Consider the following 1072779-nt stretch of genomic DNA (forward strand, 5'->3'; position numbering starts at 1 on the left):
CTTTCTGAAGGTGATAGAGACATAAATGATACAGTCCCTAGATCTGACAATAACAATGCATTTTAAACTGTGTCAGGGATCTGAGCCCAGAGGAACCCTGTCTGCTTCCAAGTGGGCACCTTGGAGAGTTTGACATTTGGCCCAAAATTGTTGCCGTTGTTCAAAAGAACAGTTTTCAAACTTCTTCTTTCGCAAAATTGTTCTTCCAACCTAGATGTCCATCAACAGATGAATGGATAAAGAAGAAGTGGCATATATATATATATATATATATACAGACACACATATATACACTATATATATGGGTATATACATACACACACAAAGTATATTGTGTGTATACACACACACACACAATGGAATACTATGCAGCCATCAAAAGAAATGAAATCTTGCCATTTGTGATGATGTGGATGGAACTAGAGGGTATTATGCTTAGTGAAATAAGTCAGTCAGAGAAAGACATTATCATATGACCTTCCTGATATGAGGAAATTCAGATGCAACATGGGGGGCTTGGGGTAGGAAAAGAAAAAAATGAAACAAGATGGGATCAGGAGGGAGACAAACCATAAGAGACTCTTAATCTCACAAAACAAACTGAGGGTTGCCCCCGGGGGGAAGGGGGATAGGGAGAGGGTGGTGGGGTTATGGACACTGAGGAAGGTATGTGTTATGGTGAGTGCTGTGAAGTGCGTAAACCTGGGGATTCACAGACCTGTACCCCTGGGGATAATAATACATTATATGTTAATAAAAAAATAAAAAACTTTAGAAAATTGTTCTTCCAGTCCTTTTTGAAGATCTTCCACAGGGCAGATATTTATTTTGGAGGTCGAATTAGATGTCTAGAATTAGCCATAAATTTTGGGCGCCCGGGTTGGCTGAAGATGGGAACACATAAGCCGTGTCGTGTCGTGTCATTTTGGTCTGTGTTGGTATACCCAGCCTCAGAGAAAGGTGCCTTTTATAATTGTAAGTTGCCTCTACTGGGGAATAATACAACAGCTGGCTCGCTTCCTCTCCTCTTCAGAATTCCATCTTGTGTGGTCTGCTGACCTGTTTCTACGGAGTTAGTAAACAATTGCTTTTCATGTTACTTTTTTTATGATTAGAAGATTCTAATCTACACACACACACACACACACACACACACACACACCTCTGTCTTATTCATGGACGTCTGCTCTTCATGCTCAGGATGGCAGCCCTGCTATTTACTAGCTATGAACCTTTGGGTTAGTGACTGAGCCTCAGTTTACTTAACTTTAAAATGTACGCTGTTATCGAGGGCCTACATGTCTCAAAGAATGTTTGGAAGAGTGTGCGGTAAAGTGAATGTGAAGGCACTGTGGTCCACTGTGTACGTGCAGAGCCTGTAAGGCCACATGACAATGTAGATGAGATCCCTATACTGGTATCGCTTTCTGACCTTGGTAAGATCCCATGTTTATCTTTAAAATCATTCCCTGAAATCACCTGCCAGGTAAAGACAACGCTAACATCCTGATGAAACCCAAATATTACATCCGGTACTTAATTAAGCAACAGGATATTTCTGGAGAACAGCACAAGACCCAGAAGCCTGAGCTCATACTTTCCATATCCTATTGTTCTTTTACCCTTCTAAATGCCACAATGCAATTTGTAGATGAAAAAAATTCTTCAAAGCCCATTAAAAAAAAAAAAAGCCAATGGTTTCTACATTTTTCCACCTTTGAAAGGACCAAAGTCTTATTTGAATACAGACCATGTTTGTATTCAAATGTTGCCTCTTCCCCTCCACCGCCTTTGGTGAGAGAGAGAGAGAGAGAACAAGGGCAGAGGGAGAGAGAATCCCAAGTAGGCTCCACCTAGGGCAAAATTGACATGGGGCTTGAGCTCACGACCCTGAAATCATGACTGAGCTGAAATCAAGAGTTGGATGCTTAACCAACTGAGCCCCCCAGATACTCCTCAAATGTTGCCTCTTTATTAATAGGAATGAGGTGTGTCTGCATTTATCAAAGGCCAGCCCCATTCCTGGGCTTAAGGTCCTACACCATCTAACATTCTTCTGGTCTTCCTTTAGCAACCATCATCAGTTTCTCCCTCTCTACAGTATCTTATCTGACAGCAAATCAACTTACTATTTCATCTACAGCTTAAAAAATTTCTCTGTTCATCCACATCTCCTTCCAACCACCTCATTTCTTTACTCCTCATTTACTGCAAAACTTACTGAAAGAGGGGTGCCTTGGTGGCTCAGTTAAGGGTCTGCCTTTGGCTCAGGTCATGATCCCAGGGTCCTGGGATCCAGCCCCACACAAGGCTCCCTGCTGAGCAGGGAGTCTGTTTCTCCCTCTGCCTCTGCTCCCCCTGCTCGTGCGTGTCCGCTTCTCTCTCTCTCTCTCAAATGAATAAATAAAAAATAAATAAATAAAACTTTCTGGAAAGATTGTCTGCAGTCACCAAACCTACTTTCATACCTGTCTCTCTACATCTGCACTTAGGCTTGGCTAATCATATCATCACTGTGTTGCCAAACAGTCTCTTCTCTTTTTAATTCTACTTTTTCTCTATTAGTCTTTCTAAACAGTTACCTTCCCCTCTTTTTTTATTTCCTGTGGGTTTTTTTGTTTTGTTTTGTTTTTGATTCTATGATACTGTATTTTCCTGGTTTTTTCCTACCTCATTGGCTATTCCTTTTCTAACTCCTTTGCTGCTTTTTCCTCCTACACTTATATATTAGAGTGTTCCAGATTGTGACCAGGGCCTTCAGTTTTCTAATTACATGACTAGACATTGTAGTTTTTGTTTTTGTTTTTAAGATTTTATTTATTTATTTGACAGAGATCACAAGTAGGCAGAGAGGCAGGCAGAGAGAGAGAGAGAGAGAGAGAGAGAGGAAAAGAAGCAGGCTCCCCGCTGAGCAGACACCCTGATGTGGGTCTTGATCCCAGGACCCCGGGATCATGACCCGAGCCAAAGGCAGAGTCTTTAACCCACTGAGCCACCCAGGCGCCCCGATAATGTAGTTTTTAAACTCCTCTCCCTCAACACAGTTTTTTTCCTCGTTTTCAATGTTTTTATTGCAGTAATATACATATAACGGAATGTGATATTTAACCATTTTTAGGTGTAAAATTCAGGGAAATTAATTACATTCACAACGTCTGTGACCATCATTACTATTTCCAAAATTTTTAAAATTTTAATTCCAGTGTGATTAACATATAGTGTTTTATTAGTTTCAGGTGTACAAGGTAGTGATTCAGCAATTCTAAACATTTCTAAACATTACCCTTAATCCCCATCATGGAGTTTACCCATCCCCCCACCTACCTACCTCCCAGAGCTTTTTTTTTTTTTTTTGTAACTTGAATTGTGAAAGCAAAAACTGTAACTATAAGGTCCCTCTAAGAGATTGGGAAACTCTAGTTTTCGTTTTACTATGTTGTGCTCCACCTTTTCCATCTTTACAAAATCGAGAAAACACTTTGTTTGCAGAGTACTTTGAGGTCAGGAATGAAGGATCTGCTAAATCTATGGCGTTACAAGTACAATGTGTTTAAAGTGGCCTAAGCTGTTTGCACAGGACAATAACGTTCTAATCCATATAAGGTGCTTTGTAAGTAGGCCTGTCTCATCCTTAATCCACTCCTTATGCCTAGGTAGTGAAGCATAGAGGGTTTTCGGTACCTACAATTACTGACTGATAAGGTACACTGACTACCAAAAGACCGATTAGGCACAGGCAGTTTGAAGAAAGCACGTCCACCCTGTGATCCATCACGTGACACAGGGAGGGCTGGGTTGGGCGGGGCATATGCTGAGATCATACAACTTAGTGTAGAGTCTGGTCTGAACTTGCCTAAATTGCCCATAAGACCAAGCCACCAAATAAGCTAGGTTCACAATTTGCACTGAGTGTTAGGCATTACGGAAGCTCCCAGACACTCCAGCCAGAAATTTGTCTTTTCAGGTGTTCATTACACACCTACTAAGTTAATTTTTCTCAGTCTTACAACCCTCAAAGAACTGCCCCAAATATTTTATGTCCAAGGCCTCTGTCTGGTGTTTAGCATCCATCTGGTATGTTCTATCTATTTAAAACACAAAGCACCACTGATCCTGTCCTGGATCAAGCTGGAAGAACTCTATTACTTAGGGTCTGTCTGGTGATTGACTTGGGGTATTGGCCAGCGACTCCATAGTGACAGTCCCACTGGATGCATCTGGAACACAGACAATACAATGAGATAAACTCAGTTCTGCATGTCCAACAGGTTACTGGGCCTTCTACCTGCATGTATGTGCTACCATCGTCCTTTATAAATTCCAAACCAGTCAATATTATCTATGAGATGCAAGGAACCTTCAAATGTAACTAGTAGTTATTATCTCCTTGCAAAGAAATCTATCAGGAACAATAGGAGATTATTTGCCGGTTATCTTGACCATTTTGTTTGTGTTTTACTTTTTTAAAAATAATTTGTTACAATCCAGTCAGCATAAGGTCTGTATAGACCACTGGTTACTTTTTGTTGTTGTTGGCTTTTAAAGAAATATTTTAAGGTATTAGTTAAAAACTTTACGTGGTAATCATCAAGTATGGCCATCCAATATTTGTTAGTTTATTGTTATATATTTCATAGAATGTACTCAAAATTTAATGTGAAGACTTTGTAAAGGTAGGATTAAATTTTCTCATGTCTTGGCCTCTGAAGAAAGAGTGAGTGAATTATGGGCTGTCATATTTTATTGCAGATAGGAATTTATAAGACCTTATAAGTTGTTTCACTGATTTGGTATCTTGAATAACTCAACATCTCCAATTCTGAAGTTTGAGTTTTCTCCACATTCTCCAACTCTGAAGTGTTTGCTTGTCAAGTTGAGTATGTAAATAAGATTGTAGACCAATGATTATTGTTAATTAAACTGTGGTCTTTTACTGATTTCCCATGAGACTGGGAGTGCCACTTCTTGGGAGGTGAACGATGTTTAGTCTGAGTTACTCTTTGCCTTGTGTGTTTGAATGAAATGCGGTGTAACGTGATTCAGACTTTATATGCATGTGTGGTAAGGAAGGACGTTAGTTTAATTTAATACTCACACACATAATAGGAATACTATTAAAGATTTTTGATGCTACAAAAACTTTTCAGGTGTGGTCACTTAAGATGTTCAGGTTCTCCAGTTGGGGACGTGGGGGTATTCTTGGTGAGAGTATGAGGAACAGACATAGGTATGTATGTGTGTATGTGTATATGTATGCATATTTATTTATTGTTTATTTTTATTATTTTAAGACTCCTTACAGCAAAGTTTTTATAATAGTAAAACTGGATTTGAACAGTTTTGTGGCCTTCTTCTAAACCTCCTGGATTCTGGCATTCACATAGGAGGGATTTTTTTCACCTACCAAAACTTCCTATCCTAGTTCTTGGGGCATCTCATCCTTATAAGGTAAGTGTACTATTATGTTTAGGAGTGTAAATGCATAGTGGGATTGGGTGCATTAGTATTCCACTTCCCCATTAGGGGGCTCCTTTCTGTCCTGCCAAACTTCTTGGGTATACGCATGCACACCAATGCTTTTCCACGGTTATTGGGAGCTTCCCTAGAAAGGAAGCTAATCTGGGCAGGGTCATTTGCTCCATATTTCCTATTTCTCATTCCCAGAAAATGTCTGTTTTATGTCTCATATCTTACCATTAGCTAAATTCGTAATTACATCCAAAGAGATGTTAGGAAGTTCTAGGCTATGATGCTTCTCCTCCTCCTGATAGTGTATATTTTAACAAGGACCTTGTAGAGACAGTGGCAGGAGGTTGATGTGACAGGATAGACTGGTGAAGAGATCTTTTGATCTCTTCCAGCTCTCACAGCACACCATGTGGAAATGGGACACCGCAGGTTAGACGTCAGCCTGGGAAAAGTCACAGTTTTGTCCTCAATGGGTGCCATTAAGAACAGAAAGTACTTACAGAGGGCAGAGGTGAGTTCCAGGTGGGATATACACTTCCTTCTAGATCCTGGTAATTGTTTTTAACCAAGGCTAATTGGACTGGAATTGACACTGCATTCAGAATGGAAGACAGAATAACAGTAAGAGGATGAAATTCGGCAAGAATTTAGGGGGATTGATGAGGAGATGGTCATTGTTAGGGATTTAAACAGTGCAAGTTGCTGTGAGAGCAGAATGTCCCTTGTTCTCAAATTTGTGTTTTTTTATTCTGCTCACAACTTCTTTCTTGTGCTTCATTATATCTTAGCCTTAGTTCATATACACAATCAAAGAAATGTTTAAGTGTTACCTACCAGTGGGCTGCATCCTGGTAAAGCACATTTTGATAAGGAGTTTCTGTAGGCAGTTGCCTTCACTGCGATATTTTTTATACTTTATACCATGAGGGTAAAGTTTTCATGAACCTAGAAGGTTGGTAAAAGATCTATTTGAGGTCAGAGCCTTATGCTACCCTCATATCACACTGTGTCGGAATGGGGCAGGTGAGTTTGGTAGTGGGGCTGGGCAAATACAACGTCCCGAGTGAGTACCATTTTCAGCACACAGTACTTCACAGAGGCACGGATGCGGCAGCTACAATTCTTACAGGTGGTGCTAACGTACAAGGAGTACCAGGCTAGGGCTGCCATTGTACTCATAGTGCTAATCAGTGACTCTGGCAGATGATCAGCAAGAACTTGGAGTCCAATGGGTAGTGACCATTGGTGGTTATCTGCGCAGCACAAGTCATGAGGAGAGGACTCAGTGGAGGGAATATCTTGAGTTTAGGTCAAGCTGGACAATCATGGGAGGGCCATGACATGCCTTGCTCTTCACAACCTGTGATGGGGTGGGGACATTAGCAAGTCTCTTGTCAATCCACTTCTATGGCGGAGTCACAACACACCTATGAGAGTCACAACACACCTATGGGAATGGCCAGGGCATGGTTCCTGGTGCACAGTTACAGTGATAATGATCAGCTGGCTGATTATGGAACTAAACTCTGAGAAGCCAATATACATGCCAAAACAACAACAACAACAACCAACTACCCATCAACTTAATAGACAGTGCAATATGCTACTTTTATGGACTAGACTCCTCACCATAGGGAGGTGGTGGTGGTGAAGCACTTATCCTTCGGTAAGCAAATAAATGGAACCGTCCAGATCACTCTGATTAGCAAAGTTTCCCTTTTATGTCTATAATGTGGAATGGTATTGTTATAGTAAGCTATTACAGAGTTCCCTTGCAAGCTTATTTTTGTCTCCAGTATTATTACAATTTCAATTTACGGTACATTAGCATAAATTATTATATTATAAAAGAGAGACATACTGTTTAGCTATTGTCCTACACTTAATTATCCTTTAATTAGGCTGGAAACCACCATACTATTATTAGTACAATTAAAAAAACATTAAATGAATGTTTTAGATTATCAGCATTAAAATATACAAGATATTTGGGATGGGGTTTTCATATTATCTCTTGGTTTGAAGTGTATTATAGGGCGTGCCTAAGATTGTGTGGAAGAATATCAGAAGTAGTTCATGTTTGTATTTCCTGAGTTCTCCCATTCTCTGTAATGGTGTTTTCCCCCTCCACAGAACGTGCTATCTGAAGGGCAGTTGTACAGATGGTGGCAAAAGCCTGTGGCAGTCGTTAGATTTGATTTATGTATCTAAAATAAAAGGAAAGGATAAAAGAAAAACGTGAAGCTATTAATACCATCAGAAGAATTATACCCTTAGGTTAAGGAAATTTTAAATAAACACAAATGTTTAATAAGATGGAATGCGGGCATAGAATGTGGTACTTGTAAGCCAATGAGCACTCACTATATAAAGTTTATGACGATAGAAAAAAGTGAAGATGGCATCACTTCCATTTGGAACTTTCCATGCTGAACTTGAAAGGACCTCCCAAACTTTCTAGGTTTTGGGGGAAGGGGGATTAAAACTTGATACTGTTCTATCCAATATTTTTTAAATTGCATTATGACTGTTGTGACTTACATCACCTAAGAAAAATTATTGTATTTGAAAGTAGTTTTAATCCTCTATAATTTTTTTTTTCAAAAGTCTTCAAGAGCATATACTTTTCTGTAAATTGACAAGGGGGAATATATGGAATAACTAAGGGACTTACACTCTATTTTTACCCACTTAAGGTAATGGGAAGATGTAAACTACCCTGTTTTTTTCCTAATCCATTTGAAAAATATCTGATAATAAACATATTTCTGGTGACTGATGTGTAAATTCTAAATCTGTTACAAAAAACAGATTGATGTTATCTAGAAATGTTAAAAATATCCATATTACTATGACCCACAAGAAATTGCACTTCAAGATGTGTATAACCTACAGCATTTTTTCTCAAACTTCAGGGTACATCCAGATCACCTGGGGATCTTGTTAAAATTAAAATTCTAGGGACACGTCAGTGGCTCAGTCGGGTAAGCCTCAGCCTTCGGCTCAGGTCATGATCCAGGGTCCTGAAACTAATCCTGCATTGGGCTCCTTTCTCAGTGGGGAGCTGCTTCTCCCTCTCCCTCTGCCTGCTGCTCTCCCTGCTTGTGCTCTCTCTCTCTCTGACAAGTAAATAAATAAAATCTTTAAAAATACATACATACATAAAATTCTAATTCAATAGATTTGTGGTGGGGTCTGAAATTCTGTGTTTCTAGGTGTAGAATTCTATCTCCTTGGTGACACCTTTGATGCTGGTCCATGGACCAACTTTGAGTAGCAAGAGCCAGAGCAGTGGTTCTCAAAGTGTATTTCCCAGACTAGTGGCCTGGCATCACCTCAGGAATTAGAAATGTAAATGCTTGGGCCCCACCACAGGCCTAACTGAATCAGAAACTCTGAGGTCCAGAGATTTGTATTTTAAAAAATCCTCCCTGTGATACTGATATGTGTTTAGGTATATTAGGGAACACATAGAAGAATGCTGATAACAGCACTGCTTTTAAAAGCTCAAACCAGAAAAAAAAAAACATCTATCAGAAATTGATTAAATAATTTATGATATTGTTATATAATGGAATACTATGCAGCAATGAAAAGAAACAAATTCCAGTTATCTATGATATGAATGAATATTTGTCAACAAATTGAGCATAAGAAGCAAAGCATGAAAGAATATACATGTATTATTCCACCTATGTAAAGTTCAAAAGCAGTTACCATAATTTTAGGAATGCTTATATCAGGGTAAAGTTATAAAGAAAGTGAGAAAGGGGTCACCTTGAAAGTCAGGAAAATATTACCTCTAGTTAAAGTGAGGGGGTTGTTTTGTCATGATGGGTGGACCTCTGGGGGTCCTACAGAGCTGGCCATATAGTATGTTTTGACCTCATGGTGATTATATTAGTAGTTGTATGAATTCTTGTTTTGTAATTATTAATTCACATAATTTATGTTATATGCCCTTCTAAAATTTGCATAAAATATAAGAAAATAATAAAGCATATTTCTATCCAGATGTATTTTACAATGATGATTTTCATTGTGAATGACTGAGGAAGTACTCTGATGAGAATTACTCTGTTGTCCACAAAAAGTTATTTTTATAGCAAATAGAAATTCAGTCTCATGTCTCAGGGCATAACATAGAAAAGATATATTTATGGATTGAACAAACTTACCTGTAACATTTTACTATAGAATACATACTGTTTGGTAGCAATTGATTATAATATTAGAGGTAGTTTTGTTTCTTTATATGCTTCTATCCTTGGTTAAAAAAAATTTTGAGTAGGGGCACAATTTACTTGTTAAGGTTGGTATAGAATCTTTGCCTAACTGTTTCTTTTCTGTGTGAGAACTGTGTCCTTCCCATGTGGTTCAGGTGAGACTACCATTCCCTGTGCCATCCTACCCTTACAAAGGTGGTCATGTGATCTATACCTGCCCAATCATGGTGCCTTGTTTTTCTGTCCACAGTGATGAATCTCTAGGCAGGTCTCATCTTTCTATTAACTGTGTTACATGGGGAAGTCGAGTTTTTTCTGTGTGTCAGGGTTAATGATTTTAAGGACCACGGAAGACTGAAACCCTGATGGGCATTTTCCTTCCACTTGGAAAGAAGAGACTTGAAAATGCAGTGCACAACAAAGAAACTGAGTTGAATGCTGTTAGAAATAGAAGGGCAAATTTTTTTTTTTTGAGTATGTGGATCAAGCCATACTTCAATCCTGTTAAGTATCTATTTACTATAAGTAAATTATCCTCGCCTTGTATTTTGTTGCTTGAACTACTTTGAGTTTAGTTCCTAGTACTTACAATGGAGAGAGTCCTGCTTAATTTATAAACACAGTTTAAAATATTTCCAGGATTCACAGCTGAAAATTGCAACATTTCTTTTTTTTTAAATTAAATTAAATTTATTTATTTTCAGCATAACAGTATTCATTATTTTTTCACCACATCCGGTGCTCCATGCAATCTGAAAATTGCAACATTTCTTTGGGTGCTTTGGCCTTTTGGTCCACTTTTTTGAATAACAGAGTTAACTCACAATTACCTGGGCTAATGTAGGTCCTAAAATATGAGGTGGTTGCTTCCTGGGTGACTGACCACAAAGCTTGGTTATGGCTGTTGGGTCCCCGGAATTGCTTTCTCTGCACTAATACCAAATTGGAGAGAGATTAAAGCAAAAAGGTCTGCCCTAGCCCAAAATGAGGGGACGTCTTCAGAAGGTTTCCTTTGCTCTCACTCCATAAACTTGGACGATGTTCACTAGTCAGTCTCATCAACTGAAAGGCTGATCCATGGCACAGGAAATGAACACACCGAGTCCAGATGTGCAACCTCACAGCACTCGTGTCTCCATGGCCACAAGTGTGTTGTGAGGAAAGCTTCACCCAGAAGGACTGTAAAGAAGTGACTGCATGTTTAATCACCTGGAGAACTTCATGAAATATAAACACTTGGGTCTCACCTGAGAGAGAGATTGATTTCCTGGTCTAGGGTATGACCATGGCATCAGGATTTCAGCCCTCCCCCCACCAAGTGATTCTGCTGTACGAAGTTGAGAAATGCTACCATGACAAGACCGTGGAGCATGCGCAGCTTGATGTGTGGCGAAGTCTTGGTCTCAGGTCATCCACTGTGAAGGATTTGGACTAGTTAGTGTCAATGGGGAGACTGGGAGAAGCAGAGAGCCCTATCTTTTGGAAGATTTGGGGGTTCTTCTCAGATGGCCCACACCACAGTGGCCTTGGGTGACTTGGGGTGCCTCACCTTGATATTCAATCCTTACAAGGTCCCCAGGGTGTGTTTCTCAGCTAATCACAGGGAATCATGCCTGGGCCTACTCTCATTTACAGCTTGCTGCTGTAATCACTCCCCACAGATTTCAAACGCCTTCCCTCAGAGCTCCTTATTCCTTCCTGCTCGTTAGGAAAACAACAGCAAAAAGCAGAAACCAGAGAAAGCTACATGGGAGGTTCTTAGCCAAAGATTCAGAGAGCCTCATGGGCAGATGTGATCGATTTAGGAGAAGCTTATCTGTAGAGACTTTTTAAAAAATATTGTCTTCCCATTCCTCCGTATCCAGTATCTATCTATTGCTTCAGACTCAGGTAATTTCCATAGGTAATTCTGATAAGGCATACCTGGTAGAACATTCCACTGATCACATGGTGCCTGGATGGATGTCAAGAGTTTCATGGACCCTGCAAATGGAAAGGAACCCTTAAAGCTTGTGACTTTAGTTTGTGTATAGAATTAAAGCATTTAAAAATTAGATTATCAAATGGGCCTATAGCCTTTCTTATATTTAAGAATCCTTTCAATACACTAATAATATAAATCTTGTGAAAAGATTATTTTTTTTTACTTTTCTCATAGAGAAGGTGATACAGTTCTAGCCCTTATTAACAAGACTTTCTAGGTAGATGAAGCTTGAAATTTACTTTTAAAAATTTTGCCTCAGGGCGCCTGGGTGGCTCAGTGGGTTAAGCCACTGCCTTCGGCTCAGGTCATGATCTCAGGGTCCTGGGATCGAGTCCCGCATGGGGCTCTCTGCTCAGCAGGGAGCCTGCTTCCCTCTCTCTCTCTCTGCCTGCCTCTCCATCTATTTGTGATTTCTCTCTGTCAAATAAATAAATAAAATCTTTAAAAATTTTGCTTCAGCTTAATAATTAGACATTAATCAATACCAGTCATTTGTCACACATTCCTCTATAGGTCTGAGAGGACACGGCTGTCTTGGTCTTTAGGAACTTTCAGTACTATAGGTTTACTTCAGTTTAGCCATAATTCCCTCAATGTTTTATTAGAACTGAATTTTGAATTTTTTTACATTAAAAAATGTACTTGTAAAACAATTTTCTACTTCCTCTATTCCCATTCCCTAGAGATGGGCACTATGAATAGTGTTGTACTATCAGACAAGTATGAATACATACTAACTAGTGCACGTGTGTGTGAGCAAGTGTGTGTGGCGTGACTGTGTAACCTTTAACTCATGCAACTATGTAATTCCACTTGCTTTTCTCACTTAGCAGTAGATCTTGGATATTTTTCCAGGGTGCAAAACTGCTTTTGAAGGAGTATACGGAGTTATTTTCTGAAAGCATCAGGTTCTCTTATAAGGAGCATCCTTTCTGTCAAATGGAAATGGAAATAGAATCTTTGAATGTCAAAGTCAACCGTTTTCATCAAAGCAGCTTCTCTTCACCTGCACACACTCCGCTCTCTGTGGCCCCTCACCCTCTTTCACTCACCTGGGTGAGGACAGAGCCCTGCTCCTGCTCACCCTGGAGTCACATGTTCTGAAATGTGAAAGGATGTGAAAGTCACATCCTTTCAGAACCCATTCGAAGACTCTGAGGAGATTCATGCATAAGTTTGCTTCTTTGAATACAGATTTCATTCAGAACCCATTCTGTCAAGCGAGCTCACACTGCATGTTTCCCATTGTGAGCAAAGAAAAATAGATTTAGCGCTAAAATATACCATCTGTGTCAATAGGTGCTGGCGTAGATTTAAATCTGAGCACATTTGTTGGCTTTCATCCCAAGGCATCAAGCTCTGTAGTCATCGTTTCCTGTAGCCCTCAAAAAGAAGGATCTTCCTAGGGTCACCCAATCCCTTCTTAGAAGTCAGGTCAAAACATTTGCCGAGAAAGACCTCTCTTGGGTAGAAGCTACCAGAACTTTCTGGCTGAGCTTGTTCCTTGAGGCTTTTTCACCAGAAACAGCCCTGGGTGAAAGGCCTTTGAGAAAAACAGTTAAAAGTGGACTCTTTTTATCTTCCACTCCGCAAATCCTCTCTCGGTTGCCTCATGCTTTACATTATGCCTTGTTGCAACACAAACATTGAAGATTAGTTTTGTACCTCCTTTCCGCCCCCACATTGAAGAGGTTCTTCCTACTTGGAGCCAGGATACCAAGAATGTGGAAAAGCCAGTGAAGTTTTAATTGGATTAAACTCTGTGTGTCCTTCTACCCCCAACCTCCTCACTGGTAACTTTCTTGACAGCTTAACTAACAAGAGAATACGCAACAAAGAGATGTAGCCGTCAGCTGGGCCCCTTGCCTTCCCTGGGGGGAAGACACCTGGGCCTGCTGGGAGTCGCAACACAAGAACAGGTAACTGACAGCAGCCCCTGTTCTGATACTGTCACCAGCTCCCAGGCTTTGTGCATTTCTGAGATGAAATTCAAACCTGAAATTTTAGCTGCTCGGAGTGATTGGATTCAGCCAGGCCCCTTCTGAACTTGTGGCGGAAGTGCCAGAGGGGGGAGCCAAGCCACTTCCCTGGTCTTTAATTCCCTCAGCCAAGAAAAATCAAAATCTGTCCACTTGGCACGTTTGCGAGGGAAAAGGGGCAATACAGATTTTCCTTAATAAAATAATGCCGGCTATTAACGAGCAGTCTTGCTGATGTCCCTTGACGCCCTTCTCCCACAGGGCTGGCAGGCAAGAGGCCAGGGTGTGGGGACGTGCACTTGGAGACATTAGTCACACCACCTTAGGTACGGTAGCAAAATAATATTTGATAAATGAAAATAAATCCAGGCAGATACAATTTCCAAATAGTTTTTAGAAGTACCTGTCACTTCCAGACTCTCTTCTTAAGCGTAACCCTTGGTGAGCGAATCCATTTTACCGCTTCTTCCAGGCAGAAAATTTCAGCGTGCCCTAAAAGTATTCAGTGTTTCCAGAGGACAGTGACAGTCACATTTTCATGAGTCTTGGGGACTCTCTGAGAAGGTCTTACCTGAAACTTGGAGTAGGGGGGTGGTGGGGAGCCTGTGCTCCCATTTCAGAAGTCCTGGGAAGAATCAGATGGCAGCCCCCACCAAGGTATTGCCCCCCACTATATATCTAATATCTTTCACAAGAAGATATGCCATTATTAAAGTAAAAAGGTGAATGCCCTTGAGAGGGGTAGATGGACTTCAGAATCCCCACTAAGGTGTAAAGGGCTTCTAATTGATCCCACCCTAAGAGCAGGTTTTGCCACTGGAGAAGATAAAGGGGTGAGGCATAAAAGGAAGGGGTGAGCTGGGGATCCAAAGATAAACGTTGGATCTTAACTGGGTTTTTCACATATGTGCAATAGTCCTGACAATTTGGGGAATACTGGACCCAGAGTTCTAGTGACGAATAGAGGAGGAGGCAGAAAACAAAGATATTAAAATAAATTTAAAATGACCTCAGAGGGTCTAATTTGACATAGTTAGGGACAGCATAATCTTTTGACTTTTCTATGTTATAGGCTCACTGTACCCAGTAATTCTGAGACCAATTATTGCATATGTTCTGGAAAACCTGATTGCATTAATGTCAGAAGTGGCAGAGTGGAAAGGGGCCAGGATCCCTGGGTTCCAAGTTTAGTCTCATAATTATGAGAATTTTGATTCAACAGTTAAAATAGGGAAAGTGCCTGCTACGTTGTGGACACCAAATTATAAACTTCCAAATATTCATTCTGTCAAAGTCCATGTGGGAAGGTGCATGTCATGCAGTAAACAGCAATCAGTAACCAATTTTATCAGGGACTAACCCTGAATTATTTGATTATGTCTAAACACACTGCATTCTGGTAGGAACTGGGTGTGAGAGTATAGGGCTCGTCACTATCCCTTATTTTCACATTGGTCTTTAAGTGTAGGAATTTGGTCTTAAGATCACCTTCAACGACAAGACACAGTATGAGAAGCAGTGATGGATGAAGAAGCATTCCGCTCCACTGAGGCAGCTGGTGACATGGTTCATCCTGACACAGGCTATGGGCAGGAACAACTGGTCACCCTTGTGCTATTAAAAAACTGCCCCAACTCTCAGCTGCTGGGCTGGCCTACTGCCATCTTAAGAAAACAAGCTCAGACAGCTCTGCTTTGGACTGCCCGAAGAGCTTTGTGTCACACACACACACACACATACACACACATACAGACACTGTCCAACCAGGAAAAAAACAAACAAACAAACAAAATGAAAACAATCTTCAGCCCTTGAAGAACAAACCTGAAACAAGATCTGTTTTCACGACGGTTCTCAAGTCTAGAAAGCCAGACCTTAGTAGAAGGCAAGGAAAGGGTAGCTCATTGTTACCTCACACTGTGAACTTCTAAAAAATTAACCGAGATGCCAGGAGTCTGATCGATAATAGTTAAAGAAAGGAAAAAAATACTTAGAATTATTTACCCAAGTCCGTGAACTCACAGCAGGCCCATGGACTGAGACTTCCAAAGGGTTAAGAACCCTGGATTAGAGAACAGTACACTTAGGTTTATAAATAAGGATGGTTATCTTTTTTATCTTCATGTTGCACAAGAAAGTTCCAGAGGGCCCATATAATAACTCAGTATCTTGGCAAGAGAGACACTGAATCTCACTTTCTTGAGAGCCAACAGGAAGTAAGGGAGTAGGAGGTGCCCCAGGTCCTGGATCTCTGACCATGGCTGCAGAGTGTGACTTGCTTTGCTTGGGTTAACGACTGTCAGAGCTGTCTGTCCTAGATTCGGGGCAAATCATCCAAGAGTGGCCATAAGTTTAACCTGAATGTGATCGGGATTCTCAGAATCTCTCCCTCTTCCATCAGACCCACCCCCCCACCCCGCCCACACTGCCACCTTGTACTTGCAGAGGAAGCCACTGGTTTAAAGTTTTCTTTTCAGTTCATGTCTGAACTTGAGACACTTTTTGTATGCCCCTCTCCGTTGGTCCCCAAGAAGCTGGAGTAACTCTGTGAATGGCTCGTCATAACCCACTCCCATCCTGGAGACCCACCAGGAGCAAGTGAGAAAGGACATACTTTATGCAAAGTGGCTTATGCTGGAGACAGCATGGAAAGCCTTCCTTCATATTCAGATCTCTCATTAGCAGAGGTTACGTTGATCGTGCCAAGACTCTGCAAAACACTCTACAGATATTTTCCATTTTATCCCTATAACACCACTGTAAGATTGGTATAATTATCAGTTTGCAGACAAGTGAATTAGGGCTCAGAGAAGTTAACTTGAAATGCATGCCACAGTGTGTATAACTTCAGAGTTCAGGCTCTTAAGTACTATTCTGTGATAATAACTTATTTCTATTAGATTGTAAAGTATCCTACAGTTTTGCTTATCTGGTTTATTTTGAACCAAAGTACAACTGTTTGGTTTGAAAGTATCTTCCCTGAACACAGGCTGCCTGCATGTTCCCTTGATTGAAGAAATCAATCCTCTGCACCTCTCCATTGTGAGTTACGAGTATAGGTACCCAAAGGTAGGAAACATCAGTGAGCAAAGTAGGCTGGATGGTACTGGGAAATGCTGGCACAGATGCTCTTTGTATCAGCTGGGATCATATTTAACAGACAACAGAATAGCTGAGTCTGCAACCTATGTAAGCAAGGCCTTGTATTTTCATGCTTAACAAAATGTAGGGAGGTAACCCATGGTAGGTATAATAGCTCAGATTTGCCATCAGAGGCAAGCCTCCTTCTGTCTTCCTGTTTCACCATCCTCAGCCTCTGGTTTCTGTCCTCATGTTCATAAAATGACGGTTGTACCTCCAGCCATTGTTTTCAGTCTAAGAAGGAAGGGCAAAGTGCAAATAGAGCATAGAGAGCACGCAAGACAGTTCTGTCCCTAGACCCACTTACATGGCAACTCCTGGCCTAGGAAAACTAGGGAGGTGAATAATGGTGTGAGCACATCACTATTCCAAACAAAGCTGATTCTCTGTCAGTGAGGAAGAAGGAGAGTAGACCTACTGGATAGACAATGATGGGAGCAGCAGCATTTCACAAAGGGGAACAGCCTCAAGGCTTCCGTTTGCCATAGATGCAAGTCAGTGTCACATGAGGTCCATCACTTCACACTACATACCCTAGAGGAAAGCCTAGCTGGGATCTGAATACTTTATGGCCCCAGGTTTCTGTTTATGCTGTGCCAGATAGAAGGAAATCGCTCAAGAAACTTGGCTCAGTGTGATACAACTGTGAAAGCAAGGGCTTGAGTTTAGAAGACCCAAGTTTAAGTCCCTCACCTGCAATGTGCCTAGATGACCACAGGCAAGTTATTAACCTCAAGTTATTTATGTTAAAGTCTGTCTAAGACATGGGCTGCTGTGAGGTTTAAATGGTATGATGCATGTGGTTACTATTGTTTTCCATTGATCGGCACTCTTTGGTTACTTAATTTGTTTTGTTATGAAAGTCATTTCATTTTGACACACTTAACATTTAAGTCTTTCCTGGCCACAAAGCATTGTTCTATGCACTGATGCTGTTGGGAGAGGAATCTGTGGACTTGTAGTGAGCGTCCTTGGAGAGCTTGCAGCTCCCAGTGCTAACCTTCCCTTCAGATATGCCCAGCCCCATCTTCTCCTTGGAATAATTATTCTTTGGAACTCAGCTCAGAAGCATCTACTTCTGGGGCTTCCCCAAGTCCTCTGTGGTCCTTCCACTCCACTGGCTTCCATGACATTGCACCTTCCTGATTCTTTGCTAATTATTTTTCCTTCTTACTTTTGTTTTCCCTTTCGTCTCTTTCATGGGCTCTTTTTTTTTCCCCCCACTAGTGCCAGGAATATTGAGATTCCCAGATTTGGGCTAGGTCTCTGGCTTAATCAATCTACTTCATGGATTATTTTCAACCATATGTGTCATTTTCTCCATTTCAGTGTGCTCACTAATCTGTATGTGGGGTTTAAACTGTCTCACACTTCAGACCATACACCCTATGGCTTCCTGGACATGTCTCCAGCAGGTGTTCTAAACCACTGCAAATTTAAAATATTCAAAACAGAGCTCTTCCTCATCATGTGGACTCTGTCCTCCCTCTATATTCTCTATTTCAGGTAGCCCCACAGTTTACCCAGCCATCTAAGCTAGCAAACTCCTGAGTCACCTTGTCCCTTTCTATCTTCTCTCCTACCTGCAATCACTTACAAAGTCTCTTCGGAGCTCTAGTTTTTTCTTATTTTTTTTTTTTTTCTCTCTCTCTCTCTCTTCTTCACCATAATCACCTCTATTGGTTTGAAAACTCTGACTCCCTTCTGTCTAGAATGCCTTACCAGCTTCCTACTTCACTCCCACTGGTGTTCGACTGACCACAGTTTCAGGAGGAAGAGTAAATAACGAAATGAAATTGATCAATTCACTTAAAAGCGTTTGACAGCCTCTTGTGGTGTCCACTACTCACCATGTCCACTACTCGCTGTCCACTGCAGAAACTTTAAACTCAGGGCATCCATGACTTGTGTGGGGATTCATCTAATGTGGGACCTCTCTCTCTGTGGCTTATGTGCAGGCATATATCATAGGTCCAATGTCCCACAGCCTCACAACATCTCCCTTCCTTGGTCTAGGGCTCAGTCTACCAGGCCACACTCAATATTCCATATGTATTTTTGTCAGATGGTTTAGATTGATTATTTTCATCCAACAGTCAAAATAGTCAGTAGCTAACACTTAAATGATTTCACTGAAGTCAAAGTTTGTGAAGACTGGGTCTTTCTGTCACTCATATTCTGTAAACCCTGAGTAACATTCCAATGTCCAGCCAGGCAAGGACATGACAATTAGGAGCTTGATCAGAATTCCTGAGCCTCCGTCAAGATTTTTTTTTCTCCCACTGATGTAGGAGAACCCATTCATATGGAAGCACCTGAACAGTTAAAATTAGTCACTCTTCAAGATTGTGCGTAGGAAAACTAGGCCTTTTGATGTTAACCTTGCTGAAAGGCACAGATTCCCTAACTACAAGTATGGTGACATCACCCCTTTGTGTTTGTGTAAATGGGCCAGATTAAGAAGATTAAGAAGGGAGTTGGTCAGAGGTAAAAATGATTGAATGGCGGTGGAGAGGAGGTAGCAAATCCCTCCCATTCTCCGAAAACCACCATCACTCATGTCTGTACATGCACTGAGGGCAGAAAAGAAGGTAGATTTCTGAATCATCACCTCTGCTCTCGGATCTGAGTTCAGTTTTTAGCTCTGACTCCAGCAAACTGAGGACAAGACTCGTGACCACATGGGGGTCTTGTTTACTTTTCAAAGAGGAAGGAGAACCTTAAGGCCCTTCTCATAAGCTTAATGATTAAGGCATGATGTATTAATTCATCCTCCCGTGACAGGACTGACATGCTAATGGATAGTTCTAGCTTTTTTTTTTTTTAATTTTAATAAAGATTGTATTTGTTTATTTGTCAGAGAGAGAGAGGGTGTGAAAACACAAGGAGGGTGAACTGCAGAGGCAGAGGGAGAAGCAGACGCCCTGCTAAGCAAGGAGCCTGAAACGGGGTTCCATTCGAGGACCCTGTGATCATGGCCCAAGTGGAAGTCAGATGCTTAACCAACTGAGCCACCCAGGTATCCCAGATAGTTCTAGCTTTCATTTCAGGTTTTTCGATACCTAGGGCAAAAGGATATGCATTCCATAGAGTCTATAAGAATGTCAGCTTTAAATATGATGTTTTCTAACGTTTAAAAAGTTATCAGAATTTATGGATGTCCCTTTCCTCAATAGAAGTGTTCCTGTCCAGTTCTCGGTTCATTACTAAAGCCAGTATGAGCTATCAAAAACTCTATCCATTGGGGCACCTGGGTGGCTCAGTGGGTTAAGCCTCTGCCTTCAGCTCAGGTCATGATCTCAGGGTCCTGGGATCGAGAACCACATCAGGCTCTTTGCTCAGCAAGGAGCCTGCTTCTCCCTCTCTCTCTGTCTGCCTCTCTGCCTACTTGTGATCTCTGTCTGTCAAATAAATAAAATCTTTAAAAAAAAAAATCTATCCTTAGCATTCTCTGATTTGAAACCTGTCAGTATTTATAGGATGAGTTCCAAACCTGATGTATGAAATCCCTTACCCTCTGGACTCTGAGTATATCTTTCTACACTTACTTCTCCCTCATACCCAATTTTTTGTCTATACCACATACAAACTATCTACACACGCACATGCAAAGGCACATACACACACAGGCATGTGTACATGGGCACACACCTTACCCAAGGAAACACACTGTGTGTGCACACATATCCAGAAGGACCTATATACACACATAGGTAAACATAGAAGACACACGTGGGCACACATATAAGACACACAGATACATATAAAAGCCCATGCACACAAGCATGTACACAGGCACATATACAAGGGTGTGTATATACACACGCACATGGACATACCAGAAATGCACACAAGCACACAGAAGGATACATGTGTACACACAAATACATACACATGGGCAAGTATTCATACACAGGTGTACATACAAGAACACCCGTGGGTCACATAGAAGTATGCACACGTGGACATGTACACACACACACACACACACACACACACACCAAGTTGGGTGGACATCCAAAGACACACCCCTGACACTCCATCTCATGCGAATCAATTCCAGCAAGGTGGCATAGGCTTTCATTTGGTTCATGAATGAATCAGGCTTCTTTTTGTTCCCAAAAGCACATTAACGTTACCCTCATTTTAGCTGATTCCTAAAACAACTGGCTCTTTGTCTCAGCAACCACATATAAATCCTCTAAACAGACATTTGTCAAGAAGCACTGTTTAAACTCCCCACTATTCAGAAAAGGTCTTAATGGATGATTATCTCTAACCTTATGTAGCCTATATGTTCTTCTGGATTGGGGATGTCCAAAAGAAATACAAGAGCCACAGGTGTGAGGCACACATGTAATTTAAACGTTCCTAGTAGCTGTGTTAAAAAATAAAAACTTAAAAAGAGCAAGTAAAATAAATTTGGTAATGTATTTTATTTCATCTATCATAAAATATTATTGCAACATGTAATAATTATAAAACTATTAGTGAGAATTTTACCTTATTTTTTGTGTGTATGCTGGTCCTTGAAAATTAGTGTGTCTTTTACACTTAGCAATTTGGACTAACTGCATTTCATGTATCACAGTTGCATGGGGCTAGTGACTACCATATTTTACACTGCAGCAGAGACTTTGCAGAATCCTCTCTGGATCCCATCAGACCAGTAGGAAGCCAGGCGTTGAAGGCTAGGAAGCTTTGAGACAAATGTGCGGCCGTTTCTAGAACATCTTTGTGTGGAACTTTAAGGCATGCCTTACGTAAACCTAATACCAGCATTGACCTTGTTTCCTCTCTGCTTAATTTTTAAAAGTTGTTTTTCATGTATTGTGCTCTGCTGTATTAAATACATTTTTATAAACCATTTTAAGTCCTTTTTTGCTCGTTGTTGTTCTTCTCATGAGACAAGTTGAAAAGAATGGAAGAAGAAGGAGAGACTCATGTCCTTCCATACTGCAGTGATTCTCCACATTTGTCTGTGTGGAAGGCCGTTCCTGGACCTTCTCTTCTCTCCCCCAGGGCAGGAGCTCCTCTCTTTATGGCCTCAGGGGCTAGCTCTTCAGTCCATTCTTCAATAATGCTATGTATGTTCCCCTAACTATCACTATGCGAGGCAAAAAAATCAAGCTATGAAAGCCATACGACATACAGGCACTGTGGGATTAGGGACAGGACATGAACTTGAAGTTCATGAAACTTGAACTTGAAGTGACGCATCCATACAAAAACAAACAAAAAAGAGACTGAATGAAAACAGCAGAGCAGTTCTATAGTTATAAAATGGTTAAGAGATACATAAACACTGCAGTAAATATGGCACTTGACCTTGAATGAGACTCAAAGTTTGTTGGTGGAAATGGGGGTCAGAAGGGCTCAGTTTGGGACGCTGGTGTGGCTTAGTCAGTTAAGAGTCCGGCTTTTAGTTTTGGGTCATGTCTTCATCTCATGGGTCATGGGACTGAGCCCTGTGTCAGGCTCTGTGTTCGGCAGGGTGGGGTTCTGCTTGGATAGTCCCTCCTTGGGCCCCTCCCTCACTCACTCTCTCTCTCTCTCAAATAAATAAATATTTTTAAAAAAAAGAAAGAAAGAAAGAAAGGAAAAAGGAAAAAAAAAGGAAGGTCCAGCTTGTAAATTGGTGAGAGGAAGGGAACTGAAAGCTGAAGGATCATCGTAATACCAGAGATGGTATGTGGGGCCCGGGACCCACTCAGTGAGCTGCGGGGAAGGATGTGTAGGTGTGTGTGATTGTGCACGCACGTTATGTTTTGGATATTCCTACACGGCTCAGTTCATCTGGGTGCCGTTTTCTCCATTCGCCTATGTTTCCTGCAGGTGAAGTGCATATAATCAGATGCAAAATTCACATGATGCTCAAATCATTCCCAAATATAACAAACGTTAGAATAAATTTGTGTTTTTGAAAATAAGCATTATAGCATAACTGCCTGTGGTTATTTCTATTATCACCACATTTGCATCTGTTTATTTTGGGTTGCTTTCACATGGGTCCTCTGCTCTCTGGTCTGTCTGTAAACTAAATTGGAGTAAGATACCTCTCATCTGTGTATCATCTGTCCCTTCAGAGCCCAGTACCTGACACACAGAGGTACGTACTCATGGTATTATTCAGAATGTGTTTATCTAAGGTATAGTGGGCAGCCTTGTATCAACTTTTGAATCCCTCAAGGGCAAAGACCACACCTTACATACATCTTCAAACCACCTTTCTGTTTGAAACTTAGTAAGTTCAGAATGGAGTGGAGGATAGAAGCACGTGCAGTGGGTACACTCTGGTGCCTGGACCCACTCCTCCACCACCCTCTGCCATGCCCTTATCTCTGGGAGACTTAGCCTGTCCTAAGAAAATGTCAATGGTTTAGTCAATGGGTTCAGTGTCTTTATAGAGCAGACTAATGGGAGCCAAAGCAGCCTAAGGAAACAATAGTCAGCGTTGTTTTTCCAAGTCCTTCTCTGTTCCCTCCCCCAGCGTGGAAACTCTTCCAAGTTGCTTTCCAGATTAGGACCAAGCCCTCACTGGCCCCGTGGAAATGCTTTTGCGCATGATCGTGGTAATAAAACCAGTGAAAACAGAATTCTTTTCCCATTGGCTAGGCCAGGATTATTCCTCACCCTGGGTAAATGGGCAAGTGGAAGTTTGAACAGAACAACTAGAACATCGGGTCACTGAACCACCCTGGAAACATCCAGTGGAGTCGGAGGTCCTTTCTACACATATAAATTGTATAGACAAAGCAGTAAGAGATGAAAGAAGCAGCTTAATACAGAAAAGTCACTTTATTTTGTTTGCATAATACCAAAGTGTGTCTCACTTTTTAATTTATGGTTGTGGAGTCTTCCAAAAGAATCTGAATATCATCCATGTGTGTCATTGCCCCCTACTGGATAAATTGGGCAACGTTGTTTCATTTGCGTCCATATATTATAGAAATGTTTCAAATAATAGCTCAGACTTGCCTAGCATTTGGTCTTTTTATTTTTTAATATGTGTTCACCTGTAGCATTTTAACTTATTCTGATAATAATGCTTTGAAATAACTGAACTGTTTTTATTCCCATTTTACAGATGAAAAAAACTGAGGCCAAGAGTTAATTTACTCATTCAACATAGATACTTTCAAGAAGCTATATGCAAAGAACTATGCTAGGCAATTTACAAAGATGGATAAGATAGGATCTTTGCTCTGGGAGCTTATGCTGTATTATAGACAAAATATATATATACACATAACTATAACGAAAATGAAAATTGTGATATATGAATAAGTGAAAATAGGATTTACTGATTGCCCACTCTATGCCAGGTGTTCATATATATGTTATCTTAATTTTTCTTCGTAATCAGTATATATTATGTGCCCTGTTGTGCCAATGACAAAATTTAGGTTGAGGGCTTCTTTGCCAGATGCTTACAGCAAAGAAAACCACAGGAAATGGGGAGAAAGAATTTACAACTGTTGCAATCTGAACAAGTCTTTGTGAATGTGGTGGTGTTTGATGGAGGGCTTGAAAGATGGGTAGAAGCAGGCAGATGTTTCGGGGAAGCTCTACTCACATTGTGAGCCAAGTGTGGGCTTATTTGGGGGTGACAAGTCCTGCAGAGAAAGAGAGGGAGAGAGAGAGAGAGAGAGATTAGGCTGCCAGAAAGGAGCTATTCCTGGTACAGAATGTATATCCAAAGGATGGCTGCCAGGAGTGAGCGTTATAGGCACGGCAGCTCTGTGTCTGGTCCACTGGGTGGTGAGGACAGGACCTGGGAGTGAGGATCCTGGCGCTGGCCCCGTGCTGGCAGGAGGTGGCCATGCCTGCCTGCGTGGGCGGGCGGTGAGGTTGCAGGTCGTGGGGCCCGGCCTCTGGTGCTTATGGATGTGGTCACCGGTCATTGGGAGGCTGGTGTGGGAAGCTTGAGCAGGCTATGACAGGGTGTGCTCCTGGGAGTCAGTAAGGAGTGTCACCTGACAAGAGAAAATCAAAAAATCATTCACTTTCATGTTACAAGTTTCAGAACTGTGGCACCTTCTCTTTCCTTCAGCAACCCCGAGCAACCTAAAAGAGCAGCACGTAAAAAAGAAACAAACAAACAAACAAACAAAAAACCCAACCAACTGAAGAAACTGTAGCAAATTAAACAGGGCTCTCTTTGTCCTTTGAACGTGATGACAAGCCTCATTTAGTAGAGGACGTGGGTGATTTTTGCCTAGTGTTTTCCTTTTACGCCCAACAATTTCTCAAGCAAGCCCTCCAGAGTAAACCCTAACCATCTTCCCCGTATTCTGTTCCTGGTGGCTTACCAGAGAGTCTCAGGAACAGAATAGATGACACGGACCACAGAGGGTTCTCAGTGCCTACCGGGCCACGGCCCTCCTGCCAGAGGACTGAAGGGGTCTGGGTGCGGGAAAAGGAACACAAAGAACGGAAAAGCTAAGCCAGGGTACAGGAATGGGTCTGATCCTTTGACAAAGGAAGTACTAAGTTAGGATTTTTTTTTTCCTCTGAAACTCTTCTGTTATGACTCCTTCATGTCACTGAGAAAGGCAGCAAGAAAGACAGGAGGGAGGGAAGAAGGATATAGGGGAGAGAGACCTAGAGACAGATAAGTAGGTGGGGTAGGTAGATAACAGATATACCTACACAGACAGACGGAGACAGAGATGAGAGAGACAGATGTATAGACTAAAAGGAACCTTGAATAATCATGACACTACTACAACTTTTTCTAAAGAAAGGGCAGCACGTATTGTCTCAGTTTGACCCTGAAATAATGCACTGGACCAAGACAGTATGTTCAGTTCTTTATTTCATGCATAATTTTAAAAATAAGATTTTATTTATTTATTTAGAGAGAGAGAGAGAGAGCATGATTGGGGGGTGGGGGTCAGAGGGAGAAGCAGACTCCCGACTGAGCAAGGAGCCCGATGCGAGACTCAGTCCGGGGTTCATGACCTGAGCTACACGCAGACGCTTAACCGACTGAACCACCCAGGCAACCCTATTCCATGCATACTTACTGGAAGCCTGCTGTACCTCTCTCTTTATTTATTTGTTTATCCAGAAGCTCTTGTGTGCCGACCAGGTGTCCTAACTGTGTTGGAATTGGGGGATATAAAGGCAAATAAGCAAGATCTTTCCCCTTAACTAGCCCAGAGCCTCTGCCTCACTGGGGCCGCAGGTCCAACATGTTGAGGTGTTTGACAAATGTTGGATTGGGCTGTTGCCTGGTGTTGCCTCCTCTCCAGGAGGGCTGGCACCTGGGATTACCAGTTCTGCCACTTCACTGGCATTACCAAGACAACACACAACCACAAGTCAGATGATACTATGTGACTCTTTGTCCTTGTTAGGATCTATCCAGAGCTTCGAGTTTGGGAGAGGGAAACATGCTACTGGCATAAAAGATGTTATGGCAGGAAAGTCCAGGTTCTTGTCTCTCTGGGAGAGCAATAAATTTTCTCACCTGCAGCTCGCCACCGTCATTCCTATCACTGCTCTGTCTTTACTATTAGCCAGACCCGCACAGTGACTGTCTCTCGTGTGACATCCGTCTCTTCTCCGTTGCTGATAGAGGTCCAAGCTTCCTCTCTCTGTCCTGCCTGATACATGTTTTGGGAGAAGTGAACATGGAGCTAACTGGGGACATTGAGGCAGGAGGCCACACAGCCTTACATCATCAGGAAAGGCAAACTGAGTGGAGGGGTCTGTGTTTTTCCTTTAAAGTAGAAAAATAAATGCCTTTGGAGAAATAGTCCTTTCCTGTTGGTGCACGTACTTCACCAACACTTTGGTCTTGTTTTCATTGAAGCGGCTTTCATTCTTCACCTCATGTAAGATGTCTAAAGAGGATTAGGTTCCAGGGAGGTCACAAAATGGGGTCTTTTCCCATGGCTTGAGCAATTTGCTTAGAAAATGTGGAGGGAGGGGAGTTGGAAAAGAGTATAGAGCTAAAGCCGGGGAGATGCTATAAGCTAAAAAAATGGCAAAAAGCTTCCAGAATTTTGTTTGTCCTTTAAAAAATCTGCTGAAAGTTGGTAGCATTTTTTTGTATCCCCAAACTCTGTGCACAGACCGAGATCAAATTGTCTGTTCAATGAGTACTTCCCAGACATTAGGTTTCAAGCACTGTGTAACAGAAAAATTCCAAACAGTATACTAGGAACTGACACAGAGCCCCAATTTTGAGTTTTCTTTTCTAGAACAAAAAGAATTTGGAAAGTCATAATGCTGCCATCCACTGGCACTATCGTTTTCCAAATGGATGTTTAATAGCAGAAAAAGAAGAAAGGAGACAACTTCATATATAAACATGGTCCCTTCAGCTTAATTCATATCTAGTTATGAAAAGCTCCCAAGATTGTCTTTGTGTTTTTCATTTTGTCCAGGAGCCAGGGATGGGCATCACAGACCAGCTGTGGGCCAGCCTGTGGCCACCCCTGGCCTGAATTACAAGTCCAGTGGGTCTCCTTAGATAGAATCCTGATCTAGCAGCAGGGGAAACGTATCAGGTTCCTCATTTGCAAAATGGAGGTGCTGCTTTTGCCTTGGGAACTATTATGATTGTTCCATCAGTTGTGGGCTACAGTGCTGAACAGAAGGCTTTGTCTCGGGCCCCAAACGAGATTATTTCCCTAATCTTCTTCCCCTTCTTTACAACATGACCTGAACCTTACTCCTTTTATCTCCTGAGACAGCTGGCGGAGGGCCCTGAATTTAGGAGGTACTCAATAAAGGTTTGCTGAATTGAATTTGTATGATATGACTCATAACATAGCATTCATTACAAGTCACCTTATTTAGTAATTGCTCCTTGTCCTGCCTCTTCCAAATTCTGTGCACCTTTTTTGGATTAGGAGTAGTACTGTCCATTTTTCTACTATTCCTCTCTTCCCACAGTGCCCAGGACAACACAAGTTACATGCTAAAGGCTCTGTAAATACTTGGTAGCCCATCACTGATGAAAGCAGACAGCCTACCTCCTTCTCTGGCTGCACTGAAAATCTCTAAGTAGTGTGTGTGTATGTGTATGAATGTGTGTGTGTATGTGTGTGTGTGCATGCACACACGTGCATGTTCCCATTCTCATGGGCCTTTTATTTCTAGAAATCTCAGACCACCTTGGAACTCCAGCGATAATTCTGAGTTTACAGACATTCAGCAAGGATGATCAGATTGCACTTTTGGAAAAATCTATTTCAAGCGTGATAGCTTATGTGCCAAGGGCAAGGGTTCTTTCTTTTGCTACTAATAACTCAACAGGGACAGCAGGCAGTAGCCCTGCTTACAGGTTCTTCATTCTTCACAGGTGGAGCAGAATTACCCTGGATAGGCAACTACATTTTACTTACTTAGTGGTGATCTGATTACCTTGATCTTAAGCATTTTAACTTTGTGCTATCCTTGCCCACAGAGAGTTGGGCAAAATGAGAAGGGCCTGTGGAAATACACATCTAATTTCATATTGCAGTTGTGTTGGTAATTGCAACTTAACCAGCTTTCCTGCTAGTTCTGGAGGGAAGTGAAATTACATGCGATAATAAGATTTTTGGAGAAATGGATATGATACATAACACAAGAGCCTTTCTTGATGAAATAGCTAATACTAAGTACATATATGGAAGTCTAATAAATAAGGGTTTTATTAAGGATAATTTGTTCAGTAGTCAATAACAAAGTAACTAGGAAGGACCATCCAGGGAAAATGTGCTATGTCTCTACTTCTTTCTGAATTAAAATGGTGTCTTTCCCTTTAGTGTATCTTTGGGGGAAGGGTTCATAGAGACTGTGATGGGAGGGAGAAAGAAAACTTAATATACTTCTGTAGACCTTTAGGACTGACAGTCTTCATAGCAACCTGTACCAAATCAAGTCAATACTAGGAAATGCTTAGGGAACGATCCCATGATATTGGTAAACTGAACTTGGTATTAAGATCAGCATGTTCTTTTTTAATCATCTCGGATACCTCAGTTTGATCAAAAAGTTTTGGACAAACAAGTTCAGTGATTTATAGCACGGGTGTTGAATCATATGAGGCCCACTGCATTTTTGAAAGTGTCTTCTGTGGTCCACCGGAAAAGCAACCACATTTTCCATCTTCCAGTTTATGGTTCTGTACTATTTACAAAGTGTAAGTTATGTCCTCAGTACATCTTGATTTACTGTTACTAATCTCAAAGGCTTAGCCTTAGTGCCCAATTCTCATTCAACATAAAAGGGGATCAAAATACAAGTAAAAAAGTAAAGCGTGTGTGTGTGTGTGTCTATGTGCAGATGGAAGCAGCCAATGAAATCTGACTAATTCCAATTAACCCCTCATTCAGCTCTCAGTCTTGGGACTAAAGCACCTTTCAGGAGGAGAGGACAGTTTTCCCTCATGCAAAAATGATGGATGTGCCCTGAACCAGTTTAATTTGCTATTAACAATTTGTTATGCAGCTCTCATCTTTGAATTTATCTAAGCCCTTCCTGCTCCTATTTTTACTTTCAGCTCATATAAATAATTGGCATAATAAATTCCACATGTTATTTCATTTGCAGTTAAGAACTTCCTCTCAAACTTCAAGAATGTTCCTCTAAATTCACTCTCATGGGATGGAGGGGAAGATACCTCTAATCATTATCCCATCTTGATTTCCATCACTTTCAAATTGTAGCTTTATACTCTTCAAAGCCAGCTCGGCGTTGAAAACAACAATAACAACAATACTTCACAGGGACTTTGCCTTAAAAGATAGCATTATCTAAATGCTCAACTCAGCCGTTACTGACGGTGTTGATACTGGCGGCTAGGCAAGGAGATGCAAAGTAGAATAAAATGTAGCTCCTGTCTTCCGGGAGCTCTCATTTGAGCCGGAGAGACCAGACTATAAACTGGTGAGTATAATGCAAACATGATTGAGTTATGTAAAATGTTATGGATGGTAACACAGTTGGGGGAGAAATTGATCCTGAGAGACAGGCGTCCGTGAAACCTGCCCCATAGAACAGACACTTGCATTTTAAAGGGAGAGGAAGCCTTGTCTAAAAAGTAACAGGTAAAAAGCAATAAATACAGGGATTAAGAACACGGAGTTTGCAGTCAAAGAGAGCTGGATTTGACTCATTTTTTTCCCGTTGCTTCATAGATGTGTGACCTTGGGCAAATTGCTTTACCTTTTAAAAACCAGGTTTCCTGTGAAATAAAATGAAGCTAATGTAGCCGCACTCCCCCTTGGAGCGTTACCATGAGGGTCCCCTGCTAGATTGCGTGTCCAGCCCTTGGCACAGTGCCTGGTACACTGGGAGCATTTGTGTGGTGACTGCCGTGCTTCTGATCATCCTAACAGAGATCTGGGTTTGGGCTTCATCCTGTCTTCAGAGAAGCATCCAGGTGTCCTTTCCCCTTTGAGGATCCAAAGAAAGCCTGTCTAGAGTCTTGGCTTTGTGAAAGGTGCTTGGCGGCAGGGTGAAGGAGCCGGGGTAAAGAAAACACTAGAAGGCTGCCACAGAGTGTGGTGCTTGAAGTGTAGGTTATGGACCTCATATCTATGAATCGCTTGTTCAGATGCAGACTCATGGAGAAACCCCTTGCTCCTACTAACTGGGGATAAGTCTCAGCATCTCTATTTTATAGGCTTTCTAGGGGGTTGTGAATATACACTAGCATATGGAAATCCCTTCCTCTGCTGATTCAGCACCAGTCTGCTGAAGGTTCTGCCCTCCAGGTTTCCTCAAGAGCTCTGGCATTCCTTTCCCCCCAGCTCCTCAGCATAACTTCCTGCCCGCTCCATTTCGAACTGCGGACAGTCTCCCTGGAGTACTCCCCCCTCCCACTAATTTGATGATTTAATTATGTAATTTTTAATATACATTAAAATAAGTGCATATTAAAGTAAAACCATGAGGAGCACCTCTAAAGTAATTACTACTATTCTTTTTTAGTTTAAAATTTTTTTTTTTTATTTCTTTTCAGCGTAACAGTATTCATTGTTCCCTGGAGTACTTTACTACCCTCCGCGACAGGTCAGTCTGAGGGAGATTTCGAATATGTACACAGTACATAGTCTGCTTTGTTTCACACGTGTACGCATCCAGCTCAGCCCCTGTCTACTTCTCATTTCCCGGTTCCTCCTTTTATCTCCCCCCACCCCATAGTCTTAACTGAAAAAGTGCAGGAAGTCATGGATATGGACATGGAAAAGCTGGCTAGATGCTGACTATCCTAGCCTTCCACTTGACCCTTTCTATATTAGGGACTGATTATTGGCCAGATATTTGAAGATTTACATCCAATCCATTTGTATTGGATTTGGCTTGATGGATGCTGACTGAGAGGTATTAATATTTCTGAGGGAATGAAATAAAAATGTGTAAAATAAATAGGCACAGGTACAAAATCCAAGACATCAACTTTGAAGGCCTTGGGAGGGGAAACCAAGAGGTGTAGTAAAAGAGATTTGAATCAGAATCAAGAGACTAGAGTGCAAGTGTGGCTTCTCCTCTAATTAGCTGGGAATGGATTGAATTCATTCTGCGTTTCAGGGCATCAGAGTGTCATGTTTGTACGTCAGGAGTTGGACCAGACAGTGTTTAAGATTCTTTCCAGCTTTATCATTCTTTGTTTCTACAAGTTTATAATTCCTCCTTAAAACATTCTGGGATTTGAATGTCATGGTATTTTGGTTGAGGGACACATTCTTAGTATGCATCCTCAAATTGCTATCTATGATTTTATAGGTAGCATAATAATAAATAATAATATATGTTTTGCATCATATTTATATATCACTATATAGCTTTTTACATTTTTACATACACTGTATCATGATCAAAACAACTCTCTGAGACGTATTTTGCAGAAATTATTGTCTATTTTTCAAATGAGGACATGGAAGCTAAGAAAGTTAGATGATTCATCCCAAGCCACATTGTTAATAATACATGACAGAGATGGAACTTAATTCAGTACTTTTCCCCATAATCCACAAGCGGCTCAGATTTAAATAGAGAAAATAACTTTTCTGTGGGCATTAAGTAAGCTTAATAACTGTGAAACCAAAACTTCACCCCAAGCAGCACCTCAATGAACCATAGGACCTAATGATGTTAAACAGTAACTGTGACAATCCATGGCTCTCAGGAAGATAAACATATCTCTTTGGGCCACTGGTTTGTGAGATGAAAATGAAAAGATCTGCTATTTGTATATAACTTTAGAGTTTTCATAAGACCAATGTTTTACTATAGAAATATTTTTTTGAAGACAGATTAAATTATAAAAGATGTGAAACTGAAGGCAGGTCAGATAGATGCCATCAGATAAAGAGCAACAGAATCAGATCAGATCCAGCTTTTCTAAGTCCTAGACCCTAGTTCCAACTCCGCCAGATAGCTCCCTGTCTGAGCTGCTGTCCTGGTTTGCCTGAGCCTAACCGAGTTCCTAGGATATGAAACTTTCAACATTATAACTGTAAAATTTGCAGGCAAACTGGGATAAATTGATCCCTTTACCACCATGTTGCTCAAGTTCTGTTGCCCATGTTGCCACAATTCTGATTTTGTCACCAGGCAATCAATGGTTAAGTCAACAGGTCTCTGGGATCACTAAGTGACCCATCTTGTTATCAAGATGAAACGGGAATAATAATGATAATTGTGTAACCAAGATCTTGATTATGATACTAATCAAAACATTTGCCATAACAATGTCAATTATCATTAAATAGCATTTCCTTACTTACAGTATGGGAACCAAGCCAACAATATAATAAACCACCCACGATGGAGTGCAGGGATCTTGCCTTTGTTCTAGAAAAGGACCACATAAAATAAACTCTGTAGAATTATTTATAAACTGATGCGATAATTTGTTGTTGTTTTTTTTTTTTCGTTGTTGTTGTTAGGTCCTATAAGTGCACTTTTGTTAATCCCAAAACAGGAAAGTGTCTTTCACCAGAACAGTAATTGATTATAAAATACAACATTTAAAGAAATGGTACTCTCTTCAGTCATAAATAGAAAACAACCACGTAGCATTCTTATTTCTGTTACTTCTCTCATGGTGTTCTATGTAGTTACCAACTGCTTTAGAACTACCATCAGGCTGTGGTTGTATTTTTGTTGTAGTCTGATTCTGATATCACTGGTGAATTCATTCCAGTACTGAGCTCTTTTTACTCCTGTCAACTTAGATTACATCAAATTAGTTCTCATTTCAACATTGACCAAGATTTTGTTTGACAGCAAAAATGACCTCTGGTTTCCTCCCAAGGACATCTTATCTATAGCGTGAATCATAAACTCTGAGAGGATGACTGAAACATGGATGTGTTTCTATTCAAAGTGAGTCAGGGTACAAAAGGGAAAGGGTTTAAAATCACGGTGTGGGACATCCACGTTAGACAAAAGGAAGGGCTGCCTGGTTTAATATTTGGGGAACCCTGGGACTTACTCCTGCAAGTCAAGGAGTCCCTGTAAGTGGAAACTTTGAAGGAAATGTATAACTAGGTTGATTTCAAAACAGTTCTGACCCAGGTTATAATGAATGATAAAGTTTGGTGGGAAGGTGAACAGTGAAGTAGGGATAAGATGCTTTATGAGAAGAGGAGGGCATGTCCTCCCTTGTAAGGAAGGGTTATGATGCCATGAATCCATTTCTGTTGTGAATCTAGACTCTTAAAGCTGGAAGGCATCTCTAATACAGCTTCTTTCAGTCAGGCGGCTGAATTTGTTAGCTTTTGTATCTTTTATAGGAGATAATTTTCCTTCTGGTTCTTTAAGACAATATAACATGTAAGTGAAAAGAGTGATGGATATTAATAAGCTGAATGACTTTCTTTTACAGCTGAGGAGGCTTACTTAGGCTCAGAAACGTCAAGGGATTTGCCCAAAGCAACACAACTGGGAATTTGCCGGGTATCGTAGAATATAGGCTTCTTGCCTCCTCTTTCCATGCTTATTCACTGCTCCTTTCGTCCAGCTCATCTGCTACATTTAAGAGGTATTTTCCTCTCACTGTGTGGTAGTCTAAGCTTCTACAAGTACTCTGGCAGGTTGGTGAACTAAAAAGAAGCTAAGTCATCTGTCCCAACACGTTTCCTGTTCTAGGTTGGAGTCCCGAGCAATGCTCAACCCAATGGTTCTGTCTCTCTATTCTGTCAGATCCTTGATGCCACTGCCAATGTTCACGTCATTTCATTTGCTGTCAGAGTGAGGGGACCACTTTGTACTTCAAGGCCATTTATTCAGGAAATAAAATGTGTGCCCTAAAATAAGGCTATGAAGCATATTGTGTAAACAGATATAAAGTGTGGCCATAACATAATAAAATTGACTTCTAAAGAGATACAACAGAAGGTAAAGGTTTAAAGAAACGTTATTCTATGTATCTATTCTAATGAGGTTTGACACATTTCTGGAGCTCCACTCTAGAGGAGGTCCTCAGTTTCAGTTTTTTTAAGGCACCTGGGACTGTCAGTTTGAGAAATATAGTCACATGTAAATTTTAGCAAAGAAAATTGTTATCCACAAGGATCATCCATCTTTTTGCAAATTTTTTTCTGCCTTGTCATCTCTATCCTGTCACAAGATGTGACCAATGTATTTTTATCTAATTCAATCAAATCGAATGTTACAGACTGAGAGCTGACTCTAGACCACTCCTCAGAGAGGGTACATTTGAAGGTATTGAAAGGCAGGTACCAGGTTCTGGAAACATTTGCAGAGAGGAAGGGCAAATGTATCTGAAATAAGAGGGACATATTATTGGAATGCGTGTGTCAACTTCAGAATGATGATTTTGGAAGGTAGTATTTTGTGATGCGAAGGTTCTGGTGTATTTGTTGAAACCTCAAACTGTAGTGTCTGCATGAGATCATTTACCAATCATTTGTATAAAAATATGATGGTTTTGGTATCAGAGTTAGAAACATGTTACCAAGCTCAATGGAATAATTCTAGCAGTGACTACTAATTAAAGATTTTGTGAGCTTCTCTTGTTTTCAATTCTTTAAAAACTTGATGAAAACTGGAGTTTGATCCAAGACTAGTTGGTCTATGTACACTTTGAGATGGAATTAAATTTGATCATTGTGTCTGGGTTCAGATATTCTTAATATCTGAATATAGATAGATATATTTGATTAAATAAACTCAGACAAATGAACTATTTCTTAATTAATACTTTATTTGCTAGACAGAAATCATCCACCTCTAGAGTTGAATCACCACACTTTTCTAAAGGGTGTGTGTAAGTGCTTGGGGAAGATGAATTTTTTCTGGGCAGGGCTGTCCCATGCATTGCACGATGTGTGGCAGGTCTGGCTACAAACTAAAAACCAGAGGCACTCAGGCAAATGTATATAAAATAGAAATGCTTCACACATTTCCAAATGCTCCTTGGGGGTAGGAAAGGAGGTGTTGCCTGTGGTTGGAAACTTCGGATCAGATAAAAATAATATAAGTCGTGATAAAAAGAAAGTAGAGCTTATTAGTTGTGTGGCCCAGAGCAAATTACTTATCCCTGGGCCTCAGTTTCTTCGTTTGTGTAATGAAAGTTATAATAAGGAACCTCGTAAGATTATCGTTAATGTGATTATAATTAATGAATGTAATAATGCATACGAAGTTCCTAGTGAATCACCTCATGAATGGTAGGAAACAGTCTGTAATTAGCTTCTATTCATTCTTTCTCTACTTAATATAAAATTTTCCTTTCATCAGAAGGGCTGGACTTGATTTCTGGACAACCAAGACTATTGTGATGGAGATGTCTGGCCATGAAACAAACAAAAAAAAAGGACCTCAGAAAATCTGTGTGGGGATGTAAATATTCCAGAAATGGAATATAATATGTAGTGCAGAGTTGAGGATCTCACTTGCTTCCAACTTACGGGCATAGTTCACTCACCTGAACATTTAATTTTCTCTTCAGTAATCAATTTGTCACATTGTCCAGCAAATCCGTTTCCTATGAATGAGTTTTATCTGTTGCCGACCAGCCTGTGACTAGCAGGAACCTCTAAGGAGTAGAGGTGACTCTCAGATTTTCTCATTTCAGACAATGGATAGGTTACCAATCATTTTCCTGAAAAGTTGGCTTCTGGAGAACCAGAAAGCATTTTCTCTAAGTCTCCCCTATGTTGGTTACTTTGAAGCGTTATATATCCTGATTCTCTTCAACTCTCCATGTGTTTCTAAAGTACAGTATCATATACTGGACATCCTGGAAATATTTTTTTTCAATGTCATTTAGTTTGTTGTAACTTTTTAACCTGAAAGAAAGCTTGTCCCAGAGACTCCAAAGTGTTTATAATTCCAGTGCCCCAATTCTTTACTTCTCTTGAAATGCAAGTCCATAAAAAAGTTGAAATGGAATTTTACACCACACCCAGCTTTCAGTGTCTCCCTCCTTGGAAATGGGCAGCCTCCCAGAAAAGAGAGTGTTCAGTACAAGACCCATTGTTCCCAAGATTAAGTAAAACTTACCTGAAAACCCACTAGTGCTAATCCAGGGCCAGAGAGACTGAGACTGAGTAGCATGGACAGTCTAATGACATAGATTAAGAGTAATAATAACAATGGCTGCAACAGTAATGTTTATTGATTCAAATGTTCTAGGTAGTGTTTGAGAACATTAAAAGTATTAACTAATTTAACTCTCATAATAATTCTATGAAAAGTCACTATTATTGTCTCTTTTTTACAGAGGAGAAATTTGAGGCTTAGAAGAGTATCATGTCAGACAACCAGTGAATGGTGGAGCCGGTGTTAGAATCCAGGCTACCAGGCTCAAAACTGTAGCTCAGCGAAGGGCATGCTTCGCTGTCTGGAAGACTAGAGGAAAAGACTTCACAGAACAGCTGTCTTTGGAGCCATGTGTCGAAAGATGAGTCGGTATTCTCCAGGCAGGTAAGGCAGGGAATGGTTTGCTAGGCAGAGAGAATAAAATCTGAATGGGCTTAAAAGCTTTTAACACTAAGTATGCTATGGCATAGTCAAAATGTATAATTTTAGAAGTTGAATATAGAGACAAATTTAATAGCATGAGTGAAGTTTAAGGAAACCAATAAGGGGTGGGCCAAGCTATTAATATCAGGATATTATTCCCACCCCAAGGCCTACAAGAAGCAAAGGAGTGAGGTGAGGGCATGACGATCCAGGGCCATATAGAGTAACCACAAGGAAATAGGATTAGGACAGGAGTCTTTGGTAGAGGGATGTAGCCAGCCTACAGCAACTTAGCATAAATGGAGCAGGGGATGCAGTCCCAGATTCATGCTCTTCTCACCGTCTCAGCTTGAACTTCTGCTGCACTTTGGCTGAAACCAGCTAAAAAGCCCTAGGGCAAATGAATTCATGGATGCTGTCCAGAATGGTCAGCCTCCCCGGGTACAGAGAAGGCCGGGAATATTGGGCAGTAGGTCCAGAGGGGCAAATGGACAATCTCCAGAACACAGAACCAATACATTATGAAAGAGTTTTGGCATACTTCTGAATGGTTTTGAACAAACTTAACTTTTGAGTCATTTCCAAAGATCAAGTATGCTGACAGTAGGATACCTATCTCTTTCCCTAGAGAAAGAAGATCATAAAGCCATGGTTATATTTGATGGGGATCTTTTCCCAGATGTTTCTGAAACCTGACCCCACACGAATACAGTAGTAACTTAATACCAGTTTGCATTGAGCAGGCTCAGAAGTCACTTTTTTCAATTGCTCCTAACTTAATTAATATTTTCATAATTAGCCAGGAGACTTCCTGAGTGAGGATGAGGTACTTGGATACTTTCAGCTATTAGTGAATTATCTGGGCACAAAAACAACCCTATATTTCTTTCAGGCATAAAAATAAAATAAGTTACTTTCATCTGCTTCTAATTCAAAAGTAGACAGAGTGAATTTGATTCAACATTACAAAAAAAAATCACCTTTTGGCTGAGATCATGCATGGAAAAATTCAACCCCAAAGGACAGAATTTTGGAACATAATACTCAAGCAAGAAAGTGAGTTGGGTAAAAAGGAAGGAAGAATATTCTAGTTGAAATCTGTGGATAAGATGAGCTTACCTGTTAATGTTCACTTTTGCAAATAATCTAAGAGAAGGATTATAGTGCCTACCACCAAGGAAGACAGAATACCCACTCCTGTGGAGAAACTGAGCAGCGTCAGGATAATTGAACTGTTTAGCAATAATTATTAACATTTGTATTTATCCAGACACTGTAATAAGTATACCTATTTAATCCTTTCTCTATAAAGTAACTTTTGTTATTAGGTTCATTTTACATATAAATAAACTAAAAGTTTTAGAGGCTAGATGATCTTTTCAAGGTTCTGTATCCAATCAGTGACTTGGTTGAGGCATGGAGTGGGGTCTTCTTGATTCTATAGGCCAGCATAGTTGTGTTTTAAAAAAAGAGTAAATGTCAAGATAACGCTGCAATAGGCATACTAGTTTCCAATGATTCAAATTAATTGATTAGAATATCTGGTAAACTTGAAAAAGAGCTGATGACCTATGACTCTGTGGGTGTATGTACAGGGTCTTTCTTCACTTTATTTGTGAATTCCTTAAGTTTCCTGAATAGAGTTCAGACCACTCTAAACCTTTAGAGCTGTTAAGATACCAAAGCTAGGCCAAAGCAAGAATATTCTTCTATAAAGGATATATGAGCAGCCATGATTAGTCCAAGGCTGACCTTGGCCTCCTTTGTGTTTCGGAGAAAGGTGCCTCAGGAACTTTGTGCAGTAGGATCTGTGTTTGTCCTGTGGGCTAACAGCATCATAGGTTGGTATTATTCCCTGGGATGCCTATTCTTAAAAAAAATGGTGCTCTATCAATTGATACAGGTAAAAACGTATATATATTCAGTAGCTTTGGAATCAATCGACACAGGTAAAATATGTGTTAAGTCTATTAGATTTTCTAACTAGCCCATCTCTTAAGATTTGTGTATTTACATTTATTGATGTTTCTACAACTAGGAATTTCATGTATTGGCTCTTCTGGGATCGGGTACATAAGTCAGGCATGTAAAAACCCCTCAACGAGTTACTCACTTCCATGAGATAAATGTTTCCACGCTCGCGCCAAACATATTTTTATAACGATTGGCCTCAATTAGCTTCCCATTTAATTTCTATCTTTGTATATTTAAAAATACTTATTAACACAGAAAGGATTTCCGTGCCAATAAAGTGATACGTGAGTCTCTCCCCTTCCCCCCTTCTGCTCTGGGATCTGTATGACTGCTCTTGGTAATGGATGCAGAGGTAAGGCTGCAGTCTGTGAAGTGGGATTGTGGTACATAATTATTTAGCACACTCATATTAAGAGGGTCTGGAGAGACACATGGACAACCTGTCAGAGATCTAACCTCACCAGGAAATGCTGGCAGAGAAGGAGGGAGCATCCTATTCCCAACAGGTCATATTCCTGGAACCTTCCTAGGTACATACATTGAGGCAAAGCCCCCTCTCCCTGTCTAGGGAGGGTGAGGCAGTGTAGGGTGCAAGGGAATCCTTTGGCCCTGACCTTGGGTCTACTGGGCTGCCTTGCTATGTTGTCTATTGTATTACGTGAAAATCTACCTTTGGGAATTTGAAAAGCAGAGGCATTATCTCCAGATGAACCCTCACTGGAAAGCACACAGTGTTACCTGGGAAAGAAAGATGGATCCATGGTCTGTCAGCAAATATGAGGTGCTTTTTTTCAGTTTCATGCACAGTGCCTCAGGTCTAGGAGCTTGGGAGTAGGGCAGAGTCCTTGCCTGGGGGGCTTGGGGCTGCCTTGATGGAGACAAGTGGAAACTGTGGAGGGAGCTGAGGCTGGCATAGGACAAAGCCTTCAGACAAAGAAACAAACGTAGTGCTTGTGGGCATGGAGCCTTTCCACCATAGTTTAGAAAATAGAAAAGGAATGAATTAAGGGAAGATCTGGGGGATGTGACCAGACCTGGGAAGATCCCCAAAGAATAACTAAAGCATTGCCAGTTTACCTCTTGGTCAGCCCTGACTGTAAGGGCAATGTGGCCTGTAGTAATTTATGACTATGTGTTTCTTTATTTAATATTATATATTTATGCAAGGAGGTTGACATAAAGAGACAGGAACTCAAGCGCTATTTTATTTCTGTCAGTAACTTTAGGACTTTGAGTTTGATCACTGTCTCTACCTACACCTTTTTAAACTAAGTTTAATATCTGCCCTACCTCACTTTTGCAATGGTTAAAATCTTAAGTGACTGAGAAATATGAAATGTTAGATCAGTGTAGTAATAGGTATGATAAAATATTATTCTTCAAAATCTTTTATGATTTATTTAGGACTATATGATCACCATACATAGATTTCTAATTCTATATATATGTGCATGTTATCTGCATATATATATATGCATATATATATATCTGTATGAATAGAGATATACATAAGCATTTAGCTTCCTCTTTCTCCTCATTTTATAAATCATTGTTACCAACTTATAGAAAAACACCAAAAAAACATTTTGTAAGATGTCAAGTAACAAGATGTAGAAAGGTAAAAAGATAATGTATGAAAATAAAATAAACCATGAAAGAATTTTTTTGTAAATAAGAAACTAATTAGCAGAGCAAATATTGTTAACATGTCTTTTCTACCCAAAGCAATCTATAGATTCAATGCAATCCCTACCAAAATACCAACAATATCTTTCACAGATCTAGAACAAACAATTCTAAAATTTGTATGGATCCACAAAAGACAACAAATAGCCAAAACAATCTTGAAAAAGAAGAACAAAACTGGAGGTATCACAATCCCAGTTTTCAAGATATACTACAAAGCTGTAGTCATCAGAACATTATGGTCCTGGAACAAAAATAGACACATTGTTCAGTAAAATGGAATAGAGATCTTAGAAGTAAATCCACAATTACATGGTCAGTTAATCTTTGATGAAAGAGGCACCGATATACAAAGGGAAAAAGACAGTCTCTTCAACAATGGATGCTGGGAAAACTGAAAAGCAACATGCAAAGGAATGAACCTGGACCACTGTCTTACATCCTACACAAACATAAGCTCAAAACAGGTTGAAGACCTAAGCGTGAGACCTGAAACCCATGTCCTAGAACAGAACACAGGTGGTAATTTCTCTGATGTTGGCCATAGCAACATTTTCGTAGATTTGTCTCCTGTGGCAAAGGAAACAAAATCAGAAATAAACTGTTGGGCTTACATCAAAATAAAATCTTATGCACAACAATAGAAACAATCAATAAAACAAGACCACCTACTTAATGGGAGAAGATATTTGTAAGTCACATATCTGATGAAGGGTTAATATCCAAAATCTATAAAGAACTTATTCATAGCATGGAGGACAAGGGGCATTAGAGAGGAGTAGGGAATTTGGGTAAATTGGAAGGGGAGGTGAACCATGAGAGACTATGGACTCTGAAAAACAGTCTGAGGGGTTTGAAGTGGCGGGGGGGGTGGGAGGTTGGGGTACCAGGTGGTGGGTATTATAGAGGGCACGGCTTGCATGGAGCAGTGGGTGTGGTGAAAAAATAATGAGTACTGTTTTTTTTGAAAATAAATAAATTGGGAAAAAAAAAGAACTTATTCAAACTCAACACCTAAAAAACAAATGGGCAGAAGACATGAACACACATTCCTCTAAAGAAGACTAATGGTTAAACAGACACATGAAGATGTTCAACATCCCTCATCATCGAGGACATGCAAATCAAAGCCACAATAAGATATCACTTTATGCCAGTTAGAATGACTAAAATCAAAAACACAAGAAAGAACAAGTGTTGGCAAGGATGTGGAGAAAAAGAAACCCTTGTACACTGTTGGTCGGAATGTAAACTGGTGCAACCAGTGTGGAAGACAGTATGGATATTCCTCACAATATTCAAAATAGAATTACTATATGATCTAATAACCCCACTACTGGGCATTCACTCAAAGAATACAAAACACTGATATGAAAATATATGTGCACCCTTGTGTTTATTGTAGCTAAGGTATGGAAGTAATCCAAGTGTCCATCAATAGATGAATGGGTAAAAAAGATGTGAGTGTATATATAATGAAATATTACTCGACCAAAAAAAAGAATGAAACCCTGTGATTCACAACAACAGAATGGATCTAGAAGGTTCAATGCTAAGTGAACTAAGTCAAGCAGAGAAAGACAAATACATTATTTCATTCATATGAGGAATTTAAGAAACCGAACAAATGATGATAGGGAAAAATATAGGCAAGACAAGAAACATACTTTTTTTTTTCATTAACATATAACGTATTATTTGCCCCAGGGTTGCTGGTCTGTGAATCATCAGGCTTATACATTTCACAGCACTCACCATAGCACATACCCTCCCCAATGTCCATAATTCGACCACCCTTTCCATACCTCCCTCCCCCGGCCCACCCTCTGTTTTGTGAGATTAAGAGTCTCTTATGGAAGAAACAGACTCTTAACTATAGAGAACAAACTGATGGTTAGCAGAGGGGAGATGGGGGGGATGGGTGAAATAGGGGATGGGGCTGAAGCAGTGTACTTGCTATTCGGGTGTTGTATGGAAGTGTGGAATCATGATATTGTACACCTGATGCTAACATAACACTGTTAGTTAAAACAGAATTAAAATGAAAAAATTGACTTTTTTAATTAAAAAAGACAAAGATTTGCAGAAATTACATTATGTTTATACTTAAAAAACAAAATAAAGAACTGAAACCTAAGGCACTTATAAGGTATTTACTTTGATGTTTTAGAGTGGACAACTTAGGAAAGTTTCTTTTTTCACTTAATTTCTCATAGCATCTCTATATAGGAAATAATTTGGTCAGCCTAGAGATTATCTTTTCTGTAGATTCAAGACTCTTCTGTTAAGTCTGTAGGAAAACTGTCTCACCAGCAAATTGAGTAACCACTTGGATTTTCCTCAGTATGATCTGTTCCTTACCACAAGCTCACGTAGTATCACATGTGGAAGCAAGGGTTGGCTTAGATAAAATTGGAGAGGCAGGGAGCTAACCCACCTCACCCAGTCTCAACCTGCTGGCTCTCAGTGGTCCTGTACCCATGTATGGTGTTTTAGAGAAGCACCCTCAGAAATGTTGTAAAATTATTTGAGTAAAATAGGGTGTGTACAAGGAGTTTTTCTTTTGAAAAAAGTAAAGCAATTAATAGCACGGGCATGAATTTTTTAAAAGACTTAATTGAAGTTAGAATTAGAAATAATCTATTATAAATTTGGTATCTGGAGTTGGGAAAATAATAATATGCTTCTAGAGATGAAGCGTTCCAATAAGAAAGCAAGTGCCTAGGGAATGATGAAGCTGAGAGAGTAAGGAAGGTAGGCGTTCAAGAAAAGGAGCAACTATACAGTAGCTGGGAGACCCCTGCAGGTGCAGAACCTAAGGCTGGGTGTGTATTTATGTATACTCCATACATAAATTAGCTCTCCAAAACAGAAGTCTTTGGGGGACCAGGGCTCTCAATTAAATAACACTATGACCTGGCTAATGGGACTGTCTTTTAATTGGGTAAGCTTATTGGACTTCAATATAATAGGCTTATGACACCCTCTTCAAGTTGAATCGGCTATGCATACTGTTAGGTTAGCTCTACATACGTGGTTAGCTGTGCATACTTAAAGGTTGGGAGAATTACTCATGTCTTGGCAGCTGCACTGTTGAATGCCAGGCAACCCTTGATAGGTTTCAACACTCTAGCCAACTGGCCCTATACCTAGAGAGACTCCAATGTCAATGGGACCCTTCACCAGTCCATGTGCTAATAGTATGTGGCTGACCCCTGTTGATGACAGCATTGTTCCTCTCCTGCTGGGAGAGAAAAAAATACATATAATCTGTTAGGACGCATAAGATTCCAGATAAATGCTACATCCTTTTCTACCATATTAAGTATACTTTCCTGCAGAAAGACAAGTGACGGTAATTCCTTATTTCCTTTTATGGTAGTGATCCTTCCCCATTTTTCCCTACTAGATCTTAGGAACCTGAAGGTGACATTAAAACTTGTGGTTTTCTGCCTTACATTGTCTAACTTTGTGTACAGTCACAGTTATTCAAAGGAAAAGAATCTGCTTGTAAATCTGTCTCTGGATTAGAAAGTTAATGCATGCCCTGCTAAAGTATATTTATCAATTGGTTACACTGTAGAAACTGAACCATTGCTTTAGGAGATTAAAACTAGCATTTTGCTACGCCATCACTATTCAGTGTTATTGGGGATCCTGTGGTAGGAATTTTCATGCTATATTGGAGTTGGCTTTTGGCAGATTTAGGTTCCACTATTTATTTTTTCTTTGGCAAGTCATTTAACCTAAGCTGGACTGTGGACTCATCAGAGTTACGGGAATGATAGTAATAGGTATTATATCAGGAGTTCTCTTGGGAATCTGTGTGGTGCTAGTGAATTTGTTTTGTTATCTCTGAAGGCATCTTAAGCAGAAAAGTCATTCTAAAATGACCTCAGTGATTTTGTTCCCCTTAAATGCATAATATCAATCAAGGTTTGCACAGTTTATATGTCATAAAACAAAAACGTTTGTAGCTCTGCTCCTCCTGTGTCATTTATCTTCACAGATTGTCTAGAACCATTCAGTTCTTTTAACTGTAGTTTTAACAACCTTTTTAAACACACATTAGATATTGTGTCCCAGATAAAGCTATGAATGCCTCTGATGGTTCCATTTTGACATGTCCCACTGGCAGCACATAATGAATGCTCAGTGAGTATGTTCTGAGGAAATTCTGGGAACACAGCAACTAGAACATATTGTCCTGGCTCTCATTCCCTGCTATTTTAGTCTGTAGCATGGGGCATCAATGAGGGGGAGCTGGTAGACCTGGAGGGATCTTAGATTTTAGATTTCATTTATAGGGAAAGAGCAGGTCCAGGATTAGTTCTATCTAGGAAAGAGTCAGGGTACCATTGTAGAGGAAATCTTCTTTGTCCCTGAGGACTGAAGCAAAGTCTACAATTTTGTACCTGCCAGACTGGTCAGCTGACATTTCTTCAACATTTTCTTTAGCATTTTCTTCAGCAAATGTTGCACCATCCAATTTTCTGTCGTCTTGGAAAGACTTGCCTCATCCAGCTGGCCCTGGAGGAAGGGGTAGGGGCAGTTACACGGGTGCATGGAGTTGCTCCCAGTTCCTGAGTTTCAGAAAGAGCTGTTAAATGTTGCTAGGTGGTCCAGGAGCAGAAATCCTTGGCAAAGGGTGAACTAGTTGCCATTTTCTGACTTTCTATTGTTCAAAAGAACTTACAGCTTAATTGGACTTCTCAGAACATACTGAGACAAAGAGAGGTTACAACTCAAAGACATTAGCAATCTGAGAGGAGAAAACCAATCTGATTGTCTGGAACAAGCAGCCCTCATTGAGGTAGGGATAATAAAAAATGTCAATTAAGATCTTTCATAAAAAGCACTAGGCTCTCAAGTGAGTAAAGTTGGAACACAAGAAAGGACTTCTGTTTTGAATTTAGGAAACGTGGTCCATGACTTAAAAAGTCCAATAAAGGATTTTAAAAAGAAGATAGACCCTGTTGAAGGCACCTGGGTGGCTAAATTGGTTAAAGCGTCCGACTCTTGGTTTTGGTTCAGGTCATGATCTTAGGGTCATGGTCTCAGAGTCATGAGATCGATTCCTTGTATGGGGCTCTGTGCTCAGTGGAAGTCTGCTTGACACTCTCTCTTGGATCCCCCCCGCAAATAAATAAATAGGTCTAAAGAAGAAGAAGAGGAGAAAGAAGAGGATGAGGAAGATAATAGACCCTGTTGGAAACAGAAGTGTGGGGGTGGAAGATCAGCCAAAGAAACAGCTCATCCCACAAATAGGCAAAGATACAGAAGCCAGAAGGGGAAAGCAGGAGGTAAAGAGGGCAGTTTCAGGACCAACGTGCAATCAGCGGGAGTTCCAGAGACAGGAAAAGGGTTACTTACCTAGACCACAGAAGAAAATATCTCTGAGTTCAGCAGAATTTGAAAGAGGAGATGAAGTGAGCTGGCGTAGTCTCAAGCAGAATTAAATAAAAGACACACCTCTAAAGGATAAAGCGAATGTACATAAGTTTCTACCCAAAAAGAACAATTCACTTACATAGAGGAAGGGATTCTAGTAGTATAAGAGTTCTTATTTATAGTTCTGGAAGCCCGAAGATCATGAAATAACAGTGAACAAAAAGAGAAGCACAAAAAGAGAAAAATTAAATGAAGATTTCATTTACCTAGGGAAAAATACACAAAAATATTTTAAGTAATCAATGACTAATTTGTGATGACAAAGCAAAAATGGAGAAAAGTGAAAATTTTGTTAACCAGCAAATCATACAATATGTAAGTTAATATAAATGGCTGAGAAGTGTCTCAGAAAAAAATATATTTGTTAAAGATTTTTTTTTTAAACAGAAGAGGCATTCTGTTGTGGAAGAAAACAAAGCCAATAGCCTAGAACTAAGGTTTATCTCAACAAAATCTAAGAGTTGGGAGTAAGGATGGGTCATAGGAAAATGACTCTGGAGGGAATATTTGATCTTGTTGAGCTGCAGCACAATAGGAAGAATTGGAAGATTACTTCTAAAACTCAAATATAATAATAGAAGAATAAAAGTTTGCTATTGTAGGAATGAGAAAATAATAACTATTCACATTAAAAAGCAATTTCCAAATTATTAACAGAGAGGAAGGAAATGAATGGAGACTTAAGCCAAAAAAATATTAGGAACGGGAAAAGAGGAAATGATCACAAACCACAACACACATTAAACATAACACGGAGGGAGTAAAATCACTCATTTAGTTATTCCATTAAATGTGAATGGGATGAAATCCTCTTTCCCGGTATAGGTTGCAGGAAGAGTGGTCAAGGAATATTGATCTCCTACAATGAAGATAACAACACAAATATTTTATCAAATGAATATGTTTATATGTGCAATTTTCTAGATTTATTGCCTCAGTTTAATGAATATATTCGCTCTGTGATACAACTCCTTTTGTGAGTGTAGCTAAATATTTCTGTTGTGTGTCATCTCAATAGCAGGGGTCAGCCCTTTGTGGTGGACCTTATTCTCTGGGTCAGCCCTTTGTGGTGGACCTTGTTCTCCCTGCACCAGTCCACAAGTGGGCCTAGGAGCCATTGGGCACAGGAATCACACATGAATTATGGGGTCAGGCCTCAGTTCCAATTCTGTCTGTGCCCTCCTCCTGTTGTGTAGTTCTAGGAGAGTGACTTCACCTTGGTGAGGTTTGGTTTCCTTACCCAGTGATGCAAACATTGATCTTGAACAGTCATCATGAGGCTTACATTTGTTGGTATATGTAGAATTCTTTGGGAATCTCTGGCAGCACATAGCAGGTGCTCAGTGAATATCAGCTATTTTATTTTTCTTTTTTTCTATCCTCTAGACTCAATGTGATACATCTTCCCAAACAAAATTCACAGAGTGGGGTGAGCCATGTCATTCAGGCTTGGCATAGTCAGGAAAAGTAAGGAAAGACAGAGGATCATAGAGATTCCAGAAATCTTCCCACACCATAGGTTGTTGTGGCTCTGGTAATGCAAGGGATAGCAGAAAGTGCACCTGTTAAAACAATGAAAGCCATGCCAAATCAAATGTATCCAAAGACAAAATATCCAATTCAGTAGTATCTGTTTAGACTACCTTTAACGTTCACCGGAATATTCTGTTTGGTAGCCACCTGACCTCCATTTTTAAGTATAGCTTTGACAATAATTTATAGCTTGTAGTTTTATTTCCTATATGCCATTACTTAAGATCAGTGAATAATTCAAGTTCATCCATCTCTCTCTCCTTTGCTGTGTCTTTCAAAATTGTCATTTTGAATAAATCCTTAAAAAGCCTGTTTTAGAATTTCAATTTAGAGTATTTCCACAAATATTTACAAGATGTTTATTTGGCATTGGACCCTACACAGAGCAGGCTTTCTTTTTCCTTTTTTTTTTTTTTTAATTTATTTGACAAACAAAGATCGCAAGCAGGCAGAGAGGCAGGCAGAGAAAGAGGAAGGAAAGCAGGCTCCCTGCTGAGCAGAGAGCCCGATGCAGGGCTCGATCCCAGGACCCTGGGATCATGACCTGAGCCAAAAGCAGAGGCTTTAACCCACTGAGCCACCCAGGCGCCCCCAGAGGAGGCTTTCAAAGGCAAATGAAGCTTGCTCCCTGACCTCACAAAACTCAGCATATAATGAGAACATAAGCAAGTAAATAAACAAATCAGGTATAGGAGGTACTAACATGCATAGACAGGAACCTGCCATTCCAGGAGAACAGGAAGGAGAAGGCTTTCCCTCAGACATGAAGAGTTAGGGAGAGTGATCTGTGAGCCTCGTCTTAAAAGAGGGTTAGACTCAGGACAGTAGATTAAGCGCAGTACAAGGGAGACATCAGAGGAGTGACAAGGAGAGCAAAGGCAAGGTAGGCATTGGCAGCAATGAAATCGTGGAACCAAAAGGCCAGGGGTCATAGAGAGCTCTGTCAAATGAGTGCCTGTGAACATTGACTAAAGAAATAATACTAACAACCTTTACTAGAAATTCATGGCAATGCTTATCACAAAGACATGGGCTCTGTGATCCCTTGACTCCTTCTTAACCAGATTGTGTGATTCTGATTCCACCTGACAAAGTTCCTGAGGATTTTGTTGTTCAGACATATGTTCTCCTGAATAGAGACTATTAGAATCTCTGGAATGGGTAGAAGCACATGAAGTTTTACAAGCATGATGTTGTTATTCTCTCCATTGAGAATCACTGCAGTAAACGGAGGTGTCAGGGTTTATCCCCCTCTGCCTTCAAAACCAATTACTGAATCGATCCAAATCCTCCAGGCGTCCAGAGGTTGTCTCTTTGCAGGAGTCAAAAGACAACCCCCTTCTAATTTCCTGGATCCACTCTCTCGGCCACCTTCCAGTTCCGAAAATCTCCACTCTGTGAGCACCATGGAAAAACTCTTGTTTTTATTTGTCACATAGTTTCTAGCCCAAATCCCTAGACTCCTGCAAAAACTCATTCATGGACATAAGAGACTTTTTTAGGCTTTTAGACCACCTGTCAGGATCAGAAGGAACAAGATAGTTATGCAATCAAAACACTCATGGTTTGTCTTTATTTTGAGGTGTCAATACCAGTTTATTTAAGGATGACGTTTTAAAAGTGGCAGGGAAGGGAGAACATAAAAGTGAATTTCAAAAAAATTTTTTTTTAGTAAGGGGATTTCATTAAGCTGGTAATTTTGCTAAAACTATATGTGCTTTTATGCAAAGACAATGTAATTTTTGTACACAGAAAGTATCCATTAAAGTGTGTACGTGTGTGTGTAACGTGTGCTCACACACACACACATATGCACATGCACACATGCCCCAGAGTGAAAAAATGAGCAAACTCTTCTAATATAAGACAACATTCAAAGTACAGAAGTATTGTGTGGGTTTTACAAATCATCCATAGATTACTTTTAAAAAGAAAAAACTTTGCTCTTTTTAAAGTTAATATTTAGGATCTTAATATGTATCTAAATTTAATTATGTAGCTCTTACAGTAGTATTCTCTTTGTGGGAGGAACCCACAATTTATCCCTTTGTCTTGGGTATTTTAGCAATTGTTCACATGCCCTGAAGCATCAGAACTCTTATCAAATACATTTTTGCATAAGACCAGAGTCAATTTCATCATAGTTGGGGAAAAGAATTTTGTTGTTGTTTTGGTAGAGTCTGTCCCCGTGTTATTTCTTTCATCTCTTTAATCTGATTCTAGTGAAGTCTGTAAGGCCAATCCATTAGCGTTCTCTCCTACAAAGTCCTGGGAGCAGGGCTGGTAAATTCTTTTATTTTCCATTGAGTTGTGTTGTGATTTGATAAAATGGGAGATTTGTTTCTTTACTCATCCTGGCTACAGGAAAGAAAAGGCAGGAGCACTGAAATTCCAATTCCAAAGGCCTATTTTTTTTTCCTTTTTATGCCTCCATTTCTCCTGGCTTTTAATCTTCCAGCATTCATCTCCCCCCTCCCTCTGAAAACCCCGTGTTTACTTTTGAACAATGATCAGCCAGTAAAACCTTAAACTTGGCAGCAGATCAAGCTGTCCCTACATGAGCAGGGCAGCTCTCCACAACCCAAAGAGGGGCAGGTGGCTCTTACAGGGACACTTCTCATAGGCTTTACTGGAGATTATAACTTTATAGATTGGCATTAGGCCTGTAAAGCAATGATGATTCCCAGAAGTTGGAAAAAAAGAATGGGGAAGTATGTTGAATAAGCCTGGATTGTTGCCACTTTGAATGAAGCCTTCTTAAATTCAGAGCTCAGCAGCTCTCTTGTCATTTTGAGATTCCTATCAGTGAAGATGATGCTGACTGTGGTTATACTGATCAATGATAAAACAAGATTTCAGGGTAGAAATGGTTCTAATTGAAAGAAGGGGTGTTTTGGGAATTGAACTTTTCAAAGCCCTCCTACCTTGTCAAATAAATAAACAAATAAATAAATGAATGAATAAGAAAACATTCTGGTTGAAGGGCAATTCAGTCAAGTTACCCTAACATAGCCTGTATTTTTGTCTATTCAAATGTGTTTGCCCTGGAGCCAAACAGCCAGCTGTGTTCTGTTGGGTGATGTATGAAGCAGAAAGAACACTGTCTAATTTTTATATCCAGTTGAGCCTGAAGTACCTTGAGATGGGGAGGGAAGTAGCACATCTCACTCCCACTCAGGAATTATTATTCATGCAAGAATCACTCATCAGCTATCCTGGTAGCCCTCCTAATTCCATTAACCCCTCAACCACTGGGAGGTAAGCAGGAGGGGCTTGTGGTCTAATTAAAATTAATTGGTTGCATGTCGATTAAGGAGGAGCTTTCTGAGTTTTGTTTTTTTGGAGGGGCTGGCTGTGTTTTGTTTATTTAACATGTCCTTTTTAGACGGTGGTGGTAAATACCCTCTAGCTCTCTTTCCATATATTTCTTTCACTTTTAATTTCTTTGGGAAGAGTCACCAACTTCACTGGGGTGAAGTGTTTATGCAAATAAAGGAATGTCACAGACTACTTATTCAGTGATCTCCTCTGGTAGAAATTCTCATTGGAAGGTCTCTGAACCTGGGCAGTTTAGCTCAGTTAATTTCTCTTGGTTTTTATGTGATTCTGAGATGTTATTGTTTAGATGTTTACTTTCCCAATGACTCCACAAAATACCTATCTAGAACCATCTAGAAATGATTTCAGAAATGAAACCAAGTGCACAAGGAAATGAACAGAGGACTTCTTGCTTTTGACAAAGACCTAACAGAGAATTGGATACTGAATTATCTGGCTAAACTCTAGATAATTATTATTTTAATAGTACCTTTACTTGTGCAGTTCACTGAAATTAGATCTATAAGTTGTCTGTGTAGCATTTGTAGAGTTAAAAGGAAGACTGAGGATATCTAACTTGTGAAATAAATTAAAATTCCAGCCCAGTTGTTACAGTGTACTTAGGCTGCTAACCCAATAAATAGGATTGCAGTATGCTTGCTCTGGTTGTGATGCAAGGTATTAAAGATTGCATAAAATACTTAATAGGTACTAAAAAAGTCTGTAAATTTCATAGCCATCTGTAGATAAGAACTTGTGGAAACTCAGATGTTAAAAGAAAAAGTGACATATGGGTTTCAAAACCACACTGCTGCTTTCCAGCTCATCAGCCACCAGGATCACAGCGTGTCTGAGCCACGCCTCCCACCATATCAGGAGGTGATGGTGAGAAGGAAGAGTGTGCCACATTCCAGCTTTTTTGGGGATGCCACACACCACTTGTAGAAATGACAAGTTCTTCACGTGCAGTTGTAGTTCCAAATAGACTTTGTTTGCTGCATTAGGAAACTCTATCAGCTAAGGGCATGGATTTCGGAGCCAGACTGATTGTGTGTGTTCATCCCTGTGTGACCTTCGGCCAATAGCTTAACCTCTCTGTGCCCCACTATCACCACCAGTAAAATCATGACAGCAAAGGCACCTATCTCATACAGTTACCCTGTGGCTTCAGCGAGTTAATATTTGTAAGGAAACTTATACACCGTAATACTATTTTTTACACTTTTTATTTTGGAAGTAGTAATGCCCTTTTAAGGACTGGGTATATATTGTTTTGTTGTTATTGCTGTTGCTGATTTTAAGTCAATGTTTTATACTCAGTGAAATGCCTCTAGTTCAAGACACATCTCTTTTGTAAAGAAGTACCCGGTCAATCTATACCCCATTGATCTCCGATGTGTCTGACCTGGAAAGGGAATGAACATTTGCTGAGTACTCACATCATGCTTACATTATATGTATATTACTTCTGTCCCTTTCACAATAAACCTACAAGGTATATATGATTAGTTCCGTTTGGTAGATGAGCAAACTGAGGAAAACCTAATGTTACCTCTTCTCTTAGTCTTAGTTTGAGCATATATAAAATGAGGAGATTGATCATTCCGTCTCAGAAAATCCAACTAAAGTGACCCATAAGCCATAAAATCCTATGACTTTGTAGTTCTGAGAAGGAAATATCACTGTTTTATGTGAAAAAGTTAGTCTAAGAAAAAAGAAAAGTCTAGCCTTGTGGAGGGTCTCTGATTCAAATAAGCTACAACAGTTCCTACATGTAGAAGATATATATAATACATGGCATATGCCCTTTGCGGCCCCCAGTTGGTCAGAGCAGGTCGAAGCATAATTAGTTGCCAAGGGCTGCCATGGTGCTCTTCTCGGCAGCAACCTCTCCACAGAGTTAGCGCTGCCTCATGGCTTCTCTGCAGTGATCACAAGAGTAGCCCCCAAAGGATCTCTGTCCTTAGGCAAAGAAAGTTGTTAGAGGATAGAGTGGTGTGATAATTGTAGTTCTGTTTCCCAAATATTTCCAGTCCTCCTCTCTAGCATGTGGTAGGATTAGTACCTGCACTCTTGAGGTGAGGCGTGGCCACGGGACCCTCTTTGGACCATGGAAATTGATACATGTCACCACGATGACAGTCATGTGGACGAGAAGGAAGAAATCTGGTTGTTTTAGGCCACTTACTTTTGGGTTTCTATCAGGACAGTTTAACCCAACCTATTCTGACTGACACAAATGAGAAACGAGGTCTTCAATTAGGTGTACTTGGAAGTTTTTGTAATATGAGAGTAGTTACTTTTGAGATCTGCCAGTCTGGACTGTAGCAGTGGTTGGAGACAGGAAAATAGGAAGGAGGGACAAGAGGAAACAAAATGTTCCATGGCACCCTGCCAGGTCTGTAGTGGCCACTCTGGCTTGAAATGAGGTGCTGTTTCTTTGACAAGCATTTGCCTTTGATACATAGCTGGGAGCTTGCCCTGGAAGCCACCTACTCTCTTGAGTCCCCCTTTTTTATTACTAGCACAGCATTTGGAAGAATGAATGCAGGGCATGTGGTGGGCAGTGAGGACACGATGAAACACAAGGCATCATTTCAGTCTGGTCACAGTGAAAGAGAGACCTAGGATAGGATTGCTTCAAATCACTATTGCCAAAAGATTGATCTCAGGGAGTAGCAGAGCACTTCAGAGTGTCAAAGGAGCCAATGTTATTTAAGAGAGATTGTTGAATGTCCCTTACCTTTCATTTTCCCCATTGTGTCAGAGTTAGCTAAAACTTTAAATATATAATGGAGCTGTAAAGAAAAGAAAAGAGGAAAGAAAGGAATGGAAAAAGAAAGCGAGGGACGCCTGGGTGGCTCAGTTGGTTAAGCAGCTGCCTTCGGCTCAGGTCATGATCCCAGCATCCTGGGATCGAGTCCCACATCGGGCTCCTTGCTCGGCAGGGAGCCTGCTTCTCCCTCTGCCTCTGCCTGCCATTCTGTCTCCCTGTGCTCGCTCTCTCCCCGTCTTTCTCTCTGATAAATAAATAAAATAAAATAAAAATTAAAAAAAAAAAAAAGAAAGAAAGCGAGCAAGAGAATGAAAGAAAGAAATGCCCTTTGTGTCACAAATGGAAAGGGAAATTAAAGCCAGAACACAAATCTTATGAACTGATGTCATCAGTGTTAAGAGGGATATCAGATTGGAGGGGGCTTTAAGGCTGAAGGAACTGGGTTTGAACACCCAAATAAGGCCAAGAGATGTGGCCTTAGGCCTGTGTGAGGTAGAGAAGTTGAACTTACATAAAGTCAGAGCCCTTAAGTAATAGCACTAGAAGGATTCTTCCCACCAGCACCGGGGAGTGACCTGAATGTATTTTTCTGCCTTGGGCTATGGGTGGATAAAAAGTCTTCTATGAGAAATTTAAAAACTAGGCTTGTCTGCACAAGCTGTGGGTGTGGGCTATAATTTTCACTACATGCATTTTCACTACAGGACTTTTCTCTGGGGTATAAATTAATGTAAAATGGATCCTGGACCAGAGAAATTCCTAGAGCGCCAGCAAGAAACAAATGCAAAGCTCTCCATGGCAAGACTACCACATCCACCTTCCCAGGAGGGAATAAAACCTGGTAAGGTAAGCTCACAATAAAAATTATAAATCACATGAGGAAATGATGGATCCTAAAATATCGAGATAGTGGGATAATCCAAAGAGACTTTAAATAAGGATGTTTTAAATAATTAAAATAGCATGGAAGCCATAGGGAAAAGAACCCATTATGAACTAGAAGAGGGATATTTGAAAAAGATCCAAATAGAATTTCTAAAAACAAAAAGTACAGTCTTTGAAATCATATAAAACCTAATTTGATGTGTTAAATATATGGATTAAACTTAGATAAAGCATTAATGAACAGAAAGACATAGTTTGGTAATTATTCAAAATGCAGCATGGAGGGGCACCTATGTCGTTCAGTTGGTTGAGCTTCCAACTCTTGATATTTGGCTCAGGTCATGATCCCAGGGTCATGAGATGAGCCCTGCATTGGACTCTGTGCTCGGGGGGAGCACAGAGTGCTTGAGATTCCCTCTCCCTCTGCCCACTTCCCTCCAGGTCATGCTCTCTCTCCCAAATAAATAAATCTTAAAAACAAAACAACAAACAAAAACCCCAAATGCAGCAGAGAGAGAGAGAAAAACAGAATGATATAGAAGCTGAGGCATAAAATGAGAAGAATCAGAAACAGAAAATAAAGGTAGTGGTGATCAGACCACATTTAATTGAGTCAATAATGAGTGAAAATTTACCAAAGCAGATGACAAAATGAACCTTAAGTACCACAATGAGAAAAAAAAAAAAAAAAAAAAAAAAAAAGAACCACAATGAGTACCAAGCAGGATAAATAAAAATACATCCATACAAAGACTTACCTTGGGAAAATTGCAAAACACCAAATATGAAGTAAAGAAGGATCTAGGAAGGAGCATTTATATGTAGAAAGGATTTCTCATCAATAAAATGAAGGCAAGAGGATAATAAGAGGAATAGATTCATAGAATTGGGTGGGGGAAAAAAGGGCATCTTTAGAAATCCATTTAGACAAAGACTGGGTGGTGCCCATTCATAGAATGTTGCTGAATGAGATATTCTAAAGTAGGTCAGTAGGAAATTAAACCCAGAAGGAAACAGATCAGGATGCAGTGGTGAACCAGGAACTGGTAAGCAGTGAGCCAGATGACTATCTTGCCTGAGATGTGAGGCTGGCGGACAAAAAGGGCTCTGGGCGTAGGGGGAACCTCAGGTCAGTCTCCATCTCTCAGAGGAGAAGGTCTGAACATGTAGGGCACAGGGAGCTCAGTTATTCTGCAAGGGATATCCTCTTCAATTTTCAAGAGGATTTTAAATTTAATTTTGAAAGGTCAACTTTTAAGCCTTGATGTGCAATAAACACTAATTTGCTGGAGGTCTCAATGCTCAGCCTTCTGATCTCTTTACTTTCCTTTGAGTTGTGTCTGTATGAGGAAGAGACCCCATGTCACATTCTTTTTTCTGGGTCCTGGATCAATAAGACCTTGGACAACAAACCAGTCCTTACAATATTGTGCATCCTGTCTTGGCTCTTTACCATGCCCTGCCTGTCTTAGTTGCCAGTAATCTCTAGACCTTGGGTTCTTGATATTTCATCTGTTTGGTTTGGGCCATGCATTTGCCCATACGCAGCTCCTGACCTTGACTCACTCTCACGTGGATTCGCTTTCTTCATGCTTAACACCCCACCCCCACTTTCTCCAGCCCTCTTCCCCTCAAATCCACAATTTGATCCTGGCCTTTCCATTTGTTACCTGTTATTCCAGAGTGGGCACTGGCATCCCAAATGACCCAACTACAACACTTCACACTCTCTGCTTATCCACCTCCCTGCCATAAGTTCTCTCTTCATTCTCATTGGTTTAGGGCAATCATAATCATATTTAGGGCACACCAGAGTCCCGTGGAAGAATAGTTAAAACAGATTGGTAGGCCATATCCTAGAGTCCCAGATTCAGTAAATCTGAAATGGGGCCAAAGAATTTGCATTTTAACAAGTGCCCGGTTAATGCTGATGCTGCTGGTCCAAGAGCCACTGGGAGTCCCTACTCTGCTGTATTCCCAGTTTGCCCTTTTTTTATGTTTCCTCAATATTTTGTTTATACTGTTATTGTGGTGTTATATTATATACTTAAAACATAACTTGTGGGAGATATTTGCCAATACTTTCTCCCAGAGAATAGTCCTTTATCTAGGTATATCCAGGTATTTTACAAGGATGAATCATGTCCTTTAATTTTTATTCAAATAATTTGCAACCTAGTGTCTAGCTGCTGGGGCTATAGGCCTGAGGTAGAGATTTTGTCAAGGAAGCTACCTAAAGGTCTCACAGATGATAAGTCATGTAATCACAACTGAAAGCCTGGTAGGAATAAACTCAGTGTCCATGGTCTTGGCCATCATGCTATCTTGTCTCCACCTCCTTGTTATTTCATAAAACTCCATTGGGAAGGGTCACCATGTGACTAGTCATTGGCCACACATACTGGCCACTCCTGGAAAGATGAGGTTCTATCAGGTATAGGGGTCAAAGTAAGGCATCAAGATGATGATTGGAATACTACCCTCTACTTTACTCAGAAGAGTGCGCAGCTAGTGACCTTCAAGGATAGGATGTGACCAGTCACACCCATTATCCATTAAACTCTCAGTGAGGAAGAATGTTTGGGCTTCTCAGAAGATGATGTCTTTCTAGAAGACTGCATAATTTTTGTAGCTAGTATATACCAGGACGCAAGTGGTTTCTGCAATTGGTAATGAAGAAATGTTAATGCACTTTAATCACCCCGAGTTATTGTCTTTGGTGAAAACATCCCCCTTGGTATCAGTTCCAAAGGAATCTACTACTGTATCTTCTTGGCCTGGTTTATATTAAGGCACTGTGAGGTCCAGCTCTGTCCACCAATGTGCATAACTGCTAAGTAATTTTTTTTTTAAGATTTTATTTATTTATTTGACAGAGATCACAAGTCGGCAGAGAGGCAGAGAGAGAGAGGGGAAAGCAGGCTCCCTGCCAAGCAGAGAGCCTGATGCGGGGCTCGATCCCAGGACCCTGAGATCATGACCTGAGCATGACCTGAGCCGAAGGCAGAGGCTTAACCCACTGAGCCATCCAGGTGCCCCTGTTAAGTGATTTCTTTTTTTTTCTTTTTTTTTTTTTAAAGATTTTATTTATTTATTTGAGAGAGAGAGACAGTGAGAGAGAGCATGAGCGAGGAGAAGGTCAGAGAGCGAAGCAGACTCCCCATGGAGCTGGGAGCCTGATGTGGGATTCGATCCCGGGACTCCAGGACCACGCCCTGAGCCGGAGGCAGTCGTCCAACCAACTGAGCCACCCAGGCGTCCCTGTTAAGTGATTTCTGACAGAATCGAGAAATAATTCTTGACTTGAAACAAAGGAATTTCCATTTCCCCAGGAAAATTGCTGCATGCATCATTCTCTGTATTTCTCTTCTCTTCCTTTCTCTTCATTTCTCTCTGTGTCTCCAACCAACCAACCAACCATTCCTTCCTTTCTGCCTTCCTTCCCTCCTTTTCTCCTTCCTTCCTTCCTCTCCTGTTATTATTAGTTTTCACCTGCATTTTTTTTTTTTAAATTAGAGAACCTCCCGTGAGTTTCTTTTACATTAATTCAGCCTCACTTAACCTCTTGTCAAAGGCAGGGGGAGAGTTATCTAATCAAATAGTGTTGATACAAACCATATGTTGAAGAAGTTGAGCTCTCACCCACTAGTTAGAGAGAGAATTAGATAAGGCTGGTCTTCATATCAATAGTTAACAGCTTAAGGAATAGCAAGAGTCCGGTCTCTCAGATTGCTAACACTTGACATTTCTTTAAGGCAATGGTTGTAAACCCTGCTTGTTCATAGAATCACATGAGCTGCTTAAAAAACAAACAAACAAAAACAACTAATGCCCAGTACTTGCCCTCCTCTCCAAATTCCAATTAAGTTAGTCTGGACTGGGACGTGGAAATCAGTATTTAAAAAAAAAAAATTAAAACAAACAAATAATAGAAAAAGTACTCTAGATGATTACAACTATCTTTTTCTTATCCAAAACACTTGTGATAAATGAGACACTGACCTGAGGGCTCATGAGTTTCACAGAAGTCAGGATAGGGTGTGGACCAGAATAGCTTAGCCCAATGGTTCTCAACGTGGTCCCTGGACCAACAGCATCAGCATTGTCTGAAAACTTGTTGGAAATACAAATTCTTGGGCCTGACCCTACAACTCTGGGAAAGGACCAGCAATCTGTATCTTAACAAGCCCTTTAGGGCATTCTGATACTCAGTGAAGTTTGAGAACCATTGTGTTGGGGACTTATGACTCCTAGTGTGCTCCAATCTGGGCATCATGTCAGAGCCTGTTCAGAAATGCAGCAAGTCAGACCCTCCTCTAGACTTACCAAATGAGAACCAACATTTTAACAGGACCCCTGATCAATTTTATATATTAAAGTTTGAGAAGCACTGTATTAGAGAAAGTATATGTATTTTTAAAATTTCCACTGATCCCTTTTCAAGATGGATTTATAAAGACAACCCTAGCCGTTAGGATGGATAAATACAGAACTCTGTGGCTAAACATAACACAAACTTATTTCTTGTCCAGCTTAAAGTCTGGTCAGTGATGGAGGGGAGCTATGTTCACGCAGTCAGGGGGAGGCTATGACAGAGACTATTCTTTTCAAACTGGGCTCCCAAAGTTACTCTGAGTGTATCAGCATCCAGTGGAAAAGTGGGAGGAAAGAGTGGAGGAGGGTCTGCGGGAGGTTTTCTGGGTCCTGACTTGGAAGTGCCATGCATCATATCCCTCCACATTCCACTGGTCAGTCCCCAGCCATAGTGTTTTGCCCAGATAAAAGACTGGGCTGAAAAATATAATCCCAGGCCCAGGCTGCTATCCAACCACACCTCCACCCCACGCAAGGGAAGTCTGGGTCTGTAGCAATGAGTTACCAACCTTTGCCACATGATGGGTCCCAAAACTGACCACCTAGGAAGAGAAATGGGGGGCTGATCCCACTTACCCAGAATCACTCTGGAGGGGAAAACTCCGTCCTTTTGAATTACTTATACATACTTTTGGTATGGATTATAGACAACTTCCACTGGTTTTTAAGTTTAAGTCTCCTTAGATATTGGATTCAGAAAGTAGTTATCATAGAGATTTAGGTCTAATGAAAATATGGGTAGAAGAATATGTAGGATAGAAAGAAAAGGGGAGAATGGATTGACCAATTCATGTTCACTGAGATTAGTGTTTACAAAGCACGTTCATGTTTATTATCTTTTAGAGGCAACAACCTTATTAACTCAGTGTTATTGTCTATAATTTTCATGAGTCCTAGAGAGGTTAAGAAACTTTTCTGGGGTTATAAAACCAATAGATCTGAGGCTTTCATGTTCAAAGTGTATTTCTATAGTGAAATATGACAGAGTCATGACAGACCTGAAGGTGCCCTCCATCATCCCTGACTCTTGGTGTTCGAGAGCTTGCATAAATCACTCTCCTTGAGTGTGGGCAGTACTTGCAATTTACATACAAGTAACAGAAAATAGCAAAGGTGATGGGATTATGCTATGTTATAGAGACTGTCTTGCTGGCAGACTTGCTGAAGAGTGTCTCTCTCTCCATTGCTGGCTCTGAAGAATCAAGCTGTCTCGCACATCACAGACACAGGGAAATGGAATCTGCCAATGAACATGGGGAGCACAGAGGGGGCCTTCTCCAGTTGAGTCTCTGGTGAGATCCCACACCTGGCTGCCTTTTGCACCTCTGCAGAGGACATAGCTTTGCTGTGCCAGGACTCCTGAATCACAAAAACTGTGAGGGAATAAAAGTGTGGTTTTTTAAAGCCACTACATTTGGAATGCTCAGCTTTCAACTGCTTTTGTATTTTTAGGTACTTTAGGTGCACGTGGCTTTTGTATGGCCCAGTGAACTAACCTGACAGTTACTTCCCCACTCACACTATATATATGCAGTAACTTCTTCTGCGTCCAGTTATTTGGAAAGCATGCAAAATGACAGCTCAAGAGTGGGTAACTCAATGGGTTTTTTCCAGTTGCTATATCTCTAATAACCCAGGTATCTGGCATTCCTTCAACAGGGGAAAAGGATGCCTCGATATCCTTTATTACAGTTTCTTGGCTCAAATTTTCAACAAACCCATAGAAATTAGTGAAATTATCTTCTGGGAATAGATTCTGACTCTTGGATGCTGTTGTCCAGTTCATTTTGACCTCGTCAATCAGAAACATTCTCTCATTTGTAGCAGCAGCATCTTTGTATGCATAAAATTTCATGGAACGTTATGGGTCATTCCCTGTGTGCGCTGTTATTATTGTAGAGCCTTGATAGGATCCTTTTGACTGAATAATTGACGTATAAGGGCTTTGCTCCCATCATCAGAGACTTGCCCTACATAAAGAGTTCATCACTTCTCCGTCTTGGAGACTGTGAAGAAACCACGAGGAAGGGCAGGACCATGCAGGACACGGGGAGGGAAAAGAAGGATGAAGAGTTCAGAGCTCCAGCTGGAATCAGAGAAAAAGGGGCGTAACCCTCTTTAGACTCCTTTCCTCCAGCCTACTCCGGATATTTTGCTGTACCTAGAAGGAAGACCCTGAGAAGGATGGATGAAATTAATCATGCTCTTTTAAGATAGAAGGCAAAGTCTTCTATTTTCTGCCGTCAATCACCTCTAAGCTGAAGATAATACTGAGGCAGTACATATTTGTTTAAGTGTCTATAAAAATTTACTTATTTTTAATAGTCTATTTCCTTTGTTGAAAGTTTCCATTTTAGGATTCCCTTAAAGAGTATCTACCTCAGCTTAAAGGTAATTTTTTTTTTGCATATAAAAATCAAAAAGTAAATTTCATTTTTTTAAGTTACTATAAGTTTAATTAATGGGGTGCTATCTGAGCCAAGTATGGCACTAAGATTAAGACCTGGGGTCTTGTTCCAGATTGTTCATTCATGCATTATTTCATTCATCCTGCTGCCATTTGTGGAGTGCTTCCTATCTGCTACCTGCTACCAACATGCCTTAGAACGGGGACTCAAAAACTATAGTCCACAGGCCAAATCCAGTCTGCTACCTTGCTTCTGTGTATCAAGTTTTATTGGATCACAGTCACACCAATTAGTCTACATATTATTTGTGGCTGTCTCTTTCACTAGAGACAGCATGGACCACAAGGCCAAAAACATTCACTAACTGACGTTCAGAAAATGTCTGTGACCTCTGGCTTAGAGAATCAAGGATATTTTCCTGGGCTTATTTTCCTGATCTGAATAATAAGGCCATAAATGTCTACCTTGTCTGACTTAACGATGTTCTTGTGTGTGTAGAAAAGTGGTCTTTAAACTATGAAGTAACCATAGCTATTGTTTATGGCAATTCATCGTGAGTCAGGTGTTTAGCTCCATCTCCCTGAATCCTCAGAATGTCGTCCCTCTCATTTCCACAAATGAGGAAAGCAGGACCTCAAGACCTTGGTTAACAAGGCTTGAGTGACAAGGCCAGCAAGTGCTAAGCCTGGCTTCCAGCTCTGGAAGATCTGTTCTCAGATCCCTTGTCTGTCTGGTGAGGATCAAGCTCCTCTCTCAGCAGGGCTGGAGTTCAGACCGGATGCCATGCGGAAGCCCGTGTGAAAAGCTGGCACAGTGACGCGATCATACTAGATGGTTTTAGAAAAATCATCATTAAGGCTTATTTCACTAGAGCTCCCCAACAAATGCACTTAAATGTATTTAAACACTTACTCACTTTGAGCCTATTGATTGTTCTGAGCATTTAGTTCCGGTGATATAAAGAGCCTTAGAAAGTATATGTAAATGATGTTAATTCATATACTGTTGGCTGTAGCATTTGGAGGTCACAAACGCTGCATGCGTCTAACCAAGTATTGAAGGCTATGCACTTTCTGAAGAATGCTCAATGTTAAATGCTCTGCTTTACATGTTCTGTACATCTTAAAATGCCATTTTCCCTCTGTGGAGAAGGGAGCAGGTAGGTAAGTAACCACCCTAAACGATGAATCACTCTGTGTTTCAGTGCTGTTCTGTTAATTTAAGTGACATTTTGACAATAGCATGCTGTCAGTCCAATGGTTTGACCTATACAACAACCTCTAATTATTACTAATTAAATAATTAATTATTCATAGAAGCGCATCCCATTAGCATAGTAGAGATGTGTTGGAATATGAGTTATATGTGGTTTATGAATCTTCAGAAAATAGATTCTTTAATAAATTAATAAAGGGGCTCTGGGGTTTCATTAAAAGGTGGCTGGAGGGTGTGCTTGCCTGTTTCCAAGGAGACCACAGGTGGTTCGTTGCTTTTTTTTTTTTAAGTTAAACTTGTTTGGGCTAGATGATTTTTTTTCACCCTTTTCTCACTGCTCTGTCCTCAGGCAGAGTACGGAACATTTTAATGAAACCCCTGTTGTCTTCATATCACTTTGATCCCCCTGTGTTCTCTCCAGTCTACACATTGGCCAGTCGGATGAAGGGTTTCAGATTTTCCCCCTAGTATTAAAAACTGTGGCATGCCCTCCATGAATAAACAACATTTCGGTGGAGACCCAGTGAAGAGAAAGGCAGAGCAAACAAAGGGATGAAGGAAAATGCATAAATTCAAATGACACGGGCCTCATTTACCCACTTAATTACCCTGACTCCTGACTCTGTTAGCCACTGCGATTATTTTTCCAGTTAAGCCTGATTTAAAGAACTTAGAGAAAAACAGGCTCATCCATTTTCTTCCTCCTCGACAATCTCTTTGCCACATGGAGTTCCACATCTTCGTTATCTCACTGTAATAATGATCATGGTAATATTAATATCTTCCAGCACTGCTCACTAAATAGCGATAAAAATAGTAATATTAATGTTTTCTAACATCCATTTTTGATGCTCTGAGGCGCATTATAAATTCTGTCTTTGTTTAAGCAGTGGGGAATCCACAAAATATCATTACAGTTATCATTAGAACTCAAGGGCACTCTCTGAATCTGAAACCTAAGTGGGGCGATGTCAGCAAGCATTCCAGGACTATGGATGGAACAAAAAAATGAATAAAATAGAATTTTTTATACCGTCTCAACATTTGACCTCTTTTGGAAGAGATTACTTTTTTTTTTTTTTTTTTTTTTTTAAATATCTGCTGATTATTCTCACAAAAGATAGAGGAACTTGTTTTTCTGAAACTAGCCACACTCAGCCCTTCAAAATCACCAAGGCTCAACGCCCCCGGGTTTGATTTTTCTTCTACTCCCTTGTCCCATCTTCTACAAACAGGAGGAGAAATGGGTTCCTCCACCCCACCCGCAGCAGCACCGGTGACCTGCTCTGTAGGAACCACACCACTCTTTCCCCGGGTGGTGGAAAGGCAGTTCAGGTGAGGAAAGGCAGAGAGAAAAGGAAACCTCACAGGACTGAACCATGAAGGCCAAAGGGGAAATGCAGAATACGTTTTCATTACTAATGGGGCCTGCTAAATGGGAAAAAAAGATTTCCCTGGAAACCTATAAACGAAAACACCCTTCAGTAGCGGGATTAATTTTCTGACATTTCCTTTTACCTTCATCTCCCTGATATGAAGAACCAGCTTTGAGCTTTAGCCTGACTCAACCACTCTGCTGATGGCCATTAGTTACCAGGAGACCAGAGAGCCCCTTCTGCACATCTGGGGCCTGATGTTAGCCAACCCTGACCTCTGTCCAACACTGTGTGGCTTTCTTCTCCTTTCCCAGCTCCCTGGCTTTGATGGGATTTTATTTGACTTGCATGCCTGCCTACCTGCCTACCTGCCATCCTTCCTGCCTCCCTCCCTTCCTTCCTTCCCTTCTTTCTCTCTCTCTCTCTCATTTTAAATTCTCTTCCTTTTCTTCTCAGCTCAAAGGTGTCTGCTAAACAAGCAACTATATTTGGCTTTTTTTTTTCTTTAAACTCAGTAAAATGTATAGATGGCTCCATTTATAAGTATCTGGACTGGAGCATACAATCAAGAAAGGTAAAATAATATCAAGCCATTAAAGTTATTTTTCTATAATTACTAACACAAACGGATGTTTACTGATACTTATGTGAATACGAACAATTTTAGGAAAATATTATCAAGCCCATAGGCATCCAAGAGCTCCACCCCTCTTTCTAAAAAAATGGACTCAGGGATGATTAAAGCCTTAATTAAACACATACTTTATTTCTGTAGTGAATTTTCATGAACGACATCTTTTTAATATGAAACTGACATTCTGGCTCACTCACATGCCCAGGAAAGTCAGATAATCAACAACAGTTTATAATAACATTGCACCAGAGTAATTAATAACGTCTGAAGTATAATGAAAAGAAATGCATGTTCCCCAATAACACAATGAGGAGACATTTGTTTTCATGTGTGATATTTAAAAGTTTTGAAGCTCAGGAAATTAGAGGAAGAAATTAAGTATTTGAGGGCTTGCCCTAACTTTGCCCACTCTATCCATTTTCATTTCTTATCTTTTTTTAATATAGATATATATTTTTTATTTTATTTTTGCTTAATTTTCAAGTAATCTCTACACCCAACACAGGGCCCAAACTCGCGACTCGGAGGTCAAGAGTTGCATGCTGCACTGATCGAGCCCGTCAGGTGTCCCAGTTTCCTGTCTTTCTTAACTCTTGTTCTACTTTCTCCCCCTCCTCCCCCCATTTCACTAGATGAGATTTGGCCCTTACATGTGCCGGTTTTTAAAAGTACACAGATCCTGTAGCAAATCTGAACCATGTTAACATCAAGAGAAAAATGCTGGTTTTCTATGTTATAGTCTAATGCTTATTTACATTCTTAAATATAGATAATTGTCTATTAGATCCAGCTTCATGAAAAGAATGGACTAGGTGATCTATTGAATTCTTCGCAGGCTTCTGCATCCATGACGAACTTACCGGCCCCATGGTAATGTCTGTGCAAGCCCACTGAATTATTATTTTTCTATAAAAATCAAAGCAAGAGATTAGTACCCCCAAGTCCAAGTGTCAAAAACACTAAGTGAGCTTTTAGAGTCACTGTCCTTTTTTATCTAAGGCGGTTACTAATATTTTTTTTTTTTAAGATTTTTTATTTATTTATTTGTGAGAGAGAGCATGAGCGAGGAGAAGGTCAGAGAGCGAAGCAGACTCCCCATGGAGCTGGGAGCCCGATGTGGGACTCAATCCCGGGACTCCAGGATCACGCCCTGAGCCGAAGGCAGTCGTCCAACCAACTGCGCCACCCAGGCGTCCCTAAGGCGGTTACTAATATTAATTAGAAATCCTGATTATAGCTTTTTTATCCATTGATCCATCCATTAAAACTTTACAAAGTGTTGCAAGAAAGTCAACATTCTGAATCCTATTTGTGGACCTAGAAAATGGTAGTGGAACTTAGAGATGAGAGCATTGTATGGCTTAGAATGCTTTGCTCAGTGGCAACTTTGAAGGATCTTAACCTTGGCCTTGAAACGTTGTCACCAACCTGTTCTTTAAAGCAGAGTCCCCTGGCTCTTCTCAAGGCTAGATATTCTGTGTGTTGTCTTCTTGCCCCCATGTTGCCGCAAGCAGAGGACTGATGGGAAGTAGAGTTCCACGGTTCAGATTTTCTCTTTGGCATGAGTATGAATCTTTCAGCTACCTCAACTCCTGCCCCTTTCCCCTCCCCATTTTCGTTTTCTGTCTCCTTACCACAAACACACATGCTCTCTGCTGTGCTAGAGCAATTCTGGAGACTAGGGACTGTGTTGCATTTTATTTCTAAAATGTCCACATTTAACGTTGATGAACACATAACAGTAAACTTTTGTTGTTGAATAAATGGGTCAAATCAAGATGAATATACAACACAGAACAGGAACATGTGGGTGGAACAGAGGGGGTTTTATGGGCTGTTAAGAAGATATTACCCTTGCCTAGGACAGACCCAGATAAAATATTAGATGCATTTATTTCTGACCCCAATATCCTTATTTTTGTGTTCTTTTCTTTAAATTACTCCTTCACATCCCCCCCCCCCAGCTTCTAGGTTTTCTGTTTTCATAACTTGGGAATCTCTTCTGTTCTCATTCCTCACCTTCCCCAGCCATGACCGTGTTCCACTTTCCTCAAGGTGATCTGATCATGGTGATCCATACCATCATGTATGTTCCAGATCACATTCCTCTAGGAGCCTACTCCAAGGCATTTACCTCTCTGAAAAAGATGTTTACTACTCTTGTAGTGAATCTTATTAAATAACAGTGATGGTTTACAGTTATACATTCATCAGCCTCTCTCTATGGTGCTAATAACTGGTAGGTATTAATGCACTTACTTTCTCAGAGGCATTTGCCTTTTAATAGAGTATTACCTTTATGAAAATGAACTGTGTAATAGTGCTGTTTCACACATAGCAGGGGAGATATTTTTTGACAGAGAAGTTTCCACTGTCCCTCAAATTTTGCACATACTGGTTTTTTCTTGGCCCTGTCAGGTACTGTGTGATTGATCACTATATCCCAAATGAGGGAGAAGATCCTTGGACTGGATCCCAAAGAAGATTTGTATTGTGTTATTAGTTTCCTGTTGCTGCCATGAAAATTTTCACAAACTTAGTAGCTTAAAACAACACAACTTGCTTCTCTTACAGTTCTGTAGGTCAGAGGTTCAACAGAGTTGTCACAAGGCTGAAATCAAAGTGTCTCTGAAGACTCTAGGGAGGGACACAGTCCCTTACATTTTCCAGCATCTAGGGGCCACCCAGAGTCTCAAAGCCTCCTTCCTCAATTTTCAAAGCCAGCAATGTTGCATATCTGTGGCCTCTCTTCCATAGTTACATGTCCCTCTGAACACAGCCCAGAAAGGTTCTCTGCTCTTTAACGACCCATGTGGTTATATTGGGCTGATCCAAATAATGAGATGTCCTCATCTCAGTGTCTGTATCCTTAATCGAATCTGCAAAGCCCCTCTGCCATGTCAGGCAACATGTTCAGAGATTCTGTGGATTAGGGCTAGACATGTTTGGAGGTCATTGCTCTGCCTACCATAATCATTATACTGATGAAATATTTCACAAAGACAATATTGTTTAAAAAAAAAGAGAAGATCAGAAGCATGGATACTATATCATTGGGGTTGAAACAGGAGGAGACGGCACACACAAGCTACAATGGAGGTTAATTTAATACAGACTCTTTGAAGAGATGAGAGGAGGAATAGAAATACCACAGCCCTTCATGGCCAAGTAAGAGCAGGGGGCCATTACCAACCTTCAGCTGAATGGGCGAGAGAAGCGATCAGTTACCAGAACCTACAGAGAAGACAGCATGACAGACACTGTAGCTTTTGGTATATGCAGGAAGTCAACCTGACGTGATTTAGCAGAAGAGAATTTGGGGAACAAACACCGAAACACCACTCTCCTCCCATTCTCCCATCCACCTTCAGTCCCCTGCCAGAACGACTCCAATCCACACCCGTGCCTCCTCCTATGTTACCTGAATTCAACCAGCAGAAGCCAGAAAGTAAGCCCACTGATGTAGTCATTGGGCAGTGAAGAATGGATAGGAGTGAAAACTGGACTTGGAATGGCCAACAGAAAACAAGACATCATGTTGAATGATCTAGGCACAACTGGAGAAGATGAGGATATTCAGAGGCAAAAACAAAGATTCAGCTACAAATGATAAAAATGAATGTTTACAGGCACTTATTCTAACATCAGTGACCACACTCACTTAAATCACATATGTCCCTGGTTCCAAGGGGAAAACAGGTCCTTAGTAACCTAAAGTCCTACCAGACCATAGTCATGCTTGATGAATATTGCACTGAAATCTGCATATTTCTTTGGCCAGGTGTGGCAATTTCCCTAGATTCCATCAGGTCCTAAGTTGATGAGGCACTGATTGCGCATTAATATTTATTGAGCACCTTCTATGAGTTTGGCATTTTGTGTATTTTATAATACAAAATGCTCATATAAAGCCGAGGGTGGTGTTATTGTCCCCATTTTACTGATGAAGAAATGGAGGCTTAGTGACATTCAGTCATCTACTCACATGTTCATTCAGACTAGGACTGTTTATTGAGTGAGTGCCTATGGATAGATAGGTACTCCATGGGAGTTTTTGCATACAAAATTAAGGCACAGTCTCTGTTTCTGTTCTGTCTTAAGCAGAAAGAAACACTTTGACAGACAATTTCTACAAAACACAGAACACAAGAAGAAAACGTACGTGAAACCCACCTGGATCCTTCCTTTCCCTAGGGTTCATGCTCTCACCATGTGGAGTATCAGCCCCAAGCCCCTGCCTGTGGTTCTCCCGGCCATGTCCACCTCTGGCAGCAGGAGTGTCTTCCACAGGCACACATTGCCATGTTAACCAGGAGACCTCTAGGTAACAGAATTAGAATCCAGTCAGACAATAACATATGATATGTGTTTCAATTTTATTTATTTATATCCTCTCTCTGAGTAAAGAAAAATGAAAAGGTGCTATCCTTATATATTATATATAAGGTTATATGATATTAGTTTCAGAATATTATGTCAACACACACACACACCTCTACACAGCTTGAGTCTAGGTTCAGGCTTCTAATCCTTCTCAGCTGAGTTACAGGCAGCCATTTCCAGTAGGTCAAAGTAGTCTGTGAAAAGCATTTAGACTAATGCAGAGTCATGGAACAGTTGGGACTACACAGGTCAATGCTAGGACTTTAATATGGTCATGATGTGCTCATAAGGGTAGGATCTCTGGCTTTCAGTAAAGTATCAAAGAACTTGTTGATACCTTTTGCTGTATCCCTTCTCTTTGGACCCCTCATTCCCAATTTGACTGCCTGGAAGGCCAAATGTGGGTGATCGAAGGATTTGACATCCTCTAAAGGTTTGATCATTTCAGGTTAATGATTAATCATCCAGCTTCAGCAGTTCTTAATAATGTTTTCCTCACTTTGCCTGGGTCACTCGGTTGGTTAAGCATCTGACTCTTGATCTCAGCTCAAGTGTTGATCTCAGGTTTATGATGAGTTCAAGCCCCATGTTGGGCTCTACACTGGATGTACAGCTGACATAAAAATGGTAATAATGTCTTTCTCCTCACGCTCCTTGCTATGGTCACCTCTAAGCAAGGATATCTTTGAACACCAGGACAATAGGAGGGTAGAATACAACCTAGAAGCCCTCCCTAAGCCTTTGGGATGCAAAATCTCTACTTAGTTAAGGCTAAAAGTCAAGGCAAAAGAATAGGTCTAGGCCTGAATGTATCTTATAGCTTTGACTCGGCTGCGACTTGACTCAGTCAAAGACTTACTCAGCCTTAGCGATCTGCCTAGAAATCCTATTTTCTAACTCTTACCAGGTGAAGCCTGAGAGGACTATTTATAGCCAACCTCGGGGCTAACTTATGGAGGAGAATTATTGGTCCACTGGATGGTCTAATATCTGAGTCACACTTAGCATCAAGCCTCATGAACAGGAATTAGTTTCTTGTATATGATAATGCAGTGACTTATATGCCAAGATAAGGAGGTGGGAGATCCACATGGTGTCTGTCAACTGGCAGAATTTCTGAGGAGATTGGGAGCCAGACTCTGAATAAGCTTGCACTCCCATGAGGGCTTCTGGGCCTGTTCCACCTCTAGTATATTTCAATGAATTTATATCTCTAATTTCTCTAACTCTTGCTCTTTCACTGTGTCTTTGGGCACTTCTAATGCTAGCCTTAGCTGGATATAAGAAATTGAATTATGTGCAAATATGAAAATGCAAATGAGAGTCATGGATATTTCTGGGCCTTTTGCCTCTGGCTCATACCTACAAATGGGAAAGGATGGGATGTAAGCAAACCGGCTAGAATGTTCTAGTTTCCAACGCGGCTTTGGTCATGTTAATGCTGATGAATCAGTAAGTACTGTATTACCTCATTCATATAATTGCTGTTTTTTTCTTCTCAAATATTTCTAGGCTTGTTGAATCTCATTTGAAGTATACTCTGAAAATACAATGGGTTTGCTAAAAGTTGCAAACCTATCACTGCCCATTTGAGGGAGTGATTAGGTTAAATAAACATCACAGCAATGCTTCTCCAGATATTTATCTTCATGGGGTATCTCCTTATCACAAAAAAAATATTCTAAATATTCTTCCCTTTATGTTATATAGTATGTGAAAGATGAATATAATATAGGAAAGATATGTAACATGAAGGTAGAAAGCACTTATACGCATAAACGTGCACATGTATGAGGCATACAACATGTGTGTATTTAAATAATTGGTCACAGACCTGTATGGCACATGTGTGCATGCTAACTTACACACACATGTAAAATGCATGCAACAGGCATGACATGCATATGATATATATACTTGTGCATTATAAGATGTGTACATGGTGCACAAATATATACATATATATAACATGTTTATGTGAGTAGTTAAGCATATAACATGTAACAAATGACTTGCCATGTGCATATAATATGTGTGATTATGTGGATTATTTACCTGTAACATGTAACATATGGACCTAACACTATATGATTTATATATAAGGCATATAAATATATAATATATGAAATATAAGACATTTCAGAACCCACATATATAACACATATGACAATTTTATAAAATGTTTTTATAATATGTGTATAATATGTTTTAGAACACTACATCAAAAACTAATGATATACTGTATGATGACTAACATAACATTAAAAAATGTTATCAGTATGCTCTTCTTTTAATTCTAAATTAAAATTCATAAATATAAAACGTGATTTTTCATATAATTTAAATATTTAATAAAATGTCCTTTCTGAAGGAGAAATAGAAAGAAAGCAATTGATAATAAAATAATGGGTATTTCAGTTTGAAAAATCTTGGACATGACTATACTAGAAGTTGTGATGATGAATTAGGTTTTTTTTTCCCCCACTTAAAATGACTAGCTCTGGATTAAGAGCTGTAAAAAGATCAGAAGCCATTCCAGTTAAGCTACACAGGAAAATGAAAGAACAGAGGTATAAGCAAAGACTAAACTAAAAACTAGCATTAGGCAACATAATAACAGACTAGATTTATTAGCATATTATAGCAGGAAGAAGGAAATAATTCTAGCTCATGTAGGAATAACATGCCAATCACATTACCAGATCTTTGTATATATGGATGTCCAGTGGGATACAAAAAAATATCATGAGGGATGTAGGACAAATTTTCATTGTGTCAGATTGTCCACCCAATGCAGGGTGTTAACAATCTTGGATCTCATCCACTAAATTCCAGTAGCACACTCAATCACTGGGCAACCAAAATTACCCCTGCAAACTTCCAAAGCACATTCAGGGGTTGGACCTTTCTCATTGACAGCCACTACCATGGAATTGGACTAAATATTGTTCTTATTCATGTCTTCGCACTCCAATTAATGGATTTGAATGAGCAGTATTGTGCTATTTAAAACTTGTTGCTCTGAGATTCCTCTTTTTTTTTTTTTTCTATCCACATTTAAAACAACTTTACAGGTTCCCATATATTGATACTTTTTTAGCTTTCATTTCAAATATGTAATAATTTAGGTGGTTTTAACACATTTGGTACATTTGGTCTTCTCAAGGCAATCTAAAAACATGTGAGCAGTACAAGGGGTTAGCCCTTCCATCCATGAGATAACTTGAGCTCTAAGGACATGACCACAGTAGTATATATAGATCTTTTTGCACAGAAAGCAGCCTCAATAAGTAACATCCTTGTAGTATTCAATCTCGTGACTGATGAGCTTCACCATGGCATGATAAACATTTGTACTTATGGAAAGTACATAAAAAATAAAAGAAAGGATGACTTTCAAAAGGAAAAACTCACTAAAGCTTAATTCATAATCTCAGGGATGTCAGCAAAGAATAGTCTTTCATCTTTGCTTGGTGATTTTGGGGTGAAATTCAGAGAACGATGATGTATGATTCACAGACTTTTTATTAAGACTCATTTGCTTTCCCTCAAGGTCATTGACCAGATGTTACCAAAATTCCAAAAAATGGGTACTGGAGTGACCATCCTGATTCACTGTCTCCTTACCATAACTTTGATTCAACAGCAGAAAGAGTGAATAAAGATTTCATGACTGGTACCTTTGTCTCCAGCCTTGGTGACAAGTTACATTCAAATGCTTCAAGGTCATAGAATAGACTGTTTGATTTGCATTTTGTTCTGAACAAAATTTTAGGCATTTATGTAAAGGGAGAAACTCATGTTCAGAACCACTGCATGTCTTATCTGCTTGTGGAATATCTTAGGTGACAATGTATGGGGAGATGCTAGCCCTCCAGTTGACAGTGATTCTTTGATAAGAACACCAAGCATTTATTGGGCACTAATGAGGTGCCAGCCACTCTTCACCTTTAATCTTCCCAACATTTAAAACATTTAATCTTCCCAACATTATCCCATGGTACTTTGCAATATTATTTCCAAGTTATATATGAGACACAGAGGCACAGAGAGGTCAAATAACTTCCTCAAGTTTACACATTAGTGAATGATAGAGCTAATCTAAATCTATGAGGTCTGTTTCCCGGGTCTTCTGTTTTAACCAACATGCTCTCCTGACTCCTTAACTTATTTTTTCCTCTCCTTGAAATGTATCGGCTGCGTTTTAAGAATTAAACAGAAAAATTTGGTGATTGGCCAATCTGGTGTTGATGCCTGATTGTAGAAAGATAACTGTAAGAATTGTCCAGAATCTTCCCCTAAAAGAATTTCAAACTATCTCATTAGCTTTTAAAAAACATTTGTTTAAGATCAGCCGATTTCCCATCTTTTGAAATGTCTACCTTGTGTAATGGCAGAGAAGTTCATTCTACTGCTGCCCAGGAAAACTAAAGCTAATTGGCATAATATCTTTGTGCTAAAGATTATAGAAAAATGTGTTCTTTTGGTCACCCAATCTGGTGTTGTTTGCATCGCTCATCACCCTGCCTATTTGTTTGACTCCCAAAGATATTAGAAAGTAGAAGCCTTGCACACTAAATCTATCTTCTCTTTTATATCCCCCACCTTTCCCCTGTAGATAACATTAACTATGGGGAGATTTCATTAGAGATTTTCCAAGTGGCTGGGCAGGTTGATACACTGGGCCTTTCCTTAGTCAACCCAGCTCCTCCCTCCTTCTCCTCCTCCTGCCTCCCTCATGATGGAACACACCACACCCCTCATCTTTTTGATTGTGTGTACTTTTCCTTTTCATTGCTGCTAAAGGCTCTGAATGGGCCTCTTGTGTGGAAGGAGAGACAATGGTCCTCATTTAGTGAGATTATTTACAATCACAAAAATAGCTTTAAAAAGAGAATGCAGGAGAGACAGTTCCAGCGAGAGGCCTGTCTGTGAAGCCACTCCTTTATGAGAAGTCTGGCACCCTCTGCACCTTTTCCAGGCCATCTGCCGAGCTCTCCTCCACAAGAGAGTGGCCCTTGCATTTTGGTATGATTTCTGTATGATGTCGCAGCAGCAGCCAGGATCTGTGGAGTGACTCATTTCCGCAACGGGAGGGCTCCGGTACATTAACAGCTCTGTCTTCTTTGATCAAGTGACATCAGGGCATCCGTTCCCGTGGCCAGCGTTTTCAGATGATTAGTCTTTTCCTGGGCATTCCGCCTGGAGACCAGAGCTCTGGCTGTAGATGAGAGGGCTTAGCCTGACTCTGTAGGCTGAATGTGTGCTGGACACGTGAAGAAGCAGAAGCTTAGGCCCAGGGAGGGCTCTTAGGAGAATTGGAGAATCCTGGCCTCTGCAGGCCATTAGATTAGAAAAAGTTGCCTTCTCCCAATGGACATAGCCCTCCTTCCCCATGCTGGGGTTCACATAGCACAAATCCAGAGCCTTGTGGGACAGCTTGAACAAGCTGTGATACCTCTATCAGACGTTTGAAAGCTGACGTGAGTGGAATGGGGTATAATTACAGGGGGCATGACTACACAGCCACACTGCATTGGGAATTTGAGTCTTGGGTTTATCGTTCATGAACTGTGCAGTTCTGTTACCCTGGACAAGATATTTAAATGTCTTGGTTTCTTCATCTGTGAAGTGGCTATGCAGTAATGGCATCTATCAGAAGTCATTTGGAGGATTAAGTGAGAAAATTCATAGCATGTGAAACAGTATCCAGCACAAATGAAGCTTTCACGAAATGTTGCCTGATACTATTTATTTATAGCAGTGTGCTAAGGTCACCTCAGCAAACACAGAAAATCACTAGTGTGGCCTCTAAGATTTCTAGCCTCCTCCTCCTGCACATTTTCTCTTAGTCTTGAGAATTCTCCCCACTGTTGAGTAAAAACCTATAATGTTAATAATGACTGACTTTTATTGTGCACTTATCATATTTCAGGCCTTGTGTTTAGTACTTTGCAAATATGATATTGTTTAATCATCCCAACATCTTTCTAAAATAGATTCCTCCTTTAACCCCACTTTTTAGATGAAGAACCTGGTGCTGACAGATGCTAAGCAACTTGTCCGAAGTTTAAAAGCCAGCAAGTAATTCTGGGGACATTTGGGAAAACCTCTTATCCCAGGACCCTAACTACTCTCCTCGCTACTGAGATCTGCTTTGATCTGCATAAATTCATTGCCCCAGTCTGTCTTTCCTTTCCCCTTTTCATGTCCTTAAAATGTATATATATTTTCATGTCCCTGCTGACTTCATTCTGGAAGCAGAGATCATGATATTATGGGCACTTGAGAGGTCATACAAACAGATTGGTACAACTGCCTTATTTATAAGCAAAATGGAAGTGATGAACTTACACATAAAAAAACATCCTGTCCATCCTATCTAATTTAAAAATAAAGCACAATGCATTGTCCCTCCCAAGGGGTAACTTAGCAGAGGATAGAGGAATCAATCATGTCCTCTCAAATGCCAGTGAGGCTGTTGAAGATGGGGTGGGCTCTGGGGGACATCCCAGTGTCCCAAGTGCCCTTGAAATCACAACATCATCAGCTGCAACTAATTTTATCTATTTTTTTAAGTCTGGTTCTGTCCTGTGTACTGGCTAGCTTCTCAAATGATTCACTATTATTATTATTATTATTATTGTTACTATTATTATGTTTAATGTCGATGGCTTTGCTAATAGACCAATTTTTTTCCTCATTCCTTTCTTGAACTATTGTTTCATTTGTCTCCTCTTTATTTTATTTATTCAATTTTCTTCAAATTGCACCGTTTGTTACTTGGCCTCAGGGAACCCTGGCTATTAAAACTACACTAATAATTTTAATTGACTTAAAATGATGTAAGAATAGCATGGCTGCCAAGGAATACAGGGCCTCCAAGTAGGTGCTCCAGCGGGAAGGAGACATTAAATAAAGCAAGGTGCTTGCTTCATCTCTGAACCCAAAATTCAGCAGGATGTTACCAAAGAAGTGATGTTCTCATCAGGAAGCCCATGTGGGTCCCATTACAATGCAGCTCTGCTCCTACTTCGGTACACATTATACTAGAAAATGTGAGTTTCCAGAACAAATCATTGGGGGTTGGAGGTGCCATGAGGTATAATTATTCACTGTACAGAAGTCTTCTCTATTGAATAGGCCTTTATCATATTTAAAATGGAGTTAAAAGGACTCTTCATATACAAGCATTCAAATGCCTATCTTTGTCAGAGCATGAGATGAGTCTATACTTATCTTACCCCCAACCAGTCCTTTTCCAGCATCAGAGCCGACAAAGAGATTTAAAAAAGAAAAGCAAAAGAAAGCAGAAGTGGTTGGCCGGCATCTATTTCGGAAAAGTAGATTCTACCTGGGCCCTTGAGAAGCAGTGGAAAAGAGAGTTGCCTTTTAAGGGGTATTGGGTGACAGTCATGGCCTCTTGTTTTCTCTTCTAAAAACATGAGAACATGACTAGGCGCTCCCGCTGGCTGTACAAATGGAAAGAGATGAGCGTGAGAGAGAATTCTGACAGTCACGACACACGCACGATGCAGTTATGAGTAATTACATGGCCACGCTTTGGGGGAAGTGTGTTAGGGTCAGCTCCCAGGAAGTGGAGTCCAGCAGGATAACCTCAGCCCACAGGAGGTAATCCTAGCCATGCGGTGGTGGCGGCCCTTTGTGCTGCCTTAAAATTAGTCCAGAGAGAAGTAGTCATACAGCCTACTAGAAATCTTAGAGATTATCAAATTCAACTCTTTGTTTTACACTAGCAAAAAGCCAGAGATTCCGAGAAAAGTAGTTATCCACTGAAGATCACCACCTAATTCTAGGCAGAGGGAGTACTAGAGTTCCTGTCTCTCAGTGACTCCTCGTGTGGATTTCCCTGCACTTATCACCCTCACCACTTACAAGTTGTGTGAAGATCCCACTCCCTCACATTGCCTCCTCCCTCCACCACCCAACCCAGTTCTATTGTCTTTGAGACTTATTTGCTGCTTTCCTTTAGAGGACGCAGTTCATTCGTGTGCTGTGTCCATCAACGGGGTAGTCATTTCATTCAGAATACGGGCTCGGGGCGCCTGGGTGGCTCAGTGGGTTAAGCCGCTGCCTTCGGCTCAGGTCATGATCTCAGGGTCCTGGGATTGAGTCCCGTATCGGGCTTTCTGCTCAGCAGGGAGCCTGCTGCCCTCTCTCTCTCTCTGCCTGCCTCTCCATCTACTTGTGATTTCTCTCTGTCAAATAAATATATAAAATCTTAAAAAAAAAAAAAAAAAAAAGAATACGGGCTCAATTGCATTGTAGCCTAGTAGAGAACGGGTACCTATGGGCTTCTCAGAGATAAATGACATCACAGAAGTGCAATACTTTTGGATTTAGGTTTCAGTCCTGACTCTGTTACTACTTTCCAGTCTCAGTCCTCGCGGAAAAGTCCCACATTCTCCTTCCTAATGTCATTCAGCAGCCAGGTAGAGCTCTCCTGCTTCACTCAGTATCTCCATCAGGTCTGCAGCCAAGATTTATTATTGTGTCTCTGATCACCAGCACAGTGTCTGAGATCTAATAGGTGCTGAACAGGGAAAGAACTAATGAAATGAATGGACTGACTCGGGAGCTCTGGCCTCTTGGTCTGGGATTGAGGTGGGATATAAGTCTTGGAAGGTCATGGTGAATCACAGAGGTCTGGATCAGTCCAAATTACTGGCTGAGGCTGGGGTATTGATCACAAACGGCAACACGGTAAGATGGACTGGGGAGTCACAATCAGGCATGACCAAGTCTGGTGGTTGGGGATAAGAGATTTCCTCAACTCCTCTCCTGACTTTTAATTTGTAGGAAATTTTCCATAGTAAAACATTTTCAAACAAGGTTTGGTTTGGTTTTGTATTTGAGAAACTAGGTTTATAGAGAGAGATTAGAGCCAGATAGCAAACCATGCTAAATTTGGGGGTTAACTCCATGCTATGGCAGTGCCAGGAAGAGGTCCCTGTCACGGCTGGTGCTTCTCTAGGAGTTGGCCATGGAGACATGCTGGTATTTGGAGGACCCTTGAGGGTTCCCCTATTGACTCTTGGGCCTGTGAACATAGTCTTCTTCTTATTAGGAGGCTCAGGCTTGTTAGGATGAGTCCTGCTCCTCTACTCCAGTGCTTTCGTCTCACCTCCATCCCCTATAGTTTTGTATCCATTGGGTCCAAGAGTCATAGATGCTCTAGGCGGGCTGGGGGCTTAAAGTTAGAAGATTGGGTTTCTCTTGAGTTGGATAAGGAATTTTGCTTCTTTCTGCGGAACCTTCTTTATTCAACTGTTTCTTCCAAGGGCCCTTCCTAGGGTGTTGAGAACTGAACTCTTGGTTAGAACCTTGGTAACAACTGGCTGCTGATACATGACTTTAGGAAGATGACCCTGCCTCTGTGGTCCCCAACTCATTGTCTTAAAAATAAATTATCTGAATCGGATTTGAAGTTTCAGAGACATGTCTCTACTCCTCCCTGTGCCGGTGCAGACTGAGCTAATTAATCTTGCTATTTTTTTGTTGCTTAGTGCAGATTTTATTTGAAGATTCTTCTCAAGAGCAGTGTGACAATCAGTAACAGTTGGCCCTCCATCACATAATTTTGAATTTCTCTTAAATGAGTATGGTAAAAACCAAGTGTATAAATTCTTACTTCTTATGTCTTACAGATTTGCCTTTGGTCACAAAATCAAGTGACTGAAATTAGACTATTTTTCAATATAACTTCAGGCTTGAACTGATTATATCTGGTTTTCTACATTCAAAATTGAAAGCATGCCATACAGTCTGTCAAAGTTATCTATTCATTCAGACATTTGTTTAATGAATATTTAACTGTATTGCCTCCTCCCATTTGCTAGGTATATAAAAAACTGAATTAGTCAAACACCTTGCCCTTTTGGAGCTTTCAGTCTGGTAGGGGATATAAGGGATGTTATGTGAGGCAGGATGTGATAAATGAAACAGCTGAGGCACAGATTAAATGTAAGTTTAGGAAAAAAGAAAAAAAATTCCTGGGTGTCAAGTATGAAAAAGAAAAGTAGACATCAAGAAATCTATCAGAAGCTCTTCTTTCCCTGGATGACCTAAGAACTGGCTTTCACAAATGACAACAAGAGTCTACCATTAGTCAAGGAGAGTGATTTGATGGTCTACACCAAGCCTGGAAATGTACTACTGACTTTCCTCCTGTTTCCCATAAACTCAGAGGGACAAAGCTATGTGAATGACCTGTGGTGCAAGGTTACTTGCTACAGCTTGAATTTTATGGGAGTTGGCATTAGAATACAGAGTAAGCCATATAGCTGAGAAGCAGTGAAATGTGGTACATTTGTCTCGGCCTCTAATAGGCATGCAGCAATGGAAGTAGTGGGCATTTCAAGGCGGGGGACTGGGTGTTTGTGTTCTTTCTGCCACTGAAAGGATTAATGCCAGATTCAGTCTGACACTTCTGTAGTACTTCTATCATTAAAACATTAAAACTTCGGGACGCCTGGGTGGCTCAGTTAGTTAAGCAGCTACCTTCGGCTCGGGTCATGATCCCAGCGTCCTGGGATCGAGTCCCACATCAGGCTCCTTGCTCGGCGGGGAGCCTGCTTCTCCCTCTGCCTCTGCCTGCCTCTCTGTCTGCCTGGGCTCGCTCTCCCTCTCTCTCTGACAAATAAATAAATAAAATCTTTATAAAAAAAAATTAAAACTGCTATTACTGTGCCATTTGAGAAACTTGGCACAAGCTTTATCCTTTCAATGAATACACATACAGAGAAATCTGATGTATTTTCTTAATCAGACGCTTACATTTCATAGGACATCTTGGACCAGAAAACATAATCCTCAATCTTCCAAACTACCACAGTCATAATTTCTACTATTAATCAGTTTTGTCTTTTCATTAGCTTAATTCATCCACCGTCCTCCACCATCACCTGACCCAAATCCTTCGTACTCTGTGGAAAACCTTGTTCAACAATTACTGATCAAGCCACATTGTAAAACGACATAATACTCACAAGCATTAGAAGAATTGTGCCAGAGCCAAATCTGTTATTTTGACTTGTGCTATCTTTCCCCACCTAGAAAGTGTCAATTACCAGGTGTTTCAAAGGGAGCCCGATAATAGTACTATTAACAGGTTGATGATTGGCTGTGCTAAAATGAAGGGTACTTAGGGACTTTTTTTTTTTTTTAACTTAAGGACTATTTGAAATTGCTTTCTGTATGCAGTGAACAGGGTAAGACCTAACTAGATTGCTAGAAGACTGCTTCTGTTTTCATTTTCTTTAAAAAGGGAGGAAAGCACCGTGTTAGCGATGTTCTTGAAGAGATATAATTTCTTGAAAAGTAGTATCTATCTCTTCCCTTTAAAGCAAAAACTTTTCTTGCCAGTAACATCTCTACGTGTTGGAGATGGATATCACATCCAATTTCTCTTTGCCTATGAAAGACACCTCCAAAAACACACACACAAAAGAGATACAATTTCACAAATGTAGATCAATCTACATAGATATGAAAGGGAGAGAATTTACAATTATAAAAATACATGGATAGATTACCTCTTTTGTTAGGGATAGCATAGAATTCTATAGATTGCACCTGGTGCCTTTTTTCTGCACCTGCAACCCACAGACTGAGCAAGAAAAAATGCAAATGAACAAGAGGAGGAGGAGAGGGTGTGGCAGAAAAAGAAGTGTAAAAATGCCTGATTTCATGCCTGTGCTCTAAATAACTCCAGTTTCAGTCTTTTCTTAACATATTAGACAATGGTGACATTTCTAGAAAAGCACATATGTTTGGGCCTGAACTAATAAAATTACTGTGTGTAAAAGGAAGAGGCCAGTGTATTCTTAGCCCCTTGACATTTTCTCCCAATGTCCTAATTCCCTACTGTACTGTTCTCTTTTTACTTTGTGGCCGTTTAAATTGATCCAATTCAGTAAGTATTTACTGAGTGTGTGTGTGTGTGTGTGTGTGTGGTGGTGGACTTGGTAATAATAATCTAGAAATTAACAAGATGACATCCATGCTTCCAAGAAGCTCAGTTGTATGAAGAGACAAGGCTTACCTCACTGTAGTGCAGTTAAAAATGGAAACCTAATCCAGGGGCGCCTAGGTGGCTCGGTGTGTTAAGCCTCTGCCTTCGGCTCAGGTCATGATCTCCTGGGATCAAGTCCAACATCAGGCTCTCTGCTCAGCGGGGAACCTGCTTTCCCCTCCCTCTCTGCCTACTTGTAGTCTCTCTCTCTGTGTCAAATAAGTAAATAAAATCTTCAAAAAAAAGAAAAAAGTAAAAGAAACCTAATCCAGAAGGGGTTAGGAAATAGGAAGTGGAAACAGTTGTTAGTGTCAATGTTTCCAGACAGGCCAGATATATGAAATAGGTGTTCAGGGATGACAGGTACTTAACTGGAGGAACAGGGAGCCAAGTGTATTCCAGAAAGGTAGAAAGTAGGGAGAGAATCTAATTTTCAAAAGGATATATAAGTAATTCAGTGAAGCCATAATGTAGATTTTAAGGCCACAGATGCCAAATGATGAGCAGAGAGAGGAATAGGGGATCAAGAAAAATGAATAGAACAATACTTTTGAAAGGTAGTGAGACTCTACCTTTCCTATCTTCTCTCTTTAAGCCCTCTGTCCTTAGTTTCTTAAAGACCATATTGGATTAGAGAAAGAGAAGGGCAGAAAAATATTTTGTTTTATTTTGGGTACATAACAGAAAGAAAGCCACAGGCTATTAGAGATGACTCTGGAATAGATGAGAGGTAAAAGAGTAAGTTAGTGAATATGACTCTCTTCCTTCTAGATTATATGTCATGTGAATGGTCACAGGTCCAATTGAAGGTTGAATGAATTATACATATGACTCATATAACTTTTAAGGATATTTAGGTTATTTATAATTACAATCAATTAAAAAGAAAAATTGAGCATGGCCTACACCTTTATTCATACATTCATACATGTGGTATTGGATATCACCATGTGTCAGACCCTCTTTTGGGGATATGGAAGTGGGTAAGATTGATAAGGCCACTGCTCTAATGGGAATCATAGTCTGGTGCTGGCACCCCAAACTAAACAGACCAATGGACAAGATAGTTTCAGATAGTGATGACGTGGTGATCAGTGAGTAGATCATAGCGTGTGATCAATTAAAGGGGGGTGGTTAGAGAATGTCCTCTCTGCAGAGACATTTTCAGAGAATCTTGAATGAAGTGAAGGAATATGAGATGTGTAAAGATAAGGGTGGGCAGGTATAGGCAGTAGAAATTGACAAGGCTATAAGACGGGCATGAGCCTGGATTGTTGGAAGAAAAACAGAACAGTCAACATGGTTATAGCAAAGCGAGAAAGGAAAAGAGTGTAAGGAAAGGAGGTCAGAGAAGCTGGAATAGAGCAAACCATAGAGGGCTTTGCAGACTGTGAGAAGTGTGAATTTTTTTCTCAGTGTAATGGAAGCTTTGGTTACTTTTAAATGGTTAGGTGACATGATCTCATTTTTCTATTCCCTTTGAGATCATAATTTGTGGCCACATCAATGTGCATGGAATCTGCACCCGTTATGAAGGATCTACAGACTGTATTGAGCACACTCAAGACCGAAACAGTGCCTTTGTGGGAGTCGCAAAGATGACTAGCATCAGTTCCTTTTTTCTTCACGTGTACTTGCTGCTTCATGTCCAGAGAGAGTCCTCTTTTCCCTCGGCTCGAATTGAGGCTGGACTTAGTAACTTGCTTGAGCAATACAGTGTGGCAGAGGTGATGATTTGGTACTTCAGGTGCTAGGTCATTAGATTTCTTAGTCTTCCCCTGAAACTCTGGAAATGTTGCTTCTTGGAATGTTCCCTCTAAAATCCCAGCCACCACACAACGTGAAGCCAAAGCTACGGAGACAAGTCGTGTGGAGCTACCAACTAGGAGCGAGCCACCCTAGACAGCCGATCTAGTCAAGACGAGGTAACTGTAGTCCCAGCCAACATCCAATTGGAATTTCATGGAAATCCCTAAATAAGTGTCTTGATGAGTACTGTCAGTTTATGGAAGTGTGGTATAGAACAAATTCTTGTAAGCCTCAAAGTTTGGGGAGGCTCACAATGCAGAGTAATGAACCACAACAGTCTCTTTTGGCAAAATGTCTACTGTCTCTTACAACCATTTTCCTGGTGCCAAACTGGGTATATTAGGAATCACTGATCACTCACTTATTGTTGTTTTTTCTCTTTGCATTTTCCTAAATTTCAGGTTTTTTCCTCCCTTCCTTCCTTCATTCCCTCCTTTCTTCCTCTTTTTCTTTTCTTTCTTTTGTTTTCTTTCATTTGTTGTTGTTTTTGCAGAATAGAAGCAGGCACAGTTCCCTCACATACACTTGGCTCAAGTTCAAGAATAAGTCACCTCATACAGTTCTGAATGTTCCTGGGCTGAGCTCAGTGATCTCTCCTAAGAGCTATGAAGGATGCCTGATGAAGCATTATCTTCTACACCTCTCTCTGTCAATGCTTCCCCTCCTTTTTGCAGTTTCTAGGCATTTTCATATTAGTATTGAGATGCCTAAATTATAACCATAACCGCTATTTCTGCTTCTGTACCTTCACTTTCTAACCCATGAGGAGATGGAAAAATACCAGCAGACTTTCTATAGGCACTCTGTAACCACTCATCCCCCGCCCAGAATGGAACCTGACAGAACGGCTGCTTCCGGACCCCAACCCGGCTCTGGGCCGAGAGATAACAACCATCTGGCGCCAGAGAAACCCCCATCCAGAATTGGACATGACAAAGTGACTGCTCCCAGATCCCCCACCCAGCTTTTGGTACGGGAGATAATAATCATCTGGCACCCTGCGGCTTGACAGGGAGACCCCGGCCAATCCTGAGGGGGCACACACCCTAGCAGCGCCAACTAAGCAGTTTGAAGAATGACAGCCCTTTGACCTAACCAATAATCTATTCCCAGCCTTTTCCCACTCTGTAGCACGCCAGTCATATTATAGAGTTGCTGTTTGATTTTCCCGTGGTATGTAGTGATTTGTTACGAGATACTATGATGTGTGCTAAGTCCCGCCTCCCCAAATAGTGTATAAAAAGTGCTGTGATCCTGAGCTCAGGACCTCTTAGCGTCACCAGCAACGAGTGCGCAGAGGTCCGGGTTCGAACTCATAATAAACGACCCTTGCTGTTTGGCTTTGACTCTGGACTCTGGTGGTCGTCATTTTTCGGAATCTGGGCACAACAATATTTTCTTGTTGCTGTTAATCAAGAAAATGAGTTTCATCTTATTAGCAGACAGTTGGTGACTGCTTTCTTAGGTCACCATAATTCTGTAGACATGTATGTTACATCTAGGTTAGTTAGCTATTCATGACTGTAAGACATGTGATAGTTTATTGGTTAATTGATCATGGCAGAGTGAGGGCCCTTCTTCTTAAAAGGCCAGAATGACCTTAGTTTCATTATCTCATTCATTACATACACATTAATTTTGGCAATAGTGCATATTCAATATTAGGTCATTGCTTACTGCTTAAGTATCTGGTAGCAAAAACTGTGGCTCTTTAATCTTGTTCTGAATGAGCAAGACAATAAGTTTATAGATAAGCATGGCTATGAATCTAGCTCTTTTCACATGAATAAACATGAATAAAGAAAGGATTATGTTGAACAGAACAAAAATAAAATAATACCCCTGACTTCACCTAACATTAAAATCTTTTTAGAGTAAGGGAAGAAATATAGAATGGATGTCCTGTGGAACCTTCATGCCCATCAATTCAAGGAAATAAAAGGCTGAAACTATGGAAAACATTTTGACTTGGAATTGCAGTGACTTAGTTTAAGTAAACAATTAGCGCCAGTAGTCTCTTGGCTCAACCACCAATGTGGAAGTCAGTCCTTAGACATTATTTTCCATGATCTTTTTAACTTACACAAAGTAACTCTTCATTATCTAACTAGGTTTGTTTTTTTTTTTAAGGCTCTAAATAGCTATCAATTAACTTTCTATTTCCTGTTATAAAACGTGAACATTACAAAACTTTTGAGTCACCCGTAGACTCAGGGAAAAATCACTTCAGTCATACGACCTCCTTTCCATGGGGCATAAATGTAGTCTTTATATGTTATTAATCATAAACACAATGGAACTAATAGTATTCTGATACCAAGTTTAAATTGAGAAACTGGAAGAGTGCTTTTTATTTTCAGTCTTCGGAAATCTTGCACAATCAAGAAATTACTAAGAGAAAGTCTTCTTTCAGGGGACTAGTTCTGGCAGGAATGAGTCTGTGGAAGGGGCCTTCTGTGCTTGATAATGCTCTTGTGTTGTTTCACATGTTGCTTTTGGAAAATATTGAAGTTTTTTTTTTTTTTGAATTATTTTTCCTAATGATGAAAAACAGCTGAAATTCATGAATGTTGTAAATTTAAATAGCATCACACCATTAGTCATAAATATCTCAATTATAAAGAAGCATACTACCATTAACATTTAAAATGATCAACAAACTGCTCAGGCTACATTTGTTTCACTGGACAAATTTATCATTGTGAGGTTGGCTCCTGTCATTGTGCCTTGTCAATCCATTTCATTTGGCTGCAAGATACATGGACATATTTTGTTTTGAATAACTGCTGCTTTTTATGCAGTGATCTATTTGGGAAGGAGGTGGCCAGAGGGAGGTATGAGGAAATCAAGTTAACCTAATTACAATATAATGTTGTTGTTGTTTTTTTCTTTTTAGTAATTTATGCAGGATGTCTTGAGATGTCTCTTTTTGTAAATGTAATGTCATAAATGTAAAGAAAATGTAGGTTTTTCTTTATCAGGACAAAGTAAATGAAGATGTTGATTGATTTGAAACAAAATTATTTGGGTTCATTTTCCTTTTTGATGTTTGAAGGAATAGTGTTCTTATTCACACACAAATGGCACAAATCGTTAAGACTATTTTGGTTAAGCCATCTAAGTTTTACAAAGAAGGCTGGGTCCTAGGAGGCCTTGCAGAAAACGCAGGGACTAGTGTTTCCCTGAGACTGTGACCACTGTGAGTTTCTCTGCCTGCATTTCCCTTCCCCCACTTGACCCCTTGGGCAAGAACATCCCTCCCTTCCGTCAGCATATGCTCAGAAGCAAATGCCTGTGTGAAACCTTCCCTGATATGTTAAGGTTTTCAGCTCCCAAAGTCCCTGTAGCATATCTCTAATACTCTGCTCCTCTCATAGTGTTTACATATCTTTATCAAATGCCATCTCCTTTTCTGACCAAAAAAAGAAGAAAAGGAAGAAGAAAAGACTGCAGCTTTCCTCATGTAGAGGTTATATCCTATTCCTCATGGTAATCCATGGGTTTGGGACCAAGTATCTCATGGGCATAGACAATAGTACTGGCTGGTGCCAAGCCAAAGGGCTGTCCCTAAGTCAATGCCATTATAGAAGCAGGGTTCTCGTTCAAACGTTACAGTAATGCCACAAAAATCCTGAAGTGTCTTATCTTTTAAACCAATAATTGATTTGGTTCTCTTGTCTGTAGTGGTTAACGTTGGTCCGTGAGATTAAAAGGTTTTAGTGCCCATGAGATGCATGAGTTTCCTAAAATAACGAGTCTCTCCTCCCTCAGGTTGAGGGAACAAAATAGTTCCAAACAGGTAAATACTAGTTCTACTTCTTTGGTTACAGGTGCAGGAAAGCACTCATAGTTATTTAAAATAAAGAATGGTGTAGGTAAGGTGTTCTTTTGTGTATGGCAAGGTGGCTGAAAACTTATTAAAAGCACAAATTCTGATTTATCAGATCTTGGGTGGAGCTCTGGCATCAACAAGTATTTTTTTGTTTTTTTTTTTTTTGTTTGTTTGTTTGTTTGTTTTTGTTTGTTTAATTGAAGTCTAGTTGGCAATGTTCCATCAGTTTCAGGTATATAGCACGGTGACCGATAACTCCATGCATTATTTTGTGTTCACCACTCTTGTCACCGCATGATGCTGTTTCAGTACCATTGACTGTATTCCCTATGCTGTGCCTTTCTTCCTTGTGACTTACTCATTCCAGAATACAAGATGAGGTTCCAACAAGTTTGAAGAGGCACTGCTGTAGATGTAGAGATCACTTTCCTAAGAACCAGATTTCACTGGGGTATCTGGAAGGCTCAGTCAGTAGAGCCTGTGGATCTCAAGATTGTGAGTTCAAGCCCTGTGTTGGGTGTAGAGATTACCTAAAAGTAAAAAATCTTAAAAAAAAAAAAAAAAAAAAAAAAGAACCAGTTTTCACATATCTTTCCATGTATGTCTACATGATTTTTTTTTTTTTCCTCCATCACTTAGAATATAGCATCAAATGCCTGGCCTTTGGCTTTTTTTTACTCCATTGCACTGAATCTAGTGTCCTGCCCTCATGGTGCTATCAGAGCAGGCTAGACAGACTCTCATTCCCGTTTTCAGTTCATAAGAGGCTAGGAGAAAGGGCGGAATCTGGGGTGGCTAACAAGGCACAGAGAGCTTCACTTTTATCAGTTGTTGTGTGGCTATTTCTGATTTTTAATATCTGTGCATACCAACAGGGCAAAGAACAGCAAGTCTTTGGGAGTCAACACACATTAGTGCCCATCATCATCAAATGCTCCCACCTCAGTCAACTGCTACATTTCTTGATCCAACATCAACCCACTGATGTTCATCACTGTCCTGATTAAAGGCTGGCATGGGCTCAACCTACCTCTAGGAATGAGTTTAACCCTGAACCTGACTTTTAGAGTCCTCATGAGCTGGCTCCTATCTTCCTTTCCAGAGTCCTCCATATCATCTATCTCAGATACATGGCACTCCAGCTGATGGGGTTACTTAGAGTTTCCCTAAGGTTGTAATAGGCTGTTACACAATTTCCACATACATGTCACCTCCTGTCTAGAACACCTTTGTACCTTTGACTTTCTGGTTAATGCCCGCTCAGTCTTTAATATCCAGCTCAGCTATCATCTCTGATGGGAAATCTAGAGTGACAAAGCCAGCTAGTCTAATGTATTTAATTTCTCTGTTTTCATAGGCTCATCAGACCTTCATTTAAAAAAAGGCTAACACGAGCTACCTCAAGTATATTGAGGTTAATGAACATACATACTCATTTAATCTTTTTAACATTTAATCACTTGACAAACCTATGAGGCATTTTCTCATTTTATTTTATTTTTTACTTATTTTTAAAAAGATTTTCTTTATTTTTTTGACAGAGAGAGCACACAAGCAGGAGGAGCAACAGACAGAGGAAAAGGGAGAAGCAGGCTCCCCACTGAGCTGGGAGCCCAATGCAACTGGATCCCGGGACCCTGGTGACCTGAGCTAAAGGCAGACACTTTACTGATGGAGTGACCCAAGCACCCTGCATTTTCCCATTTTATATTTCAGAGAACCAAGGACCTGAGAGGGGAAGTACCCTGTCCAAATTCACTCCATTAGTAACTGGAAGCATTATCCTCTCTCTCATTGCATGCTTTGAGCCTTTACACCAAAACCAAGCAGCCTTTTTCTCATAGATTAGGAATTCCTTGAACACAGGAGCCATGTTCCCTGGATTCTACTTTGCTAGCAAACTGCCCAGTCCACAGTAGATATTCAATTAACATATAACTGGGTAATTTCTTTCCTGGGATGACAGGTCTTTGCCTTGACAAGGGATTCAGGAATAGTGGAAGCCAGAGAAAAGACCCACCTAATTGAACCATCCAACTAGAGCCCATTAAAACCTCCCAGTTATAGCTGTAGGGACTACATAAGGATTTTTGCTTTCTACATCAAGCTAGAAATTAGTTAAATGCAATAAAATGCAGCGATGATTTATTTGCAGTTAACTTCTGGAGACAGAGATGTGAGTTAAGGATGACTTGTTCTTTCGGTCTCCCGTAGCTATTTCGGGATTTCTTTGTGGCAAGGGACATTAGTTTCACCTCATGTGGTGTGGGGCAGTGATGGGCCCAGTGATCAAAGTGCCCATGGTGCTTCGTGCTCAGGGGCCTCTGACTATCTCTCCTTCCTGTCTGTGTTCCCAGATAGCACAGACCAACTGAACTGTGGAACAGTTTTGAGCACGTGCCTAATCTTGAAGGTGTTTTATTAGTTGTCCCATGACCTGACCAATGTCAACCTTAGCCAAGCACATTCTCTATACTTTGGCTTCAGACAGACATGCGTTCAAGTCACATCTTTACTTTTTTATTTTTTTTAATCATAAATGATTTCAGACAATGTGTTTGACTCTCTAAGCTATAGTTTCTTCCTCTCTAAAATGGGATGAATAAGAGTACCCACCGAATAGGGTCATGATGAGGATTCAGTGGCAAAATGAGTATCAAGCATTACCATCATTTGTCTCCTGAAGCTGGGTCCAGGAAACGGGTTCTGGTCTTCTGATTCCAGAGCCTGAACTCCCAGCCATTGGCTTCTCAAAGACATGCTCCATTTGCTCAGATATTCCCTTTCTTTACTCATCTGCCCTTTCACTACTGCTAGCCTATGGGAAAGAGTACCGGAGGAGTGCCAGGGAAGCATTCTGCCTACCAGGCCCCAAAGTGACACACGTCACCTCCAGACCCCATTCTGTAGTTAGATAGACTAATGGTGGTCAGATAAAGAATAGAGGAGAATGTGGACTTTTCTTAGCTAGCACCAACTTTCTGTCACATCTAGGGAAGAAAGTCAAAACTGCTGTTAACTTAAAAATTTCTCTAGTACAAGGGCAGTGTTCCTTTCCAGCCCTTTCTTGAACCATTGCTGCAATTTCCCACCACACTGCCTTTGCCTTACCAGACTGTCCATTCTGCCTAAAGGCTCAAAATCGCTCCCTTTCACATCAAAAACCCTTTCAAGCAAGGCACAATGTAACCTCTTTCCCTAGATTTCTCCCACCCTTCCTCTCAGAAGACAGGACAAAGGTGACAGCAAACTCTTGTGACTTTAGATCACCTGAGATCAAAACACAGAAGGTTGATGCAGGAAGAGGCCCCAAGAATTCTTAGTCCAAAGTTTTCTTTGTATGGAAGCAGAAGGTAAGAAGATCTAGGGAAAGGAAGGGATTGATCAGAGCTGAAACCTAGTCCATCAGATTCCACTCCTTTCTCTATCAGTACCTCAGGGTACCTCTTCTATGGTAAAGAACCGGCCTCATGGGACAGTTTAATTCTTCATTATTTTTGAAAATTTCTCCAATGAACCCAATGTGCATATTAAAAGAAATATAGTTTTAGGACTTATAAAATTAATGCTAGGAAATCTTTCTTGTATGGACTAACAGATTAAAAATATCTTTCCTAATCCTGCTTCAGAATCCTGTAAGGTTTGAAAATCGCTTAGTTTTTTCCTAGTGATTGCTCAAATTTGAGCAAGAAGCAATATATATATATATATATATATATATATATATATCTCTTAACTCTTGGCAGTTAAGTCTAGTGATAATTGTTTTTGTGCATTAGTCATAATCACTTTTTAAGCAGCAAAGCCTATTACTGTTCCAGAGTGAGTTTCAGATGCCCTGCAGATTTGAGTAATTTTGGGTAATGCAGCTGTGTGTGGTAAAAAGATTTTACAACGCCTATAAAATGTTGCCTCATGACATGTTCAGCAGTGAATCTGTGGCACCATATAGCAATTTCAGTGCTTTTCATTAAATACCAGAGACCATTTACATGGTACAGTTTTTAAACAAGAGCCATCCTCCGAGATCAGAAGGGTCTGCAGATTGCAAGGCATGTGGGAGTCCTGGTCCAGGTGGGAGGGTCTTAGACAGTCTTCTGGAGACAAATACAAAACAACAAGGAAACAAGCAAAAGATGTTGCACAAGCAGGATTTGCATCTGATCTACATTGGTCTTTGCTGCATTTAGGAGTGTTTGTACCTCTCCCTGCTCCTCTCATCTTCCCACCAAAAAATGAGGAGATCTGACTTGCAGCAACCAGTTTGCCTGAAAATGCAGTTTCCCATGAAAACAGAAGAAAATAAGGAAACCACAGTGAGTTGTGTTACAGTTCTTGTTACTTGGAATCACCGCTCTTCAAAAGAGAGATAGGAGGGCTTCAAAAGCCTTTTCTTGTTGTTATTATTGTGATTGCAGCTAAGAGAACAGATATAATTATTAAGCGCAGGCATTTATTCATTCAAACAACTTACACTTACTTTGCCCTGATATATGCCAGGAAAATGAAGAGGGGTCCAGCATAAAAGATGGCTACGAGAAAACAGGATGAATTTTTAAAAATAGCTTTTTTTCTCTAAGAGGTCACAGTGCTATAGCTTGAAGCTCTGGTTTCTTACCTAAATAGGGGACCCAACTGATCGTTTGCACTTGGATATTCTAGTATCTCCTAAATGCAACCAGTACGAATCGAAATTCATCATTTTTGTCTAAACCAGCTTTTATCTTTGACTAAAGGAAATTCCTGTGTTCTGTAGCAGCAAAGCACCATGCAAAGTGTTTTCTTTGTGTTAGAATTACTGTCTGCATTGGTAATTATCTCAGAAACACACAAAAATAAGGTTTTGGGTGCATCCTCCTTCTGGTTTCCAAGTTCTGTCAAATAGCCCAGCCTAAGATCATCCTTTCTGGAAGGTTAGGCTCATCTCTCAGTGTCTGCTGCCTTCATTAGTCTGCCTTCCCTTCTAATCTGGTCATTATTCTTTCCTGTGTTGTCCAGTTTCTCAGGCGCTGTGGTGTCATTACAACTAGGTCATAGACTCTGGGAATTCAGACCCTGTATCTTAAGCCTCTCTTCTCAGATGTGATAATGACTGAGCCCAAGTTTGGATCCTAATCATGAGTTCAAACCCAGGTCCTGACATTTAACCAGCTGTTGCAACCCAGTGAAGTGTAAACGACTTTCAAACCTCAATTTTCTCCTTTGTAACACCAATAGACAAATAAGGCCCAACTCACAGAGTTGTACTGAAAATTAAAGAGAAAGTAAACGAATACTCGAGTCATTGTAAGTATAAACCCAATGTAAATCATTATTATTATTCCCCACAGTCCCTGGCTCAGCACAATAAATATGAGTAGATTAATTTATTTGTTGATACTAAGTGAGTTTCCTGAATGTACTAAGACCCTAGAACATTTAATACCAAATATTTGCTTTTATAATTTGAGGATAAACCTTTGCAGCCAGTCCTTTTGCTTTCTGAACAGTGTGTTCCCTGGAGAGAAACACAAGATTCACAGCACGCGTAAGCCTGATGAGGCTTTCTCCATGTGTTTCCTTGAGTTTTGCATTGGATCCCATACTCAAAATACTGAGAGTTCTTTTTAGAGCTCAGTTAGGTTGCAGGACATATGAGAAGGAGCATTGGGCTTCATTCCTTTTTACATCCACTTGGCTAGAATTTGCTGAAGGTATATGTAGGTGTATGCAGTGTAATGATAGACCTTGGGGATGCACAGGTAACTTGGATCCATGATCGGTGTCCTCGGGAGCATCCAGTCTGGTGGAAGGCAGGCAGGCAGGCAGGAAAATTAAAGTTGCAGCCTTCCTGGCCTCCATAGGCCTTCTTTCCATTACATGCCATGTGTGATATGCATGTCGCTTTAATGCTCTGAACCAAAAATTGCTTTAATTGTTAAATGTGGTCTCTTCGTAGAGCTAGCCCTGTGTCTGATTCTTTTTCTTTTTCTTCCTACCTAATTCCATGTTAGTTAGACCCAAACTACACACTACTACTACTCCCAAACTAGTAGGCCCAAGCCACTCCCAGTTTGGAGGAAGAACATGGACAAGAATTCAGGCACCATTCTAACAAAGGGCACAGTTTTATCCTCGGTTCATGGGGTCCGCAGTGAGATCATGTCTACCATTCATTGACTAAATAGTGTGTTAGGGGTTTTACACAGGATCTTTTATTTGTGTGATAAGCCCAACATGTAGAGATTATCTACATTTTCGCAGGTGACAAAAGGGACTCGGAGAGCTTATGCACAGGTAGGGGAGGGAGTGGGCTATAGAGGCAGAGCTGCTCAGGTAGAAAGCCCTGTAGTGCCCTTGCTTGCTATGGGACTGACCTTGGGTGAGGTTTTTTTGTTTGTTTGTTTGTTTGTTCTTCCCTTAGTCTTAATTTGTTCACCTGTAAAATGGGAATAATAATAGGTCCTTCTTCCGGACAAGAATAGTCTTCCATTTATTTATTGAATTGTTGTTTAACGGTGACACTTCTAAAAGCTACCAGCTAGACAAGACTTCTGTTCTTCTGAGTTTTTACTTGTGAAAAATGTAGGTGATACATACATAAGCATGCATACATACATAAGAATTTTAGAGAGGGAAAAGTGATATGAAGAAGGAAAAAAATGTTGAGCACTTCTCATGATTGGAGAGTTCCTCAAGCCTCATCTAACTGATTGACATTAAAACCTAAGCTGATACACCATCTCGCCCCCACTGAGGTTCTAAAGATTTGTTGAATAATTTCCCAAAGAGTTTACAATTATTCAAAGTAAATTTTATTTAATCTTTTAAAAAAGTAGGCCAGTCCTATAATATAATGATTTTGTTTTACAGATAATTAAAAGGGAAAAGCCTCCTTCTGCCCAGATGATCTATGTAAACCAATAAAAGTCACTTTGGGGCCTAGATAATTATCTGGATAATTATCTCAACCCTTTTAACTCTGCTGTTCTGAGATCATAACAGACATTCGATGGAAACTTGTTGATTGATTTGCGTTTGACTATGAAGACTTGGCCCAATCATTCTTTTCTTTCCCCCATATTTAAATGAGTCTTTCTTTTAATTTAAGGATATTGTACAATTAAAAATTTTATATATTTATGGTGTACAGTTGGATGATTTGATGTATATGTACTTTGCAAAATGATCACCAAAGGGAAGCTAATTCTCATCCCTGTTCCCGTAAATGATAGTTGCTATGTGTGTGTTAAGAACACTTATGATTTATCCTCTTAGCATATTTCAAGTATACAAGAAACTATTGTTAACTATAGTTACATTGTCATACATTAGGTCATCGACTGAATCATTTTACAAAACTGAAATGTTGTACCCTTTGACCAGCATCTCACATGTCTCATTTCTTCCCCCCCACCGCCGGCTCCTGGTAACCAACATTCTGCACTCTGTTTTATGAGTTCAACTATTTTAAATTAAACGTATAAGTGAGACCATGCAGTATTTGTATTTTTGTGTTTATTTAACTTAGCATAACACCCCTGAGGTTCATCTATGTTGTTGTAAAATGGCAGGATTTGTTTCTTTTTAAGGCCATTTTATAAATATATCTTTGTAATAATTTACACATATATGTGTAATTTGTATATAAATTAACAATTTATGTTACACACACACACACATAAACTCCGACCTAATGATTCTGAAGGTCACATGCCTTGAGTATTAAAGAAAAATGTATTTATTTGTCATTATTTATGTTAGAATCACAAAACTCTATAGAGATTAAAAATTGCTCTAATCACTTCTTTTTAAAATGAAATAAGGTATCATTTACCCAGTTCAGAGTGATGTGGAAAGACACCCTACTTGCTATGGTAATAATTTCTGTTGTCTTATATGCCAGTGGATCAAAAGTTCTCTTTTATGCATATCCCCAGACAACACTTAATATGATTACTATTCTCTGGTTGGTACATTTAAATTTTGACATTCTCCTTACCCCCCATTGACAAATATAAAGAGAAATGAGTTTTTAATCTTCTGCTGATATGTTTAGAAGTTCACAATGGTTCATAATACTTTGGATTTTAAGGATGTAAAGAAGAGGTGATATCTATTTTGAATTAAATTAGAGATGTAAGGATGTGTGCTCTCTTTGAAATTTCTAATGGTGCATGAGGCAAACTCTTTGGTAGGTCCATTTTGGACATTAGACTTCACTTGGTGGTGGCAATTGATGAGAAAAGTTAGCATTTCATTTCAAAAAAAAAAAAACCTTAGTAGAAATAATCATACCTTATTTTTCAGTGTAATTTTGAGGCATCATTTACATACTATAAACAGATTTTAAGTGCTTACCTAGATGTTGATATATACTTTCTTTAATGAAAAAGTTCCCTGTGCCTTTTTCCAGCCAATTCTTAACTCTTCAGGGCTAACCATATTTTAGTTTTGACTTCCACAAGCCATTTCGCCTGTTCCTGGACATCATATGAATCGAATCTTACAGTATCAAAGCCCTCCTTCTGCACCTAAAATTTACAAAGCGCTTGTACCTTCATTATTCCTTGCAGCCACAGATTGAAGGTCCCAAGACATAAATTTTTACAGATGGAAACACCAAAGCTCGGAAACTTTTTATGACTTGCTTAAAGTCATGCAGAAGAAGGTTCCAGAGGCAGAGTTCTGTGTTCTGATTCTGGGTCCAGGATTCCTTGCGTTGAATTCTAGTGGATCCTGGAAAAATACCTGGCCTCATCATCATCATAACAACGGTGATTAGTTGACTACAGAGTTGAGGGTCCATGACTGGGCTCTCTGTTCTGTTCCATTGATTGATGTGTCTGTTTTTGTCCCAGTGTTATCCTGTCTTGATGACCACAGCTTTGTAACAGAGCTTGAAGTCGGAATTGTGATGCCACCAGCTTTGGTTTTCTTTTTCAACACTCCTTTGGCTATTTGGGGCCTTTTCTGGTTCCATACAAATTTCAGGATTATTTGTTCCATTTCTTTTTAAGAAGTTGATGGTATTTTGATGGAGATTGCTTTAAGTGTGTAGATTGCTCTAAGTAGCATTGACATTTTAACAATATTTGTTCTTCCAATCCATGAGCATGGAACGTTTTTCCATTTCTTTGTGTCTTCCTCAATTTCTTTCATGACTGTTCTATAATTTTCTGAGTACAGGTTCTTTGCCTCTTTGGTTAGATTTATTCCTAGGTTTCTCATGGTTTGGGGTGCAATTGTAAGTGGGATTGACTCCAAATTGCCATTCCTTCTGTGCATAATTTTCAGTATGTTCTATGATTCATTTCAGGCTCAGTTACATCATCTGTAACTTAAAGATATTAATATCCTCATACCTGGACCTGAAACTCTTTTTTATACTCCAAGACTAAGTATTTCTTCACTCTCTCTGTTGGAGGCCCAGTGTTGAGGTGTAAAGTGCAAAATGGTGAGCTCCTTGGAAATAGCGGCCAGTTCTTGTACACTGCTACTTCTCAAGTGTTAGTACACTATCCATCCCAGGAGTGATGTGTGCTGTAAATTCACTGAACCTGTTACAAGCAATGAGAAAGAAGGACAGGCCAAAATCTTTTAGAGAAAGGGCTGGCTTCTGCCTTTTTTGTCATCACTCAGACTTGCCAGAGTGGGTCTCCCCAGATGGAAACCGTGTATCTGTGACTTATGTAAATAGCACTGCATCTTTCAGGGGAAAATTCTTGGGCTCAATATTTAATAAAAGGATATGAAAAATACAATGAGTTTATTTGTATGACCATGTTAAAAATATTAAAGCACTGCGTAAATCTCCAAGTCACTGAATTCTAAAGTAAATCAACTTAGGAGGACAGGGTCCATTACCTTTTGGAGTGCAATCCCTTTAAGGGCTGGGGAAGGACCACTCTGCCTAGTGCATACTTCCTCAGCTCACCACCTACTAATTCCCTAGTGCTGCCTTTTGCCAGCTACCTATTGTTAACTGCAGTGCTGTGGTGGCATTAAGGGAAACAATAATGTCTGCTAATGCTGTCAACACCTTGGCAATATCTGCCTTTCTTCAATTACTTTTGTTTACAAATTACTCCTAATTTTGTTCTTAAAAGCTAGTTAAGAACAAATGCTGCTAGGATTGATGGGAAGCTAACTGCATGATTAAGTAATTACGTTTTTAAAGCTTGCCTTACACTAGGACTAATGATATGTCACCCAGTAGCAGAAACCCCAGATAATGAATGAGAAATGTTTATATGTACTTAGTTGCTTTTAAATCTCCCTTCACGCTAGAGCTGGTGCTATGCATGGGGTACAGGAATGAAGAAAGGGAGTGACAGCTCAGCCTCTGAAGCTTTTGTGCAGAACCAAAAACTCCCACCAAGGGCTCTTTTCTATCCTCGTTGATGCTTTATTTTTTGCCGGGCTGATTGTTCAATTGGTTCACTGATGAAAATGGCTACATCGTTTCATTGAATAAAGAGCTGAATGAATTTAACTAGTAGGTGGTTGTCCTTTCACTGCAGGGATCAGATTTAGAGCTGATCTTTTGAGTATGTAGAATAGAATTAGCGTCAGGCTGTAGGGTCTCTCTCATCCCTCCTCTAACTGGGGACTTACACCAAGAGAGTATTGGAGAGGTGGGTGTTGGTTGAGCAGGGACAAGGGATGGGAGAAAGGAGTTTTCTTTATACCTGGGGGTTCTCAGGGCATTCTTAGGGATGCATAGCTTCTAGACTATAGATGACCACTCTACTTTAGGACTACAATCTTGGAGGTGGAGTCAGAACTCATTTTGCAGTGAGGGGGTAATGTTTCCTCAGCTATAACATAGGTTCTCCAACTGCCCAGCAGTTTCTTTTCTAGGTAAGGACCATGGGAAAATAATTTTGTACCTGCATGCATGTATAATATAATTATCTTAATCTATTTCATATGTAATTTTATGGGTAGATGATATATGTGAATGCATTTATATATAATTTATATTTATATATTATTTAATAATGTTTATATATACTTATGTGTAATACTTGCATACAAAAAGCATAGCACAAGGATTAAATATGGTGCTATAATTTTATGTATACATTTGTTGCTACAATGCATGTATATATCTCATGCATAAGCATAGAGGTATATAATAGCTATATTTGCCTATGATACCCACAATAGGGATATGGACATATTGCATATCTATATGCAATATACACATATTCTCAGAAATATACAATTCAGCAATAATGTCAGAAAATGCATGAGTTAATGGAACTTCTCTAGTGTGATAAGTTATCATCCATTGGCTTACACTGAATGGTGAGAGATCAGTTCTGAGTACAGATCTAGGCTCACGCTGGCCAGTTACTTTGCTTTCTTAATATCTTTCTCAGTATCCTGTACTGTAATGTGTGCATTTTGAATACCAACCTTACAGGTCACTGTGAAGAGTAAATGAGACCATAAAGAGGATTCATCCAACTGTCTTGCACATAGTAGGTACTCAAGAAAAATTAATTTCATTTAATAAGAGCTGCAATTTCTTTTATTCAAACATTGACTAATAGTGACCCCTGAGAGAAGCAACAGACTATGCAATTTTCTCTACTTGTGAAATTCAAACTAGTTATCTCTTACTGCCAAGTAATAATGACTGTAATAAACTGAGGAGATTTCCGTTTAAATAAGTGGATGATTTTAGCTGACTCTGGAAATGTAAATGGACCCTAATTAACGAATGCCTTAATCGTTCTTCCTGTTTCTTCTTTATAGACACATTATTTCCTGCCCAGGGGTGAATATATTCAGTGTACATACGTTCAGATATGAATACACATATGCTTATACATTTTCAAGGTACCAGCTTTAATGGAGAAGAACAAAGGCTATCCATTAATTAGGGCTACAGAAATTTCTTCAAGCACTTCTATTTGCATCAGAATAAAGTCTATCTTCCTTAGTCTAGCATTCAAGGTCTTCTGAATCTGACTTCAACTATCTTTCATGAGATGCTCCATTTTCCCCAAGAAACTAGCTCTCTCTCTTCTGAATTTCCAGAGGACACATACCCAATTCTAATCACTTGCCATTTTATCATTTTATGGCTCTATTTAAAAAGTTTTTGGTATCTCACTTCTCAGAGCAAGGAAACTATTGAATTTAGCTGGTGAAGAATTTTCCTATTACTTAGATATACATATAATTATTTTTTTCACTATAAAATGCTACCAGCTTGTGATAGAAAATTAAAAGAAGTCGCATGGTAGAAAAAAAAAATGACCTAGGATTCCATGACAGACATATTGCTTGACAACACCACACGGGATACTGGTTAAGTTCCATTCAGGATTTTCCCCCACTTGAAGAATAAAATAGATCAGGCTCAGATTATTTATATACATATTTCATGTAGTTTTTTACAATTTAGGATTGTTTTATGTATATATATATATTTTTATTTTGCATTATCATTAATATGGATGCTTTTATAATTTTATAAAATATTACCTAGAAATATTTTTTAAAGATTTTATTTATTTATTTGACAGACACAGATCACAAGTAGGCAGAGAGGCAGGCAGAGAGAGAGGAGGAAGCAGGTCCCCTGCTGAGCAGAGAGCCCAAGGAAGGCCTCAATCCTAGGACCTCGAGATCATGACCTGAGCCAAAGGCAGAGGCTTTAACCTACTGAGCCACCCAGGTGTCCCTACCTAGAAATATTTTTAATAACTCTATGCAAACCTTATAGGAAAAAGTAGAATAGTTTATTTATCCCATCCATTAATTTTTGGTTATTTTCAGTTATCACACTTTTTTTTTCTTTAACCAACCATGATGAGCTCCCTCTCTTTATACCCAAATCTGTTCTTAAACTCTGATTCCACACTCATGGTAGATTTTTTTCTAAGTTTAATGTAAAGTTTTAAAAGTCTTGACATATAAACGAAATTGTTTTCCAAAATAGTTTACACCACCTCCAACAATATTGAGTACCTCTCTCGTTGCCACTGTAAACTTTGGGAAGCCTTGTTTTTAAAATATTTTTTGGCAACATATTTCATTATAAACTTCATCTCTCTGTTTACTAGTAACACAGAATATTTTTTAATAGGGAACTTTTCTAGTCAGGGAGAGAAATCTGAGATTAACCTAAAGTCATTTATTTCTTTTTTTCTTTGGCACTGAGGAAAAGTCAGTTTTCCTTAGATATATCTCTTTTTTCAGTGATTTTACTCTGCAGATTCTCACTCAGGGGAGGTGATTATTAGTCAAGGATATTTAAGAAGTAGTCTGTGGTCTCCTTTTGTTAGATATCTCATTAGAGCTCTCCCGTTGTCTTTCCTGCCTCTGTCCCATCTCATCTGGATGCACATTTCAGGAGGCTGGATAGGAGTATTCATGACATTTCACTCCTGATCAGCACAGGTTACATGTCAGAGTCTCTCAAAGAGGAACCACAACAGAGGTCCTGATGGCACTGAAAACAGAGGACTCAAGAAGGAAGTCGACATTTCTGAGTCACCTGAGTCAGTGTATCAGTCCCAAGCTAATTTGTTGATGGTAGAGCCCGGTTCTCTGACATTAAGTAAATTTGGGCGGTGTGGGCAAGTATGAAGGACAGGCATTGTAGGCTTGTTTAATCTTTTACCATCTCTTACCTGTTTAGCTGAATTACTTTGCTTTATAGGTTTTGACATGAGCTGGTAACCAAGATTTCCCAATTCATCCTTCCCATGCAGTAGTTGAGTAGAATTCTTCCACAAAATTGGTATGATGAAAAATTTGTGATATTACTTATTGTTCTGTTTTCATGGGTAGATGAAAATGAATAAGGTACATATTTCTAATCATGACCTAGGTATATCTTAAGCAAATAACTTTTATATTTGGAAAAAACTTTTATATTTGGAGAGTATCTCAGTGGCAATTATGTTTCTCAACCTAACTTGTCGGTCCCCATAAGTAAGAAGTAAGATGGCCATTCTACCTAGAATAAATAACCTATTTCATTATTCACCTTTTAAAATTATTATTATTGAAAAATACAAAGCAGAAATTATGGTTTGTTGATGTTTAACTCTTGAGTTATAATTTTGCTTTCAATTCCTAACACATTAACACATGGTTTCACTTGTATGTCCCTGTAGCCATTACTATTGGGCAGGTTCCTTAAGGTGGAGAGTTACTTAAGGAATCAGTTATAGTGAAATGATTTGAAGTCCCTTAACCCACCTCGACCTTGTGCGCATATCTTTTCTCTCCTGGCCTGTAAAGCCACACAGAAGGAAGATGTAAGTTTTAGTTTTCATTATTATTCCACTGTGTTCAGAGCTACTGAAAGATAGCTACCTGCATTGTGGAACCCCATGGGGTACCCCAAACAATGAAAAGTCCATCTATCTATCTTTACCAGTTTATTAATTTAGCTATCACCTGTCATATCCATCTAATCTACAGTAAATGTCATTACTGTATTTGTAACCTCATTTCCCATGTCTGCATTATTTTCAGTCTACATTAGAGATAATGTTTGAAATGTAAATAACCCTAGGAAAAGTTAAGGTTAATAAAGTTTTGCTAAGGGAACGACATCTCTTGGATCCTTCTAGGAGACAGGTATTGAGGTGTGGACTCAATCCTACATGAGAGATGGAGGCCATGGGAGTGGAAAGAATGAACTCACTTTGGTCTCTGTCATAATCTTGATCCATCGCACCCGCACCCTTCTGTACTCCTGAGTTAGAATATGTAAATGCAAAAAAGAAAAAAGTGGGAACTCCTGCCTCCGTTAAAATGGAAATTAGAAATTAGAAGGTACCTGCCATTTTTAACATCTGTGGGTCTGGATCACCTCCACATGAAAAGGGCAGCATGTTGGTATTATTGATTAAACAGCTCTAGGGCACCTTTCCTCTCAGATGCCCCAAGTTCAAATTGGGCTAGGGTCAAAGTAACCCTTGTTTGGCATTAATATTAACCTCCAGCTCAAGGTTAAGGGCATTAGAGAGGAAGGGGGTGAAATGTGTGTCAGAACCAAGTGACTTCTTGGATGAAACAAGATAATTCTTTCTTTTTTTTTTTTTTTTTTGTTAAGACTTTATTTATTTATTTATTTGTCAGAGAGAGAGAGAGAGAGAGCACAAGCAGGCAAAGTGGCAGGCAGAGGCAGAGAGAGAAGCAGACTCCCCACCAAGCAAGGAGCCTGATGCGGAGCTCAATCCCAGGACCCTGGGATCATGACCTGAGCCGAAGGCAGTGACCTAATCAACTGAGCCACCCAGGCATCCCCAAGATAATTCTTTTAACCTTGCTTACCTATAATAAAATAAGGTTTGAGCTCCTTGGCCAATATAGATTTATAGTGTTATTATGGTGAAAATTATACCCATTTTCCAGGGCCTTCATTTTCAATCATCTCCTGCAGGGGTTCTCGATAACTGCTGTATATCCGAATCCCCTGCAAAGACTTTAGGCCTTGTTGATGCCCCTATGACCACCACCCCGCCCCCTCGTACCCATTCCTCCCAGGGTGCCAGGCCATATATGCTCAGGTGATTCTACTGTGAAGTCAGGGTCAAGGATCCCTGTTCCAGTGGCACACAATGCCAGTGATTTTTGTAGCTTCTATTAAATTGGGGTGGGCATGCTTGGGGAGCGGGTAGTTTTCCCAATCCATGACTCCCAGCTAGCTCTGTCTCTTCGCACAAAGGACATCTTTAAACAGAAATCAAGTAAAGTCAGCATGAGTCCCCTGTCATTTCTCTGGCCATTATAAGTGACATATCTGTGCCTGGTGTTTCAATCCCACACATGTCCCTGTTTTCATGTCATGACTCTATTCCATGTTGCAGGGATCACTCCTGTCAGCTTCCATTCATCTGGAAGGGTTAGGCCCACACATAGAACCGGAGGGCCCGAGACTGCTTCCGACAAGCTCTGTCACAAAGCGGCTGTCACCAGGCCTAGCACACATGGGCTTCAGTCTCCTGCCACTTCAGACCATGGTCAGTTGGTTGTTAGGATTTCACCTTATCAGCCACCTCATCTGACACTAGACTAAAAATAAATGGCAAAGTAAATCACTTGGGGGAATTGAGAGACTATTGGACTTTTGGCCAAGTCACCCAGAGGTGATTTATAAGCTTATCTTGGCTCTCCCAGATCATCTCCAAGGGATAAAGCATAGACAGAAGGGCTGATAGAGAATCTTTAAGGTAGCCTTGCAGAAATGTTCAGAAAAATCACTTGGCTGTTTATTTTCCCAGGTAGGTAGTAAAAGTGGAACTTGGGAAAGGATCCCGGGGTTGGAGCAGAAGCCATGCCTAGAGGTGTGTACACTGGCATCCTCTTCTCCGTCTTGTTTCCCTCCAGTGGGGATGGGAGAAGTGGAAGGTATTTAAGAAGGTAAACAATGACTGTGCATTGTTTTCTATTTAATCATCTTGTTTTCCCAATGCCCATAGGAGGTGATTACAAGTAGAAAGTAGGGAAATAGTATGGATACTTACAGATCATCAGGGTACTGTTTAATGTTCTGTTTGGAAATGATCTCATTGTACATGAAATTACATGGGGAAAGTTGGGACTCACTTTGAGAACGATGCCAAGTTCTGTCTCCCACAGCATGCCAGTCCAAATCACACATCCCAACAGCTTAGAGAAGGGTAACAGTGGAAGAGTCACCCAAGATTGCCCTCTACTGAATTCTCAAAGATAAGATTATCCTCTACACTGAATTCCAGTTTAAGGATACTTGTTGTCAGTGAAGCAGGTGTTGATACCTCCCAAGGTTTATAGAAAGTAGAGAACCACGATGGGAGGAACAGTAACACTTTGTAATATCTGAGACATTAGAGAATAAAAATTTTCCATTGACTTTTTCAGTCTAATGTTGTCAGAACTGCAGACTTGATAGGCAAATCCCATGAAGTCCAATGGATCTCCAGGGACATAGTAATACATGTATACTGCTGAGGGAATATCTTGAGTTCATGTGAGTTATCCATTTGTCTGCCTACTACCTGGCATATTTATTAGGAAGATAAAATCCGCAAAGGCAATATACTAATAAAGCAGAATGCATTTGGAGTGGAAAGTCAGAAATTTTATTGTGTTTTTCCTTACTAATTTCCACATAGGAAAGTTTCTCTAAAATCACCATGAAAGTCAATGGCAATATGTGATCCTGTATACAACCTTATCTTTACTCATTCATTTTTTTCAGGAAAAATAGACCTTGAATGTCATGATCTATATAAGGATATACTCACCATCTCAAAGAAATTAACTCACTAAAAAGCCTGGATTCAAAGTGTAGATGTATAAAAAATACTTCTTAGCTTCTGAGTAAGTAGTTAGATTTTCAGAGAACAGATCAACATCTTGTTACTTGACTTAATGATCATATACAGTAAAATTCCCATTCTTCTAATGATTGCTCCTTTCTCAACTAGGCAACTACTTGGGATCGCATCATATAATCTACATGTTCCAATACACTGTGCACAACAAATTCACTTGAATGGCTACTCATTGCGACACCTACACAATTTCCATTACCTTCTTTTGGGGGATATATTAAAGGGAAATTTAAACTATCCATAATAATAGAAACTGGAAATTGAGAAGTTGAGTATTCAAACCTTGTGAACACCAAAGACCAAACACACTTAGAATGCATGTACCTGGCATACCAGGGTTTCTCACTGGGGAGAGAGCTGACCCCTCCTCACAGTCCCTCATGTTCTCTGGGCAGACCCAGATTTCTCACTTGTCACAGAGTGTTCAGAGACACTTAAACAAGTGTCTTTCTAAGAGCCATGGAGCTCCAAGAGTAAATACTTGAGTCTTGACCACCACTGAAGTTTAAATGTACACACATGTCAGCCCATCTCAGCAGGAGGTGGGGGGATTGATTCAATCCAGAGTGCAGTGGGATAATAGAGGAATCAAGAGGAAAAAAATATTCACTCCTTGGCAGTGTGTATCTGCAAAGTGCTTTAGACTCAGTAGCAGAGTCAGAGGGTGGGGACAGACAAATGATTCAGGATGTACGTGGTAAGGGAAGACTTCTGACCCTTCCTCATCCAGCCCCTTCCCTAATAAATATGTACTGTGCTAAGACTATGTGCTGGAACATACTGAAAGATCTGATGACTAGGGACCCTAGAACTTCTGCTGTGAGCATCCCTTCTGAAGGGGCTGAGTACTAGAAGAGGGTGTGTTTGCCAAGGAAAAGGGGAGCATTGAAGATCCGGAGACACCCAAGAGGTGGCAAGGAGTTCTGTAGAGTGTCAGCAGAGAAATGAAGAGACTAGAACGATGCTGGCCAGCAGATTATGAAGCATCGGAGTCCTAGCTGGGGCCGATCGCACTGGGTGAGCAGAAAAAGTGGGCAGTTAAGCCTCAAAAATCTATAGCAAGAGGGCTTCCTCGAAGGCATACAACAGAACCGCTGTGGCCGAGGCTGAGCGCGGAGACTGTCTGTGGCCTCTCTCCTCTCCCATGCCCTTCCCCTTTAAGGGCCTGGAGACTGAGGACAGCTGGTGTTGGGGAAAGCTGCTGAGATTCTGTCACATGGTCGATGGAAATGTTGATCAGCACACCTGGAGACAAACCGTGAAAGTGACCTTGCGTTGGAATGTAGGGAGTGGGGCCTAGAAAACATTTGGCTTATCTTGCTGGCATGGGGAACTTCTACAGGCCTAACACAAACACCTGCCGTGTTTAATTAGCAGCTTATTTTCCAGTGTCTCCAAAATCCACGTAAAAATTCCTCATGTAAATAATATGCAAGCGTTCTGTCACCAGGTTAGAGACGCCCTAGACTGTCAAGTGCAGGTACCATGTCTTCGGAGTCACTGTGTCCTCAGTCACCTGCATGCACACGAGAGTGCTCAAGAAATATGTTGAAAGAATGAATAAATGAATAGACTCAATGAATGACGAAGTAACCCATCAGTTTCTGCGTGGAATGAAGATCCACAGAGCTACACATGGAAATAGGCAATATTTGGCACACAGCTTGTGCAGCATAGATCAAGGAGTACATTTGATTAATTTCAAAATTATGCATGTATTTATGGATGGGTTTCTCAGTAGTCAAAAGCATTTGCCTTGTCATTTGTCCCTTATTATTAGGGAGCTGTTCCTTTTCACTAGCCAGTGCTAATGCATGGAAATAGATGGAGGCTGCATGAGTTACCTGCAATTGTCAGTGGCCCATTAGGAGTGTGCAAGTGATGTGAAACCAGAAATCCTTCAACCGTCTTCCTCAAGATTCCAAAACAAGTACAAGATTTTTTTTTTTTAACTATTTCTACCCTTCTACCCTTGGTATAGAAATAAAAGCCCTTATTTTTTATTTTCTCTAGTGTTTTACATTCTCAATAATGAGAGTTGCTCCCCTTATGGGATCTTTGCTGAGAGGAACTTGTGCGCCAGCATACATCAGTGGGGAGAAAGATGACTTTGTTGTAAGAGGTGAAGGCTGAGGGATGTTGTGGGTTTGTAGTTGTGGGCTACACTCTTTTCTAGATGTTCGTCTCACCAATATGCCAGGCTGTATACTCACTTGAGCTATGTACAGGGAGGCCAAATGGTTTAAAGCTGTCCTGTCCAATATGGTAGCCAGTAACCATATTCTATCTGCTGAGCCCTGGAAATGTGGTTAATCTGAACTGGATTTTGAGACTTAATATGAAAAGAGGGAAGAATGCAAAATATTGATCATATGTTAAAATGTAATTTGGGGGTTAAGCAAAATATTGAATTAACTTTGTTTCCTTCTACATTTTTTTAACACAATTTCAAGAAAATTTAAAATTACGTAGCTCACGCTGTATCTACACTATGCTGTTTTAGAGGGGTGATTAGATCAGAAGATATGCATTGTCATTTTTTATGGGTATTTATATTCAGAGAGTTATATTCAGAGTTTATTGAGTTTCTATTACATGCCAGGCACCGGACAAGATGTGGTTTTAATGGTAAGCAAAACACACCAGTATATACATGGCTACACTTGGCTTCTGGTGCCCCAGTCTGCTTGCTCCCTCTTTCTCTCTCTCTCCTTCTCAGTTGCTACTGCAGAAAATTCTACTCCTTGCCAACTTTGACCCACACCCAGTTGCCCAGTGGTCCTCATCTGCCACTCTAGCCATGGAGTTGGGGAGGGAGAGAGAGTAGGAAGTGTTATTTTCTAATATCCAGCTCTGTCTTGAAGGATCAGCAGAGGGACCCATAAAGGTACTTGGACCCCTAATAACACAGTTCTTGGTTTTTACTTCTAAATTCAATCTTTATGGCGTTTGGAGTCTGATAGGGAAGCATGGACATTAATCAAATAATCACACAACTTAATGTGAAGAAAGGGCATCTGGGTGGTACAATTGGTTAAGTGTCTGACTCTTGATTTTGGCTGAGGTTATGATCTCAGGTCATGAGATTGAACCCACCATGGGCTTCATGTTGGACATGGTGCCTGCATAGGATTTTCTCCTTTTTCCCTCTGGCCCTTCCCCACATGGGCATGTGCTCACTTGCTTGTGCGCTCTCTCTCTCTCTCTCTCTCTCTCTCTAAAAAAGAGAGAAAAAAAAAAAGAGAAAAATACATGAATACAAATTGTGTTAAGTACTGTGAAAAAAAAGTACAGGCAGCAGAGTGGGTAAGGAGGTAAATTCTAACGTATGAATAAGGCACCAGGGACCTGGGAATTGGGGGTGGGGAGAAAAAGGAAGAGAGAAGAAAACTCTGGGTAGAGGAAAGAACACATTCAAGGCTTGAGCTGAGAGGGGACATGCTGACTTCAAAGAACAGAAAGGCGTCCACTGTGGATAGAATACAGAGTGATAGTGGAGGGACTCCTGAGGTTGTGGTCATCTTAGGCCCTTGCTACTTAAAGTGTCATCTGCACACCACCATCATGGCCTTGCTGGAGCCCAGCCTGACCCACTGAATCAGAATCAGCATTTTTAAAAGATCTCCAGGTGGTGTCAAGAGACACTGACCTAAAATTAATTAAAGATTTGTACTCAGTACTTAGAGCAATGGAAAGTTATTGCATGATATTTGCAGGTTGGTGAAATGATCACATTTATTTATTTTTGAATGATTGCCCTGGCTGTCATGGGGAGGAAAAGACAGGAGTGGGTAGGCAGAGTAGAATGACCAAAGACCAAGACCAAGATATTGGTGCAATAAGGCAAGAGCAAACAGTAGTGTGGGCCAGAACGAACACACGGCCTACATCTAGAGAGTGAGTGCAGTGGCAACACTTTTCAATGGCAAAATCACCAGGCCTTGTTGGTGGGGAATTGATACAATGGGCAAGAGATGCCCAGGATGAGTGCCAGACTTTCAGCGTCATGAATAGGGACATTCTTCACCAAGAGAGGAAATATTGGAGTAAGATCAGATGTGGGGCTGTTTGGTAAACATAGTGAGTTTGGCTGTAGCTATATTGAGTTTGGAATGTTTTTGAGACATCCAAATGGAAATGTGAAGAAGAGCATCGCCCTCTTCTACACATGCACAGACACACAACACCTACCTCCCCGCCTCCACTATTCTCCTGCAACACTGAAAACTTCATTCCCTTCTTTAGAGTCCATCTGCTTCCTCTCAACTCAAGTGTTTGAACATGTTCTTCCTTCTTCCTGGAAATATTTCTCTCTTTCTCTCTCTCTCTCTCTTTCTCTGTTTTTTGTTTGTTTGTTTGTTTAATCTCTTCTGCTCCCCATTCCCACAACTTTTGTTCACCTGGATTACTTATGTGTGTCTCTACATGTAGGACAAGTTCTGAATTGGCAACATATATTTGACTTTGGGGGAATGGAAGAAATCACCCAGGTAGAGATGGCCAAGGATGCAAGTCTTGGTCCAACCTCTGCTGTGGATTGAGTACATGAATTTCTAAAAGTCTGTAATCTGAAAAAAAAAAAGAAGAAGGAAAAGGAGAAAGGGGGAGAGAGACGAGGAGGAAGAAGAAGGAGGAGAAGGGTAATAACAAATGTCTTACAATGCTATGATGGGAGCAAAAATAGATGTGTATAAAAATACTTTGAAAATATGAAGTATATTAAATTGTACTAATATTATGGGACATTTTGTCCAGGTACCATAAAAAGATATAAAATCAAGTGGTTTTCTCATTTACTGAAAGGAGTTGGAGGAAATTAGCTCTAAGCTACCTTCCAGCTCCATCTAGGTCTAAGTATGAACTATTTTCTCAATTGTGCAAAAGTAAATTTTTTTCAGTATTTGGTTCTGTAGTATAGAGATTAGGTTCCTGATCCTTTTGTAGAGATGTTCAAAATCTACACTTTTCCTTTCTTTAGTTAAAGTGGATTCAGGAAATAGAATGACAATATCCATATGTGTTTAAAAGGAAATTATCAAACATTTATTGAAGGCTGTGTGCACCATGAAAGGCAAAGGGGAGGCATGCTTATTATGTAACTAGGAAAATAAAGCATTAATGTATAAAATGATGCTACCAGAATAAAATAACAATAAATAAAAAGTACAGAAGTGTTTTGGGGCAAAACATGACTTACTCTCCTGGTACTGGGTGGAGAGTTTTTTGAAATGTTACATATGCTAAGGGCACTGAGGTCAGAAAAAGCAGACACTGTGGTCGACTGGAAAAGTCTGGTTGAGAAAGGTAAGATATTCAGATGATAAGAAGAGGTGGGGAGCGTGTCTTCGGTGAAGGGAATTGTGTGTACAAGCCCAGAAACGGGAATGTGTATGCATGTCTGCAGGGTGTGAGAACAGAAGTCTAATTACAGAGGAAAATCCATGTAAGGAAACAAGGAGGAATCAGGCTGAAAATAAATATCGCATATAAAATAAGAGGAGGACATTAATAATAGGCTAAGCAGTTTGAACTAAGAGATATAAGGTGATTTCTTGTATTTGGGGAAAAAATATCGCCCAAACTGCAAGGTCTAAACTATAAAACCCGAACAAAAAGGTAGCTTAAAAAAAATGACCCAAGCTGTTCTTTGAATTACAGTTTTTACTTCTCCTTTTTCAAATGAACAGAGCAGGTAATATTCTTCATACTGTTCAGTTAGGAACAATTAGTATATTGTATATGCAGAAATTAGTATAGTCAGAATACAGAGAACTATTTAAATGGGAGGACAAGATATTGTTGGCTCTAGATGCCTTTCATCTAGTTGTTTGGATGAACTAATTTCCACAAATCATCAGCTGTTAGGAGATAGGGACCAGGTGAAATGAGAGGCATGTTTATTTCACCTCTCCTGTGGGTCTGTAAGCTTGCTCATGTGGAGGGGAAGCGCTAGAGAACAAGGTGTGGGTTTTCTTTTAATGCCAAAATCTCTTGATGTGAAAGAACATCCTGACCTCTGACATAGATCTCATATTTCTACAGTGTGATGTGCCATCGTCCTTCTGTGGTATTAAGGGGGGGAAACTATTTCTGTATAAACAAATGTAAGCTGGCAGATATCATGGTAGAGTCAGTGTTCCCTTTCTCCAACCTACCCTACAACCAGACCCCATAATTGCAGAAGCCTGTGACTAGCAGAAATCCACACCAAAGTTTTTCTGGGTTCACCTTCCCCAAAGCAAACTCCACTTGAGAAAGTAACTGACTGTTTTTAACAAACAAACACCATCTCAAGAAGTGTATGTGATAATTCATTTCCAGTATATCAAAATACTTGCAGCCTGGGAGATTTTGTCAGACAAAACTCCTAAGGTATTTTTCTTTTTGTTTTCCTGCTACAGTTAGATGTCACTGTCCTTCTTCCGGCATGAGGAGTAAGGCCACTGTTTCAGTCTAGTTTGCACTGGGAATCAGAAGACCATTTCATTTTGAGATATATCAATTTTATGTATTAAACATATATGTGTAAACATGTTATATAAATATAAACATATTTGTATAAACTACACGGTATGGTTCTGGGATCAAGAGGAAACCCCAAAAGGCCTGCTCAGCCTCCAGGGATTTAGAGCCTCCTCGGAGAGGGGCAAGCCATTGAGGCTGTCACTGATATTTGGAAATCCGGGCTGTTCACCTCTCAGGCCAGAAAAAGAGCCTTAAGCCACGGGGTCTGCAGAGATGAATGACAGGCTGGAATCCTGGAGGGCGCCTTCCTGGAAGTGCCTTCAAGTATAAAGAGTAGACTCTGAGTAGGCCCAGAAGAGCAAAGAAAGTAATAAAGGCGAGTGGCCCAGGCTGGCGTTGTAGTGACGCTGGGGGATGGAGTCCTGAAATCAAGTTCCCTTTATCACAGCATTTTCATCCAACTGCAAGCGAAGGTCCTCTCCCCGCAGTTTGCTAAAATTAGCCAGACTGCCTGCTTATGCTAAACTCCTCTCCCAGTTACAGCAGGTTTCCCCCTACGATGAAAAGGAGAATGCCTGTGCCTCCCCGTGCCTCCCCCGTGCCGAGTGAGACCAGAGAGCCAAGTGGGAATCAAGTCCAAGCGAAGGTTTTCACTTGACCTTCCTTCATCTACCTCCTTCATCTGCGCACACCGTAAGCCACGACCCCTCCAGGGAACACAAATGAGTCCTCAGGGTCCCTGGATCTCACAGTCTTTGCAGCTTCTCCAAGCGTTTGATCTCTAACCTGTATGCGGCTCTATCAATTTGAAAAAAGCAAAACCAGAAATCAAAATGGCAACAAAGTTTCTTGCATGGTCCCATTGTTCAGCCCGATGCAAAAGTTAGTTTCTTTTCCTGCTGTGCTGTTTTCCCTTCCTTTTCTCTCTTGTACAGTAAGTGCCCATTGTAAACTAGAAAGCACTGGCAAGCCCGTGCACGTGTCGGTGCACGAACGCGAGCACCCGCATGCACGCCGCCGCGCACCCCAAAATTTGGATTCTGCCCTTTCTAATTACAAATCACCACCTGTGGTAAAATTATTGAAAAACAGATGAGCTTTTCATTCCAGCAATAGCCTTAAAACAAGCAGCAGTTCCAACTGCCAGTGTGATGTATAGACACGACGGAGGGCAGATGAGGGATTAATTAGGTCTGTCCTCGCACATTGCCAGGGGAGCACTTCTGTAGAGGTGATTGAGAACTAGAAAGAGTGGCATTAGTCTTCATTGTTGGTTAAAGGCAACAAAAATAAAGATGCAATTGAGTTGACAAAGCTTCAAGGTATGTGGCTGAGTCATTTGGAGGTGTCAAAATGATCAAACCATAATTAATTAACTAAAGTGCTATATTTAATCCCTCAACTTTAATGAAGAATTCTGAATCCAGGAACTAATAGCGAAGGAGGTACCGCTGGTTTCTGATATTGCTTAGGTTGGGGGAGAGCAGTCGTTGAGGGAGAATTAAAATTTTTCTCCGGCTGTAATGATCAACACCCCCTGCTTTTTAATCTTATTGTCATTTCCCTTTCTCTCATAGAACAGTGGTGGTGTTCTCTGCATTTCTATGAGGGGGAACGATTACAGGCATACAACATTCCCTGCAGTTTGTGAAGTCTTTTTAAGGAGGCCTGGAACTTGGACTGGGGTGGAGGGGGTCTTGGCTTTTGACCACTTGTAGATGGTTTATATAATGTTCTACCAAATCGTGGGTCTAATTTAGAGCTTTAGGAATGTAGCTCTGGGCCACAAAATCATAAATAATTCTTAATTATAATCGGGGAACATTAACTGAACGTCTACTCTGTAGAGTACTGCTTCCTTACCTCTAAAAATATTTACATATGGGACAAGCACATGATGCAAAATATTGTCTATAACGATGATGATTTCATTTTTTTTCCTGTTGTCTGTAAACTTTTTGCCTACATTATTATTTTATAAATTGGTTTCTGAGCCCAAGGGAGCAGAAAACAGGTCTGTGTTGTTCTCTTTGTATGGGACCTAACTTGAGCCCCTAATGGTTCCTTGATGAGGCTCATGATTCAACCAGCTCTAAGTGAAGGCACAACAGAAATGTATTAATATTTAGCATTATAATGAATTGCCTATAAATTAGCAGACTTCCTCCCTACTATTATGTAGACCTCGTGTTTACTAGCTGTAATTTAGTACTGGCTACCTTTTACTTTCTTTAATAAAGTGCTTTCTTTTCTTTATTAGAAATTACTACTCAAAAAACTTAGGAAAAACACAAACCTTTGATAAAATAAAAGAAACACAATCAAGGACAAGATAATCAGTATTTGAAAAAGCCATTCTTTTTAGCCTTTGAGCCTTCTAAATTATTAAAATATGCAGAAACCTCTTAGACTGAGAATGGTGTCATCTACTACAGATTTCATACAAAAATAGTGTCCTCTCTCTTTTTAAGGATCTATATTAAAAATCACTGTTTTAGTAACTTCAAATATAAGTCACTGTTGAAAAGGAAGGAATTGTATCATGTTGGTAATTGTGCCTGGGACAAGTATTAACTCAAATATATTAATTAGTTAATTAAGTAGTTTAGGTATTTATTCTCTATAAATATTCTCTTGCCTAGAGTAATAACATAAAACAGTATAATCAGAAAGGAGTCCCTTCTTTTCTTCCTCTCTCAACAAGTAAAATGTAGAAATTATGCATTTAGTATCTGAAAAGTGGAGATTTTCTCTGGGAGAAGAGATATTTATTGCCAGAGAAATGTAGAGATTCTGTCCTTACCGTCAAAGAAATAAATGTTTCTAATTAAGAATGTTCCCAAGGAGAAATCACTGGGACGTTAAATAAAGAGCAGTCTTCCCCTTTCTTTACTCTGCTTCCGGATCCTACACATTAGCCTTGCTCCAGTCCCCAAGATTCGAGTTATCTATTTTCTTGTTTCTTTAATATTTGCACTTGAACTGCTCATATCCGTGTCATAATTATCTGTCTTCAATATTAAGTCCCTTAAGGACTGGTTTGGGGCTCCTAAAAATTATCAACTGGAAAATGTCACAATAGTAAGCAAAAGTTTTAACTAAGAGGGAAATGCGTGGCAGTGTTCTGTGACCTTCTTCCCTCTTCAGCAGTTTCCTTGGCTCACGTGATGAAAACAAGCCCAGGGCTACAAATAACCTGGGGCGCTTCATGTGATCTAGGTGGTGAAGGCTCCTTAAGAACCGAATGCAATTAAAGAATCACCACATACTTGAACAACGTTGACAGGTAACATCGGAGGCAATGTGCTTCAGAACATCACCTGACTTACTTACATTCCACATCTCTGATCTGATGAAATAATGCACTAGACACTGAGCTGCTATTTAAACCAATAATCATTGTTGTTAATAGCATGTTACGTTTAAATGTCATTTTTATATTTTCGGAATGCTTTCACAGACCATCACATTTGATCCTCAAAGCAACTCTGTAAGATAATTGATATTACTCTGTTTTACAGATCACTCAGAAATAACCCACGCAATTTCTTTAGCTTTTGTATTAACCAAGGGCAGTCGCTTGTCTTCTTTCCATCGCTGTTGAAAGCAAGTTTGGGAGTAAACATCTTGCCTTGTTTAAATCCCAAGCGCCACTTCCCTTTATAGTTGTTGTCAAAATTACTGATAGAGTGAAAAGTATTTTGTGAAATCTTGAGGTGTTTACAATGCATGTGTTGCTGCTCTTTCATTTGGAAGCAGAGGAGTTGGGCTATGACTTTAGTTTGTAAGTGTCTGCAAATCCAAAGTGTGTCTTCTCTTCTCTGCCCCGGGAGAGCTCCAGCCACCCTTTGGGGACTCTTTCGTGGCCTCAATATGGATGTCTTTGATTCAGAAAAGGACCTTGTACCACTAATTATTAGTGAACAGCAAAATGCACTGGTAGCGTTTGGAATTAGGGGGGGTGGGGTTGGGAAGTGCTTATTTCTAGATTCCTCATGCACAGCAAGGAAAAGACATTGGCGAGGAATGGCTGATCAGTTCATTCCAAGTCCCAGGAAAGCTCCCACAGAAGGCAAGCCTGGTTGTGGAACTAGCGGGGTGCCCTTGGTTGATGCTGAAGCGATAAACACACCGCATTCTCTTGCAAGGAGTAAGTGACTGGCAAATGACAGGGAGAATGGGAATCTTTCAGGGATCTTTCAACACATGGGTGGAAAATATTTTAATCTAGCTATCTTTCTTGTCTCCATCCTCTCTTCCCACCATCCTATTTCTGCTTTCCTTTCCCCAGACTATGAGCACAGGCAACGTGGGGAAGTCTAAAGGCATGAATTCCCAAATATGTTATTCCCCAGACTCATCTAAGTCTGGTTCTTAAGTAAAGGGTGAGACGGTAAGGACAAATGTGAGGATACTATTTCAGTGCCTAGTGCAAAAGCAGGGGGGAAACAGTAACATATTTCTGTAGCTGACATGTAACAACACACCCCTGAAGAGGTCTGGGCAAACTACCGAAGTATTGAACAAAGTTACCGGTTAATGGAGGGTATGCATGGCATACATTTACCTCCCTATGTATGGCTCAGAACAGTGCCTGCACTGGGGAGGTGCAGAGTGCGGGCAGAAATCCAGTCCAGTTTAACCAGTTTCATATTCTTGCTCAGATGGTGTGGCTGGGTCATTTAGCTCTTTCTTCCCCCTGAGTTATGGAAGCTGTTGTGCAATAATTTTCTTTGCATATTTGCAGCCCTTTTCTGTTATTATCTTGACATAGTCACTCATAATAAAGTTTAAGTGCCAGTCAATCATAAGAGAACACTGTATCTATTTATTGTCCTAGAGTTCTGAAAGTACACAGCTTTGTTTGTGAGGCAGACATCCTTTCTGTCTCTGATTTCCTCCTTTCCCGCTCCAGCTGTTAAACTATGGCTCTGAGTTACTACTTCCTGCTGCAGGGGTGTTCCTTTGTGGCCAGATTTCTGCTATATCCACTTTTTTTTCTGGATTTTTTTCTTGAAAAAAAGAAATATATATATATATACATATATATTTAATTAACCACTGGATGCATGTTATCGTGTGGTCCATCTCAAAGACATCACAGATCAATAGACTTAGAACCTCAAAAACTCAAATAAAAATAAATGCTAGCACCCCAGTTTCTGTTTCTCAATCCCAGGGTACCACTAAAACCCAACATATCTATCCATAGCTCCACACAGGGGTTGGAGACCAGAAAGACCAACACTCATTACAGATAACTTGCAAGTTAAGTAAACACAGCACAAAGTGCCACTCTCTTGCTCTCTGGGAAAGGGCCAACTAACACATCTTCCACTGAGGTTCTTTTCCCAAATGGCTTAAAAAGGGCAGTGGGGCTCTCAGTTGGGCTGATGGCACCACCCTGGGCTACATTTCACAATGTCTGGAGACATTTTCTTGTGGCAAGTGAGACTGTGCTCTTTGTACGTGGTGGAGACTGTGCTCTTTGTACAAGGATTCTGGTGAACAACCTAAGAAGCACAGAACAGCCCTTAAATGAAGCATCATCCTTCTGAAAGTGTCCAAAGTACTGAAGTTGAGAAACCTTGCTCTGGATCTAGTGTATGAAAATAAGAATTTAACTGATCAAGGGAGACCACATTTATCTTCCGTAGGATTTTTTTTTTTTTTTTAATCCATGTAGTGTTGATTGATGAGTCACTGCAGTTACTAACGGGTGTATATGTTTGGGAGAAATATGAGAAGATGAGCTAGAGGTAGACAAACAAACCGAGTCCAGAAAGACACCGGACATGAATTGTCAACTCATCTCCAATCATCCTCTCAAAGCTGATTTTTCCCTCAGTAGGCTCTTTAAAAAAAAAAAAGTCAGCCTTGAAAATACCTTCAGTTTTTTGATCCTCCTAACTAAAGGCTTTCTTAGGCATGTTCAAAGCGCGTTGTTTTGCCCTGTCTTAGAAGTCCATCCACGTAAGGAGCGTAGGCATCTATACTTTATCCAGAAGTGGGGTTGTGGGGATAAATGGCTGGCCCCTCATAGTTCGTTTTTACTGATGATATAGGTCTGATCAATAAAAAATAAGTTCACATTTCAGAACTGCTGGAGTGAGTGAATAAGCAACACCAGCCTTATAATGCTTCTGTGGATGATGGAAGGTAACGACTAATAAAGGATCTACCATTTATTGCATATGTGCTCTGTACCAGGCACAGTTTCAGGTTCTTTTATTTCCTTCAGTTCCCTCTGTGCTTTGAGGTAGTCTCTCTCTCCGTTGTGGGCAAGGGGACTGGGGCTCAGGAAGGGGAATCCCCCTGCAGAAGGACACACAGCCGGAGGAGCAGAGACACATTTCAGATCTTGTCGTGGTGTCTCCCAAACCTGTATGGGTCCTATGTTGGAGGTTTCAGATGTGCCTTTGCTGGAGCACGGAGAGGTGGGGTGACACTAGCCAGATCAGAGAGTAAAAAGCTGTTTGCTCAGATCTCCTGGTCAAAGAATTACAGACTCCCCCAGCCAATAGGTGCTTCAGAGCCCCCCTCCCTCCGCCCCCAACCAACACACACACCTTTAAGCTACAGGGAAGGAAATCAGGTCCAAGGAGGAAACCCTGCTGAGCATCTGGCCCTGCCCCCAAATCCTGTGTCTTCCTATTTGTGTCACCAGATTAGCCCCCGGGGGTGGGGTAAAGAAGTCGTGGGGAGACAGCCTCTCTCCCTATTCCTGCTGGAGCAGGAAAACTCTGCCTGCTCTGTTGGCCAATGTTCCTGCTTTGCATTTCAGGGAACTGGAGCCTTTTCTCTGGAATTCCCTTGCTCTCCATTTAGACAAAGCTCCAGTTTATTTACCTTTAGGACACAATACAAAGCAGTCCGTTTTGTAGGAGAAACACACACTTCATGGACTTGCCTTTCCTCCTTCTCAACTTTGCTGGTTAAAACTCACTCTGTGCTAAATCATAATACCAAGAGGTTAGGATTAATTGTGATGTTTATTTTGGTACATTTGCCTGAGGAGCTGATGTGTGTTTTCACAAGTCTAACAAATACTTTTACCTAGAATACCAGACACTGTTCAGCAACCCACCCACCCCCACCCCCGCCCCTGTGCCCCCGCCCTTTAGCCATGGTTGGATTTGAACCAGTGACCTAGAGGTGAGAGGCCGCTCATCACATTACCGCTGCCCCAGGCCATGGAGTTCACTTGCTGGCTATTTCTTTAATGTAATTGCCAACAGCAAGATCAGCAGTGGGAATTCTCCCCAGTACGTAGATCCTAAGGTCTCAGAAATTCAGCATTTGCAAGCTCCTCTTTTTGCTTTGGAGTTTGAACCTATTAACGAGCAACATTGCTCGAGAAACTGCAGAGGGATAAAGGATGGTATATGTTCAGCACTGTTCTCCTAGAGAAGGAGTAGGCTATCAGGTTATAACCATCTGATTTCCTGTCAGGCTGGTTGATGGCTCAAGTCACCAATGCCCATGTTAAAGGAAATATTCGAGAGCATTAATGATTTGCCGGTACCAAGAGATGCGATGAACAGTTTAAAAATACTGCCCCTCGATGGGAGAAAATGTATTTCTATTAAGGGACCAGAATTGTGCTACGCTTGTTGGAATTTTTGCTTGTGCACAGGAATTTAGCTCGAGGTCTATGTCTGTCACTAAAATTGACAACTGCCCGTGGCTCTGCACAATTGAAACGTAGATCTTAAATTTCACATCATTATCCAAATAAAATATATCTGCCAAGGGGGACTGGTATTACACAGTTAGAGAACTGTGATACCAGTTGTCTGATTAACATATTGAGAGGAATATAAGAATTTCTCACCTATTTTCCGGAGGGAGGCTGGCTGGGAGCTCCTGTTAAATGGACTAATTGATCAGGCTCCCCGTGCTATGTACAGAGATGCCCAACACTGTGTCTGACTGGTCGAGGCAGGGTTTTCCTGTGATGTGTAATATATGTAACGTGTGAAAAAAGGGACAGAGCACAAACCAGATGATCCCAAATCCTAGCTCCTAAAAGGGAAAGATGGGAAACCATTAGCCCCCGATGACCTGGTTCCTTGCTCTGGGGCCTCAGATTTACTCAGCATTGCTCAGAAGGAGGACACTCGCCTGAACTTTCTCTTCTCAAAGCTTCTTTTCATGAGGTCCAGCATCCTCCTAATTCTGACTTCGGAGTAGTCATGAAAAATGCCCACGTCATGGAATACATTTTTTTAAAAAAAAGCATCTCTAATTCAATAATTTAGAAAAAGGAGGAGGGGAGTTGTCTACTCTAAAGACATATGGTGGCCCTCGTTAGCATGGGTTTGTCTCCACTTGCTCTGCGTGAGGTCACATGTTTTGTGGCTTAGCACCCCAAAAGGCTCTGATGCGCTGGTTAATCTCCAATGTATGTAACTCATGGGATCAGATCACAGCACGTAAGAGAATCTCAGTTGAACTTGGCTTTTCAAACTGGGAGTAACCTTAGTGATCAGGGTTGGCGCAGTTTTTCATTGTTGCAGATAAGAAAACTGGGGTCCAGAGTTGAAATGACTGATCTCCTAATGAGCTAATGACATTTATAATGAGCTTGAAAATCTAAAGACTGGCAGATACCGGCTATAATTATCCCCAGGGCATCTGAGTTCCGTTCTGCGGTCGTTCAGCCTTGCAGAGGGTTTGCAGAAGGACCATCCCCCAGTAATTCAACAGCTCACAGTCCCTTCTTATACTTACTGGTGTATTTATGGCATTTCATTCAAAATAATCCAAATACCTATCTTACAACAGTGGTTAAACTCATGTCCCACTCATCAGTTTTTTTGTAACGAAGTTACTGTGGTTTAGACCTTGGTCTTCGACGTGGTAGTGAGTGCAGTTGGGGTTTCAAAACGTAAGGGTGTGAATTCCAATCCGGCTTTTTTGTAAAGTTACTGTGCAACTAGAGACAAGTCATGTCATCTCTCTCTGCTTTGGCTTCTTGACAGGAGGTACAATTTCTCATGTATTTCTCGGAACTGTACTGAGCAAAGATGAGCAAACACTCTTACGTGAGTTACCAAGACTTCAAGGAGGAAGGCAAACAATGAATAAAGAATACTTTGGATTGGGGGCGCCTGGGTGGCTCAGTGGGTTAAAGCCTCTGCCTTCGGCTCAGGTCATGATCTTAGGGTCCTGGGATCGAGCCCCCCATCAGGCTCTCTGCTCAGCAGGGAGCCTGCTTCCCTTTTTCTCTCTCTGCCTGCCTCTCTGCCTACTTGTGATCTCTGTCTGTCAAATAAATAAATAAAAATCTAAAAAAAAAAAAAAAAAACCACAAAACAATACTTTGGATTGGATTGGTCTATCCCTCCCGAGTCTCAGTTTCCTACCTGAAACAAGTGAAGAAAACAATCCCATTGCCTCAGGTTCATGTCCAGGATTAGATGAAGCTCTTGGCACACTGACCAACACCTGGGGATACTCTCCTATCCTTTCTACTTTACCAACCACTCCTACTCTTCCTGGATTTCAATACAATGCATTACCAATACCCTTACCTAAGACATGTTTTTTTAGCATTTCTTGTATTGCAGTTAGGGGTTAGTTAATTCCTTAAAATCCTAACCAGATTGTAGATTCTGGGGGAATCTAGAATTTGATCTCATATACATTTGTTTCTTTACAGAATCAGGCCTGATGCCTTACTCATATACATGTCCTCTGCAGTCTTTTCTTGATTTGCCAGTGAATAGAAAGATAGATGTGGGTTTATGGGATAGTAGTCTTCTAGGTAGTAACATTACAGATGAAAGATTAATTGAAGAGTTCTACTTTGGATTATATTAACTAGACAACACTGTGTGGATTTTATGTTTGTATCAAAACCAAGGAGGCATTTTTCTCCACACCTAACCTAATAGTCCATGAGGTAGAAAGGGGTTGGCAAATTATGGTCTGTGCACAGACTACCATTTGTTTTTTTGTTTTTTTTTTTTTTTTTTTTTGTATTTCTTTTTTTTTTTTTTTTCCCAATTTATTTATTTTCAGAAAAACAGTATTCATTATTTTTTCACCACACCCAGTGCTCCATGCAAGCTGTGCCCTCTATAATACCCACCACCTGGTACCCCAACCTCCCACCCCCCCGCCACTTCAAACCCCTCAGACTGTTTTTCAGAGTCCATAGTCTCTCATGGTTCACCTCCCCTTCCAATTTACCCAAATTCCCTACTACTCTCTAACGCCCCTTGTCCTCCATGCTATTGGTTATGCTCCACAAATGAGTGAAACCATATGATAATTGACTCTCTCTGCTTGACTGATTTCACTCAGCATAATCTCTTCCAGTCCCGTCCATGTTGCTACAAAAGTTGGATATTCGTCCTTTCTGATGGAGGCATAATACTCCATAGTGTATATGGACCACATCTTCCTTATCCATTCATCCGTTGAAGGGCATCTTGGTTCTTTCCATAGTTTGGCGACTGTGGCCATTGCTGCTATAAACATTGGGGTACAGATGGCCCTTCTTTTCACGACATCTGTATCTTTGGGGTAAATACCCAGGAGTGCAATTGCAGGGTCGTAGGGAAGCTCTATTTTTAATTTCTTGAGGAATCTCCACACTGTTCTCCAAAGAGGCTGCACCAACTTTCATTCCCACCAACAGTGTAAGAGGGTTCCCCTTTCTCCACATCCTCTCCAACACATGTTGTTTCCTGTTTTGTTAATTTTGGCCATTCTAACTGGTGTAAGGTGATATCTCAATGTGGTTTTAATTTGAATCTCCCTGAGGGCTAATGATGATGAGCATTTTTTCATGTGTCTGATAGCCATTTGTATTTCTTGATTGGAGAAGTGTCTGTTCATATCTTCTGCCCATTTTTTGATGTGTTTGTCTGTTTCGTGTGGGTTGAGTTTGAGGAGTTCATTATAGATCCTGGATATCAACCTTTTGTCTGTACTGTCATTTGCAAATATCTTCTCCCATTCCGTGGGTTGCCTCTTTGTTTTTTTGATTGTTTCCTTTGCTGTGCAGAAGCTTTTGATTTTGATGAAGTCCCAGAAGTCTATTTTCGCTTTTGTTTCCTTTGCCTTTGGAGACGTATCTTGAAAGAAGTTGCTGTGGCTGATATCGAAGAGATTACTGCCTATGTTCTCCTCTAAGATTCTGATAGATTCCTGTCTCACGTTGAGGTCTTTTATCCATTTTGAGTTGATCTTTGTGTACGGTGTAAGAGAATGGTCGAGTTTCATTCTTCTACATATAGCTGTCCAGTTTTCCCAGCACCATTTATTGAAGAGACTGTCTTTTTTCCACTGTATATTTTTTCCTGTTTTGTCGAAGATTAATTGACCATAGAGTACCATTTGTTTTTATAAATAAGGTTTTATTGTAACACAAAAACATCCATTTGTTTACATATTGTCTCTGGCTTCTTTTGCACTACAAAGGCAAGGTTGAGTAGTTTAGGCAGATCACACAAGGCCTACAAAGACTGAAATAGTCTCTGGACCTTTTCTGAAACTTTGCTGACCCTGATAGGCCATGGTAGACTAGATTGGATAAACCGGACTGTGCTGTACTGGAATTTCTTGCTGCCATTGAGGAAAAGAACATAAAACAAGTGAAGAAGTCATACTTGTAGCTTTTTATTTTCTTGTGGTTGATTCAAATGAGTTAAGATTGGTGTTTATCAAGGGGTGCCTGGCTGGCTCAGTTACAGCATGTGACTCGATCTTGGGGTTGTGAGTTCAAGTCCCATGTTGTATGTAGCGATTACTTAAAAATAAAATTAAAGAAAGATTAATGTTTATCAATTTGTCCTTTAAAGGTGACTATAAAATGAAATCTGTATATGGTCAAGCACATACTGAAATTTATTGTTAGATATTCCAGTTTTCTTTATATGCAGACAAGCCATAAGGTAAAAGGGACAAGCATATCATGATTTCGTGGGATTCACAAATCATCTGAGATATGAGTTTATATCCATGTCCCTTCTTGCTACCTATTCCACAACCACGTTACACCACCGTATCTATATACAGGGGTGAAATCAGATAGAATGAAACATTTGAATTGCTTTCTCTTGCCAGGAATCCCTAGGACAGTCTTGGATTCCAGGAGCCATGTCCCAATTTCCACTATTCATAGGACTAGATGGAAGGAGTTTGTTAAATTGGGCCAATAAAACAGATTCTGTACACAAGTACAGCCTTTGTTTACTCTGCAAGCTCACTGATTGCCATTTTTGTTGTTGCTACAACCTTGGGAATTGTATTCCTCCCTGGAGAAATGTTGGAAGGGCGGGGGCTTCCAAAGTTAAGAAAAAAAAAAAAAAAAAAACAGAGAAAGTGAGAAATGAGAGAGAACTCCACTCCCCTGGGCATTCTATTTACTTTGCCTTAAAAAAAAAAAAAATTACACTGGTCTTTACTGAAATTCATCAGCACTTTTTCAAATCATAAAGTGTGTTACCGTGTTAGGGACCCAAAGCATTTTATAGTACACACATCTTCCCTGTGGGTCTTAAATTTAGTCTCATCAGTATTCATCATTCCTCTGAAGAACAAACAAAAACACAGTCCCTCTGGGAAGACAGAAAATCTCAAGCGTTGAATTGGACTTCTTTTGTTCTTTTACTCTTTCCTTCCCTTGAATTCATACCCCAGCTCTGTCAAAGTAAAACAACTAGCAAGTGACATGAAACAAAGCATCAGCCTTTCAAAACTTCCCTAGGAAAAGGAAAGTAGTGGGATTGGGAACAATTTTGAACTCTTTTCCAGAAAGCCTTAAAAATATTTTTTAAAGACACACCAAGATGGATGAGAAAGAAAGAAGGGGCAAAAATGAACATGAGAAACAAGCAACAAATTAAGGATTTGAAATAGTTATAGATTGACCTATTGGAAATTAATTTTGGCAACACAGTCTATCAAGTACCTTTCTTCTGAGGGTTATGAAAAGACAGAGAGAGGAAAAGAGGAAGATACCTGACTGACCATGTATAAAAGGTAAACAGTTTGGCAACATGCTATTTTGCCCTGCCAATAAATTAATTGAAAAATGGAAGGAAGAGGAGTCCAGAACAACTAATTTCCTTTCCCTGATTGAGTCTGAACAGGAGTCACTTCCCCAGATCATTCACCTGCAGTTGAAGACCCTAAGAGAGCTTGTTTCATCCTCTGGGCCTCCCTCATCCCTTACACCCACCACCAGCTGGGTGGGGAATTGAGTTGGATAGACCTGGAATAATTCAAAAATTCATTTTAGCCCATCTTGCCTTCAGAATTCTTAGGTTACTATTTGATTTTCAAAGGTATCTTGGGGGAAATCACCTTCCTTGATTGACTAATTTATACTTTTAATGAGCTGGATTTGCTCAAAGATTTATTTTTAATTTTTATGGTCTTTCACTGCAGATGTTATGTCTCCTTCTCTTATCTGATGTGGAACCAGAAACCCTGTGAGGACTATCTCTAGCACTTGCAAGAGGAGAGAAAGATGGTTCTAGTCGGGGTCCTCATGTTCATCACAGAATAAATTAAATATTTTAGCATGGTCCAGAAATATCATTAGAATGCTAGGGATGCAAGGAAATTGATTCATATAATTCAACATACCAACCAATTTCTATCATAACTTTTTGTTCACACATTATAGAAAGCCAGGTTCACTCCTGTCAACTGTACGTACCATGAGTATTGCTAGGTGTGATGGAAAGCATGTATGGGGGATTCAGGTGATCGGGAATCAAATTCTAACTCGGACATTTAAAGTTAAAGGATGGTAAACTTATCTTGAATTTTCTGAGCCTGAATTTCCTAATCTATAAAGTGGTGATAACAATCTCTTTTCTATCTACTACTTATGGTTACCACATGGATAGTATGAAGAAATGAATGATGTAAAGCCAGTTTGTAAACTTTAGGTGGGCTGCCATATAAAAATAAGGGCTTATTCCATTCCATTTCATAGAGCGGCACGGCATAGGGAACAAGGAATTGGGGAAAGTGAGTCACGACTTTTATGTAGGTAATAGCACAGATTGCTTTCTCCTTCAGACAGAAACTAAGTATGTTGTGCTCTTTACTAGGGAAAGGTTGGGGAGGAAAAGAGGGTCAGAAGCATTATAAAATTAAGTTCCTTAAGGCCTCATCTGATAATTCCAACCTTGATGTACCAAAAAATTCTGTGTTTTATTTTATACCCCTCGGGAAAACAATTAGATCCTTCTCAATCTTATCTCAGAAATATTTATCTTATCTTGTACCTGACTTATTTTAAATCTGTTTAAGTGTAGGATTTATATTCTGCAACAGCTTCCACAGTATACAAAGCTACAGTATCTCACACTGGAGAAAAACTATGAATAGAGTTGATGGCACAGTCAGTAAAACTAAGCTGAACTCAGAGATTATGCTACTCTTTTCACAAAATTTTTCCTTTGAAAAATGTCATAGAAATTGTACTTTAATTTCCACATAACCAATAAAAATATAAAAATTATGAAAACTGTAGATAAAAGTGGATTAAGAAATTGAAGAGCTGGCCTGAAGAGAGACATAAAATATATATTGACTGAGACATATTGCCTAATTAACTAAACCCTGTTTTGTTGTTGTTGTTGTTGTTCTTAGTATCAGAAAACCTGGCCTCTGAGTCCTGTATTTATTCCAAAATGAATGTTGCATAAGAGAACAACTTTCTATCTTGTTCACAGCTCTGATCTGTGCTACATGCATCTAAATGAACTAGGAACCTTCTAGGACCCTGACTGGTCTGGCTTGATAATGAAGCTAACATCAAATATCAGGCTTTGAGTCAACTTTCAAGTTGTCCCCATCACAGCTACAGGAAGCTCAGCTTCCCAGGAAAAAGTCTGAAGAAAAAGTGGGAAGAGTTTGGCTATGTGATAAAACCATCAGAAGACTTGAAATCAGCTAAGTAAACTTATGGTTTTACTTGTCCTGAAAAATTTTGAAGTTTTTAGTTACTACAGAACACCAAACATAGAAAACCCCCAACACTTCGGGACGACTAAACCAACCATTACGCTCTAACTGCTTTATCTTCAGAGAGAGGCACCATGGCTGTACCCACATAACCTGGGCTTTCCGAACATCTTGAGCCCGTCACCAATAATCAATCTTCACTCTACTGCTTGTATTATGACACAATTTACAAACCCATTGATCTGGTGGAAAGAATGCCCAGTTCAGAAACCTGAGTACAGAGTATTCCTTTAGCAAGTTTCAGGTCGAGCGCTCGTAAAATCAAGCCACACAGTCTTTTCCTCATCTCCACTCAGGTAGCAGAGCAACAGTAAACTAAGTGGAATGGTTTGTCTCATCTGAGTTGGATTTTGAGTTTGAAACCTGAGAAGCCATCCGTAACATTAAGCCTTTGTATTAAAAAATGATCCCGCATATTTTAAAGCATGTAGAATTTCACAGAGGAACTAGGAAGGCTCTAAGTCATGTTAAGCTGAGAATTCTGTTTGCCTTTGCATCTGTTAATGGTGTGAAGCTGGCTTCAAGATCTATAAGCTGCTATAGTCAAAGAGCAGCCTATGAGGTCTTATCTCCAGATACATCAAGCCAGCAAGCCCATGCAGTAAAGCATAGGAGTCATATCAAGAAATGGGCATAGTTATTTTCCTGGAAAAGCCATTTTCAAAAAAAAACCCCAAAAAACAACAACAACAAAAGGAATGCCATGTGATACATGCGATATGGTTTTAATTGATGCTGTATCAGGAGGCAACAATTGTAATGATAAGCTTACTACCATATACTGAGCTTCTACTCATTGTCTTTTATGGGGATTTTGCATTCCTTACCCTGAGAAATAGAGTCTTTTACTCCCATTTTAAAGATGAATAAACAGTAGGCTAGAGAGGTTAAATAACATCTTCAAGTGTTTCCAGCTTGTGGATGACTAAGTTAGGGGTCAAAGAAAGAATAAGAGGATTATGTGTTCAGGGACAGTTTACCAGGAACCAAATTCCCTGAACACAAAATTTTAATTCCCTCTCATCTTATTTTATATTCATCTCATTTCAGCATTTCCACTTTACTCTCTCATTCACTCACTGAGCTAGACTGAAAACATTGAAAAGAGGAAGAAAAAATCTGTTTCCCCAAAATTGAGTTTGGTGGGAAGTCAAACGTAGGAGCTATTGGTAATACATAGGACAACTCCACTTAGCCTTTGAGATTATAATCCTAATTTTCCCATATACCAAGAAAATAAGGTAAATTGAGTAACTGTCTGGGGCGTATGAAGAACATTTCTGCTTACTCTGACTAGAGGTCAGGGTATGGCTGGACCATCGAGTGCCTGGAGCTTAGAAGAGCATGGACTTAGGCCAGAAAGTGATGAACTAGAGAGGGAATTTCTTCATATTTCTTGACAGACAATGTAACGACAGATCCTTGAGCCCAGTAGCTCCCGGTGGTGGTGAGTTAATGCCCCATACAACTCTTCCGCATGATAACTTCATCAGATATCTTCAGAGAGGATTGTCATAGGTGAATCAAGCTACGTGCTCTTAGCTTCATCAGAAAGTGTTCTGCTCGTCAAAGGTAGAAGTAATGGAGGGAACAAGTTATTTTCTATGTCCTTGATATTGGACCTCTCCAGTATTCTTTAGGAACATTTTGGTGGTGGCATGCATACTATCAAACCCTAAATTAATTTTCCTTTCCTATCTGGCAGATATCTCTGGCAGAGATAGGGGAGAAAACGTTTTGGGGAGCTGGGACCTGGGTTCACTTTAAAACCTGGAATGGTAGAACTATGCTGTTCTTGTTCATCATTCCATTCACAAGGATCACAATACCAGACCCACACAAGCCATATAATACGCACCAGTTACACGATGAAGCTGTTCAATCTAATGTTACGATACTTTTCTAATTTGTCCTCCTCAAAACAACCCATTAATACACTGTTCTATTTTTAATTTCAGGAATCCTTTTAGGCAGATGAGAAACTGATAACGTTTATAGTTGAGAAAGTAAGTCAAGTGTCAGTAATAAGTCAGTTGTTTCTGAAAGGAATTGCTCATGAAACTCCTCCATTTCCACCCACGATGTAAATGTTTATTTCACAACCTGATGAGGAAGAAACCCCTAAAAATTGTTTCATGTCTTTAAAGAATTAAACTCGGACTTATTTGGGGGTATTTATCAAGAGTGAAGTTTCGCCTGGGTTCACATCAAAATCATGGCACCAGAAGACAGCTGTTATGTTGCCCTTCATAGACTAATGCTGTGGAGTTATTGTTTATTTTGATTGGAATGGACTTGTTATTAGAAACAATATTTTCTCTCATACCAATTACATGCAACCACTTCCTTTTGAGAGACAAAATAAGGTGCTTCAGGAAGACCCACGAGCTCCTCTTTTCCTGCCTTTTTGTCTCAGGATCCTGATAAAAATCTCATCTGGTCGTTAGTGTTCACATTTCCGCTCTCCCGTTTGGGCTTGCTGTAGCCCCCTGAAACCTTTTCCCCACAACTTCAGATTAAGCTGAGTTCCTCCTTTCAAACGGAGCCCCCACGTCCACCGGAACAATCAGCAAAAGACGCCCCAGAGCGTGCTGTTCCTCCCTGAAACCTGAGAGTTTGCCTGTGCTACCTGCCAACATTCCTAAAAACACACACCACGCCCAGCACCAAGAAACCCACAGCGGCCTTCTCACTAATGGGTGAAATCCTGGAACATCGAATTATCTTGAAAGCGAATGGTAATTAAACACTCTTCCTAACCCTGGGAAGCTGGGGCGGGGAAGGAGAGAAAGCTAGGGATTGGAATCCATTATGTGGCCGAAGCTTCTGTCTGGTCGATTTAAGCAGATTGAAGCCCAGGCAGTGGCACATGATCGCCTCAGGTGAGGGAGCCCAGTGTTCCTGTGGGGTTATCAACCCGGCCAGGCCTTGAAGGCAGAGCAAAGCCCTTCCACTGGGAAGTTCTTCCTAAGTGCTTGCGTGGCATCTACAGGATTATCCCACCCCACTCACACATCATCTGGCTTTAAACTTCAGGCCCTCTGGCAAAGAAGAAATGAAACGTTCTATTTGAGCCCTCCTCCCTCTTATCCCATGGTCCTGCCTTTCCCCGTCCTGTCTCCTAGCAGCCGCTGGCTGAGTCCTGCCCTTCTCTGCCAAGCACCAGGCTGGATTAGCTGCGAGCCAATAGCTGGGGGTCAGGATTAAGAGGCCAGTGTGCACTTTAATACAAGCTGCCTATAATTAATGGCATTATTAATAGCTTGACTGAAAAATTCATTAAAAAATCCATTAAAAATAAATACCCTTTTACAAAAGGCATTGCCTTGGGTAAGAAAAACAGAAAAAAAGATAAAGGAAAATTGATTGGTGGCTTTCAGTTCACAGAAAGACAGACCATAGTTCAAACTGATTAAAATTGAACATTTTAGATTAAGTACCCTTGCCAAAATATTCTCTGTAGTTACCCAATATGAAAATATTACGATGGGTCACATATTTATTTATTTATTTTTTTAAATGTATCAAGAGTTGGGATATAAGACATACAGGTAGCTGCTTGAAATAACTTTCTTCAGATTGAACATTCTTGACCTTCAGGAATCACAGAACGTTCCCTGAAATGCCGGTTAACCGTATCCGATTAACTCAGACACAATGGATGTGTTGAGAGGTGGATTTTTCCCCCACAAACTCAGGACATGTTTCGTGACCGGACGATCATCTGTGAGAGCACAGGTTCTTTTTCTTTTCCTTTCTTCTCTCTCTCTCTCTCTTTTTCTTTTGCATTCATACCACAGCTCTCCTCCTCCGTATATCTGGCTCTGCAACTTGGAATCGATCTTATTGAGTTTTGCCCCAGCCCAAGTAAGCAGCGTGGATGGTGATTGGAATGTCTGTGGTTCAGATGTCTGCTTCGAGAAAAGTGGAGACGGGAAGGCCAAGTGCTGGTGGGTGTGCAGCCTCCCCCTGCTTTCTCCTCTGTAAAGATTTGTTTGTGTTGATACTAAATCTGATCTTTTGGGTCAACTTTGCTCTGGGTCTAATCTGCTCATTGGTGTGAGATGATCATTGTCTTCCAGAGGTACAGGCGACCATGCCCTCTCAGAAAAAGACCCCATTCATGAGCGTATTTGCTTGAAGAGAGCTTTTATTCACTTCACCTGTTATGTTGTGCTTATAGAGCACAAAGCCAAGTAGAGATTAGGCAATTATCTGGTTAATAGGATCAACATAGACAAGAAGTTCATTCAATAGGCATTTCTGACTGCACACCACGCACAGCTCAGCAGCCTTCGATGCGAAAAGAGGCACAGGGTGAGGAGGAAACACGCGGCTGCTTAGTTCGTAACATGATAAAGGAAATGAGACATAAACACAGCCAAAAACTGACGCGCAGTTTACAAGCAGCGGCAGAATTATGTGGGACCCTGTGTGTTAAAGTTGAGAATATAACAAGTTAAAAATTAGAGGAAGTAGGTAAGCCCAGGTAAATTTCTTGGAAAAGGCAAATCAAGGTCTCTGTATATTCAGAGATCTCCAGCTCACCACTTTTAAACCAAATAATTTCAGACACTGTATTTTTTTTTTCACCTTTTAAAATGCGTTAAATCCCCTTTGTTGCTCCTCCAGTAAGTTCCCACATTTTTTACTGAAGATTATATTGAATTCCTGGAAATGCTGAGAACGTTGTTTTTATCCGGGATTCACGAAGTTACCCGCAGATGTTGTGTTAAGATTCTGGCATTGTTCAAGCTCTCACTCTTCCCTTCTTAATCGCTGCATGGCACTTGCAAAGGTCTTCGAAGTTACGAGTGCCCCATAATGGACCTTTGTGGAGAGGTGGGCTTCCCAGGACAGAGATACTAATGAGAACTATCCTTGCTCTACTGCTTGTCACTTTTTGTTGTTGTTGTTGTTGTTAATAAAATACAGCCCTAATTAGGACTGTGCTGACCAATTTCCCTAATGGGAGGTGTTGGGCTACCGGAATACCCAGCTTTCACATTCTCTTCCGTCTTTTTCTAAAACTTTCATTCATGGTGAATCGTCCCCAACGTACAGCATTTGCACTTTTGTGAGGTTCTGAGACTTAACAATAGATTCTTTGGACTGAGGCTCTGTAGCCTACCACTTCTGGACATATAGTCCCCAGTGGGTACCTTTTTACCACTAAGTTAATAGGCAAATGTGCACCACTGGTTGAAATTTTAAAAATTATGTTGCCTGGCTCTTTTGTTCACGTCTACCAAACACATCTCACTAACACTTTAACAAGAGTCTGATGGACTCAAACAGATGTGTTAATGTGCATTGAAGAAAGGCTGCATCTGGGTGATCTAAACAGAGGAATAAGGAAGGAAGTGAGGGTCCCAAATGAGAGAGGTCCTGCAGGAATCTAGCAAGATGGACAGTGAAAGGCCCTTGGGGAGATTATATCACTGCCCTAATGCTTCCCCTAACACCTGGCAAGTCCTTCCTGGGGTAGATTTGGAGTGACAGGAGACATTGGTTTAAAAACAAAAATTTTTTTGAGGATTTTATTTATTTGTCAGAGAGAGAGAGAGAGAACACAAGCACAAGCAGGGGGAACAGCAGGTAGAGAGGAGACTTCCTGCTAATCAAGGAAACTGATGCTGGACTTGATCTCTAGTGGGATCATGACCTGAACCAAAGACAGATGCTTAAATGACTGAGCCACCCCGGCATCCTGAGTCTTTGGTTTTAGAAAGAAAGGTCTTGGCAGTTAGGAAAACAAGGTCTAGCAAAGGCTGACGTAGTTACTAATCCCGCCCCTCCCCCCCGCTCTCTCTCTCTTTTTTTTTTTACCAAGCTGTAACTCTGATGTCGGGATTTGCTAGGAAAGTTGCAAATTGCAAGTGTCTGAGGACCAAAGAGGAATCAGATAAGTACAGAGTAGGATAGAAAGAATGTACCTGAGATACAGAGAGAAATTGGCAAGGCTTCGGAAACGAAAAAAGTTTCAGTAACACCATCATTAACCCTTTCCATCTCCACCAAGCTCAAGCAAAACCTGGCATGGAGGATTTAGACAGATGTCAGTTCAGATTCTAGATAATTCCCTCATTCAGCATTCACAGCAGTGTATAGCTCTTAAGGCTGGAGCTCTTAAGTATTGATGGTAATACTTTTCCCGAAGTTATACACACCTCAGGTCATTGCATGGTAGCAAATCCACACAGAACTTGAATCTGTTCCTAATAACCAAATGGAACCCAATGATCAAGGTATGCTATAAATCCAACCAAGTACTGAGAATCTTTGTTTTGGGTCTTGTGTTGGTGGAGGCCGCCATCATTCAATGGACAGTTTTCTGAATTTAGTGCAATAAATTGAATGGATTTGGGGGTTGTTCATTGTAAAACCTACTCGGTTTCATTAAAAAGTAACTGCCAAAAATGTTTCATGCACAAAATGCTAATTTTAATACTCTCCTGTGTGACATACATATGGAAGAACATAGGGAAATCACTCAAATCTGTCCTCGGAAAGGTGTGTTGGAGTGTGAATCAGTGAGGGTGCAATCTTGTGGGGGATTTTTTGGAAATTCCTTGTGAAAAAGTTTTTGAAATTCTTTGTTTAAAAAAAAATAAAGCCCTGCTCTATGCAAAGAAGGTCTTTGCCATGACAACTACTGTGTTCACAGTAGTAAGAAAAGGATCTGGCATCAAGTGCCTACTCAAAAGTTATTTCCCGAATATGTGGTAAACAGTGCCATGCAGGGAGGCACCCTGGTTGATAAACAGTGTTCTGTGAGCCATCTGAGTTCCTGGCCAGTAAAAAGCATTCAATTTGTGGATAAAATGGACGAATGATCACTCGTTACAGGCAAGATGTATGTGGTATGTATGAATCACCTCATCTGCACCATGTATTAAAACAAGAGGCTTTGGAGGATGACATCAGCAGTCTGACCTGGAAGGTGGAGCTATCGGAATATAAGAATATAATATGGCTCTTGGATTGCACTGTCCTATTAGAATGCCTTTGATTCTCAGACGAGTTAATCATATATTTATTCCTATCTGTTATCTCCTTCAAGGTTAGAGCTGGTGTATGGCAGGGGGCAGGGCATCTTCATGGGGAAAATACCGTAAAGTTACCATTTTCTCAAGCAGAGACTGAATGGATGGGGAAGAGTAACTGTCTGCCTCGCACGATGTTCTAGGTCTTGATTAAGCTTCTCTCCCCCTGACCCTGTTCCCCTGTGTTAATTCCTAAAATTCACAGTAAGAGTTCCAGTCTTTTCTCATATTCTTAAATACGGTGTCTGCAATGTGCTTTCTTTTTTTTTTTAATTTTTAAAAAAAATTTATTTGACAGACAGAGATCACAGGTAGGCAGAGAGGCAGGCAGAGAGAGGAAGGGAAGCAGAGAGCCCGATGTGGGCTGAGCAGAGAGCCCGATGTGGGGCTCGATCCCAGGACCTGGGATCATGATCTGAGTGAAAGGCAGAGGCTTTAACCCACTGAGCCACCCAGGTGCCCCTGCAATGTGCTTTCTTTATACACAGATGTCATCCGTCATTTATTCTTTAGTGTGAACTAAAATCTAATATTTAAATGAATATTTCTGTAATGAAGAGACAAATAGAAAGATGAGGGGGAGAGAGAAAGCATACGGACACAGGGAACCTGAGGGGGCATCATTGAAAGGAGGAGAAGTACATGATGGAGAGGTGAAAAGACAAAATTCTGAAACCAGCCCTTTCCCCCCAGGTGGGAAAGTGAAAGATACTTTGATATACTGAAGAAACTAAATTAACTAAATTAACTCTTCAAAATCTAGGTACCCTTCAGCCTATGACTTTGGCTTTCTTTTTTGGTAGGACTCCAAAGAAGTCCAAGCAAATTTCCTCACCACTTCTTTGGTTGCTCGTGCTGAAAATTTCAGAGCACCCTTCCAGACCCTTCCTGGGGCCTGTGTTTCTCAGCTCAAGGAGACTGGGCTAGGGAAAAGCAGGGGAAGGGTCTACCTGAAGCTAGACATACTTTTCACTACCAGATGGTTCCCCTCCAGCATAGAATTCCCAAGGGACTGTTTACAATACATCAGTGAGCAGTTCCTTTTCTCATTGATTTCATCATCTTAAGCTCTGACTTAATGCCAGACCTGTGTATCAGCAAGACAATCACATACACATGGACAATATCTAGTGCCAAGGAGGCTTGGAATGATCAAACCAGTCCTGGGAATCCAAAAAGCTAGTATCAAAGAGGTAACTCTTGGCACCCTCATAGGTCTTGGATTTAACAGGGAATGTCATCCAAAAGAGAGAAAAAGAACACCACCACAATGATAGTGAATTGCAACTGCCAAAGGAACAGAGCAAACGCTGAATAGTGCCATGAGGCGACAGGGGGTTAGGCATTGCTGGTGTGGGTTCCGGAACTGTTTTCCTCAGAGATGCATTTATGTGGATGCAACCAAAAATACCTTTCTGAGCACTGGGGAAAGATGGCATATTCCACGGGAAAACATGTTTTTGTTCCATCCAGATCAAAATGTATTTCTACTGACTCTCAAGAAGCCATCTATATGCCTTTATAAGTCCAGAATTTGACTGTAGAGAATTTTGCTTAGAGTCAGTGAGCAAAACCTAGGAGTAGGGTATGGAAATCTCCGTCCACAGAAGTCTGTTGCATCAGGATGTGACAGGTGACCATGCAGAGGTGGGACAACTTGACCTGTGGCCTTGACAGTTAGTCAGCCATCTCTTCATGTGGAGCTGGGGGTGAAGAAGGATGGGGGACATTTTTAGGAGTTTATAAAGCCTGATTTTTCTGGGCATTGGGAAGGCACCAATGTAAGATACCTCCATGAATGGAGATCATTCTGTTCACATGTAAAGAAAGTGAGATTTAATTTTTGACTGAATGGAAAAATCAGGACACGTATTTATTGGGGACTCCCAGAAGATGAACAGAAGACAATGCCCAGGGCGCTGGCAAGAACTTTTAAGGAAACAAGAAAGAGCACCACCTCGACTTCAACGTGCTGAGACAAGAGGAGGAGGCCAAGAATGTTGACTTTCAAGTGAAACCAAGCCAGAAATCTTCAGAAATATGAATTAAATAAACACTGGAAGGAAGAGAGCAAACTTTTTCTAATCATTTCAAAACTAGTTATGAAGTTGCTTTTGGGGAACATAGAGGACCACTTTTTCTCAAAGTGAACTTTCCAGCGAATGGTCCTGAGCAGGCAGTACTAAGGCCCAGGATGTCCAGAATGGCTCACAGAGGGAAGGATTTTGCTGCATTTTGTTTAGGCAGTGAGTCCTTCAGCTGTCCACTTTCCTCTCTATAATCGACTCTGCTCCGCTCTGCACTTGCCAGACAGACACATCAGTTCTGATGGCATGAGCCCTGCTCTGTATGCAAAAGATATCCATGAGTATTAACTAAGTTTGCAAGAGGAATTAAGATCCATAATAAATGCTTTAGCAAAGAGGCTTTGGGGAATAAAAATGTGTCTTCAGGCAAAATTCTCATAAACCAGACATCATCTTTGATTTACAGTTTATAGTATTTTCCTCACTGTATCCGATATCCCCAGCTTGAGGGTTCTTGCTCCATGGGGCATGATTGACTGCCCAAGGTGGGAAGGTAGTTCTGGGCACTGAAGTTAAGTCAATGGAATTAGAAATGGGAAAAAACACAAAAGAAGCAGAATTTCAGGTTTTTGTTTGTTTGGGTTTGGGGTTTGTTTTGTTTTGTTTTGCATTTTTAGTAGTTAGAATAAAAGTCTTGGTCTACGAAGCATGAAAATATTTTAAAAACTTGGCTGCTGTTTTAGAAAAGGTGATTTCCTGCTTTCTCTGTGATACGAGACACAAGATGGTGACCATAATTGGGGAAGTGTGCTATCATATTTTGTACCGTGTACATCAGAGGTTCGTTTACCTAGAATCAAACACGGAAAAGAGACTCCTTGAGTCCAGATGGAGGGTGGATTTTTCATTTCCCTCAACTCTCTATCAGATTTTAAGAATAAACAAAAAAGAAGAGGAAATGACATATGGTAAACAAATTGAATTTACCATCATTTCTGTACAAGGCACTGTACTGGGCACATTGGCAGGTTGTGCGAACCTAGTAATTTAATGACATAGATTGAAAATCAGACCAATATCTTATAAATGTACAAAGGGAGATAATAATCATTAACTAATAAGACATGGGGATGACATAAAAGAATCATAAATATTTGAAAGAAAATTTTAGCTTTTTTGAGCCACATATATATTCAGCATATAAAACCATCAGAAAAATGAACTTAAAAACACAAGAACATTCTTCTACAGAACCACACCCATAAAATGGATAGGAAAATAGTTGGTATACATACTTAGGGCTATCACTTTGGCAAATGAGTGCATGAGTACTCGTGATTTATGAGCTCCTTAGCATTTTTTTACTTGGAGAGATGGTCAAAAGCATCTCTAAACATATTTCACACTAATCATTTTAATGTTATTGTTATTAAGCAATTTATAAGCTAATATATAGTTTGAGAATAGGTCTGAAAATAATGATCTTGTCTCTCTTTTCCACACCTCAAACGTTATTTATAATTGGCAAAGGCCATGGGAAAACACGTGATTATTTCCAACAAGATGTTCTTGTGTCTGTAGGATATAAGCAGTATGTGAAAAAAAAAAAAAAGGAAAGATAGAGAATGTGCTGAAATAGTAGTATTCTGTGAAATCAAAGGTTATTTCAAGAAAACAATAAATGGTTGGTGGAGCTATCAGGCTGTAGTTCTTGGGAATTTTGAGACGTATACTCCAATAGCATGAGTTATTGCAGATGGGCAGAACAAAATAGTTCCATAAGGGAATTGCATAAGCTCCCCAACCTGCCCTCCTGCCCCCTCCCACCGAAGGCTGAAAAATTTTTATGGTAGCTTTGCACCATGTTTTGAAAGGACTTATGTGACTATAGTATGTCTATTGGTTCCAGATTATCAGCTCCATTTCTGGATTTGAGTTTTGTCATCTCTAAAAAATGTTCATGAATTCCTGGGGGAAATCCCTGCTCTCATGAAATCTGGGTTTTCCATAAAATGGATACATCAATACCCTGACCAAAACTTCATATCCATTTCTTCAGAGGCTGCTTCCTCAGGAGACACTATTTTTAACTTCCTTCGTCCAACTACACTTGAAAGGACTGCAAACGAGACCCTGTGCGTATTCACGTTCAGCATTTACTCTTTTCACCACTTCGTATGTTTTTACATCTCCCAGCAGCATTATGTCTTTTGTCTCCACCACTGAGTCACAAGTATTCTCTATTTTAATGAAAATCTTGTTAATTCCAAGAAAAAAACCAACACATTCTGTGGGAAACCTGAGTGAGTTAAATGTCACTCAACAGAAAATTGAATACCCTGATTTCAAAAAAATGTATAGAGATAAAAGTAATTGAAGTAAATATTAAAAGCTGGTGGGGCGGTGGAAGAAAACAAAATTCTTTTTTTTTTTTTTTTAAAGATTTTATTTATTTATTTGACAGAGAGAAAGATCACAAGCAGGCGGAGAGTCAGGCAGAGAGAGAGAGAGAGAGAAGCAGGCTCCCGCCAAGCAAAGAGCCCAATGCGGGGCTCGATCCCAGGACACTGAGATCATGACCTGAGCCGAAGGCAGCGGCTTAATCCACTGATCCACCCAGGCGCCCCGAAAACAAAATTCTTACTTCTCATTTTCCTATGGTAATGTCCAAATGGATGCTATTAAGATTTTGCCCACTGGGACGCCTGGGTGGCTCAGCCAGTCAAAGGTCTGCCTTTGGCTCAGGTCATGATCCCAGGGTCCTGGGATCGAGTCCCACATCAGGTTCCTTGCTCAGTGAGGAGCCTGCTTCTGCCTCCACCACTCACCCTGCTCTCTCTCTCTCTAACAAATAAATAAAACCTTAAAAAAAAAAGAAAAGATTTTGCCCACTGATTCATTTTGGTGGTGGGCGTTATGCAAGAAATAGGAGATGTCAGGTAAAGAAGATAAAGCCTAGTGAGATGGGAACATTTCTGAGTGGGCAAGTGGGCTTTAGTGTGTGCTCGGACTTAAGATACATGAAACCTTTGGAAACAAACATACATAGTCAACTGTTAGCCTAAGAGGAAACTGGCCTCTAAGCAACTCATTTTCAAATCATTTTTAACCCCATTGTTTCTGTGAAGAACGAGACAGCCTTATTAGAACATAGGGATGTGCCAAACTCCTCTACTTTTACACATGTGGTCTCCTTTTCAGCAGAAACTATGGGGAATCTTCCCTCCTCGCTGCATGGAGACAGGGCTACATGAACAGACGCTGAAGCCGGTGACTATGTGTGCCTGTGGGGATAGGTTCCCTCCATTTCCTCCCGTAAGCATTATGACTTAACCAGCAGAGAAAAGGTACAAGAAGGATGAAGGTTCTAAATAATAGAAGACGATATGAAGAAATTAGAAAAATGTGCAAGATTTCTGCTTTTATATCTGGATATGGGTGAATCCTGGTCTCTCTGACTCCTTCAGCTGTCCCCCACCAATGGCCCCTGAATACCACCACGACCTAGCCAAAAAACAAAAACAGAAAACAAAAACAAAAAGACATACTCCGAAGAATTTTTTTCCCCTTCCTAAAATTAGTCCATCTCAGGACTTTTCAAGAATCCATAGAACTTTCTTCTCCATCTCCCAGTTGAGCCCTCCAAATGAAGACAGACAGAGTTAAGGCTACGATTCTGCTCTTTCTGAGCTGGCTTTTGGCCTACGTGCAGCAGCTGATGTTGCGAAGTTGGCGTCAATAAAGGAGGTGCCCTCCCTGTTTGTATTGTGTGGGTGTGCTAATCTACCACCCATGTCAAATTGCCTCAGCACTAAGTGTGTTTGAAAGGTTCAGCTTGTGAGGTGGCTGAGGATTTGGGGGAAGGGTAGAAAAAGCTTGGCTTTTCTTATCTCATTCAAATTGGTTTGTCCCTCTCTGCTACCATGTGTCTCACAAACATCAAGATGGGTGATCTCCTGGGGGACTTTCAGTACATTCCCCTCTGTCAGTTGAGGATTATATCCTACAATCTGTCCCCTAGCGCTTTTATACACACCCATTTAAAATAACTCCAGTAACAGGATCTTTAATTGACTCAGGGGATGGTGGGGGGGCTTCCCAGTATGATTGTCGTTTTGGTTCAAAGGAGAAGAATGAAGTTGATTCTGTGCCTTGTGTCCGAGTAACAATATGTGAAAAGATTCATTTAGTCCTTAATCCTTACAGAGGATCTGAAAGGAGCTGATCGTTTAACAGGCACACAGTGTTCTGCTTTCGAGCTGTTTCTCTTATTTATGTCTTGGTTGTTAAGGCTCGAACCATTCCCTTTATTGTCCAGTAAAGAAAACAGAAAAAAAGAAAGACAAATTGGTATTAGCAATTCATAAAGCAATGACTCCACACTTAGAAATGAAATCTACTAAAGTCTTGCAGGAAAAAAAAAGTTTGGTTTGGAATATTTCATGAGTCATTAGAGAGCAGAGCCCTCCTGCATGACACCTGGTTCTTCTGGAGAAATACGGGATGATGAAACTGGGTGGAAGAAAACAAAAAGTGATGCATGAAGTGAGCATCGATCTTTACCCCACCTGGGTCTGGTCCAGCCATATTACCTTACGTGGACACAAACGAGTTTTGAAATGGGTGTGGCATTGCATCGGTCTAAGAATTTATAGCAAAAATATTGGACAGCCTGAAATTTCCATAATTCAGCTTCTGGGGGCAGGATAGGTAAAAGTTACCCTTTCAATTGCCCATTTTTTCCAACCCACCCCTAGTAGTAAATCAGGCTAAGAACACCTCATTACAAAACGGGGGAAGTGGGAGGTAAGGGATTACGCAGGCTAGCTGCTATAAGCAAAAGGAATAGGGTTGCTTTTTATTCGTAACAAACACTGCTTGTGTGTCCCCATCTGTTCTTGCCAGGTTGTACTGCTGTTTATGTCACCTAGCAAGCTAGCAGGAAACAAGCTAAACAGAAGATCCCCAAATTTCCTAGAATGGAGAACTGTGGGGGCTAAAGGAAAGTATGCTACTAAATACTATATTTTCTAATTGTTTTCTGGAGTATGAGAGGCCCACCCACTCATATCATTGTGACTCCAGAGTTTAGTGTATGTGGAACATGGATTGAGAAACCTAGTTTGGCTGGGATCTGAATATTTCTTGCTATATTGATCATGATTCTGGGTATCTGCATAAAGATACATCCTGATACAGAGCAGCCCAGGAAGATAAATACATAAATCAAAGCAAGGCAAACAGAAGTGATATATTTAATTAAAGTAGCACAAAGTGCATTGAGACAAGGAAGGTGCCTTGGCCACGGCACACACGAACAACATCTGAATTAATAAAAGAAACATAGGCAGCATCTAATACCTACTAATTTTTTTAAATCAAATTTCCTTTTTTTTTTTTTTAATGAGAGAGCACACATGAGTGGGAAGGGGCGGCGGGGGTGGAGGAGAGAGAGAGAATCTTAAGGAGGCTCCATGGCCAGCACAGAGTCTGACACAAGTCTTGGTCTTACCACCCTGGGATCATGACCTGAGCTGAAACCAAGAGTCAGACATGTAACCAACTGAGCCATCCAGGTGCCCTTCACCTTTCCTTTTTTAAAAATATTTTTTGAGAGAATCAAAAAATTTGGAATTCAGTGTAGTGAGATAAAATTTCAAAGAAAATGGGACATCTAAGAAGAAAATATTTACAAATGAATGTAGCCCTAAAACCAAACGAAATGACCTAAAAGTAATTTCTCAGTTGAAGAACTTCCAAGTTATTATTGAAGTAAATTCTGGAAAGACAGTTTTGAAAGGCAATGTCAAGCTATAACTCACCACTGAGATGTAAAACTTGGCTGCATTAGTAAACATCTAGCGAAGACAACAGAGGACCAGAGGCTCCTCATTATCTCTAGTGAACAAACTAAATGACCACTCGGTTCTTTCCCACAGGAAGATTGTATTATTTGATTAATATTATAAGAGCGACAAATCCATTTTTCACTAGTGGTAGGTGCTATTATCACAGAATATAATATGGAGGGAAAATAATTCAAGTGTGGAATCTTGCCTGACTTACCTCACGACTGTCCTACATTGATATTCCAGAGTCCATAACTAGACACAAGATTGTGCATAGTAAGTGCATTGCCTTTAGTATGGGGTGTCAAAAGGAGATTCTTGGCACTGAAATATCTTCTTGAAGAGTGTTGGACACCCCCATGCTCAGAGCCTCTCTGTGACATAATTCTTTAAAATAAGATAGAAGTATTCCTGAAAATCGTTGCTCTCCTTTTCCTAGTGCCATGTGAAGGAGTTGTTCTCATGTTGTTGTTGTTGTTGCTGTTTTTCCCCTTCCAAGTTAGACAATAACGGGAAGAATTCAGTTTTTGTAGGAATTGACTCTAAAATTGGTAGAGTCAACAGAGGAAGGAGAGGAGTGGGACGAACACATCTCATAATTAGAACGCAGTTGTTAACAAGGATTAGGCTGAGTGTCCTCAAAGGACTGTTCTGATATTTGATTTACCTAAGTATTTTCGTATGTGTTGTAATCCATTTTTGTTGAGCAATGAATTGAAGATTTTCTATGTGGCAACTCCCCAATCTTACAGATCACTTTGACAAACAGACCAAAGCTGCCCTTACATTTTCTTTAAAAGATTCCATAAACAAATCCTTAAACATAAATCCAAATGAGTTCTTTAAAGCAGTATCATTCTCTGTCTAGGCATGGTGACAGTTCTGTCTAAAGAGGCTTTGGACACATTAAGTATGTGACACAGTTTCTAGCAATTTGAAGCATCATAGACATTTAGAATAAACATTCTAAAAATGAGATATTTCTTTTTCTTCAAACTGGAGTAACAGAGACTGTAGATCGGCTTGATCTTCCTCTCAAATCTGTAGTTCCTAATTGTGTATGTCTCCAAAGTCATCCATCCTCAGTTCCTAACAAATGTTTTCCATACTTACACAGTGGTACAAAAGTTGTGTAATCTCCCTAAAGGTACAGCTCTGTCTTAGCTTTCGTTATGATCTTATACGGTCCCTTTTACCATACTTGTATGTAGTAGGCTTGTAATATATTTGCTGATTTTAGGTTTTAACACCCCTAGGTAGCATAATAAAAATAATAATAATAATAGTAAAAAATACAAAATTGAGGTAGAAAAGCTTATTTGTGGTTTTGAGTAAAGCCATCACCAGTAAAACAGATGAAGGGAGCTAGGTCGAGTATTAGCAGGAAAATGAATGATTAGTGTTTATACCCTTTGAACATGCAAAAAGATGTGTTGGCATAATGCTGTAATTAACATACAGCAACTTGCCAGCAAGGCAGCTTCAACATAGCCAAAGGAGTGAAGACTAGAGGATTCAACCCAGGCAGCCACAGCCAAAATGGCCTCCACAGAACAGGCTACTCAGCTCACATTTTCACTCACCATGCAATGTGCTCTAGACCTTGACCCAATGCTGCTCTCTTTTGATTTGGTGTCTGTGAACTGGCAGTCACCACAGACATTGTACCATTGCCAACCTAAGGTATCTTGTAGTAGACAATGGAACAATAACGAGTGTGGTCTCTGAAATGAAAGCATGAGGAAAATTGTCTACATTTTGCATTTTTTTTTTAAGACACAAAGACAAAACTGATTGACTGACTGACCAAACAAAACTAGTTCATGTTTCAGTAATGTCAAGAACGCTCAGAATGAGAGCTGGAAAAATTCTTGGTGTTTGATCATTGTGTTTGATTCTGTACACGATGCGTCTCTTCATCACAAGATAGTTGAGCAATATCACAGAAGTCCTTGGATCTCCTGGATAGGAATGCTGAATAGTTGAAAGCCACTGAGAAGTTCGTTATCACTGTTCCAGACTTAGTGCCAGTCATAGAAATCAGCTCTGATCTCCAGCTGAAATGTTTATTTTTAGTATAATACAACTGCCTCTTGCCAAGAGTCTGATTTATTTTAGTCTTCATCAGGCTTCATATATAAATGTTTAGGGCTTGCTTGAACTAATAAACCTTTATATTCTTTGAAAAACTGTGATGGATTAAATGTCTGGAGAGTGTATTCTTCCTCAGAAGGATAATTAAAAGCTTATTCTTTTCCTCTGTGCATCGAAAACCAGAACTAGATGTGCTTTCTAACAATCAAGAAATGAATTACCAAGACTTGTACCATACTTTACAAGTGTTAGTCTTGAGGAATAAAGACAAGTTAATAAAACAAATAAAAACAAAACACAATCATTTATATATACCATAATTGTTATAGATAGAAACATATAAGGAAACTAGATTCAGTTTATCAAATACTTTAATCCCCAAAACAACCCTGTCTGGGACTGTTATGTCCCTTTACAGATATAAAATATTAAATAATTTGTCCAAGGGTTCAAACTAATTCTTTTGAGTTTCCAAGTCTAGTTTTTTATTGTTGTTGTTTGTTTGTTTAATAATACACATTTTAGTAGAGATTGTCCATAGCCCTGGAGCATACCAAGCAGGGATGTGGCAATCGGATATTTGTGTTCCCCTAGATTCAAGTTGAACGGTATGATGGGAAAGATATGGCCCCCCAGAGATGCCGATGTCCTAACCCCCTGAAAGTGGGACTGTTGGATTACATGGCTATGGTCAGTTAAGATTGCAGATGGAATTAATGTTGCCAATCAGCTCACCTTAAAATAAAGTTTTCTAAATTATCTGATTGAGCTCAATGATATCACAAAGGCTCTTAAAAGTAGAAGAGGAAGGTGTGACTACAGAATAAGGGTCAGAGAGTGCAATATGGTTGGCCATGAAGACAGAACAGGGGGTCGATGGGTCAAGGAATGTGGGCAGACTTTAGAAACTGGAAAGGCAAGGATATGGATTCTTTCCTAGAGCCTTCAGAAAATGAACATGCCCGGCCAACATCTTGATTTTAGCCCAGTGAGACCCATTCTGGACTTTGGACTTCCAGAACTATAAGATAATAAACTTGTTTTGTTGAATCCACTAGATTTGTGGTTAATTTGTTACAGCAGTAATAGAAAATTAATACAGCTGGTATAGACAACACTGGCTTTACCTCTGTTGGCTTTGTACCCAATTCATAATTTCATCTGCCAATATGACCTCCTACTAGCTTCTGCCACTGGACGTTGAAGCTGGTAGAACATTGAAGACCATCTCTCTTGAATTCCGCCAATGGGCAACACTGAGAAACCCTATCCTGGAAATCTAGGACCCTAGGACCCGCTTTTCTTTCAGATTCCAATTCCGGGGGTCTGAATGCTAATGATGTAATGCGAGATCATTCCAAAGGTTGTATTGTGAGTCAAGGTAAAATAGAAATTAAATTATGTGCTTTGAAAAAGTCATACCTTATATAAGGATGGAAACAGTTTATTAAATTCTCTGGTCTAATAACTTATTTCAAATCCTCATTTTTCAAATGAGGGGAGAGACTCAGAAAGGGTAAGTGATTTGGCAAAGATCTTGCATCTTATTTGTGACAAAGCTTGATCTCGAACAAATTCTCCTGATTCTGAGTACAAAGCACTTTCCTGGCCTTCACTCAACCTGAGTTTTATCAACCTGGTGAAATAAATTGCTTCTTTCCCCTAGGACTCTGAGGATGGCCTGATTTCCTTAATCCTAAAATTCCATCCAAGTTCTTCTCCTAACCTACCACCATTAACTTCATTTTCCTTCTACCTCCTCCCTCAGTCCCCATCATATGTAAACCCTGATTTACATCTGAACAGGAAACACACTCAAGATATATTCCTCAAGTGTTTACCCAACAGTGCTCCAGGCAATACCAGTTATGAAGAACTAAACGATCATATATTATTTTTTTTTTATTGATCGTGAATATTTACTTTATGACAGAATCCTAATCTACTCTCAAAGGTTAGTAAATTCACTGGAACTCTTTACTGGAAAGAGTTTCAGTTTTCAAAAATAATTCACCTTTATTTCAGTCCCACAAAATTAAGTCTTCTCTTGGCCTTTAACTGTGACCTCTCATTGAAACTGGAGTGGTCTGTAATTAAATAATGAAAGAAAAAGTTTGTTTTGAAGTGATCATTATCTACCAAGTTGGCACTTCAACTGCTATCTTCAAATGATCAAGCACATTAAAAATTCCTTCCTCCAGTGATGTACATATTTGAATTAAGCCCATAATTCTAAGCACCAGATTGGCTCCTGTCTTGTTTTATTTTATGTCCCAGATTCCCCACATCGACCTCACTTGGGAATTTCTACTAGTTCCTTGACTCCACTAATTTGTGTCTCAATGCCTTTGCCTTTACTGATCACCTTCCCCAGAACTATACCCATCTACCTCTCCATTTACGGCAAAGTGCACTTTCTGAACATCCGTATGTGAGAAATGAGGTGAGGGGCTGGCGTGGTTATGGGCATAGCACAAAATCCATGAATTAATAGAATGTAGGAAATAGTCAAATAAAACAGCAGTTACAAAAGCACATGACAGAGCACCTGGGCGGCTCAGTGAGTTAGGCGTCTGCCTTTGGCTCAGGTTGTGATCCCAGGGTCCTGGGATCCCGCCCTAGTCAGATTCCCTGGTCAGCGGGGAGTCTGCCTCTCCCTCTCCCACTTCCCCTGCATGTGCTCTCTCTCCCTCTCTCTCTGTCAAATAAATAAATTAAATCTTTGGGTGTGGGGGGAAGCACATAACCTAGGTATTATAGTAGAATGACTCTGGATCCACGCCTGGGAAAAGCACCTAAGCCTGCATTTGTAGATAGGGCCTTTCAAGGGAGAAACGGTGGTTTTTATCATCACTGCAAGCTTGGAAGTGACTAGCATACAATTCACCCTCCGTATATGTTGATAGAATTAATGAGTGCAATCTGCGGTGGGCTGCCTCCTGAGACAGAGTTACTGTGATTCCTCTGCTTGCAGATGACTTTGCATCATAAACATTTATTGTCTGACTGGCTAGAGTTCATCGGAGAGTGGCAGACATTACTTGGGTATTTCAGGTTTGTAAATTGAAACCTTTTTTGTTATTTCCCCCATTGAATTTCTCTGAATTTGCCTGTTCAGACTGACTGAGCAAATTCAGTCATTCCCAGGGCGAATAAAAATTTGGAGATTAGATAGATCACGTTTTAAATCCCAGCTTTGCCACTTCCATGTATGTGACCTTTGGCACATCACTTATGCTCTAGCCTATCATAAGCCCTGTCTATTAAATGGGTCTAATGACGACACCTTATAAGAATAAAAATCAGTCACATCAAAGGACCTGGAAGAGTGACTGCTACCTGGTGAATACTCAGTAAATGTTGTTAGTCTCCTTTGCATCTGCCCCCTAGCTTTGTTGATATAGTTTTGGCATAAATTTTTAGAACAGCTGAAGTAGGTGGAATTAGGCACAAACAACTGAATTTCTATCCCATATTTGGCACAGTAGTCCGTATCCAGTAGTAGGATAAAGAATCAAGAATTGGAGCTATGTTAAGTAAATGTCCTGTCTTTCCTGTCCCTTATAGACTACCAACTCTCTACTGAACAACAGGAAAAGTATTGTAGGATTACAGGATAGATCTTAGTCGATCTCCATAATGCTCTTGGATTTTTAAAATTACAGAGTCTCAAACAGCACAGTGGTATCATTTGGAAATTCAATTACACTGGAAATTTGATGGTGTGGGGATATGTCATGTAGAACTCTAGGGGACCATCAAACCTATCTTCCCTTCTTTTGGGGCCCCCCATGAGCCTGTATTTTCCCATCTCCGTAGCATCTAGATTTGGCTATGTAATTGACTTCTACTCAGTGCAATTTGAGTGTCTGTGAGGTATGCTACTTCCTGACCTGTCCCATAAAATTCTCCCAGGCATGATTCTCCATATCTTCACATCTTCTAGATGATAGGAAAGGATAAGCCCCTGAGATGAGCTTGGAGAGATGGCTGAAGCACAGGATGGAAAAAGTCCTAGTCTGTGAATCACCCTCTTGGAGAGTTGCCCAAATAGGAACATCCTTTTTGATTACTAAGTGAGAAATAATTTACGTTACACTAAGCTGTTGAGATTCAACAGTGCCTCTTTTGTGGTTTTTAGCATTATTCCTTTCTAAAATATGACCTAAAAGATAATGCCCAAAGACTTTAGTTCCTGTCCTCTCTTTATTAGCAATTAGCTTCATTTTAAATAATGGTTTCCCTTCCCTAGGTTTTAGATCGACTGTTTAAGGTGACAAAACACTTCTTTGCTCTTTTCTTGCTCTCAGCTCATAACCTAGTGCCTAGAAGAGAGTAGTTGCTCAATAAAAACTTGATAAATAAAAAATTCAGTAAGCAATTTGTTTTGTATGGAGAGACATCTGTCTGATACAGTGTTTATATGCATAAACTCTCCAGTCAGCCTGCCCTAGTTCAAAACCTGGCTCAAACAATTACTGACTTTGGTAAAATTTCTGACACTCTGTGTCTCAGTGTTCTCATTTGTAAGTGAAGGTAAAAAGATAAAACTTCCTTGAAATCAACCCCCTCCATTATGGGAGTTAAAGAGTCAATAGATGTCAAGCTTTTATTCATAATTTAATTTTTTTTTAATATACAATGTTACCCTGGTTTCAGATGTCAGGCTTTGAAAACAGAGCCTGGCCATATTGAGACGTCAGGAAGATGATCCTGTTCGGGATATTTCCGTGTGCCAGACAATGTTCTAGCATCATTACTTCACTAAAGACTAGAGCGTGTGCTTCCTAGAGTCCACGCCTGGGTTTCGTGGTGATGGACTAGAATCCCACCTGAGTGTATGTTTTATGCAGCACAATTCAGGCTGGGTGCCTGAAACCAAGGATTTGTTGCAGGAATATTGTTTGGAAGAATTGGGAAGACAATGAAACTTCAGTCTTCTGAAAAGGAGTTTTGTAATGCCAAAAGCTACCAAGAAGCTGCCTTAACACCTTTGCCTGAAATGATTGCCCCGGCCTGGCTGGAGGTTCGAATCTTCTCAGCGTTTCACGGCTCTGCTCAAATACTACCTTTTCCTCAAAGCCTTAGCTAAGGGCTCCATGAGGATGATGGGATCCTCCGTGCCTTTCATATTTTTTATATTCCTCTACCTTGACCTGCACTTACGATTGTGCTTTCGCTCTCTCCCATACTAAAATAGAAACTTCTTGAAGCATGGGAGTCCATGTCTTACTGATTTTGGCATCCCCCAAATCCCCTCCTGACAGCAACCTCCAGTTGAAAGCACGGAGCACAAAGGCAAACAGAACAAACAGGACATTTATCCCGCCCTTGAATTTTGAGGCTTTCCTGAAGAAACATCAGAGACTAGCCCACAGTATTCGGTCCAAGATGCAACTCTGTGAGAAAAATTGCTGTCCTTACTTTAAAAAAAAAATATATATATATATATATATATTTAGAGTGATTTTTAAGTAGAATACGGGACTATTTTCACAATCACCTCTAGGAGATTTTTTTTAAAGTAAGACAAAAGGAAGAGCTGAAGAACCCCTGCTGTGGGGATTCCCAGAGCAGCACTGGCTGCCTCACAGCCCTGGGAAGAAATTTAAAATCATCCAGTTCTACCTCTGTAGCAAACCTCCTCGGTGGCTGGGGCATTGCAGTCCTGTACCCATGGGCCACCTTGCAACTTCCAGACCAATGACAGGGATCAATGATTCATATAAATGCCGCCAGCAGATAACTGGCCCTTTGGGTTCAAAGCACCAGCCTTGTTGCTGAAGTAGAGACACCTGCCCGTGAAGGAAGAGACTCTTTTTGGCAGATTCTCAACGGTGGAGCTCTGACGGGTTAGGTCAGCATTGACAGTGGAACAAAGTGGTAGTCTGGAGGCCAGGAGATTTGAGCTCTGTCCTTGACCTAGCAGAGGGTTTGGCACAGATGGAAGGGACGAACGCCATTGAATGGCTCTGGACAAGGCAATGAACTCATCTGGGCCTGGGTTATTTCTTACCGAGAAATGAGGAGGGTGGACCACATTCTGTTTCGTGAGATGACTTTTCACAGTGCCAGAGCGAAAGCTTAGGTCCCTTCCATATCATTGTGAAAGACAAGAGATAAGGTGTTTTAAGTCCCTCTCTCTTCCATCAAGGACAGGTACAGGTGTGTGCAGGTGCACAACCCCTCCTTCCCCCGGACATCATTTGTACAAGGAATCTAAAAGACAAAAAACAAAACAAAACAAAACAAAACAAAACAAAAACAACAGAACGAAACTAAAAAACAAGAAAAGCAGCAGTTTACAGAATCTTCGTGTAGGAATCGACTGTGGACAGCATCTCCCCAGGTGGGGTGCTGACTATACTGGATCCTTCCCACCCCTGGGTGGGTGGGGGCTGCTAATGCTGCTGGCAGTGACCAGCTGACTTTGAGAAAATGGCCCCTAACAGTTGCTATTACTGATCAGATCATCAGGGCTGGCTGCAAATATCACTTCAGTAAAAATCGTCATATAACCCAGAGATTTCTAAGCCTTACGAATGCCTTCTTAATGCCAGGTATCCGTTCAATTAGAATATTCAGCTGTGCCTTGAACAGCCTGGACACTCTTAATTACTTCTGATGAACCCTTCTTCCCTTGGGTTGAAATAAATATCTGATGGTGCTCTTACCAATCTCGAGATTTTAAACCCCAGGGTTGTATTTCGTCTTTGTTTTTATTTTTTCCCCTAGAGCACTTATGTTTTTACCAGCTAGAAAAACTGGTGAGATCATAGGCTATTCTTATTGGCCATTTATTGAGTAGAGAAAACCGAATAAAAGGCAAAGAAGGAAGCTTCATCCTCACACACATGCACACAGAAAGGCAACTGCCTCCTTGTCCCACTTCGCAGCCCCTACGGTGCGGACCCCTGCCCGCATTTGCATTGAACAGGACAAATGGCCTGTTTTCTATCAGCTGGAGTCAGCTGCCTCCCACGTGCCACTGCCTCCCTGACTCTTCATTGTTCCTCGGGGTCTGCAGCAGCAGGAGGGAGGGGACATGTGGAGCCGCTCTCACCCTCTGGTCTCTCTCGTCACACCACAGACGGAACCTTTCCAAGAACTTGAATGGGCATCCACAACCCCCCGTCCGATTATTAATCTGCCCCTTCACACATTCCTCTGCCTTTTGGCTGGCCTGGGCCATGCCCCAGGAGGCTAATATTCGGAGTGGAACCCCTTCTTTTGAGCAGTACGTCTAATTCAGGAAGGCAGGGCCGTCTAATAGTATCTGAGTGTTAGGTCTCTCTGAGCTCCCTGAGCTTAAGCGTCTCTCGGGCCTGGGTTAGGTGCCGCCGGGAACCGGGGAACCGTGGGAGGAGCCGACGTGTGTGCCTTGGGAGACGGCTGTGGGCGGAGCTCAGGGGGCCTCTGGTGGGGATTGAAGGGGGCGTTTCCAAGATTGTCCTGGCCTTGAAGAAGCTGCCCTTCTAGTTGGGAAGATAAAACATGACCCCATGAAGAGGAAGTGAGCGAACTGCAACATAATGTAACAGTGTGGGAGGAGGGAAGGTGAGTGGCCAAGCCGGAAAGCTCCTGAAAATCTTGAATGAGGAAGTGGGATTTGATCTGAGCCTGAAAGGATTGGCAAACTTTATGCAAATAGAGTGGAGAGAAGGCCAGTGGTTGGAGGAACAGGGCAGGGGGGAGGAGACCCTTGCCCTGGCACTAGGCGCTGGAGCAGCCAGGCAGAGGGTGAGCCCAGGGGGTGGAGAGGGCCGGCAATCTGTGGACTGGAGCCGGGGTGGGTGGAAGAGACCTTCATTCTCTCCTGCGGCTGCTGTCGGACATTCGCCAGCTATCTGCTATTTCCCAGATGAGACAGGAACCCTTAAAAAAAAAAAAAAAAAAAAAAAAAGAACCCTTCCCGGTATTCCCTCACGGTGATGTTTGTGTGGGTAACAGAGACATTGTAAAAACAGTTAGAAATAAGCAGCCTGTTTAAAATAAGAAAGATATTGCCTTATTATTTCAAACCGAGTTTTCTCTGTTCAATGAAGCAGCTTCTCACCTAAGCTGCTCCCTGGGTGTTCACCAGGCAGTTTAGGAAGCAGCGTGAAGTCTTTGCCAGGCCCTAGGCTACCATTTAGCACACTGAAGCAGGAACTTCTGGAATGGTCCTGCAGTGGCATGACAGGGTCCTACTCTCCACGAGGTGTCTGTCCATCTGACTCCCAGGGAAAGGGCTGCATCGACAGTTATAATCAAGCACGCAGGACATGTGAGCTGCTGGGCAGAGCACAATGCCTAACACAACCCTGTTACATCTCGTGGAGTAGAGAGGAAGCCTGCACATAGGGGCGGGTTGCTGGGGATCCAGACATCTCGGGGCTGGGGTCCTTCTGGCACCAGGAAACATCACCAGGTGGAGGCAGCAGGCCATACACTTACATGATTAGGGCCACAAAATGAGGATCTCCATTTTGACCCCTCCTGGCACCCCACGGCCCGCGTGACAACTCATACTTCCAGAATCGCAGGTGCGCCGGTTCTTCTGGAGGGGATGCATATGCAGACACTGTCTGCCTTGCTCTGTGCTGAGTGTGAGGCTATTGGCTCACCTGAGCACTGCAACCGAAGCACAGCCATCATATTCATTTGCCCTTATTTTCAAAACAAAAAAACAAAATACCCACACACATCTTAAAATGGGTTTTATGAGGTCATTTCCTCCACACTGCCATCCCATCTTATTCCAAGAACCATCATAATGGTAATGGTTTTAGTGAGAATAAAGCTCAGTTTTGAGTACAACTGAGCAACACTTTTCACTCTCACTCCACGGACATGTGTGTACGGCGTGCACACAAGTAACGATATCTCCTTTTCACCTCCGGGTCTGAGAAATGTGAGTTTACAGTGGGAGTTCTCCAGGGAAACAATGGTAAGAACAAATGAAGATTCTGTAGAGAGCTGCGGAGAACAGTTCCGATAAAGGCATTAGACAAGTGTAGGGGGTCGCCCCCCATTTTCTCCTACCAGTGGTTCAGGAAGGGCAGGCACTGAGCCCTCTGATCTCATGGCGGAAGGACCCTTCCTTCTCTCCTGCTTCTGGGAGGCAGCGGGTCTCCTTCCCACGATGCCCCAGGAGAACTGGTAGGTTGACAAAAAGAACCCAACACACATGGATCTTAGAATGTGTAAATCTTAGTTAATGTTATTGTGAAGAAGATGAGGGGTGGAGGGTGGAAAGAATTCTACTATCTGAGCTTCAAAATGATGAGACTCCCTGAATGGCCTCCCTTCTGAAGTCGGGGCTAAGAAGAACAACTAACTACGGAATGCCAGGATGGAACCATTCTTTGGATTTTTTTTTTTTTTTTTTTTTTTAATGTAAGCTCCACACCCAGCATGAAACCCATTGTGGGGCTCGAACTCATGACCCTGAGACTGGGACCTGAGCCCAGACCAAGAGTCACACCTTTAACCCACTGAGCCACTGGGGTGCTCTTAGAGATCTTCACTGGCCTTCTTTCCTCTCTCATCCCTTTTCCCCACCTACTGACAACATAGAGAAATATTGGACTAATGAGCTCTTTGTTTATTTTTTCAGGCAGAGAGAAGGCTCCCTGTTGACACCACCAGTACTTTCAAAGGTGAGGACTAGCACAGATGCCAAACAAATTGAGAGGTCGGGTTGCATTTATCAAAAGTTTCAGCTGCCGCTGTCTTATCCCTGTGCTTTCTCTGAACAATGTTTTTTTTGTTTTGTTTTATTTTCAGTGTTCCAGAATTCATTGTTTATGCACCACACCCAGTGCTCCATGCAATACGTGCCCTCCTTGATACCCACCACCTAATAAGGAGACTCTGTTAAAAAGCCACAGTCCCACCTGGCTTGATGTCTGAGCTTATAAAATTGAGCTGGGGTCAGAGGGAAGGGCTCCCTCGTCTGTGGATTCCTTACCTGGCTTCCTAACGGAAAACTTTTGGAGGTCGCTCTTCATTTCCCAGAATTCCCAAATGGGCTTAACCAAACTCTTCTTGGGCTGTACTTTCAAAACAGGGAGCAGCCCATCGATGGAACTGATAAGCAGCAGTGAAAAGTCACAGAGACAGAGAGAGAGAAAAACAAGAAGTGGGGGGAGTATATAAAAATTATGTTACATGTAAAAAGGGCGGATGTTGTTTAATGAAACATGTTTTTGTTCTACAGACACGCAAACACACGTGTGAAGATGCACGTGTGTGGGGCGTGTCCTGGGTTATTCTTTAAAATCTGTTTATTACTGAAAGTCTCACATAAAAAGGTTTGAAAGACACAGCTCTGAGGTGAATAAAATGTCCCAGGGAATCAAGGCCTAAAAACAGGCCTCTAACTCAGTGACACACTCCTACTGGGCCTCAGGGTGCCATTTTGTACTCTCTTTGAGTTTCTTCTACAAATGGCACCCCAGTGCCCCTAATCTTAATGACTGAACTATTTAATCACATGTTCTTTATCCACATTGACTGATGCCAAAATGAAGTATTTTTCCTTTTACGTTGGTTCCATAAAAAGGAACAAGACCAGTCCACATTTGATAATGCTGCTCTTTGAAGAGCTCAGTAGTCCTTGTGATTAAAGTATTTGCAGGAGGTCAGAGGACCGCCTAAGCACACGCTCTGGGCTCAGCATTTTCTTGTGTGCCAAGTCCCTTTGGTTCCCATCAGTCCCCGCAGGGGCGCCAGTGTTAGCTGAACCGGGGAGTCCTGACATGCCCAGGTAGGCTTGCTGAAATGGCGGGGCCAAACTGGCAGATGTTTATTGGTGTAAAGGGCTGAGAAAACATCAGGGGAAAGAACCACCCCGTAAAAATGGGGTTTGTCAAGATGAACTCAACCAAGAAACAAAGCTTGGGTCATCTGAATGAGACATGGTTGTCCTTCAGCCTTGCCTTTGGGACAGAATCCTATGAAGCCAGAGTGGTCTAGGGGGAAGCAGGAGAAGTGACAGCAACTGAGAAGAGCGGGTTGAACTAAAGTTCTGTGCAAAGCAGCTGTGCCCTGGCAGCCTTCTAGCAGAGCATGCCATCGATGGGGTATGAGAACCTTCCCCACACTTCCCCTCCGGTGCTTGTACAGCCTGTATACCATTAGACCTCCTGTGCCTTGGTAGCATTACCCAGGAGGAATCTGTGGTGTCTAGAGGAAGATGGCAGTGGGCCAGGGACAAGCAGGTGCCTAGACGAGGTGGCACCTGGACAGGGTGGCAGTGGGACCTGTGCAGAGCAGCGGGTGACATCTCCTTGAAGGCACAGGTGAGACACCCCCAGAAAACTCCCCAGTTTACTTGAAAACTGGGACTTTGGAATGGGTGGTGTTCTGCGTAGAACAGGGAAAGAAATAGCCAGAGAAATACTGGCTACTCGTATTTGATATGTAAGTATTAAATGGCAAAAAAAAAAAAAAAAAAAAAAATCCTGAATCACATGTTTCCTTCAAGTGTCCTTTAGAGAATACAACCTATCATATTTTAGCTACTTGTTTTTCTAAGTTACTAATAAGGACTACACAGCATGTACAAGGAGATGCTCTACATAATTGGAAGCTAGATATAGACACACAGATCAGAGAATCTGGGTCACAAAGGAGAAAATGCTTCAGACTTCCTGGGCATGCACTAAGGAAGATACATTGCTTCGGGCAAGCTCTGATAAGAAGTTACTAAGGAAAGAAATATGAATTGATCATTTCTAGATTCATAAGTTTACAGCTGACTCCAAAGGTGCAGAGAGGTGTCAGAGCATTTGAAAATTAAAATGATCAAATATTAGTTTTTTAAGCTCTGGCTGGAAGGAATTTCAACAATGTAAGATATCAAAATGAGATATCTAGTTTGCTTGCTGGAGTGTTCTCCGTTTATCTACAAACAAGGTAATATCTTGATATTAGATAATGGAATATTTTTAGTCACTTTCCTAGTTTTACTTTCATGTCATTTCCCAATTTTAAATGAGAACTACTTTAATCTTATGGTGGGGAGGGGAAAAATGCCGTGATTATTATTACTTTTTTTTTCACACCTTCTTCTGTTTTAGGATCTTGTGATCTGAGGCTATCAGTGTGGCAGTTGGAACAATTCGTACCTGGAGAGTAAGCTCATTTCCTGATGTTTACGTCTGGTTTTTGATACATTCTTCACAAGTAGAGCAATGGTTACCAAATAGGGGTGAACGTCACAATAAACCTGGTCCTCAGAATTTTCAGCCCGGAGAATGGCATTGGGTAAAGTGGATAAGAGAATTGTTCTTCTGTTTTACAGACACAATGAACATCAAAATTTTAAAAGCATGCAGGCGAGCCTCTTAAATTTTAAATCCATCTCTGCTCAAAACCATTTATTAAGCACTAACCTACGCAAGGTGCCATGCCAAATGTACTACTACCGAAAAAGTGGGTCAATATCGTTGTGCTTTGGGGAGGTTATTTGTGATCAGTAGAGATCAGGTAAAGCATACCAACTGTGATTATAATTTGTATAAGACAAATTATAGAGCACCTGGCTGGCTCAGTGGGTTAAGCCTCTGCCTTCAGCTCAGGTCATGATCCCAGAGTCCTGGGATCGAGTCCCGCATTGGGCTCTCCACTCGGCAGGGAGCCTGCTTCCTTCTCTCTCTCTGCCTGCCTCACTGCCTACTTGTGATCTCTTTGTAACTAAATTAATAAAACCTTTAAAAAAAAGACAAATTATAAAAAGTTGTGCAAAAATTTTACAAGGGCTTGGTATATAAGTAAAAGAACCAGGATAGCACCGAATGACAAAAAGTAAAAGAGATGTCAGTAAAGGAGCCAGTAACCGAAATAATGAAATGCTTCAGAGAATTTAAAGTAGAAAAAAGCAAAGAAAGGTTTTTTGTTTTGTTTTGTTTTCTAGTTGTATTCCATTACCCTTTTACAAATGAGGAAACTGAGATGTAGAGTTAAAATAACCTGTTTAGGCTCATATTGCCAAAAATGGGATACCCAGAATTTAAACACGTTTATTTGACAATAAAGTATGGATTTTTATGTAATATTGAGAATCATGCTGAAGTTAATCAGAAAAAACTGCAGAGGACCAAATCAACATTTTAAAAAAAGATTTAGTTATTTGAGAGAGAGAGAGAGAAGGGGAGAGAGAGGCAGAGGGAGAGAGAGAAACTTGAGCAAACTCTGTACCGAGCCCAGAGCCCTACATGGGGCTTGATCTCAGGACCCTAAGATCATGACCTGAGATGAAATCAAGAGTCACATGCTTAACTGGCTGTGCCACCCAGGCACCCCAACTTTTTTTTTTTGGACTTCCATCAATAATTCTTAGTATCCTGGAAGCTAGAGCAGAGGAAGTAATTAGGGGATTAACCCAGGATTAGGAAAATGGCATAAGTTCAGAAACTGAGAAATCCAGTGGAGGCTTTAAATGATTAAAATCTAATGATTTAAATGGCTATTCCCGGGTTGTAAAATGGAAGAACAAGCAAGAAAAAGTAAGATGACAAAATTGAGTGAGTATGTGCTATGGTTGGGGCTTTCTGTAAGGATAAGGACAGAGTTGAACAGGAGTGAGAGAATGCAAAAGGCATACTCAGGGAGGGCTATTTCAGAGTTTACGATCATATAGATGGAAGTGCAGAGTGATGAAGTCTGACACGTAGACATTCAGGCATCTGTGGAAATAGAGTAGGGAGGTCACTGAGTTGGAGGAAGTGAAGTCAGGGCACTAGGAGTGATGTAATGAAAATCTAAAATCTACATGAGCCATTCAGAGATGTAGGTTAGACATTACTCTTACACTGAACATGCCAAGAAGCTTCCTGTTTTCCCTGCATCAGGCAATAGGATAAGTTTAGGAAGCAAACTGGACACATGGAACTCTCCTTTTTCAGCCCATGTATCTTATGGCTGGATTGGGAGGATTAGGAAGAAGAAGAGCACCCATATTTTTGTTGTCCTTCATCGGTTAATTCTGAGTGATTCATTTCACTCATTTTAGCTCACATAATCATTTTACGCTTTCCATGAATGTATGGGACAAACTGAAGCACAAATCCAGAAATTCAGTCACAGAGAAACTGTGTCCCTTTACAAGAACCTTAAGCCCGGTTTTAAAGTGGACCTCTTACCTCTTTGTTTCCAGACTTGTCATTAGAGCAAAATTCTTAGAAATATAGACTAAGAGAAAAAGATGTTGAGCACTTCCTCTGCACTAACAACTTTATGTGATATGACAGGTTCTAAAATAGTTTCCAAAGATCTCCACTCCATGGTATTAATGCCAATGTTTAAATCCTTCCCACTTGAAAATGAGCAGGATCTGGTGATCTACTTCTAATGAATATACTATGGCAAAATTGATGGGAAAGCGTTTTTGAGATTAGGTTACAGAAGGTTATGATTTCTCTTCTGCTTGCTCTCTTGCCTCTCACTTGGTCACTCTGATAAAGGGAGCTGCCATCTTGTGAGCAGTCCTACGAAGAGACCCACAGAGCAAGCAACTGGAGGTGGCTTCTGACCAGCACCCGGGGAATAACTGAGGTGGTCATCAGTCTAACAGTCTGCCAATAGCCACGTGGGTGAGTTTAGAAGTAAGTCCTTTTCTATTTGAGCATTGAGATGATCCCTGCACCAGTCAACACCTCGTTTGCAGCCTTGTCAGAGATTCTGAGTAAAGGAACACAGATCGGCCTTGGCTGGGTTCCTGACCCACAGACACTGATAGAACACATGTTGTTTTGAAGCCACTAAGTTTTGGAGGAAGGGGTAGAAATAGATAAATAATACCTGTGGAGTATTTTGGTTAGTCTTCATAATAATACTATGAGAGATAGTATTATATATAAATAAATAAATATATATATATAATATTATATATAATATTATGTTTTTAAAAAAAATTTTTTTAGAGTTTATTTATTTATTTGACAGATAGAGATCACAAGTAGGCAGAGAGTGAGAGGGAAGTAGGCTTCCCGCTGAACAGAGAGCCTGCGGGCCTCAATCCCAGGACCCAGCGATCATGGCCTGAGCTGAAGGCAGAGGCTTTAACCCACTGAGCTGCCCAGGTGCCCCTATATTATGTTTATAGGTAAAGAAATCGAGGTGCACAAGTATTAAGTGATTGCTCAAGATTACATGGTAAGTGGTCAAGCTGAGATATCAATTTAAAAATGTTACTTTGCTAACACAGTGCCTGCAACATAACTAGGAGTGGGTGGCATGGTTATAAAAAACACATTTGTAGCAAATTATTTTCCTGATTTTATGTCATTTTGTGGTCAGTCTTGACTCCAATACCCCAACAGGATTGAAATAGTTCATCTTGAGACAAACTATCATAGTGCAAATTTTATGGTTTCCAAAAGTCTTCAGCTTCTTGAAGCTTTTTTTTTTTTTTTTTTTTTTTTTTTTTAATGGCAAGGAGGACTAAATTGCAATTTCTTTAAAAAGCCCAAAGGTTGTGGTAACTTTTCATTTCAAGCTGTGGTGGGAAAGATGTCACCCAATCCCCAGTGACCTCTGGGAGATGAATCTAATCGATGAGAAATGCAGCTCACTGCAAAATGTTTTCAAGAGTTTGGTCTTTTGTTGAATCTTTTGATGTCAAAAACTCAACCCAAAATCTTGACTGTTTTCCTCACAACACTTTTATTTTTTAAGATTTATTTATTTATTTTAGAGAGAGAGCTGGGGATGAGGGAAGCAGAAGGAGAGGGCGACAGAGTCTTAAGCAGACTCCACACTGAGCACAGAGTCCGACATGGGGCTCAATCTCACGATCCTGAGATCAGGACCCAAGCCAAAACCAAGAGTTGGGTGCCTAACCAACTGCACCAGCCAGGTGCCCCTGTTTTTCTAGTAACTCTTAAGATAATTCTGTGTGGTCTAATTTTATATTTATCTGGGAAAAGAGATTTGAATACTCTGTATGTTCAGACAAGATTAGATATATTGGAATCCATGTCTCCCTTCTAACCTCTGACTTGAAGTATTTTGCTAAAAGCTACCATTTCCTAAAAGCTCACTGGCATGGAAGATTGTGGTTATTATTTTTTTCAGAAAAGATTTTGTTTTGCCTTGTTTTTTAACAAGTGTGAGAAAATAAAGCTAAACCTCAATTTACTGTGAGAAACAACTCCTTGGAGCTGGTGTCTAATGACTGTAACATTAAAGTTTCTTCAATACAATAAATATTGATGCCAAACATGGGGTGTAGGGTGAGTGTGTGTGTGTGTGTGTGTCTGTGTATGTGGTGTAGGCATGTGAGTGTTTGTGTCCATATGTGTGTGTTAACACTCAGGTGCTTCTGCAGACCTTTGGCTCTACTTACTGCCTTTACAATCTCTACTTTGGACTGCCCCAATTTCCCTATCACCCGTTATTCTTCAGACATCTTCCCCTATCGTCCATGAAATATGTAAGAAAAAATTAAAGTTGGAAAGTAGATAAACTTTCTTCCATAAACTCCATTTTAGAAAAAATAAATGAGGTTCAGAGAGGACAGGCTGGCACTGAATTGGGGACCAGAAATGGCAATTGTCATTTGTTGAGCCAAGCACTGTTCTGAGAGCTTCCCTGTGTCAACTCATGTGCTTGCTAAGACAGTACTACCCGGAGGAACTAGTAGTATCCCCATTTTGTAGATGAAGAAACTGAGGAACAGAATAGTTAAGTAATCTGCAAAAAGTCACATAGTCTAAGGGAGAGAGCCAGGACTGAAGGTCAGGGTCTGAATGTATGAATACTAATCCTGTGGACATAACCTCTCCATTCAGAAAGTACGCTAAAACATTTTCTTTTTCACTGCATCAACTCCTTTCATGTAAATCTAGACAAGATCTCTATCCTTTAGCGCCACATATTGACTGTGTATTTAATCTTGAGGAGGATTCAGAAATACTGGCACCTGTTTCTTTTCTAATCCAATAACTATATTGTATGGGTTCACAACAGCATATTATAGACATAAGAGCTTTTCTATAATACTAGCTAAAATGTTGATCTTAATACTTAACCCTAATCCACATAGTATAAACATAACTCGTGTGTCTCTCTGAAAGATATACACATGCTTTACCTGTGATATATAAACCACAACCTACACAGTCCAAAATGACACCCTAAATGCCTTTGTAGAGTAATAAATACAATCATATTTGATGTTACTCTCCATTCTGAAATCCCCGTATATCACTTTTCAAAGTCTGAGAACATAAACATTATTTGGAGAAAAAAGATGATTTCAGTGTGATGAAAAGTAACTTCATTTTCTTAACATATATATATGCACATATTATTAAATCCTTTATTTGTGTTCCCCAAACTCATCTTTCTTCACATCTCTGGGAGTCATCCGTGTCTAGGTTATGCAGCCTAAGAAATATTTGCTATCTGATCTTACAAGAGTTAATACAGTGCCTGAAACTTGCTATGTCACATTACATGTGAGACCAGAAGGTGTTTCTTGAGAACTATTTGATGAGCATGGAAAAAGAGAGCCTCTATTCCTTGAGAGGCCAGAGGAACATATGATAACTCTAGCTCACTTTTAGTTCTTGCTTACTGTGCAGGCACACGGTGAGTATTTCCTGTTAATCACATTACTATTAGTATAATTGATCCTAATTCTCTGATCAGAGATGAAAGGCTAGAATTCACAGTCTTGGTGAATTAATATGAGTGGAGAAAGCAGATAATCCTCTAAGTCAAGAGTTAGCAAATGTTTTCTCGAATGGGCCAGTTAGCAAATATTTCAGTGTTTACAGGCCATATGGTCTCTGTCGCAACAACTCAACTCCAGCACTGCAGCACAAAAACAGCCATGAACAAACATCAGTGAGGGTGGCTGTGCTCCAACAAAGCTTTTTTTTTTTTTTAAATAGGCACTAAGTCTTCTTGTCCTGCTTTGCCAATCTTGCCTTAAGTTATAGGTTTACTACTCATTTCAACATGTATTTAATAAGTTCCTAAATTGTGGAAGGCATTATGTGGAATATAACAAAAAATGTCTGACAAGTTCACCGCATCCAATAATTCAGTCATTTGGGGGGATGGGGTGCCTTGGGGGAATTCAGCAAGAAGCAATTGTAAGATCATATGCAAAACAAAAGGGCTTATCTGACTTCGGCTTTCTTGAATGGACTGTCATAAGGTCACAGACCTAAAATGGATGGGGATCTCAAGAGAGTTAACCCCACCATCATTCAGCCATTTGTCAAATACTGTGGAATGCTTCTGCACCAGACGCTCTGGAAGAGTCAGGGAGACACGATGAAAACCTCCCAGGGTAGCAGGATAGAGACCTGCCAACAATCAAAGCACGACATGACAAATACTAAAGGCAGTCTGCGGTCCCATCCTTGCCTTCCTATAGACTCGTTATTTTTATTGCTATTCCCATTTTGTAGTTGAGAGAAGTGGGGTGCAGAGACTTTGCCAAGTCCCTATTTAAGGAAGTTACTCTAGATTCTCTAAGAGTAAGACAAATGTCTTTCCCCCATATTGCCTCTCTTGAGCATTATCTTCCGAGCCACCTCCGACCTGCTCTGTGCTATTATTGTTCAGACCTGCAAAATGGGAGGAATGACACAGTCTTGTCTTACTTGCATTTTGAAGTTGAACCTGATTTGTCCTGGAAATGCTGACTCCTTGACTATTCAGGATTTGTTGTGTCGGTTGGGTTTTTTTTTTTTAATTATTATTATTATTTTAAATGAAATTATTTACTAATCAAGGAGGATTAGGATCCCCAAATTTTGTCCCCATGATCAAGCCCACAGACCTGATCCCTCACTTCTGACTCTGCATAATGAGATGAATATTGAATCACCAGTATCCATAATGTTCCCAGGACTGGCTGCAGGGTGTGACCTGAGCTCTCTGATACATTTGATGTTTGAATTTCCTAGCAGATAAAGAAATAAGTTGAAGATGCACCCTAGGTAACAGTTCACTTCCTGGGTTCTAAGACTAAAGTCCTCTCCCCTCCTCTTCTTTCTCCTGGAGTCTGAGAAGCGAGCAGCCAGTTTATAAGCCACTAGGCGGCCCTTCATAGCCACAACACAAATCAAAAGACAATCTAGCGAATTTTACCTACCCACTGAAGGAGATGTGTTTATTTTCTAATTGGAAAGGTAGGAAAAGATAGGAAGTTCTGAAAGTGCTCGTTCAGCCTCTGATCTACAATCTCCTGTCAGGCAATAGTGTAGGGAGACTGGATTGCCACCAGCCTTTTTTCTGCCAGGAGCAGGCAGAAAACCCTGAAGCTATGGTTTCCAGCTGTGAATCTCTCACACCCACAACCTTACCTTTGCCTGAGGTCCCAACCCCATTTCAATCACAACCTGGAAGAAATACGAAAAGATGAGGGTGTAACAGAGTTCATTTGTGCACTATTATACTCTCCTGCCATATCCTCTTTGGGAAGTTCTATGTCATCTTTCTGGGGCCAAGGAAACCAGGTGTTTCTTGGGTCCTTGGTCTCCTTCTGAGTGCCTGAGGGTTAATGCATATCAAGAAGCACTTCAAAGTGTGGATTGGGGAAAACAGCAAGGTAATTAAAAAGGCAGCCCCCACTATTCCGAATCCTTAAACTGACCACATTCTCTTGCAGTGTGGCACACAACACGTAAAAACGAAGCAATTTGTAAAAACCTGTCCTCATGTTTGTATAATCAAAATGCTAAATTAGTATGGAATGACTAAAAAACAGAAGCATTTAGGGTAGTTTTCACTTTGGGCTGTTCTCAGCATACACCATTTGTTGTAATAAAGGGCAGACAAAGTTGAATAGAATCAGATGGTGATTTAATTCCAGTCTTGAAGAAGAAAGAAGGTTTGGAGTGAGGAGGGATTTTTTTTTTTCTTGTTTCAGTTTCTGAAACTCCTGTAATTATGCGCAATTACCTATTATGTCGGAAATTGGTTCTCAAAGATGTAGAACCTACTTTGTGTTCTTAAAAAAAAATTGTAAAAAATATGCAGTTTAAGAAGGGAACAGTTTGAGTGTGGAGAAAAATGAGGCTACAGCTGTAGGATTTTGTTATGCTTTTAGTACCAAATCACAAAACCCATTAAATTATTTATCCTACAGGCAGGCGTTGTGCTGCAAACGTTGAATACAATTGCAGATTCCAGGAAAAGAAATGCGTGCATTTTAATTGCGTCTGATTTAAACAACCTCTAATTTCATTAGCCTTAATTTTTTTTTTCCCTAAGAAATAATAGAGTTCATTTTTGGTACTAGGACACAAATGACACTAATATTTTTTTTTTCTTTCCTTAAAGAAGCAGTCTATTGAGGATCAAGCCATATGAGAACACATGTCCATACACACACACAAGGAAGCTGCATACACATGCCTGACACGTTCTCCTATATATACGCTCTGCGATATACCCCAAAGAATTCGTGGGTGTACCTATCATGTTCTGTGCTCCCCACGCATGCATATAGACTGGCTTCCTATGTTTCACTTCCATTGTTTCTCCTGCTGCGATGTTACAAACGAAGCTGTCCTCCAGAAGTCCTGCTTAAACAGCAGATTTTTGTTCCCAGATGCAGAACACAGAAATTTATCAAAGGTTGTGTAATATGGGGGGAGGCCCTCTCAAGTCATATTTTGGGTGCATTTGAAAAATCTTGGCTTTACCATCCTCTGTAATTAAAACTCTTCTGTCTTAAGATTTATTGGTGCAGTAGTGAGTGCATTTTCAAAATGTTTCTTTACAGCAGCTATTGGAAATCTCTAACTCTGCCTCAGGCAGGATGCCGCGGCTGCTGTACTTTTTGGGGTCTATTCTCCCCATGATAAATGAGCTTAACTTCAAAGATAAGTTACAATAATTCTCGGAGGGGAAACCCTTATTACTGTTAATATACGTTACTCTCTATCATTGCATTTCAAATACGGTTGCATGGAAAAGAAACCATACAAGACTGCTCACATCTTGCGTTGTCAATAGAGTCAGGGTATGCATATGTAAGAATTTAATTGGAAAATTGGATAATTATCCCCTCACCCAAGTTATGGTATTTTTCTTTGTGTGTTGGAAAATGGGTATATTGAATAAAATAGTCTAGTGATACCACTCATACATATATGTGAGCAAATCCCAAAGTCATGATGGTAACAGTATTATTTATTATCTGATTCAATTGCTATCATGCCAACTTGACCCACCTGAGATTCCTTAAAACGAGATTTTTTAAAAAATTTCAGTCAAATGCTACATGATCTCTAAAAGGATGTGTGATTTTAATGTGATTTTGATCATTTCAAATTTAAGAGTGCATTTCTGCCTTTCGGAGCCCTTAAATCCAGACTTCTAATACTCTAGCCCTTTTTCTTTAAAGTATGCTTCCTGAAGTTGTTTACAGATGAGAATCAGGAGTAAAAGTGAAACTTGAAGGTGTTTTGCAGTTTGGTTTTACTGAGTTAGTAATACCCTCAGACCCCACCCCCCATCATTTCACTGTGCTCCTCAGCTGAGAGTGGATTTTGTCTCCGGGCTAATGAATTTTGGCTCTTCTTCCTGGGTTGTTCTCAAAGCAACACATAGATGGATGGGTGTGGGCAGATTGGAGCCTGGTCCTTTCTCCTTTGAAAGGGTTAAGTGGAAAGGGGGCCTGTTGAAAGTAGGGAGTCAGGAGGGTGGGGGCATGAGGGAAAAGGGAAAAGGAAAAAGAAAAGGTTAGTGTTTTCTGTCCATTAAAGAGAGTATTCTGTTCTGAAACCAAATTGGTCATGCATTCCAGAAGCGTTTCCTGGTAGAGTGGGGTCTGACCGGAGCACCTGCCTCACTATTGTGCTGGTCTGCGCTGCTCTCCTCTGGCCCTTTCCTTTAGGGAAGGCAGAATCTGTCACTTATTATAGACAGATTGCTCGTGGGCGCAGAACGGCTGTGTGCCACCGTGGGGATGGGGAAACACTGTGACGGCCTGTATCTCCACCCAAGCCAGCGGGTGCACAGATCTTTGTTTTTCCTCTTAGAGCCCTTAAAGAGCAACAATGTGAATTCCTAATGACATCATGTTGAAGTTCACCAAACAAATGACACCATCTGAACCCAAGACACAGATGGGGTAGTATCCCAAACTAAAGAGTAAGAAATACAAAAAAAGGGTGAGACCTAGGGGTTCGACATTTCAGGACCCTGGAGGAAAAGGGGTGTCATGGCCAGCGTGCGGCAGGTGGAATACATTAGCTCCGTTAACACTGTAGGTAAATGATCGGACTTGCTTTGTGGATCCTGGGGGGAATTCCCCAGGGTCCCAGCTGTGTTTTTCCTGTTCCACACAGACTACCTCTGTGGATTTATGCCCTGGACAACCTCAGCATGGAGGAAGAACACCTTATCCAGAAATGATGTCATAGCCTTACCCCCTCGTGTTTCAACTCGTTATTTTCTTTAGGCGTGTTGCTTAAGAGGTAAACACACTGCAAACATTTTTTTAACGCATACTGGAAGGGATAAGTTGGTTCCTCTTTCATCTAATCATTTTATTTTTCTCTTCATTCAGGAACTGCATAATGAACAGAAGAGGGGAAAAAAAAAGAAGGTTATTATTATTACTATTATTGCATTCTTTTTAATGTGCGCACATCCAAAGGAACTTGGTGTGATAAAATCCAGTCATGGAGGATTCACATTGCCCTGTGGCTATCTGTTTGGATTAATGAAAGGTGGCCTTTGTAACCAGATCTCCTAACCCTATGGTCACCATCTCTGTCCTCTCTACAACTGTCCTGCTGAACAGTAGACAGAAAGACAGACCCTAAGTATGTTGGACACTGACGTCTTTGCTGATGTCTCTGGACCTATGTTAATTATAAGAAAAAAAAAATGTGAGTAGAAGTGTGTATGGTATAGAAAAAACCTACTAAAATTCAATTTTTATAAATCATAGTTTGAGTCAAAAGTTTTGGTTAGGGAGAATGCCTGGCGAAGCTTTACACAGAGCACCCCTACCCCCTTGTGGCACAGTGGCGCTTGCAAAATGGAAATTTCATCCCTTTGTAGAAGTGTTGAGACTTTTGAACTCAGAAGCACCTGAACGGGGCCTTGAAGCACTGCCAGTTCTGTTGAAGATCAGAACACTGGAAAAAAGGGTGACTGTTGAACTCTCGGGGAGAGGGGAAAGGGTCTGAGGGATTGTGCTTTTAGATTATTTTGATTTTTATTTTGGTTCCAGGTTATAACGCATTAAAATCTGTGTGGCCCATGGAATCATCACCATTCTGGCTTAAGCTACGTCATTTATTTATATACATCATCATTTATTTAGTTAAATACTTAATTGTCCTCATCAAAATAAAGAAGACTTCATAGTTTATAAAAAGCTCTGACAACCTTTCACTAATTTGTTGCCTCCAGTCGCTTCAGGAAACATGGCTGTTCTCCTTTTGCAAATGAGGAAACTAGAACTCAGAAAATTAAGTGCCTAGCCCGAGTTCACATCATGCTGAACAGAAGTATCATAGGGTAACATTCCTGGTCAAAGAGGAAGCCAGGACTTACGTCCAGGTTTTCAAATACTAAAGCTAGGAGTCTGTGGCATACCACCCTATATCTCATAATTTTAGAAATTTCCCAATGCATTTAGCTCAAAGAGCTCTCCTAGATGGTCTTCCGCCCCTCCTCAACTTCAAGATCTTCATCTACTTCTCTGTCCAAACTTCTGCTCCTCCTTGAAAACTCGGTTGAAATGTTACCTCCTCCGTGAAGCCTTTTCTGGTTCCCATAAGGAGTCATTCATTTTCTCTTCGGTTCTCTCTACATTCCACTCTTTCCTCCATTTTAGCAGTTATGTGTTGTATTGGCATTATCATTTTACTCATCTGTATCTCCCCCTTAGAATGTTAATTCCCTTCTGGAGAGGTCTTGACTCATTCATGCTTGTGTTTCAACATTTATGGTGGAACCTGGCACATACTATCTATCAGGAGACGTGTGAGACTCCATATGACAGGTTGAATCCCCCTTACTTGTCCCTTGTCAATAATGTTGGTGTCCAGGAACTCTAAAACGGCCTTCCTGTGAATAAGTTCCAGGACTCTTTCTCAGTCCCCACCTGGCTTTCCCTTGTTTATCTGTCCTTAGTAGCAGACACCAGAATGGCTCTGGTTTCAATTCATTTGTTTATGTATTTAACATTTACATATTAATGCAACAAATATTGAGTACTTGCTCCAGGGTAGGTGCTTTTCTGGGTGCTGGGAGGACAGAGCTTAAAAAGATAAAGGAAAGAAATAGCTTCTGACCCCAAAGAAACCCAAAACATAAAGGGAAAGACAACAAGCAAACATCATAATGGAAGTAAGTCGGGCACAGATTGCCGTGAAGCCAATTCTAAGGGACAGAAGATAAGTAGGAAGACAAATCTATAAAGTTTCCCGGGAGAGGTCATGTCTAAGTAGTGTTTTGATGCATGAGTACATATTAACTGGACAGAGAGTAAGAGCAGAGTAGGAAGATTTGGGCACAGTGCCATAATCAGAATGATTAGAGCAGGATAATCGCAGAGATTCTGAGAAAATACAGCACATTCAAGATACTACAAGATGTTCAGTATGGCAGTTCTGGCGTTAAGGGAGACAGCAAATGATGAAGCTGGTGAAGACAGCAAGAAACCCACCGTGCAATACTGAAAACTTGAGCCATACAAAAATTATTATTCTGGAAATATGAAAGCAACGAGGAGCCATTGATGGACATTAAGGAGGTGAGTATTGTGATCACGTTTCCTTTTTTTAGAAAATTCACTTCAGTAGAAATGCGGAGCACACCAGAAGGGGTAAAACTTAGAGGAAGATTATCTTGCAGGAAAAGATGAGATTGAAGGCAAGGAAACAATTGGGAAGTTACACCAACTTGGGTAACAATTCAGAAAATAAATTGATGAGGGAAAGAACCAAGAGCATAGGAGTTCCAAAATGGATTTAAAAGATCTCATTTTATAATAGGGGATAAAGAGGGGACTTCTGGGGGAGAAAACTAGCAGAAGAAAGTAGTTTAGAGGGAGAAGAGTGGGAATGAGAAGACATGCCACTCAAAATAAGCCTGCAAACTAAAGTTCCCAAACTTGGAAAATCAAGTACAAATAAACAGAAAAGTTAAATCCAGATAAATTCATGTTTGGAATTTTCAAAGACATAAATGAAAGTATAAGTTCCATTAAAAAAGAAAGGAACAAGGGACTTCTGGCTGGCTCAGTTTATAGAACATGCAGCTCTTGATCTCAGAATTAATGAGTTCAAGCCCCACATTGGCTGTAGAGCTTATTTAAAAATAAATAAATAAATAAATAAATAAGCAAGAAATGAACTGGAAATAGGTAGAAATTAAATAAAATCAGTTATGAAAAGGGAACAATTGAAATCTTACAAATGAAAAATGTAAGTAGTAAAATAGAAAATAAAATTTAATAAATAAAATGAAATCTGGGTTGGAATAAAGAAAAGGTAACTATACCAAAGTTAACACAGAACTAACGCAGAACTAACACAGAAACTGACACCAAGAGATCAGAAGATAAAAATATGAATGTCAGTTACTGTTTACTGAGTAAAGATTGAATGGCTCCAACAATTGCTTAAGACCTCCCATAGGAGAAATGCCAAGAGTGACTGAGAAGTGATAAATACGATGGAATATTCCAAAATAAAAAAAATATACATCAAAATCAAAAGTGCATTGCAGTCATTGAATAGGATAAATAAAAATAAAACTACATCTAGACATATTGCAGTGGAAGTGTAGTCTATCAAAGACAAAGAAAACTCCTCAGAAGCTACCAGAAAACGTATATTGCTTAAAAATGAATAAAGATTAGGGTAACTGAAGACATCCTATAAGCGACAATAAATGTTAAAGCCACCGGAATAATGTCTCCAAGCCACTGAGGGAAAGCATTCTATATTCAAATATATCATCATTTAAGTTTGAGGACAGAAAAAAAAAATCTTAAAACAGAAAAACTGGGAAAGTTTTACCACAAACTCACTCAAACCACCCTTAAATGATATTCTTAAGCAGGAAAAAAAGAGGTCAGGTAGAAGGCAAAGTTTATAATAACACCTAAAAGTTACTACCTATTTATTCTCTGTCAAGCACAGTTCTGAGTGATTGATTACATTATCAATTGTTTAAAAATATTTATTTATTTATTCATTTATTTATTTATTTATCTGAGAGAGAGTACGAGTGGGAGAAGGGCAGATGGGGAGGGAGAGGCAGAGGGAAAAAATATCAAACAGACTCCTGAATGCAGAGCCCCACATGGGGTTTGATTTCAGGACCCTGAGACCATGACCTGACACAAAACCAAGAGTCAGACGCTTCACTAACTGACCCTAACCAGGCGACCCTAGTTTAATACATTTTAATAAAAATCGAAGTTAGGTACTATTATTACCCTCTATTTTATGGTTGAGAAAACTGATTCACAAGAAAGATACATTAACTTTCCCAGCGCTAGAAACCTGGAGACCTGGGGTTTGAACCCCAGCAGACTGGCTCTAGGAGGCTCACACTCAACTACTACACTCAGTGCCCCAACAGAAGACAAAGATGAGCAAGACATCCATGCGGCGTATTGCTAAGTGTAATTGTTAGACGTGAAAGTAGCCATTTTTATGTGTGTAAAAATACCTGGAAGTGGCAAAGAAATGGCAACTGAAGATGGCTCTTGCTGTATAGAGAACGGTGAAGGGGAGATACAGAACAGAAGCCTCGACTTCGGTATTCGTGTGTGGAGTGGTTCTTAATAGGGGAGCAGGCTGAGGTGGAGAAAAGAATGTAGATGGAGCAAGGCATCAGAGGCAGCAGGAGGAAGGGAGACCACCGCATAGGAAATTTTCCTTGATTATTCCTCCACTTTGATCTTTCCTCTTTGGATTTCTAGAACCTTTAGGGCCTTAATCGCTCACACTGGCAGGTCATTATAGACTGAACATTCTATCCTCTTCTTCTTCTTCTTTTTAAAAAAAATCTTTTTATTTATTTATTTCTCTCTCTCTCTCTCTCTCTCTCACACACACACACACACACACACACACATCACAAGGCTCCCCACGGAGCAGAGAGCCCGATGCGGGGCTTGATCCCAGGACCCTGAGATCATGACCTGAACCAAAGGCAGAGGCTTAACCCACTGAGCCACCTAGGTGCCCCCTATCCTCTTCTTATTCCCAAGTAAACACTAAGCTTCTTGAGGTGAGGAATTATGTTTTATAGTTCCTTTAGCCCTTCAATCATCTAGAACAATTCAGTGAGCGGAAAAAGAAATCATTACAACTGAATGATTCATTGATCAATTATAAAGTTATAGTCCATAGATGGGAATTGCATATTTATCTGCTTATTAAATACAGCAAGTAAGGAAAGCAATATTTTCCAAATTACTTATGTTTTTATAAACACTATGTATATTTCAAGAAACTTAACAGTGGAAGCCTTGGAAATACTTATATTGAGTCTCTAAGACCAACAGTTCTTAATTCTTTGGGGTTAAAGAATTTATTTCCTCTGATAAATGTCTCCACAAGCTATAAAATATGCAGTAGAGCTTGCTTAAGACATAACACCGTTTCATTCGTGGACATTCTTCCACTCCTGAGTAGCTTCCATTGACTATAATAAACCTAAACTTTGAGATCCCAGAAATGAGCCTGTTGGTGGGGGGGATTCCATTTTTAAGAAGAAGGTGGGTACTTCTTTCAGTTGAATCACTTAAAGAATCATCTGAGAATTGTTCTGAGCTAATAGTCTCTTATTCACTCTGCATTCCCCGGCTCAGGCAGCACTCCCTTACTCTCTAACATATAGTCCTAAAATATTACTGTTGAGTTTGAGGTCAAGAGAATCTGCTCTGGAGGCTTCAATCAAACCTCTTGGTCTCTTTCCCTTTTTACTAACTTTGGCAAGATTACCTCTAGAGGGGATCTACTTCAGTCTCTAAGGTCTCTTTTGAGGCTCCGAACAAGATCCCAAATGGTTGATGTGTTCCTTTCCTTTTCCCTTTTCTCTGAAGTTTTAGCTTGTGCTCCTATCCCACAGTTGTTTATTGGTGCCTTGGACCTGCTTGGAGTTACTCAGTTCACAGGAGCCCCACTGACCATCTCCGTCCCACTATCAGAGAGCCCTACACAATGGCAAGGAAAGAAACGATTTCCTTCACTTTCTCCAAACTCCGTTGGATCTCTCATCTGACCTACCAAATGCGTTCAGGTGGGGAGTTGGGGCCAAAAGGGAGGACCAGTGATATGTCTCAGAACTAAAAAGCTTGTTTCTACAACCCACTAGCACACATGAATAATGCCCCAAAGTTTCTTTCTGAGATCCAAAGACATGGTGGCAAAGTGTCTCTCAGGATCCACTGGCACTTCCCAAGACCCACTGGTGAGTACCCCACAGGACTTCAGACTCTTGGATACGATATGCCACAGCCCTCTAGATGTCCCGTGGACTCTACTAGCATTTCCCAAAGGTGCCTGTGGGATTCTCAGGCTTTTTGTTTTTTCCAGAATGGCACTGTGCCTAACCAACTATTCTGATCATTGTGCCAATTTGTCAGGAGCTCAGCTGAGCTGGAGAGAGCTGAACTACCAGGTGTCAGAGTAGCTGATTACTACAAAAAGCCAGAATGAAAGTAATAATGAAGACTTTAATCACTCACTACAATAGCATAAACAAGAGGTTAAACCAGACAAAGTACCGACTCATCCATATTTCATCACTCCCCCAACTCCACCTCCCGCCATTGAATGTCATCTCTAAAATATCAGGTGTATTAGTACAGACATGGAGATAGTCTGGCAGCCAAAAGATCCTCAAACTAAAGGCTTCTGTGGACCTGGAACAGAATTAAGAACTCTACATAGGCCTAAGACTATGGCTAGCCAGAGGAAGGAGTCCTTGACTGTAACTCCCTTCAGACTGCCATCCATTGGCTGTGCACCAACTCTGGTGCAGAATGACAGCATTCTCCATGAGGTCTGCTAGGTAGAGCCTTTGTCATTGTCTTTGATAGAGCCTGAAAAATCATACATAGGCTTTAGTCAGGATCTGGACTCCTCACCTAGCACACTGTCCTTTGGAGAAGGACATCTCCTCTCCATGGGGCCCTGGGGAATTTGTCAGTCACCATCATCATCTCCTTTCTCTGTCCTCTACTCCTGCAAGTGGCCAATTCTGGATCAGTTATGGTATTTCACTTCCCAGAGTATAGTGACTGGTCCGAGGTTGGAAATGGAGTCCCAGCTCAGCACACGGGAGTCCTTATCCAGACTTTTCAAAAGTTTGTATGGGAGAGAAGGTATGGGAGAGAGTAATTAACTCTTCTTCTCAGGTCGTGAGTTCCTAGGGTTGCCAGAGCCAAGCAATCCTGCCAGTGTAGAGATCTTGCCTGGGAATAAAGTCAACATACAGTGAGAAGACAAGCCAAGTGATGGAAAGAGAGATAAAGTTCTAGTTTGAATGGCCCTTGAACTTTCCAGTCATAGGAAACCATAAATCCCTTTTGTTTTTTGTTTAAAGTGTGGGGGGGGAGGTGGTTTTTCTGTCACTTAAAACTAAGCAGCCCTCACCACTGCTTTACATTTTGGTGGTCCCTTTAACCATCAGTGCCTGCTCCTGCTTGCACTCCCAAGCTCTCCTCCAACACCATTCCACACGCCATCCTCTCGTTCATCCCAGGCACAGACTTGTGTCCATATACCTAAGACCCACTTTAAATCTGTTGTCAACCAGTGCAGGGCAAGGCATCTGTTCATGTGAAGTATCAGCTTCGAAACCCAAAGGAATATAGGCTCAATCCCGCTCTTGGACTGGAAGGATTATTTTGAGGACAAGAGAAGTAGATTGACTTTGTAGATGAAAAAAAAACCTGTCATTTTGAGGGGAGGGAGTAAATGTCTTCCTATCAATTTTTTCATTTGATTCTTAAAGTAGCGCTATACGATGGGTTTTGAAAGGTGATCCACAATGCAATTATCACATAGAATTAGGCATTCCATGAAAGTAAGTGTATAGACACCCAACAAAGTAGTGACAGGTTTGACTTGCATTAAGTTCCAGGACTATTACATATTAGCATACACTAAACCATGAAGATGTGAGGATTATATGGATATTATGATCTACATTATGAATCGCTAGAGTCCCTGTGAGTGGAAAGTTACTCTCAGATTTAAATTTTCCACCTACTGGGCTTGCTTTGGCAGCCCATATACCAAGTTTTCCACCTACTGAGTTTTGCTGGATTATTTAAGTATAATAACGTTCAAAGTTAATCTAGTATTTCTTGTGTCATTTTTGAGCAAATCTTTAACTGGCTTTTATACCTCTCTAGGAATAACCTTTCAAATGAATACCATTATTAAACTTATACTATGTGGTAAACTATGCAGAAAATGAAAAACATCACATGCGCTGTTGCTAATCCGTCACCCGTGAGATAATGGGCTGTATACTTTTCTGACTTAAGTAACGAAATGCCATTTATTGACAAGGGATATCACAGGGGCATTCCTAGGAACCCCGGTAGGTTAGGACAGTGACTTGAGCTGAAGGGTCTGCCTCCCCCAGGGACAGTTGAGGACACCTGAATTTTGATAGGCTCATCTCTTTCTCCTGCTTTCCAACCCAGCCATTCACCAAAAGCAATTTCTGTCTGCTAGAAGGTAATTTGGGGGTCCCTGAGAATGATACCATGCCCTAAAGCCACTTCCCTCAAGTCCAGGATAGGGGTACCTCCTTAGAAAGTTCTGGGGCTACTACATCAGGGTCTGGGCTCTGCACTCGGTGGGGGAGTCTGCTTCTCTCTCTCTCTCTCTCTCCTCCTATCCCCCCCATACTCTCTCCCAGGTTCTCTCTCTCTCAAATAAATAAGTAAGTCTTAAAATGGTATTTTTTAGAAAAGCTCAGTGGCTCTAAGTATGGTAACTGTATTGTTGAACACCTACTTGGGAATCTGTTCTGATATGTGTACTTATCACGTATCAATTTAGCAATTTACAAACTGCCCCTGAAATTCGTGATCATAGGCTTCCTAACATTCATTTTATCTGTGGTCGATAAAACATTTATTTTATCAGTGGTCGATTTAATGCACTGCTCATCCAATTTATTCAAGTCCTGAACTGTTTTCCCATCACACAGGTGACTATTTAATAAACTGATGGGCAGTGGAGAACACACTTTGGTTTATGTGGTGCTAGATGATCTCTACAAGACACCCACCCCTGTTTAGTTGAGAGGGCAATCATATGAGGTTAGTACTTTCATTACACGGCTTTTAGAACTGAAACTGAAGCATCAGGAGTGTTAGCGCAGGGCAAGGTCATGCGGCTAGAGCAGGGCATGTTTGGCTGTAGACCTAGGAAGTCTGACTCCACAGATCACATTCTCAATTACTACACTGTGTGCCCTCTACTATTTCCTGACTGCTGCTTATGCATTGAACACTCACCATGATGACCCACATAGAAATGCTTGAACGTAAATAACCATACCGTTTTGGATATTTTTACAGAGCCGATATCCTGCTGCAGAGCTCATTGGTCAGGCCACCACTAACATAACACCATTAGGTGTGACTCCCGAGATCATCAGGTCAGTATCCTGCTCTGTAAACTGGCTATCGAGAGAAGCAGTCCCTTGCAGAGGATAATGGCAGAGTGAATCAGGTTTACCGGCCTCATAAGCTCTTCTCTGGCAGTAATCCAAGTGCTTTGAGGAAGCTGAATGGTCCCTTTAGTCGATGAGGACAATCTGGGGTGTTATCACTCCTCTGTCCTCAACGTTGGCCTAGCAGACGCAAAGCCTGACACCCGCCCCTTCCAGGTAACACTCCAAGCCTCTGCCCTCCTCACCTCTGTGATAACAATGATAACTGTGATAACGGTTTCCACACGGGAGCTCACGCCTAATAAAAACCCCCTAATCAGGGGGGGTTTTGTTTTGTTTTGTATTGCTGTTAACTTCTTAAACATTAAAAACAGTCTAAGAGTAAAGCAAGTCTGTGTTAGGATCTGCCGGTTTTGTTCTAAATCTGACTTGCATTTTTGAATACTGCAACACATTTTGTACTTGGTTCATCCACTCATTCACGAAATATACACCGAGAGTGCACCGTGTGCGTGAATCTGACAGCTACCTTGAGACACGGGGACCTCTGACTTGGAATTTTTAGGGAGGAAAAACCTAAACCCGTTCATTTTGCAGGAGTTACGAAACACCCAGTGTGTGTGTGGTTTTTAAGATTTATTTATTTATTTTAGAGAGACAGAAAGTGCTCAAGAGCGGGAGCAGGGGAGGGTTGGAGGAAGAGAATCCCCAGCAGACCCCTACGGAGCATGGAGCCCAACACGGGGCTCCATCTCAGGACCCTGAGATCACCACCTGAGCCAAAATCAAGAGTCCTACACTTAACCGACTGAGCCAACCAGGTGCTCCAACACTCAGCATATATTTTATTTGAATTTTGTTTTATTTTTTTTTATTTGAGTATAGCTGATAGTCCGTGCTACATTAGTTTCGGAGGTACAACACAGTCATCCAGTAACTTTGTACCTTATGCGACAATGACCACAAGTGTACCTTCCGTCTGTCACCATACAAAGTTATCATAATACCATTGACTTTAGTCCTTATGCTCTACCTTTCTTCCCCATGACTTATTCATTCCATAACTGGAAGCCTGTTCTACCCTTTACCTATATTGCCCATTCCCCACCCTGTCCCTCCAGTATATCTCCCCCCCCCAGTATATCTTTTAACTTATTTTTAATAGTATAGAAAAGAACTTACAGTCAAAGAGAAATGACTGGGTTAGGCTAGTAAATCCTTTACGTATAGCAAACCCATAAACAAGGAAATGAAAGCTCAGAAATTAAGAAGGTAAACACAAAGTCACATGGGTAAGAAAGGATGAGCAATCTGTCTCCAGAAGCTCATGTTCCTGTCTATAACTCCTCTTCATTCCAGTAATTCTGAGGACAGGTTGTTCGTAATAATTGTCAAAAAGAGCCACTGAGGAAGTGGTAATCTGGAACCCTAATACAAAAAACCAGGGGATCACCATTCAGAGAACAGGCTGTGGAGCTGTTATGTTTTAACTTCGTCCTTGGAGAATACATTTATCATGACTTAGCCTTGCCCAACACTGAATTCGTTTCCCAGCCAGAATTCACAAGATGAGGTTGCCCGAAAGAGAGAGAGAATGGTGTCAGAGAGCTGTGGGAAGCCATGGGAGGAGAAAGACATGATTAAATTCGGGAAAATAATTGGATGTTTAGACCTAGACATGATTTGGAAGGTTCACGCACTGAACCTCCCTGAATAGCCCACATTCTCCAGGACGCGCCGGCCCAGGGAGAGGACAGAGCAGTAGTCATCTGCTCTCTTAGCACCTGCGTTTGTTATGGGGAAAACACCCGTTCCGCTGTTTCTGGAAGGCTCATACATATCTCACCCTTATTACCAGAAGTCTCCTTCAGAAACTGTCAGCCTCCATGGATTCCAAGGGGTCCACCCTCCATGAAGCCCCATGACGTCCCACCCCCCAAACACGGCTACCCTTGCCAACCCCAAACTCAGGCTGCCTCTTGAGACCCCATCCCAGGCAGAGGAGCAAGAATAGCTCGTTGCCCAGGGAGAGCAAGAATAGCTCGTTGCCCTCGAGAGAGGGCACTCGATTTCTGAAGCCACAGTCCCCAGGAGTCGAGAGACTTCTAAGAAACGTGTCCGGCCATTCCCAAGATCGCACAACGAGCTTCTTTACTTGTCTTTGACAAACAACTGTGTGTGTTTAGGGAGAAGCTAAGGGTCACAGAGAATACCAATATTAGAGCAGACATCAGAACACTGAAAGTCAATGTTTACCAGGCATGGGATGTTTAGTCTCTACGACACACACATTAACTCCTGCGGGACAGGGCCTGTGTCCTGTGCTGGTATTTGCATACCCAGGGCCTAGTACCTGTTCACGCGTGCTATGTGTCCAGCAGAGTCTGGCGTTCCTCAAGACACTTTTCTCTATAGCCCGCCTTGCTTGTCAGTCATCAACATCCTATGCCTTATTTCCAATAATTTTCTTCTTGTTGACTTTCAGAGTGACAACCGTGTCTCCTTTTTATCATTTGGCCAAGAAATTTGTAAAGCCTCATGCGAGTGTTTTCTGCCGCTTCTGGAACTCGGAGGATCCTCTTGGAACGTTTCACTCATGGCGCCGTGAGAAGCTGATGGCACCTAGGAGGCAGGAAAAGGAGGAGAAGCTGCAGGTACAAGGATCAGTCCATGAGCCCCCAAATCCTTCAGGCCAAGGCATACCAAGTCAGGTGAGGATAAACATGGGGAGGAGACAGGACAGTCCATGTGCTGATTTTGTCAAAGCTCTAAGGGAGAAAGGTCCTCTAGGCAAGAAACCACAAGTCAGCAAATCTGGAGAAAGACTTGGAATTATCAGGCTCATGGACACCACACCTTCTATAGGATGTCATTTCATCTGTTTTTTTAATAGCCAATAACTACTTGTAAGTTAAGTGGGAAAATACAAGCTTTGACATCTGAACACAAGTGTTTGACTCCCCCGTCTTTTCCACTGCATCTATAAAAGCAGACTCCCTGGGGGGGCAGATCAGTTACAATGGGATCTACAGTATAACAATTTGTGTAACAGATTGTATATATATTGGGAAGTGGTACCCTGGACAACCATGGGTGGCAACATTTCATTCCAATGTGTGGTATCGTCCTCCCTGGCTTCTAGGTTCTTTCCATAGCACCGGGCAGCTTGGGAAGCCCCAATATTACATTAGTTAAAATTGTAACTGGGATCCCTGTTTTTAAACTAGCCTGGTTAATACTTGACAGGTGGCAGTGTTTGAAGGCTGCCTTCTGAGAGTGGGTTTACAAGAGCACCCCAGGCACCCTCTGCAGAAGTATTTGTGCTAAATTCACAATCACTTTATTATTTTTTTTTTCCTTTGGAGTCGGCTGTAGTTTACATCTGTTTGCCCCATGAGTCCACTCGTAAAACAAGAGTAGAATTAACAGTTTGTAAGGATTCTTAGGGACTTTATATGTTTGTGAAAATGAAACTAATTCAGCCTAACTCCAACATAACTGCCGCTACACGCCGCGCACAGTGCCCTGCATCCCAGTGGATTCTGCTAATGGTTGTTGACTGACTGATAAACAAGTTCCAGGGTTCTAATTGGCCATGGCCTCCCTGGCTGCTCGGATGATACATGGCTTTGGGTGGAAGATCCAGCCTATATCACTCAGAAACGAGCAAAACAAAACTAAACAAAAAAGATGGGATTGCATGGGTGAAACTTACCAGATGTTGTAGCCTACGCCAGCTCCTGACTCCCTCTCCTTCCTTAGGCAGCCCCGGGCTGGAGGCTGTGGGCACTGGACGATGCCCTCAGACCCAGTGAGGATGAGTTAGTAATGCAAGCCCAGCCAGAGGAGCGGGAGCCACTGGGGGAGTCCCCAGAGGGCAGAGTTAGTTCCTACAAAGGAGAGTGTGCAAACTCACCAAACTCATCAAGTAACTTCGGGCCAAGTCAGACACTGGAAATAGGGCTTTAAAAAGCACATTCAAAAAAAATTTTTTTTTTCAGTAGGGTAGTAAACAAATATATAATTATGAGACCGTGTGCTAAGTGCTATTTGAGAATTACATATAGGAAAATGCCTTGGAGGGTCACCGAGTACACTGGGTGGTAGGGGTAGGGAGGGGAATTCAGGAAAGCTTTCCTGAGCTGAGATTTATGTGTAAAATAGAAAGGATCCTGGCAAAGGGTGCCTGGGTGGCTGAGGCATTAAACTTCTGGCTTTAGTTCAGGTCATGATCCCAGAGTTCTGGGATTGAATCCCATGTCAAGCTCCCTGCTCAGCGGAGAGCCTGCTTCTCCCTCTCCCAATCCACCTGCTTATGCTCCCTCTTTTGCTATGTCCTTCCCTGTCAAATGAATTTTAAAAATCTTGAAAATATAAAAAAAATCTAAAAAAGGAAGGATGGATGGATCCTGGTAAAGATGCCAGGAGAGCCCAAGCAGGAGGGCAAGAGGACAGGTATAGGAGAAAGCCAGGATAGCGTGACTGGCCGCGTAAAAACTAACTCACATGTGTGCTTGTTGTGTGGTTTGTGAAGGGCCTATAGAAACTGCACAACCTCTGCAGTATCTGGAGTAGACTGTCACATTCACCTTGAGACTCTCTCTTCTCTGGGTCTGTGCACCACCTGCTCTTTCCAGGTCTACCCCCTCTGTGAGATTTGCCACAGTAACTCTTCTGTGGGCTGGTTCCTCATTCCCTATACCTCTGTCAGGCTTGGGGTACCCCCACATATCCTCCTAGCCCTCTTCTCCATTTATGCCTTTTCCTCTGTGGTCTCATTCAGAGCCCTATCTTATAATTTTATTTTACTTAATTTATTTGAGAGAGAGAGCACAAACAATGGGGAGGGACAGAGGGAGAAGCAGACTCCCTGCCGAGCAGAGAGCCCAATGTGGGACTCCATCCCAGGACCCTGGGATCAAGACCCGAGTGGAAGGCAGACACTTAACCGACTGAGTCACCCAGGCACCACCAGGGCCCTATCTTTTAAAGCTATGTTTAGGTAGATGAATTCTCAGTCCTTCCAGCCTGACTTCTCCTCTGAATTCCACATGTTGGAAGGTGGAGGAGAGACAGTAAAGTATCCCCCAAATTGATATGGCTCTTCGAGACCAGAAAACAAAACAGGCTATCCCACTGAGTTTACACAGAGTTTTACTCAGGGTAACTTACTGACCAGGGGATTGGATCGGGCAGAGGACAGTCCATAGCTATGCTCTGTAAAATCCAGACCTTATCCCCAGATTTTAAAGAGCAAGGGTCACGGAGAAGGACACTGTAGTGAAATCAAAGGGCTTGCATATTACCTCAGTAACAGCTAATCTTCAGTTAGATCTTGTGGTACCACCTTGTACATCGGGAAGGGGAAAGACCATGCTATCTCTAACATTCAAGGGAAGCCAACACAACCCTCTCCCCATCCCAGCCCTGGCAGGCATATCTAAGGTATGTATGTTCATCTCCAAGGTGCCTGGAACATGTAGCCCAGGAGAGGTCACTGAGCAAACGTGAACAAGATGAAGGGCCAAAGACGGAGTCGCTATTGGACTGACTGTGTTCGCATGTCCTGCTGCAGAATTCACATCTCTACTCAGACCGCAAGCTTAGTGTGGTGAATACAGAATTCTTACTGCCCTTGAGTCTCCCAGCCGTGCTTCTCCAAGTCTTCCCATTTCAATAAACAGCACCACTAACCACTCAGCGGCTTAAATAAAAAACCTGTTTCTCCCTTACCCTCGCATTCCTCATCTGAACCAGAAACAGTTGTCTCGACTCAGCTCCAAAATACATCGTTATTTATTTATTTATTTTTAAATAGTTTATTTATTTACTTATTTGTGAGAGAGAAAGAGAGAGAACAAGAGAGTGTGAGTGAAGGGGGTAAGTAGGGAAAGGGAGAAGCAAGCTCCCCACTGAGCTGGGAGCTTGATCCCAGGACCTGGGGATCATGACCTGAGCTGAAGGGAGATGCTTAACCGACTGAGCCACCCAGGCACCCCTAAATCATCATCTTAAATGCTTCTTAGTGTCTCAACTTCTAAAACGCTGGTTGGAGAACTATCATTTCTTGTTTGATCCACTGCAATAGCTTACTTTGGTAGTTATTCCTAATCTTTGGAAATCTTTTTTCATATTTTGCTCATCTTTTCAAAGCGAAATCAAATGAAAATCTTTCCTCCTTAAATGACTCAATGACTTCCCATTGCAATGAGCCTAAAATCCAAACTTCTTGTCACAGCCTGCAAGCCCCTTGTCACTTCTCTGCCTTGTCTGCCCCCTTCACTCTCTCCTCAATTTCTAATGTTGCAGACCCCTCGATCTTCCTTCTGTCCTCAGTCACACCAACCCTTTCCGGTCTCAGAGCCTCTGCACTCACTGTTGTCTTGGCTTAAAGTGCCCTTCCTCATTACCCTGGGATGGTACCTCCCCTCCTTTGGGGTTCAGTTCAAATGCACCCCTAAGAAAGTTTTTTTCTGATCTGAGAATCAGCAGTCACCTCCAACCCCCTCTCCTCTCTATCCCCCCCATTTTTTTAAAAGAATTTATTTATTTATTTGACAGATGGAGATCACAAGTAGACATAGAGACAGGCAGAGGGGGGGTGGGGGGGGAGCAGGCTCCTTGCTGATCAGAGAGCCCAATGCAGGACTCAATCCCAGAACCCTGAGATCATAACCTGAGCTGAAGGCAGAGGTTTAACCAGGCACCCCTCGATCCCTTTTTTAAATTCCTCACAAATTGTGTTGCTGTCTAAAACTGTCTTACTGGTTTGTCTACTCACTTATTGTCTCTCTTCCTGTTGAGAGAACAGGGACTTCGATTTGCTCACCTCTGAATCCCTAGTGCCTAAAATGGAGTGTGACATGTAGCATGGACCCACTAAATACTTGCCAGTGACCTCGTGAATATCTGAACCAAGGGTGATGGGGTGTGAGCAGCCCCCAGCGAGAGCTCACCTGGTCCAGGACTGTCATCACTGTATTGTGATGGGCTGGACCCACCAATCGACCAATCAGATTGTTTCATTGTGGATTGGAGACACCAGGAGTAAGGCTGTCAGTTAGCACCAGGGGCAGTGGAAGCACAGATAGAAGTGATATTGCTCTACTGGCGGCCCATCAGAGTGGTGGGAAGTGGAAATGAACTGCTGGGAAGACAGCAAAATTATCAGAATGCCAAAATGCTGCAGGGTCTGGAACTTCCCATGATTTCCTGGGAGGCCTCACCTGGCAGCTTGCAAGGTGGTTGCCTGCTCTTCCATATGTCATCATTAACTATGTTGGCCTGAATGTGTCTCTGTTCCTTACACCTTGCAAGTGACTGACTAATGGATGTTCCTTATTGTATCTTCACTTCAGCTGAAAGCATGCTGGGATATAGAGGGAGGGACGGAGGAAGAGACTTGCCCAAGATTGCAGGGCTGAATCGGGGCTTGAACTTTTCCACAGTATCAGCTGCATCCAGCTGTCCTAGGAGATAGGAAGGAAATAAACTACCCCGAGAAAGAATCTCTTATCTCTTGGAAGCTGGATGACCACCTATATGGAATGCCTTAGGGAGGTCCACGCTTTGGATTCACAGGAACTAGACTCCATTGGCTCCTGAGAAAAATTCAAATCCTGGGACGCCTCCATGGCTCCGTCGGTTAAGCGTTTGCCTTTGGCTCAGGTCATGATCCTGGAATTGAGCCCCGCGCTGGGCTCCCTGCCCCACAAATAAATAAATAAAATCTTAAAAAAAAAAAAAAAGGAAAATTCAAATCCGGAGAATCCCCAATTGCCATATTAGAGGATAGGGAAAACATGGGTATGACTCGAGGGGTCTCACCCACACTGGGTTTTCCTTTCCACAGTCCTGTGGAAGGTTTGTTCATTTGAAGATCTTGGTAGGGTAATTCCTCTTCAGGAGTTTCAGGCACCAAAACATTCCCCTAGTTAAATTTCCATTCAGGTCTAAACTCTCCAGATTTCTTTATCATCTGGATTTTCTGCTGTGACCCTCCTGGTCAATGAAGCTTTGAGCTTCTGATCCATTATACCCTTAGTGACAAGAAGCAGCTACAATTCCTGGGACTTACCTTCCCCATTAACAAGGCAACAGTCCTTTGAAAAGGATGCAGCCACTACAGCACCAGTAGGGTCCCTCCTTGTGAGGGAATTCTGTGTTTTTAGAAGGGCAGTGACCCAACACCACGAGAAAGGCCACTCTCAGCCTAGAGTTCAACCTAAATCTTAAAGTGCTGTGAGTTCAGCTTTCCTCAGAAAGGGTAATCATGTCTGACCTGATCTAACCCTACCATTGTCCAAAGATCTCCATCGTGACACACAGTATCCCTTTCCTCATAGTAAGCTATAAAATCTGGAGTGCAAGAAGTCAGAAAGATTTGTTCCTAGATTTATTTGTTTTTTGTTTTTTGTTTTTTTGTCCCCCCCCCCCATTGAGTCATTGAGAATCATAGACAAAAGATTTGGAACTCACTATGATGTATTTCCAAGTATCCGCTGCTGGCTGGGAAGGACTGTATCCTAGATATACCTCTGCTGTTTGGAGGATTAGTGGTGCCCAGAGGTTGGCATCCCACCAAACGCAACAAAGCATCTGGAGGGTTCTTATTTGCAAGGCTTTGAACATGTAGACACATATTCCTGGGAAATTTCCACAAGCAAACCATCACACACCAACCTGTGGAAAGCCCGAGTGGGGTCTACTGACCATTAGTCGGTCTAGTCAATTTCTCAGATAGGAGAAATTAGAGCCATGGACCTGGATATTCTCTATTTCTCTGACACCTACACAAGAAGAAATGGGCAAACCAGGTCATAGCAAAAATGCAGGCTTTCAGACCAGCTTTCTTATGGAGGTGTTACACCTTACAGGGTTATATAAGAACACTGAATAAATCACATCATCCATGAAATTGTTAAAAAAAAAAACAAAAAACTGGATCTTAAAGAAACCAAGTACAACAATGTAATATTAATTAAAAAATGCGAAGATAGAACATGGGCCTTACTGCACTGGAAATGTACTTCAAATTAATGGTACTACTACATGAATCAAATTCTTTTGATGGCAAACATATTTACTGCCTTGAAGACTTTTTGAACTAGTTTATACACCTAATAGGTGCTGGTCTACCCGGAAATTTGGGGGTCTGTTTTGCCCAAAGGGACAGAATGAGGGACTTAGAATATCGGTCTCCCTGGGGTTCTTTCTAGACATACATGAAGCCACTAAATTCAAAACGAAAGCAAGAGACAAATACCAATTGTGTACATTCCATTAATCTGTACTGATCGAGGACCTCCAAGACATTAGCCAAAAAGGAAGCCAAATATGCCATGCCCGCCCAATATTCCTGCCCCACCCCCACAGTGCGTTAGGAAAAAAAAAAAAAAAGTCCCCCAAATAAGCAAAGGGTAGAGACCATGAATGCTGTGCAGTAGTCATTCAGTGAAAAACCAAATTAACACTAATTATATTCTGGCTTGCTGTGGTGCAGCCAGTGTGACTTCACAAGGGAAAATGGCATCCAGGGCACTAGGTGGCATCATTCTGACACATTTACAGACCATTAGCCAGAGCTAATATCATTTCAAAGGGCTGGCGTCAGAGTGGGGAGGGCACCCGAGGAGTGCCATTCAGTCCTGTGTGATCTGTGAGTGAAAACTGGGGGCACCCAGTAGAGAGGAAGGGCTTACACTAAGGGCTGGGGATCCCTGCCTAGCTCACCTGGCTCCCTTAATGTAGGTCACTCAGGGCAGGTTGTGTCCTCAGGCATATAAAGAGCTTCTAGAAACTTCTCCACTTTGGGAGGGGGGGCGGGATGAGGGTCTTGACAGTAAACACTCTTGCCTCATTAACTCATAGAAAGATGGAAGTGTTTCCTCGGTGCCTGAGACAAATGGCCACATGATTCAGATGCTTCCTGGGCGAAAGTGGTAGTTTGTTCCTGTAACTGGAGTTTCAGAAGTAGGTCCCCTTTCGCCTAGCAGGCTTCTACCAGGGGGAGGTGGGCGGGTTGACTGTGACCTAAAGGCTAGTGGGGAATTCAGAAAACATGCATGGGTTTCAGAGAACTAGGGCAGGAGAACCTGCCACTCACAGCATGGTCCATGACCAGTAAGCAGGGCATCCCTGGGGACCTGTTAGAAGTGCAGAGTGTCAAGCCATGGCTCTTCTAAGTCAGAATCTACATTTCAATAAGATCCCAGGGTGAGTCTCCTGTGCATATTAGCATTTAAAAAGCACTGGTCTGGTCTATACCCGTGCCCCCAAGGATGCTTTTTAAGAGAAGGGGATTTTTTTTTTTTATGAATTTCTGCACTCAAAGCTCTTGGACTTTCTTAGACCCAAACAGACCTCTACCAAATCTCTTCTATCTGCCTTATGTCCTCTTTTAAATCAATCCCTCTACCTCCCTCTACACTCTCAGCTCATACGCGCTGCCTTCATGGCCATCTGAATCTTGCCAGCAGCAGACCCATTTTGTAGTGAAAGTGGTTGAAAAGTAGAAAAAGCGCCCCATGTAGATCACAAAAACTGAATCCAGACCTTAGTTCTGCAGAATCCTGAAAACTGAGTCTTTCCACTCCTCTAATAACACCCTGGATGTTTTCCTGGATGCAGAGATGAAATCGTGTATGCAAAAGAAATTTATGAGCTGTAAAGCATTAAAGATAAACCTAAGGTCATGTTCCCCAAGGGGCTATTTTTGCACATACGCTATTATAAAGGGGGCAATATTGTATAAAGGTTAAGGGCGTGGGCTCAGAGCAGATAGCTGGGGCTCTAATCCTAGAGTCACCACTTCCTGGTTTGAACACATTTGACTCTGTTTCCTTATTTGTCATGGTACCTACTTATTACCATGATAGGGCCCTTGTGGTGAGTGAAAGAATTAATGTCCATGACATACCTAACATGACTTATAAATGTCAGCTATGATTACTATTTGTCCCTAAATGCCCATAATATTTGTAAATATCAGCAATGATTACTGCTGAGTGCGAGTAACTTTATGTCTAGAAACTTTATATATGTATCATCTGTAAGGGAAACAGGGAGACATGGAATAAATAAACAGAAAACAAAAACTCACAGGCATCTGGGAGTGGTGTTTAGAGAAGGACAGAGGCAGACAAACAGAAATCCAGAACTATGAGAGTGTTCAGGAATACATTGACTAAGCAAGAAGCAGTCCTAGGTAGGTAAAAGGGTAGACTTTATATTAGTCCAGAAAAATAAGCATGGGGGGGTGGATATCACTGCAAACAATCGTTTGTCATAGTCCAGAGCCAACAGAGACTAGAGTCCTGTTGGGTGCTTGACTACCTGCAGGGCCAGAACTGACACGACTGTGCATGGAGACTAATTCTGCATATTGCACGAATACATCATCATACCAGGCCCTCACTTAAATAAGCCCAAGTTAAGGAGAGCATGGTTTTACTCAACGCAATAAGATTATGGAAATGCGTTGAAATGCACTTCCTGTAGATCTCCAGAAAAAGCTTTACATGCCTTAGATCTCCAGAAAGAGTTTCACTTTTGGTCACTAAACCAGAGCCCTGCCCTTAACAGTTCCCTCCCTGGCACATAAAAGACCCCAGGATTCTGTTATATCCTTCCATGGCCCTTTTCCTATGGCCCTGGGAGCTCCTATTCCAGCTACTGCTCACATCTGCTCTTTCCTGGGAAATTTTTCTGTCTAGTCTCCTTGGAGGGAGAGTTCATGGGTCCCTGGATCGCTGTTTTCTAGGCAGCTCGCTCTCCCTCTGCTTCCTCATGCTCTTTAGGCTCGTTGCCACCTGTGCTGGTATCCTGACCTGGTCCAGATATGGGGCTTCCCCTCTGGGGCTTGGGACAGCCTCCCTCCAGTTCCTTGTGCAATTGCCCTGGGCTCATGGGCATCACGTTAAAGACTGTGCTCTTGAATGATCCTTCTTGAGCACAGAGCTCTTCACTTTCAGGTTCTCTTCCCTTCTGCCAATGTCCTCGTGGTGTCCTCTGTTGAGCCCAACGCCCCACCGTGGTATTCGTCGGACTTGCTGTCTGAAATCCTGCCATCGGATAGTCTCAATGTAAATGCCTCTCAGCGGAGTACCCCTAATTAAGCCTTAATGAACATGTAGGGGATGTTTGTGAATGGGGATCCAACACCTTAAAGTGTTTAAAATTTGACCAGATGGAACAAAATGGTACAGTGTGAGGAAGTTCTTCTTGGAACAAATGTCACTTCGACATGAGAGAAGGTAAGGGGGCTCTCGCGTCAGGGCGTAATTCTTGGGAGGGGGCTTTTTGCATTAAATGAGATATAATAAGACGGTGTTCTGAGAAACATCACTCTGTCTCTGTTATTCTCAGATGTTAATTATACCAGCAAGATCATTTCCAGAGTTCTTTAAAAATAATTATACATATGAAATTCCATGAATTTGTGTTCGAAGTATTCAGATCTTCCTGGAGTCCAGAAGACTTCACAGCTCCATTGAAAATTCAGTTATCATCCTTGCCCACTGACAACAGAGTGCTGGATCGAGTGGTATTAAAACATGTGCTTTGGGGCACCTGGGTGGTTCAGTCCCTTAAGCATCTGACTTCAGCTCAGGTCCTGATCTGAGGGTCCCCCAAACTGAGTCCCCTGTCCTTGAGTTCCCAGCTCAGTGGGGAGTCAGCTTGTCTCTCTCCCTTTGCCCCTCCCCCTGCTTGTGTGCTCTCACTCTCAAATAAATAAATAAAATCTTCAAATAAACAAAAACATGTGCTTTGGCAAGGAGTAATTTAGTTACTTCTGCCTACATTTTCCTACAAAAGTTCTGGGAGACAGTTTCAGATCTGCTGGTCCAAGATGTGCAGTATTGTGCCCAGAGGGAACTTAAAATAATCAGCTAATAAAAATGATTGGGATAAATGATTCTTTTTCTTCCTCCCATTCATGAAAATCCTTTCTCTGAGTGGACTCAGTGTATGTAGAGTACAGACTCACGAATGAGAAGAAAGGAACAGAGGATGAAACTGTTGAGAAGCTTGTCCTTTGATTCTTAAACAATCTCCAATATCCATTGATTACAAGCAATTTCACACGTACATGTCAAGGTATCAGTGTGGTTTTTTATTTCGTTCACATGCGTGCCCTCCCTGTCTCTCTGCTACTCCCCATCTCTGACTCTCTTGAATTATTTAATGTTTTTCCCCAGTTAATCTAAATTAGAGGGTTTTTTAAAGTGGGGGGATGGGAAGACACTAAAAATAGTCACTGAAGCCAGGATATATTACAGCAACTGCTTTTGCCTCTGGTGGTTACTGGAGTTTCCTTTGTTGTCTTGTTTGATTGTTTCATTTATATGGTAGGTTAGACAGCAACAGACTTCTGTTATTGCCTTTTCTCAGTGGTGGATTTTTTAGGCTCAGATCCCCCTGAGGCAGCCACTCCCCATCCACAGCTGGTGACAAGAGGTGCTGTTGCTCTCGGTACTTACACCTACTGAAGAAAGATCAACAGAGATGCTATTAAGTGGCATAGAGTGTCTCCATTTTTAACTGCTTAGGCTTTTGTTGAGAGACACATGCGTGCACACACACACATACACACATACACAGAAATTGGCAAAAAAAGCTAAGAGAGAGAGATCACTGGACCAGTTGCACCTTCTGGATTCTTTCTGTCCTGCTTCTGCAGCTGTTCGATTGCATTTTTCTTTGTTCTTGTCTTCCCATCCCCAACCTCCATTCTCTCCTTTAAGGACATCCCAATGTCTGCTGCCATTTTTCAATAAACAAATAATTTTCTAAGCTAATTGGGACAGAAATACATTAAAGTGAAGAAGACATTTGTAGGGCCAGGGCTTCAAAACACAGTGAGAGCACCAGGATCAGAAATTCAGACCTTGGGGCTATCTTTTAAAGTTCTCCCAGGAAACTTGGAGTTGTTAGTTCCTCTCTAACTTTCCATTACTCTTTTAGTTAATGCAGTCACAGAGTCATCCTTGGCCTAAAACTGGGAAGGAGGAAATTTATGGAGAAAAAGGAAGTGAAAGTTTATGAAATTAAACAGATTAGATGGTTCTGGTAATACTTCGGGCAATAAACTAGCACTACAAATTGCCAAGAGACCCAAAGGAATCTTCACAGTTAGGAGAGGGTTCCTGCCCCCCAGTCTTCAGGCATGTTGGCTGCCTTCTTATTCCCACTGAAGTCCATCCAGCAGGGAGCCAGGGTGCAGAGTCTCCAAGTACCTACTGTTGTTTTGGTGGTAGTTTTTATTTTCTGTTACAGGCACTATAAGCAAGGTGAGGTAAGGAAACATAGGATTAGTCTAGTCTAGTCTTCAGCGGATGGCTGAAACCACCTTGATCACCTATACTATGTACATAGCACTGATACATGACCATTCTCCAAAGGAAACATTCAAAAACTGTTGAAAAGGAGGGAGACCCCAGAGCAGGCACCTAAATTTAAAACCATAATAAAAAGGATGGGAAATGTCTTTTTTTTCTTTTTTTTAAGAGAGAGAGTACTGATGTGAGTGGGTGCCTACACGGGGGTGGGGGAGATGCAGAGGGAGAGGGAGAGAGTCTTAAGCAGATTGAGCGGACCCCTGCGTGGGGCTGGATCTCACGAACCTGAGATCATGACCTGAAGCAAAATCCAGAGTTGGATACTTAAGCAACTGATGTGCCCCCAGGATGGCAAACGTCTTGAAGGAGAGATAGACAGTAGTCTCTGCTTTAACAACAATGCAAGTCACCAGGTGACTAAGAGGCCAGGTTAAGAAGATCAAGGAGGCTAGAGTAATCAGAAATAGCCGGGCCGTGGTGAAATTGTCATTGGGATTTGAAAAAATGAGTAGTATTTGGACAAGAAGAATGAGTAGGATTTGGACAAGAAGAAGCTATTTTAAAATGTCTCCCTTCTTCCAGAACCACAAACTTGGGAGCTAACTTGGCTGTCTTTTAGAAAATGCCCAGAGTCCTACCTATTTTCCCATTGGAATAAACATGATAGGCTCCTATAGATATCATGAACCCACCCCCTGAGCAAACCGAGTGAAAATTTGGTGATGTCATGTCATAGGAGAGCAGCATGAGGAAGACCTTCAACATTCTGTGACTTCAATCTCTTTTCTATTCTTCATTAGTCTAGAAAGGGATTTCATTTAAAAACTGGGAATCCTTTTCACAAAAACATAATCCTGAGAACACCCTGAGTAGTTTATAAACCATTTCATAAATGTTGCGTGGCACAGGAGAAGGAAATTTTAAAATTAAGATATATTTTATTTAAGGACAGTCTATAATTCAAAATTGTCTGAAACATTCCAATATACTATTTAATAATATTTATGACATATAAGAGTTAATTTTTACTTTCCCCATTGAACACATTTGCACTATTTAACTTACTATTTAATTATGTAAGAAAGAGCATTTTTTGTGTATAAATTAATTTTTAAAAAATGTGTTGAATTTGGTTTGGGGGCATCTGTATTAAAATATGCATTAAAAATTAACTATTTTACAAGATTAAAATCTGTAACAAATGCTATTATAACTTCTTGTTTGGAATTTGTGCACTTTGTTCTAAAGTAATTGCTATTTTTAAGATTTTTTTTCTTGTGTTTCTGAAGGAAATGATAATGGAGAAGGATTTGGGCTACTATTTGCACTGTGTCTTTGTAAATTATACATCTTAGATATGGATGCTTTTATTTCCAAAGAATGAACAGCCAAATTGATCATAAGTGCTATGTTTTCAATATGTGTTTTGCAGAGCTGGAGACAAGGTAATAGAGGAACTCTGATCAGATAAATGTACACTGTAGGTTCTGAGGAGCCTTTTCAGGGAGAGCTAGCACAATGTGATATTGGGAAGAGGACCCTGGAGTCAGGCACCTGAGTTTAAATCCATCTTTCCCATGTTCTAGCTGTGTGACCTTGAGCAAGTGACTTAACCTTTCTGTGCATCAGTTTCCTCATCTGTAAAATTGGGATAATAATAGTGTCCACCCACCCTATGAGATTATTAAGAAAACTAAATTAATTAGTATTTTTTTTACTATTTTAAAAAATATTTATTTATTTATTTTAGAGAGAGGAGGGGGGGGGGAAGGGAAGAGGGAGAGGGAGAGAATTCCAAGCAGACTTCCCACTGAGCATGGAGGCTGCTGATAGAGAGCTGGATTTCATGACCATGAGATCATGACCCAAGCCCAAATCAAGAGTCAGTTGCTCAACCGAGCCACCCAGGTGCCCCTAATTAGTATCTTTAAAGAAATTAGAACAGTGTCCAGTATATGGTGCACACTATTCAGATATTAAATAATTTATATTCTCCTCACTAAGCTGTATTACAATTAAAGTGCCAGTGTTTTCTTTATGTTTATTACTTGTATAAATTATATCCCAATGTCTAAGAGTAAAAATGATTTTAAAGTGTGTAACGGTTCACATATAAAATGTGGCTGGATCACATACAGACTCATAGAATCAATCAGTCAGCTTGAAAATTATGTCCTTTTTTGCATATGTTCAAGATCCTCCTTCTTTAAGGGAAAACATTTGGATAATTATTTTTTAATTGAAATTGAAACTGACATCATTACCACCTTTTAAAACAGAAATTTCCCAGAACATCTTTACAAACCCCATGATTTGGAAAACCAAGCCAACAGTATATCTCTAGATCTGAAGGCAGCTCATAGTATCTTTGTAAAGCTTGCTTTGATTTTTGGCTCAATATAGGAAGAAGTTTTAAGCTTATACACTCTTAGGGTTGCTTGTACAGATGTGCAGGCTGTAGACTGCACATCTTCAGGGCTCCTGAGCCATTTCCGTGTGAGCTGCCTTGGGCGCCCTACTCCCTGTGTGATCTGTTGTGCCATTTAGGACCTATGTTGTCCCTCTGTCACATGGCAACCTCCCTTCAAATACTTGGAGATAGTGATCATATTATTCCAAGTCTTTTCTTTTCCAAGTTAAATACAGTAACTTTCATCAGCCCTGCTTCACATGGCACGTTTTCAAATTCTAAATGTGTTCATTCAACATTGACTGGGTCTTGACTCTGTCAGATGGTATGTTAGGCTGCAGTGATATCACTCTGAATAAGGTAGAGCCTCTCCCCTCAAAGACCACATATTCCGTGCTTTATTCTTGTCCATGCTGAATTTCATACTCTGAGACTTAGTCCATTAAGCCCCAGTTATCAACATGTAAAAAATATTTGATATGTTCATTATCATTCTAAGTAAAATGACATTTAAAAATGTTAGACAAGGCAGAGATCCTGATGGAGCCCTGTCGCCCAGTTCCATTCCTACCTGATAATCAGCTCCCCATGGCATCTGCTGTTTGCATGCTGATGGTTTATGCTGCGGGTCCTCAAACTTGTCCACAAAGCTCTCATGCGAGGCTTTTTCAACTTTTTCCCCTGAAATCTTGCTTTTATGTCGATTACATTTCCCTCATTCTTGGTCTCAGGATCCTATCAAAGGAAGCACTAGAGACTATAGAAACTGCTTGTTTTGGGTGACCCCGTGTTGGTTCTTCATGATGACTACTACATTCCCCAGGATGCTTAAGCCAGCCCTTTAGCAAGAAGTCCTGATGCTTCTGGAAGGAGTAATTCTAGAATTAAGAGCCTCAGCAGGTTGTTTGCCAAATTTTCCTTTATTCCTCTCAAAAATTACCCTGGCAACTCCTGGTCATCCATTCTGGCATCCCTCTTGTTCTCTAAGATTCTTCTAAGATCAAGGATTACAAATTCAGCCATCTGAATTGCAAATCCTCTCTGCAGAGCTAAAGGCCATGGTAGAACTCTCCGAAGCTGGCAGGAAACATCCCTTGCCTCAGACAGGATCATCCTAATTAATAATAATCACAATAATATTGTGCTTTGCATTTTATCCAGGGACACCTGAACAGCCGAATGCTTTATGAACACTATTTAATTAAGCCTTATGACAATCCCGTGAGGGGAACCTGGAAACTGAAAGATTGGTTTAATCTCTGCATAGGTAAGGAGACCCGTCAGGAGGAGCAGGGCACTAGTGCAGGAGGAGACAGGCTGGGAGGTTAAATAGAGAGGGGGATTGATGGCAGATGTGCCCTGAAACCTTCCTAACCAGCCACCAGCCACACACCTGGAGGAAATTCACACCACCGTGTCTTTCGGAAATGCTCTGGTGGAGTTTTACGTTTGTCCCTCCAAAATAATAACAATGCTCTATGTGATTCACTCTTTTGATGCGAGTTTAAATTTATGGGAGAAAATGCTAATTAAACAATGTTTGTATTTCCTCTCACTCTCTTGCTATACTTCCCCTCTTTCTCTCCTTGGTCACCTCTCGGGGGCTCAGATTTGCCAGCCGCAAGACTAAGGCCGCATTAAGGAAAGCAGATGACCACATTAACTGTCAATACCCAGCCCAGACCCTGTTCCAGCCTATCGCAGTGGGCGGAGTCTCAAGGTCTAGCTGGTGAAAGCTATCCCAGATTCGTCAAGGGCAATTCCACTCTTGCCCAAGAGGTGCGGATGAGTGCACAGGTGCACAGCCCCGGGCATGGGTCGGTGTCTGCTCTGCCCTGGGAAGCCAGACTCTTTAAAAAACTTTCCTAGTCACCTCAAACAAAACCAGAATAAACAGTTCAACCTCTTCTTTGTGAAGCTTCCCTGAGAAGTAAAGTCTGTGTGATATTGAGTAATGGAAAAAAAAATAATAACTTGAGACTTCCTATCTTGACTTAAACATAACACGCAGGGACTATTTTTTTTTTTTTTTTAAATACTGGGCAAATTTTAAATAAAACTTTTACCTCTCTAAGAAGTACTTGCTAAGTTAAATTGTCTAAACTTTGCACCCAACCACAAAACCAAGATGTGCTGAGTTGAATTAAAATACATTTAACTGAATGCTCTTTTCCATCTGAGTTTATTGTTTTCCTTCACACCGTGTCACCCCTCAGTACTCACATTGCTGAGAAGTCTCTCCGTAGGCTCCCCTGGCTACGGTTTCCTCCCCGGAGTCACAGCTCACAGTACCCCGCCCCCCCCGCCCCGCCCCGGATGGACAAAATGATGGCAAGAAGAAAGCAGAGTCATAAATAACTGGTTGCTGAGATAAGCATCAACCACTGATCATTTAGGTTACTCTGCTTCTCTGTTGAAAATCAGTCTGGGCTGCCATTGCCTGCACTCTGTGGAAAGTTGCCCTAATTTTCATGTCACTTTTCTGTTAGGGAATGAAGCCAGTACAGCAGCCATCACTGGATTCGGCACAGTTAGAATCGCTCACACCTATTACTGTTATTTACTCTGTGTGTCTGTGTGTTTGTGTGTGTCTGCTTCTCTGTCTCTGTCTCTCTCTCAATATCTATAAATGTATATACACATACACAGACATGGACAGAGAAAATATGCACCCGCTCAAATACGCACGAATAGGAGACAGAGATATTTATTTATGTATCTATACATCTATATATTCTTTTCCTGTCCATTCACTGCCGACACCAATTGCTTCAGAGATGAGGAAATGAAATGCTATTTTTAGAGAAAAGACTGATCTTTCATGGGGATTGTCCAGAAAATGACGCAGCCTGCCACCCATTCAGACCTCAAGGCATTCAAGTGCTGCTTTGTTCCAATGCTCACTTCTATTCAAAGTTCATAGTCTAAGATTAAATGAGCCTCCCTCAGCCAAAAGAAAAGGCCCCACCAGCATGGCTACTGATGCCCTTCTTTCTGTGTCTGCCCTACACGGGAGAAAGAATGAACTCAGGCTTTTCAAAACTAGCTGCCCAATTATATTTTTTAAAAAGATGTTTTGCTGACATCTAGAGGCATTGGGTAATAACACTTATTAATAATGATTCTTTCCACTTCTAGGGTGTCTCGCGTCGTGCAAGCCCCCAGCTCTTTACACACATTAATTAATTACGCATCACAGCACCCCTGTGAGGTAGAGTAGGTAAGCATTATTATGTGCAAAGGATTTATTGATTTTTCAAAGCAATATATAGCTGAGGCACAGAGGGGAAAACCATAGGAGCATGAATTAAGGAAGGAGAAAAGAGAGATACAATGAATGCAAAAGAAAACAAATAAAACGAAGAATTACCCCCACTGTGCTCCTTGGAAAGGAATGATTACTTCACAAGTTGCCAGGGCCTGAGCGTTAACTAATTTGGTTTGTTAGCAACTTATGCAAAAGGCAATAGAAAAGTGGAGGGAGGGAATCGTCAATAAAATGTCCAAGTCTTCTTTTCCAACCCCATTCTCAGTGCTCCCTGCTATGGGTGCTCCTCGCCTGGGTGCTTCCACTAGTTTGTAGAGGGCTATGGTAGTGGGACAGCCCTCTGACTTCCGATGGAGGCATTTTGCTTGTGGCGGTGGAAGGTGGGGTGCAGGATGGGGTGCATGGAGGAGGAGGGAAGAGAAAGTACAACCAAGTTTCTATGCAAAAATATGCTTGGAGGCTCTGGAATTTAAACTATGCCATGGAGCCCAGCTACAAATTGACAACTTTTTGGAATTCTTCTAGTCTTGTTTTATGGTAGTGGCTCAGCTGCTCTTTTTTAAAAGTGATAACGATTTTAGGTTCTTATTTTAGGCATGATTCTTATTTATTTCCATGGAGCAAAAACTTCTGGGGCTTCCTATTCATTTCCAAGCTGAAAGGTAATATTCTACTTAAAAAGAAAAGTGTCATAAAATCACTAGCTTGCAGACACCGAGACATGATAGAAGACGCAAGAGAGGTTTATATTCTTCATATAAGTTATTGTAATGCTTTGTTTTTATGAGGATAACAATAAGTTGCCTTTAAAAGAGCTTATTTCGTTCAAAACTCATACTCATCAGGCTTGAAAAAAACACAACAACAAAGTAAAGTGAACGAAAGTGAGCATAAATGGCTCTCAGGGACTTGGGGGTGCTTAGCCTTGAAGTTGACACTGAAATTAAAAATTTCCACCTTTCCATCCACCTCTCAACCTCTCGTGCTCTTTCCCCATATTCCCAGGCACTTGGAACCCACATCTATCGCCATAAATACTGCCTCCTCTGTTGCATCTTTGTGGAAAACTGAACCCTAGAGCGAGGCTCAAAATTAGAGAGCGAAGATATTCTGGGGAAAGCGAGGCCCATCAGGAAAACATCACTTCCGGGCACAACTTTCCGGTGGACTTCCTTCTTCCTTTCTTTACAAATGTGAGATTGTTTTTTTCCCTTCATGTGGCCATACTGACAGAAATTCTACCAACCCTAAATTTAGTAACATAAATTCTTTTCTTTTCTTTAGACTTCATACATGACTGCTTTATCAATCATTCGTTCATTGGAATGAAGTCGTTTGATCACCGTGCCTCCCAATGTGTTATTTCCACCAGCTATCTTGAAAAAGGTGGAGTTTTGTTTGAGGGGGAGGTGAGATGAGTCATTTGACATTGGGGCTCACATCCAGGAGAGGCAGGTGAGAGAGGGTGACATGATATTAGACAGGGGGGAGGGCTGCTGGGTAAGAGAAAGAGGTGTCTATCAAAAGACAGGGAGGTACCTGACAGATCAATCTCTAAAAGTTGCCTGGGTTTCTCTCAGTGACTGAAAGGGGGAAGAAACCCTTCTTCTTCGTCTTCTTTCTCCTCCCTCCTGCCCTTTGCCTGACTTAGGATTCCCAGACCTCACATCTTTGCTATAATCTAACCACCTTCTGGGCCAAGAAGGCTTGGAGCTCATCTGGGAATTCAAACACCATCAATAATCTTGTTTTTCAGGGAAAAGGTCTTTAAAGTTCCAAATTATGGGATGAAAAGACACTTTGGGAAACCATCCCCTTCAAAAATCAGAGCGTGCTTTCCTGTCATCACACAAATAGTGGTAAGAGAGTGGAGGAGTCCCCATAGTCACCTCTATGACAACATGTTTCTTTTAGTTTCAGGACCTGGTTGAGTTCATACGTTCCATGCTTTACTATCAACCTTTCTGTGCACACTCTTGTCCTACAAGGAGATATGCAGCCACTTGCCCAAGAGAGCAACAATTTATACCAAGTGAATATTAGCCAATAGTCACTTCTTTCTTATGGTTAGATGCCTCCTGGGTGATCAGCAAGCTGGGTTGTGAAAACATTGCCATGCACTAGTAACATATGCCCATTTGTGAAGCAGCTAGTGACACGAAAGAGAACATGCTTGGGTTCTAAAAATCAAGGGGTCTGTGAAGAAAGAGTTTTATTTTTAGGAACTGGGGCTTCTTGGAGGGTCATTTTCAGGCCTGTATTCTTTTAAGCAAAGTGTTATTTCAATAAAACATTTGCAGTTCGCAGAATCAGTGAATGGAGGTTGATAAGGATTTTTTGCTGTCTGGGTTCATCTTAAATTCTGGATGATTTAGGGAGGGAGTTAAGAGATAAGGAGGAGAGATGTGTTATTGGTTATACTGGATCATCGGTATTAATTGCAGGGAGCAGGAAGGTCTCTGCCTTATTATCACTGCCTCTCACCACTCTCAAGACCTTCATTTTCTTTTTATGATCACAGTAGCAGCTGCTTGGTTCATTCTTCTGACTGTATGTACTGATCTCTGGTTCAAATGATTAAAATACACTCAGAAGCATCTCTCCTTTGTCTGAAACCCCCTATCTCCTATATAGCAAAAGCCAAAATCCTGACCACAGCTGACATGTTCCTAACTAGTCTGTTTACCCTTACCCCTCTGATCTCATCTCCTAGTTACTTATGCCACTCAGGCATCTTTGCTGTTTCTTAAGCACTTCAGAAACTCTCCTGCCCCTGGGCCTTTGCACTTGACATTTTTTTCTATCTTCTGTTTCCCTGGATATTTACATGGCTCCCTTTTTCATTTCCTTTAGGTCTTGGTTTCAGTTTCATCTCAGGGAGGTCTTCCTTGGCCTTTATCAACCTTTTCAAATCTCTTTTCCCTTCTCAGACTATGTATTATCTCCATCCTTTACCTCTGCCCTATTCTTCTTATAGACATTTTGATAAGCACAAAATTATTTGTAATTTCCTTCTTTATCATTGGTATCCTCAAGCAGAACAAAAGCACATAAGGTCACATATTGTAGCCTTAGTACTGAGAATCATACCCACCACTTAGTAGGTGCTTAATACACATGTGTTTAAATGAATCTAGGGGGAGAGTCCTAGGGATCAAAGGCAGAACTTGTCCATAGAAATCTGATGTGTAAATGTGGGAGCACCAGGCAGTAAATGTAAACATGCAGAGAAATTAACTTTCTTTAAAGTGGCCAGTTGAACAAATTGAAATCACAGACCAAATGATGCCAGCAAGCCTCTAATGAAACTGCCACAAGTTCATTCAGGGCCGCTGAGATGATTTCAAAAGCAACGTGGCAGAGTGTGCCTATTTCAGAGTGATAAACGCACGTTCCACTGCTAATGTTTCTTTCAGAAATCTTGTGTAGCTTCAGTGAAGCTAATTTATAAACCTTAACTACTGTAGCTAATTTAACTCGCTAATTTTAGACATTGTATTGAATTAAAATCTGCATTTTATTGTGTATCATTCTGTCTACTGCTAACATTAATATGCATTTTGTAATGTGGAACTACAAATGTCTTAAATACATATTTATGCGTTAAGAAGCACTTGTGTTAACTAGATTTTTTTTCTTTTGTGTATTTTAAAGGCTGTCCTATCAGATCATACATCCTCCAGACAAGGCCTCACATGCTTAGGCCCAGATGGAACGAGTCAGGAGGGGATCCCAGACTGGAAGGCCTAATAGGAATTCGGTAAATTCTTCCTTTTGTTTCTCTTTCCCTATTGGAATAGCAAGAAAATGCGGTCTGGGGAAAGATGCCGAAAATATTGCAATTGATATCCACATGTAACCACTCAGATGGGGCAGCTGTATTGCCAAAAAACAAAACAAAACAGAAAAGGATGTTATTGGCAAATAGACTCAAGGCGATCCAATGTAACTCAGAGGGTCTATACACATTTTGAAGAGTGAATATGCATTGTAATCCCTTTCTTTACTCTTTACTGTCCTGTAACCTAAGTTGATAAAATGTTAAAAAAATGTTATAAATAAAATGTTAAAATGTTATAAATAAAATGTTAAAAAAAAATTTCCACCTGTATTCAGTGCATGCTCATTCTTTCTCCCTTGCGAGCTTGTCAAATTCAGATCAGAACTTTATTTATGATTCTTGCCTCCTCCCACTATCCCCAAGACACATCATCCCTTCCCACACTGACACCTTCTGGTACATAAAGCAGTTCTATGTATGTAGAAATAATCTGAACAAATCACTGTTTATAGAAACAAAATAAATCTTAGCTCTATGCCTATGTGTGTGTGTGCACACCCATTCATTCTGGCCTCTGTAGAGAGACATAAGCACACTCTTATCTCTACAAGATTACCATATCCCCGGAGTGGAGACGGACCATTCTTTCTCAGGCAGCTTTAGAACTATTAAGTTACACACGTTTTCAGGGAAAGGCCGTACGTTTTTACAACTTATCCTGCTTGTGAGATTGCAAGTATGCATTTACACTACTAGTAATATGGGCTTGTGCTATGCCATGCATGATCACAGAAGATTTAGAATAAATGTTGGGAAAGAATGGTTCTGTTCTTTGCAGGGAAGTGTGCTTCCCCATTTTGAAAACAAGAAGGATGAGGAGTAACATTCCTTTTCCCTCTTAAGCGTAATTGGCATTTCCTTTGAGTTAATATTTATAAAGTACCTTTAAGGGATTGGTCCAAGTTTTAGTAAAAGTAATGAATACATGAAAGAAAAAAACTTGCATGTAAGATGTGACTCACAGCAGATCTTGCTGGAAGACAGCAAGAGATAGTAGAAAGAGTGTGGACGTTGGTAAATCGTGGGTTCCCCACTTACAAACTGTGTGCCAACTTTAGGATAGTAGCACTGACTTTTATTATTATTATTTTTAAAGATTTTATTTATTTATTTGACAGACAGAGATCACAAGTAGACAGAGAGGCAAGCAGAAAGAAAGGGAGGAAGCAGGCTCCCTGCTGAGCAGAGAGCCCGATGGTGTGGGGCTCGATCCCAGGACCATGAGATCATGACCTGAGCCAAAGGCAGAGGCTTTAACCCACTGAGCCACCCAGGAGCCCCAGACTCTTATTATTTTTTAAGATTTTATTTATTTGAGAGAGAGAGATTGAGAGAAAGAAAACATGAATTGCGGGGAGGAAGGAGCAGAGGGAAAAGAAGAAGCAGAAGTCCTGCTCAGCAGGGAGCTTAACACGGGGGCTTGATCCCAGGGTTCTGGGATGATGAGCTGAGCAGAAAGCAGATGCTTAACTGCTTAACCACTTAACCGACTGAGCCAGCCAGGTGCTCCAGCATTTACTAATGTTTAAGTAAGTACTACCATCCTTATTTTATAGATGAGGAAACAAAGGCTCAGAGGGTTTGCAAAAGAAAAGTATCTAAGTAAAGTGCTTAATATGCAGGAGAAACATGATGCATATTAACTCACTAACAGTAACAATAAAAACATTACCTGCATTTATGAAGCCTTATGATGTCCGGGATCACTTTGTATCATTTCATTTAATTGTCACAACATCTTCTGACCCTTTTTGTAAGTGGAGAAACTGAGGCACAGGAGGTATACACACACGTGAGCACTATGGCTTTCCCTGGGGAAAGACCATAGCCACCAAGCATTTGCCAAGACCCTTTTGCAGCACAAATGGTGAGACTTAGCTTTCCCAACTTGTTTTTTTTTTTTTTTTTTTTTTTTTTTTAATCACAGTACAAATGCAACCCTTAAATTCTCTTTGTACTACAAAGGGTAATTACACACTGTGTCATCTTTTCAGATATTTCAAAATAAATCACACGTTTTCCTGAGCTAAAATGCACCACTTTTAGTTTTGAAGAGTCTAATCTTAGGTAGTTGCCTACATTGGCAAGTTCATTTTCTGCAGCTGTGGACATTTTCCCTAAGTTCTGTCTTTTCTGAAGTAGTAAAGGAGTAAGATACTTGGCCTTATAGAAGGGTGTGTTTAGCTCGTGTTAAGCTAAGACTACTCGAGAGAGAGCACTAATGGTAATTATGAGTTTCATAGTAGCTAACAGTTGGTTAGCACTTTGTAGTTGACATAGGATTGTCCCAACTATCACTTTCGAGCCTCAGCAAAACCCAACGAGATATCAGGGATCCTTGCTCTACTTCACCGATGTGGAGGCTGAAAGCTCCAAGTTGAGAGAATCCAAGAGGGGTTTGGAGCTTCAGGCAGGCCAACTGCAGATACCACCTCCAACCATCAGGACAACCCTGCACGGTCCAATATCGCATCCCCACTGCTGTACTGATACGGAGAAAGAAGTCAAGCAAGTTGGCTGAAACTCGAGCTGACCAGTGGCAGAAAGGGAATTTGAGCTCAGACTCTTGGTCTGGCTTCCAGGCCGTTGCAGCAAGTCATACTGACTTCCCCAGGCCTTACCTTCCGCTCTTTACTTAGCTTCTAGTTATGTCTTTTTGGTTTCTGCACACTGTAAGCCAATCCCAGCAGAGCTTTGCTAAGGATCACACGTGGGAACCGTCATTTAAGGTCCTTAGATAGGTATCATCTTGGGTTCCTAGAAGGGCTGAAAATGTGTGGAGACAAAACATCAGTGGTCGCTGTTGGTAAGGAATTTCTCACAGACAACAGTAAAGTGGAATCTGGCTAAAATACCTGATGAAAGTCCATAAAATTCAAGGCAGGAGCAAGAAGATTAGCACACTTTATAAAACACGTCAGCAAGACCAAAAAGCACATATGTCAGAAGAGCTTCTGGACTCGCTGCCTCAGATGACCATTGCATTATTCTGTGTTTTGTGTGTTCCTCTTCCCCACGTGTGACATATAGGCCTTTTGTCATATCTGAACAACAGATGTTTATTGAGAACCTACTATACAAAGCATAAGGAAATTGAGGTATGATACAAAAAATTGTGTTTCCAGTTCCCCTTGAACCTCAACAGTGATCTCAAATCGCTTACAAATCATATTTTGTTCCATTTTCTTAAGCTTCCTAATTTAATGAAATTTAATGAAAATCAGCTCAAGATTATTAAGACCCTTAGCCCATGAACTGGAGTGGAGTGTGGCTGTGTATCTACTTGTGTGTCTCTCCACATTTCTATGCATCTGTCTGTATGTCCTATGTACCTATCTGTGTATCTATCTATACTCACCCATACACACATATATATGTATGCATGATTAAGACTTCCTAAAAATGATAATGGCCTTGTTTTGCAGAGAGCTAGGGAAACATCCTTACAAGCCAAAAGCCTTAATTTCATTGTATCAGACAGAAGGATAGACTGTGAATACACAAACAAGTCTGCCCTTCCCTCTCATCCCACTGTGTGCTCTGCCTCACACAACTTTCCCTTTCCTTCCTCCTGTTCTTCCTGTCTCTTGTCTCTCCCTCTTTTTGCCTTTAATAGGGAGTCTTTGTGCTTTAGCCAGAAGCAAGCCTCCAGGCGATACCCCATGTTCTAATAAAGCAGCCCTTTTGTCAATGGCGGTAATGATGACCTCTTTTGCAGCTGTCCCCGGGGTTGCATTTTGTAACACAATTTGGCCTCTTTGGGCTCTGGTTCGTCCTATTTAACGTACTGCAGGGGTTCCCTGTTTGATCTCTAATTGATATAATTGACTGGGAATAATCGGGAAGGCTTTATAGATGTTTATTGATAGCTAATTTTCCTTCATCCATTGTTTAATTCGATAAGAGCATAACCTAATTTATTGTCACTCCAATAGGGATCCATTACCCCTTTGATAAATGCTTCTGGGGCCAACTTGTCAGTAACTGATTTCAAAGAGCTGTTTAGCCCACAGAGTCCATCATTAGTTAATGGCAGTTTAGAAAGCTAATGATGTTATAAATTACAATCAATAAGAACATGGAAATTACAGTTGTTGGGCAAGATAACACTCTATTATTAAACCAACACCAAACCACACCTTTGCCTACTCTATGTGTGGAGAGTTTGCGCAGCCATTTACTAATCTTCATGATTAACCCAGAAAGCCATGGATCAGGAGGGAAATTGTGGGAGTAGTGGGACTCGCTCTTACTGAACATTGCAGAAGGAGAAAGGAATGACACTGTTCCTCTATCATGGAGATGCTCCAAGGGTCAAGACAAACACACACGTGTCCTCAGCTCCCCATCTTCTCAAGTCTTTAGTATGAACCTATCGCCCTTCCTCGCAAATCATGACTTAGCAAAAGTAACACTTTGAATTTATCATCGCAGGTGCTTAATTGACTAATCCTTGGAGTTTCCAGATAATATCATCTGTTTTATTCAGTGTCTTGCTGGCAAGCAGCAGTTTTCCCCTTTTGAGAAAACTTCACTGTAGTCTTTTATCAGCTGTGTCCAGATACTTTCCTATAAATATACATGGGAAGAGGCACGCAGGCTACGCAAACATCTAGACCCGCATTTAACTTCTTCCATTAATAGCACCATCCAGGGGCGCCTGGGTGGCTCAGTGGGTTAAGCCGCTGCCTTCGGCTCAGGTCATGATCCCGGGGTCCTGGGATCGAGTCCCACATGGGGCTCTCTTCTCAGCGGGGGCCCTGCTTCCCTCTCTCTCTCTGCCTGCCTTTCTGTCTACTTGTGATCTCTGTCTGTCAAATAAACAAAATCTTTAAAAAAAAAAAAATAGCACCATCCATCAGTCTTCTAGAACTTTTGGTTCTCGAAGTTGCAAACTAGCATGAACAGCCAGAGTTGATTCAGGACACGGTGCTCTATCTCCACACTTCCCAGTGTGATGGCCGTCTTCCTTGCTGACTTCTTAATGGTCAACTTTTTTAGCAATACAGATCACTGGTGGAATTTTTTGTTTTATTCTCTGGGTCTCTTTTGTTCCTGGCAGTCACTTATCTCCCTCCACAGGTCATCTGAGTAATAGGGGAATAAGTGTTGGTTCTTCCAATTATGTGTTTCACTTTCCCTGTCTTTATTCATGGATAGCCCATCAATTCTCTGAGTGTGTGTGTGGGGGAATTGTTTCCTACTAATATAGCAGTGGGCAGAGTGAGGTCAAGACAGAGACTAAATTACCAGCAGAATCTTTTTTTTTCTTTTTTAGTAGGTTTTATTTATTTATTCATGAGAGACAGAGAGAGAGAAACAGAGAGAAGAGAGACAGAGGCAGAGGGAGAAGCAGTCTCCCCACTGAGCAGGGAGCCTGATGCAGGACTCGAACCCAGGACCCCAGAATCATGACCAGAGCCGAAGGCAGATGCTTAACTGACTGAGCCACCCAGGCACCCCAGAATCTCTTTCTATATACTAATGCTTTACTTTTCTAATTTTTTTTTTAAAGTCTTAGTTGCGTAACATAAAGTTAGAAAAACTAATGCACTATAGGTAGATAAGTCTCAGTTGAAAATGGAATTGTCAGATGGTAGAAAATAAGACTGTAATTCTGAGATATTATTCTCAATAATCAGATAAGATAAAGGATGAAAACTCCTCTCAGAATTAGGAACTTGTTACCTGAAGAATGAAAGCAGTATAAAATACCACTACTTGGGGATATGTCGTACTTTGTAAGTCTTTATTTCTTAAGAATCTATAAAACCTGAGGCTGCTAAGTTTTGCCCTTTGAATCCTTCCTAGAACTCCTTGAAGTAAATGGGGGAAATTATGTGTTAAATATAGGAAAGAGCTTCTTCTTTTACGTGAGTTATTTTTGTCTCTATATGGTCATTCTTATTCTTAAAACATTCCTAAATGTCTTCTTGTGGAAATAGCCAACTTTCAACTAAATCAATATTCTCTGTTGATATGCTATTTAGATCTCAGTAAAGCACAAACATTCATCATAAAGTTTACAAATATTTCAATGATTAAAAGTAATATTCTCCAGAGGGAAGAGGAGATGGGGAGTTACTGTTTAATAGGTACAAACTTCCAGGATAGGATGCTGGGAAAGTTTTGTAGACCATGGTGATGATTGCACACCAATATGAATGTGCCTAATGCCACAGGACCGTATACTTAAACATTGTTAAAATGTTAAATTTTCCAAAGAGGCTGCTATGGAGTATTATGCCTCCATCAGAAAGGATGAATACCCAACTTTTGTAGCAACATGGACGGGACTGGAAGAGATTATGCTGAGTGAAATAAGTCAAGCAGAGAGAGTCAATTATCATATGGTTTCACTTATTTGTGGAGCATAACAAATAGCATGGAGGACAAGGGGCGTTAGAGAGGAGTAGGGAATTTGGGTAAATTGGAAGGGGAGGTGAACCATGAGAGACTATGGACTCTGAAAAACAGTCTGAGGGGTTTGAAGTGGCGGGGGGGGTGGGAGGTTGGGGTACCAGGTGGTGGGTATTATAGAGGGCACGGCTTGCATGGAGCACTGGGTGTGGTGAAAAAATAATGAATACTGTTTTTCTGAAAATAAATAAATTGGAAAAAAAATGTTAAATTTTACCATACATCCATTTTACCACAATATAAAAGTAATACTCCCTAAAGCAAAGCTTACCTTTTACATTGCTATGATAGTTGGGATATATTAACACTCAATAATCAGAAATTTAATGCAGACAGGAAACAAGAAAAAAAAAGTCCTGTCATTTGGAGAAGGCTTAAAATGCAGGTGATTCAATCTGTGTTCAATCATCTGCCCCATTCCTATGGGGTACCTCAGAGAATTTAACAAACCACATGATTCTTCCTTCGGTTTTTGGTTCTACAGCAGAAAAGAGAAGGGCCAGCAGGACTAAGCGATTCTTGGTATACATGGAATGATAGCAGTTTAATCAATAGTTCTCATGGAAATTTTCAGAAGGCGGACCCAAACTTCAGGACTTCATTTCTTTGTCTGTTTGTGCATTTAACAAGAATGTATTGAGTGATTATCATGGGCCTAGTATGGGAGCAGGTATGAAAATATTTTTCCTGAGCCAATCTAATTCTGATTGCAGAGTGAAAACACAAAGTGCAAGTAAAGGGTAAAAACAAAATTGAACTAATGATACGAATGCCAGCGTGAGATTATCCTAAGCAGACTCAGACTATTTGCCACATGAGCTATAAACTTAGGGCCATGAAAGGTCATCTGATGCTTGGATCAGAGACAGCTTTTAAAAGAAGGCAGTGCACCAAGGGAGCGTGGATGCGTGAGCCCATTCAAAGAGAAGGAGTACAGGGAGGGGAGGGTGGGAGCATGAGCAAAGCTAAGGAGGCAGCAAGGGATACGGTACATCTAGCAGGCGGTGGGAGAGCTCCTTCAGCCAGGATGGACCTTAGGGAGATGCACAGTCACACCACAGTAAGTGTCTGCTTCTCAGACGACAAATCCATGAAAGTAAATGGGGTGAGCTAGGATAGAAAGGAGGGACTCTCAACACCATTTAGAGTGGAAGAATTGAGATTAGGTAGATTACAGGATGGGGTTAAGCAAGGAAGAACTCAATGCTATAGTGACAGTTGAGGATCTTTGTTAACTATGAGAACATACACGTGTACGTACATGTACACATATATGCACATATATAATATTGTATTCTCATATATATTCATGTATAAGCATATATTCCATATAAGTATACAAGCTTTCTTATATCTAGTACTGCTTTAAGAAAGTTGAAATGGCAAAAATGATTGGCTCCAAAAGATAACATCAATATCTAAGAGAGGGGTTTATGTAAATATGTAACAAAATACCACTTGCGATTTGAACATCTTCCTTATTTTATTCACTCCATAAAAATGCAAGGGTGAGTCTGTGTCTGTCTTATTCACTACTGTATCCTCAGCACTTGGAGCTGAGCACCTAACACATAATAGATGCTCAGGAAATAAGTTATGGACATGTTTGTTAAAGGACGTCTTGCAAAAATACAGATTTAAAGCAACCTTCTACACTATCCCTGTCTCAACAAGGTGGAATAGTTTTTTTTTTTCATTCATTTATTCAACATCTATTTAACACTTAGTATGTGCTCAATGAGGGTACAATGATGAAAAACCCTAAAATAGTCTCTGCTCCCTGAACAATATATTCTAATTGGGAAGACAGATATTAAGGAAATAAACAAACAAACAAAATAAAATGTCAAACTGTGTAGTAAGAACTATGAAGGAAAAGTTTAAGGTTCTTTGAGTGTACGATGAGATGTGGGTCCTTATGGTGACCTCAGGAACTTAAAGAATCATAATTATCTTAGATTTTTTTCCTTAAGATTTTTTTAAAAAGATTTTATTTATTTATTTGACAGAAGAGATCACAAGTAGGTAGAGAGACAGGCAGAGAGAGGGGGAAACAAGCTTCTTGCCAAACAGAGAGCCGGATGCGGGGCTCCATCCCAGGACCATGGAGTCATGACCTGAACTGAAGGCAGAGGCTTTGACCTACTGAGCCACCCATGCGCCCCTGAATCTTAATTTTCTTAAATCCCAAAAAGCAGGACTTGCTTATTTTTGTTTTTGTTTTTGGCATAGCATTTAGGTTAAGTTTCTGTACATAGTAATCAATAGATATGTGATCAATAGATCTATTGATCAACAATAGATCTGTAGATCTATTGTAGATCTGTCAATAGAGCAATAGATCTATAGATATATATTGAACTGAGTTATTTTCAAATGGGTGGTCCAACTATTTCACTCATTAATGAAAAGAGTCAATTAGCCAATTACCTAATCTTTCTAGATAAACAGATAACTTATTTAGTTTTCCCTGAAAAAAAAAAAAGGAAGAAAAAATTACATGCACAATTCCCCTCATTATATAATTTACATGGTATAAAGTTAAATGCAGATCAAAAGGTATGGAAGTTAGTTATTTCCTGTTCATATTGGTTTCTTCCTCATTATGCCAATTTTAGTAATTGGAAGGATGAGGGAACTCTATTCAGAACTTGTGGAGGGGACGAGGGAACTCTACTCAGTGATCATGTGTGAGGTGTGTGTAACGTGTGATGTCTACCATTTCTAAGCTTTGGATTTTCACTGAACCATCGCATCAAAGAAACTCTTTTTAACACATTTTTACTGTACAAAGCATGAATATACTATTGTGCATATTTTATGTTTCCCTAAGGCTTCACATTCAGCCATATCATACAGAATCTCCATTTGGGGGCAGAAGGAGAATGGGGAGGAGGAGGGGGTTCCCACCAAAGCCTCTTCTCTCCCTCCCTCTCCACTCCTTCCTTGGTAGCATCAAAATCATTTTCAAAGAAGCCATTCGTAATCTTGCAAAAATGAATTGTGATATTGGGGATGGGGATACACAGCAGAGCAGATGAAATCTTAAAAAATAAATGAAATATTCTACATCCAGACATGGGCCATTAACAATAAGCAAGGGAAGCACCGTGCCAGTCCCAGAGAGGGAGGAGATCCGGGGCCGACTCCGCATCTGTCTTCTGTGAGCCATTGGCTGCCCCTGCACTGTGCTCCCTTTGCTACTCCGAAGACCCCGCAGAGGGGGAGCGAGGCGAGGGAGCTGCTTGCAGATTGATTTCCTTGCTTCAATAGCTACTTGACATGGCAAAGTTTGGCTCCATTCTGTTTTCAAATTGAAAATTTATACAGAAATGAGAAAAACCACCACACCCAACAATGAATTAATAAGAGCTGCCAACTAGCTGCAAGGCCCATTATATTCATGATGCTTCCCGATGCCGTTCTCATTGCCTGCGAAAGAGAATTTGTCCTTAAGCTGCTTATTTCCAAACTACATGTGAAGACAACAAATTGTATGGCATGTTTATCCAATAAGGCATAGCGAGGAAACGAAAGAATCAGATGGGAGGGAGTGAAAAGAAATAGAAATTGAGCAGCTAGCCAGCCTGAAATAAAGCAGGCAAGATTACAAGACACATGTACATTCTCCACGGTCCCTAAAGTCTCTAGCGGAAAGGTAGAAATGAACTAATTTATTAGTAAAATCACATCAGGGGCAGTAATTTCATGTTAGTGAATTTACATGTAATAACATTAGGCTCCCCACCTCCATTTCACCAGTGTGGCCCTATCCGATGATGAATGAGGTGCCTAAAGAAAGATGATAGTTTGATTGTTTTCACAGCAAACAGATCAGCATTTTAATTTCTTGCCTCTGTGTTTATTGCTTATTTGGCCCCTTGCTCGGCTTGTAAAAACTTGGCTAAATGGAAATGAATAAATGTAATTACTGCGGGTGACAGTGGTAATCTGTGTGGGTTTTTCATATTGGCTTTGCCAGCGTTAATCTAATCACCGGAGAATATGTGTCACCGCACAAATGCACTGACAGAAAGCAGAGCTCTCAGTCAGTGCCGAGTACACACACAGGCTGGGAAGCACAGATGCAGAGGGCTGCTTCTGTCCCCACCGCCTGTTTCCCCTCTGCTGAAAGGGCAGAGGCTTCCCAAGTACCCTGCAAGGTGGATGTGTGTATGTATGTATATAAACGCCCCGTACCTCATAGTTGGGGGGGAACCCCAAAGGAGGCTGCCACCGTGATCTTGAAGCCAAAACAAATGGCGACCCATGTTTCAGTGTCCTGGGGCACGGGGCTAAAGGAAGACTGAAATTTTCCATTTCTCCCCAGCACTAAATGGCTGGGAGGGCTGGTTAATAAGTGGCTTCACCTTTCAGGGTTTTGTTCTCCATCCAGAAGAGGGACATGGGGCAAGTCAGATTGTTTGATGTTTGCATCACGGGAGAAACAGCAGGGGGTGAACCAGGCAATCAGTGTGGGGTAGGAAGGATGAAATGAGATAATGTATGTTCAAGTGTCTTGAGAACTACAAAGCAAAGCTAAATGGAGCAGAAGAGAGTCCTTCAAAACAGACTTTATTTTATATACAAGATTTATTTTATCAAAGCAGCAGGGAAGCGAGGGATTATTCAGTAAATGGTAGTTGAATGGCTGCTTAGCATTTCAGGAAAAAAATAAAAAAAAGTCAAGACTTGAAACTCTGCATACTGGTCAAAAGTAATTCCAAGTTGGATAAAATAATTAAATATGAAAATAAAATGTTAGAGAAACCAGATGAGGAATTTAATATGCCCTGGGTTTGGGAGATTTGAGAGAGGACTGAAAAATAGTAAAAGAAATCATGAAGGAAGAATAAACAAGTTTGATGCCATGAAAGCTACAAACTTCTGCAGTTGAAATAAGGTATCCCAATTGAGAAAGTACACAATATTTTCAGCAAATAAGGCAAGTGCCAATAATTATGTTATATGAAAAGCTCCCGCATATTTATTGAGAAAAAGAAGACCCTATAGATAGCTATCAGAAAGGAAATAGATGGGAATTGTCCAAAGAGAAATACAACTAACAGATGTGAGAGGGAAAATGTTCCAACTTGCCAAGAAAAGCACATTCAAGCAAATTAGTAAAAAGGGATAATGCCTGGTTCTTTCCAAGGTGTGGACAGACTGAAAATTTCTAGACTACCAATAGAATGTGAAGGAAGTGTAAACTTTTTGGAAACTAAGAAACATAAAAACTGTCTTGTTTTGACCTAGTAGTTCCACTTCTGGGAATATAATTTAAATACTACTTTAAAGATCAACAAGACCGTAAACAACAAGTGTTGGAGAGGATGTGGAGAAAGGGGAACCCTCTTAGACTGTTGGTGGGAATGCAAGTTGGTTGCATTTTCAGCCACTTTGGAAAACAGTGTGGCGATTCCTTAAGAAATTAAATGTAGAACTACCTATGACCCTGCAATTGCAGTACTTGGTATTTACCTCAAAGATACAGATGTAGTGAAAAGAAGGGCCATCTGTACCCCAATGTTCATAGCAGCAATCGCCACGGTCGCCAAACTGTGGAAAGAGCCAAGACGCCCTTCAACAGACGAATGGATAAATAAGATATGGCCCATATATATACAATGGAATATTATGCCTCTATCAGAAAGGATGAATACCCAACTTTTGTATCAACATGGACAGGACTGGAGGAGATTTAGCTGAGTGAAATAAGTCAAGCAGAGAGAGTCAATTATCAAAGGATTTCACTTACTTGTGGAGCATAAGGAATAACACAAAGGACATTGGGAGATGGAGAGAAGTGAGTTGGGGGAAATCGGAGGGGAAGATGAACCATGAGAGACTGTGGACTCTGAGAAACAAACTGAGGGTTTTGGAGAAAAGGGGGGTGGGATTTGGGTGAGCTTGGTGATGGATATTAAGGAGGGCACGTATTGCATGGAGCACTGGGTGTGGTGCATAAACAGCGAATCTTGGAACACTGAAAAAAAAATTACAAAAAATTTTTAAAAAACAATAAAAGCCTATCCTTTAAAAATATGTATAGTCTCGAAAAATTAGAAGTAATTAAATGGTGCAGTTTATTGCTCAACATTCAAGTAATTAAGCAAATTAGCTACTCTTCCTATACAAATATCTTTTTTCTTTCTTTCTTTCTTTTTTTTTTTTTTGTAAATAAAAATGATGAAGTCTTTTCCAAAGTATTATTTGGTAGACAGTTAAGTGAAAAAGAAATTCTGCAAAATTGTGCTTCCCAGAAGCCCCTATTGGACTTCTCGAATTTCATAGGCCAGTACAAGGTCACATGCCCATTTCTAAACCAATCATTAGCAAACAACAACAATAACAACAAAAACCTGGAATAACCATGACTGACTTAGAATAATCACTTTGGAGAATGGATATTGGGCAATACTATAGAAAGGAAAGGAATAAAGACTACCAAATTATATTCTCCAGGCAAAATAGACACTAGACATGTGGGGGTAGAGGAAGAAAGACATGGTATATAAGTAGATATTACTTGTATGTGAAAAATTGAAAGGTTAGGGGAATAACTGTGGTTTCTTCCTTTTTTTTTTTTTTTTCCCAAGCATTGTATTTACTTATTTGACAGAGAGAGAGTGCCCATGCACAAGTAGACAGGGCGGTAAGCAGAGGGAGAGGGGGACTCAGCAAGAAGTCTGATGTGGGGTTAGATCCCAGGACCCTGGGATCATGACCTGAGCTGAAGGCAGAGGCTTAACTAACTGACTGAGCCACCCATGTGTCCCATAACTGTGATTTCTTAAGTGAGATATCAAAAATAATCTTGTTCCAAATTTTAGAAAGAAGGAATAAAGGAAGGAAGGAAGGAAGGGGAGAGAGAGAAAGAAAGAAAAAGAAAAAAAAGGCAAACAGACAAAGAGGAGAGAGATGGGTGGGGGGAGTAGAGAGAGAGAATGGGAGGAAGGGAGAGAGAAAGGAAAAAAAGAAGAAAATAAGATAAAGAAAGGAAGGAAGGAGTAAGAATAGAGAAAGAGAGAAAATCCCTTCTATAGAACATCAGTCTTGGGAAAAGAAACCCAGTTACCTAACCCTTCTATGTAAAACAAAGACTTTTATCATCCTGCTTTAAACCTGCAGTTGGTATCAGGGATGTAAGGCCTCAGGCAATCTGCTAGGGAGGTGGCTGAAAGGCTTAGAACTTTTTTATGAAGCCTAAGAAGTGTGATGAAACCAAAGCAAGGCCCTCTCTGAGGAAGGCAATACAAGGTTGAATCTGACCCAAAGTAGAGCAGGTTGACCCTTCACTCTTTTACAACACAGTGTGTGAACCAAGTCATGATAACAGACAGCAAACCGGGAAGTGTAGCAGTCAGTCAGACCTCTCAACAAACAGCATCTTCACTCAAGAGAGTTAAAGTTAAAAACAACAACAACAACAACAACAACAACAACAACAACAAAAAACCCTCAAGGAATCTCAGGTCACAACTGCTACCCCGCAGAGACAGAACATCAGAGACCCGGACAGACATGTTTGCAAAGTGCCTCTTGTTGGCAGTCTATTCACAGATGATAATTCATGTTAAGGTCCTTCCACTAGCCCACATCTCTAGGCTGCACTGAAATGAGTTTAAATAGGAGAGCACTACAGGTGAGGTGATCAGTAGGAGAAAGAGTCTAGATCCGGGAGTCCTTCTCCCCTGGCTTCAGGGAGGCTGTGGAGCCATCTTTCCCAGAAGAGAGTTTATAGCTATTTTTTATAGAGAATCTACATAATTCTTTCCAGATCAGGGAAAAACAGGCATTGAACCTTTCAGAAACTGGATTTTCTGGTTCTGTAAGTCAGTGATTTGGATTCTCATTTTGTCTGGCAATCAGAGATGGTTTTCCTCCATTGACACCCAGGAAGCTGGAACCAGTGATCCCAGGGGCGAGATTTCAGAGCTCTGGCTTTATACCTTCAGTGTCTCAACTTCACTACAAGGGAAAGGAAATCAAGTGGCCCCACTGCCCTGAGTTGGGGAAGCGAGAACTAAAGTACAAACGCAGTACTCTCACTTGACAAAAAATAAAGATGGGGAAAAGTTTCTTTTATGTTTCAGGAAATTATTACATTTTGGTGAAGTGCTTAGAGGTATAATATGAGCTGGATAATTTTCACAGCATTTGATGTAGCGAATGTTGTGGGGCTTTTCTATGACACATAATCAGTATTAAGCCAACATTTATAAAATAAAAAATGAAACCAAGTTTCTCACCAGGAAAATTGGTTTCCCTTCAACAAGATGTCCTACGGCAGCCTTATAATTTTTAGGTTTCGGTTTTCAGTACTTACTTTTACCACAAGGGATGACAGTTAGAAAATAAAGAATCCTAGGTGTCCCCTAAAAGGAAGTGTACCAAAATATTAGGAGAGTATCTGACCCCAAGTAAATCAATATTTAATTATATCCATTAGTTTGAAACTTCTTCCTGCCCTCTCGCTATCATAAAAACCACCAATATTGCTGCTTTCTTTATGTTTCTCTTTTGAATAACTTTACAGATCAACCCTCTTCCTAATATTGCGCTTAGCATAAAAAATTATTTTGACATGTCTAAGGGGAACTACATAAACAAATTAGTTCTATTATCTTTTTTTTTTCTTTTTTTAAATTTAGGCTCAATGCCTAGCATGGAGTCTAGTGTAGGGCTTTAACGCATGACCCTGAGATCGAGACCTGGGCTGAGATCAAGAGTGAGTGCTTAATTGACTGAGCCACCCAGGTGCCCCTAAATTAGTGCTATTAATATTGATTAATATTGTTTAAATTTAAGACATTCTATAACCTAAATAGCAGTATAAGATACAATCCCTGCCCTTTAATAGCATATCATTGAACAGGGAAATAAAACATACACACTTATAAAACTAACAAATACATAAAACGTCACATTGAAACTTCTCAACACACAATCTATATCAGACACATTTAGTATGCTTGTTAAAATGCACATGCCAGAGGCCCATCCCAGATTTACTGAGTCAGAAATTCATGGGAATAAGGCCTTGGGAGCTGAATTGTACAGCACTCCAAAGTTTGAGACTATTTGCATTATATGAAACTCCCAGAAAAGACTAAGTTATCTAAGCAAGCAGCAGAAAGGGGAGATTATATCTAGTTGAAGTGGTCAGGAAAGGTAACTGAGAATGCAAGATTTAGACTTGGCGTTGAACAATGAGATGTATTTTTCAGTGGTGGGAAGACAATATGAAAGATAAGGAGGTAACATTTGAAAAATGCTGAAGGAGAAAGAAAGCCAACTGGTTTAGGTAACATTGAAAAGTATTTGGAGAGAAGCTAGAAAGATAATTTAAGAGTTCTTGAATGTCTAGCCAAGATCTCTGGACTTTCCCAATTTTTTTTTAAATAGTAAGGTAAATATTTAGTTACAAATTATGCAATTACACTAATAAAATGCTGTCTACTTTTAAAAGTACACACATTTCTGAGTTGTTGAGATAAAGATGACCTCAACAGAACATCCACTATCTTAAAAACAAAATAACAAATGTGAAAAATCCATTAGTCATATATATATATATATATATATATATATATATATATATGGCAGTGGGGTTTAACTTACAACGTTGAGAATATTTCTGTGCAGTGCTTTCTTCCTATTAAGGTGAAGCATGAGAACAGAGAAGCACTCAAAGTGACTTGGTACCTGATACAAAATTAGAGGCTCAAAATTAAAGTCAAAGAGGCAAATGAGGTAAAGAATAGGAATGGGCAGGAACTTAAGATACTAAGGGAGAGGGACTTAGTAAAAACTGAGGGTGGGTGGGAAGGACAGTGGGGAATCAGGAGATTTCCTAGTAACAGGTTGAAGCATACTGAGGGAAATACAGAAAATGCTGATGAAGAAAACAGCCAAGAAAAGAAAGAAAGAAAGAAAAAAAGAAAGAAAGAAAGAGAGAGAGAGAGAGAATGACAGAAAGAAAGAAAGAAAGAAAGAAAGAAAGAAAGAAAAGAAAAGAAAAGAAAAGAAAAGAAAAGAAAAGAAAAGAAAAAAAGAAAAGAAAAGAAAGAAAGAATTTTCCTTGTGCTGGAACACATGGGCATCCGGCTGGCAGTGTCTTCTCCTTCCGCAGCCCCCACTGTGAATCCAGCCCCATCTTCTGCTGCCTTGTCTTTCCTCACATCCTCTGAGATCTATTTGCAGACCTTCTGACCGTCATTCTCACCTGCAGAGCCAGGGATGGTGGGAGCAAGGGCTCCTAGCAGACCTTCTGTGCGTTGTTTTTCAGACCTACATGTTCTGCAGAATCGTCTTCACACTTAACATTTCTTGATTGATATGTATTTCAGATACTACATCGTGTAGATTTAATGTGTACAGGTTAATTTGATACCTTTAAATAGTAAAATTATGAACGCCTACAGCAACAATTAGCACCTTTACCACCGTACATAATTGTCATTTCTTTCTAGTGGTTGGACATCATTATACTTTTTATTGGAGCATGTTACTCACAAATAAGGGGCAGGTTGAGAATGACAATTCTTTGTCCTGGACTTCTGTGTGCTGTTTTGTTCCTCTGCATATTTAAACTTGAGTCTTTTCTTCCACAAAAGAAATAAGCAAACAAAATGCTCTTGAATTTGCTCTCATTTTCTCTGTGGGACACAATGTAGATGAGACTTTTAGTAATAGTGAGTCATTATATCCTGAATCTTCAAATACTAGAATCATTATTATATTATGTTTATATTATGCAAGTCAAGTAAAATGATTACAAAAACAATAGGTAATCATTTTTAGATCTCACTATGAGCCAGGCACTGCTGAAGGTACTTTTCATGTATTAGCACTTTAAATCATCAAAATAAAAGTAGGAGGTAGATGCGACCATTATCCTCATTTTATAGATGTGAAGACTGGATCATAAAGAAGTTAAGTGGTTTGCTCAAGATGACACAAGTAGGAAGAGGTGAAGCAATAATTCTAACGCCTGAGTTCACCAACCTTAACTCATAATAACTTCAAATGACTTCTTAACTTTTAAAAAATAGTAAGTGGGATATATTGCCTAAACATCCCACATTCACAGGCAACAAACACATAGAAGGGTGATTTATGCAAAATGAGCATTCTGTGTGTATCCAAGTGAAAGGGTTATAGAACACAAGCCCAACATACATAATCATAAGGGACTTAATAATAGAGTCTGGAAAAGCCAAGTGCTGAAGATATGGCAATAGCAACAAAAGAATCAACAAAAAGTGTCAAGGACCGTGTTTTCTTGTGGGGTGTGTGTGTATGTGTGTGTGTGTGTGTGTGTGTGTGTGTTTAGCTGTGGCCTGGATGGAAGCTGTAGGTGTTCCTGTAGGCAAACATTAGAATGAAGGATACACTGTACAAATTCTCCAAATTGGAACATTGGAAGGGAATCCACTTGATAAAGGAGAAGCAAGTTGGTGGGGGTTCTCCTGCCTGAAATGCCTCCGAAAGGTCTTTGAAAAGAACCTTTGAGGAGGGTTCACAGAACTGGGGCTGGAGTATCACTGCAAGCCTTTTGTTCACCTGGACCCACCATTTCCTGCCCACTCCGCTGCCCCGCTGTCGGTTTCTGTGCTTTCACGTGTGAGTGGGTACAAGAGATGACCCTGGGAATAAACTCTTGCACTGATTTTCTATGTCCATTGGCAGTTGTCTCAAGCCTTCCTCCCTAAGGTTTCAATTACAGAAGATAGTGTTAACTTTTCACTGGCTTCAATTTAACATCTGCTCCTGCCAGGTTTATTTCATCTGGCCTGGGAGAAACAACGGAGGGAACACTTCCCTTCTCTCCTGCTCTGCCTGATGAAATGGGACATAAAACATGTTCCTCTACCTTTGTCAGATTAAGTCTTCAGAAATTTAGGAGAGTATTAAAAAAGACTTAGGTGGTAGAGGAAAGGATATCAGATGGTTAAAGAATATGGGTTCCATGTCACTATGTAACCATCATTAGCTCCCTAGTGGATAACTGTACTAAAGAGGCTACATTAAGAGGGCTTGACACAAGAAATAAAAATAGTAACTAGAAATAATTCTAACAGATGCAAAACTTTAGTATCAAAAGACAGAAACTCTATACTATTTCTTTAATCCTTATTTCTATTTCCGGTAAACATGATAGGAAGTTTTATTATGCATCCTTTAGAGATACATGGTAGCACCCCATGGATGTCAGACAGAGGCGCATAGAAGGGACTCTTGCTGATTTTACTGTCTAGACTAGGGCTTACATTGATTAGTTTATATAAAAATAATGAAAGAACTGGCCAATAAAAACAGAATTAGCTAAAGAAAGGCTTCTGGACCCAAGTGTAAGTCAAATGCCTGCAGCTCTAGGAAGAGAATGGGTTATTGGTTATTTGATTTTTTTGTTGTTGCCTGCCCATAAGTAAAAGAAGTTAGTTTGGGTACATCCTTTGACTTTAAGCCACCAAGGTTTCCCCCAAATATTATCTCTCAAATTGTATTTGTTGAGACAACACAAAGGCTTTCTATTTTTCTTTGTTGGTATATGGCTGCAAGGACAGGAAGTAAAAGCAGAGGTGGTAAACGAAGAATGGACATCTGACATTTTCTAGAAAACATACTAATTGGACTTTTTTTTAAAGTCCTTTAACAAATGCAAAGAAGAATAAAGTTTTAGATCAGAAAAGAGTTTAGCATTTTAAAGAACCTTTTCCCTTGGTTCTGGAGTCATTCCCTACAATAAAAATGTCAAGCCAGAAAAATCACACTGTCTTGTGAAATTCAAGTACACTTGCTCTGAAGGAGAGGCTATGTAATTATGTGAGACACTGACTTAAATTGTTATGCAAGTTACCATAAAAAACATAACCCCAATGAATTAATTCACTGTATTTGTTAAAATATATCAGTAATAGCTCCCATATGTCACTACATGTAAGACATTCATATAAGAATTTGGTTCTAAGCTGGGATGCAAAATAAAAAGAGAATAGTTTGTAAAAGGGTTGCACTAGTGAGAGGCACTCTGGATAAAAACAAAATTTTGATACCTATAGTACAGGTGAACAGCCTGGTGAATATCACCCAAAGATGAGAGAGAATCTTATAATGTCAACATTATTTTTAAGGTAGATAATAAATACATAAAATTACCACAAGGTGAAAACTGATTACCTGCTGTATAATCAAGAGATTATAAGCTGTACATTGTTTTTTCCCATATACTTAGGTAATTCCCATATAATCAGAAAATGTTACATGGTAATTATATTACTAATTATGTAGTAATTATATTTACTTACTCATTTTGAGAAAGAGAGAGTAAGAGGAGTGGCAGAAGGAAAGAATCTTATCCCCATTGAGCGAGGAGCCTGATGTGGGGCTTGATTCCACAACCCTAAGATCATTACCAGAGCATAAACTTAGTCAGACACTTAACCAGCTGAGCCACCCAGGTGTCCCATAGTAATTACATTTCTTTAGATCAGTAACAATTGGAAAAATTTATTATAATTTGTATCATATGTAATGGTATTCCAAGAATAACATACCTAAAAATCTTAAAAATCTATAAAAATATATGTAAAACTTTTTTAATGTGAAATCTTATATACTTTATTGAAAAGCATTTTTAAACATCTAAATAAATGGAGACACACACTATGTCCATGAATACAAAAGCTCAATATCATAAAGTCAAGTTTTCTCAAACTGATGCACAATTTTAGTGACATTGCAGTGAAAATGCTAGAGTTTCTTTAAAATAATAATTGACTAGATGCTTCCTTATAAAATTTAAATGGAAGAGAAAAGCATTAAAAAAAAAAAAAAGCCAAACCCTCCTAAAGAAGAAAAAGAACTAATGTATGGCATGAGAGGAATAAGATACACACTAACAATGAGAAACTACTTTTTCTAAGAATATTTTAATATTGGCTTAGGAATATATAATTAAAAGGGACCAAGGAAATAGAAGTTAAGCCACAAAACAGATCCGTGCATATTTGGAATCTTGATTTATGACAAAGTTCACATTGCATATATCATTGAGCAAAAGATGGGCTACTTAAAACAAGGTGTGGAAGAAAAATCCAAATATTGGGGGGGAAAATTAAATTAAACTCCTAGCTTATACATCACAAAAACCAATTCCAAATAGATTAAAGACAGTTTCACTCAATTTGAGACTATTTAACAAAAGATACCATTGGGACGCCTGGGTGGCTCAGTTGGTTAAGCAGCTGCCTTCGGTTCAGGTCATGATCCCAGGGTCCTGGGATCGAGTCCCACATCGGGCTCCTTGCTCGGCAGGGAGCCTGCTTCTCCCTCTGACTCTGCCTGCCTCTCTGTCTGCCTGTGCTCACTCGGTCTCTCCCTCTGTCTCTGACAAATAAATAAATAAAATCTTTAAAAAAAAAAAAAGATAGCATTAAGGCAAACAAAATACTTGGAATATGTGTAACAAAAGGATTAGTATATAGAACATAGAAAGAACTCCTATAAATCAGTAAGAAAAAAAATGTATAATAGCCAGGAGCAGGCATTTGACTTATAAGGACACACAATTGAACAATAAACATAAATAGAGATCAATCTCATTAATTATAAATGAAGAACAAATTAAAGCCCAAGTGCACTAGCATTTCATGTCTTTTAAATTAGAACACAAATAGAAAAGCATAGAAATGCCTTAGCAAGGATTAATGCAATAAACATTCTCATCTTTTGCTAGTGTCATTAAGGAGCCAAGTTGAATAAATAAATACACTCTCCAACACTCATTAACTCTACTCCTAGGTATACACTTGGAAAAGTACGGAATGAATGTTCATGGTGATATTATCTGTGTAGCAAAACCTGTAAACTATCTAAGTGATGGTCGGTGTAAAATGAGTAAATTGTGGTTTATTTATTCCAAAATGCAATATCAATAACAATGAATGCTTATTGATAAAATGAAATATTAATGAAATGAATAAATGAATAGAGTCAACTACAAGTTTCAATATGGAAAAATCACAAAAATATGTGAGAAAATAATTTGTTTATACAAAATCAGAGAAGACAGAACCAAATAATATATTATCAAAGGATAAATATAAAAATTAAAATAAAAAATGTCTAAATGATTAACACCAATTCAGGATTGTCATTACCCAGGGATTAAGGGGGTGCAAAGGTTCATGAGTGGTTAGGAAGGGTGATGGGGAGGACACATAGCTGGCTGGCAATTTTGTATTTCTTAAGCCAAAAGGTAGATATATAGTGTTTATATTAACCTTAAAATAAATGAAAAGGTAATAATTTATATATATTTTAATTTTAAAAATTGTTCACACATAGTAGAGTTTCAAAATGAGTCTAAAATACATTCATCGCTGGGATTAAGGTAAGTTTAGAAATTTCTGGTAAACTTATTTATAGGGAGTGCAGAGGTCTTTGGGAGATAATGCAACCTTAAAGGAGCTAGCTGTGTTATCTCAATACTAGGAAATATTAGAAAATATAAAGGATGGATCCTTAACAGAAGCTGGAGCTCCTATTACAGTTGAGAGTTAACAGAAAATTTTAGGATATCCACATGTATCTTACCTAATCCTGTAAGAACTCTTTAAGGTAGGTATAATTTTCTCCATGTTGGGAAATTGGTCTTCTGATGCAATCCACAGAGAAATGGATACAATGGTGTAATTTGTCCTACGGTCACATCTGAGTCAAGAGATCTGAATTCTAATCCAGGAGTCCAGTATCTTTTTTCCTTAAGCCTAGTATTTCTCAACTTTTACACTATCAACATTTTGCAATAGATACTTCCTTACCATGGGGCCTGTCCTGTATCCTATGGGATGTTCAGTTACCTCTCTGGTCTCAGCCCTCTAGATATTAGTAGTACTCTGTTCCCCCACCTCTCCTCAGACTTGTTATAACCAAAAATGTCTCCAGATATTGCCAAATGTCCCTTGGGTGGCAAAACCTTCTTGACCTCATCTTCTGATTGGGAATAGTTCAAATGAGACCATGATTTTAAATTTGTATGCTTCTATCTCTATACATTCTTATAATAGTGATTTACTTTTTCTTTGTTTTTTTTTTTTTAAAACTTATTTATGTATTTGAGAGAGAAAGAGAGAAAGAGAGAGCACAGTCAGGAGCAGCATAGGGAAAAGGAGAGGGAATCTTAAGTAGCCTGAGCCTGAGTGTGGACCCTGACTAGGGGCTAGATATCATGACCCTGAGATCACCGCCAAGTGTAGGTTGCTTAACCACCTGTGCCACCCAGGTGCCCCAGTAGTGTGTTTCTGAAAGCAATTTGTCTTATTAAACCTGTGTCTCTAGAGTTCACAAAAAATACTTGTAGATAGTATTTATTAATTTTGAAAATCTAAGTAAATGTGCAGAGAAATACATCTGTATAGATAATCATAAATATAGGAAAAATACCAGATCATGTCATTTTTAAATGCTGAGATAGGGAGTCCTTTTTAAAAAAAAGATTTTATTTATTTATCTGACAGAGAGAGAGAGAGAGAGGCAGAAAGAGTAGCAAGCTCCCCACTGAGCAAAAATGTGATGTGGGACTTGATCCCAGGACTGTAGGATCATGAACTGAGCTGAAGGCAGATGCTTAACCAACTGAGCCACCCAGGTGCCCTGAGAGTCCCATTTTTTTTTTTTTATTTCTGTCTCAAAAATTTTAGATCAATTAAATTCAAATCACTTGAAAGAACTCCTGACAATATGAAGGCAAAACTAAGGAAATAAAAGTGATGGCTGATGCATACATTTACTATGTCAATAAATTGGTCATTTATTGATTGTTTGATTTATTATGACAGTAATTATTTACATACCAATCTGGAGATGTTCTGTTATCTGTATCTATGGTAACATCATTAACAGATTCAAGGTGTCTTGTAATTTGTTAAATTGCAAATTAGAAAATTCATCTCCCTAAAATTCCATGGAAGGAGGTAATCAGAAAAATTATCTGAAAATTGAGAATATAGTCTTTTCAATTGTTAAAAAATATTAACACCTATTTAATACTAGGAACTATACTAGATATAAGTAGATGTGTGATGAAGATATTTTAAGATTAATTCAACGATGCTTATGAAACTGTTCAATCCATGGGTAGGAAAAATAGCAGAGAAATTTGGTTAGTTTTGTTATGGAGTAAAAGACTGGCTTCTTGGGAAATTACAATAGCATACATGTGTTTTGAAGCCTAGAGGAAAAGAGACTTTGAAATCTGTTAATGATCTCTTTATACACTGTGCTTAATTAAGACTTCAGTATTGTCATTAAAAACAGAGGAAATATTACTCTTTCATCTAGTCTCTACAGAAGAACAATTTTTATCCCACTGAAAGGAGAAGACTGAGAAAGACATCAAGTGTACTGACAATACTTTCATGCAGTGATTTCTCTTCATCTGACATATCTTCAATATGACTTACCTATATTTTTATTTTATTAGTGTATACACATGACAGAATTTTCTGAAGGAGTCAGAAAGATAAGAAAAGCCTCTTATCTGGGGTTTATTATATCTTTTATTTTAAATTCCTTTTTAAGTAAATCATTTTTCATTGAGATAAAATGGACATATAACATTATATTAGTTTCAGGTAATAATTTGATTTTTGTATGTACTACAAAGTGGTCACCACAATAAGTCTAGTTACCATCTCTCTTCATATAATTAATCATCTTCAGCTGTTTCAACCACCACTAACCCCTTTCCCCTCTGAAAACCACTAATCTGTTCCTGTATCTATGAATTTTATTTTGTTTACTCATTTGTTTTGTTTTTGGATTCCACATGTAAATGAAATCATATGATATCTTTCTTTGAGTTATTTCACTTAGCAGAATGGCAAGATTTTTTTCTTTCCATCCAAAAAATGGCAAGATTTTTTCTTTTTTATGTATGGGTAGTATTCCAGTGAGTGTGTGTGTGTGTGTAACATCTTCTTTACCTATTAATCTATCAAGGAACACTTCTGTTGCTTCCATATATTGGTTATCGTAAATAATGCTGTAGTGAACTTAGGGATGTATGTATCTTTTCAAATGAATGTTTTCACTTTCTTAGGATAAATACCCAGGAGTGGAATAGCTGGATCATATGGTAGTTCTATTTTTATTTTTTTTAAGGAGTCTTCATACTATTTTCCATAGTGGTTGAACGAGTTTACATTCCTATCAACAATGTACAAGAGTTTCCTTTTCTCTACATCCTCTCCAACACTTGTTTCTTGTCTTCTGATAATAGCCATTCTGACAGATGTGAGGTGATATCACATTGTGGTTGGGTTTGCTTTTCCCTGATGATTAGCAGTGTTGGACACCTTTTCATGTGCCTATCAGCCATCTGTATGCTTCTTTGGGAAAATGTCTATTTAGATTTTTTGCCCTTTTTTTAATTGAACTTTTTGTTTGCTTTGTTTTCATTTTGTGATTGAGTTGTTTGAGTTCTTTATATATTGTGGTTGTTAATCCCTGGTTACATAAAAGGTGTACAAATATTTTCTTCCATTCTGTAGGTTGCCTTTTCATTTAAAGAACAATTTTTTTTTTAATTTTTTTTTGAGAGAGAGAGTATGAGTGTTGGAACAGGGGCAGAGGGAGAGGGAGAGAGAGAATCTTAAGTAGGCTTCATGCTCAGCACAGAGGCTGATGCAGGGCTTGATCTTACCAACATGAGATCACAATCTGAGCTGCAATCGAGAGTTGGACCCTGGGACACCTGGGTGGCTCAGTCAGTTAAGCCACTGCCTTTGGCTCAGGTCATGATCCCAGGGTCCTGGGATCGAGTCCTGGCTCCTTGCTCAGTTGGAAGCCTGCTTCTCTCTCTGCTACTGCCTGACACTCTACCTGCATTTGCCTGCTTACTCTCTCTCTCTGACAAATAGACAAATAAAATCTTAAAAAAAAAAAAAAAGAGTTGAACCCTTAACTCACTGAGCCAACCAGGCACCCCTTGTTACCTTTCACTTTGTTAATGATGTCCTTTCTATGAAAATGGTTTTCAGTTGATGTATTTTCATTTGTCTATTTTTGCCATTGCTTTTGAAGTCTCATCCAAAAGTTTGACACCAAGATGTATATCAATAAGATTATTGCTTCTATTTTCTTCTGGGAGTTTTATGACCTTAGATCTCACAATCAAACTTTAATCCATTTTGAGTTAGTTATATGGTGTTAGATAGTGTTTTAGTTTCTTTCTTTCTTTCTTTCTTTTTTTTTTTTTTTGCATGTGGCTATCCAGCTTTCCCAACAATTTTTATTGAAGAGACTGCCCTTTACTGCCTCTTGACTCCTATGTCACAAATTTATTTACCTTCTGTGTGTGGATTTATTTCTGTGTTCTCACAATTCTGTTCCACTGATCTATGTGTCTATATCATACCATACCATTTTGATTACTATAGCTTTGTGGTGTAGTTTGAAATCAATGGGTTTGATACTTCCAACTTTGATCCTCTTTCTCAAGATTGCTTTGACTATTCAGGGTCTTTTGCGGTTCCAAACAAATTTTAGAATTATTTGTTCTAGTCCTGTGAAAAAATGCCATTGGGATTTTGGTAGGGATTGCATTAAATCTATAGATTGTTTGGGTAGTATGGACATTTTGATAATATTGATTCTTCCAAACCATGAGCATGAGTATCTTTCTTTTTCTTTCTTTTCAATTTCTTTCATCAATGTCTTATATTTTTCAATATGCAGATCTTTTGACCCCTTGGTCAAATTTATTTGTAGATATTTTAGTCTTTTTGATGAATTATAAATGGAATTGTTTCTTAATTTCTCTCTTTGATAGTTCATTATTAGTGTGTAGAAATGCCATAGATTTATGCATATTGGTTTTGTTTCCTGCTACTTTACGGAGTTCATTTATTAATTCAAACAGTTTTCTGGTGGAATCGCTAGGATTTTCTATATATAGAATCATGTCATCTGCAAATAGTGATAGTTTTACTTCTTCCTTTCTGATTTGAATGACTTTATTTCTTTTTCTTGTTTGATTTCTTTGTCTAGGACTTCCAATTCTATGTTGAGTAAAAGTGGTGAGAGTGGGCATCTTTGTACTGTTCTGGTGTTGAGTATGATTTCATCTATGGGTTTGTCACATATGGCCTTCATTATGTTGAGGTACTTTCGCTCTATACTCACTTTGTTAAGAGTTTTTATTATAAGCGGGCACTGAATTTTGTCAAATGCTTTTCCTGCATCCATTGCAATGATCCTTGCATCACTGGGATAAATCCCACTTCATCATGCTGTATGATCCTTTCACTGCATTGTTGAATTTGGTTTTCTAATATTTTGTTGAAAATTATTGCACCTATATTTAACAGGGATAAACCTCTATGTTTGTTTTTGCTTTTTCTTTTTCTTTTTTTTCTTTCTTTCTTTTTTTTTTTTTTTTTTTTTTGGTGGTGTCCTTGTCTGGTTTTTGTATAAGGGTAATGCTGGCTTTGTCAAATGAGTTTAAAAGTATTCCTTTCTCTTCAATTTTTTGGAAGAGTTTGAGAAAGATAGGCATTACTTTAAATGTTTGATTGAATTCACCAGTAAAGCCATCTGATCCTAGGCTTTTGTTTGGTGGGAATTTTTTGATTACTGATTCAATCCTCTTACAAGTAATCAGTGCATTCAAATTTTTATTTTTATTTGGTCTTGGAAAATTGTATGTTTCTAGGAATGTATCCATTTCTTCTAGGTGTCCAATATGTTAACATATCATTGTTCATGGTGGCATCTTATGATACCTTGTATTTCTGTAAATTCTATTTTTGTAAATTCTCATTTATTTATTCTATTTGAGCCCTCTTTTTTTTTAGTGAGTGTGGCTACAGGTTTGTCAATTTTATCTTTTCAAAGAAACAACTCTGGTTTCATTGGTCTTTTCTATTGTGTTTTAGTCTCTATTTCATTGATTTTTTCTCTAATCTTTATTATTTCCCCCCTTTTTCTAACTTTTACTTTGTTCTTCTTCTCCTAGTTTTTTTTTTAAGGTGTAAAGTTAAATTGTTTATTTGATATTTTTCTTATTTCTCAAGGCAGTGCTCTATCATTATGAATTGCCTTATTGGAACAGTTTTTGTTGCATATCATAGATCTTGAAAAGTTCTATTTCAATTTTTATTTTTCTCAAAATATTTTTTATTTCCCCTTCTATTTCTTTGTTGACCTATTGGTTGTTTAGTAGGATGTTGTTTAATCTACAAATATTTGTTACTTTTTTCCAGTTTTCTTCTTGTAATTTATTTTTAGTTTTTTTATTATTGTAGTTGGAAAAGATGTTTGGTATGATTTCAGTATTCTCAAGTTTATTGAAACTTATTCTGTGGCCTACCATAATCTGTCTTTTAAAATATCCCATGTGCTCTTGAAAAGATTGTGTATTGTGCTGACTTTCCATGGGATGTTCTGTACATATCTATTAAGTTATCTGGTACAATGTGTCATTTAAGACCAGTGTTTCCTTATTGATTTTCTGTCTAGATGATCTATTATTGTGTTGATATCAATTTCTCCCTTATGTTTATTAACTATTTGCTTTATATACCTAGCTGCTCCTATGTTGGGTTCACAAATATTTACAAAATGTTATATGCTCTTATTGGATTTGCCACCTATCATTATATAATACATTTTAGTGATGATGAACTCGTTTAGCTTTTGCTTACCTGGAAAACTACCTTTCCTTCAATTCTGAATGATAGCATTAGCAGGTAGAGTATTCTTGGTTGGAAGGTTTTTGTTTTGTTTTTCTTTTAGCACTTTAAATATATCATGCTACTCTTTTGGCCTAAAAATTTTCTTAAAAATCTGCTGATAGCCTTATGGGGGTTCCCTTGTATGTAGCAAATTGTTTTTCTCTCACTGCTTTTAAGGATCTGCATGAAAGCCTTTTAAGAGTAGACTTCCTATTCCCTACAGCCTTTTGAGTCTTCTGGATGTAAGCTCTGTTGCTTTTCACAGGGTGATATTTTGGGGACCTCGTTCTCTAGTGTAGGTCTCAAGTACTAGGGGCCTCATATGGAGTATGAATCTCTCACTCCTCAGGGAAAACTTTGTTTGATCCCTCCAGATTATGGGTCACTGCATGGAGACTGGGGTTTTTGATGAGACGGCATTACTGCCTCTCCTACCAGTCTTTTTTTTTTTTTTTTTTAAGATTTTATTTATTTATTTACTTGACAGAGACCCCAGGTAGGCAGAGAGGCAGGCAGAGAGAGAGAGGGGGAAGTAGGCTCCCCCCTGAGCAGAGAGCCCGATGTGGGGCTCGATCCCAGGACCCTGGGATCATGACCTGAGCTGAAGGCAGAGGCTTTAACCCACTGAGCCACCCAGATGCCCCTCCTACCAGTCTTAATGTGCCCCTTTTATCCTTTGTTATGGAAAAGCTCTCCAACTAGTTTTCAGGTCTTTTTAAGAGGGAATTGACCCATATGTAGCCATAGATTTGGTAGATCTGAGGTGAGTTCAGGATCTTCCTGTGTCACTGTCTTGAACCACCCTCCTCTTTTATTTTTTTTTTTTTCTTAAAGATTGTATTTATTTATTTGGTAGAGAGAGAGAGAGAGAGCAAGAGAGTGCACAAGCACAGGGAGCAGCAGGCAGAAGGAGAGGGAGAAGCAGGCCCCCCATCAAGCAGGGATCCTGACATGGGAGTCAATTCCAGGACCCCAGGATCATGACCTCAGCTGATGGCAGAGACTCAACTAACTGAGCCACCTAGGCATCCCAAACCACTCTCCTTTTATCCAGGTTGTAAAAATAATAATTACCTTTATTTCCTGCCTAAACTTGATTAATGTATTCATTTGATTCATAAATGTGTGACTGTGTGAATCAATACTGTGAAGAGAGATGGATTATCTGGTTGACAAATTCGTTTGTTACACAATCTTATAATTACTAACATGAATACAATTCCCCCCTTTCAAAAATCTCAACACTCAGAAAGTGAGGGAGATTCCTCATTTTTCCAATCTTCTAAAGATTAAAGACCTAGATTTAATTTCAAAAATTATTCTGGATCCTTAATTGACAGTAAGTATTTTAAATGTATCTATTAACTGGGAAAACATACTTTAAAAACTATAGTTCTATGAAGTAATGATTTAAATAAATTTACATTTTATTTATTCTAACATCTTGAAAACAGTAACTATATGTGACACAAAGTGTTAAGTTTATAGAAAATGTCTGGCATGCAAAAGGAGTTCCTACTTTGCAGTTGTTCAGATATCAACAAATATAAGATGGAAAATACTGGAAGAGATAAAGGACGTGCAATGAATTATTCTCCTGGATCTTGGGAAAGACAAAGCCAATCAGACACAGAACCAACAGAGTCCTTAGAGACTTTCAAGGTGTGAGTTTCCTTATCTGTAGACTGGGGACAATATTTGTCTTCATTCATTTCAAGAAAAGTTTGGCAAGTTGATATTGAATAATTATAGACTAAGAAATCATTGCATGATAAAGGAAATCTTATTCTTTTAAATTATTTTAGCCTAATTTAATTTAGGCTAAATTAAACTAAATTAGCCTAAATTTAGATGCTTTTATAGAAATCCATGTAAAGTACTATTTTCCAGCAGTCTGTGACTTACCACCTCCAATTAGATTAAAAATTTCTTTGTTTCTGTTTTAATATAAAATCCACACTGAATGTGAATCCCAACAAGGGGCTTGAATTCATGACCCCAAGATTGAGACCTGAGCTGAGATCAAGAGCCAGATGCCTAACCAAATAAGCCACTCATGCACTCCTAGACTAACAATTTCTAAAAGAATTTTCAGTATCTCTACATAGCCCTTTTGTTCATAATCCTCCAAGTACATACTATTTGTAAACTAGATGTCAAGCAGAGTCTTCTTGCCCCGTGAGATCTTGGTTCAGACTTTATCTGTCTTGTGAAAGTTCAAAAACCTCGGAAAGGGTCCTGTAAGTTCTTAGGGAATTTAATGATATTTCTCTCCATTTTAGCGTGGGTATGTGTGTGTGTGTGCACGTGTGTGCATACATGCATGCTTATTGTTCTGTACTACAGCCACTTCTCTAGTTTTTATAGAATAATTCATTCATACAACACATTCATGCATAAAAAAGGCTTTTGCAAGAGGTACTGGTGTGGAGAGGGAATAGCGTTGGGCTTATAGCTCAACCATAAATAACTATAAATGGAATATTAGGCTTTGTTGTTTGTGTAATATCCATTGGCTACCCTGTTATTGGGGAACTGTCACTGGTCTGACACTGTCACTTTCCCAGCTTTTTTTAATTGGTGAATTTCTCTTTTCTTCCTCTTATCTATGGTTTGGAGATGGCCCTATTTGTTGCCAACACAACATTCACTTCCCTGTTTTTCCTACAAAAAGAACCTTATTTTGATTAAGTATCCATACCTCTCTTAACAAGCATGTTTCAAGAAAGAAAGACCACATCTAGCACAGACATTCCCCTACAGCACACTGTGGTCCATTGTAAGTCATTTAAGTGGAAAGGAAGGATGCTTGAAGGGAAGATGCTCTTTCCCCTGTTAGTCAGAAACAAGTTCTGAGGATGCCAGCTGCCATCAAAAAGAAACTGTGAGTGGCAGAGCAAAGAGACAGAAAACACCTGGTTTAATCTCTAGCACCTGTACCATGCTCTGTGTTTCTTGGGGTACAAGATACTGCTATTTACATTTACTTGAATCAGATTCTTGTTACTAAGAGGAAGAGATATCCTAACTGATTACAATCCTCTTTTTGATTGCCCTTCTTCTTGGGAATAAAACAACCTACTTTTTCTTCCTTTTTAAAAATTCATATAAAACACTTTAGTGACCGTTTCTTGTTTAGATCTGTGTGAATTTTCATAAGCATGGAGCCTCACACTGTTCCAAGTGGATTATCAAGATATTTTTCCAAAGACAGTTTCTATTCCAAGAATATGACAATATTTGTTAAGAACATTACCATTTCCTTATTATACATCCATCAACTACTGTTTCTTCTCAGGTCTGCCACAGACATCAAGGGTCTTTCTACTCCCAGTGAAAATACCACTATGCACCCTCCCTGAGGACTACTTCATGATCTTGCTATCAGAGAGCCTAGGAGAGGGCGTCTATTTACTCCTAGCTTCTAAGAAAGAAATCTCCTGAAAATACTTCACTCTCTTCTTGACTGCCTTACCACCTGCAGCTTCAGAGAGAGTAGATAACCAGTCACCCCATTTAATTCAGCCAGAGGGGGTTACCCACTGTAATGCATGCTGCATCCTGTTACCCAGATATCCCTCTGGATTGAAGGACCTGCAGAAGTACAAGTTCACCATTCAGCCCTCTGCTTTCTGCTCTTTCCAGGAATTGCCCTCCACTGAAGAAAGCTGCTTGACCCAAAGTTTTACCTTTTCTAGGGCGTATCCTAGATCCGATGATGGACAACAAGGGACTAGTCAAACCTGGTCAAACCTGAAGGACCATTTTGGCTACAGAGCTCCCCAGGAATTGCCTGAGACCACTGTCATCACTGTGTCTGCACTATAGCTCAACTTCTCACCCACTTGTACTGCTTTTCTTTCTCCCACAGGTGTGCAATCCAAGAGCACTCTCTAAGAAACCTTCTGTAGACAAATCACCCCCAAGGGGTCTGTTTTTACTTCCTGGGGAATCTGACGGTTAACAGTTGGTACCAGGAATCAGAAAACCCAGATTCTGACATGAGATTCTGGAGCTGGCTCACCTGCCTGCCAGTGGGCATGAGTTCCCTATCACTGGTGGAAGGTGGAGCATGCATAACTTGGCACAAGGCAGCGGTGAAGTTAAAACTTCCATCTGAGGTGAATTGCAATGGTACACTGGTGGAAGGAAACATGCTAGTGGTTGTAGTGTATTAAGTGTTTGAGAAATACAGAGATAATAATAACTACAGGAACAATGAAACAGAGTAGGTTTGCTAAGGATATTTGACGCTTTGGAAAACAAATCATGGAAAGCTTGGAGTGATTAATCAGAAATTAAAGGCTAGTGATGAAAGCCAGAAGATCCCCTTGGCAGCATATAAAGTTAGATCTACCTTGCACAGTGAAAAGCAGCACAACCTAAAGACCAGCCCTATTTAATCATAAAAATGGCAGAATTCCAGAGAACCTGAGCTGGTCTTCTATGCCAAGATCAGGGAGCTGGTTAGGAAGAATGAGACCCTGAGATAAGTGATGAGCTATCAAGCATTATGTGTTGAAAACCACAAAACTCCAAGTTCCCTTAAATTGGGATTTCTCAACCTCTGCTTCCCCCTGCCCCCCACCCAACCTCTGCTTTAATGGCATATCTGACCAAATAGTTTTTTGTTGTTGGGAGGGGTCAGAGAGGTTGTCCTGTGCATCATAGGGTATCTAGCAGTAACCCTGGTCTCCAACCACCAGAAGACAGCAGCCAGTAGCTTTCCCCTTGCATTTGTGACAATCATTGCCAAATGTCTCCTGGTGGTGGGGGGCAAATCCCCACGTTGGTAACTGGTGCTGTAAATTCTCAGTGCTAGCAGGAGTGACCTAATCCTCCCTATTAGAGACTAGGGCATATCTTTGCTTAGAGAGAGTGCAGAGACTTTGACTTCTCAAATCAAATAGTGCCCCACTCAGGGCATACTCTCACCTTTCCTCATAGCCCTTAAGCCAATGGTTAGGTTTAAGTCACATACTAACCCATTTGGGTTATGGCAATGTTGTGCCGCCAAGAGGGAGTGGGTAGAGGACTATACCATAAAGAAGCTCTAGGACCTAGCCATCAGACTCCAACAGGACCCTGGAGAGCTCACGTAGAACTGGATCCTGAAAATGTTGTATTAAAGCTGACAGGATATGATGATGGATAAGGAAGAGCAATCTCCCACAACACAGGATTTAATATCCTGGCAAAGACCCCAGGAAATAGTGCCAACGTGCTGCTAGAATGGCTTACAGAAGCTTTGTACAAGGTCAAGTGTAAAATCCATAATTTCCGTGTCTGATGGTGGAAGAAGGAATCAAAAAGCTCCGAGAAAGGGCCACCTGGGTGGCTCAGTTGTTAAGCATTTGCCTTTGGCTCAGGTCATGATCCCAGGGTCCTGGGAGGGAGCCCAACTTTGGGCTCCCTGCTCAGTGAGAAGCCTGCTTCTCCCTCTCCCACACCTCCTGCTTGTGTTTCCTCTCTTGCTGTCTTTCTCTCTGTCAAATAAATAAGTAAATACATAAAATATTCATTTAAAAAAATAAGCTCAGAGAAGTAAGTATACCTGTGTGGATGTACTGTGTAAGGCTTCAAAATGTACTAGAAGATTATAATCCTATAGGGGGGTCTGGCAGATGCTTCATTTGGTAAAATAATGGAAAACATGCTGATGAGTTGGGCACCAGAATCACTGAGGGCCTTACAGTAGGAGATGGGGGATATTCCTCTAGAACTGGGCTCATAGGTAATGGTGGGGATGACTGGGTCCAGCATTAACAGAGGCCTGATCACAATGAGAATTGGATGGCTTGGATATCCCATAGAACATCACACTGGTCTACTTCATTGATGGCATCCTGCTTATTGGACCATAGGAGCAGGAGGTAGTGTATGCAGTAGTACACATATACTCCAAAGGGTGAGACATAAAGTCTGGGTACTCAGGGGTCCCCTGCATCACTGAAATATTCACGGAGGTGGTGGTTCAGAACATGCAGGAACAGCTCATCTAAAGTGAAGCACAGGTATTACATTCACAATGCCCACCTTGAAAAATAAAGCAGAATGCTTGGTAGGCCTCATCAGGTTTTGGAGGCAGCATATTCTATACCTGGGAATACTTCTGAGATGATACACTGATGACACGGTTTGAGGTGAACACTGAACAGGAATGGCTCTGCATGTGCCCATGCTCCTTGGGCCACATGATCCAGTAGGTCCTATGAGCTTGGAAATGTATATCGTGGGAAGGATATCATGTTGTGTTTGCTAGAATCCTTAATGGAATCACAATATAGACCCCTAGGTTTCTGAACAAGGCAATGCATCGTGCATTGGAAAATTATGCACCTTTTAAAAATCAGCTTCTAGTGTGCTACTGGAGCCTGGTTGAGATGAGCCCACAAGCCACAGACTACCCAGTGACCATGCAGGTAGCATCGCCCATCATGAGTTGGGGCCTTTCAGGACCACTAAGTCATATGGTTGTCCAGGCTCAGCAGCAATCCCAGATAATGAGAGTGGCTTATCTAGGATAACACGTAAGCAGGACCAGAGGGTCCAAGTGAGCTGTACAAGTAGGCAGCCCAGACTCTCCTATTATCTGTCACTGTTGCATCACACAACATGGTTCATACCTGTGGCCACATGGGGGCATACTCCCTCATAACCAGCTGTCAGAAAAGAGAAACAACAAGCTTGGTTCATGAATGATTTGGCTTAGTATTAGGATATAAACTGAAAGTGGACTGCCCTATACTACAGCTTAGGTAAGTCCTCATATTGAAGGGTCCACTTGGCCATCTACTTCTTGTGGACTCCAATGGGAACAAGAACTTTGTCTGTCTCCTTCAACTCTGTCTTTTGAGTACCTAAAAGTTTGCTCAGAGAGAAAGAGGTATTCAGTATATTTTTGTTGAGTCAACTCAATATTCATTGAGCATAGACTTGGACCCAGGAACATAATAATGGTTGGGGGCTTATGAATTAAGACCCTTGTTGATGTTGTGCCTGGCACAGCAGATCACCTACATGGAAACTAGGATTTGTGCAGAACCAATTTTTAAAGAACAAGGGTTAGCTGTTGAGTCTTTACTGAAGAGAGATTTCATGCCTGAATAGCCAAGACCGGGGAGAAAACACAAGTAGAGACAGAAACATGGGGCAAGGGGCAGGTATTATCTAATACTATTTTCCACTCACATCTCCCTCATTCTGAAAGTTAAAAAGTGTCTCACTTATTTTAAGCTAGATGCACATAGTGTTCTTGCACTTTTTTGGAAGGAAGATTACCATTCCCAGTCATTATTCCATGTTCTATGATAACCCTAGCGTTTATAGATTCCTGCTGAAATGGGTTGAATTTAGTTTGACAAATATGCAGAAAAGACAATGAAACAAGGAATAGTTTGAAGAGTGGTAAAATGTAATCGATTAGATTGATTAACATGTGGCAAATGTGTGCAATGGTTGACACCCTGCCCATGGTCTGTAATATGAATAATGTGCACACATATGGGTACTGTCCAGGCTCTTCCAAAACTTCTGTTCAAAATTCTATATGTAGAAATAACACTATGATCCAGCAAGCATGCTGCTTGGAATTTCCCCAAATGAGCCCATGAACAAAGAAGAGAGCCCAATGATGTGAGCTGTTATTAATTTATTTAGGCATGGTGAATTTAACCACAGCATCTGACTCTCCTAATCACATCTAATACACATGCACGAACATAACTATGCCCGGTGACTTATGTTCTCCTGAGCAGGGAACTATTCTGGGTGAAAATAACTTTTTTGGAAATTGAGTTGAAATTAAATATGCATATAGCAGGGTCCTTGATTTAGCATCAGTTTTTCAGAGTTTTGGAGTACATGTATATGTGTTTTAATTTATACCTAAGTGGGAGCTGAATTAAGTCAGGGTACTGTCTATACTATCTACCCTTCAGATATGTACCACTGATATGCAAAGATTTGAAGATACTAGCCACATGGGACATGGTATCTGTACTTTGGTACTTTTCATTTACCCAGGCAGGCAGACTGAAGACATGAAAGCAATTAATAAGGCAAATTTCCAGTTCTTCCTCCCCAAATATGTGATTTAGATCATGGTAATTATAAGATGTCAGAGAAAGAAGAGAAAATGGCCTCTTACCATTAAAATTTGTTTGAAAATGGTGCCTGGGTGGCTCAGCTGGTTGAGTGACTGCCTTCAGCTTAGGTCATAATCCTGGAGTCCCAGGATCAAGTTTTGCATCGGGCTCCCAACTCCATGGGGAGTCTGCTTCTCCCTCTGATCTTCTTCCTTCTCATGCTCTCTTCATTTTCTCTCTCTATTTTAAATTTTAAATAAATTTAAAAATAAATTTTTAAAAATCTTTTAAAAAATAAAATAAAATTTGTTTGAAAAATGGTGAAGTTCTATCTCAAGTTTAAGCATATAGTATCATTAGACAAAAATGAAATGTGAACTTTCTCCATTCAACTACACAATAAGTGCTTGACAGGACACATTAAATTACCTGCAAACATAAAAAGGAGTAACTTGCTAAAATCTTCTTTTTTAAAAAATTATTTATTCACTTGACAGAGAGAGAGCCACAGAGAGAGAGGGAGCAGCAAACCCTTGCTGAACAAGAAGCCCTTGTGGGACTCGATCCCAGGGTTCTGCAATCACGACCTGATCCAAAAGCAGATGCTTAACCCGCAGAGTCACCCAGACGCCCTCATCAAAATCTTCTGCAGCACAGAGTGAAATGGCACCTGGTAATCTGCAACTCTTTGATACCTCTATACATAAGTATAGACTTGACAACATAAACTTGTTGACTGTTTATGAATCTGTTGAACAAAACAAATCCCATGTCAGATGTACTTCCTAATATCTGGCTCTCTTGGAATTATTGTGATGTCTATTTTTTATCTTTGGTGTTAAATGTTACAATGGTAGCTACTTGACACCTCATTTTAATATATTTTTAAAGATACATCGTCTTTCTTTAGTCAAAATTTTGACTGATATTATGGAAGAATCACTGTCTAAAATTTGTAATATTCTTCACTATTAAAACCCTGGTCACTCAGTCATATTTTGTTCTTATAATCAGTAAATATTTACTGAGTCCTTAATAAATAGTAGATATAATACTCATCCCTCCAAATCTGGTAGGGAATAAGACAAATACAAATTAATGAGAAAGACTGGCATTAACTAAATCATTCCAAATGTGAACAATGTTATGAAAGAAAACCTGTATAGACTTTGTGAGAGCGACCTAAAGCTAGTTTGGTGGGAAGGCATGTGCTAAAGGTTTCTGTCCTTTCTCCATAATTCAAATGTGAAGTGTTAGATTATCAACCTTTGAAACTCTCTTTAGTCAGGATAAGATCAGAAAACACTAAGTTCCAAAAGCATTCCATTCTGGGGGCTGGTAGTTTGCGCCTTTGCCAACCTCACACCAAAAAGAAATGAGCAACGAGACCCATCTATATGCAGCTGTATTGAAAATTGTATTCCATATGTGACAACATATTATTAAAACAGCAAAATCATAGCTTCCATCTGCCTGTTGAGATGCACGGCGTCACTCCTTACCCTGTAATGTTACACTTTATTGCATTTGTCAGCAGCATATTCCATTTTAATATTTGATAAATAGATACAGAAGGGATTGTTTCAAGCCACGATCCTGTATGGCTTCAGCTGTTCACCTCCTTTTGGAAGCAAACTCTCTATCCCCAAACTAATATTCCCCCAAAAGAAAAATCAATTTAAAATGACTGTGAAAATGTGTTTATTTTTCTACCCTCAGGATTAAAAAGCTGAGAAATGATTAATAATAATTTGCTAGAAAGATAATGCAGGCCTTTTAAGGGGGGTAGTGATTTTGCATCTTTAATTTTCATCAGTTCTCACATTTTATCATTAAAACTGCATGAATATATAGAGAGTGAGATAAAAGCAAACGAGAGAGGTAGTAATACTTTATATCTCTTAGGCGGTGTTTCCTACGTTTCAGATTTCTACGTTGTCTGACCCCATTTCAGTCAATTTTCCATAGCCTGCCTGTCTCATATCCGCTGAGGGAACACACTAGTGCTGTGTTTATGCTAATTTTATGCTCTCTGAGTTGTGTCTGTTATTCAAAGCAGTTGAAGCAGTTATTGCCAGTAATCTTATTTCTGTGGGAGCCCCAGGGCAGACGAGGCCTCAAAATCAGGCGTGCAGACCGAGGCAAAGCCATCACAGCCTGCTGGTAAATGGCAGTTCTTTCCCTCCGAATCTGATATCAGTTACTTCGCAAACACAGTAATAAAATGAAACAAATCAGATTTTCAAGTAAATAAACCAGACTTCAGTGAGAAGCAACAATGGTCAGGGCAACAGGAGTTTAATAAGTGATACATAGGGGGAAATACAAAAGCACTGTGGCCTGTTCCTCTACTCTCTTTATTTTAAAGCAACCTCCCCACCCTCCTTGACACTGAAAAAAAGGAGGTCGTTTAAACCCAAAAGCAAGAAAAGGGAAGGAGAGTCAAGTAAAACAAGCAGTAAAATTGATATGGCCTTCCTCTTATCTAAAATCAAGCAAAAATACTGAAAATTGTATTATTTACTACTGAAGAGTTGTTAGGGATGTATCCACAAAAGACTCTCAAAGACAAATGGATTTGTCTGTTCTTCTCACCCACAACCACTAACAGCCTTTTAGAAATCTCAACAAAATGGAGACAAAGTTAATCATTACAGTCTCCTGATGAAGGAACATTTGTCCTCCAGGAACACAAAGCAATGTGGGAACTATGACGTAGCAAGAACAGTCACCGAGGTGTCTTTGCTAGATCAAATAATCATGAACTCTGGGAATCATTTATTTTTGGCAACTTCTTGTTTTCCAATATGTTCTTAATTCTATTCATTCTAAGCTACTTCCCTGCTCAAGCCCCATCTATCTTTATCACTTGTTTATTGTAAATAATTCAAGTGTTTCCCCAATAATAAAGAATAAAATGAGGAGTGTCTAAATCGAAGTTAGTAGAGTGATAGAATTTTCCAGAAACCAGCAGTGAATATCTTTGATGAATTTAGATTGTGTTGTGTTAATAAACTTTATTTCCATATTTTTTCTTTAGTCTCTAATAATGTTTGCCAATCCTGCCCAATAGCCATCTCATTCATTAGTTCATTCATTCCGCAAACATTTATCTTCCTATTTTATGCCAGGAACTGTAATTGGAACATGGAATATAGACTCAGATTCCAGTGAAGAAGGAATTATAAAGTATTGTAACTCTTCTCATTCACCTAACTGCTGTGAGTGAGCCATGTAAAAGACACTGGTTGGAGATGGGCTTCTTGAGAAGGTGACTTCTGAGTTGAATTTTGTTAGAAGACTAGACATTTACAAGTCAGGGAGAAAGAATACAGTACATTCTAAGTGGAGAACTGAGTAAATTCACTTGGAGAGTATCAAGGAGATCAATACAAATGGGGCAATTTCAAGGAAATGATCCAGAAAAAGTCTAGGAAACTAGATTCATGAGACACTTACTATATCAATTATAAATTTCCTACTGCTAATGAACTTAAGAGTTTTAAACAAGGAAGTTACATTTTCAGAATTTGTTTTTGTAATGATCACTTTTCTAAGCAGTGTGGAAGATAGAAATTACTTTAGCTGGAAATAAAAAAGGTGGCAAACAAAAAAGGAAAGATAAAACATAATGGAATTAGAGGACAGAAGTAAAGGAAGGGATGGATTGATGAGTTATTTGTGTTGAAGATGTTTTGTTTAATATAGCATATCAAGCACATGATTTTATCTCTGCATCTCCCAGAAAGAATACTAAAATGACAATAGAAGAAGAAAATACTTAAGCATCCACATAAACAAAGATAACAGCAAATAACAAAGTTGATAAGAGAGGAGAAATGTCAAGAAAAGTTTGAAATGGAAAGTGGATTATGTGTGTAACTGAATTAGCAGAGCAAAGACGCTGAAACTAAACTCTGTGGGGATGCCAGCTGATTTAACACTTGCTTCAGAAACCCCAAAAGGTCTAGGAGTTGGAGGAGCCAGTATATCTGAAAGATGAACAATGGTATGTGGTTAGAAATGAGGAGGATTTGTTGATGGTGTGTACAGGAATAATTGAGCCCTTAGAATCTTTTCCCAACTGCAACAAAATACAGGGGGTTCACTTTCCAGAGAGACTGAGTTAGAGAAAGTTTGAATTCAGGCATGCAAGTGGATAGAGTGTAGAGCTGCATCCTAGATGCTGAGAATTTCTTAGCATTCTTTCTCTAGTCAGTTCTTAGAACAATAGCATCTCTGCTCATAAATCTCAGGTAAAGGCCAGTAGAATTTCTTTTAGAGGAACTGACCACATTCAAAATGGAAAAAAAAAAGCTACAGATGTTAATAAAATAGGAATCCAATGCAATAGTCAAATCACAGATTGATCGACCTGTAGTAAGCCTTATGAGCTCACTTGTGCATAGAGAACTTCTACAGTCACCTTTTAGTGTCTCATCTTAAATATAAATGTACAGCCAAAGATAACCAGAATTTTAAGATATCAAAATAAAAATAAAATAAAAATTAGAAATTAAAGGATAGAGAACTTTCAAAGAAAAGTGTGTGTGTGGGTGGGTGTGCGTGTGCCCATGCACCCATGTGCACATGCACGAGAGAGAGAGGAAGAGAGAGACAGAGAGAGAGAGAGTGTGTATGTGTGTAGGGGTGTGTGTCTCCTATCTTAGGAGAATGAAGAAAAGAAGGTATTATTTTTAGGCCTTCATAAAACAAGAACAGGATACTCTAAGTCAGGAATATTCTAAGAATAAGAAAGAGATCTTAGAAATGAAAAATATGAGAGGAGAATTTATTTAAAAAATAGAAGAATTGAATGGTATAATAGAGGAATGTTCTCAGAAACTAGAAAAAATACAAAAAGATGAATTTTTAAAAAGGCAATAAAATTACAGGAATGTGTGGCTCAGTAGGTTAAGCAGCTGCCTTTGGCTCAGGTCATGATCTCCAAGATCAAGCTCCATATCTGGCTCCCTGCTCAGTGGGGAATCTGCTTCTCCCTGTCCCTCTCCCTGCCTTTCTCTCTCTCTCTCTTTCAAATAAATAACTGAATAAATAAACAAACAAATAAATAAATAATTTCTTTAAAAAAAAGACAATAAAAATACAGAGTTTATATTGAACATTCAATATCTAACAAAAGGAAGTACCAAAAGGAGAGAACAGAAAAAATAGAAAAATCATTAAAGACGTAATTCAAGAAAATTCATCAGACCTGAAATTCATTAACTTCCAGACTGAAAAGGTCTACTGACTGTTGAACATAGTAAATAGGAAAAGAAGTTACACACTAACAAATTTCAAGGTAACATTGATAAAGAAATTAATTTTAAAAACCTCTGAAAAGAAAAAAAATGAGAATCAATAGCATCAACTTATGCTAACAATAAGAAATAGAAGACAATAAATATTAAAAATCCTAGGGCAAAGTGATTTCCAATCTAAAATTCTACACCCACTAAAATTATATATTAAGCATGAGTGTAGAATAAACATATTTTCAGATATATGAGATCTCAAAAAAACTGATCTCTTCATATACCCTCAGAAAGTGACTAGAGAATGTGTTATACCAAAACAAAGGATTAAACCAAGAACATGGAAGAGGCAAGGTCCAGGAAACTAGAGGTTAAACACAAGAGAAGAAATATGTATCACCACTCTGGGATAATAGTGTATATATGTCTCAAGTACTGTACCTGTGCAGGCCTATAGAATAATTAATCTTAATTGGAGAAAGAGCTTCACAAAGTATGGTTTCAAAATAATGTGGAAATAAAAGATATCTAATTGTTTGACCAGAGTGAAAGTACTTTACAATTTTACTGGAAAGTTTAGAGCTGGGTTAGTGAGAAGAGTATAAAAACTAAGCTAATAAAAAGGACAATTATTAACTTTTAGGTAAGAAATAATAGTAGAACATATATTTACTACAAATTAGAATAATAATAATTATGGCAGAGCATTAGTTTGAAGACAAGAAGTAATATAACAATGCTAATAATTAAGTTCCATTCAAGTGTCTACTATGTGCCAAATACTCTACTGAATGCTTAATTTGGATTAGTTCACATTTAATCCCTAAAGTAATTCTAAATGACTTCCATTACTGGTCTCATTCTACAGATAAGACAACTAAGGTAAAATGCCTTATCCAGATGCTATTAGAAATGAGGGTTTGGCAGAAAATGGACCAGATAAAGCAAGAGAAAATGACTTTTAGCAAAAATTACCTTCTTTGTCAACATGCCACAAAATTCCAATGTAGAGGATGGTAAATCATACCACTAAATAATTTCATTAGAAAAATTATACCAATAAGGAACACTTTGCTAACTCAGTCAGTAGAGCATACAACTCTTAATCTTGGGGTTGAGTTCAAGCCCTATGTTGGGAATAAAGATTACTTATAAATAAATAAATAAATAAATAAATAAATAAATAAATAAAATGAACAAACAAACTTCTCCTTTTCCTGCTCCTCCTACTACAAAAACTCTCCCCTCACAAAAGGATTTCCCAAATTATACATACCTATTGTGTCTATGAATATAAAATATATCTCTGAAGAATTATAATAAAAATTCCAGTTTCATGTTCATTGATTCAGAAAAATTACACCAAAATATAATCCATTCATTTACTATTCTAAGAATTAGTGTACTATTGCAATTATACTATAATTCATTATTTATAAGATAAACATATTTTCATAAAATAATAACTCAATTGTTAACCTAGTCTTAAATCAATTTTACCTCTCTACTCAGGATTATTATGCCAAATAGGATAGATTCCATAATATGTAAAATATATGTACATGTCAGAGTCTTGGCGATATTCTTTCAAATGAACAGGGCCTTAGAAGCATATATGGGCTAGGCTTGAAGACATACTGCACTAAAGACTCAACTCTGGCTTCCATACCCAAGCAAAGTGAAATTAAAAATATAGTTAATATTTACTGAGTGTTCAAGAACACTCAGTGCTGTAACAAGTATGTTACATTTATTACCTTTGTAAATGGTGGGGTTGAAAGTAGTAGAAAAGCTTCTGAAATTATGAGTTATTTATTTGGAGGCCAGTACTATTGAAGTCTTATAAAAGATGTTATGTAAATGGTAAACTTTTACCAGAAGTTGTTAACCATCCTAAATCTTCCATTTTGAAGCAGACGTGCTATTGTTCATGTGCTAATAGTCCAAAAATCTAAAAATAGATATTTTTTTGAAAATTATTTTTCTTTCTTAAGTTGGCTCCACACCGGGAAGAGAGCAAACAACATGGGGCCTGAACTCACTATCCTGAGATCAAGTCTGTGAGATTAAGATACTGCGATCAAGACCCAAGCTGAGATCCAGAGTTGGATTCTTAACTGACTGAGCCACCCAGGACCCCCAATTTAATACTGTTTTTATTATTATTTTATTATTATTACTATTTTTAATAATAAATAACAATATTATTTAATATAATCATTAATGCCGTACATATAAATATATCATGCAATATCAATAAAATATCAACAAAATAAAAATATATTTAATATTAATATTTAATCTATTGTAGTATAATATATTGTTGCTTAATAATTTGTTATATTAATCATAACAGTGATAATTAACATATAATGAATTATTTGCTTCAGGGGTACAGGTCTGTGAATCAGTCGTTTTACACAATTCACAGCACTCACCATAGCACATATCCTCCCTGATGTCCATAACCCAGTCACCCTATCCCTCTCCCACCACCCCCCAGCAACCCTCAGTTTGTTTCCTGAGATTAAGAATCCCTGGAAACATGGTTTGTGTCTCTCCCCAGAAAAAATGGTTTGTGTCCCCCTCCGGTCCCATCCTGTTTCATTTTTTCCCTTCCTTCCCCTATGATCTTCTGTCTTGTTTCTCAAATTCCTCATATCAGAGAGATCATATGATAATTGTCTTTGTCTGATTTACCCATAATACCCTCTAATTCCATCCATGTCATTGCGAATGGCAAGATTTTGTGGTTTTTTCTGATGGCTGCATAGTATTTCTATATAATATATATTATACGTTATATATAGAATCCAATATTCTATATTATATAGATTGTATATATAATATATTCTATATTATATAGATTGTATATATAATATATTCTATATTATATAGATTGTATATATAATATATTCTATATTATATAGATTATATGTACATATATCATATATATATGAAATCTCACATCTTCTTTGTCCATTCATCTTTTGATGGACATCTACATTCTTTCCATAGTTTGGCTATTGTGGACATTGCTACTATAAACATGTGGGTGCATGTGCCCCTTCGGATCAATACATTTGTATCTTTAGGGTAAATACCCAGTAGTGTGATTGCTGGGTTGTAGGGTAGTTCTATCTTCAGCTTTTTGAGGAATCTCATGCTATTTTCCAGAGTGACTGCACCAGCTTGCATTCCCCCCAACAGTGTAGGAGGGTTCCCCTTTCTCTCATCCTCACCAACACTTGTCGTTTCCTGACTGGTTGATTTTAGCCATTCTGACTGGTGTGAGGTGGGATCTCACTGTGGTTTTGATTTGTATTTCTCTGATGCCGAGTGATATGGAAAGATGCTTCTCCATCCCTTCACTTTCAGTCTGCGTGTATCTTTAGGTTCAAAATGGGTCTCTTGTAGACAACATATGGATGGGTCCTGTCGTTTTATCCAATCTGCAATAAAAATGTATCTATCAATAATCACTCTCAATGTGAATGGCCTAAATGCACCCATAAAACGGCACAGGGTTGCAGATTGGATAAAACGGCAGAGTGATATGGAGCACTTTTTCATGTGTGTTGGACATTTGGATGCCTTCTTTCCAGAAATATCTGTTCATGTCTCCTGCCCATTTCTTGATTGGATTATATGTTCTTTGGGTGTTGAGTTTGATAAGTTCTTTATAGATTTTGGGTACTAGCCCTTTATATGATATGTCATTTGCATATATCTTCTCTCATTCTGTTGGCTGTCTTTTGGTTTTGTTGACCATTTCCTTTGCTGTGCAAAAGCTTTTTATCTTGATGAAGTCCCAATAGTTCATTTTTTCCCTTGCTTCCCTTGCCTTTGGTGATGTTTCTAGGGAGAAATTGCTGCAGCTGAGGTCGAAGAGGTTGCTGCCTGTGTTCTCCTCAAGGATTTTGATGGATTCCTGTGTCACATGGAGGTCTTTCATCCATCTTTAGTCTAATTTTATGTGTGGTGTAAGGAAATGGTCCACTATCTTTCCTGGTTTTTTGAAGATCAGTTGACCACAGAGTTCAGGGTCCATTTCTGGGCTCTCTATTCTTTTCCATTGATCTATGTGTCTGTTTTTGTGGCAGTGCCATACTGTCTTAATGATTACAGCTTTGTAATAGAGCTTGAAGTCTGGAATTGTGATGTCACTAACTCTGGTTTTCTTTTTCAACATTCCTCTGGTTATTTGGGGTCTTTTCTGGTTCCATATAAATTCTAGGATTACTTGTTCCATTTCTTTGAAAAAATTGATTGGATTTTGATAGGGATTGCATTAAATATGTAGATTGCTTTGGGTATCATAGACATTTTCACAATATTTGCTCTTCCAATCCATGAGCATGGAATGCTTTTCCATTTCTTTGTGTCTTCCTCAATTTCTTTCATGAGTACTTTATAGTTTTCTGAGAACAGATACTTCACCTCTTTGGTTAGTTTATTCCTAGGTATCTTATGGTTTTGGATGCAATTATAAATGTGATGGACTCCTTAATTTCTCTTTCTTCTGTCTTATTGTTGGTAAATAGAAATGCAGCAGATTTCTGTGCATTGATTTTATATCTTGACACTTTACTGAATCCCTGCTTGAGCTCTAGCAGTTTTGGAGTGGAGTCTTTTGGGTTTACCACATAAGGTATCATATCACCTACAAAGAATGAAAGTTTGACTTCTTTGCTGTTTCAGATGCCTTTTATTTCTTCTTGTTTGATTGCTGAGACTAGGACTTCTAGTAATATGTTGAATAGAAGTGGTGATAATGGACAACCTTGCTGTGTTTCTGACCTTAGTTCTCAGTTTTTCCCCACTGAGAATGATATTCATGGTAGGGTTTTCATAGATGGCTTTGATGATATTGAGGTATGTACCCTTAATCCCTACACTTTGAAGATTTTTGATCAAGAAAAGATGCTATACTTTGTCATATGCTTTCTCAGCATCTATTGAGAGTATCATATGGTTCTTGTTCTTTCCTTTCTTTATGTATTGTATCACACTGATTGATTTACAGATGTTGAACCAACATTGCAGCCCAGGAATAAAACCCACTTGGTCATGGTGAATAATCCTTTTAATATACTGTTTGATCCTGTTGGCTAGTATTTCGGAGAGAATTTTTTGCATCCATGTTCATCAAGGATATTGGTCTGTAATTCTCCTTTTTAAAAAAGGAGAATTTATTTATTTATTTGACAGAGAGAGAGAGAGACCATGAGAGAGGGAACAGAAGCAAAGGGAGTGGGAGAAGGAGAAGGAGGCTTTTTGCCAAGTAGGGAGCCTGATGAGGGGCTTGATCCTGGACTCCAGGATCATGACCTGAGCTGAAGGCAGACACCCAATGACTAAGCCACCCATGTTCCTGTAATTCTCCTTTATGATAGGGTCTTTGTCTAGATTTGGGATCAAGGTAATGCTGGCCTGATAAAATGAGTTTGGAAGTTTTTCTTCCATTTCTATTTTTTAGAACAGTTTCAGGAGAATAGGTATTAATTCTTTAAATGTTTGGTAGAATTCACCTGGGAAACCATCTGGTCCTGGGCTCTTGTTTGTTGGGAGATTTTTTGATGACTGCTTCAACCTCCCTACTGGCTATGGGTCTGTTCAGGTTTTCTATTTCTTCCTGGTTCCGTTTTGGTAGTTTATATGTCTCTAGGAATGCATTCATTTCTTCCAGATTATCAAATTTCCTGGTGTATAGTTGCTCATAATATGTTCTTATAATTGTTTGTATTTCTTTGATGTTGGTTGTGATCTCCTCTTTCATTCATGATTTTGTTAATTTGGGTCCTTTCTCTTTTCTTTTTGATAAGTCTGGCCAGGGGTTTATCAGTCTTATTAGTTCTTTTGAAGAATAAGCTCCTAATTTCATTGATTTATTCTACTGTTCTTTGGTTTCTATTTCATTGATTACTGCTCTGATCTTTATGATTTCTCTTCTCCTGCTGCATTTAGGATTTCTTTGCTGTTCTTTCTCTAGCTCCTTTAGGTGTAGGGCTAGCTTGTGTATGTGAGACCTTTCTTGTTTCTTGAGAAAGTCTTATAAAGCTATACACTTTCCTCTCAGAACCACCTTTGCTGTGTCCCAAAGATTTTGAATAGTTGTGCTTTCACTTTCATTTGTTTCCATGAATTTTTTCAATTCTTATTTAATTTCCTGGTTGACCCATTTATTCTTTAGTAGGATTCTCTTTAGACTCCATGTATTTGAGTTCTTTCCAACTTTCCTTATGTAGTGGAGTTCTAGTTTCAAAGCATTGTGGTCTAAAAATATGCAGGGAATGATCTCAATCTTTTGGTACAGGTTGAGACCTGATCTGTGACCCCAGATGTGATCTACTCTGGAGAATGTTCCATGTGCATTAGAGAGAAGATTGTGTATTCTGTTGCTTTGGGATGGAATGTTATGAAAATATCTGTGATGTCCTTCTGGTCCAGTGTATCATTCAAAGCCTTTATTTCCTTGTTGATCTTTTGCTTAGATGATCTGTCCATTTCAGTGAAGGGGTGTTAATGTCCTGTACTATTATTGTATTATTATTGGTGTGTTTCTTTGATTTTGTTACTAACTGACTTATATAATTGACTGCTCCCATGTTAGAAGCATAGATATTTAAGATTGTTAGATTTTTTTGTTGGACAGACCCTTTAAGTATGATATAGTATTCTTCCTCATCTCTTATTATAGTCTTTGGTTTAAAATTTAATTTATCTGATATAAAGGTTGCCACCCCAGCTTTCTTTTGATGTCCATTAGCATGGTAAATTGTCTTCCACACCCTCACTTTAAATCTGGTGGTGTCTTTGGTTCTAAGATGAGTTTCTTGCAGACAGCATATTGATGGGTCTTAGTTTTTATCCATTCTGATGCCCCTTTTGATTGGGGCCATTTACATTCAAAGTAACTTGAAATTAGTGCCATTATATTGCCTCTAAGGTGACTTACTATATATTGTCTCTGATCCTTTCTGGTCTGTTACTTTCAGGCTCTCTCTTTGCTTAGAGACAGCCTATAGGGCTGGTTTGGTATTCTCAAATTCTTTTAGTTTTTTTTTTTTTTTTTTTGTCCTGGAAGCTTTTTATCTCTCCTTCTGTTTTCAATGATAGCCTAGCTGGATATAGTATTCTTGGCTGTATATTTTTCTCATTTAGTGCTCTGAATGTATCATGGCAGTCCTTTCTGGCCTGCCAGGTCTCTATGGATAGGTCTGCTGCCAATCTAATATTTCTACCATTGTATATTACAGACCTATTGTCCCAAGTTGGTTTCAGGAATTTCTTTTTCTTTTTTTGGTTACTGAGACTTGTAAGTTTTACTATTAGATGACAGGGTTTTGACCTATTTTTATTAATTTTGAGGGTTGTTCTCTGTGCCTCCTGGATCTTGATGCTTATTCCCTTCACCAAATTAGGGAAATTCTCTGCTATAATTTGCTGCAATATACCTTCTGCTCCTCTCTCTCTCTTTCTTTGTCTTCTTCCAGGATCCCATCCCAAATATTCTAATAGTGTTTCAAATTATGTCTCACTTATCTCTCAAATTCTCCCCTTGTGGTCCAGTAGTTGTTTATCTCTCTTTTTCTTAGCTTCTTTATTATCCATCATTTGGCCTTCTATATCACTAATTCTCTCTTCTGCCTCATTTATCCTAGCAGTAAGAGCATCCATTTTTTTATTGTACTTCATTAATAGCTCTTTTATTTCAACTTGATTATATTTTAGCTCTTTTATTTCTCCAGAAATGGATTTTATTTCTCCAGAAAGGGATTCTCTGTATCATCCATGCTTTTTTTGAGCCCAACTAGCACCTTGATAATTATAATCTTGAACTCTAGCTCTTACATCTTACTAATGTCCTTATTGATTAGGTCCCTAGCCATCAGTACTGCCTCTTGTTCTTTTTTCTGAGGTGAGTTTTTCTGCCTGGTCATTTTATCCAGATACAAATAGATGGATGAAAGAACATAATACTAAAAGGGTAAAAATGACCCCAGAAAAATATACACTAACTAAATTGGAAGAGACCCAAAACCTGGGGGAGAAAGGAGAGAGGGGAAAAAAAAAATATATATATATACATATGTATTAGTGAATAGAACTAATATATATACATATATATATATATGTATATGTATTGGTGAATAGAAGAGAGCTACACATTTGATTTTGAGTGTATTTTGGTCTGTTAGAAGAAACTGCTTCCCAAAATTTAAAGAAAGAAAAAAAATATATATATATATGTGTGTGTGTGTGTGTATATAAATATATATACACAAAAATAAAAAGACATATATAGAAACATATATATAACATACAAAAATTATATATAATATACATATACAAAAAATATATACAACATACAAAAATTATACACACACACACACACACACAAAATACAAAAATAATATACAAAAAGAAAAAGAGGAAATAATGTGATCAGGCAGGAGACTAGAACAAAGCCATGCACTAGATTTAGGGTATATTTTGAACTGTTAGAAGAAACTGAATCCTAAAATTTTAAAGAAAGAAAAACCTATATGTATACAAAAAATAAGGATAAATGCAATGAAGGGAAAGAATATGACTCTAACAATGAAAATTTTTAAAAAGATTTTTAAAAAGGTATTGATAAGACAAAATAGTTTAAAAAGATTAAAATAGGAAAGAAGAAAGTTAAAAAAAAAGAATAAAAAAATTTTAAAAAATTTAACTTTGAAAGACTGAAGAATCAGGGGAAAAAGCCATGAATTCTACGTGTTGCCTTCCCCTAGCTCTGGAGTTCTGCAGTTCTCATCAATCAGTGAACTTGGTCTTGGCTGGATGTTCTTGCTCAGTTCTTTTGAGGGAGAGGCCCATTGCAGTGATTCTCAAATGTCCTTGCCTGAGGCAGAATTGCACGGCCCTTGCCACGGACCAGACTAAGTAATCTGCTCAGTTTTGTTCTTGGTAGCTTTTGTTCCCTGATTATTTTCCGTAGAGCTTTGGAGGATTGGAATGAAGATGGCAGGCTCCCAATCTCTGGCCTGGAGGAGCTGAGAGCTCAGGTCCCCACTCCTCAATGTGCCCTCGGAGAAAAGCAGTGAATCCCTTCTGTTTCCCTGGTCTCCAGCTACACTCCATGCTCACCTGGCCTGTGGCTGAGCATTTCTATCTCTGGCAGTTGGCGCTGTTTGGAGTCTCCAAACCCAGTGGATTCCTGGAGTGTGCTCCTGTGCTGCTTCTCCTGGAGGAGGACAGAGGGGGTCTCCACTTGTGGGGTCCCAGCTCAAAGAACAGTGGTCCTATTGTGCCTCGGATCATGGTTTAAGGTAACCTGGAGCTGAGGGCCCCTTCCCTAGCTCCACCTCTGCAGTTAGCTTCCCCACTTGGATACCTGGGAGCTCTGCCATACTCAGACACCCCTGGTCTTTCTGTGACCCCCGCAGTCCTAAGACCACACTATCTCTGCGAGGCCTCCACCCCTCTGCTTAGCCTCTGGAGTGACATCCTTCAGTGGAGCTGACTTCTAAAAGTTCTGATTTTGTGCTCTGCTGCACTACCGCTTGCCAGGAGATGGCCCTTCCCCTGAGGTCAATCTTCCCATATGTTGCCTTGGATTAACTCTCCATACGTCCTACCTTCCAGAAAGAGGTAGCTCTCTTGTTCCTAGAATTGCTGCTCTTCTCTTTGATCTCCTGTTGAGTTTGTAGGTGTTCAGAATGGTTTTTAACTATCTAACTGAACTCCTGGGACCTGATGATATTTAGGTCTCTTATTCCTCTGCCATCTTGCTCCTCCCTGTTTAATACTGTTTTTAAATGAAATCCACTCTGTGTGTGGTGACTAACATAAAAAAATAAATCCAGTCTATTGCCTTTTAAATTTTATTTTTAAAATGATCATATCATAAAAATCAACCTTTTGTACAGTTCTTATAGAGTTCTATAAATTTTATCATGTGTATGTATTCATATAACCATCACCACACTCAGGATGAGTTCCATCACTCCACAACTTCCTCTTGTTCCATCTTTACAGTCGCATCCTCTCCCACCCCAGTCTCTGACAACTACTGATCTGTTCTCCATCACTGTTTTTCTGTCTTTTTAAGAATGTCATGTAATTGGAATCATACAGCATGTGACATTTTGAGACTGGCTTCTTTCATTCAGTGCAATGGTCTTGAAATCCTTCCATATTGCATGCATTAGTAGTTAGTTCTTTTTTATTCCTGAGCACTATTCTGTCATATGGATGTACCATAGTTTGTTTATGCATTCATTGAAGGATATTTAGAGTTCCCCCCTTCCCCAATTTGGGGCAATTATGAACAGAGTTGCTATAAACATTCATGTATAGATTTTTGTGTGAACTTAAGTTTCATTCTTTAGGGTAAATACCCAGGAGGGGAATTTTTGGATTGCATGCAAATATGTGTTTATTTTTATAGGAAACTGCCAAACCAGCTCTACAATGGCTGAGTGATATTTTTATTCCCTCCAGTAATGTATGAGATTTTCATTTCCTCCATCTTACCAGCACTTGGTATTGTGTTAGCATTTTTTTATTTTAGCTACCTGAATGGATATAGTGGTTTTAATTAGCATTTTACTAATGACTTACAATGTTGAACATGTTTGAATGTGTTTATTTATCATCTTTGGTACTTTTCTGAAGTGTCTAATCAAGCCATATGTCCATTTTTTAAATTAGGTTGTTTGTTTTACTGTTGTGAAGAGCTCTCTATTGTATTATTAATACAAGTCCTTTGTTGGGTATATAACTTGTAAATTTTTTTTGTCAATCTGTAGCTTGTATTTTAATTATGTTAGCAGGGTCTTTCACAGAAGAATTTTAAAAATTTTTTATGAAATCCAATTTATCAACCCTTTTTAATGAATTATGCCCTCAATGTCTTTTCTAAGAAATTTTCACCTAATATAGGTCATGAAGATTTTCTCTCAGTTTTTCTTTAAAAATATTGTTCTTTTACATTTCATTTTTAAGTCTGTGATCCATTTTGAGTTACATTTTATATAAGGTATGAGTTTTAGGTCAAAGTTTACTCTTTTTTAACCTATAGATGCCTAGTGATGTCAACATAATTTGTTGAAAACTCTGTTATTTCTTGATTGTCTTGTCTGAACAGAGTTCATGTTTTCACAAAAACAAATGGCTCTATTTTTATGAATCTATTTCTGTATTCTCTAAATTTTGCCATTGATTTATGTATCTATGCTTTTGATATTACCACACTGCTTTGATTTGTAATTTGTCTTGAGCTTTGTAATATAGTAGTGTAGTTTAACTTTATTCTTCTTTTTTAAAACTGTTTTATTCTATATTTTTTACTCTTCCATGTATATTTTAGAATCATCTTGTCTATATCTATACAAAGTCCTTCTGAAAATTTTTACTGATATTGTGATATATCTATAAGTTAATTTGAGGAGAGTTGATACTTTATTATGATGACTCTTCCAAACCAAGTATATCTGATGGTCTTCCATTTAATTAGGGCTTTTAAATATTACTTTCATCAACATTTTACAATTTTTGGCATACAGCCTTTGTACATGCTATGTTAGACTGATACCTAAATATTTAATTTTCTGGACATTTTTGTAAATGTTTGTTGGAGAAGGTCATTGAGAGGATGTGAGTGCTAGTTGACTTGAGAGCTGGACCCAGGCAGTTGGACCCCTCCACATCCTTGGAATAGATGTTCCTCCCTAAATAGCTGGAGCTGTTTCAAAGATGTAGCTTTGAGAGAGTAAAATGTTGTTGAGACCACCTCTATGGTGGAAATGACTAAGTCCAGTTAATACCTCTGTATAAACTTTAAAATTCTTGAGACTGGGTGTGAGGATCTACTCATCTTGCAGCTGCTCAAGACAAGCTTTGTATTTAAATTCCCTTGCTTATTAAAACTGCCTCTCACCAATCTGGAACGGTCTGCTGCTTTCTTCAGCCTCTCCTTGCCCTTGTTCACAGGGACCAGTATCAGATTTCACCTGGGAAACTCACAAGACTTCAAAGTAATAATGTTTTTGTTCTGTTAAATTTTGTTTTCAAACTGTATGTTACTAGTATGTAGAAATAATGATAGATTTTTGTGTATTGATCTTTTATCTTATGACTTTGTTAAACAGTGTTTGAAACTACCTTGAGTTTTACAACATCAGAAATCATATTTGTGTGTATAAAAACAGTTATATTTCTTCCTTTCCACTCTGTATGCCTTTTAATTCTTTTGCTTGCCTCATTTCACTGGCTAAGAGTAGTGTAGAAGCTTTAAGGGTGAAGATTCGTGCCTAGTTCTTGATATTAGGGGATAAATCACTCAGTATTTCCCCAAAAAGTGCAATGTTTCCTGCAGGTTTTTTGTAGACACCTTTATCAGGTTGAGAAAATGCCTTCTATTCCTAGTTTGAAATAAGCTTTCATCATGAATAGATATTGTATTTTATCAAATGTTTTTTTCTGCATCAAAGGATAAAGTCACATGGTTTTTCTTACTTTTATCATTGATACAGTGAAATATATTAATGTGTTTTTGAATATTCAACCAGTCTGTATTTCCAGAATAAACCCAGCTTGGTCATGGTGTATTATTTTCCTTATATATTACTTGCTGGCTTTGATTTGCTAATACCAAGGATTTCCACATTTGTATGGATGAAGGGTATTGGTCTGTATTTATCTTTTCTGGTAAAGGCCCTTATCTGGTTTTGGTATCAGATTAATGCAAGTCTTATAAAATGAATTGGAATGTGTTTTCTCTTCTTTTATTTTCTGTAAGGTATTCTCCAGTATTGCCATTATTTCTTATTTAAAGATTTGGTAGAAATATCAGTGAAACCATTTGAGCATGAAAGATTCTTATTCAGAGATTTTTAAACAAGAAATTCAAGGTTACTAATTATTTTGGATATCTAGTTGGATATTTAGGTTATCTACTTCATTTGGAGTAAGTTTTCATAGTCTGTAGATTTGGAAGAATTCATTCACTAGTCTGTGTTTTTGGAGGAACTGGTCCAATTTGCATTGAGTTATCTGTAGTTTTCTCTTACTATGCTTTATAATATAATTTGATTAATAAATACAGTACAATACAATGGAGTCTAAAGCTACATTCTGTCTTTCACTCATGATGATGCTATTTTACATTTTTCTTTTTTCTGTGTCACTCTTGTTAGAGATTTATCAATTTTACTGACCTTTCAATGAGCCAATTTTTGCTTTCATTGATTTTTCTCTATTGGTTTTTAATTATATTGTCTTCTGCTATCTTTATTGTTTCTTTCTTTCTATTTGGCTTGGCTTTATTCCTTTTGTCTTTTTCTAATTTCTTAGGATGAAAGTTTAGATTGCTGATTTGAAACATTTTCCAATTCTTTTTTAAAATTGAAGTATAATTAATATACAGTGTTATATTCATTTCAAATGTACAATATAATGATTCAACAATCCTATACATTACTAAAGTTCATCATGATAAGTGTATTCTCAATTTACTTTGTCTATTTCACCCATTACTCCACCCAACTCCCCTCTGGGAACCACCAGTATTTCTCTGTATTTAAGAGTCTGGTTTTTGCTTTTTTGTTTGTTTGTTTGTTTGTTTTCTTTCTTAAATTCCACATATGAGTGAAATCATATGGTAGTTGTCTTTCCCTGACTTATTTCACTTAGCCTTATGCCCTCTAGGTCCATCCATATTGCTGCAAATAACAAAATATTATTCTTTTTATGGCTGAATAGTATTCCTTAATAGGGATATACCACATCTTTATCCCACTTATCTATTGATGAACACTTGGGTTTTTTTTCTGTATCTTAGCTATTATAAATAATGCTATAATAAACATAGGAGTGCATATATATTTTCAAATTTTTGTTTTCATTTTCTTTAGGTAAATACCCAAAGCTATCTACAGATATAATGCAATTTCTACCAAAATACGAACACCATTTTTCACAAAACAAGAACAAATAAACCTAAAATTTGTAGGGAACACAAAAGACCCTGAATAGCCAAAGCCATCTTGAAAAAGAATAACAAAACTAGAAGTGTCACAGTCCCATATTTCAAGATATAATATAACACAGTATGGTACTGGCACAAAAATACTCACATAGATCAACAGAATGGAATAGAAAACACAGAAATAAACCCATACTTACATGGTCAATTCATCTACAACAAAGGATGCAAGAATATTCAATTGGGAAAAGGCAAGTCTCTTCAGTAAATGGTGCTGGGAAGGCTGGAGAGCTACATACAAAATGAAACTGATCACTTTCTTATAGCATACACATAAAAAATTCTCAAAATGGGTTAACAACCTAAATGTAAGACTTGAAACCATAAAACTAGAAGGGAAATTTTTTTTATTCTAATGTAAGCATCTAACTCTATAAATTTCCCCGTAAGCATTGCCTTAGCTGTATATCAGAAATTTCAGTACATTTTATATTCAATTTCAGTAAGTTCAAAATATTTCATAGTTTTCTTTGAAACTTCCTTCTTTGGCCTCTGGATTATTTAGAAGTATGTTGTTTAATGTCCAAGTGTTTGGAGATTTTCCTGTTATTTTTATATTATTTATTTCTAAGTTAATTCTATTGTGATCAGAGATCACGCTTTGACTTCAGTTTGCTCAGATATATTTTATGGATATGAATATGAATTTAAATACAAATATGAAGATGTATACTTGGAAAAGTACTGCTGCTGCTGTTGTATTTGATTTTCTATGAATGTCAGTTAGTTGATGGCATTATTCAGTTCTAGATTCTGTCTAATTTTGAAGGTCTGTTGTTAGATACATACACAGCATTAGCATTAATATTAGTATTGTTATATCTTCTTGATGAATTAACCCTTTATCAATAAATAATGTCTCTTTTCTCCCCGTGTAATTTTCTTTGCTTTGAAAACCAGTTTGTCAGAAGTTAAGACAGCAATTTCAGCTTTCTTTTGATTAGTGTTTGCACTATATATCTTTTCACATCCTTCTTTGCTGTGAGCATATCATTATATTTAAATAAATTTGCTCTAGACAGCATATAGTTTTGTCAGTCTTTGTTCACTTTTTTCCAATATCTATCTGTCTGTTGAGATTAGTTCATTTTTATTGATCTGTCTTCAATTTCACTAACTCTTCTGCTCTCTATTCTGTTGTAGAGCCTTTTGAGTGTGTTTTGCTCTAGTTACTGCATTTTTCAGTTCTAAATTTTAATTTGTTTTTTATCTCTATTTTTTGTTGACATTTATAATTATAATATTTAATTCATGTGTTTCCACTTGCTCATTTGTATATTTTACGAGTTGTTTTAAAGTCTCTGTCAGCTAATGCCAACATTTGTATCATCTCTTTGTTGGTGCCTATTGATTATGTTTTCCCATGGTTGGTTCTGGTTGGTTCTTTGTAGGCTGAGTGATTTTTTTTATTGTAGCTTGGACATTTTGAATATTATGTGATGAGACTCTGAGTATTGTATTAACCTAATGGAGAATGTTGATTTAATTTTAACAGCAGCTGACCTGGTTAGCTTTAGACTACAGGTTCCAATCTGAGTGCAGGGGCTATGGTTCTAAGGTCAGTTACGTTATCAAAGCTTTTGAAGTACTGTTCAGAGTAGTCCCATATATATGATAGTCTTGGACCTGAGCCAAGTTCTGTTCATTAATACAATTATCAGAGTCTTTGTTATGTTAATTAGTATCAGATCCATCATGCACAGTTGGGAGAGAGCCCTTGAGTTCACAAGGAACTTTATGGGATTACTTTTCTAACTCTTCCCCATTTCCCATATCCCAATACTTTCCATTTCCTGGGGTCTCCCTTTTATTTTTGGTCCTCTGGCCAGAAACTGCCCACTTCCATGATTGTGCTATGTCTGGTGCCAGTCTTCAGGAGGACACACAGAGAAAAACCTCACAAGGTGACTATCATTTGTTGAATGATTTAATAATTATACCAAGAAGGATCATGTTACAGGACTTATTAAATGTAACACTCATTCCTCCATTCCTCATAAGGCATTAATAGACTAGACTTAAGATCCTAAATTGACGTGAGACATCTACCCACATGCAGAATTTATAAATGAAATGTATCATAAAAAGTTTCATGACTGTGGGGCTCCTCTACTAGAAACCCCTTGCTCACAAGAAAATGAAAGGATAAGGATAGATGTGTGAGTACTTTTCTTCAGAGAAAGCTATTGCCATTTCATGAGGCCGAATTTAGGAAGTGATGGGACTGTAGACTATGAAAAGGACTTTTGTCAAACCACTTGGAGAACTTGAGATACCCTGCCCTTCAGTGTAACATGAAGGATTGATGCCTGACTCGTGCCTAGGAGAGCTAACATGGCATATGTCAACACTAGAATTGGCTTGCATTTGCAAAGTTTGAGCATGTATGCCTTAGTAATTCCTATGTACCAGAAGTTGGCCACATGGGAGAAAGAGCCAGCTTGGAGATTTTTAGTTCTATTCTTCTAAGAGTGAATACATTTTAATAAGCAGAGTCTGCATAGTGTGAATTTATGGAAAATCAGGTATTGAAAAGGGAGTAGGGAGTCACAGGGAATGTATTGCCTATGGGATTGGAAATGTAGTATAGAGGTTTTCCAAAACAGAGAATGCTGAGGATCCAAAGAATATTTCCTGGACATAATTTTAAAAAAATTAATTAAATTAAAAACAACAACAAAATGAATATCTTCTTGTTAAGAATTGTGAAAGACTTGAGATTTTACCCTTTTATAAGCTAGTTTCATGAAGAATGGTAGAACAAGACTACTAGGTCAGAAACCAGTGACTTTATTACTCACATCATTAGCAATACTCAGAGTATCAGAATTTTCTTGTGCTAGTTTCCCAAGCCCCAGTTTCTACAGGGGTTTGCAAACAGGGTCAGATGAAAATCCATGAGCAGTAGGTTGCATTACAGCAGAGGAATGCCTGAGCTAAGGAAATCTAAATCTTTTATATCAGAAAGCAAACATACCCTTCAGTTTCTTTGGAGGGAAACACTGCTCCTGTTTTTGTTTTTGGTGTTTTTTTTTTTAAGCATGTCAATAATGTAAGCACTTTTGAAAAGATAGTCTGGAACAAAGTCAGTCAATTCCTCTGCTCATGAGAAGCTCAGAAACAGAAGAGACCCACCAAGGTTTACCTTCCAATACCACAAAATCATTTTTAAAAATCTCCCCAATGAGAGTGGCCCTGGAAGAGTAAAAGTCAACTTCCAGTTTGTTTTCTTGAGGGGAGGTGGGTGGGTGGGGGGATAAAATAGATAAAGGGGATTAGAAGATTATCTTAATGAGCATTGAGAACTATATAGAATTGTTGGATCATTATATCCTACATCTGAAACTAATATAACACTGTATGTTAATTATACTTCAATTTTAAAAAAGGCAAAATCCTGGGGCACCTGGGTGGCTCAGTGGGTTAGGCCTCTGCCTTCAGCTCCGGTCATGGTCCCAGGGTCCTGGGATCAAGTCCTGCATTGGGCTCTGTGTTCGATGGGGAGCCTGCTTCCCCCCGCCACCTCTGTTTGTCTCTCTGCCTACTTGTGCTTTCTCTCTCTGTCAGATAAAGAAATAAAATCTTAAAAAAAAATAAAGGCAAAATTTTTAAACAGGGAAGAAAAAAGTAAACTTCCAGTGGTATCTCTTGCCTGGCCAACAGGTACTTTCTTGTCCTTACTTATCACTATGGCCTCAGCAGCTCTTAAGAGAAGGAAGGGGAATGAGCAGAGTAAGAAAGCAGAAGCCATCCATAGCGATTTTCTCCAAGGCAAACTGTCCATCAGTGCAAACTGGTTGGAGGTGGGAAAGAGTTACTTTTCAATGAAGTTGAAATGTTGATTGGTAGCTTGAATGGGATGCTTTCTTTTTCAGAATAAAAGCTGTGTTTCTATATCAACAAATGAACACAGAACTATGTAATACTTGTGGAAGAACGGAAAAATCATGGGGTCTGCTGATTTTTCATCCAGTGGCAGGGGAAAGGTATTCTTCACCCAGAACATTTAAAAGGATGATAAAAGATAAACATGAGTTGCTCTTTGGTTGTTATATATTCCAAGCTATTCCATTTATTGATTACAATAATAGTAATGGTTACCATATTTTGAATGCTATCAACCTTAAGCCACGTTCTTATTCTTTTTACGTAGATTAACTGATTTCAACTTATAACAATGCAAATGGTAGTTGTTACAATTACTCCCATTTAACAGAAGAGAACAGTAAGGCATAGAGAAGTTAAGCAACTTACCCAAGGTTGCAGAGCTGGTAAGTGATGAAGATTCAAACCACAACAGTTGATTCCAGAACCTCCCTTTCTAATCACTAAGCTGATTTATAGCACCTGCCTGTGTTAAGGTAAGAACAAGTGTAAAGGACCAATTGAAGAAGATATGGAGGGAGAGAAGTTGCTTTAAGGTTGAAATCTTTATAAAATTTCAAGAGCAGCCTAATGGTTTTTGAAAGCCACCACTAAAACTGTGTGAGTGGGTAAGTAGAAGGCTTACTAATCAGGAACTTTTAAATTGTTTTTGTTTCTTGGAAGAATTTAATGATTTAATCTATTAAATCTTATTTCTTATCTTCAATACAAGTGTATTATATGGGAAGAATTCTTAAGTTCCTTACAATTCTTTAAGTCCATTATCTTGTGACTTTATCATGGCAAATCAAGATGCCTACAAATTCAAACTTAGTAGACAAAAGGAGAGAAATGTACTTAGAATTATTTACAGTAGAAACAAATACAGAAATCTAGAAATAGAGAAAGTATACAACCACATAAATAGATGGTATATATGTTTCATGTTGTGGAACAAGGAAGTTGGCATAGTTTCAAGAAAGTGTAAAACATACTTTAGTTGAGATCTGATCTTGTCCCAAATGGGTATCATCTTGTAAAAATATTTGGATAATACAGTTTTCTTCCTGGAGTAAATTTTGGATCATGTCATGTAAAAGTGTGCCCCACAGACCAAAAGGATGACTCAGGGTTCTGCACCTTGAAGAAGCCACACCTGTGGTCTGACTTTCTGGGTGGGATAGCACGGTTCATCTTCATGCCACCACTTAGAAGAGCTAGCCTTGAGAATGACTTGACTTCCCTTTAGCCAAAGCACTGGTATCTTGGGAGTTTCCTAGTTTTAAAGTCAGAAGACCAAAATGTATTCAAAATTCGGCTAGTTCTAATATGTCTTATGTTAGAGAAATCATTTCACATTTCTAAGCTTCAGTATTCTCAAGAGAAAACAATAATTAGAGCAATACAATCCTCACATTGTATAACTTAGGATTGATAACAGTCTATTTATTGAATGGGTTTGTGTTCAGAGTGGATCAGTTTAATAAAAGTCATTATTAGAATTATTTCTCTTTATGGACTATAAAGTGGTAATGTACACTTTAAGAATATACTTTTTAAAGGCTGTTTATGTGACACATTATATTTAATCAACATGCTTGTATTCAGAAGAAAATATAAGCTATCTGGTGTCCTGGAAAGGCAGCAAAGCAAATCTCAAGTGACATAATTTTGTTCTAAGATGTATACTACCTTTACTTAAATCTACTACTTTGCTCATCTGAAAAGTAGGAATCAAACTACCTTATTAATATATTTTCCTCATTGGAAAATGTTTGTATCACTACAAGCTCTAATTATTATTTCTATTATTATTAATACAAAAGGTTTTTTTTTCCAAGAGAACTATATACTTGTCAATTCTCTTTTACCTTGCATATTCTGTTTCAAGAAATGTAATAAGTTTACTGTATTCATATAAACATTTAGAAAGAGTAACAAGAAAAAAAATTCACAGAGGCAATCTAATTATCACCAGCAGCTGTAACCTGTTGCATTCAATGCTGGAACTACGAGATAGCTGCTTTAACCAAATGTTCAAGCATTTAAAAGGCTTCTTTTATCTTTTCTTGGGATTCAAAAGCAAATTACAGAGGAAAAGCCCTATGTATGATACAAATGTGTTCTCTACCAACAGAAAAAGTCTTAACCTATCTCTAATTAGCTTTGACATTTTTGAATTATGAGTCCCCTCACCTCTCAAAAAATTAATTTCATCTCTGAGAGATAGAGAAGTCAAGTATTTCACACCACAGACTTTCCTTTTCTTTATTATATATCCTTTTAAAGAAGATATCATTGCAGGTTGTCTTAGTGTACAATGATTGGAATAAATTGGCATGGTGTTTCATAAGAGAATGATCTCATTTTAAATCGATGTGATCAGATGCTTGGATGGCTCAGTTGGTTAGGTAACTGCCTTTGGCTCTGGTTGTGATCCTGAAGTCCTTGGATCCAGTCTGGCATTGGGTTCCCTCCTCACCAGGGAGTGTGCTTCTCCTTTTGACCCTCCCTGTCTCATGCTCTCTCTCTTTCTCTCTCTCTCTCTCAAATAAATAAATAAATAAAATCTTAAACAACAACAACAACATGATCAATAAAAAAAATTCAGCTTTGGGCTGATTATATGTTTTGTTTGAAAACCATAATTTATTTGAAAATCCTTATTTAAAATAACAAGTTACCACAATTCATTTAGATGGTTTGATCGATACACACGTACACAATTCACGTTGTCCTTCTTAACAGCTATTATTCTGTGAAGGGAAGGATTCATCTGATGAATGGGAAATTAAGTTCTCTTTCATTTCTTGACTTGCAATATGTTGTGTCTATTCCCTTAAGTATATCCTTACTTATGGCATATGAGTGATAAACTAGTAAAACTTCTTACCAAAGATTCTTCTTAGTATGAATGATGCTCTACTTCCTTTAATATGAGAATTTTCCTCATTCACATGATGGGAAAAGAGTAAAAGCCAAAAGAAGCTTGAAAATGAAGTGTAAGAAGAGAAAAGTATGAGAGATAAAAATAATTAAGGCTTCTACAGACCGTTCTTTTACAGATTCTGCAAACAACATGCAGAAAATGGTAAGAAATCTTGTCTTCCTCTGTTTTCATTGAAGCAAATTGTGATTTCTTTTTCTGGCAGTCATTGGCTTCGGAAACCTTAATGATTTGTTCTACAGATTTTGAAAATTGATAATTTTCCTTTTTAGTTCCCTGTAATTTTTGCTGAGGGTGTGGTAATGGAAGTATTTTGTCTGGTGACCTGCCCCCCCCCCGCCCCCGCTTCTTTAAAAATAAAGTTTATTGCCTTTTCTATCCCTAGCAAAGGAGAAAAACATATATTATTGAATTTATTTTTTAAAAAAGAAACCTCAAATGTTGTGTGTTCAAACGTTTCTCCCCTCACATAGAGGCTTGGGAAGAATTTAGTGCTAAATAAATGCAGCCTCAAACCAGGCAAGATAAAACATAAATCATTGCATTAAAACCTCTAACAAGTCTATCTGCTTTTTGAAATGACTGGAAGATGAAAGCGAGGAGTCTCATTTAAGAAGGCCCAGCGGATCAGTTCTGCATTTATATAGCTGTTATCAAAAGCAATTCATTTGGAGATCAAATAGACTGACAGATAGGACAAGCAGGGGATCACCACTGCCTTCAGGCAGCCCAAAGCCAGGACGGCTCCCCAGCACCATCACTAATATTGAGTCTAGTCAATGCTCCTGTTTATTACCCTTCCGTCCTTTGCCGGCTGCTTAGTACTGCACACTTCTTCCGTTCCTTCCTAGTCAGGCAGCTGTAGGGAGCAGAGTGGCAAGCATGATGTTTCCCTACTGGGTCTGGTGGAAACACCTCTGCGATGAGCAGACTGAGGTCACCCTAATTTTGGAAAAGGGTGAGGACGGTTAAGAGGAATAATAACAAAAAATAAGAAGGGCCCTTGGGTGCCATGACCCCTTCCCAGCTGCAGATTATGCTCTGTCCTCTCCAGCCGATTGTGGGGCAAGAGGGAAGCATGTCAGTAGAAAGCGACTTTGCGCAGGAAGGCATTTTCAAGGATAGCATGGGAGCGACTATTTATCACCTAGGAAGTTGGGGTCTCTAGTCTTCTTGTAAAGAAAACTTACTGGTTTTTTCTTTTTTAAACCTCATTTGAATAAGGCAACATATTAATTGTTGAAAGTCTGGATAAAACAGGAGAAAAGAAAAAGGAAAGAAAAAAAAATTCAGTGATAACACCTATAAACACATACATGCACATATATGGGGCATAAATGTACATGCACAAATTTATGTGAGATTATACTCTGTTTGCATGCTGTATATTTGACTTTAATATTAAAATAAAGATTTTTTGCAATTATTTGGGGACATGGTTTCTATGATTCAAAATCTTTAATTAGGTGGATATATGAATCTTGATTTAATTACATCTCTTTTGTAAATAGTTTAGGGAATTTATTGTTGTTTGGGCATTTGAGTATAGTATACATTTTGTCTATTTTTCAATAGACTATTTAGTTAAATTTTTATTTTTTAATTGCTCATACAAAATACATGTACATTTTAAAGTCTTTTGATAATGATCAAATCGCCCTCTATGAAGTTTCCACCAACTGATAGCCATACCAAGAATACATGAGTATGGCCATCGGACTGTATTTTTGCAAACATTAAAGAGTGCTCCCATATACTGAGTTTTATCATTTCTTTAAATGTTTGCCAAATGGATGGGTGAAATGTGGCATCACTTTGTTGTAATTTGCATTATTATTGAAATGAACGTTTTCACAGGATTACTTGCTTGTATTATTTTCTATTGGAAGTAGTATGTTTGCCAGTTTTGAGGAGAGTTAGCCCTGGTTATTTTGTCCTAAGGAATTTTAAAAGCCTTTTAATTATTACAATTCGTTTTACGTGTTACATATTATTTTATCCGGTGACCAGAGCTTTGAGGTAGCATTAAATTAAAAATCTAAGAAGGAGGTAATAATGAAAAAGATACATTATTGACTTTCAGCCAGTGTATCTCTACCAATGGTTTCTAAAGCATCATGTGATTATATAAAACATAGGCTTTTTTTTTTTTTTAAAGATTTATTTATTGGCTTTAGAGAGAGAGAGTGCCCTTGGGGATGGTGTAGGTAGGGAGATGGGCAAAGGGAGAGGGAGAGAGAATCTTAAGCAGATTCCATGCAGAGCACAGAACCCTCTGCTGGCTTGATCTCAATGGCCCTGAAATCACGACCTGAGATCATGACCTGAGCTGAAGGCAGAGGCTTAACCCACTGAGCCACCCAGGTGCCCTGATTACATTTTGATTATAGCCCAGCAAATCAGATACCAGACTTCTGACTTTTACAACTTTACTAGAATGAATGTGGGTTGTATTAAAGCCCAAGTTTGTGGTAATAGCAGCAATAGGACACAAGTACATTACTTAAGGTAATTTTCCTAAAATAGCCTTCTCCAGTAATTAGAATTCCAACTTAGAAATATTCTTTTAGGCCATGCTTGAGAAATCAGTAAAAATAAAAATACTCCTAGCAGATATGATATATTTAAACATCACAGCATTTTTGGGAAATACAGTGTCAATTATTCTGTGAAACTATCTAGAAATTCTGGAAGAAACAGGTCACTGAGTAGACTAAGTTTGATGGGAAGGATGTAGAAAGGTAAGCCTAGAGCTTGAAACACACCTGGGATGAGCTTTTCTCAGCACTGAAGATTTGGAGACTGAAAATGGAAGTAAAATAGGACAAATGTCAAGGCACACCCAGAACACACATGTTAATAACTCCACAGTTTTGCCTCAACTTAGTACTGTTTTCATGCTCTTTACACATATAATTTATACCCATTTCTAAAATAAAATACTGTTTTCAATAATTAGCGTACAAAAATACTAAAAAGGAAGAACAGTTAAAAATTAAATGTGTTTAATTAAGTATCCAAGGACTGTGGATTCTAAATGCAATAATTCAAGTTGAAATTTCTACATTACCATATAAACTTTCTTCTTGTGCACAAGGGAGCATGGCATTATTATTACTTTTTAAAATACGAATGTAGCACCTACTATATCAGGGGCCAGACCTCTGCTAGGTGAGAAATGTTATAGCCTCTTTGGGAAGTGAATGCATTGTTCAGCCCAACACTTGATTCACATTTTTGGATCTTGAATACATTAATGCATCTAAACTGTGTTCTATATTATAAGCAGAGACATTTTTTTAATGCAATATTGGTTGTTCTAGCAATCCTAAGTATCTAAAAAGCAGACTCAAACTCTGTATGTGGACCACAGCTGTATCAGGAGGCATGTTTTTTAAGCTTAACCACAAGTCGGGGAAAGTAGAGACTAGGAATGCCGTTTTTCAGATACCCACAGTAATGCTTGAGCTGCAACCCTACATATTTTGGAGGTCTGAACACTTATCTACCAAGTTTGAGAACATCAAGTTCATTTCCGGACACAGCTACAAGTTTATTTAGCTCAAGACCATTTTACAAAAATATAGTTGATGATACTAATAACTTATTACAGTAGAAGAAATTAATGCTTTTCATCAATTATGATGGTAATATATTAGGATGACCAATTCGTCCTACTTTTCCTGGGACTTTCTGGGGTGTCCTGGTCTCAGAACTGACAATCTCATATCCTGGATAACCCCCTCAGACTTTGGCAAATCAGGACAAGAGTTTATACAGGGGTAAATACCTGACAAAATGTCATTTCAACAACGGTTTACTCACTTAAAATAATCCAATTAAAAAGAAAGTACACTAAATAATCTTCTTTTCTTTTGACACAGAGCAGTAATTATAATTTTTATTTAAATTTTTTTCAGTGGAATATGCAGACATAGAATGTGTTTCAAGTAGCGGCAGTGTTTTCAATGTTCATTATTGGCTCAAATTTTACTTGGTCTTATTTTTACTTCAGTGAGCAATCAAGGAGCAATCAAAATGTGCTTTTTTCGTTTTAAAGTTAATCACACTTTTCAGGTTCCAAATCAAGGTTTTTCTCTGTACACAGTCAGATGCCACCTGTCAAAACCTCAGACAAGCTGGTAATTGTCCACATATTCACACCCAGAATGAAACATCTATATTTCTAATACTATTTCAAGGCAGTGTGTCCGATTTAAGATCTTTATTATCTCTGAGACAGGACAGCATGTAGATAAATGCACTGATAGTCCAAGCTTTCCAAGAATGTCTCCATTTATTCTGTGGCTATGCGTCCTTGCACAGGCACCAGACATGACACAGCTAAATGCAATTCCATCTTCCCAAATCTCTTCTCCTTCCCATTTGCTCCCCAATTTTCTCTTTTCTCTTCTCTGTTCCCTCTTTCAAATGTTCATTTGAAGACATACTTTTTCCTGGGATTAAAATAGGGTTTGCATTTAAAATTTTCATTCACCAAACAGAAAAATATTTTACTAGAAGGGAATGGTATTAAGGAGAAATGATTTTCCGTGTGCCCCGAGGCATGGCATAGACAGGATTTGATTTGCTATGTTCAGCTGGAATCTGGATTGATACGCAGAGATGAGAGGGGGTGTTTAATAAAATTTACATTTCATTTTCTCACTTGACACCGGTCTCCTGTCACTCAGGGAACTGACGGGAGTGCCGCAAATAAACTTCGTGAGAATCTAGTTGGGGAAACAGACTGGGAAATGAGAAGACAGAGGGAGAGAGAGGAAAGAACAATCTGGATTGTTTTTGCCTTGTGCTTCCAGTGATGGGAGCAAATCCACCGTGGCTTGAGGACCTGAGAGCTGGCGGCTTTTACACAGAGGGAGTGCGTGTGCCAGCGGTCGACCTTGGAAAGCCACTTGGGGACCGATGGGATGCAGCTGCCCACAGCAGGCCGCCATGATGTTGGACAGGAGTTTCTGGACTGAAGGAGGAGTTTAAGTTCTGGAAAACTGAAAGTGATTGATGTCAACTAATAAAGAGATCAGGAGATACCCGAGCAAAGACAAGAGAGGAGGACTAAACTCCCCTTTTATTCCATGAAACCCTGGTGTCTTTATCAGTTTTCTATTGCCGTGTGACAAATTACCACACATGTAGTCACTTAAAACAATAACCACAATAAATATTATTCAGTCTTAGAAAAGAGGCAAATCCTGCCATCTGTGACAATGTGGATGGACCTGAGGAATATTATCCCAGTGAAAATAAGCCAGACCTGGAAAGATGACAAATGTATGGTCTCACTTACATGTGGAATCTAAAATAGTCATCCTCGCAGAAGCAAAGCAGAGCGTTGTGATGGCCAGAAGCTGGGGGAAAGGGAAATAGGGAGGTGATGATCGAAGTGTACAAAGTTTCAGTTCTGGAAAATAAGTTCTGAAGATCTATTTATTCAGCATAGTGCCTATAGCTAAAAGTACGTACGGTATTGTATACTTAAACTTTTCTAAGAGATGAGGTCTTACATTACATCTTCTTACCAAAAATAATAAAATAATAATAAGGTGGGAAGAAATCTTGGGAGATGATGGATATTTCTCTGGCCTCTATAGTGGTGATAGTTTTACAGGTGAATACTTATTCCCAGACTCATGGAGTTGTATACGTGAAATGTGCATACAGCCTTTTAAATGTCAATTGCATATCAATAAAACAGTTGCGAATAAAATACAGTACCTATTTATAAGCTCTCGGCTCTGTAGGTCAAAAGACGGACACTCAACTGTATTTTCTTCTTAAGGTCTCACAAGGCCAAAACCAAGATGTTAGCAAGGCCGAACTTTTATCTAGAGGCTTTGGGAAAGAATCAGCTTTCAAGCTCATTCAGGCTATCAGCGGAATTCATTTCCTGGTGGTCATAGGACTTGGTCTCTATTTCTATACCAGCTTATCTGTGGGCCACACTGGTAGCTCTCAGAGGCTACTTGGATACTTTGCCAGGTGTTCTGCTCCATTTTCTCTTTTTTTTTTTTTTTAAACATTTTTATTTATTTATTTGACAGATCACAAGTGGGCAGAGAGGCAGGCAGAGAGAGAGGAGGAAGCAGGCTCCCCTATGAGCAGAGAGCCCGATGCGGGACTCGATCCCAGGACTCTGAGATCATGACCCGAGGTGAAGGCAGAGGCTTTAACCCACTGAGCCACCCAGGTGCCCCTCTGCTCCATTTTCAAAGCAGCAATGACACAGACTCCTTCTCGTGTTTGAAATACCTCTGACTTCCTCTTCTACCACCAGCCAGAGAAAACTGTCTTTTTTAAAAGGGTGCATATATTTCCCTATTTTATTATTTTTTATTTTTTATTATTTTTAAAAGATTTTATTTCTTTATCTGAGAGAGCATGAAAGTGATCACAGAGGGAGAGGGATCACAGAGGGAGAGGGAGATACAGACTCACCGCTGAGCAGAGAGGCGGATGCGGGCTTGATCCCAGGACTCTGCGATCATGACCTGTGCTGAAGGCAGACGCTTAACTGACTGAGCCACTTAGGCACCCCTATGTTTTAAGATTTTAATTATGTATTTGTCAGAGAAAGAGAGAGAGAGAGAGCGCAAGCAGGGAGAGAGGCAGGCAGAGGGAGGAGCAGTGTCCTTGATGAACAAGGAGCCCAATGCAGAACTCGATCCCAGGATCCTGGCATCATCACCTGAGCCAAAGGCAGAAGCTTAACAAACTGAGCCACCTGGGTGTCCAAATTTCCCTATTTTAAGGCCAAGTGATTAGTAAGCCCTATCAAAACTGCAGTATCACTTTTGCCACTTACTTTAATCATGGGTGTGATACCAGATGACTGAGATAATGGAGGCCATTTTAAACTCTGCCTACAATATTGTCATATGTGTGATCCATGGTGCAAGCCCAGGGTAGACAGAATGGTTGCTGAGGCGAGCTGGTGGTTTCTGAGAAGTCTGGAGATCCAGAAGGGTAGCAAGCAAGGCATCAAGCCAAAAGATATTTATAAATGTCTTAATCTGTGTCCTTCTTAAGAAAAAAAAAAAAAAAAACACTGAAGTTACAATTACTTGGTACCGATCTGAAAGATAATATCAATGCTAGTTTGGAACATTTCTCAGCATTAAGTGCTAGTGGTTATTCTTCCACTAGATTTGACAAGCAAAGGAGGATTCTGAACAGCCTTTGGAAATGCTGGCAGAGGGCTCAGGGCTGTTTGGACAGAAAGTTCAGTCTTGAGCACTCAATGAATGGTCTAGCAAAGGTGGGCGTGGTGTTGGTAGTCACAACATCTTGGACTCATGGACTCTCTAACTATGGAGGAAGGCATCTGGGGATGAGGGGAGGTCAAAATGGAGCTCTCTAGAGCCTAGAGCCTGGGGAAACTCTTCTTTACTGAGTCTAAAGGCAGTTTTGGCGGGGTGCCATATTTCTTTGATCCAAACTTTATTTGATAGGTGAGGAAATAAGAATATCTAAAGGTCATTTACTCCATGATATCCTATTATATTTATTTAATTAGACTAGTAAAGTGGCATTTAAACATGCCTCAAAAATCTCAACAGAGTAGGATGCTGAAATAATTGTAATATTTACTGATTTTTTTTTCTAGGCAATATTTTTTCCCCTAATGCCTCATCTCTTCATATATGGTGGGTATCCTTCCATCTAGCCCAATCTAAGTTGAAATCACTTCTACCATCTTTTTAATATAATTTCACATGTTTAAAATGGTTATTAATTATTCATTCAGGCTTTTGTTTCCTGTGTTCAACAGCATTAATTCATTCTTTGAACAATCCATGATCTGGAGATAAGTAACTCTTCCAGTCCAATTTATATATTTCCCCTTACCTGGAATGTCATCTTTTTAAAAAAAATATTTAAATCCTATTTATTTTCTGAAGTCTCACTTAGATTTTCCTTCCCTTTAAAGCTTTTCTTCCCTTATTTCAAAAATCATTATCCTCTCTTTTCAGTGATTATTCCCAGTATACAAAAAGACTTATATATGGAGAGAATTTTCAAAGTGTTTAAAATAATTGTAGAAAAAAGATCTTACAGTTTTCCAATCATTCCTAAATAGGAACAAAACTCAGACTGGTTTCTGACATTGCTTCTAAAACACTAAAGTCAGAAAACATTGGAATGATGTTTTCCCAGTTTTGTAAAGTTTGTGGTTCAAATACTTTATACACAGCCAAGTTGTCTTATGTGTCTGCACATCATTTTATTTCTTTTTTAAAAAAAATATTTTATTTATTTATTTGACAGAGAAATATCACAAGTAGGCAGAGAGGCAGGCAGAGAGAGAGAAGGCGGGGAGGCAGGCTCCCTGCCGAGCAGAGAGCCCAATGCGGGACTCGATCCCAGGACCCTGGGATCATGACCTGAGCCGAAGGCAGAGACTTAACCCACTGAGCCATCCGGGCACCCCTGAAAACCATTTTCTAAGACAAATGGGCTTGGAAAGTTACATCCCACTTATCCATGTATCAGTTCTCAGTCCTATAATTCAAAAGACTGGGAAGACTCAACTGGATTTTCTTCTTAGGGAAATCACAAGATTTGGAATCAGAAACCCACCTTTGAGCCTTCATTGTGCTGCTTACTGAAAAGGTGTCCTCAGTGATGTAAGAGGGAATCAAGGAGAGGAACTATTACAAAAGCCAAGAGAGAAAAGTGATTAAGAAAGAGGAAAAGAAAGGTTGGGTTAAATGTTCCTGATATGTCACAAAAGATGTGAATTGTTCTTTAGAACTGGCAATATGAAGGTCACTGGGTTTGCCCCAGGAGCAGTCCCTGTTCTATAGATGGGTCAGAAAGCATCCTGGAATGCCTGGTAGAATGAATGAAAACTAAGAAAGTAATGGAATGTGTGAACAAAACTCTTTTAAACAATGTTGCTGGAATAGGAGGAAAAAAAGTGAGAAAGAGAACTGAAGGGGCCTATAGAATCAAAGAATGTTTTTTCTTTTCCTTTCCTCCCCACCCTGCTTTTTTTTTTTTTAAACTGGAAGCTACTTAACCATGTTGAATAGCCATGGGAACAATCCAGTAGAAGGGGAGAGATGGATGTTGTTGAAAGAGAGCTGATAATGGAGGCAGTGACATCCTTAGGAACAGAATGATGACATGTGGAAAAGAATTCTAAAAAGAAAACTTGGTATTACTTGACTTGTAGTCCAAGTTTAAAGCATCTCTAGTTGTATAAAGTATAGAAAAACATACAAGACTTTTTATTCATTCCCAAATTTAAGAAAATTTTGGAGCATCTTATTTCTCAGGCCACATCTATAATTTACAAATTAAAGCCCACAGTCTTTTTACTTAAGATTCTATCACAAAACACTGAGTCTCTGGAATCTGCCTAATAAGGGCGCTGTGATAGCTGCTACCAAGAGTCACCTCTTTGTGTTCAGGTCTTAATACCACGCGGTATGGATTTACAATAAATGCTATGGAGCTGGGCTGGAAGAAGTGCACAGTATGGCACTGATCTGAGAGGGAGAGAGGCATACTACCCAACGGGCATTGTGTTGGGTCTACTCATGACTTAGGGTGAGCATCTGTTTCCACAATGTTTCCTCCATAAAAGTGATGGAAAGGTTGCTCTTTTATATTTGAATATTACTGAGAAATGCTGAGTCCATAGTCATCTTCAGGTCTTCCTTCTAGGCCACTTATACAGATGGGACCTTAGGTAGCATGCCCTGTATGACATTCCAGGGATACGTGGTAAAAATGCAGGTTTTTGAGCACCCTAATCTTTGTCCACCAAGGAACATTTCTTTCTTCAGTTGGAGACTTTCCTGTCTTTCCCTTTCATTCTTCTTTGGCCCCTCTTTCTGACCCAATCATCATTTCCACCATCTTTTCCTCCTCCTGTATATATAAGTCTTCCATAAGAGCTAAATGCATTTTCCATAAGTGAGTCCTACTCTTGGAAGAGAAATAAAGAGATTGCTAACCTCCAGTCAACCATAAGTTGCAGAAAATGTTCTTTAAATTTTATATTAATAGTAAAATGTCTTATAAAAACACTGAAATACAAAAAAGATGCAAAATCTGAAGTGCAAACCTGCTTCATTCCCTAAAGATAACTATTATTTTCAAAAATTATACACCATCTTAAATATAGAAAAATAAGAATTTTTCTATATTTAAGTAAACTAGAGGTAAAAGCATAATATACACATTGCTTTGCAATTTTCTTTTTTTTTTTAGCCTAATAGTATATCTTGTATAATTCTCTACATCAGTCATTCTACTGGATGGATGCACTGTTACATGAGGACATTTTAGAAAGAATCAGATATAGTCCAGACAAATTTCTAATTTTGCCTTGGACTACTGCAAGAGTTTGACAATTGAAGGCAATTTCTTCATCTATAAAGTGTATAGAAGTGGTCATTTCTCATATTTTTCAAAAGGAAATTGACTCTCTTTCCCCTTGTTAAAGCTACTAACTTTGAAATAAAATCGGTAGTGATAATAATAAATGAATCATTATTTTGAGACTGAAATAAGAAAAGAGCCTGCTTCCCTTCCCCTCTCTCTGCCTGCCTCTCTGCCTGCTGTGATCTCTCTCTGTCAAATAAATAAAATCTCTAAAAAAAACCCAAAACAAACAAACAAAAAAACCAATTCTAGCATGACCTCCAAATGCATTAAGTGAATCTTCTGTCTCAAAAGATACCAGATTGATGGGCAGAAAATACTCTCTTCTTGAGTTGTTCCAAGCACAAAGAATGCTGGTCTTTTTTCAAGTATAAAAATAACAAATGTTAGAAGAATATTTGTAAACATACAAACCTCCATATTCTACCACTGAAGTGTCATTTAACTTTGTAAAAATGATTTGTCCCTTTTAAAAGATTACTTTCAGGAAATGTGATCTGTTTCTCAAATATATCTGCAATTAGTCACAGTGCTATCATGTAGGTTGAAATCAACTGTCTGCACTCAGTAGTAGAGTAATTCCTTCTGTTTATAGCTCTTTCAAAATTGACACTGAATATATTATAAATTCTGGAAACAAAATATCGAATAAATGCATGAATTTTAAATGACAGAATTAATTAAAATCCTTTACTGTTATTGACATGTACAATTTTATAGAGGCTTGGTTGAATAATATTTGCATGTGATTTACATTCAATTTTCCCCATACTCATCTTTGCATAGAGTTTGCATACATTTCGAAGTATAGTAATTTCCTACATTTGGATTTTAGACTGCTGGACGGAAGAGAGCTCTTCACTAAGTAATCCTGGAAAGGTTTGAGCCTCTTGGTTCTCAGTAGCCTCGAAGGGAAAACAATATGGGCAAATCTGCTGTGGGACACAACCCTGGTCAGATTGGATCATCCATCACTCTGACTGAGGGAGACTCAAAGTTCTGTCAAAGTCTGGTACCTTCTCTGAACAGACTCCCTCAAACTTGAGAGACAGTGGGAACTACCCTAGTTCTCTGCACCCTTACTTCTTGATTTTAACATCCAGAAATATTTACAAATATTTTTGAATTCTTAAGAATTTTAGTTTGTTTAGTATCTTGAGGGAAATGAATCTACCATGTATAGAAAATCAGAAATGAGAAGAAGAGTTTCTTTGAAATAACAGAAGAACATGACACTTTTTAATTATTTATTTAATAAAGAGTAAGCTCTGTCACTGCTGGGAAATATCTTCTGGGCCACCTGTGTTAATGGTCTGAATAAGTTTAAGGGTGGCTTGATAGTGGTGCTTTATCTACCAGCTCATCTCCAGACATAAATGAACTAAGAGCTACTGTCTTGCCTTATAGTATTTACCCAGTTCTCCCATTTTCTGAGGAGAAAAAGAGGACTGTCTTAATTATGGATTAGAGGATTCTGACTAGACTCTGAAATTCTATACCACATATTAGAGCCCTGCAAGTTATTCTGGCTATTTCTGGCTGCTCTTAACGTCCAAAGAGTCCATTTTGGCCTCCAGGATCCCAAGCATTGTGAAGGGAGCATTAATTGATTAATTATGGGTCAAACTTGCCTTCCAGAAAGATCTGTCTTGTGGCACATGGAAAATTTGTAAGAAGCTAGTAAAGGTTAAAGGAGTAGGAATAGCAGCTGATAAATGGTTGGGTGGAGTAAGATGGAACATGAAGTCTGGGTTGACCTCTTGATGTCCAATCAGAGTGCAGTGATGTCATGTGTTATGATAGGGCAAGCATGAGGAGAAGTCGGTTTTATGGCTATGTTAGCTTCTCAGTGACCATAGGATAACCTAGTGGCATAACCCACTGGGAAAACCTAGTGTGATAACTTCAGTAGGCAGCTAATTCTATGATGTAGAGCTCAGGAAAGAAATCTGGGCTGGAATTTGTGGTGGTAAAAGAAGTCACCAGAGTGAGAGGGAGAATGTATAGACAAATCCACAGCAGTAGTGCTAAGACTGCCATCACTTCATAATTCTTGAAAGCCTTAACTTCTGAAATGCTGTTGTACAAATACATTACAGATCTCTGATGACTCAATGTATATAATAAGGATTGTAAATAAAATAATTTCATAAACCAGGAAACTACAAAAAAAGAGATAAAGGACAGGTTATAGTGGGGACTAATTAAACTAGAAAAGGCATAATCTGCCCAAACCAATTTATTTTTTTTCTTTGTTATATTTTTAAATACCGTTAGTGCCCAAATAGAACACACACACACTCACACAAAAGGATTCAGGGAGCAAGTTTGACCTCCAGAGTAAATTTCTATAGGCCCGATTGCCCATCAATGCCCCCCCCTTTTTAAAAAGATTTTATTTATTTACTTGACAGAGAGAGAGACCACAAGTAGGCAGAAAGGCAGGCAGAGAGAGGAAGAGAAGCATGCTCCCTGCTGAGCAGAGAGCCCGATGCAGGGCTCAATCCCAGGACCCTGGGATCATGACCTGAGCCAAAGGCAGAGGCCTTAACCCACTGAGCCACCCAGGCGCCCTGCCATCAATGCCCTTCTTGAGAGCTTGTTTGGAGGTTCTAGCAGGGGAGCGCAGCTACTCGTATACCCTTGACGGAAGAATGGTCCTCTCCTCTATCCGGGAAGGTCGTCCTCTTCGACCGAGCGCGCAGCTTTGGGAGGGACGCACATGGAGCAGTGAGGGAGGAAGGGGACACCCGCCTAGCCAGCCAGATAAGCCGAATCAACTCTGGCGATCAATGGGGTGACAGATGTCGCAGCCAGATCGCCCTCACATCCATCATCAATGCCCTTCTTAAACACAGATAGCCTGGACTGAAATTTCTTGGAGAACATTAATTTTGATACTTAATCATTATCTTCCTCAGAATCCAATACTGTGTCACAGAGAAAGTTGCCTCCCTCCTTTCAAGGCGGCTTTAAGGTTTGAGATGTCCATAATACATCTAAAGAGTGGACAAAAGACTGAGAATGTTCCCAAAAACTCTTGGTAGAGCAAGACATACTTTCCCATTGATGCCTTGAGCCATGATGACTTCCTGCCTGAACCTAATATGGGACTAGTTCCAGAGCATCATTATTTAAAATTCTGCAAAGGAAGCATTTGTTTCTTTTCTCTGTTCTAATTCAAAATAGGACAGCCTCTGAATCTCTCAGAGATTGGAAAGTCCTAATTTATATTTAGGGAAAACTGAGAACAAGTTGTTTCTGGAGATTCTCCTCGCCTCTGCCATCTTTGTTTTACTCCCTTGGAGTGTAAGTCCTTTTGGACTCAGAGCCAAGGACACAATCAGGCTGCTTTAAGTGTCCAGTTTGAACACTGATGAGCACTCTTCAGATGTTTGAATTAAGTGAAACTGCCTTTAGCATCCTTACCCAACTCGATACCAGTTGACCCTTTACTCTGGTCTTCATTAGAACCCCTCACACACAGACTGGAGGGGCTACATTCAATATAATCTCTTCCCTCCTTCACTAGGCAGGCATACACATTATCTTCTCCAAAAATCAGTGCTCTGAAAAATGAGTTCACTAATAATCTGCTTCGGCCCTTGGTTATCTCTAGTTTCCCCAAATAGTTGTCTTCTAGTCTTAAATTCAACCCAGCTACTAACAGGAAGAACTGTTTAAAAAAAAAAATGTAACTTTGGTCCATGGACAATTGCTTTCTCCAAACTTAACTGTTTTTATATCTTTGTCCTTAATGCACGTCTCAGCAAAGCCCATGAGCACATCAATTTTCATGTGTCCATCACAGCTGTTTCTGAATAGTTTCCAGGTGTACAGAATGAGGACAGAATGCCTGGGTAGCACCACAAAAGGCTTTCTTCTCTTGAGAAAGCCCCAAGTGGCCTCTTTCCTGGCTCAGTGGGGTCTGCCCCTGCATCTGCTCCCTTTCTTGTCTGAGGTCTGGGCAGAGCAGCAATCTCTGATCTTGACCTGCCATTTGGTATCTGACCAATTGCTCTTGGGCCTCCTTCCAGGTCCCAGTCTCTTGAAGGTACACCTGCTGAGCAGGAGCACCTGGAGCACAGGTGTGACCCTGGGATGTGACGCCAGTAATACTGGGAGCAGGTGCAACCACCTCTTCTCGGTGCCCACCCTCCTCTTGGGCAGCTCGACGGCCCACCTTCCTTCGAGACACTCCATTCAGGGACTGGTGGGGGAGCTGGTTCAGCCTGTCCACAATGACCTTCATCTTTATATCTGTGGGAGAAAAGAAGTTAGGGAATAAATGGATTTAGTTCTCAAATCAGTTAAGGTTAAGAACCCTCACTTGACATACTTCGCATTCCAGAAACAATACTGTCAATTAAAGATTGAGTTGTATCAGTTTATTGATTTACAAATGCTTTTAGAAATATATTTTTAACTTAAAAAGCCACTGTATCCCATGCCCAATGTATAATTAATATTAATTATCTAATAAAGATTTGATAGGGGCACCTGAGTGGCTCAGTCAGTTGAGCATCCAACTCTTGACCTCAGCTCAGGCCTTGATTTTAGGGTTTTGAGTTCAAGCCCTGCATTAGGCTTCATTAATAAACAAAGAAAAAAACAAATAAATACAAAAACTTGATAATATAACTTCCCCCAAAGAACACTTTTTATGATATGGATAAGTCAACAAGAATTTCTCCTTGTAAGCACAATGGCTTAAATACAAAAACCACACTACAGTCAGATCTTACCAAGCAGGCCAACTCACATTTGTATTGAGAAATTTGAGCTCTAGTGGTGCCTGGGTGGCTCAGTTGGTTAAGGGTCTGCCTTTAGCTCCGGTTATGATCTCAGGGTCCTGGGGTTGATCCCCACATTGGGAATCCCTGCTCAGTGGCGTCTACTTCCCCTCCCCCTACTCTCTCTCTCTCTCTCTCAAATAAATAAATTAATAAAATCTTAAAAAAAAAAAAAGAAATTTGAGCTCTAAAAGCCAGTCTTAACACTATGGTTTTTATGACAAACTCACAATTTGATTATCTTTGATTTTATGACATGAATTTAAACATATGTAGAGATAACATAAACATATATCCATATGAGTGTGTACATATCGGGTTGTGTAATAGTGGAAGGAGAGAAGGAGCACTAGACTGGAGTCAAAAAATGTCCCCCTTCCTTGCTAGCTGGCTCTGTGACTTTCATCCTGTCTCTTAGCCTCTCTGGACTTCAGTTGTATAATTTCATATTACTCTCAGGTACTACTTTGCAATTTACTCAAATGTATTTCACTTTAGCAGTCTTATTTTAATTACAGTTTTCTTCCCTTGACATTTCATTTGTATTTTATTTTCCTACTCAACAGAATAAATATTGAACTCAGAAGAGTGCAACATTGGTACTGCCACAGTAAACAGATGATCTGGGCACTTTTGCCCTAATCTGTCCCAATTCTTTGCAGGATGTATTATATAAGCCATAACACTTCCAGCCTTTAAAGTGTGATCATGCCATATGTGAATGAGCTAACTAACCTATCATATCATTGGGTAATACATAAAGATGAACTAGAGCTATATAGAGTTCTACTGATGCAGTCAAGTAAAACCTACTAAAACAGATGTTTATGGTATTAAATATATAAGAGATGGTCCCTAGAAGCAACAGAGCAAAAAAGCTAAGAGTACGGGCTGGGAATCAAACAAATGTAGTCAGATTTCCTGTTTGGTGTGGATTGTACTTATTTTCCATGTGCTTCAGTTTCCTCATCTGTAAAACAGTTATATTGATGGTACCCACCTCATAGGATTGTTTGAAGGTTAAATGAGATGATTTATGCTAAGAACCACCCAGAATCTACGATGTGGTAGACTGGATAAAAAATAATCACCATAGGGGCACCTGGGTGGCTCAGTGGATTAAAGCCTCTGTCTTTGGCTCAGGTCATGATCCCAGGGTCCTGAGATCGAGCCCCACATCGGGCTTCCTGCTCAGCAGGGAGCCTGCTTCCTCCTCTCTCTCTGCCTGCCTCTCCACCTACTTGTGATCTCTCTCTTTCTCTGTCAAATAAATAAATAAAATCTTTTCAAAAAATAATCACCATAATTCAAATTGCTAATGCTTGGAGAGTTCTCATCCCTGCCAGGCACTGTTCCTAATGCTTTACATTCATTCACTCACTTAATCTTCATAGCCATCCCAGAAGGCTAGTCCCATTATTGTCCTCATTTTACAGATGGAGAAACAAAGGTACAGAGTGTGGAGTTACTTGCCCTAAGTTACAAAGCCTCCAAATAAAGATATGAGATTTTAACTTAGCTAGCCTGGTCTTTACCATCTAACATAATAACTTAATAGGATTCCATATACATCTTTCTTTTTTTTACTCTGTCTACAGTTTATCTTAATAAAAAATGTACCCTAAATTAATATCCCTGTAGATATATTTATCTTACACAGATAGAAACATTATAGAAATTCACATCAAAATGAACAAGCAAGCACCACCAACAAGAGAGACCCCAGATGTCTAACTTGGGATTATCTTTTTCCCCAAGTTTGCTTATATTTTTCCATTCTCATCAATTTTTAAAATATCACCTCTTAGATTTGCATTTATTTGCCAAATATCTTGGTTGCTGAAGGTTTGAGACATTTTTCATTCTGAAGTTTCAAAAGTGCCTCAGATTTAATATCTCTGAAGAATGAAGTTGTCAAGTCCTTCTCACATTCTACCTTTTATTTACCCTCTTTCATTCATGCAATCCCTTTTCAGGTGCTCAGACTAGGTTGTAGGAGGACTCATTTGGAGCCTGTAGAGATTCTTCATTGGAGATCTTATCTATTTTCTCACTGGCTTATTAGTTTCTTTCTTTCTCTCTCCCTTTCTCCCGCCCTCCCTCCCTTTCTTCCCTCCCCTTTCTTTCTTTCTTTTTTTCTTTCCTTTCATTCACTCATTCATTCATTCATTCATTCATTTTCTGAGCACCTACTATGTGGTAGGCCTAGAAATACAGCAATGAACAAGAAGCAGTCCTAATATCATGCATTTATGCTCTAGTAGTGGAGACAGACATAAATCAGAAAATGCACAGAGCTTGTATTAGGTCCTACGATAACAAACGTCCTGGGAACATGTCCCCTGCTCTCCAGGGGCTCTGGGAAACAGACCTCTAAGCTGATGAAGTTGAAAGCCTTATAGTGAGTGTGTATAGTGAATATGTAAGTAAAATACTAGAGAAGACAAAAGAGGAATTGCTTAACCCTGCCTGAAAGGTTAGAAAGACTTCACAAAGGATATGACTCAAGTTTTGAGGCATAATATGGTAGAAAGACATTCTAATATACAGGATGGCACACCAAAACCAAGTCAGTAAAAACAAACAAGATGTGCTGAGGACTCTGAAAATAGCTCCAGACACAGAGAACTGAAGTTGTATATATAGATGTGGATATAGGGGGAGAGTGGTAAAAGAAAAAAGTTATCATACTTGATAGAGGTCATAAATAAATAAGGGGTCTTGAAAACTCAACTAAGGAATCTGGAATTTAAATCACAGAAGATGAGGTGGTGGTTTTAGAGTAGAGCAGTGACATATTATTTTCATCTTGGGATGAAGAGCCTTTCTATAATGAAGACAGTGAACTGTGGGGGAGTGAAGGAGGTCAGTTGAAAGACTACTACAATAGTTTGAGCAAAACATAACAAAGAAGAGTAGGCCAGAGTCAAAAATATTGGACAGCCAAGCAGACAGATTCTGAGTGCAAGATATAACAGTGGTGGGGAAGAGAAGAAGGCTAACATTTATTGAATATCTAGATATGGGTCAGGGACTTAAGAACTATCCCCACTTATAGTTGGGAGATTAGAAAACAGAAGAGATCTTGTAATCTAGAGAAAGCAAAACAGAATATATTTCTATTGCATCAGAAAAAACTACAAAACATTTTTTGGTGCACATGAAAATAAACCAATTGAAAATAAAAATATCCCACTCAGACTGTATTACTGGTGACTGTCCAACTTCCTGGTGGCTGTAGGTGCTAATGAGTTTTTCTTGAATGAATACTATAAAATAAGGGCATGAATGTATTTTACATTTCCCCCCAAGAAATTATAGCCTCCTTGAAAACATGGGCTTGCTCTTACTCTGCTTTTATGTTATACAGAAATTATCTCACTGTTAACTGAACACTGATACTAGTTTCCTTCTCTGTTAAGAAGAATGTTCAAGAAAGTGGGAAGTTTTTTCAGATGACACATATGGAAAAGCATTTCACAGTAACAAAGTCCCTAATTTCACATTCTGGCTAGTGCTCACTGTGTGTGTGTGTATGTGTGTGTGTGTGAACAAGTGTATGTGTGCATGTGTATATGTATGTGTGCATATGGGTGCATATGCATGTGTGTACTCATACATGACCTCAGGGCAGGTGGTAAGAATACAAGGACTACTGAACCTATTGAACTTGTGTCTGGGTTTACTAGGAAAACTAATTGACCCTTTGAAGTACAGTTTTCTTTTAATGATATGGGAAAATTTGGTCTGCTATCTTCTAAAATGTCATGAAAGCAGATGAGTTACAACATGGTTTGGCACCTTGTAAACTATGAAGGACCCTATAAAGCTCAGCTGTTATGTTGCGGTTGGATTATTACTGTGATGATGATAACTTCAGGAAGAAAAAAAAAGAACCATTCATCTGAGTATTTCATGGAAATTTAATGTACATACTGGCTTACAAATTACAAGCATTATTTTCAGAAAGTATACTCTTTTCTAACTTTGGTAACTTCAAGTCTCTATGGCCAGCTGTTCAAGTACTATAAAGTACTTGATAGACACATAGTGCTCAGTCTGGCTGCACCTTCCTCTGAGCCCAAAAGTCTGAGCTCTTCCCCGAATCACCTCATCTCCCACCTGTAGGAATTATCTTAAAATATCCTAGCCCTGAAATCTTTTTTCATCCTATCTTCCAACACTTTCTGTCTTTATTCATCTCCCCCAATGCCTTACTTCCTTCAGGAAGTACTTCCTAACTCATGAGTTTCTTATTGTCACAACATATTATGTATTGAGGGATGTATCATTCTATTTCTTATAAACATCAAAGTATCTTGATTTGATTAAAAAACATTTTATTAAATTATAGGGTTTTTTACCAATTAAAAGAAACAAGATTGTTCAGTTAGTAATGCCCTTATTCATTTGGATTCTAGGACTTGTCTTTTGAAGAGGAACAGGCTAATTATTGAAAATAACACTTAAATAGCAATTATAGAGATTATCACATGTTGGACACTAAATACACATATATGTAATTTAATACTTAAAACAACCCCTGAAGTAAGTGCTATTCTCCCTTTTAGAAGGGAGGCCACTGATGTACAAAGAGGTTAAGTAACTTCCCAAGACCACATACAAAATAGTGACAGATCTTACTTACTTGACAGAATTCAAGAATCTTGGCTCCAGAGTCTGTACTCTAAGCACTACATAATACTGTGTAGAGTTGAGGATAGAAGTGGGGAGTTAAGAAGAATGTTGGCTTGGATACATGCACGGAAATATGGCATGCATGCAAACGTCTTCTTTTGTGGGCCTTACAGTGAAAACAAAGGTTGAGAACTATCTTAAATTCCTGGGACGGGGTGGAGGGGGGTGGAAGTTTGGTGGGTAAGCGGAGGAAGGGTATGTGGCAACATTGTCATCAACATTTCCCATGCCTGCTTTTCTTATATCTCACTTCCAAATTCCTTAACCACTCTTTGATATGTAATATAAATGCTAATTTATTAACCTGTATATTATCTCCTCTCTCAGTTTCCCAAGAGTTGTTTTGATGTGCATTAGCAGACAATGATCATGTCTGTATCACACTCTAACAGACAGTATTGAGGAAAAGGGTACCAATTTTCCACATCATTTTAATCTAATAACGAAGGGGAAGTGAGGTGAGGAAAGGGAGAGTAATGACATAATATAAGTGTATGTGATATAATTTTGATTTGGAGCAGGCAAGTGAGATAAAGAAATCATGTTGTTTACATTGTTTCTGTGATACGTCAATTAATGTTCTGCTAAACTTATGCTATTCCTGTCTTCTCTCTCCTTTCCCACAGTCCTTTTCCCTGGCATATATCTGCTATGGGATATGACCTAACTATGGGATAATTCTCTTGCTTAAAGCTATGAGAACTTTCAGGTATCCTTGTTTCTGTATGGGATCTTCAGATGCTTCCAGAACCATTCCTGGACAGCTTAAACTACATTGATTTATGCCTCAATAGTTGTTGACTAAAGTTTCTCATTTGACTTGGACAGCTGCTTCTATCATTAGTTACCTTTCCTTGTATGACAGTCTCATCTTCCTCTTGAGAGGTTGAGTTTCTTCCAGGAAGGAACTTTTTGTGCCATCAACCTCGTCTTCCTATTATGCCAAGTCCTATGCCAACTACTGAGTTTGGTGTCATTTCCATAATTACTGCTCCCACCAGGAGAAAAAGACATAGTTTACTGAGATCAGCAAATATCCAAAGAACAAGAATAATACATTGTTAGATAGAAGCAAACTTTAAAAAGAAGGAAAATGGCTTTGAATTTTTATCCCTTGGTAAAGCCAACACCACTTCATAGAAGAGGAATCAAACATGACAAGTCACCTATTTTCAACCCGTTGAAGATATTGTTATCTTGTTTTTGAGAGACCATCATTGGAGATCTGTTCCATCTTGTTCTTCAAGTCTGCATCTATTCATAAAAGACTAACACAAGCATATCTTTCCTTTGCAGGCCCCAAAACATTTAAAAATCTCCCATGAATTATTTACATGGAAGCTCCAATCAGCAACATACCTGACAGACTCCATAGTTGAAATGAAAGTGCACTGTGTAAAGGTGCCCAGGGAGCCTGGCCGCTTCCCACTGTGAGGTTATAGACAGAACTAAGTCAGTACACATTATATGTCAGCACTGACATCAGAAGGAATCAGATCCTTTGATCTTGGACCTCCACAGGAAGCTTAGATCTCAGACAAATTAGATAAAAAATGAATTTATAGTAGATACGTGTCCTAAGGCATTCAGCTGAATGTTTGGGTTTTAGGGAAGGAAGAATAGTGAATATCAAAACATATGAATTGGCATGTCTCTCTTCTACCTCCACCTTGTTGGTAAGTCCCCATTAAAATGGAGAGATAAGACATCAAATGGCCCTACCATGACACCTAGAGTCCCATTGGTGGGTTTGATCGAGTTTCAAGAAGAATGGGATAAAATACGGGAACATATATCCCTTTTCTATGAAAAGGAAGACTTGATGGTTTTGGATCCTTTCAGCTAGTGGTTTTGGATCCAATTCATCATAAACAGCTATATCTTTTCCAGTATCCTTTACCTCTTTTGTTTTCCAAAACTTTCTTGGGCAACAAGTATATGGTGTTCCTGTGATTACTTTAAATTTGTATGGGTACTGCTACTGGCTCCTTTTGTAAGGGGAACATTAGCAATGAATCTCTCCTCCCCCGCCCACCACCCTCACTGCTCATTTTTCCCAGCCTAGTCTCCATGTCCTGCATTCTGTGTCGGATGAACTGGTTTCAGCATAGAAGTTTAAATATAATCACCTGGACCCTGGAGCTGAAGTAGGGTCTGAAACAGACAGAAGGATAGTTGATCAACTAACAGAAAGAATGTACTCCACCTTGGGTTTCTCATTTGTTAATAAGGGCAACAGTCCTGCCCACATATTGAAGAAGGCATATGTAGTAATTAAGATCAGTTAACCTAGATTTATTTGTTCCTTTAAGTGAAAAATTATCATATATTTTTAATAAGAAATGTAGGGGAAATCAGAAAGTATGGAAATTTTAAAAAGTTGAAGGGAAAAATGCATTTAGCCCCATATTATATTATGATTGATTTCCATTTTATTGTTTTTATAATATTCCAGCAGTGGATATGTTTCAGTAAACCTGACTTAACTCATTAATCCATATGGAGTTTACTTTGGTGTATTTTTTTTTTTTTTTTTTTGAGAGAGAGAGAACAAATGCCAGTGAAGGTGGGGAGGGGCAAAGGGAGAAGGAAAGAGAGAATCTCAGGCAGAGTCCCTGCTGAGTGTGGAGCCTGACCTGGGGCTCAATCTCACAACCCTGAGATCATGACCTGAGCTGAAACCGAGAGTCGGACACTTGTGAATGAGCCAGCCAGGTGCCCCACACTGCTGTATTTTTTGAAGTGTGAATATAGATTGAGAAGTGTTCTAAATAGTCAAATTTACTAACCCTGTTTATAGACTAACATTTGTTTTCCTTTATTTTCATTATTTCTTTTATCATGTTACACTTGTATGTCTAATATTTAGTTGAAGTTATTTGCACTAATATCTCCAAATATTCTTCCGTCAGTATCACACTGCCTTAAAAGTAGTAAGCTAAATATTATTCCTTTGAGCTACCCATCACTACTGCCATAAAAATCAATTTCTTATAAAAAATTGGCTTTATGTCATTGATCTATATTTTCTTTTTTTTAATTTTTTTTTAAATTTATTTTCAGCATAACAGTATTCATTGTTTTTGTACCACACCCAGTGCTCCATGCAATCCGTGCCCTCTATAATACCCACCACCTGGTACCCCAACCTCCCACCCCCGCCCCTTCAAAACCCTCAGATTGTTTTTCAGAGTCCATAGTTTCTCATGGTTCACCTCCCCTTCCAATTCCATTCCATTCCATCCCCCAACTCCATTCTCCTCTCTATCTCCCCATGTCCTCCATGCTATTTGTTATGCTCCACAAATAAGTGAAACCATATGATAATTGACTCTCTCTGCTTGACTTATTTCACTCAGCATAATCTCTTCCAGTCCCGTCCATGTTGCTACAAAAGTTGGGTATTCGTCTTTTCTGATGGAGGCATAATACTCCATAGCGTATATGGACCACATCTTCCTTATCCATTTGTCCGTTGAAGGGCATCTTGGTTCTTTTCACAGTTTGGTGACCATGGCCATTGCTGCTATAAACATTGGGGTACAGATGGCCCTTCTTTTCACGACATCTGTATCTTCAGGGTAAATACCCAGTAGTGCAATTGCAGGGTCATAGGGAAGTTCTATTTTTAATTTCTTGAGGAATCTCCACACTGTTCTCCAAAGAGGCTGCACCAACTTGAATTCCCACCAACAGTGGAAGAGGGTTTCCCTTTCTCCACATCCCCTCCAACACATGTTGCTTCCTGTCTTGCTAATTTTGGCCATTCTAACTGGTGTAAGGTGATATCTCAATGTGGTTTTAATTTGAATCTCCCTGATGGCTAGTGATGATGAACATTTATTCATGTGTCTGATAGCCATTTGTATGTCTTCATTGGAGAAGTGTCTGTTCTTATCTTCTGCCCATTTTTTGATATGATTTTCTGCTCTGTGTGTGTGTTGAGTTTGAGGAGTTCTTTATAGATCCTGGATATCAACCTTTTATCTGTACTGTCATTTGCAAATATCTCCTCCCATTCCATGGGTTGCCTCTTTGTTTTCTTGACTGTTTCCTTTGCTGTGCAGAAGCTTTTGATTTTCATGAAGTCCCAAAAGTTCATTTTTGCTTTTGTTTCCTTTGCCTTTGGAGACATATCTTGAAAGAAGTTTCTGTGGCTGATATCGAAGAGATTACTGCCTATGTTCTCCTCTAGGATTCTGATGGATTCTTGTCTCACATTGAGGTCTTTTATCCATTTTGAGTTTATCTTTGTGTACGGTGTAAGAGAATGGTCGAGTTTCATTCTTCTACATATAGCTGCGCAGTTTTCCCAGCACCATTTATTGAAGAGACTGCCTTTTTTCCACTGTATATTTTTTCCTGTTTTGTCGAAGATTATTTGACCATAGAGTTGAGGGTCCATATCTGGGCTATCTAGTCTGTTCCACTGGTCTATGTGTCTGTTTTTATGCCAGTACCATGCTGTCTTGGTGATCACAGCTTTGTAGTAAAGCTTGAAATCACATAACGTGATGCCCCCCATTTTATTTTTGTTTTGTAACATTTCCTTAGCGATTCGGGGTCTCTTCTGATTCCATACAAATTTTTGGATTATTTGCTCCAGCTCTTTGAAGAATACCTGTGGAATTTTGATCGAAATAGCATTAAAAATATAGATTGCTCTAGGCAGTATACACATTTTAACAATGTTTATTCTTCTGATCCAAGAGCATGGAATGGTCTTCCATCTTTTTGTGTCTTCTTCAATTTCTTTCATGAGTGTTCTGTAGTTCCTTGAATACAGACCCTTTACCTCTTTGGTTAGGTTTATTCCCAGGTATCTTATGGTTCTTGGTGCTATAGTAAATGGAATTGATTCTCTAATTTGCCTTTCTGTATTTTCATCATTAGTGTATAAGAAAGCCACTGACTTCTGTACATTGATTTTGTATCCTGCCACGTTGCTGAATTGTTGTATGAGTTCTAGTAGTTTGGGGATACAGCAAAGGCGGTGCTAAGGGGGAAATATATAGCCATCCAAGCATCCCTCAAAAAAAATTGAAAAATCCAGAACACACCAGCTGTCTCTACACCTTAAAGAACTGGAGAATCAATAACAAATCAAACCAACTCCACACATAAGAAGGAAAATAATCAAGATTAGAGCTGAGATCAATGAGATAGAAACCGGAGATACAGTAGAATGTATCAATGAAATTAGAAGCTGTTTTTTTTTTAAAAGATTTTATTTATTTATTTGACAGACAGAGATCACAAGTAGGCAGAGAGGCAGGCAGAGAGAGAGGAAGGGAAGCAGGCTCCCCGCTGAGCAGAGAGCCCGATGCGGGACTCGATCCCAGGACCCTGAGATCATGACCTGAGCCGAAGGCAGCGGCTTAACCCACTGAGCCACCCAGGCACCCTAGAAGCTGGTTTTTTGAAAGAATCAATAAGATTGATAAACCATTGGCCACACTAATCCAAAAGAAAAGAGAGATAGCTCAAATTCATAAAATTATAAATGAAAAGGAAGAGATCACAACAAACACCAAGGAAGTAGAAACAATCATCAGAAGTTATTAGCAACAGTCATATGCCAATAAGCTTAGCAACCTAGATGAAATAAATGCATTCCTGGAAAACTATAAACCCCCAAAATAGAACCAGGAAGAAATTGACAACCTTAATAGACCAATATCTAGTAACAAGATTGAAGCATTGATCAAAAACCTCCCAAAAAACAAGAGCCCAGGACCTGATGGATTCCCTGGGGAATTCTACCAAACTTTCAAAGAAGAAATAACACCTATTCTGTTTCAAAAAATTGAAGCAGAAGGAAAACTTCCAGACTCTTTCTATGAAGCCAGCATTACCCTGATCCCCAAACCAGGCAAAGACCCTACCAAAAAGGAGAATTTCAGACCAATACCACTGATGAATATGGATGCTAAGATTCTCAACAAGATCCTAGCAACAGGATCCAACAGCACATTAGAAAGATTATCCACCATGGGACGCCTGGGTGGCGCAGTTGGTTGGACGACTGCCTTCGGCTCAGGGCGTGATCCTGGAGTCCCGGGATCGAGTCCCACATCGGGCTCCCAGCTCCATGGGGAGTCTGCTTCGCTCTCTGACCTTCTCCTCGCTCATGCTCTCTCTCACTGTCTCTCTCTCTCAAATAAATAAATAAAATCTTTAAAAAAAAAAAAAAAAAGAAAGATTATCCACCATGACCAGGTGGGATTCATCCCTGGGCTACAAGGATGGTTCAACATTCGCAAATCAATCAATGTGATAGAACAAATTAATAAGAGAAGAGAGAAGAACCACATGATCCTCTCAATTGATGCAGAAAAAGCATTTGACAAAATCCAGCATCCGTTCCTGATTAAAACGCTTCAAAGTATAGGGATAGAGGGAACATTCCTGAACTTCATCAAATTTATCTATGAAAGACCCACAGCAAATATCATTCTCAATGGGAAAAAGCTAGCAGCCTTCCCGTTGAGATCAGGAACACGACAAGGATGCCCACTCTCACCACTCTTGTTCAACATAATATTAAAGCCCTAGCAACAGCAATCAGACAACAAAGAGAAATAAAAGGTATCCAAATTGGTAATGAAGAAGTCAAACTCTCTCTCTTTGCAAGATGACATGATTACATGATTCTTTATATGATCTATATTTTCTGAAGAACTTTAGAATCATCTTATGCTATTTTATTCAATATAAAATGAGTATAGCTGCATTTAACCAAAATTAATTTAGGAACTACTGATGTCTTTGTAATATTAGTCAATCTACTTAGAAACATGTTGCAATTTCTTATGTAATCAAGTCTCCCCTTTAAACAATTCAATAGAATATTGTTTACTTTTTATATAAGTCCAATATATCTCTTGTTAAGATTGTTTTCCCAGACAGCATATTTTTTAGTTGCTATTATGCATTTCAGTATGTTTCATAACTATACCACTGGCTTATACAATATTATTTTTCCATAAACTGACATAATTTTTGAGTAAGCTACTCAAATAACTTATAAATTACAGCAGTTAATGGTTGAAATCTTTTAAGTTACTATTGAACAATTATATCATTTGTGAACCATCACATATTTTCTCTAACATTGCCTTAATTTTGTTTTTATACCTGAATTTCCTAGCATTCTAAAATATATGTTATAAAGTTGTGGTGTATTCATGTGAGTAGTACTGCTTCTAATATTCCATTGTTAAACATGATATTGGATCTTGATTGCAAAGAGCATTGGAACTCTCCATCTTATTTAGCAGGAAGACTCTTATTCCTAGTATTTTAAAAAATATTCCTATTTTTTAAAGTTTTCTTAAGGAATTAAGTGCTAGACTTTATTCATTTTTTTATTTTCATTTATTTATTTATTTCAATATTTTATTTTCATTTGCTCATATTTTTAAATTAGGAAGTGTTCATATATTTTTAATTACATGACATAGGTATGTTCTTTATTAATAATTTCCAAAAATAGTTTTACCTTCTTGGAAACTAGGGACAATCTGTAGCCCTGAACTGCTTTGGTTTTCCCTACTTCTGTACATCCTGAGGCCATCTCTCTTCTCCCTTCTCCCTGTCATTCTTACAGATTTGTACCTATAAAGGTAAACTGACAATCTGTTCTATTTTATATTCACAAAATATACCATCTATAGTGAACAGGACTCTAAAGCGGGAGACATAAATCCCTGAAGTTAATGGTTATACTCACACATCCTTAATATCTTGCCATTTTTACATGTCAATTTTCAATTCCCAACATTGGGTACATGAATTTCATAAAAAAGAAAAAAAAAATAAAAGGTGGTCAGTGGCCAAAGATCGATGTTTGCTCAGGAGAAGGCAACACTGAGTTCTGTAGTGGTAGCTGTCCCATAAAGACAAAGACAGTAGCAAGGAAAGCAAAATGGCCCTAGAAAACATTTTCTCTGGAAGTAAGAAGTCACATTTTCCCTATTGTTAGGACCCTAAAGATGTATAGTCATTATCCTGTTGTTAATTTTGTGAACCCGAATAAACTGTCCACATCTCTTTTAGAAGAGATAAGGGGACTTTTTTATAGCCATTGAAAAACTGCTAGAATCCAGCATTCTCTAAAGAGGGGGAAGGGCGGGAAGGGGTCTCATTTCATCTCTATCTTCATTGTTCACTCAACAACAATAATTATAAGTGGTCTAATATCCTAATGCCCTATGGTAACAATGTTGCTAGAATTAGAAAAGATACAGAACTTTTATGAATATATATATTATATATATATATATTATATATATATATATATATATAGTGTTAAGTGAACAAGATGGAAATGTTATCAAATTTAAGAGAAGGGGATTATTCCTTCCAGCTAAGAAAAAAAAAATGAAAAGGAGAAGAATTTGATCTGGGATAGGAAGGAATGGAGACTTTAGATGTGTGGATACATTGAAGAAGGTCATTTTGAGGCTGGGAAAACTAATTGTTTATGGGGAATACTGTCCTGGAGGGAAAAGAAAGAGTGAGAGACTAGACATCTATAACGGGGTTATTAGCTGAGATTGAACGGTAGATATGCTGTGAAAGGGAGTGGGATAAGGTGGAAACCAGACATTGCAGAGGAGAAATTGGTTATACTTGGTAAAAGAGCACAGGGTGGTAGGGGGAACCCTAGAAGGTAAAGATAACTCTGAGGTATCTCACCTGGGAGATCTGCCCCCTATCAACCAAATTAGGGGACCAAGGGAATGGTTGAAAAGGAATGGTACAAAATTGAGCTTTGACAGGGCAAAGCTAGACTCCCTCCCTGGCATTTCTATAGACCATTTCTATAAAACTGGACAACCAAGCCCTTAGCAAATGGGATTTGAAACAGTGTGATATGATTTAGGAGCTAGAGGGAGTAAACATGTAACTTAAGATAATGATATTCCTTCTCTCTTGGAGCGTTCTCTCCCATCCATAAATGCTTTGAATACATATTGTTTGCTTAGATTGCTTTACATTTAATTGCTTGTTGCCTAGAATTATTCTTTCATTTTCCCCCAAATATTAGTTTTGTGTGTCAACCTGCACACTGCAAACTCATCAAGGACAGGGGACCAGATATCACCCCTTTGCAACTATACAGAAAATATCTCATAAGGTACTAAATAAATATAAATAAATACTTACTCAATATTTACTCAGGTAAATAAATAAATAAATACTTAATTTATTTATTAAGGAGGTAAATAAATACTTACTCAATATTTACTCAGAGACATAATCTAACTGCATTTATTATTATGTCATTCCAGCATCTCCCATCTACAGGTTACAAAGACAAATAATAGCTTCTGCCAGGGTTTCTCAACCTTAATATTATTGACATCTTAAGCCAAATAATCTTTATTGTGGGCTAGTCCTGTGCATTATAAGATGTTTATAATGCCCCTGATCTCTTCTCACCAGATGCCAGCAGTATCTCCCCCTCCCTGTGACAAATGTGACAACAAAAATGTCTCCAGGCAGGGGTGCCTGGGTGGCTCAGTCAGTTGGGTATCCAACTCTTGATTCAGCTCAGGTCTTGAGCTTAGGGTCCTGGGATCAAGTCCTGTGTCTGGCTTTGCACACGGACCTTGCTGAAGATTCTCTCTGCCCCTCCTCCCTGCACTCTCACTCATGTGCTCACTCTCCCTCTTAAAAAAAAAAAAAAAAAAAAAAAGTCTCCAGGCATTGCAAATGTCTTCTAGAGATAGAATGATCACTGTCCTAATTTGTCTGGTACTGAGGGAGCTGCTGAGACATAGGCTTTTATTTTTAAAAGTAGGATAATCAGGATCAGGATCAGGAAAATCAAGAAAACCAGGAAGAGATTTTCATCCCAATTGGAAGCCAAAATTACCCTGGTTAGGAACTGCTGGTCTGGAGATGCCTGGTGGCTCAGTTGGTTACGTGTCTGTCTTTAGCCCAGGTCATGATCCCAGGGTCCTGAGATCAAGTCCCGCAATAGGTTCCTGCTCAAAAGGTAGCCTGCTTCACCCTCTGCTTGGCACTAGCCCTGCTTGTGCTCTCTCTGTTTGACAAATAAATAAATAAATTCTTTAAAAAAAAAAAGAAAGTCACTGGCCTGTGGGAACAGAGAACTACCCATAACTTCTAAAAAATATGAGTACTACCATGGAAGCACACATTCAATATTCTTGACACACAAAGAGGAAAATACTAATTTTAAATGAAGTAGGAGGGATTGGGAAATTCTATATATATGTATATATACATATATAAATAAATAAGTATGTATGTATGTGTATATATACATACGTATAACACAACAAAACAAAAACCACAGTTAGCTGATGCTTAAAAGCTTCAGAAGGTTTTAACAGGTGAAGACAATCAATCCAACTGGAAGAAACCATGCAAGCTAATGGGTGGGAAGGTCTTAGATAAGTCCCAGAGTGAGTGAGTTAGCATGGGGGGTGTGGTATGAGCAGGCGGCAAGAAGGTGAATTGCAGTGTAAGATTACAAGGATAGGATGGAGTCAGGCCTTGGAAGGCTCTGTCTTTTAAATAACAAGAAGAACCAACAAGAGATAACACATATGTATTACGTACAATATGCCAGGGATTGTTCTGCACACTTTAGTGATATTAACTCACTCAATTTGTACAACAACCATATGTGTGGGCAGTATTAATATGGGAACTTTACCAGGGAGGGAGCTCATGGGCACAGAGAGGATCGTTGGCTTCCTTGAGGCCAGGAGGCAAGTCAACGGGAGAGTCAGGGTTAAACTCAGTCTGCCTGACTCTTGGTTTTTATGCCGTTAACAGTCCCATTCTTCAGCTCTCCAGCTAACACTGGCAATTCATTAGATCTTCTCGCTGGCAGAGTGACAAGGCCCGATATGAATTGGAGAAGCTAGCTCAGATGGCTGGTAACAATAAAATGCAAGGGATATATGCGCCACTCCTTTCTTCCCCTGTTGTAACTCTATTCTCACTATTGGCATCTATGCGATTTTTAGTAAAAGCTGTAACATGATGAGTTTACAGTCTGAACCTATGGGACAGTGGAAATGCTCAATTCCACCATTGAAAAATTTCAGTGCCAGGTGGTACTTAGTGAATGCAATGTGCTCAGGAGAGACATAGCCAATCCCAAAAGTTGAGAAAAAGAGACAAAAGGGAGACTGAAGAGCCATGGAAATAATGAAATAAAACCAAACTTATCTGAAGCCAGCAGTAACTAGTTGTTTTATAGCTGGTAATAATTTCTGAAGAAAAGTAGGAGATGCGTCATTACTTGCCTTGAAGATGCTCTTCAGATTTGGACAAAGCTTAGAAAATAAGGAAACAAATCTGCTATGACCCCTAGGGGAGGATTTGGATACAACACAACTTTCTATTTTTAACCTGGATGTCCAAATAACATGGCCTTTGATACACCCATCTCTTCAATCTAAACTTTTCCACAGGAACCTTGTCCCTTATTTCATTCCTGATAATTTATTAATAAGGCACCAGATAAAAAATGTTCCTTAATAAAACACCCAGGCATTGTGGACTGCTTAATGTAGTTAATTTAAGTAGGGCAACTGAGATTCATGTAGATAGCCATATTAGATTAGGGGGAGATTAACATCACTCTTGCTGTTTGCTTAAGAATGCAGCTAAACATGCTGTTCCTTGAAGTGCTGAGTTCAGATGAGCATTTTCAAACACTTGTTCTGAATTTGCATGCAGTAATATGGACAAGAGGTCTCTAGAAACCAAAATTAATGTAGTCTTAGAAGGACTCCAGAAGGAATTCCTGTCCATTTCTCTCTGTCTTCATTCTTCTCATACCCACCCACTCCAATCCTACCTCCACCTACCAGTATAGGGTCAGACTAGAATGATTCTTACAGGAATCATTCGTTGGGACATTTCTAAAAAAATAAATTCATTTCCTCCAGCGGGAAAATTCAAACAGGCAAACAAACTGATATTTACACATGCACACACACAGGTAGACAGACACAGACCCAGACACACAGACACCAGACACACACACACACACACATATATATACAAGCCAGAGTCCATTGAACTGGTTAGAGGAAGAACAACATTGAATTGATATTTTTGAGTTAAACCTGGTGCTAGAACCATTAAGATTCATATCCCTTTCTCAAGCAGAAAATATCATGAATATTGACTACTGCTTAGAAAAAATAGTATTATTCTCTTTAGAGTGTGCTTCAAAGCATTTCAGATCCATGGAAATTATATGAATATTTTTCATACACCATATCCACATGTGGCAAATCCATCTTGTGTTCTGCCAACAGTCTTCCTGTTTTCTGTATTTTAGAAGGACAAGGGGAAAGCATTGGTCTGAAGTAAATGCCTACCTTTTCTTTGCTTGGCACTAAGTCCAATGGCAATTAAAAAATATAACAAGCAAAATTATCTAGGTTTAATGTACAATGTAAGCAAATAATACATTTTGTTAAAAGTATGACTAAACAACAAAGCAGAGCTTAACAAAGCTGACTCATTTCTTAAGGGCTCCATATTCAATCTAATTTGCATAGTTGGTATTTGGCAACTCTACTGTCTTATTTCCCAAATTCAATAGTGTTGCCAGACTGGCAGCTTTGCAATAGCTAAGGGAAAGATTATATGCCTATACTTTGGTTTTCCCTTTCTCTATGTAATAAACTCAAATGTTAAACCAATTATCATCTACTAAGAAAAAAATATAAATGTCAACTTGAAGACTTGGTTAATAGCTGAGTGAATTAGCTGGACTTGTGTACTCCTATGCTGGGGTGTAGTTCGCTTGAGAGGAAGTAACAAAGATGAAAGAAGAGGTTAACAACTAACCTGACCCAGAAACTGACAGCCATGGGGAGAGGGAGGCCACAGCTCATCTAGGATGGGTGTCTCTTACAGGAATCATCCCCACTTTCCAACCTTACCTTCTCCTCTCATGGCGTCTTCCTTTTTAGTCTCTTGTGATCTTGGGTGTTTGGATGAGATGTGGATATGATTCTTCTGGCTGTTCGTCTGGAATTCAGAAATATCTTCACTTTTTATTTCTAGATTAATGAGAAAAAGATGTGACTGTTTCTTGTTTTTTAGAATAAAACATTTTATTTGTAAACTGGTCCTAAGTGCCAACATGCTTCTCTTGTATGCCCCCACAAAATGATTGCGATACACATATATGAGAATGCATATAATGTATTCAGAGCTTAAGAAATAAGGAAATACAACCCCATATACTGACCAGCAACTTTAAGGTATAAAACTATACTATACAATAGCCATAATATATGGCTATGGAGCACTTGAAATATGACTAGTTTGAGGTAAGATGTGCTGTAAGTGTAACATATGTACCTGATTTTAAGAACCTGTAAAATATCCAATATTTTTATATTTATTAAATATAAATGTTGATATATTAGGTTAAGAGGATACTAGAAAATTGCATCATGTGGCCTCACATTTGTGGTTCATGTTATATTTTTACTGGACAGAGCTGGTATAGAATTTTACAATACTCTTTAACCTTTTATTTTGAAATAATGATAGATTCACAGGAAGTTGCAAAGAAATATACTAAAGGATTCATGCATCCTTATCCAGCCTCCCCTACTGTTAACAACTTATATAATATGACATGAAAACCAGGAAATTCACATTGGTACAATCCATAAAGATCGTGCATATATGAGCTCTTGATTGAAGATTTCCACTTTTGACTGATGATTTTTCTATTCTATTCATTTATTTATTAAATATATTAATCAAAAATGTATTTACATTGCTTATGTCAGAAACTGTTCTAAGCAATGGAAAGACAATAAGTAAGAAAGACCTGGTCCTTGCTCTCAGAGTTTTATTTCCGTTTGAATGGCAGAGGATAAAAAAAAATTCATAATGTAAGGTCAAATGACGCCAGGCCATGGCATATGATAATTTTTCTCAAGGAAAACACTTTAGCAATTGAGTTTAGCTAAAAACCTGATTTTTCATGGAACAACATTTTTTAAAATTTATTTTCAGCATAACAGTATTCATTATTTCTGCACCACACCCAGAGCTCCATGCAATCCGTGCCCTCTCCAATACCCACCACCTGGTTCTCCCAACCTCCCACCCCCCGCCACTTCAGACCCAGCATTTTTTACATTGAAAGAACTTGGAAGAATGAAAGATAGATTCTGGTTATTCCTATTTGGGTACTTGGTAGGTTTTTTTAAAGTGAATGAAGCCAGCCTATAACCTCCATGAAACAAGTGACCATAGTTTCTTCCAGTGATAAAATTCAAGCTTTCATGGGAAATTTTAAATTTTGGACAACTTTTATCAACTATAACTTTTATAGATATTGAATTCTTAAAGTTTAATGTTGATATTAACAAATGCGGTTTTTAAAAAATTATACAATAAAATATGTCACCATTTGGAAAATCTTTATAACTCAGTGAAACAATATTTTTCCAAATGGCTAAAGCATAATGTTTCAAAATCATGCACAAGTAAAAGCTCCACTCAAAGTCCATAATAGATTAGTCGTTTTTCATATACAGAGTATAGAACGTATATTGAGATGTACTTGTAAGTAACTATCTCTTGGCCAGGTTGGGTGCAGTATCAAAGAAGATGATCCACAATTATCTGTGAATGTTATTAAAATACTCTTCCTCTTCTACTTGTACTTGTGTGAGGATAGATTTTCTTCACATCCTTCAGCATAAACAATACATTGCAGCCAATGTAATGTGGAAGCTGCTAGAGAATACAGCTGACTTTTCTTAAGACAGACATTAAAGAGTTTTATAAAAATGCCACTCTTTTCATTATATATATTTGGAAACATCATTTTAAATTAAAAATTATAATTATGTTGACATATAATGCATATATTACTGTTATTTTAAAGAAAATAAGTAAATTTTACATTTGCTCTTTTAACTTCTAATTTGGAAGTATTAATAGATAAACATACATTGACAAAATCTCTTTGGGGTTTTCAATAATTACTGAAAGAGGAACAAGGTCCCAAGATAAAAATTTCATACACTGCTGACACAGACTGTATAGCTGAATTGGAGAATACTGTTCCATGAGGAAGATGGGGAATGATATTTATTATTCTAAGTAATGAATGCTAATCTTAGAAGTTTGAAAAACACAGAAATATTTAAAGAAGATAATATAGATTACTCATACACAACTGGTTACTCTACCTTTTTTACGTTTTTTTTTCATAAAGTGTTTCCTGATCTCTTTTTATTTTTATAAGAAAGTTAGAAGTCTACATCAGGAAAATAGGTGAATTTAAATTTTTTTTAAATTTTATTTATTTATCTGACAGACAGAGATCACAGGTAGACAGAGAGGCAGACAGAGAGAGAGAGGGAAGCAGGCTCCCTGCCAAGCAGAGAGCCTGATGCGGGGCTCTATTCCAGGACCCTGGGATCACGACCTGAGCTGAGGCAGAGGCTTTAACCCAGTGAGCCACCCAAGCACCCCGGAAAATATGTGAATTTAATACAGAGAAATGTGTCCACAGATATTGAAAAGTTGAAAGAGTGAAAAAGAGAATACCAAGGTAATGTATAGAGGAAGAAGCTTCCTCTATAGTTGGAGAACAGAAGGAAGGAGATGGGTGAGCAGAACTTAGTGGAGGTCCCTCCATTGCTGGTAGGCTTAGCAGTAAAATGGAGGATGAGAATTAAATAGAATATATCACAGAATTGCACGAAATTAAAAATTATGAAAGGTCTTTGCTTTTAAACCAAAAATCAACACACTCACACACAAATGCACACAAATACACTACTTTAGATGTAAAAACAAAGACCAAAAGACAATTATCATATGATCTCTCTGTTATGAGGAATTTGAGAGGCTGGACGAGGGGTCGTGGGGGAAAGAGAGGGAAAAAAGTAAAACAAGATGGGACCAGGGAGGGAGACAAACCATAAAAGACACTTAATCTCAGGAAACAAATTGAGGGTTACTGTGGGTAGGGGAGAGGGAGGAATAGGGTGGCTGGATTATGGGCAATGGGGAAGGTATGTGCTACAGGGAGTGCTGTGAATTGTGTAAGACTGATAATTTACAGACCTGTACCCCTGAAACAAATATTATATGTTAATAAAACAAAACAAAACAAAAAACAAAAAAGAACCCCAAAGACCAAAACCTGCATTCCACAAATCACAGGCAACAACTCAGGATGAGATCCCATTCTTCTTGAGAAAGACAAGGTACCCCTGAGTTTCCCTGCAGTTTGGCCAGCCCCATCAGGACAGGGAGAGAGGGAAGTATATCACACTGCTGCTTGGTTCAAAATAAAGAGTGCATGGAGCTTCCCTCCCCCAAGATATGAGTCTTCCAGTAGTGGCTCCATGCTTCTTCCTCTTTCCGTTCTTTATTTTGACTTCTCTCTTTTTCTCACTTCTTTTGTACTCACGTTTGTTTGAGCACACAAGTGTTTCATCCACTCATCTGATGAGGGGAGTCAGGGACTTGCCAATACTTGGCCTGCCCCTCTATCTCCCTCACTCTAAGAGCAGAGTAGAAAGATAGAAAGAAGCCTCCTTTCCAGAACTTCTTTCTCTCAGTGATGCTCCATGTCCCCAGTCTAAAAGATATGATCTGCTTCTGGGAAGATGTTCAAGAATATAGTTTCCATGCTCCTACGAGAGGGAAAAAAGACCCACCAAACATTCTCTTCCCTCTTCGGAATCCCTTTCCCTTCTTTCTTAAACTTACTTTTTGGAGGATTACTTGGGCAGTGGAACATAGTGTTTTAGAGAGTAGCATCTGGAGCCAAACTGCCTGACTTTTTCTTGATTGTGTGACCTTGGGCAAGTTACTTAGCCTTTGTATGCCTCATGCTACGCCCATAACACAGATCCTACTTCAAAGGGTTGTTATAAAGATTAAAAAATCCATGCATATAAAGTACTTAGAACCTGGCCCACAGTGAATATTCAATAAATACTCTCATTATTATCACTATTATTAGTTAAGGTTAAGCAATCTTTGTCTCTACTGTATAAGCTGAATAGTTTGGTCCCATAGGTTACAGTTTCATAAAAAATTTCTCTTGGGGAAAGAAAAAGAAATGTTAGTGTATTATACATGATAACATTTCCCCACTGATATTTTCATTCCCAAAAGAAAAATCTACATACTTCTGCTTTTGCTTTTCTTTAACCAACAGCACACCAGACAGCATAGAGCCAGCCATGAGGCCACTGAGCACAGGGAAGCAGCCAAGATGATGGTTGACTTCTCTGACCTACGCACAGGTAAGACAGTGAATGACCTTGATCGAGCTGTAAAATTGGCTCCTGTTAAAAAAAAAGCCCCAGTAATAACATATTAATTGGATAAAAAATGCTGATGTAATAAAAATACTGTGGAAGAGATATGTATACAACAATAACTGTCATTTAGTAGGTTCAATAAATACTTATCGAATTAAGTGATTAAATGAACTAATATTCAATAGAAAATTTGTATTTCTGAAGAACTACAAGAATCCAGTTCCAACAATAACATACAATTGTTCTTTCCAATTCTGTCCATTACCAATGGGGCATTCTTCCAAATCTCCCCTTTCATTCTCAGACTTACCTTTCCACCAATGCAAAATTTCAATTTCACTCTCATGTTCCACTAATTAGAATAGAAATGCTCTCAGCTCCAGAATGTGTGAAACTACTTGCTCTGACCTATGTCTTCTGTTTTTAAAAAATGGTATGTAAGACATCAAAACAGGGAACAGGGACTCCTACCACAGAGCCAAGAGAATTTTCTAATATCCATGAGAATTTTGTTATCTGGAAAACTGAACCAGACTATTAGTAGGAAAGCAGCAACTGGGATGACCATCAAAGGTATTATGCTAAGTGAAAGAGGTCCATCTCTGAAGGGTACATATTTTATGATTCCATTTATATGACATTGTATATGTGCTGCCGAAGCGAGCACATTATATGACATTGTAGAAAAGACAGAATTATAGTGATAAAGAACAAGTAAGTGATTGCCAGGGATTAGTGATAGTGGCAGGGGGAATGTGAGGACAGAGGAGCAGAATAAGGGAGATTTTTTGGAAATGTTCTATATCCTGACTGTGGTGGTAATTACAAGAATCTGTTAAGGTATTTAAATCCACAAAAACACATGCAAAAATAAATTTTACTGTGTATTATTTTTTAAATAAAAAAATTTAAATTTACCTATAATTTTGAGGGTAACAGATATGTTTATTATCTTAATTGTGGGGATGGTTTCATGGGAGTATATATTCATCAAAATCTATGAAACTGTGTGTTTGAAGTATTTGTAGTTTATCATGTGTCAATTATACCCCAATACAAAAATGAAAAATTAAAAAAAAAAAAAAGCTTGCCTACAAGCATGAGTTAGAGCCAGAGATTTTTAAGTAACACATCCAAATAAACCAGCCTACACCAAACCTCTGCAATCATCTGAATAAATGTAGGCAAAAACAGAGTTTTTATTTTTTTCTACTCAAGGAAACATTGTGCTATTCTTTGCTGTGCTTTCCTTGGGCTGAACCTGATTATATATATATATATATATATATATAGAGAGAGAGAGAGAGAGAGAGAGAGAGTTTTGATTGGAAGTCACTGTCAGGTTTTCAGTCTCTTGACTCCTGGCTGACTTGGTCCCAAAGCTACCATAACAAAATTAGGTAGAAATGGTTCTCCTGTGTACATCTTATGCTTGAGACATACTTAGCTTGTTTGTTATTAGTTGCTTTTTTATGAACATCTGAATAAGATAAATCTAGCCCAGAGATGGGGGAATGGATTTTACTGGTGATTTGCAGAAGTATAACAAGATTCCTCATTCTTTTATCCATTTTCCAATGATTGCTCAGTGATTGTTTACTTTGCTAACTGAATAAGTCACTGTTCTCATTCTGAAGATATTTACAAGCTAGTAGATAAAATTACACACACACACACACACACACACACACAAATCAGAATGTGACACATGTCAACAGAATAATGCAATCAATTGCTCTGGAAGGATATTTCCCATCAATATGGTCAGGGAAAGCATCCCAAAAGAGAATATTTAAGTGGGGCTTTGAAGGCTAAGCAAATAAAGGCAGAAAGGAGGAAAGAGCAATTGTTTAGGAAATTAGTGCAAAAGATAGTGGGAATTAATGCTGGAAAGCATTTGAGATAAATTTTGGTGGGCAGTAAATGTCAACCCAAAGCTTCTTGACTATATCTTGAAGGCAATGAGGTGTCATAAAAGGAAAAATTCTGAGCTGGGAAGTAGCATATATCAAGTGGGTTACAAAAGATCAGGCTATGAAAGTGTTTTGGACACAAATAATGGCAGAGGGGTTGAAGTCAATTAACTGATTTATAAGACCAGAGAAGTACCTGGGTCTAAGGGTAGAGACCACAAGCTTTTAAATATTTTTAGTAGCAGAACATTACAAAGCTACAATCTTAGACATCATCTCAATATCCTTACTTACCTATAAAGAAATGAGCAGAAGACATGAACAGACACTTCTCCAAAGAAGAAATACAAATGGCTAATAGACACATGAAAAATTGTTCATCATCATTAGCCATGAGGGAGATTCAAGTCAAAACCACATTGGATACGACCTTACACCAGTTAGAATGGTCAAAATTAACAAGACAGGAAACAACGAGTATTGAAGAGGATGTGGAAAAAAGGGAACCCTCTTACACTATTGGTGGCAATGCAAGTTGGTATAGCCACTTTGGAAAACAGTGTGGAGATTCCTCAAAAAATTAAAAATAGAGTTACCCTATGATCCTGCAATTATATTACTAGGTATTTACTCCAGAGATACAGATATAGTGAAAAGAAGGGCCATCTGTACCCCAGTGTTTCTAGCAGCAATAGCCATAATTGCCAAACAATGGAAAGAGTCAAGATGCCCTTCAATAGACGAATGGATTAAAAGAATATATGGTCCTTATGTACAATGGACTATTATGCAACCATCAGAAAGGATGAAGACCCAACTTTTGTATCAACATGGATGGGATTGGAAGAGATTATGCTGAGTGAAATAAGTTAAGCAAAGAGAGTCAATTATCATATGGTTTTGCTTAGTTGTGGAGAATAAGGAATAACACGGAAGACATTAGGAGAAGGAAAGGAAAAGTGAAGGAAAGGAAAAGTGAATTGGGGGAAATCAGAGGGGGAGTCAAAGCCCAGACTGTGGGCTCTGAGAAACAAACTGAGAGTTTTGGAGGGGTGCGGGGTAGGGGGTTAGGTAAGCCTGGTAGTGGGTGTTAAGGAAAGCACGTATTGCATGGAGCACTGGGTGTGGTACATAAACAGTGAATCTTGGTACACTGAAAAAATAAAATTAAAAATAGTAGAAATAGTTGTGCCTATGATGTGCCAAGTTTTTCTACACTCCAAAGATACAGTGCTGAACTCAGCATAACTCCTGCCCCTTTTGGAACTTAGGTTTGAATGGGGGTGGTGGGGGGGCAGAACACAGGCAGTAGACAAACAAGCAAATACACTGATACCCTGGTCCCATGTGGCAGTAAGTGCCATGAAGACCAAAGTGAGGTTGGCCGACAGAGAATGACTGGCTATGGAGCAGGACTGGGAATGGTGGTGGGGTTGACTGAGTGATGCAGAAAAGACTTTCCCGAGGAGCTGACATTTGGGGAGAAATCTGAGTGAAATGATAATTGAGTCATGTGAATTTCAGGCATGGAAATGGCAGGGACAACAGAGCCAAGCCAGATTTCTCTGGATTTGGTGGCTAGGAGCAGCTTGGGCTCCCCCGGTCTCTTTCAGCCCAGCAGCCCCTGAGAAACCCCTATGAGCTGCAGGGCTGCAAGGAACGGGCAGAGAAACCACAGCCAGGTCATGGGGATGATAGGGAAGGGGGAAAGGCTGGCTGGGAAGTCAGCAGAATTAAACACACAGAAAACCTTCTCTTTTGGTGGCATCTCAGATGTTCCAAAACGAATAAGTGAGCCAGATTAGTCAACATATTAGAAAGACTTGTGAGGGTCCCATACACATCTGGTTGATTTCTCAGCTCCTCAGTTTCTACACTTCTAAAATACTGTTGTTCTTTCTAAGATATTCATCCTCTATCTTCTATCTATTCTCTTCTGATTTAAACTTCAGAATCTCATTCTGAGATTTAATGAGCCTCACCTCATTGACATGGTTTGAAAATCATGAAGAATAATTTAAGGGAAGTTGCTGAAGAAAAAATTTTCAAGATAATTCCCCAGCCTCTTTTACAAGTTATAGAGAAGCCTAAATTAAAGCTGTCGTCTAATAAATGGGAACAGTAAGGCTAGCTCAAAATCATGAAGTGTTACTGAGAAGTTTTTGTCTACACCACGTTTGACAACTGGCTGTATAACTTATTCCTCAAAATAACCTTGGTGAAGTATTTGGTTAGTCTTGGTTAACTACTGAGGAAATTGAAGGACAAAGGTCCTTTAAATAACCTGACAAGTCTGGGACAAAATATCCAGCTCCGCATGGATTGTCCTTCCAAAATATATATACATGGGGATCCCATGGTCCAGAACACTGAACATGTATCTCCATGGATCTGTCCTACATAAAGACACTTCCATAGGTACTTAAAAGATATTTGCCCTGCAAAATTAAGATTAATAATAATATAGTTGATTCTCAGAAGTCAAGTGCAAAAAAATTGTCCAGGACTTGGATAAAGGGAAAAAATTATTACAGATCTGATTGATGTCATACCATAGTATTTTCAAACAGGCCCATTCAAGGTTTATCAAATTATCTGGAACATAGTATACATATGTGTATATATATTTATATAGGTAAACTGCAAATGATTTTTCTCCATTCAGATGTAAATTGTATCTGTACACATGTAACACCAAAGATTACAGTTTTATTGCCCTGTGTCCAATGTGGCAAACTTATTTCAGCTGGCTGTGTGATGCACGTCTCTCAAATGCTCTTCTCTGTAATGCTTATCTTTTCATTGCGGCAATCTTAAATGCTCTTGAAACCATTTGCGTCTTCATGGTACACTCACTAGTGAGTTAAAGAAGTTGTTGACAAGTGCTCATTCTATATTTTCCCAAGAGCTACAGTTTTCTCTTTTTGAGAAGTATCTTATGACAGTTGGAATTCAAGTTTCATAAGGAGAATACGTGGCCTTAATTAAACAGTTGTTGTCGGGCTTCAGATAGCTCACATCAAAACGTGAGATTTCCTTGGTTGTTTCCATTAACTAACTGGTTTAACTCTAGTGATGATTATTCGAATGTGTTTTTTTAAAGATTTTATTTATTTCTTTGAGAGAGAAAGAAAGAGAGAGAGAGAGCATGAGAGGAGAGAAGGTCAGAGGTAGAAGCAGACTCCCTGGAAAGCAGGGAGCCTGATGCGGGACTCAATCCTAGGACTCTGGGATCATGACCTGAACCGAAGGCAGTGGCTTAACCCACTGAGCCACCCAGGTACCCTATTCAAGTGCATTTTATAAAACTTTGCATCATCACATCCAAGTACTAATTGCTTTCCACAGTTGTGTGGCTTTAATATCAGACTAATTTTCTGCCCCAAATTAATAAGTACATTAATATATATATTATAAATATTTATTATAAATATTATAATATTATAATTATAATTATATAATTATAATTATATATAATTATAATTAAAATATTATAAATATTTATAATAATTTATAAATATTACAAATATAAATATCTACTTCTTTAGTTCAAATGTGGTGTCAGCATTTTTAGAATTCTTTTAAATGCTCTGTTAGTGGAGGAATTTTTTTCTGGTAAATCACAATAATGAATGGAAGAATTAAATCTTTTTTTTCTTTTTTCTTTTTCCGGTGTCTCTATGAGAGCTCAGTATTTTAAAAAACAGGATGTCAAAAACTACACTCTCAAAAGCAAACAAACAAACAAAAAACACTCCTTTCTCACCACTCCTTGGTAAGAGGAGACCTGGCTCTACCCTTCAAGGAAATGGGAGAGGAGGATTTTGCAGATTCCTTTGAAGTTAAATTAACGTGCTATCTACTTCAAACTTCCTGAGTAGTATTACCCTCTAATATAGCAAAAGTTGTCAAAAATGTTGCAGAAGGGAGAAGACCTTTTTTCAAGGTTTCCTCAAGATGAGTTGGAACATATGAGCAATTTACAGACACCTAATATCTGTCCTTCTAAAGTGCCAGGACTTCTAATGGTTATGGAGCTGGGGGGAGGCACTGGGTGAGGAGGGCAGAACTGAAATATAAAATTTCACAATACTTAATATCCCATGACTCTCTTTTTTACCTTAAAATGTTCTCGTTAATATCCAACCAAATGCCACCACATGTCAAAGAAAGAATAAATAATAACAATAATAAAAAGCATTCAAAGTAAATTTTAAGAATGAAAAGAAAATGTATATTTGGATTCTTGCTTACCAGAATTCTCCAGGGACTTAATTTCTACGAGTTCTTGTTTCTCATACCTAATGATATAGCCAAGTGATTTTTTTCTCTAAACTGTGATGACTTCTTATTCATGATAGGAGCTATTCCCATTATAAAGGAGAAGGGGCTTTTTTTTTTTTTTTTTTTTTTTTTTAAGGATCAGATAGTAAAAACACACTCCTGCTAATATTACCTGGAGGGGAAGTGACAGTAAAAAGAAAGTGCCAATTTGACCCAGAGATCAAAACCGCCAAGTTGGAGAAGCTCACATAACCATCTTGACTTTCTGCCTGAGTACACCCTACAAACAAACACAGAAACAAAACGTAAATGTTAGTTACCCACTCAAGGCAGTTTCTTCAAGTCTTCTCTGTAAAGAGGCAACTGGGCACGAATGGAAAAAAAGATTTAATGAAACAGATTATAAAATCCATCAGGCTTTTCTTAGATAAATCGTGGAACCAAATAATCCAAGAAAGAATAATAGTAACAGTAATTGAAGTTTGCCATGCTGGATGCTGTGCCTTAGATACATGATTTTAAATAAACTGTACAACAGGCAATAGATAACCTTATGAAAGGTGAAATTACTTGGTGTGGGGGTTATAGCCCCACGTCTGCCTGATTTACAAGTTGACATTCTTAACTACTACAATATGTTGACTATTTCATTATTAAATATCTGCCAAGAAAGAAAATCTACTATCTTATAGATGGTTGTTTCTAGGCTCTGCCTCTCTTTTATTCAAGGGATCTGTAGTTTATGTGGCAGCAGAGTTAGGCCAATAGAGCAGGACCACAGCTATGCATCAAATCATGACTGATAAAGGCTACCCTGATTTAGCAACTTGGGTTGCCTTGGCTATGGTTCCCATGAATAAAATGCAAAAAAAAAAAAAAAGCAAGTTTACATCTTCTAACAATAGGCCATCCATTTTTAAAGTGGAAGAAGGCAACTTAACTCAGGATCACATTCACAACGCCATTTATTAGTCTTCTGACTCCACTACCCTCAAATTACTTTGCTAATTAACAGCTGCTACAGTTCACTCTGGAAATGTCATGATGATTGATATGATGGACAATGAGTTGGGAGAGTGGTCTTAAAGTTTATAAATTGGTTTGAGATCTTTAAGGCTGAAAGGTATCATAAAGTTATAATATGCTTAGTGTTAACATTTTTCAATTCAATTGCTTAATCCGTTTTGTGGAAACACTGTCTTTCCTCATCAATTTTGCAGAGCTAACTAAAACTTCTTTTTCAAAAGCATCTTTTCCTTCATCTCTTCAGCATCCCAAAATAAATAAAATGCCCAGAAAAATGGAAATAAATAAGCCAAGACTCAAATAAATGATAGGCGCCCAAGATAAATGCAGTTTATACACTTTAAAACCTATATGCATCAAAATTATGGTCAATAAACTCTTGCAAACAATGAACTGCAGAGTACAGATGTTCAACATGAAATCGTTTGCTGCAGTTTTTCCTTTGACAAACGTCCTTATTGTTCCCATCTTTGGAGGAATACAAAGCAGCATTTAATCGAAATGTGTCCGTCGAGCACAGTGAGTCTGGCTCATAGAACAGCCGCCAAACTGCCTAATGGAAAGTGTTTTAGCTCCAAATGGGTTTGCTTTTGTGTTAAATACCAGCTTGCCTCAGAGATCTCTACAAAGATTCCCATATATATCTATGATATTCTCAGATTTGAAGCATATGTGCCCAAAAGCTGAGGCAGTTGCTGCCAAGTACAGTGTATTACTCCAGGGTTCATCATATCTCTAGAATGGTAATTGTAAAATATACAAATGCCAGTGACAGGCTCCCTGATCAAGCTGGTATAAGCAGTGTACTGGCCGGGGGAACTTCGGATGAGGTGGGGTGCTGGGCTTGAAGCAAGATTGAAATCGACCACGTGACTTAGCAGCGAGTGCTACCTGAATGGGTTTCTCTGGGGCATATGGTTTCTAAAATACCCAATTCTCCCCCACAACTATCCTTCTCATCCCTGGCAATATTAGCAAACTGGCATATCATTAATTTTGAGACTGGATTTTTTTTAATATTAAGTACATATTTTTTCCTACAACGAGGATCTGTAATTAAATATGAAAGGGTCTGTAGGACCCTTCAATAATTATCTTCCAGTACATAAATTTACTTTTTTGGTTATTTGATTATAACCTGCTTTTTTACTGAGGGGGATCTACTGAGATAAGTATAAAAGGTTTAGACTAGACATATAGATATTGTTTCATTGTTATTGTTCTCCTCCGGGAAATACTTAGAATAAGCTAGGTCATCCATCCCAAATGGTTTTGGTTCTACTCTTTCTGTAGTTAAAAAGAAGTATTTCATGACGGTTCCAAGAGCCATATGAAAAAAGCTGTTTTGGTGATGTGGACATTCTAAAAACACAAAACTCCACAAGCTCATTTTCCCTACTTCATGACACACACAAAAATGTGAGCATAGAAATGACTTCAGCCCATTCCTTATGCTTCCTCAGTAAATCTTCCAAGGAAAATAGTTCTGACAATACTAATCCAGATGAGTCAGCAGGCTGAGTATGATGTGGTGCATTAAATAAAATAGCAAACAGTTTCATTCATTTTGCATAGTCACAATATGATTCTAAGCTAGTCAAAGATGATATATTTGGAATAACTGAAAGAGAAATAATGAAGGATTGGGGGAGGGTGTAAGGACTGGGGCAAAGTAAAGCATGGAGTCTGAATAAGGTATGGTCCAGAAGAAAGTACTATGGATGGGGAAAACAGAGAACCTGGATATGGTGGTAGGTATGGGTTGTATATGAAGAATGGTGAGTTATGAATTATGAGCAAGGTATAGAGTATGGGTAAGGTACAAAATATGGCTAAACATATGAGGTAGGAATAAGGGAGGAATGTAGGTAAATGAACTGCACATGTAAAAATGGTTATGACAGCAAGTTTATGCTGTATGTATTCTATCACACTATTTTTTAAAAAAGGAATATGGAGTTAGGGTTAGGGTTATAGAGTAAGTTACAGAGTAAGTTATAGAGTATGGGTAATGAACTGAATGTTTGTGTCCCTCCAAAATTCAAATGTGGAAACTTAATCTTCAGTGAGCTGGGATTTGGAAGTAGGACTTTTGTGGAGTGACTAGTGATAAATGCCCTTATAAAAAAAACTCCAGGGAGCTTGGATGGCTCAGTGGGTTAAAGCCTCTGCCTTCAGTTCAGGTCATGATCCCAGAGTCCTGGGATCGAGCCCCACATCGGGCTCTCTGCTCAGCGGGGAACCTGCTTCCCCCTCTCTCTCTGCCTGCCTCTCTGCCTACTTGTGCTCTCTGTCAAATAAATAAATAAAATCTTTAAAAAAATAAAAATAAAAATAAAAATAATTTAAAAAACTCCAAAAAGCTCTCTTGCCCTTTTTGCCACATGAGGACTTAGTGAGAAGATGGCCATCTATGAATCAGGAAGCCTGTCTTCTCTGGATGCCGAGTTTGCCAGCACTTTGATTTGGGACTTCCTATTCTCCAGAACGGAGAGAAACAAATTTCTTTGTTTACAAGCCACTCTGCCTGTGGTTTTCCGTTATAGCAGCCTGAAAGGACAAAGATAGGTATGAGTGTGTGTAAAGTCTGGAGTATGGATAAGTTATGGAATATGGGTATAATATGGAATAGAGGATAAGGGTAAGTGAGCTTCAGTTTCCAGGTGAGGTAGTTGATGTACACATTACTAAAATATGAAAAAAAGCTGAAAATTGATATTTTTGACACTGTTGTCTTAAGATCAGAGAGTAAACAAATTACTATTCTGTCTTATGAATCTCATATCAAAATGTCAGCAACAGCTAAATGGCATTGAATAATGGACCGAATGACATCATCAAACCAGGCAGTTTAAAACTACCTCCTAATACAATTTTGAATGTTTAATTTTTATTGGCCAATGTTGGGTAGCTTTGCTTAATTATCTTACTTTCTTAATGATGTGGCTTGTTTCTGCAAATTTGCACATCCCCATCACATTGGGCTGTCCTCTTTCCTCGGGGTTTTAAACCCAAGGAGTTTCAGGCTTAACTGCTTTGGTAAAGAAATGACCAAGAAGACAAAAATAGGAGTCAGCAATATGGGTGTTACTTTCACCAAAGTGAGTAAGATATACATTGTGAGGACTGGAAGAATGGGAAACATGGAGTCTATGAGGGGAGTCTCACAGAATAAGCAGCATTTCCTGGGACTTTAAAATTGGATTGTATAAGCAGAAAGTAGACAGAGTGCTCAGGAGAGTAACAACACTGTGGAAGTTTGGGAAAATCATTTTTGTGTACAGGCTGAAAAGATTTAGTTTATTGATAAGTAAGTAGATAGGGTAGGGAATTTATAGGCCACAATAGTTGAAAGGCAAATTAGAAAGAGATAGCAGACAAATTTATAGCTCTAATAAGAAAGGAAGAGAGTGAGACAAGCATGAAACAGTAAAGGTTTTGAAGCTATGAAATATTTAATCATGAAATGTCAATTGCCTCCTCAGGAACATTTTTTTTAAAAGATTTTATTTACTTACTTGACAGACAGAGATCACAAGCAGGCAGAAAGGGAGGCAGGGGTGGGGGGAAACAGGCTCCCTGCTGGGCAGAGAGCCTGATTTGGGGCTCGATCCCAGGACCCTGAGATCATGATCTGAGCTGAAGGCAGGGGCTTAACCCCCTGAGCCACCCAGCTTCCTCCTCACCCTTTTATTAAAGATTTTATTTCAAGAACATTTTCAGAAGGGACTAATTCTGTTTTCTGGAATTGATGAGGGGTACCTCTACAGGAAAACAAAATATATAAGCTAAATAAAACAGTGATATAAAACAAATTCTTGGACTAATTCATTAAAAACTGTTTTGAGTGATAATTCACTAATTTGGAAACTTTATCATCAAAATTGTGTATCTTTCCTTTTTTTAAAGATGTGTAACAAAGAACGAAGAGACAATATCATCAGGAGAGACAAATGCTATATATCAGATGTTACTAATAGTTTAGGCCAAAAAATAAATGCAACTAATAGGAAAGTCAAGATTTAGTATTTCTACAATGGTCTTACTCCTATAAATTTTGGCATATCATATATTTTACAGAGTTCCTGTGAAGGAGCTTAGGCTCACAGCCAGGGTAGAGCAAGAAATAACAGTAAAGTCATGGCTTATTTTTGGAATCTAGTTACTTTATGGATAGGTTGATATTTTGAACTGGTAGATGAATCATTTACAACAACCCAAAACCAACAGAAATGTCCTAACCAATTCATGAAGTACATAGAAATCTGATAAGCTGATTTTTTAAAAGAGTTAACAATATATCTTTTACCTTGCTTCTAATGGTTGCCTGTGTGTTTAATGCCATTGGTGTCATCTGCTGTCCCTGGTGAAATCATTGCCATGACCAAGGTCAAGAAACTTGCTTTTCTTGTAGGGGTTTTATAGATTCAGGTCTTATGTTTGAGATTTTAATCCATTTTGAGTTACTTTTTCTGTAAGGTGTAAAATAATGCTCCAATTTCATTCTTTTCCAGGTGGATATCTGGTTCCTCAAAACTATTTGCTAAAATGTCTATATCCTTTCCCCACTGTGTGTTCTTGTCTCCCTTGTTGAATATCAGCTGGCCACGTATGTGTGGATTTATTTCTAGGCTCTTTATTCTGTTCAGTTGGTCTATACCTTTGTCTTTAGGCGAGTACCATACTGTTTTAATTTTTGTAGTTTTGTAATATACTTTGAAACCACAGAGTGTGATGCTTTTAATTTTGTTTTTCTATTTCAAGATTGCTTTGGCTTTTCGGGATCTGTTGTGGTTCCATATACATTTTAGAGTTGTTTTCTCTATTTCTATAAGAAATGTTATTAGGATTTTGATAGAGATTACACTTAATCTTTAGATTTCTTTGGGTACTGTGGACATGTAAAGCAAAGTTAGACAAGTAGGATTATATCAAACTAAAAATCTTCTGTGCAGCAAAGCAAATAATCAACAGGGTGAAAAGGCAACTTACAAAATGGGAGAAAATATTCACAAGCTATATATCTCATAAGGTGTTAATTTCTAAAATATGTAAAAAACCCCTACATCTCAATAGGATAAAAAAAACTAATAACCTGATTTAAAAAAATAAGCTAAAGATTCAATCAAACATTTCTCCAGAGAAAACCTACAAATGGTCAACATCTATAGTATATGAAAAGATGCTCAACATCACTAATCATCAGGGAAATGCAAACTCAAACTACAATGAAATATAACCTCATACCTATTAGGATGGCTATTATAAAAAAGAGAAAAAGAGAGAGAGAAAGGAAGGGAGAAAGAAAGTAAGTGTTAATGATGACGTGGAGAAACTGGAACTCTCATACACTGCTGATGGGAATGCAAAATAGTGCAGCCACTGTGGAAAACAGTATGGAGATTCCTCACAAAAATAGAAAAATAGAAAACTCCTCACAAAAAAAAATAGAAAAAAAAAAAAGAAATATAATCCAGCAAGTCCACTTTCAGTTACTTATCCAAAAGAATTGAAATCAAGATCTCAAATAGGCACCCAAACCCCCATGTTCATTGCAGTCTTATTCATACTACCTAAGACATGGAAACAATCTAAATGTTCATCAACAGATGAATGGATTTAAAAAATGCAATGTGTGCATCAATGGCATACTATTCAGTCTTAAATAAAGAAAATTCAGAAATATGCAACAACCCAGGTGAATCTTAAAGACACGATGCTAAGTGAAATAAGCCAGTCACAGAAAGACAAATACAGTATGAATCTACTTACATGTAGTATCTAAAATAGTCAAACTCATACAGGCAAAGAATGCAATGGTGCTTGTTGTTTTGTGTTTTTTTTGTTTTGTTTTGTTTTGTTTTTTATATGCACAACTTCAGGGATAGTAAATGAAACTAGCAGTGGTACTAGGACCAAACAGGAAGGCAACAGAGGACAAAGCAGGGTGGAGAGGGGAAAGTAAACTCTGAGGACCTGCTCTGGACCATGTGCTTTGCATTTGCCATCGTATTTTTTCTTCATAACCCTGAGAGTGTTTCTATTTCCCCATAGAAACCACATTATAGGGGTGCCTGGGTGGCTCAGTTGGTTAATCACCCAACTCTTGATTTCAGCTCTCAAGGTGCTAAGATTGAGCCCCCACGTGGGTTTTGCACTCAGCACAGAGTCAGCTGGGAATCTCTCTCTCCCTCTCCCACTGACCCCACCCCCGGCAACCTCATGCTCCTGCTGTCTATCTGTCTGTCTGTCTTTCTCTCAGATAAATAAATAAATCTTATGGGGAAAAAAAGAAAGAACCATATCATACCTGTGCCTTGCTCTCTGAGCCAGTCCATGATACTGTACCAGAATCATTTGTCTTGGGGGACATGCCCTTTTTTTTACGTCATATTGGGGATATGGTTATGACAAAAATGCTACTTCATCACGCAAGGGAAGAAGAGGAGGAGGCTCCTTAAGTATTTACTGCCAGTCTAATCTTGCTTTTCACAGATATGGCATTGTAGACTGGGGATAAAGGAGATCTTTCAAATTACCCAAGACACTATTACCAACCTTGCTAGGAATTCTAACGGCTGCAAACATTTTCTTGCAGATGTTGTAGTGACAGGTGTCTGAATGTCACAAGGACCTACCTTTCAACACTGAATCTGATGTCCCTTCCAGGGAAACAGAAATGGCCCAAGGCTCTGAGGGGGCGCCCAAGGACTTTATTCTCCGATTCTGGAAATAGAAAAAACAAGATGGGAGGAGTTGGATTAAGAAGACAATTTTTGTGAAGTTATCTAAAACAGAAAAGAAGTCAGACTCTTATGAAACAAAACTCAGTAGAGACAGGCAAAGGAAGGAAAGTGATGAATATTTTCTCTCGTGTTAAAATATATCAAAATTAGCTCACTGAGAAAAGAGAAAGGAGATTATTGCAGGAGAAGTTGAGGCAGGTTAATGAAGAGGAGAAAGGAAAGCTAACTTTACAGAAGAGGAGACTGGCATTACATGTTGAAGATTAACAAGGAAGCCATGCTTGAGAAAAAGAAGCAGGACCGAGCCGACTGCCAGATTACCTCAGAAGGGCCAGGTTTCTAAGTGTGGACCTCGATCTTACAGGCTTCCTCCACGCACAAACATGTCAGGGGTGCATTTTTATGACAAAGAATAGAAAGCTGATTTAACTGCCATATTTCCCTTCCTTCCCCCCATGACTTGAGAAAATACAGAAAAGGTAAAGTAGAATCAGAGGGCATGGACACTAAAATCAGAATTAAGCACAGATGCCTTCATTGATGATTGACTTAACCACATATAAGAGAAATCATTTACAATAACATAAAACTGTAATGCAGATGTGATAGCAGACATTCTTTCATTAGCATACGAAATGACTTCTTTGGAAAGGCTAGATTTCCAGAAGATACAAGAAACCCGTTTCAAGGATTTGCTGAGGAAAAGCATTAGACTTTTATTTTTACTCTTTATCACTCATGAAAGTGGAAGGAAGTCAGCTGTGAGGTGGACAGCAGATGACAAAGTCTCTAGAGGTTCTCAGTGCAGCTGATAGCACTTGGGGACTACTCGGTATATGTGGGACATGTACCCGACGACATGCTCCCAGCTCTCAATAGACACTGTTCCCCATGAACCAGTTACCTGCTTATCCAGAAAAACGAGCCGTGGTTGGACTGGAAGCTCTTTTCCCACTTCTCCATCTGAAGGCTGGACCAGGACCGAGAGAGCATACGGCCGAATATATATCAAGTTCTCAGTTTTAGAACTGCTTGTATTTCTGGCATGTGTTGACAAAAAAGAGAATACATCCATAAGGTTACAGTTGTCATGGCAGGAACGATTTCTAAAGTGCATTATTACCCAGTGAAAATATTTGCATTTGCTATTGTTTCTAGAAACTGCGTAATGTGGTATATAGAAAATATGACCTTACAACGCAAGAATAATTAAATGTTTATTTTTTATGTTTGCTTAGCATTGGTAAAGGATGGACTGGGTATGCAGGAGGGGTGGGAAGAAGCACAAATTATGAACTTAGATTTTTATCACCATTCATTAATATCCACCCCAAAAATGCCGTATCAGACTAAAATATTTGGAAGGTGCCGATATGTTCACTAGTCTGCTCATAAACCAACTCTCCCCAAAAAGGCTCTGATTTGTGATGTTTTCCAATTTTTATGGGATAAAGACTTCGAGGATGCCTGATTCTGTGGTCCAAGAGGAAGTCACCGAAAAGAACTGGAAGAGATGCCTAAGAGCAATTCGGGCAACAACACTCATTTACATAGAATAGCTCCCGTAACCCTCACAACAACCCTTCCGTGTTTACATTCTCCACATTGTGCTTGCACTGAACAGGCTACATAATTATGGAATTGATTGATTAATCTATTTTAATTGAATGAAGCCCTTAGGGCAAATAATAACTTAAAATTCATATATGCTGAGCACTTACTGTGTACCAGGTACTATTCTAAGCTTTCCACATGTAAACCCATTGAATCTTTAAAATGACACTGTGATTTAATGTACTTCTTAAACTTGAACTTAAACTTGAAGAAACTGAGACCCCAAAGGGCTTAAGTAACTTGCCAAAGGTGTGACAAATGGTTAAGTATGATCAAGGTCTAGAGCAGTTAACCAGGGGCACCTAGGTGGCTCAGTGGGTTAAAGCCTCTGCCTTCGGCTCAGGTCATGGTCCCAGGGTCCTGGAATCGAGCCCCGTATTGAGCCCCGATTCGGGCTTTCTGCTCGTCAGGGAGCCTGCTTCCTCCCCTCTCTCTGCCTGCCTCTCTGCCTACTTGTGATCTCTGTCTGTGAAATGAATAAGTAAAATCCTAAAAAAATTAAAAAAAAAAAAAAGAACAGTTAACCAATGAGTTATATTGTTTCTCACCTCTTTCAAGCACATTAATTGCTGATGTGACTTAGCAATAAAATACAATAAATACAAAATAAAATAAATGGTTCACGATACCTCAAAACATCTTTTTCCCCAAAGTTTTGGTGTATTTGATGAGCAACCTAGCTTTATTAAAGAACACATGGGTTATATATCTACTGCCTTATTAAGCCTATCATATGTTATACATCACAGTCAGGCAATAGATTTTTAGCAATTACATGGAAATATACAGACATCACATATCTCACGTATTACCCTATTCTATAATAGGGTGCTCTATAGCACCCATTGTTGACTTACTCTCAAAACAGCTTAGGTCAGTTCTAACAAGGTTTTGAGTTTTTAAGGGAAAAAAAAAAAAAAAAGGTAGCTTACCCTGTCCCAATTAAATACTCGTAAGTCAACTACTTTATCCCCCCCCAACTGGTTGTTTTTTCCTCTCATCTAAGGAGAAAAGGATAAAATATTTATTTAGTATGGAAGGTGTATATCAGGCAAAGACGACAATTATTCCTAAAAAGAGGAAAGAGTAGCAGAGCAAATGCTATAGATCACGAACTATGGAGTTTCTGTAGGGAGCACTTTCTCTCTCGCTCCTCGGAGAATCCTGGGAAATGGGGACAGGGTGGGAAGATGTGGTCCTAAGAATCCCCTTTGGTCATCTATGGGCTACAGCAGGACCTCTGCGCTAGAATCACTCACTGGGAATTCAGCATACAGCAGCCTAATCATCATTTATTAGTTTGCTTAGCCTGAGTGAAAAAAGCCTTTCTTTTATCTCCTTTCATTTTTTTTTTTTTTCTTCTTAAGGGGAACAATTTAAATCAGATTTTTTAAAGCCATGCTATTAATTCTATTCTTCCATGGCCCCAGTTATTGGAAAATTCTAACATTGCTACCGGATCCTATTTCCCCCCTAACTCATTTCTTAAATGCTTTCTGATGTGGGGTGGGGTGCAGGCTAGCAATGGGCTTAGGGAAGCCAAAATCTCCAGCGGAGATCCTGACATAAGCACGTTGATGTCTAGAGACGAAGACATGGGAGCCAACTGCCTGAAAAGGCGCTGAAAGGCCTGTCCCTGACACACTTTAAAGTTTATTGTGAGCAAACATCTCTTATTAAATGTAAACAGCATCTCACTGGAGGTCAGAGACTTGCTGCTACAGCATATCCCAAGGTAATACCACTTTAAGCTCCACATAAACTCTTAAGCAGTTTCTATCCTAAAACCTGACCGTAGGTGGTACAGTTTTTTACGATATGTTATAATAGTGCAATAAATCTGTTAGCTTAAAATCGAATCTCCGTGGCCTTTTAGAGAAATCATCATTAAATGCAGGGTCCTGTTAATGATGCCATCGAAGTGAAATTGTTTAATCTGCTAAGGGGGTGAAAGGTCACCAAATGAATTTTTTATAATACATCAACTTGACACGCAATAGGGAAAACTGTAATAGATAAAAGCAAAGGAAAAGGGCACTGTCTTCTTCTGATAGGTCAATAGCAGCCAAGAGAGTCACTCATCCACTTTCCTTTCACGATGGGGCTCCTTTTGCATTTAATATGGACACCCAATTAATACCTCAGCACCACAGACAACCTCATTTTAGGTGACTTATAGCAATTTCTCCCCCTTCCCTGAAATGAAAGTGATCACAATACATCATAGCATTGTGCGAATTAACGTTAATTGATTCAAGTTACCAAGCAATGATGGGCCACTTATATAATCTAGGCGTTATTGGGTGCTAGAAGGGATGGAGGGAAGATTAGATTCCAGTGTCCGTTGCTGTGACGACGGGAGTCACCTGACGCCTTGTTAGACAGTTGTAAGGTTCTATTGCTGGCCCCAGTGGGGTCGTCAGTAAACTGGAGTGATGTCCAAACATCATTATACGCTGCTCCGATATTAAAGCAAAGGGATTAGCAACTTATTGCAAGCAACCTGGATTTGTCATTGTGCTGTCGTTATCCAATTTCCAACTGCTAATGTGACTGTAGCCTGCGGGCAGAAGGACCTACAGCCAAACTTGAAAGAATGGGGGAGGAAAGTTCCCTCCAATCCTGCCAGTTTTAACCACTATTTAACGGCTTCTAATACCCAGTCGGGTATGTGAAAGAATTTTTTTCCCCTTTAATGCTTAAGTATAAGCTAAAAAACAACAACAACAATAACAACAACAAACAACAAGAGAATGCAGACATTTTTCCAGTTCAGAGATCACCACTGTTCATGCCAATTCTTGCTTTTCAATCTGCCAGATCCTGAACCGCTTACTCTGCAGAGGACAGGATTATTTCTATTTGCATGGCAAACCTAGCAAACAAAGAAATAAAGCCTACTGAAAGCTGGCTCTGGGCAAGACCCAGGGGGTTGGGCTGAAGGTAGGGGCATTAGAGATCCTTCCTTGTTCCTTCTTCAACCTTCATCTCCTCAAAGGGACTCACTCAGGTTCCTGTGAGAGTGCCCCATGTTTTGATTAAATGTTTCAGGGGTCCTGCATTTTCAATCAGTCCTGTTTTAACCAGGCTAGATAGGGCAGAAGCTTAATGAGCCACGAGGGGGCTTGAATTCCAAAGAAGTTTGCAAGATTTCATACCCTAGAAGAAGAAAGTAAGTTCTCCAGTCAACTCAGTTTAACAAACACATTAACCCTTCTACTATGGACAAATGTTCTAGGTACTGTTAATGTGCAGAGATAAACAAAACACCATGACCTCTGTCCCTCGGGAACACAGTCCCCTCTTCTCACACATCCCCCCACCCCATATAGTTGGTAAGACAAGAATGACTTTCCTGGCTATCTCTCAGAGTATACACATGCCATTTTACTTATATTTCCCAGTCCTATGCTCCCTATTAAACTTAGACAGAAGCCTTTAGCTGCTGTCAACTCCTAGGGAGAAGAGGGGAGAAATGTCTTATGATCAGATGATTTCCTTCTGGCACGATAAGGAAGTGTTTCCAAACCCAACACCCTGCAAGAACCCAGTACATTTTACTGTAGTAACACGATAATAAATCAGTACCACCATGTACTTCCTCTGCTCGTAGGTCTTCACCTGCCTCTGGAAAGCCACTATCTATCTTGGCCTGGCCAACCTGAAGTTCTGGTATACTCCTCATTTGGTATGCTTCCTGCTCTGCTTTAATACTTATTATTAAACTCTGTGGTTCTTTGAAATTCTTCATTTTGAATTGAGGCTTGAGCCACCCTAGGTGTAGGCTGTAGTGAATAGGCAGAGAAATGGGCAGAGAAAAAGCCTGGCACGTCTTCCAACAAGGTCAACTCAATGGTTAAAACCTAAATATTTTAGATGGAAACTCATTTAAAAAAATATTTTATAATAAATTTATCATGACTGTCTTATCTGGGATAATGGAAACTCTGAATACATTATTTAGGATCAGAGACAAACTCTTCAAAATGTCCTGTTTGCATTAGGGTGCTGTAGCAGTCACACGGTGGCCAGGAAATGCAGATCCAAGATTTATTTGATGGAAGAGATCTAATACACAATATTGTCTACACAGGAGTATCAGAACAGCAGAGAAGCCAAACAGGTTATATTTTCACTGTTTGCAACAAATATTTAATGATCATTTATTGTGCATGACAGTGGGCTTAGGCCACTCTTGGGAATATAATGTAAGTTGAAGTATTGACCTAATAATTATTATAAAGATAAAAATATACTAAAGTGAATATAACTGAAGTTAATTTTATGAAAAACTAGACTAATGGTGAAGCAGGTTCATACTGAATTAATTACTTTGTAATTATATATAGGATTAGATTTAATATAATATATTCTTGTTAAATATTTGTGCAAATTTTTTTCTCTATTCATTAATTTTTAGATCTCTAGATTTTCATCAGAGCCATATAATTTTTTGGACATAATAGCTGTTCAATGACTGCTTGAGAAATCCAAGACGTTGAAATGTGAGTTTGTATGAGTCCTTATTATATTTATCTACAACTTCGCCATCCGTATAAAGACCTTAACTACTTGGTTTTGAGGTAGCAGGGTTCAATTTTGGAACTAGAACTATATGTGAATGTGAATGGGGACTGGCTAGATGTAAATATGTCAGCTGCAGCAATGGATTAGATTAACATCTTGTTCCTAAGGAAAATAGCAGAGAAATAAAACCTGCAGAAGTAGAATCAAGGACTTAGTGCTCTGGAGCCATGATCCCTAAGGGTATCACTGCAGAAACAGGACTGTGAAATAAATGATAATTTTAATGATGACGATGAATCATCAATAAAAATGAGAATGGTTTACATTATTTCCTGTTTAATAAGTCTGGATAATATGTTGTGGCTTTTTTTGTTTGTTTGTTTTCAGTTTAAGGGATGAACCCTTTTAAAATGTAGTGATAAAAGCAACAGTTTTTAACTAAATGGAAAGTTTGACTAAGCAGAGCATCTCATTTTCCCACAAAGCCAGATATATGAAATACCATTATGACAATTTTGCCATTCACCTAACAACAAAGCAACAAATTTGTGTTGTACCGAAAAGAAGAGGTAGCACAGAAACATTCTTCAATGGCAGGTCAGTGGTTTTGCCATGAAGGCGGAAAGAGACAAGCTGGTAATACAGAAATCTCTTCCAGAAAGAACATTCTGCCAGTCTTGGGAAGAATGTCCTCACATGTTGGTAGGAGATTCTGTTCTTGTATACTCCAGACAGCTATGTCCTCGAGAGCAGGTGCCTAAGGGTATGGAGAGCAGGTGCCTAGGGATATGCAGAAGATGTTAAAGGAGACTGTCAGTTGGCTGTTTGTTGTTAGTCTCACAATGGTCTCAGCTAGCTCTCCTCTCTATACTAAGGTGATGGGCTCAAGAACACACAGACCCTCCTACAGTGTCTTGCTCACCCTCACTAGATCTGTTTTCAGGAGCCAAGGATCCTGGCAATGTCATTAACAGAGAACCTTATTTGAGACAGCATATTAGATTTTTATTGCTGTGTAACAAATGACCACAAATTTAGTGGCTTAAAATAATACAATTTATTATTTTGCTAATAAATAATAATAATTTATTATTATTTATTAAAATAATACAATTTATTTATTATTTATTTTAATTTATTATTATTATTATTATTATTATTTCCAGACCGGCTTGGCTAAGTATACTGCTAGAAGCTCTCAGGGAGAATCCACTTCTAAACTCATTCAGATTGTGGGTGGAATTTATTTCTTTGTGGCTATAGAATGGAGGTCCATGTTTCCTCACTGGCCATCAGCCAAGGTCCATTCTCTATTTATTCTACCTGCTTTTTTTTTTCCCCCATGTAGTCTCTTCCATCTTAAAAACAGTGACATGTCAAGCCTCTCACACTTTGAATCTCTCTGTGTTCCTCTTCTACCAGAGCAGGAGGAAGCTCTCATCTTTTAAGGGCTCATGTTATTATTTGGGCCAAACTTGATAACCTTGGAGAGTCTGTCTTTGGGTCAACCGTGCCACAGAACATACTGTATTTAATGAAGTGCTATGTGACCATATTCACAGATTCCTGGGACTAGGGCAGCCCATCTTTGGGAGGCCCTTTAAAAATTGTGCCAACCGTAAAGAGCTTTGGTGTTTCAACATTTAAACATCCATAAAAGACTCATACATTTAATTTATTTAAAGGTATTTTTAAAATTTTGTTTATAGTGAAGCAGGGAAAAGGGAGAGAGAAGAGGAGAAAGGAAGGAAAAAAATTTAAGAGAGCAAAAATCAAGTTCCTACTGAAACAAAGGTAAGCAATACAAAATATGGCCTGCCAGGATTCCAGATAAAAGACAGAATATAGAAATAAGACTCCTGTGCAGAATGTCCTGTTTAAAAAGGGCAGATTGAAATTATGTTTATCTCTGTGTCCCCTACTCCACTGAAATTACTTAAAAGAATACAAATAAATAAAAATGGTGTAAACCAACAAAGACGTTAAGAAGGCAGGAGAAGAGAGAAGTATTGACAACAGAGGTCAATGAAGTTTTGGAAGATGGAAAACAGGTTCATGGAATTGACTTAGCCTAGCAGACAGAATTTAAATCCACATGTCTCTCGAAGAGGATAAAGACCAGGAGAGGCCAAGTCACTTTGCATTATTTAATTAAAAAGTAGAGAGAACTCCATTTCTACCCGGACCCCCATTAAAGAACTTAATAACTTTTGGAAAGCTGGTAGTATGCCCCTTAAAAAGTAAATGCCCGATATGGCCTCAGTTTGTTGAAACACCTGTAAACCCATTATATTAACATGAGTGAACCTCTTAGGAACATCCTTGGTAGTTTTCACTGAAAAGGCCTGCATCCTGGGGCTGATTCTGCTGTGTCAAGGTCAGTTCATTAGCTTGTCAATGGCTCTGCACTGGGTTCAATGGAAGCCCCAACTGACGCTGATCAAAGTTGAAAGAAACAGGGCTGGCCCCAGGCCTGCACAGGGCTCCAGGGCTATTTAGCATATTGTGCAATTCTTTGGACCATGGGAAACCTTGCTAATTTTCATTCTATCCCTTAGGACAAGGCATTTCTCATTCTGCAGAGATTTATTCAGATGTACTTAAGAAGCAGCTTTCCTTATCTTCAGAAGATTTACTTTTTGTCTTATGTTTGAAATCTCTCTTAAAATATGAGAGGGACAGAGAGAGATGGGGGAATAGAACACATTCCAACAGAAAAATCGATGCTATAATATACATGTTCGGCAGCTTCACATTAAATCAGAGATATCTGAGTCGAAAGTGAAAACATGATGGCAATGATGGATGGTGGGCCATAAAGGTGACCTCCTCTCTGAAGCTGTGTCGCCTCTTCATAATGGAGTGCTACCCCCACAGATATGTGTGTGTACCTTAATTGGTGTCGGACCCACTCTTTTTGCTGGGTTTCCTCTGCTATACCTCTATTGCTTCTACTCTTTGACTCTTCTCTCCTTCTACATAAAGGCTACATATTCATGGAGTCTCTTTTTATATGCAACACAAAAATCAGTTATTTGGGAATGATGACCTATTAGAAAAAGCTCAGTAAAATCTAAATAATATTTAGTAATGGTTTGGCCCCTTTTCTCTCTAGTCAGCCATGCATATAATATATTTATAAGAACTCAGTGGGATCTAAATGATATTGGGGTAAAGAATAAAGATATTTAAATACAAGCTAAGGTGCATTGGTATCATTTTTTTCTGGTTCTTGATTCTTATATTATGATGCATTATTGCCTAATGACATCAATAACATGGTGACAGTTTGGTGGTTGATAAAAATATCCAAGATTTTTTAAAATTTTTATTTTATATTTATTTGATGGAGAGAGAGAGTCAGCAAGAGAGGGACTACAAGCAGGGGGAGTGGGAGAGGGAGAAGCAGGCCTCCTGCTGAGCAAGGAGCCCCATGAGGGGCTCGATTCCAAGACCCTGGGATCATGACCTGAGCAGAAGGCAGACTCTTAATAACTGAGCCACTCAGGCACCCAAAAAAAAAAAAAAAAAAATCCAAGATTCAACAGGTTCTGAGCAATCATGTAACAAAGAGTGCTTTTTAATTCTAAGATAACAATTCCTAAAGCCCTTCAAATCAACAAGAATTTAGGGAAAACAAAACAGCTTGAGTTTTCTTTTCATATCTCCTATACATATCAATGTACTGTTGGGAAAAGGAATACCTATCTACGTTGTAATTCAGGTAAAAACAGATACAAAACACTGGCTAAGCTTTCATTTGGATATATTGCTCTGTGTTTAAAAAGGAAATCAATGTACTAGTTAAATATGCCTAATGATGTGAAGGTGTGTCTTTCTGTTTTTACTCTCATTTTATAGCAAATCCCATATCCATAGAAGATGGTAACCAGAAGTAACTAATATCCATTAAATATCAATTATTTATTTATTAGTACTACCACAAATAAGATGAAAAAGCAGTAACATTAGAATAATCTAAAAAATATAAATATTCTAAAAATTTCATTGAATAATATATCTCAGAATCTAAAGAATTTTACCTATTTCAGGGACCCAGTATCAACTGAAATTGCACATGGGTTGGAGCTTATTTTCCAGTAGCAATGACAACTTTATAAGGAACAGCTATGCTGCCCACCTTCAGTACTTTATAACCAGCAGTGTTCATCTGTGAGATGGTTGGTTTTATATATGTTCCTTAAGTATTACAACAAGTTCATCTTGTCTCTTAGACTAGGCTATCATTTTTGGTTCTTTGGCATCTGATAAAAATTGGATCTTGGGACTTATAGTCTGCACCTTATGAGAGACAACCTTAGATGAACTTGGGCTGGTCAATTTATCCTTTAGCTAACACAATCTATAAAATTGAAAGTGATTTACACTTGCCTTCCCTTATTGTGTACTTCTCATGCTTCTCCATGTACTAGGCTCAGAAAAACATTCAGGTAAATTTAATTCTGAAATGTCTATTGAACAAAAATCTGGTGAAGGACTCCAAAACACAAGCATTCACAGTCAGAATAACATAGCACAAAGGAGGTTACAGATCTTACATAGGTCTCTGCCATAAACATAGCTGACAACAGGGGTATTCCTGCAGCATACAATTTGACAAAGGCATCCTCTCAAGGGCTTTATAATCCTAGGCTAAATAAAACCTAATGAGAGTAATTGTGTTACCCTAGTAAATGACTAATTATCCCTCCAAAATTTTCCTAAACATAAGTCCACTCCCAAGTTCCCGTAGGAAGAATTATCATCCTCCTCAGTACTCACCTTTCGGCATGTAGCTCATTGGAATTGTGATGCATTGTGTTTCTGTTCCTTAAGGCAAAGATCATATCTGTTTCACCTTAGCAAAGCCTACTACTTAAATTTATTACATGAATAAAAGAATGGACAAATGAACTAAAAACAAACTGCTTTGGAAAAATTTGTTCCTACATGCTTTTCACCTTAAGGTACCAAAATATAACATCTTCAAACATCCAAGATATAGAATAGTCATTAAGAATATAGATTTAATTAAAAAAAATCATTAATTTAAGTCTCTAAGTGACCCTCTAAGTTTTTATTCTTATCTTAAGAAACAGACAGGTTATATGATTCAATGGAAGTCAGCTGACATATGTAATATGCACTCAAGAAATCAGTCCTTGTTTAGAAGATATTATAATTAGTACTCACCCATAGCCAGTGACTCCCTTTGACTGAGTTACCAGTAAGGCCCCAACAGTCATATTCAGAACATTCTCTAGTACTCCAGTCTGCTGAGCAGTGATAATCTGGTGAGCCAAATTTTGTAATTTGTTACTTGATAAATATGAAATCAGTCCAGCGCTCTTTATTGTTGGCAGATCACCAATTTCAATGACTATCACTTTTGAGACAGTTTCCACAGTAGTTGGTGGGACACTGTATGAACTCATTTCCATCATGAGAGGTTTACGTTGACCAACTCTGTAATGACTGGCACAACTCACAATTGGGCAATTGCGCTTTCTCTTTGCTTTATTGTCAGCAATGGCCTTTAAGGTTGCTTCATTGCCAGACATCTCATAAATAAATCTGATCTGGTCTTGGCGAACTTGCAAGAAGTCCGTTAGTCTTTCAAGGATAATGATTTCCCAGCCCTTTTCTAGTACTGAAAATGTCACAGTGAGGGCCAAATGAATGGAGACTCCTGAGCGTATTTCAATGGGCTCTGGTCCTTGTAGGACAACATACAAGAGGTTATCCAAGATGCTGAAGTAGTTAGAACCAAGAGACTCATCCAGCAATGAGGAAGTCGATTGAACCAGAATGGGTGGAATGAAACTTTCCCCTATGAAAACACGGGGGCTCTGGAATTCATGGTAGAATATAGCCAAGAGAAGCTTAGAGGCACTTTTGTTTCCCAATAGAAAAAAACGCAACACTTGGGGAGGCTGTTCCACAAAGCAAACCTTGGTGATTTCTCTGGTGGGTAAAATGGAATAGAAAGTAGATACAGATCCTGAAGCAGAACATGGAGTATTGAAATTTACACCACTAAATGTGTCAACAAAATCACGAGTAATGGATACAACTGGATATAACTTCCTCATGGCCCAGGTGGCATCAACATTGTCAAGAATTAAGATCACTTGGTCAGTCTGTTTGCAAATGTAGCCTTGTATCAGGGCTCTGTATGTGCACTTCTGTTCTTCTCTAAATGTACCTATAAAATAAAAGAAAGTAAGTGATATATGAACCACAACTTCTCAAAGATGATTTGCAATCCATCATTCTTAGTATCACCTGTAACCTTATGAAACATTTATTAGACTTTCAAGTGTGCTTAGATACTGAGTATGCAAAGAAGTCTGGGTAAAATATGAAAGGATACATATATTAAATAACAGGATATGTATATTAAATAACATTTATTAATAACAAAAATACATAATATGTATTATATAAAGGTAAAAATGAACATAATAGCTAAGTGAAAAAAATATTTGAATAAGTCATATAATTAAGGAAAGGAATAATCACTAAGGCCTTCATAATGGAAAAAGGATGGGGAGAGGAGGTAATAATATTTAAGTCAATGAAAAGGGAGGTAGATTGAAGGGGCTGGAATGGAAAATTTATGGAGGTGTATTAAAATTGAAGAGGTTTATTGTGAAAGGTTATGAAAGAGTTTGGATGTCAGCCTATATAATTTTCTTGTTCTCTCTTTTCTTTAAACACAAAGAATTAGAAAAAAGTACAAGAAGAAGAAAAAGAAGAAAGTAGTAATTTGGGGAGTATTGTCATTAAATAGAGCACAAGTTGAGGATTATTCAGGATAATCAAGAATTTAGAGAAAAAGCATTATCCATTATTTTTACCATTCTTAGTCCTCCTGTCTATGAAACACAAGCCATTCTTGTTCTAAATCCATAGGGATATTTTAACTTCCAACAAACAGAATCCCATTGATTTAAAATTGATATTCACAAAGTTATCTTGTATTATTTTCAAGATATTTTAATTTTTCTTTAACTTCAAGGTCATCAAATTAGCCTCAGGACTGGAACCAAAAAATAAAATTACTATATTTGGACATGATCTAGCCTCCTCCTATATCCTTCCTTCCATATGATATGTTTAGAAATCTGTGCCAATGCTGTCTATGACATCAATAAATTTAACTACCAAAATGTTGCTGTTGGGAGCAGGCCACATGGTTTACTTGTGCCTCAACAATAATAATAATAACAGTCAAAATTATGAGGGAGATTATAAAATATTTCAAGCTCAATAATAATAAAATTCTAGCATGTCAGAATTTGTTAGATGCAATGAAAACAGTGCTATGAAGGAAAGTTATAATGTTAACTGCTTATATTACAAAAGAAGAGTTGTCTGAAAGTAATAATGTTCTGCCTTACAAATTCAGAAATTAGGCAAAACAAATCCAGAATAAATAGAAGAAATGAAATAATAAATAAAATAGCAGAAATCCATGAAATAGAAAAGAGGTAAAGAAACAAAAAGAGAATGAGTAAACAAAGCTAAAATTTGATGCTTGGAAAATATCAATAAATTGTTTAACCCCTTCACTAGACAGATCAAGATAAAAAGAGAGCACAAATCACCAGTTTCAGGGGTGAAAAAGGTTATTACTACAGATCCTACAGACAAAAATGGACTACTACAAACCACCTCATGCTAACAAATTCAACAACTAAGATGAAATAGACAAGTAGAAAACAGACACAGGATAAAACGGAAAATTCAGATTGTTCTAACTCAAAGAGATAGAATCACCAAATTGAATACTAAGTTATTAATTTAAGTAGAGATTTAGGGACACCTGGGTGGCTGAGTTGGTTGGACGGCTGCCTTTAGCTCAGGTCATGATCCCGGAGTCCGGGGATCGAGTCCCGCATCAGGCTCCCAGCTCCATGGGGAGTCTGCTTCTCCCTTTGACCTTCTCCTTGCTCATGCTCTCTCTCACTGTCTCTCTCTCAAATATAAATAAAATCTTTTAAAAAAATAAAAATAAATTTTAAAAAATAGAGATTTAATTATCAAAATAAAAGAAGGGCTATTTTTACATAACATGTTTTCTCTGTATGGTCATATAATACGGAAACACTAATGTTAAATCAAGAGTTGTTTCCAAAAGCGTGGAACCAGTATGAAGGGAATTAATTCCATGATCTTAACACACATATGCTCTTAGATTCTGATACAACAGTCTTTACTACAAATATGTCCTTTTGAAATGCGATAGTTAGGTGGGCTTCTCTCATAAAAAACCCTGACACTTACCACTTCCCTTTTTCTAAACTTTACCTCTCACTCTCCTTCTTTTAACACATTTTTTTTTTTCCAGCCATGTTGATGTCATGCTGATTAATTGTTCACATTTCATCCAGGTCTATAGATTTCTAATTTTGTTTCTCCTGCTTCTGAATCAGGAGATACAATATCTTTTAAAGTGATCCCTGAAGACTGCTAAATTTTTGGAGCTGTCCCTAAATAAAATAAGCACTCTCTTACTTGATATGATTCTCAATCACTCTGCTACTAAAGATATGTGTTTTGATAAATTATGTAGAATTTATAGGTTTTGGTGCCCTTAAATGGTTATTTTTCAAGGCCAGGAATCATATCTCCTATTTAAACTACCACAGGGATTAAGAGCCTACCACAAACATACTAGATGCTTCTTAATATGTATTAATTGCTTGATGTATCATGTTCTTTGCAAGAATCTTATTTTTACATATTTTTTGAAAGATGTTATTTATTTAATTGACAGAGAGAGAGAGAGTGAGCACACAAGCAGGGAGAGCTGCAGAGGAGAGGGAGAAGCAGACTTCCTGACGTGGGGCTCGATCCCAGGACCCTGGAATCATGACTGATTGAGCTGAAGGCAGACCCTTAACTGACTAAACCACTCAGGGACCCCTAAAATAATTTTTATTTATTCTTCCCAGGTATCTAGTTATAAGATTATTATTCTATAGCTTGAATACATTTTAAACCAACTTCTGACAACAACAACAGAACATACTACAAAAAGTTATTATGAGATCTGCTCCCTGAATTGACTCTAATATATGATAAAGTCCAATACTTTGAGAAATTCATCTATTTCACATGAAACCACAAGATTGAAATTATAACTGATTATATTAGTAAGAATTTTCTTATATTCCTAAATCACATAATTGATTTGTCTATAAAAGGGTTCTATTTTGACAAAACATTTTTTTCTTATCTTAGTCATTAAATAAATACACATGTAGAAAGGTGAGTTTTTATTTATTTCTATTCCTAATGGCAGGTGTCTTCCAAAGCTAAAATAACAAAAGTAGGTGATTTATAATGTTATTCAAATATTCTTTTAAACTAATTTGACATAGGAGCTATACCAGTAGAATGCATACCTTCGAAGTAGTGTAGTATAGAGTTCTTTTCATTCATTCATTTATTCTTACATGTGACTCCCAGAAACTAGTCCACCAAGAAAGCTGGACCCCCAAGCCACTCTACCTGAGGATCCAAAGCTCCTTATTTCACAGTGACATTGGATGGAGCAGAATATGACTAACAAACCATGTTGGAGGCAAGATCTTTTTTTTTTTTTTTTTTTTTTAATTTACTTATTTGATGGAGAGCCAGAGAGAGAGCAAGTACACAAGCAGGGGGAGCAGCAGGCAGAAGGAAAAGCAGACTCCCTGATGCAGGACCCAATTCCAGGACCCTAAGATCAGGACCTGACCTGACCTGGGCTGCTTAACCCACTGAGCCACCCAGGCACTCCTGGAGGCCAGATCTTGAGAGGAAGAATAGAATGAAGGAGGAAAGAAGTGTTTGTATAAGAAAGGGTCGGAGAAATGGTGAATGAGCAAGTTCAAGAAAGCACAACCTGTGTGGAATGCCTGTGTTGCAAACCACAAGTATACCCTGGAGGGTCCAGGACTCACGTCCATGACAAGAAGAAACAAGGTGATAGAGTAGAAGTCATTGTCAAATCTTCATAACTGGTCCTAATTTTGTATGAGTTAGATTATGAATCCTAAAAACCAGGAAGAAGTTCAAAAAACATTTACTGAATGCCTTCTGCATGCTTAACCTGTTAACAGAAAGGAGATTTTGTTACTATGTCACTTTTCTCTTCACTGTTAGGAGTGAGTTGTCTTTTTGTTATTATTAAGCACTGTGATGTGATAAAGATAAAATGCCAGACACATACAGCTATTTAAACATGCAGAAATTATTTACTTATTTAAACTAAATAACCTTTCTTATTTGGTGTAGCTAGTGCAATGTCCATTTCACACATTGTTTCTATTCCTAATGTATTCCTTTTTTGTGTTTTGAAGCTCTGTGTGTGAACATTTTACTATAAAAGGAACATATGCTGGGCACCTGGGTGGCTCAAATGGTTAAGTCTCTGTTTTCCACTTAGGTCACAATCTCCAGGTCCTGGGATCAAGCCCTGCATAGGGCTCCTGGCTGGCTCAACAGGGAGTCTGCTTCTCTTTCTCCCTCTCCCTCTGCCTTCCCCCCTGCATGTGAGCTCTCTCTGTCTCTCTCTCTTAAATGAATAAATAAAGTCTTATAATAAAAAAGGAACACATGTTTTCTGATGTCTGAGACATTTGTTTGAAGACTTACCACTCTGACCTTCATGAAGTCAATAATTAGTATCTCCTAAGTTAAGTAAAAAAAAAAAAAAGTTTCATAAAACATTGGTTATTATAAAATATTATCCCCATGCCTTCCTTCCCAAATCCCCATAAAATGGAAGACATACCCATTTGATCCAACGTAAGTATAAAGAATATTTAAATTACTTCTTTGTTTCAGGTCTTTTTGACAAAATATAAAACAAACAAAACACTTTTTTCTCCAAAATCATATACCCTACAATTCTTGCTCTCTTAGGAATAACACCATAAAAAACCTGTAATAAATAACTATTAATTATATCTTCAGACTGTCCAGCTTATGTGTGTTTTTCTGGCCCACATGTCTCAGAAGTCAGAGCTGAGGTGTCTTTGACAGTAGTGTGAGAATGATGATTAGGATGTGATTGTTCCCACCTCTTTGTAAAGGAAATAAAACTGCAGGGCACTTGTGTGGCTCAGTGGGTTGAGCCTCTGCCTTCGGCTCGGGTCATGGTCTCAGGTTCCTGGGATCGAGCCCCACATCGGGCTTCACATCGGGCTTCCTGCTCAGCAGGGAGCCTGCTTCCTCCTCTCTCTCTGCCTGCCTCTCTGCCTACTTGTGATCTCTCTCTCTCTCTCTCTCTCTCTGTCAAATAAATAAATAAAATCTTTAACAACAAAAAAAAAAAGGAGATAAAACTGCATACAAGTAACCCACTGGGAAAAGAAATTATTTACATGGTGTACACGTTATTATAGTTAACTAGAAAATTCTTCTTTATAAAGGAAGTTAAAACACACAAAACCAAGACCAAAATAATTCCACTAAAGCAATATACAGTCATCTCTGACTGAACAGGTTTACTTCTAGCATGAATTTCTACTTTAGAATTTTGACAATAAGAATTCTTTTTTTTTCTCTGCCTTTTTTTCCCAATTTATTTATTTTCAGAAAAACAGTATTCATTATTTTTTTCACCACACCCAGTGCTCCATGCAAGCCGTGCCCTCTATAATACCCACCACCTGGTACCCCAACCTCCCACCCCCCCGCCACTTCAAACCCCTCAGATTGTTTTTCAGAGTCCATATAAAGGAAGTGCCCTACGTGAGCTGAAAAGTAGGTTCTTTTAAAATAATTAATACCTAATTTTATTGAAGTACTTTGGTCTGGCACTCAAGATGAGATCATGAAAAGCAGCTAGAGCATAACTATGATAATTCAGAATCTTATAATGTGTAATAGGAAACCAAAGTCAGATCGTTACATTTAGACAATAGCTAAAATTCTGCAGGTAAGAGAGAATCCATAAAAAGGGAGAGACTGGTATTGCGGGAAATGGGTGAAGGACAGAGTAAACTCCGTGAGGGGCTAAGGGAGAATGAAGTCCAGAGCTTTCACAAATGGGTGGACTATGATGGTTCAAAAGACTCCATGTCTCCTGGAGTAGGAAGGACAGAAAGTGTGCAGGTAGGTCAAGGTGCCTTCAGTCATCTGCTGGGACATGTGAGGCAAAACAAGGTCATCCACTGGAAGTCAGGCGTGAGGATATATGCTGGCGGCTGGAATGTAGGGAGAGATGATGGGTGGAATGTTTGCAGATTGATGAAATGGTGGGAAACTGTCATTGTGCAAGGGGAGTGAACCCAGTCTCTCAGATTTTAGTGCTTATACAACCTTGGGGAACCATTCTGTAAAAGTAAATATAAACCTGTGAATTCAAAATGAGTAACTATTAGTTAAAATGAGAAAAAAGTCACAACACAGTTATAAATGTAAACCTTATAAATACCATAAACATGATAAAATCTATGGAAAATTAATACTGTGAATTAGGTACCCAACATACCACTGTATGCTTTTTTAAAAAATTTCTTCTTGTATGCTTTTGTGTTGCTTTTTTATATGACAACAATGTTGTAATATTTTCTACAGGGGGGGATGGAAAGGTGATTCAGTCTTGCCTTTAACCTGGATGACTGACATTTATTTTCTAACACTGGTAGTTTAGAAAAGTTCCTTTTAGCTTCACAACTTGTGATTGGTAACATATAAATGTTCAGGACTGTCAAATGTGGGAAATTTCTTACAAAGTCTTCCTCATGTATGAGCTGTAATATTTGAATAAATTTTATAGAGTAACTTCTGTGGAAAAGTCAACCAAAAACCTACTTCTCTACTTCTTATTACCTTTGCATGCCCTAAGATACATTCACAACATGTGAGACCTAGTGTCTGGCTCCTGTGTGTCACAGCATGGGTGAGATGACATAAATGGCTAGTAGGAACTTTCATTAGAAGTGATCTTGTACCACAAAAACCACACCCTCTTAAACTCATATCAAATGCATGTCCAGCTCAACTCCCCCTTAGCCAGATCTTTAAAATGCTGTGTCCATTGCCACCCATCCCCACAGCACTTATGATGAAGGAGAATTTAGAGCAAGAAGAGGGTTGTTATCTTAAATTTTGGTTAAAGTGTCTCCAATTTGCAAATTTTACAAAAACATAGGGCCATGCAAACACACTGCTGGCATTTCTTCTGGAATCTTGGAAGTGGCCTGTGTAAGCAAGAACCTCAACTCCATCACCTTCACAGTAAGTCAGCCTGGGTTGCAGTGAGAGGATGAATAGATGTCTTGGCTATAGTAAGATGTCATGGGAAGACAGAAGACAAAATGGCTGGGTTCATTGAACCTTAGGTTTTTGTCTATGACTGGGACAAAAGGGCAGAGTGTCATAGCTACTAAAGATATTTTCAAAGAGCCAATTGTAATGAAGCATAGCATATCTCAGCTGCATAAGGAGGAAATGATGGAAAGGACCCTTAACTAAGTGAGCTGGAAAGACATGAACCTTGGTCTTTGAGTAGGATACTTGAGTTTGTGATTTTGAAAGTTGGTGGTGATGTGATTCACATGCTCTATGTCATATCTGTTAAGGAAAGCACCACCTTTTTAAGGAAAAGTTACTTGGAAAAAATGATGGCAGAGTTAGAACGGAGAAGGAAACTGTGAAATAGTTTCAGTGTCTTTCAGGGGATGAAAAGCAGTGCTTACTATGTCAACATAAAACACATCAAGTAGAGAGAGCAGGTCATGAGTCTAATGTCACCAGCCTCAGAGAAGCAGTAGCTTTTCCTTAATAGATATGACATAGAGCATGTGAATAACATTGAAATGGAGAAGAACTGAAGATGAAGAAGAAGGTTTGAAGGTGTGACAATAGATAGGCTTGAGGTAAAAGTGTTCCAGAACACTCTATGAAAATAGACAGTAGTTTCCTGATTCTAATTTAAGAGTTCCACACAGAATCAGGAGCAAGATTTGGGGAAAGAGTGTCAAAGCTTGAGTGAACCCATGAATAACCAGACAAGAGATGCATATTCTGGAGATGTAGATGGTGGACTTGCGGTGGTGATTTCAGGAAGCAGTGACGGTAACCAAAATATGCTATACCCTTATACTCTCTAATATGGTATAGAAGTTGGACACTATCAGAGGCATCCTATGGATTTCACAGCTTATTGTGGGGGGCATGGCTGTGGTTACTGCTTACATTGGTCTTAGGTGGACAGATGGTGACCATTCACGGTTGTTGCAACCAATATAAAATAGTTGCTTAGGAGAGCTTCAGGTATAGAAATATCTGACAACAAATCCACAGACTAATGGAAGTGGTAACTGGAAGGGGGACAGTATGGGATAAGGACTAGAAATCAGAGGAAGATGTCCTCAAGCCATCAGATTGGTGGTTCTTCTTTCCTTATTTCTTTCCTTCCTTCTTTTTTCCTCCCTTCCATCCTTCCCCCTTCCCTAACCTCCTTTACTTAAAACTTCTTCATGGCAAGTTTAATTATCCCTACTTCATAGGTAGAAAACTGACTCACAATTTCAACTCACACAATTACTTAGTAATGAGGAAAGGGGGGAAGCAAAAAGCAACATAATCCAAATAACTTCACTTTGAGTTGTAGTCAGCTACAATGGGTAATACCGGCAGAGAAGTGCCATGGTCCTCAGGAGTTCTCCCTACAAAGTCCAGCAAAAGCAACTCAGGGAGGGGTTTTGGGTTATTTGCAGTTATTTGTCAAATCATACATTTGGTAAGAGTCTGCTTGCTTTTTTATATCACTTGGCCTTCTTAATATTTTAGCATCCTCTCCCAGAAGTCTAAACACATAGCTACACGATTAATAAAGGCACCAATCTAAAGATTATCAGCAAGTAACATTGATTATTCCATTTTATAGCAAAACTTAGAGTCTTAGTATTCATAAATAAGAAATATTATTTTTATTTCTCCAGCACTTAACAGTGACTAAGAGACAGGGTGGTTTATCATTATCTTTCCATCCACTCTCCTATGTCATCTCCAGAGTAATCAGTTCTAGCATTTTCATTTTGATGGGAGGCAAAAATAAAGCACATGTAGGCAATGCAAGAGGGTTCCAGAGCAGCTAAATAACGTGGTTCTTAGTTGTGCGAGAGGACACACACTACTTAAGAGAGGAGTGTGAACATGGCCAGCAGACGTCATCATCGACTGTCCTGGCCACAGCTGGCAGAAGCCCATGGTGACAGTCTAGCTTCCTTTCGAAACAGTGTTCCATCTTTTCTTCCTGTGGATTTCTTTCCCTCTTGCTTCTCTCAGTTGGGGAAGATTTAGTTTTGAGTAATGATTATCTTTCTCACTTGTTTCTGTCTTTTCTTTTTCCCACTTCTCCAAAAGGCCTTATCTGCCAGTCACAATTTTTGTGGTCTGCAATTCTGATCACTTTTAAATGAAACCCATGCTGGCTTTGGTAATCATAATGTCATTTACAATTTACCACTAAACACGTTTATTCAGTTAGTAGCACACTGGAGAAAGAGAACTCCATATGAACTCACCGTGAAAGGCCTAATCTGATTATTTCCTCATGAAAATCCAGGCAGGGGTGCTTGTAAGAGGGGCTGAGAAGAGAAGGGGGAAAAAAGCAAGGTCTGGCCACAGCTGACTTTCATAATCAATGTGAAGAGATAAGTGACACAGCCTGTCAGGACCGGCCGCCCAGTCACCCCAGGGCATTCCTCTCAAACAGGCAAGAGTGGACAGGACTTAATAAATGCTGAGTGACCAGTAAGTATTGGCTTGGCATATGCTATTGCATTCAAGATGGACAAGCACAGTGATAAAGTCCAGAAGCTCTTCTCTAAGTGGGGGAAATTAGATTAAGCAGGTTGTATTTGTGTGTGCATGTGTGCACATGAACATTTGCTTTGTGTATACTTTAACATCCTAGAATATCCCAGACATACAATATGCTCCATCCACCTTTCCCTTGACCGGAAACCGCAGACCTAAAAGCTAAGAAAGGAAGTGAATTAGGTATGTCTGGTGAAGGAGGAGAAAAAGGAGAAGGTGTGTATGCGTGTGAGTGTGTATATGTATACTCAGGTTGCTTCCAGGGTTCTAACAAATATTAACTTTGTGTCAATATTTGTCCTTCCTGTCGTGAAATGAGGATTTTCCACCTCATTTCACATTTGAAAAGAAAATATGCCAAAGGGGTCGTCTTTGCTTGGAAAAAAAAATTAAAAGAAAAAGGAAAAAAAGAACCAACTTCTATCCTTTATTTAGAAAAATGGGTCAGGAGGAAGGAAAAAAGGTATTTTTAAAATAAATGTTTTGACTCAAAGGCACACAGAATCCTTCCATCTTCCCCTTTCAACAAAAGGGAAAAATTTATATGTTTAAAATTGAATGAAATACATCAACATTAATGATTTTTTTTCCTTGAGGTTAACATCACCATTTCCCTCAATAATTTTTTTAGCCATTTTGTGATAGATTTCCCAATTCATGGTACAGTAAAGCATAGGAGATTTTGACAAAAACAAAATATATAATCATTCTCTTATTTTCACAAAATGAAAGGAAATCATTTACAATTCTTTTCTGTCAAACAACATTTACACCTCATTATTTCTAATTTAACAAATATAAATGGCCACAGATCAAATAAAATGTAGACAGGTTGAATTTATCCCCATTTATAGATGTTGTTGTAGACCCTCAGGCTATGAAGAGTGAGACTCCAAAATCTCAAAGCTGTGTTCCTAAATATACAAAGAGAGTAACTGAAATCTTGGAAAGAAATATTAAAGAAAACTTCTTGGCCATACTAGAAATAATAGACAAAAACTGTCCACTTTCTTAGACTGAGGAATTCTAGCTAAGAGGTCTTTTTTGTAAACTTCAAAAATAATGGTTGTGTGTTATATCTGTAAGGTGACTTGAGAAGGATGTTCTTAGGTGGCATAGGTTCAGTGTGGATGACAAAAAACACAGTTTTGCTAACTTGTCTAACTTGTCTAGAGGTCTGTAAATTCTGCTGAGAGATCACAATATGATAGTACTAGTCATTATAAAAGAGATAAGATAGATAGGCTTATACATACACTCACATACACAGATGGCATTACAAGATAATGTAATTTGGGAAATTGAAAAGTTCATTAAATTGAAAAATTAATGTATTCAAAGTTCAGCCCTGGGAGCTTCAAAATTAAGGTATTTCCAGCTTGACTTTCATAATTCATTGAACAGTGGTGTTTAGGAGCATAGTCTCTTCTGGCATCATTCTTACTGAAAAAGACCGCACTCTTACAGCTGGTGATTGGCAGGGTGCAGTGGCTTCCAGTGCATGGGAGTCATGAGGGGGTGGAAAAGAGAAGTCCCAAGTGTGGAGACAGTGGTATAGAACCCAAGATACCACGCAAGAGCAGAAAGCGGCAAGATGAGAAGTACACACTTCTGAAAGCATGGACTTCAGGGGCTCTAGATTATAGGATTTGCTACAATTTCATGAGAAATCTCACCAAAGTTCTTGAACTTGGGTCTATTTTGGACAGGAATACATTTCCAACCCAATCTGAGAGAAATGGAACACTATATAAAACCAACCATCACATGAAGCAGGATGCCTGGAAGGCCTTCTGTGGAAGGTCTTTCTGTCTTGACTAAGTTCTCTTGATGAGTATTTCCAAATATTTGTTTCCTTTTTAGAGAAGTGTTAACTTTGAGGGGAAAAAATGATCGGGAGAGGAAAGTGATAAAATAACAATGAAGTTGAGGGAAGAGCATCAGATACGTATCATATAGACCCTTCTTCTGAATCAAACTATTTTTGTTTTATTCAAATAAAAAAACACATATTTTTATGGAAAAAGTCTATTCAAACAAATGCCAGAAGACTATGTTTGTATTCTTTTACTATGTTGAAATATCATCTATATTTTTCTTAAAAGAAGTAGCTTAGAAAATGTTTTTATGTTTCTATTATTTTGTTGATTATGGTTTTCCCTGTGAACACCAATGGGTATGGTCTCAATTATGACTTTTATTCTCTGACTACTACATTGAAAGCAGCCAAAGCAAATGCAAGTTCAGGAAGTACAGCTTGGCGGGTAAGAGATCAGGTTTTCTAGCCAGAGAGATTTGCATTGCACTTTCTACCTGCAAAACCATGGGCAAATTATTTATCCTCTCTCTCTGATCCAGTTAACTCATTTGTAAAAGGGATTGAAAAGCTGATGGACAGAGTTACATGAAGTGACGTATGTACAGAATCGGGAACAAACTTGTGCTAATAAATATAAGTTGCTACATTAGCCATAATCAAAAAAGGAGTAGTTTTTAAGATACTTTGCACTCTTCTTTTGCCTTTTTGGCACCATCGTCCTCTCAAATCAATAACATTTACCTTGTAGTCTGAAACAGCACCTGTTAAGTGTTGCAAGCATTCATAATTAACAGTGTTAAAAGAGACAAGTTACAGGTGAAGAAAATGCTACAATGTAGACATCCTGTCTATGATTTTAGAAAATATGTGCAAGAAAGAAACACACACACACACACACACACACACACACGTCTATAAGCAGGATGTATATTTTTTCCACAATCAAGAAATCAATATAAACTTCCAAAATTCAAGATGGTTTCAACCCTTTCATCTAATCTCAACATTCCCCCTCATTCCTTTGGTAATACTCTCCACCCCACTCCCCCTTTCTCTCCACCTTCCTATTTCCTTTTTGCTAGCAAACGTTGTCTTCCATCTTTGACTACGGTGAAGTTCCTGGGTTAGATTAAAGGCAGGGCAGCCAACAGCCTTCTTTACAAATACAATCTGAGCATGCTCCTTCCCCAGAATGATAAACTTATCACCTCTCCAGCCCTCAGTTGGAAGCTGCAGCAGTAATTCTGTTGGATGCCAGAACTAAAATGAATGTGACTAGGCCATGCCCAGCTCTGAGCTGTGGTCGTAATGAGATTTGAATGGGAAGCCCCGGACACAATAAATCTGCGCCATATGTGACCATTTCCTGTGTCAGTTCCTTTCTCATAACCAGTGGAGACTTTTTTTTTTCCCTCTCATGACCCCACACCATGACTCTGAAATCTTTCATGGCTGCTTATGGGCCTCGGGCTTTTTACAGCAGTTGTATAAATAAATGAATTTGACAGCAAACATCATAACAGTTAGCAGTAATGTGTGTTCGCCACAAGTGCCTATACTACTCACTGGAGAAATGGCAGAGGAAACAGCTTGTTTTGTTACCTAAACAAAAGTAGTTTCGTTTGACAAGTGGTGAAAGAATTAGTCAAATAAACTTGAAATCCACTAGGACTGTTTTTGCCAACTCTCCCTGCCAGTGAAATGTTCCCAGCTCCTCAATGCCCATGACTCACAAGAGATAAATTTCCCTCTTTTATTCTGAGATAAAGATCTGGGCTGGGAATACAAAACCTTTGCCTGATATTTTATATTCATCTTCTTCGCAGGGCAAGAATGTCATGTAGGGAAACTCAGGTAGGGCAAAGAGTTTCCAAAGGAACTTGTGGCAGAAAGGCCAAGGAAGGCAATTTGGGGGAAAGGAGGAGGTTGGTGACAATAATGACCCACCCCATTGATTACTTGGGGACTGGGGACGGCAAACTGAAGCTTATGAGGGCTTCCTTCTCTTTCATGTTTCCTTTATTCGAGAAAGGAAACTTTCTACATCAGACAGTTGCTGAAAGAAAGGTAGTTAGCATCTTTCCTTATCTCCACACCCCCAGAACATAAGTGCTGTTGTCTGTATTGGGGCAGTCTGTGGTCAATTTAGATAAGCACCAAAAAAGCATAGATTTTGCTCAGTTACATGGATTAGTTGTTTATAAGTCCTTACCTTTTTTCTGCTCCTCTACGGGAATCTCAGTAACAACTCCATTATTCTAGCTGTGAAAGAAAGATGTTATAGGTCCATGGTTGTTCCTATGGACTCTGGTCCAAACTGCCTAGGTTTAAATCCTAGCTCTGATACTTACTCTCTGTATGATTTTAGGCAAGCCACTTATCTTCACTGTGCCTCAATTTCCACTTGTGCAAAGTGGGAAGAAAAATGGTATGGTACGAAGCCATAAGGTTGTTATAAAATTAAGTGTATTTTAAAGGGCTTAGGAATATAAATGATAAATGAGGACATTATGTTAAGTAAAATAAGTCAGTCTAAAAAAATAATTACTGCATGATAATATTTAAAAGAGGTGTTTACAAGACTCAAATTCATAAAAGCAGAGAATAGAATGATGTTTGCCAGAGGCTAAGGAGAAAGGGAAAAAAGGCTCACAAAGTGGCTGGGACTTAATAAGTATTGCTGTTGTCATTAGTATTATTCCGAACAAAGAAACTTGGATAACAGCCTATTTGAAAACACTAGAGCTCTTCTCTAGGATGCCTTGCTATTAGCAGCTGATCTGGGAAATAAAATTTAAAACCTGTGTGGGGAAACCATAATAGCATTTTCACCAAAGTCAATTACAATTACTTACAAGATATAGTACATCGTCAATAAAAATATCATCTGGACCTTGAAAATATTTTTTTAGATGAAGATTATTTTCACTCTTTTGAAAGTAATATTCTTTGTCATGGTCAAGTAACCATTGCCTCTAGTATCTTCTCATATTCAAAAGAAGTATCACTATTTGGGGGAGTCGAGAGCCATCCCCAACTAACAGATCTTAGAGTCTATGTTCTGCTCTCTGTTTTTATCTCTTTAAAATTTCTTTTAATAAATAGATATTTCAATCTATTGAGTCTACTATTTATACAATAAATTCCTAATGTCTGTTTTAACAGACATTTGACTGACAGTTTAAGTGGTTAAACATACATTTTTTTCTATATCTAGTCAACTATTTCTACAGAGAAAGTCAGAAATGTAAATGAATTGAATTGTGTGAAATTAAACAGATTCTTTAAGTTGTGCTCTTAGAGCAGCTCCTAAAAATAGAAAGAAGTGTGTCAACCAAAACTAAGGAACCATTTGACTTTATAAGACAATAAAGAACCAGGAGGGGGCAAAAATGGGGTTGGCTGTGATTTAGAAGGGTGGTTTTGCTCGAAAACCAAATACAGAAAGTGACACCATCCCGTGGTAAAATAGGCTTAAGGGAGACTCAATATATAGTAAAACAAACTGAAAACCCCATCTCGTCATTGTTCCTGGTGTACAGGCTCTAATGCTACATCTAGGAAATGTCTCCAAAGTCAGTCTGTGAGAAAATGACTGTGCCCTTCACTATGAGGAATGTCATCTGACAAAACCCCTCCCTCTCTATGTCCCAATCCTTTCCCAGGGTCTGCTCCTAGGATGCATATCCTAGTTCACCATCAGAGTTGCGAATGTGAAGATTTCATGCAATGGATAGCTCCAGCTCTTCACACCCTGTACGGCCATCAAGGCTGAATAAACACAGCTGAGCAGTGTCCTTTCTGTTTGACTGGTCACTCCTGGTGCCTCTTAAATAACAAAGGAACACCATGACCTTGCAAAGTCTGTTTTGTTGAGTTAAAGAGAAAACTGAGGGAGCAAAGAAATTGTAAAAGAGCGGTAGCTTCATCAAACATTGTGGAGCTATGGATATAACCTGTCAAGCCTTTCTACATCATTTTCTGGGTACGTGTGTGAATACCTATACAGGCTGAGGTGATCTCAGGAAGTGAAAGGCTTGTACTTCCCCATCCTCTTATGGTTGAGTAGAATCATTAGTCATCAATTATTGAGCAGAGGTAACAAGTGTCTTTTTTAAGATATTAAAGTTAATTGAAAGAGCTGACAAAATATAAGCCATAGGCCAAATCCAGCCCACTGGCTGCTGTGAATAAAGTTTTATTGAAACACAGCCCATAGTCATTTGTTTACATAGTATACGCTACTGTAAACTGCACTTTGGTATCGCAATAGCAGAGTTGAGTAACTGAGACAGAAACTCTATGGACTTGAAGTTGAAGCTGGATATATTTACTGTCTGGCCCTCTATAGAAAATGTCAACACCTGCTCTAAAAGTTCAAAGTTTGTCTCTGAGGCTGTGAGCACCAAAGTACAAGATGGAGACTTATCTCTCAGCCTGGGTCCCTGCCAAAGACAGACAAGAAGAGTAGGCAAGAAACAGACCTTTGTTGTTTTACAGTATTGAGATTTCCAAGTTTTGCATTATGGCATCTTAACCTAGCCTACTCTGATGGATACAGCATCTTTCCTTTTGTGTATCTTTCTCTACACATACATAATATATCCTGCTTTAGGGAAGGGAACAAAAAGCATAAAAGGACTTTAATTCCCTTCCTCCCTCCCTCCTTCCTTCCTCCCTTCCTTTCCTTTCCCTTCCCTTCCTTTCCTTTCCTTTCCTTTCCTTTCCTTTCCTTTCCTTTCCTTTCCCTCCCCTTCCCTCCCCTTCCCTTTCCTTTCCCTTCCCTTCCCTTTCCCTTCTCTTCCCTTCCCTTTCTTCCTTTCCTTCCTTCCTTCCTTCCTTCCATCCTTCCTTCCTCTCTTTCTCTTCTTTCTATCTGTGTTTCCTTTTCTTTCCTTTCCTTTTCTTTTCTTTCCTTTCCTTTTCTTTTCCTCAAGATACAGGATTAGGACATGAAATGTTTGAGTTCTCATTCAATATTTGGACTGGAATTTTGCCCTTTCTAAACATAAATTTTATTCACACAGTTTATCTCAATATTTGCTTCATCTAATACCTGAACTTGTCTCACAGATCTCTACAAACCTACCTTTTTTGCCATGTAAAGATGACATTTCCTCAATATATTGTGCACAGAAGTTTACTGAAGTAATTAAGGTAAAAGATTTCTGCAAGCCCAGAAGAGACATGCTGAAGTCTTTCAGAATGAGTTCTTATGTTTGGGCTTTGGCAGTTCTAAAAAAACACATACAGCTGTCTCTACTTGCTCTTTTGCTATGTCCAGATCTTCTCCTTTGGAGGAGAAAAAAAATGGTCCATTTTTTTGGCAGAAAATAGCACGTCTCTTTCAGCCTCACAGAAAGGCAAGTTGACTGGACAGTCTGCCACTGATACGATTTTTGGAAGGAGGAAGTGATGGAGGACATCATGAGTGCATCGTGTTCCTGGTGAGCCATTAAAGAAAAAGCCAAGGGGTATCTTTTCAAGATTAGTGCTGTGATCTAACGGACAGGGACACAGTTTGAAGATGGCAATTCCAATGTATTTTCTTCCTACTACTAATGACCATGGGCAACAGACCACCATGCACCTCAGTTTCTTTATCATATGATACAAAGCAATATACATGGATATTTACCTATAAAGAGATTGCATAAAAGTTAACTGCACTAATGTCTATGAAATACAGCAAGGGAAAGAGAATTGAAGGAGGAGGCAGTCACCCAAGCAATCTGCTCATGGAGGCCAATACCTGCAAGCCAGGAAGGAGCATGGATGGCAAGCATGATCAAGCTAACCAGGCATCATTCAGTCATTTGAACAAATGATTTATTAAGATTTTTACAAATAAGTTATTGAGCCAGGGGATCCCAGGGATGCTAATTCCACATCATCTTTCAAATTCAATGGCTCCCCTTAAAAACTGGTACAATGCAATTCAGCAAGGTGAAGGGGTTTTAAAGATATTTTGAAACTCAACTTGGAGGACAAAACATAGCTAGACTACTGAGATGCAAAACAGGCACCAAACTTCCAGACAAATGGCTTAATTGTGGCCAGGGCTCTACGAACTAGAGGCAAAGTAGTGTTATAAGAACAGGTACTGCAAAATACATCTGTAGATGCCGGCCAAACATTACCTACAGATTTGACATGAGAAAAAGAACTGATGAGCAAAATTTTAGTTCTACTCAACTATATATAAGATTTAAAAATTATTAACAGTTTGTGCTATGTTTACATGTGCTATGTAGGGATACTTCAAGATGAACTCTTTAATTTGGATAAAGTCTGGTATAGAATCAGGAAATCCATAGTCATTCTATGTATTAACTTAACTTCTTGAATCTTTGTAAATTCTGGGGGAAGGGGAGAGTGATGAGAGAAAACAGGAAATGAGTATCATTTTCTAGCTTCTTCATTGTATAGTTCTGCCATTTTTAGCACTGATTCAACTCTATATTTTGAGCACTTATCATTATCCTGATAGTGATCTAGACCCTAGAAATATGTAGCTAAAAATAAAAGAAGAGTCACAATGCTTGCCTTCCTGGAACTTATGTAGAGTCAAGTTTCTAGTTTAAAAATATGCCTTCTTTTTCAGAGTGAAACTCCTGAGCAATCTGAGTACAAATATCTGCCTTACTCATCTTGGCAACTTTTGCTCTGGTCCCAGTGCCTCAGACAGTCAGAGGGAAGAAACATCAAAATTCTGTGTGTCCTCTACACCAAGTACTACAAGAGTCACTCAATGTGTCTCATTTTACTGAGTCATCATTCCAAGCTGAGAAGTACATTTTTATCACCTCCTTTTTCCAGATAAGGAAACTGGACTTGCAGCTGGTTATGGAGGACCCCAAAATGGCAGAGGCAGACCTGAAGCAGCCTAGATCCCTGAGTCACCACCAGGAGCACAGCTGCCACAAAAGCCACTCAGTCTTCTTTAGGCTGAGATTGGGGTGGGGGGGAGTTGTCCTTTTTTTTGAACAATTGAGATTTGAGGGTTATCTGCTAACTGGAGTTAGTTACTCTATCATACAATATCTATGTTTTATATCAGCAAATGAAATTGAGTAAGTACACAGACATGAAGAACAAACAAGGCTATGGTCCAAGTTGGTTTAGAAGCAGTATCAAAAGGAAAGGCTGAATGCCCTTTCTAACCTATACTATACCTACCATTTAACTAGAGGCTCCATTTAGGGACACCTGGGTGCTCTGTTGGTTAAGCATCTGCCTTTGGCTCAGATCATGATCCTGGGGTCCTGTGATCAAGCCCCGCATTGGGCTCCCTACTCAGCAGAAAGTCTGCTTCTCTCTCTGTCCCTTACCATGCTTGTGTGCTCTCCCTCAAATAAAAAAAAATTAAAAATGGAGGCTCCCTTTAGTGAAAGTGTTGCTCTCTCGGAAGTTCACTGAGAACTGGCTACAGATGAATTTGCCCTCTAGGTGATCTCTGCTCAGTGTCCAGCTCAAAACAAATTGGGGGGCCCTTAAAGACAGCTAAAAATTCAGTTTCACTAAGATCTGGAATACAAGAACGCAAGCAGCATACTGCATGTCAACAAAGTCAGAAACTACAATCAAAGGGCAGGTGCATACTTATAATTCCTTAGGGATAGCTCATGTGCTTCCAATTGTACCTGATCTGTGTCAAAGGCCAATTTGCATCCAGTAAAATACAATAAGTTAGTTATATGAGCATTATGTTTACAGAAATTCATACTTTAGGTCAAAAGCAAAATCAGACCATATCCACCATTGGGGAGTTTATCATTCCACCAACTACAAAATTCTTTTTGCTTGGAATCAAGGCTGATTTCTTCTGTAATAGAGAATTTTCCAGATAAAACTAGCCACTGGTCTTTCAAGAATGGTTTTATAGGTTAATAGGAGCTGCCTCCTGAGAAAAACTACACCCATAATGCATCTGGCCAGTTCTTTGATGCCATTCAAATTATTAGGGGTAAGAGTGGGAGAATTCCTTCCCTGTCCTCTGAGACGATCATTTTATGCCCCAAAGCTTCAACCTCATTATTCTTATCTTAGGGCATAATTACAATGTTATTATTGGTCATAAAATTAACCAGATTTTCCTCTCTTTTCTTTTCCTCTTCAGCATTTGACTCCCTGACCTCCCCCAACAGAAAAGTCTATGGACTGATTATATGCTAAGTGTAGAAGTATTTCCTTTTATTTGTTTAAAAATTTCCCACTGTTAATTTCATTGAGAGCATACTTGTTCTCATATGAAACGAGGTAAAGAAAAAATACAAGGATTTTTACCACTCTTGTAAAATGTGAACATTTTTATTCCTATATCTCAATGCTTTTGAGACTGTTCATTTTTGTTACTTTATGTTCCAGAAATCCTGCTCTCCATTTACATCAACCTGTGGGTACATGGTTCAACTTACAACTTGAGATCCTTGAGATCCTTTGCCAATTGCCCCCCTTGTACTCTGTGCAGACTTCAGAGTAACTTCTTTGTCCTAGCTAACCAAAATAGCAGAAACAATTTACTTCTAGTGCTGGTGCCTGTCTGTGGTAGTGGCTGCTACAGTAATGTCTTAGGAAAGATTACAAAACCATATAAGGACTCAGTAGGAAAGTGCTATGTGAAATTAGCAGTCTACTGGGGTGAGGAGTGGTATATACAGTGGAGTCTTAACAAAACTTGCTGTCAGGACAAACACCACTGTATCTGTTATACAAATACCTCTTATGTATTATGTGAGCTTTCCGTGTTCACATATCCAAATTCTATGCATAGTCCATTATCCAGATTTCTACCCAAATTCCATCACCAATCCACATCTGATATTTTTTAAGCTCCTTTTAAATTTATTTATTTTTATTATTTTTTTAAAGTATTTTATTTATTTGAGAGAGAGAGAGAGAGAGCGAGCGCCCGAATTGGAGAGGGAGGGGCAAAGGGAGAGGAAGAGAGAGAACCTTAAGCAGGCTCCATGCCCAGCATGTGATCCCAACATAGGGCTTGATCTCATATCCCTGAGATTATGACCAGCCCCGAAATCAAGAGTTGGATGCTTAACTGACTGAGCCACAGAAGCTCCCCAAAGGTGTATATTTAAAATCTGTAAGGAAATAAATATAAAATGCTTTCCAAATAAAAATGCTTTCCAAGATGTACTGCCTATCTAGGTTGCCATATGTCTCTCAAGTGTCAGATATGAACTTACGTTTTCTCAGACACTCCATTTTCCCTTCATTTTCAGAAAAGTTGATGCTCTTAGCTTCCTAAAATCCTAGTACCACAAATGAACATATAAGCTATCTCATTGCACAAAGTGAATGAGAAGGAGAGAGACAAACAGAAGCAAGGTAGAAACAGATGATAGTTTTCCCAAAACTTCCTCCATAGAGAGGAATGAATTAAACATGAGGCAAGAAAGTAACTAAGTTTGGTGCAGGATTTCATCAGATTGTCTGAATTGCAACAATAAGATAAAAGGAGGAGAAAACTTTACATTTGTATTGTACCTTTTAATACCCAAATAATTATAACTCCTGCTATTATATGCAAATATAGATCTCTTTAAGTAACAGATACATTGTATGCATTACATGTTTTTCAAATGAAGAGGCTGATGCTCAGAGACGTTAAATAACCATAGACACCTATCTACTCAGTGGCAGAGTGAGCATCTGAAGTCATATTTTAGTTGCCATTCCATGTACTTTGCCACCATTCTACCTACCATCATTTGCCCTTCACGACAGCTATAAAAGATAGATACAGGAAAGTATTTCCCTTTGCCTGATGAAAAAACTGAGTTTCAGATAGTTTAGTACTTGCCAAAGATAGTGAATTGATCAGATATACTATTCTGATAGCTTAGTCCAATAATCTTGCCACAACCTGATGGTCTTTGTGTTGGCTATAAAACTAATGTTTTACCCAATAGTCACCCAAAGCCACACAAATAGTGGGTGAACTTAAGAATGAAAAAATCAACTTGATTCTTCATCTCCAAAGTGACCCTGAAATTATTTTTGTATTTTCAAACATGTACATTAATACTCAAAACATTTTTAATTAGAACATAGAGGGTAACTGAACTATCAGACTAAATTCTATAAATAGTATTGCCTTGAGGTCCATCCACTTGAATTAACCAAAAAGCACCACTAATTAACTAGACTTAAGCAAGGGCTGGTGTTAGGCAATGTGACCTTTTTATGTCACATATCAGCGGGATTACATTTTTCTCTCTGATATACAAGTCATTGGTCACAGAAGGCTGCCAGGATTTGACACCATAGATTTATCTGATGAAGTGTGTAGGAAGTGTGTATATTGGTTTGTTAATTTCCAAGCACTATCTAGAGTCATTTTGTAATAGTGTGTCCTCCTTTACAGTGTTTTAAGTATATAACTGTAGAGTTAATTAAACACAGCCCCATATAGAAAAAGGGAGGATTGGGTTCTACTACCACTTTTACCAAAATCCACTGTTCTTTTTTTTTTTTAAGATTTTATTTATTTATTTGAGAGAGAGAGTAGGAGGGAGCATGCATGATTGAGGAGATAGCAGAGGGAGGGGAAAAGAAAGAATCCAAGCAGACTCCAGGCTGAGCACAGAGCCCAATGTGGGGCTTGATCTCAGGATCCTGAGATCATAACCTGAACCAAAATCTGAACCAAAATCAAGAGTTTCCAGCTTAACCAACTGAGCCTCCCTGGGCATACCTCCCTCCCCCAAATCCACTATTCTTAAATAAATAAGTTGCCTTAGTTTTCAGAACTTCAAACTTACCATCTAAATCTATTTAGATTAGACTAAATAAGTTATCATCAAGATCCAATTCAACATTCAGCATGAAAATGATTTTATCACTTAGAAATCATGCCATTAGTCCCCACTCTAATTCCTGGACCCTGGCCCTTTCATTTCTCCAACTCTGCCATCTTAAAAAGAAAACTCATCTCTCCAATACAACCTTCTGCTTTTTGATTTTAAAAAAGTTTGTATTTGTATATGTTCCTGCTCTATCTGTTCTCTTACTTCACTGATACTTGAGTCTTAGTCCACCAGCCCTCTCCTGACCTCCTTCCTTTACTCATCTAGTGGCTGTTTCCTTCCATCACTGCCTTGGACCCTCTCTCTCATCAGTATTCTCTAATGTCCCATTCTTTCATTTTTCATTCTCTGCCGATGTCCACATATAAAATCCTTGATTTGGCAAAGCTATGTATCCACTTTCATCACTTTTACTCCTGGGAACTCTAAGAAGTCTATTGAAAATCAGATAATTAAAAAGAAGAAAACAATGTATAACTGTGAACTGGTCATTTGGTGCTATCACAAATACTTTATCTCCAACCTCCATCAAACCTTCCATGTTAATCAGCCCATCTTCCATTCATCTCTAGTACAAGTGTTCTGTTTAAGGCTTTGGTGTTCCCTCGCTTTCTACCTGCATGACCAAGTCATGGACTTCACAAATACATTTGCAGACACGGGGAATTAATCCTCCCACTTTTCTCCTGACGTTTTCAAATATTCACTCTTTCTTATCTCCTTCTCATCTAACTCAGAGAAATGGATATCTTTCCTATTTCTGAAGCTAATCTCTACATGGGTGATCTCATCCCTGTCTCCTCCTGCTTGAACACGAATTAGCCTCATCAGTCACTGTCTGTTTCTTAGATCTTAAAAGTTCTTGTAAAACATGCATAAGTTTCCCATATTATAAACACCACCTTTCTTTCTTTCCCTTAACTCTCAAGTTCCTCAAAAAGATGGGTTTTCTTTTTCTTTTGATTTATCTTACTTATTATGTTGTTTTTCTCATCTTTTAGACAAGTCTCCATCTCTTGAAGTCTACAGGTTGTCCCCATCACTCTACCAATGCTACTGCCTGGGATGTTACTAGAAGCCTGAGCTTCAGGTCCAGTTCTAAGGCCCAGTTGCTTTTTTTCTGATTTAATCACATTTGACATATTACAACCTTTGTTAATTGCTGTTCCTGAGAGGCTCTCTTGCCTTAATTTCTAGGACATCATTATCTCCTGTTTCTCTCTTACCTCTGCTCCTCCTTAACTGTTATCATTTTATTGGGTGCCCCCCCCTTCATTCAACCTTTTAAGGAAAGATGTTCTTTAGGATTTAGTTCTTTGCCTCCTTCTCCCACAAATATGCCCTCGTACAAGCTCACACACACAAGAAAGATGGAGAGAGAGAAAGAGGCACAGACAGACAATAGGGAGACAGAGAATATAAAAAAGAAACAGAAAGCATGAAAGACCAAAAAAGAAACAGATATTATAGAGAGAGATAGAAAGACAGAAGGACAGAGACAGAGAGCGTGAAAGGGAGAAAGAACAAATCAATCATATGCTAATGGGCCCTAAACTCATAATCTCTCCTGAATGACAACACCAGAGCATCAACTACCCTCTCTTCTAGGGCATTTCGCACACATCTCCAATGTACCCACTTGCCCACAGCCCCTCCGTACTTCAAGAGGAACCACATGCTCAAACCTACTTACTTAAGAAATGATTAGATTTAAGAGACCCACAAAGTCAATAGCTTACTTATTCCTTCTCATATAGGTAAGTTTATGAGGAGAGGTTCCAAGAGAGAGGCTTCTAACACTGAAGCACAGAGCACATCCCTGACACTGCATGGAGAGGTCATACAAGGTTTGTAGCAAGTCTAACCTAGCAAGCCTCTGTTATTTTTATCTTCATCTAAAGATGTAGAGACCAACTAAAGAGAAGTTCAGAAATCTGCCGAACAAGTAAGTGATAGAGATAGGGATCCCACCGAGCCCATGCCTCTGTGCCACAGAGGCATACTCTTACTCCCATTTCACAGATGAGGGAGATGAGGCATACATGGCTTAAGCATCTTTTCCATTCTTCAGTAGCTTGAGGAAAGTGAACACTAGGCAGTCTGTTCCAAAGCCCATGTCCTTGACCTCTATGCTGTTGCTATGTAAGCACTTTGCGTGTTTCTGCAAGCAGCACCAAGTGTTGGTTAGCACGCGTCCCTTTCTTCACTAGCACCACCACATCACCTGGCTTTGTCCCAATAATTAATTGCCTTGCTGTTACCATACTTATTTTTTCTTTCTCCTCCTCCCTGTTCTGGCATAGTAGTTGATAATGTCTGCAAATGTTTTCTTTCTCAGTCGCCCCAGAATCCTACCACATTCTGTTTCATCCTGAATAATTTAATTTTACCAATCGTTTTGCAAGCTACACACAAACTCTATCATAAAAAATAACTCCTTGAACCATTACCACTCTCTCCATATAGCCTTCTAAGTTTGGAGTGACCATGTAGCTTATTGTTTAAACCAAGACACCTGGAGAGTAGCTGTATTCCAGCAAGTATGGACTTGGGTTGTCCTGGGCAAATAGGAGTTATGGTTGCCTCAATTTAGACCCACAGAAGACTCGATACAGCTGCACAGCCACATTGTTGACTTAAGGGATTTCCTAGCTACAGCTTCCCACTGACAATGACATCATGGCTTCGTCCAATAGCACTGACTACACAAGAACTGGAATTCTGCTGGGCCCTTCCAATAACAACAAGCACAAAGAAAACAATCTTGCCAAAATTTTAAAACAGCAAACGAAGAATAAAAGAATATGATTTAAGGCTCTAAGTCTATATAACCAATGGCAAGTAGACAGAATTGAATAAAAATGGACTTAAAAGTATTTAGTAATATTTCTTTAAATCAGCAGGGTTTAAAGAACAGAGACCTTACGTCTTAAAGTCTTTCCAATAAAATCCTCGGTTTAATCTCATTGAAAACACTCATTTCTTGTTAAACAAACATTATCTAATGAACAAAGGATTTTCACAAAATCCCTTCATATCTTGTTATTCTCAAGTATAAATTAAAGCTTTTAACTCCTCTTTTTAATGCAACCTCAGTCTCAACCCTCTAACCTTTCTCTATAGCATTTAATATTGTTATTTCTGAAAGATAAATACCAACCTGCCAAAATAAGGATATAAAGTGAAATCTTAAAGTGTATAATCTATTATATTATTGATGATCAAGAAAAAAACGTTTACCCTTTCCCCTTATTTTTAGGGTTCATTTCTATAGTTCTTCAGCTTGAACCAATGTTAAATTTACCTGAGTCTCAGAAACTGATACTCAAGAACATTCTTCCCCAAGGCTATGACATTGATAACTGATGGCTACTTATTATCATTGGTTTAAAACAATAACACTGTAGATAGATGTGCGCATCTCTGGGCAATACACTAATTATAAATACTTGGGTTTTATAGAGACTATAATGTGCATAAGATTCTGCTATGGAACCGTGAACTCTAGAATGGAAATCTTAACTCCTTCTCTTTCCTGCCTTACTATCTTGTAACTGCTGTACATCTGGATGTGAAGAGTAGAAGAAAAATGGCACAAGCCCAAGGTGAAATTGTGAAATAGGAAAAGTTTGCCTTTGATGGCCTTTTGGTTCTTGGAAAAACAACCTCTCCTACTTTTGGTTTCCCCAAAATACCCTCTATTCCTACAGAAGAATTTTTGAATTTTGATGAAAACTTGTTTTAATAAGCTAGCAGCCCCAGTTTCCATTTACAAGTTTGAACTTTTAAACTCTCCAGTAGATTTAAAAATCTATCGTCAAGTAAAGAAGTGATAAGCACCAAGTTTCAGGCAGTACTATGATTTTTAGAGAGGGATCTTTCTTAGTCTGCAAACCCTTAGGATTCCAAAGGCTGATCTGAAGCCAGTTCTGCTTTAAGAATTTGTCAGGGATGATCAGCCACGAAAGGAGCCAAGAAAGGTTGCTGGTCTATCCACAAGCCCATAGATGCATTATTGATCTCCAGGAAAGGAGAGAATGGGGCAGAAAATTTTAGAAGGCTAGCTCTCAGGAGCAGCATAGCAAGATTCATAAAATCCCCTTGACTAAACAAAAATCTGCCCAAATATCCTGAAAGTGGTTTTCTTTAGTCCCAAACCAAAGACTGAGATACCCCATCCTGTCCCCTATGCATTCTTCCCTAGACAGCTAATTATTTATTTAAATTATTTTCTGGTCAAGGCATCTGACTATTGGGGCGTCTGGGTGGCTCAGTGGGTTAAAGCCTCTGCCTTCGGCTCAGGTCATGATCCCGGTGTCCTGGGATGGAGCCCCCCATCTGGCTCTCTGCTCAGCAGGGAGCCTGCTTCCTCCTCTCTCTCTTCCTGCTTCTCTGCTTACTTGTGGTCTCTGTCTGTCAAATAAATAAATAAAATCTTGAAAAAAGAAAGACATCTAACTATTGACTATCTCCTTATAAAGAGTGTATTTTCAAGATCCAAAAGTCAGAGAGAGAAAGAGAGAAATCAAAAGGATTTCCTGCTCCCAAATCCTTCAAGTTTAAAGATCAAACGGCTACACAGAGAATTACCAAACTATAAGATTAGAAGCAGCCCTGGAGAACCATCCTGGGAGCCAGGGAACCCCAGCTAGTGATGCGGACCCCAGAAACTGTGTGTCCTTGATAGGAAGAGATGAGGAAAAACTGATGACTGATCCTTGCAAACTAACTATGATAGAGAGGAGAGGAAAACAATGCTTATGTGCACAGGTTAAAATACTATACTGGTAATAGTCCTCTTAATGAGCTGTGTTCCATGTGTGACTAATCAAACATGCTACAAAATAATTGTAATGCATATCATGATGTTTTTGTTACATTAACAGTGCTTTGCAATTTGCTTGATTACAATAATACTCTCCCTCTATGCCCTGACTCTGATTTGTGAAGTCCCTTGTGAAAATCACCTCAATGTATATTCTGTACCTGCCATATTCAAGGCAATGTGCTCAATGTTAAAACCAAATTTTCTTCATTTTATGGAGTGTGGTTACTTATCCTTGGCACTACTGACATATTGGACTGGATCAGTTCTCTGTTGCAGAGTCTGTACCACGCACTGTAGGACATTTAGCAATATCCCTGTTCTCTGCCCAATAAATGCCAGTAAGTACCCTTCCTCCAGACTCCCATTGTCACAACCAAAGATGTCTCCAGATTTGCCAAACATTCCCAGGAGGGCAAAGTTATCTCAGTTGAGAAGTCACTACTGTAGAAAGATTCTCTATATGCCTGATCCTTAGATTACTTCCTGTTCATGTAACATAGCTGCCTTTTGTTAATTTATTTTTATTTTTTTAAATTAACATATAATGTATTATTAGCCCCAGGGGTACAGGTCTGTGAATCGCCAGGTTTACATACTTCACAGCACTCACCATAGCACGTAACTTCCCCAATGTCCATAACCCAACCACCCTCCCCCTACAACCCGACCCCCAAGCAACCCTCAGTTTGTTTTGTGAGATTTAGAGTCTCTTATGGTTGGTCTTCCTTCTGATCCCACCTTGTTTCATTTATTCCTTTCCTACTCCCCAAACCCCTCACCCTGCCTCTCAACTTCCTCGTATCAGGGAGATCATATGATAATTGTCTTTCTCCGCTTGACTTATTTCACTAAGCTTAATACCCTCTAGTTCCATCCACGTTGTCGCAAATAGCAAGATTTCATTTCTTTTGATGGCTGCATAGTATTCCATTGTATATATATACCACCTCTTCTTTATCCATTCATCTGTTGATGGACATCTACATTCTTTCCATAGTCATAGCCACCTTCTTACCAAGTTCTTATAAATTTTTTTATTAAGATTTTTTATGTATTTATTTGACAGACAGAGATCACAAGTAGGCAGAGAGGCAGGCAGAGAGGAAGGGAAGCAGGCACCCCGCTGAGCAGAAAGTCCAATGCAGGGCTCAATCCCAGAACCCTGGGATCATGACCTGAGCCGAAGGCAGAGGCCTCAACCCACTGAGCCACCCAGGCACCCTCCAAGTTCTTAACCTCAGCTAGAACTCTGCTTCTAAACAACAACAAATATTCTCACTGAGTAGAATGCCTATATTCCAATGCAGGGGTGTTTGCAGAAGAGTTTCTTTTGCCTGGCATTCATTAAAAAAAAAAAAAAAAAACTTCATTAGAAAGCTGTAGATGCTAAATAAGTTGCTACTGGCCCCAAAACAGTGCCTGTACATTTAATCTACCTAGGAGATGGGAAGGCAGAAAAGGACCAAATTATATTTGCCAATTAAACTGTTTCATTCTTTTTTTTTTAAGATTTTATTTATTTATTTGAAATATTTTATTTATTTTATTTTATTTATTTATTTGATCACAAGTAGACAGAGCGGCAGGCAGAGAGAGAGGAGGAAGCAGGCTCCCTGCTGAGCAGAGAGCCAGATGGGGGGCTCGATCCCAGGACCCTGAGATCATGACCTGAGCTGAAGGCAGAGGCTTTAACCCACTGAGCCACCCAGGTGCCCCTAAACAGTTTCATTCTTAAGGAATCAATATATCACAGAGAAAATGGCAAAAAGTAACTAAAGACTTATCAGTTTGATAACTCCTGGGAAGAGTTTGAGAAGATGTTTTGAGACCATAGTACATAAAACAACAAACAGTCATATTACCAATATAGACCGGCTTATTTGCTTTTCATCTTATAAACTATGGGACTTTGAATGTACAAAATCCATTAGATGAGATAGATATTGTATCTAGTAGTTTTTGCAGCCTTGTAATAGAGTAGAAAATCAAATGCTTGAGAATTAGATCAAGTGTATCACAACATTTCCTGTTATTTGGGATCTCAGCAGTATCATCAAATAGTCAAAATAAAGTTAGCTTTTAAAAATATAAAAGCATTTAGTTGTATTATAATGTTTCTCTTCAGCCCAGCTTTCTCATCTACATCTCATCAATGAGAATCAACAGTATTTGAAACAATGGTCAATGCTTTATAAGGAAGATTTAAATGTCCCTCAAAAGCATCAGATAATTACCTAAGCCAGAAGCAAGATGTTAGACTAGGCAGACTAATGATGTGATCTAGGATGGTAATTCCCATGGTTCTTAAGGAGCATGAACATCAATCATTTAATAAATACATGGTTTCCATTGGACTCCAGACTGGGTGAAAAAAAAAGAAAATCTCAGCAGTGAGAAAATTGCCCAAGTTTCCCTGGCATATCAATATGCATGTCCCTTAAAGCAAGGCTATGTCTAACATAACACATTTCTAATCTTTCTTTCAAATTCTGTTATATTAATTAATGCCAGAATAAACACCAGAGGGGGAAATCTACATAACTGGGCAACAAAGTGATGGGTTCAAACAAGATTCCACAACTTTGCTTCAGATTTTGAATAATTATAGGAGAGTTTCCTTTTTGAAAGTAGTATGTCTTCTTGAAAAAATTATTCTAGGGGCATCTGGATGATTCAGTTGGTAGAGCATGAGATTCTGTCTCAAGGTTCTGAGTTCAAACCCCTCACCGGGTACAGAGTTTAATTTAAAAAAATAATTTAAAAAATTATACTATAGGGCACCTGAGTGGCTCAGTGGGTTAAGCATCTGCCTTTGGCTCAGGTCATGATCCCAGAATCCTGGGATCAAGTCCCACATCAGGCTTCCTGCTCAGCGGGAAGTCTGCTTCTCCTTTTACACTTCCCCCCTGCTCCTGATCTCTCTCTCTCTCTAAACTAAATAAGTAAAATCTTAAAAAAAAAAAATAAAAACTTAAAAAAATTATATTATAACTGACTTTCTACCTTTCCACCTCTCAGAAAACTAGCCCATGGCTTTCAAAACCCACAGTCTCTAGTTGCATTGTGTCTGAGAATTTACCACCTGACCGTTAAGTAAGTCTCAATTGTTTAAACAATTACCTAAATTTTATGGGCTGAGAGATTTTTCTTATTTTACACTTTTTTTTTAAGATTTTATTTATTTATTTGACAGACAGAGATTACAAGTAGGCAGAGAGGCAGGCAGAGAGGAGGAAGCAGGCTCCCTGCTGAGCAGAGAGCCCGATGCGGGGCTCCATCCCAGGACACTGGGATCATGACCTGAGCCGAAGGCAGAGGCTTTAACCCACTGAGTCACCCAGGCGCCCCCTTATTTTACTTTTTAAATTATCATATGGTGGCTTTTTTTATTCTGGCGCTCATTTACATGGATGATGTATCCACAATTAAAATACAAAACAATTCCTTCATGCTCCCCAAATGCTCTGTGCTATACCATTTGTAGTGGTATTCTTTTTTTTTTTTTTTTTAGGTAAAAAAATTGTGTATTTATTTTCATTTAATATTGTCAAAGGCAGATAAATAGATGACACTTGCTACTTTAGCTTTGCCTGTCAAAATACGCTTCTGCACTGGGGGCTCTTCCTAACAATCCGGTTCCCCCCTTTTTTTTTACCCCCCAGTTTTTTTTTTCCAATTTATTTATTTTCAGAAAAACAGTATTCATTATTTTTTCACCACACCCAGTGCTCCAGGCAAGCCGTGCCCTCTATAATACCCACCACCTGGTACCCCAACCTCCCACCCCCCCCGCCACTTCAAACCCCTCAGATTGTTTTTCAGAGTCCATAGTCTCCTATGGTTCACCTCCCCTTCCAATTTACCCAAAAGCACATACCCTCCCCAATGTCCATAACCCTACCCCGCTTCTTGTAGTGGTATTCTTAACCATACTCAGACCTCTGGCAACCACGACTGACCTTTTCTTTGGCTTTCTAGTTTTCTTTTTTTCCAGAATATCATGTACTTGAAATCATACAATATGTAGTCTCTTCATATGGTGTCTCTTACTCCCACAGGTCTTTGAGGATTATCTCTCTACATGTATTAATATCAATAAAATCAATAGTTTGTTCCTTTTTACTTCTGAGTAGGAGTCCATTGGGTGGATATACCATGGCTTGTTTTATCCGTGCCACTGTTAGAGGACAGTGTTTCCAGCTTCTGACCACCACAAATCAAGATGTTCTGAACATTTGCCTCTGGGATTTAGTGGGAACATAAACTTTCATTTCTCTAGGGTAAGTGACCAGAAGTAGGATTGCTGGGGAATATGTTAAGTAAATGTATGACTTTATAAAAAACTGCCAATCTGTTTTCCAGAGTATCTCCGTAGTTTTGCTCCTACCAGCAGTGTATGTGAGTTCCATTGGCTCCAAATCCTTTCCAACACTTGGTACTCTAGGTTGATGGTTTCCATCTAAGAATGCTAGAATGACTTTATTAAAAAATAACTTCATCAACTGTTATCAGATAGTATATGTTTACTATAAAGCAACTAGCTCTCCAGTTAGGAAATAGCATTATTTCCTAGTAGAAGTAGAAGTACTTTGATATCAAACATTGGAAACCATAACACAATGTTGCATTCCAACTATAAGATCTTCTAAAATCGTACTATGTAATTTGTCAGGAGAGCTTTAATTCTCCTGAACTACTTATTTTATTCTTTTTGTGTTTATCATAACTATAAAGATGGCCTCTGTGCTGTTGGGGCTGCTGTAAGGACCAGAACCACATTATTAGTGCAACAAATATTTGGTAAGAGCTATTATCTGAGGAGTAGTCATAGATAGGACAGACTTGGCTTCTGTCCTCACGAGGTGTATATATACACCTCGTGAGGACAGAACATATATATATATATACACATACACACAAACACACACACACACACACACTTAAAACTAACTGCATGAGTAATCAACCTAAAGATCTACATAGGAAATATTAGCTGAAGGTGTTTTAAGAGAACTTGGTCTTGGTTTGATAAGCATTAGATACTTACTCATAGGAAGCTGTGCCTTCATTCAAACAATGAAATTACATAGTATTCTGAGAAATTAGTGCGTATTTAGAAACTAAAATATAACACAAATTGTGATAACCAAACAAAAACCTTCAAGTGTCCATTAAAAAAAACAAACAACAACAACAAAAAAACTTCAATTGCAAGATTCTGGAAAAAGCAGTTCTAGAATGCAAACAGAATGAAAATTATGAATAGTAGTTTAAAATATCAAAACTCTTTTGATAGGGACGCCTGGGTGGCTCAGTTGGTTAAGTGGCTGCCTTTGGCTCAGGTCATGCTCCCAGCGTCCTGGGATCGAGTCCCGCATTGGGCTTCTTGCTCCGCAGGGAGCCTGCTTCTCCTTCTGCCACTCTGTCTGCCTATGCTCACTTTCTCTCTCTGACAAATAAATAAATAAAATCTTAAAAAAAAAAAACCTCTTGATAAATGGAGATCACATTTAAAAAAAAAAGATTTTATTTATTAATTTATTTTAGAGAAAGCAGATGGGAGAGGGAGAGGGAACAAGCAGACTCCATGCTGAGCGCAGAGCCCGATGTAGGGCTCGATCCCACCATGCTAAGAGTACTACCTGAGCCAAAACTAAGAGGTGGATACACTGAACCACCCAGGTGCCCCTGGAGAGAACATTTTAATGTCATCAACAGCTAAAACTTAATTCTTCCTTCCACTGAAAAGAGTCACCAGACTCTATCTCCTTTCCCTCCGCTTCTTTCCCTGAACATTCTTTCTCTTGTCCAGATTCCCAGTGTCCAGCTCATTATAAAGGATCATACCAGGGTTCTTATTTTCTAACTCCTCTGGATTGCTGGCTCCAAATCAGATCTGTAACTTTCTGGTGTTAGAGGACAGCCAGCCCATGAGGGACTGCATTTGCCCCCACCTCAGACTCCTAATTTCCTGTACCCAGCCCCTCTACTGGGGCGTCCAGAGAGGGAGCCAGACATTAATAGCTCATTTGTGATTCACTAAGGAAACGATAATATGCCAGAACCAGTCTTTCGCATGCACTTAACATTGCTCCCTTCGGTAAAATGCAGCCCATTACCTGAAAGCCCTGTGAAATTGGCGGGGAATTGAAAACCTCATGCTTATACAGAAGGCTGACTTGCTTCCTAAGGGGTAGGCAAGGAACTCAGAGAGCTCTCTCGCTAACAAGATTCTTCAGAAATGAAGCCGCCTGAACATAATCAGTTCACCCTAATTGATTGCATACAGTTTTATTACATAACTGATGGTTTTAAACCCCCAGCCAATTAGTTTGTCAAACAGAGGTTAAATTCTTGACTGGTTTATTCAAACTAAATTTAGGCAGGATTTACAATACAATCCGCCTTATCCAGGCAGTGGAAAATACCCTCTTTTAACGAGTGAAAATTAGCAAGGACTTCCCTGGAACCAAAAGGGAAAAAAGAAGTTTCACTTAAATGCTAACCTGAACTAACCAAGGCATTTACTCTGGGTTTTATTTTACCCAATGCAATTCTTTTGCTATGTAGTTACCTGATTTTGAGATCTTTAAACGTATTTGTGTGGTTGATATCACTGGTAATGTTGCATTTGAAATGATTAAATTAGAATTAAGCAAAAACCCGCCCATTTGGCCTGATGTCTTAATTCAGAGGAATCTGTTAGGCTGTCTGAGTTATCACCTGTAGTCCTTCACAGGTTTCACCAACTTCTTATGTTTGCCAGAAAGTTAAGTCCCTCTGAAGATCCCAGGGTTTATTTCTGAGCATATCCCTCATAGTCCAGCCCGGTCATTTGAACTATCCTCATTATAAATATCTGTGTTTACATTGCATTTTTAGGATTCCATTAATTTAAATTCTAATAGGATAAGGCAAATTGTTTTCCTAAAACTGAGCAACTAGAGAAATAAATCAATTAACCACTTTTTACTAAGTACCCATTATGCATTCAGCCCTATGCTAAGTCAAATAGGATACAAAAGAAGGGTCAGACAGAAATGTAGATGAGAAGCAGAATTCAAGATTCCAATGTCCATGCTAGTGTTAGAAGGTTACATGAGGGAAACTTTTAGAGACTTTTTAAACTAATAAAGTATTTTAGAGAACAGAGGTCAGATAACCTTTCCTGTAAGTACTTTAGATGTTGCAGACAGAGACAAAATTGAGAATATTATATGTTTATTTACATAATAAGAAAGAAAACAGGGGCGCCTGGGTGGCTCAGTGGTTTAAGTCGCTGCCTCTGGCTCAGGTCATGATCTCAGGGTCCTGGGATAGAGTCCCGCATCGGGCTCTCTGCTCGGCAGGGAGCCTGCTTCCCTCTCTCTCTCTCTGCCGGCCTCTCCATCTACTTGTGATTTCTGTCTGTCAAATAAATAAGTAAAATCTAAAAAAAAAAAAAGAAAGAAAACAAATTTCCACCATCTTTTTTTTTTTTTTTTTTTTTTTTGACGTTCAGAAATCACAAGTAGGCAGAGAGGCAGGCAGAGAGAGAGAGAAGATGAAGCAGTCTCCCCGCAGAGCAGAGAGCCTGATGTGGGGCTCAATCCCAGGACTCTGGGATCATGACCTGAGCCGAAGGCAGAGGCTCTAACCCACTGAGCCACCCAGGTGCCCCGCCACCATCTTTTCTTGAGGAGATTCAAAACTTGTGTCAGATTTCCATATCTCAGATAATGTAATTAGCAAGTAATGGCTATATAGTTTATCTTCCACAGCCCCAAAAAAGAATAGAGAATTCAAATGTAGCAAATTTTCTCTGGGACTCAGACTTACCAAAAGTTCTTTTTTTTTTTTTTTTTTTTTTTCTGGGATCTGCCTTTGCTTAAATAGGTATCAATTAAATATTTACTATGATTCTCATGGAATTTGTGCTAGCTGATGAGGACACAAAGAGAAATGGCTCCCTGACTTCAAAGCACTAAAATTCAAGGGGAGACAGACAAATAGACAAAGTACTATAATGGCATATAATGTAGTGCTGCAGTAAAAGTAGGTATATAGTGTTACATAAACATTTGCATAAAGTGTTACATAAACACAGATGGAGGGCTTATGAAAATATTGTTGGAAGTTTTTCTAAAAATGTATATTTCTCTCCTTGCAATCTTAGTAATAAGGACATTGAGCCTGCAGCATATTTAGTGGAATAGGAATCACAGTGTCGCTTCTGAATAACCATTTTGACCCATTTTCATTGTCTAACATCACAGAGGTGGGCATTCCAGGTAATTTGCCTGAATTAGAAGAGACAATGAGGACAGAGTCAAGAAGCATTTTTTGTGTGTGTGATAATGTTTTTACTACACCTATCACAGTGTTTTTTTTTTAATCCTGACAATTAAGATTCTGATTATTTAAGGGCTCTGATTAATGGAGAATGTTCCCCGAGAAGTCTCAAAAATTAAAATGAAGATAAGAACTAACAAACAAAAATCTAAGTTATTCAATATAAATCCAAGCCAGAAGAAAGAAGGGAGATAGTTTTAATGTTATTATTATTTTTTATCTTTCAAACCAATGTAGCATACAACACACAATAAACCAGCAAAGCCACATACTTATTTTATCAAGTCAGAAGGAAACCAAAGTCTACTGTGTCCTCTCTCCTGGGGAGGACAGTGAACTACTATCTGACATGTGGTAACAGGTCTGGTTGATGAAGTATAGGGAATTTCATAACTTTTTCCTCTTCAGCTATCAGTCAAATGACAGCATCAGCACATCCTTCAACTACCCCCAAAAGGTCCAGCTTTGTTTTAAATCCTGGAAAGTTTATGCAGCAATAAACATAAAGAGAAGGGTCTAGATTAAGATGCACTGTTATTTCTGAGGAATGGAGGCTATTCACATCTCTGTTATGATGGTCCTGGTTTGGAGGGTGCCTGGGACATCACCGAAGTTATTTGTACCTCAGAGTGAGGCTAGTCAGGCTGTTGATGAGAGGCAATAGTAAACAGATGAGAAATGATACATGCTCTGCCCTTCCTTACCCTTCCCTGACATGCACTTCAGTCAATCCACACCTATAGAAAGGGAGTTCACTCCACAATTCCTTTTAGCATAGAGTCTATTTTCTAGATCGGTAGATAAGACACAATCATGAAACTAAGAATGATCCAAAAGAACATACTGTCCAAAGGTTGTACTGTGAAAGGATGTGGTACCTGAAGAGGAAGCCAGGGTCTTGTGAAGGTGGTTAAATTACAAAGTGCATCAGATGTTATGTTAATGAACCAAGAGTTTATTCTGCAAAATAAAGGGAGCCCGGTCAGCAGGTTTATACCAATGTTTACAGATCAGATTTGTCTTTTAGAAAAAGCACTTCCTCCTTGTGCAAACGCTAGAATTATAGAGGTTTAAAGTAATAAAAGGGAGAACAGTTCCTACTGCTCTTGCTCAGATAAAGACTCACACCAAGGCAATAGTGAGAAAATGGAAGAGAATGAAATGAACATCTATTAAGGAAATAGATTTAGCAACTCTTTGGGACTGTCTGAAGAAAGCCATTCAGAAGGCAAGTTGGCCAAGAATGACTACTAATTTGGGAGACTGGATATGGGGTGGAGGGCAGAAGATAAGGCATTCTAAAGTAGGTCGAATGGAGATAATGTGATGGGTGGTTGGAGATTCAGATCTGGAAGGGAGGTGAGCCTAGAATAGAAGTAGAAATTTGGGACCCTGGAGTCAAAAGCCAAGGCATTGGTCAGGTCAGGATGGGGGAAAGAGGAAAGGAAGGTGGTTATTGATGAAACATTAGTGATCGCTAACATTGGAAGTATGGGTAGAAGAAGACTGAAGAGATGGAGAATATGCAGAGGAGGCAATGCCTAGGCAATGGTGACTCCAAATTTTTTATTTTGCCAGGGTCCAGACCAGCAATCAAGTCAAAAGGGGGCTTGAATATTTGTTTGCATAGTACTTGATATAAGAATTGAGAAAATTCAATTGTCCATATCAAGAAACAGGGACACTGCTAGATATTATATTTCCCCATCCCCACCCCCAACCCCGGGTCCACTAGTTCCTCTAGAACTGAGAGGTTGCAGAACCAGGGGAGCATATCACCCTGCCAAGAAACCAAAGGAGGATAGGATTTTAAGAATCAGGAAGAAGACTCAGAGTTAAATTCAGCAGAGATTGTATAGATCAGAAGAAAACATCCAGTCAATTTATAATTGCTGATGTTCCTTGGTGCAATTTCCATGAAGTAATGGGGGAAGAAGCAACAATGAGCAGGCAGAGATGGAGTGAGAAATAAGAAGAAGTCAATGAGGGCAGACTTCTCTCTAAAGACATCAACTATGAAGAGATGAGGAAAAACACGGCAGTAGCCACAGGGGAATGCAAGATCAAGGAACCTCAAGAATAGTTTGAAGACACAAGAAAAGACCCATCTCAGAGTTAATGCTCAGGACCCCATGTGACAGGCCCACACTGCCCACAGCACAAACTCCTGGCTGCCCTTCTCCAGAGAATGCCTCTCCTGCAGGATGCCATTTCCAACTAAAATCCTATGGGGAAAGAATTATCTAGTAGGGCCTTGAAGGCTTTCCCTTCCCCAGCAACTTTCTATTAAAGTGCAAATACCTAAGTAACAACTAGAAATGAGGCCAGAATAGATGCCTAAAGTAGAAAGAGGAAGTAAGAAGTCAAATGCCAAAGAAAGTCTTTGCCTACCTCACAGTTTTGCCTGAGTTGGCCCCAAATTCAGTCACTAGTAATGCCAGAAAATTACATATGTTCTGTAACAGGCAGAGAACACTTATAAATCACAGATACTTTTGAGCTGAAATTATCCTCCATGCCCTACATACAGGGATACATCATACATAGATTATCAATCTCTAAGAATAAAAATTCAACTTAATTAACTTAATACTAATTTAGATCAAAATGAAGTCTCTTAGGAGATACAGATGGTGCTTAAAAATGTTAAATGCCCCAGGGTCAAACTTATAGGAATCAACTGCAATTTTCCCTCATTAGAACCACAGAAGTGAATTAAGGATGGGGGGGAATCTAAGTCTGACAGTGGTTACCAGCAGACTTTTGAAAGGTAGCAGGATATGCCTCCCCCCAAAATGCCACTTTGGCATGTTGGTTTATACTGAGCTGAAGGCAATTAAGAAGTAGCAGAAACAAGAAAAGCTCTCTGTGTTCCCCCTCTTTGCCTAAAGATAGAGATAAATCTTTAAAGATGAATCCTCTCCTCTCGTTCCTAGGAAGGACTGAAGTTCATCCAAGACTCTAGGCCCCTATCAGCCCAGAGATGATACCAGAGGAATCTACATAATAAACTTTGCTATGTACCCTTGTCTACTATTAAATTCTCTACGTATTTACCTTCCCACAATTTACAACCCCTAGAGGCTCAAAGTCCCTTTATTTGTCTTGCTACTTTTCCACACAATTTGTTTTCTTTGCTAACATGCTATATAAGCTCAAGTTCTAACCACTCTTTTGAGTTACTCATCACCAAGTTCTCCATGTATATGGGTGATTTACATGTTAGTAGACTTCTGTTTGTTTTTCTCTCATTAATCGGTCTTATGTTGGTTTAATTTGCTGGACCCTAGCCAATGAAACTAAGTGGACAGAATTTTTCATCCTCTACATACCCCTTTCTTGATATTTCTTCAACAATTGAAACAACTCACTTATATTTGTGTCTGTTGTGTCTGTTATCCCATCCTGAGTTCTCCAACTGTGGATCATAGATTCTTGTTTTATTTTCTTATACATTGAAGAAAGGTCATTCACAATTTATATATGCCTAATGTATAAATGTCCCTATGTGCACATGAGCTACTGGAAAAAATATTTTTCACTTACATAAGAGGCACCGCAGCCCCAAGAAGGACTTTCCTCTCTATCTGCAATTGATTGTCCTTTCTCATCCCTAGGAAGGACAACTTCATTAACCATCTATAATTCCCATCTCACTCCAGGATTGACCTATATTGGTAGAAAATATGTAGCATTGCTGGTAAAAGAGAAAGAAGAAGGAAGAAGAGGAGGAACATGTAGAGGAAGAGGAACAAGTAGAATAGGTGGAAGAAAGCTCATTTAAACACCAGAAACCACCTTCCAGCTATTCAATCATGACACTCCTCTTCGGTCCCTAAACCCTGTCCCATGTTATCACCTGTCCATTCATGCCTTTTCTCTATAGTCCTATCCTTGGCCAAACTCTTATATGAAATGCCTAGGAAAATGTGAAACTGATTCTCTTCTGAAATAAAAATGAATTTCACTTTCATTCTTTGAAAGTCAAGGAAGTACTATTCTCTTTTCCATGTGAGATTACCTTTACTAAAAGCAATAGTTGAGCCCAGGACCTTGGCTTGTGGGTCTGAGCTATAGCTAAGTTACTGTAAGTTAAATTATTATTATCAAAATTATTGCAGAGAATCTGAGGATTCATATGATAACCAAGCACTGTATAGACTGGAAAAGTGATATTTGACACATAGATTACCAACTTCTTAAAAAAATTTACATAGCTATATGGTGATTAAAAGATTTGCTGAATATATAGTACCTTTATGTCAACATGTATTTTTCCGGTATCAATAGATAATTAAGAAATGATTACTATTATGACAGTCTTCTAAGTTTTTGACACTAAAAGTGGGGGCAGTCTCCCAGTTAAGAAGATTGGGATTCACAATAAGGAAGAATATTGAACTGTCAATTCTGTCTGAAAAACAATTGACAAGCATCTTCATGCATCCTTTCTGCTTTCTATTGCCTCTTTGGTGATGCTCCTATTTCTGTATAAGGCTACCTCTAGCCCAAAGGGTACAATTCTGAAAATATGAACAAAGAACTCCAGTATGATTCAGCCCTATGCCAGGAAGAATGTTTTAGCGGCCAGAGCACAAGCTGGTTGGCCCCACTGGCAATCTTGTATTCTTCCACCTGTGCTCTGAATCCTACATCCTCCTGATTTCTCAAATAACCTTGCTCCTCTAGCCTTACTTTATTTCTATTAACTTTTTCTCATGCACATTAAAACATGTTCAAGACCTCCCCTATTTTAGCAAATCCTGTCCCCGTTCTCACATCCAGGTCTAGCTACCATCTTGTTTCCTTCTTTTTCCTCCAACCTTTTAACTTGTTATGCTTCTCGATAATAGGTTTTACTTTCACCATGTCCACGTACTCTCACTCACTCCTCGACCCAAGGCTGTCTGACTTCCAACCCCGCCATTTCTCTGAAACTGCTTGTATCAAGATAAACAATGAAGTCTATGTTACTAGATCCAGTAATTTCTTCTCCAACCTGATTGTGTTTTCCCTAGCTGCAGCATTTAATACTAGAACCATGCCATCCATTGTGAAATGCTTTCATTCCTTGAATTTAGTTCTCTACAATATTCCAATTTTCCTCCTACATATCTGTGTATTCTTTCTTGTATACTTTGTGAGATCTTCCTTGTCTAGCCATTCCTTCAACTTTGAGAGGCCTTTCTTATTCTAAATATGCGATTTCATTCAGTCCTATGGTCTTAGTTCCCATCTATAAGATGATCTTCAAATCTCTGACCTCTCCTGTGAAGAATAGAGCTGTACATCTAACTCCTTATTGGGTATCACCTCTTGGATATCTAGCATATACCTCATATTTAGCATGCCTAAAACTACAATGTTATTTTCCAAAACTGTTCCACTTCTAGGGTTCATTTTCAGTCAATGTTGCCATAAGCCACCAACTTGTTTAAGGAAGAAAACTAGTTTAAGGAAGACCCGGGAAGTCATCCTTGCCTCATTTCTCTTCCTCATCCCCTACATTCAATCAAACAACAGATCCAGCCAATTTCACCGCACAAACTGCACTGAACCCATATATTTGTCATATGATCATTCCAGTTTTTGCTGCCTCATTATCTCTCCTTTGGACTTTTGCCACCATACTGGACTCCTTGCTACCTCTCTTGCCCCCATGCAGATCCGATCATGATACGCCTTCATGTAAAATCCTTTGTGAACCTGTCTAGACCATTAGGATCTAGCCTAAAATCCTTAACATGGATTATAAAACATTCTAGGAACAGATCTCTCACATCTGTGTCATCTCTCACATCTCAGCCAGGTTGGTCCTCTTTTGATTCTTTAAAGATACGATACAGTCTCTGGTCTCTGGGCTTTACACATGTTATTCCTCCACTTCTTCCTACAATACTTTAACTGGCTGGCTCATTCATTCATATTCCAAACCTCAGCTTGCATGCCACTTGCTCCAAAAAGCTTTCCTTATCTCCTAGATAAGGCACTAACAAACTATGGCCCATGGGCGAAATTTGCTTATGGCTTGTTTGGTTACAGGCCTCAAGCTAACAATGGTTTTAAAACTTCTAAAGTATTTTAAAATGAGAAAAAGAGGAGGAAAAGGAAGATAAGGAGGAGGAGGAGAGAGACCATATATGGCCCTTAAGGCCTAAAATAGTGAAAACCTACCATATTTACTAGACCCTTTACAGAAAAATTTGCTAAGCCCTGCCTTAAATTATTAGCTGAAGACCCCCTACTGGGTACTCCCTTGACACCCTAGACTTCCTCGGTTATCACACTCATACATTACTGCAATTATTTAATGTCTCCATCTCATACTCGCCTCCAAGTTCTATAAAGTCAGGTAACCATGTTGTTTATCACACTATCCCCAGATATAGTAGATACCCCAGATATCGTAGATATCCCCAGATATAGTAGATCTACGCAGTAGATCCCCAGGAAACATTGATGAATAACTACAATGAAAAATGAATATAAATGACAGCTTCCATATTACTGTGTCTACAAATAGGCCATGCGCTTTGAGGGGCATATGACTAGGACAACCATACATCCTTGTGTTCTTTCGACAATGATGATTTATACTTGTCATCACAGAAAAATTATTAGTAGTTCCCTCTTTCCCTCTCAAAAATGTCCCACTATGGAGTAAGTTAGGGTACCTGGAAAAAGGTCCTACTCCCTGGGAAAGATGCTTCCTAAGACCATTGGAGCAGAAACCACAGTGACCTTTGTATCAATTGGCAGAACTCTTCCTATGAGGAAAAGAATCCTTATAACACAGTATTCAAAATCCAGTAAAACTATTAGTAAAATACTGAGCTTGTATAACATCATGATTAAAATAGGCTTTTGTTTTGACCCAGAAATCTGACTTTTTTTTTCCCTAACATAATCATTGTGTGAAAACACATTCTATATTGTAAATGACAACACTGGGATATCAATCCATCTTGAATTTGGAGCACTCAGTATAATTACATTTAATGACTATTGTTTACTAGAAGGTCTTTTTTCATCCATGCCATATATAGGTAAGTCACTTTGGGAGAGGGGCATGACTGTGGAACAAGATATTCTGGCTAATCAATATTCAGGAATGATAAAATAAGTTATTCTGGAATCAGAATTTAAGAATTGAAATTAATTTTAAGAATGGTCTAGTTCAACACCCTTATTTCATGGAGGACAAAGGTAGCAAATATTCCTGCAGCATATAAGTCTCTTTTGGGGTCAGTGATAGGCCTATTTAAATTTTCTTCCCATAAATTTAAATATAATTAAACATACCTAATAACAAAATATCTTTTTTTTATATTGTACTCCTTTTTTTAATGATTTGGAGTAGCTGGATCTTCATGCTTGAGAGTCATCTTAAAAAATAGCAGTCTATAATGTGGGCGCCTGGGTGGCTCAGTGGGTTAAGCCGCTGCCTTCGGCTCGGGTCATGATCTCAGGGTCCTGGGATCGAGTCCCGCATCGGGCTCTCTGCTCAGCAGGGAGCCTGCTTCCCTCTCTCTCTTTCTGCCTGCCTCTCCGTCTACTTGTGATTTCTCTCTGTCAAATAAATAAATAAAAAATCTTTAAAAAAAAATAGCAGTCTATAATGTACTTCATGTGTATAGGAATCATAGCGATCCATTGAAAGGTATGAATCCTACATCTCTTCAAAACTTCCTTTTCACTTCTCTGTAGGGCATCTGGATGGCTCAATTGGTTAAGTATCTGCCTTTGGCTTAGGTCATGATCTCCAGGGGTGCTGGAATCGAGTACAGAATGGGGCTCCCTGCTCAACGGGGTGCCTACTTCTCTTTCAACCCCTTCCCCCTGCTCGTGATCTCCCTCCATCTCACATTATCTCTCTTAAATAAATATACAAAATCTTAAAAAGAAAATTTCCTTTCACTTCTCTAAATAGAGCTTTGCCACCATTGATTTGAGCTGTAGACCTAACTCATCAAATATATATTTAATATTAATACTATTAAATATCAATGATAGAACTTATTGAGTATATACAATGTACTAGGCATGAAACTTATGTGACTTATTTACTCATCTCAACAACCATATAAATGCCATTAATTAATAAATGAGAAAACTGGAGCTGGGAGCAAATGACTTGCCCCAGATACATAGCTGGGAAATAATCCAGATGGGGCCTCAATTCATATCTTTCTGAGTTAGCTCTGAACCACAACCCTATAATAACCATTTTTTGAGGAGGCTTATGTTGGATAACTCCGTATGCCACTTCAAATCTCCATGGTATTAACTTTTTCTCCAGCTACTGACACAGCTCTCAGTTCTAAGTACAAGAAATCCAAAGAGAGATCTACTTGCCTTCTGACTCCAGATTTCTCTGATGCTACTTCATGATGCACCATCTTGCAATCATACGTGTGCAAACAGAACATGTTTGAGTTGGAGCTACTTTTGACCGATCAGAGACATGAACCTGTGTCTTGTGTGTTCTGTCTCTGCCCATGGTTAGTATTGAGATACATTTCATAAGTTCTCAGAAGGCCTCACAAGATCAAATATCTCCTATAAGCCCCATCTTGAGTTGCATTCCCTCTTGTCCCCCACATTTGTTTCCTGGAATTACCTCCCAAATAAATAACCTATGTCTCAGTCTTTGTTTTCAGAGGCATCCTGGTTTAGAAGGGGCCATTTCCCCCACCATCTGAGAGCATCTTGTCTCTACTCCTGAGTTTTATATCAGTAATATGCAACAGCTAACATACTTTATCTGAAAAGGAAATCCCCTGTCTCTGATGGACCTGACTTCTTCATTTCCTGTGAATAGCAGAGCTATCTGCATCTGTAGGGTCTCAGGACAGCACTGAGAATATTTGTCTACCTCTGCTGGAAGCCCTTCTGATTAGTCAGGCTCCTTGAGTTGGAAACATAAGGATTTATAATGAAAAAGAATCACACAGTAAAAACAGAAAGAATGAAAAGAAAACAAACCAATAAAGAACCTATCCTATCATAACATTTGAGGTTCTGGTATTTGCTGGCTTTGGAGGGAGTTCAAAATAAATGAAAGAAATGTGTATTTTATTAAATGCTAATATTTAGAAGATGTGGTGGGGAAGGAAAGATAAATGCTTCCAATCATATTTGCAAATATGAGGCATCTCCTAGCTCCTTCAAAATGCTTAGATGTTTTCCTTGCATTTGAGCCACCTACTCAGTTTTGGAAGTAATGCCTGGGACAAGCAGAAAATTGTGTGAGGAGTAGCAAATTTGCACAAGCATCCAACCAACAGAGATGGGCACTGCACTGTGCTCTCAGCCTGGACTGTAATACAATAACTAGGCTTTTCTAGCCAAACTGCAGCTGCCCATCCGACTTCCTCCACAGGAAGAACCTATTGCTTCTGACCCCACATAGATCTGCCTATAAAAAACTCTATTCCTTCCTTACAACATCTGCTATTGTTAACATGATCTCTGTTTGTCTTGAAGTATAAATAGGCCCCAAATTTCAAGAGTTCAAAATACACTGAACCATAACAGCCTAGCTTCTTCCTTTTCTTCTTGGTAAGAGTCTTATCCTTCTCTTGGGTTTTGGAATTCATTTTAAGAACAACAATGAAATCAAGGGGAGAGAAAGAAGATTTGGAAGGATCAGGAGTACTCAAGGCAGTTAGAAATGAAGAGTTGCCCTTTGTTTTTGTTTTTCCTGTATTTACAGTAATACAGATCAACTGTCAATTTGAGCCATTTTCTGTATACACTTTTCTCCATACTAATGTTAAGAGTCTGGGACAAGAGAAGAAACTAATTTAATTATTAGCTAGTACCCAAGGTGTTTTTGCAAGGTTCAGATTTACCAATTTAAAGTTAAAAGTTTTGCTTGAGCAAGACATTTTCTTGTTCTTTATAACTAATGCGCTTGTTTTCAAGAAAAGAAAAAAGGTGAGCACTGGTCCTTTCCTACCATGTAGAATATGGACAAAAAGCCATATTCTTTAATAAGACATTGAGGCCCAACAGCCCTAGATTCCTAGCCTATACTCACCATTATGTAAACTGACTTCATTCCTCTAAACCTCAACTTACTCATCCATAAAATGAATAGTGCTATTATTTCATAGCACTGTTAAAGTACTAAATAAAATAATGCATGTGAAGTGCTTGATAAATGTGCTTACTATAAGATGATAATGATTGTCCAGTAGGTGTAATTTCTATCTTCCAGTGAGACTCCAAAAATCTAATGGTTCAGTTTTCTGATCTCAGATAGTGAGGAATCAGTTCCATATGTATCTCCAGCTGAGGGGTTAAAACAGATAAAGTGCTCAGAAGAGTACCTAGAAGGCTGTAAACACTTGACAAATGTTAGCCATTCATCACCATCACTATTAATGTATCATTAATAATGTACAATTATCCTTAGTATTATAATCAGTTTATTGAATGAACTAGACTCAGCAGGTACAAGCGAGAAATTTAGGGTTTCTAACCAATTCTCATTTAAACTCATGCTGTCAAAATGATTTTTCTCAGGTTCTGGATGAAACCCTAGGCAGATGACATGACTTTTCTGATTGCTTTCACATATGAAAAATTCCAGTCCAATCCAATACAATCTCAAATTCTTTTTGAAAACGTCTTCCTTCCCTCATCTTGAGTCTTCCTCAGGCTGAGAAATTTGTGATGGAAAAGAATGTGGTTGGCTTTGCACCATTTCCCTCTCTTGATTTTTCTTCCTCCGCTCACTAGGAAGCCACTGGTCCTCCAGGGTTGAGCCTGGAGCCCGGGGTCAAGAGAGGGAAGAGCAACATAGGAAAGAAGAGGTCTTCCTTTACCAAAATATTTAAAACCTAGCTCTGATATTGTCTGAGTATTTCAGATTTCTAAAACAGTCTTTTCTGAGTTAGGTCTTCCTGAGGGTTCCACAGGGATTTATACTAAAGATGTGAATTGCCTGCCTGGCATGGTGATGCCTATTCCTGCTGATCACTTAAGACTTTACTTTTTCGGTAGCCCCTGTTGTCTGGTGTCTTCCTCTCACCTGAGGAGAGTGTCTCCTTCTTGGGTGGGTCTCTGTTAAAATGATGCATGATCCTCTCCTCTAAGAGACCCATACCTGGTCTACTGTTGGCCATCTTTGCTCAGCAAGCTAGGGGAGACGATCCCTCTGAGTAAGCTGCTTTAGCCAGTCTTTCATATGTTAGGTAGGCAGAGGTGCATTACATTTTAACTACTTGCTCTGCAAGATCAACATCTATCGCCTTAATCTTCACTGTCTGACACAGTACCCACCAACCACTTGTGGTTCTATACATTTACCTTTAAACTGACCACAGTAATAAAATACAATTCAGTCCCTTGATCTCATGAGCCATATTTCTACTGCTCAATACTCCAGTATACCATATTGGATAACACAGATATTGAAAATTTCCATTGTTGCAGAAAGTTCCATGAACAGAGCTGGAACTCAAGCACCTTGCTTTAGAAGGTGAAGTTTTTGCCATTATTTTGTTGTTGTTGTTGCAACAACAAAATAATGTTGTTTTGTATTCCCAGGCCTTGGAGCCTCTCCTGAAGCTACAGTACAAGAGAGAATTCACATTTACCTCTTTTTTTACATAATCAGTAAGTAGATAGATTTTGACATCTGGATTCAGGACTAGGAATATGTCAAAGCAAATGAATATAAGACAATTTTTCAAATGCTAAAATCTTACATTAAATGGAAATAATTAATTAGAGTTCTCGTGATTGAGCCTCAAGTCTAAAAAATATTTACTCAGGCAAAATAAACATGTCCATCATTTCTGCCTGCATGATGGGAAACAGAACAGTGTCCACCAAAGATATTATCCTTTATATTTATGGTGTTTTTACAGTTTATGAGCCACATGAATTAGTCTCACTTTTTTTTTTTTCCCTAGAAGCAACTGTGAAAAGTAGGCAGAACAGGTATCATTGTACCTAGACTAAAAGTACATAAATGACCTGCCCAAAGTCACAGAGCTACTAACTGGGACAGCCACGTAGCCCAGCTTCTTCCACTTCATTATGCTTGTTCCTGGAAGGCCAGACAATTCTAAAAACCAATTCTTACTACACACAAAGGAAGCAGGAATTCATAACCGAATCACTTTCAAAGACTTCCACAGTTTTGACTTATCTGGATGACCATCCAGATATCTGGCATGCTTAGAATTAAAATTAAATGTTATTCTATTAGCAGGATGTTGAGAAACACCTGGTCTGATAAGGAACACAAAAGACATACATTAGAGATATTCTATCTTCCTCAGCAAGCTTGGGACCTGGGTTTTGTCCTTGAGCACATTCCCGTTTTGCCTCTTTGTAGCTTCATGTCATTTACTCAATAATACTGATAGAGTTGATGTCAATTCCTTGGGAGGATAACCTAGTATGGAAAGACATTTGAACACAGCCAATAACAGGGTGAGAAATGCCACTACTACTGGTATATTTCCTTGTGGGGTAGAAGCTTGTTTATTCATTCTTTTGTAACTAAACTTAACTAAAGAAGAAAAAGTATGAAGAAATACATAGGAATAAGAAATACCAAATTCAAGATAGTTATCTCTGGGAGGGGCAGGTAAGGGAATTCAACTGATATAAGGGAGAGGCCTATAGGGACCTCAACTAACTTTGTAAGTTTATAATGTTTTACCCCTAAAGATGGATGGTGGGTATGTGGGTGTTCATTATGCTTTAAAAAAAAAAAAAAAAAATTGAATAATAAAATCCTTCAAAATCAAGTTTCAGTAATAAAAAAGGAAAGTTAGTAAAGGCCCCTTGCTGGAACACAGATTATTTTTATAAGCCTGTTTGTCTTAAATTGAAACACAATACTCAACATTGTTTGAAATATTTTGCTATAACAAGGCCAACAGAAGGCCAAAACCTAGAATGTCCTCTGAATAGGGCTGGCTTCACCCAAGAGGGCTGATAATATGTGGCATGGAGTTGAAATGACTTTCTGGTCATTTAGCCTGACCACACCCTTCATACCAGTCACTAACACACTCTGGAATCTAGGAGCAAGAGCTAATGGGAGATACAGCATGTATCTGAAAACATTCCAAGAGTATTAACTTCAGCAAGCTTGGAGTGTCAATATAGGTAAATACACAAATCAAATTAGTGAATGCTTCAGATTTATTGATAGGCAGAGGCATGGGGGAAGGGCGCCCACTCCTACTGCAGGGTCAGGAAAAGCTTCACAAAGCTTTTCCTTCTCATATGGGTCTCAGAATATAGTATACTACACAGCTCCAGTTTGGCGGCCCATATGTCTTTGCCCCTCCACCTTCTCCAGGTTATGGATCCTGACCTCTGGCTAAGAGTGGATCCATAACCAAGCTCTGTCCAGTCCTATTCCCCCATTCCCTTGGATCCAATGATTGGTTCTCCAAGAGACATAAAGGCCAAATAGGAATTACCGGTCTTTCCCTGGATTTGCTATACAGATACCAGGAGAAAACAAAATTCCTTTGCAGCTGGAATTACTAAGCTGAACTAGATGGAAAATGTTCCTCAGCATTAGAGGGGAATGAGGCCAAGAGTCACAAGGAGCAGAGACAAGCAGCAAGAGCAGAGAGAGGGGCTGGCTGCATTAAATCCTTGGTCCCAGCTCCTGGCAGGCCTCATGGCTCAGATCTTCCTAACTCTTTATTCCATTGTGTCAGGGATCCCAATATCCTCCTCAGGGGCACAAATGAAATATTCACACATTGCTTAAGGTTCCCAAGTAGTGACTCACTCCCTCACCCTGATTGGTATTTTGAGTCAGCAATCACCTGAGACAGGGCAGGGAAGGGGATTTTGAGAACAGAGTGGAAGGGAGACAGATGTGACTACATACGGCAGTGTTAGAGAGGGTAGACTGGGCTCAAGGTGACTGGATAATAAAGTCAACGGGTAGGCCAAGTTCAGACAGAGAAGACAGTTACTTGTTTTGACCCTCACTGCAAGTACCTACCACATGTGTCTCATTTCCAAAGGTCACAATACCTCAGCAAGGAATTCCAGGGTAGAAACCTTTGGTTAAATGAGCTAAGTAATTTTTTGCTACTGGTTAAAAATTTCTGCTACATCTCAGAGCACTGACATCTTAAGAGTGGCCTGCTCAAGATAAGAAATTCTTCACTATGTTTAATGATCAATCTTTTCTATGGGAACGCAGTGCCTGAAGGCAAGCGGGCTATGTTGAAGGTGGAAGAGGGAGAGAAACCACTTTTGGGGCCCTTCAGATCATGTCGGCTGGACTGCTGTCTGCTTGGCCTATATGCATACTGCACCCTTTCTCAGTAGCTTTTTCCTCCCTGCGTATATGTACCTCACTACATCTGCCCAATGATGTGGGCCATGTTTCTGGATTCTAGGAACCACAGTTGTTATTCTCTGATGCCTACTTACTCTGGGGGGGAAAATGGGGTAAATGTTGTCTTCATGGAACAGAATCACAAAATACTGGCATTAATGTTCAAAGCCTAGAAATGTGGGCCTAGTCACTATTGCTTAGGAGGCTAAACTCTCTAAAGGATACATAAATATACTAAAAACTTCTTTGCAGATGATCTACTTGAAGTTTAAGCAATAAGGGTATGACTGGTGGGATTTGAAATTGAGCACGGAGAGATTATGCTATGTCAGATCCATTAAATAGCATTTGTTATCTGTCATCTGATCTATAGATAAATAGAGATAGTCTCAGGGAAAGTGATTGATGAGATCTCCAGCCTCTTTCACATAAAATGGAGCAAGGATAAATGGAGATACAATCAAATAAAAAAACCTGGCAACAGCATTTAAAGTTGGTAACATAGTTCAATATCATGGTGCACCCAAGTGTACCACATCAAGACAAAGGGAAATACAAACGCAATGTTCATGTGTTTGGAGTTGATTTCTTATTTATGCTGTGGGAAATTATCATTGAAGTAGTTAAAATACGGTATGAGGGTTATACTATTTTTGTGCTTATGCTGTTGGGACATTTCATTGTCTTATTTAACTATTTAATATTATTAATAATTATATAATATAAATATTATACAATTATTTAATCATTTAAATAATTATTTAATTATTTAATTCAGTATATATACTACCTGGCTAGAATGGCCATGTCTTAATATATTGACATGGCTGCTTCATAGAAATGCAGAAGTAGCCATTTATAACTATGTATATGAATACAGATTTAACTTAAATATCAGCCAGATACTAACTAACTAACCACAGACTTGGAGGATCATTGTGAGAATAAAAAGAGGTAATATCTGTTCCTATCTTTCTAAAGTATAAATTCTGTTATAAATAGTATGTCTCTTAGACTAGCAGAGCTAATTTCCCAATCTTTTAATTGGACTGATTGTACTGTGCAATAAATGGCATTGCTCTCTTCTAGCAAAAATTTCACTATGCCCTTGACAAAATTCATAAACAAAGCAAGATCTGGCAGCTTGTCAAGCACAGATTTTTTTTTTTAATTCACATTTGCATCCCTAGGATCTAATATGGCTCTTGTCATGTCATTATCACCATAAATTTTTGTGAATTTAAAAAAAAAGTCTTAAAAGAAATATGACTATGTATATTTTAAAGAATGACTTAACTTCAGTGAATCTCAATGAGTGACATGTATGTGGCATTTCAAATACTAGGAAAGCTTTCAGACACGTGTGTGGAGTCAAGGTGCGGGAGGCATTGCTGAAGAACAAAGCACTCTTAATCAATTCTATTACCAATCATACTTCTGTATCTTCTATTAAATATTTTCTAAATTATCAAGAAAATTAGCAGATCTTCACTGCTACATAAGCAGCCCATGCCACCATCTTTTATCACCTGGATCCCTGCAGTAGAAATGCTAATTTATCTCTGTCAGCCATCCTTGCAAATCACCATTTATTTTTTCCAAACTTAAAAATGCGAAGTCAATTACATGAGTTTCCTTTGCAAGTGGAATAAAATCTTACATTTTTCTTCTGTTTTAAGATTTTATTTATTTGTTTTTCAGAGAGAGTGAGGGAGCACAAGCGGGGAGAGCTGCGGGAGAGGAGGAACCAGACTCCCTGCCGAGCAAGGAGTCCTATGTGGGACTCGATCCCAGGACTCTGGAATCATGACCTGAACCAAAGGCAGATGTTTAACTGACTGAGCCACTGAGGCATCCCTAAAATCTCATGTTCTTATGTCCCACAAAGTTCCTCAGAATCTGGCCTCATCCATCGTCCAACCTCATCACAGGCTACTTTTATATTTGTGCTCCCAGCATTACTCAGTCCCTCTGGTCTTCCTGCCTCCAATGTTCTGCTCCTCCTGCCTTGGGATTTCTCTCTGTCTAGAAAGCTTTCCCATCCACACATAACCTGGTGAATGCCAACGCAGTTTCTGTCTTAGTCTGACTATCACTTCCAAGAGTCACCTTCATTGACTCCCCTTCACCCGTCTCTACCTTTTTAAAGTATGGTGCACTATGACACTCTTACTATGGCATTTATCATGAATATAATTATATATTCATTTGTTTGTATGTATATATTTGTCTTTTATTGTTTACATTCCCTAATAAGATGAGGGCAGGAATTATGTCATTTTGCACACCTAGCTCTATCACAATATGCCAATAAATATGTACTGAATAAAGGAATGAATGAATGTGTGTTTAATCTTAAAAATGACTTTCTGAAGGAAAACATCTGGCAGCAAAGATAGCAGTTCCAGGGGCACCTGGGTGGCTCAGTTGGTTAAGCATCTGCCTCCAGCTCAGGTTGTGATCTCCAGGTCCTGAGATCGAGCCCCACATTGGGTGCCCTTCTCAGCGGGGAGTCTACTTCTCCCTCCACCTCTGCCTCTCCCCTCTGCTCATGCTCTCTTTAAAATGAATAAAATCTTAAAATTACACACACACACACACACACACACATATATATATATATATAGAGAGAGAGAGAGAGAGAGAGAGAGAAAGTGCGCCACTCCAGGCTAAAAAGGAGAAAGCAGTGTAGGTAAGGGAAGTACTTACTTACAGGGTGGCAAAACCTGGGGTGAGCCAATCCCCTACATCATACTGTGTCTGCATCTATTTCCTCCATCACAAGACCAGCCCAGCTTCTCCTCCTGCTGGATGATACTTCATCCCATCTTTGTCCTGTAAGTACCCCAGAAGCCAGCAAGTAAGCAGACAATGAGAGCTTGTGCTCCCACGGTGGGTAGTCCTATCTTTGGGCTTTCTTGTCTCTGTAACAAGCCATAAAATATCATGTATCACTCATCTGCTTGCACACTGTCAAACAAAGGCTCTCCTCAGTGCCATGCATTCTTCAACACTCTGGCATCAGTTTATTTGCTTTCTCCCTTCGTTGGCATCATTTTTCCCCCTAATGTTACACCAACCTCTTAAGTCCAGCTAAACTTCAATTTTTATGTCTAGCTGCAACTTATCTCCCAGTCTCTAATCCTAGAGATTCCAGCCACCAACTGCATATGTGAATAGTTCCCATCCCATACAGTGGGCACCCCAAACTCAATAAAGGCAAAAGCATGGGCAATCATCCTCTTTATCTTACTTCTCCACATTTGCTGTTGGAACCTCCATTCCCCCAAAATATGCCATGTTGACTTCCTCTCATCAGTCCCCGGTGGTCAGGAGTAGGGAAGCCCCTTCTATTTCCTCTCTTTTGCCCTTCTTTGATCTATACATCCTCTCCATTCCCACTGCCATCAATCTCTTTCAGATCTTCAATGCATTTCCTCCAAACCTTAACAATTGAAGGTGTCTTAACAAGTCTTCCCATTTGTTCCCTTCTCCTACTCAATCTTCACCCTGCTTCCTACAGCCTGAGTAATCTTTATAAAGTACAGCTTCTTATAAGCCCCTCCTCTATTGTGAAATCTTCAAAGTACTCCCCCCCAACACCACCATCCCCCTGTGTAGCTACTGAAGTAAACAGAAGTCTATGAAAATACATATACCCTGTGTTATCTGTGTCCTTTATTCATGCCCCAGTGTGAAAAGTTCTTGGTTCTTCTGTTCAAAACCCCACCCATCCAGTCTGCTCCAAGTACTCTTCAGATATCTGCAGGTGCTTATCTTATTTTGCTCCAGATTATAGTTAGACACTTGGACTATTATAGTAAAGGATCTCCTTCAGGGTGAAAGATGAATCTCACATGTAATTCTTCAGAGAGCCTCCATATAGAAAGGGTCATGGGCATCAAGAAAAAAATTTAGGCATTGAATTCAGCCAGATTTGGATATAAACCCTGGCTTTACCACTGGGCATAGCCTCTTAAACAAAGTCACTAAACTCTGAGAGCCTCAGTTTCATTCATTTCAAATGATAAAAATGAGGCTTACTTTGCAAAGTTATTGTAAAGATATGATATATAAAGCACCTAACATAAGGGCTGGCATGTATGAGACACCCAACCACTACTTCTCAGTAAATGGAAGCTAGCACAATAGTAGTATCTGTTATTACTTTGTTTTGTGTTGTTTTAAGGTTTTTTATTTTTTTATTTTTTTAAAGATTTTATTTATTTATTTACAGAGAGAGAGATCACAAGTAGGCAGAGAGTCAGGCAGAGAGGGGGGGGGAAGCAGGCTCCCCACTGAGCAGAGAGCCTGATGCGGGGCTTGATCCCAGGACCCTGAGATCATGACCTGAGCCGAAGGCAGCAGCTTAATCCACTGAACCACCCAGGTGCCTCAAGGTTTTTTATTTTTAAGTAATCTCTATACCCATTGAGGGGCTCGAACTTTTAACCCCGAAGTCAAGAGTCCTAGACTGTACTGACTGAGCTAGTCAGGCACCCCTATTATTACTTTGTAATAGAAAATCAACACATATTGGTTGAACAATTACAATTAGCATAATAAATCTGTCCTGTCCTCCAGGAGGTTATAATCAGACGAGACTGTCGCGTTCAGGGTGGTATGGCCGTAGACCAGGAGGTTATAATCAAATGGGGAAAAGAAGTCACCACTATATGCTAACATGATTAAGCATTCTAAACAAAATATAACATGAATAATTGTAAGAGTAGGCAGTTAGGTTCTAACAGGATGCCTGGAGGCCAGCAAAGAGGAAGTCATGGCCAACCATGAGGAATTCAGAGGCCTATCCTAGCAGCACTCCAAAACAAAACTATAAGAAACTGGATCAAACCAGACAGGCCCAAGATGGCTGACAAAACAGGCCAAAGTTCACATTGTTCTTTCATTATACTCCATTAACACACTCAAATTTCCTCCCTGGGGCACTTGGGTGGTTCAGTGGGTTAAAGCCTCAGCCTTCAGCTCAGGTCATGATCCTAGGGTCCTAGGATTAAGTCCCACATCAGGATCTCTGCTCAGCGGGAAGCCGGCTTCTGCCTCTCTCTCTGCCTGCCTTTCTGCCTACTTGTGATTTCTGTCTGTCAAATAAATAAATTAAATATGAGATGGGAGTTGGGGGAAATTGGAAGGGGAGGTGAATCATGAGAGACTATGGACTCTGAAAAACAATCTGAGGGGTTTGAAGTGGTGGGGGGGGTGGTTGGGGTACCAGGTGGTGGGTATTATAGAGGGCACGGATTGCATAGAGCACTGGGTGTGGTGATAAAACAATGAATACTGTTATGCTGAAAATAAATAAATTATTTTTTTAAAAAATAAATAAATAAATAAATATTTTTAAAATAAAATCTCCTCCCTAATGGTGCCATGACAGGAAACCGCTGACCAAATACAAAAGAAAAAGCACATAACCCTGCTTCCCAGAAATCCCCACCTCAAGCCATGAATATGCCACCCTTTGTTAAAACAGTCAATAAAAGATAGAAACCCAAACCACAGGGGGCAAGCTCTCCCTTGAGCTCACCTGCTCTCACTTCTTGAAAGTATAGTTTCACGTTGCAATTAAGCTTCTTCCCTTATACTTTACTCTGACTCATCCTTGAATTCTTTCTCACAACAGAGTCAAGAACCTGGCACGGGGTTTCTGAGCAGAAAGACTTCATTAGTTCTGGAGAAGGGAGGACATCCCCTTGAAGGACAGGTAGGAATTTTTGGAAAGATGGAATAGCTGCAGTAATAGGCATACTCTGAACAGGAAAGGGTTACTCTCAATTGTTTTGTTTTTTTTTCTTTTTTCTTTTTTTTAGGAAAAAAAATGAAGCTTGTTTTAAATGAGCCGTTAATCATTTATTTACTTAAGTAATTACTTTACTGATTTATTTTTTAATTAACTTTTTGTTAAAAGACATTCTAATACAGAGGGAAGAATTCTGGCTTGAAGACTCTAAGACTGGTCTAATAGGTTATACGATTATAAAGGAATCATTTTGCTCCTGGAACCTTCATGATAGCAGCTGCAAGTAGCAAAATGTCAGATATGCTCTTAGCAGGAAACTAGAAAGAGTGAAGGGATGACCCAGCTGGTTATTTCCTTCCTTAAAAGGAGAATATGGGGAATTTAGTAGTCTTTCTAGTGACTGAATACTATCATACAGACCAGTGCCAGAGTTCACACCTACAAACTGATTGGCTATTCAAGAACAATGTAGGTTGAGGTGGAACAATTTTGAGAGAGGTGGGAAAATCAGTGGTTGAGAATATCAAATGGTGATGATAAACCCACCTCCAAAATTGGAAGTGAAAAATGTTCAAATATTTAAAAACAATTGACGGTTATTTTGGATCTGTTGTGAATGTATCTGTGTGTGAGAGAGAGAGAAAGAGAGAGAGACTGATTTAGGCAACTCAGGATATTTTCTTTCCCCATTCTCCTTCATCTCTTTCAAGAGGAGAAAGGGAAAGAAAAATACCCAAAATTGCCAAATCTGGACTTTCCAACCAAATTGAGATATATATATATATATATATATATATATATATACACACACACACACACACTACACACACACACACACTATACACACACACACACATATGGAACAAATGGGAAGAATTATTAGGAAACTGTTTCAATTGTTTAGATTTGGAAGAAATGCATTGAAGATCAGAAAGAGACTGATGGCAATGGGAATATATATGAATATATATACATACCCACACATATATATGTATGGGTATGTATGTGACATACCCACACATATATATGTGTGGGTATATATGTGTGTGTGTGTGTATATATATTTCATCTTGGAATCTTGGAATCACCAAGCATTTTTAGTGCTTAAACAATGGCCGCAAGATGTCTATGTCTTAATCATCAGACTCTGTGAATGTTGCCTTCTATGGCAAAAGGGACTTTGCCAATGTGATTGAGGGTCCTAGGTGGAGAGAGCATCCTGCCTTATCCAGGTGGACTCTAAACAGAATCACAAATGTCCTCACAATTGTAGGGAAGCCGGAGAAGATTTAACCACAGAAGAGGAAAGGCAACGTGACCACAGAGGAGAAATTAGAGGGATGCAGTGACCAGGCAAACAACAAGAGGCAAAATGGAGAGCAAAACACTCTAGTCACACAGTAAAGGAAATGAGTACAAGCCCCATGTCTGTCTCCTGCCGTGTGGCTCAGCTCATCTTGGTTGAAGCTTTTAGCTCTGAAGCTAGAGTAGGTCCTTGGGTAAGGGGAAGCAGGCCACAATTAGGCTCCTGGGAGAGGGAGGGGCCTGTGTGTTCCTGCAGGGGAAGGACCCCTTCCCAGACCAGTGAAGGCACCTCACCACTTACAGTGGTTGGCTTCTCCACATTGGTTTTTCAGCCACCAGCGTGGGAAGATTGATGCCTACTCACTCAAATAGGCATTTGGACTTTTTTTTTTTTTTTTAACAAGCCTAAACAATTGCCCCTTGTTTTACAAACTTCTGTTTCTGTGGCTCTTTTCCTGTCCAAGCCAAATGAAGAGCCAGATTGAGGATCAGCAATCGCACCCTTGCCCGTTTCAGAAGAAATGTCACTCGGGGCACCCTGCAAAGGAATTCCCACCAGGTACTCCATGATGTCCCTCTTCCTTTTGGAGAAATGGGAGAAAGAAGGGAAAAAAAAAGAAGAGGAAAATAAAGCAGGAACATGGGGGTAAGAAAGTCCAAGAGAGAGAGAGACCATCGGGTGCTTGTGCGTGACTCTCTTTCACATGGAATTAATGGTGGTTTAATGGGGTATGAAAGAATGTTTTACTGGAAACAATGAGGAACAATTGTCTAGCTCACGTTTCATTTCACAGGTCATTATTGCATTAAGAAGTAAATCGACCAAGTCCGGTAAATAACAGTGTGCGTATTGCCGAGAGCTTCAAACCAACAATTTTAGCCATTGCCAACTAATATCTCTGTCATTTTAACCCTTGCAGGGTAGTGCTAGGGGGCTAAACAATTACAGTCTTCACCCAGCTCTAGCAGGTGAGCATAATTCATTGCCCCTCTAGTCCCTTCTTTTGCAAAACCCAGGAGGCCATATTTTAGCATTGTTGTTTTGTTGATGAGCCAGCCTGAGCCCACTGCAGCTCTTGAAAAACAACCCCCATTTTAGCGAGTGCTGCAGGCATCTTTAAACAGACTGCTTTCTCTGCAAAATTAATTGCTGCAAAACGCAATGCTCCCTCACCAAAGCTTTTGCAAGCTCATACTCAGCTATTTAGGTGGGCCATAGATGTGTCTGAGAGAGCCAGGGAAAATGAGCTGCTTTCCTTTATTATAGAAGTTCACATTTGTGTCGCCGAGCATCATCAGGCACCGGACATCCAGGAGTTTCTAATGCCTAAATTCTGCTTCCCTTCACTCAGGGGTAATTGGTGGAGGAAGCATATGCTAGCATAAGAAATAAATGCATCAAAGGTGGGGCAGGGCAAACAGTTGAAGTTAAAATACAGGTTCTAAAAGACATATTTAAATGCATACCAAAATAACATGCTCTTGCTTCAACTTAAAACAAAAATGAGACAAAAATCAGGTTACGAATCATAAGGTTACATGATCACACCAAATAAATCAGGTTACATTGGTAATTTTTCCATCAAAACTTGGTGTTCACCCAGCAGAACAAATATGGAATCCTCTGTGTGTCTATAATACCTCTGAAGCAAAACAAACGAGGTCTTACTTTTTCCCCGTAAGAGAAGAAAGCTTTCAAAGATCGCATCAGTGTTCCAACTTAATATTTCTTATGTCTGATTCTTTCACCTTTTACAACTAAAATTAAGACCTCACAAAGAACTATCATAGGCTACATAATAACTTCTCAAAGATGTTCATGCCCCGACTCTGACCATATGAATATACCAGAGGGGCTTTGCCACAGTGATTAAGGTGATGGATCTCTAAGTGGGGAAATTATCTGGGTGGGCCAGATCTGATCCTATAAACTTTTTTAAAAGTGAAGAACTTTCTCTATCTAGAATCAGATGCAGCAGAAGAAAACACAAGAGGGATTCAAAGCATGAGAAGAACACAATCCACCATTGCTGGCTTTGAAGGGTAAAGGGCCACAAGTCAGTGAATGTGGGCAACCTTAGAAGCTAAGCATGACATCCAAACCTAAGAGCAAAGAAATGGGGACCTTAGTCCTGCAATCCCATAGAACTGAATTTGGCCAAGAACCTGAGTGAGATTGGAGTGGATTCATCCCAAAATACTTCAGAAAAGAGTATAGTCCTGCTATGCTTTAATTTGGTCTTTGAGAGCCTCAAAGCAGAAAATCAGCTAAGTCTAACAGACTTCTGACTTACAGAACTGTGAAATGATGCATGTTTTAAGCCACTAAATTTGCAGTAATTTGTTACAGCAGCAATAGAAGAGTAGCACACAAGAATCGTTAAGACATGATGCCTGAAATGCTCAAGTCATTGCACCAGCCAGAGCCATGATAAATGGTGGCAACAGAAGAGTGGTCACTAGTATTTACTTTGTGCTTATCCCAATCCAGGCTTGGGGCTAAGTATTTCATATACATGTGTCTTTTATAGCTCTAAGTTCTGCTCCTTTGCTTAGAAAGCATTCAAACAGAGATAATAGAGCCTAGATGTAGGGATAGTCTGGTTTCCACACTGGCAATGCTCAAGGAGAGCTGCATCCTACCAAGATCACCCAAAAAGGAAGAGATTATCACCCACGGCCACATTTAAAAAAAAAAAAAAAAAAAAAATCAGCTTCACCTTCCTTTCTCCATGGCAATTACTTTCAGGAACTTACATTCAATTTTTATTAATATTTCTCCTGTGAGAGAGTTAAGCAAATTGGAATTGGGTCCTATAGGGAGTCCCTAATTCCATAGTAAAAAGATTGGCTTCTAGGTCTACAAAAATTTCCTTCCTTCTGTGTCCTTTTACTTGACATGCTTTACATAATAACCAACTCATTTTTGAGGAATCCTTTTGTTATATAAATGAGTTTTACTATCATTACTCTAATTAAAATAATAAGTAATAAATATACATGATTTTTTTTAATATGGCAACTTTCCAGTTGTTCCCTCTGAGCAGTAGTACTGGAGATCAGGATAGCAGAGGGCTAAGAGGCAGGGGGTTTTCTTTCTCATTGTGTGTTTTAATGTTTTGTTTATTCATTCAACAAAAACGGATAATGTCTTAAAAGTGGAGTTGCTGAGTCAGAACTTTTAAATTGTTACCAGATGCCAAAAGGCTACATCAAATGATATTGGAGAATAAAATCTGAAAGTCTAAGAACTCTTTCTGTGACATTCCCCAACATGGAGATGATCACACTTTTTAAGTCACGGCCAAGATAAGTGCTAAAGCAATAATATTAAGAGTAATTATAGTAGCAGTGGTCACCACTGTCTCAGTTGTCATAGTGGATACTTTTGTTGAGTTTCTCTCTTTTAATCCTTACAATAATCTTGAATATATAATATTGATATGTCTTACTTCCTAAATGGGGAAACTGAGGCTCAGAGAGCATAAGAAACTTGATTGGAGTTGCAGACCTAGTAAGTGAACACCATCCAGGCAGTAAGACACAGTATAAAAGCTTTTTCTTTTTTTTAAATAAAGATTTTATTTATTTTGACAGAGAGAGCACAAGCTGAGGGAGGAGCAGGGGCAGAGGGAGAAGCAGGCTCCCTGCTGAGCACAGGGACCCATCTCCCAGGACCCTGGGATCATGACCTGAACCAAAAGCAGATGCTTAACTGATGGAGCCACTCAGGTGTCCCAGTGTAAAAGCTCTTAACTCATGCTTTGATTATGAGAAAAATTGGTTTTTTTGTATGTTTACTGGCATTTGTATTTCTTTCTCTGTGAAATACATTTTGGAATCCTTTGACTCTTTTTAAATATTAGTAAATATTTAGTCCTTAATATTTAGTCCTTAAATATTAGTAAGAATTTTTTGTTATTATCAGGTAATTAACTTTTTTCTCTGAGTTGTAAATTTTTCCTAGGTTTTTTAATTTAGCTTTTGATATTCTTTGCAGAACTTTTTAATTCTTAGCCAAATTTATCAAATATTTATTTTATGTTTCCTGGATTTTGATTTGTGCTAAGAAAGATCTCCATAATGAGAAAAGTATAATCTCACCCATATTTTCTAGTAATTCTATATATTCAATTTTTTCCTCTTGAATCCATATGGAATTTATTTTTATAAAAAGTATGAATTTCTCAATTTTTCCCAAGAAAGATCACCATAACAAGAGAAGTATAATATCACTCATATTTTCTAGTAATTCTATATATTCAATTTTTTCCTCTTGAATCCATATGGAATTTACTTTTATAAAATATGAATTTCTCGATTTTCCCTAAATGACTACTTAAATGTCTCAATGACATTAATTGAATAGTTTCTATTTTCCCATGATTTAAAATGTCATCTTTTTTATAAACTGATTTCTCAAATGCATTTGGATCTATTTCTGATCTTTAAAAGTTTTTTGTTCCTTTGACGCATCTATTTTCAGGATATTTTTAATAATTACACTCAAACCATCACAAAATGGCATTAGTTTTTACATCTAGTGAGTGTGCAGATACATGGAGAAAAAACAGAGAACCAGATCAAAGAATCTTCCAGATCCTTAATATTGAAACAAGAAGGTCTGAGTCATGAACTTGTTTAGTTCCTATTGGTAAGGCACAAGTGTTTCATTTAATGATGGGACTGTTCAAGTATCCCCTTCCATTAAAATGCACATGTGTACAACACACACACACAAACACACATAAGATTATATAAAATAAACAAAAAAATTCCATCCGCCTTAGGTGCAAAATAAGCTAAAGTTTGAGGTTCTGCATTCTAAATCTTTCAATACTATTGTACCGAAAGATTAAAAAGAGCAAAGCAGAATTCTTTCATTATTAAAATTTGAAGACTAGGAGCACAGTTTACTATTCAATGAAGTCTGGAAATAACCTGGGGAGATGGAATAGGGAGTGGTGGCAGGGGCAAAGAAAGAAAGAGAAAAGTAAAGAAAATTAAGAAAAAAAGAGAGAACCAGGATATTATTGCAGCAAAAAGTCAAGTAACTTCATTTAGTTACAGATATTCAAAAATAGTCCCTCTCGTGGAACATTGATATTATCGATCTTCTCATACAACAAAGCATAGCAATGCGAAGAGACTTTTCAATAAAGTGTCCTTGAGTAGTAAAATTCCTAGTCTCCGAAAACCTTGATGCTTTATTGGAGGACTGGGTATTTAAACAGTAGCTCCTTAAGAGATAATTTTGATAAGCTTCTTTCTTTTACTGACTGGGTTATATGCCCAGAACTAATTAGGTGGTCTGTAGAATGGTTTCTAGTTTGGGGCTTAGTTTCCAATCCAAAGAAACCCAAGTTACATTGAATGACCTATAAAAGTGACTTATAAAAATGAAATTTAACAGAGATTAATAGTCTACTACATAGGTTAAAAAAAAAAAAGTCATTTCTTTTTCTTTGACCTTCCAGAACTAAGGAAGAAAAATACCCATATGGTAACCATAGCTACAGGTAGTTATTTAGCCCTTGAACTATGACTACAGCAACTGAGAATTAAATTTTAAGTTGAATATAATTTTAGTTATTTATAATTTAAAGTGTATTAGTGATTAATTGTTGGAAAATATTTAGGTATATTTGGAATAACTTGTACATGTGAATCTACTTTTTCAAATCAAATCCAGATACACATAAAATATTTCTGATGAAAATGTTGTTTCTGAATTGAGATACCTTACGACTATGAAATACAAACTAAATTTCAAATACACAACATGAAAAAAAAATGTAAACTATCTCAATAGTTTCATATTAGAATAATCTTAAAATGGTAATGGTTTTAATATATTGGATTAAATAACATGTATTATTAAATTTATTCCAATTCTTTTTCTTTTTTTAAACTGCCCACTATAAAATTTAAATTCTATTGGGGTTTGCATTATTATCTCTATAGGACAATGCTAGATAATGTTCTGGCTTCTACATTTTGGAAAAATCATCAACAAATTGAAGAATATAAAAAAGTAGCCAGTTTAGAAAGTGAAGACCTGGAAACAATCTGTCATATGTTGGCTAACAGAAGGAATTGGAATTTCTTTGCTTGAAAGAGGCATACTAGGTTATTATAAGATCATTGTTTTGCTGATTTGAATATGTAAAAGGCTATAATATGGAAAGAATTTAACCTGTACTCTTATACCAAAAGGTCAACTAGGTCATGACTGGTGGAAATCATAGAAAGAATCTTCATAATTAAAACTATTCAAAATATATTTGGTAGCCCTGGAAGGGAGTGAATTCCAACTTCCTGAGAAAGTTAAAGGTAGAGACTATCTATGAATTCAATATATCTATTGAGTTAAAGGTGGAACATATTAACCTCCAAGAAACCATCCAAACTAAATATCCTGTAATCCTATTTCTTTCCCATTGGCATGTATCCCTACAAACTAATGAATTAACATGAGCCGGTTTTCCCAAAATGCATTCTAAAGTACACTAATTCCAACGGACATTAATGTGTAGTCTGAATAAGTATTCACAAGTTAAGAAGTTTGAGAAATATTGGATAATGCAAATTTAAATAGCATTTTTAAATTTAATTGCAGAACTTATCAGAGCCTTTAATATCTTAATTTACATGATGAATCTCCAAAATTTGAATAGTCTGAGTTTTCAAAATTTAGCCACAGACCACATTTTCCACCATCTCCTGAGATGAGTGAATGGGGAACATTCTTTGAGAAAGCCTAAACAAATTACATATTAAGTAAATCTGTAAGATTTACTTTGTAGAAGAGTTGACTGGACCTAAACTTGAATTTTTGCTATTTTGCTCATTTAGTCACCCATTTACTCATTTATTCCCTCATTCAGCAAACATTTACTGAGCATATATTATGTTCCAGGGATTATACTAAAAATTCAAGGATCTTGGCTGTCAAGGTATTCACAGTCTGGTGAGATGAGAAGCTTGAAAGATGATGACAGGAAAGCATCAGATGTGCTATAATAGAACTCAGTGATAGGTAGAGCAAGGACAGAAAGACCCAGAAGAACCCCATCTGTGTCTGGAAGCCAGGGAGCATTCCACTGAGTCTGCTGCTTCACAACACCCTCTTTGCCTGGCTTCTTTCATGCAGGATTTTCAATGCTTTACCTGATGTTCTAGGGTCACGGCAAACTCCATTTCCTTCCTAGAGCCCTTGTCTAGATCCCCAGGTATACATGAACTCTCCAACATACGTGCCAATTTTATTTTAACTCATTTTCTCCAACTCATAGCCTGGACCCCCCACACCCATGCACGAGGGCAAGGATGGCTTCTTATCTACCTTGCTGTGTTCTATTTAGGATATCCCAATAGTACATAGTGCTTTGCTCTCAATGGACTCTCAAGAAACATCTAAGTTGGTGTGTGGGGGGGCATACCTCAATCTACTGGGAGAAAAGGGAGGCTACAGAAAAATTACCATAAGAAATGTTTAAAAGATTTTATTTATTTGAGAAAGAAAGAGAATGAGCAGTGGGGAGGGACAGAGGGGAAAAGCCAGAGAGAGAAGCAGATTCCTTGCCTGAGCAGGAAGCCTGATACGGGCTCGATCCCAGGACTGGGGGATCATGACCTGAGCTGAAGGCAGATGCTTAACCAACTGAGCCACCTAGGTGCCCCACCACAATAAATTTTGATCTCATGATCAAAGCCTCTAGTTTGTACTGCTCTACTGTTGTCACACAACTTCCAGGGGTTAATACTGGCAAAATGGGTTTCTTAGAGGGGACAGAGTCCATTTACTTCATACAGGAGAAATGGCCATCTACACATGAAGAAGAACTAAGTGACATTTTTTGTGGTCATTATTACCATTGCCTTTCAGAAATGTTACAGTAATTGAAAATGTTTTTAAATTTAAAAATCGATTTGTTACCATGTAAAATGGAAAAATGTGAATTCGTTGGTGAAATATCTCTCTGTGCAGCTCCCCACCAGATGATTCAGACCACACGATGATAATTATCTAAAAGTGGTTCCAAGCCCAGATTTTGGAATCAGACAAACATAGATGTAAATCTTGGTTCTGCACATTCTAAGTGCAGGACCATGAAAAATTAGTTAGCTTCTCCAAACCCTTATTTCTTCGAATGCTGAAAAGGGATAACAATCCCTACACATTAAGGTTGTTGAAAGCATAAATGGGAATGTCTATAACCCCCTTAGCATAATGCCTGGCACAGTGAATATGCTAGATATAATGGTAACTATTATTACTGCTAGTTGGGGTGGATAATTGCTGGAATAATTGCACAGTCTCCGTTTGCTTTGCTCTGTGTAGAAAGGACACTATGTGAGAAAGTTGATAGATCTAAGAGAGCTAACACTGGAGAATGTAGAGGAAAAAGGAAAAAGGAACTTAGCAAGAGGGTATATCGCGCATAGTGTGAAAAACATGGGTTTAGTTCGGAAACTTCCATTCATTAGTTTATGGCTTGGGCAAGTTACCTATATCTCTACAATAGTTTCCTTAGCTATAACAGGTAGGAAATAAGACCATCTACCTCATAGGATATATTCTGTTGATGGGATTACATGAGATAACTCATCTGAAGTTCTTAGAACCGTCAGAAACATGGCAGATACTTCAGGAGTACTGGGTGTTAGCGGAAGATCTGAGAATCAAGGCAATCTCGGGAATTACAAAGTGTCCAGACTGAGGAGCGGCAACAGAATTATTCCCATGGCTCATATGCCTTCTCATGTCATCCTTTACAAGTCTTTTGCGAAAGCATTCCAACTCACACTCTGGGCGATTTCAAAACACAGTCAAACACTGTCACACCATTCAGCGCTTGGAGATGCAGCGAGTCATGCGGGAGTGAGAGAATCAGGTGAAGGAAAGGTGCTCTCACAAAGGATCACAGAAAGCTTTGCCCTCTTCCACTTGGGAGAAAAATCCCTGCAGCCATGCATCCCGAAGATTCTAATATTTTCTGAGACTCTACTGTGACTTTATATTTTAATACCCTGACATCTGGAATCCTAAAAGTCTAATGTTTAACCATAAATATCTGCTGAGATTAAAGAGCTATATACCAAGTTTCAATCTTTGGGGCCTATAATTGCTTGGGAAAAGAGAATGGTATTTCCCCCTCTAGCTAGAAGAAAAAGACCTCTGCAAGCATAGATATTGGCAGACAAACCATTTCCTCTCTCCATTCTGTCCCCTCATTTTCTCCCTCCCTCTCCCTTCTCCATTTTATAATACCATCTTGCTGTCATTCCCAGGACAAATGGGAAGAAAGAGAAGCCTGGAAAGCTTAAAGAAAAGACGCATTTTGAGATCTAGCAACAAAGGGTTGAGACGATGCTAGCTTCTCTGTCCGCAAGCAGCTGACCGTGCGTCTCCCGGGTTGCAGGAACTTTCCCATTATTTGGTAGGAAACTACTTCATCACTCCGTGGGCTGACAGTCAAATGCCAGCTTTATTTTCTTTTTTATCAACCTCATCTTTTATGTTTGATTTGAGGCCAGTCACTTTTAAGGTCTCCATAATGGTTTATAACTTTCTCAAGAAGCAACCAAGAAGGAACGCCATTTGAAAAATGTTTCTTACCCTCTCGTGGCAAAGAATGGGAAACTCTCACCTCTCCCAAAGATGGATTTGGTCAGAAGTCCTGGTCAGACCACAGGACTTTGCTGGGAATGACATCAAGGAAACTGTGGGAAAAGCTTATCATGAGTTTAAGTTTTTTAATATAATGATGCAATGTAGAATTTAAAAAATAAACTTTGCATTGAACTCACTTTTATCCAATGCTTTATTATTAAAGTGTCATTTTGAGGCCATTCAACTCACTTCAGTCCTAGCAAAAATAATCTACATTTTAAAAAGTTTAATATATTCTTATTATCTGAAGACTCAATTTAGATTGTGAATACTCCTATACCTTTTTAGTTCATGTCCTATTCCCTTTCTGGAATATATCCAGTGTGTATATAAGCAAGTATATTTATGCCTACGGTATTTGGCACAGGGAGCAAATGTTGGATTTTTTTGTGAGAAATTGAGACTGCTCACTTTTTAAATTAAAAACGTTGTCTTCATAACTTCCTGTCTATTTACTTCAAAGGAAACAAATGACTCTATTAGTGGTTCTCAAACCTTAGCACAGCAGAATAACTCAGGGAGGCTGTGTTTATGAGTCAATGTGTACCTGTGTCTATGTGTGTTTAAACAGAAAGGTCTGGGCCTCACACATACCTTTTGACTCAAAATCCCCCCAACATGCAAATGAACATTTAATGTCCTAGATAATTCTGATGATAAATCAGCTACAGAAGCCACTGTTCCAAGCACATCAAATTTACCTCCTCAACTGAAAAATATTTGGCAAGAGAACAGGGTTTTTGTTTTGTTTTGTTTGGTTTTGTCTATTTTAAAATTTCCAGGCCATTGAGAACCAAGACTTTAAAAATTATAAATTAGGGATGCCTTGGTGGCTCAGTCAGTTAAGCGTCTACCTTCAGCTTGGGTCATGATCTCAGGATCCTGGGATCAAGTCCTGCACTGGGTTCCTTACACTATAGGGAGCCTGCTTCTCCCTCTGCCTGCTTCTCTCTCTGCTTGTGTTCTCTCTCTCTCCCTCTCTCTCTCTCTTTCTCTGACAAATAAATAAATAAAATCTTTTTTTAAATTTTTTTAAAAATTTATTTATTTGACAGATAGAGATCACAAGTAGGCAGAGAGGCAGGCAGAGAGAGAGGAGGAAGCAGGCTCCCTGCTGAGCAGAGAGCCTGATTTGGGGCTCAGTTCCAGGACCCTGGGATCATGACCTGAGCCAAAGGCAGAGGCTTTAACCCACTGAGCCACCCAAGAACCCCATTAAAATCTTTAAGAAAAAAAAATTATCTGACCAATCAGACATACAAAATAAATCCCAAAAGTTTTCTTTCTAATAAATTAGAGTCAACAGACATAAAATTACTCTGTCAAGTTGCTATGATTCTAAGTGATCAATTCATGTCATTATTTCACTGTCAGTGATGTAATACTATGCAGGCCAGCGCATGTCAGCAGATGGCCTGTGGGGTGTGGTGCATTCCTAAGCCCACTCCTAACTGCACTGCCTGCTCCCAGTCTGACTCCCACTCCCTATACATTTATTCCATGGCTGTAGGTACCATGCTTTCAGAGAATGAACATCATCCTCCAACCTCTGTCCTCCAACATCATCTTATCAAATTGTTCTGGCCTAGGAAGGAGCAGCTCCTGGCTACCTGTGACTACTCCCATTCCCATTAATTACACACCAGTAGCACTGATCACCTTCTCACCCACCTCTCAGACACGCTGAAACCATTCTTGGCTCAGAGGTTCTGTTCTGGCGGCTCTTTGTCCCTACAAGTCTCCTCCCTCTGCTCTGAGCAGTGACCCCCTTGCCCCTCATTCAGGTCTCCTTAGAAATGTACCTCTGTTTCAAGTAGCCACTCCCTTACCCTCACCTGCATGCACACACACACACACACCCTTCAATCTACCTCTCTAACCCAAAACCCTATACTCTTTTCTTCATACTTCCCATCACTATTGGAATGTTATTATTTGTTTATGTGTCTCTCTCCTCTGGAACATAAGCTTGATGAAAGCAGGAGTATTGTTTCGTACATAACCAGAGCTCCCATCCTTAGAAGCCTTGGTAGACCGTAGGAGGTCAAAATGAATGAAAATGAATTAGTTTATGGCTTGGGCAAGTTACCTATATCTCTACAATAGTTTCCTTAGCTATAACAGGTAGGAAATAAGACCATCTACCTCATAGATGGTATGAATGAAAATGCCAACTTCAGCATACGGCATGCGAAAGCTGCTCAAGGCGGGTCACCTTCCATGTCACACCCCCTTTCTCCTTTCTTCAGAGAAAGTAGATGGCTCAGAAACTGTAAAATGCCATTGGAAGTAAAACTCTGACTTCTTCCAGTCTTCTCTCAACCACACAGGTACTCCACGTGTACAAACTGGTCTGGGAGGTAAAGCCACCCATTTGGAGTCTGGGACAGACTGGAAATGACTAAGAAGCCAGAGAAGGATGCTCTGGCACCGGTCTAGTCCCACCTGACTTGGTTTTTCTCCATGATTTTGGATCTTCAGATCATCAGCTGCTTCCATAATCAAAAGAAACCCTTTCCAGAATAAAATGCAAATGGTCCTCAGAGGATCTCCTGCTTTGGATTAGCGGCTTAGCGCTCTATTGCCATGCATGTTTCAGAGTTGGCTGCAAATGCAAACTTAAAGATAAGTACAAATCAAAATTAACAGCTCACTTTTCCCCTGGCTACACACCCTGCATCACACAGATAGCAAAACCCACTGGCACAGTATTCCTTATAGCTGATCCACATGGATAATTCTTGCTTCTAATGCTAGAGAATATGACAATACACCGGGACCTGTGGATATCTGTCTGGGTTGGGTAGCTCCACTGTGAACTTATATGGGCAAATACAATCTGTGTTTTTCAAATTAAAAATAACCCTCGAAGGCAAGGGACTCCAAACCATTTATTAATAAAGTTGAGAAAGAACACAGGGTGTGGCACACTCAGTGCCACTTGGAATAAATATGAGAGCTGGTTCCAGTGGTCTCCATTTTCATCTTCTCTTCCTGTTCCACAGAAAATTATAGATTCTTGTCTTGAAGAGGAAAAATACAAAATAGACACTCCTCTTCAGATTAAATTTGTGCTTTTTCTCATCTATCAGATTGTGTACAGGAATTGGAAAGTGGCATACAAGAGAATGCTTTAAAATAGAAAAGGATGGGTCCTGGGTAGCTCTGTCATTAAGCATCTGCCTTCGGCTCAGGTCATGTACCCAGAGTCCTGGAATCGAGCCCTGCATCGGGCTCCCTGCTCAGCGGGGAACCTGATTCTCCCTTTCCTGTCCCCACTCCCCTCTACTTGTGTTCCTTCTCTCCCTGTCTCTCTCTGTCAAATAAATAAATAAAATCTTTTTAAAAATTAATTAAATAAGAACTAAAAAGGGACTTGGATTAGGGAAGGAGGATCTATTCATATTTTGGAAGTCAAAGGAAAACCCTACAATCCTGTCAGCACTTGGAAGACACCATTTACACTATGTGCTATCTCCTTCACTGCAGGAAGACAGATTGTGTTTTCAGCACAGTAAACAGCAGGTTCTACTGTGGAAATCCTTGCAGTTGGTACCTATAGCAACCTCATTTAAAATGTTACAAAGCTTTAAAACATCAGGAGTTGAAAGCAGTCAGTCATATACACCTTCCTATATACATTCAACCACACACACACACACACACACACACACACACACAAACATTCACACTCACACTTACGCTTGTCTACACACTGACAGTAAGTGGAATGTTCTACTGTAATATCTGCTGGAGTTTTACTACTGAATCAGATTTTACAAACACACCAGAAAGTTAAGAAACAAAATATACAACAAGCCACAAGAACATGTTTATGCCTAACCACGATATTTATACCATATGGCAAGCAACAATCTGAGTTCATCCAACCACCCCATTACTTACATATGGAGCATTTTTTTTAAGATTTTTTTAACCTGTTTGAGAGTGAGAAAGAGCATGCATGAGGAGGGGGAGGAACAGAGGGAGAGGGAGCAGCAGACTCCCCGCTAAACAGGGAGCCCAATGTGGAACTCGATCCCAGGACCCTGGGATCATGACCTGAGCTGAAGGCAGACACTTAACCAACTGAGCCACCCAGAGGCCCTTACACATGGAGTAATTGATCAACATTTTAGAGCTCCAGTTTGTCCCAGACATTTTCAGTGTCACAGGTATATGTTTTCAGAACTCACTTTTACCCACCAAAGACTGCTAATGGAACCTACCACTTCTTCTGAGAAACATTTGTTCCTGGCCACAGGTAAGAGCACAGTTTGCCTTTCTTCAGGGACAGCCGAGAGGATAGAGAGTTAATTTCCAGAAGAATCCTTCAACCAATGACAAGATGGGATTTGAATATAAATACCATAGCCTCTTCATAGCTTAGCTGGGATACATTTCGGTCATGGGCCCAGGGTCTCCTGGAGCTCCCCCCAAAACTTGAGCTCCAGCTCTCTACAGTAGAGATCAGTTTGATTCCATCTTCCCTGGCTTCACCTCTTTCCCTGTCTTATGTCACTACTTCTCTACTTTCCATACTCACCTCCTCCCATAAAGTACTAGAGTCTAAGCCTTACATCCATGGCTATCTCTGGAGCAACCCAACTAAGACTCTCTTCAGCCCTTATTCTTTTCTGAAATGTAATTTCCATTAATACTCTGGGACCCAAGTCCCTCGGTACTGATTCTCAACAATGAGGTCCTCACCCAAACCACAAGTGTAGAAATCCCTCACAATTATGCCTGTACTTTATTTAAAAGTAAGATGCTTTCTCCATGGCATAAATACCTGTAATAGTGGGGCGACTCTTAAAGCCAACAGGATAGCTTACTGTAGAAAGCTATCTGAATACATATAGTAGTAAATGAGAGAGCCTCTGCCTATCTTTTTTTTTTCCTTTTACTATGCTGCATGTATTTTCTCAATATATACTTTCCCTGCATTTTATTCCTCTGTGCAAACAATGTATGTGCTAGTTATATTCAACAGATATGACCAACTTATCAAAATGAATATTTACTTAGCATGTTCCATGTACTCAGCACTGACTTTTTAAAACCTATATCATAGTCCCCACAACTTATCATCCTGTTGCAAAGATAAGACTTCAACCTATAAAAATATTTAAGAGAAATATGAAAAAGTGGTGAGGCATGAAATTGTATGGTAATTAAAAGACCTATGTAGAAACTTCTGTAAATCCCAAATGCTAAAAGTAGCAGTGGTTCAAAAGGAAGTAAGGTGGCTACAAGGAAAAAGAGACTGAGGAAAGTCTTGGTTCCAGATTTTCTACTATGGGTAAATCCTTAGACCCATGACCTAAATTGAAGCCTTGGTTTCTTCTACACATTCTTGAAGGGTTTGGGGCAAACAACTTTAGTATTCTCCTTGGATATCAGCAATTCATTCCCTTGATCAACCCATCAACTACTCTTTGTTGAACATTTCCCAAGTAGACAACAATGAACAGGACAAAACTCTTGCTCTAAGTTTGCACTTTAAAAGGCAAACAATGAATCGACCAGTAAACAAGTGTGTTTGTAATATAATTTCAAATAGTAGAACTCTGACAAAAAAGAAAGCAGGCATAGTAGAGCTAGAGAATAATGGGGCCATAATTCTTTTGGACAGGGTGACCAGGGATGGCTTCTCTGAGGAGCTATCATTTGAACAGAAGGAGCAAGCTCTGCAAAGAAATGAGAAAAGGAGATTTTGGGCAGAAGAAACAGCACATGCAAAGGCAAGCCCTGGGGTAGGAGTAAGCCTAGCATGTTAAAGAAATCATAAGACTATGATGAATAAGTAAAAAAGGTGTCACAGGTAGTCAGGGACCAGACGATAAGACTTACAGGCTTGTAGTTTGGATTTCATTCTAGGGGAATGGAAAACTATCGGAAAGTTGAAAAGATCACTCTGGCTGCCATGTGAAAAATAGATTGTGGGGTTTAAGAACAGAAGAAAGAAGCCCATTCCTTTGTTGGGTGAGAGATGATGATGGTTTACAAATGAGAGAATTTATATCAGAAAAAGGAATAAAGGATCACTCCTAGATTTTTTTACTTAAATAATCTCATGAGTGATGATACCAATTACAGAGGTAGGGTCAACTAGGCAAGAAGCAGGCTGCGGAGGCAGGCAGAGCTCAAGAATCCATTTAGGATATGTTGAGTCTGAAACGCTGATTGTACTTCCTAATGGAGTCAGTTGTATATATCAAACAAAAGTTCAGGGCTGGAGATATAAACTGGAAGTCATCAGCGGTAGAAGATATTTCAACCTTGGACTTAGCAAGATTAGGGAGAGAACAAAATAGATCTGAGAACATAGTCCTGGAACATTCATTCACTTAGAACTTAAAAATGGAAAGAGAGACTAGAAGAGAAGTCTGGAAAGAATCCACCACTGAAACAGAAAGAAAGCTGGGGAAATTCTTTAGATTTATGTAAAACAGTGTCCACCTGACCTCAAACAGAAACTCAGAGTCCCATTGTTTGTGGGCGTAGAAGACCAATGATCTCTCCAGGGTTATGGCTATGAAAACTGGTCCCTAAATGGGCTCTGGTTGCATCAGCAAGAAGAAGGAATTTTGAGTAGAGCCCCGCTCTCCCCAAGGACAGATAAAGGAAAGGAAGAAAACCTCATGATATCTCCTTCGCCACCCTCCCCAGACTGAGAGCCTTTCAGTCGGGAGGTAAGAGAACTGTTGACTCAGAGGACAGAGGAGCTGGTTCCCTGGCTGACTTTGGGGCAGGGAGCGGTGAGAGTGCTGCTCCAGGAGCAGGGGAGCGTGCTGGTGAGAGGAAGTACTCACCTGGGGACAGAGCTGCATTGTGGGAATCTGTGCATACACAGAGATGTAAGTGATCTTGTCGGGGGGGATAACAACGCTGTAATGGCATCTTTCAATCCTCAGCATTCCTTCAGTAGCACAGACTCCACCTGGAACTCAGTTCCTCTCCTGGTGATTCGGTTCCCACTAGAGGACCCAGACAAACCAGCTCCTTCACAGGCATACTCCCTCTGCTGTAGGCATCAAGTTCAGATACAACTAACCTGTGTTGAAGAAGGATCCAGTCCATTCTGCCTCCATTTTAGGAAATACAGACACTGGTGGTGGCAGACCCAGGGCTCTCCCATCCAGATCCTTAAAGAGATATTTTCTTGGATTATCACAATCTGATTCAGGGCAGACCAGCATTCCTAAACCTTTCCTGTAAAGGCAGACAGAAAGCACCTCTCTCATTCCATGATAAGCAACACAAAGAAAACAAATATTGGTAGCGCTGACATGAAAAAGAAATTCAGGATGCCTGAGTGGTTCAGGCAGTTAAGATCTGACCCTTGGTTTTGTTTTGTTTTGTTTTTTTAAAGATTTTATTTATTTATTTGACAGAGAGAGAGATTACAAGTAGGCAGAGAGTCAGGCAGAGGGAAGGGGGAAGCAGGCTCCCTGTTGAGCAGAGAGCCTGATGCAGGGCTAGATCCCAGGACCCTGAGATCATGACCTGAACTGAAGGCAGAGGCTTAACCCACTGAGACACCCAGGTGCCCCTGACTCTTGGTTTTGACTCAAGCCATGATCTCAGGGTCTTGACGTAGAGCCCCCCCATGTCAGGCTCCACACTCAGCATGGAGTCTGTCCCTCTCCTCCTGTGTCTCCCCCTCCAAATAACCAAATAAATAAAATCTTAAAGAAAAGAGATAAAAAGAAATTCAACAGGATTTTATTACTAATAATGTGCTACACAAATACAAAATAAAACGCTATAGAAAATGTTATTTTCTCATTATATGAGCAAAAAGAAAGACATTCTTGTAACCAAATAGTCTAGATATCTGAATATAAAATCTTTGCCTCAATTGCTAATTTTGTAAGAAGCAAGATAAAATAAAATTTTCCTCTAATATCTAAAGAACATAATGTAATAATTTCTTTATGAAACTTTGGGCCCTTACAGGACTTTAAAATTATTATTATAAATATCAATTCTATTTGTACTATATACAAAGTAAAAATAGATATTTTTATTTAACAAATATCTATTGAAAACTTACATTTATATGTTGGGGAATACAGTGGTGAAAAAGACAGACATGGTTCCTATACTTTCAGAATTGAGAGTCTGGCAGGTTATATAAACAAGTTATAAGCAATTATAGCATTGAATTATAGAGCATTTATTTGATTACCCCTGGTCTAATAATTTTAGGTACCATCGGTAATAATATTAAATATTTATTGTATGCCAACCGTATGTCAAGTATTAATAATAAAAGAATCAGATTTAATATCATTTAGCTTTATAACTGTTTCATTCCATAAGTAGGACATGAACCTAAGGAAAACTGGGCAGGAGAAAAGATGACAGAATAATGCAAATTGCAAAGCTCATAATGTTTAGGTACCAAAAACATGGCTTAGGGATGGGCATTAAGAAGAGATTGGTGTTGAGCCAAACATATTATTTTCTAATTAGGGGAATTTTTCTTGATTCTTTTCTTTCAGCTAAAGGAGTTTTCCCTAATGCTGTGGGGAAAAGAAAGTAACCCATTATTCCTGCTCCTAACTTCCCTACTCCCTTTTATGACAAAAAGAATTCCTCATCTAGTTTTCAGAACCCTGTATAAAATTCCCAGATTGTATGTTCAAGAACAATAGTTACACAGGGTCTGGCCGCCAATATCTGAGACACTTCATTCAATACAGGGATTCTTGGCAACAGACACAGTCTCCTTTGACTTCCTTGTCCCTACACAAGGGCTCATGAGCCTTCTTCTGAAAACTAGTGACATCATACTCCATGGAAGATTCAAGACTTAGGGTAAATTTTTTTCCCAATGATTTTGAAAACACCCAAAGATGTATCTCAAATAAAGATAAAACGATGGAAAAAGTGCTCCATATCACTCGGCATCAGGGAAATACAAATCAAAACCACAATGAGATATCACCTCACACCAGTCAGAATGGCTAAAATCAACAAGTCAGGAAATGACAGATGCTGGCAAGGATGCGGAGAAAGGGGAACCCTCCTACACTGTTGGTGGGAATGCAAGCTGGTGCAACCACTCTGGAAAACAGCATGGAGGTTCCTCAAAATGTTGAAAATAGAACTGCCCTATGACCCAGCAATTGCACTACTGGGAATTTACCCTAAAGATACAAACGTAGTGATCCAAAGGGGCACGTGCACCCGAATGTTTATAGCAGCAATGTCCACAATAGCCAAACTATGGAAAGAACCTAGATGTCCATCAACAGATGAATGGATAAAGAAGATGTGGTATATATACACAATGGAATACTATGCAGCCATCAAAAGAAACGAAATCTTGCCATTTGTGACAACATGGATGGAACTAGAGCGTATCATGCTTAGCGAAATAAGTCAAGCGGAGAAAGACAACTATCATATGATCTCCCTGATATGAGGGAGTGGTGATGCAACATGGGGGCTTAAGTGGGTAGGAGAAGAATCCATGAAACAAGATGGGATAGGGAGGGAGACAAACCATAAGTGACTCTTAATCTCACGAAACAAACTGTGGGTTGCTGGGGGGAGGGGGGTTGGGAGAAGGGGGGGAGGGTTATGGACATTGGGGAGGGTATGTGCTTTGGGGTAAATTGGAAGGGGAGATGAACCATGAGAGACTAAGGACTTTGAAAAACAATCTGAGGGGTTTGAAGTGGCGGGGGGGTGGGAGGTTGGGGTACCAGGTAGTGGGTATTATAGAGGGCACAGCTTGCACGGAGCACTGGGTGTGGTGAAAAAATAATGAATACTGTTTTTCTGAAAATAAATAAATTGGAAAAAAAAAAGATAAAACGATGAAACAACATTAGTAAAATTCGCATTCTATCACTTTTTGTTCTCTTTTTTAGCCAGAAAAAGAGAGAAATAGAGAGAGAAATATTTCTCAAGAGAGAAATAGAGTCTCTGCCTCTGCTGTAGGAAAGATTGCAAAAATCTTGTATTGAAGGGCATGAACATAGGGTAAAGAACTTGAGCCATTCAATCAATCTACTGTAGCTTTCCAGAAAAACTTATTTCTATTCACATCAATGATTTTATTCTTTTTTTTCTTAACATGTTTAAGGATTTGAGAAATTGCCAAATACTTCATAAACATAGCTTATTATAAATACTAAAACTGGTACCTAGCTTGTAAAGGAGGAAAGTAGAACTTATTTTTGTCTTTGATCTTTAGCATCTTGGTCCTCTCTGCTATTATTGGGTGCATGATTCCAGTGTTCTCCACACTGGGCAGGATGCAGACATCTAGGTCATCACTATAGCAACTCTTCACAAAACTAGAAAAGGTGACATCTGAAAAAAAATTAAAGATATCATAGCATTAGCTCATAGAACCTACCAACAACACATATAGATCACACAACTAAATATTCTTACACCAACGCATATCTGGTAGTAAATTTAAGCTATCCATGGTATTTCCAGGAGTTAATATAAATCCCAATTTATAATGTCAGTAGTTCTTCAAGACCTGGACATTGTATCAAAAGAGAAGAGTATTCCAACACATTAAAGTCTTAAGAGTAATACTTTTCATCAAAGTTTTGATCATGATCCAGTGGAAGTGAGTACAATAGCACAAAAGAGATCTGATGGAAGATTAACATCAAAGGTTGTGGTATAACTGGTTCTAATCCAGGCTGCCCCCATCACCTACTAAGCAACTTCAGTGAAGCACAATTTCTGCATTTGTTTTCTCATTTTCATAATAGGAAAAAAAAAAAAACCACTTACCTAGAGAACTGTCATATAACCAAATTAAAAAATCACTGCGAAAGTTCTTCAACATAACTAAAGCAATGACTTTTTAAGGAGCATCTCCCTGTCATTATAAATCACCATTGTGCTTATCAATAGCCAGAAGGTTATCAATTGGATGGTAAGCACCAGACTACATCATACCCTCTTGCTGATATAATTTCTGAATGCTATTGAAGATCCTATGCGCTACATTGCTTGGAAGCCAGAACCTCCTACCTTGAAGTTTCATCATTCCTGAAATTGAATGGCCATTCCTCACTCTGTGCCATGGTTCCTGAGGCCAGCGATTTGGTTTTGAGGTGAATACAGGCCACAAAATACCAACTCGACCCCCTCTTGGATTGGAAGGAGCTCGATCTGTTGATGTCAAGTTGGCAGAGCGAGGCTTAACTCTGTCCTGAATACAGTCAAAAGAAGAGCTAGTGGCCACAATGACTGAATTCCTGAGTGTAACCTGTACATTTTCAGTGTGACCCTGTGGAGCAGAAGACACATACACCACTGCCAAGAGACCAATAGTATTATCCACCAGAGTGATGTTCTCCATCTCCACACTGTTCTCCACATGGAGCATAGCACCATAGTCAAAGTTCTTGAAAGCCAGGAAGCCAGAGATACCAGTACAGTGGTCAAACACATTTTCCTTATAAAGATGAAGGCCATGAAGGCTTGAGTGGGCCACATTGTCAGACCAGCGAGCTTCAGGAGAGGAACACCTGTGGCCTCGGATGTGAAAGCCGAGTCGCTCTGATCCTGCCACAACATTGCCGTCAAGGCTGATGTCCTTTGCCTGGTTCACTTTGATTCCTGCCACCCACATGGTAGACCATGCTGACTGTGTGATCAGAACCACAAGATTATTAGAGAGGGTAAAGTTCTGACCCTGCAAATCAATGCCATGGCCAACTGCACCAAACACCAGATTGTCCTTTAAAATGACCCCATGACTGGCAGCCACACGAATGCCCCCACCGCAGCTCTGGTGCAGAGTGGATGATATTATCCAGGTTCCTGCCGATGCATTAAGGAGTTCAACAGCTGAGTACAAAGGTGACCCAAAGTTCTGAATTTCCACATTTGAAAGTTGAAGGACACCTGCAAACAAAATGCAGAGCTTCAGGTTAGTTTTTCCTTCTCTACAAAAGGCAGAAGGATGGCCCATTTACAGGCTCCAGGAGATGTAAAAAAAAAAAAAAAAAAAAAAAATTTTAGTATTTCACAATATGAGTCTCACTAACAACATAAGCACCATTTGAAATATCACATGAATGCCTGCCAGAGTTTCATGTGCAGACTGAAGGGTCTGGCAATAGGATGGAGGAGAGGAAGGACAGATAGGGAAGAGAGAGAGGCTCTGGAGAGAAGCACAGTAGCTGGCAGGTTCTGTGTATTTTTCTGCTGGACTAGTCAAAGCCCTGGATAAGAATGAAGGAAGTATAGGTTCCTGGCGACTCCCTTCAATGCCATGTCTCCACTCAGCAACCCCATGTGAAAGGTCTATTACCATCCCCCACAAAGATATTACAAGAAGGACTATAATGGTCATTCACATAAAACATATTTTTAAATCATTTTAAAGACCCCATAAAATCTTTTCATTTTTTGTATCCCAGCCACACTGTGGTCCTTGCCTCATTTTCAGAATAAAAAGCTTCTCTACACCTTCTACATCAGGAGAGGATAGTGAATTATTTAGTCTTACCGAGGAATTTATTTGTACTAATTTAAGTAGATATTTCAAAAATACAGTATGAACTACAGCCACTAGATTGATTTAAAAATATAATGAGCACTAATATGTCAAGCATACACTCTCAGTAAAATAGATAAGAACACAATTATAGGAAAAAATGAGGCGAATTAATAACTTTAGCACCTACTTCTCACATAGCACTCATTAGGTACCAGGCAATGTTCTAAGTCATATCTCAATAATGCATGTGTGCTTGTGTATAGATGTGTGTGTGTGTGTGTGTGTGTGTGTGTGTGTATAAACTCTTAACTTCACAAAAATTCTATGAGGTAGGTATAATTATCGTCCCCATTTTACAGATAAGGAAACTGAGATAGAGAAGGTTTCAGTAACATATTACACAAGGACGTAAACAAATGCATGCAGATGAAGTACAATTAACCCCCGTGGAGGCATACTGTGGGGAATGGGAGATGTAGTGGAATACAGGAACAGCTTTGCATTGGGATTCAGTCGACTGGGCTACAGCCAATGTGCCAGGAATTAGTCATGTGCCCTTAGCTATGAAGGTCACAACTTTATCCCTCATGTTGCTTCTTTCTTCTTTCTTTTCTTTCTTTCTTTCTTTTTTCTTTTTCCTTAGACTTTTTTTTTTATTACATTCAGTTAGTCACCATAAGTACATCAAATTTTTTGATGTAGTGTTCCATGATTCATTACTTACATATAACACTCAGTGCTCATCACAACACAAGCCCTCCACCTGGCTACCCCATCCCCCACCCACATCCCCTCTGAAACCCTAATTCCCCCCCTTCAGTTTTCTCTCCCTTCCTATGGTCTTTCTTTCTTTATTATTTTTTTTTATTTATTTATTTACTTGAGAGAGAGCACACAAGCTGGAGGGACAGGGGGAGAGAGAGTCAGAAACAGAGCCCTTGCTGAGCTCGAAGCCTGTGTAGGGTTCAATCTCAGGACCCTGAGAACACAACCTGAGCCAAAACCAAGAGGTGGATGCTTAACTGACTGAGCCAGCCAGTTGGCCCTTTTTTCTTTCTTTTTCTAAAGATACTGCCAAAGGTGAACTATAAAGTTATTTCTCATTAAAATTGGAGGGAGCTATAGTGTTTCAGTAATAGTATTTAAAGTTCAAAGGAGTTCAACCTAAACCCTCCACCTTCCCCACTCCCTTTTCACAGAGAAGAAACTAACACTGGGCTGCCATGAGGACCAACCATGGCCTGGAGGACAGATGAAGTGAGAGATAATGTATGTGGGATGCCTGGGTAGCTTAGTCTGCTGAGCATCTGCTTTTAGTTCAGGTCATGATCTCTGGGTCTTGGGATCAAGTTCTGCATAGGGCTCCTTGCCAAGCGAGGAGCCTGCTTCTCCCTCTACCCCTCCCCCTTGCTTATGTTCTCTTTCTATCTCTCTCTCTGACAAATAAATAAATAAAACCTTAAAAAAAAAAAAGAAAGAAAGAGGATGTATGTTCCTCTCCCTCTGCCCCTCCCCCCATTCATGTTCTTTCTTTCTATAAAGTAAATAAATCTTATTAAAAAAAAAAAGACCATGTGTGTCTTTCTTTGTAACCAGATTACAGGATTCCAATACATCTAAACTTCTCAAATGACACCTATTAAGGAGGCACTGGTAGATGGAGTAGAAATACTCACTGAATGATAAAATATCCAAAAATTTTGTCTGGTAATGACATTTTTGACAGTTCCCTCACCAATAGCACACAGCTGAAATAGCTGTTGAACCTGTCTCTATAGAACTATGACCCAAAGGCCATACCAAATGTTAGCTTCCACACATAAGTAGCTTATTTTGTAGAATAGAAAGTGGTTCTAGAATCTCAGTCAATGTAATGTTATCAGTATTATTTTAATTCGTGGGGCTTTTTAATGTCTTATACTTACATGGCTATAATTCATAGTTTTAAATCATTCAAGAACTTTTTTACTCCTGTGCATATTAACTAGTGGCTGAAAGCCAATCAATAATAGTAAATACTTAAAACGTCTTGAGCATTTAAGTGAAGAATTAAACAATGATTACGTTCATGACTACTATCTTATTTCTCCTTTCAAAAATCACAATTCTAAGTAAAAATTGCTGGATATTATTGGTCAAAAAAAGAATGACAGGGGCCTCCAATTTAAAAGTAGGAATTGGGGGCACCTGGGTGCCTCAGTTAGTTAAGCATCTGCCTTTAGCTCAGGTCAGCCTGATGCCCCACATCATGCTCACTACTCAGCAGGAAGCCTGCTTCTCCCTCTCCCACTTCCCCTGCTTTTGTTTCCTCTCTCTGTGTGTCTCTCTCTGTCAAGTGAATAAATAAAATATTTTTATAAATGAAGGAATGAATGAATGAATGTAGGAATTGTAACTCCTGGCTTGATTTTCTACCCTATAATTACTCAGCACCCATAGCCAGCATTCTTGACCTGCACTTGCTGATTCCACCCCATTTAGGCTATAAAGTATATTTGCAGAAAATTGCGAGGCTTCTTAATTTAGTATGGGAAACTGGATTAAATTCTAGAATGGGAGGGACATTAGTGGAAAAACTGGTAGAATATAAATAATATCATGAATTTAGTTAAGAGTAAGGCACCAATATTATCTTTTTGGTTTTGACAAATGTAACAAATATGTCTGATATTAACAACAGGGAAGCCTGGGCAAAAGGTATACAGGAACTCTCCATACTATATTTGCAACTCTTCTCTAAATCAAAGATGATTAGCAGATTATTTAACAAAGGCTTTTAACAAAAGCCTATTTTAACAAAAATTAGCAGATTATTTAACAAGGGCTTCATGATCAGAGCTGAATTTGAATGTTACTTCTGCCACTTTCTAGCTGGGTGACTTTTCTTACTCTTCACTTTCTTCATTCCCATTTATGGAGCACTTAATACTAGGAGTTATTACACTAGAAAAACAGTGATGAAAGATCCAACCTTACCCTTAAGTTGTTCACAAGCTCATAAGTGAGTTTCAACATAAGAAGACAATTTTATTACAGACTCTGCTTCTTCATCTATAAAATGTCTCTCCCATGAAGATAATAGGATTACATGAGATAAAATAGGCATGAAAATCGGCATTAGATTGCTGGCAGGATGGCACAGGAGTAGGAGACCTAAATTTTGTTTGCTCCTAGGAATTCAGCTAGATAGTAATCAAACCATTCTGAACACCTACAAACTCAGCAGGAGATTAAAGAAAAGAATAGAACCAATTCTATGAATAGAAAAGCCACCACTTTCTGGAAGGTAGGACATATGGAGAAGTGAATCCAAGGTGATATATGGAAAGATAGACTGTGGGGGGAAGGGCCAGCTACCAGCAAGTGATAGAGCAGCAAAGCATAAAATCAGAACTTTTAGAAGACTGCTCCACTGAGGGATGTTGCTCCAGTGGCTAAGCGAGAAGTGGAACCATTACTGGGAGAGTGTGGTCTCAGGACCCTTGGGGTCACAGAAAGACCAGCAGTGCCTGAGTGTGGCAGAGCTCCCAAGTATCAGAGGAGGGGAGCTGGTTGCAAAGATAGAGCCAAGAAGCGGGGTCTCAGCTCAGGGTTGTCATAAACCATATTCTGCAGCGGAGTTGGGACCCTACTCTTTGAGCAGGAGCCAACAAGTGGCAGATCCAGGAAGACTCCCCTTCTTCCCCCAGGAGGAACAGCACAGGAGTGCACTGCAGGAATCTGGGGCCATGTCCCAGAGAGAGAAATGCTCCATCACAGTTCAAGTGAGCTCACAGTATGCCTGGAAAACCAGTGAGAGAGGAATGATTGACTGCTTTTCTCTGAGGGCTCACTGAGGAGTGGGGCCCTGAGCTCTCAGCTTCTCCAGGGCTGGAGATTGGGAGACCACCATTTTCATTCTTATCCTCCAAAGCTGCACAGAAAACTTTCAGGGAACAAAAGCTACCAAGAGCAAACCCAAGCAGATTACTAACCCTGGCCCCTGCCAAGGGATGGATAGTTCTGCTTCAGGCAAAGACATTTGAGAATCACTGCAACAATCCCCTCCCCAGAAGATCAGCAAGAATATCCAGCCAAGACTAAGTATACCAATCGATGAGAATGTAAAACTCTAGTGCTAGGGGAATACAGCATATAGAATTCATGGCTTTCTTCCCCATGATTCTTCAGTCTTTCAAAGTTAATTTTTTTTTAATTTTTATTTTTTTCTTTTTCAATTTTTTTGAATTTTTCTCCTTTCCTTTTCCAACCAACATCTTATCAATTCCTTTTTAAAATCTTTTTTTAATTTTCATTTTTATAATCATATTCTATCCCTTTATTGTATTTAACCTTTATATATATATATATTTTTTCCTTCTTTAAAATTTTGGGATATAGTTTCTTCTAACATAGCAAAATACACCCAAAATCTGGTGTACAGCTCTGTTTTGTTCATCAGACTTATCATATTCTTTTTTTTCCCTTTCTTTTCCCCCCACTTTCGGGTCTCTTCTGATTTGTCTAGTATATATTTTTCTGGGTTTGTTGTTACCCTCTTGGCATTTTGTTCTCTCGTTCATCTATTCTTCTCTGGAGTAAATGACAAAATGGAAAAAAAAAAACATAAAAAAAAAAGAACAAGATGCAGTACTGACTGCCAGAGACCTAATCAATAGGCACATTAGTAAGATGTCAGAACTAGAGTTCAGAATGATGATTATAAAGATGCTAGTTGGGCTTGAAAAAGAACATAGAAGATACTAGAGAATCCCTTTCTGCTAAAATAAAAGAACTAAAATCTAACCAAGTCAAAATCAAAAAGGCTATTAATGAGGTACAATAAAAAATGGAGACTCTTACCACCAGGATAAAGGAGGCAGAAGAGAGTATTGTGATATAGAAGACCAAACAATGGAGAATCAAGAAACTGAGAAAAAGAGAGATAAACAACTACTGGATCATGAGGGAAGAATTCGAGAGAGAAGTGATACCATAAGATGAAACAGTATTAGAGCAATTTGGATTCCAGAAGAAGAAAAAAGAGAGACAGGGGCATAAGGTATATTGGAGCAAAATAAAGCAGAGAACTTCCCCAATTTGGGGAAGAAAACAGGCTTCAAAATCCAGGAGGCATAGAGAAACCCCCTCAAAATCAATAAAAAGAGGTCAACATCCTGCCGTCTAATAATAACATTTACAACTCTCAGAAACAAAGAGAAAATCCTAAAATCAGCTCAGGACAAGAGGTTTGTAACCTACAATGGTAGAAACATTAGACTGGCAGAAGACCTAGCCACAGAGACCTGGCAGGCCAGAAAGAACTGGCATAATATATTCAGAGCACTAAATGAGAAAAATATGCAGCCAAGAATACTCTATCCAGCTAGGCTGTCATTGAAAATAGATGGAGAGATAAAAAGCTTCTAGGACAAACAAAAACTAAAAGAATTTGAGAATATCAAACCAGCCTATAGGAAATATAGGGGTCCTCTAAACAAAGAGAGAGCCTAAAAGTAACATAGACCAGAAAGGAACAGAGACAATATACAGTAACAGTCAGCTTACAGGCAATACAATGGTACTAGATTCGTATTTTCAATAGTTTCTCTGAGTGTAAATGGGATAAATGTCCCAATCAAAAGACACAGAGTATCAGAATGGATAAAAAATAAGACCCATCGATATACTGTTGGCCAGAGACTCATTTTAGACCCAAAGTCACCTGAAGATTCAAAGTGAGGGGGTGGAAAACAATTTACCATGCTGATGGACATCAAAAGAAAACTGGGATGGCAATCCTTATATCAGATAAGTTAGATTTTAAGCCAAAAACTACAATAAGAGATAAGGAAGGACACTTTGTCATATTTAAAGGGTCTATCCAAGAAGAAGATCTAACAATTTTAAATATCTATGCCCCTAACATGGGAGCAGCCAATTACATAAACCAGTTAGTAACAAAATCAAAGAAACACATCAACAATAATACAATAATAGTAGGGAACTTAAACACTCCCTTCACTGAAATGGACAGATAATCTAAGCAAAAGATCAACAAGGAAATAAAGGTTTTAAATGATACACTGGACCAAATGGACATCACACATATATATTCAGAACATTCCATCTCAAAGAAACAGAATACACAATTTTCTCTCTAGTGCACATGGAACATTCTCCAGAATAGATCACATCCTGGGTCACAAATCAGGTCTCAACCAGTACCAAAAAGTTGGGATCATTCCCTGTATATTTTCGGACCACAGTGCTTTGAAACTAGAACTCAATCACAAGAGGAAAGTTGGAAAGAACTAAAATACATGGAGGCTAAAGAGCATCCTACTGAAGAATGAATGTGTCAACCAGGAAATTAAAGAAGAATTTTAAAAATTCATGGAAACAAATGAAAATGTAAATACAACTGTTCAAACTTTTGGGGATGTAGCAAATGTGATCCTAAGAGGAAAGTATATAGCAATACAAGGCTTTCTGAAGAAACAAGGAAGGTCTCAAATACACAACCAACCCTATACCTAAAGAAGCTGGAGAAAGAACAGCAAATAAAGCCTAAACCCAACAGGAGAAGAGAAATAATACGCAAGCTGGTGCAGCCACTCTGGAAAACAGTATGGAGGTTCCTCAAGAAGTTGAAAATAGAGCTACCCTATGACCCAACAATTGCACTACTGGGTATTTACCCCAAAGATACAAATGTAATGATCCAAAGGGGCACCTGCACCCCAATGTTTATAGCAGCAATATCAACAATAGCCAAATTATGGAAAAAGTCTAGATGTCCATCAGCAGATGAATTAATAAAAAAGTGGTGAGATATATATATATGAATATTATGCAACCATCAAAAAATGAAATCTTGCCATTTGCAATGATGTGGATGGAACTAGAGGGTATTACGCTAAGCGAAATAAGTAAGTCAGAGAAAGGCAATTATCATATGATCTCACTGATATGATGAATTTGATAAACAAGACAGAGGATTATAGGGGAATAGAGGGTAAAATGAAACAGGATGAAACCAGAGAGGGAGACAAACCATAAGAGACTCTTAATCCCAGGAAACAAAAAGGGTTGCCGTAGGGGAGGTGGGTAGGAGGGATGGGGTGGCTGGGTGATAGACACTGGGTATGTATTGTGGTGAGCACTGTAAATTGTGTAAGGAGTACAGACCTGTACCCCTGAAAGAAATAATTCATTATATGTTATTATTATTTTTTTTTAAATCAGCATTAACCCTGTTCTAGAACATCCCTTCCCCTGGGATGACTTAAGAATCCTGAATCAGCAATACCAGAAGTTTGGGATCCTGACAGCATGACAGTCTGGCCAGTCTAAACTGGCCTTCTATCCTGTGATGGTGTTCTAGTGCGGACTGCAGTTTTTGGTTAAAAGAGGCCCTTTTCCTAGTCCTGTTTCCAGAAGAACAGGACTCAGCCTGTGTCTCAGTGTTCTAAAGCATGGCTTCTCAATCTCAACACTACTGACATTTCAGACCAGAGAATCCTTTCTTGTGGGAGGCTATCCTTGCATTGTAGGATTGCAGGATATACTGTAGGTTCTTTAGCATCTCCCGACTAGATGCCAGAAACCCCCCAAACTGTGACAAGCAAACTGTCTCAAGATACTGGCAAATGTCTTTTGGAGAGAGGGGAGGAACAAAGTCACTTCTGTTGAGGACCTGTGAGACACAGAGCCTATGGAAAGAGAGCTTGTTCCATGGGCCAGAAATCCTGAACTTTTTATTTAAGTTTGGTAGGAATACTGCCCTTTACCATACTGGTAGAACAGATGTGCCAACAAAAAGTGTTTCATGCTCAATATATTTGGGAAGTAGTTAGATCCTTTATTCCAGGCCTTCTCAGAGCCTTTATTATATTCATATACTCAGTGACTTTCTAAGATGGAGCTACAGTGATATTCTTACCCAAATATATTTGACCAAGGGATAATTTTGGAATACTATTTAAGGAATACAAGTTTAAGAACAAGTTCCTAATCAAATAATGTTACAGCGTTCCAAAAGAGTTAAAGCCTGAAAGAAATGAGAAAGATTGAACTGATCCTTAAAACAGTCTAGAATATGGAAATCATTTTTATTTAAATTTATGCCATTAATTTATAGCATGAGCTGAGGCCTGCCATCAGATATAGCATGCTACTCGGAAAGAGTAATAGAAATTCAGGAAAGAGATAAAATTCAAGTGGTCATTAAATCATCTATAATTTCAAAGCAGAGGAAATTTCACATCTGCTGAAGATGTTTTCTTTGAGGTAAAAATGTGCATATGTGCTGATCGCTAGTATATTATTTTAACATCAGACTGATAATTAAGCACAGATTAGAACTCAAAATTCATAGCTTCTCAGAGTACAAAGGAGCCATCTAATTTGAACGTTTTGTTTTATACATGAAAATTCTCACAGTTGGAATTTCTGAGTGTCCCAGATGAATAGGCTCCAATGGGTAATGGTTAGGAACTTCAAATTCCATTTACCTGAAAATTCCTCACTGCTGGACTTTCTGAAGGACCCCACAAGTAGTCTCACCCTGCATGATATATCAGACTGTATTTGTATATTTCGGGTCAAAAGTCCAACCTCTGCAGCCAAACGAATGGATCGGCCATCCTCCATGACATGGACGCTTCCTAGGGCAATAGAAATTGGGCAAGGAAAAAAAAAACAAAACCTTAAAAACCTATTTCAAAAATTGCCAGCTGGGGACCCAGAGAACCTGACAAATGAAAACACTTCTCTCCCCTCGGAAGTCCTACCAACATTAAGGTTGCTTTTCCTCGGGCGTTCTCCACAAATGTCAGCTAAGAAATGAAAAGCTCGTTCACATATCTCTCTTTGGGATCAGAGTGAGAGTGTTCGAGCAAGAATTCATTTCTCCTTAATAACTGTGGGTACTGGGACAAGGAAGTCAGGGCACACCCGTGCAATTAGTGGGGTCCCCAATGTCCTTCCTTAAATTCATAGGCGTGAGACTTGAGTGTTTGGCTGTACATTGTCCGTGGACCTCTCTGATGAGAGTGAAGAATCCCAGACTGACAAAGGTGGTGACAGAGCTAAAGTAGCAATGTATAGGAGTAAAGCGACAAAGAGCAGAGGCAGTGCCCTCTTGGGATGGACCCGGTCTTAAGCTCAGCCCTGCCTGAAGGAGTCTCCTCAGGGGTGGGAATGGAGTGCCCTGCTGATCTGATTCACTGCCCTCTGTTTATACCATATCTCACATCCTATGAGCAAGGACTGCTGGAGAATTCTCCTTTCTCCTCCACTTTTTAAAAAAGAAATCGTCCTTGGAATTATTACTTAGAAACAACTTTAAACATAATCCTGTTGAATACATGTATGTTCCTCTCCCATATCAGAAACGAAAAGATATTCCCTACTCCATTTCCATGTTTTATTACTTATTAGTTAGAGTTCTTGGATTAAATATATTTATTGGACTGAACTAGGAAACTCATAGTTATTTATAATTTATGTGCAATATACTTGAACTGTGCAGAGTGTATAAAAATATTCCCACTTTTTTTGTTAAAAAGGTATTTGGCTTTTATCTTTCTTTTTTTTTTAATAGTAGTAATAGTACATAAAGTGTTAGGAAGGACACATTCCTGAGCATGGAAAAAGAAGCTATTATTTACAATAACTGCCAAATTCAAAGTGATTTCATGATTCATTGTGCTAAGGAATGAACTGGAAATTCAGCTCCCACGAGGTTTATTGTGGCTTAGTGATGAAAGTGACCTTGAACAAGATGCTTAACCTTTCTGCTTGCTTGAACAAGATACTTAATCTTTCTGCTTGCTTCTAGACTTGCCATTATATGTAAAAAGCAAAAATTAAATTAACAAAAATTCCTTCTCATCTCAGTATAATTTAAAAGTTAGGCAACACAATTAATGAAGGGATACAGGTAAAGACTTCCAGGATGAGTTTAGGGAGCAGCAAGGTATTATCCATTCCCTCTGAACGGCCACTGGACACAAGAGCCCCAGGAAGGTTTCTGAACACATTCTTTCTGGCTCAACCATTTCCCTTTCCCAACAAACCAAAGCCTTACCAACATGCCGGTGTTTGAGCCGTTCATGGATCTTAACATGGTGAGCCTGAGCTTCTTTCACAGTGAGGACCTCTGCTTCATGAGGTTCATAAGAAGAGGAGCTAAGGACGATTTTGTCATGGGGTCGCCAATCCACTGTGTCCTGTACTATAATTCTGTAACAGCACAAAAGTGTCATTAAGTCTACTGGCTGTGCAACCCAGAACACCTACCAACTCCAAAGAGAAAAGGAAATCCCCTGCAACTGCCAACTCCCACCAGATTGACTTAGAGATAACAAGTCAAGACAGAAAAAAGGCTTTTGTGAAAAGTTTAATGTTTATGGAGCCAATGGTTGGCTTATGTGTATACGTCAAAAGGATTACAAAGAGATTCTGTAGCCCTAAGTACAAGACAAAGAGTAAAAGTTCCAGAGTTTACTATATGCCAATGACACATGGTTTCTTAGAAAAGGCATCTTTCTCCCTGATTGGGAAATGGCTTGAAAAGTAAAAGTGGTTCAGAAGAAATCTTTTCTCACATTTTCTAAAGAACTGTTATGCCATTTTTGGGAGCAATTTATCATCATGTATTAAGGCTACTACCTTCTTCATGGTCAGACAGATATAACATGGATCCTAGAGATGTCACTTACCAGCTATGTGACCTTAAGAAATCTTTTTGCTGAGTTTCTCATCTTCATCTGAAAAATGCCAATATTGAAAGCTTCCCTCTGACAACCCTATGTTACTGCAGGCACTACTGGGATGCATTTCTTGAGTGTGCTATGTTCCAAACACTGTTTCTACCACAATATGAAACAATGATGATTTGTTCCTTTTCATTTTTTTAACTCACATTTAATAAAACTTCTGTTCAGTCTTTCACTGCTGCCTAGCCTTTCCTAGTGAATATGTCTGCTTTATTCTTCATTTACAGTCATTACCAAACTCAATGGCATAAGTCTACTTTAATAACCTGCCTCTTTTGCTAATGTCCACATTTTAGCAAGCTTTGACAAGAGATTCTCCTCTACCCATAAATATTCACCCAGGGAATAAGTCCATGTGAATGCTATTCAATCATGAAACATTTATTGATTGAACAACGGGTAAGCACCAGACGCTATAGTAGATGCTAGAGGCACAGTGGTAAATAAAACATATGTCATTTGCATTTTTTTAAATGGCAACTTGTATTTTGACTAGTAGACATCCTTAAAGAGTTTACTCCAAGGGAGATGAAATATACAGGTTTCAATATAATATTAACATAAAAAAACCCTCAAATAAATTACAGGGGATTGTTTGTGGGTCAATGGTACAAGTCTACTATGAACCAAGATAACTAATTCATGTCTGTACACCTGAGCTTAGATGGAGAGGGAGAGTCACAGAAAAAAAGACTACTGTCAATTGCTATAATTTTAATGAAAAAATTTAGTCTTACCTTAGTTCCTCGTTTGTCGTGACATCCTACATACAGAATATTAAAGTAATTGCTAGTTTTTAAAGGAAAAGTAACTAAACTCAAAGAGAGGAAATAACAAAGGTTAACACTAGATCATTGAATGGAGCCAGAGGTTGGATTAGGACAAGGGAAGTTTGATTAAGTCCAGGTTCTTTCCACTAAATAACATTGCCTCACCTGTCTGACTCATAGTCCTTCCCCAGCTAAATGGTAAAAAAAAAAAAAAAAAAAAAAAAAAAAACCAATACCAGGGTGCCTGGGTGGCTCAGTTGGCTAGACATCAACTTTGGCTCGGGTTGTGATTTCAGGGTCCTGGGATCCAGTTCTGCATTGGGCTCTGCTCTCAGAGGGGAGTCTGCTTCTCCCTCTCCCTCTCCCCAATGCCACCACTTGTACTCTCTCTCTCTCAAATAAATTAATAAAATCTTAAAAGACCCAATACCCCCACATCTCAGAATGATATCAAGATAATCCACAAAATTATGAAAAATCTGTGAACCATACAATGGAATACCATACAGTCATTTAAAAAGTGCTTTGTAGGAGAGCATAAATTACAAAACATTGTGTTCATGATGTGCAGATTGAAAGAACAAGGATATAAAACAATATGACCAATTTGTTTTTTAAATAAAAATAGTGCACACAGAGAAAACAGAAGACAGGAAGGATGCACAGTAAAATATTAGCCCACCTATGGATGGTGAGTTTATTAGTGATTTTCACTTAAATGTAAATTTTCTAAATTAACAGATGATACATCATAGTAAGAAAAAATACTTTTTTAAAAAGAAAATGAGGTTATGAATATAAAGGCACACCAAAGTCAATTGGCAGTACAAAAGAAACTGATCCTTTCCTTCATGTTAAGTGTCATCTGGATAATCTTTTTATTATTATCTGCACTGCTGAAAAAAGTTTTTCAGATGATAGGCACTATAATGTTCTGAAAAGTTTCTTATTAAATGAGTTAAAACTCATTTCTTGTGGTCATAGGGTATTTTTAGGGCAGAGGCTTTGAGATATACAGAAAACCCTAGACTAGTGGCCACAGTGTGGTCTCTGCAGGACAGAGTACAGTGCTGCCATGAGATCTTTTCCCCAGACACAGCCCATGGGGCATGCTGAGGGCTCCTTGGAACTTCCAGAGAGTTCCACCCAGGCAAGAGAGCCCCTGGCCCAGTGTCGGGTGTGATGCCAGGGCCCCTTCCTCTGTGTCTTAGGAGGCCTGCCCCATATTCCCTCCTGCAAGGCACACCTTGATGGGGCCAGAGTCTGCGTGGACAACCACCCCCAGCTGGTCCTACTGGGACTGGCTCCATCCTCCACCCCGAAGGTTCTGGCTACAGCTGCTACTTGTACTTGTGAACAGATTTTTGTCTACACTTGGAAAAGGCATGTACAACGTTGGTAGGAGATAGAGCCCACCCTCCATGCCTGTCCCAGACATTTTTTTTTTTTTTTAGAAAGAAGTCCACATTCTTTAGTGTTGTACCAAAAAATAATGGGAAAACCCAAAAGTAAATTAAACATTACCACATTTGTTTATACTCTATCTAGTTCTTCATATTATCTTTTCTATTCAAACAACAGAAAGTAGGTAGCAATTTGGGGATTGAAAAAGAGATAAAAAACAAAAGATTCTTTTCGACCACATTTATTCTACATCGTGTCTATACCATGTGCTCACAGAGATAGCTTCTTTTACTTCACTGTACAGGAATTCCAGTGTATATAAAACTAAACCTGCTCAGAAGCAGAGGGACACTAGAAATGATGGGTCCATCTCCTGGCACATTGTCACACAGTTCAAACAATGATGCAGCTACCAGCTTGTAATTTTTGAGGACTGCAAACAAGACAGTGTATGATATGATAAAGATGGATGCATGTCATCATACCAAAACTGACAGAACATACAACTCAAAGAGTGAAATCTAATGTAAACTAAAATGAATGAACCTCATTCCTTAATTTCCTTAAATAAGGTTTCTGTTCCAACCAGATGAATCTGTTCTCTCTCCCAAGAAATAGCTATGTACTTCTCACCCATTACTTAAAATATCATTGTCTTTACTCTGCCCTTCAGTCTACTCATTCTTAAAAACTGACTGAAGTTCCTTTGCCTTTAAGAAGTCTTCCCATGGGAGTCTCTTCCCCATGGAATACCCAATCCCCACCTCTGTTCCATCCAATTTTGACACCATAGATACTGCTGCCTTGCAATTGATTTTGTACTCTTGCTTTCTGTGGCTATTCAACTTTGATTATGTTATATTCAATAAAAATATGGCTACCTAGCTATATAAACCCTATATCTCATAGCAGTGTTCTTGACAGAAAAAAAAGAAGAACTATGAAGCCATTAGCCCAAGTTTTATGTGAAAAATACAAATGAAATTAAGTTGACTTTTTCCATTAAGGCTTCTGAAACCTTGCAGGCTCATGAAAATTAATCTCTCCCCTATGCTCCTGAAGCCTTGGGAATCCATATGTCACAAAGGACCATATACATATGGCAGGAATATGGCCCCTTTCATTTCTGTGTCCACACAGCAATAGTGGTAATTTCAAAGAAAATCATGACCCCCATTATCAAGAATTTAGATGGTTCTGTCGGACAAGTATCAGTTTTCTTTAATTGCAACATCCACACTTTCCACTCACAGGCTTCTATTATTTGGTTACCCTTCAACCATTTCAAGAAATCCTACCTTCAGAACTGCCTGAAGCCCAGCTGTCTGCTTAACACTAGTGAGACTCTTATAGCTACAGGGGAGAGGATAGACCTTTTTGTTCTGAGCAAAAAACACCTAAAACAATAAATAAACAAAAAAATTAAAAGAGCTGTTTGCAGCATAACTGGACCTAAATGAAAACCATATGAAAAGAGAGGAAACTATGAATAATCACTGCAAAATCTCCTGAAAGAAAACCTTTAAAAATATATAAACAAGATGTCAGCACAGTTTTCTTTATTTTGGCACTAACATTTTATCTAGTTCTGAGAAAATATAATACTTTTGGTCAAAAGAACATAATTACAAAAAAGGAAAAAAAATTATTCTTTCCTATTCGATTCAAAAAGTTTTTACAACCATGCACAAGACATCCATATATAAACACCCGCCACTTAAATGGATTTGTTAACTAAACGTTGGGGAGGTCTTAATGGTGATGGCTGCATCTGACCACAGGCTCGGAGTGTCTGGATGCCAAGATGTTTTCTTCCCAGGAATAGGGATAGCCATAGATTTCCGAATTCTATCAGTTTCTAGTTTGTTTTTAAACTTCAGTTTAAACTTTTTTTCATTGTTTTCAGCACCACTGAAAGGTACTGCAGATTCGCAGCCTGCATTGTACTGTGAGAGGTACTGAAGGGAATGGTTGTAGCGATGTCAGCATTGATGATGATAAGAAGAGTTATCATAAGTGTCAACTATTCGTCTAACCGGCCTCCTTTCTCCTTTCTTTCCACAAAATCCACCACATCTTTTCTTCCCTTTTTTTTTTTTTTTTTTTTTTTAGGATTTTATTTTTATTTATTTTAGAGAGAGAGCATGAGCAGAGAGGGGAGGGGGCAGAGGGAGAAGCAGACTCCCCACTAAGCAGGGAGCTCGATATGGGGCTCAATCCTGGGATCCCAGGATCATGACCTGAGCAGAAGGGAGACAGTTAACCAAATGAGCCACCCAGGAACCCCTCACTACATCTTTTCTGAGAACTGTTCTCCTTAACAACCATCCTAATTCTGTGTCCTACTGAGCACTGCTGATTATAGTCCCACAGTCCCTTTGTGAAACGTGGTTGAGGAATCCAACCTGCCTTTGTCTGTGAAAATCCTTCCCTTGGACTTCATGGTATCTGTTTTATTGAGGTATAATTGACAAATAAAACGTAAGATATTTAAAACACACAATGTGCCGATTTGATCTATATAGATGCTGTAAAAAGATGGCCCTCATCGAGTTAATCAGCATGGAGACCTCACACATTTACTTTTTGTGTGTGGGAGCATTTAAGTTCTATTCTCAGAAGATTTCAATGATTCAATACAGTGCTATCAATGACAGTTGCCTGGACTTTTGAATTGAAACTAAGGAGAGAGAAAAATTTACCCTCCGGTGATAAAGCTAGGAAAAGCCTGACAGGTTTACTTGTCTCCTACAGAATGTAGAAACCTTTTCTTCCATAGATGCACATGAGGTCAAAATATAGAAATAAGAGAGATTGGGGGAGTGCCTGCCACAATTTCCCAAGTGGATTGAAAAAGGCTACTTTCACGTATTTTTAATATAACCACAATCACCACCACATGTTAAGGCTTACTTTGTGCCTGTATATACATTAATTCACTTAATCCTTTAAAATGTCTATTAGCCAGACATTTTATTCTTATATCACAGAATAAGAACTTGAGGGTCAGAAAGAGCAGTTTGCTCAAAATTATACATTTACCTAATTGCACAGTTAAAATTATTACAGTTCTGCCTTCCTTCAAAATTCAAGCTCATTTTCATCATAGCATACTGCTTCCATCCTGTGTTCCTACCTCAGCATGTGCCTTTTCTCAGCATGGAGACAATAGCCAAACTGAGACTAGAACCTACTAGTTCACTGGACCAGACAGAACCATCTTCTTTTGCAGGCTACATACGTGATCCCGAACACCTGCCAACAAATGAATAAGGCCACCAACTCCACATTGTAATATTGCTTGAATAAAATTGTTATAGTAGAGTAGTGAAGTTTGAGCAATGAGCAAAGTAAATTATAGTGGTCTTTAAAAACAAATGTGAGATTCTTATTTATTAGGTGTTATACCACTGAATCAAGAGGTTCAATGAGTTCTGATTTCCAGAAAAGATACATCCATTCAAGGTAGCAGGCATTTATTAGAAGTCTTTTTTGTGTTCTGCTATGTACTAGGTGCTAAATAATAGAAACAATCCATAAAAAACAATATTTTCCTGCTCCTGTAGAAGCTACTTGGAGGAAGGACAGAGATGCCTCAAGTAGCTTAGGAACAGTCACCAAGAAGCATATTATTAAAATCACGTGGTAGATTTTCAGGATAAGCAGGGAGTGTCAAGGCAAGACACAATTCAAGAGTACTGAGTACCTCTTTATTTTACTTATCAAGTATTTAGGGAGCTTCGTAAAAATAATTGTTATGGACACACATGTGTGAAGTGGTAATATATCAGAAAGAAGTACCCAAAGTACAGTCAAAATATACCATCACCAATCTGATGCAGGAGATGGCAAGATAGATGATGGCAGCAATGATGTCAGTGTGGAAGGAGAGGGTCCTCGGGCAAGGTTGAGGTGACAAATGATTTGCTGTTTAGTTCAGAGTTCTTTCCTCATAAATACCAGAGTGAGTTAGGACAGAACAGAAGAAACAGAAAATGACAGGGCAAAGGGAGTGGATAAGGCTCTCCACACTATCTTTAAAAAGTAAATGAGAAAAGAAATAAGAAAAAATATGAGAGCTTTTGAAGAAGGTTCTCCATAAACTTACTCTTCTCCCAGTTCCCACTTCTCAGTAAACCAGAGGAGTCCTCACCCAGTGGCTCGGGTGAAAAGTTTTACAGTAATCTCTGATTATTCTCTTTTTCTTTGACCCAACCCATCAGCAGCTCATGTTTCCTCTGTCTTCAACACGTACTTCACCAGTCCGTCCTCCTTCACTACTACCCTAAACCAGGCCACCAGCATGTGTCACTTGTAATGGTAGTGCACTGTCCTAACAGTCTGTCTGCTTCTGCCTTGTCCCCACCAACAGTCAACTCTCCACACAGGATGAACCAGATTACAACATGAATTGGCCCTTGTCCCTGCTCTGTTTAAAATCTTGCAATGACCTGGATAAAATCTAAAACTTACATAGGATTGATCAAGTAACCACTTAACTTCAAAGAACACATGGTCATGCTTACATGATTCACAGCAAGACCTCTAGTTAATATTTATAATCAGAAAAATCCAATTTCTTTCAATCTAAGTATAAATCAAAGTATAAGTTCTCTTGACTTTTCTGAAGTCCAAAAAATCCAACATGTTGTTCATCAGTCTCCCCCAAAGTCAACTGAAGCAGAGCAACAATGAAGAGTAACTTAACTCAGAGATCAATTTATATTATAATGTGGAACAAAAGAAAATAATATTGTTTCAAACATCTTGTTAAGACTACTTTGAATGAGTCTATGAGTTAAGTCTATAAACTTCACAAGAAATTTTTCCTCTGAAGGTTTCACTTCAATGTTTTTCATAAAATAACTCAATTAAACACAAATAAATTCAGATATGTAATTTTGTTGGTAAAAATCCTTAAGGGGGTCTGAATAGAATCTGTCTCCATAACAATGCATTAGAAAGACTTAATAAACTGACTTTTAACAAAAGAAGACTATAGAGAAGTGTTTAAAAAAATGGGTTGAATAAGGTCTATACTTCAGTTATACTAGACTAATATCTACTTGCTAAATTTTATAATGTCCAGGTTATGAAATATATTATCATGGAATTCTGAGTAAAGTGTACATGAGAACTCCACTATTTTTGCAACTTCTTGTGAAGTTTCAATTATTTTATATTTTTTTAAAAGGTTAAAAAAGGAATGCTCTCCATAAAATGGATGCACTAAGGTAATTACATATTATTCATATAAACTCACTAAAAAATCATCAGGACTCATACTGAGAAATTTTGTTTTTAATATTTTTATTATATAGAGCACAAACAATGGGATCATAAAAACCATGACCAAAAAAAAAAAAAAAAAAAAAAAAAGCCCCAGGAACTCCTAGCTTTATAAACTTGGAAATTTTACTCAACTTTTCTACCCTCAGTTTTTGTATCTGTGAATGCAGATTATATTAACATAGCACAGAGAGATTTAAATGAGATAAGGTATATAGAATGCTTGGTAGATGCCTGACATAGAGTAAACACACAGGATAAAGAACTCAATAAATGGTATTTAGTTATATAGTTTCCATTTACAAAATTGACTTTCTTTCAAAAGAGCTTATAGTTCTGACTCTGAAAGAGGTTATTAACACATTCATTAAAGAAAATCCATTCTTATGGCTCTTGCCAAATTTCAGCTTGCTAGCCTTATAATTAACGTTTTGTATATATCCCTGCTTGAACTGCCTACTTCACAAATCTGGATGGGTATCAGGTACTTCAAAATTAACATGACCAAATCTGAACTCATAATCTTTTCCCCAAAATTCAGTCCTCTTTTAGTAAAAGGCACCATCATCAGTCTCTGCAATCCAGAAACCAAGAGAGTGCCTCACATCCAACACATCTTACAGACTCTACAGACTCGTATCTCCTGTCTCTGTGTCCACCCACTTCTCTCCATGGGCACTTCAGCTCCTGATAACAGGTTATCCTATCTCTTGTTTGGACCTCCTAAGTGGTGTACCTAGATCCATTTTTTATTCTTCCTGTTGTCTGCATTGTACTTCGAACGGTTCTTTTTTTTTTTTTTTAATATAGGAATGTGATTATAAGTTCTACTTCCCATCCATACTATCCTCTTAGAAACTTAAAACAGTAACACAATGCTCCTGGATGGTAAAAACTAAAATTCTTGATATTACCAGTGAATACCCTCTGACCCCTAACTACTCCTAAGAACCCTATTGTGCTGGGTCCCTGCTCTTCACGTCAGCCAACCTAGCCCTCCTCTAAGACCCTCATGCTGTCCGTTCTTCCTCCCAACACAGAACCAGCTCTTAGGCCTCTGCTTCTCCATCATCTCTTCTGGCTCTATCAACTTTGAAAGAATTAGATTGGCCCCAGTGTCATTTCCAGGCTCCAATTTTCTCTTCTTCCTGTCTTTTTGATCAGTGACGTTATCTGCTTCCTAGATGACCAGCCATCATTTTCTACCTGAGTCCTAATCCACATATCTAATTATCTTCTTAACATCTCCACTTGGTGTCTCCAACTTAACATTTCCCATCTTCCACCCTGAGAAATCTGTTCCTCTTCCAGTCTTCTCACCTCAGTGCATGTTACCGCCATCCACCAGGATGCTCAGTCAAAAAATCTGAAGCACTTCCCTCAGCTCAACTTTCAGTCCATTGGCATGTCAAGACAGTGCCATCTCTTCTCTCCATCCCCATTGCCTCCTCTATAGTCCTGGCCACCATGATATTTGGCCTCAAATGGCCTCCTAACTCATAGCCCAGCTTCTGCTTTTTTCTCTACTGCTCTTCATCTATATAGCAGCCAGAGTTGTTCTCAAAACATAAGTCAGAATCCCTCAATCTATCAATTGCCCTCAGCAAACCCCTCAGTGATTTTCCCTCTGACCTCTCACACCTAAACAAGGTACCACTTGACTTGGTATCTACCATATCATACCACTCCCCCCTTTGCTCACTCTGGTCCAGCTATAGTGACCTTCTCTCTGTCTTCCACTCCCCAAAGGCCACCTGAGAGATAATGCTGGACCAGATGTCCCTCCTTCACTGAGCACCCTAGCCCATTCTTATCAGAGAGCAGGATGCCTCTTACCATTCAGATCTCAGCTCAAAATTTTCTTCCCCAGAGAGGTCTCCCTTGTCTATTTAATTAAAAGGGTACTCTGTATATTCCCCAACTATTTTCAATTGTACCACCCTGTTTATTTCCTTACTAGAGCATTTTATAATGTACAACTATGTTGTATATATTTCTGTATTAGCTTTTTATTGTCTCTCTTTCCATGAAGATATAAACTCCCAGAGGACAGTGATCTCTTCAGATTTGCCTCTACATCCCCAGGGCTTACAGTCACACCTGGCACATAGTAAGTACCTATCAGATATTTGTTGAATCATTGAGTGCTGTTCGCTCTTGCTGGAGTGCTCTTTCCAAACCCCCACACCCCACTTTGCTTTTAATTAAGGCCCACGGATGGTTTAGTTCTCACCTCTGTAATCATTCTGCAGGGAAACCTTCTCTAACCTGCCTCAAGATACTGTATTCATGTTTTCAGAATCCTATAAACCTTCCTTCATAGCATTTATCCCATATGTAATTTTACATTTACTTTATATTTATTTCATTAATGTCTGGGTACAGAGACCATGTTGATTTCTACTTTTTATTGTATTTCCAGGCTATAACTCAATGTTTGACATAGGGTAAGAATTCTCAAAAATTGTATTGAATAAAACAATAACAATGTTCAAAGGTAATAACTACTCTATGAAGAAATTCTGTACATAGAGAAAAACACACCGAAGCAATTGCCATCTATCTTCTCTCCCACAGGGATCCTTGCTGTGCTGTACGTCCTTCCAGACATTTCTTTTATCCACATATACGCATACAGGTATGCGTATGTTATTTTAGTTTATTTACAGAACTAGGCTAATACATAATATTAGCTGAATGCCCAGATCTCCATCCTTTTGTCAACATGGAATTCAATCATCTTCCCCTTTGGTAATTAAATATTTTAAAATAGTGCTTAATTTTGTTTTAATTAACATTTATTCTAATTCTAGTAGGGAAGAATATTTTTCCATGGGTTTATTAGTCAGATGTATGTCTTCCTTTGTGGCTCATGTATTCAAACTCTTTAATGTTTATTCTTCTAGTATGTTCATATTGTCTTCTATTTATTCCTAAGCATTTTTTACATATAAAAAAATAATAGCCCTCCATCTGTACTATCAAAAATTGCAATATTTTCCATTTTAATATCTGCCTTTGCATTTTGTAATTGGTATGCAAAAATATTAATATTCTTAAATATTGATTTTTTATGTTGTCAAATCTATGACTTCTTGCTATTATAATTGTTACATTTCTTATAAGAAATGTAATTTAAATTACATGTAATAAAAGTAATTTATGTATGTAATAAATGTAATTTAAATTACATAATATTTACTTAAATGTTCTTCAAATAATTTTATGGTTTTATTTTTTTACATTTATTTTTTAATCTACCTGTAATTTTTCAGGGTGAGGCACAATTTGAGAATCTAATTTTATAGTTTTCCAATGTGTTTACCAATTACTCCAGCACAAGTCTGCAACTAATTTGAAGTGCTAATTTATTTAAATTCTAAGTAATAATACATACCTGAGTCTATCGCTAGGCATTCTCTTCTGTTTTGGTGCCAACAGCAAGATGTAATTATTCACACAAAAGGTGTGTGTCTATATATATGTGTATATATATATATATGTGTGTGTGTGTGTATATATATATGTACATATATGTATATATATATTTTTTAAGATTTATTTATTTATTTGAGAGAGAGAGAGACAATGTGCACATGAGTGGGAGGGGCAGAGGAAGAAAGAGCAAGAATCTCAAGCAGACTCTGTGTTGAGCTCTAAGCCAACATGGTGCTTGATCCCAGAATACTGGGACCATGACCTGAGCCGAAACCAAGAGCCAGACACTTAACTGCCTGCACTACCCAGGGGCCCCAAGGTATATATTTTTCAAAAAGTAACTGGTTGGCTATCTTCAAGTGTTTATTGTTCCAAAAGACTTAGAATTAGTGAATCTGATTTCAAATGCATGTATCTGACTTGTTATTAAAGTTGCATTTATTTGACATCTTTAAAATATTGACCCTTTCCACTGATATTATGCATCACCATTTATTCTAACCTCCTTTTATGCCTCTCACTAGTGTTTTATTTATTTTATTTATTTATTTATTTTATTTCATTTTTTAAAGATTTTATTTACTTATTTATTTGACAGAGAGAGACACAGTGAGAGAAGGAACACAAGCAGGGGAACTGAGAGAGGGAGGAGCAGGCTTCCCACTCAGCAGGGAACCCAATGAGGATCTCGATCCCAGGACCCTGGGATCACGACCTGAGCTGAGGTAGCTGCTTAACTGAGTGAGCCACCCAGGCACCCTTACTAGGGTTTTATAGTTTTGTTTCCATTCCTCCTGTAATTTTTCTTAACTTTATTTTTAGATATTTTAAATTGAAATTTAAAAAGGATATTACATTAAAATATTCAAAAACTAGTAATTTGTGCAATCACTGAATGAATGCAATAATGGTTTTTCAGATGATTCTCTAGTGTCCTAGAACAAAATATATATAATCTACAAAAAAATGACGGTTTGGATTCTCTAATGCATTATTTTTCTTGGCCCAATATATTGGCTAACTTTAATAATAATATTTAATGGTTATTGTGATACACAATAATTTTTAAGGTCAGTTTTTCCATAAAATAGAAAGGTGCTTCTTTGAGAAGGATTTTTTTAAAGATTTTATTTATTTATTTGACAGACAGAGATCACAAGTAGGCAGAGAGGCAGACAGAGAGAGAGAGGGGGGAAAGCAGGGTTCCCGCTGAGCAGAGAGCCCAATGTGGGGCTCGATCCCAGGACCCTGGGATCATGACCTGAGCTGAAGGCAGAGGCTTAACCCACTGAGCCGCTAAACCATTCTATTAAGAAATATTGATTTAAAGGATATCACTAAAAAATAAAAAATATTTTTATAGTCTTAATTTACTGTTTAAGAATGCAAGCTTAATTTTATTAAATGTGTTTGTTTTGTATCAAGTTGATCATGTTCTTAGGCTATATATATTGCTTTGATAATATTATAATAAGGAATTATTTTAAACTGTCCTTCTTTACTTGAATAAATCACACTCAACCATCATTTTTTTCCCTTATTACTGGATTTCATTTCATTTCCCAATATATTACTGTTTTATATAGGATTTCATTTTTTTAGCATTGTAATTTTTTTAATTTTAAAACATTTTTTTAATTTATTTATTTTTTTCAGCGTAACAGTATTCATTGTTTTTGCACAACACCCAGTGCTCCATGCAATCCGTGCCTTCTCTAATACCTACTACCTGGCTCCCCCAACCTCCCACCCCCACCCCTTCAAAACCCTCAGATTGTTTTTCAGAGTCCATAGTCTCTCATGGTTTACCTCCCCTTCCAATTTCCGTCAACTCCCTTCTCCTCTCCATCTCCCCTTGTCCTCCATGCTATTTGTTATGCTCCACAAATAAGTGAAACCATATGATAATTGACTCTCTCTGCTTGACTTATTTCACTCAGCATAATCTCTTCCAGTCCCGTCCATGTTGCTACAAAAGTTGGGTATTCATCCTTTCTGATGGAGGCATAATACTCCATAGTGTATATGGACCACATCTTCTTTATCCATTCGTCCGTTGAAGGGCAACTTGGTTCTTTCCACAGTTTGGAGACCATGGCCATTGCTGCTATAAACATTGGGGTACATATATTCTCCTGAAGCTGTTTCAAAAAATTGAAGCAGAAGGAAAATTTCCAGACTCTTTCTATGAAGCCAGCATTACTTTGATCCCCAAACCAGGCAAAGACCCTACCAAAAGAGAATTTCAGACCAATATCACCGATGAATATGGATGCTAAGATTCTCAACAAGATCCTAGCAAACAGGACCCAACAGCACATTAAAAAGATTATCCACCATGACCAGGTGGGATTCATCCCTGGGCTACAAGGATGGTTCAACATTCGCAAATCAAACAATGTGATAGAACAAATTGATAAGAGAGAAGAACCACATGGCCCTCTCAATTGATGCAGAAAAAGCATTTGACAAAATCCAGCATCCATTCCTGATTAAAATGCTTCAAAGTATAGGGATAGAGGGAACATTCCTGAACTTCATCAAATCTATCTATGAAAGACCCACAGCAAATATCATCCTCAATGGGAAAAAGCTTGCAGCCTTCCCATTGAGATCAGGAACACGATAAGGATGCCCACTCTCACCACTCTTGTTCAACATAGTATTAGAAGTCCTAGCAACAGCAATCAGACAACAAAGAGAAATAAAAAGTATCCAAATTGGCAATGAAGAAGTCAAACTCCCTCTCTTTGCAGATGACATGATTCTTTACATGGAAAACCCAAAAGACTCCACCCCCAAACTACTAGAACTCATACAACAATTCAGCAATGTGGCAGGATACAAAGTCAATGTACAGAAAGCAGTGGCTTTCTTATACACTAACAATGAAAATACAGAAAGGGAAATTAGAGAATCGATTCCATATACTATAGCACCAAGAACCATAAGATACGTGGGAATAAACCTAACCAAAGAGGTAAAGGATCTGTACTCGAGGAACTACAGAACACTCATGAAAGAAATTGAAGAAGACACAAAAAGATGAAAGACCAGTCCATGCTCTTGTATTGGAAGAATAAACATTGTTAAAATGTCTATACTGCCTAGAGAAATCCACACTTTTAATGCCATTCCAATCAAAATTCCACCAGTATTTTTCAAAGAGCTGGAGCAAATAATCCAAAAATTTGTATGGAATCAGAGGAGACCCTGAATCGCTAAGGAAATGTTGAAAAACAAAAATAAAACTGGGGGCATCACATTACCTGATTTCAAGCTTTACTACAAAGCTGTGATCACCAAGACAGCATGGTACTGGCATAAAAACACATAGACCAGTGGAACAGAGTAGAGAGCCCAGATATGGACCCTCAACTCTATGGTCAAATAATCTTCGACCAAACAGGAAAACATATACAGTGGAAAAAAGGCAGTCTCTTCAATAAATGGTGCTGGGAAAACTGGACAGCTATATGTAGAAGAATGAAACTCGACCATTCTCTTACACCATACACAAAGATAAACTCGAAATGTATAAAAGACCTCAACATGAGACAGGAATCCATTTTTTTTTGCATTTTATTTACACTTAGATGTTGCCCCAGGTTTTCTTTTTTGAATTACCTTTAGCAGCTGTTTTCGAAAATTATTTTATGAAAATAAATAAAAAGTATTTTATGCTTGTTTCCTAAAATTAATTGAAAAATTCCCCATATTTTCTTATGCTATGGAACATATTATACAACATAAAAAGTGTTAGATATTTGAATGACTGAAAGAATATGCCATCAATTTATTTGAACCAAATGTATTCTTGAAAACAAATCTTTGATAACTGTATGTCTTTTGCTATTATTGGTTCTTTCAGTTATATTCTTCTCTAACCAATTATGATAATTTATATTCCTACATATAATTTATTTTTTAGACCAGAATGGCACTCTATAGACCTATACAGTTTATTATACTTCTAATCTCTTTGTTATCTGTTATATTTGAATTCTCATTTCTTAGTTTACATATTATTTTTCTTGTATAATTAATGTCATTAAAGATTAAACCATTATCTCAAAAAAATTTCAAGTCTACTAATTTCCTATTTTCTAATTCACCAATTTCTCCTTTTATCTTACACAAATTAATTTCATTAGACTTATGGTTATTTTGTTTCTGGTTCTCACGTTGACAGCTCAGTTTGTTTATTTTTGTATTTTATTATTCGACAATGAAAGCATTTAATGTGATTGCATGTTGGCCACAACTCATGCAATTTATTACTATTTTGCTAGCATCCTACTGCTGGAGTTTCCATCTCCTCTCTGATACAAAAGTTATTTAGAAGGTTTATTTTTTTCTTTTCAGCTCTTCTATCTTGTAAGAGATTGAAATTATTGGTTAAGACGTTTCTACCTTTACATTTATTTTATTGTGATCATATTCTATATCATTTCTTTTTACTAAAATTTCTTAAGGTTTTAATTATATTTATATTCTGAGGTAAATTATATTTATATTCTTTGTATATACAAATTAAATTGCCTTTATTACATCATTCAGATTTCTTCATGTTTTCTTTATAATTTTTAACCTAGTTTAAAAGTTAAGAACTGAAAGAGAGGGGCACCTGGGTGGCTCAGTCAGTAAAGAGTCCAACTCTTGATTTTGCCTAAGGTCATGATCTCCTGGTCCTGGGATAGAGCCCCATGCTTAGCATTCTCTCTCTCCCTCTCCTTCTCCCTCTCTCCCTTCCCTTTCCCCCACCTTGTGGCTTTTTCATTCTCTCTCCAAAACACACACACACACACACACACACACACACACTGACAGGAGTATTTAAATATCTTTCATTATCATTTTTGTTTCTGTCAATTTCCTCATTTGTTTAAGATCTGCTTTATATATTTCTTTATTATGTTATCCAGTACAAAACCTTCCTGACTCTTGAGGTCTCCCAGGAGATTGAAGTCTTTATTAATATAAAATGCATTTATTTTATAACTTAATTTTTCTTTCCTTTTTTTATTTCATTAATTCATTTTATCTAATATTTAATTAATTTTTTCTATGTCGGTTTTATTTTCCTCAAGTAAAAAAAGTTGTGATTACATGTTGATTTCTTACCCATTCTTTTCCTATGTGTGGTCATTTTTAATGATCATATTTTCTTCATTTTTTATTTTATTATTTTTATTTTTTATTATGTTCAATTAGCCAACATAGAGTACATCATTAGTTTTTGATACAGTGTTCAACAATTCATTAGCTGCGTGTTTTCTTTTTATAACTGGAAAATTTATTCTTATTTTCTTACTTCTATTGTCTATACCTTTTTTTGTTGCTTTAATTCTCTTACTATTTAACTTTCTTCTCCTTTCGTATTTTACTATTTATTTTATGGTTTCTTTCATTCTTTCTCTCTGGTGATTTGGAAGTAAATACCCTATTTTAAATTCTGCTAGAACAAACTGATTCATCTTTGCTTCATATGCCAGTCATGTCCCATCATCAGTTTCCTATGGCCACAGTCCCAGGTTGTAAACCCAGAATTTTATCTGAGAATAATGATCTGTGATGGTTAGTTTATGTGTTAACGTGGCTAAGCTGTAGGGCCCAGTTATTCTATCAAACACTAATGCACATGTTTCTTCGAAGGTATTCTGTAAATGTCGTTAATATCTACAAGGAATTGATCTTAAGTAAAGATTACCCTCAATAATGTGGATGTGCTTCAGCAATCATTTGGAAGGCCTTAAAAGCAAAACTGAAATTTACCTGAAGAAACAATTCTGTCTTGAGACAAGGTTCAAGACTTTACTGTCTACCAACCTGCCCTATAAATTTTGCACTTACTGTCCTGCCTAAGAATATAAGCCAATTCCCTGAGATACATCTCTTTATATATACTACTATATATAGACTATATATTATACATATACACACACATAATCTATGGGTTGTATGTATTTATATAAATAGAACCCTAACTGATACATTAACTTTTCAAATTCTATGTAGTTTCTTTTATAAAATTAGACTTTGTTTTATTTTAACAGTCATATTTACAACATTTTATTTAACTTATTCCAGTGCTTATCTTTAAAATAGTTACTTTATATACCTTTACAGTATTCCTAAACTTTATTCATAAATTTTAAATCAGTTTAAGCTCTTTATCAGAATACATTTTTGCATTATTTCAGTTCTTACAAAGCAAAAGATATCTATATCTGTATATAGATATAGATATAGATACACACACACACACTTTTTTGGCTTCACATGTAAACAACAATTTTAGCAGGGTGTCCAATTCTTTGATTGAAACCACTAAACATGTATATATTTTTCATCACTAAACATAAATGTATTTTTTCCTAAATGAGTATGTATTTTACACTATGTTCTTCCTATATTTAATAGTGTAGAGAATTCTAAGGTTAAGAAGCTTTATGTAACCTTCTGGGTTTTTTTGGTTTTTTTTTTTTTTTAAATTTTGTATTTTTTATAAACATTTATTTTTATCCCCAGGGGTACAGGTCTGTGAATCACCAAGTTTACACACTTCATAGCACTCACCAAAGCACATACCCTCCCCAATGTCCATAACCCCACCCCCCTTCTTCCAACCCCCCTCCCCCCAGCAACCCTCAGTTTGTTTTGTGAGATTAAGAGTCACTTATGGTTTAGCTCCCTCCCAGTCCCATCTTGTTTCATTTATTCTTCTCCTACCCACTTAAGCCCCCATGTTGCATCACCACTTCCTCATATCAGGGAGATCATATGATAGTTGTCTTTCTCTGCCTGACTTATTTCGATGAGCATGATACGCTCTAGTTCCATCCACGTTGTCGCAAATGGCAAGATTTCATTTCTTTTGATGTCTGCATAGTATTCCATTGTGTATATATACCACATCTTCTTTATCCATTCATCTGTTGATGGACATCTAGGTTCTTTCCATAGTTTGGCTACTGTGGACATTGCTGCTATAAACATTCAGGTGCACGTGCCCCTTTGGATCACTACGTTTGTATCTTTAGGGTAAATTCCCAGTAGTGCAATTCCTGGGTCATAGGGCAGTTCTATTTTCAACATTTTGAGGAACCTCCATGCTGTTTTCCAGAGTGGTTGCACCAGCTTGCATTCTCACCAACAGTGTAGGAGGGTTCCCCTTTCTCCGCATCCTCACCAGCATCTGTCATTTCCTGACTTGTTGATTTTAGCCATTCTGACTGGTGTGAGGTGATATTTCATTGTGGTTTTGATTTGTATTTCCCTGATGTCGAGTGATATGGAGCACTTTTTCAAGTGTCTGTTGGCCATCTGGATGTCTTCTTTGCAGAAATGTCTGTTCATGTCCTCTGCCCATTTCTTGATTGGATTATTTGTTCTTTGGGTGTTGAGTTTGCTAAGTTCTTTATAGATTTTGGACACTAGCCCTTTATCTGATATGTCATTTGCAAATATCTTCTCCATTCTGTCAGTTATCTTTTGATTTTGTTAACTGTTTCCTTTGCTGTGCAAAAGCTTTTGATCTTGGTGAAATCCCAATAGTTCATTTTTGCCCTTGTTTCCCTTGCCTTTGGCGATGTTCCTAGGAAGATGTTGCTGCGGCTGAGGTTGAAGAGGTTGTTGCCTGTGTTCTCCTCAAGGATTTTGATGGATTCCTTTCTCACATTGAGGTCCTTCATCCATTTTGAGTCTATTTTTGTGTGTGGTGTAAGGAAATGGTCCAATTTCATTTTTCTGCATGTGGCTGTCCAATATTCCCAGCACCATTTATTGAAGAGGCTGTCTTTTTCCATTGGACATTCTTTCCTGCTTTGTCAAAGATTAGTTGACCATAGAGTTGAGGGTCTATTTCTGGGCTCTCTATTCTGTTCCATTGATCTATGTGTCTGTTTTTGTGCCAGTACCATGCTGTCTTGATGATGACAGCTTCGTAATAGAGCTTGAAGTCCGGAATTGTGATGCCACCAACTTTGGCTTTCTTTTTCAATATCCCTTTGGCTATTCGAGGTCTTTTCTGGTTCTGTATAAATTTTAAAATTATTTGTTCCATTTTTTTGAAAAAGATGGATGGTATTTTGATAGGAATTGAATTAAATGTGTAGATTGCTTTAGGTAGCATAGACATTTTCACAATATTTATTCTTCCAATCCAGGAGCATGGAACATTTTGCCATTTCTTTGTGTCTTCCTCAATTTCTTTCATGAGTACTTTATAGTTTTCTGAGTATAGATTCTTAGCCTCTTTGGTTAGGTTTATTCCTAGGTATCTTATGGTTTGGGGTACAATTGTAAATGGGATTGATTCCTTAATTTCTCTTTCTTCTGTCTTGTTGTTGGTGTAGAGAAATGCAACTGATTACTGTGCATTGATTTTATATCCTGACACTTTACTGAATTCCTGTACAAGTTCTAGCAGTTTTGGAGTGGAGTCTTTCGGGTTTTCCACATATAGTATCATACCATCTGTGAAAAGTGATAATTTGACTTCTTCTTTGCCGATTTGGGTGCCTTTAATTTCCTTTTGTTGTCTGATTTCTGAGGCTAGGACTTCTAGTATTATGTTGAATAGCAGTGGTGATAATGGACATCCCTGCCGTGTTCCTGACCTTAGCAGAAAAGCTTTCAGCTTTTCTCCATTGAGAATGATATTTGCGGTGGGTTTTTCATAGATGGCTTTGATGATATTGAGGTATGCGCCCTCTATACCTACACTTTGAAGAGTTTTGATCAGGAAGAAATGCTGTACTTTGTCAAATGCTTTTTCAGCATCTATTGAGAATATCATATGGTTCTTGTTCTTTCTTTTATTGATGTGTTGTATCACATTGACTGATTTGCGGATGTTGAACCAACCTTGCAGCCCTGGGATAAATCCCACTTGGTCGTGGTGAATAATCCTTTTAATGTACTGTTGAATCCTATTGGCTAGTATTTTGGTGAGAATTTTTGCATCTGTGTTCATCAAGGATATTGGTCAATAGCTCCCTTTTTTGATGGGACCCTTGTCTGGTTTGGGGATCAAGGTGATGCTGGCCTCATAAAATGAGTTTGGAAGTTTTCCTTCCATTTCTATTTTTTGGAACAGTTTCAGGAGAATAGTAATTAGTTCTTCTTTAAATGTTTGGTAGAATTCCCCCGGGAAGCCGTCTGGCCCTGGGCTTTTGTTTGTTTGGAGATTTTTAATGACTGTTTCAATCTCCTTACTGGTTATGGGTCTGTTCAGGCTTTCTATTTCTTCCTGGTTCAGTTGTGGTAGTTTATATGTTTCTAGGAATACATCCATTTCTTCCAGATTGTCAAATTTGTTGGCGTAGAGTTGCTCATAGTATGTTCTTATAATAGTTTGTATTTCTTTGGTGTTAGTTGTGATCTCTCCTCTTTCATTCATGATTTTATTTATTTGGGTCCTTTCTCTTTTCTTTTTGATAAGTCTGGCCAGGGGTTTATCAATTTTATCAATTCTTTCAAAGAACCAGCTCCTAGTTTTGTTGATTTGCTCTATTGTTTTTTTGGTTTCTAGTTCATTGATTTCTGCTCTGATCTTTATGATTTCTCTTCTCCTGCTGGGCTTAGGGTTTCTTTCTTGTTCTTTCTCCAGCTCCTTTAGGTGTAGGGTTAGGTTGTGTACCTGAGATCTTTCTTGTTTCTTGAGTAAGGCTTGTACTGCTATATATTTTCCTCTCAGGACCGCTTTTGTTGTGTCCCACAGATTTTGAACTGTTGTATTTTCATTATCATTTGTTTCCATGATTTTTTTCAATTCTTCTTTAATTTCCCAGTTGACCCATTCATTCTTTAGAAGGATGCTGTTTAGTCTCCATATATTTGGGTTCTTTCCAAACTTCCTCTTGTGGTTGAGTTCTAGCTTCAGAGCATTGTGGTCTGAAAATATGCAGGGGATGATCCTAATCTTTTGATACTGGTTGAGTCCTGATTTAGGACCAAGGATGTGATCTATTGTGGAGAATGTTCCATGTGCACTAGAGAAGAATGTGTATTCTGTTGCTTTGGGATGAAATGTTCTAAATATATCTGTGATGTCCATCTGGTCCAGTGTGTCGTTTAAGGCCTTTATTTCCTTGCTGATCTTTTGCTTTGATGATCTGTCCATTTCAGTGAGGGGAGTGTTAAAGTCCCCTACGATTATTGTATTATTGTTGATGTGTTTCTTTGATTTTGTTATTAATTGGTTTATATAGTTGGCTGCTCCCATGTTGGGGGCATAGATATTTAAAATTGTTAGATCTTCTTGTTGGACAGACCCTTTGAGTATGATATAGTGTCCTTCCTCATCTCTTATTACAGTCTTTGGCTTAAAATCTAATTGATCTGATATAAGGATTGCCACTCCTGCTTTCTTCTGATGTCCATTAGCATGGTAAATTCTTTTCCACCCCCTCACTTTAAATCTGGAGGTGTCTTCAGGCTTAAAATGAGTTTCTTGGAGGCAACATATAGATGGGCTTTGTTTTTTTATCCATTCTGATACCTGTGTCTTTTGATTGGGGCATTTAGCCCATTAACATTCAGGGTAACTATTGAGAGATATGAATTTAGTGCCATTGTATTGCCTGTAAGGTGACTGTAAATGTATATTGTCTCTGTTCCTTACTGACCTACCACTTGTAGGCTCTCTCTTTGCTTAGAGGACCCCTTTCAATATTTCCTATAGAGCTGGTTTGGTGTTTGCAAATTCTTTCAGTTTTTGTTTGTCCTGGAAGCTTTTAATCTCTCCTTCTATTTTAAATGATAACCTAGCTGGATATAGTATTCTTGGCTGCATGTTTTTCCCATTTAGTGCTCTGAAAATATCATGCCAGCTCTTTCTGGCCTGCCAGGTCTCTGTGGATAAGTCAGCTGCCAATCTAATATTTTTACCATTGTATGTTGTACAACTTCTTTTCCCGGGCTGCTTTCAGGATTTTGTCTTTGTCACTAAGACTTGTAAATTTTACTATTAGGTGACGGGGTGTGGGCCTATTCTTATTGATTTTGACGGGCGTTCTCTGAACCTCCTGAATTTTGATGCTCGTTCCCTTTGCCATATTGGGGAAATTCTCCCCAATAATTCTCTCCAGTATACCTTCTGCTCCCCTCTCTCTTTCTTCTTCTTCTGGAATCCCAATTATTCTAATGTTGTTTCATCTTATGGTGTCACTTATCTCTCAAATTCTCCCCTCGTGGTCCAGTAGCTGTTTGTCCCTTTTTTGCTCAGCTTCTTTATTCTCTGTCATTTGGTCTTCTATATCGCTAATTCTTTCTTCTGCCTCATTTTTCCTAGCAGTGAGAGCCTCCATTTTTGATTGTACCTCATTAATAGCTTTTTTTATTTCAACTTGGTTAGATTTTAGTTCTTTTATTTCTCCAGATAGGGCTTTTATATCTCCCGAGAGGGTTTCTCTAATATCTTCCATGCCTTTTTCGAGCCCGGCTAGAACCTTGAAAATTGTCATTCTGAGCTCTAGATCTGACATATTACCAATGTCTGTATTGATTAGGTCCCTAGCCTTTGGTACTGCCTCTTGTTCTTTTTTTTGTGGTGAATTTTTCCGCCTTGTCATTTTGTCTAGATAGGAGTATATGAAGGAGCAAGTAAAATACTAAAAGGGTGTCAACAACCCCAGGAAAATATGCTTTAACCAAATCAGGAGAGATTCCAAATCATGAGGGGGGAGGAAGGGGATAAAAAGAGGTTCAAAAAGAAAGAAAGAAAAAAAAAGAAAAAAGAAGAAAAGAAAAGAATTAAAAAAAAAGAAAACGGATAAAGAAAAATATAAAAAAGAAAAAATATATATATTAAATAAACTAGTTTAAAAACGTTAAAAAAGAAAAGGGTAAAAGTTAAAAAAAATTTTAGCAGAAGAAGAGAAAAAAAATGAAAAAAAAATTTAATTAACTGCAAGACTAAAAAAATCACAGGGAGAAAGCTATGAGTTCCGTGCTTTGATTTCTCCTCCTCTGGAATTCTGCTGCTCTCCTTGGTATTGAAACTGCACTCCTTGTTAGGTAAACTTGGTCTTGGCTGGATTTCTTGTTGATCTTCTCGGGGAGGGGCCTGGTGTAGTGATTCTCAAGTGTCTTTTCCCCAGGCAGAATTGCACCGCCCTTACCAGGGACCGGGCTGAGTAATCCGCTCGGGTTTGCTTGCAGGAGCTTTTGTTCCCTGAGTGCTTTCCATAGAGTTCCGGAAGACAGGAATACAAATGGCGGCCACCTGGTCTCCGGCCCAGACTGGGCCGAGAGCCCAGGGCCCCACTCCTCAGTGCGCCCTCAGCGAACAGCTCCTAGTAACTCCCGTCTGCCTGACCTCCGGCCGCACTCCGAGCTCACCGAGCCTGCGACCGGTTCAAGGCAACACCGAGCTGTAAGCTTACTGTCGGCTCTATATCTGTAGCCGGCTCTCCCGATCCAAAACCCACAAGCTCTGCGACACTCAGACACCCACGATCCTTCTGTGACCCTGCGAGACCTGAGGCCACGCCGACCCCGCGTGGGCTTTGCCCTGGTTTAGCCTCCGGAGTGATGTCCCTCAGTGGAACAGACTTTTAAAAGTCCTGATTTTGTGCTCCATTGCTCCGCCGCTTGCTGGGAGCCGGCCCCTCCCCCCGGGGTCTATCTTCCCATGGCTTTGGATTCACTTCTCCGCCAGTCCTACCTTTCAGAAAGTGGTTGTTTTTCTGTTTCCAGAATTGCTGTTCTCTTCAATCTGCCGATGGATTTGCAGGTGTTTGCAATCTTTAGATAAGCTATCTAGCTGATCTCCTGTTAACTGTAGTCTCAGCCTGTTACTTCTCCACCATCTTGACTCCTCTCACCAACCTTCTGTTTTTTATTTTGTTCACTGCTTTTTCTTGTACTGTGAGGATATGTAGTGATCATTATTCTTGGTGTTGATCACTTCAAATTAAATGTAAGTACTCTCAGGTTTATTATGTGTATTTTAGGTGGACTTTCCATTATTCTTTCTTTTGTAATTACTGGACTCTTATTAAAAATAAGCAATTAGGGATGCCTGGGTGGCTCAGTGGAGTAGGCCACTGCCTTCGGTTCGGGTCATGATCCTGGGATCCTAGGATCAAGTCCCGCATTGGGCTCCCTGCTCAGCAGGGAGCCTGCCTCTCTCTCCACCTCTGCCTGCCTCTCTGCCTGTTTGTGTGCTCTCTCTTTCTGACAAATAAATAAATAAATAAATAAAATCTTTTAAAAAAATAAAATAAATAAAAATGAGAAATTAGTTATATGTGCATTACATTTTCTGTTTTCTATTTCTAATACCTTCTCTTATATGATTTTTATCTCCTGATCTTGTCTTCCATGTTCAGGTAGATTCCTCAGTTAGCTCCTCATGGTGCCTGTTCACTTTGAGGCACTGGCATTCTCATTCTACTACCCCTAGTGCAGTACTGAATTCTGTTATTGCATTTTAAATTCTGTAAGATTCTTCATAAGCTTCATCTCCTATTTTATTTCTACCTCCTTGTCAGCTATCATCTTAACTCAGATGATTATGATATTGCTTTACATTTCATTTGTTATATCACAGAATTCATATTTTTAAATATTTACTGATAGCAGTGAACATGTATTATCTAAACTTTCCTCCTTATATAAACTATAGACTCTTCTGCCTGTGGTTTGTTTTGTTCTTTTTCTATTATGTTACAGAGGTTTTTTTGAATCCTTTCTAGTCCCTTATTTTACCATTTCTTCATCCTTGAGTTTTGAGTCTTAATCTAAAATTTAATTTCGTGTTATAACAAAACCCAAAGCATCAGCAAACTAAACAAGCTAACACATCCTAAACTTACTCTCATTTCTTACCTCTCATTGCCTGAGGCAATATCAGCTGCCAGACGGGTCCAGGATTTCTTAGGACAAGCCCCATGAAGCTGGACTTTCCCATATATTCCTGAAAGGAAAAGGAGCATCAGTTGAATAAGAAATTTTCAGAGGAATTAAGGCCATCTAAGTAAAACTCACTAGAGAGCTTATTGTGCAATATCTGTAATATGGAAACTATATATCAAGCTGTCCACCTTATCAAAGAATATTTAAGTTCTCTATTTTCAGCAGGGTGAATATATATCACATGGTTATGGAACTTACCCTTGTTCTCTCAAAAGCTATAAAGAAATGAATACTATACCACATCTAGTAATCCAAAAGTTGGGAAATAGACCATTCCAATGACTAACTAGTTAAATTCCACCATTAAGTGACTCTAAACCATTTGTAATTCGGTTGGAAGTTAGCTGGTTTTGATATTTTATGTTATAGCTTTCATTTTCCAAAAAACAAGGGTAATTTTATTCCCTGAGGAAAGAGATTTGGTGCTATTAGCTTTGTTTTCAGTGGTTGGACCTCATATTTTTTTGTATTACAGATATCAAAGGAGAGATCTCTAGCTCCTTTGTTTCCAAATATAATTTATTTCAGACTCATAAATTAAAGTCGTACCAGGGACATGCTTGATGCAGTCCAGTTTTATTCCTTCAGGTCTTTCCTCTTACATGTTTTATTGCCATTTAAAATCACATGAAGCACAATTCCTCATATTCCAGTGGTCTCAAAATGTTTTGAGCAAGAACCCAAATTATGATCATGCACCCCTAATGCATGTGTATCTATTTATTTTTAGAAAAACATACATACATATGAATATGTTCACATACGTTTGAATAGGGTTCTAATATTTTCTTCCTGAACCCAGATGTGTTGTCTGCATACCCCTGGATTGGCACATACCAGTTTTGCATATCACTAATCTTGAAATCTAAAGCCTTTGCAATTTTTAGCAGAAAACATGTGAACAGAAGAACTGAACACCACCCATAAGGTACAAATACTATGCCTTAATCCAATGTGAACAACAATAAAAAATTCTCAATCAATAAGAATCTAACCAACTGTTTATGTTACTACCTATATTTTTCCATATTTTAATTCAGAAAAAAGTCATAGAACTTAAATTTGGATCAATGGAAATGTAAGAAATATTCTCACTTTCCAGACATGTACTGGAATAATCAATCTTTCATAATAATAGTCATATAGATATGACTATTACATATATATATAAGTTTCATATGTTATCATAATCATCATCTTAGAAGAATTTCATCTTCTTTACTACTGGCTAAATAAATTAGGAAGGGGAGGAATGTGAGATAATGTAAAGAAATCTCCAACAACAAATATTTTAGCAAAAACCAGATAGTTTCCTTAAATTTGGGTTATGCAGGAAATTCAATTGACCAGACAAGTAGATTTCTTGATCATTTCCAATCATCAAAGACCTCCTATAAAATTATACTGTTTAGTTGTTTCCAGATAATGATACTTAAAGAAGTGAAGATCTGTCATTTACTTACAATGTCACAAAATTTCAAGCATGCAGTGAAATAAATATGTCATTCTTTATTCAATTTACTATCAGAGAAAATTTTAAAAACACTGGCTTGGCCAGTGGAGTAGAAGATTAAGACAGGCACCCTCGCATACTCCTAAAATTAAGTTTAATCCAACATTGTGCTGCATAAAACAATGTGGATACCACAAGTGAAAATAAATGGAATGTTCCTGTTATCTATTTAGTCTGTCAACTTGAAAAAAAGTAAAAATATTCTTGAACCTCATATTCTTAGAAAGAAAAAAGCATGGATGAAAAATCCTCTGGAAACAATAAAGCCTTGTCAAACTACAGTATTATCTGGTAATGGGTATACATTATGAAACTATGTTATCAACCTTCACACCATCCCAACATGATTGCTTCTCTTTTTCTGGGTTGCTGAGATCTTAGAAAATTAGTAATGCCATAGAGAGAAAGTGAGAAAATGCTAGAATAAACAGCCTCTTATCCCTATCCCTTAAAATGGAGTTAGTGAGGCTCTCACATCCTGGATGTGCAAGGCTGGTCCCAGATTCTGTGCTCCTGCATAGGTTAATTTTAAAAGAGGATTTGGTGCTGTGACAGTAGTGAGGAAACTCTCAACAGTAAATGTTTCTTTGTAATGTATAGATCTATCAATTAAAAAATATCTTACAAACCACCTAGCATTTATAGTTGATAACAGACCCTTAGTCCAGGCTTCGGCATCTGACCAATCTGGATATAAATCTAAGCTCTGACACTATAAAACAGTGTGGCCTTCCGCATATTGTTCATCATCCCTGAGTCTTATTTTTGACAACTATGAAATGGACACTGGACACTGTTACAGGAGACCTGGTAAGTGAAATAATAAATATAAATTATCTAGAAGAGTGTCTGGAATTTAGTAGACGTTCTATGGATGATACTTCGATATCAGAAACACACATTTCATTTCATTTTTAATAAAAATCTATATTATACTCTTACCAATTGTTCCTGGATCAATAAGAATTCCATTGAAACGGTCACAAGAAACTCCCTCCGATGCTCTAAGGAGAATCAGAAGCTTTTGTTCTTTTTCTAAGGGATTTTCCAAAGTACCTGTTTATAAAGAAAAGTATATTGTTTACATTAATTTGAAATTATAAGAGAGAGGAGGAAATTGTGGTGTAATTTAGAGAATGCAAAGTAGATGCTATCATATAGGCTATATGGACAAGAGCCAATGGTCAATAGATGAAATAAGGGATGGGAAGAAAATGGGATAAAGTAAACTTCTCAGAGGTAGACTGGATTATTGCTCAGCAAATATTCACTGTTCTTTCTCCATTAGGGGAGGGTATACATTCCCGACTTACTAAAATTTAGCCTGGTCATGTGACTTGTTTTGGCCAATGAAATTTGAGTAGAAGTGATAGTAATACAAGTTCTGAGTTGATGCTTTCAAATACTTTGACAGTTTTCACCAGGTCATTTGCAATTATGTTCCCTGTCATGAAAGGAGAAGTCCTTAAATAATACCTAGTGCCTGAATGAAGAGACATAGGTAGCATACTTAAATAAAACATGTAAGCTGGAAAGGATGCTAGCGTAAATATTTGTGGTTGTAAGCCACTTAGATTCAGGAGGTATCTGATACACACTATTACAGCAAAACCTGGCTGATACACCATCGGTGGCTGGATCTCCAAATTGCTTTACATGTATTTTTGCATTTAATCCTCATAGCACACCTGAGAAGTAAGCCTGATTCTTATCTCAGTTTTAAATATCCATACATAACAAAGCTTAGAGGTTAATGGACTTGTCCAAATTTCTCCAGCTAGTATGGAAGAGTCTGAATTTGAACAATGGTGACTTTGAACAATTTATGCCAAGTGATTCATTAAATAAGTACTAGGTTCTTTTCTAAGCCTAAATTATTTTAGCAGCATAAGGAGACAATCCATTCAGGCTATGAAGGTCAGCATTACTTTTGACTTCTGACTTCATTCCACTGATGCAAATAGAGGAGTTTGGTGACTTTTACAGCATGAAAATTGTTTGGGGAATTCTGCTGCGAAGTGTAAGTATCGACCTAACAAAGGGGTTATTTTCTGCAGAACATACATCTTAAGATACAGAAAGTATTACAAAAACTTTGTTTCTCAAGAAGCAACTACTGCAAAGATAGTTCCCAAATTATACACTGGCTCAAACAGGTTAAAAAATAACATCTGTTAGCAAACAAGAATTTTCCAGTTTGGAAATTCTTGAAAACACAACCAAAGCTGTGGCTGCCAAATACAGCACAGAATCATGGGCAAACTGAAAATTGCCTGGTTGTTATTTTGGTTAAGTGGTCTTTCAGGGGGCATAAAATCATTCTCCTTGGCTGGCATTTATATATATGTATATACATATATATATATATATACACATATATATAATATATAACATAATATATACATATATATGTATATACATATATACATATATATAATATATAACATAAACATATGTATATATGTTTATGTTTACACACACACACACACACACACACACACATGCATACACCTGGTCAACCAAAAGCTTCCCATGTGTGTTGTGAATTTGCAGCTTGCTACATCTTTACAGTCTAGCCTTCATAGCCATTAGTCCACAAGGCCATGTTGAATGTAAGCCTCAGAGAGGTAAGGAAATCTGCCTTGACCCATACAGCAGGTCAGGGGGCAAGGGATCAGCCCCACAGCCTGTGTATTCCCAACAGAATGCTGAAGTCCACTGCTACTCCACGTGGGCAATGGCAATCCTCAGCTGAATGAATAATGTATCCTCTTGTCCCAAACAAAGATGTGTTAGAGCAGAAAGAAGGAAAGCAGGGGAGGAGGAGAATGTTAAGAAAAATGTGTGTGGTGTAGCTCTTATCTGGCAGCTTTAAGTCTGTCCAGTAAGCCGTTTTCCAACTGTGATTTCATTTATTTCACGGAGGGTAGTTTAGATTCTTGGGGGGGGGAAATGGCCTAGCACTAAACAGATACCAGAGAGAAAAAAGTAGGACAGTTTTTGCCCTAGAGAAATGTATGCAGAGTCCCACAAAGAGAGTTCGGCATTCCTCTAAAATCTGAGATTAAATCAATTATGCAACCCCAAACTGCAGCACATGTGAGCTTTTGCAGAAAGTCTGAGCTAAATTAGTCTCTGGCGTGATATTTTGGTATCTGAAATGACCAGAGTTTGAATTTTTTTTTTTTTATGGTGATGTGGGGGAAGGGAACGGTAGAGGATAGGGACTGAGTAGAAAGAAGACCAAAATGACCTAAATGGGGGGAAAAAGTGCTGTTTTCACATTAAAATGCATCACCTCTTGAATCTGTAAGAGATGGTGAATGGGAAGCCTTAAAGGTCAGGCTCCTCTTTTAGTCTCAAATCTGCAATCAAAAAGAGATGAGGATTCTCACCAGTTTGGGCTTTATCCCTAAATGACAGAGGCCACTTCTGAGAGAAAGCTCTCAAGATAAGGCAATTCCTCTCTGGGTTTCCTTTTTCCAGCTTCTTCAAGCTGCTCTGAACTGTAGCAAAAGGCATTTTCCAACCCGGATTAATTTAGATACCGGTGGTAGAGGGAAATGGTTGCTGCTGCACTGCAGACATGCCGGGCGTTTTGGCATACGTGAACTCATCTCATCGAGTTCTTCCAACCCTCTGATGGATTATTGTTGAGGTTCCCATGGGGGAACTGAGACAGAGAGGTTAGTCAACTTGTCAGAAATTACACAGATAACAAGTGCTGAGCCTCGGCTTAGACTTAATAGGTACCATCCTAGGACATTTAGATATAGAGGAACAGGAAAGATGGGAAGGGAGGTTGCCATTACTTAGTGTGATGGTGGACAATGGAGGGGAAACAGAATCTATTCCAGGTGCTGAAATCATCTTGGGAAATGGAAGAAAATAAGTTCTGGTATATGAAAGATAACTGTTATAATGATTTGAGAAATATGGTACAAATGGATTCCATGAACTTCAAAGGTAAGGAAAAGGGAAAAGAACATTACATTATTTTATTAACTAAAGCTCTTTGATGGAATCAAGTATAAACCTAGTTTACACTTAAGCCCACTCTCTCAGCATGACTCCCCACACCTTGTAACTAAGCCAACACACACTGAATTACTTACCATTCCCTCCACACTCTCCCCTATGCACATGAGAGTCCCCAGGCTTCAATATCTCCACCATTGTCCTGTTTAACTCCTAATCATTCCTCAAACTTGGCTCCACTGTTATTTATTTCTAACAGCTTTCTATGATTTTGAATTAGATGCTCTCTTTCGTGCATAAAAATGTCCACACCCATTGCTGCAGTAATTCTTCCCCAAGCGCTTGTCTTAAAGAAATAGATTCCTTGACATGCTCAAAAGCTGAGTCACCTAAGTCCCTAAACAAGCCCAAAGCCAGCTCTGATGTCACCTCTTTGGGGATCCTCATTTGTCAGCTAAGACTAGGGTAAGTGGCCCCCTATGGGATGTCACAACATAACATGGCCTGTCTCTGTACTTCTAAACGATGCCATAAGTGCCTTCCCCCAATGGCCTTCTGTTTACAGTGAGTGAATCGAGAGAAAGGACTGTGTATTGACAACAGGATTCACTTATATGTTATCACAGAAATGGTGAACCAGCTATTTTTACCAATCTTCTTCCTTGCAGAAAACAATTAGAAATAAAGAAAAAAAGGGGGAGGAATCAAGATGGCGGAGAAGTAGCAGGCAGAGACTACTTCAGCTAGCAGGAGATCAGCTAGATAACTTATCTAAAGAGTGCAAACACCTGCAAATCCATTGGCAGATCAAAGAGAAGAAAAACAGCAATTCTAGAAACATGAAAACAACCACTTTCTGAAAGGTAGGACTGGGGGAGAAGTGAATCCAAAGCAATGGGAAGATAGACCCTGGGGGAGGGGCTGGCTCCCGGCAAGTGGCGGAGCAACGGAGCACAAAATCGGGACTTTTAAAAGGCTCTTCCGCTGAAGGACATTGCTCCAGAGGCTAAACCGGGGTGAAGCCCACGCGGGTTCAGCATGGTATCTGGTCCCACAGGGTCACAGAAGGATCAGGGATGTCTGAGTGTCGCAGAGCTTGCAGGTACTGGAGTGAGAAAGCCGGCTGCAGAGACAGAGCCGACAGTAAGCTCGCAGTTCGGGGTTACCTTGAACCGGTTGCAGGCTCGGTGAGCTTGGAGCTCGGCCGGAGGTGAGGCAGACGGGAGTTACTGGGTGCTGTTCTCTGAGGGCGCACTGAGGAGTGGGGCCCCAGGCTCTCGGCTCCTCCCAGACGGAGACCAGGAGGCCGCCATTTGTATTCCTGTCCTCCGGAACTCTACGGAAAGCGCTCAGGGAACAAAAGCTCCTGAAAGCAAACCCGAGCGGGTTACTAAGCCCGGCCCCTGGTAAGGGCGTTGCAATTCTGCCTGGGGCAAAGACACTTAAGAATCAATACAACAGGCCTCCCCCAGAAGATCAACAAGAAATCCAGCCAAGACCAAGTTCACCTACCAAGGAGTGCAGTTTCAATACCAAGGAGAGCAGCAGAATTCCAGAGGAGGAGAAATCAAAGCACGGAACTCATGGCTTTATCCCTGTGATTTTTTAGTCTTGCAGTTAAAGTAATTTTTTTCTTTTTCATTTTTTTCTCTTCTTTTGCTAAATTTTTAAATTTTTTAAAATTTTTTATTTTTTTAACTTTTACCCTTTTCATTTTTAATGTTTTTAACTAGTTTATCTAATATATATATTTTTTCTTTTTCATACTTTTCTTTATTCGTTTACTTTTTTTAATTCCTTTTTTATTTTTTTTCTTTCTTTTTTTTTGACTTCTTTTTATCCCCTTTCTCCCCCCTCACAATTTGAGATCTCTTCTGATTTGGTTAAAGCATATTTTCCTGGGGTTGTTGACACCCTTTTAGTATTTTACTTGCTCCTCATATACTCCTATCTAGACAAAATGACAAGGCGGAAAAATTCACCACAAAAAAAAGAACAAGAGGCAGTACCAAAGGCTAGGGACCTAATCAATACAGACATTGGTAATATGTCAGATCTAGAGTTCAGAATGACAATTCTCAAGGTTCTAGCCGGGCTCGAAAAAGGCATGGAAGATATTAGAGAAACCCTCTCGGGAGATATAAAAGCCCTATCTGGAGAAATAAAAGAACTAAAATCTAACCAAGTTGAAATAAAAAAAGCTATTAATGAGGTGCAATCAAAAATGGAGGCTCTCACTGCTAGGATAAATGAGGCAGAAGACAGAATTAGCGATATAGAAGACCAAATGACAGAGAATAAAGAAGCTGAGCAAAAGAGGGACAAACAGCTACTGGACCACGAGGGGAGAATTTGAGAGATAAGTGACACCATAAGACGAAACAACATTAGAATAATTGGGATTCCAGAAGAAGAAGAAAGAGAGAGGGGAGCAGAAGGTATACTGGAGAGAATTATTGGGGAGAATTTCCCCAATATGGCAAAGGGAACGAGCATCAAAATTCAGGAGTTCAGAGAATGCCCCTCAAAATCAATAAGAATAGGCCCACACCACGTCACCTAATGGTAAAATTTACAAGTCTTAGTGACAAAGAGAAAATCCTGAAAGCAGCCTGGGAAAAGGAGTTGTACAACATACAATGGTAAAAATATTAGATTGGCAGCTGACTTATCCACAGAGACCAGGCAGGCCAGAAAGAGCTGGCATGATATTGGCAGCTGAATTATCCACAGAGACCTGGCAGGCCAGAAAGAGCTGGCATGATATTTTCAGAGCACTAAATGGGAAAAACATGGAGCCAAGAATACTATATCCAGCTAGGTTATCATTTAAAATAGAAGGAGAGATTAAAAGCTTCCAGGACAAACAAAAACTGAAAGAATTTGCAAACACCAAACCAGCTCTACAGGAAATATTGAAAGGGGTCCTCTAAGCAAAGAGAGAGCCTACAAGTGGTAGGTCAGTAAGGAACAGAGACAATATACAGTAACAGTCACCTTACAGGCAATACAATGGCACTAAATTCATATCTCTCAATAGTTACCCTGAATGTTAATGGGCTAAATGCCCCAATCAAAAGACACAGGTATCAGAATGGATAAAAAAACAAAACCCATCTATATGTTGCCTCCAAGAAACTCATTTTAAGCCCGAAGACACCTCCAGATTTAAAGTGAGGGGGTGGAAAAGAATTTACCATGCTAATGGACATCAGAAGAAAGCAGGAGTGGCAATCCTTATATCAGATCAATTAGATTTTAAGCCAAAGACTGTAATAAGAGATGAGGAAGGACACTATATCATACTCAAAGGGTCTGTCCAACAAGAAGATCTAACAATTTTGAATATTTATGCCCCCAACATGGGAGCAGCCAACTATATAAACCAATTAATAACAAAATCAAAGAAACACATCAACAATAATACAATAATAGTAGGGGACTTTAACACTCCCCTCACTGAAATGGACAGATCATCAAAGCAAAAGATCAGCAAGGAAATAAAGGCCTTAAACGACACACTGGACCAGATGGACATCACAGATATATTTAGAACATTTCATCCCAAAGCAACAGAATACACATTCTTCTCTAGTGCACATGGAACATTCTCCACAATAGATCACATCCTCGTTCCTAAATCAGGACTCAACCGGTATCTAACAATATTGTTCACAGCAGCATAAAATTTAAAAAAAAATAAATTTTTAAAAAATGAAAAAAAAAAAAAAGATTGGGATCATTCCATGCATATTTTCAGACCACAGTGCTCTGAAGCTAGAACTCAACCACAAAAGGAAGTTTGGAAAGAACCCAAATACATGGAGACTAAACAGCATCCTTCTAAAGAATGAATGGGTCAACCGGGAAATTAAAGAAGAATTGAAAAAAATAATGGAAACAAATGATAATGAAAACACAACGGTTCAAAATCTGTGGGACACAACAAAGACAGTCCTGAGAGGAAAATATATAGCGGTACAAGCCTTTCTCAAGAAACAAGAAAGGTCTCAGGTACACAACCTAAACCTATACCTAAAGGAGCTGGAGATAGAACAAGAAAGAAACCCTAAACCCAGCAGGAGAAGAGAAATCATAAAGATCAGAGCAGAAATCAATGAAATAGAAACCAAAAAAAACAATAGAACCAATCAACAAAAGTAGGAGCTGGTTCTTTGAAAGAATTGATAAAATTGATAAACCCCTGGCCAGACTTATCAAAAAGAAAAGAGAAAGGACCCAAATAAATAAAATCATGAATGAAAGAGGAGAGATCACAACTAACACCAAAGAAATACAAACTATTATAAGAACATACTATGAGCAACTCTACGCCAACAAATTTGACAATCTGGAAGAAATGGATGTATTCCTAGAAACATATAAACTACCACAACTGAACCAGGAAGAAATAGAAAGCCTGAACAGACCCATAACCAGTAAGGAGATTGAAACAGTCATTAAAAATCTCCAAACAAACAAAAGCCCAGGGCCAGACGGCTTCCCGGGGGAATTCTACCAAACATTTAAAGAAGAACTAATTACTATTCTCCTGAAACTGTTCCAAAAAATAGAAATGGAAGGAAAACTTCCAAACTCATTTTATGAGGCCAGCATCACCTTGATCCCCAAACCAGACAAGGATCCCATCAAAAAAGAGAGCTATAGACCAATATCCTTGATGAACACAGATGCGAAAATCCTCACCAAAATACTAGCCAATAGGATTCAACAGTACATTAAAAGGATTATTCACCACGACCAAGTGGGATTTATCCCAGGGCTGCAAGGTTGGTTCAACATCCGCAAATCAGTCAATGTGATACAACGCATCAATAAAAGAAAGAACAAGAACCATATGATACTCTCAATAGATGCTGAAAAAGCATTTGACAAAGTACAGCATCCCTTCCTGATCAAAACTCTTCAAAGTGTAGGGATAGAGGGCACATACCTCAATATAAACAAAGCCATCTATGAAAACCCACCGCAAATATAATTCTTAATGGAGAAAAAATGAAAGCTTTTCCGCTAAGGTCAGGAACACGGCAGGGATGTCCATTATCACCACTGCTATTCAACATAGTACTAGAAGTCCTAGCCTCAACAATCAGACAACAAAAGGAAATTAAAGGCATCCAAATCGGCAAAGAAGAAGTCTATCTATCACTCTTCACAGATGATATGATACTATATGTGGAAAACCCGAAAGACTCCACTCCAAAACTGCTAGAACTTGTACAGGAATTCAGTAAAGTGTCAGGATATAAAATCAATGCACAGAAATCAGTTGCATTTCTCTACACCAATAACAAGACAGAAGAAAGAGAAATTAAGGAGTCAATCCCATTTACAATTGCACCCCAAACCATAAGATACCTAGGAATAAACCTAACCAAAGAGGCTAAGAATCTATACTCAGGAAACTATAAAGTACTCATGAAAGATATTGAGGAAGACACAAAGAAATGGAAAAATGTTCCATGCTCCTGGATTGGAAGAATAAATATTGTGAAAATGTCTATGCTACCTAAAGCAATCTACACATTTAATGCAATTCCTATCAAAGTACCATCCATCTTCTTCAAAGAAATGGAACAAATAATACTAAAATTTATATGGAACCAGAAAAGACCTCGAATAACCAAAGGAATATTGAAAAAGTAAGCCAAAGTTGGTGGCATCACAATTCCGGACTTCAAGCTCTATTACAAAGCTGTCATCATCAAGACAGCATGGTACTGGCACAAAAACAGACACATAGATCAATGGAACAGAATAGAGAGCCCAGAAATAGACCCTCAACTCTATGGTCAACTAATCTTTGACAAAGCAGGAAAGAATGTCCAATGGAAAAAGACAGCCTCTTCAATAAATGGTGTTGGGAATATTGGACAGCCACATGCAGAAAAATGAAATTGGACCATTTCCTTACACCACACACAAAAATAGACTCAAAATGGATGAAGGACCTCAATGTGAGAAAGGAATCCATCAAAATCCTTGAGGAGAACACAGGCAACAACCTCTTCAACCTCAGCCGCAGCAACATCTTCCTAGGACCATTGCCAAAGGCAAGGGAAGCAAGGGCAAAAATGAACTATTGGGATTTCATCAAGATCAAAAGCTTCTGCACAGCAAAGGAAACAGTTAACAAAATCAAAAGACAACTGACAGAATGGGAGAAGATATTTGCAAACGACGTATCAGATAAAGGACTAGTGTCCAAAATCTATAAAGAACTTAGCAAACTCAACACCCAAAGAACAAATAATCCAATCAAGAAATGGGCAGAGGACATGAACAGACATTTCTGCAAAGAAGACATCCAGAGGGTCAACAGACACATGGAAAAGTGCTCCATATCACTTGGCATCAGGGAAATGCAAATCAAAACCACAATAAGATATCACCTCACACCAGTCAGAATGGCTAAAATCAACAAGTCAGGAAATGACAGATGCTGGCGAGGATGCGGAGAAAGGGGAACCCTCCTACACTGTTGGTGGGAATGCAAGCTGGTGCAACCACTCTGGAAAACAGCATGGAGGTTCCTCAAAATGTTGAAAATAGAATTTCCCTATGACCCAGCAATTGCACTACTGGGTATTTACCCTAAAGATACAAACGTAGTGATCCAAAGGGACACATGCATACGAATGTTTATAGCAGCAATGTCCACAATAGCCAAACTATGGAAAGAACCTAGATGTCCATCAACAGATGAATGGATATAGAAGATGTGGTATATATACAGAATGGAATACTGTAACCATAAGTGACTCTTAATCTGACAAAACAAACTGAGGGTTGCTGGGGGGAGGGGGTTTGGGAGAAGGGGGGTGGGTTTATGGACATTGGGGAGGGTATGTGCTTTGGTGAGTGCTGTGAAGTGTGTAAACCTGGCGATTCACAGACCAGTACCCCTGGGGATAAAAATATATGTTTATAAAAAATAAAAAAAATTAATAAAATTTTTTAAAAAAAGAAATAAAGAAAATACTCCAGAGTAAGAAAAAAAAAAAAAAAAGACCCATTTCACCCACATTGTAATAATCCTAAGTACCTAGGTGCCTAGCATCATTGCTGCAGAGTAAATAAAGCAAAAATCAACAGAATCATAAGGAAACTAGATATAATAGCAGTGGAAAGCGAAACATAACAACTCACAGAATAAACAAAAAGCAGTGAACATACAGCAGTTTTGAATAATATGATTGGCAAATCTCACCTAATAGAGATGAGAAACTCAACCCACGAAGAATATGTCTCATCTTCAGACATGCACAAGAGAGTCACAAATACTGATCCTATGGTGACCGTAAAGCAAGTTTAACAAATTTAAAAGGACTGGATTCATATAGCATGTGCTTGCTGACCACAGTTCAATCAAGATATGCAATTCTTACTGAGAAAGGTTTATAAAATGATCTACATTGAAATAAAGACTTCCAATTTATCTAGAGATACCATTAAGAGAGTGAAGAAGCAAGCCACAGAGTGGGCCAAAGCATTTGCAATAATATAACCAACAGAAGGTATTTTCTACAATATATAAATGACGTCCATAAATCAATATGAAACAGATAATGCACCATTTAAAAAAGGGCAAGAGAATATTTTTCCACAAAACAAGATCTCAAATAGACAATAAAAAATTTTAAAGTGCTCAGTCACATTAGAAATGAGAGAAATGCCAATTAAACAATAATGAGATCCCACGACATACCCAGTATAACGGACTTCTATTTAATTTAGCTGTGTATTTTTTATCTCATAAACTTTCCTGAATATGCACATCATATTTCACAGTAAGTAAAACTTTATTTATTATTATGTTTCAAGGACACTCATCAATAAGTATTTGTTGATCAATAGAAACTAACCAAATTATAATTGTTTTACTGTTTCTCCATTCCATTATTATTTTTACAGCTTTATTGAGATACAACTGATACGCAAAAAAAATGCATGTATTTAATGTATACTGACTAAAATTTTAGACATATCTTTTTCTGATCCTTTTCATTGAATCCAAAGCAACAAACTGTTTCTAAATAATTTGTATTTTTTTTTAATTTTTTAAAGATTTTATTTATTTATTTGACAGAGAGAAATCACAAGTAGATGGAGAGGCAGGCAGAGAGAGACAGAGGGAAGCAGGCTCCCCGCTGAGCAGAGAGCCTGATGCGGGACTTGATCCCAGGACCCTGAGACCATGACCTGAGCCGAAGGCAGCGGCTTAACCCACTGAGCCACCCAGGTGCCCAATAATTTGTATTTCTAACCAAGTAAATGAAATTCCATAAAATACTGTGATGGCACATGAAAGATAGGTTAAGAAATTACCACCCTAAATCAATTCTGCACATTTTCTTTTCTCTTCTGAAGTAGGTTATATGGTGATGACTTTGGAAGTTGAGCTTCTAACTGGAGCACAACTATTTTTCTTATGTCTTGCTATAGCTATTTTCTTCAGAGAAAAGCCTCTAGAACATTCTTACTATCAAACCCAACAGACAAATAGTGCTAAACCAATTAAATTGTGAAGTAGATTTTATTATGAATTAGCTTTTAATTTCTAGTGTCAATTTGACCCACCTATCCCTAAAACACTCCTTCCCCATAAAATCAAACCTGGGTGAAAAAAACAAAAAATTAAAAATTAAAAAAAAAACAAAACGCAGGAGAGAGGGGTTTTCAGTCCAAGGAGATAATGAATAATCATAACAGTAACTAGTAGGCACAATCAAATGAGAATCTCTAACTCCTGTGAGAGTGATTGTATTCAGGCTGATAAATTATTATCATTGAGGCCTGTCATTTTATCAAAGTCTGATAGAATATTAAAATAAAAGTTAATATATAACTTATTCATTCACATACTGGCAAAATGTATAAAAACCCTTAAAACTTTGTAAACGAGGGTGGGCTTATTCATTCCTGTAAGCCTTGGTTTTTGCGACTAGAAAATGGGCTTACATGTACTGAGAGTTAAAAGATGTATTTCATGTTAATGATACATGGCCCAGTGTCTACATATAATAGAAAATGTTTGAAGCACTTTTAAAAAGGTTGGCTCCTAGTAGTAATAATAGTAAAAAATAGTAGTAGTAGCAATGGGGAAATGACACATTTTAAAATTAACATTTAAACTTAGAAATTAAGAAAAAGAAGCCAAGCCCTCCCCAATTAGAAATGTTCTGTTTCTAAAGTGCTAGAAACTAGACATTTTAATGGTTAAAAATATTAGGTGGTTTACTTATTTGAATGTACAGCCCAAGGAACTGTAGCAAATACAATTAAATTTATCTTAAACTCAAATACTCTGGTAAGAGATTGCTAAACAAGAAAACAAGTTATTCATTCAGTCACCTGTGTGCCTAAAATAATTTGGTTTTTCATGCAAAAATAATTAAATAGGGGCACCTGGGTGGCTCAGTGGTTTAAGCCTTTGCCTTTGGCTCCAGTCCTGATCCCAGGGTCCTGAAATCAAGCTCCGAAGCAGGCTCTTGTCTCATCAGGGACCCTGCTTCTCCCTCTCTCTCTGCCTGCCTCTCTGCCTACTTGTGATCTCTCTCTCTCTCTCTCTCTCTCTGTCAAATAAATAAATAAAATCTTAAAATCAATCAATCAATTAATTAATTCTTAAGGGTTATTTTATAAAATAATTCACTATTTAAATCATTTAAAAATAACAAATTTATAAGGCATTTTATATTATTATAACAGAAGTTCAAAAATCCAAAATATAGTTTGGGAACACTGACTTGGAAAATATTAACATATTAAAGGAAGGGAAGGTGGCTACTGTTTAGTAGAAACTGGTAGCCTGACAAAACAAAAGAATCATTTCTTGTGTTAGTGTTTTACTTTAAAATACATATATATTTAAATATAAAGTGATGTTTATCTGTCAGAGAACTAATATCCATCTGAAATAAAGAGATATTTTGGTGCTTAATTTCATTTTGAGATACATATTAAACATTGATGGTCAGTTTGCTTCAAGACTCACAGAAATGGAGTTTAATGTTTTCCTGAAACTGTAGAGAACAAAGCTTTTATGCTTTTGTCTTTTTAGTTAAATAAGTACAATATTTAAAAGAACATCCCTTTTGTGCCACTTTTTTATTTCACCAGCTAACACACAGTTTAACTAGAGAACTGCCACTAAGCAGAAACTTTATTTGTTGACTGATGATTCATATTAGCTAACATATAAATGTTCTATTGTGTAGACATCTATGTATACTTGTAGCCATATTTACACATTAAATGTGTTCATTTTTTAATGGTTTTCTAACCATAGTTAAGCTTGAAAGAGGATATATATATTTTTTTAACTTAATATATTATTTTTAAACATCACTACAAGATTCTCTCTGGCTACCCAATGAGTCTAACTACTGGGTATTGTGGCTTTAGGCTAGAGGATATGTTTTAATCTACACTTTTCTCTGGTTTGTCTCCTTTTTATTACTTAATCATCCAATGAGCCTTATAGAACTGTCAGTTTGGAAGGCAATAAACTGTGTATGGATTTTTCTTCTTTAGGATTGAGAAAGCCCCAATCATGGAAGCAATGAAAGAAACTTCCATATACCTAGTACTTCATTTCCTGACAATCAAAGTCATGTGCTAATGATGACCTTAGGCTCCTGGCTACAAATGTGAGACAGGGCTGACAAATACCCATCACTAGCTCTGCAAAACAATATGTGACAACTTTTGGGATAAAAACCCTGTTCTTAGCATAATTACTGAGCAACTAGGCAGCATGTCATGTGACCTGGTTGTGACAGGCCAAACAAACAATGAACTGCCATGTCCTCAGGGAAATTGATGTGCAGGGCTTGTCCTTGCTTACCTAGGTATCAAAGAGGGTTCTATTAACTTTTAAAGACACTAATTATTACTGGTAATCCCTCTCTGAAATCTACCTACAAACTGTCAGAACAGAGGTGTCCATTTGCAATTTGAGAACCATGAAATTAAAATACTCTCTCCTGGGGTACCTGGGTAGCTCAGTTGGTTAAACATCTGACTCTAGATTTGTGCTCAGGTCAGAGTCTCAGGGTCATGAAATTGAGCACCGTGTTGGGCTCTGTACTGGGCGTGAAGCCTGCTTAAAATTTTCTCTCTGTCCCTTTCCATTCTGGCACTCTTTCTCTATAAATAAATAAATAAATAAATAAGCAAGTGAGCAAATTTCTCCATTGAGTTGAACATTTGGATGAATAACATGTTAACATTATTGATATTTAAAATAACAAAGACCACATTCTAAGGCATAAGAACGATGTCTCCTCTAAGAAGAGACACTGATGAAAAAGATGAGTTCAAACAACTATTCAAGGTCAAAGAAATAAAAAATTTAAAACAATCAGGAAACCAATGTTTATTAAACAGGCTTTGAGTTGGGCATTTTTGTGAGTTTTCTTCTCCTAGACTGACTAAAAATAGAAAATACTTTGGACTGGCAAAATATCATCAACTTTTCCAACGTGTCTCACCACTATTTTATACCTTTCATTCGGGGCAAAACCATTGCAGTCATTTCCAAATTAACACTATAATTCCTTCCTTACAGATGTAGACATTTAAGTCTAGGGATACTAAATATGTTACAAGAAAAAGACATTGAGATGAAAGAGAGATCTATCCATCCATTTATGTATACACTAATCAGTCACACAGCACAGTATCAGAAGCCTACTACGCACGAGGTACATAGGTTACGAAATGTCTGAAGAATCCTATTATCTAATACACAGAAGGAACTCATGAAAATATACCATTTCACAAAAACAAAATGAATGTAATAATAAAAATATGGATTATTGAATGGACCAGAAAAAAAGACAGTGAAACCTAGTGAATAGAGTAAGGAAGTACTCACAGTAAAGATAGTCCTTTGGCACTGGCTTCTAATCTGAGTATTTAAGGTACCTAAAATAGCCTCTGATCCTGGTCCTGGTCTTTATCAGCTAGAAGTCCTGGAAACAAATCAGTAATCCCTCTGGAGCTCAATTTCCTTATCCAGGCAATGAGACAGATGATTCACAAAATCATTGAAGTCTGTGATATTACTGTTATAAATCTACTATTAGAGAATTTTCCAGAAGTTATGAAACAAGTTGCTTAACTAGAATTATAATACAGGTCTCCAGAACTGCCATATTTATGAGAGTCTTCAATTAACTTCTGTTTTGTTAAAGTTATACTCATGAGATCATGAAAAAGTAACAACTTTCAGCACAATTTGGGCTCTTTTGTGTCTTTAATACTGTAATAAGCAACATTACATTGCTTAAATCCAGTCTTCTTCATGAAACTCATGCCTACTTCTCAGTGTTCTCCAGCAAGTAGGCTGCCATTCTGCTTTACGACTGCGTAAAGCACATTCCCACTCTGCCTTGGCTCTTTTGCACTAGATCTGCCTTCTGTTTGGAAACCAGCAGTCCACATCTTTTCAAGTCTAGCTTTTTCTTTTATCTCTGGTTTGAGGTCACAGTGACTTTTCAGAAAGGCTCTTATTAACTACCTAATTTATGGTGTTCAGATCCAACCTAGACTTTACTTCATTTCATTAAAAAGGAATCTTATCTGTCTTGCTTGCTGCTAAGTACTCAAGTCCCAGGAAGAATTTTTGGCACTGAGCTGGCATTCAGTGAAAGAGAAAGAAAGGGAAAGAAGCAGGAAGGGGACAGAGACAGGGACAAATCTATAAATAAAACCGGACAGTCATCTTTAATATTTACTAATTTGTCACATTTTCTTATCCAAAAGAAAGTTATTCATGAGCACATATAAAGGTTTCATGACATCACTCTTAATGTGGATAACTGTTCATTGTTAAACATGAGATTTAATATGTTCAATTATACTTAAGATTATATTAAAGCCAAAAAAATGAAGTTGTTAATAGATAAATAGTATTGAACTCATTAAAAGTTACTGTTTCTCGGGGCACCTGGGTGACTCAGTGGGTTAGGCCTCTGACTTCAGCTTGAGTTGTGATCTTAGGGTCCTGGGATAGAGCCCTGCATCAGGCTCTCTGCTCAGTAGGAAGCCTGCTTCCCCTGCCTGCCTCTCTGCCTACTTGTGATCTCTCTCTCTCTCTCTGTGTCAAATAAATAAATAAAATCTTAAAAAAAAAAAAAGTTACTGTCCCTCAAATAGTGGACTGAATTTTTTCTTTGTTCCACATGCAAAATAACATTTCGTATCAAAAATATATTAGATACCCATTATTTAAAACAAAACAAAAAGCCATAATAAGATGGCTGGTTTCCCTTCTTACTTTCTTTGCTCTCCCCGCTATATCTTACGTTAATGATCACTCTCTCTTTCTTATAAATTCCCTCTTGTGTTTCAAGATATTACTTTTTTATCATTTAATTTTCCTTCTACCTGCACTGCTGTTTCTTTTCTATCCTCCTCCCTGAACTCAGCTTCCCCTACCACTCTTTTTTTTTCCAATTTATTTATTTTCAGAAAAACAGTATTATTTTTTCACCACACCCAGTGCTCCATGCAAGCCGTGCCCTCTATAATACCCACCACCTGGTACCCCAACCTCCCATACCCCCGCCACTTCAAACACCTCAGATTGTTTTTCAGAGTCCATAGTCTCTCATGGTTTACCTCCCCTTCCAATTTACCCAAAAGCATATACCCTCCCCAATGTCCATAACCCTAATCCCTTTCTCTCAACCCCCCTCCCCCCAGCAACCCACAGTTTGAAACAAGATGGGATAGGGAGGGAGACAAACCATAAGTGACTCCCCTACCACTCTTAAAAGGTCAGTGCTCCCCCAAATTTTAGCCACTTACACATTCCATTGAAATCTCATTTTGAGGTATATGCATCTATGTATTCAACAAACAACAAACAACACATAGGCTTCCTACGTGCCTGACACTATTCAAGCACTTTAATAAATACTCATTCATTTAATTCTCATAAAACTCCATAAAATAAGAACTATTATTCTTCCCATTTTGGAGATAAGGAAACTGAGACAGAGATAGATCCTGTAACTTATCTATAGTCACTCAGCTAACAAGTGGTAGAAAGGTAACTCATCCTGGCAGTACCATAGACCCAGATCTCCCAACCTGAAATGTGGGATGTATTCTAAACACCTTCTCACCTCACATCAAAATTGCCATTAGTTTCTTTATACCCTTAGTATTTCTGCAATTCATTCCTTCTCTTCAATTCCAGTGCCTTAGTTCAATTCCTTTGTTCTCCTGGAACACAATGGCTTCTCACATTTCACTGTGCCCCTTCCAATACACCACCCACTCTGCCAGGAGTGATCTTTCCAAGACCAAATTTAAGTATGACACTTCCCTACCTAAAACTATCCAGTGACTACCCACTCACTGCCCTCATGATAAAATTTAAACTCCATACATAATGTATGAAGCCAAGAAGCTTCTCCAGCTACCACAATTCCATAAGTCCTGCAATTCAGACTATTCCTACAACTTCCTGAGGGTATAATGTATTTCCACAAAGAAGTGTCTTTTCAGATCTCTTCCTCTATCTTTACACTCCCTCCAGGTTGGAAGATGGGACTCCTCTAATTATGTTTTTACTTGTTTGCCCCACTATTTTACTGAGACATCTCTTGCAAACTAGGATTGGTGACTAATATTTCTGTACATCCAAGTTCTCCCATAGTACTTGGCAAACAATAGGCAATGAGCAAACACATGATAAAGGAAAGAATGGATACACAAATGAAATAATTTAAGCTTATCCCAAGTGTGTTATCAAGTTAATGCGACTATCACTGAATGATGAATGAGATTGAGTTTGGCATTTGTGATGCAGCTATAACCCTCTGAGCAACGCTTTGATCTTAAACATCCCTTCTAATTCTATAGCATTCTCCCCTTCCACTCTACTTTCTACTCTACTAAAAGTCAGTTGATACCTTTTGCCAGCACCAGTTGACTTAAAAGCAGAACCATAAAATATAATTCTACAATGTTAGGACTTGGATTGGATGGCATCAGACAGCAGACATACTCTGGCAGTGCTCTGTGCCAAGGTCCACACCTATTAAGTCTGTTTACTAACCAGTATTATTATTTATTTCATGTTGGTATTTCTTTTAGGGTGTGGTAGAATTAGACAGAAGGGTTAAAAGTCTTCCTTCAGGCATGATACACATAAAATTGGACAGAAGGGTCCTAGTAATCAACCTTGTCCATGGAACACATGGACAAAACAGGGAGAAAAATAATACACCATTGTCTACTAATAGGTAAAAACAAAGTTGGGAATGGACAAATTTTAAAATAATATTTGAAATGATAAATGAAAACTGGAAAGTTTCTGTGTCACTTCCCTTTAAAGATATATTTTTTCAAGCATAAAGTTTTTATTATAGTGATAAGTGAACACAGAAGCCTAAAAAACAACTTAAAAGTAAAAGACTAATCTTAGCAATAGGTGTCAACCTAAAATACATTTTCTAGTCAAAAGAACAAGGTTCAGTTTTGTTAAGTATTTATATAAGTTAGCTGAATGAGGATTTTATAGACTATTAAATAAATGAACAAATGATATTAATCTGGGAGGAAAAGATCAGAACCTAAAAGGACTTCCCCACTGTGGAAAAATTGATCAAAATGATAAAATAAAGAAATAAATAAAAAGTATCACACTTAGACACCCCTAAAACTCGGGGAAAAACAAAGTAATCCTTACACAAGTGTACAATGTAGCGATATGAAATGCAAAGGCAGCACATATAAAAAAATAGGAATTAGAGTTGACAACATACTTGGCAGGACCAATAGCATGAAGGGTTGGACAGAGAAGTTAGTTTAATGTTTCATCATATTAATAAAAGGATGATATGTATTGAAGTTTATTTCAAACCTCCATTTCAAACTTTGCCTGTCTTTCCTCTGCTCAGTTCCCCAGGATGCTGCTGACCTGCATGTACTACATCAAGTTCTTCCTTACTCAGAGCTTCAGTTTAGCGGGATGATAGAACAAGAAAGAGATAAGGTAGAAAAGAAAGTGAGATCAAGGTATTTTTTCCCATAAGCCTTTCCCTGTACTGAGTCTCAGATACACAGAAGGTCATGGCACTGGGAATCACCTCCACACACACACACACACACCTCCATCTCTAATTCTAGCAATGACTTCCTTTTTTCACTCCTTTAAAGCAAGGGGTAGTAAGGATGTTCTGCTGTTACTAGCTTTAGGGAAGTCTCCGTGCCATTTGGATTTTTGTGAATATTTCCTTCATTAACATCTCCTCAAATTGTCCAATTCGATATGGCATCTATTTTTTTCAAGCACCCTGACAGGTAAACTTTCATCAAATACCTATTACATGGCAAGCACGTAAAAAGAACTGTTATATTTAATGGTTTTAACATCCCTCCAAGGAACTTTCTATTTTGCCATATACTTTACTGATGAATAAATGGATGTGTCTAGAGGGTGATTAGCTTAAGGTCAAACATCAAGTAGGTGACCAAGCTGGATTTGATCCCAAGCCATTCAACTTCGAGCCCATGCTCATCATTATACTCATTTTACTCTGTTCAGAGTAAGTCAGGGTCCACCCAGGAAAAGTTTTTTCCCTCTGGCTTCATACTCTCAGAGGAACTGAACAAAGTGGTGTTTAAAGGTGATGTTAGAGAGTATGAGGATCTCATAACTCTGAAATATGTGAAGTAAGTACAAATTTGTAAAATCTTTCTGAAAAGCAATTTAACAGCATATATCAAGGACCTTAAAACATCCACTTATATGAACAGAGAAGAAATACAAAAACAACCATAAAGCAAGTAGCAAAATGACAATGAGCACATACCTATCAAGAATAACTATGAATGCAAATGAAATAACTGGTCCAATCAAAAGACATGGAGTGATGCAATGGTTAAAAAAGCAAGACCCAAGTACGCTCGCTACCTATAGGAGACTCATTTCAGACCTAAAGACACATGCAGGTCGAAAGTGAAGGGATAGAAAAACATTTACTGTGCAAATGGAGATGAAAAAAGCCAGGGTAGCAAAACAGACTTTTAAAAACATCTATAACAAGACACAAAGAAGGATACTACATAATCATAAAGGGAACAATCCAACAAGAAGATGTAACAATGTAAATATTTATGCACTCAACATGGAAGCATCCAAATACATAGAGAACTTATTAACAAATACAAAAGAAGTAAGCAACAGTAGTAAAATAGTAGTAGAATTTTACACTCCATTTACATCAATGGATAGATCAACCAAACAACAAATCAAAAAGGAAATAGTGGGTTTGAATGACACTTTAAATTCACAGATGGATCTAACTGATATATTCAAAATATCCTATTCTAAAACTGCAGGATACACATTCTTTTCAAGTGCACATGGAACATTCTCCAGAACAGATCATGTATTAGGTCACAAATCAAGCTTCAACAAGTTCAAAAACTGGTAAGTCATACTATGCATCTTTTTCAACCATATTGCTATGAAACTAGAAATCAACCACAAGAAAAAATCTGGAAAAAGCACAAAATCATAAAGGTTGAATAACATTCTATTACACAATAAACGGACCAACTGAGAAATTGAAAAGGGAATCAAAAAATACATGGAAACAAATGAAAATGAAAGCATAATGGTCCAAAATATTTGGGATCCAAAATATTTGGGATTCCAGGAGGGAAGTTTATAGCAATACAGACCTATCTCAAGAAGCAAGAAAAATCTTAAATAAACAACTTAGTCTTACACCTAAAAGGAACTAAAAAGATGAACAAACAGAACACAAAACCAGTAGGAGGAAGGATATAATAAAGATTAGAGCAGGAATTAACAAAACAGAAACTTAAAAAAAAGATAAAGTAGATCAATGAAACCAGGAGTTGGTTCTATGAAAAGATCAACAAAATTGATAAGACTTTAAGCAGACTCTTCAAAAAAGAGAATGACTCAAATAAACAAAATCAGAAATTAAAGTGGAGAGATAACAACCATTATAGAAGTACAAAGTAAAATAAGAGACTATTATGAAAAACTAGAATTCTACTATATGCCAAAAAGTTGGACACACTAGAAGAAATGGATCAATTCCTGGAAAATATAACCTCCCAAAACTGAATGAGGAAGAAATAGAAAATTTGAACATATCAATTACCAACAATGAAATTGAAAAAGTCATCAAAAAAATTCTAACAAGCTAAGGTCCGGACTAGATGGCTTCACAGGTACATCAAACATTTAAAGAGTAGATACCTATTCTTTTCAAACTATTCTAAAACAATAGAAAACAAAGGAAAGCTTCCAAATTTATTCTAAGAGGTCAGCATTACCCTGATACTAAAATCAGATAAAAGTACTACAGAAAAAGAGACTACAGGCCACTATCTCTGAGGAACAGTGATGCAAAAATCCTCAATAAAATATTAGTAAACTGAATCCAGCCAAAAAAAAAGAAAAGAAAAGAAAGAAAGAAAATCATTCATCATCATCCACTGGGATTTATTCCTGGGATGCAAGGATGGTTCAGTATTTGCAAATCAATCAGTGTGATACATCACATCAACAAGAGAAAGAATGAACATCATATGATCATTTCTATAGATGCAGAAAGAGCATTTGTCAAAATACAACATCCATTCATGATATAAGCTATCAACAACAAAGCAGGTTTAGAGGGAACAGACCTCAACATAATAAAGCCACAGATGAAAAAATCCACAGCTAGCATCATACTCAATGATGAAAAACTGACAGCTTTTCCCCTGAGGTCAGGAACAAGACAGTGATGTGCACTCTCACCACTTTTATTAAACACAGTATTGGAAGTCCTAGCCACAGCAATCAGAAAAAAAGAGAAATTTTAAAAGGTACCCAAATTGGTAAGGAAGAAGTAAAACTTTTTTACTATTTGTAGATGTCATGATACTATATACGGAAAACTCTAAGGATGCCACCAAACAACTACTAGAACTGATAAATTAATTAGTAATAAATTACTTAGTAATTAATTGGAACTATTTCTGATATAAAATCAATATACAGAATCCCATTGTATTTCTATATACTAATAATACAGAAGGAGAAATTAAGAAAATATTCCCATTTAATTGCACAAATAATAATGAAATACCTAGGAATAAACTTAATCAAGGAGGCAAAAGACCTATACTCTGAAAACTATGAAATGATAAGAAAAAAAATTACAAATGATACACAGCAATGGAAAGATATCCCATGCTCATGGATTTAGAGAACAATTATTGTTAAAATGTCCATGTAACTCAAGGCACTCTCCACATTTCATGCAATCCTTATCAAAATACCAATAGCATTTTTCACAAAACTAGAACAATTAATCTTAAAATTTGTATGGAACCACAAAAGACCCTGAATAGTCAAAGCAATCTTGAAAAAGAACAAAACTGGAGGTATCACAATCCCAGATTTCAAGATACACTACAAAGCCCTAGTAATAAAAAAAAAAAAAAAAGTATGGTACTGGCACAAAAACAGACACATCAATCAATGGAACAAAATAGAGAGTCCAGAAATAAACTCATGATTATATGGTCCATTAATCTTCAACAAAGCAGGAAAAGATTATGCAATGAGAAAAAGACAGTCTCTTCAACAAATGGTATTGGGAAAGCTGGACAGTTACATCCAGAAGAATGAAATCAGACTGCTTTCTTACACAGTACACAAAAATAAACTCAATAAGGATTAAGGACCTAAATGTGAGACCTAACACCATAAAAAGTCCTAAAAGAGAGCAGAGGCAGCACCCTCTTCGACAATGACCATAGCAATATTTTTCTAGATATGTCTCCTGTGGCAAGGGAAACAAAAGCAAAACTAAACTACTGGAATGACATCAAAATAAAAAGCTTCTGCATATCAAAGGAAACAGTCAACAGAACTAAAAGGCAACCTATTAATGGGAGGAGATATTTGCAAATGACATATCTGACAAAAAGTTAATATCCAAAATATATAAAGAACCTAAAACACTCAATATTCCCCAAATGAACAATCCAATTAACAAATGGTCAGAAGACATGAACAGACATTTTTCAAAAACAAACAAACAAACAAACAGATTCTTACCTAGACAGAACAAACTGGTGGTCACCAGAAGAGAGGTAGGTGGGGAGAGAGGTCAAACAAGTGACAGGGGATTAAGAGCACACTTATCATGATGAGCACTGACTAATGTATAGAATTGTTACATCACTATATCATACACCTGAAAGTAATATAATACTGTTAGCTATACTGGAATTAAATTTTTTTTAATGTTTTGGAACTAGACGAAGGTCATTGTTGCACGACAATTGATAATTTGTTCCTTCTGAAAGAGTGGGCCATAGGTAAATTCTTGTACAAAGGACCAAAGGCAGAATTGATCTGTGGCCTGGAGGAAGCCAGGAGCCCTGCCATGAGAGGCAACATGGGAACCGTAGAGCCAGAAACATGGCCTGATGACAGTGGGTGGACAAAAGAATGACCCATCAAAGTCACCTCTGTCTGTGTTGTCCAAAGCTTGTATAGGAAAAGCTTTATCAGTAAACTCACCCCCTTCCCTTAACCCTTTCCATACTCTGTTAACCAAACTGCTGGATGATACCACCAATGCTCAAAACTTTCTCACAGAGTTAATTCCCCTTAAGTTCCCAATCCTTGTGCCCTGTACTTACCAACTTTCAGCTCCCCGCCAGCAATGACCATGCACGCCACACTCAGAACATTGCTTCTGTCCACAGGGAATTCTAAAGTCCCCATCACATAAAGGCCTCTGAGGACTGGGAGATTTGTATCCACAAGGACCGTCCTGTCTGCAGAAGAAAAAGAAGTTGAGCCGACATATAACCAAAATAAGAATCGCATTCTCCCCTCCAGTGCTTTACTCTGTGTTTCCCCAGGTGATTCAGAGGCTGCTCACATGGGCCTCATGACAGGACAGGTGTAGCAACTATAAGAACAAATAGTTTGTTAAAGACTAGGTCTTAATAAGGAGCAGGAGGGGGAAAACTACTACACAATTAATAAATTCTTCCATTGCCCAACAAACCAAGTGTTAAGGCCAAAAGGCAGTGTTTATGCCCTAAACCCCCAAGCCTGTATATATATATACATATATATGTATATATATATATATATAGAGAGAGAGAGAATCCTCAAGCAAACGCCCAGCTGAGCACAGAGCCCAAGGTAGGGATCAATCTTCCAATATTGAGATTATGACCTGAGTTTAAATCAAGAGTGAGATGCTTAACCAAGAGCCACCCAGGCACACACCCCTCCCACCCCCTCACCCACCCCTTCCCAGTCCTACTTTAGTGCAAATACACTAAAATTTCCCTATCTTTTGTCCCTTCCCTTCACTTTGGCCATAGTTTCAGGGAGGTAGAGAATCACAGATATGACCTTGGCCTCTGAAGTCAAATTATTTGGATGTGAATCTCCGCTCTGCTACTTATTAACTGTGTGAACCAACACCTTTACAGCTTTGCACCTCAGTTATCTAATCTGTGAAATGGGAATAATAAAAATACCTGCTTTATTCCTAGGGTGTTTGTGAGCCTGAAATGAGTTCATAGATCTAAAGTGCTTACGCAGTTCTAGTGAGTCATTCTCAATCTCCCAACTCAGAGTGAAATTTACATTTCCCGATTTACATTTCTACCACACAAAGTAAAAGTCTGGTGTGTGCTCAAGAAATGCTGGTTATTTCCTGGTAACTGGGTGGCTCAGTCAGTAAGCCTCTGCCTTCAACTCAGGTCATGATACCAGGGTCCTGGGATCGAGCCCTGCATCAGGCTCCCTGCTCAGCAGAAAATCTGCTTCTCCCTCTCCCACTCCCCCTGCTTGTGTTCCCTCTCTTGCTGTCTCTTTCTCTGTCAAATAAATTAAAAAATCTTAAAAATAAAAAAAAAAGAAAAAGAAATGCTCAGTATTTTCATTACTGGCACTGTTCTCAATTAGTTTGGCATGCTTGTAGACGTCACTAGACAACTTAAAACCATTGTTCTTCATCACTCTTTTCATAAAGTTTCCATATAACTTCAGAAGAAAGGAATCATAGATTTTTGTCTAAAAGTAACAATAAGGCGATACATGAATAAAACTTCTCATTTAAAAGAGTAAATATTTCATGTATGCCAAAGTATTAAGTGTTACTTTCTGAGGCTTAGTAGTAATTCAGCACAAATTAAAGATCTCAAATAAAAGTTCCCGCTTGAATTTCAAGTACTGTAATCACTGACACATGTAAAGGTTTTAAGGAATTTTGTTAACATAATCTCATGTCTCATTCCAGGAAACAATGTACCTGCTGTTCTTAAGGACCTACCCTCCAAATTAAAGTCTCAGAGGCTGTCTTTCCTCGTCCCCAACAAAGACTCTATGGTTGTAAACCAACTATTTCCTTTTTCCTCCTGAGTTCACAGTTAGACTATCTTTTCTGGCCTTGTTTGTAGATAGACAAAGCCACATGACTAGCTGTAGTCTATAAATTGTAGACAGAACTGAAGTTGACATCTGTAGGCCTAGTCCATAAATTCTCCAGGCATGGCTGTCATCCAACAACATCAACACCACCCACTCACCCATGAGAATCAACCCAAGTTCTAGCTCTGCAGGTAAGACATTTCCTGTCCACTCCCCACTGGGCCTACCACTGCCCCCATGGAAATCTCTCTACCTTCTGATAACAGAACATTAAAACATATTATAAATACATCCATAATTAGTGTATGTAAAGAGGTAACTGTCACTGGGCTGTTCCTCAGTGTAATTATGCTTTTCTCATCTGCTGTAACTTTCTTAGGGGAAGAAACCGTCTGTTCAAAAAATCCCTCATGCCTACTGGACATCAAAGATAAAATTGTGTTAAATAAATGTTGCTCAGATCTGCTGAGTTTACTTCACTACACCCCTTAAATTCAAGAACACATTAGGAACTAATACAAAATGAACAAACAGGCTAAACAGATAAAAATACATATTTCAATTTCATTTCAGGTGCTTTAAAAAATTCAAACAAAAGACTGGGGCACCTGGGTGGCTCAGTGGGTTAAAGCCTCTGCCTTTGGCTCAGGTCATGATCCCAGGGTCCTGGGATCGAGCCCCACATCAGGCTCTCTGCTCTGCAGGGAGCCTGCTTCCTCCTCTCTCTGCCTGCCTCTCTGCCTACTTGTGATCTCTATCTAATAAATAAATAAAATCTTTAAAAAAATAAAAAATTATAAAAAAATTTCAAACAAAAGACTTAAATATCAAGAGGATGTTCTAGGTTTAACACACATTTTGTGATTTCATGAGTTTTATATGATTTCAAAAGCAAGATAGAAATTATTTCAAGTCAGCACCTTCAAAAAAAAACAAGAAAACAAAAAAACTAGAGTTCTACACCAATGGCCTTTATCTCTTCCAACATATGGCCCAAACTACCAATGTTTGGCTGATGAGCTTGATTGAACAAAATGATTAAGTTGCTTCAAAAAATGTTTTCCTTCATTCACAGAGTACTCACACACCTAAAAGCATGATATTAGGCTTCTTTTTAACAAACTTTCCAAGTAAAATATGACAATAACACAGAATCTAAAATTTTCCTTTTGTTCTTTATCACATAGCCTTCTTAGAAGAAATTTGTCCTTTTAATTGCTTTATCCACTCCAAATATGCCAACAAATTTCACACGAATCATATATAGCCTAACTATTGTAAGCTCCATGAGAACAGAAACTATAGTGGCATTCTCACTTTTATTTTCTGAGGAACTTGAACTATAGATATTCAGAAATAACACGAAATAACACACACACACACACACACACACACACTCCACACATAAAATCTAATACCTATTCAAGGGGAAGTATAGGATGAAGACAAGAGTAGAAACATTGCTCTTACTGCTTTCAGTGTCACCTTTCACTTGGAAATTTCCTGTCTAGGGGCACCTGGGTGGCTCAGTGGGTTAAATGTCTGCCTTCAGCTCAGGTCATGATCCCAGGGTCCTGGGATCGAGCCCCACATCAGGTTCTCTGCTCAGCGGGGGGCCTGCTTCTCCCTCTCCCTCTGCCTTCTGGTGCTCACGTTCTCTCTCTCTCTCTCTCTCTCTGTTAAATAAATAAATAAAACCTTTTTAAAAAAGAATGAAATTTCCTGTCTATTAATTTTTCTCCTTTCTTTTCCTTCCCTGTGATGTGTCAAATCTTGTTGGGTGGGAGGAAATTGGACATGAGTAAGACATGTATCCTATCATCAGATAAGGACAGATAAACAAGTAAGTATAATGTGATATACTTGAAATGATAATACAGTTGACCCTTGAGCAATATGTGTTTGAACTGCATGGGTACACTTATACACAGATTTTTTTTTTTTTTTGTAAATATAGTACAGAACTTCCTGCAAATGTCCTCATCTCCCTTATGATTTTCTTAAAACATTTCCTTTTCTCCAGCTTACTTATTGAAAGATTATAGGAGATAATATATTAACATACAAAATATATGTTAATCGACTATTGATGTAATTGGTCAGGCTTCTGGTCAACAATGGCTATTAGTAGTTACATTTTGGGAGGATCAAAGTTATATAAAAATTTTTGACCGCACGGGGTATAGGATCAGCACCCTAACTCCCATATGGTTCAAGGTTAATTGTTTATTTTTTCATTATATAGAGGTTGACTTCATCTTTACTCCCAACTACTTCAAAATGGAAAGTCTATCAATGTGCCTAATAACAAAATTCTGCTAAGATGAAAGAAACATATGCCCCATAAATATTTCTATAAAGGAATTTTCATATCACTGTAGCAGACTACAGCTATCATTATAAGTAACAAAGGCAGAAAAATTCATTCCAATGAAGGCTCCACAGCAGATCAGCTGCAGGTCCAAATTGACCAACCTTCAACTATATAATGGCAGCTTATAGTGGATGTCTCTCTCTTCCAGGTGTAGAAAAATAGGATCAATATGCCACTTTCTCTGAGAAGCTTCACTTCCATGAAATTACTCAACACATTCCAGAAAAAAAATCACCCTGAAACAGTTATTTATACAACCCACTTAAAAACATGAACAATAGGCCACCTCTAAATTAACTGTGGCTCGCTGCTTTCCATCTTGCCTTGCTTTGACCAAGGCTGTTCCATCCTACTCTGTCAGTGACCAATCTATCCTACTTGAGAGAATGAGCACGGGCATATGGAGGGAACCATCTGGAATTTCTGTTGCTTGATGGGAGGCTGATGGGGGAACAGATCTGGGAAGAGACTCCAAAAAGAATTAACGAGTACCAGATGTAATTAAAGACTGCTTTTTCCCCCCAAAGGAACTCAGGACCAGCCTTGGGGTGGCACCTCTTGATTCCAAATTATACCCCCTTTCCACTTGTTCATCTATCAAGCGCTAAACATCCTACCATCTTTATTTTAGCATCTTTTGCCAAGCAGTGTTTTCTTTCTCCCTTTAAGATTTTATTTTGACAATTATAAGGACAAAGCTTTAAAAATAATATCTGGAAGGTTAACACTAAAGAGGAATCACCGAATCACCTGAATTTCCCCATGTATCAAATACAACAACAACAACAAAGAGGTTTTAGTTTTCTCTAAAGGCACTAGCTACCCTTATAACCAGAAAGCCTGAACCAAATCAAAAGGCAGATGTCTCTGACAGAGACCTAGAGATTCTTCTGTGTCAGGACTATTCTCGTTACAAAGCATTCCATGTCATTTCAACACTAGATTTAAACTCATTTTTTTTTTTTAAAGTGAAGCCAGGAAGTCAAGGTCACTATTGTGTAGCATTCCAAGGGTCTGACACTTGTCTAAATCCTGTAGAAATGAGATCAAGGGCGAAGGGCACAGATCCTGGGAATAATGATGGGGTCACATTAACAGGCATAATTTAGGGTAGGCCGACCCACTGCTTGTATGGTGTTCACTGTATCAGGCTCCATAACTTAGGTGGTGAAGACAGTTTCCACTACAACCGTGCTATTGTCAGAAACACAGCTTACAACCAACTATGGACATAGGTCAGACTTCTGAGGGAGCGTGATGGCATGCAAGGGCAGAGTAGGACATACAAGGATTATTTGAGGGCTTGTCATTTTCCTGTACCTTCCATACTTAGCAGTTAAACACAATTGTTTTCTACATTCACCCTTACCCATAATACTTTCCCATAAATATACAAAGCAATGGAAAAGTAAGTTTTACTGCCATTTGAAATAGTGATTAGTGGTGTTTCCTTTCCTTTGTAGTCTTGCTTAACTTTTGGTGAATCTAACAACTTACCCAATATTCTGTCTATACAATTTAAGAGAATGGCTGATGCATTCAAAGAAAGTACTCCTAAAATAGAAGGGGAGGGACGCCTGGGTGGCGCAGTTGGTTGGACGACTGCCTCCGGCTCAGGGCGTGATCCTGGAGTCCTGGGATCGAGTCCCACATCAGGCTCCCAGCTCCATGGGGAGTCTGCTTCGCTCTCTGACCTTCTCCTCGCTCATGCTCTCTCTCACTGTCTCTCTCTCTCAAATAAATAAATAAAATCTTAAAAAAAAAAAAATAAATAAAATAAAATAGAAGGGGATTCTCATACATAAGTAGTTCACAGAGATGAAAATTAAGTGTGATTGAAAATTAGTGTCAGGTAGACTAATTTGCACAGATGATGGTATTAGTTTATCAAGAAGTCATTCTATTGTAGAAAAATCAGAACAAAGAAGTGCTAGAAGGTAAGGATGCTTTCTTTCTACAACAAAAATATTTTCAAAGAGCTGGTAACTTTATAGCCTACCTTTTTATCAAATCCACACAGGTGGTTTCTTTATTCTGTTCTATCATTTTTTTTTTCAACCTGCTCCTAAAAATAGACAGAAGAGGCAGTTTTCAAAGTGCCCAGAGGCACATGATTCAAGACTGAAAGCCAGCTTCCTTAACACCTTGAAGAACAGCCATCTGCCTGCCTGCATGTGGGCAAGGTGGGAGGGGGGGACTTGGGGGAGGGGCAGGTTTAACTTTGGATAATAAATACCCATCCCACTCCCCCTGCACACTCTCTCTCTGTCTTTCTCAGTCACATACAGACATGCATAACTCTTAGCGTAGAATCAACATTTTAAATTATGATATTTTAATTGATCAATAAAATGTTTAACATACAATGTTTATCTCTTCCTCTAGTCTATACCATCTGTTCTTCAAAAATATTTTGAATCTATTTAATAGGAAGGTCTTTAAGTAAAATTACCAACTGTATCAGATCAATCCTCTGAATCCCAAATTCTGAAAGGAAAATGCCAGAAGGTGCTCTGTTTTCATAAAAATAGAAAAAAATCTGTGCCTTCTCTCATTCCAGGCTTTCTTTGTTTTATTTTTTTAATCTTGAGATGGTGCTGTGCTGATGTTCTCTCCATTAGACCTTAAAGAAGGCAGAGTGACCAACCTAGTGTTGCCTTTTTTAAAAAACAACCTTAATATTTAAAAATATTGATATATAATCATCCTATGAAAAGCTGTACATATTTCATGCATACAACTTAATGAGTTTGGAGATAGGTATATATTCATGTACCCGTCACCATAAATCTCTCCATACTTTCCAAAAGTTCCCTCCAAACTTTTTCTTAATTTATTATATTATTATTTTGTGATAAGAACACCTAGCCTAATATCTACCCTCAAGGAAAATTTTTGATAAAATACTGTGAAATAACACAGCATTGTTTCCTGTGGACACTGTTGCACAGACGATCTCTAGGATCTATTCATCTTGAAAAACTGAACTTTGCATCCTTTGCCTACTACCTCCCCATATCCTCCTCCTCCCAGCCCCTAGAAATCACTCTATTAAAAAAGAAAAATAGGTGAGTCGGTGAGATCTCATATGTAGAATTTTCTTCGAAGAAGACATACAAATAACAACAAGTAATATAAAAGGGCACTCAACATCACTAATTAACCATCAGGAAAATGCAATCAGACCCACCATGAGATATCACTTCATACTTGTTAGTATGACTTAAACACACACACACACACACACACACAGTTAACAAGTATTGATAAGGGATTAAAGAATAGGGTGCCCTGGTGCACTGTTGATGGGAATGTGATCGGTGCAGCCACTCTGAAAAACTGTGGAGTTTCCTCAAAGAATTAAACTACCCTACAATCCAGTGACTGCACCTCTGGGTACAGACCCAAAAGAAATGGCAGCAGGTTCTCCGAGAGCTACATTCCCATGTTCATTGGCGGTGCCATCTGAAACAAGGTCCATGGTACTCTGATTGCTTAGATGTCTTGAGTCCCCAAAAGAAATCTAGACCTTTTAATCCCCAGAAGACCTAAAAGTGAAAAGTATACATTTTGATAAACTTGAGGTTAGATTTAAACTATAGTTTGGCTTTACCCACATAATTTTATTACCTCCATAGATCAGTGATGAATCTATACTAACCATAAGCTGGTGGACAAAATCCCTCTTCAATCATTATGGTGAATGATAGATATATATGTGGAAAGGCATAAACAGGTAACTCTCAGGCAATGGAATTATTACATTTTTACATGTTACAATTAGTGTCAAAGCCAAAGGAGGCACGGAGCTTATTTTCTTGTGGGGTTTTTTGTTTGTTTCCTTAAAAAATAAAAATGAGACTCATTGCTAGTTAACAAATATATTTTCATACTTTAACACTAAAGAAAAAACATGAATACCTATAAAATGAAGGATTTGTTCCTGAAAGAAGCTATTCAGGCATAGGCCCATGTAGCAAACATTCAATTCAGTGAGTTTATTTCCAACCATCAAATATTTTCTTATTTGAAAATAAACCCTTTCTGTCTCTGCTTGACCTGAAAGAAGGCAATATGTGCAGAAGAGGGTGAGATTTTCATTTTTTTTATGTTTCTTTTTTCTCAAGCTTTCAATTGTTTCTTCTGACTGGGGGTGAGGGGAAGCCCAAAACTCTAAAACATTATTAAATTTCTTAAAGAAAGTGTTTACATCCATTTTGTTAAAAAATTATATCTGTTATTTCATAAATACATAATTAATGCTTAAGATGGAGCTTATAATATAGTACCTGACTAATAAATACTGAGTAAATAACCTCTATTCTACATTTTAATATATTGTATCAAAATTTATATTTTTTGGACAAACTAGTCTATATTTTATTTCCTAAATTCATAAAGTACTTATGTTCTATAAAATGCAAAAATTACTTCTGTAGACACTTCTCTGTTCTTAACGGTCCCATAGCTTCCATGGTTACATTTTCTAGAAATTCCTGAAGTCTTTAAGAATGTTTTAATAAATTCCAATAAATAATTATATTTATTCAATGCAGAGAGTTCTTGCTTGAGGTTTCCAAAATAAGTTTTTTTTTTCTTTTCAGCATAACAGTATTCATTGTTTATGCACCATACCCAGTGCTCCATGCAATACGTGCCCTTCATAATACCCACCACCTGGCTCCCCCAACCTCCCACCCCAGCCCCTTCAAAACCCTCAGATTGTTTTTCAGAGTCCATAGTCTCTCATGGTTCACCTCCCCTTCCAATTTCCCTCAACTCCCTTCTCCTCTCCATCTCCCCATGTCCTCCATGTTATTTGTTATGCTCCACAAATAAGTTCTTTCCCCCTTAAATTCAAATACTGCCCCAGAGACCATGAACTTTCCTAGAACTTTTACTTACAATGCTAAGTATTTCAATAATAAGATCCAGATCTTCCAATCTCTGCCAAAAGTCCCAATGCTCTAAAATATCTCCATGTTATCTGGCAAAGGTACTGAAATCCCCATCTTTAGAGTTAACCCCTTTTTTAATCACGTACCTAGAAGTTCCTAAGAGAACAATGATATGTAAAGTAAAGCATTGTTATTGACCAATAAATATATGCATTCATCCATTCACTCACTTAGCAAATATTATCAAGTTGCCTTGCCAGATACTGACCCATGCCAATGAAACAAATATAAATAAAACAAGGCTCTCACCCCACATAGAGGAATGAGTATTTTCATGAGATTGATCGGGTGGAAGGAAGTTGACCTGAATGATTTTTAGTGTTTATTTCTGATACCCACCCAAATAATCATGGCAAGGCCCAGGTAATGCTTCTTTGTTTTGTTTTATTTTATTTTGTTTCTGTTTCTGTTTTTCCATTTTATTTTATTTCTTTTCAGTATTTCAAAGTAAGGAAGACTGTATCTGTTTCTCTCTTCCATCTAGTGCCCATCCATCCCTGGGAACTCAATGCCCTCATCTGCTCCTACTCCCTATTGGTGAGAATCCCACTGATGCCCCCATCTATCCACACCACACACATATATGGGTTCTAAGTGGTTCTATAGTTTCAGTATCTTCTCAAAAGTGTCCTCATTCTTTCCAGGCTCCCTTCACTGATACCTGACTAATAAAGAATTAGTGTAGGACAAATACACGGGCTGATTCATCTCTTACTATTTGCCCCAAAAGCAATCTGGTACAATAGAATGCTCACCAGACGAAAATTCAGACAGACCAAAGTTGGAATCCCCAGTAAGTCATTCCTTCAAAAAAATTGCTTAGCTTCTCTGATTTTCCATTCCTCCAGTGCAAAATAAGAGAAATAATACCTCATGGAGGGGATAGTAAGGGTTAGATGAGATGCCATATATAAAAGTATTACAGTGCTTGGCACATAACAGGCATAAATGATTAGCTATTGCCTGTCTTGTATATTCAATACATATTTTGAGTATCCACTCTATGTACCTGTTGCTCTGCTGTTTGGTGAACCAGAGAGGCATAGTCCTTGCTCTTGTGATATACAATATTCTAGAGAAAATTGACATTTAACCATAATCACACACGAATAACAATATAGCACAAACTGTGGTAAGTGATAAGAAGGAAAATGCATGACGCTAGGGTATAGCATGCTCTAGAAAGAGAATGCAGTAGGCATGAAAAGTGAGAGATGGGAAAGAGCCCTATACATTGAAAAGACAGAAAATCTGCAGGAGTGCCTGGACTATAGACGCTGAAGGAGAGCAGTGAGCGGTGAGACAGGAAAGGTAGGTGAGCAAGCAGAGCAAGCAGGATTTTGGAGGCTCTGTAAAAATTGGAGACTTTATCCTAAGAATGACATTAAGCCAGGAAAGGCTTGTAAATGGAGAGATTACATACACAATTCATAAGTTAAAAAGATCACTTTGGTTTCAAGATCAGGAGGAGGAAAACAGGAGGGATTCCAGGGATTCACCCAAGAGGCGATAATGCATTGAGTAGGGTGGTGAGAGAAGAGAAAACAAAAACAGTCAGATTTGACAAAGAGCTAGGAACAGAATGCACAGGACTGGTCAAAGTATCAAGAATGACTCAAAGCAGTCGATAGTGGAAAATGATGCCAGGTACCAGAATGGGAAAAGCTACAGGAGGACAAGTTGACATCTGGGACTGGCAGCCTCAAGGGTGGAAGAGGATATATACAGAGAATTCTCTCTGGGTTGTTCAAGTTTGAGATGCCTTTAAGTCATCCCAGTAGAGATTTCAAGTTGACAGTTGGACATATGGGTTTGATACTTGGAAAAAGCAAAAAGATCTCACTGACTCCCAATGCTATCTTAAGGTTGATGACTATCAAATTTAAGTTCTCAGGAGTCACCAAAGAAGCAAAGATAGAATGAGGAGAGAATAACCAGAATCTAGAAGTTGATGAGCACTCGAGGGGATAATTTAAGTCATGTAGACATATAAAGAGGTGGATGTATGCTGCTAGATAGTATCTTGAAGGAGGGAAAGCCTGCAGACAAGGAGCGAAAAGAGACACCTGAGGTACCTAGAAAGAAAGACTGGCATTGGATACAGAGGACACTATGTGACACCGACCTTTGAGAGAAGGTCAGGCACTTTCTCCATTAGAACAGGAGAGAAGATAGAAGCATGTGCAGTCCATACGTACTCACCTCCTTTCAAGAGGAAACTAAGGCTTGGTATGAAACGTAAAAATTAAACACCCTGGGAAAATGGTGAAGTTAGGACACACCTTCAGCTTGCCTTTAAATCAGGTAATAGAAACATTTGACTCCACCACCAGCAACCAAGCAGAAATGACCTCTACTACGAAACTCTTTGTGTGAAATAAATCTATATAGCAGGGTATTGGGCTTAGTATCGCCCTAAGAAACTGTGCTACCTTAGCAACATCTGAAGGAGATTCTTTTTAAAAGTAATTGATGAGAATTAATACATAAATATGAGTGACTGCTATATAAATACATGAAATTCTTAGTGATTAATGCATGCGTGTACACACCCACATATCAAACCGAACATATATTTTATATGTGGTGTCTTTTTAGCCAACCATCCATTTCTCAAAAAGAGACTGGTTTCTTACTACAACATGGATGAACCTCGAAAACATTATACAAAGTGTAAAAAGGCACTGTATAATTACATGTATATGAAATTCTAGAACAGGCAAATCTATAGAGACAAAAAGTAAATTAGTGGTTGCTTGGGGCTGGGAGAGATAGAGGAATTAGAAGGTGATTGCTAAGGAGTCTGGGCTTTTTTTTTTTTTAATCTGGGTAATGAAAATGTTCTAAAACTGAATAAAGTGATGATTGCACAACTCTCTTTCTCTCTCTCTCTATATATATATATATTCTATCTATATATACCAAAAGTCATTGAATTGTACACCTTAAATGGATGAATTGTATGGAGTTTGAATTATGCTTTCAATAAAGCTCTTTAAAAATGAAAAAGTAATTAATGTAATATTATGGGAAAATCTTCAAATAATACTTTTAAAGCAACATACAATACAGTTTATAATGTGCTATCATTTATATAAAGAAAATGGTTAAGGAAAAATATATGTATATGTGTGTGATTTAAAATTATTTTTGTATGTCTCTGGAAGGATACCCAAGGAATTAGTAACATTGTAGCACTGTTGTTTTTAGGAAATGAAACTAGATAGATGACAGGATGAAGGAAGAATTTTCAATGAGTATTTTTTGTGAGTTCTTTTTTTTAAAATTTTGAACAATATGAATGCACTATTTTAAAATGTTTTAAAATTTTTAACCAAAGTTAAAAAATAAACTGGTTATATCTGTTACTTTCTGTAGGCAAAATTATAGTCATGTGTATATATGTATGTGTCTGTGAGAGAGAGAGAAAGAGGGAGAGGGAGAGAGATTGAGTCTTTTCTCGAACTCTCTTCTTGTCTTTGCCAGACTTATAAATTTTTCCCACTGCTTACCAGTGTCTGGAGGAAAAGAGTTAGTTATGCAGTCTCTTACGTGACTTGCCTTTTTTGACTTTCTATTTCTAGTGTCTTTAGTTTACATTTTGGTATGTAGTGCTCCTTTCCCATTTATTTCCATTTTTGCCACTTTTATATGCAGGTATTTGTGAAATGCCTCATATTGCTGAGTATCTGTGAATCCAGGAAATTTTGACTCTGCCATGAAGATTAGAGTTTGGTACATTTAATTTGTTCTGATTTCAATTTTTGCTTGCTAAATTAATATTTGGACAAAACCAAACTCCAGTACCTTGCAGAGGTTATACTGCTTTTCAGGAAGTTCTCAGTATTGTAAAGTTATTCACCCAGAGTCACTGGAGACAACTTAATAAAACAAAGACTCACCAGTAGGCAAACAAGGAATTGTAAACACAAACATAAACAGAGAACCATAAGAGCTACTGAATAATCAATAATCAATTTAATAATCCCAAGAACCAATACCAAAAGACACAAAATAAAGCAAATAGAAGGATCTAGTTTGAGCATATTTCCAGAGATATTTTAGAGACTATATCCATGGGAAATAAAAAACCCAATTAGATGTATGGTATTTTTTAAATTATCATACAAAAAACTTTTATTGAAGTATAACTAACACACAGTGTTATATCATCAACAATGTTTTTAATCATTAGACTGAGTAAATAGTACAATGGATAGTGCTAGAAGTTTGAAATGCAAAATCAAGCTCAGAGATTCTACCCAAAACAAAAAGAGTAAAAAGATAGAAAATAGGGGGGTGGGGGAAAGCTTATAAAGCAATTAATATACCCTAAAAACCTAACATCAATCTGTTTACATGTTTCAAAAGAAAAAAAAAAACTAGCAAAATATCAGGAAGAAAACCATTAAGGAAATAATTTATCATGGTCAAAGAAAGATACATCCTCATAATAAAATAGTCCAGTGGGTAAGAAGAAATCCTTTACGTTTTCCAAAGACTAAAACAAATTACCTACAAAAAATAAAAACCAAACGGAATTCAGTCTTGTGTGCTAGAAAACAATGACAAGATCATCAAAGTTCTTCAGTTGTTCACTGAATGAATTACTAGAAGATACGTGTCAGCAAACAAAAAGTAAATCCAGAAAAGTGGAAGATGTGTGATATAAAAAGGTAGGATGCGGAGAATCAAGTACAAGTTATAGATTTATAACTGCTAACATATAATGTTAATAATGGAACAGTTTCAACTCAACCCTCATCTATAAAGTATGGATAATAATCATACATATCCAATATATCTAATAAGGTTATTAGGAGGATAAGAATGTCAATGTATAAAGCACATAGATAGCAAACAGCAATACACAGTAACTGCTAACTTTTATAATCTCAGTAATCTGAGCTAATCTGGGAGCCAAAAAAGGATAAAAATGATATCTAACTTCTTTTTTTAAAGATTCTATTTATTTTTTGAGAGAGAAGGAGAGAGCATGAGCAGGAAGGAGAGGAAGAAGCAGGTTCCCTGTGAGCAGAGAACCCGATGCAGGACTTGATCCCAGGACCCTGAGATCATGAGCTGAGCTGAACTCAGACACTTAACCCACTGAGTCATCTAGGTACTCAATACCTAACTTTTTAAAATTAACATTCTCCTGATTAGTTAGTGAGGTTCAGAATTTTCTTATGGTTTTTTTTTTTTTTTTGGCCCTTTTGTTCATTTCTCTGTGGTGGTACTTAGTGTTTTTCTTTTTTCAGAAAAAAATGTATAGGATTTCTTTGTATATTGTAGTAATATGTATTGTCATGTACTGTGAATTGCAAATACTTTGTCCTCATCACTTGAATTTTAGCTTTGCATGCAATTTCTTTGATCATAGGGAAGTTTTTAATTTTTATGTAACGAAATTTTTCCATCTTTTCTTTTCCTGCTTCTAGAACAAAGGCCTTACACAGAGTATGAGTGAGACTATAAAAAAACAGTCTCTGGATACTTTTTGCTACTATATATTTTTTTTATTATTATTTTTTTTTCCAATTTATTTATTTTCAGAAAAACAGTATTCATTATTTTTTCACCACACCCAGTGCTCCATGCAAGCTGTGCCCTCTATAATACCCACCACCAGGTACCGCAACCTCCCACCTCCCTGCCACTTCAAACCCCTCAGATTGTTTTTCAGAGTACATAGTCTCTCATGGTTCATCTCCCCTTCCAATTTACCCAAAAGCACATACCCTCCCCAATGTCCATAACCCTACCCCCCTTCTCCCAACCCCCCTCCCCCCAGCAACCCACAGTTTGTTTCGTGAGATTAAGAGTCACTTATGGTTTGTCTCCCTCCCTATCCCGTCTTGTTTCATGGATTCTCCTCCTGCTATATTTTTTTGTAAAAGCAAAAAACTGAGAAAAATAAAAATCTTCAGTGTTTACCAGTAAGATCATCTTACATTCCTAATCGGGAATATCATGCAGCCATATAAAAAGGATATGATAGCTTTCTCTTCACTGATATGACAGGATCACCAACACAAATTATTAACTTTTCCAAAAGTCATGTATGAATACTTAGAACATAGCTTCATGCTGAAATGAAGCCATCCTTAGCATGGCACGTAAGAGCTCCAGTCAGACTTTTGGGTCCAAATATTATCCCTCTACCGATGAACTTTACGGTCTTTAAGTCTCAGCTTGCTAGCCTGATAAAGAAAGATAGTAATAGTGCCCAATAAGATGGTTATAAGAGGGTTACAAAGTGTATTCATCTTAAATGCTTATGATGGGAAAGATTTGTAGCAGTAATTTAGTAATAGTAGCAGTAATTTCAGTATGACTTTAGTAATAGTATTACTAGTAATAATGTGTCCTTTAAAATAACAAGATAATAATGGGAGTTCAGTTTTTTTTAATGTGCCAGGCATTGCATTACTATTTTATATCACTGAACCTTCATAAAGATGCTGTGATATCAGCATCTAATTGTAGTAGCAGTAATTAATGTATGGTATTAATAGTAACATTACTAGTAATAATATTCCCATTAAAATAATAAGATAATAATGTGAATTCAGCTTTTTTAATGTGCCATGCATTGTCTTAATAAATATGCATATCACCAAAATTTCATAAAGATGCTCTGACATTAGTACCACGTTTTACACACAAGGCAGCCAAGACAGAGAGCAGAAGTTCTTCAACCTGAGCGTGTGTAAGAATCTCCTGAGATTGTGTTAAAATACTAGTGCTCTGCATTTTGGGTGAACTCTGCAATTAGTAATAAAACAGGGTGTCCATGGACCTGACTTATAGTAACATTCCTGACTTAAAGTAACATTCCCTAGACTTACAGTAACATTCCCTAGACTACACAACCAGTAAAGATTGAGTCAGGACCAAAGCCAGATCTGTCTTATTTCTGCTGTCTTATCCATACTTTCCTTCCTACTCTTTGTACCCAAATAAAGGAGTAATACTTTCCTTTCTTTCCTTATACACCCAATTTCATATACTATTGGACCTCCTTACAGTTAGTTTTGACTTCTGTAAATTTTTTCTTTTATAAAAAGTTTAAATAATATGTGAAAAATCTTTCTTGTGCAAAATAATATAAAGATACACAAAGCAAAATATCAAAGAGTTCCTTAACCCCTTCCTGTTGCCCCCTCTTGGATAACTGCTATTCTTAATTGGCCTTATATTAATCTTTCTAATGTGTGTTTTTACTTATATAACGTATAGCTTTTCAAAACTATTGATGAACAGAGCACTTTGTCCTACGTCAGGCTCCATCTGAATATTCTGGCTCTGGGCTCTGAGTATTGTCAATGTGTCCTGTCTTTCTAGAGCCTTGTATTTACATAACTCATGCTCTTCTCTGGCTCAAAAAATTAAATTTAAATACCTCTGCTATTTTCTACGTCATTTCTTGTTGATAATTGCTTATGGCTTTCTGGTTTTAACTAGACTCTGCCCGCTCTTCTTCAAATAACCTGAGATCTTGAAGGGCATGTTCAGTGGTTGGCACCAATAATCTGGCATGTTCCTTATTAACGTGATTGATTTGCATCTGCCTGTGATGGGCGATGGTGGAATTGTATGGGAAAAGAGAAGATAGTGAAACAACAGAGTTTATAAAAATTGCAGTGGAAGTTTTCCTCCCAGAATGAGCTGAACTCAGCCCCGTGTGGCAGAGCTGTTACCAATGAATCTACTATTTTCTGAATACCAACCCGCCTCTCCCTTCTTTTTGTCACCTGAAAAACCTTGGCATGAAGATATGTACACCTTTGGTCCTAGTTCTGCTCTTCCCTCGGGGTGGGAGGGTAGAAATGCACATTTCTCACAAGCTTTGGGGAAGAGACTCATAACAGTACTTAATGTATAAAAGCTGTGATTTCCATGCAAACTGCTGCTCTCCCAGAAAAATGGAAGAGCCCTTTTCAGCAGTTTAAAATCCTTTAACTATTTCCTTCCCATCTTACTTGAACTGTGGGGCTGGCTTGCTCTGCCTCATCTCAAGTGATACTTCCAGACGAATAAGATAATTCAAGAGGTGTGAGAAGCCACTTTAATTCATTTAGACCCATAAGACAACATTAAATACACACCAGGCACAAACCCGAGGAGCATAAAGGACTCATGACACCTCTCTAACCCCCTCAGTTACAAATGACTCCCTCACCAGTACTATGATTAAGACGTTAACTTTTGGACAAAGAGCAAAACTTGGGTTCCTCTGCAATAGCCACTGTCCAAGCTTTAACTGGGCACCGGCGTGTTCTTACACTCTTCTTTTTGTAGTTTCACCGGAAAAGAAAACAAAAACAGGTGCATGCACACAATGCAAATGAGGAAAGGTAACCTCTGAAACTCTTTCACAGCAAACAGAACATCCTCAAGCTGCTCGCTTGCTAAAACCACAGGCGGTGTGTCAACCACCTAGATGCTAAGCCGCGGGAGGCCTGCAGGCTGGCGAGGCTGTAAATCCCCAGAGCGCTCCTAGCTCCTGATTGGCAAGCCGCACCAGGCCCCTCCCTCCTCAGGTGCTGATCCGCGGGAGGCCCATCAACCGTTCAGGTGGAAGGTGCAGGAAGGAGGGAGGAGGCAAGCTGTGCGGAGGAGCAGCTTGAATGAGAGGCCACCGGCTCCCCGGGGGAGAAGAGAAATGGGAGGCACCTACTGGGAATAGTAGAGTTGGGGGAACTCCATTAAGAAAAGGAATGAGCACAAGCTCTCTCGCACAGAGCGACTTCGTACCTGTGGGAAACCCATTTCACAAAAACAAGTGTCTGACTCAAAGGCTCTAAATGAACCCTGGCGCTGAATGGTTCCCAGACTGGGTTCCTTGGCAGACCACGGGGGCTCCCCAACATGGTCAGCACCTCCCAGTCAGTTGCTAAGGTTCTTAGGGACCCACCAGCCTTCACCCATCCCTTGTTTGACAAGATTCTCAGCATGACAGTCCCATCTCTCTGTGGAAAGGAGAGGGGAGCCAAGAAGGGAGGTGGGGACAGCTAGGTGCACCAGAAAGGAAAGGAGACGTAGCTGATCCCACCCCAGAAAGGTAAGCAGATGGATGTGATTAGGCTACTAAGGCACATGGGGAAGTGGTTGGTGATGAGGCCAGATCACAGTGAGCTCTGTAGTCGGAACTAGTGATTTCGAGATCTCCCTTGAAAAGACTCAGAAGCTTCTGAAATAATATGCAAAATCAATACAAAAGACCCAGGCCTGGGGACACCTGAATGGCTCAGGAGGTAAAGCCTCTGACTCTTGACTTTGATTCAGGTCCTGATCTTAGGGTTGTAGGATCAAATCCTGTTTCTGTTCCACACTCAGCACAAAGTCTGCTTGTCCCTTTCCCTCTCCTCCATCTCTATCATAAACAAAACCTTAAAAAAAAAAAAAAAGAAAGAATGAAAGAAAGAAAGAAAAGAAAGACCAAGGCCTTGGGAAAATTAAAACTTGCTGCTTTTGACCACTTCAGTTTTCCAGATTTCCATAAAGGTTAACTTACGTTTAAGCTTCTTGAAGTCAAATTTCTAATTTTATATTCTATCACCTAATTTTAAAAGCTTCTGTAAAACCATATACATATTGAATAATGTGTGTCATATACAGCCCATATTTTACTAGTAAGTACTTTTAAAGAGGATTCTTACTATAGTTATTAAATAGTACTGTGGTATTAAAATTCAAATAAATGCCAAATACTCCTGCTCTAAATGAATAAAATTTTAATCACCTGTTCTCAATATTTATTTATAAATTTAATGATAAATTTGTAATGTAATACATATTATCTACATCATCAAACATATACAAAGGTAAAACTTGCAAGGGATAGGATAAAAAAACAAATTAAAATAAAGGTTTTAGGATTTTTCTATCTGTTTTTCTATGGATTGACTTTCATGCCCCATTTTGGAAGCCACTCCATTAGACAGCTAACGAATGTGTGGACTCACCTCCCCTACACTCATATATATGCATGTAGATAGATGTCCATATACCATTCACAAAAGCAAACCAACTAAATGAAGGCAAACAGAGATAAGGAGAGTAATCACAGATGGTGATGATGTAATATACTCCAGTCCAGCTAATCTCTGTGTAGCTCATAAGAGATTGAGGCAACAGATCACAATTTGACACCTTGTCTCAGCCATCTGGGGTCATTATCAAGCTTGAGACTAGCCCAAATTATGAAGCAAGCTCTCCATTCCCCTATAGCACAAGGAAAGCAACCCGGGTGATCAGAGGACTCGAGGCAATATATTTCCCCTGAGGACTGAGGGGGAGTCATGGGCTTCCAGGAGAGCCTCTGCCCTCATACTACCAGAACTCTAGAATCTCTGAGACAGATCTGTATTTCTAGGAGCTGGTTTTCCAGTTGTCTCTCAGGGGGATCTATCTAGGTATTAGCATTCTGGGACCCACTCTACGTCAGAGGAACGTGGCTATATTTCTCTGCCAGAGTTAGCACGGATGAGCTTGAATCCTACTCCCAGGATCCCGCCCACTTCCCTTTTCCCTGGAATTTTGGAAAGAAAAACTGCCACCATGGTGAAGACTGGAATTATAAACACTTGTGTCTGTGAAAGGAGACTGATCTAGACTGTCATTCCCTAGGTGTCTCAAAAAGAAAGCACTTCTATACCCTGGCCCCTGCCCTGTGATGGGCTGAAGGGAGAGGAAGGGATTCGGCACGTCGGTGTCCACACTCTGAATCAGAACTAGAGCCATGTCCCCCAGGACAAACAGCCAAGGCATTTGCCAACAAGCGACTCCTCCTGCTGATCGATCCCAGGTCCAGTAGCTATGGATGGAAGAGAGGGCCTGGGATTTAATCAGAGTTCATCCAGTTCGCTAGTCACCTACTCGCTCCCTCATCCACTGACTTAATGAAGATGTGAAGAGCACCCACACTGTTCTGGGCTATCCTGGACACTGGGAGACACTGATGCCAAGTTCTTGTTGGTACCAACAATGGGCCCCAAGACAGCAGAGCGAAGCTGCCCCAGGTACTGCCGAGCACAGCCCAGCCAGTCCTGACACAGCGCAATGAGTCCACCACCTTTGTGCAAACCCTTCACGCCGGCCTGATGGCCACGTCTCTCCACCCGCTACTGAGAAATGCAGTCAGAGGGATTAGCCACTGTGGTTAAACCAGTTAAAAACCTGCTCGATCTAAGTAAGAGGGAAGTTTTTTAATCCAGACACTAAACAGCCATCAGGTGATGCTATCATGTAAATAAAGAGAGGCAAACAGATGGCTTCAGACAGGATCCAGGGCTGGCAGAGCGTCACTGATGTTACAAATGAAAAAAAGTGAGGACAAGCCATTTGACAAGCCGGGCAGGCACATAGCAGCCTGACAAATTGAGTCCTGGTCTTAATAATACATCCATTGTGAGAGGGAGTCACACCTCACTTACAAACTGGGTTAACCAAGTGTTGCTACTTTCTAAACATGGGGATATGCCTCTGATATATTCCTACCTTTCCCTTGAAAATATACTTGACAGTGTCTTTCTCTCTTTGGATCACCAGGTTTAGACCCATTATCTGTGTATATCACATTCTTTTCAAAGGCTCTATTTTGATCCCTCCCAAATGTGTAAATAGGGGTAGAGTCATGAACTAGAGAGACCCAAGGAATCTGGAGGTTTGGATTTGAATCTGTGCCATCTCTACGATCTCTGAGATTTGGGGGGCACCCCTTTTGGGACCCATTTTTCTCAGCTGTAAAATGAGACGACCAGCTGATTCTTAATATTTTCCCTCTTATTCCTTAGTAAAAAAACAAAAACAAAAACAAATTAAAAACCCCAAAAAACAAAAAACCTCCAATTTTAAGCTGAATATCTTGTTATCTAGTCAAAAGATTACATTTCCCAGCTTCCTCTCCAGTTAATTAAGTTTTGGCCAAGGTAAGTTTTGGCCAACAATATGTAAGAAGAGGTGTCATGTGTGACTTGTAGGAAAAATCCTTTTATACTGCTGCTCAGAATGTGGTTGCAATGGTTGGAGCTCCAGCAACCATCCTGGATCACAGAGTGACTTTGGGAATGAAAGCCACACATGGTGAAACAAGAAGACAAATGGAGTCCAAGCCCCTGACTCTGTAGAACAGACTGCTATTATTAAGAAGATTTAAACTTCTATCTCAGGTCTATGTTATTCACAGAAGACCTAATCTTACCTAATACAAATGAATATGCAACCCCATGGAGCCCTTGCAAGGATTAGATCAAATGTGAGATTACTTTGTACTCAGAGTGTTCCCCAAAAACTCCGGCATCAGAGCTGCTCTATGAATAAAAGGATTACATGCTTAAACATCTTTGAGAAACAGTACATACTATTTCCCTTCTGGAAATTACACAATCCGTATCCCTATATAAAAAGGCTTTGAAAAGACCAGACTCAAAGAAGTTATTCTTCTGTGTTTAGTCCAAAATTTTCCAAGCTCATTTGACTTTGTTATCTTTCTCCCATGTGATACTTATAAAAGAGCCAGTTTCACAGGAAACAATTTGAGAAATTCTGGATTCATTTATTATTAATAATAATATACAAATGGTTGTTTTTAGCCTTACAATATAGTCTACCTACTTGAATTCCCTTCCTTTTCAGTCCAGGCCCTCATGATATATGGTTTCAGAACTTTCTAAATGTTTCATACAGAACAGTTGTTAATTTTATGAGTTTATAATTGTATGTGTGATTACATTTCTGTCTCTCATACCAAGCAGTAAGTTCCACCTAGGTATTACAACCGTTTTGCATACCATTTTATCCCCATTATAAGGCTAAATGCCTGGAACATAATAAATCATGTACCCAGTAAATATTTGTTCAATATATTCATGATTCCTGAACTCTGCTTTAGTATCAGGCACAGTGTGCAAATGGCATAACAGAATAAGTGTAAATCAATTTTGGGGAAAAAAGATCCAGTGTTGACTTTCAGGGGAAGTTTTTTGTCACTTTTTGCTCTCTTGGATAGCATGGAGGCCATTAACTCCTCTAGGGCCCATGTGGAATCCTAATGGACAAGACCTTATTTAATCCTACAAGAAATCCTGAGTAATATTGGCCCAAGGACAAAATAGGAGATTTTTAATGTGTTTTCAGATAAAGGGGAAAAAAATTATATCAGAGTTGTCAGCAGGACCCCACGATGGGGCTCAATTGGTCTGGTTATCCAAGATGGATCACGGATGTGGCTGGAAATTGGTGTTGCCTACAAGCTAGCATGTATTTGGGGCCAGCAATCAGTGTGAAAGACATGGCCTTTCCACATGATCTGGAATTCCCATAGCCTAAGCCTAAGGGATTGAAATGGGAGCATCCCAACAGCAAATAGGACATTCAGGCAAAAAGATCTTAAATAAGGGTTCTTGTGACCTACCCCCGATAGTCCCAGAACATTAGTTCTACTACATTCTATTGGCCAGCTCAGATTCAAAGGGAGAGGAGTGAGCCCCGACTTCTCCAGGAGAGGAACAGTACACAATTATAGGGAGAGAAGGAATATATGGCAATGCTTTCTGAAAAATAGCTACAACAATATTTAAATTATGATAGTAATCAGAATCAGCACTAGATATTATCATTTAATGTTCTAATAAAGAAGCATAAATATCACAAATTTTACTTTTTAATATCTTGATAGCAATATAAACATATAACTGGTTTCTTTCATAATCCTATTTTTAAAAGGTTGCATTTATTTGAGAGAGAGCATGAGCAAGCATAAGCAGGGGGCAGGGGCAGAGGCAGAGAGGGAGTCAGACTTGGGGCTCAATCCCAGGACCCTGAGATCATGACCTGAGCCAAAGGTAGACACTCAACTGACTGAGCCACCCAGGTGCCCCTATAATCCTATTTTATCTTATGCATGGAAAATATTATTATGAGAATGGATGTAGGTTTCACCAGACTACCAGTCAGACCTGGAGCACATGAAAAGTTAAGAACTCCTGGATTGCATAAAAGCACGATGACTCAGGAGTTGACAGCAAGCTCCCTATGCTCTTTCTGTCCTGCCGAAGGGCCTCCTCACTGGACACACTTCTTTTATGTATAAAGCTCTGCATATGAAGAAACTCCAAAAGCAACCTCAAGAAAGTATAATCAACTCAAGAAATGGCAGCTATACCTACTAAATCAATAGTTGGGAAATCATGAATTATTTAATTCTACGTTCCAAGAATATCTGCATGGGAAAACAGACCATGAAGTAAAGAGAAAAAAGATGTAATTCAATTAGAGCAAGTGAAAAAAAAAAGCCCTGCTCTATATTAAGGACACCATGGGCAGCTGTTCCTTACTTGGCTCTACTTCCCCAGCCTCAACCAGGAGGGCAAAATGCATATGCAATCATTCAGCTCCCCTTCGCTTGTAAGAAATTCCTGTGTCTCTTCAAAGAATATTAATTCCATGAGACAAATTTCCTGAGGGAATAAAACCAGGTAAAATATCAGTTTACTTATTTAAAGCATGAAAAACTGCATTAATTCTCAGCAAATTTGTAGAAAGGCAAATCATAGAATATGGGGTTGGTAGGAACTTAAAAAGTGATTTCTTAGTGGGCTGACTAACCCATCCTACTTTGCCACAGACTGTCTAGGTGTTATCACCGAAAGTCCTGGATATACCAGAGGAGCTGGTCATTCTATTTACTAATGACTTTAAAGAAATTTGTTCCTAACATCAACACCTGAAAATAAATATCAAAATCTCTGGCTGCTGCTTTCAGTATCCTGAAGTTGAAAGGAATTGGAGGTTCTCTGATGATGCTACCTGTCTTAAATATGACCTTCAACTCTTACCTCCAGAATGAAACTCATCATAAGAATTATACACAATCCACTAGATATTTGTAAAAAATTGTCTCTTGTCCTATTCTGTTTCTATAATACTATACCTTTTTAGGAAATGACAGTTGATATCGTAGAGATTATCATCTATTTTCCCGACCTGACTGAACTGTACAAATCGACCTATTCTATTGTAATTAACCTATCATAGGAGCTTATTAATTTAGAACACTTAGTATTCTAACCAAAGCATGACCAGGAACAACTTGTTTGCCACCCTAGAAGTGCTGAGAGTGATTGCTTTTAGTTTTAACAAAGATATGGGGGTCCTTAAAGACACTGACCTCTACAAGGGTTTTCACAGGGATCCAATGTAGATGTGTGAAAGTGTAAGACCAGACAAGCATTAGATTTTGCATTTCACTTGTAGCAGCTCCCAAGGAGCAGGAAGTTTATCCTCAGAAAATTTCTAAATGACCAATCCCCCTTGTCCTCCTTGGAACATTTACTGTCAACCACCCCCACCATCTTGTGTTGCTCTTTCCTTGCCTTCTGCTATCTTAGTTCACATCCTAGTTTCACGACTGCTCCTTCTCTGGTTTCTTTTCCTGCCACTTAAATTAGAATCTCTTCCAAGATGTTGTGTCCTACCCTCTCCTTGTAGCCATGTGTGATGGCTCTCCTATTGGCTCTAACCCTAGTTCAATTCCCAAGGATTCCTCGGTCAACTCTTCTGAGGATTATCATATCTAAGTCCAGATTCCCAACTGGCTTCCCTCCCAAACTTCTGGTCCACATTTCCTGTTACCATTCAAGGCATCTGCACATCAAGTTTAGTATATGTCTAAGGGACATATACTAAATCTATTCCTTCCCCTGCATCCTCTCTCTTTATTGATGGCATCCCTAGCAATTCACACATGCACTAAAGCTCTGAGTACTCTTTTCAGGCTCATTCTCTCTATTCTTCATAATTAATAAAAGGCCAAGACCTTCCAGTTCTGCTGCCCACCACAGTAGCATGTTTCCATAGCAACCACCAATGCATGTATGCTACTATGAAGCTGGTAGTTTATACTGTCAAGGTCAAGTATACTTAAAAGTACTTAGGAAAATAATGCACAGTATTTTTTTAAAAAGTACTATGATACTATGCACGGAGGTATGCAGAGGTTATGGAGGAGAAAGAAGTTGTTATAGCAACAAAGATATCACATCTATTGAAATTGAAGGAAAAGCACCATGGTTGTTTTATAGGCATACCCATTAGATTGAAACAGAAGGTGCCTGGAAAGGTCCCACTTCTGGAAGCCTGGAGTCAGGAGTTTGTAAACTGATAAAAGTGGTGGTTCTCCAGTTGGGGGTGACTACCAAAATAAGCCCTGGGCCTCTTAGTACCTCACACTTATCAATGCCACCCTGCCCCTCCCCCAAATTATGATCTGCAAACCCTGAGGAAATATGTCCCCTCCTAAAAAATCGCTATGATGCTAATACTAATGGGCTATGACAATGAGTATGTTTCTCAGGTGAGTAATGACAGCAAAGGGCTTGAAAAATCACTCAGTTCAAGTAGAACTCTCATTAGTTCCAGCAAGTTAGCAAGCCATAAAGAGTATAAGGGCCTGCATGACTTTGGGTCCCAAGAGAAGATTCTAAGTGAGTTCTAATTAGCCCAGAAACAAATACCATGAGTCAAGCAGAGATTGACAAATTGAGATTAGGAAAAGGAGATCAATTTATTTTGACTTATTTTTTTGAAATAATGCTTCTTTTGTCACTTATAGGAAGTAAAAATTTCCGTGCTGCTGTTATTTTAACTGGACTTCAATTTTGATGGAGAAAACCTAAATAACCATAAAAATACTTTTTTTAAAAAAATTTCAACTCCTGTTTGGAATTGTCCACTCCTTGAAAGGGCACTCTATTATAGGCTTTAGTCAGTAGTTAGGGTAATACTACTACTATTAACTCATAAGAAGCCATCTGAATCATGGTCATTGCAACTAGAAGGAACTCCTGAGGCTACAAATGTGTCTTGGAGATGTAATCCTATTTTAAGGAAACAGAAATCTAAAACAACAAATAAAGCAACAATATCCCTTCTTATAAATTTCAGGAGGCAATTTACAACACTGGGTTGAGAACAAGGAGACAGAAATTCTGCTCTTATCCTTGATACAAAATACCACAGAAGTCTGGGCAATAATAATGCATTTCACAGCATTTTACAGTTTCTAAAACACTTGCATTACCTTAGTTCTTTTCAGTTGAATTAGATAGCCACTAAATTCCCCAGCAGCTTCGACAATGCTATGTACCCATATTTTACATATATATTAATATTTACTTAATATAAGTAAATCCACATAAAGACACCTCAGAATAAAACCAATTCCTAGATGATCATTCAGTTCATCAAAGGACTCCATATTGCAAAGGATTTTACACTTAAATTGCCTTCAAGAGTGAGCCTTTATAGTACATTCTTAAATTAATGGATATATGAAAAGCCAATGTACATTCAATATTTCAGAATTATTTGGGGAGGTCTGTGGAAACACTTGCCCCATGAAACCTGAGATCTGGAGTTTTCCTTCTTGTGGGAAGAACATGGCCTTAATACCCTTTACCATTAAGCAACGTTCACGGTCTATATTCTCCTCCAAGTAACTGCCTAAAAGGAAGGAGATTTATACAGTATCTAAAGATCCTTTGATCCCTAGTTTCAGATTTTCTTTTTGTTTATTTGGTAATAATACTGATTAGTTTCTGTGTCAAAAGTACCTCTTAAAAAATCATATTCATCTGTTCTTACCCATAACATCTTAAAGAATAGCTTTCCCATTCATATTCCATATAAAGTAAAAGAAAATCCTGACTGTGTTCCCTGCTCACTTTTAATTTCTACCCTCAAAGAAATAAAATGTTCAAAATATTTGTGCTCTGTTCCTCCCCTCTGCCCAGCACAACCCTCTCTCCCAAGAAGAGGCTTCTGGTTGTGCATGTGAAAATATGGACAAATGCTCCAGCCCAAACATTGTCATCTGACCCCCCCCCCACTCCTTGAAGTGAGCAGTCCCAGGTCAGGGGCCCACAGTTCTGTGCAGAGGGTTGAAGAATTTTACTTTTGGGTGGCAAAAAGGCAATACCAGACCACCAAGCCTTATAAGTTGTAAAGAATAAAGAAACTAAAATCTTTTGGACAGTCTCTCTCCTGGTGTTCCTCAATTTCTGATTCAGGTAAGCCAACAGAATCTAAATAAATTCTTCCCAGAGAGGAAAGACAGTACAAATTTAGCAGACCCTAAAACCTCAAACCTTTTGAATTAAGTCAGGTACATCTGCTCCTAATTACATGCCTGCACACACACACTCACATACATAAACACATACACAGCAGTGAGATTAAAGACAGCTGCAAGTTCTTTGCTGGTCCTCCCATTGAGGGGCAGAGCCCAAGTCTCCTCCCCTGTATCTGGGCTGCCTTTAGTGCCTCACTTGACCAAGAGAATGCAGTGGTCATAATAATATTCTGAGGCTGCTAAGGTTGACTTAGAAGACATGCAGCTTCCACCCAGGTCTATTGGACTGCTCACACTTGGAGAACTCCCTCTTAGACTGCTCTTTCTTAGAATCCAGCTGCCATGCTGGGAGAAAACCCAGGAAGCTCCACAAAGAAACTGAGGCCTCTCAGTTGACAGCCCAGACTGAGCTCCCAGCCCATAATAACCAACACAGATCGCCAGCCATGGGAGTTAGCCATCTGAAATCACGCAGCCCAAGCTGAGCTTTTCGATCACTACTTTCCAGCCACCATCTCTCTGTAATGCCTGGAAGATCCCAAAGAGGAATACTCCAGTCTTCCCCACAAAATTATGAGCAAAATAAAATGTGGGCTTTGAACTATTAAGTTTCCAGGTGGTTTGTTAAATAGAAATAGATTTCCAGAACATGTCAGTCACCATTCTAATGCCATGCTTCATAAAAAGGACCCCAGTAACTTAAGCTTAAATTTCTTCTCTTTTCCATTTGCCACTAATCCAGAACAAATGGGGTGATGGTTTGCAAGACTCTTTGGTTTCATCCAAATGGGTCAAGGTCAGAATATTGAAAAGTACTCAAGCTACAGGGATGTAACATAATAGGTATTATATCTGATTTCTAATTGATTTTGCATATTTAAATCTCTGTTACATGTATCTTATCCTCAAGTAGTTATAATTTCAAGTAAGAAAAAAGTAAATCAAACTAATAATACTATGATTACAACATTCTGCAGCAATTCTCCCCCCAATATTACTTTCTGATTTATGATCATTTCACCTCATATCACCAACTTTAATGCCTTGTGATTTAACAAAGCAATGCATTAAATATTGCCATCTTTGAACATCACACGGCTTTGATGAGCTTCTCTGCCATTTAAAATACCCAAGTATTGAAAAATCAGAACAAACAGAAGAACTATTATAAAGGAAAAACAGTATTCTCCCATTCATTTCTTCAAATAAGGAGAGTTCAAAGTGATAGAGAAAAAGGAACACAGTGAATAATATCACACACACACACACACACACACACACACTGCACACTGTGCTGGAGGCTAGATGATATCATATCTGTACCCTTCAGAACAGAATCCTATCACTTGGAATTAAAACATATTTTCCTTTCATTACGCCTGCTCTGTGTGAAAAGGGTATCATCCTGTCATGGCTGAAATTCCTTCAGAGCAAGCACTGGAAGCAGCATATACAAATCCTCTCAGGTCATTTCAGGACAAAACGTGAAGTACAGGTTAGCAGGACTGTTTCGCCCATTGACCGTTCATGCTTGCGAAAGTGCAATTTGTATAATATGGCAGACAGAACTCGCTTCCACACTGTAAGATGTCTAGAATGCATTTATACCAATTCTTTCATATTTAGGAGGCAAAGACAATCAGATATACTTGTTTATGGGAAGCAAAGTTATCATAAACTAAAATGCAAAGCAAATTCTTCATGATTACCTTAGCTGACTCCATATAATACCACCGAGAAGAATTTACAGCTCTCTCAAAATCCAATGTCTATAAAGACAGAACGCCTTGGAGGAAAATGGTACCATACTTAAGATAGTGATATCTTTTATTAGTACAGTAAAGTCCTATTTTTATGGAATAGGATGGGTCTGAGGTCATTCCATAAAATTGATTTCCCAGAAAATGGAAATAGGCAATTTACCCTAAGAATTTTATTGAAAAATTATGCTATTCTATTTGAATAATGATGGGAATGTTCTACACGTTTCCTTTATTAATGAATTAAAATACACAAAACACCATAAAATTATATTAGAGGTTCAAAAGTATCACTTAAATCTTCTTTACCAGTCACTTTCATTTTGTAAAATCAGCAGTTCCATTAAAATCGTATTATGTAAAAATGGGTTTTTACTGTAATAATAGTTATTACCTATTTAGCTCCCAAGGATGTTGTGAAAATTAAATAATAAGCTATTGGAAAGCAAATACAAAGTGTCGCTAATACCAGAGGCCAACGGGGGCAGCCAGATGGAAAAATGAAGGAAAAGAGCACCTGATACATTAAAAATCATGGCTTTCATCTCTAATTCCATTACTGCCAATACTCTATGCAGTGGTCATATGTACTGACATTATCTCATTTCATCTTTTTAACACCATGACATCCATATTAATTACAGCCCTCATTTTACAGATGAGGGTCAGAGAAGTTTAAAACTTGACACAATTGGTCAATGTCAAAATACAAATGTGAACCCAGGTTTATCCTAGTCAATAGCCTGTCCTCATCTCCCGAAGCATCACTAACTTCCCAATAGGTCTTTGTGTCTCTTAACGGCCCCTCAGATCCCTATTCCATTTTTCAAGGTCCTCTTCTGCCATGAGGCCATCTCTCTTCCATTCACCAGAGACATTTTGATTCAAAACACTTCTATTGCTGATTCCAGTTGTTTGTTGTATTATTATGTATCCTGTGTTTTATTGACTCAGCTAAATCCCTAGCTATTCTAGGTCATGGTGTATCTGACTTACCTTTGGAGCCCCACGTCAGCAGCACCTAGTACAGTGCCTCAAACACTGAGTGTTCAGTATACGTTGGCTAAACGGAATTGGAAAGAAAGAAATACAGCTACATTTGCTGCCTGATGTAAAGCACACGCTTTTACTAAAGGCTTGTTACATCAGATACCACTTCGAGAAGTTTTGCCAGTTTCCTCAAGTATCTGTACCTAAAGGGGATGTGGTAAGATTGAATTCTTCCAGGATCTCACATATGCTAGGTACTCAATAAATAGCTGGGTTATTTTTTTCCCTTTTTAATTCCAAGTGAAGGAGACAATGTGAACAATAAGCAGAGAAGTTTAAATCCTGTATAATACGTAATCTGATTTGGATGAATCAGAACAGGCAGGGGTGATAGTGAGTTTAGTTTAGTTTTGTTTTGTTTTTCTTCTTTTAAATAACACTATAAAAAGGGCTCTGGAATTAAACTGATTTCTTGCCTCAGCCTCTTGATTCACTAGTTGGATGAAACTTAGGCAAGTTACTTAACCTTTCTGTGTCTCGGATTCCTCAACTATGAAACAGAGGACAACAGAAGGATTCACTCATAAACTGGTTGTGAGAATTAATTGTGAAAAACCATGTAGAACATGCAGAGTGCAGGGCACACACCAACACTCAAATTATATCTGTTGCTAACATCGTCAACAGCATCATCATAAAAATCTTAATTCATAGGTGTCTGCTCAAAGGAGAAGACATTATTTTTCACAGACCTGCACAGTCTTACAGTTGTGCTGTATCAGACCCATCAATCTCAAAAGATTTAACTCTAATATTAAATTGTGGGTGGCAGCACTGAGATTGTACACTTCACTCAAGCAGCATTTGTTTGTCTATTTTGGGCCACACATGGGTGAACAAACTTACTTGATTCAATGAAGACTGAGAATGAGTGAAACCAGGAGAGCTAGACAAAAGTCGAGGATACAACCACAAGTAGAAAGAGAAGGTGAATTTAACCTAAAGTCCATCAAAAGTCAAGATATCAGGGTTTTCCAAAAACCTGAAAGGAAAAGTAAGCCAGAAAAACTTCTATGTGAGACCCCAAACGGAACAGAACAACAGATTAAAATGTTGGCCACTGTAAGATCGCTTTTTGGAGTTAAAAGAGAGCATAATTAGAAGGGGAAAAAGGCAACAGAACAACAAGGACTTCATCTATTACATATTACACATCCGTTTTCATTCACTTATCTTTCCATTTGGAAACCAGAAATAATGAACAATAACTGCATGGTTAAAAAATCTTAATGTCTCTGATTCTCGAAATAAGAAAGATACTTTACACAGCCAGTGCTTGGGCCTCTCCCCTCACGCCCCACTTTTCCCCAAAGCACTGATCTGTGCTATTTTATCTATCTAGTCTGTGCTACTTAAGAGCAGCTTCATGAAGAATTCAGGCCCATCTTATGAATGACCACACACAAAGGAAGCATGACAGACAATGCTGGGGGCTCCCCAAAGTCAGGACGATACAGTCAACTGCAGTGCCCAGCAAGATAGCCAAGAGGACTCCTCTCTCAGCGTAAAGGTCCCAAAGGATACAAAAAGCTTGGCAACCTTCAAAAGCTTCACTTGCTTCCTGCATGGGGTGGGGGGAAACAGCTTGCTCAGTGGGAAAAACCATAGCCCAGGGCCAATCCGCTGGCTACATTCATCAAAGAAATGGCTGAGACAGAACAGATTTTTCCCTTCCGTATGGGAATGACTCATGAGATTGTTTATTCAAAAAGTTACATTCTCCATTGAAAGAGGTGGATGATAGGGGAGTTGGATGATAATAATAGTTGAAGTTCCTACTGGTCAGCCCACCCCCTCCTTGTCCTTCATCTCTCTCTGCACAGCTCTACCAGCACACCCCCATGCCCGGAGGTGCTTACCATGTTTTAATCATCCTGCCTTCATTTTTTTATCCTAAATAAAACAAGCAACACAACTACTCTTTTTCATTCCCTCTTCGTCCTTTCAGAAAGGGAATGCATTTGATGGGTTAAGAATAAGGCCTTCGAGTCAGACTGCCGGGGTTAAACTCCTGAGGCTCAACTTCAAACTACAAGTGACTTACCTGTCCTAGGCCTCTGTTTCCTGGTCAGTAAAAATAGGCATGATGGGGGCACCTGGGTGGCTCAGCGGCCCAGCAACTGCCTTGGGATCCAGTCATGGTCTCAGGGTCCTGGGATCTCAGACTTCCCACCCACTGGGGGGCCTGCTCCTCCCTCTGCCCCTTCTCTCAGCTCAAGTGTGCATTCAAATAAACAAATAAATAAAGCTCTAAGGAAAATAGGGATGATAATATCACTTATATCACAAAGAAGTTCTTCTCAGGGTTGAATTATTTAACATGTGGAGAATCATTCCTGCCCTGTTGTTAGCTGTCAATGAACGTTCAATATTATCATTGTTAGCCCTTTGCAGATGATCCAAAGTCCTTTTTCCAGTATTTTTTGAAATTCAATATTACCTTAGGAAGTTCAAACTGAGCCATAAATGAAATTAGGTCTTTTAAGGAGAATATATTTGTTCTTTGAAAAACATTTTCTTCTAAGGGTAGGGAGATTTTCTGCGAGTTTCAAGAACTTTCTCTTAAGAAATGAATTTTAAGGGCACCTTGCTGGCTCAGTTGGTGAAGCAGGTGACTTGATCTCAGGGTGGTGAGTTTGAGCCCCATGTTGGCAAAAGCTATTACTTAAAAATAATAATAATAAAATAAAATCTTTTAAAAAAAGAAAGAAGAATTTTTTTTTTAAGTATGGGTATGTGTTTCTGTTTATCTGAAGAAACATCTTCCTCCATATGTGTCTATGTGGGAAGAGAGTGCCAAACAGATCATACATACATACATACATACGTATGTACATAGACTTTTCTTTTTCTGTTTAATTCATCCATTTCCCTTTCCATCATCTTTGAAAAATCATGGCAACAGAAGAACTTATTCATCATTTTTTCTGTATTTGAAAGATTCTATACTTAAACTTTAAAAGTTCTGTATTTAAAAGAGTCACAAAAGGCAAAAGAGAAGAAAGCATTTGCAAATACCTTCTTTCCAAACACTTACGTCTTTCCAACATAAGGACACTAAAACTGTCTGCAAATCTGTTCTCTGCCACATAAGAAAAATATCCCATTAGTGAATTATCATAATTCCTTGTGGTATTGTGACTACTTAGTCCACCTTTAATGAAGGTTAGAGGAGCGAATTTTTTCTGGATTTCATAAGATTATGAAATTCTTCACCTATTATAATTCAGAAAAGAAGGTTGTAGATGCGAGTGCCTACAAATAAGATTGCCCACATTCTTTATTTGTACCATATATTTAAATGACAAATAATCCCCAACTGGATTGTCCTGGTTTAGTCTGTCTGTGATTATTTCATTTGCATACTGTTTTACTCACTGGGTAAAATCAGGACATCATCTCCAGGACCTGGAATGGTATGGTTGTGTCCTCCCCAACCTTCTTCAATCCCTGTCCATGCTTCAGGAAGGGACCATTTAAAAGCTGACTCAGGTGCAGAGGTAGAAGCTACAAAACAAAAAGGAAAACAGCAAAGTAACTATGAAAATCTGGTTCACTATAATAATTTGCAAATTGTATCCTCATTTTAGGATATTGATGATATTTTTACCTCCCAAGATAGCTGTCTTTTGATATTTTATAACTTAAAAATCATTTTATCAGTGTAAAGCAAACAATTATTCAATTCTTTGATTACCTCCACTTCTAGGGAAAACATGTTCTACTTTTGTTATTAAACATTTGTGCTTTGCTTGATGTAAATATGGCATATGTTTACCATGAAACATTTGAAAAGTACAAATATAGAAAGAAAAATAATAACAATAATAGTCTATAATCTCAACCTAGAGATAACTGCCATTAACCTTTTATTTGCATTTCTTTCCAGAATTTCTCAGCATTTTTATATAATTGAGTTACAACATATATGCAATTTTATATTCACTTCTTTTTCTACTTAGCTTAGCCATTTTAATATGCATTTCCTAATGTTGTTAAAACTCCTTGTCAACATAATTTTAATGGCTACATAATATTCTATCATATAAAAGTATATCATTTACTCAATCCTTAATGTTTGGTATTTAGGATCTTTCCACTCTCTTTTAAAGTTATAAGTAATGCAGTGTTATTACTTATCAACTTATAGTTGTATCACTACACAAATCTTCAAGTAACAATGTTTTCTTCTTAAAATAGAATCTCAATAGAATCACTGAGTCAAAAGGTACAATCTTCTCATAGCTCTTAATGCTTATCAAAGGCAAGATAATAATCTGGACACTTCTCACTGCAGTAATTTACATACAGTTCATAAGTTCTACCTGGTTTTTATTGATTCTGTCACTGATGATCAAATGGCATTTTCTTTTCAACCAATCCACTGGCCTCTTCATCATGAATTATAACATAGGGGCACCTGGGTGGCTCAGTCGTTGGGCGTCTGCCTTCGGCTCAGGTCATGATCTCAGAGTCCTGGGATTGAGCCCTGCATCGGGCTCCCTGCTCTGCAGGAAGCCTGCTTCTCCCTCTCCCACTCCCCCTGCTTGTGTTCCCTCTCTCACTGTCTCTCTCTCTCTCTGTGTCAAATAAATAAATAAATAAAATCTTTAAAAAAAAGAATTATAACATCTAATAATTTCTAGTGGAAACTGCACAGTATCCAACACACACAACATCATGTTGAACTGCCCCTTGCACGTTCTTTTCTGGAGTTTGATCTCTAGCACAGAGACAGAGGACAGAGAGAGTCTCTCAAAAGAGGATGAAAAGATTCACAGATGACTCCAAACATTCTTTGAGTTTCAAGAGCTCAAATGATGTGGGATCTCACATGACTGGGGAGTGGAGACAAAATCCCATCTGTTATACTAATTTCACAAGCAGAAACAATGAGTGCCTTCCCTACAAAAATCTCCTAAAAAGTAAGGATAGAGAAAGGAGCAAAATGATGAAAGGAGCTAATAATGGTATGTACGTTTCATAAATGGATATTGGGAGGATAGTACTCTAAAGGGAGTTTTAATGGTACGCAACAACAAGAGAAAGTGAGACCTTGCCAGGGGAGGCTTCCTGGAGAGGAAACATCTGAGCTGCATTTTGAAGGCTTGGGAGCTATAAAAGTAAAGGGGACTGTGGTGAGGGTTTATACTCCAGACAGAAAGATGATCATTAGTAATGGCAAGAAATAAGAGATTAAGTGGTGAGTCTCTAAGCAGTTTGTTGCTGAGCCACAGAGCTGGAAGGAGGCATGTGATGAGAATGGAGAAATAATCAGAGAACCAGATTTGATGGGTAACAAAGATGGAAGAGCCAAAGATGACCCCTGGGTTTCCAGCACATCCGTGGTAATGGGCAGAGATGTCCATTAAGATAGACATCAATGAATTCAGTTTGGGCCATAAAGGATTTGAGGTATCTTTGAAAAGACCTCCAGGTGGATATACACAGCAAGGAGGCATTAGATATGAATCTGAGGAATGGGAGAGAGCTCTGAGTCAAAGAGATGGGTTTTGCGGTAATATTTGAGACTCTAAGGATGGTCGTGATAGCTCCAGAGGATGACAATGTGAAAAGAGAAAATGTCTGAGGTCAGAACCTTGAGGTGCACCCAGTTACTTTGTCTACAGGAACCTAACTCCCTCATAATCATGGTCTCATTAGAGCCTGGGGATAACTGAAAACTATGAAGATTATGGTCAAGTAGAAATCCTAGGCAATTTAATTAGCACAAAATAGACACCACACCATGGGAATCGGGCATGGGCTTAGCACAGGTTTCACTCAGGAGCTTTATATTTTACAAACACCAAGATGAAAATACCGAGTTTCCTCCAAATTTTGCCTCCTTTCCAACACTATACTCTAAATATTCAGGTGGGAATGGGGTAGGGTCTTTGTTGAAATGGCCACTAAATAGCACCACAAACACGAGAAAGAGATATTCTGATGCTTTATTTCCAGTGATATTTCAAAAGGGCAATGATCAGGCTCTTCAAATCCATATACCAGGCTTAAAAGCCTCTTTATATCACAGATGTTGGAAACAAATTCTTCACTTTTTCATCTTCACCCTTATTTATAAGGGGGCTGAAACTATCTTTAACTGAACAAACCAAATCTTAAAATGACTATTCTAAGTTTTTATGAAGGAATTTCATCATTCTATACATTCTGCCTTAAAATAAGAACACTTAATAGAGAAGAAAACATGTTTCAGTCTCTTGCAAAGTTACCAGATTTCTATAATTAATATCCAGCTTCTGTATGGCTATCACTAATATAGAAAAGTAGGGAGAGAATAAGAAGCCTACAAGGTTTAAAGAAGAAGCAGAGATGTACAAGAACCAGGAGAGAGGAATGTCTTAGAAGCCTACAAAATAGAGCATGTCCAGAGGGCAGACATGATCTTGTTAATAGTGAAGTTCTGATAAGAGAGTGAATAAGGAGTGACTATTGAATTCAGGAACCAGAGCACAGATGATCTAGATGAGAGTGGCACCAGTGGAAAGGTTGAGATGAAAACCAGTGTGATTACAGTGGATTGAGGAATGCAGGGAAGGAAGGATAGAGGAAGGGAAGACACTGGGTCTGACCATCCCAAAATCTCGCTGAGAAATGAACAGCCTTAGGGATTTGAGACATACAGGCTTTGATCTGTCTTCCCAGTCTTTAGATAAATGAGTCTTACCTTGAAATGGGATTCTACATATTTTGGTCAGGACCAACATTTGTGAGGAAGCCTCACCTTGCTGTCCTCTACAGATCTGTCACTCAGCAACAGCTATGATTCAAGGTGGCCTCCAACTTGATATCTGAGCCAAATATTGTCCTCTCCACCTTGATCCTTCATCCACCCAGCTTTTTATGACTCTGCGTCAAGAGACTAGTCTTTTGAGAAGCTTGCAGCAGAGATATCAACTAGAGGAAGACTCAGAATTCATGAATTTTGTTTTGGTTTGTTCTAAATGAGAGGCACTGACCAGAAGGAACTAGTAAAGGAGAGATCAGTGACACAAGACCGAATCATTTATTGATGGGACAAAGTTCAGAAGATGCTAAAAAGGCTGAGTTGACTTCAAAAAGAAGAAGGGCTGACAGATGCTCAGAAACCTGAGGAAAAGAAATAAACTTAGCTCTATGGGGAAAGGATGGCAAATTTAAGAAGAGATTATCTGAGCATCATAGCCCCATATGACTATGTGCCATATTTCCATAGCTCCCCCTAAAAAGACAACATTGACGAGGGAAAGGCTCTTCAGAAATATTTTTATCTTCCCCAAAAGTGGGTTGCCTTGCCCATTTTCCCCTCTGTCGTTTTTTATAAAGCCTTACGCACATTGAGAGGAAACCAGGACAAACACACTGTTGGAAGAACATGAACCACCTGCACTGGGGTGTTAAGAAACCTGGATATCCTCTTGACTCAGATTAGCATAAATCCTCACCACAAACCCACTGAACATCCATCCAACAACCTACATCACCACCACTTCCTCTGCTTCTCCTCAACACTGGACCATATATACCCTAATTTCTGCTGGTTCTGAAGTTTCCTGTGTACAATAGAAATTGCACACAGTGTGCAGCACCATCTTGTACACGCAGAATAAACCTACAATTGACTCAACTAGGAGACTGTCTGCAACAGAACACCCTAACCCAAAATGTCTCATCTGCATTACACACTGATACTGAATCTCTGAGTGGGTTAACATATAGCTAGAACTCCATTAATCATTCCATTGTTGTTTTGCCAAAGAATTTTTTTAAAAGATTTTATTTATTTATTTGACACAGAGAGATCACAAGTAGACAGAGGCAGGCAGAGAGAGGAGGGGAAGCGGGCTCCCTGAGCTGAGAGCCCGATGTGGGGCTCGATCCCAGGACCCTGAGGTCATGACCTGAGCCGAAGGCAGAGGCTTAACCCACTGAGCCACCCAAGTACCCCCGCCAAAGAACTTTTGATACTGTAATAATATTTCTGTTTTTCATAGAGCTTTTATTAAGGAAAATACACACTCCCATTTTAATTTTGACATCAGCACATATGTTCCCCATGGGAATCAAGGAATGTCTCAAAAGTATATTAGTATTTGAAATATCTTTCTGATGAATGGTAATGTATGAATTCTGTATCTCTGTGTTTAGGATTGTTTTCTGTTGCAAATTTTATCAGCTAGGAAAACTCAATATATACAATTAATTTGACTCTAAGGCATAAATTAATATGTGCCCCAAAAGGTACTTTGAACATCTTAGAGTTTATATGGTATAGCAGAATGAACACCAGGCTGAGTTGGGTAACCTGAGCTCTCATCCAAGTTCAACCACTGACTAGGTGTGACTAAGAAAACTATATAATCTCTAGGCTTCCGTTTCCTTATTTGTAAAATGAGGCAATTGGATAGAATAGCCTGTCAGGATCTTTCCCTTATTAATATTCTATAACTCCATGACTTTTTTGTTTATTTAGCATGTTGTAATTGATAGGCCAAATGAAACATCTTCCAGTTAAACTGACACCTGCTAACAAGCCCGGGAGGCTGGCCACACACAGTCTCCTTCCAGGGAGTCCTTAATGCAAAATTCATTCTACTAGGTCCTGAGTGGCATGGCACCTTGACTATACAGCTCACTGAATGAGGACTGGCCACCCATAAATAATGCAGTATCCTGTGAGGGGAACTGGCATGAGAACTACCCCTAACCGATAAGTCCTCTACAAATGGCAACTGACCCAACCAACTGGACATTTGAACACAGAACTGTGAGAGAAGAGAGAACTGCAAGATACTTTTCTTGGGAGCAGTTATTTTAAAAGAGATCTATTCATTGATTATTTAGTTAGTCATTTAATCAACATCCCCATGTGACCATAAGGCCCCATGGAGTCAAACATCATTACTCATTGTATCCTCTTGCATCTTGCACGAGAGACCCTCAATAAATAATGCATCATGAGCCATCTGAAAGAAAGGAGAGATAAAGGACAGGGGACATAAAGAACAAAATGTATGGTAGCCCAGAAACAGTTCTGAAAACAAAGAAGCATGTTCTTCCCGGCGCAGTAAGCATGGAGTAGTAGCCATCAGTACATCCAGTTTCTAGCTTTAGTCTAGCACCTTTACTTCATTTACGTATTAATTTAAATGGAGCAGTTAGATCATCTTCTGATTAACATGGGCTCTGCTCTGACATAACACAAAAATGCCACTGGAAATCAAAGGAAAACTTAGCCTTTGGAAAGATTTTTCCCTGATGCCAATGCATAGTTAAATTGGCTCAGGATAAACAAAAACAAACCATGAAATGCATTAGGAGGTGCCTAGGAGTCTTTTAGTCATGGAGAATTTGACTTTTATGAGTTAGAGAGATTTCACAGAGCCATCTGACTTTTGGGAAGGGTTTGTTTACCCTGATGTCCTGAAATTACTGGGAACAATTAAAGTTTTGAGAGACCCTGAATTTTTCTTTCCATTTGGTAGAGGCCTAATGGCCCATGTGTAGATCTGGACTTCTGTGTGCACATATGGTCCATAATTTATGAAATGTGCTTATTTACATGTTTTAATTCGTACTTCCCAATGTTTTGAAATGCACCCTTCTTATATCTTTCTTTGAAATGCAGACACATAGTTCAGCTATAGGGTGACACAATAGGGAGCTGTTAGGCATGATAGCATTAGGGCTGTTGCCTACCTGCTTATAAACAATTTGATGGAAGCAATGTATAGAACTATTATTGGAGGGAATTCTGCTATACCAGGCACTTCTATTCGGTGGGTGGGTTAATACGCACCTGAAATAGTTGGAGGCACACCTTCCTTCACCTGGAGAGTCACTTGAATGTGGCCTTCACCTGAAACTGAATACAAAAAGCCACAACTTAGATGGGATGCAAAGAGCATCTTAATACAGAAGATAATTATATGTGATAAAGATAGCTTTATGCTAAATTCCCCCCAACCTAACTAAATTTTCAAAATAAAAAAAAAATGAAGTTCTTGTTAGTTAGTCTAACAATTGATTTCCAACATTTAATTTTGATGGCTTTTATTTGATTAAACTTAATTGCAGTGAGGGCTCCAAGAGAATTGGCACATAAATAATTAGGGGGGGAACCCTTTAGCCATATGTTCTTTGGAGGCCAATACTGGTCAGCAGAGCACACCTCTTATCCTATTTCCTCTCCATCATTTTGAAGGCTTAGCTTTTAGAATTCATGTGTTTTTCAATAGAGTTCAGATCACCCATGAAATGTATTTGCTTTACCTTTATCCAAACAAATTGTCCTTTTAATGAAGGCTTTCTTCCATCAACCCCCCCCCCCCCGCCCCTGCTTTCTCCTCCATCTTCCAAACCAACTGAGCACATTTAAAAGGCCTGGGGTTCATTAATTTTAAGTGTTCAATAAATTAGTGGAAATAATCAAAAGGCCTGATTCTTTCTGATAATGACAATTTGATGTCAGTATAAACCAGTAGATTAAGCTGGGAACATATGCTCCTTTACCTAGAGAGGCTGCTATCATTAAATAGTGAACGCATCTACAAGGTGATCTCACGGCTGATTAATTAGTAATCAGGTGCGCCAACTCCACTTTTCAGTAACACCTTGTCTCTTATTGGCTAATTACCTTTCTGCCTTATCAGATGTCATGTGAGCCAACACCTCTCACCACTGGAGGGCCCAATGCTGTAGCCTTAAGGACTTGTCAAACTCATGTTCTCCATTTGCCTTTCCATGGAACTTAAACCTTTTCCTCCATCACAAGATGGAGGAGACAAGGATCATTTTTTTCTAATTACAAAGGATAAGCTTCTAAATATTATAAAATTAAAAAAAATAAAATAAAATAAATATTATAAAATAATTACAATATTATTACATATCATCATCATCTCCAAAGGGATCCATGATGAGAACTCCCTATTCCTCTATTTTTATTTTGATAATTACTCTCATATAATCTTTTCCCATTATAAAAAGTGGCTTTCCCTTACACTGTGCATATTTTGAGACCAGGTTCAATGATCAACATATTCTCTCTGTGTTCTACTTTATCATGACTTCTGAGGCTTCATTATATTGTTTCTCTATCCTGTTGCATATTTTATCTACTTTTCCAGCTCAAGTAAATAAATAAATATAATGCCAGAAGCCCAGAATTTCATCTCTGTTTTTTTCTATGATGTCTAATTTACCTGTTTATGCTCATACTGATATTGGTGATATTTATCCCAAGCTTGCTCTCAACTTAGCAAATATTTATCAAGCACCAAATGTGGTAAATTTCAGATTGCATCAGTCATGAGCTCTGTCCCTAAATCTTGGAGGGAAGAACTTTTCTCATATACCTTAAGGACACAGGACCTTGCTAGACATGTAGACACTTACTATACATGAACTAATCTAGAAATCCTAAATTTATAGGGCTCTATTCAGAATACCAGTACTTGACTGATAATTTCAACCAATTGAGCAAATACAGGCAAGAAATAACCCTTTTAATGGAACCAAAAGAAAAAATAATAAAATGGTCTCAACTGAAAAGAAAAGATGACATCTAAAAGCATGCAAAAGGCTAGCAATGGAGCCCTCTTCCATATGAGACAGGAATAAATATTGTAATAGAATCAAACTCTAAAGAAGGTAAATTAGAAAAAACAATCCATGAATCATTTGGAAAGGGTTATTCGTTCATTTAAAGATTTTATATAAATCATCCTTATTAAGAGCAGCTTCCAAGTAATGGTAGACTTAACTACATCTGTGCCCTCTTCCTTAAGACAGAGCCCCTGGACTAAAGAGAGTTAAAACATAAAGTCACATGTGACGAAGTCTTTTTCAAAACCATTGTAGTCAGTTTATAATGCCTCGTGCATTATAGCTGTCATGGTGATGATTAACCCAGAGACTGAAAAGGCTAACCCCACCACATCCAACCCCCACAACAGACTGTTCCTCTTTCCCTTCCATTGAGGAAGTCACTTCACCCAGGCCCTGTTCTTGGTCAGCCAAGGCCTCCTCATCAAGGTGCTGTCACATCTGTAACTCTACACCGATGGCTTCCGAACCGCATGGCCACTGATCTTGTTCAGCCTCTACACACGCACAGATATCTCCCACCTCCTGGAGAGCATCTTCCCCAAAACATATATTGAAAGCTACTGTTCCTTTTATTAAAGCAAGTGTGAGAATACCATTCAATCTGAGAAAAGGGGTAGTTTTGGTATCCAGAGAAATGGAGAAAAGTTACCAAAGGCAGGAAAGACTGAAAGAGTCTCTTTCCTTCAGCACCACTTGTACATGGCCCTCTGCAGGCTGGTTCTGAGATGTGAGGGCGGGTCAGAGGGCTGTTCTTCCCACACACCATTTCCACACCCTCAGACAGGAGCCGTGGAGAATCAGGGGGAAGAGTGCAGGTGCTGAATGAAGTCAGTTAATGTTAAGCAAGGTCTAGTATCCAACAGCCTGGGTTTGAATCCTCAGTCTTCCAGTTCCTTGATGTGGGCAACCAACAAGTTCTTCATCATTTCTGAAACCCACCTCCTTCCTGTGAGAAATGGAAATAGTTGTCCTGTCTACCTCATAGCATGATTGGGAAGAAAAGATGAGATAATCCCTCTAACACGCTTAGCACAGTGCTTGGCACAGAAATGCTAGTCATTACCTACACCGTTATTACGGCATGCTCTTTATTGTAGCAGCCAGTCAACAAAACCCAAGAAATACGCTTCTACTCTTTTTACCCTTTTTGACAGCTGTACCTAATCTTGATGGGCCACAATATTCAGAGTTGGAAGCAACTTAACCAGATCTGCTAAAGTTTGCTAAGTGCTTTGACTCTATAAAAGACAGTGTAAATGTTAAGCGTCAGTTCCCATTTGGACAAACACAAAGAGGGATGAAAATCGTTTGAACATAAAGATATTGACTTAGGAAGAGTTTAAAAGCCTTACATGAGCTGTGATATTATACATATGTCTTCTCAGTGCTTATGATTTTTGAGTGTGTGTTTGTAATAGGAGAGTGGTTAATCTACTTTGTTTATAAATGGAGCCTCACTGCAGTTGATCCTTCCCAGGTTGTGAGAATATCTGGTTGGTCCTCAAAAAGAAAAGAAGCTTTTGGGTAAATTACAGTCCAATTATTCTGATGGCTGTTATATGACGTAAGGTTGCTATAAACACAGAGAGCTAGGAAAAAGCAAGAAATGTGCCAAGGAGGAAAAAGAGTTACTCAGTCAAATATGATACCAGTGTTTTCCAGAAATTTGTATTGTACCTAGCCAGTTTGATCCTCACTAGGGCAGTAGGGAAGAGAAAAATTAATCCTCCCCTTGAGTAGGTCCCATTCTCTCTTGCAGTTTTGAATGAAGAATTAAGTACCTTTCTATATAAAAAGAAAAAAAAAAACAGGTAGCATCTCAACTCCTTTCCTATTTCGTTCTTCACCTATATTCCCATTTGCACTTCACCACTGAGGTTTAGCACATATCAGGACCTCTCATTCAATTCACATTTACACAGTGTGAGTCAGCCATTGGCTAGATATGGAAAGAATTGGAAACAGCAACTGCAATCTGTGTCTGCAGATTTCTCCCACTCTCTCCCTGCCACACACCTTCTCCCTCGATCTCTGTCTGCCTTGGACCCAGGTTCCTACTCTGTCTTCATGAGCCAGCTATTGGCTTTGGTCCCTTCTCTCTGCATTGCAGCTTAGCTTGCCCTATCTTCTATGTCTACTGCTTCTCTCAGATCTGTCTCACACACCTATACACTCCTGCTCTGTTTCTCCCTCCCTGTTCAGTGAACTTGATCTCACTCCCCAGAAATCAGCCTTTTTCACATGGCCATTGAGAATTACCTGTCAGCCAGTCCCTGGGCAGCTAATGCTTGATGCACAGGACCCTGCTTCTGTCTGATTCCAGCTTCGCAGGGGCAGCCACAGAGCCAGCTTGGCCCTCGTAGCACAGGACCTCTCAAAGTCCTTCACAGAAGCATGACATGAAAATCCTGTGATCGCCTTTTAGTCTTCCAGTATCAGCACGAATATTCATTCATGGAAGGGTATAAATTATTTTTTGAGGTATAAGAATTATGAATTCATTCAAGGCACTGACAAATATACCTACATTAACTTCAGTCCTGAGAGTTCAATTAAACCTTCTTAATGAACTCAGAAAACAGTAATGAGGGTTATTCTGACTCAGGGATGTTGGCCCCACTTGCACTTCCTGTGAAAAGTGGGGCATCTTTGCAGATTGACAGAACCAGAACTTCCAAGGGAGCGGCCAGGGAACAAGCATTCCAGTTGTTTGTCCAGGAGGCACATTCAAAAAGCCCCAAATTGAGGAATTTTACAACTTTTTCAAAATGTGGTTTGTTCTATAAGAGACTCTTAATCTCATAAAACAAACTGAGGGTTGCTGGGGGGAGGGGGTTTTGGGAGAGGGAGGTGGGGTTATGGACATTGGGGAGGGTATGTGCTATGGTAAGTGCTGTGAAGTGTGTAAACCTGGCGATTCACAGACCTGTACCCCTGGGGCTAATAATACATTATATGTCAATTAAAAAAAAAAAAAAAGAATGTGGTTTGTTAATGGAATATTACGCAGCCATCAGAAAGGATGAATACCGACCACTGACACAGGTGGAACTGGAGAGCATTATGCTAAGTGAAATAAGTCAGGCAGAGAGAGACAATTATCATATAGTTTCATTCATATGTAGAACACAAGAAATAGTACAGAGAACCACAGGGCAAGGGAGGGAAAACTGAAGGGGGAGAAATCAGAAAGGAAGACAAAAAAAACAAACAAAGAGAATGTAGTTTGTTCTCAAGGGCAGGTGTTCTTAGCAAGTGAGGAAAGAGATCCAGATTAAAAAAAGAAAGAGATCCCTGAGCTCACACTTCTTACTTTTCATCAACTACACCAAAACCTTGCAGACCACGTTTTATTCCCAACATATACATTGGGAGGTGATGATTTTAGTGCCATTAATGTTTTATTTTTATAGCAATGGATACTAATGTATTTTAGAAAAAGCAGCTAGGTCATTAAACCCATAATTTATGGATAGTATTGCTTACAAAGAAGTTAGGTTTTAAAAATAAGATGCCATGGGAATTGATTTAAGAAAAATCTTAGGTAAATAATAGAACAGGAGGCATAGCAGGTGGCAAGGGGTAAAGCTGGTATTCAAATATCTAAAGTTTAGGAACCACAGAGCCTTCAATAAGCCCAAGTTTTTTCCGTAAATGGAAGGAAGAAGAACTGGTTTACAAGGGTATATACATAAGTTTGGATTTAAGCAAGCCAAAACACCAGTATACTAGAAAAAGTACTGAGCGAGGGTCAGAAAGGCTGAGTCTGAATGCTGGTCGTACCCACTGTGCTCCACGTAAAGCAGGGTCGGCCGTCAGCGTCACTCAGAATTACCTCCTTAAGCAGGGTACTTCCTAGAAAAAATATTTGATCCTGACTTCTAAGTTTTCCTTCCTCCCTTCTTTCCCTTTCTTCTTTATTTCCTTCCTTTTCCTTGCGGGAGAGAAATTGCTTGCCACCAAGAGGTACAATTCGTTTTCCCATCGCCAGGTCCTGTTCCATTCTCTTTTTGCCATAAAGTTTAGCGCAGTTCCCCAAAGTCAATCCTCTATATTTCTGACAAAAGTCCTTGGGGATCTTTGGGGAATGAGCTTTCTATAAGAATGTAAATTAATTTATTAACTAGAATGCTATGGATTGCCTTAGAGGGCCTCAGCATGGGCATGGCGGCAATTTCGAAGGATTATGATTCTGCTCTGCTTATCAAACCCTCCCCAAATGCTCGGGGCAGCCGGTTGAGTCCTCTCTCCTGCACAGATGCTAGCAGAATTCCTTCCCGAGGAGCTGACCGGGTCTTCTGGACCAGCTGAACGACAGAAGGTTGGAGGCAGCAGCCTGCCCCTACTCCACGCCCTGAGCACTTTGGAGAAAAAGAGAACCCGCAGGCAGGACCCGAGAGCTCCTGGCCGCAAACTCAGGAAAGCACTCCTTGTTTCCAGGATGTCCCAGGTTAACAGCATCTTTTCTGGGCCTTCTGTGTGACACGACCTGACTTCTTGCAGACAATGAAGTCCATCTGTCCCTCTGTCTATGGCCCTCTTGCCCTTGTGGAAGACAGCTCCGGCTTCGTGCCAAACAGCCTGCCTTTATCCTGGTGACGGGGCCTTTTGGAGACAGGCACTGGCCAGCCTGGCTAGACACGTCTTTTTTTCCCCCAGTCGGATCCCAAGAAGGTGGTGGGCAGGAGCCTCCGCGCCTCGCAGGCGTTCGCTCAGCTGCCGCCTCGCACAATATCCCGGCTTGGCCGCGTCTCCGCGGCGCGAGCAGGGCTGTGTGAACCCGGGAGGGCAACCGTGAATGGCCCGGCATCTGACATGAATTTATCACCGGCTGCTGGTTGGGTGAAGGAGAAAGCCCGGGGAAGGGGCTGTGGGTGTTTAATGCCCCCTGCCACAGCCCAACAGTTTGCCCTCAAGAGCCTTTTCCCGATATAAAAGGACAGGGTCAAAAGTAAGTTGACCCCTGACAGAATGTACAATTATTAGGGGAGGACTGTGGACGAGCAGCTGCTGGAACCCCACTGGCTCCCCATCGGGCTTCCAAGAGTCAGAATATGAATAATCAACTCAAGATTGTTTCCTCCACCCCATCAACCCCCGTCACCACCCCCCCAACCTTCTCCTCCTGAGTTGGGCAAGTCCTATTATCTTCCTACAGGAAGGAGCAGAGCCCTCGCTGGCAGCTGCAATAATTGTGTTCCTATTGTGAGGAAGACCTCCTCCCAGCCACCCCCCTACAAGTGGCCATTGTGAGGGGAGAGTCAGTGATTATACGCTCCGCCTGATGCTTTGGGGGACCCAGCTGCCTGAGCGCTGACACACGAGCGTGCGTGCGGACGTCCAGAGAGGGGGCCGGTGGAGGTGGAGGCTCGAGGTGGGGGGATCCCGCGTCTGTGAGACGGGACCCGGACACACCAGACCTTTTTCATAAGTCAAGCCCAGAACAAATGAGGCTTTATCAGGCCCCAGTGATGAGGGGGTCTCATCTCCCTTTGAAGTGGGGCTGCGCATGGGGCCCAGCAGCTTTTCCTCCTTTGGACCAAGCAAACATCCTTCTTTTGATATGCTACATGCTCATTATCTCTGCCCCATTTAATGATTTTTGATTGAAGGGTGGCGGCTGGGATGCCGAGAAGATCGTTAGAGAGGCTCCGTCCAGCCAAGCCTGCAAGAAAGGCTTTCCTTGTGCCTGGGCCTACATTTGGAATTTCTTAACAGTGTGCGCTTGTTCTTAGAGGCAGATAAGGGCTGAGCGTGAAATTCTTAATTAAGCAATAAATAGAGAGTGGGGTGTCAGCAGATGTAGCCAGTCGCCATGGCAACGGGAATCACATGGGCAAGGGAGCTGAGACTAGATGTAGGCCTCGGGCCTGGGCCTGACTGACAGCTGAAGAATCCTACAAAGCTTGTAAACCAGATTAATTAGCTGACTAATTATTTCATAGCGTTAATGTAACTAAAAAATAAAAATAGTTAACCATGAACTGAAACATCCCTAAAAAAAAAAAAAAAAAAAAAAAAACCAGCAGGGAAAGAGGCAGCGAGTGGGGACGGCAGAGGCAGAAGCCACTACCAGTTAATCGAATTGCGTAAACAGAAAAATGGGCTCGCTGGATTTGACTCCGACTCGGAAAATATAAAAGAACACTTGTCCTGCAGTCTTGCCCGTTCCCAACCATGGTATTGAAAGTTACAGGGTGCAACTGGCACTCGTAATCACTTCTCACATCAAACTCTGCTCCTCCTGGGTCAAAGGAGATCACAGGTGTCCTTAGCTGTGGTTGGCTCTGCCCGTGGCTTCTTGGGCAAAATTCTCAGGGGCCTCCAAAAGGCAACCTGAACCAATCTTCTTAAAAGATATTTTTAAATGAGCGAGATGATCTTATTCTGTGGGCAACAACTGCTTCAGTGGTATTACATTTCAATCATGGAAACCATGTATCATATATATCATGTTATCACGAATCTCAGTTATCTTACAAAATCCAGTCAAGGAAAATAGAAGGAGACCCTTTTGGAAAGGTTAGAACATGCACGTTACGTTCCAGGCATGTGACATTGTTCATCTTCTGAGGGGGGAAAAAGAACAGATCTAGAGAAATAATCTACTGGAAAACCGTACAATAAAGTAACAGGGCATACTAATCCCATTTGAAGATATTTCGGGGTTTTGTACCACAGTTCCAAAAGATAGTAGGTGTTCTTAACCTTGTGGTAGAGATGAAGTCATTGAGGCATGGAACATTTATAATTCCATGCCCCAGGTGAAAAAGCCAGCCAGCCACCGATTAAAACCTAAACTTTAAGCTCTGCCCATGAGCTTTCCAAAAGAACCTGCATCCCATAAAGACATTTGCTAAACAAACAAACAAACAAAAAAGACAGAACTTGCCTTGGTAGAGAAGAGGAATACTCTCAAAACATATTATATGTATAGGATTTTTTTCTTTGTCACTGGGGATCAGTGAGAAGTTTTCTCTCACAACCCTACCTAGCATCCCCCTCACACACACACCCAATTTGGTCAGTGATCAATGATTATTTAGTGGGCAGCACACTCTAGTGGGGAGATCCAGAGCCAGGAGCTAGAATGCCTGGGTTCTGATTTTTTTTTTTTTTTTCCTTCTCAGGGGGCGTCTAAGATAAGTCAGGTATCTTCAATCCCACACAAAGTAGCCAAATGGAGGAAACAGAGATAATTGTGATTTTGTTTGAAACTTCCTATCCTGGGGGATGTGGTACGGTTGCAAACAAACAATACAAAAAAGATGGTCCACTTAGAAGTGGTCAACAAGTTAATGAAACACAGCCAATTACCAGTGAAGCGACACTCTGAACGAAAAGCCAGCCAGTAATAGGAGAAGGGTCTCTCCATCCTCCATCCCTGAAAGTCTGGCAGGAAATTCAATGGCCCTGAAACAAGTCAAGCAGTCTCCCTACGATAAAAATGAAACTTCTGTATACACAGCTCTCCCCATTTTTTTTTTTTAAATCTCAGGACTAATTCCACATAGACTGTGAGGTCTTGACTTACGTTCTTTTCTTAGAGTAAATGTATTTTATGTAAATTACCTTAGTAGCAAATTTATAAAGTCACATGGTCAAAAAAAAAAAACAATTAAGTGAAAGTAACAAACTAATCAATATGTAGAATGCAGGGCAGAGAGCTAGAACTCAACAGCTGGGGTCCAGTTGGGGTACCCACTGCAACTACCTTACTATCATAACAACATTATGAGCCTTCCCAGTGATGTTGTAAACCTGACATAGAGTATATCCAAAACCATAACCAAATCTACCCAGTCCAACACAACTGCATGGGATACCACCATCGAGGAGCAATGCAAGCCTCGGTTTCCCCTGAATCCTCACGTCCTCACTGTACCAGCCCAGGAATGAGCCACCGACCTACCCCATTCACTCAGATACTGGAGACAAATGACCTCAGAAGCCAGTACATGGAGCACTGGGACTCGTCTTAAGGAACAAGGGTTTCCAAGTTCATTAAACAGCCAACCAACCCTCTAATTTCCTGGTCCTTTTCCAACTCCTCTTATCTAAAGGCAGAGATAATAGGACATTCTGATACAAAGAATGATTTCAATTAATAAAGGCTATCTGCCTAATAAAAATGTTGTATACTGAAAAATGCATCTATATCATATATATGCTCATCTATACCTACAGATGTATATCTATATGTAAATATACAAATTTAGATAGATATGCATTTCTACCATATCTGTGTGTAAATAGTATAAAGTATAAAGAGTAAAACTTGCCATTAATTCAATAAATAATGATAACAAAGGGGAAGAAAATCTGTAGCTGTATGACTTGATTTTTTTTCTTTATGTGACAAATGTTCCTTTACCATGCTTAGCTCATGCAGCCATTTAAGTCAGGTTGCAGTTCATGAACGAAATCATACCAATGGACAAGACAGGCTCTTCACAAGCATGCCAAGTAATAGGAGAACAATTTGAAATTAAAATTTTGTTCTAGAATATATATCAAGTGAACAGTCAGAGTTAATGACACCTCTTGGTTTTTACCTAATAGCTGCATTTGGCTCTAGCAGCAAAAACAGTCTCAGGATCTTTGTCCATCCTGAGTTTTTATAATTTTAGGTTACCTTTGTGGTTGATCAAGTCAGAAATAAAATTTGAATGGTACGATTCAGTGCAAATAAAATATAAAACAATCCATTTGGCAAAGACTCAGCAATACCAGGGAATTACCATATTCTCCTCTCCATTGCTATTAAAATTTCATAATTGCAGGGCTCCAGTGTGGATCAGGCTCAGGTGACATATGGAAGGCACAAGGGAGAGGGACAAGGAACTCAGGACAACTGCCCAGGCAGTCTGATTTCAGAGCCCAACCATTTAATCGTAAACACACACCTCTCCCCTTCAGGTCCTCACCACTTCATAGCACAAATGTTTGGAATTCAAGAGTGAATGGTGGCTTCCAACTATTCAACATTCTCATCCAATTATACTTACCCAGATAGGTGAGTTGCCTCAACTGGGTATTGAAGAACCAGTCACAACCTTGGTCCCGACCAGGTAACGGCAGAGATGGAAGGGACCGCCCCACCTGATTCCCACACCTTATAAGGATGTCAGGGTAAGGCCACAGGACCGTGTGCACCAGCAGGAGGTAGTTCCCAGGAATAAAGCTGCCAAACGTTGCTGAGTACTTGAAGTGAGAGAATAAAACAATAATTCTCATTGAATAAAGAAAGCTTTTGCCCGAAAAGAGCTACAAAGAATGTAGGTGGAGTACTTTAGAAATATGGCAGTTTACACTAGACTACTCTTCTTGTAGGAAATGGGCTTACTAAATCCACTCCCTGATAAATTCATAACCACACCTCCAGAATCATAGAACGTGAGGACTCAAAGACTCCATTGGTTTCTCTTGTTTAACAACCTCAAGTAACAGAGGAGAAAGCCCAGATGAGTAAGTTGACTTGTCCCAGTTCAAGCAGCTAGGAGGGCCAGAGCCAGATCTTAAATTCTTTTTCCATTTTTTCCCATAATTCAAAGAGGCAGGCAATGACAGGAAGTCCATCCATCTGTAACAGTAATAGCAGCACTGTTGGAGCATTTGGTTACATGCTCAAGTTCTATTCATAGCCAAGCATTCCATCCTCCAAGGACTCCCTGTGATTGTTATTATTACTGCCCCAATTTTACAGACAAGGAAGCTGAGGCAGGCGGAAGTTCAGTAACTTGCCCCACACCACAAAGCAGGGGAGTACTGAGCCAAGGTAGACACTAAGGTCTCCACCTCTACTCTCATCATTCTGATGACTTCAGCTTAAGGAAACTCCTCCCAATTCTCATGGGAACCTCAAAGGAAGGAAAGAACTCTCCTTTCTGAGGATAGTTGAGAGGGTCAAGGGAGCTTCTGCCTTGAACTATATCACACCTAAGACCCATTCTCATGACTTTAAGGAGAATGTGAAGGAAGAAAGAAATGCATTAAAAGGAAGAGGAGAAGCTTGAATAAATCCACTGGCTTGTCTTCCCCCCACCAAAAAAAATGCACCCACTTTCCACATGGCTGTTCCTATATTCAGGGCCCCTAACCATTTGACTCCAACCAAGTCCAATGAAGGTCCAGACCTTTATTTGCAAGTTAATCTTTGACCACAAGGTGGCAGTATGCAATGTAAAAATGCTTTGTTAAGACATTTTCTCTGGCTACAAACACTTTTCTAAGGGGTAAGTTGGTCCTTAACCCACAATTTAATAATGTAATTCTATAGAATGCTTAGGAGGTATTTTTCATTGTATTAACAAATTAAAATTTCAGGCAGAACAACTGTGTTATTCAAGACAAAATTCAAACAGATTCTAAAATTTCCTAGTTAAAAAAAACTAAAATAAAAATAACCGCCATAACTTATATTCAGATTACATTCATCGGACCAAAATGTTGTAGCAGTTTTCTTTATCAGCACCAGAAGATGCTAATTCCTGCAAATTGCTATTTCACAGATGGAAAGATAAGAGCTCCTGGGGAAAAAGATCATAGCTGTGAATGAATTCCTGGGTTACCTGAAGAGAGCTGTTGATCCAAGGGGTGTCAAACTGCAGTGAGTAAGTCTCTTGATCCAAGAGCAGAGCCATCCAGCCATAAAGGTTAGACAGTGTGTCATGTACATAATTGACAGTGGTTGTCTTATTTCTGCTGTCAGTCATGGTTAAATCATAAGAAACATCTGGAGCATTAGCTCTAAAAAAAATTTTTAAAAGAAAAAAAAGTGGGTGGTAAGTTACTTGTCTATTTTGGATCTAATCCACTCCTCTGCCATCCATGGTAAGTCATTTTCTCTTCTTTCCATCTATGTCTTGGGCCATCTTGTCTGTGTGTCTATAGAGGTTTAGCAATCACTGTGTGGGTCAAACAGCCCACGTGATAAGATGTCATTGGATCATTTGTCATTCCACTGATCTGGTGGGTTGAAGGTAGTAACCCTCAGATCTGAGACCACAGATAAATGCCATCTTAACGAGTTCATACAGGCCAGGACTCTCTACTACTATTTTAATAAAGAATTGTCCATGTCTGGAATTTTGCCATAGACCAATTTTATCAATATCAGAAAACATATTATGGGAAGCAAAGACTGACACCAAGAACCTAATATGTCTAGACTCTCAGAAGCCCACCCTCAACAGTCAGGCAGAAATGCCTTCAGCGGCCTTCCCTAGAATGAGGAGGTAACCTGGCTCCTCTCCCGCCCAGCACTCACTCCTACCACCACACCTGGTATCAGCATTTTTGTTTATTAGTATAGATTGTGAGATCTTTGAGTTAGAAATATTTTGTGCCTTCCAGTCTCCTCTACCCTGGCATAGGAACAGCACACAGTGGGCACTCCTACCATGTTTGTTCTGTGAAGGAAGAGGATGGATAAACTCTCTCTCAAGCAGCTGGTGCCCATTTCCTCATTTATGGAATACATTTCTAGAAGTGCATTTTAGCAAATGAGGAAACTGAGGCAGAGAATGACAAAAGCATGGTGTGAATGTCATAGGACAGAACTTGAAATGTATTAATTTCCACAAATTACATAACCCACCCCAGAAAGTGATTTTTAAGACTTCACTAGAACAAACAAAATTAGCCACATGCTAAGACCCTAAAAGAAAGTCAAAGTAGACAGAAAATAAAAGACCAAAAAAAAAAAAAAAAATCAATACACATTATGTCCTTCCCCCTTTGGTTTGGTTTTCCTGAGAATCTTTAACTGTGGCATTTTGCTGCAGGCAGATAATTAAATTCTCAAAGTAGAGGGAAATGAGAGGAAGGAGGATGTTGGGTTTTCAAAGTGAGGTGTGGCATGAGCATATCCAAAGCCAATTTACAATCCAGTGCAGTTTATAAAAAAGGAAATGGTTTTTAGCATGAAATTCTTGGGCACTATGGTCCAATGGGCAAAAACTGGAAATCTGTATCTGCATACACGAGGTGGATGCATTTGGGTAAATTACTGACCCTCTTTAAGCTTTCATTTCCTTTTTCAAAAAATAGAGGTAAATAGCATGTATCTTACATGCATGTAAAACTGTGAAATTCAGTAACCATACCAAGCCCAGTTAACATCTATCCACAGCTCATTTAAGAACAAACCTCAGGGGGTGCCTGGGTGGCTCAGTAGGTTAAGCATCTAACTCTGGGTTTGGGCTCAGGTCATGATCTCACGAGTCCTGAGATCTAGCCCAGAATTGGTTTCTGTGCTCAGTAGGGAGTCTACTTGAGATTGTCTCTGCATCTCCCCCAATTCACACATTCTCTCTCTCTCAAATAAATAAATAAATCTTAAAAAAAAAAAAAAGGAACAAACCTCAGATATGCCAGATTTGCCATTCTGTACTATTTATTTTAATGTTTACAATCTATCCATGATATTTGGTCATTTAACACACACTCAAAACCCTTGGTACAAATACAGTATTTGATATAAGCCTCTTGTAAGAATACATGCATTTCTTCCATTCATTAATTAATAAAATGAAAGGAATGAAAAAATCTTCAGGTCATTTGGGAATTAAAGAAAAAAAAAGCCTATTCTTTTCCCAGATTTCTTGATGCAACATTAACTTAACCTTTAGAAACTCTGGGATGGGATACTTTCTCTAATTGGGCTTGGGATACTTTTGCGTTTTTCATATGTGTATCAGGATTTACTCTGGAACTAAAGAACAATCCTAAACTCATATTCTTAGAGTCAGATGGACATGAGGGTTAAGTGTTCCAAATTCCAATACACTATAGGAATTCCCTCCACATTTCAGCCTGTCTCTTCTTCCAGTTATGGGCTGCCACATAGAAGACCACTCACACAGAAGACCATTGCATTTATGGCGCTTATTTTTACATTTGAATTTTTAGACAATCATTAGAAAGAGAAATTTTCTTCCTTGTATCTTCTATCCATTTGTCCTCAATCATCATGGTTCCCTTTTCCTCCAACTAAAACCACACGTCCCAGAGTCCCAGGAGATGATCCAGCACAATTTGGCCCAACTGATAAATTTTAAAATTAGCCTTCCAAGAAATAAATGCAAAACAAACATGTTAAAAAAAGATAAAGTTGGAACCAAGAAATACCAAAGAGGTCAATGGGTTGGCTAGCATTAGGTATCCCAATCAGTACGTGAAGTGGGACTCCTCAAAGTTCAGGGAATGAGTATTTCAGATCCTGAAAGTGTATCCTATCAGTTTTCACAGAAATATATGGGCCCAGGAAAATGAATCACAAGAACTAAATCCAGGAGAGACTCATAGATAAATCAAAATTCCCATTTAAAAATTCACAGTAAGAAATAGAGCTGCCTTTTGCATAGCAGGTAATTGTAACTATTTGTTGAATGAATGAGTGTCAAAATGGATGAATACACTCCAAATTCATACTTGGAAATGTTTTTCCCCAACAGGAAGTCTATGCGGAAAACTCATGAGGGTCAGGAGATTTCTTATAAACTTATCAATTGAAGAAGATAACCAATTTGATCATAAGTTATCAGAGCCTGATACAGTCAACTACCATATCAATAGGATATTTGTCATGAAGACTTCAACATTTATATATAAAGGTCAGAAAACCTCTCCTGGACACATATAAGCAATCTACACTACTAATGAGCCCTGGTTTAAAAAATGCTAAGGAAAAAATTAAAATTTAAAAAATGCTATGCTTTCCTTATGAACTGTTATTTTTTTAATCCCTATGAAGTGTTCTCAATTAAATCACTTTCACATTTTTTAAATATAGACCAAAAGATGTATTCAAATCCATCTGTCTACATTTTTTCCTCCAACCTATATTTTGTCATTTACATTGCCTTAGCAATCTGTTTGTCACTCTTTTAAGCTATCATACATGCCATCTTGAAAACTATGAAAATATTACCTCAGTATGTCACAATACAATCAACTGGATAGATAGTCCCAGAAATGCTCCTTAATTTTATCATTGTGACCCCAAGAATCCTCCAGGTCATTTTGACTAGACTTCATTGTTTCTCAAATTTCTATCAGCTTATAAATCAATTTTTAGGGAACAAATTCTCCTGGGTTCAGTTTCTATGGATTGTTGACTTAAATTATTGAAGGAGCCATTTTTTCAGACCATATGCCTCAGTTCCTAAAAGCTCTTATAAACATGACCCCCTCTTCGTATATTGTAAAACCACCTAAATGTTAACTTCATTCAGTTCTATTAGTCTCTGAGACTATCATTATCTTCCTTTTGAAGCCCTTCATCTTCCAAGCAGAATCCAGCAATCTGATGTTAACCCCCGATCAACCAGAGACCCACCATAGCACATTATGATCCTAACTTATCCTTTCTTCTTCCTTCTGCATGTATTGCCCTGACCCTATCAAGCCATGCTACCCATGTCAACTAAGGTTTATGTGGGATGCAGTTTTACAGATCTTCATGTGCAGCACCAGCTTTGTGTAATTCAATCCCAGTAGAGAAGGAGGTTATCAAAGAGGCCTTCATTACAGCTGGTAGTGGAAAAGGTGCATTCTGGAAAGAAAATTAAAATGTAAAAGACCCATGTCCCCGTAGGCAAGATGCCTTGTGCTGACCATCACCGGGGGCCAAAAATCCAAAGTCAAATCAACTCTTCTCCTTCTAGGCCACTGCCAGCAGTGACAATGGTGGGCTCTTCTGAAAAGTACCAAAAGAACATCAAGTCTCGAAGAACACCATGAAGAGAATTTACCAAACATAATGACTACAATTTTCGCTTGCCCTAAATAGCCACCAATTTCCCTGTGCCCTAAATAGCCACCAATCTCCCTCTCTTTACTGTTAATGAAGCAAAGGAGCACAAAAGTATTTCTAATTTGGAGGAGCCAAGGGAGTCTGCATGGGCCATTAGCAGCAGAGAGCTTCATTACTAGGGGAAGAAGTCTCTCCCTGAACTTCTCATGGCTTTATGTGCAAGAAATCAGGAGGCAACCAGTCCATTTTAAATGTTAACCCTTCCCTCTGCATCAGCAAGAGCTCTGTAGATAATCAAAAAGACCAAAAAAACACAAGCCTTTCCTTTTCTTTCCCTGTTCAAGGGGGTGCCTTAATTTTTTTTTTTTTTAAATAACTGAGCTTGTTTTTAGTTAAGGGAGGTTTTCCTTCAGAAAGACAACATTATCACTTGATAAAACTTCTTAGCCTAAGTATCAATTTAAGATACCAGTTGCATAAATAGTTATGTAATTTAGTGCCCATATACTGTGTGGAACTTTTGAATGCATACTGCCCACAAAGGATTTGTTAGGCAATCAACAATACCAATGAGAACAAATATTAACTCCCTGGTTTGTGTTTACCATTAGCTTACTTTTCCTGAGGGTCCATATCTCTGTGTATTAAGACAAACATTGCATTGAGCTCTAAATGCTCTCAATTCAGAACAATTGTGAAATAAACCCTTTATAATTACACATCTCCTAAGCCAAACACATCCTAGTAACTAGCTTTAAATGCTGTTACATTTCCAGAATATTAGTGCTTGCTGCCGTCACTCTCCTCTTTTACTGCACAAAGAGGATGGAATCAGAATTTCAAGCACAGCCAACAAATTTTTGTGGCACAGCCTCACTCAAACAACCTTTAAAATACCATGTGCTGGGACGCCTGGGTGGCGCAGTTGGTTAAACGACTGCCTCTGGCTCAGGGCGTGATCCTGGAGTCCCGGGATCGAGTCCCACATCAGGCTCCCAGCTCCATGGGGAGTCTGCTTCTCCCTCTGACCTTCTCCTCGCTCATGCTCTCTCTCACTGTCTCTCTCTCTCAAATAAATAAAATAAAATCTTAAAAAAAAAAATTTAAAAAAAAAAAAAAAATACCATGTGCTCATAACAAGTCCTTGTTAGAAAACCATAATCTTACCTCTGACCTGCCGGTACTATTTTCTATGTATCAATAATTTTTATGTCTCCTTATTGCTTAAGGAACACTTATAAATACTTCTCCTTCTGAGTAAGATACCTAAAAAGAGGAAGAAATCCACGACACTCAGTCTTTCCCCCAAATTTCTAACAATCCTTAAATTCACGTACAAAACAGAACTGGTAAGCAGAGAGGAAGACATATGATTTAATAATCCTTGTGTTTCTGACAGGCACACCCACACATCATTCCCCCCATGACTTAGCAGGTATCTCTCTCTGTGTTTATCTTTGTTCAGAGTTGGGTAAAGCAATAATAATTTATTGTAGAGAAATGCCAGAGTCAACCTAGTACCTCCTCAAAGATGGGGGTCTATAGTTTTGGCAGTACACTTGGGACAATACTTCTGGATTATTATATCTGAATCCATGAAGAGAAGCAATTGATGTCTAATGTCCTACCTAAGATAATCCTTTATACATGACTGTATCTCTTCCTCTTGATCTGTTGAATCCAGCTGGATGACTACTTCAGAACATGAGAATCTCACCATTGGAGTTGTGCCCTCAGAAGGCAAACAACTACGTCTCAGCGATACTGAAAAACAATTTTATGCATCGGGCAGGGAGTTAGATTAAGAAACACATCTTCCGGGGAGCCTGTGTGGCTCAGTGGGTTAAGCCTCTGCCTTCAGCTCAGGTCATGATCTCAGGGTCCTGAGTTCAAGCCCCACATCGGGCTCTCTGCTTAGCGGGAGCCTGCTTCCCCCACTCTCTCTGCCTGCCCCTCTGCCTACTTGTGATCTCTCTCTGTCAAATAAATAAATAAAATCTTAAAAAAGAAAAAGAAAGAAAGAAACTCATCTTCCCTTCTACACACACACTCACACACCCCCTCTGGTGCTATGACGGAGATGAATGACACCTACTCACTAGCTCTTCGCAATGTGTTCGGTGACAGCACGATGGGAGCCATGAATAGGTCATATAAGAATATCATCTCACAGAATTGGGCAAATACTACAAATCCTAGAGAGGTAGTTGTTAAATATGTACCGGCTCGCTACTGCGGCCCTTTATTATTCATGAAATTTAATAACCATGTAACATTGTTGATATTCCTCAATCTGGGGTCCATTTAGATCTTTTTCTACTTTCCTTCTGTAACTGTGATGACAAGATGGATAATACTTCTTGAAATTTTTCTGTCTCACGTTTTTTTTTAAGGACTGAAAAGATACCATTAGTGATGCTATGCCTTTATCCCTAGGAAAGAGAGTTAGGCGATTATTAAAGGAAAAGCTAGGACAAAATTTCCATTTGAACTCTTCTTTACTTTTGCTTTCACAGAGGCAGGGGGTGCCTCATACTTTGAACACTGACACATTAAGAGCAGTTACATAGGTAAAAACTGAACGCAAGCACTACAGGAGAGGATATTAAGCAAGATCTAAGAATCAAGGTGATCAACAAGAACATTAACCTTTTCTTTTCCAGAAGTAGGAAGAAAGAAATAGAAGGTATTAGAGCACAAGGAATCAAAGACTGTCCTGAATGACTCTATATTCTATGATTAGCTTCATGGGGGTGGGGGGAGGGTGCTGGATCGGTATAATGTCATGTGACCATGGGGAAGTATTCCTTATTTTTCAAGAATTAGATTAAGCAGCATTTGAACTTACTTAACTCCCTTGCCAGGCATTTGTTCCTCAGAAACATAAAATCTAGAGTACTCTATTCAATTAGTAGTATGTTCATATGTTGTTTTATTAATCACAGCTGTAAAATAGAGACTTTTTAAAGACAACATTTATTAAGTACTCACTATATGCCAGACAATGACCTTGTGAGATAAATACCATTATGTCCATTTTATTGATGTGAGACTTTATTCTTTAGTCTTTGAAAAATAATTTCAAATATATGCATGTGTCCTGACTATTTTATGTACATCCTAGAAACTTGGAGGGACTGGGTGGCCAACCTACAACATCTTATAAACTTTTCATTTCTCCCATGCTCAATATAGCCAACAATCAAAGAGAGACCAGGGTTTGATTTATTGATACTTGAATAAGTCTAAGACAACTGAAATACCTACAGAGTGTTCTAAACTACTACTGCTACTACTAATAATGACAATAATAATAATAATTCCCAGACAGTAATGGTGAGGGTTGAGGTCTTATTCTCTCCCATCACAACTGGTCCATTTGAAACCACCAGGGAAGGAAAGCAACTGTGAATGCTGACAAACTGCTAATTCAGTAGGGGTGGGATGGGGCAGAGTGAAGGAGTCAGCTATTGGAATACACCATCTGGTCAACTGGGAGTCTCAGGAAGCAAAAGCCCAGAGGATACTATAAAAGAACCTTCTTGTATCACATGTCCCTAGGAATTTTAGAAATAAAGACAGGATACTATCTCAATCTTGCATCTTCTAAACAAACGTGGAGTGCCATGAACTCCACACAAATACATCCTAACAGAGAAATGGACAGAAAGAACATGAGAGGAAAATCTGGGGGAGTCCACAATTTTTTTAATTATATTCATTTATTAAATACTAATTTAATTGAGTTGCTATGTGTTCAATATTGGGTACTGTAAATCAAACAAACAAATGAATACACCCCATCCTGGCTCTGCTTACCACCTACAAGAGATGGACAATTTATAGAGCTATACTGGAGCTTTGAGTATGGGGTAGAGCAAATATGTAGAGAGCTGGCACACAGCAGGGCTTCCAGAACCTATGTAGGAAACTCAGGGAAGCTTACACAAGAAAATGATCTTCATGCTGAGCTCATGGAAACTGAACCTTATCAATGGAAAGGCACAGAGAAGTTGAACATGGCTGAGAAATGGGATGCAGGGAAGGGAGGGGAGAGCACTGAGCAATAAGGTTGCAACTATAAACAGGGAGCAGGTCATGGAGGGCCTGCGAGACATGAAGAATATGGGACTCTCTTTGGAAGGCACTGGAAACTCTTAAAAAGTTCCAAGCAAGGGAAGGAATTCATGGCAAGACAAGATCTACATTCACAAAGATCAAGGATGAAGTCACAGCAAGGCAGCCAGCTAAGAGGCTATTGTGGTCCCACAGGTGAGAGGACTAGGAAGGGGAAGATGGGAAGGAGAGAAGTAGAAAGATGCAAAGATTTTTTTTTTTAATTTTATGAGAGAAAATAGACAGGACTTGGTCAGGGATATATGTGGGAAATAAGGTAAAAGATCAGTCAAGGGTGACTCCATGGTTGTGGTTTTGATAACTGAAGCATTCACCTGAACATTCAGGAATTCTCAATACCCAGAGAGCAAAGCCTATGGATAAAGAACTTAAATTCAGATTTGACAAATCAAGATTGAGGTGGCAAGTATACACACTAGTGGAAAACATTGCTGCTCAGTAGAAATATAATGCAAGTCACAAAGGCAAGCCACAGGTGTTAGCTTACATTTTATGGTAGCCACATTAAAGAAGTAACATAAAAGAGGTGAAATTAATCACAGTAATATATTTAACCCAATATATCCAAAATATTACTCCTTCAACATAATCAAAATAAATGAGTTATTGAGATATCTCATTCTTTTTCCTACTGCATCTGAGAAATATGGAGTATAATTGATACTTTAGCACATCTCAGTTGGGACTAGCCATATTTTAAGTGCTTGGTAGCTACATGTGACTAGTGACTACAATTTTGGACAGTGCAGATCCTAAGGGCAATTGGATAAATGGGTCTGCAATTTAGGAGCACGGTATAAACTAGAAGAAACAAATCTGGAAGCATCACTGTATGTTAACTGAAGTGGTGGAATAACCCTGATCATCTGGGAAGAGTATGACTTGAGAAGAAAAGAAAGTGCTTCACAGAACCCTAAGGAATGCTAGTATTTAATTTATTTTTTTCAGGCAATCTCTGCACCCAATGTAAGGCTTGAACTCACAACCCCGAGATCAAGAGTCACACATTCTACCAACTGAATCAGCCAGGTGCCCCAACATTAGCATTCAAGAGACAGGGAGAAGAACCTATAAAGGAGACGCAGAAGGAAACACAAAAAACTCTTGGTAATATTATCTTTGTTTCATGTAATTATTTCTATACAGAAGAAGATATCTATCTAAATTGGGGGGAAATCCATAAATCAATGAATTATGTGAAGCATGTTGTCATTATGGGATCTCTGGAGAAATACGGTCATGGACATATTTTTCTGAAATAAGGTCCTGACTTACACAATAGGGCTACGGCCGCCCGCTCCCCTTCCCCCCCCATCTTATCGGGAAGGATAGAGTCGGTAGAATGACACTTGTAGTAACAGGAGCTGGGACACTGTGAGGAATACCTGTGGCTCCTACAGGAAGAAAATGTTTTTACCATGGCTGAGTGAGAGAGAAAAGATAAACAGCACTCATACAGATCAAGCACATTGCCATTTTAAAACAAAACATGAACTAGACTCTGTCTTGCAGAAGACGGGAATTTTTCTTCACCTAAGTATTAAATATTATTACCCAACTTCGAATACTCCAACTATTACAGTTGGAGTCAGAAGGATGCTATAAACAGGCAATGCCACAAATATGGGTACACATCAGACCTAAATAAGGTACTGAGGGACAGATACAGAAGGTCTCCAGTGTCAAACAAAGAACTCACAGTGAAATTGGACCATAGCGGGGGCTCTCCCAGAAAGAAATCTCACTCCAACCACTTGGTTGTTAGCAAAGGGGGGAACGGATGCCTTGTTTATGCAGCTCTGTGAGGCCTCACACCCTGCCCTTGGGGGGCCTCGTGCTGGGGAAGGGAGGTAAGAGCTGAAAGTGAAGACAGCAGGGTGCTTGCGCCATATCCGATCTCCATCAACACACAACCCCAAAAGACCATGACTGTGGGAGCTTTGTAAATCAACTCTTAGGGTGCTTGCTCCAGGGCAAATAGCACAACAAATTAATCCTTTCTCCATGAAATGCAGCAAAGTTTGTATCTATGCTGAATTCAAATTGCTCATTAGCTCTGACATGTTTCTAATGAGGTTATAATGCTCTGGGACAGAGATCAAGTCACTGAGCACAAAGAGCTAGAGATAGAATCATAGAAAAATAAAGTTGAAAGGACCTTAGAGCAGTGCTTCTAAAACTTGAATATCAGTCACCTAGAGATTCTGATTCAGGAAGTCTGGGATGGAGTCTGAGATGCCCCACATCAAAGGAGCTCCCCCATAATGCTCATACACTCTGATTAGCAAGGCCCAAGGGATAATGTCACCCAAGGATCTGTCACCTTTTCCTAGAGGTAAAGATGCTAGGGCCAAGAGACTTATCATCGGGAGTGTGCAGCAAATTCCCTGAGGATTATTTTGGGATAGCTGAGCATTTGTCCATAGACCTGTAGGTCCACCTGAAGTTTTTAAAAATAGAAGTGTAGGGAGTAGGGTGGCCAGCCATCCTGGTTTCCTCAAGGCTGGCATATGAGATTTTCTATCTTAATGTCAGCCAAACCAAGACAAGTCTTTCATCCTAATAGAACCCCTTTGACTCTCCTCACAATATTATATAAGGACTATTATTATTTTTACCTTGTCAGTCCCTGAGTGCTGGGATCATGACCTACTGCTAAGGTAAGCACGTAAGTATCCAGTTCTGAAGTTCTCTAAGAACAGATGCTTTGACAAGGTTACATCTGCAGAGCCTTTTACCACCACATCACTAATTACCTTTCATTTTTAATTTTAATTTATTTTTATTTAAGTAGAGCTGGTACATAATGTTACATTAGTTTCAAATGTATAACATAGTGATTCGACAACTCTATACGTTATTTTCACCTTGGGTGCAGCTGTCATCTACCATCATACAATGCTATCAGAATACCACTGACATGTTCCCTGTGCTGTACTTTTTATTCCCATGATTTACTCATTCTATACCTGGAAGCCTATGCCTCCTAGTTCCCTGCTAAGTCACTTTCTAAGAGACAGACTGCAGCTTTCAAAGTAGGGCATAAAAAAGGAGTATCAAGAACACAGAGGAGTAAATATACAAGCATATCATGTTCTTTTTAATGACACAGATCTATTTTAATTTTCCCCCATTTGAAAACAAAAAGTATCTAAGAAATAAACCACTAACTTCTATAAGTCTCAGAGATTCACTAACAATATCTTTGGTAAAATCACTAAAATAACAGTAATACTCAGGATGAATCCCTGATATTGAAAATAAAGAGGATACTGTACACAGTGGAAAATGATTAGAAATGAAAACCTCTCTCCACATTGTTATTTTGCTCACTAGAATTAGGCCCCTTAACATCTGGAAGAAGAATAAATAGTTGAGAAAGCAAAAGTGGAAAGTTTTCAGACTAGTCAATGCTGGAGTGTATTGCTATGGCTTCTAAAAGAGAATGTCAGGGGGCACCTGGGTGGCTCAGTGGGTTAAAACCTCTGCCTTCAGCTCAGGTCATGATCCCAGGGTCCTGGGATCAAGCCCCACATCGGGCTCTCTGCTCTGCAGGAGGCCTGCTTCTCTTCCTCTCTCTCTGCCTGCCTTTCTGCCTACTTGTGATCTCTCTGTCAAATAAATAAAATATAAAAAAAACTTTTAAAAGAGAATGTCAGGATACTGATTCTATACGCAATCAAAATGCAGACTTTGCACAGTCCGATCCCATTGATTTACCATGGCGTTTACCTGGTTAAATAAAATGCCATCATAGCCTGGCTGAATCACTTGACTTAATATTCATGCAGTTAGGACACTTGAAACAATGGAAGGAAAGAAGTGTGGCTAAAGATATGCAATGCATTTGAAATAGGTAAAAGATAGAACCCTAGACACTCAGCAATCATTACCTGGAAATTAAAGAGGGCAGAAGCAATCCTATTATGCATTATAAACAGCCTAGCTCCTGACTTAATGGTGGTTTGACTAGCATAACCAAGGAATCCTTGCTCCAGTATTAATAGGAAATGTATTGTACGGATCCAATAGTTCATGAAATTAACAAGGAAAATGAACTGGAGTGGAGCAACTTTGCAAGTAATAGGAAGGCATCAGCAATTGCTTCCCCAGAGCATATTGAACACTTAAAAAGAGCTTGGGAAGAGTACATGTATATAAATGAGAATGGACATTATTGGAATTTTTTTAATAATACTTCTAATTTAAATATTTCCCAAATTCCCCATTGGTTGCAGGTCTTTCCAAGATGCAGCCATTTGCCCAAAATGTCAAAAAGAGGTCAAGGGCTATGGGATCTTGCCCATTGATACTGAAAGTTAGCTGCCATTTGAATCAGCCTAAAATAACCATTAAACTTATGATTTGACAGCTGTCAAAAATATGCCCGAATCATTTTTATGGAACTAAATATTTCTAATAAAATCTTAAAAAGTTGCCCTTCTATAAAGCCCAACAGCTTGAACAAAACATGCATGCTCATTGGCAAGCTGAAAAGTATGGTGAAGTCAACTTACAAACCAATAGACATTCGATGAAAGAGAACATCTTCCCCACAGACGCTGCCATGAACAATCTGACTGAAGCTTTCATTGGCTAAACAAGAAGCTGGAAGGGCTTCCATACAAGCAAGAATATGACTTCTGTTTTTCCCAGACAGAGACCCATCCAAGTCTTCCAAAATTGCTGCATGAGGAAATGGAAATGCTACTAAGTTTGGAGAGTTTATAAATTTCAATTGGTTGGTCTTCACAGTAAATCCACCTATAAATTGGAAAATGGAAAGACCGTTACACAGGGCACAAAACACTATTATAACAAATGACAGCTGAATTCATTGGAATGTTTTCAGTACTTTATACTGCGTGTGTACACAGTTACGATGCCCTTGGTTATTTATTCAAGGAAAAAAATCATGAGTGTTTGCTGTGTGCTGGGCTCTGTGGTGTGTTCTAGGGACATGGAGGGAAACAAGGGCAGGATTGGCCTTGCCTTCATGCAGCCTTATTCTAGGGCAGTGAATCTCAGCCAGGGTAGGTTTGCCCTCTAGAAGACATTTGGCAATGTTTGGAACAATGGTTGGCAGTCACCCTCAAAAGCAACATTCAATCAACTGTGTGGGGAAAGAGCAAGTACTTTTAAGTACTTGCGGTAGGACTACACTGTTCGCAGTCTTTCTCTCACCCTGCCTACCTGCGATTCATCAATACGGCTGCTGGTCCAGCTGCCCAGACCTTCTAATTCCCAGACCCCCATCATTAAAATGTAACAACTGAGTATACACAGGACCTCAGTACATATGCTATTATATTTCTGTGTCATGTATATTATAAAATATACCCAAGAGGAAAATAAAAAGGGTAAGATACAAATAATTAGTGGCCTTGATGTTTTCATTCCAGATCCCAGTAGAATCCATGCAGTGAGTTAAGCCATGCATTCCAGACTCCAGGATTCCATCCTTTGCAATTTCTATAGTTGATCAACTACCGCAACCACCCACACTCTACCATTCGGTCCTACTGGAATTTCAATTTTTGCATATGTTGTTCCTAATTCCTAGAAACTTTCCTCTGCCTACGCCCCTTTGCAAATTTCTATTTGTCTTTCAAAGCCCTGCTCAAGGGACACCTCTACAAACTCTTGCCTGACCCCTTTCTTGTTGCCTTCACTGACCTTGTTTAGTCCTCTAGGATTGTACTCATCACATTTACTGACTTAACATTTATTTTTGTGCCTAGATCGAGAGCTCCTGCAAGGGAAGAATGATGTGTTTTTTCATCTTTGTATGTCCCAGTTCCTCAGACAGACCTGGGAATGAACCGTTTTTAAGCAAATGAAAGAGATAACTTAGCCCAGATCATTCAGTGAGAAGAGATTCGAGGTCATGAGGAATAGTATGCTTTTCTTCAGTGTCTTATGAATGATATGAAATAGGGAAGCTATTAAAGAACTGAGGGATTGTAATTTGAAGGGAATGCCATAAGGCATTTTTTATTCCTATGATTATTTCTATAATCTTAAACTCAAATGCCACCCAAATAAAAACAATGTTTGACTCTGCCTATACAGAAAAAAGAAAAAAAAAAAAGTAAAGTGGAGACTTGCTGATTATTCATTTAATTAAAAAAACAAACAATTATCTAAATTGGTGATTCAAACCACAAGAGCATATTTACTTGAATTACTTGGTTTGGCTGTTTACAATGATCAAATCAACTAGATTGCTTTCTACTTCTTTTCACCTTGGCCCATGAGTCCTCCAAGGTATTTCTCACCACCTCAGAGATGTGGTTAACAAGTGAACGAGAATTCCTATGGTTCTCTTTGTGTCTACAACAAGCCTTAGGCTGTTGAAAACATAAAGTACTGAATTCTGGCTCTTTGAGGAAAGATTGCATGTGTGTTAATTTATACCCGTATGTCTATCCACCCAACTCCATTTATTCAATCAATAAACTGCCCAGTAGGCACCAAGCTGCTGGGTACTAATGATAAACCTCTGAACAGGAGAGACCCAGTCCCTGCCTTTATGAAGCTCAGAGTCCAATAGAGACATGGAACCGTAAAGATGGAGGATGGCAGATGCCATCATAGGGAAAGAATGGGGGAGGAGGGGTGGCTACAAGAGTCACACTGGGGGCACCTGGCCTCCTCTGGGATTTCTTTCAGGAGATCAGAGCAGCAGTTTCTACTGATGCAATCTTATACTGAAAGAAATCATAAAGGATTTATCGCTATTTATTGCATTTACTTGAATGTTGGCCTTCTTTAGTGCCTGTCTTACCTCTTCAAACAACTTACCCTGTCCCCGGGAACAGCCCGCACAGGTCCTGATGGCCACGCAGTCAGTGAGCTCAAAATTAACAAAGGTTGTGTTAGATATTACCAGTTCCCGTCTTTTGGGAGTTTTGATCCCAGCTGACATACACAGGCTTCCCTGTGATTTAGAAAGAGAAAAAAAGAAGAAGAGAACTGGTCACGTGAAATACAATTAGTAATGCACAAAAACAAGAGAGTAAGACAAGCTACAGAGTGGGAAGAAATATTTATGAATCCCAAAAATGACAAAGGATCACAAAAGGATGCACTACACACACATTAGAATGATTAAATAAAAAATAGTGATGATAATTGTCTTTCACTGATATGAGGAATTTGAGAGGCAAAGTGGGGGGTTTGGGGAGTAGGGAGGGAAAAAATGAAACAAGATGGGATTGGGAGTGAAACAAACCATAAAAGACTCTTAATCTCATAAAACAAACTGAGGGTTGCTGGGGGGAGGGGTGGTATGGAGAGGGTGGTTGGGTTATGGACATTAGGGAGGGTATGTGATATGGTGAGTGCTGTGAAGTGTGTAAGCCTGACGATTCACATACCTGTACTCCTGGGGCAAACAATACATTATATATTAATGAAAATAATTAATAAAAAAGATTTAAAATTAAATTAAATTTAAAAAAATAATGATGATAACAAGTGCTGATAATTTCCATAGTGGCCACTGTCACTATGGAATATAGGTTGGCACTTTCTTATCAAGTTAAACAAACTCTTAACATACGACCGAGCAATTCAACTCCTAGGTAAATAAAAATTTATGTTCATACAAAAACCTTGCACAAATGATTATGACAGTTCCATTTGTAATCACCCAATCTGGAAACAACCCAAATGTCTTTAAACAAATGAATAGACTAAACACACTGTGGTACATCCATAGAATGGAATACAACCCAACAATAATAAAGTATAAAAGCCTGCTTCTTGCAACAAGTTAGGTAAATTCCAAAGGCATTTGATAGCAGAAGTCAGTCTCACAAAGTTGCATGCTATCTGATTCCATCTAGATGATTATTCAGAAGAGAAAACTATAGTGACAGACAATGAATTAGAGATACCCTGGGGCAGGGCTAGGCTTGAGAAGAGGACATGGCTGCAAAGATAGAGTCTGAGACAGTTTTTTTGGATTAAAACAACTGTTTTGTTTTATCTTCATTATGGTGGTAATGGTGGTGTCTGCACTAATGGTTACACTATTCTACACACATGCTTAAATCACAGAATGGTACATCAGAAAAAATCAGTTTTACTATATGTTAAAATAAAAAATAAAAATTAGAAAATCTAAAAAGAAACAAAAACTGCTTCCACTATTCCCCACAAAATCTCTTGAACAAATTCCATCCAATCAAGTTGTTAGTTTTTTACTCTTCTACTCTTAAAAATAATTGTATGCCTGAGAATCACCAGAAACTTATCAGGGCCCACCACCATGAAAGATAGTGCTGAAAAGAAAGAAGAAAAGCAAACCAGTGGAGACAAAGCCAGTATAGAAATCAGAAGAACACTTAAAACACCAACATTTAAAACTTCAGGGAAGTAAATATACTATACCCACAAAACAAGAAGCCCCCAAAGAGATTTTTCAGTAAAAGAAAAAAAGAACAAAAATGAAAGAACAGAGATAATCAATTATATAAGAAAAAAATTGAAGAACTACCCCTGAAAATAGAATAAAAAGACAGGTGACAAATCAGAGAGAATGTTAAGAAAAGCAGAAAAGAAATCAAGGAGGCTCAATCTCAAAATAATAATACAGAAGGAAGGAAGGAAGGAAGGAAGGAAGGAATATGAGGAGAGAATTATCAAACAAATGACTGAAGAAAACATCCCAGAAGGGAAAGATGGGTTTTCTAAACTGCCAAGCCCCATCCAGTGCCTGACACAGTCATTAGAGCAAAAAAGCTACATGAGGACATCATTCTGAAACTGCAAAATACTAGGGACAGGATTCTGAAAACTTCCAAAGAAGAAAACCTAAAAGTTAAATAACAGACCTAGAATCAGAGTATCTTAAAATATTCAACATCAGTGCTAGAAGCTAGGAGACAATGGAGTATTGTCTTCAAACTGTCAATGCAAGGGGTTGGGGGTGGGGCACCTGGGTGGTTCAATCAGTTAAGCTTCTGCCTTTACCTCAGGTCATGAACCCAAGGTCCTGGGATGGAGCCCCACTTAGGGTTTTCCTCTCAGTGGGGAACCTGCTTCTCCCTTCCCCTCTGCCTGCTACTCCCTCTGCTCTCTCTGTCTCTATCAAATAAATAACTAAAATCTTTAAAAAACAACAACAACAACAACAAAAACAAATTGTCAAGGCAAAATGAACTCCAACCTGCTATTCCATAACTGACAACCTATAAATAAGGGGATCCCCATTGGTAGCTCAAAATATTTACCTTTTGTAGACCCCTACTTGGTTAAGAAGATTACTATAGGCTATATTCTAATAAAATGAGGAATTAATCAGAAAGGAGGAAAATGTGGGAATTAGGAACAAGAGCCCCAATACTAGGACGACATGCAGGAAAATTCTAGGATGTTAGTCAAGAGAAATTTCAGGGTACAGTTATGAAACCCTTCTCCAAAACTGCTGGCGCAAGTGTAAACACTTGGAATTGTTGTCTGGCATTATTTGCTAAAGCTGAAAGGATATCCTCTGAGCCAGCAATTTTATAATTTGGCATAAATTCAAAAGAAGAACATGCGCATGAACACGAGACATATAGAAGAGTGTTCATGACATCATTACTGGCAGTAGCCCAAAACTAAAAACAATCAAATGTCCATCAATACCAACATGCCTTTAAAAAACTGTGGTATATTGGGATGCCTGGGTGGCTCAGTTGGTTAAGCATCTGCCTTCAGCTCAGGTCATGATCTCAAGGTCCTGGGATCGAGTCCCGCATCAGGCTCCCTGCTCAGAGGCTGCTTCTCCCTCTCCACCCTCTCCTCCCCACTTATGCTCTCTCTCGCTATCTCTGCTTCTCTCTCTCTCAAATAAATAAAATCTTCAAAAAAAAAAAAAAAAAAAAACCTGTGTATAGTCATGAAGTGAAATACTACATAGTGATTGGGAAAACAAATTATTTCAACATATAAAAAATATAAAAACATACATGAATGTTACAGATATAATGTTGTGCCAGAGAAGCCAGGCACAAATGAATTACTACTCTGTGATTCCATTTATATAAAGACTGAAAACAGAATTCAAATTAATCTAAGTCTATAGAAATCTAAGTAATGGTTTCCCCTTTGGCTGGGAGGCTAGAAGAGGGGTTGGGTGGGAGGAGGCATGAAGGGATTTCAAAGGAACAGGTAGTGTTCTATTTCTTGATCTGAGTGGTATGTTATGGTTTTTACTTTATAAAAATCTATTGAGCTCTTCACTTCTGAAGAGCTTTTCACACTCTGGTGCACTTTTCTCTATAAATGTTATACTTCCATGAAACATTTATTTTAAGAAGTGGAACAGATAACAAGAGAAAAGTAACATACAAGATGGGAAGGAAGAAAGAAGTTAAAGGAGTTTAAGGTCCTTGCATTCATTGCTCAGGTCAAGTTCAACAGTGCTGTTGTAACTTAAACCTCATTAAGATGAGAGGGAATCTTGAAAATTTTAAGTCTGATAACTAAAATAATCATAAGAAAATGAGTAACTTTCAAATAAGTAGTGGGTTAAGCCGCTGCCTTTGGCTCAGGTCATGATCTCAGGGTCCTGGGATCGAGTCCCGCATCGGGCTCTCTGCTCAGCAGGGAGCCTGCTTCCTCCTCTCTCTCTGCCTGCCTCTCTGCCTACTTGTGATCTCTCTCTGTCAAATAAATAAATAAAATCTTTAAAAAAAAATAAGTAAATATAAAAAAGATACTCTTCAATGCAAGACAGATCAAGTTTGAAGAGTAGAAAAGAAAGAAAGAAAGAGTAAGAAAAGAGAGGAAAGAGAAAAGAAAACTGGTTGCCAACTGGGAGCACAAAGTAAGACGGTAGAAATAAATGCAAGTGTATGGGAGACATCAGCATGGGGATGGTAATTGAAACCACTAGAGAAAATGAGATTTCACCCAGGGAGAGCAAGTACATTGAGAAGAGAAAGGGCCCTACAACAGAATTTAGAGAAACAAAAGGTTGAAAGGTCTAAATTAAGGAAGGCAAATCCACAAGTGAAAATAGGAGCTGACCTCCCCACCCCCCACTCCAAGAAATAGTAGGAAGAATGAAGCCATCCATCAGCATCTGTCTGAACAAGATATATGTTAAAGTATTGTCATCTGTTCAAATTAATTTCAATAACAATGAGAAGGCAACCATCTCACAGAGACTTCTCAAAGTAGGGTGACCACAATTAGCATTCAAATCAGGACACTTTTGAGAGCGAAAAGAGATGCTAATGAAATAGAATGTTAGGACAATAGGCATAAACAAAATAGCCAGACTGGGGTACACAGTGATAAGAGAAGGCATCTCTATCTCTTGTGTATTAAAGCCATCCTCCCTCAATATAAAGTAATGTTGAGTGTGAGGGTACCAGCATATACACAAATAGGCTTAAAGGAGAAAAAATCCTTTTAATAAAAAGTTCTCCTGGAAACTAGTGTTTGTTTTAGGATAGGACTCGCTGGTAATTGTGAGCTACCAATTACATGTGGGTGGAAGGTTAGAGAATGGATAGACCACATTCTCTGAAAATCTTAATTCCTAAAGAGATGGCAGGCATGAAAGAGAGAAGTTAAAATCAGAGTTCCACAACCACAGAAGGCCAGGCATCCTTTTTTTTTTTTTTAACAACTGACATAGTTTCACATGGCAATAGAGTGGTTCCCAAATAAATCTGAGCAATCTTGCATTAAGTAAAGATTCGTAGATGTTCTTCTTTTTTGTTTTCAACAGTAGAACTTCACGGAGCCTTTAAAGTATGAATATGCCATCTGAATGTCAGGGAATGGAGGTATTGTCAACAGTATATCCTAAATGTAATTAACCTAAGAATCTTTGCTTTTCTCAGACCCTCTCTTGGGACTAGACTTCCATGACAAACACTTTAGAAAATACTGGAGTAGGCAATGCTCATTGCCGAAGCTGTTTTCCATGTGCACTTGAAAGAGTGTTTGGCCAGGAGCAAGAGGATATGCTGGTGGTCCTAGCTCCACAACACGAGGCATAGATCTTGGGCTATCATTTGACTTCCTAAATCGTCCATCAGTTTATCTGTAAATTCAGGATTTCTAACTAGATCAACTCTCAACTAATAGTTAGCTCTAAAGTTCCATGGTTTTATGATCTGGATGCTTAACCAAGATCTAGATCTCTCCTAGAACAAACCACTTAAAATCATCTATTCAAGGACTTTCATCCTACACTTTCTTAAGAGACTGAGAGATCCTCTTTTGGCTGCATTGCATTTGTGATGAATCACACCCCAGGGGTGGGATTATGTTTTATTATCTCATGATAAGCACCCTTTTTCATAATTTAATTTTAATTTGTGTCACTCTCTAAATAGACAATAGACATTATGATGTCTATTTAGTATCCATTAAGATGTTGTGACATTAATTTACCAGGACAGTTAGTGACTCAGCTTGATGGACATTTTGTTTTTGGCATCTTCTCTAAAGTTATTCCTAAAGAATTTAAGGGCTTTTGATCTATCAGTATCAAACAGTCTAAATCTGGGTTCCATTCTTTCTTGAAAATTCTGCAATCTAAGAAAAGATTCATCTCTCACGGTGGTAATCCTTTTAGAGAAAAGGAAAAAACTGGCAGGTATTTCCCTCCTGAAAAGGATGGTTCAAAAAAGACTTAACTAAGTTTGAGAATCAAACATAGAAAAATGAAGCTTAGTATGAAAATTATTTTTTAAACTTAATATTTATATCTATACCTGTAAAAATAAGCTCCAGGGGAAGTACAAAGGGTGGTGATTATTTAAATTTCAATTGGTCAAAACACTGAGGAACAGACTAAAGAGAAAACTCCTTCCTTGGTTTTCAGAAGTACTATAGGTCTCTGCCATCTCTGTTATGACAATGTGATATGAATATACATGTAACTCCTTCAAGAACAAGAACTTGGGGAATCCATTATAGGTATGAAGGCTACTAAGACCAATGGCAGTCACAGACTTCTCTTAAGGGAAGCCAGTAGTTCTAGTTCCACGCCTGAGAAATTTTCTTTTCCTCATCTACATTCTGCTACTCAGGCCACACAGTGGCAGAGAAGCATCTATAGTCTGCATTTATCATGTAGAAACCTACACTTGGGCAAATATTAGGGAAGAATCATCTAAGAAGCCCTAATATACTATACAATGTAAATTTATGTTACCTCCTTCAGGGAGGCCTTCTAAATAGAATAAGAACCCCATAAAATGTTGATGTCGAAACTTAGCAAACCATAATACAAAGAGAAAATGTAGAGTTATGCTATTCCATAATCCTTGTGAGGTTAGAGTAAACTAACCCAAAATTATTTAGTTTGTTATTGAATTGGTATGGAAATAATGCTAAATAGCAACCAAGTAAGAATTCTTCAGGCTACTCATGACTTTTATGATTTATATGGACCCATAACATTGAAACCTTGTGTATATTTGAATTTTATCATGAACTTCACCATGGTTACCAAAAAAAAAAAAAAAAACCCTCTTCCAAATTTGACCAACTAAATACAAGATTCACTGAAGAATGCTGTTAAAATTACATATCCTGGATCACCAGGGAACCTAGCACATATGATTCTGTTTTGATGGACAGCCTAAAACAACTACACTAAGGCAACTTACCTTGTGGGCAAAATGGCCAAGTAATAAGCTGTCAGTAATTGAAGTATTTGCATCACTTTCTAAGATGTCAATTCCAAAATCTCTGCATGAATAAACTTGGAAGTTTTTCAGGTGAAGATTACTACTTCTAAAAATCTATAAAACAAGAGCATATGTTACGGCAAAGGTCTGAGGCTTGATTTTTCTTGCAGAATTCCTATGGCTTCTTTAATTATTGATTAAGTATAAATAAGCATGCTATTCCATGTTTAAGCAGCTTTTGTTCACCAATATCCATACAGACATCCTAAAGTTGCCGTGAGGTCAGCATTAACTATTCCCCTTTGGCAATATTCCCCTCTGTACTTTTCATTTCTCCTCATAATAACTGTTACATTAAAAATGTCAGTGTAAATTCTTCACATATCTAAAATAAGCTTGCAGTTGTCAAATCACACAAAATTAATGGAGAAAAACAGAGCATCCAGGAACTCTAGTACTTAATCTTTTCCTCAGTAGAGTATACCTTAACTAATATTATCAAAAATTGCAAATATGAAATAAGTAATTCAGCATGACTACAGACACAAAATATGTTGTGTACATCTATATTCATGATAATGTGGGTTAATGGGCCCAAACAGGGATTGAGTATTAGCAAAATTAGCTTGTTAGAATTGAATGAGTCCCTTTAGTTTGGGGGACAGAGCTCTTGGTTTTGAGCTAGCACTGATAGGAACTAACTACATGATCTTAGGCAAGACATTTCTTTTCCTAGACTTCAGTTCAACCAACATCAGGATGTAGGTCTGGACTAGCAATTAACCTAACACAGTCATTCCTTTATTTATTAAATAGGGTCATATTCACAATTGTATCTTCAAGTAGATGTTTCCTATTAATTAAGGCTTAGGTAACCTTGACTGATTGAATGATCAATTGATTTTTGGTAGCATTGATTTATCATAGTATCATGCTTCTGCCCATCAATCAGTCTTTGTGTTTGAACTTTCAAGAATCGAACAGCTAGCATATCCCATTATGTATACACTAACAGCTTTTATAAAATCATAGATCTTTGAAGACACAAAGGTTTATTTAAACAAAAAAGGTTATTATCTGAACTGTTAACAACAGTTGTGACCTAATTACAGGCATCAGCCCAAATTCTGGCAAATACACTCATATTTTAAAACAACGAACACCCAACATTATTTAGAAAACCTGGTGATTTTAAAAGAAAACCAAGATACAACAGCAAAAATCACCTATTTGTGGTGTGAATACCTTCATAATGTACTCTCATCTCTCACTCTCCCTTTTCTAAAAGAATCTCTTTGCGTCTAGGAAACATGGTGAGGAGAGGGTGTTCTTCTCAACTCTCATTACCATGCACACACAAAGGCCAGATACCTGAGTCGGAATCCAGGAATTCTGAACTATATGACTTTATCAAGTATTTTAACCCTTACCCAGAAAGTTTCCTTTCCTTCAAAAAATAGTGTAATAGTGACGCAGCTCCCTCAAGTTTATTAAGATGATTAAATAAGAAAATATCCCAAAATGTTAACTACCAAGCTATCAATATCATCAAATAAATATAAATTTATATTTAGACACAATTTTACCCAGTGGATTCTTCTGGTCAAGTATCTATAAACACGATGCTTGTGCCTAATGACTAGAGTAAAACCAGATATATCTAATAATGAAAGTTTATGAAATTTAAACACAACACATTTTTGATGGATACAGAAGGCATTTCTCAATGTTAAAATTTGCAGAGACGTTATTGTCGACACTGATCTATCACTACATACTCCACAAACATCCAGTCACTCTTCCGGACACTTTGCATGTGGGCATGTAATTAACTCTTGAAACTAAGTTATAACTTATCTTTCCGTTTTACAAATGAAATAAGAAAAATCATGGGATTTGCCCAACATCACAAGGATAGGACTTGGCTCCTTTCACTGAACATAATGTTTCCAGGGTTCATTCATGGTGTAGCATGTATTGGACCTCATTTCCTTTTATGTCTAAGTAATAGTCCTTTGTTTTGATTTACCACACTATATTTATCCACTTATCCAATGGTGACTATCTGTGTTGTTTCTACCTTTTGGCTATTATGACTAACGCTGCTTAGACATTTGAGTATAAGCTTCTCTGTGAATCTATGTTTTATTTCTCTTGGGTATATACCTAGGAGTAGAGTTGATAGATCACATAGAATCTTTGTGTGTAACCATGTGAGGAAATGCCAGACTGTTCTCTGAAGGACCTAGACCATTTTAAATTTCCATCAACAATGTGTGAGGGTTTTAGTTTCTCTACATCTTCATCAACATCTGTTATCATTTTGATTCTAGCCAACCTAGTGGGTGTGAAGTAGTAGCTCACTGTGTTTTTGATTTGTATTTCTCCAATAGCTAATTATTTTGAACATCTTTTTACATGCTTGTCGCCATTTGTGTATCTTTGGAAAAGCGTCTATCCAAATACTTGGCTCGTTTTTTAAATTGGGTTGTCTTTTTATTGTTGAGTTGTAAGAGTTCTCCTATCTTCTAGATACAATTCCTTTATCAGATATACCATTTGCAAATATTACATCCCATTGGATAGGTTGTATTTTTACTTTCCTGATGAGGACCTTTGAAACATTGAAATTTTCAATTTTGACAAAGTCTAGTCTATCCACTTTTCTTCTGTTGCTTATACTTTTGGTCATACCTAACAATCTTCACCTAAATCCAAAGTCATGAATGAATATTTACCCCTTTGTTTTCTTCTAAGAGTTTTATAGGTTTTTTTCTTTCTAATGTTTAGGTTTTTGATCCATTATTGAGTCAATTTTTATAAGTAGTGTGAGGTAGGGATCCAACTTCATTCTTTTGAATGTGGCTATCCAATTATTCCAGCACCATATGTTCAGAAGGCTAATACTTCCCGCACTGAATGGTTTTGGCATCCCTGTGAAAAATCAGTTGTGTGGGTTTATTTCTGGACTCTCAGTTCTATCCCATTGATCTATATTTCTATCCTTGTGCCCATACCACACTGTCTTGATTACTATTGCCTTGTAGTAATTTTTAAAATAAGGAAGTACAAATCTTTATTCTTTTTCAGGATTGTTTTGGAGGGAGTTACTTTTTAAATTCCCTGCTATTATGTTAATTACTTTCCTTTACTCTTTTCATCAAAGCAAAATTCCAAAAGCATTCTCATTATTCGAACTTTTTGACTAATTAAACTTGAGTATACAAGAGTTTCATCTTTAAGGATCTGTGTTTTCTTTCATGGGTTTAGCACTTCTGACTGCAGAACTTGAGAAAGCTGATCATGACCACCTTTTAATATGTCCATATTATTAGGTTATTTCTTTTAGAAAAAGGCTATTCAAGAGCATGAAAACAGATTGTAAGTCTCTGTAAGGCATGAATTTCTTCTCTGCTTAAGACAGGACTCAACCAATGTTTCTGCTGGATTTGTAACTCCTTTATTCATAATGTTTATGGGCAACAAAGTACTTTATAAAGTTAAGTAAGAACAAAACACTAAATAAAATCGGGATTCTTCCTGTTCCTAATTATATATTTTTGGGCTTTTCCCATCCACAATCATCTTCCTCTTGTTGGATATGTGAAATACATGTCTAACGTTCTTAATGTAACTTAATTATATGTTTTTATTCTGCTTCCTGAATGCCCTGTAAACCTATTTCTTCATCTACATATCTTAGGCTCCAGATTGCTAAGTGGCAGGGACCAAGTGTGTATAATTTTCTCTGTGTAGCACCAAAGAGTGACCGTGGAAAATTTTGTATGTTGCTATTAACTGTGAGCACCCAAAGCTTCCTTACAAGAAATCATTATGTTAATGAAAAGTAAATAATTGAATGTGAACTTTTTCCTTTTTGAAGAAAATGTGGTTCATTGATAAAGATAAGAATGGCATCTTGAGCTGGAATTTTTCTTTCAATGAGGAACATCATTATTTTCTTAGGATTGAAGCATGCATTATTCAGGATATTAAGATATCAAATGCACAGCATTTGGTGTCTGGGTTCTGCACCAGGCTGTGCTATTAACTAAGTGACCTTTGGCAGATCCCTTTAGTTTCTGAGCCTTCATTTCTTATCTCTAAATAGGCATGGGAGGTGAGGAACAGAGGACCTCTATGATTCCTCCTGCTTATAAATCTCTCTGATTCTGTTGTTTCCATTAGAGCTGCTGAAAAGTCACCAGAGTAGAACCAAACTGACCCTGGCTTCCAGAGTAGGAATTTATTCATTCAACAATTTTCCCACACACCTATGATGTTGTTTGCTCCTTAATACTGTGATAATATTGTTATGGCTCCCAAACCATCCCCCTTTAAATAGAGACACATAACAAACTACCCTCAGAGAACAAATAACAATTTAATGAAAAACTAACACAGCTTACCTGGGCACCACCTGCACTTCCCCAGACTGTGAAGTTCTGGAACAGGGTGGGGCCCCTGCCATTATCCCAAAGTGGCCGAAACTGAGGGTAAATAAAGAGACCAGACCTTGAAAGCAAAACAAAGAATGAAAATCAGCCACTTTCTATGTTCCAAATGTCCCACTTTTTCTCCCTGGGAAATATAAAATGAAGGTAATGAATAAGGAGAATGGAGATGAGGCCTAGGAGCCTTCTCCCTGTCCAGCATTGCCCATCCCTCAGCCTTCCCTCTCTGTGACCCTCCATGACCTGCTCCCACCTCAGCAGATGCAGATTGCCAAAATCTCAGTCTCTTCTACCAGCCTTTCTCTAGGTTCACCCCTTCCTAGCAGACTGGACACCTGTGCCTAGCCCATTAGAACACACTAGGAAAGTGGACACGAGCACCGTTACTCCCTCCAACTTTTGTTCTTCTCCTTGAAATGCACTACCTTCACAGGACTCTGGGTATCTTCTTTGCTCATACCGTGGAGCTGCTGAGAGCGTCTTGGTAAAACTTCATAATCTTAATGATAAATTCATGGCACATGTGCTAATTCTAGACTTAGCTGTTTCAAGATGGCACAGCAATCATTTTGAATCCGTATTCCACTCTCCTCTCACTGTCCATCAGAGCAGTATCACTATACTATCATAATTATTGATAGCTATCAATTACTGAGTTCCTACTATACTCTAGGTGGTCCTTTAGGTGCATCATAGGAGTCATCTCTAATTATCACATCAAACTTCCAGTGTAGATCTGAAATTACACAAATGAGGGATCTGACTCTTAAAAAAACAAGAAACAAGCAAACAAAAATTTTCTAGTCAAGTAAGATTTGATTCAGGGCCTGAATGACTCTGAAGTCCACATTTTGCCCATGTTCCCACCACGCTTCCCAGCTCTTGCTCTTAGCAGATGACCTGAACTCCATGTACCAAAACCTTGAACAAGTCCCCTCCCCTCTTACCAGAGTACCTGTCCCCAGCCAAGAGCCTTTCCCCAAAGGCTCCTCACCCTACTCAGATCCTGAGCCCAGGCATTCTCACCTCCTGGTTTCTTCCAATCCCTTGGAAATTTAATTGCTCTCTCTATTGAATTCTATGTCTCCATATATGAAAGATGCACTCTGTCCCGCTGCCTTCTCCAGTAACTTCCCTATCCCTTTCCTTCCCTTTACCACCAAACTTTTATAATCCAAAATGCTTATACAGGTGCATCATCAAATTGTACATGGATGCCCCAGATTACCACCTCTCTGAGAGTGTTGTAAAAAAAAAAAAAAAAAAATGTTAGCTCTCACACCCAAAATGTAGATGAATTTACCCAAGTTTACCTTGTACAAGAATGTGCAATATTCTGGGTAAAGGAGAGAAGTGGAGCTTGTGATGTTTGGCTGGTCACCAGATGAAAAAAGTATCCCAAACCAGCAACATACACCCTGTTTCCCTATAGAAATTAAGGATAGTTAAAGAATAGTTATTCCAGATACAATAAGGTTGCCAGAAAGAAAGACTTTTCTATGTGGTCATTCTGCTTCTCTTAATTTACTTCCTGTCCAAGTATATTGATACTTTCATGGCTCATGCACTCTTCACACACCCCAATCCTTCCCCCCGACCCCAGGAATCAGATAGACTCTCATTTTTCTTCCTCAGTGCAACTCAACTGGGCTGTAATTTGTCTACCTTAGTAAGTGGTATCTCATGTTAAAGTAGTCTTGTAGGATTCCACAGTGAAAGGCTTCCTTCTTCATCAGTATGTGCCCTTCTCTTTGGTGTTTGCAATAGTACTGGAGCCAAAGGCTTACCTTAAAGCCAAGTCTATACAAAATGTCCTCTCCAATCCTTCAAACAAATCAATGATTTGGCTATGGGTTGAAGACCACTGATTATACTAGTTATGCCTTTGTTCTGAGACACTCAGTTATGCACTGAGACACAGTGTCTGAGATCAAATACCAGTTTGAATCTCCTCAATGTCCTCTTCTCCTGATTAGATCATTTTAATCACCTTATTATTTCTTTATAGGATTTCCTACCTAAATAATTTGATGTCTTTTATACGCTGATATAAAATCTAAATTCTCCATTGGACCACATGAGATTGGGGCTTTAATTCTGATCAAACTGAACACAATGGATTCTCTTTATAAACTCAATAAGATATTGACATAGACTCATCACTATGTAATACATTTTAAGAAAGAGTAGAAAATTAATTCCCTAAAGAGTCTTTTATTATATATAGAGATATTCTGCTTGGCCTACCCAATGTTTATAAAAATTGTGACTTTGTTTCTAGTATTTTACAATTGGGACACTTCATATAAAAATTTAGACTCTCAGTTTTTTAACAATACAAAGTGCAAATTCCTGTGGGGGTAGCCATGGACCAGCTGGGGTTATGAAGTGCCTGCCTTCTTGGATTATGGTTATTCTGGCATAGTCCCCACCCTTCCTGTGTCACTTATTTATGATACCAGGGGCAAGTACCCATGGGTGTTTGAATTTGCAACCTCTAACTCCAGGCAGTAAGGTAAATGGTATGTTGGCTCTTCCATGTTCCAGGAGGAGGATTGAAGGGCCAAGAGACCAAACTGCTGGACTACCTCCTAGGCAATTATGTGCATCTCTCTCTCAGCCTCAGAGGCTGGTCTGAGGCCAAGATGCCCATGTCTACCTAGAGAATAGAAGTCAAGAAACAGGACACTCAGTCAGCCTCAGGCCCAAGCTTTGTGCTCCAGGGACAAACAGAAATCCAGAGGCTACTGCGTAGCTCTTCCCTGATCACCCGGGGGGGGTTGACGTGGCCTGGCTGGTATGACAATAAAAAAACTGCCTTATTCCTACAATCAACTCACCTCCTGGGAGCACATGCTGTGGGACTGGGATAGCTCATCCCAAACATTAGGATCAAGTCACAGAAGAGACAATTAAAAGCAAAAGGCACTGTGATGCTGTACAACCCAACAAAACATTGTCTTTCTTTAAAACAATATTTCAGTGCCATAGTTGCCTCTAAACAGGGCTTGGTGGGACTGTGTTGTGAGTGTCTTGCTAGAACAGTTTCTTAAATTTTAGTGTGCATGCGGGATAGAGCTATAAGATTTAGCAAACAAAAAACACAGATGCCAAGTCAGATTTAAATTTCAGATTTGAAAAAAACAACTTTTTTTTCTAATATAAGTATATCTCAAATATTGTATAGGATATACTTACACTAAAAATTTATTAATCTTTCTGAAATTTAAACTTAGTCACATATGTTGTATGTTGTCTGGAAACCCTAACCTGGAGTATATAAAATACAGATTTCTAGGTCCCCACCACTAGTTATTCTAACTTCACAGGTGCTGAAGTTGATGGTGAAGGGTTGGAGGACAGTACTCTGCACTCTTGAGCCCCACAGGTGGGTCCAATGTAGGTGATCTTTTGACCTCATTTTGAGAACTACTGCTCTAGAAGTGATTGAGATACTAACACTGTACTGTCTAGTCATCAGAGGGTCCAGGAGATGTTCAAAGAAGAGAGAAACACTGGGAAGAATTCACTTCCTGGTGATTTTGCCAAGAGCTGCCTTGGGAGCCTATTGCACTTGGAGGCCACTACAGAAAACTGAAGGAGAATAGAGACCTAGACAATCAGGGCCCCAGGAGCTATCTGTTCCCAGGACCCCAGCAAAAAGGTAGTCCAACTCAGTGCAAGTTATATTTATGTCAAATTTTTCTTTCCCTTAGAAATATTTATCTCATTCTTAACTTAGAACCAAGTGTGATAATAATATTCAGAATAAAGATTTTTAGAGAAGTTGCTATTGTCCAGGTACCAGATTTTATTCTCATTTACTTTCACAACAATCCTGAGTTATATATTATCACAATTTCACAAAGAAACTGAATCTTGGAGATGTTGAGTAACTTCCTCAAAGTCACAGAGCCCACAACTCAGAGTCAACTCCATTCCTGTCCAAACCTGGAAGTGTCAGAGACTGTAGGCTAAAGTAGAGAAATGAAGTCAAGACCCAGAACCAGGATGCTAAACAAGAGGGGACAAGTGAAGAAATGTAAACAGTAGGGTGAGTTGCAAGGTCATGTCACCAGGTCAAGGGCAGGAGTTTGTCATGGCCTTCCCAGGAGTGGATAAAATACATGGAGCAGCATTCTTTGCAGAAGTAAATGTAGTATGAACATTCAAGCAAGAGAAATCCCAGAGAGCAATTAACTGCCCAAGTAAACTGGCTCTTTGAAGTGTGCATTTGTAGTCACCAGAACAAAGTAAGTAAATCCTTCGGACACCAGGTAACCTGGCAGACAAGACTGGCGTAGTATTTGGATGTTGCTACCTGAATATAGGTTTCCTCAAAATTGGAGAGCATTTTTCAGGTCAGAGTTAACTAAAGAGTTGTTCTGTTCACCCAAATTCCAGACAGTATAAAATCCCTTCCATTCCCACCAAAGGGGAAAATGGCAGTTCAGAGGGCCCAGAGTAAAACATGGGTGTGGGATTGAGCCAATCCCCACTAGTCTGCAGGGAAAGACATGACATTTTTGAAGAGTATGTTTAAGGAGGATTAGGGTTCTGAGACTCCAGCATGAAGGGATTGAGCGTTATCAAGGTGTAGACATAAAGTTAATGAGGACTGGCTACTGATGGGCTTTTTGAACAACAGAAGAAAAGATTGAGACTGTGGCAATGTCTATTGAATGCTGATACAGAGAGTGAGGAATATGGATGTTAGAACAGGACACAAAAAAAGGGTTAGAACTCATGGAGAAAGTTCTGGCTAGTCAGGGCAGAGCTCTCTCATATTCTCTCACATGGCTCAAGGAGTTTTATTCCATTCTGAGTGAGGGAGGACTGATGGTAGAGACTCCAAACACACTCTTACTTATAGCTCTTCTCTGTTTATCCTTAGGTTGAGCAAAATCATATCAGCCCACACAGCCCAAGTCATTCTAGACTTATACTTTCTTATACTTAATTCCTAAATGAGAAGATTTTAGGTGCTATTAAAGGTAACTCTCTGAACCTGAGAGGACCACCAGCCGCCATTAGATAGCAGTTCTCCTCACAGAAGGGAACTTTAAAGAGACTTGTCCTGGGATGCCTAGATGGCTCAGTTGGTTAAATGTCTGCCTTTGGCTCAAGTCATAGTCCCGGAGTCCTGGGATTGAGTCCTGCATCAGGCTCCCTGCTCAGTGGAAACTATTTCTCCCTCTCCCTCTGGCTGCCACTCCCCCTGCTTGTGCACTCTCCCTAATCTCTTTCTCTCTGTCAAATAAATACATAAAATCTTAAAAAAGAGAGAGAAAGTCTTGTCCTCTCTGGGTGTTCCACATGTTCCACTAAGAACTTACATACACACACACACGCTCACACACAGAACCAAGTAAAGTCAATATTGATGAAAAACTGAAACAGGTTGTTTTAAAACCAGCAACATTCAACTTCTGCCTCATGTGAGAATAGGAACCAATGCTCCAATGCCCTGGTCCCTGGAGGTCTCCTGGTTCTGTGGAAGCATCAGTGAGGACCAGAGTTCACGGCTAGTGGAAGCCTGGCCGGCAGACAGCAACAAGGACTTCATCGGGAAGCCAACACAGGCTGACAAAATCAAGGTGCTGTTTCCTTAACTTTTAGCTTTTTATTCACTGTATGCCAGAAAGCTCTCTCATCCTGGGTATTTTTAATTAGCCCACCATTCCTCATTTTTTACTCCATTCCAGAACATGTTCTTTCTTTGTGGACCAGCAGCCCCTTTACTCCTGTACTTCATTATTTTGGATTCCAAGCATTTCTCCAATTTTCTGAGGCCATTTAAAATTCTAAGTACATATCTCACCTACCACACGGAACTTGGCACAAGTGACTTTGGGACATCATGTAATATGAAATTGAATTACTATTCAATATTCTAACATGACTTCAGGGAACCTGGGCCATCTCTAAGACTCCAGTCATCTTGAGGTGGCATAGTCTAGAGCTGGAGCTGTCAATCAGAGATGATTTTGTTTCCCAGGGAGCATTTGGAAAGCTTTAGAGATGTTCCGAGTTGTCACAACTGAGAGGGAGGGATGCTACTGACCTTAAGTGGGTAGAGAAGAGGAATGTTGCTGTACACAAGATAGCTTCTCACCGCAAAGAATTAGTACCTAAAATACTAATACTACCATGACTGAGAATCCCTGGTCTAGACTGGTGCTATGCATTGTTGAAACAATTCCTGCTTTCTAGTAGCCCATCTCCAGATTTTGATGGAAAGACCACCTAATATAAAAACATGGTTAATTACTATAAGAATACTTTGACAGTCTTTACTGGGAAGGTATTTATAGCTTTTAAAAAATTTAAATCTGCCATCAGGCATTTCCCAAAAGAATACTTACTAGCACCAAATCAGTTACCTCAATTCTTTCTACATGCTAAGAAACAGGAAATACGCTTATGGTTCTAAGTTTTAGGAAGGATCACTGTCCCTGGGTTGGCAAATACAAGTGCCCAATACATACTTCAGTCCTCATAGAAACAAAAGGAAGTAACATGGCTATTGATTGTTATGATTACACAACTGGAACCTTCCTTAGGGAAGTCCCTGTGAATTTCCACCTTCCACTTAACCTTCGTGGAGTAGCTATGCCTCTAGCATATTTGAGCCATGGGAAAAGCACTGAGACTTAGGGAAGGAGGGGTTTCTGAAACACCCACCTTTTCTGCAAGTATATAAACAATGAGAAACGTATATCTCACTGAGACATACAACTCGATATCATTACAAATGAAATGCTCATTCATTACCAAGACTCTACCGGGAGGGAAAAGATTCACATATTTCAAGAATGTATTCTACGGACTATCCCCGTATTCATCACCTTGGCCAGACAGGTGCTCGGGGAGTACATATTTTGAGCAAATGAATAGATTTGTGGAATCACTTGCCCTGGTGTCATTAGCATTTATGGAACATCTGGGTGAACATATATAAATATAAATGCTTTCCAAGTGCATTTATAGTTGGGCAGGATATTGTAACTTTGGTCTTCTGTTAGCTGGTAAGGCTCACTTTTCTTATAAAAGAAGCACTTGAACAGTCAGATCACATTACTTCCTGGCCCTTTTTACTCTCCATTCCAATTGGGTATGCTACAAATGATTCATGAGGAAAAACCACATATTTATGCAGGCAGCCGGCGGCTTGTGGGGAAGGGTTTAAGGCAAGCAGGGAATTTTGTGTGGAAATCAATTCTTTGCGGAAGTCAATGTATTATGGACATTCAAGCAAGAGAAATTCCAGAGAGAAATTAACTGCCCAAGTAAGCCAGCTCCTTGAGGTGTGCATCTATAATCACTAGAAAAAAAAAGTGAGTTAACCCTTCAGGCAGCTCTTAAATATACATTAGCTATTGAGTGGGGCGAGCTAGAGAACTGAAATTGGCCTTTAAACACAGAATTCCTTACAAAATTGATTCACAAACCAGAACAAATTCCCCTCAAATTAAATGGATGTTTCCAAAGGGCTTGTCTCCAGGGTTTTTCCACAGACTATCCTAAACAGGAGTCTGGTCATGGAAAATTTCCAGTGCCTACATACACATGGGATACTCTAGAGTTTTGGAAGTGAGCAGGCCCTTGCTGTTTGAGAGCAAAGACTTTCCAGCCTGAGGTTGACAGAGGGTATGTCTACTGAAAGCATGGAGCCACGGAGCCTCTAGACAGCAAGAGATCTCCATCAACGGAGTCATAGTCTCAGACTCTGGAGAGTCAAGGGAAGACTGCCTGGAAAGGGATGCTGTAAATGCCACAGGTGAGGCACAGAAGAGCCACCACCAATCTGTTTTTGAAAAGCATGGCAAAGGCCTACCTAGGGAGTATTCGGAGGCAAACCCCAAGTTCCTCAGACACTCAAACAGGAAGAACATGCTTGAGTATCCTATCCCTAGCGAGAAGACACAAAGCTCAGGTTTCACTTCTCACAGAAACTGTCCTGGGCTTGGCTCAGCTGCAGCCTGGGCCAGGAGACAGACCACTTGTGCTTAAGAAAACTACAAAGGAATATCACACTTGAAATCCCCTCCTCCTGTGCAGGGTTGAAGATGAGGACGCTGTCCAGGTGGCTGACGAGGAGCCAAGGTGAATTCTGTATACTATGACAGAGCATTGGGTCCTAGGCTCTGGATCAAGGCAACTGGGAATAACATGTCACCATAAATCCCTGTAGAATCGACCGTTTCTTCTCTGCCTGCCTGCCAAGCCAGAGATATCAAGGTCAGACTCCTGATAAGAGTGGGAGAGTCAAGGCTTTCAGAAATGGTAGCCCAGACACTAAGATCGTGTTACCTTCTTTAAGTCCAAATGAGGGCTTTAGTTCAGTTAACAGTTTTGTCCCAATGACAAGGTCCTGGTTTCGATATTGCTACAGTTAACAGTTTTGTCCCAATGACAAGGTCCTGGTTTCGATATTGCTACAGTGACAGCTGTTATATGGTGACGGTTATGGGGATGGTATCACTGGAGGATGCTAAGGGAAAGGCCCAACTTCTAAACCTAAAATTATTTCAAAATTTAAAACTTAAGGAAACAAAAATGAAAAATCCCAATAAATTACAAAAATACAGTGACTTTAAAAAAATATTTTGCCAGGGGCACCTGGGTGGCTCAGTGGGTTAAGCCTCTGCCTTTGGCGCAGGTCATGATCTCAGGGTCCTGGGATCAAGTCCCACATTGGGCTCTCTGCTGAGCTCTCTCTCTCTGCCTGCCTCTCTGCCTACTTGTGATCTCTCTCTGTTAAATAAATAAATAAAATCTTAAAAAAATAATATTTTGCCAGACTGCAAGAAAACATCAAAGCAAGGCAGAAGAAAAGGATACAAAAACTGAGCACACCCAAGACTTGACTACCTTCTCATTCAGGGTAGTCTGACTCTCTTTCAGGTAGAGTAGAACATAGAAGCCACAGCCCATGAAACAGTTGCATAGAGCACAGGAATGTGTCTCTCCTGAATACCCAAAATACCCTGGGAGATGGCAAATTTCTCTAAATCCCATCCTGTTCCACAAATCAATTACACACACACACACACACACACACACACACCCATCTTTGTTATCATAGCTTCCTTATCATCCTTTTGGAACTAAGGCATATTTCTAAAATAGATTTTTCAAAGTATTCTGTGTATCTCCCACATAGGACACACTTAATAAACTTTAACTTAGTGTTTACTCAGTAACTGAAATGCCTAGGATAAAGAGAAGTCGATAATTTTTAGGTTTTGCTACATACAACAGTTATCACCTACGACTTTAGCAGTGATACATTCTAAACAACAGGATATAAAAGAGATAGCACAGTAGAACAGCAGTGACATGCAGCTAAAAAACTGGCATGTGTTGTGCAATATTTAATAGAGAAGTCCCATGGGATTTAAATGCTGCTTCATATAAATGTTTTATTTTTCAGTCATCAAAATGATTGTGGGATCTTGGAATCTATTCTTTACTTTTCTCTTTCCTCCCTCCATTCTTTGATTATGGAATTATACTTTCATTCATTCACTCATTCATTATATTCAATTAATTTTTACTGAGCAACTACTATGTTTCAGATACTATGCTAGGATCTAAAAGACTAATAAACTAATGAAAAGAAAACCACAGACCTTGAAGGTCATCAAAGAAAATGTTAAGAACATCTAATGAGTATGCTTAATGAATCTACACTACCAGCTTAAACTAAAGCCTCATTCTCAAAACATATATGTTGTATTTTCTTTCACTTTTGTAAAACGAATATAAGAGGAAAAAATAAATGAAATAGAAATAGGAAATATCTGGGCGCCTGGGTGGCTCAGTGGGTTAAGCCGCTGCCTTCGGCTCAGGTCATGATCTCGGGGTCCTGGGATCGAGTCCCGCATCGGGCTCTCTGCTCGGCAGGGAGCCTGCTTCCCTCTCTCTCTCTCTCTGCCTGCCTCTCCATCTACTTGTGATTTCTCTCTGTCAGATAAATAAATAAAATCTTTAAAAAAAAAAAAAAAAAGAAATAGGAAATATCTAATGGGAAACAAACAGCTTGCTTTAGATTCAGTTTTTTCATTGTTAATTTGGTACTATTCACAGGTCAATCTGCAAAAGCTCAGGTAAACAATCAGCTTTTTAGATGGCCCTGTAGTTTTCTGCACCTCTAGTAAACTTGATATGCCAGTAGACAAGAGGCCAGGACCTGTGGCCACACTCCAGTGTGCTACCCAGTGAAGCAAAGTCAGATGGACATTACCCCTGACAGTCAATGCAGGACTTAGATCTATTCCAGCCTTAGGCAGGAAGATGAACTGGACAAAGCTGAGGACCTACTTTCCTCTGGGCATTTCAGTGTAGTCAAGTCATGCCGTCTGAGGCATGCAAGAAACACAGTTCTTTAGGCCTGAAGGCTGCGGGCATAAGTGCGCAACAAGCCCCAACGTCACCTACACGTTAAATGCTGCTCTTGTTGCCCTGGCTGTGGAGTTTGGTTTCTTTCAGTCTAAAGCAGTTCTGCTTCCTTTCCTAACTGGCATATTAGCTGCCCCTATTAGGCACCTAAAATGGTGTGTAAGTGCTGTGCTTGGAATAAGCATAATTAAGAGTCTGGAGGAAGGTTGAGGAGACAACCATGACTTTTATTAGGGGTGACTCAGCTGAAGGTAATTAAAAACAGATGATCAGAGAGAGACATTCATTCTCTCGGTTCCTCAGAAATCTGGCATAATTGCCATGAAACAAGAGATGTCAGACTAGTGTCCCGGAAGACTGAGGCCCTTAACCCTTTGGTAGATGATCCATAGGATAGACTCATTAAAAGAGGAAACTAACTGGCCTTTCACTACTCTGATGTACCTCTTCAATCACGATCTACGGTTAAACGGTACTCTAAAAATTTAATTTCTTAAAGTGTTTAGGGGTAAATTTACCAAGGAAAAGTAACATTAAGTTGTACTAAATAATTGGACAAAAAAGGCCATCAGAGTGTGCTTTATTTGTTCTGGAATCTGACATGATCTCATATACCTCGTGACTTTGCTGAATCTTAGTTCTTTTTTATTTTTTTAAGATTTTATTTATTTATTTTAGAGACAAAGAGAGCACACACAAGCATGAACAGGAGAATGTGGAGAGGGAGAAACAGACTCCCCACGGAGCAGAGAGCCCATTGCAGGGCTCAATCCCAGGACCCTGAGATCATGACCTGAGCTAAAGGCAGATGCTTAACCAACAAGCCATCCAGGGGCCCTGACCCCTAGTTCTGAATACTCTTAAAGTGCAACAATAGGACCACATTTACAGAGGAAAATAATGAAGACTTAATAAGTAATTATTATTGAAATTGGGACAAAAATCAGAAACTACAGCAGACAGCTCAGGAAGATATTATAGTTTGTGTTAATCTAAAGGACCAGAAAATAATCAATATCTCCTTTGTTTTGCCACAGGTAGATAGATATTGCTTCAGAGAGTGTTCACAGAAATTCTGAGAGAATAATTACATTTATACCAAAGCACTTGTTTAACATAAAATCATAAAGTTGTTTTTCAATACCAGTGTGCCACCAAGTAAACATTTTTATGCCATCTTATGCTTTCACTCCTCCAAATAACTTCTGGAATGAATTTTATGGCCTCTCAAGCTCTGACCTTCCTAGTGGAGCTACAGGTCTTACCTCTACAACGTTGGTTGGATTACGGATATAGATACCAGATGGTGTCAACGTTTCAGGACTGGACAGTCCCTCGGTGCCAGAAACACTGATGATCACATTGTTTCTTATGATATTTCCCTGTTCTGACCGGTCTAATTTAAGAAAAGATAAATCAAACCCAGGGGAGCCACAAACATAATTAATATTTACACAACTCAACAGTCTTGCTTCTACTAGTATACATCACAGCTTACATCATGCTTATATAAATAAATATATTTAAGAAACATTTAGTAGTTTCCACAAATTTAAGATAGTTAACATTTTGCCATCGGATGTGTCCATAAAATACACGACAACTTAAGTGGAGTATAGTTTGATTTAAAACCAACTTATATACTTACCAATTGTTTTTTCAGGAGTCGCTTCCCAAGACATGTATTTTATGTCCATGTCTGTACCTGGGAACAAAAGGTCGTGTTACTTCATTCAGTTCATGCCACCCAGGAAAATGAGAGATACGGCCTCACTATTTCTTCTTCTGGGCATGGTTTATTTTAAATTTCTTTGTGTATTTTTAATTCATAGGCCAGACAAAGAGATACAGATTATATGTGCTTTTTCATTCTAAAGTGTCATAGTGAGTCAGAAGTTCATTTTAAACAGAATAAAGAACAAAGAAACAGATGTATTCTTTTACTTCTTAGGAACAATTTAAGTGTCCCCACAGTCAAATGCTGCATATGTCTGTGTCTACTCCAACCCCTTCCCTAGCTGTTCAAATTGGCCACCAACTATCTGCAGTGACCTGGAATAGAAGAGAAGAAAATAAATAAAGAATAATAAATAAGAAAATAAATAAGGATAAAATGGGCCATGCTCCAGAGACCGATTAGCCATACGTAGCATCAGTAAAGAACAGCCTCACAGACCCTTCTCCTTATCAGGTATTTAGGTATATGAGCTTCCCATGTCATTTCATGAACTGGGTTTACAAACCTATTTTGCATGAAATTAAGTACTTTATCTATAATGCACTAACAAACAAATATTCTAATTTCATCACCTGCAGTATAATCGATGTCAAGAGCCTCCAATTCATAATAAGCTCTAAAGGCTAAATTCCTCCTGCAGGTTTTCCTCTTTGCCTAGTTAATGTCTATCCCATAACATTGTTTTCTGCTAAATTAATATTGTTAGGGTACCTTCCTGAACTTCTGCTCTGGGTTTCAGCAAACTTTTCCCTTACACCGACAAAAGTAGGAATAAGCAAAGTCAATCCTCCACCTGTGAGTTTAACTGCTCTGTAGCAGTTAAATTTACAATCCCCGTCCAATCGAAAGATTTTCCTGCCCCTGATTGCCACAACTGTCCTTAGTTCTTTGTCTTTCAGACCTGGAGTTTGTTTTAACCCAAGTTTATATGATCCGTATTTTCTCACTAAACTGTCTCTCTCTCAGGATTAGGACCTTTTAACTTTTTTCCCAACTGATCATTCTTAAATGAAACACATACACGTTCCCACTGATGGTATCACAGAATTAATTTAAATATGCAACACCGTTTAACAAATATAGTCTGACTTTCAGTGAAAACCTCTGATTTGCTTTTGTATTGCAATATATTCAAAGATCTTTTGTTCACTAATTCATTTACTTCTTTCAACAAACATACGTACAAAGGACCAGTTAATGTGCTAAATGCTAAGGAAACAATGTTCACATGAAATCTTGTGGTACAAACAGTCATTAATCAGATGATCAGAGACATGTAATTTTAAATCAATAAATAATGACGTGCTCAAAGAGCTTAAATAGAGGGAGCTCACTTGGGAGTGTGGAGAAGACAACTTTTCAGAAGGACAGCAAGCAGTATTAGTAGAGGGAAAGAGTTTGTGCAAAGGCCTTTAGGGGGCAAAAAAGGTGGCTTTTTGAAAGAATTAAAACAGCTCAGCATAACTAGAGTACAGAGGAATAGAAAAAGAGCAAGACAAGTTCACAAATGTTAACAAACAAACAAAAAAAATCACTGAGGAAGACTTCTAAGCTAGGGTAAGGATTTAGAATTGTAGTCTAAGAGCAATAAGAAATTCTTTAAGTTTTAAGGATGAGAGTGATAGAATGCAATTTGCATTTTTTAGGGATAATTCTGGGTTCTGCAAGAGGAATGAACTTTCAGAGAAAAAAGCGGATACAAGTGAACAAGCAGAAGATTGTGAAACACGAACTTCTCTAGCAAGCCATAGGAGAAGCTAAGAACAGAATTCAGGATTTTTAACTTCTTTTCCAACATCAAGGCTTAACATTCCATAAGTCTATGCAGAGATTTATATATGTGACCTTAAATTATTATGAAAATTGCTGACAGTAAATTTGAAAAACTCCCATGTCATGTTTAGTAACCTCAATTGAAATGTCACCTTTAAAAGATCAGTTTCTTTGTGATATAGTTGAGGAAGCTAATTAGTGATAGGTAACTTTAAATTCAGAATTGTAAGCTATGGCCTATTTATAATGATCAGAGGCTAAGGTTTTTATAGATTGGGAATGCAAATTGTGGGAAAATTCTTCTTGAAAAACTATTTGTCCTACTCAAGAATGCCAAAATTAAACAAGTTCATCACTTACCCACCAGCAGTGCATGTCCTAAAATATTGTAGAATACATTACTGTCCACCTTCAGGCCCAAGGTCCTTGACATGCTAAGGCCTCTACTGAAGGAGCTCCACACTGTGCAACCCTGTACATAGGAATCTGAAGAGCAAAGAGTACGGCAAACATTTGAAGTGAATCTTGAAGGTTCCTCAGATTCTGTTGATCATTTCCAAAACAAGTTGTTCTATAACTGAGAACATTCCCCCCCCCCACACACCCACACACAGTAATGAAACTAAGGAAATGAGGAGTTGGAAAGAGAAATCGAATGAAGAACCTGGGCAACTCAAGCCAATGTACCTCAAAGATACCAAGGCTAAGCAAGGTGGAATCCAAGAGTCGGGTGCTAGATAGGAAACCATCTGAGGAAGAGACGGTATGGCCAAACCACCAAAGAACAAATAGCTGTCAGGATTTCCAGTTGGCCACCCTCTTTGCTATCCTTATCCCAATATGGCAGACAGTGGCTAAAGAGAAGTGATGCACAGCATGAGGAGTACTACTGAAGGACCAAATCTGATCTTTGAAAATCACATCTTCCATGTGGAGATAAAGTCATTATTTCTTCAGGTTGTGACATAATTTATTTAATTTGTCAAGCAATTATATTCTTGGCCCAAGATAGCCAGAGATTCTTATTCCAAAATGTAAGCAAAACCAGAGGTTGACCTGAGGATCATAACTCTCACATTTGAATATGGTAGATTTATGAAAGTGAAAGGTGAATTCTCTACTATGTTAAAAGAAATTGACTTTTAGGAAAATCATTACCCTGTTTCCATGGGCATATTTTATGCCCTCCCCATCAAGTTATGTCAACTGGATCAGCCAATAAATAAATATTTACTGAGTATCAACTATATATTTCAGGAATTGGGCAAATAAAACTAAGCAAATTCTGCTTAGTTGGGCATCTTCATTCTGGCATAAGAAACTTACATTAAAATCATAATGGAGGGGCACCTGGGTGGCTCAGTGGGTTAAAGCCCCTGCCTTCGGCTCGGGTCATGATCCCAGGGTCGTGGGATCCAGCCCCGCATCAGGCTCTCTACTCAGCAGGGAGACTGCTTCCCCCTCTCTCTCTGTCTGCCTCTCTGCCTACTTGTGATCTCTCTCTCTGTGTCAAATAGATAATAAAATCTTTAAAAAAAAAAGTTTAAAAAATTCATAATGGATAATTAAATGATAAATCCTGACAAAGGAATTTTATATTATTTCCAGATAGTGAGAAATATTATATATGTATCAAATGCTTGAAGTACTGAAAAAAACTTTGGTTTATGGAATAATTTGACTTTTAAATTGGAGTTATCCAAAAAATTCTCAACCATAGTGTCACTACTGACATTGAACCTCTGGATTGTCCTTGACCTCAGCTCCTCTAGTACCAGGTATCCTCACCTTACTCACCTGGAAGTCAACCCATCCACACTCACCTCTGTAGGAAACACTGCCTGCTGCAGAGTTTTCCTGACTCCAGAACTCTACATATCATTCATTCAGTATAGTCCTGAGCATCTGAACGATAAATAATTACTAATGTATTTTTGGAATTATTATGGGTGGAATTCAGGAATTTTCCTGTAAAAGCAGAAGAGATTCCAACACCTTCTAACTCTAGTGTCTAGGGGCAATTGACCAGACAGGGTACAAAGACCTCAGGGCATGAAACAATGAGATTCTTTGGCAAGGAGGCCAGAAGTTTCGTACCCCTCCTGGGAAAGACAATTGGTATTAATTCAGTGATTTTCAAACTTTCAAAGCTCTGAAATTTTTCAACTAATATGAAATTTAATAAATAAATAAAAGTGCAGCTATTTTGAAACAGGTTGGTGGAGACAGACTGACTTTTGAGCAAGGAAAGATTTTGATTACATTTAATTGATAAGACTCATATGTGACTGTTATACCAACTGCTACAGGAGCTGGTCCCACAGCAAACTTCCTGCAGCCCAGTAAGCACCAGGAGACCAAAGAACAAGAGAACAGGGCTCAAAGATACCGATCATCCCAGTGTGCAGGGAAGGAGCCATGTTAGGAACCATCTCCCTAACTAACTGTATGTCAAAAATAAATAAGGTGGTGGGCAGAAAATTAGAATAATAGTTGTCCTTGGTGTGCAGATGATTTGAGATGACGAAAAAAAAAAAAAAATGCTGCAGGTGCCAGGATTCTGCCTTCAAGGATCTCAAGAATTACTTTGTCATTGGCTGCTGAAATCCTAGCATCTCTCTAGACCTGCCTGAACCACCAAGTATGTCCTGATACTCCATCAAACATCACCCCCAGAGCATAGCTCCTTTCTAGGAAGGCAAAGTTTGAATGTGTGGATGTTGGAGGAGCTGGGGGTGGGGAGGGTGATTCAAAAAGGGAGATGCTGTCCTCATTACTGAGCGTCTCTTGTTCTCTGCTCGTCCGCATCCAGTATTGGGGTTTTACCCTAGTATGCTCTTGTGTCTCTCCAACTTTGCTTTCAGAACCTTTACCTACATCTGGTCATATTCTTCTTCTCTGGCTCTGATCTTGTTTTTCACCTAGTTTTTCTCACCTGCATTTGGTGTTTCCTGCTCCCTTCACATGCCTTTAGCTCTGGCCAAGATCTGCAGTCTGCCTGCTCAATGTGCCCAGGAAAAGCACCTGGTTCTCAGCCCATTCTCCCCCACTTTCCCAGGCAGAAGACTCCTCTGAGTTAGAACCACTTCCTATGGAGAGGCTTTCTGCTGTGCCTGGGCTCTCAGAGAACTGATTATTTATACTATTCAATATCTATTTGCCTGTGATCACAAAGCTAGTAAATGACAAAAGCAGGATTCAAAACACAGATTTGTGTGGTTCACTCTGTGTCTATTGTACCTATACTGATGTTTCCTGCAGTATACTCCTTAGAACTACTTGTTCCAGAATCACAAGACTTCCTTTTAAAAATTCAGATTGCTAGGTCTACCTTAGACCAGAATTTATCAGGGCAGAGTCTATAATCCTAAATTTTAGTGAGCCCCCCGAATAAATTTTTGTTAGGCATACTAAAATTGGAGAACCACAGATCTAGGTTATAAATTATCCACCTTTGAACCCCTATGTCCCCATCTGTCACCTCTCATGGCCCCTGCATGTAGCCTTGAACAAGAAGAGAGAAAAATGGGAAGTCATAGGCCTGGACCTGCTTACCTCTCATAGCTCCTACCAGAGTCAGTGAGCTCAGATGCTTACGGAAGGCTTGCCCCAATGCCCGAAACTGCACTCCCTTCAACTGGACCCGGCTGGGTTCCTCTGCGAAAGACTGAACAATGACTCTGGCCCCGAGATCCCTGGATCCCAAGATCTTCTCACTCTTGGAATAGAAACAGTCCTGCAGATTCCCTGAAACACAGAGAGAAGTCGGGGGGACCTGAAGCACGTGCAACGTGCTTCTAGACAAATCATCTGGTATGAAAGGTACTGTCGGCACAAGGGACAAACCATTATTGTTTGTTTCATTTAATAATCTTATTTCCCTTTTACTTTGATTCTCCTCTTTGGATTATTAATTAAAACATCCGATAACTAGGACATGATGTTGCCTTCACTCTATTATTTCCAGAAGCCCCCAAATCAATCACCTTAATTACTGTCACAAAGAGGCTGACTACAAGCCACAAAACCAACCGAAATAGATGCTTATTTCAATCCAAAAGATCCCCTGGAGGGAGTGTGCAATAAAATGACCTTCTCGTGGTTGATAATTGTAGGGAAGAAATGTGAGCGCTGAATGTAATCACAGCTCTTTTTAGTCTTAAGCTGTCCAATGGGGTTTCCCCCGGTTTTTTTGTTTTGTTTTGTTTTGTTTTTTGGTTTTTGATTTTTTTTTTTTTTTTTTTTTTTTTTTTTTGCTGCTTTGTAGGTTGGGGACTGAGCAACAATGCCACCGCAGATATGGCAAAGGGTTCCAGACAAGAAGCTGAACTCCCCATCCCCACCCCCAACACCTCCTTCCAGTTCCTAGCAAGGACAACAAACAGCACCATCCTAATACATTCAGCAACCAGTGCACCAAAGTGCTGTGACCTCAGGATCCAGGACACTTTCTGTGGACACATGGCAGCTGGTGGTGCGAACTCACCTCAGAATGGGTAAGAAATCATCTTCTGAATTGTTTCTTTATTTTCCATGTTAATAAACCAGACTGCCGTAAATACAAAATGATGTATCATTCCACAGTGATTAATTCACAGTAAATTTGCTAACACCCAGGAATAAATATATAAGAGGTAAATGAAGAGGTGTTTTGTATTTGTACGCTTTATCACAATTTTGATTCTTTCTGCCGGTAATCCATAATATTTTGAGTGGCCAGGCTTCATATTATTTGGCTACCTCATTTCCACTCTTCTGCCCCACACAAAGAAAGGGATAGTGATATGTTATTTCTTTGTTTAAGGAATGTCTATGGATTTATCTTGAGAAAATTGTAATAACTTTTAAGAGTTGTGATGAAATCAGAGATTGTTCCATTCGGTGCCAACAGATTTATAATGGCCCGGTCCTGGAGGCATAGTCTCTCTAGCAGCACAATCAAATGCAGTATTTTAGACAATATGATCTGAGAATGCCTAGATGAGGACTACTAAGAAAATCTGAATAGAAAAAGCAGCTCCCATTTCAGCAAAATTGTTAAATCTGACAATCTTTGGATTCTAACACATAGTATCCAAACCTCCCTTTCAGAATGATACATTTGTGAACCAGGTGACAGGGTGGTGGAAGGTAGAATCCAGGTCCCTCTCACCCAGCCACATCCCAACATGGCAACCACATGTATCTCTACGTAGACACGACTCAAATCTTTAACTCCAGCCACGGCATTTCTTCCAGACTCCAAACACTCCCAAGCACCTCTACTCAGGTCCTGGCCTGGCGTCTCTCTCGGCATGTATAAAATTAAAGTCGTGATCTGTAGCCTCCCACTCCAAAAGCTGTTCTTCTTCCCATCTCACTAAATAGACTCATCATCCATCCAGAGCTCATGCCTGGGAGTCATCCTTGACACCCACACCATCCTAAACCAAAGTTGACAAATGATATCTTCACAACATGTGAAAGCCTCATAATCTACAGCCTGGGAAACGAAAACATAACCTACTAAACTAACCATCCCTGAAATAGATGTTTAATAGGCACATCAGTGTGATTCAGTGCCTGTTATTCTTCTAGAAGATAAATTGACTTTTTCAACCACTTGCTTAAAGTAGGTGGTAGTTCACCCAGAAAACAAACTCTAAAAGTAGGGGTGAGGCAGGGGGATTGGGGGGGACACAAGAGCCCCATCAGTCTAATCAGTAAGGAATGTGCTGCCTGGGTCTGTGATTCTGGCATTAAGCTCTTTTCCTGAGACTTGTAGAAGGGACCTGGAATCACAGTTAAAACTTCTTTATAAATTTCCTTGGATATTTAATCTGGGTTAAATATTTCCTGGGATATTTAATCTGGATTCTCCAGATTTTATTATTTAATGGGATTATTTTTTTCCCAGAGAAATAATTTCACAAGTGAAAACCTGTTTACCTCGTTTACAAGGTCATATAGAAGGCAGGAGATGAAACGACAATTTATCAAGAGCGTCCTGAAAACTAAAGAATATTATGGACATGGAAAGGCTAAGGGTTTGTTCCCTTTTGAAAGAAGTCGCCATTACTACATATTGTTTGACAGGAAGAACATTCTTTTTCACTCATTGACTTTCCAGCAAAATACTTCTCTACCTTCTGAAGCACTGGCCTCCTGGCATGAAGCGAGGTGCTTCATCCTCTCAGCAGTGAGATTCCCTTGTATGGTGACCCTCCTACTGAGCAGCATGACCGTGACCTTTAAGATATGACGTTCTCCAGCCACCCAATTCTCTGTGAAGTTGTGAGAATATCTGAAGGGAAAAAAATGGAAAAGACACATTTGAAGATATTACTCCAAACCTTATTAAAATAGTAAGCCCCAGATTAGCCTAATTCTCCCTTGGGAGTCTATTTCTTTACAAACTGAGGTACAGAAGAGTTGAACTATGGGCACAAGCATGTGAGAATTAGGTGCTTTGCACCATAAGACGGAAGTTCTAGAGTCTTACAGGAAAAATGCATTCAAGATGTCTAAATCTTTCAAATGTTTCATGCATTGTAATTTTCTTTTTTTTTTTTTAAGATTTTATTTATTTATTTGACAGAGAGAAATCACAAGTAGATGGAGAGGCAGGCAGAGAGAGAGAGAGGGAAGCAGGGTCCCTGCTGAGCAGAGAGCCCGATGCGGGACTCGATCCCAGGACCCTGAGATCATGACCTGAGCTGAAGGCAGAGGTTTAACCCACTGAGCCACCCAGGCTATCAACACATCTAACATTGTCTAATGTCAAAAGACGTCATGGAAAGACAAACAAGTGTCCAGACACCAACACAGTTAAGACCGCCTCTGCTTCCGTCAAATCGGAGCTAAGTTGACATTCAGTACCTCAAGGGTGACCTCAGGTGGAGGTCTGTTTTGTGCACTGCTTCCACAATGACAATCTCTTCTGTGGGTTTGGCACCTTCGAAACCTATTCCACCAATGATGACAGCTTCATCTCCAGGGCACCAGTCCACGGCATCCTCCAGAGCCAACACTGTGTCCCGGGCAGAGGCAGCTGCTCGAAGATGGGTGATAGTTACTTCTGGAAGCAAACCTAAAGCCGAATGAGGAAAATTTGCCTTTAGATATATTAATAATTAATATGAGTTTGATGTTATTCAGCCAAAAAATCCTATGAAGTAAGAATCTGGGAAAGCAAGCTTCAGGCTTGATGAGCACCAATGCATTTACTTTTTTTTTTTTTTTTGATATTAGTTTTCTCATCTGTTACATGTTGCAATAAAAAATAATGCAGGATTGAACATGGCATGAGGTGAAAAATACAGGAATTGGAGTCAGACTCAACTGACAATTAAATCAGTTTTGCTATGTTCTAACCAAGGGTAATGTACTCAAGGATGACTCCGTTTTTCTCAGATACAAAGCAGAAGTAGCGAGGCCTTTCCCCACAGAGTGGTAAGAGGATTAAATGAGAGAACAATGAAACGTCTAGCTCGGACCTTGCCCATAATAGATCTAAAACACATTTTAGTATTTTCCTTCCCCGCATCATACTGTTTTGAGAATGAAATGTTACCACTTCTTTCTTATTCTGAATAAAAACAAACGACTATTAGACTCTCGATATAAGTTTGAAACAAATCTCTAACCTGAAGACTTCAGCTCAGTTTACAAATGGGTTAGTAGTGTAGAGACTCAAAATTACCTTGGATTGGTTGTCCTAAGTCTTGATGATCCCTTCAAATTCCAAAGTGGGTGCCACGTCCAAGATGGCTTTGCTAAGCCAAGTTGAAGGTGGGGGAACTTGAGACTCTAGAGTCTTGGTTTGTGTCAGACTCCTGCTCATCCACCTGATCCTCCCCATGCCAGAAGGCCACTCCTTAATTATCCGAGATTCAAGAAGGTAGTCTGTCTCAAAGAGTTTATTCTGGCCTTTCCCAACCAGAGTCAAGGCAAAGACTTTTTTCAAGCCATTATCTGAAGCAACACTTCAGAAAACACATGACTTACTCCCAACTCCTTCTTCTTTCCTCAGTACATTTCCTTCCTCCTTTGCAATAGATCATAATTTACCTTTAGCCCACAGCAACTTACTGTCCTCCCTTGTTGCACTAAAGTAAAGTAATAATACTTGAATCTCCAACTACAGAGGTAGCCGACAATAAATCATTTTCAAATTATTTTAAACTTCCCTCTTTATTTATGTGTCTGTGTGTGCGCGAGGACTTGTACCAATAATGTTGTTCTACGCTTGGAAAGGTCCCTAGGTTAATGATGTAATTTCTGAAGTTTACTTGGGCAATAATTTTATCTTGAAATAATTTACAGAGTTCAAAATTTCTAATTATAGGGCAGGTGGAAATTAAGACATAAATCATCCCAAAAGAAAATAATTTTAATTTTATTCCTTGTTTGTATGTTTTAACCTTTGGGAACAATAAAATAAAATAAGTCTCTTTATATGTATATGCATATATATGTGAATTTCTATGATCTATTCTTGAATGTCTATATGGAAAATTTTCTACCAAGCATAAAAAATGTTTATTAAAGACAAAAATGCTTTTAAACTCTGTGCTCAGTTGTGCACAATACTAAATCAATATGCAAAAACACCTACTCTGCACCTACCACCTTGCAAGCTACAGGTAGCGGAACAAAGGGTAGGGACACCAAAGGTATTTCTCAACTTATTCTTATAATAGTCAAGTCAGAATGAATGAAAAAAAAATCACAGAGAATCTTTGAAGTGCATTTTTACCTATTGACATAAACATATGTCCTTTCAATTGTTGACAGAGCTTTTAGAAAGCAGGAATATTATCTCATAACTTATTCACTCTCATGGCAAAATAACACATGTCAATGTGTATGACCAAAGCATCAACCTTGGGCATTTCATCAGTGCCTGCATCGTATTTCCAGCTACATGGTAGATGTTGACATTTGGATGAGCTATTGTTACCTCAAACTCACAAATGTCAAAATAATTACAATAATCACCTGAGCTAGACCCTTTGCAAATACCTTTTTCTCTTCTTTCTGCCTTATTCTAGTTTAGTTATATCCCTTCTTTGTTTATAATCTCTAGTGTCTGCCTACAATACTCAGTAACAAAGCCCCAAATTCCCTTCCTGACTTTTAAGACTCTCCAGATTCTGATCTACTTGATGGTCTTTGACTCTGTAATAAACTCTCTATTCCAGGAAATCCAGTCTATTTACCTCTTCTTGTTTGACAGGTTCATTCCTTCCTCTATCCCTTTACCCATTCTACCCCTTCCATCTAGGTGCCTGGCCTGCCTTCTGTCATCTATTCTTCCAAAATGCAGCTCAAGCCCTGCTTCTTCCACTGGATTTCAGGGAGAACTTCAGCCCATGCTGACATCCACCTCCTCCTACAGACCTTCTAGTGATGTGCAGTTTGTACTGAAACAAAAGATCTGTTTACATCTGGGATTTGGGCATGCCCAGGTTTGTGGATATACTGTGGGCCATTTTGGGGAGGAGAAGCTTACACAAAGGAGTAGATAGAAAAACAGAGGACGACAGGGTCTGGCTCAGATATAGGCCCTCTTTCCCAAGTTCATGGACCCATGACTGAACCTGTGATAAGGACCTGAAGGAACTCTCCAGATGGCTTTTGCCCCTGATGTTCCTCTGCCTGGAATTCTAGCTGCCTCATTCTTCAGAATGATGTTCAGCTTGGTTCCTCAGAGAAGCCTCCAAGACCTTCTGACTGGGTCCAATCTTGTGTTATAATCTGTCCCATCACCGTGTTCCTCTCCTTTCTAGCATTCAACACACTGCAATTTGACCTCTTACTGTAATTCTGTTTGTCTTCCCTACTGCACAGGACAGCAGGAACAATGACCAAGAAAGTCAAAAGAAGAGGTAAAGTGCACAAAGGAAGCCTCATGGTGATGGCAACAGACAGATGAGTTGATGAACTCACATGACATTTGTCATGCGATACCTATAACAAGCAGGCAGGAATGCTGAAAAATGCTGGAGGTTCTGGGAGAGTTGGGGGCAGGAGATGATAATAAATTTTTCTTGTCACTGCTGAAATACACACAGGCTGAGAAGACTCGCCAAGGGGGTTGGGGCACAGGGGAGACAAGATATGTAACCTGTAGTCAGTACCATATATTTCAGTATTAAATTATTCCATAATTATCACAGTGCCTATGTCTTATCTCCCACCTCAATATTTACTACCTGAATTCAGGGACACTGCTTATATGTTTCCTTTATATATGTCACAATCCTGGGATTACAATTAGCATTCAACTCATAAGGATTTAAATTAATTATTTTGAATACTGCCTTGTGGACATTCATTTGCAAACTCCCATTTAGACATATGCCAAGGAACGCCTGGGTGGCTCAGTCGGTTAAGCACCTGCCTTGGGCTCAGGTCATGACCCCAGGGTCCTGGGATTGAGCCCCATGTCTAGCTCCCTGCTCAGTGGGAAGCCTGCTTCTTCCTATGCCTGCTCCTCCTACCTAAGCTCTCTCTCTCTCTTTCTGACAAAAAATAAATAAATAAAATCTTAAAAACAAAAGATATATGCCTAAATGACTATATAATATCCAATGTGCTTGAAAGTAGAACAATGCAAACATTTATTAAGAACTTAGAATAAACCCAACCTAGGCTAAGCAATTTCACTTGAAATAAGAACTGTTTGTTTCTTCTTGTTTTTCTTTTGACAGATTGAACAGATTAGGAAACCGAAATGCTTCAGGGACAAGATTTGACAGTCACGAGACGTCAGCACTGAGTTCTGAACCTGGGGCTTCTGAGTCCAGAACCAAAGAACTGGACACATAATCGAATTGCCGGACTCTGGAAATAATTCTAAATTAACTGTACCCGGAAAGCTTTGGTACTCAAAAAATTATTCTCCTCACTTCATAAATGTTATTTAAGGGCTTCACAAGGCAACACAGCTAGCTTCTGTAATGAAGAAAGCATTGCCCACACTATAAACGTGAGTCATTTTACTTGAAGAACTCAGAAAACCCAAGTTGGGCAGTTCCCTTCCTTTCTCTACCACAAATCAAAAAACATAAAAATACAGTTTGAAAAGATCAATAATTTATGAATATGCTCAAATGAAAAAGGTTAAGCTCTTAATGTGTAATTTAATACAATGTTTAACCACTTTGGGCTTTCAACATTGACCTGTTAACCAACAAACTATTCATTTACTCCCACTAATGACTTTGACTCATAATTGTATTTCCTACAAATTATTGTCCAAGCATTTCAGTGCCATTCATCCATAATTACACCATCTCAGAGAAACATCTTAGCAAATGGGCATGGGGAGAAAGAAAATAATCTTTGTGGGTTAACACACTTAAAATCACTAATTGTCCCCTGTTTATTTTGTAGGACTTCAATCTTTATTCCAAGTGAATAACTGCCAAGATCTTTCCAAATCACTGGGGGCAGGGAGGTAGTGAAGGATGAGGAGAGGAAGGAGAGGGAAAGAGAGTGAGGGGAGGGGAGAAAGGAAGGAAAGAATCATTTCATTAAACTAAAGTTCACGTCAGAATACAAAGATAAAGCAACTCACAAAAGAACTAGAAATCTTTCTGAAATACGTGCAAATGATTTCCCCCTATTTCTGCATGCAGCTAACTTCACATTATGCATAGCATATTGGTGAATGCTGCCGCGTTTGTGTGTATGTCTGTGTGTAGATAAACATTTTTCATGCACTGGAAAGACAGACATGCAAGGAACAGAGTCCCTGTCTGACCAGGGTCCATGACCAGTACAGGAAATGGGCAAAAATCACAGATGTACCATGTGAAGGGTTAAGACAGAGGGACGTCTTGTGTCTCCTGGTGCACAGACATGGAGGACCTCACTCACACAGAAGGAGGGGTTCTTTCTGGGATTGCTTCCCAGAAGAGGTGGTGACTGAGCTGGGTCTTTAGGGCTAAGTCCTAATGGGCCAAATGACAGAACAGGCAGGGTACTCCAGGCAAATGCAATGATGTATACAATGGTGTGGGCTAACATGACACATTTTAATTGCTGCTGTATGCAGCATGGGCAGAATGCACACACACGGGGTGGGGGTGGGTTTGCTGGTGAGAGTGAGAGTGCACCCAGCAGGGTGAGCAAGACCCACTCAGAAAGGGACTCTGGGGTCCTCCCAAAGAACAAAGAGTTTATCCCAAAAGTAACCATCAAAGGAATACTTGAGATAGTAACAAAGAAATCACATTTTTGTGAGATTCTAAAACCATGAATACACAAATCAAACTGAGGGGAGAGAATCCTTAGTGAGAAAATGTACTCACTGCATATTTGTGAGAATGAGAAAAAACCTGACTCAAGTCCTAAAACGAACAAGAGCCAACCAGGGGGCAAGAGGGAGCTCAATGTGTTCCAGGAACTAAATGGAGATAGGAGGTTCTAACTAAATGGAGATAGATGAGATGGCACAGAACACAGGACAAGATGGCACAGGACCTTGCTGGCATGTTTTCAAGGACCTTAACTCGGAATAGTTCTGTGATCAAATTTCTGTGTTTAAAGTTCTCCCTGGCTGTTGACTGAAAAGCAGGGGAGGGAAAGTAAAAAGTCTATGTAGCAGGCTGCCACAGTAAATGAGAAAGGATGAAGGCAGTGGTTCAGACAAGAATTTCGTTAAGTTTGACTAAGAGTCAGGCAATGCATCTGAAGAGAAGTGTAGAAATTTGAGCTCTCTTTTGGAGAACGAAGAGAACTGATGTCAGATCTAGAGGTAAAGGAGAAGATATCGATGATGCCTCACAGGCCCAAGCAGAAGCAAGTTAGTAGATAAACAGAGGCACCTAGGAAAGAAGATAAAGAGTCCATTGAATAAACATTTACTGAGCACCTACTATGCTATGTTCTGTGTGCTCTTCTAGCCACTGGGAATACAGTAGTGAGCAAAACAATCAAAAATCCCTGCCTTCATTGGTTTATATTCTAGTGGCCTTCACTTTTAGACATACTACCCTTTAGATCACCATTTTATGCAGGTTACATTTTAGATATTAAAGAGGATATTCAAGGGAAAATTCTGGAGCTCAGAAGAGATGTCTGAGGTTAGATAAATAAATATATAAACAGATTCCAATCCATGGAAATGAGTAGGATTACTTGGGAGAAAGTATATAGTTATAAATGAAGAATATCCAAGCCTGAGCCCATGGGAACATCATCATTCCAAAATTGAATAGATTTAGAAAACCTAAAAGAAGCAGTAGAAGGAAAAAAAAAAAAAAGATGAAGATAACACACTTGCCCATAACTAAACAAAACAATGCAGTGGAGAGAAACTCATTCCTCCCCCATTTCTTTACTCTTTCATTGTTGGTAGGGTCTGGGCACCCCGCCCAGTGTCCTTTACTCTTGAGTCCGATTCCCCCTGTTCATTTTATCCCTCTTCAGGCAGAGTAGCAGGATAAGAGCTTTGAGGTGAAAGAGATGGAGAGAAAACCCAGTCCATCTACCATTTCTCATTCCTCCCTTCTTCCTGGCAGCAGCTGGCCCAGATTCTCCAGTCACATTCTATCTCTGACAGCAGGAGGAGGTGATGAGTAACCAGAGAAACTGGGGAAAGGCTGACAATGACTTCTGATTCCACCTTGCATCTGAACTGGTTCTCTCTGCTTCCAGAGACTGCACTATGCCAAAAGTTGCTTCTGGGCCATAGAAGCCACTCTGAGGGCAGAGGGACTGAGTGCACCATTTGTTACTAGTACTCAATAAGAACAGAACTAAGATAGTAGAGCCTAAATGGAGAGAGATGTGTCCCTGGTATTCCATGGCAGAAATGGACCTACACTCCCACACAATTAGTCTTATACTCCGTGGCCAGCTGCACTACTCCCGCTAGCATCAGACAGCAAGGAGATTTAGGTGAAATTGCCCGTTGAGGGCTCACCTGGGTCCTTAACTACAAGGTTATCACCACTTCTTTGAGAAAAATTCATCTTAAGTTCCAGAAAGCCATCTCACAAAGGGAACTCTTAGAACTCAAAGCATCTGTGAATTGGAGGCAATCCAATTTACCATACTTCAGAAGAGGAGACAGGGACATTAGCATTAATAGAAGATTATCTGGCAGACCGAAGAGATGGAATGGGGCATTTTTCATGTACCATTTCCCTCTGCCCTCGAGAACCCACTCGCTGTGATATCTTTGCTGGCTGAAGACAAAACCTGGCCCAGGAATCCCGTATGCGCTTAGCTCTGTGTCTGCACTGTGAGCCTTCTGCATCAGTACTGGCTCATCTCTGGTGACAATGACAGAGCAGGGAACATGTGCCTGCAGGAAGAAGAAGGCTCAGCGGAGCAATCCTTTAAATGTGCGGATCAGCTGGCTGCATCCACAGCTGAACAGTAAACATTTCTATACTGTAATGAAAGGGAATTGGGCATGGTCTGTTCCCAATGCTGAGAAAAAGTCTACCATTTTGTTGGCACAGAGGTTTAGACCAAGGCTAACCAAGGTTACTCAGATGGTGCAGTGAGCCATGCTTTGATTGAAGACCTTTTCTAAAGGCATCAGAAAGGCGAACCTTGGTTTCTACTCAATCTGAGCTTTACTATTGCTACTGTGATTAAAAACAAGTGACTGAGAAGACTATAAAGATAAAGCTCAACATACCCAGGAAATAGTGAATTATAAGATACATGGAAACATCTGTAACACTGCTCCTAGATGCTTCAAGGATTTCAGGCCAATTTTTACAAATAGCATTCTTGGGCCCTATAGAACTGTACTGGCCAGTCCTTTACTCACCGGGGCAAAATCCTGTTGTTCAGAGCAAAAGCCTTCTATAACATGTTTTTAATTCCCACTCCTTTTCATTGCCCAAAAATATTTACAAAACTTCAGGTATACTTCAGACCAGATAGATAGTATTTTTAATAATCATTGCTACAGTTTATGGTTTAGAGTGGAAACAGAAATGAGGGAAAACGGGGCTAATTTTTAACAGATTAATTTCTTTTTAGAAAACCAATCAATAAATACTATATAAAATATATATATATATATATATAAATATAGAGAAGCTAAAGGAAGATAATAAAAGCATCCACAATCTTACTACAATAGATTAATAAGTGTCTTTTCTTTTCCATCCTTTCTATCCTATGTTCACAAGTTGACAAAATTTCATATATAAATAATATTCTACATACTATAGAATTATGCTGTAATTCTTGACATACCATTTTTGTAAATTCTTTTTACTTAATATAGTAAAATTGATAGAGTAATACATTTAATTAATATGACATATTAATATATTCTCTTTACTTAATATTACACTTACTAATAGCTGTATTATATATTATTTAACATCATAGTGGTATCATAGTATCCCAATTAAAAGTGGTGCCTTTTATACAGTAATCCTGTAATTCTTTATACTCTGTTTATTCCCAATATTTTTCTCTCACGAACAATGCAGACGTGGACATTCTTGAGCATAGTTTTTATGAATGCTCATGGTCACCTCCTTAGAACAAATTCCTAAAAATGGCATCACTATATCAAGGCATATACCTAGTTTTATGCCGATTACTATAATTACCAAATTAACTCAGGAAGACTCACAACTTCTATATACACTAGCAGTACTCATGAATACCAGTTGCACAGACTTTCTACTACTTCTATTTTTGATCTTGGTCAATTTGACTGTTAAGGGAAAAAAATCATTTTTGTTTTAAAATGTCAAGTGAAGGCCATTATTTGACATCTTTTTTACATTTTTTAGTACCAAAAGAAATTCAACATTGCTAAGTAAATGGAATGCTACATGGGCTGGAGCTTGTGATTTTTCCTTCAAAGAGAATTCTTCCATACATATCATCAAAGCAATACTATTAATAGTATTGCTTTCAGCCTGGCCATGGAGGAAGAGTATCGTTGAATTGGACATTATATTCAATATTTGTTAAAATTGGATTTTACCTAGATCCTGGCACTTCATAATTTTAAAAACTGCTTCCCATTCTTTCCTCTCATTTAACTCACAACAACTCTGCAAAGTAGCAAAGACTGGAATTATTACTTTCATCTTACAGAGAATGAAACCATTCCCAGACACTCATTCCATCTTTTTCATCCATTTAACACAAACATGGCTCACTTCTATATTGCATACACATAGCTGGTGTTCATCTCTGGCAGAAAGACAAACTGAAGACACTCCTTTTAGGTTTCCAGAACAATCCTCTCAAATTTAATTTTTCAGGTTCTTTTAGGATTCCAAGTGGGGCTTGGACCCCTTTGGCTCCCTTTGTAATATTCTTTTTTCCTCCTTTGTAATATTCTTAATAGGAACATAAAGAACTTGCTTCTTTCCCAGTTATTTAACTTCAGTATTTTTATGCCATTTTCTGACCTGTATAATAGTAAGTCTACAAGTATTTTTTAATACTTTGTTTCACACTTAGAAAACTCTTTACTTTTTTTTTTTTTTTGAGAGAGGGTAAGAGAGAATCTTAAGCAGCCTCCACATCCAGTGTGAGCTAGACAGTAGGCTTGATCTCATAATCTGAAATCATGACCTGAGCCAAAATCAAGAGTCTGACACTTAACCGACTGAGGTCACCAGGCTCAGCCTGATGTCAGCTGATGTTCCTGTTCATCTCAGAAATCTCCATCTTCATGTACAGAAGTCATCCCTGTGCTTCCCAGTCAATGCCAACAGTGCCTTGTACTGGATCTGATACAAGGTCTTGGCCTCAGCCCAGCTGTGGTTGCTGAGTTCCTCACAGTGGTTCTTGACCTCAGCAATAATGCCATCCAGGTCCAGGGAGAGGCTGTTGTCCATGGACAGCATGAGGGGCATGTCTGTGATCTGGTACCACAGGTCCCGGATCCCCTCTCCATAGAGCTGCCTTAAGAAGATGATCTCATGGGTCAGCCCCTCCCAGGAGGCACTCCAGCTCCATCATGTTCATTCCTATCCTTGATGAAGACAAATTTATTCCCCATATCTGCATACTCTTTGATCTCTTCTTCATTTTTATTCTTGAAGCCCCCACTGACCCCGACATGTTGTCACGTTCCACCTCCAGCTTCAGCTCCTCCTTGCCTACCGTGTGTCCGGCTGCCCCCGGGGGTTGTTGATGTAACTCTTGAACACGCTGTCCATGTTACTCCGAGCATTTTTCTGCTGCTGCAGGAGGCTCCACTTGGACTCCAGGATTTTTTCTCCTGCTCCAAGTGCTGCAGCTTGTTGCTGGAAGGAGGCAAACTTGTGGTTGAGAGTCTTGATCTCCTGGATGTGCATAGCCTGGATATTCAGGTTCACTTCCGGCTTGAGGGGGCTCAGCAGGCTCTGGTTCAATGAGACAACCACAATTCCTCTCATACTCCTGGCCCTGTCATAGCCTCCAACCACCTCATGCTGCTTCTCAGGCCACCCAGAAGCTGCTGCCCACTCAGAAAAAGGTGGAGGAGCTGATGCTCTACCCGGCACTCTCATGAAGGAGCAGCTACTGAAGGCTTCGGGGCTGGAGGCGAACATCTTGTAGGACTTCTAGGTCACCTGGATGGTCATGGAGTGGAGGCTGGGGTGGAGGAGAGTATGCTGAACCTGACAGAGGTTTGAGAAGGAGCCAAGAAGCTGTTTCTAGGCTGAAATGTTTTTGAGTCATCTCTTGTTTATAGATCTAGAAACTGCAACACTGAGGAACTGTTTCAAGTTCCATCAGATCAGGGATAGAGATAGTATTTGAACCCAAGCAGTCTACTTTCAGAGCCCAAACTCCTGACATTCATCAAAAGGAAGATGAATGATTGAATGTTCTAGAACTGAGTCAGGATAAGCTCAGTGAAGATTCTCCTGTACCAGCAGGAGAGAGTAAACTATAGAAATCTTGAAAGGAAGCTAACAGACTGTTGAGCTAGCTATGTCCCCTTGGGAAGCTGTGTGTCAAGACCAGAGGCTTGTTATCTTCCTGAGTTATGTGTCCAAGATATGATACAGAGTCAGTTATAGAAAATGGGATCCACTTTAGAGACTGTGATAGTTAACTGTGTATGTCAGCTTGACTGTACTAAGGCCAAAGACAACTGGACAAACATTATTCTGGGGTGTCTCTGTGAAGATGTTTCTGGATGAGATTAACATCTGAATCCATGGACTAAGTGAAGCTGATTGCCCTCCCTGGTGAGGGTGGGCCTCATCCAATCCATCAAAGACCCAAATAGTACGAATAGTACAAAAAGCCTAAGTGAGAGGGAACTCCTGATCAACTGCTGAGCTGAGACTTTTCCAGCTTTCAGATTTGGATTAAAACACTAGCGCTTCTTGGATTTCAAAACCTGCTGGCTTTTGGATTGCAACTGACAGCATTTGTTCTCTTAGTTCTTATGCCTTTGGACTCAAACTAGAACTATATATATCAGCTCTCCTGGGTCTCCAGCTTGCTGACTCCAGATCTTGGGACTCGTTAGTTTCTACAATCATATGAGCCAATTCCTTATAATAGAGCTTATTATAATCTACAATATTAGAGTTCTCATGATAAATAAAATGAGTATGATCTATTTATCTACCTATCTATCTCAACTGTTGATAAGATGAAGTAGTGAAAATAGTACCAAAGGCCTTAAATTTCCTATCAAAATCCTTATGGTTCCAAAGATTTTCTCTGAATTTTTTTATAATGTTACTCAGGAATGAATAAGTCACTGCATTAGTCAGCATTCTCCAAATAAATAGAACCAATATGATATATGTATCCATGAAAAAACTTTGGAACTGAAGGGACTTACATAGGAAATTTAAGGCCTCAGGTATTATTTTCAGTACTTCATTTTATTAACGATTAGTATTTTAGAAGGAAGTAGCTCATGGTTTAAAAAAAAAAATCAATTGTTCTAAATTGAAAAATACCTTCCCAATTTATCTTTGTGGGGTCTGAACATTCTACTATAGTACCAGTATTTATAACATGTCAACGCCTAGCTTTTGATAAGAAATAATAATTTCCTTAGTAGTTAAGAGATACCTACAGCTCTCTTCCCTGCCTCCCCACTCAGACCCTCCAAGAGGTTGCTATCAAACAATCATTTCTAGGTTATACATGGCAGAGTCCTAGGGAACAGAAAATTCACCAGGCTAAACAAAGGAAAGTCTCTGTTTTTACCCTTTTCTCCCTCACAGGGATAGGGAAAAGAGTTCAGGAGGCAACTCCTTCAAATCTGCCTCTAATCTAGAAAAGCCTAAAATAGGCCACACAGGTTCTCCCCTGAGCATTAAGGCAAGTCTGTTCTCTTCTCTTCTTGAACTCACAGGCCACACTGAAGTTACCTTTTGTTAATCAGCAAAGTCCCCAATGTCTTATGTGGCCTAAGGAGTAAAGAAAGAAGCTTGTTGTCCATCCCCTACTAGCTTAGTAAGAATAATTAGTAACATGATACATCATTGTTCACTAGATGTCCTCTTTTTGGCTTAAGCCAAGTCTTAATAGAGTTCAGCCTTGAACAGCATGGATTTGAACTGCACGAGTTCACTTATATGTAGAATTTTTACACTACAGTACCATAAGTATATTTTATCTTTTATGATTTCCTGAATAAGATTTTCCTTTATATCTGACTTTATTATAAGAATACAATGTAAAATATATATAATATACAAATCATGATTAATTGACTGTTTAACTTATTGATAAGGCTTCCTTCCAGTTAACAGTTGGCTTTTAGGAGTTAAGTTTTGGGAGGAGTCAAAAGTTGTACACAGATTTTCAACTGTGCAAGGGATCAGTGCCCAAAAGCCCCACATTGTTCAAGAGCCAACTATGCTTAGAACTGATGACTTTGCTGGCCATTGTCTTTCATGTACATATTTATACAAAAAAGTGACCAATCCAAATCAAGAGTCATGTGGTTCTAGATCCCTAACTGAAAACTATCTTAAAATCAACCTCTTTCATTTACTAATACTCTCTAGCCATAATCAAATATAAAAAAACACAGTGCTATTATATATTCCTTAATTCTAAATTTTCTATTAGTTGTGTTTCTAAAAACTGTGGCTTTGGTTTTTGTTTAGTGAAGCAAGTGGTTGGTTGGGATTTATTCCCAGCCAAACTAAACAAACTGGAATTTGTTTACTAGCCAGTAAAATCTTATTAATTTGTAATTTCAAATTAGTAAAAGTAATAAAAATGTTAGATTGTCAAATGTTTATAAAGTAGATAAGCCATTGTTTTTACCTGTCCATTCTCTTACTCTGTTTAAATAACACATCTCTAATGTTAATAAACCATCCATGCTCCACCTCAGACAATGTAGTTCTGGGTGGTTGTCCACATACTTACTCCCTCTTGACCAAAAGAATACCACTTCCCCTAGTCATAGTACTGGTTTTAGTGATAGACTTCTGACCCAAACAAGGTCAAAATTAATCCTGAGGTTTTTGCTCAAGTTTTTCATTCAGTCGTTCACACAACATACATTTTTTGATAGCGTACTACAAGTCCAGTCACTGTTGTAGGCAATAGAGATATTATAAATGAATAAAAACAAACAAAAAAAAACACACAACAAAACAAACAAACAAACAAACAAAAAAAAACCCCAGGAACCTCCCTGTCATCGTGATGTATACATTCTACTAAGGAAGACTTTAGCACAAGTACAATAAATATGATAAATAAACTGTATATAATACATTAGTATTAAAAGCTAAAGGTGAAAAACAGGAGAGATATGAATGTTAATGGAGGGAAATGTTAGAATTTGCTCAGGGGTCAAATAGCCATTGGAAAACAGCCGCTTTTTCACCTGGAGCTGCAGAGACCCATTTCTACCTCCAGGAGAGGAGAGATGGATTGGTACCTGCGTGGTTCAGTCACTTAAGTGTCCAACTCTCAGTTTCAGCTCAGGTCATGATCTCAGGGGTGTGACATGGGACCCTACACTGGGCGTGGAGCCTGCTTAAGATTCTCTCTCTCCCTCCTCTTCTGCCCCTCCCCCTGCTCAAGAGCACATGTTCCCTCTCTTGCTCTCAAAAAAAAAAAAAAAAAAAAAAAAAAAAAAAAAAAAAACATGGGAAGGAAGGAAGGTGGGAGGGAAGGAGGGAAGGAAGGAAGGAAGGAAGGAAATGAAGTCAACTCAAAGGAAAGCAGAGCCTAGAGTTGTGGTGAAACAAAATCCTAATGACTTCATTGGAGCACCTGGACTCAGCTGTGCCTCCAATTTTTGTTTTGTTTTGTTTGTTTTGTTTTTTGTTTTTTCAGTTATATGAGGCAATAAATACCCTTATTTCTTTCTAAATTGGGTTTTCTGTCACTTGCAACCAAAAAAGATCTGACTAATGCCAACACTTTCAGGTATATATAGAAACTTAAAGTACCTTACAATGTGTTTCTAAGTGGGGTTCCTGCTGTACTTGGATTATTGAATAGCTAGAACTCATTTCTAATTAGGAGTATGCATTTACATGTAAACACCTAAACTCCTAAAGACCTTAAAAACAGCAGGTTCTCTTTAACGTGTTTAAACAAGTTCCTTAAAGTGTGGTTTATACCCTTAATTTAAGAAACTATTTCATATAGACTATTTCAAGGTCACTGTTGTCCAAATCAGGAATTCCAGATTCTAAGCTATGTCAGCTTAAAAAAAAAAATCAATTTGATTTTACCAGAAATATTTCTGCCTTTGTGCATAGAATAGTTGTGTTTTGGACTTCTTTGAGGCATGACACATAATAAAGAAAATTCTCACCTCACCTTCCACTGGAGGTGTTGCTTATGTTTTGAGACCCATGCATGTAGTTGAGGACCAGTCCTCATCTTCTTTAAAGGGAGAACCAGTCATCCATCAATGGCCATCCTACCATGCTAAGGGTTCCAAGTTAACTTGACCACATAATGATGATCAGCCACAACATACCAGCTGACCAAAACCCCAACACTGAATTGAAGCTTGTTTGAGTAAAAGATTATAGAAGGCAAAGAACAGGTGTTAAATTTTCCTCATCCCTCTTCCTCCTTTTCTCCTCAATTTGATCTTGCTTCCCATCCCAAAATCAAAACGAATCACAGCAAAACACACACACACACACACACACACACACACACACACATATCAATGGTTGCTTTCCCTTTCAACCTAATATCCCTTGTGACACCCTTTCATATAGGTGTAAATGTAGCAAGTTCTGAAGCAGAACTTCTGCTCCCTCAAACCAACCAAGAGGACCCAAGCAGGAAACAAAGAGAAGATAAAGGCCCCACACTGTAAGTGAGCCATGAACAGTTAGGGAGCACACATTTCCTTGGGGCTTACAGAAAGGAGACTAATCTAACTCTGACATCTGAGCCATCCCTGGACAGATCCCACCGCAGGGTATATGTGAAACAAAAAGAGGACATTCAAAGGAATTCTCAGAAATGGGAGTGAGTCATCAGCCTGGGTAAACAGGCCATCGCCTTTTCTTCTCCTTCCCATGGAGGGAAGTCTGAAGGTCCTCTCTCCACTTAAAGAAAGAAAAAACAGTGTGGAGATTCCTCAAGAAATTAAAAATAGAACTTCCCTATGACCCTGCAATTACACTTCTGGGTATTTACCCCAAAGATACAGATGTAGTAAAAAGAAGGGCCATCTGTACCCCAATGTTTATAGCAGCAATGACCACGGTCGCCAAACTGTGGAAAGAACCAAGATGCCCTTCAACGAACAAATGGATAAGGAAGATGTGGTCCATATACACTATGGAGTATTATGCCTCCATCAGAAAGGATGAATACCCAACTTTTGTAGCAACATGGACGGGACTGGAAGAGATTATGTTGAGTGAAATAAGTCAAGCAGAGAGAGTCAATTATCATACAGTTTCACTTATTTGTGGAGCATAACAAATAGCATGGAGGACATGGGGAGTTAGAGAGGAGAAAGGAGTTGGGGGAAGTTGGAGAGGGAGGTGAACCATGAGAGACTATGGACTCTGAAAAACAATCTGAGGGGTTTGAATTGACGGGTGGGTGGGAGGTTGGGGTACCAGGTGGTGGGTATTATAGAGGGCACGGATTGCATGGAGCACTGGGTGTGGTGAAAAAATAATTAATACTGTTATGCCGAAAATAAATAAAAAATAAATTTAAAAAAAGAAAGAAAGAAAGAAAGAAAGGCTTCAGAAGTACCAGGCATAGGGCTACCAGCAAAAATAGGAGACTGGCTTCTTTTCCCCAGGTCAGATGTCTGCACATGCAGCATATTTGTGGGGCTTCCCATGCCTATTGAATAGGAGAAAGATAATTTGAAAAAGATAGCTGAGCAGGAAAAGGGGTGGTAAGTAGAACACCTTTGGTGTGCAAAGACTGGTTAACTTTCTTCTTGAGCCAGTATTCTGGTACTTTACCCAAAATGGGCCCTAAGGTGGTATCTAACGGCACTGCAAATCCAAGGCAGGGGACGGGCAGCTCTATGCTAGAAAACAGTGAGAAGGTCTCCTACAAGGCTCCAAAGATCTTATATAGAAATCTTTGGAAAAAGAATCAACAGTCAACCAGTAATGTCCTGAGAGGAAGCCACACCTCAAGGAGGATACAAGCACACACTTCAAGAAAGCCTTCAGTGAGCCGTCTTGCCTCACCTCTTCTATCTGTCCCAGCACCAAGAATATATGAGTAAAAAGGATGGATGGAAAAGCAAAGGAGCAAGCCAAACCCCTGCTCCTCCAAATGCTTCAGGCCAGGGGCTCGAGAAGGAGAAAGGAGTATTAAGTGAGAAGGGGACTTAAGTTTTAAAGTGGATAAGTTGATGGGGGTTCTTGCGTGGCTCAGTTGGTTAAGCGTCTGCCTTTGGCTCAGGTCATGATCTCAGGATCCTGGGATCAAGTCCCACAATGGGCTCTCTACTCAGTGGAGAACCTGTTTTACCCTCTCATTCTCCATCATTCTTTCTCTCTCTCAGATAAATAAATAAATAAATAAATAAATAAATAAATAAATAAAATCTTAAAAAAAAAAAATGAAGTGGATGAGATGGAACTGGCCTTTTTTAATATGTTAAATCAACTGGAAAGCTATGGTGCCCATGATGGTATTGCTAAAGGAAAGGGAAAAAAGATCCATCAGAATATGGATGAAGATAGCAATTTAGAGGTAAATAAAGTCTGTTCTGAGTCATATTTCTGTCTAGAAGATTCAGGTCTCTCAAACATCCCTAAAAAGTCACTTGCTCCATTTGCAAAGACCAATGGCCAATTTATACACCACACCAGCTCCAGATTCCCACAAGATCTCAGGTAATAGTTTGTGGTTAAAAAGTGATAGGGACTCTGAAAAACAATCTGAGGGGTTTGAAGTGGCGGGGGGGGTGGGAGTTTGGGGTACCAGGTGGTGGGTATTATAGAGGGCACAGCTTGCATGGAGCACTGGGTGTGGTGAAAAAATAATGAATACTGTTTTTCTGAAAATAAATAAATTGGAAAAAAAAAGTGATAGGGAAAAACACAGAAACTCTTCAATATTGAGAAAATCCAAAATCCTTGAAAAGGAGGAAGGAAAACCATAGCATTTATAGTAGTACCACCTTATCTGTAAAGGATACATTCTAAGACCACCAGCGGATGCCCGAAACCACAGATACTTCCCAATACTATGTATCCTATTTTTTTCCTGTTCATCTATACCTATGATAAAGTTTAATTTATAAATTAGGCACAGTAAGAGACTAACAATAATAACTAATAATAAAATAGAACAATCATAATAGTACACTACAATAAAAGTTATGTGAATGTGGTCCCTCTCTCTCTCAAAATACCTTATTGTACTGTACTCACCCTTTTCTCCTTCTTGTGATGATGTGAGAGGACAACATGCTTATGTGATAAGATGAAGTGAGGTGAATGGCTCATAGGCCTTGTGACATGGCATTAGGCTACTCTTGGCCTTTTGAGGCTACATCAGAAGTGGATCATCTGCTTCCAGAGCTCTTTTCTTTGGAAAACCAGAGTCCACATGAAACCAGAAAACACAGTGGCCACACAGATGTAGTCAGTGAGGAACAGGAGCCAGTGAAGCCAATACATGCACAGAGATGCAGACATGAGAGACTATGAGTTGAGTCCTGACAGGATGGGGCCTGGAGGCAGTCATCCTCAAGGCCCATGGTCTTCCTGTCCACCTTGAGCTTGACCAAATCTCATAAATCCTGTGTTCTAAGTTTGTTTGCCCTGGGTGTCTGTTCCTGAAAACCAAGCATTTCAAGAGGAGTGAAGCTACACACAAAAATGCCATGCTACTGCAATGGTTTATAGTCCAGCCCAAAGGAATGAGAGACAAAAATGGAGAGACTCACAGTCTAGAAGAACTAGGTAAGAGGTGGGGGCAAGAGGAGATGTGATGGATGTAAAGGAGACAGAACTGGACGTGGCTGGTCAAGTGACAAAAGAGCAGAGATCTGACAACCTATTGTTGGAGGAACAGTTCTAAGACAAAACAGGCTCTGGAAAGTTACACCCTACAACAAAGAGCACACGGTAGGAAAAGTCCCCGAGCTCTATCCATCCTGGGGAAAGAAGGGATCAGATGGAGAGGCGCCCTGAACTCCTCAAAAGGATCTACACACCACAGTTAAAAGGATGAGCTAGTAGAGTTGCTTTTAATCATTCTTTGGGCAATGGAACTCTTTCTTCCAAGGAGATATCATGCAAATAGATAGGCAATGGATTACTTGAGCAATTTAAACCTTTATTGCTTGGCCCCCAAACACTTCGTTGTCTTAGGAACCCCTGAAGTTCTTCCAGGAAACATCTGGATTTTGTGGAGCAGAGGGTGAAAGCCAGAAACACGCTCCCATAGCGTGGGCGTACTCTGTGCACCCGGAACCGTGCTTCAAGACAGCCCGATGCCCTTTAGCAACTCAAACAGTGCCCGTGACACCATACTTATAAAAAGCATGGAATTTAAATAAAGATACTCGGTACTTTTAGAAGGAAAACAAACCATATCTAAATTCTCCTGGTTAGACTCATTTTTTTCCTTATTTGTTCCTACCAAATTCTTACGTTCATAACAATCACACTAGTGTTTTCCTCAACCACACTCCCACATACCAGCTTTGCTCAGAAACTTCCATGTATACTTAAAGCCAGTATCTTGTAATTTCTTGAGAAGGACAAAGACAGAAGTCCATTCAAGGCCATAAGACTTTTTTTCTCCTAAGAAACTGCCAGCCAAATTTCTCAGGGAGGAACTGGAAATGAAGTGAGAGACATTGATAAATTTCCCTGCTGAACAATCAATAAAACCCCCACCATCCTGTTCAGACTCCCACTGTGGAAGCAAGGGCCGTAATTACATTGTCAAAAATTCAAGTTGCCCAGGCTGACAGCAACCCCCTTAAAACGTGACAAGTGATTGGCACTCGGTTTGGGGTAGTGAACCTGGATTGGCAGACAGAGTAGGGAAAGAAAAAGGCACTAGTGAAATTTCCTTATTGACCACAACCTGCCAGACCCCAGATGGCCACTCTGGAGGCATCCTGAGAACCCAGAGTCGCATTTAGAATCCCAGTGAGCAGCTGAAAGGACCTCTTAGGCAATCTGAACCCCATCAGAGATTCTGAACAGAATAGCCCTGCCCCAATCCACTCCCAAACCCCAAGAAAGAGAAAGATGGCCTTGCGTGTGTGTGAGAGTATTCCTACATTAAAAGAAAAACATGAAATGTGCTTTCAGCTCCATCCTTCCTCATGACAGCTGAATAGCAAAGCCTGTTTGCTTAGCGATATGAATCCATGAGAGAAATTAGCTGGAGCAGAAGCGTTCCAGGGGGTGGCAATGAAGAAGGAGACGGGGGAAGAGAGGGTGGGAAAGCCATTGTCCCCACATGCAGATGACTTGTGTGATTCTCTGTGACCCAAGCTGGAGCTAAATCAGTACCCGTCAGTCAGTCCTGTCCCTCCTGGATGCAAGGGATAAAATGCGTCCAAAAGGCCTCATAGCTGGGCAGTGCTCTGCTTCTGCCTATCCTGGGGCCCATGCAGACAGTTTCCAGAAGACTCTCTTGTAACCACACCCAGGAACGGTGGTTTTCCACTGTTGGGAAGCAGTGGCCCCACCAGAGATTTAAATCAAAAGGTGTTCCCTGGGTGGTGGGAACAGAATAGAAGATGCCTGGGAATGTTGCTAAAACCTCTCTCTTGCTCTGATCAGAAGAGGTAGACAAGGAAATTAATAAGGAGAAAAATCTCTAGGCAGGGCTGGCCTCATGCCAAATTTTGAGATAGAAGCCCCTCTTGCTCTCCCTGCTAAAAGAAAACATGAGATAATTGGCCCTGGGTCCTCAGTGCTCTGGGGTTGGGGGGGGATGGGGGGTCTTAAAATATAATAAAATGGCTGTAACTAACTCTGCTTGAGTGTCAATGTGTGCCAAATACTTTGGAGTGGTTCTTAAGCAGTAAATCTACAAGGTGAGGACCATGTTTTCCAGTTCTGTGGAGCTTCATTTGCCCAAGGTCATAGGTGATCTGTGCCAGACCTGAGCAGAGTTCTGATTCCAAAACTATTAACCACTAAAAACAGCATTTCTCCGAGTAGTCAGTGAGCCACATGAATCAGATCACCCACTGAAATGCACGTTTCTAGGCCCATTCATAAGGCCCACCGAGTCAGACTGTGGGGGTGAGGCCTAGAAACCTGTATATTAAAAAAAAATCTCCTAGAGAAGAGTTTTCTGTACACTAGGTGGTGAGTCTCACTCCATCATGCCAGGAAGCCGAGTGAATGCTGGGTCATTAGGGACTCTGGGTGCAAAGCAGTGAATCAAATGGCTCACTGTTTTGCATACTTGACAGCAAAAGAAAATGAGTTTTTCCCTAAAGCCCCAGTGTCACCAGACCCACGCCTGGCCCTGGGAAAAGGCCAGTGAAATTACGTAATGATTTTAGCCATGCTATAGAGCACTGCCAGAGGGGAATCTCAGACCTCAGAGGTGTAGGAGACAGGGAGAAGGGACTTGAGAGCTTCAGGCTGGCGGGGAGGAGGGGAATTCTCTGACAGACACTGGGGGAAGGTTCAGAACCCTCGCTCAGTGACTGTGCTCTTTCCCATACAGTGTTTCCTTCAAATGAATGAGATGTGGCAGCATCATTTCAGAGAGGAGAATAGCTTGCTTTTGCAATTGTTCACTGTGCAAGCTCTGTAGCTGCCCAGAGATCCTAGCTACTCCCATGTTGGTAGCACTTTGGGGAAATGAGTAAACCCATTAGTGAGGACAACCTAATCCTGGGAATGCAGGAAAAGAGATGAGGAGGAGCTGGCTTAAAGTAGAACTTTAAGCAAGGGAGCAGGAGAAAGAGAAGGAAGGGAGGGAGGGAGAGGATATCCAGTAACATCTAATACCCAATATCCAGGATCTAATATCAGTAACATCCCAGGGCTGAAGCTGTAACACTGATTTGTAACTTTCAGAATTCTCCAACCACATCTGAAACATCTCCTTTGCTTTGGCTGGCCTGCACTGATTGATTATGAGCAATGGCACTAAGGTTTTCTTAACTTGACAATTGTTTTAACACAAACGCTTAGGAGCACAGGATCCTTTGAAAAGGCAGGCACATAATGGTTTATTTATGAGCTGTTTTGCTGACCCTTCCAGATAGAATGTGAACATGAGTAGAGTTGAAATGAAAGAAGCGGGGTAGAAGAATTAGGTGTCTTCACCCTCTTTCATGAGTATGTCCATTTCTAGCAAGAGTTGAACATTTGCCTTGTATAGGACAGTGACCGTCAATCCAGAGGACCACTGTTAAGCATCTTGACGGTCTATAGCAAAAATTGACCTGTGCCCTCTTGCTGTTCTCCAGCTGGGTTTCTTCAGTGGTAAAGAGCAGCACATTGGGTTAGAAGCCTAAGTGGCTGCTGGACCCCAGCAAACATCTGAAGACGACAGTTGATGCGCAATAGATAGAAACCCTCATGGATGCTGAACAACAACATCAATGTAAGTTCTTGCTGATGAAGAGAGGAGGAAAGAGTCCTCCGTAAAGCAGAACATAAGAATCAATACTGTAGGCATTTTGCATTTCTGTCCAGATAGTTACGGGTTTTTTTTAAGCCTTACAAAATATATCCCCCATATGTAGCAGTCTGGCTGGCCAAAGCCAACACTTTATAAATGCCTGATGAAAAGATTTCATTTCCTCTCATAGGAAGCCAAAAGAGGCAAAAGACTGCATTTTAGTGAACTATGACTGAGGCCCACAGACTAACTAATCCCCCTCCCCCTTATCCATGGTTTTGCTTTCTGTGGTTTTAGTTACCCAAGGGCAACTCTAGTCTGAAAACAGATGATCCCCCTTCTGACCTGGTCAGAAGGTCACTAATAACCTAACACTACGTCACAGTGCCTACCTCATTCCCCTCACTTCATCCCATTGTGGAGGCATGTTATCATCTCATGATCACAAGAAGGGTGAATACAGAATGAGAAGATCTTTCGAGAGACCACATTCACATAACTTCTACTACCCTGTATCATTACAGTTGCTTTATTTTATTATTAATTTTTGTTGTAAATATTTTATTGTGTGTAATTCACAAATCAAGCTTTATCATAGGTATGTAGTTATAGGAGAAAACAGAGTGTGTATATGTGTAGTTGGTACTATCCACAGTTCCAGCATCCACTGGGGGTTTTAGAATGTGCCCCCCACAGATAAGGGAGAACTACTGTGTAATACACAGAGCCTTAACAGAGCAAAATGGTAGACCCCTCAGCATAGCTATATGACCAATTTATGTTGTCATGCCAATATAGAAATGCCAATGTCGATGATATCAAGTTTTCTGGAGACTGGGCCACCATCTGGAGCCGACATTTTGACTTCCCTTTGGCTCATGCTATGTAACTGGAAGTATGGAAGTATATAAGTATCCACTGAAAGACATTCGAAGCTCATCATTTTATACTTACACATTTTCCAGTTGATACTGAGGATTCTCCTGGTACACTTAGTAATTTCCTGAATCTCCAGGAAAATAAAAATGTCCATTTTTGTAAAGTGGGACTAAGTGATCAGAAGATGATAAAATGGCAACAGAAACACATGTAGCCTAATTCCTGTTTTCTATTCTTTTCTTTTCTTTCCCAGAAATCCATAAGAACCCAACCCCCCAGTGATAGGATTCTAAGTAGAACTTTAAGCAAATCCTGCTCCCAGGAAGGGAAGACAGCCATGACACAACAAAATAAAGTCATATCTATTTGATTTGTGATGCTATCAATGTAAATGGCCCATCAGTCAGTTTGCACTATGCTATGCTGCTGTTACAAACACCGATCCCGGTGGCTTCAGTAGACAAAGATCATCCCCATTCACTTTCAGGATTGCAGCAGGTGGGCTGCAGCTCCACCCTGACTGTCCTCATTCAGGTGCCCAAGCTGAAGAATATAGCTGTCCCCCAACATGGGACAGGTTATTCTCCAGCAGAAGGAATGGGACAAATGGCCAAAGCAGTGTAACAGCTCCTAAGACTTCTACTTGGCCATGCAGTCATCATTACCGCTCACATTCCTTGGCCCAAGCAAGTCCATGGCTAAGTCCCATCTCCCAGTGGGACAGAGAAGTATGGCCCACCCCATGGGAGGCACTGAAAGTCACCTTGCACTTGGTGGAGGCATATAATCCTCTTATAGGAAGGGGAGTACATAATTGGGAACCAAATATACTCTGTCTGCCACAGGAATCATAACAACTAATATTTCCTATTTAAGGAAATAGTGCCCATGCTGTAATTAACTTTGCTGTCTCAGCAATGAACAGCCGAAGATTCTTAAGGGGTTTTACCATTTGCCTATCACTGTCACATTATCTGGATACCATTCTACCTCATCTCTTCTGGTGAACTGTCTCACTCACCATGCAGGGAAAGAGTTCCATTCCTCACCGCCAGGAACTTGACACCATATGGAAAGAAGGGAGTAGAGTGGGAACTCCCATAGAGTTTGATCTCAGCTTTGCCTTGGAAGGGCTTATCCTCCGATCCAATCCAGAGCTGTCCACCATCGGAAATGAGGATGGAGTGTGCCCTAAGCTCAATGGGTCCTGGATCCATGAAAATCAGCTTGCCTCCTAATGACCAAAGAGAAGATTGTCAGTCCTTAGAAGGATAAGTTTCACCTCCTTTTGACAGTTCCAATGTCTGAGGAAATCCTCTGCATTTATATACTTTTGCAGCAATTTAGACTTATTTTGTCTCCCCCTCTCTTTTAGAAGCTCAATGTCTGAGGAAATCCTCTGCATTTATATACTTTTGCAACAATTTAGACTTATTTTGTCTCCCCCTCTCTTCTAGAAGCTCAGTAGAACATGGATTGGACCCCCAAAGGTAGAAGTACTATACTAAGCCAGTTTAGGTTAGCTATCACTATTCATTGCATTTTTATTTATGTTCTTTTTAATGGCAATATTCTAAATGCCCAGTAATTTAGGACTGGTTAAATAAGGGTTGAGAGGGTCACCATTTTAGCCATTGACAGCAGACAAAAGCAGCACATAAAATTAAGTTTAGAAACACTAAGAAACATGTGAATGAGAAATAGGAATAGAAGAAAATATGCCAAAATTATAAGACTGATGGTAATGGTAAAAGGAAATGTAATTAGGACTACCAGCATGGCATCCACAGCACTTTAGCTGGCCAACGTCCATTTTGCTTTACTTTTGATAAGAAACCCAAAGTTCCTTAAGAAATTGCTCTGTGCCACTGAATACAGTTGAGTGGGACATTCAATCATCATATCCCATCCTACCACAGCCAAGCCAGGCTAATACCCAGGCTTTATATGGAAATTTGGCATAGGAGGGAACAGAACACTGAAAATGTTTACTATTTAGTTATTCCAGTGGTGGCATCTAAATGAGCCTGAGAAGAGCTTCTGTTTCTGAAGGCCACTGCGACCCCCCACAAAGCTTCTTCAGAATGCCCTGATCACTATCACTTCTACCCTGATTTTCCAGACTTTTCCTTCAATTATGTAAGTGACCCAACATAATCTCAATAAATTTCCTTTTGTAAAAGAAAGTCGGTTTCTGGGATGCCTGGGTGGCTCAGTGGGATAAAGCCTCTGCCTTCGGCTCAGGTCATGGTCTCAGGGTCCTGGGATCAAGCTCCACATCGGGCTCTCTGCTCATCAGGAAGCCTGCCTCTCCCTCTCTCTCTCTGCCAAATAAATAAATAAATAATGTTAAAAATAAAAATAAAAAATCTAAAAAAGAAATTCGGCTTCTGTTATTTGTAATCAAATAATCTTAACTGATACAAATGTTTTCTCTGATATCCAAATTTTCTGTAACATAGGAATATTATTTTATAATAAAATTATATTGTGAGAATAAATACTTAAGGTATTAAAACATACTTTCACCTTTATAATACTTCTCTTTCAAAGGATTTAGAACAGTTGCATTCCATGCAGTATTTTCTCTGTAATGCCAACATGATTAAAGCAGCCCATGTAAACAACCATATTCACCTGCATGAATTCCTAAATCTACCTCCCTCCACATGTGGTTTGCAAAAGTACTGGATAGGACTCTTCTAGCCTATAACAAAGTGGTTAGACTTGTGACTTCATACTGGAAAAGTCAGGGGTCCTCTTTTCTATACCCTACGACAATGTCTCATCCCAGTCAGAATAGTCAATGTCCTGATGCTGGGCCCAAAAATGCCCTTCATGCTATTTGTTATGCTCCACAAATAAGTGAAACCATATGATAATTGACTCTCTCTGCTTGACTTATTTCACTCAGCATAATCTCATAACAAATAGCATGGAGGACAAGGGGAGTTAGAGAGGAGTAGGGAATTTGGGTAAATTGGAAGGGGAGGTGAACCATGAAAGACTATGGACTCTGAAAAACAATCTGAGGGGTTTGAAGTGGCGGGGGGGTGGGAGGTTGGGGTACCAGGTGGTGGGTATTATAGAGGGCACGGCTTGCATGGAGCACTGGGTGTGGTGAAAAAATAATGAATAATGTTTTTCTGAAAATAAATAAATTGGAAAAAAATGAAAAAAAATAAAAATGAAAAAAAAATGCCCTTCATGATTCACCACCCACCTCCAAGTCCATTGCAACATTATCTTGTAAGCCTCATGCCTTCCCTCACATGCCCTGCACACACTGGCCCCCTTGTCTGCTCTCCAACAGGCCTCAGTTGCTCCCTTACCTGCAGTGTTCTTCTGTCCAGCATCCCTGTGACTCCCTCCTTGTTGTTTCCAATCAAATCTTGACTTCTCGCTGAGGATCTCCCTCTCTGGTCTATATAAAATAACATGCTCTAGCCCCTTACCCAAAGACGTTTTTCTTCATAACACTTACCATGAGGCATATTATTTATATACATGCTTATTATCTGCCCACCTGCCACTAGAAGGCATGCTTCGTGAGGGCCCTTCTCCATTTTGTTCACCTTTGTATTGCCAGGGTCTAGAACAGTGACTGATATAGGTGGTTTGCACTCACTATGTAGTTGTGGAGTAAACAAGTAAATGATTATGTCATTCTAGAAGAGAACCTGTTTTAAGTATCTGTATTTCCTTTATGGACACACACATACATAGACACACCCTCTCATTTTCTCAGAGAGGATGTTGTTATTGCATGTAATCTATAAATCCATACATGTCTCAATGAGCCAAAGGTAGGCAAAGGATGTGAAGAGGCAACATGTCAGAAAAGAAATGACTCAAAAAACGGATTCTTCTGTCGTAAGGAGGGTCTCAGTGAGTGAGCGGCAGTGAAGGTCAAGACTCTTCAATTGCTAAATTTAGTCCTCCATCCAGTGTGCCAAGTTACAAGTCAAATTGTTGTTCTCCAGAAATCACAACTGGAAAGTCTCAAACATGTACTGGAGGAATGAGGGGGACCTAAGAAAAAGGCTATTTTTGTTTATCTCCATCTTAGTGCAAACATAGTGATTCATACACATTTGACCCCATAGTCATGTGTGGAGACCACCTCATCCTTGACCTTCAGCTCCAGCACTGCTCTTTGACTCTCCTCAGCCCCCTTCATGGAGCCTTCTAGTCTTGCCTCCTAAACCCAAGCCGCACACCATCAGCAACAGGCCCGGGATGTTGACGTGGATTCAACCATTGAAATTGTTCTCTCCTTGCAGCCATAGTTTAGAACAGTGTACCCCACATGGTATCCAGTTTCTCCCTCAGTAAAATGTACATGGTAATAGTTCTTCCCTCAAAGGGCTATGATGAGATTTCTTGAAGTGATACTTGTAGATCCCAGGTCACGGGTCTGACACCTGTTAGATACTTCATGCAGTGCTGGCGGTGGCTGCTGTCACCCTCATCATCTGCACCCCCCCCCACCACCGTTGCCATTACTACTCATTTACACAGTTACTCCATCATGCAAACACTACTGGACCACCTCCTTCCAACAACTCGCCATCGGCAGGCCCACCTTTCCTTCTGAAACATGACACAGCAATCACACGCTCACAGAAACTATAGGAGAGGCAAGAACTCTCCTGTGATCTATAGGCTTGATGCTGGAGTAGTAGCCCATGGCTTCCAGACTTGCAAAGGACCTACTGGCGATCTTGACTTTAATTTTCCCTTCCACTGGTGTTCCAATGACAAGAATAATCATTAGAAATGCAGTAATAATCCTTAATCCTGCTGTGAATGAAACGGAAGAAATGTGACCTGTTTCCTAAAACTTTTCACTCCCAGTCACATGTCATTAAGGTCCCAACTAATTCTCTTCAACTGGAGGACCATGGACTTGCATGGCATGAGTCCTCCATTATAAACAGGCAGGAAATCCGAACTGACCTTGATGACAAAGCGTTAGAAGCAGAGGGCAGACTATTGGCCTCTGAAGGACTCTCAGTAAGTCCCATAAAATTGGTGGCCCTCTGATAACCCATTTCCAAATCTATCCCACTCCATGCTGGGGATGGTATGTTTTCTCATCATGTACACGCAAAACAGAACCATGCGTTCACTGAGACTCCTTCCAGCTCTAGAACACTGGACATCGACATCTTCAAGAATGTGCTCAGGTATGCCAATATTGATGGAAACATGAAGCTTGTGTTTTCCTGACACACCCATGCTGCAGTGGAATTTGAATTTCACTTGAGAAAAGCATCCCATATGCAGTCAGAAATCCAAATACTACTACAGGGAAAACAAAGCTGCTAACACTTACTGAGCACCCACCTTATGTCAAAATCTTTAGACATGTTGTCAGAAATGACCATCAAAACCAGCCTATGAGGTTGATATCATACTCCGTATTTTGCAGACCAGAGAGCGGGCTGGGAGAGGAGGTCTGTCTCAGCCTAGAATAAACCAAGCAAGCACTGGAGCCCAGGACGACCTGCCAGAAGAGCTCACACCCTATCCACTTCGGCAAACCCTCCCAGGTTACTTTTTTATTAATTAGAATGATCATAGTTACCTTTAAGGAAAAACACATGCTAGCCTAAGTTAAGTTTGCCAGTGGCTTATTTATATATGATTTATTTTCACTTTGTTAAGGCAGCTATACCTTGCCTCATTCCAAACAGGATTTGAGGCAGATTACAAGGGTTAGTGGGTGAATTTATAAACCTGGGCTCTGTTCCTTGTCGTATCCAGCAAACTATTAAACACACTAAAACAAATTGGCAGAAATTTAAAAACGTCATTTACTGATGGGAACTAATAATGACGCTAATGAAGGGAGAAATCTCAGCCCAAAGAAAATGAATGATTTGTGTTGGCAAGAGTACTAAAAACAGGATTAATTAATTAATGTGATAACCATTATTCCCAGCTAAAAAGCCTCCCCTCCTTCCTTATCACCAGCAAGGATAAGGAAATCTAGGTAAATTAAGAAGAGAGTTTGATGAGGAATTCAACTCTTTTTAATTGAAATAATTAAAAGCGATAACCAAAATGAAAGCTTCTTAGTGGAAAGGAATGTAAGGTTTACACTCAAGCTAGCCCTGTGCCGAGCCCCCAAGTGTTGCATCCTCACACTTTATTAGCTTAAAACAAATAGCCAGTGGGCTGCTGTGGAGCGTAGTGGCTTTGGATGGGAGGATAGAGGGAGGACTTTATTCCTCACTTTATAAGGCTTGACCGCATTTCTGAACGCTGAAATGAAGTGCAGGGCTGAAGGTGGCCTGTGACCGTGACCCCTCAATGGCTTGTTCATGAAAGCCGAGTCTGTCCCACAAGTGACCTTGGGTAATTTTATAAAAATCAATCAACCATCATGATTGTTACTTCCCCTCTAAAATAAATAAATGAACACAACTTTTTTTTACATGTAATCACTTCTTTCCATTAAACATCCCTTTTATTTCTTTTAAAGGGAAGTCAAAGAGACTTTTAGCAGCTAGCTAATGTTTGCCAAGTACATCAAAACCTGCTTTCGGCTAACCCTACAATTAGCCATCCTCTGTAATAACCGCAAAATGATTTGTTGTATGAGTTTGGGGGGAAAAAAAAAAGCCCCACTGTTCCAGCTATTTTCCCCCTCACAGTAAAAATTTAGAATCTAAATATTTTACTACACAGTAAGTCTCTAAAAGAGCCATTCTACCTTCTATCCTCAGTTCCTTTCCTCCCTTTCCTTGAGGGAAAGGCCCAGCTGGACCTTTGCACTGACAAGTCTATCAGACCTGGTCCTGGCAAGATCACGATGGCAACCACACCACTGAACCCAAGGTCTGATGCTCTGTTCTCACCTGTCCTGAGTGGCCAGTACTCTCTGACATACTTGGTCATTCCTTCTTTCTTGAAACTCCTTCCCCTCCCTTGCTGGTGCTGGTTTTCCTCCTTTCCACTCACCCCTCAAGCCTTCCCTCCCAGCCTCCTCTACCTGATTCCTCCTGATTGTCCCAATAACTGGCACATCTCTACCCCTTCGCCTGTCATTCTATGAACTGTGCATTGGTTGTCTCACCTTGTCCTCCCGTTTTAAACACCATCCCAAGCAAATTGCTGGTGACTCCCAAATTTCTATCTCCAAAGCCCTCTTCTGCCTCTGTCACTCAGACTCATACACCCAAGGACCACCCAACATCTCTATGTAGGTGTCTCACAGGCTCCTCAACTTGGCACTCCCAGAACATCCAATCCTCGCCTTGCCCCACAGGTCATCCCACAGTTCCTGCAGAGGTCACAAATGGCAACTCCATTCTTCCAGGTGCTCAGCCTAAAAATCCTCAGGTCAACATTGCACTCACAGCCACTCTTCCAGGAAATTTTGTGCCTTCTTCCTTCAGACGATCTCCACAATCCAACCACTTCTCACCACTTCCACATCTTCCACTGGGGAGTGGGAAACTTAAATCACTCTCATCTCATCTTTGGATGACTGTAACAGCCTTTCAACTCAGGTCCCTGATGCTATCCCCACCTCCACCCCAGGGTTTACTCCCACAACAGCACCCAGTGCAATTCTTTTTCTTTCCTTTTCTGTTAAACCTTCTTAGGCCACCTCTCTGCTCAGAGTGTCCAATGGCTCCCACCACACTCAGAGTCAAAGCCTACTAAACCCTACAGGGTTGGCCCTCTCTGACCCAATCACACTCTTCTCTCCCTTGGGCTCATAGTCCTCCTGCTGCACTGATCTTCCTGCTTCCCCTGCCTCACAGCCTTTGCCTCACCACGTGCAAATACCCCCAGCCACCACCAGGCTCCCTCTCCACCTTCCCTGCTGTATTGTTCCCCCTGCTGCTCTGCAAATCTCACAAAAACTATAACCTGTTCACTTGACTATTTCTTTATAGAAATAAATACTATGAGAGTGAGAATTTTGGTCCATTTCAATCACACCCATAGCCCCTGTGCCTAGAATAGTGCCTGACATATGGGGGACATGGCAAAAGGTCACTAGATATGGGTTGAATAAGGAAGAGTTGAAGTTATAGACGTGAATAAGGTCTCCATGAAGAGGGAGTACAGAAGAGACAGAAGAGAACCAAACTGTCAAATATTATTCCTTAAAAACTAGAATAACATGAGAAAAATAGCAGGATTCTTGGGTGTCATTCAAAGAATAGGGTGAATGAGAACATTTGCAAGGTCGTAGAGACATAAGCTCTAGGAAGAACTTTAAGAAGTGTGAAGGTGGTGGATGAAGATGTCATTATGTCATTTTTAGGAGGCTCGAAGGAGAAGGTGTGCAGAGCAAGAATCCACTTGTTTAGGTAAATCTGCAGCAGGTGATAAAATGAATCCAGGGAGAGTGACTCCAGGGTTAAGCAGAAGGAAAGCCAGAGGTGAGCGGAGGTAAGATCCAGGAAGGCAGCTGAGGACCTCAATTAACTAGATCAATCTATAACCCAAACTAGATCACTCACTGCTCAAAGCCTGAACTGCCTAAATTTGTATATGTAAATTATCCAGTTTACTTATCCATGATGATTAACCCCCGCTCAGGTTTTTGTATCAACCACAAATAATTCCTTAAAATGTTTTGCAGCCTGTTTCTGGCTACCTTTCCAGTTGTTATGCAATCAAATAGATAGGGAAGCTTGCAGAATTTTCTGTCCCTGGAGAATTAGAGATGACTATCCATTCAGGATGGACAGATACCCCCTCTGCCAAGGTGACAAGGGCTGGCCGAGGGATCTGGGCACATTGCCGCACCCTCCTGCACCACATTGTTGTGGATGTGGGTGGCAGGAGAAGGTGAGGAAGAGGGGGGAAAGGTAGTAATGGGGAAAGGCAGCCACAGCCCGAAGCCTGCATGGTTGGGGATGCACACAGCTTCCTTTGTTGGCAAGATCCGGATTAGGCTTGTGCCTGATCCACTGGAGCAGAGCCTGGAAGCCTTCGAGGTGGGCTTGTCCCCGGCCAGAAAGGCGGAAAATCAATTTGGCTGGCAAACGAGAGCCCCCAAGAGCTCAGTGCACGCTCCATAATCCTATCCACTAGCAGCTCAGGAAATAGATGCCTGAGCCCTCACATATTCATGGGAGATGTGAGGCATAAATCAGGCTTTAAGGATTGGGGGCAAAGGGAATGGACTCTCTGGCTGGCTACTAATTAATCAAGCACAGAACACCTAAACCTAGCAACCTGGGAGCGAGCCATACACACCGGCATTGGCTGCTGCTGCTGCTTTTCCCGATTTTTTTTTCCTTTTCAATTAAAATAGATATCGAATGAAATTTCCCCCCTTAGCTGATGCTGCTTATGCATCCCCCTGTTCTTCCTTTAATTAAAAAACATGCTTATTGCAATACTTGCCAGAATCACTTTAACGGTATTTTAATTGTAATGTCTCTGCCTGATTAAAAAAAGAAAATATGAACTAGGAAGTGTGGGCAAGAAAGGTTCTCGGGCTGCGGGAAAAGAATCACCCACCTCCCCGAAATGGATGCTGCTTACTAATTCCTTAATTAGCCTGGTACCCCCATCAAATGGACAACGTAGACAGGGAAAAATATATCTGAAATAAAATCACCAAGTCAGAGCCACAAACAATAGCAGTTGGGGAAAATCATTTTCAGCAGCTCTGATTTTCCTGGCAGGACAGAGAACTACATCTAACAAAACAGAACAAACAACAACAAATAAACCCGCTGTGCTCCGGACTGGCCCATGCAATGTGCCCAGCCAAGTTTCCATTGCTCTTTGCAAAGGGTCACATAGCCTTTGGGAAAAAAGTAGCAGGTCTAGGTTAATTGGCTTCCGGTCCTGACAATTCTATGTGGCTCCCTCTATTGTTTTAGGCTCGAAGTTCTCAAACTTGAGCATGCATCTCAGTCCCCTGGAGGTCTTAAAACACAGACTGGCAGGCCTCCGCCCCAAAGCAGGTCTGCTGTGGGGCCCCAAGATTTGCATTTCTCGCAAGGTCCCAGGTGATGCTGCTGATCAAGGACCACACTTTGAGAACTGCTACTCTAGGTCAATGGAACAACTGATCTAGGTGTCCATAGCCTTGTGCTGTCTGCTCTCTTCCAAAATAGGTGGAGAAATACAAATGGGATTGCAGAGTAACTCACTTCGTCACCCAACCAATATGTGTGTGCTGTTACCTCCCAGCCTTTCAGCCAGGTGTTGAAAGAAAAAAAAAGTGTGAAAAATACAGCCTCTACTGCCACAAGGTCAAGGTGAAGTTTAAATCGCTCCAGGTGAATAAAAATACCTTGGTTTTAGTGCATTGGCCAACTGTACAGCCAATGGAGAAAGGTGATAAAGATTGTGAGTCAGCGTTCACTTTTTCTGTGACACATGAAACTCATTAAATTAATTTTATAAATTGATTAGCTCTATATTAATTATAACATTTAAACCTATTTGTGGAAAACTATATAAAAAATATTTAAAGGAACTGAAACACAGATACCAAAAATGCCTTTGTCATTATAGCTACTATTAAGAATTGTTACTTAACTAAATCTTGGTTCCTTTGTTTTTTTTAAGATTTTATTTATTTATTTGACAGAGAGAATAAGCAGGGGGAGTGGCAGGCAGAGGGAGAAGTAGGCTCCCCACTGAGTAGAGAGCCTGATGTGGGACTCAAGCCCAGGACCCTAGGATCCTGACCTGAGCCAAAGGCAGACACTTAACCACTGAGCCATCCAGGCAACCCGCTTGGTTCCTTTCCATTTCCAAAAAAATCATCCCATCTTTTTACCAACACAGGTTCTGGCATTTAAGTATACAGGCCCTTGGCTGGTCCATGAGTTTCTAAAACGTCACTTAAGACTTCAGAACAAAAGCTATTTACAAAGAGAAACAGAAAAGACCAGGAAAAAAAAAGAAAAAGAAAAAGAAAAAAACACACAAAACAAACCAACAACAACAACAAAAAAACTATCTTTTCTTCAAAGTCTGTTCCAGGCAGGTAAAAATCTCCCTCACTACCAAGTTACTCATTCATTCAAATAATCTTCTCCCTCCTACCAAAGTTCAAATTAGCACCGACCCAATCACATTTTTGAATAGCCCTCCAATTTGATACATTTCTCTAAGCAATTAGAAAGGTTCCAAATATAATTGTTCTCTGAATATTGTAAACATAAATTGGCTGTAGCATACTAACTTTGCGAGGAAAAGGTCACAGTTGTTTCCTCATAGGATTTGTTTATTTAAAAAGTGAGAACACCTCCTACCTTTTCCTGACCTGCAGGAATATTACAGTACATGAGAAATACAAGTGACAAAGGGCTTGGTCTCTGATATGTTTTTATATGCATAAGAATCCCAGATACATAAACATCCCAGAGTTCTAGTTCTGTTTTCCATCTGGATAAATAGGATGTGGAAATCGTTAATCAACAAATGAGGTAAAGAGGTAAGGAGAGACCAAAAAACCCTGAAGGACCCCATAAGCCATATTAAGTAGTTTAGGCTTGATCTCAAAAGCTAAAGGAAAGCCAGTAAAGCGTTTTAAGTAAGGAAGTTTAAAATATTTATTTTTCATTACTGAAAATATTATAGCTTCTGTGCTAGGAAGGGACTGGTCCCTTTCGGTAGCATTTTTCATGTTACGACATTCAAGTTGTCAAAACACAAAACTGTAAATTGTTTAATATCTATCTATCTGTCTGTCTGCCCATCTATGGAAAGCATGTCCTTTCTCATAGCAATGGTTTATCTTTCATTTAAGGCTAATCAAGTGTGTCTGGGACTGTTCTCTGGAGGTAAATAATGTAAGCCATTGTCTGATTGGGAAAAATAAGGGGTTTCAGAGCCAAGTGTCCCCCACAGTAAAAAGCCTTTGTCTCTGATCTCCTGATACACAAATAGTAAATGAAATTGGTCACTGTCTGGGCTAATCCACTAACATTTAAGAATACCAGGAAGGACTCTGATGATAGAAAAATCCACAACTAACATTAATCTGCTTCTTTAGGTCAAACATTCATTCATTCGTTAGCTCTTTCAACAATTACTTGAATACCTAGCATGTGCCTGAAGATATAATGGTCCCGTAATACAAACGTGAGCAAGCAAACACGGACGTGGTTCCTGCTTTCTTGAGCTTAGAGCCTTACGCCGTACCTTCTCCAAAGGTAGAAGGAATTAAAAACACAGCCCCATATTAAATATGTAATCCCCAGGAAAAGACCACCACACAGAGACACATGAGGTCAAGGAAGTTAAGGGTGGATTTCAAAAAAAGTCCGGTTATTTCTCTCTGATGCTGACTTCTTCATCAGGCTTCCTCTTCTGCCTACTGCAAAGCCCAGCACATTCTGGAGCACCATGCTTGAAATTATGAGGAAGAAAGTACATTTAAGCCCTTCACTGTACTTCCTTCTTACAAAGGGGAGAGAGGCACCGTCATTTGCATTTTCCATCTTGATTTGAGGTTCGGCGGCTTACTGAAAGCTAAAGGAGAATCTGGAACTGCCTTGAATTTCAACTCAGGCCCCCAGTTTCCTGACCACAATATAATAAGCCCACCTTGCTGCAGAGTCTACACCTCCTGATCTCCCCTCCTGCCCTGAAGGGTCGCTATGGCTCAGCTGGAAGAGGAGATAACTCAGTGGATTTCCTTTTCCAGCCAACTTCCAGATAAATTACTTTAAACTGACCAATTTGTAACAAATGGGACCTACCCCCCAAACTCCCTCACGCTGACCAAAATACTATATAGTTGAGAAAGTAGTAATAATGCAGAGTATTTCATTTTTAGCACAACTCCAGCCTGCCCGCAGATGTAGATTTCTTTTAAATCCATGCTGACATCTGTGAAGTGGAAATTATAGGCAGAGGGTAATCTGCCCAATGACTCCCACAGACCTGATGCCCAGAGAAACCACAAGTCATGTCCCAGGGAAGTCGTGCTTCGTGGCATTCCCAGATCACGGGACCGCAAAGAATTATCTAAAGCATGCACCTCTGCAACTGAGTCCGACTCCCTACTAACTAGAAGGAACCAACTGGAAAATCCCTGGGGTTAAAAAGGCTGTGTTGGGGACAGCCCTGAACACCTCACTCTGAACTCCTCAAATCCTTGCCAAGGATGAAGAAACTCTACAATGAACTCGAGAGTGGTTCAAGAAAAGGTGGTTCATCTCAATGAGCTAAGAATATTCATTTGCATGCCCTAGACACCCCAAAGATAATGGACAAGAAAGATCTGAGTATCTTCAAAACTGGAGACCATAAAAAAAAAAAAAATTGGAGAAAATAAGACCCTATGCCAAATGGCACCAAGAAAACATGGCTTCCATGAAGTCAAAATAACAAGGAAAATGGAGACAACCAAACGGATAGACTCTGCTGCTGCCATCTCTGTATCTTTCCCTCTCTTGCCATAGAAAGAAAAGCACTTCAATATGTATTCCAAAGATAACAGAGGCAAAAAGCAATCCCAGGTCCTTATTACCAAGCTAATTCTTTCAGTAATCCAGTTTGCTTTGTACATAGAGGCAGCCACTATCTGTAAATAAAATTGCAACTTAGGCCTGATATTTCAGCCATCTCTTCTGTTATCCCCATCAGTCCGGAAACAAAACAAAACCTATCATTAACTGGATGTTTACTCTGGACCAGGCCCTGTGCTAAGAGCTTTACGAACATTCCCTCACCTAAGAATACTCAACACATCCATCTGATTGGGCAACACATTGCAGACTTGCCCCACAATAGCAAATGATAAAGGTTAGCCATCACTGTCACTGTTGCTGCCATTAGAACAGGTGTGACCCTCATGAGGTGAAATGTGAGGTTTATGGAAGCTGGGCCAGTTGTCCAAGGTCACAGGGCCAGTAAGAAGAAGAGCCCAGATTCAGACTCCATCCTCTCTGCTCAAAAGCCTGCCAAGCACTGAACTGCCTTGGTATACAACAGCAGACCAAGAAGTAGAAAATCACATTAAAAGAGCCCCATGCTCTATTCAGCAGTCACAGACACTAGAAAAAAGTCTGTCCTCAAGCACTGGAAAGGGAAGGCATTGCAAGTAATAAGAAACTGAAATGCCTTCCTTTTCAGAGCCCAATGCCATGGAAGAGGGGTTTCTAGGGTTCATCCTCCCCCAGTTGGCCCTTTTTTTTTTTTTTTTAAGAATCTGAGAGAGAGAGAGCAAGAGTGAGAGAGCAAAACATGGGGGAGAGCAGAGGGAGAAGGAGAAGCAGGCTCCTCGCTGAGCAGGGAGCCCAATGTGGGGCTCGATCCCAGGATCCTGAGATCATGACCTGAGCCGAAGGCAGATGCTTAACTGACTGAGCCACCCAGGTGCCCCATAACTGGCCCTTTCTTAATCATTATTGCTAGGCCACTTTATGTCAAACTGCTTGGCCACCAGAACAGAGAGAAATTCATTGCTTCATTCAGAAAACATAAATGTTTCTCCAACTACAGACCGCAAACTCAAGTTCCTTGCCCAGGATGTATAAGCTCTGACAAGAGGGTAACATCCCTCCTTTGTTATTATGGCTCATCATAATTACTTGGGAGAAAAAAATAAATTTTAATTCAGCAATGCCTGTGGCCGTTGGGCATCTTAACATAAAAGAACGAAAAATATAATTAATTAAATCAAAGCAATATGCCTATTTCCATCCCAGCTCATTAGTATTAATTGATTGGGTTAATTCTCTTTTGTGTTTAACAGTACCCCCAAAAAAATAATCTAAAAAAAAAAGAGAGAGATAAATGGAAGGAAGAAGTAGAGATGGTAAGTAAATGGAAGTTCTGAATATCTTGCTAATTAAGGTAAAATACTTATAAATATAGCAGAAGCTCTTATGGTCATGAAATTAAGATGCCATTTTTTAATAAAGTTCAAAAATTGGTACATACAGCCTCATAAAAAATGGCAAAAATTTTGCCTCAGAGAAATTTATAACCCTCCTTTCTACTATATAAATTGTACTAGTAAGAAAAGAATGTTAGTTCTATTTTACAGATAGAAATACAAGCAAAGCACCGAGAACTCAAGACTCTTGAGGGCCATGCATAGAAGTACTGGTTTTCCCAATGTAGGGGCCTCCACTTCTACATATTGGGAGGCTGGCTTCCATGAATGGAAAAATAATATAGAGGATGCAATATTTTCATAAAGTACTTCTAAATATAGTTGTCAAGGGATCTAGTTTCACTGTTACATAGCACGAATCCTTTCAAAGTCTGTACCATATTTCCTGTGGAACGTCACCTTTGGAATACTGTGGGGATGGCTGAGAAAGTGCTCCCACTATCACACATCTGATTTCATTTGTTCAAATCTTTTGAAGAAATTATTTTTGGGCTTGAAACTGTTTGTCCTTAATCATGGCCCCAGACGGTATCAGAAAAAACAAAGAAAATTCCACTCAGCTACTTTTCTGATACCATGAAAGGGTATGAAAGAGAGAGACAGTAACAGATTCAGAGATTGAATTACTGCTGCTGATGATGATGATTCAATCTCATATTTGAAAAACTTGTTATTATCTCTTAAGAACTTTCACACATATTATAGACAACAGAAGACATTAAAGGTTTAGAGCTACGCTAGGAACCAGATTTTTGAGAGTTGGAGTCCTTTACCAGTTTCAAATGCCTTTTAGAAATGGAAAAGTAACTTAATAATAGATTTTATATTTCTCACAACTCATAATTGCATACATTTATATATGGTATGTGTTTGTATACATATATGTAAAAATATACACACATTTATAAGTATACATATGTGCATGTATACATGTGTGTTTACCTGTGTACCTACACTGCATACATATGTGAGAACGAAGGACAGTAAAAGTTAATTTGTCAGGAAAAGTAATAATGAACAAAGCAAGAGGTTAAAAATTACACTTCTGGATGCCTGGGTAGCTTGGTGGTTTAAAGCCTCTGCCTTCAGCTCAGGTCATGATCTCAGGATCCTGGGATCAAGCTCCGAATCGAGCTCTCTGCTCAGCGGGGAGCCTGCTTCTCTCTCTCTATGCCTGCCTCTCTCCCTGTTTGTGATCTCTGTCTGTCAAATAAATAAATAAAATCTTAAAAAAATAAAAATAAAAATTACACTTCTTAAATTTCACCCAAGATCTGAACTTTGCACCATTTTACTTGTCCATCAACCAGAAACGCCTGGTTTTATTCAACCATCAACATGTAAATTCAATGTCCTAGACATTGAATAAATAGTAGCAAATAAATTGCTGAGGTTGTTTGCCTTTTTGAGCTTATTCTAGCAGAGGAAGCAGACTGTAAATAAACAAGGAAATTCATAATATGTTCTGTGGTGATAAATGTTATAAAGAAAAGTAAAGCAAAGTAGATAAGAAGTGATTGCAATTTCAGAAAAGATGACCAGCAAGGCCTTTCTGATAAGTGGACATTTTCTCAAAAAGCAAACAAAAAAAGTGAGCCACATGAATATCTGGAGGAAGAATGTCCCAGGCAAAGGATATTATGGGCAAAGCCTGAGGTACGTGTGTACGCCTGGTATATTTATCAAAGAGCTGGAGCAGAGCAAATAAGAAAGAAGAGATCAGATGTTTGGTAATGGTTAAGGTCAGATTTTACTCCTAATGAGATGGGAAGCCACTGGGGCCGTTAGAGGAACGAAGTACAAGATCTGACATGTTTTTGACGGATGTGAACAATAAACTATTGGGTTGTGTTTTGGTTTTTGGTTTTTGGTTTGTTTGTGGGTTGTGTTGTTTTGTTTTGTTTTGTTTTGTTTAGTATATGGCATAAAAGTCAAACACCATGACTTAAACATGTGAAATATCTTCAGAGATGGGCAGGCCAAGTTGCCATGCTATTAAGGTAACTCCAGTGTCATCAGGGTCCTGGGTTTCTCCCATTTTTCTGCTTCCCCATTCTTAATGAACCACCTCATTGTCCAAGATGTCAGCTAAAAATGGAACAATCACATTTACATTCCAAGAAGTAAAGAAGAGAAAGAAGAAAGGACAAATAGAGCGTGCCTCCTATTGGGTCCACTCTACTTCAGGACACTTCCCAGATGTCCTGTACCCTACCTCCCCTTATATCTCATTGACCAGCTTTTAGCCACAAGGCTATGTCTAACCACAAAGAAGGCCGGGAAATATAGCATTTTAGCTGGATACACTGCTGTCCTAAATAAAAATTGGGGGTCTTCTTCTAAGGAAAACAAAGAATCAGAAACATGGGAACCAACTATAAGGCCATTTGAAATGGTCCCAGACAAAAATTATGTTGGTTAGGACTAGGTTAGGACCAATGGAGATGTTGATATATGGACACATGTCAAAGGTCCAGACAAAATTCAGTGATGGATTGGTCATGGGATGTGAGAAAAAGAAAGAAGTCCAGGATGATTCCAGGGTTTTTGGCCTGAACCACTGGACACGTACAGTTCCAATAAGCAACACTGAGGGGAAGTTCCTCAAATTTAGATTCTCTCTGTATATGGATGGTCAAAACTTGTCTCATTCATAAATAATAGGCTCTTCACCTTCTCTCCACCACCCAGTTCTAATCTCAACCTTCCATACCCTGAGTCCTCTGGACCTTATTCTGTCTCACTGCTTGCAACACAATTTTTAGAATCAGAAATTTTGCTTTTCTTTTTTTCCCAAAGATTTTATTTATTTATTTGACAGACAGAGATCACAAGTAGGCAGAGAGGCAGGCAGAGAGAGAGGGGGAAGCAGGCTCTCCACCGAGCAGAGCCCAATGAGGGGTTCAACCCCAGGACCCATCTGAGATCATGACCTGAGCCGAAGGCAGAGGCTTAACCCACTGAGCTACCCAGGTGCCCCAGAAATTTTACTTTTTTAATATTTGCTTTCTAATTAATTTCTTTAGTGATATGCATATTACTGACATTAAGTATTATTCTTCACTTTTTCTCATATCTCATACAAGTTCCTAGGCCACTTACTAAGTATCAATAAGTCACTGACTGAATCAAATATGACCTGTGCCTCTTTCCCGTTCTCATTCTTTCTAGAAGCTATGACCCATACACATATGACAAAACACTCAATTTCATTCCAGGCAACCCTGTTTCCTGCCAACACCTCCTGTACCTACATGTACAGAAACTGGTATCTACTACTTAACCCTTACATTCCTACCAATGTTTCTACTCTCCAAGAGAAAGATGGAATCCTTTAGATAACTCATTCTCCCTCTCCGCAGGATAAGGGTTTGCTCTTCCAAACCTGGCTCTCTTACTTCAAATAATTTGAGACTGAAATATATTGCCTGGACTAGAAATATTAATAAAAGCCACTTTTGAAAGGTGACACGTATTTTCATTATTTAGATCTTAAAATCTCCAAGAGTGAGAAACCAAGTGTATATTCCACATGTCCTTGTTTTTCTCTTAGCCTTTGTCCCCTTTCTGATGCCTCTTTACCATCTTCAGGCTCTCCCTCTATCAACACCTTTTCTTGATTGAATACTGACCTGGAACTAATGGGACATCCAGAGACTCAGCTGGGCAAGACTTTGAGCTGGGACGTTCTCCCAAATGATATCAATAAAAGGCAAAGACCCTGAGAGCCTAAAGGTCATCCCATCCCCCAGCAGCATTTGACCCCTGGTTAAAGGTCTACAAAGAGCATCTTTAAGCTGAGATTTTAAGTCTGTAGCCTTCCTGTGTCATTGTTGATCTTTAGGTAGTTGATGTCCATTGATAAGTCAGCATCCCCCAAAGCCACCAGTCACCCGTGCGTACACACACACACACACACACACACACACACACACAACCCACAAAGAGGTCAAGATCCCAAATTGACAGACCATTTTTCCTAAAGGGTACTAATTAACTGATTTGCCTGAAAACTTCTTCCTTGCTACCAGGGTGGGGGTGGGAGTGGGGAGCGTACTTTCTAACTTCCTAAAATACAAAATGTAAAACACCTAATCAGAAAAACCTGATTCTGTCTATATGAGACAGGTATCAATATTACATTGGTTTATCCCCTTCAAAATATTTGCTTTTCCCTTATGTAGCCATGCTCTTACTTTAACAAGAGTAAATGCCCCTGTAAGTGTTAAATATATTTTTAGTAAAGAGTAATGTTTCAGTGCAGAGTTTTATAGCTACCCATAACTAATCACATTTCCAAAGCTATTTTCATTTGCCAATGAAGACAGTCACTTTGATAACCATTCCTTATTATCAGCCACTGAAGTAGGCAATGATTTTTATTCTCATTTAGCAGATAAGGAAACAAATGCTCAAAGAGGTGAAATAAGTGACTTAGTCATTTGGTGATGTGGTGGAGGAGCTGAAATTTGAATTCTCAGTCTCGTCCAACTTCCCAGACCCTAGAGCTATGTGGCCAGCTTTGCAATAAGGAAGCCTATTTATATGACTTTCCATGGGACCAGGAAGTCAAAACCACAACAGGGTAAAAGCAGGAAGACATTGCTTTCTTGGCAGGGAATTTCAAAGGCAACAGCCTTAACCAGTTTCAGAGCATTTTGCTACATTGTGGGGGCTACCCTGGACAAGCACGACTACAAAGTGCTGGAATAAAGAAGCGTATTCTTTGATAACACTGTTAACCTTCTTGTATTTGGAAAAATAAAATAATTAAGCTCTGTGCTTACAATAGGCAAAAGACAGGGCCTTGATTTTTAACCCTCTGACCACTTCTTCCTTTTATGGTAAAATTTCAATTTGTTCCCAGTATAAGTTGTCAATCAAGAGCTGGAACTTATCCAAAATGTTCCCCTCCATCCTGCTCCCCCAACGTGGTAGAATTATACCCAGTAATGCCACCACCAGTCTCCACACTCCACAGACCTTTAACGTGCAGGAAGCTGAGGATGCTTGTGTTGGTATCAAGCAGCAGGGAATGGCCGTTCTCCACCGTGACGTTGTCGCCATCTTGTGGCACTCTTTCAGGAAACCAGCTGTGAGCTCTCGACCACCTCCAGCAGAAATGAAAGGAAAAGCTGCCCTGGAAAAGTTTTAATGTTTTGTTTTGTTTTAAAGCAGGATAGTAGGGGGATCAATCTAAATGGAAACTTCTTAAACTAAAGTTGATTAACATATAATGTCAAACGTCTCAATAAAATCAGTCACCCTGTCTTCCTCATACCACCAACTCAAAAAGGGAAAAATACAGAAGGGGCAAAGTTACACTTGAAATGTCTCTGTGTCGGCCACTGGAACTCTCCAACAGTGTCATGCTGCTAATGTTTTCTTACCTTTTTTCCTTTTTTTTTCCTAGAACAAGCCCCCTTCTACCTAATAGACAGTGTCGAATCCATTTTTTATTTTTACAGACACGCATTGAGTCTTGAACAAAAAGTCATAAATAGCCTGGAATAAAGAGAATTAAAATGTTCTGCTTGATGGGTGGCATTTTGCTTTATGTAATTGGTATCATTTTTCACTGGCTGTACTGCCAAGTGTCCCTGTTTTATAGGAACATTCCTCTTTCCAAGTGTTCTGATCCATCCTCCTACTTTTTTTTTTTTTTTTTTGGATATTATTGTTGCCTTTCCCTTTGAGCTTGGTGCATCCATGCTGAAAATGAAATGTATGGGTGAAATGCCCACTGCCTTCATATGATAGCCCAGAAACTTTGAGTGAGGGGCCAGGAGCGAGGGTGCAAGGAGCCCAAATAAGGAAGCACCCCATCCCCACCCAGCCTCCAGTCTCCCTCCCAGAACCATTAACTTTCCTTTTAATTTATGGTCATACTGAAGTCACATGTTTTCAAAAAAAGAATGTGAAAACCACAGAAAGCAGTACTCAGTTCATGGAAGAGACCGAGAACATGTCTAAATGTCTTGAGCAGTTATGGGACTATAATTATGATTAGTATAATAAAATCAGAATCGAGAAGGTGTTTCCCTCAAGGTAGTACACACAACATATGTCTGCCACTTTCCACATGCTTCTTCTTCCTGCCTAGATTCCAACCAAATGTGAAGTCTGAGTTTCTATAAAAGAACTGCCTAGAAGATCCTCTTGTGAAGGGTTAGAGACAGATAGGAGAAGATCATTAGGAAGGAAAGGCCTGTTTATAACACCAGTAACTACACCTACACAGAGAATAGTACCCTGCAGTCGTTCTGAGAGAGAAAATGGAAAAATGTGTAGCCAAAAGAGCCAGGAGAGTGTATTGACCCCCCAGCTCAATAGTCTTGAGTTGTGTACCCAACCCAATCACCAATAAGCCTTTGGTATAAGAAAAAGCAGGATCTTTTCATTCTCTAAACCTACAAATGAGAAAAAACCAGGGACTCCTCTCAGTTTAAGAGACAGAAAAGCCTAAGGCATAGTAATCAGCAGTGCCAACACCACGAAAGGAAGAAGGGGTGGTATGTGAGCATCTTTGTGAGTTGTATGAACCATAGCCCCACAAGAACCCTCCGTAGACTCAAAAAGTGGGAGAGAAGGTTAGCTCTCTACTGATTTCACACCGGAGCTAGGCAAAGGGAGGTGAAATTCCACAAAGTGGTCCTTAACAGGCTGTACACATGATATGTTCTTAAAATTCCTTCATTCACTCCCATAAAATCCATAAAGAGGAAAGGGAGGTGAATAGGAGGAAAATGGAATGGAATAAAGTGATGAGAAGCTGGAAGAGGCTGAACTGGACGAAGATGGTAAAGTCAATAGCAGAGAAGGTGAACCAGAGGACTTTCAAAAAAGCCTACGTTCCTAGAAGATCAGAAGTGGAAAGACTCTAGAGAAATCCCGTCCCTTCATTTTGAAGAGAGTCACTCAGAACTGTATAAGGTGCAGAGTCCCTCAGAGCCACCGGGATGGAATCAGAAACACAGGAGGTGGGGCCCAGGGAATGGTCATGTTCATGATCCATCAGATAACACTTCTGCATCAAAGTCTGAGGATGAACTAGGGTCGAGGGCTAGGCGGAAGGAGATGTATCCCAAAAAGGGACCTGGATGTTTCCTCCAAACCAGCCCCTGAAGCTCAGGTTCTTAAGGAAGGCCAGTGAGCCTGGCCAGATGGGGGTGTGGATGAGTTGTAAGGGCTCTGAAGGATTCAGCAGCACAGCTCTTCCTGAGACATCAACCAGGTGGTCAGGTCCATACCCCAGCTATAGAACGACAAAAAAGCCAAGGTTCTCGGGTTCTAGAACAATGTCTCTAATTGTTCTAGACATCTTGTTCTAATGTCTAGAACAATTAGACATCAGTTAGGTATGAAAGAGGGTCAAAGGAAGGCCATTCCATGGTATCTTCCATTAACTGAGAACATCTTAACACTTAGAATTAGCACCGATACCTGTTATCTAGCTCTAAGTGAACTTTTAAGACTTCCTCTCTTGCTCTGAAGCACCTGTGTGTGTACACATTAGCTGTCCTCCATGTGTTACATAACACCTTGGCCCAGCCTGGCCACCTTCAAAAATTGCTACACTCAGCCCCCACCTTGGCAAGTGGAAAGGTTGAATATTGTTATCTCCTCCTCATCCTTGGAAAAACAAAGGCTCAAGGAGTTTGAAGGTAGTATCAGAGGCCACAGTGGTGAGGACAGAAGGGACCCATGCAGAGGAAGCTCCCAACTAAGATTTTTTCACTTATCTTAGCCTCTCCTGGAACTCTCTTCCTCAAAATATCTGCTGGCCCCCTCTCCTACTTCATTCAGGTCTCTGAGCACATAATAGCACCTACCCTATCTCCTTAATAAAATAGCATCTCCAGTCACTCCTTCTCCCAAATACTGCTTTATTCTGGGATAAAATCTTTAATTCTGTGTGTTTTTCTCACCTGTCGAGCTGACCAAACAAAAGCCAGGACTTTGTTTTGGTTGTTTCTATATCCCCACACCCTGAAAAAGTATCTGACACATAGCAGTGCTCAATGAAAATCAATGAAATAATCATCCTAAGTGAATCGTCCAGCTGCTAATTCCATCCACACACACACACATGTGACTCCAACCACCTTCCTTATCCAGCAGGTGAACAAATAGGCAGAAACCCAGAATACTTATAAATCTGCAGCCCACAGGTTTGAACCACTGGGATTGGCCCACATGCTTTCACATTGCTTTCTACATTTTCAAGCTCTATTTCACTTAAACCAAATGACGGTGAGTGTATCTAAATGAAAACCCCAGACTCAAATTCCATCTTTCTTGTGAAATCTTTTGCCATTTTTTTCTTCCACCTTCAGTGTCTCTAGTCAGTGTGGTAGATTCAAAATGAATGTAAATGTTAAGTATTGTAAGTTTCAAGAGACCTAAGCTTCCTTTGTGCCCAAACTTCTCCTTGGCATTATAATGGTATCAAGAGATGTGTGCATTTTAAGGGATGCTTATGCTTTAGTACAAAACAATGACTAAATACTAAAAGCTCTAAAAAAATGAATGTGCCTCAACTATCCAGCCGCCATCTGGGGAAGTGAAAGAGAAACGTATGGCCTTAGTTGCAAGTTGTCCTTGAGCCTGTCATTACAAACCAAGCTCTTAGCTCTTGACTGTTCCATATGACACACTGGTAACATCATTCCCTGTGCCAGTGGTAGTCCCGTGATTACCAGGGCAACACTACAGGACGCAGTGGGAGTGGCTCACTTTCCAACGTCCTTATCTTCTGATCCTTATCACTTCGATCCAATTAAGCAAAAAAGAATGTTTAGGGGATTTTTTTAAAGACTTCTTTATTTATTTATTCATTCATTCATTCATTTAAGAGACACAGCGCATAGGGGTGGGGAGAGCAGCAGAGGAGGAGGAACAGAGGAGAAGGAGCAGAGAGGCAAGAGCAAAAGGAAAGGAGAAGAGGGGGAAAGAGCCCAGGGAAGGGAGGGGGAAAGGAAGAGAATCCAAGCCCACTGGGCTGAGGGTAGAGCCCTAGGAAGGGCTCCCTGGATCTCAGGACACTGAGATCATGACCTGAGCCTAAACCAAGAATCAGATGCTTAACCCACTGAGACACCCAGACGCCCCTGCTAAGGGTATTTTAAAAGACATCTTGTCAATATACCAGGGAGCCTCTCAGCTGATACCAACATGAGGTATTTGGTGATAGCCATGATCCTTGTTACCAACCCAACTCATTGGTCAACGCATGTTTCACTTCCCCTGAATATAAGCTCTTTCCCCTGTACTCCCCAAGGTGCTCAGCCTTTAGCTTTTGTTTTCTCCTTTGAGATAAACAAATGACTCATTCCCATCCCAAAACCATTTCCTCACAGGCCTATGGGGGTGGGGATGGAAATAAAGATTTAAGAACTATCCAGAACATGCCCTCATCTTTACTTCAGTACAAACAACTCCAAATAAATCTGTATATATAAACTTATGTATATGTGAGCAAATATATGTGTGTGTGTATGTGTGTATACACACACACACAAACTTTCCTGCCTCAGCAAGGAAGCTTATGCAATTTGTTTTCTTCTTACGGCGTGTCAGCACTTCTGTGAACTTCGCAGAATGTGCAGTGTCTGCAAATCTTACACGTCACCTTAAATGTACTTGCAACACCACCAGAGTCATCTTGAAAGAAGTCATTGATCAGCAAGTTGGAACACCAAGCACAGCAGAGACCTATTTGTGAGCATCTGTGTCAAGCTGGGCGGGTGAAGGAGGTAGAACGGGGGCCTGTCTCCAGTCACAGTGTCTCCTACGTGACAAAGACAAGGAAGACCAGTCTTGACACCTCACCAGAATGCCTTCTTGAGCATGCAGGCTCAGGAAACAGGAAAAGACAGGTCCCTGTGACCAACATTCTCTCTACCCCGGACTCTTCTTCATTTTCTACAAAGCTTTTGTCACCACGGAAACATGGTATACTTGTTTATAGCCCAACAACCTCCAATAAAATACAACCTTCATTAGAGCTTCTTGAATTTTGGCTATACCCCCAGTTCCTATAATGTCTGGCATGGAGTAGGCACCCCTCAAGTAGATTTAAATGGTCAAGTCTTATTTGGGCTCTTAATCATGATGCCATCACTTAATAACTAAAATAATTGGCTAGGAAGCTACAAATTTTTTTCAATGCTCTTTCACGTGGAAATGTTTTTAAGTTTCATGAAAACAAACATATTTATATTTTCTCTTGTGACATCCTCTTATTTTATGCATAGGACACCCTTTTTTCATTCTGACATAAATGTCACTTATATATTCTTCTTGATTTGGAGGGTCTTATATATGTTAATCCTCAATGAATTTAGAATTTATATTGGCGAGAGGTTTCCCATTTTTTCTTGTTTTCCCCTCAAAGAGTTAACTGTCTTCACATCATTTATTAAATAACACCTGCTCTCCCACTAATAGTCTTGGCTATTTTAATAATAGTATTATAATATTGGATGACATTTAACTTGCCAGCCAATTGAAATCCCAAACCTTTTATGTTTGAGCTGATGTAAAGGCAGCTCTTGTAGGTGCATGTGACCTCATCCTTGTTCTTAAGGTGCTCATATTATCATTGAGAAAAAGATAAATAGCCAGATAATTAATATAAAGTGTAATAACTAAAGGGAAGACCAGGAGGCTACAGGAGGTCAGCAGATTAGCTGACTGACCCTGGCCGGGACTGCCTTAGAGGTGAAACCCAGCTCACTAATCACCTTTTTTCTTTTCTTTTCTTTTCTTTTTTTTTAATCTGGACACTGCAGGTAAATTAACATAGGCTAAGATTATTTCAGATGATTATGAAACAAAAAATGCTTATTTTAGGAAAGTCAACCATCTACAAATCCAGGATTACAAATAGAGCCCCCGACCTATAATCTAATAACTCCTTAGGGAACAAAAAGGAAATTAAATTAGTTTGGCATAATTTGTTCTTACTGAGCTCATGCTGGCTCTAAGTGATCCCTTTCTTTTCTTGGTGCTTATAAACCCTTCATGATTATGCGATAACATGAGAAAGCCCTTCTGTACAGTCCAACCCATTGACTCCTCAAAGAAATGGCAACCATACCTTTTGCCAGAGGCGTGTGCCCAGTTCAAATTTCCCCATTGTCCCTGCTAGAAAACAAGGCAATTTACCAGCTTACCTCTGGGTTCTATACACATCCTAAACTCCCATTATTTCACAACGAATATTGATATTAACTGAATGCTTCTTGCACGTAAGTTATTTTCACACTTTTGAGCTTCAGGGGACTATTAACAGTCTGCAAACAGAACAAATTTACAGAGCCTCTCTTTATCTTCTCTTCCATGTGAATCTTCAGATCTCCTCTAATAATGACTCTTCTGAATTACAAACTGGAAGATCATTCCACTTGTCAGAGAAAGTAATAATGACAATGATAGCTACAGACCCTTCTGTTCCTCTCCTTTCCCAGGCACCATGCTACACGTCTTACTTACAGTATCAATAAACCCTCACAACTGAAAAATACACGTATTGCCCTCTCTACTTTAAACTGAAAATTTTTCAAATTTTAAAAAATTAATAGTAACGGTTCCATATGTTTGCATGCACCTTAACCAGCATAATCCCACTTCCCAATCCCAGGCTCTTTTCAGTTTTCTTGCCTGGAACAACAAAACAGATGGACCTCTGGATTCAACAAAATTTATGGAGCACCTGCCAGACACTGGTCAAGGCACAAAACAAAAAAATCCCTGACCTCATGGAGTTTATATTTTAGGGAGATAAAGTTAAATACATAAAACAAATAATGTGAGGGACACCTGGCTGGCTCAGTTGATGAAGCGTCTGTCTTCTGCTCAGGTCATGATCCTGGAGTCCTCCTCTCCCCCCCATGAAGCCCAGTATCAGGCTCCCTGCTCAAAGGGAGACTGCTTCTCCCTCTCCCTCTGCAATTCCCCTCCCCACCCAGCTTGCATTCTCCCTCTCTCTCTGTGTGTCAAATAAATAAAATCCTTAAAATAAATAAATGAATAAATAAATAAATAAACAAATAATAAAGTGCTCTGGAAGAAAGAAAGAAAAAAAAAAAAAAAGGCAGCGTGAAAAGTATCAGAAGTGCCAGGATGGAAGGAGCTATTTTTTATCTAGTGATCAGGGACCGTGCCTCTGATAAAGGACTGGGGTTGAGGAGTGGAGTGTGAGCCAGAGGCTATCTGGGCAAGAGCCTAAGGAAGGAGCATGCGTGGAATGCCACAGGCTCAACAAGGAGGGCAGGCAGGACGGAGGTCCGAAGGAACACTGTCCAGCTCTATAACCTTCCTGCTGGTGCACTGGGACATTTGTTTCTTCTTTAAGCCACTGCATAAAGGCTTCAAGTTCTTTATATTCCATAGAGAAAAGAATCATGTAAAATATTCAGTGGTACAGAACCAGGTCAGCAAACTATAGTTTACATCAGACCCACCTACTTTTTGGATAAATAAATTTTTATGAGAACGTGGCTTTGACCATTTATTTGCGTATTGTTTACAGCTGCTTTGAGTTTGTGACAGAGATGATACTGCTCACAAAACCTAACGTATTTATGATTTGGGTCCTTGCAGAAAATGTGTGCTGACTCCTGGCACATTCCAACTCATGCTATCAGGTTAGTAATAAGATCTGATATTGCCCGTGTACCTATAATACGCTCAATACAGTACACCAATATACTTCATCAATATTTAAATACGTCCAAGATGAAACTTCCTATAATTTAAAATAAATAAGTATATAATACAGCTATTTAAGAGTGTGGAGACTAACAAACCAAAAGATCTTAGTGAAGGATACACATCAAAATACTGGAAACTAGTTCAGTTCTCCTCATTTTCCAATAAGCAAAAATCCAGGTCCCTGAAGGCTACATAAATGCAAATAAAAGTGTGGGCAAGTGTGTATGTGTGTGCGCACGCCACACACATGCCAGTGCACACATACACTCACAGAGCCAAACCAGAAGATTGACAGATACATGCTAGCCTTTTCCACAGAGCTGACACGCTGCCATTTAACCAGCGAGCACAGAGCATGTGTTTCTGTTCCCAGTCACTAGTAAGAGACAAGGTTAACATTTTAAGTGATGGACTACAGCACGTTATTTCCCCATGCAATGGACCCATGACTGCACCGCCTTTGAAAACACTTAATTTCAGTGATTGAATACACGGGAGTACACTTTCCCTGCTATGAACCTTTGACAGCTTCTCCGTTTCATACACCAGGGGAACCTTTCTTCCCCTCCTTCTTTTTTCCTCCCCTTTATACCTGAAGGGAAACAAAATGAATATGTGGTGGCAGAGGGAAAAGAAGGAAGCCAGAGAAGGAAAACCCATTTATAAGCATCAGTGTATTTTACAATAGAAGTATTCACTGCCATCTGCTCTAATTACTTTTAATGTTTGGGCTACCATCTTCATACAATAGAAATAATGATCTCCTTAAGGGCAAAAAGAAAAAAAAAATTTTTTTACAGAAACAAACAAAAGTTGATTACATTCAGCTCCCAGGCTAAAGAAGCATCAAGCTACTTTGTAGTGAACAATAAATTAAGAAAGTGGGTAGGTCTCTGATTAACACAAACAAATTGGACTCCCTTTGTGGTTCTTCCCACTCTCTCCTTTTCCCACCTCTCCGGAAGAGCTGTGCCCACAGCTCACAGAGGACAAGGAGCTGGTAGGCGCATTTCAGGTTTGAGGTTATTTCATACTAGTTCCTTACATTTGGATCAGAACAAGAGAAAGCCAGGTCTTCTGTCAGCCTTCTTGTTGGCAGAAGACATGCCCTGCCTTTGAGAAAGACTGAATATAAAGACGGATAGTCTACTAAGAGTAAGAGCATCTCATAGAGTGAGCTCCTGGGAGGCCCTCCTACCTGAACCCCTCATGGGAAGCTAGAACTAACAGCCTCATGAAAGTCTCCAAGAATAGAAATTTCCCAGACTAGGCCCATTCCTTGGTAGTCCAGGACAGCCCAGGACTAGGTGCAATAGGCAGAGGCCAAGAAGACTTGAATAGATCACCGCAATGCCAGCAGATCTAACTTGAATAGATCACCTTGATTTTCACAAAGGCAGTGTCTAGAGACCTTCTCAAGTCCCCAGATTCAAGCATACTGCCTGTATTACAGAAGACTCCTGAGGTGGCCCCCAGAATTCCTGCACCCTGTGTACAAGCCCAGCATAATCTCCCCGCCTTTAGTAGGAACAGAGCTGGTGAATATAAAGGGATATCACTACCGTGATTAGGTTGGGACAATGGTGAAGGAAATCTGCAGGTGAAATGAAGTTCAAAAATCAGTTGGCTTTGGCTTAATCAAAAGGGAGATGGGATTCACCTATTCAGGAGAGTCCTTAAAAGAGAGATCACCCCACTAGCCTTGAAGGAGCCAACTGCCATCTCACAAAGGGGACCACACAACCAGGAACCAAGAACAACCCCTAGGACTTGAAAATTGTCCCCACGCAATAGCCAACAAGAAAACGAGGACCTCAGTCCTACAGCTGAAAGGAAGAGACTTCTGCCAACAACCTGAATGAACTTGCAGGAAGACCCTGAGCTCCAGATGAGAAGGTAGCAAGGCAGACTCCTTAATCATTTCAGCCCTTGAGACTTGAAGCAGCCCAGACTTCTGACTTCCGATCTAGAGAAACTATGAAATAATTAATAGGCATTGCACTAAGTCACTGAGATTGTGGTTACTTGTTTTTTTTTTCAATTTATTTATTTTCAGAAAAACAGTATTCACTATTTTTTCACCACACCCAGTGCTCCATGAAAGCCGTGCCCTCATACTTGTTATGCAAGAGGAAGTGAATATGGCCCCATCATGGCCTTCTCTGGAGAGTCATTTTCATTTGTTTAGAGTTGGGTTCCCCCACTTCATTAGACACACCTCTTAAAAGGGTGAATGACAACATACCAAGCTGGGATGGTAGTGCAGGCCAATGGCCAGGTTGTTCCTTCACTGACCCCTCACACACACACAAGGCATGAAATACAATTTATTTAAATTTATGATGCCAAGAAGTTTGTTCAGCAAGAGCAAAGACTACTGAAGATAAACAGCAAATGCTGTCTCCACAACCGTTCTGTCTTGAAGCTGAAGAAATGCAAAACCTTTCTGATCCTGAACACAGCCGAAATGTGTGCCCTTTGGGAGGTACCAAAAATATTTAAAAGACCATATTCTGACTTGACTTCTGAGAATAGGATTTGAATATAATTGGCTTTAATAGCACTACTCTTTGGCTTGCATTGCTTCCTTAGGAAAGAAGATCTGACAGACTTTTTGTTACTCCCTCACAAAAAAATAAAAAAGAAAGATTATAAATAAATAAGTGAAATGGAAAGAAAGAAAGAAAAAAAGAAAGGAAGGAAGGAAGAAAGGAAGGAAGGAAGAAAAGGAAAGAAGAAGACAACTTTTCAGGGGAAAACCAAGTTCAGAAACCAGAGAAATCCATCCTGTACCTGGTGTCTTCACTGGTCTTGACTAAATAAATTTTCTTCATTCTTTAGGTTTCAGAGCAGAGGTTAATAGATTTCTTGGGAAGGACAAAGGGAATGTTAATTTAACTCTCTCTGATACCAAAATAACGTCATGTTTTATCTTTGAGCATTCATGCCTATATTGCCTGGTATTTAATGATGCAAAGGTTTTTACTTTGAAGCTAATACCACAAAATTATCAGTCCTACCTGAGGAAGGAGAAATATGAAATGATGTTTCAGAGCTGGGATGAAATTTCAAGTATCTGGAATTTGGGGAACTTGCCCAGGCACTGCAGTGCAGATGCCTTCTTATATATACAGACTTTGCTGATTAAAATCCTCACCATCATCTTCAAGAACATTCACTGGGTGCTCACTAGGGACCAGGCACTGTGGTACCTACCCCAGTACCCATAAATGCATAATTGGATTTCTAAGCTCTTAGAGCCCAGTTTCACGTGCATTGTTCCCTTTACTCAAACACATCCGCCACACATTGTCCCTTTTCTGCCAAACTCTGCTTATTGGTTCCAGATGCAATGAATCATCTACTGACTTGAGTGACATTAGAGGTAAACACCAAGGTAAAATGTAGAGATAATTGAATAACACCAACTACCAGTAACAGCAGTCCAGGCAAAGGAGGAAATAGACCCAGAGATTTCAGATAGGGCAGTCTGATGGAAACCCTCCACTCTCAGGATCAAAACCACATGCCATTTTGACATGATGGAAAAATATCTGTGTTTTATTTTTCCAAAATTTCATATGCCAGCTATCAGTATGGGTAGTGGCAAGCAGGTGGTGACATAATCTAAATGTCCCTGTGATTAAAAATAAAATATCCAAAAATCAACTGCCATCTATTTAGTATATCAAAGCAGTATGCTTTAAGCTATCTTTAAAATACATATATAATTTATTTTTTTGACCGCTGATAAATAAGATGAATGAAATTTATGCATTTTCCTTTCTAACAAACTCTTCTTCAGAGAAAAACTTCATAAAGCAAAAATGTTTCAAAGCCTTTTCAAAAATTCATAAAGCTCAATATAATTTCCAGATAGAAAAAAAATGCACTTTAATCATTTGCTTTACAGTCACCTGGAATTCATTGTATACAGTGCACATAATGTAGAAACATGGGCTTATTACATATACACCTAAGCTTATATAAACATTTGAAAAACCTTTACTATATATATATATATATATATGGCAGAAAATTCGGAACCCTTGGCAAATACCAAACAATCTGCAGACATAGTCATTTCCTACAAAGATCCTCAAAGTTTAGAAGTTTGAAAGCCACAAAGACCACTATGAAATGAGCCTGAAAGCAACAGTGATCAGCTATAGAGGGATTCAAGACCAGACTGATTCAATAAGCAATACAGAGAGTGATCAGAGGCCATGCCTTTCCCCATTTTCCCAATCAGAAGAAATAAAGCTCTCTGTTAAGTCCCTCTATTACCTCAGAGTTGCGGAAAGCTTAGATATCTGTTCCAGTGCAGTGGTCTCCCCTTGACCGTGGGCAATATGTCCTAAGACCTCACATGAATGTCTGACACCACAGGCCTAAGAGTGAACCTTAGAGACACTGTGCACTTTCCTATAAATACATACGTTCATGACGTAAAATTTGGCAATGATTTCTTGGCTATGACACCAAAAGCACAGCAGCAACAACAAAAATAGATAAATCTGGACTTCACCAAACTGAAAATTTTGTGTACCAAAGGATATTAACAGCAGAGTGAAAAGGCAACCTATGACATGGAAAAAATTACTTGCAAATCATATATCTGATAACGGATTAATATCCAGAATATATAAAGAACTCCTACAACTCACTGACCAAAAAAAAACAAACAACACTGTTTAAAAATGGGCAAAGGAGGGTGCCTGGGTGGCTCAGTTGTTAAGCATCTGCCTTTGTCCCAGGTCAAGATCCCAGGGTCCTGGGACTGAGGCCCACATCAGGCTGCCTGCTCTATGGAAAGCCTGCTTCTCCTTCTCCTACATCCCTTGCTTGTGCTCCCTCTCTCTGAGCCTCTCTGTCAAATGAATAAATTTTAAAATTCCTTAAAATAAATAGGCAAAGGACATTTCTCCAAAGAAGACACATAAATAGCTAATAAGCATATGAAAAGCGGTACAAGGTCACTAACCATTAGAAAAATGCAAATCAAAACCATAATGAGACCACTTCATACCCAACAGGATGATTATTAGTAAAATAAATAAATAAAAATAACAGGTTTTAGTGAGAATGTAGAGAATTGGAATTCTTATGTGTTGTTAGTAGGAATGTAAAATGATACAGCCACTTTGGAAGTGATATAGCAGTTCCTCACAAAATTGAATACAGGATGGGGTTCCTGTGGGACTCAGTTGGTTTAGCACCTGACTCTTGGCTTCTGCTCAGGTCATAGTCTTGGGTTGTAGGTTCAAGCCCCCTGTCAGGCTCCATGATCAGTTGAGTGTGCTTGGGATTCTCTCTCTCTCTTCTTCCCTCTCCTCTTCTGCCACCCACCCCGCTGCCTGCTTGGGTATGCATGCATCATCTCTCTCTCCCTTCCTCTTCCTCTCTTAAATAAATAAATAAATAAATAAACATTTCAAAAATATATTAAACATAGGATTACTATATATCCCAACCTTTTCACTCCCAGGTATATATCCAAAAGAATTGAAAGCAGGGAACTCAAATATTTGTACACCTATATTCACAGCAGCATTATTTACATTGGTCAAAAGTTGGAAGCAACCCACACCTTCATCACAATGATTGAACAAAGAAAATGTGGTATATGCAAACAAAGAAATATTATGCAGCCTTAAACAAGGAAGAAAATTTTGACACATGCTATAACACAAATGAACCCTGAGGACATTATGCTAAGAGAAACAAGCTAGCCACAAAAGGACAAATACTGTATGATTCTACTCAGATGAGGTACCCACGCTGTCAAATTCATAGAGACAAAAAGCAGAATGTTAGTTGCCCGGGGCTGGGGACAGGAGACATGGGAAGTTATTCTTCAATGGCTATACAGTTTCAGCTGTGGAAGATGAGAATGTTCAGGAGTTAGACAGTGATGATGGTTACACAGCAATATGAATGTATTTGAACTGTATTATACAATTCAATAGAGTTCAAATGGTAAATTTTATTTTACTTATTTTATCACAACTTAAAAACTGGGGAGGAAAAGGACTTTTTTGTTTTTATTTAAATCACTCAACTTCTTGGGTTCTCTAGACCAAAGCGACAAATTAAAAATGAAACTGAGCCAGTTGTTTTGGTTCCTATAGAGCCTTGCCACGGATTGGTGAATTTTAGAACAGCCAGTCTCCTCATGTTTCAGATGAGTCCACTGGAGCCCAGAGAGGTTAAATGACTTTTTCAAGGTCCTAAGTAAAACCAGATGAATGAACAAAAAAACAAAAAAGAAGGCAAGTGTCAGCATACAGGTTTGCCTTTTGCTCTGTGGCGTGTGGGTCTGCACACCATTTGTGTGAGTGTGTGTGTATGCCCATGTCCATAGGCCCTCTCTGCTCTAGTCCCTCTTCCCCTCTCCAGAGAGTTACCCAACAACTGTGCCAAATGAGAAGGATTTCAGAGGAACCAATGGGAAAACATAATGGAAAAGGCACTAGCACATTTGATTTGCACCTGCAAAATCTACAGGTGAGAAACTATGGCTAGAGCTGTCCATTGCCAGCAGAAGGGGGAAAAGAAGGCACTGGGTTGGGAGCAAGCTGTGTTTCACTGCTGGACAAACAAACGTGAACACAGGTCCCATCAAAGGGAACAGATCTGAGGTGATATAAAGGGAATTTTTTTCCAAGAGGTGGACTGGACCACTGGTGGAGAGCAAATCCTCCCACCCCATAAAAGCAACAGGCCAAACATTCAGAGACAGTTGCAGTTCAAGGACATCAGCAGAAGGGTTTCTGATGAGCCTACAAAAAAGCTCATGAGAGAACAAATAACTGTACATCTCCACCCACCAACCACATGCTAACATGCCTTATAGCAGTGCCTGCCAAGTGTGATGTGTCCTTTTACCCTTACCCTCCCTTGCCCTGAGTCAACGCCTAGAAAAAGTAGGAAAGGAGATAGAAAGAAGAAATAACCAATCCCCAACGGAGACTTCCAAGCCATCTGGAGATGGGGGAGCTTTAAAGATTGACTAAAAGCTTAAGGCTTTGAAATTACACGGGGCTGAATTGGACTTTGGTGATAATTAGAACCCAACAAGACCAACACATTCCAAAAGCAGGTCATAAGGACTTAAACGTAGTTCTTAATCAGTAGGAGGTTACAGAAGGATCTTGACCAGGGCCATTTCAGTGCTGAGGAGCTGTCAAAGCCAAGATGCTTGAAGGGAAAGATGGAACAGAGGTCAGGAACTGGAAACAGTGATCGGGTTACCCTTTCAACAAGCATGGCTGGAAGGAAAGGAGTGAACACCCACTTTGTAAAAGGAACCACACGGTCCAAGGAAGATTAGGGAAAATTCAGAGTTCTTTGCTTAAGATTGAACAGTTTATCTACTGAGAAAAATGAGCTAACTGAACAAGAGACATTGAAAATGGAGAAAAGGGGGGGGTCACTGAGGACGTTGAGTGGTGCTGAGGTGGGAGAGAAGGAAGTCTAGAACACACAGCCGCCTTCTCTGTTCGTCCTACAAACACTGGTGGTCCCCACCCATCCATCCCCTTCTTCCTCATCTGACCATTCTTCCTGCATATTGCCACTATCTCCCACGGCCTCTGTTATTGTCCACCTTACAACAATTCTCAGATCTATATCTCAAACCCTGAACCTTCTCCTCAATTCTAAACAGCGGTGTATCACCACCTGTAAGTTAGGTAAAGCACACAGCCACAGCATATGTAAACCTACATTCATGATTTCCCTCTTCCCACACACTTCCACACTCAGCTACCAGTATCAAAATATCACTTAATGATGCCACCATCCACCAAATTACAGAGACCCCCACACCAAAAATACATCCACCTACAACTCCTCCCATTCATCACCTCTGACATCCAGTAATTTGCCGAGCTGTGACCATTTGCTTCATAAATGCCTCTCCGCTCATTCTTTTCCTTTCCATGTGTGGGCTACAGGAGGTGTTCGTCTCTCACCCAATCTTCTTGACTACAAGCTCCATGAGGGCAGAGAGCAGGTTTGTTTGCACATGTAGAGCTTAGCCTAGCACTTGGCCCACGGCAGGTTTTTAATGAATACTTATTTAATGAATGGATGGATGGTGAATGAATGACCATTGACTGTAATAGCTTATCTGATCTGTCTGCTGTTGCTCTGCACACATCCTTCCACTCCTCTCCACTGTTAATCATGCTAACATTGTCCTCCTGGGAAAATGAACATCATTAATTCATGTTCTCTCCACCCAATCCTCCCCGCAACACACAAGTGTGCACAGGCACACAAACCTGGCCTGCCCCCCACTCCAACACTGAGAATACACAGGGGTGAAGCTTAAATGAAACTGATTCCCAGTGTCTAGACCATAAAGTCCAAATTCAAATCAGTATATAACTCTCTGCCCCATAACATAACCCTGACCCCATAATTGGTCTACCCAGATTCATCTCCCTCTCCTCCTGATGCCCCGCCTGGGACATGTCCCATCCTCTAATAATAGAAAGCATAGCACCTCTTAAACATATCATGACTACGCTTGTGTATATGTTCCTTCTCTTGTGAACAAAAGAGTCCCCTTTCAAGATCGGGCCCCATTTTAAATTCCCCTGCGATGACTCTGTGAAGGCTCTTGAGAAGCTAATTTTTTCCTCAGCACCTGCCCTGCACTCTGCTCTTACTGCTTTTGGGGTCCGTATTTACATCGTGCTCTACCTTGTCAGATTGTAAGTTCTCTGGGGCGTGGTCCCCTGTGCGTAACAGGTCACCAGTTCAGTTCATGGCACATAATAGGTACTGACCAAGTTAATTATTTTTTTAAAGATTTTATTTATTTATTTGACAGAGATCACAAGTAGGCAGAGAGGCAGGCAGAGGGAGGGGGGGAAACAGGCTCCCTGCTGAGCAGAGAGCCCGATGCAGGGTTCAATCCCAGGCCCCTGGGATCATGATCTGAGCCGAAGGCAGAGGCTTAACCCACTGAGCCACCCAGGCGCCCCGGGACCAAGTTAATTAGAGCCAATTCATGAATTAGTCCAGCTGTGTGGAACAGGCAGCCAGCAAACAGTGGACTGCAGGGACCCCAAAAGCTTTCTTTTGCTTGGAATTTTACAATTGCTTTGTCTTAAAGTTATTTCGTGTTTTTGAAAAGATGACAGAATATATTCATCAAGGCATAACTCACACTATGCGCATTGTGTCTACTGGCAGATTGTCTCCAGAGGTACTTCAATAAATTGAAAGCACTTATTTGTAATTTGCAACCCCCATTTGCATGCAAATAATTAATGTGCTAGAGTCCATAAAATTGATTTTTCTCTTAAGTTAAATATTCTACCTAGAATCTTGTTAGTGTATCAATTAATGAAGTTTTACTATATTCAACCAATAAACATTTATTGAGCCAGGTACTATGGTAGGCCCTAAGGATAAAATGATAGATAACCTAAATCCTTGCTCTCAGGAAGCTCACGGTCTAGAAGAAACCAACATAGAAGTCAATTCTTACAGTACCACACACACCTGCTTTTTTTCTTAAAAGGGCAAACACTGGCTGTTTACAGGAAAAGGTAGAGATGAAAAAAGCTAAAAGAGTATTCTTAGGAATACTTCCCCAGACTATGATCCTACTTGCAGAAACATAATTACTTGGCTTTAAAAAAAAAAAAAATCATTCTAACTTTTAGTACTCTGAACAATATAGGTCACTCAACATGATCCCATATTATTAAACCCTTATCTGTGAGCCAAATCTCATTGAAATCTATAAACAATAACTGAACACACACCCATTTCAAGAATGTAACTAGATTCCTTTCAACAGCAAGATGGTATACTGCTTACATTTAATGACCTTTGGTAGCATAGCAACATTAGTCCAAATTAGTCTGCTTCTTTACAAATCTAAACAAACTGTTCTCTTGTTTTGAAGAAAAATGGAAAAAAGCCACAGGGCTCACAGACCTCTGTTTGAGACTCTTGCTTGCCTCCCCCTCCCCAAGAGAATCAGCATAATGCCTCTGAAGAAATCCCCGACACAGCTCCATCCCCCGATACACAATCCCTCTACATACTCTCCCCATGACCCTCAACCTGTACTCAGATCAGAGTCACACAAAATCACAGTGTGACCGAAGCCCAAGTTCCTCGAGACAACTATGGCCACAGAGCCCAGGAAGAGAAGCTCCAAGATATCCACGCCAGACCACCTCTGAGGCATCTGCTCAGCTCCTTAAACCCACCATTCTACACCCTGACATCCAGACCTTCCTTACTCTGTGCCCAAGTTGCCTCACAGGACTGAGAAAAGAAGCACACTCCAGTGAGCCACGAGCAAGACCCAGAATCCAAAGGGAGGCCAAACTGACATCAAATTCGTCCTTGGCAACTTAAGTATTAATTAGTTTGTCGTAGAATTTCACCTGGATGGCCAGCCCACAGTTACGACAGCACAAGTACAGTTCAGAGCAAGTTTCAAAAACATTTGTTTTTGTTTGATTTTCCAGGTAGTCGCAGTGGTGAGAACCAAGCAGGCTACGAGGGCCGGGGGTGCTTGCTTGTATTCGTGTTTTCATCTGAAACCTCCTTATCGTGTCAACAGAATCTCTTCGTGCATTTGTATTCAGACGAGGCTGGAAACATAGTCTGAACACATAATCATATCACAGTGCAGTTCTCCCGCTCCAAAGCTGAAGCTTCTACCTTAACACTCTCACAGTCTCCTCCAGGCCCGCTTCAAACAGACAAAACACTCCTCCTCAAACTCAAAGAAACATCGCAACACCTTTGTAATAGGCCTGTTTCCCAAGGGGGGGATAAAAGGACATGGCAAATTAAGGGAAATGCAGAATATAAACTTCAAGCCTACTGTCAATAAAACCCAAAACAAACTCAAAGCGGAGGTGAGGAAAGCAGGGGGAGGAAAAGCAATGTTAAATGGTCATCTTTCTTCTCGTTTTATTTGAGGAAGTTAAGTTTGCACAGCTCCTTACAAGCTGTCTTTGGCTAAAATCACTATTAATGAGCTTTGACATTTGAAATTTAACTAAGCATGAGCTAACAGCTTCCAGCACTGCACCTCCCAGGAAGGCAACTGGAAATATTTTGCTAGGGCCTAACGGTGTGTTTATTGAAAAGACACAGCTTTCAAGAGAAAGTGTTTATAGCAACCACTTTACCTGCCATCCCCACCCTGTGATGTCTGTTGGGTTTCAGGGTTTGGGGGCTTTTCTTTAACTCCTTCCAGTCATTGCCCTAATTGTTTTTCAAGTCCAGCAGGAAAACATTAATGAAGTTCTTTGCTCTACAGCAACCTGGATCCCAAGGACAGATTTGAAAACTTTGAGTTGTGACAAAGGGGCGGGCCACAAGGCAAAAAGGAATGAACTCACGGAGAGACTTCAGCAGGCTCAAAAGGCAAAATGAAAAGACTTTGTTTGTTTTCAATAGCATAAAGAAACATTCTTTTCCGAAAGAGAACACAGTGAAGAGACTGATGAGGCTAGGAAGTTGCCGTGGATTCTACTTGGGTGAAATTCTGGTTCATTGAATGGAAGTGAATCCATCATTAACCCAGTAGTTTCCCCAAGAGAAAGCCCTAGAAGGAAGCTATTTGCTTTACTCTTCACCAAAGAAGGCTGTAGGGACAAAGGAGTACAATGAAAAAGAAGGATTGAGCTACAAATAAAAGTACCCTCACACACACCCCGCTCTTGCTCAGAGCTCCCACGTCATCAGCCTCCACTTCCGTAACGCATTAAAACAGAGTGGGAACCTGACTCAGAATCTCATGCTGCAGTCCCAGGAACATTGTCATGTGTCCAGTGACCCTGTACAGATTCTTGACCTTACACGTGCCTGGATGCCAATATCACTATGAAGCTCAGGACCACCAACCTTCCCTGAAGCCAGTGTTATGCTGCAGAATTTAGGGGTATCCTTTGCTGGAGGCATTCCTGGACCAAGGGAGAGTAAAAGTACAAGGAGAAATTAGACCTTAATCTGGAATGCCTCTGAGGAATGCAGATGGAATCTCAGTTACAAAGAAAAGGAAGTTCAGAATCTGTGAACTAGAAAGCACATGGGATTTCAAGTCTTTCATTCACCAGACCAAGGCTGGGCCACCCCTACAACACAAGGGAGGAAATGCTCAAGGATGAAACCAAATCATGAAGACAATTCGTGGGTCACAAGTAAAGGAATGAGGAGAAAGCAGGGAAGGTGGGCTCTGTGCCCAAAGATATATTTGTCCTACCAATTTTTTTTCATAGAAAAATCAAATAGTATTCGATTGTAGTTCTTTTAGAATACCATATAGAATCTTTGTTATATGTTCCCTTATTATCACATGTTACAAGACTTCTAAGTTGTTTCTAAAAGTTATACAATGGGCAGTTTTAAAAAAATAATTTCTAATAATCCTTAATCAGAGTGCACTTTTGATAGTTATGGCTTAACTAATGGCACAGGTCAAATTATCAATTTATTTTTCATCTTAACATATTTCCAGTTATAAAACTGACAGAGTGAACTAAAAACTTAATGACAAACAGTAAGAATTCTGTTTTGGAAATGTGTGTAATTATAATTACCTTGTGTCTTATGTTAAAACAAAACCATAAATATAAGTAACATATAGCATTTGGCTCTGGTTCTATAGGAGCACTATACTAGGTCTTGATGGTAGAGAGGTACAGAGCCAAAGCCTCACATCTTCAGTCCTGAAGATGACTAATGAGAAGTGGGGGAGGGGAGGAGACTATGGCGTAGTATTTGCACACTAAACTCATGCAGTTCTACCAGAAGTATCTTTGAAGGCTGCACTTGGAATCTTTTCACTCTGATTCTGCACATGTATCAATTAAGATGCTTTTACCTTGTTCCTTGGTGAAGAAAACACCAGAAGATAGATTAGAAGGAAATGGAAGCAGCTAACAGCAACCAGATGTGACTCCTGACCCCCGCAATAGACAGCAAAGGAAGGGCCAGAACCTATCAGCACAGTCATGGGCCATTTAGTGAGGAGAATGCATGTTCCTGCAGTTTCAACACTGCCTAGGGTAGAGGCATTATTTTTGAGAATAAAATAATGATGTTTATGCAAATGATGCAGAGGCATCAAGAAAACATTTTATTCTACTGCCTATACTCAGTCAAAAAGGCAGCACCTTTGCTGCTTTGTAAGATAATATACAAAATAAACACGGCTTGGTATTTCAAGGGAAATTTTTTGGTTGCCTGGAAAACAAACTCGCACATGACTCATCATTCCCCAAAGAAAACAGAAGAGTAAGGAATGAAATTTGCAAATGTCACTTATTCAACAAATAGTAAGGCAGCACTCACTAAACTCCAGGCACAGTACTGGGTGCTCAGACTAACCCCCAGGGGCACATGTTCTAAAGGAAATAAGTATATTAGCAGGACGCGAAAGCCCTCTGCCACTGGGGGCAAGCATACGTGTGCCACAATCTCAGGCTCCAGTTCACCCTCTCGCTCAAAGCCCCCCATTTGGGTAGCACTTGAACTTGATCTGAGTTTGTAAAGTATCAAAATAAAAACAAAGACAATTAAAATGCTCAGGGCCGAAGGCATGTGGCTGGGAGGAATGATAATTATAACAATAAAAACAGCAAACATGGATTGAATTTATTAGACACTGGGCCCTGCACTAAGACCTTGACTTCTATAACCCTATTAAAACCACCTGAGGGATCTGTCTTGTCTACCTTCTTTACAGATGGGAAAACTGAGGCTCATCGAGGCCAAACCCAAAGACAAAATGCTGAAAGGGGAGGAGCCAGGATTTCAGAGCTCTCTTTTCAGGCATTAGGAGCCTATGCTCTAAGGAACAATCTAAAGCAATATAAACACTTGTCTCAATAGTGGTAAAGTTTCCAGAAAGCTGAAATTATGAGAAAAATATAGCCCCAGAAAAGGAAAGATCTCAGATTTGACTGAATTGCCAATCACAGGTTATACCCCATTTTCTCCCCTCATGAGGGAGCAGTTCTTTTTCTTCAGACTTTTTTTCCAGCAGATAGGGACTTTCGGTGTCTCTGATTCTGTGGAAGAGCCTTTGGTCCCCAAATCAGAGGGCAAAAAAAGAAAAGAAAAACTGTTTTTGGTTTTTTTTTACCAGTTGAGGACAATAGATTTTGGAGTCAGCGATACAAATTCAAGTCCCACTTTCACCTTTACTGTGTGCCCTTGGAATTTCCTTGAAGCTCAGATACAGATACAGATACGGTCCCTCATCCATAAAAGGGAGATTTTTCAAGGGTCATTATAACGAGGGAGCTAATTAAGTGAAGACTCACTCAGTGCCTGATAAAAAAAGATAGGTGTTTGGTGTCATTGCTTTCTCCTTGTTTTTCTCGTATTTCTTAAACAAACAACAACAATAACAACAACAAAAAACACAGAAAAGATAGATCTCACAAGATTCAGTTGTTACACTACCATTGATGGCAAAAATTAAAAGAAAAAAAAAACAGTGAAAGCAAAATCAACTCTCTTGGTTCTACACCTTAACTGGAATGTGGGCTTCACAATATATGTATTTCAATGAACTGCATGCATTCAAGATCAATGCATTTTATTATACATCATTTATACCTCAATTTTTATAGAGATAAATACTTGGCAAGATAAACTTTTACATTTCAAATTTAGTACCTCAAACATATTCATTCTACGAGCTAGCTGAAGTACACAGCAGGTAATTTATATCGCCAAACTAGAAACTAGTAAAAGCCCCAAAATCCACACTATATTTTTCATCTAACCCTAAAATTTTATTCCTCCACCTTGCTCTTACTTTAATCAATCGTATGGAAATGTCCAAGAACCACTGTTTCGCTGCCTTATAACGCAAATGTCGCATTATCGTTTTCTATGCAGGCCCTTGGCCATATTACAGGCGACCATCATCACAATAGGCCACCAGAATCCACATTAATAGAATAAATGTCAGAGTTGAACAGGGCCTGATGCTTTCGGAAGGCTTTCACTTCTGTAGACTCATTTAAGTCCCCAAAACTTTGCAGGAAGATATTATGAAGCAGTACTGTGATTGCATACATGAGGGGAGGGCAATTAGGGCTCTAAGAATCTAAGTCATTGGGTTGGGGCCCCTTAGTAAGGTGTTGGCAGGGGCTAGAATCCAAGTCTTCCACAATCAAGGCTCGTGCTCTTCCCTTACTCTGATGCCTCTGGCAGAGGAAGGGATGGCAAAACCAAAGGGAAGCCCTCCAACTTGTGCCAATTAAAGATAAGCCTGCGCATCATGGGCTGGTGAGAACCAAGGATGTAGGCTAGGGGGGTTCACATCATTAAACTCTTCTGGTCTTAGAAAAGGAGAGAACTCTGCCTCAGATATATTTCTCTACTCTTTCCAGAGTTGTTTCTGGAGACCCATAATTTTATATCTGACATAACTGTAATCCTTTGAGAATATAGATCCACTCCAGCCCTAAGACCCCTTGCCCAAGAATCAACATTTTACCTTCTACAAACACTCTGGGGGTGGGGGTGGGGGACCTGGATTTTTCCAGGTCAAATTTAAAAAACACACACACTAATTAAAGCCATATTCTTTTAGACCAAAATACTAAGTTCTTCCTTTTCTTTTTCCCCTGCAAAGCTTGTTTCAAGGCTAAAAGGAGTCAATTAAAGTTTCTATTATCATGAAATAGAATTCTGTTATGCAGCAAATACTGAGCAAAAGCAATTTTATTCCTGCCTTTCCGAAAGGGTGCATAGGTACTTGTGGAAAAAAAAAAAAAAAAAAAAACCTATGTGGGGCACCTGGGTGGCTCAGTCAGCTCAGCGTCTGCCTTTGGCTCAGGTCATGATCCCAGGGTCCTGGGATAGAGCCCCACATAGGGCTCCTTGCTGAATGGAAAGACTGCTTCTCCATCTCCCTCTCCCTCTGCCTGCTGCTCTGCCTCCTTGTACTCTCTATCTCTCTGTCAAATAAATAAATAAATAAATAGACAAATCTTTTAAAAAAAGAAAGAAAAACAACTATGTATGTGGGCACATCTACAATTATGCGTGTGTGCATGATGGGGAAGACAGGAGAGTTATTACACAATTGAATTCCCATATCCACCACAGATACATTAACAGTAACATTATAAAGGCATATTTTTCTATTATCTACAGGAATTTCATTTTATTCATTTTGGATCTTTCACTCTTGAATTATCATGATTTTACAGACAAAGTGCTAGGCTAATTAATGTCTTTAATTTCACCTCTCCGAGAAATTAAGAAAAAAAAAAAAGACTTAACAATCTCAATTAGTCCACTTAAAAAGTTCAAGAGGAAAACAAAGACTCTGTAGCTACATCACTAAATTCCCCAGAACAGCTCAGGGTTTCTCTTAATTTGAAAGAAAAAGGGAGAGAGAGGGAAGAGTGAAGAAGGAAAATAGAGGAAGGAAGGAAGGGAGGAAGGGAGGGAGGAAGCAAGGAAGGGAGGGGAAGGGAGGTAGGAAAGAAAGAAGGGAAGAAAGAGAAAGGAGAAACAGCCATTTTACTTATCCCATCCATGCACCTAGCGCTCGCTTTTATTGTTATTTATTTATTTCCTCCCCTTTTGAGCTAGATCCTTTTTTCTCATTTAGTCCGACAGAGATTGTCCTCCTGGAGTGACCTTTTATTCTTTCCTTTTCCTTCACCCCTCCGGGCTATTGCCCTCATGCCAGTAACTAGATAACACATTCTATCAAAGATTTTTTTAAAAAATCATTGGGAAGGCACTAGGGCTGATAGTGGCATCAATCGTAGCCTGACACGGGCTGGGGTCAACCATTTATCTCTTCACATAGCCTGTGGTTACTTTGGCGGCCATCTTGACTTGCTACATCTTAACAACCTTGTGCAGATGTTGCCTCTCCCAGCACTGATAATATCTGTTCCCAAGTCCTTTTCTTTACTTGTTTGGCATATTTCTTTGTTTTATTCCTGTGGACATCCATTCATACAAAACCAGGGTAGGAAGCCCCTCCCTTCTTTCAGAGCCTTTCCACATTCCAGGGCCAGGGCTGCAATAAGCATCTTGCTTTTTTGTGCCAAAATTTCCAAAACAAAATTGAAACACTTTTGTCCCTTAGTAAATACAGTCATGTCCTTGAACTTAAACTGTATTCACGTAGCATTGTTCTAATTTTATGAGACATGAGGCTTTATTGATTTTTTTTGATTAACTCAAATTTATTTTCCAGACTGCTCCATCCTCCCCCCATCTCATTCTCTCCACACCCCAACATAGCATTTGCTATCATTTTTAGTAACTTATATGGCAGGCAGCATCAGAGTTAGGAGAAAGCATATCACTAGGCAGACTGTATTTCACAATCCCTGCTCCGACATTATTAGCCACGTGGCCTTGGGCAAGTCTCTCAGCCTTCAGAAGCATCCATTTCCTTATCTGTAAAATGGAGCTAATAATATATACTCCATAGTGCTGTGAAAATAATGTATACAAAATAGTTACACGCCATGTGTCAGCTACATATAAAAGCTTAATATACCTGAGTTACTATTTATTCCCTGAACGTTACTGAATAGTCAGTCAGTTGCTAAGGCAATGGAATTTAATGGGGGACCAAGGAGGCCCCATACCATATTCAAAAATGGTCCTCACTGCCTATTTTGCTGCCATTATACCTTCAAGTATTTGGGTCTCCAAGAATTCTGTATTAAAATGTATTAAAATGCAAATACACCTGGAGAGTTTTAGACCTCAGCTTTAAAGAGGAGTTGAAGTTGAATAGGAATGAAAGAAACAAAAGAAAGAAAAAAATAAAAGGGGCTCAAAGCAAAATTTTGCATATATATATATGTACAATTTTAGTCTAAACCCCAGATGCCTTGTTGTTCTATAAATGCTGATAAATGTGAAATACAGTGATCTTTTCACTCTGTCTATATTCTGTATAAAATATAAAACTATGAGAGAGTTCTGGATTAAAAATTGCCTTTATCCTTAAAATTACTATTAGCAGATTCCCTTTTCAAAGATAACCCATATAAAAGAGTTTTCAATTAAAAGTTTAAAAAGCAAAAATAAGTAAGGTGATAGCTGTTGAAGGTGGGTAATGAGTGCATGGGGTTCGTCACGCTATTCTCTCTACTTTCATATTGAGTTGACTCTTGAACAACATAGGTTCACTTATAGGCGGATTTTTTTTATAGTATAGCACGTAAATGGATTTCCTCTTCCCTATGATTTTTTTTTTTAAAGAATGTATTTACTTACTTGAGAGAAAGCAAGTGAGAGAGAAAGAGAGAGCACAAATGCAGGGGGGTGTAGAGGGAGAAGCAGACTCCCCCTTAGTAGGGAGCCCAGCAGAGGCTCAATCCCAGGACCCCAGGATCTTGACCTGAGCCAAAGATGCCTAACCAACTGAGCCACCCAGGTATCCCTCTATCTTCCTTTATTGTACTAATACAGTATGTAACACATATAACTTACAAAATATGTGTTAATCAACTGTGTTATTAGTAAGGTTTCTAGTCGATGGGAGGCTGTTAGCAGTTAAGTTTTGGGGAGTCAAAGTTACCCACAGATTCTCGACTCTACAGGGGGCCAGTTGTTCAAGAGCCAAATGTATTTTAAATTGTTTGTGAAAAAGTTGGAGATAAATTAGGCCCTAATAAGTATATTACCTTAAATAGACCAATTGTACTGTTCTTCTTCCAGTTTTACCATAGAAGACATTCCAGTAAAGAATAGGGTCAATAGGCCATGATTCTGAAAGGGATGGTGTCTTAAGATGGTAAGCAGAAGTCTTCAAAATTGTCTTAATGATGGATTTTCTGGGTAGATATATAGTCATAGACATAAACACATCACCATGCATTACAAACATAACTTATGACTCTTCCATATTTACTCATCTGACATACGGAGAATATCTTTTAATTACTTCACCGAATTATCATACTTCTACACTCAATGTCTATAGACATTAAAATCAGGAGTTGCTGTCTTTCAATTCTCCACCTTAAAAGTTACAAGGTAAAGGTGCCAGGAAATCATAAAATGGCTCTTGACATCAACATTCCTTGGCCAGAATCAAAGCAACTGGACACAGAAATGATGAAGGGTAATTTTTGTCTCTTTCTATTATCTCTTTCTAAATTTTCTACTCCAAACATGTGACATTGTTGTAATAACATGAAAAAGTTGTTTTCTCTTGTTTTATATACTAAAGTACTTAAGTGATATTGTGGAGAAACCAAAATGATAGGAAGAGTGAGACTGGAATTCTGGGGCAACATAAAATTGGCAAGTGCCAATTTATGAAACTTCTGTGTCTCCCACACCAGCCCCCTTCCTCCTTAATTTACAAGATATACTGCCCCACTCTCCAGAAAATGTAAAAAGGAAGATTAAACTGAACATCCTGGAACTACAGATCTGTTCTCCCACTACTTCACTAAAGTAGCACAGCGAAGAAACTATGAGGTTCTCTCTATACTGCAAAGTGAGTAATTTCTACTAAATACTACATTATCAAGACGTAGCAAAAGAGTTGAGAAAGATACCATGAAAAAATCAACTATGTCAAGCATATCTCCACCTCTGCAACCCATAAGAAAACCCAGGTAGCAAATCGTAAGACTATTATAGTCCTAGAGGCCAAATGCCTTCCTTTGACATGGGAGGGGCCTTCTGAGTAAAATCACCCTTTGTATAACATTTCTTTGGTAATAGTAGGATTCTTTGGTGTTTCCCAATGTCTACAGTCTCAAAACAATCTCTGAAAGTTTGCAATGGAAGTTTTGAGAATTTCAACCTAGTGACCATCGACCTTAATTATGTTCGTGCATGTATTCATTCAGTAACACTCTTGCAGTCGTCACAAAGAAGATAAAAATACTAGGCCTTACATCGCACACTACCCCACCAAGATATATGCGTAAACACACACACACACAGGCACTTTCACTCAACTCACTGTCAGAGCAAAAGGGTAAGGGAAGCAGGAAATCTCACTGGAAGGACCTGGAACAGAAGTGGGAGGCTAATAAGAAGGCAGAAGCTGTGGTAGGTGAAGTGGGCAGAATTATACCCATGCTCAGAGCTGAAGTCGAAGCTCAGGAGGTAAATTTTAATATACTTCTACTTTCTCCACTAGCCTGAGATCCACTTCCACAAATCAATATTATAATTTCACATATTTATTTTGGGAAATGTTGACAAAAGAGAACAGATTTTCTTTTCTTTTTTTGAAATATTTTTTCAAAAGAAAATTAACAGTAATAGTATGGGCTCTAGACTTCTTTTATCTTTGAGTCCCCACTCTGTCTCTTACCTAAGCTTCGGGTCCTAAAATCAGCCACAAACCTTTCTGGGCAGTTACTAATCTGTGAACTGGAGATGGTAACAGCAATCACTTCACAGCTTAATGTTGAGGATTAAGCGGGTAATTGGAATCAAGGGTTTCACTCAGTTCCTGACAAGATGTAAGTACTTGGTGAATATTATCACTTTCTTTTAGTAGAGGTAGTGTTTCTTTACAATAAAATACAGAATATACCTCTCTACATGGCATCAGGCCCAACACTGAAGTGCCTTCTCGTGTTTTTTCTCCCACTTTCTTCAATCTTTTACCAAAACCATAATTAGATGTTTGGCTGTTTCTTTTCAATATGTGGAAGTTACTGGTTTATCCAGTGGAAGTGATGAATTCTAGAAGAGATTCTGCAAAGGATAAAGAATTACCCTCTGATGGAGTGGTCCTGGATTAGATGGGGTGCAGCGTGAAGATAATTTTAATGCCAGAATGGCTCTCCAAGAGAGCTCCCACAGTCTCCTTTTCAGAGAAGCTCCCAGCCCAGGAAAGGTTTAGGACAATCTGACGGAGACAAGGAGCTGGGAACTATTCCCCCATGTGTTTTCAAGGCTCCCACAGGCAAGGGTCTTGAAGGCTTCCATCATCATGAGACCAGAGGACCCGAATTGTACCCCAAATTGCATGCCGCCTGGCAGGGTGAGGCTTTTTTCCAGGAGCACTGCATCGTTAGCATATAAGAAACATTAATAAATTCCTCTCGCAAATGTGAACAAAAAGAGAACCAGCTTGTCCTCTCGCTGCACTGTTCCAGCTCTGGGTTAAGAAGGTACAACTTTCGGTGCTGCTGGTACCAGGGTCCCAGTACAAACCGCCAGTCCCTGCCCCCATTAAAATTTAAAACCAGATTCGACCCATCACGGAGTGGCACCAGAGGATTGCAATTTCATCCAGCATGATTTTTATTAGCCTTGCAATTTCTTAATGGGCTCCCCTGAGGGCTGGCTGGTAGAATCCTGCACTACCAGTCCGGGGTTGCTACAGGCAGCTTAATAAACATGGCATCTGCCCCGTGACAATTGTCATAACATCTGACCAGGGTGCAGAAGGCAGAGCTAAAGGTTAACAAAACCACCGCTCAGGTGGCAGGGAGGTGAATGGGGAAAATATTGGAAACCGTAGTCTGAAGGGGAAAAAAGGCCTCTTGCCCGATCCGCAGTTCTTCCCGCCTGGCCGGAGTTCCCGGGAGCTGAGCAGGCAGCCCGCCGCCTCCTGCAATCAGTGTGTTTCACACATCTCATCAGTGTCACCACTCCTGACATCTCATTATGCACCAGAGGTGGAAGTGGACAGGTAGGGAACACCCGAACTTTTCCTTTTCTTATTATTTCTGCGGCGCACCATGAAGCTGGGAGTTAATTAAGTCCTGTGGGACCGGCAATCAGTGTCTTTTTTGCTAGGTTAAATTACATTATATACAGATGCAAAAGAGAGAAGAAGAAGAAAAATAATCCCTCAGCTCTTTCGTGGTTAATAGAGTACGTTAGAAATAGGACGGTTCCAAACTGGAAGCTGAAGTTGATAGGGCCGTAGCATACAGGCTTGCTAATGAAGTCACGTGGCAAATCCACCCGGGATCTTCTCCGTCAGAAGATCTCAAAGCACTTTAAAAGACACTTTAAAAGAACTTTTTGCCTCAACTATGAGACAAAGTTGATTGGGGGACGATGGTAAGTCCTACATTATAGGTAAGAAAATTCACTCAACCAGAGACTAATTCCTTTGGATCTGTAAAATCCTAGAAACCTGTGGTTAACCCACAATCAGAGAACATGACAATGAGACTATTCCCTTACAATGATGGAATTTGAAATTCCCACAGGGAGCCAAAAGGGGTTGCACAGAAAAAAAACAGGTAAAATCCTCATGACCAAAGAAGTCTGGGGAAGGTGAATTCGACAGTGTAAAACTGCATCCCTTTCTGCAGGACTCCCCACGCCTCTAACATGTCACTGAGCGTCACGACTCCCAGAGTAGAGTGGTGTCTGCAGTGTTTCCCTTACTTACTTGACCAAGACCTTTCTCTCCAATGGGACGTTCTTCATGGCTGATTGTCCATGGAACTCACATTGGAAAATGCTGATTCCATCCCATTCCTCATTACAGATGAAGAAACTGAGTTTTTCCTTAGGACTTGCCTATAATTTCACAGGTAGATATTACCCATATGTGGAAGGCAGAACCTGACCAGAGACTCTCAGACCACTATAGCATTCTCTGTAACTTACCAAGAATCCGGAATACCGAGGAGTATCCCTAAGCTTCCTCTCATTCCATACGTCATTCAGCATTTCTCTGTTCTTCCTTCAGAATACCCATCCTCAACCCTCTCAGCTGCAGCCTTAAGACACCTCATTTCCTTACACCCTCACCTCAGGACTGACCTTTGTCTAACTGCATCTGAGCCCTAAGAGAACAACAGTTACCCATGTTGGAACTAACCTGGCATCAGGCCACACTTGAGCCAGACCAGCATTCTGACTCTGATATGAGCTCTAAGGGATATTTTATGAGACAAATTGGTAGCTATGAAATTTATAAAGCCTCAAATAGCTCTACTGTTCCTCCTGGAGGGAATCCACACTCCTTAGCTTGACATCAAGACCATTCATGTTTCCCAACCTTTGTTTCCAGTCACTCCCTTTCCCATTACTTTCTTTCAAACCTTACATTCCAGTCAACTATAATTACTTCTATATAAACCATGTGTTCCCTCTTCTGGGACTCTGTAATAGTTGTGTTTTCACTAGTATACACCTTTGCTCCTTATCTCCTCTTAATCCTTGTAAAACCCTCATAAACGTCGGCCTGGATATAATGCCACACCTTCCAGGGAATTTCTAGGTGATGATTTTTCCATCCAGATGATCTCTTGGCCTTCCACAGTACAACACAATTACCTTTATTATCACGTCCATGACACTTAGCTCATAGTCCAGTTATTGGGGTCTTAGACCTCCTCTCCCATCAAACAGTACCCCACAAAGTAGGGGTTGTATCTTACTCATCTGCAGAGTTAACACAACCCTTCCAAAGTTGAACACAAAATTTCATCCAAGCCCTTCATCGTTCCACAGTCTCCTGTCATGTCTCACAGTAACCCATCCAGGGACTAATACTTCAACTGGAGCTGTCAACACCATGTGAATAGGATTAAAGGCCAATAATTTCACTTTCTTGGTGCGGGAGTACCTTGCCCTCCCTGCTGATCATATTCTTCCATTCATTCAATGTCTGAGTAGAATCATCAGGTAGTGTCCTTCAAACTCATATTAATCAGTGCCAGGCAGGAACAGAAAAAAACATATGGGCTTCTGCTTGGCTGTGCATACTATCCCCCCTTGGGAAGGGAAAGATGTTGAACGTCAGTGCTGTTGGACGACTGGTACTGGAGCTGTGAGCCCAGGAGTCGTGGTCCTTCCTTTGACATTCATTCATGGAGGAGCTTTAGTCAGTTGCCTCTGTCAACTTCACTCCACATAAATAGTTATTTGTCATGCAGGGACAGTGAGAGGTTTAGTTAATCAGTATTTATAAAGTGTCTGGGAGGACCCGTTATGAGAAACAAACACTATAACAGACCATTTCTTTCCCTAGATGGCTCTTTTCCCTATTTTTAGAGGAGGGCTGTCTCACATAGGACTGAATGATGAGCCACCCCCTTTGGGAGCTGGTACATCATAAAAACAATTACTGTCATTTTGGATCAGGAAGGTTGCACATCAGCAAAATCATAACTGATTTCGAGCTCCTGCACGCTACTGAAGGTATATGTGTTTTATGTGCTCATTATGCTTTTTTTGGTTTGCTTATTTATTTGTTTGTTTGTTGAAAACAGACACTTTATTGAATTATAAGGGAAATTTACTGACTTTATGTGTCCTTCTCAATTAGCCAATTTTAATAGGTAGCTCTTGCCAAATATTTTTTATTTGAAATCAATTAATTAACATAGAGTGTATTAGTTTCAGAGGTAGAGCTCAGTAACTAATCAGTTGCAGAGAATACCCAGGGCTCATTCTATCACGTGCCCTCCTTAATGCCCACCACCTAGGTCCTCTACTCTCCCAACTACCTCCCCTCCAGCAACCCTCAGTTTGTTTCCTAGACTTAAGAGTCTCTTAGGGTTTTTCTCCCTCTCTGATTTTATCTTATTTTATTTTTCCCTCCTTTCCCCTATGTTCATCTGTTTTGTTTCTTAAACTCCATATAGGAGTGAAATCATATGATATTCATATTTCTCTGGCTGACTTATTTCGCTTAGCCTAATACCCTCTAGAGCCAATTCTTTTATACGGAAATGCTTTGTTTTCACACCTGTCAAGATGCCATTCAATGGCAAAGCATTAAGTTATCAAAAAAGATCAGTGAGGAGGACCAGAGAAAGAGGCCTTAGTTTAAAGCCAGTAAGAGAAAAGTGAGGCCATTGTAGGCAAGCATTGGCTGATCCTCCCAATTTCCATTCTCTAGCTTCCCTTCATCAACAACCCCAAGATTTTCCTTCTAGGCATCACTGCTGTCATATTCTTACTGAGGTGTTGGGGTGGGATTAGGTCTATTTTAAGGTCCACAGTGGATACTGATTCGCCAAAAACCACCACCAAATTCTATCTCCCTGTGCACAAGCTAGTGTGGTCAAGTAACTCAATTGGGACCAATGAGTCATGAAGAGACATTTGGTGGCATGTTCTAGGAAAGCAGCTTCCTCCTTCTCAGACTGTACCCATAAAAGACCCTTTCATTCCCATGCATTGTGAAGAAAGATGAGAGCAAGTAGGCTTGGGAGTTGCTGGGCACCAAGGAGCCATCTTGTGGGCACAGAGAAGGTAGACTCAACCTAAGGTAGGGAGGACGTCTCATTTTGGATGAGGGAGAATGTGGTTGTTCAAACATTGAATGGTAGGGAGGACCATCCCATTAGTGGGCATTAGGCTGATGGATCAAGCCATACATGATTCTGGAGATTTCCCATTCTATGAGCCATTCTGGGAGTATCTTTATCATTTAAGTCCATTTGAGTTGTGTTACTTCCCTTTGTGATTGAAGTCCTTAATTCAAATTTTCTTTTAAAAAAGTAAAATTTAAAGATACAAATAAAAGAACATGAGTTATGGAACCAGAAAGACTCTGAATAGCCAAAGAAATGTTGAAAAAGAAAACCAAAGCTGGAGGCATCACAATTCTAGACTTAAAGCTGTATTACAAAACTGTAGTCAAGACAGTATGGTACTGGCACAAAAACAGACACATAGATCAATGGAACAGAAGAGAGAACCCAGAAATGGACATTCAACTCTATGGTCAACTAATCTTCAAAAATGCAAGAAAGGAATCCAGTGGGAAAAGGACAATCTCTTAAGCAAATGGTTTTGAGAAAATTAGACAGCCACATGCAGAAGAATGAAACAGGACCACCTTCTTATACCATACACAAAATAAATTTAAAATGGATGAAAAACCTAAATGTAAGACAGGAATCCATCAAAACACAGGCAGCAACCCCTGTGACCTCAGCCGCAGCAACTTCTTGCTTGACACATCTCCGGAGGCAAAGGAAACAAAAGCAAAAATTAACTACTGGGACTTCATCAGGATAAAAAGCTTTTGCACAGCAAAGGAAACAATCATCAAAATTAAAAGGCAGCCTAGAACGGGAGCAGATATTCACAAATGATATATCAGATAAAGGGTCAGCATCCAAAATCTATAAAGAACTTATCAAATTCAACACCCCCCAAAAAAACAAAAAATCCAGTCAAGATATGGGCAGAAGACATGAACAGACATTTCTCCAAAGAAAACATACAAAAGGCTAGCAGACACATGAAAAAATGTTCAACAGTACTTGGCATCAGGGAAATACAAGCCAAAACCACGATGAGATACCACCTCACACCAGTCAGAATGGCTAAAATTACCAACTCAGGAAATAACAGATGTTGGCGAGGATAAAGAGTAAAGGGAACCCTCCTACTCTATTGGTAGGAATGCAAGCTGGTGCAGCCACTCTGGAAAATGGAATGGAGGCTTCTCAAAAAGTTAAAAATAGGACTACCCTATGACCCAGCAATTGCACTACTGGGCATTTATCCAAAGGAAACAAACATAGTGATTTAAAGGGGTAGGTGCACCCCAATGTTTATAGAAGCAATGTCCACAACAGCCAAAATATGGAAAGAGCCCAGATAACCATCGACAGATAAATCGCTAAAGATGTGGTACACATATACAGCCAAACTCCCCAAGTTTGCAAAAACATTATCCAAGAAAGTGATTCATTTCCCAGGATGAGAAAATCCCATGGATCTTCAGAGAATAGGAACCATGAATGAGGATGGAAGCACACCACTAGTGAAAGGGAAGATCAGTGAAATGGAAAACAAGAATATAGAAAGAAGCTGGTTTTATCCCTCTAAATCCTGTCAGTCCATCATACCTGTCATCTCATAGTCATCTTGTCACACCTGCCACTAACATGAACCAGGTATGATTCCATGTGGTCAGAAAGAATTAAAGACACCTTGTGGAGGACAGTGGTTAAGTCACAAGGCTAAAGAAAAAAGGCATTGTGATTAGTCAGCATCTAGGGCTGGCTGAATTATATGCAGTAACAAATGGTCTCAAATCCCACTGGACACAAAACAATAAATGTTTATTTCATGCTCAATGTCTGCTATAAATGTTGGAAACTCTCCGGGGTAAAATAACTGTCCTCTATACCTTGTCCAGCCCATGCTCTGAGCCATTTGGTCATAATGGCAAAGGAAAAGAGAGGGCTGGAAAGTCAAGCTCTAGAAATGGAATGCCTCCACCCACATTCTAAGCAACTTATATGGCCCATCAGACCTTAAAAGGGTGGGAAAGTGCAAAGCTTCCTTGTGCTCAAAATAGTTGAGAACTAGATATTAGAGATGGCTATCACAGAGGAGACTAAATGCAGAACTGTGCTATATTCTCTTGATTAAAACAGAGAGACAGTTCTGGAAAATCACTTAAATATCCATTAATCATAGGGGTTACTAGCACTTAACTGGAAGTAAGGAAATACTTAATATTGATTCCTTCTGAATTATATCTGCATCTCCCATCAAAAAAGAACCTGAAGAAATCAGTACAGTGATTATCATATCCTAGAAAGGCCAGAAGTTTCTTTGGCAAATCAATAGAATTAAGACATGCCTTCTTAGTTTTTCATTTTTGATGGTTTTTAATGTATAAGCTCCTATGAGCAACTTATTCCTTCATTAAATGGCTGCATCTACACAATTCCTTCCTTCCTCCTTTGGAAAGGACACATCTCCCTCATTTTAGTAAAGCTGAGATGATCTCCTGGTGTACATTTTATGGAAAAGCTTCCCTCATGTACATATTTTTCCCTTGATTTGCATTTACGATGGTTCCATAGAGAAGGGGAGCCAGAGAGAGAACTTGGACAATTGTTGGGTTCAGATACTTCACCATGCCCCAGCAGTAGCCTGTCATCAGCTAACTTCAGCCAAGAACAAAGGGCCAAGAGAGATCTTAACTGCCCTACCAGGGGCCAAAGCAATCCATGAAGACAGCAGGACAGCAGTAACTGAAGGAAATATTTAGTGGAGTAGGGCATATGTCCACTCCAGTGATCTGCCCAATGACATTAGTTCAATCCCCTCAAAGCTGAAATGAACCAGTAGGAAAAGAATCAGAAAATCCAAATTTATGCAGGAAAACCTATGCCTGAGACAACCATTTCATAGACCCCAAAAAATTAACATCAATCAACTCCTACAAATGACAATGCTATAAAGAAGATCTCCAGCTCCATAACAGTTTTTATCAAAAAGCAGATCAGTATGCTCTTAATTCTACCCAACACCCCTGCTGATCTCCTTCTGGCCCCCCTTCTCTCCACCTCTAAAGCCAGCCCCTGAGAGATGGGAGTTCCTTCTCTCTGAGCCGGATGTTCAGTTGTTGAAGTCAGCTTCCATGACACATTCAACGTTTGAACAACCACATTCTCCCTCATCCAAAATGAGACGTCCTTTCTATCATTTTCACCCAAATTTCATCACCCTCAGGGTTCCAGCTCATACTGTAGCTAGCTAGCTCTCCACATGCCTCTCCTAAAGACGTGCATTTTAGAGACTGTACTGTGTGGCTCTTCAAAGAAGGAGCAGACCTCACAGACATGACAGTGACAGCAACAACCTTGAAAAAGAACTTAAATGACTGAGAAAAAAAAAAAAAAAGATTGGGGGGAGGGGCAAACAAGATTTCTATGAAGATATCACTGAGTAGAAAGGCCCAGTTTTCCAAATTAACTGAGTTGACAGTTGTATTTCAAGACTGGAATGATTATTTGCTATTTCAAATAGAAATGCTATATATATTTGCTATATATATTAGACTCAAAACTGATGGCCTTTCATAGCTTTTAGCAAAATTTTTTTTAAAATGTTTACCATGCCTAGTAAGAAGCCATATATCCAAACACTTCTGAAACTCAGATTGTTACTTCCATCAACACAAACATCACTACATCGTTTACCACACCACACCACACCACACACACATGCCCCTAATCTATATCTAATTTCTGAAATCCATTCAACTGCTATCTGAAACCCTTCATACCTGGGAAGGGAGCCTATTGATAGTTGGGTGCCCTCTTTCTTCCTCATTGGGTTCCAGGAAATGAACTAATAAACCTCTGAAAAAGCAAGGTTTTCTCTCAGATGAAGGATTCAGGATACTGATAACATAACATATTCATATATCACAGTTCTCATATTTCATTGCTAAGGGCTTCCATATAATTCACCTGGACCACAGATAGGGAAACTAAAACACAAGACTAGAAAACTAAGTTGTCCCTGGTCACCAATGCGTCGGCAAACCAACCTGAACATTTCTGGTTTTTCATTCACCAAGCCCCAATACCCCTGTAGAATCTGAAGAACCCTAATACAGGGCCATTCTACCACCCAAAACAATTTCTTAGCACCTACGCCTATCTGCAGGCTAGCTAAAGACTCATATTTGGAAAGGCTCAGAAGAAATCTGATCACCACATTCCCATAATCGGACCCAAAATGAGCCCATGTATTTTTGCACGAATATTAGTTTCCCTGAGAAAATTCCTCACAGTATTTATTTAGACCAGAACGGTTTCCATTTACGAAGCTGTACTTCAGAAGGAAATAATCATGTCATGTCCCAATGGGACTGCCCTCTGCCTGTCATTAATAGAGTCATTTTCACAGGGCTAATAAAGCTCACTGTTTTCCAGTGAGAACAGAAACTATTATTTTAAGATAAAAGTTACGAACAAATTTGCCTAAGATGATTCAAACTCCTGTAAGGTAGTGTAATAATTACTCAGTGATATTATAATACCTAAGAATGATAAGAACATTTTTTAGCCAAAATATGATAGAGTCTTTGAAACCATAACCTCATTTGTTGTTAAAATACCTTGCTGGGAAAGGAACAGACAGATGTCATGAACTCATTTAATACAAAGAGTCCTTGAGAAACAGAGAGGGACAATTAATTTGTTCAGATGAATTTAAGCCTGCATTCAGGCTAAACATTGCCCGAATTCCCTCTTCTTAAAGAAAAAGCAAAAGAAAGAAGCCTTCAAAATCTTGGGCTTAAAAAAAGTGGCCAGGCCTCTTTTTCACAGCCAGTACTGGTTATGACAACACCACAATAAACAATGCCACAAATTATAACAGCTTCCCCCAATTCATCACAGTTTGCAGAACACCTTGCAGAGGTGGTAATATCCAGCACATTACAGTGGCCTCCTATGAGCGAGATGTTGCACTCAGTGCTCTACACGTATGAGGTAGAACTTAACAGATCGAAATTAAGAAAGTTTGTTCAATGTTATATAATAAGTAAGTTGAAGGCTCAGCCTCAAGCCCAGTTTTTATTCAGAGCTCAAGATCATCTTGAATTCTTCGTTTCCTCTTATTACTATCCTTTTACATGAATTGCCTTCCTCTCTCCACTACTAACCTTAATCAGGTAATACTAACCTTAATCAACTGAGAGGTTAAGTGACTTGCACACAATCTGAATCAGACAGGACCTCTCGAGAACTACAAGCCAGGTCACAGGAATCCTGTTCATCATGCATCTGTCTCTGCCATCTGCCTAATCATCCTAAGGAGGGAAATTCTCTTTCAGATGTGAAACCACCTGCCTTCTCAACTCACACCATGAGCCCCCAGCCACCCTCACAACAGGTAACTGGTATACCTTATGGGCCTCACTTCACAAAGATACTACAGGCACAAGGGATTCCATAAATTTCCTCCACATCAGAGAAAAATGGTTGAGTTCCTACATCTTCGATCTCTGGCCTAACAACCAGCTCCACCCTGCTTTCAGTAGGACCTACCTTCACAGCCACACAAATCTGATGACACACAAGGAATAAAAAGAATAAGAAGAGAAGAGAAGAAGTAAAAGGGGGAAGGGAAAAGGAAAGAGATAACAGGAGGCCGAGGAGGAGAGGGGAAGAAAAAAGTAAGAGAAGAAAAGAAAAAATAGGGAAGAAAAATCAAAAGGAGAGGAGAGAAGAAGAAACAACAGCAGAAAAGTATTTTTGTGTTTCAGTACTGGGAGGAAAACAACCAATTAGGGAATGGAAAGTCATTTCAAATTACCCTCTATCTAGCTACACACATTATTTTTAAAATGTAAAGTCTGGCACATTGCTCTATGACACCAATCTGCTAGGAGAATCCCCTTCAACAAAAATTAAAGATCAAATTAAGCAATGTGACTTTGCTTTTTAAATAACAATCCTGTGCAGGAGTGCCTGGGTGGCTCCGTGGGTTAAAGCCTCTGTCTTCGACTCGGGTCATGATCCCAGGGTCCTGGGATTAAGCCCTGCATCAGGCTCTCTGCTCAGCCAGGAACCTGTTTCCCTTCCTCTCTCTATGTGCCTCTCTGCCTACTTGTGATCTCTGTCTATCAAATAAATAAATAAAATCTTTAAAAAATAATAATAATAATAATAATCCAGTGCAAACATATACCTTCATTAATCTATCCATCAAAGAGGAATCCAATACAGATCCCACTCTCAGAGAATTTAGTGTGTAGTTAGGAGAGAAGATATTTTAATAAATATACATAATTTAAATAATTTAAAAAGATAAATTCCTGATATAGTACTATGGGATTCCCAAGAGAAAAATCCTTCAATTTTAAGGAAAATACAACCTTCCTGAGGGAAACATGCACTAAAGGGCCCAGGTAAATTTAAAAATATAGGTATTTCCCAAAAGATGGTGGTGATTTGGCCATTTGACATCAGGGTTGTGTGGGAACTATTCTGTGGTCACTAGATGAATGGATGTTGTGAGAACCCTGTGGAGTCCTGGTCTTGTCAAGTTGAGTAACACACTTGAAGACCATAGCTTTAATCCAAGCACCTTTAACTGAAGAAACCGTCCCTAGTACTAGTGATGGTGATAAGTCTGGCCACAAGGAAGGTGCTGACCAGCCATAATACTCATCTACATCCTTCTTTTCTCTTCCTGCGTGTCACTACCTCCTGCCTGCATTTCCTTGCCACTCCCTAACCCTCCAAAATCTGGGTTTTCTTCCCACCATACCGTCCTACAGCCTCAAATGTTATTAAGGATCTCCTGGTTATTTTATTTTAGGTACACCTCATCATACTGACCTTTAGTCTTTCCTTTCTCCTGGGTTTCATAATGCTGTGGCAAGAGCTTTCAAACATACTTCTAGCAACAGAACCCTTCTTTCAAATGAGATCCTAACGCGCCAATCAATTATCAGAGCTTTCTGGTAAGACTTGAAATCAAGCAGTGTGAAATCCTCAAAATTTGTTCTTTCTCGAGGAAGTTTGGCTATTTATTGTGTTTCCATAAAATTTTTAAATCAGCTAGAAATTTCTACCAAATAAAAAACAAGAAAGAAAAAAAGAAAGGAAGGAAGGATGGAAGGAAGGAAGAAAGCAAGCTGTTGGGATGTTACTAGAATCGAACTGACTCTTAATATTAATTTAGAGTATAGAACTTAGCAGAAGAACTAACATCTTAACATTACTGAGAACTCCAATAATGGATCTCACTCATTATGTTTCCTCTGGTTTGGATCCATTAATCTTCTTATATTTATGGGTTTGTAATTTTCAACAAAGTTGGAAAATTGGGAGCCATTATTTCATTAAACATTTTTCGATCCCTCCTACTTCTACCTCCTTTTCCATAGCTCCCTACATAAGCAGCCCTGAACTTCAATCTTAGACTGCTCCTGCCAGTGAAACTACTTCCCTCTTCTCTCTGCTTGGGTTCTATTTCCCAGAGCACTGTGTCTGGAGTTGTGCTCCCAGACAGAAAACCACTCTCCTGCTGTGTTCCCCTTCTCTCAAGGATCAGAGCCTTGTGCTGACCATCATCTGATACATTTTGACTAGTTATGTAGTTGCGTATGGCAAGCGGTGGTTTAAAACTCCTTATTCTCTCAGGGCCAAAACCAGAACCACACCCATTCACATATAAGAGCAAGGCGCGAAAAACCTAAGAGGATGATCTGTGAAAGCAGGACTTCATGACGCTTCCAATGTCAAAATCTGTGGATCTTTACTGTGATTTAATCTCTCCAAAGAAGGACCTTTGTCTCCTTTCTAGAAGGAGGAGAACTTGGGTTGCAGGATTCTGACCTGGGCAGAGAAAAGCATTTAGCAGGATCCGAGGAGGTTGACCTCTCTCTAAACAGCGGGTAAACTTCCCATTCATCTGCCAAATTTCAATCCCAGTTTCCATCTCCCTCTCCCTGTGAGATATTAATGCCTCACTAATATCTTACTAATTCAATTTGCCCACAAATTTTGCCTCTTAATCCTGGATGGAGGGGTAGGAAGAGGTGTCTGGTTGGCTGAAGCAGGAGCAGTGTCCTGGGATCTAGACAGTCTTTATAGGGGATTTCAAAGAAACTCCCACACATATATCTTTGAGCACCGTGCCTCAGACCTATTTCCTGGTACTTACATTTCTCTAAACCTAAAGCTTCTTTAAGGTTCTTTGGGGCCAAACTGTCTTGCTTTTTATCTAAATTTCCCTTTGCAGGAACTTACAAAGTTTTGACTCACCTCCACCCGACCCCACCAAACCATTTGCACCTCTCTTACTTTTCACCTTCATATAATGCTTCTGTTATACATGTCTTCTCATTTTATCAAAAAAGAGATTTATGCCTCTGATTCTTGTTCTCCTTTTATTATACCTACATGAAACAAGTCCCCGACTCTGGTTAAGAATCCATTCTTAGCTATACTGAGTTTCACAGCCACGTTTTCAACAATGTTTCAACAATATTCTATGCTTTTTGCTGTTTGGGGGGCTACTGGTTCATTACTGGTTCCTGTGCCCCATATCATCTCCATTCCTGGATTCCCTTTGCAATTTGCTAGAGTATGTCACTTTTCAGAGTGCACACAAAGGTGATAAACATTCTGAATTTTGTATAGCGTGTATATCTTCACTTTGTTCTTACTCCAAATAGTATATGACTGCATATAGGATTCTAGGTCTAAAATCATTTCCCAGATAACTTTAACAGCGCTGTTTTCAGACTTCTTTTTCCACTGATATGGCAGATCAGATGTTCAGAGAAACCTCTTCCAGTTATCACAACTGAAATTGCTGGGTAAAACATCTGGATGAGTCAAGAGAATATAAAGGAATTCCTTGGAGGCAGAAATGGAAAGGATGTTGTGCTCCTGCCCCTCCCCGCGCCTTCCCAAGAGTTTCAGAGCTGCATGGGTTTAACTGAGTTTAACAGTGGTGCTAACATCCACAGTAGACCAAACCTAACTCCTGCTCCCAAACAAATCATTCTTCTTTGTTTTATGAGCTACTCTTAAGACTTCACCTTGAGAGCCACAGATCCAACCACTTCCTGTACAAAGGGAAGGAGGGAGGAAGAAGGGGGAAAGAGGGCAGAAGAGGAAAAAGGGAGGGAGAGAAGGAGTAAAAGAGAGAGAGAGAGGAAGTGTCATCCCAACAATTTCTTCAACCAACCCCTTCGCTAATTACCCTGCCTCAATGTCTGCCCTGACTCAAGCTTGCAATTTCCCCCAGAGCGCCAAAGAAGAGTATGGCTGTGTTCTACCAATTCTCTCTCTGACCTCACTTTGCTTTGTGTCTACTCTGCTGTGATTTCTCTACCCATCCAACCCAATTTGTCCTTCAGAAAGAAGGTCCCTCAGACCTACATGTTGTCTTACAGCACCTTACTATGTCTTCCAGCATCCTTTCAGATTCCTCGTTCTAATATATTTCCTCATTTCAGTGTATGACAGTGATACACAGTAGGCATAACCAATGTCTTCTGAAGAAAAGAAAAATGTACCTGAGCTAAAATGAAAAGAAGACCATGGTGTATTCCTTCATTTATAAATCTACTCATCCATTCCATAATTGTTAATGAGATCTGCTGTGTGCTAGACATACTTCTAAGCATTTGGAAATGGCAGAGGCAAAACAAACTTCCTCTGTATTCAAGAGCTTATATAAAGAGTTCCATTAGATTTTTTTAAAAAATACAAGTTGAAGAACAATGTAAATAACACAAAAATATCTTTGTGTGCAAATGTATGTATGTGTACCTGTGGGGTGTGTGTGTGTGTGTGTGTGTGTGTGTGTTTCCTTTCAGATGCAATCTTCAGAGGATAGGATTCAAGAAGCAACATGTGACTTAGCTTCTTCTAACTATCCTTATTTGCATTTCTATATTGTTCATTAGTACAGTTGATCCAGTCTCTGTTCTAGCTACTTGGGATATACCAGTGAACAGACCAGGTAAACATTTCTGCCTTCTTGGAGATCATATTCTAGCAAGAAAAGCCAGACACTAAATAATAAACATAATAAATTCTTAACTTATGTAGTATACTGGCAGGTGGTAAGGACTATGGGAAAAAAGAACAGAGTATGGGAAATTACAAGCATGATCTATGGTGTGAGCAGCCCTGGGTTGCAGTATTAAATAGGATCGTAACTGTTGACCTCAATGGGGAAGTAACTCCTCGGCAGAAAGCTAAAAGTGAAAGGTGGTAACTTAAAAAAAAAAAAAAAAAAAAAGGAGGAGGAGGAAGAGTATAAGAGTATTTAAGCAAAAGGAACAGTAAATGCAAATGTTTTGGTGTGGAAGCAAGCCTGGCATCATCCAGGAACAGCAAGGAGCCAATGGCTAGGAACAGAGCAGACAAAGGTGACAAAAATCAGTGATGAAAGCAGAGAGAAATTGGAGGAGGGAGTTGGTGCAGAGAATGGCCCATTAGGTAAAGGTCAGGACTTGGTTTTTAACTGAGAAGAATTCAGGAGCCACAGGAAAGTTTTTGAGAAGAATGAAGTCATCTGACATATTATGAAATGATCATTAGAGCCCCATTAATATAAACTGAAGGGAGGCAAGGGTGAAAGCCAGGAGCCCATTTGGGCGAGGCTTGTAACGCTCAGCAAAACATGATAGTGATGATGATAGCTTACTTGCTACAAAGGCACAGCCAACATAATTTCCTGACGGATTTGATAGAGAATTTGGAGGATCAAGGATAGCTCCATGGCCTGAGCGACTGAGAAGACAGAGCTGCCACCAGCTTGCTCTGGGATGGTGGGGGACGGGGGAGTAGCAGGGACAAGCAGCAGCAATTAGGAGTTCAATTTAGAATCTGCTAGACTTGAGGTGCCACTCCCATATCCAAGTGAAGATATCAGTAGGCCCTAGGGTTCGGGAGTCAAAAGTTCAGAAAAGCTCAGGGTTGGAGATTACAATTTGGGAGTCATAAGCACATATATATACATTTCAAAAATTTGCAAAGATCATTTTGGAAAGTCATTTTTCTACTTTCCCCATTTCATTTTCCATAACTTTGAACACTTTGACTAATACAAGTTGGCAAGTGTGAATTACTGTGTGTGTTCATCCTCTCCATTCCCTCCATCACTCCCTTAGTTCAGTTATCTCTATCCCGCCTTCCCTGGATTCTCCAAGGCACTCCACACCCAGCAACCAGATTAATGTGACTAAAGCACACCAGTGATCCTGCGGAGCCTCCTTGAAGGTGACCCGTCACCTGATGAATTCAAGGGCCAAACCCTTAACCTGCCACTCCATCCCAGCCTACCTTCCCAAACCGACAACTCATTCATCCCCTTCACACACATTATATTCTTTTCGCTATTCCCGTGGGCTCTTGCCTCAGTGACTTGTACATAGTGGTCCCTCCACCAGAAACACCTTCCCTCTGCAACCCTGAATGCCTAAACCCTGGCCACTCTTGAAGGCAAGACACAAATGCCACCTACTTCAGCCGACCTAGACAGCTGCCCCATCAGGAAATAATCTTTCCCACCTCTGATCCCACACTTGATGGTAGGGGAAGAGCATAGCATGAGCAACATTTTCCAAAGTGAGAACAGCTGGACAGATACAAGCCTCAATTCTGAAAATAAAGTGTTCCATGAACAAACAAGTTTGGATAATACTCCACACAAAGACCGTCTCTTGGAAAGTCACATAATGTCTTATATGTGGAATGCTCTCAAATATCCTTTGGTTAAAATATAAATTATATATATATATATGTATATATATAATATATAATATACATATACACACACAAACACACATATATAAAAGTTTGTTTAGCCCAGATTTCACAAATGTATTTGACTCTTATATCACAAAATACTTATTAAGAGTCTATGCAACGTGTATTCCAAGGTTCTCACCTAGTACTTAGACCTGGAGACCTGAATTCTAGTCCTGGATGACCACCGGTCAGCACTGGTTTCCTCCAGCTCCAAGTCTAGATAAGGCAGCTGTGTACGCCAACACAAGTGACACGTCATCCCCCCACACCTGAGCAGGGAGACATCCCAAGTTCTGTACGGGCAACCAGACATCCCAGGACTGGAGCCTCCTAGACTCTGGCACTAGCCTAGAAGATTTTGACAGACATGGCTTCTGGTGTCCAAAGACAGAATGGCTTACTTCCCCCAGAGTGACTGACGGCCACACAGACTGCTAGGATGCCCAATTACTAGGTGTGTGACCATTGTCACGTCACCTCTTTTTAAGGACCTCAGTTAATGCAGCTCTTGAATGAAGGGGCTTATCTGGAGGTGCACGACCTTCCCACCAGCTGCGATGAGTTGACTCTATGTGTCCTTCCTCAAACCTTACCTACTTCCTATGGCCTCTCTTCCCATGTTACTCTTTCTAGTCTCCTTCAGAGCATGGCAGAGAACCTTGAACATGGCCACAGCTCAATAAATACATGCAGTACAGATATTTAAAGAAGACTGTGGCCTTTAAGCCTCTTGGGAAAAAAATTCAAAATTATTCTTTGAGACAATGAGAAATTAAATGAAAATCTAAGAAATAAAACGATTTGGTCAAAGCAGCACAAGCCACGGAGAAATCAAGCCGTATCATTTTCTAGCTCTACTACTTGCAAACTAGCGCTCCCAGTAATGACTAACAGTGGACGTTCACTCAGCAGGGGGAGCCTTTTCAGTGGCTCCTCTTAGGTGGGTACTAGTATTATCCCTGCTTGACAGATGAGAAAACGGAAGCGCAGAGGCGTTAAGTAACTTGTCTGAAGTCCACCAGGTAGCTAGTGATATGTCCAAGTCCCCGCAGTCTAGCTCCAAAGCCTACCCTTCAGCACCGAGCAACCTAACCTGCCTCTCTCCCTCCCTTTCAGTGACATCGCTCCCACGTGCGACCCAACAACTCACATCATCGCCCAGGCAGAAACTGAGGCTCAGGAAGATGGAGAGACTGTGTGGTGTCCCAGGGCTCTCATTCCACAGTACAAACGATACACAAATAACCCCGCAGACCTGTGGCCCCGTGATAAACATCTGAGACGACGCTGAGAGCCAACTGCAGGAAAGGAGCACGGGAGTGACGTGGAGTCTAGGATCTGGGGACTGTAGTCCCAGAGATGGTAAAATGAGCAATGAATGGAAAGGAAAAGGTCTATTCGGGGGACACAAGGAGGCCAGAAGTGACAGGCTGCTGCAGTCTTCCCGTAAGGGAAGGTGAAGGGGTGTGAGGAGCCTGGGGAGGTGAAGACAGGGAGGCCCTGGGGGCAAAGTGGGGGAAAAGCTAAGGAAGGACAGAAAAGTTATGTTATTTGTAATTACATACATTTTTGACACTAGCCGGAAATTATTAAAAAAAAAAAAAAAAGAAAGAAAGAAAGAAAGGAAAAAACTGCGTACAGACCGAGGAAGTATAGTTTGGATTGGGCCGTTTGGACTGCACGAAGCAGCATTCGCTGGAGAATCCCGTGTAGTGTGTGGCATGTAATCGGCGCTCCATAAATATTTGTTCCAAATAAACAAGACAAAAAGAGGAAAACTGCGAATTGCTTTCATAATGAAAAAGGCACCTAAGGGAGTAGGTGCTCGATAAATATTTTTTTTATCTGTGTATCACAAGAAGCCCAGAGAGTTGTAAAAGATTATCTGATATATTTCCAAAGAGCCCTCAGCCTCTGATTCTGATTCTCGAAAATTCCCTGGGGAATCTCTCATGGGGGACTGTGAAGAGCACTTTCTTTGGGGAGCCACTGGGAGGAGTGGTTTAGTTGATATCAAAACGGATGAATTAAGGTAGAGTCCCAGCAGTGCTTTGCCATTCTGATTTCCACGTAATCCCCTCAAAAGCCGAAGCTTCCACTGGGCTCTCCGAAGAACCGATGAGCCGGGTGGACCAGCAGACATCACCATCCCACCGACTGAGGACGGCTGAGTGATTTGGAAACCTTCCAGAAGGGCCTGGTTAAATTGAGGGCCATTTATTTCACGAAGAAACAAACCAGGGAAAGCCGCTTTCAAACATGCACGCGGAGAGCAGGACAAAACGCTGAAGAGATTATCTGCTCAGAATTTGCTTTAAGAGAGCCCGGGCAGCACTCATTTGTTTTTGAGAAAATATATGATTAACCATAGTTAACTATGAATTCAGATGTTGTGCATTAGACCGGCTTCTCAAACTTTGAAAGCATTTAATATTATATATCGCTGCCATTTGGACTAAATTGTTTTTTTTAATGTACACAATATTACAAATTTAATTTGAGCTGTTTGAATCAGTCTGTAAAAAAGATTTGATTATACCTGAGTGTTCTGGCCCCGGCTCTTCCGTATCTCAGTAATCTTGGCGGTAATTGGCTGATTAGGCGTCTCACACTCCATCTTTGCCTCAGTTTCCATGGCAATGTTACAGGAGCTATTATAGATGAGAACTTCATCTCTTTCCACTTTAGGGCTGAAACGAGAGGGGAGGTTAAATGGGGTGTCATCAATCTTAATGAAATGCAATTATTTTTACTCTTATTAATCATTGCGAGCCATTAGCTTGTGGCAACTACAGGCCACCATTTGTCAAATTTTGCAAATTTCTGTAATTTTGTTTCCATTCTTTTATTGTTTATTTGTTTTCCTTTTATCTGCACACCCTGCAATGAAAATGCACATGGTAAATATCTTTCACTGAGCCCTTTCTCTCTTCCGCATCTATTAGGAACATTAGCAAAAGCTTCTCCAAAGTGCAACTTCACAAGCAATGTGCACACAAAGCTTCCAGTTCCAAAAATGGAAGCAAATGTTGGGCAGAGGTGGTTTTTTCTTTTTTTTTTTTTTTTTCTTTTCTTTTTTCTTCTTTCCCCCTTCCCTCTTTCTATTCTTACTCACACTTAGTGTTGGGGAGTGAATTGCCTGAATTCCCCCGGGGGGCAGATGGAGAAATTGGAAAACCCACACAACTGGCTAACTGGTCCCTAATTCCAACTGTGAAAAAATGAGCTCATTTAGGCTTTCAATTCCCTCTCCTCAGCTGATGGCAATGAGGCTCTGTTGCTAGCAGTGGAACATTAACTTAGTAAATTAATTAAACTTACTTAACAGCCCAGACTAAGGAGATTCGATATATGTGCGTTACACTTGCAGCCACTTGCTTTAAAAGTCCTCTTGCTTTAAGGAGAGAAGCCAGACCGGATTTAAAATGAAAAACAGCAGTGCAGCATTACAGAAAGTCTAAAAATATGCCATGGAGAGGAGGTGAAAGTGTGGCTGTTGCAGGCTATGGTCCCCAACAGGTGGGAGTGATATTTATTCAACAATAATGCCGGCTTTAGGCATTGTCGCAACTCAGAGATTATTAGTAACAAGAAAGCATGACGTCTCATACTTTAAAACAGTTTCATCCACGTGATCGCATTTGGTCCAGTAAAGTAGATAGAGACATAAAAAATGTAACGCAGGGGCGCCTGGGTGGCTCAGTGGGTTAGGCTGCTGCCTTAGGCTCAGGTCATGATCTCAAGGTCCTGGGATCGAGTCCCGTATCAGGCTCTCTGCTCAGCAAGGAGCCTGCTTCCCTCTCTCTCTCTACCTGCCTCTCCATCTACTTGTGATTTCTCTCTGTCAAATAAATAAATAAAATCTTTAAAAAAAAAAATGTAACGCAAAGGGATCAGGAGGTTTGCGTAAAGCCAAATGTAAAAGCAGGTCAGCTCTGAGATTAGAACCCAGGTGTCCTGTCTCCTGGAGCAGGACTCTCAAGTTTTTGAGATGCTGTTTGAACATCAGCACAAAGAAGGCAGATCCCAGGGGAAGACCAGCAAGGGCCATGGAAAGGACAGAGGTCACTGCTTGAGAAACTATAAATCATGTCAAACTAGAACATCTCTTCTCAAATCAATGTCAAAATGGTTTCTCCCTCAATTTGCTAGAAACACCAAGAAGGAGAACTACCACATCTACTTAGTCTTCTCTTCATAGTAAAATATTCCCAGCATCATACCCCCTAAGTCCGGTCTCCCATACCCACCGTGCTCCAGACCTGTTAGAGATTGTCCATAATTGAACATCACGCAGCCCAGAACTAAACACACATAGCTTGAGCTGGGTCCTGGAGCCATGGTCTCCTCTTATCTGAGTCCTACTTCCCATGACATCTAACACTGAGCTTGGCTTGTAGCCCCGCGCCGAAAGTAAGATGGCGATAAACTCAGAGTCTCGGAGCCACAATGACTAAGGACTTTGCCTTGTTCTTCTTGATTAGTTCTTCTTGATTTTCTGAGAAGCATTAGTATGCAGAGATTAGACTCGGAACAGACCAGTTAGATTTAGATCCCCAAGCAGATATTTGCTTTCTATAGGACATTAGAAGGATTCAGTTTCCACGCTTATAAAATGGAGTTATAATCATCATGTACCTATTTTACATAGGCATTGTGGGGTGGGGTGAAATGAAGCCTACAAAGTGATTTGCAAGGAATCTGGCACACAGCAGGTGCCAATAAAGGCAGAGTCTTGTTACAGTTTTTGTGGTAGTAGTGTTGGCAGTATTATTGTTGAAATATAACTGTGGGAATTACATGTCATCTCACTGATATGGACCCATTGCTCAAACGCATTTTGAACCTGGAGCTTGCAACTACAAATCAGTTTAGCTGAGCCATGATCCAGGGGGCAGACAGAGCCATGGGAAAATACAAAGTTCAGTCCTGAAGTGTTACTCGACTCAGAGTTTCAGAAAAGAAAAGCAAAGTAGCTTAGCTTGTAAATTAAAATGTAATGGAATATTTAGATAAATATGGAAACACGATTGAATGGAATGCAAAGTCCACATGGATTTTTCAAATAAAACACCTGACTTCAAAGCCACTTGAAGCTTGCGGCAGACCACTTTGGGCTTTGCAACTAGAACCTTCCTTTTGCTGTTAGGGGTGGGGATGGGAGTTGCTAGAAGAGTCTGAGAGGCTCTCTCTATGCATTTCCACCAGAAATCACTTATACTTATATCAAGAAGGAAATAAAGTTAGTTTACCCCACCTTATGAATTGGTACCCAGATAAACTACTGATGGTCCTTGAGTTGCAATGGTCTAACTTATGATGTTTTGACTTGATGATAGCGTAACAGTAACAAGCGCTTAGTAAAAACCATACTTCCGCTTTTGAATTTGGATCTTTTCCTGGACTAGGGCTATAAGGTATCATCCTCTCTCATGACTCTGGGCAGCTGCGGCTCCCGGGCAGCCACACCATCATGAAAATAAACAACCAATATGCTTATCGCCATTGTGTCCCCATACAACCATTCTGCTTTTCATGTCCAGGACAGTAGCCAAGAAAGTACATGAGACATTCAACACAGTAGTATAAAATAAGCTTCGTGTTAGATGATTTTGCCCACCTGCAGGCTCCTGTAATGGTTCTGACCACATTTAAGGGAGGTGAGGCTAAGCTAGGATGTTTGGTACATGAAGTGTATTAAATGCATTTCCAACTTATGGTATTCTCCACCTATAATGGGTTTATCAGGTCATAACCCCATTGAAAGTCAAGGGAGCTTGGCACTTCTATTTCTGAAAGCCCACAAACCATATAATTAATAATTCATTGTAGAATTTTTGTCAGGGATAACACAAGCTTAGGTGTCTAAATTTCTAGAATTCCCTTTATCCCTTCTTAGGCAAGTGAGGGAGTATTAGGCCATCTCCCCTACCTGTTGTGTGCCCCCTCTCACGTTCACTACCTGCAATGAACGATTCTCAATTCTACAAGCAGGTATTTTGTACTCAGTATATAAATGACTTGGGATATAGACTTGAACTCGAGGAAAGGAGTGACCAACTTCTCTACAACCTTTCCTGGTCTTGAATTTCTACCCTGCTGATGAGACTTCTTCTACCTGCTCTAGGCTCTTCATTAGCAAAGACTAGAGGAAAGTGGGTTAAGTCACCAAGCAATCCTCTCATTTTGCCAGTGGCAATGCACTGTCCACACTAATCATGTTCTTCTTGCTCTGAAAGAGTTAAAACCACTTGTTAACTTAGATTTTTTTTTCCAATTTATTTATTTTCAGAAAAACAGTATTCATTATTTTTTCACCACACCCAGTGCTCCATGCAAGCTGTGTCCTCTATAATACCCACCACCTGGTACCCCAACCTCCCACCCCCCCGCCACTGCAAACCCCTCAGATTGTTTTTCAGAGTCCATAGTCTCTCATGGTTCATCTCCCCTTCCAATTTACCCAAAAGCACATACCCTCCCCAATGTCCATAACCCTACCCCCCTTTAACTTAGATTTTTTTTACAAGCTTTAGATCATATTTCTTTTTGTATTTTTCCCTGGTAATCTCACTAGAGGTCATTTTTCATTAAAAACCCATCATCAAACTTAGCAGAGACACCAGGATATCAAAAATAGACTAAAATTTATGACATTTCAATGTTTCCTAATAGCTGCTATTCCATGTTTTCTTCCACAATAATCCCATATATTAAGTATAAATATAAATGTAAATATATGTGTTCATATAGACACATATAAATGTAAATAATATAGTTGTGCCTGAACACACATGCACATAAATATTTATTTTGAGGGAATGTGGTAAACATTTTTGGTTCAAATGGCCGGCAAAGAGACTTCTAACACCTAAGTCTCCTAAGTCCTAATCTGTGCCTCTTCCAGTTGGTCTGTAAGCAAGTAGTCATGCGCACACTCTTTAGGACAGGCATCAAGAACACTTGGAGTGTTTATGTTTCCCTCACTTAGCCTGAAATTGCTTCTGGAAGTTCTGGAATCTCATTGAACCACACACCTCAGCCCAGGCTCTCATCCCTGATGCTGAAGGTACATCATTGTGCCAAGTACACTGTCAGCCAGGGGACTGGGTTCCAGTCCTAATAATGCCAAGGCTTGACTGTGTGACTCTGGAAAGATACTTAATGTGTTCTTCAAATAGAATCTAAACTCCTTACTAGAGCCTCCAAGACCTTAAATAACTCCTGGAGCTCCTGTGAAGAACTTTCCTTCCCTCCTACTCAACTCCTGTCTTTCTGGTCATTGACAGTTCATAAAATGTGATGGGGCCTTTGCACTGCTGCCCCCACTGCCCAACCATCCATGGTGACTACTGCTTCTCCTTAGCTCAGCAAAAGACTCCAGAGAAGTCTTCCCTGAGCACATTATATATGGTAGTCCCCCATGATTTTCTATCCTGTTATAGCCCCTATCACATGTGATCTTGCTTATTGTACAGCTCCCTCCTCTACCCTTAAAGGCAGGAATTTTGCCATCTTATTCCTCACTGAGTTACAACTCCTCACACAGCATCTACAACACAAAGGACAGTTGATAAACTCTGGATAGATGGATGGGTAGATGGACTGATGGACGGACAGATGAATGGGTGGTGGATGGATGGATGGATGGATAGATGGATGAACTGGGCTTGTTTTTCCCATACATACACACATCTGCCTTTGCCAAATGACATCAGATCCATAGAGGTAGTGGCTGGCAAGGGGATAGGATAAAGCATTTAATGAAAATGGGTTCCTTGCAAAGATAATGGCAAGTAGTTCTCCAGGTTCACAAGGATAATCTTAAGAGGAACCAATCAAGCCATTTGGCATATAATTCCCCCTGTTTAATTATAGTGTGTTTCCTGGTTATTAAATTAGCACATGTTCACTGAAAAAAAGATACATAAAAACTCAACAAAAAATTATAAGTAACACTCCAGTCACCTAGGGTAGGCACTCAACATTTAAGAATACATCCTTCTAGTCTTTTTTCTGATCACCTACTATATGTGTATAGAAATCTATGTACTATATGGGGATGTCTGGGTGGTTCAGTCGGTTAAGTGTCTGCCTTTGGCACAGGTCATGATCCCAGGGTCCTGGGATCAAGCCCCACATCAAGCTCCCTGCCCAGCAGGCACCCTGCTTCTCCCTCTGCCTCCCACTCTCCTTGCTTGTGTGTTTGCTCTCTCTCTCTCTCTCCGACAAATAAAATCTTTTTTAAAAGATTAAATTGATACACTATTTTGTGACCTGTTCCTTTCACTTCCGAACATTTTGTAAGCACTTCCCTCTTCAGTTAAATATTCTTTGTCATGATCTTTAAAGGTTTCCTACGATATTAGTATTTAGATTCATCTTTCATTATTAAACACTTCATTTCAAATTTTTTGTCATTATACCTAAAACTTCAAAAAATGTAGCTTTTCACAAATATTACATCTTTCTAACTGCCTTCTTAAAATCCTAAAAGTGAAATACTAGAACACAGGGAATGGGGAATTTTATGAGTGCATACTGTCAAATGATATCATTAAGAAGGGAAGGACATCATTTTTAACAACCCCTTCACAAGGCCAGGAGCTGTTCCCTCAGTGACTTCCTGAGTGGAGAAGAACACGGAAGAACTTCAAAGAGGAGCTGTGGGGATTTGGTGAAAAGTCTTCAAATTCATCGGAGCTAGGATCTAACGTGTGCTTCTTTGTATCCAGCATTCGTGAGTTCTGAAATCCAGTCCTGCCTGAGTGCAACCTCCAGGACACCATTCTCTGTATGACCTAAACAAGGTTCTTCATGCTTTCTAGAAAGCAACCAGCCAAGGAGGCCCCTCCTTTCCTCTGGCAAAACATAAACCTCTCTCCCATGAGGATGATGAATTTGTCCTAAAACACAGGCTGTTTGGGAAAAGTACTGGTTATCCCTCTCATTCTGGGTAATGAGTCTTGTTTAGTTTTAATTTTGAATGGGAAGCTAGGCCTTCATTAAATAACCAGGTGTGATCACTCCATCTCCATAAGAAAGAAGAGAGCAGGGCAACATTCAGCACTGAAATACCACAGTCCATGGGAAAAGAACTGCTGTTTGAAATGAAGGCTCTCCTGAGTCATCTACAGGATCGCACGTTTTCCTTAAATGTGTTTAGAAAAGGGGGTTTTACCTGGAAAGTGGCAGTATTGATTTCGTTCGTTTGTTTTTTAAATTCAAAAAATCTCCGCAAGCTTATGGCTTCTAAATCCTAGATCTACAGTAATTCTGCCTGCACATCCCCCCTTCTTTTGAATAAACATTGTGCAATCTGCTGGATTTCTCTATGACTTTTTTTCATATTTGTGAATCTGTTTGGAAAGAAAAGAAAAAGGAAAAAGGAAAAGAGCCTTCTGTTTTTCATAATGTCTAATCTTTTTCCCCATTGGCATTCACCAGATGTTGCTTTGGACCAGAAGATAAATATTAAAATCTAAGCAAGAACAAAGCGAGCTGTTTACTGGGCAGATTTTTCAGATGTTCTCTCGAACACTTGAAAAGACAGGAGATGCTTTGATATGCAGGCTGGCTGGAATCCACAATGGAATGGTCCCTCTAACAAGAGTGGTAGGCCCTGGGGGCCATGTCCACCCAGCCTGCAGTTCCTGATGGTTCCATCTGTCCACTGACCATGGATGTGTGCAGAAGGTCAGGGAGGGAGGGGACAGGGTTACCTGAGGAAGAGGCCTGAGAACCATGGGAAGGCTGACTCTGTCCAATGATCTGGTGCAAAGAGGCACTGGGGACTTTCTTCACAAATGTAGAGGTAGGGCCATGACTGGGGCAGTGTCTCTGTCCCCACAGCGACTGTCAAATCACACTGCACATAGGTGCTGCTGGAGGCTTCGCAGCTCTCCTCCGCATGCTTCAGGCCACACAGGAAAGCCAAGGACACTGCAGGAAATACTCACTATTAGGTTAGGCAGTAACCACAGAAAGAACTAAAGGCCTCGCACTGTTACATAAATGCACTTCATGTGTGGTCCCTTGACCACAAGGAAAATAAAGTTATCGGTTGACTTTTCTTAAACATGCATGATGTACACAAAACACACAGAAGAATATAAGTAACATTTTTATAAAATATGAATCATCATAATAAGAAAAACTCACATGACTCTACAAACCAACATAAGCTCTAAAACTACTGTGATGCTCTCGAATCTTTGTCTCTTCATCAAGCCCATCACCTTCCTCCTCATCCTCAGAAACAATCCCTTGCACTATTTAAATCACTTTTTCACATGGGTTTGTATTCCTAAATGACAGAATGTTGAGTTTCACTTCGTTTTGAATTTTATGCAATAGAATACATGTCAATTTTTGGACCCACTTTTTTCCACTCAGATTACAGTTCCAAGATTTATCAAGGACCATATTATCACATAAAACTTGGGAATACCTTTTCACTGATGTTCAATACTGCATTGTGTAAAATTACTACAGTTTGTCTATTCTCTTACCAATGGACTTTGGCTATTTCCCAGTTTTTGCTACTACAAACACATACTAAATTTCCTCTACGGTATGCCTTAAAGAAAATTACTTGTTCATAGGGTAGCTACCAGTTCAACTTTACAAGATATTACCATTTTGGTTCCAAAGTGCTTGTGCCATTTTACTATCTACCAACTATGGTCATGAGTTTCCATTATTCCACATAACTGTCAGCACTTGGGATTATCAGACTGTTAATTTTGACAAGTTCGGTACAAATACAATGGCATCCCTTTGCAAGCTCAACTTGAATTTGCATTATTACTTCTTAGATCAAACAGCTTCTTATAAGTCAGAACTCATATTTCCTCATTGGTGAAATTCCTCTTCCTGTCATTTGCCCTTTTTTTACACTGGAATGTTTATCATTATCTTAATGATTTGTGCTCTTTATATATTTTGGGTACTAATCCTAGAAGGCTATATGGTTACTCATACCTTCTCAGGTTCTTTTCTTGATGGGATCTCTTGATTAACAGAAGTCCTTGATTTTTACATTATTTTGACAATTAACATTTTATGAAGAAGAAAAGCAATTATTGAAATCATTTGATCTTGAGACCACTTCTTTCTCAGTCAAGAGACACAATGTGAAAAGCATCAACAAGACAGACTGGCAATTACCTTTAAGAGGAAGATAAGTCTCTACATGAGATGGTTTAGGAACTGCTCTGTTTGAAAACCTTAACAAAGTAAAAAAGAAAAAGAAAGAAAAATCCCTCCAGCTTTCTACCTCCACAGCTAACCTGTCAATACAGGTTTGCAACAATACTACCAAGGACTGTGGGCTTGAACCCAGGCTGCTCTACCTATATCCCAGCACTGCATGCAGCAAGGGGCACATGAGACAAAAACATGTGAGAAGGTTTACAGTTGTTCAGTCACATCCAAATAGTATTATGGTTGCTGGTACATTCCAAAGTACCTGACACATAGTAGGTTCTCTGTGAATTGAATGTATTCAGGATGAATTACAGCCATAAAGATGGCTGACAGTAGGACCCTTGGGTGGATAGACAAAACATAAGAACTTTCCAGTTAGCAAGCCCTAGACCAGACATATGGTCAACACCTATTTTTAAAAAAAGAATTCATTATGGGTGATTAGGTGGATGCAGAGTGACATGGTGGACCCTGAAAAGTACCCAGGGCTGGGGTCAGAATCGAAGTTTCTGCCACAAAATCAAACAGTGTGACCTTAATCACTGTAGCTTTTCACGCCTCATGGAAAAATTAAAGTTCCCATGAAGAAGTCACTCCATGTAACTCAAGGTACAAATGCAAACACCATGAACATCAAAGATTTTGTTGATTTTTTAAAAAAATACGAAGTATTTTCATTTCAGTGAACAAGATGTTTTTAGCAACCCATCAAACGAAAGAGTAAAATTCTTCTTTTGTTAGAAGCATAAATGGGGGGGAAAGGTAAAAACAGATGACACCAAAAGCACTTCCTCATAGCTCCCCCATTACCGCCCCTGCCCCATCGATGAGAGAAAACCCATGAGCAGTGAGCAGTGCTGTGGCAGGAGACCAAGGAAAACGGTAATTAGGGAGGATAGAGTTCTAGGCCCTCTTCCACAGCCTGGAATGAGAAACACCACTGTCTTTAGTGTGCAAAGTCACACTAAGGAATAAAACTCAGAGTGTGGGTCAGAATTCAAAGTGACCTTAGTAAATTAGGGAAATTACAGAAATAAACCAAAAACCAAATGAAAATAGTAAGGCAGTAAACCACAGGGGAAAAAAAATTAGAAAACTCATGTAAATATCAGATGAGGAATGCCCAGCTGTGCACAAGCATGTCAGGAAAAAGAAGAAGAAGAAGAAGAAAAAGAAGAAGAGGAGGAGGAGGAAAGGAAGAAGGAACATCCTTGGGATAATCGTAGGTAACAGTATGATTATAAAGACAGCAAGACAGCGACGTGGTTGTAAAAACAAAGATGGTGCCAGGCTCTACACAGGCAGTCTTCTGAAGACCCTGAGAAGACCAGAACACAGAGGAGCTGCCTCGTTGGAGGCTTCAAATTAGCAGGGGAAAGGTAGGAATTCACAGAGGGCTCAGAAGAGAAATGTCAAAATGTTGACTTGTTGGCAAGTTTCTGATTCACTCAGTCGCCCCAAAATTTGCATTTCTGACAAACTCCCAGGTGCTGCTGCTCCAGCAACAACATTAATATGATATTCTCGGGGCACCTGGGTGGCTCCCTCCACTGAATGGGCCACTCTTGGTTTTGGCTTGGGTCATGATCTCAGGTCCTGAGATTGAGCCCCACATCAGGGAAGGTGCTCAGCATGGAGTCTGCTTGAGACTTTCTCTCCCTCTCCCTCTCCCTTTCCCTTTCTCCTGCCCTCTGTGTGTGTGTGTGTCTTTATAAAATAAACAAATCTTTTTTAAAAATAATATGATTTTCTCAATAATAATGTAATTCTCAGTAATAATATCATTGAGAACCACGGTGTTAGGAGGACTAAGATTAATTTAGCATTCTGAAAGGTTGATTAAGCCTGAAAAAAGGAATACAGGGGAGATCAGTTAAGTAAAGGATGGACTGCTCTGACAACAGCAACTGAGAAACACAGCTAACAGTCCACTTCAAAAATCTTTTGAAATGTAACAGTTTCTTAACTAAATTGGTTATATGTAATCCTATCTGAAAGTAGAGGAATTATTAGCAGTTTCTGACAAGTAGTGAGACACATCCTGTTTGATCACTTGATGTCCATTACAGACCTACTTTCTAGAGAAAAAAAAAATACACAAACATACTCAAAATGTTTTATTCCAACTCAGGAAGTTGATAGAATCCATGAATACCATCTGAGATCTGAAGTAAGAAACGAATAGAGTTAGCTTTCTCCAGTTCTTCTCCATTTTTAGACACTGTAATTAAAAGTCCTTAAAAAGACTTTATTTTTTTAATGAAAGAGGAACATAAGTCCAATTATCCATTTCTCAAGTAAATGAGCCCCTCTTGCACAATCAGTGGGCGTTTGGTGTCACCTAGTGGCAATCGTCAGAGTTACAGCTTCCTGTTTCTGTTTTCCTTTTTATTTATTTATTTATTTATTTATTTATTTTCCGATTTATTTATTTTCAGAAAAACAGTATTCATTACCTTTTTTAAAAATCAAGGCATTTTGAGAAGTCCGTTTCTAAACTAAAATCAAATGTTTTAAAATATAATAATTTCTATTCCTCTTCTTCTAGGAGTTATCAAACTTCCAATATCACAATTTACCTTCCCCAAAAACCTCAATGATTTTTATTTTGTACTTCTAATTGAAATTGTGTCTTGACATAATGCCAAGGAACTTTAAAGAGTAAATTAACTTAAGCTGTGTATGTGTAAAAGCCTTTTTAAAAGACTGTAGCAGTATTAGTGAAATATTGGAACCTAGAAATATGGATCCTTGGTTTTCTGTTTCCACAACTTCCTAATTCATTTATTCTTTCATCAAGCATTAATTTTGCATGTTCCCTATGCCAGCCCTGGTCTATGCAGAGGAGGGCAACTGGAGAAGGAAAGAGGCAACGTCTTAAACTTAAATCTTCCACTGTATCTTAAGTTTCTTATTGTGGAATCTCCAGTGGAATAGATCCTTCTTCCATAAGGCTCTGCTTATATCTAGGGTGGTAATAGGAAACTCCATTTCTAGTTTGTATTTTTTTTTCTAGTTTGTATTTTAAACAAGGATCATCACTCCATCTCTCTCTCTCTCCCTTCCCTTCCTCCTCCTTCCCCTTCTTGGATAAGACAATCTAATATAAACTGCCATCACCAGTTACACATTGTGGAATTTTTGTCCAAGCTCAGATAAAGTGATGCTTTGATCACTTTGTAAATCCTTCACCCATATTCAAGTTGCAGACACAAGTTAAGAATATCATCAAAAGCACTCTTCTGAAAGCATGTGCACAAATTGTTTCTAAGCACATAGGTACAAAATCTATGATTGCACAAACAAGTTCATCACCTGACTAAGCTGGTCCTCTAATGATAATGGCAATTTCTTCCCTTTGACTTTTTTTCTGAAGCTCAGAGGGTAATCACCCATTGTTAGAATGGGATTATCAAAGTTTTTTACCTTTCTCTCTAACAAAGACACAGCTTCCTACACTTCAATTTACATGATGCTGTGACACTTCAAGCAATGAGAGATCATGGTGTTCTACTGAGTAAATACCTGGGCATTACAGAATGAGAGGGTGGTGTTCATGTTGGCTCTTTCACCTCTAACAAGAATTCCAGAACTGGGCACACCAGGCAAATATGCAAAAGATATCCAGCTTACTGCTCTGATCCCTACGCTAGTACTTCCAATAAGCAGAAGTTTTCACAGTTCCACCTCTGAACAAGGCCAAGAGACCGTCTTCCCCATGATGTCTAAGGCTGTTGTTGAAACTAATATTCAGAACTCACAATTACCTTCTCCATCATTGTACGACAACCATCAAGAACATGGGTAATAAATTTTCCATTGCCATGAATATGACAAAGGTGAATATGAACCCTTTTAATAGGCAGTCCCTTCTAACATTTTAGATAGGGAACAGAGAAATCCCCTTCCCAAGAACAGATAGAAAAATTGGGAGTCAGTACAGCATTGATTACAAATATGCAGTTAACTAGAGAATATCATTTTTAGATACACTCTTAATAAAGTATATATGTGGCATTTGTACAGACCATCCAGGGGCGGGACCAAGCAGCTGAAGGCTGACACTGTAGCATTAGCCAAGACCTGGCAGGGAGCGCCACACACAGCAGCTGAGATGTTCCCTGGAGAAAATCCTCCTCCGAACACATGCACAAGGCTTCCACCCAGGCAGCCTTCAAAACAAAATACAAGCTCATGATTACAGATGCAAATCTCTCTTTCTTTACTTACCTCAAAATTCAGACCTATGCTTTCTTGCTGCCCTGTCATTCCTTTTAAGCCCTCTAGAATCCACACAATTGTCTCTAGGTTCTGATCTCCTTAGCATCCTCCCACTAAGCTCCGGCCTCCAGAGCATAGAGTCCTTGTTCTGTCAGATTCTCATCATATTCAACAATCTATTAAAAATGTAATGACTTTTGGAGTGCCTGGGTGGCTCAGTCCTTAAGCGGCTATCTTTAGCTCAGGTTATGATCCGAGGGTCCTGGGATCAAGCCCCGCATTGGGCCCCCTGCTCGGCAGGAAGCCTGCTTCTCCCTCTCCCAATCTCCCTGCTTGTGTTCCCTCTCTCGCTGTGTCTCTCTGTGTCAAATAAATAAATAAAATCTTTCCAGAAAAATGTAATGACTTTTATACATATAAGTAATGCTTATTTATCATCTTACTTTTTTTAATACCAAAGAGTATACAATGAAAGTAAAAGTCCCACTAAACCACCTAGCTCACTCCCAGAGGTAGCCCCATTTAATTTCATGTGAATCCTTCCAGAATTTTTTGATCATCTCTATTTTTATACAAAGAAATTTTTTCTAGGGGCACCTGGGTGGCTCAGTCAGTTAAGTGTCTGACTCTTGATCTCAGCTCAGGTCTTGATCTCACAGTCATGAGTTCGAGCCCCAAGTTGGACTCCATGCTGGGCATGGAGCCTATTAAAAAAAAAAAAATCTTTCTACACATATTCTTCTTCTACTTGATTTTTTCATTAAAGATACAGCATATACAATTTCCCAACTACAACTACGTGTACATGTATGCATACTACTTAGAATTCCATTATATGCCACAATTTATTTAGCAATTTTTCTATTGATTGATTCTTTCCTTATTTCTCCTCTCTTGCTATAATGAATGGTGCTGAGGAATTATACATTTATTTGCATAAAACTGCTGCAAACTGTTAGAAGTGGGATTTCTAGGTCAAATGAAAAATAAGGTTTTAGATTTGAAGGACATGGCCAAACTTCTCTCCAAAATAATGTTGTACCAGTTTACACTGACATCGGCACTACAGGGCAGCACCTGGCTCTGATGGGTGAAAGTATGACCATTCTAAACAAACACCATGTTTTGCTTCAGTCTGAGAACCAAAAAAGGTCAATATCACCTGGACTTCCAGATATGTGGCCATCTCTAGTCCACACGAGAGTGTCTACACTTCTAGTGTCTATTATCCTCAAGTCAAGACTCAGTGGTTCCTACAGTTGCCTCACAAACCCAAGAAGAACATTTTGCTTAGGAGGCATTTCATAGCCCTGTTCTCTCATTAAAATAAAATAAAATAAAATAAAATAAAATAAAATAAAATAAAATCATTGAAGGAAGGGACATGAGAACATCCAGCCCAAATCCCTTTATCTGTAGAAAATGTACCCAGATAAGTTACTATCACACTTAGGACCAAAATCCCAATCCCAATACCTATAGCATTCTACCCAGCCAAGGCCAGACAAATTTGTTCTAAGAATTGACTTGGCTAAAACTATGGGAAGAGCCTAGACATCCGTCAACAGATGAACAGATAAAGATGTATGATACACACACACACACACACACACACACACACACACACACACACACAGTGGAATATTATGCAGCCATCAAAAATGATATCTTGCCATTGGCAATGCCGAGGATGGAACTAGAGGGTATTGTGCTAAGTAAAATAAGTCAATCAGAGAAAGACAATTATCATATGATCTCTCTGATATGAGGAACTTGAGAAACAGGGAAGGGAAGGGAGGGGAAGGGAGGGAGGGGAAAATCAAACAGGAAGAAACCAGGGAGGGAGACAAACTATAAGAGACTCTTAATCTCAGGAAACGAGCTGAGGGTTGCTGGGGCTGGGGGGGAGAAGGATGGGGTGTCTGGGTGATGGACATCGGGGAGGGCATGTGCTATGGTGAGTGCTGTGAAGTGTGTAAGACTGATGAATCACAGACTTATACCCCTGAAGCAAATAATACATCATATATTAATTAAAAAAAAAAGAATTGACTTGGATAGCACTTCATCAGTATAAGATTCAGCTCCCATAATTTCCTCTGTACTTTCTGTATCACGGTCAAATTTGAGTTGTCTCAAGTGCAGTAGGGCACTACCTGAACAGAAACCAAAACCATCACTGGAAGAAAAGGCAGGGCAAATTTCAGTATATCTATATAAAAGAAGAAAACACCCAATGCAATCATACTATGCAATTGGCCTCTTATTGCTGGGGTATAGATTCATCTGTGAAATAATTCCAAAATGATAAAAGCTAATGATATTTAGTAAGTTTAAAATAATTCAGGTTGGAATAGAGGTCTAAAAAGAGATGAAGGCACCCATGTGCTACTTACTTGATCAAATTATGAGCTCTTTGAGATGGAACTATTGAAGACCCAAATTAAATCAGGTTAAGGAATCAAATTAAAATAAAATCACACTTCTGGAATCTGCACAAATTCCTTGATTTAAAAAAAAAAAAAAAAACTCATACAGGGTCATGCCAAAGACAAGTTTTAGGAGGAAATGGGGACTGTAGGAGGTCAATCAGGCTTCTCTCTCCTTCTGTCTTTCAGAATGCAACTGATTTCCTACCTTTTACAGTGGATTACATAAAGAGAGAGAGAAAGAAAGATCTGTCTCATTTGCTTGACTTACCAAAGTTCTCAGTCACTGCCGAAATAGTGGCTGTGGATGTGAAGACCAGGTCAGATGAGGCCCACCCCCTCATGCGGTCGTACCCTCTTACTGGGTACTCCCCAGCAGGAAGGGGTGGGACCACACACTGGAGGACTGTGTAGTTGCCAGAGACACCCGCACAGGGTGACATCCCAATAAAAATGTCAACATTTTTAGCTCCTGAGACCTGGGCCACCACCATAGTTAAGATTTCATCAGTCTGAGAAATAGAGAGTAACTGTGGGGTGAAGGCATTGCTGTACCCAATGACTCCCATTCGGTATGAAAGTCCATCTACCTCGATGACCAGGCCCCCAGAGCCATTTCCTGCAGGAACAATGCACTGGATGAACTTGGAGCTGATGCTCACTGTCAGGCAGGCCTGCTGTCCAATGAAGACTAGCGTGCTGTTCTCTCCACACAGAGCTGTGCCCTCCATGGACAAGAGGCTTCCACCATGGATGCTGAAATTCTTGGGGAAATAATGAGACACTTCAGGCAAAATGTGGAAGTGCCTGGAAACATTACCAAAATAAGCATATCCAATTCTTGTATGAAAAATGGATACGTAGTGGAGTCCTGGGGTCAAGTCACTTATCCGGCATGCCACATGGCTTGCATTAAAGAAAGTTACAACACAGGGAAGGTGATTGTCCACAAACACCATTGGCTCATCTGTTGTGATGTCTAATTTCTGACCCCTAATCAGCACCATGGTCAGAGACCCACTGATGTTAGTGGTCAAGGAGTCCACGATGGGAGTTGTTTCTTCCTGCAAGGAAAGAGTGCAAAGGCCCTGACACTCACTGGGTAGCCCATTCACCAAGACTGTGATGTTCAGGGTGAAGGAAGCATTAGGCAAGGGGGCATCCACTTGGCTAATCTGGCAGAGGACTGTCTGGTCCCCCAAGCTCAAAATCACACAAGAAAATGGACCCGAAAGGTGCACTTGAACTGACCTCTTCCTAGAGTTGAGAGCCAGCCCTCTCACTGTGAGTATGGTCCCACCACAAGCAGACCCACGTGTCGGCAAGATGGCCATTATCCGAGGTGTCATCACAAATTGTTGGGGCACAGCAGACATGTTAGCAAACCCCATCTGCTTTTGACGTACTTGGAGAGGATAGGTGCCCGCCTCCAAACTGTGAAGAGGAAAGGAGCACCCAGACAGGCTCATGTTGCTCCATAAAGACTGCATCTCCAGATCACAGTTTAAGAACCCCAGAAGGATCACTGAGTTGGGGAGGTTATTTCCTTCCACGGAGAGCCTCAGGCTGTTATTGGTCATTTCTCCTTGCACGGCAGTGACCACTGGTGTCCTTGCTACTTCATACATGAAAGTAAAGCCCTTCCCCACCAGGCTGGGTAAGGGTCCTCGGACAAAGGATGCATTGCCAGCCCAGACCTCCACGGGGGCTGGGACAGTGGGAACATCTGCTTTGGGCAGCAGAGCTGAAGGTGGGGTCTCACACCAGATGACAGTGTCTGTTGAGTTCACGATGTCACAGGTCCGATTACCCACAAGCACCCACACCAGATCGGGGTCCCTGCTGAACCCTACTCCTGAGACGGTGAGGATGGTTCCACCTAAAGCATGAACATCAAAAAGAACACTTACAAGTTGATATTCAGAACGAGGAACTCAAGGCACCTGTGCAAACCCCAGGGCAGTATAAGTGGAAGGTGGGGTGTTGAAATCTCAGCGACTTCCACTCACCCCAGAAATGTTAAATTTGCACACTTTGGCAGGCATTAGATGGGCTACAATTCACATAATAGTAAAACAGTGTAAATTATTATATAGAAGAAGGATGCTTACAATACTTCAGACAAAATTTTCAAATATATTTCTAGATCCTAGAAGCCACTTAAAAATCTCATTTCTGGAAGTGTTCTTGTCACTGCTATGTTCCCTGGCATGTTAATCTGTAATAATATGTAGGGAGAGTATATGTGTAACATCTTAATATGTAGGGAGAGTATATGTGTAACATCTATGATAATGGAAAATCAAATTCCTTAGTCTTCTATGATGATGATCTCACATATTCCCCATATGATGATCTCACATATTCCCCATTATTCTATACGTTCTAATGTAGAGGGTTCTGTATATATTCAACATAAGCACTGATAAAAAATGTAATTTCTTGAAGTATGACACTTATCTTCTATATTATTCTATGTGATAGTTGAATGGTCTATGTATTATGTAGACTTATGTCTCTGTGTGTGCATGTGCATGTTTTGAGATATCTCAAGAGCCAGGGAAATATCAAAACATTCTTGTGATCCTGCTGCTCTATACCTAGACTTTGTCTCTCTAGCTGAGGGACACTCAAGCCCCATCTTCAGGACAGGGGCTAGAGCAAAATACCTCATAATCATGACCAAACCTGTGGTCTAGGAAAGCAGCTTTAAAAAGGATTTTACTATACTCCAAAAAGATAAAGCTCTATTGCACACATTACCACAATGGTGATCTACATGCAGATCTATAGCTTTCCATTTTTTTTCTAAAAATGACCAGTTTTCCAGATTTTCCTGTCTTGTCTCCCATATTGATATTTGTGTTTCTAACTCCTTGTGGGTCTTTCATCTGTACCCTCAGAGGAAAGGGAAGACACCAGACTCATTCTTTCCCTCCTTCCCCCTCCAGGATCTAAAGGGATAACCTGGGAATCTCTTCCCCTTGTTTTTCTAATATCCTCTAGAGATGTGCTATCCACTGGATATGTCAGCCTCTTTTCATCAGAAAAACAAAACTGGGCACATCTTCTTATCATAAAAACTCATTCATTTCCTGAGCTCATGGGAGCTCACTGGTTTCCATACTCCTCAAAGTACATCACTCAGTTCCCAGAGCACGAGGAAAGCTCCTCTCCCTGCTGCCCCATCTCTGGTCTCACTGGTTCAAATCCAAGAAGAAAACCTGAATATCCAGCAAGCAGGCCTGCCGAGTAAATGATACGAGAGACTCTCACCCAGAAGGGACCCGCAGCAAGGCTCAATGCTGAAAACATCTGTGACATACTGGATATGAAGATCAACCCTGCAGAGAACGGGGAGATAGTTATAAAATAACTGAGTCAGAAAGAGAGAAAGGGAGGAGCAAGAGAGAGAGACCCAGGCATCAGGGAGAGAAGCGCAGAGGGAGCAGTGATAGAGAGCCAGTGTGAATGGCATCACCTCGCAGAGAAAAGAGAAAAGGACACCATGCAGAAAAAATGTTGTGTGGGACATTTTCCTGGGCCAACACCTTGTGGTGGCATCAGCCCCATACAGTTTAGCTAACTTTCTGGAATGAGCAGAGGGAACTTCTGGAGAAATACAAGGAGGAGGGACTTTGGGACAAAGAGGATCTGAACACAGCTTGGACAATAATTTTAAGTCATTTGTTCAAAGCCCTAGACACAATCTTATTAAAGGTCTTCTTTAGTCACAGACTCTAATTAAAGCACAGAATAGTCCCCCAATACATATAAATGCTCACCCTACCCCACCTTAACCAAAAGCCATGACATCCTAGTCCCAGTAAGTTCTCTCTTCCCAAACTAAGAACCCTAATCATTGCCCTTGGATTGGTCTTGAGAGCGAATCATCCTGTAGGGTCTCTAAAATTTCTTCAACCTGTAGGACTCCCGTGTGTTTATCTCCTGACTTCAAAAGAGGGGGGAAAGCGAAGACCTAACTCAAAGCCAGAATTCCTCAAAAGAATCACTATACCATGCAAGAGACTTCAAATGAACGGCAAGCCTCCACCTTACCGTCGTGAGCGAATGCTGACCCCATTGATGGAGACAGAGATTCTGTGGAGGCCAGGGGGCAGCGGTGGCAGCACCACCTCCAGGCTGTGGGGCACCTGCACATGAGCCAGAGCCAGAGTGTCCTGAACATGAACTTCCACATCCAAATCAGAGTAGTTCCCCAGAAGTGCCATTCTGATGGAAAGGGTCTCACCTCCTGCATTGAAAAGAATCCATTAGCCTCCAGCGTGGGTTTGGCCTCAACCACTTATGTAATCTAAACCTATCTTTTGGGATGAACTACATGGCCAGTCCTGCACACACCACCCTAACTGAGCACTTTAATACCAGCTGCATTGTTTCCATAAAGCTTCAAGCAGCTCCTAAGATCACAGAGCCACTGCCCACAATCTCAAGGCATAAAAAGCAAAATTGTCTGGTCAATCGTATGCTAGAGGCACTAACTTAACTCCACAGAAAAAATCAAGATGCAGAGACAAATCAAGGGGTGGTTTTGCAGCCAGCACCCCAAGTTTTTTGAAGATGTATTAATTTATTTTTGAGAGGGAAAGAGAGAGAGTGCGCACAGGTATGTGCCTGAGCAGTGGGAGGGGAAGAGGGAGAGAGAGAATTGTGAGCACACTCCCTACTGAGTGTGGAGCCTGACTCAGGGCTCAGTCTTGGGACCCTAAGATCATGACTTGTGCCAAAACCAAGAGTCAGGCACTTAGATGACAGAGCCACCCAGGCACCACACCCCCCCCTCCAAGTCCCCAAGTCCTTTCCTTTAACTTCTTTCCTGCTGAGTGGAGTCTAAAGCTATACTTGGGATACACTGAACTCCTTAATAATGCTGTATAGAAGTACAGCTCCACAGTGCACTGACCACTTACACACGTGCCATCCCATTTCACCCTCACGCTGTCCTTATGGCATACGAAGAGCAGGGAGGAGCACTGGCACTTAGCTTTTGAGGAAATAAAGCTCCAGCAGCCAATGTTTAATAGCTACTTAAGGGAAATACCAAGGCTTAAGCCCAGTTCTCTCTTATATTTCAATACATTTGCAGTTAAATTAGCAACTTTACTAAAATGCCATGTGTGCTATTGACCCTCAAATCCAATTCCTTTTACCTTAAATAGTTATTGAGTACCATGAACAAGATGTCACAAAAAGCAGAAAAATAAGTTAAACACAGACCAGGCCATTGAAGAGACCTCAATGGTAGTAAAAGAGGTATTAAAAGAGCTTCAATACAAGACACACTGTAAGAGGCGAAAATCAAGCGATGGGCTTGTTCCAGCCACAGCAACATTCTGAATATCAAGAAAGACTTCATGGGCAAGATGGTGTTTGAAATTCTATATGAAAAATAAATCATAAGAGGAAGTGATAAACAATAGGGGGTTTACAATTCAATTCTAAAAACTTCACACTTTAATCCAAAATCTTTTGTATCAGTTTCTCATTTAATCATCCAGTATCCATGGCTTGGAGAGAAGGAAAGAGAATTGAGTGACTCTCTGGAAGACCAGATACATGTACATAGTCAGGGACTCTATGGGACTAGGTCAAGTTGATGGTGGGTGTATGACTGAAGACAAAGAAAGCAATCTTAAGGGGTATTTACCTAATTCAGTAGGCAGCAGAGACCTCCAAAGGTTTCTAAGCAAGAAAAGGATGCGATTGAAATGTTCTTCCAGTCTGTTAGATTAACTGGAAAGAGAGGGGAAGAGAAATCTAATCTTCAGAAAACAAGAGCCAGAAACCAAGCATGCAATGGCAAGAATGTAAATAAATACACATACCTCTCCTGTGTCTCAAAGAGATGCAACTCAGGCTAAAGCATCTCTAAAACACCTTTAGAAGCTAACATTTGAAAACTACAGAGCTGGCCATTACATAACAGCACAATCAATCACGTGAGGAGAAGAGGCTACTTGAAAGAGAAAAGTCAAAGACTAAGGTTCTGGGGTGTTGGGAAAACTGACTCTACATTCAAATCCTTGTTCCACCATTTTCCTACCCATGTGAGTTTGGATGACTCACTTTGGATTCTCAAAGCCTTGGATTTTTCATCAGCAAGATGGTAACAAAACCCACCTTGCTGTAAGGATTAAGTTAGATAACCTAGGACAGTCTCTCGTACAGTACATCATTCAAAAGCCCTCCATTAACTTCATTTTCTGTCTCGCTGCATGCTCTCTTTACTTCTTCATGTCTTCCCAACCTCATTTCTACTGTGAAGTCTGAAGCTTCAGTGTAGTGACTTTGAAGGATTTCAGGGTTGAGCAAGAAAAAAAGACATGACCATGAGGAGGCAGGAACACAAAAAAAAGAGTTTTATATGGGTGGTCCTTTGACAGATTTTCATGGCTACCAAAATCTCACTGCATGAGACCTCCCAGAGACAACAATAGGAGACCACTACCCGGAAGGGTAGGAAGGCCAGGGAATTCCTGGGGGAGGAGAGGGGGTTATGTGTTTAGATGATGTCATTTAGCAATAGTCTGGCCTGGAGATCTCCAAAGGGCATCAGTAGCTTAGAGTCTTTTATAACCCTCAAGTTTATCTTACCTGTTTCTGGGAGATGTTAGATATCGTTTTTCAGAGTATGCAAAATGGCAGGCTCTAAATAAAAATCTGGGGTTTTATTGCATGGGACCTTATTTTAAACAACTGGTTATGTAAAAATTTGAGTTTGTCGTTGGCATGTTTTTGAGCAAATGGGTCTCAGCCTGCTTTCAAGAAGGAAACAATATAGGGCCAATATACACAGGACATCTTTGGCTTATCTATATAACACTCAGTATCTAGCAGAATGATGCCACTCAACAAAGCATTTATTTAGTACTTACTACATGTTGGTTCCTAGGTTCAAACTTTTACCTACTTTACCTCCAGTTTTCACAGTAATCTTGAAAGTATTATTCCCACCTAGCAGTTAAAGACACTAAAGATAGAGGAAGTTAACTATCTTGGCCAAGGAGTGGTTGAGCTTGGAGTCATTCAGATCCAGCACTGCCTAACCACAAAAACCACACGCGTGGTTCTCTACATCAGATCCTTCCTCCCCCTGCCCCTGTCTCCCCTCATCTCTTTCTTCAATTTCCTCTTGGCTTCACTGTTATCATCAACATTCTCATTTCCTGGGTGGAGATTTATAGCATTCCAACTTTCAAAGGAGACTTTCCCAGTAGGTTGCCACTCTTTGGGGATTTTATAACATGTTCTACTTTATTCTGCCTGTAGAAAGATTTAAATGTGAGTGGAAATTCTGAAAATCATGCATCATGTTGTATACATCTAAAACATAAACTCCTTCGGTTCCTGGCCAATTGTCAAGCTAATTCTAGATGCCTCTGGGGCACTGATGTAATATACTAATTCTTTTCATCATAGACAGGAAATTGTACTAAAAGCCAAAATCACTGAAATCTGAATAGAACACAGAACTCCCTCTTCTCTTTCCTACTTCATTAGGAAGAATCCATACCACTAAGGAATTTTACATACTTTGGCCGTATGAGGCACCAAATTCTTCTTCTGCACTAACTGAGCTGAATACTACTGAGAAGCTAAAGGATACTCCCCTTTATTTATGTCCTCTTGAGCAATGGAAAATGAAAAGAGTACCAGAAAAATTGAGTCCAGTCTTTTTCTTTGGGAAATGTGTTGGCCTTTTGTAATAAATCGTTAGATATGGCTGCCACAAACTCTGTTATCTGGCGTTCAATTAATCAGAAAGGCATGTTACCTGGTACTTTTCCAGATTGGTATGGTATGACATAATAATAAATTGTTTTAAGTCCATCCTGTCATATTACCTGACTCATCAATGGAAGATTAAATTGTTTCAAGTCATTCTATGCTAAATGAGTCCTTCTTTTTATACAAAGTATGTCCCAAGGAATAAGAATGAGAGAACACCTTATTCTCTAATCAGAGCAAATAGCTACTACCATAGAACCTGATGCCAAAAAAATTATATTTTACAATAAACTAAGAGTGGTTAAGTGCTTAAAATCTGCAACCAGACTGCTTGGGTTCAAATCACAGCTCTGTTACTTACTAACAGTAACATCTTAGATGAGTTATTTTAGTTCCCTGTTCCTTAGTTTCTTCACTTATAAACTGAGGATAATAATCCTGTAAATTAGTGGCAGGGATTAAAGTCTACAGACTTTAAGAGTAGGTGCTCAATAAATATATTTTTAATTGTTACTTTGAATTCTCATGTCATTTTCCATGATGGAAATGGTCCCAATTTTACAGAGGAAATAATAGATATAAAGAGATTTACTCCATGATGGCTAAAATGAAAATAGCAGTGTTCCAGTTTTCTGCAAAATAATCTCCATTCAAAATATAATGCTATCTTCAATATAATTAAGAGACCATTGTTTGCTGTCTTTATAGGATCAATGGTCTAAAAATAAAAAGATGCTGCAGTATCATGTATTTTACCTGCTATGTTGCTCCTGTTTCTGCTCAGAGAAATGATCACTGGATTTAAAGAGGAATCGTATGTGAATGCCATGGGAAGAACTGCAGAATGGTCCCCTGTAATCACAGTCAAATTCACAGTGGGTCCATCTTTCCCCTGAAAAATCAGTTTTTAAAATAAAACCTCTGTAAATAAGACTGACTTGAGAGAAGTCCATATATAATTAGTTTGAAAGGTTCATTATAAGAAAATTATTTTTTAAGTATATTGCTACTTTCAAGTCTCTGACTCACTCTCTTTCCCTTTCTCACATATTCACACATACACACGTTGACAATTACTTAGAATAGGCAAGTATGGTTTCCAACTGATTGAAGAGTAAATAAGAATGATTTGCAATTAATACACCAGTTGGTTCTGTAAAAAAAAAAAAAAAGGCAATTTCAAATAAATCTATACCTAGCTAAACTATCCATCAAGTTTGAGAATACTTTTAGATATGGAAAAACACAGAAAAATTCCCTCCCACATATTCTTTCCTAGGATATTTATTAAAGCTATGGCCTCATAAACAACAGCCAAAAAAAAAAAAAAAAAAAAGATATGAACTCCAAAAGACAGTGACTCTACCCAGGACAGCAACCAAGGGAAGTGCTAGGAAGAAATCTGTAGAATAATCCAAGAAAACACCAAGTTAGGTTGAAGCAGGAGAACAGACAGCTTCAAGGAGAAAGAGTCATTGATGTGATAGATTTTTTTTTTAAGATTGAAGTTTTTTTATTATGAGGAAAACATATTAAGAAAAAGAACTAGAAACTCTATGAAAAAAAAAACTATAAAAGAAAAAAATATTCCCTGATTCTGCCCACATCATTAAAATAGTTGTAACAATGTAAACATAGTTTATTTATTTAATAAAAAAACGGTACTGCAACTATATTCAAAATAATTAAAAGTAGTTGTTTCAAAAAAAGGAACTTGGAGAAGGGCACAGAGGGGTAGGAGAACAGGATTGTTTTACTATTTTAATCATTCCACTTTTAATCTTTGCATGTATTACTTGGACCCAAACTTTAAAAGTTTGTTTTTTAATGTTTATTCTCCCTAGCAAAAGAAATCTGAACCATGAAAATTTTACCAAAAGAAATTTCAGATAACTGGATACTACATATCAGAAACTGGAATTTAGATTCATTTATCCTGAGAAAAGTAAATATTCTCCAAAATGTAGTTGAATGATCAAATTTCTGCTGTTTAAAATAGGATATTTTGAAAATTATCTTAATGTCCAATAATAGGGAAGAGTTAAACTACCTTACAATTACATATTGGAATTCCATACAGTTTTTATGTAAATGTGAAAATTTCACAATATTTTAACAACTGAATAAGAAAAATGTGAGGTCAGCAATGAAAGATGATTCTGAAATTTCTCTTCCTAGGGTCTTTATTTGTTCAGTAAACAGTTGTCCTTCAGGGTCATGAGTGTGCTGAGAATGTTCATGATACTGAACTGTGAATAGATAGATCACCTTCCACTGTGAGCATGACTCTCACCAATAGCACCATGGAAGAATGTGGACTCAAATCTCCTAGTAGGCTATGAAACAGCACTAACTGAAAAAGAAACAGACAGCTAAGGGAATTGTTTTTAAGGGAAAAGAGAATAATAATTAGGAAGATATTTTATAGGAACCATACATTCTAGAGATTTCTAAGTCCCGCCGTTTATATCCATCCCAGAAAACAAAACTGCTAGTGTAAACTACTTGCTTAAGGGAGAAATGAGATGATAATATATGTAAGTTTTGCAAATCAATATCCAGGATATACACTAGATAAATTCATTTATTCCGCAGCATTATTATTCATTGAGAGTAGGAACTGGGACTGCATTGTTGTCTTCTTTTAAAAGAAGTCAACTGATGTTAATTGCAAGCCCCATTGGTGGAGTCAGCTTCCCACTTTATTGCAACATAGACAATATAGAAAATATTAGCATACTCTTATGATGGTAAGGTCATGATAGTTAATTAAGTTCTAAGAAAAGATTCATGAAAACCTTCACACTACATGTTAATAATGGCCACTAACCCAGAGAGGAGATTCCACTTACTCTGGGTGGAACTTTGCATTGAATTCTTTGTGAATTGCTTCTGGTGATATCGATGGCACAAGACCGAGATCCAAATAACACCAGGCTCACATCTTCCAAACCAGAGCCTTGGACAGTGGCCCAGAGACCTCCTGCAATAAAAAAAAATGTTTCAGATGGAATGATGAACCATACAGGTAGACAAAAATTAATTATCCACAGGAGAGATAAAGTGAAATTAAAATATGAAGCTCCTTAGTCAAAAGATAACTCCTACTCAAACTGCAGAAAAAGATTGATGCTAAATATATAAACTACTACTTAAACAGAGAGAAATGGTGAGTAGAGGGCAGAGAGAAGGAGTAACACATCCTGGGGATATTTAATAATAAAACATAGATAAATATTGCCAAGAGTCAGGTAAGTAAAGTAGATGGTCTCTGAAAACTCTCCCTGCCCTAGAGTTTTAAATATCATCCCCACCAATCCTATAGAGCTTATTCTCTTTCTGAGAAATCAAGTATAAAAGAGCATCATGGTACAAAGAGCTGGGGCCCAGAGTCAGGGCCACAAATCATGAGGCCACTTAAAGCAGATCATTTGTAGCACTGTCCCTGAGTTCATTGGTTCTCACCCCCTCATCTTTGAATGACAGCTTTAGACCTTCCAGCTTCATGATCTGAGACCACACATACTAGTTTCTAGTCTCCATGAGGCTGTAGAGGTGGCTGACATCACCACCCACCACCATCGGGATTTCTATACTAACCACTGGAGAGCAAACACAGAAACTTCTATCTCCTTGCTGCAGACATTGGTAGGAAGAGGTATGGCACCAATCATAGTGATCTTATGCCACACATTTGGAGGACAAGCACTTGATCAAGCTAATGAACAGAAGACCCACTTATTCTTCCTGAGAGCAATGATTCCAGTCTGTCATCTCCCCAGAAGGGGATATAAGAGAGGCAGGGAAGCCACCAAATAGGGATACACATAGACCTTGAGAGTGGGAAGTGGGTGCAGGAACAAAGTTATATTGCCCAGGCATGTTAGGGTGAGACAGCAGAACTTACCCAGACTTATGAACATCTATCAGGAGAATATGACTAGATAGAATTATACCCTGAAGTTAAATATATGATTTTTCCCTGAAGAGTTAGAGCAAGCCCACAATAGTCTTCAGAGGTAGAGAATAAAATTGAAGACAAGGCATCCAAATGGCCAACAGACACATGAAAAAGTGCTCAAATCACTTGCCATGAGAGAAATACAAATCAAAACCACAATGAGATACCACCTCACACCAGTCAGAACTGCTAAAATTAACATGTCAGGAAAAGACAGATGTTGGCAAGGATGCAGAGAAAGGGGATCCCTCCTACACTGTTGGTGGATATGCGAGCTGGTGCAGCCACTCTGAAAAATAGTATGGAGGTTCCTCAAAATGTTGAAAATAGAACTACCCTACAACCTAGCAATTATACTAGTAGGATTTACCCCAAAGATACAAATGTGGTGATCCAAAGGGGCACCTATACCCCAATATTTATAGCAGCAATGTCCACAATAGCCAAACTATCCTAGATGTCCATCAATAGATGAATGGATAAGGAAGATGTGGGGTGTGTGTGTGTGTGTGTGTGTAATGGAATATAACATAGCCATCAAAAAATGAAATCTTGCCATTTGCAATGATGCAGATGGACTAGAAAGTATCATGCTAAGTGAAAAAAGTCAATTAGAGAAAAACAATTGTCATATGATCTCACCAATATGAAAAATTTAAGAAACAAGGTAGAGGCTCATAGGGGAGAAGAGAAAAAAATGAAATAAGACAAAACCAGAGAGGGAGACAAACCATAAGAGACTCTTAATCTCAGGAAACAAACTGAGAATTGCTGGAGGGGAGGGTGGTCAGGGGATGGAATTGCTGGGTGATGGATGTTGGGGAGGGTATGCATTGTGGTAATCGCAGGGTATTGTGTAAGACTGATGATTCACAGACCTGTACCCCTGAAACAAATAATACATTATATGTTAATAATTTTAAAAATGAATTACAAAAGTAGTAAAGAAATAGACAAACGCATAAAGGGCTTATATCCACAATATATTTTTTTAAAAGTTCTTAAAATCAGTAAGAAAGAAAAATAATCCAACTGAAAGAAAAGAGGGCTAAGGAGATGGACAGGTGACTGAAAAGAAAATGCAATGCCTCTTAAACTTATGAAAAGATATTTAATTTCTCTCTTAGCAAATTAAATACAAAGTAAAACTACAATGAAATGTTATTTTTCTTCCATAAAATGAGCAAATATCAAAATGTTTGGTGACACACTGTGTTGGTAAGATGGGATAAGTATATAGTCATATATATTGCTACACAGAGAATAAACTATAAAACCTCTAAAGAGGATATTTTGGTATTATCAAAATTTTAAATGTATATGACCTCTTGACTCAGCAATTATACTCCTAGAAGTTACATTATTTTGTCCACATATATGTAAAATGGAACAACTGCATATCCACATACAAAAGAATGAAGTTAGACCCTGTTTTAGGTTGAAATATCCACCCCCCGCAATCCTACCTGCCAATACCTCAAATTAGGTGACCTAATTAGAGAAGAGGGTCATTGCTGCTATAATTAGTTAAGACAAGATGAAGTCATACTGGACTGTGGGTCCCTAATCCAATATGATGAATATCCCAGTTAAAAGGAATAATTTGGACACAGAAAAAGTCAAGGAGAACACCAAGTAAAGATGAAAGAGGAGATCAGGGTGATGTTCCTGCAAGCCAAGGAACACCAAAGATTGCCAACAAACCACCAAAGACTAAGTGAGAGGCTTAAAACAGATTTTCATAAGCTGGTTCAGAAGGAATCAACACAGTTTATACCTTGATCCTTGACTTCTGGCCTCCAGAACTGTGAGACAATAAATATCTGTTGTTTAAGCCATCCAATTTCTGGAACCTGGATAAGCAGCCCTAGAAAATTAATACAGATCCCTACCTCAAACTATAAGCAAAAATTAAATCAAATACTTAAATGCAAAAGCCAAAACTATAAAACTCTCAGGAAAAAATATACATAAATCCTAGTGACACTGAATTAGGCAATTATTTCTTAGATATGACAGCAAAGCGCAAGTACTAACAAGAATAGGACAAACTAGACTTCACCGATATTAAAAACCACAAGCCATGCTGCACAAACCATGAGAGAGGTGAGCAAGAGAAGAGGATTAGAGAAGATCTATAAAAACAACCACAAAACAAGTAGAAAAAGGCAATAAATACATACTTACCAAAAATTACTTTGAATGTAAATGAACTAAACACTCCAATCAAAAGACATAAGGTGATAGAATGAATAAAAAAATAAGACCCACCTCAACGATGCCTACAAGAGACTCATTTCAGATCTAAAGAAACATATAGGTTGAAAGTGAAGGGACAGAGAAATATTTTCCATGCAAATGGATGTCAAAAGAAAGTCAGGATAGCAATACTTATATCAGAAAAAGTGGACTTTAAGACAATAACTGTAGCAAGGGACAAAGAAGGACACTATAGAATAATGAGGAGAACAATCCAACAAGAAGATAAAACAACTATAATTATTTATGCACCCAAAACAGGAACACCCAAATACATAAAGAGTTAATAACAAACCTAAAGGAAATAACAGATACTAATACAATTACAGTAGGGGATTTTAATAGCCCACTTATATCAACGGATAGATCATCCAAAAAATCAGTAAGGAATCAGTGTCTTTGAATGACACATGGGACCGTATAATTCTAACAGACATATTCAGTACATTCCATCATAAAACAGCAGAATACACATTCTTTTCAAGTGTACATGGAACATTCTCCAGAACAGATCACACAATAGGCTTAAAACAAATCTCAACAAATCTAAAAGATTGAAGTCATACCATGTATCTTTTCTGACTACAACGCTATGAAACTAGAAATAAATCACAAGGAAAAATCTAGAAAGACCACAAATACATGGAGCCTAAATAACATGCTACTAAACGATGAATGTGTCAGCCAAGAAATCAAAGAAGTTATCAAAAATTACAAATGAAAATGAAAACACAATGGTCCAAAAATCTTTGGGATCCAGCAAAAGCAGTTCTAAGAAGGAAGTTTACATAAATACAGGTCTACCTAAAGAAGTAAGAAAAATCTCAAATTGACGATCTATCCTTACATCTATAGGAGGTAGACAAATAACAACAACAACAACAAAAACTAAAACCAACAGGATGAAGGAAATAATAAAGATTAGAGCAGAAATAAAAGAAATAAGAACAAACAAACATAAAACACAATAGAACAGATCAATGAAACCAGAAGTTGGTTCTTTGAAAAGATTGGCAAAACTGATAAACCTGTAACCAAACTAGGCAAAATAGAAAGAAAGAGGACTCAAATCAGCAAAATCAGAAATAAAAGAGGAGAAATAACAACTGATATCACAGAAATACACAGAATTGGGAAAGAATATTACAAAAAATTATATGCCAATTACTGGACAACTTAGACAAAATGAATAAATTCCTAACACCAAAACTGAAGCATGAAGAAAGAGAAAATTTGAAGAGACAGTAATCAAAAAATTCCCAAAAAACAAAGGTCCAGGACCAGATGACTTCACAGGAGAATTCTACCAAACATTTAAAGAAGAGTATATACCTATTCTTCTCAAACTATTCCAAAAAATAGAAGATGAAAGAAAACTTCCAGATTTATTCTATAAGGCCAGCTCTACCCTGATACCAAAACCAGATAAAGACACCACAGAGAGAACTAGAGGCCAATACCCTGGATGAACACAGATGCAAAAATCCTCAATAAAATATTAGCAAACTGCATACAACAGTACATTAAAAATGTTCACCATGATGTAGTGGTATTTATTTCTGGAATGCAAGGGTGGTTTCAATATTTGCAAAGCAACAAACATTATACATTACATCAATAAGAGAAAGGATAAAAATAATATGATCATTTCAAGAGACACAGAAAAGTATCTGGCAAAGCACAGCTCAATTTAAGATTAAAAACCCTCGATAAAGTAGGTTTAGAGGGTACATACCTCAACATAATAAAGAGCTTATATGAGAAACCTACAGCTAACATCAACATTACTAAAAAGCTAAGAGCTTTTCCCGTAAGGTCAAGAGCAAGACAGGGATGTCTACTCTTGCCATTTTTATTCAACATAGTATTCCAAGTCCTAGCCACAGCAATCAGACAAGAGAAAGGAATAAAAAAAGGCATCCAAATTGGCAAGGAAGAAATAAAACATTCACTATTTGCAGATGATATGATACTGTATGTAGAAAATGTTAGACTCTACCCAAAAAAATACTAAAACTGATAAATGAATTCAGTAAAGTTGCAGGATACAAAATCAATGTACAGAAATCCATTGCATTTCTATACACTAACAATGAAGTAACAGAAAGAGAATTTTTTTTAAAAATCCCATCTACAATTGCTCCAAAATTAATAAAATAAATTTAACCAAATAGGAGAAAAAATCTATACTCTGAAAACATAAAATACTGATGAAAGAAACTGAAGATGATGCAAACAAACAGAAAGACAGTCCACGCTCATGGACTGGGAGCCTGGTGGTGAGTTTTAAGGAGGGCATGTATGGCAAGGAGCACTGGGTGTTGTACATAAACAATGAATCTTGGAACACTGCATCAAAAACGATGATGTATTTTATGGCAACTAACATAACACAATAAAAAAATTGTTGAAACATCTATACTACACAAAGCAATATAGAGATTTAATGCAATCCATATTAAGATACCAAAAGCATTTTCACAGAACTTCAACAAATGATCCTAAAATTTGTATGGAACCACAGAAGACCCTGAACAGCCAAAGCAATTTTGAAAAAGAAAAAGTAAACTCGAAGTATCACAACTCTAGACGTCAAGTCATATTGCAAAGTTGTAGTAATCAAAACAATATGGTACTAGCATTAAAAACGACAGAAAGATCAATGGAACAGAATAGAAATCCCAGAAATAAACCCACAATTATATGGTTAATTAGTCTTCAACAAAATGACAAGAATATGCAATGGGGGAAAGGCAGTCTCTTCCACAAATGGTGTTAGGAAAACCAGACAGCTACATGCAAAAGAATGAAACTGGCCCACTCACTTACAGCATACACAAAATAAACTCAAAATGGATTAGGGACCTAAATGGGAGACCTGAAACCACAAAAATCCTAGAAGAGAGAACAGGCAGTCATTTCTCTGACATTGGCTGTAACATCTTTCCAGATGTTTCCTGAAAAAAACAAAAGCAAAATAAACTATTAGGGTTACATCAAAATAAAAAGCTTCTGTATAGCAAGAAGCAACCAACAAAACTAAAAAAACAACCTACTGAATGGAAGAAGTAGAAAAGAAGAAGAAATTTGCAAATGACATATCTGATAAGAATTAGTATCCAAATTACATTAAGAACTTATACAGGGGCACCTGGGTGGCTCAGTGGGTTAAGCCTCTGCCTTTGGCTCAGGTCATGATCTCAGGGTCCTGGGATCAAGCCCACATCAGGCACTCTGCTAAGCGGGGAGCCTGCTTCCCCCTCTCTGTCTGCCTACTTGTGATCTCTGCCTGTCAAATAAATACATAAAATCTTTAAAAAAAAAAAAAAAAGAACTTATACAACTCACATCATAAAGCAAATAATCTAATTTAAAAATGGGCAAAAGATATGAACAGACATTCTTCCAAAGAAGCCACACAGACAGCCAACAGACACATGAAAAGATACTCAACACCTCTCATCATCAGGGAAATGCAAATCAACTCATATCTGTCAGAACGGCTACAGTCAAAAACTCAAGAAACAAGTGTTCATGAGGATGTGGAGAAAACAGAACCCTCATGCATTATTGATGGGAATGCAAAATTGGTGCAGCTACTGTGGAAAACAGTATGGAGGTTCCTCAAAAATTAAAAATATACATTACCTACAATCTAGTAATCGCACTACTGAGTATTTACCCAAAGAATATGAAAACACTAATTCAAAGGGATACATGCATCCCTATGCTTATTGCAGCATTATTTACTATAGTAAAATTACAGAAGTAACCCAAGTGTCTATCAATGGATAAAGAATGGATAAAGATGTGAGATAGGTAGATAGTTATCTCAGGATATTATTCAGCCATAAAAAATGAAATCTTACCATTTACAACAACATGGACAGAGCTAGAGAGTATATTCCTAAGTGAAATAAGCCAGTCAGAGAAAGTCAAATACCATATGATTTCACTCATGTACAGTATTTAAGAAACAAAACAAATGAACAAAGGAGAAAAAAGATAAATCAAAAAGCAGTCTCAACTATAGAGAATAAACAGTTACCAGAGGGGAGATGGGTGGGGGAATGAGTGAAATAGGTAAAGGGAATTAAGAGTATACTTATCATGATGAACACTGAGTAATATATATAATTGTTGAATCATTGTATTTTACATCTGAAAGTAATGCAATACTGTATGTTAACTACACGAGAATTAAAATTTTAAAAAAAATTAAAAAACAACTTTTGTCCTCTAAAGAATAATATCAAGAAAATAAAGACAACCTACAGAAGAGGAAAAATACTTGCAACTCATATATCTGATAAGAGACTCATATCCATAATATATAAAGAACACTTACAATTCAATAATAAAGGGACAAATAACACAATTTTTTAAATGGCCAAAGGATTTGAATAAGCATTTCTCCAAAGATACACAAATGGTTAATAAGGACATGAAAAGATGTTCAACATCATTAGTCGTTTGGAAAATCAAAATCAAAATCACAATGATAATAGGTTCCAATTCAAGACGGCAATTTAAGAAGACTCTGAACTCGCTTCCTCCACAGAACATACCAAATTACACCTCTTAATAGAACAATTCCTCCTGAAGAAGAACTGAGAGCAAAGTGAATAGCTATTAAACAACCAAAGACAGAGAGAATGGCAAGAGAACAGAAAGAGATATAGAAAGACAGTAACAAGACCTCCACCCCAACACTGCAAATGGCTAGGGCGAGGAATACTGAAAAACCAGGAACAGCTTTGTGTCTCTGGGGACAGAGAAAACCCTGCATTATAAAAGAACAACTAGCATATAAGAGACAACACTAAAACTCTGCCAAGTGGTTGGTGCCAGAAAGTTCTTCAGATCACAGGGACTGGAGAAGGACACATCTCACATTTCCACCCCACAATAAAAGCCTAGACCAGAGTAAGGTCCAGACAACATAGCTGGAATGCTCAGTCACCTTGGCAAGCTTGTAACTTCAGCCAGCCCAGGGTCCGTGAGCCAGTGCCAGCCATCCTGTGGTGCTGGGGCACAGAAACCAGCTGTGGATTTGGGGGGGGGGTGTTTTAATTTATACTGCTTCATTGTATTTTTACTTTTGAAAATTTGTCTCTTTTTGTTGTTTTGTTCTTTCTTGTTCTTTTTTTTCTTCTTCCATTATTTTTTATTTTTTATTTTTTAAATTTTATTATTACTTGTTTCTTCATTCTTTCTGTAAAAAGTCACGGTTTAAAAGAGTAACTAGTATATATGTCCACAGCTTCTATCGGCAAAACTCCAAGCACACACAGTCTGCGTAAGAGGTATCATACCCAACTCCACAGAGTTTTGCCTGATCCCTAGAAACAAACATAGAAAGTCATCCAAAATGGGGAGACAGAGGAACACGTCTCAACAGAAAGAACAAGAAAAAAATGCAATAAAAGAATTAAGTGAAACCCAGATAAGTAATAGACCTGATAAAGAATTTAAAGTAATGATCATAAAGATACTCACTGCACTGGAGAAAAGAATGGAAAAACTCAGTGTGAGCTTCAGTAAAGAAATAGAATATATTTTTAAAAACCAATCAAAGTTGGATACAATAACTGAAATTTTAAAAAATCCACTAGGGGGAATCAACAGATTACAGGATGCAGAAGAATGTATCAGTGATCTGGAAGACAAGGTCATGGAAATTTTGACTCAGGTCATGATCTCGGGGTCCAGGGATCAAGCCCCATGTCAGGATCTGCACTCAGCAGAGAGTCGGCCTGAGGATTCTCCCTCTCCCTCTCCCCCCACTCCTCCGCTCCCACGCTCTCTCCCTCTGTTAAAAACAAAACAAAAAAAAAAACCTTTCAAGTGTGCTTCTGCATATGGGCAAGTGGTGATTTCGAATGTTACTGATTACATTACTTTATGTGTTCATTACATATAAAGCTATTCTGTAAATTCTTCATGGTAGGCCTCGATCTGGTCCTCCTTAAAGTCCCCAAGCAGCATTTCTCAAACTGTACTATTCCTAGAAATTGCCTGAGGATGCCCTTAAAGTGCAAATTGATTCAGGAGGTCTGGGGTAGAGCCTGAGACTGTGTTTCTAAGTAGCTCCCAAAGGATGCAGATACCTCTGGTCCAGAACCACGCTTTGAGAGCCAAGATCTTCAGTATGGAGCACAGGGCGTTAAAATGTTGAGTGATTAGTTGATTGACTGATTGATTGTCACTGGTTGCTACTAGGTAGGCGGCAGGGCAGAGGAAGGGTTAATAGGGAAAGTTTACAGCCCGTAGTTAGAAAACTAAGAGCTAGAGCCTCTCTCTCTCTCTTTTCCTTTCCCCTCAGTCTTACTAAAAGCTCACCTGCACCCACCAGACACTACCCCTTCTTGGAGTTTTCCATCTTTTACTAAAGTATTGAACAATGAAGCAAATTCTCCCGGACAGATCCCTGCACTATGGACAGATTGCTGGTGCAGCACATCAAGAGGGTGATCAACTCACCCTGCTTTGCCTGGGACCTTCTGGAGTTTCAGCACCAAAAGTTCTACAACCTCATTTTAAAACTGAAAGTTGCATGTCCTTGGAAACCCTCAGTCCCAAGAAAACAGGAGAGTTGCCCCCACCCCACCGCCTTTGCAAAGCACTCTGCAGAGGGGAAGTGAGGATGACAAAGTGGGCGCTGGAGGTCTACGCAATCCAGCTGGTGGGCGATGGAGAGGGGCTGGAGCGGCTTAGTGTGACCTGAACTGCAAAAGCCAACCTTCTCAGATGAAAGCCCCTTATGAACCCCCAAAGACACTATTTTAGGCCCTAAATTCAAACCAATAATCACCGAGTTCAGAGAGAATATGATCTTTTACCCCAAGCACCCCATATCATCTGGCCCCTGCTTGAAACCACCGAGAAATTTAGAGCAAGCTTGCCCTGTTTCTGTGCAGAGATGAGGCAGGCAGGGCCTCACAATTCACTCTGCTGGGCAAAGTGAAGCCAGAAGTGGTGCCTTTGAGCAATGAGCCTGTGGCAGGAAATGCTGCTTTTAAAAGAATGTTCTAAGCCACAGTTCTTTGACCAAGAAAATAAAACTGTTTTATGACAAAATGACAAAAATCCAAAACATTAAGGAAAGAAGTTTTATGCTCTAAAAATCATACATTAACACATATAAGCATGGGTGTTCCTGACATTGTTACAACCTGGCTGGGTTGTTTTTAACTGGTTGCGTCCCTCAGAAGGCATGGAGAGATCCTTGGTTTCCATGGCACTAACCTACAGTCCATGAGGTCAGTGTTGATCAGACCCACTGCCCTCGGTCTACCCCCCTGCTTGGACAGTAGTTGGCTTTGCATGCTGGCCAAGGACCCAACTGTACATCACTCCACAAACATTTGTGTACGTAAGACCTATGCTTTGCATTTGCAAATGTTTTTACTTTTCGAGGTACTTTCCCATCTGTTGGCTCATTTTAATCTCACACAAAAGTAGAAGGCTGGTGAATGAGGCATCATTAGGCCCACCACATAGCTAAACAGCAGGATAGCATAGAAGAAGCAGGAGGCTGAGCTTCGGAAAATCCCCATTTGTATCCAACTCTACCTCTTCCCTTTGGAAAGCCTTGGACACGTCACTCCTCTTCAAACCACCATCATCTCAAAAAACTGGACAGTAATTCCATCTTTGGGGCAGCTCTAGGCATTTAGGGAGTGCGACTCCCCAGATGAGGTACTCAATAAATGATACCGGGCGTACCGTCATTGTTATTAGGAAACTGCCTCCCATAAAAGTAATCGAGACTCCTAAGGTCAGACATCTGACTTCCGCAGGACAAAAACCCAGGCCTATGTCCTAATTCCCAACCTAGTGTTGTTTCCCCTGGACCAAACTCTCCCAGTGTCTCAGTGACCCAGTTATGCCTGACACCCTCAGCCAACTATGATCCTTTATGTGGCAAGTGACCTCATTTAAGGGCTCAAAAGTCTGAAGGTCATTAGAAAAAAATGCTGATGACCGAAAACAAAACCTGTGACCCGCAGGGGGTATGGAATTTATCACAGGACACGACTACATTCCTGCATTATCACAGGACATGACTGCATTCCTGCATCTCCGCAAGCATGCTAGAGCATCAGAGGGTCAGGTGCTAGGTGGGGCGCTCCCCAGATTACCAATCTCTGCAGCTCTGGAAGGTTCCACAGCAACCAGTCTGGGCTCCACGTTTAGGAAGAGGGCTTCTCCACTGACGTTGATGGCACGACCAGAAGGCCTCACCACCACAGAGAGCCGATGCATTCCGACCGGCAGCAGGTCTGTCTGACAGACCACGTTCGTTTCGTTCGAGAAGAGAACTCTGCAGATCGTTTTGTTCACCGTAACCTCCACAGCCTGGGGGTCTCCAGAGAAACTAGTTCCAAAAATATAAACCAGCAGGTGGATGTCACCATCTTAAAGAAGGAAAAATAAATAAATAAAAGAACAAAGTCATCTCTCAGTGCTATAACTCCATTTAAGAGAATTCTGTCTAATGTCAAATGTTCATTCCCTCTCACCTTCCCCTCCCAAAATTCAAGGAGTTGAATTACGACTCCAGTATTGGGCATCTATATTTATTATTGCAATGTACAGCCCCCATCTGAAGTTTTCTCAAACTAGGAATAAGAGAACACTACTCAACTCTAAACAAATGAAAAAAAAATTAAAATAAACATTTCAAAACAAGGGACAAAGAGAATAAAATATTTTAGGCCATCAAATCTCCAACTGTCTCAGGGCACCTGGGTGGCTCAGTTGGTTAAATGTCCCACTCTTGGTTTTAGCTCAGGTCATGATCTCAGGGTTGTGAGACTGAGCCCCACATTGGGCTCCACGCTCAGTATGGAGCCTGCTTGGGATTCTCTCTCCCCCTCTCCCCTGCCTCCCACCCTTCCCCTGCTCAGGTGTGCAGTCCCTTTCTCTCTCAAAAACAAAAAACACCTCCACCTGCCTCCATTTCAAACCATAACCATATTATTTAGATTGAACAAAAAATATACTTTCTGCTATATCACTTAATATCCACCCCATGAATGGATGCCCCTCCTGTCCACCCATCACCAGGTACATGGCCTCTAAGAAATCACTGAGCCTGAAGTCATGACCGTCTCAATGCCAACTCACAAATCATACCCAGGGAATACCACACCGAGTGGACCTGGGGAGTTGACTCTTCGAGGTACTGGAAAGAACAGGAACCTGAGCAATGGGCAGGTATGTCATTCACACGCACAACCACCTGAAAAAAAGGCAGAATAATTAAAGGCAAATGTAGGCATTTCAAGTGCTCGAGAGTACTCAGAAAGCACTTGTGAAATTTGCCCAAATTAACATGTTTAATGACTCTTTCTTCTATTTCTCAGTAACAAACCCTAATGAATGATTCAAAGCGTATTAGGTTTTCTTAAAATGATGGTTGTTATGCTGAAATGTAACATTTCTACAATCAAATATGCTAAATCTTGAGTAAATTTCCTCTCTGTAGTAAATTTAAGAAAATTCAAACTATTCAATGACTTTTATCACTCTAGATTTATTCAACTAGATATCTGTGAAAAGTCTTTTCTTTTCTGGTACATGCCAATAAAACAGGCACCTTCCTTGCATTGTAATACATGGATATGCAACTGGAAAATAGTCTACCTGGGCCTTTGGTTTGGGGTCTTTTTGTTCTAAAATGGTAGGTCCCCAATAAGAGACTACATGACTCTTCCTTTCACCGTTACTGTTAAACTGGTAGAACTCTACCATACTTGGAGATGGAGAAAGTAAAAAAAAAAAAAAAAAAAAAAATAGGGCTTGTTTGATGCTCTATATATAAAATATGGATTAAAAGCACACACTCTAGGGCGCCTGGGTGGCTCAGTGGGTTAAGCCGCTGCCTTCGGCTCAGGTCATGATCTCAGGGTCCTGGGATCGAGTTCCGCATCGGGCTCTCTGCTCAGCAGGGAGCCTGCTTCCTCCTCTCTCTCTCTGCCTGCCTCTCTGCCTACTTGTGATCTCTCTCTGTAAAATAAATAAATAAAATCTTTAAAAATATATATTTAAAAAAAAAAAGCACACACTCTATTTATAATACTTTTGCTTATGGAGGGAAAGGGTGTGGGGATGGCATGAAGGCATACCTGATAAAGAACACTTCAATGTTATTTCTCATGTTCTCTTTTATTCATAAATACACACAAAATATAATCTATCGAAATGTTGGCAATTATTAACCTTTGGTTTGGATACCCAGGTGTTGGTTACATTATTCTTTATAGTTTTCACATTTTAAATTTTTCTCAAATTAAAAGCAGATGACCTACAACCGGACTACAGGCAGACGGAAAAGATAAAAGGACATTTTAAGGAGAAAAGGCACGACTTAGCTCATTTACTTTCCAGTGCCACTGCGTGGAGGTAACAAATCCTATGTGGCTATCGAGGTTCGCCGTTTTGGGGACCATAATTACAGATCAATAATTATAATAATAGGATACTGTGTTTACAAAGCGCTTGTATTTTTGAAGTGTTTTTCATGCACCGTGGAAGTAAAAAGGGGACAGCCATAATTGTCTCTGTTTTATGGAGTGGAAAACTGATCTGGGATACTGGGTGGAGACTCTTGGAAGTGGTGCTTGTACTCTGGGCGGCCCATGCACCCTCACCTGAGTGTGTTGGTTGGCTGTAACCAACATGTCTCCAAATATGGGTCCAAGAAAAACTCCACCATCATACACCACACGCATGGCTGCAGCAGGGTCCACTCCAGTCAGGTTTGCATCAGAGACCTGAAAGGGTTACATTTCTGGTGAATTCTGTCAAGGAACAGAAGTCTAATCTAATAGAAGTCAAACCTCATGCATGATAAAGGGTCTCTTCACATTTCAGGTAACCAGATGCTAGAAAGTGAAGGTGACATTGGGGTGAAGCCTAGAACCCTAACTGTAAGTAACAGTTAATGAAAGTCCCAGTAGACTAGAGGAATATTTATGTGCCAATAGAGCTGCCAAAAAAAAAAAAAGCACAAAAAACAATCTTCTCTCTCTGTCTTGAGATATTCTGTTTCTGTGTGCTTTTCTATTTTATATGTTTGCAATCCAAAATAATAAAATAAAAGGTAAGGGGAAAAGTGCTATGAGATGACTCTCGTCCATCCTCCTTCTCTACCCCAGTATTCTGTTTGAAAACCAGATGACCCACAATACCATATAACGGGGATAAAATTTTATCTTGGGTTTCATTTTATAATAACCAAATGCTAGATGATCATTAGATTATTTTTTAAAACCCTAAATATGCAAGAGCATCTGGTTTTGTCATTATCCAGAGACAGCAAATCCTTTTCGAAACTTCCTTCTGTTGTGCCATCTGCCTCCATGATAATCTAAGTCAATCACATCTGCTTAAATTATCCAATAACAGATGTAGAATCATTGTACGATGGACACTGACCAACAACTTCTACCTACACTGAGTTAGGGAAGAAGACATTGGGTTTAAATTGCTTTATCAGCAATTGAACGTATGCGATAAAAAACATGCCTTGAAAACTTCCCGAATATTTGAATATTTCAACAAAATTAATAATTCATGACAGTTTTCACCCATATAATTCTGATTTTCTTTTAACAAAATTGCTCCTGGATGCCAAATCCACAGCACTAGCATACATACCCTAATAAAATTGGGCAAATCTCCAACTTGGGTAGACCAGGAGAGGGTCCACACATGTTCGTAGCAAGACTTTAGATCCTCTGTCACAGCGAAGTCGTTGACGTTGAGGTACCTAGATGTGAAGTTATCAGCATTGTTTCGTAAGAGCTTGCGAAGGTCACTAGCTGATACATGCACGGGGATATCTGTGGAATAAGGTTTTGATATAAAACATACAAGATACTAATTACTCCACCGCACCGGGTTTCCTCATTAAAATAACAGAGAATAAATGTCAAGAAGCCCACTAATTGTAGAGGAGACCCTCAAGTTCAAAATGTGCCTTTGAGTGAAACCCCAGCCCAGTTAACCATGTGTTTCCTAAGGCAAACACAAGGAGATGTCTACTTTTTATATTGTGATACCTTTAATCAGTATCCCATCTAATAGCATGCGGAGAGCATCGTCACATCAGACAAAGCCTTCTCCACTGTCAACTCCAAATATACACTCCAGACACCTTGGTAATGCCTGAAACCTTAATTAAATGGTGGGTTTTCCCTGGAAAAATTTAGCTGGCCCTGTGAACAGAGAAAAGTTGGCCACCTTTCACAGGGAGTGGGGGAGGCTCACAGCAGCTGACACCCATAAAAACTTAGCCAACCCAGCTGAGGAATGTTGGCATTGAACTTTGGTTTCTCTATTAGAATTCTTTTAAGCCCAACCACCTGCTTCCCCATTCCACATCCCCACAGAAAAATAACAGCGCTCTGTGCTTAAGCCCTGCTGGTGTTTGAACCCTGGTTCTTGCTTTACCAAAAGTTTCCATTTCATTAGCTACTCCCAAAAGTCCCGGGAGGTGGGCCATTTAGGTATCCTAATGCCTACTTTAGAAATGAAGAAAATGAGACCCAACAAAATTCAGAAGCTGGCCAATCAAGCGAGACAGGTTTTCACTTAACCCAAAATGCCTTCTAACTCCTCAAGGGTCTTCCTCTTGAAGTCCACACAGCCTGGGAGGGTTAAGAAAAGACCACTTTCTTTCTAAAATGCAAACAAAATTCTTCTCCTTTTAAAAAAGGTTGTTCCACATTTAGATAATGTGAGGCCATTACTATTTCCCAAGTCCTAGTTAAGGCTGAATTCCCTGGATTGTTTGGCAGTGATGTGAAGGGCATCACAACAGAACACAGTGGCAGGAAGAGTATCTACAGACAGGCTGCGGCTCATGAGAAGGGAAGCATGACCCAGGGATGGACTTCAGAGACACAGGGCGCTGTCACTTACTCACCCACATTTATCAGACTCCAATAGCCCACAGCCTTCAGTTTGTCCTAAGGGCCAAATTGGAGTGAAAACCCCATACTTCCCACCTGAGAAGATTCTTGCAAGCCCAGCCATCATTTTTCTTGGGAGGACAGAAGACTTTTGGGCCATGTGCCAATTTTTATACAGCCACCCTTGACCTCTCCTGAGCCTCCCTTCTGATTCTCCTAGGGTCTTACCAAACAAATAGTGCCATCACCTCTATTCCTTATCCTTTGTGAAATGTGTGTAATTCTTAAGGATTTAAAAAAGGTTCCATGCCAATTACATCTGAAAGCTCTTTCTACACTTTTATGACCACTCAAATTCTCAATAGCATACGGTGTCACCATGCAGTTTGACTTGGAAGGATGATGTCTACCATGGAAATTGGCCTAGGAAACTCTAGAGAGGAGAGGATTGACCTAATAATCAAATACTCGAGTTCATACCCAGACCTGTCATCAACTGTTTGTGTGACCCCTGGGCAAGTTCCAGTATACGGGGCCCCATGGGCCTTCAGAAAGAGACATCAGTGTCCTAAAACCTGGAACATATGACTATTTCCTTATAAGGCAAAAGAGTGCATCTAATATTGCAGAAGATGTGGTTAAGAATCTTGAGAGAAACAGCTTATGCTGGGTTATCCAGGTAGGCCCTAAATGCAATCCTATGTATCCTTATAAGAGAGAGACAAAGGAGTCTTTGAGACAGAAGAGGAAGAAACAATGAGACCACGGCAGTAAGAGTGTGAGTGATGTGGCCACGGAATATGGGCAGCCACCAGAAGCTGGAAGAGCTGGGAAAGAGATCCTCCCCTAGAGCCCTCGGGGTGGCGGGGTGGGGGAATGTGGCACTGCTGAAAACTTGATTTTGGGTTTCTGGCCTCCAGAAATTCAAAGGAATGGATTTCTGTTGTTTGAACCCACCAAGTTTGTAGTGATTTGTTATGACAACCCCGGGAAGCTAATCTACTCAGCTTCCACATCCCAAAATTGGGATCCTTTTAAATGATATGGTATCATTATTATACAGATCTTTAATTTTAAGAAGGCCATGTTCAAATGCTGGAAACTAAACAAAATGGCTTTAAGGCTGTTTCTCAGGATGCTGTTTGCCTGAGAATGCCCCTAAAAATGAAAATGAGACATTGATGCCCTCCAATTGTCCCTTTACCAGGAATCTCTGTGGTAGGAAGTTGGATGCGGAAGTATCCTCCTAAAGGTGGGCTTGTCTTCTGTATCCTCTGTGTTGTCACCTGAACCACCCCAGATCCTTCTTGTCCTCCTTCAGTGGGCACAGAGCTGTGGTAGGTCAAAAACAAAGCCTTAAGCACAGTAACCATCCAGAAGTGCCACTCCAGACAGAACTTAACCCCAGCTCAAAGAACATGCTGTCAGCCATGTTTCCAGGACATAGTCTCAACCTCCCAAACATTGGATACCCTGTCCCATCATGGCAGAAGAGGTGCAGTGGAAATTTTAAGATTCTTTATTTTAAAAAAGATTTTATTTGGATGCCTGCATGGCTCAGTCAGTTAAACATATGCCTTTGGCTCAGGTCGTGATCCCGGGATCCTGGGATCGAGTCCCACATCAGGCTCCCTGGTCAGCGGGGAGTCTGCTTCTCTCTCTACCTGCCTCTCCCCTGGCCTATGCTCTCTTTCTCTGACAATTGAATAAAATATTTTTAAAAATTTTTTAAATATTTTGTTTATTTATTTGAGACAGAGAGATTGGGAACACAAGCAGGGGGGGGAAGGGCAAAGAGAGAAGCAGACTCCCTGCTGAGCAGAAAGCCCGATATGGGGCTCGATCCCAGGACACTGAGATCATGACCTGAGCTGAAGGCAGAGGCTTAGCCAACTGAGCCACCCAGACGTCCCAAATATTTGGATTCTTACAGAATGTTCCACCCTGTCTCTGTACTGATCCTGGGAACACAGGAACCCAGAATAAATAGTGATGACTCCAGCCTCCAGCCTCCACAGCTTTGGCCCTGAAGCACAGAGTAGACAGAACGTGGTCTTCTCTAATCCATTCACATCATTAAGTGAGCAGACAGTGCCCTGTTCCACAGACGCTTCCCCACTCTGTATCCGTCTGACACACAGGCCACTCCTTCTGGCCAACTTCTTAGCTGATTCCTGTGTGCAAACACACTGGCCTGCCTAATCTCGCTTTTACAATAGATGGGTCAAATAAATCACGACAAACCGTGAGATGGACTACCGTTCAGCCAATGAAATCATATTTTAGAAAAACATACCATTCCCCATCAGTGATATGGGGAAATATTCAATTTAGGCCATTAAGTGATAAGTGAAATGGGCATGTTACCAAATATAGTGTGTAATGTATGGTCCCAATTTGAGGTTTAAAAAGTAAATATTATACATATATATATGGGTATATGTATACAAAAACTGCTTAGAAAAAAGGGAGTTAGAATATGGGTCTAACATGTCAGTACAGTTACCTCCAAGCAGAGGGATTATGAGTGACTTTTTAACTTTTCCTAAGTCTTTTACCATATTTTCCAAATTTTCAACAATAAATATATATGACCTTTATCAATATTAAGAACTATGTATTGATGGGGATGCCTGGGTGGCTCAGTGGGTTAAGCATCTGCCTTCAGCTCAGGTCATGATCCCGAGGGTCCTAGGATCAAGCCCCACATCGGACTCCTTGCTCAGCAGGGAAACTGTTTCTCCCTTTGCCTCCAGCTCCCCCTGCTTGTGCTCTCTCTGACAAAAAAATAAATAAAATCTTTTAAAAAAGAAAAAGAACTACATGTCGATGCACTTAAACACAACTATACAGAAAGAGAATGATGGCATCTGTGTTGGGGGATGAAGTTACCAGAGGCCAACCCAAGGGGGTCCTGTGTTGCTGAGGCAGGAGGCTTCCAGAAGGAGTTAAGGGACTTGAGGAAATAGGAGAAAGGAAGGTTGCCAGGACCCTTCTACTGTGGACCTGTTCAGAGTAACCCAAATCAGCCTCTAGCATTTCTGCGTTAAAGGGTTGGCATAGGGAATGCAGGACTGCAGGCTGGCTAAGATGGAGGCTCCCCCTCCCCCACCGCTGCTCCTTCATTCCTTGATCCTGTTGATGGTCTGCACATCTTTCCTGCCCAGCGGGCCATGGAACACTAAGGAGAGCAGACCACAGACTCAAGCTCTCTGCACCTGCCCTTTATACACGGCCCCAGCCATGTACGAGCAGAACTCATCTTGGCACTTGTTAGAAAAAGATGGAAAGAAAAATGTTAAAGGCAGCGCATCTCGAGTCTTTCATCCCTATTGGGGTTTAAGTGAAAAATGAAAAAAACGAATTAGAGCACACATGTGTTCCGGGAGTTGGGTGGATGGAGCCTGATCCTCTGTTACTGCTTTATCAACCGCGCCTAGACTGTTGACTAGTAAGAAGCAACGCTTATGGGCCTCTAGTGCCATCTGGTGGTAAGTTCTTAGAAACAGCTTTTTTTGTTGTTTTTTATTAACATATATTATTTGCTTCAGGGGTGGGTACAGGTCTGTGACTCATCAGTCTTACACGATGTACAGTTCTCACCATAGTACATACCCTCCCCAGTGTCCATCACCCAGCCGTCCCATCCTTCCCACCCACCCCCTTCCAGGAACCCTCAGTTTGCTTCCTGAGATTAAGAGTCTCTTATGGTTTGCCTCCCTCCCCAGTCCCATCTTGTTTTTCCCTCCATAACCACCCCTGCCCTGCCTCTCAAATTCCTCATATCAGTGAGATTATATGATAACTGTCTTTCTCTAAAGACTTATTTCCCTTAGCATAATAACCCCCCCCCAAAAAAGAAACAGCTGGGGTTTTTTTACTTAGACTATTTCATTTCGCCTCGAAAAATTCCAATTAAATTAATATATGGGAAATGGAATGTGGAAAGTAAACAGAATACAGTGGTAATGGGAAGCTCTGAACAGCAGAAAAATACAACTACTTAAAAGCAAATTTACTAGAAACTAGCTCTCAAAGTGTAGACCCCAGACCAGTAGAATCAGCATTGCCTGGGAACTCATTAGAAATGCAAAATCTCAAATTCTCAGGCCTCCCCTCAAACCTACTGAGTTAGAGACAGAGCCGTTAGGGCCCAGCAATTTGTGTTTTAGCAAGACTTCCCTGGTGAATCCGTTCCTCATTGTTAAGACTCAGAACCGTGGTTTTAAGCAACAAGTCAGGTAGCTCTTCCTGATAAAAGTCCCACCTCTGTGTCCCCCCTGGCCAACTGACAACCCTAAGAAGGGACCTGCGAGCAAAGACCTCTCCCTACCTTGCGGTGATGAGTGGGAGCTCCCGGCCGCACCCCACCAACCAGAAGCTGACGTTGTAGACTGGAGGGGATCCCACCACGCTGAGCGACTCCACCAGGTTGCCCCCGGGGCGAGCTGTTCCGGAATCTGCTTGAGAAACTAGAGACCAATGATCCCATCGTCAGCAAGCAACTGGTGTCTGGCGGAAAATCCCCACGGCAGACGCTGAGTTACTTAGTTCTCAACCCCCACTTCAAGCAGAGATTCCCACCTGTCTGCCACCATGAGAGCAAAGGAAAAGGAGGCAGCAGGACGCGGCTTTGGACCAGAAGGAAAATGGGAGGTCATGGTTGAGGGAGACAAACGCTAATTCCATAGCTAAGTTTAATAAGCCCCACACTAGGCCAACGTCCCTCTCGACGCTCTGGGACGCACCCCCACACAGCGAGGACCTACTGCAGCGTGGACTGCTACCCCTTCCTCCTTTCCTCCCCAAGGCCTCTGGCAACTCCGGGCACCTACAGCAGATCCCCTTCAGAACACTGAGCGCACAGGCGCCCTCTAGAGGTATGTGAGCGCTCATTCACAGAGCGGGTTCAGCACAGGCGCAGAAACAGGGCAAGCCTTCAAACCGACTACTGCGCAAATCCTGATTTTCCACTTGTATTAGGTAACCATTTGGCTGATCAACATAACCTAAAACTGTTTCCTCATTGGTTAAGTGGGAATCATAACACATCAATCTGCATGGCACAGAGAGTTTAGTGGGATGGAAGATTCAAAATGACAAGCACAATATATTTTAAGATTCTCTTCCCCAGGGTAAGGGACACATCTTCCCCAAAACTGTATGATCAGAACAGTGGACAGTGTTCTGATCCACTGTTCTGTGGACAGTCCAAAGCGCAGCATCTTTGCATGACCCCTGCTAATTTAGCATAATACTAAGCACACAGTAGGTGTTCATTAAATGCTTATTTGCTCACCTGGGCACAGTCATTGAAGGCTTGGCTCCGGTGTCCAGATGCCAACCCCCCCATCCCAGCTGTGTGATTTGGGGCAAGATATTCAACCCCTCTTAGTTTTGGCTTCCTCATCTACAGAGTGGAGATAATAGGAGCACTTTATGGGCTTCTGAGATCTCAGTGAGAAGTAAGTGATAGGCACCATTACATACAAGAAATGTTCATAGAGGAGATGAAATCAGAGAATATAAAGTATGAAGCTGATCACATAAATCTCAATTAACAATGGCTATCGGTTCATCTTGCCATTAAATCATCCTCAAAGCAAAGTCATCACCAGCAGGGAAACTAGACAAAATGGAAAGGGGACTATTTCACCCAAGCCACTCCTCCCTTCCCCCCTCCCCCTCACCTCAACCCTAGGTGGTCCCACATACTGGAGTATTTAATGGCTAAAGGGTGGGTCAGTGAGGAGGGACTCTGTCTCCTGGACGTCAGGGGTTTAGAGAGAGTGGAAACAGAGTTGATCATCTAGTCCTGAGTTCCCAGTCGATGGTTCAAGTGCATGAAATATTGATCGCCTCAGCACTCCGGGAATCCAGATAGTGCTTGGGTGGGAGGTGGGGAGAGCAACAAAAGGTCCAGCCAATTGTCTTGGGCCCCAAGAAATTCAAGTGGTTACCCCAGCACTCCATTTGAATATTATCATCACCTAATTACACCATAACATGAACAGGGTTTGAAATCAGTCAAAGCACAGATGCCCCCAAACACTTAAACCGGTGAACCAGGTAAGAAATGGAATTTTGGTGAGTATCCTAGAATGAGGAGATTTCAGGGCCAAAAGTGAGACCTCCTGCCACCATCCCCCAATCTCTCTTGCCCTCAGCTCTATAACTTTCAGACAAAAGACTATAAAGGGAAAAGGGAAAGTGGGCAAAAGTTGGAAGCCTCGAAGCCCAGGGACAGACTGCCCCATTCTGTATTGGCTGTGGGTTTCTCTTCCCCAAGTGCCCGTCATACTTGGACAGTCTCAGTAGGACCCCTGATGAACTCTTTGTCCCTAAGCCTCATGGACAAGCAAAGCTAGGGGAGGTTGCTTTGCCTAAAGGAGATCAAGGGAGAAGATCATGGAGGAAAGGGCTGAGCTTGAGCTCTGAAAGTTGAGTAGGAGGAATGTGGATAGGCAAAAAGCAGGTCAAGCCTTTTCTCATAAGGACATGGTTAACTCTCTCACTTTTCTGAGTCTGCCTTGAAGGTGTAAATGAGAACTTTAGCCCATTTACAGGACCAGATATTGCCTTATTCCTTCCAGCACTTTGCATGACAGATATAAATTCATGGACAGGTGTAGAAGTCCTGCTAACCTAACAATAATCATGATAATAGTAATAATAACAGTTTATATTTATTGAGCACTTCCCATGGTGCAAGACCTGTGCTGACTTCATTACATTCTTTACTTCAGTTAACCTTCACAGTAATTCAATAAGATGGGGTCCTGCTTATGCCCATTTTACAGATGAGGAAACAAAGCTTCTCAGCATGAAAGTGGTAAAATTGGGATAAGAGCACAGAAGAGCAAGCATTGGATAAATGGGGGTGGGGTGGGGAGGGTATTAGCTAGAAAGATAGGGGGACCAAGAGCACACAATCCCAAACCAATCTTCTTTCCAGGACCAATCAGACAAGATGGGGAGCCACGTGTTTCCTCTGCATTAAAAGAAGAACTGCCCCAAGCAGAAAAGTCTGAGGTCAGCACTTGATAGACAGACCCCTTAAAGAGAGCAGATTCGATCATCACCTGTTATGTTTGTGTCCGCAATAATAATCTCATCCACATAGAACCCACGGGTCTCCTGACACAGAGGGAAGAGGTCGATCTGGTGAACCAGCACAGAGGAGTTTGCTAGAGCTGGCTCGAGATCCACAGAGCCACGCACACAGGTCTCCCAGAGGTCCATGCAAGTGAACCGCCAGCTGAAAAACAAAGCCCCCAGCAGAACTGGGCCTCTCTGTGTGCACCTGCAGCCCCTTCGCAGAGAGCCGAGTTCACCAGCCTGAGGGCCTGCAGACTGTGCAGTGAGGAGAGACACCCCAAGAACCCCTGCACCCCAGCAGCCCTGTGTGCCACGGGTATAGGCCTCCCATCCAAGACAGGCTCAGCATGTGGAATCACGTGGGTGAGGCACACTTCAAGGCAGTCATTCGCTCATGACAGTGTCGGCAGCATTTTCAGATGACAGCGGATTCAGATGACATCTTCAGCAGGTCATACATTAGGCTCTAACCACAGAGAAGATTAATACCCCTAGATTCACTGAGGTTTAAGACCACTTACAAAACCCGTAAGACCAATATGGAAAGAACACGAAATCAAGGGAACAAGAAGCCTAAGTTTCATTGTAGAGTCTTTATTTACTTGCTATATAAATTTTGGTGACTCAATAATTCTCTTGGTAGCAGTTTTTCCTATCAGTAATGTCAAGGAACAGTCTCTAAAATCTCTCCCACATAAGATGTTCTATGGTTCTATCCCCAGGTTAAGTGTCAAGGGTATTTGCAAAAAGTATTATATTCCTAACAACTAACTACTCTTAAATCAAACTTCTTAGTTGACTAAGATGTGTTCAGAATCCCAAGGGAAGGGGAGCCTGGGTGGCTCAATTGGTTAAGAGTCCCACTCTTGATTTCAGCTCAGGTCATGATCTCAAGGTGGTGGGTTCGAACCCCACATCCAGCTCCATGCTCAGGAGGGAGTCTGAGCCTGCTTGAGACTGTCCTTCTGTCACTCTCCCTGCTTATGTATATGTTTTCTATCTCTAAAATAAATAGTTAAATTAAAAAAAAAAGAATCACAGGTTAATATCTGAGGCCCAAAATAAGAAATCGTCGGTACCTCACAGGGGCCCCTGTCCCCAAGAGAGCTAATCATCCCAGCCGGGGGAATTGCCACCACACTCCCCACTGATTAGCTACCTGTTGGGACTGGTCCCCACAAGACTCCAGTCACAGGTGATGTTCTTCTTAATGAAGTTTTGAGAGTCAGTTGTGAAAAATATGGTCATCTTCAGGATGTTATTCTTGTGGCCTTTGTAGGCGAGGCACAACTATGGACACCGGAAAAAGGTATGAGTTCGATTAGTGCAAGAAGCAGCCATTCAAGCAACATGTCATCAAGAGGGTCCCGTCCCTAGGAAATGCTGTGAGAGTTAACGTCAGTCCAGGTCCCATCCTCCTGGAGCTTACTAATCTCACCAGAAAGGCAAACAGAATAAATTGTCATTGACTCCGCGGAGAGTTATGAAATGCCTACCACTGTGCTTGGCAGTTAGGACTTTGGAGTATGGAGTATCTCAGTTAGAACACACTTGTTCTGACCCAGTTACCTGTGTAAACTTGAGCAGGTCACTTCACCTCTCTGAGCCTCAGTGCCTGAACACTAATTCACTGCCATCCTTGGTTTCTGAGTTAAGAAAAATTCCCAAGAAGAATTTATTACAGGATTATTTTTTCCCACAGTTGGCCTTTCGAAGGGGATAATTCTTTTCTGGTCGGCAGGGGAGCGGGATGGGGTTGTCCTGTGCATTGGGGGATGTTTTGCAACATCCTTAGAAACTGCCCATTAGATGCCAGTAACACTTCCCAAGTGTAACAACCAGAATCACCTCCATAATTCCAGACTTCCCCATGTGGGCAAATGGCCCCTTGTTGGGATCCCGTCCTGCAGAAGGCACCCTGGAAGATGGATGGGACCCCAACCTGACATGCCTAATCCCAGCTCCCCTGGGAAGTTCCACTAAGAACCAACTGAACCCTGAAACACATAGGAGATGGAATTTTGAGGAATATCAAAGAATGATACAATCTCAGGCCTGAAGGAGAGTCCTCTAGCCACCCACCCCCAAACACTGCCATGAGTTCAGCCAGCCCGTTAGGCTCCCTCTAGCTCCCAAAGGGCAAAGAGGCTGCTCTCTTTTTATGAAAGATGGCTGTGTTAGTCAACCCATCAATTTAAAAAAAAAAAAAAACAATAGGGGCGCCTGGGTGGTTCAGTGGGTTAAAGCCTCTGCCTTTCGTTCAGGTCATGATCCCAGGGTCCTGGGATCCAGCCCTCATCGGGCTCTCTGCTCAGTGGGGAGGCTGCTTCCCCCTCTCTCTCTCTCTGCCTGCCTCTCTGCCTACTTGTGATCTCTGTCTGTCAAATAAATAAATAAAATCTTTAAAAAAAAAAAACCATAATAAATAACAGTGACTAGCATTTAACAGAGTCCTAACCAGTGCACACATTAGTAGGTTATCTCATTTAATCTCCACCACAATTCTAGACCATATGACTACCCATTTCACAGAGGGATAAACTAAATTGAGACCCTGAGGACATGTAGGGGTAGAGTCAAATTTCAAAAATCAAACAGTCTGACTACAGTGTCCACGCTCTTCCCCAATGAGCAAAAAAGATCCTGGAGCATGTAAAAACAGCTAAAACAAAGGCATTTCCCTGGAACCACTAACTAATGAAGGACCAGAGGTATCTGTTCACCACTTGAAACAGCAGCTAAGAAACCCAGAATCTCAGCCTGAAACACGCATGGAGCAGATCCCAGCAATCACTCCTTTGTGCTTCTGCTTCCTCAGTCTCAACGCCAGAGCATAACCCTCCCTACCCAACCTACCCAGGAGGGTGAGGGCTGCTACTTACGTGCGTGTACTGATCTAGCTGGTAGCCCTCCTGGGAAGCCGGGGGTGTTAGGACAAGGTGTTGAGGCTGGTGGAGGCTGAACCTCCCGCAGAAGGGCTCTGTCCCACTGGTGAGGTCCCCCTCAAAGCTGGAACCTTCTGGACCTGGAGGCAGATAAAACAGGAAGACCGGCATAGAGACTGATAAGACAGAGCTTCCCAACATGTGTCACGGGGTTGGGTTATGAGTTCTCCGTGTCATCAGCCTTTGAGCCTTTGGGTTAGCAGAGCTTGAGCTTGAGCTTGAGCTTGAAGGCTTGAAGGCTCCTGACAGCAGAGCCCCATTCTGTCTGCCACAGAGCATCGAACATTGATGACAATTTTCTCTGTGTACCATGGCATCAAAAACTATTGAGAAGCAGAGACAAGGAGCTCTGACTGTAACTGAACTCACATTAGTATCTTAAAAAGCAGCCCTCGCATGTTTACAATTTGGTAAACATGTTTCGTGTAACAATTCAACTGTTTCATGTAACAATTCCTTTATTTGGCTACGATCTGAATTAAATAAAATACAATGTTGTAGTGTTTTCATTCCCTCCTGTATGGTTTGCCCTTTCTCCCATTGGCGGCATGGGGAGCACTAGGCTCCACCCAAGAGCCCCAGGGGAATGGCTTTTCTTTCTCTGAAACCCACACCAAGTGACCTCCTCCCACGTGTGTCGTCACTCTCGTGGCCACTGGGTGTCCAAATCCAGCTTCCGTAACTTTTCTTGCTCTGGTAGCAGGAAATGAAAAAGATAGAGAGAAAGACAATGGAGAAGAGGATCAGCATTTGCCAAGCCAAGGAAAGCACACCTTGTTCAAACCCAAGCCAGAGTAGGCTGCTGGCCGAAAGGGGTTCCAATTTGCATTTGACGGCAAGTAACTCCTCAATGACTCTTTGAATCTGTTTTAAAAAAACAAACAAACTCAAGAATGTACATCATGGACATAAAGACCCCTCCCCCAACTCCTCCACCTGTCATTATTTGAAGAAGACTCCCACCTGATGGGCTGTGACATTTCCAGGGATTGGCTGACTGGTGACATTGTCCCAAGTAAGGACGAAGCTCCCTCTGCCAGACACGGTCAGCATCTGTCGAGAGTGACAGGAATAAGTGACGTGGGCTAATTAAGCCAGAGAAACTCGGGACACATCTCCTTCACTGTCTATTTCCTTTTATTTGTAATTTCAGTTTTACCTAAACTCACTACCATCTAGAAATATCTGCGAACCCAAGTGTCAGCACTGAAAGAAAACTCTTCTATGCCGATCTCCCTATTCATCCGTGTCCCCCACTTCTTGTTAAGGTGTGAGACGTCCGTGCAGCCCCTGAAGGGCCCCTTTCAGCCCTTCTCGCCTTGCACCCTCTCCCAGGGGTGGGGTGGGAGCCAGAGGGCAGGAACAGAGTCTTATTCCATATCTGCTTTGCTCCTCCCATGCTCCCTGACAGGCGCACTATATTTTAGTTACAAAGGAAGATGGGTCATTTCCATCACTTGCTCTTTTCTACCTTGTTCTATGGTTATTTGCATACATGTGTTACTAGTAGACCCTAAACTTGAAAAGCAGAGTCCATAGGGATTCATCTTTGTACGCCAAGAGGTGAGCAACTGAAAGGGCACTGATATTGTTCAACACAAGTATGGGGCACCACAGAGAGACCCAAAGGCTTTGACCTGTACAAAGCAGATGGAGAAAACACCATGAGTGGAGAGATAGGACCTGCATCAGTAACAGCAAAGGAATCACGTGTGTGTACATCATGTGCTTGCATACGTGGGTCTGTTTGTTTGCAGGACTTTATCTCTACTCCAGAGAACAAGATTCTAAAAGAGAATTTACCTGGAAATTAAATTCCTAACACTAAGACCACAAATAAAATTATCTTAATAATAAGATTTGGCAGGGCACCTGGGTGGCTCAGTGGGATAAAGCCTCTGCCTTCGGCTCTGGTCATGATCTCAGGGTCCTGGGATCAAGCCCAACATTGGGCTCTCTGCTCAGCGGAGAGCCGGCTTCCCCCTCTCTCTCTGCCTGCCTCTCTGCCTACTTGTGATCTCTCTCTCTGTGTCAAATAAATAAATAAAATCTTTTTTAAAAAAAAGTAAAAAAACAATAATATTAGGACTTGGCATTTGTTTGAGATGTCCTCACAATCCTATTGGATAATTACCCTATCCCTTTGGCAGCAGAATTATCATTACAACTCAAGCCTCCTGGCTCCCAGAAAGTGATCCTTCCATCCACTAGGCCAGATGATGTTCCTTCCAGCGTTCAGCCCCTGAATCCAACCCCACAGGACAGAGAACAGCCGCACACCTGGATTTCCGGAAGTCTCTGGGCGTGGATTCGGATTTGCTGCTTTTCTCGGAGGTAAGTGCTGACCACATCAGGATTCAGCCAGGTATTGTGGATCTGGACGCCAATTCTCATTCCCCTGCTGGGGGCTCTCCCACAATTCTCTGCTTCCAGGTAGTAGCTGGTGCCACCAACCAGCTCCAACTTGGGGGTCTTCCGTTGCCAAGTTCCCTCATGCCCATTCTGCTCCCAAGCGTCAAACCAGTCAGCAATGCCCACCTTGATGGAGGCCACTTTCACCTGGGGCCCAAGAAGCATATCACAGTCAATACTATGAAGCTTATGGGCATTTACTTCTCAAACAGCAAGTGCCTGAACAGCTACTGACAGGGTCTTTGGACTGGTCTGCTTTTCCAACAAGTCAGCTCAATCACACACCTGTGGTTGTGTATGCTTCTCTGCCCCTCACTCTATCTCTGTCTCTCTATTAAACTGTATTCGGATGAGGCTGAATGGTCCATGTTTAGAGCAGAAACAGCCAACCTGAAACCCTGGCTTTACATGATACTATGGATAAAATAATACTAAGCCACCTGAGAAACCTAGAATGACTTGACCGCATCAACATCTACAATGTTTCTCTAGCAACTAGCAAAATAATTTTATAGAAGCATGTTAATAATTTGAGGGCATAAGTGGTTCTTTGTCAGTGCTGCTAGTGAATCTTGGCTTTTTGTTAAAAGCACTTTTTCTTATCCTTCAAAGCTGACCAGGAAATTCCTAAATAAGACTGCCTACATCTCTGCCCCAAAATCAGGGGAAAATGTATAAGTTTTAGAATCAGACAGATAGAGTCTGAACTCTAACTACCATGCCTCCTATGATCCAAGTGGCCCTGGATTGGCCATACAATCTTTCCAAGCCTCCATTTTCTTATCTGGAAAATGGAGATAAATATAATTAGCTCTCAGAGGTGCTGTGAAGATCAGAGACAAGGTACATAAACGATGTTGCTTAACACTGGGCTTATAGTAAGTAAGTGCTCAATAAATGTGCCAACACATTCAACCAAATTCTTTTTCAACAGTTAAAATCATGTCAATTATATCTCAATTTTCAAAAAATTTAACAAAAAATAAACCCACCCACCCACCCCCCAACAAAATGAAACATTAAAATTCCTGGTTGCTTAGTGACATGTCACAATTACAAGTAAAATAATGAGTGCTTTGGTGCTTATTATTTTTTTTTTTCAGGAGTAAAGAACTAGGGACAAGAAAAAGAAAAGTAAGAGGAAGGCGAATACCTTGGTCTTTGGGTCCTCTGAATGACTGAAGTACAGGGAAGCTTGGTTGTCAGCCTGGATCCAGAAAGTGTAATTATTTGTCTCAGGAGCCACAAAGAATCCACTGAGCCGTGCTCTGGAAAGGAGAGAAACAGAGAGAAGTAAAAACAACCAACTCCCGGATCACAGACCCAACAAATGAGTGTTCTTGCACTTTGTTTTTCCTTAAAAAAAATTTTTTTTAATTTAAATTTAAAAAAATAAAAATTATTTATTTATTTGTCAGAGTTTCACAAGCAGGGGAAGGCAGAGGGAGAGGGAGTTTTCAGAGTTTCACAAGCAGGCAGAGGGAGAGGGAAAAGCAGGCTTCCTGCTAAGCAGGGAGCCCAATGCAGGCCTCTATCTGAGGACCCTGGAATCATGACCTGAGCCAAAGGCAGACGCTTAACTGATTGAGCCACCCAGGTGCCCCACTGTACTGTTTTTCTTTGTGGCAAGGAGGAAGAAATATTTGACTCTGTCATGTGAGTGGCCAGCATACACTGGAAACAGCTATTCCTACAGCACCTGCTAGTCAGTATCTCAACCCATCCCTTCACAATGGCCACAACTCCCTTTGTAATCAAGGTGTCTTCGGGAAAGTTGTAGCTGCAGCACAGGGTTGTCTGAAGGCTTAGACCTTTAGACCTTTAGACCTGTACCCCTGAAATAAATTATATGTTAATTAAAAATTAAAATTAGGGGCGCCTGGGTGGCTCAGTGGGTTAAAGCCTCTGCCTTCAGCTTGGGTCTTGATCCCAGGATCCTGGGATCGAGCCCCGCGTCGGGCTCTCTGCTCATAGGGGAGCCTGCTTCCTACTCCCTCTCTGCCTGACTCTCTCCCTACTTGGGATCTCTCTCTCTCTGCCAAATAAATGAATAAAATATTTTTTAAAAAAATTAAAATTAAAAAAATTAAATTAAAATTTTTTTAAATTTTTTAAAAAAAAGAAATAAAGAGAAATAGAGGCACCTGAGTGGCTCAGTGGGTTAAGCCTCTGCCTCCAGCTCAGGTCATGATCTCGAGGTCCTGGGATTGAGCCTCACATCGGGGGGGTGGGGGTCTCTGCTCAGCGGGGAGCCTGGTTCCTTCCCTCTCTCTCTGCTAGAGATCAACAACTGAAATGGCCCCAAGTGATATTGAGAGAAGCTTCTATTTTGTCTCCCTCATGGTAGATATTAACTTCACAAAAGGTGTTTCTATGGGGTCTCACAGACTGCTGTGTCTCTTTAAAATATCATATTCCTATGGGTGAGAAAGGAGGTGTGCCATATGTGGTATAGGTGGACTTCTGGAGAAATCACAAGACTTGAAATCAGAAAAATTCAGAGCTTAGTTCTGATGCTTGATAGTTGTATAACATTAGAAAAACACTTTACCTATGGTTCCTCATCAGCAAACTAGACCTGGTCTAGTTGGGTCTTTCTTCAGTTGTTGCTTCTCATGAACTAACTTGTCTTCGAAGTTCTGGAACATGGTAGTAAGTCAATACATAATCTGTTGAACTAAATAGGAATTTCGGGAGACACACCACATATGTGGAGGAAGGTCAGTCCTTGCTGCCTGACCTTGTTCTGTGGCTGTACATGCATATGACAAGGCTGGTCATTCCCCAAGATAATGATAAAACCTCCATAATGAACATAATGTTGTGTGTAACGTAGGTGATCAGTAAATAGTTTTTAATTATTTGAAGCTTTACTAATTGAACATTATCTCACAAAAAGGGTGGGGGAGTGATTTGCTGTGAACCTACTAATTACCTCAACACCTACAGAGATTATTTTTCCAGTTAAAAATATTACAACCTACAGAGAAAAGTCAATCAAATGTGTCAACAATTTCAAATAAAAAGACACATCCTACAACTTCAAAGATGCAGGCAATTTTATGAAACACTCCAAAAATATGACCATATGTTTTTTAATGTTTCAGATCAATTCTAGTGACCTTAATATTAGAGACAGATATGGCTAAGCAAATGATTAAACTATCTCAATAAACACCAAGAATATTTTCTTTTTTTTTTTTTAAGATTTTTATTTATTTATTTATTTGACAGACAGAGATCACAAGTAGGCAGAGAGGCAGGCAGAGAGAGGGGAGGAAGCAGGCTCCCTGCTGAGCAGAGAGTCCGATGTGGGGCTCGATCCCAGGACCCTGGGATCATCACCTTAGCCGAAGGCAGAGGCTTTAACCCACTGAGCCACCCAGGAACCCTACCAAGAATATTTTCTGAAAATCATTTTGAAAACAACCATTTAAAGGCCCACCAATATAATGATTTATCAATTAATCAATAAATACTCTAATTTTTTTTAATTTAAAAATTTTGAATTTTAAAGAAATGAAGGACAGAGAGAATGGAAGAGATACTATGGTTTGTAACTCCTCTAAATGGTAGTTAGAGACATTCCCTGCTGGTGGTACATATAGCCAAAATTCCCTTTTGTATTTTGAGGTGGTCTGACTCCTTAACACTTCCCCACACACTGAATATAGCTGAAAGGTTTTCCTTTGAACATGATTGATGGTTCTCAAAAACTATGATAAAGATGTATCATTAGGTGCCACAAAGGACCACCATGATTGCCACTTTAAAACTATGTATTGGTGGTTAAATACCTAGTTAGTTAGGCATCTGGGACAATAGAGACTACTCTTTTCTGTTCACAGATTTCCTTCCTTCCTTGGCTTCTTTGATGTCTGAAATTCCCTGAACAGGGAACAAAGTCTTTCATTCCACAATTGAGTTGAAATTTTAAATGTCCAGATCCTTGGAGGAAGTCACGAAATGGCTGGAATTCACAGCCAGAGGTCATGACCAACCTCTTTTGAGAAGAGGTTTGAAAGGAGAAGAGATTCGTCACACAGTAAAGAATCCATCCCTCTGTATACACGCTAAGGGCACACGAGCTAAACAGTGTGTCTAAGCAATTCTCAACTTTTTATATTTTTAAGACCACTTCAGAAAACTAGACATTCTGACCATGTCCTTGAAGGGATTAAAAATGCTCAGAACCACTAATAGGAAAACCATACTCACGCTGCCATCACTGCTATGGAAAACAATATCTCTCAGAGTCCACAAGAGATTCCCCTGCTGGGCGCCAGCCACTGGGTTGACCTTCGGCACTGGGTGCTTGTTCCATATGACCAAAAGACATATTCCTCCTTCTTCCTTTGGCATCAGCCAGAAGTTGGTTTCAGGTCTTGGCAAATTTTACCCTGCTCTCTACCAAGTGTCCTGGCTTATCCAGCTCAGTGTTCCAATTAATAGTGATCTCCTGAAGCAGTCTGTAAACTGACTCATAGAAAATATAAATTTTACCTATGTGCTTAAAAGTTTGTGTCCACCTACAGAAGGCTTGTGTTGCACTAACATGACCGACACTGGTTGAGAACAGTGTTCAAACTGTTGTTGAATTGGTAGATGTTCCAATTTCTCCCCCTGGAAATCTCATTGCTTGTTGTATCCTGGTCTCACCTAGGCCAGTAAAGAAAGACACTTCTGACAGGAACTCTGCTTTTCCTACAGCATACCTGAAGGGCAGCCCTTCTTTTGACCAAAATCCAGATGGTGAACTGGCATTCGGGACAATCTGCCACTGGTACCCCGGCATGCCTGAGGTGAGATCCAAGCCCTCGACAGCTTCTCCAACTTCAAACAGAAGCCCTCGGTTCCCTGTAAAACATGCATACCTCATAAACATCGGAGGCCATTCATCCCCAAACTGGGGAAGTACTTTACCTCAGGTAACAGAGTGAAGGTGATCCAATATTTTCTACAGAGGTGAGTCAACCGAGATCCCAATGGAGTAGTCACGTGAGAGGTTCTACAGATAACACAAATGTTCCAGAAAGCAGACAATATTACGGAGTGTCGGACTGAGACTCTTGGAAAGAGATACTTGATAAGGAGCAGTAAGGGGAAATATTTTCAGAGGACCACAAAAGGGTAGGGAGCGCTTTTTAATGGGAGTGTCCGGGAAAGAGAAGCCAGTCATGGAGAGAACTGACCAACCAAACAAATGCTATGATTGAGTAAGGGAGGGCAACATAATTGTGTGCTCTGACTTCTCTTGTTCAGGAGTGAACTTCAGTATCTATTTTATTTTATTTTATTTTATTTTATTTTATTTGAGAGAGAGTGAGCACAAGCACAGCAGGGTGGGGGCGTGGGGGTGGGTTGGGTTAGAGGGAGACAGAGAAGCAAACTCCCCACTGAGCTGGTAGCCCCATGCAGGACTTGATCCTAAGACCCTGAGATCATGACCTGAGCTGAAGCTTAACCGACTGAGCCACCCAGAGGTCCCCTCAGTATCTTTCAAGGTCTAGTTCAGCCTGGGAATTCTATTCCCTTTTTTCCCAGAAAATCAGCAATCTTTAAATTCTATACATGTCATGGCCCCAGTGTGTGGATTCACACATGGAACAAATCATGTGGCGTGTTGCCATTACACGATATTTTCAATGATATTGTACTGATTACTTTGTGTTTCATATTAAGCAAACCTTGACACCAAAGGTACATGTACAATCAATATTGCATGATTGCACCCTCAGACCAAAGGTGCAACTAGAGAATTGTCCATTTGTGGATTCAGATTCCAGATCTGCCACTTCCGACATGTGTAGCTTTGAGCAAACCGCTTAATGCCTTCATTTTCTTGTGCAACAAAATGGAGACAATAATAAGCAGAGATCATGTACCAAAAACTAAGGGAGATGGAGTTATATGTCCATTGTATCTCAGTAAGGCTGTTGGGGGGTGGGGAGGCAAATGAGTCAATTTAATAATTCTGGCAAGAAAAAAAGGGGAGCATGAAATATATACACAAAGAGCCTGAAATATAGTAAGTACTTAATGAAGGATTGCTGCAGTAATTATCATCACTATTTTAAGCTACTACTGTCGTTCCTTGTGAAATCCAAAAAAAAAGGCAGTACATAAGGAACAAGCAGAAAAGTAAGAGCATATTTTAATATAGTACTCAGATTACTGGAGAACTGTTCTGATGCCTGTCCTGAGCATGGAAACAAGTCCTGGGCACCTCCCCTCAGGAGAAGCCAGCCGCAACACACCCACCATCTCCACAGGACCAACCAGCTATTGCCAAGCACCCCCCAGTGGGCCCTGGAGCACCGCTGCCTTACATAGTCTTCTGCCCTCCTTTCATAGGAGAAACTTCAAAAGGTCTTCATAAAGGACATTAACTTTCAAGAACAGCTGCATTCAGGAAATAATCCTACCATTACCCAAGCAGCTAACGCAGGAACCACTTGAAGAGGGGACAGCTCTCTATTTCCTGGCAGGAAACACAAATTCTCTCTACCACCTGCTTCAGTAGTTTTGTTTGCTTGGATGGGAGCCTTCCCTGAGTAAAAATGGCAGATCTGGGACCCAGAGAATGCTCAAGCCAAAGCTTTGCATGCGTTTTCACACCTGAATGGTCTTTCTTTAGAAAAGCTTCTCCCCCTGCTGGGTTACTTCCCCTGTAAGTGCGGAGCTTCTGGAGTTGAGCTTACTATCTGCACTTGAACCATGAAGTCAGCCCCCGTGGGGCAGGTGAGGAATACAGACGCATAGCCCGCATAGCCCGTGGTTCCAGGCTACGTAACATGCCAATGGCCCTTCATCCCTAATGACACCTGAGCTTCCAGAAAAGTGCTCCAGGGCCTTGCTTTTCATCTGCAACAAAGAACAGGTGGAACCTGCCCCCCCCCCGCCTCCCCCATTTCAGCCCACTTCAGGCATAAACTTGAGACAACAACACATCCTTACTTTCCAAAGAAAAAGAAATGGCATTTAAATGCACCCCACCATGCCCCACTCCCTGGCCTTGCCTGCTGCTGTCATTATGAGCACAGGAGAGGGCCCTTGAATGCTCTGGTCTTCTCAGACAATGGGCTCCCAACCCACCCACGGTATGGGGGGAGGCAGCTTAGGGGTTTCCACCAGTGGCTACAACAATGTCTTGACTGCAGTTATGCTTTCCAGATCAGGTCTCCCCTGAACCCCACTGGTCATTCATCAGATTGGGGCTAGAAGTGCAGTGTGGTGAAACACCAGAACAAAGCTAAGCATCTCTCTGAAAGGAAAGCCCTGACAGTGGTGTCTGGGGCCCGGAGCTCACAGAACTAACCAGTCAAACAGCTGAGGGAGCAAACACTCATTTCTACTTCTCCGTCCCTTGTGTTTGTAACTGGAGTTCGCTGAACAGCCGTGGTGATGACTTCCTTACCTGCCTGAGGGGCAGTGAGCCTTGCACCTTTTCCTGGAGCCCTGGTGGTGCACTCAATCTTCCTGGGAGACACGTCTCTAATATCACATGGAATACCTGAGGGGAATTTTTTAAATCAGATAAGTGGACAAAGAAAGAGAGAGAATGAGAAAGAAAGAGAGATAGGTATACTGAAGTAATGGCAAGACAACACAACCACGCTGAAGTAGATAAGCTCCTATTCTAAGGCAATGAACTGGATGTGGGTCATGCAGCAAACATTGTCCCCCAGAATGAAGGGGGCCAAGAAAGGGAGTGTGCAGGGCAATGGGACAGAGGGCAGCTTATAGTAATCAGAAAGGAAGCCAGGCAAAGCAATGCCATTCACTGAGGACACACCCCACCACTCAACTGAGGATGGTGAGGATGGTGAGGACATGTTCCTGCGTCACCAACCGGAGACTTCTACCTGGCAGAACAGAAGGTGCTCAAAGAGTCCCACAGAAGGATTAGCCAAAAAGACATTCCAGAAGAATCTACATAGCAAATGCCTATCTACTCTAGCTTATAGAGAAGGCTGAGCAAGGGGGGTGAGGAGAGAGGTTGCCTTTCAGTAGGAGTAAACCTTTGTGAAGAGGCTGCCAGCCTTTTCCCTTCTCTTCATTCCCAGGATGAGGACCCTGAAGCAATTGCCCATGAATTATGAGTGTGTCCGCAGAACACCCTGTTCCTGCAGGACACCTGGTCTCCACAAAATGGGTCAAACACCTTATGGCAGGTGGTGTGATGAGTCAGAAAAGGCAAAAATTGCTTCCCCCACTCTCTCCATGCCGTAAGAGGTATATAATCTCCTACAGCATTTAAAACTATAAACTACTTTCAGCCATTTCAACCTGGTTACCTGCTATAGTAACCTGGACAGGATTGTCGAAGAAGTCTCCTGTAATTGTGATGTCTGTTCTTCCCCCAAGGCTCCCAGTGTCTGGAAACACCGATAGTATTTCTGCAAAAGAAAAAAAAAAAAAAGTAAGCTTCTGAATATAGACCAGAATGTGACCCAGATAATAATATAATAATAGAAGGCTACCAATAATGTACTCTTTTTTAAAATATTTTATTTATTTATTTGACAGAGAGAGGGAGAGAGCACAGCAGGAGGAGCAGCAGCCAAGAAGAGGGAGAAGCAGACTTCCCACCAGGCAGGGAGCCCATGCGGGGCTCGATCGCAGGACCCTGGGATCATGACCTGAGTTGAAGGCAGACGCTTAACAATTGAGCCACCCAGGCATCCCTCAATAATGTATTCTTTTTTTTTAAGATTTTATTTATTTATTTGACAGGCAGAGATCACAAGTAGGCACAGAGAGAGGAGGAAGCAGGCTCTCTGCCAAGCAGAGAGCCCAATGTGGGGTTTGATCCCAGTACCCCAGAATCATGACCTGAGCCAAAGGCAGAGGTTTTAACCCACTGAGCCACCCAGGTGCCCCAATGTGAACTTTTCTAAGATGAGCAACGGCTGGAACTTTTTCTGGTAATAGTCATTCAAAACGCATATAAGGACTCATCTATAGCAGTATGTATAATACATATAGGATCAATATTTGAAAGTCACTCATGCTATCAGCAGAAATCCCTACATACCATGATGCTTTCTTAGGCAGTCTGTCACCAGACCTCAAGTACTCAATGTACAAGTTACAGAACATGTAATGTACAATGTATATGTATGTTACAGAATATGTAGCATATTACGTATAATGTAATGTAATATGTTATAGAGGAATCAACTTCAGATGCACCAAGCAAGGCCCTGTTTACCCATATGAGTCTGCAGTTTGCACTAAGCAAAAGAATGAATCCCCTCTATTACAAAGCTGTCATCATCAAGACAGCATGGTACTGGCACAAAAACAGACACATAGATCAATGGAACAGAATAGAGAACCCAGAAATAGACCCTCAACTCTATGGTCAACTAATCTTCGACAAAGCAGGAAAGAATGTCAAATGGAAAAAAGACAGCCTCTTCAATAAATGGTGTTGGGAAAATTGGACAGCCACATGCAGAAAAATGAAATTGGACCATTTCCTTACACCACACATGAAAATAGACTCAAAATGCATGAAGGACCTCAATGTGAGAAAGGACTCCATCAAAATCCTTGAGGAGAACACAGGCAGCAACCTCTTCGACCTCAACCACAGCAAATCTTCCTAGGAACATCGCCAAAGGCAAGGGAAGCAAGGGCAAAAATGAACTATTGGGATTTTATCAAGATCAAAAGCTTTTGCACAGCAAAGGAAACAGTTAACAAAACCAAAAGACAACTGACAGAATGGGAGAAGATATATGCAAACGACATATCAGATAAAGGGCTAGTGTCCAAAATCTATAAAGAACTTAGCAAACTCAACACCCAAAGAACAAATAATCCAATCAAGAAATGGGCAGAGGATGTGAACAGACATTTCTGCAAAGAAGACATCCAGATGGCCAACAGACACATGAAAAAGTGCTCCATATCACTCGGCATCCGGGAAATACAGATCAAAACCACAATGAGATATCACCTCACACCAGTCAGAATGGCTAAAATTAACAAGTCAGGAAAATGACAGATGTTGGCGAGGATGCGGAGAAAGGGGAACCCTCCTACACTGTTGGTGGGAATGCAAGCTGGTGCAACCTCTCTGGAAAACAACATGGAGGTTCCTCAAAATGTTGAAAATAGAACTACCCTATGACCCAGCAATAGCACTACTGGGTATTTACCCTAAAGATACAAACATAGTGATCCGAAGGGGCACAAGCATGTGAATGTTTATAGCAGCAATGTCCACAATAGCCAAACTATGGAAAGAACTTAGATGTCCATCAACATATGGATAATGAAGATGTGGTATATATACACAATGGAATACTATGCAGCCATCAAAAGAAATGAAATCTTGCCATTTGCAACAACGTGGATGGAACTAGAGCGTATCATGCTTAGCGAAATAAGTCAAGCGGAGAAAGACAACTATCATATGATCTCCCTGATATGAGGAAGTGGTGATGTAACATGGGGGGTTAAGGGGGTAGGAGAAGAATAAATGAAACAATATGGGACTGGGAGGGAGACAAACCATAAGTGACTCTTAATCTCACAAAACAAACTGAGGGTTGCTGAAGGGAGGGGGGTTGGGAGAAGGGGGGGTGGGATTATGGACATTGGAGAGTGTATGTGCTTTGGTGAGTGCTGTGAAGTGTGTAAACCTGGCGATTCACAGACCTGTACCCCTGGGGATAAAAATATAAAAAATAAAAAATAAGTAAATAAAAAAGAATGAATCCCACTACCGTCTTCAGGAGCCTTGTCCTCCTCCCCATCTTGCATGCTCCTCTCTCGGTGTGCACTCACCCCTCAATCCTTCTGTGCTGCCTCCTGACTGCTTCAAAACCCCACTGTCAGATGCCTCCTAGTCCCCAGAATGTAAGATTTTCTGGTCCTTTTCTCTCTATGATCCAATTTTGACCATTCTAAGTTACATTCCCTGCGGGGGAAGACGAGCTGTGTTCTCCAGTAAACCAAAGATACAAAGAAGCTAATCACGAGTGGTTGTGGAGTTTATCGGGGCATTTCTTACATAACGCTCCTGTCCATGAAACAGTATAATTGTGACATCCTGAGCTAGTGAAATTAAAAAGAGTACATGAAAGTACACAGGGGAGGTTTAGGAGTGAGGGCCTGGTAGACTACAAAGAAATTTCTAGAAATGACTCTGGAGCTGAATCTTAAAGCATGAGTTAGAACTGGCCAGGTGAAGGAGAGAGAGAAGGGAAAGGGTGTTTAAATAAAACAAATGATAGGGCGCCTGAGTGGCTCAGTTGGTTAGGCGACTGCCTTCAGCTCAGGTCATGATCCTGGAGTCACAGGACTGAATCCCACATCGAGCTCTCTGCATGGCATGGAGTCTGCTTTACCCACTGACCTCTCTCCTCTCATGCTCTCTCTTTAATAAATATATAAGAAAAAAATCTTTAAAAAAATAAAAAATAAAGCAAGTGATAGGCTGAGTATGGAGAGAAGTTGCATTTCAAGTCCATTTCAGTGTTGCTGGAATGTAAGAGGGAACAACGGAGCAGAAGAAGCTGATGAGGAGAAGACCAGAGTCTGGGACCTGTACCGTTTCCTGTAGAGGGCAGCCAGCAGGAGAGAAGCATCAGGTGTGTGTTTGGTGTAGGGCATGGTGGTGGCGATGTTGAACATGGACCAGCAGAGGACAGATGGCAGATAGGGGTCCCTGGGAGCCATTGTGGCAAGCTGGGCAAGAGATGATGGGGTTCTGAATCAAGGCAGTGGTCGTAGAGATAGAGTAGACACATCATCTTTAAGAAATCGATGGGTGGTCTAATTGCAGTAAGAAATCTAAAACTGTACCTTGAAACCAATGGTAGGTAAAACCAACAGAAACTGGTAACTGAATGGATTAGAGACTAGAGATGGGAGGAAAACTATAGATGAATCCCCAGATTCCTCCTCATCTCCTTTTTTGACAGTTTTTAGAGTCGGACGGACACCATTTTGTCCAGTTTATAGGTATTTAATTACACCTCAGAAAGGCTAAATGACTTAATAGAACTCAACAAATCACTGAAAGTTAGCCCTCAGAGAGCTCTGCTGGGAACTCTCTGTCACTGTTCACAAAATGCCATTGTCTACATCCCCTCTCCCATAACCTCTTCTGCTCTGAGCTTCTCTGGCCTGAGAGTCCTCATCCCAAGAAGATACTGGTGCCAGAAATATGAAATAGCTATGTGATTGGAGATACCCGCCAGCCTGTGTGGTTCAGGGTTGAAGAGCGTTGGTCAACAAAGCTTGTGGTCAGGTGGCCAGGAGAGTGTACTTCCCATTGTTTATTACTTTTGTGCATAAGATTTTGAATTTGGATCTGCATTTTCTAGCACTAGGAACTTTGGTTTCTTTGCCTTTCTGGGTTTGTGTCTTCATCTGAATTAAATAAACATTGAGCTCACATGTAAGACACTCAGCATGCTCCAGCCCCGCTTCCCTTGGCCCTCACTACCATCCTCCCCTTGGAGGTTTCTTCCAACTGACTCCCAAAGAGACTAGTCACACTGTGTAAAAAAAATAAAGGCAAGGGTCAAAATTCAGCTTTTTACACAATTAGACCCCCTCTAGAGGGTGAATGACATTTGCCCCACGGCCTACGATATTTTTTGCACTTTTGGCAAAGGTAGATCCTGCTGTCCCTGGAATGGGTTCCTCCCTCACAGTCGCATCTACGATGGTTTTATGATCATTGTCAAGACTCAAACCTAAGCGCTCTTCTTCAGTGGTGAACTTCCTACTGCCAAATTGGGTTCACAGTTTCATCCAAGTTTCCAGTTTTCAGCATTCATTTTTCAGCACGGAAGTTTACCCTTCAGAGAGCCACACCATCATTGAACATGAATATTAGCAAGTCATAAATTGTTGGGTGAATGTTCAGAGGGGGCATTAAAGTAACCAGAAAGATACACTTTTGTACTTTTGGGGGCCACTGCTTTTCTGTTATTTCTCAGAACATAGAACAAGGATGACTTCCTTTCTTTCATTCATTTTTTATCCACAAACTCTGTATAGAAGTCTATGATCAAGCCTCTTTTAATATAGCACACACACAGCAATTTTTTCTCACCCAAATCCTAAGAGTCACCCATCATTATGGGGGGCAGGGGTACAGCTTCAGGTGCTCCTGGTTTTAGAGAAATGGCACCAGGAGAAAGGGAAGAAGAATCCAACACTGAGCGAGGTGTGAAGGAAGGAGTGAGGAGTTCAGGGAGAAAGGCATTAGTACCTGAGTGTGTCTGGTACAGGAAAAGTTCCAGTTTAGCACTGATCATCCATGCATTCTTATGTACTATGGACCTGCCAAGACAAAGGTATGCTTTAGTTGGGAAAAAAAAAAAAAGCATTCGAGATTGCATTTCTTAAATTAGCTGCCTACAACAAAGATCAAGGGCCAGCCTCCCCTGATCTTTTGAACAGTCTGGATACCAGCTCCCTTTTATGAGTAAAGAATGATACCCATGGGGCAACTTGTGTTTTGTGATTTTGAAAGTTTTTCATAATAATACCTACTTCCAGGGAGTCCCAATAATACCTACTTCACAGAACATCACAACTGTTAGGGAAAGATGAATGTGAAAGGGCATGGTAAGAAGATGGCCTATAGTAGATACCCAATAGATACTAGTGTTATTCCTTCCTAAATTCGAGAGAAAGAGGGAGAGAACCTCCATTCTTGGGCCTGGGAGCTGTAGGTGATATGCCGCTATCACCACAATGGGATGAATGTCAGCTAGAGAGTATGCTTTTCAGGAAAACCCTTGACAAGTTATATGGTGTCAGAACATTAGCTAAGGCATGCAGAAACCATTCCAAATCATAATCTCCTCTCCAAAACTCTATGAAATCTGGACCCTTTCTATCTTGAGGAAGGCATTTCTTAGAATGGTACAGTGCATTTCATGGAGCAATGTCCTGTTTTAAATTTATGAGATTACTGAAGATCTAATTCCCACCATTTTGTGCCATCATCACGTTGAAACATTTACATTACCTCAAGATGAGTGTGTAGGATACAATTATATTCACCTAAGTCAAAAAAATCAGGTAGGTACACAGGGTTTCATTAATGCTATTTTATTCCTGTATGTTTAGAATTTTCCACTATAAAAGGTTCCAAAAAAATAAGCAAGACCAGAAAGAGATCAATAATATAAGGTGATGATAAATTTGCTTGCTTCCAGTTACTTACTTTCCTTTGTTAAATACTGAGAAACTAACATTCTGGGAGCCTGTAACGAAAAGAAACAGACATTAACACAGGAGTCTGCCTGTGTCACAGGGACCAGGTCCTTGCTACCATAAACCCAAGGACTCCAGATAATCACCAAGTTACCACCCAGACCTGTAATTTCTTTAACAATGCCCAAAATAAACACCTCTGAGACTCAGCACAATCACTGTTGACTTCCAACAATAAAATGATAGATGTGGTAGCACATAGCAGCTCAGAGTCCAGGCTTAAAGTCACACTAAACATGGTAAATCCATAACCAGCTGCCCTGGTCACTAGCTGCAATTTTCTCCCCTCTAAAGTGAAAATAATTCCATCAGCCTCACCAATCCATTCACTGTGATTAAATTAATTTCTATTTACGCTCTTTCATATAGATTTTTAAGCAGTTCTCAACAGCTGGTAGTGACTATAATCATCCTTGTGAGAAGCAATCCTTGAACTAGTATTTTTCTGATACAGAAAAAGAAACACATAGGACTTTAAACTTATGTTACTTCTTGGACAGACCGATGTAGTTGCCTTCTACACGGCACTGCAGAGTCCCAAGACCATGGTCTTCCTGAAGAGGATAGCTAGAGAAAGAACCAAAACCAGTGGTGAGAATTACCAGACAACTTAGTTCAGTAGTTCTGACTCTTTAGCCAGGAAAATAAAATAAAATAAAATGCCAGCTAGTCAGTGAAAATGGCAGATTCAGAAGGCATAATGAACTCATTGGAGAAAATATGTAGAATAGTACTAACTAGAGTTCTCATCAATAAATGTGCTATCAGTTAAACACATGGTGTAAGAGACAAAATTTCACTCATTCCTAACCTCTCTTCAGACCTCTCCATTCTTTCCAAAACCTTTACAACAAGGACACCAAAACTCTTACTAAAAAAATCTATTATTAAGTGTGAACCCCCTACAGAATGAGAGAAGATATTTACAAATGATATATTTGATCAAGGATTAATAACCAAAAATCTATAAAGCACTTGTCAAACTCAACACTCAAAAAAAAAATAAACAAAAAAAGCAAACAAACAAACAAACAAAAACCCAGTTAAGAAATGGGCAGAAGACATGAATAGACATTTTTCCAAAGACATCCAGATGCCCAACAGACACATGAAAAGATGTTTGACATCACATTTCATCAGGGAAATACAAATCAAAACCATGATGAGATACCACCCACACCTGTCAGAATGGCTAAAATTAATAATACAGGAAACAACAGATGGTGAAGAAGCAGAAAAAGGGGAACTCTCTTACACTGATGGTGGGAATGCAAACTGGTGCAGCCACTCTGGAAAAGAGTATGGAGGTTCCTCAAAGTTAAAAATGGAGCTACCCTATGACCCAATAATTGCCCTAGCAGGTATTTATCCAAAGGATACAAAAACACTGATTCAAAGGAACACAGAGAGCCCCGTGTTCATAACAACAGTATCAACAATAGCCAACTATGGGGATGCCTGGGTGGCTTAGTTGTTGGGTGTCTGCCTTTGTCTCAGGGCATGATCCCAGGGTATTGGGATTGAGTCCCGCATCAAGCTCCCTGCTCAGTGGGAAGCCTGCTTCTCCCTTTCTCACTCCTGCCTGCTTGTGTTCCTGCTATCAATGTGTCTCTCTTTGTCATAAATAAATAAAATCTTTAAAAAAAATAGCCAACTATGGAAATTTCCAACTGTGGAAAAAGCCCAAATGTCCACTGATGGATGAATGGATAAAGAAGATGTGGAATGTATCTACAGTGGAATATTATTCAGCCATAAAAAAGAAGGAAATCTTGCCATTTGCAACAACGTGGATGGAACTAGAGGATACTATGTTAAGTGAAATAAGTCTGCCAGACAAAGACGAATAACCATATGATCTCATTCATGTGTAGAATTTAAGAAACAAAACAAATGAACATAGTGGAAGGGTGAAAAAAAGAAGGAAGCAAGCCATAGAGACTCTTAACTACACAACAAACTGAGGGTTTCTGGAGGAGAGGTGGGTGGAGGATGGGCTACATGGGTGATGGGTTAAGGAGGGCACTTTATTGAGCACAACTGGTGTCATCTGTAAGTGAGGAATCATGAAATTCTCCTCCCAAAACCAGTATTACACTCTATGTTAACTAACTAGAATTTAAGTAAAGATTTTGGGGGGAAAACTGTCAACCCAAAAAAGAAGGATCCTGAGCAAGCAAATTGAAGACAATAGGAAGAGATACATTATAGAGTTTTGTTGTTGTTGTTGTTGTTGTTGTTTTTCATTATAGAGTTTGACACTATAAAATGTCAGTCCTAAAACACTAAGCGATAGAGTATAATTCTTGTGATGGCTTCAAGAAATGGTTAAATTTACTCAATACTAAGTGAAGTGAAATCCAGCAAAATTTGGTTAGCTAAACTGTAAGTATGTAAACACTCTTTTTAAAAATTCACTGTAATACATAGACAAATTTTAGTTGTTTTTTTATTCCTTTGGCTGGTCATTACAGCAGAGTGGCTAAGAGTGAAGTTGGAGGCTAGCTAGTCAGCCCAGGTATTCATTCCAGCTCTGCCACTTTCTCTTTGCAGGGCCTTAAGCAAGTTACTGGACCCCTCTGTGCCTCAGTTTCCTCAGCCATAAAGCGGGACTAATACCCATAATGTCTTCACAAGGATATCAGGTAACCTAAATGTGAACGTGTTAGACAGGGTCTGGCCTAGAATGAACACTTAGTATTAGTTATTTTTTTTCAAGATTGGTTTCAGAATCCACTTCAATTTGCATTTTGAATCAATTACCATGTATTTTCCAGTAAGTCTAAAAATAAGGCATTTAACAGTTATGGGTGATTTATATTAAAAAATAGATGTGTGTGTGTGTGTGAGAGAGAGAGAGAGAGAGAGAGAGAAACCCACATGGAAGAAACTAAAAGCACGTAAGTAGGCAGGAAAGACACTCACCGGCTTCCTGTCTGCCTGTTTACAAGAGAGCAGGCTGTGGCCCATTTGTCTCCTTGAGCTTCCAAGATCAATGGGCTGGATAAAAAATGGGGGGAAAAGACATGAGATAATAGCGTTAGGGTCCCAGTAAACATTCCTGGCAAAACTCACAGGAAACATTGTTCTGAGCATTCTCCTCTGGATTTATGAGAAATTCTGCACGTGGCCCAAGACTGTCCCCTGAGAAGATATTGAATCAATTCTCAGCCTACAGGTAGGAGTGCACAACACTGTTTCATGGTCAGCATTTTCACACGGCAGAAGGAGCATTTCCCTTTTCCCCCCAAATCTTCATCATGTCCACATTGGCTCTATTGGGTCTACCCAGAGTTTATGCCTTTGTTTCCCCTTTCAAATACTGTATCCCAGACTCAGGCTGACATGGAACCAAGCAGTGAATGTGGCATATTATTAAGGATGACCTTGGGGCTTCCAGTCTCCACAGAAAGAGTGATTTCCTTTCAAAACAAGCTGACCATGAATTAATGCCAGAAATGTAGATCCTTAGTGTAGCCAGATCATGTCCTCTTCAAGTAGGGCAGAATCACAGAGAGGGAACAGAACAGAGGAAGATACTGCCATCCTCTCGAGGAGTACAAGTACAATTAGAGCCAGTATACAGAATCTGCTCAGCTATAGTAAGACTAGCTTCCTTCTACCTCGTCAGTCCTCGCTCTAACTACTTCAGATGTTGCATAATCAGTGGCTTAGAGCTTCCGCCAAAGACTACAAATTCAACACTTTCCCTCTGGTCCTCCTCTTTCCCTGGCACACCTGATTTAATAGTAACACCTTCTATTTCATGAGCCTCTGGTGAAGAAAGTCATGTTGGCAATCCCAGTCATTCCCAGCAAACAGTAAAACTCAACAGCTCTCAGTGCCTTCTCCCTTCCTCCCATCACACTAACGGAATTTCTAAATGCACAAATGCATACCAACCAAACAGGGAAGTTATAATGGTCTTCTGGGTTCACGCGTCATTTTATAAAAAATTTATTTCAGCCTCAGAAACAAGGGGGAGAAGGGTGAGAATCGAAAAAGAAAACCCACGGATGCAATTACAGCGTGATTCACACTGAGCCCAGAGTGACTAGTTGTCAGTATATAAATGGACCAACTTAATCGACCAGTTGCAATTACATTAACAAAGTTTGCTGAAGCCCAGCTCACCAGGGACCATAAACTACAAAGAGGAAAACAGCAGTTCTGTGCCAACTGCTCACAATTTATTGCTATTGGGGAAGCTGGGCTCAGGAAGCAATCCAGCATATTTGTAACTAGTTGAACAACCAGATGAACATAGTCTTACCTCTCAATGTACTCAGCTTCAAAATCAAAGGTTTCTGATCTTCCAGTGATAATCCATCCATACACATGTATTAGTTTTCCTGTTTTAAAAGGATTTTTTTTTAATTTAACAGACTTAGCTCCAACTGTAAATTACAACATAGACTATTTCTTTTTGGTTACATCTATTTAATATGGTCAAACTGGTCATGAGTCAGAATATTAATGCCTTTTTACAAACCATACAAGAAAGGAGCCCCAAATATGATCATGTGATCAATACTACACGTTGGAAAGTCTAAAATAACCGATTATTGTAATCACAGGCTTAATCATCTAAATATGAGGCACAGAAGCAGTAACAGGTCTTCCTCACAATCCCATGAAGTATAAGGCTTTCAGGAGCAAGGGCTGGTTTCCACATGCTGCCTTGTTCTACGCTCTTGGCTGTGTGTAGACCATCATGGGATTTAAGAACAATGTGCCTTGGGGTGTTCCACATTTCATGAGACTTTCCTCTGGACACTTGCTAATATGAACCACCCAGGAGGGGCCGGGTATTCCAGATGTTAAACTTTTTTCCATATCTCAGAGTACTAAGGATTATGTGTCAAGGATGACCCAAATGGATGGAAACTAAGAAAGGAGGGGATGAGATGAAATAGAACAGTGGCAATGGGCACTGACATATCTCATTCATTCAACCAATATGCTAGTGTTCAAAGATAGGGCAAATTGGGGATCTGTAAGCAGTTCGTGTCCGCCTAGTCCACTGACGAATGGATGACTTCTACTGCTACACTCCTCTGTGTGACTCACAGGGATTTCCACTGGGTTGCAAACGTTTCCTTAATATTCCCCTCTTTTGAGTTCAAGTTCAAGAGGAAGTGCAGGCATCAGCAATCCCCTCTCAGCAAGGTGCACTCTCCGTACTGCCCCTACTTGCTCTGCTCACCAGAGGTGAGAAAGGAATCTGATGTAACTCTTTCTCGAAAAGAGTTTGGGGGCCCCTCCCGGATGTTACATGAGCTGATTTCTTCTATTGTTGAAAACACCTAAACTCAGCTCTGTGCAACTACATAAGGCAAAGTTTTAAGCAAACACACCACAGCAAGGTGATGTAGTTCAAGCTCACCAGACAACCCATGACCTGGAAATGCGTGTCTTCCAGATAATTAAAGAATTTACCCATCTGTGCTGTAGTCTTGCAAATGATGTGAAGAGATGAGAGAGGTTTGGGTTAGTAAATAAAACCACAGGGTGCCTGGGTGGCTCAGTTGGCTAAAGCCTCTGCCTTCAGCTCAGGTCATGATCCAGGGTCCTGGGATCGAGTCCCACATTGGGCTCTCTGCTCAGCAGGGAGCCTGCTTCTCCCTATCCCTCTGCCTGCTGCTCTCCCTGCTCATGCTTGCTCTCTCTCTCTCTCTCTCTCTCTCTGTGTCAAATAAATAAATAAAATCTTTAAAAAGAAATAACTAAAACCACAAAGATGGAAAAGAAAAGAGCACCCGTGAGGCTCATGAGGCCACTGAATGCAGAGGACTTAGAATCTTTTCATGGCCACATTCAAAGTCCCAAAAGAACATGACCAAGAAGGTATTCCCTTCACACTGTGCCTGTGTAGTAGTTGTATGAGATGCTTTCAGATGTGGTCATTGGATGACTGGCAGTGAAACCATGGGACCCTTCCAGGTAGTAGGAGAGTCACTGTACAGTGAGTGGGTAAAAAGGGAGGGAACCTAATGCCTTAGACAAAGGTCACAGACATGAAGAAAGCCTAGAGTCTGCAGTTCTCTGCTCCTGTTAACAACTGGCAAAATAATTTCCCTTCGTTTCAATAGAGCTAAATTATTGATCCCTAGCTCTGATGGGCACAATTTTAAAAACTGGTAACAAGTTATAGAAATTGGGAATTCTGTGACTTTCTGACTTGCTCCTCAACAAAGCAACCCAACAGAGGCTAAGAAGGAGCTAAGCCTGTCCATGGTGCTGGACAATTCCACGTCACCATGGAGGACGGTTCATCACAGGTAGAAAGTCAACTGCTAATGGAATGTCATCTCTCCTGTCCCCACCACCTCCCTCATCTCCGGGGCTGCCACTCCGGGCAGGCTTCCCAAACCTAGTGAGAGTAATTGTCTGGAAAGTGACTTCAAAGATGTTGCTGCATGGATCCTGCCTGCAGGGACCCCTCCACTCCAACCAGGCCAGCCAGCGATCATTCCTCCAGAAGGTGGAGAAGACAGGGTGCTGCACTCATGCTCGGTGAGAGAAACGAGCCTGACAGATCTGGGTGAGCCAGCATCCCATTTCACACCTCTGATGGCAGGCTCCCTCCTCAGCCCTCGCCCTGTGGACTTCTGCCATTGAAACAAGAGCTCTCTTGTCCCAACAGCACGGACCCAAACGTCAGCCTGTGATTTTCAGACCGCATCTCTTTTTAATAAAACATGATCATGCCTTGATTAATCAGACACATGGAAAGGAGAAGATCTCTGAATAACCTGCATGAATAAAATCAGGCCAGATTCATAGTCTTCAGGATATCATTTAAATACACGCAATATAATCTGAGTCTATACACATACACAGAAGTGCAAACACTTTCCAGCAACTCGGATACCCACTTTGACATTCTTGAGCAGTCAAGCCATTCAAAACGAGATCAGTTTATGCATTTAGACACAACTACATATAAACAGTTAGCAACTTGTATTCCCGTAATTATACCATCTGGAAAGCCTGAACAAAGGAACAATCTGAAATAGACATAGGAATTTGCCAAGAATCAGACAGTGAATTATATATAATCCTCGCTGTGCTTACTACTTAGTTGTAAGACAGGCTTAGCCATTCTTGAATCTAATTCTTAGCTGCCATCCCTTCTTTTATGAAAATCTCAGCCTTCTCTCTTCTCCTCTTCTAGCCTCTGGCTCTTGCATGTGTGCGTGTGCCTTCTAATTTAAAAAAAAAAGGGGGGGGTATGTATCAGGGTTGCTGGCCTTCCGTATGGTACAGGACACCACCCCTCAAAACAGAACAAAATGTTGGCTATACCTACCCACTCTGGATTCTGCTTGCCTGGGTTCAGATCCCAGCTGTACCCTCCCTAGCTGACTTTAAGCAAGCTACATAACCTTTTAATATTTTGTTTCCTCGTCTGCCAATAAGAATAATAATAGTCCCTATGTCCTCAAGTTCTTGTGAGGATCTAATAAGACAATATACACCAAATCTTAGAACAGAGCATGGCTCACAATAGCGTTCAATAAAGGTTTGCTACAAAGTGGATGATTAGCAGGTTAAGGGCAATGATGATTTATATTTCCTCCATTCTCCAGCAGGACCTGGTCTGATTTTGCTAGCCTCTTTTTCTTTTTGTGTTTGGATTCTTTAGTTTTCAGCGAAGTAAAAGAGCAAAAGTGCCCAAAGGTGAAACCAAACCTGGTTAAAATTAAACCAGAGGCTGACACTTATTTTTAAAACAGCATCAGAGAAGAAGCCCAGTGATCCCATTTATAGAGAGCACCCATCTGGAGAGAAGAGTTTGCAATAGCTCTGGCAAAGGGATCCGTAATTGCTCCTATTTTAATAGGGGATTTCTTACCTGGAGCTCCACTTGGTGGTGTCACTTGGTAAATAATGGGTGTCTGTGCCCTGGAAAACTGTTCAGGAAAGGTCATCACAAGGAAGTGATTCATTAGCATATCACAACCACAAACAAGAAGCAAAAGTCATTCCCCATCAAATATTAGTCTAAGGTGGCAAATGGTTACATTTCCTCAAATCAACTTTCATCTGTTTCTCTTTATCCCCATAATCTATCTGTGAGGCAAAGGTGACAGATGTTATTATTGTTTTTCCATAGAGGAGGTAAAGGGAATTTTATCGAGGTCACATAGCTCTCTCTGCCCTGCACTGTACTGTCCAAACTTTGGCAAGTCTCTTTCTCCCTGCCCACCTGCCATACTCGGGAACACATTTTACCAGAAAGAAAGTAGATAGGCCAGGCTTAAGAATTCCATTATTGTAACTTGTTATCTTGGAATCTTGAAGGATTTTTTAATTTTCCTAGACAAGAATTTGCTTACTTAAATTGAAAGGATTGCAACTTAAATTATCAGCCAACAGCCAGGAAGGGATTAGTGAGCTACAAAAAAAAAAAAAAAAAAAAAATTGGAAGTTGGGTAGGCACACAAATGAGTATTTGTTGGGAAAATGGAGGGTGCCTACTGAGAAAATGATTCAAATTATTCAAGGAATGGGAAGCAACCTTACTCTTTGAGAAGGAGGAAACAGCACTGATGGGAGAGGTGAAAGCCTGGTCATGGCACACCAAACCATCTTTCTATGGCCCTCCCCCAAAGCACATTCTCTGTAATTATAAGCTCCAGAAAGGCAGGGACAATGCCAGACTCAGTCATGGTCATATCCTTGTGCACAGCCTGGGATAGAGAAGACATTCAAATCTCTGTGAAAAGATAGAGTGGCCTCCTATGACATGATTATATCAATCAATCATGATATGGTACCTTGAAGTAGAGGAGAGAAAAAGACAACTCTGGAAGCCCCGTCTCACCTATAGGCATCTGGGTTAGCCCAAGATTAGTGCATTTCATGGTCAGGGCCAGTGTGAAGAGAGAAGCAGAAGAATGCACTGACCAGGCCAAGGTTTGACCCATGAGCTGATAACACTCAGGAAAAGAACCTGGTCTCCGCCTTCTGACACCCTCACTCCCAACCTCCTCTAGACGCTTAGACTGCCTTCAGTCCCTATAAACTACACTGCTTCCCACTTGCAAATCCAGTGATGGCAGATCGTTTTGCTTGGTCTGCTTCCAGCCAGAAGTCCATCTTTCCAGGGAGAATATCACCAAAGAATAACTCCATTGTTCAACGACAGCCCTAAGCAGAGGGGAGAGCCAAGACATTTCAACAAAGCTGACAGTGGCTTGGCAAGCATGGGTTTTAGGCATTGATCCACACGGCTGAACAGCCTGCCATCAAGGCTAGTTTCCTCCTTTGTAAAAGAGAGGGTTAGAGACTAGGTCGCAGAAAGTATGTACAGTCAGAAGGTCAAGGTAAGAATGTAGTGACCTCACCATTTGGGAACTGTTTCTGATCTCACCAAAAGATAAGCATTAATGCAATTCCACACACACACCTGCCAAATTGCACATCCGACCCTGGCCTCCCAGCTTCTTCCTGCACCCTGGCCTTCACCTCTCACTGGGGCGCCCTCCATACCATGGTCATTTCCATTGGAAGTGTACCCTAGGGGCTTCATGAGGAAGACCAGGGGTTACCAGTCCTTCTCACAGATGTCAGAAACTGAGGCAAAAGAGCAATCGAGTCCAAACCAAATACATAGTTTGTATGGTATTGTAACCCAGAGACATGCCTCCGGATTTCCAGCTTGCAGTGTAAGACCCACCACTCACTCAGCCTGTGAGCCATCCACCAGAAACGAGGGGGCAAGAGAGTGACTCCTCGACCACTCGCTGCTGTTCCTCGTCGTGCTGGGGTGCTCAGAGTTAAACCTCAGAAAGATTCTCCCTTGTGATTCCCCCTGAGCTGACACGACAGAAAAATAGTACATTTCTAAGGAGAACAGTCCCTGCTCACCCAGCAAGCTAGAGACATGACAAAGTGAAAAATTAATGAGCTTCCAAATCAAGCTTCCCTCATGCTGATCCCTGAGCCCCGGCGAGGTCAGTGGCAGCAAGATGGGGGAGAGGGAAAGCATCAGATTAGGAGAGTGAAGCCACAGCCACCAGCTGCTTGATAAACCTTCTGTGAGTTGTTCAAACTTGTCAGCGCCCGCAGCAGGCTCTTTGAAGTGGACTGGCGAGATGGAATTAATTTTTAATACTCACAGTTCCCCCCAGTCCCAGTCCCAAAACAAAGAGACACACCGTGTTTTATTTAGCTTGGAATGCCTCTCATTAACTGCGTCCCCTGGTGATTTTCCATCAACTCGCCAAGCTAGGCGAAGCACTCAAGGACTTGTTTCCTTTAATGTGCAATTTTAGGAAGTGCTTCTCCTCTCTCCCCTTGCTCTCCTCTCCGATCTTTAATAAGTAGGAATACTTACTATCTGGGGTGAAAGGAACATCAAAACCAAAAACAGCATGGTGACCAGGGAGGGTGCCCGGTTATCCATCTTCTGCTACATTCACGGAGACAGGGGAGAGGTGGGCATGTGGGGCTTAATAAGAAAGAATGATCTTTTTTTCCTTTCTGCTGCATATGTACAGAAGCACAATTACAAGATTCTCTGGGAGGGAGAAGCAAGTTGTTAAATGTGAACTGACAGCAAATTCCAAATTTGTCGATGAATTGCCTGTATGAAATGTAAATCGCAACAGGGATGAATTTAGGGGATGAAGTCTTGTTCTAAAGAAGCATTAATTAATGACCGAGACGTTCATGAACAGCCCTTCAGCGGGGTCACCCTGTGGTAAGGACAACCATGACAATGAGCTCCGTCAACCCTCAAGGCTGTTACGAACGTCTAGGAGCTATCCTTTCCGAGGTTCGTGGAAAACTAACCTGAAATGGACAATAGGCTGAACCAAACACAGAATTAAGACCAAGTATGTGTATTGCTTCTCCAGCCTAAGTTAGGCATTAACTCATGAACTCTCGCTCTCTCGGCTTCCCTTTAGATCTGCGCTTGAAGGAGAATACCACTAGCAAATGCCCTTTCAGTCTAGGATTGGAAAGAGGAGCAGCAATCAACCACGAAGCAGAGGGCAAGGTAGAACTTGGGTCCCTGAGTCCCTGCCCCCTACTGAGATGTAGGAGAACCCAGCTCTGACGTGAAACATTGGCCAATGATCATCTTTGTGGCTTCACACAGTTTAGATGGAGACTTAGAATCCAATGCACCGGGGCGCCTGGGCGGCTCAGTCAGTTCAATGTTTGCCTTCAGCTCAGGTCATGATCCCAGGGTCCTGGGATCGAGTCCTGTATCTGCTCCTTGCTCAGCAGGGAGTCTGCTTCTCCCTCTCCCTCTGCAGCTCCCCTTGCTTATGCTCTCTCTGTCTCTCTCTCTCTCTCCGACTCTCTCTGTGACACATAAATAAACAAAATTTTTTAAAAAAAATAGAATCCTCAATACTGGTTCAAATCTCAGTTCTTTTAGATTCCACATGTAAATGAAATCATACAGTATTGGTCTGTCTCTGTCTGACTTATTTCACTTAGCATAAGACCCTCTCATTATATCCATGTTGTCACAAATAGTAAGATTTATTCTTTTTTATGGCTGAGTAACTTTCCATCGTGTATATATACCCCATCTTCTTTATCCATTCATCTGTTGATGGACACTTGGACTGTTTCTGTACTGTGGCTATTATAAATAATAAACATAAGGTAGCATATACTTCTTCCAATTGGTGTTTTCATTGTCATCACATAAATATCCTGAAGTGAAGTTGCTAGATCATATTTCTGTTTTTAATTCTTTGAGGAACCTCCTTACTGTTTTCCACAGCGGCTTCACCAATTTACATTCCCACCAGTGGAGGGAATATAGTTAATAACATTGTAATAACTCTGTATGATGACAGATGGCCACCTAGACTTATCACGGGGATCATTTTGTAATGTATAAAAATATCAGATCACTATGATATATACCTGAAACTAAGAGGACATCATAAGTCAATACAAAAATTAAAAATTAAACTAATTTTTAAAAAATCGTAGTTCTGCCATTTGGTACCTGGAGGACATAGGCAAAATTATTGATGAGATGGGCACATTATTTCATCTCCCTGAGCCATAAGTCCCTCATCTGTAAAACCAGGATAATAAATAGCTACCCCATTAAGTTGATGTGAGCATCAAATTAATGCACATAAAGCACAGAGTCTGACAAGTGTGCCACACTTAACTTTCATTGGTATCATCTCAGACACCTCACAACTACCATCCACCTTTCTTCTTACCCTGACAAAGCAGACTCTGGCTGACTTATAACTTGCTGGTTGATATCACAGGCCTACCCTCAGACAAGGTAAATATACATTCCTCCATCCTCAGAACCCACCTTGAACGTACAGTTGTCTCGTGGTCCTGGACTGGGGCTGCCCACCACCTGTCCCCCAGAATACACCTCCAGGTAGTAGAGACCCTCGTGTGCATCAGAGAACAGAGATCTGAGGGCAGAAAGTGGAAATCCTTGTGAACCAAAAACTGTGAACTACCAAAGCCAACAGCCCCATGAGATTACTCCGAATTTCTTCCAGCACCTGTGAAGCAGAGCTAACCAAGGATTCCTATGTTTCATTTTCTATAGTCTAGATCCACTTACCCACAAGACTTTAAAGATTGGATCCTACACCAACGTGTTATAATTGTTTTATAAAAAGCCCTTAAAATTAAAAAAAATCCATATTGCAGAATTGTAGGTTGATGGGACTTCAAGACTTGGAACAGACATTGATAGATAATCTAATCCTATTTTCCATTAAAAAAAAATGCTGACAGTTCCAAAGAGATTAAGAGAATTATGTGTGCAAACATCACGGGTCAAGGGCGACTTGGGCTTAAATCCTAGGCTCTTTCAGGAAAAAAAGTCATTGATTTCAATCATGTGTTGCCAAAAAAGTTCTTGCCTTCATCATATTCAAGCAGCCCATAAGCACTTCATATATCCATCAAAAGAACCCTGGACCCCCTCTCCTCTTTTCACAAATATCACAATGATTTCTTTGCCTTTTTGATGCTCCCTTCATGTTGACTTTTGTAAGAGAGGGAATAGGATGACTAAGGAGTTAGAATTAAGAAGTGCCTCCCCTCCACGATTTTCTCACCAAACTCTTCAGCATGAGTTTAATTACTTAAATCTGCACCATCCAATGTGCCACCATTAACCATAGGTGGTTACTGAGCACTGTGATGCAGCTATTCGCAAATACAATATGCTAAGTGTAAAATCCCTGTGGATTTTGAAGACCTGGTGTGCAAAGAATATAAAAAGTATAATGTTAGTAATTTATATATTGATTACACATGAAATAATTTTCTGGATATGTTATGTTAAATAAAAATAATTAAAATAATTTCACTTGGTTCTTTTGACTTTTTAAATGTGGCTACTGGAAAATTTTAAATTACATTTGTGGCTAAGGTAGTATCTGGATTAGACAGTGCTGATTTAGAGGCTATGGTGCCTGTCCTGGAGAAAGCAGATATGTCTTTATGATAATGAATATGATGGTATTTCACTGATGATAAAATGTACATTTTTTCACATTTGAGGGTTAATTGAACTCGATATTTATCTTCCAACCCATGAGTACATGTACGAGGACAGTGTTTCTTTCCTCTAAAATAGATTATATGGTACATCTCAAAATCACTAACATGTTGGCATTGAGGGAAATAGAACATACAAAACTTCAGAGTTTTGATCTATTTCATGGCAAGTTCCTGCAGGAATCCTATGCCCATATCCACCATAAAATCTGAGGAAGACATACAACCAAGTTTTAAAACCAATAGCAGGTGGGAGGTTGGGGGAACCAGGTGGTGGGTATTAGAGAGGGCACGGATTGCATGGAGCACTGGGTGTGGTGCAAAAACAATGAATACTGTTATGCTGAAAAAAAAACATTTTTTAAAAAAAGTAGAACCTGTGGGATATCAAAGTTGGGATGACTATCAGACCATCAGAAATGTGGGTCTGGAATTCAGGAAAGAGATCTGGCCTGAATACAGATTTGGACATCACTGGTATATTTCTGCTGACTGAGATGTGGAAACAAGTGAGATAACACAATAGGAGTAGAAGAAGAGAAGGGGATAAAGCTCTGGGTATTGCTAGGGATATGCCTGTCAAATATATTTGATTAGAATCTAGAAGCCAATTATTAGCACTGCAAAACTAGAATCCTTTTTTATGTATGTGAGAGATAAAAATAGTAGATTTTAAAGGCAATTACACTACCAAACAGCACCCATCGATGGTAAATCTAAATCTAAATTGTTTTTTCTATGTTTATGATAGCACAATGAAAAAAATTTTGCTAATGAGAAATCTACAGCGTTCTAAGGTTTCAGTTATCAAAGAATAATGAAATTCATCCAATGTATTCTACTGCTAAAAGAAGGATACTGAGTAGAGAATTTTTGGAGGATATTTCTATATGTAATAAAAATATTTTTTCATTTAATTATGTCATTTGTTTAATCAATAAAGCAATCAATTTGTAAAAAAAAATAATAATAAAACCAATAGCAGGAGGGCTGCAAGAAAGTTCAGTTCAAGAGTCATCTAGAGAGCCATGCCTACTCACAGAGTTGTGCTAAGTACCATATGGACAACAAGGATGGTACTAACATATCCCCTGTCATCAGAGTACTTCCTTCTAGGATGAAAGTGACAAGTGAACAACAAACCTAAGCATCATGAGAAACACAGGGTTGAGAAAACGGGGCCACTGCGCTACACGTGCCATGCCTCTTGTAAATTACAAAACGTGCTCCTTCCTCAAAGCTGTGGCAAGCATCACCTGGAGGTCAGCCTCTATCTGCCCCCCTTTCAAAGAAGAGCAAGATTACACTCAGTTGTATGTTCAGGGAAGAGCTGACATTTGCACGTTAGATTTCAGGAGGCAGAGATGGAAAAAAGGGAGGCTTCCTGAAGGGGAGAACAGAAAACAAAAGGAAATGATAATTTCTTGTCCTCTTAAGCAATGATCCACTTTCACACGGGATCTCTAAGACATGAGAATGAATTTGTATGAAACTTCATAAGCCATCGAGAACTTGAACAGGACGGTAGGTGACCTGGAATCCTGTACCAATCATACCAAAAAGGAAATGGGCTGAGGACTAAAGCAAATTTCCTTTCTAATTGGTCTTGGGTTTAGGCACAATCACTATAATTATAACTATTTCAAGAGTTGAGTTCTTTAGATGAGGAAATGGCACCATTTATTGAAATCTTAATAGTGATAGAGCTCCTTGCAAACAACAACAAGAAAGCACAGCTGGAAACACAATCCAACCCCTCCTTATAAATGTCTCACATTTCTCAAAGTTCTTTCCTATCTTTTCATCCTCCCTTAAGCCTTAGTGCCCTTCGCAGAATCGTATTCATGTGGAACATTTTTAAAGCTATAGCTGATAACTGCAGTCCTAGAGGGAGTTGCTCTAATGTGCCACCCCAAATTACAGCGATAGGCAAAGCACTGGCCCTGTCTGATCTTCTCCTACCCAGACAGGTTACCTGGTCCTGCACATGACCACCGGCAAATCCAAGAAGACGGGAGAAACATCACAAGGGATGCTGGGCAGGGCGGGCTCAGCCACATTCACCAGGTGTATCTCCAGCTGAGCGCCATTGGCAGGATAAAGGAACTCCGACTCCAAACCTAAACACAAGGGAAAGGGGAATCTCAGGCTGAGCAGAGTTGCAATCCACACTGGAGAATATAAAAACATGGCCGCACAGGGCCGTGTGACATGCTGAGCTTGTCTGAGGATGAAATGACTACTCATCATTTCCAAATGCATTTATGACTCCAGCGTAAATGGATGGTCTCATTTATGAGTTTATAAGAAGAATTTTCTCTCTTTGGGTCCATCCACTGAGATCCACTTTCAGCCATCACAATTACTCTCTACCCTGGTACAGATGGGGAAGCTGAGCTGTAGTTTAGAAGTTCCCACATGTAGAACCATCTGCAAGATTCTGGGGAACACATTGCCAAGGACTCTGCTACATGCTTCCATATTGTGTCACTTGGAGTTCCTAGGGTCCCATCCCACAGCTTGGGATAAAAAAGCAGGCACGGGCATATGATGGTGTGATGGACTCTCCTTCTGTGACATCAGTAAGCGAGCGTCTGGAAACACAGAAATCAGTGTGAGTGGGTCCAATGCCCTTCAGGCCTTCTTTTACACCTGTCCTTAGCCAAAGCCTCATGTATTATTTAGGATTCTTACTACCAATAAGTAACTTGCTTTTGGTAAGTTACTTACCAAAGTAAGTAACTTGCTTTTGATAAGAGCCAAACCCACCATCAAAAATGACTGTGATCCACGTTCCCCCTGCAAGACTACCTTCTTCAGGTTCAATGCGGAAACTCCAGGAAGGCACTGTTGATGAGTAAGAAAAACAGTGAGTTTGAAGTTCAGAGTCAATACACCTGCTTCCCTAATGTTATAAAAACAAAAACTAGCATTCCTCTGAATCACCAGAAGGGCTTGACAAAGCACGGATTGTTGGGCCCCACCCCTGGAGTTTTTGATACAGTCGGTGTAAGGGAAGGCCCAAGAATTCACAGTTCTGACCAGGAGCTGCTGGTGCTGTTAGTGCTATGGGCCTGGGGATCACACCTTCCAAACTTCCATTTTAAGGAGAGTTCTGACTAATCCTCTTATTTTGGACCTCCAAAAATCCACAGTTCACCAGAACATTCCTACATTTCTACGTCATTTGGGAAAGGTCTCAAGACACATTTGGTTCCTAATTAAACACATATGATCTGTTCTCTCTGTCCCACCCCTGAATTAGGTAGTCCTATTTTAGCTGTAAAGCCACTATTTATTTCTTGTAACTCCACTTCCCAGAGAAGAGGAGAAACTTGTAGAAGCTGTCCCTATCTCAATCATCCTGCTCAGTGTACCATCCTCTGATTTCTTCCTTTTGACTACGTGACCAGAATGACTCCCCGATGGACACAAAATTCTGTAGATTGTTTTGCCATGCCTGCTCAGAGAAAGGCTGAAGCATGCATCCGTGCTGGAATTTCCTTGAAAACAACAACAACAAACTATAGACGACACATGTTAGGCTCTCACATGTTAGGTTCTTGCATTGAAACCATTGGCTGAGCATAATAATAAAATCCTTATCTTTGAAGACACTCCTGGACATGCCTTAGCCAAGACAAAACCAACTCAAGGAGCCATCAAAAATCAGTCAGCTCCTCAGCGAGATCATAGATAGCAAAAGCGTGATCTACAGAACACTTTACATTTCCAATATCAGAAAAGATAAAATATAATCCAGTCCGTGTAACTCTGGTTAGCCTAGGCCTTCCATGTGCATTTACACAGGGGGCATGATGCATTGCCAAAGGTGGTGGGGAGTCATTCGTACCAACACAATTACTCATGGCAGCCCCGGCCAGAGCAGCCCATGCTTACCCTTCAAAAGTGGATTAGATACTTCAACCTAAAGTAGGTCCCAAACAAATGCCATAGAAAGATGCCAAGGACAACCAAAATTACAGAGAAAATTAGAGACATGATTTGGGAAACGAAGAGTTTGATACAAGCACTTATTAACCACTAAGACAAGATAAGCTATTCCCTTTGGGAAGATAAAGCAATAAAATCTAAAAAGAATTACATCATATGGCTCAAAAATGAATTATAAAAAGAAGGCTATAAATTATGATTAGAAGCTTTAGACCATAACAGCACCTCCATTGGCCATTAAAAAATAGAAGTATATATTCATAACTTATATATAGCCTCAACAACTAAACAGGAAAAAATAACCTTTAAGTAGAGAAAATCTAAACCCAGAACAGATGCTTCAAGACTATCCTCCCGAAGGATATTTTAAGTATCTATAAACTAATTCTCAAGGTACCTTGTTGTGTTCTAGCTATAATCCCTTCAGAGCATATCCCACTCACCTGCCAGAAGTAGTATTTCCATACTCATCAGAGAGACCAGCCAGACAGTCATCCTGTCCACTTAAATCAATCCTTTCAAAATTGCTCAGACATTACAGGCATTTTCAATTTTGCAGGAGTAGTGTAGCTTTTGCACTTTAAAAGAAAATGAAAAATTACCATCATTTTTTGTTCACATATTATTACTTGACTGTGCTAAAATTTGGGAAATTAAGGCAGTGATACCAACATGGCTCTTGAGCCTTCTAAGGGACCTGCCATCCTCCCAAGCTCAGGAGAAAAGGATAATCTAAGAATCTTCTATAAAATCATCACTATTCCACCCCCCCTCCCACCAACTTATTTTATGTATGCTTAAGCTGGGTAAATAAGAACAGCCTCTTTGATTAATTCATTATTGAGCAAAAGTTTAATCTAAAAAATAATAAATTCTAGATATTAAGATACAAATTAATAGTGGTTGTGGGGTGGGGGGAGGGGGAGGTTATTTTGTTTTGTTTCGTTTCTAGAAGAGTCTCAGTCCTCCAGGAAATCAATCAACACAAAAAATTAATAAATAAAATTAAAAGTTTAACAAAGCAAGTGTTAAGTATGGTACTGGGTTAAAAAAAAAAATATGGTACTAATAGGAATTGGAGACAAGGGCAGGGAACTGTCTTGTCCTCACAGCAGAGGAGGAAGGAAGGAAAGAAACAGGAAGAAAAAGCTGCACCCTCCAAACTGGACACCATGATTTCAGGGTCTCTCTATCCCTTTTCCTTGGAATGGTGGCCCAGTCCTCAGGTCTCTCTTCCCTAAATACTGGCTTTTTTGTGCTATTGTTCTGCTTAGTGCTTTTAATTCAATGCCAAACCTCCATCATTCATAAAATGATAAGAATACCTCTCAGTGGGGTCCTGGGCAGCTCCACCCATTAAGCCACCCACTCCTGGTTTTGGCTCAGGTCAACGATCTCAGGGTCGTGGGACTGAGGCCCCTGTTGGGCTCTACGCCCAAGACTGGAGACGGAGTCCGTTTGAGAGTCTCTCTTCCCTCTGTCTCCCCGCAGTTCGCGCTTGCTTCTCTTTCTCTCTCTCTAAAATAAATCAATAAAATATTTTCCTTAAAAAAAAAAGATGACTTCTCAGAATCTTTATCAACAGTAACTGAGGGGATATATACAAAGAAATTAGCACAGGGCCTGGCACAAAGGAGACACTGTGGGGCTGTTAGTTTTCCTTTCAGGGGCTATTTCCAGGGCAAAGCCCCGTCTCTGATTACTCCGTGGGCCAAGATCTGAGCCCCTCTCTTTCCAACTTTCCCTGCTGTGACTCTCCAAAGCGAACCTTGCACTGCACGGCACGGTTCTCCCCGTCACCTCTCAGACAAGCCTTCATCCGGTCAGCCCCTTCCTTGTCTCCTGTGGGTGCCTCCTGCACTCCCCAAACTCTCTCATGATCTAATGAAATCCTGGCTTTCCTTCCCAGCCCTGCTACCTCCAGCTACCTCCTCCCTTGAACCTGCTCCCCACCCTCTGTTTTGGTTTGTCTGCTACCCCTTTACCCAGAGAGCAAGGAGAGACAGAGGAAAGCGGTAAACAGGCCTCTCTGGACTGGAAGGCGGCAGGTTCAACGAGCAAGGAAACGTACCTACAGGCTTGTCCTGGGCACCCTCGGGATGAGTAGATCTCCACACCTGCCTGCCTCAATCTTAAACGTTTACAGAAAGGCCTCAGCTGGATTCAAACTATACCAGGCGAGTAGTCTCAACACCACATTGCTCTCTCAAGGCCGTGCCCTTGAAAATGGTTGCCACTGTGGGAAAGGTGGGCGGAGTGTACGTTTCAAGGACGGAGTGGCAGTGGGGAGTGAGGAGCCTCCAATTGCCCAATTGTCCAGGTCAGCTCTCTGGTCAACTGGAGGTCACGTCCTCTCCATGACCCCTCCTCCCAAGACTCCACCCCTCCTAACCAGTGCTTATAATCTCACGAGCCCCTCTTCTGCAATGCGCTCTGAACAGTCAGCAAGGGCTTCTGCCGGCATCAAGGTGGCTCATTTGGACGCTATCCAGCTGCACTTAGAGGTAGAGAGCACAGCAACACCCTAGCACGCGCAAGGAAAAGCATAGACTAAGACCAGGATCCCCAAAATAAGTAATAATTTTTCCCTCAAGAGCCCCATGACCCAAACCATTCATTGACTAAGTCCCCTAGGATAGGGGTCGAATGGCTCAGGGCATTCACTTGTGTCTCGGTGATTTAATTAGCAGACTCTCACGTGTGTGAACATAGAACATTCTGTTTGGAGAAAGGCACAGGTGCCTTTTTGAGGCAATAATAGTGTCCAAAGCCATCCTGTTTTGGAGGATAGTTTTTCCCACTGGAGACACTTCAGTGTTTGGTAAGGACAGACTTTCCCAGCTACCGTTTAAAGCTTGCTGGGTGAATGTGGTCAGGGTTTCTCTGTGTTTATGATGTCCTTCAGGCCATTGGAGGGACAAAGATGGTGGCCAAATTATTGTACCAGTGGGAAAACAGAACATACTCGCAGCCTTGAGGAGAGGGAAGTGGGCAGCTTTAGGAACTTGACCTGGCTATGCACACCATACATACTGGCCAACAGAGGTAGATGAGTGGAGATAAACTAAGGCGAGGGATATGCCAGACCAGAACCCTCACCTTCTCCCTCTTTCAGTGGTGCATGTTCCATTCCAAACACAGTGTGTTTCAGCAGGTCCAGCTTGCCACGGGACAACTGGATCCCAGAGGAGACAGTACCTCCCATTCACCAGGGACGGGAAGTAATTCACCTTTTCCAGTAGGACACCCCGTTGTAAATGCCGTAGATATTGCTTTTCCCAGGTATGATGGGGCTCGGTGTTCTCAGCAGCATCACACCCTGATCCACATGAGACATGGGGCAATGGCTGTTTTCCATGACTTCCATATCTTTGACAATTTGGCTGTCTCAGTAGGTGTCCCCAGTCTGGTACATGGGGTTAGGGGTTCTACTGATATATCATTCAAATATATTAAAGCCTGGGATAGTATTTTAGCCCACCCAGCCAAAGGATTTTGCTTGTTCTGCTGCTTTAATACTCCTTTTGTCCTTTCTACAAATCCTGCTGCTTGCAGATTCTGGGGGACATGTAACCTCCACTCGATGACATGTTCTTTTGCCCCGTCTTGTACATCACGACCTTTGAGATGTGACATCCCATCACTGACCACACGCACTCTATATAAAATAAATAAACCTTAAAAAAAAAAAAAAAAAACTTGTATTCTGGTGGAGTTGAATGCCCAATTTGTAGTGTCAAAGTGAGCTTCCTGACTGTAACTGTTTGTCCTCTATAACCGCCAATGGTGCTGAGGGGGCCAGGAAACTTCTGAGGGTTACCTGTATCAGGGTGCATTCAGCTCCAAAAGCCACCAGAGCCCTCACCTTTTGATAATCTCTGGGAGACCAGTGAACAGTGAGCTGAACATGAGGCTTCCAACCTTCTTTACTGGCCCTAACCTGGAGGCGATCCTGGGCTGCATCCTATATGGGAAGTGTGGAGGGTACCCACCCCAAATAGGACCATGTCTCCATGGCCTCTGCTGGAGCATATGGGGAAGCAAGGATGATAGGGGCCAATGGAACTGATCTGAATTGTTGTTTGGACTTAAGGTTTTCCATAGGGCAACCAACAGGGCATGGATTTCCAGTCTATTTCTTCAGGTGGAGCCCTGGCAGCAAGGACGTCAAACCACAGTGACATCCTCATTACTTTTATCAGACCCTTTCCACCCAATTGAAATAGTTTTTCAGCTTTCTGAGCTCCCTCTCTGTACCAGGTCTTTATCACGGCCCATACCCACTGCCAGGATTTGTCAGTTTCGCATAGATCAGTGATGGATTGTCCAGCATCATAAATGTCTTGTCCCACAGCTGGACTCCGCATGGATCTCAGCGTCCCATACCAGGAGCTGAGGGCACACTGCAGTATCTTGGCTTTCATTCTTGTGGTGAATGTAGCCTGAGCAGGGCCTTCAGGGACAGGGGCATCAATTCCCTGTCTCATTTCCAAATCCCTAAGAATCTGTTGTACCCTCTGTATAGATTTCCATGACCCCATGTACCTAGGGAGAACCCCCTTGTTGTGTCAAGCCTTCCTACAGGCTAGAATAATCCAGTCTACAAGGAAGTGTGTCCCTTGAATGCCTGAACATCACACAGGCACTGCTGGGGGATGGGGGCAGAGTATGTGGGAACATTGCTCATCTTCTCAGTCTCCTGCATTTCAGAGAAATGACACGCCCCTTGTATCCATCCCATAGTCAACTAACTGTGCCTGGATACTTACCCTTGGATGGAAATTGACATCTGTATCAATAAATTCAGCAGGAGTGTGTTCTCTCTTCCAGAATGTTTCCTGAACTGGCAGCTGCCCCAGTTGGCTGGGGTTGCTGTTGCTGCGCCTTTTTCTTTCCTTTGTATTAGGGATGGGATGGCACAGGGCACTTTGTCTGTTTCACAACACCCCCCTTTCCTCCTCCTCCTTGCTCTCCTCACTTCCCTGGGGCTTCCACCTCTTAACATCCCAATCAGGCTTTGGCATAAGTGTTGGGGTCTTAAGCCGCAACATTTTATGTCCTCCTCACTTTGCAAACCAGCACATGAACTTCTCTACCTGATTATCCTTCTCTTTCCACCTGGTCTGCCAGCCCCAGAGCCAGTAGAGTAGTGGACACCTGCACGTCCTTCTCTAACGTCAGCTCTTCTTCCAACTTTCTAGCTTTGAGTTTCAGCCTCAAGTGGGGCATCGGGGTCTAGCCAAATGGCCCAGAGCAGAGGAAATCTTCATTTCCCCTCTCAGCCACCAGGCACTCTGAGCAGTTCCTCCAACAAGCACATGGGGCCAGCTGGCATTTTCTTGGGACCCGGTGCTCACATGGCAGTCCACGAGCATCTCACCTCCAGGCCACCCCTCCCTCCCCACATGGAGGCCACCAGCCAGCACAGGATTTCCCCTGCAGATACCTCTTTCCTAAGGATTCTTCCTTTGGTCTCCTGGTTGGATGATCAACCGTTGGCTTGCAAATGGACTCCTGTACGCAGACAGCAGGGAGAGACCAAAGAAAGAGGCAGGCTGTTCCAGATTGGTAGGTAGCAGGGATAATAAGGAAGGGAATTTACATACAAGGTTCATCTTGGACATCCCCAATAAGAGTACATCTCCGTATCTGCCTGCCAGAATCTTAAACATCTGTATAGAGGTCTTAACCGAAGTTAGACATGTAGGACATCCACAGAGCCTCAACAACACATCACTAGCTCAGGGCTTCTCTTAGAATAAATCTCGCTCTGTGGGAACAGGAGGACAAGAGAGGGGTTGAGGAGCCTCTAGTGGCCCATGTCCAACTCAGATCAACCAGCAGTCACGTCATCTCAGTGACCTCGTCTAACACCCAGCCATTCCGATTATGGTTGCCCTTTGCTCTCTGAACCTCCATCTTATGTCTTGGGAAGCCTGGACCACATACTGCATATATGCCTCTTCTTTTAAATTATCCCTTCCTCGGGGCACCTGGGTGGCTCAGTAGGCTAAAGCCTCTGTCTTCGTCTCCAGTCATGATCTCAGGGTCCTGAGATCAAGCCCTGTGTTGGGCTCTCTGCTCTGCTCTCTGCTCTGCTTCCTCCTCTCTCTCTCTCTGCCTGCCTTTCCACCTATTTGTGATCTCTGTCTGTCAAATAAATTAATTAATTAAATCTTTTTTAAATAAATAAATAAATAAATAAATTATCCCTTCCTCAAAGAGATCCAGGGCCCAGTCTTCTGTGTCCACAAACATCTCTGTGCAAAGGCCCCACATGGTTATTCAGTAAAAGAATTCTAACTGGTGAATATATATTTTTAGACTCTCTGCCTTGTTTACCTAACCTGAAAGAAATGGTTTCCACACATGTGAGATGAGAAGAATCTATGGAAGCCTAGCTGAAAAAAAAAAAAAAAAGCCATATGCCTTGGGTAACGTCCTGATGACTGCTCTGGAGAGGCCCCCGGGCCACCCCAAATCACAGAACACAGACAAAATCCTCTGAAAAATACTGGCTGTGAAATTTTCTAAAAGTTAAAAAAAAAAAATTCTACTGGATATTTACCTAAAGAATACAAAAACACTAATTCAGAAGGATATAAAAACACTAGTTGGGAAGGCTATATGCACCCCTATGTTTATTACAGCATTACCAACAATAGCCAAATTATGGAAGCAGCCCACATGTGTCCCCTGATAGAGGAATGGATAAAGATGTAGTATATATATGCAATGGAATGTTACTCAGCCATAAAAAAGTATGAAATCTCATCATTTTCAACACGGATAGACCTAGAGAGTATAATGCTAAGTGAAATAAGCCAGTCAAGAAAAGACAAATACCATATGATTTCACTCATGTGTGGAATTTAAGAAACAACAACAACAAACAAAAAAAACTGAAGGGGTAAAAAAAAAGACAAGCCACAAAACAGACTTTTAACTACAGAGAACAGAGGGTTACCAGAGGGGAGGTGGGTGGGGGGGATGGGTGAAGTAGGTGAAGGGGATTAAGAGATCCCCTTGATGAGCTCTTGATCAGCAAATGAATTGTGATTCAACAATTCTGCATATTACTCTATTGTTCAACAGATTTGCTGGATCAATATGGTACACCTGAAACTAATAGAACACTGTGTGTTAACTATACTGGAATTAAAATTAAAATTAAAATTAAAAAATAATAATAAAAAATAAAAGTCAAACAAGTTGACAGAACTGAATACGTATATGTATTACTAAGTATACATTTAATTTGTATTTTTAAGAAAACACTGAAACTAACAAAAACAGTTATACCCTTTCAGGAAATATAAAAGCCACAATAAACTCCAGAAAAAAAAGAATATCTGCACGAAATTTAGAATAAACTTATAGGAATACCCTGATTAAGACAACCCAATAAATGAAATAATCTATATTTAATTAAACTCCACAAACTTTTATTATATTCCTAATATATGCTGGGCACTGTGCTAGGAGCTGGGAAAACAGAGAAAATCTGAGTACAGGTCTTCATGTACTGGTAGATGGGGTAGGGATGGAGGCTACTTACATTTATGAAGGGAAATCTATAATACCCAAGTGGATTCAACAAATGTTCCTATAAGTTGCAAAATTCTCTATATTTTACATCTATTTGGAATAGAATTCAATTTTAAAACATTTAATTTTCAGAATTAACATCTACTGCATAAAGAAAAGTACCCAGGAGGGTTTGCTACTCAGACCAAGGACCAGGATCTGACTTGTCTATTATACCCAACAGAATATTCTCAGCACAGGAGAGTCTATTTTCAGTCTGGCTGCATGATTTCAATCTTCATCTCAATTCCTGCTTCCCAGCTTGGAACACAGAAATCAGTAATTTTAAATTATCCCTTCCTCAAAGGGTTGGGTTTGGTTTTCTTCAACTTCTATGCTCAGACCTGCATCTTCCTCCTCTAGAATAGAGCAATCAAATCTTTAGTAAGTGTAATTTTTCTTAACATGATTAATCCACAAATTCTTCCTAGGAATAAACTCAGCCTCCACTTAATTCTGCCAGCCAGATCATTTCCAACCAAACAAGAGCTGTGTGCATTTAGTCCAATGTCCTCTCAGCACCTCTCTATGCTCCCATTCCTCCGCTTCCTCTTCTCCTCCCTCACTTGTCACCCCCCACACACTCCCCCATCCCCCCCAACCATCCCACCCCACCCCACCCCCGATTCCTCTGGAATTCAGAGACAGAGTGGCAAGGTTGTTAATACGGATCCTCCATTTCCTTTTGTTGACCTGGACTTCAGCAAAAAATGCAATACCTACAGAAGAGAGAACAGAGACATTTCTGAATCATACAGTACCTTATCTGTTTCTGTCTCGTTGCGACTCAAGGGAGAGCTTGTCTTTCCTTTCTATGTGATCTTGTTTTCTCCCATGAGAACCGATGGCTGTGTCACCTGGTTAGAGCCCAGCCCGTAGCTACGGTGTATGTAACCCACTCATGTTGGACTGTAACTCGCCTAACTCGTTTGTGTCCTGGCCAAACATTCACCGAAGTAAGAGTTCAGAACTGACCATAGGGCAAGTTTAATGATTAACACAAGCTACTTAGGCATTTTTCTCAGGGACTTTCATTAATGAGCAAAGAAAGAGTTCTTACATTTTTCACCACTTACTGCATGTGCCCCAGACAAGAATTTTAAAAGTCCACACAGTGAGACAAACAGGCATTCAATGATTGAAAGAATTTTCCAGTAAGTCAGTGACCAAACACAGGGCCCAAGACAAAGGGCCAGCGAAGGGTTGGTCCCCATTCTGAACAGCCTTTTCATCAAGAGGAAGGACTCCTGAGTTCCCTGCTGTGGGCTGACACTCTCCCTACAGGCTTGTGTGTCTAAAGAAGCAGAGAAAAGAAGGGACTTCTTCAAAATCTTGTTAAGAAAGGACCCACTAAGCCCTCTTTGTCATTTTACTTTTCTCCCTCACTTCTGACCTCGCTTTTTTGACCAAGATGAGGCCCTTGACTTGTCCTCATCACCTTCTAGCAGGACCAGACTATGGGTCTCAGTCATTGGTCTGACCCTCTTGATAAAGTATCGGAGAACAAGCAGGCTCAGGAAGTCAACAGCAGCGACCTTTCTCATTGGTTCTCGTCTGACTTTTCTGTCTCCGTCCCACCACCCAATCCAATTTACAGCACCAGCTTCCCGATCATGTCAGTCTATGCCCATTGGTTCCTGACCAGAAGGAATTCTCATCTTTTCCTGACCTTTCCTCTGGGAAGGGAAACTTTCCAGTAGAATTTGATAGTCCTGAGTCTCCCCCTCAAAGGACCATCAGGAGGAGACCTGGGAAGCAAGCATCCCCCATAAGACTAGTTTTAATCTATGGGACTATAGCATAACTCTGAAGATAATAGGGAACCTACCATCTGCACAGTATCAGAGATTACAGCAAATCTGCTGTGTAGCACAGCCTGCAACCAGCGATGAGCAGGATGCTTTTCCTAGTGCTGCAGCCAGCAGTTTGGAAACAGAGTGCCTGGCCAGGTTGGCCAAGTAGAGAATCAACCGCCCTACCACCGCACCTGCCTGCTGAACATCAATTTCCACTCTGGATCCCCCAGTTTGGTCAACAAGCACCCTTTGAGCTACCCTTGTGTGCTTGGTGCATGAGGAGTGGGAAGGAGAGGACAGACCAGGCAGGAGGAGATAATCAAAGGGGATTTCAGAATTATTGGTAATTTTTTATTTTTGTAGAGGAAACCATATTCATGGATCACTTAGCTGATACAAAATTATTTTTTAAAGAATATGACACAGTTTCTGCCCTCAAAGGGCTTGCTCTCTGACAGTGGGGACAAAAACATGATCAGACTAGATTACTATAGTATAGCAAGTCTCCTGGTAAAAACTTAACCCATGTTTTATTTCTTGCTACTTTAGCAAAAGGTTTCCAGAAATTAATATCATGTATTCTTGGGCAAATAGCCTATAAGAGATATTCACAATTCTCTTTGCCAGCCTAGCTGTCAAGATTTTAACCAAAAGCAACCCCAAATTTCTTATGGGTAGATTTACTTCTCCATTCTTAACCACAAGAATCCTAATGACTTTGGCTCCTGTGTTCTAGGAACTTCCTGGGGGGCAATCAAGCTCTACTGTTGAAGAAATGAGGAGAAACGAGCCATTTAATGTTCCAGAGCCTAAAAGGAGAAGTTGGAACTCTATAGGGAGTGGTATGCCACCTGAAACCTTGGTGAGCTTCAAATACTCCCCTCTGTGAGTTCCCTCGTGCACCTCAAGACCCCCAAATCTAGGTACAGATTTAAGTTTGCCAAGCAAACACAGCATATAGACATCTAATCATACTCCAAATACCCTCTCATAGAGGAAATCTAAATAAAGCCTTGAGTTCAGGTTTCTGACCCAATGATAAAGACAAATGTTCCTCAGAAGGTAGCCTGACCATGGTTCCCCTGCCACACAACAGAGGCAGCCATGCCCACCCCTAACATTGACACCAGTCCATAGGAAACTGTTTCTATGAGAGTTTATGAAAACTTGGCACAAAAATTTTTGCTCAGGGCTATGAAGCAAACTTGGTCAAGGGAGAAAACCATTCTCTGACCCCTTTCTCTAGGATTCTAACACCACTCTGAATTCTTGGGGACTAGCAGCTCTGGGAAATGGAGGGAGAGGGGCACATGAGAATGCACCTCACAGATCCCCAATTACGGAAAGCATAATCAAACAAGTGTCTAGCCATTGTGCTCTGAAGTTCATCACCACATTTGGCCAAGACTACACTCTACAGGCTGCTCCCAAGGAGTGAATGGGACAGGGCTAGCAAGGCACAGGACTGCTCTCATGAAGACCGTGCCTTGAAGGCTCCCCCATCAACCTTGCAGAACCTTCCTTAGACTACACAGTTGCCTAGGATGCTTCTACCCACCTCTCCCTCACTTGGGGTCAGTCTGACAGCTCTTCCAGCCTTGCCAGCTCATCCCCCTTTTCTCTGTTCAGCATTTCCCCTAGTCAAAGTCCTTACATTTAATTCTGCCTTAGCATCTACTTCACAGAGAACTCAGACTAACACAGGTATACTGGAAGAGAACACATTGGCAAGAACTTTAGACATTTTATTAGTCACCCCAGGAACAGTGTCAACAGGGAAAATCCTTTAGATCACTTTGCAGGATGTGGATCTTAAACAAAGGAAACCAGAGCTAAAGAGGAAGGACAAAAGGGTATCACCTTAGGAACTCTCTGAAATCAGTGAGCTTGACATCTTCCATCTGACCCTCCAGATCTACTCTCTGCCTTCTCTGCTCTTCTCTGTGCCCAAGAAGGGGGATCCATGAGGACTGCACCAGTGTGCTTCCTTACCCATTGGCTTCTGGTTGGTTTCACAAATGGAGGACACAACCAGAGCTCAGGGGGAGGTGCATAGGGGCAAGACATGATAAGGGGGTTTCCCCCCTCCAGTTACTTGCCTATTAATCTCGGCTACTGACAAGGCACCCTTTCCAAATAGAGCTCTCTCTCTCTCTCTTTCTCTCTGTGCAAGTTCTGGTAGCCCTTCTGTTTGTCCCTTCAGGCCCAAGGCTAATAGCTTCTATCATTACTAGCTTACATGTACCACACCACCCCTTATTGCTTCTCCTTAACCTTGGCCACAGTTCTTACAATAGCCCCTCTATTAATTTTTCAGCCTGAATGTTCTATCTGCTTCCTACTGGAACCCTAACTAATATATAAGCTCTAAGAGTCTAAGCTCTAAGTTCCCAAGTGGGAAAATGTAGAGTTCCGAGTCATTAAAAATTGGATGCTACTATAAATGTGACCTCATGAATATGCACTGGCTGGCAAAGCCTGGCAACATTTGACCTGTACATGTCATTCCCAAACCAGATGCTACATTTCTCTGAAAAGAATTATCTTTATTTCTCTGTACCCCCAGAACATTTTACATTGTACCTTGTAGGTAGCGTAGGCATGATAAAATGCACAGGAATGCCTTGTAAATCCATCTCAGAAAAAAAAAACACTGAGTGGATGAAGGCCACAGAAGCCAAAACTAGATTTTAAATAGAAACCAAGAATGCTCAATACATTTCGCTTTTTCGCTTTCTCTTCAGCAAACTTGTTTTTTATATGCTCTTCAAATTATATGCATGTTTCTGATAGATGGCAGGGACAGACCACAGAGCAGGACATTCACATGGCCCCTTTGTCTAAGTAAGAACTTCATCTTACTTACAGGAATAAGACGGGGAAGAGGAGCTCTGAAGCAAGCTTTGCTCTCTTTCTCCAGGGGCATGTCCTCTGTGACCAGCCATGGAACTATGGCCCGGGGATGCTACTTCTGTGGTTGGCAGATTCCTCCTCAGGCAATTCCCCTTTCACCTGTCTAAAGTAGACCCAACTCGTCCTCCTTCCTTTTCCCCAAGTCTTACTAGTATCTCTTTTCCATGGAGAAACAAAAACTAAATCAATGATATTTAATATCATATTCCTAATTAAATTGAAAGCCTGAAGATAAATGAATACAGGCGCTCCAATTTGGGGAGAAACAAATCTGTTCCACCACAGGGTCCAAAGTATGAGTAACACACCTGCTTCATAATTTCTTCAGAAAAGTTATCTTTCCCACTAAGTAAAATTATTCAAAAGTAATTTGTCATGATTGCCTCTATCTTGCATCAGTTCTGCTCATTAAATTATTTTGACAAAAATGACCCCACTGATCCAGACGCCAAACTGTAGTGACCTCTATGACCTTGATGAGAGTCCTAAAAACCAACAAGGCCCCTGGAGGGCTCAGACGAAAACAACTTACACACCCTGCACACTTGGGAGAAACATTGAACAGTAGGTAGTTCCACACACGAATGAGCAGAGCTGACGAGCAACTCTCCCATCACAGGGTCTGAAGGCACATGGTGCTCTATGCTTCAGTCATCCTGAGGGCATCATTGGATTATAACATTCAACACAGCTGTGTTCCTACCAACAAACCAGAGCAATCAGAAAGCACTGAAATCAAGTCCATGTCTAAGTGTAGGGTGGCCATCTCTCCCAGTGTACCCTGCCTAGGACCGTTCCCAGGATGTGGGACTTCCAGTGCTAAAACAGGGCAAGTCCCAGACGAACCAAGATGGTTGCTCATCCTACATCTAAGAAAACAGGGAAATGAGTATAATACATGTTCAATCTTATTCTAGAAAAATTAAATATTTTATAAAATACATTGGCACTCAAAGGGGGTAGACTTCAGTTGCTCATAAAATTCACTTATGTGGAGTAACTCTATTCTTGCCATGTTGGATAAAATAGATGTTGCGATATCTGATGTCTTGCAGACTGCAGAAACATCCTTTGCTCTGAATTTGGAGCATCTGTGAGAGATGGGGGCGAAACATCGTATGTCAGTTTCTAAATTACAGTAAAGCTCCTTCTCCCTAGGTTAAGCGGATTTAAAATAAATCATACCAGCAGGGAGCAACAACACAAAAGCAATTAATTTTTTTCTAGTTTGATACCCTGTTACTCTCTGAGTCCAGAAGCCCAGCTGAGATTTCCCAAGTATATCTCACACTTAGTTGTGAAATTGTGAGTGACACTGAAGTCAAACATTTCTGCAGCCCAGTAGAATGCTTGCTTTAGCAACAGAATGTTTAGGATACTGTCAAGTTCTATATCTTAGAGGAAATTGGTTTTAAAATGGAAGAAGCATTTGCCCCTTCTCTGGCATATGTTGCACAGATGATAAAACAGCACAGAGAGCAATTCCTAATACAAGGGACATAGAGGTGATAAACAGGAGGGAATCACAAGAAGATCAAGACACACAAGAAGAGTGCCTTCAGAATTCAACAATAAAAATAGCAAGTTAATGGATCAAATTACTCAATAAGACTTAAGGCTGTTCATGTATCTGAAGAAAACCTTTCAGATGGCCTATTTGTGAAAGCATGTGATGTGGAAGTTCTACAAAAATGGTCACAAATTCTTTGTCAGCTATCTCACTGGTAGAAGACCCCATGTCTCCCTCCTCCTGAAGCCAGAGGGGCTTGTTGCTCACTTAAAACTAATAGAAGGCATCAGAGATGATGCTGCCTGACTTACAAGTCTCAGTCAGAAAACACAATGAAGTTTTGCCTTGTGCATTGGAACACTGATACTTGGAGCTCTGAGTCACCCCCGTGAGAAATCCAACTACTCTGGGGCCACCATGTTGTGAGGAAGCCAAGCCACATAGAGACACTTCTGTAGGTACTCCAGTCAGCAGTCCCAGACACCACACCCATGAGTGAATGGCTCTTCTCACCGTTTCAGACCCCAGGCATCCAGTCCCTGCCAACATTTGTGTCTTCCTATCTACAGCCTCACACATATCACGTAATAGAGAGAAGCCATCCCTGCTACGCCCCTTCCACAGTCTTGATTCACACAACCTGTGAGTATAAGAAAGTGCCTGCTGTCTATGCAGCAATAGTAACCAGAATCAGCTTTGAAATAGGTGAGCCCAGGGATAAACACTTACTTGATCCACGAAGCTCTGAACTAAGAACCACCCCACACTCCTGTTACCTCATTGTTAATTCCTAGTCATCCTCAGACCTCCAGATGACTGTCCCACAGACAGTTTTCCTCCTAGACTAGATGAGTTTCCCCCCACTCCATATACTTGTTAAATCTTTACTTCTTCATTATAGCATTTAATCTGATTATACTTGAATAATTATTGTGGTTGTATTAAACTCTGTATGCATTGTTATTGGTGTAGGTGAAACAGATTTCTTTTTCTCCAGTCACACAGCATCTCTTTTTATTGCTTTTTAACAACTCCTCGGGCATATCTCATAGCTTGCAGCTTATATCTATTTATTAAAACAAATCCAGTCCAGGTTAATGTGAATAGAGTGTGCAGTTGAGTTAATAGTATTATATCAATGCCAATTTCCTAGTTTTATAAAGGTTCTATAGTTGTGTACAATGTTACCATTAGGGAAAGCTGGATGAAGGGTACAGAGGAACTCTGGCTTGTGGAATTTCTTGTCTAAACTATTCTGTAATTGTCTAAATTACTGTATAATTTCTTTCTAAACTATTTCAAGATAAAAATATATTAAAAAAAAATCCAGGAGCGCCTGGGTGGCTCAGTGGGTTAAGTCTCTGCCTTCGGCTCCTGTCATGATCCTGGTGTCCTGGGAATGAGCCCTGCATCAGGCCCTCTCTCTGCACAGCAGGGAGACAGCTCCCCACTCTCTCTCTCTGCCTGCCACTCTGCCTACTTGTGATCTCTCTCTGTGTCAAATAATAAATAAAATCTTTCTTAAAAATCCAGTCCATCTACATGTGTTCCACTAAACATTCAAATCCTACTTCCAGTCCCCAAATCTGACTCCATGCCACCAAGCAAACATTTGGGCTCTCAGGTACAGATGTAAAGGCAGAACTACACCAGCCAGGATCTGCCATACCACAAGCAAATCAATGAGCACCGGAGGGTTACAGAGCAGTCCCTTAGGTTTGGTGAAGGAAAACTCACCTGAAAAATGGAGAGTCCTCGCTATGCCAGCCAATCAGGTTTCTGAACCATGCTTCATCCAGAACTTGGGTAACTTGCCTGGAAGACTACTGCTGCCCATGAACACTTGTCTGCATGCCAGCCAGTCTTCCACAGGTGGGACACCCAGTTTCACCACATGCTGAGGGAGCCTTTTTATTTTGGTACACTGTATCTGATACACCGTAGGCATTCAACAAAGAAAATAATAGATGACTGAATGGATGGAAGGATAGATGAATAGATAAATCAATGAAGTCACAAACCATGAGCAAGATTTACAGCAACACATTCGCTATGCAGACTATGTCTGAGGTACTTAGGTGTCATGCTGGGAACATTCCCATCCGAAAAAATAATGCTGGGGGTTTTTTGTTTGTTTGTTTGTTTTATTTTTTCAAGATTTTCATTTTCTTTTTTTTTTCCTCATACATTAACTCATATAATCCTTACTACAGTCCTATGGGTTATTGTACCCATTGATTGTGACTCCCAGAAATAGGAAGCAAGTTCTTCTAAAGTCACAGTTAATTAATGTGGAATAAGGACTGGAAACCCAAATCCCTGAATCACAGACTCCAATGAGTTCCCCCAGTTGAAACTGGTATGCACCTTCCCCTGTGAGAACTGGTAGGCACCAACGACTTAGGCCACGAGGTAGACCTACCCCAGACATGGTGGAGTGAGATGCACTTAGGGAGAAATTTCTTCCCTGGCCTCCTTAAATATCCCCAAGGCAGAGGGACACTCAGCAGCAGTCCTGAAGAACTGGTCCTGCAAGGGAAAAATGTGCAGTCATTAATTGCAGCTGTTGATTTCTCACTTACAAAGAAACTAAACTGGGAGATGGAACATCAGAAATATATATATTTTTTTTTTTAGATTTTATTTATTTTGTTGACAGAGAGAGAGAGAGGAGAGAGATGCAGGGTCCCTGCTTGAGACCAGTGCAGGGCTTGATCCCAGGACTTTGGGATCATGACCAAACTGAAGGCAGATGCTTAATGACTGAGCCACCCAGGCATCCCAGAAATCAGAACTTGCTCTAATTCGATCCCACTAAGCTAAAAAAGCAAACATTGATTGAGTACCTGTGTTGTTATGGTAAATGCTGGGAGGTCACAGTGTAGCTAGCCTCTGCCCTCCAGAAGGTTTCAATCTACTTTAAAAAAAATAGAACAAGGTGTATGTGCTTTGGTGAGTGCTGTGAAGTGTGTAAACCTGGCGATTCACAGACCTGTACCCCTGGGGATAAAAATATATGTTTATAAAAAATAAAAAAATTATTAAAAAAAGAAAAATAGAACAAGGTGACATAGGCAGGATGTTGGAAGCACCCTAGAAGAGGAATGAGTGATAAATCCAGAATTATCACTTCAGGGAGGCCTTTGGAGCCTCTGACATCTACGTGGGATACAGAAGGATGGGTCCGATTTCTACAGATAGAGAGAGGAGAAAGACTGTTTCTTTGAAAAGACACGGAAACCCAAACGTACAGTTGAAAGCTACATAATGATAAGCAAAACAGAGCTGCGGGGCTGGGGCGGGGCCGGCTGGTCTCGGGAAAGGCTACAAGGCAAGGTTGAACCTATTGCCGTGGAAGCTCACTGGTGTGGGGTGGACATCCACACCACAGTCCTGTGCTCTGTCAATGATTTCTATGGTCACATCCAACAGCTACACTGCCATGAACATGACGGCGACATGTGCAGCAAAGAGAAACGAAAGATCTTTGTCTATGGGGGGAAAAAAAGCAACTTGTATTACATTTCTAAATAGTAGGTTGATGTATGGAGAAAAAATGACAGAAAAAAAAAGAGAAAGGTGCAGTTTAACCGGATCCAGCTTTGGCTAGCTCCCTAAACCTAGGCGAAAGACTGTCCCCTCGGTCTCCACAAACCTGTTCCCTTTGTCCAGCTGTCTGTGCTGGCAGACTTAGTAACTCAGCCCACTCCTGGGTAAGGCTGCATTCGGGCGGCTCCGGGGCACTGGGCCTGCACTCACGTTGGGCAGCGTCTCCCACCTTCTCCTCAGTATCATACCCTGTGTCCCTCAGGCAGGCCCACCCGCTCCTAACCAAAGCTGCAGGGAATTAGTTATATATGGCTCTTTATTTTGTTATTACCTGTAAGTAGCCATGGCATCGACTTGAGAAATAAATTATTTCCTCCATTATCTTTTCAATTTAGACCTGGATAACCCCATTTGGAGCCCCAAAATAAGCTGAATAAAATGGGTTCATTGTGGGAGTAGAAGCAGAGCCTGGGAAGATTCAAAATAGACAAAATTCTGATCATTCTAGAGTAATCTCCAACTTTTTCATATTTAAAAAAGAAGTATGCAAATAAAACTCCCCCCCCCCGCCAAGAGGGAGAGTGGGGAGGGGCAGAGGGAGAAAGAGAGAGAGAAACTCAAGCAGGCTCCACCCCCAGCCTAGAGCCTGATGCAGGGCTTGATCTGAGGGGAAATGAAGAGTAGGATGGTTAACTATGGGTGTTTACCCTAAAAATACAAATGTGGTAATCCTAAGGGGCACATGCACCCGAATGTTTATAGCAGCAACGTTCGCAATAGCCAAACTATGGAAAGAACCTAGATGTCTATCAACAGATGAAATGATAAAGAAGATGTGATATAGCTATATCTATATATAGATATATAGATACATAGATATATAATGGAATACTACACAGCTATCAAAAAGAAAAAAATCTTGCCATTTGCAATGACATGGATGGAACTAGAGGGTATTATGCTAAGTGAAATAAGTCAATCAGAGAAAGACAATTATCATATGATCTCTCTGATATGTGGAGTTTGAGGGGCAGGGCCCAGGGGTTGTGGTGGGTAGGGAGGGAAAAAATGAAGTAAGATGGGACAGAGGAGGGAGACAAACCATAAGAGACTCTTAATCTCAGGAAACAAACTGAGGGCTGCTGGGGGTTGTGGAGGGAGGAATAGGGTGGCTGGGTGATGGACACTGGAAAGGGTATGTGCTCTGGTGGGTGCTGTGAATTGTGTAAGACTGATGATTCACAGACCTGTACCCCAGAAACAAGTAATACATTATCTGTTATTGTTGTTTTTTAAAGAGTAGGATGCTTAATCAACTGACACCCCCCCCAGGTACCCTGCAAGAAAATAAACCGTAATCAGATAAGGTACACTCATTGATTATTTTCAGTTAAAACAAATGGAACCGATGAGAAAGTGGAGTCCATGCCATGGTAACACATTTCAAACTTGGAATTAAAACCACAGCTTCCCATCCTGGTATCCTGGTTTTCAGACAGTCCCTCAGAAATGGACAAATTATCCATATCAACCTGAAAAGTGAACCTCTGTGCAAAACCATCACTCCTCATTCATCAATTCATCCAACAAAAACTTGATGGGTGTCTGGGGGAGATGAGCACTTCAGTGCGACTCAGGGGTACCCCAGAAGGTTGAAAGAGGCACAGACAGATGGGTGGGATGGTCCACCTTGGGAGCAGCCTTTTTGGCCATTCTACAGAAACAATCGTTTCCTCCTATAGGCTTTGAAAGCAGCTGAAGTTTTTCGGGCGTCAAACGACATCAACTGACACAAAGGATAACTGGCAGCTGTCTAGACTGGCCGAGGGGAGAAATGGATGTCAGAAGAGTTGTGACAAGGCCTTGGGAATGATCTGAGGAAAATGCACTAAAAGGAAAAGAGTGGTTGCCGCAACCCCAGCAGCAGACAGAGGAGAACAAGCAGAATTTCTGCCACAGACCCAGGAGAACTTGACCAATGACATAATATATCGGAAAGAGATACCAAAGAGGAGTGTGGAGTTTCTAGTTTGGGCTGTTTGACAAAAGGCCATCTGATGATTGAGATGCATCGTGGACGCTGTTGATGCACAGCTCAGATTCCCTTCATCAGGTTGGTGCCCCTGGCCCTCTGGTGCTGAGTGTAGGTTCCCCTGTAGCTGCCCATCTCCAGAAAATTACCCTCAGCGCTGGCAGCCACCTTGCCTGGAATGCCTGGGAGATCACGCCATCCCCCTGAAGCAGCCCAAAGTCACTGACTGATGGAGGTGGAGTTCAAAAGGGCAGCTTTGGAGAGATCAGGCTCCCCCACATCTTTGCCTGTTTTCCAGGATCCTCAACACCATTCCTTTACACATTATGTCCTGAGGTCACCCTTCAATAAGCACCTTGCCCAAGGGTATCACAGGCTCTGCTTCTTTGGGCACCTGACCTGAGACAGGCAGCCAGATAACTGGAAGGAGAAGATAAGTTAGAAGCAAAGTGGTTATTCCTGAGATGTTTCCAGAGAGCCTAGTATCTACAAGAAAAAAGGAATCTGGTAACAAGAATCAGACAAACGTGGCTTCCAATCTTTGACTTTCTAGTCTTGTAGCCTTGGAAAAGTTGAGGTGTGCTGAGGTCTCATCTGCTTCAGGACACAGCTGGCTCATACCAGGATCATACCTCCGCAGCTGCAGACCAAAGCCCGTCACCGTCACCTTGAGCAGCTCTATTGTTTTACCTCAGGGGGAAGTTCAAATGTTACCACTTTCTATGTGTGCTTAGGAGTGAAAAATTGGAGAAAGCACTGTATAACCTCCCTGCAGCCCTGGCTCTCCATTTGTGAAATGGAAATTCTTACACTCCCAATTCCAAGGGGGTAGTCATGAGAACGTGATGGGAAAACCTAGAATATTCAAGTCAAGAGTGAGCCCCAACAAATACAGTTATCATTAGTGTTACCACCCAGAGGGTCGTCCAGGAGGCATGGCTGCTCAGGGAGCATCTGAATGGCTGTTGGCTACTGGGCTCTTATCCAAATGCTCATTTCTTTCCTCTTCCTTCTTGTTAAAAGGAGGCAAGAGAGAGTCTGCCAAGTGTGACAGAGCTTTGATTATTCTCTCTGGAGCCTTCATGTATTTTTTACACACAGTTGGAGGTGGAAGGATAGAGGAAAGGTGGGAGACGAATGAAACCAGGATCTCTCCCTAACGTTGCCCTGCACCTCCAGTGTTCTCATGCCCTTCATCTCAGAACTCTGATGGCACTGGGCATGCCTTATTTATGGACAGCAACTGCTACAGAACTTCAAAGGGGGCACCCAGCCAAGCCAGAGATGTGGAGGGAACACTCTGAAATGCAAAGCTCTCAGATGCGGTATGGAGGGGACCGTACACAGCGACTTCTGGGATCCAGCTCTGAACCATGCCAAGAATGTCCAATTGTCCGCCCCTCCTAACCCTGTTTGGAGATGGCCAAACCCTGTAGGTCAGTCCCAGAGGGGCCGTTCAGCCAAGGCAGGTGATGCAAGAGAGCTTTCTTTAACTTTCTGCCACCCTCTGACAAACTCTCATATTTATCAGATTAATCCATGGTCTTCAGAGATCGTGACTTCCAGAAAATACAAAATACATAATTCTTACTTTAAGTTCTATAAAAGTAAAATAAAAAGCAGCAGAAGAAAGAAAAATCCAGGGTGGTAGACAGAATTGATTGAATAACATCTTCCCCTAAGGATATCCATGCCTCCACCCCCAGAACCTGGGGCTATGCTTCCCTACAGAGCAAAAAGGACTTTGCAAATGTGGTTGAGAATCCTGAGATGTCGAGGCTCCCTTGGACTATCCGTGTGGACCAGATGTTTCACCAGGGTTTTCCTAAGAGGAAGGCAGGAGGACCGGAAGGAGTCGGTAGTAGAAGTGACAGTGGAAGGCAAGTGGATGTGACAGCAGAAAGGGGCCCTGAGCCAAGGCATGCAGGTGGCCTTTAGAAGCTGAAAACAGCAAGGACACAGACTTTCCCCTCAGAACCTCCAAAAGGGACAGGCGCTGCGAACACCTTGACTTTTGTTCGTCAGACTGATTTTGGAAGGGAAGGAAGTCTTTGGGTGCTGTTAAAGTGTGTTCTTCTTGGGAGACGTTGATGCAATTATCCACAAAACGGTAGTGAGATTATTTAACTCCTGAATTACCCCTTCAGTACTTTACCCTCTCTCTCCTCCTGTCTCCTTTATTTTTTTAAGAGTTTATTTATTTGACACAGGGAGAGAGCACAAGGAGGGGAAGAGGCAGGCAGAGGAACGGGAGAAGCAGGCCCCCCACCTGGCACAGAGCCTGCTGTGGGGCTTGATCCCAGGGCCCTGGGATCATGATCTGAGCTGAAGGCAGATGCCCAGGGACTGAGCCACCCAGGAGGCCCAGCTCCTGCCTCCTTTAAAAGGACCAAAAAATATTCAAGGAACAGCTTCTCAAATGACATTTAAATGAAACACACACACACACACACACACACACACACGGGCTAGAAAAAGTTTTGTCTGTTTGTTTGTTTGTTTGCTTAGGAACAGAGGAGGTATGAATTTTTATGCAACATATAAATAAAAAGGACTAGAAGGATATGCATGCTAAAGATTAATAGTTAACTTTTGAGCATTAAGATTATGGGTTATTCTTATTTTCTTCATTTTGTTTACCTAAATATTCTTAATCCAAAACAAACACATATTGTTGTATCATAAAGGTTTTTAAGTGATATCCCAGATGAGAACAGTATTACTTTTTTTGTGACTTGAAAAGAATTTGTTTTGTGGAAACTGCCAAGATTATATCCCAAGTTTTGCACAGAAAATCCAGGATCTAACTGGACCCACTGGGGGGCAATATTGAGCCCTTGAAAATTAACACAGAATCAGACTGCTGGGAGCAAATACCAATTAGGAAAAGATGGGCTTTCAAAATGTAAAATTTCAGGCACCTCAGTGCCCAACCTGACCCAAAATATCTTCCCACCAATCAACCTCACAGGGCAGCATTAGAGCAACTTCTTTAATTTGAAAAAGACTTAAAAAGGATATTCTGTGCACCTGAATAATTTAGAAAGACAATTCATAAAAAACATTGGGTGCACGTGCCCCTTTGGAGCACCACGTTTGTATCTTTAGGGTAAATACCCAGTAGTGTAATTGCTGGGTCATAGGGTAGCTCTATTTTCAACTTTTTGAGGAACCTCCATGCTGTTTTTCAGAGTGGAACTTGCATTCCCACCAACAGTGTAGGAGGGTTCCCCTCTCTCCGCATCCTCGCCAGCATCTGTCATTTCTTGACTTGTTAATTTTAGCCATTCTAACTGGTGTGAAGTGGTATATCATTGTGGTTTTGATTTGTATTTCCCTGATGCCAAGTGATGTGGAGCATTTTTTCATGTGTCTGTTGACCATCTGGATGTCTTCTTTGCAGAAATGTCTGTTCATGTCCTCTGCCCATTTCTCAATTGGATTATTTGTTCGTTGGGTGTTGAGTTTGCTAAGCTCTTTATAGATTTTGGATACTAGCCCTTTATCTGATATGTCATTTGCAAATATCTTCTCCCATTCTGTCAGTTGTCTTTGGTTTTGTTAACTGTTTCGAAAGGAATCCATTTTAAGACATTCAAGTTTCTCACAAATATCTCATCATAGATCTATTATTTTGCTTGAAAGTAGGATTTCTGAACATCCTTGGGAATTCCTGGTGTAAGATTGTGATTTATAACAAGAAATACATATTTGGGGGGGCGCCTGAATGGCTCAGTCAGTCGAGCACCCAACTCTTGGTTTTGGCTCAGTCATGATCTCAGGTGGTGAGATCGAGCCCCACATCAGGCTCTGCATTCAGTGTAGAGTCTGCTTGGGATTCTCTCCCTCCCTCTGCCCTTCCCCCAACTCACAGACTCCCTTTCTCCCTCTCTCTGTCTCTTTCAAATAAAATTTTTTAAAAAAACTTTTTTTAAAAAAGAATATATATTTGGTCTTCTTCCCTCTTCTGGCACAGAGCTCCTAAAATCCTTGGAATTTTCTCAGTAAGAAAAGTAATAAAGGTCATTTGATACTCATAAAAAAACCTGTTTCAACTGCATCTGACTTGACCTTTCCAAGATAACTTTCAGAAAGCACCTAGGGATGGGGGCGGGTTTGCCAAGAGAACCCAATTCTGATTAGAAAGGTGAAACTTCTGGCTCCATTCTCCTGACATCCAGGAAGGGGAGGAGGCTGGGCTGGAGTTCAGTCACCATGACCAATGATTAATCAGTCATGCCTAAATAATGAAGCCTCCATAAAACCCCAAAAGAACAGAGTTCAGATAGCTTCTGGGTTGGTGGCGATTTGGGGGAGAGGGGTGCCCTCAGACAGAACATGGAAGCTCCCTGCCTCTTTTCACAGACTTTCCCTACGCATCTCTTCCATCTGGCTGCTTCTGAGTTATGTCCTTTTATGATGAATTGGTAATTTAGTAAGTGAAATATTTCTCTTGAGTTCTGTAAGCCACTCTAGCAAATTAATTGAACCTGAGGAGGGGATCATAGGAATCTCAGATTTATAGCCAGCCAATCAGAACTACAGAGAATAACTCGGGACTTGCAATTGACATCTAATGTGGGAGTGGTCTTGTGGGACTGAGTCCTTAACATGTGGGATCTGACACTATCTCCAGATAAGTAGTATCATAATTGAGTCCAATTGTAGGACCACCCAGCAGGTCCAACAGAATTGCTTGATGTGGGAAAAACCCACACATCTGGTGTCAAAAGGGAGTAGTGTCATAGTGAAATGTTGAGGGTAAGCACCCAGGAGAACATTTTCCCATCCATCTGGTATAGAGAGGTAAATGCCAAAAGCCCCGGTATGTTCCTTGAGAGAAGCAATGTATTCCACAAACACCAGCTGAGATTTCAGACATTGATTTTCCCTAGTTTGGTAGAGTTTCATCATTTCTAGGGCTAGGTGCCCAGTCCATGCCTACCTTTCTGACTGCTCGTGTGTCCTTTATTTACTGAAGAACTTATGAGGTGTGTTAGGAGTAGAGAGATTTAATCTTCAAATCCTGGCTTGCAAGACCACAAGAGCTACAGACATTCTGGGAAGTAGGTAATGGCACCATTGCTTTCTACAGATTGGACTCTACTCACCAAACTCTAAGCCGGGGGACCCCATGTGTTTTAAGTATATGTCTGCAAAGAGGTGATCAAATAAAGGTGTGCTCCAGTGTGTCTCTTCAGATGGTCCTTCTCCCTCACTGAGGAAAACTAAGGCCAGCTTAGCAAAGTCATCATCACTAGGTGAAGCCCATTAGCAAGACCCATTCCCTAAGGAGGTGAGGCATCAGAATGATGAGGGTTAGGTCTAGAAGAGAAACAGTGTGGTTAGCTAGGTCTACACTAGTGAAGATGGAGGAAAAGGAGCCAGGGGTATGGAGGCGAGGAAGGAATCAGGGAGGTTGTGAAGCAAAAAGTAGTCAAGGGTCAGGGCACCTGGGTGGCTCAGTCAGTTAAGCATCCGACTCTTGATTTCAGCTCAGGTCCCGCTCTCAAGGTTGTGAAACTGAGCTCCGTGTTGAGCTCCATGCTGGTTATGGAGTCTGCTTGAGATTCTCTCCATCCCTCTCCCTCTGCCCCTCCACACCCTCTGACACTCTCACGCGCCCACAGTCCCTTTCTCTAAAAGTAAGTAAATAAATATTAAACAAAAATATAGTCAAGGTTAGTCAAAATCAGAGAAGTGGCATCCATTAATCTATGCCCTGGCTGATCTCCTAGGCTGGGAGGCCAGAAGATATTTGAATTGTCGGTCTATCGGTAATCAATATGAGTATTATTAATATCAATCACCTAGTCCAATCCTCTCATTTTAATGATGAGGGAAATGAGGCCTGGAGATAGCAAATGACTCACCCAAGATCACACAGCTGACAAGCGGCAGAGTCAGGCCCAGCCCAAGGACTTCCCATTGTACTTTACTTTATCTTGAAAGGGCCCCTTTCCCTATCGGAGGCACTTGGCAAATGGAAACTCTGAGGCACACTGTTAGTGATTTTTCTTAGGCTTCTTTTATAAGCCTGAGCCTCAGTTTGCCACCACGCTTTAAGGGGAGCTGTTTTCCCCAATTCTCCATCTCAGAGGCAATGAGACTTCATTCTAATAGCTGAAATATCTGGAGAGGGAGCAGACCATACTGAAACCAAGGCCCCTCATCTCAAGCCCAGCTGAACCCCAAAGAAGGGAGACCAGGCAAGGTTGGGTCCCTATAGTGGAGTGTAAGGCCCAGAACAAATCATTCTCTCAGTTTCCCCCTCAACAATATGTTTCTGCAGGTGAAATATCATCAAACGAGCTCCAACTCCCGAGCTAAAGTACCCAAAGTTTCACACATGAAACAGCGGTCAAGGGGAATGCGTGGCTGGTTTATCTTGATGATTGTGGGCTGCACAGGCCGCGTGAGGAAGGAAGTGGGCCTCGAGTATTGTTAGCATTCCCCAGGGGTCGCTATCTGTGTGTTTTGCTGTTTATCTCCAGCGGGCTAGAGCTGCCTCCTTGAGGACACCGGACCACCGACTCAATGCACACTCCCCTGTTCAGGTATGAGATCTAAAAGAGTCACCTGATTTGAGGAAGGTGACTATAACAAAGGGGTTAGGGCTGGGCCAAGTAAAGAGCCACCCAGAGCCTCCTGGGCAGTGATTGAAGGTCACTGACCTAATTTAGGAACTAGACAAGGTTCACACTCTGACCTCCCACCCCCATCTTCCTCTTCTTCCTATCTATCTCCTCAGCCCCACACTTGCTCTAAAATAGTCTGCAGCTAGAGGCTTTCCCCCAGGGTCTTTTAAAAGATATGCATCTTTAAAAAGAGAACACCTTCTAGAAAATGACGTGGTTTTTTTCACTCTATCCCACTCTCCGCAGGACCCTCTTGGGGTCTGATCCACTCTGCACATTTGGAGGCAGGGAAGCTACTGAAGAGAAGACAGAAGATCCTACTTTGACTCCTGCTTCAGCGTGAACATAGGAAAATCTCTCGATCTCTCTCCCTTCCAGCTTCTTCCTCTGCCAGATGAAGGTGATGTTTTTTTCTTCTGAAGATCGGGTTCGAAAATAATTGTGATACATTTTGCAAACTGTAAAGTGCCCTCAAATACAAAGAATTGCTGTTACTGGCGTGTTTTACTAAGATGAATTTGCCCTTGTGTGTGTGATTTTTTAAAAAAAGAGAGATTGATGGTCCTAGGAATGAAGATATTAATGATATGTTTCAAAGCAAAAGGACAATTAGAAAGAAAATGACTACAGTGATATTATTATGTGTTTAGTTAATTTTAATAAGCTATTAAATGTAAAAAGGTTTATAATTGAAATTAGGAAATATTTCCTGTTCTTTCATATTTCATATTTGTGAAATAGTATTCATTGATATAGTTCCTAATTCAAATTTAAATAAATCTCATATATTTCATTGGACTGGAAACTAAATTGAAGTGAAATTAAAATGTTTCAAGGAAAAGGAAAAATAAGATTATATGGAACAAATCATTTTTTTCAAGTGTAAGTTGTTATCATTTTGATAATTCACCTCCATGGAAAGTTGAAGTGGAAGCTGGAGTTTTCTGACCGCACTCCAACCGCAACGCCCCTAGAACACCCCCTTTCACCCCAGTGCCTTGTGACTCATCACTTCTCTTTGGAGCCTTCTCATCCCCTACACACATTTGACAGCCATTAGCGTGGCTTCTCATGGGTGACACAAGATTCCTGAAAACGTGACCCCAGCTCGCTGTCCTAGGACAGTTGTTCACAGTGGAAAAAATCTCCCTGTGGTATTCAGTCCGATTGGCAGCCTCTGCTGAGGAAGGGGGGAAATTTGCAAGGGATTTGGTGGCATGTGGCCCTCTTGGCCCCCACCTGCTCCCACTCCTCCCAAAGGAAGGCAGCTGTCTGTTCTCAGGGCACGCCATCTCCTGCCCAAGAATTAAGATCTGATTGTACTCCCAGGTGCTTTTCAGTCAAAAGCTGCCTAGAGTAGCCACAGAGAAGACCCCAGCACAAGCATGATATCATTCATGGCAAACAGCTGCTACAAGGAAACCTGAGTGGAACCAGAGTGAATCAGGCCAAGCTGTTGTACGCAACCAAATTTGAATTTAGAACAAAATTGAACAGAACAATCCATTGAACCAGTTGAAAAAGAAAAAAAGGGGGGGTGCTAAGAGGAGGAAACAAGACTTGCATTTCTCACTTCTACACTGAACTTTTTACAATAAATACATCACCTTTAAAAAAGAAGAAGGAGGAAAGAAAAAACAAGCCAAAAACAAATGCATAGTTTCCTACAACTGTTCATCCAGAATGGAACAAAGACACAGTGATATCAAAATGTTCATCATGCAAGGGGTGCCTGGGTAGCTTAGTCATTGAGCATCTGCCTTCGGCTCAGGTCATGATCCCAGGGTCCCAGGATCAAGCCCCACATCAGGCTCTCTGCTCGGTGGGAAGCCTGCTTCTCCCTCTCCCACTCCCCCTGCTTGCATTCCCTCTCTGGTTGTCTATCTCTCTGTCAAATAAATAAAATGTTTTTTTAAAAAAATGTTCACGGGGGGCACCTGGGTGGCTCAGTGGGTTAATCCTCTGCCTTCGGCTCAGGTCATGATCTCAGGGTCCTGGGATCGAGCCCCACATCGGGCTCTCTGCTCAGCAGGGGGTCTGCTTCCTCCTCTCTGCCTACTTGTGATCCCTGTCTGTCAAATAAATAAACAAAATCTTTAAAAAAAATGTTCACGGAACTGTAACAAGATTTATCTGGGTTCAATTTAAGGCATTTCCATTTGCCCTGTGCACTTCACTTCTGCGCTATGTGTCCCTCTGCCCCCACGTAACAATGAATGACTTTGGTCGGAGCACAGATCCAGAAGCTTCAAGAAAAAAAGTTTCCACTTGCAGCTGAGTTAGGTGACTGTCACCATCCCCTCACATCTTCTTCATGGCCAGGTCTGTTGGGGGAAGGCTCAGAGGTGATGCAGCGGGGAAACCTGAAACAGAGCTCAGTCAAGACAGAGCTGCAGTCATGTTCAGTTTTGGGGTTGTTTTTTTTTAAAGATTTTGTTTATTTATTTGGCAGAAAGATAGCAAGAGAGGGAACACAAGCAGGGGGTGGGTGTGAGAGAGGGAGAAGCAGGCTTCCCACAGGGCAAGAAACCCAATGCAGGGCTCAATCCTGGGACCCTGGGATCATGACCTGAGCCAAAGACAGACACTTAACAACTGAGCCACCCAGGAGCCCCTGCAGTCGGGTCCAGATTAACCCTGGTGGAAAGGTCACAGGTAGGACTCAACAGAAATTTTAAGGCTCCGGCTGGAGATTGAGAGTACTCTGACACTTAGTATAGAAGCAACTTAGCAAACAAGCCTTCCCAGCGAGAAACAACCATACTTGCTAAAACCATAAAAATCATAAACATGTTCGATGAACTTTTGGTCTCACAGGTGCAACTTGATACTGGTTTTTGTTTATAATCTACTGCCATGGCTTCATGTACTATCTGTGTGCCGATGACTCAACTATTCTGAGATCCTGACCTGAATATCCAACTGCCAACACAGTATTTCCACTCCTCTATCTCCCAGACATGTGAAACTCAGCAAGTCCAGATACTTTGAGCCCTTGATCTTCTGCCTGAAATCTCTTCCTTCTCCAGGATTTTCTGTTTCCAGGAATAGAACAACCATTCACACAGGTACTTACACTAGAAACCTTAGCTTCGTTCTCGACACAGGTCAGCTTCCCATTTTCAGTCAATCACTGGTGGTTATACATTCAGCCTCCTAACTGTCTCAAAGGCACCTGTTTCTCCATCCACACTGCCATAGCCCTAATCCAGGCTACCCCTCTCTGTCCCCCAAACTACTACCACAAGTTCCTCCCACCCGGTCACCCAAATGTCACATTCACTCTCCTCATCTTTCACAAATCTCCAAAGCAATCTTTTCTCAGTGGAAATCTGACATTCATCTTCTTAAAATCATTCAATATTTTCCTAGTAAAGTCCAGAATTTGTAATGGAAACTACCTACTCTTCCTTTTTTTCATTCTCTCAACAAATGTTTACTGAGAATGACTGTGTGCCAAGCTCTACCCAAGGATGTGATAGAATAGTGAACAAAACAGGCAAAACCCTTACCCCCTTAAAAACTACAGTCTAGTGAAGAGAGGGAAAATAAACAAGGACTGTGAGTAGAATATACAACAGGTTAGATTGCGTTTAGTGCCAAGGAAGAAAATAAGGAAGGAAGAAAGGAAATGTCAGGTCAGGAACTAAAATTTGTGATGGGAAAGAGAAGGAAGTCTCCAGATGAAGACACAAAGAATGAATAACAAGCCCACAGATGGTTTAGTTGAAAGATTTGCTCCCATTAGAGGAACAGCGAGTATAAAGTCCCGGAGTGAGGCATCTAATTGGTCTCTTCAATGTTTAAGATTTATTTGTTTGAGAGAGAAAGAGCATAAATGGAAGGGACAGAGGAAAAGGGAGAAAGACTCTCAAGAAGGCTGTGCACGGAACATGGAGAGTGGTACAGGACTCGATCTCACAACCCTCAGATCATGACTTCAGCCAAAACAAAGATTTGGATGCTCAACCAACTACACCACCCAGACACCCCCTGTCCAACGTTTAGTGAGTAGTCCAGTGAGACTAGAGTAGAGTAAGAAAGATGAGCTCATGAAAGTGGTGGTTTGGCGACAGGGAGGTGTGGCAAATGGCATAGGACCTTATAGGTCAGTCAAAAGCACAAGACATTGACTTCCTTAATGGGAAGAAATAAAAGGTCATGAGCAGAGGAATGATTTATGAACACCCATTATGTACCAGGAGCCATCATAGACACTGAGGATTGAGAATGAAATGAGATAATGTCTGTGTTCCCCTGAAGTTTAAATACTTTTGGAGGAAGACAGGCGAAGTAATAAGTGAACAAGATGACTTCATATAGTGAGAAACCTAAGTAATAAAAATTTGAACAAGATGGAGAGTCTGGGTGGCTCAGTCAGTTAAGCATCTGACTTCTGATATCAGTGCTGGTCTTGATCTCGAGGTCGTGAGTTCAAACCCCACTTCAGTCTCCATGCTGGGCATAGAGCCTACTTAAAAAAAAAATTTAAAAACAAGACAATGTAATGGGGGTGAAAAGGTTGCCTAGCAGCTTTAGGTATCCAGGGAATATTCTGAGGCAATGATATATCAGCAGAGACCAAAACGTCCAGAAGGAGATGGCTGCGAGTGCAGAAGATTCCCCATGAAGGAACAACAAAAGCAGAGGGTCTAAAGTGGGCACAAACAGGAATGTTGAAAGAATGGGAGAGAGGTCAGAATAGATCATTGGAAGAACTAACAGTGATTGGCATGAGACAAGCTGGGGGTTCACATAAGCTATAGAAAAGGTCATGGCAAGGCCTTTAGATTTTATTTTAAATAAAATGGAACTCTATCAGGGGAGTTTAAACCATAAAATAAAACATTCTGATTCATGTTTTTAAAAATCTCATGACTAATTACATACAAATTGATCAAAGGGAAGCAGGAGTGGTCATAACCCAGGCAAGACATACTGATGGCTTGGAATATGGTGGTAATGCAATGGAGGAGACAGATATGGAATGTATTTGGAAAGGCTCGCTGTACGTGAAGAATGAAGAAAAAGAGAAATCAAAGATGACACCAACCTGGAATTGGGGCCTGAATGTCATCTTCCAAGGTGGAGAAGAGTGAGGGAAGAATATAAAATGGAGGGGAGCATTAAGAGTTACAATTCAGCCATGTTCAATTTAAGGTAATTCTTAGATACCCAAATGGACAAGTCGAGTGGGCAGTGGGATATATGAGGTAAAAGGTTGGGGAGGGGTAAACCTGGGGTCATCCGCATAGGTGGATACGAGGTCAAGCTACAGGGCTGTATAGGATCACCTCAAGAGAGATTGCAGCCAGAGAAGAGTTGGGGGCCAGCAGGGTACTCTAGTGTTTACCCGCCAAGTGAAAGAGAAAGAGGTGACATAGTAACTGAGAAGACGCGGCAAGGAAGCAAGTGAATCATGGCTCCAGAGATGCCACATGGGATCTAGAAAGCAATCACTGAACTTGGCAATGTAAAAGTCATTTACCTTGCAAGAGTTTTGCTGCAGAGAGGAAAAATGTCCACCTACCAAGAAGAGAAGAGAGTAAGAGGTAAAAACATGGGAAGGCGACAAGAGACATCTTTCTCAAGACATTTTGCTAAGGAGGGTTTTTGTTGTTACTAATGGTGATCCTGGAGCACACCTGTATGGCAACAATGGAAATGATTCAGGAGAGAAAGAAATTGATTCTCAACAAGGGTCATCCTCCTGTGTTCAGGCCTTGTCTGAATTAATTTCAGACAATTCCCAAAATTGTATTCCAGTTTGTTTTCCTACCCTCAGAACCACAGTCTGTGCCTCCAGCTATGGCCAACCACCTGGGAGAAAACTGTCCTTAGCCACTGGTGAAATGGGTGCCAGAGTATGGAGGGATCAACTCAAACCCATTAGCTCGACTGGGAGAGAATTCCAAATGCAGGCATGAAAAGCGTGGGTCAGCAGCAGCACCAACGTCATGGGGGGCTTGGTATTGCTCACCGGCACACCAAACAAGTCTCCTTCTGGATTTAGGGGATGCTTTCAATACATAGCAAGTATAGACAACTCCTCGAGGATAGGAAGGGCTCTTAATTCATTTCAACATCCACAGCACCTAGCACATAGGAACTACACAGTAACATTTGTTGGAGGAAGGTAGGAACAAAGAAAGGATGGAAAGAAGGGAGACCAGTGCAGATGGCTGCCCTTCTAGTTCCAAGGACCCGTGTAAGTTTCTGTACGCCTCCTTTCTTTAAAACAGGAAATAAACTAAAACATTTATTAAAATTCAAATGTATGAATAAGCCATCTCTTCTCAACACACACACACAAACACTTTAGATTAAAATGCACAATTTATATATGGCGTATGACCCTATCATAGAGTCAGACACAGGACCCCTTTTGAATGGCCAGGATCTTTATTTGTAACACACAAAGTGCAGATAAATTTACAGGATTGTTCTTACCCCTGTCTAAAAAGACATGTATGACACCATCATGAGCCCCTGCAAGGCCCAGAGAAGGGATGCTTTGTTATTGACCTTACAATGGGGAGGCTCTTCCATGCTCTCTTGGAAATGGGACTCAGCCCGGTGTTAGAACTACTCACCAGGATGGTGGGGAAGACAAGCCTGACAGAGGGAATCTAAAGAAAAACACTCCCCATGGATTTTTTTTTTTTTTTGTCTCCAAGAAAAAAACTGGAATCCTGTAGCTCTGAACCAAATAAGAAAACCAAAGGGAACCCTATCACAACCATAGCTGCTCCTGTTTCACTCCCTCCCCTGAGTCTGCTTCTACAAGCAATTTATGGCTCATGCAGCTGCTTTGACAACAGGTTTGGGCCTTCTTTGGTTTCAGCCATCAGCTCAACCCCGTGCAGCCCTCCTATATCTACGGGAGCTTAGGAGGTATGCTCTTGGCCACCCCCATCACAAGGACAGCAGATGTTCTGCATGTGGGGAAGGGTGAGATTAATGGGTCTCTCCCTCTCCACCCTTGCATCCAACTAACATGAAGTATGAACTTGGCTTTCTGCAGCCAAGGCCAGGAAGAAGCTGAGATGATGGACTTATACACCACTCAGTGGCATGGATACTAGTGATCACATGTTGGTTTATTTTGACACAAATGCATGGAAGCAGAAGAAAGAACCAGTCAAATTCCTCGCCTTATGGTAAAGTGAAGATGTTACTGATTCCTAAACATTCATCTTCAACAAAGTTCTCTTTCTCTTATGAGTCAAACTATTTATCATTATTCATCATCACTCCATGCCAGAACTAAACCCATAGTCTGTCCTCAAATCCCCCACACACACACCACATGGTGAATCTTGCTGAATTTCTCCCTCTTCCCCAATCCCCTGACAGCAGCCAAGTCTGTGAAGTCCTCTTCCCTGTCTCTAAAGCCCAGCCACCCCTCACCTTTCCTCGGCCATTTCCTCACTCAGGCACCATTACCTTCTGCTTCAATTACCCTCACTGCCTCCTAACTAGACTCATTTCCTCAAGCCTTGTCTCCTTTCGACTCTTGTCACACGGAGGGTGGTGTGTTCTCTCTAAGCACACATAAGATATTGGGGTCTCCCACTTCCAACCCTTCAGCTGCTCCCCAGGGCCCTCAGGTTGAAATCCAGTTTCCCCAAAATGGCACTTGTGCCTTCCCCATTAGGGTTTTGTCTGACTATCCTCTTCTCTGTCACTGGTTAATTTCTACCAGACTGTTAGTTCTCTGCGTCATCGTTCCTTCTCTGTCCCAGAGGTCTAACAGCCCTGCTCTGTCACTCCTGGTGCTCTCCATTCCCATGGTCTCTGCACTTGTCATACTGTCTAAATTTCCTGTTTACCTGTCTATATCCCCAACCAGCGGACAGAAAAATGGACACACAGTATTTCTTAAATGAATGCATGTATTAACTATTCTACTTATTCTCCACAGTCCCCCAAACCAGAAAGAGTCAGAAAGGCACACTCATCTACCACCTCCTGGTCAAAACTGGCAAAAACAAAAAAGAGTAAAGAGTTTCAGAAATATCATAGCACCCCAAAACACCTTCCTAAAACCCAAGTGCCATGATATTCTGGACCTGTGCTCTTAATCCTACAGACCCCTACTTTCTCCATAAACCATGTTCTAACAATTACCAAACTGTGTGTTATAATTAACTGTGGAGTTTTGGTTTCTTAAAAAAAACAACAACAACAACAAAAAAAACAATTCCCAGAACCCACACCAGATGCATTAAGTCAGAATCTCTGGGAGTAATGTGCCACTGGGAATATGAACCTTGAATTTGGCTTCCCTTTCCAGTATCTACAGACTGATTCCATTTCGCTTAGAGCCATGCTCATATCTCATCTCTACTGAGGCAAAACTCTTCCTTGTTCCTATACTTTTTTCCTTTTAGGGAAGGAGGGTAGGAGACATTGTTTGTTTATATTGTTGAATTTTGAGAATTCTTTACATATTTTGAATATAAGTTCTTTAGGAGATACAAAATTTTGCAAATATTTTCCTTTTGGTACCACACCTAATAAATATTTTTATAACCCAAGGTCACAGAAATTGTCTTTCCTGTTCCTTCTGCAAGTCGTATAGTTTTAAGTATTACACCGAGGCCTACGATCCATTCTGTCCCAACACCGCTTATTGAAAGACTATCCCCTCTCCACTCCATTGCCTTTTCACCCTTGTCAAAAATCAGTTTTATATACATGTCTGTTTGTTTCTGGACTCTCTGTTCTGTTCCATTGTCTATCTTAATGCCAAATACCACACTGTCTTGATTATCATGGCTTTATCGTAAGTCTTTATTGTAGGGAGTAATATAGGTATATTAGAAGTATGTCAGGCAATGTCAGGTCTCCAACTTTGTTCTTCTTTTTCAAAGTCATTATGACTTGGCTCTTGTAAATTTAAGAATCAACCTGTTGCTTTCCACTGAGATCTCTGTTTGCAGATATCTGGCTTGGGGTTGCACTGAATCTGTAGATCAATTTGGAGAGAATTAATATCTTAACAACACAAAGTCTTCCAACACATGAACAAAGTATATCTGTCCATTTGTCCAATCTCATTTAATTTCTCTCAGCAGTGTTTTGTAATTTCCAGTCAAATTGACCTTGGTCTCCTAGGATTCTTAGTGCTGTGTCCTCAACTCAGAGAGTCTGCTGGGCTCCGCTTGGTCTCCCCCTTCCTGCCTCACAGCCTTGAGACTGTCTCCAAGCAGTAAACTGAAGAAATCTCAATAAATTTCCTTTGTTTCCATCTCTCAGAGATTACTGGCCATGATATCTGTTTTCCTGAAAACCGTGCTTTATGTATTTGTCTGGGTGTTTTGTTTTGTTTTTCCAGGCAGGAGGGTAAGTCTGTCCCCTGTTACCCTATCTTAATAGAAGCAATATTTTCTACAAAGCTGATTTTCTGTCTCCCCAGCATACTCTTCTGTTTCCTGCTTTCATGCCTTGCTCACATTGTCCCCTCTTTCTGGAGTGCCTTTGTCCCCTGATTCACCTGAGAAAATCTTGCTTAGCTCTCAAAACTCAGTCAAAACGTGTAACTTCTCTAAGGACATCTTCCATGTGAGTGACACTCTTCCTCTTCTTTTGCTTTGATATTATTCTGGGAATGTGACTGCCTCCTCTTCTAGAACTTTCTATTCAAATTATATGTTCATATAAACTTCTTACCCACTTGATTATAAGCCCCTCAAAAGAGGAGGGGTTCCTGAGTGCCTGGGAAACACCTTGGCACATAGTAGGAACTCCATAAATACTTGCTGAACTACATCTTGGAGACAGAAACAATGAACAATGAGTGAAATGACTATCCTCTCTTAGACATTATAATCTCCAGGGATGGAGTGGGGTAGGGTTGGGTGCCTCCTTCTGAACCCAATTTAATTCACTATCTCTCAGTGGAATAAGCTGCTTCTAGAAGCTGGGTTGCTGGGTCAAGGAGTATTTTTTAAACAGATAGTTACTGCCAAATTACTTTCCAAAAAACTATCAATTTATGCTATTAATAATGTATGACAGTTCTCACTCTTTCCTTCCTCACCAATACTAAATAGCATACTTTATTTTAGTTTTCCCAGTCTGGGAAAATAGTATCCTGTTGTCAAAATTACATTTCACTGCTCATTAATGAGGTTGCATTTTAAATAAATTAAATATTTATTAGATATTAATGTTTAAACTGTGAGTTTCTATTTATGACTATCCAGGTTATTCTCTATTCCTCCAGCCTACCACAGATCCATTCTTTACCCTACTATGCCCTGCTCCGCTTGTCTGCTCAGGCTCGGATCCAGGATCCAGGACATATAGGGACCCCAGCTCTTTCCAAGCTTCAAGAAGCCTTTCCTTCTCTTTATGCCCCAGACCTAGGAGTGGTAATGGCTTCCTAATTTTGCTAGTACCATTGCTGTTGTCCTCAATTCTGGTCTCATTTCTGTAAATAGTCCCTTCTTTAAACTTCATTGAAGTCTTTGAATGTTTTTCAACAAGCCATTGTTTTCTGCTAGGAAGTGACCAAGAAAATAACCTTTGCCTGTATTTATATTGTAATCATTGATTTATAGGAGCTCTTTATATATTATGGGTATTTTACTTCTTGGACAATATACATGTTACAAATATTTTCTCCCAATCTATAATTTGTCTTTTAAGGTTGTCTTTGTATTTCACCACCATGCATAAGATTTTTTTTTCTTTTTCTCCCCTAGATTTAGCCTAGTAGTTGCAACATTAAGCCTAAGTTAAAAAAAAAAAAAAAAAAAAAAGACACACTCACACCCAGAGTTGACTTGACTGTTTCTTTATATATCATTCTTAACTATTCTCCTCTGACCAGGTTAGATCTCTCCTGGAGCTAATATAACCTTCATTACATAAGGCTAATTTAGCACCAAAATTCTCCCAGTGTTCTATACATAGATTTTTTAGAAAGAGTTCACAGACTACCTACTAGGCCTTCTAGTCATCTATAACTCCTCTCTCTTTAGTTGTCCATTGGTATACGTAGGAAAGATATAACTTCCCTGAAAGACTGTAAATTCCAGAAAGGCAGGAATTTTGTCTCGGTTTTACCACTGCAATCCCAGCTTCTAAAGAACAGTGTTTACCACAATAAATATTTGTTGGATGAATGAATGAATGAATGAATGAATGAAAGAAAAAGGAGAAGGAATAGCATTTTCTCTCTGCTTTCCTGCTCCTGAATTCTGTACCACCGTGTGATATGATATATCCAAGACACGTCAACGTGACTAATATTGAGCCAAGTGTTCTTCCTTAGGAATAAAGCTTTTTCACTTCTTCTACCCATTAAAACACCCCATGAAGAGCATCTATGTTCCCTAAAAACCTTCAGCAATGCAATACAGGCTAAGAGCACACAGACAGGAGTATTCGGACTTCACAGGCCTGTAATTTATTTGCCCCAGGGCAAGTATCCTGATAGACTTGTGGGGTTTTTCCCTCTTTCTTCATGGTTAAACAGTAAAGGCAGCTCCCCTTTGGGTTGAGTATATGTAGGGATTGGGGCTGCTACCTTAAGACAGGAAGCAGGAATGTTATCAGTTAGAAAAGAATCAACTTTTCATTGAATTTTCAAGTGGGAGAAAGCTAAGATGAGGAATAAGGGAGCCGTGACCGGCAGGCCCAGACATAAGATGCTGTGCTGGCCTCAGCCATAGCGGGGCTGTCCATCCCATCATATGAATAGAGCCATTCATTTAATGTACAAATGTTCTAATCATTCAGGACATATCCATAAACAAAATAAGGAATTTGCATTTTAGCTCTCATCCGTTCTGTGCACATAAGCCCTACCTATTCACTCTCTAGATATGGCCTCTGTGAGATCTACAGAAAAAAGTCCTCAAAGAACTATTTATTTGTCCAGCTGTGGGGCCAACCCTGGATACACCCCAAACATTTATAATCCTGAAGGGGACTATGTCTAACTCCTTGCAGAGTAGGGAAGGAAGGATGCCCATGAGGGGTCTGCTAAGGCACTCCAAGCTGGAGAGGAAAGGGTATAGGCACATGTTCTTTCATTTTTACCAAGCCATTCCAAATTTATTTTGGTAGAACCCGCCATTGCTTCCTCTCCTCGGATCATAGGCTGAATGTCAAACATTTACTTGGGTTTTTTTCTCTTGCTGCCCACATTAACCACATTTGATAAAAATTTCCAAACATTCTTCCAGGGTAGTTGGAGCTAGGCAGTGATTTCTGTATCACAAGAGAGCTGAGAGGATGCCCTTTCTCAGAAACCACTTGGACTGACTTCTCCATTGAACATGCAGCTGCTTGGTAGACCCAGCTCACGGCGAATCTGGTGGTTGGTCTGTGTTCAAAGGGCCCAAACCTCTCTTCTGAACAGACTGGTGTCTGGGTTCCACTAATCTACCCAGTGCCCCCTCCCCTTACCCTAAAATTCTATGTTCTTACTCAGAACCTTATTTTTTTTCCTGACCTAAGCTCTAATAATATCCTTCCCTGAGAAATTAAAATGCCATCTCATCAGAAGTTATTTAGGATTACACATCTAGTGTTCTCTGCCTAGAAAAGTTTTGGAAGGGATTTCAGCATAAAGACCTTTTGTCCTTTGAAAGAATTTCTTTCTGTTCAACAGGTTTTTGTTTTAAACATTAACTAGGCAACTTGCTGGTCTTGGGCTTTAAATTAAGGACAGGGCTAAGCCAAGGGAACAGGTGGGAGTGCTGGTTTCTGTCAGTGGAGCAAGGCCAGGCACTCTGTACTAGTCATTTTGCTGTTGCTATTGTAAGGACCACCCCCTCATTTCTCCTTGAAATGATTCCCAAGAGGTCTGGGGATCCATCTTGACTGGGTCTATCGGAGGGCTGAGACAGGAGATTCTGGTTTTTCTGTTGGAAAAAAGTCAACCAGAAAAAGACTTACTTCACCCCAAATCATTGCCATGATGGTACTTTTCAGGCCATAGCCTCTTATGGAACTGGTGGGGGAGGCACATGGGATGTGGTAACTCAGAGGCAGCTGATAAGGACGAAGGAAGGGGTTTCAACAGCTATCACTCAACAAGAACTCGGGTTGTTATCTGTAACTTGAGTTTCCTCTGGACAGCCACATACACTGGAATACAGGAGCAAAGGGGATGTCATGAACCTAAACGTCATGGGCCTGGCCCTTAGCTTTGTGCTTATCAGGACTTTAGCTTCTGGATTTTCCCCCAAGTATATCAACATTTCTGAGACACCTCAGGGAGGTTTTCATTTATTTATTTGTTTATTCACAAATAAGTTTTCCTGGAAAACTAAAGAGTAAGAAATGGGTGCCAGACTGCCTTGTGTACAATATAATTTAATACTCCCCTAACTAAACCATTCTCCAAACTTAATTTTTGTTCATCATACATAAATATTAATAAAACTTAGAAAGATAGAAATATGGTTTATTTATACATGTGTGACAAGTCTCCCAGATGGAATCAGTGATATGTGAAACTATAATTCTGTTCCTGAAAGAAAAAGTATAATTCAAAACAGTGCAAGCCAATCCTTTATGAATAAAGCAGACTTTTCATTGTAACTGGAAAATGCAGGGGTACCTGGAGGCTCAGCTGGTTAAGCACCCACCTCTTGATTTCAGCTCAGGTCATAATCTCAGGGTTGTGAGATCATGCCCTGCATTGGGTTCCACACTCAGTGTGGAGTCTGCTTGGGATTCTCTCTCTCCCCTCCCCACCACACACACTCTCTCTCTCTCTCTCTCTCTTTCTCTCAAATAGATAAATAAATAAAGTTTTTAAAACAAGAAAAAAGGAAAATGTAGTCACTTGGACTTTTTCTCCTGTTTAGATTTCTGCCCGCTTTTGTACCCTTAAACAGTTTTCCTATGGGAGTGAACTTCTTTCTCCATTTTTATATGCAAGTACATTTAATTCTGTAATATCTGTGACTCTCAAATTTTATGGGCTATGAGGATGATTGACACTTTCTTCACTGAGCTCCATGCCATAATAACATAAGCTTTTCACTGGGAAGAAGTCAGCCTATGGTGACTATGAATACAGCCACTTGGTTCCTCAACCCTTCTTGTCCCCACCTCAACCCTAAGCAAACCCTCTTCAGCTGGCTAGAACAGAGGTCTGAAAATGGAAGTAACCAAAGATCTTCTGATAGTGATATGGACATTGAAAGTTCTAGGGAACCACTTCCAGATCCTTGGCTTCCACACATACTCTTTGCTAAATCTCAACACTTCTTACTACCTCAACCCAGTTCTCCTCTTCTATTACTTTCAGAACCCCATTTCTTGTATTCAACAAAAAGACATTCTGCCTTTAATCCCATCTGATTCTTCCTAGGGCAAATTTTCCTGAGGTGCAAAAACAAACAAACAAACAACAACAACAAAACCACCACAGGGTGACCAAATAAGGGGGCATTTGAAATGTTAGAAGACTACAAAACCTGCTTCTATCAAGGCCCCATGGAACTGCCATAGAGCTGCCTCTCTTTCTCTTCTTAATATAATTCTGTTACTTTATTAGAAATGAGCACTTGGACCAGTATGCAGATGTGTTGAATTTAGATACAGAGCAGCCTGATGATGCCAATTTTATCTTAATGTCCTCTCTTATCCCCTATTATCAAAAAATACATTGCTCCTAATGGAGAGTTTGTGACACTAAAGACTAACAGTAGTATGAAACAATCTTTCAATCTCTTCTTTTCAAACATCCAGATTTGAAAAATAAAACTACAAAGTTTTTGTTGATGAAAACTGAGGGTACTGGCAAAAATGTAAATGACTTTAGTATTTTCAAGTAGTCATCAAAGTCAACTTTGGTTAACCATTACAAATTAGCACTGTTCATTAAAAAATATGGAAAGTGTTACATGATTGTTAAAAAAGTCATAATTTCTTGGTACACTGGTGCTAGCTACAAAGTTACTAGAACTGGGTTTTTTTTTTTTTCTTAAGATTTTATTTATTTATCTGAGAGAGAGGGAGAGAGAGAGAGGGAAAGAGAGAGAAAGAATACAACCAGGGGAGAGTGGAAAAGGGAGAGAGAGAAGCAGGTTCCCCCTGAGCAGGAAGCCTGGTGTGGAGCTTGATCCCAGCACCCTCAGATCATGACCTGAGCTGAAGGCAGACATTAACCAACTGAGCTACGCAGGTGCCCCCAAAGTTTATGGAACTGTCGATAGCTAGTTGCCAAGAGCACCATTCATTAGTTCAATGATTCATCCACTCATTTATTCATCAAAAAAAAAAGAACCTACTATGTTCCAAGCACTACTCAGGGTAGTTAGGATACATTAGTAATAAAACAAAGATTTCTTCCCTGGAGTTTATATGCTAGCAGGGAAAAGTACAGAAGATAAATTAGTTATCTAAGTAATAAATTACTCCCAAAATTTAGTGGCTTAAAAGAACACATTTTTTAATCTCACAGTTTCTGTGGGTCAGAAATCTAGGCACAACTTAGTTGGACCCTCTGCTTCACAGTTGGCCATAAGGCTGCAATCAAATTCAATACAGGGTCTGTGGTCTCATCTGAAGGCTTGACCAGGGAAGGATCCAATTTTGAGTTCCCTCAGCAGTTGCTAGCAACACTCAGTCCCTGACAGGCTGTTGGACTGTGATCCTCAGTTACTATCTGGCTGCTGACAGAGTGCCCTCTGTTGCCTCAGTTGATTGCCACACACACCTTTCCTACAGGGCAGCGTCTGTCATCAAAGGGCAAGTCAAGAAGACAATCAAGAAAATCTGCTTGCAAGACAGAAGTCAAAACTGTATATAATCCTATCATGCAAGTGACATTTCCTCAACTTTGCGAAAGTCTATTAGTTAAAAACAAGTTACGTGAAGGAAAGGGATTACCCAAGGTCCTGAATACCTGGAGGTGAGGACCGCAGGGGCCATCTTAGAGTCTGCCTGCCACAGGGTAGAAAGGGTAATTGGACACGCTAAGCCAAGGAATATGAGAGGCAATTTTTAATCACACTCTCAGAGTAGGCCTCACTGAAGCGACAAGTGAACAAGGGCTTGAAGGAGGTGAGTGGGTCACCCATATGAATATGTGTCGAAACCAGCTCAGGCAGAGGAAGTAGTGAGAATGAACCCCCCCCAATGGGAGTATTCTTGGGGTGCAGAATAAACATCAAGGAGCCCACTCAGTGCGGGGTGTGGAGAGGGCAAAAAAGAAGAGTAGTAGGGGATAAGGTGAGGGGATATTAGGGATAAGGTATGGGGAGGGGCCATTATAAAGATAATGACTTTATTCTGGATGAAAGGGCACCATTGCAGGACATTAGGTGGAAGATGGACATAATAGCATGTAGGTTTTTAAATGATCCCTTGGGCTGCCATGTTGCGAATAAACTGTAGAGTGTCATAGGTAGAGCAGGAAGAATAGTTAGGAACCTACTGCAATAGTATAGACCAAAAAAGGATAGTGTCTCCAAATAAGACAGAGACTGTGGAAGTTGGGAGAAGTGACCAGACTCTGGATGTATTTTGAAAACCATCCTATAGGATTTCCGACAATTTGGATTTGGGGTGAAAATGAAGCAAGATTCTAGACTGACTCCTAGGATGGATTTTGGCTCAAGCAACTAGAGTTGCTTGCAAACTGGAGTTGCTGTCAACAGAGATCAGGAAGCCTGAAGATGGAAAGTGATCTTGGAATTGAAAATTAGTTTTCATTGTCTGTTGGAAATGGGGAGGGACATATTCAGCAGGCAGGTGAACCCATGGTTCAGGAATTCAAGAAATAGCATTCCTACAGAGTGTCTATTCCGATATTCTGGTACTTCACTGAAAAACCATCCAGCAGATCGTAGTGCAAACTGCAGTAGATAAAATATTTACCTTACAGGTTGGTAAACCCAGGGGCAGTTCCAGCCACTTCCAATTAGTAATATATATCCACTGTTACAATAAAAGAAACAATATTGTATTTAACAATACTCTTCAATGTTGCAGCACTCAAAGGCTTTTCAAAGTTCATAAATGAAGATGTGATTTTCAAATTTCCCTACTTTGATTTGTGTTGATTTGGATTTTCTTTGGAGAGAATGAACAAGAATATGTATCGATGGATCTGCTGCAATGTCCAGGCACAGGGACTTCAGTGATCAGATCTGTGCTTTAAACCTTAATGAAACACTGTTTTATTCATGAACGAGCTTGACTCGCCAAATGGTTGAATCTGAGTTCTCCTGGAACACTGGGTGTTGCCTTTAAGATAGCAAATGTTACAAAGTTAGGGGCACTAACTTCCATCATTTTGAGGTGTTTGAGATAATACCAGCTTGAGCCATTTGAGATGATTTATTGCTGTGTTCGGAAATAAAATGGGAGTCCTGGAAAGGCTTATTAACATGTTCATTTGTACTGGAAAAAATAAAGACAGATAAGTAACTTTGAGTAAGTTTATCTTAGCTGATTGGTTTGACTAGGGAGACTGGATTTGCCAATTAGGTTATGATAGCAGAGACTCCAAAAACTTGAACAAATCACATCTGTGGCTCCAATTTTTTTTTATGGTTCCAAATTTTTCATGAATATGTATTCAAAGTACATGATAAGATTTTCAAAGAGTTTTTCAAAAATATTGTATTGAAAAGTGTGTATTAAAGTTAACAATATTTAGATTTTTTTCCCAACACTTCGTTTGTATTATAATAATCAGGGTACCCCCATGTGAAACAGTAACTGCTATAATTAACAGTCATTCAGTGAGCCAGGATAATGCCTTCTTGGTAGTGTTCCCAGAAATTAAAAACATAAATATGTCAGGGTCTGTGAAGGATCTGGGACCTTATCCTACTTCAAAGTTAATGAACTAGTCCATGAGGGTTTCATGGTGGCAGACAAAAGACATGAAACTTGTGGGTCAGAGGCTATTTCCTGTGTCCTCCAAGTCTCCTGGAGGGAATGCAAGCCAATGGATGGGCTTAAGGACATGATGTATATACAAGCATGTGGGTTTGTATCATGCTGAGCCTGGGAGATTCAACACTTTTATAGCAAGCAGAAGCAAGCCTGCTCTCTATCTGGGGAGAGATGTTACTTCTTCTCAAGGTTGCTCACTGCCCTGAGAAATGGCCAGGATAAAAGCAGCCAGAGCCTTGCATTCTTGGCAGACTCAGCAAGAATGTGCAGGGACACTGAGTCCATGTGGAGTGCCTCTCCCAACAGAATACTTTCATAACTGGATAACAGGTTCTATTGCAAACTGAGTAGGTCACATTTCTCTGCTTTCAACAAAATTGAAGGAGAACCTCAGCAAGTTGTGAGTGATGCGTCATAAATGAGAATTTTTATAACAGAACACTACATAGTATCTGGCCTAAAACTCAAGTGTAGGTCAAAGAATTTTGAGAAACTGCCATCGTAAAATTCCTTCCCCTCCCATTTTCTTAGTTATGCAAACAAGCACTCTCAGTATGCATATCTATAAGTGGAAAAATAGAAGAGTTGATGCCAAACCTCGTCCTAACACTTGGTAATATCCATCATGGATGTATGAAACCATGGAAAAGTTTGGGAAGTTTTTAAAGCCCCATCAATTTCACGAAGTATATTTCCAATAAATATTAATTTTTATGTTTAGTGATTACTATTTGAAACACATTTATGCTATTTGAGGAAGTGTGTACTAGTAATCATTGTAATGATAATCCAGAGAAAAACATTAAATATTCAGCAGTGACAGGAAATAAAATAATTTTCATTTTCATTTTTTCTAATTTTTTTAAGATTTTATTTATTTATTTGACAGACAGAGATCACAAGTAGGCAGAGAGACAGGCAGAGAAAGAGAGAGGAGGAAGCAGGCTCTCTACGGAGCAGACAGCCCGATGTGGGGCTCGATCCCAGGTGACTGGGATCATGACCTGACCCGAAGGCAGAGGCTTTAACCCACTGAGCCACCCAGGCGCCCCTCATTTTAATTTTTAATTAAAAGGTTTTAACTTGGGGCACCTGAGTGGCTCAGTGGGTTAAACACTGCCTTCAGCTCAGGTCATGATCCTAGAGTCCCAGAATCAAGTCCCGCATCAGGCTCCCAGCTCCATGGGGAGTCTGCTTCCCCCGCTGACCTCCTCCCCTCTCATGCTCTCTCTCACTCTCCTTCTCTCTCTCCCAAATAAATAAATAAATAAATTTTTTAAATGAAAGCTTTTCATCTTAAATTTAATTTCAAGCTTTGTACATACATTTGTAGCAAAATCTGATAGAGTAATATAAAATACTTTCAAACGTAATACACTGCTTTAGGATAAAATGTATTGTAAGAAAAAATTGAGTAACATAGGTTTCAGGGAAACAGAATGAATATTACAGAATTTCAACTGCTTAAAAGAGCTTGCATTTGTATTCCTTTAATGAAAGATGATGAGTGTCAAATTGCCATGGATTAGATTTCACTGGATACATTTAAAATAATGATATAATATTTGAACTTAAAATATAAATATTTATGATGGACCAGAACACGAGTCTTTTAAATAACTATAATTTAACACTCCAAATATAAATTATAAATTTTAAAATGTATTTGAGAATATGTCCTTTTTAAAATTGTTTTAGCTAGTGCATGGACAAAAAAAAAAAAAAAAAAGGTTACATTTTTAAAAATAATAATCTAAATGCAGAAAGCCAGGATGTGAAAGACAAAGGGAGTTTAGCATCTCTTTGGGGTAAACAGTTTTGTGAGGATTAAATGAGAAAAAGTGTGGAAAGGGCATGAAGTTGTCCCAGGCCAGGGACATGTTTCCTTCACATGTAACTAAAAGAAAAGTTTTTTTCTGCGTTGAAATCACATGCTATAAAACAGGGGTGGGGGGATCACGTGATTGGTAATCAACTTTTTAACAACTCTTTGTAACCTAAAGAAAGTTAAATCGCCTTTCTAGTTTCTTTTAAGTTCTGGACAAGCCTCAAATGTTAAATTTATAAAGAATAGGAAAAGGAGAGAGAAAGGAGGGAGGAAGGGAGGGAAGGAAAGAAAAAAGGAAAAGAAGGAAAGAAGGTAGAAAGGAAAGGAGGAAGGAAGGAAGGAAGGATGGAAGGAAGGAAGCAAAGAAGGAAGGAAATGAGCAAAGAAACAAAGAGAAACCTTTTAAACACTGCATGCACTGTCTTCCCAAACCAAGCAATCAGGATAACCTTTGTGTTGGTTATTCATCTAACCAAATGAATGTTCCATTGTTCCCACCTGTTTCCAAAACGGCTTCAACTGTTCTGCCTTTGACCTGCTTTGGCTCCATCCTATATGGAATCCACACTCTTGGAATCCCCCACTCTGAGCTTCTACACCACAGAGCTGGCCCTAGCAGCAGCTGGGAAAACCTTCTGGGGAACAGCTGGTGTCCAAGGCCCCACATTTCTGCCATTATCCAGGATGAAGGGTCATTGTCTGCCATATAGGGACTTGGGGGACACATTCCATTAAAATAACACTTCACATTGATGTAGTAGTATTTCATGGACAGATAACTCTTGTAGGCATTTATTGGTCTCTCTTGAACAAACCTGGCAGATTGTAACATGAATCAGGAGACCAAGTTCTGTGCCTTGGTTCTGACCCTAGCTCTGGATGCTTACTCCATGAACAACATGGAGGGGGGAAAAAAAATCGCTCTAAGACTCAGGACTTTATTTCTTTAGTACAAGAGGAGAAGACTATCCTAGATGATCTCCTCTTAAAATAAACATTTATGAACACGTGCCTCAAAGCATATTCCCCACCCCCTCACCCCGCACCCCAGCCTTATTGATTCCACCCACCACTGACTGAAATTCAAACTGACTACTTAACTTTTATCACACCGTTAACTATTTACCCATCCCAATATGACTAAAGCCAACCAACCAAGAGCCACTTTGGGATAGTGCACAGCAAATAAGCTACTTCATTTAAGCCTCTCTACAACCCTAACAAGGTAGAAGTAGTTCGGGCATTATAAAATCTAACTTTTAGATGAAGAAATTGAGGTGAGAATCAGGGGGGTTCTACCAATCACACAGAAAGTAGCAAAGTCCTACCTTCTAGTTTTGAGGAAATCAAACCATCTTGGGAATGAAAAAGTTAACAGAACGTTACTGCTAATTACCACCTTCATGGGCATCCAGACTCCTCCATGATGACCACTGTCAACTGCTTGGGTGAAAACAGGGTAATCAACAGGGACACCTGGTATTTTATGTGATCTCTGATCCACGCAAGCCAGCTCACAGGGCCGTAAATGCCTCTCTATTGAACTTGACATTTTGAGCACATTTTCAAATTGCTAATTCCTTAAGGAATGGTGTCTCAACTGAAACCTTCACCTCCAAGTGGCTTTGCCCTGTGTGTGCCCTGTACATCCTTGTTGATTTGTTTCTCCAGTAATCAGGGTGGGTCTCTCCTTGACAACTGGGGGCCACATTTAGCGAAGCAGCTGCCCGTTGGCATCTAAAGCTTGTGATATGGAGTTCTGGCAACATCTCAAAGGATTTATTATTATCATCCCATGATTTCATTATTTTTATTATCATCATCCTTATGAAATTCGGTAGCTAAGCCCACTACAAAGCATTAGATCCATGTTTAATATGGAACACTCTTTTCTGCCTTTTCCCCATGGTTGTGGGGTTTCCCCTCGTTTCTCAGTGGTGGAAGTCTCTAAGAGGTAACCTGCGGTCATAAACAGGTCATTCTGAGTATTGTCTCGGCCACCACTTCCCTGTCCCCGTGTCACCTGGGGGATTGGGGGATGGGGGACAACTCTCCAAGGGCTCTTTACCAAACAGGAGGCAGTAAGAATGTGATAGAAAGAGCACAGACCTGGGGTCAGGCGGTGCTCCTTCTGTGACAGAGGGCAAGTCTCTACTAACTAAGACTTGGTTTCCTCATGTATTAAATGAGGTAGCTAAGTGCAAAGATCCTGAAGATTGAACTTGGATACAATCTTGCTCAGATCAGCTCTAATTTTACCCTTTTCCTGGCTCCTGAAGATCTGCACAGGGAAGAGCATCCCATTAGGACAGATCCCAGGAAAAGACCTTCTCCAAGCCTCAATGCAGCCTCTACTTACTCATCAGTTTGCCTGGTTAAAAACCGACGTATTGGGGCGCCTGGGTGGCTCAGTGGGCTAAAGCCACTGCCTTCGGCTCGGGTCATGATCCCAGGGTCCTGGGATCGAGCCCCATATCGGGCTCTCTGCTCGGTAGGGAACCTGCTTTCCTCTCTCTCTGCTTGCCTCTCTGCCTACTTGTGATCTCTGTCTGTCAAATAAATAAATAAAACTTAAAAAAAAAAAAACGACGTGTTTACCGGAGACTTTAAGGAAACAAAAGTAGCTCCTTATCAGAGAAATCAGAATTCCTCACCTAAAATGGGCTAAGATTTAAAACGGGGGTGTGGATTGACTAGGAGTTTGAGGACTTGGGTTTCATCCCAGTTTTTTCAATAATTAGCCACTTAGCCCTCAGCAAATCTGCTAACTTCTCTGACTCTCTGATGGCTCACCTCAATACCTCTCTGCCCAACCTCAAATAGTCTTTGAGGCTCACAAAAATGTGACTTGAAAATGTAAAGTATAGCAGTGCCTGGGTAGCTTAGTTGGTTAGGCATCGCCTTCAGCTCAGGTCATGATCCCAGAGTCCTGGAATCAAGCCCCACATCAGGCTCCATGGTCAGCAGGGAGCCTGGTCAGCAGGGAGTCTGCTTCTTCCTCTGCCCCTCACCCTGCCCATGCTCTCTCTTTCTTGATCTCTCTCTCTCAAATAAATAAGTAAAATCTTAAAAAAAAAAAAGAAAGAAAGAAAGAAAATGTAAAGTATAAGTTTATATGGAGATAAGCCATTAAATTAAGACCACTTCCCTCCTTGATCTTAGATAAATCTCAGAAGAACTAAAAGATTGATAAAACATTAAAAAGATGTTTTTCTTCCTATCAGTGGGGTGGCTGGTAGGTTTATATTTTGTTGTAGAGTTTTAGCAAACCTCTTTATGTGGTTTACTTAACAAATATTTATTAGGTGCCCACTGTGTGCCTTATACTAAAGACAAGGGAAGAAATCAAAATGAGTATAAACCTGACTTCCAAGAGTTTATAGTCTTGTGAATTCAAGACTTAAACATACACACAAAACATTGTGAAACAAATTTTAAAATGGTATAATGGTGGCATAGTCAGTGAAGTGTCCGCCTTCAGCTCAGGTAGTGATCCCAGGGTCCTTGGATTGAGCCCCGAGTTGGGCTCTCTGCTCAGTGGGGAGTCTGCTTTGCCCTCTCCCTCTGCCCCTCCCCACTGCTTGTGCTCTCTCTCTCTCAAATAAAATCTTTAGAAAAATAAATAAGGTGTGCCTGGGTGGCTCAGTTGGTTAAGCATCTGCCTTTGGCTCAGGTCATGATCCCAGGCTTCTGGGATCGAGCCCTGCGTCGGGGTCTCTACTCAGCAGGAAACTGCTTCTTCCTCTGCCTGCTGCTCCTCCTGCTTATACTCTCTCTCTCTCTCTCTCTCTCTCTGTGTGTGTGTGTGTGTGTCCAATAAATAAATAAGATCTTTAAAAGGAAGAGAGGGAGGAAGGGAGGAAGGGAGGGAGGGAGGGAGAACGAGTATAATGCTAAAGTGTATATAGACCTAAAACAAATACTTAACCCAGGTATGTTGGGACTGAGTCTTCCACGAGAGTAAAGATGATGTTGACTAATGTTTGGGACAAGCTATATGAATAAGGCAGAATTGGAGACAGACTGTGAATGAGTAGGATGAGCAGTTTTAACGACAGACCTTCACAACAAATGCCAGAATTAAATAAGAAACATTTTAATATTGGGGCTGGAGAAAAATGTTTATTTTTTTCTATATTCTATAGCAACAGATTTCAGACCATGGTTTTCCAGTTGATGATTATCAAGAAACCCAAATTTACATTTATTTAACTTGTAGAAATCATACCAACATAGCAGTACTCTCTCTCTTTTTTTTTTTTTTTTAGCATTACTCTTTTTAAATTAGGTTACCTATTAATGTGTGGTCTAAAGGACCCTTTAAAAAAAAAAACAAAAAACAAATGAACAAACAAAAATCCCTGATATTTCCTACTATGAGTGTGTTCTCTCAAAATGACTACTTTGTGCCCATGGCATTCCCCAGGGTGACCCCTCTACAAAGCACTGGATCCAGCCACAGGTTAATAATTTCTGGAACACTCTGGACATTCCAGCTTCCATGCCTTTGCTCTAGCTCTTCCCCCATCCAGGAAAGGCCCTCCCTCACCCTTCGAGGTATGCAAGGCCTATCTTTAGGTGACAGCTGAAACCCAATGTCACTCATTAAGCTGTCACTCCCTGGGTCACCGCTCAACCATCTCTGCTTCTGAATGCTAATCGTGCTTATTTTCCGCACTATCATTTTGCGATTGTCATATTCTTTTTTTTTTTTCTTCCTAGATAGAAGTTCTAGTTCCGAAAGAACCCGTTTACGTCTCTCAATGGACAGGTCCTTGCATTTCCAGTGCTCAGCATGGTACATCAGGATTGGCAGGCGCTCACTAAATAGATGCTACTGAATCTAGTCGAGCCCCAAACGAGCCGTAGTTTCTAGAACTTCACTGCAGCCACCCTCCCATTTGAAAAATGGCCAAGATAAGTTACAGGCAGACTGAAATGACTGTATCTGAAATGGGATGTACTGACACAGCCTAAAAGAAACCCAGTATAAAAGATGGGGATTCATTCACTTGAGGAAGAAAAAAAAATTGACATTCTCACTCTTTAAAATAATACATGCCTCATTTCAGTATATTCCATTAACAGAAGCATTAACATAGATTTGCCTATCTGAAAAGGGATTTAGCAAAAAACATTTCTCCTTGCCATGGGACAGCTGAAGAGGTGTAATTTAACAGCCTTCAGACGCCCGTCACTGTGGTGATTGAGGTGGACAAAAGGCATGGACATGACCAAGGCCCTTAAAAGACACAAACAGGTGGAGAGTGTGCTGGGGGTGGGCAGAGGGCTGGGGAGTACAAAAGGAGGAGGTTTGCTTGGAGAGCAGGGACAGGAGCAGGCAGAGGGTGCGGCTGGCAAGGAGTAGGGGGAGAGGAAGGGGGAAAAGACGCAGGTCTCAGCTAAACAGGACACGAGAAGAGGTAAGGCAACAATAGACGACAGACCTGAGAGAAAGACAGACAGACGAGTGGACAAAGCACAGGCGTGAGATGACAGACTGCTGGGGTTGGGAGTATATGTACAGGAAGACAAAGATGGTTCCTCTGTGTGTGACTAGAAGGATAGCGATTAAAAAGAGAAGAGTAAAAGGAAAGAAAACTTGGAGTAAGTGAGGAGACAAAATAAGGAAGAAGCACACAGGTACTAGTTAAATGCTTCGAAAATCACCAGGCTGTTAGGCTGAGCTGGAAGAAGCCCCACAGCCATACCCAGGAGGGGACCATCAGTAAGACAGAGGCAGGCAATTTAAGTAGCTAGCTACTGAGGTAAAAATGAAAAAAAGAAAAAAAAAGAAGATGGAAAAGGTGAGAAGCAAGAGAAGGAAAACCCAAAGGAGACACTGGCCCAGAAACCTTTTTAACTTTCTGAAGAATCTTCAAGGCCCCAAACTAGGCCAAGATTCTGACTGACATTTCTGAGCTCACCAGCTGCTGTTTCCTTGAGAGAATTCTGACAGGAAGGCATAGAAATGCAAGCCAACACTGCCAGCTCTGAAAAAAAATAATAATAACAACCCATGCTCTAAACACCTCAATGGGACTGAAGCCTGCCAGGGAAGAAGGCACACAGAGGAGGAGGGACCCGCCTGCAACTTTTCCCCAGGTATGTACTGAGCTGTTCCCCGTGCGGCTTTCTCCTCTAACTGTCCTCTGGCTGTTCCTGCCTTGCCCATCTGTCTTGCTTTCTTTGTGAATTTTTGGGAAGCCCTGCAGGCGATCTGCTTCTGTCATCTGAAGCCAGCACGGCAGTGTCTATGCAAGCAGGTGAAGCTCCACATTCTGCTTATCACATGGGGGGCGGGGGGAGGACCACTGGAATCCAAGCCCATCAGGCAGAGCTAGGTGAGGGGAAATAAACGGAAGATATCACCCCTACCCACATTTTCAGTGCGTACGTAGGAATGATGTGTGGGCTATGCTGTGTTTCGGGGGGTGGGGGCTCGAAGCAAAGGCAGAGGGAAGGAGGGTGGGCGTGGAGGCAGGGAAACACAGCTCAGCTCGAGGGGAGAGATCTGGCATAATCGCCCTAGGAGCCGGTCAATTACCTAAGGAAGAGCTTGGGTTTTCAGAGTGATGTATGAAAATCTGACAGCACATGACCTTGAACTTTCAGCTTGTCTTTTCAGGGCCTTGGTAATAGCCCCATTAAAACAGTGCCTTGGAATGCGTGTTGAAATTTACTTCAAAGCAACTCAAAGGACTTTATTCTTAATACGTAATTTATCTCAAATATTCCGTCACTGAATGAGAGCGGTTTCTTCAGATGACCCCAAAGACATCCCCCATTAAAACAATGTGAAGTGTTAAATCTTTTTTAAAAACTGAGAAACTAAGTCCCTGAGCAATGTATTTCTTCAGAAAACTAGGACAAGAACCAGATTCTCTGACATGTCCCCTGGACCTTAAGTAATTCTTACTACTCTCACTCAATGTAATATGTGCACTTTTTTAAGAGTTTTTGGATCTAAAGAGCTTTATCATTATTCGATATTATTACATTATGTTATGTTATGTTATATAATCATTACGATCCCTCTGCAAATGTACTATGGGGACCTGTGACTCAGTGAACCTCCTGCTGGGCTGTCTTTCCCAAGAAAAACATTCATTTCATTTTATATCCGTTCTTCACCATACTCCACTTAAGGTTTGTCGGTTTGTTGGTAAGATCTGGGAGCCAAAAAGGCAATTCGCAGTAGTGTACAAGCCCTCCAGCTGAAAACTTAGTGATTTAGTAATTTGGTTACTTTGTAACTTTGCACACGGGGGCTTCCCTTCCTTCGGAGTGTTGACCATCTGTCTATACCCTCATGGGTGAAACTTCTTACAATCCTACCCTTAAAGAGGACTTATATTTTCCTGGCCTTTGTGCGGCTTTACTCCTTTTCCTTACCTCCGAATTTTGAGGAAGCTCAGCACAAAATGGCCAGTGCCTTGTGCTTGAACTGTTCAGCATCAGAAACATTAAACAAGATGAATGGTTCTCAAAGTAGTGTCCCCAGACAAGTAGTATCACCCGGGAATCCATTAGGAATTCCGATTCTCAGATCCTCCTCCAGATCTCCTGAATTAGAAACTTGGGGGTTGGGGCTGGGCTTTCTGTGCTTGGGCAAGCCTGCCAGATGACTCTGATCCGCTCAATCAGGACATTACAATGTTTTTTGTTGTTGTTGTTTTAAGATTTTGTTTATTTATTTGACACAGAAATCACAAGTAGGCAGAGAGGCAGGCAGGGGGAGGGGGAAGCAGGCTCTCGGCTGAGCAGAGAGCCCAATGTGGGATTCGATCCCAGGACCCTGAGACCATGACCCAAACCGAAGGCAGAGGATTAACCCACTGAGCCACCCAGGCACCCCCAGGACATTACAGTGTTTTTAAGTGCTATTTCCCTTAACACACAGAGCTCAGATCTAGAGGTGTGACTCCACTCCCCTATAGAGATATCACTTCCGAAGAGACCCTTCCACAAATAACCACCTCTCAGCCAGTGCTCTGTATCCTTTGTCTGCAAAATAGGAGTATTTCTACTATAAGTGACTTGTGACAGCCCTGACAACAGTACCTGCAGAGTGCTAAGTGAGGGGGTGGTGGCCATGGTTTTCTCTGTTCCTGCCTTCCCGTGCAAAAGGCCTTCCTTGGGTGGTGTAGGGAATCAAAAAGGAAGTAGTCAGGCGCCTGGCCGAAGGAGAGGAGGTGCGTGAATCTGAGGTACACGCAATGGGAACAGCAAAGTAAGATGGGATAGGTGCCTAAGCACAGATCCAAACGGTAAGAACGAGAACAAGAAGAGAACAAGAGAGAGCTAGGAGAAAACTTTGCAGAGGATGTATCTTTTGAACCGGGGCTTAAATAGAGAAAAATTTTAACTAGTAAAGATGGGCAAAGAGAAAAGAACATTCCAGGTGGGAGCTGAGCACAAGGAACCCTGGAAAGATAAGATTTTAGTGGGCTGGTATGGGAAAGAGTTATTAATGGGTGAGGCTTTCCTGTTGTAGAGAGGCATCACCTTGTATCTGGGTCTAACCATTTGTCACCGTGTTTGTGAAAATTCTTCCTTTAATCCAAATGATACAATTTGCCTTAGACTGTTACAAAATGAGTCTTTCCAGAATTAACAATTTTATTACTTAAGCATCTCTCTCTCTCTCGAGCAGTATTAGGTCAATGTTTCTCAAAGTCCTCTGCCCACTGACAACGGAATAAATTGGAAGTGGTTGCAAAAATGCAGATTCCTGGACCCTGGCCTAGGTGGCTTATTTCGGTATCTTTGAGAATAATACAGAAGAATCTGCATTTTAACAAGCTCCCCTGTGATCCCAATGTCCACTCAAGTTTGAAAGAGATGTTTCTGGAGCTCTTCTTTGCCAAATTTGCTAAGCATCACCTGGGAGTGCTTGTTAAAAATATGTACACCTGGCCTCTCCCCATGGAGAGCCCAAGTCCATGGGAGTGAGGTGGAGGGAAAGGGGTTTTTTGTTTTTTTTTCAAGATTTTATTTATTTATTTGACAGAGAGAAATCACAAGTAGACGGAGAGGCAGGCAGAGAGAGAGAGGGAAGCAGGCTCCCTGCTGAGCAGAGAGCCTGATGCGGGACTCGATCCTAGGACCCTGAGATCATGACCTGAGCCGAAGGCAGCGGCTTAACCCACTGAGCCACCCAGGCGCCCGGGAAAGGGGTTTTAATAAGTGCCTCTGTGACACTAAAGATCAGGCAAGGTTGGAAAACAGCGTGTGTTAGAATGAATGTGTGCTGGGGCACCTGGGTGGCTCAGTGGGTTAAAGCCTCTACCTTCGGCTCAGGTCATGATCCCGGGGTTCTGGGATCGAGCCCCGCATCGGGCTATCTGCTCCTCGGGGAGCCTGCTTTCACCTCTCTCTCTCTCTCTCTGCCTGCCTCTCTGCCTACTTGTGATCTCTGTCTGTCAAATAAATAAAATCTTTAAAAAAAAAAATGAATGAATGTGTGCTTTGGGTGAGAGAGGAACTCTAAGTCGTAGGTCAGCCATTTACCAGCTGTGTGATTTGGGTGAGCTTCTTAACCACTCTGTGCTTCCAAAATACTTAACCTGCTGGAGACAGTCTTACCTTGTGTAATAAAATGTGCTTCACGAAATTACTGACTGTAACTGCTTTTAGTATAACAATGGCTCCCTCTCTACCCCTTATAAGTTCATCTCACTTATAGTTCCAGCTCTGGCTCTCCAGTTCCGCTGAGAAGCCAGGCAAGGGCAACAGTGATGGTGAAAGGCCACTAGGACTCACCTCTGCAGAGAAAAAGGTGGCAGGATGCCTGCAGGGAGAGGAGATGGGCTCTTGGAGCTAGCCTTGCTCTTGGCTGCCCTGGGAAGTTCAAATGGGACTCATGCCCATGACTGAATCAACATCCAAAACTGGCTGATCCTCTAAAAATAGCTAGCTGTTCTGGCTGAGCCTTAGGAAAAATAAGGTCCTATCCCAACATACTGCCCCATGCTTGCCTTAAAAGGAGGAGTCTCTGCTTTATTTCCTACTGCCTCAGCCAGATGATGGTAAGCCCCAAATAACTTGGCTAGTACCTTGATGAACTCGCTTCTGTTTCACGGACTGCTACTGAGGACAGCGTTAGTGATACCCGCGCCTAAGGTCACAAGTGCTCAGACTGGAGAGTGGACGTATCTGTGTACACCAGCCCTCCTACAGACACTAGCAGGATCCTAATCCCCATAAAAGCAAGCACTGCTTGTTATATTTTAAGGAAAAAGAAAGAAAAGAAAAGAAACAGTTACTGATGATTTACAACTTACAAGCCTGACGGCGGGGCAGAGAAGGTATAGGGAAATCTAAGTTCCTATATCAGATATTCAGAGCATGAGACACCGGCAGTTTTTCTGCAGAAAGTCCTGTTTTCCTTCCAGCAAAGGGCCGAATGACTAAGGGTCTGTTGACAGAGGGCCAAGGCCTTGTGGCCAAAAAGGGAACAGTCTGAGCATTTCACTATATTCCTTTTTCCATAAAAATCCTGAAAATGAGACTGGGGCCCCGGATGTTCAGAACCTATAATGATTGTTAGCAGAAATGACACTGATGAATCCTCCTCCTTCGCAAATCCTTCTCAGACATTTGAGAATGTCAAAAATTGTTTTTAAAAAAACAGGTGAACCCAAATTGCAGGGAGAAATATTTTTGATAATATTTAAGCCTTCTCAAGTATCTTAGAACCACCCCTTTCCTAATAACAATTATTAGGCTAATGAAACTCTGGAAAGTCAAACAAATATAGGGATTCCCATGCAGTGGGTAGTTTTGGTTGCTGTCTTCATAGTAAGCATATATCAAATACTGGTAATCATATAAGGGACTAATCATTTATTAGACTTTTAATACTGCATTCACAGCCCTGTACATCAATCTCTCTTATTGAAGACTCCTGTTGAGGAAGCATTATTATTCTGACTTTACAGATAAGGAGTTGCTCAAGGTCACAGAGCCAGAAGACACAGATGCACAGATGCCCACACCGTGGTCTTCCTCCCTACAGCCCTCTGCCTCCCAGAAAGATGAAATCATGTTACTTACATTAGTTAGTTACACTGTATTCTCCCTCTCCTAACCCTTCCCAGATTTGTCCCAAATCCAAAAGTCTTTCTGCTGATCATTAATGGGAAATCCCCATCCTCACTTCTCCGTAAAGCTGTGTCTGAGTCATTTATGTTCAAATGCTTCCCTGCTCAGTGAAAGAAATAAGGGGGAAAAAAACTGTGATTGCGGCTTATGCTTTTGACGCTGTTTTTACCGTTACTTGAGTTGTAGAAGCTTTAAAGATTTTTTTTTTATTTGATAGAGAGAGATCACAAGTAGTCAGAGAGGCAGGCAGAGAGAGAGGGGGAAGTAGGCTCCCCACTGAGCAGAGAGCCCGATGTGGGGCTCGATCCCAGGACCCTGGGATCATGACCTGAGCTGAAGGCAGAGGCTTAAACCACTGAGCCACCCAGGCGCCCCCTAGAAGCTTTAAAAGGATGCTTGGCTTCACAGGAACTACGGAAAGGACAATTTACTAATTTAAGGCTTTGAACAATTATTTGATTACAGGGCAGAGTGAGGGAGAAATAAAGCTTGTTTTCAATAACATATTGAGTGACATTTTCTATTGTCCTCAGTCTGTTCTCCTAAGAAACTCAAGACCCTCCCATGTGTTATCTCATTAATCTTCAACCCACCCTGTGGTGGGCAGATGGGGTTACACAGCTGTTTGCAGATAACTGGCATGGGATCTGATACAGGGAGGAGGGACAGAAAGGTCACCAATATCATCCAGCACACAAGTGTCTAGATGACATATCCTCCCTCCCCATTCTTCCTTCCCCTGACTTCCAAAGTCAGAAGATTTGGACAGGTAGAACACTCAGTAAATAATGTGAAAAAAACCTACATCCAATTGCCGTATTAGTGCCCTTTGCCCTGTGCAAAATTCAGAGACACGTGTGTTTATATTTCCCATCCTAGATTTTTTAACTTCTAATCCTGCTGGGTCTGAAACATTTTTTTTTAAGATTTTATTTTATTTATTTGACAGAGAGAGAGAGATCACAAGTGGGCAGAGAGGCAGGCAGAGAAGCGGGCTCCCTGCTGAGCAGAGAGCCCGATGCAGGGCTTAATCCCAGGACCCTGAGATCATGACCTGAGCCAAAGGCAGAGGCTTAACCCACTGAGCCACCCAGGCGCCCCATTCCGAAACATTTTAATTCTGTTGCAGTTATTTCTTCCACTTTGTCTTTCCAGCCTACCCTGTGCTCCAACTTCCAATCCATTCCATGCATTCATTTCTTTCCTTGCATGATAAGTTAGATGATCAGGGAAAGTGTCATGAGCGTTTAGACAGCACATTCCAGTTTCAAACCTTCCCTTCAGGTTCAAATTTCTTTGTGCGTTCTAAGTTGAAAGAATTTAGTTTCCTGGACTCAAGAACAACCGAATAACTGGTTATCCAAAGCTTTTTGTTATTATTTTTTTCCTGTAGATTTTGAAGGGAACTTTTAAGTAACCGTTTGACCATATAAGGTCGGGTATGATAAAGACAAAGAAATTCACACCCCCGTGATTTTAGCACTGGGTGAGCACTATCTTGGTTATCTCCCGTTGTTTCTCTAGAAATCTGTTTCTTTCACGATCTTACATGAATTAATCACCTTCTGGATCTCAGCTTACTCACGAATGGCAAGTCTTTTAAAACGGGCTCTCTTTAGTTCTCCGGACCGAAAACCCTAGTGGTCTTCTCTTCTGTGCAAACCCTCACTCCGCAAACCTACATGGGGAACACTTTGGACGATCTTGATCTGACAGATTTTACCAGTTACAATGAAACCTTCCTCAGCTCGTCAGTTCCCTGGTTCTCAGGAAGAGACCGACTTCCTCTTCTCAGCCACATCTTCTCCTTGGCGCTGCTCTCCCTCCTCCCATCAGCTCTCTGATTGACTACCACCCCACACCTGCGGGAGGAAGAGGGACCCCCACCTTCTCGCTCAGATGAAGCTTGCCTTTCACTCTGGGGGACAGCCATGTTTTCAAAGCAGGAACTAGTATAGCCATTGGACTGGATTAAATGGATGCCTCCCAAGAACAGCCAGTAAAGATTTTTGAATGGGGTGCTTAGGACACTTTCCTATTTTCCTGAGAAAAATGATGGTTTCTAAGCCGTCACTGTCAGCGGCGGCAGCAGCAGCCCAAGTACACCGTTGCAGAGGGATAAGTGTGTGCAGGTGCAAGGCCCATAGTGCTTCTTTCCCTTTCTTCTTTCTCAACCTGTACCTCCCTGGCCTTTCTTCACGGGTTAATCAAGACTGTCGCTCCAACCAGATTAGTTTTCTTTCTTTTTTAAGGATTACCATGTACATATATGTAAACCAATTTGTTTCCCTGACCCTTGCCTATGAAGCCAGATAATACTAGCTTCTTCATAGATTAGCAGTGAGGGTTTCAGGAGAGTGTATTTGCAAAGCACAGAAAATTATCCCTGTCACAGGGTATACTTGGGCGGGTGGGGGAGGGCGGGGGGGGGCAGGGAATGTTCTTATGTTTAGTACTTGTATAGTAGAGTTCATTAACCGCCTTTGTCAGTGCTGAGAGTCTCTAAACTTCTTTGGGGTACGATGCTACTTAGGACATCCTCCCCCTTTGCTAGCAGAAAATGCCACGAAGCTAAAAACCCCATCTCCTTCCAGCCAGGGTGGCCTGTCGACCAGAGCAGCAAGACAGCTGCAGGCCTCCCTCACCCTTCCGCGGCTCAGGCCTCCCAGGCGGCAGGGCAGGTGACAGGCTAGGGGGAGCAGACGCCCAGCAGAAAGATCCTTCCCACAATGAACAATCGTGCTTGGAATGCTGCTCCTGGCAGCTGCAGCCCATCCTCGCGTGCCCACGACAACTGTAGAGTAGGGTGACACAGGACAGCCCGCTGCGTTTCCACGCAGGAGACGCTCTCCGTGCACATGGAGAACAGTTCTCTGCTGGATTCTCACCCTCTTTAAAAAAAAAAAAAAAAAAAGTTTTTCCTTCGTGGGATTCCAAACATGAAAAAAAGAAACCTATTGACCTATATAAAGCAGCAGTGATTCAAATAGTGAATAGTAGTAACAATCACAAGACCTTAACGGCCCCCAAGCAAGCCAGGGACACCACTCAAGTGCTGTTTAGTTCCGGACAGTGAGGGAAGAAACTGGGCCCCCAAAGCATTGCCATTCCCCCCACCACACTGTTCCAGGATGGTCTGGGGGCCACGATTCCAACCGTACAGGTGGTCCCGCCTCTGTGCGTGTCCGTTTCGCAGGGAGGCGAGGTGGGCGGGGCTGCATCCGGACGGAGGACTGGAGAAGCCAGGCAGGGGCCAGCACTGCTTCCCGAGGCCACATGCTTCTTTATATCCCCATATGGATTACGTTGCTATGGAATGTAAGGAAGTGTGTGGTTTCGCGAGTGCCTCTTCCGCAGGCCCACCCCAGCAGCCGGCGCAGGTTTGGCCCCCTTCCTCACCGGGCTTTGCCCCCACAGGCCTTCCCCCATGTATTCTGTCGGGCCCCTGTCCCACAGGCCCTCTCGAGGCTTCATGGCTCCGCCCAGCTGCAGGTCCGCTCATGGTTGCGCAGGCCTCCCAGACCCCACTGCTAATGACCGTTGGCAGAGAGAGGCCACAACGCCTAAAGGTTTTCACACAGGCAGCCCTCACCCTCCAAGTTCCTCCCTCCAGTCATTTTGCTCCTGAAGCAAGAACTTTCTGACAACCAAACTGAATTGTGATGCCTTCACATCCATCTGTATCGCTTACTTCCCTTTAGAACTGCCATTGTCTCTGGCACTTGGTGCAGCTCAAGTCCTTTCCCTGGAGGCCAGCAGGTGCTGGGAGACTCAGGGGACAATCGCCTGGGTCCCCGGAAGTTCCCTGCTCTGCCACCTTTTCCCCTTCACATCCCAGCAGCGCTGGGTGAAGCTTCTTGCTGAAAAGGTCAGAGTACTCAGAGAGCGATCCACTCAAATTGGCTAAGTTCCTCTCTCCCCTCTTCCCTGAACTCCTGTGTCCTAGTTCTGGCCCTAGGGGTCCTGAACCCACCCACAGAAGGAGCTGGACTTGCAGAGTGAAGCTGGGGCACGAGTAAAGCTGGGGTGACACAGCAGTCACCCAAGGCTCCGGCCATCACATACCCCAACATTCCAGAATGAGAGCGGAGGCCGGAAAGATCCTCTCCCTCACTTAACCCCGGCTGCAGGACAGCCTTGTGCCTTCCACGGCTCTGCTTCCTGCTGTTCGGGTGCATTTGTGTGCGTGTGTGTGTGTGAGACAAGGGCTGGGCCACCCTGAATTTCTACCCTGAGTTCTTAAGCAGAAGCACAGGATCTGGCAGATGCCTACGGAGATGAACAGGATGCAGAGGAGGGGGCTGTGAGATAGGACTGAGAAGCAGCAAGACAGGGCACGGGCAGAGGAGGACACGGAAAGATGAACACAGAGTGGCAGGAGGCAAAGGGGACCACCTCCTCTGGCTGCTGCTGTGCAGCAGATGCCCCCCACTGCCTCTCCCAGACACCAGGCAGGAACCTAATTGCCTTCAAGGGCAAACAAAGAAACTGGGGGCCGTTGTGCAGGTGAAGCAGGATGTGAGTAAAGATAGGAGAGACATGAGGAGTATCGTCCTGACTTGCAGAAATCGCCCTGCAAGAGGTCTCTTCTGATTTGATGAGCAGGACACGAGTACAGCCTGGCTGCCTGCCCCCACATCCCACAGCTGCTGTGCCTTGCTCTCCAGGAGGAACAAGGACAAGGTTAGCCAGAGGAGGAGCTGGTGGGCGTAGCCCCCAGACTTCCATGTCATTGACTGGAGGTGGAGACAGAAGGTGTGATGCCTGAGCACAGAGCCAGCAGAATGCCCGTGAAGGCAGAGGGGACTCGGCACTGCTCCCCCATCCACCACCACATTGTGCTTTTTTCCCCCCAGTTGCTGCATCTACGGGGCCTTGTTGACTGCACTGACTTCTGCCATCTCTCACTTATTTCAGACAGAACCCCCAAGCTGCCGTCCATTTGGCAGAAGTCCACTTGGCAGGGAAAACCAGTTCCTGATCGGTGGTTTTTACACCTTAAGGTTTGAGATGAAAATACTTGCAGCCGAGGGAAGGGAAATAGGGGAAGAATGGCCCGAAGTTGAGAGTGAAGCTTTTGGCCTCAAAAGCAGGCACGCATCTGCAACAACATGGATGGAACTAGAGGGTATTATGCTGAGCAAAAAAAGTCAGCCAGAGAAAGACAATTATCATATGATCTCTCTGATATGAGGAATTTGAGAGGGGTTGTTGGGGAGTAGGGAAGGAAAAAATGAAACAAGATGAAACCAGAGAGGGAGACAAACCATAAGAGACTCCTAATCTCAGGAAACAAACAGAGGGTTGCTGGGGGGAGGGGGGTGGGAGGGATGGGGTTGCTGGGGGATGGACATTGGGGAGGTCATGTGCTATGGTCAGTGCTGTGAATTGTGTAAGCCTGATGAATCACAGACCTGTACCCCTGGGGCAAATACTATATTGCATGTTAATTAACAACAACAACAAAAAAAGGTACAATTGTCTCCAGGACTTTCCCACAATGCCTGGAAGTGTATACTGTGCCAAGGCACCTCACAGGTTGAGCACCTTTCTCAGGTTACCATTAAGTCTTACATGAGGAGACAAGGTAGGTATGCTCCCCCACAGTACAGGTGTAGACACTGAGGTTTGAAGAATTTTTGTGACTTGCCCAAAGCTAAAGACCCAGGAATCCTCAGTGGGATTTGAACCCAGATAAGTGTGGCTCCCAGCCCACATGGCTTCCTCTCTATTATTCTTCTCATCAGGGAAAGGAAATTAAAAGAAAGCAAGACTACCCCCAAGGGAAGAGGACAGCCTTCTGGCATTCTTCAAACTCCCATCTCTGCCTGCATCTTCCCCTCCTGCTCAAGTACCTCATGACAATTGACAGGTTTCCTGTCTGGGGAAGGTCTCCTTCTCAATCAGTGCCCTTCCCCCTTGATCACACTTCCCCAGAAAGAGGCAGAAACCCGTGGGCACCTCTGTGACTCCAGGGGTTCTCAAACTTCATCCTCAGAGAATCACCTGGAGGGCAGGTCCCACCAATGTCTGTGCCCACCCCCAGGGTCATAGCCAGGTAAATGTCACTTCCTCCACAAGACCAATGTATAAGTTCTCATGCCCTGGAATCCGGACTTCTTCCTTAGAAACTTCAAGAATCAAGGATTTCCCCATCTCCCTTGAAAAACTATTTTGTCACTCCTAGCCATTTATCACACCAAACAATCTCAATGTCTATCGCTAGGAGAATGAATAAATACATTGTAATACATTCACGGAGTAGAAAGCCATCAACAATGAAAATTAATAAGTTATATCTGCCTCATCAATATGGATGAATGTCACAAATATCATTTTAAGTGAAAATACCAAGTCATAGAGGAATGCCTGTGGTATGGTACCATTTTACAAAAAACAAGTGATACATTGTTTAGGAATAAATGCATAAATGATAAAAACTATTTAAAAAACACTTAAAATTTTTTTTAAAAAAGGAATTCAGAATAAGAGTTGCCTCTGAGGGAAAACTAAAGAGATAAATTGGAAAATGCATTCGGGAAGCCTCAATAGCATTAAGGAAGATCTTTTCCTAAGGTAGACATATTTGTGGTTTCTTGGGTAGATGCTTGATTTATCATTATGTGTCATAGCTTACATATGTATGACATGTATTTTACAAATACATCATATTTGAATTAAAAATTCAATTTTATTTTAAAGATCAAACTGTAATCTTACATTCAGAAGAATATAGGCCAAAATGTTAGATTTATTTTGGAAGACGGGAGGAGAGAGAATTATGGAAGGCTTTCATTTTCCAAATTCTATAATTTGATACCATTTTAGTTATTCATGGTGTTTATATTTGAAAAAGTCTAAGGATCAAAGGCAGAAAATAAAACAATGTTACTTGATGCAAAGTACAAATTACGTATAGCTTTCACAAGCCCCATGGAAGAGTGTCCTGGGTGTGGCAAGCCACCAGGATTTGGTTCATGCTAATGCTGATTCTCTCTGTTGCAGGCTGGCACAACCAATGCCCGGAGGTACCAAGGGATCCTCACACTGGAGGCTACGGTCACCTCCCAAGGGAGCTGCCCCCTGCTCTGGCTGGTCAAACGGAACCAAGTCCGTCTTCCTGAGAGGTTTGGTCCCCTTCAACCAGCTACAGCAGGGCTGGCAATGTCCAGTCCTTGGAGAGACAGAAGAGGTTCACCTGAAGCTGAAATTATTTACTAATGCTTTCCTTAGGGAAATGACTCTGATTTTGTCACGCACTCTCATGCTCCCAGGAAGGGAGAAGAGAAGAGCCCAGGGTTCCAAAGTGAGCAAGATTTTCATGCTCAACACAGAGAGCGCTGTGCCCTTATACCCACAACCAGACCCACTCTTGTGCTCTTGACACACACAGTCAGTAAAGATTTGGAGGAGGGAATTCGTGCCAACCAAAGGAAGAGTATGGGACCTAGAAGACAGGGCTCCTGCTTACATGGGGCTAGCAGTATAAGTAAAGAAATTAGACATACAAATACGTCACAATTCAACGGAATCGCAAGTCCAAGCTCAGCTAGTTCCAAGACACAATTCTTCTCACGTAGCCCACCAAATATGCCTGGCACGTGGCACGCTGTCAAACCTCCACGCATCCATTCAGCCCAAGATACCTATTCATGAAGCAATATACACATGACCCAGTTTCCTGATCTATAGAATGGGGATAAGAATCAAACCACCTACAACATATGGCTTTGTGTGGAATGCAATGAGAATACATATAAAGGAGTTAGAAAACTCTCCGTAATTTTTGCCTGTTATTAAGGGGAATATCCTGATGTGTCTTTCTTTCAAAATTTGTCTTTGACAGGGTATCTGGGAATGTGTCCGGAAGTTAGCTGGAGCTCAGTAACATTTGTTGTTTGAATTCCAGAAGCAGGTGTGTTCACATGTTGTGCTCTGACGCGGTGTGTGCTCATGATGCCAAGAGGCCACCACTCCTCCACACAAGGGATGTGGTGATTATCTGTGCATACCTTGGGGTTAGGGACACCCAGGTTCGGATCCTGCAACAGCCTCTCTAAACTTTAGTTAACATTGAAGAAGCCTTAGTTTCTTCATCTGTAAAACGGGGACAACTATACTTAAAGTTGATTGAAGGATTTGAAAGGTAATGTTTACAAAGGGCTAAATAGAAGGCCTCAAGAAATAGAAGGTGTTATTGTTTTGCTATTGTAGTATGTGGCAGTAGCTCAAGGACAAAATTGCGTCCACAGGTGCCTGACAAGGGGAAGATGAGAGTTTTAAAAATACAATTAAAAAGAGCTCAAAACTCTTAATCTCACGAAACAAACTGTGGGTTGCAGGGGGGAGGGGGGTTGGAAGAAGGGGGGTAGGCTTATGGACATTGGGGAGGGTATGTGCTTTTGGGTAAATTGGAAGGGGAGATGAACCATGAGAGACTATGGACTCTGAAAAACAATCTGAGGGGTTTGAAGTGGCGGGGGGGTGGGAGGTTGGGGTACCAGGTGGTGGGTATTATAGAGGGCACAGCTTGCATGGAGCACTGGGTGTGGTGAAAAAATAATGAATACTGTTTTTCTGAAAATAAATAAATTGAAAAAAAAAAGAATCATCAGAAGCAAATAAAGTGTTTTTTAAAAAATCAAAAAAAAAAAAAAAGAGCTCAAAAAATACATAAAACCTCATGATAGGGTCTTCTTATTTTCCAACAATTCTACTATCATGTAGCATGTATTCATCTTTACATGTGTTACAAGTATGTAAAAAAGAGTTATTTTTAAGAAGTGCTTCATACATGAGACTGATACTCTTAAAGAAATATGCTGCCTGGAAAGCCTTCACCTATGAGCAGCGCTGAGATGCTGTCTGTAACCACGTGTCTCCTGGAGTATATGTACTCCTCCGGAGTGCGTATTCCAAAGGTGTGGAGTTTAGATGGAAGCACGGGAGCCAGAATGCCTGGGTTCAAATCCCAGCATTCCTGCTCACCTTCCTGCCCCACCAGCTGTGCCACTTTGAGCTGGTTGCTTGGCCTCTCTGAACCCCCATTTCCTCCTCTGTAGAATGGAGATATCAATAAGGGCATCTACCTCATAGAGTTTTTGTGAGAATAAAGTAAAAATACATGTAAATGTTTAAAACTAGTTCTGGGTACATAATAAGCTTTAAAGGGTTTTTATCTTTGACAATGTACCTGAAATGTTCCTGAAACTAAATTGGTGTTCAATAAACACTTCTTTCACAAATCACCCTCTTTTTTTTTTTTTTTTTTGTATACTAAACACAAACTATGGGATCATATAATTTCTGGTTCAACTATTTCTAATTATCTCTTTTTTCTTTAAGATTTCATTTATTTATTTGGAAGAGAGAGCATGAGAGGGGAGAGGGTCAAAGGGAGAAGCAGACTCCTCACCAAGCAGGGAGCCCTATGCAGGACTCGATCCTGGGACTCCAGGATCATGACCTGAGCCAAAGGCAGTCGTTTAACCGACTGAGCCACCCAGGCGCCCCTGTTTGTCTCTTTAAACATAGCACCCTGGTGCAGACCAGTAGTAAGGGGTGAGACGCCGGCCAGCCCTGTCTCTCCAGTTCTGCGGTGTGATGGGGCTGCCCCCCTCCCGAGCTAGATGCACACCTCTGGGGGAGCACCGGGGGAATACCTGAAGCACAGTGATAAACTTCTGAAGCAGACACCCAGAAGAACAGAAGGGTTAAATGATGTGAAAATCAATATGACAGAGTCAAAGACTCGATGCACTTGACAGGAAAGGACCTTTCCCTGTGGGCGAGCAGAGGTCCTGTCGGTAAATTTGAGATGATCCATGGCAGACCCAGGTGGTAAGGAGCTAAAGACAGAGCCACTTTCACATTTGGGATTTTATGGCTAAACTACCTGATGAAACTGGACAGGACCATGTAGGTCTAAGATAAATAATGTCCTCCTTTATGTTAGGAAGAAGCAGTCCACATATCTTGAAAACTCCTGGCCACCCCCACCTAACTGGGTGGTTTGGGAAGCAACTCTGTCCCTATGGCAGGTCATAGGTCTTCTAACAAGGGTCAGAGGACCCAGGGTAAATATGACCATCCAAATTCCCACAGCCTTGTCCTTGACCACCCCACAGGACGAAAGCAGTTCTAGCCACAGCCCGCAGCCAGACCCAAGATTCCATACTGACCCCATGTCTCCAGCCCCAGGAATACATCTGCACTGCAAGCTTCTGTCTGATTTTCAAAAAACTAGAAGAGACACACAGGTATCTCTGCTCCTGCTCACCACGGAAAAGAAAGGCAGGACCCTTAAGAAAATGGGTATTTTCTGCCAAGTTTGAATGTTCCTAATAACTTTGCCCCAAGCTCCCATAAGACCAAACTCTGCATTTTATTCAAGGATCCAGCTCAGTCACAGAGTCGGGGCATCATGCCCTAGGTTCACTCTTGCTCATCCTGCCACAGCCCGTTTTCAGGACAGAAATCTAGGTTAAGCCACCCAGCAGGGCATGTGGTTTTGCTTTTGCTGCTGTGTCCCTTCCTGAGCGTTCCTGTAGAATCATCATTCCTGTGCCAGGAAGAGGCAGCGCATGACCTCACGGTGGTCATAACTGACTAGTCTGGGTCCCCTTCAGAATGGATCCCACCCCCACATCCGGCATGCGCTATCTCGAAGAGGGAAAAAAATGATAGCATGAAAAGTGCTGAAGGAGCTCTCCCCCAATTCCAGGAGTTGGTGGAAACAGCTCTGGGGCTCTCCATCTCGCTGAAAGTCGGAGCACACAGGAAAATGCCCTTAGACGAGGTCATCAAAGCTTTCTTTTTTTCTTTTTAAAGATTTTATTTATTTATTTGAGAGAGAGAGAGAGAGCAAGTGAGCATAAGCAGGGGAAGCTGGAGAGGGATAGGGAGAAGCAGGCTCCCCTCTGAGCAGGGAGCCTAATGCAGGGCTCCATCCCAAGACCCCAGGATCATGACCTGAGTTGAAGGCAGACATTTAACCGACTGAGCCACCCAGGCATCCCTAGCTATTTAAAGTTTTTAATGAAAAACAGTAGTGCTCTGCCCCATCCCCAGTTTCTACTCCAAGAATGGCACCCATGTCTAAAGCAATCAAAAAGATTTTTTGGAGAAAAACATAGGTCATTGGATATAGGTCCTTGGAAAGGCAGTTTGGGAATGTTCTGTGAATCAGGGCATCCTTGCTGTGAACATAACCATTACTTAGGGCCAAAGCCTGATGGCTCCTCAGAAGGCAGGGCTGAATCCTGGTACTGACTCCCCACCCCCCCACCCCCTGTGTAGGAACCCTTGAATCCATGCAGGCAGAAGGAACTGGGGGGGGGGGTGGAGTCACTGCAGAGGCCTCTCTCTCCCTCTCTGTCCGAAGCCCAATGTGGACCTTGCTGTGACCATCCTACCTCCCAAGAAAAGAAGCTTCAAACACATTCTTGACAGAAAGTTGCTATTGAAAACTCTTCGTCAGGTTCCCCCCGAAATCACCCCTACTATGTAAACCCATCTCCTCTCAAGTTTTTCTCTGGAAAAACCAATAACAGCTGCCTTCCCGTCCAGCTCCACCCCCAAATTTTTTAGTTCTTCCATCATAGAAGGCTAATAAGTAGGTCTTACATACTTATAGACTTTTCACCTAAAATATTGGAATTCTTGCTCTCTTCATAGGAAAACATATTGTTCTAAATAAAAAGTACATTAATGAGAGCACACTTAGAAAATACAGGAGCACAGGAGTGCACAGCCCGAATTTCTGGATAATTCCATGGTTTGTCTCAAGGTCTATGCCCAAGCAGTATTTTCCCTCGAAATGTAAATCCTTCGACGGTCTTTTTCTGTTAGCAAAGATGCGAGGTCATTTTTCTTATAGTTCTTGGGGGGCAGGTGGAGATCAATGTGAGAAAAATCACTTTATGTATCTTGAATGTTGCCATTTAAGATTTTTCACATTAGCCTGAGTACCTCACATTTTACTATGGTCATTCTGAAGCAGCTTCTTTGACTCCAGTCATGTTTGGATGCTTAATGCCATTTCATGACTTTTTAAGAACAAACTATTAAATAAGTGTACGACTTTTCCTTACTACGAAGTTACGTGTATAGCCACACTCACCGCTCCCTGAACCTCATCCTACTCCAGATCCTACCCTGTCTCTGAACTTTCTCCAATCCCAGATTTCTATCCACCCCTATGGGGTCATTCGGGGAAGAGGGATGCAATGAAGGTGATGTAGGCAGGTTTCTTGGTAACTTATTCTTCTATATAAAAAAAAAAAAGTTATATGTTCAGGGCTCCTGTTTCTTTTCTCACTGGAATATATGTGTGTATATGTGTGTATATATGTATATGTGTTCCGATGTGGCCACATCGGAATGGTTTTTCAAAATATCCCTTCAGTCAACACATCCACAAGTGGGATTAGGGCCCAGGGCCATAGAAGGTACCTAAAGGAAGAAATCCCAATGTTGTTTGACAGCAACTGAAGTCTGCATAGTGGTATCCCCCCAGGGAATCTGCGTACCTTTTTCCCTTTATTTTTTAGGTTTTGTGGAGAGAGACTACTGGTCGGAAGAATTCTACCCAGTGACCTACCATGAGCTCATGGTGATGTCCTTGTTACTGCCTGACCCTGCCTGACTCATCTGTTGAGCATATGTAGTGGTCCTCACGACCTCTGTCTCTCCCATCCGCCCCCTACCTCCACATCCTCTTCCCAAGGCAGCAACTGTGGACACCTTAGAGAACTGGAAAAATGCCATCCTGGAAGAACAACCAGCTGTCGACTGCCTTTTCTGAACGCAACCCCCCCAGGAAAGGGCACTCAGTAAAGCATGTTAGCCAGAGCGACCCACTGTTCTGCTTGACTTGTCCAAACTGGACTGCCACACAGTGACAAAGGGCATATGCCAAAATAAAACACTTACACTCTGCAACAAAGAAAACCTTTCTCCCCTGCCTGTGGCATGAGACCAGCCCCCCTCACCCCAACACACACGAGCACACGCATATATAGTGTAGAGAAATAAAGTCCAGAGATGAGAAGAGAAAGGGAATCCTTAAAAAAAAAAAAAGAAAAAAAAAAAACTTCTTGTGTTACAGACATTCCTTTGGCTCGCAACCTTTCCAAGTGACAAATGACACCTTCAGTCACTCTCTGCTGAAGCTCATAAAGGTGCTTTAGTCATGACCGTGGACATGCATGGGAGGAAGGAGAGCGGGTGGGACAGGAAGGTGTGAAGGGAGGTGCAAAAGAATGAAGAAAGGACAGAGAAACAATTGGAGGAAAAAGAAAGGGACTTTCTTTTTTAAGATTTTTTTTTTTAAATTTTGGAGAAGGCAAATCTCAAGCAGGCGCCACATTCAGTGCAGAACCCAACAGGGGGCTCGATCTCACAACCTGAGATCATGAGCCGAAATCAAGAGTCAGATCCTTAATGAGCTGAGCCACCCAGGAGCCCTGAAAGGGATGTATTTTTAAATACTGAGAGCAAACACTGTATTCCTGGATTGTAGATCTTCCAAATACACCACTGCACACTGGTTCCTAAGCGGGAGGCAGTAACACCTTCTCAAACTCCAATTCTCAAATTCTTACAGTGTAGCATGTTTTGATTTGATCCACAGAAGTACTTCTTGATAGAGAAGGATTTCTGAAAGATCTCCAGGGAAATGGACTTGGGGGGATGGGGTACTATGGAGAAGCACACACTTAAAAAAGGAAAATCCAGTTGAAGAGTAAACACTAAAAACTGCCATATAGGTTACTTGCTTTAGATATTTCTTTTACCTTATTATCTTCTCTCACTTCTCTTCCCCACTCAGTGCCTCTTCCCCATTGTGTTCCCCTCCCTGGACTAATGAGACCCCCCCATCCCCCACTCCCCATCCCCCACCTACCAACCCCACCCCACGCCCCCACCCCACACCAGCCTCAATCCTGCATGCCCTTACAGGTCACAGTCTGAGCCTCACCCCCAGGTTCCCACCTATCCCTCAGCCCTGCAGTGATGTGCAGGAATGTCACCAAGCTTCAAACCCACCGCCAGAGTGAAGCTAAGCCAGGAACTCTACCATCTTGTCAGCTTAAAGGTGAAGAAGGGCCAATAAGGCTAGATCAGGAAAAGCCAAAAGTGTCTGGGGAGTGAGAGCTAAGCTGAGCTGAGCATTAGCTAGGGCTTCTGCAGAGCACCCATTATTTCCATGGCCCTCAACAGAGACATGTGTTTGCTTATCATTTATGCCATTTCAACTTCTCCCAGTAAGCACATGTAGTACGTCCTTGAGTTTTGCAGTTTGGGTTCTTTGTGAGCAACTCTAAAAGTCCACTATGTAGTGACTCATAGCTCTTCTGAGACAAGAATTTGTGCTCCCTCTCTGAGGCTGGTGTATGGAAGTGAGTCATTTAGGAAGTGAGTGAGAGCCAAGGGGCTTCCCTGCACCTGCCCCGTCAGCTTGGGGGTTCTCATTTCTTCCACAGTCTCATGTAATCCTCACAACAATTTAGGTGTCTTTCTCTCCATTTAAAGACAATGAAATGACGAAACCAGGTACTTGAGATTTAGGTCGTCTCACAGGTTCTGGACAGTTCGAGACAGAGTGAGAGCAGAGTGTGGGATCTGAAATGTGTACACAAGGGTAGTAACCCAAACCAGGAAAAGATGGTCACTGCCATCGGGCATTGAACTTCACCAGGAGCATCCTCACAGCCAAGGTCACAGGGAAATATGGCACAGTTCAACAAACTCAATAGCCTAACACTTCAATCATCAGTGCTATTGCTTAAGGTATCATACGTATTTGCCTGGTAGACAGAAATCTGCTGAAAGAAATTCCTTCATTTTCTCTTCTATTTTTAGGACTTTCCATTACTTTTTTTTTTCCTCTCTCTTTTAAGTAGGCTCCATGCCTAACTTGAGCCTCGAACTCACAACCTCAAGATTAAGACCTGAGCTGAGATCAAGTGTTGGACATTTACCTGACTGAGCCTCCCATGTGCCCCCAAGAAATTCCTTCGATGAGCTGGGACACCATCAGGGTTCAAATTTTTCTGACTCACTGGAATCTGGCAAGCAAATCTCCCACTCCACCTCATGCTAATTCTGTAAGGTTTTACAGGCGAGATACACACAACACCAGGCAAGATGGGCGCAAGGCAAGGTTTATTAACAGCGCCCTACAGTGCCCTCGTGAGAGGTTCCCCGACTCCAGAAAGGAGTGTGGGGGAAGTTGTGCCCGAGAGGGGGTCCAGTGGGTTTTTTATTTGGGTTAAGATGGGGCATAGGTTCACAGCCATATAAGGGAAGGTATTCGGGGTGTGGGTTCACAACTACATATGGTAAGGTATTTGGTGATTGGAGGGTTGGGGGAGTCCTGATGTTCCTGTTTCCTGCATAGGTATCGGTGTACTTATGGTGACATTTCCTTGGCATACGTCCTTGCGGCGGAAGAATCATGGGTAAAGGAAAACGGCATCGTGGAAGATGACGGCCCGGCGGCCATTTTTATTGTTCCTCCTGCATTCCCGGAGCTGCGGACCCAACAAATACATCTATACCACCAGAATCTACATTCTCAGATTTATTGAAAAGTACTAATTTTTAGTATTATTTTCCTTAAAATAAGAACAGAATGGTTTTCACTAGATCAAAAAATGTGTATCTCAATAGAGGGCCAAGAAAAGAAACAGGACAGTTCACCAATATCCAACATGATAAATAATTACAAAAATCTCCAAGAAGCATATTCTTCTTATGAATGCATTTTTTCTTATAAACATATTTGTACTAACTATAGTCATGAAACAAAAAAGTAGTAATTAAATGTAAATGGAGGTCTAAGACCACAAAAAAGCCCAGAGCTTCTACAGGTGAGCAATACAAAAACAGAATTAATATTCACTTTAAACTTGCCCAGAAAATAGGAAAAGAGAAGAACAAATGTTACCCAGTTCGTCTTATGAAACTAGTGTAATCTTGACTCTAAAGCTATTTATGAACAATACAAATAAAATTCTACTTCATTTATGACTATGGATAATAGTGAGAATAGTGATAACCTTGGGTAAAACATTAGCTAAACAAATATAAAGAGTAATAAAACAATAACTATATATTTTTTAAGAATTTTATTTACTTATCTGACACAGAGAGAGAAGAAAGAAGCAGAGGAGTAATAAGCAGAAGGAGGGGGAGAAGCAGTCTCCCCTCTGAGCAGAGAGCCTGATGTGGGACTGATCGAGGATCCAGGGATCATGACCTGGGTCAAAGGCAGACACTTAACTGACTGAGCCACCCAGATGCCCCAAACAATAATAATATGTTACCTGGGGCGCCCGGGTGACTCAGTTGTTAAGTATCTGCCTTCAGCTCAGGACACGATCCCACTCTCCCTGCTTCTCCTCTCCCACTCTCCCTGCTTGTGTTCCCTCTCTCACTGTCTCTCTCTCTCTCTCTGTCAAATAAATAAACAAAACCTTTAAAAATAATAATAATATGTTATCTTTCAGTTATATCTCTTACCTTCCAATTCTTAAACCTCTTCTTTTTTTTTTCCAATTTATTTATTTTCAGAAAAACAGTATTCATTATTTTTTCACCACACCCAGTGTTCCATGCAAGCCGTGCCCTCTATAATACCCACCACCTGGTACCCCAACCTCCCACCCCTCTGCCACTTCAAACCCCTCAGATTGTTTGGACTCTGAAAAACAATCTTAAACCTCTTCTTTACCCTTCTATGTTGCCTGGGGCCTCCAACGCCACGTTTGACAGTAGTGATATAGGAAAGATTCTTTACCTTGTTCCTTGTCTTAAAAGATAAACACTGAAGTTTCTCCATAAAGTATTGTTTGCTGTTGTTTTTAATTATAAAATTGAAATATAATTAAGTTTATTAAAAGTTGTTTTTAAAGTTATAAATAGTGATGAAATCTACCTAATGCCTTTTCTGCACCTATTGAGATAATCAGATAATTTTGCTATTTTACTTTATTCTGTAGTAAATTATACTGATAGTTGTTTTGTTTTGTTTCTTAATGTTGTACTATGCTTACATTCCCTTAGGGGGAAAATGTACCTGTTCATAACATATTATTCCTTCCTGTTCAGTAAGGAACTCCATTAATGAAAGGACAATAGAGTCACAGAAGTCCCTTGCAAACTATGAAACAAGTATTACAAATTGAAACAACTAATACTTACAGTTTACAAGAAATCCTACCAAGCAGTAATAAAACGAAGAAATTAAAAAGTTAACAAACCTGGGCGCCTGGTGGCTCAGTGGGTTAAACCGCTGCCTTCTGCTCAGGATATGATCTCAGGGTCCTGGGATCGAGTCCCGCATCAGGCTCTCTGCTCAGCGGGGAGCCTGCTTCCCTCTATCTCTCTCTCCCTGCCTGCCTCTCCGTCTGCTTGTGATCTCTCTCTGTCAAATAAATAAATAAAATCTTAAAAAAAAAAAGTTAACAAACCTAAAAAGAGATGTTCAAAGTTGTAGTGATCACAGATGTGCTAATGGAAACAATAGTGAGAGATGACTTGACTCAGAATTAGATTTGCAAAGCACTTGGATCGGCACAGAGGAACCTTTGTGTTCTGGAAGAAGTAAAGGCTGAGGAGAGTGCTGGCAAGTCTTAGTAAAACCAATACAACCATGCCCGATGATTCAGAGTTTCCACTCCTAGGTATAGAGCCCAAAGAAATTCCCACCCAGGTGTGTACAAGCAAGCACATGGTCAAGAGTATTATTGTTATTGCAATGGAACTTGGGTAGAGAAAAAGGGGAGTTGGCTGCAGCCTGGTACCCATCACTGGGAGAGAAACTGGATGAAATGCGGGCCAGCTCCCGCGGGGGTAGAAACACTGGTCAGGGTGTGCTGGTCCTAATTTGAATAGCTTTTATAATGGAGTCCGAGTGAGTGAGTCCGAGTAAACGAATAAGATCTATAACATAGTAACACTTGGGTAAGTGAAAAATATATACTACAAAAAAGACCCATGCTGCAGGAACACATAAAAGCAAAAAGATACAAATTAAGCTCGTTTTAATGTTTGCCTAGGATGGTGTGGGGGAAGATGAAAGGAGGAAGTGGGAATAAAATGAAAGAGGGAGAGAAAGAGACACAGGATTCGAGTCCTTCAATGATAATGTTTAATAACTTGAGAATCCTATGATCCTATTATTTCCAAAGAAGGGGAGGAGAGAATATATTCATGATGAAACATCAATATACTCTTGAAAATAAAGATTCTTTACAGTCTTTTGACAATGAATGAGAGCACTTCCACCACCCCACCTCGCCCCAACCCCAGCGTCTGCATTCATCTTCCACCTCCCTCTACACCGTGGCATCTAACTACAGCAGCAGGAGCTGGGGCAAGAGAGAATTTAACACCCCTTAAAACAAGTTATGAAAGTAGGTCACCCAAAACTGAATATTTAAAAACAAGTAAATGTGGTGCTTTGATCAAATGATGAATGGTTTTCAGGAAGTTGATTTTTGGAAAGTTGACATTGAGCCATTAGGAAAACCTAGGTTCTGATTCTCTTTAAGCAACTTCCCATAACATACTGGAACACTGCCATGTTCCTGGCATCAGTTCCGTATCTATAATATTGAAGAAAGCAGGAAATGGGGAAAAAATCGATTTTATAAGCCAGTAAATATTCAGTAGCTGAAAAGCCAAAGATTTAAATCGTGTAGCTTCAAATCTAGCGTGTTCTTTCATGTAAGGATAGCAGTATTCCTTCAACAGTATCAGACACCTACTATATCCTAGGTACTTTGGTAGGAATATGCACAGATTTCAACTTTTGACATAAAATCTACTCCTAGGACCAAAACTTTCAAAGACTATATATCTTATATGCATCATTGCTTATAAGCATCAGGATAGCATCATAGAGGAAATACTACATAAAATAAGATCCAAATATGTCTATAATTATTAATGACATAAATATGTTTATAATTATTCACATGTTTTTGGTAGGCAAAAAATTGCCAGAAACATCAAGACAAATAGCACATGATTTGCTTTGTTTCTTTTCTCCTTCTATTGAATTAAACCCTGGCCCCCCTCCACACACACACTGCAAAGAAAAAGCTTGTAAGAGGTCTTTGAGTAAAAGTTTTGCCTTTAAATCTGCATCTTATTCCAAATGTAAGTCTTCCTTTTATGTCCTTTCCATAGATAAAAATCTTTATAATATTTTGAGCATGTTATAAATACAGATTCTTTTTTTTTGAAGTTTTTATTTATTTGATGGACAGAGATCACAAGTAGGCAGAGAGGCAGGCAGAGAGAGAGGAGGAAGCAGGCTCCCCACTGAGCAGAGAGCCCGATGAGGGCTCGATCCCAGGACCCTGGGATCATGACCCGAGCTGAAGGCAGAGGCTTTAACCCACTGAGCCACCCAGGTGCCCTATAAATACAGATTCTTAACAGTACATAGAAGCAACAATATTTCAGTGTGTTAGATAGGAAGCATCTACATAGAAATGGAGCTTCTGTTGCTTCTCTCCTGAAAATCAGGGGAATTTTGTCTCCGTGACTCTCCCCACCCACAATTGTCTAGGCATGTTCTCCCCACCCGGTATTTCTCAGAGTTCCCAGAAGAGTTTGGTCGTGTTGTTTCTAAATTTTCTCTCATGCATCACATCATTTATAGAACCAAAACTTTAACTAGAAAACTGCAGAAGTAACAGAACTGAAGGAGAGCGGTCGCTGGAATGAGGGTCCCCGTCCCATGAGCCAAGCACCCCCTTCTCATCCCCATCTCTGGTCTCTTCACATGTGGAACCACCAGTGCATCACAAATACCAACTTGAAAACCAATGATCCTGTCCACTTCCAGGATTTCATAGAAAAAAAATGGGACCTGGCGAAAGGGAATGGGACCAAGGTCAGACGCCTGCTGAGGCAACTGTTTTTTCGGACCATGGGATTATTAGTAACGAGGTAGAAGTGGAACTAAAATTCACATCCAAATTTTCTACTTCCAGTTTCTTCTCCCTCACTGTCCATCTCAGTTTACCGGTGTACTGTAAAGCAGTGGGTAAGAGCATGTGGGCAGGAATCGGGTCTTTTGGATTGCCATTCTGGCTCTGTCACTTATCAGCAGTGTGATTTGGATGAATTCTTCAGCCAGTAGACGCCACAAGGTGATAAAATGAATAATGATATCCACCTCATAGAAGTCTCATAAATACTAATAAGATGAACCAAGAAAAGCACTTAAAACAGGTCTTGGTTTCTAATATGTTTTCATTAAATATTGGTTATTGCAACCTAAAGAAAGATGGCTGAAGATGTTAACTTATGATAAGTGCTATCTTTGTCAAGAAACAATTTGATCATATGCTATAGGCTAACACAATGAAAATATTCGATTCACTTTGCTGAACGTAAAAAGAGAAAATTACTGTGGATACTGAAGGTTTCTGCTATGCCTCAAATTTGCCACCAGATGACAGCAGCTGATAATAGGAAAGACAGTTCAGACAACAAGTTGATTAATGCTTCCCTCCATTTGCAACATCAGTAAGAACACCCCTTCACGAAGCCTTGTTATACACATATGTTTGTAAAGCTTTGTCAAAGAACTGTCAAATTTCCTTTCTTCTCCAGAACTTCTACTGTAAATGTAAATGCTAACAACAAAGGTTTAAACAGAACACAATCTCATTACATACATAGTGTTACTATTCAGCATTTTGAGGGAATAATGCTCATAAATATTTAGAAACTATAGAATTTACATTAAGCCAGATTTTCACAGTGAATAAACTATGTCCAAGCAAAATGAACAGTTGTTCACAAAATGAGATTCCAGGCATCAGGGAAAAAAAGGCACAGACTCCAGCCCCGTGTGACTTTTTTTTTTTTTTAAGAATTTATTTATTTATTTGACAGACAGAGATCACAAGTAGGCAGAGAGGCAGACAGAGAGAGGAGGAAGCAGGCTCCCTGCTGAGCAGAGGGCCCGATGCGGGGCTCAATGCCAGGACCCTGAGATCATGACCTGAGCCGAAGGCAGAGGCTTTAACCCACTGAGCCACCCAGGCGCCCCCGTGTGACTTTCTTAACTGAAGCACTGAACGAGGGGTTTCTGTAGAACGGAGGGTTTAGGAGTCTCATTAAACCCAAAGAACCGAGTAAATCCAGATTGTGCTCAGTCCTCCCAGCCTGAATCATGCTGCCCGTGGCTACCTGCAGACCTCAGGGAGTAAGAGAGAAGGGGCCCGGAGGACTGATTGCTCCAAAGAGCTGGTATGCAAATTATCCGCCTGAGTCCATGGGCCAGACAGGAGAAATTTTAGCCTACCAGGTCCAAGGTTCCCCTGGAGGGCCCAGATCATGGAGGAAACAAGCCCATCCCTTGAGAGTATGAGTTCAGAGTCAGACCAGTTGGGTTCAAATTCTGGCTTTGCCATTTGCTCTCTGGCTGTCTTTGTAGAGTCTATTCTACCTACCGAAGACTTCATTCCCAAAAACTTGGAACTGAGGACTATGTGAACTTTAATTAGTGAGCAGTCGATAAATGTCAGCTTTCATTCATTATTATTTTTATCATTTCCCAAATACTATATGCCAAGTTCTGAGGATACAGTAGAAAACAAAATAGAGATACACCTTCACAGATCAGATATAGACAGGCAAATAAATACATACTGAGTGTTATAAAAGGGAGAGAAGAGGGTGCTGCGGGAGCCAGTGGAGAACAGTTAAACCCAAGCAAGGGGATGCTTCCCTTTCAGAAGTAAAATCTTCACTGGCAACCGAAGGATGGAAAGCTTTATCCAGGCAGAGTGTCTGGAACAGAAGGAACAGCATCTGCAAAGCCCTGGACTTCAGACATTGCATTAGCTTATGTGTAATAATAATGACAGCTAACACTTCCTGAGAGCTTAGTATGTGCCAAGCACACTTATAAGGACTTTACACATATAAATTCATTTGCTCTTCATAATAACCATAAAAGATTATCACAATCCCCATTTTACAGATGAAAAGACTGAGGCAGAACACCAATTAGGTCACATGCCTGAGGGCATAGGACTAGTAAGTGGCATAGCCAGGATCTGGCTCCAGAAACTTGACTTTCAAGGAACTCCTAGGCTCTATTGTCTGGGAAGAATGAGCTAGAATGGAGTGCTCTCTACCGAAAGTTTGGAGAGACTCAAAAAGACCAACACAACCTGAAATACAGATCTCCAACCCCTTCCAAGAGCACTCAAGAATCAATGTTATCTCTTTGAAGTCCTCAGATCTGAGAATGAACCAGGGATTGCCCAGAAACCCTGGGGCATCTACAGATCAGACCAGCCCCAAAGGAAATGGCAAGAGCCATCTGTTACCAGAAAGCCCTCTCTCAAAGAGTTCTCGAAAGCTCTGCTCTCTAGGACAGTAGCCACCACCTAGGTGTGGCTACTGAGCTCTCGAAACGTGGCCTACGGTACTGGTAGAAATGCATTTCCCTTTAACTGCTGCATCAAATAAGACATTGTACAGTAGGACGTGTGCTAGCAAATATTGTCTTTTCTTACTTCTTAGTAATTTTTATATTATTGCGGGTTGAAATTATAATTTTTTAGATATACTGGATTTAATAAGATATATTTAAAATTCATGGTACTTTTTTTTTTTACTTTAAAAAAATTTTTAAATTACACATGTGGCCCACATGTTCTCACTATTGAACAGTGCTGGCTTAAAGGACCCTTAGAGGTTCCATCCCATCATCAGGGAAGGGTCTGAGATGGACGATTTGGCCCCTCACACTCCAGGCGCTATCCCCTTGTGCTTTGAATGCATGAGTTGCTTGAGCTTGAATTAGAACAAGTCACAAAAATCAGCTTAAAATCTTTTAGCACAACTGGTTAAATCCATGTGTTACAGTAAAAAGAGAACTGACTAGGACATCAGACCGCAGGAAGCTCATAAATTAGTCTTAGCCTTCACCAAATTCTTTTTCTTGTTTTTAAATTTTTTTTTCTCTTTTAGTACTTTTTTTTAATGTGTTTACATATTTATTTACAACATTTTTATTTTATAAACATATATTTTTATCCCCAGGGGTACAGGTCTGTGAATCGCCAGGTTTACACACTTCACAGCACTCACCAAAGCACATATCCTCCCCAATGTCCATAACCCCACCCCCCCTTCTCCCAACCCCTCTCCACCCAGCAACCCTCAGTTTGTTTTGTGAGATTAAGAGTCACTTATGGTTTGTCTCCCTCCCAATCCCATCTTGTTTCATTTATTCTTCTCCTACCCTCTTAAGTCCCCATGTTGCATCACCACTTCCTCATATCAGGGAGATCATATGATCTTGAAAGAAAGTTGTCTTTCTCCGCTTGACTTATTTCGCTAAGCATGATACGCTCTAGTTCCATCCATGTTGTCGCAAATGGCAAGAATTTATTTCTTTTGATGGTTGCATAGTATTCCATTGTGTATATATACCACATCTTCTTGATCCATTCATCTGTTGATGGACATCTAGGTTCTTTCCATAGTTTGGCTATTGTGGACATTGCTGCTATAAACATTCGGGTGCACATGCCCCTTTGGATCACTACGTTTGTATCTTTAGGGTAAATACTCAGTAGTGCAATTGCTGGGTCATAGGGCAGTTCTATTTTCAACATTTTGAGGAACCTCCATGCTGTTTTCCAGAGTGGTTGCACCAGCTTGCATTCTCACCAACAGTGTAGGAGGGTTCCCCTTTCTCCGCATCCTCGCCAGCATCTGTCATTTCCTGACTTGTTAATTTTAGCCATTCTGACTGGTGTGAGGTGATATCTCATTGTGGTTTTGATTTGTATTTCCCTGATGCCAAGTGATATGGAGCACTTTTTCATGTGTCTGTTGGCCATCTGGATGTCTTCTTTGCAGAAATGTCTGTTCATGTCCTCTGCCCATTTCTTGATTGGATTATTTGTTCTTTGGGTGTTGAGTTTGCTACGTTCTTTATAGATTTTGGACACTAGCCCTTTATCTGATATGTCGTTTGCAAATATCTTCTCCCATTCTGTCAGTTGTCTTTTGGTTCTGTTAACTGTTTCCTTTACTGTGCAAAAGCTTTTGATCTTGATAAAATCCCAATAGTTCATTTTTGCCCTTGCTTCCCTTGCCTTTGGCGATGTTCCTAGGAAGATGTTGCTGCGGCTGAGGTCGAAGAGGTTGCTGCCTGTGTTCTCCTCAAGGATTTTGATGGATTCCTTTCTCACATTGAGGTCCTTCATCCATTTTGAGTCTATTTTTGTGTGTGGTGTAAGGAAATGGTCCAATTTCATTTTTCTGCATGTGGCTGTCCAATTTTCTCAAAACCATTTATTGAAGAGATTGTCTTTTTTCCATTGGACATTCTTTCCTGCTTTGTCGAAGATTAGTTGACCATAGAGTTGAGGGTCTATTTCTGGGCTCTCTATTCTGTTCCATTGATCTATGTGTCTGTTTTTGTGCCAGTATCCTGCTGTCTTGATGATGACAGCTTTGTAATAGAGCTTGAAGTCCGGAATTGTGATGCCACCAACTTTGGCTTTCTTTTTCAATATTCCTGTGGCTATTCGAGGTCTTTTCTGGTTCCATATAAATTTTAGGATTATTTGTTCCATTTCTTTGAAAAAGGTGGATGGTACTTTGATAGGAATTGCATTAAATGTGTAGATTGCTTTAAGTAGCATAGACATTTTCACAATATTTATTCTTCCAATCCAGGAGCATGGAACATTTTTCCATTTCTTTGTGTCTTCCTCAGTTTCTTTCATGAGTACTTTATAGTTTTCTGAGTATAGATTCTTAGCCTCTTTGGTTAGGTTTATTCCTAGGTATCTTATGGTTTGGGGTGCAATTGTAAATGGGATTGACTCCTTAATTTCTCTTTCTTCTGTCTTGTTGTTGGTGTAGAGAAATGCAACTGATTTCTGTGCATTGATTTTATATCCTGACACTTTACTGAATTCCTGTACAAGTTCTAGCAGTTTTGGAGTGGAGTCTTTTGGGTTTTCCTCATATAGTATCATATCATCTGTGAAGAGTGATAGTTTGACTTCTTCTTTGCCGATTTGGATGCCTTTAATTTCCTTTTGTTGTCTGATTGCTGAGGCTAGGACTTCTAGTACTATGTTGAATAGCAGTGGTGATAATGGACATCCCTGCCATATTCCTGACCTTAGCGGAAAAGCTTTCAGTTTTTTTTCCATTGAGAATGATATTTGCGGTGGGTTTTTCATAGATGGCTTTGATGATATTGAGGTATGTGCCCTCTATCCCTACACTTTGAAGAGTTTTGATCAGGAAGAAATGCTGTACTTTGTCAAATGCTTTTTCAGCATCTATTGAGAGTATCATATGGTTCTTGTTCTTTCTTTTATTGATGTGTTGTATCACATTGACTGATTTGCGGATGTTGAACCAACCTTGCAGCCCTGGAATAAATCCCACTTGGTCGTGGTGAATAATCCTTTTAATGTACTGTTGAATCCTATTGGCTAGTATTTTGGTGAGGATTTTCACATCTGTGTTCATCAAGGATATTGGTCTATAGCTGTCTTTTTTTATGGGATCCTTGTCTGGTTTTGGTATCAAGGTGATGCTGGCCTCATAAAATGAGTTTAGAAGTTTTCCTTCCATTTCTATTTTTTGGAACAGTTTCAGGAGAATAGGAATTAGTTCTTCTTTAAATGTTTGGTAGAATTCCCCTGGGAAGCCGTCTGGCCCTGGGCTTTTGTTTGTTTGGAGATTTTTAATGACTGTTTCAATCTCCTTACTGGTTATGGGTCTGTTCGGGCTTTCTATTTCTTCCTGGTTCAGTTGTGATAGTTTATATGTTTCTAGGAATGCATCCATTTCTTCCAAATTGTCAAATTTGCTGGCGTAGAGTTGCTCATAGTATGTTCTTATAATAGTTTGTATTTCTTTGGTGTTAGTTGTGATCGCTCCTCTTTCATTCATGATTTTATTTATTTGGGTCCTTTCTCTTTTCTTTTTGATAAGTCTGGCCAGGGGTTTATCCATTTTATTAATTCTTTCAAAGAACCTGCTCCTAGTTTTGTTGATTTGTTCTATTGTTTTTTTGGTTTCTATTTCATTGATTTCTGCTCTGATCTTTATGATTTCTCTTCTCCTGCTGGACTTAGGGTTTCTTCTTGTTCTTTCTCCAGCTCCTTTAGGTGTAGGGTTAGGTTGTGTACCTGAGACCTTTCTTGTTTCTTGAGAAAGGCTTGTACCGCTATATATTTTCCTCTCAGGACCGCCTTTGTTGTGTCCCACAAATTTTGAACCGTTGTATTTTCATTATCATTTATTTCCATGATTTTTTTCAATTCTTCTTTAATTTCCTGGTTGACCCATTCATTCTTTAAAAGGATGCTGTTTAGTCTCCACGTATTTGGGTTCTTTCCAAACTTCCTCTTGTGGTTGAGTTCTAGCTTAGAGCATTGTGGTCTGAAAATATGCAGGGAATGATCCCAATCTTTTGATACCGGTTGAGTCCTGATTTAGGACCAAGGATGTGATCTATTCTGGAGAATGTTCCATGTGCCCTAGAGAAGAATGTGTATTCTGTTGCTTTGGGATGAAATGTTCTGAATATATCTGTGATGTCCATCTGGTCCAGTGTGTCATTTAAGGCCTTTATTTCCTTGTTGATCTTTTGCTTGGATGATCTGTCCATGTCAGTGAGGGGAGTGTTAAAGTCCCCTACTATTATTGTATTATTGTTGATGTGTTTCTTTGATTTTGTTATTAATTGGTTTATATAGTTGGCTGCTCCCACGTTGGGGGCATAGATATTTAAAATTGTTAGATCTTCTTGTTGGACAGACCCTTTGAGTATGATATAGTGTCCTTCCTCATCTCTTATTATAGTCTTTGGCTTAAAAGCTAATTGATCTGATATAAGGATTGCCACTCCTGCTTTCTTCTGATGTCCATCAGCATGGTAAATTCTTTTCCATCCCCTCACTTTAAATCTGGAGGAGTCTTTGGGCTTAAAATGAGTTTCTTGTAGGCAACATATAGATGGTTTTTGTTTTTTTATCCATTCTAATACTCTGTGTCTTTTGATTGGGGCATTTGGCCCATTAATATTCAGGGTAACTATTGAAAGATATGAATTTAGTGCCATTGTATTGCCTATAAGGTGACTGTTACTGTATATTGTCTCTGTTCCTTTCTGATCTACCACTTGTAGGCTCTCTCTTTGCTTAGAGACCCCTTTCAATATTTTCTGTAGAGCTGGTTTGGTGTTTGCAAATTCTTTCAGTTTTTGTTTGTCCTGGAAGCTTTTAATCTCCCCTTCTATTTTCAATGATAGCCTAGCTGGATATAGTATTCTTGGCTGCATGTTTTTCTCATTTAGTGCTCTGAATATATCATGCCAGCTCTTTCTGGCCTACCAGGTCTCTGTGGATAAGTCTGCTGCCAGTATAATATTTTTACCATTGTATGTTCCAGACTTCTTTTCCCGGGCTGCTTTCAGGATTTTCTCTTTGTCACTAAGACTTGTAAATTTTACTATTAGGTGACGGGGTGTGGGCCTATTCTTATTGATTTTGAGGAGCATTCTCTGAACCTCCTGAATTTTGATGCTTGTTCCCTTAGCCATATTGGGGAAATTCTCCCTAATAATTCTCTCCAGTATACCTTCTGCTCCCCTCTCTCTTTCTTCTTCTTCTGGAATCCCAATTATTCTAATGTTGTTTCGTCTTATGGTGTCACTTATCTCTCGAATTCTCCCCTCATGGTCCAGTAGCTGTTTGTCCCTCTTTTGCTCAGCTTCTTTATTCTCTGTCATTTGGTCTTCTATATCACTAATTATTTCTTCTGCCTCATTTATCCTAGCAGTGAGAGCCTCTATTTTTGATTGCACCTCATTAATAGCTTTTTTGATTTCAACTTGGTTAGATTTTAGTTCTTTTATTTCTCCAGAAAGGGCTTTTATATCTCCCGAGAGGATTTCTCTAATATCTTCCATGCCTTTTTCGAGCCCAGCTAGAACCTTGAGAATTGTCATTCTGAACTCTAGATCTGACATACTACCAATGTCTGTATTGATTAGGTCCCTAGCCTTCGGTACTGCCTCTTGTTCTTTTTTTGTGGTGAATTTTTCCGCCTTGTCATTTTGTCCAGATAAAAGTATATGAAGGAGCAAGTAACATACTAAAAGGGTGGCAACAACCCCAGGAAAATGTGCTTTAACCAAGTCAGAAGAGATCCCAAATCGTGAGGGGGGAGAAAGGGGATTAAAAGGAGGTTCAGAAAGAAAGAAAGAAAATGAAAAAAAAAAAAGAAAAGAATTAAAAAAAGAAAACGAATAAAGAAAAGTATAAAAAAGAAAATATATATATATTAAACTAGTTTAAAAACGTTAAAAAAGAAAAGGGTTAAAGTTAAACAAAATTTTAGCTCGCGCTCCGAGCTCACCGAGCCTGCGACCAGTTCATGGTAACCCCGAGCTGTGAGCTTACTATCGGCTCTATCTCTGTAGCCAGCTTCCCCATTCCAATACCCGCAAGCTGTGCGACACTCAGACACCCCTGATCCTTCTGTGACCCTGCGGGACCTGAGGCTACGCTCACCCCGCGTGGGCTTCACCCCGGTTTAGCCTCTGGAGCGATGTCCCTCAGCGGAACAGACTTTTAAAAGTCCTGATTTTGTGCTCCGTTGCTCCGCCGCTTGCCGGGAGCCGGCCCCTCCCCCTGAGGTCTACCTTCCCGTGGCTTTGGATTCACTTCTCCTCCAGTCCTACCTTTCAGAAAGTGGTTATTTTTCTGTTTCTAGAATTGCTGTTCTTCTTCTCTTCGATCTGCCGATGGATTTGCAGGTGTTTGCAATCTTTAGATAAGCTATCTAGCTGATCTCCTGCTAGCTGAAGTAGTCTCAGCCTGCTACTTCTCCACCATCTTGACTCCTCCTCCTTTTTTTTTTTTTTTTAAGATTTTATTCATTTAGGGCGCCTGGGTGGCTCAGTGGGTTAAAGCCTCTGCCTTCAGCTCAGGTCATGATCCCAGGGTCCTGGGATCGAGCCCCGCATTGGGCTCTCTGCTCAGCAGGGAGCCTGCTCTCTCTCTCTCTCTCTCTCTACTTGCCTCTCTGCCTCCTTGTGATCTCTGCCTGTCAAATAAATAAATAAAATCTTTTAAAAAAAAGATTTTATTCATTTAGATAGGCAAGCCTGGTGGCGAGTATTAAGGAGGGCACGTATTGCATGGAGCACTGGGTGTGGTGCATAAACAAGGAATCTTGCAAGACTGAAAAAATAAAATAAAAAATTAATTTATTTTTAAAAAGATTTTATTCATTTATTTGACAGACATAGCAGGGGTGAGGGGCAGAAGGAGAGGGAGAAGTAGACTCCCTGCTGAGCAAGGAACCTGACATGGGACTCGATCCCAGGACCCTGTGATCATTACCTGAGCTGAAGTCAGACACTTAAACTGACTGAACCACCCAGTCACCCCCACCAAATTATTTTCTTTAATACTCACTATGATGTATTTTGTTGAAGAATAAATGCTTTTTAACAGATCCATGTAGTCCTTTGAATAAGTGAGAATTTTCAAATATTCCACATCCGAGGTTAGGAATACTATTGAGAGTAGGAAAATGACAAAGGGACAATCTCTTGGATATCAGAGATATCACAAAGCTTAATAATGTAAGTTACATAAATTATACAGAGAGGGCAAAATAAAAAACAAAAGAAATATAAATTCCCAGAAAAAAATAGAAAAGTCATGTTCCACCTCTAGAATCAGATCAAGAAATGTCAACGCTCGGCTCAGGCTAGGGGCTCTGCAATCCAGTGCAATTTTTCACCCCCAGGATGACTGGCCCTTTTAGAACTGCTATCCCAGAGAATCTCATCAGAGCCTCCTTTATGTCTATTCCTTAGGCTGTATATATGAAGGGATTCAGCATGGGCATGGCCATGATGTACATCCCACTTGAGTGGGAGCTCTGAGTAGCAGCAGAGCTAAGATACTCTCCTAGCCTCAGAGAATAAAATAAGGAGACAATGGGGAGGTGAGACGCACAGGTGAAAAATGCTTTATACTTGCCCTGAGCTGATGACATTCTACGTATGGAGAAAACTAACTATTTTTGAGCAGGAGTAAAGGATCTCATCAAAGAGACCAACTACCAGCAACATCACTGCAAAATAGATCACCAAGTTATTGAGAAAGGTGTCAGAACATGCAAGTTGTATCATTTGAGTGGGTTCTCAGAAAAGGTGGGGGACTGTGCAGATGGACAGCTGCAACACCACTGATGTTTGGAACAAGGAATGCAAGACACTCTGGACCCAGGACACCAGAACCAGCAGTCCCCAGAGTTGGGGGTCCATGATGACCATATAGTTCAGGAAGTGGCAGATGGCCACAAAGTGGTCATAAGACATCACAGTCTAGAAGTTAGAAGTTGTCTAATCCTGCAAAGAGCATGAAAAAATACATCTGGCTGAGGCAGCCTTCATAAGTGATCACTTTGCTCTGAGTCTGGATGTTCCACAGCATCTTGGGGATGATGGTGGAGGTGAAACAGATGTCTACAGAGGGCAGGTTGGAGAGGAAGAAGCACATGGGTGTGTGGAGGTTGGAGTGAGAGCTGACAGCCAGGATGATGAGCAGGTTTCCAAACACAGTGATCAGGTACATGGAGAGGAAAAGCCCAGATATGAGGGGCTACAATTCTGGTTCCTCTGAATATTCCAGAAGCTGTAACTCTGAAATTCCTGTATCATTTCCTGGGTTCCCATGGTGGAGGTTACTTTCCCATAATGAATGTAAAATAGTACCCAGAAATTCCTATTCATAGCTTCCCACCACCAACTTCTTTAATCTCTTCACACCTGCTTCCTCATTCCAGAGGGGCTAGATGTTTACTAAGGTCTGAAGACATTGAAGACATGGTTTCACGATTAAACCAAGTATCAGGATCCATCCTGCTCCAGATCAAAGAAAAATCAGTCCACAATCACAAACTCAGCAAGATTAATGCTCTGGAGATGCACTTGGCAGTGGATGAGGAGAGCATGGACAGAAAGTGGGAAGGCCAGCCCAAGACCTTCACCCACTCGGGGGACAAGGTATGCACCCATCTACTTGCGGGTTCACACACCTCTCCCCTCCCCGACACACCCTCATTATCTGAACACACACAGATATTAACCCAACCCCCAGCCAAAGACCTACTGAAAAGATGGCACTTGAGACCATTCATTCATTCACCTAGCAAGTATTTTGTGCCTTTATCCTGTCCACAGGCACATGACAGATGCTAGGAATAGGATGTTAATAAGACTGAAAAATGCCTGCCCTTGGGGAGCTTAAATTCTGGTAGGAGAGTCATTTAAGAAAGTGAGGCAGAGATAATTATTTAATTTAGGACAAAGTAGGAAGAAGAAGCACTAGATGTGAAGATGGCTTAGAACAGGAGTCTTGATGATATTTCTGACACGCTGGGCAAGCCAATGCAGCTGAGTGGTGAAGAAATAAGACTCTGGGTGCAATTCAGTTCAAAGCCCAATCAGACTATTAACGTCAGCACTTTTCTTCTTTTAGTGTGGATTGCTTATGATAACAGTGCTAGCAAGGATTCAGTTCAACTCATTCATTTCATTCAATAAATTAAATAATGTGTACTCTCCTTGCTAATAGTAACAGAAATGGAACCCAGGTTTTCAGGAGGTAACTTGACCATATGTAACATGATTTCTGAAAATGTTCATACCCTATTAATTTCACTTTTAGAGTCCGAGGAAAATAATCTAAAGTGGAGACATAGAAATAGTCTAATTACCCAATAATATGGAAACATTAAACAAATGATGGTATATATTTACAAAAAGAAATTGGGGGGAACTCATTAAAAATATTCACAAAGATTTTTAATCATATGGGGAAATATATATCAGACAATTTTTAATCTTTTTAAGTGTCAGATATAAAATTATATATCCAGGCTAATTTCAGCCACATATGATGATAGACATAAAGAGATATAAATGCTGTGATGCTTCCATGAGCTGATGGGATGATTGGTGGATTTTTTGTTCACATGAATATTTTTCTGCCAGTTCCTGTTTTTCAAAATGCTCAAGGAAGTATTATTTACCTTAATGTTCTTCCAAGCTGGTAACAAGAGGTATGGGCATGTGACTGGAGATTTTCAGGAAAGTAATTGGAGCCAAATTGGAAAGAGTAGCTAAAGGTTATGGAGCGCCTAATTCAAGCCTGCAACTCCAGGATTTAGGAATAAAAAGGACAGAAAATTTATCATTTGCCCTTTCAATATTATCTCTGTACCCCTCCTTATCCTACTTTTACTCCCCGACTTCCTCTCCTGGCTTCCAGGGTGCCCTGGGAGTACCAGGAAAGACTCTTTGAAAGTAGCGCCCACCACCGTGTGTTTAATTTCAATAAAAAGAGTTTCAGAGAATGGGCAAAGCTTGTCGGCAGAGAAATTTACCTCCGACAGTGGCACTCCAAGCCCTACTGCGACTGCCTGGTGACAGAAACGTGATGACCAGACCATGTTTCAAAGACGTGCATTCAGTCTCCCCAAATGCAAATGAAGCCCTGGGCTATGGTGTTTGGAGCTTTATAAATTCCAACCCCTTTCCCTGTGGACAACAAGAAGGTTTCACTCACCCACACGGATTTTCAATCTCAACTCTGATCCTTAAAACTCACCCAAATGTGGAGTGAATCTCACAAAAGAAAACCCAACAGTCTTGGTTTTCCTCAATCCCCACCCCACTTCAGGCTCCTTCTTACAGCATCACACCTGGGATCCGTGTATCTAATCAAGCAAATCTGCAACAATTTTCATTCATCATCTGCTACATGAGAGTAACAGAGATGGGTGTGGCTTTCCAAGAGGGTCCTTGTATCTCTGAAGATTCTTTTTATTATGGAAGCCTATATTCTGATAACCATGAATGCCAGGGGTAAACTCAGACTCAGGCCTGGCAGTCCTTGGCCCAGTTGCCTGAAGAACATACAAGAGTACCCTCAGCTTCCTAATGTGTTACAGGCAAGAAAGAGGATTGTTTTTTCCAGGGTTGTGCTAAAATGCTGGTACTCTGCAAAATCTTAGCTCAAAGGCCTCTGAAGAACAAAGCACACAATTGCATCCATTTCTATGAAAGAGTCTTAAAATTTTGGACAAAATGTTGTATCTTCTGACCATTTTTCCCTTCCATTTGTATAAATTGATATTAAATTTAAAAACATTTTAACTTCTATTAGATATTGATCATAAAATCTTTACTGTTCTAACAGGGAAAAGTTAATTTCAATTAAATTCCATTCCTCCTTATATTTCCAGCATTTATCTTTGATGTGTTTTCCAAGCTGTCTTTTTAAGTGCTATTTTGTTGGAAACATAAATTCAGAATCATTAGAATCTTATTATTCAATATATCTTTCCCATTACATGCTGTTTTTCTTATATTCACAAGTCTTGAAAGCTTTGAAACCATCTGCTAACTTTTCATCAATGTGTATCTTTTTATTTCATGTAGGGAAGGAATTGTCAAATTTTTAAACTTGGTCGGAAAATCTCTTTGTACAGAAATTACAATCCTTTTACCTCTCTCATTCTGTCAGTTGGTCATTACTGAGCTATGATCTCTTTCATTTGCATAGTTTCTGTAAGTAAACTTGAAACTTTATTTTCTTAGAAAATAGGTCATAAAATCATCTTAGCTGATACAGCCATTTCGCTAACCTTCAAAGATTAACTGCTGTTGTAATTTGGTGGTTTAAATTATAGTATTAACCTATTTTGTTAGCTCAGCAACATTTGATCTTCCTGCTAGGGCATATAAATCATGGATCCTTCTTCCCTTAATAATTTTAATAATGCCTCTCAACAAAAAAAACTTTATTTACTTCTCCTTGTCCTTATTTAGACTTAATTGTCTGAAACCTGTTAGCCATTCTCCTCTTATACCTTATAGTTCTAACACAGGATCTAATTTACTAAAGAATTCCACTTAGTTCATTCAGATTCATTTATTTCTGAACTATCTCTTCTCAAAAAAAAAAAAAAGCCGTACTTTTTTATATTTAGTATATGGGGAAATTAGAATACATTATTTCTACACTATTTCAGTTGAAATATACACTATCTCAAGGTATATTGTTTTAAGTATACGTAAATTTTAAGATTTTATTTATTTATTTGACAGAGAAAGTGAGCATAAGCAGAGGGAGGGGTGTGGGACTTGATCCCAGGACCCTGTGATCATGCCCTGAGCTGAAGGCAGAGGCTTAACCAACTGAGCCACCCAGGCATCCCTTAAGTATATTCTTTCTATGCCTAAATATTACCAACACAGTTCTTCTTAGTATCTTGTATTTTTAAATGTTTTTTGTTTTTATTCATTTGAGAGAGTAAGAGCAGGAGGAGGGACAGAGGGAGAAGCAGACTCCCTGCAGGGAGCCCGATGCAGGGCTCTATCCCAGGATCCCGGGAGCCGAAGGCAGACGCTTAACTGGCTAAGCCACCTAGGTGCCCCAGTGTCCAGTATTTTTAAATGCTCATAATGAGCTCGTCGCATTACCATCTATTAGCACTTATTCAATTATAGATGAAGAACCATAGTTTAGGAAGTTTGCTTACTTTACGTCAAATAGCATAGAGAGCGGAAGAGCCAGGATTTGACCCAGGTGTCTGATTCCAACAACGCTGTAAGAACTTAGGGTTTTAGGGGAGAAAGTAAACCACACACAGATAAATGTCAAATCACTTTTTTTTGTTTGTTTGTTTCTGGTTTTTTTTATTTCTTTTCAGTGTAACAGTATTCATTGTTTTTGCACGACACCCAGTGCTCCATGAAATATGTGCCCTCCTTAATACCCACCACCTTGTTCCCCCAACCTCCCACCCCCTGCCCCTTCAAGACCCTCGGGTTGTTTTTCAGAGTCCATAGTCTCTCATGGTTCACCTCCCCTTCCAGTTTCCCTCAACTCCTTTCTCCGCTCCATCTCCCGTATCACTTTTTAAACAAAAGATACACACAATACGTGTCCTCAATTGAATTATGTGGTGAGGGTTTATTTTGTAAAAGCTCCCCACTCTATTTTATGGTGAAGAATCACTGCTCTAGGAAGAAAGAGAGCAAGAGATTTGTCAGAGGCTCAGTGAGGCGTTATAGCCTCATGGATTTGAATGTGACGGAAGGACAGTTAGGCTATGGGTGGGTATCTGAGGTGGGAGAGCTGTACGTAAAGGACATACATGGAGGGGAGATGCAGGAAAAGGGCTCTCCTCCTAAGTGCAGCATAGGTTTCCCATCACCCGGCTACAATAGTACCTCTCATCCACCCCACTAAACACTATCACCTTCCTAAGTTTCCTGCCCTCCAACCCAACTTCGATGCACATCTTCAAAACGTCTTTACCAAACACTAGAAGGACAAATTACAATAAACACAAGGAACACAAAGAAAAAAGGTTGAACATAGAAGATAACAAGAAACTTAGGAGAGCTAAACTTGAGTCACAAATCTCTTAATCGACAAAATGTTCTACATACAGAGGTCACTGTTCTTCTTTCCACCTACAAGGATACTCCCACCTGAAACCATTCTGGTTGGCCCTGTGAAGAAGGATCTCAGTGCCTTCCAGAATTCGGTTCTTAATCTTTTGAGCTTGTTCCGCGGGGCCCCTGCTTCCTCCAACCAGAAGTTCCATCCTATCTCCAAAATCTGTGCTCTGAAACAGCCCAGACTGGGTTGCCTAATCTCTAATTTCTGTAACTGAGAAAATCCCTTTTCCAATCTGAACCTAAATCTTGGGCACTCTGACACTCAGGAGGTTCTAGGATCATTTTTGTACAGATTACTCCTGGCCGGTGCTAATGACTGGTTTGGCCTTTGGTGACACTTGGTTTCTGCACCTTGAGTTTCTCCACAGTATCCAAGCAAAGACTACACCACCATGGTGTGGTGTGAGGTGACAAGCTTCATCTTGGCAGCATTCAGTCCCAACTTCACCCTACCTTCCTTCGGCCAGTCAAACCCCTAAACAAAGCTGCTTCTTGTTGAACATCCTATTTCTCTTAATGAAAGTGATGGATCCTCGCCCCTGAAAACACATGCACATACACATGAGTCTTGCAATTTTGCAAGTTCACAGGTCTCCTGAATCCCGTCCATAGACTTCCTAGAAATCCATGAACCCTAAATCAAGAATCCTCATCTCAGAACTTCCCACCTTGCCCAGGTCCTAGTCTGAGAAAGACACACAGTTCTCAGCTCATGTGTAAACAGTGATGACTGCCATCCCTCAACCCTGTCATCCATTTCCCTCTCAACTCTTCTCTTCCATAATGAATTGTTAGGAAAATTTATACATTTAGAACTCAACCATTTTTAAACCATTTAGCCATATGACAGTCAAAAGGTGAGAGGTTGTCTAGTTTCTTCAGAAATGATTTACAGGAGCAAAGATTTGCTGAAAGAGTGGGAGCTCTATGTTTGCAAGAAAGAAAACTGTCAGGGAAGCAGTTCTGGAAATTATAAAAGACATAGATAGAGAAGGGGAGTCCCTCATGTGGAGGATCTTGATGTACAACAGAGAAGTCCACACTTCATCTATCCTGTAATTACTTTACATAGGAAAAGTTTTGATTAGAGCAATGGTTAAGGAAAATGGATGTGGTTTTGATGAGCAAGATGGTCTGCAAGGAGGAAGGTCCAGAAACAGGGAAGTCCACAGTAGGAGGCCAAGACTGTTCAAACAGCAGAGGGAACCGGGGGTCCAAACAAATGTGAAGAGAACTTCTCCCACTACATGGCAGAATGATACCAGAGAAAAATAGAACTCAGTAACAAATTGCAGTTGGCTACAGGACTGAGAAGAGAAGTAGCAGGGAAAGAGAAAAAGGCAATGAGAAGTCCAAGACAATGAAAAATTGTGGACTTCATTAACTTGGAAGATATTCCTTAAAGATAAAATGAAACAAATTAATAGAATTTATAAATGTGGGGAGTTTGGTTAGAAATAAGAGTAGGGGCACCTGGGTGGCTCAGCCGGCTAAGCGTTTGCCTTCAGCTCAGGTCATGGTCCGAGGGTCCTGAGATCGAGCCCTGAATTGGGGTTCCCTGCTCAGCCAGAAGCCTGCTTCTCCCTCTCCTACTCCCCCTGCTTGTATTCCCTCTCTTGCTGTCTCTCTATCAAATAAATAAATAAAATCTTGAGGACAAGGGGCGTTAGAGAGGAGAAGGGAGTTGGGGTAAATTGGAAGGGGTGGTGAACCATGAGAGACTATGGACTCTGAAAAACAATCTGAGGGGTTTGAAGTGGCAGGGGGGTGGGAGGTTGGGGTACCAGGTGGTGGGTATTATAGAGGGCACGGCTTGCATGGAGCACTGGGTGTGGTGAAAAAATAATGAATAATGTTTTTCTGAAAATAAATAAATTGGAAAAAAATTTAAGAAAAAAATCTTGAGGGAAAAAAAAAGGATAAATTTTAAAGGAGTTATAATTTCTCTCTCTCTCTCCCTCCCTCTTTCTCTCTCCCCCATCCCCCAAATGTGTTTAGATAAAGCATAGATACTTAGGCAAGTTCAAGAACACCTATTGATAGGATAAGCTCTCTGGATTGTTTCCATTTTCCATTCTGTAAGTCTGAGTCTAAGGCCATGTTTATATGCTGTCCATCTCTTCAGATGCAAAATGAAAAAATTAACCCATCTGGATACAGTAGTAGAAATAAAGTTATATTTGGCAACACATAGGCAAAATATTCTGATAATCTTTTCTTCCTTCAGGTGTCTTGTTATTTTATGGATACATCCTATATGAAGCAATTTCCTTAGAATGAAACTTGTGGCAGGCAGATCTTACCTTCTTTCTATGTACTTTGCAATGCATAAAAGTTTGAGCTCCTATAAGAATTCATTGTGGCTGATGACTAATATGATTTTGGTGGTTAAAAATAATAATACATAATATTTGTGGGTCTGTGCAAAAAACATTATATGCAGTATCTCTTCTAATCCTTACAATGACTTTGTGATGTATTATTATTACTGCCATTTTAAAGATGAAGAACTTGGGGTTTAAAGAATATTAAGTAACTTGACTAAGGTCACAAATGAGTCTAACTCAAAGCTTTCCTATGTATCTGTGAACTCTGAGTGTGTCCCAACCACTGCTTCTTCTAAAGCTAATTCTTCCTGCTTTTTATGTGATAACAGTTCAGTAAATGTTTAATAGAGGATAAACGGGATGGGTGGATGGATGGAGATATTAGATAAATTTGGACAACCAGGAGGCAATATATTTCTGCTGGATCCCTGCTTCCAAAAAAGAACAGCATTTCTAGAGCCTTCCTATGTATACACAAGGCACCCTGCCAAAGTGTCTCTTCTGGCAATAAGCACAAAGGCAGATAAGTTGAGTTTTTTACCTCGGTCAAATGGTCTGTCAACCACTTCCTTGATGGCTGTTTACTCATCACATCTAGCAGCTGCTCTGTTGAGCCCACATACGACCCTGGTTCCTGCTGTCTCACTTTCAGGTATTAAGCTCACCACATTTGGTCTCCATGTTTAATGCAGCAGATCTTATCAAAAAAAATTTTAAACCACATAGGTTCATCAAGATCTACAGAGACTTATATAAAACATATCATTACTTTTAAAAGTGACAGATAATAGGTCTGCATCTAACCTTTTCAGGCAGGGAGATGATCCTGAGAAGATAACAAACAGGCTTGTGTTAAGCATCTACCATATATGTTTTATACAATGCTAAGAGCTACAACTTAGTAAGTTTAAGTCTCACGAAAATAGATCAAAAATATTTTATATATAAAATATAGATATAATATATGGATATACACATGTATATGTATAAATTATATAATATATAAAATAGCCAAATTATGGAAACAGTCCAAGTGTCCATTGACTGATGAATGGATTAAGAGGATGTGAGATAAATGTGTGTGTGTAAATATATATATATATATGGCATACATATATATAAATGGAATATTATTCAGCAATTAAAAAAGAATGAAATTTTGCCATTTGCAACAAAGTAGATGGAGCTAGAGGATGTTATGCTAAGCGACATAAGTCAGTCAGAGAAAGATAAATACTATACAATCTCACTCGTATGTGGAATTTAAGAAACAAAATAAACAAGGAAAGAGTGAAAAGGGGGGGGAGCAAACCAAGAAACAGACTCTTAACTCTAGATAATGAATTGATGGTTACTAGATGGGAGATGGCTGGGGGATGGGTCTAATAGGTGAGGGGGATTAAGGAATGCACTGTGTGATGAGCACTGGCTGTCCTACAGCAGTGTTAAATCACTGTATCATACATTTGAAACTAACATTACACTCTCTATTCAAATAAAAACTTGAAAAAAATAATAAAATTGTGATGCCATCAACAAAATAAAAACAATCCCTATCATTCAGGTTGAGCAGGAATAATAAAGCTGAAAGAACCAAGGGTATCTGGGCCAAGATTTGAGGGAATGGATGAAACTACTTTGTCACCTACGTATGTTTTTCCTCGGTCCTAGGAGGAAATTTACTTAGAGTACACACACCAGTTAGAATGTGTTCCCAATCCATAGCCCTTCTCTTTAAGAACAGAGCAAGCTGGGGGCGCCTGGGTGGCTCAGTGGGTTAAGCCGCTGCCTTCGGCTCAGGTAATGATCTCAGGGTCCTGGGATCGAGTCCCGCATCGGGCTCTCTGCTCAGCAGGGAGCCTGCTTCCTCCTCTCTCTCTGCCTGCCTCTCTGCCTACTTGTGATCTGTCTCTGTCAAATAAATAAATAAAATCTTTAAAAAAAAAAAAAAAAGAACAGAGCAAGCTGAACTACAAGGCTAGACCCGCCAGTGGCACTGGTTTTACCACATGATCCTTCACAAGGATAGCTGATTGGACACATGACTCAAAATAAGCCAATCAGACCCTCCTGAGACTCTGGCTGGCATCAGAGAAATGCCTTTCAGTGGACCTGAGAATGTGTGAACATGGAAAGCCAACAGTGTAGAGAAAAAGTATCCACAGAGAGAGTAATGACATCGTTTGAGGAGAGGATGGCTGAGGGACCAATTGCTTGACTGTTTTTTAGCTCTTGTGTGAGTGCTCCTAAATGCTTGCTGTAATTCCTGCCCTTGATTTCCTCAAGCCACCTTTATATTCTTACAGTTGTTTCACGTTTTTGCTTCAGCTAGCTCAACTGATTTCTATTGTAAAGAAAGAAACTGTGTAGTCTGCACATTTTCTCAATAAAATATAGACAATAATGCAAAAATTTGTATATGTCCTATAATAATAATAACATGTAGTTGAGCAAAGATGTAACTAATAAGATACTTATCACTGTATTAATAGTGAATAATTTGAAATGAATTTAAAGTGCATTAATAACAGACCAAATAAAAGAATAATGGTATATAAATAAAATTGAAATTTGACCAAGCATGTTTAATAATATATACATCAGACATTTTTCAAAATTAGTTGTTCTTCATCTACTATCATCTTACACATGACATCGGGTTCATGAGGCTTAACTCAATACCAGTCTAATGTTTTAAACCCTGACTCCTGCAAAGTTTGTCTCCATAGCTGAAATGCATAATGACTGTAATGTTCTAGTTCTTCAGATCAAACAGAAAAAAAAAATGTGATTTACAATCAACACATAATATGCAGTTCTCATGCTTAAGTTCTACTTCTTTCAATGCCCCCATTTTTAGGGAAAAGGAAAAGCAAATGGTATTGATCTGCTAATCAGAAATTAGGCCAGGGAATTGAGCACTGATCCTCTCACCTGCATTGTCAGTGAAAGACAGAAATATAGACACCTCTCTCTGCCCCCCCCTTATTTATTTTTATGGAAACCTGCACCTTGAGGGGAGTCTATATGTTAAAGGTATCTTAATCTAGACATGGTTGTAGCACTAGACACTGAAGGATTGTCATAAAACAGACATAACAGACAATGGTAAATGGAAGAGGGTATACCTGCAAATAGGTGAACAAAAGATAATTTAATAATGTTTAAGGCTTCACAATTTTTAAACTTCAAAAATAACAGAAAGTCACTTTTAGAAAGTAGGAAAATTTGTTGCAGAGTAAGTTTTTGTCAAGTTTCAATACCAACAACAAGTTTTGGCGAGGATATGGGGAAAAAGGAATTCTCACACACTATTTGTGGGAATGCAAACTGGTACAGCCACTCTGAAAAACAGTATGGGGGTTCTTCAAAGAGTGAGAAATAGAATTACTATATGATCCAGTAACTCTATAACCGGGTATTTACCCAAAGAATATGGAAACACTCATTTGAAGGAATACATGTACCCTATGTTTATTACAGTATTATTTACAATAGCCAAGATATGGAAACCATCAAGTGTCCAATTATAGATGAATGGAAAAAGAAGATGTGGTACACACACACACACACACGCACACACACGCACGTGCGCATGCACATGCACAGTGGAATACTATTCAGCCATCAAAAAGAATGAACTCTTGCCATTTAAAACAACATGGTCTATGTGTCTGTTTTTATGCCAGTACCATGCTGTCTTGGTGATCACAGCTTTTTAGTAAAGCTTGAAATAAGGCAACGTGATACTGCCAGTTTTGTTTTTCTTTTTCAACATTTCCTTAGCAATTTGGGGTCTCTTCTGTTTCCATGCAAATTTTAGAATTGTTTGCTCCAGTTCTTTGAAGAATACTGGTGGAATTTTTATCATAATGGCATTAAAAGTATAGATTGTTCTAGGCAATATAGACATTTTAACAATGTTTATTCTTCCAATCCAAGAGCATGGAATGGTCTCCCATCTTTTTGTGTCTTCTTCAATTTCTTTCATGAGTGTTCTGTAGTTCCTCGAATACAGATCCTTTACCTCTTTGGTTAGGTTTATTCCCAGGTATCTTATGATCCTTGGTACTATGGTAAATGGAATTGATTCTCTAATTTCCCTTTCTGTGTTTTCTTTGTTAGTGTATAAGAAAGGAACTGATTTCTGTACCTTGTCTTTGTATCCTGCCACATTTCTGAATTGCTGTATGAGTTCTGGTAGTGGATCCTCAACTCTATGGTTAAATAGTCTTTGACAAAGCAGGAAAAAATATACAGTGGGAAAATGACAGTCTCTTCAATAAATGGTGCTGGGAAAATTGGACAGCTATATGTAGAAAAATGAAACTTGACCATTCTCTTACACCATATGCAAAGATAAACTCGAAATGGATAAAAGACCTCAACATGAGACAGGAATCCATCAGAATGATAGAGGAGAACACAGGCAATAACCACTTTTATATCAGCCACAACAACTTCTTTCAAGATATGTCTCCAAAGGCAAAGGAAACAAAAGTGAAAATGAACTTTTGGGACTTCATCAAGATCAAAACCTTCTGCACAGCAAAGGAAACAGTCAACAAAACAAAGAGGCAACATACAGAATGGGAGAAGATATTTGCAAATGACAATACAGACAAAAGGCTGATATTCAGGATCTATAAAGAACTTCCCAAACTCAACACACACAAAATAGATAATCATCTCAAAAAATTGGCACTGAGCCTGGGTGGCTCAGTGGGTTAAAGCCTCTGTCTTCAGCTCGGGTCATGATCCCAGGGTCCTGGGATCAAGCCCCACATCAGGTTCCCTGCTCAGCAGGGAGCCTGCTTCCCTCTCTGTCTCTCTGCCTGCCTCTCTACCTACTTGTGATCTCTGTCAAATAAATAAATAAAATCTTAAAAAAAAAAAAAGGCAGAAGACATGAACAGACACTTCTCCAATGAAGACAACAAATGGCTATCAGACACATGAAAAAATGTTCATCCTCACTAGCCATCAGGGAGATTCAAATTAAAACCTCATTGAGATACCACCTTACACCAGTTAGAATGGCCAAAATTAGCAAGACAGGAAAAAACATGTTTTGGAGAGGATGTGGAGAAAGAGGAACCCTCTTACACTGTTGGTGGGAATGCAAGTTGGTGCAGCCAATTTGGAGAACAGTGTGGAGATTCTTTAAGAAATTAAAAATTAAAAAAAAAGAAATTAAAAATAGAGCTTCCCTATGACCCTGCCATTGCACTACTGGGTATTTACCTCAAAGATACAGATGTAGTTAAAAAGAAGGGCCATCTGTACCTCAATGTTCATAGCAGCAGTGGCCACGGTGACCAAACTGTGGAAAGAACCAAGATGCCCTTCAACAGATGGATGGATAAGGAAGATGTGGTCCATATACACTATGGAGTATTATGCCTCCATCAGAAAGGATGAATACCCAACTGTTGTAGCAACATGGACGGGACTGGAAGAGATTATGCTAAGTGAAATAAGTCAAGCAGAGAGAGTCAATTATGGTATGGTTTCACTTATTTGTGGAGCATAAGAAATAACACAGAGAACATGAGGAGATGGAGAGGAGAAGGGAGTTGAGGGAAATTGGAGGGGGAGACGAACCATGAGAGACTATGGACTCTGCAAAAACAATCTGAGGGTTTTGAAGGGGAGGGGGGGTGGGAGGTTGGGTGAGCCTGGTGGTGGGTATTATGGAGGGCACCTATTGCATGGACCACTGGGTTGATGCATAAATAATGAATTCTGGAACACTGAAAAGAAATTAAATTTAAAAAAAAAAACGTGGATGGATCTAGAGAGTGTAAAATGCTAAGTAAAATAAGTCGGAGACAAATATCACATAATTTTACTTATATGAGGAATTCAAGAAACAAAACAAATGAACAAAGGAAAATAAAAAGAGACAAATAAACGAACAGAAAACCAGACTCTTAATTATAGAGAACTAGTGGTTATCAGAGCGGAGGTTGGGGTGAAGGGTGAAATAAGTGAAGGGGATTAAGAATCCATTATTTCAAAGATCACTGAGTAATATATAGAATTGGTCAATCACTATATTGTATACCTGAAACTAATATAACACTGCATGTTAATTATACTGGAATTAAAATTAAAAATAAAATAGCAAAAAAAAAAAAAAGATGTCCTTCTATCAGTGTTTTCAGTTTGTCACAGTGAAGAGACCACAGCCTTGAGAATCCGCCATATCTGTGACCCATCTCAGGCCCACCACCGGCATACTAGGTGACTTTGAACTAGTTGCTGAAACCCACCAAACCTTAGTTCTCTTTTCTGTAAATTTGGATAGTAATATCCTATAGGACTGTTGTTGAAATTAAATAAAATAAATGAAAGATAAATATCAAAAAAGTCTTGTGTAATGCTACAAAGTATATATCATTGACATTCATTTGACACTTACCATATGTTAGGCCACTGTTTTTCATACTCATATGCCTTTCTGTTGTCTGTTTTTGTTGATGTCTTTAACGGCTATTGCCTTCGTAATAATATTACCTAGGATTTTTTTTAAAGATTCCGTTTATTTCTTTGACAGAGAAAGAGACAGCGAGAGAGGGAACACAAGCAGGGGGAGTGGGAGAGGGAGGTTTCCCCTGAGCAGGGAGCCTGATGTGGGGCTCGATTCCAGGACCCTGGGATCGTGACCTGAGCTGAAGTCAGACACTTAATGACTGAGCCACCCAGGCATCCCTACTTGAGATTTTTAAGAAGCTTTATAGATATCTGCCAATTTATCTTCAACATTATTATTATTATATTTGACTGTCATCTACCTGTGAATAGATTACCATACATTAAATTCATGTTTGTATAGACAGGACAGCTTACCCTCCTTACTAAAGCTGTTAACATCAATAAAGTTTCTATTTATTTTATCAAGCAAAGATTGGTAAGGAAGTATTCTGACACCAAATATTCACTCCTATGTCCACCATGGCAAGTACAAGTAAGAAAATTGCAACTCAGGGATGTCTGAGCAAAAAAATCCTTTCATGTAATGATTTATCTGCCATACCATTAAAATAGTGAATAGTCCCATTATCATTACACTTTTCGTACTCACATAACTACCAAGAAAGCTTTGTTCTCTGAATCTGTACTGTTGGGCCTCATCAATAAGCTGTTTCTCTTTTTTGACCTTCAGCTGGGCTTGCTTCCTTCTGAGTCAAGCCATTGTCAAAAACTATAGTAACTTGCCGGCATTAGGAATACCCAAATGTCACCCTACTTTCCCAACCAAACATGTGTAATCCTGTTGGTCTTTCTCTTTCTTTGCTTTTATATCCTGATAACATTGCTCGTCAGCCAAATTCAGCGACTTTGGAAGTGCAGAACTCCACGGGAATTCTACTGAGCTAGAATTTATATTTATTGCATTGAACTAAACTCAGAGCTGCCACCCCATATACATTTATCTATTTTCTATCTATCCATCCATCATCATATACCTTTCTACACACAGACTAGGTTGTCCCTGCTCTGGGGCGGGGGATGATATAGAGAAATCAAAGACATAATTAAAACTTAGAAGCCACTAAAATATTCAACGATCAACAACTGGTTAAATGGTCTGCTGTTACCTCATTTCTCAGGAGGTTAGGTGGCAAATCTGTTTCAAACACATGCCCAGACAAAAAGAAGCTTACCAGGACAACATGTTTAGAACACATTGTGGGGTGAGAAAACAGGTTACAAAACAGTATTATAATATGGCCCAACTTCATTAAATATTTATACTTTCTTAACTGTATTTTTTAAAACTAGAACAATACGCCTTAAATGGTCACATTTTGTAAAATTACAGGAGCAGTATACTCCAAAACTTATTTCTAAGAATTGGGATTATGGATTGATTTTGATTTCTTCTTTTTGCTTTTCTTCCTTCCTTCACCCCACTATTTTGTATAACAAATGAACATATATCACGTTCATGGTCTGAAAAAAACTGTGTGTGTGTGTGTGTGTGGGTGTGTGTGTGTGTGTGTGTGTGTGTGTGTGTACAGGTGTAGAAAAGTATATGATGATTGATGGATGGATAGATAGAAAATATGTAATATATATGGGATGGCAGCTCTGAATTAAGTTCAATACAATAAATATAAACCTTGAAATTCCTTTATTGTCAGAAGGACAAATTAATAATTTGTAGTGAGAACTACTCCCTTGTACTAATAAGAATGCCTATATCCACCATCCAGGGCACTTGTTTCCAGGTTATCTAAGTATCTAAGAAGGCTACTTCATTATTAGCAAACAGTTTGGTAAGCACAGAATATGAATACAGGGTCTGAATTACCCTAGATGTGAACTCCTTCTACCCTGTTGTATCCCTAGAGTTCAGCACGGTGCCTGGCATGTAACGAGTACTCAAGAAATATTTGTTGAATGAATGGCTATTTCATCCAGACCATTATGGAACCCTGAAGAAATTCCTCTACTTCCTCACAGAGTAGACATTCAAACGATCAGACAACTAGTATCCCTCAGAACCAATGGCTTTTTTCTCAAAAAAGTTTGACAAAATCTGACAGAGTCTCATGCCCTGACATTCTGATAAAAGTTAACATTTTAACAACATTCAGTGAGCATTTAATACATATATATATATATATATATATATATATGTATATATATATATATATATATATATATATATATATATATATATATTACCTCCAAAACAGTACCTAATTCAGTCCTCACTACTCTTTAAGAGTCATGTTTTATTGTTATCTCCATTTTGTAGGTCTGGAGACTGAGTCACAGGTGATATAATTTTCCCAAGGCCACACAGCTACTAACATGGAGCTGGAATCTCATTATGGGAATGTCTAATGTCAAAAACTTGTCCTTAACCAATATACTGAACAAGGGCCTTTTATAAGCCCCAGATGAAAACTTCCCTTCAAAATGTAATGATAAGGGGCCCCGGGGTGGCTCAGTCAGTTAAGTGTCTGTCTTTGGCTCCGGTCATGATCCCAGAGTCCTGGGATCAAGCCCAGAGTCGCTGCTTGGAACAGAGCCTGCTTCTCTCTCCCCGCTGCTCATACTCTCTTGCTAATTCTCTCTCTCTAATAAATAAACAAAATCTTTTTTAAAAACGTAACAATAGGAAAAACTCCATCTCCTTTAAGAAATTAGCAAGCTTCTTCCTTTCTCATAATGAGAACTACGTAACTGAGCATAACTACTTTTTTAATTCAGCTGCCAGGAAGCTCAGAGGCAAATGTAAACCTCAACTAGAGTAATTACGTTGGGTTTTTTTGGACTTATGGACCGTGAATTTGGGTTTTCTTTTCCTGGAACTTGACGTTTGAATCTGCATCCCCTGGGCCTGATTTATATTTTTCTCTGCTTTATTAAATGAATTTTTGTTGTAAGAGATTTTGTTGTAAGAGATTTTGGAATAAGGAACACAGCTCTCTCATCTATCGATCTTACTGTAGTTCCGAGTCACGAGCCACCGAGCCTCCACGGGTCCATACCATGCTCCGTACTGTATCCCACGGAAAAGAACCAAGTATTGGTATCTTTACCAAATACCAATCTTTACTTGATATTTTTCAATACCAATTATTGTATCTTTCGTTCCCACATTCTGTGGTTATCTCTAAATCACATTAGCTTCAAAATACCTGAAAAGACTATAAAGGTGCTCTCTCGGTAGGCCACACAGTGTGCGGTTTGTGCTGCTTATTTAATTTTAGACCTTACTTTAAGTGACATCCGTTTAGACTTGAAACTTCAGTCATTTGCTGACCTTGATTCTCAGGGTATAAGATGAAGTCAGCATTACCAAAGGGAAGGCCACCGTAAAACAAATTTGCATGTGGCTGCTAATGTATAGTTACAGAATTCTAAATTTATTTGTTCGTCAAAGAAATGGAAAGTTTTCTGACCCACTTTAAATCACTGTTTCAGTAAAAGACTAATGAGAAACACACCTAAGGAAGAGGCTTGGTTTCCATGAGGTTAGTAGTTATTACTCAAAGGAGAAATTGACACACTCGTATGATGTGTTTGATTGTGGATTCTGATGTAGGGATTGGGGAAACACTGGTAGATGGCTATTGTTTCCAGATAATGTGATGTGAGATATCTCCTTTCAGAGCTTTCAGGCATTATCTCAGTTCTTTGAGGCTGGGAAAGATGTGTAAAGAGCAAGCCTCATTTATGAGATAAATGATAAAAGTCATTATGCACTATTTGGAAGTTACCAGGAATAGAATCAAATATCTCACGTGGATAATGTAATGGTTGTTTGCTGTTCTTTTGACCATTTGGTTTTTAAAGACGTTAAAACAGTTTTATGATCTGATTTTATCACATAAAAATAGTCTGGTCTAGACTACAGAGGGGGCAGCATCAAAAACCAAAAGTAGAAGAAATTAAGTTACTCAAAGGAGCTGTTCCCACAGGTCTTCGTCAGGAAGAACAACCTACCAAGAGTTGGGACGACCAATGGTGAAAAAACAGAATCTAAATGTTGAAGAGGATTCTGCCTCTCACATCTCAGCCCCTACCAGCCCATTAACAATCCCCCTGTTCAGATATCCTCATTGTCAATCAATCCCTCAATCCAGCATGTCATCTAAGGAAGAGAAATTCCTTCACCGGGGATCTCAGAGGAAGCCTCTCCCTACCCCTGCTATATTCCCACCCAACAACTCATCGCTCAGGATGGCCCTCAGAAGCACAAACCATCGTGAATCCCTAACAGTGTTATGCTGGAGAGGAACAGTGATACGATCAGGCTGACATTATGATTGATGCTTCCTATTTAATAAATTACATTAATTTTGTATATAGTAAGTCCTGTTTCTCAAAAGACAATAGTTTGGACCTCAACACTGAACCTCTGGTACATAACACCATTAACATTTTGAAGTTGGGAGTAGATGATCTAGATCTTGATAAATCGAATCTAAATCTGGGTCTCAGTTAAATCCTGACTTTGGCAATTCTCCAAGGCCTTCCAGATGACTCTCTATTACAGCCATTCTCCTCCCTTAATATCATATCTTCATTTAAAGTGTCTGATGTTGCTTGCTGTAGGCTAGCCCATTTCAAAGTATCAGCCTCCAGATTTAAAACTCGAGAGGAAAGTGACATGGGTGGCTTTGTTGGTTAAGTGTCTGCCTTTGGCTCAGGTCATGAAACCAGCGTCCTGTGATGGAGCCCTGCATTGGGCTCTCTGCTCAGCAGGGAATCTGCTTCTTCCTCTCCCTCTACCAGCTGCTCCACCTGCTTGAGCTCTCTCTCTGTCAAATAAATAAATAAACATTATTTTTAAAAAAAAGTATTCCCTGCAGCTACTATTTCCTTCTGTTAGAGCAAAAATCAAGAGAAAAGGAGTCTTGCTATTGATGTTCATGGCATTAAATAAAATGGCATGCTTGTCTTTTTACAGCTATTGCCTTTAAATGATAATACACACTAATCACTAATGATGTCACAGTGTCATCTCCTATTGTTTTTTTATTTAAAAACAGACTATTGTTGTTTTTTATTTAAAAAGGGCGTAAATGGGGCTCCTGGGTGGCTCAGTGGGTTAAAGCCTCTACCTTTGGCTCAGGTCATGATCCCAGGGTCCTGGGATCAAGCTCCACATAGTGCTCTCTGCTCAGTGGGGAGCCTGCTTCCTCCTCTCTCTCTCTGCCTGCCTCTTTGCCTACTTGAGATCTCTGTCTGTCAAATAAATAAATAAAATCTTTTAAAAAATAAAAAAAAAAGTCTGTAGAAAAGAAATTAAAATGCAGTATCACAAAGATGATTTCATTGTGGTAAGCATAGCATGATATATAAACTTACATAAACTTGTAGAATCACTATGTTGTACACCTGAAAGTAATGTAATATGTGCATCAACTATATTGAAAGAAAAAGAAAGAAAGAAAGAGAGAGAGAGAGAGAGAGAGAGAAAGAAAGAAAGAAAGAAAGAGGAAGGGAGGGAGGGAACAATAGTATTTCAGCGTTAACTTCACAACCCAAGCAAGATTTTTTTCAAAATTAGCTTATTTATTTATTTTGGTTCTTTTTAATGACAGTCTTAATTTTCCACTACATCAAGACAAAAGACTCCACAATACTCTCTCCTGAATGCAAAAGGAAGAAAATTTTCTTCTATCTCTCACATTGTTCTTTATTATAAGTAGAAAAAAATAAATTTTGGTGTCTTAAGGCCAAGGAGCCTTTAAAATCCTTTCCCTAAGTCAAGAAGCCCACAGACATTTCACCAGTATCATCCAGTGAAATTCACCCAGGATTTTGGCTCCTAGAAGTATTTCCCAGTCTCCAGCAGCAGACCTTCTCCTCATCCAACTCCCAACTCCCAGTCTGAAGTTCCCCGAGTCCTATAGACATCTGTTTTCCAAGCCCTCAAAGAAGCAAGAGTGAGAAGTCTGAAGAAAATCACAAAGTAAAATAATGTGCTATTCCTATTTTCTCCCCCACTATTTTTTTGAAAATTCATAAATAATCAAAGATTACCTGATACAAAAACCCTCATTCTATCATGAGAGAATCTGAGACTCAAGGACATGAGGTACCCAAAGGCCTGGGTAGTTAATGGCAGAACCACAATGAACACAAACGTGCCTTCTTGTCCAGCGTCCCAGGCATCCTAATTCTTAATCCAGCGTTTCCAGCCCACCCACCCCACCCCATTTCAACAGGTACTCAAACCTGAGCCAATTGCTTCCATAGACAACTACAGAGAAAGAACCTCACCACTCTTCACACCTCCTTTATACTTCTGACCATTCCTCTAGGAGGCACAGGCTTCCAGCTCAGGTGTGCATCTGGGAAACCACACCTACTCAAGACTGGGCACACCCCACTCTGACCACCACTTCAAAATAATCATTTTTACACTTTTGTGAAAACCCACCACATTTCCCCAGACTTATTTTAGGGATTGGCATTTCAAAAGTTGGCACACAGGCTGGATTTCACGGGTATAGGAGGCAGGAAATAGGGAGAACTAGACTCAGCTTTCCCCCCTTGGCCATCAACCAAAAGAATTGGCAGCAAGCACATTCTCCTCCACCTCATCCTTGCCTGAAAGCAAAAGGTAAGAAATTCTCCACTCTGGGGTGGTCCAAAATCAGCTATAACCTTGTCATACAACAAAAGGATCAGGATGGAGAGTCAAGGCATTCAATCAAAATGGTTATTGGAATACAGTTGGGTTCCAAAAAGAATATTCAAGATTCTGAGCTAACTAAACAACATTCATACCGTCAATCAGTCAAAATATTGAGCACTTACTGTTTACCAGACATCATTTTGAAGGACTATAAAAGAATCTAAAAATGGAAATAAACATTAAATAAACATTAAATATGCTTTCTCCAGCCAAACAAAATAGAGTACAAAATGAAGCAGACGTTATTATAGAGGTAGGTATAAGCTATGTGTTATGGGAGCTGTTTGTTCCAACTAAGAAAATCAAGACAGACCACCAGACCTAGAAGACACATTCAAACAGGTTCTGGAAGAACAAGTAACATTTAACAGAAGATCATTTCAAAGACAGTACCTTAGCAAAAGGCATGGAGGCATTAGAGGAAGGGAAGTCGGGACCCATGAGCTCAGGTCATACAACACGGTCCCCTCACTCTTTCATTTCCATCTCACTCCTCTTGAAGAATGGCATGAGTTAACAAGTTGCTTGGTAACATGTAGTGTTAGACATGCCTTTAATAGTCAACTTCACATCTCTTGAACTTAGTTATTAGTTTTTTAAGCAGAGTAAACATTTAACAAAGCAGGTGTTAATTCAGTGAAATAATATACCTTCACATCATTATATTTTTACTCACTTCTCAATTGTTTCTTTATATGGAAAGACCTTGAATAGTTTCTAGAATGGACTCCACAACATCTTTCTAGAGAATCTGGTGAGGAACGGAGTTATCCAATGGGAAATCAAGGTATGTGACATCAGAAGACTTGAACGTTATAACAAACTTCCATTTCCCCATGAACCATTAGAACAGAGCATAGCTCTTATGACATCTTCATATGTGCCCATAAGTAAATGATATTAGCTCATCTTAGTCAGCTTCTGATAAGTAATATTTCCTAGAATAGTGAAGAAAGGACATAGTCTTTCAAAACATGAATTTCTGCCCTGTCCATTTTCCTTCAAAGTAGATACTACCTGTCACAAAGGGGAGGTTCTTTTCTGACCTCATTTGAGGATGGAACATTTAACTAAAATGATGTCTTTCCTTTACCCACCTCAATACGTCAACGTAAGTGACCACAGAGGAGCAAAGTCTTATAAAAAGGGGCAAGTTAGCGCTACACTCTGTCCATCTTGAAGGAGGCACAGCCGATCCATCTCCAGTCATCTGGGAAAGATTACAATGGCTCCTGTGACAACTTCATCCATGGTGAGTCCTGCACTAATGTGCAATACTTCTGTTGATTTCTGGACTGCAGGCATGAAATTCTGGATTCTAACTATGGAGATCCAAGAATGCTGCATACATAGGATAGGATACTAAGGCTTTGGTAGATAATCCTCATTTTATTGCATTTTCAAGAACTGATACACATCAGTTTGAACGATGAGATTAAAACTGAAAGATAGCTAGATTGGGGCTAAACCACATGGAAAGTGTCACATGATGCTGTGCAGTGAGAAAGAATGCTTATTGAAAATCTGATTTTCTGAGTACAAGGGATTTAATATGATTCTCCAAGAGCATTTTTCTTTATTCCATAATAAAATGGTAAACTATCCTTGAGGATTTAATTAATGGCAACACTGACTTTCCTTTCCATTATCCTATTATTATACCACAAGCTTATTTTTAAAGATTTATTTATTGGGGTGCCTGGGTGACTTAGTGGTTTAAAGCCTCTGCCTTCGGCTCAGGTCATGATCCCAGGGTCCTAGGATCGAGCCCCGAATTGGGCTCTCTGCTTGGCAGGGAGCCTGCTTCCTCCTCTCTCTGCCTGCCTTTCTGCTTACTTGTGATCTCTGTCTGTCAAATAAATAAATTAAATCTTTAAAAAAATAAATAAAATAAAGATTTATTTATTGATTTGGGGGGGTTGGGGAGGGGAAAAGGAGAGAAGAGAGAGAATCTCCATCACACTTCCTGCTGAGCATGGAACCTGATGAAAGGCTCAATCTCACAACCCTGAGATCATGGCCTGAGCTGAAATCAAGAATCAGATGCTTAACCGCTGAGTCACCCAGGTGCCCCTATTATACCATAGTCTAATACACCAAACCCATTTGTTCTAATAGAGATATGTGTAACTATGGTTTAGAGTAGATGGTCTTTATATTTTTGGAATATTTAATTGATTACAAAATCAATATGTGTATATACGTAACTTTAGAAAAACTGGAAAATATACATAAGAAAACATAAGGTGGGGGACAAGTTTGGGGTTGAACGTCTGACCAGCATTTCTCACATGAACATGGATATGATATGACATGCATTTTCTACAGCCCTTTCTTCTAAGGTAAACATTTGACTTCACATAGGGTTTCACAGAATGCTAGGTCAGAGACCAATGACATGCCATCTTTACTAAAATTACTGCCAACCAATAAAAAAAGGTGTCTCTCCTAATTCAAAAGAAGAATGTTCAAGACTAATAAACACTCCATGGTCTTATTTCAGTCATTATTTTCATCATATTATTTTAGGACCCTGATCCAAAAATTATTATAGAGCGCCCTGGAACATAGTATATTCTCCATGATTAGCAATACAATAATCTTTACAATTTGTTAGCAAAAACCACATGCTAATCCAATATCCTACCTTCTTTTCCCCGTTCGTTTCCAGGCACTGCTGCTGCTGCTGAGCCTGATGGCTATTGCGAAGGCGGGAATAGCATTCCCACAAAATCCAGGATGCCCAAACACTGAGGACAAGAACTTCCCTCAGCATGTGAAGGTTAATCTGAATATCCTTAATGGGAATACGAACTCCAGAAGGCCCTCAGATTACCACAACCGATCCACATCACCTTGGAATCTGCAGTACGTAATGGCTCCCGATAAAAATCTCTGTATTGTTCTAACTTTCATGCAAAGGACTGCCAGTTAAGTCACCTTGAGGATGATTTTACTCAGAATCATCCATCAAATCTGGAAGGGTTATCATGCAAAGATTCTCAAATTTTATTCTACAGACTTCTTTGATGTACAGGACCACCTCTCCCCCATACTACCTACCCCTTAGGTCTCACTGTCACCGACACCAGAAACCCACTCACATTATTCATTATTCGAATATTTATGATACCCCAAGTCTACTGGAAATTTATTTTTCAAAAAATTTATCTTGGGGATTAATGCTTGAATTCTCTTCAACAGACCTACCACTGAGATGATTTGTTGAAAATAAGTAGTAATTAACTGGGATTTTTGTGCCTTTCTTTTTTTGGTCATATTAGCAGTGGGATAATATGGTTTGAAACCCAGTGAAGGAAATATCATGTTGGATATTTGCACCCCTTTTTGAGTCAGACAGCCTTGATCTATATCACCAACAGACCTATATCTGTTGTGTTCTTAGTACGGCTAATATTTAGACCCCAACAAAATGGTTTTTAGTGTTCTGATTTTATGCAAAAACAAACAAACCAAAAAGAACCCTTCAGTTATGTGGTGACTATAGCCTCCCATTATTAAGAATAGTTCAAATAAATCAAGTCAAAATTCAAAGCTAGTCATTCACTCAGCTGGAGGAGAGAGGGAAGAGAAGGTTATAGAGGGGCTTAAGCTTTTGTTTCCGGCCCTTTGTGTCAGCTCTGGGCTCTATCCCATAACTGTTCTGTCAGATAAAATTTTGATCCCTTCCCTGCTTCAAAGGCAGACTTCATTAAGTCAGATTAATGGCTATCGTATACCTACATGATTCCCTTGGCCTTTCTCTATCATATATACCTTAAGAAATTGTCCTTTGTATCAAACTAAAATCCCCTCTGCGGTCTCATCTACCTTATTTGGTTCATTCTTCAAAGAAACTGGGAAAAACTGATCATTCTCTTCTATAACATTTCACGTGCCTACAAATCCAAGCTTCCCCCAGACTTTGAGAATGTGCAATGCCCATGCTCTGTCACCCTAGGAATGTGCCTCCCTTTGTTTATTCTGTCTGATTTCCTCCCCGCTTTACCACATACTCACTTTCTCCCTCGTTTTTGTCCCCCCTGCAGCCGCAACAAGGACCCTGAGAGATACCCCCCTGTGATCTGGGAGGCCAAGTGCCGCCATCTGGGCTGTGTCAGTGCTGAAGGGACGATAAACTACCACATGAACTCCGTCCCCATCCAGCAAGAGATCCTGGTTCTGCGAAGGGAGTCTCAGCACTGTCCCCACAGCTTCCGGCTGGAAAAGATGCTGGTGGCCGTGGGCTGCACCTGCGTCACCCCCATTGTGCGCCATGTGGCTTAAGAGCTTCTGGTCCCAGCTCCCCAGCACCGTTGCTCTTTCTGGGGAGTACACCCAGCCCCATTTCTGACCAAACTCAATAGGCTTCTTCAACTAGTTCATCCAACTGAAGTTTCAAAGAGAACACTTTTTGTGCAGAGATAGAATCTGAATGATCTTTCCCTCTCTGCAGAGAAGAAAGTTTTGACTGAGTACCAGTTTGCTTTCAGTGTGCTTTTCTAAGGGCTTTAAGCTATTTATGTATTTAATAGACCCTGAGATAACTTTGGGGCAGAAGATTTCATTCTAATGAATTACATGCTTTATTTTTTATTTTTTAAAAGATTTTATTTATTTATTTGACAGACAGAGATCACAAGTAGGCAGAGAGGCAGGCAGAGACAGAGAGAGGAGGAAGCAGGCTCCCTGCTGAGCAGCAAGCACTATGTGGGGCTCGATCCCAGGACCCTGGGATCATGACCTGAGCTGAAGGTACAGGCCCTAACCCACTGAGCCACCCACGTGCCCCTTTATTTTGTATTTCTTAGGACACAATTCCAGACTTGAGAACTTTGTTATTTAACCGGTAAGCCTATATTTATATGAACTATTTATGGATCTATTTATGTTTAAGTCTTTAGAGAAAGGTGAAAGAGTGTGATTATCTGTTCTGCCTAGGGAAATCCTACAGAGAATTTAGTGGCAGTGGAAAATTCTGTCTTAGGAGTGCATGACATGGCTGTAAAAAAGACTAAACCTTGTTTCCTATTTATTAATTCTGTAAATTGTTGAGGTTTCATGAGAGAGATGTCAAGCCTAACTCTACTCTGTTAAACCCTCATAATAAAAAAAATTGTAATAAAGTTTGGAAAGAAAATCGGTTTCCTTATTTTTTTCTCACTTAAAGTCCTTCAGAGAGCCCAGCTCTTACCTATTTGAAAGAGTATGCAACTTTGCTGAAAGAACAAAACAGGGATGCCTGGGTGGCTCGGTGGGTTAAGCATCTGCCTTTGGCTCAGGCCATAATCCCAGGGTCCTGGGATCAAGTCCCCCATCGGGCTCCTTGTTCAGCAGGGAGCCTGCTTTGCCCTCTGCCTGCTCTCCTTGTCACTCTCCCTGCTTGTGCGCTCGCTCTCTCTCTCTCTCTCTCTCTCTGACAAATACAAATAAAATCTAAGAAAGAAAGAAAGAGAAGGCCCTTGAATCATAGCACTCCACCCCAAGTCCACACACTCAATTTTTTTTTTAATATTTATTTGACAGAGAGAGAGAGATCACAAGTAGGCAGAGAGGCAGGCAGAGGGGGAGGGGGAAGCAGGCTCCCTTTCTGAGCAGAGAGCCTGATGCGGGGCTCGATCCCAGGACCCTGAGATCATGACTTGAGCCGAAGGCAGAGGCTTAACCCACTGAGCCACCCAGGCGCCCCACACATACTCAATTTTATAAGCCCTCCAGACAATAGAGGACCAAGGCTATCATACTATTGGCACCTTGCTGTGGACACAAGCATCCCAAAATGAACTAAGCAAATAAAAATGAAGGCCCTGGGGATACGGTTCATCATTATTAAAGACCCTACAGAGAAAAAACAAGACCATCCCAAAAATGTGACCTGAAGTTTGACAGGAAGGAGGAAAAAGACATTATTTTCAAACTAGAATGTCCAGCCTCTCTCCAAACTCAGGCTTCTTTTGAAGATTAATGCCAACTGGAGATCTAGAGAGGAACATTTTTTTTCCTTCCTCAAGCCACACCCCAGGACTACCCCCTCCTGCTCCTGGCCTTTTATCCCATTCTCCCCAGGACAGAAAAAAGAGCTACTGAGGCAAAACAAACTTCAAGTATGAGAAATGTTCAGCCCAAGTAAAATAAAAACTGAATCATATTCAATTCCAGAGTAGTTTTGGGTTTCGAGTCATAACCTGTTCCCCCACCATGGCCCAGCACACTATCTTGCCCTACTTCTGGAGGGCCCTGGAAATTCTCAGGCCAGTCCAACCACCCCATGCGTGGCGAAATGCATCCCGCGGGCTCCTTCATTCTCCTTTCCCCTCATGCTCCAGCCCCACTCAGATACCCATGGCTTCTCTCTGCTCCTTTTCCAATTCCAAACCTAGGGGTCCTTCCTTCTGGTGTCATCTGTGGACTCTCATGGATTCTTGCGGCCGGCTCCTGTCCTGGTCCTTGCACAGGAGCTTCCCAGGCGGCTGCCACTGGCCATTTCTTACCACCTTCCTGCTTTACAGACTTGTGTTCAAATCCTGCTCTTCACTTCCCATTTTGCCCTGAATGGTGGTGGTGAAAATAAAAGTCCGTTTCTGTTTTGGGATGGAGGACCGAAAACAGGCAAATATACCCACAGTCCTGACTTACTCTTTCCCAAGAGACGGTATTCCTGGGAATTCTGTGGGTGGAGAGCTGCAGTTACCTTCCCCATCTCCCTCCAGGAGGTCCTGCTTTTATTCTGTCTTCACTTTGTCCCATTAGCACCATCATCTGCCCAGTCCCCTAGAAATCTGGGAGGCATCCCTGACCCTTCCCTCTTCCTCTTCTCAGTCCTAATGTCCACAAATCACCAAACTCAGTAAGTTTCACTTTCCGGATGTTCTCCAATTAATCCCAGGTTCAGGGCATTATCTTTTCTCATCTCTTACTTTATTACAACAGCTTCCTGCTTGTCCTGGTGGCTACAGGTCCTGTCCTCCTCATCCTTCCTCCAGCGTCTGTCTCTGGCACAAAAGCAGACTGGACAATAGTCACGTGCCATAACCTGGCCCTCCTGCTGTGACTGCTTTATCTCATGTGCTTCCTCCGTGATGTAGCCATTGAACTCAATGTCTGTGTTGTGTGGTCCCTTCTACCTTGAATGCCTTTACCACCATCTCCCTCCTGTCCCTCCATTCAAACTTTGTTGTTATGGTCTGAATGTGTATGTCTACCCCAAAATTCATACGTTGAAACCTAACCCCCAGCATGATGGGATTAAAAGATGGAGTCACTAAGGGTGATTAGATCATGGAGCCAGAGCCCTCAAGAATGGGATTAATGTCCTTGTAGAAGAGACCCCAAGAACTCCCTTTCTCCTTCTGCCATGTGAGGATACAACAAGAGGTCTTCAACCTGGAAGAAGGTCTTCATTCTGCTTTGGACACTCGATCTCTGACATCTAGCCCCCAGGACTGTAAGAAATAAATTTCTGTCATTTGTAAGCTACCTAGTCCATGGTATTTTTATTTTTGGCAGCCCAAATAGCCTGACACCTGCCCTGGCCCCCTCCCCTATCCCACTGCTCCACCCATGTTTTAAGACTCCAATAGGTTAAAAAAAAAAAAAAAAAAAGGGCTCCAATAGGTGTCATTTCCTCTCAAGAGCCTTACCAGACCCATCACTTCTGAGTAGGTCCCTCTCTTCTGAGCTCTAAGAGCACTTTGGGTATTGTTTATCACCACTATTAAATACTATATTGGATTTATCTATTTAATCTTTAAGAGTCCTTTGAGATCCAGACCATTTGCACCTGACCTGGCATATAGCAGCCAATGCTGAAGTAAACTTTGAACCATTGTCCACAGGCACCTCAAAGTCAACAGGGACTAAACTCACTAGCTCTACTTCCAAATTAGTTCTCCTACTGCCTCTCTTATCAACTCAAATGACATCATCTACTTAGTCATCTGAGCAAGAAATCTGAATTCTGTCACTCATTCCTCTCATCCAATCCGTGACAAACCTGTCAATAGTTCTCTTCTGTCTCCTCACTTCTCTCAAACTCCAAAGTTACTATGAAAGTTGCATTGTAATATGATCCTAAATGGCCTTTCTGCCTTGCTTCTCAGTTTATAATTCAATGATTCTCAAACTTCCAGGGGACCTGGTCAGTGTAGGTCATTAAAAGCTGTTGCAATAGGCAAAGCTCAAATAAATGAAAGTTTATTTCTTGTTCATGTTACTATCCAGCAGGGATTCTCAGGGAGCTTTGCCTCATTCATATATTCAGGAACTCGGGCTGACAGAGGTTCTACCTTCTTAAAGCAGCAGCAACTAGAACTGCCAGTCTCAGGGCGCCTGGGTGGCTCAGTTGGGTGGTTAAGCATTCAACTCTTAATTTTGGCTCAGGTCATGGTCTCAGGGTTGTGAGATCAAGCCCCATGATAAGCTATGCACTGGGCCTGGAGTCTGCTTCAGATTCTCTCTGTCCCCCTCCCTCTACCCCTTCTCCACCCTCCTGAATGTACATGCTCTCGAAGAAGAAGAAGAGGAAAAAGAAGAAGAAGAAGAAGAAGAAGAAAAGAAGAAGAAGAAGAAGAAGAAGAAGAAGAAGAAGAAGAAGAAAAGAAGAAGAAGAAGAAGAGAAGAAGAAGAAGGAGGAGGAGGAGGAGGAGGAGGAGGAGGAGGAAGGAGAAGGAGAAGGAGGAGGAGAAAGAAATTCTGATTATCAGGTACAGTTAGAGCTGCATTGTCTTATACAGCAGCCACTAACCACATGTGGCTATTGAGCACCTGAAATGTAGCTGATCCTAATTGCATTGTGTTGTGTGTAAAATATGTACTTATTTCAAAGAATTGTTTTGTTATTTTTGAGTGCTATTCTTTGCAGGAATTATTAGTTGTGAGGGTCATGATAGAGAGGATAGAGAGGATACTACCAGTATACTTAGCATGCATTCTTCCTAAGTACCGAGCATGAACAATCTTATTACAGTCAGACAGAATATAAGATATGATGGGGTCTGTGGCAAATACTCTTAATATTTTGAGGGAATTGGGGCAGTGGGACACTGAGATGATCATTTTTCATGCTGGCTCCTTAGTCTTGGGGATTCTAGTATTTTTCTCCCTTTTTTAAAAATTGAGATATAATTGACATATATTGTTTTAGTGTGAGGTGTACGACATCATGATTTGATTTATGCATATGTCACAAAATAATTATCACTGTAAGTTTAGTTAGTATCCATCGGCACACATAGTTACATTCTTTTGTCCTTATGATGATAACTTTTAAGATCTACTGTCTTAACAACTGTCAAATATATAATACAGTATTGTTAACTCTAGTCACTATGCTGCACATTACATACCCAGGATTTATTTAACTTGTAAGTATAAGTACCTTTTGACCACCATCATCCATTTCAATATTTTTTTTAAGATTTTATTTATTTATTTGACAGAGATTACAAGTAGGCAGAGAGGCAGGCAGAGGGAGAGGAAGGAAAGCAGGCTCCCTCCTAAGCAGAGAGCCCAATGTGGGGCTCGATCCCAGAACCCTGGGATCATGACCTGAGCCAAAGGCAGAGGCTTAACCCACTGAGCCACTCAGGCGCCCCTCAATATTTTTTAAATGTAAAATATCTTGCTGACTTTTATATTAATAAATGTTGAAATGATAATATTTAAGGTGTGCTGGGTTGGTTAAATATATTATTAAAACTGAAATTACTAGAAATTCACCTGTTCTTTTTTTCTAAGATTTATTTATTTATTTATTTATGTGGCAGAGATCACAAGCAGTCAGAGAGATAGGCAGAGAGAGAGGAAGGGAAGCAGGCTCCCTGCCGGGCAGAGATCCCAACACAGGGCTCGATCCCAGGACCCTAAGATCATGACCAGAGCCGAAGACAGAAGCTTAACCCACTGAGCCACCCAGGAGCCACTCACCTGTTTTGTTTTGTTTTTTTACTTTTTTTTTTTTTTTTTTTGAGAAAGAGTGCAGGGAATTGGGAGAAAGGGAGAGAATTTAAAGCAGGCTGCACATTCAGTGCAGAGCCCAACGCCAGACTCCATCTCACGACCTTGAGATCATGACCTGAGCCAAAACCAACAGTCAGATGCTTAACCAACTGAACCACCCAGGTGCCTTTTATTTTTTTTTAACATGGCTACTAGAAATTTCAAATTAATATGTGCCCAGCACTATATTTCTCTTGGACATGTAGCCAAAGAAATTAAAGAGAAGGCAGAAAACTATATATGCATGGTTTTTTAAAGACTTTATTTATTTACTTGAGAGAGAGAGAGATAACGACAGAGAGCACGAGCAGTGAGGAAGAGGGAGAAGCAGACTCCCCACTGAGCAGGGAGCCCTACGAGGGACTCCATGCCAGGACCCTGAGATCATGACCTAAGCTAAAGACAGATGCTTAACTGACTGACTGAGTCACCCAGGTACCCCTATATGTGCCGGGTTTTTTTTTTAAGATTTTATTTATTTATTTGAGAGAGAGAGAGAGAGAGAAACACAGGCAGGCAGAGGGGCAGAGGGAGAGAGAGAAGCAGACTCCACACTGAGCAAGGGCCTCCAACATGGGGCTTGATCTCAGGACCCGAGGATCATGACCTGAGCCAAAAGCAATCACCTAACTGACTGAGCCACCCAGGTGCCCCTCTGGCTTGGTTTTTAAGAACCAATCTTGTTGGTCAAAATTCAGTCATGTAGACCCAAATTAATACCAATGAAGACTGAGAAATGTAGTCTTTTTGCATATTCAAAAAAAGGAAAATGCAGTGGGATTTGGTGCGACAGAGTGTTACCTCTGCCACAGGACATATGAATGAAGGCTCATTCATGACATACTCCTAGTTATACAATTCCAAACAGCTGAGCTGTTACGTGGCCATTTTCTAGTGTTAGAAAGTCTAGGTTGCACTTGAGAGTGATACTATTCTAGGAATAATCTTGAATCTAATTTTTTAAGATATATTCTTTTAAAATTTTGGTATTTTAACATAGTACAAAACAAATAACTTTGTTGTAATGCACCTTACAACCAACTGGCACACACAAGATGGCGTTATTACCATTGCAGCAACCATTGCTCTGTTTCCTTTCTCTCCGTCTTTCAAGGGTGTTCTTTCTAAAACACAGATCTGATCCCATAACTGCCCTGTTCACTCTTAATTCCCCCATGCCTTATGATAAAGTTCAAACTCTCTTGCATGACATAAATATCCCTCCATGACCTTGCCCAGGCCACCCCTCACAGTGCCCCAGACCACTTGATCCCTCCCCACCATTGGCACTGAATGCCATGCATAACTCTTTCCCACGTCTGGGGTTTTGCTTATATTTCTTGTTACTCTGGAATTTTGTTCTTGGTTTCCCCATTTCTCATCACCTTTAAAAGGGTGTAAATATCTCTGGAGATGGCATTTGAGAAACTATTCTTAACAAACTCCCCAGGTGGTGCATTCTGTCATAACCCTCTACAGACCATCCTTGGGGAGGACTACTAGAGAGGACCAATGTGAGATGTTCTCTGAATGCAGATGAAGAGTACAAAGAAACAAAGAGATGATAAATACAAACTGATAGGAGATATAAAACTCAGTGAGCATAGATGAAATATATGAACAACAAATAAGAAACCTGGGTTAAAAATAAAGAAAGAAAGAACAGAACAGAACCTGGATAAATCAAAGAGATACAATAAAGAAAGTTATAATAGGATAAAGTATTCCATGGTTGTGGAATTGTTTTTTTTTTTTTTTTAAGTGAATCTAGGGGGTGCCTGGGTGGCTCAGTGGGTTAAGCCTCTGCCTTCAGCTCAGGTTATGATCTCAGGGTCCTGGTATCAAGCCCCAAATCGGGCTCTCTGCTCAGTGGGGAGCCTGATTCCCCCCGCTCTCTGCCTGCCTCTCTGCCTACTTGTGATCTCTGTCTAATAAATAAATAAAATCTTTAAAAAAGAAAAAAGAACAATGTTTAATACATGTAGGTTCCCAATAAATATTTGCTAAATAAAAGAATAAATGGTTCAACCAAAAATTCTTTATGCAATAACATTCTGTAAGGTCAACAGAAAGACTTTCCCAAACACGTGAGGATGGAGGGAATTGGGGGCACCCTTCTAAGTAAAAACAATATTCGGAAATATGCTTTAGCTGATTGAGACATGAACCAAAGCTAGGGATTTAAGAATGGGCACCTTTGTCCTGACATTCCTAGAGAGTATTATGCTGAGTAAAATAAGCCAGACTGAGGAAAACAAATACCACATGATCCACTCATAAGTGGAATCTTTAAAAAATGAATAAACAAACAGAAAGCAAAATCAGACCTATGAATAGAGAACAAACTGGTCGTTGCCAGAGGGGACGGCGGTGGTGGGACAGGCAAAATGGGTGCAGGGGAGTGGGAGCTACAGGCCTCCAGTTATGGCATGAGTAAGTCATAAGGATAAAAGGCAGAGCATAAGGAATATATAGTCGGTGATACTGTACTAGAAATGTGATAGGACAGACGGTAGTCACACTTGCGGTGAACACAGCATCACGTATAAACTTGTGAAGTCACTAAGTTGTACACCTGAAACTAATGTAATATTGTGTGTCAACTATAGTCAAATTGAAAAGAAAAATAAATAACGTGCTCCATCAAAACAAGAGCATAAACCAAGACATGGAAGATGAGTCAACATAAGAAAGAGGCAAAGGAACTTCTTGGTAGACTGGCAAAGAAGATGTCAGGATGGCAGCCATGCACCAGGGATGGAGGGCACCCAGTCCAGATTGGAGCCATAAGATTCAACAGACACACCTATTGAAGACTGTTATCAGTAACAGCCCCCCTCCCACTCAGCTCTGAAATTTAAGAATGGAAGAGCCAGAAAATTATATTGCAGATTCTTTTTCATAATTGGCCTCTCTTGACTATGAGCTGAAGAACTCCTTGCCCCGCTGACTGGACTAGTTTAAACCACTCAGCTCCCTGCCACCAAAGGGTCTGTTTTGATCTACCTTTGAAAACTGAAGATTGGGCCTGGTAGTCTCAGAAACAGATGAGACAGAGCAGCCTGCTCACCATGACTCTCCTTCTGCTGGACCTGGAGAAGGAGCATTATCAGTTAGGGTAGGCTAAATGGCTGACGAACAGATCTAGAATGCTTCATGGTGGAACAGAAGGTTATCCCCACTCACATGCTGTAGACTGAATGTTTGCGTGCCCCCGAAATTCGTATGTTGAAAGCTAATCCCTAGTGTGATGGGATTTGGACGTGGTGCCTCTGGGAGGCCAGGAGGTCATGACAGAGGAGCCCGCATGAATAGGACTAACGCTCTTATAAAAGAGGCCCCAGAAAGTTTCCTCACCCTCTCTGCTATGCAAGGACACGGCCTCCAGAACTGGGAGAAATAAGTTTCTTTTGCTTATAAACCAACTAGTCTCTAGTTTTCTGTTATAGGAGCCCAAGTGGACTAAAACAGCACATAAGACTTCAAGTGAAACATTCCTGGTCACTGTGCCTGCATCCCTTATGTGGAGGTTTGGGAAGCCAGTGTCCTTTCCCTCCCATGTAAGGGTGCTGGGAAATGAGACCCCTGCATGAGCAGAAGCATCCCAGCTACAACTCTGCTCCAGATTCTGGGGCAGCTGGCCACTCTGCTTCTCTGGCCCCGCCGCACACCTCTCCGGGTTTCCCAGGTCTCACTCCTGCCTGGTCCAGGTGCTCTTGCAAAGTCTCAGGAAAGCTGAAGGCAGACTCCGACCAAGATAAAGGATTCCACAGCTCCTGGGTGGCCCCCAAAACAGTGCGGATGTGGCCTCTCACCAGCTAGTTTTGTGGTTGCCCTTTGGTTTTTCACAACTAAGCAATATGTAATTTAAGGATGTAAACACAAGTATGATATGACTATTTTAAAAAGCAATAGAAAGAGGAACATAAAAATCAGGACAGTGGTCCCTTCTAGAGGGAAAAGAGGGGGAGGGGAGGGGCACCAGGACCTCAAGTCCTGGCAATATTTCACTTCTTAACTTGGACAGCACAGTTTCAGGTGTTGGGAGTTTGCTTGTTTTTATTTAATTCTTTAAATTATACACATACATTTTATTCTTTCTTGCACAAAAAGATGCATTTCACAATTAAAAGGTTTTAAGAGAATAGGGTGGTTGGGTAATGGACACTGGAGAGGGTATGTGCTATGGAGAGTGCTGTGAAATGTGTAAGCCCGATGATTCACAGACCTGTACTCCTGCAGCAAGTAATACATTATATGTTAATAAAAACAATTTAAAAAGAATGGTTTTAAAAGATATGGGGGAAAAACACAAAGGAAAAAAGTGACAGATTCAGCCACACAGAACTGTAAATCTTCTATATGTTGAAACATTAAACTGAAAGGCAAGCAACAAATTGGGACAATATTTGTCACAAATACGCAAGACATTAATATCTGACTTATTAATCTAAGAACTAAACACACTTCCACCTCCACACCTTTGCCCTTGCTGTTCCCTTCCCCAGGACACTCTTCCCCAAACAACCTCATGAGCTTCTCTTTCCTTATTTTAATGTTCTAACATATGTCACTTTCTCAGTGAAGGTTTCTCTGACCACCCTGTCACTCCTCCCACAACTTCTCTGATTTATTTTTCTCTGTGGTGTACATTCCTCCTAACATACTATGTCACTTACTTATCCTGCTTTTGTTTCTCCTCACTAGAGTCAAACTCCTTGTGGGCAGAAATATTTGTCTACTTTGTTCACTGCTTTATCCCCTCTGCCCCCCACAGTGCTCTAACAGTTCCTAGCACCCTGCAGTAGATATTTATTAACTGATTGACTATGAAAATCTCATGTTAATTGATAAGACAATCATTAAGAACATCTGCTCAAAGGACAGAAGATGTAAACTGAAAATGTAGTAAGGGACCAAAACGTCTTTGAAACCCATACAGAAACATTTATTGTCACTAATGATCAAATAAGTCCACATTAAATAATTACCTACCTTTCACCTATCAAATTAGCAGTCAATTTTTTAAGTCTAACTGTATTGGTAATAATGTGCTAAAATGAGCAATTATTCACTTCTAGTAAGCATAAATGAGTACAGCATTCTGAAAAGCAATTTATAATTTAAGAAACTTGTGTGTTCATGCTATTTGGACCAGTAACTACACTTCTAGAAAGTTATCAGAGCAAAACAATTTTAAAATATACAAATAAAGCTCTCTGTACAGTACAAAACTATGATAGCTTATAAAATATCATGAAAATTTTTCAAATGTTTAAAATGTTATTAAACATGAGTAAAAATCAGGACAAGAGAAAATAGTTCAATGATTTGAAAGAAAACATTAAAAAGAAGGAAATACATAAAAATACTAATAGGAATTACTCTGAATCATAGGGATGGAGAATTGTAATATTTTCTTGTAATTTCTGATTTTTTAAAATTTTTAAAAAGATTTATTTATTTATTTATTTATTTAAGAGAGAGCGCGTGAGAGAGAGGATGGTGGGGGGAGGGGCAGAGGGAGAGGGAGAGAGAGAGAGATTCTCAATTAAGACTCCCTGCTGAATGTGGAGCCCATCCTGGGCTCAGTCTTACAACCTTGAGACCATGACATGAGCTGAAATCATGAGCTGGTCACTTAACTGACTGAGCTACCCAGGTTCCCCTATAATTTCTGATTTTAAATGAACATCTACTTCTTTTTAAAATGATGGTACCTTTGTGATCTGTAAATCGGCTTTTGTGTGTGTGTGTGTGTGTGTGTGTGTGTGTGTGTGTGTGAGACAGAGATCACAAGCAGGCAGAGAGGCAGTAAGGGGGCGGGGGCTCTCTGCTCAGCTCTCTACTGAGCAGAGAGCCTGATGCCGGGCTCGATCCCAGGACCCTGAGATCATGACCTGAGCCAAAGGCAGAGGCATTAACCCACTGCGGCACCCAGGTGCCCCTGTAAATCAGCATCTTTAAAAACAGTGGTTATTTGGTAATTCAAATAAGTCATTTCCATGTTTAATGAAATAGTATAATGCATTTGATTGTAGCCAAATGGCAGAGAAGTGATATGAAATAGTATAATGAGTTGGAAATGTGAAATTATACGAAAATGGCTCTAGGAAAGAGTATCTGAAACCTGCAACTTCACATCGACAAAAACAAAAACAAAAAAACACAAAAATAGAGAGTCCACCATGCTTGTGGTCCATTGCACCACCTTGTGGTGGTACACTCAAGTAGAGAAGCAGCAAGGAAAGAACCCACATGAGCTGGGAAAAAACGACAAAATCTAGCAAATAATTCCCTATAAAAACATAGCCTTATATTCAAAACATCAGGGGAAATATCTCACCCACACAAAGCAACAGTGAGCCAAGCACATGCTTTCATCTGTTTTATGTTGTCCTATCAGTTCCCCAGAATGAAGGACACAGCCGTAGACACAGAACGGCCAACCTCTGTTAAGAACTACTTATGCTGAAGGCACAGTAAGTCAGTCTACTTAGGGCATAAACTAGCCACAGAGGTTATTTCTTCTGATCAAATTAAGGTCATCACTGCCACAGCCCCACCACTTGCTCAGCCTTGTGATGTCTCAGATGAAAAATCAATTCAGCAAGTTCAAAAAACAAGTTATGGGGGCAGTTTAGGCGGAGGTGGGGAAAGAGGAGGAAATTGGGTTTAGAGGAGTTAAAATATCAAAATGTCACAAGTTGAAATGCTAAGAAAGTACTAATGGTTTTCCACCTCTTACAATGGGGAAGATTTTTAAATATTACATCACCTACTCTGACCAAGCTTTCTTCCCATCAATTCCCCAAAATGGCTCCTATCAGCAATGACTTCCATGTTGCCAAATTCCATGGCCATTTCTTAGTCTTCATCTCACCCCTCCCTTCAGCAATATTTGATATGTAGAAACATTCCCTCCTTTCTTTTTTCCACAGCTTTCATTTCATGGCTAACCTTGCAAGCAAGTTTTCTTCAGATATAAAAGCACCATGACTACACCACGAAGGACAAGTGGAAAGGTAAGTAAAAAGGTCCCACATACATATGTCCCTTCCATATGCCAGCCAAGTGCCAAGGGTGCTCCTTAGTTACCACATTTAATCCTCCACAACCATCCTTCCTCCATCTTAAACATCAAGAATGCCATACTTGAGTTATGAGTCTAGCTGACCTTCCCCTCAGCCTTCTTCTTCAGACTGCGTAGTAGAAAAGCCATGCCCACAGGCTCTTTCCTGCTAACAAGAAAGTCGTAGCTAATTTCCCAGAGGGAAAATAAAGATCTCACTTGGAACCTAGTGTCAGAGATCTAGGGAAATCCATGCTTCCCATGTTTCTAAGTCTTGGAGGGGTTCCGCCAGCCTATCTTTCCTCCAAATGTGGCTCAAACTCTCACCAGTTACCCCAGGGCTGGAGTTCAAGTTGGAAGGAATACCTATTTTTCCAGGGTATCTGTTGTCAAATGTCTTGGGCTCTGAAAGATGCTCAAAAGGTCCACCAAGAAACCCTGTGCTATAGACCCGCAGCCCACCTGCCCTGGACAAAACAGTGAATGAGATGAAATCGAATTTTCCTTGATTTGTTTAATGATCAGTTTCTCCTGCTGCTTTATCAACAGGCTCCAGCCACAGCTCCCTGTGCTGACTGTGACCACATTTCCAATGGGAAAATATATCAAGACAGGAGGTCTCAAAGAGATCTGTGTGCCACTTCCGGGTGGGAAAAGAACTTCCATGGAGAAGTTTCACCTTTGAAGTGTTGACATTTTCAGGATAGATTCAATGATTTGGGGAGAAATGAGAAGAATATTTAAAACCCAAGCTGGCTTATACACTGTGAAACAAGCAGAGGCTCTTCCCTTGTTCAAATTCTCTCTGTCCCCCTCTCCTCGACAAATTCTCGATTTCTATTTTCCCTCTATCCTCCTCTAAGGTGCCTTTCACGGGGGTTTTTAATCCATACTATGATATCAGGGACAGGCATTAATGTGTCATTACACCTCGCACATTTTCACCTCATTTCCTTATGAGCCCAAAAGAATTATCAAATAGTGAGCACTCAGGCACCATTGAGTGAAGCAAAGAAGCCTTTTCTCACTCCCCAAAAACCAGAGGCAGCAGAGCATTTGATAATGAGCCTGACCTTGCTTTTGACAGCCCTGGTCGACACGTGGCCTCAGCTTTAGTAATTCTGGAAGTCCCTAATACTGCTTGTTGTGCCGCTAGCATGGTCATAGCACCTAGGGTATAGAGAAGACTTGACCACTTAAATGATTTGGTATTGCATTTTTTTTTTCTATTGGATGGACAACTGGCTCTACTATGTATAAAAGTGGTCGGCAGCAAATCCTGAACCCCCTCTAATATCGTGCTGAAGCACACAGACCAGACAAATAGAGATCTGAGTCAGAGTGTGCCACTACATGTTTGGGCTTATTCCTGGGATGGGTTTTCCTCTTCTGGAGGACAGGGCCCCCTTCTCCCTTCTGCTTGGATGCAGGTCTCATTTGGAGGTCAATCTGCACCATGCATGCTGTCCTCTCCTCAGCCCTGATCAAATTCCAGGGGGAGGAAATGGAGGATTTAATGTAACAATGGGTTTTTACAAATTTGATGAGTTTTCTCCTTCTTTCGAGTATTGGTTTGATGCTTACTGTGTGCCTATTTTTGAACTAAGCATTTATGACAATAAAAAGGACACATAAGACCATCTCCCTAGAGCAGATTGTGCCTACCCCTCCCTTCTCCTTCTCTTCCCCCTCTCCTCCCCTTCTCCTACTTCTTCTCCTTCTTGCTCACTTTTTGTTCCCCAAGAATTAAAAGTTCTCCAAAGATGAAAGATAGAGCTTCTCCAGGGGCTAGGGCACATACATAGGTCAATTTTACAACATTCTTAAGCCTGAGACACTCTTCCTTTTGAAGGCTCACCACCCATGAGACCCAACCATAAAAATTCATCTATATCCAACCATAAGCAAAATTTGTATGTAATTATTTGAGTTGATAAAGTGTAATTGGCTAAGGCACGTGGGTGGCTCAGTCATTAAGCATCTGCCTTCGGCTCAGATCATGATCCCAGGGTCCTGGAATCGAGTCCCACATTAGACTCCCTGCTTGGTGGGAAGCCTGCTTCTCCCTCTCCTGCTCCCCCCTGCTTATGTTTCCTCTCTCTGTGTGTCTCTCTGTCAAATAAATAAATAAAATCTTAAAAAAAAAAGTAATTGACTAGTTGACATGATGCTTGATTCTGTGTAAGTACCTAATTTTTTTAAAAAGACAAATAAAATTTAACTTTGTTTTTCTGATATCAGTTTCCTTTGACATTTGGGAGCCAGTTAATTCCCTTTTTCACATTTTGAATATTTTTTAAGCTCCAGAAAGGTGTGTAAACCCTGACACTACACACTAGAGCAGAGAAGACAAACAGCCCTGGCTGGATTAGGGTTAGCCCAGATCTATCTGTTATTTAGCTGTATGAGTTCGGGTAAATTACTTAAGTTCTGTGAGCTTCAGTCACCCTATCAGTCAAATGAGTCCATTCAGACATAACTTAGCAAGCTCTGAGCTCATGACTTTCATAGAAATGCAGTTCAATGACTAATTGTTTTTCCCAATTTTCTCATTCCGAGTCTTAAAGCACACAGAGTCCCCGGCCAAGTTACTCTGAGCTAAACAGAAAGTATGATATAGATTGAGATTGGAAAGAGCCTGTGTGAATATAGCATCTCCTGCCCTTAAGCTCAGTCACTGAGAACCTTAAATGGAATGTGTTGAAGCAGTGACAGAGTCTCTGAGAATCATTTTTTTTTAAAGATTGCATTTGTTTATTTGAGAGAGAGAGAGAGAGAGAGGACATGAGCAAGGGGAAGGGCAGAAGGACAGGCAGATGTCCTACTAAGCAGGGAGCCCCATGCAGGGCTCAATCCCAGGACCCTGAGATCATGACCTGAGCCGAAGGCAGACTCTCAACTGACTGAGACACCCAGGTATCCCTCTGAGGAACAATCTTGTGTGTGCTTTTGTTCATTCCTACCCTCATACTTCCAGCCCCAGGCTCTGTGTTCTGCAACGAAAATAATGACTCTTTTGTTCACACTCATGGGAGCATCCATCGTGGAGATCCAAATCTCAGACATCTTGTACTCATGTGTCTTGGGAGGGGGGATGCCTGAGGAGACAGGGCTGAAGAAGAGAAGCACACAGACGGGCCCAGGCAACAAGGGCTGGAACCACATGGAGGCATCTCAGAGTGTCAGTGGTGGAGCAGAGTTTTCAAAGAGTCAGCGAACAGTTGGTTTCTTCAACTGAATAGTTTTTCCTCATTATTCTCCTCAATAGCAAACCCAAATAACCAAGCACAGTTGGCTTTTCAGTCAGTAGAGCATGCAACTCTTAATCTCAGGATTGTGATCTCAAGTACCACAATGGACATGGAGCCTACTTAAGATTTTTTAAAAAGAGCAATATAGATTAATCATTTTACTGTTTCAATTATGTTGAGCCCTTATTTGGAGCAAAACATCCTGCTAGGAACTATGGAGATAGTCAAGGATGAACAATGAAGGTCCCATCCTCAAAGAACCTGTAGTCTGATAGGGTCAGGGAAAGTGCGGATAGGGGATAAGAAAGAATTGAGGTCCTGTGGCAGGACACTGACTAAATTAGTGAGACAGATCATAAGTGTCAAAGACTTTCAAAAGAAAAACACTTCACTTTAGGATAGGATGGCCAAGAAGAGCTTCACCTAGGATGAGAAATTTGAGGTGTGCCTGGGAGAAGTTTCAGAATATCTGGAAAAAGAAGTGGTAAAAGTAACGGAGGAAGAGAAGGGAGGGGGGAGGCAGGGAAAGAGAGAGAGAGAGAGGGAGCGAACAAGCAGGGTCATGGTCCAGGTGTTTCCTATTTCTTAGACTACAGAGGCATATTTAGAATCCAGATTCAGTAGCTCAGAGCCTGTCACAAAAATAACAATAAGAAAGGATAGTGCTAACACCAATGAGAGAGGCCTGGAGATTTCAAGAGTGGTTGTCCTTGTGCTTGCTTCCTCACATCCTCACGCACCAGCTCTCACCACGTGTACAATTTGGAGCAGAGCTGACAAAGTTAATTCTCAATGCATGTTGCTGGGGAGATAGGGGAAGTCCATATGTGTCTGTGGCTAAAAGCCAGCAGACTAAAAAGGCTCATATCAAAGGTGACCTGTATCTCACATGTCTCATGTTGGAATGCTACAGGTAGATTACTATCATGAGTTCCTGGAAGGAGTAACAAGGCACAGTAGTTTAAACATACCCCAATGTGTGCCAAATAGAGATTTGGTGACAATAATGGCAATGAAGATTTGGTCTGTAACATTTACTGAGGACACCTGTGTCATCAATCCTGCTCTACTCACTTGGGAAGACAAAGGTAAAAAGCCTGGCTCATTCACCTTTAGGTGCCCAGTGCCTTCCTGGAGGAGTAGGGCCTTAGCTGAATCTTATTGGATGAGTACAAGGATTATTATGAAAGTTTATGCTGGAAGAATGTTTGAATGGCCTTCTCACCTGTGTCTCTGTCAAAAGGTAGAAAAGTGATAGTCTGCATAAGCAAAAACATTATAACATCAATTTTGTTTTGTTTACAGGATTTTTATCACCAACAATTTTAGGAAAATAGAAAGAGAATAAAAAACAAGAAGTATTTATAAAGGTCTTGGTTGCCAGATTGTGGTTTAACTTCATTGTAGGAAATCAAATAACATTAGCTTTAAAGAACTTCAGATATGAAAATGTCACAATCCAGTGAGTGATTCATTACTTCCAAAAATCAAGAAGTCCTGCTTATGTCCTGCTGAAATCTTTGTCTTGAATTTGGTCCATGTATCATTGTATAAAAAGTCAATTGAGGTAGACTTGGAGAAGAGAGGCAATACATTGGTAATTGGCACTAGGAGATAAGAGAAAACACAAAACACTTACACAGGAGAGTGGGTAGCAAACGGAAGTTTGGGCAGCATTACAGGCCCAGTTGAGGTTCGTGGTCATAAATTTAATGTGAGATTAGTCAGCAGGATTGTAGATTTTTCTCCACCCACATTCAGCAGTGTAAGTTCAAGTACAGAATAAATGGAGACTTGAATTTAACTGTGGGTGGAGTTTTACCAGTTGAATCTGACCAAGTGAGAGAGGCAAAGGATGGAGGTCATGTGCAAAAAAAGTGATTATAATAATTGACCGTGGGATTTAAGCTTGGTAGGAAGGGGAAATAATGACATAAGGGCAAGGGACAGTAAACTGATTATAGGGTTTAGCGGGGGTGAGAGAACAAATGTCAAAGACTGTTGGAACTGGGGTACTCAACTCACATAAAGTCACTACTGACTATTAATTTTTCCATTCCACCTGCTTTTTACTGCGGTATAATTTAATCTCTGTCTGATCGACATATCTTACTCCAATCCAGCCTGGAGAGAGATGAATTTCATAATGTGCAGAGTAGCCAGTTTGGTTGGGATGGAAGTGGAAGAAAGATCAGTTAAGATTTAGACTCCTAATATGTGGTTTAGTGAGGAAGCAGGCAAGAAGAGGTGTCCAAGATAGAATAGAACATTTGACTAGAAGCAGATACTCTCCCCCTTTAATAGTATTTTGTATGTAACACAGAGTTGCTAAATATGTTTGAAGAATGAAATTGAGTGGGTAAATGAACAGCATTCTCAGCATGGAGGAAATAATTGAAAAGATAAGGTTTTTCCAAGGGAGAAAATAAGTAGTGGCTGTGGAAATGGAGAGAAGCGGTGAATTTGAGAAACATTAAGGGTAAAATCAATAGGATTTGAAGGCAAAGTTGGGGAGAAATAAGCAGAAGTGGAGAAAGACAAGGATGACTCCAGATTTCGGACTTAGTTAATGGGGTGGATGGTGATGTCTTTCAGCAAAATAAGCAATGGAAGGAAGAAGAATATTAATTTAGGGGCCAATGGAAGCAGTGGATTAATTCTGAGTTTACTGGGTTCGAGACCGCTATGGGACATCTACATAGAATGTCCAGTGAGAAAATGGAGAAAGAAGCTCAGCAAAGGTTGGAGCTTGAGGAATTTGGACAGTAAAACCCCTAGGCAAAAGCAGGTGACATCCAAAGCACTAGCATATGAATGAGTATCAGAAGCGATGTTTTCATTGGCGTCTCCAGAAGAGAAGGTACAAAGTGAAAGGACCCAACAGCTGAAGATTAAACCCAATGTCTATGAAGGAGGCTCAGAAAGAGCAACCCAAACTTACTAAGAGAAATCAGAGAGAGAGAAGCCAACCGAATGGAGAACCTAAAGATGAGGAAGTAGTCAATAGAATCAAATGCCAAGAAACATCAATTAAGTTATGACCTGAAAAGTGTCTGTTAGCTATTAGAAACTAAATCACTGAGCTCTAGAGAGAGACCTGTCTTTCTTGAAGTGGTAGCCAAAACCAGATTAGAAGAGACGGAGCAGAGAATGGAAGGGGAGGAAGCGGGAGACACAAGGAAGGGGTCTTTTTGAAGTAGCTTGGCTATAAAAAGAAAGGCATTAGAGTGGTAGCCACAGGAACCTGTCACTTATTTGTAGTTTTTATGGTTTTGCTTTTTGAAGATTGAAAAACTCTTGGGGTGCCTGGGTGGCTCAGTGAGATGGGCCGCTGCCTTCAGTTCAGGTCATGATCTCAGGGTCCTGGGATGGAGTCCCGCATCGGGATCTCTGCTCAGCAGGGAGCCTGCTTCCCTCTCTCACTCTGCCTGCCTCTCTGTCTGCTTGTGACCTCTCTCTGTCAAATAAATAAATAAAATCTTAAAAAAAAAAAAAAAAACTCTTGGGGCGCCTGTGTGGCTCAGTAGGTCAAAGCCTCTGCCTTCGGCTCAGGTCATGATCTCAAGGTCCTGGGATCGAGCCCCGCATTGGGATCTCTGCTCAGTGGGGAGCCTACTTCCTCCCCTCTCTGCCTGCCTCTCTGCCTACTTTGATCTCTGTCTGTCAAACAAATAGATAAAATCTTTAAATAAAAAAAAAAAGACTGAAAAACTCTTGATCAACAAACAGAGAAAATGGCCAGAGACTGAAAACAGAGGAGAGTTCAGGAGAGGAAGTTTCCTCAGCCAAAGCAAATGGAATCTAAAGCACAGAAAGATGTCCACCTCTTCCCCTACTGGAAGAAGCAAAGGATGACTCAGATGTATCTTTATGTCTACTGTGCTTATTGAAAGACATGTCTGTCCTTGTTTCTTCCACTTTCTCATTACCTGGTCCTATGCATTCTGGCTTCTGCCTCTACTGCTTTGTTGTCTGTCACTGCACTTTCTAAAGTCTCAAATATCCTCCCAATTTCAAATTCAGCAGCATCTTCTCGGTTCTCTCCTTCTAAGCTTCTGTGCAGGATTAACCCTATTGAACACCCTCCCCTCCCTAAAACTCTGCCTTAGTTTGGTTCCTGTGACATTCTACCTCATCTTCCTATCAATTTCTTCTGATTCCATGTCAGTTTCACTTCTTTGTGCCCTAAATGTGGACATGCTCCTAAGATCTGTGACTTCAGCTGTCATCTGTATAAAGATGGCATTCAAATTTACATTTCCCATCCCTATTATCTGACTTCAGCTGTCCAGGACTCCATTGTTCAGGCCTCTGGCCCAAGATTTCTTTTTTTTTTTAAAGATTTTATTGATTTATTTGACAAACAGAGATCACAAGTAGGCGGGGGGGGGGGGGAAGCAAGCTCCCTGCTGAGCAGAAAGCCCGATGTGGGACTCAATCCCAGGACCCTGAGATCATGACCTGAGCCGAAGGCAGCGGCTCAACCCACTGAGCCACCCAGGGGCCCCCAAGATTTCTTTTTTAAATGGAGCAGATCAATCACGGTCACTGGGCATTGTGAATAGCACAAATCAGTAAAGAGAATCAATGATGACTGACCAAAGCTTTCAATATAAGACTATGGTAGAGTGACCATGGCATGAACATGAAAACCACTATAACCCTGTATTACCTGGGTTGGATTCAGAATAAAGATAAATGCCAGTCTACCAGGAGAAAAGAGAAAGGCAAAAGGTCAACTTGTACTTATAAAGGATGAAACTGGAACCATATTCCTCACTTAAAGACATGTGACAAGATGTCATATATTCTGTGAAGAAGCTCAAAGGAACCCTCACAAAATTGGGACAAGTTGACATAAAAGGTGAAAAATCAACTTTTCTGATAAAGAATTATCTAATATGGAACTGCTGGTACATGGGATTGGCCACTCATGTATGTAAACCCCTGTAAATGGTAACTCCTAAGTGAAAGGACAGAGCTCTTTAGTTTTGCAAATGTTTACATCAATATAATATGACATGCAAATTAAAAGTTCATTGATGGGGTACCTGGATGTCTCAGTTGATAGAGCATTGACTCTTGATCTCAGGGTCATGAGCTCAAGCCCCACACTTGACATGGAGCCTAGTTAAAAAGATAGATGGATGATAGATAGTTAGATGATAGATGGACAGATGATAGATAATACGTAGGTAGGTAGGTAGATACATCAATCGATCGATAGAAAAATAAAAGCACATTGAAATACTCCCCACAAGAGAGATGAGAATTTTAAAACTAACAATACCCAGCAAGTGCTGACAAGAACGTGGGAGCAACTGGAACTCTCATGTTTCTGGCAGGAATGCAAAGTGACACAGTCACTTCAGAAAATAGCTGAGCAGTTAAACATACACTATCATAAGCATCAACAATCCTACTCTTAGAGAGGCTACCTAAGAGAAATGAAAAGGTAGGTCACAAAGACCTAAATGTAAAATTTTAGAGTAGCCAAAAACTGTAAAGTACTCAATGCCTACCAACTGGTTTAAGAATAACTAAATTTTAGCAGAGGTGTACAATGGAATCCTATTCAATAATGAAAAGCAGTAAAACACTGACACCCAACAACTTGGATGAATCTTAAAAACATCGTGCTAACATTAAAGAAGTCAGTTGTCGGAGAATATACCCTCATATTACCTGTTGCTCAACTTTGAGCAGAAGCTCTGTTATGAGAAATTGTACTTATATTTGAAAACCATGCATTCAGTCTACCATTTCACTGTGCCTATGATAAGCAAACAGTTTTGCCCAAGGGCAAATTTTAGAAAAGAATAGAAATATTTGCAGGTTATACCTTATTTTATAAAGTATAGTTTTCTATCAAGAGTGTGGTAGCTGCCACTGGGCTTACACATCTGTTTAATATTTCTTTAATAAAGGGTGCTGGATGACTTGCAAAAGTTTCTGAAATGATAGAGGACTATACAGTACATTATCTAATTTTAACTTTTGTCCTTGAACAGATATTGTTGTTAAATAAAATATTCATAAATCTCCTCCCTGTCCCAGATAACCTAGCCTTTATCTTTGTGTCACAACCAAGGCTCCTCCCACAAGCCCTGTCCTCTCTCAGTCCTGTCTAGCTTGTGTCTCAGTGAGCCATGTGGTTAACCAGACCGTCTATACCCTCCTGACTAGAGGATGGCTCACTGTAGTGATGCTTACCACAAGAATGTGATAACCCTTTCTCTCATATCCAGACAGAAATGGGAAGAAACAAATGCATGTACTTTCTTCATTGCAACAAAGTTGAAATTCTCATCTTGAATAATAATAGGAGTGAATCTAACACAGCCAGAAGGAGAACTACTCCAGGGCCAATCTTTCTGGAGACCTTTCCCCTTCTTTTAAGACCCTTTGCCTGCCCTCAGCATCAGCTTCAAGTCTAGCACTAAAGGAAAACGAAACAGAAAAAAACTTTTCCGTACTTTTAAGAAAAAATTAAATCTTTCACAGCCAATCATGGCTCAACCTGAAATACTCCTGAGTTGTTACAGTAGTTGTATTTTCTCTGAATTTCTTCAAACACTGACAGATGAGCATGTTCAAAGAGGATGAGCATGTTCAAAGAGGTCCTGAACAAAAAAGGAAGAAAGAGAGAGAAGGGAGGGAAAAGAAGGAACACTAATAGAAAACATAATGTGGCCTTGAGGAGAGGTAGATTGGCAGCTTTAGGAACTTGACCTGGTTGTGCACACCATACATGTTGGCTAGGGAAGACAGCCTCATCAGGCATGAGGAGATGGGCTGGGGGTGGAATATGCCAGAACAGGACCCTCACCTTCACTCTCCTCCCATGGTGTGTGTCCCATTCCAGGCATAGCACATTTCAACAGGCCTAGCTTGCAGCAGGACAACTGGATCTCAGGGAGACAGAGTAGCTCCCCCTCACCCTGGGTGTGAAGTAACTCACCCATCCTAGCAGGAAATCCCATTGCAAATTCTAACAGATACTGCCTTTCCCAGACATGATGGGCTCGGGGCTCTCAGCAGCACACCCCTGAGTCCATGGTGAGACTCTGGGCAATGGATGTTTTCCATGACTTCCATGCCTTTATGGTATTGGGTACCTTGGGGATCCAAAGTCTGGCGTATGAGCAACAGGTCCTAATGGATGACCATTCAAATGTATTAAAGGCTGGGACAGTACTTAAATCCACCAGTCCAAGGGAGTTTTATCTGTTAATAATTTAATCCACTGCTTTAATATCTCATTTGTCTTTTCTACAACTCTGCTGCTTGTAGGCTCTAGGGAGAGGGAGCCTCCGTTCTTTTGCCCCATGTTATATAGCACGACCTTCAGAATGTGACCGCCTATCATTGTCTGTTCAAAAGGGTATCTGTACAGGGTGCTTAGCTTCTCTAACCCCTCATAGCGGCAGCCGGGTTTGCACAATGACTAGACACAGCTCAAGTTAAATCAGATGCAGTGTCCACACAAACCAAGGTATATTTAAAATCCTTACTCACAAGGAGGGTGGCCAATATGATCAATCCCTTACCAGCTGGGAACTCTGATGGAGGACAGCAGCCCATTTCAACTGTTGCCTTACACATTGTTTAGAACACACAGAACATGCTGTTACTGCATTAACCAAGCCAATGTATCTCAAGGGCCATCTGGCTTCCTTGGCAAAACACCACCCTGCCCAGGCACCGTGGTGGCCACTCTTTCTAGGCACTCAGTCTGCTGTATCTACTGAAGGGTCGGTTGCTAGGGCTGGTATCCAAACGAGGGCATCAGCTTCTTGATTGAATAAAAGACCTCTAAAACCCTAATATGTACCTTACCTGGCTCCCAAACTTTAAGGCAGTGCCCGGACCTTGAATTTTCTGTGGCTTCAAGGCACGTCTTCTCCTTCACAAGTGTTCCAGCAACGCCTGCAGGGGGTCATCCTGCAACAAAGGTAAATATTCACATGGGAACCTTACAGCATCAACATAATGGGTCCATTGACGGATGTAGGGAAGGAGAACAGGGACACATCTGAGGTTCCCATCACACAACCTACTGTGAGGCTAGGCAGGTAGCCTTGGGGAGACATCTGAAAGGCTCATTGGTGTCCCTCCCACATGAAGGCAAATTCATCGTAATTATCAGAAATCTGTACTTGTCAGAGTCCTTTCTATGAATCTCCTTGAAGACGAAGCACTTCTGCAGAAATGCTTTTTGCCAAGGCACCAGAGAAAAGCAAGAGCTATCTGCAAATAACAAAGGAGTTGTTATTTGTTGTTATTTGTTAACAGCCATGGTTGAGGATCTGATGAGAGTTCCTTATACTGCAATTGACAAGGGGATTTGGTTATTTCCTCGACATACATTCTCAAATGATGACTGACACCATGACACCAGGGCATATCAGATTTAGGAATATCATACAAATATACTCTAAAGAAGGTCTATATTGCTTCTTATTTGACAATGCTTCCTATGAAATTTAACATATACAAAAAGTCACATAATTGTGAACAAAACAAAACAAAACAAAAAAAGCTTAGCTCTTGTAATAGAGAATACTCAGTTTCTTAAGCAATCAAAGACCAGATAAAAACAAAGCACAGAGTCTTTTTTTCCTAGGTAGATTCCATTAAAGGTAAAGAAAAACCTTTCTTCACAATTTCTTATCAAGAGCAGATTAATAGTCTAAGAAAACTTTGTCCTTTTAGCAGAGAAAAAAAATTTAATGCACACTAGTGTGCATTTGATATTAAAACTCTTTTTTTCCCTCTTACACAAATCCACTCCAATTTTAGCTTAACTGCACATAAAATTCCTTTCTCAATATTTTTTTCCACACACAAATATATATATATATTCCTTTTCCACAAACCATCTACAAATTTCTATATCTATTCAGCTTTTGTCCTATATATTTTTTCCATCCTGGAAAAATCATTTTACTGTAGGAAAAACTTACTTTCTTTTCTCCTTTACAAAAAGAAACAGGAAGAAGGAAGGAAGGAGAAGGGAAGGGAAGGTGAGAGGAAGGAAGGAAAGAAAGAATGTATTCCTTTCATAACTCCCCTTATCCAAAAAAGCCCACATCTATTTTCCTCACCTACTTATCATATATAGCCATTTTCTTTCACCCTTATTATTTCTAGTAGTTAGGGAAAAAACAAACAAACAAACAAACAAAACCACCTTAGATCTCTTACAAATCAATTTTGGCAGTACCTCTAGAGGTAGGAAAATATCACCAGATGTGACTTACTGATCTTTGATGCCCCAATAGCTGGCACAATGCTGGACCCTTAAGAGGAGAGTCTGGGGAGGATGTCACAAAAATTTAACCTACCTTACCAGCCCAATGAGTCAACCTCCTGAAGGTGTATATTTAAAAAAAAAAAAAAAAAGGCCCTCAAAAGTGATGTTTCAAAGAGAGGATTTATGCAGAACACAAAGATGTATTTTGGAGGCAGAATCCCTTCTCAGTGACCCCACAAACCCCAGGACCTAGAAAACAGTCTGTTTTGCTAATCCTGAGACCCAGTCATAGCTGACGATCCCACATGAGGATGGAAACAAAGAATGAAAGGTTCTGGAAGTAGAGGAGACAAGTTTTCCTAAAAAACATCCCATCCACAAAGACAAATAGTGACCCACTCAGGGTTTTTTTGGTTTTTTTGTGGGGTTTTTTTTGCCCTATTGCCCTTTAATATAATAAATTCATAGAGTTTGAGAAGCCAAAGAATTTCAAATAATCTTTATAATAAATATGATTGCCATGCAGTGTTTACTTTTTTATGTTTAACCCTGCTCCGCCTCAGTAGAAGGAAGGTCATTTTGGAGGATGAATATGTAGGTCACACATCTGGGCTTAAGTTCGTGGAAGGAGCGCTGCACCGACACTGACTTCCTTCCCCTGAGCTTACTGTAAGAAGTTGCGCCTTTAGGTCAGATGGTGAGAAGCCAACTCTGGGTCCCAGAATGCTCTTCTTGCATCTCCCACACGGGGTACACAGCAGTCAACCTGAAACAGCATCCTTCTGCCTCCTTTCGGACCCACCACAGGGGTGAGTCAGAGGCATTTCCCAGCCTGCACCTCTTGCTGTCACCGAAGAGGCTGTTCAACGGGGTTGGCCACGAGATAGAGCAAATTGTCCGGAAGAGACGCAAAGGCAGGCCGAACGCGATGAAGTTTAGTTATTGTTCTGTGCAACAGTGGCCCGGAGATCACCGATGGGTAAATCACACCGAACAGGTCCTAACACATGCCCTCCTGCCCAGGAATACAATGCTTGGGCTCTTTAAACAGCCACGCTGATGAAGAGTTTCCCACGCAAAAACGATTTTCAAACAAGAAGTAAACAATCAGATATGCAGTCTAGTAGTTTATGACCAGTGCTACAACACGTTACCGCTCACTGGGTGGCTTGAAACAGCACATGTTTATTCCCTTACAGTTGACTGGGCCAAAGTCAAGTTCTCAGCAGGGCTGTGCTCCTTCCAGAGGCTCCAGGGAATGTGCCATTTTCAGCTTCCAGACCTACATTCCTTCACCGGTGGCCCCTTCGTCCATCTATCACGTTATCCTCTTCTACTGTCAAATCACCCTCCTCTATTCCCCCTTCCCTCATAAAGACATTCATGAGTATGTTTAGTGTCTACCATAAAAACCTAGGATAATCTCCCCATCTCGTCAGCCTTCCTTTAACCCCCAGCTGCACAGACCCTTTTGCCACGTAAGGTAACAATCACAGGTTCCAGGGATTTGGACACGGATATCTTTGGGAGTCAGTGTTTAGCCAGCTACCCCACACAAGACTTTCAAAGAAAACAATCAGAGACAGTCTACAGCACCCTAACACAAGGGAACTTAATAGTCTCTTGATTATTTAGAAAACATTACGTAAGAAAGAAAGCAACACCTAAGATTGTTCCCATTATGAATATCGATTTACCAGATTCTAAGGTCACGAAAGTGCTTGTTAACACAAAATTCTGGCAAATCAATGAAACCAGAGATTCAGCTTTCTTTGATTTCAGAAACAACATTGAGGTGTTTTCTTCAAGTAAGAGTCCCTAAAATTTGTGAAAGCTTAGTGCAAATAGTAGAATTAGGAAATCTGCATTTCCAGGTGGCAAGCAATTTTTTTTTTGCCTTGCACAAGATGTGTCTTGAAACTCCCTACTTTTTTCTAAGAAATGCACACAATTAAGCCTTTTAATTATGCAAATATAAAGTGGAACTACTCGGAAAAGCTGTGGTTCCTGGGGATTAAATTGCCCTTTGTGAAAGGTGATTTTGAAGGTCATTTGTATTGTCGGCAGAGTCGTATCTCTACAGATTATATACTTCGCAGAAAAAGTGCCTTTTGAATTATCAATATCTTGTGCTGTTGTTCACTGTTGCTTATTATTATACAAATAAGTTTCTTTTATTTTATTTATTATATTTGTGAGTTTTTAATTAGTAGTTGTTGAAATAGCCAAAAATGCAGCAAAGATTCCAAGGCACAATTTTCAACTCGGGCTGGAGGACAGAACAATAAACAGAACCGGACTATAGGTATAGCCCATCCCACATAGACTCACAATTTCAGGGCTATATAAACTTGTAAGAAGTACAAGAATGTTGAGCTATTAGAGCCTGAAATAACTGTCCTTAGGGCTGATACAATTACTGTGGCCCTGTTATAAATCACCCCATATTTTCTAGTGTAAAACAACCATTTTATTTTGAACACAAAGCTTTGGGAAGGGCTCTGTGGTGCAGTTCTCAGATCTTGCGAGCAGGCTGGCTTCGTGCATGTACAACATTGACGTTGCCTAGGAATGCTGCTCTTAAATGGGCCCCACTCATGGTTTAATGGTCACTTACCAGTCTTGGAATTGTGTGTTTTAATTTTTCACCTTATGTGGCCAGTCCTACCTATATGGCTGCATTCTGCTATTAGCTGGGGCTGCACGACTGCTAGGCTGAGGGTCCCAGATGGTCTTTAACTTGCCTGGGGGTTGAAGCTGGCTGTAGGCTGGGAGCTCATGGAACATTGTCAACCAGAGCATCTACTCATGACCTTTCCAGCATAACATTATCAGGGCAGCTAGGCTTCTTACATTGACAATTGCTTTCCACCAGAAGTAGCATGTTAAGAGAACCAGATGGGGGCACCTGGGTGGCTCAGTGGGTTAAGCCTCTGCCTTCAGCTCAGGTCATGATCTCAGGGTCCTGGGATCGAGCCCCACATCGGACTCTCTGCTCAGCAGGGAGCTTGCTTCCTCCTCTCTCTCTGCCTGACTCTCTGACTACTTGGGATCTCTCTGTCTCTGTCAAATAAATAAATAAAATCTTAAAAAAAAAAAGAGAGAGAACCAGATGGAAGCTGCGTAACCTTTGATAGACTAGCCTCATGTCAGGCCTCCTCTTGTAGGTGGTGGGGGTGGGGGGTGGGGGGTGGGGTAGTGCGCAGTGGCAGCAGGGATTTGTTTTCCAAGACCAGGCGATTGACTAAGGTAGTAAGCAAGCTCAGGAAACACTAGAGGGAAATGAGGATGATGTTCAGAGATTCCCAGAAGCCTCTGAGGAAGAAGGCCAGGTAAAGGACTGGAATTCCTGTGCACAAAGAAGATGAAGGTCATTACAATTTGAGGTCCTTCTGGAAACTGGTGAAGTCAAGGATCTATTGATTACATTTCCAGGAAGCCACAAAATTCTATAATTGTGTGAGTGCATACATATTGTAATTCACCTGCTCTCTCAGACCATCCACAGAAAAGGATCCTCAGAGATTCCATGGTTGAGACATTTCAATATAGGCATGTAATTCCTGGCAGATCTCTTACACAGAGGCAATGTAGCTTAGGGAAAACAGGCAGGAGCCTACCACCAGATGACTACTGTAATCTCAAGGAAGGTATTCACTCAGTCTGTGCCTCGGTTTTCTCCTCTGTACAATGACACTAATGAATAGTTTCTAAATCACACATTATTATAATTGAATGAGTAAACATGTATGTATATATATGTATATACGTTATATATGTGTATATAACATATATACATATAAGTATATATGTGTATATATGTTATATGTGTGTATATGTTATATATGTGTATATATATGTTATATATATGTTAGAAAAGAGTATTTATTATAGTAATTCAACAGGTCTTAGCTTTCATTATAAAGGGTTCTGCCACTAATGAGAATCATTGGGAAGCCCTTGATAATCAACTTCTGTACAGTAGAAATAATTCAACCATTTCTTCACCCAGTAAACTCACTCTCAAGTGACAACTTCGATTCATCAAAATTCTTAAACCCAAATTACAGTAGCAGGTTTCAAAAGCTAAGCAACATAGATCCAAAGGATGTATTTTCTTTTATACTTCCTTATATTTTTTACATGTTTTCAGATACAGGAATCAGAAGTTTGGCATCCCCTATGCAGATCTAGTCCAAAGCAAGTGGCAGAAGCAAAGCTTGTTTTCTTAATGGACCTCACTTGGGGTTCGGGGTAAGCATCGAAGGCACTTTAGCATTTGACAACTGATCTGTGGGAAATCTGCATCTTTCTTCTAGATGTTAAAAAGCCCAGGAGTGTAGAATTGACAGATGCTTGGGACCACAGGACACTTGAAATTGTCCATGAGCGAGGTGTCCCATCCAAGGAAGCCAGGTGCACTCAGACCCCACTCCACCATCCAGGACATGGAACCCATCCAGAGTGGTGCCTCCCAGATTTGGTCTCTGTCAAAGTCACGAGAATGTGGTTGTGGGAAATGGTTACATGGCTTCTGGTGCTGTCACCACTATAAACAAAGTCTGGTCCTTGCCTTCAGGCCATGCAAAGGGCTGTGGTGTATCACCTACATACAGCACATAAGGAAACCACAGAGGTAAGCCAGTGGAGTAGGAAGTCTGAACGTTTCATGACAGCCACAACCCAGAACAATTCATAAATCCATCTTTGTCAAATGCGCTGATTTACTTAGCTTTGAAAACAAGAATGAAAAGGTGGGAGTTTGTAGCCAGAAACCCTCTGTGTTAGTAAGACTAGTAACAGCTTAAACAGACTACAGAACAGAAATAGTAACAGTTTCAACAGACTAGTTGAAACTCAGAACTGCTCTAATGATTTATATTTATTATTATTTTAATCTATACCAAAACTGTAGGAGACAAGTATTACTGTCATGCTCATTTTACAGTTGAGGAAACCAAGGCTGAAAGAGATTAAGTAGTTCACCCAGGTAACCTGTAGATAATGAAAAAGCACACACGTAGAATTTTTTTTTATAAATTTTTTTATTTTTTATAAATATATATTTTTATCCCCAGGGGTACAGGTCTGTGAATCGCCAGGTTTACACACTTCACAGCACTCACCAAAGCACATACCCTCCCCAATGTCCATAACCCCACCCCCCTTCTCCCAACCCCCCTCCCCCCAGCAAACCTCAGTTTGTTTTGTGAGATTAAGAGTCACTTATGGTTTGTCTCCCTCTCAATCCCATCTTGTTTCATTTATTCTTCTCCTACCCACTTAAGCCCCCATGTTGCATCACCACTTCCTCAAATCAGGGAGATCATATGATAGTTGTCTTTCTCTGCTTGACTTATTTTGCTGAGCATGATGCGCTCTAGTTCCATCCATGTTGTCGCAAATGGCAAGATTTCATTTCTTTTGATGGCTGCATAGTATTCCATTATGTATATATACCACATCTTCTTGATCCATTCATCTGTTGATGGACATCTAGGTTCTTTCCATAGTTTGGCTATTGTGGACATTGCTGCTATAAACATTCGGGTGCACGTGCCCCTTTGGATCACTACGTTTGTATCTTTAGGGTAAATACTCAGTAGTGCAATTGCTGGGTCATAGGGCAGTTCTATTTTCAACATTTGGAGGAACCTCCATGCTGTTTTCCAGAGTGGTTGCACCAGCTTGCATTCCCACCAACAGTGTAGGAGAGTTCCCCTTTCTTCGCATCCTCACAAGCATCTGTCATTTCCTGACTTGTTGATTTTAGCCATTCTGACTGGTGTGAGGTGACATCTCATTGTGGTTTGGATTTGTATTTCCCTGATGCCAAGTGATATGGAGCACTTTTTCATGTGTCTGTTGGCCATCTGGATGTCTTCTTTGCAGAAATGTCTGTTCATGTTCTCTGCCCATTTCTTGATTGGATTATTTGTTCTTTGGGTGTTGAGTTTGCTAAGTTCTTTATAGATTTTGGACACTAGTCCTTTATGTGATATGTCGTTTGCAAATATCTTCTCCCATTCTGTCAGTTGTCTTGATTTTGTTAACTGTTTCCTTTGCTGTGCAAAAGCTTTTGATCTTGATGAAATCCCAATAGTTCATTTTTTCCCTTGCTTCCCTTGCGTTTGGCGATGTTCCTAGGAAGATGTTGCTGCAGCTGAGGTCGAAGAGGTTGCTGCCTGTGTTCTCCTCAAGGATTTTGATGGATTCCTTTCTCACATTGAGGTCCTTCATCCATTTTGAGTCTATTTTCATGTATGGTGTAAGGAAATGGTCCAGTTTCATTTTTCTGCATGTGGCTGTCCAATTTTCCCAACACCATTTGTTGAAGAGGCTGTCTTTTTTCCATCGGACATTCTTCCCTGCTTTGTCAAAGATTAGTTGACCATAGAGTTGAGGGTCTATTTCTGGGCTCTCTATTCTGTTCCATTGATCTATGTGTCTGTTTTTGTGCCAGTATCCTGCTGTCTTGATGATGACAGCTTTGTAATAGAGCTTGAAGTCCGGAATTGTGATGCCACCAACTTTGGCTTTCTTTTTAATATTCCTGTGGCTATTCGAGGTCTTTTCTGGTTCCATATAAATTTTAGGATTATTTGTTCCATTTCATTGAAAAAAGTGGATGGTACTTTGATAGGAATTGCATTAAATCTGTAGATTGCTTTAGGTAGCATAGACATTTTCACAATATTTATTCTTCCAATCCAGGAGCATGGAACATTTTTCCATTTCTTTGTGTCTTCCTCAGTTTCTTTCATGAGTACTTTATAGTTTTCTGAGTATAGATTCTTAGCCTCTTTGGTTAGGTTTATTCCTAGGTATCTTATGGTTTGGTGTGCAATTGTAAATGGGATTGACTCCTTAATTTCTCTTTCTTCTGTCTTGTTGTTGGTGTAGAGAAATACAACTGATTTCTGTGCATTGATTTTTTATACTGACACTTTACTGAATTCCTGTACAAGTTTTAGCAGTTTTGGAGTGGAGTCTTTTGGGTTTTCCTCATATAGTATCATATCATCTGTGAAGAGTGATAGTTTGACTTCTTCTTTGCTGATTTGGATGCCTTTAATTTCCTTTTGTTGTCTGATTGCTGAGGCTAGGACTTCTGTACTATGTTGAATAGCAGTGGTGATAATGGACATCCCTGCCATATTCCTGACCTTAGCGGAAAAGCTTTCAGTTTTTCTCCATTGAGAATGATATTTGCAGTGGGTTTTTCATAGATGGTTTTGATGATATTGAGGTATGTGCCCTCTATCCCTACACTTCGAAGGGTTTTGATCAGGAAGGTATGCTGTACTTTGTCAAATGCTTTTTCAGGGGCCGCCTGGGTGGCTCAGTGGGTTAAGGCCTCTGCCTTCGGCTCGGGTCCTGATCCCAGGGTCCTAGGATCGAGCCCCACATTGGGCTCTCTGCTCAGAAGGGAGCCTGCTTCCTCCTCTCTCTCTCTGCCTGCCTCTGCCTACTTGGCATCTGTCTGTCCAATAAATAAAAATAAATAAATCTTTAAAAAAAAATGCTTTTTCAGCATCTATTGAGAGTATCATATGGTTCTTGTTCTTTCTTTTATTGATGTGTTGTATCACATTGACTGATTTGCGGATGTTGAACCAACGTCGCAGCCCTGGAATAAATCCCACTTGGTCGTGGTGAATAATCCTTTTAATGTACTGTTGAATCCTATTGGCTAGTATTTTGGTGAGAATTTTCGCATCTGTGTTCATCAAGGATATTGGTCTATAGCTCTCTTTTTTGATGGGATCCTTGTCTGGTTTTGGGATCAAAGTGATGTTGGCCTCATAAAATGAGTTTGGAAGTTTTCCTTCCATTTCTATTTTTTGGAACAGTTTCAGGAGAATAAGAATTAGTTCTTCTTTAAATGTTTGGTAGAATTCCCCTGGGAAGCCGTCTGGCCCTGGGCTTTTGTTTGTTTGGAGATTTTTAATGACTGTTTCAATCTCCTTACTGGTTATGGGTCTGTTCAGGCTTTCTATTTCTTCCTGGTTCAGTTTTGGTAGTTTATATGTTTCTAGGAATGCATCCATTTCTTCCAAATTGTCAAATTTGTTGGCGTAGAGTTGCTCATAGTATGTTCTTATAATAGTTTGTATTTCTTTGGTGTTACTTGTGATCTCTCCTCTTTCATTCATGATTTTATTTATTTGGGTCCTTTCTCTTTTCTTTTTGATAAGTCTGGCCAGGGGTTTATCAATTTTATCAATTCTTTCAAAGAACCAGCTCCTAGTTTCATTGATTTGTTCTATTGTTTTTTTGGTTTCTATTTCATTGATTTCTGCTCTGATCTTTATGATTTCTCTTCTCCTGCTGGGCTTAGGGTTTCTTTCTTGTTCTTTCTCCAGCTCCTTTAGGTGTAGGGTTAGGTTGTGTACCTGAGACCTTTCTTGTTTCTTGAGAAAGGCTTGTACCGCTATATATTTTCCTCTCAGGACTGCCTTTGTTGTGTCCCACAGATTTTGAACCGTTGTATTTTCATTATCATTTGTTTCCATGATTTTTTTCAATTCTTCTTTAATTTCCAGGTTGACCCATTCATTCTTTAGAAGGATGCTGTTTAGTCTCCACGTATTTGGGTTCTTTCCAAACTTCCTCTTGTGGTTGAGTTCTAGCTTCAGAGCATTGTGGTCTGAAAATATGCAGGGAATGATCCCAATCTTTTGATACCGGTTGAGTCCTGATTTAGGACCGAGGATGTGATCTATTCTGGAGAATGTTCCATGTGCCCTAGAGAAGAATGTGTATTCTGTTGCTTTGGGATGAAATGTTCTGAATATATCTGTGATGTCCATCTGGTCCAGTGTGTCATTTAAGGCCTTTTTTCCTTGTTGATCTTTTGCTTGGATGATCTGTCCATTTCAGTGAGGGGAGTGTTAAAGTCCCCTACTATTATTGTATTATTGTTGATGTGTTTCTTTGATTTTGTTATTAATTGGTTTATATAGTTGGCTGCTCCCACGTTGGGGGCATAGATATTTAAAATTGTTAGATCTTCTTGTTGGACAGACCCTTTGAGTATGATATAGTGTCCTTCCTCATCTCTTATTATAGTCTTTGGCTTAAAAGCTAATTGATCTGATATAAGGATTGCCACTCCTGCTTTCTTCTGATGTTCATCAGCATGGTAAATTCTTTTCCATCCCCTCACTTTAAATCTGGAGGAGTCTTTGGGCTTAAAATGAGTTTCTTGTAGGCAACATATAGATGGTTTTTGTTTTTTTATCCATTCTAATACTCTGTGTCTTTTGATTGGGGCATTTGGCCCATTAATATTCAGGGTAACTATTGAAAGATATGAATTTAGTGCCATTGTATTGCCTATAAGGTGACTGTTCCTGTATATTGTCTCTGTTCCTTTCTGATCTACCACTTGTAGGCTCTCTCTTTGCTTAGAGACCCCTTTCAATATTTCCTGTAGAGCTGGTTTGGTGTTTGCAAATTCTTTCAGTTTTTGTTTGTCCTGGAAGCTTTTAATCTCTCCTTCTATTTTCAATGATAGCCTAGCTGGATATAGTGTTCTTGGCTGCACGTTTTTTTCGTTTAGTGCTCTGAAAATATCATGCCAGCTCTTTCTGGCCTGCCAGGTCTCTGTGGATAAGTCAACTGCCAATCTAATATTTTTACCATTGTATGTTACAGACTTCTTTTCCCGGGCTGCTTTCAGGATTTTCTCTTTGTCACTAAGACTTGTAAATTTTACTATTAGGTGACGTGGCGTGGGCCTATTCTTATTGATTTTGAGGGGCGTTCTCTGAACCTCCTGAATTTTGATGCTTGTTCCCTTTGCCATATTGGGGAAATTCTCCCCAATAATTCTCTCCAGTATACCTTCTGTTCCCCTCTCTTTCTTCTTCTTCTGGAATCCCAATTATTCTAATGTTGTTTTGTCTTATGGTGTCATTTATCTCTCGAATTCTCCCCTCATGGTCCAGTAGCTGTTTGTCCCTCTTTTGCTCAGCTTCTTTATTCTCTGTCATTTGGTCTTCTATATCACTAATTCTTTCTTCTGCCTCATTTATCCTAGCAGTGAGAGCCTCCATTTTTTATTGCACCTCATTAATAGCTTTTTTGATTTCAACTTGGTTAGATTTTAGTTCTTTTATTTCTCCAGAAAGGGCTTTTATATCTCCCGAGAGGGTTTCTCTAATATCTTCCATGCCTTTTTCAAGCCCGGCTAGAACCTTGAGAATTGTCATTCTGAATTCTAGATCTGACATATTACCAATGTCTGTATTGATTAGGTCCCTAGCCTTCGGTACTGCCTCTTGTTCTTTTTTTGTGTGTGGTGTATTTTTCTGCCTTGTCATTTTGTCCAGATAAGAGTATATGAAGGAGCAAGTAAAATACTAAAAGGGAGGCAACAACCCCAGGAAAATATGCTTTAACCAAATCAGAAGAGATCCCAAATCGTGAGGGGAGAGAAAGGGGATAAAAAGAGGTTCAAAAAAAAAGAAAGGAAAGGGGAAAAAAGGAATTAAAAAAAGAAAACGAAGAAAGAAAAGTATGAAAAAGAAAATATATATATATATTAGATAAACTAGTTTAAAACGTTAAAAATGAAAAGGGTAAAAGTTAAAAAAAATTTTTTAATTAAAAAATTTAACAAAAGTAGAGAAAAAAATGAAAAAGAAAAAAATTACTTTAACTGCACGACTAAAAAATCACAGGGAGAAAGCCATGAGTTCTGTGCTTTGCTTTCTCCTCCTCTGGAATTCTGCTGCTCTCCTTGGTATTGAAACTGTACTCCTTGGTAGGTGAACTTGGTCTTGGCTGGATTTCTTGTCGATCTTCTGGGGGAGGGGCCTGGTGTAGTGATTCTCAAGTGTCTCTGCCCCAGGTGGAACTGCACCGCCCTTACCAGGGGCCGGGCTGAGTAATCCGATGGGGTTTGCTTTCAGGAGCTTTTGTTCCCTGAGCGCTTTCCGTAGAGTTCCAGAGGACGGAAATACAAATGGCGGCCTCCTGGTCTCCGGCCCGGAGGAGCCGAGAGCCCGGGGCCCCACTCTTCAGTGCGCCCTCAGAGAACAGCACCCAGTAACTCCCATCTGCCTGACCTCCGACCGCGCTCCGAGCTCACTGAGCCCGAGGCCGGTTCAAGGTAACCCCAAACTGCGAGCTTACTGTCGGCTCTGTCTCTGCAGCCGGCTTTCTCGCTCCAATACCCGCAAGCTCTGCGACACTCAGACACCCCCGATCCTTCTGTGACCTTGCGGGACCTGAGGCCACGCTGAACCCGCATGGGCTTCGCCCCGGTTTAGCCTCTGAAGCGATGTCCCTCAGCGGAACAGACTTTTAAAAGTCCTGATTTTGTGCTCCGTTGCTCCGCCGCTTGCCGGGAGCCGGCCCCTCCCCCCAGGGTCTATCTTCCCCTCGCTTTGGATTCATTTCTCTGCCAGTCCTACCTTTCAGAAAGTGGTTGTTTTTCGGTTTCTAGAATTGCTGTTCTTCTTCTCTTCGATCTGCCGATGGATTTGCAGGTGTTTGCACTCTTTAGATAAGCTATCTAGCTGATCTCCTGCTAGCTGAAGTAGTCTCAGCCTGCTACTTCTCCGCCATCTTGACTCCTCCTCACACACGTAGAATTTTAACACAGAAGGCAACTGTATGTATATAAAGACATATACCCTTCTGTCCACATTATATAGTTCATAACAAAAAAAAAGTGACAAACATTATCAAATTTTTGTAAGTGGAAATTATTGTTTTAGAAAAGGAATAACTAGGGGTGCCTGGGTGGCTCAGTGGGTTAAACTGCCTTCGGCTAAGGTCATGACTCCAAGGTCCTGTGATCTAGCCCTGCATGGGGCTCTCTGCTCAATGGGAATCTTCTCTCTCTCCCTCTGCCTGCAGTTCTGCCTACATGTGTGCTCGCTCTCTCTCTCTATCAAATAAGTAAATAAATAAATATTTTTTAAAGGAATAACTAAATAAATTCTGGTTTAGCAATCTGAAAGAATAGTATGTAGCCACTAAAAATTATTGTGAACACTATATAGAAACATAGAAAATGTGTAGTAAGTAATTTAAAGTAAAAAATAACCAAATGCAGATTGCATATATGTTATGGTTACAGCTGTATAAAGCAGATGAACAAATGAATAGAAACAAAAGAAAGATTAATATGTAATTGGAATACTGGATGACTTTTCTCTTTTTTAATAAAATACCTGACAATACACGTACCATGTCAGGTCCCAGTCTTAGCACCATATCTATATTATCTTTTTCTAACCTCTCAACAGCCCTGTGAAGTGGGTACTGCTCTCATCCCCGTTTTACAGTAGAGAATAGGGAGGCACAGAGAGGTTAGGTGTCTTGCCTGAGATCACCAGTAACGGCGCAGCTAGTAAGTGTCAGAACTGGAATTTTCACCTGGCATCTGTGCTCAGTCATTATTCTGATATCTGATACTGCTATGATGTTTGTACATTTTAAGAGAAGAGATTGCCTTTTTTTTTTTCCCGCTGCAGCAAAGCCCTCACAACTAGAAGAGTGGTGAGACCCATGAACGCTGTGAGTGGTCAAGAGATTGCCATTTTGCAAGCAAGAATGTCTTCATGCTCAAATTGGAGTCATCCTTTTTAAAAATTTAATCTTGGGCTCCTGGGTGGTTCAGTGGGTTAAGCTACTGCCTTCGGCTCAGGTCATGATCCCAGGGTCCTGGGATCGGCGGGGCTCTCTGCTGAGCGGAGAGCCTGCTTTCCTCTCTCTCTCTCTCTGCCTGCCTCTCTGCCTACTTGTGATCTCTCTCTGTCAAATAAATAAATAAATTTTTTTAAAAAAATAAAAATAAAAATTTAATCTTAGTTTCAACATATGTTCTTTTCACTCCTGAGTACAATTCTCAAAATCACCACCCCCTAAGTGCTCTTAGTGAGAAAGAAATACATCATAGTTTTCAAAATTTTTTTAGGGTCAGGAGGATCAGAGGAAGAGAGAGAATCTTTTTTTTTTTTTGCATATTTTATTTTTTCAAAGATTTCATTTATTTATTTGACAAAGAGAGAGAGATCACAAGTAGGCAGAAAGGCAGGCAGAGAGGGAGCAGGAAGCAGACTCCCTGCTGAGAAGAGACCCCAATGTGGGACTCAATCCAAGGACTCTGAGATCCTGACCTGAGCCGAAGGCAGAGGCTTAACTCATTGAGCCACTCAGTGCCCTATTTTTTTTTATTAACATATAATGTACTATTTGTTTCAGAGGTACAGGTCTGAATCATCAGTCTTACACAATTCACAGCACTCACCATAGCACATATCCTCCCCAATGTCCATAACACAGCCACACTATCCCTCACCCCAACCCACCTCCAGCAACGTCAGTTTATTTCCTGAAATTAAGAGTCTTTTATGGCTTGTCTCCCTCTCTGGTTTCATCTTGTTTCATTTTTCAAACCTCCCTTCCCCTATGATCTTCTGTGGTTGACTTATTTTGCTTAGTTCCATCCACATCGATGCAAATGGCAAGATTTTTGATTTTTTGATTGCTGCATAATATTCCAGTGTGTGTGTGTGTGTGTGTGTGTGTGTACACACACACACCCCCCATATCTTCTTTATCCATGCATTTGTTGATGGACATCTAGGCTCTTTCCATAGTTTGGCTAATGTGGACATTGCTACTATAAACATTGGTGTGCACTTGCCCCTTCAGATCACTACATTTATATCTTTGGGATAAATACACAGTAGTGAGATTGATAGGTCATAAGGTAGCTCTATTTTCAATTTTTTGAGGAGCCTCCATACTGTTTTCCAGAGTGGCTGCACCATCTTGCATTCCCAACAGTGTAGGAGGGTTTCCCCTTCTCCGCATTCTTGCCAATATCTGTCATTTCCTGACTTGTTAATTTTAGCCATTCTGACTGGTGTGAAGTGGTATTTCACTGTGGTTTTGATTTGTAGTTCACTGATACTGAGGGATGCTGAGCACTTTTACATGTGTCTGTCGCCACTTGGATGTCTCCTATACAGAAATGTCTGTTCATGTCTTCTGCCCATTTCTTGATTGGCTGAGGTTGAAGAGGTTGTTGCCTGTGTTCTCCTCAAGATTTTGATGGATTCCTATCTCACATTGAGGTCTTTCATCCATTTTGAGTCTATTTTTGTATGTGATGTAAAGAAATAGCCCAGTTTCATTCTTCTGCATGTGGCTGTCCAATTTTTTCAACACCATTCTTGAAGAGAGTGTCTTTTATCCATTGGACATTCTTTCCTGCCTTGTTGAAAATTAGTTGACCATAGATCTGAGGGTCCATTTCTGGGCTCTATCTTCTATTCCATTGACCTATGTGTCTGTTTCTGTGCCAGTACCATACTGTCTTGATGAGAGCTTTGGAATAGAGCTTGAAGTCTGGAATTGTGATGCCACCAACTTTGGCTTTCTTTTTCAATATTCCTCTGGCTATTCGAGGTCTTTTTTGGTTCTATATAAATTTTAGGATTATTTGTTCCATTTCTTTGAAAAATACTTGATGGTATTTTGATAGGGATTGCTTTAAATGTGTAGATTGCTGTAGGTAGCATAGACATTTTCACAATATCTGTTCTTCTTATCCATGAACATGGAACATTTTTTCCCATTTTCACAATATTTGCTCTTCCTATCCATGAGCAAGAAACATGTTTCCATTTCTTTTGGTCTAGTGGTTAGGATTCCCTGGTGGTCTAGTGGTTAGGATTTGGCGCTCTCTTTGTGTCCTTTTCAATTTTTTTTATGAGTATTCTACAGTTTTCTGAGTAAGATTCTTTTCCTCTTTGGTTAGGTTTATTCCCAAGTATCTTATGGGTTTGGGTGCAATTAAATGGGATTGACTCCTTAATTTCTCATTCTTCTGTCTTGCTGTTAGTGTAGAGAAATGCGACTGATTTCTGTGCATTGATTTTAAATCCTGACACTTTACTGAATTCCTGTATGAGTTCTAGCAATTTTGGAGTGGAGTCTTTAAGGTTTTCCACATAAAGTGTTGTATCATCTGCAAAGAGTGAAAGTTTGACTCCTTCTTTGCTGATTTGGATGCATTTTATTTCTTTTTGTTGTCTGATTGCTGAGGCTAGGACTTGTATGTTGAATATGTACTATGTTGAATAGCAGTGATGACAGTGGGCATCCCTGACATGTTCCTGACCTTAGGGGGAAAGCTCTCAGTTTTTCCCCATTGAGATGATATTTACTGTGGGTTTTTCATAGAGGGTTTTTATGATATTGAGTTATGTGCCCTCTATCCCTACATTTTGAAGAGTTTTGATCAAGAAATGATTCTGTACTTTGTCAAATGCTTTTTCTGTATCTATTGAGAGTATCATATGGTTCTTGTTCTTTCTTTTATTATATATTTTATCACATTGATTGACTTGTGGATGTCGAACAACCTTGCAGCCCAGGAATAAATCCCACTTGGTCATGGTGAATAACCCTTTTAATGTACTGTTGGATCCTATTAACTAGTATTTTGATGAGAACTTTCGCATCGGTGTTCATCGAGGATATTGGTCTATAACTCTCCTTTTCGATGGGTTCTTTTTCTGGTTTGGGGATCAAGGTAATGCTGGCCTCATAAAATGAGTTTGGAAGTTTTCCTTCCATTTCCATTTTTTGGAACAGCTTCAGGAGAATAGGTATTAATTTAAATGTTTGGTAGAATTTCCCTTGGGAACCCATCTGGTTCTGGGCTCTTGTTTTTTGGGAGATTTTTGAAGACTGCTCAATTTCCTTACTGGTTATGGGTCTGTTCAGGTTTTCTATATCTTTCTGGTTCAGTTTTGGTAGTATATAAGCCTCCAGGAATACATCCATTTCTTCCAGATTGTCTAATTTGCTGGTGTATAGTTGCTCATAATATGTTCTTATAATTGTTTGTATTTCTTTGTTGGTTGTGATCGCTCCTTTCATTCATTTTATTTATTCAGGTCCTTTCTCTTTTCTTTTTGGTAAGTCTGGCCAGGAGTTTATCAATCTTGTTAATTCTTTCAAAGAACAAACCCCTAGCTTCATTGATCTGTTCTACTGTTCTTTTGGTTCCGTTTCATTGATTTCTACTCTGATATTTATCATTGCTCTTCTCCTGCTGGGTTTAGGCTTTCTTTGCTGGTCTTTCTTCAGCTTCTTTAGAGGTGGGGTTAGGTTTTGTATTTGAGACCTTTCTTGCTTCTTGAAAAAGGCTTGTATTGCTATATACTTTCCTATTAGGACTGCCTTTGCTGCATCCCTCAGATTTTGAACTGTTGTGTTTTCATTTTCATTTATTTCCATGAATTTCATTAATTCTTTAATTTCCTGGTTGACCCATTCATTCTTCAGTAGGATGCTCTTTAGCCTCCATATATTTGAGTTCTCTTCAACTTTCCTCTTGTGGTTGATTTCCAGTTTCAAAGAATTGTGGTCTGAAAATATGCAGGGAATGATCCCAATCTTTTGCCACCAGTTGAGACCTGATTTGTGACCCAGGATGTCATCTATTCTGGAGAATGTTCCATGTGTACTAGAGAAGAATGTGTATTCTGTTTCTTTGTAATGGAATGTTCCAAATATATCTGTGTGTCCACCTGGTTCACAGTGCCTTTATTTCCTTGTTGATCTTTTGCTTAGATGATCTTTCCATTTCAGTGAGGGGGGTGTTAAAGTCCCCTACTACTATTGTATTATTGTCGATGTGTTTCTTTGATTTTGTTATTGATTGGTTTATATAATTGACTATTCCCATGTTAGGGGCATAGATATTTTAAATTGTTCGATCTTCTTCTTGGATAGACCCTTTAAGTATGATATAGCATCCTTCCTCATCTCTTATTATAGTCTTTGGCTTAAAATCTTATTTGTTTGATATAAGGATTGCCACCCCAGTTTTCTTTTGATGTCCATTAGCGTGGTAAATTTTTTCTACCCCCTTACTTTAAATCTGGAGGTGTCTTTGGGCCTAAATTGAATCTCTTGCAGATAGCATATCAATGGGTCTTGCTTTTTTACCCATTCTGATACCCTGTGTCTTTTGATTGGGGCATTTAGCCCATTTATATTCAGGGTAACTATTTAAAGAGATGAATTTAGTGCCATTGGGTTGCCCATAAGGTGACTGTTACTGTATATTATCTCTGTTCCTTTCTGGTCTATGTTACTTTTAGGCTCTCTCTTTGCTTAGAGGACCCTATCAATATTTCCTGTAGGGCTAGTTTGGTGTTCTTAAATTCTTCTCACTTTTGTTTGTCCTGGAAGCTTTTCATTTCTCCTTCTATTTTCAATGACAGTCTAGCTAGATACGGTATTCTTGGATGCATATTTTTTTCTCATTTAGAGCTCTGAATATATCATGCCTGTTCTTTCTGGCCTGCCAGGTCTCTGTGGATAGGTCTGCAGCCAATATAATATTTCTATCATTGTAGGTTATAGACCTCTTCTCCTGAGCTGCTTCCAGGATTTTCTCTTTGTCTCTGAGACTTGTAAGTTTTACTGTTAGATAATGGGGTGTTGATCTGTTTTTATTGATATTTTATTGATATATGTGCCCCCTGGTTTTTTATTCCTGCTTCCTTCCCCAAATTAGGGAAGTTCTCTGCTATATTTTGCTCCAATATACCTTCTTTCCCCCCCCCTTGTTCTTCTTCTGGGATCCCTATTATTCTATATTGTTTTGTCTTATGTTATCACTTATCTCTCGAATTCTCCCCACATGATCCAGTAGTTGTTCATCTCTCTTTTTCTCAGCTTTTTTATTCTCCATCATTTGGTCTTCTATATCACTAATTCTCTATTCTGCCTCATTTATTCTAGCAGTTAGAGCCTCCATTTTTTTATCACACCTCATTAATAACCTTTTCGATTTTGACTTGGTTAGATTTTAGTTCTTTTATTTCTCTAGAAAGGGATTCTCTAGTATCTTCTATGTCTTTTTTCAAGCCCAACTAGCATCTTTATAATTGTCATTCTGAACTCTAGGTCTGACATCTTACTAAGGTCCATATTGATTAGATCCCTAACTGTCAGTACTACCTTTTATCTTTTTCTTTGAGGTGAGTTTTGCCACCTTGTCATTTTGTCTAGAGAAGAATAGATGAATGAGAGAAAAGAATGCTAATAGGGTAACAACGACCCAAAAAATATATACACTAACCAAATCAGAAGAGACCTAAAACTGGGGGGAGAGGAAAGGGGAAATATATATATATATATATATATATATATATATATATATATATATATGATTAGGTTGGCAAATAGAACAGAGTCACACACTTAATTTGGTGTGTATTTTGGTCTGTTAGAAGAATCTGCCTCCCAAAATTTTAAAGAAAGAAAAACTTACATATATACAAAAATAAGGGTAAGCATGATGAAGGGATGTAATATGACTATACAGATAAAAATTTTAAAAGATTTTTAAAAAGGAATTGATAAGAAGTTGGTTAAAAAAAGAAAGAAAAAGTGTAAAAAAAAAGTAAGAAAAAGAAAAGGAGAGAATGTGATCATGCTGGAGCCTAGAACAAAGCCATTTGCTGGATTTAGGGTATATTTTGTTCTGTTAGAAGAAACTGTATCCCAGACACCTGGGTGGCTCAGTTGATTAAGTGACTACCTTCAGCTCAGGTCATGAATCCTAGAGACCTGGGATCAAGTCCCGCATCAGACTCCCTGCTCAGTGGGGAGTCTGCTTCTCCCCCTAAACCTCTCCCCTCTCATGCTCTCTCTCACTCACTCTCTCAAGAAAATAAAATATTTTAAAAAAAGAAAAAGAAGGAACTGCATCCCCAAATTTTTTTTTGCATCCCAAAATTTTAAAGAAAGAAAAACTTATATGTATACAAAATAAAGGTTAAATACAATAAAAGGATAGAATATGACTATAAAAATGAAAATTTTTAAAGATTTTTTAAAAGGTATTGAGAAGATAAGATGTTGGTTAAAATAGGAAAGAAGAAAATTTCAAAAAAAAAAAAGAAGAAAAAATAATGAAAATTTTAAAAAATTTAGCTTTAAAGGACTAAAGAATCATGGGAGGAAAGCCATGAATTCTGTGTGCTATATTCTCTAGCACAGGTGTTTTGCAGTTCTCATTGATCAGTAAAGTGGGTCTTGGCTGGATGTTCTTGCTGATCTTCTGGGGGAGGGGCAAGTTGCAGTGATTCTCAATTGTCTTTCCCTGAGGCAGAGTTGTGCCACACTTGCCAGGGGCTGGGCTAAGAAATCTGGAGTTCACTCTTGGGAGCTTTTGTTCCCTGAATGCTTTCTGTAGAGCTCTGGAGGAGGATAATGAAAATAGCGGCCTCCCAATCTCCACCCTGGAGGAGCTGAGAGCTCACACCCACTCCTCAGTGTACCCTCAGAGAAAAGCAGTCAATCCCTCCTGTCTCCCTGGTCTCCAGCCACGCTCCGAGCTCACCCAGCCTGAGACTGAGTGTTTCTGTCTGTTTGGAGTCTTCAAACCCAGCAGATTCCTGCAGCATGCTCCCATGCCACTCCTCCCATGGAAGGAAGGAGGGGGTGTCCCTGGATCCTCTGTTTGTGAGGTCCCTGCTCAATGAGCAGTAGTCTGACTGTGCCTTGGATCACAGTTTAAGGTAACCCTGACCTGAGAGCTCACTCCTTGGCTCCGTCTCTGCAGCTGCATTCCCCGCTCTGATCCATGGGAACTCTGCCACGCTCAGACACCCCTGGTCTTTCTGTTATCCTGTGGCTTCTGAGACCATACAGTCTCCACGAGGGCTCCACCCCCCGCTTAGCCTCTGGAGTGATGTCCCTCAATGGAACAGACTTCTAGAAGTTCTGATTTTGTGCTCAGCTGCTCCACCACTTACCAGGAGTCAGCCCCTCCTCACTGAGGTCTCTCTTCCCATATATATCCTCTGATTCACTTCTCCACACATCCTACCATCCAGAAAGTGGTTGCTTTTCTGTTCCTAGAATTGCTGCTCTTCTTCTCTTTGATCTCCTGTTGAGTTTGTAAGTGTTCAGAATGATTTGATAACTATCTAGATGAACTCCTGGGACCAGACGAAATTTAGATCTCCTGCTCCTCCACCATCTTGCTCCTCCCCTCCAGACAGACAGAGAGAGAGAGAGACTCTTAAACAGGCTCCCTGACCAGCGTGGAGCCCCATGTAGGCCTTGAACTCAGAACCATGAGATCATGAGTCAGAAATCAAGAATCCAATGTTTAACCTACTGAGCCACCCACGCACCCCAGTACATCACAGTTTTTAAACACTTCACATAGTCCCTATTATAAAATCACAAGACCACAGTTGTGCATCTGGTACTAGTAAATAGATATATATTTCTGGCAAGAGAATGAGCAGTGGGTCTCCAGTGTTTTTTGTAAATCAAGATTAATCCTGAGAACTTCCAGTGACATATGAAATAAATGTAATAATTCTTAATTCTTGAATTCCTGACTTAATTCTTGACTTCCTTGACTTCCTGAGGGAAATCCAGCTGAACATGTACAACTCCTGGAACTCATTGGACCAAAAAATCCTTTTCTTCCAATTTATATCAGGGAAATAGACTATAATAAACCCTTGGGGCTAATGGGGAATTTTCATTTTTAATGTCTCAAATCTATAGCTCCCTCTATTCCTGTCAAATTAATTTAATGTGGATTGAACAAAAGATCTATTTAATAATATTAACAATGTATAGATCTTTTGTTTAAACCACCTTAAATTACATATGTGTGTATATAGAGATTAAATGGAAAGCATAAACTTAGTAACCCTGAGGAATAATATAGCTGTGGTATTTAAGCAGAGAAGTTGGCTGTGAGTTTCTCAGGGCCAAGCAAACGGGAAACATAAATTCTGTACTTCCTGGGATAAGGAATACCAGGTACTATGTACCTAGCATTTTCTGGGTACTGTATTAAGTCTTTAATGTTCTTTCTTTATTTCAACTACTTTACACTCTACTCTTTAAAATAGATATTATTCCCCATTTAACATATGAAGAAGCTGAGTCTCAGAAGGACAAAGTTGCCTAAATTCATATAACTAAAAAATGGTGGAACCAGGATTCAAAGCCAAAAGCTATGTAAGTATTAAATGCATTTTTTCCTACCACTTCTTCTATTAGAAAGGAAAAAAGAAAGAAAGAAAAACAAACCAATTTTGTAACCATTTTTCTCACTGTAAATTACAAGTGAAATTTCTCCCAGGGAGCATTAAAACCATAGGTGATTTTTATCTGGATGTGGGAGTAGGGGAGGGAGAGAAGGAGAGGAAAGGAAAGACAAAGAGAAAGAATATGTATTTCCCCTCAGCCAAGCTATCATATATAAGAACTAGATATCAAAAGACTATGCTTTCAAGTTCCAGTGGAAAGAGAAGTTTGTCTCTCTACACATTCTGATGGCAATGCAGCACATCTGGACCACTCAACATGGACTCTTTCCCCTGCATTCAAAACAAAGGACCTCTAGTCCCAAGAAGCCAGACTCAGCAATGAAGAAGACAGGCTGCTCATTCCATCTCAGCACTGTCTCCAGTGCCAGCCAAAGACAGACTCCCCCTTAAGGGAGCCATTTACCCATGGGTGCTGTGTGCCACCTTGTGAGCTGGAGACAATGTGCAATTTCCTGAATGACAGCCAGCCCTCAGAGCATGCTGTAATTCAGGCCCCAGACCCCAGAGGGCACCATGTGCAACGTAGTTGGAGGTATGGAATGTACAGGTACTTCTGTACCTGGTCCTAGGCTGCACAGAGAAATGATAGATATGGGGATCTACTGGAAACATTATCTAGTGCTGCAAACCCAACATGAAGAGTCACGAACTTGGAGTTATTGAGCCCCTTTCTGCCACTAACTACTTCAGGTGACCTTGAGCAAGTCACCTAATTCCTCCGGGCCTCATCTACAAATGTGAAAGTTCCACCAGGTGATCAGCAGGGGCCCATCCAGCTCTAACAGTGTGAACCCACCATAGGAGAGAAACTCATGTCTCTGGTCTTCTAACTGGCCTCAGCTTTCTGATCCCTTTCATTCCCTACTGCCAAAATGGTAAGACACAGCTCTGCTCTTATCATATCTGCAATTAAGCACCCAAAAACATTCATAAGTGGGCTATTTGCCTACTGTTCTTTGCCTACTGCCACGATCATTCATTCAATCATTCTTTCAAGAAATATTTATTACATGTTCCCCACCGTGTCCACACTATCCCAGGCACGTGGAACTACTTGCTGCTCCCCTAACATGCCAGGGTTTTTTGTGTCTCTGTGTTTGCTTATACTGTTCCCTGTGGTATGGAAGCCCTTCTCCCATTTTCCACTAGACCAACGGGTGTTCATCTCAGCATAAGTCTTTTCCTTTCTGAAATCTCCTAGATAGCGATCGTTCTCTGTGACATCTTAACATTTCATACCATGATCATAGTATTTAGTACATTGTTTTGAGTTAATATCTGTACATGTGTGACAAGGTAATGTCTCGATACCCTTGGAGGTGTAATTTTTCCCTCTACAATTTCCTTCCTCTTTATACTTCTCCTACCACTGACACAGAGGCTTTTTTAATGTACTGTCTATCCTCAGGATAGGGCAATTACTGGTGACATCAACAGAGAGAGAATTCGTTGCACAAATCTGAGCACCAAAATGGACTTGTGAGATTCATACCAAACTTATGAAGCTGATAGCTACAACAGAAAATGTTTTCTAGGGGTGCCTGGGTGGTTCAGTGGGTTAAAGCCTCTGTCTTCGGCTCAGGTCATGATCTCAGGGTCCTGGGATGGAGCCTCGCATCAGGCTCTCCACTCAGCAGGGAGCCCGCTTCCTCCTTTCTCTGCCTGCCTCTCTGCCTACTTGTGATCTCTGTCTGTCAAATAAATAAATAAAATCTTTTTTTAAAATGTTTTCTAGATTTCAAGAGCCTGAACATTTAAATATCAGTATTTATACCATAAGCAAAAGAATTGTTCATCAAGAGATGAAGAATCAGCCTAACCAGCTCCTCCATTCCCCCTTTCACCTAGACTAGAAAAAAATTACCCACACTAGAGTTAAAAATGGGAGTCAGACTTCAACCCCCTGCCTATCCTCAAGACAAGTTTCAGGGGCGAGTGAGGATTTATGTCCCACTTCCTCCCTCAGACCTGGAAAGTACTGGCAATGCAGAGGTATTCTGAGCCAAAGGTAGCATTAAGGGGAAAATGTGCTGTGCCATATAGAAGCAAGTGAGGGACGAGAGAACCTCTGAGTTTTCTCCTGAGTGGCATGAAGACCAGATTCTGGAAGCTCCTGTGCCCCCAAGAGGCATAAGATATTGATGAAAGACAACCAGTGACCCTAAAGGTCCCAGAAGTCGGAATGAGGCAGATGGAAAGGGATTGCATGGCTCCAATGACTAGGGACTCTATGGATGGCCAGTTGCAACACTGTGGTCCTTCCATATGCATTTCTTACTTTTCTCTGTATCTCTGGTGACAAGCACAGTGGCCAATAAATGTTCACTTTGTAATATACTACAGCCAGGAGCATGGAGCAGTAAAGAATTTCCAGAGAAACTGAGTTCTGTTTACACCATTTCCCTTAATTCTCCATGGAACCCCCAAGCACCATTAATATTAAAATAACTATCTCATAGAAAGAGAGCATAGAATAGTAGTTGCCAGACACTGGGGGTTGGGGGCAGAGAAATGGCAGTGGGGGTGGTGATTAGTCAAAGGGTACAAAGTTATTTATAAGATGAATAAGTCCTGGGAATTTAATGTGTAGCATGGTGACTATAGTTATCAGTACTATATTGTATTCTTGAAATTTGCTGTAAGTGGACCGTAAATGTTCTCCCTATACACACATGAATGCACACGCACACACACACACACAGGTAACAGTGTGAGGTGATGGAAGAGTTAACTACCTTATTGTGGAAATCACTTCACTATAGAGAGAGAGGCAGTCATCATGCTGTACATTATAAATTTACATAATATTATTTGCCAATTTATGTCAATAAAACTGAGGAAAGAAGTCCCCAAGATCACACACGTACACACACAGGAATGATAAAAATAACAACAATAATGACACAGTGGTCCTCTCATGAGGAACTGATGAGAAATTATGAAAAACAAATGACAAGTATTTAGAATTTCAAAATCTTGAGGGCCCCAAGCTTTGTGAGTACAAGCCAAGACTGGAAACAAACACCTGAAGCGTTTTTCAGTCATTAATACTTTATTATATTAATACTTGATATATTACTTTTTCTCCTAAACTTTTATATAATATCATAAATAGATGGACAGTTTCCTTACAAATAGGAGCGTGAAGCCAGCCTCTCTATGTAGCAAATCTTAATAAACATGTGTGTTAGATCCTTACCCCATCCCTCCCATGCCACCGCTCCCCGCACAGCCCCTCCCACACACTCATATTGTGGTTACGTTTTCTGCATTTTCATCCCCACAGAACAGAATTTACCAACAGAATTCCCCGGGGAACCGCACCGAGTCACAGTGAGGGCAGGGCTAAGATGCACAAACAAGCCCGCCACGCTTGCCTTCCTTCTCCTGCATCCGTTTGCAAGGGGTTGGGCCCGCGGAACAGCTCAAGACCAGATTTTGATTCGGAAGCGCCCCCAAAAGTTGACACTATATGAAAGACAGAGCTTTGAGAACTCCGCGCAGGTCTTATCCAGAGGCTGATGAAGTGGAGAGGATTGGGACCACAGAGGACTTGCTGCAGAGCGCTGGGTAAGGACTAGCATTTCAGGGCTGCTTCAGCCGGCGGCCGTTCAGGCGCTCATAGAGCGCACGATGGGGGTGACGCAGGTGCAGCCCACCGTCACCAGCACTTTCTCCAGCCGGAAGGAGCGAGAGCAGCCCCGGGGCTCCCTCCGCAGGACCAGGAACTCCTGCTGGATGGGAACTGAATTCAGGGAGCTGTCTTCCTGCCCCTCGGCGTTGACGCAGCCCGAGTACCGGCACTGGGCCTCCGCAATCTCCGAGGGGAACCGGTGGGGGTCCTGGGTGATGCTGCGGGGAGGGGAGCGGACAAAAGCAGATGGTGAGACGAGGGAGAAGGAAATGGGCGAATATGAGCGCCCCGCGGTGCTGGGCGCTCACCTGCAGGGAGGCATTTCCGAAGAAGCAGTCCAGGACTGCAGTCAGATGGCCTGGATCCATCCACCACCCGCTGGCAGGTGATTAACTGCCTAAGCCTGTCTCCTCCACTCTAAAATGGGAATTCTCACAGGTCTGTTTCTTCGGACTTTTGAGGATACTCAATGATACAAATGCACGTGAAACGCTCTGTCCTGGCATCCAATAAATGTCAGACCTTTATTTTTCATTACACTGTTGTCATTATGATAATTATCACTCATCCTTTGCCTAGATATATGGATCACTCGTAAATATAAATATCTAATATGAAATCTACAAAGCCTGCTGCTTGGAAAGAAAACCGAAGCCCCAGACATCTGTGAATCCAGCACATTCTCTCAGTTTCTCCCTTCATAGTCCCCTCTCTGCTAGGCTCAAAGGCAGTAAAGTCATGCCAGCCAATTTGCCACTACACCCACTCCCTTCCTGTAGGAAGCCATGCAGGCAGCCCCTAAAGCACTTCTAATTGCCCCTGGAATCTGTTTTCATACATCTATTTGGAACTTATAGATGGGTGCTTGGTATTCTCAGGTCTGACACCTCAGACAGTATCATGGGAGGGTATCCTGAACACCCCATCCCCGTCTTGCTTTCCCTTTCCCAAACTGTCCTTTCTTGCCCATTCTACCCTCATCCCATTCCTTGAAGACTGATGTCTAATCTGAGTGAATCACTCCATACTGACATTTCTGGTTTCCACTTCTCCCCATGCAGGGATCATTATGTGGGCTGCATTAAAGAGCCCTCTCTTCCAGAAAGTTTGTCAATTCCAGCATAGGGCTTTATGAGGCAGGAAAAGGCAGAGTGCCAATGAGAAGTTGGAAAGAAAATAGCAGGACCTCTGACCACATAGGAGGACCTAGCCCCACAACAGCAGGAAAAAATGTCAGCTCCTGAGCAAAGTGGGATTTCTGTTTTTAAAAGTAAATATTAGGGCTTTTACCTTTTTTCTATATTTTCTAAATTTTCTACATAAGAATAAATTAACATATTTTTCAAAAGAATGTGAATATCAGTCTCATTTACACTTACTTGTAGTCCCAGGGGGAGATGGAGCGGTTCTGGAAATTTGAGATGGAAATACCCCGGTTTTGCCTGAGGATGCGGATGTCAACCCTCACACTGTTATCCTCCAGAGGAGGGCACAGGGCGGCATCCCCTGCTTTGGGGTTTTTCCAAGCTGCGACCTCCCTCAGGAAGGTGAGCCCCAACATCACCAGGAGCAGGGACTTGACCTGGAAAATAAAGAAGGTTGAGTTGGTTAGGGACTCAGGTGTCATTTGCTGGCAAGAGGCACCCTATGCTTTATCTGAACGCAGGATCCCCAGTGTTTTATGGGCCCACAGCTTCTTTCTGAACCTCAGGTCCTCACCTGAAAATGGGAACATGTGTGCATGAAGATACCACCGTGCCAAACTGAGTAGTAAACTCATTATCCTGGTGATTGAGCCTCCCACAGTCTGAGAGCTCTTCAACAGTTGAACAGAAAGGTATTGGGATCTGGGACTGGGTTTAAATCTCGACCTGGCCTCATTACTGAACCTCTGGTTTCTCTTCTTTCCAACTGGATTATAATAATTGCTTTATGATAATGTTCACAAGATTAAATGTAATATTCTATATAAACCACCTATAAATTTATCTAATTAAGGGTTAATAAATGATAGTTCTTGCTTTTTTTTTAAGAATTTATTTATTTATTTGACACACAGCGAGAGAAATCACAAGTAGGCAGAGAGGCAGGCAGAAAGAGAGGAGGAAGCAGAGTCTCTGCTGAGCAAAGAACCCAATGTGGAACTCAATCCCAGAACCCTGGGATCATGACCTGAGCTGAAGGCAGAGGCTTAACCCACTGAGCCACCCAGATGCCTGATAGTTCTTGTTGTTTTTTTTTTTAAAGATTTTATTTATTTATTTGACAGAGAAAGATTACAAGTTGGCAGAGAGAGAGAGGAGGAAGCAGGCTCCCTGCCGAGCAGAGAGCCCGATGTGGGACTCGATCCCAGGACCCTGAGATCATGACCTGAGCCAAAGGCAGCGGCTTAACCCATTGAGCCACCCAGGCACCCCGATAGTTCTTGTTTTTATTTCCAAACTAATATTTCATGAATTCTCCACAAAATCCTTCCTCCCAGCCATCCCTCCACCTAGAATACACAGTCCCACCTCTACCTATCCAAATCCTACCCTTCCATCAAGGCCTCACCCTAAGGTTGTCTTCTCCAGGAACTGTCTCTCTAAAGTCATTCATTTAGAAATATGTTCATTTTCCTTAAATCATAAAGTACTTGCCATTTAGCATTGAATGCCACAGCATTCAAGTACCATGTCTTTATTGTCTGGAAATGTACTACTTTTGTCCAGGTCAGACAGGCACCCATTGGATTATAAGTTCCTGCAGGAGAACATACCACAGAACCTGTATTCCACAAATACTTTCTGGATGAATGGAAGAGCAGGTGAGTGAATGAATGAACAAAGCAATACAGTTAAATTCAAAACATTAAGAAAAACACTGCACAAAACCAACTACAGCAAAGTTCCGATTATCTACACTCCCTGAAAGAAGCAGGGCCATTAATGATACACAACAACGGAGAATATGGAAACTACTTGTCTTTAGCTCTAAAACATATATTCTTTATACTTACATTGAAATATCGGTCTTTTGGTGTTACGGGAATGCACAAGGAAAGAAAATGCTCTGTGAAGAACTAGCTAAAAGAAGAGCAACAAATCTCTCCATCTCCCCTTTGTTGCAACCACGTTCTGCTCACCCCACCATCACCACCCACACTTACTGAGGATGGACAAAGACCATCACCATCTCTCAAAATAATGCAGAATAAATAAGAGCTGAAGTTGAGTTGCTTTCATTCTCTGGGTTCAGTGTTATTCAGGCTCACACCTTCCACGGATTAAGGTGGGAGGGGTGATTAGACATCTCTGTTTAAAGGACCTCCTTTTTATATTTTGCAGATGTTAGAGGTAAAAAATGACAAGAGTATGCAGAAAGGTCACAGTGTCAATTTCCTGTACGAAGGTAGCTGATACTAAAAAGAAGTTGAAAGCAAGATCAACTCTGATAAGCCTGAAGTAAGTTGATTTGCCTTCAGATAATGGGCACTTATCTATTTTCATCTGCTACAATTATTCATTCACTCAACTCTTTCTTGACTCTGTATGTGGTAACTCAGGACACATGCTCTCAAGTCAGATGTCCATGGGGTACCTGGGTGGCTCAGTGGGTTAGGCCTCTGCCTTTGGCTCAGGTCATGATCTCAGGGACCTGGGATCAAGCCCCGCATGGGGCTCTGTGCTCAGCAAGGAACCTGCTTCCCTCCCTCTCTGCCTGCCTCTCTGCCTACTTGTGGTCTCTCTCTGTCAAATAAATAAATAAAATCTTTTAAAAATTTTAAAAAATAAAAAAATAAATAAAGTCAGATGTCCTGAGTCCGTAACTCAGTCAGGACTCTGACTAGCTGAGATTCAATTTTCTCCACCAGAAAATGTAAAGATTAAATGATATCATCCACATAAGGGAGGAAAAGCACTGCCAGCACGTGTAAGGATTCAGCACAGAGGGCTAGTAGGTCGACCTTGTCTGATGATGTACAATGGACAGGAAAGATGTGGAATTTGCCCTCATGCATCTTCTGTTAGGACAAAGCGCTAAGAAATAAATTCAAAAAGTTTAAAGATACCTACTTAGACCAGAGGGTTCTTGGCTTCCCAAGCCTTCCAATCACTTCCTTTGATTTCTTAGGGAAATTCCTTCTGTGTGTTTCCTCTTTCCTCTTCGGTATCAAATGCACTGAGTCACTTCTAGCTTTCATTATCAAAGCTTTAAAGTCACTGTATCTTTGGGTGATATGATTCAGCAATCATTTCCATATGTCTAACAAATCACTATATTTTCTTGTGTTCTTAGAGTGTGTTAGAACACACCTTCACATCATTGAATACTGGATTCTCACCAGGTAGGTAGAGCTAGCATTAATTATCCCAATGAGACCAGTGAGAGTCATGCCTGGTAAGCAACAAACAGCTTGGTTGGGTTCACCAGCCTGTTGGTACCAGTTGGGGGACTCAAACCTAGGTGTCAGTACAGTTGCTATTGAAGTCCATTATTATTATCAAGATAGAGCCACTCATGGTGTTTCATCCTAGCTTTATCCCTCAGGAGGAGCCACGCATTGTGAGTAACGTGGCAGCTGTGTCAGAATTGCATAAATGTTGGAGGTCACAGAGCTCTTTATCAGGAAGTCAGATGATGCCTGCAAATCACTCGAGTTTTCTCCACAAAGCTTTTGATCCGAAACTGTAGATTTTAGTGGTTATGCACCAGAGGCTTTGATATGGCTCTTGCTGATTCTTAAGAATGACATACACAGCACTTCTTCTCTGAAAGGTTCAGAGCATCTTATAGATATGAATTCCTATAGGTCACCTATGAGGCAGATAAGTAGGTATCACTCCTAATCTGTACAACAGGAAACAGAGGCAAGAGAACACACCAGTGAAGGTGGGCACTATCAGGACATTGACAGCCCGACTCTACTGCAAGCTCACCTGAGACCACCTGAGTATTTGTCTCCTGAACTTCTCTGTCCTGTGTGCTGACCCCTGGGTAGGAATGTGCTGCAGAGCCTGGCCAGTTTCTAGGCCTGTAGGAATTTGCCTCAACTACTTATTGAATATGGGCAACCGGTGTGCACCTCTCACCGTCTAATCCTATTCTAATGCCCTTGCACTGTCATGATTCTTGCAGATGGCCCAACAGAGTACCTCAAACAAACCAGAAACAGAAATGGCTTTGGTTAAGCCATTAAAAAAGCTATCCTACAGATTCTTTTAGACACAATGGCTTCAGATTCAGGAATCTTGTCTCTGAACCATTCAAAGAGAAGCATACTGTACTGGATGTTGGTAAACCTAGATTCACATCCCAGTTCTTATGGACAGTACCCAGTGATGTTAAACTACTTGGCCTAATTGAGCTGTTTTTCATCTGTATGATGGAGAAGGTAGTCCCAATCTACTTCCCTGGGTTGGCAAGAGTTTCAGAGGAAAAAATAATAATATTATTAATGGTAATATTTAATACATTGCATGCTTTCTCTATCCTTGTTGGTTAATATATTAAAATGAACAATTTAACTAAAAACTAAGCCAGTTCAGAGTACATATCAGATTTAGTCATTTTCAATGATATCAATTAATCTCCCAAGAAAACCTCTAAGGGAAATGCCATTATTATTCCCCTATATAGTTAAGGGAATAATTGTGCACAGAGCAGCTAAGTAATTTATCCCAAATCCCACCTTACTAAGTAGAGGAGCCAGGTCTGTCTGACCAAAGCCTGTGTTCCCTAACTATTGCACTTTGCTGCATTTCTGATATTCTCTACAACAATTCATAAATATAACATAGTATATTTATGTTATATTTAAATATAACATAAATATGTTATCATCACCATATGCCATGACCTTTTATGAAATCCAAGCTCTTTTAAGTTATAGGACTTATAAATGGAGGGGAAAAAAGAGGACTATTTAAGCCCAAAATATGGCATATAATTTCTCAAGCCCTGTTTGCAAGGTTCCTCTACGTTATATTCTTCCCAGTCTTTACCTGACTAATGCCGGGCGAGATTCTAAACCCAGGAGAAGTAGATTTCCATCATACTAACATCTCTATCTCCTCCTCCATGAGGAATGAAACAATGCAAAATTCATCAGCTCTCTGAGACATAGCAACTTTCCCTCCTCTGGGAGCTCTCCAAAGTTCAGTACTGAGGGGTTTCACTCCCTTCATCCTGGGCATTCTGTCTACTTGTAGTCTTAAGGGAATCATTAAAGCTTTTGGAACTGCACTTTCCTCGGCAAAAATACATATGTACTATCCTAAAAGGCTGGAAGTCCCCGTGATGAGCTAAGAGTTTCAGACCAATCTAAGTCTATCATGGTGGCCGCAGGGGAGATCATGTCCAACTGTCTCTGCCACACCGGACGTGAGTGAGCTACCAACTACCCATGCAAAAGCCACCCTATGAAGACCTATGTTTTGCACCTCATTAAAACTTCTAGGTATTTGTTCTTTTTCTCCACCAGACAGGGGTCAAAATTAAAGTCAGTTCTGCCCTTAAGAAATGTCCCCAATAAAGACACCAATCAGGCCTAATTCCCGAGGAATCTGCTCTCCTGAAACCCTAGGGATGACAGCTGCAAAAGAAAGAATTATTTTTACTCACCATGGCCATGTTGCGCAGGAAGGTCATCATCATTTTGCTCTGGTTGCCTACTTTGTGTAGTAAATTCTTCCTGTGTGTGTGTCACCCTGTATATGCCTGTGCTGTGTCAATGAGAGTACCTGTTGGTTTTATACCAATCACTGTCCTTATTTCGATTGACCTCCTTACTGTCTTAGTTGTGGTTACCCCAGAGTTACTGACGAATGTAGTTTTTTTTTTTCTATTCCACTTCCTGAAGGGGAATCAGAGAGGGACCCTAAAAGGGGATGATGGAAAAAGGACCAAATCTTCCTTTTCTTCCACCCCCCCTTGTCCTCAAATTACAGCAAAATTCTTAACTTACTACAGAGATGAACCAAATTACAAATTGCTGCCATGATCTCTTATATTCTTCCCCAAATGGCTAACGACTCTTGTCACGCACCATATGTTCTACTTTCCAGTCATGCGACATGAACCACAATTTAAGAGGGAGATAGGTCATCCTTAGAGGGTCCTTGGTATTAAATGAGAGGACTATCTTTAGCTCTATTTTATAAATGGGAAAACAAAACCAAAGAAATTAATGACATCAGTAAGAGATTCAGAATTATATCCTCAGGTAGCTTCATAGATTCCCTGAACAAATTCTATTTTAATCCCATGCTTAAAATCCTACTTATGCTTAATAAGTAATCATTTTCATAAAACATATAATTGACCATTGTCTTGGCCATGCTGACTGAGGATTTTTTTTTTAGCAGAAATGAATTAGCAAGTAGAGCCTTTGAATGCTCTAACATAATTTTTAATGACTTACAGAAAGTTAATTTTTCTCTGTTCCATTTAAGTCAACAAAGTTTTATTAAGTATATACTATATGCCTTGTAATGTATTTTAGGGATACACAGATAATTCTAAATTAACAGGTTTTTGTTTGTTTGTTTGTGTTTTGGGGTTTTTTTTTTGTCTCCAGTAAGATCAGGGGGAAATTACACATTCCTTTAAAAAGGCAGGGCAGGGCACCTGGGTGTCTCAGTGGGTTAAAGCCTCTGCTTTGGGCTCAGGTCATAATCCCAGGGTCCTGGAATCAAGCCCCGCCTCAGGCTCTCTGTTCAGCAGTGAGCCTGCTTCCCTTCCTCTCTCTCTGCCTGCCTCTCTGCCTACTTGTGATCTCTCTCTGTCAAATAAATAAATAAAATCTTTTTAAAAGTACAATAAAAAAGCAAGGCATATTCTAGCAGGTAAGTTATCTTTCTCTATCACAACATGTTTGAAAAACTTTCCTCCATTTTCTTTAAGTGGAGGAAATTAAAAGAAATCAGCTCTTGGCTTCTTTGGAAGGCCCTCCAAGACTGATTGAAATTCTTCTGTGCTCATGAGCTTTCATCCACATGTCTCTCTTCCCCAAGCCTATGGAATCTACTCTACACACTACCTAGATCAATGAGGAGTTTAACTCCTATAAGAAGACTCCCTTGAATCATCCGCTCAGGCATCCTTCCCTTCCTTCTGACCTCTGTGCTCATATTAATCTATTTCATACTTGTGAGTATGCTTTAGGAGGGTTTTCTGAGGACTTAGGGTAACTTTAGTTCCTTCTCCCCAGTGATCTCTACCAGCCTCCTTCTCTAAATATACATTCCCAAATCTACGACCTAAATTAAAACTGTACATTTTCTATACATACACAGATTCAAGACAAGCTCCCTAGCTGACCGTTTCCAACCAGACTGAGGTCCCTGAGCCCGACATAATCTGGCAGTATATGTGTAGATATAGAAATTGGTCCCTAGAAGAGAGGAGCACCACAGCAAAAGGCTAAAATAGCAGCATGATCAGTCATGGCCATGCAGCAGGCTGCGATGACTGGGCAATGGTAGGCTAGATTAACAAGGACCCAAGTTGTGCAATGGCAAAACAGTTAGGAAAATTATTACCTGCGATAACCTAGAGGTAAATAAGAGCTGTAGAGGAAAAGATTGGAAAACAGAAGTTTAGTTGTGTATGTCAGATGCTATTGTCTGTATTTGACAAGGTGATACAAGAAAGAGTTGGCAACTTTACAAACGAAAAGGAAGAGAATGAAGAGAGTCCAGAAATTTGGAGCCTTAAAAAAAAAAACACACGGGGCGCCTGAGTGGCTCAGTGGGTTAAAGCCTCTGCCTTTGGCTCAGGTCATGATCCCAGGGTCCTGGAGTCGAGCCCCACATCGGGCTTCCTGCTCTGCAGGGAGCTTGCTTCCTCCTCTCTCTCTGCCTGCCTCTCTACCTACTTGTGATCTCTGTCTGTCGAATAAATAAATAAAATCTTTAAACAAACACACACACACACACACACACAAAACCCAACTATTTCTATCCTCCAAAAACAAAAGACTGAAAAAGCCTTTCAAGGGAGAAATGCCCAATAAAACTTTCAACCAAATAAACTTCCTATAGGCAAGAATCAAAATGAAGTACCTAGTGAATGCCTTTAATTGGGTAAAAGGACTCAGAATAAAGAATTTAAGGGTATAGTTCTAGTAATCTACCACTAAATCAAGAGAGGGAGAGAGACTTACAGGAATGAAAAAGCAAAGAAATACAGAGTTCTAGGAATTATACCATGAAAAGAACCAACTTAGATAAAAGTTTACTAAGTTTTTGAGAGTTCTCAAAGTTAGTCATAAACCAGCTCTCAGTCCTGTTACCAACCAGGAGCAGGAAGTAAGGCCCCAAGGAAGGTATATTCACCAACACTGTTTCAGATGAGGCCAGAGATTACTGGGGGGAGAAAACTCCCAGGAACCACAGGTGCCCTTGGGAGGTGGGCCCCTCTCAAAAAGCAGAATCAGGGTCTAATGAAACATGCCCTGGCTATGGGATCCCCACCATGTCAACCAAGCAGGTTTCAAGGTTGCTATAAACAAAAACTATTATGCACTTCCCATTCTTTCTCTTTCCAAATCGAAGTGTTATATCCCAGTCTAAACTGACAGAAACAAGTAATTTTACAGGTGTTTCTGTTTCTTTTCTTTTTTTTTTTAAGATTTTATTTATTTATTTATTTATTTGACAAACAGAGATCACAAATAGAGAGGCAGGCAGAGAGAGAGGGAGAAGCAGGCTTCCTGCTGAGCAGTGAGCCCCATGCAGGGCTCCATGCCCAGACCCTGGGATCATGACCTGAGCCGAAGGCAGAAGCCTAACCCACTGAGCCACCCAGGCGCCCCTATTTTCATTTTTTTTTTAATCCGAGCTCTGACTCCTTATCAAAATAGCCAGCTAAATGATAGTACCAATATACTAGGTCTACAGAATAAGGAATTAAATGCAAAAAATAAACTGAGATGATCATTTACTATCTTATTCACTAAACACAAGTTATTAGTATATAATTTACTTTAACCTCAGTCTTACCTCTGAATGATATTAAAACACTGCCTTCTAATTTCCCTGAAGCACTTATTTATGTTAGTCAGATCTTTCTGAATACAGGTTAAGAACATTGGGTCAGAATGTCCTCAAAACGTTATGGCTTTTAATGCCCATCTTCAAATTTCTTGCAGCTCTTCTCCTCCTCAACCATAAAAATTCTTCCTCTGCCTAGGCTATTCAAACAAATCACACACATGATTTATTTGCATTTTTAGCCCTAGATCATTTAGAGAGTCCATGTCCCATGCTTCCCTCTTATAACCTGACCTCTCCGTCCCCTGTTGAAGAAAACCATGTGGTAGCGTGACTGTGTCTGTGACAGGTGTACAGCTGCAGACCCCACAAACTCTACACAATCCTTTTTACCTCTTTTTACTGCAGAATGTTATTTCCAGTTCCAGGATTCTTTGTGCCTGTTCATTCGGTTTTACCTATTTTGTTTGAAGCTGAGTTTCAACTCATTATGTGCTTTCCAGAATCTCCAGAAAATCACACTCCACAGCAACCTACCCCCCCTCCGCTTTTTAAGTGGAACACACTTTCACTGTGAAAAGATTTTCAGGAACAAAACAACTTTACTTTTGATTGAACTCCTAGAAAGAGCTTCTTTTAATGATCATGTGTCAATGAAAATATTGTGTCAGGATTCTCACACGCTTAAGTCTGTGGGCATAAGAATTATGTGGGGCTTAGTTCAACAGGGATAAAAAATACAAAAAGTCCTCCTTTCACTCTTCTCTGTGTTTCAATATCTGTGTGCGTGTGTGTGTGTGTGTGTGTGTGTGTGTTCGGTCTGTCTAAAAAAAAGTACAGGGGCACCTGAGTGGCTCAGTGGGTTAAAGCCTCTGCCTTCAGCTCAGGTCATGATCCCAGGGTTCTGGGATCGAGCCCTGTATCAGGCTCTCTGCTCAGTGGGGAGCCTGCTTCCCTTCCTCTCTCTCCACCTGCCTCTCTGCCTACTTGTGGTCTCTGTCTGTCAAAGAAATAAATAAAATCTTTAAAAAATAATAAAAAATAAAAAATTTTTTAAAAGTACAATTCCTGATCCTCTGAGGAAAAAAATGAACCTGTGTGAAGAGTTGCAGTGCAGCGAGATGAAGGAAGAGGACTGGAGACAAAAGTTGACCAAGAAGGAAAGTAAAAGGGAAGGGAAAGACTTGGCAAAGGAGTTTCCCCACGGTGCCAAGGGAGAATCCTGGATGAAACAGGGTTGAGGTCACTACAGAAAGTTCCAAATCCTGAATCTCTTCTCTGGACTCTGGAAACTTTGCACCAGAGTTTTATCTCCTTGTTAACAAGTGTCATTTATTAAATGTCCACTCTGTGTGAATCACTGTCCTGGGCACCTAAACTAACATGGGTAAGAAGAAAATTAAAAGTACTGTCCAAAGAAAAGAAGGAAATTACCAGGACAGTTTCCTCCATGCAGGCGTGCCATGAATTTTATATCAGACCAGATGTCACCTCTGTCCTGGAGACAACTTACCGTGGGCCTTTGGGGAGGTACAGGGATAGAGCCTTCCTCTATCCAGGGTAAATAGAAAGAGGAAAATGCTATTCTTCCAGGATAGAAACTAAGAGGAAAGGTACTACGCGTACAAATAACAGGAATCTGAGTTATCCCTGGAGGGATGAGAAATGAGGGATGCCAGCAAGAAAGTGCAGTAGCTGACAGAGCAGGGCAACTTTAAAGAGTCATGAGCCTAGTCTTCGAGGTATTTCTGTGCTGACATCGTGCTTTAATTCTCTTCCATTAATCTTAGATCTAAAATTTGTTTGCGCACAAAGGAGTCCCACGATGACGACATAGCGGCCAAGTGAGGTGGAGAGAGGACACAGCCGTCTCAGAAACAGAGGCAGCAGGAGTAGAGCAAGCAAACACTCGCAGTGAGAAAGTAAGCATGCTCCCGTGCCCCCATCATCCAGGATGGCCTGGCTGCTCAGTTTGGTCCTGGGGACTCATTAAAAAGGCAGAATCTCAGGGCGCTTGGTTGGCTCAGGCTCAGTTTGCTGTGCTTCTCACCCTTGGTTTTGGCTCAGGTGGGGATCTTGGAATCGAGCCCTGCATCAGGCTCTGCACAAAGCACGGAGTCTGCTTGAAATTCTCTCTCTCCCTCTCATCCCTGCATGTTCTCTCTCTCCTAAATAATAAATAAATAAATCCTTTTCTTATTATTTTATTTAATTATTTGACAGAGGGAGAGAGAGAGACCACAAGCAGGCAGAGAGACAGAGAGAGCGCGAGGAGGAAGCAGGCTCCCCGCTGAGCAGAGAGCTGGATGTGGGGCTCGATCCCAGGACCCTGAGCTCATGACCCAAGCCGAAAGCAGAGGCTTTAACCCACTGAGCTACCAATAAATAAATAAATCTTTAAAAAAAAAAAAGGGTAGAATCTCGGTTGACAAATACTAATTTAACTTATTGTGGTAATCATTTTGCAATGTATACAAATATCAAATTGTACACTTGAAATGAATGTAATGTCATCTATCAATTATATCTCAATTAAAAAGAAAAGCAAAGGAAACAGTGTACACTAAAAGAAATTAAAATAGAAAATATATGAAAAAATAGTTTAACCTCAAGAGTAATCAAAGTAATGCAAATTAAACTAAGATAACATAGCCTATCAAATTGGCATAGATTTTGAAACATGCCATATGAATAGGAGAATAGGGAAAAGGGGCATTTTCAGGTATTACAGTTAGGGCTGGTTTTTGTATAATTTGGGGTAGGTCATTTAATAATATGGAGCAAAAACCTAAAAGAAAAAAGGTCCACCCCTGGGAACTGTTCTAAAGAAATAGAGATGCACTGAAATAGCCACATACAAGGATATTTAGTGGGGAAAATTGAAAATTCCCTAGATTTCCAACAGTAGAGTAGTGGTTAAGTAAATGTCAGCATGCAGAATGATAGAATTTTTATAGAATTGAAATTGTTTTCTAAGAAAATTCAATAACTTTAAAAATACCTCTGTTGTATAGCATTTGTTGAAAATACCAAGACACAGTTCATATGATACTGGATTTTACTCTGTATATAGAGACACATTCATACGATGTATATGCATATGCATGTGTATGTGTACATGTAAATGTACACTCACAGAAAAATGTCTGAAAATATATGCAAAAAAAGAAAAATGCAGTATCTCTGGCCCCCACCCCAAACCTATTCAACTTGCCTCTGCATTTACGTGAGCGTCCCATTACATGAAAGGCTGGGATGATGCACTGCTTTATGGAACATTTAAAAAGTACGAGACTTCCCGTAAAATCACAGTGGGGCTCACTTGATGCATTACATTCTCTGAAATGGAAACGGAGAGTCAAGTGCCCTGGAAAAGTGATTGGGACAAGAAAACCTGAGCCCTAAATCTCAAACTTGTCTGCCCTCATAGCTAAGAACCATAAGGTTCCTTGGTGAGGGAAGGATGAAGGGAAAAATAGGATAGTGGGGTTGTTCCATGTCATAATTCAGCAACAGCTGCTTTAGGCTTGGCCTAACCAAGCTACCCACAGGCTAGCTGCAAGCAATTCAGGTTTCGTGCAGACTTTCACTTACTCAGCAGCCAAGCTGATTTCCTGCAATGAGGTGGATGGAATTAGTCAACGTAAGACCCGAACGCCGATGCCTGGGGAAAGCCCAAGTGAGTGTCTGTCAAATGCTGTCGAATTTTCCTGGCTTCCTCCCACTAAAATTTCTCCTCAGCTTGTTTCTACCGGGGCCATACAGGAACCAGGGATCAGCAGCATTTGCTCCTGGACTTCCCCGCTGCTGTCATACAGACAACCAGCAAAGTTCTGGGGCGGTGACTTGGGATGGCAAATCTAGCCCCAGAAAGATGACCTTGCACTCCATTCTTGGATCTAGGTTAAACTGCCAATTCCTTAGACACTGACCCAAGTCTAATGAGTGGCCCCAGCCCAGTTCATTAAAGAAAGTCCCCCAAACTTGCCACGTGAGGGAAACTCATTTTTTAGCATCTGCTCCACAAAAATTCTGTTATTTCTGAGCCCTTGCTCTCTTTCTTGTTTCTTCCACCTAGTTTCTTGCTAATGAAAAGGATCAGAGTATGCCACCATAAAATGTGCAGAAAAACCTCTCTGGCCCACACCCCAGTCTTTTCATCTAAATGCAAGGCATACATTTCTCTTTATAAAGGCGTCTCCCTCTCCCATTACGAGGAAGAGGAGGATAACTCTTAATCATGGGAGGAAACTCCTTTCAATGGTGAAGTCCCAACTGGAGTCTGAATAACAAATTCTTCTAAATATTCCTATCTTTTATAAGTTTCCCCCATATACCTACCTTCCCATAATTTACTTCCCCTAGAAATCCAATCTTTTGTCTAGTTACTTCTCCACAGTTTATCACTCTTTGTTAAAACCAAATATGAGGGGCCCCTGGGTGGCTCAGGTCATGATCTTAGGGTCCTAGGATCGAGCCTCTGCTTTTGGTTCAGGTCGTGATCTTAGGGTCCTAGGATCAAGCCCCACGTTGGGCTCTGTGCTCAGTGGGACCCCTGATTCTCCCTCTCTCTCTGCCTGCCTCTCTGCCTACCTGTGATCTCTCTCTCTGTCAAATAAATAAATAAAATCTTAAAAAAAAAAAATGAGACCTGGCATCTAACCACTTCTTTGGTCCTTCATATCTCTTCTTCATATGAAGCCCTCCATATACATACATAATAAACCCTTTTTCCTATTAATTTGTCTTTTGTCAGCTTAATTTACAGAGCCTGAGTGCAGGACCTAAGAAGGTATAGAAGAAAGATTTTCTTCCCACATTGCTCTCAATTCCTAATAGATCAGATGGGCTGCCCCAAAAATTATTAAAGAGGGTTATTTTGAACAAGAGAAAACTTACAGACACATAATATTGTTTTCAAGTATTTGGAAGTTTTCAAATGGAGAGAAATTAGACTGTCCCCAGAAGGTCACAGCAAGATGTTGGGGAATATCAGGTAGTGACATTCCAGAGGGCAATCATATATCAGGGGGCTTTTAGACTGGACCTCCTTCAAGGTCTCTTCAAATCTGGGATCCTATGAAAAGTGAAACCAAAAAAAAAAAATTGATATTTTGATTAAACATACCCGCAATCTCAGTCTTGGGAGTAGGGGTGTTTATGAGTGTGCACACGTGGGTGGATACAGTTATGTATCTTCTGCCCTTTTCTTCAGTTTTTTCCTCTTTCTATGGAAAACAGTCACATGACTCCAAATGCTAAAAATTCTAAGTATGTTTCCCACAGAGATCCAGGTTAAGAAGAGAATAACTTGGGGGTGGGGGGAAGACCAGAGAAAGAGCACCGAAACAACCACCCTTCTGAGAAATGTATTACTTTCACTCCTGCATGGGACTGACTCACAATGATGACTCTCGGGGCTCCCCTCATCTGAGTAGCAACACTGTAGGCTGGCGGGATGAAATGGGTTTCCTGCAAGGGGTGCCTCCTCCTTGCAGAGGTGAGGGACTGCAGGGGACACGTGGGAGGAGGATGGAGGAGGAGGAATGGAGAGGGGAAGGGACGTGGGAAGGAAAAGCGGAGCCCATGGGAGCAGAGAGCAAGTGCACCCCAGTTAGCAGGCTTGCTCTGCCACTCCCTCTGCTGCATTTGACCCAAGAGGCCATCAGAAGAAGGTGAAGGGCAAAGGTACAGGGAGAAAACATAGATGCTGAGAAGGTCCTTGGACATGCAGACGTGTACTTATGTAAGCTGGAGAGAGAGCTTCCTATAGATTGAATGTTTATGTCCACGACCCAGGTTTTATGATAAGCAAATAACCCAGAGAACACCACTGCTGACTTTCTTATTCTATGACACCTCTCATACCCTACAAATCCATGTGTCCAGAGTACCCTCCTTCATCTGGCCCTCAACTCACAGTAGCCATTAAGGCAGGGAGGCACCTCTTTACCTTTGCTGTTGGCTTCCATCGCAGATTTCAGGAGGTAACCCCCTCAGCTGATGATGGAGGTTGGCTGGCTTTCCCACAGACCACCACCTCACAGACTGATGCCTCCTGATTCCCTCCAGTATCCATCTTCAAACAAAGGGGCCCTTCTCTCCAATGCTTCCAGGGATGTTTTTCTCTTTAACAAAGTGCTGTCAAGAAGGAGAGTGGGGCACCTGGGTGGCTCAGTGGGTTAAAGCTTCTGCCTTCGGCTCAGGTCATGATCCCAGGGTCCTGGGATCGAGCCCCGCATCAGGTTCTCTGCTCAGCAGGGAGCCGGCTTCCCTTTCTCTCTCTCTGCCTGCCTCTCTGCCTGCTTGTGTTCTCTGTCTGTCAAATAAATAAATAAATAATCTTTAAATTTTTTTTTTTTAAAAAAGGAAGGAAGGAGAGTGATTCTAATATTAATAGCCTTAGATGGTGGGGAAAGCCCTAGAGCTCACGAAGCATTTTCATATACTTCATTTTATCTGCCTCTCAAGACAACTGCACGAGGAAAAGATAAATGTCTCCATTTCACAAGTTAAGAAATTGAGACTAAAAAACACATGGCAACTGTCCAAAGCGATGCAGCTATCAAATAAAGAGTTTACAGTTCAGAACAGAGCTTCTGACCCCAAGTCCAGAGAGGTAATGCAGATACAGGCTGGAGAGAAATTTACAACAAAGATGCCCAGGGCACAGTGGAAGGGAGAGCAGCTGTCAGACGATCAGACTTGCAGTGAACCTCATCTTCTAAGTGATGTTTGGACTGGAGTCAGGACACCTGAGTGACTCTACCTGTTCTCTGAAGATGAGGAAAAATAAAACCAGCCTTTGACTCGTTTGATTCTGAACCTTTTTAGCCTTTGCACATTGTCTTACACACATTTATCTGGGTGTGAACAAGATAAATGGAAACAAGAGCAGGCCGGATGGTTTCGGTGACAGCTCTTAAGATACCTTGCTCTGCTGACTTTTCATGTGCAGTTCCCAATGACATAGCGGTGGGAAGTTGCCTTCTCTGCACTTGATGTTTGTAATGATAGAATTTTTAAAGCAATTCCGTTAGTGAATTGCAAGTACTACGGAAGGCATTACACGAGAAGTACATAGTGTGAGATCTTAAAAAATAATTTTAAATCCTAACCAGAGTGAACTGGGGAATTTAAAAAGGTGTTGGTGGGGGTGAGCAAGATACCCAGTGTCAGCGAGGGTATCAGACAAAGGGCATCCCTCATACATACACGTGGGGATACAAATGAGTAATTTAGTGAAACGTATCTGAAACTTTAGTAATGTTCATATTTTTGATCCAACAATTGTACTTCTAGGAAATCATCCTAAGGAAGTAAATAAGTATGTACATAAAAATTGGGCAACAGGCTGTTCAACACAGTATTATTTAATACTGATACATGAAATATTACATTTCATATTAGATAAATATTTATTAAAATACATGAAAAATTAATAGCAACAAATGCCCAACTATACAGGTATATATATACATTGGGGGAAAAAAACCCAAGGTGTATTTTCTATGGGTGACTAGATTACAGGTGCTCCTATTGACTTCTTATGGTTATTTTCTAGGGTTTCTCTAATGAAAATATTCTGGCTTTTTTTTTTTTAAGATTTTATTTATTTATTTATTTATTTGACACACAGAGAGAGAGAGAGACATCACAAGCAAGCAGAGAGGGAGGCGAGAGAGAGAAGGAAGCAGGCTCCCCGCGGAGCAGAGAGCCCAATTTGGAACTTGATCCCAGGACCCTGGGATCATGACCCGGGCTGAAGGTAGAGGCATTAACCCACTGAGCTACCCAGGTACCCTAAGATTCTGTTTTTATAATAAAAAATTATACTTATTTTAGGGTGCCTGGGTGGCTCAGTGGGTTAAGCTGCTGCCTTCGGCTCAGGTCATGATCTCAGGGTCCTGGGATCGAGTCCCACATCAGGCTCTCTGCTCAGCAGGGAGCCTGCTTCCTCCTCTCTCTCTCTGCCTACTTGTGATCTCTCTCTGTCAAATAAATAAATAAAATCTTAAAAAAAACTATACTTATTTTAGTTTTTAAAAAATTGTAAACAGGTCCAGAATTGTAGTTTCCTGGTAACTGTAGCACCCACCCTGGCACAAACTTTGTGAGATGGTATGAAATAGCAAATATCAGTTATTGCTATATAGGCTTCCAAGGGCAAATTGCCGAGAGCATCACTGATGGTAGAAGGTCCTCAATTTCCTCTCTGCACCCTGGTCCCTGGGCTGTCACACCAGCCCTACTCACAGACATAGTTGGGGCCACCTCCAGCTCCTTAAAGTAGTCTCAGCCCTTTGAGGGCAGCAGCACCATATCATGGTTAAACTACAGTAGTTAAAAACCAAGATAGCCCTGATTTTGAACCTGGACTTGACCAGCTACTAGTTAGAAGGCCCTAGGCTAATTCTCTGACCACTCTAAGCCTACTGCCTCTTCAGAGAAATTCAGAGAGTAAAACGAATTTCAGAGGATGGTAGGGAAGATTTAATGAGATGATTTACATGGCACTTTGTATATACAGCAAGCTCTTAACGAAGGATTGCTATCAGCAGGGCCAGCCCTTCTCGGCTGCCCCACTCACTAAGTACGGGGATGGAGTAGCTGTCTCTGGGAGTTAGTTTCTTGGGGAGCTTGGAACCTGTATACAGCATCCCTCTGATAATTCTAGTTTGCTAAGTGTTTTATTATCCATTCAAGTTAAATGTCACAAGTACTTTCACTTCCTCTGCAGGATTTTCAGAACTCTGACTTTCAATTCAAAGTTTCAAAGCATTCTTACTCCTTAAATCCCTACCATCATTTGTTAATCTCAATCTTAAATGCCTCCTCTGTAACTTGCTGGTATCTCTGGGTATATTGTGAGGTGTCACTTTCAAAACTGGTTTTAAAGTTTGTCAAGAATAAATTATAATAGCTATAGTAAGGTAGTAAAATAATTTTTGTTCTCTATTTTGCCCATTATGTTTTATTAATCACAATAACATTTTTTAAAAGATTTTATTTATTTGCCAGAAAGAGAGAGAGCACAAGCAGGGAGAACGGCAGGCAGAAAGAGAAGCAGGCTCCCCACCAAGCAGGGAGCCTGTTGCGGGACTCGACCCCAGGACCCTGGGATCATGACCTGAGTTGAAGGCAGACGCTTAACCAACTGAGCTACCAGGCATCCCAGTCACAGTAACATTTTAACAAATAGAACTATGGGGGCACCTGCGTGGCTCAATTGTTAATCATCTGCCTTGAGTTTAGGTCACAATCCCAGGGTCCTGGGATTGAGCCCCACATCGGGCTCCCTGCTCAGCCAGAAGCCTGCTTCTCCCATTCCCCCTGCTTGTGTTCTCTCTCTCACTGTGTCTCTGTCAAATAAATAAAATCTTTAAAAAAAAGAACTATGCACATAGTTCAACTCCAACTTTAGGCTATATTTTTGGATATTTTATCCAACTTTCTTACAGCTCTCATTCAGGATTCCATCCACTTAAATTAAGAGAATAGTAGCACACATATGTAAGATGGCATGAGCCGACCTTTCTGCCAAGGTTAAATGTTGGTACTTAAAGGTAGGAAGGCTTAGCCTGCCACCAAAAGTTCATACTGTGAGAACAATTATCAGAATGGAAGATCTCAGCAGAGGCTAATATCCCCCTATAAGCTATGGAAACACACTCAGGGCTTAAGAGTAAGAATATTTCAGAAAAGAATTCAGAACCTTCATTTTCTCCCTTGAGGAAAGACTAAAGAGAATGAGCTAGGATTACATGCTGGTTAATATCGGGCCAGATAGGGGCGCCTGGGTGGCTCAGTGGGTTAAAGCCTCTGCCTTCGGCTCGGGTCATGGTCTCTGTCAAATAAATAAATAAAATCTTTAAAATATATATATTGGGCCAGATAGAAACCAGCACTCATCACTGAGGCATTAGACCCAACGAAGAAAATGAACTAGGTTTACATTTCAGCAAATTAAAATGAAGTCAAACAAAAACAAATTTTATTCTAAAAATTTTCTAGGAATTAAATGAAACCCCTTGAGATAAATGGAAACATCCCAGAGTTCTAATCACAAAATAGAGAAGCCCCCAAATCACAACCCTCAAAAAGGAATTTTTTTTTATATTTAATTTATTTGACAGACAGAAATCACAACAAGGCAGAGAGGCAGGCAGAGAGAGGAGGAAGCAGGCTCCCCATGGAGCAGAGAGCCCGATGCGGGTTTCGATCCCAGGACCCTAGGATCATGACCTGAGCCAAAGGCAGGCGCCCCTCAAAAAGGATATTTAATACAAGATGCTAGGAGACTCATTCTGACCTGCCTCCAAGTGGTGCCAAGGCCAATTACGTGCAAGGGGTGCCAAGGCCAATAACGTGTCTTGTGGGTAGACCTGACACTGGGTGCTGAGAGTCATACACATTACCAGAAGGGACCTCAGAGCACCTATTTCAACCACCTCCCTTCCCAGATAAAGAAACCAAGCACTTCCCTCTAAGGAAGTGGCTTGCCCAGTTTGGCTCGATAACTCAGCCACAGTATGTCAGAAAAGGAACTCAAAGGCAGTGCCCTTGATTCCCAGTGCAGGGCTCATTTCCTCAGCCAACTCTGGGCTCTCTGAAGAGATTTCCTGTGCAACCCATGCACGCACTCCACCTCCCCTCTTCCCTACTCTGAAGCTCAAGTGGTGACACCTTACTCCTAGGAGAGGGGAGCGACCTGGCTGGGGAGGCGAACAGCTCCCAAAGAGCTCTCGCCAGAACGGAGTAGGGAGGCAGCCAGTACACAGGTCACTAGCACCTGCCTTATTCCACTAACCAAAGCCTTTGGGGAAAACTGACCTCAGGAAGTCTGGAATCATTAGGATCACTGGGCATTGAAAACTCGGGAAAAATGAGAAGGGCATAACCTCTCTGGTTTCTGTGAGCCTTTCTCCTCATTACCTTCATCCTCTATTTTCCTAATGACCATACCTCACAGGGCTGTTGCGAGGACTGAGGTAACACTGCCCACACCAGGCGGATCCTGGTCCCTGGGAGGAGGCTGATGAAGCCAGTACCATGAGCTAAAGGGTTATCCCTGTAAGAAGCACCTGAGTCAGAGCCACACTGATCAGAGGACGGGAACCATCAAGAAGTGGAAAGGCAGGGAAAAGAACAAAACTCAGGAACTCAACAAGGGGGAAATTGTTTTAAATGGATTTGACCAAAGGATCATGTTTTTTTGTAAACACATCAAAATGCAACATTTTGTTTTTGTGAAACTTGGAATTTGCAGTAATAATGAAAGTGTCATGGAGTATTTCCATGCTGGCAAGCACTTACACTTGCTCTCAATTATGTCTCACAAGTCTCCTTCCAGGCAACAAGTACCCCCATTTCAGAGATCAAATAAAAAGCAGCTCAACACTTACCCTAAGTTATCTGGTAAGTGGCAGAGAAGAGACCCCATTCCAGCAACTCTTAGCAAACTGTCTTTTTTGACAACTATCTTTTCATACTGACACTTCATTTATCCAGGAGAGTTAAGGAATAAGGTAGCATAAAAATTTCCAAGATAGGACATATTTCTCTAAGGTCCACAAACTATCTTAACTATTTCAGTGGCAAAATTAAATGTAAGCAGACTTCTCTTTTTGAGGGAAGTATGTAGATAATGAAGAGAGTTATTTTTTGTCCTGGTGGATCCAGACCATCACGGATCTCAGCGCTATGTGGCAGTGACACCCTCAGGGGAGAACGACCTGCAGAGAGGTCACCCCTACATAAGTGGCCGGTCAATGCCTGCAGCAGGAAGAACGTAAGGACACTCAGTAGGAACAAATCCTTTAAATGCCTACCAACTTCTTAAATGTTACTGTAAGTTGAGAAACTACACACACACACACACACACACACACACATTTTTAAAATCCTGATGTAAAGACTCACTGAGTTCCTAACAGTCAATTTAACACAATGAGCATCTATTGTGGCTGTAGAATACATGGTCTTCTCCCTTCAATTCTTTTGGTTAGCTTGCAGAGCTGAAATGTTAACAAGGTAAACTTGGCTTTACAGCTGTTACATACTGCTAGATCGGCCCACTCTCCTATTCTGCCTCAGTTTCTCAAGGTATGAAGGATAGAGAGCAGGAGTCCTACTGACAAAATGTTGGACCATTCTGGAAATGATCATTTGAGACCTCTTTTTCTTCATCAGTACCCCACGGTAGCCCACATCCCTTTTTGATACTCTCATGAGCCCCTCAATTCCTATAGTTCTTATTGTGTAATGCCCTCATTTTATTTTAAAATTTCTCATTGACACATTAGACATAAATCCCAACCACTAGGCCTCAAGAGCATGTAGTCCTATATTTGCACCCACTGCGGAGTAGAGCATAATACAGGACTCACGGCCAGTGCTCAATTCAGGTCAGAGTCCACTCCTGATGCCACTGCCCTCTCCTGACTCTCCAGATTACTTCCAATAGGACTTGGATTTCACATCTGGGGGGGAATAAATCAAAGACAAAACCAGAACTCCCCATCTTCTGCCCGCCCTGGTTTCAGGGTAAGGTGTTCCTATCATCAAAAAGGGAGAAGAAAGTACTTCACCAATTTTAGAGCAGAAAACCAACACAACCGCCTTTACAGAGCGGCTTCCAGTTCATGTGATGCAGCCCCCATAAAGGACACTTTTCTTTTTAATTCAAGTAAATTTAAAAGTTCTTTGGAAGCTACTGAGAGCATTACAGCAGGAAAGATGAAACCCAAGTCCCTCTACACACTTCTGCAGAAAAAGACCAAGAGCTGAACATCCAGGTGCAAGTAGTTTCACAAGGATCCTGTAAGGGGATCTCCTTATGGGCCAGAACTCACAATATTGAGGCATCTGATATACCAGGTATTACTTCTCCATGAAGGGGATTTGATTCAAGCTCAAAAAAGGCAGCCAAAGGGTCACCTCTCTTGGATTTTCATTCACTGGCCTTCTGCGGCCATTTAGCTATTCCAAATTAGCAAAGTTTGGCTTGCACAACTAACTGATAAATGCTGGTATCACTGAAGAAGAACACTGCCGAGTGACCTAAGCCCCAAGGACAGCACAGCAACCTGCTGCCACCATGTGGTGACTTGGTGCAGCTCCTGTAGGGCAGAGCTCTCAAGGAAAACAAAATTAAACGTGTCTACAAAAGCACATTATTAAGGCCATGTGTGTAATATAAAAATAGGTAAAGTTTATTCAAAGTCTCAGATATTTAGCTCAGAAGTATGCATCAGTTTTAACTAGTACTACAGAAAAGAAAGCTTTCTTGGCCTTCATGACTTGCTTCAGAGCTTCACTCCACCAGCACAGAACCACCCAAAGCCTGTTCCAGACCGATGTGCTCAGGAGAGAAAAAACAGCCAACAAACAAAGAAAGGATGAACAAAAACCAGCTGTGCTCCCCCCATATTCTCAGAAGTTACATGTTATTTACCATGAACAATGGTTTGGTTTGTTCTGGTGGGAAATAAGGAGAATGAATGAACGAATGAAGATACAACAGTCTAGTCCTTGCCCACTTTCTTCTTTCTCCTTTACGCCACAGCAGGTTTCATTACTCATTCCCAAAGGTCAGCTTTGTCACATGTCTCTCAACTTCGGTTCAATTAACACCGTTATTTAGGAAATGAAGGCAAAGACTGATGCGAGCAGGGAGAGGAAATACAGAAGAAACACTCTGGGCAGAGCCCCAACGTTCAGAGATGAGTTCTCTTCAGATGAGGAAGATGATGCCCTCGGAGACCATGACCTGGTTGTCGTCCTGCATCTTGCTCAGCGCAGCCTGGATCTCTGCTGAAGAGAAGGGCTCTTCTCTGTCCTGGTTGATGGATTCCGTGAGGCGATTCATGCCCACCGACTGTGCGTGAGCTTCCCGGAACACATCCAAGAGGGCCACCTTGAATTCCTTCAACCTGCCCAAGTCAGGAAAAGGGTGAAGGAGAAGTAAACAAACCCAAAAGCTCTCACGCAAGACCTATGGCAAGTGTTAAAACAGTAGAGGCATCCCCCAACATTCTATTATAGAGCTTCCTGCACACTGAGAAATAATACCATTTTAAAAATCAGAGGTGTATGAAGATGTGGGAAACTGGTGTTTCCAAAGAAATGTAAACTTGGGGGGCGGCAACTAGGCAGCTTAGTTGGGTAAGCATCTTACTCTTGGTTTCTGCCCAGGTCATGATCTCAGGATCACGAGACTGAGCCCCCTGTCGGGCTCTGGGAGGAATCTGCTTGAGATTCTCTCTCCTTCTCCCTCTGCTCCCTACCCCCAACCCTGAGCACATTTGCATGTGCACTCTCTCTAAAATAAAATCTTAAAAAAATATATATAAATTGTAACAGCATCTTTGAAAGGCAATTCAGCATATACACTGAAACTTTTAAGTACATATCCTTTGATCCAATGAGTCCATTTCAAGAAATTAAACTTACAGCTATACATTTGCCTGAGTACACAGTGATAAATATTAAGAAATGTCTTACTGTAAACACCAGTTTTATAGAACCTAAGTGTCCATCATTAGAAAATGCAAATAAGGGGCACCTGGGTGGCTCAGTGGGTTAAGCCTCTGCCTTCAGCTCAGGTCATAATCTCCGGGTCCTGAGATCAAGCCCCACGTTGGGCTCCCTGCTCAGCAGGGAGTCTGCTTCTCCCTTTTTCCTCTGCTCCTCCCCTCTGCTTGTATACTCTCTATTTCTCTCAAGTAAATAAAATTTTCTTTAAGATTCTATTTATTTATTTGACAGAGAGAGATCACAAGTAGGCAGAGAGGCAAGCACAGAGAGAGAGAGAGAGAGGAGGAAGCAGGCTCCCCGCCAAGCAGAGGTCCGATCTCGATTCCAGAACCCTGAGATCATGACCTGAGCTGAAGGCAGAGGCTTAACCCACTGAGCCACCCAGGCGCCCTCAAATAAATTTTTAAAAATAAATAAATAAAATATATTTCAGTGGTTTCTCAGGAAGAGGGATTACAATTGATTTTAATATTTTTTCTAAATACTTTTCAATGTTTTCCTATTTTCTTCAGTAAACATACTGCGTTCTATGCTTAAAGTATTAAAAGAAAAAAGAAAACCTTAGTCATAGGTTTTCTGTGGTGTCCAGTAAACATAAAAATGTATACATAAGGGATGCCTGGATGGCTCAGACAGTTAAGCATCCGACTCTTGGTTTCAGCTCATGTCATGATCTCAGGGAGGGGAGATCCGGCCCCAAGTCTGGCTCCCTGCTCAGAGTCAGGAGTCTGCATGAAGATTCCCTCCCTCTGCCCCTTTCCCCACCCATGTGCACAAGTATGCAAGCACATGTATGCACACACAAACACACATACACACATTCTAAAATAAATAATTTTCTTTAAAAAATTTATAAGTAAAACTATTCCTGAACCTCTAGAGGTAAAAACTTCTCATCCCAAAACAAAAGACAATTCAATGAAGAAAAGTGTGTGTGTGTGTATGTGTACCCTACTGAGAAGAACCCAAATAGTAAGATAAAAATTTTGTTCTTGCTTCAATTCAAGACTATCTTCCTTCCTGACCTCCCGAGGACATTATATTTAAAATCCCCACAAAGAACCATTTATAAAGCAAATGGTAAAATGTAAACAACTGGGGATTCTGGGTAAAGGTATAAAAGAATTCTGTATACTACTTTTGCAACTTTTTTTTTGCAATTTTTTTTAGGTTTTAAATTAAAATCAGAATATAAACTGTTCTAAAACTTACTGAGCCTACTAGTTTGAGCTCTACTGATAATCAGCGTGTTTTCATACCCTCTCCCCAGAAAGTCCTTGCCTCAGTAGCATGTGGCATTCAACTTTCTACTCACCTGGATTCACTCAATTCCACCTTCTGGGATTCCTTGGTCTCCTGTGAGTCTGCAGTCTTTGGAGTGTGCACTTTAGAGGATAAATGGTTACAGATAATGGGAAGACAACATGGTGAAGCCATTTCCACAGACACCAGAAAGGTAATATTCTCCACTCCCCACACCTCACTGAGCCTACCAAGCACCCACTTCCTAGGGTTTTTATGGAACCAGCCAGGGTTAAGAAATTGAGTCAGGCAAGAGACCCTTAAATACATTATCTGAGATGCTTACACCAGGCTTGGCAAAGAGCACAGTTCCTTGGGAAGGAAGCAACAACTGAGCAAAGCCCAGTTTCCAAAGTTTTGACTGGGTTTCCTGAGGTTCTCTTGGGACAAACCTTTTGGATACAGGGTCCTAAGCAAGAAACCAAATGGCAACCCACCAGAAAATGCAGTACACGGAGTGACTGAAGTCAGCAAAGGAACCACGTCTTTATCAATAGGAGACATTCACTCACCTTGAGGCATTTCCTCCTCTGTGTCACTAAAGTCATATGGGTCATAGGAGCCCCCATCCTTGGCATCAGAGTGACGAGTCCTCCTCCTAAAATACCCATAGCAATTAAAAGAAACCCATCCTGTGCCTCTGACCAGAGAAAAATTACTAGAACAATCTACAATCAAAGCAAAATGCTAGGCCCAGGTCTATACAAACTGTTACTTTTTCTTGAAAAAGACACTGAAAGTCTCTGAACTAGAACACAAACTGGCCCTGCTACCCAATGCTCTTTTTTCCTACCAACCACCTTAGAAATTCAATCACAGGCATGAAAGGGGAAAAGTTACCATGAGAAAGGATTCCGAAAGATACACTCAATAACCTGTTTGAGTTAGTGTGCTCCTGCTACTTAGCATTTCTGTAGCAGGAGGAGGTCAAAAGCATCCTACCAGGGGCACCTGGGTGGCACAGTGGGTTAGGTATCCGACTATTAGTTTCCGCTCAGGTCACGATCTCAGGGTTAGAGGATTGAGCCCAATGCCTGCTCATTGTGGAAATCTACTAAATTTTCTCTCTCCTTCTCTCTCTGCCCCAGCCCTGCCATGCACGTGCACGGTCTTTCTCTAAAACAAATAAACAAATCTTTAAAAAGGCATCATACAAAAGAACAAAGGGGCTAGCTAAGCTCTCTACTTTGCCTAGGTTGTCTTTGGCCTCCAACCCCATAGATCTAGGTACCCTTCCCAAGAAAAAGTTGATGTCAACCCCAGCAGTACTGATCCACTCCTCTCCCCTCTCCCCGCCCCCAATGCATGTCTTTGCTTTGCCTTACCTCTTACTCTTCTGCTCTTGGTCCTCCTGGCTTTTCTCCTCTTCATCCTCTGTCTCTGATTCATCTTCATTTCGCTTCTTTCGTTTCTTCTCCTTCTCTAGAACCTGAGACCAAGCCAAGCATGGGTGGGTGGGAAGGGTCACCAATGCCAGAAAACTGAATGAAGAACTCTGAGTAAGAATCCATCTACACCACCAGCAGAAATAACTTCTGTTGGTCTAATGACTGAGCTTCTTCTATCCCTGAGTCCCAGAACCAGGGACAGAGGAACAGGCTGCTACCTATCTTTAAAAATGCAGGAGTGGGGGGGGACACGCCTGGGTGGCTCAGTCAGTTAAGTGTCCAACTCAGTGTCAGCTCAGGTCATGATCTCAGGGTCACTGGATTGAGCCCCACATCAAGTTCCTCGTTCAGCAGAGTCTTGAGATTGAGATTCTTTCTCCCTGTCCTTCTGCCCCCCTGCCACACTCTAAAATAAGTAAGTCTGTAAAAAAGAAAAAAATGCTGAGAAATATGTTCAATTCCTTTGACCATAGTACATACTAAATGAGTATTTAAGGAACAAAGAAATGAATGAAAAAAAAGTCCAGCCCACAACGGTTAAGTGGAAAACAATTCATTTCTTTATAGATCAAGTGACTAATTTAAATTTAAAACAACTCCCATCCTAGCAAAAAGAGTAACCCAGGAAAAGCCTATCAAACCCATAACTAAACCCCAGATGACTACAGTTCACTGAACTGGAGAGGGGGTGGGCAACAGGAAAAGACAGTGAAGGCTTCAAAAATACAGGGGCGCCTGAGTGTCTGCCTTCAGCTCAGGTCATGATCCCAGGGCCCTGGGATCAAGCCCCGCAACAGGCTCCCTGCTCAGCAGAGAGCCTTCTTCCCCCTCTCCCACTATGCCTGCTTGTATTCCCTCTCTTGATATTTCTCAATCTCTCTCTGCCAAATAAATAAATAAAATATTGTATAAATAAATAAAGAATGAATGAATGAATGACAGAAATACAATGTCATGAGCAGAAACAAAAACAGAATGACAGGCCCAAGCTTGAAAATTCAACTTTTGATGTGAGATTTTGAGATGTCAATGGGAACCCTGAAGAGACTGGCAGGAAAACGTTGTAGAAGGAAGAGGAAGATCACCAATGTGAATCCTTTGGAAACCTACTTTTTTTTTTTTTAAACCTACTTTTTTAAGAGATGAAGTATGAGTAGGTAGAGAAGCAATCTGTAGATGGTGCAGCATGTCAATAAAACCAAAATCTCTGGGGCCTCTAGGGACTCTGGCATCCGTATTTTAAAGCTTCCCAGCTAGATGCTGCTTTCCACAGATGACCTAAAGGCAGGTCTAACTGTGGAGGGCTAGGCAGCCCAAGCACCAGCATTTACTCAGGGGGAGCTCTTGGGCCCAAGCATGGGAGCCCTCACCTTCTTGAAGTAAGCATACTGAACCAACTCCACAGCTTCCTCTGCATCCTGCAAGTCCACAGTCTTGCTCATGCGGGCCTTGGCATGGGCTGTGGCCAATCGAATCAGAGTTTCCAGTGTCCGGGCTGTAACTGGTGATGTCTGAGGAAGAGAACAAGGGACGATTACTTGTCAGAATTCCCATCACTCCCACTTTACAGAAAAGGATAAAGATACTACCAGACTGACTCTAGGAAGCATAAGCAAAGGATTCAGAGCTATATATTCTGTATAAACACTATATAAAATTCACAAAGATAAAAGCAGCCAATCAATTCACCTGGGTGGCTCAGTTGGTTAAGTGGCTGCCTTCGGCTCAGGTCATGATCCCAAGGTCCTGGGATCGAGCCCCCCATGTTGGGCCCCCTGCTCAGCGGGGAGCCTGCTTCTCCCTCTCCCTCTGCCTGCTGCTCCCCTGCTTCTGTACACGCTCTCTTACAAATGAATAAATAAAATCTTTTTTAAAAATAAATAAATAAATAAAAGCAGCCAAGAAAACAGGAGTGTTGAGGGAGAAAGGGATAGGTGAACAGGGAAGAAGAAAATGAGGCATCTTACAGTTGGAAAGAAAAAAGGCTAGAAAGACTACAATAATGAAGGAGGAAAAACAATCCTGTACTGCTAGTCTGCAATGCTCTAGGAACTTTGCTTTTATATCAACTGCATCATTTAACACTCCTGATAACTTCTCCAAGTTTTACAGATGAGGAAAATGGGACTTAGGGCTTCAGGTAACTTGAACAAGATTACACTAAGGGAGGGGTGTGAAAGAGGTCATGTGAGGACAAATTTTTCAAGTTGGGTAAATTCAAGTCCAGAGGAGAACAGGATTCTGGCATGTTCTCATCAAGTGGTTCTCATGGGGGGCTGGGTGCATACTAAACCAGCGTGCTTCTATCTTTTTTAGTATATGCGCTGCCAAAGCAAGCACAACTTCTATCTTTTTTAAATGCTTTTGGCTGAAAGGCATCTCTGACCTAATGAGTCAGAATATCTATGTTTAGGACTGGACATGTATACTTTTTAAGTTTCAGGTGATTATGATGTGCCCATCTAGTTAAGCATCCCTGACATTATCCAACCTTCTCAGTTTATGGATTAAAAAACTGTGACCTGAGATGTGAAGAGATTTGTGCAAGGCCCAAAAATTAGCCGGACCTGGGACCAGAACAGAGGGCTAGTTTTTTCTCTCACACTCCTACCTCTCCCATTGTATGATCCTTGATCTGGTCACTTCCACTTGGAAGTTTCGCAAATTATCATGGGATAGTATAAATAAAACCCTATTCCACATTCAAAAACAAATATATTCACTTTTTTTAAAAAATTCATTTATTTGACAGAAAGAGGAGATCCCAAGTAGGCAGAAAGGCAGGCAGAGAGAGAGGGGAAAGCAGGCTCCCAAAGGGCAGACAGCCTGATGCAGGGCTCTGAGATCATGACCCTGAGATCATGACCCGAGCTGAATGCAGAGGCTTAAACCACTGAGCCACCAGAGTCACTAGAGCCACACTACCCAGGTGCCCCAAAAATATTCACTTTTAAGTAAAGTCACCAAATCTTTTAATGATTTAAAAGCTACCAGAGTGTGGAGGTTACACACTCCTTATAAGCTCCAATTCTTGGATAACCTAAAAAAGCAATTGAAATCTTAGCCTGCATTAGCAGAACTACAGAATCCAAATTGAGAGATTTACCAGACCCACTAAGACCCGAGCTCAAACAATGTTTTGTTCAATGAGAAGGCGTCTGACACACTGAAACATGTTCAAACAGTGAGAGAAACAATTAAAAAGAAAGGGGGCTTCTTAATCTGAAGAAGACAAGTCATACATAATCCCCACAAAACAAAAGTAAGACCCATGGGCCTAAGTCACGGGGAAGCAAGTTTAAGCCCAATAAACACAAGAAGTTTCTAACATTTCAAAGTAGTGATGTGCCAGACATGCTGCTACTAGAGGTGTCAAGAAAGTCTTAGCAGAAATTCCAGAAGACAGAGTGCTTATCTGCGTGTGAGGCTAGAACAGGTGACCTGGGATCAGGCCTAAATCCAAAAGTCTAGATCTATAGAACATAATAACAGTCTTGGACTTGGTTCTGCTGTGAAATCCTGTGTGAACTCCATGCCCCACGGTTTAGATAAATTCACAGGCAGATTTCTAGAAATGGCTTTGGACAACCATTATGATTACCCAACTAATCATTTATCAAAGTCCAGCTCAAATAGCACACTCTCTTCCATCAAATTCATACCAGTTCTATAAAGTCTAAAGGAAAAACTAACAGCTTCTTCATCTACACTCCAATCACCTTTCCCATTCATTCCCTCCTAGGCACCATACTGTGGTTAGAAATTTATAAATATGCATATATGATTTTTCCATCTACCTTCCTACCTCCTAAGTTGCAGATCTGAGCTCTCTGAGGATAGCTCTTCCTATTTTAACCCTGCATGTAAGAACCCAAAAGTGGCTCCTTTTGTTTGCTGAATGTATCATAGCTTCTGGAGACCAATATCATCTGAACTAATGAGATACAGGTATTTCTGGTTATTCTCACTTCATTTTCCTTTATAAAAGGAAATTATTAGAATTATAGAACAGGAAGTCCTTCAGACCAGAAAGAAAAAGATAAGGAATCCCTAAGTTAAAATGCTTTCAGAACTCCCAGGTAACAGGGACTCCCCAGCCTTGTACTTAAGAATTCCCAGGCCCATCTTGGCTGTGGGGACTCACCCGGGCAGTGTCCGAGCTCATGCTGTCTTGGCTGCGCAGGCGTGAGTACTCTTCTGCAATGTAGGCACCTGACTCCTGAGTTAGGATGGGCTTGATGATTTTGGCCACATGGATGTACTTCCTCATGAACGCTGCACTCACCATCTTCTCCCTGGATGCACACACAGGGAAATCTTCTCTGACAAACCTTGGCACATGACTGGGGTGGGGGCTTGGCCTCTCCTCAGAGAAGTCAAGGTCAAGTGGCAGAGATGTATTCTAGAATCCATTATCATAAATCCCATTTATATAGAATGTGAATGAATGAGACCCTCTCATCTAAGTTTATTGAATTCTGTAGCTATTACTTAGATGTATGTGAGGCAAGCAGTACAGGCAGAAGTTTAGGTATTATTTGCCCTATTTAATACGTAAAAACTGTGGCTTAGGGAAGACTTAAATTCAGTCTTCTGACTCTAAATTCTGTTCTGAAATGACAAGTTTGAAATCTATATGCTTCCTACTGTACCACAGTCCTAAAGAGAAGTAAAAGATCTCACATTTCACACTTTGAACACTTCCACCCTAGTCTCCTTTATCCAAATCTACCTGCACAGCACCCAGGGCTTGCAGTCTACCGTCCTGTCAACATTAGCTTGTCACAGCTACAGGACTTGTGCAGTACTTAAGGTACGAAGATCACATGGTATACCCACCATCAGCTGAGCATGTTGTCAAAGTCTTCCATTTTAGGAAGCTTAGAACCTAAGCCTAATCACCATAAACACAAGGCAACTGGCCAGGAGAAGGGGTATATAGTGTGAGATCCAGAAAAGAAAACAGGCCCACATGGCTATGAATCCAAGCATGATCTTGCCTGGGGAGCACATAAAAACATGCTAATATGACAGAAATCTCAGGTTCCTTCAAGAACTATGAAGAATGCTCACTTTTTCTTCTTGGTCCCATGCAGAAGATTGTCATGCTTCTCATAAATCTGGGTGTCCTGCTGGTCTTCCTGGTTAAAACTGGGATCATCTGTGGCCAGGATATCCACAGCACTACCCAAAGGCATAGCTGGAAAACCCAAGTTGGGAGAAAGCAAAGTAAGAAATTGGTTCTTCTGAAGAGAGGAAAAACTTAACAAAGCCAAGACACACAGACACGTGGAGCCCACAAATAAGAAAAGTGGAATGACATGGCTCACAGAAGATGCTCAAAGGTGTTCCTAGACCCAGAAATGAACAAAAGACACACCTTAGGATGACTCTCAGTGAGCAAGAAGGGTGTGGTCACAAAGACAAGGGCACCTTCAACATCAACCCAAAAACAAACACCCATCATGACCTGGGCCAGGTCTGAGATAACTGTGTCTGTTTAGGTTCCCCTCCATTAGTCACTCTGACTCTTCCCATGGTCTCACCATCGCCATCCTGTTCCCCGGGTGCCCTGTAACGGTGCATCCTAAGGACATGGTCCGAGATCTCCCGATCCTGCTCAGGGTCCATCTGATCCAGCATGATGAAGAGTAAGTCAAATCGGGATAGCAGTGAGTCCTGTAGCCCAATGTTCTCCATGGGGGTCTTATACTGGTCATACTGTGCAACAGAAGGAAAAAGCAAAGTGGAGGTGATATCCAAGGGAAGAAAGGATAAGAGACTACTTAAAGCTACTGAAATACTTAATTCAGTTCCTCTACCTGCAACCCTTCTTTCAATGAAGCTCAGGAGACCTGAGCAAACTCAGAACCACACCTCCTAGCTTAGGTGCCTCTAACAGTCTTATCATAGGTCTCAAGACCAGTCCCCTCGTTCCCAAGCCCTATTCTGTTCCTGCCATTCCAAGGGTAGGACCAACACTGAAAGATGATTCCTTTTCCCCTACCGGTTATAAAGTTGACAAGCTGTCTAAACCAAAAGCACTTGGAAACTCTGGTGTCCCTTACTTAGAAGGTAACGAGTAAAACCACAAAAAAAAAAAAAAAATGGTCAATAATCTATAAATCATAACATCTTAAGGCTCAAGGGAGATCTTCCCTGGGACTCAAAAACCTCTATACTTTTTTATCTTTCAGTTCAGGGCCTACGAGACTACCCACCTGCAAACACTTTACAGTTAGACGGTCTAATACGCCTTGAGGGTAACCTTAATAATGATTCTGAACATGTTCCCATTTCAGGACCTACTATTTTCTCCCTGCATTTCCCAATATAATTCTTTAGGATGACATAAATACTGTTACCATTAATCTAAAAACCAAGGTTCTCAGCCCATGCTATGCATTATCACCAACCTATGAAGCCTTTCTAAACCAGAGTTACCAAGAGCCCCAACCCAAAGATTTGAATTCAGAAACCCTGGACTGGGGACCAGGCACCGGCATGTTTAAAAAAACTCCACCCAAACAGGTAACCCCATACATTATGGAATCATAACTGCCAGAGCACAGTATAGGCTCTGCATTCAAATTTTGATTGCCATTTTCTAGCTTGTGACTCTTAAGTAAGTTACTTAACTTTTTATGCCTCCATTTTCTCACCTGTAAAATAAGGATCATAACTACCTACCTACAAGGTTACTGTGAGGATAAAAGCAGCTGATAAATACAAACTATTTGTAAGTCTTAGTTAATAGCATTATTATGGTACAATCTTTAAAGAGGGCAATTTGGCAATCTCTACCAAAATAAAAATGCATGTAACTCTTCAGTGATTCTGTTACTAGGTATTTATCATATGGACATGCGTAACAGAATACACATAAAGGAATATTCACTGCAACTTCATTTCACAATAGCAAGGGAAAACACCAAATGCCCATCAAATGGAGACTAAACAAATTACTATAAATCAATGGAATGTAAGACAGCTGCCCCCAAAAAATAAAGAAAAAATAGAGGCAAAATTCGGCAAACCCCAAGCTGGATAAATATAATCATCATAGTAAATAAATATCAGGCAAGGGTACCTTGTAAATAAATAAGTATCACCATCATCATCATAAAAAACAAAGATAAACAGACTAATTTGGTTACAAGGAGCCAGTATAGTTGTTGTATACACTTAAGTTTCTGTTTCCCCAGACACTCAACGAGTTTAGTGGTTATCTCCTGGAGAAGGGATGGGAGAGAAAAGGGAAGGTTTTTAATGTTCATACTGCACTCTGTTCTGTTTATACATCCTACCATCTGCATGTGGTACTTTCGCTGTAATGGCAAGAATACTGGTTACTGGGTTGTGGGACTGCAGGTCACTTTTGTTTTCTTCTTTATATTTTCCAAGTTATTTAAATGAATAACTTGCCAGGGGATTCTGATGTGGCTGAAAACGTGAGGAAGCACTCCTCTAAGTTAAGGACAAGAACAAAACGGTGGACAAGCTTAACTTTAGTCTGGCCTTTTATTTCTCTGGGACTCCAAGAATCAACTTCATGGCCCAGCTATTCAGCAAAACCAACCAAGGTGAGGACAATGGTAAAGTGCCTGACTGCACTTACCCTGCCATAGACGGGGTTGGCAGCTGCCAAAACACTGCAGCGGGCATTCAGCCGAGCATGGATGCCAGCCTTGGCGATGGTGACTCGACCCTGCTCCATCACTTCATGGATGGCCGTGCGGTCCATGTCGGACATCTTGTCAAATTCATCGATGCAAACCACACCTCGGTCAGCAAGGACCATGGCCCCTGCTTCCAGGCGGCGCTCCCCTAGGAAATGAGCAGGTCAAGACAGGTGTTACCATCCAGGTTGTAGAGGACAAGGGGAGAGATTTCAACCTCCTTCCTAAGCACTCAATGTCTCTCATGAGAAAATAGTGAGGAACAGTCAGTTCCTAGAGACTTAGAGAAAAACCCTGGTGGGTCAATCTTTTTAGTTCCAATCTGAACTATCCGTAAGCAGCCAGCCTCCAACAAACTTCTTTCACGGATTCTCTCTTTATCTTCATCCTCCAGTAATTCCCCAACTAGATCTCTGCTCTCTTTTCACTAGTCTTCAAATCCCTTCCTCTAATTTATGAAATAGCACTATCTTCATTTTTATTTCTTATTTCCCTTCCAATATGCAAAGCCTTCTTCAAATGCTGTGTTTTAAGAGACATTCTTATCCAGACTGGCCACCCAAAGACTTAATTAATTCACCCCCTATTGCCAGAGGACACCCTGGCCTCTATAGTCTGGTTCAAACTAACCTTTCAGGGTAACAAGATAAGCTTGTATGTTCCCAATACAGGCTTCCCAAGAGCAAACTACAAGAAATTACACTTGATCTCACCACGGTACGTTTGCCAAAGACCCTTATACCCTTACCCGTTTCCTGGTCTGTGGTGACAGCAGCCGTCAGACCCACTCCCGAAGAGCCCCGTCCAGTGGTGGGGATAGCCCGTGGAGCAGTGCACAGCACATAGCGTAGAAGCTGAGACTTGGCAACAGATGGGTCCCCTATAATTCAGTGGGACAGTGGTGACTTGCTAGGAAACTCCTCCACTCCCACACCGCACTGCAGCAAGTTCTATTTTTCTAGCACAGCTCTTCGCATAACAGAAATTTACATTAATGGGTTATAAATAATATTCCCTTACCATTCACGGAAGAATATATTTTAGCCATAAATCAGGAAACACAAAAATGACAACAGTAAGAAAAGATTCATTTTAGCCTTCTGCCCTTTGATGGAACTGAAATATACCAGGTAGAGAATACACATTCTTTTAGATTATAGATTCCCACAAGCACACTCCACAGGGAAGACCGAGAGTCTGATGCAAATCCCCAATGCCATACCGATCAGGAGAATATTGATGTCCCCACGGATGTGACTGCCATTTTCAAGGTCTCGTTCCACCCCTCCCAAGAGCAAGCAGAGAATCGCCTTCTTAACATAGTCATGCCCGTGGATGCTAGGGGCCAACGACCTGGCCAGCTGGTCAAAGATATCCTACAGGAGGAATAACCAAAGGCATGAAAAGCCTGTTGAGATTCAATATGGTTTTGCTAAGCTCTGCTTCATAGTTCAGCCTATAAAAATGCTTGAAGAACTCCACATTTGTAGACACCATTTCTAACTGTAAAAGCTTTTCTTAAGACAAATCACACTGATGAGACTATTGTCAGAACAGATAAAGGGAATGCCTGTATTCCAAAATCTGCTTAGAGTTATCTTTAATAAAAAAGTATTTCCAGTTCAAAACACTTTAGGTTTAATAAGAATGTGTATTGTGGTTCCAGTAACCTTTTGTTTTGGTTTGGTATGGGTATGTTTCTTCAGTAACCTTGATCACACAGGCACATACAGATGACCCTTGAACAATGCAGAAGTGAGGGGTGCCAACACCCCATACAGTCAAAAATCCATGCATAACTTTTGATCCCCTAAAGACTTTACTAATACCCTACCAATGACCTCGTCTTACCAATAACATAAAAATATCTGTGTTTTAAAAACGTAACACATTTGTGTATATGTACTATATGATGCATTCTTACAATAAGCTAGAGAAAGGAAAATATCATTAAGAAAATCATAAGAAAAATACATTTATAGTACTGTACTGGATTTATCAGAAAAAACCCACAAGCAAGCAAACCCACAGTTCAAACACATGTTGTTCCAAGGTCAACCACCCTTTCTTCAATTCTACCTGTGGACATTGTCTTCAAAAAGCAAAACAAAGTAGAGAACTGAAACAAAAATAACCTATTTAAAACTTAAGTAACAGGGCGCCTGGGTGGCTCAGTGGGTTAAGCCACTGCCTTGGGCTCAGGTCATGATCTCAGGGTCCTGAGATCAAGTCCCACATCGGGCTCTCTGCTCAGCGGGGAGCCTGCTTCCCTCTCTCTCTCTCTGCCTGCCTCTCTGTCTGCTTGTGATCTGTCAAATAAATAAATAAAATCTTTAAAAAAAAAAACAAAAAACTTAAGTAACAATGCATCACTACTGTCGTCCACATGAACTTACTGGTACCCTGATATTTTCTTATTGTATTAGGTTCACTTAGCAGCCTAGCAGGTAACAAAACAGAAATACTGACAGCAAAAACATCCTTTTACTTGCTGACTGGGTCAAAACTAAAAGCTAACACCACATCCTTTAGAGAAAAAACCTTGACCCTCCTTCTGATCCTCTACAAAGATGAAAGGTGTCCCATGCCAAACACAAACCTAACAAATCCATCCCCACCCTCAAACCCCTACAAGATGCTCAGACCTTGGAACGAGTTTTACTGAACTTCTTGATCTTGGCTATATCCTCAGCAGAGAATGAAGGCTGAACGTCCTTGCTCATTTGCTTCACATTACAGGCAATCAGGATAGTCCTGAGACAAAGAAGGAGGAATAATAAGAAGAAGAAGCCTGCGATTTTTAATTCCTAACATCAGAGACAACAGCAAATCAGAAAATAATAAAGTAAAAAAGACAGGTTGTTCTGAATTCAACAACTGATTCTTTTAATCTGTGACACAAATATGCTGATGATTCTTCACCTCAGGAATTTATCCTCGGCTGTCCCACAGATCCTCCTTCGGACAGAAATGTGGATCAGAAGGAGGTGGGAATACGTGAGAAATTCACGTAAGCCATGAGGATATAACCATGTTACCAACAACTCCCACTTTCAGCATAAAATAGTATTACCAGATTTATCTGATGGAAAAGAGCTATCCCATCTCCCACGCAGCTAGACTGCTCCACCTGTCTGATGTATGCCCCACAATATGGCAAACTAGAGTGTGAATACTACCAGAAATGCAAGCTGCCAGCAGCGTGCCAAATGCCTCAGAGCTACACCATTACCTGAAGGTCCCTGAGGTGTAGCCTCCCTTCTTTCCAGGAAGACAACGATAGGTCCCCACCACCTGGACTCTGTCACCAGGCTTCACTTTATCTACCAAGTCATCGTCCAGAATGACGTCCACTGAGCGGGGAAGTTGGCCAGCTGGGGCCTTCTCCGGCATCTCCTGGATCGTGATGGTCTGGTGGTCCTTGTAGACAGAAAGGCCATATTCGGTCTCGAGGGGATTATTTTCCTCGTCCTGAAAAAGACACACAGAAAAACATTGTTATCTTGTCCTGGTCTTAGTAATGCCACACTCATTTTTTTTTGTAGGAAACAAATATAATTTGGAAATGACCTCATGAGATTTTTAGTATCTAGGAACAAAAAAAAAAGCCAAATGTGTACTCCAGCTTTCTCCATTCCCATCTGATCTAGTAACAAATCATCTAATGGAAGGGACAACTATAGTCTGAAGGAGCCACGGTTACATTAAAATCTAAATTAAGATTCTTATTTCCCCTGTACTATGACACAGTATTTCCACTCCTAGGTAATACCCGACAGAAACACTGACCCAAAGCCACACAGTACAATGTTCACAGCAGCATTATTCCCAATAAGCAAAAATTAGAAAATGCCATCAACAGAATTGTTAAATAAATGTAGTATATTTACCCAATGGAATAGGTGAATAAAAATGTATAAAATACACCTATACACAACATGAATGAATCTCAAATACACCTGATGAACAAAGGAAGCCCAACACAGGAATATTTAGATAAAACATAAAAACAGGCAAAAGTACTCTATGTTGCTGATGACATCAGGATAGGGTTAACCTTGGGGAGTGTGGGCCCTCAAACACTTCTGAGTGCTAGGAACGCTCTGTTTCCTGGTTTGGACGATGATTTTCCAGGTATTTTCAGCTTGTAAAATTTCAGTGACCTGCATACTTTAATATAAACTTTCCTGTATGTATATTAAACTTGAGTAAAGACATTTTAAACTTTTACTCCCTTGCCATTTCAATTTTCTAAAAACGCAACAGCAGCCATTTATTGAGTGCTTACTATGTACAAGGCATTGTGCTATTACCTCATGAGATGATCTCATGTAATCATCCTAACACCTCAGTAAAGCAGGTATTTTTCACATGTAACAAATAAGGAAACCGAGACTGGAGAGGTTAAGTAAGTTCCCCAAGTCACACAGGAAATTGCAGAGCCAGGACTTCAGGCAAGTATAACTCCCAAGCCATATTCTTCAGTACCACACTAGATGACCTCCAGGAGTCCAACGTATTTCAGATCTTAAACAAAGAAGCCTGGCCCCCGTAATCAGTAGAAGAGTACTCCCTGACTAGTTACTGAAGATAGTCTAGAAGGAAGTATCTTACTGAAGAAGAGAGCAGGGTGACAGAAAATGCAACTGGCCTGAAAGCAGAAGGACATGGGTTCTAGTCCCTAGAGTCATCACTAACTGGTACCATGTGCAAGTCACTTAACCTTTCTGAATCTCAGCATTTCACCTGAAGACAGACTCAATGATTCTAAAGTATGCTTCAGTTATAATTCTAAGGTACTCACTCTTATTTTACATTAAGAGTCCTGCACTAATTGAGTTGAAAATAAGAACTGGTTATACTCATATCTGTATCCTCCACAGTGCTTAACAATTCTTTGGGTACAGTGGCTCTCAATTAAAATTTGATGGCAGGGACAGATATTCTTCAATAGAATGAATTCAGACATCAAGTAACCAACACTAATCATCTTCTGTCTCATTAAGAAAGCCTCAAATTGTCTTCAGTTCAGATCAGTCAGAACATTAAGTACAAAGTCATTTCCAATGCCATTCCCCTCCCAACCCAAAGTTAAACATTTGCAAAGATATCATGGTTAACACTATAGCGTAAGTATTATCCCATATTACTTTAAATAGATTATAAAGTTTGAGTCCCGCATCGGGCTCTCTGTTCAGCAGGGAGCCTGCTTCCTCCTCTCTCTCTCTGCCTGCCTCTCTGCCTACTTGTAATCTCTCTCTGTCAAATAAATAAATAAAATCTTAAAAAAAAATAAAATAAAATAAAGTTATATATAACTTTGCTCAAAGATCTATGTAGCTTAATGACTTTTTTCAATCCTTCTACAATTTGTCAAATTTTCTAGAGTATTTTTTTTTAATTAGAATTGAAGACTTTCATATTAAACTCTGGCTAGCAATCAATCTTTCTTTGAGATTAATCCTTATTTTTCATCTGATGTACTTTAGAAGACTTTAGATATCACTCAATTACTTGCATGAAAACAGACATACTTGATTCCCACCTCCCAAGAAGCCCAATTAATTCATTCCCCTCACCTTGGTGGGATAGACAGAGCTGGAAGGAAAGGCCACCAGGGTAGTGAGATCAGAATAACGTCGTTCTATAGTCTTCTTGGTAGCAGGACAGTAGTGGACACTGCGGACAACTTTGGGACGAACTAGAGAGCCTAGCAGTGGAAAACATGCATAAGTCGTTCAACTAGCATTGACAAAGGTAGAATCTGACACAGGCAAGTCTATCATGACTCTAAATACTGTTTTCTTCTGACTAGTTTAAGCTACTTCAATAATACTAGCCATTTATTCATTTTTATATTTAGAACATCAACATACCTACATAAAACTTCAAGTACAACTCTTCCTGACCCAGAAATGATAGGAGTTCACAGTTAAAATGAGGAGATTACAAGAGCCAAGGCACTCCCACACTCAGTAGAATTCATCATTCTGGACCCCTTCATCAATGTACACACCACAGCTTCACCCTGTAAGTTCAGAGCTATGCTACCCAGCTCTACTCGGCCTCTCCTGCTTCCCCGGGCCTTCTTAAGACTATCCCACTTCCATTCCCTTAACCCCGATTTGAAGCCACTCACACTTGGTGACAATGCCCTCCACGCAGACTACACAGCTGAGGAAGCAGGAGGTAAGAGTCCGGGGAGAGACATGCTTGGAGCCAAAGCTGCCCTCCAATCCTATGTAGAACTCCTCATATTGCTTGGCATAGGTAGCATCAATGGAGGCCACAAAATCCTTTAAAGCCCGCTGGAAGGCAACCAGCTCCTCAAAGGCATTGCTCAGGAGGCTACATATGGGCAAGAGAGAGAATAATTAAGCAGAGAGAGAAAAACTCAAAAAAAAGAAAAAACTGATCCTCAAAAATAAAAGCGGAGTAAAAATTTAGCTTCTACTTTCTCCTACCATCCTGGATGACTCAGTAAAATATATCAGAACTGAGCGCTAACTTTAATTCAACTTCTCAAAGGTACAGAAATGATACTCAGTTAAATATGGAAAGAGGAGCTCTGGAGAGGAAAATGCCCACCACCTACTTTGGAAGGAAGAAAAAAAACCACAGAAGCAGGTGAGACAATGAGGGTCAAAAACATTCCATCCCCCCCCCCCCAAAAAAAAAATATTCCATCCAGGCCCTCTCGTGGGAAGCCTATTCCAATCCGGGGAAGAGAAAGGGGGCCACTGTCACTCAGAGCCAGAATAGCCTCTTGGAAGAAACCCCTTACCACTTACCGGTTAGCCCTCTTCTCATTCTTCCTGCGCAGGTCATTCACATTGACAATCAACCGGTATTGGTTGTCACTGATCAGCTCCCGAACTTTGCTCTGATAAATTCCCTGGTCTTCCTGCAAAATAACCACCACATATCACAAGAGGCACAAATTAAAAAATAAGACAATATTTAAACAGAGGCAGTTCTCACAGAAAGATCAATCCATCAATCTCTGCAGCAGAAGGGACCTCCCATTTCTCCACATTTTCACTCACTAGCCTGAGATTCCAAATACACCCCAAGAGGCAGTTGCAGGATGTATAATAATCTCAACGTCCATGTTATGATTTCTATTATCATCTGCAGCTTTTCTGTATGCAGTCATTTCTCAACTTTTAATGGAGAATTAAAACAAGGTCATAATAAGTCAAAAAGGGCAAATAAAAGCTTATCAAGGGGCACCTGGGTGACTCAGGGGGTTAAGCCTCTGCCTTCAGCTCAGGTCATGATCTCAGGGTCCTGGAATGGAGCCCCACATTGGGCTCTCTGCTCAGCAGGAAACCTGCTTCCCTCTCTCTCTCTCTGCCTGCCTCTCTGCCTACGAATGATCTCTGTCTGTCAAATTAAAAAAAAAAAAAAAACTTAAGAAAAAATTTTAAAAAAATTTTTAAAAGGCTTATCAAAATGTAAATTAGCAGATTAAAATGACTTTTCACTGAAGAATTACAGAGGGAATTAAAATATTCTATTCCCCCGATTAGCTGTATAATAGGGAAGAGAGTTCTCTAGCCAGACCTAAAGGAACAGGAAGCCTCCCTATTTGTTTACAGACCCAGCATTATCCACCCTTTTAAGAGCTTTACAATAGTCTATGGCTTCCAATCCTGGACAGCATACAAAGCCCCCTTTGCCAGCATAGCAAACACTTTTCTGCATCTCCTTTGGCAGTGAAATCCAATGCAGCCAAGTAAGGTAGTCTTTTCCGCCCTACCTGCAGGTCTTTAAGTTAGCGGATCCCTATCGTTCTGATGAAGTTCTAGAACCTAGGTGAGGTTCAGTGGGGTGAGGTCCAAAGCCGATGACCAAGAAAGAATTCTTGAGGCATTTTTGGTGCAAAATGGTGGTTTATTAAAGCACGGGGACAGGACCCGTGGGCGGAAAGAGCTGCTGCCCCGGGATTGTGAAGGGTGGCAGGTTCAATACCAAGGGGGTGGGGGAAGTAAGCAAAGGGAGGTTTTCAATAGAACTTTCATATGCTAGAGGACCTACAAGATGCCGAAGCCTTGCCACTGTCAAGGTCATTTTCCCCTCTAGCAAGGTATTAACATTAAGATAGGTGGGAGATTCCTAAAGAAAGTCACACAGGTCCCACTCAGGAGGGGGGTCGGAGAAGGTTGCTGGGTGTCAGCTTTTGCTTTGTCCCCAGCCAGCCTTCTGTCCCGCATCAGTTGGACAGCATTCCTCCCCCCCACACTCCCTTCAAACTGAGAGAGCCCGGAGTGATTTCCGAAAGGTCAAAGCGAGCTTTGCCATTTTGTGCGCACTTGAAAGAAACCCGCTGCCTTTCGCGAGACCCCGCCCCATCAGCACGCAGGAGAGTTTCAGGATTGCTCTCAAGGCTGCACCTACAGGACACGAGCTGCGGACTCCACGCCAGAAACGCTACGCGACCCTGGATGGAAGACTCCTGAGGGCGCCAGCCCCGCCGCAAGAGTCGGGAGGCCCGACGGACGTACCGGGAGTGCCCCGCCCCACCCCGGCCCGGCGTGGAGCAGCATCCGCCGTGGCCTCCCTCGGCCCGTCAGCGTCCCCAGGACCTTCAAGCGCCAGAGTCTCGCGCCCCCGCGCCTCCCTCACCTCGTCATCCAAGAAATCCAGGTAATCTCTCTGCGCCTCTCGCAGCTCTACGTCGTCCAGTACCACTGTCCCGGCCATGCTCGCCGCCAGGGAACCGCTTCCTCCAGAACCGCGCCGGCGGTCTTCCGATGACACCGCCCCGGCGCGAAAACTTCCGAACGTTTCCCGCCACCAAAAGCTAAGTCAGGAAGAGGAGGGGTTTTCCGGGACGATATTCACATTCTGATTGGCTGATTCCTCTTACGCGAGAAGACCGAATATCCAATCGAGAACTTGTTCCACTTCGGCTTTCCCGAGACGCACCTCGAGGTGGCGGGAAATATGACGCCCGGAGCCCTCAGTTTCTCCCCTCACTGACAGGAAAGCTGACCAATGGGGCCGAGAGGAGGCTCGCGGGGTCTGATCATTGGACAGGCGGGCAAGAGGAGGAGGACGCCCTGCATTCTGGGAGTCGTAGTCTTCCCCCTTTCCCCGGATGTTTTGTACGTTGTTTTTGTTTTTGTTTTTGTTTTTTCAAGCTGGCGTTCCTTGACCTACGCTAAAGAGACTGCCTGGCGGTTGTAATAAAAGTAGCCTAAACGTCAGCGAATGGGAGTTTTTACGCAGGGACATAAAAACATAATAGCAACCTGTTTTTTAAGTGTACTAAAATCAGGCGTGCTGGGTATGTTTCTCAAGCAAACTGCCCTCAAGTGGCATTCCGAGAAAAAAGTGAATTTTGAGAATCTGGGATGGAAATAGAATAATAGCATCTTTGGAAAAGTTTCTTTAGTCGAGCGACCCATTTGCTCTCTGAATACCATTGCCTGAAGTAACACGTAAAAATAGGCGGCGGAGGAGGGCGAAGTCAAAGAAACATTTTCAGTATTGTGTCCTGCCCCCTTGAGATGGCCTCGTGTTTTATTCTACAAAATTCAGCACATAATCACTACACCATCTTACTTGCAAATGGGTAAGTCTTTCCGTTTTAAAGGGAGATCACAAGATCTTTTAAATTAACTTAGTTTATTGAAAGATAATTAAACAGAAGAAGAAACAAAAAAGTGTTTCGGGCCACTCTATTAGTCATAATTAAGATGTAGCAAATCTCAAATCACAGATAACTAAAAGACCAATTGCTTGTTTGCAACCTTTGCAAAAAGGTGGGTTTTTTCGCTTGTTTTTAGTCTTTTCTGGGTTTTTTTTTTTTTAGTTTTGTTCTTGAGGTATAATTTATATACATTAAAATGCACAAATCCTAAGTGTACATCTCAATGAATTTTTATTATGTGTATACCCGTGTAACCACCCAGTGCAATCAAGAACAGTCCTATTGCCCCAGCATGTGTTTTTAATTTTACTGAATAGGACTAGACACCTGCGAATTCTATATCTGTAAGTTCAGCCAATTAATTTGTAATTAGTTTATGTTCGAAGATCCCCAGGACTCACTGTGCCCTAATAAGTATTCTAAGTATAACCTGCCTAAACAAAATATATATGCCATCTATTTGTAAGTAAGTATTTTTAGTTATTATACAGTTTATAGTTTCTACATACTTGGCGTCATCCTTGTGGGTAGATACATTGATCCTTACTCAAGGAAAAAAAGGTGGTCATCCAACTGCTTGCTTTGGTTTATATTAACAGGAATTTTTTTATAAAAACGGAAAATTCTAGATGAGGATCCTGTTTGTAATTATACAGTAAGAGATAATTACTTATTAATGTAAGAGTACCTTTATCCCTTGACCGTAACTATCATTTTGTGAATATATTGAAGGCAGTACTGACATATTCTCAGTTCTGAAAACAAGTTGAAATTCATGTTAAAAGAACCAGGACACTTAGTTCAAACAAGCAAATTAAGCAAATAATTTCATTTACAAAGGAAAAGGACTTTGGGGAATATGGGAATATGAAAAACGAATCCTTGACTCTAACATTTTAGTTTCCTCATATGAAAAACGAGGAAATTAGAAAATTCCTAATAATTTATCCCATTCTAATATTCCATGAGCCCATAGCAAGTTTGGAAATTGTGTAAAGACAATTCCATTTAAAACTTATCATGTTGTAGTTCTCGATAAAGACTTAATTTACCTTAATGTCATAATCTTCAGTCATAAAGGACATGTGGATAGTTAATTGGGTGTTTCTCCCTTTCATTAGGACATGAGGTCTTTGAGCAAATAAAGGGTTTCATTTGTTATTTCCCTACTCCTCCAAACCACTCAGAAAGAAAAATCTATCAGGTTGTTACACACCCAGGGGAGCCTGGGTGGCTCAGTGGGTTAAAGCCTCTGCCTTCTGCTCGGGTCATGATCCCAGGATCCTGGGATCAGGCCACACATCGGGCTATCTGCTCAGCAGGGAGCCTGCTTCCTCCTCTCTCTCTGCCTGCCTCTCTGCCTACTTGTGATCTCTGTCTTTCAAATAAATAAATAACATCTTTTTTAAAAATAAAAATAAAATAAACACATACACACGATGTTGGGGTATTTGTTACATCTCATATAGAGTCTGTATAGACCCTACCTGAGTTTGGCCAATGACCTTCCTCTACCTCTTGCTCCGAATGAAGCAGCACATGTAACCTGATGAAGTAGTCGATCAGTGGTTTCTGTTGTTGCTCACATTCTTGCTTTCGCTCTGTATCCGTTTTCTGCACCCTATGCCTTCATGGACCTAAGCCAGTCGCCAAGGCTAAAGAAACACTAGGGGGCTCCCTGGAGAGCAGAAGCATGCAGGAATATGGTAGAAAACAAAGATTGCAAAGTATATGTGGTACTTCCATTTTCCACGTCCTTAGGGAGCAAAAAGTACCCAAAGGCACTTAGGGTAACAAATATATTATATTGAAATAAATATACATAATATTTATATGTATAAATATAAATAAAAATAATTTATTCTCACTAAATGATACATTTCTTTCTTCAAACCAATAAACAATACTATGCGTTGCAAAACTTGAAACAATACTCTGTGATTAAGAACGAGCTTTAAGCACTTGGGAAAATGCCATAGGCCATTATAGACCTTTGGCACTCACGCAGAGGCCGCAAAAGATTGGAGGTCAAAATTCTATACCTCTAGGTTCTGGAGCAGACTAAGGGATAACTTACAGGACTAGGCTTGCCCTGGCCAAGCCAATCTGTTTTATGTTCTCTAGACTACAGAATCTTCTCCAGATGCCGTAGTCTGTGGTCTTAAACACCAAGATCAGCAGGCTCCCTTCTTCTGGCTGCTCTAATTATTAGTTGGGCAACTATGGGCAACTTACTTTACTCTGTACCTCAGTTTCCTCATCTTGAAAATTAAGAGTGGTATGTAGTTTAAAGAATGGTTTGAGTATTCAGTGAGGTTTGAGTATTCAGAGAAAAAGATATTGAGAAAAGTGCCTGGAATGTAGTAAGCACTAAATAAATGTTAACCACTGGTGGTGGTGGTGAGATGGTGGTGAAGGTATTAGTGTTTGGAGAAGAGTCAACAGATGTTGGGGGAGAAGGAGAGGAAGCACCCTGGTGCATTCTGGAACAATTCAAATGATCATATTTAAGCCACCTTCCCACTCCCACCAAAAGATTAAAATAGAACCAATCCAGACATTTCTTTCAGTGATACCTTGTTTGCTACAAATCCAATTGGCTAAAGGAGTAATGCATTCAGAGAGTATTATCCGGCTCCAGTTCTGCCTATGTTGAAAACCGTCAGAGGCATTTGCTCCATGCTTAAGGGCCATTATGGAGGAAGACCAGATGGTCTCTTGATTTAACCAACATGTCTAATACTGACAGGAGAGAGTCATAGCATCCACCCCCATCCTTTGCATCCTAGACTCCTTCCAGTTAGATATGCTATAAGGATCAGGAAAATGCAGGAACCAGAGGGAATCAGTGATCCTGATTTGCCCATTAGATTTGTCAACATAGCTGGCCTGCAGACAATTTGTGATTCATTGTCATTTGCCAAAGTTAATTTCAGCAATTGGATTTCTTAGTCCCGGAAAGGCCATCTCCGTTCTTTTCTTGGGTGTTTTTTTTTTTTTCCCCAGTTTTACTAAAGTATTATTGACAAATAAAAGGTCATTCCCATTCTTAACCACACAGGTTTCACTAAAGCTCTGTTTGAAGAGTTTTGCTTCAGTCCTTAAAGATTTGCAGGAAAAAATCACCAAAAAGTTGCTGAGTAAATAACTCATTTACACATGAGATTCTCTAATAATAGCCACTCTGTACATTTGTTTTGACTTGTGGGCACTTAAAAAAAGTCTCTTGTGCTTTTAATTGTGTCAATATAATGAAATGATGAAGAAATTTAGCCATATCAACTAACCAGTCAAATATTAGTGGAACATCTGTATAACTTTTTTTAAAAGATTTTATTTATTTATTTGCAGAGAGAGACACAGCGAGAGAGGGAACAGCAGGGGGAGTGAGAGAGGGAGAAACAGGCTTCCTGCTGAGCAGGGAGCCCCATGCAGCAGGGCTCAATCCCAGAATCCTGGGACCATGCCCTGAGCCAAAGGCAGATACTTAATGACTGAGCCACCAAGGTGCCCCTAGTACCTACACTTAAAAAAGCAAAAACAGTTTTCACTTTTGAGAGGTGAAAATTAATTTGGCAATACATTTTATTTAACCCAGTTTATCTAAAATATCAGTTCAATATGTAATTGATATAAAAGAAATATTTATGAGATATTTTATTTCTCTATACTGAGACTTAAAAAATCCAATGTGATTTTTATACTTACCCATATTACAGTTCAGACTAGCCACATTTCAAATACTCAGTTACCACATGTGAGTAATGTCTACCATATTAGACAGCACAACCTTAGAATACAAAAATCTCTCTTGAAATACGTTATGATTTAACTTGAAAAAATAGCAACCATTTATTGAATGTGTAGTATTTGTCACTGTGCTAAGCATTTTACCATATAATCTCATTTAATCTTCAAAATACTTTGTGATGTGGTTATGTTTAATCCTTGTTTTGCAGGTGAGAAGACTATAACTTTAAAGATCCCAAAATCTCATACCGGTAATGGACAGAGACAGGATATGAACCCAGGTCTGTATGGCTATATTGAATACTCATTTTTTTTTTTTGAATACTCATTTAAGAATGATTGAATATGTTAAGATCCACATGCAGAATCTGAACTTAAATATTAAACAAGTAGGTATTTTATATTCTAAAATACTTTACGTGAGTTAAAAAGACAGCATATTGTATTTTTATCTTAGTGCATTAAAGTTTTTTTTATTCATTTTACTGTTTAAAGTATAAAGAGACTTTTCTCTGGACGTGATGAATAACTTCTGCTAGTTTACAAATAGGCCAGTGTCTGTACATGTCTGTACATGTCCTGTACATGTACAAATAAACATTTGTTTATTCATTCATTTAATCAGTTATGTGTGAATTTTGTATGGTACAGTAGATTAGATATTATTTGTCATCAGTTTTTATTCTATCTTATCCTTCAAATAAACTGTGGATCATAATTTTGAAGTTTCAAAAATCATTTAAGTGCTTGTTTTTATTCAGCCAACAGAGCTTTGAAATGTGAATATTTATTCATACTACAAAAAATACTACCAGTATTTTGTTATATTATATGCAAGGTATTTAGGAGGATACCAAGATGAATAAGATGAAAAGTTTACAATCTAGTGAAGAAAATAAGGCACAAACATAAATTTCCATGAGAAAAAGGCATCATGTTCTAGGCATGGTGCAAAGTGACTTAGGAGTTTAAAAATGGCAGATATAAATTTGCATGGGAGTGATGATAGAAAGCTAAGGCTTTTTTTTTTTTTTCCTGTCACAATATATCTGCAGGAAATATTGCCCACATGTTGATCCTCAAATCAAAAACCTAAGTATTTGCAGGGAGATGTGACAGTAATGACGTTCTCAGCAAAATATAAAGGCAGGTGAGTACACAGTAGGACCAGAAGTAGGGGTGCACTGGGCCTTCCTGTAAAGGACACTGACCTGCAGAGTAAGGCTGTGTTTGATTTAGTAGGCAGAAGGAAGCCATTGATAGCCTTTGAGCAAAGGAGAGAGTATGACATGCTTTAGGAAGATTATTCTGGCTAGAGAATATGTAGAATAGATTGTTTTCATCAGATAAAAGAAATGAGGCCTGGAAAGGGTGTTTAAAGAAGGAAAAAAAAGGAAAGGATGAGAATGAAACTTTTCAGAGAAAAAAATGGACAGGTCTAAAAGCTATTTAGATGGGAGTTCCTGGATGGCTCAGTGGGTTAAGCCTCTGCCTTCAGTTCAGGTCATGATCTCAGGGTCCTGGGATTGAGCCTCACATTGGGCTCTCTGCTCTGCGGGGAGCCTGCTTCCCCCCCCCTCTTCCTGCCTCTCTGCCTACTTGTGATCTCTCTCTGTGTGTCAAATAAATAAATAAGAACTTTTAAAAAAAATTTTAAAAAGCTATTTAGATGGAAGTAGGAATGAAGGAGGGAGACATAAAAATTATGAATAAACACACGTGCCACACACACGATGCCTCAAGGGTTTACAAAAAGCATCTAGTTGCAAATGATCTTTATTTAGATCTCTGTTTAGAATGAAAAGTTGTTTTGCAGTTACGACACAGAGGAAGAGAAATTTAAGAAGCAACCACATCTTTCAAAACACCAGTAGTCAGGAGAGGAATACAGTTTTGACATTTCGTTCCAAAACTTTGTCTAGGAGAACATTGAAAAGGAAGGAAAATTATATTTTGTTAAATTTTATAACTAAGTGTATATAAACTATACCTTGATAAATTGTACATAAATTATATCTCAATCAACTTTATTCTAAAAATCTAAGCAAAGGAAATAAACCATGAAAGCAGCATAATTGCTTCTGGTCAGGTGGGGGAGGATGTTGGCGAAAGCCAGTGCCTTTTGAAGTAAGCTAAATATTTTTTAACTGATTCCATGCCATTTGCTGTAGAGCCCACAGGCCCTATCCACAGCAGGGTTTGGGAAGACTGAGTCTCACTGCATCCTTTACTCAATGAATATTTGACATCATAGGAGCAGAATTCGAAAGATGCTTATGAAGCACTTTGGGAAACAAGCTGCAGAGCTGGTTGTATTGATCACTCACTTTCCCTTTATAGAAATATGTCAAGATCATGTCTTCACACCCAGCTTATAACCCACAGCTCACATCCAGCACCTTCTTATGTTCTCCTAGCTCAACTGTAGTAATCTTTAGATAAAAAGAAATGCAGGCCTTCATTATCCTTCTTCCAGCCCTCTGAGAGTCCAGAGAGTGCAGGGAAACCATTAACACTCTAATTTTATATTTTAAGTGCTACAACAATCAATCCAAAGATCTCTGAAAAGCTGAGAGGTTTAGTGTTTACCTCTGTTTCACAGCCTTTCAACTGGATTCTTTGATGAGCCTCCAAAAAATATCTCTGATCTGAAACCAAACCCAGATGGATATTTTTCCTGGCCTATTTTCATCTGGTTAGCCACCTGTTTCTCTCTGTGCTAATACAGGAAGGGGAGATGAGAAAATGGCAGATGTTGGCTCAGAGCCCTAGAGGTCTGGAGAAGGTGGCTTCCAAAATAATCATTCTTTACTCACTACCAGGCTCCAATGCCACCTTCATTGATTGGAAATGCAAAGTATGCCGGCAGTGTTTATTTAAAAAAATAAATAAATGAATGAATATCAGGATACACACTAGAATTTCAGAGGTGGAAATCACTGTAGAGGCCATTTAATTTAAAGCCACAGTTCATAATCTAGACAACTGAAGTCCAGGGAAATTCAATTAGATTCTAAAACCAATATATTTAAAATAAATAGGTAGAGAAACACTCAGTATACAAGAAAGGTGGGTTTGAGCAAATCAAACTCTTAGAATTGCAAAATATAGTTGTTGAAGGAATAAATTAATGGACTAGTTAAAAGCAAAGTAGACACATTTGAAAAGAGAATTAGTAAACTAGAAGGTGGAGCTGAGAAAATTGCCATAATGCAGCAGAGTAGAGGAAATGAAAAACACAAAGAGGAGTTATGGGAAATGAATGCTAGAATGAATAGTTTCAATATATGTAATGGAAATTCTAGATGGAGAAGAATTAAGAAAATAAATAATAAGTAAACATTTTCCAGAATTAGTCAAAGACAAGACTTCTCAGATTAAAGAATCACAATGAACCCAAAGCAAGGAATATGAAATCACACCTTCCCTTAGACACACTGTAATGAAACCCAGAAATACAGGGGAAATATAAAAAGCAATCCAAAAAAGAACAACATTTAAGGGTGGCTACAAATTTCTCAATTACAACAACAAAGGCTAAAAAACAATGGAATAATATTTTTAATTAATATTTATATTAATTATTAATATTTATATTTTATAAATATTATATATTATTATAAAATTAAATATTATTATAAAATATTATATTTTATAAATATTATAATATAATTATAATTATATTAATATTTATATTAATTATTTATATTAATTAATATTTAATTAATATTTTTAATATTTTAATTGTACAGTATCTGACAGCCTAGAATCCTGTACCTTGCTAAACTATTTTTAAAGAGTTAGGGCAAAACAAAGACTTCCAGAATAACACTTGAGACTTTATATTTGTCTGTTAGGGCTGCCATAACAAAATACCACAGGCTAGATGGCTGAAACAATAGAAACTTCTTTTCCACAGTTCTGGAGGCTAGAAGTCCCAGAGCGAGGTCTGGCAGGGTTTAGTTTCTGGTGAGAGCTCTCTTTCTGGTTTGCAGACATCCACCTTCTTGCTGAGTCCTGACACGACCTTGCCTGTGAGCATATGCAGAGAGAGAGCGAGCGATTGAGAGAGAGAAGGAAAGAAGAGTCTCTCTTCTTTTCTAAACAAAAGATTCACAACAGCCATGTTTTGGTTTCAAAAAGGAAAGAAAACTTTGTTCCTGTTATAGAAACCTAGTAGAAACAGAAGAGGAAAGGAATCTACACATAGATGAAGGTAATAGCAGGCAAGAAATGAGAATAAGGCAAAGTTATATCAAATCAGATACATCAAGCATCCAGCCTCATTAGCCTGCGAAGTCCCATGCAAACAGCAGGCAGGAGTCCTGATTGAGAGGCCTGGGCAGAGCATCCTCCCCTCAGGTGAGACTTCCAACTGATCTTTCCCCAGAAGGGCCATATTTATATGGCAAATAACAGGGTTTGGAATTAAACATTTGTTCGCCCACGTGCAGTTTGGAGCGAGCTGCATTTCTATGTTACCGTGTTTCTATATTTTCAAGGAACCTGGCTTTGTGTATCTGCCTCCCCTCCTGGATGCCAATCTGGGGGGCCAGCCTAGTCTGGAGCATCAGGGGATCTGAGACAAGATTTGTAGCTCTTAGTATCCAGAAGAGAAGGGGCAGTTCTGACCTGGAGGCCAGACAATATATTTCAAACAATAGGCTCCCAAGGTTATTCACACAGCACGAGTCTCACAAACCACATTTCTTAGCCTGCCTGTGTATATGCAGGTCAAGTCTCAAAAACATCTATCCCTACAGAGTAACTTCTAATAAGGCCACCAGTCCTGTTGGGTTCGGGCCCCACCCTTATGACTTCATTTAACCTTAATTATCTCCTAAAGACCTTATCTCCGCATATAATCACATTAGGGGTTGGGGCTTTAGCATATGAATGGAGGGGACAGCACAATTCAGTCCACAGCAGACTCCTATAGGATAATTTCAGAAGGAAGGAGATTGAATACACAAGTAAGGAAAGAAACAAAGGTAAATAAAGAAATTGGTAAACACAAAGGTAAATCTAAAGAAATACTGACTCTAAAAGTCATTACTACTAATAACAACTAATTTGGAGAGGGCCAAAACTAAATGTAAATAACTAGCATTGTCCAGTACTACTTTCTATAATGATGGGAATGTTCTATCTCTGCTGTCCAATATGGTAGCCATTAGCCACATGTGCCTATGAAGCACTTAAAATGTGGCTATGCAACCAAAAAAATTTTTAGTTATGTTTAATATTAATTAATTTTGACTTAAGTAGCTACATGTGGTTAATGGCTACCACATTAGACAGTACAGCATTACACAGTAATAACATGGCAAGTGACTAGAGCAGATCAAAGTTAAATAGTCTAATGTCTTTGTTTGGAAGGAGAAGGGACATTTTGGAGGCAGTTATTCATATTAAAAATTTGATAGACGGGACGCCTGGGTGGCTCAGTTGGTTGGACGACTGCCTTCGGCTCAGGTCATGATCCCGGAGTCCTGGGATCGAGTCCCGCATCAGGCTCCCAGCTCCACGGGGAGTCTGCTTCTCCCTCTGACTTTCTCCTCGCTCATGCTCTCTCTCACTGTCTCTGTCTCTCAAATAAATAAATAAAATCTTTAAAAATAAATAAATAAATAAAAATTTTAAAAAAAAATTTGATAGAGGCGGAGTATCTGGGTGGCTCAGTCTTTAAGTGTCTGCCTTCAGCTCAGGTCATGATCCCAGGGTCCTGATATCCAGCCCCACATTGGGCTCCCTGCCCTGCGGGAAGCCTGCTTCTCCCTCTCCCACTCCCCCTGCTTATGTTCCTTCTCTCACTATGTATCTCTCTGTTAAATAAATAAATAAATAAAATCATTTAAAAAATTTTTTATAGAGGCTACAAAAATTGAAATAGAACATATCATTTCCAAAGTAGTAGAAGGAAAGAGGAATAAAGAAAACAGTGTTGACACACAGAAGGTAGGAAAAAGAGATGGAAAAAAGAAATAAAAAAAAAAGTATGATAAATAGAAAGTATAACGAATATGTTAGAAATAAATAAGAAATATACCAGTTTCTTCTTACAATGAAATATAGGATTTTAATGGAACCTGATATATCAAGGCCGTATTGAGTTAAAAAAAAGGGGGGGTAGCAATATATATGTACAGTATTAAACCTTCTATGTAAAGTTTCAAAACATGTAAACTATTAGTATTTTTTAAAGATTTTATTTATTATCTATAAATTTATTATATTATTTATTATTTATTTATAAATAAATTTATTTATTTGACAGACAGAGATCACAAGCAGGCAGAGAGGCAGGCAGAGAGAGAGAGAGAGGAAAGCAGGCTCTCCGCTCAGCAGACAGCCCGATGCGGGACTCGATCCCAGGACCCTGGGATCATGAAGGCAGCGGCTCAACCCGCTGAGCCACCCAGGCGCCCAGTATTTATTTTTTTAACACATAAATATATCAGTTATAACAATATGCATGGGAATGAATGACACAACCCAACTTAGGAGAGTGATTTCTTCTGGAGGAGGGGCAAAGGAAGGTGAGTAGATCTTTAGTTGAATCTAAATATTTTTAAGAAAAGATCTGAAACAAGCATGATAGTGTCCACCTATAAAATGTGGGTAGTAAGTACCTGGATTTCAGACTATATTGTTTGAAACTAATAATAGCTTCAAACTCTTATTTTTTCAAAAATAAAGACTCAAGTTCAAAAGAAATATATCCATACAAATACTTTGCACTTTTGTCTGTATTAGATTGTTTCTGTCTGACTGGTTCAGATCTTGGGATTTGAACTTGACTTTTTGGTCACGAAGAAAACTTCCATCCCCAAAATAATAGTTTAACATAATGAGCCCTCCTCACATCAGAGAACTAAGGAGCTAAATAACCCAATTCCACTGGAAAGTTCTGTTTCCTTTAGACAGGGGTCAGCAACTTATTTAAAACTGTTTGTATTGGTGGGAGGAGTGAGTATTCTTGGGTGCCATTGGATGCTGTGGGGTAGGAGGAAAGGAGACAGAAGAAAAAGGAAAAGAATGGGGGAGGGAGTAGAGGAGGAAAAAGAGTTCTGGTAGAGGGCTACCAATCCACTTTGCTCACATGGGAGCCACCTCCCCACATATCCCTGTAGATGAAAGCAGGATGGGGGCACCTGGGTGGCTCAGTCAAGTTAAGTGTCTGACCTTGGCTTAGGTTATGATCCCAGGGTCCTAGGATTAAGTCATGGGTTGAGGTCCCTGCTCAGGGGGGATTCTGCTTCTCCCTCCCTCTGCTCATACTCTCTCTCTGTCTCTCTCAAATAAATAAATAAGATCTTTAAAAAAAAAAAAAAAGAAAGAAAGAGAGAAGAAAGCAGGAGGGAATGACCTCATCTCATTGCTTTGGCATTTTTCTGTTAGTGCTCCTTTCATTGTATTGATTGCAATTACGGTTTACATAGCTGTCTCCCCCACTGGACCATGTCCTACTCCTCTTCTTACCTTGAGAAGATGTCTGACAGAGTAGGTCTTAATGAATGTCTGTTGAATTTATGGTGAATACACAACTTCAGATCTTAAGTGATTTCCTGGCTTCTTGTTTAAGCCTTCCAAACCTTTCTCTTTTGCTTTACAGCCTTCTAGGGTCCTCCTTCAGGCTCTCAGAATTTGAAACCTTTAAGCCTCTATCCAGCTCTAAGCTGGGACTCAAAACAACTTCTAGGTGGCCCACAGAGCACTTTTTCAGGAAGACAAGGGAAATAGACTGGGGGTAATGTCAAAATGCAGGTGTTCCAAGGGTGTCCCAGGAGTGACAGAGTCCCGAACCTGACTTTTTTCCTTTGTGGGAACCGGGACAGGGAGCCACAGTCAAGACGATAAAGGAGAGGGATATAGCGTTCATGTCCTTCCTCCCCGGTGTCCCAGGGAGAAGCGTGGGTCCCGCAACCACCTTCTCATTCCCAGCCCTGGCTTCCCAAAGCCAGCCCTGGTGTTCATGATAACAGTTCCCTCTTTTCAAGACAAATTAGATGTTCCTTACAGCTGTGGGTGGTACTGTCTTAACAGAAGCAGCAGTCTGGCCAGCAAGATATTTCTGTCATCTGTGCTGTGGGAATAGGTCTGTTCTGCTTGGTTGCCATCGAAGGGATTTTCCTACAAAGATGTTTGTGCAAACAGTCCATTGGAGGGTAACTGGCCCTGCCTTGGGCCTGCTTGTTTATTGACCAGTCAGTGTCTTTCAGCAGTGAGTCGTTCAGGACCCAGGTTGAAGGAGAAGCAAATAAGCAAGAAGGCTAAGTGTAGCCCATATCATTGCACGCAGCAGCGAGACAGACACTGGGCAGCGCACCCTTGCCTTATTTAGGCAAAGCCTGCTGTTTGCTTCAAGAGGGCCCAAGACAGCAGTTGCCTACTTACCTTTCCCCTTCAACAGATTGGGGTGGTCTGGCTAAGGAAGCTCCTCACCTCACATCCAGTCTTATTGGGTCCTGGGCAGGTCTGGGGTCCCTTGTTCACCTGGGTGAGGGAATCCTCTCTGTAGCTTCTGCCATAGGCTCTAACCTAAGCAAAGCAGGCAGAGTACAAGGCCCTACAATATTAGGAAGCTCTCCTACCTTGAAACCTCCACGGCGTCATCTGTTGTACTGGACACTTCCTGATAATCTCCCAGGAGAGTATCAACTAAAGGATCACAAAAAGCAGAAGCCATAGCATATTCTATAGCAGTGGGAGCTTCTCTGGGAGTTCTTTCCTCAATAACATTGTCCCTTGCCTATTGCCATTCCAGCCACTCTCTGCAATAGAGCTAGAAACAGAGTACAGGGCCTTTCACATTAGCTGGCCTCAGTGCAGGCCACCCGGATTATCCCATCACCCACTGGGGGTTGTAAAGAAAGGAAAAGGATTCATTCCAGCCTACTGCCCCCATGACATGAGAGTGGGTGGAGAAGGAAGTCATAAATGATACAAGTTGGGATCCCCTCAAAGGAGCACGTAAAAATGTAAGAAGTGTGGTGTTACTACAGGTGATGGAGTTTGCGTTATTAAAGCTCTAAGGGATGGCTGGAGACTGTCTTCCACCCCACCATTTTACAGATGAGAACACCTAGCCAGAGGAAAGTAATTTGCAGAAGGTGCCACTGCCAGTCAGTGTTAAGGCTGACACTAGAAGTCAAGCCCAGTGATCCTTCACTGGCTTTTAACTGGCTCTTGCCTTAAATGTAGTTCTTTTACAATCTTAAGTTAACTTAAGTTAAGTTCTTTTGCAATCTTTTACAGTCTTAAAGCTGGGTCCAGGAAAGAATGGGATGAGGAGAGCAGCTCTAATCTCTCTTTCTCCAGCAGAACTCCAAAGGAGGCCAGAGTCTCCAGACAGAAGCCAGCCTCCCAGAAAGCCTCCATCAGCAGCCCCAAATATCCCAGGGGTGTCTTCAGTATATCCTGGAGCACAGGTGGGCCAAGTACACAAGCTCCAGCACAGCCAGGACCCTCAGGTGCCATCAGACTGTTGGTGCCACAGCTGTAGCTGAAATGGGAGGTGCCTGGTCAGAGAAGCGGCCTAGGAATCAGCTTCACAGCTCAAATAGTGCAATGCCCACAGAGCAGCCCTGGTCCAGCTGGCTGGAGAGAGTCACACCTAGCCCCAGGAAGGTGTCCGTAAGAGAGGAGCCCTCCTAAGGTCATCTCTAGGCCACTTGGGCCGGGAAGGAGACCCACAGACCACGGCTTCTGCCATACCCAGGTACTCAGGACTTTGGGAAGCGTTCTCCATTGGGACTTGAATTCTTGCTTCTTTGAATTCTTCCTCCTTTTTCTTTTAGAAGAAATTTACAAATTAAATGAAGGAAAGCGGTAGATTAAAAAGGTAAATAAGAAGGAAAGAATTGGGATTTCAATAAAAAGATCTTGATTTGAAAGCAGGTAGTGTTTTAGGTTTTTTCCATATGTTTCATTCTGTCTCAGCCCCATAGCAAAGGATGGACAAGCCTCTGGATCCAGGCTTCGAATAATTACAATCGGGCTTTAGCCAAGAGAGACCACGGTGGTGAGGCTTAGGTCTGTTTTTCACTGTAGCCAAGAGGTTGGAGCAAAGTAAATGTCCATCAATGGGTGAATAACAGTATGTGGTCTGTACATGCAATGGAATACAATGTAGCCTTAAAAAGGAAGGAAATCCTGTCACATGCTTTAGCATGGATGAACCTGGAGGACATTGTGCTAAGTGAAATAAGTCAATTACCAAATGACAAAGGCTATATGATTTTGCTTATATGAGGTATCTAAAGTAGTTAGACTCACACATACAGAAAGCAGAATAGTGGTGACCAGGGGCTAAGGGGAGGAATAGGGGAGTTCTTGTTTGATGGGTATAGAATTTCAGTTCTGCCAGATGAAAAGGTTCTGGAGATCTATTCCACAACAATGTAGATTATGCTCGCTTCGGCAGCACATAACACAACAATGTAGATATACTTAACGTGCTTATAATAGTGAAGATGGGACATTTTATGATTTTTTTTACCACAATAAAAAAGAATACACGTCATCCTTGTCCTTGCGGACCTTATTATTTAAAGGGGAAGATAGTCATTAAATAAAGCTACAAATAAATAATTATCACCAGAAAGAAAATGAACAGGAAGAGTAATCAGGCAAGGTTAGAGATCCCCTTGATGTAATCTGGGAAGTCCTCTCTGATTCTGGCTCACATTAGGTATCAGTAGGCTCTTCAGAGAAATCCATGCTCCCCATTCCCTTGTCCAAATGTAGACAAGTCCTGGAAATGAGTCTCTGCCAACCCAGCTGCTGCCCCCTGCCCAGGGTGCTGCCGGTGACATATGGTATTTCCCACCACCACACAGGCCAACTCCTCTTCCTCCCTAAAGCACAGAGTGGGCTGATGGGGACCATTGTCTGAGCCTATACTAGAGCATTCTTTTTTGTGTGTGGTATTGTGATAAGCCTTGTGTATGTGATTTTTTTTTTTTTTAAATCTTTGTGAGCAGGAATACTGCCCATTTTAGGTCTTAGTGTGTCAAAGCATCTTTAGTATCTCATGTACAGTTATTGAGCAGAGAGCAGGAACTCCACACACACACATAGCTCAGAAATGCTCGTCTCCAGCCATCTCCAGCTAATCCTTGGTGTGGGTGTTTTAGTGGATATTTTCAAACTCCCTGAAAAAAACATGTCCTTCTTCCTGGAGGTAAGAGGGTTACCTTTGATGCTTTTTCACCAAATGATGGTAAAACTGTTGGTGAAACATCTCTTCTTCTCTGTCTTTGATGAGTTCAATCTCTGCTCTTTTGTTCTACCCCCTCCTCTGCCAGGGCCATGCTGTCACCATGACCCAGACCTCTGGGTAGGCTCCTGCCTTCCTTGGTTTCAGAAAGTTAAGAATGGCAGGAGACAGGAGAAACAGGCTCCCTTCCCTCTTCCTTTCCTGCCACCTAGCTGGAAAGTCCCCACCCAGGAACGGGACCAGCTCAGATCATCATAAGCTTGTCTGAGGCCTCAGAGAATGCTGCAGGGTCTACAGTGGGCAAGGACAATGGCACTTTCACAGTAGAAGTGGTGCAGTACTAGAGCTACAAGCAGACTTGCTGATTTTAGTGCAGCTCTCTCATGTTACAGAGAAAGAAGCTGAGACCTGAAGTGATTCCAAGACCATGGGATCACAGGAGATGGACTTCCCAGTTCAGAACTTTTCCAAGTTGAGGCTTCACCCAAAGCTTACCTTGATCTCAACATACCCCAACCACTATCTTCTCAGTGGTAATCTCTTGGTAGAGTGCAGGGGCAAGCAAACGATGGGCCTGAGGTGTGATTTTACTCTTCTCATCCAATGTTTGAGTCTCACTCCATCTCCACTGGTCAGATTCCAGTTGCTTAGCATTCTTGGGGCCCTAAGATCAGCTTTCCTCTCACCTCAGGAACAAGGCATTTCTCTTCCTTCTCAACCCCCGAATTAGCAAATAACTAAACCTCTGCCCTATCTCCTCATGTCCCCCAACCAAAAAAAAAAAAAGGCTTCCTCTCTGTGTAATTATCACCATTAATACTGAAAAGCATTTACAAATTACCTATCACCTCCCCTAAAGGTGACCTGTAAATCTTAAAAGAGACCTTTTAAAAGACTATTCAAAACTTTGTTTCAAATTACACTTTTTAACTAGTAGAGCTTTCAGTTATAACTCATGGTATACTCATGGTCCACCCTAAAATCCTGCCCACCCTCCACACAGACATCTGTGAGGTTTTTCACTTCCAGGAAATTATGTGAGGGAAGGAGAAAAAAAATGGAGAGTGGTGGGAGGGGCACAGGGTAAACACAAGCAAAATCACAGCTGGGTTTGGGATTGCCTGGCGACATTTCCAAAGATGGAGAAGCCAAGGCTCCCCCTCCAGCTCTACAGAATTCCAGTCCACAGTTTGTCTCTCACTCTTGACAGCTCCAGCCTCTGTGGGTGGGTGAGCTTCAGCCAGTAGAAGGGGACTCTGGGAGGGGAGGGAAGATACTTGCCTTTAGAAAACTGCCAGAAAGGTCAGGGCAGCTGTGGAAACTGTGTCTCCAGAGTCCCTTCATTTAACCCCGCCCAGAAAATGGACAGCTCCATCATCCAGTAAGCTACAGTGGCAAATCACAAGTAGAAGGTGGATGCTAAACAAAGCTGAACTTTCTAGGTATTCTGATAAAGTACCCTCCACCCCATCCCTACACACACACACACACACACACACACACACACATATACACACGCACACAGCTGTACAGATAAAGTACCCTCCACCTCATCCCTACATACACACACACACACGCATGCACGCACGCACGCACGCACGCACGCACAGCTGTACAGTTCAGCCTCCAGCTTTCAGATATTCCCCACTGATTTCCTAGCTGATTCTCCAGCCCTCTTTCTTCCCCCTCTAATTCATCCCTCTGTGCTACTAAGAATTATCTTTTTTTTTCAAGCTTATATAAATAATTTTTTTATTTAAGTTTAACTAGCCAAGGTATAGTAAATCATTAGTTTTTGATATAATGTTCAATGATTCATCAGTTGAGTATAACCAAGGATTATCTTTTTAAAAGGCTAAACAGGGGGCCCTGGGTGACTGATCGATTGGTTGAGCATTCGACTCTTGATTGTGGCTCAGGTCATGATCTCAAGGTCATAAGATAGGTCCCACTCAGCAGAGTCTCACTCTGGGAGTCTCACTGGGAGCCTCACTCAGGAGAGACTGCTTGAGATTCTCTCTCCCTCCCCCTCTGCCCCTTCTCTCACTCTCTTTCTCTTTCTCCAGAATAAATAAATAGGGATGCCTGGGTGGCTCAGTCAGCTAAGCATCTGCTTTTGGCTTAGGTCATGATCCTAGGGCCCTGGGATAGACTCCCACATCAGGCTCCTTTCTTATCGGGGAGCCTGTTTCTCCTTCTACCTGCTGCTCCCCCGCTTGTGCGTGCTCTTGCTCTCTGTCTCTCTCTCTCTCTGACAAATAAAACCTTTAAAAAAATGAATAGATAAATAAATAATATCTTTAAAAAAAAAAAAGGAAAGATAAACTGATCATGGCACCCCTTGCTTAATTCCATTAATGATTCCTTTTGGCTTGCTAAAGTTCAGCCTCCTTAGCATGGCATGAAGCCCCTCCCCCCAACCGCCACCCGACACTTCCTCCTTACTCTGGCCTCTAGCTTGCAGCACTACCTGCAGCTCTCCTGCAGCACCACACTGCTTTCACCCCTGTGCTTTTCCGCAGGCCCCACTTCCTAGAACTTCTTATAACCATGCTTGTCCGTTACCGCTCAGCTCGAGTGCAAACTCATACCGCTCTACTCAGCTTGCAGCTCCTCTTTTGCAGCAATATGCCCAGGTCTTACGTCCTCATGACAGCTCTTTTACTGTGTATTAACTGTCCAGTTGCCTTGCTTTTTATCCCACTGGAATTCTTGCAAAGACGGGATCTTTTCCCCTCTTTTTCCAGTACACAGTGGGCACATAAAACTTTGAGTGAATGGATGATCTCAGCAGTCCATGCACTGCCCAGCAGAGAGTGGCTGGGAGATGACTTCATGCCTTGAAGGATCCCTGGGCAACTTCAGCACACTTCTGTCCTCCTAGTGGTAAGCATTTTCTCTGAGTTGGGGAACATGGAATCATCAACTGTTAGACATAGAAGGGACTTCAGAGCTCAAGAGAAACAGGATAGAGTTGTGACAACAGAAGCAGAGGTCAGAAAGGAAAGAAGAGGGGTGCCTGGGTGGCTCAGTGGGATAAGCCTCTGTCTTCGGCTCAGGTCATGATCTCAGGGTCCTGGGATCAAACCCCACATCGGGCTCTTTGCTCAGTGGGGAGTCTGCTTCCTCCTCTCTCTCTCTCTGTCTCTGGCTGCCTCTCCACCTACTTGTAATCTCTGTCTGTCAAATGAATAAATAAAATCTTAAGAAAAAAAAAGAAGAAAAGAAAAAGAAAGGAGAGAAGATGCTCTGCAGCTGGTTTTGAGGATGGAGAAAGGGGCCACAAGCCAAGAAATACAGGTGGCTTCCAAAAGCTGCAAAAGGCAAGGAACAAACTGTCTCCCCAGAGCCTTCAGAAGGAGCATAGCCCTGCCTACACATTGACTTTAGTGCACTGAGGCTGATTTTGGACTTCTGACTTCCAGAACTACAAGGTGATAAATTTGTGTTGTAAACCACCAAGATTGTGACAATCTGTTACAGCAGCCATAGGAAATTAATACAGATTATTACTATTCAAACAGGATTGGTTTATTATTATTTGAACACCATAAGGGTGTGTGTGTGTGTACAGCCATAAATGTTTATGAAAATCCCCTTTAGGAATGACAAAAGCAGCACTAAGGAAACTTTAGGCAGGACCAGCAGGTGAACACATCTGCCATTATAAACTGCCCAGGCTGTAAGTCAGCCACACACCTGAAACAAATTTCTTTGATGGTGCAGCCAAACTGTTCCTCTTCTCTGGTGATGACCAGCCTGCATTCCCTTTCCAGACACTTTATAGAAAGATACAGTACCTTTGGAGGCTTTCAAATGTTAATGGCAATACTTTCTTCTCCGGAAGAGGAGATAGGGGAATCTTAACCGGTAAAGAAGAAAGAGGGCCTAGAGGAGAAAGTCAAGTGAAAAAGAAGGGTGGAGAGTCATCACCCTGCATTGGCTGGATTTGGGCTACCAGGGACCAACTGATGGCCTGACACACCTGGAACTCCAGCTGCCTTAGGTTCTTATTGTTTGCCTGGTGGGCTCCAGGCCACAGCAAGGGTGGAGGTTCCGGTCCCATTCCAGGCAGAAGACCTCGCCTCCATGGATGCGCAGATTAGGGAGCCAGCAGCAGCTGGTGACCACATCATAGGTGCGCTGGGCCTGACATAATGCCTCACCCCAGAGACACTGTCACTAGTCTCCCAACTGCCTGAAGACTTGCTCCTCGGTGCCCCCAGAAAGCCAAGAGCTGCTCATTTGAAACACAGCTCCTAGGGAGCAATGATTTGGTGTTGTGAGGCTGTCAGCCACTGATGGATGGAGAAGGTATGCTCTGTTCACCCATAAGGACAATCTTTACAGCCTTAAGGCTTTCCCCATTTCTCTTTGGATGGGGGCTAGGAGAGTGCCTGCATGTCCCCTGGGGCAAAAATGACTTGCCTGCAATTCATGTGAATTATGGCTGGATCCTGGGCAGCCGACAAACACTTGGCTGAAATGAAGATCAAGAACAGATACACTTGGAGAATTACTGAAAAGTACTGTACTGATGCCTGTTTGGATAGTTCTTTTCCTACCCTCTGGGGCAGGATACCTTGATAAGTGTGCCTCCAATAGCCCCAGCACACATCAGAAAGCCATATTTGGTCCAGAACCTTTCTGTGATGACCTTCTCCAAGTCAGGCTGGTTTTCCTGGAGGTGCCGAAAGGTAGCACAGATGGCATCCACAATCTTGTGGACGTCACACCCAGCACTAGATCTGCCCACTTCAAAGAGCTCAGCCACACAGCCTGGAGGCACCAGGGAGGCCAGCATAAATATTTCAATGGCTTCCTTCTGCGGCATGGAGGAAGATGACTTCCTGTGGGTGACCTCCCTTTGAAGATCCAGGGCCAGCTTTTTGCTGATACAGTAAAATGTCTCCTGAGATATCCAGAAGGCTTGCCTCCATCTGCAAAGGCTACGCCTGTCTGCTTGGAGGTCCTGCCAAAGATGAGATTGTGTAGGAAGAGTCCCAGTCCTGTGTGCTCTTCTTCGAAGGGACTGAGATACAGCAGGCATCCGTGGCTTTCTGAGCAGAGAATGGATAACTGCGTGGGTTCTCCAGGTATGGAGGGCAGCCTCATTCAGGTGGACCTAGATGGCCTGGGCCAAGGCAGCCTCCTTGTCAGCCTCTTCACTCTCAGTCACAAGCATGGCACCACTGACTTCCATCTGCAGGGTGGCTTGTATGACAAGCTGCGGCGCCCCCGGGGCTGGATTCATGGAACATGCTTTGAGGGTTGTGGGTGCCATGGAGCTAGGTAAGGCAAGAGTGATGCGTAGGAGCGTATGCCTTTCCTCATGATGGTCAGTGAAATTCTTATCCCCCAGGTAGGTGGGGGACCAGGAAGCTCAGTGTTGAGTTAGCTGATGAATATCAGGCCTACCATTATAAACTGGGTGTAAGGAATGTAATTTCATCTGTGTAACCACGCATCAGCAACTTATGTTCATTTCCTTGCAGATTAAGTCAGCGATGCAAGAGCCAGGAGAAAAGAGCTCGGAGCCAATGAGACTAGATTCTTAGTGTGACTATCTGTTTGTCTTCTCTTTTTCACAGACTTCTTAATACTCCTCCTGGAGGACTTTTCCTTTCTCCTGGCCTTCTGAATCTCTACACAAAGCAAACACATTGGTGTAATTCTACAGGAGGTCCCCTCCCACACACCTAAATCAAGGGTTAGCCTGAAAATACAAAAGACTTCACCAGTCAGTTTTACTTGCCCGGATCATCTGGTGCTCCCCAAGGAAGCACCTGAAGAGCCAATTAGTTAATATTTTGGAGGGCAAGACGGTAAGATCCTTTTCAATCTCGGGTACCTGGCTTTTAGTTAAAAATTTTATCCCAGATTTCAACTTCTTTATTAAGAATAAGGACCTGCTTCACAGAAACACAAAAAAAGATCTGTTGTTCCTTAGAGTTTTCAGAATGAACAGCCACAAGGTAAAATAGGCTTTAGCCTTAGCACTTAGAGTTCTAGATCTGAGAATTCCACATTGCCAAGTCACTTGTATTGACACTATGAGAACTAAGAGGCTGCTAAGGACTTCTTCACACATCACTGTAATGCATTTCCTAATGTTTTTTCCCTAATGAAAATCTACTTTTTTTTTTTTTTGAGGGTTTATTTCAGGGCTCTTTATTTTGTGTTTTTTTTTTAATTTTTTTAATAAACATATAATGTATTATTAATCCCATGGTACAGGTCTATGAATCTGAAAATCTACTTTTATAACATCATGTGTCCTTTGGGCTGGCTGATCTTTTTCTAAAAGCTCGTGTCCATCCTAGGCAGGAGTAGGAGTTTTCATATCCTAGTTCCATAGGCTATGTGAGCCCAAGAAAGTTACCTCCTCTCATTGTGTCTCAAGTGTACTCCTTGTAAAGCAAATAGGGTGGATTCACCTAACCCTAAGATCCCTTGCTGTTCCAACAACCTTTGGACTAATTTAAAAGACCAGGTCCCATAAGATATCAGCTAAGATGGCTGAAACTGCATCTCAGCTTGTTTCTAAGAAGGTCTAATAAGTATAATGTAGTAAACATTATGAATTCAGCAGTGGATTCCACAAATATTTATTGAGCCTTATTATTGTGCTAGGAATTTCAGCAGGCACAGGAGATTACATTTCACCTTGGTTATTAGATCAGCAGCTTAGAGAGAGAAAATGCAGTGATTACTCATCCCTTTGTAGGGTGCCTGTTTGTAAATGGAAAGTCTGTGCTTGCTCTTGGTGGCCAATCCTTGACTTGGGCAAGACTGAACATTCTGGCACCTGGGCCTTTTATGACTTAGATGAATCCTTCCATGTAGTAATTAAACCTCTCTCCTATCTGGGTGGGAAGGAGTTTATTACTGTCAGAAGCTTGGGGCTCACTATAATCGCATTTTAATAGTATATTCCCTGTCCATCTGTCTGGAAAGGTGCTCTCTTACTAAACTTTCTGGCATCTTCCACTTGAAATGACAGCTTAGCCAATGCCCACTGATCAAGAGGAAATGTGAGTTTCTACTCTACGTTCTCTGCCTATCTCCTTTGATATAAGACATCTTCACTCTCAGTCTTTAGTAATACCTCCTCCTAACATGTTAAAAATTGAGTGCCTAGTGAATTTGCTTCCTCCTTAGTTATCATTAACTCAGCTTTCCATCTTAGAGGTCAGGTCTTTTCACAAACCATTTAAAGCTCCCCTTAGCAATCATTGACTGGTCTCCTTAGACCCTCCCCCCGCAGGAGAGACAGCGGCAAGGCGAGTTTCTCTGTATCCCGTTGTCTACCTTTGAGCAAGCCCTTATTCTGTTAATAAGTTGCTATTAATTGCTTGGTGGGAAGTGGAATGGAAGAAAAATGAGTGCTCACAACACTCCTTACCGCCCCCCCACACACACACACCACAACACACCCCTTTTTTAAAGAAGGACGGTTACATGTATGAGGACAGTTTAAGAACTTTTTTTTTCCCAACCGGTTTGAAGCTTTTATCAGAGACACTGCCCCCAGATCACCTTTAGTAACATCTCTGCTTCGTCCCTTCTCCCATGATTTGCTCCCCATCTCTGCCAGCACCGCCTACGTTACTGCCTCGGGGTGGGGGGGGGTAGTCTCTAGAGGAAAGGGGGTTTGTTAAATTCGAAAACCTGCACCACATCCTTGCAGCGCGGAGCAGGCCTCTGTTCACCCAACTTGAACTTGGGCTTCTGGCGGGAGGCAGATGAGAACGCGCCACCCGCACCCCTGGCCGAGGGTATGGGCAGCCGCGGCCGGCGAGCCGTCCTATGCCAGCCCGCGCTCAGCCCCGCGGACCTGTGCCCAGCCGGGACGCGGCGCCCGCGGGACGCGGAGCCCGGAGTCGAGAACCGGGAGCCGGGCGCATCTCGCCGCTGCCGCTGCCGCTGCCGCGCGGGCCTCCCGCCTGCGCTCCGCTCCGCCTGCCATTCGCCCCTCCTCCCTCGCTCTTCTTGGCCTCTTCCTCCTCCTCGCTTCCTCCAACCCGCCTCTACTTGCTTTTTCAAAGTGTATATAGCCAACTACGGAAAAGTTTCAAAAACAGCTGGAGGGACTCCTGTCTGCCATTTACTGAAAATCCCTGTCTTCTTTTGCCGGTTTGGCCACGCTTTAACCTCAGTGAGAAGACCGTTCTCCCACTCGCCAGGCCTCTGGAAGGATCTCTCCCAGCCATCCGTCGAGGGATCTGCCCTTGCAGGGATGGGAAACTGACTCCGAAGTTAAAGAGTACTAAAGGCGAAAACCTTCCAGAGGAGAAAACAGGTGGCCGAGGGGTGTTCTTCTTATCAGATACCTCACTGCAAGTGTTGACACTTAACTTAATTCTTGCAGTAAGTGAATTTATCAGACTTCTTCCAAGCATACTCTTAGCTGGGAGCAGATCCTTGCAACAAAGGTGAGTTGATAAGCAGGGACAGGTGCACCGCGTGGGTGATCTCCTGAATTGGGTTCTGCAGTTTGGGAACTTAGCTCTCACAATGAAAAGCATAGGAAAGAAAAAAAAAAAAAAATGAAAAGTAAAACATAGGCAAGAGTGGGAGAAGAGAGAAATAAAATTAAAAACGCTAAAGACAAAACAAGACCTTGAAGTTCTGGCTTCCCACTTCCTATCTGCAGTAAAGTCTCTCACCAGTGATTACAAAACAAGGTTCCCAGAAACTTGGTTCTTTGGTGGAAGTAGCTGGCCACTAGAGGATTTTGACTGATAAATAAATGCTTAAATTCATCCTGTAAGGAGAGGTTACTCTGGCTCTCAGCATGGTTCTAGTCCCCTATTCAGCTGTGTGGCTTCCAGAGTCCCTTTCCTCCTCTGAAGGAGAGGGTGTAGACCTGAGTGGGGAGGCTGTCTGTACCTGGAACACTGAACCTGGAACACAGAAGCCAAGCTCCTGGCCAGTGGGCTAAATCCTGCTTCTCAGACTGGTTTTGTTTTGTTTTTAAATTAGTTGCAAACATTAAAATACGGGGAGATTTCCTCTTTTTTTTTTATTTTTTAAAAGATTTTATTTATTTATTTGACAGAGATCACAAGTAGGCAGAGAGGCAGGCAGAGAGGCAGGCTCCCTATCGAGCCGAGAGCCCGATGAAGGGCTCCATCCCAGGATCCTGGGATCATGACCTGAGCTGAAGGCAGAGGCTTTAACCCACTGAGCCATCCAGGAGCCCCAGTACGGGGAGATTTCTTATAAAAATCTGGATATCCATCTTTTTGAGGGGAAAAAAAATATCCGTACATGCCATCAACACTGGACCTATATTTTGCACATAGCAACAAAAGACAGTTACTGGATACAGTTGTTACCAAGCCAGAGTCACACAATCCTACCTGCCAGGTGCCCATGGGTATTTGAGTGTGGGCCCGTGCTCTATTCCAGGTCTAATGCCAGGTTACACTTCCTCCCAGGAGTCCGGCCCGCATTTCTCCTCCTAGTCTACTCTTGTACTTCATAGGGCCACTCCAGGGCCTTGGTCTGCCTCTCCCAAGGATGAGAAAATATTCTGGGAAGCCAAGTAGAAACCTTCAAATTAATATAAAACCTGTGGAAACTGACCAGAAAGGAAAGTGAGTTTGGCCTGCAAAATTACCCAAATTACTTCATCAACATAAATTAAAAGGAGCTGATAAAAGACTATCGAAAGACTTAGGAAAGGATGTGGTCGTGATTGACACTGCGATGCTGTGCTTCTTGCTTTCCCTCTACTGGAAGTGCCAAAACTTGTAACAGTTTATTGAAAATAATAACAGCTATAGTTATTGAATGCTTACTGTACACAAGGCAACCCAATGAGGTTAGTACTGTTATTATCCCCGTTTTGTGAATGAGGAAGCTGAGGCTTACAGAGGTCAAGTTATTTCCACAGGTCACAAAACTAGTGGCCTGGTAGAGGTGGGATTTGAGCTCAGGGTTTGAGTGGGAACCTTGGTGTCCTTGGAACATCTGGAGGTTAGAGAACTGAGTCTGCCTTTTTGTAGCTCTCCAGATAGATATAGAGACTAACAAACTATTGAATGACAGAAATAGGAAGGAAGGGAGGAGGAAAGAAGGAAGGAAAAGGAAAGGAAAGAAGAAGAAAGAAAACAGAAAAAAGTAAAAAAAAAAAAATGAATAGCTCCAAGTTTGTGTTTTTCATGGAAACAATGAAATTGGAAAAAAGAAAAGATTTTTAACTTGTTACGAATCCATTTGTCTATCCTCCAATCTATACATTTTGAACTTGCTGATTAGAATAAGCAAAATGCATTGTCTAAATAAAAACATGCAGTCTTGGGGCGCCTGGGTGGCTCAGTGGGTTAAGCCGCTGCCTTCAGCTCAGGTCATGATCTCAGGGTCCTGGGATCCAGTCCTGCATCGGGCTCCCTGCTCAGCGGAGAGCCTGCTTTCCTCTCTCTCTCTCTCTCTCTCTGCTTGCCTCTCTGTCTACTTGTGATCTCTCACTGTCAAATAAATAAATTTTTTTAAAAATGCAGTCTTTTATCTTATCACAAAGGAAAGCAAGGTTTTTCTAGAATAATTTCTTCTCACTGAAAACTCTCTGGCACCTAGTAATTATTTCCTTCCTTTTTGTTATGTTCCCAATTTGCCCTTCAAGAACTTTGCCCAGGACTGGCATCTGTGGTTTGCAGAATCAACACTCTTCCCCTTTTCACAAATGGGAACAGTGTGTGCCCATCCACAGCCTTTGGCACCCCTCCTGGCTGCACAGTCCCTGAACTGCCGCCAACAGTCTTCTCACATAAATTCTCTTGGTCCCCCCAAACAGAATTGGTTCAACCTTGGAGACAGAAGCTCTTTCTAAAATACCCATTCATTTTGTGCTCCAGCGGCTGGCTTCCTACTGACATTTGCATGACAAAAGTCGGAGCAGGAAGGCTGGTGTTCAGAGAGGGAAACCAGGAAGTCCTGGAGGCAAATCCAGATTCTGTTACCCTCTGGCAGGCTAATCTCGGACTAGTCAATTACCCAAGTGTTGGAGCTTATACCTCTATAAAATAGGAATAATGATAGCTACTATTATTGGTCGTCAGAGCAGAAGGAAGATGGAATGAGATCTTTTAAGAGTGCTGAGAAGAACTGAGAGTCACAACAGCCTAGAGGAGGTGAATAAGATCTGCTTCCTTATAGATACGGGGACTTAAGGGACTTCGGAGTCGGTAGGTACTAGAAAAGCTGCGCAGTCCTGCCTGCCACTCACTGAAGTACTTCTCTTGAGCAGCGCCTTTTCAGCATTCAACGGTTGCTGCTCTGAGCCACACACCCATGCCTTCCGTACTCCCTCCAGAGCTCACAAGGCCTCTTCTCTGTGCCAGGCACTTTAAACCAGTGGTCTCTTAAATTCTTTTTTTTTTTTTTCTTTTAAGATTTATTTATTTATTTATTTGACAGAGAGAGAGATCACAAGTAGGCAGAGAAACAGGCAGAAAGAGAGGAAGGGAAGCAGGCTCCCAGCCGAGCAGAGAGCCCAATGCAGGGCTCTATCTCAGGACCCTGAGACCATGACCTGAGCCAAAGGCAAAGTCTTAACCCACTGAGCCCCCCAGGCGCCCCAGCAGTCTCCTAATTCTTACCACAACCCTATGTCATATGCATTTTTATCTTCACTTTACAACTGTGGAAACTGAGATATTAAGTAATTGGCCCATGGCTACACAGTTCATACATGGGATTCACCCAGGTCTGTCTGGATCTGAAGCCCCTCTCTTTTCTGCATTGATTGCGCTGCCTTAAAAAAAAAAAAAAAAAAGGAACTGTGCTTAGTTTTCTCAGGTCTCAGCTCATCCCCTTGCGCCTCTTTTAAGTGAACCCCCTTCTGCTATGGACTGAATTATGTTGCTCAAAATTCACATGTTGGAGCCCTACCCCCCAGTGTGGTCATATTTGGGGATAGGGCCCTTGACAGATACTTGGGGTTTGATGGGGTCGTGAGAGTGGAACTCTCATGATGGGATTCGTGCCCTAATAAGAAGATGCCCCAGACGGCTAACTCTCCACCCCTTCCCTGCCCCCATGCCCACAAAGGAGGTCATGTGAACACATCTCTCAGAGTCAAAGGAGAGGCCTCAAGAAGCATAGCTACCTCCCGGGTTACCTTCATCCTAAACTCCCAGCCTCCAGAACTGTGAGAAATAAACGTCTGCTGTATAAGCCACCCAGTCAGTGGTGTTATGGTCTGGCAGTCTGAACAAAGACACTGTCTTTGTATCTATGCTTTCCCTTTCCCAGTTGGTCTTTTCCAAATCGGACCTCAGTGAGCTTGTCTTACAACCTGCACAGTGTCTCCAGCTCTCAGCTTCCTGCCACCTGCACTGTTCACTGTATCCTCAGTGTTGGGTTTTTGACGTCTCTCACCTTCTGGAGACATCTCTCTGTTCAGTGTCTCAGGCTAGGTAATCAGACCTATGTGGTTTTTTCCCTGAATGGTTTGATGTTTGCCTTCCTAAAATCTGACTATGTCTTTGGGTACTCCAAAACTTTAAAAAGACATGGTTACTAATTCTTACCAAGACTCCTGGTGCTTTTGGTTGACCCACTAGTGTCTGCTTTGGGGTCCAAGTTAGGCCCAGACTAGCAGTCCCCTCTTCCTGTTTCCTAGGAACTGCGCTATTGGCCAGGCAAATCATCAGATTACCAGATACAGCGTCTGAGCCTTCCTGCTCGGCTGGCATCAACTTTCCCTCTTGTTTCCCGTCTCAGATCCCTGTGCATTGGTTGTTTTTCTACCCAGTTCAGCCCTTGTGTAATCAAAATTAGTATGTGTATCTTTTAATGTCCACAAATTTGGGACGCCTGGGTGGCGCAGTTGGTTGGACGACTGCCTTCGGCTCAGGGCGTGATCCTGGAGTCCCGGGATCGAGTCCCACATCAGGCTCCCAGCTCCATGGGGAGTCTGCTTCGCTCTCTGACCTTCTCCTCGCTCATGCTCTCTCTCACACTCCCTCTCTCTCAAATAAATAAATAAAATCTTTAATGTCCACAAATTTAACATCACGAAAAACAAGTAACTGCGACTCAACTCAACTCTTAGGTGGTAGCCTATAAACAATGTTTGATGTAAACTGTGGGTTCATTTGAATATGTTTGGAATAATATGAGGGTGGTAGGGCCTCTGCAAATGAGAGTGCCTGGAACCTACCCAAGTCTTAAAACAACTCTGCTTGATTATGCATTATTTCAAATTTATTCTAATTCCCTCTGTACACTCTTGATATCTTAGAATGTAAATCAGTAAAGTAGTCAAATCCATCAATGTATTGGTATATCTACTTTGTATTAAATACTGTGCCTGGTACTCAGGGCGGGAGTGAAGGGTAATATATAAAAGACAAAATGGGGTCCCTGGGCTTAAGGAGTTCAAGGTCTAGATGGCAACAAGGGGCTTCATCTTTCCCAACTTGACTTTGCCTCCCCTGACTTCTTTTTCTTTCTTTCTTTTTTTTGCCTCCTTCACTTCCTCAAATTCACAGAGCTCTTTTCTTCCTACCTCAGGGCCTTTGCAGATAACTGTTCTTTAGAATACTCTTCCTGCCACCCTTCTTGCTGACTAATCTATCCTTCAGAATCTGTTTAAATGTCACTTCCGTGGAGACTCTCCCTGACCACACCCTGCCCCCACCCTCTACCCTCTCTAATTTAGGCCCCTCCTTTACTCCTAATTTTCTAGGGTTTCCTTGTTGTTGTTTTTAGTTCGCCTTTGCAGTGCTTATCACTTGAAATTATTTACATTTATTTATTTACTTACTTACTTACATTCTAACGTGCCTCATTCATTTGTAAGTTCTAGGAGGGTAGAAACCAGGTCTGGTTTTTTTGCAATTATATACACAGTGTCAATCACATTGTTTGGCAGACAGCAGTGTTCATTAAGTATTTGCTTAATAACTGAAAGAAGAGCACACACTCCTAAAGTAGATCAATAGCAATGTGAAAATGCCTAGAATTAAAAGGAAATCACAGTACTCTGTATGATACACCAATGGTGGATACATGTCATTATAGATTTGTACAACCCATGGAGTGAATGTACAGCAACAAGAGTGAACCCTAATGTAAATTATGGACTTCAGGTGTGTAAGGACCTATTCAGCCAGAGTGGCCCCACCCTGGTTGAACTGCCATTTTGTTGTAAAACTTAAATTGACTCCCCCCCACCCAGGGGAACTTATTTAAAAGCAAGTCCGGGAAACCAGTCCCAGGTAACAAAGTCCAAATACAAGGGGGGGTGGGTCAGACCAGGTGGAGGTATTCAATCAGTGGGGGCACATACTGTCTCCTAGTTACCAAGGAGTATGCCCCCCCTTTGGGCACCTTTTGGGCACCAATTCTGAACTAGGTGATAGGCTGGTTCAAACGTCTACTAGGGTAAATTGTAATTCAATTGGTCACCTAGCATCACTGTGGAGTTTCCTGTGTGTGTTACAATGTCATTGGCCCCCTGTGTGTGGCCGGGCCCAACCACATGGCCTTTGCTCTATAAAAGTTAGTCTGGAAAGCAGGGAGGGGTTGTCCTTTGTGAGGGGCAGCCCCAACTGGTCTGTTTGATGGGCGGTCTGATTCCTGATATTGGGCGCGAAATAAAGCTTTGCTTGACCTTCGCTTTGTATCAGGCTCGCTCCTTTAATCACGGACCCATTATTGGGGTACCCAATTTTGGGGGGAACCTAACAAAGTGATTATGACGTGTCAACATAGGTTCATCAATTGTCACAAATGTACCACTCTAGTGGGGACATTGTTAATGACGGCAGCTATGCATATGTGAGATCAGAAGGCATATCGAAAATTCCTGCACCTTCTGCTCAGGTATTCTGTGCCTGTTGTAATATCTTTTAATGAGGGTATCTTATATTTTATATGATTCTTCCTAGAAGATAAAAAATTTTTATACAGGGGCGCCTGGGTGGCTCAGTGGGTTAAAGTCTCCGCCTTCGGCTCAGGTCGTGATCCCAGGGTCCTGGGATTGAGCCCCATGTCGGGCTCTCTGCTCTGCAGGGAGCCTGCTTCCTCCTCTCTCTCTCTCTCTGCCTGCCTCTCTGCCTACTTGTGATCTCTGTCTGTCAAATAAATAAATAAAATCTTAAAAAACAATTTTATACATTTTCAAAAATAGTATCTTTTTCATTAATTAAAATTTCAATACCCATAGTGTTCAAGTTATTATAATACATTTATTACCAAAGAGTGTTACAGCTGTTTTACAAAATAGTAACTTCCAACTTACCCAAGGACCTTTTTTCTTTTTTTTAAATATTTATTCATTTACTTGAGAGATAGAAAGAGAGAGCAGGAAGAGCAGGAGCAGGGGAGGGGGAGGGGAGGAACAGAGGGAGAGGGAGAAGTAGACTCCCTGCCGAGCAAGAAGCCAGACGTGGGGCTCAATATGGGGCTCGATCCCAGGACCCTGAGATCATGACATGAGCCAAAGACAGATGCTTAACCGACTGAGGGACCCAGGCACCCACAGATTTATTTTTGAAGTACTGGGAAGGTCATAGAATCTTCCAGGGTGTGAAGACTGGACTTGGAGACCACATTGCGGAACTGACATCCCTGATAAAGTTCAGATTCTGTTGCCTTCTAAGTGAAACCAGTTAGAGGAAATGAAATGTCCTGGCTGGGCAGGGGCACAATTGGTGACCTTGGCATGATTTTGATAGATAAAGGCATACTTGGCTATAAAAATGGGATACTATGGCCTTAAGGTTTAAATTAAATTTACATGATACAGATGCTGACTGCTATTCCTAACTTAACACAAGCACAAAAAAATCCATCATCTCATAAATCTTTAAAAAATTGGGTCCACATGACCTTGAAAATAATGCATATATTCTGTCTGCTGTATTACAAATACAGATTAACAGGCTCAGTACTGAACAGCACCTGATTTATTTGTGCCTATTTAAGCTTAAAAAGTTGCCCCCCAAACCCTCACACTTACTGAAGCCACCATTAAGAACTTGAGAGGGGTTAAAATGGGTTATTGGCGACAGTTCAAGTATAAGGCAAGGAGCCAGTCCTGGCAGTCTGATTAAGGAGTTTGCAATACAAAACAGCTCATGAATTCTTCCTCTGACTAGAGCAGAGAGTACCTTTGTCCCCTCTGCAGGTTGTTATAAGTCAGCAAGATGCCTTCATTTTGACTGGTTTCGGGGTTAAAGAGACAGGGTGAGAAACAGACAGGGTCTTTGGTACACTCACCAGGAATGCCGACCCCACCCGGAAGCGTGCTTTGAATGTTATTTGCTGCTTGTGAAAGAGGAGATGCCTCACTGATGCATGATCTCACTATCTTTGTTTTGGCTTAAAAAAATAAGTATTTGTTATCTCAAAGTGTCTGTGGGTCAGGAACTCAGAATAAGCTTAGCTGGATGGTTCTGGTTTGAAGTCTCTCTTGGGGTTGCTGTCAAGCTATTGGCTAGAGCTGTTGCCATCAGAAGACTTGAATTGGGCTGAAAGATCTACTCTCGAAGCGGCCGGCACATCTGGAGAGCAAATGGGTGCTGACTATAGGCAAGGGGTGTCAGCTTCTCACCACATGGGCCTCTTCATAACACTGCTTTTTTGTTAGATTGAGTTCTAGTTGACATACATAACATTCTGTTAGTATCAGGTGTACAACATAATGATTCAATATTTGTATCCATTGCCAAACGATCGCCCCAGTAAGTCTAGTTAACACCCATCACCACACATAGTCACAGATTTTTTTCTTATGATGAGAAAGATAATTTTCTCTTTTAAGAAAAAAGATCGTTTGGGGCACCTGGGTGGCTCAGTGGGTTAAGCCTCTGCCTTCGGCTCAGGTTGTGATCCCAGGGTTCTGGGATCAAGCCCCGCATCGGTCTCTCTGCTCAGCAGGGAGTCTGCTTCCTCCTCTCTCTCTGCTTGCCTCTCCATCTACTTGTGATCTCTGTCTGTCAAATAAATAAAATCTTTAAAAAAAAAAAAAAGATTGTTTTTTTTCTTTTAAAGAGCCACTCTCTTAGCAACTTTGAAACATGCGTGTGGGATTAACTATAGTTGCCATGCTATACATGACATCCCCACTCAGTGCTTTTAAGACAAGGAGAGAGAACAGTAATCATCGTACAACTTTCTAGCACTTAATGAGCAGACACTATGTGCCTGAGATTGTGCCAAGCACTTAGATGCTGTCCATCCTTTCATCCCCGTGAGAATTCTGGGTGGAAGGCGCTGCCATGTCTCTGTTTCACAAGTGAAGAAACTAAAGATCTGGAACTTTGTGCAACTTCTGCAAGGACAAGCACATACTAGTGAGAGAGGCTTGGTCCAGAATCCCATCCGTGACGGCAAAGCCAGAGTGCCCAACTCCCATGCCACACATTGTGCCCTTCCCGTGGGATCCTGGCCTTCTTTCCTTCTTAGCATTTTTCTTAACATTTCTTAACATCCCCCACTCCCCTTCACATCTCTCTTACCTGCCACTTCGTTCCATGGCAGTGCCCTGGGAGCGTGAGTATTAGAATGACTCACTGGCGAGCCTCTGTGTTCTTACTGGAACCTCACAGAATCAGCCACAGAATAATGAGATTATCAAACTAAAGAGAACGCTATGCATCTTCTCCTCCATCCACTTTGAATTTGTGTCTCCCAAATGGCACATACCATTAGTAGAGCTAGTAGAGCTGCCTAGCACAGCATTACCTCTGCAGGCTCAGGACTAGAGCTGTTCCCTCCACCACACCAGAGGGAGACCCATCCAGGCTGGAAAGTTACCAACCCCAAACCATGTGGGGAATCCATTTCCTTGCTTATCTGGCAGAATGCTCCCGTCTGCGCCCTCAGTCCCTGCATGTACTGCTCCAGCCCTGAGTTCTGGCTGAGAAAGGATCTTCCTTCTGAAGCTCCTGGGATTCCCTACCCAGACTCAGGCGATTCTGCACTCACCCTGCCCTTTCCTCTTTGCCCCTTCAGGAGCAGGAGAGTCTCCAGCACTCCAGAGAAGGCTCACCCTCTCCCCTGATCCTTTCTGGGGCTCCACCAGTCCATGTTCAGGCGGATTCTCACTGGCCAAAAGCAACCCATGAGTTAGGAGAGTAAGGAAAGGGCCTCAACTGAGCCTCCTCGTTCTAGAGGTATACAAGCTTCCTGAGTCGACACCCTCTTCCCCGAGAACTTTTTGTAAATAATTTTAATGGGGGCATTGTTCATATTAAAAGTACAATCTGGTGATGTTTAAAGTAAATATATCAAATAGTGCAAACCATCAGCGTAAACCCACTTTGGAACACTTTCATCACTCCAATAAGATCCTTCATGCACATTAGCTGTTGATTCCCAGCTCCCCATCCTGGGGGACCACATACATAATTTCTGTCTCTATGGCTTGGTTCTTTACGGATATTTCATATAAATGGAATCAGATATCATGTGGCTTCTTTCACTGAGCGTAGGTTTTTTTGAGATTTGTCTGAAATTTGATCATTTTTAATGCTGAGCAGTTTTTCATTGTATGGCTATATCATGGTTTATCCATTCACAAATTTTGATGAGTGTTTAGGTAGTTTCTAATTTAGGGCTATTATGAATAATACTGCTATAAACATTTGTGTGCAAGTCTTTGTGTGGACCACTGTAACGTCTTTCAGACTACATAAGCCTGTCTTTGTCTTTTTTTCCCCAGTCCTAACCATCAAATTTGTTTATTTCTTCCGGAAAGCTCCTCTAGCCTTTGGCTCATTTGGAGAGCAGTAAAGGCTCAAAGTCCCTGGGCCAACCAGCTCAGATTACTACCTTCATCTATTTACCCAAATATTGTCTGAAGCTCCTTAGAGACTCACTTACCCACCTGGAGAAGGTGGAAGCCTTCACAAATCCCCCGACACATATTTCTTCAATGAATTGCTTTCCTTTTTAAAAAGGTTTTAACAAATGTTCTATTGATGAGCTTTCAGATTGCTTTTAAATTTTATTATTAGTAAAAAACACTGCAATGTGTCATCTTGTGTAATAAGTGGTAAGTACAGTATGTCTGTAGAATAAATTTCTGGGAATGGAATTTCTGAGTCAAAGGTGTATGTTTTTATAATTGGATCATTACCGCCAGTGGTCCATCTGTGGGGTGGCAATACCTGCATATTTCCTCATACAGTCATTGGCTCTTGGAATCCCAACTGTTTTTAAATCTTACCTAACCTAACAGGTGTAAGGTAGTTATCTCAATGTAATTTGAATTGAATTTCACTTTTTAGGAGTGAAGTTGAGCATATTTTTATGTATCTAAAAGCCAATTTTGTTTCTTTTGTGAATTCTCTGTTCTGGTCATTTTCCCTATTCTTCTGTTGTACTTCGGGTTTTTTCCTTATTGCTTCATAGGACAATTAACCCTTTGTTCTGATAGAAGTTGCAAATATTTTGTTTCTTTTCACTTTGGCGGGTTTTGCCAAACAGAATTTTATTTATTTATTTATTTCATTGTGGCAAAATATATATGGAACATAAAATATATCATTTTAACCATTTTTTCAGTGTACAGTTCAGTGGCATCAAGTACAGGCACTGTGTTGTACAACCATCACCATTATCCACTTCTAGAACAGAAATACAAAATATAGACATTGTACCCATTTAACAGCAACTCCCTTATCCTCCCTCCTTATTTCCCTCACCCCATTCCCTGGTAACCACTATTTCCACTTTATGTTTCTGTGAATTTAACTAGTCTGGGGATCTCATATAAGTGGAATCACATAGCATTTGTCCTTGATGACTGACTTATTTCATTTAGCATAATGTCTTCAAGGTTCATCTGTGTTGTAGCAAGGAGCAGAATTTCCTTCCTTTCTAAAGCCGAATAATAATCCATTGCATATGCCGTACTTTGTTTACCCATTCATCCGAATTTTATTTTAATGTGGAAAAAATTATCTTTTTAAAAATGGGTTCTAATATTTAGGCTATTCGAGGTATAAAAATTCTTCTCTAGTTTCTTCTACTGCATTGATAGTAATTAGCAAGCTGATCTAAATTTTATATAGAAAGGTAAACAAGCAAGAATACTCAGGAAATTTTTTGCAGTTATTGAGAAAGGACTAGCCCTAGCGTATATTAAAACATATCAATAAACTATGATTTTTAAAGCAGTAGACTACTGATGTATGAAAAAACAGATCAGGGGCACCTGGGTGGCTCAGTGGGTTAAGCCTCTGCCTTTGGCTTGGGTCATGATCTCAGGGTCCTGGGATGAAGCCCCGCATTGGAGTCTCTGCTCAGCCGGGAGCCTGCTCCACCCCCACCCCCACCCCCGCCTGCTTCTCTGCCTGCTTGTGATCTCTGAATGTCAAATAAATAAATAAAATCTTAAAAAAAAAAAAAATCAATGGAGCAGAATAGAGAAGTCCAGGAATGGACCCAAATACATTGGAGATTTTGTACATAAAACGGCTATTTTTTTTTAATTTTACATTTGAAGCTTGGATTCAGCTGAAATTTATTCTAGTTGAATTTGCAAGGTTTGCATCCAACAAAGAGGTCGTTTTGAAGACCAGGTTCCCCAAGAGAAAGATTTGGGGACAGAGATTTGAACACAAGAAGTTTGCTGCCGAGTACTCTTAGGAATCATACCTATAAGTAATGAAGGAAGTAAAATTGGGCAGAGGGAGAGGCTGAATTGAGACGCTGCTGTGGCAACAAAGCTTTATCCAACTGCATAAGCTCTGGAACTGGAGTGGCTTTGAGTGAAAAGGTCCAGGCATTTGTACTCCCGTATCAACCAGCCCTTAGATAATACTGACCCTGAGGGTGTGCTTTCAGATGTGGCAGATCCCTTTGGCCAACAGCAACTCCTGTGGAGGGCCTCATCCAGGAGCCTCAGTGAGTAGCACTCCCAGCAGCTGGGGGAATTGGTTTCGTGGTCCCGAAGCAGGAGTATGGATGGTACACCACGACAGCCGCTACACTGCCTTCCTAACACCAGGCAGAAAGTAGTGATGCGTCTCTTTGCTAGCTGTATTATATACAAAATCTCATATGTGTTTCGGTCCATTCCTGGACTTCTCTATTCTGCTCCATTGATCTGTTTTTTCATACATCAATAGTCTACTGTTTTAAAAATCACAGTTTTATTTGTGATTTTTATATTTATGTTATATGTTATGTTATAATATATTAAAATATTTATGATATGTTTTAATATAGGCTAGGGCTAGTCCCTTCTCAATAACTGCAAAAATTTTCCTGGGTATTCTTGCTTGTTCATCTTTCCATATAAAATTTAGATCAGGTTGCTAATTAAATTTGGGTGGGAGAAGATGACTGGATTAAATTTATAGATTAATTTAGAGAAAATGGACATATCTGTGACATTGAGTCATCATCCTCTCCAAGAATATGTCTTTTTTAAATATTTTTTAAGTTTTTTATACACATATAATGTATTATTAGCCCCAGGGATACAGGTCTGTAAATTGCCAGGTTTACACACTTCACAGCACTCACCATAACACATATCTTCTAAAATGTCCATAACCTCACCACCCTCTCCCTACCCCCCTACCCCTGGCAACCCTCAGTTTGTTTTGTGAGATTAAGGGTCTCTTATGGTTTGTCTCCCTCCCGATCCCATCTTGTTTCATTTATTCTTTTCCTACCTTCCAAACCCCCCACGTTGCTTCTCCACTTCCTCATATCAGGGAGATAATATGACAGTTGTCTTTCTCCAATTGACTTATTTCGCTGAGCATGATACGCTCTAGTTCCATCCATGTTGTCGCAAATGGCAAGATTTCATTTCTTTTGATGGCTGCATAGTATTCCATTGTGTATATATACCACATCTTCTTGATCCATTCATCTGTTGATGGACATCTAGGTTCTTTCCATAGTTTAGCTATTGTGGACATTGCTGCTATAAACGTTCAGGAGCACGTGCCCCTTCAGATCACTACATTTGTATCTTTAGGGTAAATACCCAGTAGTGCGATTGCTGGGTTGTAGGGTAGCTCTATCTTCAACTTTTTGAGGAAACTCCATGCCGTTTTCTGGAGTGGTTGCCCCAGCTTGCATTCCCACCAACCGTGTAGGAGCATTCCCCTTTCTCCGCATCCTCACAAGCATCTGTCATTTCCTGATTTGTTAATTTTAGCCATTCTGAATGGTGTGAGGTGATATCTCATTGTGGTTTTGATTTGTATTTTCCTGATGTCAAGTGATGTGGAGCACTTTTTCATGTGTCTGTTGGCCATCTGGATGTCTTCTTTGCAGAAATGTCTGTTCATGTCCTCTGTGCATTTCTTGATTGGATTATTTGTTCTTTGGATGTTGAGTTTGATAAGCTCTTTATACATTTTGGATACTAGCCCTTTATCTGATATGTCGTTTGCAAATGTCTTTTCCCATTCTGTCAGTTGTCTTTTGGTTTTGTTGACTGTTTCCTTTGCTGTGCAAAAGCTTTTGATCTTGATAAAATCCCAATAGTTCATTTTTGCCCTTGCTTTCCTTGCCTTTGGCGATGTTCCTAGGAAGAAGTTGCTGAGGTCGAGGTCAAAGAGGTTGCTGCCTGTGTTCTCCTCAGGATTTTGATGGATTCCTTTCTCACATTGAGGTCCTTCATCCATTTTGAGTCTATTTTCATGTATGGTGTAAGGAAATGGTCCAGTTTCATTTTTCTGCATGTGGCTGTCCAATTTTCCCAACACCATTTGTTGAAGAGGCTGTCTTTTTTCCATCGGACATTCTTCCCTGCTTTGTCAAAGATTAGTTGACCATAGAGTTGAGGGTCCATTTCTGGGCTCTCTATTCTGTTCCATTGATCTATGTGTCTGTTTCTGTGCCGGTACCATACTGTCTTGATGACAGCTTTGTAATAGAGCTTGAAGTCTGGAATTGTGATGCCACCAACTTTGGCTTTCTTTTTCAATATTCCTGTGGCTATTCGAGGTCTTTTCTGGTTCATATAAATTTTAGGATTATTCGTTCCATTTCTTTAAAAAAAATGGATGGGATTTTGATAGGGATTGCATTAAATGTGTAGATTGCTTTAGGTAGCATAGACATTTTCACAATATTTGTTCTTCCAATCCATGAGCATGGAACATTTTTCCATTTCTTTGTGTCTTCCTCAATTTCTTTCAGAGTACTTTATAGTTTTCTGAGTATAGATTCTTTGCCTCTTTGGTTAGGCTCATTCCTAGCAAGAATATGTCTTGACTTTCCATTTGTTCAAATTATCTTCTGTCTTCTTTATTGGTGTCCTAAAATATTCTTCCTATAGGTTTTGTGCATCTGTGACTGTTTAATTTCTATGTGGCTATTTTATCCTTAATTTTTTTTATAAATGAGGTCTTTTCTGTGTATTCCTGACTAGTTGTTTGTCTATATGAAGATTAATTATTTCTGTATATTAATTTTGAATGCAACCACTTGCTATATGTGTTTACTGCTTATGCTAATTTCTAGCTGATACTTTTTAAAAATATATTTATTTATTTATTTGAGACAGGGAGATCACAAAGGAGGAGTGAGAGAGAGAAAAGGACTCCCTGCTGAGCAGGGAGCCCGATGCAGAGCTCCATCCTAGGACCCTGGGATCATGACCTGAGCCAAGGGTAGACGCTTAATGAACAGAGCTACCCAGGTGCCCTTTAGCCAATATTCTTGAGGTTTTCAGATATACAGTTTTATCACTTTCAGGTAATGACATTTTTGTTTCCTCTTTTCTAATTTTTTAGCCTCTAATCTCTTTATTCTACTTAATAAGCAAAAGAACAAGATATTTTAAAACACTAAAACTTTGAAACACATCATTCACAACAGAAGAAAGTCGTTGTGCATGCTTTCATGGCTGTGGTTACCACACTCTTATAGTTATAATTACATATTGTAGTTATAATCTTGTAAGTGGCTGTCTCCATTGTAAATTATGATCTTCCTTGAGGGGAAGGGCTGTGTTATTCACTTTTATATCCCTGACACTTAGCTTAGTGCCTCGATAAATGTCTGTTGAAAAATTAAAGAAAAACTAATAATCCAATAACCACAAACCAAAAACCAATAATCCTAAACAAGTAAAAATAACTATCATTTATTATTTTGTAAAAATAAATAAATAAATAACTATCATTTACAAAATGTCTGTTAATGTCAACTAGCCCTATTTCTCTTAAACTTGTTTAAACCATGGAACATAGAATAATGTTCTTTTAGGTCTGAATACTTTTTCTCCTTGGCCTAGTTCTCTGGTCTGCCAACCAAGTGTCTGCTTCAGAAGCCTGATAACCTCTCTGTCACCAGACATCAATTGCCTGAAACTAAATGAGCCATGCTGGTCAGCTCCAATACCCTGGAAAACCTGGGAGTTGAAGACTCCAACCTCCTGGGGTTGGGAAGATGTAATGTGGGGAACTCTGGAGAGCGTAAACTGAAGACTTAAATCCTTCTGATCAGTTTCTACATTTGGTATCTATCATTTTAAAGCATCTTTGCAAAAAAAAAAAAAATCAAAATAGGATCTGGCCTACTCCAAGATCTCTCCCTTTTTTTTGGTGATCTAAAATATTTTCAAGATAACACATGTACTAACAGACTCAGCCAGAACCTGAGGGTACATGCATTGATTCCAAGTCCAGTGCTCTTTCCAGCAGATTACTATATTGCTTCTACTTGAATTTTACTCATCAGAAACCCTTTCCATCCTCTTCTATTTTGGCGATGGTAGTAGTGCCTTGTAGTTTACAAAAATGTTGTTAGTATTCTTAGGAACATTAACACACAAAACGAGATTACAGTGACAATAAACAATAACATCTTGGCCAGAATTTGCAGAAAAGATACAAGGTAATACAATAATGAAGTACTATTTTACATTTATTAAACTACCAATAATTCTATGGTAATAATTTCTAGTGACAGAAGACTGTGCTGAAATGCTCCTTGGTGCAGCAGTATAAATGCTATAATTTTTTTTGGAGAGCTGTTTTGTAATAGATACAAAGAGGCCTAAAAATAGATTTTCACCCCCTTTTACTCCATCATCCTACTACTCAGGACTTATGTAATGAGTTAATTCAATTGAAGAAGACAGTTCTCTGAAGGAAGATATTAATTTTATATAAGATATACTCTATAATAAAAATAAACCTAAATGGCTAACAATAGAAGGATACTTTTTTAAAATTATGCTACACCAATGGAAGGGAATGTTATATAGACATTAAAATCAGATTTATGAAGACTATATAATAATATGTGGAAAGAGTGCTTTATGACAGTGTTAAATTAATAAATACAAAAAAAAAGTACATGTACGCAAAGATAATCCAGCCCCCACCCATCCTGCAAAAGTATGTATCAACTAGGGAGAAACACAGAAAAAAAATGAAATAGATGTATTAGGAACTGATACAATTAAAAACTGCCACAAGTTAAGTTCCCCAGAAAACAGAATCTGCAATGGAGATGTGAATACAAGAGCTTTCTACCCCTTGATCCCTCGTGATCAGCCCCTGTGAGGTGGGGGCAATGATGGCAGCAGGAGTGTGTGGAGAAAAAGTTGGATTCATTGCAATCCCAGGAGAAATTCTGAAGCTGGACTGGCCTTGGGAAGGAGTGATTTTCGATGAGCCTAGTGAGCATCTTTCCTGAGGGAAACTTAGAGGAAGGTTAATGGAAAAAACTCGTCTCCTCCACTGCACCTGGTCTCAAGGTCCCGCCTAGTACTCATTAACTCCATCTTCTACTGCCTGGGATAAAGTGCAGCCGACCTTAGCTTGCAGTTTTTCTGGGTTAGGTGGTTTTTCTAAGTGGCATGACCCAGGCTCTTGTAGCTTAGGGGCTTGATTTCCTGGTCACCTCGCCCTTCTCAAGCTAAGGCTACTGCAAGAGAGTACCAACTGGTCACCAATATATTGGGGTCAAATATATTATTTTATGCCCCCATCTCCTCCAGATGTTTAGGGTCACTTTCCCCCTAAAAGCAAGTGAATTCTTTCTATGCCTGCTGATTTGTTGGCATGAGGAACCTGAAGTGACTAGGCAGCAGACAAAACTTGAACTTGAATAAGATTCTTGCTGTGCACCCTGGTGGAACATCCTCTTCCTGGGAGCCACACTCTCTAAATTCACAGAGCCCAGTGTTGCAGGAAAAACAGCAAAAATTCTCCCAATGCACCTCCAGAAGTTTGGGTAAGCAGGGCACTTCTACTTCCCCCCCTTGGTTCTTAGACCCCTATACTCTAATAGTTAGGGACACCACAGTGTATAATGGCTATTGATTTAGAGAACATATGGTAAGGTGTCACCTCCAGGCTGATCTCCCAGTTGTTCCTCAATGAGTCATTCCATTGCTTTATCCATGTGGTGCCGTATGGGATGGGATAAAGCCAGTGAATCCTATAATCATGTACTCACTACTATACCCCACCTTATTCCTGTAGTGTGACCTTTTGTAGAACCCCCATTTGTGGATCAGATACTCTATGAGCTTTTGAATAATAGTGTTGTCCAGGAGGCTACAAACAGGAAAGACGAACTAGTACCTGGAATATTTGTTGATTTCAGTCCAGATAAATTTTTGTCCAGTGCGAGGAGTGTGAGGAGTCCAGTGAAGTCAACTTGACTTGGTTCATCTCCCCTAAGTGATGATGCTGTGTTAGGAAAATGGGATTGGTCTCTATGGCTGGAAGATTGGAAATAAGGTAGTGGCAGTCTTGGTGGGTGGGAACCCATACTGTTGAGTCTGTGTGTATCTCCCTTTCCTGCCATCATGGCTACTTTTTTGTGCCAACACTGAGGTACAACACAAAGCCTTGCTGGTGTCAACTAACTAAGCCATTCTGTCTGCTTAGTGCTTAGTTTGTTCTGCGGTTCAGCTAAGAGTTCCAGGGGTGTAAAATAACCCAGATATGGAAGGTGGGCAAAGGATCATGGGTTTTTATTGGTATTGCTGCCCTCAGCCTCTTGAGCATTTGTCCTTGATTATTTTGATTGGGTAGATTGATCTTGTTGGCTCTGTCTCTTGCCCATAAGGATATTCTCTTTTCTGTTAACCAACTCCATAGCTTTCTATGGATCAGGCTCCTCTTGCTTCCTCTCCGACCTTGCCTCTCACTATAATAATTGAAAACATTTTGCTTCTGAAGGTTAAGCACTGCCACCACCTCTAATATTTCAGGCTATTGTCATCCCCATCATTATCAAGAAGTCCTGTTGTGTAATGACATCTCTAACCACAAGCACTGGACTCTAAAGGAGGGCCACTGGTGAGTTCCTCAGTGAATCTGATGTCCCTCTTACCACGGAATGTCTCAGAAAATAGTCGTCTGGTAGAGTTTTCAGGCTCACATAATAAATCCACTCAAGCATGCTTCCTTCTATGAGACATTAGGTTCCTTCTTCCATGGTCTGCAAGAAAGGTTCTGGCTTTTATTCCTCATTGAGTGTGGGCATCAGTTTCTCCAAGTATCTAAGAACTGTTCTAACATTGTATGCTGGGTGCCCTGCCAATGCCTAATAATCCTATAGAGCCCAGGAGAATGTTCCCATATCACTCGACACTCCCTTAGCTAACTTTACATTCTACTTCCCCTTGATTGCACACCTACAGAATCCAGTCCTATAATCCTCTCTTAGCTCTGGTACATATTGGCTAGATCCTGCAGCTCCTTCAGGGTGCAGTTCTTTCCTCCTCTCGCAGTGTACCCAGGGCTGCATTTGCTGTTATTTCATTCGCTATCCTATTGACTATAAGGGGTTATGATGGGTCTAGTGGCAAGAAAGGAAGTGGTGGCAGATTCTGATGGGAACTCACGTTGTCTTGCTAGTCAGAGGTCTAAGTACCATCCTTAAGCTGGGGGAATGACTACCAGCCTTTGACAGGGAGGAGTAGGCCCTTTTTGCATACCTAGAGTCTTCAAGAGAATGTGCAGATTCAAGATTTCCATCACATCAATCCAAATATCTACCTCCCATGTGTCAGGGTCCCACTCTTTTGCAATGACAACTTGGACCTAAGTGGAGCAGACCCACCACTGAGAATTTAAGGTTTACTGGATCTCTGCTAAGTTTGTGCTTAGGGCTGAGCCTGGATTTTCTGTTTTATCTGCCCTCCAGCTATTAGAGATGAGAGTCTCATTGTACTTTGTTAGGAGGCCCTCTGGCTTTTATGTTTAGCTTTTAATTGCCGATTAATCACACTCAGCCTTTCCTTGTCTTTCTCCAGACCTTTTTTTGCCCTTATAATTACCAATTTCCTCTTGCTTCTCAAATACTGGTTCCCTTGCCATTCCAGAAACTGTCAACAATAGCACTGCTGCTGTGGGCCTGACTTTATCACGCTCTACCCACCACCCGTGATGGGGTCCTTATTTCCAGGTAACTGGTAGGTCACCCAGATTTAGCATCTGCTTTCTTGCACCGCTCCCTCCATCAACCGTCACAAGCTGTGTTTCCAGGGAGGCCAAGTCTGCAGTGGAGAGCAGCAGGCCAGAAGCTAACTGGAGAGCGCCCTCAGAACAACATCTTTGAGAGTGTAAGGAAGCAGGACTGAGCAGAGAAGTTTGGCAGTGAGGCTGTCACAACATAGGTCATTGCAAATTCCAAGAGAGTCTCTGGAACTGGGGTAGCTCTGAAGAGTGGACCTCATGTTGGGGACATTGACCAGTTTTGGGTGTGGGCTGCCCCTGCGAAGGGGACATAACTTTGGATGAAGCTGTTCATTTCAGCAGAGGATAATCTCAGAGCGGAGGAGGTTAGCTGGCTAACTAAAGGAAAACAGGCCTGGAAACGGGTCTGGATTTGGGCAGCGCACTAGTGTCCACTGTCATGTTTTTAAATTATAATTAATTATATTTTAACAGAAAAAAAAAATCAAGTCATTTAAAAAATGCCCAGGAGAAAATAGTGCCATCTTTTCTGTGCTTTCCTCCAGAAATCCAGTGGCTAGTCCTTCGACAGGTTTCCCCTCCTGAAGAATGGCTCAGACATCCCACAAAACAAATAGAAACTTGGGAGCGGCTTGGTCAGTAATACTACTGATAGGGGGTCAATAAGCCTCTTGTGACTCACCATCCCCCAATTTATTCAACCCAGACCCAAAAGAGGTGTGTCAGGCTTCACAGCAGAATGGGCAGGCAAACCTGTGTAACCTGAACAAATAAATCGAGGCTTGCTTGGAGGCCTGTTGCCATGGGGCACCCACGCTAAAAAACAAACGTAAATCTGATGCCTAAGACCTTGAAAAACAGTTTATGTCTTTACTGAAGCTTGGTGAATGTGGCAAGGACACACTTCCTAAAATAATTAGACTCACTAAAAATCTTATGGAGACAGATCATTCCTAGGTTCCTGTCTTCAAATTGCTGCTTTCTGAATCTGTCCTTTTTCCTGTTGGCAAAACTCCAAAAGACCCTTGCTTCCACCTCTGGATTTAGTCCTTTCATTCACAAATATTTATACAAATCAGTTTTATGTATATAAATCAATTTTGTCTTTCTCTGCACTTATCAATTCTCCTGTCCTCTTTACCTTCAACAGCATGCAAAGGACAGACAGACTCATGAACAGAGGTGGGGGGGGATGTAAAATTTCACCTGTCCCACTGGAATTGGTAAATATAGTATATTTTTAATGCTATATTTGATGGTGAAACACTTCACTGGATAGGAACCCAATCATAAATGAAAATGTATGAATCACCCCTTCTTTGGAACTGCCATCTCATTATTCTCATGATGTCATATCCCCTCCTCATCCCCTCATTGCCCATCAGAGGGTTTCCATGGTGCTTTGTCTGGAACAGAACTGGCTGGTTTCCACTTGTCCTTTCAAAGCAACTTGTCGACCTGCCTGATAGGGGAGAATGCATAAATGTGAGTGCAGACTTGTGCATAGACACATGAGCACAATTTTGCATATTATTTCAGTGAGTTCATGGATTCCTCAGAAAGTCCCTTAATAACCACTTAATTAGTTTCCTTCTCTAACTCTCACTTCCTAAAATTCTAACCCCCAGATTTTAGCAACACCAATAATATACTTAGATGCCCGTGATGGATGTAGACTCCATTTCTTTATATTGGCAAATGACTCATCCTTATAAATTACATAAATCATACATAAATTGTATGCTAGAGAAGCCAACATTTTTATTCATCCTTCCTTCCTCTGTTAGTCACTCATTCGTTTAACAAGCATTTGTTTGCTAAGCACTTACTATTTTGGAGTAATGTATTTATTTAAAATCAGTTTCCAACTTTAAGAATGAAGTCAGTTCATGGGGAGAACCGCTATGTAATTAGACAATTACAATAGTGCACTAAGACAGAGAGGGCTGTAGAAGCATCAGGGAAGAAAGAGGAGAGGAGGCTAGTGGTGGCGAGGGCACCTGATTCAGCCCGGGAGTCGGGCATGGCTGAGAGTGATTTAGGGAGAGATTTTTTGGAGATAGTTGTACATAAACTGTATATTGGGGAATTCTTAGAGTTTTCAGAAGACAAGAATGGGAGAAAGATGTTCCCTCCAGAAAGGATAACATTGGCAAAGATGGAGAGGCAGGAGAAATCGTGGTGGACTGGTGAGCTCATCACTGGTTCTCTAGGGCTGGGGTGGAGGGTAGATAAGGAGATGGTCTCAAGAGGTCCTGGAATACTGATCAAGGAATTTACTCCTTGTCCCTAGTGGGATTTGGAGCCTCTGAAAGCTATTTAGTAGTCATGATGTAATCAGATTTGCGTGTAGCATGGTGAGGTATGAGAGCCATTGCACCTGTGCATGGAGATTGCTTCTATGTCAGTTGCATTTAGACTTTGGGAATAATAAAGAACTGAAATTATAAGTGACTTGCTCTTAATAAAATAGGTACTTGGCCAAATGTGTATATGTAACAGCACTCTGAGCCCCTTGCTTTTAAATATTATTTTGAATGCAGTGATCTGTACAGCTGTGGGAATAGCATGGATAACTCCCTTACCAGCTTATCCCTGTTCCAGCCTTCACAGAGGCTCCTGATCTAACCTTTAAAACCAGTGCAATTTAAATATTGTTTGTTTCTAATCTTATATTTATTTCCAATTTAGTTTTATTTCTCTAGTTATTATATTTTTAATTTTAAAAGGAGAAGACATTTCCATTTTATTTATTTTTCCAATTATTATATTTTTAATCATAAAAGGAGAGGACATGGGGGTGCCTGGGTGGCGTAGTCAGGTGTCTGACTCTTGATTTCAGTTCAGGTCTTGATCTCAGGGCTGTGAATTCAGGTCCTGAAATCCTCCTTTAAAGAAAAAAAAGAGAGAGAGAGAAAATGAAAATGAGGAGAACATGCATAGAATGTTGATATATTAATTGATATATCTAACTATGTAAGTAAGTGGAATATCTACTTAGAATAAGCTTCTATTAATATAATCCCTCTTCCCTGAGTAGTCTATGGTCTATTTGCTTCACTTTCTAGGTAAATTTGCATCAGAACTTAGGTCAACTCAAGGGAGAGGGTATGCACATGAATGTCATTTGTCATGATATATTGCAGCAGAAAAAAGAATGTCTAAACCCAGTTCACTGGGGAAGTGAAAAGAACACTAAGTTTGGTAATGGATCTGGGTTCAAATCCCAATTATGTTACTTATGGGATAGATAGCATTGGGCAAGATATTTACCTTCTCGAAATCTTAGTTCGCTTTGTATAAAATAGAGCTAATAATAATTTTCTTTCTTTCTTTTAAAGATTTTATTTATTTATTTGACAGAGGGAGACACAGCAAGAGAGGGAACACAAGCAGGGGGAGTGGGAGAGGGAGAAGCAGGCTTCCCACCAAACAGGGAGCCCGATGAGGGGCTTGATCCCAGGACCCTGGGATCATGACCTGAGCCTAAGGCAGATGCTTAACGACTGAACCACCCAGGTGCCCCTAATAATGGTTTTCTTGTAAGTTTGCTGTGAAGAGTGAAAGAACATGTATTCAGTGCTTGTACAGTCTTTAAAAAGTGGTGGTTAATATTAGAAGGACCACCACGAAGGTGGTGGTTTCTGGAGCTGAATTGCTTACCACGACCAGGCCCAGAAGACCCACCCGGGAAGATGAGCTGTTTAGGCTCAAGAGGCCTAAACAAACACAGTTGCGAAAAGGGGAGAGACTCACTTTCAGAAATATTCAAAACTCAACTGTTAACTGGATATACTAACTACTGTAGCAAACAACCCCAACTCTCTCCGGTATGATACAATAAAGGTTAATTTCTTGCATGTTAGTTCAGGGCTGCTGAGAAGATGATGCCGGCATGAGATTAGTCAAGCAAGAGGTTGATTGAGGGGAACACCTGTGAAGGACAAATAGAAAGACGCCATGGGAGGAGAGGAGAGCTTTCAGACCGCAGCACAGACCTGACTCCTCTGAAGGAGAGCCGCAGGGACGGAAGATGGGGGAGGGAGACTCCTGGACTTCATTGTAGGTCCAAGGAAAAGTCCTCCAGGCCCGTGAAGACTCCAGGAATCAGAGTCACCTGCTGGAGGAGCCCCATGTCATGCCGGAATGGGTCTGAATTTCTACACTTGTCATGCTCAGTCCTTGGCCCGTGGCAGCCCATGCGAAAAGCAGCCTTGGCACACAGTGAGAGGCCCAATGTGGCAGCAGCTGGGGTCATAGTAAATCTTGTCCCCCTCTCCCTGTAGTAGATCTGAATGGCACACTTTCATGACACCCCACCACCACCACCACTGCATCACAATACAATGCGGATCAGCTCTGGGAGTTGCAATTTCATGAAGTCATTCAGGAACCCAGGCTCCTTATATCTGTGGTTCTCCGTCCTCTAGGTTCCAGAAGTCCTCTCCGTTCATTTCGGAGATGGGGCAGGAGAATGCAGATAGGTAACGTATGAAAAGTTTCTGCAGGTTTCACCCAGACTTTGCTCACATCACCTGTGTTCGGATTATATTGGCCAGGATGCAGTTGTATGGCCCCATCTCATTGCAGGAACTCTGGGAAAATATAGGCCAATTGCATGCCTCAACAACAATTTGCACAGGGCGGATGAGAGACAGAGCAGTGTCCCCAATTTCTGGCTTGGATTACGGGATAGATGGTGATGCCATTCGTTGATATAGAAGATATAGGCGAGGACGTGACTTCAGAGGAGGCGGAGCTGTCTAGCAGCCAGCTGGACATTCCAGTCTGGAGCTTGGGGTTAGTCAGACAACCCATGTGGTGGTTAAAGCTGGGAGTTGCTGACATAGTCTTAGCACCAGAAAAGAAAAGGGCTATGAACACAGCTCTGAAGAACACTGAAATTTAAGGGACTGTGTGACTCAACATCTATTTCAATCTCCTTTCAGGGTGCCTTCCTGGGCTCCATAGTTGGAAAGCTAAAAATGTTTCCGAGACTCCCATCAGCTAGGGTTTCCAAGGATGTGATTTGGGTTCTGCCAGTTGGACGCACTCACAGAACACTCCCGTTTTAGAGTGGAATTCATGGGGGGCCGGGCCGGGCAGGCGGCATCCATTCTTCTGGTGCAGAGTGTCGTGACTCGGGTGCTCAGGTGGGCCTCTGGAGCTGCGATTTCCCAGCAGGCCCTTCGCCCTCTGGCAGAAGCAGCAGCTTCCTTGGCAGCCAGGTCCCGAGTGTGGCTTTGCTCCTAGTAACTCGGCGTGGAGCCCACTTCAATTCTCCCACTGATTCTGTAAATCAATTAATACCTTGTCATTATCCCTATTTAAACTAGAAGGGTGGGCTCAGCCCTTTGTACCTAAGCCGCTGACAAGATAGAGAAACCCCCAGCCTTGAGAGAGGCTGAGGAGGAGAGGCTAGAGAAATGGGATGAAAACCAGGAAAGACGGCTGCCCCAAAATCCAGGGAAGGGAGCGTTTCAACCAGCGGTCCACAGTTAAAGGCGGCAGAGCAGCTGAGACAGATACAAGCATAAAGTAAAATAATTCAGTCAGGAGGTCACAAGGCAATCTCAACGGGCCCAATGTCAGTGGAATAGCTGGGAAGGAAGCCAGGTTGCGAGAGGTTTAGGAGCTTCCTTCATCTTGTTTGGACTTAATTTATGGAGTACGAGTCAGGTATTCTAGTCGGGCATTAGGAAGATTATTTCATGCTTATTACTGTGCCTGAAAATTCAGCATGGCAGTCAAATCCCTCCAGAGGTAGGAATTTGTCTTCTGACAGCATTTATCCGAGAAGGCTATAACTCCAGTTCTGTTTGTTCCATAAAATAGTTGTCTGAACCTCCATTCTTAAAAGAGAGAAAAGATCCCTTAGCAGATGGGCGTACTTAATCTACTTGTCTTCTGCACAGTATGTGGAGATAAACCACCTGCTTGTACAAATAGGAAGCCCAGAAATCCCTGGAGATGGGCAGGTGAGTTCCTCTTGCTTCCCTGCCTCACCCAGCCCTACTCTTGGCTCTCCACTACTGCAAAGAGGAAATTACATGCCATTCTCTGCAACCCCCTTTCTGTGTTCCTCCCCATGGGAATACAGCCATAAAGCTGCCTACTGGTGGCCAAGGGACCTCCTGATACACCCACCCCACCTCCTATTCCACCATACCCCATCCATTAACTTTATTCCTATTAGAAACTAAACGCAGCCAGGAGAGTGAGTTTTTCACCATGCATCGTTTTATTTTTTTCCATTCATTGTTGCTCTAATCATCAATCATCCATTCTCCCTGTTAACTCATTCTGTAGGGTGAAGAATTAAAGCTGTGTTAGCGTTCAAGGTCAGGCTACCTTCTGCAGGTGGAGGCTCCGCCGCCAGCCCTTGGCTGTATTCACTTGCCTGCTGTCATAGACCCCTCAGGAACCTCAGGCAGTAGGGGCATGTGGGAAGAGGCATTGTGGCTCCCTGAACAGGTGTCAGTGTGGACTGAGTCAGTCTGCTAAGAGGGATGGCCGGTGCTGGCCCATGGGAGGCTTAGGAAATCAGTCCTGACTTTTAAACCTCTGAGACTTCACGTCTTACAATTTCCCCAAATAGACCTGTGATTACAAACACTCAGCTTAGTCATCACTGCCCAAGTCCAGGTGTTCAGAAGACATGGGGCGTAAGCTTGTATTTAAAAGGGAAAACGATAAGGAGGCATTTACCCAGCAAATACATTCTCTAAAGCAGATCACACATACACATTGTACTGCCTTCCTTCATCTCCCCACAGCACCCTACAAAGCCCCCACAAGCCACCAAATCAGCATTATATTGTGGCTGTCCTTTCTGTAGGCCGTGCTCAAATTCTTATAAAAGATCCTTTAATTTTATTCAGTTTGGCCTACCAAGTGTATGTATGCATCTGTTTTGGCTCCTAGTCTATGCCTGGTGCTCTGGGGTGAGACATGAATTAAAACCCTGAGACTGCCTAAGCACCGTGACTATTTCACAGTGAACAGTGAGGGAAGTAGATAAAAGTGCTTCCAGTTTTTCTCCCCTGTACCTTAAACTTTCCGGAAGATCATAGCCTATGCTTTCCTCCCTATCGCTTGCCTTGGGGAAAGGAAAAAATTGAAACCTTTATGTAAGGCTTATTCCTCCATGGGATTTGAACCACACGGGACTTTGCTTCATTCATCAATTTTTTCTCTCATTGTCAACCTCTTTGCAGTTGCCCTAGAAACACATTCAAATCTACTCTATCTTAACATTTCTTTCTCTGTCTTCCTTTGCTCTTGGGATATAGTTTTTTTTTCTTCCCATTCATGCAGTCATTTCCTCATTAATTTCCCGAAGGCTTAGTGATGAACAGTGTGGGCAAGGCCTCTCCTAAGCTGGAGACATAAAACAAATAATGTCTTTGCTTTGGAGGAGCACGCTTTATGCCTGGGGAGACACATTTAAACAGGTAAATATTAGTGCCCCCCTTTTCCCTCTTTTCATTGTCAAACTTCCTGGAAGAGGAGCCACCACTTTGTTTCTCAATCCCTGTGGCCCTCACAGCTCTTCTGAAATAGACATCATGAATCTGCTGGAACTTCCTATTTACAAATACCAGTCCTCATCATGGTACTCACTCTTCTCGGCCTCTTGCTGATGAGCATTGCTTTAATGGAAATTTGCTTTTTTGGAGACCTCCTCTGCAAAATTCTAGGGCAAGTCCAAGACTTCTATCTGAATAGTCTTCACCTTCCCAACTTCCAGCTCCAGCAGATCTGAGCATGGCATGTTACCCAGGCCAAGGGTAAGTGACCTTCCTTCTCCTGGACAAACAGTGATTGGTTCAGGAGTGGACAGAAGTCCTCCTCTCAGAATCACTGAGACTCCAGGAGATTTCTGCTAAGGCTTCTGGGAGTGAGGCACTTTTTCCCATGGGGCTTGAAAGTGTGAAGATTTAAGACCAGATTCAAATCCAGCCATGCTGTTACCACAACAGAGACACAGCTTGTGAATAGAGCTAAGCCAGAGGAAGTAAAGCCGAAGGATAGAGAAAGAAAATTAGTCCTGGTGATACCATTTGGGCCTCTGCACCAAATCACACCTAAAAACAGCATAACATCAAGACTTCTCTGCTTACTCATTATGTCCCCCTTTTGCTTAAGCATTTATCCCTTTTTGTACTGATCTTTTGGTACTTATAAGTAAATAAATTTTAACCAAAAGAGGAATATGTTAACATTCACTCCTCATTAATTCAGCAAGGGCTCATCGAGCGTCTTCTGTGTGCAAATGACTGTACTCAGAACTTGAGATACAGTTGTGAGGAGACAGCCATCTCTGCCTTCAGTAAGCTGGTAAGAGACAAGGAAAGAAGTAAAGACAATACAGCGCCATTAGAATTACAGAAAGTGTTTTACAGCCTGCTCCGGAAGCACAAAGAGGGGATACCTACACTGTCTAAGGAAATGATGGCACACTCTCCAGGAGCATAATCTGCATGGAAACCCAAAGTATACATAGTCAGGCAATGATGTAGAGAGGGAAGGAGACTGTTTTGTGAATGGGAAAATGGAAAGAAAAGGCTCAGAGAAAATATAGAGCACAGGACATTTTGGAGACCTGTAAAAAGTAAAATAGTTCTAAGGAAATGGTCTATCAAGAGTCTAGAGAGGTAAGCAAGAATAGAACCACGAAGGATCCTGCAAACTTGAGGAGTTTGATCAGAAATGCAGAAGGCTTTCAGCAGGTGCACGTGTGGCCATGATCACCTACTTCTACATACACGAAAGTACCATCCATTACCACAGCTTTCAATGTCATCTACTCCTAGACTGATGGTATCCATATCTATGTCTCAGGCTTCTGTCCTGAGCTCCAGGTGCACCTCTTATGGGAACCTCAAATAAATCTCTTCATCTTCCTCCTTTCTCCGTAATTTCTGCTTGAGTCCCCAGATTCAGTAATGGGATTGTCCTCTTTCCAGTCTCTGGCTCTAAAACCCTGAGTCATTCTTCTCTCTTTCATTTCCTGCACCATAGTCAATGGTTGCCATATCTCAGCAATCTATTTTCAGAAAGTCTCTTTCATTTTTATGTGAACTGAAAGCTATATCTTTAATTTTCCAGAAAGCTTTCCCATCCCCCATCTTCTGGTAACTGAGCTGGTATATGACCAAGGCCTGGCTATTCATGGTATCTGTAGCAGAGTCGCTATGGGGACCTTCATGATCCCCACTTCCTGGTGTTCATGCCTCTGTGTGATCCCCTCCCTTTGAGTGTAGGTAGGATGTGTGACTTGCTTTTACCCAGTCAGTCTATGGCAAAGATGACGGAGTGTCCCTCCCATGTTTATCTTATATTATGTAAGACCCATTGTACTAGAAGACATACTCTAGAGCTTTTTATTGCTGGGTTGATGGAGTAAGTGGCTATGTTGGGGAAGCCCACTTGGTGGGGAGCCTGGGGGCAGCCTCTGGTTGCCAAAGGCAGTCTCCAGCCAACAAGTCAGGGACCTTAGTCCTACAACAGCAAGAAAATTAATTCTGCCAACAATCTGAGTGAGCATAGAAGTAGACCCTGGGCCAGTTTTGCCTCCAGATGAAAACCTAGTGCTGTCTGACCTTGACTCCAGCCCTACAGAGAGCCTATACTGTCCTCAAACTCCTGAACTATAGAAATTAAGATAAAGAAGTGTGTCTTGTTTTATTCTACTTCAGTGGCCAATTTTTATGCAGCCATAGAAAATGAATACAGTGTTTCATTCTCATTGCTTGGTAGAAATGCTAGCTGTTTGTCTACTAACCATTGTTCTCTCTGTCAGAACACTAATTGCATTTTAGATATTGGGTGTTCATATCCTTCATGGGTACCTCCGCAGCCCTAGGGAGTGCTGGTTGATTGGTCTCAACTAATCTCGTCTATTCCACTTGCCTTATCACTGATGGGCTAAACACGCAGTACGGTAGGGCACAATCACAACCAGTGAAACCTAAGAGGATATTTTCTGGAAAGCTTTCTTCGCTCTAAATATGAAGGCAAGTCAGAGACTCGCTTCTTTCTGCCCAGGACTTTGTTACAAGATGATTCTGGAAAATGCAGTGACTGTCTTGCCTTTGGAGGGAAAGTCAAGAGCATAGCGGATAAGCCACTTCAGACCCTAATTAAAATCATTGAACCACTATCCTAACCAACGCAGAACTTCTTGTAATCAAAATATTACATATCCTCATTATTTAAGCTACTTTTAAATGGGTATTCCGTGGCTCCCAGCTAAGAGCACTCTCACTGAAACCTTATAAAAGGTTCGGAACAAGGAATGGTAACAAGGTTTCTTAGAGTCATTCTCTAAGAGAATGGGATTGCTGTCCAGGTTCTGGATAAAGTCCAGCAGGCTTGCTAAACTGGAGATGGCAATGGATCCCAGACTGCTAGAGGCTATGTTTACCACCACTTTCAGAGGGGCTCTGTGCAGCAAAGGATGACCCAAACTCATGGAGAGAGGAAGAACAGTAGTGAGTCCCATGCTGCCCCCAAGCTTTGGCTTCTGTAGTTCATATCATTTGGTTCTGCAAAATAACCTCACATTCATCTTACCTATGCCAGCCAAGGAATAATAAACTCTCGTTTACTCAAAATGAAGTTGAATTGCTGTCACTTGCCCTGTAGGAATCCCAGCTAATACACTCTTCTGCCCTTCTAGTACCTGCCTAATTTACTGCCACAGTTGATCTCTCTCACCCTCTAATCTGTTCTTTCTCTGTATCTGATTATGCCATTTTCTTCCTGAAAAACCCCTAGGGCACCTTCTAGAAGGCAGCTTTAAGCCAGAATTCCTCAGATGGCCATTCACAGTCTAGCCCCCACCTGCCTTTCACCATCACATATTATGATCTTCCTTAAACTTTCCACTTATACCATTACCTGCTATAAGAGATATTATATACTTTAAAAAGAATTATACAGGGGCGCCTGGGTGGCTCAGTGGGTTAAGCCGCTGCCTTCGGCTCGGGTCATGATCTCTGGGTCTTGGGATCGAGTCCCACATCGGGCTCTCTGCTCAGCGGGGAGCCTGCTTCCTCCTCTCTCTCTCTGCCTGCCTCTCTGCCTATTTATGATCTCTCTCTGTCAAATAAGTAAATAAAATCTTAAAAAAAAAGTATTATACAATATATAATTATATAAATTAGGCATTCTATAATAAATAATTATATATTAAAATTCCATATACAATATATAATACATAAAAGAAAAAAGTATATTATACATGGTAAGAATAAATATCGTTCTGTAAAGTGTTTGTTTTTGTTGTATGTATATATGCATATAGATAGGGCCAAATGTAAAAACATGCTTATACATATATGATTGTATAGTGTATATAAGATTATATACTATACACACTATACTACTGTATACTATATTGCATATTATAGTATAAACAATGTTAATATTATATACTATATATAGTATAATATATATATAATGTATGTATTTTTTATATTATGACCTGGCATATATATACACAAATACAACTAAAACATTTTACAAAACAATACATATCCTTACTATTTACAATACACTATCTTTCCTTCTTTTCTATTCTATTGATTCTGTTTTAGAATGCTGCTCGCCGCCCACGCGCTTCTCTTCTCACCAGAGTGAGAAACGCAGTTGCTTTGTGCTCTGGGCTGCAGTCATTATGGCTGTGAGGGGTTTGAGATGTTCCATGCTATGATGAGGAGTACCAAGACCAGGGCTTTTTCTGACAAGGAGCAAATCTAGAGCCCAGTTTCCCGCCTCCCGATTTAGGAAGTTTGCTACTGAGGATGAGGCTGAGGCTTTGGCAGGAACTGTACACCCTGATGGCTCAGAAATGGATTACAAGGAGCCAGGAATGATGTCCATCGGCTTCTCTTAGACAGACCTCCCCCAGGCACACCAAGATGCTCAAACATTGAATACTGCTCCTTACAAATCTCCTAACAATCCTGGATGAAAAGAATCTAGCGAGAAGGGGGACGCCTGGGTGGCTCAGTTGGTTAAGCAGCTGCCTTCGGCCCAGGTCATGATCCCAGCGTCCTGGGATCGAGTCCCACATCGGGCTCCTTGCTCGGCGGGGAGCCTGCTTCTGCCTCTGCCTGCCATTCTGTTTGCCTGTGCTCGCTCGCTCTCCCTCTCTCTCTCTCTGACAAATAAATAAAAAATCTTAAAAAAAAAAAAAAAAAAGAATCTAGTGAGAAGGAGAAGTCTAGGGATCTCCCCTGAACCCTGGCTTCCAACACGGGAGAGAACCAGACCTCAGCTCATGGGCATCTACCCACCCTCCCTCATCTGTTCCTGGCAGCATTTTAAGGAAGGTCTGATGGGACAGTGTACTTTTGATGACCTGAGTGGAAAAAACCCATGTGAAGTAGAGAGCAAGGCTGGAAAGCAAAGAAAGATAAACATGTACAATACTCACAAATGAGAGCAGACAAGAGACTCGTGACTTGATGGACGGCGAGATGAAGATGAAAAGGCAAAACCTTTGCAAAGCATGTAAATCAGCAAAGATAGCATTTTATGGATTATGTACCGCTAAGCTATATCATTCTGGGATTCTTTTATTTCCAAGCCAATAATCACGAAAACATATCTTTATATACAAACATGTTCCCTCACTCTCTTCATGGGAATAATTTGAGCTGATATTTAATATCCTCTAAAATCACCACTCTATAGTTAACTGTGGTGTATGTAGAATAATTGATAATTTTGGAAGTTCATAGGAAAGCCATTATATAGACCACAATTAAGAATTTCCTTGCAGACAGTATTTTAGATATTTTAAGGTAGAAAAACATGAAAACTTTAGTTTCTTCAAGAACTAAAGGACCCGATTCTGGATTACTTTTTATGACTGATTTAAGGCAGTATTAAACTTTTATATTCAATTGATGCAAAAATGTTAAGAGAACATAACTTACCTTGAGAAACATGATCATAATGGGGTATCCCTTTTGTCTTTATTTACAAGTATCACTTGTTTAGTTACGCAGATGAATATTTTTAGAAAAGGTTCCCTTTTTTGTCTTTTACATATGTGAGCAAGAAATAAAGTAAGTAGCATATTCAATATATATCAATGTACTTGTATGTTAAAAGTTTTCTCAAGTAGAGCCCGTTTTATCATTCAATTCAAGGGAAGCCAGTAGAAAATGTTCTATCAAGTTGCCTGAAATATAACAGGTCCCCAAAGACTTGAAATAGAGTTAAGTGAATATGAATGAAGCTTGCAATAGTGTTGATACAACAAGTTCCATTGAAATGAGCTGGCTTGCCACGTATCCAGATTCTCAGAACTCCCAGCTTCTGTTATGAACACATTCTTCCATCCTTCCTCAATATCTTGTCCTGTTTTCTCATAGACCCTGCCAAGCTAAAGCTCCCATTTTTTTTCCATGTACTTTTTTCACTTGTTACTTTGAGATATTAGTAGAGTCATATCAATTGTAAGAAATACCACAGAGGAATCTCATATACCCTTTATCCAGTTTCCCCCAATGGTAACATCTTGCATAACTAGAGTGTGACATCACAATGAGGATATTGACATGAATGTAATCGACCCACGTGTTCAAATTTAACCAGTTTTGTGTGCACCTGTTTGCTTGTGTGTGCATTTAGTTCTACAGAGTTTATCACAGGTGTAGATTCATGTGTCCACCACCATAGTCAAGATAAGGAACATTCCATCATGGGAATTCCTCGTGCTACCCTTTGATAGCCACAGCCAGCTCTTGCCCCCCCCCCATGCCCTAACCCTTGGCACCTACAAATCTGTCCTCCATCTCTATAATTTTGTCATTTCAATAATGTCATATAAATTGAACCATTTAGTGTTTAACGTTTTGAGATTGCATTTTTAAAGTTAACATAATTCCCTTGGGGTCCATTCGAGCTGTTGTCTGCTTCGATGATTCATTCTGTTTTATTGCCAAGTGGTACTCCATAATATAGATGTATGACAGTTTATTTAACCATTCCCTGGTGAAGGACATTTGGTTTTTTCCAAGTTTTTAGCTATTATGAATAAAGTTGCTAGGAACACTTATGTAAAAAACAAAACCAAATTAAACAAATGCTGGTCGCAGTCCATAAATGATGTCATGATCCACTAATGGGCTGATACAATTTTAAAAGATGTCTTCAATTCCTTTGCCTTACTACTAACCTTGTCCTTGAGCAACACTAGAGGTCTTGCTTTCCTTACACATGGCTTATGAGCTCCTATTTCTCTAACCTTGCTTAGGCTATCATTTGTGCCCCAAATGCTCTACTTAGAATATCTTTGTCTAGTGAAGTCCTACTTACTAAAATAAATTAGACATACCTTTGGCTAAAAATCACAAGAAGCTTGACTATAAGATTTTTTTTCTCTCTCTGCCATAATAGGTATTGCCTAGATCAATAGAAAATAAACTATTAAGATTACAGAAAAGTTGGAAAACTTTTTCCATAATATTAATAATAAATATTTTAGACTTTGTGGGCCAAAGAGTAAATAGTAAACATTTAGACTTTTTAAATTAAAAAAGTAAAATTAAAGATATTATGTAGGCCCTTCTATAACAGGAGAGAAAATTCTTGCCCTGCCCCATTTGTTTGGTGTGGGCCATGTGGGTGGTGGGCAAGCTTTTGCCTTTTGCTGCAGACATTCTTGGGAAAGAGAGACTACTGGCTTAAGTGGAAGGGCCTGGTCAGGGGGAAGTAGGAATGGCTACCTCATTGGTTAATTTCATTTTGCCCCAGTGACATCCAGGATCCTGTGCATCTTATACTCCTATGAGCCCAACATATCAACTTGGACAGTTGGCCAGAGACAAGGGGACTCACGTGGTCACCAATCTCTAGACTAAGAGACCATCACTCAGTGCCCATCTGTTGCCAACAGTGGAGTCCCTAATATCTTGGTGGTGGTCAGCTGGACACTAGACACTGGTGATGCATAGCTGCCTGTTGGCCAGGGAACCAAGTACCAAGAGCAGAGAGGAGAAGTACGGGGGAGAGGAGGATGCCAAGGCTTGGTCTCCTCGGCCTACCATGCTAGCCTTCTTGGGCAGTGCCCCTCAGGTACACAAACACAAATTTAGTTTGGGGGCTGTAGTTTTCCAATGCTTGGCCAGAGTGAGGTAATTGCTCATTATTTCTGGGGGATTCGAAGATGTCAGGATTGAAATTTTTGTGATTCTCTTTGCCTTTTCCTCATGGTCTCAAGATGGCTGCTTCAGCTCCAGCCATGACATATGAATTCAATTCAGAAGGGAAGAAAATAAAAGGGAACATGCCTATCTTTTTACTAACAGAAGTTTTCCAGAGCCAAGTATAGTAGGTTTTCTTTAAGCTGCATAGGACAGCACTAGGTCTATGATTTCATTCTCAGACAGAGTCTCACAAGCACTGGGTTTGAATGGTCATCACTAGGCAGATGTGTGTCTCTTTACTAATGATTCTTGCTAGTCCCAGAGAAAACACCAAATGGTCCAGTTTGGGTTACATATTCATGCCTATTGCCAAGGTTTAGGAAACTCTGATCGGCCACCCTTGGTCCATTCTTGACCCATAGGCCAGGGAAAGGTGGGCCATGTAATTGTCAGCACTGCCATGTGAGGGAGGGTGAGTTCCCAAAGGAAAAGACGCTGGCAGAAACAGATATCCACTACAGAAGACAGTCATTACATTGCTGCTAAATTGAATGGAAGTATCATTATGAAGTACTTATACTCAAGGTTTTAATGGATTTGTAAATGCTCCTCTCCTGGCAATATACAAAACAGTTGACAGTATTCGCTTTCAAGAAAATTACAACCCTGGGTAAGGGCGCCTGGGTGGCTCAGTTGGTTAAGCATCTGCTTTCAGCTCAGGTCATGATTCCAGGGTCCTGGGATCAAGCCCCCCATTGGCCTCCCAGCTTAGTGGAGAGCCTGCTTCTCCTCCTCCCTCTGCTTGCTGCTCTGTCTGCTTGTGCTCTCTTTTGTATCTCTTTGTCAAATAAATAAATAAAATCTTAAAAAAAAAAAATTTACAGCCTGGGGTCGACATTGGTTATTTGGCTACAAACGATTATTTTGGCAACAAATGAGAGATTATTTAACAACAACAACAAAAATAGCATGGACAAAGCCATGAGATTCCGAATAACAGAGACTCAGAAGTAAGTCAGTGGTGTGCTCTTGCATAAACAAACGGAAATGGAGAAGATTTAAGTGATGTATCTGGAGCTGCACTGAAAATAGTGACCAAAGTGGGATCAAAACACAGGATTGTTACCGTGGGAGCAGGGACTAAACCTCGTGAGTCCATCCAGCTGGGTGTTTTATGCCCTAATGTGAGAGGTATTCTGTCGCGGCAGACATGCAGAGTGTCTACAGACTGTGATCATGTTTCCCCCTGGCTCGCTCAAAGCATCTGGCTAGACATACGGCATTTTGCTGTGCCAAGCAGCACACATGCTACCTGCAGCCCGGCTGGGACTTGGCCAATCAAAGAACAATTTCATAACCAGTGATACAGGACATCCTTGATGACGTGAGATATTCTAGGTTTCCTCACTTACCTTTGCCTAGTGTAGGCTAGGACAGAGACTGCAGAAAGTGGAAGTGGCAGTCCAAAAGAGAAGACAGTGTGCTATGCTGTGGTGGTACCATCAGGGGGTGGTGGGGGGGACGGTCAAAGAGCGTGGCAGTAGCAAAGCAAAGAGCAGAAAATCCTCTTAATGTGTGCGAGGCAGTTCAGTGCTGTCTTTATTTGGTAATTACTGAATTACACCACCATACGGTGTGCATCAGTTCCTGCTTGTCAGCCATAGCCAAGATCTTCCTGCAGTGCAACAAGAATTGTTGATAGATTCAAAGTGGCCCACACCCCCTAAAACGCAGCTGTAGGCTCCTTATCAGTGATAGTTATAAGGGCAAGTCGAACAAGCACTGATTAATTTCTTCTGCTGCCCAATGATGCAAGCATCTTCCATATTTGCATGATGCCAGAGGTGTGAGGCAGGGAAGGAGAGGGAGTATTGAAGGGGAAGATAACCAGAGTGAATACAAGGAGATCTACAGTCTCCAATCTCACACATCTGTGTGATGCCAGACAAGCTCTCTGGCTTTCTGGATCTGTTTGCTCATCTGTCAAATGACAGAGGGATTTCTAAAGTCTAACTTCATTTTTTAAAAAATGTTAACGTTTACATTGAAAACCTTCTCAACTGGGGTGCCTGGGTGGCTCAGTCAATTAAACAGCCCACTCTTGTTATCAGCTCAGGTCATGATCTCAGAGTCGTGGGATCAAGCCCTGCGATGGCTCTCTCTGAGCTCAGCGGGCAACCTCCCTGAGGATTCTCCGCTCCCCATCCCTTGTGCATGAGTGTGTGGGCCCTCTCTCTCTCTCTCATTTTCTCTAAAATAAATAAATATTTTTCGTAAGATTTATTTATTTATTTACTTGACAGAGAGTGAGAGAGTGTACGAGCAACAGAGGGAGAAGGAGAAGCAAGCTCCCTGCTGAGCAGGGATCTGAATGTGGGGCTTGATCCCAGGACCCCGGATCATGACCTGAGCAGAAGGAAGATGCTTAACCAACTGAGCCACCCAGGCGCTCCAATAAATCAATCTTTTTTAAAAATTTAAAAAAAAAAAAAGCATTCTCAATTAGAACTCTTTTGGTTATCGATAGCAGAAACTCACTGGAGCTAGCTAAAGCTAAAAAGAGATACTTGCTGGAAACTCTAATGTGCAAGGAATGGCACATTAGTGTATTTCCTTTGACTTAAACAAAACCTGATTCTGATCCTTCTTCCCATTGTGTTGGCAGGAACATGCAGGGTAGGATGTCTGAGAGGGAAGGGATGAGGATTTGAGAAGCAAGATGATACACAGAATATTTAAAACCCACCGAAGTCAAAGGTGCATACCAGTTCAACATCAGCCTGGGTAGAAAGCGTTGGGAGTTGAGGAAATGGCGGGGGCGGGGAAGGAATTTTTAAAAAAGTAGTTTTTCTCCTTTCTGGTTCTTTTCCTCAAAAACAAGAATTTTGGGGGTGCCTGGGTGGCTCAGTGGGTTAAGCCTCTGCCTTCAGCTCAGGTCATGATCTCAGGGTCCTGGGATCAAACCCCATGTCAGGCTCTCTGCTGAGCAGGGACCCTGCTTTCCCCCCGCCCCCCGCCCCGCCTGCCTCTCTGCCTACTTGTGATCTCTGTCTGTCAAAAAATAAATAAAAATCTTTAAAAAATTAAAAAAAATTTAAAAAACAAGAATTTTGGTACCTTAATAAATTAAGTCAACACATAAAGATACATAAGCTTTTAATGGAATTCAAGGGTAGAGAAAGAGCCAGCCAAGGGTTTGGATGACCTTAAGACTCTTGTTCCAGGGGCGCCTGGGTGGCTCAGTTGGTTGGACGACTGCTTTCGGCTCAGGTCATGATCCTGGAGTCCCGGGATCGAGTCCCGCATTGGGCTCCCAGCTCCATGGGGAGTCTGCTTCTGCCTCTGACCTTCTCCTTATTCATGCTCTCTCTCACTGTCTCTCCCTCAAATAAATAAATAAAATCTTAAAAAAAAAAAAAAAGACTCTTGTTCCATCTCTTGCAGGCTTCTCTCAGTAGGAAGGACTCCCTCACTGTCTTCTTTCTCCTATTTGCTCCAACTGGCTTTGTCTAGTTTTCCAGTGTGCATGCTGCCAGTAGATCTCCTGAATTTACTTTCCTGTTGTTCAAAACATCACATAGATTAAGGATGAACCAAATCCAAATGCTTCATGAAAGGGGACTAATTGTCAAAGCCTGGGTCAAGTGCCTTTTCCTGGACCATCTAGCTGTGACCAGCGCGGCATAGTCCTATTGGAAAACAAACAAACAAACAACCCTGCTGTATACTGTTGTGGCTACAGTGTAAATGACAGCTCAGGAGTGGTATTGAAAATATTTAACAGTTGCTATGGGATGCGCACCAACCACTGAGAATGAACACCAGCCATGAAGAACCAATACAGCTGGATAAAGGCATTCTAGCTGGATATCAGCCTGGAATAGGGATAGAAGAGGACCAGTTTCTAGAAAATGGGAAATAATCATGAACTAGGAAATTATCCAGAAGCAGTCTATCACAGAGTCTAGGTAAAAAATAGTCAAATCCATTTTTAAAATGAATAGCGTCCCTGGAAATTTTTTCGCGATTAGAGAGAGAATTTAAGTGTCATTTTGGTTCCTATTTGATAGTAGGAATAATTCTGTAGGATGTTGTGTTCAGTGTTGCAAACAATAGAAGAAAAATATAGCACAGGACACTCCCTACCCTCTCTGATTTGAGAAGGAAGCTTTCACTCTGATTTGAGAAGGAAGGCAGGGGAAATGTATAGAACCAGGCATTTAATTGCATGCTGCCTACAGTGTATGCTCTGGGGGTCAGAAAAAGAAGACATCCTTGTGGGCTGAAGAAGTCAGGGACGCCTTCAGGGAGTAGCTGAGGATGATTTTCATGGCTCCTGTCAGCAAATTCTATAGATGAATGAAGGGACCCACCTTCTCGACTTTGAGGGATGTACTCAAAAGGTCCAAGAGAGCCTTATAAGTCAAAGATGGGAATGCAGAAACTTTGCTAAAGATGAAACACCAGCCTTCTGAATGAAGTGCTGATACCTGCTATGGCATAGAGGAACCTTGAAAACACCATGCTAACTGAAGAAGCCAGACATGAAAGCCGCATATTAGATGACTCCGTTTACATAAAATATCCATAATAAGCAAATCCATGGGAGCAGAAAGATAATTTGTGGTTGCCAGAGGCTGGAGGAAACAGGGAATGGGGAGTGGCCTTCTTTAATATCGCACGTGCCTGCGTGATTGATTACGTCTCTTCGTTCCTTGTTGAGGGCCGTAAGCAGGACTTCCATCCACGCATGCCCCACGCACTGGCCCTTGTCATGCCCCGCTAGTGCGCTGCTGTTGCGTGCCTCTCCGCTTCCGTACCTGCTCTTCCCTCAGGCCAGAATGCTTGTCTCTTCTCCCATCTGCTCCTTAGTTCTCATCCTTCACGACTTCCCTTGAGCTTTTCCTGACCCTCTCAACACAACAAGCCAGGTGACAAAGGAGCTCCGTGAGGCTCCTCCCCTGTTTTTCCATACAGGGAAAAACATCCAGTACCTGTCTCTTACAGCCCTTGCCAGAGAGTATCATAATTATTTGTATAAATGTCTTCTCCCCTGGATGGGAGGGTAGGGATCGCTTCAAGTGGACCTCTTTATCCTCAGGTCTTAGCAGAATGCTCTTAGCACCTAAGTGGTCAGAAAAAAATATTTTCTGAATAGATGAAAAAGTTAATAATAGAATAATAGACACAGGTGCCTTTGTCTCCAGACCAAATCTTATATAGTGCCCTCACAGCTCCAAGTAACGTATTTCTCTCCTTACCTCACCTCAACGATTTGCTGACCCCCTTGTCAAAAATGTAAAGAGATCAGGGCTAATTGGACTTTTTTAAAAAGATTTTATTCATTTATTTGACAGACAGAGATCACAAGTAGGCAGAGAAACAGGCAGAGAGAAGAGGAAGCAGGCTCCCTGCTGAGCAGAGAGCCTGATGGGGTGTTGGCAGGGCTCAATCCCAGGACCCTGGGATCATGACCTGAGCTCCCAGAACCCTGGGATCATGACCTGAGCTAAAGGCAGAGGCTTTAACCCACTGAGCTACCCAGGCGCCCCTAATTGGATTTTTCTTAAGAGAAAGAGAAGAGAGAGCGACTTAATGCAGCCCATCCTCATCTTGCTGCAAGGTTTACTGGGCCCAATCTCAATAAAATTGGATCAGCCAGCACAGTTCTCTTCTAGCCCCAATTTAATAGAGGGAAGAAGAGATGTCAAATGCATCATTAAAGAGGAACATGGCAGGAAGGGAAACCATTTAGATTCAAAGAAGCTGACTGAAGGAGCCAGTCATGCCCATTAGTGGCCGTTAAGAGGAGCACATTGCCTATTGCACTCAGTGTCCCCTCCAAGAACCTCAGGTTCTTGGAATCTAAGCATGCTGATTTTGACCTCCCTGCCACCTGCTTCCCCGTACCACTGATGATGGAGTGACTCTGACACTGTTTACGGTTGCCTTGAGCTAGTTACCTCTTTTAACATCTATTTTAAAAAGAGAATAAAGATACTTGTTTGTTGTTGTTATGAGCTCAGAAGCACTGATACATCACAATTGCTGTAATTAACTTCATGTATTTTTGTCCTGTAGAAATCTACAATTAATTATAGTCCATTAGAATTATATTTAGGTGCAGAACAATGAACAACAGTCATTTGTTTATGTGTTTATTTTATTAAGGATTTTTTGAAAAATGTTGAAAATTATTTTAAAAAATTAAGTTCTCCTGGAATATCATCATCTAGAAATAACCAATGTGAGTGTACAACTTTCTTTTTCTTTTCTTTCTTTATTTTTTTTCCCTTTGGTGCATAGATCTCCCTCTCTCTCTCTCCTTTTTTCCCCCCAGATTTTAGTTTTAAGTAATCACTACACCCAATGAGGGGCTCAAACTCACAACCCTAAGATCAAGAGTCACACTCTCCACCAATTGAGACAGCCAAGTACCCCCCATATAGGTCTTTTTTTTTTTTTTTTAAGATTTTATTGGTTTATTTGACAGAGAGAGAGAGATCCCAAGTAGGCGGAGAGGCAGGCAGAGAGAGAGGGAGAAGCAGGCTCCCCGCCAAGGAGAGAGCCCAATGTGGGGCTCCATCCCAGGACCCTGGAATCATGACCTGAGCCGAAGGCAGAGGCTTAACCCACTGAGCCACCAGGTGCCCCCATAATTTTTTTAAAAATTGGATCACACTGCATAATCTGGTGTTCTACTAAACTGCAGAACTGCAGACTTCAAGTTTCTCTATGCCACGTACGTGGTCGGCACAATTTTTGATGACAACACAGTATTCCGTCTCATGTATGGACCCTTGTTAATTTGGTCAGGACTCAGTCATCATATTTTACTCCAAAGACTATTTGCCCTGTGAGCTTCCTGTTGAAACTCCTCATTGGCATTGCCAGGGTTCTAAGATTCTGGTCAAAATACCCAGGCCGTTAGGTTATTCTTGGAGGCTCTTGGAAACATTGAGGGAGAAAACCCCAATAAAGTTGGATCTCTATGTCTAGAGTGGCTTCCAGATTCCTCCCTGGGTGTCTTCAGGGCTGGAGAATCATGATCTAGTGGGAAGAGTAAGCAGAGAAATTTAACTGAGAGGGAGAATAAAGGAGGGAGAGAAATTTACTTTAGTTTTTTGTTTGTTTGTTTGTTTTTAAATTTATTTATTTGACAGAGAGAGAGAGAGATCATAAGTAGGCAGAGGCAGGCAGAGAGAGAGTGGGGGGGGAAGCAGGCTCCCTGCCAAGCAGAGAGCCCCATGTGGGGCTGATGTGGGGCTCGATCCCAGGACCCTGGAATCATGACCTGAGCCAAAAGCAGAGACTTTAACCCACTGAGCCACCCAGGTGACCCTAGGTTTTTTTTTTTTTTTTTAAGGTATTTATTTTTAAGTAATCTCTGCCTAATGTGGGTTTCAAACTAATAACCTCAAGATCAAGAATCACATGCTTTACTGACCGAGCCAGCCAGGCACCCCAAGAATTTTACTTTAGTTTGAACTCTTCAGGATGAATTCCGCAACTCAGTTTACTTCAATTCAATTCAGTTTGACTTAAAAAAAAAAAAAAATTGGAGTGGTCTATTTCTGTAGCATGTCCTGCTAGGGACCCAGAATTACCCTTGCTCATTCTTTTTTATTCTCTCTTCCCCTCTCCCAAATGGAAAAACATGCTTCTTCTCAGTTGCTTTTTCTTGTCCTCATTGTTTCCACCCCAGGGGCATAGTCTTTTCTGTTCCATTTCTAGATCATTCTACCATCCTCTAAGGTTCTGGAGTGGCTAATCATGGACTCCTGGGCTCACTGGACTCCAAATATGCAGAGCATTCACATTATTTATTCACTTATTTGGTGATATTTTTTCCAGCACATACTATGTGCTAGGTCATATGTGTGTGGCAATGAACGGCTGCCACAAACCTTGCTGCCTAGGAGCCTACAGTCTAATGGAGCTGAGGGAATTACTAAATGATGTAATGACATAAGAGAGGTCAGTTCAAGACGCTTTATCTCATTAGGCCAAAGGTCACTTTTGACCAAACTTAAAACTTTAAATCTGGCACAACATTCAGGTCACTGGACTCATTCAGAGAGGTATATATATGAACTGGAGAAGACTTCAATTTGTCTATTCTACTCCTGTAGTCTGGACTGGGGTAGTCCTAGATCTCCCCTCTTCTCCCCCATACTCTCCTTGGGTATAGCCCTAGATCTCCAGATCTCCAGATGGCTACTTGGATGGGCCAGTTCTGGCTCCCTGGCTTCTCACTAAGCAGTAAAAACAGACTCGGTGAACGTGAGCTGGCTTAAACTGGTCAGTTGTTGCATTGATTTTTTTTTTCTTTTAAAAATCATTAAAACCCTGAAACCAGGCCAGAATCGAGCATGAATAATGCAATTGTAAGTCATGTTGGCCAGAATTGACATTTTCATCTTTCCATGCTCTTTAAAAGAACTGAGAGCCAAGATAAGTCTCTTTTAGACAGACATCAACTAAAAGGAAATGGATGGAACATTCTACCACTGTAGAGGATTCTGGCCCTACCCCACCACTGTTTAACAGTGGATAGTCTGTGCCTTTGCTTAAGAACCTGACTTAGATGATAGATGATAGACAGGAATGAACTAAAAGGGGTTGTATACTTCCCTCTGCAGCACCCAGTGGGGGCATGGCAAAGGCCAGAGTTTCAAGCCTCAGTTTTCCATCCTGGGTGACTTCACATTGCTCTTTTTCTCCAGTCCTAAAGCTGAGAAATGTCCCTCCTAAATCTCCCTTTATTTTTTATTTTTAGAATCCAAAAATCGTTTATATCAATTTGTCCTTTTTTTTTCCTTCTTGTTTGTTGTTGTTATGAGCTCAGAAGCTCGTAACAGTGTTCTAAGATTCATTGTTTATGCACTACACCCAGTGCTCCATGCAATGTGCCCTCCTTGATACCCACCACCAGGCTCACCCAACCTCCCACTCCCCTCAGTTTGTTTCTCAGAGTCCACAGTCTCTCATGCTTCGTCTCCCCCTCTGATTTCCCCCAATTCATTTATCCTTTCCTTCTCCTAATGTCCTCCATGCTCCACAAGTAAGTGAAACCATATGATAATTGACTCTGCTTGACTTATTTCATTCAGCATAATCTCCTCCAGTCCCGTCCATGTTGCTACAAAAGTTGGGTATTCATCCTTTCTGATGGAAGCATAATACTCCATGGTGTATAATGGACCACATCTTCCTTATCCATTCGTCCGTTGAAGGGCATCTTGGTTCTTTCCACAGTTTGGCAATTGTGGCCATTGCTGCTATGAACATTGGGGTACATATGACCCCTCTTTTCACTACATCTGTATCTTTTTTTTTTTTAAGGTTTTTTAAAAAATTTATTTATCAGAGAGAGAGAGGGGGAGAGAGCAAGCACAGGCAGACAGAATGGCAGGCAGAGGCAGAGAGAGAAGCAGGCTCCCTGCTGAGCAAGGAGCCCGATGTGGGACTCGATCCCAGGATGCTGGGATCATGACCTGAGCCGAAGGCAGCTGCTTAACCAACTGAGCCACCCAGGCGTCCCTATATCTGTATCTTTGGGGTAAATATCCAGTAGTGTAATTGCAGAGACATAATGTAGCTCTGTTTTTAATCTCTTTTTTTTTTAAGATTTTATTTATTTATTTGACAGAGAGAGAGAGAGAGAGATCACAAGCAGGCAGGAGGGTAGGCAGAGAGAAAGGGGGAAGTAGGCTCCCTACTTGAGCAAAGAGCCTGATGTGGGGCTCGATCCCAGGACCCTGACATCGTGACCCAAGCCGAAGGCAGAGGCTTAACCCACTGAGCCACCCAGGTGCCCTGCTCTATTTCTAATTTTTTAAGGAATCTCCACGCTGTTTTCCAAAGTGGCTGCACCAACTTGCATTCTCACCAACAGTGTAAGAGGGTTCCCCTTTTTCCACATTCTCTCCAACACACGTTGTTTACTGTCTTGTTGATTTTGGCCATTCTAACGGGTGTGAGGTGGTATCTCAATGTAGGTTTTTTTTTTTTTAATTATTATTTATTTATTTATTTTCAGAAAAACAGTATTCATTATTTTTTCACCACACCCAGTGCTCCATGCAAGCCGTGCCCTCTATAATACCCACCACCTGGTACCCCAACCTCCCACCCCCCCGCCACTTCAAACCCCTCAGATTGTTTTTCAGAGTCCATAGTCTCTCAATGTAGTTTTGATTCGAATTTCCCTGATGGCTAATGATGATGAACACTTTTTTATGTGTCTGTTAGCCTAAATCTCCCTTTAGAATACAGTCCAGATTGAATTGAAGTTGGGCAGACTAAAAAGTGTTTACTTCCCCAAATTTTTGACTTCAGTCTTAAAAGTTCAATTCCTCTGATTTTCCCCAGAGTCAAGGCTTGCCCTTCACCTCCCTCCCGCAGGACGTAATGACTAAGAATCAGGAGCAAAGTGAAGGGAAGAAACTTAATTGTTAGGACCTTTCAAGAGCGGGGCAACCACCTTATTTATTCTGAGGCTTTTCATTCTTCTAAAGAATAAGTTAGGGGCGCCCAGGTGGCTCAGTGGGTTAAAGCCTCTGCCTTCGGCTCAGGTCATGATCCCAGGGTCCTGGGATTGGGCCCGCATCCGGCTTTCTGCTCAGTGGGGAGCCTGCATCCCTCCCTCTCTCTGCCTGCCTCTCTGCCTACTTGTGATCTCTCTCTGTGTGTCAAATAAATAAATAAAATCTTTAAAAAAGGAAAATCCCTTCCTGTTGATCATAGCTGCTGGAGTACCACAAGGGCTAGAAGTCAACATGTCAAGGAAGGTCCAGCATGAAGAAGTGTATACTTAAAAATAAATAAATAATTAAAAATAAATAAATTAATTTTAAAAATCTTAAAAGAAAAAGAATAAGTAAAAACCTCATATTTTAATAGCCACACTTCTATTTGCCATTCAATTATCATGACCCAATTATAAACCATATTTTCTAAATTTAAGGCTTGTTTAGAACAAATGTTAAAATTAACACTTAATACTTCAAACATCCTTGGAATGTAGGAATTTATACTGTTTTATTGATTATATAAAGGGTAACTGGTTGCCCATTTTATCATTCATCCTTAGAGTTTCCCACTGAAGCTCTTCCATCTGGCACGAGTTGCAAAAGAGTGGGAGGTCAAATGCAGGGCCACACAACCTAACACATGCCCAGGAGCAATTGCTGCATTTTGTCTCTCGCATCTACATGTGTTAATTGGTTTGCTTCCTGAATTGTTAGTTAACTGTTATCATTAAGAAATAAAATGGGGGGAAAATGGAGTAAACCATTCCAGATGAAATTAAATTAATGAACCTCTACCATTTCACTATTAAATAAGAAACGTAGACACACAATACAAGAATACCATTATTTTTATTTTTATTTTTAATTTGGTTCAGTTCATTAGAAGCCTATGTGTGAAATTAGTATCACGGTCATTTCCCCACTTGGCCAGCTGGCGGTTTAGAAAATAGAAAAGCTGAGTGTGGGGGTGCCTGGATGGCTCAGTTGGTTAAGCTTCCTACTCTTGATCTCAGCTCCAGTGTTGATCTCAGGGTCGTGAGTTCAACCCTGTGTTGGGCTCCATGCTGGATGTGGTGCCTACAAGGAAGGAAGGGAGAGAGGGAGGGAGTGGAGGAGAAAGAGGGAAGGAGGAAGGGAGGAAGAGAGAGAAAAAGAGAGAGAGAAAGAACTAAGTGTGGATGTCTGTGTGAGGAAGGAATGTTAAGGAATGGATAGATTTGACTTAACAGTTAAAAATACAGATATTCGGGGCACCTCGGTGGCTCATTGGGTGAAGCCTCTGCCTTCGGCTCAGGTCAGGATCCCAGCGTCCTGGGATGGAGCCCTGCATCTGTCTCTCTGCTTGGCAGGGAGCCCGCTTCCCCCCCCCTTCCCTGCCACCACACCTCTACCTGCCTCTCTGCATACTTGTGATCTCTCTCTCTCTCCATCAAATAAATAAATAAAATATTTAAAAAAATACAGATATTCATCTTTCTCCAGATTACTCCTATGCAGTCCACTGGAATAATTATATCTTCTCTTGAAGTAGAAAGTATTAGAACAAAGATCCTATAAGCAACCATTTACAGGAAGCCCTTGCTTTTTTACTCACCTTTATCAACCCCTCATTATGTGAAAAGCACAATGCTGAGTGCTTAATGTGTGTTATTTCACTTAATCCTAGATATATATATATATATGGAGCAGGTATAATTATTATTTCCATTTTACAGTTAAGGAACCTGAAGTATAGTACCAAAGGCTCTAAGTGATGGTAATAAGGCTCAGATTCAAGATGGCCTGATTTTCAAGCCCAAACTTTTTTCTAAAGTATAATTGATGTATAACGCTATATTAGTTTCAGGTGTTCAAATAATGATTTGCTATTTGTAGATTGCAAACTTATCACCACAATGAGTCTAGTTTCTTCTGTTACCATATAACATTACATAAACTGCATCACAATATTATTGACCGTAGTCACCAAGCTCTAAATTGCATCCCCATGACTTATTTATTTTATGATTGGAAATTTGCACCTCTTGACTCCCTTCCAAGCCCCCTCCCCTTTAGCAACCACCAATCTGTTCTCTGCACCTATGAGTTTCTGCTTGTTTTTGTTTGTTCATTTGTTTTGTTTTCTAGATTCCATATATACATGAAATCATACTTTCTCTGCCTGACTTCTCTCAACTTAGCATAATTCCCTCAGGATCCATCCATGTTTTTACAAATGGCAAGATTTCATTCTTTTTTATGGCTAAATAGTATGTCATTGTGTGTATGTGAGTGCACGCGCGCGCGCTTGTGTGTGTGTGTGTTTGTGTATACCACATCTTCTTTGTACAATCATTTATTGATGGACACTTTGGTTATTTCTATATCTTGGCTATGTGAATAACACTGCAATGAATGTAGGAGTGCATGTGTTTTTCCTAATTAGTGTTTTCATTTTCTTTGGAGAAATACCCAGCAGTGGAATTGCTGGACCATAGGGTGATCATATTTTTTGCTTTCTGAGGAACCTCTGTACTGTTTTCCATATTGGCTGCACCAATTTGCATTCCCACTAAAAGCATACAAGCATTCCCTTTTCTGTACTTCCTTGCCAATACTTCTAACTTCTTGTCTTTTTGATAATAGCTATTCTGACAGATGGGACATGGTATCTCATTGCAAATTTGAATTTGCATTTCCCCGACGATTAGTGAATCTTTTCATGTGCCTGTTGGCCATCTACACGGCCTATTCTCTGGAAAAATGCCTATTCAGATCTTCTCATTTTAAATCCCATTTTTAAATTGGATTATCTGGGGTTTGGATATTACTGTTGTTAATGAGTTGTATGAGTTTTCTATGTTGTTTGGATATTAACCCCTTATTGGATATATCATTTGCAAATATCTTTTCCCATTCAGTAGGCAGATTTTTTATTTTGTTGATGGTTTCCTTTGCTTTGCAGAAGCTTTTTAGTTTGATGTAGTCCTATTGGTCTATTTTTGCTTTTGTTGCCATTGCCTTTGAAGTCAGATCCAAAAAACATGGCCAAGAGCCATGTTAGGGAGCTTACTGCCTATGTTTTCTTTTAGTACTTTTATGGTTTCTGGTCTTATTCAAATATTAATCCATTTTGAGTTAATTTTGTGTAGGGTATGGGGTAATGGTCCATAATGCAAGGTGCTGGGGGTATAGCTCAGTGGTAGAGCATTTGACTGCATAATGCAAGGCGCTTCTCCTTTTCTCTGCCAAGACAGTGAAAAAACTCACCAGCCTCAGTTTGCCCATGAGATGTAAAAAGAAAACAAAAATAATTAGTGGTATTTATTTATTTATTTTTAAATATTTTATTTATTTATTTGTCAGAGAGAGACAGACGGCAAGAGAGGGAGCATAAACAGGGGGAGTGGAAGAGGGAGAAGCAGGCTTCCCGCTGAGCAGGGAGCCTGATGCGGGGTTGGAGCCTGATGCGGGGTTGGATGTGGGGCTCGTTCCTAGGACCCTGGGATCATGACCTGAGCCAAAGGCAGACGCTTAATGACTGAGCTACCCAGGTGCCCCTAACTTGTGTTTTTAACCAATACTCTTTGTTGTATGAGTTTTCAGGAGTAGGACTTTTGGGATAGACCAGTATAAACCAGTAGAGATGTCCAGCAGATGGTTTAACTACAGCACACTTCAATTTCTCTGTGTCACTGTAAGGCTAACAGTTCCTATCCACTTCCTACTTCTCATAAAATACATGAAGTTTAGGGATACATGCACTTTGAGCTTCTTGGAAAAAACAATGCTATGTAAACACATTATGAAAGCAATAGAAAAACAGTGTCATTGTGGTATGTATACAACATAAAATGGACCAAATTATTTTGTTAGAGTTTGGGACAAAAATAGCTCCTTAATCTTGCATATTTATTTTTTAATTATGCTGTATATTGGCTGTGTCTGTGGCTCTCAAGGGCAATCTGGACAGGGAATGTGTTGATAGAATGTTGATTGGGTTAGCAGTTTAGCATTCCTTTTGGAGGAAATTCTGTACTATCCCAGACCTTGCCTGTTTCCAGCTTTTGGGAAAACCACAAGTCAAAATGTTGTTGTCAGATGAAAGTGTTACACAGAGGAAGGTTGGTTGTGACTTTCTATATACTAAAGGCCTTCCTACTATCCTTTTTTTTTTTTTTTTAAGATTTTATTTATTTATTTGACAGAGAGAAATCACAAGTAGATGGAGAGGCAGGCAGAGAGAGAGAGAGAGGGAAGCAGGCTCCCTGCTGAGCAGAGAGCCCGATGCGGGGCTCGATCCCAGGACCCCGAGATCATGACCCGAGCCGAAGGCAGCGGCTTAACCCACTGAGCCACCCAGGCGCCCCTAAAGGCCTTCCTACTATCCTTATGAAAGATCCAGGAGGCTTTTATTATTAATTCAAAAATAGTAAGGTCATTTAGGGATCTTTTTTCCAGAATTACCAAAATGTCACTTGTACCACCCAAAATGAAGTGGGCCATTACCTCCAAGTAAAAAATGGAAGAGGGTAGCGTGAGATCTAAGTAGTTTTAAAAGTCATGAAGAATGTGGGTGTACTTAGCACTACTGAACTGTACATTTAAAAAATGGTTAAGGTGGCAAATTTTTTTATTATGTTTACCACAATTAAAAGTGTTTTCAAAAGGTTAAGGTGGTAACATTTACCATACTTTAAAGAAAAAAACGAGACGAATGAGAAACCAGCTCTCTTTATCTTGTGGCCTGGACGCACCACTTGTAAAACAGAATCCTTTGCCCCCAGATAAAAATGTCTGACATCCCTTACACTTGAGGCTGCACTTTCATACCCATCCCCTAGATAAAGTCTCATAGGAAAGGAACATTTACCATTTCCTTTTCCTTTTTTTTTTTAAATTGTTTTATTTATTTACTTGCCAGCCCCCCCCCCCCCCCCCCCCCCCCCGCCTCCAAGCAAGAAGCCTGACAAGGGACTGAATCTCAGGACTCTGGCTGGGATCAGACAGTTAACCACTTACCCACCCAGGGGTCCCCACTTACCATTTTCTTACTGTGACACAGAGAAAATCTTAAAGGACTTGTTGGTTTTTATTTAAGACTAGAGAACCCTCTCCTCGCTCCAGGTGGAGGTACTCTCCGGGGAAAAAAAAAGCTGCAGGCATAATTAACATCCATTTCACAGACTCCTCAGGTCTGACAGCCCCCTTCAGCTGGATTGAACCGTAGTTGGGCCTTCATATTTGCTAACCTGTAATTTTCTTTCTAGAGTGGCAGAGAGAGGAAAAAGGGAGACTTTTTAATCCCCTGCCAATCAGTTCTGCTGTAATTTATGATCTCTGGCCAAAAAATAAATGCCTATTAATATTGAGGGCTTGTTTTTTTGTGAGTATGGGAGAATTCCCTGACATCTTTGGGGGTGAAACAGAGATGAAGAGGGCAAATCTGCCAAGGGTCTTCTGTGACATTTCCACCAATAATTGTGTGTGCTGGACCTGTGATTCTGTGGGAATATCAGTGGCCCTGAAGACAGGGTCCCTTACTCTTTCCTAGTCCTGATTCGGCTTTAAACCTGTCCGTTGGACTGCTGGATCTAAAAGTCTTCATTTATGAAGTTCAAATGACCTTGTTGGAGAACCTACTATCTTTGCTTCATGCTGTTTCGTTGAAGATAAAGACAATAATGGATTTTAAAATGTTTTGAAAAGTGAAAACACGAATGTGAGGTGGTGTTAAACATGTCACTGGAGCACGGTGGTCTAAGGGCAAAGTGCCAGGTTTCAACAAACCAGAGCTAGGCCCCAGTGTCTCAGAAAAGTAATGACTTGAATCAAACATTCTTCCTCCAGGAGAATTGATTCAGGCCATCTTCTCAGGATCTGATCGGTTTTTCTTTTTTTTCCAGATAACGGAGAAGGCTTTTTCATAGCAAAGCCAATCTGATTTGTTAATTGATGCCCCTACATCTTAAGTGTATTTTTGTCCTGGTAAAATACAGACATTGTGGGCAAGGAGAGCAAGTCTGGGACCAAATGTGGCATTTCCTCTCCTCCCTGTCCCCTTGTATTTAGACCATTGATACTGCACACTGGCTAACCCGCTGTGGATTGAGGATATAGGGGTAGAGACATGGGTCCCTCTCATGTCAGTGTAAGAGGTGTGTTTGTGTGGTGTATAAGTCACAGGAGAGCACTTACCGGGTGTGTCTCAGGGGCGTGAAAATGTGTCTGCAAGGGCCCTCCTTGGTGTGTTCTCACAGGCAAAATGACCCAGAATGTGCAGATGCGTGTGGTTCACAGGCCAGAATTTGAGTCGGTCCTGAGATCAAAGACGAAGTTTGTTGTTGCCGCTGTAACCCTCCTCCAAAAACACCTCGAAAAAACAAAAAGCAAAAAAACCTCGGAAACGGCCCCCTGTAGTGGGTTCTTGGAACAGTCAGGACAGTAATGAACGTGTCTCTTTCCCTCCAGCCCTCGGGCCTTCCCGGCTGAAAGGGGGCTGCGTGGGTCTGACCCGGGTGGAAGGAAGAGGTGTCACTCAACTTCCTCGGTGAGGCGGCACCGCGGGCGCGGTGGGCGCGCGGGTCTGCGCATCCCGCCTCCGGCCGGGAAGGGGCGGAGCCGGGCGGTGCCCGCCCCCCGGCGGTCCCCTCCCCCGGGCCGCTCCCCTGTGCAGTGCCCGCCGCAGTCGCAGCCGCCTGCGGAAAGCTGGTAGCTGGGGACCCGAGCCGGAGTGCGGCCGGGCTGGGTTGGGCTGTCTCGCAGGCTCAGCCACCGCCCCTGCCGGTGAGTCGGGGGCTCCTAGCCGGCGGGCGGGCGGGCGGGCGGAGGGGAGGTCAGGACCGCGCCGTTGGGGAGCCCCGGGGCTCGAGCACCGGGGCCGGGGGGTATGTCAGCACGGAGGGCTTGGGGAGCCCCAGACCCCGAGCTTCGAGGGGTGTCCAGAATCGGGATGTTGAGGAACCCGAGGCCGGGGACCAGGTCAGTGCTCCAGTGTTGGGGAGTCGCAGAGCTCGAGCCCTGAGAGTGAGGCGGCAGGTCAGGATTCAGACGTTGGGGACTCCCGGAGCCCGAGGCTGGAGGACTGAGGGGTCAGGACCGCAACGTTGGAGAGGTTCGCTGCCGGAACGAGGGTGTCCTGTTGGCATTCTTGGGGCGCCCTCCGCAGGGCGGAGGGGAACTGAAGGCGGGAGGGGAGTGTGAAGGGGAAGAAGCCAGAGGCGGGCGGGGCGGGAGGGGAGCCAGGGAAAGGGTCGGGGGGTGGCGAGGCTTGTGCCTTTTGTGGGGAAGGATGGAGGGGGCCTCTCCTGGAGGGGGCCTCTCTTGGAGGGGGCGCGGGAAACGGAGTTGTGCGGCAAGCCGGGGATACGTTGTGGGGCATGGGGAGTCGGAGGGATGGAACGCCGCGGCTGGGGATCCGGGGGTGGGGCTGGGGTCAGGGGTGAGGGGGCAGGGACTCGCGGAACGTCTTAGTCTAGGGGACGCACCCTCTCCGTGGAATGGGGTCATGGAAACCTCGAGAGGGCATGCTCTCCGGAGAGCAAGACCAGGCCACCACAGACCGGGGGCGGGAGGGACCTAGGGAGGGACACACCTCGCTGACCGGCGCGGGGACCTGAAGGCAGCGAGGGCACCGCAGCTTCCAGTGCATCTGTGGGCCCTGGAGGACAGACCAACGGGGCCAGATCCGCGGGCCCGGACGGGGTTTTTAATGCTTCGCCTATTTCTAAGCTGGGTTAGAAGTGATTTTGCCCCGGGACCTATTGAGAACAGTCTGGGCTTAAAAGAGTAAAAATAGTGAGATTGCAAATGTGCGGAGAAGCTCTACCTGTGTGTGTACCTTCGACACAACTCATAATAAAGGTGTGTTTAATTCTTAGACCCACTTGTGTTACTTGCTCCCCACTCTCCTATAGAGTGAGGAGCTGTTTCTGAGTAAAAACTGGAGGAAAATCAGCAAGAGGAGGGGCGTGCACGCACGCTCACACGGACACACACCACCCACAAAGGCACTGCATTCCACAGCCGAGTAAACAGGAGAAGTAGTGTACAGTTTTGGTTTGTGTTGGTATGGACTTCCTTTACTGAAGTTAATAGGAAGTTGCCTGCATGGAAGGTGGACGGCCTTTGACTACCCTCTTAAGATATTCACAGTCGGTACCCACCCCTCTGCTGCTACACCCTTGACCAGGTCCCTGGCAGGACACGAGTCTGCTTCGTGCCTCAGTGAATGGGTAGCCAAATGCATGTCTAAAGATAAACAAATGACCAGTTCATTTTCTGTTTTTTTGTTTGTTTGTTTGTTTGTTGTTTTTGCCCCTGTTGTTTATTTTGGGTATCCAGCTCCCTTCAACTAGTTAAATAATATGACGTTGTATATTAACTTATCCATATGGTTAATTTTGTATGGTAATTAGTTTAATTATTCCATATAAGTTAATTTAGGACTACCCGGGGTTCCAGGAATCCTACTGAGTGTATTTCTCCCCTGGAAGTTTCCTGGGCTTTGAAGGGCAGGGGAAGAGAGATGATCCCCACTCCTTTCCTTCTCTGCTGTAGATATAGGTCGATATTCTGACACACACACTGAGATTTAAGCTTCCTGGGAGGACCAAGGACTATTTTGGCATCTAGCTTATTTTGGGCCTCTTTTTTTTTTTTTTTTTCCTTCATGAAAAGGAAATCTCTTCAATAATTATTGCAAATTAACAAAAAACGATTTATTCATTTTGCAAGTATCATTTCAGGACATGCTTTTGTTTCATTAAGGGGCTGGTCAGAACTTTGCACCAAAATCTGCATTATCATTATTGCACAGCATATTTATTTACTTAGCCACAGCTAGCTGATTCTTTCAATTCTTTATCCAAATGTTAAAATAAATATGCCCGTATTTATACATTCAGATGAGTATTTCTCCCCTTCAGAAGACTCATCTTGGCACGCTGTGGACTGATTTTAGTGATGCTGTCATTGCTGAGCATAATTTTGGAGCTCCTGCCTTGGAGTTACTTACCTTCAGAGTTTGTAACACATTTATTGAATTGCCTCTGTGATGGCAAACCTCCCTCAGTTGGGAAACGGCCAAATACCAAGTGGGATCAACTCTGGTTTTTGAGGTGAGGAATTGAGGTTGTAATAGGAAGTATGCCCATTAAAGTAATGAAAGTCCTCTTGAAGGACTGGCAGTTTTAAGAGGGGCATCAAGTACAGATATGCAAATGTGTTTAGGACTGGAAAGTAATTGCTTTGAAGTACAGCCCTTATTTGGGTGAATGTGCTCTCCTGTGCATGTAAAAAAGTTGGTTCCATCATCTGTTATACCTCATGGCCTACTGGGCTGGAGAAAATAAGCCTTTCTTCTCTCTTTCAAGGTACTGTTTCCCAGGCAGATTCCATCACTGTGCATTTTTATAGAAGACAAAACAAACAGAAAGATTTGTTTTCTCACCAAAAAAAGGTACCCAGGAAATCACCTACCCCACATATAGTTAATGCCTGGTACTTGAGTTTTTATGTGAAAGATCTCTATAGAAGGAAGGGGAAGAGAGTGAGTTCTGCAAATGTGTTTCAGTTTTGGGATTCCATGGCATACAGTGTGAAAAATTAACATATCCTTTTTCCATTTTTTCCCCTAAATTACCAATTTTTTTTAAGGTTATATAACATGAGCTTCATACACCCAGAGCTTGAATCTTGATCTAGCTGTGATCTTGGGCAAGTGATTTCATCTCTTTCAGACTCAGTTTTCTTACCTTAAAATGAAGATGCTAATGAGCATGCCCCTCACGAGGCTGTGATGAGATTTCTGCATGTAAAACACTGAATCCAGTGTCTGACACAAGTGCTCCAAAGAGTCTAGCTATTTTTGTTTTTTTTTTTTTTTAAGATTTTATTTATTTATTTGACAGAGAGAGAGATCACAAGCAGGCGGAGAGTCAGGCAGAGAGAGAGAGAGAGAAGCAGGCTCCCGCCAAGCAAAGAGCCCGATGCGGGGCTCGATCCCAGGACACTGAGATCATGACCCTAGCCGAAGGCAGCGGCTTAATCCACTGAGCCACCCAGACGCCCCGCTATTTTTGTTATTAATACTGTTTATTGATAGTATTTTTCCGGGGGGGGGGGATTTTATTTATTTATTTGACAGAGACACAGCGAGAGAGGGCATACAAGAAGGGGGAGTGGGAGAGGGAGAAGTAGGCTTCCCACTGAGTAGGAAGCCGGATATGGGGCTGAATCCCAGAACCCTGGGATCATGACCTGAGCCTAAGGCAGATGCATAATGACTGAGCCATCCAGATGTCCCTGTTTATTAATAGTTTTATATTAAAATACCTTTGAAGGGGTACCTGGGTGGCTCAGTGGGTTAAAGCCTCTGCCTTTGGCTCAGGTCATGATCCCAGGGACCTGGGATTGAGCCCCACATGGGGTTCTCTGCTCAGCAGGGAGCCTGCTTCCTCCTCTCTGCCTGCCTCACTGCCTACTTGTGATCTCTGTCTGTCAAATAAATAAATAAAATCTGTTTAAATAAATAAAATACCTTTGAAGCCATGTATGAATTTACTATTTCCAAGATAATGATATTTCCTCTGCTGAGCTTTGCAAATGAATACGTGAATGGGAACATTTTGTTTTTACTCTCCTAGCTTCTCAGGAATTTTTGAAGTGACCTTAAAAAGCAACTATTGCTAGCTGTTTTATTTTGAATTTAGTTTTTTTTTTTAAATGAACATTCTTATTTTTATTGTATATTAGGTATAATAGTTTGGTGAAAATCTAAAGGAAAAAACTTTAAAACTCCTATAATTTTTTTCCTTGATCAGTCAAATACTATTCTAATATAATAGCTACCGTTCTCTTGGCATGTACTGAAAAGGATGATTCTGGTGCACATTTGTTTTACTTAAACTCGAATTTCGATCTGCTTTGTTAAATGAACAATAACTTGGCACTAAGCTCTCGGCTCTTTCATAAATATTGACATTAACTTTTTTTCCGATTCTGTGAATTAGGGAGATGTAAAATGTGCAAAAAGAATTTTACCTTAGTTTTAATCAATCAAATAGCTAGGGGTTGCTGTGAAATAGATGTTTGGTAAAATGTTTAGTGAGTTCTCTGTTTTAGGCAGGTGTGTGCAGGAGACAGAGGTAGAAACAGACTTGTCCTCCACAAGAGTTCACATAAGGTGCTCCCTTAGGACTATGCAGTGGCAAAAGTTTTTTCTTCTCATGGCTTATGGGACTAAGGAGTCGTATGGATTTCACTACCTGTTATTTTCCCTCAATTTCTTGGAGAAGACTAAATATATGGATCTCTTAATAGTGTTCATATTTTTGAGGTAGATTAGCTCTTGGAATGAGATCCTGCTATGCAGTCATATGCCGTGAAAGGAGCTAATGCCTATAAAAATACTCAGTGAGTTGTAAGTGATATATAACTATAGCATAAGGTGGTATTACTGTTATACAGGACTTTCCTAGCATATTCTGATTTTCACCTCCATAGTAGTGTTTGGTTCCAACTCTCTCTTCTAAGTAATTGTTAATGTACCTATAAAGTACCAGGAAACAAGACAGCCTGGTGGTGGTTTAGACTAGAGTAGTGATCCCCTCCTCTGCTCCCCACATCCGATAATGTCTGGAAACATTTTTTATTATCACAGCTGGAGGGGAGAGGGATGTTAAGGCATGTAATGGGTAGAGGCCAGAGATGCTCCTAAGCATAATGTAATGCAAAGGACAGCTCCCAAAACAAAGAATGACCAACTGAAATGTCAGTAGTTCTGAGAAACTCTGGACTGGAGCATGGGATCTGGAGTGGGCATCAACCTGCGTTAGCATCCTGGCATGTCCCTGGGTAATTTCCTTAAACCTAAGATTTTGTATAACTAGTGCCTGAAGAGATATTGTGGAATTAAATGAGATAATGGATAGAAAGTGCTTAGTGCACAGAAGGTGCTCAGTAAATTATAACTTTTAGTATTATGTCTGGTTAGTAAATCCAGGACTAGGCTTCAAACGGACAGCTTTGGTCATTTAACTCATTGGAGACAGAACCAATCCAGGCCCTGATCCCATCCATCTGTGTCTGAGAGTAGGGCAGTGACAGGGTAGGGCAGAGACACCTCGGGCCCCCAGGGTTCCTTCTGCATTCTGGCCCAGGCTCTGCCCTGGTTCTGCTAGGTAGCCAAGTATAGGCTGAAGATGACTCCAGCCAGGTGAACAGAACAGTCAATCCCCCCCCACTTCTCTGGTGTAGAGGAATCATGAGCTGTGTGGGTGGAGGCCCTTACGGTTTCATCTAGACCATCTCATCTAGGCTGAACTGGGAAGGAGATAGCCAGGCTGGGAAGCTCCTTCCAACTGAGCTAATCTCCAGGATCTCCTCAGGCCCCTGTCTGTGTCAGGGTCAGAGCTTTCTCTGCTATGTTAACAGGCTATGAGCAAGGTCTGGCAGTTTCCCTTTTTCTTTTTCTTAGCCCCTCCTACTCCAGCAACTTCTTTAGGGATCCCTTTACTTTTTAAAGAAAGGTCCAGATCCACTTCAGTTTTCACTCTGCATGGGGTTACCAGCCATCTGGGAGAAGATAGGAGACCTCCCATAAAACCCAGGCTCTGCTTTGATCTTCCTGTCTTTCTGTGTTTACCTTTTTTTGCACTGGAGCCACTGAGTGAGTAATCCACTCAGGGTAAACCACAGAATTTCAGCATGGTGGGGGTGGGGCAGCCATTCTGGGGGCAGAGAGTGTTTAGCAGACCCGGATGTAAATATCACAGTGGTTTTTTTTTAGCTGTGAACTAGAAACTGGGGCACTCTTAAGAATGCTGATGCCTCAGCCCCACCACAAAACCATTGATTCAGAATTTTTTTTAAGATTATTTATTTGACAGAGATTGACACGGTGAGAGAGGGAACACAAGCAGGGGAAGTGTGAGAGGGAGAAGCAGGCTTCCCTCCAAGCAGGGAGCCCCATGCAGGGCTCCATCCCAGGACCCTGGGATCATGACCTGAGCTGAAGGCAGACGCCCAAACTGAGCCACCCGGGCACCCCTGCTTCCGAATTTTAATGGGTAAGGTGTAGGCATCAGATTTTTAAAATTACTCTGATGCCTAGTGAGAATTGAAATTTAGGACCATGCCTTGTGAAATTAATGACCTGCATTAAAAGGAAGGAAGGAAGAAAGGAGAAAGGAAGGAAGGAAGGAATGGAGGGAGACTGATTACTTTGTAAACAAAGTAACATAAGAATTATTTTGCTAAGTTTTTGTTTTAGTGATCACTGTGTGCCTGGTTTGCAATAAAATGCATTTCTTTTAATGCATTGCAGTCAAAAAGTTTGAAAAACATTGTTTTAGAGCTTTAGAGGTATTTAATTAATATTGACAAATTCACCTCTTTCCACATTCCTGTGAGCATCTGCTGGACAGATTTCGAAGTGCTTTTATTTTCCTCGTCAAATACAACTTGCAGTCATCCTCTGGAGGCCTAGAGAACAGATATCATCATACTGATTTAAAAAAAATTTTTTTACAGATGACGGGAACTTGGGGTTGGTGAGGGTAAGGCATTTGTCAAAGTCACAATGAGACAGTGTCAAAAACAGGGACTCAAACAGGGGTTTCTGATGACTGCTACACGGCTTGGTCCACCACATCTTTCTGCTTCTTCTGATTAGCAGACCCTACGAGAAAGAATTACAACTAGAGCATGAGTCTGGCTTCAGCGTTGTAAAAATAATAACTGTTGATCGAGCACTTGTTAGTGTCGGGGAAGTGTGTGTTAACTTCATTTAATTCTCAGGACAATCCTGTGAGATAGGTACTATGATGAGCCCCATTGCACAGATGAGGAGACAGGCTGTGACTTGCCCAAGAAGCGGAGCTGGGCCCACATTCTTTATGGGAGCTCTTTATTGCCCCAGTACTGGTTTGTTGCCATTTCTCTAACATCTAGATTCCTGCATCTAAGAGACAGTTTAAATAACAGGGAAATGGCCTTATGTCTTAATATGCTCCGGTTGCCATAACAAAATGCCACAGGCTAGGTGGCTTAAACAACAGAAATTTATTTCTCACATTTCTGGAGACTAGGAAGTCCAAGATCAAGGTGCCAATAGATTCAGTTCTTGGTGAGGGCCACTTTCCTGGTTCACAGATGGCTGCCTTTTTGTTGTGTGTTCCCATGGCAGAGGAGGGTAGAGGGGAAGGAGGGGAGGCAACAGAGCAAGAGCTCTTTTCCTCTTCTTAAAAGGACACTCATCTCATCATGGAGACCCAGTGGTAATGATCTCATCTATACCTACTTACTTCTCAAAGGCCCCACATTCAAATATCAAGTCATCACAGGAGAGGTTAGGGCTTCAACTTAAGAATTTAGATAATGGGGGCACCCGGGTGGCTCCGTGGGTTAAGCCTCTGCCTCCTGCTCAGGTCATGATCTCCATCCTGGGATCGAGCCCCGAATTGGGCTCTATGCTCAGCGGGGAGCCTGCTTCCCTCTCTCTCTCTGCCTGCCTCTCTACCTACTTGTGATCTCTGTCTGTCAAATAAATAAAATATTTTTTAAAAATAAATAAATAATTTAGGTTAGGGCTTCAAAACAAACTCTCAGTCTAGGTCTTGTAGCTTCCACTCAGCTTTCCTGGTGTATGTGGCTAGAAGCCCACACCCCACAGAGACTCAGTGAGGAAGGCCTTCTCTGCTGCCTGATCTACTTTATGCTTCCTTATTCAGGCTGTTTATGATGCTCCGTGCCATGAATTGCTGAAATACATGATGGGGCTTTGGTAGTCCTGCCTGAGAAGGAACCTGAACACTAACGCTGCGGAGTGAGATCTTGATGGATTTCTCAGTGGTGTGGGAACCAAAAGATACCTTGTTCATGCATGCCCTCATTCATTCATTCGCTCATCAAATATTACAGACTCATTCATTTATTCACTTGTCAAATATTATGGAGGATACAACTTGCAGTTAAGTTTTAGAGATGACAATCCCTTTTAAAGATTGGGGGGAGTGTTTATCATGGCTTTCTAATACCTGTACACAGGGCTAAAATGGCCAGACCAAAGCAAAGTTCAGGCCAAGGGTAAATAGGAGGGGGCTAGTTGGTTATCTACTGACAAGTTTAGAGTAGAAGAATTAGACTTCACGTTCTCCCACATGATGTTCAGAAACCACACTTCCGCAGAAGTGGTGAACCTCTGCTCTCTGTTGTAAATCAACTGGGTTGGATGATCAGGTTGAGTTAAGCCTGGGGCTTAAGGAAAACCTACCTGCATGTCTGGGAGGGGACAAGCTTCCAAGCCATGTAGATAGTCAGTAAACTATTAGTATTTTCTATGTGAAGAGATTTCAGTACTATCAGAATAGTATTTGTTGAATGAGTGAATTAGTAATAATTATGATGAATGTTAATGTAAAACAGAGGTAATGGGAGACTTCAAAATTTTGAGAGAAGTACACCCAGAGAAGTACCAAGGGGAGAGAGTTCATCCTTCAGGCTGAGCTGACATTTTAACTTTAACCAATTCCCAGTTCCTAGGATTTGAAGAGCAAAGCAAAGGTTACTGATTTTTAAAGTTACTGTTGGCCTTGAGAGGTAGCTAGCATTAAGGGCCATGACATTTATCCTTCTAGGGTGATGCAGTCCAAGATTAAGAAAAGCAAAGAAGAAAACATGTTTCTATTCTCAAGGAATTAAGAGTTTGTTGCTTTTCATCAGTAGCTTGAAACTCTGCATTTGCTTTATCCTTGACACCTGCTCTTTAGGTCTAAGAGAATACCCAAGAGGTTAAGGTAAGTCCGTAGGTGGGAAACCAGAGGAGGGCTATACCTACCCCAACCAATTAGAGATGGAATTAAAACATACGTGCTTTGCTAAATATGGCTTATAGATCATACTTCTGTGAGATATAAACCTTTTTTTGGTGAAAACCACCCTCTTTTAGACTCTGCAGGGGATTGGTAAAGAACTTTTAAAAAATGGATGAAAAAGGGAGGATGATGTAAAATCAATGTTGAAGTATAATGGCTCTTGAATTAGAAAATTTATATTCTCCATGGTATACTTAAGTCTGTCCAAAGAACTCATTCCAAGAGTTCCATCTTAGCTTTTTTATTCCCGGACTTAAGCAAAATAAAGGCACTGGTGTTATTCTCCTGAGCTGCCAGGAACCCTGAGCACTTCAGAATGTGGAATTAGTTTCACGCATATGCTGAGTTTGGAACTGGCTGCAGTACTAGAATGTCACCACCCAGGTTCAGGTAAAGCTGCAGGAATGTCATTGAAACTGGGCAGCATTTCAGGTAGAAACTGACTTAGCAGGTCTTGGCTTGGTGAAGGGTTCAGGTTCATTCATGAGGTGCTGTAGGTGTCTCTTGGGTTCTGTGGCCTTTTTTTCTTTCCCTTCCTTAAAGCATTCTTTTTTTTTTTTTTTTAAAGATTTTATTTATTTATTTGGCAGACAGAGATCACATGTGTAGGCAGAGAGAGAGAGGAGGAAGCAGGCTCCCTGCTGAGCAGAGAGCCTGATGTGGGGCTCGATCCCAGAACCCTGGGATCATGACCTGAGCCGAGGGCAGAGGCTTTAACCAACTGAGCCCCCCAGACGCCCCTCCTTAAAGCATTCTGAATGATGACTTGTTTATGGCTTAAGTCTCTGGATGGAAGGCCATCTTGTGAGTTTCAGCTGTCAGGGTCCTTGACACCTTTCAGTCTCAGTTAAGATGGTAATATTTTAGATCTCTGCACCTGGAGGGTCATTCTGATAGAGGAGCCCTTGGAAGGATGAGGGAGAAAAAGGAAACAGACGTTCTTGTGGGGAGTAGGTGGAATCATGCCTGAGCAGCAGAGGTGGGATTCAAATTGGAAATATGTCAGTTCATGTGTGGGGATTTTTTTTGACTGCGCAGTAAGTGCCTAACGCTTTCCAAGTTACTTTGAGGGATTCAGGAGAAACATAAAGCAGGCTTTTGCTTAAGGAGCTTACACTGCATTTGGAACATCAATTTTTTCTCTTATGAAGAAGAAAGGAAACTTTGAACTGCTTATAGTTACGGGCAGGGCTGTAAAGCACTGGTAGGGAAGGGGGTTCCACTCGGTTTAGCAGAGGACAGTCACCATGATCTCTTAAAGTCAGCATAATTCAGGAGAAAAAACCTGAGTGAGATCTGGAAGGGGGTATCATTTAGGTCAAGAGGTGGGTATTTCTAATGGGAGAAACAGCTTAAGCAATAGCACAGGGGCAACAATCGGAATGGTACCTGTATGTGGTGCACATAAGGCCCCAACGAAATCACTTTCTTCTGCTTCATTTTTCCTCCCCTCACATGACACTGCTTCCTATCCTATGTGCTTAGCTACATGCTTAGCTATTTACACTCTGTCTTCTGCACTGGGTCCCAGTGGTCAGCCGTGTGAGGAATACATAGGGCAGGATTGCAGACCTAGATGCCTTTTTGTTGCTGGGTGTTTGGAGAGAGGAAAAGATAATGACATCATTACAAAATATTTTTCAAGGGCCTAGTCCATGCTTGGCACTCGTTCTACAGTGTTGTTAGAGATACAGATGTGATCAAGACCCTTGCTTTCAGGTAACATCTATTCTCTCTGGGTGGGAGAGACAGACAATAAACAAGTAAATCAGGAAATACATACTTTGAGGTAGTGAAAAATGTTTTGAAGAAAAATAACTCAGGATAAGGGGAAAGAGCATGCTGGTTTTAGGTAAGACTAAGAATAAGATAAAGATTTCCAATTGGATCTAAACTTCCCAGAGAAGCCTAGCTTGCCACTACTGATCATTACTGAAGTCTTTGCTGATGGGATTCTGGCTTTATCATTTGTAGTCATCTCATCCATTGACTCTCCACCATATACATATATAGGGTGGACACTCAGCAGGCATTTCACAGTAGTAATAGGAATGGCCTGCTAGACTTGAATTGGACCACATTTTTCTCCTTTTTAACCTTTTGTAATTTTTTTTTAATTAAAAGATATGGTCATAAAATATGGAAGGAGAAAAGGGAATCACAAAGGCGAGGACATGTAGGTATTGGTGACAGAAACAGTTACCTATACATCAGGAGATTGAAGGCAACTCATTAAAATTTTATCAAATGAAAGAGAAAATATTAAACTATAATTATGTGGTTTCAGTATGTGTTATGGCCTGGGGGAACCACTGGGTCTAAACATGAACCAAATTCCCAAGGAGGTAATAACAGTACACCCATGCATACACACAAGCATAGAGAGACCTCACGTAGCTCCTAGGAACTGAGGAATTACCATGTGCCAGGCATTGTACAATGTAGTTTATTTACGTTATCTCTAATCCCTAACACAGCCCTGGAAGGAAGATGATCCCAGTTTACAAAGGACAAGACAAAGATGAAATAGCTAGCCCAAGGCCATTACAGTTAGTGTCAGAGCTGGCTGACTCCTTGTTTGTGAGAAGGCATGGAGCGGATGAGTGTGAGTTAATTAAGGACTCCCTTAGGTTGGTGAAAATCCAGGGTGGATTTTTCTGTCCATCCAGCTCATTACCCTATCTAGGGGATTCCAGGAGTTGGGAGTTTCTGGAACTGACTCTGAAAGTATACATGCAGTTTGCTGAACCTACTGGAGGCACAGACTGGTGGCAGGGGCTGGGAGGTGGGGGAGGGGGGAGGTGTACACTGAACATTTTTTCATTACCTCCTGTGCCTGCAAAACTGCATATATGTGTGCTGCTCAGGCCATTAAAGCTGGGAAGTGCTTTGCTTTGGACTGTGATGGCGACTCAGTTTGGAGCCAATCACCAGTTCATCAAAAGCTGACTCAGACCCTGACTTGTGTCTAACTAAAAGATGAGGGATAATGAATACTTATTGGACTTGGTTGATTTAGTAAACTTTCAAAACATAGAGAATGAATAATAATTAATTTAAAACAGGTTTGATGGTGAAAAGGCTAGGCAGTAACGGATGAGTGACGATGAAGTTCAGGGCTTGTCTGGCTTCCCCCTTCCCCCACTGCTGGCCCCAGGACCCATCTGTGTCTCTAGACAGGTAGGCTGCTATCCTCGTGCCCCTTTGACCTAGCAAGTGTGCCGTCAAGACCCTGTCTGATCTATAATATTACATTTATTGAGCACATCATATTGTGTGCTAGCAGCTTTACACATATTATCTTCTTTTTCTCTCTCAAACTTCCTTTTATAGAACTATTTCAAAAAGATGGAGGGTGCACAGAATAGTATCATAAACCCCCAGGTACCCATCCCCTGACATCAACAAATACAAACTTATGCCAACTTCTTCGTAAATATACCTGACCTCCAAATGATTTTGAAGCAAATCCCAGAATTCATATTATTATTTGTGAGTATTTTAGTATGCATTTCTAAAAGATAAGGACTCTTTTATTATAATTCTTTAAAATTCACAACAACCCTATTTATTAGTCAGGTGCTATTGTATCCTTATAGATGAAGACAATGAGACACGAGGAGATTACATTACTTGCCCAAGGTCACGCAATTTGTAAGCTGCGATGGTACAAGTTGCCTAACTCCAGAGCCTGTCCTGTTAACCCCATGTTAGGGGGTTGCCACTAGGCCTCTCTGCTGTAGCTAATCCTACACAACAACCAGATCTGGTGGAAGAACAGACATCCAGGAATGTGACTATGATTTCTGTCAATTCCATCCCCTCACCAGTGCAGCAATTTGAGTCTCTTTAGGTGCAGAGGGACAGAATGTTTCTGAAAGGCTTGGAATTGTCTCCATGAATGACATGACCAGCCTGAAACATTAGTGGATTCTCTCTGGTCAGCAAACCTGGTAAATAAAGCACCATTGCCATAGTATTTGAGATGTTAGGAAACCCAGAAGAGAAAGAACTTGACGGAAACTATGACAGTCACTGGCCCATGGCTGCCAGGGGAAGTAAAAGGTTTCTTTGAAAATGAATTTCCCTTTGGTTTTCTCTCTTGGCATAGGGAATCAGTCTTCCCACAGAGGCTTTTCAGTTTGTTTCTAGCACAGCTAATTGTGTTTATTTGTCTCCAGAATCACATGCCTGCCTCCTCTCCCTTGCCTTTTCTTAAGGTCTCTTGCCTGCTCTCTACTACAGTTACTGCCAAAAATGTTCTCCTCACCTGGGAACCAGTTGGCTGACAACACAGAGTAGATGTTGGGAGGCCAATTGTGTCTCTCCAGAGGGCTAACTTGGCTTCTGGCATCCAAGCCCACCTCAGGGGAGACGGAGAGAGATTTTAAGCTGGCTACGAAAGGAACCATGTCTTTTGCCTTGTCTGCACCCACTTGATCCATCAGTGTTAAGAGCAGAGCAGAAAGCAAGTCATACTATTGACTGAGTGAAGAAGAGAGCTTTTCTGGTTCAAGTTCAAGAAATTGATTCTCCATTTTTCCTATCAAAACAAGCATCGCATTGACTTTTCTGCTTAATACTTTCCTTTGTCTTTGGGATCACTGACATTTACTTGACTTTCAAACCTTAGTCTTTTTTTTTCTTTGTTCTTCCCCATGCAGTCCTATCCAGAAGCCACATAACTGCTGGAGGACTACTCAGCTCCTACTTAACCCTCTCTCAGAGGAGCTCTAGGAGGTGGCACCTGTCAGGGTGCAGGTGAACAAGAACTTAGAAATTCCACCTTTGGGGGCACCTGAGTGTCTCAGTTGGTTGAGCATTCACTCACGGTTTCAGCTCAGGTCATGATCTCAGGTTTGGCGCTTAGTGTGGGGTCTGCCTGAGATTCTTCATCTCTCTCAAATAAATAAAAATATTAAAAAAATTAAAAGTAGGGCACCTGGATGGCTCAGCCTCAGGTCATAATCCCAAAATCCCGGGATCAAGCCCCACATCAGGCTCCCTGCTCAGCAAGAAGTCTGCTTCTCCCTCTGCCTTTCACCCCACTCATGCTCTCTCTCCCTTGCTCTTGTAAACAAACAAACAAATAGATTCCACCTTTGGCTCTCTCTGGGACATGTCAGCAAGGACTTCGGCTGGGGTCCCTTTCAGGGAGCATGGATTTTCTTAAATATTTATTGTCGTGAATATCTCAAAGTAGTTTTTGTGATTGCTTTGACTTCTACTTTTTTAAAAAGTCAAGTGGGGAAAACAGTGGACTGCAAGTCTTTTAGCTCTGTATTGTAGAATCAACCAGGAATGGCAAATACATGGCTCTGTGCCATGGCTCCCTCCTGAGCCTGGTGACCCTCAATCAAGAGCCTGGGGCAGTAAGTCAGTCACAGAAGCTTTGCCTCTGAGTTCGGCTCACGCCTAGAATGCCTCTCAGCACAGGACTCTAGGAAGCCCTTACCAAAGAGGTTGGCACTGGGGCTGAAATCTATTTGCTGTTTCCCAAGTAAATAGTCTTTAAAGCTCTCCCCACACTAAAATCCCTTGAGCCTTTCTGCCTGCGATCACATTAGGTCCTTAACAGCTAGGGACGAGCTCTCCTCTTTCAGCCAGAATTAGATCAAAGGTCGGGAGTAGGGAGACGTTACTACCATCTGGAAAACAGATGATAGAGGAAAATGTTTTAATTGTTGATGGTTGAGGGAGGATTTAGAGGCGGTGACTGTGCCTTTTCAACCCATAGTAGGTTTGTGTGGGATTTACGTAGCACAAACCCATAGTGGATTAGATTTGTAGATTGTTAGTTCGTCAGTAAGACAAATTAAAGTCATTCTTCTTATGGGAGAAATGGAATGCTTAATGCTCAAGGGAAATAGAAAGGAAATGGCAGCCCAGAACCTGTCTTTAGGAGTTCCTAATCTGAGGGGACGCCTCAGGGCATCTGCTTTCGTCTTGGGTCATGATCCTGGAATCCTGGGATCGAGCCCCACGTGAACTCTCTGCTCCACAAGGAGTCGGCTTCTCTTTCTGTCCCTCACCCCACTTATGCTCTGTCTCTCTCAGCCTCTCTGTCTCTCTCAAATAAATAAATAAAATGTTAAAAAAAAAAAAAAGGCGTTCCTAATCTGGTCTACCAGTTGTATTAAGCTGAATTTAGATTCAGTATAGTTGAATGAGAAGTGAAAACAAGAAGCTTAGTGCTTAATTGTAATGAATTTACTCTCCACTGACTGACGGTTCTATTTACTTTTGAAGAAATTTGGAGGTTGTTAAGTTAATGCGTGTGAAGCAACAGGACTTCCTTGACAGAAGATGTTTTAAGTACTCAATACCATATTATAGATGATAAATATAGACTGTAGGAATGACTTGGGCCAGTCTATAGTCACCAGAAAAAATTACCGTCTGATCAACTGTGTGGACAGAGGCTGTGAGGGCTGCTCCAGGCCTGGCCATCTCTCAGAAGACTGACAGATCTTGACAGAAGATGCCAGGCTGCCCTCTGGGTGGTCAAGATCAGGCTGTGTTCTCAAGTGTGGTTTTCTCTTGCTGTTTTAACCGACAGTACATTCTTTTGCAAGCAAAAGTCAAACCAAAGCTCTTTCTGGAATGCTCTGATTTACTAGCAAGGACCTGCAGAGGCCCTTTTCCATTTCAGAAGTCTCAACTGGATATGGGGGCTGGGGGAAAAGGGCAGGGAAGGGAGAACCCACATAGGTCAACAAAGCGTTAGTTTGGCCAAGTATTTTTTATTTTATTTTATTTATTTTTAAAAGATTTTTATTTATTTATTTGACACAGAGAGAGAGAGATCACAAGCAGGAGAGAGGCAGGCGGCGGGGGGTGGGGGGAGTAGGCTCCCTGCTGAGCAGAGAGCCTGATGGGGGCTCAATCCCAGGACCCTGGGATCATGACCTGAGCCGAAGGCAGAGGCTTTAACCCACTGAGCCACCCAGGTGCCCCAGGCCAAGTATTTTAAAGGTATTGTTAAAAGTCAGGTTATGTTTAGAGCCCTGCTTCCTACTTTTATTTAGCAATGCTTATCTGAAAAACAATCAATCACACTTCAACTGAAATCACTTCTGGTTAACAACATTCTTTACCTTCTCCATCCTTTGGGATGTTGTAAAAAAAAAAAAAGGAGGGGGGCAAAAACATCGTTTGCTGCTGTTATTTGGGAATGTGTGAAGGAGGTGGATTCTCTGGTGGGGATGAGTAGTTGGTGAGGCTGAAATAGCCAGCCGGGGAATAATTGCAACTTTTCAGTAGATACTACCGTCCTTTGTGGAAGCGAGCCCTGGGGTGGTGGAAATGGAACTCCAAGTTCTGACCTTGAGTTTTCTGGTAACAATCAGTGCTTGTCTCCTCCCAAGACCGTATGATCTGTGCAACTCGCCTGAATAGCTTCTGGCTGGTACTGCGTCAGTTTGTTTTCTAAAGGCGCTCTTGGGATGCTAAAGTGCATCCTTTTGGGTTAAAATCATCTGATCTAAAAGCATCTCATTTGAATGTTAAATGGATGATGCACTTAATGTAGGCTGTTACACATGAAATCGGCTTAAAACTTGGAAGTGACACTTTCTGGACCTGCAGGCATCTGTCTTAGGCTTATAATTACATTCATTTTTTATTTTTTTTCAACTTTAATTCAGAAACCTCAAGTTGTTGGCCTTTATTATTCTCAGTTTACAGATGGCACCATTGGTGCCAGAAAGATTGTGGTTTATTTTTAAGTACGTGACTCATTTAATTTGAGTAGGGTTTGGGCCTTCTGCCTTCCAGCTCCCATGGCCTCCAAGATCAATACAACCTCAAAGTAGAAAAAAAGTTGTCCATTTTTAATAGTGTTTATATAATGAATATGCCTTGTTTACATAAATGACAACGAAGTCTTCAGTTAAGCTAATTGTTACTGACACATTCCGCTTTGGGGAAAAAAAAATCAAAAGAGGATGATGAAGTCCTATTAAAACTTTTATTTAAGAGGGATGCCTGGGTGGCTCAGATGGTTAAGCATATGACCTGGGCTCAGGTCATGATCCCAGGGTCCTGGGATCAAGCCCCAAATCAGGCTCTGCTCGGGGGGGACCCTGTTTCTCCCTTTGCCTGCCACTCTACCTGCTTGTGGTCACTTTCTCTCTCTCTCTCTCTCTGAAAATAAATAAAATCTTAAAAAAAAAAAAAACAACTTTTATTTAAGTGCAACTTCCTAGTAAGGCTCTAGGCTCACCATAGATAACTGTCCACAATCTTTCTGATGATTGGTACCTCTATTACCCAAGCTGCTTAATGATCAGTGATATCCGGAAGGAGCTGAAGGACTTGTACAGTTCTGAATTAATACACATTATTTTCACTTACACATTTAGGAAAGTGAGCTAATATATTTTAGAATGATTTTTCAATAAATGAGCTTGAAACAGCATTTCCTGAATAGTGTAGAAGTTCAGGGCATAGGCTCTGGAGCAATACTAGCTGGGTACGAATTCTGGCTCTGCCACTTCCCAGCTGTGTGGTCCCTTCTTTTGGACAAGAGACGTGACCTGTTGCCTCATCTGTACTCCATGTCATAGAGTTGTGAGTAATAAATAAGTTAGTAACATGCAAAGAACTTAGAAGTGTTCCTTGCATAGAGTAAGAGCTCAATATATGTTAGTCATTAGAATAGTTATTGGCAACTGGATAAAGGGGAGGACCAGGTTAGGCTGAGGGAAAATACATATCTCTGGTTTCTGGGAGCCATTTACTGAGATAGGGACAAGGAGCATGGGACAGAAGCAAGGTCAGTGGAGGAAGAGGCTCTGTTCTGTTCTGTTGTGTTCATTTTGAGATACTGTGTTATAAATTAGCAGAGATCTCGAGTGGACATTGATAATAAATGGACATGCCCGATAAGAACTAAATTTTCTGTGTACTACAGATTCTCTCCTTGGTTTTCTTATGGATTTCTTGTGCGCTCTCCAAAAACATGGAATTCCAGGTGCTTTAGGATTTCCATCTGAACAATATTGAATATAATAATGGCACATAGTAGACACTCAGCAAATATTTGTTCAAAGAATAATTGCTTTCATATGATACTAAGTAGCTTGCTTAAGGTAATGTGTGGATGGGTGAATGGATGGATACACAGGTAAACAGAGAGAGAATGCCAGATTGATATTTTGACATAGAAACAAGGAAGTTAAAGACCAGTATACGGTCAGTGTGTCTTTCACCAATTCATTTATTCATTCTTACAGTGTATATATACTGAGCCCTTACTATATGCCAAGTCCTGTTCTCGGTACAGGGATACATCAGTGAACAAAACAGGCAAAGATCCCTCTGCTAATGGAGTTTATATTCTGGGCTAGCAGCAGGGCCGGGAAGGACAGACAATAAACATAATAAATAAAAATAATATATTAACAACATACCCATTAAGATGGCTAGATAGTAACAGCCAGATAGTAACAAGTGTTGCCAGAGATAGTAAACAGAACAGCCAGATAGTAACAAGTGTTGCCAGAGATGCTGAAGAATTGGAGTCCTTGTGCAGTACTGGTGGGATTTTAAAATAGTGCAAGGAGTAAGGAAAACAGTATGGCAGATCCTCAAAAAATTAAAAAATAGAATTGCCGGGGCACCTGGGTGGCTTAGTCAGTTAAGCATATGACTCTTGATCTTGGCTTAGGTCATGATCTCAGGGTCGTGGGATCAAGACCCATGTCGGGCTCAACACTCAGTGAGGAATCTGCTTGAGATTCTCTCTCTCCTTCTCCCTCGGACCCTCCCCTCCCTCTCAAATAAATAAATCTTAAAAAAAAATAGAACACCCAATGATGGAGCAATTGCCCTTCTGAGTGTATAGTAATCCCCCCCCCTTCTCTGTAGGGGCTATGTTCCAAGACCCCTAGTAGATGCCTGAAACTGCAGAGAGTACTGAATTCTCTATCTGTCCCATACATACATACTTCCATAATGTTTAACATAAGTCAGGCAAAGTGAGAGACTAACAGTAATAACTAATAATAAAATAGAACAATTATACCAATGTACCATAACAAAGTTACGCAAATGTGTTCTGTCTCAAAATACCTTGTTGTGCCCTACTCGGCCCTCTTGTGATGTAAGTAGCTAACATGCCCACGGGAAGAGAGGAAGGGAGGGGAATGACACAGGCGCTATGACCTAGTGTTAGGCTCCTGTTGACCTCCTGAGGATGAGGATCACCTGCTTCCGAACCACACTTGACTGCGGGAAGCTGAGATGGCAGAAAGCAAAACTGCGGATAAGGGGGACTACTCTCTACCCTTGTGAACTGAAAGCAGGGTCTCGAGGAGATGGTTGCACACCCATGTTCATAGCCGCGTTACTCACACTAGCCAAAAGGTGGACGCACCCAAATGTCCGTGGACAGATGAGTGGATGACCAAAGTACAGTGTATACATACGATGACATATATTCAGTTTTAAAAAGGAAGGACAGGTGGCACCTGGGTGGCTCAGTGGGTTAAAGCCTCTGCCTTCGGCTCAGGTCATGATCTCAGGGTCCTGGGACCGAGCCCTGCATCGGGCTCTCTGCTGGGGGGAGCCTGCTTCCCTCTCTGCCTGCCTCTCTGCCTACTTGTGATCTCTCTCTCTCTCTCTGTCAAATAAATAAATAAAATCTTAAAATAAATAAATAAATAAAAAGGAAGGACATTCTGACACATGCTACAACATGGATGAATCCAAGGGACCGCATGCCAGGTGAAATAAGCCAGTCACAAAAAGACGAGCGCTGCCTGCTCCCATTTATCTGAGGTACCGGAGTAGCCAAAGGCATAGAGACAGAAAGTAGTAGGGTGTCTGCCTGGGGCTGGAGGAAGGGGGCAAGGAGAGTTGCTGTTGAATGGCTACAGAGTTTCAGTTTCACAAGATGTAAAGAGTTCTGGATATTGGTTGTAGGACGACATGAATGTATTTAATACACCTAGAAAGGGTTGAGATGGAAAATTTCATTAGGTATATTTTACCGCAATCAAAAAAAAAAAAAAAAAACCTATGGGAAAGGAAGTAATGTATGAAGGCACGAAGTGAAATGTACCACAGAAAACAAGAAGTAGAGCAGAGGAAGGGGCCCCAGAGGGCTGGGGAGGGTGCAAGTGATAGGAAGTCAGTAGGGTGGTGGGGACGGCTCCTTGACAAGGGGCGATCTGGGCGAGGACTGGAGGAATTGTTCGTTTCTTGGCGGCTGTTACAGTCAAAGTTTCCATTGTCCAGGGCCCCCAGGTGGTGTGCGGCTGGCTATGCCAAGGCAAAGACCAAATGGTGTGTGGCTGTAGAGTTTATGTTGGCAGGCAGCTGACGCAGAAACCGTGGCCATGGGCATTTCAACTCAATTGGAAAAACAACCCAGGCACTCAGGTGGCGCTTGCACAGATTATAATCAGGTGTCACCTGAGACTTGAGGTCATGTTACAGTAAAGAGAAATGGTTGTTCTCATCCTTGGCCCTTCCTAAAATCAAACTCCAAAACCTAGAAGCAGAAAGTTTGATTTCCTAGTGCCTCGTAAGTTTGCTTGTCCTTGTTTAGCCCATTTCCAACATGAGTTTTATGCTACTCCATAGGACTAGGATTTTCAGGGCTTCAGCTGACCTTTCTATCAACCCTAACTGGAGCAGGGGTGGGGGTCGGGGAACAGCTTCTTTTAGTTACTGTCTCTCTGGTAGGTCATATGGCTTGGAATGGTGAGTGCTTATAAAAATCCCGTGACCTGGACATGTTCTATTACTAATTTATGAGGCATGTATAAACAAGTGTCAACTTGACATCATTTAAGCCAGTACTTTGTACTGAGGAGTAAAATGGAAAGCGGTTTGCAGCATTGGGTTCTTGAACTGATTTTTCCACATCTCATCTGTGAAGCTTATCCATGTCTAGTATCATGGGAATGTATCTCTGCTTTGGAGTCAGGAGGAAGTCCCTCACAATGCCCCCATCGCCACACCACTGAACTTGGAGGGGAGATGAGCATCTGTGGGTGGACAGGGACATCGCCTCTCCCCAATCCTGTCCCTGGTCAAGGTTTCTGAAGCTACACGGGCAGCTATTGGCAACACACACTCTGTGTCTCTCTCTGCAGGCTAGAGTGGTAGAGTGATTGCTGAGGTCTAGGGACTATTAGGGGCTAGGTAGAAGGAAAAATGGATTCCCTCTTAAGTCCTGCCTACAGTGGTGGCGCTAAGCATTGGTTGACTGATTTGTCACATGCTTATCTGCTCAATGTTTGATTTCTTTTACATCTGAATGTGTTTGCTTTGCTCTTAACACATAGGCACCGCCTGTCATCATTTAGCCCCAGGAAGTTACCAAGTTCAAGGTATCCCATTTACCTCCATTTACCTCCAACATACAGTGTTGATGGTAGTAATGGGCTTCTCTTCACCCTCATGGTGAAATGATAACGAGAATGCTGCAGCCATTAGGTGTCTATTGCTGTCATGAGAGTTGTCAGTAGATGGTGATAGCAGTGCTTGGTAGCAAAGGAAGGAAAGTTCAGTGGCTTCTACAGACATTCCCTGCGGACCTGCCCTGCGAATCTGGGCGTCTATCTGCACGCGGCTCTAAGTGGGGGTGGGGTGGGGAGAGATTTGAGTGCCATATGACATAGTACTTGCCCATAAGAAAGTCAGGGGCTGTACCCAAACAACTGCAGGGCAAAGTTATATGCGATGGTGTGATGGTGTCTTTCAAGAGATACACACTGAAAGCTGCAGGACAATGGATGGACGATACTGCTTGGACTGGGTGAATAGGAAGGCGTGGAAGACTCGGCATGTGGGAGGTGCCTTTGGGGATAGATGAAGTTTCCTGAGCTAGAGATAGATAGATATCACCAAAGAAGTGTGAAGTTTCCTGAGCTAAAGATAGGTAAAGGGAACAGTCTGGGCAAAGATCTGAAGAGGAATCCGCTTCAAAGAGATATACGGAAGAAGACATGTAGGAACTACACTCGGGCCTTGTCTGTCACAGCAAATAACTGGCAACAACCTGTGTGGCTATCCACGGGAGGGTGGACAAAGGAATTATTCAGAAAATACTGCTCAGAGAAAATGAATCAACTAGAGAATCATGTCACGATTAATGTGGAAAAACACAAAACATATTAAAGAAGGGAGACTGCAGGATGTTAGGTACAAAGTTTACATAAAGGTTAAAAATATTCAAAACAGTATATATTCTTTATGGATATTTAATTTCATGATTTTTATATCATTACTTTAGTTATAGAATTTTATAGTGTCATAATATGAAAATATTGGAATGAAAAACACCAAATTCAGTGCATAGAGACTGTCAGTGGGAGGGAAGGATGGAATGGGTGGACACAGAAGGCTAAGTCTCAGTTGTGGCTGTTTTATACACACACACACACACACATACCACACACATATATAGACTCATACATAAACAGACTCATGTATACACACACATAAATGCATATTTTAAAATCTGAAGTACAGGTTATATGTTAAGGGTTGACCAACAATTGTTTATTATCCTACAAACTAGTCAGTGTACTTGCAGTATTTCATAATTTCAAAATGAAAGAGAAAGTCTCAGGGCACGCTTAGGTATAGCAAATGGCGTAGATCAGTGGTTGGCAAGCTTTAACACTACCCTTGGTAACAAGCAGATTTTATTTTAGGAACCATGAGTTGCATGACAGACTTACCCTTTATATGTGAGGTGCATCCTGACCTGTTCTGTTCTGTTTACTTCATTTTGTTCTGCATGAAGTGAAGCAGGGAGTGATGTCTGAAGATGCAGATTAGTGTCAGGGCAGAGAAGACCTTGACTGCCAGCCTTAGGAATGTGATCTGTCTTTGGCAGAGAGGAGAAAGCTACCAGTGGTTTTGGGGCACATTATCACCATCATCAGCCAAACTTTAGTCAAGTCGGATAAGATGGAACTTGGGCCAGAGATTAGAGAGAGCAAGCTCAGTTGTGAAGTTATCACCATAGTAACACTGGGACAATATATGGGCTTACAGGGGAATGAAAAGAAGGAATCGGTTTTGGATATACAGCAACTTAATTAAAAAAAAAAAAAAAGGTTTGATGACAGCTTTGAAGGAAGGAGAGGAAAAAGAGAAAGTCCAGTTTGATTTCCAGGCTAGGTGATTGGGAGACTGGTCACACTAGTCACAAAACTCGGTATATCGTAGTTGGTTTTAAACACAGTGCTTAGTGTGGTTCATCCGGAGGTATACTGTGAAGCCTTGGTGGAGGTTAAAAGGCATGGGTTCATAATGGTCTCAGTGTTTCATGAGTGTCTCTAGCAGTACACAGTAGCTGGCAAGGAAAGAGAGAAATTGGTAGGGCTATGCAGGCTGACCCAGCGAAAGGGTGGAGGGTGAAGGGTGCCGGCCAAGGTAGAAATGAAATCGACTGTCCATGGGGCCAAATGAGGTGGGTGGGCTAAGAGAGAAGAAAGGTTGGGGGACCAGAGGTTTGGAAGAACCCAGCGTGTTAGAGGGTAAGGCAGTGACTCAGGTGGACATTGGGAGTATATAGTAAGGAAGGAAGAGCATCAAATCTGAGATCTTGGAGCTAACGCCATCCTGAGTGATAAATAGTCACTACCTTGGTAGACCTTGCAGGCTAGGCAGGTGGGCAGTTGTCATGTGATGGAGAGGAAAACTGAAGCTATGGGACAGTTTATAGTTACTGATCTGAACTTTTCAGACTTTTCAAAAAGAAGCTCCTCAATGGAATGACTAATGATTTTTAACCAGACCAGCTACTAATCATGAATTATTACTCCAAATTGTAGAAAAGGTCACACTGGGAAGTGGAGAGGGGTCTTCACGGGTACTCTTCAGAGGGTCCTCCTGAGAAGTCCTAGGAGAAGAGGCTCTGGATGCCACACCCAGGATGTCACAGGGAGTCACGATTCCTCGTCTGTCATCAGGTCAGAGGCACACAGGCATTCACTTCTCATCCAGCTCTTCTTTTTCCACTCATGCTTGAAGGACTTTCTTTTTCTGAGACACGGGTAGCTGGCTCTGGGGTCACAGAACTCAGAAGCGGCGGGGTCTGCTCATACTTCAAGGGCCGATTTGGTTCAGGGCTTTGAATAGATCACTTAAGTTCTTTGCACCTGTTATGCTCACAATCAAGTAACAGAAACTAAAATAAATAAATAAATAAAATTAATGTCTTGAATCACGTCCTTGTGCAACTTAATGAGTTTCATGCTTTAATGTAAGGAAAGACATGTGTACACCCAGTTACAACATAATGCTAAGGGGGTATAACAGGACATGATTAGCTCTGCTAAGTTGCACAGAAGAGGTTATATTTAAGCCGGAATGTGGCTTTGCCAGGCATAGAGAGGGGCACAGTTAACCCTGGTGAAGTGAGTGGCTTGCTCAGGGAACCAGGACAGTCTTTTCTGACTTCTATGCAACAAGGATCAAAAAAACTAGGTCTCCTAATCTGAGAACTCCTGCTCCAATGTTATTTTATTTTACCCTTCTTTCTGCCTGGCCTCTCTCTATATTGAATCTTGGCTCAGGCATTCTTGGGCACAAAAGTACCAATGGTAAGACAAAATAGACCACAAGTGAGCTGGTGATTGGAAATCAGTTAACAGTTTAAACACATTATGGATACCTACCACATAGATGAACCACACCCAAATAAACAACATCCAACTCAAATGTTGTTTCCTTTTGAAAAATAACTCCCATTTTCATTATCAAAGATCTCACTGGTTTTACCTTTAAAAGCAAAGAGGGCCAAAGGGGAATCTTATTTCATTTTGTCTTAAACAATTATCTTTTGACACATTCTGGGGCACCTTTACTCTGATAGTTGCTGGTAGGAGAGAGAAAGGATGAATAAGTCAGTGTCCAAGGAGCTTGCAACCCAATACACAGGGACACAAGGCTTCCTACACAGCAGTGAAACGGAGCTTGTGTCTCGATGTTCTGCTTACCAAACGTGTGGAATAGGCAGGTGAGTGTTCAGGGAGAAAAGAAATCAGGGTGGCCTGGAGAAGGCTTCGTGGTCAATGCAGAATTGAATTAAGGCCTTGAGGATATGTAAAGAGAAACTGAGAATTGAAGTGACTTGTTTGATTCATGGGAGCAAATAAAAGTCCGGGCCTTGGGACTACCAAGAGAGTGGACTGTGTTAGAGGCAAAAGGGTTAACTTTTCATTGCTAGGGAAAGGGCTTTCCTTACATCCTGCTCCAAACTGGGCTTAATTTGTTATCAGATTCTTCTTCTATGGAAAGTACATTTCCCAGACTGATTTCCTGCCAGTGGAGTGTGCAGCACTCTTCAAGGTTCACCTGGGTTGGCCCCAGTCCCAGCAGGACTGCGGGTGGGTGACGAAGCTTCCTGCAGGCGAGAGGCTGCGTTACTGCGCCAGCCCGCACCTAACGAGGCCGGTAGTTACACTCTTACGGAAAGTCTGGGGGGACTCTTGTCCCTAGGCATTAATTAGCAGGCGGTTCAGACATCAGCGCTTACCTCTGCCCAAACAAGAAGTCTCTGAAGAGAAGCGAACCTCACACCCAGCTAACCTGTTGATTGACTTCGGACTGTTCAGTGTGTTCTAAACTGTTCCCAGCTCCCCTCAATCGTCCCACTGGAATGAAACACAGATACCATCTATTGCCTGTGGAAGGTGTGTTCTGTCTATAACGATGCATTTGGAAAACAGTACCTGTTCAAGTGAGATGACCTGAGATGTGGGAAGTATAGGAAGTAATGAGGAAAATGCAGGAATCCCGGCCAGAGAGAGAGAGAAAGGCACTAGGAGGAAATAAGCTCTGTTCAGATTCCTCAGAGCACAGCGGCAAGTTAATGTCTTTTCTTTCTCCTATCAGTATTATGGGGATGCACAGAGGAAGAGATCCAGAGCTAGAAGGGTCACTGAGCCCAGAAGTTGATATGTGTTTCTGGCAATCTGTAGCACACAGGAGCATCTCACTTTTTTCTCAGGCAGGGTTCAGCCATGTCAGGTTCCCATGTGGTCAGGGACTGACTGGTATGAAGGCCATGTGGGTTTGTGTGCAGTGATTACCTCTTTAGACAATATTGCATATGTTGCCTTTCCCCATCTAAGAGAACATGATTGCCACTTTAATGGTAGATGTTAATATATTTTTCCCTTTCTAAGGGAAAAACTAATGTAAACTAATGTATTAGTTTACATTATGGCAAGTATACATAGGTTGCTTCCAATAATAATTTTATTAGTATGGAATCTTAACTAGTCGAACTCAAAATCCATAGAATAATGCAAATAAGTATATATTTCTTTATAATCCTGGGGTGATTTTGCGGGGGGAGGGGATGAGGGAGAGTCTTTAAATCCATTGTACTCTTTAATGATGTTTTACCAAGTTTTACATTCTTATGTCAAATATTCTTATTTGTAGAATAGCAATAACTATTTTTCCAATTACAAAAGTAGTAAATGTTCATTGTTAAAAAGTACTGTAATAGAGGGCACCTGAGTGGCTCAGTGGGTTAAGCCTCTGCCTTCAGTTAGGGTCATGATCTCAGGGTCCTGGGATCGAGTCCTGCATCGGGCTTTCTGCTCGGTGGGGAGCCTGCTTCCTCCTCTCTCTCTCTGCCTACCTCTCTGCCTATTTGTGTTCTCTGTCAAATAAATAAAATCTTAAAAAAAATAGTACTGTAATGAGGGGTACCTGGTGGCTCAGTCTGTTAAACATCCGACTCTTTGATTTCAGCTCAGGTTATGATCTCAGGGCCTGGGACTGGGTCTGGCATCAGGCTCTGCACGCAGCATGGTGTTGGCTTGAGGATTTCTCTCTCCCTCTGCCCTTCTCCACCCACGCATGCACGTCTGCATTCTCTTTCTCTCAAAAATAAGTCTTTTAAAGAAAAAAGAGTACCATAATGATAGTATCTACCCTAGAAGAAAAGTAGAATTCTCCAAAGCCCACCACTTAACAATGTTCTGTATTACTGTTTTGATTATATGCAATCTCATACTTATTCTGTGCTATATGTATATGTTTACAAAAGTAGGACATATTCTTTTAATTTGCTTCTTCCTTGTCACAATGTCTTTCATTCATTGTATTCAGCAAATGTATTCAGCATTGTATTCAGCAAATCCCTGTTGAGTACCTACTATGTGCAAATCAGTCCCTGTTCTAAGTGCAGGGGAGACTACATGAAAAAAAACAAGGAAAAACATATTTCACATTCATCTTTCTAAAAACAATAAATGTTAATTATCTACATAATTATTTTAATAGGTCCATAGTATTCTATTGCATAGATTTATCAGAATTTATGAAATCAGATCTCCCATTTTTGGATATTGAGATATTACTTACGATTGTTGGGTTTTCTTAAATATGGACAGAATATGCATTAACCCTTTGTGAATCTGAATTCATGTCAAATTTATCTATGCTAATAACAGGATTCTGCTGGTAGTGCCACTCTTTAAAATGATTTTATAAACACTTTTACGTTACCTGGCAGATGTGGCTATAAAGATCCATGTGGGCCCAGCAGCCTCTTGCTTGAAGGATGCTTAGAGATCCTGGAGGTGTTTGAGGCTGTTTACAGCTTCACACCTGTCTCCGTTAGGCCAAAGGCTGCTCAGAGCAAGTTTCCAGTCCTTATAAATGGACCCTAAGTTGGCATTTTGACTGTTGTTTCTTCCCAGCCCTTTATAGTTATGCAGTGACGTGTAACGCTGGCCTTCTTTGGATTCTGGAAGCATTTCTTTTGCTCTCTTTGATGGAAATTGCTGCTCTTTTGTTCTCTGTCCAACAACCAGCAGGCCACCTTCCTGCCATCTGTGTGAGCCCCCCACACAGTGACATGAGGTGATGTCATAGGAACTGTTTGTTGGTGGTTTCAGCACACTGCTTGATCTTCCATACAAAGCAAAAAAGCCCCGATGAACTGCAGAATTTTACAGAAAATTGTAGGATTTTACAGAAAATTACAGAATTTTATAACCCCATTTTATGGACAATGACACCAAGGATAGAAAGGTTGCATGATTTGTGTAAACTCCCATAGTTAGTGGTAGAGCTGGAACAGAATGTTGGAATCTTTCTTTCTTTCTTTCTTTCTTTCATTTGAGAAAGAGAGAGCACATGCACGAGCAGGGAGAGGGGCAGATAGGGAGGGAGAGAGAGAATCTGAAGCAGACTCCATGCTAAGTGCAGAACTTATCACAAGGCCTGATCCCTCAGCCCTGAGATCATGACCAGAGCAGAAATCAGAAGTCAGACCCTTAACCGACTGAGTCACCCAGGCGCCCCTAGAAGTTGGGAGGTCTACATCCTCATCTGGTGCTTTCCTAGAGAATCAGCTTTTCCAAGACTGTGTTCCATTTAAGTAGGAAATAGATGAGGGAACACCATTACTTTGAAGCACTTCTTTTTTTTTTTTTTTTAAGGTTTTATTTATTTATTTGACAGACAAAGATCACAAGTAGGCAGAGAGGCAGGCAGAGAGAGAAAGAGAGAGGAAAGCAGGCTCTCCACTCAGCAGAGAGCCCGATGCGGGACTCGATCCCAGGACCCTGGGATCATGACCTGAGCCTTAACCCACTGAGCCACCCAGGCGCCCCACTTTGAAGCACTTCTATTTGGCCTCCAGATACAATATCATCAATACCAAACTATGTCCATTTGCCAAATATGGAGTTTTTCATGTTATTCTCTACTTTGTTAATCAGGGAAAGACTTTTTAGATAGCATGCTACAGACAGCAGAATTCAGTGACTATTCTCAGTGTTGGTGTGCTTTCCTCCAACAGGCTGATAAATGACCTTGGTCTTTAGGTTTATGATTGGAATGCCTCACCACACCAGCTCTGCAAAGCCAGCCATAACAAATGGCATGTCTCTACAGTGAGAGGCCCATTGGGTTTATGATCACTTTTATCTGGGTTAGAGACCCATTTGGATTGTCTGATAGATTTCAATCAGATTTTCTGGAAGTCACAGTTTCTTCTCCTGAAATCTGATTTACAGATCAACTAAGTGGCAAAGAAATGAGCTTTGTGATACTGATTGCTTTTGTAAGGCCAACTGCAAATTATCTTTGTTAATGGAGCAGAGCAGCAGTCAGATATACAGCAGTATATCTGAAGTTGCATGTCATCATTTTTGGGTATGCATTTAGAGCGCAGTTTTTAAGGACATAGTGGTTAAGAGCCCAGACTCTAGGGCCAACTGCTTTGGGTTACCTGCTGGCTCTGGGGCTTACTGTGTAGCCTTAGGAAAATTACTTAATCTCTCTGTGCTTCTATTTCCTCAGCATAAAATGGGAATAATGACAAGAATAGTACTAATGCTAGATAGTTGTTAGGAAGTTTAAATGAGCTAATATTTGCAAAGAATCTAGAATACTTTCAGGCATGTAATAAACACCATGTAAGTGTTTGTTGTTATTGTTATTCTGACATTTTCATTCCATTTAGTCATTTATTCAACAACAATTTAACTGGAACATCTCCTTTGTGTTAGGCACAAGTAGGAGGTGATAAAAAATTCTCAAGCCCTCAAAGGATCTAATAGTTTAGTGGGCAGAGAATATAACAGGCACAATTCAAAGATAGTAGGTTTGGTTCTATACAACCAAAGTGTTTACTGCAATCAACTGAGTCAAATGACTTCTTTGGTTTCCTAACACATATACAAGTTATATTTATACTATTCTGTGTCTGTCAAGTGTACAGTAGCATTATGTCTTTGAAAAACAAAGTACATTCCTTTATTTTAAAAAAAAATTATTGCTAAAAAATGCTAAGCATCATCTGAACTTTCAGTGAGTTGTAATCTTTTTGCTGGTAGAAGGTCTTTCTGTGATGTTGATGGCTGCTGACTGATCAGGGTGGTGGCTGATGAAGGCTGGGGTGGCTGTGGCATTTTCTTACAATAAGACAACCGTGAAGTTTGCCTCATCAATGAATGAATTCTCTGTAGTATGTGATTCTGTTTGAAAGTGCTGGTATTTGACCTCTTCCCATGAATGTTCTTAATGACATGTGGAATCATGAATCCTTTCCAGGAGGTTTTCAGTTTACTTTGCCCAAAGCCATCAGAGGAATCACTATCTATGGCAGTTAGAGCCTTATGAAATGTGAATTAAATAACATTTAATTTATATTGTAAATTCTGTAATTTATAAATTATGGAATTTATTTATTTTTAAGATTTTTAACTATTCATTTGAGAGAGACAGAGAGAAGCACAAGCAGAGGGAGAGGCAGAGGGAAAGGAAGAAGCAGATGCTCCACTGAGCTGGGAGCCGGACACAGGGCTCAATCCCAGGATCTGGAGATCATGACCTGAGCCAAAGGCAGACAACCAGCCATCTGAGCCACTCAGGTGCCCCTAAATTATGGAATTTAATTAAGAATTAAATTGGACTTGAGAGTTGTAATGACTCCTTGATCCATGGGCTGCAGGATAGACGCTGTGCTGTGTTAGCCAGTGTTAAAACATTAACCATCTCCACAGAGCTCTTGGGTGATGGGGTGCACTGTTAATGGCTGTAATATTTTGAAAGAAATCTTTATTTTGAGTAGTAAGTCTCAAAAGTGGGCTTAAAATGTTTAGTAAACCATGTTATAAACAGATGTGTTATCATCCAGGCTTTGCTATTCCCATTTGTAGAACATAGGGAAAGTAGACCAAGCATAATTCTTAAGGGCCCTAGGACTTTTGGAATGGTCAGTGAGCACTGGCTTCAACTTAAAATCACTAGCTGCATTAGCTTCTAACAAGAGTCAGATTATCCTTTGAAGCTCTGAAGCCAGGCACTGACTTCTCTGTAGCTACAAAAGTCCTAAATGGTGTTTCCTTCCAATAGAAGGCTGTTACATCTACATTGAAAATTTATTTTGTTATTTAATGTAGCACCTTCATTAATTCTCTGGGCTAGACCTTCTGTGTAACCTGTTGCACTTTTCTATATCAGTACCTGCTGCTTCACCTTGTACTTTTATGTTATGGAGGTGGCTTCTTTCCTTAAACCTCAAAGTCAGCCTCTGCTGCTCCAAACTTTTCTTCTTCAGTTTCCTTACCTCTCTCAGCTTTCAAAGAACTGAAGAGACTTAAGGCATTGCTCTGGATTAAGCTTTCACTGAAGGGAATGTTGTGGCTGGTTTCATCTTCTGTCCAGAATGTTGAAACTTTCTCCACATCAGCAATTAGGCGGTTTCACTTTCTTTTCATTGGTGTTTCACGGAGGTAGCACTTTGATTTCCTTCAAGAGCTTTTCCTCTGCATTCACAACTTGGCTGGTTTGTGCAGGAGGCCTAGCTCTGGGCCTGTCTTGGCTTTCAACATGCCTTCTGCATAAAGCTTAATTATTTCTAGCTTTTGATTTGAAGTTAGAGATATGTGAGTTCTCCTTTCACCTGAATACTCAGAGGCCATTGTAGGTTTATTAATTGGCCTAATTTCAATATTGTCATGTCTCAGGGGACAGGGAATCCCAAGTAGGGGAAGAGAGACCAGGGACTGGCCAGTCCATGGAGCAATCAACACACATTCATTAAGTTTGCAGTCTTATATGGGCACAGTCTATGGTACGAAAACAAATATCATAGTAATAGCAAAGATCACTGTAACAAATGTGGTAATAATGAAAAAGTTGGAAATATTATCAGAATTACCAAAATGTGACGCAAAGTAAGCAAATGCTGTTGGAAAATGGCGCCGACAGACTTTCACTTTCCACCAACTTTCACTTGTAAAAAATGCAGTATCTGGGGGCACCTGCCGGCTCAGTCAGTAAAGCATGCAACTCTTGATCTTGGGGTTGTAAGTTTGAGCCCCACATTGCATGTAGAGATTACTTAAAATCTTTTTAAAAATGCATTATCTGCAAAGCACACTAAAACAAAACACAGAAAAACAAGGTATGCCTATAATGCAAACCAGGACACTGTAATTATAAAAAAAGGACAGTGCTGTTTTTTGGGGGGAAGGGTAGTGCAGTGGTAGTATAGGCAAAGAAGCACCTGTTTCCTGGGGAAATTTGAACTGGAGCATGAAGGATGAATAGGAGTTGGCCAGTGGGCATCAGTGGTGGGCATTCCAGTCATGTACACAAGCACAGAGACCTGAAAGAATGGTAGAGTTAATGGAATACAACATAAAAGTGGCAGGGTTAGAGGATGGTTGGGAATAGTCATGGAGACACACAGGTAGGGACCAGAGGAAAGGCCTCCTATATCCTACATAGGTGTAGGAGATAATGAGCACCCAAAGTAGGGTACATGTGAGCACCCAGAGCGAGGGAACCCAGCAGGTGGAGGAGGTTGCAAGGAGCAGGAAGGGCCATGGGCATACCTGGTATAAGCAGTTATATCTGTTACTAGGAGACTGGAGACCAGGCCAGGCGCCACACTGCTCATCTCTTAAGCTCCTCTCTGAAAGTTAAATGGTTATTTATGGGCACTTGACATTGCATAATGCAGACAAACACAACACTCACAGAAACAGGTCATTTCATTGTTTTATTTAGCGTGAAGAGGGGTTGCATTCTGGGTAGTTTTCATCCATCAAAGCTAGGTAGACAAAAACCAAACCTTCAAAATGCATACTTTGGTCATGATTTCTTTTTAAAAAGAAAATGTAAATATATAATTTTTTACTAAAATGTCAAATTATTGCTCTGAACATAGATTTTACCTGTTCTTCTCTTTCTATTTTTGTCTTACAATAATTATCTTTAATTTTTCTAAATCATCTTAAAGGAACATCTGAAATAAAACTTTAAGATTGGACCCCTAAATGGTCCAAAGCACAATGTAACTTTTTTTTTTTAAAGATTTTATTTATTTACTTAACTGACACAGAGAGAGAGAGAGGTCACAAGTAGGCAAAGAGGCCTGCAGAGAGAGGGGGGGAAGCAGGCTCCCTGCTGAGCAGAGAGACCGATGCACGGCTGGATCCCAGGACCCTGAGATCACGACCTGAGCCGAAGGCAGAGGCTTAACCCATGAGCCATCCAGGTGCCCCTGCTGCATCTATTTTAAATGTGGGAACTTGCATACCATGCAGTTCCTGCCTGGAACAGAGCTGGCCAGGAATGGAGGAGTGAGCAGAGGAAACCAACAATCAGGACCCCAGACCGAAGTGTGCTGGGGGAGGAAGGCCAGGGTAGAATGTTGCTGGGGAGAGTCTCAAAACTGGCTTAGGGGTTAGCAAAAGCTTGCTGGTGGAGCTCCTGGGAGGAACGTTGATGAACTGGAGTTGCTGGACTGGAGGGTTGTCATTGTATGCAGAAGAATGCACTAGAGATAAAGAGTGTGGCACTTTTGAAAAACTTCCAGTGCTATATCATCTAGGCCATCAGTGGCGGGTGGAGGGGCATGTGGATCCTCTCCTGGGAGAGGAAACTGGGAGTGTTAGGAGGTCAACAGAAGTTGGCCTGTTAAGGGCTAAGAGTTTGTGTTGTAAACAAGCAGTGGTGAGCTGCTATGGGATATGGGGAGGGGAGTGGTGATCAGATTTCCATTTTTAAACTAGCACCCTGAAGTGGCTTAGAAAAGAGGGTCTGGGGGACATGAGACAGGGGAGCTGGAGGAAGAAATATCAGTGATGACATTGCTGTTATCCTCTGCATAAGTTCATTTTGAAGGCCTGAATGGAAAGCAGTAGAAATAGAATGAATGAGTGGATTCCAGAAATGTTCAGATAAAATCAACAGACCGTAAATGACTGATTTGATGTAGGGGAAGGGTCAAATCTGGGTTGAAGAAGTTTGAAAATGTTGAATTGAAGTGCCCGTGGAATAGTCAGTTGGAAATCCAGGGCCACTGGATAACTGAATCTAAATTTCAGGGAAGATTTGGCTGCAGATGCATGTGTGGGAATCATCTGATACAGGTGCTAGCTGAAACCAGGGTTATGGGAGCAGTACCCGCATGAGAGGGACTGTGGATGTGGAAAAGGGAGCAGATGGTGGACTGCAAATACCACAGTTGACAGGGTGGTGGAAGGAAACAAACAAAAAATCAGGCAAGACTAGAGAGGACTGTGTCATTTAAGCCAAGAGAGGAGGCATTGGTCAGCAGCCTGAATCCCCAGAGCTTGGGTGAGATAAAGAGTAAAAAAGCTAAAAGCTTTCTGCAACATCAGATCTAAACTTTTGCTAATGCCATCGCACCTACCCCACTTGCTGCCTTATTACTCCCCAACAGCCCCTCTGCTCAGGGACCCACAAAAAAGCCACTGCATTCCCTCGCTCATATTCACCCCTCTCCTGGAATGCCCTGCTCCTCACCCCTTCACGTGTCTCAGCCCCAGCACACCCAGAGTATGCTCTGCTCTGGAGACCTGTTTGTGTTTCACTCTGCTTAACACCCAATTATAAGTGGTCTGGTGATATTGGCTACAGATTCATGAACTTTCAGAATTACCTTGTAGGCTGTTTGAGGTGAGGGGTCTTATTTTTATTCCTTCTTAGCTTTTGTAGTCTGCAATATTGTTGAGCTGACAGTCTTTGCTCTGGAAGAGCTCTGTTGTTGATCAAAATATGATGAGCTTAGCCAGTTCATGAGAATTCTTCAGGAAGATTTCATTTTGACTGTCTCAGCAGAGGAGCTGGAGATAACCCTGTGCACAAGAGATCATTCTAAGGTAGTATCTTGGTTGGCTGATGATGACATCATCAAGGAGAAGTCCATGGGGACATGAAGGGGAGACCCTTACTCAGGGCCAGCACCAGGAAGGATGGAGGTATGTGCCTGCACTAACATCATGAGGCCACTATGTGGTTTCCTCCCAGATAGGTTCTCAGACTTTACAGCTGGCCCTTTGAAGCCCATTTCTAGAAGCACAACACACTCTGGCTCAGTGAAAGTAGTACTGTGTATGGGGGTAGCCACTGGACAGGGGCTTCTGAAGTTAATGATGATAAAACAAAAAAGTCTACCCTCTCACCATTGCTGTGGCTGTGGTGGCTGTTCTCAGATGAAGGGAGAATTTTATGGCTGGGGAAGGGGCAGTTGCTGAGCACGGGACAAAGAAATAATCCCCTCTCTTTCTGACTATTATTTTAGAATTTTTCATGACCCTGCACTTCCAAAGAGGGCTTTAGATCCTTTCACCCATAGATAGATGACCTAGATCTTTATAGTATCCTCATTGCTGACAGAGATAAAAGATCATATCTTGAGTCGGAGGCCAATGGGGTGGTGTCCCTGCAGCAACCAGGTCTCCTTGTGTTGGGGTGCACACTCCAGAGGATGGAGTTATTAAGGAGACCCTGAGGCTGGTGTGGCAGCATTTTAAAGATCCTTGGGAAAGAAAGTTTCATTTGCAGGAGGAATAATGATTCTGCCAATATTTTTTCCTGTGCATCCTTTCCTTTGAAGCTAAAGTTAAAACCCTTATATCTTGTACTTCTCTGCTTCTTAGTTCTATAAACATCTCCTAGTTTATTTTCCATAAGTATGAGAGAAGTAGAAATAATTTTCTGAAAAGGACTTGTCAACCTAAAGCCATGAAGTGAGGTTGGTGATAAGAAGACTGGAAGAATGCTTGGGGTAAGAGCCCTGCACACAGGGCTTTCTGGAAACTGACAATAAAGCAGCATCATGATCTGTCCTTTCTCCCTCAGAAGAGACAGATGCCAGTTGATTCCCAGGTCTGCATTGTGTTTGGTTCCAACTATTAGACAACCAAAACCCAGTTTTCAGTCCTTAGAAATTCATTTGTATTATTGCCCTAGACACCATATTTTGTGGAGACAAACATAAGCAGAAATGGTGCAGTTATGTGTTATTTAACTTTGGATGTGGACTTGTCTCCAGTTGGTTTGGGTGCCCAGAGATGAGGGAAAAACCCTTAGATGGCAATGCTTGGTGGGGCCTACCTGGGAGCATCTTTAGGGATTCCTTCCTCTGCAGCTCATATCCCCAGTGACTTACCTCTTTTACTCCCAAGGACAAAATCACACCAATATTTCTATCTGATTTCCCTCTCCACTTCACAAGAGATGGCAGAAGCCTATATCTAAAGAAAGCACTCTTTAATTCCGCAGAGCTCCAACAAAGCCCAGCTCCCCCAGGCCACATGGTTCTCATCCAGTAGCCACAGGACAACTTGAAACATTATCCAGTGACCCAGGCCCAGTCATGCAGTGGGTTCACTTGATTCTGGGGCCAGCATACTCCACCTGTTCCCACCTTCAGGTCCCTTTCCCTTAGCCCTGATGTCCTCTGTTAGCAACAGCCACAGGAGGTCAGTTGGAGGAGTCTCCATCTAGAACTTAACTCCCAGTTCTTGGATCCCCCTGCTGGCCAACAGCAGAAGCTCGGCTTAGCTTTTTTTGTTTTAATGAATAAGGTATTCTGATGACTGTTTCTTTCTCTCTCAGTCACCTTCTTGTCCTTCTGACTCTATAATTCTTAATAAGCATTTAACCACCACAACCACTCATACAGTATGTAGAATTATTACTCCCATTTTACAGATGAAGAAATTGAAGCCTAGATAGCTCTATCTAGCCCAAGGTTACCCAGCAGATGGCCCCAAACCAAGGACTGAATCCCGGTCTCCCTGGACTTTTTTATTTTTATTTTTATTTTTTTACATTTTATTAATTTTCATACCCTGCATTTTAGACCTGGTATTTTTTTCCTTTTCAATATTGATTAAGAAATGTGAGTAGGAAGATTAAATTTTCCTCACTAAAATTAGTAGTGCCTTGAGCAGCACTTGGTGTATCTCTCCCAGCAGAAGGGCTCTGAAGTGAGGGGGCCATTTAGATAAATCGATCAAGTTCTGAACTTCTCTGAAGAAAAGAGGCTGGGAAATATGAAGTAGAGAAGGTAGCTGTAATATGCTGAAAATCCATTTCCAATCCAATTTCCAATCCATTTACCCAAAAAAATCCACATGAAATTTTGCAACTATTTTGTGAAATGTTTTATGAGACAATTGCTATGTTCATCTGGCTCATCTGTCATGTAAAAATTCCAAGTGTAGGGTAAATAAGAATTTTTGAGATCTGAGATTCATTGAGTATAGATTTAGGTACCCAGGAGAGGCAAATCCAAAGCTACTTACTTTCCAGAGCATAATTTAAAAAAAGAAACACCCCTCCCAATCCTTACAATTAGATTTTACGTTAAATTTAGGCCACATGCTAATTTTCTTTAACTGTTAAATTATTTCCCAGAATATGTACTGGTCTTTATCAACCAAATTCATGACTCATTTGCCTGTCTTTACATTGAAGTTCAAGTTAACTATTGCTTATCTCAGAATTTCAAGTTACTGGCAAACTTAGTGGATATTTTAAGATGAGGTGCTGAAGAAGTGTAGGCTGTGGTTAGCACCATAAATATTTATAATTTTGTAGTATCTCATACTATTAGAGCGTGTGTGATGTCTACATTGTAATAGTATCTAGGAATACTCAAAGCCCCTGAAGGCACCCTTACTTATCTTGTGGCTGCCATTACAACGGGCTGGCTAACAGCTCCATCCTACTAGATGGGTCTTGGCTTCACACCGCAGTGGGTAGCAGAGACGAAACCAGAACTTTCGGGTGGGAGGGGATTTTGGTATAACTCCACTGGGTACAGATGCAACAAAAATGAGGCTCACAGAAGCCGCACGCGGCTCCCGGGCTCCCTGCCGCTCTAGAAGCACTAAGCAGCCCCACAGCCCTTGCCGCCGTCGCAGCTCCGAGCGCCTGCCCGCCCCCCCTTGCCGGTGTGCCGATTCTCCTGTGTTCTCCTCAGGTCCGGTCGGCCGCGCCGGCAGCCATGACGACCGCCATCTTGGAGCGCCTGAGCACGCTGTCGGTGAGCGGGCAGCAGCTGCGCCGCCTGCCCAAGCTCCTGGAGGACGGCCTTCCCAAGATGCCCTGCACCGTCCCGGAGACCGACGTGCCCCAGCTCTTCCGCGAGCCCTACATCCGCACCGGCTACCGCCCCACGGGCCACGAGTGGCGCTACTACTTCTTCAGCCTCTTTCAGAAGCACAACGAGGTGGTCAACGTGTGGACCCACTTGCTGGCCGCCCTGGCCGTGCTCCTGCGATTCTGGGCCTTCGCCGAGGCCGAGGCCTTGCCGTGGGCCTCCACACGCTCGCTGCCCCTGCTCCTCTTCATCCTGTCGTCCATCACTTACCTCACGTGCAGCCTGCTGGCCCACCTGCTGCAGTCCAAGTCGGAGCTCTCGCACTACACCTTCTACTTCGTGGACTACGTGGGCGTGAGCGTCTACCAGTACGGCAGCGCCTTGGCCCACTTCTTCTACAGCTCCGACCAGGCCTGGTACGAGCTCTTCTGGCTCTTCTTCTTGCCCGCAGCTGCCTTCTGTGGCTGGCTGTCTTGTGCCGGCTGTTGCTACGCCAAGTACCGCTACCGCAGGCCTTACCCGGTCATGAGGAAGCTCTGTCAAGTGGTGCCGGCGGGGCTGGCCTTCGTCCTAGACATCAGCCCGGTGGCCCACCGTGTGGCCCTGTGCCACCTGGCTGGCTGCCAGGAGCAGGCGGCCTGGTACCACACCCTCCAGATCCTCTTCTTCCTGGTCAGCGCCTACTTCTTCTCCTGCCCGGTTCCTGAGAAGTACTTTCCGGGTTCCTGTGACATCGTGGGCCATGGGCATCAGATCTTCCATGCCTTTCTGTCTGTCTGCACGCTCTCTCAGCTGGAGGCCATCCTTCTGGACTACCAGGAGCGGCAGGAGATCTTTCTGCAGCGCCATGGCCCGCTGTCTGTCTACATGGCCTGCCTTTCTTTCTTCTTCTTGGCGGCCTGCAGCTCTGCCACAGCAGCGCTTCTGAGACACAAAGTCAAGGCGAGACTGACAAAGAAAGATTCCTGAGGCTGGCAGGTGGGGTGAGGTGTAGAGGCAGCCTGCTGTGATTTGGGGAAAGCTCAGTACAACAATAGGAGTTGACTTTTTGTTTTTAAGAGTTGCTTTTAAATTAACACATATTTCCAAGGATATGCTATGGCATTGGAAAGCCAAAGGAGTCAAGAATTTTGTTGTTCAAAGTTTTTGCTAATAAAAGGAGTATTACTTTTCCCTCTGTGTCACAGCCTTATGAGATACAGGAAAGGAAGGGACTTTGGCTAGGATTCATGGGACACTGAATTAAGGACGATCTTTCCGCCTGAAAATTTGGTGGAATTTTGACTTTGGCCTCTGGGGCCAAGCCCTTGAGCTAAAGGGATTATAAAGTTGGACTGGAAAGTGAGTATGTGGCTGGTTCACACTGTATTGGAATGGCCATACTACCGTACTGGTCTTTGGTAATTGAATAAACTGACCCAAGAACTTGATTTCATTTGGATTTCAGATTGTCCAGGGTGGAGAAGTCAGAAACTTCAAGATGATTCAGTGAAACCCTTAGACATAATGAATTACTTGGTTCATCTGAGTTCTGGTCCCTCCTCTCTGGCCCACTTTGACACTGACCCTTTTCTCAGGATGACGTCTGCCTAGCTGTTTTCTCTACAGTGTACTCCCATCTGTACTTTGCATGGTAATATAGAGGACTATGAAGCAGTCATATTTCCAGGAAATGCTTGGATCCATGTGGACATTCAGGAAGCTTATTTTCATATACTACTAAATGGTACTAGAAAGTACAGTGCCAAGAGCCATCAGAAGGCCCAGCCAACAAGCATGGATACTGTTTTGTGTCCTGAGACCCTTCTGTTTTATACCTGTGGACTGCAGTACTTGAGATCTATCAGGGCTATCTTACAGGCCAGAAAATCTGGGGCTTGTGCTAGGAAATCTTCTCCAGATTTGGACCAACATGTTTAAAGAAACAAAACAAACAAAACCCCGAATAGAATGAATTGGTTCTGGCTCTTCTAGGGATCTGATTATTTCAAGAGGAACCCAAGGTCCAGATTCTTAACTAGATGCTGCCATTTACGGACCCACATATCTTCCCTAGTTCAGGGTCTTCAGGCAGGAGGCTATGCCTCAACTTAGAGATGGATCCTTAAAATAATCAAGCTCCAGGACAGTTGAGCATGTGTGATCACTGTGGGTTGGTCCCTGAAGACTCCTGTGGGTAAGAATGGTGAACCAGGTACCCTGTAGCTAGAATTTTCTGTTGTCCAGTAGCTCCTGTGGGATAGGGGGTACTTGTGATTGATGTGTTCTGGCCACACAACCCTCTCTGAGGACTGATTTATGTATTAATCCAGTGAAGGGGGCTGTGTTGATGGAGGAGCAATGGGAGTCTTCTCAAAGGCTATGTTTCCTATCAGTATAAGGTCCCTTTTACTACAAAGGGAAGTACTTTGTTTTCACTCCAGTTTGATGAAACTCTTCTATTAATAGGTTATTTTATCTTCAGGTCTTTATTTTCTTCCTTTCTCTGAGCAGTTTGTGGATTTTGTGCCTTATAAATGGAAACATATGAACAGTTTACTTAATACATGGGCATGCACAATTTGAAGTTTTGGGTTATTGGGATAAGAAAAAAAGAATGCATTGCTTTTGAAAGAAGGGTCAGAAAACCAGAATTATTTATAAATCAAAAGGCACTGTCAAATGAAAAAAAAAAAAAGACACTGTCAGTCTGCATTTTGGCAAAACAAAACAAAAAAACACAACCTCAACTGAAGTTTTCCTATAATCTTCATATAAAGAAAGCATATGTCTTGTCTGCTACATGGATTTCCTAGGTGGATTTCTCTGTTAATCCTTAAATACCTGAACTTCTGTGCTACCCAAGTGTCTTACATAAGTTTCTGGGGTGCAGGCCAAATTCATCACAAATAAAGCTGACAAAACTGAAGCCAGTTGAACCAAACAAGGTGATGGGGGAATTGTACAAACACATCGCAAGAAGAGGGTCAGTTTAAAATGTTTGAAATGTTCATTTTTATGGAGTGAAAGATCATATTCTTCTAAAAGTTAGGAGGAAAGTGTAAGTCAGGCTCTTGAATATGGCGGTGGTCCTGGTGGACAGAGATCTTCAAGCCCAATGCAGATAAATTTTAGAAAATAGGAAATAGGACAATAACAGTGATCTTCAAATGCAGTTGACAGACCAAGGTAAGCTGACACACTCTAAGCAGTCTATGACAAGTTCAGATAGATTAAGCTCTTTAAGATATTGCCACAAAATTATTACTTTAATTTACACAGGTATTGGTCCCTCAAGTGGTAAGAAATTTTTTAAAAATAAAGTTTTTCACCAGAGGTAATTGAGAGCATTGGGGACTAGGTACCTCATTAAAATACCAGTATCATAAAAACAAACAGATGGGATAATCAGTGTCTTATTAGAAGTATATAAACATAAGAAATGCAAATGTTTTAAGTTACTCAGACTTTTGAGGGACTAAATACTCCTTTTAGAAAATTTTCATTAAAATGAGTGTATCAGCCGGGAACAGATCTAGTTTACTTAAAAGAAATGATTAAGTATTTGATAAAGGAGATGATTGTTTTCTTCCAACATAGCCTTCCCAACAGTTGACATCTGGAAATTCTGCCGGTTCTCTCTCTCTATTAAAATATAAATGCTTCTGGGAAACCTAAACCATCAGTCATTTACATCTTGTGAATAAAAATTCTGATGGATTTGTATGAGGCCCACTCAGGGTAAGGAAATGGGGCATCAGAACGCAGCTGACTGGGGACACATTTGCCTATTTCCCTCTTGTCTAGTACTTTCTGACTTATATTTACTAATGAGCTAATGTCAGTACTCAGATGTTAAAAGTTTCATTTCTCACCTCTGCTAAGAGCACTTCACTAAATAACAACACTCTGAGTCCTCTACTGGAAGCTTGAAATAGTAGGAGTTCAGGTTGTGGAATGAAGGTAGCTCATTCCTGACTCCTATCCACAAACGGTACTTTAATACTTAACAGGTTCTTCAGATGCTACACTGTAATTTCAAGTGGACCCTCCAGATGGCGCTCATGTCTTACTCAGCGTGGCTATTGTATCCAAGTCTTCGGGCTGTTGATTGTATTGGTCCTAGTGTTTTGCTTGATTGCTTGGCGAAGAAAAAATGGAACTATTTTCTGTTTATATAAATCTACTTATACGAATGACCATTAAACAGATTTTGTATATATGGATTGTTGTACTGTTAGCAACTATCTTGTTTCTTTGACAAGGCCCCCCTTGTCAAAGAAGGTCTTTGTAAACAGGGTCTTTTCATAGTTCAAAAGAAAAAACAAACAGCTTGCTTTCTTAAGTAAGTTGGCTAAAGATCTCTACCTTAAAGAAAGATTTTATCTAGACAAACATTAACAGAAGGAGGAGGTCAGGATATTTTATATCCACCTAGAAGTAGGGAAGTACAAAATCCTTAAAAATCTCCATACCCGAGCCCCCAAATACACACACACACCCTAAATCCCCACTTATGGAAAGATCATATTGCCACCTCCCACCAAAGGTTATGGAGTTGATTTCTCTGAGACTATCCATCTAATTGAATAAGTACTTCTAGTTTCATGGAAAATAGTGTTAAATGTTTTCAAAATTTGAATCAATGGACTACATTTTTAAAATACAAAAATTATGAATTATAATTGTACTGTAACAGCTACTATAATGAATGTGTTATATAATGTGGCATGTATACCAACTGTTATATTTAGTAACTGTGAAAAAAAAAGTCATTCTCCAGACTACTCCAGCTTCAAGCCATAGTACTATCACAACAGGGAGAAAACAGCATTTGTCTGGCTTGAGGCACCACTGAGGGAATTATGGATATCTCTCTTGCACTAACCCTTTTCCATGACCCATGGGGGCCTTAGGCAGTTCGCAAATGCTTCTGTTGTCACTGTTAATAGTTTAACAGCTCTTCAGTTACTGGTTCATCAAGTATTCTGATCACCTCTTGGTGCCAGTACCCGTGTTTGCTCTGGAGATACCACAGTGAGGAAAAGAATGCTGGGACCCTGAGAGTTTTCAGACTGCTAACTGAGACCCAGCATCTTCCCACATTGGGCCATCACAGGATCTCCCGCTAGGTCTCAGTACTAGTCTGAGGGCCAGATGGCCAGACAAACCCAGAGGAGTCTGGGACTTGCTCTGTACCAGAACATTTTTTTAAAGGATTGAGGTCTCTCCCTTTGCCCCCCAGAGACTAAAAATATCTTCCACCAGCAACGCTGTGTCACCCATGATCACCTCAACCCTTCTTGTTATTCCTGTTGCTTTTCTAGCCCTTAACACTGTCCTCTAGTGTTTAATTCAGTCTCAGACCCGCTTGGCTCATCTGGGCACAGAGAAGCCCTGTATTTCCACAGGCAGTAGTTAAAGTCCTAGGTAATTAAAGCCCCATCTGTCAGGGAATGTAAGGTTCCAACATGAATACAAGTTCTTGATTTAGTAAATCAGAAACAACATGTTACACTCTAGCTGCCTCCTTTAAAAAAAATAATAATCATCTTATCCCTTAAGGAACTTTTATTAAAATAATATGGAAGGAAAAACTTTGCAATAGAAGGAAGATTGATTTAAATATTAATTTTAAGAGCATATCTGTCTAAGGTAAAGGAAGATGTATGCATTGTGTTTTAGATTACAAGAGGCCTTGACCAACTCAAAGGCTACATACAGATTAACACCTCAGATCTTTTCATGCATTATGCTTTCGAAAACATTTCCACATCCATTCAAGCTTCCAAATAATCATGTGAAGTAAGGCCAAAAAGATCTCCACTAAACTAGGAAACACTGAGAAAGTGGAATGATTGGTTCAAAGTCACATAACTCGTTAAAATGTTTAAACTCAAATGCATTTTTCCTTCAGATAAATCCAAGGCTCAGCTAATCAGAAACGTCAACACCCAAATGTTTGCAGAGCCCATTACATGTATGAAGCACTTTTAACTATTGCGCATACTTCAACCTAACCTCATTTCCGCTTTTGTTCCTAAATACCTCACAAATAGTGAGGGTTGTATTGTTTCTTTGCAGGTTAAAGTGACTTACTTCACACTGAGTGCTTGGATGCCAAATAAAGCAATCTTTGCACCTCACAGTTTTCTCAGAGCCCAAAAGGTCATTGGTGACAGGCATCTGGTGGCCTAGAGTATAACATCAAATCTCACTCTCCAGTCAGAGATTCTTGAAAATACCTTGATTCCTTGGGTAAGAAATTAATCTAGTATTAATAATTTTCCCAAGGTTATGCAAACCTTCCCTCTTATTTTTCACTAGGGATTGTCAGCTCTTCAAACAATTTGTTCTCCCAGGGATTCTAACAAGTGGTATGACTTTGAATATGGGGTTTAAAAAAAATTCTTCTCTGCCTTCTGAAAGTTATCCAGACTTAGCAGCAAGTTCCCCCCAAATCCTTATTTATCATTTTCAAATAATAGGTGCTTATTAAAGAAAATGCAGGAAAAAAATGCAGAAATGTCCATGGGCCCATCACAAATAAATCTCTCCAGGCGAAAAATAAGGCTACGGTGAAATGTCATCAGTAATAGGTAAATGAGCAGTGTCACATAAAAGCTTCTTTAATCAACAACAAATTGGGAACTAGAGATTTTAAGCAACCTAATTCTTTCATTCTCTAACATACAAAATCAACGGTTTCTGGCTCAATTTATGGGAATACCAAGAGAGCTGTATCACACTCCTTTTTTTTTTTTTTAAGATTTTATTTATTTATTTATTTGTCAGAGAGGAGCGAGAGTGAGCACAGGCAGACAGAATGGCAGGCAGAGGCAGAGGGAGAAGCAGGCTCCCTGCCAAGCAAGGAGCCCGATGTGGGACTCATTCCCAGGACGCTGAGATCATGACCTGAGCTGAAGGCAGCTGCTTAACCAACTGAGCCACCCAGGCGTCCCATACTCCCTTTTGACATTATGCTCTGTCGATAATTTGGTGATGCCGTGTCTGAGATACTGGCTCCTGTGACAAAGCTGATGATACATTATCTTGTGCTGAAAGAATTCTTTGAAATGCCTCTCTTCAATCAAGCCATCGTCTGAGAGTGCTGTGCTAGAAAGACCTTCACTGGAGCGGAGGCCTCACCTTTAGAACTGGTGAGTATACTTATTCACTGACAGCTGCTCCACAAACACTGAGTACCACTCGGTGCCAAGCCCTGTTCTAGGCACCAGGAATACAGCAAGGGACAATCCTTGCCTTTGGGGATTTTACATTCAGGGGTCGGAGGCAGGAGTAAGACAGACAGTGAACCGAATAAGTAAGTTAAACAGAATGTTAGAAGGTGATGGTGCCAAGGAGAGATAGAAAGCAAGGAAGAATAGGCCAGAAGGTCAGGGTGGGTGTGCAGTTTTAAACAGGATCAGTGAAGATCCAGAAACAGGTGAGGGAGTTGGCTCTCCCAGGCAGAGGGAGGAAGTGCAAGGGCCCTGAGGCCAGAGCACACTAAGAATAGCAGGTGGCCAGTGTGAACCGAGAGAGGGAGGGCAGTAGGAGATGCAGACAAAGTGTTAAGAGCCTTGTAAGCACTTTGGCTCTTACTGTGACTTCAGGACAGGGTATGATGGGAAAGAATTCTGTTTGAGAAAACTCAGGGTCGTTTGCCTGCATGGACACATTACCTTGCCCATAGAAAATAGAGTAAATCTTATTCCCCTTAGTCTACACGAAACCAGGTTATCATTAAGTGATTCCATCTGTGGAATCCCATAGACACTCTGGTGCCTGCAGGATTCTTCCCAGACTCTTTTTAGCATTTTATTAAGTGCTCAGAAGGCAGACTTCCACTTCCCAGATATGCTTTGATTGTTTTCCGGTTCTGTCGACACTGGGTTGTACCCTGGGTAATCCTCTGGGCAAAAATGCAATGCAACAGGAGCACCTGTTGACTCAGTCGTCAGGTGACTCAGTCGTTAAGCATCTGCCTCCAGCTCAGGTCATGATCCCAGGGTCCTAGGATTGAGCTCAGAATCAGGTTTCCTGCTTGGCCGGAGGCCTGCTTCTCTCTCTCCCCCTCCCTCTGCTTATGTTCCCTCTCTTGCTGTCTCTCTCTCTCTCTCTGTCAAATAAGATAAAATCTTAAGAAAAATCAAACAAACAAACAAAACAACAATAATAATGCAATGCAACACCCAGGGCAGAGTCTATAAACTAGGAATAATAATATTACGTTTACATTAGCTAGTGCTCCCTCTTTGCCAAGTCCTTAGTCAAGCTGTTTTCTTGGATTCTTTCATTTTAACTCTTCAAACAACTCTATGAGATAGATATTATTGTTGCCTCCATGTTACAAATGAGGACACTGATGGATTAGGTAAATTTGCCCCAAACTACTTGGCTAGTAAGTAATGCAATCTCACAGAAACTCAGGCCTTTGAATCCAGAATCTACATTTGTATAACCAAAACAAAGTGCACATAGGTCTTTTGGTCTAACTTCTCCACTGCCAATTGTGTGAACCAGAAGTGTAGCATTGGGAAGGAAAGGTAATGTGGATTTTTGTTTTGTGTGCCCTCATAAATGAAATAAACCTAAAGATGCAGTTCTTGTTTCATTCCTAGACACTTGGGCCAAGCATACATACATCATTAGGCTGTTACTGCTGAAGCAGCATCGATAGTGAAAATTTTTAAATGTACTTTTGTGCTAGAATCCAATGTCACACGACAAACATCAGTCTCAGAAGCCGTCTGTGACCATCCAGAAGACCTTCGAGAACTCAAACCAGCTTTAAGAAACACTGACTCTCCTCAATTATTTCCCTACAATTCTCTAGTGGATCCTTCCTTGTCTTCGGGACCTGTTAAACATATCCTATTACTCATTAAAGTGAACTAGAACACTATTCTGGGCTAATGCAATTTCTTTTTCCTCAAAGAGGACTATGGAAACATGCAAAGCATCTCCACTCAGTGTTTCTCCCCTGCTCCCCCCCAACAAGAACAAATCATTTTGGAATCTCACTAATTTTACTATGGGAAAAATACAAAGTCTGCATTCAGTGAGTACTAGTGGTGATCTCTGATTCTGTGAGGTAATGTTTGATAGACTTATTCAGAGAGGAAGGAATTCCACCTGAATCAGCTAAAGTCATAGAATGGGTTTGACTTAAGGAAGAAAAAAGCAGCAGAAACACAAATTTTTCAAAACCCCTGGCAGGAACCCACTGCAAGGCCAAAACAGTCTAAACCCAAATTGCATGAGTTTGTGTTCAATGACGATTACCTGTGGCTCCTAAATCTGCTCCTGTAACTACTTGGAAATCCCTGATGATATTTCTCTCTTCTTCTACCATACTTTGCAAAGATCGAGGTAGCTTGACTGGGCACTCTTCTTAGATAAGAGATTCCAGGAACTAAGGAGTGAGTGGTGGAAATGAATGATGGATCGCACTCTGAGGGACACTCCCCTGCAAGGTCTTACCACTACGGTCACTAACTAGCCATTCCCCCTGCACTTTCAAATTTACAGGTGTATAGTTTTCCAAAAACCATGCTGTACCATTTTTATCCAGCAGAGGGAAGTAGAGCACCTCAAAAATCATTGCATAAATACGCACGCACACACCTGTTTGATGTATGTCCGGTGACTTTAGGTACTCAAGAATATCACAGGATTGCAAACAATTTCTGGATAAAGCCAGTGCTCTGGGCAAAATGCTGAAAAAGGAGATGCTAAATTTAGGCAACTTCTTTATTTTAACCTCTGCTAGTCTGATACCCATCAGTTCCTGGGAGTTGTCATCCAACATGAGGCCCTCTTTCAGCTTTGGTCAGCTGGCAGACTGATCTTTCCATATTTTCCTTTCCCCAAGTTTTGAAACACCTGCTGAAGTCATGCAATATCTCTGTGGTCTTCTTAGTCCACGCTTTATGCACAGCCTTCAGACCATGGCACTTTTTTTTTTTTTTAAAGATTTTGTTTATTTGACAGAGAGAGAGAGGCGGGGGGATGGAACATAAGCAGGGGGAGTGGAAGAGGGAGAAGTAGACAGCTGGACCCTTGATCCCAGGACCCTGGGATCATGACCTGAGCAAAAGGCAAATGCCTAATGACTGAGCCACCCAAGTGCTCCATGGACCATGGCACTTTTTACTTTAGCTGCCAGGTATGGTCAGGTTCCTACTCTCTCCTGTATATTGCACAAAGTAGAAAATGATGAGTGCAAATTGAAGTGTGATCCATGCTGAGTAGTCATATTTGGGTGAAATGGGATATAAACTCTTTTTTTTTTAAGATTTTATTTATTTGTTTGACAGACAGAGAGGCAGGCAGAGAGAGAGGAGGAAGCAGGCTCCCCGAAGAGCAGAAAGCCCGATGCGGGGCTCGATCCCAGCACCCTGGGATCATGACCTGAGCTGAAGGCAGAGGCTTAATCCACTGAGCCACCCAGGTGCCCCAGGATATAAACTCTTTTTTAAAAATATTTTATTTATTTGAGTGAGGGAGAGAGATAGAGAGAGTGAGCAAGAGGGAGAGCACAAGCCAGGGGCAGGGGGAGAGGCAGAGGGAGAAGCAGACTTCCCACTGAGCAGAGAACCTGACATGGGGCTGGATCCAGGATCCCGGGATCATGACTTGAGCTGAAGGCAGACACTTAACCGACGGAGCCACCCAGGCACCCTGGATATAAACTCTTTAATCAGGGTTCAAGAAATTTTCTGAAACCCTACCTTTATTTTTTAATTTTTCCCCCACTTCTTTACAGACTTGTCCCTGTAATTTTTAGCATTTATCAACACTGCCCAGCTTCCTCTCCTTGGAGGTGATGGCATTTTTAGGAGAATATAGACCAAGAAAAGTTTTCCTCACCACACATTTCCAGGGTCTGAAAATAGTTAAAACACACTTGGTTAACCATTTAACTAGTGTGTTCTTCTAGAACAGAAAGACATTTGAGCAGAGGCCACTCCTCAAATAGAAACAGATGTCACAATGGACAATAAGCTTAGACATGGCTTACCTTTCCAGCCCCCATGGACTCTTTCCCTACCCAATCTAGGGAATATAGACCCAAGTGCAACCATGCAATTAGTCCGGAAGTGCTCTTTCAGGTGTACCCTAATACCCTGGATTTACTCTTTTTAAGATAGAGGGGAGGACAGGATCATATAACTGGTAAGAGTTAAAGGTTATCATCAAGAGTAAGCAAGGATTATAGCTAGCAGCGTTTCTGGGTACTCAGCATCAGTGAGGTGGAGAGAAGTGAGAGAGGCATCCTCAACCTCTTTGAAAGTTGAACTTGCCATTTTGAAATATTCTTCCAGTAACTGACTTGCATCCTAGGTAAGTGGCTATGATATAATGCAATGGACAGATACTTACAAAGTTTTCGGTAAATTCAGCAATGGTAATTGATTTTTTAAAAAGCATTAAATGCCCACATTAAGGTAATTTACTAATAGAAAATTTTTAAAAAATTAAAGGTAAGAAAAGACAAGGGGACAAGAACAGGAAAACAGAAGTAGGGAGGAGAGAGACTGGGTTAGCAGAAAAGAAACTGTTTGGGCAGGATGTGGAGGCAGCCACCAATAACTGCTTCAGGTGCCATCAGTGGATTCATATCCTGGGTCCCCTGAGCTTCATGCCCATTAGTGAAACCCAACAGGGGGATTTGTCTGACAAGCAGCAATAAAACTAAAGCTGCTGTCTGCATTAGCACTAAACTACCCATGACGTGGAGTTACAGTGTCTGCGGCAGGCTTGCTACTCTATCACGTTCCTAAACTGGCTCCTCATCAGAAACAGCTGTTTAAAAAATCAGATTCCTGGGGTCTATTTCAGACCTAATGAATCCCATATTCTGGCACCAGGGTTTTGTTCGCTTTTTGTTTTTATTTTTAAACTCCCCGGG

The 1072779-nt window shown here is 40.4% G+C and overlaps 5 protein-coding genes and 2 long non-coding RNA genes across 20 annotated transcripts; 4 read left to right on the forward strand and 3 right to left on the reverse strand.

The window, feature by feature from the left end:
- Positions 1-273081: 273081 nt before the first annotated feature.
- PKHD1 (PKHD1 ciliary IPT domain containing fibrocystin/polyductin) lies at positions 273082-748852 on the reverse strand. 12 transcript variants are annotated; one of them, XM_044252662.1, is made up of 69 exons: positions 748668-748852; positions 745766-745833; positions 741645-741837; positions 740763-740897; positions 739135-739212; positions 738341-738485; positions 735155-735263; positions 730703-730760; positions 727118-727196; positions 725770-725844; positions 723347-723411; positions 722795-722834; positions 721832-721902; positions 716889-716990; positions 716009-716104; positions 713307-713448; positions 709745-709859; positions 708460-708738; positions 707143-707232; positions 706953-707043; positions 706117-706259; positions 704394-704524; positions 703219-703394; positions 700470-700608; positions 697341-697468; positions 694881-695065; positions 693872-693994; positions 692355-692460; positions 691358-691633; positions 679846-679976; positions 677750-677885; positions 673304-673499; positions 672521-672588; positions 669516-671123; positions 666623-666766; positions 661109-661328; positions 653926-654076; positions 606667-606823; positions 587860-588072; positions 563838-564048; positions 563105-563262; positions 560535-560726; positions 557340-557465; positions 555117-555173; positions 554734-554864; positions 544378-544490; positions 543020-543125; positions 538590-538724; positions 531769-531904; positions 529482-529728; positions 516641-516818; positions 515078-515273; positions 504259-504324; positions 497835-497963; positions 464426-464563; positions 440666-440779; positions 438124-438211; positions 412696-412850; positions 411119-411271; positions 401147-402025; positions 400294-400462; positions 397188-397345; positions 322615-323626; positions 312185-312320; positions 311173-311260; positions 303681-303788; positions 297177-297335; positions 292938-293057; positions 273082-274759 (listed from the first exon to the last, which is right to left on the reverse strand). In XM_044252662.1, the coding sequence occupies exons 4-69, from the start codon at positions 740812-740814 to the stop codon at positions 274305-274307; spliced, it is 12231 nt and encodes a 4076-aa protein (XP_044108597.1). In that variant the 5' UTR covers positions 740815-740897; positions 741645-741837; positions 745766-745833; positions 748668-748852; the 3' UTR covers positions 273082-274304. The 12 variants fall into 12 exon arrangements, 11 of the variants coding, with proteins under 11 accessions (XP_044108597.1, XP_044108569.1, XP_044108578.1 ...); XM_044252634.1 differs by having other exon boundaries at positions 739096-739212; XM_044252643.1 differs by having other exon boundaries at positions 739096-739212; positions 745766-745874.
- Positions 748853-849459: 100607 nt separating this feature from the next.
- On the forward strand, positions 849460-852521 carry IL17A (interleukin 17A). Its single transcript, XM_044237687.1, has 3 exons — positions 849460-849486; positions 850906-851102; positions 852284-852521. Exons 1-3 carry the CDS (start codon positions 849460-849462, stop codon positions 852519-852521), a joined length of 462 nt encoding a protein of 153 aa, XP_044093622.1.
- A 50030-nt stretch (positions 852522-902551) lies between these two features.
- IL17F (interleukin 17F) lies at positions 902552-909204 on the reverse strand. Its single transcript, XM_044237701.1, has 3 exons — positions 909178-909204; positions 903954-904156; positions 902552-902792 (listed from the first exon to the last, which is right to left on the reverse strand). The coding sequence occupies exons 1-3, from the start codon at positions 909202-909204 to the stop codon at positions 902552-902554; spliced, it is 471 nt and encodes a 156-aa protein (XP_044093636.1).
- Positions 909205-925739: 16535 nt separating this feature from the next.
- On the reverse strand, positions 925740-946261 carry MCM3 (minichromosome maintenance complex component 3). Its single transcript, XM_044252749.1, has 17 exons — positions 946084-946261; positions 944247-944359; positions 943595-943803; positions 943035-943165; positions 940688-940926; positions 940101-940209; positions 938678-938831; positions 938204-938335; positions 937395-937603; positions 935323-935497; positions 934850-934976; positions 933921-934071; positions 931147-931287; positions 929714-929817; positions 928901-928986; positions 928402-928471; positions 925740-926482 (listed from the first exon to the last, which is right to left on the reverse strand). The coding sequence occupies exons 1-17, from the start codon at positions 946159-946161 to the stop codon at positions 926284-926286; spliced, it is 2427 nt and encodes an 808-aa protein (XP_044108684.1). The 5' UTR covers positions 946162-946261; the 3' UTR covers positions 925740-926283.
- A 143-nt stretch (positions 946262-946404) lies between these two features.
- LOC122909107 lies at positions 946405-952125 on the forward strand. Its single transcript, XR_006385082.1, has 3 exons — positions 946405-947035; positions 951073-951144; positions 951919-952125. It is a non-coding gene; the product is annotated as an uncharacterized LOC122909107 (long non-coding RNA).
- A 12708-nt stretch (positions 952126-964833) lies between these two features.
- LOC122909108 lies at positions 964834-968218 on the forward strand. The gene is made up of 2 exons (XR_006385083.1): positions 964834-964970; positions 967580-968218. It is a non-coding gene; the product is annotated as an uncharacterized LOC122909108 (long non-coding RNA).
- Positions 968219-970292: 2074 nt separating this feature from the next.
- PAQR8 (progestin and adipoQ receptor family member 8) lies at positions 970293-1065084 on the forward strand. Of its 3 annotated transcripts, XM_044252763.1 has the most exons (3): positions 1022859-1022927; positions 1046815-1046952; positions 1060764-1065084. In XM_044252763.1, exons 2-3 carry the CDS (start codon positions 1046902-1046904, stop codon positions 1061850-1061852), a joined length of 1140 nt encoding a protein of 379 aa, XP_044108698.1. In that variant the 5' UTR covers positions 1022859-1022927; positions 1046815-1046901; the 3' UTR covers positions 1061853-1065084. The 3 variants fall into 3 exon arrangements, with proteins under 3 accessions (XP_044108707.1, XP_044108698.1, XP_044108716.1); XM_044252772.1 differs by lacking the exons at positions 1022859-1022927; positions 1046815-1046952 and adding an exon at positions 970293-970519; XM_044252781.1 differs by lacking the exon at positions 1046815-1046952 and having other exon boundaries at positions 1022870-1022927.
- Positions 1065085-1072779: the final 7695 nt, after the last annotated feature.

Source organism: Neovison vison, chromosome 1, assembly GCF_020171115.1.
Source record: "Neovison vison isolate M4711 chromosome 1, ASM_NN_V1, whole genome shotgun sequence".
Taxonomy (NCBI): Eukaryota; Metazoa; Chordata; class Mammalia; order Carnivora; family Mustelidae; genus Neogale; species Neogale vison.

What these genes read in the sequence shown, in the direction of transcription:
- PAQR8 (XM_044252763.1), top strand. Translation starts at nt 1,046,902, where the DNA reads ATGCCACACCCAGGATGTCACAGGGAGTCACGATTCCTCGTCTGTCAT. An exon ending in GATTCCTCGTCTGTCATCAG is followed by an intron (nt 1,046,953 to 1,060,763) that starts GTCAGAGGCACA and finishes TGTTCTCCTCAG; the next exon opens with GTCCGGTCGGCCGCGCCGGC.
- MCM3 (XM_044252749.1), bottom strand. Translation starts at nt 946,161, where the DNA reads ATGGCCGGGACAGTGGTACTGGACGACGTAGAGCTGCGAGAGGCGCAG. An exon ending in TCAGTAAAACTCGTTCCAAG is followed by an intron (nt 938,832 to 940,100) that starts GTCTGAGCATCT and finishes TTCCTCCTGTAG; the next exon opens with GATATCTTTGACCAGCTGGC. An exon ending in CACCACAGACCAGGAAACGG is followed by an intron (nt 937,604 to 938,203) that starts GTAAGGGTATAA and finishes CTCATTTCCTAG; the next exon opens with GGGAGCGCCGCCTGGAAGCA.
- IL17A (XM_044237687.1), top strand. Translation starts at nt 849,460, where the DNA reads ATGGCTCCTGTGACAACTTCATCCATG. An exon ending in CTGTGACAACTTCATCCATG is followed by an intron (nt 849,487 to 850,905) that starts GTGAGTCCTGCA and finishes GTTCGTTTCCAG; the next exon opens with GCACTGCTGCTGCTGCTGAG. An exon ending in ACATCACCTTGGAATCTGCA is followed by an intron (nt 851,103 to 852,283) that starts GTACGTAATGGC and finishes TCCCCCCTGCAG; the next exon opens with CCGCAACAAGGACCCTGAGA.
- IL17F (XM_044237701.1), bottom strand. Translation starts at nt 909,204, where the DNA reads ATGACCTTCCTGCGCAACATGGCCATG. An exon ending in TCCTGCGCAACATGGCCATG is followed by an intron (nt 904,157 to 909,177) that starts GTGAGTAAAAAT and finishes TTTATTTTCCAG; the next exon opens with GTCAAGTCCCTGCTCCTGGT. An exon ending in ATCTCCCCCTGGGACTACAA is followed by an intron (nt 902,793 to 903,953) that starts GTAAGTGTAAAT and finishes CCCTCCCCGCAG; the next exon opens with CATCACCCAGGACCCCCACC.
- PKHD1 (XM_044252634.1), bottom strand. Translation starts at nt 740,814, where the DNA reads ATGACTGTCTGGCTGGTCTCTCTGATGAGTATGGAAATACTACTTCTG. An exon ending in GCCGGGGCCAGAACACTCAG is followed by an intron (nt 606,824 to 653,925) that starts GTATAATCAAAT and finishes AAACTTTTCCAG; the next exon opens with GGCAGCTTTTCCTTTCATTT. An exon ending in ATCCAACCAACGTTGTAGAG is followed by an intron (nt 544,491 to 554,733) that starts GTAAGACCTGTA and finishes TAATTTCTATAG; the next exon opens with GGAAACAGGGTGTATGTTGC.